Raw genomic sequence first — 865,937 nt, forward strand, 5'->3', positions numbered from 1 at the left:
ATTAAGCCTATTGCTTTATTCTGAGCGGTTCCCGTACTTTAGGGTCCAGCTGCTGGATGCCGCTTTCGAGGGCGGCGATAATCTTGGGCAGGGGGAGGTTATCTGTGGTGACGTTGAATTTATGACCTTTTGCCAGGACTGAAGTCTCTTCTGTTGTGAGTTTTCTCGATGATAAATTTGTTACTGTGTGCTTGTCCAACATTCCTGGTTTTTCGGTTTGCTTGATTAAAGAAGAGAGTTTTTTCTTCTGCGTTTCGCGGTGTTTCTTTTCCTCTGAGGACGCAATGGTCTTCGCAAACGAATCAATTGATGAAAAAAGATGATGGGGTACCTTGTATTCGAGCTGTCTTCTGGCGAAGAACGCATCGACTTCTTTCTTCTTAATCACTGTGTGGCACTCGTGTATCCGCGCTGTCACCAGTCTTTGCTGAGCCTTGTTGATGATGTCCCGGCCTTCCGCTGTGTTGATAGGTTGGCGCAGCTGGAGACTTCGTGGAACGATGTTTTGGTCTTTGCATTTCCGGGTGAAATCTAAGTGGGTCTTGAAGGTGGAGATGCCTTTCAGGGCTTTGATATAGTTCTTTGCAAGTTGCACTGCCTCTTGTCCGAAGTCTGCACGTATAGACTTGAAGCTAAACATTTCGACAGAATTACCTGTCTGGTAATTTTCCCAATTTCCCAATTTTCCCATTGGTAATCAATTTTCCCAACCAGACAGGTAATTCTGTCGAAATGTTTAGCTTCAAGTCTATACGTGCAGACTTCGGACAAGAGGCAGTGCAACTTGCAAAGAACTATATCAAAGCCCTGAAAGGCATCTCCACCTTCAAGACCCACTTAGATTTCACCCGGAAATGCAAAGACCAAAACATCGTTGCACGAAGTCTCCAGCTGCGCCAACCTATCAACACAGCGGAAGGCCGGGACATCATCAACAAGGCTCAGCAAAGACTGGTGACAGCGCGGATACACGAGTGCCACACAGTGATTAAGAAGAAAGAAGTCGATGCGTTCTTCGCCAGAAGACAGCTCGAATACAAGGTACCCCATCATCTTTTTTCATCAATTGATTCGTTTGCGAAGACCATTGCGTCCTCAGAGGAAAAGAAACACCGCGAAACGCAGAAGAAAAAACTCTCTTCTTTAATCAAGCAAACCGAAAAACCAGGAATGTTGGACAAGCACACAGTAACAAATTTATCATCGAGAAAACTCACAACAGAAGAGACTTCAGTCCTGGCAAAAGGTCATAAATTCAACGTCACCACAGATAACCTCCCCCTGCCCAAGATTATCGCCGCCCTCGAAAGCGGCATCCAGCAGCTGGACCCTAAAGTACTGGAACCGCTCAGAATAAAAGCAATAGGCTTATTAAGGTGCAATAACAACCGCCGAAGAGAAAGAAACTTGTCGTCTGACGAAATAAGAGCGCTGCGATTACTGAGGGAAGATGGGGACATTGTAATTCTACCAGCGGACAAGGGCAACTCAACCGTCGTGTTAAACACGCAGGACTACGAGGAAAAGGCGTCCACCCTCCTTAACAGCGAGGACTACGAAAAATTAAAAAAGGACCCCACCACAAGGACCCAATCAGTACTGAATAAGACGCTCGTCGAAATTTTCCGAAACCACCCAAGCTCTCGAAATCTTTATCTAAAATTAATGTGCAGGAACGGGTCCGCACCAGCCTTTTACGGCTTGCCTAAACTCCATAAACCCGGAATCCCCTTACGGCCAATCGTAGACTTTTCGTGCTCCCCACTTCGATCACTATCCACATACTTGCACCAGATTATATCACCACTCACTGGAAGGACAGCATCCCACGTGCGCAACCCCGAAAACTTCATCAAGCTGATATCAAATGTACGCCTCGAAGATGATGAATGCCTGGTCTCTTTTGATGTGATCTCGTTGTTCACCAGAGTACCCATTCAGTTAGCTATATCCGCAACAAGGGATGCCCTGGAACGCGACGACACACTCGACGAGAGAACCCCCTTGAGTGTAGACGAGATCTGCCGCCTTCTCGAGCTATGCCTATCAAATACCTACTTCACCTTCCGAGGCAGCTACTACAAGCAGGTAAAAGGAACTCCCATGGGGGCCTCAATTTCCGTCACCATGGCTAACCTAACTATGGAAAATATCGAAGACAGAGCTCTGAGTACTTTTTCCCCGAAGCCAAAAGTTTTCCTCAGGTACATGGATGATTGCTTCTGTATCGTGAAGGAGTCGCAAGTCGAAAACCTGCAGAGCCATTTAAATTCCATAGACCCGGATATACAGTTCACGTCGGAGCGCGAACAAAACGGATCGCTACCATTCCTAGATGTACAAGTTACACGAACCAACGGCAATCTAAAATTCTCAGTCTACCGAAAACCAACCCACACAGGCCGCTACCTACACTTCTCATCCAACCATCCGGCAAACCACAAGGCATCGGTCGTAAATTCTTTATTGAGAAGAGTCGAAACTCATTGCACATTGGAATCAGATCAAAAGAAAGAAAGGAGAACGGTTCTCAACGAACTCAAAAGGAACGGCTATACAACGGAATTCATTCGAAAAACAACCCGACAACAAAAAAGAAAAAACAAACTACGAGACCTACAACCGTTGACTCCCCCTCGACCACAGAAACGAGTGTCCATCCCATACGTCAAAGGTGCCAGTGAAGCTCTCAGCCGAATACTGAAAAAAGAAGGCCTCAAAGTCGCGCATAAACCGATGAACACTTTGAATATCCTCATTCCTAAACCAAAAGACCGTCCACCAAAAGAAAAAGCTCAAGGCGTCGTCTATAAAATCAGCTGTGCCGACTGTCCGGCGTCGTACATCGGGGAAACCAAAATCTAAGAGAAAGAATCAGACAACATGAAAACGACGTCAGAACATTCAACCGAATACGCAGCGCCGTCGCCGAACATTCCGAAGACGCCGACCACAAGATTTCTTTCCAAGAAACCCAAATCCTTCAAACAGAGACAAACTGGCGAAAAAGGCTGCTACTCGAGTCTTGGCACATTCAGAACACGGCGGGTAATATAAACCGCGTGAAGGGCATTCTTCCTTCCTTGTATGTTCATGGCCTGGCAGACGCGACGAAGGGAAGAAAGGACCCCCCGCTCTAGGTCAGCAACACCAAAACAACTCGTCCTCCCCCCCCCCCCCCCTCCCCCGTCCCTCGTCAACGAATTCCCGCGACTAAAGGGCGCCCGGCACCGGTCATCCTAGCCGACCAGCGACGCCGAAGCCCCCCCCCCCCCCCCCCCCTCCACCCCACCCCACCACCCCTTTGGTCTGTCTAGAACAGGTGCCAGGACAAGTGTCTCCGCACCTTAGGCTCTCTCTCCCTTCCTCTCCTTTGTTACGACGGACCTTTAAAAGCGGCACACCGCCACCTCCGAAGAATACCCCCTGAAGAAGGAGCCGAATTGGTTCCGAAACGTCGGGCTAGTAAATTTCCTTATTTGGTTGGAGTCAATCTCTAAGTCTTTATAGGTAAAGGGTACGCGAGAAATATACGCGGCAAAAAACAAGACAAACAAAAATAAATGGAACGCTAACTGTGCAACATTGTATACGTATGCCTCATTTCATAATTACGTGCACACGTCAGAAAACGAACATGATGGATTACGTATGTGCAACTTGCCTTTCGCCTTCTCGTGTTGCGAGAGCGCATACACTAAGCGAATTTTAACATGAAAGTAACGTTAGGAAAATTTATTGCGTATGCTCGCTGGTTCGTACGCAGCAAATATATTTACTGATCAATGACTACGTACTTGTAGTTACGTAATGAAAGAGGCAACAAACCACCAGAAAATAAACTTTTCATGTTTTGCTGTTATTGAATTCAGGTAACTATTTTAAGGATATGTAGAATCAATAGCGATGTTTGTAGTTCATCAAAGACAGTAATTTTCAAGACGATTTTCCACTCAATATAATGCAAGCACAAACATCGTCACGCGCCATGAATGCTTGTTAGTTTAAGTAAAAAATCACATGTTACGCAATAACTATGATACAATGAGAAGTTACATGTTGGTAATTTCAAAGAGGATTCACGGATTATTAAAACAAGGCTATTGCAGTAATAACTTTTACGTAACAAATTAGTAAATGGCTAGGCCAGTAGTAGCTATCTATTCATTGCATTGTAGAAAAATTGTTTGTTTAGCTATTGGCACCGGGCGGCCGTTGTAAGGCGCCAGCGGCGCGCCGGCGATATTCTGGCGAACAGCGCCGCGAACGGCACCTGTCAAAGCACTCGCATGTGAAGCAGACGACGGGACGAAGGCGCTCGGTGCTTCCAGTGATTTGGCACTGCGGGTTTTAAGGGCTGACGCACCGGAAAACGCATTTTCGTGTGTCTGCTTTTGAGAAAGGTCGTCATTTGTACGAGGCAGATCACATTCGTGGCATCAAGTAGTATATAAAGCAGAAAACGAGCGCAAATTGCGATGCAAATGCACCACGCGAACGGAGCTCACCGCGGCAAGATAACACGTGGAACTCCAGCAGTTATATTCCAAATGTTGTTTTGCTGTGCGCGTTAACATTCTCGCGTATTTAATCATGTAAATAGGCGAAGAACACAAAAATTATGGAGAGAAAAAAAAAGGAGACATACGTCTTCCTTATTCTGTTTCTTGAGCTGCTTCGCCGATCGGACATGTGTCAGTCATTCTTTGTCCGTTGTAGTTCTTTTATCTTTGCAATGGTTCCCCATTCTTAATTGCTTATAAACTAGCCCAATCTTCAGTCACGGCCCATTTTATATAGCTTAGCGCGACGGGAGCCGTCGGTGGCGGCGAGTGTGAACACGCCACTGCGTTGGTGTTCGCCGTCGATGCACAGCACAGTCGTGTGCCGGACTCAACCAGAGTTTGGAATTGCTACGAAGGAAAATGTACATTAAAAGAAAGACTGATACACTGATAAGACGGCAAAATAACGACAAATGTGAGTGTTCGCCTTCGGTGCCCAAGCTCCGGAGTCGTTACACTGCGGAGGCGAAGACAGGCAAGTGGGACACGAAGCTCTTGCGTATGAACGGTTCTTTTATGAACCTTAGAACAACTAGACCATAGCAAATCAGCGTCGGAAATGTACAGTGCCCAGCGATTGAAGCGCTGGCAGCGCGCGGCTGCCGCCGTTTTTTTTTTTTTATTTCGCCACAGGTGAGCGCCGTGGGACCAAATGCAGTCATGATGCGTTACTAAGGTTCTCGCTTTCACTCTACACCACAATGAATCAGTTTGGCGTCCCCAGCGCTTACAGTCAGTGCAAAAAGCGCTGGCGACCATGCGATTCGAGTATCGCGTTTCAATTGCTGAGCACTGCACGCGCTGTTGCCTACAGACCGCACATATACAGACTTTCCGCCTGAAAAACACGATGCCGCGATGAACAACGATTGAATTTAATGGCCTAACCAGTTTCAGTCATGTTTCAGTAACTGTTGGTGCACCCAAAAACGCAGCATGTTTGATCAGACTTGGTTTCAAGGCAGCGCCTGCTGCGCGCGGCCCGGCCGCCACATGCCATACATTCGCGGCGCAGCCGCATGAAGGCGCCACCGGTCCAAATTCATCCCGCGCCCGGTGCCTATTGGCTGGATCGAATGGTTTTTCTTTCGAATGTCTGAATTTGAAAAAAAGCCTCACTCACGGTGAACCTTAAGGTCCATCATGCGCGAAGTTTGTATTGAAGAGATAGCGTACAGCAAGAATCGTTCGCGTACGCAATCTCTGAAGCGAAATAAGCCAATATTGCGGCGTTAGGGCCGTCTTTGCTCTTTTTCTTGCTTTCCTTACACCTTCTCACTCTGCTCTGCTCATAATAAAATATTGTCGTGGCTAAAAATATTCTAATAAATACATATGCATATAGCTGTAAACAACTATTGACCGTGAGCGAAAAGCGCGTACATGGTGAGCGAAGCGGTCACTGCACGCACGTAAGTATTTCACTTGACTGCGCGAGTAATTATAATTTACTTTTTTCGCTACTCTTATTCTTGCAAGGATGGGGCTATTGCCCGCGTACCCATGCAAATAACGTTTCTCTTTTTTTACGTTCTTTCCTTGCGCGGGCTCATTTAGCGCGTTTCTACGCACGCACATACCGTATAATACCGTTCCCGAACTCTAGCACCGGAGCTAGGCCGCGCTGATGAGTTTGATACTGCCGCCAGCATACTGAGAACGAAAAGACGCCCGCCGCATCATAGCTGTGTCTCAAAAGAACCGCCACAACATAAGCGTCAGGCAGGGCACCGCAAGGCAACGCTGCGCCGCACGTACCCACACCACGTGCTGACCGACCGGTGGCTCGTGCTCGAGGATCGGATGAATGGCACGCGACAGGAGGTGAAAAAGAAGAGAACAACGTTCGAAGGAGTGAAGCACAAGGGACGCTTTTGTTTGAGTCTACAACCTTTAGTTGACGGGCACAAGTTCGCCCAGAATAAATTAGTTTTTGTAGAAACGGCTGTCGTAACTGTTGGTTACATATCTGGTGGAGGTGCTGGGTATGATTCCAAGCCCCACACGCGCCAGGGAAGGTAGCCCGGATCCCCGAAGTTTGGAGCCAGCGGAATTAACGCCTGTCCACCAACGGACAAGTCGCCGCATACGAGGTGAGGCCCCCGAGTTTGGTCCTCTCGTCGATTCAGCAAGGGCAGCGGCAGCAGTCAGCCTAGGAGCCAGTGCGATGGCTACTCAAGAGATCCCTCCTCACATCGTCGTTGACTCACCCCTGACGCCAGAATCCTTTCACGGAGACACATTCGAGGATGCCGAGGACTGGCTCGAAAAGTTTGAGCGTGTCGCCAGATGTAACGGTTGGGACGAAACAAAGAAACTCCGGTATGTGTACTTCGCGCTGGAGGAATCTGCACGCACATGGTTTCAAAACCACGAAGCGTCGTTATCATCGTGGAACGACTTCCGACGAGAGCTGCTTGCAACGTACCCGAGCACGGACCGCAGAGAGAGGGCAGAAGCCGCTCTTCAGGCGAGGAACCAGCGGAACAATGAAAGTGTGACCATGTACATTGAAGACATGTCCCACCTCTTCCGCCGAGCCGACCCAAACATGGCTGAGGACAAGAAATTACGGCACCTAATGCGCGGTGTTAAACAGGAGCTGTTTGCAGGCCTGGTACGTAATCCGCCCCGCACTGTAGCCGAATTCCGATCAGAAGCGACGACGATGGAGAAGACGCTGCAGCAGCGTGCAAGACAGTACAATAGAGACGCAAGCGTCGCATTATTTGAAGTTGGGACAGGAGCCCTCCCCAGCAACATCGACGCCCTACGTGAAATGGTGAGGTCTATCGTTAGGGAAGAGCTGCAGAAATTGAAGCTGGTTCAAAGCCCTCCTACGGTGTCATCACTCGCTGATGTCGTACGTGAAGAAGTGCGACAAGTAATTTGTGAACCAGAGCCTCAGGTACGGCCCCTAGCACAACCGGAGCGTCAGCCGCGGATATCATACGCCCAAGCTTTACGGCAGGACATTGGACACGCTGACTCTGCCCGAACTACCGCGACACCCCAGATGCTTCCTCGCAGTATGCCGCCCATGCCGGAAGGAAGACCACGTAAAAGCGATGTATGGCGTACTCCAGACCGGCGTCCCCTCTGCTACCACTGTGGCGAGGCTGGTCACCTGTATCGGGAATGCCAGTATCGCCGAGTGGGACTTCGTGGCTTCTCCGTGAATGCGCCTTGCCCTCGAAACGGTGAGCGCCCTTACGAGATAGAAGCATTTTTATCTACACGCCGAAACATTCCGTACCCCCAGCAACATGAGCCTCGATCGGCAGCGCCTATGCGTTATCGGTCGCCGAGTCCGCGTCCATCCTCCATGTCACCGAGGCGTCGCTCACTAAGTCCTCGACGGGAAAACTAGAGCCAGCGACCTGTGGAGGCAAGGCCGCTGACGCCCAGGAAACCGAAGGCCCTCCATCGCTAACCCGACGAGACGACGGCAGTGACACCGCGACGAACAAATACAGTGATGGCGACGCAACTTCTGAGTTGCGTGTCATCATCGACGACTTCGAAGTGACTGCGTTGATAGACACTGGTGCTGACTATTCAGTCATTAGTAGTGTACTCGCCAGAAAATTGAAAAAGGTATTGACCCATTGGACCGGATCTCCTATACGTACAGCCGGGGGACACTTAGTCGAGCCTGTAGGAATGTGCACAGCAAGGATCGGAATTAGTGGCTTTATGTACGTCAGCAGCTTTATTGTTCTACCCGAGTGTTCCCGTGATCTGATCCTGGGCATGGACTTTTTGCAAGCAAACGGCGCAATAATCGACTTGCAAGAATCTCGTGTGTTGTTTACTACGGAAAATGCTGTCACCTTTTCTGATGTGGAACAGCCACATGTTGCCTCTCTGCGTATTGTGGATGAACACGTGACGGTGCCGGCAAGGTGTAGTGTGACTGTCATTGTAAGGAGCGACGCATTTCGAGACTATGAGGGACTTGTAGACGGAAATATTGGGCTGCTACTGGAAAAGCAAATATGTGTGGCAAGGGGCCTTGTTCACCTGCGTAACGGATGTGCGGCTGTCCTCTTGACTAACTTTGGCAATGAGGCACAACACGTGGCGAAGGGAACAGCCATAGCATCTCTTCATGGCTATGAACAAGTTACGGATATATCGACTCTCGATACAGCATCACCAGCATCTGGGACTTTAGACAGTGTGCTCGCATCTATCGATATTGACCAAGAGCTGTCATCACCACAAAGACATACGATTGTGAGCTTGGTCAAAGAGTTCGCCGAATGCTTCTCTACTTCATCGAAAGTCCATCGCACTCCCGTTGCAAAGCACCGCATTATAGTCGAAGAACCCGTAAGACCAGTGCACCAACACCCGTACCGAGTGGCTCCAAAAGAAAGGGAAGCGATAAGAAGTCAAGTACAGGAAATGCTCAAGGACGACGTCATACAGCCATCCAATAGCCCGTGGGCATCTCCGGTAGTTCTGGTCAAAAAGAAGGATAACACCCTACGTTTTTGTGTAGACTACAGAAAACTCAACCTCGTCACGAAGCGGGATGTTTATCCACTCCCACGCATCGACGACACCTTGGACAAACTACGCGATGCTCACTTCTTCTCTTCTTTGGATCTTAAAAGCGGGTACTGGCAAATAGAAGTGGACGAGCGAGATCGCGAAAAAACGGCATTTGTGACACCGGATGGTTTATATGAGTTTAAGGTGCTTCCATTTGGTCTGTGTTCTGCGCCCGCCACTTTCCAGCGGATGATGGACACTGTTCTTTCCGGACTGAAATGGCAGTCCTGCCTCGTTTACCTTGATGATGTGGTGGTCTTCTCCACTACATTCGAGCAGCATGTGCAGCGGCTGAGGGCAGTTCTGGATGCCATTCGCACGGCGGGATTGACCATAAAACCCGAAAAATGTCACTTCGGTTTTCGCGAACTCCGCTTTCTCGGACACATTGTCAGTGCTCAAGGCGTCCGCCCTGATCCTGAGAAGATCACGGCAGTAGAAAAGTTTCCGAAGCCAAGAGATAAGAAAGCTATCAGGCGTTTCCTGGGACTGTGTGCCTACTACAGGCGTTTCGTAGAAAACTTTTCTAAAATTGCCGAACCACTCACGCGGCTTACAAAAGAAGATGTCCCTTTCGTGTGGCAGAAAGAACAAGAAGACGCCTTCTCTGAGCTACGACGACGTCTGCAGAGTCCTCCCATACTTGCCCATTTTGATGAAGATGCCGAAACAGACATCCACACCGACGCGAGTAACGTTGGTCTCGGCGCCATACTTATTCAGTGGCAGAATGGAGAAGAAAAAGTCATTGCGTACGCAAGCCGTACTCTATCGAAAGCTGAAACAAATTACTCAGCTACAGAAAAGGAATGCCTGGCGGTTATATGGGCCATCAGCAAGTTCCGGCCATACTTGTACGGCAGACCGTTCCGAGCCATCAGCGACCACCATTCATTGTGCTGGCTGGCGAACCTCAAGGACCCTTCTGGAAGACTCGCTAGGTGGAGCTTGCGTTTACAGGAATATGACATCACGGTTGTTTACAAGTCCGGTCTCAAGCACAATGATGCTGATTGCTTATCACGTGCACCGATCGAATCTACTGCTGCTGAATACGAGCAAGATTTCCCGTTTCTTGGGGCTGTGAACACGTCGGAAATGGCTCATCATCAGCGTTCTGACCCGGAATTACTCCTGCTCATCCAGCACCTGGAGGGTCGGCAAGTAAAAGTTCCACGAGTTTTTGTCCGCGGATTGTGTTCGTATGTCCTCAAGAACAACGTCCTCTACAAAAGAAACTTCCAGCCCAGTGGCGAGACGTTTCTACTTCTCGTACCATCATCGCTACGACCTGAGATCTTAGAAGCTTGCCATGATGACCCTTCAGCTGGTCACTTGGGCGTTAGTAGGACTGTGGCAAGAATCCGCCAAAAATATTACTGGCCGAAGTTGATGAACTCAGTGCAGCACTATGTAAAATCGTGCCGAGATTGTCAAAGGCGCAAAACACCGCCACTCAAACCAGCAGGCCTTCTGCAACCAATACAGCCACCAGCAGTACCATTTGAACAGATCGGAGTAGATTTACTTGGGCCATTTCCCGTTTCGTCCTCAGGAAAGCGATGGATTGTGGTAGCGACCGATTACCTCACCCGGTATGCCGAGACTTCTTCTATCACAACAGCAACCGCCATTGAAGTGGCTCAGTTTTTCGTCACACACATCGTATTGCGACACGGCGCGCCTAAGGTTGTCATAACAGACAAGGGAACAGCTTTTATGGCCCGTTTGATGCAGTCTGTTATGAAACTAACGCATACTGATCATAGGAAAACCACAGCATACCATCCGCAAACAAATGGCCTGACCGAACGGCTCAATAGAACGCTCGCTGACATGATCTCGATGTACGTGGACATAGAGCATCGAACATGGGACAGTATTCTACCATACGCTACCTTTGCGTATAATACTGCAGTACAAGAGACGACACAGTTTACGCCATTTGAACTTGTTTACGGCCGGACCGTAACAACGACACTGGACGCGATGTTACCTGTGAATAACAGCAGCGAAGACGACCCTGACGTTAGTGAATACATAGAAAGGGCTGAAGAGGCACGACAGTTGGCGAGGCACCGCATCGTCCAACAGCAGCACGTCGACGCAAACCGATACAACCTAAGGCGAAGAGAGGTGCAGTACTACCCTGGAGACAAAGTGTGGGTATGGACGCCTATACGTACACCCGGTCTTTCGGAAAAGTTACTGCGCCGTTATTTTGGCCCCTATAAAGTACTTCGCCGGCTAAGTCCCTTAAACTACGAGGTAACTCCCGAAGGTCAAGTGCGCTCCACACGACGCAGGACTCGTCCAGAGGTCGTACACGTAGTACGAATGAAGCCTTACTACGAAAGGCATTGAATAACAGAATTTGCAGATGTGCCCAAGAATACCACCGGCCGTCCCTCAGCTTTGTTCTTTTAAAGCTGTCGGCCTGTCTAGGCCTTTTCTACGCATCGGGACGATGCTTCTTCGGAGGGGGACTAATGCCGCCAGCATACTGAGAACGAAAAGACGCCCGCCGCATCATAGCTGTGTCTCAAAAGAACCGCCACAACATAAGCGTCAGGCAGGGCACCGCAAGGCAACGCTGCGCCGCACGTACCCACACCACGTGCTGACCGACCGGTGGCTCGTGCTCGAGGATCGGATGAATGGCACGCGACAGGAGGTGAAAAAGAAGAGAACAACGTTCGAAGGAGTGAAGCACAAGGGACGCTTTTGTTTGAGTCTACAACCTTTAGTTGACGGGCACAAGTTCGCCCAGAATAAATTAGTTTTTGTAGAAACGGCTGTCGTAACTGTTGGTTACAATACGTTATTTTTTGCTGGCCAAGCACAAAGAAACGCTCAAAGATGGGTAAGCTCCATGCAGCACCACACTGTTGAAGTTAAATAGAGTTTAATTGCTTTGCGTGGAAAATGAACGCAAAAAACTACAGCGCGTAGCAGACGACCCTTGCTTCCCGCGCGCTTCGCGAGCGCGAAAAACTCACGGTGGATGGATGGATGGATTGGTGGATGAATGGATGAGGCTGAACCCTTTAAATCGGGTGGTGGCATACGCCACCTAGCCATGACTATGAACATATTTTGTACTTTGTCGTGGGTGAAATTTCACCTCTGCCTTGATTTTATCCACCAATCAGATAACCTCTGTTTGGTTATTTCTACCCGCTTAAAGTCTATTTTGCCTTCACTGTCCCTAAACCCCAATGCTTTGAAAAAATCAGCCCCGTTGCTTTGCACTGTAGGGTTAAGCCCTTTACAGAAAAGTATGAGGTGTTCAGCCGTTTGCTCTTCTTCTCCACACGCACAGCACAACGTGTAACCTTGGTACTTGACTCGGTACATCTTAGTCCACAATACTCCCGTCCTGGCTTCAAACAAAAAAAGAGCTTCCCCTGGAATTATCATAGATATTTTCTTTGGAAATTTCTTGTTCGAAAGTTCTGTATGTTCCCAGTGCTGATTTTTTCTGCATCCCTGCTTTCCACAGACCCATCTCTATTTCCTTAACCTTTTTCTGAACCGCTGTTTCCTGGTTTGCACCCCTCCTGCAGTCCAAATATTTGATTGACAGTTTTCTGGTCAGCTTCCTCCATTTTGTATCACCATTCCTCATGTACAAATAACTGACATCTCTCCTTGCCCACCGCTTTTCTGCCATTTCTCTCAATCGCTCCTCAAATTCTATCTTGATGCTGGCTTCTCTGCCCTCGAATGACGTCCATCCCATGTCACCCTGTACCCCCTGATTTGGTGTATTTCCGTGTGCTCCTAGAGCCAGTCTACCTACCCCTCGCTGCTTAACTTCCAACCTTGCTCGAACCTTTGATCTCATGCCAGTAGCGTACCCAGGATCTCTGCCAGGGGGGGGGGGGGGGTTGACAGTTTGCCAATACCATCTATATAGCACTAATTTCAATTTCTTCACAGGAAATTTTCAAAAAAATGCGCTTTTTGTGAGTGTGCAGACGATTGCGTGTCTTACATCTTAGTTGCAGTACTCAAATGCGCAAGGAAAGAAAAGGGGTTAAACAAAAGAGGGGGGTGAAGTCGGCTTCAGGGGGGGTTACAACCCCCGAAATCCCCCTGTCGGTGCGCCACTGTCTCATGCACAGGACCGCATTGCCGAAAGTCAAACTAGGGACCATCACCCCTTTTCAAATCACTCTCACCACTTCGTACCGATTGTAATTCCACAGTGCCCTATTTTTCATGACAGCTGCATTTCTGCTACCTTTAGCCGTTACATATTTTTCATGTTCCGTTAGGTACTCAGTCCCATTGTTTATTCACACTCCAAGATCCACACGGGTCCGGAGCAGCAGCGGCGCGGCGCGGCAGTTCACAGAAAAAGGCCCTCGCCGGAGCCGGCGCTTTGGACACTTCCCATATTCGCAACTCAAATGAAGTGCAGGAGGCGCGGCGAAAGCTAGCCGCGTCTGGCTACACTCTGCAACATGGCGGATATACGGAGGTCCCCGCGTCACCGGAACTGCTGTGTTTGATGTACAGTACACAGTAGTTTGATGATTTTCGTGCATTGTGATGCCGGTTTGCGCTGTTTTGTGGAAGGAAAGCGAGTAGCTTACGCCGACCAAACCATTTTAGCCGATCAGAGAGAGGCACAGTGGGTAATGAGGCTCAAGTGGTCGCACGGTGTGTGAAAACATCTGGCGTGACAGCGGACCCGCACGAGATTCTGATGAAAATCACCGATGTATTCGTTAATCCATTGGTCGTGGAACCGAAGTACTCGTGCACTTTTGGATGGTCGGAAAAGTACAAACATGTTTCTACTTCTTTGATGCACTGTTAAGGCGCGGATAGTCCGGTGTTTCGAGCGTGCGCGACAGCGGCCGGCGAAGTTAGATACGTCATGCTGGCCCCGCCAGGATTGCCGAAATCTTACAACCTGCTCAGTTCGGCACGTTTAACATGGCCCGCAGCAGCGCACCGACTTGCTCGGTCAGCTGTTGCCACTGTACATGCGGATAAATGCGCAGCCGGCGCGCACTTTCTCATTGTTGTTGCCTTAACACATTTTCGTTCGGCGAAGGCGCAAACTCTGCACGCTCTTTTCAGTCCAGAGAGCAAGCGAAACTAAAATCAAGCTTTGCACTTTATCGCGAGTATGCACTACGAATCTGTGGCGAACCTTTCCCGTTACTTCTGCGTTCCTGTTATCTATCTTACATTCAAGATTTGCGCAACGTGACTACTGCTTCGCTTAGCTGTAGTTATTCCAGTAGTTGGCGCATTGTTTCTCTCGTAGAGAACAAAACGATAAATAAGAAACCCAAAGATCTGCTTTCTACAATAAAACACATTTGCACACCATGTACATGTATGGCTTGTGCTGCGTGGCCTGACCATGATTGATTACTCCCCGCTGTCTACGAACATGTCGCTTATGGCTGCGGTGTAAACTAATGAAATAAAACAAATGTTTCTGTGTAAACTAATGTTAACTAAGCTACTGCATTACGAATCTAATTAATTTCCCCTGTTATTATATAATTCACGTATCCTGCACTTTAAGTGGCCAAAACTGTGTTCGCCTCAGAACTGCCAATTTCCTTCAGACGCTGATAAGAGATACAATTGCTTTGATAATTACGCATTTTCAAATGAGCGCCTTCTATTTTGCACTAGTAACACGGGTAGCGTGTCCAGGTCGCAAGGAAGGCGTACCGCTATGCCACGTACACCATAGTTATTTTGCACGCTGGCGCATACATGTGCTTACATAGAACGATTTACCGACGTTACCCGGGAGTACCTGAAACTCCGATGTACCGATTTTCGCTGATGTACCATACTCGGTAGTTCCACGTTGTGCGCCGCATGTATCCGATATAACAGTTTTAGTGAAGGAAAGCTTGAGTACCGCGGCGACATTTGCATCATAAAGAGCATTACCACGCCGGTTATCACATGAAACTGCATGCTGCAGCTCGCATACGCTGAACGTTATCACGATGGCAGTAAAAACCTCAACGCTAACTTCCTGAAGTTCAGTGTGGCACTTTACTGCAAACATAGTACAAGCAACAGGATTGCATTCTCTTCACACAAACAACAAACCGACCCTCGCCTGAAAAAGAAAAAATGAGAACTTTCTCGAGCAAGATGTTGTGAACATAACAATTGCCGTTGTCGCAGCTTATGATAAGATTCGCAATCCATGTGGCTCTTCGGCGCCGCAAAACTGCAAAACGCAGCATAATTCCACGGCCGTGCGGAGTTTCGTTGATGGTGGCGCGCACCCGATCGCAGTGCGAAGGCTACGGACGGAGCGTCTGCTCCGACGCTCCGACCTCCGTACGAGGTTTCCGGCGCTCGCCGCTAGGTGTCGCATGAATTGCTGGAGTCGCGAATTCATGTGGCTCCTACCCACGGTGGGGGATTGGCCAAGAAATGGGTGGATTATTCCAATTTAATATGGAGGATACATTTCCGAATATCTATGGAATTAGTATTGAACAGCGTAGAATTATATGTTAAAGTAAACCAGGAAAGTCATATCGAATGAGTAATAATTAATTTAAAAGTACAAAAAGATAGAATTTAGCAGGGTATTCGTTTGGATTCTGTAAGAAACGTTTCGACAGCGAAGCAAGCATCCCTGTGGTTGAATCCCGAAGTGGACGCCCCTAACGAAAGAATATTAGCTAGTAGCGAGCGCTGCCGCTCCAGAATTTTTTTAACCTCCTTGGTCGTCACCACGGTGTAAAAAGAACAGGTGCTCCGACGACGCGGGGACTGCCGGTGAGAAATAAGAGTCACTAATGGTGGTGTTTCACGTCTGCACCGTTGCGCGGCAGCACACGTTAGGAGGCTGAAAAAGAGGAAAATTCGAACGTGTAATACTGTACTGTACGCAAAGCGCGTCGAAAAAAATTAAGACTAATTTTTTTTACTGTTTCTGTCTTCCACTATAATAATTCAAATCCCTCAGGTGCCGAAACAGACGATAATGACTCCGACAGTGCGGTCGCGTCGCATGCTCAAGCAGACGGCATCTGTCAATCCTTGGAAGCGGGCGCCGACAAGTGACGCGGGCAGACGATAAGCTTTTAGTTTAGCAATGTTCACTGCGAAATTGAGCAATCTGTCATCGTCGTTCTTGGTAAACACTTAAAAAGTTGTCGCAGTTTCACCTGAAAGGCGAAGCATCAATTGCGATAGCAAATTTGAAGAGAGCTATACGGAGTAATGATAGCAGCTTTATCAGCTGTATAAACTTGGACATGCAGCAGCACCGGCAACACGCACCGGCAACTGTTGTCGACGCCGTCGGCGTTTTGCCCGCGTTCGCTCAAAATGCGTGCGGCGTTGGTGACTGTTGCCGGAGTCTCTGATATAAATAGGCACTTGGTGCCGCAGCTAAACGTCGCCTCCCTTCCCTTCCCCCTCCCTCCCCCACGGCCTGTCGCGCGTCGGAAGAAGACACGTTTGCTCTACATATATGGTGATTGTAGAGGAGGAAAGAGACGCCTACTTCTGCAGCCCTTAACGTGCAGAACAGCGCAGAACGCGCGTTTGTTCTCCGCCGTGCGTTCACTCCCCGTTAAAGCGCGCGTCCCTCGCGCCCTTTCACTCGCACATACAGCGTTCGGCCCGCGGCGACGATTTCATCTCCATTGACGTCATACGGAACCTCACGGCGACGGCGACGGCGACGGCAGAAATCTGCTTTTGAGTGTCCATATAATTGCTATCGCAATAAAATTCAGACGAACAGTCTGAATCTCAAGACAGGGAAGGAAGCTCTGCATCTCGAGCTGCGACGTTGCCTGGTGGAGACGGATTGTAGGCTAGAAGTGATTCGCACCAAATTGCAACAGCGGGTCTGGTCAGAGTTTCCATGCTCTGTGACAGAGTTTCCATGCTCTGTGAAAAGAGCCGACTGCATGGTTCGTAAGATGCTCTCGAACGTGGAGACCACGTCCTGCGACCAGGAGGTAGAGTACGGCTGCGAGAAGCACTTTGGCCCGGTTTACGTCACAGCTTCATGGACAGCAGTGCACAATAGATTTGTCTCGTCAGCACGTCCAGAAGAGCAAATTTGAGAAATCTGGCTAGGATCGTGTAAAACTATGCTATGAGATAGGCCACATGGGTACGTGTACGTGCCTTCTGCACATCTCTTGTGTTTTTTTTTTACAAGTTGCAGTTATCTCTAGTCTCTTTTCCGTCGTGAATGTTTAATAACTATGAGTGCGGCACTGGCAGAAATACTATACACTTTTGCCTAGAAAAGGCAGCAAAGCACTTCAGCAATTAAAAATACCATTATAAGATTTTGTTACATAAAGAGAGTGGCCTAAGGTTTGTCGTTGAAAACAGTCGCAGGCACTCTACAAGACACATGCTGCAAAGTGCGCTCCCAGCACGGTGGCAAGGGAATGTTTTGCCCCCGGCGCCCAGCCCCCTCTAGATGATGATGATGATAATTATTGGCATCCCCTTTGAAACGGGGCGGCGACAAATAGTCACCTAGCCTGCTTGATTTAATCATGTATACTATACATGTTCTTTATCTAGCATTTTTGTATACCTCTCATTCTTTTCTTTTTCAGAAATTTACCTTATACCACTGCCTATGATTTTAAGAGATCAGGTCGTATCCATCTTTTCCCTGCTTTTTTTCCACCAGTACTCTAATAGTCGATTAGAGTACTGGTGGAAGCTGCACGATCAACGGGCCAGTCGACGACCGCGAAGCTGCGCGCCTCCGCCACCGGCAACGAAAACATCGGCTGCAGCTGAGTGCACGGCTACCGACGAGAGACGACCGGCTCGGCTGTGCTCGCATCGCAGCCGACGGCGCCACTAATATCAGCGTATTTTTCTTCTTTGTGTACAATTATTTCGAAGAGCGATAACAACGATAAGAAAATATTGAGGCTTGTGAGCGTCGGTAATTCATTTCGAAGCGCCGTCCGCTTTAGCTTTGAAGCGAACCGAAAAAGGCCTAGCGACGATATCGGCGCCATCGAGCGATCAGCGGCGGTGAGGCTGCCGCACAAATGAGTCCCGGTCTCATCCTCTATACGTACGGCAGAGAAATCTCGCCGCTCGCGAGCAAAACCGCCGTCGAACGGCGGCCCGCGAATGGCAAACGGCGTGCGGCGAGTTAGCGTGCCGGTAACGTGGACGTGGACTCGGCGCTTCTCGGCTACCCGCTGTTGCTGCAGTGCCGGTCAGTGTTCATGCGAAGCGTGCCGCTATAGACCCTGTGTTGCGCGCACGTCTGGAAAGGCCAACACTGTCGCACTCTGTTCGCTCAGCTAACCCGACCGCTAAGCACGACTGTATTGGAAGACGAGCGATTTGGCACTTGCGTTGCGGGCTGTAATTACCTATGCGCAAGCGCGCACAGGCGAACAACCCGGCGAGGACGAGCAGGGAGCGCGCGTACCTGCTAGCAGACAAACCGGAAGTCGTAGGTTCTTGTTCGACCAATGGACATCGTTTCCGCAGCTGACATCACCAGATTCCCCCTGCTGACGTCGTGACGACCGCCGGGGTTACTGGAAAGGCGAGGAGAGGAGGACGGCATTGTTTTTTTTTTTTTTTTGGTTTTGTGGCGCGCCCGCGGCGCGTAGCGCTGCAGCGTTTGGCATCGTTGATCGTGACGGGATTCTGAACTCGAAGCGCGTGTTTACTTGAAATGTTCAAAAAATATCTGAGGTGGTTTAGGGGCCCTTTAAAATCATAGGTAGCGGTACAAGGTAAATTTTTGAAAAAGACAAGACGTATAGAAAAATGCTAGACAAAGAACATGTATAGTATACCTGATTAAATCAAGCAGGCTATTTGTCGCCGCCCCGTTTCAAAGGGGATGCCAATAAATCATCATCACCCTCGGTGAAGCGCGCTCTCCAAATGCGTGCGCGCAGCACACCCGCTCTCGCCTCCGCCAGCAGTGCGCTTCGCTTCGAGTTGTCGTAGCAGCACTCGGTGCGGATTTCGAGCTGCTCACTCCGATACAACTCGAGGGACGACTTTTCTTCTGGGGCTTTCCGCCACGCAGCTGCCTCTTTCTGTCGCACCTGGAGCCGTGTTCCCCTGCCCATTGGGTCCCTCGGCTTCTGCGCCGCCTCCTCCAGACAGATCGTCGGTAACCCAAAACGCCGACGCAGTGCAGCCGTTCTTCTCGTCCATTTCGTCAACTTTTCGGCGAAAATGGTGTGAACCATCACCTGTCGTGCGCCATTCTCCTCCGGAAGCCTCAGTAGCCGATTCTCGTATGTTGCCTTTGCCACCGCCTCTCTTGTGGTGAGGGAGGACCATCCCCCTGTATCGCCTCCACGGGTGTGCGCCTGTGCACTCCCAGCGCCAGCCTGCCTATCTCTCTCTCACGCCAGGAATTCTCGCACTCCTGAGGAGAGGCATAGTACGGCGTTAGCGTAGGTAAGCCCTGGCACTACTACACCATCTTCCACAGCGCCAGCATCACCTCGTATCTACTATACGACCACAAGGACCTCTGGCACAGAAATCCTTCTTGCCTGACTGCTTTGCCTCTCATTTCTCTCTCATTTGCCGAGAGGTAGTCTGAGCTGGTTGACAGTCTGATGCCTAGATATTTTGTGCTGGCGCTCCTTAGGATTGGGTTGCCCTGTATAGGCTCCATGTTGTGTCGGGCCGCGCGTCTTGTGCCCCCCAAACCAACACCACACACTTTGTGGTGCTTAGACTCAGTCGCACTCGCGTCATCTCCTTGCCACATAAGTCTAACAACGTCTGCAGCTCCTCTGGAGAGCCTGCAAGGAGTGCAAAAACCGTCGGCATACACCAGCGCTGGGATCCGTCTCTGCACCAGCTGCCCGCTCTCCCTATGCCTGAAAGTGAAGCCACAATCCAAGGCCTTGAGACATTGGACTACCCCTGCAACATATAGAAGTGGGGACAGCGGACAACCCTGCCGGAGGCCTCGAGGCATTTCTGCCTGCGCAGTCTTATGGCCATCCCACTCCACCTCTGCTACCACATCACTGTGGATTGCCTGAAGCAGTACGCGATCCTCGTCAGCCAGGCCCATCTCTGCCAGTATCTTCCAGAAGATCTCTCGGTCCACACAATCATAGGCCTTAGCTATGTCCAGGAAAGCCACATACAATGGGACCCCGGCCTGGAGCGCCAGCTCAATGCTTTGCGTGATGACAAAGAGGCCCACGGGTGTGCGCCTGTGCACTCCCAGCGCCAGCCTGCCTATCTCTCTCTCACGCCAGGAATTCTCGCACTCCTGAGGAGAGGCATAGTACGGTGTTAGCGTAGGTAAGCCCTGGCACTACTACACCATCTTCCACAGCGCTCGCATCACCTCGTATCTACTATACGACCGGTTATAGTAATCGATTTGTAGTTTGTGAGGTCTTGCTTATCACCTGAGTTTTTGTACAGAGGTCTCAGCTTGCTTCTCTTCGAATCCCCCGGTACCTCCACCGATCCCAGTGCCTGATGAAGACGCTGGGGCCTGTGCTTTAGGCCCCAGTTTCTTCATCAGGCTCATCGCTGCATCCACTCTGCTCACCGCTCTCTTAAATTCTCTCTCAGTTGGTGCCAACCGTAGATCGGCATCGGCTGGTTCCTCAGGTGTAAGCAGCACATACGAGCCAGCCATGTCTTCAGACAGAGTGTCCGGGGCAGGGGCGTAGCCAGAAATGTTTTTAGGGGGGGGGGGGTTCACCGGCCCGACCAGGGGGGGGGGGGGCAAGCTTCTGCTGTCCTCTACGTCACGTGATCGATAATAAATATCGGTAGTTTAAGCAAACGCTACACATGTATATCAAAGACATGGGACCGCACCCCCCCCCCCCCCCCCCCCCCCTTCACGTGTGTGTGTGTGCTTGTGATGAAATTAAGTAAGCTCAGTAAATACAGTAAGGACGACAGGTACAGTGGGCGTTTGGAGCAACGGTCTCTCATCGCGCCACTGAATGGACCAGTCTTCGAAAACGCATCATTGAGACGACCCGTGCGATCGGAGAAGACATCATTAATTGTTAACTTACGTTAAGCGTAGATGGCGTCGTCCTCGTCGGGGCGAAGCGCGTTTCACAACTCAAGGACGGCTATACGCGTGAAAATGCACGTGTGACCAGGCTGTACCTACTCCCACATCAATAGCTTCTTCGCTGCGTCTTTGCGCTAGAAAACTTAAGTACGCGCAAAAACGCGTAAGGATTTTTTTTCGAAGCTTTCGTCGCCCTGCTCCCTCATACGAGAGGGTTGCATTTCCTGCGGCAAGTGCATGGGCCGCTGTGTCTTCCGCTTTGTGCGAGCGTGCAGCCGTCATTGCCTTTACGTCAACAGATTCAGAATTGTACAGAATATTTCACCGCACAGCATAGATATGGCATGTGTACGCATTTTAAGTAGTGCGTGCAACTCATTTCTGCTTCACTTACGCCGGTGCAAACATGAAGCGGCCTTGTACCTCACAGAATCTCGACTGATTGGTGTACTAGTGATGCAGGAATGAACTCCGGTCTTGTTCAGTGCATAGTGCACATAATCAATTTCTCAGGACGCGTGAACTCCGACGAGAACTGTCAGCGCCTGCAACAAGAATTTACTCACGCTGTACTGCGCACAGCAGTAATTCATGCTTGTCGGCTGTCTGTTTCGTGCATTCTGTTGCGAGTCGGTGGAATTTCACTGCTGTCATCAACCCCTTCGTATGTACATTGCTGGATTGGGATTCCACAACAAAACAGCAACTACCAGCCTTCCGTAATAGCTGGTTTGGGATTGAACAACACAACAGTAATTACCAGCCTTCCGTAGGGGCGCAATCGCAAACAAGAGACTTTTCTCGCGCAGACTAAGCCTACGTTCACACTTGGGAAGCGGCAAGCGGGCGGAAAGGCCAAAGCGGCCGGAAAAATTTTTCCGTGCCTGTCCAAGTTGTTCACATTTGTTTTGCTACCGCCGTGGCCGCCGCTGCCGTTTTCGTCCAGATCCATCTAGTCTGCGTACGTTTGTCGGCGTGGTGGCGCTCATTATGGCAATATTTCGAGCGGTATGTTCATTCATTGACCCACGTACCGTCATCAAAAGTGATCATTTTACGCAACTTCGCGCGTCATCTGCGACCTTCGGTAAATTCCTCGTTGGCGTTCCGTAATTCTCCTCACACGGGCGCGGTAGCGTTGAGTCACAGGTTGGTGCCTAGGCGTGATAATATTTCTTTAATAGCTTTTATTTACAAGTTGTAATAACATTTCATCATTTCGTATTGTCGGCGCCTCCAGGACACCAAAGGGGCAACGGGAACACCACAGCTAAAACCCGGGCTGGCCCTTGTGTTGGGGCTCGCCAAAGCCTGCGCGTCCTACGTGAGACCTACGCTCTCAATCTATCGTCGCGACGAGAAAAGCACCCCGAGACTTCTGCAACATATATATACCGTACACGTGCGAGGAGAATTATGGAGCGCCAACGAGGAATCTGCCTAACTATTGTCTGCCATGGAAGTGGAAGAGGAAATGGCTTTTATACTTCTACCTACTTGTTTTCTAGAAATTGACAATGAATAAACGGAAGATGCGGACACCTCGGAAACGGCGGTGGTGGGTTCAACTGGCTTTGCAAAAGCGCGAGAAGTTGGGTCACGCCAAGGCTTCGTTGCCGCACCTCCAGTCGCGCGACGTTGAATACTATCGCGAGTATTGCTGACAGTACGTTTTAGTGCCACTCTTGTCGTAGAGCAAGGGCTGGTTCTTGATCGCGTCGATCAGCATTACAGCCTACACTTTTGGTGCCATGTTCAATTTTACGACCGGTTGTTTACATGCTAGTGTAGCTTCCAGTGAAGCAGAACGACTTTCCACCGCGTTTCCGCTTCGCCATGGCGAAAAAATCGGCCCGAGACCAATTTGGCTCGCAGCCTGTTTTTCTGCCTGTTTTGCCACCTAACCGGGCGGATTTTTGCAAGATTTTGCCGCTTCCGACAGCTTCGAGACCAAGTGTGAACGTAGCCTAAGATCCTGCGCGAGCGCGGCCTAACCGGCACCTGAAGGGAAGCGGCGGAAATGTATACCGGAGATTTTGACCACCTGGGGTCTTTAACGTGCACCTAAATCTAAGTAAACGGGCCTCGAGCGGTCTCGCCATCATCTAAAATGCGGCTGCCGCATTTGTTGCTTCATTTGTTGCGCATTTGTTGCTTCAGGATGCGGCCGCCACATTCTCGCCCAAAACTTCACAGAGTGTCAAAGCCTTAACAAACACTGTGACAGTTTTTTACATATTCAGACATGATTCTCAGTAAATTACCAACCCAAACGGAAGCGCCCAGGCATGAAATTGTGATAGTAGCACCGGTTTCATGAATTATGTCAGCGCGAAGCGACGAGAAAAAAGGTGGGTAAGTGGGGGGGAGGGTTGCGGAAAAAATTTCGGGGGGGTTTGAACCCCCCCAAACCCCCCCCCCCCCCCTGGCTACGCCCCTGGTCCGGGGCATCTTGCCGTTGCAGTTATCGCAGCCACTCCAACAGCAATGGGATACATTCCTCCTCTATCACTTCCTCCCCGTCCGGCGACCCCCGCAGTGTCACTTGGGATATCTGCTGGTTCGACTTCTGTATGTATCGCCAGAAGCGCTGTGGTGCCTGCCTCCCTGCATCCTTCAAATCCTCCATGAACTTCCTGTTCATGCCCCGAACACGTCCCTGCACCAGCACAGCTAGAGCTGCATCCTGTTTCAGCCTCCTGTAGGTCTCCCAGGCAACCAGAACCGCTTCTGTATCCCCGTATTTGATCAGCTGTCTGTGGACACGGCTTGTTTCTTGCCTGCACTGTATATATAACTTCTGCCACTTCTCTGCTCCACCATGGATTAAGTCCGCGCCGACTTCGTGCCCGCTGAGCCCACTGCCCCATGGCCTCTTTCATTTCTGATACCAGGTGATCGTAGGATTCCAGCATATCCGCTTTCGCTTCCAGCTTGGCTGCCATCTCAAGTAGGGCTTTTTCATTTCGGCGTGTCACCGCCACAGAGAGTTGCTGCCGCTTGCGCTGAAAACCAGTTTGGAAAGCCAGGCGTAACCGGTTGTGGTCATTTGCCAGATTGCCTGCTCCATCTTCATCCACCACCATCCTGCTGAGGCCTTCGTACATTGGTTTGGTCATGAGGCAGTAATCTATGCAGGACCAGCGATCCCGCGTGGACCAGGTCGTTGCCCCACAGCATTTCTCCGTCAAATTCGTGATCACTAGTCCAGCTGAGTCCGCAGCCGAGGAGCAGCCTACCATTTGTATCTGTGCGGCCGTCCAGGTTCTCCACATGGGCATTAAAATTCCCCACTACTATGATCTCTGCCCCATGGCGAAATTCCTCTATATCCTTGGTGAGACAGCGCCATATCTCCGAATTTTTCTTTTTCTGTCCTTCAGTCCACATGTACACAATGGTCACCACGACCTGTGTACCCGCTATATTTCCAGCCAACCACATATGCTCAGAACATCCCTCCCGCAGCCTCGTCCACTGCTGTGTGGTTTCCCACATGCGCCCAATCCAACCTCCTCGACGCTCACTGCCCTGTCTGTTGCACTCTTCCCAGACGAAACCGGATTCACATGGCGGAACCTCCTGGTCGCGTAGGTGACTCTCCACGACTGCGAACAGTACAAACTTTTCTTCCCGCATTGCTTTCACGAGTTCTCCCCATTTTTTCTCCGTCAGACCACCTTGCATGTTGAGGAAACCAATACACTGCTCGCCCTGGTTCTTTCGAGGTCCCCCGCGTTTCCGGCGTCCCGAGGATACAGCCCCCCTCCGTTCTCGCCGGACTGGTGTCGTCCGTACTCCCTTCTTCCTTGTCCATCCCTGTTGTGCCCACATGCGCTTGGGATTCGTGTACTTTCCTCCCCTTTCCACTGCTCTTCGGCCATGTGGACTAAGGCTTCGCTGAGTCTCCATCATCGAGTTGGCTTGTTGGAAACCTCGCCAAATTCCTCTCCAGTGCCTTCCCAGTGGGTGCACCTCTAAAAAGCACACAACCTTCGTCCAAGGCGTTTTCCCAGCTCCTCTTTCATGTTCGCCTTGTACACCATGTCGTCCAGCACATCTCCCCGAACCCAGTCCGTGGCCACAAATTCAACCCATGGGCCCAGTTCCTTACACAGAGATCTCACGCTTGCATTCCACTGACTGCAGATGCAGAGAAGCTGGTCCATACCCGTCCGGGGTGTTGGCACCGCATACACCGCAAACCGATGGTTCGGAGCCCTCTCTTTCCACCTCTGCAGGTGAGCGCGTAGTTTCGCTAATGCGCTCTCTGACACTGTGTTGTTGCCCATCACGTCCTTTCGACCTGCATGCAAAACCACCATGGCTTCTGATGTTCACCACACGTCCGGCGATTCTTCGACTGCCGCAACCACATCCTTCATAGCGGCGTCCATGTCCGCTCTGAATTGCCCGTTCCGGTTCCAACTGACCAACTTGAGCAACGTTCGCTTCATTCGGACAGCGTTGCCGTCTCCGAACACAAACACTCGCCTCCTGTTTTCGTCTGCCCTTTGGCTGCTGTTCGCTATGCTCTCACGTCTGGCCATCTATCTCTGCTCTCCATCCTTTCCTCTCCAATTTCCTGGTTCCTACTCGTCGCTGTATTGCCTTGCCGTGCGCCTATAACCGCGTCCAACTGTCTCTCGTCCCGTTGTACAAACCCATCAGGTGTCTCTCCGTTGCCTGCGTGCTCTTCACCGCGCGACTCCCCTCATTGCAGCTTCCGTAGCTGCCCTGCAACTGTCCTCTCTCGCAGCCCGCCGTGGGTACTAGGTAGTACCCCTGGCGGCCCCTGCGCCTCCATGAATGCGTGGTCACCTCTTCCAACTTCTCCTCCAGCTGCTTCCGTTTACGCTTCTCCTATCTCAGCAAATCCTCCAGGTGCTCTCGCTCTGTCTTTCTCGCCCTTGTCTCTTCCTCCAGCATCACTGTCAGATTCGCTAGTGCGAGCTTGCGACTCTCCGCTTCTTGCTTGAGAAGCAGCGCGAACTCCTCTCGGAAAATGCCGATCTTCTCGCATTGCCGGTAGGTGCCGCCTCCTCCATGGACGAAAACTGTGTGGCGTCCAGGACTCGCACCCGGTGCACATGAGCCAATCATCCGTAGAGTCACCTTTCGCTGCAACACCCTGAGCAGTTTTGTCTTTCTTCGTTCTTCCCACACCGCGCCACGACGCAACGCCTGCTCCCCCTTCACAAAAATCGCGCCGTGTGTGCCCGTGATGATTGTAGTGCCATCTTTGTGTCGCGGGCGCAACCACAAATGCCGCCCCAGGTCGGCGCGTAGGCCTAGCCGCGACAGAGGCCGCCAAACACCGCATTGCACTAAAGTCCCTATATAAGAAAAGTACCGCTACTCTTTCCTCCGTCGTCTCCTCTCCTAAAGCGCGTGCTTTTTTCTTTATTTTTTGCTTGCGAAAGCAAGTCGACGGTGGCGGCCGTAGAAATTCTGCGTTGAAACTTTCAGGCCGGGCGTGCGCCGTGGGCAACTGCGGCTGCGCAGAGGACTGTCAACATGGCTCTGAGGCGGAAAAAACAACAAAAACAAAATATAAAAAAGTCAAAGCGCGCGCTATCATCGTCCAATCGGAGATACAGGAGAGAGAGAAGCGGCGTTGATCAACGAATGGCGGTAGTTTTTTTATATAGGGACTTTACACAGCCCTTGACTGTCAGGGGTTGCCAGGCGGCGCATTCCATTCACAATTTGCACGACAGCCCCGTGTCCTCCAGGAATGTGACTATAGTGAGAAACTATAGCTATGCCAAGGGGGTTGGGGTCATAGAGTTTATGGTCGTGGTGGTGGTAGCTGGTGATATCGGCGTAGGCGGCCATGCAGTGGTGTGTTGCAAGCGCCGACCGCAAAGATCGCTAGCTACCACCTAAAGTGGAAAGGAGGGAAATGGGAAAGGTAAGGGCAGCAGGTTATCGGAGCACGCGGCAGGCATCTTTCTAGAGGAGGCGTTGGTTTGTTGTTGTTAGAATGTTTATTAAAATAATCATAAAAAGTTTCCGCCCCCAGGAAGTGAATCCATCAGGCCGGGGGGAGGGGTAAAGGAGGTGGTTCAAATATTATTCATCATTATGACTCTTGTAAAAATTGAAGTAACGACTGGAATATGAGGCGCCGTCTCTCGGGGGGACCAGTGGGAAGGCGCCAGGCGTCCAAATCCCGAGGCCTCAGAATAGGGGGCAGGGTGGCTGTCGCTTCTCCGGCGCTCGGCGAGATCCGAGCAGCCCCAGAGTATATGATTCTGATCCAGCAGCTGGTTCCCCGGACAGGAGCGGAAAGTGGGTGATTGACAGGTCTGGAGGCGCATCATGGCGCGGCGGGCTGGTGTCATTGCTGTCGCCGTGACGATGCGTCGCAGGCGTGTGGCTTCAGCCCGGGTAAACTTCCCCTGCAGGGGCGTAGGATTTTTCGGGAGGATGTTCCGGAACGCGGCCCTTCGAGCAGCCTTCGCCTCTGTCAGGACATAGCCTCCTCGATAAACTCTGTGCCTGTCAAACGACGCTCGAGCGGTCGTCGCTTTCCCCTCTCCCTCTTGGTCGTTTCCACCGATAGATGGCGCCACCGACGTAGACTAGCTAATGCTGCGCGCGCCCGCGTCTCCTCTGCCTTCGCTGGGATCGCAGTTCAACAGTAGTCGGCGTGTGCATTAATTTTGTCGCTTTTTGTCGTGTAGCACAGTTACGGTTGGGTAGGTGTGCCGTCCGCTGGGCGTGAAGAGTAGTTCAGCGCTTCTGCGCATCATGACGACAAAATTGGCGCTGCGGTCAGAGGTTTGTCGCAGGCGGTGCGCGTCGTTTGCTGCTGCGGCCGTTTTGTAGTGGAACTTCGGTGCACTTATCCATGTATTTAAACTGGAATGTGTCTTTAAGTGACATCAGAGACAGTTACGAATTATATCAATGCATGAATGTTACTTGAATGGCGACAGTATCGTATTTGAGTCGTCCAGGATCGAGAGGTAAAATATATAACTGTGTTGGCAATTCTAAAGATATTTCACATAAGTCACGTAAGTCACGTAAGAAACATAAGGACACTAATTGTGAATCAAAGTAATAGCTTTGCGGAAGTGCTAAAGGCGAGAGAGACGAAAATTCGTATTTCGTATTCAGGAGCGCGGCGTGTGGTGGCGTCATTCACGCACGAAGTGTGCTTTCTCGAAACAACGTCGGGGGATTGTTTGTGTTTTAATGAATGTAGAACGTCGTCAAATAAATATTAAGATTCAAACATCCAGAGTTTCTAGTGTAATTTTATTGCACTGTTGTATGTTATTGCACGAGTTAGGTATATGATTGCAATAAAACTCTGTCATGAGCTAGACTAGCTGTCGTTTATAGAATGCAAAAAAATACTTGTGCCTCTTGATCATCATATACGTATATATATTTAATGCATTACTCATTTAGCACACACATGCACCAACAACGCTACGAAAAAAGGTATGACAGCAAACAAGGTTTACAAAGTACAGCACTGCATCGCTGCGATCACAAGACATGTCGTAATTTCATGTGCTTTTTATTTTCCCGTGTGCGTCTAGACGCCAAGTTCTGCTCTTTACAAGAAAGTGAAGGTGCGTTACGGAATAAAATTTGATAATTTTGCTTGTAAGCTCAAATTAGTGTTGCTCACAGCCGACCATTCCTGGAGGCTTCAACTGCCGTGACTCTTGATATGTGCTGTCGTTCCTGCCAGCACAGCTTCAAGCTTCCCACTTGCTTCAATTCCTTGAAACGGGACAATTTTGTCAACGTTCGTCAGGAAACGGGCTCATTTTCTCAATTGTGTGCGAAGTCTTGTTCAGTACCACGGTTCCCTGAGCACAGACACTAGCGAGAATTTCGCTGCCACAAAGCTAGGACAACCTTGATGCTGTGGTCATATTTCGAGCAAACTGAAAACGCCCGCAGTTTCTAGGCTATCGTTCTTTGAATGCAGCGTCCATCAACTGTTGGGCGAAGTGCAGGCCATCACATCAATGCTTTCTTGAGTAGTTACAACAGGCGGATCACAACAAGCGCTGCTTTCATTGGCAAGTGATTGGGTAAAAATCTGTCGAAGTTCAGGCGGCGCTTTCTTTTTTCGCGTATTTTACCGGCCGACATCCGTCGAAGTCTTCCTTCTTCTCTTTGCGGGAATGGTCTTTGATAGGTAAGCAGGTGTGCCATCCAGTATTGATGAAACAGCGTCGCTTAGTTGCGGATATGCCCTCGGAATCTGTACAACCTACCCGCCTATTGTGACGCTCAACAAACTGGTCCTCAAAGTGGCGCTCGCACACTACCGAGTGTGGTTCAAGTTCTTTGTCAGCGCGGTGAAGTGCACGCTCTCGTTTTTTGAACAGTTCTGGGTCACGCAGCGTCGCAAAAAGCGATATCTTCCACCCTTGGCTCGCATACTTGTAGGCGCAAAGCAAGTGGTGTCCCTCCTGTTTTTTTTTTCGGCGTAGCGACATCCTGAGGAGCTTCACACTGACGAGTGTTATCCACGGTATCCATCTAAACATTGAGGTAAAAGAACGGTGCAATATGGCGGCTGCGAGTGCAGCTCAGCGTGCAGTCTCAGCGGCCGACATAATGACCATTTTTGAGGTCGACTGATTAAAACAAGAAACATCACACATTTATAGTGTTTTTAGCGTATATTTGTCACTTTATTTTAAGTTTTAGTTAGAAAAAACAAAGTATTTGAAATCTTACAGGCGCGCAATAACAGTAGTCTGAGTAGCAGACGACGCGCGCTTCGCGACAGACCTCCGACCGCAGCGCCACTCCTGCTGTCATGACGCGGAGAAGCAGTCAACTACGCCGGTCAGCACACCTACCAATCTAGCCACCGTAGCACAGTCCACGCATTTTAAACCTTCTTGGTGCTGTGAAGCCCAAACCGCATTCACGCGATTTTGTGCGCGACGGCGACGAGCGACGGCTTCGAGCGACGAAACGGGCCGTCGCGCGAACAGATCGCTTGGTCTTTTCGCTCAATCGCTCGGTTCTAGAAATCTAGAATTCGTCGCTCGTCGCCCGGAAGTGCTATGAGCGACTAGCCAATAGCGCAAAGCCGGAACTGGATATACATCAGTCAAGTACTACCGATTGTCGCACGGAACGAGCAAACGACTAGATTTTGATACGTGCAAGGATAATAACGTAGTGCAAGACCTTTAGAAATATTTATGCTGCTCTTTACACTAAAACACATTAACTTAAATTAATAAAGCAAGCGTCACGCCAGTTTCGGCGAGTATTTGCTGCCCTCATACCGGCAACACCGGGGAGACGTCGCTCTAAGTCGTCGCTCGCATGCGGTGCGACTTGTAGGCGACGAGCGACCGCGACAGCCATCTCCATCGCGTCGCTTGTCGCTGTCGCGCGCAAGATCACGTGAATGCGGTTTATACTTAATCGTCGGCCTGGGCTTAACCTTGAGCGACCATGATTGCACGATGCTTTTGACGTCCGTACTCAACAAACAGATAAGTGGGGAGGAAAAATAAAGGAATTAGAAGAGGCCACGCCGGTTCCCAGACATCGTGTCTGGGAATCTGATGGGTACTGTGATCTTGTTCACGTTTATACATGTAACTGAGCAAAGCATACGATGACAGAAATTGATCTCGCTCATTTATGACCAGACTTTCCTTGAGCTGGCTTTAATTTATTCTTGTAGCGGTTTTGCTGTTGAATGCATGCGAACCGCGTCACACGTGCTCCCAAGTTCAGTCGTTTTGTTTACTTAGCTAGCGCTCGGTAAATACTATTCGCTTAAGGCACGTGCTCGACCCGGGAAGCACCAGAACGGCGACCCGTACAGAGATGGCCAAGCTGCGACACAAGGACGACCCGGAAGCCTTCGCGGAGGAGATCGTGCAGACGCACCTCGCTCGACCGGAAGGGAAGAGTCACCCCGAGTACGGCGGGGCTCCCAACGAGGAGCTGGACGCGGACTTTTCCGTGCAAGAAATTAGAGCGGTCATCCAGCTATATTGAAGACCAAATCGGCGCCCGGTCCTGACAGGATCACCAAATAAATCTCGAGGAACCTGAACGACGACGCCATCGAGAAGCTCTGCGAGTACATCAACTCGTGCTGGAAGGAGGGCCGAATTCCGCAAGAGTGGAAGTCTGCGGACGTCATACCGAAGCCGGGCAAACCGCTAGAGGTCCTAAACATGAGGCCGATCTCCCTCACGTCCTGCGTCGGGAAAGTGATGGAGCATGCCTGCCTCAACAGGGTGACGACTCTCCTCGAGAAGCAGGAAGCCTTCGGCACCCACATCATCGGTTTCCGGTGAGGACTTTCCACGCAGGACGCCATGCTGCAGATCAAGGAACAGGTCGTGAACGCTCCGAGCACTCACGTGCGCGCCTTGCTCGGGCTACACCTCAAGAGAGCCTTCGACACTGTGAAGCACATGGCCATATTGGACAAGATCAGCCGACTCGATCTCGGGGCGAGGTACCACCGATATTTCAGCAGCTTCCTGAATGGGCGCGAGGCGACGGTCAAGATCGACGGGGCCACGCCGCGAATGGTCCGCACGGGCGGTGCGGGAGCGCCGCAGGGTTCCATACTCTCCCCCATGCTTTTCAACCTCGTCATGATCGGCCTGCCCGAGCGTCTCGACGCGATAGAGGGCAAGAATCACACGATCTACGCAGATGACGTGACAGTGTGGACCACGGAGAACACGAGCGTCGGCGAAATGCAAGACCGGCTGCAGCGGGCCCTCCGGGAGGTGGAGCGGCACCTTGAAGACACGGGATTCGTCTGCTCACCCGACAAGTCAGAGATCCCACTCCACAGACCGCGCAAGAAAGGACCCCTCCCGCAGGGCGTGCTCGACGCCCGTCGTTTGGGCGTCCACGTCACGACGAGGGAGGGGACCCGAATACCGATGGTGTCCAAGTTGCGAGTGCTCGGCCTGTGGCTGGAAGAGAACGGTACCAACCGCGAGCTGCTTGCCCGACTGAAGAAGAAAGTAGCCGCAGCCACGCACCTCGTGTGGCGGGTCGCGAACAAGAGGAAAGGAATGAAGGAACACAACGTGACGAGGCTGATACAGGCGTACGCGCTGAGCCATATATCGTACGTCGCCGCGTATGCCGACTGGAACAGGAGCGAAACCGACAAGCTGAACGTGGCGATCCGCAGGGCGTTCAAGACCACCCTGGGGGTACCCCAGTACGCGTCAACCCACAGGCTCCTCGAGCTGGGCGTACACAACACGCTCAAGGAGGTCGCCGAGGCGAAGAGAATAGCGCAGCTGGAGAGGCACCAAAACGGGAAGACGAATCCTCGACCTGCTCGGGATTCGATATCATGAGGCGCGGGGACTGAAGGAAACACTGCTACCAGAAGTCAGGGACGCCATACAGACAGAAAACATGCCGAAGAACATGCACCCGGCGCATGACGTGCAAAGACGTAAACGAAGGGCGGTAGCAATCCTCGAGGAGCACGGAAGACGAGAAGGCGTCCTCTTCGTCGATGCAGCCAGGTACCCGCGGCCCGCCGGCAACGTTGATGGCGACGAGGGACGACGACCACCACCGCCACTACAACGGGATGTGCGAGACGAACCGGGGATGCCAACACCACCATCACTACTACTACTACGACAAAAACGCCAGCACCAAAAGCGGCAACATCAACGACATGACCGGCCGCCGGCGGCGGAGCCCGCATTCTCCATGGCGGTCGTACATACGAAGGGAAGGATCCGAGTCACGGCATCAGCGAGGCTGCTGTCGGCCGAAGCAGCGGAGGAGATGGCCATAGCCCTCGCGGTACTCCACGGAGGTACGGAGGATAGCCTGATCATAAGGGACTCTAAATCAGCGATCCGGAACTACACCAAAGGTTGGGCGTCCGCGGATGCGGCGCACATGCTCAACGCCCTAGCCGGGGACTTCGTGTCCGGCACGATTACGAACAAGTCCCTCAAATGGTTCCCCGTGCACGTCGGGCAGCTTGGCACTAAAAAAGACAACAGCCGCGACAACAACAACAATACTAACGGCCGAAAACACACCGGCATCCCTCCCAATCACAACGAGCGTGCCCATCTCGTCGCGAGGCAGCTTACCCGCCGCGACGCGATCACCGAGAGGGCAACCGCCGTGGTTCTGCGGGACCCCAGCGGAGGAGTTACCAACACAACCCAAATCGCGGCGGACGGAGCTGGGGGCCACGGGGATGCCGACCGCGATATCGAGGAGTTTCGGCCCTCGTACCGAGAGGTTCTTGAACACTACAGGAAAGAACGTATGAAATATCCACAACCCCACGGGCGGCTGAACAGGTCCCAGGCAGTCGACCTGAGGCGGTTGCAGACGGGCACTTTCACCAACCCCTACCACCTGCACCGCCTGTGGCCCACGCTGCACCCGTCGCCCGGCTGCCCGTGGTGCGAGCACGAACGGGCTGATATGGCCCATATACTTTGGGAATGCCAACGCCATGAGGAAGAAGGACTAAGAGGAAGTGGGAAGACAACAGCAGGCCCCTCTAAAGCGGGGCGCCTCGCTGAGAGATAGCAAGCCGCCCTCCTCAGCGAGGCACCCGAGGACCAGCAGTGGGCCATCCAGCGGGCCAGGGCCATTGCCGAGGATCTCGAAAGATTTTTCTGCGGCGATGGACCCCTGGCAGCCTAGCCCCGGGCATCAACAGCCATAACCGTTGGACAAATAAAGTTTATTCCTATCCTATCCTACCCTATCCTATCCTATCCTATCCTGAAGGTTGATATTAGCAAGGTCCTTCAATACTTTCTTCTGGTCATGAAACTCCGGCCGAAGTTTCATATAGGGACAAAAGCTGCCACCAGAGGCGCCGCCGTGAGTAGAAGGGCATATAAAGTGGGCACAAAATTTAGCATAGGAAGCTTTTATTGGAAAAAAGGCAGCAGAAAATGTCCCTAACAACACGGCAGCAGGACCCGATGAAATCCCAATACAGCTAATCAAAAATCTCGGTCCAAAAAGCAAGGCACTGCTGACTAATGCCATAGAGAAAGTGATTAGAACAAAGAAAATATCCGTTAGATGGCGTGAAAGCAAGATGAATCTCATCTACAAAGGCAAAGGAGATAAGGATAAGACGAGCTCGTACAGGCCAGTTACAGTACCGTCGGTGATATATAGAATGGCAATGCAAGCCATAAAATTAGAACTGTCGAAGTGGGTGGAGAAAAACGATGTATTGGGGGAACTATACAGAATGGGCTCAGGCCAGGCAGATGCTTAGAAGACAATATGTTTGTACTAACTCAGTGCATAGAGATTTCAGTAGCTCAGAAAAGACCTTTATGGATAGCATTTCTAGATATTACAGGAGCTTATGACAACGTAGACAGGGAATTGTTGTGTGATATTCTTCAATACGAAGGCATAGATAACGATTTCGTGGAGCTGCTGAGAGAGATATATAGAGACAACCAAGTACAAGTGGTATGGGAAGGTAGAAAAGGAAATGAAATGGTGGGAATTCACCAAAGATTGAAGCAAGGATGCCCTCTGTCACCACTGTTGTTCACGCTTTACGTCAAGGGTATAGAAAGACGACTGGAAAACAGCGAATTAGGTTTTGATTTATCCTACATGCGTAATGGACAAATGGTGCAACAGAAGGTCCCTGGACTGATGTACGCAGATGACATTGTGCTACTAGCGGACAATAAAAAAGATTTACAGATACTTGCGAATATCTGTGGGAATGCAGCGACAAATCTAGGCCTTAAGTTTAGCACAGAGAAATCAGGAATTATGATCTTTAATGAACACACGAGTAACTATGTGGTGTCAATGCAACAGCAAGTAATACCCATAGTGAAGCAATATAAGTACCTCGGCGTACACAAAACGAAGGAAAGAATTACTCAAGCAACCACCAAGATAATCTGAAAATAAAGGGGAAGCGGAATGGCAGCAATAATGAAACACAGAGCACTGTGGGGCCACTAAGTATGAGGTGGTGCGTGGAATCTGGAAAGGAGTAATGGTGCCAGCGCTAACTTTCGCAAATGACATTATATGCTTAAAATCAACTATATTGGCCGGTTTGGAAGTTAACCAAAGATGGAGTAGGCCGGTTGGATTTGGGAGCCCACGGTAATACCACAAATGAGGCAGTGCAGGGTGACATGGGTGGGGCCTCTTTTGAAGTCCGAGAAGCACAGAGCAAAATTAGTTTTGAAGAAAGGTTCAGGAACATGGATGAAAATAAATGGGCGGCTAAAGTGCACAAGTATCTCTACATGAAAAGCGTGGACACAGAATGGAGGAAGAGGTCAAGGAAGTTGGCAACCAAGTACAGGATAATCGAAACTGTAAATAGACAACCAGGGGTCATCAGAAAGAAAGTGACATAAATAGAGATCGTAAATTGAATGCAAAGAATTGAATCAAAAAGGACAATGGAGATTTACAAGAATGAGAATGAAAGAAATTAGAAGGGAAAATCTGTACGATAACACAAAGGGCAGTGACTTGCTATTTGAGGCTCGAGCCGGTTGCCTAAGGACGAAAACATATCGGAACAAATATTCCGAACTAGATGAGACATGTGCATGCTGCAGTAAAGATCCAGAGAACACTCAGCTCATCCTAATGGAATGCGATGGGATCCACCCAGCGAGAACCGTAGGTAACGTGCAACTCCCAGAAGCGCTTGGGTTTAAAGTGGAAGGAAACATAAACAGATTAGCCGTAGAGATCAGCAAGAGACGATTAGAGTACTGGTGGAAAAAAAAGCAGTGAAAAGATGGATACTGTTGTGAAAGTATGACGTAACTGCCACACCCCCTGTTCGTACCTAGATAAACAGCGCGCGTTTTGGGAATAAAGCCAAGGTCGATCCACATTGGTCGCGAAGCTTCGGGCGAAAAGCGGTTCAGAACCAATTGTCACCGACATCAGCAAGGGTGGTTATGGGAGCAGCGATTGAAGCGCGACTATGTTTGGAGGGAATAAACACTGGGAAAGAAAAAAAAGCGTTTTTAAATTAAAGCGAGACGCAGTTAGATTCATTCAACGAAAATAAAATTCCTAATTCATTTTATATATAGAATAGAATAGAATAGAATAGAATCCACTTTATTTCCAACACACAAGTTGGGGGCCCCCCAGGCAAAAAGCTGTCTCAGACAGCTTGACGGGACCTGGGGACCTGGGGACCATGCCAATATGCATGGTGAGAAAAGATACAATTGTATTTTACTAGATCATTATCAATATATACCTTTTTTCCGGGCCCACCGTGAGAGCGCCCATCGATAGCGGCGGGCGTTGACGCCGCTATCACTTGCAATGCCATGCAACTCTGGGAGTGCGTGGAAATGTGCGCTCGTAAAGTTCACCTGTACGCCCCCCTCATATGTGTTGTGTTGCATGTCGACGTTTGTCTGAATTAGGTGACGTGGGTAGTTTTATTGTTTCTTAACCTGTGCAGTCAAAAGTAGTGAGTTGCGACCGTCAGATACTTGTTTACTTTAGTTGTTTCCGTACAACAGCGCTGGCTGACGGGCTTGGCGTCCGACGAAAGGACGAGCACTCTACGCAATCTACGCCCAAAGTGTTCGTCGGCCTTCAAAGAAAGTATGTTCTGTGCAGCGACGCGATTTCGACACCCGTACGGCTGATCTATTCCGGCATCGCTTTTTGCGCTGAAAACTCGGAACGCCCATGAAGTCGAATGGCGGGGCATTTGAATATACAGCTCTAATGGCAGGCCTCCGAAAACAAATTTCGCGCCTATGAGAACAAAATGACGTCACTTCTATTTTTGACGGATATGACGTCAAATTTTTTCTTCCGCCGGAAGTGTTCCCTCCTCACACAGATGGCGCTAAGCCCCATGAACCGCCGGTAAGCAACCATGTTTTGAACGTATGGGCTTCTATGGAAGCTTCGCTACCAGGTATATTTACCTTGATAAAGCCATTCCTATTTCTGCTATCTGCGTAGCGTCTGTATGCATGCTACAAGTGGCGACGAGGATGGTATCCGAAGACTAGGCCGAGATTTCGCAGTACGAGAAGAATGGCGAAGTTTTTGGAGTTTGAGCCTTTCGTCGATGACGGCGAAGAAGATTTCATGTCTTATGTTGAAAGATTTGGCCACTACTGGAAAGTGACCCAAAACAAAGATGACAACCTCAAGAAATCTTCCTTTATAACGGCCATTGGTAAACGCCCCTACAAAACGCTAAAGGATCTGTTGCTACCAGCGAAGCCAGAAGAAAAATCATTCGATGAAATCGTCGCAGTCTTGAGGGAACACTACTCTCCGGGAAGCAAAGTTATTGCCGAAAGGTTTAAGTTTAATCGCCGTTACCAGATGGAAGGTGAGACAATTTCCGCATTTTCAGTGGAACTACGCCATATGGTAGGAAGATGCGATTTTGGGACGTTCCTGGACGATGCTCTTCGAGACAGGTTCGTGGCTTGCCTAAGCGACGCTTCGATTCAAGCCAGCCTTCTGAAGAAAAAGTAGCTAAGCTTCGAAACCGCGTGTGACTTAGCAAGAAGCTCAGGACTGGCTGAGAAAGAATCGAACGGCTTCCGCCCAACCTCTTACAGGACTTTTCTCGACGAAGGCGTCCACGTCATTCAGAAGGGTCAACAAAGACAAAAGGCGAGTACTTCAGTTGGTCTTGCAGCCGGTAACTCTTGTTACCAATGTGCGGAGCAACATGATGCTGGAGACTGTCCATATCGAAAGGCAAGGTGTCATTATTGCAAAATGACTGGTCATCTGGCTCGGGCGTGCAAGAAAAAAAAACGACAAGCGGTTAATGCATTCAACGACAACGATGAAGAAGTGGAAGAGTTACAACTTTTTCACGTTCAGCAAAGTGGACCGACGACTCGACCTTACAGAGTGCAAGTGCACATTGCAGGTACGCCGGTGGAGATGCAGATAGACACAGGAGCGGCTGTCTCGATTATTAGCGAGAGCGTCTTTTCGTCCCTGTCTTGTGTACAACCACCAGTCAAAACAGGACTGCAACTTAGAACATATGGAGGCGCACCACTGGAAATTGTAGGGCAAGCGGAAGTGCCTGTGGTCTACCGAGAACAACGCAAGACGTTGCCTGTCGTGGTTGTACCTGGAAGGAAGCCGTCACTACTTGGACGTGACTGGCTTGCCGAACTAAGGATTGACTTGAAGAGCGTATTCACGGTGTAGACAGACGGAATGGTGGAGGAGCTGCTACGCAAGTATAGCGACGTTTTTTCTACGGAGGTTGGACTAATAAAGGGACACAAGGCCCAGCTGGTCCTAAAGGAAGACGCCAGACCAGTTTTCTGCAAGGCTCGACCGGTTCCCTTTTCCCTGCGGACAGCAGTCGAAGAAGAAATTCGACAGTTCGAACGGAACGGGGTCCTGGTTCCCGTGGCACAAAGCGACTGGGCTACACCAGTGGTCGTCGTCCCTAAGGCAGACAAGAAGGTGAGGCTGTGTGGAGACATTAAAATTACCTTAAATCCTTGCATAATGACGGAGCATTATCCATTACCCTTAGTAGAAGACATCTTTGCAGTAATTGCGGAAGGCAAGGTCTTCACTGTCTTAGACCTAACTACTGCGTACCAACAAATAGAAGTGCACCCTGACCCCTAAAAGCTGTTGACGCTTAACACGCACATCGGCTTATTTCAGTGCCTCCGCATGCCATACGGAATTTCCAGTGCTCCAGCCATATTCCAGTCAGTGATGGATCAACTGTTAAAAGGCATGAAGGGCGTTGCCTGCTATCTCGATGATGTCCTCATCACTGGAGCGTCCGAAAGGGAATGTTTCGAACGCGTTGAAGCCGTCCTTACTCGGTTTCGGGAGCATGGCGTTCGGCTCAAGCAAGAGAAATGTAAGTTCTTCAAAGACTCTGTCACCTATCTAGGGCATGCATATTATTAGCGCAAGTAGAATTAAGCCATGCACGGAAAAGGTTGAAGCTGTTAGGAATGCGTCAGCTCCAATGAATGAATCGGAACTAAGAGCGTACCTTGGCATGCTATCTTTTTACTCTAAGTTTATCCCCAACATGTCCACACAGCTGAAACCACTATATCAATTACTTAAGGGAACTTGGCAGTGGCAGTGGCCCAAAGACGCTGAAGAGTGCTTCCAGAGGAGCAAGCGTTGGTTGACAAGTGACAGTGTCCTAACCTTCTACAATCTGGAGAAGTCAATAGGCCTTGTAGCAGACGCATCTGCATACGGACTGGGGGCGGTGCTCTTCCACGAAATCGAAGGAAATGAAAAACCGATCGCATACGCTTCGCGAACGCTCAGTAAAGCAGAGACTGGGTACTCCCAAATAGAAAAAGAAGCGCTTGCCGTGGTGTTCGCTATCAAACTATTACATAAATATATTTATGGACGAGAGTTCACTATATACTCTGATCACCTGCCATTAAATGGCTTACTCGGGCACAACAAGCTCATTCCAGCACTATCAGCTGCCCGAATGCAGCGCTGGATGCTTCTGCTTGCGGCCTACCGTTACAAATGGGTATATAGGAAAGGGAAGGCTCTCGCTAATGCAGACGCATTATCGCGGCTTCCGCTAAAGAACGAAGCTCACGTCGGTGACTACGTGCAATTTTTCTCGGGAACAGACCAACTGCCGTTATCAGCTGAAGATATTCGAAAAGCAACAAAGAAGGACCCACTCCTATCGAAGGTCCACTTCTTCACATTAAATGGATGGCCAGCAAAAGTTGCAGATGAAAATTTAGCACCGTACTTTACTAGACGCCACGAACTATCGATCGTTGGATCGAGACTGCGTGACCTGGGGCAATCGCGTAATTGTGCCACGTGCGCTTGTTACGCCGGTTTTAAAATTGCTGCACGAAGGACATCCAGGCACGACTAGAATGAAAATGCTTGCGAGGAGCCATGTGTGGTGGCCCCAGCAAACTTCGGACATAGAAGACACTGTCCAGAGCTGTGCAGTCTGTCAATTTGCGCAAAACACGCCGTCCCAGGTAGACTTCACGCCTTGGGCCCGTGCAAGCAAACGATGGGAAAGAGTGCACTTGGACTTCGTTTTTGCAAACTCATGGTGGTTACTAGTCCTGATAGATGGTTATTCCAAATGGGCAGAAGCTGTGTGCATGAAAACAACTACAGCGGAAGCAACTGTGCAAGAGCTGCGAAGAATATTTGCCAGTTTTGGTCTACCGGAAATGGTCGTCACAGACAATGGACCGCAGTTCACGTCTGCTCAGTTCTCCACATTCCTTGCCTCCAATGGCATACGGCACATCACTTCTCCGCCTTATCATCCGGCTTCGAATGGGATGGCAGAACGACTTGTGCAAACCGTCAAGAAAAGCCTACTAAAGCTAATCGGAGAACATAAAAACCATGACAAGTCTATGCAGCATTGCGTTGATCGGTTTTTATTCTCGTACAGGAACACGCCCTGCGCATGGACAGGGGTTACGCCAGCTCAGTTGTTTTTGACATGGGCCCCAAGAACACGACTTAGCCTACTGCACCCGGAGCTGAGTAACCGGTTGAAGACTGAATCGCGTCAGCCCACTTTTGCCCGCTCAAGGTCAACATGGCGCGAGTTCACAGCAGGTGACTATGTGCGAGTGAAAGGAACTCGTCCGGGTGACCCTCTGTGGTTAACAGGCACCATCACGCGCCGTATTAGTGCCGTCGCGTATACAGTGCGAGTGAATAACGAAGAACGTTTTGTGTATGCCGACCATATCGTTTCAGCTAAGCGCCCGGATTACCAGCCAGCCAGAAGCTCGCATTCAGTCCTACAACTTCCAGGACGGCTCGATCAAGCAGACGCCACGGCGGCCCGAGAAATGGCAGCCCTTCCAGACCGTCAACAGGGCGACGATCGGACGCTGCAAGACCAATCTTCACATGAGCACCCAGCATCGGGGCGCCTTGAAGATGACCAGGCGATATCCGACCCCGAGAGCTCGGAGAAGGTTCCAGTGCAATCTACTCCTGGAACCTTAAGGCGTAGTGCACGAATACGCAAGGAACCTGATAAGTGGGGATACAATTAAAAAGAAAATTAATGCTGGCAGAAGTGTTGTGAAAGTATGACATCACTGCCACACCCCCTGTTCGTACCTAGATAAACAGCGCGCGTTTTGGGAATAAAGCCATTCCTATTTCTGCTATCTGCGTAGCGTCTGTATGCATGCTACAACAGATACGACCTGATCTCTTAAAATCATAGGCAGTGGCACAAGGTAAATTTTTGAAAAAGAAAAATAATAATGGGAGGTATACAAAAATGCTACATAAAGAACATGTATAGTATACCTGAATAAATCAAGCAGGCTAGGTGACTATTTGTCGCCGCCCCGTTTCAAAGGGGATGCCAATAAATCATCATCATCATCGGGCACAGATCTGCTGCGCTTGGAAGGGCAGTCGCGCGTTCGCGTAGATGTTTGCCACGAAAAACACCTCGCCCACATTTTTATTTCACTGTGTCCGCTAACTGAACATAGCAGTGCTTACTCTTGACCAAATAAGATAGCATGCGAGTTGTTTATTACTTCAAGTCATTGACTGTTAGCAATCGTTCACCCAAGGCTGCCCGTCAAGTGTTGCAATTTCGCGGGTGCTCGTACCTATACCTACGTTTCTTGATTTCTTTGTAGGTGATTAAAATCGTGCTTAAATTATACAGTGCGCCATTACTAAGCCTAGCTGACCCACAGATTAACGTTGCTTGCGCAAGAAGTTATGGCGCGCCCTACTGCGCGCTGGCGGTCCGCAGTAATTGCCTGTTTATTCTGTGGCATCGCGAAGCTGCCAATGGGAATTTCGCACGAAGAACAGGTACGTCTGCATAAAATCATCTTGGCACTAATTGCAGCAGCAGCTGTGAACTGCAGCATGCTAGATATAGGCAATATGTGCGGTTTCTAAGCGAAAGTTCTTGCATTTACGCATACAAATTTAAACATGATCAGTTCAAACCTGCGTGAGTTTATTTTTTTCATCCATTCACATTTAATGTCACAGTGACTATCACTTCAAGGTTGGCGTTTCACTTAGTCGCCCGAAAACCCCACCCGAGTCTTTTTATAAAAATACCAGCGCAGATTGAAACCAGCTCGGAGCTTCCATCGTCACTAAGTCATTCAAGACTGCATTTACCGATCAAACTGAATAACCGTATTACTTTTTGCATGTTTTATTGTTTGTCTTTATAGTCAGTTTTCTTAATCCAACTAGAGCCTAATTTTTTGTATTATTTTTTCTGCCTAACAGAAAACAAGTTTGCGCAGGTCTTCGTGGATAGCATTTTGACTTGTGCTAACCACGCTACCCCTTGCAGGACAGTGTCTACTTAGTAAAAGGGCGGAATGGAGGGCATAGTATACGATTATTAGGGAGTAATTACTAGCACGCGTCAAGAATGCAAAAGTGCCGCAAGCACTAGTGCACATATATGGTTGCAATTAAGATTGCGACTGGCAGAAAAGTTGGTGGATCGAGATAATGAGCCAAAACACCTGTAAAAATAATTTGTCACTGCTTTCCTCTCTCCTGTGGCTGGACAGGATGAACGAGCACCAGCACGAAATAGTCTGTTCCTTTCGCGTGAAAAAAATGCAAACGGCACTTAATAAAAAAAGTGCACAACTGCAGCCGTAGTGCACACAAAATGTGTTGCGCAGCCAACACTGGCCGAGGAAGTACGGTCGTCCAGCAGGATGTCTTTAACAATGTTCATGTAGACATTGGCACAGACTATATTGTCCACGGTGCAAACTTCTAGGTGCTCGTCCACAATTTGCAGAAGGCAAAGCAGCTGGTCTGATGACACTTGCAAAAATCCCCTAGTATTTATTTTGGTCAGTGCACTTGGCTCTCGGGAAGTGCTCCTCAGTGTTTGGAGGCAGTCCTTGCAGCTTATTTTAGCAAACTTTCTTGCAATCTAGCCACCAAGGTAGTCCAAAATGCAGTCCTTCGTTGACTCCAGACGATTGATATCTTAGGAGCGCTGCGAGCTGCGCGACGCCAGCAAACGTGTGTTGTGTCGGCTCCGCCGATTTTCGGCTGCGGCCGCAGCCCAAATCAAGCTAACCAGGCAAAACTGGCATTGAGCGATCCGGAACATCGAGCCGAACAGCTGGATACCAAATTCTTCCAGGTGGGCCCATTTTATCCAAATTTACGGCCGTTTTTCGACCGACGACGTCGGCGCCTTCGTTATCGACGCCCGGCCGGGTGGAGTCGGCCCTCCGAGGGCAAAATGGCGGCATCCGCGCTCCAATTGCGCGCGTACGACCCTGAGGCGATGGCGTGGACCACGGTCCCCACCACCGGTGACGCAAATTCGACGGTTTTTCCGAAAATTCGGAGTCAAGCTTTACTTCAAGCGGCCGAACGCCGCTCCCAGGACAAGGCCAATATGACGGCGTCCAACGCCACCCCGGTCGCCGGCTCATCGGTCGGAAACATGAACGCTCCCGCGACGCGCGCCACGGGACGCAAGGGCAAGGCGTGATCAAACCCGCTCCCGATGACTATGTTATAGTAATCAAGCCCACAGAACGTGTTTCTCTTCACGAGGCGTTCACGGAAACCGGCTACGGCACCGCCATCTCGGCCTACCTCAAATCGGAACGGGCCCGCGCCACCTCCGTTCTGCCATCGCGAGACCAAAACATCATCGTGCATACCTCGGACATCGAGGCGGCCGACCGGCTCATCGGGGACATTGCAGTGAATGCCGAGAAGGGATCGGTCCCGCTTCACGGTTACCTGAGACAAGACGGTGGCAACACGTGCCACGGAGTGATCGTGGTCCGTAACACGGACACCACGGAAACTCTTCAACACCGAGTGTGCTGGCGTGCCAGCACCATCGTGGAAATCCGAAAATTCGGAACATCCAACAAGGCACGCATCACCTTCGCGGGTAAGGAGAAGCCTTACGTGCATTATGACAACATGGTCGTCTCTGTGCAAAACTATTACAAAACTATCCCGGCCTGCGGCCAGTGTGGGGCCGTCGGGCACCGCGCGGATGCATGTCCAAACCTGCAGCCGAACACGTGTGGACTCTGCGGACTCCATGCTCCGCTAGTGGAGGGAGTGTGGGCCCTTCACAACTGTGTTCCCCGTTGTTCGGAGTGCGGTGGTGCCCATGCCACTGTAGCGCCCACCGACGCTGCTAAGCGGGGACGCTTAGGTCGGCGTTCTTGGCCAGCGCTTTGGGGCTGGCTGCGAATGACGACGACAATAAAGTTGGGCGGCGCGTGCTAACGGCGCAAGCACCGCACGCGCGAGTCGGTTCTAAACGCCTGCCGAGCTGGTCTCCTTGTTCTGGCGCTCCGCTGCGACCCCTCGGTTCTCGACAGTGGTGACTCCGGCCTAAGAGATGACCGACCCCAGCAACCTCCCGCCCTCAGGCAACCTCCCGCCTGACGCTACCTCGCGCCCACGGGACGTCGCAGCTCTACAGCTCCACCTGCCCACGTTCTGCCGCAAGAACCCGCAGGTTTGGTTCGCCCAGGTCGAAGCCATCTTTGATCTGCAACACATCACCTCGGAGATTTCGCGGTTTCGCCACTTACTTTGCAACCTGTCTCCTGAGGTAGCTCGAGAAGTGGCAGACGTTATCGCTGCACCTTTGAGTGATGCCCCGTACCAGCAACTGAAGCAGAGCATTTTAGAACGCACCACGGCGTCCGAGAGCGCGCGCCTCCAGCACCTGCTCACATCCGAGGACCTTGGAGATCGCCGCCCTTCCCAGCTGCTCAACAGCATGCGACAGCTCTTGGGCACAAGCAAGGTCGACCCGAACGGTGCGCTGTTGAGGGAGCTCTTCTTGCAGCGCTTACCACAGTCCACCCGCCTTGTCTTGGCTGCTACAGAGGACTTGACCCTCGACCGCCTCGCCCAGCTCGCTGATCGAGTCCACGACGCGACTTCTCCTTCAGTCGCCGCCCTCTCTTCAACGCCACAGTCCTCAATCATAGCCCGCTTAGAGTCCCGGATCGACCAGCTCGCCGTTTCCATCGACGCCCTTCGGACGTCCTCCCATGCCCAGCGCGGCTCTACCTCATGTCCCAGCCGCCGTCCCTCTTCCCCGACCAGTCGCCGCTCGCACAGTCCTCGACGCTCGCCTATCTGCTGGTACCATCGCACTTTCCAGCACCGCGCCCGTCGGTGCAAGTCCCCATGCGAATGGTCGGGAAACGCACCGCGAGATCACTGACGGCGGCATGTGACCTCGCCTTACAACCCGGCCGCCTTTTCATAGTCACGGATCGCATTTCCGGCCTGCGGTTCCTTGTAGACACGGGTGCCGAGGTCAGTGTACTGCCGTCCTCCAAGCGTGACCGTGTTTCTAAGTCACCTGGACCTACGCTACGCGCGGCAAACTCTACCTCCATCGCCACGTATGGTCTGCGCTCCCTCACTCTCGACCTTGGCCTGCGGCGCACGTTCCGGTGGGTCTTCATCGTGGCCGACGTTCATCAGCCTATCCTCGGCTCCGACTTCCTGACCCATTTCGACCTCGACGTCAGCATGCGCCGCCATCGCCTGATTGACAGCAAGACGCGCCTCTCCATCGCTGGCGTTCTGTCGGCTGTCGTTCCCACTGGCATCCGCACGCTGATCCCTTCATGCCCGTACGCTCGAATCCTCGCAGATTTCCCTGAAGTGACGAGGCCCTGCAATTTAAATCAGCCACCCAAGCACAGCGTCACCCACCATATTGTCACGCGTGGTCCGCCCGTCGCAGCTCGTCCACGCCGCCTCTTCGGTGAGCGTCTGGCCATTGCTAAACGGGAATTCGAGCACATGCTCCAGCTAGGTATTATTCGCCCTTCCTCCAGCAGTTGGGCCTCCCCACTGCATCTGGTGCCCAAGAAAGAACCGGGTGACTGGCGTCCGTGCGGTGACTACCGGGCGCTCAACGCTCACACGGTCCACGATAGCTATCCCCTTCCACACATCCAAGATTTCACAGGCCATTTGGAAGGATGCAAAATCTTTAGTAAAGTGGACCTTGTCAAGGCCTATCACCAAATCCCCGTTGAGCCTGCCGATATCCCGAAGACAGCCATTACTACACCCTTCGGCTTGTTTGAGTATGTGCGCATGCCCTTTGGGTTACGCAACGCAGCTCAAACGTTCCAGCGATTCATCGCCGAGGTAACGCGTGGCCTCCCGGCTGTATTTGCCTACATCGACGACATCCTCGTCGCGAGTCCCAATCCACAAGATCACGAGCGTCACCTCCGGGAACTCTTTCAACGCCTTCAACAATTTGGCCTGGTTGTAAACCCCCAGAAATGCGTATTTGGGTCTTCCGAGCTCGAGTTCCTGGGACACCACATCTCGGCGCTGGGAATACGCCCTTTGCCTTCTCACGTCCAGGCCGTGAAAGACTTCCCAGCACCCACTACCCTACGCCAGCTGCGTGAGTTCCTCGGCCTAGTGAATTTCTCCCGACGTTTTATTCCGCACTGCGCTGAGCTTCTACACCCACTGACTGACCTTCTTCGCACGACCAAGGGCTCCTCATCTGCGATTTCCTTGTCTCCCGAAGCGGCCGCTGCTTTCAGGGCTGCTAAACAAGCCGTCGCCGATGCGGTACTTCTCGTACACCCGAGAACTAACGTGCCAACCCGCATCATGGTGGATGCTTCCAGTGTGGCCATCGGCGCTGTTCTCCAGCAGAAAATCAACTCCGAGTGGCGCCCACTGGGTTTTTTCTCTCGAAAGCTCCAACCTGCCGAGACTCGCTACAGCGTTTTTGGCCGCGAGCTGCTCGCCATCTACACCACCATCCAGCACTTCCGACACTTCTTGGAGGGCCTGCCATTTTATGTTCTCACGGATCATAAACCTCTCGTGTATGTCTTCCGTACAAACTCTTCCAAGTACGTCGCACGTGAACTTCGTCAACTGGCTTATATATCGGAGTTCACAACGGATATCCGGCACGTCAAAGGCACCGACAACGAGGCAGCTGATGCACTTTCACGCATCACCTCCCTTGGCACTTCTACATCGACTGTGGATTGGGAAGGTCTAGCTCGTGCGCAGACGGCAGACCCTGAGTTGCAAGCGCTGCGTGACCATCCCCGTTCCCTCCGTCTACAACTCGTTCCTCACCCGTTTGTGCCTGGTTCCCTCTGGTGCGACATGTCAGCGGCGGCACCTCGACCCTTCGTTCCGGCTGCCTTCCGTCGTGCGGTGTTCCAATCACTTCATGACATCTGTCATCCCAGCATCCGAGCCACGCAGCGCCTCGTTACAGAGCGGTATGTCTGGCCAAGCATTAACACCGATGTTCGCCAGTGGGCACGCTCGTGCCTCGCATGCCAGACCACCAAAGTGACCCGCCACACGAAGACTCCCACGCAGTCGTTCTTGCCACCTGGCTGCCGCTTTGACCACGTCCATCTCGATTTGGTTGGACCACTTCCTCACTCTCACGACTGCCGCTACATTCTAACAATGATCGACCGCTTCACACGTTGGCCCGAAGCCGTGCCCATTCCGGACATCACTGCGGAAACGGTCGCCAAAGCCTTCGTTTCAGCATGGGTTTCCCGCTTTGGCTGCCCCACTATTGTGACAACTGATCGCGGCCGGCAATTTGACTGCACACTCTTCACTTCGCTCAGCCGCCTGCTTGGCACTAAGCACTGCCGTACCACTGCATACCATCCCTGTGCCAACGGCATGGTTGAGCGGCTCCATCGCCAGCTCAAGGCTGCCCTCACTGCGCGCCTTGATCGCAACCACTGGGTCGACCACCTTCCTATGGTGCTTCTCGGCTTACGTGCCGTCCTTCGTCGTGAGCTTGGCTGTTCAGCGGCCGAACTCGTCTACGGCGCTCCCCTGCGGCTTCCTGGAGACTTGTTCGTTCCTTCGACCCCCTCGCCCCAGCCGCTACAGTACCTCCACCGCCTGCAGGACTGCATTCAGCAACTGCGCCCCGTACCGCCTCGATCATCGGACCACAGCATCTTTCTGCACCCGGCCCTTGCGTCTTCGTCCCACGTGTTCCTCAGACGCGACGCTGTAAAGGCGCCTCTTACACCATCCTACGACGGCCCGTACCGTGTCCTTCACAAGACGCAGAAGTCCGCCACCATCGTTTTGAATGGTCGCGAAGAGGTCGTTTCATTAGACCGCCTCAAACCGGCCTACGTCGAGACGCCTCCCAAGGAGCTCCTCGTGGACGTCGCCGGCGCACCCGTCGATATGCTTGCAACTACGACAGCTCCTTCTCTGCCTCGTCGACGAGTACATTTCGCCGTTCCGTCTGGGTGGGGGGCCCTGTAGCGCCCACCGACGCTGCTAAGCGGGGACGCTTAGGTCGGCGTTCTTGGCCAGCGCTTTGGGGCTGGCTGCGAATGACGACGACAATAAAGTTGGGCGGCGCGTGCTAACGGCGCAAGCACCGCACGCGCCAGTCGGTTCTAAACGCCTGCCGAGCTGGTCTCCTTGTTCTGGCGCTCCGCTGCGACCCCTCGGTTCTCGACACCACCAACTCTGGCGACTGTGCGGCAAAATTCCGCACACTCAAAATGGCCGCCAAAAAGGGCGGGAAAAAGAAAATGACGCCCAAGAACAAAAGCCGCCATCTTGGGCAACCCAGCGACCAGCCGCCACCACACGGCGGCCTCGAGAAACGAGCGGGGGAGACGCATGGCAAAACCGGGGCCTGGGTCAATGCCGTCAAAAACGGACGCCAGGTGAGCAATTCGGGCGGGGCTGCTTCTTCCCCCCCTCTTACTCCCCTCCCAAGCGCGCGGAGCGCCGAGCAAGATCAAATAGCAGCACTCAGAGCCCAAAACGAGATGCTGCTAAAGAAAATTAACGAATTGGAATACAAAATCAACCAGCCTCTTTCTCCTCCCTCCCTCCCCGCGACTGAGGTAATGGAAGTGAGCTCGTGGAGCCGAAGGCGGCAACAATCGCGGAGGCCACATTCGAGGCCCTTTTCGAGGCCCGTTTCGCGGCCATACACGCCCGATTCGCCACCTTGGAAAACCAAATCTCAACGATGGTTACCGGCATCTCAAAATTGCAAGATACAATTCCCGCGATGATTGCCCAACAAATTGCGCACTCCTCGCGCCCCTCGCGCAGGCCCGGTGGTCCCTACAACGACGTATCCAGCCGCCCTCTCAAAACTTCTAGACGCACCCCCGAGGTAGACGACAGCTGCTCGCTCTCCGGTATGGAGGACTCCGCCCTCCTTGTGAGTGCTGGCTCCGGAGCAGCGTCACTACAATCCAACCTCAGCCTAAATGACCATGGCGAGCAGCCCTAAGATCAGGCGCTCCCCAAAAATGAATTCGGCCACCCCTGTTCACATTGTCCAGTGGAACTGTCGGGGCTTCCTGTCCCGCGCGAAGCGGGCAAATCTCCGACTTTTTCTTTCAACTCTCGACTCGCTTCCGGCGGTGGTTGCCCTCCAGGAGCCAGGGAGTGGCGCCACCCTTACAAGCTACATCACCTTCCAGCAGGACCCCTCTTCCTGCGTCTGTGTGCATAAAAATTATATAGCTAATCTAGTCGACTTGGAGCTTGAAACTGAATATTCGTATGTGATGGTGACACTTCTTCCAGTCAAGAAACACGACGCACCACTCCACATACTCAACATATGCAGTTCCCCCAGAGTCAAAAATGTAATGTTCGCAGCGCTCTTTAGCCGCGCTCTAAAGGCTGCGGGCAGGGACCCCCTGATGATTGTGGGTGATTTGAACGCCCACAGTACTCTCTGGGGGTACGTGCGTGAGGATAAGCGTGGACGCAAGCTAGCGGAACTTGCGTCCACGCTGGGCCTGACTCTCCACAACGACCCTGCATATCCAACGCGGGTGGGTAACTCCGTGACCCGGGATACGTGTCCGGATCTTACCTTTACCAAAAACATTAGACACGAAGAATGGCCAACACCGAGAAAACCCTCGGGAGTGACCACTGCCTTATCACTACCACCGTAATGACTAAACCAATGGCAAGACCACACGCACAAGCTGGGCTCCCCGACTGCAATAAGTTCCGGCAAAGTGACATCAATTCGGCCTCTATCCGCGAACAAGGATAACACGTGTGGGCACAAGAATTGGTTACACACCTTCGTTCGACGGAAACCCAAATTCAACTATCGGAGGCAACGCCGGAGGTAGACAACCACCTTCTGCACCTCTGGGAGGCGCGGCACAGCCTCGTCCGCAGATGGCGCCGCCAAAAACATAATAGAAAGCTCAAAATTCGCATTGCCGAGCTAACCCAGCGAGCTGCAGAGTACGTGGCCCAGCTCGCTGACTCGAACTGGGTGGACCGCTGTAACACGGCGGCCAGACAAATGTCTAGCCGGAACACGTGGCGCCTCTTCCGCGCCCTAATTGACCCGACTCAAACACGCGCCGAGACACAAAAACATCTGCAAAGAGCTATTCATAGCTTCGATGGAGATACCTCAAAATTAGCGTACAAACTACGCGAACAGTACCTTTGCACTCAACAGGACCTCCGAGGGCCCGCGTACTCGTATGCAGGTTCAGAGAACGCGGAGCGGGATCAGCCGTTCCAGCTGCATGACATGAAGGCGGCCCTAGCTAAAATGAAACGAGGAACGGCACCGGGACGGGACAAGATAACCGTGAAACTGCTTGCCAATCTTCCCGGCCCCACCTACGATACCCTCCTCGCTTTCGTCAACTCGATCTGGCTTCGTGAGGCACCCCTCCCAATCGAATGGAAGACCGCTCTGGTAACTTTCATTCCAAAAGCCGGCAAAGCCACAAACACAGACAACCTCCGCCCCATCTCCCTTACGTCTTGTGCGGGAAAGCTGATGGAGACCATGGTGCGGGACAGGCTGTCTGGGTTTCTGGAAGCCCAAAATGCATCCGCAGACACCATGTTTGGTTTCCGCCCGCACCGGTCTGCGCAGGATGTTCTGCTTCAACTCGACCGAGAAATTCTCAAGCCTGTTGAATACCTCCTCAACGATAAGGCTATACTCGCCCTAGACTTGAAGGGGGCTTTCGACAATGTCACGCACGAAATTATCCTGCAACATCTCTCCCAGACCAACTGTGGACATAACACATTCCAGTATGTCAAGCAATTTCTCTCGGATCGACAGTCTTTCATCCGAATACAAGACGAAGAACATGGCCCCTATCAACTGGGAACGAGAGGTACTCCACAGGGCGCGGTCCTCTCGCCGTTACTTTTCAATCTGGCCATGATGAAGCTTCCGGCTCAGCTGGCGAAGGTCGAAGGCGTCCAGCACGCGCTTTACGCCGACGACATTACCATCTGGGCCAAACATGGATCGGTTGGAGACACTGAGGCCAACCTGCAGCAAGCGGCGGAGATCGTGGACGCCTACGCCCGCCGCTGCGGCCTTCAGTGCTCCCCATTCAAATCCGAATTTGTGTACATTCGCCCGTCGCCTAAGTGCACCACCAAAATGGAGCTATTCCTGGCCAGCGGCCCGATACCCGAACACGATGAGATTCGAGTGCTTGGTCTCTTTATCCACAAACACAAACGAGTTGATATACGACAACTGCAAAATTGCGTAAAGTGGGGGACCAGGTGGGCCGGATGGTCCGCCGGGTTTCCAACAGACGCGGGGGGTTACGGTGCAAAGACGAATTGCGGCTGGCGAATGCATTCGTGATAAGTGGAGTCCTCTACTCGACTCCTTACCTCCACCAACGCCTTCTATAAAGACAGCGTTGCCTCCACCTGCGCAAGTATGACGAGAACGCCCTCCAGGTGATTCTCAGGAAGATGTACAAACGTGCCCTTGATCTCCCGATAACCACGTCCAACCACCGCCTCATGGGCCTGGGGATGGTAAACACTTTCGCGGAGCTCCGGGAGGCACATTTGACCAGTCAATATACAAGACTTTCAAAGACGCCGTCGGGACGCCGCCTATTAGCCCAACTACACATCCAGCATCGAACACTGACGGAAGAGCGCGTACGCATCCCCGAAGTCTGGGGATACACCCTGCACGTGCGGCCTCTTCCGGCCAACATGACACGTGACGACCACAGTGGCAGGTGCCTTGCGCGGGTGGAGGCATTGGCCTGCTACTATGGGAATAAACACGGAATCTTCTACGTGGACGCCTCCGGCCCTCACCATGGGGGGTGGTACACGGCCGGAGTCGTCCATGAAAACGTCGCGGTGAATGGCCCAACATTCAGAGCTCAAGACATAATACATGCGGAGGAAGTCGTCATCGCGCTAGCTGCCGCAGACCAGGACTCGCGCGTCATCGTTACCGACTCGAGAGGGGCCTGCAGAAATATTGAACAGGGATACATTCCTCTCATTGCGTCTCGCATCCTTCAAAACAGTGACTACCTCGGGGCCCCCGCGTCTCGAACGATCGTATGGGCTCCTGCTCATATGGGCCTCGAAGGCAACGAAATGGCAGACGCCGCTGATCGCGCGCTCACTCTCCGGCCAACGCCTTCAGACCCTTCCGAAATGGATCCCGAACCAAATCCAGCCATAACTTTTCGAGAAATTACTCAACTATACCAATTCGGCCACGCAATTTATCCTAAGCACTGTAAGGGCCCTACAAAGGCAGAGGAACGCACACTCCTCCGCCTTTACACCAAAACACTGCTATGCCCGGCAGTTTTAAAGCACTTTGATCCTGCCTGTACAGGAAAATGCCCGCACTGTGCAGAGAAGTCTTCGGAAATCTTCCACATGGTGTGGGCATGCCAATCAACCCCGAACCTCACCCCAAAACCAAACCCCATCCGGGAGGACTGGGAGGCAGCCCTGCTCGGCTGCTGCGACCTGGCGAGTCAGAAGGCCCTGGTCGACCGAGCACAAGCCGCAGCGGTCGCCAATGGGCTCCTATAATGAGGAGCCCACCTAGTGAGTGTGAGAGCTGGCCCCCTCCGCGCCACCTCAAGCTTCCTCCGTGTACATTCAATAAAGTTTTTCAGACAGACAGATTGATATCTTGCATGCACTCAGCCGGCTCCAGTAGTATACCGTCCAATACAACTGCCAAGGTATCAATCTTATACACAAATATCTTGCTCTATCACTCAGTGAATCACATGAGTGAGGAATTTTAAACACCAGAAAGCATAATAGATCTTTACAGCATTTAAAACGAGACGGGTTTGCCATTAGCATGAAATGGCTAGACAATCATTATCACATTTCTATACAGTGCACAGCTACTCTGCACGTTGTTTTGGTGTGTGTTATTATATAGTTCACTTGGTTAGCAGTAGGTTCTTTATGCTGAAACCGATCTTGCATTTTCAAGAGTAGGCGTGGCCCATCTTCATTTTTGTCAGCGCTATCACTTTTCGTTTGGATCATTAAGCAAAAAGTAAGCACGTTCATCGCAAATGACGCGCTTCAAGTAAACCTCTAAAACACAGACACTGTCGTGGTTTATATAAAAAAAAAAACTTCGGGAATGGGGCCCTTACCGCACTGCATGAATTCGTGGACTTCATGTTAGCCTTCAAGATGCACTGATCTATAATGAGCATATCGCGGCCCGATAGCTTCTGAATGGTTTCCTGCATGCCACGTTTTTTATTTGCCTGCGCCTATGCTTTTGCGAGCTTCCGCTGACACGAATGAAGTTGTTGCTTCACACTGCGAAGTTGGGCCTTCATCCTTTGCAGCTCTGAGGCAAAGCAAACGGCGTGCTCTGTTAGGCACTCTGCATCAGCACCGCCAAGGCGATTCATAGTTCGTACTTCATCTGCAAAGAGTGACCAAGAACGAATATCGCAATGAGAGTGATGCCAGTTTGCCTGCGTAGTGAGCAAGTAGCATACTCCAAAGCTGTGTACCAGACTTACCGTGAATTTCTTCTTCGGCTGCATCGGTGACGTCTGCAGTCGCGACGGTCCGCAACTTCGGTTTCAGCGCAGTTTAAAGATACCACTCGCTGCCTTTTTGCAGGTGGGCGCCGTGTTAGTGCATGCGAACGTTCTTTGGGCTAAGTGCACATGTACGCCTTGGAAAATCCTCGTAATGGCGTCTTGTACAAGATTGGGTCGATCGCGCGGCAGTGACACAACGTTTCCATTCACTGGACACACGTCCGCATGAATAATGTCTCCGGCATCAAAATGTTTTTCGCACACGCGAAAGTACTTCGATTCAAACGAGAACCCGGCAGTCTCTTGTCGCGGGATTGCTCGCTTCCACCAGTGGCGTAGTTCCGGGTTGGCTGGTAAACAGAATAGGGAGACTTTTTCATCGACGACCTTGTATCCGGAGCGGCAGCCTGGCTCACAACAAGTGTTAGGCATCACTGCTATGGTGAATTACAAAGTGTTGATGTCAATACATGGAGACACACGTACAGACAAAAAATGTCACAGTTTCGCCCTAAGGGCAAAGCAATGAATGCGATAGCAACACAGCAATGTCATACGAAGTAAGGTGAGCGGCTTTGGTAGCAATATGAATTGTAGTAAACATAAGCTAATTAATTAAGCAGGTGTGCTGCGGCGTAAGTAGACCGACATGAAGAGAGACTCGATGACCACGAGTAGGCGCGTTTGAAACGGTGGTGTTGATGAGAAGCGCTTCCCGTGGGCAGCACGTGCGAAGGGACACACCTGTAGCGCTGCACTGCCGACCCGGGCAGCATTGCATGTGTAGCGTGCGTTGGAAAATGTGGCCCGACTATTACTAACTGATTGAACAAGCGTGGTGGGAGCGCGCACAAACAAACATTAATAGATCACACTGAATGACTGCAGACAAAGACTGTCAAAACGCTGGCAGCAAGCGCATACGCCGCAGCAGCGGGCGAAGGTACGTGCGGTCTATCGCTTCAACGGAAACTGAGCGGCGAATGCACGGCGCATAAAGGTCAGAGCCGTGTGGAGATAAGCGACGGTGCGGGCGACACACGCGCAGTTCTTCGATCTCCTCTTCTTCGGCTTCACCGCGCAGCGTAACATCTTCCTCCGGCGCAGACGAAGCTCGCCGAGCGAGTTAAGGTACCACATGGTTGCTACCGCTTGATTCGGGAACCCTATGATGGTAGGGCTTCAGGCGGGCCACATGAACCACTTGTGTCTTCCACGACCGGCGATTACTGGAGGTCAGTTTTGCTATGACGTAGTTGACGTCACTTAATCGGTTTAGTATCACGAATGGACCGCTGTACGTTGAGATAAACTTGCGATACAAGCCTTTCTTCCGTAGAGGTGTCCACAGTAAAACGTGATCGCCTGGAGTGAAAGTGACAGGTATATGCCGGGCGTCATAGCGTGCCTTGGTTGAAACTTGCGAAGAAAGTGTTCGTAGTCGAGCAAGCCGGCGTGCTTCTTCGGCACGACACAATGTTTCTGCAATGGATGTGTCTTCGTTGAGTGTGAATGGCAAAAGTGTGTCCAAGAAACTTTGGGGACTGCGAGCATACAGCAGATAGAAAGGCGCATACCCGGTTACTTCGTGCTTGGCTGTATTGTATGCGTACGTGACGAAGGGCAGCACGGCATCCCAATTCTTGTGATCAGCCGAGACGTACAATGACAACATGTTGGTAAGAGTACGATTTGTGCGTTCGGTGAGGCCATTTGTTTGTGGGTGGTATGGCGTTGAATGGCGATAAGTAGAACCGCAAAGGCGCAGCAAATCTTCAACAACGTCGGCGGTGAATTGCCGTCCACGGTCACTTATCACAACACGTGGAGCGCCGTGGCGCAGAATGACAGAATGAAGGAGAAAGCACGACACATCGGCGGCAGTGGCAGAGGTAAGCGCCGCAGTCTTAGTATAGCGCGTCAAGTAGTCGACGCACACAATAATCCAGCGACGGCCAGTAGAGCTCTTGGGAAAGGGGCCCAGCAAGTCTATACCAACTTTTTCAAAGGGTAAAGGAGGAGGTTTCACAGGTTTCAATAAGCCAGCAGGAGGCGTCGCCGGCTTCTTATGACATTGGCAACCTGGACAACTGGCAACGTATTGTCTTGTGCTCTTCCATAGCTTCGGCCAATAAAAGCGCTGGCGTAATCGATGAAGCGTGCGGGCAAAGCCCAGGTGACCCGATGTGATATCGTCATGCATAGCGCGAAGAATTGCAGTACGCAGGCATTCGGGAACGACTAGCAGCAACGAAGCACCGTCAGCCGTATAGTTCTTTTTGTAAAACAGGCCGTCACACAGCGTGAACGGCGTGGTCATACCTGACGTGCGGGCAGCCTCCAATAGGGGTATTAGTGTAGGATCACGACGTTGTTCACATTTAAAGGTACCAACGTCAGGAAACTCGGTAATGCTGGCAAGATAGTTACCGAAGTCGTCGTCGTTAGCGTTGGAGTGTGGCGACGGGAGACGAGACAAGCAGTCGGCATCGGTATGACACCGACCGCTCTTGTAGGCGACAGAAAAGTTGTACTCCTGAAGGCGCAACGCCCAGCGTGCCAGCCGTCCAGAAGGATCCCGCAGTCCAACAAGCCAGCAAAGGGAATGATGGTCCGTCACTATCTGGAAATGGCAACCGTACAGATATGGCCGAAACTTCTGGATGGCGAAGACTACTGCCAGGCATTCCAATTCGGTGACAGTGTAATTTCGCTCCGCTCTCGTCAGTGTCCGACTTGCGTATGCAACGACGTGCTGGCGCCCATGGTGAAGTTGAACGAGGACGGCGCCAACGCCCACACTGCTAGCATCAGTGTGTAGCTCATTCATGGCCTCGGGATCGAAATGGCGCAAGACTGGCCCAGAGGTGAGTAAGTACTTCAGCTGACGGAACGCGTCCTCGCACTCTGTAGTCCATACGTACGGAATGTCCTTGTGAAGGAGGCACGTGAGTGGGTGAGCAAGTTGGGCGAAGTTATGAATAAACCGGCGGAAATACGAACAAAGGCCCAGAAAACTTCGGAGGTCTTTCGCTGTCTTCGGTTGGCTGAAGTGGCGCACTGCAGCAGTCTTGTCAGGGTCAGGTCGTATACCATCTTTGTCGAAGAGAAAACCGAGAACGAGAGTCTGGCGCTCACCGAAGTGACACTTCTTTGAGTTTAAAACCAATCCTGCGTTTTGTATGCGGTCCAGTACGACGCCAAGTCGCTGATTGTGCTCCTCGAGTGTTTTTCCAAAAATTATTACATCATCGAGATAGCACATGCAGATCTCCCATTTTAATCCGCGTAGCACTGTGTCCATAAACCTTTCAAAAGTTGCTGGCGCGTTGCATAAACCGAAAGGCATGACATTAAACTCGAAGAGTCCGTCCGGGGTCACAAAGGCAGTTTTCTCTTTATCAGTCGGGTGCATCGGTATTTGCCAGTATCCCGATCGTAAGTCAACGGAGGAAAAATAGGAGGCTGCATGAAGGCAATCGATAGCATCGTCGATGCGTGGCAGAGGGTATACGTCCTTCTTCGTGGCGGCGTTAAGTCTTCGATAATCAACGCAGAACCTCCAAGAATTGTCCTTTTTCTTAACTAGTATCACAGGAGCTGCCCAGGGACTGCAAGACTCCTGGACAACACCTTTCCGGAGCATTTCTTGAACTTGCTCGTCAATTAATTTTCGTTCTGCAGGAGAGATGCGGTACGGCTTCTGGCGAATAGGCGTCGCTTGGCCCGTGTTTATGCGGTGTTGCGTTCGTGAATCAGGAAGCGAAATGGGACGCTGGTCTTGCGCGAAATCGAATACTCACACATAGCGGACGAGCACCTTTTGCAATTCTGTCCGCTCAGAAGAGGATAGCGACTTGTTCGTCATCCGGGAGAATTCCAAGGTGTAGTCGCGATTCGCTGCACTCGCGTCGGTAGAAGCGTCAACGGCATCAATAGAGACAGTCGCCTCTGAGTCAAAGGTGGCTAGCTTGAGTCCAGTTGGCAGTAAAACTTGCTTCATAGACGTGTTCACCGCTCACACGTGTGCACGACCATCTACACATTCGATAATGGAGCGAGGAACCAATATATTTTTATTCAACATGGTAGGGGCGTACGGCTCAATTAAACCATGACAGCGATGCGGAGGGCCATCCGTCGAAATCACTGGAACAAATGCCGCAGCTTGAGCCGGTAAAATGATGTCATGGGACACGGAAAAGACTCCCTGCGTGTCGACGTCAGATACTTCTGGTATTGGTGATATCACATGACTTCGAAGAGAAATTTCACCAGCCCCACAATCTAACAATGCACCATATTCACCAAGAAAGTCAATCCCAAGGATGATGTTGTGGGTGGTGTGTTCAAAAACAATAAATTCAGTTGGAAAATCTTGTCCACCAACACTCACTAGAGCAGAGGAAGCACCAACGGGCCGCAGGGATTCACCCCCAACTCCACGAAAAGTAGTCTTTCGGTCCCACGCGTCCACGAAAAGTAGTCTTTCGGTCCCACGCGAACATAACCTTGTGTCCAAGACGATTTTTAAACAACACACTCATCACTGAAACTGTAGCACCGGTATCCACTAAGGCATGAGTACTTAAACCATCAACACTGACACACACTTTGTTTTTGAGCATGGCGACAGGTGGAGGACTACGTGACCGTCCCGCGACCTCACCTCCATTGGTCGCACCAGCTAGTTTCCCAGCTGGAGTGGTGGTGAAAGTGAGCGACGGCGAGGCGATGGCGAGCGGCGATAGCCAGTCGGAGGTGGAGTAAGGCTGCGGCCGGAAGCTGGAGACTCACGCCGGGATACATGTTCACGCGGATGTCGTCGAAGGGGCGCAGCGGTCTGCCACGGCGTACTGTAGTGCCCTCCAGATTGATACTCGGGGATGGCCGAAGCGTGCTGCTGCCGTCTGCGACAATACCTGGCGATATGTCCACGGATTCCACAGCTAAAGCAAATGGGTGGCTCGTGGTACACAGGGTTGTCATAAAATGGGGTCTGAGGCTGGTTGTATCGGGGTGAAATGCGTTGGGGTGGTGCGGCCTGACGGCGTCCGAAGTTACGCGAAGGATGCCGGAACTCCGTCATGCCGACGCGGACACGTTCATCACGCAAAGGCCGATTTTCGTTGTTAGTTTGCAGTTGGCAAAGTACCGGCTGTTCAGGACAGCGTGCGTCAAGTGTACATTGCTGGTACTCCCGTCCTGTGTCTCTTCCTCCACTTGGTGCTTGAAAGTGCGCCAGTTCTTCCTTAACGAGTTGGCGTACCAACAAAGCGATGTCGTGGGAGGTGGAGACGTCCACACTTGCGACCGTGGTGACGTTGTCAAGTCTACCAAATTTTGGCAATACTCGTCGCGTCTTCAGCGCCTCAAAAGCACGACAGTGACGTGTTAGATCAGGAGTACGCAGGTCTTCCTTGGAGATAAGAAAATTGTAGACATCTTCAGCGATGCCCTTCAGGAGATGTCCAACCTTATCTTCATCCGACATGCCCGTGTTGACAATTCTGCACAGTTTCAATACTTCTTCGATATAAGTAGTGCATGTTTCCCCGGGCAACTGTGCTCTTCGCGAAAGCGTATGTTCAGCCTTCTTTCTTTTTGAAAGTGAGTCCCCGAAGCAGCACTTGATTTCCTCAACGAACCTTTCCCATGTAGTCATCGTGCTCTCGTTGTTATTGAACCAGAGAAGTGCGGTTCCGGTAAGAAAGAAAACGACGTTAGCAAGTCGCGCCGTAGAGTTCCAGCCATTGTGACCGCTTACCCTGTGATAATACTTGAGCCAGTCGTCGACATCCTCATCAGCTTTGCCGGAAAAGGTGCGTGGTTCTTTTTGAGGAATCCAGCAGATGACTTGCCTTGGGCGCTCACTATCATCTTGCATGCTTGTGTCATGGCTGCCGCCAGCTGCTTGCGGTTCGTTCATGTCCGTGTCTTCAGGCGGTAGTCCGACCAAGCGCCGGCTTCGTCGGAGGGTGCATAGAAGAAGGTTGTCCAGAGCGATTACCCCGCACCTCCACCAAAGTTGTTGCGGATGAGATGGGTTTACTTACAAGATGATAGAGGGGGCATAGAGACGGGATCGCAGGCAGTCGGGCATTCTCTAACACACGCGCAGTTCTTCGATCTCCTCTTCTTCGGCTCCACCGCGCAGCGTAACAATATCAAGAAGGGACTGAGAAAGGGTTGCCCGTTATCCCCGCTGCTGTTTATGATGTACGTGGTAAGAGCGCTAGATGGAATCAATATCGGCTTTAACCTCTCATACAAACAAGCCGGCACAATGGTTGAGCAGCAGCTGCCAGGTTTATTTTATGCGGACGACATTGTGTTGCTTGCTAGCACGCAAAGTGATATGCAACGTCTGGCTGATATCTGTGGGGAAGAATGTGAGAAGTTAGGATTAAAATTTAGCGTTAATAAATCAGGTGTTATGGTATTCAATGAAAACAGTGAACAGACAGTGTTGATTCAGGGCAGTAGCGGAGGGGGGGGGGGGTTGACAGTTTGCCAATACCATCTAAACAGCACTAATTTCAATTTCTTCACGGGAAATTGTCGAAAAATTCACTTTTTGCGAGTGTGCAGACAATTGCGCGTCTTACATCTTATTTGCAATACTCAAATGCGCAAAAAAAGGGGTTAAACAAAAAAAGGGGGGGGGGGGTTAACTCGGTCTCAGGTTTACAAGCCCCAACCCCCCCCCGCCCCCCCCCCCCCCCGTCGGTGCGCCACTGATTCAGGGCCAGGAAATACCTCGGGTAAAAGAATACAAATACCTTGGTATATGGATAAACGAAGGCGATATCTGGAGACACAGGAGAAAACAATAACAGCAAAAGGGAAGAGAAATGCGGCCATAAAGAAACACAGAGCGCTATGGGGATACAATAGGTACGAGGTGCTCCGGGGTATGTGGAAAGGTGTAATAGTTCCAGGGCTTCCATATGAAAATGCGGTTGTTTGCTTGAAGTCAGGGGTACAATCAGGACTCGATGGCAACCAAAGGTCAGTGCGACGCCTCGCGTTGGGCGCCCACGGGAAGACTACTAATGAAGCTGTGCAGGGTGATATTGTCACGTAGTAGTGACGCTGAAGTAAACAATCGTAAAACTGTGTATGACAAAACTTATTCTTTATTGTGCGAACCTGTGCCCACAAAAGCAAGCTGCGCTCGAAACACAACGAAAGCGGCGAACACAGTCGGTGATCGTCGAAATCTGATCAGCGGCGAAACGCGTTGGCTTTTATACATGAGTCATTGAATGTTCCAGGTTATTCCCTGGTGCCCGCGTGTCTTCCAGAAAGTTCTAGACAATTCGCGTCGGTCATACAATCTGATAACATAAGCGTCGGTGAATACAGACAACGGAAAGAAGCATCGATAACGTTCGAGAAACTTCCGATACATGCAGGCGCTTCCTGCGCCGTGCGATAACGGTTAACATTTGTGAGCCGGTGAAGAGCTGTCACCGGTGAAAGATAAACAAGTACACGTGGCAATATGGGCTGGACAAATTTTGAAGCAAGGGAGGCTCAGAGTAAAATTGAATTTGAAGAACGACTGAGGAAAATGGAAGGAGGTGGGGTGCAAGAGTGTTTAGGTATTTGTACAGGCAAAACATTGACTCACAGTGGAGGAAAAGAACTAGGAAGCTTACCAGCAAATATGTGACCGGTATGGCCAGCAACACGGCAACAAAGAACGTCAAACGCAAAGTGAGACAGGCTGAGACAAGGTTATGGGTGGTGGCAATGGGAAAGAAACCTGCTATGACTAACTACCTCAAAGGGAAAAAGGAAATCAGGAAAGAAACAATTTATGAAAACTCAAAGGGAAGCTCCTTGCTTTTCGAAGCGAGATCAGGATGCCTTAGAACGCGCAGTTATAAAGCGAAGTACAGCAATGACGGCGCCGCATGTGCTTGCTGTGGTAAAGCTAGAGAAACGGCGGAACATGTTTTATTGGCATGTAAAGAAATCTACCCAGCTGCAAGTCTAGGCTCCTCCGATCTCCTTGAAGCCCTTGGGTTCAGCGATAGCACAGGCAAAGTAAACATGTCCAGATTAGTAAGAGGCGGTTGGAGGTTTGGTGGCAGAAAAACAGGGAGACCACAAACAACGGAGACGTGCAGAAACAGAGTTCCCAGTAATGGCTTAAAAAGGTTGATGCCTGGAATCTTTGTATTTGTGTGCTTCTCAAAAATAAAGCTAGGACATTAGGCAAAATAATAACAAGAGCTTGGTGGCGCAACCCAACACCCCGCTTCAAAGGGGACGCTCATAGCATCCATCCATCCACCTAATGTCATCATCATTACATAGTGAGCAATATGGCCGCTACGGTAGCGGTTCGTGGGGCTCGCTCGCTGATTTTGGGCGTTTTGTTACCGATTTAGGGGCAGTATTCGTGTGTACTCTACTCTAACATGAATACAGATATCTTTATTATGTCGCCAAGTGACCGAGAGGTCTCAACTGGCAATAAAACACTTCAAACAAGTAAGCTTACAGTGTTTATTGTCAATGGTGAATGAAGCAGTACGTACATGCTCACAATTTTCGTACAGGTCATGTGGACTTAATGTTGTCCGTCACTGAGTTTACAACGGTTCTAAATATGGTAATAATCTTAGCAATTTTCCAGTCTGCTAATATTATCAGACCTAAAATGAAATAGGTATTTTTCAGTATTTTAGAAATTATGTTATCAAATGCCACTACATTCAGAAGGTTAGAAATGAGAAACATCATGCCTTGCAGCCAGAGTTCAGTAGGCTCCATAAAACGAAAGTCTGTTTCGGTAACAGATGCCACACTGGAATTATCTTCTCGAGTGAAAGCAGATGAGAAGAAGCCATTGAGCTCAGATGCGCACTCTTGATCCGAAAGTAGTCATCGCGGTGTAAGGAAACGCCATTGGGAGCAATCGTTCTCCAGAAGGGTTAGGCTTCAAGAGAGAAGTCATGAATGTTTTTAACTGTAACGCCTGAAAAAGTAAGCGGGATGTTAAGTTGCAGCTGTAGCATGTCACGATCACTAAAGCCATCGATATGTGAAATCGGCCCGACGATATCCGGATCATTAGCTAGTAGGAGATCGAGGATGTTGGAACCACGAATGGGTTGGTTGACGACTTGAAACAAATTGTAAGCCAAAGTTGGGTTGATGAAATCTTTCGCGGCATGACAAGAGGATGACAGGAGGTGCCAGCCAATATTCGGGAAGTTAAAATCACCGAAAAGATAAATATTGTTGGCAGGAGAGTGTTCAGTAGCCTGAGATATACCTTCAAATGAAGGAGCAGGATCAGGTGGGCGATAGCATGCCCCGAATAATATTTGGATGGAAGGTGATGAACGTGAGACCCAAACAATTTCGAGTGTCGAGTTAGTGTCAACAACTGAAGATGCAATCTTCTTGTTACTGAAATCAAGACGCCGCCGCTACGTTTTTCAGCTCGATCGCGCCAGTATATGTTTACCGTCTTCGAAAGCTCTTCGTTAAGTATTTCGGGATATAGCCATGTTTCTGTTGATGATGATGAAATAAACTTTTATTTTCGATACAGTGTCCCAAGCCTTTGAGCTGGGGATCACTCTAGGTGAGAGGGTCCATCATTCCAGGAACCCTCTGGCCGCGATAGCATCCCGGGCTCTGGCGACAAGACGTCGTTGTTCGTCCAGGGCTGGGGTGGAGATCTTGGCCTCCCATGTCTCGGCGAGGAGGTTCACGTCTTCGGACGTTGTATGCTTGGTAACGGCGTCTTCGGGGCGCCACGGGCACTCGAGCAGTAAATGAGCCAGAGTGTCTGGCACGACGCAGATCGGGCTGTTGTAGGTGTGTAGTGTCGGATGGATGCGATGCAGGAGGATCCCATGAGTGTACGTGGTGCTCTGCAGTCTTCGGAATGAGGTGCTTTCCTCTTTGGTTAGTTTTGGGTGAGGTGGCGGGTACACCCTGCGTCCCAGTCGGTAGTGTTGGAGGATTGCGTTATACGTGGGAGGCATTGTCTCCGCTTCCGCTGCGTCACCAGGCGGTCGGGGGTCTCGCGAGGCGGCGAGAGAAGCCCTGTTGACGTGATCGCGGGCTGCGGCGTGTGCCGCTTCGTTTCCCTCGAGCCCCCCGTGCCCTGGTACCCACGTGACGCAGGTGTAAGGGAGCGGAGTGCTTCTTTTCTTCAGAATTTTGACAGCTTCCACCGATATTCGGCCTCTCGTGTAATTGCGTACTGCGGATTGGGAGTCCGTGAAGACTTCGACCGCGTTCGTGCTCGTGGTGGTGGCGAGAGCGATCGCCGCTTCCGCTGTCTCCGAGTTCCGCACCCTGACGGTGGCGGATGCCAGTTATTTGCCTCTCGAGTCAACCACACTCAGGGCGTAAGCGGTTTTGCCCGGGTATTTCGACGCATCTACGTAGCGAGCATCTGGATCGTGCTTGTGGCGCCTTCGGATGGCGTCGACTCGAGCGAGCCGGCGTCCCCGATGATGCTCGGGATGCGTGTTGCGCGGTAGTTTGTCGATACTCAGGGATTCTCTTATGCATGGCGGTATCTTGACCTTGCGGTCCGCGTCGGAGATGTAGCGTTCTCCGTAGCCGAGGCGCGCAAGGGCCGATGTGTCCGTCGGCGTGAGCTTCAGCCTCTCGAGTTGGTTGGTCTTCTTGGCTTCCATCAGTTCTTGTGAAATGTTATGAGCACCCACTTTGCGAAGTCGAGTGGTAGAGGCCACGGGTGGTAGACCCATGGCTAGCTTCGTAGCTTTGCGGATGATGACATTGAGCTTGTCGACTTCGCAATTCTTGAGAGCCAGGTACGGGGTTGCGTACGTTATTCTGCTGGTCAGTAGAGCTTGAACGACTCTCAGGGTGTCTTGCTCCTTGAGACCACTGCGTCGATTGGCTACCCTCCTTACGAGTTGTGTGAGTTGGGAGATTGTGCGTTGGAGCCGTGGGAGCGTGGTGACTCCTGATCCGTCTCGATGCAGGTGCAAGCCGAGTACTCGAAGTGAGGCGACCTTCGGTATTTGGATACCGTTGAGCGTGACGCATGGGTCTGGAGCTTCGCAGGTGGGAGGTCTTCCCCTCGTGCGTGCCTTGAGTACGAGTAGCTCCGATTTCTCAGGTGCGCAGTATAGGCCGCAGCTATCAAGGTAGTGCTCGATAACATCAACCGCTTCTTGAAGGCAACGTTCTTGCTCTCCGGTGCTCGTTCCTCGCGTCCAGAGCGTAATGTCGTCCGCGTAGAAGGACGACAGGCCTGGGATGTTTTCGAGAAGCCGGGGGAGCTTGAGGAGTGCCCCGTTGAATAGGAGGGGCGACACGACGGTGCCTTGCGGCGTTCCCCTGTTCGGCAGTTTGAATTCTTTACTGCGTAAGTTGGACATCCCCACCGTGGCCGTCCCACCGGTGAGGAAGTTACGGACATAGCCGTAGGTCTATGAAGCGCAGGCGGTCTCCTAGAGGTTTTGTAGTATTGCTTTGTGGCTTACATTGTCAAATGCGCCCTTCACGTCGATGTCAAGGACGCACGACTTGTTGTTCTTGCTGAGGTGGTAAATGAGGTCATCCTTTAGGAGAATAAAGACGTCTTGCGTAGAAAGAAGCAGGCGGAAGCCGGACATGGTGTCTGGATAGTGCCCATTGTTTTCGAGGTGCGATGTCAGCCGGTCGTGGACCATTTGCTGAAACAGCTTACCAACGCACGAAGTGAGAGAGATTGGTCTCAGGTTCTCGAGAGCTGTAGACTTGTTGGGCTTTGGTATCATGAGCACTTCCGAGTGCTTCCACGCGGCTGGCAGCTCTCCTTTGTCCCAGCACTCGTTGTAATACCGGAGGAGAGCCGTCAAGGCCTGTTGGGGCAGCTGTCGTAGGTGCTTGTTCACTATCCTGTCCTTGCCTGGGCTCGTGTTTCTCGTGAGCTTGGAGATGGCTGCTTGGAGCTCTGCTGGTGTGAAGGGCCGGTCCAAGTCAGCTTTGGGTCTGCCTTCATATTCTTTGAGTGGTGGGGTTGTCGCTGGTTGGGAGGGACCGCGGAGCTTGCTGCATAGTTTGCGGAGTAGGTCTTCCTCCTAGCCGTCGTAGTTGTGTGCTTAACGACGGATGGGTTGCCGTTGCTGCGTCTTGGTGGGGCCTTCGTCGAGGAGAGCGCGCAGCAGGTGCCACGTTTTCTTGGTACTGAGCATGCCCTGAAGCTTATCGCAGAAGGCACGCCAGTTGTGTCTCGCTAGCTCTTCAGCATATTCCGGCGACTGTTCTGTCACTAGGGCGATTCTTTTCCTGAGTTGCGTGTTGAGTTTCTGCCTCTTCCATCTCTTCAGTAGGGCGCTTCTGGCCTCCCAGAGGTGGAGTAGGTGGGTGTCTATGGCGGGGTGGTCGTCATCAAGTTGGATGATTTTTGTGAACCGTTCGGCGGTATCCAGGATCTGTTTGAGCCAGGCGTCGATGTCGGATATGGTGGTTTGATCGTCGAGCTCGGTTCTGAAGGCATTCCATTCCGTTAGTCTTGCCGTGCCAGTCCTGGCCGGTCGACGTGCGTGGTCGATGTCGAGTTGAACGATGTGGTGGTCACTACCAAGAGTGTCTGGGAGACAGGTCCAGATCGCGTTCTTCACGTCCCGCGTAAAGGTAAGGTCGGGGTTGGTGTCTCTTGAGACGCTGTTTCCGACTCTCGTAGGCTGGAGCGAATCGTTCTACAACGTGAGGCCGTGTTGCTGAGCGGCGTCGTGGACTCTCGCGCCTTTCTTCGTGGTGGTGGCATAGCCCCAGGCGGTGTGCGGGGCGTTAAAGTCCCCTACGACTACGAGCCGGTGGCCTCTTGTGCGTTTTCGGAGTTCGCGGATGAAATGATCGTAGTCCGCGAGCTGGTCTCGCGGTGGGCTGTATACGTTAGCCACGTAGAGGCTTTGGTGCGACTTGCGGTCGGGTATGATTTCCACTATAGTGTTCTCAATCGTGGTGTCTTCCATCCTGTGTTCTTGAGCCGTAATTGTCTTCTTGAGAAGTATGGCGGTTCTTGTGGTTATGGTGAGGGTGTTATATTGTTTTCGTGTTGGTCTCTTGGAGGGCGATGATGTCTGGTTGATTTGCCTTTAGATATTCTTGTAGATTTGCTAAGCGGGGTCTGTAGGATCTACAGTCCCAGTGCCAGATGCGGAAAGTCGATTGCGACATGGGCATTTTGCAGTTAGAGTTTGCTATCCACAGGAGTCCCAGATGCGTTAACGTGCTCCCGTTCAAGAGACCTCGAGCGGGAAGGCGTCTTGCTGTGTGGTCGTCATTTGGTCCTTCCGTGCCCTTCCTCTAGTTCCGCGTGGCTCATGTAGTTGTTCTTGACATGGGCCATGAAGTTAGTGAGCTGGGATTTCATCTCATTGATTTGGGCTGTATGTGTGTCCATGGTGTGGCTGAGTGTCGTGAAGTTGTTGCTGATTTGGGTATGAATTGGCTGCAATTTCGCTTGTAAGATTGCTTCGAGCTTGGACTCAACTATTACTGTGAGCTTCGATTCAATTAGAGCCTCGAGTTTTGTTTCGATGACATGTACAATATTCTCCTCCACGACAGCTTCAACTTCTTGTTTCGTGAGGTTCTTGGCTTGTTGTTTAGCTAGTTGCTGTTCTTGACATAATTGAGTGAGCTTCTCAATGTTGTCATTCTGCTTGTGTATAATTTGTTCTAGTTCTTGGCATAGTTGTGTGAGCTTGTCGATGACGGCGCCTTGGCTTTGGATCTGGTCGCGAAGGCTTTGCAGCGCCTTCTGCTGATTTCGAACAACGTTCTCCAGAGCCCTGAGCGCCACGGTGTCTGCCGTCGAGAAATCCGATGTGCTCGTGTTGTGAGAGTAACGCCGCGCTGCAGCAGCATAGTTGACTCGTTAAACAGAGCGCGTTCGGGATCTCGTGCCAGACTTGGACCTCGATGGTACGATAGACCTAGACCTAGACCTAGACCTAGACTTGCTTCGGCCGGCGTGGCGTCGTGGTGCACTGCCCGAGCTTGTGGACGGGTTCTCTAGCTTGGGAAATTCGTCATCGCTGCTTAAATTGCAATGGCTGTCTCGGATTTTTGCCTTGTTAACTTGTTGTTCTTTCACTTAGTAAGGTGGTGGGTTGGGTCTTAACTTAACAAGAATTTCAGAGCAAATAACCTCTATAAAAGAGCGCAGTAGATCGCGTTTAAGAAGAAGACTGCGTATGTTAGTAAACGATAAATGAAGATGATATGATAACACCGACGAATGAGGCTTGCTCATGTGTAAGCGTTTTCTCTTGTGTGGAAATCTGGTGCATGTCATGACTGTGTCAGATGCCTTACAGTACGTGTAAGTTTTATTGTCCATTCGAAGCTTATAGACAGATAACTTGAAGGGTTGGTTCTGTGCCTTAGCAAACATTATCAACTTTTACAGCGAAGCTGGATATGGCTGGGTTCTGAAAAATTTTGCGTCGGTCTATCGAGTCTCATCCACAGAGAAAATTTTCCCGTGGGCCGATCCCGAAGACAATGCAATGCCGGGCCGACCCGCGGTGGAGGTGAAGCAGGCTTCAAGGATTCCGCCAACTTGCAAAAATAAGTTTAATATCTTGGGTCCAAATACAACCCGTATCATATATATTAAGCTGATAAGAACAGATACTACACTTTGACCCGCCTCGGGCATGTCTACGTTCGCACCATACATGCGCATGCCATCCCGCGTATTCAAACTAGTGCCTACCAATCTCAGTGTCTCCTCTCTCCTGACGTCATAATCTACGTAGGCTCCTTTCCTCAGTGCTGTTGTGACTGTGAAATGGTTAGGCCACGTGTTGTATGGTCTGAAGCAGAACAGCGTACCTACCAAGAACGAACAGAAAAGGGGCGCGGCGGAAGGAAACCGTCCATCCCGTTTCACAGGAGCAATGGTCACCACATGGTCATCACGTACTTGCGATCTGTGCGTGGACGCCATAATAGCCTATTTGCCCTTGCAATGAAGCCTTACCTGAAGCAAATTTGCCAATTCCGTGAACCTGTTCGGTGCTGGTCTTTAAAGGGAAAATGAGACATCCACCCAGTCGTATAGCAAATTGCTACCAATAGGGTTTCCTCGAAAGAAAAGGCTCGCAGTTCAAGAAACATTCGTCCTGGTCCGGGACTCGAACCCGCCACTACCGCCCTTCCGAGACAGCCGCTCTACCATCTGAGTTACAAGGCGGGTAGCAGATGGCAGGGAGAAGTCGAAATTATCAACAACTCGAAGCAAAGGCAAATGTTTCGACGTAAGTGTTTTGGCACTTCACTAGCAGTTCACAGTTGTTAACAATGTGTATTCACCCCCTTGCTATGTCACTTCCGGTGTTCCAGAAGGTAGCGTTTTAGGACCCTTACTTTTTTTAAAATACATCAACGACCTGCCTAATAACATATCTTTTTCCATCCTTTTTTTTGCTGACGATTGCATAATTTACCGTACCATTAACTCTATCGACGAACACATTGCACTTAAAAATGACCTCAAAACTGTTTCTGATTGGTGTAGTACCTGGCAAATGCATCTTAACGAATCTAAATGTAACGTTATCGCTTTTAGCCGTAAGCATGTCAATTCTAAGTTCAGCTACTATCTAAACCACTCTCAGGTCTCGGAAGCATCTTCATATAAGTATCTCGGAGTTCACCTTGCTCGTAACCTGTCCTGGGCATTCCACGTCACCGCCATTTGCGCCAACGCCTCACGAACTTTGGGGTATTTACGAAGAAACTTGAAAAACAGCCCAGCCAGCATCCGGAAGCTTGCATATGCAACATTTGCCCGGCCTCAACTAGAATTTGCAAGCCCAGTGTGGTCGCCTCATCAAAAATATCTAATCAATGTGCTAGAAGCCGTACAGAACAGAGCAGCCCGTTTTCTTTCTTGTGATTATAACCGTTCCTATATAGCGTAACTGAAATTAAACAGAATCATGACATCATTTCACTTGACACTCGCCGTTGCATCACACTTCTTTGTTTGTTTCACAAGTACGTTTACGGTAATGCACTACCTCCCGAAATGCCTTTGCGCATGTCAAAACGCCTCCATAACAATTTCAGTTACTCGCGCATTTTCGGTCACACATTAGCCTTCAACAGCTCTGCGCTTCCACGTGCCATTTCTCTGCGGAACGATAATATCGCTTCCTTACCAAACCATGATTCTTTCCGCAACCGTGTCGGCAGTCATCCTTCAATTGCGCCCTTTTAATCTGTCCACCGACTTTATGCTTTTCATTGTTGCATTCTGGTTTTTACTGCGCATCAGTTACATCTTGAAAGTATGCTGTATCCCTTGTGTTTGAATGCATTGTATTAGAAATGTATAAGTGCCCCTTGCTACATAATATGTCTACTAGCTCTTATAGTTGTGTTTCCGTTTATGCCCTCCTAAGGGGGCCTGTAAGGTCTTTGTAAATAAATAAATAATAGGCACTATTACGTGCCATCTGCTAGCTGCCTGCAGATGGTAAAGCGGCTGCCCCAGAATGGTCCCGGGTTCGAGTCCCGGACCAGGACGAATTTTCCTTCAACTGCACCGCTTTTCTTTTGAGGAACCCGTATGGGAGTTTCCTTTGTAGCAAGTGGTGGATGTCTCATTTTGCCTTTAACCACCTAGCTGGTATCCGCTGAACTATTACGTCAAAAGACATTCTTTGAGAAAAGAAATTCATTATTTTTTGCTCAAAGGTGGACCAATCGTCGTTGTGATCATCATCAATACCGAAGAAGAGCAAGTTATTGCGTCGCAGCCGATTTTCAGTGTCTTCCTACATCAAATTAATAATGTTTAGTTGATCAGCTATGTTACGCATCGGTAAGTTAACTGCGCTGGGCTCAGCGGAACGGAGCGAAGTGAGGGCAGCCTCAAGACTGTTAACTCTGTCGTTCAGTAGTTTAATTTCATTATCAGTTGCTTCCTGTTTAGCCTCAAGTCCCCTAAATTCGTCGGTTGCCCAGTTTCAATTGAGCGAATTGAATGGAGTTTATTTATCACACGAAGATATGTACATTGGGAATGATATAAAGGTGGGCTCTCGTAGGAGTTGTGCACGCTACCTCGAGAGCAGTTGCAAGGGTTCGATTCAACGTCACCCGCAAACAGTTTGACTGCTCAAATGGGAGGAAACAGGCTCGCTTTACGCAACTGTTCGTGTGGCCCTATGCGTGCAGCACAAGGCCTGGAATAACGTCGGTCTGAGATCGCCCAAGGTCCGCAGCCATCGATTAAATGCTGCCCAATGCGAGCCACTGGTGACCGTTGTTGCCAGACTGCATTTAGGCAGGAGAGTGGCGTAGCTTCCTCTTGCTTGCGCAGCCAAGGAGCCTAAGAACAGATTACAAAGATGAGGGAGGCCTAGAATAATATAGCACGCCATACTGGCATCGGTGCCGTCTTATAAATGTATAACAATCCACTCGCACAGCTCATGCGATCAAACAGGCTTCTGTTGTACTTTTCAGCACTGTATGTGGACTGCCAATCGATGGCGTCTGGGAAGAAATTTTTAAGAAAAAAAAATGAAAATGGGGGTACATTCTGGACGTGGTTATGCTGCCTCGAGCTTCGAAATGCACTGCCTTGGTGGAACATGCACAAATGGGTTTCACGCCATTTTTTTTTCTTTACAAAACGAGTGCTCTCCTTCTCGCAGTGTGTGTTGAGAGCGAGAGAAAATTCCCTCGAAACGATGAACCCCGCCGCGGCGTATTTATGCTATTTCCGGCGAAGGCTGCCACTCAACGAAGCATAGCAGGGCCGCCAAACCAGGTTGCTCGAAAGGCGTCACTGCCCTGAATATGCTAATGATTTTAAAAACGAGCTGCATTCTGGCAGCGCGTTCTTCGAAATGTGTATCCCGAATCCCCGTGCATCACCACCACAACGGCTGGCTTCGCTTAGCATTTACGATGGGAAAAAATATATTTAAAAGAATGCTCACACGCGCTCGGAAGAACTGGAACGCGTGACGCTGAATTGCGTAATCGTCTAACTGGCATACACCCCTTTTAAAGGTCTGCCAGATACCACGTTTAAATATGTGACTGCCATCGGCAAGTAGAGTAACTTGTGAACGTGGTGGTTAACTACCCATACATTTTCTTTATTCTTTATTCATACATTCCCCGCTTAGCCCAAGTGCGTTACAGCAGAGGGGTTATAAGCTTAAAAAAAAACATCTACGTTCACACTTGCTCAGACGTCAGTCGATTCCGCTGAGCGATAGTAAAAAAAAATAAATAAAAAACTTGCATAGAGGTTCGTCCTGGCCTGGTATTCCCTAATTTATACTTGTGGTCAGTCCGTCCAGATATATAATTTGGCTGTCTTAAGTAACTTTCGCTATCAATTCCAGTTTTCTTATTAAATATTTGGTACAACAGGTTTAACCACAGTTTCTTTCGGCGAGACGAAAGTGATTCCCAATTCAACTATTTTTTCATTTCCGTGCAACCCAAGACGAACCTAGCTGGCTGCTCTGTTTTGAATTTTCCCTAGTTTATTGATCAGGCATATTTGAGACGGGTCCCAAACAGTACAGACATATTCCAAGATAGGTCTTATATAATGTTAGGTACGCCATGCTTTCAAGGCTGGAATTTGCAAGTTATAAATTTATTTGAATATAATTCAAGGCTACTGCGGCTGTGGCAACCACAGTCCACATGTGCACTCCAAAAGCAATCGCCCGACAGCATCACACCCAAATATTTATTCGTGAATGTCTTACCAAAAGTATTGTTCCTTATATGGTAGGTTACATAATTTTTTTTTCTTCTTAGTAAAACAAACATGGGCGCATTTATTGCGCCCATGTTTTTCAGGTTCATTTTCTACGTTGAGCATCATTCACTAATGCGGTCAAGATCGGCCTGTAGTTCTAGGACATCGTGTTCAATCGTAAGTTTCTATATATAATACAGTAATTCGTGAAGAGTCGCATGTGAAAGCTGATGCCTAAGTGACTGTCATTAATTTAAACAAGAAATAAAAGAGGCCCAAGCACAGACCCCTGCAGGGCGCCTGACGTGACCTCTAGATAGTCTGACTTGTCGTTCAAGACTGAGGGCGTAAAAACATTTGAATCTATGTTAATCATTCGAAGTTTATCAAGAAGCAGAGCATAGGAGACAGCCTCAAATGCTCTGCGGAAGTCTAAAAAATGCAGTCTATTTGCCCACCCAAATCGCATACGCTGGGTTGCTATAGAACTCGAGAAGTTGCGTCGTACATGAAAACTCCTTGCGAAAACCATGTTGACTATTCGTTAGCAACGCATTGTCCATGAGATGTTTCACTATAGCCTTGTATATTATGTGCTCCATCATCTTACACGAAATTGATGTGAGCAAAATAGGTCTGTAATTAGCAACGTCTTTTCTTGAACCTCCTTTATCAAGTGTTCGTCTTCCTTTTTGTTGTGCTGTTCCGTTGCACGCTATTTCAAGATTGTTCTCATATCTCCTTTACGAACTGGGACTACGTCTGCTACTTTCCAGTAGCAGACGTAACTGACCAGTAGATAAAGTTAAACGGGGCGAGCACACTTTTTAAAAGTTCTTCGAGAAATACCATCGGGGTCAGTACAGCCTTACTTTCATCGAGATTCCTAAGCAGAGGTTCAATGCCGCTAACGCTAAGTTCGATTGGTTGCATAAGAGGAGCGCTGCTATTTGACGATTCCGGGCTGCATTAAGATTTAGAAAGAAAAACTGATTGAAAGTCCATCATTCATCACTACGTACCGAGGTTATCACGCCACCCACTTATCGCTCATCTGGGATTGACCATAAACACAAAGTGAAAGGCATTTTTTGCAAAACAAACACACTTTATTTCTCTCTCATACCGCACACATCAAACGATTGGAAACACCTACCTGACGACGTTGTTTCCATTTCTGATCATTCTCTTTTTCCCCATTCTTCATCTGCGCACCTGCAATGTGCTTAATCATCCCTCCTCCCCACTTATTTCTTTCTGTCTTTTTTTTTACATGTGTCGCGATGCCTGCAATTTCGTTTGCTTTTTCACGTTTTTTTTTTGTTTTCTCATGTTTTCTTTTCTCCCTTTCCTAAATTTCTGTTACGTTCATACTTTGCTACTAGTATTGTATAACATGATGTGTTTATTTCTGTTCTGTTCAGTTCAGTTATATTTGTTTCAGTACCATTCTGTTATATTTCATTTCACTTTTACAATTTGTCGCTAATACTGTATAATGCTGCATGTTTCATTGTTCTTTTCTTTATTTATATGTTACCCACTCCCCTCTGCAAAGCCTCGGCAATTGAGGGTATCTAAAATAAATAAATAAATAAATAAATAAATAAATAAATAAATAAATAAATAAATAAATAAATAAATAAATAAATAAACTGTTTAAGCACGTCGATTTTTCTAGATCGTCGACAAGAGTGCATTCATTGCAAATATTTCATTTATCCCAACAGGATCAGACCCACATCCCTTCAAAACGGTCATCAAGGTTTAGGGTTTATTCTCATTTTGTCATTTAGTCGTTTAAAATACTATTCTTTCGCATTTTCAACTGTTTTTGTACACGCGTGTTAATTCCTGTACACTTTTGAAATGCACTTGTTCTTTCGTTTTTTTTATCTTTCAAACACACGCCTTCTTTTTGTAGTTAGCCTCGAGATACAAAATGTTATCCATGATTTTTTACGCTTTTTAAGCCTAGCAGAATGAATACTTGGTATGAACTCCCCTGAAAGTGCAAGTAACCTGGTGCTGCCTCGCTCTGTTTGGTGAATGTACGCATGTCATTCAGTGATTGCTACTGCTGTCAGGAGATGTTGAAATCAATCCGGGGCCTAGTATAAATGACGTTCTCGCTGAGTTACAGAAGGTGGCAAAGTAATCACTGAGGTACAAGGCCTAAACTTTTCAGCACCGACAAAACACTAACGGACCTAAATAAGCGAATGATGGAACTTGAACACTACCAGGCACTGATCCCCCTACTAAGTGAATGAGAAGCTGTGCATGCTGCTACCACTGAAACTGGTCGCCTGGTATCTAGCCTCGAGAGCCGCATAGAAGATGCTGACAACCGTTCACGTAGGAACAACTTAATATTGTACGGTATTCCTGATTCCAGCCCTTCTGAAACTTTTGCGCAATCAGAAAAGCTTTTTGTTGATAGTACTCGTGAGCACATGGACATAAGCCTCGATCCGAAAGAAATTGATCGTGCACACCGGCTGGGTCGCTACTCACCTGGCCCATAATTGCCAAGTTTGCATTCTATAAAACAAACCAATTGGTCTTGACTAACGGTCGCAAGTTAAAGGGGAGTAACTGCAGCATTGGGGAAGACTTTTCACCCGCCGTTCGAAATTCCCGCAAACATCTTGTTGTTTTCGGCAAAAGCAAGGCAACACCTTTCGAACTACGCTTCAAAACACTTATTATAGGAACCAAACGCTACGAATACGATGAACAATCTCGCACCGTAAAAGTAATTCACTAGCAATCAAAGCGCATTAAAGGTTCACTTATGCCCTGTCCCCTCCCCACAACGAATGACCTTTCTTTATCTCTTATTTTTTCTAACGCCCGTAGTTCTCTTCCTAAACGCGAAGAAATATCAAGTCTTATTTCTTCATCTGGCAGTAATTTACTTATTTTAACCGAAACGTGGCTGACACCGGAGATCAGCGACAATGAGGTATTATCCGACTTGCCAAACTTCGAAATTCATCGCTGTGACCGTCGAGGAACACGAGGAGGAGGGGGGGGGGTTCTTATTGCATTTAACAAGCAATTACCCTGCACACCAAACGCGCCTCCTACTGGTCTTGAGATAGCCTGGCTATACTTCTCCGCTCAGGCTGTCGTGCTGGGTGTGTGCTATCGACCCCCTGTCAACAGCCTCGATTTCCCTGCAAACTTAAACAACACTTTATGCCAGGTTACTGACGCACACCCTAACGCTCATATTATTTTATTCGGTGACTTTAACTTTCCTGGTGTGACCTATCCGCAGCATCAACTAATGCTGAGGCTAGGGACTTCATCGACGTCTGTTTGAACTTTAATCTTTTACAGCTTGTTTCTGAACCGACACGTGTCTCGTGTGACTGTGCAAACATCTTAGACCTTATACTAACTGATCATCCAGACAGCTTATCATATTTATCCTTCCTTCCTGCAATCAGTGACCACAAAGTTCTTCACGCTACCTTTTTCTTTTCCGCACCGCCACGTGCAACCTGCAGCAAAACTATCAGCCTGTACGATAAAGGAAACTTCGAAGCCATTATTGAAGAACTGGCTGCATTTCTACCAAACTTTGAATCTCGATTCTACGACCGATCTATTCATAATAATTGGGTGCTGTTGAAAAGTAAAATTATTGAATTAGCCGACAAACATATACCAAAAATTACTTTTCGCGAAAACCGTCAGAACCCATGGTTCACTAACCATGTAAAGCGACTAGAAAATAAGAAAAAAAAAAGACTTTTTCGAGCCGCCAAGCAGAGTACGAACGCCAACACGTGGGAAAAGTATTATTATGCTGAAAAAACTTACTTATCTGCTGTCCGCAGTGCAGAGCATACCCTTTTTAACAACGACTTACCAAAAATACTCAGAGAAAATCCCAAGAAATTCTGGGACGTAATCAACCCCACTCAAACTCACGCCATATCTCTTGCTGACGATTCGGGAAACATTATGACCAATACTGACTGTGCCAATTCTTTCAACTATGCCTTCGCCTCAGTTTTTACTAAACATACTAGTACTCCTCTACCATTACTGTCTAGCAACATAGTCTCTGTTATGCCGGCCATCATGTTCTGCGCAGATGGTATTTGCCAATGTAATTGATAACCTCAAGCTCTCGTCCTCCACCGGTATCGATGGTATTAACTCGAAACCGTTAAAAATACTAAAAATATCTCAGCTGCATTTTTGTGTCTTTTGTTTGCTCAGTCGCTTTCAGCAGGCTGCATCCCTCGTGACTGGAAAGTAGGAAAGGTCATTCCCATCTACAAAATAGGGAACAGGAACAACCCACTAAATTATCGCCCCATTTCCTTAACAAGCCTTCCATGTAAGATAATGGAACACGTTATTTACTCACTCATCATGGACCATTTCGACGCCAACCATTTCTTTCAGCCTGCACAGCATGGATTTCGTAAGGGCCTTTTTGCGAAACCCAACTAGCTCTTTTCATTCACGACCTTCATGCGAACCTTGACTGCAATCAACAAACTGACGCTATCTTTCTCGACTACGAAAAAGCCTTTGATAAAGTTTCTCACCGTCGCTTGTTACATAAACTTTCTTTCTTGAACTTAAACATCGATGTATTAAAATGGCTAGAAACATCCCTCACTAACCACGCGCAATTCGTTACTATCAAGAAGCAGTCTTCCGTACTTCTTCCGGTACTTTCAGGTGTCCCTCAAGGATCTGTTCTTGGTCCACTTCTTTTTTTAATATATATCAATGACTTACCCCTTCACGTAACTTGCAAAATACGGATGTTCGCTGATGACTGCGTGATTTATCATGCCATTAATAATGTCACTGACGAAGATACTTTGCGACATAATCTTAACCATGTGCAGTCTTGGTGTGCCCGTTGGCAAATCAATCAATCTGTTTATTTCCGTCTTTCGTGTACACGATACAACGAAAATAGGTGGCAAGAGAAAAAAGCTGCTTTGTCGCAGCTTGACTGAGCTCTTGCCACCCGTACAGCAACAAATATGCATGCAGGAAATGAGCATACAGAGACGTTTTTCATTTTCTTTTTGCAGCTTCAAATGAAGATCACCGTCTTACAGAACGTACGAGCAGCATAATAAGAAGTATTGAAAACAAAATACACACAAAATACCAACAGAAACTAGATGAGGACACGTATAACATATTACCATAAACATTATTTAAGCGTTTTAGAATAAGTAAATCAAGAAAGATCTATTCAAGATACTAGATACAAATATAAAATATTTCCTTTTTCGTTAGTGTTAGTATGTCTATATCTCGTGCATAGTATTCGTTCAATGTAAGTGGCATTCTGTGTCGAATGCTTTCTGTGCCATAATGTGTACAGGAGAAAGGAATTTCGAAAGGTGGCTTGTACCTAAAAGGGTACAACGCTATGTTTTCCTTTAAATTGGCTAGGTCTAAAAACTTTTCAATTTTGCCAAGTTGAGCATTTTTATACATTAGTAGTAATTTGTGGAGGTAGATTTTGTCCGCTTTTATAATTATATGCTTACGAAATAGTGGATCTGGGTGTTCTAGAAACGAGGCGTTATGAATGCACCGCACTGTCTTTTGTTGCGATAGCAATTATATGGACACTTCAACCGGATTTCTGCCGTCGCCGTCGCCTTGAGGTTCACTATAGATAAAATCTTCGCCGCGCGCCGTATGCCCGAGCGGAAGCTTGCGGGGACGCGCGCTGTCACGGAAGCGAACGCACTCAATCACCCACGCGCAAGCAAGGAAGCGGGAAGCCAGCGCCGGAGGGAGCGGGGGGGGGGGGGGCGCACTTCTACTCTGCCAACAACCGCGCTCGTCGCTCGCGGCGCCGTCTCTTACGTCCACACGGCTCTGACCTTTATGCGCCGTGCATTCGCCGCTCAGTTTCCGTTGAAGCGATAGACCGCACGGACCTTCGCCCGCTGCGGCGTATGCGCTTGCTGCCAGCGTTTTGACAGTCGTTGTCTGCAGTCATTCAGTGTTATCTATTCAGGTTTGTTTGTGCGCGCTCACACCACGCTTGTTCATTTAGTTAGTAATACTCGGGCCACATTTTCCAACGCACGCTACACATGCAATGCTGCCCGGATCGGCAGTGCAGAGCTACAGGTGTGTCCCTTCGCACGCGCTGCCCACGGGAAGCGCCTCTCATCAACACCACCGTTTCACACGCGCCTTCTCGTAGTCATCGAGTCTCTCTTCATGTCGGTCTACTTACGCCGCAGCACACCTGCTTACTTAATCAGCTCATGGTTACTACAATTCATATTGCTACCAAAGCAGCTCACCTTACTTCGTATGACATTGCTGTGTTGCTATCGCATACATTGCTTCGCCCTTAGGGCGAAACTGTGACATTTTTTTCTGCATTATCGTAAGTGTGTGTAGGTTTGTAAGTGTGGCGTTTCCCCAGACTGATGCGCAGTAATAGAAGTGGGAATTCAACAAGGCGCAATATAAAGCCCTTTTCACATTTGCTGAAAGTATGTGGCGACAACGACTTAGCACACCAGCCGCTTTGCCTAACTTCGTTAGTAGGTTTTTTATGTGCTCATTCCAAGACATGTGCTCCGTGAAAACGACTCCTAGTAATTTTACCGACTTTTCAATTGTGATTTCGTAAGGACCTAGCGTTATGAATCCAGTTGCTATTTCCGCAGTTCCCAGTGGACGAAACAGGACGCACTTCGTTTTTGATTAATTTAGGTTAAGCCGATTTCTTTTACACCTCAGGTAAAGTAGCTGACAGAAGGCCGTAGCCTTAGGTATTACTTCTTTCATATTTATGCCATCTATAAGGACTGAGCAATCGTCTGCATATATAAGGTACTGGCATTTATTGCAAATTTGTACGATATCATTTATGTAAATAAGGAAGAATATTGGTCCCAGTATACTTCCCTGAGGAACTCCTGACTCCTGGGCATCAGCCTGGATTTAGGTTTGTTTAGTTCAACGTATTGTAGGCGAGAGTTTAAATAGCTTTGGATTAGTTGCAAAGTCGTTTCTCTAAAGCCATAGCGTTCTAATTTATCGAGTAGTATCTGATGGTTGACTCGATAAAAGGCCTTGCTGAAGTCTAACAAGATACCTAATGTCATATGGGGGGGGGGGGAGAGAGAGAAAAGACTTTATTCGAGGTCAGACTAAGACCTATAGATATTCCTCCGCCAGGAGGACCATGGCCAGCTGGTCGGCGAAGGCCGCCGACGCCAACCACACCCGCCAGTGGGGAGGTGGGGGGTTAGGGTAGTGAGGGGATTGTAGGGCTGCGGGGCAAGAGAAAAGGATGTGCTCTACATTTGCGTACGTAGAGGGGCAGTTGGGACATGTGGGGTGTGAGCGGTAACGATAAAGGTATAGGCGTGCTGGAGTGATCAAGGTGTTGAGCTGGATGGCCCTGAGGGTGCGTACTTGGGCAGTGGAGAGACGAGGGTGTGGTGGCGGAAGCGTCTGCAATGAATGCCGGAGGTGTTTGTAGTGCTGCTTCAGAGTTTTCTTATAAAAGTGTGCCTCGTCCGCTATGGGCGGGCAAGGCCAGGGGATCGTCGGCGCCCGGCTATTAATCTCGCGGGCAAGCTCATGAGCGAGCTTATTGCCGATAATCCCCGCATGACCTGGCACCCACACCACAGTGACCAAAGCAGGGGAGAGAAGGGAAAGAGCGTCAGAAAGGTCGTCATGAAGATTATCGGGAAGTCTGTTGTCGCGAAGAGCCCTGATTGCCGCCATGGAGTCCGAGCAAATGCGATACCGAGGAGAGGGAGGAAGAAGGGTTAGTTCGTGCGTTGCGTGAACGATCGCGGCCAATTCAAGGGATAGAGAAGAAGTAGGAAGTGAGAAGGGGCCAGCGGTGGAAGTGATGGGAATGCCAAGGGGGGTCGGCATTGTCACACAAGCAGTGGAGCCATGAGTTTGGTAATACGCTGCGTCGACGTAGCATGTGACAGTGTCCGGTGGAAAAGGGTCGTGGAAGTGAGCGCGGGCTTGTCGTCGTCCCTCATGAAGATGTGGGGTCATATTAGAGGGAATAGGGGCACAGCGGAGATTGCTGGGAAGAGGTCGTTGAGGAGTGTACAGAGGAAAGTCAATGGGCCGGATGCCAGCCCGCTGCAGTAGCCAATGACCGTGCGCAGAGCTGGATAGGCGGCCAAGTTGTCGATCCCTATGGAGGCACAAGAGCTCTGCAAGGGGAAGAAATAAGCCTGTTGCGTATAGTTTGGCTGTGGATGCGTGTGTCGGAAGATGTAGGGCAGCTTTATAGAGAGTGTTTAAAGCCGATTGAATGCGATGCATTTGCGTCTGCGTAAGTGTGCAGTATGGCAGGGAATAAAGGATTTTGTTCAAGGCAAAAGCTGTTACAAGTTGATTGGCTCTGCATTCGTCGAGACCGCCGCGCCGCCTGACCACTCGTCGGACTAAGTGAGTTACTTGGTGGCAGGTGGTGATCGTGGACTGTATTGCGCGGCTGAAAGAGTGGTCTTGGAGGGGAAAGCCTAAAACCCGGCAGGATGACGTGCGGGGGATGGGAGTACCGGCGAGAGTGAGATTAAGGAGGGGGTTTACAGACCGTTGGTACTTTGTAGCGGAAAGGAGCAGCAGCTCAGATTTCTCTGGAGCTGCTTGCATATGGTCTTATTTTAGAAATGTTCCAGAATTGTTTCCTTTTGGACGAGAAGTGCAGTTTCAGTACTTCGTCCTTTTCTGAAACTTGTTGACAGTCAGTAAGGAGGTTATGTTTTTGGAGAAATTTTCTATCCGAGCGTTTATAATTTTTTCTAGCCCCTTTTGAGAAAATGGGCAACACAGACACAGGTCGATAATGGCATAAGTTGTTTTTATCTGCGTTATTGTAGATCCCTGTTACCTTCTCTACTTGCATTCTACTAGGAAAAACGCCCGTCGTGAGGGACAAATTATATATGTGCGTTAATATCGGTGCAAGTAAATCAATGACATACCTAATTGGCTTAATTTGAAGTTCATCAGCGTTTTGACTGCGACTGTTTCTGAGTCGCTGAACAATGCTGTTTACTTCGTGCACATTTGTTGGGTGGAAAAATGCTGAATGTTGTAATCTAGCAATATGATTTGTTGCTTCAGGACAATATGTGCTACTACCGATTCCGACGAAAAAGTCGTCGAAAGAATATGCGAGGTCCGTGCCAGCTACATTCATGTTTCCAATCGTCAGGTTTTCAACTGCTGTTTTACTTCTTTTTCCGTTCAACACTTCGTTAAGGTTCTTCCATAAGATGTCACTATTTCGAAGGCAATTTGCATGAAACATACGACTGTAATATTCATATTTAGATTTCTTTAAAATTTTATTAAGCTTCTTTCGAAATATTTTATATTCTATAAATTTTTCGATCCTTCGGGATGAAAGGAACGACTCGAAAAGTTTATTTTTTTGTTTTATTAGCTTGACTTGGTCATACGTTATCCACGTATGACCACAGGTAATGCTTTTTCAGGATGCTCAAAAAGATATGATAGCTCTTATCGGTATCCTTAATGGCGTATGTTTGTCTCCAATCAATCTGGGCAATTTTGCGCCTAAATATATCTAATGTCTGTGGCGATATTTTACGATAATTTGTCTCAGGCCATGCATGTTTTTGTAAATCATTGTTCCGCTTAAGCATGTGAAATATTGGCAAATGATCACTAATTTATTTATTTATTTATTAATACTGTCGATCCCATCAGGGATCATAACAGAAGGGCATGTACATAGTTGTCTTAGAATATTACGATAACAATTAATACAATATTTAGTTTACATACAATATATTGACAATTAGCAAAGACAAATAGTAAGGTTGGCAGAAATAACAAAGCAAATAAATCGTATTAAAAAATGAACGAGGAGTACAAAAAAAGGGAGACAATTGTCAAAGGTGAACCAAATCGTAGCATTAATTACAACATATACATTGCATATGCTTTGGAATAGCAAGAGGTAATGAAATAGGATAACAATTATAAGCGGTAAAGAATGGTAGTTAGTAATAACAGAATAATACAAGGCAAAAAACTTTATAATAAACAACTGGTAAAGAGGTAAAAGTTAGCATAAATAAACAGAGGAACTCAGCTATGACAAAGTACAAGGTATTAATATTAGGTTTACACAAGAGGTGATAATCTATAAATAAAGTGGAATATTATATACAATAAAATAGAATAAAATGGCACAGAAATGAATGGTAACACATGTAGGTCAGAATTGTGAAGCATGCAATTTGTTTTCGACTAATGTTAAAAAAGCAGATAAGGTTGGGCTGTTTGTAATGGTAGGGTCCAGCTTCTTCCATTCACGCGTCATTAAAGGAAAAAAGGAATGCTTATGACTTTCCGTATGAATTGGGTGTTCGTTTAATGTTAGAGTGTGTTTATGTCGGGTGGGTCGGGTTTTTGTTGTGGATAAGTATTTTGAGCTGTCTATTTTTATTTCGTTATGAATAAGTTGGTACATCATTTTAAACCGCGCAAGCTTTGCTCGGTTTTATAAGGTAAGAATACCGGCCTGTTTTAGCAATTCCGTGGGTGAGTCTGTTAACTTATATTTATTGTAAATACATCTTAGTGCCTTCCTTTGAACTGCTTCCAGTTTGTTAATGAGTGCTTTAGTGAAAGGAAATCAAACGACATTAGCATATTCTAATACTGATCTGACAAATGTGTTATATGCTAGTAGCTTTGTGTTTGGGGGTGCTAGTCTGAGACGTCTGTTTAGAAAGAACAATTTTTTTGTGCGGTCGAGGTAACGTTAACGTGGCGTTCCCATCTAAAGTCGTTTGTTAATGTCAAGCCAAGGTACTTGTACTCCTTCACTGTGTTAAGTGTGGCGTTATTTATAGTGTAGTTGAATTCTGATCTGTGTTTTTTCCTCGTAATTGATAGTGTAGCCGATTTCTTAATGTTCAAAGTCGTTTGCCATTCGTTACACCATTTGTGTACTAATGATAAAGCGTCATTCAAAGCTAGATGATCCTTATTCGAATTAATTACCTGATACAGAACACAATCATTAGCAAAAAGTTTAACATTGACAGAAATATTAAATGGCAGGTCATTAATGTATATAAGAAATAAAACTGGAGCGAGAACACTTCCTTGTGGAACGCCGGATATGACCCTCCTTTTAATTGAATGTTGCTGATTTACTTCTACAAATTGTGTGCGATTAGTAAGATAGTCCTTGATCCAATCGAGAATAGGTCCTTTTCCCAAGGTAAGTTCGAGTTTATAAATTAATTTCTTATGTGTTATGCGATCGAAAGCTTTTGAAAAATCTAGAAAGATTAGGTCTATTTGTTTCTGTTGATCAATGCTTGATGATACATCGTGAACAAGCTCAATGAGTTGTGTGACCGTGGAAACTCCTCTGCGAAAACCATGCTGACAAGCTGTTAGTATTTGTTCCTGTTCAAGATGTTTGGTTATGTGCTTTAATATAATGTGTTCCAGTAGTTTACAGACTGTAGATGTTAGTGAGATTGGCCGGAAGTTAGAGGGTTCTGTTTTGCTTCCTGATTTATCGATTGGTCTTATTTTAGCTGTTTTCCAATCCTTAGGGAGGACGCCTGAGGACAGTGATTTGTTAAAAATTATTAATAAGTACTTGGCCATCCAGTTAGCGTATCTGCGAAGGAATGCATTTGGTATACTATCAGGTCCAGGTGATTTCTTTGGGTCTAAGTTCAGTAGTAGGTTAAGTATGCCTGTTTCGGTTAGTGTAAGCGGCTCTAGTGGCTCATTTCTAGTAGGTCCTGCTTGTGATATTGTGCCGTCGTCCTCTGTGAAAACGGAGCAGAAGTAGTCGTTAAGCACGTTAGCAGAGTTTCTGTTTTCTTCATTTGACTAATGTCTGAAGTTACAACACCATATGCCACTTTTTCAGTAATAGCGTTAGTAATAAAAAGGTCTAGCAGAGATGCCGTTGATTTAGTTACGCGTGTTGGAGTGGAAATAATGTTCTCAAAGCCATTTCCTTGTAGCAAGAGTAAAAGTTCCATGGTGCGGCCCGAGTTCGCTAGAATGTCAATGTTCAGGTCACCCTCAATTGTAAGCAACCACTTGCACTCGTTGGCACGCGAAAGCAGAGAGTCGAGAAAACTTAAGAACGTGGCAACAATACCAGTTGGCGGTGTGTATAGTACGGCAAACAAACTATTATCTCGTTTAATACAGATGATTTCAAAGTCTCTAGTGACAATGCTAAATTCACTTATGACGTCAAAGCCTGGTACTGCTACCTGTATCGACACCCCACCTCCTCTGCTATCTTGACGATTTAAAAAGATGACGCTTAATCCTAAAAATAAAATGACTCTTAATTCAAATAAATATAAACATATGTCAGTTACCCGTAGGCGTAAACCCTTCCTGACTTCATACACAATAGCCACCAGCCCTGTGGAAACAGTAAAATTATTCAAGTACTTAGGCGTCTTAATTTCCTGTGATCTTAACTGGGGCACACATATTAACAGCATAGTATCATCGGCGAACAAAACACTCGGCTTTATGAGGCGACACTTGCGTCATGCTCCTCCGGATCTCAGACTTCTGGCGTACAAATCACTTATCAGGCCTAAAGTCGAATATGCGTCACCAATCTGGGACCCATACCAAAATTATCTCGTTAACGCACTTGAGTCCTTTCAGAATCGTGCTGTAAGATACATTCATTCATCCTACTGATATGACGTAAGCGTATCAGCCTTAAAAATGAAATCTGAGTTACAGTCGCTCTCGCACCGCCGTAAGATAGCCAGCGTTGGTCTTTTCCACAAGTTCTTCTACCGTTCACTCAATCGTATGCCGTACATCACCCCGCCCGCAAGAATATCACAACGCACTGGTCATCCGCTCCAAGTTTTGAAACCCCGCTCACACACAACGACCTTCTCTGCTTCATTTTTTTTGTCGAACAGCGACAGATTGGAATGCCCTTCTCCTGGACCACGTTGTATCTACAAATAGTCTCCGTATGTTCATGGCTGATCTTTCTTCTGTTTTGCCAAATTAATTACCCTTTTTGTACAAGATCATCATTTAACGTGTGCTTTTCATTGTATACAACGTAACCACTTTTTTTCTCAAATGTTCCAGTAGTTATTACGTTGGATTGTTCATTTCCGTTGTTTATTCCGTTTAGCCAAAATAATTGTTCTTTCTTATAGAAATTTATCGTGTGTGTCTGTTTGCACAGTGTACCTACCATTTTAGGGGCGAAGCTCCTTAGGGTGTGGGTCGTTCCCTCCTGTGTAGTAGTAGTAGTAGTAGTAGTAGTATGTAGCCACCTCTAGTTTATGAATTGCTCAATAGATGGCGTTGTGTATCCGTACGTGAAAGAGACGCCGCATGTAGTTTTATGAAGTGTTCACTAGAAGTCCGTAGCTCTGGTTGGCATAGAGACCGCTATGCATGTATGTATACGCATATATACATATATTTGTATATGTAAAGTATAACCGGAAGCCGACTTCTGCTTCCGTTTCCACTTCCGGTTCCGGTTCCACTTCCGGAAGCCAGCTTCCGGCTTCCGGAGAACGCTTCCGGCGTTTTCCTCTCTCGTCCGTAGCTAGGTGCGCTGCGGTGCACAAGGGCGTTCTACGGTGGCTAGAAGGTGGAGGTGGGAGCAACGCAGCCGTCGGAGAGCACGTATTGAGCTACAGAAAGCTGTATCGGTAGTTTTTCAAGTTGCTCTACAATTTTCACATTGACACTTTTCATCTAATTATAATGTTTGAGAAGTTGAATATTTATGAAGACTAATTAGGTAATTAGGAGGAATGCAAAAATAATCTGTATCTACAAGCAACGGCAAACAACATTGCCTTGGTTCTATACAGCTACGGGGCATTTGCATATTTTTAAATCTTGTTGCATCATAGTTGGGACGCCCTGTATATTGGATCATATAATCAAGTGCTGTCTGTCATCCTTTTGGGTATTCTTCATGGTCCCCACCGTTCTAGTTCATCGCATTGGCGACTAAATTAAGGTTGTTTACTTAACTCCTATGTGGAATGATTTCTAACGCATCATATATTGGTATTAACCAATTTGACGAGCAGGATGCAGTGCGTCGCAGTTATATGACCTAAGGAACTCTTCACTGCGAGCCTAGAAATCGGTGCAGCTTTTTTTACCCACACCACTAGCTAGCATAATCTTCTTCGCATTAGCTGAAATCGTTCTTTTTTTCACTCCCGACGATTCGGGAAAGCACGTAGAACGCGTGCGACCGAGACGAGCGAAAAATATTTGTGCCGGCCGTGACGTGCCCGAATCTAATGCATTTTAACACTTAACCGCTCATCAGAGGATAACTGCTATACATTTATTGTCTCCTCTACTAACAAGGTACGATATGCATTAACTTAACGCTAGTTATGTCAAATATGCGACCGCTAATTGCGAACAGAAACGCCCGCTTCGAAACTCGCGGCACCAACCGCCGTGCTTTCGCGCCCGGGGAGCGATCTTGCTGTCGACTGCAGCGCCGCCGCTGCTGTCATGATTGCTTGCAACACTCCGCCACCGCCGTTGCTCTCACCTCCCCATTCTAGATACCGTAGGCGTTCGTTCCCGACGCGCGTTCTCTTTCTCTCGTTCCCGACGCGCGCTCTCTTTTATTGCGATAGCAATTATATGGACACTTCAACCGGATTTCTGCCGTCGGCGTCGCCGTCGCCGTGAGGTTCCGTATAGATAAAATCTTCGCCGCGCGCCGTATGCCCCAGCGGAAGCGTGCGGGGACGCGCGCTATCACGGAGAGCGAACGCACTCAATCTCCCGCGCGCAAGCAAGGAAGCGGGAAGCCAGCGCCGGAGGGAGCAGGGGGGGGGCACTTCTCTGCCAACAACCGCGCTCGTCGCTCGTCCGCACAGTCTCTTATCTCTCCCACGCGCAAGCAAGGAAGCGGTAAGCCAGCGCCGGAGGGAGCGGGGGGGGGGGGGGGGGGCACTTCTACGCTGCCAACCACCGCGATCGTCGCTCGCTCGCACCGTCTCTTATCTCCACACGGCTCTGACCTTTATGTGCTCAGTTTCCGTTGAAGCGATAGACCGCACGTACGTTCGCCGCTGCGGCGTATCCGCTTGCTGCCAGAGTTTTGACGGTCGTTGTCTGCAGTGATTCAGTGTGATCTATTCATGTTTGTTTGTGCGCGCTCACACCACGCTTGTTCATTCAGTTAGTAATAGTCGGGCCACATTTTCCAACGCACGCTACACATGCAATGCTGCCCGGATCGCCAGTGCAGCGCTACAGATGTGTCCCTTCGCACGCGCTGCCCACGGGAAGCGCTTCTCATCAACACCACCGTTTCACACGCGCCTTCTCGTGGTCATCGAGTGTCTCGTCATGTCGGTCTACTTACGCCGCAGCACACCTCCTTACTTAATCAGTTCATGTTTACTACAATTCATATTGCTACCAAAGCCGCTCACCTTACTTCGTATGACATTGCTGTGTTGCTATCGCATTCATTGCTTCGCCCTTAGGGCGAAACTGTGACATTTTTTTTTCTCGTCCGTAGATAGGGGCGCTGCGGTGCCCAAGGGCGAGCGTTCCCGACGCGCACTCTCTTTCTCGTCCGTAGCTAGGGGCGCTGCATTGCACAAGGGCGTTCGTTCCCGACGCTCTGTTTCTCTCTCGTTCCCGACGCGCGCTCTCTTTATCTCGTCCGTAGCTGCGGTTTACCCGAATGATCCCCCGGTGCTTCACCCACTCATCATCATTCACTTCGTGGATATGCTGTCAATTTAGGGGCGAAGCTCCTTAGGGTGTGGGTCTGTCCTTCCTCTGTAGTAGAAGTAGTAGTAGTAGTAGTCGTCGTCGTAGTAGTAGGTAGCGACGTCTACTTTTACGGAAAAATAAAAAACACCGCATATCCACGGGGTGAATGATGAGTGGGCGAAGCTCCGGAGGGAATCATCGGTAAACCGTGAATCTTCCGTGTAATTCGCCCAGTCTCGCCGCACTAAATCGAACGATTGACTTCCACCAATGACACGCGCCATATGGGACGTCATTCCTATTTTATAACAGCGCCCTTCATTATAATTGCACCATCTCCCGCTTAAGGGGACGCTAGCACAAACGCGTTAGAAACGTGCAGTACTCTCTAGTAAGGGGGAGAGGCCGCAGCGTCTTACGCAGCCGTTTACACATGCCGGAACGTGCACCTCGTTTGCCGACGCCATCAGCGTTTATGAATGCGAGGGTACGGCGGAGAGGCCACAGCGTCTTACACCATCTTCTTACACGGGTCGTAACGCGCTAGCACAAACGCGTTAGAAACGCGCAGTCTTTCGTTAATGTTGGGTATTTATTGCCATCGTGGTGCGTGTGTCCATGTGCGCTTCGTGGCGTAGTGGTTAGCGCCGCGCGTTCGGAAGCGAGGGGTCCCTGGTTCGATTCCGCTACGGACGCAACTTTCGGAATTTTCTTTAGGGGTGAAGCTCCTTAGGGTGTGGGTCTGTCCTTCCTCTGTAGTATGTAGTAGTCGTCGTCGTAGTAGTAGGTAGCCACGTCTACTTTTATGAAAAAAAATTCCGAAAGTTGTGTCCGTAGCGCGGAATCGAACCAGGGACCCCTCGCTTCCGAGCGCGCGGCGCTAACCACTACGCCACGAAGCGCACATGGGCACACGCACCACGATGACAATAAATACCCAACATTAACGAAAGACTGCGCGTTTCTAACGCGTTTGTGCTAGCGCGTCACGGCCCGTGTAAGAAGCTGGTGTAAGACGCTGTGGCCTCTCTGCCTTACCCCCGTGTTCATAAACGCTGATGGCGTCGGCAAACGCGGTGCACGTTCCGGCATGTGTAAACGGCTGCGTAAGATGCTGTGGCCTCTCCCCCTTACTAGAGAGTACTGCACGTTTCTAACGCGTTTGTGCTAGCGTCTCCTTAAGCGGGAGATGGTGCAATTATAATGAAGGGCGCTGTTATAAAATAGGAATGACGTCACATATGGCGCGTGTCATTGGTGGAAGTCAATCGTTCGATTTAGTGCGGCGAGACTGGGCGAATTACACGGAAGATTCACGGTTTACCGATGATTCCCTCCGGAGCTTCGCCCACTCTTCATCATTCACCCCGTGAATATGCGGTGTTTTATTGCGATAGCAATTATATGGACACTCCAAACCAGATTTCTGCCGTCGGCGTCGCCGTCGTCGTCGCCGTCGCCATGAGGTTCCTATGACGTCAATGGAGATGAAAGCGTCGCCGCGCGCCGCCGAACGCTGTATGTGCGAGTGAAAGGGCGCGAGGGACGCGCGCTTTCACGGGGAGTTCTCCACCGATGGAGTGCCCAAAACTACCAACTGATACCCCCATTCTAAAATCCCCCCAACCAACATGTGCGCAGTGGGAGGCGATCCTCCGTCGCTCCGAGCCTCAGTTCTGGCTGGCCCTGATCCGACGAGCAAGAGCGGTGGCGGCAGCCATTGGGGCCCTGGACTAAGGGCCCCAACCACATTCACCCTTTCACGTTATAATAAAGTTTATTTCTTCTTCTTCCACCCACGGCGTTTGTTCTCCGCCGTGTTCTCCACCCACGGCGGAGAACAAACGCGCGGTTTGCGCCATGCTTCCTTAAGGGCTGCAGAAGTAGGCGTCTCTTTCCTCCTTTACAATCACCATATATGTAGAGCAAACGCGCCTTATTCCGACGCGCGAAAGGGCGCGGGGGGGGGGGAGGGGGAGGGAAGGGAGGCGACGTTTAGCTGCGGAACCAAGTGCCTATTTATATCAGAGGCTCCGGCAACAGTCACCAACGCCACACGCGTTTCGTGCGAACGCGGGCAAAACGCCGACGGCATCGACAACAGTTCTGCGTGTTGCCGGTGCTGCTGCATGTCCAAGTTTATACAGCTGATAAAGCTACTATCATTACTCCGTACAGATGTCTACAAATTTGCTATCGCAATTGATGCTTCGCCTTTCAGGTGAAACTGCGACAACTTTTTTTTCTCATAAAAGTAGACGTGGCTACCTACTACTACGACGACGACTACTACTACTACTACTACATACTACAGAGGAGGGACAGACCCACACCCTAACGAGCTTCACCCCTAAAAAATTCCGAAAGTTGCGTCCGTAGCGCGGAATCGAACCAGGGACCCCTCGCTTCCGAACGCGCGGCGCTAACCACTACGCCACGAAGCGCACATGGACACACGCACCACGATGGCAATAAATACCCAACATTAACGAAAGACTGCGCGTTTCTAACGCGTTTGTGCTAGCGCGTTGCGGCGCGTGTAAGAAGCTGGTGTAAGACGCTGTGGCCTCTCCGCCTTACCCCCGTATTCATAACCGCTGATGGCGTCGGCAAACGAGGTGCACGTTCCGGCATGTGTAAACGGCTGCGTAAGACGCTGTGGCCTCTCCCCCTTACTAGAGAGTACTGCACGTTTCTAACGCGTTTGTGCTAGCGTCCCCTTAAGCCGGAGATGGTGCAATTATAATGAAGGGCGCTGTTATAAGATAGGAATGACGTCACACATGGCGCGTGTCATTGGTGGAAGTCAATCGTTCGATTTAGTGCGGCGAGACTGGGCGAATTACACGGAAGATTCACGGCTTACCGATGATTCCCTCCGGAGCTTCGCCCACTCATCATCATTCACCCCGTGGATATGCGGTGTTTTTTGAAATGTCGTTCCCATTGGTCAATACGTTGAATTTTTCGCAGCATGAGGTACCCCACGCCTTATGTAACACCCCTGAAAAAGGGCCTTTAAGGAAATAAACTGAACTGAACTGAACCTATTTCTAAATCTACTCCACAAGTAATCTACGCCATGTTCCTCTACTAAGTATTAAAAAACAGGCAAATATTCAAATAGTTTATTGGGAATTGATGAATCATCAAAGAAGAATGCTCCTCTACTTTTGCGCTTTTTTGTGTTTTCGTTTGATTACCTGCAACCACAACCTGATGATCACTAATTCCTGGAATGCGGGTTGCTATTGATCCCCCCGATAGTGCTCCGATCCAGCTGTGTACCACCAAGCATATTCGCCTCCCTCACCTTGCCGTTACCTACATAGGTGTTTCACCCGTTCCACCTAAACCAAACGGTGACTACATCGTATCCCCTAATCGGGATGTCATGCTCTCGCATAACGAAGCGTTTACTCACACTATCATTACCATTAGGGACAACACTTCCTGTCTTCCGCTAGTGGACCTTGTGCACAAGTTCTCCCGCGCGGCATATCACTTGCGCAAATCATGCCGGCCACCACATTTCAGCTTCTGACAACTCCTCGTGTGCAACTCTTGCTGCGCCTCCTGCCCCTTCAGACTTGAATGCCTCGTTGACAAGACAGGCTCTCTGACCGCGCCCGCCTCGAGTACGGCTTAAAAATATAGCGAAACTGTAGGCTATTCGGAACAAAAAGCGGCGATACAGGGTTTGTGGAAACATCATTTTCTTTGTTTGTTTTTCTTTTTTGTGTTTGGTTAAATGTTTGGGATCTCCGAGACTAGAGATCATTTCGATATGCACGTTTGGAGTTTATTTATTGTTTGTTTTAGAAGCTCATTGGTATTCTGAAAGAGATGGTTTACGCGCGTTTAAATGTTTGAAACTTTTTTTTCGACATGTCGTTCTTTTTTTAAGCAGATAGTCAGTCTTCTTTTTTTTGTCTGTGAGATACGCTTGCAGTGTCAGGTCCAGGCTATTTGTTTTAAACCTGTAGTGGCACGCTTGATTATCAGTTCACTTTTTGGAAGTGTTAGCGAGATTTATTCTTTGAAAGTAAAACGCGTTCGTCGAGAAGCCGTTGGGGGGGGGGGGGGGCGGTTAACTGCACAATTTTAGAATGTGTTTGTACCGTTCCATTAAGGCGTGTCATGCGCGGACATAAAGAAGCAAAGAGTTGGTGCGTGTCTCGCACGTGTATTTAGAAGACGGCAACAGTTTCATTTACTGCGTGAAAGTACTTAGAAATAAGCGCGAATCTTTTTGTGGTTTTCAGGACGTAATTTACGCAAGATCTGGGTTTGTTGAACTCAGAGGTACACGCGAGCTCACTTTGGCGGCACAAAATTTTGGGTCCAAATTATTGCTTTAAGCGAAAAAGTGGTCGCAGTTTCACCTGAAAGGCGAAGCATCAATTGCGATAGCAAATTTGCAGAGAGATATACGGAGTAAATGATAGTAGCTTTATCAGCTGTATAAACTTGGACATGCAGCAGCACCGGCAACACGCAGAACTAATGTCGACGCCGTCGGCGTTTTGCCCGCGTTTGCACAAAATGCGTGCGGCGTTGCTGACTGGTGCCGGAGCCTCTGATATAAATAGGCACTTGGTGCCGCAGCTAAAAGTCACCTCCCTTCCCTCCCCCCCCCCCCCCCCCCCACCGCCTTTAGCGCGTCGGAAGAAGGCGTGTTTGCTCTACATATATGGTGATTGTAAAGGAGGAAAGAGACGCCTCCTTCTGCAGCCCTTAAGGAAGCACGGCGCAGAACACGTGCTTGTTTTCCGCCGTGGGTTCACTCCCCGTGAAAGAGCGCGTCCCTCGCGCCCTTTTACTCGCACATACAGCGTTCGGCGGCGCGCGGCGACGATTTCATCTCCATTGACGTCATACGGAACCTCACGGCGACGGCGACGGCAGAAATCTGCTTTGGAGTGTCCATATAATTGCTATCGCAATAAAACTAGCAAAAGTAGATTTAAAAAGATTTCGGGCGCTTGCGCACCGTGGTGTGCTTTGTCACTGGAAATGACTCTTAGGTGTCGGAGGTTGCGAGAAAGTTGTGAATCCTGGTCTAATCTCAATATTGTGGGCTTTAGCGAAGGTTTAGTGATTTGATGGCTACTTTGGTGCTATTATTATAGATAAAGGCAGGTGCGTTGATTTGTTCGCTAGACCCGATGGCTCTCGGTGCGAGCAAGGCGCTTTTTTGTGCCCTGTGGTTTGTGTGTATTCCCAGGGAGAAGGCCACAACGAGGTTAATGCTGGGACCTCATGCTCGAGTGTGTCACCGGCCATCATTTCAAAAAGAAACCCCGAGTTCACAACTGACCACCGACGCTTCGGGCAACCTGACAGCTGGTCACCCTCGAGTCGGATCTTTATTCGGGGGAGGACTCTATGGCATCCCGAATCGGCCGGGCGCATTCTTTGATTGCTTCCCATCGAGGCAGGCCCTTTTATCAGCGTCGCCCAGACCGCGACGGTGCCCGACACCGACGTTGACGGGCCCACAAGCTAGAGCACTGCACGGGCCGATTTTTGCGGCCCGGGCCCGGCCCGGGCCCGTTTTTACATTGGGTGGCCCGCCCGAGCCCGATCAAAACTTTTATGGCGAGACCCGGGCCCGGCCCGGGCCCGGAAATAATCTACGCTACCCGCCCGGCCCGGCCCGCCACCCCTTTACCTTAAGCCCGAGCCCGGCCCGAGCCCGACTTCAACCCGGCCCGAACCCGGCCCGAGACCGAAAAATACTTGTTTTTCAGAATTGAGAAGCCCGAGAATAACTCGCAGAAAGCCCGAGCCCGGCCCGGGCCCGCGAAAAAAAACCCGAGCCCGGCCCGGGCCCGGGTCAAAAAGCACACGCCGTGCCCGAGCCCGGCCCGAGCCCGTGAAAAAACTCCTCTACCCGGCCTGGCCCGGCCCACGGGCCGGGCCGGGCCCGGGCTTTCGGGTAAGCCCGAGCCCGTGCAGTGCTCTACCACAAGCGCCCCAAATCGGCAGTGCGCATCGTTTGTGTGTTTCCCCCGATTCCACACCTTCATCAGCGGCCGCCTTCCTGGCGACGCGGCGCGACACCGGCTGGGACGCGATGACAAAGAGGCTCACGAAGCGACCACAACCGCCACCCTTCGTGGAAGCGGGGGCCAGCGCGAAGGTCACTCTCCCGACCCTGGCAAGACGAACGCCACTGAGAGATAGAAACCAAGGAGACGACTTTCGTAGGAGTGTGAATCCCCTCTTTCCAGATTGCTCGTCCTTGCTTCGAAGGTGCAACATTAGAGGCGGAGTTCTGTAAACAAATACGACCCCTCTGATTGGCCACACCAAGGTGATCCTATCCACTAGTTGGGTCAACTAGGGAAGAGGAATGTTTTATAACGCCTTGAGTGCAGTGTGTGTCTGAACGTGTTCTGATATGTGCTCAGGCATGTAGTGAGCTGAGACTTCAAATCAAATCAAATCAAATCGAAATATTTATTCCAACATTACAAGGCAAATGCAATGTTGAGGATGACAGGTAAAAAGCCTTCTTGAGGCTTGACCGGCCCTGCATCCTATACACTTGGCAGAGCAGTGGTTACAAGGCACAATATTGTTACGTAGGAAGACGCATACGAAAAGCTATATACAAGTATATTTACAAAGTTATGTGCCAATAACTCCAAGGCTCTACCTCTAAATGCGCCGCATCTGGCCAAGAAGCCACAGCCCGCAGTAACCTCAAATCTTCGTCGTCGTCTTCACACTGCTCGCCTCTTCGTCAAGGCAAATACTGTTCCGTAGCACTACCCCCGGCGGCAAAAACGCCGTCTCGGAGCGATTAAAGGCCTGACTCGGAAGCAGTGTAGTAGGCCTTGAGCCTACTGACATGCATGACATCACTAGATGCCAGTGTAGACGGCGAGGTCGAACTCACAGGTTCAATTTCGTACGTCACAGGCGTCACCTGGCGCAGCACGCGGTAGGGCCCTGTGTATCGCGAAAGGAGCTTCTCTGAAAGTCCGACGTGACGCGAGGGCGACCACAGGAGCACGAGCGCACCAGGCGAAAACTGTACGTCACGGTGGCGGGTGTTGTACTAACGCTGCTGAGTGGTTTGCAAGGCTGTCAGTCGAGTACGGGCAAGCTGGCGTGCATGGTCGGCGAGGGCGATGGCGTCACGCGCATACTCGCTTGTTGAGATCGCAGCAGGAGGAAGTGCCGTATCAAGGGGCAAGGTCGGTTCGCGATCGTACAGTAAATAAAATGGAGGAAATCCGGCGGTGTCGTGCCGGGAAGAATTGTACGCAAATGTGACGTAAGGAAGGGCAATGTCCCAGTCGTGGTGGTCCTTGGAAACGTACTTGGACAGCATATCGGTAAGGGTACGGTTTAACCGCTCCGTCAGGCCATTCGTTTGAGGATGGTATGAGGTAGTCAGCTTGTGTTTAGTGGAGCAGGAACGCACAATGTTGGCGATAACTTTCGACAGGAAGTTGCGACCACGGTCAGTAAGCAGCTGTCGCGGGGCGCCATGAACCAAGATAATGTCACGTAAGAGAATGTCCGCGACGTCAGTGGCGCAACTGGTAGGGAGAGCCCGCGTGATAGCGTATCGGGTGGCGTAATCAGTTGCGACGGCTACCCATTTGTTCCCCGAAGATGACGTGGGAAAGGGGCCGAGGAGGTCTAATGCAACACGAAAGAACGGTTCCACAGGGACGGTGATCGGCTGGAGATGACCGGCAGGTAGCACCTGAGGTGTTTTCCGACGCTGGCAGGGATCACAGACAGCAACATAGCGTCGGACGGAGCGAGCGCGACCAGGCCAATAGAAGCGGCGTCGGACGCGGTCGTACGTGCGGGTTACCCCAAGATGGCCTGCAGTGGGTGCGTCATGCATCTCAAAGAGCACAGTCCGTCGTAGATGTTTTGGCACGACAAGAAGATCAGATCCATCAGGGAGGAAGTTCCTTCGGTACATAATGCCGCCGTGGAGGACATATCGGCGAACGGAGGCGTCGGTAGGTGTAGAGCGCAGACGCTCGATGCGTGCTCGCAGCGATAGGTCCCGGTACTGCTCATCGGCGATGTTAGCGAAGTCAGGCACAGAGAAAATACCGTTGGCGTTAACTGTCGGCATCGTCAGGCTTGTCTACTGGGTAGCGAGACAGGCAGTCAGCATCCTTGTGTAGTCGGCCGGATTTGCAGGTAACAGTATACGAATATTCTTGGAGGCGTAAGGCCTAGCGACCAAGTCTTCCTGTAGGATCTTTCAGTGAGCATAACCAGCAAAGCGCGTGGTGGTCTGTGACAACGGAAAAGGGCCGGCTATATAAGTATGGACGGAACTTCGCAACCGCCCAAACTAGGGCCAGACACTCACGCTCAGTGATGGAATAGTTGCGCTCGGAGGGTGAAAGGATTCTGCTGGCGTAAGCGATAACACGGTCGCTGCCGCGCTGGCGTTGTGCCAGTACTGCGACAATTCCGTGGCCGCTGGCATCAGTACGGACTTCGGTAGGCGCAGAAGGATTGAAATGGGCCAGAACGGGAGGCGTTGTGAGGAGGTCGATTAGATGCGAGAACGCAGAGGCCTCGTTATCGCCCCACTGGAAAGGGGTGTCTTTTTTCAAAAGCTCCGTTAGTGGTCGTGCTATGACCGCGAAATTTTTCACGAAACGGCGGAAGTACGAACAAAGGCCGACGAAGCTGCGCACATCTTTGACACACTTCAGAACAGGGAAGTGCGTAACAGCATGGATCTTGCCTGGGTCCGGTTGCACTCCGTGCGCGTCAACAAGATGTCCAAGGACAGTAATCTGGCGACGGCCGAATTGGCACTTCGATGCGTTGAGTTGTAGACCGGCTCGACGAAAAACGTCCAGGACTGCTGAGAGGCGCTCCAAGTGTGTAGCGAACGTTGGGGTGAATACTATATCGTCGTCTAAGTAGCACAGGCACGTGGACCATTTGAAGCCATGAAGAAGGGAGTCCATCATGCGTTCAAAAGTGGCAGGAGCGTTACATAGACCGAAAGGCATCACTTTGAATTGATAAAGACCGTCGGGTGTTACAAAAGCAGTCTTCTCGCGGTCTAGATCGTCCACAGCAATCTGCCAGTAGCCGGAGCGAAAGTCAATAGAGGAGAAGTAGCGAGCACCGTGGAGGCAGTCAAGGGCGTCATCAATCCGAGGTAGGGGATACACGTCTTTTTTGGTAACCCTGTTCAGGTGCCGATAATCCATGCAAAAGCGCCATGAGCCATCCTTCTTTTTTACCAGTACAACAGGTGACGCCCATGGACTACACGACGGTTCAATAATGTTCTTGGCAAGCATTTTGCGAAGTTCTGCGTGAATAACTTGACGCTCAGCCGGGGAATCTCGATACGGGCGGCGATGAATAGGAGGGGCATCGCCGGTATTAATGCGATGTTTAACAGCTGTAGTTTGGGCGATCGTTAAAGTCAAAAATATCATGGTAGGATAACAGAACGCGGTAGAGCTCACGAGCGTGCTCGGACGGCATGTCTGGCGCAATCATTTTCTGTAAGTCGGCAATGGCACAAGTTGCCGACTGCGATGGTAGAGGAGGATCGGCTGAATTGTCGTCTACTGCAATAGATGCTACTGAGTGATCCTCGAATGAGCAAAGCTGGGCCAGAGACATCCCGCGTGGCAGCACTTGTGCCGTCAAGCCAAAATTGACCACTGGCAGGCAGACGCAATTCGCCGTAACAGATAAAACTGTATGAGGCACTGTGATCCCGTGTGTAAGCAGGACGTCTTGCATGGGAGCCGCGATGTAGTGACCGTCGGGCACTGGTGGGGATGAGACTAAGTCAACGTAGGTCAGTGCCGAAGGTGGCAAGCGAACGAAGTCGACGGAACTGAGGCGACTAGGGTGTGGTTCAGAGGGATCCAGAACAGGCAGGTCAAGGCGGAGAGTACTGGCGGAACAGTCGATGAGAGCAGAATGCGCGGAGAGGAAGTCCAAGCCGAGGATGATGTAATGGGGACAGTGGGCGATGACTGTGAATAGCACGATAGTGGAGCGATCGGCGAAGGAGACGCGGGCGGCACACATACCAATTACGGGGGCTGTTCCGCCATCGGCGACACGGACAACAGGCACCGTGGGGGGTGTGGGTATCTTCTTCAGCCGGTTACGAAGGTCAGCGCTCATTACTGATACATGCGCCCCTTTGTCTATAAGAGCAGATACAGAAACACCGTCGACTTGCACGTCAAGAAGGTTCAGATGAGTGGGCAACGTCAGTAGAGGATTTGGCGGCGTAGGGAGCAATGCAGCGTCACCTCGAGGCGTTGCATCGTCTAGTTTTTCCGGCTGGGAGCGGCGTCCGAAGGGAGTCGGCGAATGGGAGTGACGGGGCTGAGGAGAGCGAGATTGTCGTCGTTGGGGCGAAGGCGAACGAGAATAGGGACGGTTCGGCGCAGGAGAATCAGTGGCGGCATTATCGAAGCGTGCGGCATAGGGTCGAGAAGGGCCACCTGGGCGAGAGTAGGCAGTATAAGTAGACCCGGTCGGGGAACTCCAACGACTGCGATGGTGGCGAGAAATGTGCCCGATTCTACGGCAGTGAAAACAAATGGGCTTGTCGTCAGCAGTGCGCCATTCAGATGGGTTGCGGAAACGTGGTGGATAATAAGATGTGGGACGGGGCGTAATCGGAGAAGCCGGATGGGTATCAGGGCGATGGGCCGAGAAGACGGTGTGAAGACCCATGTTCGCGAACTCCTGGCGGACAACTGCCTGGATCAGGGAAACCGTGACTGCAGGTGCGTTGGAGGAGCTGGAGTCGAAGGCAGCCGGATAGGCGGCCTCAATCTCACGCCGGACGATCCTGGTAATATCACCAGTGTTGTTGGGACGAGGAGCGTCGGCACAGGAAGATGTCGCTGGGGTGTTGGGCAGACGGGCAAACTGCTGGTCGATACGTCGGCTTTTAGCGAGTTCCAGGCGGCGACACTCTTTTATAACTGCATCCACCGTCGCCACGTTGTTGAATACGAGCAAGTTGAAGGCGTCATCGGCAATGCCTTTGAGGATGTGGGAAACCTTGTCGGGCTCAGTCATGTGTGCGTCAACTTTGCGGCACAGAGCCAAGACGTCCTGAATGTACGTGACGTAGGGCTCTGTAGACGTCTGCACACGGCCGGATAACGCCCTCTGCGCGGCAAGTTGGTGACCATAGGAGTTGCCGAACAAGTCTCGGAGCTTTTGTTTAAGCGAATCCCAACTGGTGATCTCATCTTCGTGTGTCCGAAACCAAACTCGAGGTGTGCCACCGAGATAAAAGAGTGCGTTGGCGAGCATGATAGTAGGGTCCCACCGGTTATTGCGGCTGACGTGTTCGTACAGGCTGATCCAGTCGTCGACGTCTTCCCCATCTTTGCCCGAGAATACGCCAGGATCGCGGGAAGCGGGGAGAGCGATGTAGGCCGTCGAAGTGGCAGCAGGTGTCGGAGCCGGCTGAGTCGAGCTGTCGTCGGCGGGAGCCATGCCGGAAGGCTCGACGTACCTTCAACTGCGAAGCTCCGTGACGAGGTACAGGGAACGTCCACCTCCACCAGATATGTTACGTAGGAAGACGCCGACGAAAAGCTATATACAAGTATATTTACAAAGAAATGCGCCGCACTTGGCCAAGAAGCCACAGCCCGCAGTAGCCTCTAATCTTCGTCGTCGTCTTCACACTGCTCGCCTCTTCGTCAAGGCAAATACTGTTCCGTAGCAATATGATCAAAAGAAACTCGTAAACAAGGCAATGTAAGGTTTTCAATTCAGTTTTAAGAGATAAGTGATATCGAAGATTAATTGAAAAATTATTGAGGGAAGAATGTGTTACATTTTATATTGGAATACCTAAGTATAGGAGCGTAGAAAAGCCTTAAATTCTGGAGGGTTCATTTTATTGCGATAGCAATTATATGGACACTTCAACCGGATTTCTGCCGTCGGCGTCGCCGTCGCCGTCGCCGTCGCCGTAGCCGTCGCCGTCGCCGTCGCCGTCGCCGTCGTCGTCGCCGTCGCCGTCGCCGTGAGGTTCCGTATAGATAAAATCTTCACCGCGCGCCGTATGCCCGAGCGCAAGCGTGCTGCGACGCACGCTATCACGGAGAGCGAACGCACTCAATCCCCCACGCGCAAGCAACGAAGCGGGAAGCCAGCGCCGGAGGGAGCGGGGGGGGGGGGGGGGGCACTTCTACTGTGCCAACAACCGCGCTCGTCGCTCGGCCGCACGGTCTCTTATCTCTCCCGCGCGCAAGCAAGGAAGCGGGAAGCCAGCGCCGGAGAAAGCGGGGGGGGGGGGGGGGGGGGGCGCACTTTTCTTCTGCCAACAACCGCGCTCGTCGCTCGCCGCACCGTCTCTTATCTCCACACGGCTCTGACCTTTATGAGCCGTGCATTCGCGGCTCAGTTCCTGTTGAAGCGATAGACCGCACGTACCTTCGCCCGCAGTGGCGTATGCTTGCTGCCAGCGTTTTGACAGTCGTTGTCTACAGTCATTCAGTGTGATCTCTTCATGTTTGTTTGTGCGCGCTCACACCACGCTTGTTCATTCAGTTAGTAATAGTCGGGTCACATTTTCCAACGCACGCTACACATGTAATGCTGCCCGGATCGGCAGTGCAGCGCTACAGGTGTGTCCCTTCGCACGCGCGCTGCCCACGGGAAGCGCTTCTCATCAACACCACCGTTTCACACGCGCCTTCTCGTGGTCATCGAGTCTCTCTTCATGTCGGTCTACTTACGCCGCAGCACACCTGCTTACTTAATCAGCTCATGTTTACTACAATTCATATTGCTACCAAAGCCGCTCACCTTACTTCGTATGACATTGCTGTGTTGCTATCGCATTCATTGCTTCGCCCTTAGGGCGAAACTGTGACATTTTTTCCAATATCAATGTCTATTTCTTTGAAAGAATTTAATAACCTCGGTAAATTATTTTCAAGCATCTGTTTGCTATAATTTGTCCTATACCTTGCAACATTCCATATTTCAGTGCGGCGGGTCGTGTAGGCAGGTACATTGTGATGTAGGTTGGAGATTTTCACAAGCGTAACGTTATGTTTCTTTATACTGAAGTAATACTCCCGTAGGAGTCTATAAGTGTACAGGTCATGAATGTTTTTTATGCGGTACCTATCGAAGAGTGGTGCGGTGTGGTCAGTATAAGATACATTGGCAATAATACGTAGCGCCCTTTCCTGCATGACAAGTATATTGTTAAGATTTGTTTGTGTGGTAGTACCCCATACTAAATGACCGTAATTGATATGCGAGGCAAACAAAGCTTTATAAAGCAGTATTTTAATAGAAGTGGGGAAAGTGTGTCTATTGCGACTTAGCATACCAACTGTGCTACTGAGCTTCTTGAGGACTGAGTCTATGTGGTCGTCCCATTGTAAGGTGTTGGAGAAGGTTACACCAAGAATTTTAATTGTGTTCACGACCTCAATATTCGTAGACTCAAACGTTAAATTGTGATGCTGTGGGATTTCTTTACCTGGAGTTCAAAAAATTACTGCTTTGGTCTTATTGCAGTTAACCTGTAGACAATTCTTGTTTGACCAAGTGGAAAGCCTATCAAGAAGTTCATTTGCCATTTTCAGTAATTCTGTGTAGTTATGAGACGATATAAAAATACTTGCGTCATCGGCATACATTACAAATTTTGCTTGTTTGTAAATAGATATTAGATCATTGACATAAATGTTGAAAAGTAGCGGCCCCAGAATACTTCCTTGTGGTACACCTGAAATTATTTGTTTGGGTTGCGATTTGAATTCATTTATTGAGACAAACTGATGCCTGTTATTGAGATAGGAGGATAATAATGCGAGTAGCGTGCCCCTTACTCCATACCATTCTAGCTTACTGAGGAGAATATTATGATTGATGTGGTCAAAGGCTTGCGTGTAATCAACAAATATACCGATTGTTATTAACCTGTTTTCGAAGTTTCTTAATATGTACTCTTTCTGATCTAACAGTGCCAGTTCTGTGGATTTGTGCTTCTGAAATCCATACTGAGATTCAGTTATAAGGTGGTATCTGCTACAAAATGATGACAACCGATTTTGGATAATTTTCTCCAAGCCCTTTGAGAAAATTGGGAGGATCGATATTGGGCGATAGTTTTTTTACATTTTGTTTGTCACCTTTTTTAAAAATGGGGGTCACTCTGGCAGTTTTCATTCTGTCAGAAAAAGTACCACAAGAAATACACAAGTTGTAAATGTACACCAAAATAGGGGTGATTTCATGAATGACATATTTAATAGGTCGTATCTGCAGGTCGTCTACGTCACAGCTACGTGAATTTTTAAGGTTCAAATAAACGGAACACACCTCAGCAGAGTCAGTTGGTACGAGAAAAACGGAACTTTTGTTTCTAGGTGTTGCGATATCATTAGTGGGGCGAGAATTCGGGTCAGAATTCTTGGCTACGAAGTACTCAAGTTCCTGGTGTTTCACTAGGCGTCCGTTTAATGAAATTTCTTGTGGTGACTCTCCCTTCTGCTTCCGTCCCGTAAGAGCGTTAATCTTGTTCCATAGTTTATCAGTTTGTCCTGTGCAAGATTCAAACTCCCGAATATAACACGCGTCTCTTGCCGTTCCTAATTCTTTTTAAAACTTATTTCTAAAGGTCTTAAACAATTTAGGATGTAAAGGTTCCCGAGTTTTTAGAAACTTCGCATACAACCTATCTCGTTTTCTCATTTTCGTTAAAAGCTCTTTGGTTACCCAAGGCTTTCGAATCATTGTACCGATTTTTCGCTCTTTCGTGACAAAGTGTTTCCTGTATACTGCCACAAAGGTACTAATGAAGATATCGTAAGCCTTTTCTGCTGTGTTTTCTAGAAAAACTTTATCCCAGCAGGTCCCTCGTATCTCGATCTGAAATGCTTCCAGAGAGTTTTTCGTAATGCTTTGCAAGGTTATACACGTTTTCATCATTTTCTTGGTGTTGTGTCATCACCCATTAGATAGAACGTGTAGTGGCGCTCTGACGTCACTGAAGTCTAGAATTGTTGTATCTGAGATAGAACGCACGTGCCTGTGTGTGTGTGTGTGTGTGTGATGTCACTGATTAGTAGCTCTGTATAGCTATATAAGACGGCCACGTAAGTACCTTGTGTTCTTTTCCGTTGTATTGCAAGTGGCAATAAACATGTGTTCTGGCAAGTAGGCTACTGCGTACTTGAAGACATAACAGTGGCGACGAGGATGGGATACGAATAGCGGACGATAGCCACGGCTGAAGTGCTGGTTGCGGCTCCAGCTGTTTGGGAACAGCAGGCGTCTAGGCGGACTACCACAGCATGGCTTCCTTCGGCTGCTTCGAGTCGTTCACGGAGGAGGGAGACGAAGACTTCGAATCTTACGTGGAACGCTTTGAACACTACATCCGGGCCACCCAGGTCAGCGACTACTTGAAGGTATCCGCTTTTGTGACTGCCATTGGAAAACAGGCCTACCGCACGTTGAAGAATTTGTTGGCCCCAGTGAAGCCCGAAGCCAAAACCTACGACGAACTGGTCAGGGCTCTAAAAGGGCACTATTCACCGAAGCCCTTGGTGATAGCAGAAAGATTCCGGTTCAACCGTCGGTCGCAGCAAGAAAACGAACCAGTTGCTATGTTTGCATTGGAACTAAAAAGGTTGGCTGCATCCTGTGAGTTTGGCCAATTCCTGGATGACGCTTTGCGGAATCGGTTCGTGGCCGGACTGAGAAACGAAGCAACACAAGCCGAGCTTCTCAAGAAGAGTACCCTGACGTTCCAAGCTGCTTATGACCTTGCCAAAAGTGGAGAACTCGCTCGCACCGAAACAAGGAAGATTCACCCTAAAGACCTCGGCGAGGTGAACCTGGTCCAGCAACCCCAACAAAGAAAACCAGAGGCTACCGCATGGACAAGGGCAGCGAGCAAGACCACGGAGCGGCAAGCCGGATCAACGGAGTGTTTCCGTTGCGGATCGGCGCACGCCGCCGCAACCTGCCCCTTTCGCAAATATCGATGCCGTGCCTGCAAAAAGGTGGGACACCTCGCAAGGGTCTGCAGAACGACGCCCCGTTCGGTGCACGCCCTTGAAGAGAGCACTGGTTTAGAAGGCTCCGGTGACTCGGACGGTATAAGTGGTGAGGACGATATTTTGCTTAGCCATATTTTTTCATGTCAGAGTAATGACGGTAGCTACATTGTGAAAGTTAAGGTGGCAGGTAGGAATGTCAAAATGCAAGTTGACACAGGAGCATCTGTGTCTATCGTGCCAGAAAAGATGTACCGGCAATATTGGTCTGACTTACCTCTAGAAAGTTGTAGTTTACGGCTAAAAACGTACGGAGGTGTCCCGCTGGCAATTACAGGCAAGTTGACGGTGCACGTAGAGCACAATGGCCAAACCGCGACCTTGCCTTTAATTGTAGTCCGAACACCACAAATATGTGACACTTTGTTGTTGGGCCGTAATTGGCTAGAGGCGTTGAAGTTGGATTGGACGAGCGTGTGTAATATCGGTCTTGATAAATCGGCCGCAGTCATCGAAAAATTTTCGAAAGTGTTTGAGCCGGCACTAGGACTGATAGCTGACGCATCGGTGAACCTAGTGCTCAAAGACGGCAGTACACCTGTTTTCTGTAAGCATCGACCTGTGCCATTTGCACTCAGGGACGCCGTAGCACAGGAATTGCATTCACTAGTGGAATCGGGAGTATTGGTGCCTGTACAGCAAAGTGATTGGGCTACGCCGCTAGTAGTCGTACCCAAGGCTAACAATAAAGTTCGCATATGCGAACTTTATTGTTAGCCTGTAACTGTAACTGTGACTGTAAACCGTTGTCTGAGAACCGAGTATTACCCTTGGCCAACGTTGGAAGATATTTTTGTCGCGTTGCATGGATGCAAATGTTTTACTGTCCTTGACCTTTCTACAGCGTACCAACAGTTGCAGCTGCACCCTGATTCGCAACCTTTGGTCACTGTGAACACACACCTAGGCCTTTTTCGATACACTCGTATGCCGTACGGAATAACAAGTGCTCCATCTATTTTCCAAGCCGTGATGGATGACATGTTAAAGGGTTTAGACAGAGTGTCATGTTGATGATGTATTAATAGCAGGAGAAACATTAGATGAATGCTATAATAAGGTCGAGGCTGTGCTGACACGGTTCAAGGAACGGGGTGTGCAATTGCGGAAGGAGAAATGCAAGTTTTTTGAGAAGGCTGTGACCTATTTGGGTCACGTGATTGATGACAGAGGAATCCGTCCTTCAGAAGACAAGGTGCGCGCTATCAAAGAAGCACCAACGCCAAAAAACAAGGACGAGCTACGCGCCTACTTAGGCTTGTTAAATTTCTATGGGAAATTCGTGCCGAACATGTCAGCACAGCTTAAACCATTATATGACTTGCTAGCTGAGAATGTTCAGTGGAAATGGACGGCTTCCGCAGAAAAAAACCTTCAAAGCATCCAAGGGCTGGCTGCTGAGTGCGTCCGTACTCACCTACTATGACCCTTCAAAGGAGCTAGGGCTGGTTTACGACGCGTCTTCGTATGGTTTAGGCGCAGTCCTTTTTCACAAGGAAGGATCTGAAGAAAGACCAATCGCTTTTGCGTCTAAGACTCTGACTAAAACGGAGCAGGCGTACGCCCATATCGAAAAAGAAGCCCTGGCTGTCGTGTACGGGCTAAAGAAGTTTCATAAGTACCTTTTCGGGTGGAAATTTGTGATATACTCCGACCATCAACCCTTAGTGGGGCTATTAGGACACGATAAGCCAATTCCTGCCATGTCGGCGGCACGCGTGCAGCGTTGGGCCTTAAAGATTGCTGCTTATGACTACAAATGGGTTTATCGCAAATCACGGGATATCGGCAACGCTGACGCACTTTCACGCCTGCCGCTTCAGAACACAGGTGACGTGTACACATATGACGTGTACATAGGTTTTTCTATGCTGGACGAGCTCCCACTCTCGGCAGAAGACATTAGAGGGGAAACAAGCAAAGACAAGCTGTTATCAAAGGTCTTGTTTTACACGGAGGTCGGCTGGCCTTCAAAGGTGTCTGATGACGCTTTGGCACCATATTTTGTGCGACGAAGTGAGCTCTCTGTTGACAGAGAATGCGTGACGTGGGGAAATCGGGTGATAGTGCCAATGTCTCTTCGCGGAAAAGTGCTATCGCTGTTGCACGAAGGCCATCCTGGAATGGCACGTATGAAAATGCTGTCTAGAGGCCATGTGTGGTGGCCCCGCCTTACGCAAGACGTTGAACAAACAGTGAAAGAATGTGTCACATGCCAGTTGACCCAAAATGTGGCACCCAAGGTTCCTGTAATGTCATGGGGAGTGTCTAGGCGCCGGTGGGAGCGTGTGCACTTGGATTTTGCTCATCGTGATCAGCATTGGTTTCTAGTGCTAGTTGACTCCTATTCAAAGTGGGTTGAAGTGCTTGTCATGAAGTCAACTAGTAGTGAAAAGACAATAGAGAAACTGCGCACAGTATTTGCCGCGTATGGGTTACCGGAAGAAGTGGTAACAGACAATGGCCCACAGTTTACATCGGCCCTTTTCGAGACATTCATGAGACGGAATGGCATTCGGCACACTAAATCGCCTCCTTATCACCCGGCATCAAATGGCTGCGCGGAGCGTTGTGTACAGACTTTTAAAAAAATCTTTTTAAGCAGGTCATGGACGAACAAAGAAATGGGCAGATGAAGTCTCTCCAGCACCGGATCGACCAGTTCCTATTCAATTATAGGAACACGCCAACGGCGGTCACTGAAGACACACCGGCCCAGCTATTCTTATCGTGGAAACCGAGGACAAGATTGAGCCTTCTCCATCCGGATATCGAGCAAAGGATGAAAGAAAAACTTGAGCGAACAAAGCAGTCGGCAAATCAGCGACGAGGTGCGTGGAGGGACTTCGAAGAAGGCGAAGGTGTCCTTGTACAGGGTCTACGCCCCGGGGAAGGGGAGTGGTTGAGCGGCAAGGTAAACAAACGTGTGAGTTCAAGCACTTATGTGGTCGGGATAGGGAACGAAGAGCGGTACGTTCACGTTGATAATCTACGACCGCGAACATTCCAGGAGTGCTTCCCGCAATCGGTTCATGCGCCATCCCCAAACCTCGAACCGCCAGCATGCAGCCAAGACATTGTGTCTCGTAGGTCGCAAGGTGCACACCCTGTAAACGATAGCGGTGCGCGAGAGACGGTTCATGCGCCGTCTCCAAACACCGAACCGCCAGCCGGTAGCCAAGACATTGTGTCTCGCAGGTCTTTAGGGGAACACCCTGTAAACGACGACGGGGAGCGAAAGGCGCCTGACACCGGTCAAGTAGGTGAACAGGCAGTAGCTACCAACAAAGAACATGCCACCCCTCCGGACCCATCGTCTGCAGGCAGGGAGTTCAGCGGTAGCGCATCGCCATCTTCCCAACCGGAGCTTCGACGCAGCACCCGGCAAAGACGGCCGCCCGACCGCTACTAAGAACACTTGGGGTGGAAGGGAGTGTTGTGTCATCACCCCTTAGATAAAACGTGTAGTGGCGCTCTGACGTCACTGAAGTCTAGAATTGTTGTATCTGAGATAGAAGGCACGTGCCTGTGTGTGTGTGTGTGATGTCACTGATTAGTAGCTCTGTATAGCTATATAAGACGGCCACGTAAGTGCCTTGTGTTCTTTTCCGTTGTATTGCAAGTGGCAATAAACATGTGTTCTGGCAAGTAGGCTACTGCGTACTTGAAGACACAACACTTGGTGCTTTCGGGAGCTTTAACAGACATACATATTGGCATATGGTCACCTATGCAGCAGCTTAGAACGGCACTTGAGACATTGGTTGGGTCATAGTTGGTGATGAAGAGGTCGAGCAGTGTTGCTGATGTGGAGGTTAATCTTGTTTCTGACTTTATAACATTCGCGTACCCATAAGATATAAGTAGTCTTTCAATGTCTATTGTTTTGCGAGTAGCACCTTTCATGTCAATGTTAAAATCACCGCCAATAATAACTCTCTGCCTATTCTCACTTGCAAAAATAAAAACATTTCTCAAGAAAAGTGAAAAACGTGCAATAGTGTCCATCAGGGGGACGATAACACGTGGCAAGAAGCAAGCACTTGTGTTCAACACAAAGCATTTCGTAGTCATTGTTTATACAACAGAAATCAGTTAACAAGTCAGTTTTCATAGAGTCATCTATCAATAACGAGACACCTCCGCCACGTCTTGATGTCCTGTTCAAGTAAAATGTGTTTTTGTTAGGCAATTTAAATACCTCAGAATCTTCATTATGCCATGTTTCACTAAACATAACAACGTCACGAGATATGTTTATGTTAGCAAAGTATGCTTCTAATTCCGGAATTTTATTATTTAGCGATTGGGCATTCATATGTATACAGCTCAGTCGTTTTTCACCGAGGCCTCGAGGAGTGAACCATTTTTCTTTTGGTATATGTTGCGAACTGTCCATGAGGAAAAGGAGTTTCCGAAAGCAACCAAACGAACAGCACGTCTACAAGTGTAGAGCCTTCAAGTCATTTTCACATTTAATCACTGCAGCGGTTTCACCTGGTGCCCTGCGCACGAGAATCTTGCCGCCTGTGTGCCATACGAACTGGTAGCCTGATCCCTTCGCCTATTCTTTGGCGAATGTAAGCAGTTTCCTAGACCGAGACGTCATATTTTCACAGATGTACCGCTTGTCGTTGGGGCCGTTTAGAGCCTTTCTTTTAGCCATGAAGGCATTCTTAAGTTCATGGCCCCCACAGGGGCGTCTGCGCAAGCAGGCGTTTGGTGAGTTGCGCCACCACGGACCCGAGCACTCGAGGGTTGGACCCTCCCACATTTAACCGTGCGTGGCTTAGCCGTGTCCGGGGAAAAGAGGATCCTGGGGGTTGAGCCGATCCCGGGTGTTCGGACCTTTATGGCCCCCCGGCGGAGGCAACACACCCCTTTGGCCTCGGCTTCACGTAGACGGCACCCCCGGACTGACCCACCCGGGGGAAATCGGTAGTTGCCTTTTCCTGTCTCTCTCTCCAATCTTCGTCTTTCTCTCTCGCCTCTTCATCTCTCCTGTCTTCTACTCACTTCCATATTACTTCCGATCTTCTTGGCAGCGAGGGTTAACCCTGTGTGAGTAACCAACCTAGGTTATTTCATATTCGGTTATAGTGGTGACGTACAGCTGGCGTCTGCGGGACCTGTGTTTACAGGCCCTGCAGCGTCCCCTTGTTGGGCTCCATGGTGGGTGGCTGGCGTTGCTGCCGAAAATTCCATATATCCTTATGGCTAGTTCCTTCCCATCACTCCCTGATCGCCGTCTGAAACGAGGGCGCACCGAAGACGTGTTCCAGTTCTTTGGACATCAAAAACAAAACTTTCCACGATTCATGTAATTCACTCGGAAAAAGCAGGAAAACAAGTACGAACAATCTCCCCTTTTCTAGTCTCTAAATCCCTTACTGATGCTCTTGGGCCAGGTTATAAGGCATCGAGGATGGCCAGTGGTGATCTCCTCTTGGAGCTCCATGATCAGAAGCAATATGAAAAGCTGCCTAATCTAGTCTCCTTTGGGGACATCCAAGTAACTGTAACCCCGCACCGCACCATGAACACCACCCGTGGCGTTGTCTCAGACGACGATTTGTTGGAACTCACTGAAGCTGAACTCTTGGAGGGCTTCAGTGAACAGAATGTTATCAACGTTAAGCGAATTAAGATGAGGCGTGACGGAAAAGAAATCCAGACCAAGCACCTGATACTCACTTTCAATTCAAGTGTTCTGCCCGAGTCCATCGAGGCCGGGTACATCAAACTTCGTGTGAGGCCATACGTGCCAAATCGTCTGAGATGTTTTAAGTGCCAGCGATTTGGGCACAGTTCACAGAACTGCCGAGGGCGGCAAACTTGTGTGAAATGCAGTAATCATGAACATACCTCTGAATCCTGTGAAAACTCTCTTCACTGTGCGAACTGTAATGGGGAGCATGCCGCGTACTCGCGGTCCTGCCCATGGTGGAAGAAAGAAAAGGAAATTGTTACAATTAAAGTAAAACAAAACATTTCATTTAAAGAGGCACGTCGGCAGGTGTCCTACCTGCCAAAAACCAGCTTCGCCGAAGTGGTGCGTCAGGGGGCTGCACCACAACGGCCTTCGGCGGCTGCCTGGCACACGCGTAGTGAGCCAGCGGTGACGCCATCCGCCCCCTTGGCGGGTGCAGCCAGTACTGCTCCGCCATCCAAAGAGGGCCCATCAACCTCCGGGCTGGTGGGCTCCAAGGCCCCGTCTTTCGAGGCGAGGCTTTCAAGGCAACCACATCGCTCGAAAGAGCGCGTGTCCAGCGCCTCGCAAGAGGCCATGGACACAACACCGAGCGTGAGGGCGCAGTCAGCGCCTAAGGAGCGGCGCGATTCCATCGACCGCTCCAAAAAGGAAAAATCTTGTGTCACGGCGCCTGGAAAGGGCCCGTGAGCTAACTCTATATTCTTGAACACACAGCATAAAAATCTATCAAAATGAACACACAAATCCTACAATGGAATGTGAGAGGACTTCTCCGTAATCTCGATGATATCACAGAACTCCTCCATAAATATACGCCAAAGGTGCTGTGTGTTCAGGAAACACATTTAAAACCTACACAAACAAACTTCCTCAGACAATATGCTATATTCCGTAAAGAACGTGATGATGCTGTTGCCTCGTCCGGAGGTGTAGCAATAATTGCAGATCAATGTGTTGCATGCCAGAATCTCTCTCTTCAGACACCACTGGAGGCGGTGTCTGTGCGAGCAATACTTTTCAACAGGTTGGTAACAATCTGTTGTATTTACGTACCGCCAAACTATAAACTCGGCAAAACGGAATTTTACGCGCTAATTGACCAGCTCCCGGAACCATACATAATTGCCGGTGATTTTAATGCCCACAGCACTCTGTGGGGAGACTCCCGGTGTGACGCCCGTGGTCGGCTTATAGAGAACTTTTTATTAACCTCTGGTGCGTGTCTCTTTAACAAAAAAGAGCCCACCTATTATAACCTCCACCATAATTCATTTTCTTCTATAGATCTAGCGATTGGCTCTGCTACCCTCCTGCCTTATATAGAATGGAATGTCATTAAGAATCCATTTAGCAGCGATCACTTTCCTGTGACGTTGACCTTGATAGAGGAACATGACAGTCCTCCCCACGCGCCCCGTTGGAAAATAAAATCAGCTGACTGGAAAGGTTTTAAAGAGTCAACCTACTTATCACCAGATTTTATCAACGATTTTAGTATTGATGACGAAGTAGCATATTTTACTAGTTTTATACTCCACGCAGCTGAAAAATTCATTCCACAAACAAAAGGCCTCTCATGTAAAAGACGGGTTCCTTGGTGGAATGACGAGTGCAGGCTGGCACGAAAGAAACAGAACAAAGCCTGGGGCGCACTGCGTCGCTCCCCGACTGCGGAAAATCTTATGGAATTCAAACTGGCAAAATCCCAGGGACGGCGTACGCGGCGACAGGCAAGGAGGGCTAGCTGGGAGAGGTTCCTCTGTGGCATAACATCCTACACCCAAGAGTCCAAAGTATGGAATGGCCTAAGAAAGCTAAAGGGGCAGGAAATCCACCCATTGCCTTTAGTTGACGACCAAGGGAATACCTTGGAAGACCAGGCCAACGCTCTGGGCGAGCACTTCGAGCGTGTGTCAAGCTCCATGCATTACTCAGAAGCATTCATAAAATATAAACAAGTAGCTGAACTTAAGTCACTGGATCGTAAATGCCGACCGAATGAACCATACAACAGTCCATTTAATATTGCCGAGCTGAGAGCTGCCTTGAGCGTATGCAGGAGCTCTACACCGGGAGCTGATAGAATCATGTATGACATGATCAAAAACTTACACACTGACACGCAGATGACACTTCTGGGCCTTTTCAACTCTATCTGGGCTGCCGGATACATCCCATCCTCATGGAAGCAAGCTATTGTTATTCCAGTTTTGAAGCTGGGTAAAGACCCTTCCTTGGCGGCAAGTTACCGCCCGATAGCTCTCACAAGCTGCCTGTGTAAGCTTTTTGAAAAAACGATTAATTGCCGACTTATACATTTCCTTGAACTGAACAATATGCTTGATCCCTATCAGTGTGGCTTCAGAGAAGGGCGGTCCACAACTGATCATCTTGTGCGAATTGAAGGACATATCCGTGATGCATTTCTACACAAACAGTTTTTCTTGTCGACATTCCTTGATATGGAAAAGGCGTACGACACAACTTGGCGTTACGGAATTTTACGAGACTTGTCGGGAATGGGCATCCGTGGAAATATGCTAAACGTAATAGAAAGCTATTTGTCTAAACGTACCTTCCGTGTGAAAATCGGCAATGTTCTATCACGTGAATTCATACAGGAAACTGGTGTACCCCAAGGAGGTGTGCTCAGCTGCACACTGTTTATCGTGAAGATGAACACGCTTCGTGCTTCACTACCGCCAGCTATTTTTTATTCTGTCTACGTAGACGACATACGAATAGGTTTCAAATCGTGCAACCTCACAGTCTGTGAGAGACAAGTACAACAGGGCTTGAACAAAGTGTCCAAGTGGGCAGACGAAAACGGATTCAAGGTGAACCCCCACAAAAGCTCTTGTGTTCTTTTCACCAGGAAGAAAGGGCTTGTTGCAGATCCCACTATCGAAATGTATGGACAACGAATACCTGTCAACAAAGAGCACAAGTTCCAAGGCATCATACTTGACTCTAAACTTACTTTCATTCCACATATAAAATATCTCAAGGTGAAATGTCTAAAAACAATGAACTTACTAAAAATTTTATCTCACACATCCTGGGGTAGTGACAGGAAGTGTTTAATGAATCTTCACAAGAGTCTCATTTCATCACGACTGGACTACGGTAGCGTGGTATATCACTCTGCCGCCCCTAGTGCGCTGAAGATGCTGGATCCCGTCCACCATCAAGGTATCCGCCTGGCCACTGGCGCTTTCAGAACAAGTCCCATTGAAAGTTTATACGTCGAATCAAATGAGTGGTCACTCCATCTGCAGAGAACATACACCAGCCTCACATATTTCCTTAAAGTCCGCTCTAATCATCAGCATCCATGTTTTAATACCGTTAACGATATGACGTGTGCTACACTTTTTGGTAATCGTCCCTCTATAAGACAGCCTTTCTCACTGCGTGTCAGGGAGCTTAGCGAAGAAATGAATATCCCAATTCACGAACATCGCTTAATGCCTTCAGCCAAGCTGTTACCACCTTGGGAGTGGCAGGTGGTAGCATGTGATATGTCCTTTGTAGAGGTTACAAAGCACGCTTCAGAGGTTGAAATCCGAATGCATTTCCTAGAATTACAGTCCAAGTACCCGTGCGCAGAATTTTACATAGACGCTTCTAAATCACATGCCGGAGTATCCTATGCAGCCGTCGGCCCGTCCTTCTCGGAATCCGGCGTGCTTCACCAAGAAACAAGTATCTTTACGGCTGAGGCCTACGCAATATTGTCAGCTGTAAAGCATATAAAGAAATCAAAACTTCAAAAAACTATTATATTTACAGACTCTCAAAGCGTCGTAAAAGCCTTGAAGTCACCCTGTAAACAGAAAAACCCTATTCTCATTCAGCTCTATTCTGTTCTTTGTAGAGCATACGCAGCTAACCAACATGTCATTATATGCTGGGTGCCTGGGCATCGAGGCATCGAGGGCAATGTTCTTGCCGACCAAATGGCCACATCAGTCACAACACCCGCTATTAACCCTACAGCTGCTGTTCCTGCAACAGATTTGAAACCTTTCTTGCGAAAGAAACTGCGAAGCCACTGGCAACGCTTGTGGGACGCAGAAACAAGTAATAAGCTTCATTTGATTAAGCCACAGTTAGGTTACTGGCCCTCCGTAACAAAAACACGACGAACTGATGTCCTATTCTGTCGTCTCAGAATAGGACACACCTACGGCACCCACAATTTTCTATTGAATGGTCATGATCCTCCAACCTGTGGAAGATGTGGCGACAGGCTCACCGTCCTCCACGTCCTCCTGGAGTGTCGGGAAGCCGAAAGAGAAAGAAAGAAACACTTTCCTCTAGCATATCGCTATTGTGTCCCTCTGCATCCCGCCATGTTTCTTGGTAAAGAACCACTCTTTAACACCAAAGCAGTCCTCGCATACTTGAAAGATGTTGTGCTACATGTTATTAGCCAGCGGGACATTGCAAAAAGTGTCTATGCACTTCTATTTTGAAAAAGAGAAAATTCACAGGCAAATGAAATAGTCAGAAGGAAAGAGATATAAAAGAGGCATATCACATTCGAAGGGAATGAGCAAATGTGTTAGTTTTCTCTATCTCGCTTTGTCAGAGAAGCGCATCCTCTCTCAAGAGGATGTTGCTGTGATAGTGTTTTTACAGCACATGCCTACAAGCTCTTGTGTCTCAAGGGCTCTGTTTAGGCACTTGTGCTTCTGGCCAATTCTTGTACCTTTAATTTTTTGTAACTCGTATCATTCTTTCGCAATGCATTGTTCATGTCCATAGTACACATAATCACTCATTGCCATAATGTTATTACTTATAAGTTTTACGCACTTTACAGCGACTGATTTTAGGCCCTTTACAGCCATGCCACATCTAATGTTCATGTAATTGACTATTCATATACCACTAACAAGTATTACCATCGTCTTGGCGCTCTTTGGCCACATCTGGCCCTTGCGCCAATAAACCACAATAATCATCATCATAAGTTCATGGCGAGCACAGCGCATGATAATCCCTGGTGTCTTTCCAGGCTTTGATGGCAGTCTGTGGAGTGCCACTACGTCTTCTCCAGTTACCACTTTCAGCTCTTTCGCCAAATCATTCACCTTCTCAAGAAGACCTTCCCCCTTCGTTTCAGCAATACCGTGGATTTCGACGTTGAGGCTTCTACTACGCCACTCAAGTGCCTCGATATCAGCCTGAAGTTGTTCTAGCTCTTTTGTGGTGCCGGATTTTTCAATATTCTCCACTTTCCGCCTAATATCTTTGAGTTCTTTTTCTTGGCGGTCCTGGCGCTGCTCTATGACATCAAAGCGATCTGAGAGTAGCTGGATGGATTCTTCAATGCCGTTTACCTTAGTCGGCAATTCGAGCAGCATGTTTAACTTGCGGTCCATATCTACAAGCCTAGTGACCACTTCACTATCAGATGTTCTTGTAACTGTGGTCATGCCGTTTCCTGCCCTACACTTTTCACACTTCCAGTGCTTCTTTGCAAACTTTTTTGCCTTAAACTGTTGCTCAGTGACGTCAGAGCATGTTCCTACGTGAAATAAAAATTCACACTCTGTACAGGTCACTGCAAGATCATCACTCAGCACACGTCGACATAAGTTACACCGCTCCATGATAGTAAGAAAACAAAATACGATAAGATTATTGCCTCGACTTTCAAAGTGCTCCCCCATGGAGCCACTATAAATATGTAGAATAAACATTTTTTTCTTTCACTTTACTCCCGGACGTACTCATCCCTCTGGCAGACGAATCACCGGCCTAAATGCTACCCCAAGTCCCAACAACGCCTGTTACGCGAGTGTTTAGGCACGTGGACGACTACTTAATTTTTTTGAGGAAAGATCATGGTCCTAACGCAGTCAACTAAATTTTGGGCATGTTCGAAAACTCATCGGGAGGTCTTAATTTCACGCACGAGCTGCCAATTAACAACCACATTCAGTTTCTCGATATTTGTTTTTCTTCGGATGAGCATGTATGCTGGGCATATCATCCCAGATCTAAGAAAACCTTGTAACCCTGTGACAGTGCACACTCAAGACTGATTAAGAGAGGCATAGCAACCACATGCATTAAGGCAGGACTAAATATGTCACAAAGGGCCGCAAGCTTTTCAAGCATGATATTTCCTTCATCTTTGATTAAATCTACTGTTATGTCATCTTCTCCAGCAGCTTTTCCTCTGGTCATGTCTTGCAAGGCCCTTCTAACTTCAGCGCTAGTTATAGAAGGAGCCTCTGTATCCGGTTCATCACCATTTTGGATGAAAGTAGCTTGGCTGTTTTGGGCACTGTACAGGTCAGTATAAAATTCTTCCGCTGCTTTTACTATGTCATCGAAATTGCTGATGATATTACATGCTTATCTTATAATGTTAAATAGCCTGGCAAGGGAACAAGAATTCAGGATCGCCAGTCCGCCTCTAGAGTCTGTAAAGGAGTACGTTTATCTAGGTCAATTACTCACAGGGGACCCTGATCACGAGAAAGAAATTTACAGAAGAATAAAATGGGGTTGGAGTGCATACGGCAGGCATTGCCAAATTCTAACTTGGAGCTTACCACTGTCGTTGAAAAGTGTACAATCATTGCATTCTACCGGTGCTAACATATGGGGCAGAAACTTGGAGGTTAACAAAGAAGCTCGAGAACAAGTTAAGGACCGCACAAAGAGCGATGGAACGAAAAATCTTAGAAGTAAGGTTAAGAGACAGGAAGAGAGCGATGTGGATCAGAGAACAAACGGGGATAGCCGATATTCTAGTTGACATTAAGCGGAAGAAATGGAGCTGGGCAGGCCATGTAATGCGTAGGATGGATAACCGGTGGACTATTAGGGTTACAGAATGGATACCAAGAGAAGGGAAGCGCAGTCGAGGTCGGCAGAAAACCAGATGGGATGATGAAGTTAGGAAATTTGCAGGCGCAAGTTGGAATACGCTAGCGCAAGACAGGGGCAATTGGAGATCGCAGGGAGAGGCCTTCGTCCTGCAGTGGACATAAAATATAGGCTGATGATGATGATGATGATGAAATAAGTCATGTGAGCACGAATGTGAGCGAAGTTTTTTTAAATCAGACAGCACGATTACAGAACGCCGGTTATCCCCGTTCTGTCATCACTTCAGTATGCGAAGCCATTTTGCAGAAAGAAAAAAGAAAATGTTTGGAACCAGCTCACAAAGAAAAGAAAAAAGACATCAGACTCAGTGCATGTGGTGCTATACTTGCATAAGTTGTCGCAAAATCTAAAGAAAGTCACATAATGCTAGCTTACTTTCCAGTGCCGCGTGCAAGCTTTCATCGATATGCAATGGTATCAAAACGCTGAATAAGCGCCTGTGCGCCATCGATCATAAATCCCGTTTCACTGACTGCACGCGCAACGTTATCTATCAGACACCGCTGAGCTGTGGCAGAAATTATATTGGACAAACAGGACAGTGTTTCAATGATAGAGCTCGTCAGCACAACAATAACGTGAAGAATGGCTATGGAAGTCATTTAGCGGGACATTGCAAAAAGTGTCTATGCACTTCTATTTTGAAAAAGAGAAAATTCACAGGCAAATGAAATAGTCAGAAGGAAAGAGATATAAAAGAGGCATATCACATTCGAAGGGAATGAGCAAATGTGTTAGTTTTCTCTATCTCGCTTTGTCAGAGAAAGAAATAACTTTTTTGCATGATAGATTATGATGTTGCTGATTGTGCGGATGTTTATATGACTGGTGTACGCATGCCTATGCTGGAAAAAGTATAAATGGCTGATGAATTTCAAATAAACTTCCAATTGGCCGTCAGCGCTTGCTTGTTATATTTGTTTCTTCGTGTCCTTGCTTTATTCGCGCTGTTCAAACCTCAGTTCTAAATTATGAACCAACCAGTCCTCAGCAAGACCTTACAGAGAATAAAAGTAGCGACAGAAAAATGGTGCTCGTGATAAATAAAAACAAATGTCACAGTTTCGCCCTAAGGGCGAAGCAATGAATGCGTTAGCAACACAGCAATGTCATACGAAGTAAGGTGAGCGGCTTTGGTAGCAATATGAATTGTAGTAAACATGAGCTGATTAAGTAAGCAGGTGTGCTGCGGCGTAAGTAGACCGACATGAAGAGAGACTCGATGACCACGAGAAGGCGCGTGTGAAACGGTGGTGTTGATGAGAAGCGCTTCCCGTGGGCAGCGCTTGTGAAGGTAAACGCCTGTAGCGCTGCACTGCCGATCCGGGCAGCATTGCATGTGTAGCGTGCGTTGGAAAATGTGGCCCGACTATTACTAACTGAATGAACAAGCGTGGTGTGAGCGCGCACAAACAAACATGAATAGAACACACTGAATGACTGCAGACAACGACCGTCAAAACTCTGGCAGCAAGCGGATACGCCACAGCGGCGAAGGTACGTGCGGTCTATCGCTTCAACGGAAACTGAGCGGCGAATGCACGGCGCATAAAGGCCAGAGCGGTGTGGAGATAAGAGACGGTGCGAGCGAGCGATGAGCGCGGTTGTTGGCAGAGTGGAAGGGCGCCCCCCCCCCCCCCCCCCGCTCCCTCAGGCGCTGGCTTCCCGCTTCCTTGCTTGCGCGTGGGAGATTAGTGCGTTCGCTCGTCAGTGGGCATGGGATAGGAGCTATGGCGCAGTCCTTGCTGAGACCGTTCTTCTTTTACATCCAGATTCTTACACTAATCGGGCCGTTTCCTGTTCGTGCCTGGAACCCATCCGACGGAGCCTGTACTGCGCCCTATCTTGCTGAAAATCCGGACTTTGCATCAAGCGGCGGTTTGCTGTTTCCTTCTTCATCTGCGCACGACGGAAATGTCAGCGGAATAATCGCACCGAATCCTTTCATCCAACCAACGGCATCGACGCATGCGTCATCCTGTGGTGCGCATATAAATAGGCTAACGATGACGACCCTCGTCAGTGGGCATGGGATAGGAGCTATGGCGCAGTCCTTGCTGAGACCGTTCTTCTTTTACATCCAGATTCTTCCACTAATCGGGCCGTTTCCTGTTCGCGCCTGGAAGCCATCCGACGGAGCCTGTACTGCGCCCTATCTTGCTGAAAACCCGGCCTTTGCATCAAGCGGCGGTTTGCTGTTTCCTTCTTCATCTGCGCACGACGGAAATGTCAGCGGAATGATCGCACCGAATCCTTTCATCGAACCAACGGCATCGACGCACCGTCACCCTGTGGTGCGCATATAAATAGGCCAACGATGACGACCCTCGTCAGTGGGCATGGGATAGGAGCTATGGCGCAGTCCTTGCTGAGACCGTTCTTCTTTTACATCCAGATTCTTCCACTAATCGGGCCGTTTCCTGTTCGCGCCTGGAACCCATCCGACGGAGCCTGTACTGCGCCCTACCTTGCTGAAAACCCGGCCTTTGCATCAAGCGGCGGTTTGCTGTTTCCTTCTTCATCTGCGCACGACGGAAATGTCAGCGGAATGATCGCACCGAATCCTTTCATCGAACCAACGGCATCGACGCACCGTCACCCTGTGGTGCGCATATAAATAGGCCAACGATGACGACCCTCGTCAGTGGGCATGGGATAGGAGCTATGGCGCAGTCCTTGCTGAGACCGTTCTTCTTTTACATCCAGATTCTTCCACTAATCGGGCCGTTTCCTGTTCGCGCCTGGAAGCCATCCGACGGAGCCTGTACTGCGCCCTATCTTGCTGAAAACCCGGCCTTTGCATCAAGCGGCGGTTTGCTGTTTCCTTCTTCATCTGCGCACGACGGAAATGTCAGCGGAATGATCGCACCGAATCCTTTCATCGAACCAACGGCATCGACGCACCGTCACCCTGTGGTGCGCATATAAATAGGCCAACGATGACGACCCTCGTCAGTGGGCATGGGATAGGAGCTATGGCGCAGTCCTTGCTGAGACCGTTCTTCTTTTACATCCAGATTCTTCCACTAATCGGGCCGTTTCCTGTTCGCGCCTGGAAGCCATCCGACGGAGCCTGTACTGCGCCCTATCTTGCTGAAAACCCGGCCTTTGCATCAAGCGGCGGTTTGCTGTTTCCTTCTTCATCTGCGCACGACGGAAATGTCAGCGGAATGATCGCACCGAATCCTTTCATCGAACCAACGGCATCGACGCACCGTCACCCTGTGGTGCGCATATAAATAGGCCAACGATGACGACCCTCGTCAGTGGGCATGGGATAGGAGCTATGGCGCAGTCCTTGCTGAGACCGTTCTTCTTTTACATCCAGATTCTTCCACTAATCGGGCCGTTTCCTGTTCGCGCCTGGAAGCCATCCGACGGAGCCTGTACTGCGCCCTATCTTGCTGAAAACCCGGCCTTTGCATCAAGCGGCGGTTTGCTGTTTCCTTCTTCATCTGCGCACGACGGAAATGTCAGCGGAATGATCGCACCGAATCCTTTCATCGAACCAACGGCATCGACGCACCGTCACCCTGTGGTGCGCATATAAATAGGCCAACGATGACGACCCTCGTCAGTGGGCATGGGATAGGAGCTATGGCGCAGTCCTTGCTGAGACCGTTCTTCTTTTACATCCAGATTCTTCCACTAATCGGGCCGTTTCCTGTTCGCGCCTGGAACCCATCCGACGGAGCCTGTACTGCGCCCTATCTTGCTGAAAACCCGGCCTTTGCATCAAACGGCGGTTTGCTGTTTCCTTCTTCATCTGCGCACGACGGAAATGTCAGCGGAATGATCGCACCGAATCCTTTCATCGAACCAACGGCATCGACGCACCGTCACCCTGTGGTGCGCATATAAATAGGCCAACGATGACGACCCTCGTCAGTGGGCATGGGATAGGAGCTATGGCGCAGTCCTTGCTGAGACCGTTCTTCTTTTACATCCAGATTCTTCCACTAATCGGGCCGTTTCCTGTTCGCGCCTGGAAGCCATCCGACGGAGCCTGTACTGCGCCCTATCTTGCTGAAAACCCGGCCTTTGCATCAAGCGGCGGTTTGCTGTTTCCTTCTTCATCTGCGCACGACGGAAATGTCAGCGGAATGATCGCACCGAATCCTTTCATCGAACCAACGGCATCGACGCACCGTCACCCTGTGGTGCGCATATAAATAGGCCAACGATGACGACCCTCGTCAGTGGGCATGGGATAGGAGCTATGGCGCAGTCCTTGCTGAGACCGTTCTTCTTTTACATCCAGATTCTTCCACTAATCGGGCCGTTTCCTGTTCGCGCCTGGAAGCCATCCGACGGAGCCTGTACTGCGCCCTATCTTGCTGAAAACCCGGCCTTTGCATCAAGCGGCGGTTTGCTGTTTCCTTCTTCATCTGCGCACGACGGAAATGTCAGCGGAATGATCGCACCGAATCCTTTCATCGAACCAACGGCATCGACGCACCGTCACCCTGTGGTGCGCATATAAATAGGCCAACGATGACGACCCTCGTCAGTGGGCATGGGATAGGAGCTATGGCGCAGTCCTTGCTGAGACCGTTCTTCTTTTACATCCAGATTCTTCCACTAATCGGGCCGTTTCCTGTTCGCGCCTGGAAGCCATCCGACGGAGCCTGTACTGCGCCCTATCTTGCTGAAAACCCGGCCTTTGCATCAAGCGGCGGTTTGCTGTTTCCTTCTTCATCTGCGCACGACGGAAATGTCAGCGGAATGATCGCACCGAATCCTTTCATCGAACCAACGGCATCGACGCACCGTCACCCTGTGGTGCGCATATAAATAGGCCAACGATGACGACCCTCGTCAGTGGGCATGGGATAGGAGCTATGGCGCAGTCCTTGCTGAGACCGTTCTTCTTTTACATCCAGATTCTTCCACTAATCGGGCCGTTTCCTGTTCGCGCCTGGAAGCCATCCGACGGAGCCTGTACTGCGCCCTATCTTGCTGAAAACCCGGCCTTTGCATCAAGCGGCGGTTTGCTGTTTCCTTCTTCATCTGCGCACGACGGAAATGTCAGCGGAATGATCGCACCGAATCCTTTCATCGAACCAACGGCATCGACGCACCGTCACCCTGTGGTGCGCATATAAATAGGCCAACGATGACGACCCTCGTCAGTGGGCATGGGATAGGAGCTATGGCGCAGTCCTTGCTGAGACCGTTCTTCTTTTACATCCAGATTCTTCCACTAATCGGGCCGTTTCCTGTTCGCGCCTGGAAGCCATCCGACGGAGCCTGTACTGCGCCCTATCTTGCTGAAAACCCGGCCTTTGCATCAAGCGGCGGTTTGCTGTTTCCTTCTTCATCTGCGCACGACGGAAATGTCAGCGGAATGATCGCACCGAATCCTTTCATCGAACCAACGGCATCGACGCACCGTCACCCTGTGGTGCGCATATAAATAGGCCAACGATGACGACCCTCGTCAGTGGGCATGGGATAGGAGCTATGGCGCAGTCCTTGCTGAGACCGTTCTTCTTTTACATCCAGATTCTTCCACTAATCGGGCCGTTTCCTGTTCGCGCCTGGAAGCCATCCGACGGAGCCTGTACTGCGCCCTACCTTGCTGAAAACCCGGCCTTTGCATCAAGCGGCGGTTTGCTGTTTCCTTCTTCATCTGCGCACGACGGAAATGTCAGCGGAATGATCGCACCGAATCCTTTCATCGAACCAACGGCATCGACGCACCGTCACCCTGTGGTGCGCATATAAATAGGCCAACGATGACGACCCTCGTCAGTGGGCATGGGATAGGAGCTATGGCGCAGTCCTTGCTGAGACCGTTCTTCTTTTACATCCAGATTCTTCCACTAATCGGGCCGTTTCCTGTTCGCGCCTGGAAGCCATCCGACGGAGCCTGTACTGCGCCCTATCTTGCTGAAAACCCGGCCTTTGCATCAAGCGGCGGTTTGCTGTTTCCTTCTTCATCTGCGCACGACGGAAATGTCAGCGGAATGATCGCACCGAATCCTTTCATCGAACCAACGGCATCGACGCACCGTCACCCTGTGGTGCGCATATAAATAGGCCAACGATGACGACCCTCGTCAGTGGGCATGGGATAGGAGCTATGGCGCAGTCCTTGCTGAGACCGTTCTTCTTTTACATCCAGATTCTTCCACTAATCGGGCCGTTTCCTGTTCGCGCCTGGAAGCCATCCGACGGAGCCTGTACTGCGCCCTATCTTGCTGAAAACCCGGCCTTTGCATCAAGCGGCGGTTTGCTGTTTCCTTCTTCATCTGCGCACGACGGAAATGTCAGCGGAATGATCGCACCGAATCCTTTCATCGAACCAACGGCATCGACGCACCGTCACCCTGTGGTGCGCATATAAATAGGCCAACGATGACGACCCTCGTCAGTGGGCATGGGATAGGAGCTATGGCGCAGTCCTTGCTGAGACCGTTCTTCTTTTACATCCAGATTCTTCCACTAATCGGGCCGTTTCCTGTTCGCGCCTGGAAGCCATCCGACGGAGCCTGTACTGCGCCCTACCTTGCTGAAAACCCGGCCTTTGCATCAAGCGGCGGTTTGCTGTTTCCTTCTTCATCTGCGCACGACGGAAATGTCAGCGGAATGATCGCACCGAATCCTTTCATCGAACCAACGGCATCGACGCACCGTCACCCTGTGGTGCGCATATAAATAGGCCAACGATGACGACCCTCGTCAGTGGGCATGGGATAGGAGCTATGGCGCAGTCCTTGCTGAGACCGTTCTTCTTTTACATCCAGATTCTTCCACTAATCGGGCCGTTTCCTGTTCGCGCCTGGAAGCCATCCGACGGAGCCTGTACTGCGCCCTATCTTGCTGAAAACCCGGCCTTTGCATCAAGCGGCGGTTTGCTGTTTCCTTCTTCATCTGCGCACGACGGAAATGTCAGCGGAATGATTGCACCGAATTCTTTCATCGAACCAACGGCATCGACGCACCGTCACCCTGTGGTGCGCATATAAATAGGCCACCGATGACGACCCTCGTCAGTGGGCATGGGATAGCACCTATGGCGCAGTCCTTGCTGAGACCGTTCTTCTTTTACATCCAGATTCTTCCACTAATCGGGCCGTTTCCTGTTCGCGCCTGGAAGCCATCCGACGGAGCCTGTACTGCGCCCTATCTTGCTGAAAACCCGGCCTTTGCATCAAGCGGCGGTTTGCTGTTTCCTTCTTCATCTGCGCACGACGGAAATGTCAGCGGAATGATCGCACCGAATCCTTTCATCGAACCAACGGCATCGACGCACCGTCACCCTGTGGTGCGCATATAAATAGGCCAACGATGACGACCCTCGTCAGTGGGCATGGGATAGGAGCTATGGCGCAGTCCTTGCTGAGACCGTTCTTCTTTTACATCCAGATTCTTCCACTAATCGGGCCGTTTCCTGTTCGCGCCTGGAAGCCATCCGACGGAGCCTGTACTGCGCCCTACCTTGCTGAAAACCCGGCCTTTGCATCAAGCGGCGGTTTGCTGTTTCCTTCTTCATCTGCGCACGACGGAAATGTCAGCGGAATGATCGCACCGAATCCTTTCATCGAACCAACGGCATCGACGCACCGTCACCCTGTGGTGCTCATATAAATAGGCCAACGATGACGACCCTCGTCAGTGGGCATGGGATAGCAGCAATGGCGCAGTCCTTGCTGAGACCGTTCTTCTTTTACATCCAGATTCTTCCACTAATCGGGCCGTTTCCTGTTCGCGCCTGGAACCCATCCGACGGAGCCTGTACTGCGCCCTACCTTGCTGAAAACCCGGCCTTTGCATCAAGCGGCGGTTTGCTGTTTCCTTCTTCGTCTGCGCACGACGGAAATGTCAGCGGAATCATCGCACCGAATCCTTTCATCGAACCAACGGCATCGACGCATGCGTCACCCTGTGGTGCTCATATAAATAGGCCAACGATGACGACCCTCGTCAGTGGGCATGGGATAGCAGCTATGGCGCAGTCCTTGCTGAGACCGTTCTTCTTTTACATCCAGATTCTTCCACTAATCGGGCCAGTTTCCTGTTCGCGCCTGGAAGCCATCCGACGGAGCCTGTACTGCGCCCTACCTTGCTGAAAACCCGGCCTTTGCATCAAGCGGCGGTTTGCTGTTTCCTTCTTCATCTGCGCACGACGGAAATGTCAGCGGAATGATCGCACCGAATCCTTTCATCGAACCAACGGCATCGACGCACCGTCACCCTGTGGTGCGCATATAAATAGGCCAACGATGACGACCCTCGTCAGTGGGCATGGGATAGGAGCTATGGCGCAGTCCTTGCTGAGACCGTTCTTCTTTTACATCCAGATTCTTCCACTAATCGGGCCGTTTCCTGTTCGCGCCTGGAAGCCATCCGACGGAGCCTGTACTGCGCCCTATCTTGCTGAAAACCCGGCCTTTGCATCAAGCGGCGGTTTGCTGTTTCCTTCTTCATCTGCGCACGACGGAAATGTCAGCGGAATGATCGCACCGAATCCTTTCATCGAACCAACGGCATCGACGCACCGTCACCCTGTGGTGCGCATATAAATAGGCCAACGATGACGACCCTCGTCAGTGGGCATGGGATAGGAGCTATGGCGCAGTCCTTGCTGAGACCGTTCTTCTTTTACATCCAGATTCTTCCACTAATCGGGCCAGTTTCCTGTTCGCGCCTGGAACCCATCCGACGGAGCCTGTACTGCGCCCTACCTTGCTGAAAACCCGGCCTTTGTATCAAGCGGCGGTTTGCTGTTTCCTTCTTCATCTGCGCACGACGGAAATGTCAGCGGAATCATCGCACCGAATCCTTTCATCGAACCAACGGCATCGACGCATGCGTCATCCTGTGGTGCGCATATAAATAGGCCAACGATGACGACCCTCGTCAGTGGGCATGGGATAGCAGCTATGGCGCAGTCCTTGCTGAGACCGTTCTTCTTTTACATCCAGATTCTTCCACTAATCGGGCCAGTTTCCTGTTCGCGCCTGGAAGCCATCCGACGGAGCCTGTACTGCGCCCTACCTTGCTGAAAACCCGGCCTTTGCTATCAAGCGGCGGTTTGCTGTTTCCTTCTTCGTCTGCGCACGACGGAAATGTCAGCGGAATCATCGCACCGAATCCTTTCATCGAACCAACGGCATCGACGCACCGTCACCCTGTGGTGCGCATATAAATAGGCCAACGATGACGACCCTCGTCAGTGGGCATGGGATAGGAGCTATGGCGCAGTCCTTGCTGAGACCGTTCTTCTTTTACATCCAGATTCTTCCACTAATCGGGCCGTTTCCTGTTCGCGCCTGGAAGCCATCCGACGGAGCCTGTACTGCGCCCTATCTTGCTGAAAACCCGGCCTTTGCATCAAGCGGCGGTTTGCTGTTTCCTTCTTCATCTGCGCACGACGGAAATGTCAGCGGAATGATCGCACCGAATCCTTTCATCGAACCAACGGCATCGACGCACCGTCACCCTGTGGTGCGCATATAAATAGGCCAACGATGACGACCCTCGTCAGTGGGCATGGGATAGGAGCTATGGCGCAGTCCTTGCTGAGACCGTTCTTCTTTTACATCCAGATTCTTCCACTAATCGGGCCGTTTCCTGTTCGCGCCTGGAAGCCATCCGACGGAGCCTGTACTGCGCCCTATCTTGCTGAAAACCCGGCCTTTGCATCAAGCGGCGGTTTGCTGTTTCCTTCTTCATCTGCGCACGACGGAAATGTCAGCGGAATGATCGCACCGAATCCTTTCATCGAACCAACGGCATCGACGCACCGTCACCCTGTGGTGCGCATATAAATAGGCCAACGATGACGACCCTCGTCAGTGGGCATGGGATAGGAGCTATGGCGCAGTCCTTGCTGAGACCGTTCTTCTTTTACATCCAGATTCTTCCACTAATCGGGCCGTTTCCTGTTCGCGCCTGGAAGCCATCCGACGGAGCCTGTACTGCGCCCTATCCTTGCTGAAAACCCGGCCTTTGCATCAAGCGGCGGTTTGCTGTTTCCTTCTTCATCTGCGCACGACGGAAATGTCAGCGGAATGATCGCACCGAATCCTTTCATCGAACCAACGGCATCGACGCACCGTCACCCTGTGGTGCGCATATAAATAGGCCAACGATGACGACCCTCGTCAGTGGGCATGGGATAGCAGCTATGGCGCAGTCCTTGCTGAGACCGTTCTTCTTTTACATCCAGATTCTTCCACTAATCGGGCCAGTTTCCTGTTCGCGCCTGGAACCCATCCGACGGAGCCTGTACTGCGCCCTACCTTGCTGAAAACCCGGCCTTTGTATCAAGCGGCGGTTTGCTGTTTCCTTCTTCGTCTGCGCACGACGGAAATGTCAGCGGAATCATCGCACCGAATCCTTTCATCGAACCAACGGCATCGACGCATGCGTCACCCTGTGGTGCGCATATAAATAGGCCAACGATGACGACCCTCGTCAGTGGGCATGGGATAGCAGCAATGGCGCAGTCCTTGCTGAGACCGTTCTTCTTTTACATCCAGATTCTTCCACTAATCGGGCCAGTTTCCTGTTCGCGCCTGGAACCCATCCGACGGAGCCTGTACTGCGCCCTACCTTGCTGAAAACCCGGCCTTTGTATCAAGCGGCGGTTTGCTGTTTCCTTCTTCATCTGCGCACGACGGAAATGTCAGCGGAATGATCGCACCGAATCCTTTCATCGAACCAACGGCATCGACGCACCGTCACCCTGTGGTGCGCATATAAATAGGCCAACGATGACGACCCTCGTCAGTGGGCATGGGATAGGAGCTATGGCGCAGTCCTTGCTGAGACCGTTCTTCTTTTACATCCAGATTCTTCCACTAATCGGGCCGTTTCCTGTTCGCGCCTGGAAGCCATCCGACGGAGCCTGTACTGCGCCCTACCTTGCTGAAAACCCGGCCTTTGCATCAAGCGGCGGTTTGCTGTTTCCTTCTTCATCTGCGCACGACGGAAATGTCAGCGGAATGATCGCACCGAATCCTTTCATCGAACCAACGGCATCGACGCACCGTCACCCTGTGGTGCGCATATAAATAGGCCAACGATGACGACCCTCGTCAGTGGGCATGGGATAGGAGCTATGGCGCAGTCCTTGCTGAGACCGTTCTTCTTTTACATCCAGATTCTTCCACTAATCGGGCCGTTTCCTGTTCGCGCCTGGAAGCCATCCGACGGAGCCTGTACTGCGCCCTATCTTGCTGAAAACCCGGCCTTTGCATCAAGCGGCGGTTTGCTGTTTCCTTCTTCATCTGCGCACGACGGAAATGTCAGCGGAATGATTGCACCGAATTCTTTCATCGAACCAACGGCATCGACGCACCGTCACCCTGTGGTGCGCATATAAATAGGCCAACGATGACGACCCTCGTCAGTGGGCATGGGATAGGAGCTATGGCGCAGTCCTTGCTGAGACCGTTCTTCTTTTACATCCAGATTCTTCCACTAATCGGGCCGTTTCCTGTTCGCGCCTGGAAGCCATCCGACGGAGCCTGTACTGCGCCCTACCTTGCTGAAAACCCGGCCTTTGCATCAAGCGGCGGTTTGCTGTTTCCTTCTTCATCTGCGCACGACGGAAATGTCAGCGGAATGATCGCACCGAATCCTTTCATCCAACCAACGGCATCGACGCATGCGTCATCCTGTGGTGCGCATATAAATAGGCCAACGATGACGACCCTCGTCAGTGGGCATGGGATAGCACCTATGGCGCAGTCCTTGCTAAGACCGTTCTTCTTTTACATCGAGATTCTTCCACTAATCGGGCCGTTTCCTGTTCGCGCCTGGAACCCATCCGACGGAGCCTGTACTGCGCCCTATCCTTGCTGAAAACCCGGCCTTTGCATCAAGCGGCGGTTTGCTGTTTCCTTCTTCATCTGCGCACGACGGAAATGTCAGCGGAATGATCGCACCGAATCCTTTCATCGAACCAACGGCATCGACGCACCGTCACCCTGTGGTGCGCATATAAATAGGCCAACGATGACGACCCTCGTCAGTGGGCATGGGATAGCAGCTATGGCGCAGTCCTTGCTGAGACCGTTCTTCTTTTACATCCAGATTCTTCCACTAATCGGGCCAGTTTCCTGTTCGCGCCTGGAAGCCATCCGACGGAGCCTGTACTGCGCCCTACCTTGCTGAAAACCCGGCCTTTGCATCAAGCGGCGGTTTGCTGTTTCCTTCTTCATCTGCGCACGACGGAAATGTCAGCGGAATGATCGCACCGAATCCTTTCATCGAACCAACGGCATCGACGCACCGTCACCCTGTGGTGCGCATATAAATAGGCCAACGATGACGACCCTCGTCAGTGGGCATGGGATAGGAGCTATGGCGCAGTCCTTGCTGAGACCGTTCTTCTTTTACATCCAGATTCTTCCACTAATCGGGCCAGTTTCCTGTTCGCGCCTGGAAGCCATCCGACGGAGCCTGTACTGCGCCCTACCTTGCTGAAAACCCGGCCTTTGCATCAAGCGGCGGTTTGCTGTTTCCTTCTTCATCTGCGCACGACGGAAATGTCAGCGGAATGATCGCACCGAATCCTTTCATCGAACCAACGGCATCGACGCACCGTCACCCTGTGGTGCGCATATAAATAGGCCAACGATGACGACCCTCGTCAGTGGGCATGGGATAGCAGCAATGGCGCAGTCCTTGCTGAGACCGTTCTTCTTTTACATCCAGATTCTTCCACTAATCGGGCCATTTCCTGTTCGCGCCTGGAACCCATCCGACGGAGCCTGTACTGCGCCCTACCTTGCTGAAAACCCGGCCTTTGTATCAAGCGGCGGTTTGCTGTTTCCTTCTTCGTCTGCGCACGACGGAAATGTCAGCGGAATCATCGCACCGAATCCTTTCATCAAACCAACGGCATCGACGCATGCGTCAGCCTGTGGTGCTCATATAAATAGGCCAACGATGACGACCCTCGTCAGGTGGCATGGGATAGCAGCAATGGCGCAGTCCTTGCTGAGACCGTTCTTCTTTTACATCCAGATTCTTCCACTAATCGGGCCATTTCCTGTTCGCGCCTAGAACCCATCCGACGGAGCCTGTACTGCGCCCTACCTTGCTGAAAACCCGGCCTTTGTATCAAGCGGCGGTTTGCTGTTTCCTTCTTCGTCTGCGCACGACGGAAATGTCAGCGGAATCATCGCACCGAATCCTTTCATCAAACCAACGGCATCGACGCATGCGTCACCCTGTGGTGCGCATATAAATAGGCCAACGATGACGACCCTCGTCAGTGGGCATGGGATAGCAGCAATGGCGCAGTCCTTGCTGAGACCGTTCTTCTTTTACATCCAGATTCTTCCACTAATCGGGCCATTTCCTGTTCGCGCCTGGAACCATCCGACGGAGCCTGTACTGCGCCCTACCTTGCTGAAAACCCGGCCTTTGTATCAAGCGGCGGTTTGCTGTTTCCTTCTTCGTCTGCGCACGACGGAAATGTCAGCGGAATCATCGCACCGAATCCTTTCATCAAACCAACGGCATCGACGCATGCGTCACCCTGTGGTGCGCATATAAATAGGCCAACGATGACGACCCTCGTCAGTGGGCATGGGATAGCAGCAATGGCGCAGTCCTTGCTGAGACCGTTCTTCTTTTACATCCAGATTCTTCCACTAATCGGGCCGTTTCCTGTTCGCGCCTGGAACCCATCCGACGGAGCCTGTACTGCGCCCTACCTTGCTGAAAACCCGGCCTTTGTATCAAGCGGCGGTTTGCTGTTTCCTTCTTCGTCTGCGCACGACGGAAATGTCAGCGGAATCATCGCACCGAATCCTTTCATCAAACCAACGGCATCGACGCATGCGTCACCCTGTGGTGCGCATATAAATAGGCCAACGATGACGACCCTCGTCAGTGGGCATGGGATAGCAGCAATGGCGCAGTCCTTGCTGAGACCGTTCTTCTTTTACATCCAGATTCTTCCACTAATCGGGCCAGTTTCCTGTTCGCGCCTGGAAGCCATCCGACGGAGCCTGTACTGCGCCCTACCTTGCTGAAAACCCGGCCTTTGTATCAAGCGGCGGTTTGCTGTTTCCTTCTTCGTCTGCGCACGACGGAAATGTCAGCGGAATCATCGCACCGAATCCTTTCATCAAACCAACGGCATCGACGCATGCGTCACCCTGTGGTGCTCATATAAATAGGCCAACGATGACGACCCTCGTCAGGGGGCATGGGATAGCAGCAATGGCGCAGTCCTTGCTGAGACCGTTCTTCTTTTACATCCAGATTCTTCCACTAATCGGGCCATTTCCTGTTCGCGCCTGGAACCCATCCGACGGAGCCTGTACTGCGCCCTACCTTGCTGAAAACCCGGCCTTTGTATCAAGCGGCGGTTTGCTGTTTCCTTCTTCGTCTGCGCACGACGGAAATGTCAGCGGAATCATCGCACCGAATCCTTTCATCAAACCAACGGCATCGACGCATGCGTCACCCTGTGGTGCTCATATAAATAGGCCAACGATGACGACCCTCGTCAGGTGGCATGGGATAGCAGCAATGGCGCAGTCCTTGCTGAGACCGTTCTTCTTTTACATCCAGATTCTTCCACTAATCGGGCCATTTCCTGTTCGCGCCTAGAACCCATCCGACGGAGCCTGTACTGCGCCCTACCTTGCTGAAAACCCGGCCTTTGTATCAAGCGGCGGTTTGCTGTTTCCTTCTTCGTCTTCCGCACGACGGAAATGTCAGCGGAATCATCGCACCGAATCCTTTCATCAAACCAACGGCATCGACGCATGCGTCACCCTGTGGTGCGCATATAAATAGGCCAACGATGACGACCCTCGTCAGGGGGCATGGGATAGCAGCAATGGCGCAGTCCTTGCTGAGACCGTTCTTCTTTTACATCCAGATTCTTCCACTAATCGGGCCATTTCCTGTTCGCGCCTGGAACCCATCCGACGGAGCCTGTACTGCGCCCTACCTTGCTGAAAACCCGGCCTTTGTATCAAGCGGCGGTTTGCTGTTTCCTTCTTCGTCTGCGCACGACGGAAATGTCAGCGGAATGATCGCACCGAATTCTTTCATCGAACCAACGGCATCGACGCACCGTCACCCTGTGGTGCGCATATAAATAGGCCAACGATGACGACCCTCGTCAGTGGGCATGGGATAGGAGCTATGGCGCAGTCCTTGCTGAGACCGTTCTTCTTTTACACCCAGATTCTTCCACTAATCGGGCCGTTTCCTTTTCGCGCCTGGAACCCATCCGACGGAGCCTGTACTGCGCCCTACCTTGCTGAAAACCTGGCCTTTGCATGAAGGGGCGGTTTGCTGTTTCCTTCTTCATCTGCGCACGACGGAAATGTCAGCGGAATCATCGCACCGAATCCTTTCACCAAACCAACGGCATCGACGCGCATGCGTCACCTTGTGGTGCGCATATAAATAGGCCGACGATGACGACCCTCGTCAGTGGGCATGGGATAGCAGCTATGGCGCAGTCGTTGCTGAGACCGTTCTTCTTTTACATCCAGGTTGGTAACTCGACTTCCCTTTACTGTAAGCGCTCTAGCAATCGCGCTTTGCTGCGTGTCCCATGACCAGACATTTTGTGGTGTTTATTCACGGAGTGTGTACATGTTACAAAGTTGCTTGTGATGTCCGGAGACATTGAGCTGAACCCTGGCCATGATCCCAGTTGCAGCACTAACCTGGTTCTCGAGGCCATTAAATCTCTTGCTACTAAAATGGATGTGCATCACGCTGAGCTAATCTTAAGTCTTAATGAAGTGAAAGCCAGCCAAAAATTACTTGAGGAGCGTGTTACAAGCATCAATGTCAGACTAGCGTCCGTAGAGGAGAAAGTTGCTGCACTTGAAACTCAGCAGGAACCTGCTCATATCCGAGGCATCATTACCGAAACCATGAAAAGTGAGAATGCATCGCTGCAATCTCGTCTGGACGATTTCGAGGACAGGTCAAGGAGAGATAACTTGATTTTTTATGGTATCGCCGATAGTACCTTTGAAGCTTGGACGGAAACAGAAAAAAAAGTTCGTTCAATTCTTGTGCAATTTTTTGCGCTGCAATTACCTGAAGAGAGAATTGAGCGTGCGCATCGCTTAGGTGCCTTTGTAAAAAAACAAATTTCGACCAGTGGTAGTGAAACTGGCGTCATATAAAGTAAAGGATAACATATTACCACAAAAGAAGAAGCTGAAAGGATCTGGGTATCGATTCAAGAAGACTTCTGTCGGGCAACTAGAATGACTAGGAATAAGTTAATTGCATTTGGGAAGTCTTCTGGTCAACTGTATCGTCTAAGGTACAATAAATTGTTCATCAACAAAACGTGCTACGTGCATTGCTCTCATACCGATACTGTTTATGAACTTCAGCAGAACAGTATTGATACTGCCAGCGGTAATCTAGGCAGCAGCGCCATAAGTTTCCCTGCAAATACCCGATCCCCTGTTTCGAGTAAGCATCGCGCGGCCGTACAGAATAAGCACTCTGTGGTGTTCACTAGCATCCGCTCCATCATGAATAAGCGCGATGCCCTGTCTGCGCTGATCGACGCGTGTAATGCAGATATTGTTGTTTTAGTCGAGCACTGGCTTTCAGATAAAATTGAAAATTCGGAACTTTTCGCCTGCAGTAAGGCTTACAATATATATATACAGAAATGACGGAATAGGGCGATGTGGCGGTGGGACCTTGCATCGCTGTTTGATCTGGTATCACCTCTGCTCATATACACCTGCCTTCGCAGATTGAATTCTTGTGCTGTTGTATTTAAATAAATAACAAAGATGTGATATTTGCCGCTTGCTATCGACCACCCGATAGTACACCCACATTTTGCAATGAACTATTTGACTGCCTGAACCAAATCGTTGATGTATATCCAGCAGCACCAATATTCTTGCTCGGTGATTTCAATTTCCCCGGCATTGACTGGGCTGTTGACTTACCATCAGTGACTCTATCCTCATCCCAATGTTCAACCTTTCTTGATACATGTTCGATCTCACCCAGCTGGTTAAAGAGCCTACTCGTGTCACTGCAATTTCTGCCAACATCCTTGACCTCGTCTTCACCACATCTCCTGATTCAATTTCTTCATTATGAATTATACCTGGTTTAAGCGATCATTCCGTGATTCATTTCGCAATCTCCTTACGCTCGCCCCCGCGTCTAAAATACTGTAATTCGTGACTACAGTAGAGCAGATTTTTCCTCGATCAATAACGAGTTAGAGAGTATTGCCGATTCCTTTTTTTTCCACAGTTCTGGGAAAGGTCTACGCAGAAAACTGGCTCCTTTTCAAAAGCAAGGTTGAAACACTAATTGGAAAATATATTCCGACTCGCCTATCATCTCTATGCAATCGGGGGCTCCTTGGTTTAACTTGTGTTTAAAACGGCTTCTTAACAAGAAAAAACGCATTTTAAGACGCTTCAAGCTGACTGGGGAAACCAAAGCAAAAGCTGCCTACGTAGCTATCGCATCTGAATACAAATTGACCATCCGCTCAGCCAAGAATTACATTTTTACTGAAACACTACCACATCTGCTCACAACTAATCCTAAGATGTTTTGGAACGTTATCAACGTACGCAAACCTAAAGAAATTGTTCTGAAACTGACGCTGGATTTCCTATCCCCCGTGAGCTTTTCTGAACGGCCTTTAACAAGGCATTTTCGCTATCTTTTTCTGGCGCTCTAATAGATACTTCACCGTCCGCACGTATCTTTACGTTCCTTGAGATGGAGCCGATTTCGATCCACGTTGATGGCATATACAATTTGATAAAAAAAGCTAAACTTTCCTCATCGGCAGGTGTTGATAACATAAATTACAAATTCCTTAAGAGTACTGCAGCGTATTCATCTGCTTTCTTGTCATATATTTTTACTCAGTCTTTGCAGAGTTCAACACTGCCGGACGACTCGAAGATGGCGAAGGTGATTCCAGTCCACTAGTCTGGTGATATTCATAATCCTCTAAACAACCGGCCAATCTCCTTAACTTCCATTCCATGCAAGTTATTAGAGCACATAATCTACTGCAACCTGATTAGTCTTCTCGAGTCTAATAACATTTTTGCGCCACAGCAGCATGGTTTTCGTAAACATTGTTCTTGTGAGACTCCATTATTAACCTTTACTAATGATTTGTTTTCCGCTTTAGATCGAGCTTCAGTTTTGACTGCATTTTACTTGACTTCGCGAAAGCTTTTGATCGACTACTATTATTGAAACTTGGCGCACTCCCTCTTGATTGTAGCTTGCTTAAATGGATTGAATGTTTCTTGCAGAATAGAACACAGTATGTTTCTCTTAATGATCATGACTCTAAATGCTGCAATCCGGTGTTCCTCAGAGGTCAGTCCTATGGCTTCTTCTTTTTCTAATTTATATTAATGACCTCCCTGATTCTGTTACTTCTAATATAAGGCTCTTTGCAGACGACTGCGTCCTGTACCGCGTAATTTCTAATGAGTCTGACTCCTCTGTTCTTCAATCTGACCTAAATAAAATTTCTTCTTGGTGTGATACATGGCTTATGACACTAAACATTAACAAATGTAGCGCAATGAGGGAGTCTCGAAAAATTAACCAGTCCATTTCTCAGGGCTATGACTTAACGGTTGCCCTCTTCAGTTCGTCGACGGCTACAAGTATGTAGGCGCCCATATCACTAATAACCTTTCATGACATATCCACCATGTTATTAACAAAGCTAACAGTACCCTTGGTTTTCTCCGGCGGAATTTCCGCCTCACTCCCGTTCCATTGAAACTACTACTACATAAAACACTTGGGCGTTCTAAACTAGAGTACGCTTCACCCATATGGGACCCGTACACTAGCTCGTTAGCGTAGGCCTTAGAATCGGTTCAAAACCGCTCAGGCAGGTTTATTCTCTCTAACTACTAGCGCCATAGCCAGCGTTTCCCTCATGAAGCAACATCTTGACCTACCTCTCCTTTCTACTATAAGTCGGATTTCACGCTTATGCCTGTTTGATAAAATATACTACACTAATAATGACCAAAAAATTACACTTCTTTCGCCTCCGAACCATTTGTCATCCCGTATTGATCATCAAATGAAGGTTGGAGTGCCTCAGTGTAAAAGCAATGCATACCTTGAAGCCTTCATCCCGAAAACAAGACTGGAATCGCCTTCCCGCCTCCATCGTCGCTATCACAGATCATGATGTGTTCAAGTCGGCTATCTGTGACCATGTGCTGCATCTTTAGCCATTTTTTCTTTTTCTATTGCCACTCCTCTCTGTAATGCCTGTACGGCCTTGATAGTAAATGAAATGAAATGAAATAAATGAAATTTTTATGTCCACTGCAGGACGAAGGCCTCTCCCAGCGATCTTCAATTTCCCCTGCCTTGAGCTAGCCGATTCCAAGTTGTGCCGCCAACTTTTCTCATTTGATCCTCCTACCTAAGTCCTGGACCGCGCTTCCCTTCCCTTGAATCCCATTATGTAGACCTTATGAGCCACTGGTTATCTACCCTACGCATTTCATAGCCTGCAAATTTGTTCTTCTTAATGTCGACCGTAATATCAACTACCCCCTTTACTCTCTATTGCACACCGCTCTTTTCCTGCCTCTTAACGTTATGCCAAATATTTTTCGTTCCATCACTTGTTGCGCAGTTCCTAACTTCTTCTCAAGCTTCTTTGTCGACCTTGACGTATCGGCCCCATATTTTAGTGCCGGTAGAATGCAACGGTTGTAAAAGAATAGTGACAAGCTGCCGGTCATGATCTGGTAATGCTTGGCGTATGCGCTGCAACCAATTCTTTAACGTTAAGGGCCACGTGTCGCAGAAAATCTGGCGTCGCAACCGGCGTGCGATGTCGGCGGGTGGCGGAGAAAATCATCCCCAACCACGCAGGCCCTTCGAATATATTTAGGTACATGCCACGCCTTCTTATATGACATGCGGTATATGCGGGTCATATTGCCACACCATTCTATCATTACCTTGTCTTGCATTCTTGGCCAAGCTATTGCTCGAAATTTTGAAAATGACAAATGCCACGAAACAAAACACCCACAGCGCATGCCTTTTATGTTAAATCTTCTTAGACTGAAATATTAAAAGTACGAAACAAAAACGGAAACCTAAAAATTACGCAATTTCTTTGGGGCGGCTGTGAAATATCCGGGATCACCCCACGCAAGAGGCCGCGTTTCTACCAGAAAGCTCGCCTTCGTGCATAGCGTTCGCCGCCAGTGTTTCCCGGTAACCATTACGGTTGCTTAAGCTGCAGTTGTCGGGAAGCGTGAGACGCAGTCAGGGATCTTTGAATGCTATCGCGTTGCACTCTTAAAAGCGAAACTTAAACGTCCAATTTTTTTCTGCAAGTTTCCTGCTCATGAGCAGGGTACCTTATGAGTAATTAACCTGGATAAAGATACTCCTTCACAGATTCTAGAGGCTAGCTGCATGTCCATCATGAATAATTGTTCTGATAACATTGATAGACTAACTTTAGAGCAGGCCACATTATATAAATATTTAGGTATCCGCATAACTTCTGACTTGTCTTGAAAAACTCATTGTAATGTTGTATTTATTTATTCATATTACCCCACAGGCTCCAGTGGAGCATTGCGTAGGGGGGGGGGGTTACAGAAAAAAAGGCAATAAATAAGGCATAAAAATAACTACATAGTAGGAAAAAGTTGCAGTGGCTTAGCTCGGCTATGCCAGGATATACGTAGCGTTAGCAAAGGTTCAGCTGATTATTCTTAGCTTTCCTGGTTGTCTCCTACGCTCAACCGCTAATTGCCAGGCAACTACTTCGGGATCCGATGAGTCAAGCTTCTCCGTTCTTCACATACATCGGCGTGAAGCCAAGTCTCGGTCAGCAATACAACATCGGGCTTACTATCTTCAAGATATGATTCAAGCAGGACACGTTTTGGCAACACACTGCGGATGTTAGTAAATGATACTGAAAATGAAGGTGCACGTGAAGTTGATGGCCACTGCACTTTCGCACTGCGCACATCGGCAACTAGCTATCTAGCAGTTACTACAGAGTCAGACACCCTGTCGTAAGTATATGTGTTATTATCAATACGAAGTTTGTTGACATTCAATTTATAAGGGCAATTCCGTTCTCTGGCAAATTGAAGCCGTTTCCTGCGTGCCTGTCGTGCAGCCAGCGAAAAATCTTCTCTAATAGAGATCACAGAATTTTTCAGCTTATGTGCACGGGTGAGAATTTCCTGCTTGTCCTTAAAAAACGTAAACTTAGCAATTATTGGTCTACATTTATTTGAAGCAAGTTTTCCCAGCCGGTGTACACTTTCAAACTGAGAACTAGTAGTTGTCGTTTCCAACTTATCTGTGCACAGGGCAATAACTTTTCCCTCTGTAGTTGCCCAGCTCTCTTTTTCCTCGTCGGGAATTCCAAGGAACAACAGATTGCACCGTCGCATTCTGTTCTCAGCTTCATCACAACTTGACACAACTGCCTGAAGTTGATTCGCAAATGAACCAGCAGCATGATCCGAGAAGTTGGATAGTGTAGGGGCATATGAAACAAGCTTTGCTTCCAAAGTGACCACTCTCTCGGTCAAGCCATTAATTTTTTTCTCGGTTGCATCTTGCTTTTCTCTCAGCCACTTAATTTCACCGATTAATGTATTCTGACCCACTTCTAGCCTACGCACGGTTTCAAGGACAAGTTCAAGTGTTTGTTCCACGCTAGGTCCGGGATTTGAATCAATGTCACCCGAAAACAACAACAACAGACATGCAGATTTCTTGCGCAAGCATGAAAAGAACAGCAATAAACGACGCATCATATCACGCAAATCGGTCGGGCACGACACCGCTACAAGGCAGTAATGGCTGCTTTTTAGACAGGAAGCATCTTTGAAGTAACCAACCTGGAAATACAGCAGCGGTAAGCGTCCCATCCCTTCAGCGGCGTCGTGCCCAACCGAAGTGGTGCCTGGCTGGTCTATATATCCCGCTTCATATCTTGCGGGGGCGTCAGTGAATGAGCCTTGTTGCCAACCGCCAGTAGCCGAAGGAACCAAGCCTGGCCATCTTTGCACTTTTGGAATCAGGAACGGAAATGCTTGACCAGAACTGCGCGGCCGAGGTTCGAGAATACACGGAGATACGGTACCGAGGAACGCAATCTGGAAATACAGCAGCGGTAAGCGTCCCATCCCTTCAGCGGCGTCGTGCCTAATATGTGCAATAATAATGCCTAATATCGTGCAATACTAATAAAACTCTAGGTTACATAAAACGGAACTTCTCCAGCGCACCATCGTAAATAAAATTGGTGCAGTATAACACACTTATCCTATCTAAAGCTGAATATTCACCGAGTGTATGGTATCCAAGTGATGACTACCCGAAGAAGTTAGTTTAAGACCGTAACGCTCGTTTCATTCTAAGCAGTTATCATCGTGCCGAACTTGTGAAGGCAGCGTTAGGTATCCTATTGCTTTCAGTTAGGCGAAAAGTAGCGCATTTGTGTTTTTTACCGTAACATTTACCATAACAATAAACATCTAAGATGAAAACTTTCTTGGGGTATTCCTAGATATAATCGCGTTCAGATATTTGCCATAAAGCTCACCTTTTTTTGAATAAAGTTCGGTAATTAATTCATTCAACTGACCAGCAACGAATCGAACAATATAGCAAATTCAATTGTCCCAATTTCAAATCCAAGTTGTTTAAAAGTGCATTTTGCCATTATATTGCTGGTTTTATATTTTCTCAAGATTTAGTTGTGGTTGTATTGTTTCTTTTTCTGTTTATTAGATGTCTTACTTTAGTGATGGTTAAGTCGCGTTTTTTTCTTCTTTTTAAATGTGGTTTTCAAACAATGTTTTGTGTGAAACGTTTCTAGTATACTTGAATCAAATTCAGTCTTCCATACGTGTAACACGTGTTAACTTATAGCTCACTCGTTGTACAAGTGCTCCATCGGCGGGGGCCGAAATAAAACGCTGACTGTGCGCGCATTTGCAAAGTCAGCAGCGCCGAGGAGGAAGGAGGAGGCTCGCCCTGACCCCGAAGTGTCGCGCCACTTACAGCCGCCGCAGATCCTTTGCCGCCCAGGATGGGAGTGGCTGCGCTCTCGGCCGAGACGACTGAGGTGGCCCGGCGTTGGTCTTGCGCGGCGGCAGGAAACAGCTGTGCCGACGGATCCATGGCTACCACTGCTGCAGAGCTGGCGGTCAATCTTACTGCCAATCTTCTCGCCCAATCTAGTGAGTCTTGGCATGCATTCAATTTTTCGGTAGTCGTGGCGCCGGACGCAAAAGACCGTCGAAGACATCTATTCTTAATGGCAGTGGGCCGTCATGAAGAGAAAGCGAGCGCACTGAAACTTAGTGGCTACTTTGGCCTTGCGAAGGATACAATTTTGGCAAAGTCAGACGGGTCACATTATTAGTGCCACTCTGACAAATTGCAATTTTCTGCTATTCGCATCTTGCAGCTGCATGAGGCTATAAACAGTGCGACCGATAGAACTTTCCAGCGTGTTGAAAGAAAACGTGGCGAGAATGAAGCGCGCTTTAAAAGAATGCAATGCTTCAGGCGTTCCGGGGGCGCCGCGGCGCCGTCAGTGGTCGAATTAGTGTTAACAAGTGTGCTTTTTCAAGTTGGTCAGATGAATATAATGTTTGGAGTTTGCGAACGACGTCAAACATCATGGAAATCAAACTTAGCAGAATAAGTGTGCCTTCACAGAAAATTTGTGTACAGATTTTAAAGTTGACACTGCCCGAGAAAATTTCTAAATTGCAGCTGCAGACCGTCCCTTCGAGCAGTCGATTAAATCTTAAAATACTTGCTGCAAGCAAATAAAATAATTGGATTTTGTTTTGTTTCTTTGTCGTTTACCGCGCAATTCTTCTTCCGAGAACCTGACATGTTTATATTGTCTCGGTACACAGGTCCATATCGAGTGCTGCATGCCGTGACTCCAGTTTCTTATGAAATCACCCCAGTGCCTCATTTGCCCCGATTTTCACTGACGTTGTGCATGTGGCACGCCTCAAGCCTCCCCAGTTACCACCGATATTTAGACGGTACTTCTGTCGCCGGGGATACATGCATATTGCGTGTTTCCCAACTGCTTCTTGCTCTCGAGCTGTCTGGCCAGCGCTGCTCTTGTAAACATACTTTTGTACCGGAGTACATCGGCACCAGCTCTGTGTCAGCCAGTCTGGAAGAAGACGTTGACGATCGTGTGGTTCGCGCTAGGTCGGTTTTCAACGAGCCCAGCCACCAACTTCTACACGCCGCCAAGTCTGGTACGGCCGGTTTACGTACCGTTCTCGCATCCGAGGCCACCTATAAACCCCTGGCGCACACCGGACAACCGGCCAGTGTGCTACGCTTGCGGTATCCCGGGACATGTTGCGCCTCTGTCGCCACCGCGGACTCTATTTTCGCGATGGCGCTCCCAACCTTAGCCATGTCCCTCAACAACCTACACACCGTCTTAACCCGTCAGCTAAGGCGTTGCGCTGCTAAGCACGAGATCGCGGGATCGAATCCCGGCCGCGGCGGCCGCATTTCGATGCAGGCGAAATGCAAAAACGCCCGTGTGCTTGCGTTGTAGTGCACGTTAAATAACCCCAGGTGGTCAAAAGTAATCCGGAGCCCTACACTACGGCGTGCATCATAACCAGAACTAGAGATGGGCAAAACGGCTCACTTCAGTGAGCGGCTCGGAACGGCTCCGCTCACTGAAATCAACCGATTCATTTGAATGGCTCACCAGTTCACTTAAACGTGTAACCTGTGTTATGCATACTCTATAGTTATCTGGCTTTGAAAAAAAACGATATATGCATAATTTAATAACCGTGTTATTGGTATTTTCGCTATGTTTACAGAATATTTTTACATATATTAAAAGCGTGAATTTTTAGTTGTAATGAAAATTTCTTTTCTGATATTGGGGATAAAATGCTTATGATACTGTGAGAGGCAGAATGCGACGTACGTGTTTAAAAAAAAATGTAACTTCATCGTTATTACAGAAGCTTGTCTGTTTTTGTGGTACTTTAAAATCAAGTTTTGTCAAACTAAAAAGACAAAATGATTACATTATGTTTCAGCTTTATTAATTTATTTACATACGTACGTTCACTATAATATGTGTGATCTGTAACGCCATGCAAAATGAATGTAGAAATCATTTCTTGAAGTACAATACAAAAATCATACGAAAGAGCCACAAAACTGCCCCACGTACCTTTCGTTATTTTTTTCTCTTGAGTGCACGCGCGATACTGGCAATCATGCCATCATACGCCAGGACAAAAAAAATGAAGTTCTATTACAACACAACAGATCATTGGCCTCGTTTTAATGAAGTGCTAATGATACACGCTAAGAAAATGCACTGAAGTGGATGTCATGGCGACGTTTTCATGACTACACTAATTAGCACAAGTGAAGGCCAGGACGTAAACTGTACGTTCACCTGCTCTCTTTAAAGACACGGAAGACCATCTTCGAAGTGTTATTGGACCAGCGCACGATGTGCGATCGGTGAGAGTCGTGACACAACGTTCGAACAGCAGCAGGGAACGAATGGTACCATCCTTTGCCAATTAAAACTTCTTTACTTCTCCCCTCGGTGGCATCGGTTGCCACACCATAGGACGCACAAAAAGCAAAGGGACTGCTGATCACACCACACACTGCGAGCGAGTACCAGTAGCGCGAGTCTGCCCACACCGGCCACCATTCGTCGGTCAGAAATCGAAACCTCGAAACCCAGCAGAAGACCCAGCTCTGACGGAATGGTTCGGCACGGCTCATTCAAGGAGAGCGAACCGGCTTCCTTACTCCGAAAGAAACGCCGCTCACTTACTGAACCGAGGCTCAATCGCTCTTCAAAAGCGCGGCTCAAAAGATCTGGCTCGTTCCTGAGCGCTTTCTAGGAACGGTTCCTCACGCTCACTGAACGAGAGACAGCCCAGCCGGCTTCCTCTCTCCGAAAGAGCCGCCGCTCACTTACTGAACCACAGCTACTTCGCTCTTCAAAAGAGCGGCGCGCTCCTGAGCGCTCAGGAGCGAGCCGGATCTCTTGAAGAGCGAGGGAGCCGTGGCGAAAAGAGCGGCTCGCTCCTGAGCGCTCAGGAGCGAGCCGGTTCTTTTGAGCCGCTCTTTTGAAGAGCGAGGGAGCCGTGGTTCAGTAAGTGATAGGGTGCCTCGATGCCAGCGCCGCGTTCAGGGTGGTGCCATCCTTTGACCGCACCCGCGCCGCCGCTTTCTCGCTGCGACGCCATCTTGAGTCACAGCGAGCGGTTGCGAGTGCTTGGTGCCGGTGCTTAGTTCGAGACACAGTGCGCGCGGATGCTTCGCTGACGCTTCTACTTGCTGGACAGTGTTCAGCCGCATCAATGACAAGCTTGTCAAGTGCATCGAGTCGACATGACGGGCTGTTGTGTTCCCAAGTGCACCGGATCGACGCGTAAAGGGCTTCGTTGTTTACGCTTCCCCCGGGACCCAGAGCGAAGGAAGAGATGGGAAACCCAAACAAAGCGGTATCACTGGAAGGCAGCGGATAACTCCTACATTTGCGAGGTATGTGTCAAGAAAGTTTAGACTATCGCTACAATCGCTACGTGTTTTTCATAAATAAGAAAGTATTCTCTGATCCTCGCTCACGTACCTACGTTCGCTCACGAACTAAGCACTGCACCAATGCTGTTTGAGTAGCCTTTGGTTTGCGAGCGCGCGTCGCATAGGCTTTTGCCGTTTTGATCAGCGCAGTCTAAGCGAGTAGTACCCTTATTTTAAGAACCGACGAAAATGCTTCGCCGCGAAATAGCCTTACATTAGCTACAAATCGTCAAGTAAACGACCTATTTTACTTTTTCACGGGAAGCACACATCGTGTGTCTCTTGTTTCTTTTTTTCCCTCAGTTTCTTTTTTCGCTACTGGTTATTTGGGACTAAAGAACGCAGTGGTTCTTCTGGGGAGAGCGACTGTTGTGTACGTGGCAAGCGAAGTATGGTGATTTTCTCTATTCTCAGCAGATATCTTGCGGATCTCAGGTTGTTACGTTATATAGCTGATTTTTTAGACGAATATATTTGTAGCGTGGTGCTCGTAAGCCGATGGTCATTCGTGCTCATTCCCGATCGTAGTGGGTACTGTGACGGTCTTTAAATGCCTGTGCACGGTATGCCCAGGTGTAGTAGAGTTAGGGGGCATCATGGGACCAAAATGTTTCGGCGCTTTCTGGCATGGTGTCGGTTGTAGCCTGTGCATTTCTTCGAAACGTGTGAAGCGAGGTAATACAGCATTACTTCTGCGAAAATTTATTTTTAAGCACTGTAATGGGTTCTCTGTATTTACAAGGCAACTTTTCATATCAATGATCACTTTTGTTGTTACTTGTACTTAGAAACACTTTGAAGAGGACCAGTACGAGGGAAATCGACAGGATGGGCGCCGTCTGTTAAAGTCAACAGCCCTACATCATCATGGAATATATATTTTCGAAGTGAAAAACGTTGCTAATCTGTATTTGACTGTCTTAGTTTCATTTACGGTTTTTGTACGCGATATGTATGCAGTGTTGTTTATTTTTGCAATGTAGTTATCAGTGTTCTAATGGTCATTTATAAAATGTTCTGTACTCGCCATCGATGTGTTTGGCTGATGCGACGTATTCGATGGTAGCTGATGTATTCTGGCTGGATATCTTGATTAATATTACCCGCGGTTGCGTTTTCTTGTTTGCATTCTTGTTTTCGATTTCTATTGTGTGTAATAAGGTTGTTGTACTCACTTGAACCCCCCCCCCCCCCATGTAATGAATAAATTAAAAAAAAAGCTCTCACTATCCCGAATTGTGTGTCGAGCCTACCTTGCGAATTTTTTTATCTCGTCTTATATATATATATATATATATATATATATATATAGAAACTTTATTTGGCTGGAAAATATTTTAAGTATAGCGGTGGTCGGAGCCTCTCCAGGGCCCCACTGGCCTCTGCCGCCTGCCTGACCTGGCTAATTAAGGACTTTTGTCCTGCCAAGTCGGAACGGGCGAGCTGTGCCTCCCACTGCTCCATTGAGATATTATTAGTGGGCCTATGAGGGTGCTTACTACACTCCCAGGTCACATGTATTAGTGTAGGTATGCCACCGCACCAAGGGCACGTGGCGCTATAGCGGGTGGGATACATGGCATTTAGCAGTTTTAGATGGGGGAATACCCCGGTCTGTATTTTGCGCCAATCGGCGGCCTCTTCCCCGCTAAGTTGTGGGTGAGGCGGCGGGTATTTTCTGCAGACTCCGCGCTGATGAGCAAGGATGTCTTTTACAGTTAAATTGATGGGATTTTGTGAGGGATAGTGTGAGGGGTTGGGGTTCGAAGAGGACGCCATCGCTTGGTTTGTAGACGCTCGAGCTAAAGCGTTAGCCTGTTCGTTCCCCTGTACCCCCGAATGTCCCGGGCACCAGAGTAGGCGATGGCGGTGGTTGAACGATTTGGGGATTATCGCGAGGCTAGCCGCGGTCACGTGCCCCTTAAGAAACATGCAACATGTCTCCCGGGAGTCAGTGACCACGACTGAGTCCCTTTCCGAACGCTCCGCGTGAGCGATCGCGATCGCCACTGCTAACATTTCGGTCGAGGTGGGGGAGCCCACCGTGGTCGACGCGGTAATTTGCTGCTGGCTGATCGCATTCAGGACTGTCAGGGCGTACCTCCTTCGGTAGCGCTGCCCGGTAGCCTCTGCATACGCAGCTGCGTCCGTGTAGTACGTATTGTACCTAGCGTTATTGGAGTACATCGATTGAATATGTTGTGCGCGTGCTTTGCGCCTTTCCTTGTTGTACTCGGGATGCATATTCTTGGGAATTGGAGCTACTGTAATTTTGGATCTCACCGAAGGAGGGAGAGGTACGGCCTCTTCGGTGAGATAAATCGGGTATGCTGGGATATTAAGTCGTGCCAATATTGCCCTGCCAGTTTTTGTGAAGCTGAGGCGCTCCCTCTGTCGCATCAGAGTGGCCTGCCTCAAATCGTCGAAAGTATTGTGTACTCCCAAAGCTAGCATGCGCTCCGTGGAGGTAGATTTAGGCAGGCCCAGAGCCGCCTTGAAAGTTGTTCAAATTATCGTGTTGGCCTGCCTTTCCTCTTCCCTGTTCAGGGAAGAAGACGACGAGGTTGGCCTATGCGAACGCGCCTCACATGGGCTCCTGCTTTTCACCTCAATATCTGCTGAATTACTTGCCGTATCGACCTGACACCGACGTCAACCAGCGCCGCAAGTGAAGAGGCATCTTTCGAGACCACTCTCAGGCCAGTCCACCAAATCTTATGGACTTTACCGACGTTTTTGTTTCGACGTGTACGGCTAGGGCTAGCGCTCGCTTGGCACACAGCATGGACGCGGACACGCCGCCCCAGCAGCACGTGCTCATGGACACGTCAGAAAACGGCCCAGTAACGTCAGAATCCTCCGAAGAGCCGAAAAATGACGATCCATGGATCACAGTAAAGAGTAGGAAGTCTAAATGCACGCCGAGCAAAACAGCAGAAAATACATCTATGTCAACTACGACACAGGAGACGCAGCACGCCCAACCGGCATCCGCACTGGTGCACAGACGACTCCCTCCGCTACCGAAAGATGATTACAAGGTGATTTTCCGCCCTCGAGAACCTTTTACGTTTGCTAGGTGGCAGACGGATCAAATCGCCAACAGCATCAAAAGGGCGAGTAATCAGCCAATCGGAACGTGCACGCAAACCATGATCGTAAGAATAGAGCCACAACAAAACATCGCCATCGCGAGCGTACCCGACAGAGATTACGCGATCAAGCTAATCGGAATCAAATCTCTACAAGTTGGAGAGAAAGAATACGCAGTCACCGCATACGCAGCAACGCCTGACAACTCGGGCAAAGGTGTCATCCACGGCATAACCCCTGGAACCTCAGTAAGGACTCTGACGGAAGGACTTTACGCGCCAGGACATGCAGTCCTGTATGCGAGAATGCTAGGTACTACCCACTCGGCTCTCATCACTTTCGAAGGGGAAGAAGTGCCTTTCGTCGTGTATTACATGGACGGAGAAAAACGCTGTTACTTGTACCGCTCCGCGAAACAAGTATGTCAACTGTGTCGCACGGTGGGACACCGCGCAGACGTGTGCCCTCAACCAGACGTGAACTTGTGTGCAAAGTGTGGTACGGCCAACCCTGCGCAAGATCACGAGTGCACTCCAAAGTGTGCCCTATGCCAGGGCGAACACCTCACGGCTGCAAGGGATTGTCCCGAAAGATACCGGAATCAATCCAAGAAAACAGCAGACCAAAGGGAATCGCGGCCCACCATTCGCCAGCCACAGAACTCCTCTCGGGCGGGAACACGATCGAAATCCCGGTCAAAATCCCGACAGAGGTCGACGTCCCGTGCCAGGCATATAGCAGCGCCAGGGCAGCAGAAATCGTCAAACTCGCAGGTGAGCTGGTCACAACATTGTTTTCCGTCTCTCACTGCTCGTGATCCCAACTCTGCAGACAAAAACATAGCAATCCCCACTTTCACAGACGAACTCCGTAAACAACTCAAAGAGGACAGAGAGACACACGCAAGGGAGTTAAAGGAGACTAGGGAAATTTACATTAGAGAAATAGAAAAAATCAAAGAAAGACACACTAAAGAAATGAAAGAGGCCAAAGATGAGATAAAAGCCGCAAAGGAAGAAATAGCCAAACTAAGAGCTTCGCTAGCGGAAAGTCAGGCGGTAGCGACCACCTGAAAGGAGCATCTCGCTTCTCTGTCATCGGAATCAAACTCCCTTCCCAATACCACTCCGTCGTCCGTCGAAATGTTTCACCAGATGGAAACTTCCCTGTCGCAAAAGCTACAACAACAGCTGCAGCTGCAGGAACAGCGTCAGATGCAGCAACTTCAACTTTTCCTCCACGAAAAACTTCAGGAACAGCTTCTCGCCTTCCGCGAGCAGCTAGCGGACAATCTTCCTGTTAAAGGAAAGAAAAGAAAGAAGCCGAAAGCGAACTCAAGCGTCGAGGATCTCGATAGGTCCATGCAGAACGCACCATTACCTCACGATGGCGAGTAAGCGCAATAATCACGCACAAGAACTCCATGCATGGTAGTGGAATTGCAGAAACTTCTCAAGAAAAAAAGCCACACTACAACAATACATAAAAACCGCAACAACTCCACCGCAGATTATCGCATTGCAGGAAACAGGTACGAGGCCCACCATGTCCGGATATGAAACATATATGGCAAAGACAGATACAAGGGTAGCAGTGCTTGTCTGCCGCTGGCTGACGGCAATAGACCGCACACTGGATGGTAGTGAGATTGACCACGTATTTATAGAAATACTGCCGGCAGACAGGAAGGCACGCAGCGTCTTCGTCCTAAACATATATAACCCACCAAAAAAGTGTGGTGAAAATTTTGATTACCTCATCAGATCGGCACTCAAGGAGGCGAAAAACAACACGCTGCTTGTGCTAGGCGACTTCAACGCGATGCATCCGACTTGGGGTTACAACCTCACTTCAAAGAAAGGAAACACCATCCACTCGCTCATTCAAAACCACGCACTCACACTCCTCACAGACCCAGACTTTCCAACTAGAGTGGGAAATAGTGTATCAAGGGACACATGTCCGGACCTTACCATGATCAAGAACCACGAAAAGGCTACATGGAGAAATAAGGAAGAAACGCTGGGTAGTGACCACCACATCCTGGAGGTTACCATTTCGCTCAAGCATACACGCGAACGCATCAGTCAGATCTTATTGACGGATTGGGCGGCATTTCGTAAAGCGAGAGTTCAACAAAATAGAGAAAAGGAGGATATCACATCGCTGCAACAATGGACGAGTGAGCTCAAGGAGTCGATCAGGCAACACTCAAAGCAGATGCAACTCACCACGGAACATCCGGTGGTAGACCCACATCTCGTGCATATGTGGGACGCTCGTAGAGGCCTTTTGAAAAGATGGCGCAAACAAAAGCATAACAGAAAACTAAAATTGCGCATAGCTGCTCTTACACAACAGGCGGAAGAATACGCTACTGTCTTGGTGCGCCAAAACTGGCAACAAATGTGCGCCAGCCTGAGCGGAAGGCTCAGCTCGTCTAAAACGTGGGCAATCCTAAAACACCTACTGGACCCAACCAAAAGCAAGCAACAAACCTCGCACACAATCAGACGCATACTTCGCAACCAACCGGGGTCGGATGAAGATATTCTGCGAGAGCTAGAGGCCAAATACATCGGCGATCACACACGGAACCAAACATCTATACCAAAATATAGTGGGAAGCCAAATGAAGACCTAGATCGCCCATTTGAAATCACGGAAGTCTGGACAGCGCTTCACTCCCTAACTCGAAACACAACACCCGGACAAGATGGGCTCACAAACAAACTGCTGAGAAACCTGGACGACAATTCAATAGAAGCCCTAACGACTTTCTTTAATACCCATTGGGAAGCGGGAACACTACCAAATGAATGGAAACACGCGCACATAGTACTAATACCGAAACCGGGCAAGCCTCCAGGTCTCACCAACATGCGACCCATATCCCTGACGTCGTGCCTGGGGAAGCTTTTCGAAAACGCTCTGCTCAATCGCCTGAAGCCTCACGTGGATGACACGGGTTTCTTTCCTGACACGATGTACGGCTTCAGGCCGCATTTGTCGACTCAAGACATACTACTTCAATTGAAGGAAGAAGTACTGGACCATGTCACCACACATGTAAAATGCATACTCGCACTGGACCTTAAAGGCGCATTTGATAACGTAGCTCATGAGGCCATCCTAAAAAACTTATCGCAACTCAATTGCGGCGAACGAATCTATAACTACATTCGAGCATTCTTAACGGACCTCACGGCAACGGTAGGCGTGGATACCCTCAGAACAAAAGAGAGAAAGGTTCCAAATAGAGGCACTCCTCAGGGATCAGTCTTATCGCCTTTTCTCTTCAACGTCGCCATGAAAAACCTCCCAGAGCATCTAGAGAAGATTCCGCACCTTCGTCACGCAATATATGCGGATGACATTACCATTTGGACAACTCGAGGCTCGGATGGAGAACAGCAGGACGCCCTGCAAGCGGCGGCAGACGCTCTCACCGAATACGCCAAAGAGTGCAACCTGGAATGCTCCCCAGAAAAATCCGAGCTCCTCGTTCTCAAAAAGAAATCAAGAAGAAAAAGCACAGAGAGAGAGGCCATAGAAATACACCTAAACCAAAAACCTATACCCAGAGTCCAAACACTCCGCATATTAGGTGTCTCCATGCAAAATAGTGGTCGCAATAACCACACTGTAAACGCACTGAAACAAACTGGCTACAGCGTAGCTCGCATGATTAATAGAGTTGCCAGTCGCAGACATGGCATGAAGGAAGAAGACTTATTACGCTTGACTCAGGCCCTTATCGTCAGTAGAGTCACGTACGCGACACCTTATTTGAACTTAACATCAACAGAAAAAGCCCAAATAAATGTGTTACTGCGGAAAGCGTACAAACAAGCCCTCTGCCTTCCTCCAGGCACCGGAACAACGAAACTTCTATCCCTAGGCATCCACAACACCTTAGTTGAAGCACACCGACATGCGCAAATCACGCGCCTCAACCTCACTAGAACAGGCAGAGCAACACTTCGAAGGTTGCAATACCCCGTGGCGACAACCAACAATCAAGAAGTACTCCGCAAGTCCCTACACGAGCAAATAATGGTGGCGCCTGTTCCGCGTAACATGCACCCGGAATATCACTTGGGCAGGAGAAAAGCACGAGCGATAACAATAGAAAGGAGATACGGCACTCTCTCCACTGCTCGCTGGACAGATGCGGCCATGTACCCGAATGGAGAGGGCATGGTAATCAGCGTGGCTGGACACAGACAGCAAGAACTGGTATCCGCCTCCGTTCGTACGCAGAACGTCGCCGCAGCCGAAGAGGCCGCTATTGCCCTCGCCATCTCGGCATCGAGACAAAACGATATATATTCTTACAGACTGTCAATCAGCACGTCGAGCCTACGCGAACGGCCATCTACATAAAATCGCATGCGATATTCTACATCGCCTCAACGAAATACCCCGCACCACGATAATTTGGACACCGGGACATGAAGGCGTCAGCGGAAACCATCGTGCACACACGATAGCCCGAGGTCACTGCAACCGGGCACTGCAAGAGACGCCAGAAGACCCAAGTCCAGACACACTACAAACTTACTACGATATACTGCAGCACTACCGCCTTTCGAGAACAACGATGCCGCCACCCCACCCATCCCTCACCAGAGCTGAAGCCACGACCTGGAGGCAACTCCAGACCAACACCTATCCTCACCTCACGCTCCTTCACGCGATGTACCCCACCCTTTATCAGCCCCTTTGTCCTTTTTGTACAGAGCGAGCTACCCTCTACCACACCACATGGGCATGCCAAAATATCCCCAATAACTCTCCAAATCGAAACGCAACGCACGAGCAGTGGGAGATGGTGCTGACCAGCTCGGCACTGGAGGATCAGCGAAAGCTTATCGCCAGAGCCGAAAGTGCTGCCACCGCCAGCTGGGGCCCTGGACTGAAGGCTCCACCCACCACGGAGATCGACGCTTCTCCGTGCCTCATCAAAATAAAGTTTTGTCTCTCTCTCTCTCTCCCTGTTCAGGATTTGGTAGGGCAAGCCATATGTGATTCGACTAATCACTAAGGCCTGTACGAGCCTTAGGGTATCGATTTCTCGCATTCCCGCCTTTCTATACGTCACTCGACGTATTATTTGGGCTATGTTGTGGGTTGCGGATTCGATGGTTTTGAGCGTCTGTGCTGCTCTCCCGTTGCTCTGAAGCCAGAAACCCAGGACTCGCATTGTAGGTACCTCTCGGACCATTTGGCCCTCAACCACAATGTTAATCGACCCTCTGGATTTGTAGCCTTTCGCGTGTATCCGGATGACCTCGGATTTTTCGGGCGCGCACTACAGCCCGCTCGTTCGGGAAAATTTCTCCACCGCTAATACCGCGGTTTGGAGCGTGTATTCTTTATCCCCTAGGGAACCTCTGCTCGCCCACAGCGTGATATCGTCAGCGTAAAGCGTGTAACCTAGGTCGGGTATCCGATCGAGATCGCGCGCGAGGCGACACATCGCCATGTTGAAGAGCAGAGGAGATATTATCGCTCCTTGAGGGGTTCATTTGCTCGGCATTTTAAATATCTGCGATGTGATTTGGCCAATACTGATGCTGGCCTCGCGGTTGGAAAGAAATGCCTTTATGTAATTGTAGGTGCGCTCACCACAACCCGAGCGTTCGAGTTCCTCGAGTATTGCGCCGTGAGAGACATTGTCGAAGGCTCCTTTGAGGTCTAGTGCTAGGACTAGTCTCTCGTCACCGTACAGAATATTGGTTAGAATCTCGTCCCCTAGTAGGAGGAGCGCGTCTTGACACGATAAACCTGTGCGAAATCCTATCATGGAGTCTGGGAACCAGCTCCGCTCTTCCAGGTATCGCTGTAGTCTGCTGTGGATCACCCTCTCATAGAGCTTACCGAGGCAGGACTTGAGCGATACCGGCCGGAGATTATCGATCGAGGGATTCTTTTTCGGTTTGGGGATCATGATTATTTTAGCCAATTTCCATTCTTGGGGCAAATCTCCCTTGGCCCAGTACTCGCTATTGAAAGCCTTTGTTATTTTCGCTAGGGCCACCGAATCCATGTTTCGAATCATTGAATTTGTGATTGTGTCTGGGCCCGGTGCCGAGCTTTTAACTGCGGCTTGCGCCGCTTCGTACACTTCCGCGTACGTTATTTCTTCGTCTAATTTAGGGTTGGCCTCTCCCGCGTATGGTCTCGCCGTGTACGGTGATGCCGCCGCGGGTGAGGGTCCTATGTATTTGTTCTGAAGGACGTCGACTAGTTCTTGATCTGTACCCTCGAAATTGTCTGCTATAATTTGGAGCTTCTTGTTATTCTCAGTAAGTGTGCTCATTGGGTCTAGCATACTCCGGAGTATTCGCCACGTACTGGTCGTTCCCAGTGTCCCAGATAGGTTTCCGCAGAAGGTCGCCCACTCGTTTTTAGCTAGCTCGTTGGCGTGGCCTTGGGCTTGCTCTGCCAATAGAGCGATGCGTTGTCTTAGGTGTTTGTTTAGGCGCTGTCTTTTCAACCTCTTCACGAGTTTCCGCCTCTCTTCCCATAAGCTGACTAGGTGAGAGTCTATCACCGGCGTCTCCGCTCTGCGCTCTATGGCTTTGGTGGTGTCCCCGTGCACTTGTTGAATGAATTTAGTCCGTTCCCGCATGTTGGTCGGGGCGGTATCTCAATCCTCCTGTGCCCTCTGGAGTTTTCTATAACGAGGCCAATCGGTTAGCTTGGTGGTTCCTATTGTTCTACGTATGTTGGGTGTGGAGAGCGCTATTCTGATTATGTCATGATCGCTTCCCAGGTTTTTGTCGTACAATTAATGTCAGTAACGTACATTGTCAAACACAGTACATATAATTTTTCATGTACATATCTCTTTCATGATTGATTGTACTAGACATTATAAGTAAATGTATTTTGTGCATCGTTTGGTTTCTTGTGTGTACTACGCAAGATTGACACAGACAAGTTACGGTACATGTTTCTCTACAGCACTAACTAAACCTTATTTTCACATCGCAGTTATTTTTACACCAGCTTAATCCTGTCAGCACACACTTTTGTGGGGAAAAAAAGCAAAATTGCGCGTAGATATCGTCAAATAATTGCAACGAACGCGAAGAGCACGCGCAACGCAAGGGAAACTAACCGCCGTGCGCGAGTGGCTGGCTACGGTAAAGGAGGCGTGACGTGTAAACCAAAATACAACAGTGAAAAGGAAAAACTTCCACACACAGGGGGTCGCAAACCTTATATACCAAGGATCGAAGCGCAAAAAAGAAATAGTGCGTATTTCAAACATACACACGGCATGTTAAATGTAAATTGAATTAGGCAACTTGGGGGATGTTCCTGGCGCCATACATTTACATCTTGGACCTTCGACGAGTTAACGGCTATTGGTTATAAAGATGTGCAGATGCGATACCGATAAAAAAAGTTGCAGTGGCTTAGCTCGGCTATGCCAGGATATACGTAGCGTTAGCAAAGGTTCAGCTGATTATTCTTAGCTTTCCTGGTTGTCTCCTACGCTCAACCGCTAATTGCCAGGCAACTACTTCGGGATCCGATGAGTCAAGCTTCTCCGTTCTTCTGCGCTGTTGAGCAGCATTTGCGCTCTCCTTCTCCATGGCTATACCACACTGGCAAACGCCAGTCAGAAGCGCAGCGGCTCCAGCGCAGTGTCAGACGGCGACTGCACCATAGAATAAAGACTGCACAGCGAGCGCGCGCCGGCGCCAGTGCGTCTACCACGGCTACGACGTCACTCCTCTGGAATGCGCAGACCGGCGGCGGTGAGTCGCGCGCGGCGGCGGCGGAGTGCGCGAGAGGTGCCGGCTCCGGTGGCTCCGGTGCGCAAGCCGTGTGACATCACTGATCCTTGCGTATGCGCAGCACGGCTCTTGATGTGCCGCGCGAAACGGGCTTGGCTAGGCCAGTGTAGCTAACGCTACAAAAATCCTCATCAAGGCAAAGCACTTGGAAGTGCGCCGCGAGTAACACTATTTATGAACGCAAGCGTAGCTGAGTCTCAGCTTGTGTGACTCAATATGGCGGCGCCGGCGGGGTTGTCTCCACCCTGGACGGCGGCGCTGGGCATCGAGGCACCCTAGTAAGTGAGCGGCGGTTCTTTCGTTCTTCAGCCGAAGGCGAGGGGGTGAAGGTGACTCTTGCGAGGAAGGGCGGTAGGGCAGTTGATTTCTCGTACCGCTAATAGATGGCGCGGAAGTCGCACCCAGCAGAAGACGCGGCTCTGACGGAACGCATCGGCACGGCTCTCTGAACGCGAGAGAACCGGCTCCCGTTCTCCAAAAGAACCACCGCTCAATTTACTGAACCACCGCTCACTCGCTCTTTAAAAAGAGCCGCTCACAAGATCCGGCTCGCTCCTGAGCGACCCATCTCTAATCAGAACTGGTTTTAGCACGTAAAACCCCAAGAGAAACAAGTACACACCGTCTTACATCTGACGCAACGGACTCGTATACATGTCGCCCCGCCTTCAGTTCACGCCGATCTCCTTCTCCCCGCCGCCGCTCCCTTTCCCCCATGATTTGCCGTTCCAACCATGCCCAGGAAGAAAACTAACAGCCGCAGTTCCTGAGGCAAGAACTGCGCCGTCGTCGAAATTTGCAAGGCCTCTTCTTTCGCCGCCTAACGAGGTTGTAGTGTTTATAGACGGTGTCCCGACGAACGCTCTTGTCGACACAGGAGCAGCTGTTTGTGTGATTAGTGAGGTTCTCTGCCGCAAACTGAACAAAGTGACGACTCCACTTTTTGATATTTCGCTACGCACAGCGAGCTCGCAGCACGTCAAGCCTTCGGCCACTTGCACCGCTCGTGTTTTAATTCAAGATGTGCTCTAGATTGTCGAAATTGTCGTCCTTTCTCATGCGTCGCATGACGTTATCCTGGGCTGGGACTTGCTTTCCGCGCATCACGCAGTTGTCGACTGCGCTCATGCACAACTCGCCTTGTCTCCGTTCTGTACCACAACTGTCGATGAGCCTCGCCCGTCTGCTAAAGTGGTTGTCGCTGCTTACGTCGTCATCCCTGCTTTCTCTGTCGCCTTAGTGTCCGTCACCTGTGACGCTGTCCCCAATTCAACTGCACTTTTTGTACCGTTTGAGGAATGTACGTGTCGCCGGAACCTTGTCCTACCGTTCGTAGTCGTCACACTTGATGATGATTCCGGAGCAATTTACGCGTGCATTCTGTTTACCTGCCCTTCAACTATATTAATGGCGAATCTGTTGCGCGTCTCGACACTTTTGATGTCATCTTTCCGCTTGATGCGCCTTGAGATACGACACCACTGCCTAGCGAGTCGCCGCCCTCCCGAATCAAATCATGTCGGCAGTCCGCGAATCCTTCCTGGACATGTTCACGGTGGCCGTAACGCAAACCCTTCCCGAAATTGTGGCTCAGGTCTCCGACTCGGTCCTTAATGCCATGCAGTCGTAGGTCAGCTCCCAAATTAAGAATGCCACTCGTTTCGACACCCCGCTGCTCAAACGCAAGACAGCCTCCCGCCAGGCAGCAGAGGAAAGCGGTTCAGGGCCGGCTCTCGGAGGGCCGATGCAGCCCCTGATTGGGACTGCGCCTGCTCCCGGCCCGAGCCGGTCCCCCACCACGTAAAATAAAAAGAAGATGTCTAGCCGACTGAATAGGAACGCTAAATATCTAGAAAAATTCGAGATCATCTAATGGAACTGCAGGTGTTTTAGAGCTTGGAAAAAGCGGTCGCACCTCCAGCTCTACCTGCAGTCCCTCGGTGACATGCCGGCGCTCCTTGCCCTGCAGGAGCCTGGCATGGACGCTAAATTCTCAGGCTACAGCACCTTCCAGGGGGGGGGGGGGGGGCCCTCGACGTGCATCCTGGTGAATAAGGCTTACACTGCGGTTCAGGTCGACTTAGACTTGAGCACCGAACAAGAATACACAATGGTCCGGGTACTGCCCCTCAGACGCCGCGACCCGTCAATACATATCCTGAACATATACTGCCCCCCGCATAAACCGCGCGTAACGTTTAGTGAAATCTTCCTTCGCGCGATCAAATTGGCAGACAAAGAGCCTCTAGTGATCGTCAGAGACTTCAATGCTCCCAGCCTTCACTAGGGCTATTACTTCGAGAGGGCCAGAGGGCGTAAGCGGCGCAGCTCATCTCCACCCATCGCTTATCTCACGTTGCTCACGGACCCGGCGTACCCCACCCGAGTGGGGAACTCGGTAACCCGTGACACCTGTCCGGACCTTTCTCTCGTAAAAAATGCTGGGGACGCCGCCTGGGAGAACTTGGGCGATTCTCTAGGCAGCGATCACTGCCTTCTGCGGGTTACACTCCTCGCAAAAGCACCGCGTAAAAAATGGGGTCAAGCTAAGCTGACTGATTGGCACAAATTCCGAAATCAGACTATCCCTCCCATACTCTTTTCTGGCGGCTACGCGGAATGGGCTAAACACATAGACAACATTCAGAAACAACACGTCATTACACTACAAACCACCGAAGAGATCCCCGCAGTGGACACTCACCTCTTGCTCTTGTGGGAGGCGCGCCGAAGCTTAACTAAACGGTGGAAAAAGCAGAAAACCAATCGCAAATTACGCGCCCGCATAGCCCAACTCACAGAACAGGCTGCAGCGTATGCTGCCCAGCTCTCAGATTCAAATTGAATAGCACGCTGTGACGCCGCAGCTCATAAGATGAGCTCCAGGGGCACATGGCGTCTCTTTTGCAGTCTCATCGACCCCTCTCAAACGAGAGGGGAGACGCAAAAGCAGCTCCGGTGGGCTCTGCAGGGGTACCAAGGTGAAACGGCGCAGCTTGCGGACACCCTGTGCGATAGATATCTCTGTTGTACGGATGACCCGAGTGGGCCCGAGGACACGTACTCTGGCAAGCTTAACCAACAACTCGATGCCGCTTTTGAGTTGCATGACCTTAAGGCGGCCTTGGCTAAAATGCGCCGGGGTACGGCTCCGGGATGGGACCGCATAACAGTGAAACTGTTGGCGAACGTCCCGGACTCAGCCTACCTCCATTTGTTAGAATACATGAACCAAATCTGGGACGGGCGTCCACTCCCTCCCGAATGGGAAACGTCACTTGTAACGTTCATCCCCAAAGCAGGTAAGGCCGTGAATACGGACAACCTGAGGTCCATATCACTGACTTCGTGTGCGGGGAAGCTTATGGAGACAATGGTAAGGGATCGCCTCTCTCCATACCTGAAGGGCAGGGGCTTCTTTGCAGCTACCATGCTCGGGTTTCGCCCGCACATGTCTGCACAGGACGTCCTCCTCCAGCTGCACAGGGACGTAATACGACCCATAACTATGCAACACAATGACAAAGCCATCATTGCCCTTAATCTGAAAGGGGCTTTCGACAATGTTAAACACGGTAGCATCCTGGCCAACTTGAATTCCACCGATTGCAGCGCCAAGACCTACGCATATGTAAGAGATTTACTCTCTAAGCGCCAGGCCCTTCTTCGGATCGAGGACGAGGAATATGGCCCTTACACGATGGAAACACGGGGTACCCCTCAGGGAGCGGTGTTATCACCGCTCCTGTTCAACATAGCTATGATGCGCCTCCCAAGCCCATTGGCCCGGGTGGAAAGCATTCAACACGCGGTATATGCAGATGACATTACAGTCTGGACCACCGAGGGGAGCCTTGGGGAAATAGAGGACCGCCTTCATCGGGCCGCTTCCATAGTCGAGGCGTATGCCATCGACTGTGGTGTCCAAGGTGCTCCAGCCAAATCAAAGCTTCTGCATGTCAGAGCGAACCCAAAGGATAAGTCTGCAATACACATCTCTTTGTCGGGAGGTCCTATCAGAGAGGTGAATGAGCTCCGGATTCTAGGCCTGTTCATTCACCACAGACTCCGACCAGACTCCACTATTGTGAAACTCAAGAGAGTAGGCGAACAGGTAGGGCGCATGATCCACCGTGTTTCCAACAAGCGGGGCGGTCTGCGAGGCAGGGACGAGCTTCGGCTAGCCCATGCCTTCGTGACTAGCCGGATCCTCTACGCTGTGCCATACCTTCGCACTACTAAGCAAGAAGGCGAGCGAATAGACGCCATCATCCGCAAAGCAACTAAGCGAGCCCTGGATCTCCCGGTGACTACCTCTAACGCAAAACTCAAGGCGCTGGGGGTGCTCAACTCCTACCAGGAGTTGCGGGAGGCCCACCTCGTGAACACGCGGCTCATGCAGACAGCCCCCGGGCGCCGCCTGCTCAACCGCTTATACATCCAACACGCTTGCACTCCAAAAGAGGCGGAGTGTATTCCAGAACTGCGGCGCCATATGCTCTGACACGCACGAAAGCAGACGACATGCGCGGGCTCGGGCGCTTGAGAGACAACACGGTTCCCGATCTGGTGTATACTATGTAGACGTAGCAGGGCCGTCGCCCTGCTACGTCAACGGCGGCCGTCTACACGGCCGCCGTCGTTCACCGGGAAATGCACGTTGATGGGTTCTCCTTCCGAGCCCAAAATTTAGCGCGAGCTGAGGAAGTAGCGATGGAACTTGCTGCCGCGGACCCCAATTCGAGAATCATCATAACGGACTCCCGTAAAGCATGTGATCATTACTTGACAGGGGAGATCTTCCCCTCAGCCAGTCAAATTCTAAGACGGGCTGCCACTGACCCAACACCGAAATGTATTATTTGTGCTCCTGGCCACCAATAAGGTACGAGGTAATGAGGCCGCGGACGCGGCAGCGCGAGCGCTTACCCACCGGTCTCCTCACCCTAGCTCTTCTAGCTCGGAGGCAAACCTACCGCTGCTGCGGTTCAGGGAAATTATAAGACATTATAGCGATAACCACCGTATTTTACCGACTCCTGCAAAGGGGCTGAGTAAGGCGGAGGAGCGAACTTTCAGGCGCCTGCAGACAGGTACTCTTGTCTGTCCTGCAATCATCAAACATTTCGATCCCAGCACGGATGGGCGGTGCCCGCACTGTGGGAGACCTGTGATATCTTCCACATGGTGTGGGCATGTACTAAAAATCCCCACCTCCCCCCTTCCCCTACCCCTTCCCGAGAGGCATGGGAGACTGCCCTCCTCAACTGCTCCTCGCTGGAGTCCCAACGGGCTCTGGTGAAACGGGCGCAAGACGGGGCCTCGTCATGCGGTGTCCCGGACTAGGGACGCCGACCATGTAGCGGGGCAATCTGTGGCCCCCAAACTCTCTCTATTAGAGAAATAAAAGTTTTTCACCACCATACCACTGCCTATAGATGCCATAACTTCTGTCGCCGCACCCGCCTCACCCGACCACGACGTCTTGTTGCGCAGCGTCGATAACGCGCTCCCGCAAGCTCAGCGCTCTCAGCTCGTTCAACTCCTTGATCGTTTTCGGGCCTCTTTCGACCTCAGCCAATCTTCTTTGGGGCGCACGTCAGCGGTTGTTCACCGTATTGACACCGGTCACCATGCTCCTCTGCGTCAGCGTCCCTACCCAGTGTCCCAAGCCGAACGCAGTGCCATTAGTGAACAAGTGGATGACATGCTGCAACGTGGCGTGATCCAGCAGTCACACAGTCCTTGGGCTTCTCCGGTCGTACTGGTGCGGAATGAGGACGGCTCAATCAGATTTTGCGTGGATTACCGCCGACTAAACACGATGACACGCTAAGATGTTTATCCTCTACCACGAATAGATGATGCCCTCGATTGTCTGCAAGGTGCCGAATTTTTCTTCTTCCCTGGATCTGGATACTGGCAAGTGCCGATGGCTGAAGCGGACCGCCCAAAAACGGCTTTTGTGACCCCTGACGGGTTATACAATTTTAATGTGATGCCCTTCGGCCTGTGTAACGCGCCTGCAACTTTCGAGAGCATGATGGACACTATCCTGCGGGTACTTAAGTGGCGTACCTCTCTTTGCTACTTAGACGACATAGTTGTCTTTACTCCCAATTTTGAATCTCATCTCGATCGCCTCGAGCAAGTTCTTGAATGTCTCACGGCCGCCGGTTTGCAATTAAACTTGAAAAAATGCCAATTTGGTGCCAGAGAGCTTACGATTCTAGGCCACGTCGTTTCACAAGAGGGAATCCTACCAGACCCTGGCAAACTGCGAGCCGCTGCCGAGTTTCCCCAGCAAACCACTCTTATAGAGCTCCGTAGCTTCATCGGCTTGTGCTCTTATTTTCGGCGTTTCATCCGTAATTTAGCCTCTATTATCGCCCCCTTGACTCAGCTATTTGCCAGCAGCGGTGACCTCTCGGCATGGAATCCCGATTGCGTCGAGTCATTGACGACGCTCCGCCGGCTCCTTACGTCCGCTCCAGTACTGCGCCACTTCGATCCCAATGCGCCTACTGAAATTCACACGGGCGCTAGCGGTGTCGGTCTTGGTGCCATTCTCACCCAACGCAAAGACGCCTATGACGAGTATGTCGTTGCATATGCCAGCCGTACCCTAACAAAGGCAAGTCAAACTATTCTGTAACGGAGAAGGAATGTTTGGCAATTATTTGGGCAATCGGCAAATTTCGTACTTACATTTACGGACACCAGTTTGACGTTGTGACTGACCACCATGCCTTATGTTAGTTGTCATTTATGAAAGAACCCACTGGCCGCATCGCTCGTTGGGCTTTACGCCTTCAAGTGTATGACATACGTGCCATTTATCGCTCGGCACGCAAACATTCAGACGCCGATGCCCTATCTCGTTCTCCGCTGCCATCTGACCTACTTTGCTTACAAACTTTCACCTGCGATTCGTCGTCCCTCAGCATCACCGACATGCCGGCCGAGCAACGCAAGGATCCCTGGATCGCTTCTCTGATTGACGTTCTCTCTCACCGTTCGTGTGAATCTGTTTCACGCACCATTCGTCGTCAAGCGCATCACTTTGTAATTCGAAAAGGCTTGTTGTACCGCCGCAATTACCAAACCGATGGCCGCAGGTGGCTTCTTGTTATCCCCCATCATCTGCGCTCGGACATATGCACCGCATTTCATGACGATTCTCAATGCGGCCACACTGGCGTATTCAAGACCTACTCCCGCCTACGCCTGAGGTATTACTGGCGCGGCATGTATCGATACATTCGCCAGTACGTGCGGTCATGCTTTCGTGCCAACGCCGCAAGACCCCTTCATAGCACCGCTGATCCTCTACAACCTTTACTGTGCCCTGCATGGCCATTTGACTATGTTGGCATGGATATTTACGGTCCCCTCCCGAACACTCCTGCAGGCAACCGGTGGATCATTGTCGCCGTCGACCATCTCACACGGTACGCTGAAAGATCTGCGCTGCCAGCTGCCACCGCGATAGACGTCGCTCGCTTCCTTCTTCACCGCCTCATTTTGCAACACGGTACGCCCCATGAATTATTAAGCGATCGTGGCCGCGTCTTTCTCTCAAACGCTATTGAGGCATTACTCCAAGAATGCCGCATTGTTCACCGCACCAGCTCTGCATACCGTCCTCTAACAAACGGCATGACGGAGCGTTTCAACCATACCCTGGGAGATATGCTTGTGATGTACGTGTCCGATGATCCTTCCAATTGGGACCGGGTGCTCCCCTTCGTCACGTGCGCCTACAACTCTGCGCCACAAGCTACCACCGGCTTCTTTCTTTCTTCTATATGGACGTCAACCACCATGTTTCATGGACACCATTCTCCCCTACCGACCCGATGTCTCTGAAGCCACGCTTGTTTTCGAAGCGGCTGCTTATACTGAAGAGTGTCGTCAACTGGCTCGCTCGTTTACCGCGAAAGACCAATGTCGACAAAAATCTCGCCATGACGAATCCGCATCTAGCACCCACAATAGTGGGTGCTAGATGCAGATTCACATGTCATTCGTGGCGAATGACATTTTAAGAGCGGGGGGGGGGGCACAGCCCCCCCTCCTTCCCGGAAAACTCCGGAGGGGGCTCGAGCCCCGGAGCCCCCCTGTAGTCGGCGCCTATGTCTGGTGGGGTCGTGTAACCCGACGCGCGGGCTCGGGAGCGACAGGCTGGCATCAGAGGCGCAGTCCGTCTTTGCGACGATAGTTTTATGGGCCCGCCGGAGACAGACCGCGCGCGGGACGGCATTTTGCATTGATGGGCACGCTCCGGCGCGGTGCCCTTTACGGCATGCCGTGTGTAACTTCCAATTAAGGAACGAGAACGCTGCGACTCGAGGGCTTCTTTCACCGACAGTGTTCTGGGGGTAACGCCAGGATGTTTTAACATGTCGCAGAGTGGAAGTGTTTGTGCGTTATTTGTTTATTTCTTGTTAGGGGCGAAGCTCCTTAGGGTGTGGGTCGTTCCCTCCTCTGTAGTAGTAGTAGTAGTAGTAGTAGTAGTAGTAGTAGTAGTAGTAGTAGTAGTAGTAGTAGTAGTAGTAGTAGTAGTAGTAGTAGTAGTATGTAGCCACCTCTAGTTTATGAATTGCTCAATAGATGGCGTTGTGTCCGTACGTGAAAGAGACGCCGCATGTAGTTATATGAAGTGTTCACTAGAAGTCCGTAGCTCTGGTTGGCATGGAGACCGCTATGCATGTATGTATATGTATAGTATAACCGGAAGCCAACTTGCGCTTCCGTTTCCACTTCCGCTTCCGGTTCCACTTCCGGTTCCGCTTCCGGAAGCCAGCTTCCGGCTTCCGGAGAACGCTTCCGGCGTTTTTCTGTCTCGTCCGTAGCTAGGTGCGCTGCGGTGCACAAGGGCGTTCGTTCCCGACGCGCGTTCTCTTTCTCTCGTTCCCGACGCGCGCTCTCTTTCTTTCTCGTCCGTAGCTAGGGGCGCTGCGGTGCACAAGGGCGTTCGTTCCGGACGCGCGCTCTCTTTCTAGTCCGTAGCTAGGGGCGCTGCATTGCACAAGGGCATTCGTTCCCGACGCGCGTTCTCTTTCTCTCTCGTTCCCGACGGGCACTCTCTTTATCTCTCATCCGTAGGTGTGGTTTACCCGAATGATCCCCCCGGTGCTTCGCCCACTCATCATCATTCACTTCGTGGATATGCTGTGATTTTTGTTGTTGTTTCTTTCTCTCCCTCTCTCTCTGAATGTTCCGAGTGGAATGAGGTTTATTGATACAGGCGTAGATGCAGATTCTTCGGATATACTGGTGCAGAACGGGTGGCTAAACAGTTACGTCGGGCAGCGCTCTTAGCGGTGACTTCGGCATCGTCTTTTGCGGAGCGATCACGATGTTGCTACGGTTGGTGGTGTGCATCGTCTGCAGAGAATGTTGTACGTCTTCTTCATCACAATCACCCCCGGGAGAAAAAGCAGCCATCCTGGCGGCTCAAAGAGTAGTAATAACGAGAGGCTCACGGTAAAGCTTAAGGCGATCGACGTGAACAATGTCACGTCCATGAAAACGGAGGTCAGAGGGGGGAGTCAGTGGTTCGATTAGGTAATTCACCGCAGACGTGCGCTGGACAATGCGATAAGGTCCATCGAAGCGGGGAAGAAGTTTTGAAGAGAGGCCAGGAGCATGCGCAGGTACTGACAGCCAGACGAGGTCGCCGGGAGAGAAGACAGGTTGCTCACAGTGAGCGTCATGGAGCCTTTTCTGGCGCTGTTGCTCAGCGGTGGTGAAGTGGCGCGCTAACTTGCGACACTCTTCGGCATGACGTGCTGCAGTCGAAACGGGCACACACTCAGAAGCATCGGGCTGGTAGGGTAGCAGGGTGTCCACAGTGTGGGATGGGTGACGGCGGTAGAGCAAAAAGTAGGGAGAACAGCCAGTGGTAGTCTGGGTTGCAGTGTTGTAGGCGAACGTAACAAATGGTAGGATAAGGTCCCATTCTGTGTGGTCAGATGCGACGTACATGGCCAGCATGTCACCCAGGGTTCGGTTGAAACGTTCCGTGAGTCCATTCGTCTGGGGGTGGTAGGCTGTGGTTGTCCTATGAATAACATGGCACTGAGCCAGAAGAGCTTCGACAACCTCAGACAAAAAGACGCGCCCTCTGTCGCTGAGAAGTTCACGAGGCGGGCCGTGACGGAGGATGAAACAGTGGAGCAGGAAGGAGGCGACGTCGCCCGCAGTGGCGGAAGGTAGTGCCGCAGTTTCAGCATAGCGCGTAAGATGGTCGACGATGATCCAGCGGTTACCAGCGGGTGTCATAGGAAGTGGACCATAGAGATCAATGTCCACTCGATCAAATGGTCGGGCGGGACAGGGAAGGGGCTTCAAAGGTCCAGCGGAACGGCAAGGCGCAGATTTCCGACGTTGGCAGTCCGTACATGAGCGAACGAATTTGCCGACGTATGTAAACATTCCGCGCGAGTAGTAGCGCTGACGAAGTCGTTTATATGTTTTGAAGACTCCAGCGTGGGCGCAGTGCGGGTCAACGTGAAAGTATGCGCAGATAGTGGAGCGCAGACTGCGCGCTATGACGAGTAGCCATTTACGGCCGTCAGATGCGTAGTTACGTCGGTGCAGAAGGTCGTCGCGAATGGTGAATTGAACAGCTTGGCGGCGGAGTGCGCGAGAGGCTGGCAGCGTGGGCGTGTCAGAAAGTAGGTCGAGGAGGGCCGCTATCCAGGGGTCGTGGCGCTGCTCTGAAGCAATTCTGTCGATGGTGAGAGGCGAGACGATGGGTGTTAGTGTTGACAGGCAACTAAGGTCGGTAGGCAGAGGAGACCGTGACAGAGCATAAGCATCGGAGTGCTTGCGGCCAGAGCGGTAGACGACGTTGATGCCGAACTCTTGAAGTCGAAGAGCACATCGGGCAAGGCGACCACATGGGTCTTTCAAATTTGATAGCCAACAAAGGGCGTGATGATCTGTGACGACGTCAAACGGGCGACCGTACAAGTAAGGGCGAAACTCGCTAAGGGCCCATACGATGGCTAAGCACTCTTTTTCAGTCACAGTATAGTTGGTCTCCGCTTTGGTGAGGGTACGGCTGGCATAAACAACAACGTATTCAGGGTGCCCGGGTTTTCGTTGTGCTAGCACGGCGCTGAGACCTATTCCGCTGGCGTCTGTGTGTACCTCCGTCGAAGCTGCGGGATCGTAGTGACGCAGAATAGGAGGTGAAGCGAGAAGACGTCGTAAAGTAGTGAACGCCTTGTCGCAGGCTGGAGACCATGATGACAGGTCGCCGGAGCTACCCAGAAGCTGTGTCAGAGGGCGTTTTATAGACGCGAAGTTGCGAATGAAACGTCGAAAGTATGAACATAAGCCAACGAAACTGCGGAGTTCTTTGAGGTTTGTCGGTATGGGAAAGTCAGTAACGGCACGCAATTTCGCGGGATCAGGTTGGACGCTGTGCTTGGACATGACGTGGCCAAGAATGGTTAACTTTCGAGCGGCAAAGTGGCATTTTTTGAGATTAAGTTGGAGCCCAGCGTTGGTAAGACACGTCAGAACGCACCTGAGGCGGTGAAGATGTGTTGCAAAATCCGGAGCGAAGACGACAATATCGTTGAGGTAACACAGACACGTTTGCCATTTCACTCCACGCAAAACAGTGTCCATCATTCGCTCGAACGTTGCGGGAGCATTACAGAGGCCGAAGGGCATCACGTTGAACTCATCAAGTCCATCAGGGGTAACAAATGCAGTTTTGGGCTTGTCAGCGGCGGCCATGGGGACCTGCCAATACCCTGAGCGCAAGTCGAGTGAGGAGAATAATTCAGACCCCTGTAAACAGTCAAGGGCTTCATCTATTCTCGGTAGAGGGTACACGTCCTTGCGGGTGATCTTATTTAGGCGGCGAATGTCAACACAGAAGCGGATAGAGTCATCCTTCTTCGTAGCGAGAACGACCGGCGAGGCCCACGGACTGTGAGATGGCTGAACAATGTTGCGGCGAAGCGTGTCGTCAACATGCTCACTAATCACAGGGCGCTCCATAGGAGACACACGGTATGGTCGCTGCCGCAGTGGTGAGTGGGAGCCCGTGTCGATGTGGTGCGTGACAGTTGACGTGCGTCCAAGGGAAGGCTGAATAGCGTCGAAAAAAGAACGAAAATGGGACAGGACGGCGATAAGCTCCGAACGCTGCTCTGGTGAAAGGCCGTCAGCGATGGATGGGGTAAATATGTCGGTGAAAGACTTGTCGGAAGCAGAAAGAGTGCAGATGTTAGTAAGGTCGTCGCAAGAAGTAGCATCGGGCACGTCGACAATGTGCAAGGACTGAATGGCTTGGACATGGCGGAGACACTGGCCACGGAGCAATGTGAGCGGAGCCGACAAAAGGTTGCATACGAAAATATGGCTGAAACCAGCCGAAAAATCGAGGGTCGCGAAGGGAAGCAGTACAGTATTTTTTGCGATGAATGTCTCAGAAGGGGCGAACAAAACAGTGGCGTCGGAGATGCTTCCACAGGATACAGGTAAAAAAACAGCGGCGTACGGAGGAATGTCGGTCTCCTCAGCGACGACTAATTTAGGGGGATGCTCCGGAGAACCGTCGGAATGGAGATTGCAGAAAGGAGAAAGTTCGACTTCGGCCCACTCGCAGTCGATGATGGCTTTGTGTCGTGAGAGGAAATCCCATCCAAGAATGACGTCGTGAAAGCAGGATGACAGCACAATGAACTCAATAATGTACATGATGTCCTCAATTACAACTCGAGCCGTACAAGCTGCTAACGGCTGAACATGCTGCGCTGTTGCGGTACGGAGGGCTACACCAGCAACTGGCGTCGTCACTTTCCGGATGGAGCGACAGAGTCTTTCATTTATTACACAAACGGCGGCACCAGTGTCCACAAGGGCAAGAGTTGATACTCCCTCAATAGAATCAGCAAGTACATTCGACGGAGAATTGTGAGGACTTGGATGCTGTGACGGCGACGCAGTTCTTGCCTCATGAACTGCGGTGTTTATTTTTCCTCTTCTGAAGGCATGGGACGACGACGCATTGTGGAGAGAGAGCGCCGACGTGGTGACGGAGATCGTCGGTCGAAGGACGCATGACGATCAGGAGCTCTGGGAGGTGATCCTGGAGTGTAGCGGAGCGGTAGCTGGTCGGCATAGCGAGTCGTTGGTTCATAGCCATATGAGACGGCCAACGGCATGCGGCGGCGACAGTAGCGAGCGATATGTCCGGGGCGGCCACAGGAAAAGCAAATTGGTTTGTCGTCAGGAATACGCCAAGGGGTTGCGGCCACGGGGCCAGCGCAAGGCGCGCGGGGTGGAGTCTGCGCGTGCAATGGTTGACGCGGTGTGAAAGCAGGGTGGGTTCGAGGCCGTGCGACGACGTCGGCGTACGTGAGAGGAGCAGCTACCGGATGTGACTGAGGGGGCACTGGCACAGCGTCGGCAATTTCTGCGTCGATCGCCTGCCGAATAGCGGGTGACAGGTAAGGAGCAGGATGGGGCTGGGGCTGTTGCTGAACAAACTGCACCAGTGAGAGCTGCCGAGCTACTTCTTCGCGTATGAACGCCTGGAGCTGTGGCAGGAGTGTTGACTGGTCTGAGTGGACGGCCAGGCCTGCGAGGCTGTCGTCGTTAGTCACCAGGCGACGAGTCAAGGCCCGCTGTTTCCGGAGTTCATCGTAGCTCTGACACAGTTTGATGAGTTCCGCTACGTTGGTCGGGTTTTTTACAAGAAGCATCTGAAAGACGTCATCGTCAATGCCTTTCATGATGTGCTTGATTCTGTCAGATTCGGGCATCGAGGCATTGACGCGCTTCGAGAGGTCGAGAACGTCCTCAATGCAGCTTGTGAACGACTCGCCCGGCTGCTGGGCGTGCTGGCGCAAACGCTGTTCAGCGCGCAACTGGCGCACGGCGGGGCGTCCGAACACAACTATGAGGGCGGCCTTGAATGCAGACCAGGTAGTGAAATCTTTTTCGTGGTTTTTAAACTACAGATGAGCCACATTTGAAAGGTAGAAGAGGACATTGTTCAGTTTAGCGGTGTCATCCCATCGGTTGTGGACGCTTACCCTATCGTAAGTCGATAGCCAGTCTTCCACATCACTGTCGTCGGTGCCGCTGAAGACCACCGGATCCCTCAGGTAAGGTACCCCGGAGCAGATGATGGGTGGAGGGGGCGTGGACGGAGGGACCGTGGATGTCGGGGCCGTGGATGTCGGGGCCGTGGATGTCGGGGCCGTGGATGGCTGGGCCGTGGATGGCTGGGCCGTAGATGGCGGGGTCGTGGACGGTGGGGCGTGGTTGCGTCTTCGGGCATAGGGGGGACGAAGCGTACGGATACGGAGTTCCAGGATGGAAGCTTGGCAGGTCGTACCCAGCACCTTCCACCAATTGGAATGAGGTTTATTGATACAGGCGTAGATGCAGATTCTTCGGATATACTGGCACAGAACGGGCGGCTAAGCAGTTACGTCGGGCAGCGCTCTTAGCGGTGACTTCGGCATCGTCTGTTGCGGAGCGATCACGATGCTGCTACTGTTGGTGGTGTGCATCATCTGCAGAGCGTGTTGCACGTCTTCATCACACGAGAAACACAGGGAGAGAGTGAGAAAAGTAGGGACAAGTGAGTGACAGCCCAGTTGACCCAATCAGGTCACTGTGGTGTCGTGATTTGCCGTGAGGGGATTTGGGAGGAGCAACCGAAGGGTTAAAGCCGGGCTCCCGACCCCTCACGAGGGTTCCGGACGCAGGAAAGGTGCTCTGCATTGTCGGCTCTGCCGGTGTGAACGTAGGGTCTGGACGTACGAGCGGTGTTATGCACTATCGGCTATGTCGAGTCAGACTATTCGTTTTTTCTCCAAGTGGCTCTGATGGAAGAGGAGAAACGACGACGGCGGCGATCCATGTGGAGCACTCTGAGCAAAACGAGGAGGAAACTGTAGTCCGGCTTCTGCAGACGGTGCCATTTAACCTGCCCGTTCCAATGTTTTAGTCATAGCGATAATCATTGGTCCCCGAAATGCCACTGGCATAAGGGCTGGGCACCAGCATCAGGAATTGTGGTCTGCAGGAATTTCTCCACCTAATCTATACCGTCTCCTCAAGAAAGCTGCTTATTTGTGATGCACACAACGCCTGCTAGACTTGTGGACTCTGAGATGCATGTACAGACTCTCAGAGTCTGGGCAATGCGGACGAACTACCAAGCGCCAGCAGAGTCATAAATGGGACTAATATGTTTGTGCTAATGATACAGAAATATCACTGTAAAAATATCTCGTGAGAAAAATATAATTTTGTGAACGTATTTCTTGTTTTCTTCCGTTTTGCCTTTCTCACTTTTTCTGTAGTTTATATAACATTTTCTGTTGATGGCTTACTCCGTCACTTTACAAAAAATAAAAATGTGCGACATAGTTTGCTCTCTTATGGGTGTATGGTTTACTTGGTTCATTATTGCAGCTACTGGGGTGTACGAAAGAATCAAGTACAGTGATGTAGCAGATCGGCACACATAAATACGCTGCACCGAACGTGTGACATAGGGTGGCTAGAAATGGGAGGTGTGAAGACCGCGGGGCATATCCCCCATGCCCAGAATTACTGTCTAGGTCGAGACAGGGCGCTGCGGTCGGGGGCGCTGCGGGAACTTGTCAGCAATCTAGACAGGTTGTTTGAGCATTCGAGTATCGAGGAAGAGGAGAGGAGTGATAGGTTGCCGTACTACATGCTTCTTTAGCAAATCTGCCTCGTGTTAGCGTGCCTTAGTTACGAAGAGTGCCGTCAAACTGGCGCAACAAACTAAGAGCAAAAAAGAAGACGGGACAGAAAGAGTTTTGTTGCGCCAGCCTCAAGCATGAACCCAATCCTGCAAAGGAAGCTGAGCGCTACTGTTTTGTGCCTGATTCGGGCTACCAATCTCTGCCAGAGGAAAAAGACGGCCGTGGGTTATCCTAAGGGCTCTACGAGAGCGTGCAATGGAGGAACAGCGAAAAGTAGCTCTTCAAGAAGGTATTCGCGTGGCACATATGCTGACTACACTGAGCAACGCAGCGATGCTCGCGTTGTATTGCAGGCAACGCAATTAGTAAGCTGTGAATTATGCAGGGAGGCTTGCCATAAGTGCTGCAGCAAAACTGCCCACTGTTGTATCGAAGGAATGTCGTATCCTTGGAGGGCTGACTGTAGCAGTCAGGGTCACTTAATTCATGCTGTCGAAAGCAGGCTGATTTAACACAATGTGCATGCATTGAAAGAGTGTAAGGATATTTCAGGCAGCAGCGTTCCAGAAACGGGCTGCCAAGCACTGCGCAGAACTAACCTAACTAGTTTAGTTTTTTCTACTGCGAAGAAACAATTTTCTTTTCAGGGACTCAGCCAAGCAGCAGGTGAAAAAAAGAAAAATCAAGAGGCTGAAGCCTTCCATGTAAGGCAACATCCCCCTAAGGCTCACGGATAATTAAGCTGTTGCTGGTAAAATTATGTGGTATAAAGCCACGAAACGAAGTGCAGTCTCAATTTCCACACATCAGTCAGCGTATATACCGGCTCCGCGACTCCACAACATTAGGAGCCACTCAAATGCGCGTTGATAAGAAAGAGAATGCATGAATAGACACGGTCATTCGCACTAATTAGATTTTTTTTCATTTTTCATTTTTCATTTTCATTTTATTTCCATAAAGACCCCGCAGTAGGGGTATTGCATAAGGGGTGGGAATACAACATATACAAACAAGTGTTACACTGCTTTCAATTCGTTATTTAAAAAAAGTTGTTACATCTTGAACGAATGGTGAAACAGGTGACCGCCGCGACTTGATGAGGAAGGGCATTCCAGTCTTTAGTTACTCGGTAGAAAAACGAGGCTGCGTGCGTGAGTATGGCTGTGCTATCTGCAGGGGACGGCCAATGCGTTGTGACCGGCGTGATGGGGGGACAATGTATGGTGGACGATTAAGCGCCGAATAGTAGAACCTATGGAAAAGGGAGAGGGTGGCAATGCGGTGACGAAAGGATAGAAGCGATACGGAAGATTCTTTTTTCAAGTATGAAATACTGACGTCCTAGGAGTATGTAGAATGAATATACCTGGTGGCGCGATCTTGAACTCCTCAAGGGCTTTGGCGAGATATGCTTGATGCGGATCCCAGATGGAAGATGCGCATTCAAGTTTCGTTCTTACTAAAGATTTATAGGCTAACAGCTTTAAATGCAATGGAGCGAAGCGAAGGTGGCGTTTTAGAAATCCCAATGTTTTGTTAGCCGATGAAATTACATTAGTAACATGCACGTTCCAGGTTTGGTCATTAGCCAAGGTGACACTTAAGTATTTGTAGGATTCTACTAATTCAACAGAGACGTTACTAATCCGATAAGTAAAACGAAGCGGGCGATGACGTCGGGTAAAAAAACAAGTTTGCATTTATTAGAGTTGAGTGTCATCAGCCAATGATCACACCATTCTTGTACGTGGTTAAGGTCAATTTGAAGAGCTGTTTGGTCAGTGATGTTATTGACTGTGCGGTAAATGACGCAGTCATCGGCAAACATACGAATATGGCAGGATACGTGCAAGGGTAAGTCGTTAATATAAATCAAGAAAAGAAGGGGGCCAAGGACGGATCCCTGTGGTATGCCTGACGTGACGAATGCAACAGTAGAAGCGTGGTTGTTAACTGAGACATACTGCGACCGGTTTGTTAAAAATTGTTCGAGCCATTTTAGGATATCAGGACGCAGATACAAATGTGAAAGTTTTAGTAATAGGCGCGGATGCGATATTTTGTCAAACGCTTTCCTGTAATCAAAAAATATGGCATCTGTTTGAATGTTTGTCAAGATTAGCATGAATGTCATGAAGAAAGAGTGCAAGGTGGGTCTCGCAAGACAGGCCCCTGCGGAGCCCGTGCTGCGATGGATGAAATAAGTTGTTAGCGTCTAGAAAGTTCATAATATGAGAGTAGATTACATGCTCCATGATCTTGCAGGGAACACTTGTCAATGAGATGGGGCGGTAATTTATTGGAGGAATTTTTGTTACCTGATTTGAAGACTGGAATAACCTTCACCATCTTCCACTCATCTGGTACGGTGCCTGTGGAAAACGACTGAGAAAATAACAAACACAGAATCGCTGCAGAAATATGTTTCGTGTTTTTTAGCAGTTTAGAGTTGATGTCATCGATGCCAGCTGATGAAGACAACTTAATATTTTCTATTACAGATGAAAGCCCAACTGGTATGAACGTGATGGCTGACATGTTGCACTGTATATTTGTGGTTGGCGGAGTAGGAAGTGTCTCATTTCACTAGTGAAAACTGATGAAAACGCGTTCTTGAACATGTTAGCGCAGCTTAGATCCGTAACCGGTTCACCCAGCTCGTTAGTAAGAGTATTCACGCGCGCTTGTTCAGGGTTTATCACCTGCCAGAATTTTCTGGGATTATTTATTTTATTTATTTATTTCAACGTTTCTGCTAGCCTTAGAATAAGGCCGTAAGCAGGAGTGGGCAGTGAGACAATGTCTCTCTGGTTGAACAAAATGCATGATAGCACACTGTAATGTTAAACAAAAGTGTTGAACAAAAAAAAAAAAACACGGAACACACAATTGGGAACATATTTAGAGAAATACAAATAAATTACACAATGCATAATGTATACTGAAAGATGTGCCAAAGTCAGAACAGCAAAAGGATTAGAACAGATACGATGACAAAAAGTTGGCCGCATATCTGCTTGCTTCGCTGCAAATGACATCGAAAGACGATAGTCTTCTGCACCCCTGATAGGTAACACCCTCTCTTGTCCACCCTCCCTCCCCTCACGCTCTACCCTCCCCTCTCACTCCTCCCATGATGGATGCAATGGAGATTTTGCTGAATTCAATTCAAATTTACCTCGTTCGCCCTGCTTTCGCGCCATCTGTTGGGACCTTTTATTACCGTTGACTTAAAGCCGGCTGCAGAGCCGCGGCTTCAGTCGGCTTCTTTTAACGCGTAGCGTTTCCTACACCGTTTCTAACGCATTCGACGCCATTTCTAACGCATTGATTTTTCATTTACTAACGCAAAAACCAGTACAATATGTATTCCTAATTAAATGAACGCTACGGATTACGGTTATGTGCCTCAAAACTCTGTACTGCTAAATTAGCCATCCTATACTCCGTTTCATAAATCAGCCAGGTGCAACGCTGTAAAAGCTGCGCAAGAAGTACCGCCATTAAAATGTATTACTCCGTGCGTTCCGTCTATGCAGCGGTCTATGCTTCGCTGCGCGCCAGCGGCGTTTGCTCGCGCGAGCTTGCACGTGAGGCTGCAGCGACGGGCTGCAAATAAAACGCGCATAGCATGGCGTTTTCAGCGCAGCTTAAGAAACTAGGGTCTTTAGAGTTACGTATCTATGTATTTTCTATTAAAGGAACACACCTCCTAATACTTACCTAGTGATGTTGCGCCTCAGATATGCGTAATATTTACTTTGTGATCGATTACGTTCACAAGTATGAACAGCCGTACCAGTTTAAGTACTGTGGGCGGTAAGCAAGTGGTACAATTTTGGCCGGGTGGCTGAATCGGGTGACAGACAGACAAACAGACAGACAGACAGACAGACAGACAGACAGACAGACAGACCAAATTTTCAGTGTTTAAGTTCCCCAAGGAAGACTATCGTCTTTAAAAAAGTTGTTACAATTGTTTCTGCTGCGCTAAAAAAGAAGGCACTGTTGCTGCATCCACAACATCCCTCGGGAGACCATTCCACTGACGTAGAGTTCGCGGAAAAAAAGAATGCTTGTAGGTGTTAGTCCTGCAAGAAAATTTCTTTAATTTTTTTGAATGATACACCCGCGTGCGTCGTCACGTAACTTTTTCTATGTATGCACTCGAGGCAATGCCAAGCTTATCATGATAGAGCAAATACATATATTTTAATCTTTCGCGATGTCGCCGTAGTTGCAAGGATTCCAAGTTCGCTGTTTAAAGATGAGCACTAACTGAAGTATGGCGACTGCACGAGCGAAAGATAAAACGAGCCGATTTTCTCTACACGTTCTCAAGTTTATCAATATTTTTCTTAGTGTACGGATTCCAAACCACGGTGGCATATTCCAAAAGTGGATGAATATAGGTTTTATAAGCCAATAATTTTACTTCTTGAGTCGTCTGGCGTAGAGACCTTCTTAGGTGTCCAAATTTTTTCATGGCTTTCTTTTCTATAAAAGTGATGTGGTCATTCCACCGGAGGTCTGAAGTGATTATTACACCTAGGTATTTATAATAATTTACAGCAGTAAGACAGTGACCGTTAATCGAACATGGAAAAATCAGTGGCGCCTTCTTTCTTGATATTGTCATACGAACGGTTTTTTCTGTATTGATGCTCATTTGCCATTTTTCGCACCAAATATGTAGTTTGTCTAGAGCACTACTTCATAATTTCTGGTCATTAGGATTATTTATCTCATGGTAAAGGATGCAATTATCTGCGAACAACTTGATTTGTGCAGGTATTTCTTTTACGGTGTCATTGATGAATAGTAAAAAGAATAATGGCCCAAGGACCGACCTTTGCGGAATACCTGATTTCAATGGAGCCGGGCATGAACACGAGTTTGCGATTGATACACATTGGCTCCTAGACGATAAGTATGCCTCTATCCATGATAACAAGGAATTATTTTTAGTATATCTTTTGATTTTAATAAAAGCTTTTAATGCGAGACATGATCAAATGCCTTCTCGAAGTCCAAAAAGATAATATCTATTTGACTGTGTTTGTCTAAAGATAAGGCAAAATCATGTATCGTCTCAAGGAGTTGGGTAACCGTCGAGATACCCTTACGGAAACCGTGTTGTCGCCGATAAATCACGTCATTTTGCTGCAGAAAATTGGACACATGCTTTAAAATGTGTTCTACCATCTTTGAACAGGCACATAGTAAAGATGTTGGTCTGTATGGAGTAATTAGTGAAGGGTTTTCAGCTTTAGGGATAGGAGCAACTTTCGCGCGCTTCCAATCTGTAGGGAGTTCTGCAGTGGATAATGATTTTTTGAATATAAGAGACAGGTACTTCGAACACCATTCGGCATACCTTACTAGAAGTGTGTTTAGTATACAGTCAATTCCAGGTGTTTTTTACGTCAGTAATAAGAAGCAGTGACAAAACGCCTTCTTCAGTTATCGTTATGTCAGTAATTTGAGGGACGTCCTTAGAAATTACAAAATCGGGCTGTTTGCCATCGTAGACTGTGTAGACAGAACAAAAAACTTATTAAATGATGACGCAAGTAGTGATTCATTGGTGACTAATTCACCGTCAATTAGAATTTTATACGCCTGTCGCTTCTTAGGTGACAAGTGTCGCCAGAACTTCACGGGAGACGAAAGCCGAAAGTTTAGTTTTCAAAGATGTATTAAAATAGTAGTCTTTAGCCTTTTTTATAGTTTCATTTAACTGTAGACTCATACGATGCCAGTGATGATGCCGGCATATGAAGCCGGTGATAAGTTCTGGCGCAGCTTTTTGCGCACTTTCTTTAGCTTTCTCCGCGTGCACACTACTTCTCCCGTCAGCCATGGCCGAATAAAATGTACTCTGATAATCTTTGAGGGAACGTAATTTGTAACGCATTTCATTACAAGATTTCCGAAGAAAACCCCCAAACCGTCGACAGAGAAAGTGCGTGACTCGTACAAACTATTGAAATCGAGAAAATGTTATACCTAACAAGTCAATAATGGCGACGTCATTAGCACGTGTAAAGTTTGACACCATGCGTTCTTCTCTCACTTTTTTCATTGTGCACAGTGTGTAGCGAAGAAGAGACGCTAGTGGGTTCAACGCTACTGGATCAAAACGCTAGTGAGTCGAGCGCTCTTGATCGGCAATGGCTCTCGTGCTTGAAAGCTGTTACTGCGCTGACCGTTGACGTTGCGCTGCTCCAAGTTCTGCCGAATAAACACCTTTAGAATTGGTGGAGGTGCGGGGTAACCTCAGTATATCATCCTGGAACTCCGATCCCGTACCCTACCATCTACCATGCCCCAAGACGCCTCCGAGCAAACGCCTCATGCCACACCCACTGCGTGTCCCGGGGTACCTCGACACCGCGACCCTCCGATCTACACAGGAGCGGACGACACTGACGTGGACGAATGGCTCCTGGCGTATGACTGGGTAAGCGCCCATAACAAGTGGGACGAAGCGGACAAACTGCGCCATGTTCTGTTCTACCTTGCTGGTGTGGCCAGCCTGTGGTATAACAACCATGACGCAGAGTTCTAGACATGGTCCGAATTTAATACTTCCTTCGCCGATGTATTTCGTCGCCCTGCTGTTCGCAAGATGCGTGCCGAGCAGCGTTTGCGAGAACGAGCTCAACAGCCAGGTGAAACATTCACCAGCTACATTGAAGATGTACTCGACCTATGCCGGAAAGTCAATTCGACTATGGCGGAGTCTTATCGACTCCAAAACATACTGAAGGGCATTGAGGACTACGCCTTTAACATGTTGCTGGCCAAAAATCCTCGCTCTGTGACCGAAATTATCCTGCTGTGCCAGAGCTATGAAGAACTCCGCAGGCAGCGATCACTTACCCGTCGATCTCTACGGGACGAACACCTCGCTGGTTTGGCTGCCATGTCCGACCAGACAGCTTTGCTAGCAGAGATGAAGGGGTTCGGCCGCGAGGAAGTTGCCCGGCAACTCTCGTTGATGGATTTTGCACAGCCGCAGCCGGTACACGCGCCAACGCCGAGTTTTGCGCCTCCGCTTCGCCGCGCCATAGCGCAAGAAATCAATGACGTTTAGCCTGAACACCACCAGCACGTTCCGGCGGCTGCACCTCACAGCTACGCTGAAGTCATGGCCAGACCCCGACAGATCCCGACGGCTGTACCGCTCAGCTACGCGGAAGTCGTCACCCAGCCCCAACAACTCCCTCAACGGGGCCCTATCACCTACGCCGAAGCCCTCGCTATGCCTCGACCACAACCAGCCATGCAATCACTTCACCAGCCGCCCCGTCCAACCCGTCCTCCCACATGGATGGGACCTGTGGCAGCGACTCGGTGGCATACAGCGGACAATCGGCCGATATGTTTTGCGTGCGGCTACGCAGGCCACGTCGCACGCCACTGTAGTCCCGTGCAGTCGCCTAGCGCTACACCATATGCGCCAAGTCGTATGGTGGATTCACCGCGCCCATATTACGATGATGAACCTCGTGCTGGGTCACCACCATTCCGCCGGTCTGCCACCATCGGCCGCTCACCTTCTCCACGTCGACGCTCCCCATCACCAATGCGGCCTCGTCCCGAAGCTCGGGAAGAGGAAAACTAGTCGTCGCAGCCCATGAGGCAAGGGCTGCGATGCCGTCGAAACGCGAAAGTCCTCAACGTAGCCCGACCAATGTGATAGAAGTGTTAGTTGACGGTGTGCGCATATATACCCTCGTAGACACTGGAGCCGCTGTATCAGTTATGGACGCAAAGCTTTGTCGCTTCCTTCGAAAGGTCACGACCCCCCTTGCTGGATTCTCCCTCCGCACAGCAGGCGCACAGCGTATTGACCCGATAGCGGCGTGCACCGCTCGTGTTCTCATCGAGGACGTTGTATACGCCGTCGAATTTATTGTGATTTCATCGTGCTCCCACGAAGTAATCCTGGGGTGGGACATCCTTGCCCGCCACAATGCCGTCATTCATTGCGCACGGGCCGAACTAGAGCTGTCGCCGATGTCAGATATGACGCTTGCCGATAATGCTTCTTTTGTGAACAAACTACTTGTCAGGCACGACACCAACGTGCCTCCCAACTCGTCAGTGATTGTCGCTATGCATCGCAGCAGCCTCTCCGACGCAGTCGCACTACTTTTTCCATCCGGCCGCATTTATAATCGAAAAGGTCTGCTGCTACCTTTTGCGACAGTGAACGTGCAACAGGGCTCTACTGCTATTTTCGTCTGTAACCCCTTGCCATACCCTGTGATGCTGCTTCAAGGCGAATGTCTTGGCTATGTGGAAGCGATCGACGCCGTAGAAATTACGGATGCTCCCGAAGACACGTCCTTAGCCAGTTACAGCACGCTCGGTTCTATCTCTAAGTCCGACCCTTTACCCACAGCCACAGATGTGTTCGATTCATCTATTGCCAATGGTCTCACCCCAGCTCAGCGTTCTCAGCTTCTGCGCATCTTAGAAGAATTATTTCGTTCTTCTTTTGACGTTGGGCAACCTTCCCTGGGCCGGACGTCTGCTTTCACGCATCATATTGACACTGGCTCCCAATCGCCATTGCGGCAACGCCCATATCGCGTCTCTGCCGCAGAACGTCGTGTGATTAGTGAGAAAGTCGACTAAATGCTTCACCGCGAAGTAATCCGACCCTCAAACAGTCCTTGGGCATCTCCTGTCGTCCTTGTTACGAAAAAAAGATGGCTCTGTACGGTTTTGTGTAGACTATCGGCGCCTGAACAAGATCACTCGCAAAGATGTATACCCGCTACCGCGAATTGATGACGCTATCGATAGCCTACAAGGAGCTGAATTCTTTTCATCTCTAGATTTACGCTGCGGCTATTGGCAAGTGCCCATGGCTGACGCCGATAGGCCGAAGACAGCCTTTGTCACACCCGACGGCTTATACGAATTTAACGTCATGCCGTTTCGACTTTGTAATGCGCCAGGAACCTTAGAACGCACGATGGACACAGTTCTGCGCGGCTTGAGGTGGCACACATGTTTATGTTACCTAGACGACGTGGTTGTTTTTGCCCATGACTTCACCACTCACCTTCAACGCCTCCGGCGTGTTTTGACGTGCTTAACAAACGCTGGCCTACAACTGAACCTAAAGAAGTGCCGATTTGCAGCGCTGCAGCTCACGATACTGGGTTACGTCGTCTCGAAGGATGGAATCCTCCCCGATCCAGCCAAACTTCGTGCCGTCGCCGAATTCCCGAAACCGACGTCCGTCAAAGAACTGCGCAGTTTCGTGGGCTTATGTTCCTACTTCAGGCGCTTCATCCGTAATTTCGCCGCCGTCATGTCGCCCCTGACGAAGCTCCTTGGAAGCAACGGACCCCTCCATTCGTGGTCATCCGAGTGCGACGAAGCGTTCGCAAAGCTCCGTCGTTTGCTGACGTCTCCCCCCATTTTGCGTCACTACGACCCAACGGCACCTATTGAGGTACACACGGATGCCAGCGGTGTTGGCCTCGGCGCTGTCCTAGCGCAACGCAAACAAGGCTTTCCTGAATATGTTGTGGCATATGCAAGCCGTACGCTTACTAAGGCCGAGACCAATTACACCGTCACGGAAAAAGAATGCCTGGCGCTCATCTGGGCGCTTACTAAGTTCCCGCCCTATTTGTATGGTCGCCAATTTGATGTCGTCACGGACCACCATTCATTATGCTGGCTGTCGTCATTGAAGGATCCCTCAGGCCGTCTCGCCCGCTGGGCACTTCGATTGCAGGATTACGATATCCGCGTACTATACCGCAACGGACGCCAGCATGCTGACGCTGACGCCCTCTCCCGTTCTCCCTTGCCTGACGACAATGCCTGCTGCTCACTATCCCAGCTTGACGTTTCTTCCATCGACATTGGGACCATCGCTTCCAAGCAGCGCAAGGACCCCTGGATTGCCTCCATCATAGACTTCCTTGCTGATCCGTCATCGCAGCCAACCACTCGTGCATTGCGCCGTCAAGCTCGCCATTTCTCCATTCGCGATGACCTGCTTTACCGACGCAATTACACCTCTGACGGACGCCAGTGGCTATTAGTAGTACCTCGAAGCCTCCGTTCGGAAATCTGCGCATCGCTCCACTCTGATCCACAGTGTGCGCACTCGAGACTTTTCAAAACTTACCAGCGCATCCGACAACGCTACTACTGGCGAGGAAAGTACCACTACGTTCAGAAGTTCGTTCGGTCATGCCCCGACTGCCAGCGCCGGAAATCTTTACCCCAGCTCTCGCCAGCTGGTCTGCAGCTCTACCCTGCCCTAACCGGCCGTTCGGTCGCGTTGGATTCGATCTGTATGGACCACTTCCTTTGACATCAGCTGGTAACCGCTGGGCCATTGTTGCAGTCGATCACCTCACACGATACGCCGAAACGGCCGCCCTTCCGGCAGCAACAGCGCGCGACGTTGCCACATTCCTGCTTCGCCGATTCATTCTGCGGCATGGTCCACCTGAAGAACTGCTCAGTGATCGCGGACGCGTCTTCCTGTCGGAGGTAGTTGAAGCCATCCTCAAAGAGTGCCACGTTGTTCATCGCACAACTACGGCGTACCACCCTCAAACGAATGGCCTCACGGAACGCTTCAACCGTACGCTCGGTAATATGCTTTCAATGTACGTCGCCTCCGACCACACGAACTGGGACGCCATCCTACCCTTCGTAACCTACGCGTATAACACCGCTACGCAGACCACCACTGGTTTTTCACCATATTTATTACTGTATGGTCGGCACCCTTCGCACACCATCGACACAATTCTGCCGTATCGGCCGGATGCATCCGAGTTCGTGCCTATCTCTGCCACGGTCAGACATGCAGAAGAGTGCCGCAACCTCGCTCGGGCATTTACTACCGAAGATCAAGAGTGCCAGAGGAGCACTCGCAGTGACGCCACTTTCACGCTCATCTTCGATCCGGGAGCGCTCGTGTGGCTCTCAGTCCCTTTGACTGCCCCTGGCCTCTCATCAAAACTGGTTCCGAAATATGAAGGCCCTTATCGTGTCATCGAACGCGCATCTCCTGTGAACTATGTAATAGAACCAGTCGAGCCATCTTCAGACACGCGCCGCCGTGGACGAGACATTGTCCATGTCGACCGTGTAAAGCCTTACTACGACCCGCTCATTGTGACGAACTGTTAGGTCGCCGGACGGCTCCCTTATTGCTCCCGGGGGTGATTGTAGCGAAGAAGAGACGCTAGTGGGTTCAACGCTACTGGATCAAAACGCTAGTGGGTCGAGCGCTCTTGATCGGCAACGGCTCTCGTGCTTGAAAGCTGTTACTGCGCTGACCGTTGACGTTGCGCTGCTCCAAGCTCTGCCGAATAAACACCTTTAGAAGTGGAATACTTAAGGATAACGTTCGGTGGTCAGATACACCACCAAACACGTACAAAGTAGGATTTCGACGAAGGATGCTGCCTTTCACAAGAAAAAGATCCAGAATAGATTGTGTGTTGCTTTGAACACGGGTGGCTTGTTTTACTAGCTGTGTTAGATCATGGAAAAGGACAATGTCGACCAAAGGCTCAGCAGCACTAGAAAGTGGATCTGGGAAGTCATTGTCCGAATTAACGTGAGGAATATTAAAATCGCCAGCTAAGAGTACATTACAAGAATTTGTATTGCTCGTACAAAGAAAATCATTCACTTCATCAAAAAAGGCTCTATCGGCCTCGGGAGGGCGGTAAAATGCACCCACAACCAGATTCAGTTCTTCAAGATACATTTTAATAATGGCACACTCAATGCCAATTATGTCAGGTAGCCTGGTAGGTAGCTTTTAAACAGAATAGCTACGCCACCGCCATGGGAAGGTCTGTCTTTCCGATAGATGCTATACCCTGGAGGTGTTATTTCATCATCGTTAATCTTTGAATGTAATCAGGTTTCGGCGATTACAATGACATGTGGTGCATGCGCAAATATTATACTTTCCAAGTCATCAAGTTTATTAATAATACTGCGGGCATTAAACTGAATACATCGAAGTAATTTGCCTGACTCTATTTTGGGTCACTGCTGCGATTTCTTAACGACATTCCCTTGAACTGGCACTCTTTCATTGCGGTCTGCATCCCAAACGAATAGAGTACCATAAACTCGAATTTAGTCATATATTAATTTCACTTTTTCGCCTGCCCTTCGATTTTCCGCCGTGCTATCCCAAAGGTTTCTTCTTTTATGCCGTGTTGCTTCTGAAAAGTCCTCGGAAATCGAGATACCTGTACAGTTAAGTTAAAAGCCGTTTTTTAGTACAGCTACTTTATCGCGGCGATCAATAAGTTTCACGATTATTGGGCGAGGCTTACTTTGCTGTTTGCGGCCGATTCTGTGAATCCTTTCTGCAGACGATATTTGCGCGCCTAAGACGTCAGAAAATACGCCTTTGAGTACGCTTTCACTGAGCTCGTCGGAACTTTCGTAAATTTTTTCCGGGATAACAAAAACAATCAAGTTATTTCTCCTACTTCTATCTTCAAGGTCCACCAGTTTGCTTTCTAAGCATCCGACCCTTTTTTCCAGCATTGTCTTCATTTCAGTTATAGCTGAAGCGACTTCTTCTACTTTCTTTAACTTCAATTCAATACCATCCAGCCTTTTCTGAATAATTTTCTGACCTTCTAAGAGTTCCGCAAGCAACTGTTAGACGTCTGGGCCAGGATTAGGCTCGACGTCGCCACAAAACATAAGCAAAGAAAGAAGCAATTCGCGTCCAACAGAGCAGGTTATGCATATGGTGGGTGGGCATGTCAGCTGGACAAAGAACGGGTCATCGCATTTGACGGATGAAACCTGCATGAAGAAAACAAACGGATTTGACATGATGCCGACGTGAGGCCAGCCGACTTGCCCACTGAAGAAATTTGATGGATGCTGTGCATTGATGTCCTAGGCTGGTGACATCAATGTAGCCGCACGTGACAGCTCTCAGCACGGTTTGAAGAAGTCTTGTAGCGCAGTCTTCAAAATGACCCATGGGTTCAGCGAGGATGAGTGTGCTATTCATTCCTCTGGTCGTCGCTGTCGATCCAAAGGCGAGCAACTGCATGAAGAAAACAAACGCATTTGACATGATGCCGACGTGAGGTCAGCCGACAGGCCCACTGAAGAAATTCGATAGATGCTGTGCATTGATGTCCTAGGCTGGTGACATCAATGTAGCCGAACGTGACAGCTCCCAGCACGGTTTGAAGAAGTCTTGTGCGCAGTCTTCAAAATGACCCATGGGTTCAGCGAGGATGAGTGTGCTATTCATTCCTCTGGTCGTCGCTGTCGATCCAAAGGCGAGCAACTGCATGAAGAAAACAAACGCATTTGACATGATGCCGACGTGAGGTCAGCCGACAGGCCCACTGAAGAAATTCGATGGATGCTGTGCATTGATGTCCTAGGCTGGTGACATCAATGTAGCCGCACGTGACAGCTCCCAGCACGGTTTGAAGAAGTCTTGTGCGCAGTCTTCAAAATGACCCATGGGTTCAGCGAGGATGAGTGTGCTATTCATTCCTCTGGTCGTCGCTGTCGATCCAAAGGCGAGCAACTGCATGAAGAAAACAAACGGATTTGACATGATGCCGACGTGAGGCCAGCCGACTTGCCCACTGAAGAAATTCGATGGATACTGTGCATTGATGTCCTAGGCTGGTGACATCAATGTAGCCGCACGTGACAGCTCCCAGCACGGTTTGAAGAAGTCTTGTGCGCAGTCTTCAAAATGTCCCATGGGTTCAGCGAGGATGAGTGTGCGATTCATTCCTCTGGTCGTCGCTGTCGATCCAAAGGCGAGCAACTGAATGAAGAAAACAAACGGATTTGACATGATGCCGACGTGAGGTCAGCCGACAGGCCCACTGAAGAAATTTGATGGATGCTGTGCATTGATGTCCTAGGCTGATGACATCAATGTAGCCGCACGTGACAGCTCCCAGCACGGTTTGAAGAAGTCTTGTGCGCAGTCTTCAAAATGCCCCATGGGTTCAGCGAGGATGAGTGTGCGATTCATTCCTCTGGTCGTCGCTGTCGATCCAAAGGCAAGTAACTGCATGAAGAAAACAAACGGATTTGACATGATGCCGACGTGAGGCCAGCCGACTTGCCCACTGAAGAAATTCGATGGATACTGTGCATTGATGTCCTAGGCTGGTGACATCAATGTAGCCGCACGTGACAGCTCCCAGCACGGTTTGAAGAAGTCTTGTGCGCAGTCTTTAAAATGTCCCATGGGTTCAGCGAGGATGAGTGTGCGATTCATTCCTCTGGTCGTCGCTGTCGATCCAAAGGCGAGCAACTGAATGAAGAAAACAAACGGATTTGACATGATGCCGACGTGAGGTCAGCCGACAGGCCCACTGAAGAAATTCGATGGATGCTGTGCATTGATGTCCTAGGCTGGTGACATCAATGTAGCCGCACGTGACAGCTCCCAGCACGGTTTGAAGAAGTCTTGTGCGCAGTCTTCAAAATGTCCCATGGGTTCAGCGAGGATGAGTGTGCGATTCATTCCTCTGGTTGTCGCTGTCGATCCAAAGGCGAGCAACTGCATGAAGAAAACAAATGGATTTGACATGATGCCGACGTGAGGCCAGCCGACTTGCCCACTGAAGAAATTCGATGGATGCTGTGCGTTGATGTCCTAGGCTGGTGACATCAATGTAGCCACACGTGACAGCTCCCAGCACGGTTTGAAGAAGTCTTGTGCGCAGTCTTCAAAATGTCCCATGGGTTCAGCGAGGATGAGTGTGCGATTCATTCCTCTGGTCGTCGCTGTCGATCCAAAGGCAAGTAACTGCATGAAGAAAACAAACGGATTTGACATGATGCCGACGTGAGGCCAGCCGACTTGCCCACTGAAGAAATTCCATGGATGCTGTGCATTGATGTCCTAGGCTGGTGACATCAATGTAGCCACACGTTACAGCTCCCAGCACGGTTTGAAGAAGTCTTGTGCGCAGTCTTCAAAATGTCCCATGGGTTCAGCGAGGATGAGTGTGCGATTCATTCCTCTGGTCGTCGCTGTCGATCCAAAGGCGAGCAACTGCATGAAGAAAACAAATGGATTTGACATGATGCCGACGTAAGGTCAGCCGACTTGCCCACTGAAGAAATTCGATGGATGCTGTGCATTGATGTCCTAGGCTGGTGACAGTCAATGTAGCCGCACGTGACAGCTCCCAGCACGGTTTGAAGAAGTCTTGTGCGCAGTCTTCAAAATGTCCTCATGGGTTCAGCGAGGATGAGTGTGCGATTCATTCCTCTGGTTGTCGCTGTCGATCCAAAGGCGAGCAACTGCATGAAGAAAACAAACGGATTTGACATGATGCCGACGTGAGGCCAGCCGACTTGCCCACTGAAGAAATTCGATGGATACTGTGCATTGATGTCCTAGGCTGGTGACATCAATGTAGCCGCACGTGACAGCTCCCAGCACGGTTTGAAGAAGTCTTGTGCGCAGTCTTTAAAATGTCCCATGGGTTCAGCGAGGATGAGTGTGCGATTCATTCCTCTGGTCGTCGCTGTCGATCCAAAGGCGAGCAACTGCATGAAGAAAACAAACGGATTTGACATGATGCCGACGTGAGGCCAGCCGACATTGCCCACTGAAGAAATTTGATGGATACTGTGCATTGATGTCCTAGGCTGGTGACATCAATGTAGCCGCACGTGACAGCTCCCAGCACGGTTTGAAGAAGTCTTGTGCGCAGTCTTTAAAATGTCCCATGGGTTCAGCGAGGATGAGTGTGCGATTCATTCCTCTGGTCGTCGCTGTCGATCCAAAGGCGAGCAACTGAATGAAGAAGACAAACGGATTTGACATGATGCCGACGTGAGGTCAGCCGACATGCCCACTGAAGAAATTCGATGGATGCTGTGCATTGATGTCCTAGGCTGGTGACATCAATGTAGCCGCACGTGACAGCTCCCAGCACGGTTTGAAGAAGTCTTGTGCGCAGTCTTCAAAATGTCCCATGGGTTCAGCGAGGATGAGTGTGCGATTCATTCCTCTGGTTGTCGCTGTCGATCCAAAGGCGAAGCAACTGCATGAAGAAAACAAATGGATTTGACATGATGCCGACGTGAGGCCAGCCGACTTGCCCACTGAAGAAATTCGATGGATGCTGTGCGTTGATGTCCTAGGCTGGTGACATCAATGTAGCCACACGTGACAGCTCCCAGCACGGTTTGAAGAAGTCTTGTGCGCAGTCTTCAAAATGTCCCATGGGTTCAGCGAGGATGAGTGTGCGATTCATTCCTCTGGTCGTCGCTGTCGATCCAAAGGCAAGTAACTGCATGAAGAAAACAAACGGATTTGACATGATGCCGACGTGAGGCCAGCCGACTTGCCCACTGAAGAAATTCCATGGATGCTGTGCATTGATGTCCTAGGCTGGTGACATCAATGTAGCCACACGTGACAGCTCCCAGCACGGTTTGAAGAAGTCTTGTGCGCAGTCTTCAAAATGTCCCATGGGTTCAGCGAGGATGAGTGTGCGATTCATTCCTCTGGTTGTCGCTGTCGATCCAAAGGCGAGCAACTGCATGAAGAAAACAAATGGATTTGACATGATGCCGACGTAAGGTCAGCCGACTTGCCCACTGAAGAAATTCGATGGATGCTGTGCATTGATGTCCTAGGCTGGTGAGGTCAATGTAGCCGCACGTGACAGCTCCCAGCACGGTTTGAAGAAGTCTTCTGCGCAGTCTTCAAAATGTCTCATGGGTTCAGCGAGGATGAGTGTGCGATTCATTCCTCTGGTTGTCGCTGTCGATCCAAAGGCGAGCAACTGCATGAAGAAAACAAACGGATTTGACATGATGCCGACGTGAGGCCAGCCGACTTGCCCACTGAAGAAATTCGATGGAAGCTGTGCATTGATGTCCTAGGCTGGTGACGTCAATGTAGCCGCACGTGACAGCTCCCAGCACGGTTTGAAGAAGTCTTGTGCGCAGTCTTCAAAATGTCCCATGGGTTCAGCAAGGGTGAGTGTGCGATTCATTCCTCTGGTTGTCGCTGTCGATCCAAAGGCGAGCAACTGCATGAAGAAAACAAACGGATTTGACATGATGCTGACGTGAGGTCAGCCGACAGGCCCGCTCACTAAAACCTTTAGTAACTAAATATCATTACTAACTAAAATCTTTGGCAGGTCATAGTGAAAAAAAGTTCGCTTCGCATCGCGAATTCCTATCAAGTGAGCACTTTCACTAGCGTAATATTGGTCCCTCGCGACTGAGCTCCACTCGATTTTAGCGGCACGGTAGAGCACTTTTTTATTTTCTAGTCGTTTTATAGATCTCGTAAACCAAGGTTTTTGTTGATTGGAGCGAATGATTATCCTGGGAATAAATTGATTCTTTAGTTCACATAGTTGGTTTTTAACATCAGTCAGTTATCATAAAGCGAATGGGTATGAAATTCATCAGCAAAGGTAGAAAAAGTGCGTTTAATTCATTATTTATAGCCTCATAGTTACCTTTGTCATACAAGCAAATTGTCTTCTTGTGCATGTCACGTGGTGGGGGAGTGAAACTGAAAACACTGTGAATAACTTCGTAATCACTAATCTCACAAAAATATGTAAAGGATGATAAGCTTTCAGGATGATTGGTTAGTATGAGATCTAAAATATTGGCAGAAGCCTCCGAGATACGAGTCGGCTCCAGTACTAGTTGTGTTAAATTGTAATTTAAACACACTTCTATGAATTCGCTCGTTTCAGTTTGATTTGTTAGTAAAGCAATTCCATCGCGCCAGTTAACGCCGGGAAAGTTAAAGTCCCCAAAAAGGATAATAATAGAATTGGGGTGGATTGAAGTAATTTCATTTAATATGTTGTTTAAGAGATTAGAAAACTCTGGTTGACGGTGAGGGGGGTCTGTAACAAGCACCCAGCAGCACTGTTTGCGGGGAACACTGACATTTTAACCACAGTATTTCCCGTTCACTGTCGATGTTAACTCGCGTGCACGGCAATTGTTGGTTCAAGGCAATCAGAACACTCCCGCCACGTGCATCCGATCGCATCGATAAACGTCGAAGTTCGGAAGATCGGCCAGAACTTCTGCGTCACTAATTTCGCTTGTAAGCCACGTTTCTGTTCGTACCAGTAAGTTACTGGCGGATGATGACATAAGGTTTGATACGTGTTCACGTTTTCATAGAAAGCTACGTATGTTAGAAAAAATGACTGAGAAAGACAGATTTTTACGCGGGGTGGCCGGGGGAGTTCTCTTTAGATTCGTAATATAATGCGATTGCTATGCTATTTCTTTGACGGCCTGCGATGGCTCGTCAAATATGCAGCGTTTAGTACCTATGCGCAATGCTTTATAACGCAATGAGAAGCGAGCAGAGTTCCCTTTTGCAAAAGCGACAAGGTGCCTGCGGGCGTTCTGCACAGCCTTAGAAAAACCGACCCTGTGTTCCGTGCCTTTAAGCTTGCGGTCATTTGATAAGATGGTCTCATTGTCTTGAAGTAGGTAAATTTGACAATTATAGGGCTGCGGCGCCCAGCGGTGTGCCTCCCGAGGCGATGTGCTCGTTCAATTTCTTTTGTGTCTATGTTGATATTAAGGTTCTGAGAGCACAGCTGGGTCACGGTTTCTTCAGACTGGGCAAATGTCTCCGAGGGATTGGTATCAGGAACGCCATAAAAGATTAAGTTGTTCCTACGGGATTGGTTTTCAGCGTCATCCATACGCCATTCCAAGCAAGCGGCTAGGTCAGTAATTTTAGTAGTTTCTGTTTTTACGGATTCGATTTCAGTTCGTAACGGGATGATGCTTTGGCAAAGATTTTCGACGACTGTCATTCTGGAATTCAAGTCCTACACCAACTTATTCATCGCCAGTAGTTGGCTCTTAATATCTTTCATTTGTGTAATTATTGCATTTTGTCCAGCTGTTATTTTTTGCAGTTTTATTAGTACAAGGTCAGCACTATCGGGACCCGGGTTTGATTCGATGTCTCCTGATAAGAGAAGTAAAGAACGAACTGCAAAAACACACTCAACAGCAATAGCGATACTGCACCGGGGGCTCGGCAGTTGCACCAGAAAGTATTTGCTAGATCTTTTTGCAAGAAGAGAATACTTGGTACCAACCTGCATGGCGAAGAGCAACGGGTTAGATGTCTGCATTGTGGTACAGCAAACGAGCCCACAGAGCGCTGTCGACAGTCGCGGCTGCTTTATACTTCGCGGGAGCACGAATGTCGGTGCCGATGGGATTTCCCACAGTGAATCCAGCATCCAGATGTCGAATGGTGGCGTTGATACCGATGAAGCTGCGCAGTCGATCCCTATGGCGCAGGCGCAAGATCGCGTACATGGTGAGTACACGCCGGCTTCGTCGTTCTGGGGCAGCAGCGCACATTCCAGTGACGTGTCGATAGCAGGATCTATACGAGAAGGCAGCAGCTCGTGGGTGATGATAACCACGAACACCTGCGTCGCGAAGAGCAACGGGTTGTCTGCATTGTGGTACAGCAACCGAGCCCACAGAGTGCTGTCGACAGTCGCGGCTGCTTTATACTTGGCGGGAGCACGAATGTCGGTGTTAATGGGCTCAACTCGCTGAACTCAACTGCGGCCATCAAACCTACGAATACGTCAAGACCTTCCTTACCAATCGCACTGCGACAATAGGGCTGGGCACACTTCGATCTGCCTCACTAACGTCCCCAACAAAGGAACCCTGCAGGGGTCTGTCATCTCCCTGCTGCTTTTCAATGTGGCTATGATAGGCCTCGCGCGGGAACTCCAACAAATTGAGGGAGTCCACCATGCGGTTTATGCGGATGACATCACGCTATGGACCTCACAGGGCTCCCTCGGAGAAAAAGAAGCCAAGCTGCAACAAGCTGCCACCTGCGTGGAGGACTACGTACGTGAATGTGGGCTGGCCTGCTCCACAGAGAAGTCGGAGCTCATCCGCATCTGGCACGGAAAGAGCAACAAACCTAACACCCAAGATCCCGGCTATCGACTACGCCGGACAAGAAATATGGCCGGACAAGAAATACCGGAGAAAGCTCTCATTCGCATCCTGGGCATGTGGGTGCAGTCGAACCGTAAAAACAAGCACACCCTCACCACCCTTCGCGCCACCACTCTACAGGTCGCTCGTATGACTGCGGGCGTCACCACCCGTCACCCCGGCATGCTAGAGGAGGATACGCTGAAACTCGTCCGCAGCCTCGTTGTCAGGAGAGTGACTTACAGCCTCCCCTGTCAGTATATCACGAAAGGGGAACAAGACCAGGTAGACGCCTTGCTACGACGGGCGTACAAGGCGGCCTTGAAGCTCCCTCTAGGAATCCCCAACAACAAACTCTTAAGCATTGGCCTCCATAACACGTTTGAAGAGTTACGAGAAGCACAACTAGCCACTCAACTCTCCCGACTCGCATAAACTACCACCGGGAGGCACCTGCTGCGACGCCTTGGGCATGTGGGCCCCCTTCGAGACATCGCAGAACAACAATGTATTCCACCCAACCTCCGGGTCAAAATTAGCCCCCATACCCCGTAATATGGACCCGCAACTTCATCACGGGCGACGGGAGGCCCGAGTTGAAGCTCTTCGTAAATACTACTCAAATAGGATCAACACAACATATGTAGATGCAGCTGTGTATGGAAATCGCAATAGGGCTGTAGCCACAGTGGTCGACCGTCATCTTTGCGAAATCAGCAGTGCATCCATTCAGTGCACCTCCAACACGGAGGCTGAAGAAACGGCCATTGCATTAGCCATTGCCCACGGCAACAACCAGAGACGGTCGCTAAACATCCTTACGGATTCCCAGGCGGCCTGCCGAAATTTCTTGCACGGGCGAGTCGGCCGAACAGCACAGAGTATTCTCCTTGGCACACCAGATCTTACCGACTCCTTAGATACACGAAATCTCCCCATCCGGCATAGCATAATATGGACGCCGGGTCACATGGGACTCGAAGGGAGCCCGGAGGCAGACAGGGTGGCTCGAGGATACACAACAGACCGAGCACTCCATGATCCTGCCCCGGAGGAGCCTACCCCGTTACCGTGCGACTATGCGGCCATTTTAAATTACTACAAGGGACTCAGGCGGATCTACTCCCCTCCCCATAAGAAACTAACAAAGGAGGAGGCTGTCAGCTGGCACTTAACCCAGACTGGCACGCACCCCAACGTATGCATTCTCAACAAAATGCATCCAACGGCATACCCCGCACGTTGCCCATGGTGCTCTGAGAAGCCAACGCTTACACACACCACCTGGACATGCCGGGCCATCCTCGGACTGCCCCCTATAGACCGAGCGAGTGTGGAGCGGTGGAAGAGCTGCTGGCCAGCGACAGCCTTGACGATCAACTCGGTTTGATCGACAGGGCGCGCAGAGCGGCAACTGCCTGTGGCGCCCTGGACTGCGGGCAGCCACCTCCGCTTGAATGGGTCCCATGAACCAAGTGGGCATAAACCCCATTGATTCCGTCAAATAAATGTTTTTCTCATCCTCCTCCTTATTGCTATGCCAGAGAAGAGGGCTGTGAACCTGCCGTAATTCGTCCTTACGGGAGGTAAAAGAAAATTATTGCGCAGGGAAAACCGGGTACTGTTGTTGTTAGTGAAGTGTTCAGGATGAATACATTCAATGATGATATCGTGTGTGATGAGTCTATATGTAATTATGGATAGTTTCTGACGGAATAATTGTCGTAACGGGAGAATGTTAAGTTTAGGGAACAGTGACCTGCAGGACGACTCAAATGGGGTGAAAGTCTTTAGTCTTATAGCTTGGTTCTGAAGTAGCTGCAGACGTTCAATATGGGTAAAATACGTATCGGCCCATGACGATACGCAGTACGAAAGGTGGCTATGAATATAAGTAAAATATAAAGATCGTATAATGTAAGGTGGACAATGAGTTCTTGTCTTGATGATAATGTGGATGCCAAATGCAATCTTTTTCAGAAGTGATCGGGTGTGTCCATAAAATTTTAGTTCACTATCTAAGATGACACCGAGAAACCGCGCTTCGTTCGAAACATGTATGACGTGATCACCAATGTTAACAGAAGGTGGGACGTCGATTGAAATTCACGGGGAATGGAACACCATAAATGTTGTTTTAGTGGGATTAATGTGCAGATGATTATTATGGCACCATAAAGTAATATTATTTAAGTCGGTGTTAAGGTTAGACTGGAGTGTGGCAATTGTTTTACTGAATGTAAGGATGGTAGTGTCATCAGCGTAAAGTATAAACTTGGTCTTAGCAAGAATAGTGGGTAGGTGATTAATAAACATCAAAAATAAAAGTGGGCCTAAAATTGATCTCTGTGGGACTCCTACGTTAATTAGCTTTGATGATGAGAGATGGCCGTTGACCTGTACCATTTGAGACCGGTTACTCAAATAGTCTTTAATAAAGTTTAGTGGAGGACCAGATATACCAAACGATTCGAGTTTAACAAGTAGTATGAGATGGTTTATGGTGTCGGAGGCCCTCGTCAGATCAATGAATACACAGCCCACAATTAGATCTCTGTCAATTGCTTGCTTAATTTCTTCAGTTACTGAAATAAGTGCCATTTCGGTTGAATATCCTTTTCGAAAACCGAATTGCTTAGGAGACAAAACGTTAAATTTCATTAAGTAGCGCATCAATCGAGTGTAGAATAGCTTTTCAATCACTTTACCAAAGAAAGGGAGGATACAAATTAGCTTGTAATTAATTGCCTACTGAATATCACCTTTCGAGATCACCTTTCTTGAAAACAGGAACTATTCTACCAGCTTTAAGACAGCTTGGAAACACCCCTGCCGAGAACAGTTTGTTAATAATTTCATGCGAACTTAGTTTTACTTTAGATGGATCAATATGGTCTAATCCAGCGTTTGTAGTCTTCCAAGATGTGATGACCTGGTGAACTTCATCTGCAGTCTTCGAATGTAGATAAAAGGAATTGCTGCACCGAGGCATTTCAGGTAAAAGAAATGCCAGCTGCTGCGTATCCGTAGATGCGCGAAAATGCTCACGGAATGCGTCAGCTACTCTGAGAGGATTAGTATACATTGGTTTATTTTTATTGTGGTCTCTGAGCAATCCGTTTTGTTAAGAAACTCTTTTATGATTTTCCAGCAGCGCGTCGTGTTGCTTGTTTTTTTAGAATAAGATCCTGGTAATAATTGCGCTTAGCGCGCCTTAATAAAAAAGATAACGTTGCAGAATATAACTAAAAGCGCGATTTTAATGTAGAGTTAAAGGGCTGTGACTTTAATTTCATATGGAGGTTATTCGTTTTATTAATGAACCGTAACAGTGAGTTACTAATCCATGGATTTATGGGTGAGCAAAACCACTTCGTCAAGTAGTGTAAGTGGTGCAGTTTTCTATGCACATAGCTATTGTTTCCAAGAAAGACGCAAAAGCCTTTTCAGCGCAATCCTCCTTAATCACCAATGTCCAATCTACTGCACGAATTAACTGCATAAATTTGACGGAATTAAATTGCCGCTTTGTCAATGTATTTCTACTCTTGATTTTTTTAAAGCCTAAGGTGAAAGAAATAGGAATATGGTCTGTAATGCAATGATCTACCACTCCTGCAATGTGATCAGATGTAATGTTGGAGATAATATGATCTATTAGTGTACTGGAGCCAAGTAAATCATTCATAATTGGAGCTGAAATATGCGAACAAAAGCCAAATTTGTATAAACATTGCATGTACACTAAACATGATGTACTATCACGAGTGACGATGTTACTGTCGATATCACCACATATGAGAACGTTCTTATTTTCTATTACCAAATTGTTAAGAATGTTGCTTGATTGACTGCAAAATTCTGGATACGAAGATGAAGGTGACCTATAAGTGGAAGCCACGATAGTGTCACGACTGTTCATTGGTATAATACTATGGTTAAATTCAAGCCAAACAGATTCACAGGGAATATTGTTAAATGTGATATCAAGACGACGCGTGTATCTTAAAGGGATACGGACACAAAATTGAAAATTTTACGAATTGCGCTGGTGTGTGTCTCCCTTCTTGTCTTGTGTTTTTTCGCGCTGTTTCCCTCTGGATTACGAAAACGCTTAAAATTAATCCTCAGTGTGTGATTACACCGAAAAGAAGTAGTCACTTAGCTCATTTTTGAGAGGCTTTATTTTTGGCGTTTTTGTGAGCGCGCCTCGCCGCCCGACCCACGGGAGTTGGAAGGCATGACGTCACGACATCCCCGTCGTATAGCCAGCCGGCCGGCCGCGGTCATTCGAAGCGCACCGACGCTGCGATCGTGAGCGTAGATTCGAGTTCTGGTGCCTCTACCAGCGATGAGTACACTTCTGAAGACGAAGACCATTCCAATTTGGCAATAAATATTACCCCTTACCGTTACGAGCCTTCCGCGTCAGGCGACAAAGAAGAGCAGGCGGCCGTGGAAGTGGCGGTCAGGTGTTCGCGAACCGTAGCGCGAAGATTTCACTCTGCACAAGACACTTGTGCAAGAATTATTTCTTATTTCCTCTGTAAACTTGCTTTTTCGAGAGCGCACGCAGGCGAGGCAGCTGCGGGGTACTTCAGCACTGCGTGGATGACTGAATAGTAGTTTATGCCGTCGGTGTGAGCAACAGCTGTGAGGTATCAGTACCTCCGAGACTCACGTCCACTTCGCCAGCCGACCCACAGATGGCAGCACCTGCCTGGCGTTCTGACCAGTTTTTTCTGATTTTGGCCTGTGGAGAAGCAGAGATGTGTGTGTGTCTGCCCCGCTGCCATGTAGAACTGAACTCGTGAGTCGCGCTAGCGCGCTAGCTTTGTATTGTTTTACTACGCTTTGCCAACATTTTTAAAGACGTCACTGCCTTCGTGCCCAGCCTCGGGAATCTCGCCCCAGCCTCGCCCTCACACTGCTCAAGAAGGCTGCAAGTGAACGAAAACAGTACCGACATCTTTTCGCCTCCTCTTTTCCAACGCGCCGCTGATCATTTCTGCCTTGCATTTTCGTGAGAAGACCGATGGCACAGCGTCAGTCTTTAGGCGATGCCTTTTGAGCGGCATGCCGAGGCTTTTCAGCACAGCCAGGGCTGGCCATATGATCATCTTCGACGAAGTGGCCCGTGCAAATGAAGTAATTTTTTTAGGTCTCCAGGCTGTGCGTTATGGCTGACAGGCAGGTATCCAAAGTTTACGCACCTTCTCGTCTCTCGGAAAGGTGTGCGACGGCGTTATAACAGCATGACAATGCTGTTGTAACAGCATTGTCTGGGCATTTTCATCTGCCGCGACGAACCCGTCAATACCGAGCGACGACCGCGGGAAGGCACATGTAAGACGCACCACCTGCGTGGAGTGCCGACGGGGATAATGTTTCGGACGGACCACGTGTTAAGATTGCCGAAAGGGGTTAAACAAACGCTGCAAGGGACCGACACCCACGGAAACACTGCGACGGCTGTGGCCGACCTTGGCCGCGTGCGCGCGCGGGTGGGTGTTATGACGTCAAATTTCAGCTTATGCCGGCGGCCGCTTGGAGGCAAGGTGCAACAGAAAATCGCAAAAAAAGATGTTTCTCGTTCTTTTTTCAAAGCAGCTTTTTGTATTCGTCATTTTCAACCGTTCAACTTTTGTTCCTACGCAAAAAAGCACCCGCCAACTTTTGTGTCCGTATCGCTTTAAGCGATTACAAGTATGGCACTTCCACCACCACGACCCAATTCGCGATTACAATTTTCAGAATGATAACCTGGAAATCCATACAAGTTACCTTCATTGCCAGACAACCATGTTTCAGACAAACATATGATAGAGAATGAATGATCAAGTAAAGGAAGAAACGCAACAAGATCATTATGGTGTTTTCTAAGACTGCGAATGTTTAGGTGCAGAAGCGATAATGCTGGAGACTTTTCGTGTAACAACTCTGTCGCTTGTTGGCACGTGCAGATAGTCATGATGATTTTCGGTCGGTTTAAAATGATAAACAGCAGAAAATCTAACGGAAGATACCAAGGTCTTCCGCACATGCAAATCGAAACACGCGGCTGTTATCCGAGCCTGCAATTATCGGTTCAGAGGTGCTTCCACTGGTGTGCTCTTTTAAGCGCAAGGGCCTGCGCAAAGAGGCCTTTTCGCTCTGGCGTGAGGTGACCATTCGTATACACAGGTTTGGGGCCCGTGCTCTGGGCAAACCCTAGATCCGCGGTTGATAGCCGCGGCTTTCTGGCTTTTTTAGCGAATTCAGCCTTCTTTTTTTCGCGAACGGAATCGTGCAATAATGTGGCTTCCCTTTTTCACGGGCACCCGGTGTGCGGTGTCTATATCTGTATTGGCGATTGGACAACCAATCTTCTTACCAATAGTTTGGACGACTGCGAGGCAGTCTTCACGTTTTTCATTCATTCATTCATTCATTTTATTTCGGCATTATGGTACATTATAGCATGTACAAAATGCTGGGGGCACAGACTAAAAGCCAAAATGGCTTGACGGGGTCTGGACCCGATAATTGCACTTTGACAGGGGCAACAAAAAATGTTCCTATGCGGCAAGCTTACAATGGCAAAACTATACATCTGAAAAATAAAACTAACAGTGTTGAAATTAACATTAACAAGCAAATATTTACTTTTCTGCACGACATCAAAATTGATCAAAACTTGGAGAAACTTTCCAGTACAAAATCAAATGTTGATAGCAGCAGCATTACAGAAAACAATGCTGGTTGTTTTAAAGAGTAGGCAATGTATATGCGATCATTTGTTGACCATAATTAGTACGGGTCCGTGGCGTAAACCAAAAAGAGATTCCGCGCGTGTCATAAACATGCAATCTTGAAGTCAAATTAGCAAGTTCTTTCAAGCACAGATTGTTTGTTTTAATGCCTTGTTTGTAGTGTTTCATTAGTAAAGAATCGTACAAGTCAAACTCGTCAAAGAACCCACCAGGACAACACTTTCTACTTCCAATACCCTCGATCTAATACTCACCACCCGTGCCGATCTTGCTTCCGATATTGTTGTACTGCCGGGTTTGAGCGATCATTCCATCTTAACGTTTGAAATCAAATTATCGCGGCCTAAAGACAAACACAAAAGCAGAACTATACGTGATTTCAAACATGCAAACTTTGACGCAATCAACAGGGAATTGGGCAGGTTTGTTGACACGTTTCTGATCGACTTTGACAATCGTAGCGTTAAAGACAACTGGGATTTATTTACGAACCAGGTTAAAGCCTTACTTGATAAATATATACCCACTCGCTCTATAATTTCAAACAAATCGGCGCCGTGGTACAACAACCACATAAACGTTTGTCAAACAAAAAGAAACGTGTCTACGGATCCGCCAAACGTTGTCCTTGTGACTATCATTGGAATGCGCATAGACTCGCTTCTGATGTCTCTGCACTCCGTTGCGCAAAACAGCATTTTTTTGAAATCACTCTCCCATCCATGCTCGCAACCGACACTAAAAAGTTCTGGCGCGTCATAAATCCGAGGGACGATAACGTTATTAGCCTGGTGGATAACGCGGGAGACATTATACCCTCTGATCAGTGCACATCTGTGCTTAACGATGTTTTTGTTTCTAATTTTTCATCAGTGACAAGTGTTTCTCCACCACTTACACACTGCCATTATTCAATTTCAATGTGTTCGATTATAGTAGACCCGTGTGGAGTAGAACATCTGATTAATAAATTGAAACTTTCTTCTTCTCCTGGTTGTGACGCGGTTAGCCCGAAATTTTTGAAGAGCACGAACGAGTATAGTGCTATTATATTAACGAAAATCTTTCAACAGTCACTTGACACGGGTTCTATTTCTGCGGAATGGAAGATAGGAAAGGTGATTCCACTTCATAAAACAGGCAGTCTCAACTATCGTCCCATTTCGCTCACTAGTATTCCATGCAAACTTCTTGACCATATCTTATTTTCCAATCTTGCTAACTTTCTCGAGTCTAATTCCTTCTTCACGCACTCTCAACATGGCTTTCGCAAAACCTATTCATGCGAAACAAAGCTAATATCGTTTACACATCAGCTTCATGCCATTCTTGATCGTTCTTCTCTTGCGGACTGTGTTTTTGTAGATTTTTCTAAAGCGTTTGATAAGGTATGTCATAATTTACTATTGTATAAATTGCATAAACTTAACCTTGATCCCCAGTTACTTACTTGGCTTGAGTGTTTCCTGTCGAGTCGTTCTCAGTTCGTTTCTGCCAACAGCGTTGACTCTCCCTCTAATGTGGTTTCCTCGGGCGTGCCACAAGGCTCTGTCCTTGGACCGCTACTATTTCTTATCTATATTAATGACTTACCTTCTTGTATTACATCTCATATTCATCTCTTTGCTGACGACTGCGTAATATTTCGAGAAGTAACTAGTAACCATGATACAGCCATTCTTCAATCTGATCTTGATGCTATCAGTTCATGGTGCAATACATGGCGCATGGAATTAAACATAAGCAAATGCAAGTCAATGCGAGTATGCCGACGTAATAACACCCTACCAGCCTATTACATCGATAACATCCCACTCGATTGTGTATCATCTTATAAATACCTTGGTGTTCACGTCTCATCTGACCTTACCTGGAAGACGCACATTGCGCACGTAATAAGCAACACTAACAGATCGTTAGGTTATCTCCGACGCAATTTCTCACGTGCGCCGCAGTCTCTCAAACTTATGCTCTATAAAACACTTATCCGGCCTAAACTGGAATACGCCGCCTCAGTTTGGGATCCTAGTCAGAGTAACTTAATATACTCAGTAGAAACGGTGCAGAACAATTCCACAAGGTTCATATTGTCCAATTATAACAGAACCGCCAGCATCACCACAATGAAATCTAACCTACAGTTAGCATCCTTAGCATCACGGCGTAAACATTGGCGGCTCTCTCTTTTTCGTAAGATATATCATCACCCTGTGTTACGAAACGAGCTTCTTTGGGCATCACATTACACATCTTCCCGGCTTGATCACCAACACAAAGTTGGTATTCCATCTTGCAGATCCTTCTTACACTCATTCGTCCCACAGACACCTGATGAGTGGAATCACCTTCCCGCATCTGTTGCCTCCATAAATGATACTAACCGTTTTAAACAAACTTTACGTGATATTTCAGTTTGAGTATTCTTGTTGTCCCGTTGTTTATAACTATTGTTTGAATGTTTTTCTTATCAGGAATTGTGCACTCGTGATAATTTATGTACCTAATGCATCTTGGTTTACGCCGTCTATGTGCGTTGACATAACTAGTTTGAATAATTAGAAATAATATTGATGTACTCTGGTTTGTGATCCGCTAAAATTATATAGGTATACTAGTATATTTTTGGTTGTTTGCTGTTGCTGTTATGCATAACTTATGTTCAACTAATTCCCCACTCCCCTCTGTAATGCCTTTGGCCCTGAGGGTATAATAAATAAATAAAGTCGTCAACAGGTATTCCGTTTAGATTTTTACAGATGGGCCTTGTGTGTACGTTATATGGAGCATTGACAATCAAACGGACAGCCCTTTTTGTAATATAGAAATCCTCAGAATGTTGGAAATTGTGGTGGTTCCCTAGACTAGGTAGCAATAGCACAGTTTTGAAAGGAAAAGTGAATTATACAATAACAGTTTTACTTTCTCAGGCAAAAGAAAACGTGTGCGCGATAATATACCAACCGTGCGAGAAAGACTGGAACAAACAGAATCAGACTGCAAATCCCAGGACATGTTTTCATTAAAGAGTACATCAAGACATTTCACAGCAGGAATCACCTCAATTTTTGATGGACCAAGAAAACGCGCTAAATCAAAGTTGACTTTCTTGCTTTTAGCTCTAAATAAAACCGCTTTTGTTTTTGACGTATTTATAGTTAGCGAGTTGTTCAAACTCCAGGTATGCAGTTTCTCGAGTACGTTATTTGCTCTGGTTTGAATTTCCAATAAATCTGATCCTAAAAAAACAAACTAGTATCGCCAGCATAAATTATAAATTGGGTATTTTCATCTATTCTTACTACGTCATTAATATATACATTAAAAAGTAGATGCTCCAGGATGCTTCCTGCGGTACTCCGCTGTTTAGGGACTGAAAGCTTTATTTATAGTTATTAAGTTGTACCTGCTGCTGGCGATCACTCAAGTAGCTTTGCATAAGTGTGAAAAATGCCCCACGGAATCCGTAATGCTGTAGCTCTTTTAAAAGTGTGGTATGATTAATCCGATCAAAGGCTTTTGAATAGTCGATAAATATTCCAACTATGTAAAGTTGACGCTCAAAACCACCTAATATGATTTCTTTTTGAAGAAGTAACGCGGATTCCGTAGAACGTTTTCTACTAAAGCCGAATTGAAACGGCGTTATGATGTTATGGCGACTCAAAAAAAGTTGTCGCAGTTTCACCTGAAAGGTGAAGCATCAATTGCGATAGCAAATTTGTAGAGAGCTATACGGAGTAGTGATATTAGCTTTATCAGCTGTATAAACTTGGACATGCAGCAGCACCGGCAACACGCAGAACTGTTGTCGACGCCGTCGGCGTTTTGCCCGCGTTCGCACGAAACGCGTGTGGCGTTGGTGACTGTTGCCGGAGCCTCTGATATAAATAGGCACTTGGTGCCGCAGCTAAACGTCGCCTCCCTTCGCTTCCCCTCACCCCGACGGCCTTTCGTGCGTTAGAAGAAGGCGCGTTTGCTCTACATATATGGTGATGGTAAAGGAGGAAAGAGACGCCTACTTCTGCAGCCCTTAAGGGAGCACGGCGCAGAACGCGCGTTTGTTCTCCGCCGTGCGTTCACTCCCCGAGAAAGAGCGCGTCCCTCGCGCCCTTTCACTCGCGCATACAGCGTTCGGCGGCGCGCGGCCACGATTTCATCTCCATTGACGTCATACAGAACCTCACGGCGACGGCGACGGCGACGGCGACGGCGACGCCGACGGCAGAAAATCTGCTTTTGAGTGTCCATATAATTGCTATCGCAATAAAAACTATTCATTCTTATGTGTATTAACTTTTCAATAGCTTTGGAAAAAATGGGCAGTATGAAAATAGTTTGATACATTATTATTGTCACCGCCTTTGAAAATAATGGTAACTTTAGCGACTTGTAGCTGTCTCGGGAAATCGCCAGAAGAAAAGATTAGATTGATCACATGTGTTAGGGCTGGCGCAATGATGTCAAGCACGTACTTGACCGGTCGCATTTGTAGATCGTCAGGGTCGGCGCAGTAGCTATTTTTGAGGGATAAGAACGTTGCTACAACTTCTGGCTGGGAGACGCGAAACAAATACGCAGATTCACGTGTTCTCGAAGGCATATATTCCATGCAGGAAGAATTATGCATACTGCTTGCGACAGAGGCAAAAAGATTGTTAAAAAGGTCAGATAGCTTACGGCCAGTGAAAGTATCGTTATCTAATTTAATCTCAGTGGGGCCAGTGTTGTCTTTAGAATAACCTTCTAAGAAAGAATTCAGCCTTTTCCAGACAAGTTCCGGTTTTCTGGATACTTCGTGATTAAACAAGTTATAAAAATATTGTTCTTTTATTGCGATAGCAATTATATGGACACTCCAAAGCAGATTTCTGCCGTCGGCGTCGCCGTCGCCGTTGCCGTCGCCGTCGCCGTCGCCGTGAGGTTCCGTATGACGTCAATGAAGATGAAATCGTCGCCGCGAGCCGCCGAACGCTGTATGTGCGAGTGAAAGGGCGCGAGGGACGCGCGCTTTCACGGGGAGTGAACGCACAGCGGAGAACAAACGCGCGTTCTGTGCCGTGCTCCCTTAAGGGCTGCAGAAGTAGGCGTCTCTTTCCTCCTTTACAATTACCATATATGTAGAGCAAACGCGCCTTCTTCTGACGCACGAAAGGCCACGGGGGGGGGGGGGGGGGGCAGGGAAGGGAGGCGACGTTTAGCTGCGGCACCAAGTGCCTATTTATATCAGAGGCCGGCAACAGTCACCAACGCCGCACGCATTTTGTGCGAACGCGGGCAAAACGCCGACGGCGTCGACAACAGTGCTGTGTGTTGCCGGTGCTGCTGCATGTCCAAGTTTGTACAGCGGATAAAACTACTATCCTTACTCCGTATAGCTCTCTACTAAGTTGCTATCGCAATTGATGCTTCGCCTTTCGGGTGAAACTGCGACAACTTTTTTGTCTGCGCAAAGGGTTATTTGTTTTATTCCTATGTTTCTTAAACGCTTGTAAATTGGAGGCGCTTTTTGACCTAAGGAACCTTTGAAACAGTGCATTTTTATCGATGATAGCCTTCAAGCATTCCGAAGTAAGCCACGGCTTTCTTGCCTTACGGGGACGGGTCTTTTTGATGTAAGGAAAACTTACGGTGAAGGCTGTTTTAATTTTGTCCATTAGTAGTTCATACGCGCGAGTTGCGTTACCACTGCTATAGATGGAGCGCCAGTCTGTATCTAATAAAATTGAACGAAAACGCTGCAATGTCTCCTGGTTTACGTTATGGTATGTGACAGACCTTTCATGTTTATTTTTTGAGTTTGGTTTCTTAAAGCTTTGTATTATGTATATGGGCAAATGGTCACTAATATGTGATCCGAGAACTCCAGAGTCAATTGTCTGATTTTGACAGTTTGTTATAAAAGCATCAATACATGTTACGTGCTTAAATATATACGTGTCGGTTGTTTTATCACTTTTACCAACGCATTTACTACGAACATTTGCGTAAGTTGAGTCTGTGGCGCTGAGTTGCTCAAGAAATCAATGTTAAGATCACCTCCCAAAATTAATTTGTAATTATTGTCGCTATACCAAGCAAGAAATTCGTCTAAAAAAGATAAAAATGAAGGTAGCATCCTTCCAGGTGGGCGATACATAAGTGATAAAATGCCATATTTGCACTTTACCGTAAGAATTTCATAATCATCTGTAATTCGAGAATAATTCGAGAGCAGTTCGCTTTCAAATCTGTCTTGAACCATTAAGGTAAGACCACCGCCTTTTTTACCGCAACGATTTAGAAAGTGAGACTTATAACCAGGCAATTTCAGTACCTCCAGTTCACGTGTGTACCAAGTTTCGGTCATCATAACTACGTCAAAACAAAATTTAAAACTTTCTATAAAAGTTGTGATGACGTATTCTTTGTTCCGGGCCGACTGGGCGTTAATATGAAGACCTGAAATATGGCCACTAACAGAGACAGGCATATTTAAATCACTTGGCGATTTGAAATTTGGATCCATCATTCAAAAGTGGAATTCAAAAAAAAATGTACGAGGGAAAGCTAATGATGAACACCTTCGTGCTGCAGGTGTTCATCGATCTTCACTAGGTCAGCGACACATGTTATTTGAAGCGCATTCGAAGACTCAGTCTTTCTTACAAATATTTTACCATCTGTGGTCCACACAAACCGCCATTTCTTTTCCTTCTTTTTCTCAATGGTCATGGCAAGCAACATTTTGAGCTTTGGAAAAAGATGCTTATTTATGTATGTGGGAGATTTTACAGAACAGCCAACATCGGCCACGGAAGGACGCAGTTTTCGTGCCTTGCGAAGAACAGAGTTGCGTTTTGACCTGTTTTTGAGTTGAACAATGATTGGCGGGCAGCTATCTTTTGAACGAACACGGTGGCACACATCAATGTCATTTTTCGCGATGGTTCATTTAGCGCATTTCCAAGCACCACAAGCATTTGAAACAAGTTTTCATTTGTAGCAAGTGGTACACTCTTTAGTTCAATGTTTTTGTTACGGAAATACTGTTCTAGCGCGATCATTCTCTTATCAGTTTCAGAAACCTGGTTCTTTAGTTCCACATAATCCTTCAAAAGTGCCTCATTTCGAGTTCTAAGTTCCCGATTTTCTTCCTGCAATTGTTTACAGTGGTCAGTCATGTCTTCAAACTTTTTGTTAAAAAACTCGAGGCTTTTTGTCATCTCTGGATGTTGATTTCTAAGCTCTCTTTCAAGAGCCACACGTCTCCTGAAATTCTTTCCGGAAATCCCGGACAAGCTTCTCTATATCGTCAGACTTATTTCTAGACGACATGGCTCACAAAATAAGAAAAGAAAGAAAAAGCACTGTGGCAGCAACGGCAGCAGCAGCAAGTAGCGGGCGTCAGTATAGGCAAACAAAGATGTGACTAACCTGTAATATTTCAAAAACGTGTTTCAGCGGACACGCGTCAGATGCTGCCGCCACTGCCAAAGTGCGCAGGAAAACGATTGTCAGGACTTGATATAGCCACTGGTTCAGGGGGCGCTCCGAAGAGTGCCTTGATAGAAGATCTATGGCAGGGAAATCCGTGTGGTGATATGGGCTCACAGCATCGGCAATCAGGCTGTAATATTTCAAAAACGTGTTTCAGCGGACATGCGTCAGATGCTGCCGCCACTGCCAAAGTGACTCGGGGATGCCTTCCAGCTCAACATTATTGAGTCGGCAATATTGTTCGAGATCACACATTTGTTTACTAAGTTTCTTATTTTCATCCCTCAAGACCATTTTTTCCTTGGTCAGTGCCTCATTGTGATTTTTAACAGATTCACATATGTCATTGAACATCCCTAAGCTAGTTTTCAGTTCGGCAACCTCCTCACGAAGAGCCTGGAATTCCTTTGCTAGTTCAGCCCAAGTTGGCATGCTCAAGTTTAGCAATGCAAAAAGAAATCACAATACAAAATATATAGGCAGCAGTGGAAGCGGGCAAAAAACACAATATAGAATGGTGTATAAAAGTGTACAAACCTGGAAAGAGCAACACAAGGATCAGTACGTGCGCACAGCCGCTACCACTGCTGCCCAAATGACGAGCAACGGGAAGCGATGGCCTTTTCGTAGAGTTTTTTGCCCGGTAGATGGCGAACGCAGTAGTTGAAGTTCAGTGACGTAGTCTAAAGACGTGCACGTGCCGTGGACAGGGGGGTGAATCTTCCTATACCTCCCATTCGTTCTCCTATAGCAGACGCTCAGTCGACGCTATCGTTAAGGCGCACTTTAGTTAGGCCCTAGCGGATGGATGACGGTACTACGCTGACGAAAAAAAAAAGCGGCGCGATTTTTTTACCTTCCCCCTTTCGCTATAGCGATTTTTTTCTTCCTTTTTTATGATAACGTTGTTCCGCTCGTTTCTCCTTTCCCTCTTGACTTTCCTATCCCTCTCCCCTCACAGGCCTCACCCTCCCCTCATGCCTCGCGCAATGCCCTTTTTTTTTCTTTTTTTTGTTGCTGGCGTTATCAGACGCACAGGCGGACCGAAGCGCGCGCTCCGCGCTCCTCTCCTGTCCAGCCGTGCCATTCGTGCATTCGTTCTGCTAGCTTGTGCGCAGTGGATTCTTTTTGCGTTTTCATGCACGCAGTCGCGTTCATTATTACAATCAAGCAAGCATGTGCCCAAATTGTATTAAAAAATAATTCCACTTAGAACGCAACAGTTCTTTGGACTCACTTTATTGTGTTCGTTTGCGAAAACCAGAATTGGAGCAGACAGTGCTACACACTATAGAATGCGACAAAACGCGGATGGTGTTTCATGTACGCACATATGAAAACATTTATTGTAACTGCTCTAATGGCCAATGCTCAGAATTGCTTCTCACGGCCTGCTTCTGGCTCGGTCCATAAAATCCAAATCCGTGAAGTGCGCCGAGCATATTCTGCGGTTGTTGACCTTGCATCTGGGCAAGCCCATTAGGCCCATCCTTCCAGCGTAGGTTAAAAACGCTTCCATCCTGAAGAAGAGTGAAGATCATAAATTATAACATCGCAGTTGGAACATACAAAACTGAGCTCGTTTTGCGTCGAGGCAGAGTAATTGTTGTGATATATCAACTTTAATTCTCAGAAACGAATTTTTAAACGATGGCGACCAATTAGCTAGAAATAAGTGCAAAGCGGGCACCTACACACATGTTCCTTGCGATACGAACAGGTGGTACTATATTTATAAGGAGCTTTATGTTCGCTGCTTGTTGACATAACGATTTACTGCATCGTTGTGGTGTTTTCAAATCAGCTAGCTGCTGCCTCACCACCGGACAGCCATGTACGACTGCGCCCAATTACTATCACAAATAAAACCGGGAAGTAAACTGCAAAGTGGTCACCTGTTGTCTTTAGGGATGCGGTAGAATTTCACGTCGCATGGCTTACTTCGTCTTGATGTATTCGTACACTATCGACGAACCACAGACGAACAGCTACAGCTGCGAGACATTGCGGAAAAAAAGCCCACAAACGTGCAACGGTAGGGTACCACACGGATCACACTGCTGGCGCGGAAAGCGAAAACCGCAAAACTGACCGCATAATGCCAGAAAAAAAATTGCTGCCGTTTTGGCCGTTATCAGCACGGCCGACGACGAGCGCCGGCCGCGCCGCCGATAGTTGAAGGCAAGAGAGAAACAACAAAGTTGAAAGAGGGTTGACAAGAAAAAAAAAGGAAAAGCGATTTTGGTTTCGCACCCATCTCATGGATGGCGCTGCAATTCGCGTGGACAAAAAACCAGCGGAGTTTCCGACGCCTGCCGTGGATATGCAGCAGCCTAACAGTGCTGCCTAGTGGATCGTGCAGATTAGATTCACCACCTGGACGGAGCAACACAAGGATCAGTACTTGCACACAGCCGCAACCACTGCTGCCCAAAATGGTGACGCCCTCTATAGACAAAACACTACAACGCCTAGTACAACAGATGCAAAGCATCCAAAACTTCCAACAACAATTATACGCTGATTTACAGGGACCTAAGGATACATAGAAGAAACGCTAGCCCGGCAAAGGCCACTGCGTAAAAGAGCTAATAGCAACCCCAACGCTTCGCCGGCGAGAAAAGCCAAGAATCGTATCATCTCGGACTCGACGGACGTCGAAAGTGTGAACAACAATGGCCAGTAAAACGCCCAGAACCGCAGACACCGCTGAGATATGGCACTGGAACTGCCTTCCAAAGAAGAGCGGCAGCGCTGCAGATCCATCAGCAAACCTGATATTATACGCCTCCAAGAAATAGGGAAGGGGACAGTCAAGCTGAGGGATTACTACACAGTTATGCAATACATTAGTTGCGTAATTACACTAGTGCACAAAGGGATAGCGGTGAGCGCACACTTTGCCCCTCAATGCACAGCAGAGCATCAAATCATTGAAATACACATAACGAAGAAAGGGAGAGCAAATATTTGCAACATATACAGCCCTTCGAGGGAACGTCGACCAGACTTTGCGGCAATTCTTGAGTACGCACTTGGCCACCTAGAAGTAAAGACAAATTTATACTCTATAGGCGAGGCCACGGCGGCCGCATTTCGATGGGGGCGAAATGCGAAAACACCCGTGTACTTAGATTTAGGTGCACGTTAAAGAACCCCAGGTGGTCCAAATTTCCGGAGTCCCCCACTACGGCGTGCCTCATAATCAGAACTGGTTTTGGCACGTAAAACCCCATAATTTAAATTTTTTTTTTTACTCTATAGGCGACTTCAACGCTCCCCACACCAATTGGGGACACAGAACAGATATGCCCAAAGGGAAAAGCCTGGTAGAAATTACAGACAAAAATGATCGAGAGCTAGTAATCCTCCCACTAACACCCACTAGACGCCTACCCCGACCTAACCTTCACGCTAAGCATAGCGGATGGACAACGAAGGAATTTAGACGAAAATCTGGGTAGTAACCACTGTGTTATTAGCTATTCAATGACCACACCCCGGCTGAAACGCGCGCCAAAGCAGGCCAAAGTCACTAAACAACTAAACAGTTTTAGTTTAGCGTGGATACCGTAATAGCGGGCTTAGCGGAATAGTGGGATCAAAATGGGCATGCGCAGAATGCTAAACGACCCATACCGTTTACTGTGCGCGAGCCATTTCTCAGATTCTACGTTACTGTGTTTGCGTGTTACGTAGTTCACATACAACATGGCGGCGCACCCGGCTGCCCGCTTCGAACTTCGCGTTGTAGACTTCCCTTCATGCGTAGCAAATTACTGCGGCTTTCGCTTAATCTCAGGCCGCTTCGACGACAGGGTATTTCCTTGAGGCATTTTCGAGATCGCTTCTCGTCTCGAACGCGCCTAAGCCTAACAATAGAAATTTGGATGGATGGATTCTATGAGCGTTCCCTTTGAAACGGGGTGGTAGGTTGCGCCACCAAGCTCTTGTTATTGTTTTGCCTAATGTCCTACCTTTATTTTTGAGAAATACACAAATAAAAAGACTTCCAGGCATCACCATTTTTGAACCATTACTCAGAACTCTGTTTCTGTACGTCTCCGTTGTTTGTGGTCTCCCTACTTTTCTGCCACGAAACCTCCAACCGCCTCTTACTAATCTCTACAGCTGGCATGTTTAATTTTTACATTCCATTCCATTCCATTTTCCTTCGTCAAAAAGGAGAGGACGGGACTAAAAGTCGCAGCAGCGACTTGACAGAGGTCCCGACTCCCTAATACATGGGAGTACAACTGGCGCAGAGAACGAACATCGTTCATAGATAAATATTTTGGACACTGATCACAGGCAACATGCATACAAGAACATCGTTTTACATTGCATAGAAAAAAAACCTTCATTCAAATAATACAGTAAGAAAACACTGCTATTCTAGGACAGTTTGTCCCGACAAAACACTTAATGGCTTTAGTAGAAGCGCGCAGATGATCAAAATTCTCCTTGAATAGTTTAGTTATTAGTACAGGTACCGTGTAACGCAATGACTGTGTATAACCGCATACTATGGGTGTGGACACAGGCCATGGTTCTTTGAACCTAGTATTTCTTATACACGAATTTTCTTTCAATTTCGCTAACGAGAGAGAATAGTTTTCGTTATAGCGGAGGCAACATTTGTATATCATCGTTATTCTGCAGTCAAATAAAGAAAACACTGGTAAAACATCATATTTCAGAAAAAGTTCAGACGTAGGGTAGAGGTAAGGGACATTTGCTATACACCGGACAGCTCTCTTCTGAAGCATATGTAGCTTTTTTTTAGGTTTGTAACACCAGTTGTGCACCACACAATACAATACTCTAGAAGTGAGGAGACAAGCGAATTATACAGCAGAAGTTTAACTTTGACAGGAAGTATGTGCCTCAGCCTTGATATAATGCCGACAGTACTGGAAACTTTAGATTGAATGTGCTCAGTATGCTCATTCCAAGTTAAATGTTCAGAAAAGATAACTCCCAGAATTTTTACGGAGCTTACAAAATTTATAACGTCACTGCCTAAGCGAATGTTAATTGGCTGTGCTAATTTTTTTTCCTTTAGGTCGGTATATATTAATGCTTTGTTTTTCCGGAGTGTATTATTAGGCGATTCATGTCTGCCCAAGACTTTAAGCTTTCGAGAACCTCATTGGTTGTTTGCTCTATTTCACCTTCTGCTATGGTACGCAACGTACGCAACTATAGTACGCAACGTCACTATCCTTTGATTCGTAGACAACATTCCAAGTTTCTTGACCGATAACTTGCCGAAAGGATTCGAGCTGCCCTGGCGTTATTACCTGAACATTACGCGTTTGAAACATTTCGTCTTGGAAGATGATCTTTTGCTACTAGCATGAATATACCGAAATAATCACTAATGCTTGTATAGATGACATCAGCTGTTATTATATCTGGAATAATATTCTTAATGAAAACATCAAGCGATGAGTTGCCGTCTAAGAAAATACGCGTAGAACTTGTGATCACATTAGAAGCACCATTGGCAACAATGATCGAAGCAAGTTCTTTCTGCTGACATGTAGATGCAAGCAAGTTCACATTAAGATCGCCGCCGAGGACGAACTCTAAGTTGTGCTCTGAAACATAAGCAAGAAAACAATCAAGAAATCTAATAAATTGCTCAATATCACCGGAGGGTGGCCTATAACAAACACAGAACAAGGTTTCGGGACTTCTTAATGTAAGGACCTCATAGTGACAATTCACGGTTGTAAACTGAGGCACACATTCGACGAATACGTCTTCTTTCATCAGAAGCGCAACACCACCACCGCGCTTATTTTCACGATTTGTAAAGTAGCAATGATAACCAGGGGGAGAAAAGGCACATGACGTTCATACCAAGTTTCTGTCAGCTTTACTGCTGTGAAGGGTAAACCCAAATATTCTAATAACACTGTCATTTCATCGTCCTTGTTTACACGTGACCGTACGTTTTGGTGAAAGAACGTCATGGCTGCCTTTCTTGCATTGCCAAACTGTTTGATTTCGGACGGCTTGAAGCCCATAATCTGTCTAGTTTACAGATAGACTACCCTTAGCTTTACTGCTCAATTTTCACCAAGTCATCAGCATGACTGATGGGTATGACAGGCGTTCCTTCAGATTTCCTCACAAAAATTTTTCCTTCTTTGTCCAAGCGTATTTCCAGCCACATTGTTTTCGTTTTGAATTTGCTGCACCGAAGAGGCGCTTGGTGGCAGGACACAAGTGTTCATTGACAAAGATTGGAACCCTTGGTTCCAATCCAATGTCTTCCGACGACATTTTTTTTTGCTTTTTTGCCGTTGCAAGAAAAGAGTCACGTGTTGTCCTGCGTACGAACTGAACAATTATGGGCGCATTTGTGTTACCCACAGATTGAACGCGGTGGCACGCTTCTATGTGGCTTTCATTCAAAGGCAGAGATATTGCTGCTCCAACCTTTTCAATAAGTCCAAGTGGCCTCACCCGATGTCTGCTGCACACCTTTTAGTTCGATATTAAAGCGTCGACTCTACTGCTCAGTCTGCACAAGTCTGACTTCATGCGCTTTCACTTCTGTACTCAGTGCATCACGTTCCTCTTGCAGAGCCTTTACAGATTTTTTTTAATTCACCATTTTCTTTCTCAACCTGAAGCACGGATTTTCTCATGCTTTCAAAGTTGTCATTATTATAGCCAAGACTGGCCTTAATCTCTCTGATATCGTTTCTCAGCTCCCGTTCCAGGCTTTCACGCAACTCGCGCATTTCCTGCTTGAACTCACGTTTCATTTAATCAAAAAGCGTTCCTTTGACATTGTAAAACGTACAATAAAAAGAAGTGAAGTAGTGGCAGCAGCTGAGGCAGCGGATTAAAAAGTTCAAAGCAGATTTCTGCGCTATCACCAACCTGCAAAATGTACAAGGTGAAAGTTGTAGCGACCGTCGCTTCCGCCGCCGCAGCTGCCAAATGAAGACGGGGGTGCTTGCTGGTGGATTTATAACCCTGGGCAGTTGACGTCAGGTGTAGTGGCCAATGGGAGACGCCCTCCTGTTACGCTGTCTTGTCACGATGCATACGTTGTAGATATGCAGAGGTACAGTTGTACTCGCTGCAATGAGCGAACACGATCTTTGCTTCTTGAGTGGCAGGGATCAGGTGATCTTGCTACAGCAGGCCTTAATACGGGAATTCTGGAAAATGTACAAGGTGAAAGTTGTAGCGACCGTCGCTTCCGCCGCCGCAGCTGCCAAATGAAGACGGGGGTGCTTGCTGCTGGATTTATAGCCCTGGGCAGTTGACGTCAGGTGTAGTGGCCAATGGGAGACGCCCTCCTGTTACGCTGTCTTGTCACGATGCATACGTTGTAGATATGCAGAGGTACAGTTGTACTCGCTGCAATGAGCGAACACGATCTTTGCTTCTTGAGTGGCAGGGATCAGGTGATCTTGCTACAGCAGGCCTTAATACGGGAATTCTGCAAAATGTACAAGGTGAAAGTTGTAGCGACCGTTGCTTCCGCCGCCGCAGCTGCCAAATGAAGACAGGGGTGCTAGCTGCTGGATTTATAGCCCTGGGCAGTTGACGTCAGGTGTAGTGGCCAATGGGAGACGCCCTCCTGTTACGCTGTCTTGTCACGATGCATACGTTGTAGATATGCAGAGGTACAGTTGTACTCGCTGCAATGAGCGAACACGATCTTTGCTTCTTGAGTGGCAGGGATCAGGTGATCTTGCTACAGCAGGCCTTAATACGGGAATTCTGCAAAATGTACAAGGTGAAAGTTGTAGCGACCGTCGCTTCCGCCGCCGCAGCTGCCAAATGAAGACGGGGGTGCTTGCTGGTGGATTTATAACCCTGGGCAGTTGACGTCAGGTGTAGTGGCCAATGGGAGACGCCCTCCTGTTACGCTGTCTTGTCACGATGCATACGTTGTAGATATGCAGAGGTACAGTTGTACTCGCTGCAATGAGCGAACACGATCTTTGCTTCTTGAGTGGCAGGGATCAGGTGATCTTGCTACAGCAGGCCTTAATACGGGAATTCTGCAAAATGTACAAGGTGAAAGTTGTAGCGACCGTCGCTTCCGCCGCCGCAGCTGCCAAATGAAGACAGGGGTGCTAGCTGCTGGATTTATAGCCCTGGGCAGTTGACGTCAGGTGTAGTGGCCAATGGGAGACGCCCTCCTGTTACGCTGTCTTGTCACGATGCATACGTTGTAGATATGCAGAGGTACAGTTGTACTCGCTGCAATGAGCGAACACGATCTTTGCTTCTTGAGTGGCAGGGATCAGATGATCTTGCTACAGCAGGCCTTAATACGGGAATTCTGCAAAATGTACAAGGTGAAAGTTGTAGCGACCGTCGCTTCCGCCGCCGCAGCTGCCAAATGAAGACGGGGGTGCTTGCTGGTGGATTTATAACCCTGGGCAGTTGACGTCAGGTGTAGTGGCCAATGGGAGACGCCCTCCTGTTACGCTGTCTTGTCACGATGCATACGTTGTAGATATGCAGAGGTACAGTTGTACTCGCTGCAATGAGCGAACACGATCTTTGCTTCTTGAGTGGCAGGGATCAGGTGATCTTGCTACAGCAGGCCTTAATACGGGAATTCTGCAAAATGTACAAGGTGAAAGTTGTAGCGACCGTCGCTTCCGCCGCCGCAGCTGCCAAATGAAGACGGGGGTGCTTGCTGGTGGATTTATAACCCTGGGCAGTTGACGTCAGGTGTAGTGGCCAATGGGAGACGCCCTCCTGTTACGCTGTCTTGTCACGATGCATACGTTGTAGATATGCAGAGGTACAGTTGTACTCGCTGCAATGAGCGAACACGATCTTTGCTTCTTGAGTGGCAGGGATCAGATGATCTTGCTACAGCAGGCCTTAATACGGGAATTCTGCAAAATGTACAAGGTGAAAGTTGTAGCGACCGTTGCTTCCGCCGCCGCAGCTGCCAAATGAAGACAGGGGTGCTAGCTGCTGGATTTATAGCCCTGGGCAGTTGACGTCAGGTGTAGTGGCCAATGGGAGACGCCCTCCTGTTACGCTGTCTTGTCACGATGCATACGTTGTAGATATGCAGAGGTACAGTTGTATTCGCTGCAATGAGCGAACACGATCTTTGCTTGTTGAGTGGCAGGGATCAGGTGATCTTGCTACAGCAGGCCTTAATACGGGAATTCTGCAAAATGTACAAGGTGAAAGTTGTAGCGACCGTCGCTTCCGCCGCCGCAGCTGCCAAATGAAGACGGGGGTGCTTGCTGGTGGATTTATAACCCTGGGCAGTTGACGTCAGGTGTAGTGGCCAATGGGAGACGCCCTCCTGTTACGCTGTCTTGTCACGATGGATACGTTGTAGATATGCAGAGGTACAGTTGTACTCGCTGCAATGAGCGAACACGATCTTTGCTTCTTGAGTGGCAGGGATCAGATGATCTTGCTACAGCAGGCCTTAATACGGGAATTCTGCAAAATGTACAAGGTGAAAGTTGTAGCGACCGTCGCTTCCGCCGCCGCAGCTGCCAAATGAAGACAGGGGTGCTAGCTGCTGGATTTATAGCCCTGGGCAGTTGACGTCAGGTGTAGTGGCCAATGGGAGATGCCCTCCTGTTACGCTGTCTTGTCACGATGCATACGTTGTAGATATGCAGAGGTACAGTTGTACTCGCTGCAATGAGCGAACACGATCTTTGCTTCTTGAGTGGCAGGGATCAGATGATCTTGCTACAGCAGGCCTTAATACGGGAATTCTGCAAAATGTACAAGTTGTAGCGACCGTCGCTTCCGCCGCCGCAGCTGCCAAATGAAGACGGGGGTGCTTGCTGTTGGATTTATAGCCGTGGTCTGTTGACGTCAGGTGTAGTGGCCAATGGAAGACGCCCTCCTGTCACGCTGTCTTGTCACGATGCACACGTTGTAGATATGCAGAGGTACAGTTGTACTCGCTGCAATGAGCGAACACGATCTTTGCTTCTTGAGTGGCAGGGATCAGATGATCTTGCTACAGCAGGCCTTAATACGGGAATTCTGCAAAATGTACAAGGTGAAAGTTGTAGCGACCGTCGCTTCCGCCGCCGCAGCTGCCAAATGAAGACAGGGGTGCTTGCTGCTGGATTTATAGCCCTGGGCAGTTGATGTCAGGTGTAGTGGCCAATGGGAGACGCCCTCCTGTTACGCTGTCTTGTCACGATGCATACGTTGTAGATATGCAGAGGTACAGTTGTACTCGCTGCAATGAGCGAACACGATCTTTGCTTCTTGAGTGGCAGGGATCAGGTGATCTTGCTACAGCAGGCCTTAATACGGGAATTCTGCAAAATGTACAAGGTGAAAGTTGTAGCGACCGTCGCTTCCGCCGCCGCAGCTGCCAAATGAAGACAGGGGTGCTAGCTGCTGGATTTATAGCCCTGGGCAGTTGACGTCAGGTGTAGTGGCCAATGGGAGACGCCCTCCTGTTACGCTGTCTTGTCACGATGCATACGTTGTAGATATGCAGAGGTACAGTTGTACTCGCTGCAATGAGCGAACACGATCTTTGCTTCTTGAGTGGCAGGGATCAGGTGATCTTGCTACAGCAGGCCTTAATACGGGAATTCTGCAAAATGTACAAGGTGAAAGTTGTAGCGACCGTCGCTTCCGCCACCGCAGCTGCCAAATGAAGACGGGGGTGCTTGCTGCTGGATTTATAGCCGTGGTCTGTTGATGTCAGGTGTAGTGGCCAATGGGAGACGCCCTCCTGTTACGCTGTCTTGTCACGATGCATACGTTGTAGATATGCAGAGGTACAGTTGTACTCGCTGCAATGAGCGAACACGATCTTTGCTTCTTAAGTGGCAGGGATCAGATGATCTTGCTACAGCAGGCCTTAATACGGGAATTCTGCAAAATGTACAAGGTGAAACTTGTAGCGACCGTCGCTTCCACCGCCGCAGCTGCCAAATGAAGACGGGGGTGCTTGCTGCTGGATTTATGAAAAAATGTTCCAGAAGCCAGGGGAATTCATATTCAAACGTATAGCTTCACTGGCTTTACTCAACAATAAAACAATAACAAAACATAGACGTTTCGCCACCTATGCGGGTGGCATCGTCAGTACACAAATGGCGTCCCATGAAAGAGTACATCAACTTATATCTTGCCGTAAACATCCGGCAAAGGACCACGATTACTGTTGCATGCATTTTGATTATGACGGATGAACCATGATTCGATGAATTTCCTTGGGCCCCATCGTTGTTCCCGTGCCAGCGTCGTCACATTATCGAAATCGAACACGTGTCCTTTCGTCAGGCAGTGATCGACTAATTCCGTCTTGGCACGTGTTGAATGTGTGGCTTTGGTGACGTCCCTGACGTGTTCCTTGATGCGAGTATGACGTCGTCGCCCGGTCTCACCGATGTAGCAGGCATCACAGTCCGTGCAGTTAACTTTGTACACAACTCCGCTTTGTTCGTCGGAGGGGGTGCGGTCCTTTGGTTTTGGGAACACGTTAGCCAGTGTGCGCATAGGTTTAAACACAGTCCTAACGCCCAGAGGTCGCAAGGCCCTACGCACAGCTTCTGACACGCCGCAGACATACGGGATGCACACAACAGATTTTTCCTTATTAGGCCTGCTCTCGCGAGGTCTTTGCATGCGGCGCCGCGTGTCATCGACAAACCGCTGAGGGTAGCTCCGTTTATTCAGGATAGTGGCAACATTAGTTTCTTCGTGCTTCCTCAGGGTCTGTGTCGACGACAGCGCGTCGCAACGTGACAGAAGTGTACGGGCAACAGCATATTTGTGCTCCGCAGGGTGGTGCGAGTCAAAACTCAGCACATTGCCACTGTCGCAAGGTTTACGGTATACGGATGTCGCCAATGAACCGCCCTCGTTCCGACGCACCAGCACATCTAGAAACGCCAAAGTGTCACCATCTTCCATTTCACACGTGAATTGAATGGCAGGATGAACACTATTGAGTGCATCATGCATAGCCTGCAGATTGTGCTTTTCTACAATGACGAAAGTGTCATCTACATAACGGCAGTACATTTTCACAGGGAAGGGCAAGGTGGACAGGCATATAGTTTCCACGTGTTCCATCAAAAGATCTGCCACGATTACCGACACAGGGCTGCCCATCGGGACACCTTCTATTTGGTGGTAGACAGTTCCGCCAAAAGTGAAATATGTTTGCTTTAAGCAAAACCTCAGTAAAATCATGATATCATCTACAGTCAGCGAAGTTCGACTTGTCAAAGTACAATCATCTTGTAGGCGTTTCTCGATTACATCGGTAGCCAGTTTTATCGGCACATTGGTGAATAAAGACGTGACATCAAAAGACGCCATAACATCCGCGTCACCCAGCTGCTGCTGACGTATCGCGGTGACAAATTCTTTGGAATTCTTAACCGTGAACGTATTATCCTCCGCAAGAGGATTTAAGATTTCAACTAAGAACTTTGACAAGTTGTATGTCGGAGATCCAACAAAAGATACAATAGGTCTCAGGGGGCAGCCATCTTTGTGAACTTTTGGCAGTCCGTACGCTCTCGGCGTTGCCCCGTCAGACGAGAAGAGACGGCGGTATAACGACTGCGGTATAACATCGGTGAGACCGGGCGACGACGTCATACTCGCATCAAGGAACACGTCAGGGACGTCACCAAAGCCACACATTCAACACGTGCCAAGACGGAATTAGTCGATCACTGCCTGACGAAAGGACACGTGTTCGATTTCGATAATGTGACGACGCTGGCACGGGAACAACGATGGGGCCCAAGGAAATTCATCGAATCATGGTTCATCCGTCATAATCAAAACGCATGCAACAGTAATCGTGGTCCTTTGCCGGATGTTTACGGCAAGATATAAGTTGATGTACTCTTTCATGGGACGCCATTTGTGTACTGACGATGCCACCCGCATAGGTGGCGAAACGTCTATGTTTTGTTATTGTTTTATTGTTGAGTAAAGCCAGTGAAGCTATACGTTTGAATATGCTGGATTTATAGCCGTGGTCTGTTGACGTCAGGTGTAGTGGCCAATGGAAGACGCCCTCCTGTCACGCTGTCTTGTCACGATGCACACGTTGTAGATATGCAGAGGTACAGTTGTACTCGCTGCAATGAGCGAACACGATCTTTGCTTCTTGAGTGGCAGGGATCAGATGATCTTGCTACAGCAGGCCTTAATACGGGAATTCTGCAAAATCTACAAGGTGAAAGTTGTAGCGACCGTCGCTTCCGCCGCCGCAGCTGCCAAATGAAGACGGGGGTGCTTGCTGCTGGATTTATAGCCGTGGTCTGTTGACGTCAGGTGTAGTGGCCAATGGAAGACGCCCTCCTGTCACGCTGTCTTGTCACGATGCACACGTTGTAGATATGCAGAGGTACAGTTGTACTCGCTGCAATGAGCGAACACGATCTTTGCTTCTTGAGTGGCAGGGATCAGGTGATCTTGCTACAGCAGGCCTTAATACGGGAATTCTGCAAAATGTACAAGGTGAAAGTTGTAGCGACCGTCGCTTCCGCCGCCGCAGCTGCCAAATGAAGACGGGGGTGCTTGCTGGTGGATTTATAACCCTGGGCAGTTGACGTCAGGTGTAGTGGCCAATGGGAGACGCCCTCCTGTTACGCTGTCTTGTCACGATGCATACGTTGTAGATATGCAGAGGTACAGTTGTACTCGCTGCAATGAGCGAACACGATCTTTGCTTCTTGAGTGGCAGGGATCAGATGATCTTGCTACAGCAGGCCTTAATACGGGAATTCTGCAAAATGTACAAGGTGAAAGTTGTAGCGACCGTTGCTTCCGCCGCCGCAGCTGCCAAATGAAGACAGGGGTGCTAGCTGCTGGATTTATAGCCCTGGGCAGTTGACGTCAGGTGTAGTGGCCAATGGGAGACGCCCTCCTGTTACGCTGTCTTGTCACGATGCATACGTTGTAGATATGCAGAGGTACAGTTGTACTCGCTGCAGTGAGCGAACACGATCTTTGCTTCTTGAGTGGCAGGGATCAGGTGATCTTGCTACAGCAGGCCTTAATACGGGAATTCTGCAAAATGTACAAGGTGAAAGTTGTAGCGACCGTCGCTTCCGCCGCCGCAGCTGCCAAATGAAGACGGGGGTGCTTGCTGGTGGATTTATAACCCTGGGCAGTTGACGTCAGGTGTAGTGGCCAATGGGAGACGCCCTCCTGTTACGCTGTCTTGTCACGATGCATACGTTGTAGATATGCAGAGGTACAGTTGTACTCGCTGCAATGAGCGAACACGATCTTTGCTTCTTGAGTGGCAGGGATCAGGTGATCTTGCTACAGCAGGCCTTAATACGGGAATTCTGCAAAATGTACAAGGTGAAAGTTGTAGCGACCGTCGCTTCCGCCGCCGCAGCTGCCAAATGAAGACAGGGGTGCTAGCTGCTGGATTTATAGCCCTGGGCAGTTGACGTCAGGTGTAGTGGCCAATGGGAGACGCCCTCCTGTTACGCTGTCTTGTCACGATGCATACGTTGTAGATATGCAGAGGTACAGTTGTACTCGCTGCAGTGAGCGAACACGATCTTTGCTTCTTGAGTGGCAGGGATCAGGTGATCTTGCTACAGCAGGCCTTAATACGGGAATTCTGCAAAATGTACAAGGTGAAAGTTGTAGCGACCGTCGCTTCCGCCGCCGCAGCTGCCAAATGAAGACGGGGGTGCTTGCTGGTGGATTTATAGCCCTGGGCAGTTGACGTCAGGTGTAGTGGCCAATGGGAGATGCCCTCCTGTTACGCTGTCTTGTCACGATGCATACGTTGTAGATATGCAGAGGTACAGTTGTACTCGCTGCAATGAGCGAACACGATCTTTGCTTCTTGAGTGGCAGGGATCAGGTGATCTTGCTACAGCAGGCCTTAATACGGGAATTCTGCAAAATGTACAAGGTGAAAGTTGTAGCGACCGTCGCTTCCGCCGCCGCAGCTGCCAAATGAAGACGGGGGTGCTTGCTGGTGGATTTATAGCCCTGGGCAGTTGACGTCAGGTGTAGTGGCCAATGGGAGACGCCCTCCTGTTACGCTGTCTTGTCACGATGCATACGTTGTAGATATGCAGAGGTACAGTTGTACTCGCTGCAGTGAGCGAACACGATCTTTGCTTCTTGAGTGGCAGGGATCAGGTGATCTTGCTACAGCAGGCCTTAATACGGGAATTCTGCAAAATGTACAAGGTGAAAGTTGTAGCGACCGTCGCTTCCGCCGCCGCAGCTGCCAAATGAAGACGGGGGTGCTTGCTGGTGGATTTATAGCCCTGGGCAGTTGACGTCAGGTGTAGTGGCCAATGGGAGATGCCCTCCTGTTACGCTGTCTTGTCACGATGCATACGTTGTAGATATGCAGAGGTACAGTTGTACTCGCTGCAATGAGCGAACACGATCTTTGCTTCTTGAGTGGCAGGGATCAGATGATCTTGCTACAGCAGGCCTTAATACGGGAATTCTGCAAAATGTACAAGGTGAAAGTTGTAGCGACCGTCGCTTCCGCCGCCGCAGCTGCCAAATGAAGACGGGGGTGCTTGCTGGTGGATTTATAACCCTGGGCAGTTGACGTCAGGTGTAGTGGCCAATGGGAGACGCCCTCCTGTTACGCTGTCTTGTCACGATGCATACGTTGTAGATATGCAGAGGTACAGTTGTACTCGCTGCAATGAGCGAACACGATCTTTGCTTCTTGAGTGGCAGGGATCAGGTGATCTTGCTACAGCAGGCCTTAATACGGGAATTCTGCAAAATGTACAAGGTGAAAGTTGTAGCGACCGTCGCTTCCGCCGCCGCAGCTGCCAAATGAAGACAGGGGTGCTAGCTGCTGGATTTATAGCCCTGGGCAGTTGACGTCAGGTGTAGTGGCCAATGGGAGATGCCCTCCTGTTACGCTGTCTTGTCACGATGCATACGTTGTAGATATGCAGAGGTACAGTTGTACTCGCTGCAATGAGCGAACACGATCTTTGCTTCTTGAGTGGCAGGGATCAGATGATCTTGCTACAGCAGGCCTTAATACGGGAATTCTGCAAAATGTACAAGGTGAAAGTTGTAGCGACCGTCGCTTCCGCCGCCGCAGCTGCCAAATGAAGACGGGGGTGCTTGCTGCTGGATTTATAACCGTGGTCTGTTGACGTCAGGTGTAGTGGCCAATGGAAGACGCCCTCCTGTCACGCTGTCTTGTCACGATGCACACGTTGTAGATATGCAGAGGTACAGTTGTACTCGCTGCAATGAGCGAGCACGATCTTTGCTTCTTGAGTGGCAGGGATCAGATGATCTTGCTACAGCAGGCCTTAATACGGGAATTCTGCAAAATGTACAAGGTGAAAGTTGTAGCGACCGTCGCTTCCGCCGCCGCAGCTGCCAAATGAAGACAGGGGTGCTTGCTGCTGGATTTATAGCCCTGGGCAGTTGATGTCAGGTGTAGTGGCCAATGGGAGACGCCCTCCTGTTACGCTGTCTTGTCACGATGCATACGTTGTAGATATGCAGAGGTACAGTTGTACTCGCTGCAATGAGCGAACACGATCTTTGCTTCTTGAGTGGCAGGGATCAGGTGATCTTGCTACAGCAGGCCTTAATACGGGAATTCTGCAAAATGTACAAGGTGAAAGTTGTAGCGACCGTCGCTTCCGCCGCCGCAGCTGCAAAATGAAGATAGGGGTGCTTGCTGCGGGATTTATAGCCCTGGGCAGTTGACGTCAGGTGTAGTGGCCAGTGGGAGACGCCCTCCTGTTACGCTGTCTTGTTACGATGAATACGTTGTAGATATGCAGAGGTACAGTTGTACTGGCTGCAATGAGCGAACACGATCTTTGCTTCTTGAGTGGCAGGGATCAGGTGATCTTGCTACAGCAGGCCTTAATACGGGAATTCTGCAAAATGTACAAGGTGAAAGTTGTAGCGACCGTCGCTTCCGCCACCGCAGCTGCCAAATGAAGACGGGGGTGCTTGCTGCTGGATTTATAGCCGTGGTCTGTTGATGTCAGGTGTAGTGGCCAATGGGAGACGCCCTCCTGTTACGCTGTCTTGTCACGATGCATACGTTGTAGATATGCAGAGGTACAGTTGTACTCGCTGCAATGAGCGAACACGATCTTTGATTCTTAAGTGGCAGGGATCAGATGATCTTGCTACAGCAGGCCTTAATACGGGAATTATGCAAAATGTACAAGGTGAAACTTGTAGCGACCGTCGCTTCCACCGCCGCAGCTGCCAAATGAAGACGGGGGTGCTTGCTGCTGGATTTATAGCCGTGGTCTGTTGACGTCAGGTGTAGTGGCCAATGGAAGACGCCCTCCTGTCACGCTGTCTTGTCACGATGCACACGTTGTAGATATGCAGAGGTACAGTTGTACTCGCTGCAATGAGCGAACACGATCTTTGCTTCTTGAGTGGCAGGGATCAGATGATCTTGCTACAGCAGGCCTTAATACGGAAATTCTGCAAAATGTACAAGGTGAAAGTTGTAGCGACCGTCGCTTCCGCCGCCGCAGCTGCCAAATGAAGACAGGGGTGCTTCCTGCTGGATTTATATACCCGATGCACTTGACAAGCTTGTCATTCATGCGGCTGAACACTGTCCAGCAAGTAGAAGCGTCAGCGAAGCATCCGCGCGCACTGTCTCGAACTAAGCACCGGCACCAAGCACTCGCAACCGCTCGCTGTGACTCAAGATGGCGTCGCAGCGAGAAAGCGGCGGCGCGGGTGCGGTCAAAGGATGGCACCACCCTGAACGGTGGCGCTGGCATCGAGGCACCTTACAATGATGATGATGATGATGATTTATTGGCATCCCCTTTGAAACGGGGTGGCGACAAAAAGTCACCTAGCCTGCTTGATTTAATCAGGTATACTACACATGTTCTTTATCTCGCATTTTTGTATACCTTTTTTAAAAAATTTAGCTTGTACCGCTGCCTATGATTTGAGAGATCAGGTCGTATCGATCTTTTCCCTGCTTTTTTTCCACCAGTACTCTAATCGTCTCTTGCTGATCTCTACGGCTGATCTGTTTGTTTCCTTCCACTTTAAACCCAAGCGCTTCTGGGAGTTGCACGTTACCTACGGTTCTCGCTGGGTGGATCTCGTCGCATTCCATTAGGATGTGCTGAGTGGTCTCTGGATCTTTACTGCAGCATACACATGTCTCATCTAGTTCCGAATATTTGTTCCGATATGTTTTCGTCCTTAGGCAACCGGCTCGAGCCTCAAATAGCAAGGCACTGCCCTTTGTGTTATCGTACAGATTTTCCCTTCTAATTTCTTTCTTCTCATTCTTGTAAATCTCCATTGTCCTTTTCGTTTCCATTCTTTGCATCCAATTCACGGTCTCTATTTCTCTCACTTTCTTTCTGATGACCCCTGGTTGTCTATTTACAGTTTCGATTATCCTGTACTTGGTTGCCAACTTCCTTGACCTCTTCCTCCATTCTGTGTCCACGCTTTTCATGTAGAGATACTTGTGCACTTTAGCCGCCCATTCATTTTCATCCATGTTCCTGAGCCTTTCTTCAAAACAAATTTTTCTTTGTGCTTCTCTGACTTCAAAAGAGGCCCAACCCATGTCTCCATGCACTGCCTCATTTGTCGTATTACCGTGTGCTCCCAAAGCCAACCGGCCTACTGATCTTTGGTTAACTTCTAAACCCGCCAATATATCCGATTTTAAGCATATAATGGCATTTGCGAATGTTAGCGCTGGCACCATTACTCCTTTCCAGATTCCACGCACCACCTCATACTTATTGTGGCCCCACAGTGCTTGCTCTGTGTTTCATTAATGCTGCATTCCGCTTCCCCTTTATTTTCAGATTATCTTGGTGGTTGCTTGAGTAATTCTTTCCTTCGTTTACGTGTACGCCGAGGTACTTATATTGCTTCACTATGGGTATTACTTGCTGTTGAATTGACACCACGAAGTTACTCGTGTGTTCATTAAAGATCATAATCCCTGGTTTCCCTGATACCTGATATCCCTGATACAAACTCCGAGATGCGAGCGTCACCCATCGGTAAAGTCCGGAGATATGCGCGACGACAGCATATGGCCTCTGAGATGGAAAGATTGCGGAGGCTATGGTAGAAAGTTTGTAGTGCTTCTCTGTTTCGCTGCAGATCGGAGGATATGGGAAAAATACAACGCGCTCCTGGCTTCCATTGCGCTGCCTCTCGCACTTTCCGGGCGCACGCACACATAGAATCACTTAGGTGCCCTATGTATGCGAAATTGAAAGCGTAATGGAATAGCGTCCCGCACGTAAACTACGCTATCACACTATACTAAAACTCTTTTTCTGCAAATTTCGTTTGCGGAACGGAAACGCTATTTTCCGTAACCCCGCTATTACGCTAATGTTAAACAACTCTCTATTAACTGGACGGTGTACAGAAAGTATCCAATGTCCACAACACCCCCCAACACAGCCGAGGACTGTGCAAAGAAACTCAAAGGCGCACACAAAGCCACAAGAAACATATCAATTAACGCGAAAACCCCTGCAGTCGACCCATACCTGCTGCACCTGTGGGAGTGCTGGAAAAATCAGAGACTGAACAGAAAACTTAAGGCAAGAATCGCAACTGTAACGGAACAAGCAAATGGGTATGCCAGACAGGCGGAAATTGGCTTCAATGTTGCGATTCACTAAGAGGGACGCTATCCACAGCTAAAACATCTCGTAGTATGATAGACCCGGACTCTACAAAAACGGCAACAACGAGAACAATACGCATCCTAGTAGGTGAATTCGAAAGTAACACCGATACACTGATCCAAGCCCTCAGGGACAAGTACATCAAAACAGCGGGTGATAGCGTCGAATCTCTTAGCTAAAAAGGGCCAACAAACAATCCACTAGATGCGCCTGTTATGGTTGCGGAACAATATGCAGTGGCACAGGTCATCAAACGAAACACAGCACCCGGAGAGAACGGTATCACCAACGCAATGCTGCGCAACCTCAGCAGTGAGCAACTTGTACGGCTAGTCGACTACATCAATAAGGACATGTGGGAAACTGGTACGATTCCACAACAATGGAAGGAAGCAACCATAGTCCTTATCCCGAAACCGGGAAAACAGAAAACTATTCAAAACCTGAGGTCAATCTCACTCACGTCATGTCTCGGGAAGCTGTTTGAAAAAGTGATACTCACCAGGTTAACCAATTATATAGAAAGACACAACCTGATGTCGCTGTACATGTATGGCTTCCGCAAATATCTTGCGACACAGGATGTTTTCCTCAGACTCAGAGACGAAGTAATTAACAACGTGGCGACTGGAGCAGAAAACATAGTGGTGGCGTTAGACCTAAATAGCGCATTCGACACTATGTCTCATAGGCTGATCACGGAGAAACTAGAAAAAAATGGGGTGTGGATAGAAAACTTTTGACTACGTCAAATCCTTGCTAACTGGCACGACTGTCACGATAGCATTGGAAGATATACAATAACCCCAGCTAAACCTCTTCAACAAAGAAACTCCACAGGGAGCTATACTCTCGCCATTATTGTTTCGCATTGGCATGAACAATTTAGCAAGAAGGTTGCATCAAATCCGAGACCTCAAATTCGCGCTCTATGCGGATGACATCACCTTATGGATGCACAAAGGCTCGTTAGGCCACAAAGAAAGCACCGTGCAAGCCATCAACACTGTCCAACACTTCGTGGCAGAGTACGGCATGGATGCACCAGAAGGGTCCGAATGGATCAGAGTCCATGGACGAAATTACCATAAAAGGCCAAACCTGCACCTCCGACCAGAAAACAGCATGCTTCCAGAAAGGACCAAGATTCGTGTCTTGGGCCTCTGGATCCAAAGAAACAGGCGAGCGGATCAAACTATCGCGACCCTGAAAACGACAATGAAGCAAATAACAAGACTAATCGGAAAAATCACAAAGAAGGGGAGAGGCCTGCACGAAAGCGAAACAATACGACTCGTTGATGCTTTTATTGTCAGCAGGATAACATACGCTCTACCCTATCAAAACTTAAACCACACAGAAACCAAGATGGTGGATCAGATCATACGGGCGCATACAAAGCGGCACTAGGATTACCGGTGAACACCTCAAATGAAAGAATACATGACACAGGAGTTTACAACACCTTTGAAGAGCTCAAGGCAGCAGTTCTGATAAATCATACGGAGTGCCTATGTCTCACAGAAGCATGACAACTACTGACTGAACTAAGATACCCGGTGAGACCGCAATACTGCCGTGACCGAATCCACCAGATGCCAAGCCACATCAGGAAGTAAATACAAGCCACACCTACACCACAGAACATGACTCCAGAATACCACAAAGGCAGAAGACAAGCCCGAGCCAAGCAACTTATCAGAAGCTTTGGGAACAATCAAGAAGTGCAATACACAGACGCCGCTCGGACCATCATATGCTACGTCATAGTAGCAGTTCGCAACACGCCGCGAAAAACAGCCGATATAACGGCCTCAATAAACACAACATGCCTCAGCAACAGCGATGACAATCAAAGACAGAGACAGCGCCAGGCACTGGTTCTCTCCGACTCTCGAGCAGCATGAAGAATCTACATGCAAGGCAGATTGGCACGAATCGCGTTAAGAATCATAGGCGACGCACTCCAAGAAGAACACGCAATCATATGGTGTCCAGGACACTTTGGCATCACAGGCAATGAGAGGGCACACTCCCTGGCTCGAGAACTCACAAAACGAGCAGAGAACCACATCCCTTGCCAAGATAGTCCACTTACGGCCCGAGACATCCACGAGCACCAACGTCTCACAAGAGAGCGCCTTGCCCCCCTGCATCGGCAACTGGGGGTAAAAGAAGCCCGTGCATACAGAAAAATACAAACACACACCTACTCGCACATAGGAAAAGCACTCCACATGCATCCCACACTGCATGCCGTCGCTTGTCCATGGTGTGGTGCATGACTGCCACTACCACATGTGATGTGGGAATGCACAGGAAGCAAACTCGCGTCAGATACTCACCTACAGTATTGAGCCGTGGGAGATCCTCCTCGCCCGGCCGGAGCTGGAGGCCCAAAGGGGCCTGTCGGACCAGGCGCAGAGGGTAGCCAGGATCACTGGTGTCCTGGACCCACCCACCCGATCCCTTTTATCCAACCCCTTCCTTTATTCGCATGTTCCCCTCCCTCGATGAATAATAAAGTTTTGCCATCCATCGAACACGACACATGGTCGAGCATTGCATTCGCAATGTTCTTTTGGTGTCTTTAATTTCCCTGGTCTACCAATGGCAGTCTTAGGCCCGTATTCACAAACAAAACTTACGCTTACGACTTAAGTAGCCGGTCAATGCTTAACGCGTTTGATAGACAAATATTGTACTTATGGTAAACTTTAATGGACACTTGAGTGCCGGAAAGTAAAGTACACCCATTGGCAACCTTCAGTGGGACTTTCGCTACTCTCGCCTAGCAACCAAGATGGCCGACTGCTACGACAGCCTCACCGACTTTGCCGATTTCGCCGGACGTGTGCACGACATTACGGATGATGAGGCATACCAATACTCGCCGCCATACGGCCACGGCTTAGGGATCGACAGAATCCCATGGAAGTATACAATGACGCGGAATTCTCGTGGCGGTACCGCGTTTCCAAGCAAGCGGCTGTTGCAAATGCTGCCACTGGCCCGAAAAGACAACGAACGCGGTCACCCCGTGCCGCCGCTGCTCCAGCTTCGGATCGCGCGGCGATTCTACGGCGCCGGAACCTTTCAGGTTGTCACCGGGGACCTCGTTATAGTTTAATTAATTATTATTTAATTATTTCGCCTAGGCGTTCGTTGGCCACATCTGGCCATTGCGCCAATAAACCACATCAATCAAGCAATCAATGTTTAATTATTTCAATAATTTCTTTAATGCCTGAAACGAGCTCCAGGGGCACGTACGGCGCGTTCTTCTTCGGAAAAGCTTTCTTTTAGGGGCGAAGCACCTTAGGGCCGAGCCTTGTCCCTCGTAGTCCGTTGTTCGTCCGTAGCTCTGGTTTGCATGGAGACCACTACGGGCGCTACGGTGCACAAGGGCTATATAAGCGCTGTATATACTCATGTACAGTATATATATATATATATATATATATATATATATATATATACAGGGTGTCCCAGCTATCACGCAGTACGATTTAAAAAAACAGGAAATTACTGTCCTAATTATCAAAGTGTCAATGAGAAGATTGTAGAGCAACATGAAAAACAGCCGATACAGCTTTCTGTTGCTCAATACGTGCTACATAAATGTGTTTTTCCGAGCGGAAAAGAAGCCCGCGAATACACGCATAATTGCCGCGCGACTCCCCGCTCGAGGCATTTTGCGTGTATTCGCAGGCTTCTTTCACGCTCAGGAACACACTTTTATGTTGCACGTATTGAGCAACAGAAAGCTGTATCGGGAGCTTTTCATGTTGCTCTACAATCTTCTCATTGACACTTTGACAATTAGGACAGTACTTCTCGAGTTAGATAATTGTTTACAATTACCTAATTAAGTCTCAGTAACCAAAAAATTACTGGCGGCTACTCCACTGTACTGCAAACAATACGCACTAGGTTTGCGTCGCGTAACGCCGTTCCTCTTTTTATAAATCGTGCTGCGTGATAGCTGGGACACCCTATATATATATATATATATATATATCATAAGATGCCAACAAACAATGACAGCACGCACAACATAAGGGAAATTACTCGTACTTACTAATTGAATTAAAGAACTGATAAATTAAGGGAAATGAAACGGATGAAAAAACAACTGTCCGCAGGTGGGGAACGAACCCACGTCTTCGCATCGTTTTCTTTTCCATTAATTTATCATTTCTTTAATTCAATTAGTAAGTACGAGTAATTTCCCCTATGTTGTTCTTGGTGTCATTGTTTGCTGGCTTCTTATGATACGATTAATAAAAATCGGGCCCCTCGGTTCCCTTTCTTCTCGTTCATTACATACGAGGGCTCGAATCCAGCAACATTGATGCCTTCAGATAGCATATGTGGGTTTATTGACCACTTGCCATCACCCAAAAAGATCACGTGCTCGTGACTACTGCGGCAGAAAGGATGTTCCACATCCGCCCTTAGGTTTGTGAGTGGTGGCGCTGGCTAACACTCCCAGGGTTAGTTCTAGTTGTAAAACATAAATACCCCAGAAAGCGGATGGGAAAAGGGCTCCGCGGTAGCTGAATGGTGAGAGCATCGCACGCGTAATGGGAAGACGTGGGTTCGTTCCCCACCTGCGGACAGTTGTTTTTTCATCCGTTTTCATTTCCATTAATTTACCATTTCTTTAATTCAATTAGTAAGTACGAGTAATTTCCCCTATGTTGTTCTTGGTGTCATTGTTTGTTGGCTTCTTATGATACGATTAATAAAAATCGGGCCCCTCGGTTCCCTTTCTTCTCGTTCATTACATACGAGGGCTCGAATCCGGCAACATTGATGCCTTCAGACAGCATATGTGGGTTTATTGACCAGTGGCCATCACCCAAAAAGATCATGTGCTCGTGACCCCTGTGACAGAAAGGATGTTCCACATCTGCCCCTAGGTTTGTGAGTGGTGGCACTGGCTAACACTCCCAGGGTTAGTTCTAGAAATACCCTAGAAAGCGGATGGGAAAACGGCTCCGCGGTAGCTCAATGTTGAGAGCATCGCACGCGTAATGCGAAGACGTGGGTTCGTTCCCCGCCTGCAGACAGTCATTTTTTCATCCGTTTTCATTTCCATTAATTTACCATTTCTTTAATTCAATTAGTAAGTACGAGTGGTGGTCCCGGGTTCGAGTCCCGGACCAGGACGAATTTTTCTTCAACTGCGAGGCTTTCTTTCGAGGAACCCGGTTGGGTTTCCATTGTAGCAAATTGCTACATTTGGGTGGAAGTCTCAGTTTCCCTTTAATTACTTATCTCCGCCTAGCGGATTTCCGCTGAACTATTACGTCATACACTTGCCTTTGCTTCGAAGTTGTCGACAAATTCGACTTCGCCCTGCCATCTGCTAGCCGCCTGGTTAGCTCACATGGTAGAGCGGCCAGGGGTTAGTTCGAGTTGTAAAACATAAATACCCCAGAAAGCGGATGGGAAGACGGCTCCGCGGTAGCTGAATGGTGAGAGCATCGCACGCCTAATGCGAAGACGTGGGTTCGTTCCCCACCTGCGGACAGTTGTTTTTTCGTCCGTTTTCATTTCCATTAATTTATCATTTCTTTAATTCAATTAGTAAGTACGAGTAATTTCCCCTATGTTGTTCTGGGTGTCATTGTTTGTTGGCTTCTTATGATATTGTTACGTAAAACGACATAAGGCGGGACTATTTACACTGTATTTACACTACACAGACACAGTAGCCAAGTTGGTGGACAGCCACCAGCACCCGACAGAACCGTCTTTTTTGTCGTCTGCCCCTGGCAGAATATGTCCCTCGTAGCATTACCCCCGGCGGTAGAAGCGCACTTCAAACATTATCGTCAGAAGGAGGGTGGTATGCTTTCAGTCTGCTGACGTGAACTATGTCATTGGGAGCGACCGCAGGCGGCAAAGTCGGAGAGACGGGAACAATCTCGTAGGTGACGTCCGTGACCTGGCGGATGATTTGGTAAGGACCCGTGTACCGAGATAACAACTTCTCGGATAGGCCCACAGGAAGGAATGGACACCACAGGAGAACTAAGGCACCAGGTGAGAAGCGAACGTCATGATGCCGGCTGTCATAGAGGCGCTTTTGGGTCGCTTGCGAGGCCGACAGCCTAGAGCGGGCGATCTGACGCGCATGATCGGCACAAGCGATGGCATCACGCGATGAAGTTGCAGCCGTATTGGGCAGCCGGGTGAATTTCTGGGTAATACGGCGGCTCTTCGCGTGTTCAAACCGCCGGCACTCTTTGATGATTGTGTCGACGGTATCAACGTTGGTATACACGAGCAGGTTAAAGGCATCGTCAGCGATACCTTTGAGCACATGAGAAACCCTCTCGGACTCAGGCATGTGCTCGTAAACCTGGCGGCAAAGAGCTATAACGTCCTGGATGTAAGAGACGTATGACTCGGAGGATGTCTGTGCACGCGTCGCAAGTTCATTCCGCGCAGCATGCTGCCGGCCAGTGCTGTCACCGAAAAGGTCGCGTATCTTCTCTTTGAAAGAGTCCCAGCTTGTAATGTCCACCTCGTGCGTCTCGAACCACACCCGTGGTGGGCCATCGAGGTAAAAAAGCACGTTGGCGAGCATAAGGGTCGGGTCCCACCTGTAGCTGGCGCTGATCCGTTCGCAAAGGTTGAGCCATTTGTCGACGTCAACCCCATCCTGGCCGGAAAAGACGCCAGGATCACGAGCAGGAGGCAGAACGATGTAGGTGGGAGCCACGGGAGGGGCAGCGGGTGAAGACGTTGTGCCTGCACCGACTGACATGGTCGGAAGCGTGATGAAGCGGCCGTTGCGGAGCTCCGTGATGGAAACAGGTACTACCCAGCACTTCCACCACAAAGATGTTACGTAAAACGACACAAGGCGGGACTATTTACACTGTATTTACACTACACAGACACAGTAGCCAAGATGGTGGACAGCCACCAGCACCCGACAGAACCGTCTTCTTTGTCGTCTGCCCCTGGCAGAATGTGTCTCTCGTAGCAATATTGTCACGCTGCACGGCGCAGTCGAAGGAAGAGGAAGTAGAAGCGTGGGCGACGAACTGGCCGCTTCCTGTTGGGCTTGGATGACCGTCCTGTGCCTTGCGCTACGCTAACCATCCATCATTCTTGTAAATAAATCCATCCCATCCGTTACAATTTGGTGAAAGGTGCGGGGTACTTACCATTCAGCTACCGCGGAGCCGTTTTCCTATCCGCTTTCTGGGGTATTTATGTTTTACAACTAGAACGAACCCTGGGAGTGTTAGCCAGCGCCCCCACTCACAAACCTCGGGGCGGATGTGGAACATCCTTTCTGCCGCAAGCATCACGAGCACGTGATATTTTTGGGTGATGGCAACTGATCAATAAACCCACATATGCTATCTGAAGGCACTGGACGACCGAGCTCTACTACCCCTTCGGCGCAGCAAGCGGTTGGCCGGGCTACCACCGGGAGACGTCGACATGAGCGATTCGGACGGAGGCGACGTTCGCGAGGAAATCGCGGCAGAAAACATTCGCTCGAGGCAATCTGGTTACTGGACACCTCATCGAGAAGCACGCACATTATCAGGCAAACCGAATGAGGACGTTGAGGACTGGTTGAGACACTACGAGAGGGTGAGCCGCCACAATGAATGGAGCGCGGCTGCGCAGCTTTCTAACGTTGTCTTTTTCCTTGCGGGAACTGCCCTCATGTGGTTCGACAATAATGAGGGCTCACGCACAACTTGGGACAGCTTCGTCGAAGAGATAAAGAGATGCTTTGCGATTCGCTTTCGAAAAAGAAAAAGGCTGAGCAGACACTTTCACGACGAGCGCAGTTACCGGGAGAGATGTGTACCACCTATATCGAAGAAATCCTGAAGCTTTGCGGAATTGTGAACGCAAACATGTCGGACGAGGACAAGGTCAGACACCTACTCAAAGGAATTGCCGAAGATGTGTACAATTTCTTGATCTCTAAGGAAGACCTCACTACCCCGTCCGACTTAAGGCGTCACTGTCGTACGTTCGAGGCTCTGAAGACACGCCGCATTCTCCCGAGGTTTGGTCGGCGGGACAACGTGACCAACATAGCAAGTGTGGACGTATCTGCCTCTAGCGACCTGGCTGCTTTGCTACGGCAAGTTACTAGAGATGAACTGGCTCATTTTCAAGGCCCAGATGCCAACCGCGTGTGCCACCAATGCTCCGTTGATGAGCGCTACTTGGAGGCGCCGGCGGCCTGGCCGCGACCTGCCTGCGGTGACCGCCCCGTTTCCGACAACGCCCATGCCCAGAGCACCATGATCCAGCCACAAGCAACGAGTTTTGAACGGCTACATGACAGACAGCCTCGACGTGGGTCGTCTCCCGTCTACAATATGCCTTGGAGGTTTCAGTTCAGTTCAGTTTATTGTCCTTAAAGACCCCCGGATGGGGTATTACATAAGGGGTGGGTATAACATAGGTTCCACATTTTGTACACATCATTAATTATATGCAAAGTGATCAATCACACGCTGTTTGAACAAAAACGGGCAAGCGATGTTAACAATATCAGCAGGAAGGCCGTTCCAGTCTTTAGCTGTTCGAGGAATGAACGAGGCGGAAAAATGAGTGGTTCGGGCACGCGGGCGTGCGACTTGCTGCGGATGACTGGTGCGATGAGAGATGCGCCCCGCAGGAATGATGTATGGCGCATGATGAAGGACACTGAAAAAGAACTTGTGATAGAGCTCAAGACTAGCGATGCGTCAGCGATTAGATAGTAGTGTTAATCCGGATTGTGTTTTAAGTGCATAAATCCTGATGTCATATGATTATTGTGAGTGAATGAAGCTAGTAGCAAGGTTCTGAACAGATTCAAGTGAGTTGATAAGACATGTTTGGTGCGGGATCCAGATGGCCGATGCATATTCTACTTTTGGTCGAACAAGGGATTTGTAGGCAAGCAGTTTTACGTTTTTAGGGGCCTGACGCAGATTACGCTTTAAGAAACCTAGTGTTTTATTAGCAGATGACATGATGTTAAAAATATGTTTATGCCAGGACAGATCATTGCATACGGTGATACCTAGGTAGTTATAGGACTCTACTAGTTCGAGAGGCATGCTTCCGATTTGGTAAGGAAATACTAGGGGATTACGGCTACGAGTGGAAGACATAACTTTACATTTGGTTACATTAAGTGACATTAACCAATCGCCACACCATGTTAGTATAGTGGAGAGGTCTTTCTGCAGGGCTGTTTGATTGTAGGTGTTACGTACAGTGCGATAAATGACACAATCGTCGGCGAACATTCGGATATTACAGGACACATGTGAAGGGAAGTCATTAATATATATTAGAAATAATAGAGGGCCCAGAACCGATCCTTGAGGGACGCCTGATGTTACTGGCACAGGGTTAGATAGGTCATTATTTATAATGACAGATTGGGAGCGGTTACTAAGAAATTCAATAATCCAATTCAAAACATCAGGATGCAAATTAAGTCTTGTTAGTTTCAATATTACACGTTGATGAGGGACTTTATCGAAGGCCTTAGAGAAATCCAGGAAGATTATGTCAGTCTGTATGTTACTGTCAAGGTTAGTGGGAACGTCATGCACGAAGATGGCCATCTGTGTTTCGCAGGAGAAACCTTTGCGGAATCCGTGCTGGGTGGGATGGAAAAAGTGATTCAAGTCAAGAAAATTCATGATAAGAGAGTAGATAACATGTTCCATGATTTTGCAAGGGACGCTTGTTAGGGAGATGGGGCGGTAGTTAAGAGGCGAGTTTCTGTTACCTGATTTGTGGACTGGAACGACCTTCCCGACTTTCCAGTCATCTGGAACGAAACCTGAAGAAAGAGACTGGGCAAATATCAAAGACAAATAGGCTGCAGAAATAAGCTTAGTGTTTTTAAAAATTTTTGAGTTAATTTCGTCCATGCCGGAAGAGTACGAACACTTGATTTTATCGATGACCGCACAAATACCGTCTACATTGAAGGCAATGGGTGGCATTGACGAGTTTACACTAAGCGATGACGAAACGGGAGGCGCGTTAGATTCGTTAGGGAACACAGAAGCAAAGGCGGTATTAAACACGTCGGCGCAATCGGAATCATTGTTAACTTCGTTCGATTCGTTAGTTATCTTAATAGTGCGCGTTTCACTATTGTTTATGACTCTCCAAAATTGCCTCGGATTATTGATTAATAGGTTTGGTAGATCATTGTGATAAAAGGAGTGTTTGGCGTGACGTAGTGCGTCAACGTAGCTCTCTCCGGCTTCATAATATTTAGCCCATGCGCATGGGCGCCCACTCTGTTTGGCGGCGCGATACAGACTCTTTTTTTTTGTTTTCTAGGCGTTTTAGGCTTTTGTGAACCACGGTTTTTGCTGAGAAGAACGAAAGGTGACTTTAGGAATAAATTTCTTTGTAAGTTCACTTTGTTTTTGAAGCGCGTCCAATTGCTGTTAACGGAAAGATCGTGAAAAGTTGATTCAAATACAGGAAAGAAGGTATTCATAGCTTCAGTTATTGCTTCGTAATTTCCTTTGTCATACAGACATATTGTTTTCTTAAAGGTATCCCGTGGTAACAAATTGAACGAAAACGTGGCATGGATGATTTTGTGATCACTGATCTCTGGCAAGTAACAAATGGCTGTCAGGGTGGTCGGTTAGTATGAGATCGAGGACGTTAGCAGTTTGCTGCGAAATCCGGGTTGGTTCAGTTACTAGCTGAGAAAGATTAAAGTTAAGGCAGAAATCGACAAAATTTTTGGCCTCTGTGTTTCCGGATACCGAGAATGATTGTATGGTACGCCAATCTATTTGCGGGAAGTTAAAATCACCGAAGAGCAGGATTTGCGCGTTTGGGCGGGCGGTTACCAGTTCGCTTATGACGTTGTTAAGTTGATGACAGAAATCAGAAGTAGCACTGGGCGGTCTGTAACAGATACCAAGTAGCACTTTTTTTGGAAAGGTATGGATTACCACCCATAACATCTCAAGATCTGACGTAACGTTAATTAGCGAGCATGGCAACTGCTCGCGAACAGCGACTAGTACACCACCACCACGGGTTCCTGCGCGGTCGTTCCGATAGAGGCAGAAACCGGGCAGGTCTGCTAGAACTTCGCTATCAGTAACGGCGCTGCTCAGCCATGTCTCAGTTAGTAATAGTATGTCACTACCGGTTGATAAGACTATGTTAGACACCAATTCACGCTTTGGGAGGAAACTGCGCACGTTAGTGTACATTATAGAAAGCGAAGTGCTATCTCTGCAGCAAGTCGGTGTTATGTTATCTTTCTGTTTGGGGTGATGTAGCTGCTATGCCACCTCTTCAACACTACTCGAGGCGGCATCAAAAGTATATCTTCTTGAACCAATGAACAAGGTCTTAAAGCGCAGAGAAAACGGAACGCCTTTACCTTTTGCGAACGCAAGGAGATGTTTTCGGGAATTTCGAACTGATCGTGAAAAGTCCTTGCTAATACTGTAGTCAGTGCCCTTAAGGCTTCGGCCATTCGAAAAGATGTTTTCTTTGGTTTTATGGAATGTAAATTTTGCTATGAGGGGGCGAGAGTGATTGGTGGAGTGACGACCGATGCGATGTGCACGTTCTATTTCTTTTGGATCAAACATCAATTGCAACTTATCGCGGAAGAGATCCACAATCAATCTTTCGCAGTCGGCAGAGGTTTCCGAGCCGGAAGGCTCAGGAATGCCGTAAAAAATTTAGTTGTCCCGCCGTGAACGATTTTCGGCATCGTCGATGCTTGCTTCGAGCTCGGAAATGCGAAAAATAGCCTGCTCAGTCGTGGTGCGCATTGCATCCACTTCGTTTCGAATGGGCAAAAGCGTCTGGTAGTGACCCTCAAGGTCGTTCATTCGTTTGCTTAGATCAGTAATTGCTTTGTCGGTAGAAGTAAGTTGCGACTTAAGACCCTGAATTTCAGTGATCAGCTGGTTCTGACCGGCGGTTAGTTTTCGCAATTCGGTTAGTAGGCTTTCAGGAATGTCAGGACCGTGGTTCGTTTCAACATCACCGGCCAAAATAAGCAAGGCATGGATAATATGGGCACATTTGACAGCAATGGCGACACAGCAGTGCGGGCTCGGCAACTGCACCAGGAAATAATTGCTAGACTTTTTAGAAAAGAGAGGGTATGGTTGGCTAACCTGCATTACAAAAACGAAAGGTTTAGCGAGCTGTGCAGATGCGCAGTCGCCGAGCCCACAAAGCTGTGTCGATGGCCGCGTCCAGTTTATATCTGGTGGCTGTGTTGCCGTCGACGACGATGGGGATTGCCACCCCTGACTGAGGACCACCGGCCGCCACTTCTGTAGGATGTCCGGATATGACGCATCGCTGGCACGGAAAACCTCGATGTTCCCTGGCTCGTTTCCTTGGCAGTCGACCACGCGCCTCGACGAAGCTGACGGAGCAGCAGCGGTTATCGCAGGCAGCAGGAAATGCACAGTTGCGAAGGTGACGATCTGCATTGCAAAAGCGAAAGGTTTAGCGAGCTGTGCAGATGCACAGTCGCCGAGCTCATCTTTGGGCTCGTACCCAACATCAATGAAAATCGCAGCCCACCTGTGTGTTACAGCTGCGGGGCTCAGGGACACATCGCGAGATATTGCCGCCGTCGCCCACAGCGTGCTCCGCGAGATCGCGCGTATGCGCCTCGCATGCAAGAAGCTACATCCTGGCAACCATTTGTCACTTTCCGCCAGCCACATTGAGACTACACGTACATGCCGAGGAATGACTCCCCCGTGTCCGACCGCAACCTGACTGCACCGCCGACTCGGACACGTCGATCGCCATCTCCACGTCGCCGCTCGCTTACGCCGCCCCAGCTGGGAAACTAGCTGGTGCGACCGATGGAGGTGAGGTCGCGGGACGGTCACTTTTTCAAATGCCTCCGTCTGTCGTCATGCTGAAGAACAAAGTGTGTGTTTGTGTCGATGGTGTTGATACTGTGGCTTTTTGATACTGTGGATACTGGTGCTTCTGTGTCTGTGATGTGTCTTGCGTTCAAGAATCGCCTTGGCCCGAAAGTGATGTTTGCTTGGGACGGAAATACCACATTTCGCGGAGTTGGCGGTGAACTGCTACGTCCTGTGGGAGTATGTTCCGTTGTGATATCCGTTGGTGGAAAGACATTTCGAACGGAATTTATTGTACTAGCACGCGCCACGCATGACATAATTCTTGGTATTGACTTTTTTACGGGAGTGTGGAGCAACATTAGACTGCAGGGCTGGTGAAATTTCACTCAGCAGCGATACCAGACCACCCGCGCTAGACGACATTCCATCCGATCTTCAAGATGTATTTTCCGTCTCCACTGATGTACTTTTGCCTGTGCAGACGGCAATGTTCATCCCTGTGACCTCGTCGCGCGTCCGTACTGGTTCCTGCTGTGGATTAATTGAAGCTGAATACGTCAACACTCTAAAGAAGAATGTAGTTGTCCCTCGGTCACTGATCGAAGTTAGAGAAGGTTGTGCTCACGTTTGGACGGTGAACGTGTCCTCCGAGTCAGTTGTTTTGCCTGCCGGACTGAAGGTAGCACACTTTGAAGAAGATAGTGTTGCGAGCATTCGTGGGGTTGCTATTTCTATGGACGCAAGCTCGCCACTCAGTGACCACTCTTCAAAATTTAGGAGCATGATTAATAAATTGCTCCCCTCTTCCCACCAACACGCGCTGCAAGAGCTCCTTGCCCGCTATGCGTCAGTGTTTGACTTTGCTCAAGAGCATCTGCAGTCACCGCCGCACTCCCGCGTACACCACCGCATCAATACCGGAACAGCGTCGTCAATACGACAGAAACCATACCGCGTCTCTCCTGCCGAGCGCAAAGTGATCGCCGAGCAAGTTACAGACATGCTACAGAAAGGCGTCATCCAGGAGTCCAATAGTCCCTGGGCGGCTCCAGTCATATTGGTCAAGAAGAAAGACGATTCGTGGCGATTCTGCGTCGACTACAGACGCCTAAACGCAGTAAAGAAGAAGGATGTGTATCCTCTGCCACGTATAGATGACGCCATTGACTGTTTACATTCTGCCTCGTACTTCTCCTCTGTCGATCTGCGCGCAGGCTACTGGCAAATACCGATGCACCCGCCACACAAGGAGAAGACTGCCTTCGTAACGCCAGACGGACTGTTCGAGTTTAACGTAATGCCTTTCAGTTTGTGTAATTCCCCGGCGACATTCGAGCGATTCATGGACACCATCCTGCGGGGACTTCGATGGGAAATCTGTATGTGTTACCTGGACGACGTTGTCATTTACGGCAAGACATTCCACGAGCACAACCAACGACTCGAAGTTGTGCTTGACTGCATACAGCGAGCGGGACTGATCCTAAACTCCAAAAAGTGTCACTTTGGCCAGCTTCAAACGCTTGTTCTGGGTTTCCTCGTCGACAAAGAAGGCATCCGCCCAGACCCCCAGAAGCTTGCGGCAGTTCGTGGCTTCAAACAGCCGAAGATGGTGAAAGACCTCCGCAGCTTCCTGGGACTATGTTCGTAATTTCGCCGTTTCATTAAGGACTTTGCACGCCTAGCCCATCCGCTCACGTCACTCCTTGACAAGGACTCACCGTTTAGATGGACTACTGAATGTGAGTCTGCATTCAGTCAACTAAAATTTCTGCTCACCTCAGCCCCAATTTTGCGCCACTTTGACCCAGAGGCCCCAACTGAGCTTCATACCGCTGCTAGTGGTTTGGGTGTTGGAGCTGTACTCGTACAGATACATAGCGGACACCAACAAGTCATCGCCTACGCAAGCCGTACACTTACCAAGGCTGAGCGGAATTACACCGTAACAGAAATGGAATGCCTCGCGGTAGTCTTCGCCACCTACAAGTTTCGACCATACTTGTACGGCCGCCACTTCACGATTGTGACAGGCCCCATTCTCTTTGCTCGTTGGTTGGACTACGCGATCTATCTAGCCGGTTAGCTCGATGGTCATTACGGCTTCAGGAATACGACTTTTCTATCACTTACAAGAGTGGTCGCTGTCACACCGATGCTGACTGTTTATCTCGCCTTCCGTCAGCAAGCACGCGAAATACGGACGATGACTTAGATGAATGCCTCCTTGCCATCTCCGCAGAGTTTCCTGATGCCACCGCCTTCAAGCGTGAGCAACAGCATGACCCTTCTATTTGAGCTATTCTTGACGCCGCTCGGTCATCTGCACGAGGCTCACCTTTCATTATTTTCGAAGATTTATTGTATAAGAAGAATTATTCTGCTGAAAGCGCTCCACTTCTGTTCGTGGTTCCCCAAACGTTGAGGCCTATGATACTTCACGCCATGCACGATGACATCACGTCAGGCCACCTTGGCTTTGCTCGGACACTTGACCGACTGCGACAGCATTTCTTTTGGCCCAAGCTCTGGAAGACAGTGAAGCAGTACGTTTCCAGCTGTGCCATTTGCCAACGCCATAAGCAGCCAACGACGCCTCCTGTGGGTGCCTTGCAGCCAGTTAAACCGCCGACCGTGCCATTTGAAAAAGTTGGTGTCGACTTGCTAGGTCCCTTCCCCAAGTCTACTTCCGGTCGTCGCTGGATTATTGTGTGTGTGGACTATTTGACCCGGTACATTGAGACGGCGGCGCTCGCTTCGGCTACAGCAGCAGACGTTTCATCGTTACTGCTGTACTCCGTCATTCTCCGCCATGGTGCTCCACGCGTTGTGATTAGTGATAGTGGACGGCAGTTTACTGCAGACGTTGTTGAAGAACTACTTCGTCTTTGTGGATCTGATTACCGGCATTTGACCCCTTACCATCCGCAAACAAACGGACTCACTGAGCGGACGAATCGTTCACTGACCAACATGCTTGCCATGTATGTCTCCACCGATCACAAAAACTGCGATTCCATCTTTCCATTTGTTACGTACGCTTAAACACTGCCAAGCACGAAGTCACTGGCTATGCGCCTTTCTTTCTTCTCTATGCTCCCAAGCCCCAAAGCTTTATCGACACCATCCTTCCCTGGTCCCCACATTATGACTACTCATTAAGCCAGACTTTATGTCGTGCCGAAGAAGCGCGTCGACTGGTCCGCCTCAGGAGTCTCTCCTCTCAAGATCGTGCCAAGACTCGTTATGACGCTCGACGTGTGCTCGTCACATATGCTCCTGGGGACTTTGTTTGGCTTTGGACACCTGTGCGGAAAAAGGGGCTGTGCACGACGTTTCTGTCTCGATACACTGGCCCATACGTTATACTGAAACGACGGAGTGACGTGACCTACGTCATCGCAAGAGTGACTTCGCACAACCGGCGGTCACGTAACGCGCAAGTCGTGCACGTCGCCCGACTCAAACTATGCCACCATCGTGCTATATAACTTGCTCGGAGAACTTCGTCTGCCCCCACAGAAATTGTCACGCGGCTGTGTAACTCGCTCGGCGAGCTTCGTCTGCCCCCGGAGAAATTGTCACGCTGCACGGCGCAGCCCAAGGAAGAGGAAGAAGAAGGGTGCGCGAGGAGCTCGGCTTGGATGACCGTCCTGTGCTTTGCGCTACGCTAACCATCCATCATTCTTGTAAATAAATCCATCCCATCCGTTACAATTTGATTAATAAAAATCGGGCCCCTCGGTTCCCTTTCTTCTCGTTCATATATATATATATATATATATATATATATATATATATATATATATATGTATAGTATATGTACGCGAAGCTCTGGAAGCCCGAACCGGAAGCCGGTTTCCGGAGGACGCTTCCGGCGTTTTGCCCGAATGATCCCCCAGTGCTTCGCCCACTCATCATCATTCATTTTGTGGATATGCGGTGTTTTTTTTTTTCATCGTCCGCGCGGGTTGAAAACACACATTAGACACACTCTCTACGCACAAACACCATACGTTTTCAGCAAAAAAAAAAAAGTCGGGACGGCGACACAAACCGCAGTGGCTGCGAGAACCAATGTGAACTTGTGGCCAGACGAGTTTAAGTAAAGCGCTAATACCAAATAGTTCTTTGCATTTTACTCACCAGAATCCGCGTGCAAGCACTGCAACATTTATATTCGCAGTAATCTGCTGCAAAAATTATTTTTTTACGAGTGAACCAATCGTACGCGTAAATTATTTACGTACCCTCGACACCAGATGACATCCTCGATCCGAAAAGAGTTACTTTCGAAAGTGATACTTAAGTGTCGTTATCTAAGTGCTCTTCAAAACTTTCCTAACCCTTGCACTTTTCCCGCAGTTATTGACGCCCTACTTAAGTTTCGTTTGTGAATAGTGGGCCTGAGGCCCACATTCACAAACAGAACTTACCCTTAACTTATGACTTGAGCCGGTCGATGCCAAACACGTTTCATAGACTAATCTTAATATTAGTCAATGAAACGCGTTAAGCATCGACTTAGGTAAACTTTAATCGACACTTGAGTGCCGGAAAGTAAACTGCAGGCGATAGTAGCGACTTTCGCTACTCTCGCCTAGCAAGCAAGATGGCCGACTGTTACGGCAGCCTCGCGGACTTTGCCGATTTGACCTTATGTTATTACGATATTACGGAGGATGAGGCATACCCATACGCTTTTCCTAATTTTTTATTTTCTTATTTTATTTTTTTTTCATCGTCCGCGCGGATTGAAAACACACAACACACACACTCTACGCACAAACGCCGCACGTCTTCAAAAAAAAAAAAAAAAGTCGGGACGGCGACACGCAGAAGCGCAGTGGCTGCGAGAACCAATGTGAATTTGTCACCAGACGAGTTTCAGTTATGCGCTAAAACCAAATAGTTCTTTGCATTTTACTCAGTCGAATGCGCGTGCGAGCACGCAGCATTTATATCCGCATTCATGATCGTCATCAGCCTACAGGCTAGAATTGAGAGCCGTTCTCCGGAGGCGCCATTTTCTCGCGATGGTGGCGCCGCGGTGCGAGCATTGGCTGTGGACTGCGGGCACCGCGAATCGCTGCAGTGGCGGAAGCAGGAACGCTGACAATGAATTGTTCTTCAAGCGGACCGTTGACGCTTAAAATTTTTAAGTGCATGCTCATTTCATTTCTGCATTATGTACGCATGACGAACGCAGTAGAACACGCGTCGGATCGAGGGCACGCTTCACTTTCCTGAAGTTTCGTGATATCATGGTCGCAATGAGGGTGACGCATTTTCGTTTGCGGAAGACGTGTGTATTGGTTTCCGCGCGTCGTAAAGCGAGTTATTTTGTTAGATTAGGTGGTCTGGCATGTGCCAGCCATGGTGCAAGATAATTAGTGCCAATAAGCATGCTAAAGCTGCATGTAACTTCGCTGTGCGCTGTCACAGAGCCTTTGCAGTGACATGACAGTGTGTTGCGGCGAAGCTTTAGTTGTTGCCAAAAGTAGAACTCACCAGGTATAAAACTATATTTCATTCGTACCTCGACAAACTTATCCAAACGGGGTAGTGGTTTTCGAAATGCGTTTCACACCTCGTGTAATGTTCCTGAGTGAAGGATGCGATGAAAGTAACAAAATTTCCGTGAAGCACTGTTTGTTTTCTTTTGAACCGCCTCTGAAAGCGGTTCCGGAAATTTCGACCCCTGTGGTTCCCGTGCACTAACATCGCACAGTAGACGGAGCATTTCGCCTCGTTGGCTACGCGATACGTGCCCAAAACATGCTTGCTTGAACACTCTAAGAAAAAGAAAAAATAAGTTAGCGGAGCTTGCATTGGAGGTGCAATGCTAAAAAGATAGCGGAGCTGATGGGCACCTAGCTAGTCCTGGCTTTTGGGCTAGGCTAAGCATTACCAAGTCATCCCCAGCATTTTCCAAAATTTATTTATTATTGATCGATTAGCTATTGATTGGCTATCGCAAGGTATTGGCCACGTATTTGGGCTAGGCTAAGCACTACCAAGTCATCCCCAGCATTTTACGAAATTTATTCATTATTCATCGATTATGGATTAGCTCTTGATTTGCTATTGATTGGCTATCGCAAGGTATTGGCAACGTATTTGGGCTAGACTAAGCACTACCAAGTCATCTCCAGCATTCAGAATTTATTGATTATTGATCGATTATCGATTAGCAATAAACTGGCTATCGATGACTGACTAACTTAAGTAATCCCTGCCATGCTCAGCTTCGCTAGTTGACAGGGGTATATATGGGATTGCACTTGGACCCTTTCTGCACTACCGCTCGGATCAGCCTACATTTTCTGTTTGCAGACTAACGCTCGGCGTAAACATCTCCGCTGTTTAAGAAAATTTAAAACATAAAAAAACAAGAAAAAAAAAACGAATAGTTGGGGAGCGCTTCTGCACACGCAGCAATAATCATGATCTGGGTCCCTAGCGTTTCAATTTTTGAAAACTCATCGCTCGGCGCCGTCGCGTTGGTGCAGTGGTCACGGTGTTCGGCTGCTGACGCGACAGACGTGGATTCGATTCCGGCCGTGGCAGCCGCATTTCACTGGAGGCGAAATGCTAGAAGTCCGTTTACTGTGCGATGCTAGTGCACGGGATCCACAGGGGTCGAAATTTCCGGAACCGTCCACTACGGCGTGCATCATAATCACATCGTGGTTTTGCCACGTAAAACTCCAGTAACTATTAAGAAGAATCTTTTATGTTTCTCATCCGGAGGTGTCCTTTATTTAAAGAAATGGCAATGACCTGTCGAAAGCCCGGCATCACCACGGATGGCGAAACAAATGTCACCTATGGAAATGCCCGATCACCTGCGGCGCAGGCCTCGCTCCGTGATATGCCGGTATGTTGGCCACAGGGCGTTTTACATGTAGCGAAAGCCTATCATTTGGTAACGTGTAACCTAACGTATAACTCAATACATGACTAAATTTGCACCAGGCTTTCGCCTTCAAGAGTTACCAAGAGTGTAACGCCGAGCGGAATTTCTAAAAATTGGCACCCGCCACATTCCTACCAAGAAAGCCGACGACGGCACAATGCCGCCCTGACGAGTAGCTTTTGTACATCGTTGCTACTCGCTCAAACCGCGAGTAGCAACGACACGAACAAGCGCCACGCACAAATAAACACACACCGATTCCCGCAGTCCAAGCCGAGAGGTGGCGCCTGGTGTCGAGAGTATTGGAGCGCGCCCGCAGCCTGCGTGCGAGGCTATAATAATGTAGTCTGTATTTATATCCACTGCAGGACGAACCGATGGCACACGTAAATTATTTACGTATCCTCGACACGAAATGACATACTTGACCCGAAAAGTGTTAGGCCCGTATTCACAAACAGAACTTAAGTAGGACGTCGATAAGTGCGGGAAAAGTCCAAAGGTTATGAAAGCTTTAGGAGAGAACTTCAAAAACGACACATAAGTGGCACTTTCGAAAGTAACACTTTTCTGGTCAAGTATGTCATCTGGTGTCGAGGGCACGTAAATGATTTACGTGTGCGATTGGTTCAATCGTAAAAAAAGATCATGTTTGCAGCAGATTACTGCGAATAAAAATGTTGCAGTGCTTGCACGCGCATTCTGCTGAGTAAAATGCAAATAACTATTTGGTTTTTGCGCTTTACTCTAACTCGTCTGGCCATAAGTTCACACTGGTTCTCGCAGCCACTGCGGTTTGTGTCGCCGTCCCGACTTTTTTTTTTTTTGCTGAAAACGTACGATGTTTGTGCGTAGAGAGTGTGTGTGTATTGTGTGTTTTCAATCCGCACGGACGGTGGAAAAAAATTATTTTCCGAAGAAGAACGCGCCGTGCCCCTGCACCTCGTTTCACGCATTAATTGGTTTATTGGCGCAAGACCAGATGTGGCCAACGAGCGCAAAAGCGAATTAAATATTTAATAATTATTTATTATATATTAAACATTAACGAGCTCCCCGGTGACAACCAGAAAGGTTCCGGCGCCGCAGAATCGCCGCGCGATCATAGCAGCGGCGGCACGGGGTGACCGCGTTCTTTTGGGGCCAGCGGCAGCATTTCCAACAGCCGCTTGTATAGACGAGAAAACGATCGCCTGAAGGCGCGCCTTATGAGAGCGCCCCCAATGTGGAAATTTCAAGCAGCGCGGTCGCGCCGTGGTGCAGTCTCCGCTTTGTTTACATTGTTTCGCCCGCGCTTTCCTTCGCTGCTCATGCTCACGGCGCTCCGTTTTCGACGGCGGCAGATCGCCTGCTTGCTGAACAGCGATGCAAAGACTGCAGTGCGGTTTCAAGACGGTTGCCGACGCCAGCAGCTTTTTTCGAGGCGGCAACCTCATGAAAGGGGAGCGTCTGCTTCCACACGTGTGTGGTGTTGAACAAATTGTGGGCGGTGATGTGACAGTGAAAGCCAAGTGCGTGTCGGAGGCGTCCAACAAGATTGTATACGACATCGAGTTAGAGGTACGCACCGAGTTCAGTAATTTAGTCACCTATATTTCTCTATGATGCAGTCACAAAGCGGTCATGCATGCTTGCAGAGATGTGCAGAGACGGTGACGATTGCGGTTGGTTTCGTTGGTCGCTGGGCGCGCACACACGGCTGCTCTCAATTTGGCTCCCAGGGAGTGGCATCAGCACTGTCGCAAAAGAAAGAACACATGCACTAGGCACCAATAAGCCAATAAAATTAATTAACGATGTAAGTACTACATATGTGCATAATGCCTTATATCATGTGCTATAAATATTTCATGTATATCATGCCTTAATCAATGCAGATTTTAGAGTCATGGAAACTCATCGCATTATTGAGCAAGGTATCTTTTCACTGATCACGAGAAATCACTCGTACAAACTGCTCCGCGAATTGAACGTAGATCACGGTAACCAGCGATTACCTTGGGACCAGCAGCACGAGCGCAAGAATTAGCGATACATGCCTCATCAAAGCAAATCTAGTTTCTCGTCAGGCGAATGGCCCCGCCGCAGCTAAAGTAAGCTCACACCGATGGCCGGCTACTACACGAAACGAAGATTCTTGGCAGCAAGACTGGACCAGGAAGAATGTGCAAGGTGGCAATTGCTTAAAGACATGCTTGGATATTGTGAACCTAGAAAGCATGGCCAAGCAACAAACATAACACGCGCGTCTCGGGCAGCTGCTCTGCGATCTGCCGCTTACCGACGCATGCGATGACCGCACCTTGCATTAAATACGGATTGCCACCACACAAAAGACAAGTAACGTGCGGCCCCTTTTGTTGCCTGCACAACTAGGAATTTAAGTTACAGCGTTAGGAAAAAGGACTTAATTATCTTAAGCTCGTATTTGCCGATCGCGAGTGAACGAACAGTCATCATCATCATCATCAGCCTATATTTTGTGTCCACTGCAGGACGAAGGCCTCTCCCTGCGATCTCCACTTACCCCTGTCTTGTGCTAGCGTATTCCAACTTGCGCCTGCAAATTTCCTAACTTCATCACCCCACCTGGTCTTCTGTCGACCTCGACTGCGCTTACCTTCTCTTGGTATCCATTCTGTAACCCTAATGGTCCATCGGTTATCCATCCTACCCATTACATGTCCTGCCCAGCTCCATTTCTTCCACTTAATGTCAACTAGAATATCGGCTATCCCCGTTTGTTCTCTGATCCACACCGCTCTCTTCCTGTCTCTTAACATTAGTCCTAAGATTTTTCGTTCCATTGCTCTTTGTGCGGTCCTTAACTTGTTCTCGAGCTTCTTGTTAACCTTCAAGTTTCTGCCCCATATGTCAGCACCGGTAGAATGCAGTGATTGTACACTTTTCTTTTCAAAGACAGTGGTAAGCTCCCAGTCAGGATTTGGCAATGCCGGCCGTATGCACTCCAAGCCAATTTTATTCTTCTGTGAATTTCTTTCTCGTGATCAGGGTCCCCTGAGAGTAAGAACGAGCAGTACAATCAATTAAATTCGCGGGTTTTACGTTCCCAAAGCACGAATCATTATGAGGCACACTGTAATTGAGGGTCTCAGAAATAAACTTGACCACCGGGGCAGTAGCGCACCCAGGATCTCTGCCAGGGGGGGGGGGGGGGGTTGACAGTTTGCCAATACCATCTAAACAGCACTAATTTCGATTCCTTCACGGGAAATTGTCAAAAAATGCGCTTTTGGCGAGTGTGTGGACGATTGCGCGTCTTGCATCGTAGTTGCAGCACTCAAATGCGTAAGGAAAAAAAGGGGCTAAACAAAAGGGGAGGCTAAGTCGGCCTCAGGGGGGGGGGGTTACAACCCCCGAATCCCCCCCCCCCCCGTGGGTGCGCCACTGCACCGGGGGTTATTTAACGTGCACAAAAAATATCGCTGTTTCACCCCCAAGGCGAAACATCAATTGCGATAGCAAATTAGTAGACAGCTATTCGGAGAGGAATAGTAGTTTTATCGGCTGCATAAACTTGGACACATTCGCTTACTAACTGAATTAACAAGTGTGGTGTCAGCGCGCACAAGTAAACATGAATAGATCACACTGAATGACCGCAGACGACTGTCAAAACGCTGGCAGCAAGCGCAGCCGCCGCAGCGGGCGAAGGTTCGTGCGGTCTATCGCTTCAACGGCAACTGAGTGGCGAATGCACAGCGCATACAAAGGTTTGAGCCTTGTGGAGATCGCTTTTAAGAGGTGGTGCGGGCGACCGCCACAGCCGGGCAAAGTACAAACGCAGAAGCTGCCCCCCCTCCCACGCTGCCTTCCCGCTTTCTTGCTTTCGCGTGGGAAATTGAGTGGCCAGTTCCCTTTGCGCCCGGTTGCAAGATACGCCTTTGGTGCTTCAGCACAGCGTCGCCCCGCCTCCCTCCCTCCCATACCCCCACGGCCTTTCGCGCGACGGTCGCGTTTGCTTTCCGCCGTGCGTTCGCTCTCCGTGATAGCGCGCGTACCCCGCGCGCTTTCGCTCGCGCATACGGCGCGCGGCGACGATTTTATCGCCCTTGGAGTTTGTACGGAACCTCACGGCGACGGCAGAAATCCGGTTGAAGTGTCCATATAATTGCTATCGCAATAAAATCAAAGTACACGGTAAGAACTGTATTCTTGCATTTCGTCCTCATCGAAATGCGGCCGCCGTGGCCGAAAATCGAGCTTACGTCGGCGAGCTTAGAGGCGCTACACGTTTGCATTTACCGCTAAGATAACACGGCGGATGTCACTGTACGATTCAACTACGCGACACGTCTAAACAAACAGCCATGCGCTAAATACAGGCACACTACTATTGCGTTTTTATCGAGCGGCCGTGATATTCTACGCGAATGCGAAAGTACGTCACTTACTTGACTGGGCGCACCGCAGTTGTCTGTCCTTCTCGTACCACCTCCCCGGAATTCTGTAGGACTTAACGGGTGGCTTTCGGCCTTTCGAGGCTCTTGTGGCAATCAACAACACAGCAGTATTGCGTGACACATTTCCTGGTTGATGAGGTCGCGCTCGCCGTTGCGAAAAGAACGCGCACGATCGCTCGCGCCGTAGTGAACACGGGGGCGACACTTCCGTCCTTCGGCCAGGGGAGTATTGGCGCTGGTGCCGCGCGAGCAAACTTTAGGTTGCCTCGTCTATACTTCCATGGGATTCTGTCTATCCCTAAGCCGTGGCCGTATGGCGGCGCGTATTGGTATGCCTCATCATCCGTAATGTCATGCCCACGGCCTGCGAAACCGGCAAAGTCGGTGAGGCTGCCGTAGCAGTCGGCCATCTTGCTTGCTAGGCGAGAGTCGCGAAAGTCGCACTTAAGGTTGCCAATGGCTGTACTTTACTTTCCGGCACTCAAGTGTCGATTAAAGTTTACCTTAAGTACAGGATCTGTAATGCGTAGGATGGATAACCGGTGGACCGTTAGGGTTACAGAATGGATACCAAGAGAAGGGAAGCGCAGTCGAGGTCGGCAGAAAACCAGATGGGATGATGAAGTTAGGAAATTTGCAGGCGCAAGTTGGAGTACGCTAGCACAAGACAGGGGTAATTCGAGATCGCAGGGAGATGGCTTCGTCCTGCAGTGGACATAAAATATAGGCTGATGACGATGATAACAAGATTTGTCTATGAAACGCATTAAGCATTGACCGACTACTTAAGTCATAAGTTAAGCGTAAGTTTCGCTTGTGAGTATGGGCCTTACTTTCGAAAGTGATACTTAAGTGCCGTTTCATAAGAAGCCAACAAACAATGACACCAAGGACAACACAGGGGAAATTACTCGTACTTACTAATTGCATTACAGAAATGATAAATTGGAAATGAAAACGGATGAAAAAACAACTGTCGGCAGGTGGGGAACGAACCCACGTCTACGCATTACGCGTGCAGTGCTCTCACCATTGAGCTACCGCGGAGCCGTTTTCGCATCCACTTTCTGGGGTATTTATGTTTTTACAACTAGAACTAACCCGGGGAGTGTTAGCCAGCGCCACCACTCACAAACCTAGGGGCGGATGTGGAACATCCTTTCTGCCGCAGGCGTCACGAGTACGTGATATTTTTGGGTGATGGCAACTCGTCAATAAACCCACATATGCTACCTGAAGGCATTAAGTGCCATTGTAACAGCTAAGCTGTTTAAGCCAGCCGTAATTTGGGGTTGGTGGTGCGTGTCAAGAAACTACCAAGAAATAAAAGAAAATAAACTTTCTTGCCGAGGCGGTATTCGAACGCGCGTACCCACGGTCCCAAAGCGAGCGTCGTAACCACTAGGCTATACAGCCTTTCTTTTAATCACTTCTACAGAGTACAGAGAAAATCTCTATATGAAGGTACAATCTTTAAAAAGTAGTGTAGTCACTTAAAAGAAAGACCGTGCATTATTCTGCCGTCGAGCGTAACGTGGCGCCGCTGGAAACTAGTATTCGCCTTCGCCATCTAGGCACAATTCCCAGCTGTGAGGAGGAACTTCGACGCCACATGTGTCCACGAAATCGTCTATGCAGTCCTAGGGCACCGCGTCCTTCAATTATTTCCGGGTCCACAAGGAGCATACTTTGAGGCGTGATATTCACAGGTCACAAAGAACGCTTGTGACGTTTCTCCACGGACGGTTTCCGAGAAGCCGTGTTCACACGGTTCCTCTTCATGGCAGCGTTCGATTTTGCTTGTGGCACGGTACTGCTCACCTCTGTCACCGCCGCCGCTGGATAAAGCCTGCTGCGTCGCGTCACCGTCAATGGGCGAGCACGTCTCGGCTAGGTTGACAGTTGCGGCCGCTGTTTTATTGCGATAGCAATTATATCGACCCTTCAACCGGATTTCTGCCGTCGGCGTCGGCGTCACCGTCGCCATCGCCGTGAGGTTCCCTATAGATAAAATCTTCGCCGCGCGCCGTATGCCCGAGCGGAAGCGTGCGGGGACGCGCGCTATCACGGAGAGCGAACGCACTCATCTCCCACGCGCAAGCAAGGAAGCAGGAAGCCAGCGCCGGAGGGAGCGGGGGGGGGGGGGGGGGCGCACTTCTACTCTGCCGACAACCGCGCTCGTCGCTCGTCCGCACCGTCTCTTATCTCCACACGGCTCTGACCTTTATGCGCCGTGCATTCGCCGCTCAGTTTCCGTTGAAGCGATAGACCGCACGTACCTTCCGCCGCTGCGGCGTGTGCTTGCTGCCAGCGTTTTGACAGTCGTTGTCTGCAGACATTCAGTGTGCTCTATTCGTGTTTGTTTGTGCGCGCTCACACCACGCTTGTTCATTCAGTTAGTAATAGTCGGGCCACATTTTCCAACGCACGCTACACATGCAATGCTGCCCGGATCGGCAGTGCAGCGCTACAGGTGTGTCCCTTCGCACGCGCTGCCCACGGGAAGCGCTTCTCATCAACACCACCGTTTCACACGCGCCTTCTCGTGGTCATCGAGTCTCTCCTCATGTCGGTCTACTTACGCCGCAGCACACCTGCTTACTTAATCAGCTCATGTTTACTACAATTCATATTGCTACCAAAGCCGCTCACCTTACTTCGTATGACATTGCTGTGTTGCTGTCGCATTCATTGCTTCGCCCTTGGGGCGAAACTGTGACATTTTTTTGGTGAGGGCGTCACTGCTACGGTATGCGAGGCAGACGCCGGTTCGTGCTACAATGTGGTGGCCTCAGGATTTATGCGTGTTGATGTGCTTTTTCGTGCGCATTCTTGTGTGCTTTTTTGTGTGACCGTGTGTGTGAGCAGCTTGCCTCATGTTTCTTGTGCTTGAGTACGATTCTCTGGTGTGCGCGTGTGTGGCAGACGGTTATTTCTAGCGGTGTGATGCCGCGAAGCTGTTGTGTGCCGCTGTGCAACTCGAACGCGACAAGACACGCAACTGTGAAGTACCACGAAATCCCCTGCGATCTACAGCGTCGGGAAGCGTGGCTGAAGAATATTTGTCGCCAAGGGCCGTCAGGGAAAGGAATCAAGTGGGAGCTAAGCGACAGGTCTCGGGTACTGTTCATTACATTTTACTGAGAATAACTATAAAAAGAACTCGAAGAGCTAGGCTTTCGCTTTCCGACTGTGGTCCCGACTGTGTTATCCGCCGTACATAAAAAAAAAAAACGCGCAGCCCAGGAAACTTTTTTTTTCGAACCCAGGAAAAACAGCGGCTGCAACTGTCAACTCAGACGAAACGCGCTCGCCAACTGGCGGCGACGTGACGCAGCAGGCCGCACCTTTTTTTATGTAAAAAGAGCCTCGAATGTATTGATCAACTCCTTGCTGTCCAGAAGGCCCACGATGCGGCGGTGAGGCTTGGCTTCCCGTCCCAATATGGGAGCGGCCCGCAGTCTTGCCCTTATAAAAACGGAGTGAAGATTCTTCCGGACCTCAATAAGTTTTACTACCTACCTAACTAGTGGCCGTGCGACTACCAGCGCAGAGAGAATATTGAAACGTGCGAGCGGAGTTCGGTTGAAGAGTAGAACGAAGCTGGGCTGGATCGGGTGCGGCGTCGTGGACTGTTTTCGGTGAGCGATACCTTCGCCTTCATCATCTTGTGAATAAACGCGATCCATCATCTTGAAGTCGTCTTGAAGAAACACGTAAGTTTACTCCCGATTATTCATAATAGAGCACTTCATTTCCTTTCAGGCGAGTCGACCAGGCAACCTTCATGGAGAGCATTGAGGCTCACTCTACAAGAGATTGGCACTTCTAGGGCAGACATTTCCCATATGTGGCGTAATCGGCACTTCTAATAAGGACTTCAATATTCAGCCTGTAATGTGCAACTATAAAACGCGTTATTTACGGCCTGATTAGACTCACTGCCACGCGTACAAACGTGGCTGTGGAAACGCTTCTCTGTGAACGGCTGTACCCGAGCAGTGGCGCCAGAGCGGGCGCGAGGAGAACTAGGCTCGAGACACCATTTCGGCGCCACGCAACGGGCCGTACCTTTTTTTTTTTTTTTTCCAGCGGACGTGCTTCTGTGGTCCTCCTTGACGTGCCTTGATCCTCGCCCGAACAAGGCACAGGCATCCTCTCAGCCACACTGCTTGCGTCCTCTGGCTCTGACTCCAAGGATAAGTACTCCTCCGGCGTCCCCGCGTCTACCGGAAGGTCCGTGGCTTCAGACTGCTGCTGGCGTCTTGGGGCGTTCTGCTCCCAGATCCACAGAGTCTGTTTCCATCGCAGAGAAGACGCCAGTGGCGTCTCCGGGCATTCTGGTTCTGCTTCTGGGTGGATCATTTCAGCCGCCTTGGCCGAAACCACTGGCATTGAAGGGAAAGGAGCTTCAAGCACTCCGCTGCACTCTGGTTCCGGCTCCCCCAAAGTTTTATCTGGTATTAGAGACACAGCAGGCGAAACTGCTGCCGCATTCTTCACTGGACAATCGACGTTCTCAGTTCCCTTTTGCGTGGCTGGTGTTTCATGTTCAGGCACCGGCGAGAACGTGGAGGAATGGCTCACCCACTACAAGTTGTGTGAGCAAGTACAACGGCTGGAAGTCCACGGCTCAGCTCGGCAATGTCGTTCTGTTCCTCACAGACACTGCGCTAGTGTGGTTCGAGAACCATGAAGATTCGTCACAACGTGGGACAGCTTCGTTACTGACCTCACAGAGTGCTTTGGCGATTCCACGACGAAAAGGAAGCGGGCGGAGAAGACATTGCTTCAGTTGGTGTTTCAGGTCCAGGCACCAATGAGGAAAGGTTAATGTTACGAGGCTGCAATGTTTCTTCAGCTTCCTCTTCGTCCATGAGCGCCTTTGTATCGTCGTTATCGCAGTCTTCACGTGTCATAGTTGCGTATGTTTTCCTGCAGTCATCGGCTTCATGGCCAAACTTGCGGCATTCAGACACCGCGGAATTAGACAATCCTTTCTTATTTGGCCCGATCTCTTGCATCTTAGACACAGCGGTGGTCTTCCAGGCGCAATTACAAGAGTATTGCTGCCCTGTATACGGATCTGATGCGGGAGCATTTCGACAGTAAATCCGTTTCAGTTTCAAAATCACTGCCCTTGATGAGGTTTGGGCTCTCTTGAATTTCCCGGTCAGCCACGTCTCCCTGCTTACTTCCTCAACTTTTCCAAACGGTTCCAGTGCTTTTCGTATGGCATCATCGCTGATATGGTAAGGAAGCCAATGAAGCTTGACTTCTCACCTGACTGTCATTGGGATCGATGACAAGGCATCTTTTACTTTTGATGCGCAGTTCCTTTGCTTCTACGAGCACTTGCTTCGCGGCTATTGAATGTGTCGTCAATGCCCAGACATGATTCATCTGGTAGGCACCTATAGACACCACATCCTTGACTACTTGTAGTCGCTCACATTCTTCCCCGAAGTCGTTGATTCTATATGGCCTGGCAGACACATCCCAATGCAGAAAAACAGTGTTCAATGACATATTTCCAGTTGACAGTTGGGGCAGAATAACCTTGTAGTCTTCCGCAGAAACAATAGAACTAGAGATAGGCAAAACGTCTCACTTGAGTGAGCGGCTCGGAACGGCTCAGCTCCCTGAAATGAACCGGTTCATTTGAACGGCTCACCGGTTCACTTAAACGTGTAGGCTGTGTTATGCACATTCTATAGTTATGTGGCATTGAAAAAAACGATATATGCATAATTTAATAACCGTGTTATTGGTATTTTCGCTATGCTTAGGAGAATATTTTTACATATTACTACGGCATGAGCCGGGCAAGGAAAAGAAGAGGAAGACGTTAGCTGGCGCAGCCTCTGGACGCCATTTTGTCTGCATCATCAACCTTGTCCTTTAAATACAGCCGGTTCAACATTAACCGTAACAGTTTTGTGGTGGAGGTGCTGGGTAATGCGATCAAGACGACGGAGCTGCTGCAGCAAGTGCCACGCCGAAGCCGACGCCTCGCTCGACTGCCTCCGACACCACTTGAGATCCCGATGTCCCACAGCGGCGACCAACAGCCTTCTCTGGCTGCTCTAGTACGAACAACCAGCAACTGGATGCATCAGATAGAACCCCGCCCTTTCTCGGGAAAATTCGGCGAGGACGTGGAGGAATGGCTCACCCACTACAAGCGTGTGAGCAAGTACAATGGCTGGAACTTCCACGGCTCAGCTCGACAATGTCGTTCTCTTCCTCACAGACACTGAGCTAGTGTGGTTCGAGAACCATGAAGATTCCTTCACAACGTGGGACAGCGTCGTTACTGACCTCACAGAGTGCTTTGGCGATTCCACGACTAAAAGGAAGCGGGCGGAGCAGACATTGCTTCAGCGCACTATGTCCCAGGTGAGACCTGCACTACGTACATAGAGGAGATCCTGAAACTTTGCAAAACGGTCAATCCTTCGAATGTCCGAAGAGGACAAAGTTGGACACCTTCTCAAAGGCATAGCCGAGGATGTTTACAATTATTTAATCAGAAAGAATAGTCTCGCCTCGGTCGCCGACCTCATCAAGCATTGCCGCACATTTGAGGCCTTGAAGCGGCGCCGTATCACGCCTAAGTTCGGCAGGTTAGCGAATGTCACAACGGTGGCAAGCGTTGACGATAACGACAACTGCAGTTTTCACTTTGACCTTGCGGCAACTATAAGACAAATTGTCTGCGAAGAAATTGAACGACACACCACAGGGGCGGATGTCGAACGGCTTGGTTGCGCTTCCAACCAACCTCAAGAACATGCATCTGCTGTGTCGGCATTGTCTGCCTTACCAGGCGTTGCAGGCTGTCGAGTCGATAACCCGCGACCGCATCGACGTTCCTTTCCCAACGACATGACGCACGATCAACGCACTCGTCGAGCTACCACTACGAATCGGCATTCGGAAGATCGTGTTTACTATTCGCAGCGTCCCACGGTTGACCCCGAGGCTTACAGCGTTGGTCGCGCATCGCCTGTGTGTTACAGCTGTGGTGCCTCAGGACACATTGCTCGTTTTTGTCGCCGGCGCTGACAGGCAACAACATATGACCCACCCCCAGCTTGGCCTAATTTTGAACGTGACAGTTATGGCGACCGCTGGCCGACAGACCCTGATACTGCAAACACCACAGGCGCGCCACCCCGGAATACCTTCCGTCAATATAGTAGGCGGAGTGGCTCGCCAGCTTCAGACCGCAACCTGACGCCCCCAACCAGTCGCCAACGCCGTTCACCGTCACCACGGCGACGTGCTACGTCACCACCACCGTCGGGAAACTAGCCGGCGCGGCCGATAGAGGTAAGGTCGCCGGACAGTCTGCGTCTCTACGAAATACTCCTCTGCCTATTATGATGGTGAAGAACAAAGTGCGTGTGTCAATTGATAGTATACCTGCAACAGCATTACTGGATACTGGTGCTACCGTTTCCGTCATGAGTGCGACTTTCAAAGAGAGGCTGGGTCGGAAAGTTATGTTGCCGTGGAATGATGGTGTGACGTTTCGTGGTGTCAGTGGAGAGTGCCTTATTCTGCTTGGTATTTGTGTTGCAAGTGTTTTATTCGGAGGGGAAGATCTTAAAATAGAATTTCTCGTACTACCGCGGTGCACTCATGATGTGATTCTCGGAATTGACTTTCTTCAGGATTGTGGTGCTTCTGTTAACTGTGGCACAGGCGAAATGACCTTGCATAGCGAACGATTTGTTGCTACCACCTTGGTCGCTGTCGCGTGTCCCTGTGAATGTCGCTACTGCCGACCTTTCATCGTTTGACGCGCAAGTCCAGCCACTTACGACGAGCTGCGCAAAGAAAGATGTACTCGTGCCACGCTCTCTCGTGAGAGTAGTGAATGGCACCTCAAATTTGTGAGCTTTCAATTGTTCTTGCGTCCCTGCTGTTCTCCCGCTGAATTTGACGAGATTACGTACAGCTCCATTACAGTTATAAGCGAATTAAGAGGAGCAGTCTCATACTAGCGATCCCCACCGAAGCCCTTCTGAAGAGCAGATCCTACGGATGATCACCAAGGCGCTTCCCTCACATGAGCGCCACGCTCTCGCACAAGTTTTGTGGGCACATCTTCCTGTGTTCGATTTCACACAAGACGACAGGCAGGCTTCACTTGCGCGTTCTCGTGCTCGCCACAGAATTGACACCGGATCTGCGCACTCCATTCAGCAAAAGCCTTACCGCGTTTCTTCAGCAGAGAGGACAGTTATCGCTGAACAGGTGAAAGACATGCTACGGAAAAGTGTTGTTCAAGAGTCCTCTAGTCCGTGGGCAGCACCAGTAATCTTAGTAAAGAAGAAGGATGGATCGTGGCGGTTCTGCGTTGACTACAGGAAACTGAACGCGGTCACCAAAAAGGACGTGTATCCGCTTCCTAGAATTGACGATGTCATTGATTGTTTACATTCCGCTGCCTACTTTTCATCACTGGATTTGCGATCAGGGTATTGGCAAATACCCATGCACCCAGACGATAAAGAGAAAACGGCGTTCGTGACACCAGACGTTCTTTATGAATTTACCATTATGCCGTTCGGCCTTTGCAACGCGCCAACAACATTCGAACTATTTATGGACACTATCCTCCGAGGACTTAAATGGGAAATTTGTTTGTGCTACCTCGATGATGTGGTGATTTTTGGCAGCACATTGAGTGAGCATAACAGCCGTCTCAGTATTGTTCTGGATTGTGTCGAAAAAGCCGGATTGATCCTGAATTCTAAGAAATGTCGTTTCGGGGAAACCGAGACGTTAGTACTTGGGCATCTGGTCGACAAAAACGGTGTGAGGCCAGATCCACGGAAGATTGAGGCAGTCAGCTCCTTCGAAGCACCGAAGTCAGTGCGGGAGTTGAGGAGTTTCTTGGGCCTGTGTTCATATTTTCGTCACTTCGTCCCAAGAATTGCCGACGTGGTGTACCCCCTAACATGTCTTCTCCAAAAAGCCGTCCCTTACAACTGGACATCGGCTTGCGACGACGCGTTCCGCCAGCTAAAATTTTTACTAACGTCAGGGCCCATATTGCGTCACTTCGATGCATCCTCACCTACGGAAGTTCACGCTGATGCCAGTGGCATCGGCATCGGTGCTGTACTAGTGCAACGTCTTCAAGAAGCTGAACACGTTGTGGCTTATGCTAGTCGCTCTTTGACTAAGGCGGAACGCAATTACACTGTCACCGAGCAAGAATGCTTGGCAGCTGTTTTCGCTGTCCACAAATTTCGGCCCTGTATCTACGGACGCCCGTTCACTATCGTTACCGACCACCACGCGTTATGCTGGTTGGTGAATCTCCGTGACCCGAGTGGACGAGTGGCACGTTGGGCTCTTCGAATGCAGGAGTACGACTTCGTTATTTCCTACAAGTCTGGGCGTCGCCACGCAGATGCGGACTGTCTCTCCCGCCTTACTCTGACGACGACAGAGTGCGACGAAGACAATTTTGATGAATGCTTTGCTCTCATTTCTTCTACATTCCCAGACTCGATGACTTTCAAGGCAGAGCAGGAAAATGATATTAGTTTGGAATCTCTATTTGTAGCTGCATCGCGTCCTGGAGCCACCGGTCAATTTTGTGTCTGTGATGGCCTGCTTTACAAGACCAATTATTCGGCTAAAGGCGGACCCCTTATAAAAATTTCTATCAACATTTTTAGGCCGTCTTTACACTATTGTTACTCGAACCTACCAACAGTCAATAGAAATCCTTCCATCGGTCTTTAGGCTTCCTAACTCCCTAGTAACACCCTAGAAGCAATTGGCCACCAACATTATTTAGAAACATGTTCATAGGTTGTCTGTAAACTTCCTACTAACTGTCTAGAAACACCTTTCTTTAGACCTCCTATTAACACGCAATAAATTGAAGCATGTTCATAGGCTGTCTGTGAACTTCCTACTAACTGTGTAGAAACACGTTTCTTTAGACCTCCTATTAGCATTCATTAAATTGAAGCATGTTCACAGGCTTTCTGTAAACGTCCTATTAACAATTTACTAGCGCTTTCTTTAGACACCCTAGTAACATTGTTCTAACAATTGGCCACCAACATTGAATAGAAACATGTTTGTAGACTTTGTCACATCCTACCAGCTTTCAACTGACAGTTTTTTAGGCCTCATTATGACTGAATTATTTCAAACCTCCTACCAACATTTTCCCTTTACGCAATCTAGAAACATTGTCCACAGTTGGTCACAGTATGTGAATAATAACATGTTCAATGCTGCTTATAAATTTATGCTAACCTGAAAATTTATAACTTTAGATCACCCAGTACACCATCATACCCCTCTATAATGCTCAGAGCCGCAACTACTAATTTCATTTATTGGATGCTATTAACGTCTGTCACCTTATGTATATATTTACGGGATCTTATTGGAGTATTGATAAATTATCTAAGCTCTTGAGGTGATGTGCAGCTGAAGCCACAGGTTGCGAAAGGAGCTACTGAAAATAAAGGTCTGACAAATTGGAAGCGTTGCGAAGATTGCATCACACATTTATTACATTATTCAATCAGTCAAACTTGGGAACCGCAGAAATGAGACTGTAGTTATGCGAAGCAGCTTCAGCATTCTGGGCGTTAGTCGTAGTTGCACCTTAGCTATTATGGAAATGTTTCTTTTTGTGAGATTGTTGCTGTGAGATCCTTCGCATTGTATTCTGAAAAAAAGGAAGGGAGTAGCAGTTAGGCAAGAGCAAAGAATTAGTTCATGATCATACATTATTTACCCCAGATTAAGTCATCGCGACCTCTGTCAGAATCTCGTGTTTGAACGCTTCGCGTTTATAGCCAATTCAAGCGAACCGCATGACGCGCAATAGTTCAAGTTTGTAAAAAGATCAGTTTTAAAACATTTCACGTCATTGCATTTCGCGCTCGTAACAACCTGCCCAAATGCGGTATAAGAAACTGAAAAAAAATATGTTTATCAAAATGATGGAAAAGCACTTACGCTTTTTTATAATAACGAGACAAAACTTCGGTGCAGTGATGTCTTGAAAAGCTGACAAAGAAGTTGCAGAAACGTTCACATCACAGAACGAAGAAAACGCCGTCGCCTTCGCAAGCACGGTGCTAGTTGGCTGTTTCCGTCACAAATTGCGCATCCACGTGTGCCTGGAAGTCATCTTGTATTGATGAATCAGCCAACAACACAGCATAAGCAGAAACTGCCGCAAAAATAGCTAAAAACTGATACAGAACGCGACCAAACACCCGTTCATCGCACCGACCGTACCACGCCAGCGTGGCAAAGGAAGTGGTATCGCTGACGATGGGCTCCTCTTTGGCTCGACTCGGACCACGTGCAAGTTTGTGCGCATGTGCGAGAGAGGCTTGTGACATTCTTCCCATCCACCAGCTCGCCTTGACCACCGCCGAAATACGCCGACCCGTGCGCAGCCCCCTTCCTTGCGAGGGTTGAATGACACCTGGAATTCCCCTCGGTGATTAGGTGCGACGGGCCTTTGTGCGCGCATCCCGTGCATGGGGGAGCGCACTTGGAGGGAGGATCGTTCCTTATGGCCGAGGTCGAACCTGACAAACAGCCGGCTTAATTTTGTGATGTTGTTAGGGGCTGTATAATATTATTTTTCGAGAGAACTATTGTTACGAAGACGGCTTCTTCTCCAAATGCAATTAAAATTAAAAGAAAAATAATATCCCATAGGGTAAGCTTTTATTTCAAGGTTATTGTATTTTGCACAAGAACATCAGATAGCGCTTGCCACTTTCAAAGACTAAAATTTGCTTCATAGCGCCCAGCACAAGACAATGCTGAAAGGTATTCTTGTCAAGTAGTATTGCTTTTATAGTTAGAGATGTTTAAAGCGTCGCGGCAATGACGTTACGATTCTTCAAGCGCCCGAAGCACGGCAAGAGCATGCCTTAGATATTCTGGCTCTTGGTACAGCGGAATGCCGTAATTGCGAATGCCGTAATTGCGAATGTTCTATGGCCTCGGCAAAACCTTATCGGAGTTCAGAACTTTGTCGCCGTGTCATGAAGCGAAATCACTGAATATTATGAGTACGTAATTATCACTTTTCGACCAGTTTTCCCACAGCAAGCAACAATTACCATGAAGCAGATGAGTTGAAAGTTAATTACTTTGCCTTCAGTTTGATGGAACGTCCTATTAGATCTCATTTCTTTATTATCATTTTTTAATTTGGGCTAGCCATCGGTAGGATGAAGGGACGAAAGCGTGCGAATAGGGAAGCATTTTTTATACAGTAAGGATAATTTCATTTCTTTCTCAGAATAATTTTGTAGGAATTGGACATTTCCAGAGTTCACATTTTTTTGTCTTCGGCTTGTGCATTTTCTCAGGTCAACACAATTGCTCTCACTAAGCAGCACCTGTATTTTGCAGCTTTCTGGATGTTTGAGAGGCAGCGTTCCAGCACCGTGTTACTCTTAGTTCTGGCTCTTTTTCTTCTTTTTAACAGAGACCATGATGCTACTGTGCTGACATGTTCCAGCTGAGGGCGTACTCTTTATATATCGGAGTGTACGGACCTGATTATCTTGTTATAAAGCTAGTTAGTGGCCTTTCAATAGCAGTGCGTGGTAAGGGCCGATTTACGCTCGAGCCGCACGCCACCCCGCACGCATGTTGTCGGGCGAAAAGTTCCACAATTCGCCAGACTGATACACATATTTTGGTTTACACTGCATGTACGAGCCCAGTGTAAATCGAAATTTGTGCACCAGTGTGCGAAATGTGCAGTTTCCCGCACGCGCACGGCATGCGGGTGGTGTGGCTCGAGCGTTAATCGGCCCTATAATGCCGGGTTAACACTGTGCAACTGGTGCGCGGGCTGCATAATACTCCGCTATATATCATCACAGCGTTCAGTTGGTGTAGCGCAAGCTAATTTTCTCGAACTGTGCTGACGTCACTGCAGGGTCACTTAGTCCAGTCGAACCTCTAAAAAATGTTCTAATAACAGTTTGCTAACATATTTCTTTGAACATTTTAGTGGCACTCGGTCAACAATTCGCTACCTACTTGGGTTGGAACTGCAATTTAAAACAAAGAACTTGATTGCTAACTCTGTTATATATCAACATTATTGTGCGTTAGACAAATTTGTAAAAAGCTCTCAAGTGCTCATTCTAAACTTTTTTTGGCAAACAGCACGAGCTATTGGCGTACTGAAGACGCATGTCCTTCGGCAAAAGAAATATTTTGATGGTGTATAGTGAAACATTTTTACACAAAAGTAATAAACCTTTCACGGAGTATTAGAGATGTTATTTAGACAGAAGAAGGAAGTCTGTTAACTGTGTACTCAAAATATTCTTTATACAAAAGTTAGAAGGAAGTCTGTTAACGGTGTACTTAAAATATTCTTTATACAAAAGTAAGAAGGAAGTCTGTTAACGGTTTACTTAAAATATTCTTTATACAAAAGTAAGAAGGAAGTCTGTTAACGGTGTACTTAAAATAGTCTTTATACAAAAGTAAGAAGGAAGTCTTTTAACGGTGTATTTAAAACATTCTTTATACAAAAGTAAAAAGGAAGTCTGTTAACGATGTATTTAAAATATTCTTTATACAAAAGTAAGAAAGAAGTATTTTGACATCCTAAGCACAAATGTTACTAGAATTTAAATGTAAATAGATTGCCAGTAAAGTAAATAGAATGTTGGTAGGAGGTGTACATAATGTTAATAGGCATTTTTGTAAGGGACGCTTCCTTCTGGTGGTGCCGTGGAGTCTGCGAGCGGACATACTGAGAGCTATGCACGACGATGCGACTTCTGGCCATCTAGGATACATCAGAATTTGAACCGGACACACGAGCGTTTTTACTGGCCCAGAATGCAGGACACAGTCAAGCACTATGTCGCCAGTTGCGAACAATGTCAACGCTACAAGGTCTTCTCCAACCTCTGCCACCGCCTGGCCTGCCATTTGAACAAGTTGGTATCGATCTACTGGGCCCATTTCCCTGATCATCTAACGACAACCGATGGGTGATCGTATGTGTCGACCATCTGACCCCTTACGCGGAAACGGCGGCCGTACCATCTTCAACAGCTGCGTCCGTTGCAACGTTTTTGCTTCAATTTATTATTCTTCGCCATGGTGCCCCCCGTGTAATCATTAGCGATCGCGATCGTCAGTTCGTTGCGGACGCCGTAGAAGAACTGCTTCGTCTCTGCAGTTCACAGTTCCGCCATTCAACGCCTTATCACACTCAGACTAACGGGCTTGTAGAACGTAGGAACAGAACTTTAACTAACATGCTGGCCATGTACGTATCTTCCGATCACAGAGACTGGGATGACGTACTCCCCTTCATCACCTATGCTTATAATACTGCAAATCATGAGACGACCGATTACAGTCCTTTTTATCTCCTTTACGCACGTACACCGCTAAGCTGCATTGACACTATACTTCCATTTGACTTTCACAGCGAGTACTCTGTTGCCAAGACTTGCCGAAGAAGCCCGGCGTATTGCCCATCTTCGTACTGTGGCATAGCAACACCGATCGAAAGAGCGCTATGACAGCCGACACCACTCTGTCTCGTACGCTAAAGGAGACTTTGTGTGGTTGTGGACCCCGCAACGTAAACGTGGCTTATGCGAAAAGTTTTATTGCGATAGCAATTATATGGACACTCAAAAGCAGATTTCTGCCGTCGGCGTCGCCGTGAGGTTCCGTATGACGTCAATGGAGATTAAATCGTCGCCGCGCGCCGCCGAACCCTGTATGTGCGAGTGAAAGGGCGCGAGGGACGCGCGCTTTCACGGGGAGTGAACGCACGGCGGAGAACTAACGCGCGTTCTGTGCCGCGCTCCCTTAAGGGCTGCAGAAGTAGGCGTCTCTTTCCTCCTTTACAATCACCATATATGTAGAGCAAACGCGCCTTCTTCTGACGCACGAAAAGCCGTGGGGGGGGGGGAGGGGGAGGGAAGGGAGGGGACGTTTAGCTGCGGCACCAAGTACCTATTTATATCAGAGGCTCCGGCAACAGTCACCAACGCCGCACGCATTTTGTGCGAGCGTGGGCAAAACGCCGACGGCGTCGACAACAGTTCTGCGTATTGCCGGTGCTGCTGCATGTCCAAGTTTATACAGCTGATAAAGCTATTATCATTACTCCGTATAGCTCTCTACAAGTTTGCTATCGCAATTGATGCTTCGCCTTTCAGGTGCAACTGCGACAACTTTTTCATAAAAGTAGACGTGGCTACCTACTACGACGACTACTACTACATACTACAGAGGAGGGACAGACCCACACCCTAAGGAGCTTCGCCCCTAAAATACTGCAGGACAATGATAAAAAAATTTATGTATTAATGTGCAACACAACATATCATTTTACACTGCATACCGCTGACAACGCGCCACATTTGGTACGAGTAGACGCCCTCATGCCAGCAACAATGGAGATCGCTCGCTGAAGCAGTCGCGTGAATGGGGTTTGCCCGCGCAAGCGACAGCTTGCGCGAAGGCGATCTACGTCGCGTCGCTGTCGCGCGCATTTTCGCGCATATGGGGTTTGGCCTAGAGTGTACTAGATAATGACCATATTCTAGTACACTCTAGTTTGGCCTTAACACTATGAACGCAAGCGTAGCTGAGTCTGAGCTCGTGTGATTCGATAACCGGATTTCTGCCGTCGCCGTCGTCGTCGCCGTCGCCGTGAGGTTCCCTACAGATAAAATCTTCGCCGCGCGCCGTATGCCCGAGCGGAAGCGTGCGGGGACGCGCGCTATCACGGAGAGCGAACGCACTCAATCACCCACGCGCAAGCAAGGAAGCGGGAAGCCAGCGCCGGAGGGAGCGCGGGGGGGGGGGGGGGGCGCACTTCTCTGCCAACAGCCGCGCTCGTCGCTCGCTCGCCCGCACAGTCTCTTATCTCCACACGGCTCTGACCTTTATGCGCCGTGCATTCGCCGCTCAGTTTCCGTTGAAGCGATATACCGCACGTACCTTCGCCCGCTGCGCGGCGTATGCGCTCGCTGCCAGGGTTTTGACAGTCGTTGGCTGCAGTCATTCAGTGTGATCTATTCATGTTTGTTTGTGCGCGCTCACACCACGCTTGTTCATTCAGTTACTAATAGTCGGGCCACATTTTCCAACGCACGCTACACATGCAATGCTGCCCAGATCGACAGTGCAGCACTACAGGTGTGTCCCTTCGCACGCGCTGCCCACGGTAAGAGCTTCTCATCAACACCACCGTTTCACACGCGCCTTCTCGTGGTCATCGAGTCTCTCTTTATGTCGGTCTACTTACGCCGCAGCACACCTGCTTACTTAATCAGCTCATGTTTACTACAATTCATATTGCTACCAAAGCCGCTCACCTTACTTCGTATGACATTGCTGTGTTGCTATCGCATTCATTGCTTCGCCCTTAGGGCGAAACTGTGACCTTTTTGTTACAATGCGCGTGTGGTGCATATTACACGCTTGCACGTTTTTATTCAACATTTTTGCATTGTGTCTGAGAGCGAAATCTTCTGGGATTGTTATTCCCTATTAAAATTATCGAGCTGCTTGTTGCATAATTTTTTTCGTATTGTGTCTTAGCGAAATAAAAAAATAAAGAGTGTATGAGATTATTGCGTGGTGGGTGTAAGTGTATTTGTGGACAGGCTGTGGGGGCAAGCATTGTCAAATACGCTAACATTGGCAGATTCTCATATGCAATTTAAGAAAAAAGAAAGACACCTCTATTTTTTTTTAGATCCTGCAAGAGTCACTCAGTCCTTAATGGACGAAAGCCAAATGAATAATATACACGGTCAAGGGAATTCTAATAAAAAAAGGCATTTGCTCAGGTTTTCGCCAGTAAACTGTATAAGTGATGCTGTAATCCAAGACGCCTGCCTTCGTCCCGCCTAATAAATTCCCACTTGAAAGAGTTTTTACATAGCTGATGTGCATTCTCATCACAAGTTCTAGCCACGAACAGCCACTTTGCTGTAGTGCGTTGCATATCGCAAGCTTGCGCCTTTTCATTTCTCAATTTATATCGCGGCCACACTGAATGCGTGCAACGATGCTTGAACGGTTTTCTGAGTGTGAATGGAAGCAGCGATAAGCACGAAATACAACATTTGCCGGTGCAGTCACTATTTTCCTCTGATCGAGAGGTAGCACGTGGGCTAACGCTTTTGTTTTTGTATGCTTGGATCAACGGCTAGATCGGACGAAACAAATTGTGCGCGCGAGATACACTTCAGTGGGCTTTGAGTGCTGCCCGATCGATTCCGCGTTCACGTTATTCATGCCCTGCAAAATATAATTTCATTTTAGCGAAGCGTTAAGCCTGGTACACTTATCACTTTAACCTGAAATAACGAATTTACTTGGCGCTTTCAGTTTTACTCACTCCACTATAAACGAAAATTTAGGGGAGGCAGAGCAATCACCGGCGCCGCTGAGCTGGATGATGATGATTTATTGGCATCCCCTTTGAAACGGGGCGGCGATAAATAGTCACCTAGCCTGCTTGATTTCATCAGGTATACTATACGTGTTCTTTATCTAGCATTTTTGTATACCTCTCAATATTTTTCTTTTTCAAAAATTTACCTTGTACCGCTGCCTAAGATTTTAAGAGATCAGGTCGTAAAATCAGGTGATTTTAAGAGATCAGGATGGGACCGCAGACCGAGGCGCCATCCATCGGTTCGCAGCAGAGCTACTCGGTGCGCGCTGCCGAACATATTCTGGAGGCTTGCGCGCGCGCACTGTGAACACCTAAATGTGGTTACACCGTGCGTGCCCGTAAACATTTTACTGACACGTTTTATCTTTTGGGATTTGTTGGTGTTTAGCGTTTTTGTTGGACTATAATGTCAAAGTTGGCAATAAAGAACAAAGAATAGGCTTGCGACGCTCGCCTTCGTACCGTGGGTTCGAATCCCGCCTCGTCAAGAAAGTTGATTTTGATTTATTGATTAATGTCTGTCTGCACCTCCTCTTATGATCGGCCTTAAAGAGCTGCCTTCTACACGCAGGCAATAGCGTTGTCGCCATCCGGAACATGGAGTACGCGGTGGGCACCATGGCGATGCTGTTCTTGGCCGCTTACTACCGCGCCTACTCCGAGCTCTATCAGCACTACAAGAAGAACCTGGCCACCTATAGGCACCACCATGGTAGGAACGCTTGCTTGGCAGTATGCTTTAAAATGTTTGTTAATAACATGGCGGGCTGTTGTCGGTGCATCTGTGTGCACTGACGTTGTTTGGGCGTATTATGTCGGGGCATTCATGTCATGTGCTGCGGACAGTTCACACAATTCCAGTGACAAACAGTCAGCGACTGTCGCGGCGTTAAATTCGTACAAGTGGTTTCAATAAAAAAGAAAACGTATGGCTTTTTCTGAATATTCATATACGTTGTCATAGCTTTATCGAAGAAAACCACAGAAACAGCCAGGAATGCAAACCAATTAATTTTAGATTTTCTTTGAAGGCGCCAGTCAATATCATCTGGGAAACACTGTATTCGCCATCACAGTACCACACTTTCTACAAGGAATGCCGGGATTGAATATAATATCAATATTCAGGGCCTCCGGGCGAAGGCCTTGCTGATGCTTCTTTTTTTTTGTTGATGCTTTTTTTTCAGATAGTAATATTACCTGTGGAAATCACATTACTTTTTCAACCAGAAATAATTTTTTTGTCAAGCGAAAACGAAGTGATTACATTTTTTTCGGCACAAGAAACCGTTCTACGTAAGTCATTGCTGGCTTTACAGTTACACCCATTAAAAGAAGTCAATACACCTTTGTACTGGTGCACTTGAGTAATACACAAGACACAAAGTACATACAAGCAAATGTTGTATATAACACCATGTGAGGTACAAAAACAAACTGGGAAAAGGAAGTGAGAAGGCGGGCGTAAAATCAGGTGAATTCTTTAACATGATTACTTCCACTTCTGCCGAATTCGGAAAGATGTCACTAGAGGCAGATTATTAATTATGAGTATATTGAAGTCGAGCTATAAACAGCCGTCATGGGGATCACATGTTAAAATTAAGGATATCGCGTGTAGAACAGACTAATTAAAATTCGTTTTCCCCAGACCTATAACAAAATGGGATGGTGTGCCTAAAGAAGGTATACCTATCATGTCTAACGATCTGTTTGTGCTATCCTATGACGTTATTGGGGTTTACGACTGTTTCCATTTTTAATGTGGGTATCATTCTTGGCCTACGCACTTCAGCCGTTTTGGGCCTATCTATCTATCTATCTATCTATCTATCTATCTATCTATCTATCTATCTATCTATCTATGGTCGTGGTGCCGTCGTGGCCGTTTCGTTGTCGTCATGCCGTCACGCTTTCTGAGCCAGTGGCCGTCTGATAGCTTGGGCTCCCGTCGTGATTGTAGCGTCGCCATCATTCCAGATTTGTCATTCGACACTCGCCATCACCTTCGCCATGCCGTCGTCACGCATTTGTTGTGATCGTTCAATTGTCGTCGTGATTTGACTCTCGTCATGCGGTCGTCGCGCCTACCACCCAGTGGTTCTCGAATAGTTCGCCCACTAGGTTCGGGGTCGTTGCATTCCAGCTTTGTCATCCGACACTCGTAAATGACGACATCGTCGAGTCACGCTGTCGTTTGATCGTCATCACTTCGGTGACTTTGTTGGCATGTCATCGTCGTCATACCGCCTTCGTCATTCCATCAACGTCAGTATTTCTCCGTCACCGTAATCTTAATGCCGCCATTCAATCGTAATTATGCGCCATTTTTATTGCGTCATCGTGAGACGGTCGCTATAATGCCTCTTTTTTCAGCATTCTTACGTGCAGCGCGACACAGACGAGGGACAAGAAGTGGCCGACGTGTCGTCAATTCTTCGTCCCGTAGAAACCTACCAACTCGGCCTACTTGCCGTCGTGCTGACTTGTCATGCCGTTACGCAGGTTTCAGTCACCATTGTCATCGCACACTTGTCGGCATCGCCTTTGTCATGCAATTGTCGCCATGCATTCGCTGTCATATACTGTCGTCCAGATGCCCTCTTCGACATCCGTCGTACCGTTGACGCCACGCTTCCTTCTCACCGTCGTCATACCATCTTCGCCGATCCATCGACGTCTTTTTACAGCGAAACTTTTAAGGGCTACGTTCCTCAGAATCGTGTCCGCGTGTAGAAAAAAATATCAGCAGCAGCATTTGCTTTGACTCCATGTGCGTGGCGGTTTACCGCCAGTGGCGCCTAAGCACAGGTTCAATTGCCTGGCAAGCGAACATGAATTCAGGATCGGCAGTCAACATGTAGAGTCTGAAAAGCAGTACGTTTATCTAGGTCAGTTACTAACAGTGGACCCTGATCATGAGAAATTTACAGAATGAAATTGGGTTGGATTGCATACGTCAGGCATTGCCAAATCCTGACTGGGATCTTACGACTGTCGTTGAAAAGAAAAGTGTACAGGGTGATTCCACGAGAGATCAACACGGGTCCAAAAATTCATATTTTAGATTTCATTCAATATTTTATATTTTGTGCGCATATCACTCGGTAGTACGAAAGTGAACTTGCCTTCTTTGACAAATGGATACTTTAGGAGAAAAAAATATCGAAATTCTTCAGGTTGCAGGTGCCATTTTCCTGCACCGGGCATTCTCGCAAATTCACAACAATGTGAAATACAAAATATTACGGCTACAACGAATGCATTTTCTTGTGTAAAACGTATACGTAAAGAAGAGTCAGCAAGCGCTGTTTGAGGCTTCTGTGCAAAACGGAAGTGTTTTAGAAAAAATTGTTAATTTGCTACACTTTTCAAAATTTGCTATATTTACGAATTTTTATCTACTAAACTAATACATGTAGCCTTTTGAAATTTGGTGAGCTATGAGACCTTAACCTGTTTAACAATTTTGCTGAATATTGTTGCAGTAGCACAAATTTCCATTTTTACAGTTTGCCTCAAATGTGAAGTTTTGACGAAAAGGAACACTATTTAAAAATCAAAATAAAAAAACCCATCGTTAATCTTTCTGAAAATTTCGTAAACAGCTGTCCACAGACACTGGAAAAAGAACATTAAAAACATCTTGCATTATTTTGTTTTTAATGACAATATATGTGGTAGAAATGAGAGCTTCGCCGGGATGCAGCAAGGTGCTAAGAAATAGGGACATCGGGGTAAAAAGAACGTCCATTAGCCTCTGACTTGCCTAAACTTGGCCATGATTGCGACAAAAGGGCAGTTTTGGTAAACTAGTATTATGATTGCAAGCACGCAGTTCTCGAATGCCTAACTTTCTGACGTAAATTGTGCTACTGGGCCATCATTCGCGCCCATATTTTGTTAGTGCTTTCAGATGATGCTCTTCTAAAAATCCTCTGTTTTGAACGAGTTGGTAGAGTGTAGTAGAATGGAGAGTGGGTCCGTAGGAGGCGGTGGCAAACAGTGGCAAAGCGAAATACGTTGAAAGTTGCTGGCTGTGTGGCCGCCGCCTTAAGAGGAAGCTGCTTCTTTAGCTTGGGTGCTCCTATCTAAATACATGTAAAACGAGAATTCGTTTTTCTCGGCAACCACTGCACCACATTTGATGATGTTTGTTGCAGTTAAAAGAAAAATGAAACCCTAGTGGCTGTTGGTTGCGACTTTTTTATTTAAGTCGCCAACTGTTTAATAAAATTGACAAAATAGCAGAGCTTCAGAAAACGAAACTATTAAATTTACAACTCTAACTCAGCAATGAAACATGATATCACAATCTTGTAAACTACACCGAATAGTATATCTAAAGTGTACAAAATTGCTATATTCTACATGGCTTTAAAATAGACTACTATTTTGTGTGTAGAACTTGTGCAAAATCCTTGTAAACAATGTAACAAATTCACGTAAGAAATAAATTGGCATATCAATTTTGTCTGCTTTGAATGCTCTAATAGATGCCCTTCACAGGTCTGCGATATCTTTTATATAGGTGCAGAGCTACGAATTTGTAAACTTCGTGCTTCTATTTTTTTCAAACTTACCAATGCTTGAAAATTCTAGTTAAATAATGCAGGCCACAAATCGACATTTTGTGTCCGACAGTCACTAGAATTTACTTTTCTCTCTCATGTGAAACAAATTTAAGTAAAATCGGCCCAGTGGTTATCTCAGAAAATCGTTTCGGCGTTTTACATGTATTTGAATAGGCGGCATCGGAGTTGGGCCCGAGCTAAAGCTTCCTCTTAAGAGCAAGCTTTATTAGATTCGCTTCATTAGATCTGCGTGATCTGGCCCTATGGATCAGTTGGCCTTATTGAAAATGTGGAAAGAGCCGCCATTACTGCAGCGCTTCGTAAACTGAGGACGTGTTCTCAGCACGCTATCATCCTTTCGGTTTGCCAGCGGTGCTCCAACAATTATCCCGTGCATTGTATGGCAGCAAGTTCGGCCGACAGTCATTGATGTTAGCTAAGGAGCTCAGCAATAGGCATTTAATTCTCAAGTTTCAGTGGATACCGCCACATGTTGGACTTGCAGGCAATGATGCAGCAGATTAAATTAAGAGTGCCAATGAATCACCCCTTATGTAAAGACTTCTCAGCACTTTGAATATCACCTCACCATTCAGGAGTGGTTTAAGGAATCCGTCACGCAGAAGCTATACGCTGTTTCATAGAGTAAAAACTAGTTGCGCGAACCCGCCCCCCCCCCTCCCTGTTAATGCGGAACAGTTCATCTGTGCCTGTCAATACTTCAATAAAAACAGAAACGCTCTACTTGAGGCTTAGCACAGACGACAATTTCCGTAAGAGTGTGCGGAACAGGTAACGTTTTCCAAAACACATAAGTTTCTGAGAGAGGAAGTGTCGCGCCTCTTTTACCCCCTGTTCAACCCACTTTTTAAAGAGGCGGTAGAAGAGAGCAACCACTGGCAATAGCTGCCAGCTAAATCAGCCCTAACCAACACCATCCCCCCCCCCCCCCCCCCCCCCCCACCGTATCTTAGGTTATACTGTATAATGACGTTTCCGACGGAGCCATGGCGAGTACGACATTTTTAGAGACTTTTACCTGCCGTAAATTTTGTTACTTGTGTACATGCACAGGTAGTTCACCGTCAAATCTGCAATTATCTGCGTTGCAAGCTACGCACACTTGTTAAATAAAATGCGCCATGTAAAGGTTGCTCTGTTGACGTATCCTTGCTCACATTCAAAAGAATGAGTATTGTACGAAACGGTAATTTATGCATAAGTATTAACCATAAGGGTAAAATTACCCTTGTGTCGCAATCTTTGCTAAGTTTAGGCAAGTCAGAGGCTAATGGACGTTCTTTTTAACCCGATGTCCCTATTTCTTAGCACCTTGCTGCATCCCGGCGAAGCTCTCATTTCTACCACATATATTGTCATTAAAAACAAAATAATGCAAGATGTTTTTAATGTTCTTTTTCCAGTGTCTGTGGACAGCTGTTTACGAAATTTTGAGAAAAATTAACGATGGGGTTTTTTTTATTTTGATTTTTAAATAGTGTTCCTTTTCGTCAAAACTTCACATTTGAGTCAAACTGTAAAAATGGAAATTTGTGCTACTGTAACAATATTCAGCAAAATTGTTAAACAGGTTAAGGTCTCATAGCCCACCGAATTTCAAAAGGCTACATGCATTAGTTTAGTAGATAAAAATTCGTAAATATAGCAAATTTCGAAAAATGTAGCAAATTAAAAATTTTTTCTAAAACACTTCCGTTTTGCACAGAAGCCTCAAACAGCGCTTGCTGACTCTTCTTTCCGTATACGTTTTACACAAGAAAATGCATTCGTTGTAGCCGTAATATTTTGTATTTCACATCGTTGTGAATTTGCGAGAACGCCCGGTGCATGAAAATGGCACCTGCAACCTGAAGAATTTCGATATTTTTTTCTCCTAAAGTATCCATTTGTCAAAGAAGGCAAGTTCACTTTCGTACTACCGAGTGATATGCGCACAAGATATAAAATATTGAATGAAATCTAAAATATGAATTTTTGGACCCGTGTTGATCTCTCGTGGAATCACCCTACAATCATTGCATTCTACCGGTGCTAACATATGGGGCAGAAACTTGGAGGTTAACAAAGCAGCTCGAGAACAAGTTAAGGACCGCACAAAGAGTGATGGAACGAAAAATGGTAGTCCTAACGTTAAGAGACAGGAAGAGAGTGGTGTGGGTCAGAGAACAAACGGGGATAGCCGATATTCTAGTTGACATTAGGCGGAAGACATGGAGCTGGGCAGGCCATTTGATGCGTAGGATGGATAACCGGCGGACCATAAGAGCGACAGAACGCATATCAAGAGAAGGGAAGCGCAGTCGAGGACGGCAGAAAACTAGGTGGGGTGATGAAGTTAGGAAATTGGCAGGCGCAAGCTCGAATCAGTTAGCGCAAGACAGAGGTAATTGGAGATCGCAGGGAGAGTCCTGCAGTGGACATTTAATACGTTCAATTCAATACATTCAGACGCTCAATATAGTCAATAATGATAGTATATAAATTCAGTATAGCAATATAGCAGACCCACCTTAGTCGTAGCTTCGCTGGCTTCCATCTCCACCACAGTGGAAGGGCTGACACTTTTTTTCTTCGTCATCTCATCGTAATCATGCCATTGCGCCGTCGTCACGCAGACGCTGCCATACCGCTGTCGTCGTGATTCGCGCTTCCGGTCGTCGTCTCGTTGTCCTCACGTGGTGGTCATTATACTATCGTCATAATTTAAGAATCGACATCTGATTGTCGTCAAGCCGTCGTCTTCGGCACCGTCACTATGTCGGCATCATACAGTTGTCGTGATGCATCATGGGTGACATTGGCAAGCGAGTGCCATAGCAAAATGGAATGATAGCAGAGTATGTCGCGTATAGCCGACGCAACGAAAGTATCACTACTACGACTAGTCGTGTTACAAAAATAACTTAGAGGACGCTTAAGCTTCGCCTTCAAGAGTGGAATGCGATAGCATTCAAACATTCCTAACTGCTTCTCACGCTTCCCGGCAACTGCACCTTACGTAACCGTAATGTTTACTGGGAAACGCTGGCGGTGAATGCTATGCACGAAGGCGAGCTTTCTGGTAGAAACGCGGCCTCTTGTGTGGGCCGATCCCGGAGGTAGCGCACAGGTAGCGCCAACAAAATTACTTCATTTTCAGGATTCTGTTATTGTTTCGCAGCTTTAATATTTCAGTCTGAGAAGGTTTAACATAAAAGGCATGTGCTGTCGGTGGCAAAGCGGAAGTACGCCACTCTTGCTGCGTCACGGAGTAAAACAAAGACTCGCAGACATTCGGTTTGTAGGCATTATTTATATAAACTTTAAATCATCTATTCAAGGAACAGATGGAACAAATACCTGATGTTTCCTTGAACAATTGTCGAAATTTCGCTGTGAGTGACGTCACAGCACTGCAACGCACGTAAGTGCACTTATTGACGTCGACTCTCAGGCTGGGAGAAAGGCGCACGGCGTTTCGTTTGAAATTGCAGCTCTTCTCGTGGCCCTGTATACTTTGCAGATACGATCGTTGTATGCACGGCGCTTGTAAGTTCAAACTGGCCAGAGCTAGTGAGGGGTCCTTTAACATTTGTTAGCCAATGAAATGCGGTCACCGAAAAAAGTCAGACGAGTGAATGTCCAATATAAATATATAAATGTTCCTTCCTTCCACGTTTTGCGCACTAAAAATATTTTCCCCTGTCCTATGTACAGTGCCTTCTCCGTCACTGTAATGCCAATTGGCACTGTGGGAAAAGAGAGAAATAAAAATAAATTGACCATGAAAAATAAGCAATGTTGCCTGGTATATTACCGCGGTACTTAAAATTGTGCACGATCAAGAATCATTGGGTAATGCGTAGGGTTATGAATCATACTACAAAGGGGAAAAAAAGATCTCATTTGCTACGTCTTGATTTTAGACGTGTGAATTGAGGTATACCTAAAAGGACCTTACCGAACCGGCAAAACCTGCGTTTGAAGATGGATATAAATTTATTTTGGACGCGGTCATTTAGGTCAGAATAAGATTTCCATGTTCGGGCCCTAAACTACAGATGCATACTCTAGTAGTAGGAGGCGCACAGGGAAATATAATTTCGTAAAGGAAACAGGCGAGTGGAAGTCATTCTGATAATCGACAAAAGATGGTAATAGTGCGAAATTGCTACACATGTCTAACGTGTGCAGAGAAGCATAGCAATTGGTCGAAATACCCACAGGGATCTTTCACTTCATCAACCCTTGGCGATGATGCATCGCCGACAGTATACGAAAACTGCACATGGTGTGTTGCCGCGTATAGCTTATTGCCAGTTAAGATGACTTTCTGAGGGCCTAGTTGGTGCATATTTGACCTGATTAAACAGCGCACGTCGCGAAACAAAAGGGACAAGCGCTACTGTCAACTGTATATTTCGCAACGTCGTCATGAAATACATATATGATACACGTATGCACCGATGTCGTAATCAGCAGAGACGATGTTGCGCAATATACAGTTGGCAGTAGCGCTTGTCCCGTGTCTACACTTGTCTTTCATGCCCTGTCTGTATTTTATGGCACACTTTGATTACGACACCTTTATCCCACAGTTTTGGAAGCATTTAGGTGCAGATTATTGGTCTCCATCAGTTTGGGGGTGAAATTTTTTTTTGGAAGTGAATGCAGCCACAAACACTGTCGACAGTCAAGTCGTCCGCACACAGAAGAAGGGAGGATTAAAGTTGAGCTAGTTGGTGTCGGAAAAACGGTAGGCGTGAGACACTAGAGGGACCATACAAAAGCCGTTTGTGTTGCCCGTTTCCCTTGTTTTCCTTATTGAGGCCTCCATGGCCCCAATAGGACATTACATGATTGGCGGGGGGGGGGGGGGGCACGTACACGGCGAGATTGATGATGATGGGAAACACTCAATGGCTGATCTAATGGGCCATGTATGACGGATGAGTGCAGTTTGCCTTGGAAGTCTCGGGCAGTTCCAACAAAGAATGACGGCAGGATCAAACGCAGTGGTGCGGGCTTGTGCCGGGATTACCGAGTTCGGATGGCCTGTTCGATGAACACGATCAGTCAGCTGTCACATTATGAGGAATGAAAAATTCACCGACTCCCGAATGTGAAATTCGAGCACAGCTCCTTACATTTTCATTTTGCGATGTATTGACTGGCACGGACAATCTGCCTCGTGCGGTACATTGCAAACGGCGCGCTCGTGTTTGTTCACTTTGTTACGTCCATGTATTGAAGTGCGCTGCCATGTTACAAAATGGAGCGAAGTGTTGCGCGACTGCCTCGCTAATTGGGAAATCACGAGTGGCAGCTCGTGGGTGCGATTCACAGCAGCCGCTGCAGACAGACCTCCTCTCATGCAGCACGTTGTTTCTATATATGGTATCAGTAGACACGTTCGCCGCATGCCATTAGGGAAAAGATGACGGCGCGCTACTCTGGCGCCATCTTGTGGCGGTAGTCACCACAGAGCCCGCGGCACCACGCTTTTCTTCTTACGCGCTCGCCATACCTCCGTTTTCCTCTTCGCTCTCGCCGTCTTTCACCCCCCGCTGCGCTCCGCGTTCGCTCTTTCATCCTTCGCAGCGCTCGTTCGTTCGGTTAAGCCGACGCCCAACGCAGGAACTGACGCCTAAGAGCAGCACTATAAAAACATGTGATAGAGGCAGAGGCGAGAGATGCGACGACGAGAGGCGATAGTTTAGACGTTAGTGAAGAAACGTTAGTGTGGTGATCTGAAGGAATAAATCTAGCAGCACGGTTCTGAAAGGATTTGGGAGCTTTGGTGAGATTAGATTTCGTGGGTCAAATGTATATTGAATGTCGTACGAGAGTTTCATAGGCAACTGATTTTATGGATGGCTGAGCCATGAAGAATTTGTGGCGAAGATAACCAAATCTTTTTTTTTCGGTATTGATTATGTGGGTTACATAATTTGACCAACGCAGATATTTGGAGAGGTGAATGCCAAAGTACTTGTAGGAGTCGGTGTTATAAAAAACAGTTATTAATCTTGTAGGCAGAGAGGAATCGGGGGATGCAGTTAGGTCGACGATGTTATTGAAATATGCGCAGTCTTACTAGTGTTCAGGGACATCAGCGATGCAACACTATTTCTTGAATATGAAATAGGTTCTCCTGCAGGGAAGATATGTCAGTGAGGTTATTGACAGGGTGGTACAGGACACAATCATCAGCAAAAAGATGTATTACAGACGGTATAGGAAATGGCAAGTCATTAATGCAGATTAAATGTACGAGATGCCCAAGGAAATCGCCCTGAGGTACACCAGACAGAACGGAGGAAGAGACAGATAGATGTATGGTTATTAGCATATAAAAAAGAACTGCTTTCGGTTAATTAAAAACACTGGATCCTGTTAAAACAAGTGGATGAATGTTAAGCTTGAGAACTTTAGCAAATGTCTAGAGTGTGGAACTTTACCGGATGCCTTTTCGAAATCTAAGAACAGGTCGTCAGTTGTAATGTCACAGTTGAGCTTTAAATAAATATCATTTATAAAAAAACTAAGTGCGTTTTGCATCAGTGATCTCTCCGGAAGCCATGTTGATTAGGGTGAGAAAGCTTCACTGAAGTTAGAAAGTTAACAACTGATAATACATAACGTTTAGAGCAGACGCTGGTGAGTGATATGTGATGGTAGCTGCCTGGGAAAGACTGATGACCTTTCTTGAAGACTGGAATGGCCTTCCCTATTTTCGAGTCTCTTGGAACTGCGCCTGTGTCGAGTGATTGTTGAAAAAATATCTTTTAAGCCTTTGGCATTGATTCCGTCTATCCCACAGGATAATTAACACTTTAGGGAATCTGTAACCTTAGTGACGCCCTCTGGCCTAAAATGAATACTTTCCATTGATGGAAAATGGTAAAATGGAAAATTTGGAAGTCTTCATTGGTGGATTCTTTGGTTAACTGAAAACCTTGACGAGCAGCCCACAAAACAAGAACAAATAAGATACCAGTACACAGGTCGTGCGTTGAACACTGACATTGAACAAAATACAAAGCTCAAGGAATCAGAACATCTGAGCGAACATCTGAAAATATGGGTGAACCAGAGAGACAAAAGAAAGGCAGGGAGGTTAACCAGATGGGTAGATCCGGTATGCTACCCTACGCTGGGGAGAGAGGGGAGGTAAAGTGACAGGAAAGTAGAGAAATAAAGGAGCACACAATCACCGCACCGTCTGTTGCCTTTAAGAACTGCAACAGTGCCCTCGTCGCCATCCGCTGCTTGTGATGTCGGCATTCTAACACAAGTTCCTCTGTTCGAAGTCTTTGATCAAAACGCGCTATCGCGATTGCGAGCGATTGTCTCTGTAAATTGTAGCGAGGGAAGATAAGGTGTTGAAGGGTCTCCTCGCTACCACAGTCATCACACGAGGCGAAGCAGAGTTAACACCAAAGTGAAATAGAGCTATTATTATCGGGTGGTATAATTTTCCAAGAACGCCACGGGTTAGAGTGCAACATGTTTGGAACGGGAGGTAGTAGAAATGAAATTACGTTTTGTGTGTGCTTTTAATTAGTTGTATTGTTTAGCGCCATCATTACAATTTTCCTGGACCGGAAGAGAACCTGAATATTTGGGTAAGGGAAATAATCGGTTTTTTCTTATTTTCACACGCTTTAAAATAGTGTTGAACCAGGGGGAGTACGCGATCTCTCATTTATCGTAATACTTGTGTCGGTGCCTGCACACATACCGTTTTTCTAACAGAAGGAATGATGAATATGGAATTGCTGAGTAAATATCATTTACCAACTGTAAGAAGAGAAGAGGGCCAATAACGTATCCTTAGGAAACTCCGTTAGTGACTTCGTAGGTAACATAACCCTGTCTATTAGAGAGCCCCTAAACCACCTCCGATATATTTTTTTAAGGTTTCAAGTAAACACTCACATCGAGTTCAGAATACCGTCGCGATCAACGATGCCAATCGCTGCAGCGCTACGCACCGCGGGCGCACCACAAAAAATAAAAATGAAATAACAATAAAAAATCAGTGCCGTTCTCCTCTCCGAGCCTTTCCGGTATCCCCAGCGGTCGTCGTGATGTCACCAGGGTGCATCTGGTGATATCAACGAGGGTGAGCATGTCGATTGGAAGAGCAAGAACCTATGACTTCCGGTTTGTCTGCTAGCAAGTACGCGCGCTCCCTGCTCTTCCTTGTCGTGTTGCTCGCTTGTGCGCCCTTGCGAATTAGTAATTACAGCGCGCGCAACGCAAGTGCCAAATTTCTCGCGTTCCAACACAGCCGTTCTTAGTGGTCTGATTAGGAGCGCGAACAGAGTGCGACATTCAACAGTTTTAGCAGAGCGTTCACGGTCCGCTCCGCTCAGACCGTCGTACCCTAGCGATTTTCCCACAGCCGCTCCGCGGAGCGCTAGCGGGAACACTAAGGCGCTTGCGCACATCGGCAGCGGCACGAAGAAGGCTGCCAAGCCGTTTGAGCGGAGCGTTAGGGTGCGTCTACTGGTTCCGTTGTCGCTTTGCAGCCACGCTGAGAGCGCTTGGCCGGCATGTCTGGAAGATGCGCGTGTCAAATAAGAGAAATCAACGCAGTTCATGCAGCGAGCGGAGTGCGTGAAATGTTGGTGGAGCGGAGCGTAAGCAACGCTCTGCTAAAACTGCCTAGTATAGGCAGTTTAGCAGAGCGTTAACTACTCAACGTGTAACTAAACTTCTGTTCTGATATATTGTTACGGCGCAACCAAGAGTGCCGCCAAAGTCGGAAGAAGACGATTTGACGTGTCCAGGTGAAACCGGTCTCGACAGCCGTCTTTTATGTACATGGTTGCCTTTCTTGTAAATATTGATAAGGATTTACTGACGGCAAGCGGCAGGCGAAAAACCAGTACAGTCGCAAGAGAGAAACGGTCTCGGCGCCAAGAGCTCGTGATCTGCGCTCACGCCCTACATCTATGAGAGCGCCCCACTACTGCTTGCTCCCTGTTCTTCTCCACTACAATAACCCCGGCGGCGAAGGGGAGCCATCCTGGCGACCCAAGGGGACTCAAGGATGAGAGGGTCGTGATGCAGCTTGAGGCGGCTGACGTCGACCGTGTCGCGACCGAGGAGGGGTTGACCGGCTCAATGACATAAGTGACGGGAGACCTGCGCTCGATGACGCGGTATGGCCCGTAGTACTTGGAAGCAAACTTGGGAGTGAGGCCAGGAGAGTTGAAAGGTATTCGGAGTCAGACGAGGGATCCAACGGCAAAACTCTGCACAAACTCTGCACATCGGTGTCGCGGCGATCTTTCTGGAGGGCTTAGCTGTCGGACGTGAACGAGCGGGCCAGCTGACGACACGCCTCTGCATGCTGGGCGACGTCACAAATTGCACTGAATTGGGAATCGTCCGGGCAGTACGGTAAAATTGTGTCTAGCGGGGAGGATGGTTCACGGCCATATAAAAGAAAGAATGGTGAAAAGCCGGTTGTAGACTGTGTCGCGGTGCTATACGCATAAGTCACGAAGGAGAGAACGACGTCCCAATTGGAATGATCAGAATCAATGTACATCAACAGCATGTCACCGAGCGTGCGGTTGAAACGTTCCGTGAGCGCATTCGTTTGAGGGTGGTAGGCAGTTGATGTGCGATGAACAATACGACACGAGCGGAGCAGCTCTTGTATCACGTTGGACAAAAAAATGTCACAATTTCGCCCTAAGGGCGAAGCAATGAATGCGATAGCAACACAGCAATGTCATACGAAGTAAGGTGAGCGGCCTTGGTAGCAATATGAATTGTAGTAAACATGAGCTGATTAAGTAAGCAGGTGTGCTGCGGCGTAAGTAGACCGACATGAAGAGAGACTCGATGACCACGAGAAGGCGCGTGTGAAACGGTGGTGTTGATGAGAAGCGCTTACCGTGAGCAGCGCGTGCGAAGGGATACACCTGTAGTGCTGCACAGCCGATCTGGGCAGCATTGCATGTGTAGCGTGCGTTGGAAAATGTAGCCCGACTATTACTAACTGAATGAACAAGCGTGGTGTGAGTGCGCACAAACAAACATGAATAGATCGCACTGAATGACTGCAGCCAACGACTGTCAAAACGCTGGCAGCGCAACGTACCTTCGGGCGAAGGTACTTGCGGTCTATCGCTTCAACGGAAACTGAGCGGCGAATGCACGGCGCATAAAGGTCAGAGCCGTGTGGAGATAAGAGACGGTGCGGTCGAACGAACGACGAGCGCGGTTGTTGGCAGCGGAGAAGTGCGCCCCCCCCCCCCCCCCGCTCCCTCCGGCGCTGGCTTCCCGCTTCCTTGCTTGCGCGTGGGAGAGATAAGAGACTGTGCGGACGAGCGACGAGCGCGGTTGTTGGCAGAGAAGTGCCCCCCCCCCTGCTCCCTCCGGCGCTGGCTTTCCGCTTCCTTGCTTGCGCGTGGGAGATTGAGTGCGTTCGCTCTCCGTGATAGCGCGCGTCCCCGCACGCTTCCGCTGGGGCATACGGCGCGCGGCGAAGATTTTATCTATACGGAACCTCACGGCGACGGCGACGGCGACGCGACGGCAGAAATCCGGTTGAAGTGTCCATATAATTGATATCGCAATAAAACACACGGCCTCTGTCGCTCAGCAGTTCCCGTGGGGCTCCATGACGGAGTATGAAATGGCGGAATATGAAGGAAGCGACGTCACGAGCACCAGCCGCAGGGAGTCGAGCGGTTTCTGCGTATCGCGTGAGATGGTCCACCGCGACTATTATCCAGCGATTTCCAGCAACAGAGCACGGAAGCGGTGCATAAAGGTCGATTTAAATGCGCTCAAAAGGGCGGGCAGGACATGATAAAGGCTACAGCTGACCGGGTGTATGGTTAAACGTCTTCCGTTGTTGACATGCGGAAGAAGACCGTATATATTTACGGACAAATGTGTACATCCCACGCCAGTAGTAGCATTGGCGGAGCCGTTGATACGTTTTCAGCCCGCCAGCATGGGCATGTTGAGGATCAGTATGGAAGTATGCACACACATCGGCTCGCAAGTGCTTGGGTATGGCCAGCAGCCATTTACGTCCGTCCTCCAGGTAGTTGCGGCTGTATAAAAGTGCATCGCGTATTGCGAAATGCTTGGCTTGTCGACGAAGGGCACGGGGTTGGCTAGCGGGTTAAGAGGCGCAGAGAACTTTCAAGGGAGACGCGATCCATGGGTCCTTGCGCTGTTCCGAAGGCATGTCGGTGATGGTGAGAGCATCCAGGGAAAAGTCGACCACTGAAGGGGGCCCTGCTTCGGATTTGACGGGTGAACGAGAGAGCGCATCCGCGTCAGAATGCTTGCGCCCGGATCGGTAAACGACGCGGATGTCGAATTCTTGAATACGAAGAGCCCATCGACCCAGACGACCAGAGGGATCTTTCAGGGAAGCCAGCCAGCAAAGTGCATGATGGTCGGTTAGAACATCGAAAGTCCTGCCGTACAAATAGGGGCGGAATTTTCCTAACGCCCATACAATCGCGAGGCACTCTTTTTCGGTGACCGAATAATTCGCTTCCGCCTTCGTGAGGGTGCGGCTTGCATAGGCCACAACATACTCAGGGAAGCCGGGCTTGCGTTGCGCGAGAACTGCACCAAGACCGATACCACTGGCGTCAGTATGTATTTCGGTTGGCGCAGCAGGGTCATAATGGCGTAGCTCGGGGGGCGAAGTAAGTACGCGGCGCAGTGTCGCAAATGCGTCGTCGCAGGCCGGTGTCCAGTGGGAAAGGTCGCTGGGGCCGGCGAGGAGCTTCTATACGGTGCGATGATGGAGGCGAAATTTCGGACGAAGCGACGAAAATAGGAGGCCAAGCCGACAAAGCTTCGAAGTTATTTGAGGGTAGAAGGCTTCAGAAACTCTGCAACAGCACGTACTTTGTCCGGGTCAGAGAGAATGCCATCTTTGGAGACGACGCGGCCGAGGATGGTGAGCCGGCGAGCCCCAAAGTGACATTTGACAGAGAAGAGTGCGCTTGAGTCAAGAAAATATTTTGCTAAAGGCCGTTTCACATGGTGAAATTTTGCAGTGCGATTTTCGCACTGGAAGTGCGATTTCCGTCGCATGATTTCTTCAGGTTGAGTTGAAGGCGTGCGTTTCTAAGGCAGCGTAGAATTGTACGTAAACGAGAGAGATGTGTAGCGAAATCGGGAGAGAACACGACGACCTCATCCAGATAGCACAGACAAGAGGGGAGGGGGGAAGGTTACAACAAGGGGGAAGGTTGAAAGTCCTCAAATTGCCGAAAATCCCCCCTTGTTGCCGAGAAAGGAAGACGCCGATCAAAACGTAAATAATGCCGACGAAACTGTGACTGCCAACCTCGCTGTTACGATTGACGGGCACGAAGTGACGGCTTTAGTAGACACTGGCGCGGACTTTTCAATTATGAGCGAGGCGCTGGCAGACAAACTCAAAAAAATGACAGCAGATCCACGAGGTGAATGATGATGAGTGGGCGAAGCTCCGGAGGGAATCATCGGATTTCCCGTTTAAGGGGACGTTAGCACAAACGCGTTAGAAACGTGCAGTACTCTCTAGTAAGGGGGAGCGGCCACAGCGTCTTACGCAGCCCTTTACACATGCCGGAACGTGCACCGCGTTTGCCGACGCCATCACATGACTGCTGAGAGAGTATACCCCCCGTATTCATAAACGCTCCTCGACTTGAACTTGACTTGCCACCGCTTTGGGCAGCGCGTTCGAAACGCGTTGAAAATAAGGTGGAGAGGCCACAGCGTCTTACACCAGGTTCTTACACGGGCTGTAACGCGCTAGCACAAACGCGTTAGAAACGCGCTAGAAACGCGGCCTTTCGTTAATGTTAGGTATTTATAGCCATCGTGGTGCGTTTGTCCATGTCCGCTTCGTGGCGTAGTGGGCTAACGCCGCGCGCTCGGAAGCGAGGGGTCCCTGGTTCGATTCCGCGCTACGGACACAACTTCGGAATTTTTTTCTCATTTTTCTCAGACTGGTTACACACTACTACTACTACTACGACGGGGACGGAACGGGTGCCGCCATAAGGAGCTTCGCCCCTAAAAAGTCAGGACAAAATGGACGGGCCCTTATAGTCGCAATGCTGGCGGCCAGATTATGACTCCTACAGGCAAATGTACTGCAAGGCTCACGATCGGGAACGCAGCTTTTGTCGCCAGATTCGTGATTCTGCCGGAGTGCTGCAAATCACTCATTTTAGGCATGGACTTCTTAAGGGAGTATGGCGCCGTTGTCAACATACGCGACGGCGTAGTAACGTTTTCCCCTGCTAACGACACGACCAATGGAACAGAGCGACAGCGCCGAACCTTACGTATTATCGACGAGGATGTCTGCATACCGCCACTGTCTTGCAGCCTTGTTTCCGTCAGTTGTGGCACACGGCTCATCGAAGAAGCGGTCGCTGAACATGCAACCGCCCTTCTCTTCCGCCAAGGAGTCGCCATCGCCCGTGGCATCGTCTCCTTAGTCGACGGGCGTACAGAGGTTCTATTGACAAATTTCCCAAACGAACATCGGTATATCAGTAAAGGCACCGCTGTCGCGTATCTCGATGAAATCGACCACACTGAAGACTGTTTTGCTATGCAAGGAGAAGCCAAGGCTCCTACAACGCCACATGTACACCCGCCGTCGACATTGGAACGAGCTTAACACCTGCAGGTCGACACCGGCTTATGGAACTGCTTGAACAGTTTAAAGACTGCTTCTCGTCTACGTCGCGAGTTGGTCAAACGCCGCTGACAAAGCATCGCATTATCACGGAGCAGAGGGCAAGACCCATCCGACAGAACCCGTATCGTGTAGCTCAGAAAGACCGCGAGGCGATACAGCAGCAGGTTGAAAAGATGCTACAGGATGATGTCATCCAGCCGTCGAACAGCCCATGGGCATCACCTGTGGTGCTTGTCAAAAAGAAAGATGGTAGCTTGCGGTTCTGCATTGATTATCGCAAGCTGAATCATGTTACAAAGAAAGATGTGTATCCGCTGCCGCGGATTGACGACTCTTTAGACAGGCTACGGCATGCGCGCGACTTATCCTCTATGGACCTTAAGAGTGGATACTGGCAAATAGAGGTAGATGAGCGTGATCGGCAGAAGACGGCATTCGTGACGCCTGATGGGCTTTATGAATTCAAGGTTCTGCCTTTCGGCTTATGCTCGGCCCCAGCCACGTTTCAAAGGCTCATGGAAACTGTCCTATCCGGTCTGAAGTGGAAGACATGCCTGGTGTACCTCGACGATGTGATTGTTTTTTCCGCCACTTTCGAAGAACATCTAAAGCGGCTGCTGTCAGTTCTTCAAGCCATACGGTCCGTGGGACTCACATTGGAACCTGAAAGATGTCTCTTCGGGCTCTATATAAAAGCTCGTTCCACGCTTTTTGTGCGTTCATCCAACGTTGTGACACCAGCAGGTAAGGCAGTAGTTCCTGTATGAAGCTCCACCGGACGGCACCAGCTCAAAAAAAGTAAATTACAAGCATGTTATACATTTGCAAGCACGTAACAGCATGTTACAAGCATGAGTCATTTTGGTATTTAGACATAGGAATACTGCCTGTAGAGCCGAAACGTGCGAAAGGGGTGATTGGGCGGCATTACAAACAAAAGCAATTCGCTTTTACATACATGGCGTAGAAAATACCCGACTCATCCCAAACATATATGAAAACATCTGATTTCCAAGCGTTCCCCCATTTCCGGGCTTTATTTCCTGCAGTTTAACAGCACAAATACACGAGTGACTTCGCGTTTCCAAAACTTGGCCTCGGGCGACGCGACGGTACGCTACATACATAGAGAGGGATGCAACGGGCACTCAAAAGAAATGCGTGGATGCAATGCCTTTTTTCAGTCCTTTAACAGACGTAATTTTCGAATTACAAGTCTCTGATATGTTCGTCGTTCGCGCGTTCTGCCGGCGCCAACAGCACACCCCATGTTATCACTCTTGGCAATCGCCCATCGCGTTTTCAACAGACGTGAGTACTGAAAGAAGGTATATGTTGTTGCGGAGCCACAAAAAACGTCACAGTCTTGTCCCTCTAACATTGATTACACGCCAAACTAACTTTATCACCACAGTCGAGCTGCTTATCGCTAACTGCGTCACAGCGCGCTGTGCGGCCAGCGTGCCTCAAAAGTACCCCAGAAAGTAACAAAATTACTTTTCAGTAATGTCTGGCGTCAGAGAAAGCGGCACAAACTTCTCCTAGCAAGATGCACTAGACTACACACCCACGGCTGAGTTCTCGCTAACTGCGACACGGCGCCCTGTGCGGCCAGTGTGGCTCAAAAACCGAAATAAGTTACAATAGTCCCATAGGAAGAGTCGGAATCATGTCTCAGCACGATTAATTAACTCAAATTAACTGCGCCAGGATGGCCGAGCTGTTTTTCGCTTACTGCGTCTTAAGTCTCGGTCCCGTGCCGTAAGCCTAATTGCGTCGTAGACTGTGAAACAAGATTTCTCACCTTGCCGTAGTCCAAGAGTGCAGTGGTGTCTTGTCCCAGTGCACAAGGAACGCAAGAATACGCCGAGAGCCCAATAAACCAGGTTGCATTTAAAAAGTTGTCGCAGTTTCACCTGAAAGGCGAAGCATCAATTGCGATAGCAAATTTGTAGAGAGCTATACGGAGTAATGATATTGGCTTTATCAGCTGTATAAACTTGGACATGCAGCAGCACCGGCAACACGCAGAACTATTGTCGACGCCGTCGGCGTTTTGCCCGCGTTCGCTCAAAATGCGTGGGGCGTTGGTGATGATGATGATAAGTGGTTCTTGAGGGAAAGGGAAAGGTTGACGCTATCTTCTGCAGCCCTTGAGGGAGCACGGCTCAGTGACTGTTGCCGGAGCCTCTGATATAAAAAAGTTGTCACAGTTTCCCCTGAAAGGCGAAGCATCAATTGCGATAGCAAATTTGAAGAGAGCAAACGGAGTAATGATAGCAGCTTTATCAGCTGTATAAACTTGGACATGCAGCAGCACCGGCAACACGCAGAACTGTTGTCGACGCCGTCGGCGTTTTGCCCGCGTTCGCTCAAAATGCGTGCGGCGTTGGTGACTGTTGCCGGAGCCTCTGATATAAATAGGCACTTGGTGCCGCAGCTAAACCTCGCTCCCTTCCCTGCCCCTCCCCCCCACCCTTTCGCGCGTCGGAAGAAAGTACGTTTACTCTACATATATGGTGATTGTAGAGGAGGAAAGAGACGCCTACTTCTGCAGCCCTTAAGGGAGCACAGCGCAGAACGCGCGTTTCTTCTCCGCCGTGCGTTCACTCCCCGTGAAAGCGCGCGTCCCTAGCGCTCTTTCACTCGCACATACAGCGTTCGGCGGCGCGCGGCGACGATTTCATCTCCATTGACGTCATACGGAACCTCACGGCGACGGCGACGGCGACGCCGACGGCAGAAATCTGCTTTTGAGTGTCCATATAATTGCTATCGCAATAATAGGCACTTGGTGCCGCAGCTAAACGTCGCCTCCCTTCCCTCCACCTCCCCCCCTCCCCCACGGCCTCTCGCGCGTCGGAAGAAGGCGCGTTTGCTGTACATATATGGTGATTGTAAAGGAGGAAAGAGACGCTTACTTCTGCAGCCCTTAAGCGAGCACGGCGCAGAACGCGCGTTTGTTCGCCGTGCGTTCACTCCCCGTGAAAGCGCGCGTCCCTCGCGCCCTTTCACTCGCACATACAGCGTTCGGCGCGCGGCGACGATTTCATCTCCATTGACGTCATACGGAACCTCACGGCGACGGCGACGCCGACGGCAGAAGTCTGCTTTTGAGTGACCATATAATTGCTATCGCAATAAAAAGAAAAAAAAAAGAAGGAGACAGACGGGTCGCCGCGCCCGAGCGCTCAAACGCGCGCGCAGCCATCCTCGCTGGCTTCGGGGGAGTGTCTGGCCGATGACGCATGTAACTGGCGCGTCATCGACCTGTGGCTAGGTAAGGCAAGGAAAATAAGTCGCAAAGCTTAAGTTAATTTATACGCAAAACGTTTTAGTTTTCGCGGCAAAGAATTAAAGACATAAATCAATGCCTGTTAAGTTAAGTTCACTTTCTTTTTTTTTTCGATGCTCGCGGCAGCTAACGTTCGGTGTCAAAAGTAAAGCGCGACGTATGGTGACGTGTTTCGTCTTGCCAGTTTTTGCCGAGTGTCCCCTCTTGTTGAATTTCTTTCTCTATGGTTCCAGAGTAATACTTGGTGCCCGCTTGTCTTCCAGAAAGTACTAGACAATTCGCGTCGCTCATGCAAACAGATTACACAAGCGTCGGTGACAACAGACAATGAATAGAAGCATCGATAACGCTCGAGAAACTTCCAATACATGCAGGCGCGTCCTGCGCCTAGCGATAACGTTTAACATTTGTTAGCCGGTGAAAAGTGGTCACCGGTGAAAGATAAACAAGTACACGTGTCAATATTCTAAAATTGGGCGAATCAATGTTTGGTATGCCACTAATTTAGTGTCCTTCGGACCAGCATACAGTCTCCGGCGGATGTAACCGAGTTTCTTTTAACGCTTTACTACAGATGTAATCTATATGTTTGGACGAAGACATGGTTGGTGCAAAAATGACGCCTAGATGTTTGTATTGAAAAACACTTGTTAGAGCTACACCGCTGCAAATATAATCAAAACGTACGGCTGTGCGTCTGTTAGTAGAATACATTATAACGGTCATAAATTAAAATTCATGATCATTTCCCAGATAGCACACCAGTCGCAAAATGAATCAAAGACATCCATTAAGCGCTGGTGATCAGCGAGTGAGCCAACTGGGCTGTACACAGCACAATCATCTGCGTAGAGCGGTATCTCTGAAGTAACATGGTCTGGATGGTCGGTGATAAACAATAAGAATAGAGATCCCTGTCCTCAGCTGACGTCGAGGACAGGCGAATAGCATACGAAGTGGGAACAGGGAGAAAAGAAACTGGAAATCCATGACACCAACTGAGGGTTATTTAGAATATTATGGAGTTTCAAAAGCAATTTAGGGTGTATTAATGTGTCAAAAGCTTTGTTTAAGTCCATGAAAATGATGTCAATCTGATTACCTAGGTCGATGTAATGAAAAAGGTTAAGGGTGAACTCCGTAAGTTGGGTTACAGTACTCAAACCGCGCCTGAAACCGTGTTGAAAGCTGTTGAAGAGGTTATTATTTTGAAGGAAAATTATAATATGCTTATAGGTTATGTGTTCTAGTATTTTACGCGAGGTTGGCGGTAAATAAATTAGCCTATAGTTAGATGATAAACAATAAGTATGGTGCTAACATATGGGACAGAAACTTGGAGGTTAACAAAGAAGCTCGAGAACAAGTTAAGGACCGCGCAAAGAGCGATGGAACAAAAATGTTAGGCCTACATTAAGAGACAGGAAGAGAGCGGCGTGGGTCAGAGAAAAAACGGGGATAACCGATATTCTAGTTGACATTAAGCGGGAAAAGTGGAGCTAGGCAGGCCATGTAATGCGTAGGATGGCTAACCGGTGGACCATTAGAGTTACAGAATGGATACCAAGAGACGGGAAGCGCAGTCGAGGACGGCAGAAAACTAGGTGGAGTGATGAAGTTAGGAAATTCGCAGGCCCAAGTTGGAGTCAGCTAGCGGAAGACAGGGGTAATTGGAGATCGCAGGGCGAAGTGCTTTCGGAGCCTCTCAATAATACACCGGCCTGTTTGACCGATCTAAAGGTTTTCATAGTTCAGCTGAAGCTCGCACACCACACGTGTCCCACAAGAATGAAAGACTGCGAGAGCACTACAATTCTTGGAACACCGCTGATGTAGCAAATTTGCCTCGCCATTGTCATTGTCGGGCTGCGTCGCGCTTTTTCCAATGTCAAAATCTTTGGTAGAGGCAAGGGCAAGACGGAGCGTGAAATTCTCTAAGCTTACCATATCAGCATGCAAGGAGATAATTGCATCAATTCTACCTCTATCTCACTGATGCAGAAGGAACTAAGTTTTCTATCGCACTGTCGCTACCAAAGTAATCTACCGCCACAGCACAAAAAAAGGAATTCAAAGAGCGGACACTCCCATAGAGCCCAGTGGCCGAATTGACTGCAGCGCGCCAAGCGGTCGGCATCAATTACTTCCTGTTTTAGTTTTGGCGCGCGCATTTTGAACGCAAGCTAGCACGCCGGCTAGCACCCCCCCCCCTTTTTTTTTGCTCTTCGTGCGGAATCGGTTTATTATCTCGTAAAAATGATTGCGAACGATCTTGTCAAGTCTAATCGAATCTGTGACACGTGCAATTTCACAAAGTAGATGCAAGACCTTTTGTCAAGTGTGGAAATATTTATTTTGCTCTATATAAAAGCTCGTTCCGCGCTTTGTGCGTTCATCCAACGTTGTGACCCCAGGTAAGCAGTAGTTACCGTATGAAGCTCCAGCGGACGGCACCAGGGATGCGATCTTGTACGCGTTCCAAAATCGAACGGAGGCTGTCCGTTCTTTACGTCACGAAATAGGCGGTCTGCCATGTTCGCGAGGACGGGAGGAAGCAAAGAGCCAATGAGTGAAGTGGACGCCTGCGTCAAGCTTTTGACGTCTGCTTGGGGACCGTATAACATACCTAGAAGCGTTTCTAACATATTGAGAAATATTTGAGTATTATGACTGAGTAGCAAATTGTGTTGGTGTTGCTTTTCAAAGATTCAGTTTGGAATGCGGAACGACTTAAATTATTGCGGTTAATGTCTTGAAATGGCACTAAGTGGTGTCGCAGTAATGCAAAACGTTTAGTGGTGGCGCTAGCCACCACCCCGTTCCAAGCAATGTTTTTATGCCTATCTCCACCACTATTGAAATTCAAACGGCGCGAGTTTTGAAGCGGTTGGTTCAGTCGAGCCGTTGCGTGCGGAGAGCCATGTAGGAAAACGGGTCAGCTTCAACACCCGTTAAGGGACCGCGCGTTTCCGAGGGCCAGCGGGAGACGGTGCTCGCTTTTATGGAGCAGTATCTTCAGCTGGCTTTAAGATCCAGCGAGCTGGGGCCGGGCTTCACCCCTGTTGACCGGCGACGGCTGCGGCAGCAGCTGGCCGACGTGCTGAATGCGGAAGGTCCCGTTGTGAAAACGGTCGACCAGTGGCAGGACTGGTGGAGGAAGCAGCAGGTCTACGAGGCCCGCCGCGATGCTACCGCTATATCCCAAGAGCAAAGGTGAGTGACCGTCGAATGGTCTGGGCGATTTGTCCTTCGACATTGGCGTGTATTTTCAGAAGCACTGGAGGGGGTCGCGCACCCGGCTTCCGGGGCCGAGTGCTCCAGCTGACGGGCACGGTCCGCTTCCGTGGCGTCACCGACCTCCCCTACCAAGAGGTAAGCACACTGCCGGCGTAATATCATGCGTTCCTGAACGGTGCCGACTTTGAGTTTGCCATTATCTGTAAGTGGCTTTAGCGGAACGCGACACTGTTGAACAGGAAAATACAGTAGGAAGCTTCAGGTTGGTAGATCATTTAGTGTCATTTTACGTGAAGGACATAAATATTATTTATGCTCTGTTATCATAAGTGAATCATAAAGCTGGAAAACAAACCAACTTTTGATGTAAATAAGAAATATACGTGGTATTGAGGACTCGGTATCGTATCTTGACAACGATCAACAGCCGGGCAAAAGGTTAGTTGGCCCTAAAAAGGGTTGTTTGGTGGTAAGAGATGCATTTGAGTAGATGACGAAAAAGTAGTTTCAACAGGTCCTTGTCTGTCCAAACGAAGAGGGCATAGCTTGTACTTGACGTGTGCCACTGCCAAAGCATGCCATCAGGCCAGTGGCTCTTCAACAGAGAGAGAGAGAGAGAAATCACTTTCTTTATTCTGCGATAAAAAAATGCATCGATGCCCTGAGTCCAGGGCGTCGCTTGCGGCGTGCTTCAGCGCTAGGCCGATGAAGTCCGCAAGGAATCGTTGGTCGTGAAGGGTGGCTGCGGCGGTCAGTCACTCGGAGGAAGGGGTAGATGGGAGGGATGAAGTTTTGGGTAAGGGGGGGGGGTAGTTTTGGATGGCATTGCCATAGGATATATGATGTGTTGGAAGGATAGACACCACAGTGGCTACAGCGAGGGATGTGGGCAATTGTTGTGCACGTTTCAATTCCTAACAACAACAGCTTCCAGCGATGAGCTGGTTGCGAGTAATCAGGAACTCATGTGAACAATTCCACCACAATTATTCATTTCAGGTGCTGCGGAGGATCAAACAATCCACAACCCGGCTCACTGTCGCGGCAGAGAAGACGGCAGCGGCTCAGGAGGGCATCCAGGAGAAGGTGCGCTCCCTGGCACTAGTCGTAGCTGGGCACCTGAAACAAGAAAGGAGGAAATTATTTATTGTTTTATTTTCACCTTTTCAATTTCATTTTATTCATTTATTGTGTGTTGTGTTTTATGAGTTCAGTTTATCTTATTTATTGTTCTTTGAGTTTTATAACTTCACTTACATTTTATGCACTTATTGTTGCTTCACTTGAGTTTTAGTGTTTAAGTTTCATTGTTGCCTTGTATGAAGAATACAGGAGGATTTTTTGGGCAAAAGGCGTAATGCGTGCACCCATTTTTGTATTGTAGTATTTGCCTCTTTCTATTTATGGTAATCCAGCTGCAACGCCAGCATGCTTTTTTTTTATTTACACATTTCGAAGACGCCTATATAGTCATTCACACTGGAATCATAAGTAGTTGTCGCTTGCTGGTTTTGTACTGTGATATTTATATTGCTTCACTGTTTTGTGGCTTACTGCACTCATTATGAAGCGTTACCGCATGGTGTTTGTACTGTGATATTTTCATTTCAGCACAGTGAGGCTAAGGTGCAGCAACTACAACGTGGTCTTTTTTTCAGAGCACCAAACTAGTCACTCTTTAAGTTGCATAGTTTCACAAATGAACATGGCCATCATCATTGCACCACGCCGGTAATTGGTTTCCTCTAGTTTTCGTTCCAAGTGAGTCATTGCAACAATACGTTTCCAGTGTGACACGTTCTGGGTGCTGCGAGATTGCAGAGCAAATTATTCATGTTTTATGTAATTTATGTTCCATCAGAGCTGGCAAGTGCACTCACGTTTCTACAATTATGATTCACCTGTTTTTTTGCATCGCACTAGAATTGCTGCCGAGAAATGAATGCTTCTAGTCAGTGACTCATAACACTGAGAAAGGAACGGACGTACCTGTCAAAGTCATACTTTCTTGCAAGGTCACTTAAATCTAACTGCGAGTTTTATGTGCCGTGGTGAAAACTAATTGTGTGATGCTGATGTTGCAATGTTCTCACATGCTTTGCTACGTGTAGCGTGCTGTATGTACAAGGTTCATGATGTACTTGTCATCATAGCGTGTGATAAAGTTGACCTCTGTATTTTTTGTGCTTTTACGTTAATAGACAGTTTTAGTTTGCGTGGTTACCGGAATAGCGGGCGTACCGGAATAGCGGGATCGAAATGCGCATGCGCAGAACGCTAAGCGAGCCATACCGTTTACCGTGCGCACGCTATTTCTCAGAGTTAACGTTACCGTGTTACCGTGGTTTACGTAGTTTACGGAAAACATGGCGGCGGTCCCGGTCGCCCGCTTCGAACTGAATTTGGCGTTGTTTTTGGAGAATTCACTTCGGGCTTTTGATTAGTCTCATGCCGCTTCGCTGAGAGAGTTTTAGGGCTAATCTTGAGGAATTTTCGAGATTGCTTCTCGTTTGGAACGCGCCTAAGCCTAACGAAAAAAAATTTTTCTGAGATGCGAGCGCCACCTGTCGGTAAGGTCGGGAGATAGGCGCGACGACGGCATATGGCCTCTGAGATGGAAACATTTCGGAGGCTATGGTAGACAGCTTGTACTGCTTGTCTGTTTCGCTGCAGATCGGCAGATATGGGAAGTAAAAATTGAACGCGCTCTTGGCTTCCATGGCGCTGCCTCTCGCACTTTCCGGACGCACACACACAGACTTTGGTGACCTATGTACGCGAAATTCAAAGCGTAATGGAATAGCGTCCCGCATGTAAACTACGCTATCACGCTATACTAAAACTGTCTTTCTGCAAAGTTCGTTTTCGGAACGGTAACGCTATTTCCCTTAACCCCGCTATAACGCTAACTTTAAACTAAAACTGTCTAATTTATGTCTACCCATTTGGACATGATGTGACGAGTGTAATGTCACAACACTCAGCATTATATTTTTTGTGTGTTTGAATCCGCATTAATTACGCTTTACTTGCTTGCCTCATCTGCGTATTCATGCTTGCACGGAAGTGTTCATACACCTAGCACAAGAGGTGGCTAGCAAGCATATTGCCTCGTTCCTACCGATATACACCGAGCGCCCGAATGCACAGGATGCGGCGGTTGCAACCATTCTGGTGTGTTTTATGAAAATTATGCAAACCTTTTCCTGATGGTGAGCACAGAGTGCCATTCACATGTACTGCTTCCATCAAGTCTGTCATAACTATGGTGGGTGTAAGGGATGGCTAAAATTCATATTTCATGTGATAATTAAAGAAAAGGCTGTACTTTCATGTTGCTATCATGTTTCATGTTACATAAGGAAACAAGTACTTAGTGCCAATTACTAGTTACTGTAACCACAAACTATGAGAAAACAAACATATGTTCAATGTATTGACGTGAGTAGAAAGTAACAATTGCTGCATCTATATGCACAGCAAGTGGCGTATCATAGGATGCACACAACGCATAAAAGCTGTTGTAACATAGCATTTCTAATGTTTCACGAGGAAAGAAGCATTTTGTGACCTGCATATTTCAGAGAACAATGCTAGCTTGGGCGAAGCAGCAAATGCAGTTCTTCACAGATAAAGGGGCATAACGCATTGCCTTAAGACTGCTTCACGAGTACTACTGTAAATACGTGGCAGCCTTGGAGACTCTTGCACAGTGAAGAGGGTACAATTGTTTCTGAGTCCACGGCTGTAGCATTCTTTTTAAAGGATTCTTTGTACAACTTTACTTCGTTTGTGTTTATATTATCATAATCTGTCGGATGTTTTCATTTGGAATCATTGACCATCCGTATGGAGGGGTACTTGATGTGTATACAAATTTTAATGTATTTTCCACTGTACAAACACAGCCCTGTGATAGCCTAGGGGCACTGCAATTTGTATAAATAAATTATGTGTGTGTTATGAAAGCTCACCATTCCTGTGACATCAATATTCCTGTGACTACCAATAAAGTTGTTAAAAAATTAAATTATGGGGTTTTACGTGCCAAAACCACGATTTGATTATGAGGCACGCCGTAGTGGGGGACTCCGGAAATTTGGACCACCTGAGGTTCTTTAACGTGCACCTAAATCCAAGTACACGGGTGTTTTCGCATGTCGCCCCCATCGATCAATAAAGTTGTTACCAACCAAAGTGCTCTGCCCTAGTTAGGTGTACACATTACGAATACTTACCAAGCAGATACTCGCCAGGCTGCAGTTGTGCGGCTAGGAGCGCACACAGTGGATTATGCTGCCACACCCAAGAGTCGTGGCCCGAACCGCGGAGCCGGGGGTCCACAACAAGGATGCAAAGTTCCGGGTTGCACACCTGCAATGAGGAGCAATACAAAATAGCGCTGCAGATATCCTCTAAATCATTTTGCCATTCATATGCAGAAAACAATACATACATTTACGCTGGTACAAGCAGCTACACTGTTTCAGTCATAGGCGTGCACAGGGTTTTGCATTTTGGAGAGGGGGGGCTACGCCCCCCCCCCCCCACCTACGCCTATGGTTTGCACTAAGTGATCACTAAATGAAAACGTGGGGAACGAGATTGCGCAAGAACACACATACACGCCAAATCCTGCCCATGCAATGGTTGTACTTCCCTGGTCAAAATGCTTCCATCGTATATTTTTTTGCTACGACTGATGCTGCCCATGTTCCTTAATACCTCCAAAATGCACAACTCCATTGTGTATGCACGCCAGAACTAAAACACAATTTTGGAACGGCAAACGGCTCATGCACAGAAACACATGGCACTCATTACCGCCGAGATGTCAGACTTCAGCTAGCTCGTACACAATTCCCCGCATGCCCTCTTTTAACCGTTACATTTGACGTAACGCCATGACGTCACAATTGACGTCATGGCGTTCATCACGGTTCAAATTGACCAATCGTGTGCGGCTCGATGGAACGGACCGCCTCCGTTCCATTTTGGAACGCGTACAAGATCGCGCCCCACCCGAACAAAAGTAAATTACAAATTTCGTAGTGTTTAGACGCAACCAAGGACGGAAAAAAAGTCAAGACAGGAAAGAGCGTCACTTGCAACTAATTTATTGAAAGCAGACAATAGTCAAATTTATAGGAGAAGATGGCCTTGTGCGCACGTACATTTGCGCACGTAACTCAAAGTTTGCATCGTTACCCAATCATATTGTGCAGAAACTGGCGTTCAGTGCTGCGTAAAGCCACAGACGTATCGCTGACCCAGATGTCACGTCTCATAGCGATAACATAAGCCTCCATTAACTCCCGTGCCAGGGAATCTTTGCTTTTGCCGAGAATTCGGATATTGAAAAAGTCTGCCTCACATGTGCAGGAATTACAGTGCATAGGCAAATGTGCACTAATCTTATTCTTGGTAGACACCGAATTTGCACCATAGACACCGAAAGACGCCGAATTTTAAAACATGTGGAAGAAGAAGAGCCAGGAGATATGAAAGACCACAATTTACGGGGGTTAGACTTGAGCAGTTTCGGCCTCTGAACATTATAGAAGAAATTTTTAGCCCAGATGGTTTTTTGCTGGGGTTCATTTTTTTTACCTCAGCGTAAGAAACACATGCCTTCGGATTATTTAAGTGTTTAGTGCCAAGTCTGCCAGCACGTCACGATAAGTGCAGCAGTTCGCGGTTCAGCCAGGCAAGGTTATTGTTCTTTTTCTTAATTTTCAAAGGAACAAATAGATCTATGCATGATTTTACAATACCTTCAAAACAAGCCACGAGCGCATAGACGTCACTAGATAGTCCAAGTGCCGAAAATGCGTCGAAATTATTGATAGTTCATCAATGATACGGACGTCATCAGCTCTGGAAAAGTCTCGAAACGTGCACAGCGTAAAACTTTGGTTATGCATCGACCGGTTTACAGGTAGAAAAACAGCGTTATGATCTGATATACTATCAATTATTTCGTACTTGTAACCAGTCTTGGCAAAATCAGTGCTGAGAAAAATCAAGTCCAGCACTACGTCACAACAGGTGAGACTGTGAATGACCTGATTTAAGCCAAGAGATAATGCGAACTCAACAGATTTCCTGTTTAATACATTAACATGATCAAATAATGAGAGAGACGTCCAGTTGATTCTGAGAGCATTCAAATCATCCAGTAAAACGAAATTTGAGGAAGCTAAATTGTGTTGTAGTATAATAGGTTAGTCCAGGTTGTCAAGAGTTTCCCATGAACAATTAGGGGGCCGATAGGAATTGTATATTCACAAGTGTACTTGTTTATCTTTCACCGGTGACCGCTTTTCACCGGCTAACAAATGTTAAACGTTATTGCTCGGGGCAAGACGCACCTGAATGTGTCGGACGTTTCTCAAACGTTATCGATGCTTCTATCCATCGTCTGTTGTCACCGACGGTTACGTAATCTGATTGTATGAATGACGCTAATTGTCTAGTACTTTCTCGAAGACACGCGGGCACCAGGGATTACTCTGGAATCTTCGATGACTCATGCATAAGAGCTGACGCGTTTCGCCGGTGATGAGATATCGACGATAGCCGACTGTGTTGGCTGCTATCGCTGTGCTTCGAGTGCAAACTTGCTTTTGTGGGTACAGGTTCGCGCAATAAAGAATCAGTTTCGTCATTCACAGTTTTGCGACTGTTTTCTTCCCCGTGACTACTACGTGACATCTGGTGGAGGTGCTTGTGCGTTCATGCACCGAACGACCCCGCAAAGCCGCGATCCAAGCCCGAAACCCGAGGACAAGACCAACGTCGCCAAGGACCAGCCAGCTAGCCGTAGGCAGCAGGGACTTGTGCCGGAGTACGGGCGTTTTCCCGAGAAGACCAAAGAGATCAAGGCCAAGTCAAGGACCCCAATAGCAGCGCCAGCGTCCCCCATCCTGCTGCAACAACCTCGGGATCAACCGACCTTCCATGGGTCGTCCTCTGCTGAAGACAATGTAACCTGGTTGGAGAGACAGGAGAGGGCCGCGTCGTTCAACAAGTGGAGCGACGACGACATTTCTACTTTTCATTGGATGACGCTGCTCGGGCCTGGTTGAGAACAGAGAGACCACCTTAGTCACGTGGGACCTATTTCGTGAGAACTTGGTGAGGACCTTCACCTATTTCCTGCGAAAGGAAAGGGCCATAGCTCTTTTCCAAACCAGAATGGAATTACCGAACGAGAACATCGCGATCTTCTCGGAGATGACTCGCCTCTTCCGCCATGGCGACCCCGACATGTCTGAAGATCGAAAAGAAAGTTCGGTTCTTAATGCGGGGTGTCAAAGAGCAACTATTCGCCGGATTGATAAGCAAGCCGCCCGAGAGTGTCGCAAAATTTGTTTCGGAGGCCGCAACGATCGAGAAGACCCTTGACATGCGCGCCAGGCAATACAAGCGCCGTGCGCTGACGAAGTACGGTGAAGCTCAAGCGCTAAGCGCCTCCGACCTGCGAGAGACGATCGTACGGGAAGAGCTGCAGAAGTTATGCCCAAGGTCGCAGCCTCAGGTGGCTTTGATCGCTGACATAGTTAAAGAAGAGATTCAGCGGTCACTAGAAGTGCCACAACTTCCGGCATTGCCTAAAGCACAGCCGGAAACGATGACCTACGCCGTCATCGCCCGCCGTCAAGGACCCCCTCCGCGCTCGCGCCAGGGCCCCGTAACGCCGCAGTTGAGTCGTACACCGCCACCAGCACGCCCGCCCGTCGCTGAGCGCAGCTACCGGAGAAAGACGGACATTTGGCGCGCCCCCGACCACCGCCCGCTCTGCTATCACTGCGGGTAAGCCGGCCATGTATACCGCGGATGCCCATACCGCGAGATGGGCCTACGAGGGTTCGCCATCAACGCGCCACGTCCACAGCTTGGCGAGCGGCCACGTGACATCGCCGACTACCTCGCCGGAATGCAGCGGAGACCCCGACGTCCTTCGCGTTTGCCATCGCCAGGACGCTACCTGTCGCCAGAGCGCCGACCATACACTGGCCCAGCCCGGAGCCAGTCCGTGAGCCCCTATCCGGGAAACTAAAAGCAGAAACCGATGGAGGTGCGGTTTCTATACGACGCAATGCCGAAGATCCTCCACCGCCGACGAAAAAGATTCGCGACTCATCTCGACGACGTATCAGCATGCCGCCTGGCAAGAGCCTTGACAACAACACCTTGCCGCCGAAAGAAGACCTGCCTACGTGACGTCGCAGCAGCGGAGCAAGCCGACGCAGCCGTGATCCGATGCCACGACTTAACCGCAATGCCAGACGACGGTCTAACGACCTAGACGTGATAATCGATGGTCATAACGTTACCGCTCTCGTCGACACTGGAGCCGACTATTCCGTCTTCAGTGGCCCATTAGCCGCCATGTTGAAGGTGAAAACGACCTGGCAAGGACCCGATATCCGGACAGCGGGCGGCCACCTAATAACGCCGGCTGGCATCTGCACAGCGCGAGTTACGGTTATCAACCGCACTTAACCAGTGAGCTCCGTAATCCTGCAGCACTGCTCCACGGATGTCATCCTAGGCATGAACCTTCTAAACGAACACGGTGCAGTCATCGACTTAAAGGGACACTAAGGAGAAACAGGAAGTTAAGCTGGAACAAAAGAGGGACCTTCGGGAATGCATGCAGTTTTGGCTGGGTGCAAAAATATCAGTTATTAGCGGTGAAATTCGTAAACAAAGACCAAATATCTCTTCCTCAATTTCTCTCACCCCAGATTTGGCGCTGAAGCAGTGTCGTCACAGATTTCATTGCTCTCAGCGAATCAGAGGGTGCCATGATACGTCACCGCTTGCGTAAACGGCCGAGGCGCTGGCTGCATCATGGCTGCATGGCCGCTGCGTTTGCGTTCGCCGCGATGGATACCGTTGCTGCCGCTGAACCTTCAAACGAAGAGCTCGCCAGGGAAGCAGGACTGCATTTCAGCGTTAGTCACTGAAACGGAGCCCGAAATTATCCTCTGTGCTCGAGCGATAGGTGTTTCCGCGTGCGATGGCGCTGAGCCGCGGGCCGCGCCGGCGAAAGCAGAGCTTCGTTTTCGTCGACGGAAGGCGAGGCGTCCGGTCCGCCAGGTGACAATGTTCCCGACAGAACAAGTGTAGAAAGTTGCGCACGTGCTCGGTATGGTTATTTTGTGGCTTTAATGACATTCAGAACTCACCGAGCCGCCAGTTTGCTGCTGCATGGACACCGGTAGGGGGTTTAATGAAGGCCGCATTGAGGAAACAGCTGCTCGAGAAAGGACTGGCCTCTGGGGCACGCCAAGATACTTTCCGAGGGCAGAATTATATACATAATCCGAGGGCGAGAAATGCAGAGAGCACACCATGGTTTCTCTGGCTCTTTTGCCGTTTTATCATCGGCAGAGCACTGAGCCATTGCGAACGCCGGGGAGCCGGGGCTCATCGCGCGGCACCACATGAAAGGACACAATCGGGTCAACACTGCCGCTGCCCCTGAGCAAGCGCTTTGGGTCATTTATACAGCCCTCAACACTACACACACGAGGCATTTTCTGGCTGTTTCCAGCGAAGTCAACGTTTTTCGAGCCACGCAACACGCACCCAAACACTGTAGAGCGAAACAGGCGCGCGCGATGATGCATGGAGCAAGAACGAAACTACGAAACTATCACGACCGGATGTAGCGCCATGCCATTTTTTCTTATTGATTTAATTTTGTGCTAAACTTGCACTTCCTCGCTTGAAACAGTTTAAAAGGTTGGCAAATGCTGTTTATGTACGTTTAAGGTGTATTTCATTTTGAGTTTCTTTAACAGCGATAAATCACTCTCCACCAATCGCGACCGGCCTGCGTTTGTAATCTAGGACGTCACGAACGTGGAGTGCGGGAAATTCGAAGGGGCGTCAGCACCTATCCTATCAGTTTTTCGCTATTTTCTCGCTTATTAAACGTCTGTTCGCCGTAAGAATGGCATGACGGTGTTTGTGATAGGATAATCATCTACCATTAAAGCTCAACTTCTGGTTTCTCTTTAGTGTCCCATTAAGGTCCAAGTCAATAACGCTTTCCACGCACAAAGCGATACCGCTGGGTACACACATCAGTTACCTTGCCTTGAATGTGCTTGAAGAAGTCACCGTTCCCCCTCGCTCCAGCGTAATGATCTCCGTCGGTACCAAGTGCCTGCAGACATGAAGGGCGTCGTCGAGGGCTATGATCACTTACTGTTAAACCGTGAGATTTGCGTCGCTAGAGGCATAGTTGGGCTACGTGAAGGGAAAGCAAGAGTGATGATGCTCACAAACTTCAGCCACGAATACAAGCACATTAAGGCTGCGTTCACACATGGGAAGCGGCACGCGGGCGGAAAGGCCAAAGCGGCCGGAAAATCTTTTCCGCGCATGTCCAAATTGTTCACATTTGTTTTGCTACCGCCGCGGCCGCCGCTACCGCTTTCGTCCACATCCATATAGTCTGCGTACGTTTATCGGCGTGGTGGCGCTCACTATTGCACCATTTTGAGCGGCATGTTCATTCATCATGTTCACCCACCCGTCTTCAAAAGTGATAATTTCGCGCAACTTCGTGTGTTATCTGCGACCTTCGGTAAATTCCTCGTTGGCGTTCCGCTATTCTCACACGCGCACGGTAGCGCTGAATTACAGGTGGGTGCATAGGCGTGGTTACATTTCTTTAATAGCTTTTATTTACAGGTTGTAATAACATTTCATCATTTCGTGCGCCTCCAGGATACCAAAGTGGCAACAGGAACACCAAAGCTAGAACCCCGGGCTGGCCCTTATGTTGGGGCTCGCCGACGCCTGCGCTTCCTACGCGAGACCTACGCTCCCAATCTATCGTCGCGACGAGAAAAGCACCCCGCGACTACTGCAACATACCGTGCACGTGTGATGAGAATTACGTAGCGCCAACTACGTAATTCTGCCTAACTATTGTCTGCCATGGAAGTGGGAGAAGAAATGGCTTTTATACTTCTATAAATGGACAATAAATAAATGGAAGACGCGGACACTTCAAAAGCGGCGGTGGTGGGTTCGCCCGGCTTTGCAAAAGTGAGAGAAGTTGGGTCACGCTAAGGCTTCCTTGCCGCGCCTCTGGTCGCGCGACGTTGAATACTATCGCGAGTATTGCTGACAGTACGTTTTAGTACCACTCTTGTCGTAGAGCAAGGGGTGGTTCTTGATCGCATCGATCGGCATTGCAGCCTACACTTTCGGTGCCATGTTCCATTTTACGACCGGATGTTTACATGCTAGTGCAGCTTCCGGTTGAACGGAACGAGTTTTCGCCGCATTTCCGCTTCGCCCAGGCGAAAAAATCGGTCCGAGAGCGATTTGGCTCGCCGCCTGTTTTTCCGCTTTTTTGGCGCCTAGGCGGGCGCACTTTTGAAAGATTTTTTTCGCTTCCGCCTGCTTCGAGACCAAATGCGAACGTAGCCTAACAAAGGCACCACGTTCGCCTACATCAATGAAAAAGTTCAACCCAGAAGTGTTTTCGCCTTCACGGATTGTAGCGCACCTGCAACGACGACTGTAGTACCTGAACCAGTTTTCGACGGCAATCAGAACTTTCCCAGGCATGAGAAAGAGAAAGAGAGAAAGACCGGCTAAAAGCGCTGCTCCTTAAATACAAGGACTGCTTCTCGTCGTCGTCAAAAATTCGACAAACCCCTGTCGCCAAACACCACATCATAAACGAAGAATATGTCTGCCCACTCCATCAGAGTCCGTACCCAGTTCCGGCGCGCGAACGCGAGGCCATAAGGCAACAAGTCGACGAAATGCTACGCGACGACATCATCCAGCCGTTCAAGAGTCCGTGGGCGTCCCCCGTGGTGTTAGTGAAGAAGAGGGATGGAACCATAAGTTTATACGTCGATTATCGTCGCCTCACAAAAATTACGAAGAAGTGCGTATACCCTCTCCGATGGATAGACGACGCCTTGGATCGACTCTACAACGCAAAGTATTTTTCGTGGATGGACCTCAAGACCGGCTACTAGCAAATGGAACTCGTGGACAGGGACCGGGAGAAGACTGCCTTTATAACAGCAGACGGATTGTTAGAGTTCAAGGTCATGCCGTTTGGTCTTTGCTCGGCACCTACGACTTTCAAACGCGTCATGGATACAGTACTGGCAGGCTTGAAGTGGCAGACTTGCTTCGTCTACTTGGACGACGTCGTTGTGTTTGCCTCAAGCTTCGAAGAACACCTTCGGCGCCTTCTTGAAAGAGTTCTTCAAGCAATCAAGACCTCCGGACTCACGTTAGAGTCAGAAAAGTGCCGCTTCGGATACGAGGAGTTTTTGTTTTTGGGCTACGTAATCAACAAGTCTGGAGTGTGCCCTGACCCACGTAAAACTGCGGCCATCACTAACGTTCCTTTGCCCGCCGACTATAAGGCAGTGCGTAGATTTCTTTGACTGTGCGCCTATTACAGGCGCTTCGTCAAGGAGTTTTCACGGATCGCCGATTCATTGACGTACTTCACGAAGGCCGACGTCGAGCTCTAGCGAGAGACGCCGCAAGTCGAAGCATTTGAAGAACTGAAGCGACGCCTGAAATCGCCGCCAATACTTGCGCATTTCGACGAAAACGCCGATACCGTAGTCCATACCGACGCAAGCAGCGTAGGACTCGGCGCCGTGCTTGAGCAGATGACTGAAGCAAATTATTCCACAACAGAAAAGGAGTGCCTCGCCATCATCTGGACTATATCAAAGTTTCGCCTCTACCTTTATGGCAGGCCCTTCAAAGTTGTGAGCGACCATCACGCCTTGTGTTGGCTAGCTAACTTAAAGGATCCCTCAGGCCACCTCGCACGATGGAGTTTCAGACTTCAGGCATTCGACATCACCGCCGTTTACAAGTCCGTGCGAAAGCACTCTGACGCCGACTGCTTGTCTCGCGCCCCCGTTGAACCCCCGCCACAGGACGACGAGGATGACGACACTTTCTTGGGACCCATCAGTTCCGACGAATTTGCCGAACAACAACAAGCCGACCCGGAACTAAGGAGCCTTGCAGACTACCTGAAAGGCAAGACCGTCGTTGTGCCGAAGGTGTTCAGGCAAGGATTGGCGTCATTTTTTTTGGAAAACGACATTCTACTAAAGAAGAATTTTTCGCCACTGTGAGCCAACTACCTCTTCGTGTTACCCTCAGCATTGCGTACAGAGGTTCTGAAAGCTCTCCGTGACGACCCAACGGCTGGACATTTCGGTATTTCCCGCACGCCCGCGAGGATATAAAAGAAAAATACTACTGGCCTCACCTCAGTGCCGGCGTAGCCCATTAGGTAAAGACATGCCGAGACTCTCAACGACGCAAACACCGCCGACAAGGCCAGCCGGACTTCTACAGCCAATCGAACCATCTCGCCGACCGTTCCAGCAGTTCGGGATGGACTTACTGGGGCCTTTCCCGACGTCGACGTCCGGGAATAACTGGATCGTCCTACCTACGGTTCGTCGTAGCTACATCACCCGCTACGCCTAAACAAAAGCCTTGCCAAAGGCAATGCCGCCGAGGTAGCCGGATTCTTCGTTGAGAACTCTTCGTGCGTCACGGTGCCCCAGAAGTCCTCATCACCGACCGAGGTAAGGCCTTTACGGCAGATCTAACTCAAGCCACCCTGCGATACAGCCAGACAAGCCATCGCCGGACCACCCGCAGACGAACGGCCTCACTGAGCGCCTAAGTAAGACCATCGCCGACATGCTGGCGATGCACAGGCACGGCCACTGCTAGAGGGAACACGGGAGCCTGTGGCAGTGCTCTGCGGAGCGCCGGTGCCTCGCGAAATCTTGTGGCGCAGGCGCGTCGTCTGCTACGTTTCCTTCCCTTTGCTACCTTCGCCGCGCGAGCGCTGGTATCCATAGGTCGTGCGCACTAGCGGCTCTGAGTATTCATGGAAGTGCTGCGAAAGCCAAATTTATGCAAGCTGATTTATCGTGCTACATGCAGGCGCACCTAATCTGGAATGGTATTAATACTTCTAGGGAGTTTTCATTTGCTAAGCATCATTTTAAACTTTTTTTATTGCTTTGTAAGTTACAATGCTGATTTGAAAACTCCGTGCTTTGATTTTATTCGACAATAATTGGAAATTGTCACTTTCCGAGGACTATGGCTGGCACTGTGGCAAATCCACTTGGGCGACAATCGCAGAAGTCACCCGACTATGCGAAAAGCTGTAGGGAAAACAACTGGGTCAGAACTCTTGGGTGATCACTGTCGTGGATATTTTCACTTCAGTGCGATCTTGCGTGACTCGGGACCAGACGAATCCGCGTTTATGCCTACATTGTTTCTGGCGTTTTGCCAAGTTCACCAGTACCAAGTGTGCCGTCGGCAGTATGTACTTCCACGAGTCCAACGCCGAGTCTCGAGAAATCTCAAAAGTCCCTGAGAGTGATCACTCGAGAAACCGCCCCCGTAGGACGACGCATCCAGCTTGGGTTGTCTGAGCGCATGATGCAATTAGCGTTGGGTTGCATTGCTCTCAACGACGATCGTGCCATAATCCAGCGTGGCAGGAAACAGTGAGACATTAGCATCGGAAAGGCATCGCTACAAAATACCGGCCCAGAAGCGACACACGCAGCTTGTGTGTTCCAGGCGAACAACAGCAACTAGAGCGTTGGTCGCATCACCATCGGGAATATTCGCGATGCATTCGTCCTCTAGCCGTTGCGCAGCGACATGCGTGCTACAATAAAACAGTTCTTCATAAAGGGTCACCACATATCAACAGTGGGAACCTGCGCCAGTGTGCCTTCCAGTATTTGCGATAAGCTCACTGACGTTGCGAAGGGTTGGTGTGCTTTTCTTTATTCTCGGCAATGGAGATGCAACTTCGGTTTTATCGCATTTGCATCAAGAAGGATGCAGTCACATACACGACCTGGCGTTTAGGCTTGATTTACATGACGGGCCGAGTGCCGATTTAGTCCGAGAACGAACGTGAAGCGGTTGGACTGCAGCAACTGACGCCGGTAGCCCCTCGTCTCCGGTGTTTTTTGAGTGTGGCGTGATTCGGCGGAGCTGAGCTACGTCATGTTCATCTGTTCGCCGGACCGGCAATCCATCCTGTCGTGTGAATCCCGCTTTAAAATCAAAACTTTTTTGCCATTGAAAACATGGCAACGCGAACACCGAAAAAAATTGTCGCTGTTTCGCCCGAAAGGCGAAGCATGAATTGCGCTAGCAAATTAGTAGAGAGCTATTCGGAGTAGGGATACTAGTTTTATCGGCTGCATGAACTTGGACACATTCGCTTACTAACAGAATTAACAAGCGTGCTGTCAGTGCCCACAAGCAAACTGAATGACCGCAGACGACTGTCAAAACGCTGGCAGCAAGCGCAGCCGCCGCAGCGGGCGAAGGTTCGTGCGGTCTATCGCTTCAACGGAAACTGAGCGGCGAACGCACAGCACATACAAAGGTCAGAGCCGTGAGTCAGCAAGTCAGAGACGGTGCGGCCGACCGCCACCTAGAGCCAGTACGAGCGCAGTTGTTGGCAGAGTAAAAGCTGCCCCCCCTCCCTCCCGCGCTGCCTTCCCGCTTTCTTGCTTTCGCGTTGGAGATTGAGTGGCCAGTTCCCCTTGCGGCCTGTTGCAAGATAAGCATTTGGTGCCGCAGCACAGCGTCACCCAGCCTCCCTTCCTCCCTCCCATACCCCCACGGCCTTTCGCGCGACGGTCGCGTTTGCTTTCCGCCGTGCGTTCGCTCTCGGTAATAGCGCGCGTCCCCCGCGCGCTTTCACTCGCGCATACGGCGCGCGGCGACGATTTTATCGCCTTTGGACTTCATACGGAACCTCACGGAGACGGAGACGCCGACGGCAGAAATCTGGTTGAAGTGTCCATATAATTGCTATCGCAATAAAAGTACGAGTGGGAGCGACGCGGAGGGAAGAACCGTAGCAGACGACGTGCAGGGCGCTCCGCCTATCGCTTTGAGTGCGCCTGCGCAGCAACAGTTCACGAGGCGTCGGTCTCGCGCTCCGCAGAGCACTGCCATAAAGCCCCTCTATATAAAAAGTAGCGACACTCTCCTCCTCCGCCTTCTCTCCTCCTCGTTTCTTCTCTCTTTCGCGCTCCTCCTCGACCGTGACGCCGCCTACACCGCTTGAGCGTAGGAGACAACCTTTCGCAGAGTGAATGCACGCTTAGCAAGGCGGTGCGATATGAGCGTTTGCATTTGCTTTCTAGCTTCAAGTAACTTCGTGTATAGCATAGAATTTCTGTAGGGAGGGTTATACAAATTCAATGATGGCAGGTTTTTTTTCTCCTGTTTTGAAAACAATTTTTGAAGTACCTTGACGAGCGCCAACGCCGTACCATGACGACTCCGAATGTATCGCGTGCGCTACAATTAGGTAGGCAACATTTGTCAAGCGCGTGTCGCAAGATCTTGTTGCGAATTGGTGTAAATAACACGTTTATGATCGAATGTCAACATCTTGGCCTCCAGCAAGCCCTCGCTAACCTAAATAATCCGCGCCGTCCATACCATGTGAATTCGCGGTGCGTATCAGCTATGACGTAAAAAGGCTGGCAGAGGGCACAAACAACCGCAGCTCTGAAGGTTCGATAGTGCATTACAAGCTACAAAGCCGCCAACATGCGTGCTTGTCAATCTCCTAAGCACGCGCGAAGGCTCGCGTGCCCCCCGAATGCAAGGCTGTAGGCGTACAAAACGATTAAGCGCGCCGAATACACGTCCAAATACACTAAAGTACACGTACTTGCAACTTACCTCACATAGTCGTGTGGAGGGTGTTGGTCTGAAGTTCTTCCTGCCAATTCGATGAATCCATATCTTTCTTCTTAACCGGCCGCGCTTACCGGACGGTATAGAAAAGAGTCTCTTGCCTTTGCTGCAAGTGTTTTGGCATCCGAAGGCGCAGCAAGTCATGATTATGGAAAATGCCGTGAAGCGACGTCGCAGTTGCCACAAAACTTAGGTAAACGCATTCTCAAACTGGAACAACACGGAAGAGCAAAGGTATCAACGTGCGCGCGAGCTAAATACGTCGATATCAATAATTAATCAAAAGAACAAGAAAAAATAAGGATTGAAGGAAGACAAAAGGAAAAAAGAATAAAAAAGAATTGTACTTGCAGTGTTAGATAATTACCGGATGCAATACATGGGAAAAACATATCAGAACATCGCAAAACATGGTATACAAAATGATAAGAATGGTAAATAGAAACTTGCAAAGCGTAGCAGTAATACATGGCGTAAGAAAAAAAAACATACCATATAAAAATACAAGCCATAACTTAAAATTGCATAAGAGCAGATATTATGCAGAACAAGCAATCGCAACATTAATTTATAAAATGACACTTTGAAGTGTGATTTTAAATTTATTGGTGTCAGTTATGCTTGTAAGTGATGCGGGTAAGTTATTCCAATCTTTTCTCGTTTGGGGAAGAAATGAATATGAAAAGCCGACGATGTTGCAACGCGGAATGTTTGCCTTTTGGCGGTGGTGAATTCGAGATGAAATGTATGGTGGTGGTTGAACAAAGGTAGAACGTAAATATGCGTTGTGGTAGTAGATTTTATGGAAAAGACATAAGCGAGGAGAGGTGTAGGAGAGCTTTGATGTTAGTGACACTCGCAGTTCTTTGGTAGTTGGTGAGAATGAAACGGGCTGAGCGATTCTGTATTTCCTCTAGAGAATGTATGAGGGTGTCATGACCAGGGTCTCATACTGATGATGCGTACACAAGCTGTGGACGAATGTAAGCTGTGTACAATAAGAGTTTTACCGATGATGGTGCTAGAGAAATTTGGTGAATGATGGTGCTAGAGTTGCATTTATCTCTAGCGTATTTTCCGTCGTGAATGTTTAATAACTGTCAGCGCGGTACTGAGAGTAATAATATACGCTTTTGTTTCGGAAATGCAACACTGCACCTCAGCAACTAAAAATCTCATTTTAAGATTTAGGAACGTAGAGACAGTGGCTTAAGGTTTGTCGCTAAATACAGTAGCAACTCGCCATGGTAGCTCAATGACTATGGTGTTGGGCTGCTGAGCACGAGGTCGTGGGATCAAATCCCGGCCACGGCGGCCGCATTTCGATGAGGGCGAAATGCGAAAATGCCCGTGTGCTCAGATTTAGGTGCAGGTTAAAGAACCCCAGGTGGTCCAAACATCCGGAATCCCCCACTACGGCGTGCCTCATAATCAGATCGGGCTTTTGGCGCGTAAAACCCCATAATCTCCAAAAAGTAGCAGGCACTGTAAAAAACAGATGCTGCAAAGTGCACTCCCAGCACGGTGGCCAGGGAATGTCTGGCCCCCGGCGCCCCAGCCTCCTAGTTGCGTGCGCCCCTAGCGGCAACCCAGCATTAGTCAGACGCGCCGCGCGCTTCCGTCTGAGCACCTGTTCTTCTTACACCGTGGTCTGTCACTCGATTCAATCGCCCGGCCAAAACCAACCAAGCTACTAGCACTATTGGAACGGGGTCATACACGTCAACATTATACAGCGCAAAGGAAAGCTTAGGCATATTTGGGGTAAATATATGTACATAACCGAGATGTGCAGCATTCATTTATTTAAGAATACACATTGGACTGGTTTTTACGTTAGTAAATGAAAAATAAACGCGTTCGAAATGGTGTCGAACGCGTTCGAAATGGTGTCGAAGAGACGCTAGGCGTTACAAACAAGCGGACTGAAGCCGCGGCTCTGTAGCCTGCTTTAAGCCAACAGTAATAAAAGGTAATAAATAATATGGACGCAGCATAAAATCAGTGAGAATAAAACTAGGCATAGGACAAGGCAAGATGTATGCACTGAAATATAAGCAGGGTAATATTATGAGCAATTTCGATGACATAGTAAAAGCAGCGGACGAATTCTATACTGACCTGTACAGTAACCCAGAGCAGCCAAGCTACTTTCATTCGAAATAGTGATAAACCGGATACAGAGGCCCCTTCTATAACTGGTGATGAAGTTAGAAGGGCCTTGAAAGACATGACCAGAGGAAAAGCTGCTGCAAAAGATGGCATAACAGTAGATTTAATCAAAGATGGAGGAGATATCATGCTTCGAAAAGCTTGCAGCCCTTTATACGCAATGCCTCATAACATCAAGTGTACCAGAGAGCTGGAAGAAAGCCAACATTATACTAATCTATAAGAAGTTAGACGTTAAAGAATTGAAGAATTATAGTCCCATTAGCTTGCTTTCAGTATTGTATAAAATATTCACCAAGATAATTTCCGATAGAATCAGGGCAACACTTGACTTCAGCCAACCAAGAGAACAGGCTGGCTTCAGGAAGGAATATTCTACGATGGATCATATCGATATCATCAATCAGGTAATCGAGAAATCTGCGGAGTACAATCGACCTCTCTATTTGGCTTTCATAGATTATGAAAAGGAATTTGATTCAGTGGAGATACCAGCAGTCATAGAGGCATATCGTAATCAAGGAGTACAGGAGAACATCTCAAGGAGAACATCTACAAGGATTCCACAGCTGCCTTGGTTCTCCACAAGAAAAGTAGAAAGTTACCTATCAAGAAAGGAGTCACGCAAGGAGACACAATCTCTCCAATGCTATTCACTGCATGCTTAGAAGAAGTATTCAAGCTCTTAGACTGAGAAGGCTTAGGAGTGAGGACCAACGGCGAATATCTCAGCAACCTTCGGTTTCCGGATGACATTGTCCTATTCAGCAACAATGGAGACGAATTACAGCAAATGATTAAGTACCTCAACCGAGAAAGTGTAAAAACTGGGTACAAGATGAATATGAAGAAGACAAAGGTAATGTTCAATAGCCTGGCAAGGGAACAAGAATTCAGGATCGCCAGTCAGCCTCTAGAGTCTGTAAAGGAGTACATTTATCTAGGTCAGTTACTCACAGGGGACCCTGATCATGAGAAATAAATTTACAGAAGAATAAAATTGGGTTGGAGTGCATACGGCAGGCATTGCCAAATCCTGACTGGGAACTTACCAGTGTCGTTGAAAAGAAAGGTGTACAGTCATTGCATTATACCGGTGCTAACATATGGGGCAGAAACTTGGAGGTTAACAAAGAAGCTCGAGAACAAGTTGAGGACCGCACAAAGAGCGATGGAACGAAAAATGTCACAGTTTCGCCCTAAGGGCGAAGCAATGAATGCGATAGCAACACAGCAATGTCATACGAAGTAAGGTGAGCGGCTTTGGTAGCAACAACACGCAGAACTGATGTCGACGCCATCGGCGTTTTGCCCGCGTTAGCTCAAAATGCGTGCGGCGTTGGGGACTGTTGCTGGAGCCTCTGATATAAATAGGCACTTGGTGCTGCAGCTAAACGTCGCCTCCCTTCCCTCCCCCTCCCCCACGGCCTCTCGCGCGTCTGAAGAAGGCGCGTTTGCTCTACATATATGGTAATTGTAAAGGAGAAAAGAGACGCCTACTTCTGCAGCCCTTAAGTGAGCACGGCGCAGAACGCGCGTTTGTTCTCCGCCGTGCGTTCACTCCCCGTGAAAGACGCGCCCCTCGCGCCCTTTCACTCGCACATACAGCGTTCGGCGCGCGGCGACGATTTCATCTCCAAATGACGTCATACGGAACTTCACGGCGACGGCGACGCCGACGGCAGAAATCTGCTTTTGAGTGTCCATATAATTGCTATCGCAATAAAATCATAGTGCTAATGTTAAGAGACAGGAAGAGAGCGGTGTGGATCAGAGAACAAACGGAGATAGCCGATGTTCTAGTTGACATTAAGCGGAAGAAATGGAGCTGGGCAGGGCATGTAATGTGTAGGAGGAATAACTGGTGGACCATTAGGGTTACACAATCGATACCAAGAGCAGGGAAGCGCAGTCGAAGTTGGCAGAAAACTCGATGGGGTGATGAAGTTAGGAAATTTGCAGGCCTAAGTTGGAATATGCTAGCGCAAGACAGGGGTAATTGGAAATCGCAGGTAGAGGCCTTCGTCCTGCAGTGGACATAAAATATAGGCTGATGATGATGATGATGATGATGAATAAAAGGTCTCAACAGATGGCGCGAGAGCAGGGCGAACGCGCCATCATAAGGCAGATATAAGGAAGGCACGGGAAAGCAATTGTTTGATTGGAAAGAGGAAACCACGTAAGTGGTGGAACAAGGAAATAAAACAAGCTATTGAAGAGCGTAAAGAGGCATCTAGGGCTCATCGAGAAGCCAAAAAGTTGGGATTACAAGAAGAAGAGGTGCTCCTTAGATGGAATGCATACCGAGAAATAAAAAGGGTGGCGAGTGAGCTCGTGCAAGAGAAAATTAAATGCGCAAGTGAACGTTGGGTGCATAACATTCACAAAAGAGACAAAGGCGCCACAAAAAGATTCTGGAACCCTATAACAGCACTCGGAGCTCCAACTAAAAACTCGCAAACGGATATAAGGGATGAAGATGGTAACATCTACGAAGGAGACGATGCACTGCGGTTCATCACAGACGTTATTAGGGATAACTTCGGCACGAGAAAAAGCGTAGTTAAGACAACAGATCCAGCAACAGCAGAGACGCCTGAGAGATCAAAATTTAGCACAGAAAGCTTTTATTTATTTATTTATTGATACTGTAAGCCCATATGACGGGCTATTACAGGAGTGGATTTAACATACATAAACAGAGAAGTGCATTTGTGCACTTGACCAATGCACAAAAAAGAAAAAAGGAAGATGAAGTAGAACTGCTGATATGAAACACATTAACAATATAATTACAGAGCACATTTTGACTTATTATATCACAATATTAGTACAGAACATCAAGGTGCATCAGGGTACATAAGGTAATGTAATGCTTCTAAGAATGCATTAACAAATTTTATTTGAACAACTGAATCGGGCAAAGAGCTCCATTGCTGAATTGCCCTGGGAAAAAAACTATATTTGAAGCAGAAATTGTGTGCTGTGGGAGCAGGTATATACATACTGTCTCTGTGCCGTGATGTTTCCTGTGTCTTGATTTGGAAGTACTTGTCGTATCTTATTTTGACATGGTTATGAATGACTAGGAACATGAATTTAAGCCTTTCAATCTACGGTACGTTTTTGTAGAGGTGGGAGCTCTGCAAGTTTACATAATTCAGTTGGAGAGTGGGAAAGGCGGTATTTATTATATATAAACCTAGAAGTAAGGCGCTGCACCTTCTGTAGTTTTAGACAGCTACTATGGGTGTAGGGATGCCATACTATTTTGCGTACTCAATTATGGGTCTTAGCAAGGTTTTGTAAGCTAAAATTTTAATTTCAGGGGAGGCACAATGCAGCTTACGTCTCAGACCCCACAATACTTTGTTAGCTTTTGCACAAAGCTCATTTACGTGAAGATTCCAACGCAAGTCGGGTGCAAATATAAGACCTTGGTATTTATATTGTTTAACTCGAGCAAGTTCATGACCGTTGATACTGTATGAAAACTTTAGAATATTCTTTTTTCTAGAGATCCACATAAAACCGATTTAGTGGGGTTAAGCTGCATTTCCCACTGATCGCACCAGTTCTTAATTTTCTGTAAGTTAAGATTAAGGTCGGCCTGATCGCCTGGTGACTCAATTCTCTTGTACAAAATGCAGTCGTCGGTAAACATTCTCATTTGGGTAGCGATGTCATTTGGCAGATCATTTATAAAAAGTAGGAATAAAAGGGGCCCTAAGACACTACCCTGGGGTACCCCAGATACCACGGGAGATAAACTAGATTGCTGATGTCCAAGTTGAACATATTGTTCTCTGTGTGCAAGGTAGGAAGTGAACCACCACGTAAGGGCAACATTTTTGAAGGTAACGCTGATTTTAAGTAAAAGCTTTTTGTGGGACACCTTGTCAAAGGCTTTTGCAAAGTCTAAGAATATTATATCAGTTTGGCCACGGCCATTAATTGTGCTAGAAAGGTCATGTACACGTTCAATGAGCTGAGTGACGGTGGACAATCCTTTGCGAAAGCCATGTTGATCTGGAAAAATTAATTTATGTTCATCTAAATAGGTGAGCAGATGCTTTGATACAATGTGTTCTAGCATTTTAGAACAGGTGCTCGTGAGCGATTATCGGTCGATAGTTGCTGGTGTCGGAGGTTGGACCACCTTTATGTATGGGCACAATTTTTGCGCGCTTCCAAGCAGTGGGAAACGAGCCACTAGAAAAGGATGATTGAAAAAATGTTGCAGTGGCTTAGCTCGGCTACGCCAGGATATACGTAGCGTTAGCAAAGGTTCAGCTGATTATTCTTAGCTTTCCTGGTTGTCTAGATTGTCAAGGATTAGCTTGATTGTCATGCTTACTGCTGCTCCAATGACACACACAAACGCCAGTCAGAAGCGCAGCGGCTCCAGCGCAGTGTCAGACGGTGACTGCACAGCGAGCGCGCGCCGGCGCCAGTGCGTCTACCACGGCTACGACGTCACTCCTCTGGAATGCGCAGACCGGCGGCCGTGAGTCGAGCGCGGCGGCGACGGAGTGCGTGAGAGGTGCCGGCTCCGGTGGCTCCGGTGCGCAAGCCGTGTGACATCACTGATCCTTGCGCATGCGCAGCACGGCTCTTGATGTGCCGCGCGAAACGGGCTTGGCTAGGCCAGTGTAGCTAACGCTACAAAATTAGTGTTAAAAGCTTGGATGTCCATTCTGCATGTCTATAAAGGAATTCATTGGGGATTTCATCAGGACCGGGACGTTTCTTTATATTAACGTGAAGCAACAGATTGAAAACACCCTCTTCTGTAATCCCGACATTCTGAATAGGAAGTCTGTCAGCATTATCATTGATGGTAGGCAAGATACCGTCATCAATGGTAAAGACGGAGGAAAAAAAAAAGGAGTTAAATGCCTCCACTTGATCCGGGCTACTTTTGTCTGTGTGCGTGGTACACGACTTAGACGTTGGATTCAAGTACCTCTAAAACTTGTCTGGGGCTTCCTTGAGAAATCGTTTCAGCGTTGAGTTATAAAATTTATATTTAGATGTCTTCAGGTTATGCCGGAGGTTTTTGCCTAAAAGATGAATGTCATGTTTCTGTTCAATACTAGGAATGAGGGTGCAAGCCTTTTGCATACGTTTAGGCTATCTTTTAGTGTGTATAATCTCCCGAGTTACCCAGGGGTTTCTTTTTCCTGCATGTTTAGAAAGCTGAGGAATGAAATGTTGTATGCAAAACGCTGTCATATCATGAAAAAATTTCCACAGTTTTATTGGAAAAAGGCAGCAGAAAATGTCCCTAACAACATGGCAGCAGGACCCGATGAAATCCCAATACGGCTAATCAAAAATCTCGGTCCAAAAAGCAAGGCACTGCTGACTAATGCCGTAGAGCAAGTGATTAGAACAAAGAAAATTCCCGTTGGATGGCGTGAAAGCAAAGATGAAACTCATCTACAAAGGCAAAGGAGATAAGGATAAGACGAGCTCGTACAGGCCAGTTACAGTAACGTCGGTGATATATAGAATGGCAATGCAAGCCATAAAATTAGAACTGTCGAAGTGGGCGGAGAAAAACAATGTATTGGGGGAACTACAGAATGGGTTCAGGCAAGGCAGAAGCTTAGAGGATAATATGTTTGTACTAACTCAGTGCATAGAGATTTCAGTAGCTCAGAAAAGACCTTTATTGATAGCATTGCTAGATATTAAAGGAGCTTATGACCACGTAGACAGGGAATTGTTCTGGGATATTCTTCACCACGAAAGCACCGATGACGATTTCGTGGTGCTGCTGAGGAAGATATATAGAGACAACCAAGTACAAGTGGTATGGGGAGGTCGAAAAGGTAATGAAATGGTGGGAATTCAGCAAGGATTGAAGCAAGGATGCCCTCTGTCACCATTGTTGTTCACGCTTTACGTCAAGGGTATAGAAAGACGACTGGAAAACAGCGAATTAGGTTTTGATTTATCCTACATGCGTAATGGACAAATGATGCAACAGAAGGTCCCTGGACTGATGTGCGCCGACGGCATTGTGCTACTAGCGGACAATAAAAAAGATTTACAGATACTTGCGAATATCTGTGGAACTGCAGCGACAAATCTAGTCCTTAAGTTTAGCACAGAGAAATCAGGAATTATGATCTTTAATGTAGAGACGAGTAACTTCTTGGTGTGAATTCAACAGCAAGTAATACCCATAGTGAAACAATATAAGTACCTCGGCGTACACATAAACGAAGCAAAGAATTACTCAAACAACCACCAAGATACTCTGAAAATAAAGGGGAAGCGGAATGCAGACATAATGAAACACAGAGCACTGTGGGGCCACAATAAGTATGAGGTGGCGCGTGGAATCTGCAAAGGAGTAATGGTGCCAGCGGTAACATTCACAAATGCCATTCTATTCTTAAAATCGGATATCTTGTCGGGTTTGGAAGTTAACCAAAGATCAGTAGGCCGGTTGGCTTTGGCAGCGCACGATAATAACACAAATGAGGCAGTGCAGGGTGACATGGGTTGGGCCTCTTTCGAAGTCAGAGAAGCATAGAGCAAAATTAGTTTTGAAGAAAGGCTCAGAAACATGGATGAAAACAAATGGGTGGCTACAGTGCAGAAGTATCTCTACACGAAAAGCGCGGACACAGAATGGAGGAAGAGGTCAAGGAAATTGGCAACCAAGTACATGATAATCGAAACTGTATATAGACAACCAGGAGTCATCAGAAAGAAAGTGAGAGAAATAGAGAGTGTGAATAGGATGCAAAAAATGGAAACAAAAAGGATAATGGAGATTTACAAGAATGAGAAGAAAGAAATCACAAGGGAAAATCTGTACGATAACACAAAGGGCAGTGCCTTGCTATTTGAGGCTCGAGCCGGTTGCCTAAGGACCAATACATACCGGAGGAAATATTCAGAACTAGATGAGCCATGTGTATGCTGCAGTAAAGATACAGAGACCACTTAGCACATCCTAATGGAATGCGGCGGGATCCACCCAGCGAGAACCGTAGGTAACATGCAACTCCCAGAAGTGCTTGGGTTTAAACTGGAAGGAAACATCAACAGATCAGCCGTAGAGATAAGCAAGAGACGATTAGTGTACTGGTGAAACAAAGCAGGGAAAAGATGGATACGACCTGATCTCTTAAAATCATAGGTAGCGGTACAAGGTCAACTTTTGAAAAAGAATAATGAGAGGTACAAAAATGCTAGATAAAGATCATGTATAGTATACCTCATTAAATCAAGCAGGCTAGGTGACTGTTTGTCGCCGCCCCGTTTCAAAGGGGATGCCAATAAATAATAATAATAATAATCATCATCATCATCGCGAGAAATTTGAATTCAGGAAAACCTCCATTGCATCCATCACGGCAGGAGTGAAGGAGAGGGGAAGAGTGTGAGGGGTGGAAGGGGGAGAAGAGAGGGTGTTATGTATCAGGGGCGACAGAAGACTTATTTCGACGTCATTTGCAGCGATCGATGCAAGCGGATATGCGGCCAATTTTTATCTCCAGGTAATCTGCTGTAGGCAATGTTTAAATTTGTATAATATACGCAGTTCGATGTGAGTTTTAAATTCCTCCTTTATGGCGCCTGAGGATTATCCGACGCTATATCTTAATTTTAAAAATAAAATGTAACGTTAATGTAATGACACGTCCCCATGTTGGAAGTTCAACTGGAACGCGTTCCTTTCGCTTTAAAGGAACTTGTAACGTGAACTCGTTTCAATATTGGGAAGGAACGAGCTGTCGTTCCTGTTTTGGGGGACTGTGTGCAACACTGTTTCTATGTATAGTGGAGAGAAGAATACTTTGAAATCCGAGTGCAAAAACAGTGCAACACCAGCGCCTCTTTGATTATTGCACGATGACTACTTCGCACGATGACGTAGCCTGGCGGTGTAAACTCCGAGTCATGAATACCCGCAGGTAACGAAGTTTCGGTGATGCCAATAATGTCAGGTGAACAGGACAACGCAAGGTCAGGAAACAATTAGAGCTGATCGCTCTTTCGTAGGAATCGGTGTAACACGAAAGTGAAACGTGTCTTCACACAAAAGCTGTTGCATGACTGTTCACGAACTAGCGGTCCGTTGCAGCGAACGGACCGCTAGTTCGCTGCAACGATATGCGGGCCGGCGACTATGTTTCACGATTGTCGGCTCGCTGCGTCTTGTTGGCGAGCGCCGTCCTGCTGGCGAGTGGCTTCGTACGAGCATTCTGGTCCGCGGTGGCTAGGACAGCCAGTCGAGCTGCGACGCGCACAGCTGCAGGAATGCGACAAATGCACGGTGCGCCGCGTACGATCTAACGCGTTCTGCTTCATGCTGAAGTGTCTCTCGCCGGAGCAGAGGGAGATTCGCCCGCCGACGTCGTCGCCTTTCTTCTCCTTTCAGCGCAGCAGTTGTCGCAAGCGAAGCAGTAGGCGATTGTAACGATTAGGTTCTTTATAGTCTGATAGGAAACCCACCCAAGGTGTTGCGCCTTGGTGCTTCAAATAAAATAGACAAGGCTGGCTGCAAACCACACACATGGGAAAAATTTATCAATAGAAAATAACACTCTTATATACAGGGATAAGTTCAAGAACAAAGCTAGAGTTCACTAAAATTGTTCACTAAAGGGGTAACAAACAAGTGGAGGTCGCGTGCAAGTAAAGCGTTCACCAGTTATAGGCGGGAATGGTGGTCCAGAAGTCCATGTTGTGATGGCACCAGCAAAATGAAGCCTGGGGTCGGAGGAAGGGAGCAAATCTCGAACGGCCGACGTGACGCTGGCTCAACCAAGGTCTTGCCGTTGAGAAGATGTCAGATACGGTTGTCTCGAGCGTCTCCAGCAGGTCCGCTGTGATCGAGTGGAAGGCCTAGGTATCCAGGCCCAGTTACCTGGCGGCCCACTCTTCCGCAGCTCGTCGTCCAGCTTCCGGAGAGCGCTCACTGTCGAGCAAACCGCAGCCTGTGGTGGGAAGACGCCGGATCGTCGGCAAGTGCAGAGCCGGCCAGGTAGAGGCCTCGTGAGCCCGGGTCCAAGCACCCGTCAAGCTCATAGCTCTGCACCCTAGGCGCCTGCCCTTGTTCCAACTGCCGACGCGTCTTTTCTCTCTGATCATGATGATGATCTTCAACCGTGGCACATACCCGCTCTTCCGTTCTTCCTCTTCTTTTCTCCTAGTCTCTCGTGGACTTTTGTTTAGATGTTGGTTTCTTTTTTCTTGAGACGCTCGGCGCGCTTCAGCCAAACTCATGCAGCACTTCAGCTTTGTCATCGTCTTTTGCTCGCGGCCATCCCACGCACCATGTTCGCATCGCCTCGCGCACTTCACATATCACAAAAGCCCCCCTTTCAAAGTTTTTTTCGCTAAAAAAACGTGTACGTGTGCGAGATGCATTTCATGGCCTTAGACACTGGACATCTGGGTAGCACCTATCATCGTTCTACACTGTAGTGATACACATCTTAGCACATGCCAACACAGCTCCTATTATGACAGACACAACTACACACAAAGGAAGTGTTACGCAACTGAAACCAAAGTGCCACCCTTTTCGCAAGTGCCTTGGTGACTGGTCTTAACCATTCTCGAAAGGCAAATTCAGGCCCCGCAATATTCTCAGCCTAGGCCATTCAACAGAGATCTCGATAATCAAGATACTTCCTGATGCTTCTTTCGATGAGGGATGAGAAGCGCTTCTCTTATGCCGGTATTCAAGAGAGCCATTTGCAAATTCTTTTGGTAGAAAAAACAAATACACGCTGTCACTAAGTAGCACACCTGGGAACAAATCACTGTGCTTGCTGAATACTGAGGACTTGCGCTGAAGAGCACGGAAAGTCAATTTGATATAGGTAATACGGTGACTAGCAGCCAATGACAGGGCGCCACCCGTGACTGGTTTCGCCTTTATCTTTAGCCTGCCATTTTTCACTTTAGGAAGTGCACCAGTTTCTTCTATTCCGGTTTGGTACGTTTGGCTCTCTGTATTCAGTGTGCCACAGCTAAAATCTGAATCGCCTTGTTCAGTATGAAAAGTACTACCTACGGTGACTACTCTCCCGCAGTTATACTTCAACACACTTACATTGCTCAATGATACCATTTCCTTATTCTCACTACCGGCTGTCGTTTTCTCGTTAGCTGTCATCAAACCACTTTCGTCAGATAAATATTTTAACACATTTGTAAGTGCTCGGTTTGATCAAACTAGATCACTAATTTTCAGTTCTGTTTGTTCATCCGTGTTGTGCCCCAGTTCAACAATTGGGACCACCTGCTTTAGACCAGGAACTTCCAGAGCTTCCTCCTCGTCATCACAAAAGGAAGTTATCATTGACGACAGAATGTGCTCTGCCTCATGAAGCGCAATTGCAAAATGCGCCCTTCTCTCTCTGTGATCTCGTTAAAAAATTCGAAAGGAACATCCTTTCCTTGCTCTAGTGCTTCTAGCTTAGACTGAACCCACCACTTTAGATCCGGTCCGGTGAATCCCAACTTTATTCCGATTTGCCTCAACTCTTGCTCGGCCAGTTGTAGTCATAACCCCAGTATCCGTGTCTCTTATTCCAACTGCGTCTTAGCAGCCTCTCGCTCAGCGAGCACCTCTTCGTGAATTTGAGAGGTTTGGTCATCAACCCAGGCACCTAATTTCGCGCCCTGCAGCCCCATGCGCTCGCCCAACGCAACCAGCTCTGCCAGACGCGTCGCCATTACTGTAAATTCCGGCAACCACGAGCAAACGGTTTCGTCTCGTTACAGTGAGGTCCTATATTTAAGAATACTTGCAGCATAACAACCAGCCTTGTCCTGTCACGGACGCCATTTGTAACGATTAGGTTCTTTATAGTGTGATAGGAAACCCACCCAAGGTGTTGCGCCTTGGTGCTTCAAATAAAAGACAAGGCTGGCTGCAAACCACACGCAAGGGAAAAATTTATCAATAGAAAATAACACTCTCTTATATACACGGATTAGGAATAACAAAGCGAAAAGATTACAACGACAGTTATGGCACGAGATACAGGGATAAGTTCAAGAACAAAGCTAGAGTTCACTAAAATTGTTCTCTAAAGGGGTAACAAACAAGTGGAGGTCGCGTGCAAGTAAAGCATTCACCAGTTATAGGTTGGAATGGTGGTCCAGAAGTCCATGTTGTGATGGCACCAGCAAAATGAAGCCTGGGGCGGGAGGAAGGAAGCAAATCTCGAACGGCCGACGTGACGCTGGCTCAACGAAGGTCTTGCCGTTGAGAAGATGTCAGATACGGTTGTCTCGAGCGTCTCCAGCAGGTCCGCTGTGATCGAGTGGAAGGCCTAGGTATCCAGGCCCAGTCACCTGGCGGCCCACTCTTCCGCAGCTCGTCGTCCAGCTTCCGGAGAGCGCTCGCTGTCGAGCAAACCGCAGCCTGTGGTGGGAAGACGCCGGATCGTCGGCAAGTGCAGAGCCGGCCAGGTAGAGGCCTCGTGAGCCCGGGTCCAAGCACCCGTCAAGCTCATACCTCTGCACCCTAGCCTCCTGCACTTGTTCCAACCGCCGACGCGTCTTTTCTCTCTTTCTGATCATGATGATGATCTTCAACCGTGGCATATACCCGCTCTTCCGTTCTTCCTCTTCTTTTCTCCTAGTCTCTCGTGGACTTTTCTTTATATGTTGGTTTCTTTTTTCTTGCGATGCTCGGCGCGCTTCAGCCGAACTCATGCAGCACTTCATCTTTGTCATCGTCTTTTGCTCCCCGCCATCCCACGCACCATGTTCGCATCGCCTCGCGCACTTCACATATCACAGCGATGCACGTTGAAGCCGCAATCCGTAGGCGACGAGGCGCCATAGGATAATCCGACGCGAAAGCCAAACCACAGAACACCTATATGGCCAAACCATGTGCGGTAACTGCCTACACGGGGCCACATACTCTGGCATTGCAATCGTTCAGCCACCATGGGAATCGATTGGTCTGATCTTCGTGCTTGTGGATTTAGACGTTCTTGTGACTTTGGTTATTGCGCCTCATATGCCTTCACTGCCATAAAATTCCCAGCAATGGATCTTTTTCCAAGTGCAGAAGACGCTGCGAACACGCACAATCGCTACTAATTACAACGGTTCAGCTTGGCGAGGTGGCCAAATCGAAACGCGCCAAGCGTCTCAATGCACCGGCTTGCCCGTGATAAATTTATAAGGGCGTTTTATGTCGCGTTTCGAGGCGTTCGTCCGTGACATAATGGTTTCAACATCGGGCTTTTCTTCCAGAGCTCTTGTGTTCTAATCCTGCCGTCGGACAATATTCGTAGTATTTTATTTAATGCGAAGCATTTCTTGGCGAACATTTGTCACTTTGACAGTATCATCATCAGCCGATATTTATGTCCACTGCAGGACGAAGGGTTCTCCCTGCGATCTCCAATTACCCCTGTCTTGCGCTAGCTGATTCCAACTTGCGCCTGCGAATTTCCTAAGTTCATCACTCCACCTAGTTTTCTGCTGTCCTCGACTGCGCTTCCCTTCTCTTGGTAATAGACCCGGAACAATCACGTGGAGCCGCCCGTCGAAATCTTCAGCGGGCCGGCCCATCCATGCTAATGCATGGGACACAGCTCAACTCCTTCGAGATCTGCAGGATAAATACATCAATACCTCCGTGAGCGCTGACCACATTTCCGCATACAACAGAACCACAAACCCGGAAATGGACCGTGACTTCACGACTGCAGAGATCAGAGTGGTAATTGACAGGATGCGTCGAGGAACGGCTCCAGGTCCAGACCAAATTACTAACACCCTTAAGGCCAACTTAAGCGACGACATGCTCGAGCTCTTTGCCGACCAAATTAATAAGTATTGGCAAGAAGGTATGCTTCCGCAGGAATGGAAATCGGCTGAAATTGTCTTTGTTCCCAAAGCCGGAAAGTCCATCAATATTGACAACCTTCGTCCCATCTCACTCACCTCCTGTGCAGGGAAGGTCATGGAGAAGGCACATAAAATCAGGATCACTGAATACATGGAAGCTAACGACCTCTTCCCAGATACAATGTTTGGCTTTAGAGCGCATTTATCGGCACAGGACGTTCTATTCCAACTCAAGTACGACATAATCGATCACCCCAGCAAAGCCACGCAACAGGAGCGCGCCATTCTGGCGATTGACTTTCAGGGAGCCTTTGATAATGTCCGGCACTCAGCCATCCTGACCAACTTGGCTAGAATCGGAATTGGACAGCGTACATACGACTACGTGCGCGACTTCCTGCGCAACCGTCACGGGACCATACGAGCTGGCGACGCAAAATCTGTCCCCATCACAATGGGGGACTCTGGCACACCGCAAGGGGCAGTAATCTCGCCACTGCTGTTTAATATAGCACTACTGCACCTTCCTAGGGCACTTAACGAGATACCCGGAATCAAGCACGCTCTATACGCAGATGATATCACTATATGGACCAACACCGGAAGCATGGGACAGATAGAAGAAGCACTTCAACGGGCAGCGGATACTGTAGAGCGCATCGGCCTCGCTTGCGGACTTGGATGCTCCTCTACTAAATCAGAACTCCTGGTATTTAGGAAGCGTGGCAACCAAATTCCGTTGAATATCCAACTCCATCAATCCCCGGTCAAGGAAGTGGACACTATCCGCGTCCTGGGAGCATACAATAATAATCAGGGCAACAACAACGCAGCAATTCAAAAGCTCCGCACTACCTGCACCAATATCTCCCGAATGATATCCAGAATTGCCAATAGACACCGTGGCATTAAAGAAGCGGACATACTGCGTCTCGTACAGGCCTTTGTGATCAGCCGTGTCACTTACGGCTTCCCGTACCTGCGCGTTCTCAAAAAGGACGAACTGAAACTGGACCATCTACTCCGACTTACATATCGGAAAGCCCTCATTCTACCACCATGAGCCATGAATGACAGGCTCCTTGAAATGGGCATCTATAATACTGTCACGTAGTAGTGACGCTCAAGAAAACAGCCGTAAAACTGTGTATAACGAAACTGATTCTTTATTGGGCTAACCTGTGCCCACAAAAGCAAGCTACACTCAAAGCACAACGATAGCGGCGAACACAGTCGGTAAAATCTGATCAGCGGCGAAATGCGTCGGCTTTTATACCTGAGTCATCGAAGGTTCCAGATTAATCCCTGATGCCCGTGGGTCTTCCAGAAAGTTCTAGACAATTCTCGTCGGTCATACAATCAGATAACATAAGCGTCGGTGAAAAGAGGCAACGGAAAGAAGCATCGATAACGTTCTAGAAACTTCCGATACAGGCGCCTACTGCGCCGAGCGATAACGTTTAACATTTGTTAGCCGGTGGAAAGCGGCCACTAGTGAAAGATAAACATGTATACGTGTCAATACCCTCCCCTTAAAAAGCATCGTCCCGATGCTACAAAAACGAAAGCGAAAACAAAACCACGCGTACAGAAAGGGACAAAAATAACAAAGCAACAAAGGACCTAAGTTCGTCAGCGGGCGTAGAAAGGCTTAAGACGCACCACGTGGATGACTTCAGGTCGTGCGCGGCGCCGCTGTGATTGCGAAATACCGTATGGCACTACCGCATAGTCCAGTGCGCCAATACGTCGGATGATCTTATATGGTCCGAAATAGCGACGTAAGAGTTTCTCGCTAAGTACTCGTCGGCGTATCGGAGTCCAGACCCAAACACGGTCTCCAGGCTGGTCCAGTGTATGGTCGGCGCTGCGGCACCAGGTAACGTCCTGCTGACGGCGAGCGTGAGGGTCGTCGTGGTTGCCACTGGGCTCCGGCGAGGTAATCAGCGATGTCGCGTGGTCGCTCGCCAAGCTGTGGACGTGGCGCGTTGACGGCGAACCCTTGTAGGCGTATCTCTCGGTATGGGCATCGGCGGTAGACATGGCCGGCTTCCCTGCAGTGATAGCAGAGCGGACAGTGGTCGGGGGCGCGCCAAATGTCCGTCTTCCTCTGGTAGCTGCGCTGGGCGACGGCCGGGCGTGCTGGCGGCGGCGGCGGCGGCGGTGGACGACGGAACTGCGGCGTTACGGGGCCCTGGCGCGAGCGCGGAGGGGGGCCTTGACGACGGGTGACGGCGGCGTAGGTCATCGCTTGCGGCGGTGGTTGAGGCGATGCCGGAACTTCTGGCACTTCCAGTGACCGCTGAATCTCATGTTTAACTATGTCAGCGATCGAAGTCACCTGAGGCTGCGACCTTGGGAATAATTTCTGCAGCTCTTCCCGTACAACCACTCTGATCGTCTCGCGCAGGTTGTTGGCGCCAGCGCTTGAGCTTCGGCGTAGTTTGTCAGTCCACGGCGGTTGTATTGCCTGGCTCGCAGTTCAAGCGTCTTCTCGATCGTTGTGGCCTGCGAAACAAATTCTGCCACAGTCTTGTGCGGGTTGCGTATCAATCCGGTGAATAGATGCTCTTTGACGCCCCGCATCAAGAACCGAACTTTCTTTTCCTCAGACATATCGGGGTCGGCGTGGCGGAAGAGGCGAGTCATATCCTCCATGAAGATCGCAATGTTCTCGTTCGGCAATTGCACTCTGGTTTCTAATAAAACTTCGGCCCTTTCCTTTCGCACTACATTCGTGAAGGTCCTCACGAAGTTCTCACGAAATAGGTCCCACGTCACCAGGATGGTCACTCTGTCCTCAAACCAGGTCGAGCAGAGTCATCCAACGAAAAATAGACATGGCGCAGCTTGTCGTCAGTCGCTCCATTTGTTGAACGTCGCGGTCCTCTCATATGTCTCCAGCCAGGTTTCAGGGTCTTCAGCCGATGATCCACGAAAGGTCGGTGGCTCCCGAGGTTGTTGCAGCAGGATGGGGGACGCTGGTGCCGCCATTCTTGTCGTTGACTTGGCCTTGATTACTGTGGCCTTTTCGGGAAGAAGTCCGTACTCCGGCAGAAGTCCTTGCTGCCTGCGGCTAGCTCGCTGGTCCTTGGGGACGTTGGCGTTGTCCTCTGGCTTCGGGTTTGGATCGCGGCTTTGCGGGGGCGTTCAGTGTATGAACGAACTAGCACCTCCACCAGATCTCACGTAGTAGTGACGCTCAAGAAAACAGCCGTAAAAATGTGTATAACGAAACTGATTCTTTATTGGGCGAACATGTGCCCACAAAAGCAAGCTACACTCAAAGCACAACGATAGCGGCGAACACAGTCGGCGATCGCCGAAAATCTGATCAGCGGCGAAATGCGTCGGCTTTTATACCTGAGTCATAGAAGGTTCCAGATTAATCCCTGATGCCCGTGGGTCTTCCAGAAAGTTCTAGACAATTCGCGTCGGTCATACAATCAGATAACATAAGCGTCGGTGAAAACAGGCAGCGGAAAGAAGCATCGATAACGTTCTAGAAACTTCCGATACAGGCGCGTCCTGCGCCGAACGATAACGTTTACATTTGTTAGCCGGTGGAAAGCGGCCACCAGTGAAAGATAAACATGTATACGTGTCAATACAGAGTCAGAACTCTTCCATGAACATGAACCAAGTCATTCGGCTCGCACGCACCAAAGCAGGTCGCACGCACCAAAGCAGGTCGCACCATGCTAGAAGCACTGGGCATCAATCCACCCACTCAGGTCGCCAGCAAGCGATCACTACCACCAGAATGGCAGCAGGATATCATCACTCGCCCGTTGCCACGTAATATGCACCCCGTCCACCACGAAAACAGGAGAGCTGCCACAGCCAAAGCCAACGACAAATATTTGGATCACGCAGGTGCCTTCTTTGTAGATGCCGCCGGTCCCCTGCACAACCGCTCCACGGCAACCGTTGTACACAGGGGACAGGTGGTAGACTGCATCTCGGCCACCAGAATAGACATCACAGCCATTGAAGAGGCCGGTATAGCCTTAGCCATGCGTAATCCAAGAGCCACCTTTGTCCTCACGGATTCATCATCATCATCATCATCATCATCATCATTTATTAACAGGGCATTATCCTTAACAGGGCATTACATAAGGGGGGGGGGACAGTATTGAAATGACAAATAATGGAGCGAATGCTATTTAACAAAGAGCCAACTACGTTACCAATACAGAGCGCACACACACAAATTTTTTGTCATTTTGTTCACTTATAATGAAGTGCAGTAATAAGCAGTGAAAAACACAAGGCAAGAAAAAAACGATCAAACACAAGGATGGGATGGAGCAAGTAATTAGGAATAAGCCAACAAATGAATAGATACCTTATAATAAGAGGGTGACACAAAACCGGACATTTAAATACAAGTCACAGTGTGCAAAGCAAAATGGAAATCAATATCTTCTATTGGACAACGTCTGTAACATAAATGGTGCGAGAAAACAAAGAATGCGTAGTTCAAGTTATTTAACAACGAGTGTAACAACGACTGCCTGAATTTTTCTGGATTTCTCTCAAGAGCAACTGCTTCGAGAAGGCAATTCCAGTCTTCAATGGCTGCGGGAAGAAATGATTTGTTGAATGCAACTAGTCGAACCATGAAGGCGTTGGACGCTGTTGGAGTTGAACAGGCGGCGAGAAGTTCGAGCGGGTAGCAGTAACAGTGTACCATGCAGGTGAGAAAAGTTGTGATATAGCTTATGGAACAGACTGAGTCGTGAGATTCGGCGTCGTACTGCTAAAGAGGGTAGTTCAAGAGATGATTTGATGTGGGTTACGCTGGCGTGTGTATTATAGTTTGATGAAATAAATCGGGCAGCATGATTTTGGACCGACTCGAGAGAGGTAATTAAATAATCTTGGTAGGGGCTTCAAATGGGAGAAGCATACTCGAGTTTGCTCTTAACGAAAGTTTCATAGGCTATTTTTCTAATTTCCGGGGGGGGGGGGACAGACGTAGTGTTCTTTTTAAGTAGCCCAGTGACCTTGAGGTATCAGTTACAACACCCGAGATGTGCTCCGACCCTGTCAGTTTAGTGTTAATGAGGACGCCTAGGTATCGGTACGAGCTAGCATGTGATAGAGCTGTAGAATTAAGGGAGTACTGAAAGATCAGATTAGTTCTTTTGCGTGAAACAACCATGCATTTGCACTTCGAGGTATTGGGCTCCATCAACCAGCGCGAGCACCACGTTTCGATTAGGTTCAGGTCTCGTTGTAATAATGATTGATCACTACTGTTTGAGATTCAACAATATACAACGCAATCATCCGCAAAGAGGCGAATAGATGACGTTATTCCAGATGGCAAGTCATTTATGAAGATAAGAAAGAGAAGCGGGCCAAGAACTGATCCCTGAGGGACGCCGGAAACTACTTGTGCGGCTGTTGATAGCTTACCGCCAATGACTGTGAACTGAGATCGTGCTGTTAGAAAGCTTTTGATCCATGACAAGGTAAGCGGGTCAAGATTAAGACAACTGAGTTTGGCCATGAGACGACGATGAGCTACGCGATCAAATGCCTTTGAAAAATCAATGTAAATCACATCGGTCTGAAAAGACGAATCCAAGTTCAAGTTCAGGTCTGTAGTGAATTCGAATAATTGTGTTTCACATGATAACCCGGGGCGGAAGGCGTGCTGCTTGAGGAAAACGAAGGAATTATTATCGAGATGACTGGCGACGTGGGAATGTATGATTTTTTCCATTAGTTTACATGCAACGCATGTCAGCGATATGGGCCTATAGTTTGACGGGTATGAGCGGTTGCCTTTTTTGAAAACCGGGGTTACTTTCGCAGTCCTCCAGTCGTGTGGAATTTCACCTTCTAAAAGGGACTGCGCAAAAACTATCTGCAAGATGCGACTCGACACGTCCTTGGTACTTTTAAGGAACATTGCGGGAATATTATCAGGTCCCGGAGCACTGGAAATTCTTAATTTGTTAATTGGATTCCCAGGCGGCGTATCGCAATTTCGCAAGAGGTCGAGTCGGCCACCTCGCACACTCAATACTGCAACAGGCTGCGGCCAATCGTCAAGAGGGTCAGTGGAAACAGCTGCTGTGGGTACCAGGGCACGCGGGAGTTCGAGGCAATGAGATTGCTCATGCCTCCGCCCGAGAACGTCTACACCGGGGCTCCGTCAATTCCTCCACAGCACAACTTCTCGCAGACCAGGACAATCCTCAGCCCCTTCTTTCATATTCTGAGATCCTGCAACACCTCCGGCTGAGTATACGCACTTTACCCCCGCCTGATCCCAAATTAGATAAGGCAAGGCAGGTAGCATGGAGATGCTTACAAACATTGTCCTTTCCAAATCCTTATGTATTATCAAAGATAGATTCTATGACATACAATCCGCAATGCAAATTCTGTCCCCAGACGGCCACGTTATACCGCATGGTCTGGGCGTGCCAACAGAATCCGCAAATATCGGCCAATCATAATGCGACGACAGTCGAGTGGGAGGCGACCCTGTCCAGCTCGGACTCAGAACAGCAACAAGCCCTGGTTAACCGAGCCCGGATGGCGGCAAAAGCCAATGGTCTTCCGGACTAGGAGGTCCGACCACAAAACGGCTAATAATTTTCAATAATAAATGTTTTATTCTCTCTCTCTTCTCTTGGTATCCATTCTGTAACTCTAATGGTCCACCGGTTATCCATCCTACGCATTACATGGCCTGCCCAGCTCCACTTTATCCCCTTAATGTCCACTATAATATCGGCTATACTCGTTTTCTTCCTGATCCACACCGCTCTCTTCCTGTCTCTTAACGTTAGGCCTAACATTTTTCGTTCTATCGCTCATTGTGCGGTCCTTAACTTGTTCTCGAGCTTCTTTGTTAACCTTCAAGTTTCTGCCCCATAGGGTAGCACCGGTAGAATACAATGATTCTACACTTTTGTTTTCAACGGCAGTGGTAATCTCCTAGTCAGGATTTGGTAATGCCTGCCGTATGCACTCCAGCCCAGTTTTATTCTTCTATAAATTTCTTTCTTATGATCAGGGTCCCCTGTGAGTAATTGACCTAGATAAACGTACTCCTTTACAGACTCTAGAGGCTGACTGGCGATCCTGAATTCTTGTTCCCTTGGCAGGCTGTTGAACATTATCTTTGCCTTCTGCATATTAATCTTCAACCCCACTTTTACACTTTGTCGGTTGAGGTCCTCAATCATTTGCTGTAATTCGTCCCCATTGTTGCTGAATAGGACAATGTCATCCGCAAACCGAAGGTTGCTGAGATATTCGCCGTTGATCCTCACTCCTAAGCCTTCCCAGTCTAAGAGCTTGAATACTTCTTCTAAGCATGCAGTGAATAGCATTGGAGAGATTGTGTCTCTTTGCCTGACCCCTTTCTTAATAGGTAACTTTCTACTTTTCTTGTGGAGAACCAAGGTAGCTGTGAAATCCTTGTCAATATATTTGCCAATATATTCTGATTGAGGACCTCAACCGACAAAGTGTAAAAGTGGGGTTGAAGATTAATATACAGAAGGCAAAGATAATGTTCAACAGCCTGCCAAGCGAACAAGAATTCAGGATCGCCAGTATATTGTATATTTGCCAATATATTCACAGTATGCATCCTGTACTCCTGGGCCCTTCTAACTTCATCGCTAGTTACAGAAGGGGCCTCTGTATCCTGTTTATCGAATGAAAGTAGCTTGGCTGCTCTGAGTTACTGTACAGGTCAGGATAAAATTCTTTCGTTGCTTTTACTATGGCATCGAAATTGCTGGTAATATTGTAACGAGCATTCAAGAAGCAGTTGGGAAGAAGCGGAGGACGAAGTGCTTCTAGGGCGGATTGCGCGGTCACAATCATCCATCTCCTGTAAATAAAGTCATTTCTGCACAACTCTCCGCAACAGTTGTAGTGGAAGGTGCTGGGTAATCGACACCCGAAGACGGAGGTTATGCCGCAAGTTCTTCGTCGAAGTCGCCGCCTTGCTGGACTTGCAATGAACCCAGCGGAGTTGGAGATGTCGGAATAGCAACGGCCTGTCCCAGCCCCTACCAATTCTGTCCAGTAACTACGAGATGCAGGTCCCTTCGCCGGAAAGCCGCTCGAAGAAGTCGATAATTGGCTCATTCACTACAAACGGGTGAGCGCCTACAACAGGTGGAATAGCACTTCTAAGCTTTCCAACGTTGTGTTTTTTCTTACGGATACAGCGTTGGTGTGGTTCGATAACAACGAGGAGACATTCACAACATGGGAAAGATTTGTTTCGCAAATCAAAGAGCGCTTCGGTGACTCCGTGACGAAAAAGAAAAGGGCAGAGCAGACGCTTTCACAACGCGCGCAAGTGCCGGGCGAAACATGCATGACCTACATTGAGGAAGTGCTAAAACTCTGCAGGATGATGGACTCTGGCATGTCCGGGGAAGACAAAGTCGGGCACATCCTAAAAGGAATCGCCGAGGACGTTTATAGCTTTCTGATCGCTAAAGACAACCTGGACTCCGTCGCCGACGTCATCCGGCACTGCCGCACGTTCGAGCAGCTTAAGACGAGGCGCGTTACGCCGAAGTTTGGCAGATTAGCCAACGTTACGACCGTTGCAAGCATAGATAACGACCATGTCGCTCGATCTTGCTTCAACGATTCGTCAAATAGTTCGAGAAGAGCTCAGCCTGCACTCACAAGTGACTCACCTCGATACTTATCACCCATAACTGAACAAGTAACTCAGCGCAATATAAAAGACAGAAACAAGAAAGGGACAAACAAGGACAAGCGCTACTCACAACTGTTTAATGCAAAGGAAGGATTGTACAGACATATATATCCTCTTGTCATGCATGCGCAGGCCAGACGATAAGAAAGGCATGTGTAGATTAAAGACGATTGCGCAAGAAGTCAAATTCGGCGTCAAGTAAAGAGATAGACGGCTCACTTACACACCGATCTCTGTTCTGCTTGATAAAGAAGGCCTCCAGTGCAAGACGAGAAGAGGCATTGCCGCTCCTGCCCAAAATGGTAGTGTCATGAAATCGAGCGTCACAACCGCATGCGGTAACATGGGCCACCAAATGCGCGCCCTTATTCTCCTTTTTGTTTATCTTTTGCGCATGTTCCCTTAAGCGGTCGTTCACGGCAACGTTCAGTTTGGCCGATATACAACTGCCCATAAGGGTGCAAGGGGATGGCATAGACAACCCCTCTGGAGCACTTCACAAAGGGCTTCTCGTGCCTAGTACGGCAGTCTCGCCTGCTCTCACAGCAAACTCGAGAGCACGGATTAGAAAGCTTGTTGGGCGCAGCAAAAACAAGAGGTATACCGTGTCGGTTAGCAACCTTTTTAAGTTTGTGTGACACTTTGTGCCTGCGAGGTTAGGAAATTCGCTGGCGCAAGTTGGAATACGTTAGCGCAAGACAGGGGCAATTGGAGATCGCCGGGAGAGGCCTTCGTCCTGCAGTGGACATAAACATAGGCTGATGATGATGATGATGATGATGATGACACTTTGTGCACAGAGGGTATAACCTCCGGCCTCAACTTCGGTTGTAGGACCTCTGCTCTTGCCCTACGTGCTCCAAGCTTTACTTATTGTAACAAAGACTCGGCTATGGCGTTGACGACAGCGAAAGGGAAACCAGCAGCCAAAAGGCGGCCTACTTGGTTTGCGAAACTAGATCGCATTTGGTGCTCGCACGATTTTCGCAAGGCTGATTCCAAGCAGAGACTGCCTACTGCTCGCTTCACCACCTTAGAATGAGCGGAATCAAAAGGCAGTAATTGCTTCAAAGCACGCGGTTGATACGTCCTGCAGACGTGGCCAACACCAAAGGTCAGCTTTAAATCCAAAAACTGCAGGCCTGTGGCGTCAGGCAATTCATGCGTAAAAACGAGCCCTTGGCCTTCGTTGTTAAAAGCTTCTAAAATTAAAGCAGGGGATGTAAGGTCACCCTTTTTGTTTAAAAGCACTAAAAAATCATCAACATACCTAAAAACCTTTAAAACTGGCCCCCCATTAAAAACATGCTCCAAAGATCGGTCAACAAAAGACAAAAAAATGTCGCATAAGATAGGAGCGACACATAAGCCGATACAGACACCCCGGCGTTGCAGATATGGCTGCTCGTTGAAAATAATAAAAGTCACACTTAAATAAAACTCAAGTAATGTTAAAAAGTTGTCCACTGACATGCCCGCAGAATTTTGGAATTCTACCACATCATTGTACTCAATACATTCTCTTAAGGAAACCAGAAGCTAATCATGAGGGATTGAGTAGAAAAGGTCCTCTACATCAACAGAGAAACCGTACTTAATGCCGTCATTACACTTTACAAATTGCGCAACCTCCGAAGAACTTTTGACACGGAAAGGATCGTCCACATCAAGCTTCTCTAGCTTTTTTAAAAGAAAAAGGCTCACGCAGTGCTGCCACGCCCCACGTTCACTCACAATAGTTCTGAAAGGAATCTCGGGCTTATGTGTTTTTGCGGTAAAGAAAACCGTCAGAATGTTTTCTTTGCTGTTCCTGATTTGTTTAGCGAGGGTGGTCAAATCCAAGCTGTTGCAGAACTCAATGAACTTGGACTTGACCCTGACAGCACTTTTTCTGATAGGGACGAAATTCTTATTCACCGCCACCAACGCTTTATCATTGAACCGGCCTTTTGGCAGCACAACAAAACCGCCTTCCTTACCTGACTGCAAAAGCATAAGCTTGTTATGTTTGAAAAACTTCACCACACCTTCTAGTCTCTTTGCAGCACGAAAGTCTGTTACCCTGGTAGAACATTTGAGATGCAGGTCATACCCTCCTTCAGGCATTGGTCATGGACGTCTTGGCTACACCTTGAAGATACGTCTCGGTTGAGCCCTACCAGGTCGTGGGGCCGGACGGGGGAGGAACTGCATACTTAGGGCCTTTTTCGAGTAGACTCGAAATGCCCTCAGGAAGCGACACTTCGTCTAAAACGACCACAGGCTTCCCCTGAGTGGGCCGATAGGTATTTGAAGACCTCAGAATAAAGTTGAGCATGGTCCTCCACCTGGTCTCTGTGAGCTGGGCCGCAAGTAGTCTGAACTCACGCAGCTTTCTGCTCGCTAGCCAGTCCGGATTATCGTGGTGGCACACTACACGCAGCCAGTCTTGCAAAAGGCGGACTTGGCGCCAGAGCTCAGACTTCAAGAGTTTGCAAAGCCTCTTGAGGTGTCCCCAAGACGGCTTCACCATACCAAACAGGCCACAAACATCTTGAGGGTATAATCCTTTCCGGACACAGAAGGCATAAAACCTGGCCCTGCATGTGGCTTCGACGATGTGGGACAGAAGAACGTCGGTGACCGAAGACTGCTGAGGATACACACAAAAGGAAGGGCCCAATGTACGAGAAATGTATTCTAGAATAGTTAATTGTTGGGCTAGTTGGTTCTGCATAACTGAACAAGTAACTCCGCGCAATATATAAAAGACAGAAACAAGAAAGGGACAAACAAGGTCAAGCGCTGCTCACAACTGTTTAATGCAAAGGAAGGATTGTACACACATATATATCCTCTTGTCACGCATGCGCAGGCCAGACGATAAGAAAGGCACGTGTAGATTAAAGACGATCGCACAAGAAGTCAAATTCGGCGTCAAGTAAAGAGATAGACGGCTCACTTACACACCGATCTCTGTTCTGCTTGATAAAGAAGGCCTCCAGTGCAAGACGAGAAGAGGCATTGCCGCTCCTGCCCAAAATGGTAGTCTCAAGAAATCGAGTGTCACAACCGCATGCGGTAACATGGGCCACCAAATGCGCGCCCTTATCCTCCTTTTTGTTTATCTTTTGCGCATGTTCCCTTATTAAGCGGTCGTTCACGAAACGTTCAGTTTGGCCGATATACAACTGCCCACAAGGGTGCAAGGGGATGGCATAGACAACCCCTCTGGAGCACTTCACAAAGAGCTTATCGTGCCTAGTACGGCAGCTTCGCCTGCTCTCACAGCAAACTCGAGAGCATAGCTTAGAAAGCTTGTTGGGCGCAGAAAAAACAAGAGGTATACCGTGTCTTCTACCAGGGTAACCAGGGTACCAGGGTGTTCTACCAGGGTAACAGACTTTCGTGCTACAAAGAGACTGGAGGGTGTGGTGAAATTTTTCAAACATAACGAGCTTGTGCTCTTGCAGTCAGATAAGGAAGGCGGTCTTGTTGTGCTGCCAAAAGGCCGGTTCAATGATAAAGCCTTGGTGGCGGTGAATAAGAATTTCGTCCCTATCAGAAAGAGTGCTGTCAGGGTCAAGTCCAAGTTCATTGATTTCTGAAAAAGCTTGGATTTGACCACACTCGCTAAACAAATCAGGAACAGCAAAGAAAACATTCTGACGGTTTTCTTTACCGCAAAAACAAATAAGCCCGAGATTCCTTTCAGAACTATTGTGAGTGAACGTGGGGCGTGGCAGCACTGCGTGAGCCTTTTTCTTTTAAAAAACCTAAAGAAGCATTATGTGGACGATCCTTTCCGTGTGAAAAGTTCTTCGGAGGTTGCGCAATTTGTAAAGTGTAATGACGGCATTAAGTACGGCTTCTTAGTTGATGTAGAGGACCTTTTCTACTCAATCCCTCAGGATAAGCTTCTGGTTTCCTTAAGAGAATGTATTCAGTACAATGATGTGGTAGAATTCCAAAATTCTGCGGGCCTGTCAGTGGACAACTTTTTAACATTACTTGAGTTTCATTTAAGTGTGACTTTTATTATTTTCAACGAGCAGCCATATCTGCAACGCCGGGGTGTCTGTATCGGCTCATGTGTCGCTCCTATCTTATGCGACATTTTTTTGTCTTTTGTTGACCGATCTTTGTAGCATGTTTTTAATGGGGGGCCAGTTTTAAAGGTTTTTAGGTATGTTGATGATTTTTTAGTGCTTTTAAACAAAAAGGGTGACCTTACATCCCCTGCTTTAATTTTAGAAGCTTTTAACAACGAAGGCCAAGGGCTCGTTTTTACGCATGAATTGCCTGACGCCACAGGCCTGCAGTTTTTGGATTTAAAGCTGACCTTTGGTGTTGGCCACGTCTGCTGGGCGTATCAACCGCGTACTTTGAAGCAATTACTGCCTTTTGATTCTGCTCATTCTAAGGTGGTGAAGCGAGCAGTAGGCAGTCTCTGCTTGGAATCAGCCTTGCGAAAATCGTGCGAGCACCAAATGCGGTCTAGTTTCGCAAACCAAGTAGACCGCCTTTTGGCTGCTGGTTTCCCTTTCGCTGTCGTCAAAGCCATAGCCGAGTCTTTGTTACAATAAGTAAAGCTTGGAGCACGTAGTGCAAGAGCAGAGGTCCTACAATCTAAGTTGAGGCCGGAGGGTATACCTATGCGCACAAAGTGTCACACAACCTTAAAAAGGTTGCTAACCGACACGGTATACCTCTTGTTTTTTCTGCGCCCAACAAGCTTTCTAAGCTGTGCTCTCGAGTTTGCTGTGAGAGCAGGCGAGGCTGCCGTACTAGGCACGAGAAGCCCTTTGTGAAGTGCTCCAGAGGGGTTGTCTATGCCACATCTTGCACCCTTGTGGGCAGTTGTATATCGGCCAAACTGAACGCTGCGTGAACGACCGCTTAAGGGAACATGCGCAAAAGATAAACAAAAAGGAGGATAAGGGCGCGCATTTGGTGGCCCATGTTACCGCATGCGGTTGTGACGCTCGATTTCATGACACTACCCTCTGGGCAGGAGCGGCAATGCCTCTTCTCGTCTTGCACTGGAGGCCTTCTTATCAAGCAGAACAGAGATCAGTGCGTAAGTGAGCCGTCTATCTCTTTAATTGACGCCAAATTTGACTTCTTGCGCAATCGTCTTTAATCTACACGTGCCTTTCTTATCGTCTGGCCTGCGCATGCGTGACAAGATGATATATATGGGTGTACAATCCTTCCTTTGCATTAAACAGTTGTGAGTAGCGCTTGTCCTTGTTTGTCCCTTTCTTGTTTCTGTCTTTTATATTGCGCTGAGTTACTTGTTCAGTTATGCAGAACCAACTAGCCCAACAATTAGCTATTCTAGAATACTTATCACCTATGCTCGTCACCAGCTGTTGAAACAACCGTTTCATCCTTCTCCGAGTATCCAGCGGATTATGGACTCCCGCCTCGGCAGCTACCACTTGTCTACGAAAGCGGCGCTCCCTCTGACGCTCGACCACGATGGGCAGAGCCACGGTATTATCGCCAAGGCCCCGTGACTTATGATTCCGGGACGCGACCAGAGCAACGTCGACCCTACTACCAGGAACCCAATTACGACCGGTACAACCGATCCCAGCGAACACCGGAGGCGAGTTACCCAAAAGAGAACGAACCCGCTTACCGCCCACAGAGAGCAAGCATTGGTTTTGAAGAGTATACAGTGAACCGTGACCCTCGCGTGTGCTACAGCTGCGGTTCCACGGGACACATAGCTCGTTACTGTCGCCAGCGCCGTCAATCACGAAGGACACCGCCGATGTTTTCGGTACCTGGAACCCGTACATCGCATGACCCATGGACCAGTTCACTGCCCATGGACCGTTTCTCGCGCGAGACCAGACGCAGCGATTCGCCAGCGTCTGACCGCAGCCTGACACCACCAACTAACCGTCCTCGTCGTTCTCCGTTCCCTCGGCGCCGTGCATCTTCGCCCCCGCCGGAAAACTAGCATCCGCGGCCGATGGAGGTGAGGTCGCCGGACGGTCTTTGGATAAAATACCTCTGCCTGCTGTGTTGCTAGGATTCTCAGAGATAGGAACATCACTCCACACGAGATTATTTGGTTCCCGGCCCATATGGGCTCCACGATCGGCGGCATCACCAACTCCAACGAATTGGCCCACGCCCGGGCGCGAGGACTTGCCTTCCGCGCGGGGCTTCACGGCCCTGGGTCGTTGGATCGCTCCGCCCCGCCCGGGGCCAAGCCTCTGGATGGGGATGCGGCTGATCGAGGGTCGCGGGACATTCTAGCGACATTCAACGAAGTCACTTCACATTATCGCTTGGGTCGTAGGGTCTTTCCTCCACCCCATTCGCATCTCACCAGGGGACAAGAAATTACGCTCAGACTGCTACAGACAGGGGTTTACCCCTGTCCAGCTAGCGTTTCGATATATATGGATATATCTCCTGACTGCCCGGACTGTGGGTGTGTGTGTACATTTGAACACATGATGTGGGACTGCCCTCACATACCCAAGGAACTCAAGGCAAAAATGAACTCAAGAGAAGGCTTTTACTCCGCCATCAAAAGCACGGATCGTCACCGTCAGCTCCGGGCAATCCAAGGGGCCCACGATGCCGCGGCCAGGTACTCCCTGCCTGTCCCAACGTGGGAGCGGCCCGCAGGGGGGTCGGGGTAAAACCCGGCTCTCCTCCCTCGGTCTTTAATAAAGTTATTTATCTATCTATCTATCTGCCTGCTGTGATGATCAAAAACAAAGTGAATGTGCTAGTTAACGGATTGCCGACCATTGCTTTAGTTGATACTGGTGCGAATGTGTCTGTCATGAGCCTCGCTTTCAAGAACCGCCTAGGCCACAAAGTTATGTTTTCATGGGACGATGCCGTTAGCTTTCGTGGAGTGGGCGGCGAGTGGCTCCACCCCCTCGGTGTTTGCGCTGTAAGTGTTACGTTGGCTGGGAAAGTGTTTGTGTCAGAGTTTTTAGTCCTTGCCCGCTGTTCGCACGATGTAATTCTCGGCATAGATTTTCTTCAACACTGCGGTGCTTCTGTGGACTGTGGAAATGGTGAAATACACGCGAATGAGGTGCTTTTACCAGCGCTTTCTGAACTAAGCTCGTGTGACGAAGAAAGGGATACACTAAGTGCGCTCGATGAAGTGCTTTCCCCCTCATGATGCCTAACGCCCGTTCGTGTTTGTGCGACTACTGTTGACGCTCCTTGCGTTGACCTCGTGATTAGGCCATCAGCATTAACTGTGCTAAAAGATGTATACTCGTGCCTTGCTCTGTCCTGTGCATGACGAGAGGAGTCGCAACGTTGTGGGCGCTGAATTGTTCCGCCACGAGAGTAGTTCTGCCTCGAGGCATGAAAATTGCCCTTTTCGATGAAGCTTCATGCAGCTCAAAAGCAGTACTCACAGCAGAGCCCGCCCCTGCTTACACTCCATGCGATTGTCGCCCTTCTGAAGAGCTGATTCTCGGTATGATCAGCAAGGCTCTCTGCACATCTGAGCGTCAAGCGCTGGTACAAGTCCTGTCCCGACATGTTGCTGCATTCGATTTTATTCATGGAGATGCGCCACTTGATTTACCATCATCACGAGCGCGCCACAGAATAGATACCGGCTCAGCGCAACCCATTCGCCAGAAGCCCTACCGCGTGTCATCCTCCGAGCGCAAGGTTATCGCAGAACAAGTTAAGGAAATGATGAACAAATGTGTTGTTCAAGAGTCGTCCAGCCCATGGGCAGCTCCAGTAATCCTCGCCCAGAAGAAAGATGGCTCCTGGAGATTCTGCGTAGATTACAGATGCCTAAACGCTGTGACGAAGAAGGATGTCTACCCACTACCGCGAATCGACGACGTCATCGATTGCTTACACGCTGCTTCTTATTTTTCGACGCTTGATCTACGATCGCGGTATTGGAAAATACCTATGGAACCTAAAGACAAGGAAAAGACCGCATTCGTGACCCCAGATGGCTTATTCGAATTTAATGTTATGCCTTATGGCCTCTGTAATGCTCCCGCCACCTTTGAAAGATTCATGGATACAATATTACGTGGCCTAAAGTTGGAGATATGCATGTGTTACTTGGATGATGTAATTTTCGGCCGCACGTTGGAAGAACATAACGCCCGCCTGAGCCTTCTTCTGAGTTGCATCGAGAAAGCTGGACTAGTTTTAAACTAAAAAAAATGACAGCAGATCCACGAGGTGAATGATGATGAGTGGGCGAAGCTCCGGAGGGAATCATCCGATCTCCCGCTTAAGGGGACGCTAGCACAAACGCGTTAGAAACGTGCAGTACTCTCTAGTAAGGGGGAGCGGCCACAGCGTCTTACGCAGCCATTTACACATGCCGGAACGTGCACCGCGTTTGCCGACGCCATCACATGACTGCTGAGAGAGTATACCCCCCGTATTCATAAACGCTCCTCGACTTGAACTTGACTTGCCACCGCTTTGGGCAGCGCGTTCGAAACGCGTTGAAGGTAAGGTGGAGAGGCCACAGCGTCTTACACCAGCTTCTTACACGGGCCGTAACGCGCTAGCACAAACGCGTTAGAAACGCGCTAGAAACGCGACCTTTCGTTAATGTTGGGTATTTATAGCCATCGTGGTGCGTTTGTCCATGTCCGCTTCGTGGCGTAGTGGGCTAACGCCGCGCGCTCAGAAGCGAGGGGTCCCTGGTTCGATTCCGCGCTACGGACACAACTTCGGAATTTTTTTCTCAGACTGGTTACACACTAATACTACTACTACGACGGGGACGGAACGGGTGCCGCCATAAGGAGCTTCGCCCCTAAAAAGTGTCGGTATGGCGAGCGTCAAACATTGGTTCCGGGACATCTAGTCGACAAGGATGGCGTCAGACCTGATCCTCGTAAGATTGAAGCAGTCAGCTCCTTCAAACCACCACAGACAGCATGAGAACTTCGCTCCTTCATTGGTCTATGTTCATATTTTCGTCGTTTTGTACTCCGATTTGCCGATATTGTTCACCCGTTGACATCTATTCTGCGACAGGATGTAGCTTTCACATGGACACCGGAGTTTGACGCATCATTCTCGCAACTGAAGTTTATATTAACGTCAGCACCTCTCTTGTGTCACTTCGACCCATCTTGCCCGACTGAAGTTCACACCGATGCTAGTGGAATCGGAATAGGAGCGGTACTTGTACAACGTCACAACAACGTCGAAAATGTCGTCGCATATGCCAGCTGTTGTCTGAGCAAGTCGGAGCGCAATTATACAGTTACGGAGCAGGAATTCCTGGCAGCTGTTTTCGCCGTGCAGAAATTTCGATGTTATCTTTATGGAAGACCATTTAAGATAGTCACCGATCATCACTCTTTAAGCTGGCTGGTTGGTTTGCGTGATCCCTCAGGTCGACTCGCTTGCTGGGCGCTGCGCCTTCAGGAATATGACTTCGTGGTGTCTTACAAGAGCGGACGTCGTCATGCCGACGCAGACTGCCTTTCTCGCATTCCTCTTGCGACTTCCGACTGCGAAGCTGAGAATTTTGATGGCTGTCTCGCTGCCATTACTCGTATGTTCCCCGACGCGGCAGACTTTCAGAGAGAGCAACGGAATGATCTCAACCTGGATCCGCTGTTTTCCGCCGCTCCTACTACTCAAGGCAGCAGTCGCTTCACCATTCGTGATGAGTTGCTCTATAAGAACAATTACTCCGGGAATGGAGCACGCTTTCTTCTAGTTGTTCCCGAGAGTCTCCGCTCCGACGTCTTACGCGCCATGCATGACGATGCGACATCCGGTCATTTCGGTTTTGTGCGAATGCTACACCACACGCAAGAGCGATTTTACTGGCCCAACATGTACCAGACAACCAAACATTATGTCGCTAGCTGTGAAACGTGTCAACGTCACAAGCGACTAACCACAGCTGTACCAGGTCCCCTGCAGCCATTGACACCGCCTAGTACACCTTTCGAGCAAGTAGGCATTGACCTCATGGGTCCATTCCCGTTAACTAACAATAAGAACCGTTGGATAATCGTTTGCGTGGACCATCTCACACGGTACGCAGAAACTGCAGCCATACCCTCTTCCACCGCTGCATGTGTGGCACTCTTCTTGCTGCGTTCCGTAGTCCTTCGTCATGGCCCGCCGCGTGTTATCATCAGTAACCGTGGTCGCCAGTTCACTACGGACGCTGTTGAGGAGCTACTTCGTCTGTGCACTACTGAGTTCCGTCACTGCACACCGTATCATCCACAGACCAATGGCCTCGTTGAAAGGACAAACCGAACACTGACCAACATGCTTGCCATGTATGTTTCCTCCAATCATAAGAACTGGGACGACGTGCTGCCCTTCATAACCTACGCCTACAACACGGCGAAACATGAAACCACGAACTACAGCCCATTTTATGTCCCCTATGCAAGGCTACCGCGCAGCCCTCTCGATACTTTCAAGAAAAACTTTATTCTGCACGACGACGATTCTGTGTCAAAGACTGTGTGCCTCGCTGAAGAAGCCCGCCGAATTGCCCGTCTTCGCACTTTGGCCTCGCAACACCGTTCAAAGGACCGTTACGACGAGCGTCACGGGCCTGTTTCATTCGCCAAAGGCGACTTGGTGCTTCTTTGGACACCGCAACGCAAGCGGGCCTTGTGTCAAAAGTTCCTGTTCCACTATTCCGGCCCATCCGTTGTCCTGGAGCGTTTGAGTGAACTTTGTTATGTAAAAGCTCGCCTCCTGAGCAATGGCCGGCGATCAAGCAGAACGCAGGTGACTCATGTTGCTCCCCTGAAACGTTTTTACCCTACTGATGCCTCCTAACTTGCCCTATGGGCTTCGTCTGCTTGTGGGGGAGTGTAACGAGCATACAAGAAGCAGTTGGCAAGAAGAGGAGGACGAAGTGCTTCTAGGCCGGATTGCGCAGTCACCATCATCCATCTCCTGTAAATAAGTCACTTCTGCACAACTCTCCGTAACAATATTACCCTGCTTATCTATCAGTGCATACATCTTGCCTTGTCCTATGCCAGTTTTATTCTCCCTGATTTCATGCTGCGACCATATTTTACGGCTTCCTCAACCTTTTCCACGTTAAAATTTCGGATATCTCTGAGTTTCTTCTTGTTGATGAGTTTCGACAGTTCAGCGAATGCTTTCTGACCTCTCGAGTTTGACACTTCCATGTTTTGCCGTTTCTTTATTAGGTCCTTCATTCCTTGGGAGAGCTTACCTTCTGGTTGCCTTGGTGCCTTACGTCCCACTTCAATTGCTGCTTCTGAGATCAACCTAGATACAGTTTCATTCATTACCTCTATGTTGTCTTCATCTTCCTGTTCTAAAGCTGCATATATATTTGCGAGCACCAGCCTGAATTGGTCTGCTTTTACCCTTACTGCCTCTTCAAATTGAGAGAAATCCTAGACCTCACTAACCACTGCCCTTTACCTTACCTAACACTTCTACATCCTGCACTATGCTTGGATCGGCAGAGAGTATGAAATCAATTTCATTCCTTGCTTTTCCATTAGGGCTTTTCCAGGTCCACTTCCTGTTGCTGCGCTTCCTGAAGAAGGTATTCATTATTCGGAGCCTATTCCTTTCCGCGAATTCTACCAACATTTCTCCTCTATTGTTCATTTAGAATCGATGCCATAGTTGCCAATTGCTTGCTCGCCAGCCTGCTTTCCCCCACTTTTGCATTGAAGCCGCGCATGACTACAGTGTACTGAGTTTGCACGTTTCTCATTGCTTTTCAACATCTTCACAAAACTGTTCTATTTATTCATCATCGTGACTGGAGGTTGGGGCGTAGGCTTGTACATCCTTCATTCTATACCTCCTATTCAGCTTTATTACAACTGCTACCCTCTACCTAATGCTGTACCATCTCATGACTATGACTTCTACCATCAACAGTTTGTGTTTCCTTCCCTTAGTACCCACGTCCCAACCCATTTCCGCGGTTCTAGAGTTCCAATTTTTTTGCGGAGTCATTGTCATTTTTGCTGAGTCATGCTCACGACTTTGACCTCTACCATCATTCTTTAGTGTTTCCTTCACTTAGTTCCCAGGTCCGAACTCATTTCAGTGGTTCTCGAGTTTAAATGTTTTTTGCTGATTCATTGTCATTGATGCATACTGTCATTAATGATAGTATCCATCTACCTATCTATCTAGCTGCCTACGTCTTGGTGCTCTCACGGTCGTTTCGTTAACTTGGTAGGTACGAAAATGGGCATACTATGACAACAGTGTATGACGAGCATAAATGATAGGTCATTCACATGAATTTCATGACATGCGTGTCATGAAACAGCTGCCTAAAATGACAGTGACCCAGCGAAAAAAATATTAACACTCAAAGACCACTGAAATGGGCTCGGACGTAGGTACTAAGGGAAGGAAAGACTAAATGATGATGGTAGAAGTCATAGTTATGAGCATGACTCAACAAAAATCACAATGACTCAGCAAAAATGATTAACACTCAAGAACCGCCGAAATGAGTTCTGACGTGCTTCCTAAGTGAAGGAAACACTAAATGATAATGGGAGGTCATAGTCATAAGCATGACTCAGCAAAAATGACAATGACTCAGCAAAAAAAGGTTAACACTGAGAAACCACTGAAATGGGTTCTCACGTGGGTACTGAGTAAGGGAAACACTAACGCATGGTGGTAGAACCCATAGTCATGAAATGACTCAGCAAAAATGACAATGAATCAGCAAAAACATTTAGACTCGAGAGTCACTGAAATGAGTTCACACGTGGGAACTAAGTGAAGGAAACACTAAAGAATGATGGTAGAGGTCACAGTCATGAGCATGACTAAGCAAAAATGACAATGACAGCAAAAATTCGAACTCAAGAACCACTGAAATGGGTTGGGACGTGGGTACTAAGGGAAGGAAACACTATAAATGTTGATGGTTGAAGTCATAGTCATGAGCATGACTGCAAAAATGACAACGACTCAGCGAAAAAAGATTCACACTCAAAAACCACCGAAATGGGTTCTGTTGTGGGTAGTAAGTGAAGGAAACATTAAAAGATGATGGTAGAATTGATAGTCATGAGCATAACAGCAAAAATGACAATTACTCTGCAAAAAAACATGAACACTCGAAAACCACTGAAATGAGTTCAGACGTGGGTACTAAGTGAAGGAAACACTAAAGAATCATGGTAGAGGTCAAAGTCATGAGCCTGACTCAGCAAAAATGACAATGACTCAGCAAAAAACATGTAAACTCGAGAACCACTGAAATGAGTTCGGACGTGGGAACTAAGTGAAGGAAACATTACAGAATGTTGGTAGAGGTCAGTCCTGAGTCACGACACCGCAGCTGCGATGCCACGCTCACTTTTCATGCTTGTGCAGGTGAGCCTAAATGGTCCTTTTTCTTTTCGTAACAACGATGTGTTCTTATTAGCGGTGTCGTGGCCACCCGACTCAATGAAGCGTTTTCGTGATTGTGTCTTGCATCTATGGCGCCTTTGGCTGCTTGGGGGCGACGTAGAGACGAACCCGGGTCCCATGACTCAACCACAAGAAGAAAAACTTGATTTTGTATTCAGCGCTGTTGAGAGACTCGATTTTAATAGTATGTGTATTTTAAAATCTGCTAATAAGGTGCTACAAATCTATATCGGCTAAAAAAGTGACCTAGACCAACAAAGTCGACGTGTTTCTGAACTTGAAGCTAAAATTCTGTCCGATGTTTCTGAGAAAGTAGCACTTAACTGCGAAGAACGGTTTTCTAAAATGCAGAATGAACTCGTTGATTTCGAGCGTAAGATAACTTCGGGGCTTTTTTCAGGGGAGGCACTCCCCTCCAACCCACGAAGTGAGCATCTCCAAAATAGAAGGTCGACGATTTAGAAAACCGCTCCCGCAGGTGCAATTTATTATTTTAGGGGCTTTCTGACTTAACACAATGAGAGATGGGAAACTTCTGAGTGCCTGGTTCAGGAATTTTGTGCTAACCATCTTGGTATGAAAGTGTCCTCAATAGCAAGAGCGCACAGGTTAGGTTGTTTCTCTAACGATAAAAAGCGACCGATTATTGCAAAGTTTTCCAATGACAAAGAAATTGATGCACTACTTAGCTATTGTTACAAACTAAAAGATAAACCATTTAGCATTTCCCGTGAGTACTCTGAAACTGGGCGAAATAAACGCCCTAACCTTCTCATACGAAAGGATAGTGATCGTGTGCGACTCGTGTTCAACAAATTGTTTATCAATAATGACGTTTATATGTCGGATAGCGACGCGAGTGTCTACACAAGCTACAGAATGACGAGTGCAACATCAATCCACTGGACGAGGAATAACGACGCCCCAGGCCACATTTGATCTCTTTACACGAACATAAAAAGTGTCCTTTCTAAAACAGTACCGCTATCATCCATCATTGAGAGTGATACTAACTGAAACAAGGCTTACCGAGACTGTCCCCGATACCTGCATTCTGGAAAGCTGGACTTCATTTAACTACTTTCGATGTGACAGGAAAAATCGAGTAGGTGGTGGCGTTTCGGTAGCAGTGCAAAAAAAAAAAAATCTTTGTGCCGCACACCTTGACACCACTTTAGAATGTGTGTGGGTTTCAATAAAACATAAAGCAGGCCTTATAATCATTGATGCTTTTTATCGACCTCCTGACATGGACAATACGTTTTCTCGTGAATTCCAACGGCTTCTTGAAATCATTACTGTTAGTTTTCCTAAATTTGTAGTACTAATCTTCGGGGATTTAAATTTCCCCGATATTGAATGGGCTAACCTTTCAACAGCAACCTATCTATCTGAGGCGCACAGTTTTCTGCAGTCATGTCTCGACTTTTCTTTACCACAGCTTATCACCCGTCCCACGCTATCTTCGGCTACATCCGCTAATATTTTAGATCTAGTATTAAGCAGTGATCCTGACGTGTGCTTCTACTTAACTCATCAAGATGGGCTATCTGATCAAGATATCATAAGAGGTAGTCTTGCAGTTTCCCTTCCAAGACGTCCGGGCTCTGATAAATACATCCAATGTTACAATAGAGCGGATTTTGACAGCATAAACTCCGCGCTATCTGACTTTTCTTTACATTTTCTCACTAGATGCCAGTTTCAAACCATTGAACATAACTGGGCTGAACTTAAAACCACTCCTACTGAACTAATTAATCGATTCGTCCCTATAACAAAAATATCCTGCACTCCGACAGCCCCGTGGTTTACCAAAAAGAAGCTTCGGCGCCTTAATAATAAGAAAAAGCGTTTATATCGTGCCACCGATAAAGGACGCGTCTCAGATTTGTGACATCATTATAAATCCTGCGATAAGCAATAACAGTCACTGCTAAAATCATCTAAACGACATGTCCTTGCCCATGACGTATATGCTATGCTCACTAACAATCCTCAACGTTTTCGGCGCGTAATAACCCCGAGGAGCTATCCCGATATAACACTCGTTAATGAGCATGGTGATACGGTCCACCACTCGGAGTGTGCAGATTTATTGAATAGCGCATTTTCATCTGGATTTACACAGGAAGTATTTATACACATTTTCCTTTTCGTCCTTGTCTTTTCTACGGACGTGTGTTTTCTAGTATTTGTGTGGGAATTTCTACTACGTATGACTTTCTTCACTCTTATTGTTCATATTGATTTTAAATAAATACGTTCGTGTTCCATTGCTTTAAATTCACAAGTTAAACTAGTCTAACCGTTTTTATGATATTTATTTTTGTACTATTTTCTTGGTGTTTTGTTTTTATATAACACTTTGATTGGTGAAATGTTGTTATCGCTTGTTTCATGCATCCTGCTGCTGTTTATGTGATTATATCGTATGCATTGTAAAACAGGAGGTCCCCCAGACAGTTCTACTTTGGGACCTCCTAATGTACTACCTAAGAAGTATGCTTTCTTTCCTCTTGCGCTACAAATAAACTTCAAACTTCAAACATTATCACCATCCCTTGGCAATCTCATTAACATATCAATGCCAGAAATAATTGTTAGCGAAGCAGGTGTTTCTTCTTTAATAAATAAACTTAAAGTTTATTCGGCATCTGATCACACTGGCATTATTAATAAAGCGTTAAAACATTTGTCACCTAGTTTATCACCTCTACTGTGTGCACTCTTCTCGCAGTCTTTATTGCAACTAACACTATTCCGTGCGACTGGAAGGTGGCAAAACTCATACCCATTTTTAAGTCCGGAGACCGAACTCATCCACTGAATTACCGCCCCATCTTTAACTAGCACTATTTGTAAATTACTTGAACATATCTTGTATACTGAAACCATTAACTACTTAGAAGACCAACAAAATTATCGTTGATTACCAACATGACTTTGGCCGGGGTTATTCATGCGACACACAGTTAGCCGGCTTTGACTTACATGACTTACATTCATACCTAAGGTTTCAAGTTGATGCTATCTTCCAGGATTTCTCAAAAGCTTTCGATCGCGTTCCTCACCATAGACTAGTGCTGAAGCTAATGAACCTTAACATACACCCAACCGTTATTGGATGGATTAAGGATTTCCTCTCATACAGAGTATAATACACATCTGTTAACAACAGCAATTCCCTTTCTACCAATGTAAGCTTCGGTGTTCCGCAGGGCAGCATTCTTGGCTCTTTAGTTTTCTTAATCTCTATTAATGACTTACCTAACTATGTGTCTTCCTACATCAGACTTTTCGCCAATGACTGAGTAATATATCGACTAATTTCATGTGACAATGACAAAAATGTTCTTCAAACCGATCTCGACGCTATTAACACATGGTGTTCAACATGGTTGATGACTCTTAATACAGCTAAAACGAAGTTATCATTTACTAGGCGCAGCCACCGTATTCCAACATCGTACGTGATAAATAACAGCACAATTGAACTTACAACTTCATATTGTCGCGTTTCAACGCGAATAAGAGACAACGGCGGAACAAGACGGCGGCGGAATAGCCTGTTGAAACCAGAACAACAGACGTCTTCTTCGTCTTCGAATTCCCCCTGTCCCATATACACGGAGCACATATCGTCATCGCAGTCTAAATGTCTACATAGAGCACTCGCCACCTTGGTGTTCACTTACAGTCTGATCTAACGTGGCATCATTACATCCGCCTCACGTTGGCATCAGCTCATTAGGCCTCCTCAAGCGCAACCATAAGCATGCTCCAGCACGCAGACTAGCATACATCACATTAATACGCCCCAAAATCGAGTATGCATCAGCTATATGGGATCCTTGTCAAACCTATATCACCCAAGAAATCGAATCACTGCAAAACCACGCGGTCCGTTTCATTTTTTCTCATTATTCACCCTATACCAACATTTCAGCACTCGCGCTCAGCTTGTTGCCGCAGCCCGCCTTTCGCTGCTGCACATCATCCGCACCTCGAACCAGTGACGTCAACTCCTTCGTTCCCCGAACAATATAGCTGCATGGAATAAGCTGCCATCACACATTGCTACTCAAACCGATTTCGCAACCTTGCCGGAACTTTTACGCAACGGTTACGTGTAAATATCCATCATGTACTATTTCAACGTTTCTTCATACGTTGTTCAGTGTATATATACACTAGTGGTAGTGTATAGTGTTTTGATCATTTGTTTTAGTGTTCTGCGTGTACATTGTATAAGTGTATTCATGTCTTATCAATTTGCTAAGACGACAACTGACGCAGTTTCGAGCAAGACCTCGTTTTACGAGGTCTTCTATCTATTTTATCTTGTATTGTATCGATTTTATCCCCTTATTTGTTTTTCAGTCAGTTTTGTATTTTATCTCTGATTTTCAATTGACTAAAGTATTTTGTATGCTGTTTTATTTGTGTATTTTGCTAGATGTCGTACTTATGTACAACTTTCTTTTCTTTTTTTTCGGTAACGTGCAAAGCTCGCATTTTTTCATTTATCCGTTCCCCCTATCTAATGCCCCTTCGGGGGCCTTTAGGTGTATTATAAAATAAATAAGCAAAAATTACTCAGCAAAAATAACGATGACTGAAAAACCACTGAAATGGGTTCGGACGTGGGTTCTAAGTGAAGGAAACACTAAAGGATGGTGGTAGAAGCCATAGCCATGAGGATGACTTACAAAAATGACAATGACTCAGCGAAAAAGATTAACACTCAAAAGCCACTGAAATGGGTTCGGACGTGGGAACTAAGTGAATGAAACACTAAAGGATGATGGTAGAAGTCATAGTCATGACCATGACTCAGCAAAAAAATTAGAATGACTCAGCGAAAAAAAATAACAGTCGAAAACCAATGTAATGGGTTCGGATGTGGTACTAAGAGAAGGAAAAGGCTAAAGATTGATGATCTAAGTCACAGTCATGAGCATGACTAAGGCTTTCGCCTTAAGGTCTCTTAGGCCTAGCTAAAGGGACTTCTGAGGACCCATGGCATGAATGTCGTGGCATGCGTGTCATGTAAGTAATGAAAAAAAAGTTGTCGCAGTTTCACCTGAAAGGTGAAGCATCAATTGCGATAGCAAATTTGTAGAGAGCTATACGGAGTAATGATATTAGCTTTATCAGCTGTATAAACTTGGACATGCAGCAGCACCGGCAACACGCAGAACTGTTGTCGACGCCGTCGGCGTTTTGCCCGCGTTCGCTCAAAATGCGTGCGGCATTGGTGACTGTTGCCGGAGCCTCTGATTAATAGGCACTTGGTGCCGCAGCTAAACGTCGCCTCCTTTCCCTCCCCCTCCCCCCCCTCCCCCACGGCCTCTCGCGCGTGGGAAGAAGGTGCGTTTGCTCTACATATATGGTAATTGTAAAGGAGGAAAGAGACGCCTACTTCTGCAGCCCTTAAGCTAGCACGGCGCACAACGCGCGTTTGTTCTCCGCCGTGCGTTCACTCCCCGTGAAAGCGCGCGCCCCTCGCGCCCTTTCACTCGCACATACAGCGTTCGGCGCGCGGCGACGATTTCATCTCCATTGACGTCATACGGAACCTCACGGCGACGGCGACGGCGACGCCGACGGCAGAAATCTGCTTTTGAGTGTCCATATAATTGCTATCGCAATAAATGTCTTGCTCTCATGGTCGTCTCGTTAACTTCGTAGGCTACACGCATAACATCGATTCCTACAGGACATGAGATCTGCCGGGTTTTTTATCGCATGATTATTTATTGTATAATTATTGTGTGAAACAATGCACAAGGCTATACTCCGTTGTTTATTTTATGGCTGCGCCGCGTTAGACCCTCCGCTGTGGTGTGACTACTAAAGCGCTCCCTGTCGGCGCTTGTTAGTGTCACAATGCATTGCTTCGCTTCACCGTTTCTATATGGCAACTATCACATTCGTTACATCCGTTGCCGGAAATCAGTCGCGAAACCCGGGATAAAACACTTTCGTCCCCTACAAGTACATCCCCTGCCAACGCAGGGGACGTACTCTGGCTTTTTGTGGTCAGCGTTGAACAGCAAAGAACACCACTGTAGTAGTCTGCAGGATACCCTGCACACTACTGCAGGGTATCCGAGCGATGTAATAGCAGCAGCCTGTGAAAAATTAATCAAGAAGATTAAGTGTGGGGTTACTGCTTCACCTCAAGATAACGACCAGGAGCGTAGACGTTATGCTGTGATCGCTTACCAGCATGAGGTGTCACAGAATAGTTAGTTCCAGCTAGTTTCTTAACAAAACGTTGCTTTATGCCTGGAAGCATAAAATTAACTGGAACGCCAATGCATTTCACAGCAAAGTTGGAGAATTAATATCTCGAAACTGGTGTCATCCTGAGAATTAATTCCAATTGGATCCGCCTTGCGAACTCCACGTCTAGAATTTATAAATTGCAATATGGGCCACCAGGTAATCATTAAAAAAGTTAATTAGTGAATTTCTGTTGATTTATGATTATGCATTTGCATTTTTTGTGCAAGTAATCTCCGCCTCTTCGAGTAGACAAGCTCAATAATTAGAATTGGGCTATCTACCACAGGCAACCTTAAATAAATTTTGAAAGTGTTCGCTGAAACACCCTGTATATGTCACCTTCCACCCATTAAAAGTTAGTTGTGAGTCTGCGCACGTGTTGTCTTTTTCGTCCTCGTTTGTCCCTGATTCTAGCTCAGTTAAAATCTTTCCAATTTGTATACTATATGACCAAATTGACATCACCCAAGAGCAAATCAGTCTAAATAGTGAATTTGGCAAAATAGTTGCATGGTGCTATCAATGGGAAATGTCTATGAACTATGAAAAAACTGTCTTTATGAGAATAACACTGACGAAAAGCCCGTTCTCCTCAATTTTGCCCAGAACGCTTATGTCTCCGAAGACTATAAATGTCTCGCCATACACATATCTCACAATCTTTCCCGGTCGATACATCCTGACACTGTAGTGACTAATTGGCTTCGCAAATTGTTCACCCTAAGGCGGTCGTTAAAATTTTCGACACCTGCTGTCCGCCTTCTGGCATATAATAAAATATTTCGTCCTCCTTTAGAATATGCAATAATCATCTGGGACCCCTACACAAAAACAAATATTGAAAATTTTGAAAACAATTTAAAAGAAAGCTATGCGATTTATCTGCAATTCTTATGGTCGAACTTCTATGACAGATCTCCTTAAACGTAGTGCATTCTCTTCGATTACAGAATCGTGTTTCCCGATTAAAATTCTTTTTTCAGCTTTAACTGGTTATGCTACCCGTCATAAACCCTGCTTAGCAGTAACCCCGTTAAAGAGACACTAAATGCAAATAAAAAAGGAAGCTAAAGTGATAGAGCAATGCTCTGGAACGTCTAAGGCGTCAATATAATCGCGAACAGAGCTTTAGTGATAGAGAAATTGAGTTAAGTGCAGGACACGATAGGAGACTCCCCAGGGACATTCGGGTACTTACCCCATGACAAAGGCACTCCTCAAAAGCATTGTCAGGAGTACTCAACCACTCAGATTAAAAATATCATTGTGTTGGATTATAAGATGGAAGAAAATGCTACTTGTCTACTTGTATTATATTCTCGAAAAAAAAAAACTTTTTTGGCGTTACCTTTGATAACGACATGGGTGGTGTATAGGTATCGTTTTTGCTCGACTCTGCGCCGCGCGCTTTCGAGTTTCAGTAGATCCGATATCGCGTACTGCTGCGCTGGTGGCTCGCTAAACTCGCACTTGAAATTGCAAGCAGCACCGAATTGCACGTCCATGTGATGTCGCTCGATGCCCGAACAGCACGTCGAGACGGTGACCAGCTTCGTCGCCCGACGTCGCATTCTTGGAGTCCTCGCTGCTTTGGCGCTCGGAAGAGCCGCTCTCGAGGCCGCCGTCGTAGTACGCCGGCAGCACAAGCCCTCGGCAGCATGTCACGCTCATCGGAGCTTAAATCGCTGAAATCGAGCCCAGCGTCGCGAGCGTCGCTGTCAACAAGCTCCATTGCGACGAGCGTCATCATGTTTACAATGCGGCGCACGCTTCCGCACTGCCGTCGGCTCTTCTTGGCTGTGTTTCTGGCCGCGCGTCTGCGTTTTCCGCAAAAAGGACGTAGCGCCGTCTGCGGGCGGTGCTTTCTCACCAGCGGCAAAACGTCACTATGATACCATGACGTCGCCACTCCTCGCTCGGGAAGGCGGGCGATTGGAATGGTGCTAAAGGTACGCGGACGTTTCAGACGCAGTTTTATCATAAAATAAGTCTTTTCCTGGCACGAAACAACCTTTTCGAGGTTTCTATAACTGTATTTTAACATTACATGGTGACTTAATATGTCCCTTTAGTGTCCCTTTAACACCGCATAACAATGCTTCAAATGTTCATATTTTACAATAAAAATATTTGATTGGAATAAAGTTCCTGATGAAGCGGCTATACAAAATTTTTCATCACGTTTTCAGGCGCACCTGCATTCTCGGCTCTATCGGAAATAATTTATTCGCTTGTTTTTAATTGCATTCTGTGCTTTTTATTGCGATAGCAATTATATGGACACTGCAAAGCGGATATCTGCCATCGGCGTCACCGTCGCTGTCGCCGTGAGGTTCCGCATGACGTCAACGGCAATTAAATTGTCGCCGCGCGCCGTATGCTGTATGTGCGAGTGAAAGGGCGCTAGGGACGCGCGCTTTCACGGGGAGCGAACGCACGTCGGAGAGGAAACGCGCATTCTGCGCCGTGCTCCCTGAAGGGCTGCGTCTCTTACCTCCGTTACAATCACCATATATATATATATATATATATATATATAGAGAGAGAGAGAGAGAGAGAGAAAACGCGACTTCTTCCGTCGCGCGAAAGGCCGTGGGGGAACGGGAGGGAGGAAGGGGAGGCGACGTTCAGCTGCGGCACCAAATGCGTATTTATGTAAAAATGATGCGAGACGAGAAAGTGGTGAAGACTTCCGACGGTGCTCGACGAGTTTCCCCTGCTGATCTCGTCGAAAACCTCCGATCCGCCCCCAGAGGCCCTGGTCACCAACGCCGCGCGCGTTCGGTGCGAACGCGCGCAAAACGGCGACGGCATCGACAACAGTTCTGCGCGTTGCTGGTGCTGCTGCATGTACAAGTTTATACAGCCGATAAAACTACTATCCTTACTCCATATAGCTCTCTACTAATTTGCTATCGCAATTGATGCTTCGCCTTTCGGGTGAGAATGCGACAATTTTTGTCATGTTTAATTCAAGCATCGGCAAGATTGCTTGTAATGTATGTTTGTATGGATGTACTTGTATGTTCCCACCCTGCTAAAATCTTGTAAAAGATCGCAGTATTTATAAATAAATAAAAATACACGCAATTCCAACTAGCTCCAGAAACATCACTTCTAGCAAGGCTTTAAAAATGTCACAGTTTCGCCCTAAGGGCGAAGCAATGAATGCGGTACAGCAATGTCATACGAAGTAAGGTGAGCGGCTTTGGTAGCAATATGAATTGTAGTAAACATGAGCTGATTAAGTAAGCAGGTGTGCTGCGGCGTAAGTAGACCGACATGAAGAGAGACTCGATGACCACGAGAAGGCGCGTGTGAAACGGTGGTGTTGATGAGAAGCGCTGCCCGTGAGCAGCGCGTGCGAAGGGACACACCTGTAGCGCTGCACTGCCGATCCGGGCAGCATTGCATGTGTAGCGTGCGTTGGAAAATATGGCCCGACTATTACTAACTAAATGAACAAGCGTGGTGTGAGCGCGCACAAACTGACACGAATAGAGCACACTGAATGTCTGCAGACAACGACTGTCAAAACGCTGGCAGCAAGCATACGCCGCAGCGGCGGAAGGTACATGCGGTCTATTGCTTCAACGGAAACTGAGCGGCGAATGCACGGCGCATAAAGGTCAGAGCCGTGTGGAGATAAGAGACGGTGCGAGCGAGCGACGAGCGCGGTTGTTGGCAGAGTGGAAGTACCCCCCCCCCCCCCCCCCGGTCTTTCCGGCGCTGGCTTCCCGCTTCCTTGCTTGCGCGTGGGAGATTGAGTGCGTTCGCTCTCCGTGATAGCGCGCGTCCCCGCACGCTTCCGCTCGGGCATACGGCACGCGGCGAAGATTTTATCTATGGGAACCTCACGGCGACGGCGACGGCGACGACTACGGCAGAAATCCGGTTGAAGTGTCCATATAATTGCTATCGCAATAATAAATACAACTGCTCATTAGTTTTGAAATCTTTAGCGATAAGATGTCCATTTCTGCCGCATAAATTATGCAAAGCAGATGCTTCGCTTTACACGTGTCCCGTTGGTCGATGACCTCCACCAATATAACGGTACCAATCTAGCTTTCATTAGCAATAAAACTATCTGACCCACATCTGAAAAGCAGGTATACTCTTGTTGGTTTCGGCGGTCTTGATCTCATTTGCGATATGAGTGATTACATTTGAATGTTTGCTGTTTCTTCATCGATGTGTTTCCAGCTTTTGCATGAACCTTCTTATATTTGAAATGTTTAGTGTTCTATTTTCTTCATAACAGCGTGTTTTGCTCTTTTATATAAAGGCATCGTATTGATGCGTAGCAAATCTATAAATACCAGCGCAATGCTATCAGTGTCGAGCTGTATTTTCCCGTCCATTGCTGTCAAATCAAGGGCCATCCGTCATGCTGCTGATTGAAGCAGCCTTTATGTGGCTGATCCTTTTCTTTCTAGAAAGAGCAAGTAAACGACGGACTGAGAGATTTATTCGCAAACGGTAGACAGTAGGCGTTAAGCATGCTGATGGACATCGCATCATGAAGCCGTTGAATTGTCGAGTTGTATTTTGCTGCGTTGACTTTCTCCAACCTAAAAATAGCCAGCATGAACGCGGATACCAGATTGGCCAGGTTTTCATTCAACTCACCCGATGTGGCGCAGACCGCAGGCACCGGTACTACGAGATGAAACGCATCTGCTACTACCTGCTTCCCCGGGAAAGTGGCGCCACCTATCCGTCATCACGGCTGAGCCCAGATGCGCTCGACGAAAGCCTGTGCACGCACGTTGTGGTTGGCGCACTGGCAGTGTCACGTGAGGGACAAGTGGTGCCCATGCTTGCAAAGCACGAGAACGTCATCGCCAAGTTAGCGGCCACCAAGCTCAAGGTAAGCGCCCCCAAAGAGGAACTAAACACGTTGTCTCGCTTTGAAGAACGCAGGGGTCAAGAGCAATGATTAGGAGAATCAGGGGTGCTATGCAGGATGCACCGAGTTTCCCGTTCACACGAGTTTTACCTCGATGGGAGTCAGTGAACGGAGATAGCAAGGAACGTGCAATAACAGCAGGCAAAAAGAAATGTCGAGATAAAGGCGCGTACATGAGCGCACCCTATGCAGCACAGTGCTTCCGCGCTTCAAGCACAGAGGACTGCGCAACAAAACGCGCCAGCGCCGCGTATTGTTATCAACGTATTATCGCAATTTAGCTATATCGTCACTGTTCCGCTGTCCATCTGCACACTTGACGTGAGCCGCTTGCCACGCCTTTCTCGGGTGCGTCAAGGGCGTGCCTCCTCTTTCGGGCATTATCTTCCTATCCTATGTCGAATGCGAACAGGGCACATGCGGTGCATTCTTGCACCTACACTTTCCCTGAATCGAAAACATTGAAATACAACAAATAAGATAACGAACACGTTATTTCTTAATGCATCGGTTTTTCGTTTTTAATGGTATAAATTTGTGATGACATACGGGAATCGAGTGAATTATTAAATTTTGCACTTTTTTGCCTCGAGTGGCGACAATGAGGTGAAAGCTTACAAGAGGATACATTCTAGAGGGTCGCACGCACGAGGCAGCTCATACGGTGAGCAGTCGCCAGGGGCGCTGCAGTGCTATTATCGATAAAATCGATGCGATAATGAAGCATAAAGTCAGTCATGACAATGATCTGTCCATTCCCTGTCTATATTAGGGGAATGGCAACGCAGCGCTGCTGCATGGGTGTTCACTGCAGGTGCTTTCACTGAGGCGGCTACTAAGGTCGCCGCTTTACCAACTGAAACGTCACTCCAGCCATAGAGACGGGGGCAACGGCTGTCGCTGCAAAATTGCTGTGCGGTGTTGTAGGGTCCATAGTGATGCAGCACAGTGAAAATGCTCCAGTTTATCTGCGTGCGCGAAGTCTCCGCAAATGCACTAGAAAAATTTTAATGCAAAACCACGTGAAAGGCACACTTCCAATAAAGCGAACAATAAGAAACAACAAGGGCCACAGTGTCGACAGAAAAGGACGCATCTTAAATTTAGGAGTAGCATGATATGCGACGCCAACCTGCAGAAAGGCTGTAATTTGTTACACACAATTGTTACACACAATTGACAGCAAATTGTTTCTTTCCTGATTTCATTTATTCCTCTTGAGTATTTACTCATAGAAGGTTTCTTTTCCATTACCGCCACCCATGAGATTGTCTCAGCCTCTCTACTTTGCGCTTGACATTGTTTGTTGTCATTTTACTTACTATACCGGTCACGTACTTGCTGGTAAGCTTCCTAGTTATTTTCCTCCGCTGTGAATCAATGTTCTTCCTGAACACTCTCCCAGACCATTTACTTTCTTCCATATTCCTCAGTCATTGTTCATAATCAGTTTTACTCTGCCTTCTCTCACTTCAAAACTTGTCCAGCCCAGATCACCCTGCTCATTTGTAGTCTTCTTGCCGTTAGCGCCCAAGGCGACGCGTTCCACTAACCTTTGGTTGCCACCGAGTCCTGACTTCAAGCAAACCACCGCGTCTACAAATGTCATCCCTTTCCACATACCCCAGAGCACTTCTTACCTATTGTATCCCAATAGCGCTCTGTGTTTCATTATGGCCGCATTTCTCTAGCCAAGGTTGAAGACTGGGCGTGTTGGTATAGCATATCTCTAGAGGTTGGAATGCGCAACATTTTCCATATATTTATTGCCTTCTTTTGTCCTTATACCAAGGGACTTATATTCTTTTAGCCGAGGTATTTCCGGGTCCTGTGTTAACACTGTCTGTTCAGTTTTCAGTGAATACCATAACACTTGATTTTAATGCTAAATTTACGGACTAAATTCTCGCCTTCGTGTCCACAGATATTAGCCAGATGTTGCATATCACTTTGGTTGTCAGCTAGCAACACAGTGTCATCCGCATAAAACAAACCTCGAAGCTGTTGGTCTACTATTGTACCCGCCTGTTTGTATGAGAGATTAAACCTGATATTACTTCCCTCTATAGTGCCCTTTCCATCCTTACCATGTACATCATAAACAGCAGCAGGGATAGAGCGCACCCCTGTCTCAGTCCCTTGATTATATAAACTGGCTCTTTGCTCCTCATCCCTTCCCATTCAACGCAAACTATCTTCTGGGCAAATCTCTCTCAAAATCTGTATACAGTCGTTGTCTATGCCTTCCCATTCCAGAATATCCCACAATATGCTGCGGTTTACGCTGTCATACACTCCGGTAATGTCAAAAAAGCCACATATAGCGGTATCCTTTCTTCTCTGGATATTTTAGTACACTGAGTAAGGCCAAATAAGTTATCATCCAGACGCCTACCGATTCTGAAGCCATTATGAAGTTTTCCCAATATACAATTATTCTCTACCAATACTTGCAGCTTTAATTTAATCATCTGCATTGCTAACCTGTATATTACTGATGAATAGTCAATGGTGTGGATCAGAGAGCAAACGGGGATAGCCGATATTCTAGTTGACATTAAGAGGGAAAAAAATGGAGCTGGGCAGGCCATGTAATGCGTAGGATGGATGACCAGTGGACCATTAGGGTTACAGAATGGATACCAAGAGAAGGGGAGCACAGTCGAGGATGGCAGAAAACTAGGTGGGGTGATGAAGTTATGAAATTTGCAGGCGCAAGTTCGAATCGCCTTCGTCCTGCAGTGGACGTAAATATAGGCTGATGATGATGATGGTCAATGGTCTATATAAGTGAATTGTACCTTTCACCCCTGTTGGGGTGGGTTTTGCATTATGCTGCAGTCACAGTAGTTGCAAATGTTGACGGGCAGGTTATAGCGGCGATATCGTGGGGAAGGGTGTTCCAGTTAGTTGCTGCTCGTAAAATTGGTAAACATTGGCACGGGCACATGGACGTGAAACTTGAAGTGGATGACCAATGCGAGGGGATCTGCGTGGTGGGAGTGCTCAGGTTCCTGTCTATGTGGGGAATAAAAGAACTTGAGAATCAAGGCGAGGCTGGCGATGCGACGGCGAGTAGAAAGATTAGACAAACCGTACTGATATTTCAGAGATGATATGCTAACATTGTAGGATTATGAGTGAATCTGGTGGCCCTGCTTTGTACAGCTTCGAAAGCATTGTTTAGATATGCTTGGTGAGGGTTCCAGATGGCTGAAGCGTATTCCAGTTTAGTGCTGATAAGTGTATCGATTCTGTGTATCGTCTGAGCGCGTAAAAAGAGAGCGGAGTGGTCCGTAAGCAACAATTAAGCGCTACCGTAACCAATTCTCAATGCTCGCGATCCGTTCTTGTGCCATCTGCAAAGGATTCGGCTATTTTTCTTGAGCTCGCCTTGGATGCGATGCTCTCTTGTCTTGGCTCTACAGGATCGATAATGTTATTGCGGTTGCAATGAATTATTTTAGTTGCCCCAAAGCTTTTATAAATGCTGTTTCTAGCTATAGCACACTGTTATATGGCTGGCAATGCCTAAAATCCCAAATATATGTTGTGGCTACTATGATTCAGCGATTGCCATCAATGCTAAAGGAGACTTCTTTCTCTTGTAGCAGCGCGCCGCCGAAGTGCGTTGAAGTGAACTTGCTCTAAGTGACACTAAAATTACCCGTGTGACACGGGTATTACATTTGTTAGGATTTAGTGTCATGAGCCAGCGCAGACAGACAGACATGAACTTTATTTGGTCCTGAGGAACTACGTGTGGACCCCCTGTGGGAAGTCCGTAGTAGTCGCTGGCCGCGTCCACGTAAGCACCAATTTTTCACGTGGTTTAGGTCTGCCTCCAGGGATTCATGATCAGAAGAGCTTGTTACGGAACGCTAAATAACGGAATCATCTGCAAACAACTGGATACAACAGGATAGGTCGTTAATGTAAATGAAGAATAACAAGGGACCGAGGACGGAACCCTGCGAGACGCCGGAGGTGACTGTAAGTGTGATTATTAATGAAGACTAATTGAGAGCGATACGTGAGGAATTCAATCCACGCGATGGTGTTTGGATGAAGGTTCAATTGGGAAAGTTTAAGAAGCAAGCGTTGATGAGGTACTTTGTCAAATGCCTTAGCGAAATCTAGTAAAATGGCCTCAGTTTGTAAGTAGGTTAGTGTGGATGTCGACAAGAAAAATGACTAGTTGAGTTTCGCAGGAAAAGTGCTTGCGGAAACCATGATGTGTAAGACGTTATGGGAATCTAAAACGTATGTATAAATGGAATTATAACGTTTTTGAGGTTCATGCATAAATTTACATTTCGAAAGATTAGGCTTCATCATCCACTTTGAGCACCAGTTTTCAATTAGTTTTAAATCATTCTACAGATGTACGTGGTCATGGTGGTTATTGATGCGTCGGTAAAGCACGCAGTCATCTGCGAATAGACGGATAGTGATTGATATCAACTGGCGCCTCACTCAGCAACTGGTGCTAGTTCGTGACAAAGCGTGTGTTGTTTGACAGTAGTGCTTTTCTTTCGAGGCACGTTTGGTAAGTTGCGTTCATTAACATTTATTTCACTGAGGATACTTTGGAACAACCTTGAGTTTTAGGAACGTTCTGTTAGGCAGAGGGCAGTGTTGGTCTCTTCTGATCATGGTAGAGGCAGATAAATTTTCGAGATAATTTGATGTTTGCTTTCAGCAAAACGTGACAGTGGAACGCTCGATAAAGGGTAGCATCAGTGGTTTTTGTACATAGTAGATATGCAGATAGTTCGCGTGAGTTTCCGTGAAACTAAGATATTCTTCTCAGATTTCGCGAGTTCTGAAAATAACACTGTATCAGGTTAGATTCCGGTTATTCTGCAGTCTATTTCAGCTGATTTTAGAAATCGCCGGATGGCTGTTCCCGCACGTACGTAGACAGTACCGCGCCTTAGAAACGGGCAGCGCGGATCGCTTTTAGTAATGGTGTACTCTACAGATTTCTTTTTACTTCGACGTATTATGTAATGGTATGTCTAATGCTGTGCGTGTCTCGCACGTGTATTTAGAAGACGGCAGCATTTGAGTTTCATTTAGTGCATGGAAGTACTTATAAATAAGCGCGAATCTTCTTGTAGTCTTGAACGCGTAATTTCCGCAAGCTTTTTTTTTGTTGTTTCTTAAATGCGTTAGACACACGCAAGAGTTTTGGCCGCTAAGTGAGAGAGAGTCTGATAGTACAGCCATGAAGTCAACGAGGCTCTCAGTGGCACTGTTACGTGCGTTGATAACGTATCTAGAGTACAAACATATGACATTGCAATTATCAATTGTTTAGGGTTAATTTGGAGGATTTTGGTGTTGGATGCATAAACGTGTAGTGTTCTGTTCGATTAATTTTTTTTGGCCCGAAAGTGCCACTCGTGCAAGTGAATATTATGTTGGAATACTCTGAAAGTGGGGGGGGGGAGGGGGGGCAGTGTCACCGAGCGGCATTGTTTTGAGTCATCGACACGACGATGAACAGGCGCCAAAAACGTCGTGGTCTCACGGTGCGGCATAGTTTCGAGACAGCGACACGCCGATTAGCGGGTGCCATGCGGCCGGCGGCCGCTGCTGCTTCTGTGCTAATCAACGGCATATAGTTTGGAAGGTTACGCGCAAGTTGCGCCAGTTGATGAGCGACGCTTCGGCGAACACCAACCTTGGTTCTCCACAAGAAAAGTAGAAAGTTACCTATCAAGAAAGAGGTCAGGGAAGGAGACACAATCTCTCCAATGCTATTCACTGCATGCTTAGAAGAAGCTTGTACTCAAGCTCATAGACTGGGAAGGCTTAGGAGTGAGAATCAACGGCAGATATCTCAGCAACCTTCGGTTTGCGGTTGACATTGTGATATTCAGCAACAATGGGGACGAATTACAGGCAATGATTGAGGACCTTAAGCAAGAAAGTGTAAGAGTGGGGTTGAAGATCAATATGCAGAAGACAAAGGTAATGTTCAATATCTTTGCAAGGGAACAAGAATTCAGGATCGCCAGTCAGCCTCTAGAGTCTGTAAAGAAATACGTTTATCTAGGGTAATTACTGACAGGGGGCCCTGATCATGACAAGGAAATTTACAGAAGAATAAAATTGCGTTGGATTGCATACGGCAGGCATTGCCAAATCCTGACTGGGAGCTTACCACTGTCGATGAAAAGAAAAGTGTACAACCATTGCATTCTACCGGCGCTAACTTATGGGGCAGAAACTTGGAGGTTAACAATGAAGCTCGAGAACAAGTACCGTACAAAGAGCGATGGAACAAAAAATGTTAGGCCCAACGTTAAGAGACAAGAAGAGAGCGGTGTGCAACAGAGAACAAACGGGGATAGCCGATATTCTAGCTGACATTAAGCGGAAAAAGTGGAGCTGGGCAGGTCATGTTATGCGTAGGCAGGATAACTGGTGGACCATTAGAGTTACAGAATGAATACCAGGAGAAGGGAAGCGCAATCAAAGACGGCAGAAAACTAAGTGGAGTCGTGAAGTTAGGAAATTCGCAGGCGCAAGTTCTGATCAGCTAGCGGAAGACAGGGGTGATTGGAGATCGCAGGGAGAGGCCTTCGTTCTGCAGTGGACATAAATATAGGCTGATGATGATGATGCCAATGGGTGATGAAGTCTTTATTTCGTCAATGATGAATGACGTTCCACTACTGCATAAAGTTATGGCTTCCATAGCTGCATGAATAATTGGTAAAGCACACTGTAAAACATGGCGCTTCGGATTCGTCAGTAAAAACGGTTGAAAATGCGGTGTGAAACGCGTTTGCACATTCAGCATCGGGCATTATATCGCTGAGATCATTAGTGACAGCGCTCGTTTCCTTTGGGTTTATCACCTTCCACAATTTCTTCGGGTATTTGGTAGATCTACTGCGTAGAAGAGACGCATTTACAATCGCGGTCAAGTATGTCTGCTCAGCTTCGTAGTATTTATCCCAAGCGTTTGCTTGACGTTTAGCTGTATGAAATGCCCGTCTTTTTTATTTTCAATTCTTTTCAGTGTTTTCCAAAACCATGGTTTCTGGTTAGTCTTCCGGAAAGTGCGTATTGGAATATATTTTCTGCTTAGCTCACCAAGCTTATGTTTAAACATTGTCGAGTTGTCATTTACACTTCTGGTCTGAAAATATGTTTGAAGGACTGTATAAGGATGTTTATTGGACGGCACTTGAAGTAGCGCAAGGGCGACTGTCCAAAAAGCGCAGCACGCACTCTCAGCACGAGCGGCGCTCGAGAGCCGAAGAAAACGAACCACTCGAAGCATAGAGTTTCATATTACTATAACTAGAGGGCAATGTGGCGCTGCGATCGTTCAACTATCATGGGAATGATGGGAAGTACAGGCTACGGATTGGTATTCTGTTGACTGGCGAACTAGTCTACAGGTATTTTTTTGTCAGTTTTGGTTTCGCTAGTTTTGTTCCAAGCGCAGTTGCTACAATCCACAGTGGGGCAGTGCGGCGCAAAACTCTCGAGCTCTCTGTATTTGTTTGGTCGCTCGAAGTAGCGATAGGGATCTTTATCCTATGGCGATAGCGTGCTGAGCTAGCGGCTGGAACGATGCCTGTGTCGCGGCGTGTTGACGAAGCCCTGACGAGAAAGCGACTGCTGACTGCTTGCATAAAGCATTTTGTTTGCTACATAGTTGCTCTTCTACTGGCTTGACAATCAAATTTGATTGAGGGCTTCATTGCACATTACTCGTTTATGTGTTCATTGAAATGGTTGTTTCAGGACATTTGAGAACACAAACTTACTTGTGGTAGGAAAGGTTGCTGCTTCCTGGCGGTAGTCTGCTGTCGCAAAACGGGTAAGCGCAAAGCCACGACATAACAGTTGCTGGCGCGCACTTCAGAAGAAGCGGTACGTCAACATAAAATATAGTGAAGCATGCTCGTAAGAGGCCACAAGCGTCCAAGATAGCACTGCAGCAGATGTGTTTAAAAGTACTCGAAGACGTTCATCAATCGTGACAGCCGATGCAGCCTTTCGAAAGAGCGAGAGAGTTCGCAAGTGCGTCTGCGCAGACGCAAGTGCGTCTGCGAGAAAAGTTCACTTTCCTCGCGTTCGCAGCGAGCAGGCGTCGTAGCAGACGACACTTGTAACATTTCTCTCAAAGGCGCAACACTTTTCTCATAATACAAAATTTTTATTCCCACAAATATTTGATGAGCATTTTTATATAAGCACATGCACGGTTGTTATTGCTGTTGTGAAAGTAAATAAATAATTATTCAATGGCGCTAAATCAGGCAGAACGATGCATACCCTGGTGGTAAACCATGCTTCAATCTCAAAGTCATACAAACTTTATTCAATGTATTATGCATTATATAAAACACAACATAAATAAAATTAATTTTTGCACGAAAATGTTTTAATACAGCTTCGTTATAGTGCCTAGAATATACTAGGCACTATAGCTTCGTTTACTGCGCCGCATGCAAACGCCACCAGTTTCAAGACAGAAGTCAATCCGAAGCCTGTACTTCCCATCATTCCCATGTAGGCTGAGGCGACGTTCAGGAGAACCCCCGTAGACACTAGCGCCACTTTTCCCTCTAGGTTTTTTATTTAGAAACTCTATGACTCGAAGGTACTGGAGAAGGAGACCCACTTCAAGGCGCTGGAGCGGACGACCCACTTCAGAGTTCCAACGCTTCGCTACAATTACCCCGGGTGTGAAAAGGGAGCCGCCCGGCGACTTAACAGGTTGTCACCATGAGTGGGTAATGGTATATCTTGAGGCGCTCCACATTGACGATGTCGCGCCCTCGACGGTGCATGTCCGAAGATGGTTCAACGGGTTCGATGAGGTAATTTACTGGGGACGTACGTTCGACGACATGATAGGGGCCTTCGTATTTGGGCATCAGTTTCGAAGAGAGTCCAGTTGCGGTGGTAGGGACTGAGAGCCAGACGAGAGCCCCAGGGAAAAACGTGGGCGCAGAAGTGGTGGTGTCACCGCGACTGCTCTTCTGCCGCTCTTGTTCATTAGTAGTAAAGGTCCGGGAAAAGTCGCGAAACTCTTCAGCATGTCTGGCTGTGGCAGATATAGGCGTATACTCAGACGTGTCTGGCTTGTATGGAAGGATCGTGTCGATAGTGTGCGACGGGTGGCGGCCGTACAATAAGAAGAACGGTGAGAAGCCAGTAGTACTCTGAGGGGCGGTATTGTAGGCGTAGGTGACGAAGGGCAGAATGGCATCCCAATTTGTGTGGTCGGCGGCTATGTACATTGAGAGCATGTCGCCGAGCGTGCGGTTAAATCGCTCTGTGAGACCGTTTGTCTGTGGGTGGTAAGCAGTAGTTTTTCGGTGAACGACCTGACAGTCTTTGAGAATGGTTTCGACGACTTCTGACAAGAAGACACGGCCTCGATTGCTGAGTAGCTCCTGGGGTGGACCATGACGCAGTATGAATCGGTGAAGCAGAAAGGAGGCAACATCTCGTGCTGTAGCCGCTGGAAGGGCAGCGGTTTCGGCGTATCGCGTGAGATGGTCAACAGCGACGATGGCCCAGCGGTTACCTGCCGACGTCAGAGGAAGAGGTCCGTATAAATCAATGCCAACGCGCCCAAACGGCCGGTTAGGACAAGGTAAAGGTTGTAGAACTGCTGGCGAGAGGTTCAGCGAAGATTTCCGGCGCTGAGAATCGCGGCAGGAGCGAACAAATTTCTGCATGTACCTGCAGGTGGGCCTGCCGCAACTCCTGGTAGGAGTTGAGCACCCCCAGCGCCTTGAGTTTTGCGTTAGAGGTAGTCACCGGGAGATCCAGGGCTCGCTTAGTTGCTTTGCGGATGATGGCGTCTATTCGCTCGTCTTGCTTAGTAGTGCGAAGTTATGGCACGGCGTAGAGGATCCGGCTAGTCACGAAGGCATGGGCTAGCCGAAGCTCGTCCCTGCCTCGCAGACCGCCCCGCTTGTTGGAAACACGGTGGATCATGCGCCCTACCTGTTCGCCTACTCTCTTGAGTTTCGCAATAGTCGAGTCCGGTCGAAGTCTGTGGTGAATGAACAGGCCCAGAATCCGGAGCTCATTCCCCTCTCTGATAGGACCTCCCGACAGAGAGATGTGTATTGCTGACTTATCCTTTGGGTTCGCTCAGACATGCGGAAGCTCTGATTTGGCTGGACCACACTGGAGCCCACAGTCGATGGCATACGCCTCGGCTATGGAAGCGGCCCGCTGAAGGCATTCCTCTATTTCCCCAAGGCTCCCCTCGGTGGTCCAGATTGTAATGTCATCTGCATATACCACGTGTTGAATGCTTCCCACCCGGAATGCTTCCCACCCGGAATGCTTCCCACCCGGACAATTCCCACCCGGAGGCGCATCATAGCTATGCTGAACAGGAGCGGTGATAACACCGCTCCCTGAGGGGTACCCCGTGTTCTCATCGTGTAAGGGCCATATTCCTCATCCTCGATCCGAAGAAGGGCCTGGCGCTTAGAGAGGAAATCTCTTACATATGTGTAGGTCTTGGCGCCGCAATCGGTGGAATTCAAGTTGGCCAGGATGCTACCGTGTTTAACATTGTCGAAAGCCCCTTTCAGATCAAGGGCGAGGATGGCTTTGTCATTGTGTTGCATAGTTATGGGTCGTATTACGTCCTTGTGCAGCTGGAGGAGGACGTCCTGTGCAGACATGTGCGGGCGAAACCCGAACATGGTAGCTGCAAAGAAACACCTGCCCTCCAGGTATGGAGAGAGGCGATCCCGTACCATTGTCTCCATAAGCTTCCCCGCACACGAAGTCAGTGATATGGACCTCAGGTTGTCCGTATTCACGACATTACCTGCTTTGGGGATGAACGTTACAAGTGACGTTTTCCATTCGGGAGGGAGTGGACGCCCGTCCCAGATTTGGTTCATGTATTCTAACAAATGGAGGTAGGCTGAGTCCGGGAGATTCGCCAACAGTTTCACTGTTATGCGGCCCCGTCCCAGGGCCGTACACCGGCGCATTTTAGCCAAGGCCGCCTTAAGGTCATGCAATTAAAAGGGGCATCGAATTGTTGATAAAGCTTGCCAGAGTACGTGCACCCGGGCCCACTCGGGTCCTCCGTATGACAGAGATATCTATCACACAGGGTGTCCGCAAGCTGCGCCGTTGTACCTTGGTACCCCTGCAGAGCCCGCCGGAGCTGCTTTTGCGTCTCCCCTCTCGTATGAGAGGGGTCGATGAGACTGCAAAAGAGACGTCATGTACCCCTGGAGCTCATCTGATGAGCTGCGGCGTCGCAGCGTGCTATCCAATTTGAATCTGGGAGCTGGGCAGCATACGCTGCAGCCTGTTCTGTGAGTTGGGCTATGCGGGCGCATAATTTGCGATTGGTTTTCTGCTTTTTCCACCGTTTAGTTAAGCTTCGGCGCGCCTCCCACAAGTGCAGGAGGCGAGTGTCCACTGCGGGGATCTCTTCTGTGGTTTGTAGTGTAGTGACGTGTTGTTTCTGAATGTTGTCTATGTGTTTAGCCCATTCCGCGTAGCCGCTAGAAAAGAGTACGGGAGGATAGTCTGATTTCGGAATTTGTGCCAATCGGTCAGCTTAGCTTGAACCCGCAGAAGGCAGTGATCGCTGCCTAGAGAATCGCCCAAGTTCTCCCAGGCGGCGTCCCCAGCATTTTTTACGAGAGAAAGGTCCGGACACGTGTCACGGGTTACCGAGTTCCCCACCGGGGTGGGGTACGCCGGGTCCGTGAGCAACGTGAGGCGAAGGGTGGAGATGAGCTCCGCCAGCTTACGCCCTCTGGCCTTCTCGAATAGCCGCAGTGAAGGCTTGGAGCATTGAAACTCTAACGATCACTAGAGGCTCTTTGTCTGCCAGTCTGATCGCGCGAAGGAAGATTCCACTAAACGTTACGCGCGGTTTATGCGGAGGGCAGTATATGTTGAGGATATGTATTGGCGGGTCACGGCGTCTGAGGGGCAGTACCTGGACCATTGCGTATTCTTGTTCGGTGCTCAAGTCTAAGTCGACCTGAACCGCAGTGTAAGCCTTATTCACCAGGATGCAAGTCGAGGGGCCCCCCTGGAAGGTGCTGTAGCCTGAGAATTTAGCGTCCATGCCAGGCTCTTGCAGGACAAGGAGCGCCGGCATGTCACCGAGGGACTGCAGGTAGAGCTGGAGGTGCGACCGCTTTTTCTAAGCTCTAAAACCCCTGTAGTTCCATTGGATGATCTCGAATTTTTTTAGATTTTTAGCGTTCCTGTTCAGTCGGCTAGACATCTTGTATTTATTTTACGAGGTGGGGGACCGGCTCGGGCCGGGAGCAGGCGCAGTCCCAATCAGGGGGTGCACCAGCCCACCGAGAGCCCACCTGAACCAGCCCACCTGAACCGCTTTCCTCTGCTGCCTGGCGGGAGGCTGTCTTGCGTTTGAGCAGCGGGGTGTCGCAACGAGTGGCATTTTTAATTTGGGAGCTAACCCAGGAGTGCATGGCATTAAGGACCGAGTCAGAGACCTGAGCCACAATTTCGGGAAGGGTATGCGTTAAGGCCGCCGTGAACATGTCCAGGAAGGATTCGCGGACTGCCGACATGATTTGATTCGGGAGGGCTGCGACTAGCTCCTCCAGTTGCTCGGTTGTGCGCTCCAGGGCCTCGAGGCGGCCGATGTGACCGGCAGTGGAAACTGATCCAACAACCGTGTCCGCGGTCTGCCGCGAGACGCTAGTGAGGCAGGATTTTACGGATGACGCGTCATCCCCGTCGTCTAGCTCGGCTTCTTGTGTTGTCTTGGATGGCCTGGCCTGCTTGGCCTCTAATTTATTAATTTTGCGCGCTAGAATTTCGTTTTGGCACCTGAGCTCCTCTACCTGCTGCTCTAGGGCGGTTTCGGTAGGGGAGGGTCTGGAGACCGCTCCCCTCCAACTGCTCACGTGTGGTTCGACGGGTGCCAAGGGCGGGAAGTCCTTGGCCTTGGGGACCGGGGGCCTCGCCTGGGTCCCGGACTTGGCATTTGTAGGTGACCCAGTTTGAGCCTTTTTAGGTTCTGGTTTGGCGGCTGGCGCTTTCTTGGGGCCGCCCTTGGGCGTAGGAACCTGTTTATGCCCTGTCTTTGGCTTGGATCCGGGTGGGGAGCCCGGCTTGATGGGTTTCCGAAACCGCCCGGCACAGCCGGGAGCTCCGGTTGGGTGGTCGCCTCCGCAGAGGAGACAGCTCGGAGCACACTGGTGTTCTGCGGGACCGTCAGGATTCGCATCAGGGACCTGGACCGCGCAGCTTCCCCAGCGCCCGGCCTGCGGTCGCGGGCAAGCATCGGCCCGATGGCCGACTGTGCCACAGAGGGGGCATGCAGGCACTGTCTTCTTATACAGGCGAACAGGGAGCCGCTCGCAGCTGTATAACACCGTTCGTGGCACCTTGGTCCCCACGAATGTGAGCACCACTACAGGGGTTCCCCCCAGCTTCCGCACAGACACTACATTTTGTTCCGCACTGAGTTTGCGTTTCATGCTTTCGGACGTTTCGTCCTGAGTGGTGGTCACGACGCCCCGACAGAATTTACCGGAGAGTTTGGGGTGTCCCCGGAATGGCAGCTGGCGGCCCCCAACCGGCAGCTTAATATACCGGAGTAGCTTCTCTGCGGCGTCCACGGATTTCAGTGCGCACACTAGCACGTTTTGGTCCCAGACGGGCCATACCACAAGTCCTACACTTGCGTCGTCCCCGATGATGCTGCGGATTGCAGCGCCGGCTTTTCCAGGGCCAAAAGTTGCCTTGAGGTAGATGGTCTGTCATGGTTTCAGCACCACGATGATGTTTCTTTCGATGAGCGGGGTGTTCTGCGGCCGTCACTGGAGTTGCTTGGCGCGCTTCGAGGACGCGCACCCGCCCTGCGCATGCTCAGAGCGAGCCGCCGTCTGTTGCTGGGCGGCACCCGCGCAGGCATCCCTCGAGGCCGCTCCCCTGTTCTTCCTTCCGCGCCAGACGTGGATCATATCCTGGAGGTATTCTTCCTCGGTTGGTAGAGGTGTCTCGGTTTGAGCCGTATCCACGCTTACGACCCGTAGGGACTCCGGGTCGTATGCGGTGACTTGATTTGACGCCGCCATAGCCGGGGGATCCCCGAGCAGGGCCAGCGCGGGTCTTGCCGCCGTTAGGCTCAGCTCCGCGGAGGCGAGGCGAAAGCTTCAAATGGCCAAAAAAAAGAAAATACGGCCGAAAATGGCCAAAGGTTGGTCCACTCTCACAAACGTGGTGTCTACGGGTGCCGCTGAGGTTCCTGGAGACGATGGTAAAAGGCTTGCAGGGGCAAGAGTTAACTTAGCGCAAATAATTGCGATCTTTCACAGTGCCGACGTGGTTTGCGACCGTTCCCGTCGCTCCCCGCCGCCGACCAGAAGTCCGAGGTGATCCGGGTGCACTTAGGAGGAATCTACAAGTCACCCGGCCCTATCAAACTCTATCTAGAGGACCACAAGATCACGGAAAGCAAAAAGACTAGGATTCTGGGTTTTTGGATCCAGAACAACTTGAAACCCTCCCACACCATCCAAACCTTGAGGTCCACCACCAACCAGACCTCGCGAATTATCAAACGAATCACAAAAAAGCCGCAAGGGCATGGGAGAAGAGGACACGCTGCGCCTCGTCCAGGCTCTGGTGATCTGCAGAGTAACCTATAGCATGCCGTATCACTACCACTCGCTAAACAAATGCGACCAAGAACAAGTCGATGCCATCATCACAGGCGCGTACAAAACGGCCCTGGGTCTTCCTGTTACCACCTCAAAGGAGAAGTTAGCGGCTCTCGGGATCCACAATCCGTTCGCTGAGCTGTCGGACGCGGTTATGGCTTCGCAAAAAGCCAGACTACAGAACACGACGGCGGGCAGAGCCATCCTCCACCGGACCGGAACGGCAACGGAGCTTCGTGCCCTCGATGGGCAACGATCACTCCCGCCCAAGGTCAGAAGCAAGATCAAGGCGAACCCAAAGCACATCAGTCATAAACTCCACGAAGGATGACGCAAGGCGCGGATCGACAGACAACGCCGACAATTCAAAGGTGACCCGTACGTAACGTACGTGGTCGTGGCGGCGTACACTGCAGGGGGCATCTTCGCGGTAGCCGCCGTGAACGGAAGAGACAACTCCTTGACCCTTGCGGCCTCCGTCAGGGCAGAGACTCCAGCTGCGGCTGAGATCATAGCGGCGGCGCTAGTAATAAAACAACATGACAGGGTGAGCAGGGAAGTTCATGTCATTAACGACTCGCAACAGGCCTGCCGTAACTTTACGAACGGACGAACACCACTGCTGGCGGCTCTGAATTTAGGCCAGAGGCTGCAGGAATCCCATCAAATCACGGGGACGCCGGGCCACGCGGGACTGGAGGGGAACGAAAGGGCGAACGCCTTAGCTCGAGCGCTAATCAACCGAGCGGGGCAAAACGAATCGTCTCATCAATCCCCACCATTTACCTTCGTGCCCCTGCCATCCAATTACTGCAACCGACTCGAGATCTAGCGACTCAACCGCAGTATTTATCCTCCCCCTCACAAAAGCTCAGCACTGAAGAGGCAGTAGCCCTCTCAGACTTATCCAAACAAACATTCCCAAACCTACACAGATAGATACAGCAAAATATACCCACAAACATATCGCGGCATCTGCCCCCGGTGCGGCGACACACGGCCGTGCAGTGAACTCTTTCACATTGTCATAATATATTGCCCGCGGGAGTGGCAAACACAAACATAGGAAGACAGTGTGCCGTGCGGTGGCGAAGAGGACGACGACTCTTGGCCAATACCCATGAGTGGGTATGTACTTTAAGGTCGTCATCATCATCATCGACACCGATTGGTGAACGTCGACAGTGGCGCCTCAAAAAAGCGTGGCTCGAGGGAGCGTGGCCCGTGGCATGAGCGGTGCGCGAGGTTCGGCGTTCGACGGCACAGGGGCTTCCTCGCTGGGCGTCCGGCCCATAGGAGCTATCGCCGCCCGCGTCCCTACGTCTGCACCCCAATCAAAGCTAGCACCAGCTGAGAGGCTACAGGGTTACCTCGTCCAGTTCTTCCGCTGGGCAACTGGTCCAGGAGGGCTGGCGGTCCTGAGCCTGGCTGATCGAGCGTTCGGGTGAGCGGCCACGGGGCTACCTCGCCAGCTGTGGACGTGACTTGGTGGGCTGCCGCAGTGTTCTCCGGAACACAAACCCCGCCATCGGGTAACCGGGCACGCGGAGGCTCCGGTACATCGACTGTGGCGCAGGGCCACCTGAGCTTCACGAGGCGATCCAACCCTGTTGTCCGACACCGGTTTCTCGACGTCTCCGACATGGCGACACCTGTTTCTACATGAACTGTAGGCAGACTGCATTTAACTAGCCTATATATATCTGCATGTCTTCTAGAGCGTAGTTTAGGGAACTGTTACGTGTGTGCCGTTCATTGTATTACGTGTCCAATACAAGTCTGATGTGTGTTTGTGCTTCGGCGTGCTGCTTCTATCTCTTTCTGGAGTGATCCTGCACCCAATAACATCACAAACTGGCGAGCCTGCCAGGATTCACTCGTAAAATCAGTGAAAGAGGGCAGTTTCGCTTGAGCGCAGACACACATTAGTAAACGGCACCATGGATTTAGAGAAACTCGCCGCCATAGGACTCCAACTAGGATTGTCAGGCGCAGAACTTCAGAGATGGATTGAGGCCGAACAGGCAAAACAAAGGAGCGAGAGAGCTGCGGAGCGAGAGGCAATTAAGGAAGCTGCTGAATTAGCGCGCTTAGCTGACGAGAGGCAACGTGAGATCCTCCAGCTAAAGCTACAGCTTCAGGAAGGAGCTCGGAATGTGCCGGCAACAGCTTCTGAAATTTTGCCTGCGCCCAGCACTTCCTCATCCTCCCTCAATCCGCAGAAGCTACTTCCTTTGTTTGACGAGAAACGCGATGACTTGCACGCGTATTTACAGCGATTTGAGCGTGTAGCAACAGGGCAGAACTGGCCACAAGAAAAATGGGCTCTTGCTGTGAGCATGTGTCTAAGTGGCGAAGCTTTAACTGTGATTGGTCGGATGACTGCTGCCGATTCATTGGACTACCCGAAGGTAAAGAAAGCTCTACTACAGAGATTCCAGTTCACGGCTCAAGGCTACCAAGAGAAGTTTCGGAAAGCACGAGCAGTAGATGGTGAAACTGGAAGACAGCTAGCAGCGAGAATTTCGGCCTATTTTGATCATTGGATTGAGATGGCTAACGTGCCTAAAACGTATGAAGGTCTACGAGATAACATGATCTCTGAACAGTTTCTGCGTTGTTGTCAACCAAAGCTAGTGATTTTCTTGAAGGAGCGAGAGTGCAAATCCCTTGACGAACTTGCTAGCCTAACAGATCGTTTTCTCGAAGCCCAGAATTTGTCAAACCCAGGAAAAGGTCTCGATAGCACAGAGGATTCCAGTGGGAAAACCATTGAAGCTCCCAGGAAACCGCAACTCAAGTGCATACTCTGCCAAAGGTTTGGACATTTGGCACCTGACTGCCGTAACCCACCTAAGCATACGGAAAAGTGTAAGTTATGTGACCGAACGGGACATACAGCTGACAATTGCCGAAATCAGTACGGGGAAAACAAACCGAGTTCTTCCTGTGCACTTACCGAATCTCAACCAGTTCGGACTCGTCCAGTGAAAGCATCAAAGCGTCCAGGAAAGAAGACTCGTCGATCAAGTGACAGCGACGACGAGAACCCTGGGAACACTGTACCTTTCCTCGTCGACGGGTTGCCAGTGGTTGAAGGCCGACTGCTAGGAAGAAATGTTCGAGTATTACGAGATACCGGCTGTAATACCGCAATTGTCAGACAAGAACTCGTTCCAGAGGTCTATATGACGGGAAAAACGAACAACGTTGTTCTTTTGGACGGCTCAACAAACTACTTGCCTGAAGCTGTCATACAAGTGAACACGCCCTACTTTACAGGCAAGTTAACAGCAGCATGTATGGATGAGCCCCTCTACGACCTTGTTCTGGGAAATCTTCCAGGCGTCAGAGGACCATACGATCCGGATGCTGACTGGAAGCACCACGTTGTTCCCAACGAGGAGTCGGCGTCGATAGGAATGAAGCCTCAGCATGTGTCGAGCGTGGCTAAGGCCAAAAGTGAAGAGCCAGAACAAGGCAAGGTTTGTCCCTTGTGCGTTCCGACAATTGTCTTTCGTGACGTAACTAAAGGGCAACTCATTAAAGAACAACGGAAAGACCCGTCGCTGAAACATATTTTTGCCAAAGTGAGCAAGTTGTTTAACTCCGGAAAGGGTCACAGCTACGAATTCATCGAAGAAGGTTTGCTGTATCGCCTTTACCGCCTAGCTACTGGCAGAACATTTAAGCAGGTGGTCATCCCGAAAGCATTTCGACATGGCATATTAGAAGTGGCACATGAAAGCATCATGGCAGGACATCAAGGTATAAGGAGAACAACCGATCGTGTCCTACAAGAATTTTATTGGCCAGATGTACACGGAGACGTAAAACGCTTCGTGAAGTCGTGCGACAAGTGCCAAAGGACAACCCCTAAAGGGAAAATAGGAGTCGCCCCACTGGGTAACATGCCTGTGATCCGTACACCTTTTGAAAGGGTGGCTGTCGATTTAATCGGGCCCTTTTCACCAAAGTCGGACCGTGGGAACCGATATGTTCTTACGTTGATCGACTTTGCCACTCGTTATCCCGATGCTGTGGCACTCCCCGCAATCGACGCAGTTCATGTTGCAGAAGCACTGATCGAGATTTTTTCTCGCGTCGGTTTGCCAAAAGAAATAGTCACTGACCAAGGAGCAAGTTTTACCTCAGAATTGATGAAAGAGGTTAGTCGACTGCTCTCAGTGAAGCTTCTCAAGACGACACCCTACCATGCGACGGCAAATGGTCTCGTCGAGAAGTTTAACGGCACCCTGAAGATGATGTTGAAGAGAATGTGCCAAGAGAGACCGCGATCTTGGGACATATACCTTGCCCCTTTGCTTTTTGCATATGGAGAAGTCCCACAGGCAAGCCTCGGGTTCTCTCCCTTTCAGCTTATTTACGGCCGGCACGTCCGAGGACCATTGACTGTATTGAGGGAACTATGGACGAACGAGGAACTAGATGCAGAAACGCGAATGACATACAATTATGTCTTTGATTTGCGCAATCGCCTGGAGGAGACATGCAAGATCGCACATGCACAGCTGGAGAAAGCGCATGGCAAACAAAAAACCAACTATGACAGGAAACGTTGCCCTAGGAAATTACGTCCAGGCGACAAAGTACTCATTTTGTTGCCAACTGACGCAAACAAACTTCTAATGCAATGGAAAGGGCCATTCCAAGTCATTGAACGAAAAAATGACGTTGATTACGTTATTGAAGTCTCCGGAAAGAACAATATCTTTCATATAAATATGCTAAAAAAGTACGAAGCACGTGAACCTACACAAACGATTGTTCGCCTGCCTGAGGAGAGCCACAAGTCAAATTGTAAGGCTTCCCGTGGTTTCCAACCTCAGCGTAGTCCTCCAAGGAAACCAGGAAGGATCGTGGGAGCCAGCGACATGGTCGGGTGTAGGCCCGACTATTAACATACCTGGTGAGAGCCACGTGTCGGAGCGTAAGGCTTCGCGTGACCCCAAGCCCCGCGTCTACCTTCTTTAACTGACACCGAAGCAACATCGTTCCAGAGCCTGACCATTTCTCGCCGAGCTGCTGCAGCGACGGAGCCGGCATCCCATTGATAGTGAGCTGTGCAAACCAATCGTACTCACCTGTGAGACGCTTTGGTAACGGTACTGCACTTTGTGTTTTAATGCTTACTTTAACAGTGCGCAATGACCTATGAACAGTTTGAGCCTTGTGCTCCTATGAGTAATCGGGCAAACGTACAGGCCACTAGCCTTTTTTTTTCTGTTTGTTTTCATCCCGCGTCCTTGTGTTAGAATAGTTGTGAACAACTTTCTCGAAAAGGGGGGTATTGTCATAATATATTGCCCGCGGGAGTGGCAAACACAAACATAGGAAGACAGTGTGCCGTGCGGTGGCGAAGAGGACGACGACTCTTGGCCAATACCCATGAGTGGGTATGTACTTTAAGGTCGTCATCATCATCATCGACACCGATTGGTGAACGTCGACAGTGGCGCCTCAAAAAAGCGTGGCTCGAGGGAGCGTGGCCCGTGGCATGAGCGGTGCGCGAGGTTCGGCGTTCGACGGCACAGGGGCTTCCTCGCTGGGCGTCCGGCCCATAGGAGCTATCGCCGCCCGCGTCCCTACGTCTGCACCCCAATCAAAGCTAGCACCAGCTGAGAGGCCACAGGGTTACCTCGTCCAGTTCTTCCGCTGGGCAACTGGTCCAGGAGGGCTGGCGGTCCTGAGCCTGGCTGATCGAGCGTTCGGGTGAGCGGCCACGGGGCTACCTCGCCAGCTGTGGACATGACTTGGTGGGCTGCCGCAGTGTTCTCCGGAACACAAACCCCGCCATCGGGTAACCGGGCACGCGGAGGCTCCGGTACATCGACTGTGGCGCAGGGCCACCTGAGCTTCACGAGGCGATCCAACCCTGTTGTCCGACACCGGTTTCTCGACGTCTCCGACATGGCGACACCTGTTTCTACATGAACTGTAGGCAGACTGCATTTAACTAGCCTATATATATCTGCATGTCTTCTAGAGCGTAGTTTAGGGAACTGTTACGTGTGTGCCGTTCATTGTATTACGTGTCCAATACAAGTCTGATGTGTGTTTGTGCTTCGGCGTGCTGCTTCTATCTCTTTCTGGAGTGATCCTGCACCCAATAACATCACACACATCTCGTGTGGGTGCGAGGGCAAACCTCAGCACTTAATGACGCCTAGCACGTCATATGAGCGGTGGGAGGCACAGCTGACCGGCGATACCCTGGCGGGGCAAGAAGCTCTCGTCCAGCAAGTACGTCGAGCAGCCATGGCCAGTGAAGTCCTGGAATGAGGACACCACCCACTCGTCCTCAATATCAACGACCTCGATGGTCCAAATAAACGTTTTCTCTCTCTCTTGACTATTATTTGGGGCTAACTCTTCCAGACGATATTAGGGTAGTTAAAGTCTCCAAATAGAATGATGTGTGCCCTGGGGTGCTTTGAGACTAGTTGATTTAGGGTGTTGTGACGCTTGCGGGAAAAGTGTGGACTACTGCGAGGGGTCCTGCAACATACACCAATTAATAGTGCTACTGGTAACGCACGGTACATGACCCACAGCATTTCTGTGTCCGATGCGACGTTAATTAGAGAACATGATAACTGATCGCTGACGGCAATAAACACTCATACCCCGCAAGCACCTTTGCGATCGGTGCGGAATAGACAAAAATTAGGCAGGTCATCTCTGAGTCACTGATGTCGGTGTTCAACCATGTTTCCGTTAGCACAAGTAGGTTGCTACCTGACGATGCCACAAGGTTGGACACGTGAACCCGTTTGGGCAGGCAGCTGGGAATGTTTGTAAAGATAACTGATAAAGGGAAGTTCACACGAGGCGTACGAGAAGGACAGTGGGATGACCGATATGGATAAGTTGATTGTTCAGACATTTCTTCAACAGTCTTAGAAGCCTCGTCAAAAACGGAACGTTTTTAGAACGAGGCTTTTAAGACAGTTAGACCCATGTGCAAAGTTTTGTACCTCAGTGAAAGCGATCCCGTCTTAGCCTTGGCAAAAGCGATAAGGTGTTTCCGGCAATTTGGAACATTACGCGAAAAATCCTCACCGACGCTATAATTAGTACCTTTATGAATTTCGGACCTTTAGAAAGCACCGCGTCTTTGGTTTTAAAAGAATTAAACCTTACGATAATCGGGTGTTGCCGATTCACAGAGTGTTGTCCGAGACTACGGGTACGTTCTATTTCATTTCGGTTTATTTGAGTGTCTAAGTGGACATTGCAATAGCGGATGATTAGGTCTTCAGTTTCTGCATAGGTATCCGATGGTTTAGTATCAGACAGACCAGAGAATAAGAGATTGTAAGAGATTGAGACTGATTTTCAGCGTAGGCCAAACGGGCCTCTAACACACTAACCAGATGAGCCGTTTTGGTTGCAATGGTTTGGACGGCCTCTGGGTCTGTGCGCACAGAAGGTAGAATTTCGCACCTGGTTTCTAGCGCGCTGAGGCGTGTGGCCATATCAGAGATCTTTAGGTCCATTGAGGGCAGCTGGCCCTTAAGCTCTTGTACTTCTTTAACCAATGCGGTCTGACCAGCAGACTTCATTACTTCGGCAAGGATGTAGCGTCTATCTTGCCGGGACCAGGGTTGCTCTCAGTGTCCCCGCACGGCAGCAATAAGGACCGAAGGACACACTGATAACAAGGCAGCACTCGAGGCTCGGGAGCTGTACCAACAAACAGGTACTAGATCTTTTTTTAGAAAAGGCACCAACCTGCATAACGAAGATGGACGGATTAGCTGGCTGCATTGTGGCACAGCCACCGAGCCCTCTTAATGTTCACCCTTACCTTTATAAACTAAATTCATTCTACTTTGTCGCCAGCTGTCTGGTATTCATCTATCATTTAAGGTTTTTTTTTTCTACTGCTTTCAACAGAGCTTGCTTACTTTTTGGCCTTAGTTCATTAATCAGTCTAACGAGAACTTCGTGTATCACTATGGCTGTGCGCTTAGGAATTTTCGCTTCGGCTTTCTTCCAGTTGAAATTTGTCAGAACCAGCTCATTTTCCGTCTGGTTCTCTTTTTTTCTAAGGACACAAAGTAGGGCAAAATTTTTTTTAAATTTGATTTTTGGTTTTTCACTTTTTTGGAATGCGCAGGCCTTCCACAACAATATGCAGTGCCTCACATGTTTACCTGCGTTTTGATTGAACCAAAAAAACCAGGTTTTCGAAACCAAGTGGCGAGCGGCCACGCCCCTTTTTTCACCTAGCACAACCTAGCAATCGCTCATGTTTCTTCCAAACATAAATTTTATTCATAACTGAAACTGGCTATTTCTCTAAGCTTACCACATTATAAAAAAGCAGTCTGGCAACCTAAAGGCACACTGCGCGGTTTACTGTACATCTGCCAGGACGGGGGCGGTTGACTGACACTTGCATTGACAAAACACAAACCTATTGTGGCTTAGACATAAGAAGAAACACTGGAGACTTGGAAAGCATGCGGAAAGCTCTTTTGGCAGCATATTTTCACATGTTGGCTTCGGATATTGACCCAAGTCACGGGCTTTGCCCAAAAGATGCCGGTACTTGGTGTGCATACAACAAGGCTCAATTGACACAGGAGCCTTTTGTGCACAATTACTTGCCTGCACCAGTCCTTCATGCCATTAAGCCAATATTCCAACAGTTAGCTCACCCAGACCTGCTGAAAAAGTGCTTGCACGGCAAGACACAAAATGCAAATGAGTCGTTTAACCATGTCGTGTGGGAGCGCGCACCGAAAAATGCGTTCCTCGGAATGGAGCTGCTCTAAACTGCCACCTTTGATGCTGTGCTCACGTTCAATGACGGGTGCATGGCAAGAGTTCTGAAGGCATTTGGCATATCACCAGGGCGTAACACTGTGATGTGGTTGAGTGAAGTGTGTCGTCGTCGACTGTATTTTGCCATGAGAGAGGCCGAACACATGACAAAACAAGCCAGGGAAACAGGAAAACAAGCAAAGAAGCGAAACGCTGACTCTGGCAATGACTATGTGGCTGATAGCTATTAGGCAAATAGTTCTGTGCATCTTGTTTTTAAAAGAAAATGAAGTGAGCATGTTTTTTTTATCTTTGACCCTCAATATCTCAAAATGAATTTTTTTGTTACATTTGCCCCATTTTTATAAAAACTTGAAATGACAGCAGGCTGATTTTTAGCCAGCATAAAGTAGATACCTATGCACAGCTACTGCACTAGAATGGTACAAATACACTCAACAGTTAATTTTCTCTGAATTGTTTTCTTTGGAAGAAACAACAAAAACTGGCTGTGTTAGTAAAAAAATTGCGAAACTTCATCTTTGACAAATAATCTTAGTTCTACTTCCACTATGATCGCCAATGAAATGAAAGAAAACCGAATGCGCTACACGCAGCAGTTGCTGAGAAAATGGGTCTCAAATAAGGCTCAAAATACACGGGAGGGGCCTACCCTGTGCCCTTAAATACGTCACTGCCTTGGAAAGATACGGCTGTTATTTTTCGGATGTAATTTATTGCCGCGACCCTTTCTAGTCTGTTTCCATCTTCGTCTAGGATATGTTGTTGTGTGGTTCTAAAATATTCTAGTTGCGGCCTTTTTTCTTTCGCACGTATTTTTGACAACGTTCACTTTCACCTTTATCTTTCCTGGAACCAGTATTTGAACCATAGATTTTTTCCCGGTACATTTCCAATATTCTGGCTACTTCATGCGGCCGCTGCATTTTTCTTGCCTGCCTGTGCTCTCGTGATGCTTTCTTTCGTTCAGCGATCACTTCTTGCATCTCCCTCTTCCACCAGTTGTTCAGTTTCTTTTTTCCTTTCCAACTACCCCGCAGGGGCGTCTGCGCAAGCAGGCGTTTGGTGGGTTGCGACACCACGGACCCGAGCACACGGGGGTTGGACCCTCCCACGTGTATCCGTGCGTGGCTTAGCCGTGTCTGGGGAAAGGGGGATCCTGGAGGTTGAGCCGATGCCGGGTGTTCGGAACTTTAAGGCCCCCCGGCGGAGGCAACACACCTCTTCGGCCTCTGCTTCACATAGACGGCACCTCCAGACTGACCCACCTGGAGGAAATCGGCAGTCGCCTTTACCTGTCCCCGTCTTCAATCTTTTATCTTTCTCTCTCACTTTTCCATCTTTCCTGTCTTCTAGTCACTTCTCACTTTCGAATTTCTGGGCAGCAAGGGTTAACCTGGTGTAGCTATCCAACCCTGGGCATTTTATATTAGGTTATAGCGGCGATGCATAGCTGGCGTCTACAGGTATTCCAACCTTGTAGCGTCCCCTTGTTGGGCTCGGTGGTGGGTGGCTACCATCGCCGCCGAATTTTCCAGTTTTATATGGCAAACCCTTTTCCCCCGCTGCCTGATCGCTCCCTGAAAAGGGGCGCACCGACGAAACCTTCAACTTCCGCACGAAACCAATAGAAACATTTCCCAAGTACCATGTGATACATAGCCAAAGTGAAACAAAGACTGTCCGTACGATATCCCCATTTGTGGTCGCAAGATCTCTTACAGAAGCAATTGGCACAGGTTACAAAGTAACTAAGATGGGAAGTGGAGACCTTCTTCTAGAAGTCCGTGACAATCTCCAGTACAACAAGCTGTCAAAACTCGTGGCGTTTGGGGATATTCCTGTCTCCGTGGGCGCACACCGGTCAATGAACACTGTGCGCGGCGTCATCTCTGATGACGACCTGCTTGAACTTAGTGAGAGTGAGTGTTGGAAGGATGGCAAGAACAAAATGTGGTTAAGGTCCAAAGAATCAAGATAAGGCGCGACAATAAGGAAATCCCAACCAAACATGTTATCATTACCTTTGGTACAAGCAACCTCCCTGAGACGATTGAAACCGGCTACTGTAAACTGCGTGTACGACCGTACATACCAAATCCGCGCCGATGCTTCAAGTGTCAGCGTTTTGGGCTTGGATCGCAAATTTGCCGAGGGCACTTTTTGCACCTTTTGCACAGGTACCTTTTGCACAGGTACCTTTTGCACAGATACCTGTGCAAAAGGTGCATCTAAAGACCATTCCTCAGAAGTGTGCACTTCCACAAACCACTGTGCCAACTGTGACGGAGACCACCCCGCCTACTCACGAACATGCCCGACATGGAAGAAAGAAAAGCACATAATAGAACTCAAAGTGAAACTAAACATCTCCTTTCCAGAAGCGCGCAAGCGTTTTTCTTCTTTCAATCAGTCTAATCCGTCCTACTCTGATGCGGCGCGCCGGGGGGCTGCACCACATCTTTCGGCGGCCGCCCGAGTCACACGGAGTGTGACAACGGTCACGCCATCAGCCCCCCTGGCAGGAGCAGCAAGCGCTGCTCCGCCCCCAACCAAGACGGGCCAGCAGACTTCCGGGCCTGCAGGTCCCAGGGCCATTGCTCGTGCAGACAGGCCCGAAAACCCCCCCAGTGTGCTCGCCGAGCGGGCGGCATCCAGCGCCTCTGAAGAGGCGATGGAAGCAACCAACACTCCTCCGGTGTCTCAAACGCCGAAGGAACGGCGTAGCTCCACAGAGCCCGCCGGGAAAAAAGAAAAATCACGTATCACGGGGCCTGGAAAGGCCTCGTGAGCCTAGTCGGTCTAGCTCTTGACACACAGCAATATACGCCTCCAGTATGGCTACACAAATAATACATTGGAACGTTAGAGGTCTACTCCACAATCTGGACGACATAAAGGAACTCCTACACAAGTTCAATCCACTGGTTCTCTGTGTGCAAGAGAAAAACCTCAATTCTACACACACAAAGTTTCTGCGGCAATATGCCATTTACCGCAAAGACCGAAACGACGCTCTCGCCTGGCCTGGCGGTGTCGCCATAATAGTCGATAAGGGTGTACCCTGCCAACATTTAGAGCTTGAAACGCCTCTAGAGGCAGTTGTAGTCAGAGCAGTGCTTTTTGGTAAGCTGCTGACAATTACTTCTTTATACATTCCGCCAAGCTATCAACTCTCCAGAACAGAATTTGAAAGCTTTATTGCACAACTTCCGGAACCGTACATTGTCGTTGGAGACCTAAATGCACATAATACGTTGTGGGGCGACTCTCGATGTGATGCCAGAGGGCGCCTGATAGAAAATTTCCAGTTATCTACAGGTGCATGTTTGCTAAATAAGAAACAACCAAGCTTTTACAGCGTTGCAAACAAGACATTTTCATGCATAGATTTAAGCATTGCGTCAAGCACAGTCGTGCCCTACTTGGAATGGAAGGTGGTTAACAATCCATACGGGAGTGACCATTTTCCAATTATCTTAAGATTAACAAAACAAGACGAATGCTCACCACATGTGCCCCAGTGGAAAGTCGACTCCGCGGACTGGCAGCGATACCGAGACCTTACACATTTCACCTGTGATAACATTCGTATGCAAAGTATTGACGATGCAGTGGCATATTTAACAGCATTTATTGTGGATGCAGCGTCAATATGTATCCCGCAAACAAATGGATCGCCTTCTAAACGACGTGTTCCCTGGTGGAACGATGAATGTAGGGAAGCGCGAAAGAAACAAAATAAGGCTTGGAATAACCTCCGTGACTCGCCGACTACAGAACACCTTATCATCTTCAAGAAAATAAAGTCGGAAGGTAGAAGAACGCGCCGCCGTGCCAAAAGGGAAAGCTGGCAGAAATACATCTGCAGCAATAATTCTTATACAGACGAAAGGAAAGTCTGGAAGAGGGTTAAGAAAATAAAAGGCCACGAAACCCATCCTCTACCTTTAGTAAACACACAAGGAGACACACTTGAGGACCAGGCTGATTGTCTAGGAGCACATTTCGAGCACATTTCCAGTACATCCCATTACACAGATACATTTCTAAGATACCAGCGACAAGCAGAGCGACAACCTCTGGGTCGGAAAGGCACAGCCAATGAAGCATACAATCTTCCACTTAGTATGGCAGAGTTTCAGGCTTCACTCAATTGTTGCAACAAGTCTGCTCCCGGAAGTGACAGAATACTTTACGAAATGAGAAAACACTTACACCCTGAAACCCACAGAACACTACTGTCACTCTTTAACTCCATGTTATCTGCCGGCTACATTCAGTCCGCCTGGAAAGAAGCAATCGTAATTCCTATTCTCAAAGAAGGCAAGGACCCTTCCTCGGCCAGTAACTATAGGCCAATAGCTCTGACACGTTGTATATGCAAACTCTTTGAAAAAATGAATAAATGGCGCCTCGTCCATTTTCTTGAAAGCAACAAAATACTCGATCCCTTACAATGCGGTTTCAGGGAAGGTAGATCCACAATAGATCACCTCGTCCGCATCGAGACCAATATCCGTGATGCCTTTGTACACAAACAGTTTTTCCTATCAGTATTTTTAGACATGGAGAAGACACAACTTGGCGTTTTGGAATTCTCCGTGACCTGGCTGGAATGGGAGTCCGAGCCAATTTGTTAAATGTGATTCAGAGCTACCTCTCTGATCGCACGTTCCGTTTTAGAGTTGGTAACGTTCTGTCTCCACAATTCACGCAGGAGGCTGGTGTACCACAAGGTGGTGTGCTGAGCTGTACTTTATTTATTGTCAAAATGAACTCGCTCCAAACTGTCATACCAAGTACAATGTTTTATTCTGTATATGTGGATGACATCCAAATGGGTTTCAAATCATGTAATCTTAGTACCTGCGAGCGACAAGTACATCTTGCCTTAAATAAATTGTCCAAATGGGCGGATGAGAATGGTTTCAAGCTAAACCCGCAAAAAAGTACATGCGTACTCTTTTCCAACAAGAGAGGTGTACTACCAGATCCCGCTATAGACCTTCATGGGGAACGTCTATCTGTAAGCTCCGAGCATAAATTCTTAGGTATCATCTTAGACAATAAACTAACCTTTATTTCCCATCTGAAGTACCTTAAAGCGAAGTGCCTCAAGACTATGAACCTGTTGAAGCTGTTGTCACGGACATCCTGGGGAGCCGACAGGAGATGCCTCCTAAGCTTGTATAAAAGTCTAATACGATCACGCCTTGACTACGGAGCCATAGTCTATAATTCTGCTACACCTAGTGCTTTGAAAATGTTAGATACTATCCACCACTTGGGTATCCGCCTTGCTACAGGCGCCTTCAGGACAAGTCCTGTACAGAGCCTGTACGTTGAATGTAATGAATGGTCTCTACACATCCAAAGGACATATTTAAGCTTCTCCTATGGCTTGAAGGTGAAATCAGATGCAGATCATCCGTGCCATTCAATTGCTCGCGATTTGTCCACGACCAGGCTGTTCCATAACCGCCCAGCCACTAGGCCTCCTCTGTCCCTCCGGTTGAAAGCACTGTTCGAAGAAACAGACGTCCCTCTTCTAGAGAATGTCCTAATGGCTCCTACTCGGCTTCCACCGCCTTGGGAGTGGCAGACTATCGAATGTGACATCTCTTTCGTAGAAATTTCAAAACAAGCACCTGAGGCACATATACATTCACATTTCCTTGAGCTTCAGGAGAAATATTCCTGTGCTGAGTTTTATAGAGACGCTTCAAAGTCTCCTTCAAAGTTGCTTACGCAGCTGTAGGACCATCGCTTTTACTATCCGGTACACTTAACCCACATACCAGTATTTTTACGGCTGAAGCATACGCGATCCTCTCTGCAGTAAAACACATAACTGAAACGACTCTCACTAGGGCTGTTGTGTTCACGGACTCTTTGAGTGTAGTCCGAGCCCTAATGAGTTTACTAAAACATAAAAACACTGTCTTTAACGAACTCTATGCATTGCTATGCTCAGCTTATATGGGCAAAGAAGTAATCATCCTATGCTGGGTACCTGGACACAGTGGTATAAAAGGCAACGAAGATGCTGACGAGAACGCCACCTCGGTAGCTTTTAGCGACACTGACATAAGCATACCCATTCCGGCCACAGACATTAAACCATACTTACGGCATAAGCTGAAGAAGCACTGGCAGAAAGAGTGGGATACCCAGGTAGCCAATAAACTGCACTTGATCAAACCTAAATTAGGGCACTGGATATCCAAAAAAACAGCCCGATACAAAGAAGTGCTCCTTTGTCGATTAAGAATAGGTCACACCTTCGGCACCCACTCTTACCTATTGACTGGAAGTGATCCTCCATCATGTCGAAGGTGTGGCGACACCCTTACAGTGCTCCATGTCCTAGTCCAGTGCAGAGAATTAGAAGCTGAGCGTAAAAAGTACTTCCGTTCTGCTTATCGCCAGCAAATTCCACTTCACCCAGCATTTTTTCTTAGTAACGAACCGCTTTTTAACCTGGAAACAGTTTTTAGCTTTTTAGATGAAGTGAACGTCTTAGAAATAATTTGGCCGGGTCATATGTAGCAAAGCCTCGCCTTCGAGGCTGTAGCTGCAGTGACATTACTCTTTATAGAACATGCCTCTGAGCTCTCTACTTCAAGAGCCCTGTGGAGACAGTAGTTATTGTATTTCTTTATTACATCAGTTTATCGTAGTGAAACTTTTATGCACTTTTTATTTTGTTATAAATCATTGTCATTATATTTTCCGCAGTTTACAGCGACCCGTTCTTAGGCTTCTTTACAGCCAAACTACATTAAACTTGTAACTCAATTCAATCACTTCATTTATAATACATGAACAATTCATTACCATTTGTCATGGCGCTTTTTGGCCATACTTGGCCCTTGCGCCATTAAGCACCACACATCAATCAAATCCTTTCCAACTAGCACGTTCCTTGTCTTTCCGTATTTCTGTCGTAATTACACTTCGATGCTTTGCTAGGCCATTTGCGAAGTTATTTCTCGAATCTTTTGAATATATTTGTTATTTGTTCAGCGTTCAAATTTGGACTGGTCATTTTTTGTTCCTTCCTCTCTTTCCCAACTACATATCTCATTTTCAAAGTTTCATAAGACATCTCTTATGTGACTGCCCTAGATATGAAGAAGAGAGGATTGCTCTTCGGACTGCTTTGGGGCACTTAGACGACAGGCCTTTTACGGAGGAGGTCTTGGGCCCTTGGCCTCGTGCGTCTTCTATGTACAGGGCTACAAAGGCGCTGCTGCGCTTTTTGAAGTGCACAAGCCTGTACGACCGCCTGTGGCGAAACTTAGCGATGAACGCTTGACTGTAAATGTGCAAGGCGTGAACTGTGAACTTCTCTCTTCCTTCTCCTCTTTCAATCCCTTCTCCCCCTTCCCCAGTGCAGGGTAGCCTACCGGGCTCAGCCTGGTTAACCTCCCTGCCTTTCCCTTATGACTTTTCTCTCTTCAAAGGGATGCGTTTATGGTCACTCCCTATTTGCGTCCTCGTCAATGACCATTTCTCTCAACTTAATCATTAATTACTTCTGTCATTAGACAGTAATCAATGCTCGATGGCGGGTTTCCCACTTGCCGCGAGGTCTGCCCATCCCACTTAGGTCCTGTATTCGCAATAACGAGGTTATCTTGCTCACAAAGACCTAGCATTCACTTCCCGTTGTTGTCGGTATAGCCATCTAGATCCTGTATGTGGGAATTCAGTCACCTAATAAGATAATTGTGGCGTCATTCCCGAAACCCCTTATTCATTTCATTTCATTTTATTTGCTTAAAGACCCCACGTGGGGGTATTACATAAGGGGTGCGGTCAGCAAAAAAATGAATGACAATGCCATATGTGTTTGTGTACAGCAAAGGTTATTTAAAATTTCACCGAATAATGATGCACAGCTGATGTCGACGATATGTTGGGGAAGGCCGTTCCAATGTTTAGCTGTTATTTTTTCAGCTGCAAGGAAGCTGAAAAAATAACAGTTCGGATCCGTGGATGAAAAACTTGGAGGATGTGGCTGGTGCGGTGAGACATGTACGATGGTGGCATGATGTAAGGTGCAAGATTAAGTGATGAGTAATAGAACTTGTGGTACAGTAATAGAGTGGCTATGCGACGGCGAACTGAGAGAGACTACATCGCAGATTTAGTCTTCAAAGCTGAAACACTGACGTCATACGAATAAGAAGAATGCATGAACCTTGTAGCGCGATTTTGGACTGCTTCTAGATCGTTTATGAGGTTAACATGATGCGGGTTCCATATGACAGATGCGTATTCTAGTTTAGGTCGAACGAGTGACTTGTAAGCGAGTAATCTTACGTGATGTGGGGCGAGGCGAAGATGACGTTTAAGAAATCCCAGTGTTTTGTTTGCTGATGATATCACGTTAGCGACATGTGCGTTCCATGTTAGGTTGTTAGATAATGTAATGCCTAAGTATTTGAAAGACGATACGGATTCTACGGATTCGTTAGCGATTGTGTACTGAAATTCATGAATCTTGTGTCGACGGGTAATGGAAAGGAGCCGGCATTTGCTAGAGTCAAGAGTCATGACCCAATTTTCACACCATTGTTGGATGTGGTTAAGATCCTGTTGTAGGGCTTCTTGATCAGTAGTGTTAGTTACTCGGCGGTAGATAACGCAGTCGTCAGCAAACATTCGAATTTGGCAATGTACATGCAGTGGCAGGTCGTTAATACAAATCAAAAACAAAAGAGGGGCGAGAACGGAACCTTGTGGGACACCAGATGTTACAAGAAGATTAGACGACTGGTTATTTATGATAACTGATTGAGAGCGATTTGTTAGAAGGCTTTGATCCACTGTAGTACGTTATGATGTAGGTTTAGGCGAGATAGTTTTTGTAAAAACCGCTGATGGGGAACTTTGTGAAAGGCCTTGGCGTAATCCAGAAAAATAGCGTCCACCTGAAGTTAGTGTCCAAGTCAGCATGCAAATCATTGAGGAATATGGCTAGCTGAGTTTCGCATGAATACCGTTTGCGGAAACCGTGCTGGGATGGAGGGAAGAAATTGTTAGCGTCCAAGAAGAGGATTAGATGACTGGTTATCATAAATAACCTAATGTGAGAGTATGTGACATGTTCCATGATATTGCAAGGGACGCTAGTTAAAGATATGGGACGGTAGTTTAGAGGACAATTTTTATCACCTGATTTGTAGAGTGGAACGACCTTCCCAGTTTTCCAGTCATTCGGAATGAGACCTGTAGAAAGTGACTGTGAAAACAACAGTTTAAAATACACTGCAGCATTACACTTCGTATATTTTAGTACTTTCGAGTTGATTTCGTCGATGCCGGCTGATAAGGACAGTTTTATTTGCTCAATTAAGGACGAGATACCATTTGGAGAAAAGGTTATCGTGTCCATCGGTGACGTGGTATCAGTAGGTGACATCCATGAAGGCGGGTTGCATTCTTGTGTGAAAACTGTTGAAAATGCGGTATTGAAGATGTTAGCGCAGTGTGCATGGGAGATTGGTTCACCCGACGCATGAGCGAGTGCAATTGAGGGCGTTGGTGCAGTGTTGATGACTCGCCAAAATTCTTTGGTTCGCATGCGTGCGCGGCAGGTCGTTATTCAAGAATGAGTGTTTTGCGTCGGTGATTGCGGTCAATTATTCTTTTTCGGCTGAATAATATTTTTCCCACGCTTCGAGGTTTCCTTTTAGCTTTGCAGCACGAAAAAAACCGCTTCTTTTTATTTTCGAGTTTTTTTAGTGACTTAAACAACCAAGGTTAAGAGCGATTTTCACGAAACGTTATTCTGGGGATGAATCTTTGTGTTAGGTCCCGTAGCTTATTCTTAAATATCGACCAATTGTCGCTAACCGACCTCTAGTTAAAATTGGCTTCGAAGATTGGGAAAAAGTTGCCGAGTTCGTGATTAATGGCGTTGTAATTACCTTTGTCACACAAAGTGATTGTTTTCTTTCGTGTTTCATGGCGCTCGGTGCGGAAGGAAAAATTTGCTTGAATAACTTTATGGTCGCTAATGGGCTCTAGATACGTAGTGGATGATAAAATGTCAGGATGAGTGCTCAGTATTAAGTCTAAAATGTTGCTGGAGTTGCCTGCGATGCGTGTTGCGCTGGTAACTAGTTGATTAAGGTTAAAGTTCAAACAAACATCGAGAAAATCTCTTGATTCCGCGGTGATTGTTTGTGAATGAGGTTGGTTATGCCAACCTAATCCTGGGTAGTTAAAAATCACTGGGGAGAAGAATATGTGCGTTCGGGTAGATGTCGTAAGTTGATTTAGCATGTTGTTAAGCTCATGGGAAAACGTTGGGTTAGCATGCGGAGGCCGATAACACACGCCGATTAGAACGGAGTGTGGTGAAGTACGGCACAGAAGCCACAGTATCTCCAAGTCAGATGTGATACTGATGGGTGAACATGAAAGCTCCGGACTAACAGCAATCAATACACCACCCCCTCGAGAACATGTGTGATCATTTCGATAAACAGAAAAATTAGGCAAGTCAGCAATAACTTCAGAGTCGGCGATATTGTTGGTAAGCCAGGTTTCGGTTAGTATCAGCATATTGCTGTTAGACGACGTGACTATGCTAGACACAAGTTGTCGTTTCGGCATAAAACTGCGAATGTTAGTGTAAATTATAGAGAACAAAAGAGGGTTGCTTTCTGAGGTACCGGGATGGGTATTAGCTAATTTTGGGAAAGGTGACCGCTATATTTCTCTAACCGTCTGCTATGAGGTATCGTATACGAAGTGTTTTGTACCAATGTGCAGTGTCTTGTAGTGCAGTGAAAATTTAACACCTTTGGATTTGGCGAATGCTCCAAGATGACTGCGCGCGGTTTGGACAGGACGAGAGAAGTCTTCACCGATGCTATGTGTTCTTTAGTTTCCGGGCATTTGAAAGAATAGTGCCTTTGGTTTTTATAACGTGAATTTGGCTATCATTGGGCGGCGACGGTTATCAGAATGGCGCCCAAGTCGATGAGCGCGTTCGATTTCTTTAGGGTCGATTGATCTGTTAAGGCGATTCTGGCAATGACGAATGATTATATCTTCAGTTTCGGCATATGTTTCGGTCGTATTAGTGGCTTCAAGGCCTATTAGATTGTTCCGTCGCGATCGATTTTCGGCGTCGTCTAAACGTGCTTCTAGTGTGGAGACTAAGCGGGCTGTCTTGGTTGCGTTAGTTTGAACGGAATCAAGTTCTGTTTTGAGGGTTTTAAGGGTTTGGTAGTGATTCTCGAGAACGGTCATCCTCTCATTCAGATCGCGAATGGTTTTGTCTCTTGTTTGTAGCTGGCTTTTTAGTTCGCCAACCTCGGAGATGAGCAGAGATTGACCGGCGGAAATTTTCTGCAGTTCGGCGAGAATGGCGTTAGAATCGGGACCGGGGTTAGATTCAATGTCACCGGATAACAACAGAAGGAGGGAGCAGATGGTGTAGCGATAGCAATCAGACACTGTGGGCTTCGTAGCTGCACCAAGAGGTAATTACTAGTTTTCTTTGAAAATAGGCTATACTGTTTACTAACCTGCATTGTCAGGAAGAGCGGATTAGTGGTATTTTCTATGGCACAGCCACCAAGCCCACGAAGTGTCGTTGACGGTTGTTGTGGTTTTATACTGGGGGGAAAATGGTGATGTCGGCTGTGATGGGGCAATCCATGTGGCGGCGAGGTTTCTGTAGATCCGTGGTGGCGTGCCAAAGGCAGCGGTGACGTTGGTGATGACGTAGCCAGTCCCAATTTCACCGCAGCTGAGGTTATTCAGCGGGAGCGGCAACGGACCCGACGGCGCAGCCGTCAGGCTAGGCAACAATGTGAGGATGATCGTGACAAGTACCTGCATTGTCAGGAAGAGCGGATTAGTGGTCTTTTCTATGGCACAGCCGCCAAGCCCACCAACACTTAGGCATTGATATCAGCACTTAGGCATTTCAGTAACTCTTCATTCTTCTCTCTACAATTATTTCCGGCACACAAATACGTTACGCCCAGCCAAGTTTCCTTTCCACTCATTGTGCATGATAACCGATGTATGCTCTTGACATTTTGAATTTACTCGTTCTCATGTGGCTTCCTGATTTATGAGCATTCTCACTCCACCTCCATTTCTTTCCGATTTAGGTCTGTTGCACCTTTCCCAAACATAATTCTCAACACTAGCGGCTCTTCCGAATCTCTAAGGTGCATTTCTGTAACAGCATAAACCCCATTTGTTCTCTATTTAACTACTCCTCAATCTCTACCCACTTTTGCCTTTCTTCTGCTGCCCGGCATGTTTATGTAGCCTATCGCATGGCGAGCTCTCTTTCTTTCCTTTCCCCTTTTTCTGTTATTGACTGCGATACTATTCTGAGGTTCCCCTAGGGGACCTTCTTCATTACTACCAACCCTGGACTCCTGAGCGCCCGTGGGCTCCCCAAAAAAGCAACTGCGCGACCAGCAAGCCGCCAGCCCACTTTTCGTCTAAGTCTGTGGTTGAGGTGAATCCAGTCACCATACCTTCACACTTCCCTGTTTACTTCTACAACCTGGAAACCTTTTCCTCGGCTCAATCTCCATATAGCCTCATTTGCAGCCACAACAGCTCTTTGTAGCTTACTGTTCCGCAAAGACACCTCCGGCACCGAGCACACCACCTTCTTCAACAAGCGCGGAGGTAGTCCAGTCCCCATTCCGTTTAGCGCGCCATTTAGACCACCTGCTACTAGTACTACAAGGTTGCGTCCGCCGGCATTTTCCGCGAGTGTTCTTTCGCTCGCTCCATGACTGCGCCCAATGTCCGCCATGGAAATATCCCTACTGACACTCTTTTGTCACCTGTCACTCTCTCTACAACTGCCTCTGAGGACCTAGCCAGGTTTGAGTCGCCGGCGATATAATCACCCTTTCGCTCTCTCCTACTGCAGAGGCCTCTCCCTGCATTCCTTCGTCATCCTTTTCCGAGTGAAACGGCTTTGACAAGGGGCATTGACCTCTGTGTTCCTGTTTTTTCTTTGTGGCGGGTTCAAGGTAGGTGGGGCTGTTCCCAGCAATCCCCACCTCACGTTGCACGCATTCCACGCGCTTTGTTGACACTCCCTGTCCCGTCACGTCGGGAGACGGCGTTCCATCGTCACGACCATTCTCGTACATTATCGCGGCACTGTTCAGCTTTTCCTCGGCTACTTGAAGTGTTTTTTTCATCGCCTTCCGTGCATCACGTTCTATACTTCGCTCATTTTTGAGCTATTCGGCCTCTTTCACAAGCTCATCCTGGAAATCCTCAATTTTCTTTAGCCTAGCATCGACATTACAGTGTCGGCCGATCGACTGGATTTCCTCTCCATTCTCATTCTTCCCCTCGTCTACCTTGAGGGAACACCCGCACAGTGCACGCTTTACCGTCTTTCTTGCCATGTGTTGCACTTAGCGTTTTCTAATTCAAAAGCGAAGCGTTCAGAGCACGTACCTACAAGCTACTCACAGAACCTAAATCCTTAAACTGCCTCAAATGAATTATCACCAGTGCCTTAAAAGCAATGTTCTTCGTTTGCTTAATGTTAAACGGCGTCTTTTTTTCAGTTGTTTGATTTGTTGTTAGCTCTGTTCTCCTGTTTTCGCTACATGTTGTTTCTCTTACCCCCCCTCACGTGATACTCCAGTTGGAGCTTGAGGTATGTGTATGAATGAATGAATGAATGAATAAAATAAATGCGGCAAAGATTTAAGGTATGACATGCATACGCACGTGTTCAAACACGCGGCCACGCTCTCACCGTTGTACCAAAGCAATATTCCTGATACCAGCAGGATTGCCAGATAGCCAAATTATCTCAAAAGGTAGCCCAAAAATATAGCCCGACCCAAATTTTTTGTCAGCAAAGAGTAGCCAAGAGCATAGCCAAAATGTTCGACGATGTTTTGCAGGTGTCTTACAGATGGTGTCCGAATCTGAACGCGTATTTGCTGCCCCAAAATTACTTCTGACGCATGCAGCCAGCGCAACACTGGCCGGCGTAAAGAATTCCAGCTGCCACACAGACGCGGATTTGAACACCACTTACTGTTACAATGAGCCGAAGGATTTCTTTTTCGATTTACCCGTGCAGTTATTGGTATTTAGTGAGCCACGTTTTGAGCTAACTTAATTTAGTTCACGCCCCGCTTTGTCCGAGGCATTCTTTTATAAGAATCAGGATTGATTATGTGGGAGCCCTAAACAAGATCCTAAAGCATTCTGAACTACAATATTTTAAATTTGTGATGGCTTTATGTTTTGCAGATGTCATAGTTGCCTTCCAGTGCAGGATGAAATTGGGACTCGCCGAGTTTCTTGCTCGATCGCGAAACTAGGCGGCAGCAGGAAAACCAAATTGCGCGCATAAAGTAAAATTTACCTTTGAAAGAAGGGATCCCATTCCTTTATGTATGGACGGCTGTACATCGCCCACTTGCCCATGCTGAGTTTTGAGAAGGCGAGAAGTCTTTACGTCTCAGATTTCTCAGCCAGACGACTACTGCAGCCTGAACATGTTCGTGCCCTCCAAGTCGCATGTGGCTATAACTCTCACCTCGCGTTTCTAGTTTAAAGCGACGTGTGGATTTTTCGCCGTGAGGACAATGGGCTTCGAGGAACCCTTGAAGGACCACGGGCGAAAATACCACGCCTAGACAATTGAGCTGTTGTCCACAAAGTAGTTTGCTGTATAGCAGCCCCAACACGACAGTTGTTAGCCACACCATTTTGCTGAACCACGCGTGAACCAGATTGCCCCGAAACAAAAAGAGCAAAGGAATGACGTAGAAACACGGCAGCCATGATTTAACGCCATCTTCCCAGCGTCGACATTGGCTAAAAAAACAGCCTTCGAGATATTTTTGTAGCAGCAATGAGCTTTGGCTTTTTATGAACCAGTGTTCCCGAAGTGTTGGCGTAGTCCTCGCGACTCGGAAGTGCTTCAGAGAAAAATAGCCCAAATATAGCCATGCAGACAACTTTATATTTTCGTCGCCAATCCGCATAAAGAGCACCCAATTTGGCTACTACTTGCCAATTTGGCAACCCTGCATACCAATGCGCACATTTGTTGACATAAAGCCCCTTGAACTTGAAAGTAGCGACACTTCTCCTCCGCGCGCTTTGCTCCCCTCCCCGGGCCGGTGCGGTGCGCACGGCACTGCTTAACCGTCCTTTGGCTCGCTGCAGCCGCATTATATAGCATCAATGCGCGCGCTTGTGTATTCGTTCTTTTGAAGCGTTGTATGGCAATTTATCCCTTGTGAAACTGTCATGACGAAAGTACGCTTCCGATAGAACAGCGTGACAATTTCTTTGGAAGATGCTTCGATACAAACAAGCGGAAGCGCTCCAAAAAAATGAGTACCAAGCAGTGGCTGAGCAGTTTACTCAATACACCTCAGTAACGCGGAGGTGTGTTGAGCGCATATAATGTAAGCAGCGTAGCAAATACACGAGCATTTGTTTCATAATTGTGGCGCTTAAAAAAGCTCGAAGCAGGTAGCCAAGAAGAAACTTGATAGGTTATTTAAAGTGAATTCGCCGAAATGAGTGGGCCAGAAGCCACCAATGCCACTGTGCAGAATACATGCTGTGTTTACGAAAGAGCCAATATAGAACTTAACGCACGCGACTGTATTCTGTCACGATGAAATGACGAGAAATTCAAAAACAGAAAAAAAAACGTTTGCTCACACGGAAACTTCTAAGACACTTGAGAATTAACTTACAGAATTCAAGATGCAATGTTTATCACAAATCAGGGAGATTATGAAAAGCGTGTGGCTTATTTCTTTATGAACATGACTCTGTAAGGGGGCTGCGGGCCTCGTCAAGCTGCCTCTACTGCAGCAGCTTTTACTTGCAGCCTGCTCCACCAAGTTGATGGAAATAAGATTATTATTATCATTATTGTTACCACTGACATTTAGCACAGTTGTGCTCGGCGGCTTTTTTCGACAAGGAATGCTCCACCGACAGACCTGCAGCAATGAAATGCCATTCATGCCCTTTGGTGCCTTGTAAGGCACCTAAGCTGCAGCGACTAGACCAGCGTCACCTGAGACTAATGGACATGCCACTATGTTTCGTACCTTCGGCTGTCCGACAGCTCAGAGCTGATATGCGAGACGAATTCTGAGTCATCGGTCTCCTGCATAGTTTGACGACATCGTCTCTCTTTTCCGTCACGGTATGGACTATGCCAAACAAAAGAGCTCACTTGAGATGACGACAACGCCGCCCTTCTTGGAAACGCTATTTAGCGTGAACGCCCATCTCTCTGTCAAGCTGATCTTCATGAAAAGCCCCGTCATTATGCAAGGGGCCAACGACAAGACTTTCCGTTGGAACGGATCAAAGTTGAGGTTCCCAAGTCGCCTAAGCGGTTGCTCGTATGTGGGGGCGGTTGCGCAACCTTGGAGGCGTAATCCAGTGGAACGATGCAACGTCAGGGGCGGAATTTTTCGGACGTTTCGGCGATTGTGATTGGGCGAGAACAACAGTGAATTCCCCTTCGAGAGAAAGGGGGAAAGGAAGGGCTTACAAAGCGGACCTTTAGTGCTGTGAGTATGCTCGTTCGTGCTTATTCACTGAAAACTCTCAAAATGTAAATGCTGTAAATAAAAACTTTTTTAGATGCGAAGCAGCTTATAGCGGCGGCTTTGTCCGTCCCTCCTGCGTCCCGCACCCCCACAGTGCATGCGCATCCCCTCCCCCTCTCTCTCCTCTCCTACGCTCCCTCCTTTCTCTCCTCTAGGAATCCGGAGCGGCGCGCACAACAGGCGGTGCGACAGCTGGCGCCACGGTAGTTCCGCGGTATGAAAATGACGGAGCTCGCGCGCCTCATTCCCTCTCCTGTGCAGCGTCGCGATGAGCGCTCGGGCCGCTGCCGCGAAACCATCTCCCGCTCAAGCTAACCATCTACCCGCTGCTTTGCATCCACACATGGTTCCCTTTAGCGGGAGATGGAGTAATTTTTGCATCTCTTCGGACGTCGCCCCGGGCCTCTTGATCACCCGGCACCGCGGTACATCACCAGCTACGTAAACTCGCAATGACCGCACGGACACGAGTCGCAACAGCATCCGCGAATACACGCCGATTAAGTAACTTCGCTTCCGTGCGTATGGTTCACGGCTGCTGCCAAGGTATCATTGAGGGGTTGGTAATGGACTTTTTACTTTCCCTTAACAAACTCCCGTTCATAAGCTTATATGCAGGAAAGAGTTTGTTTGGTTTAATTCAACAAAATAATTCTCATTCGCACTTTTCCCACGATGAAAATTGCTACCACTGCTTTATAACTGATGCCACTGAACTACAGAATGATCTAGGCGGCGCTATACAAACGGAGTTTGTATACAAACAAGGCTATACATAATAAATACTAAAAATTAATTTATGCGACAAAAATATACAATTCTAGAAGCAGATAAAAAATAACGAAGAAAAAAACTGAAAACTATTGGCGTAGTTAAAAAAATTGCAGAAGCGAAGAAAAACCAAAAGAAAAAAGCAATGTGATAATGAAAGTATAAAGAAGCAACAGTACCTAATTAAATTCACAAACATCTAATGGGTAAAATTACCTGAAGTAAGCTCAAAATATTTTATTTTCTCACTTAAGCGGCAAAGTAATGTAAAAGAGATTTTAGGGCAACACCACGAATTCCATAGCATGGCAGTTGGTAAAATTGGATGGCATGCTTCATAAAATCGAAAGCTTTTCTGATATCTTGGAAAAGGCCAACCGTATACATATTGTTCTGAACATTATTGACCAATTTTTCTTTGATAAGGGCCATTTAGTTCCCGTATGTTCACAGCATAAAAATTGTTGATCAACATGCGCATCTTTTGCATCTAGAAATTTGGTTAATCCTGCAATTTTTAGGTTGTGGTGAATGTTACCAAGTTACTATTGCATAAAGCAGGCGCTACGCATTACCCGATGCATACACATTTCTTCTACAATAACAGCTCGTTTGCGATGGCAACAAAGGTTACCCAGGAATAAATTTCGAAAACTGATAAAAAATTTTCAGCGGAATTAAGTCTTTCTTCTGGAAAGGCACTTCCACATCATTTTTTCCCATTCATGACCGCGCTGTTCCCCGTGAGGAATAGAATAAAACAGCTCTTTCACGTCAATCGAGAAAAAGTACCCGACAAAGCAACTGCCGTGAAGGAACGCAATTATTTCCCACGAATCCTTAACAAGAACCGGGTCATCCATGAACATAATGAAACTAAAATTAGCGAACTAGATATCCGAGGGAGAGCAGCAAGATAGAAGTGCTTCTCTGTACATTGAGAATAGGAGATGCTTACGAACTCACTCCCTGGCACGGTGGAAGGTAGGGACAGAGCACGGGCGATGCACAGGGGACAAGCGACCCAGATAAAGTACCAGCCACGATCCGGCGATCGCAGCGTCAGCCCGGCCTAGCGGTGAAACTTCACCGGAATAAACAAAAACATACGCGAAAGATCTCGTTGCGATAACAATCAGATGACATCGTGCGGCTCGTTTGTGTCACACACGCCGTTCGCATGGCCTGAACTGTTGCTTACGTAGTCGCCAGAGCCGCAAGCTGACTGCGATTTTACGCCAGCGCTGCCCCAGCGTGGTGATCGGTAGCGATGTGTCGCAAGCGCTTCGTTGAAAACTGCAATAGTGCATCCTTGCAAGCATGTAGCCGCGGAATCCCGGGTGGTAGGATAGTAGCGTTTTCGCACTAAACAACGGAGCACGCGAGTGTATTAACGGCACAATAAGCAACTGCACGTATGAACGAGCGGTGTGCGCGAAAGCTGGAACAAATGCTGCAATCATTTAACGGACACAACATCTGAAAATTTACCAAGTAGTCACTTAGCTCATTTTTGAGCTGATGGCTTTATTTTTGGCGTTTTTGTGAGCGCGCGCCTCGCCGCCCGACCCGCGGAAGGAAGGAAAGAAATCAACTTTATTAAAGGTCCTGCAGGCCACGAGAGCTTTGGGGCTCTCATGGAGCGGGCGTCTCCCACGACGGAACCGGGAGGTTGAGCTTCCTGGCGGCGTCGTGGACCTGCTGGACGGCCCAGAGTTGGGGAGCGAGTTCTTCGCTCCAGATTGCTTCTTCAAACTTGCGCTTGTCCGGCTCGGAGTTTATGTGAGCTTGCGAGCACGGCCAGAGTAAATCATAGACGTTAAGAGATGTATTACAATTGGTGCAATAAGACTTGTCGTAGAGCTCAGGCATGTAGTGGTGTAGTCTGTTTTGCGTGGGGTATGTGTCTGTTTGTAGCATTCTGAGAGTAACCGCTTGAGCTCGAGTGAGCATGCGGTGTGGCATGGTAAACTCTCTACGTTGTAGGTAGTAGTGTTTAGTGATTTCATTGTATGTAGTGGGGGCGTCCTTGTTCTCCGAGTGGACTGGTGAAGCCGCGCGGTCTGTAAGCGCGCGCGCAGCCTCGTGTGCCGCCTCGTTAAGGTTGGGGACGTCGCCGATCTTTGGTCCTAAGTGTGCCGGGAACCAGTATATGACGTGGTGCTTCATCTCTTTCTTTGTGACAATTCTTAGAGCCTGTGCGCAGACCGTGCCCTTTTGAAAAGCTCTAATTGCGGCTATGGAGTCACTGTAGATGTGAGAAATATTTTCATTGGTCAGCGCAACGGCGATCGCAACCTGTTCAGCCTGTTCAGGCTTCCTTGCGTGGCTGCATGTCTTGTGGATCCACAGCCGTCCACCATCGCCACTGCGAAAGCTTTGTTTCCCGCGTATGCCGCCGCGTCCACAAAAACTGAGCTTTCGCAGTTTGCCAAGGCTTGGTTAAGGAGGAATTGTCCTCTCGCTAGTCGTCTGCCCCTGTTGTTTTCGGGGTGTACGTTTCTGGGTATAGGTCGGACCGTGATCTTAGCGCGGATGTCCCGTGGGAGGTCCGCAAAGTCGTTTTCTATGTTTCCTTGAGCAAAGCCCAGCTTCGCTAGGATCGTGCGCCCCGGAAGCGTCGTCGAAAGCCTAGCAAGCTGGGCGCGCTGCTGGGCCTCGGCAATTTCTTCCAGCGTGTTGTGCATACCCAGGTGCCCCAGCTTCTCGTTGCTGGTGCTGGTCGGAATGCCTAGGGCTTGCTTACGCAGTTGGAAGGCGTGACGTCACGACAACCTCATCGTATAGCCAGCCGGCCAGCCGCGGTCATTCGAAGCGCGCCGACGCAGCGATCGCGAGCATCGATTCGGGTTCTGGTGCCTCTACTAGCGATGACTACACTTCTGAAGACGAGGACCATTCCAATTTGGCAAGAAATATTACCGCTTGGCGGTGGTGGCGTGGAGCAGAGGTGGAATACCCGGCTTCAAATCTGAAGGTCGTAAGTTCGAATCCTGTTCCAGTCCACCACATTTTCAGGCATGGAGTGGTGCCTGACACCGGCAAGAAAAATATATTGCCGAGAGCTATTGGGGCTATACTAGTTCAGGTGCAACCAAACTAGGAAGCACCAGAACAGGAATTGGCCTCCCTGTTGCAGTATTCAGCCACTACCTCCCTCATGACTTCGACAATTAACCCATGGCCCTCAGTCCCCAGTGGCTGCAGAGCACCTGACCAAGGCGGCGGTCAGACCTGCTACGCGGCAGAGGGTGCTAAGAATCTCAGGGTCCAGACAGGCCGCCAATGGAAACTGAACCTGGCAACGTTCAACACGCGCACCCTCTCGAGTGAGGCTAGTTTAGCAGGACTATTTGAGAATTATCAGGCATTGCCTGGGATATTATTGGCCTTAGTGAGGATAGAAGAACTGGTGAGGCTTACACGGTGCTGACTAACGGCCACATCCTCTGCTACAGAGGTCTTCCAGATAAGAGAGAATCCGGGGTAGGATTTCTAGTCCATAACAACATAGCAGGCAACATTGATGAATTAGAGCATTAATAAGAGGGTAGCAGTCGTCGTAATAAAGCTGAATAGGAGGTACAAAATGAAGGTAGTACAAGCCTTTGCCTCAAACTCTAGTCATGATGATGAAGAAATAGAACAGTTTTATGAAGATGTTGAATTACCAATGAGAAATGTGCAAACTCAGTATAGTGTAATCATGGGCGACTACAATACAAAAGTGGGGGAAATACAGGTTGGTGAGCACGCAATTGGCAACTACGGCATCTATTCTAGGAATGCAAGAGGAGAGATCTTAGTAGAATTCGCAGAAAGAAATAGGGTCCGAATAATGAATACCTTCTTCAGGAAGTGGACCTGGTAAAGCCCTATTGAAGAAACAAGGAATGAAATAGATTTCATACTCTCTGCCGATCCAAGCATAGTGCAGAATGTAGAAGTGTTAGGCAAGGTAAAGTGCAGTGATCATAGGTTAGTGAGGTCTAAAATTTCTCTCAATTTGAAGAGAGAAAAAGCGAAATTAGTCAAGAGGGAACAGGCCAACCTAGAGGCAGTAAGGGTAAAAGCATACCAATTCAGGCTGGTGCTCGCAAACAAATATGCAGCTTTAGAAAATGAAGATAAACACAACATAGAGGTAATAAATGAAACCGTAACTAGGTTGATCTCAGAAGCAGCAATTGAAGTGGGAAGTAAGGCACCAAGGCAACCATTAGGTAAGCTCTCCCAAGAAACAAAGGACCTAATAAAGAAACGACAAAACATGAGAGTGACCAACTCAAGAGATCATATGGAATTCGCTTACCTGTCAAAACTGATCAACAAGAAGAAAGTAAGGGATATTCGAAATTATAACGTGGGAAAGATTGAGGAAGCCGCAAAATACGGACGCAGCATTAAATCGGTAAGAAGAAAGCTAGGAATGGGACCACGCAAGATGTATGCACTGAAAGATAAGCATGGTAATATCATCAGCAATTTCGATGAGACAGTAAAAGCAGCGGAAGAATTCTATACTGACCTGTACAGTGCCCAAAACAGCCAAGCTACTTTCATTCGAAATAGTGATGGACCGGATACAGAGGCTCCTTCTATAACTAGCAATGAAGTTAGAAGGTCCTTAAAAGACATGACCAGGGGAAAAGCTGCTGGAGAAGATGGAATAACAGTAGATTTAATCAAAGATGGAGGAGATATCATGCTTGAAAAGCTTGCGGCCCTTTATACGCAATGCCTCACAACTTCAAGTGTACCAGGGAGCTGGAAGAACGCCAACATTATACTTATCCATAAGAAGGGAGACGTTAAAGAATTGAAGAATTACAGACCCATTAGCTTGCTTTCAGTATTATATAAAATATTCACCAAGATAATTTCTAATAGAATCAGGGCAACACTTGACTTCAGCCAACCAAGAGAACAGGCTGGCTTCAGGAAGGGATATTTTACGATGGATCATATCCATGTCATCAATCAGGTAATCGAGAAATCTGCGCAGTACAATCAACCTCTCTATATGGCTTTCATAGATTATGAAAAGGCATTTGATTCAGTAGAGGTACAAGCAGTCATAGAGGCATTGCGTAATCACGCAGGGCAAGAGGCATACGTGAATATCTTAGCAAACATCTACAAGGATTCCACAGATCATGAGAAAGAAATTTGCAGAAGAATAAAACTGGATCGGAGTGCATACTGCAGGCATTGCCAAATCCTGACTGGGAGCTTACCACTGTCGTTGAAAAGAAAAGTATACAATCATTGCATTCTACCGGTGCTAACATATGGGGCAGAAACTTGGAGGTTAACAAAGAAGCTCGAGAACAAGTTAAGGACCGCACAAAGAGCGATGGAACGAAAAATATTAGGAGTAACTTTAAGAGACAGGAAGAGAGCAGTGTGGATCAGAGAATAAACGGGGACAGCCGATGTTCTAGTCGACATTAAGCGGAAGAAATGGAGCTGGGCAGGCCATGTGATGCGTAGGACGGATAACCGGTGCACAATTAGGGTTACAGAATGGATACCAAGAGAAGGGAAGCGCAGTCGAGGACGGCAGAAAACCAGGTGGGATGATGAAGTTGGGAAGTTCGCAGGCGCAAGTTGTGGTACGCTAGTGCAAGACAGGGGTAATTGGAGATCGAACGGAGAGGCCTTCGTCCTGCAGTGGACATAAATATAGGCTGATGATGATGATGATGATGATTACCCCTTACCGTTACGAGCCTTCCACGTCAAGCGACAAAGAAGATCAGGCGGCCGTAGAAGTGGCGGTCAGGTGTTCGCGAACCGTAGCGCGAAGATTGCGCTCTGCACCAGACACTTGTGTAAGAATTATTTGTTATTTCCTCTGTAAACTTGCTTTTTCGAGAGCGCACGCAGGCGAGGCAGCTGCAGGGTACTTCAGCACTGCGTGGATGACTGAATAGTAGTTTATGCCGTCGGCGTGAGCAACTGCTGTGAGGCATCAGTACCTCCGAGACTCTCACGTCCACTTCGCCAGCCTACCGACAGATGGCAGCACCTGTCTGGCATTCTACCCAGTTGTTTCTGATTTTGGCCTGTGGAGAAGAGAGATGTCTGTGTGTCTGCCCCGCTGCCATGTAGCATTGAACTCGTGAGTCGCCCTCCCGCGCGAGCTTTGTATTATTTTTAAGACGTCACTGCCTTCGTGCCCAGCCTCGGGCATCTCGCCCCAGCCTCGCCCTCACACTGCTCAAGAAGGCTGCAAGTGATCGAAAACAGTACCGACATCTTTTCGCCTCCTCTTTTCCAACGCTTCCGCTGATCATTTCTGCCTTGCGTTTTCGATAGCAAAGCGTCAGGCTTTAGGCGTTGCCTTTTGAGCGGCATGCCGAGGCTTTTCAGCACAGCCGGGCTGGTCACATAATGATCGTCGACGAAGTGGTCCGCACAAATGAAGTCATTTTGTGGAGGTCTCCAGGCTGGGCGTGATGGCTGACAGGCAGGTATCCAAGGTTTACGCACGTTCTCGTCTCTGGGAAACGTGTGCGACGGCGTGTCACGACCGGCGATGCTGTTATAACAGCAATGTCTGGGCGTTTCCTTCCGCCGCGACGAACGCGTCAATACCAAGAGACGACCGCGGGAAGGCGCATGTAAGACGCACCACCTGCGTGGAGCGCCGACTAGGATAATAGACAGTTTTAGTTTAACGTTTGCGAACAAACGTAAACGCATTACGTACGTTAAAAATAGCGTCGTCATCACTGCGCATGCTCTGAACGTTATTCGATTTCTGCGGTTTACGTGCGCTATGATAACGCACGTTATTTGGCGAGTTTAATGTTCGTAATGTTTACGGACGCTAAGAAATAACGTTGTCGAACATGGCGGCACCACCGGCTCCCGCTTCAGCATGAATTCTCGTGATGGTTGCGCTCTCACCACTAGCTATACAAATGAGCTTTCGCTTTTTCTTAACTCACCTGAAACGTTAGTTTTGAGCGCATAGCGCGCCCAATTTCTGAGATCGTTCGGCGATTCCGGCGACCCTAGGCCTAACGCGACGTTTCAGCATACGTTACCGTATAGCAACACCAGGATGGATGCTAATGGATTGTCTTGTTTTGGACGGGTTTGGCAAAACTCAGTCGCTGGCGGTGCCATGCTAACGCGAGTTTCTTCTTGGAAAACAGTCCACAAAATGAAGGCTGTACCAGCAACAGGTGTGACACGCATGCGCTTCACCGATAAAGACGATTTACCTCTTCTCTGTGAAGTGAATGCTTGAAGTAAGTAGGCAGCCTGGATTCTGCAGAATGTAAAAACACAAACAAAAAAATGTCACAGTTTCGCCCTAAGGGCGAAGCAATGAATGCGATAGCAACACAGCAATGTCATACGAAGTAAGGTGAGCGGCTTTGGTAGCAATATGAATTGTAGTAAACATGAGCTGATTAAGTAAGCAGGTGTGCTGCGGCGTAAGTAGACCGACATGAAGAGAGACTCGACGACCACGAGAAGGCGCGTGTGAAACGGTGGTGTTGATGAGAAGCGCTTCCCGTGGACAGTGCGTGGGAAGGGACACACCTGTAGCGCTGCACTGCCGATCCGGGCAGCATTGCGTGTGTAGCGTGCGTTGGAAAATGTGGCCCGACTATTACGAACTGAATGAACAAGCGTGGTGTGAGCGCGCATAAACACGAAGAGATCACACTGAATGACAGCAGACAACGACTGTCAAAACGCTGGCAGCAAGCATACGCCGTAGCGGGCGAAGGTACGTGCGGTCTATCGCTTCAACGGAAACTGAGCGGCGAATGCCGTGTGGAGATAAGAGACGGTGCGAGCCAGCGACGAGCGCGGTTGTTGGCAGAGAAGTGCGCCCCCCCCCCCCCCCCCCCCCCCCCCCGTGCTCCCTCCGGCGCTGGCTTCCTGCTTCCTTGCTTGCGCGTGGGAGATTGAGTGCGTTCGCTCTCCGTGATAGCGCGCGTCCCCGCACGCTTCCTCTCAGGCATACGGCGCGCGGCGAAGATTTTATCTATAGGGAACCTCACGGCGACGGCGACGACGACGGCGACGCCGACGGCAGAAATCCGGTTCAAGTGTCCATATAATTGCTATCGCAATAAAAATAACGTTATGATGTCTAGATGGGTAGGTGCGCCGACCGGCCTGTCTGGAGTGCAGTTCACCGCTTCTTCGCGTCATGACGCTCACAGTCTGCCACCTGTAGCAGACGACGCGCGCTGCGGAACCGTTACACTGACCGCAGCGCGCGCGTCGTCTGCTACGGGTGGCAGACGGTGAGGCAAAAAATAAACCCCGTATTTGAATAGTTGTATGTCGTCTGTTCGCGTCAGTATGAAAGATGAGTAGCTCCGAGTCTATCTTATTGTTTGAAAGTTCCTAAGATATGTAAAATGTGGAACATCATTTTGTTCGAAACACTTGAAATGACTCTGTAGTGGCGACCGAAGAAGTCTTGTAAGTCACACAGGCGGTTCGGGTAGGCCAGGCGACGCAAGCACATGCAAAGGGCTTCCTGGGCAGACACTCTCACTCCTTGAGTGCTTGTCATGTAGTCCGGCACTTGCAACGCTTTCACGAGAACAGGCAAGTCTTGATTTTCAAACCGGGATTGGCAACAGAACGTGTGGTCTGGGATGACATAAATGTTGAGGAGCCCATTCCTGGCTGCATACAACCTGTGTCTTCGTTCGCGCTCCCGCATCGTAGTTGCTTCAATGTCGTGCCAGCTTAGTTAAGCCAAGCAAAAAGGGTCACAAAGAACACTTGAGCGCTCCATGAGTTTGTGAACGGGAACAGGACGTGCGACGCAGAACCTGCTGCTGAATCGTTTTCGCGACGTTCTCGTGCACACATAAACGGATTGGCCACTTCCTCGGCTGCATGTGACTCGCTTGTAGCCAAGACAGGAATTTATTGTTGATTTAGGCAAGAGATGGCGCTACGTCCGCTTACGTATTATATTACGTTTACGTTCTCGGAACGTTAAACTAAAAGTCCTTAAGCGACGCACACCCTAACCTCCCGTAAAGTTTTGCGTTTAGCGCACGTAAGTCGAGAAACGCTAAACTAAAACTGTCCAATGTTTGAGACAGACCACGTGCGAAGAGCGCCGAAAGGGGTCAAACAAACGCTCCAAGGGACCGACACCCCCGGAAACACTGCGACGGATGTAACCGACCTTGGCCGCGTGCGCGCGCACGGGTGGGTGTTATGACGTCAAATTTCAGCTTATGCCGGCGGCCGCTTGGAGGCAAGGTGCAACAGAAAATCGAAAAAAAAATGTTTCTCGTTCTTTTTCTGAAAGCAGCTTGCTGTATTCGTCATTTTCAACAGTTCAACATTTGTTCCGACGTAAAAAACCACCCGCCAACTTTAGTGTCCGTATCCCTTTAAGGAACAAACCAACGAGCGAACTAGCGAACAAACGATCAGGGCGTGGAACGGGCGAACGAGCGAGCAGACAAACTAACGCACGAAGACAACGCTTAACCTTGCACTCGGCCGCGCAACGCGTCAAACACCGAAGGTGGGCGATCGTAGCCCAGCACTTTCCGGAAGTGCGCGCGAACATCTTCATCCTATTACTGATGACGATGGTAATTTCTTTTCGAGCGTCTCGGATTTACAGCCGTCACTGCGCGTTGCATACCGCAGCTTGCAACACCGACACCGCGTTTCACCACGTTGCAATGCCGACAACACGTTCCAGCAGACCAGCTCCGTGAATGCATCTCTCTCTCTCTCGCTCTCATTTTCTTTATCTATCTCCCGAGAGAGAGAGAAAACAAAAACTTTATTTTCATGAGGGGTGGTGTGGTGAAAAGGCCCACAGTCCAGAGGCTCGTTTGTGACATTCTTCAGTGCAGCACTGATAAACACCGCAAGGTACTCTTGGTCGTCGGTGCTGGTGGCTTCTGTCAGCCACCCGGCATGCGGTTTAAGGGAAGCATTTGCAGGGCAGGCAGGGGAGGTGGTTCACAGTGTCGGCACGGTGGGGGATCCTCAGGTAAGAGCACGCGGAGGAGGTGCATTCGCGCTGGCGTAGGGTGTGCCTGACGGATTAGTACACCCTGATCACGGGTGAGCTCTTTGCTAAGCTTAGGAAACTTGCACCTTGCCTCTTGATAAGGCCGCAGAAGCAGAGGAGCCCACCTTGTGGTCTGCGCTGGTTGCGGAATGTCGGACGCCTGGTTGAGAGTCTCGCAGGCGGCCTGATTAGCTCTTTCATTTCCCGGCTTCCAGTCATGACCAGGTATCCAGATGATTTCTAAAGGTGCCTGTAGGTTCTCTTGCATAAGTGTGGAAATGTGCGCAGGGACATCGTTGTGCAACACTTTCCTGCAAGCCGCCATGGAGACGGTAAATATGATTCGTGGGTAGGCTGGAATGCTGGGGGGAGGGGGGGTTTAAACATCATATCAAACATCGCGATCAAACATATCAAACATATCAAAAATCGCGATCAAACATCATATGTTTGATCGCGATTGCGGTGGCCGTCAGCTCCGCTAAGGTCGGATCTGTCTCTGGGATTACCGCCATCTGTATAGTTTGCATGTTGTTATTCACGGCTGCTATAGCGGAGCCCCGTGCCCCAACGCTAGCATCAGCGTAGAAGTAAATGCCGTCAGTGTGTCTTGCCGTATACTTCTTGAAGTAGGCAACTCGCTGGCGGCGCCTCTCCTTGTTTCGTTCGGTATTCATGTGGCGTGACAGTGGAGCTATGGTAAAGAGTTCACGTTGTTTCGGTGGTATTGGGCGCGTGTCCACAGTTGGCGAAGATCGTGGATGATGACCGATGCTATGGAGGATGTGCCTGCCTTGACTTTTGCGCTGCAAACGCAGTTCTGGACGACGGCGATGAATACTGACTAGTTCCGCCACCGTGTCATGCGAACCCTTGTCAAGGAGGAGCTCAGTGCTGGCACTAAACGGTATGCCGACGGCCAGCTTTGTCACCTTTCGGATGAGAGCATCTTGTTGGCGGAGATTGGTATAGGGCAGACGCAGGCGCGACATGAGCATAGCGCGCTAAACCTCTTCTTCACCTAGCAGAGCACGAGCGCGTGAGAACGCGCCAGCTGTAGACGAAGACGACGACGCTCGAACTCAATCATACGGTTCGCATAAATGCATGTTCTGCAAGTGTGGCTTATAGCATTGCACAGGGCCGTTTACTCTGGAGGCCCAGCTGGGAACGTTTTAAAAAGAGTTAAGAAAATGCAGGTGTCGCCGGGAAACAAAACCTTTTTTTATGTTGCACATTGGAGCTTTAACTGTTAAGTCTTTTCTAGAGTAAAGGGTTTTCTTTCTACCTTGGGGTTCCCACTGCCTCATATGCAAGCAGCTTGATACAATAGACCATGTTTTTCTTCATTGCTGGGAAGGGGTATATTTTTTGGGACGTGCTACAAAGAACAATTAAAAAAGAATTACCGCTTGACTCTTACGGGATCAGGTACCTGCCAACACATAATGAGGATGGTTTTCCGTTTGACCAGATTATGCTGATGGGCCTCCACAGTCTGTGGCGCTCCCGAATGGCTTGATATTTTTGTGACCCAGACGCAAGACCAGCACACATGTATTTCTGTGAAAGCGTACACAGGTTTCTGGAGACATTGAAATCGCGAACACATGTTCCTGAGTGGCTGTCAAGGCTTTGGTGGTGCTCAGGGAAATTGAAAATGACAACGTCTGGCCGCAGTAGCAATTTGGCCACTTGAGCGACCTGGCGCACTGTCTATTGCTGTGTGTTCATTTGCTGTACTGTGTAGAATCCCGGCAATACAAAAAAGTGGCTCTATAGCATAGTGATTACGACGCTAGCCTTGGGACCGTGGGTAGGCTGGTTCGAATCCTGCCTCGGCAAGAAAGTTTATTTTCTTTTATTTCTTTCTTCACTGCTGATGATGATAGTTTATTGATACGAACCACAAATTACGGCTTGCTTAAACAGCTTCACTGTTAAAAGAATGAGCCAAAGGTCAAGAGCACTAAAGAGACGAGCGAAGGTTACAGCTCTGTTATCGCCGGCGCTTAATCGCGTAGCACGTTCAAATAACCGGCCAAACTTCGCTGCCTTCTACGCTTTCAACTATACGAGCACGAAGGCTCTGCTTCACAAAAGTGGAGTTAGTAACGAAGATGCACAGAAACAATGCGGAAAAGGTATTTTCTTCATCAGCAGCAGTTTGCGGAAAAATGGCCTTCACAAAGTGCGTATTCCCCATAGCCACTCGCTTCGCCCCGGGCTGCTGCGGGAACAGCCATCTCGTGGCACTTAGAGAAACTAGCGGACTTTATCGAGGACCGGTGCGGGGCGCTGTGGCCTCACCTGTATACCTTCCACCATGCTTCCTGGCTGTAAGGGATCTTCGTATACAACTGTGTACGCGCAGCAAAGGCCCTGCAGTGCTCCACGTTCTTTTATTGCGATAACAATTATATGGACACCAAGCAGATTTCTGCCGTCGGCGTCGCCGTCGCCGTGAGGTTCCGCATAAGGTCCAAGGGTGATAAAATCGGCGCCGCGCGCCGTATGTGCCAGCGAAAGCGCGCGGGGAACGCGCGCTATCGCGGAGAGCGAATGGACGGCGGAGAGCAAACGCGACTTTCGTCGCGCGAAAGGCCGTGGGGGGTATGGAAGGGAGGGGGGGGCCACGTTGTGCTGTGGCGCCAAATGCGTTTCTTGCAACCGGGCGCAAGGGGAACTGGCGACGCCATCTCCTACGACGCGAAAAGAGGAAAACGAGAAGGCAGCGTGGCAGGAAGGGGGGCCAACAAATGCGCTCTTGTACTTTGCGCCGGTGCGGGCTCCCGGTGTTGTCGCGCGCACCTTATCGTGCAAGCGATCTCCACACGGCTCTGACCTGTATGCGCTGTGCATTCGCCGCTCAGTTTCCGTTGAAGCGATAGACCGCCCGAACGTGCGCTCGCTGCGGCGGCTGCGCTTGCGACAGCGGTGTTTGCGTTTTGACAGCGGTGGTCGGCGGTCATCGAGTGTGATCTATTCATGTTTGCTTGTGCGCGCTGACACCACGCTTGTTAATTCAGTTAGTCAGCGAATGTGTCCAAGTTTATGCAGCCGATAAAACTACTATCCCTACTCCGAATCGCTTTCTACTGATTTGATATCGCAATTGAAGCTTCGCCTTTTGGGCGAAACTGCGACATTTTTCCTGTGCCCTGAAATAGAAGCAAACAGAAAAAAATGTATTTTCGTTCTGATTATCGTGAGCACATACTTTTGTACCTAGCATTGTTTCGAAGCAGTGAACCGCTTTGGCCAGGTCATTTGTAGCACAACCTCTCCTGCAACGCAGCATTTTTGTAGGGAACGTGCTTCCCTGCAGTTGCACTTCAAGGTCCTGTTGAGGCACTGGTGTTATTGTCACCGATACGTTCTACTACGTGATTCATTCGTAACGAAACTTTTTATGCTGATAGCGCACCGTAATTTGACATTATTTTCATACTTACCGATTTCACGAAATTTACAGTGAAAGATTTTGGGCGTTTTTACGGAATTGCGAATGGTAGATCTAGCACATCTACATTCGCAATTCATAAACAACTGCCCATCTCGTACAATGGTGCTCTTTGGTCGTGGTTGGCCGTCGCGTCAATAAACGCTCCACATCATCATGCTATATATGAAGTAGTTTATTCTTCAGAAAGCGTCAAAGCGCAACTAATATGCAAAACGTGTCAAGTGACCACATTACTTCCGTAGCTTGCGCAATGTGGCCCGCTATGTGTGGTATTATGCTGTATTATACTTGAGGAACATATGTCATGAAACGCGTATGTAATAATGCTAGCTTAATTTAGTATAGACAATGTTTCTGGCCTAATACGTAAAGTGCGACGTTTGCTTCCCAACAATATAAATTTCTTTTCATACATATTTGTATGTTCTCTTGTAAGCGATTGTCAACTGGTCTTGGCCGGAAATGTACAAACTAAAAGAACTGAAGAATATGGTAGTTCCGGCAATACAAATGTTGCCTTCGACAGTCACACCACTCCTCTGTTTTCGGAACTTAACATTTCAGATCCGTACAACGCGCACCACTCTGATAAAATGTTATCACAATAGCCTCACAAAACTCAATATTTTAAGTGTCAGTGCTAAGCTAAATGAGGCCTTACACGTTTAACAGAATTGTGAGATATCCTGAACGCGCGCACAAATTTCGGAGGTTAAACGCTGCGCTTAATACACTATCACTGAAATCATCCGCCCAAACCACCTTGCATCACTGCTTTGTTTTCTGATAAATGTTGTGGATTGTATACCAAACGCTACTGTTGTATGTGCTGGCATATCTTGAAGTGCATGATGAATGTTGCTAATGTAACAGTATGTATTGCGCGCTCACATTTTGCGTGTCCTTTATTTCCATAGTTTTCTTGCATTGCCTGCACTTTGTTTTGGTTTCCATTATTGAAGCACTGTTTTCGTGTACAAGTAACACATCTTTTTCCTCGCATTTGTTTCTGTCGTAAATGCAAGTCCTCAATACCGGTCATATTCTTTGTGATGGGCGTCAACAACGGTATTCATTTTGTGGTACAATTTGGTTTTAAGACAGGTGCGCTTTTCGTTGGCCTTCACCAGCTGTCGTTATGCAAAAAGCAAAGCATGCTTTGATTGCGCGAGAAAGAAGGAAAGTAGGCAATAAACTCACTTTTGCTGATCGAGCACCTTAGCGCAGCGAAAATATGCCGTATGCTTTGTTCAAATTATTACAAATAAAAAATGCAAGCAGCTCAAGCGGCGATGGCTTAGTTATTGCGCCTATCAGCTTTTGTTCAAGAGCAGCATGAAATAGGTGCTTGGGATGCAGCGCAATGCTAAAAGGGAATAAAAATTTTGCAGGCTACATGCCCTGAAGAAGTATGTTAAAGGTCATGAGCCAGCGAGGTAAAAAGGCGCCTTACGACTGGAGGCGCGCTTTTAATGGCAAACGCGTCCTTAAACCATACATGACGTTACATAGCAAGCTTTATTCAGCATGGAAATGTGTTGATTCGTAAGAACAGAACGTACTCGACCTTGTAGAAACTTGCCGCAGCGGCGCAGTACGATGATAGAAGCGCGACAAACTTTGGCGATGAGCGCGACCTGCAAGTTGCTCTGCATCGTGAGCTAGAACATGCGCGCACTCGCTTTTTGGTTGTTGCTATGCGGCCCGACGAAGCGTCTGAGAGCGCTGGCTTGCACGAGCGAAATTCTTAAAGGGACCCTGAAACGATTTTGACGATTTTGTACTGAGTCGTTAGAGTAGGTCCTTCTGATCATTAATTGACGCATCTAAGCGCTCCACATAAAGCGTGTAATTTATTATAAGAAACATTGCTACCGATTGTAGCACGCCAAGAGTACGTCACTGGGCCAGCTATCCGATTGGCTGCCCAGGGCGCGTCATCGATAATTTTTCCAACATTATGGTGAACAAATGTTGTTCGTAATCGTTTAGATGATAGTTAATTTGTTTGTATAAAAAGAAAGTAACAGAAAGAGAATGCACAAGGACACGTATCACTACACAAAAAGCACTTCCGGCCCACAGCAAGTGTCCTCTGCTTGTGTTACAACGTGCTCGGTACGAGAGCTGCGCGGTCAGTGTTGGTCGTGTTCTTTCTTTTCGCGAACACCACGGTTCGCCCTTGTTGCGTTGTGGGCTGCAAACGTAGCGATCGGCGACATGTCATGCTGCGACATCATGCGCCGCTGCGACATCGTGCCCCGCTGCAAAGCAGTAGACGAGCGGAGTGGCTGCAGCGCATCAGACTTACGGTATCCAAACCAATCCAAACAGCGCCGGCATCTGCGTGTTTGTGGCCTTCGCTTCACGTCGAAGGTTTGCCACAATAGAGTTTTGCGTGTCCGGTATTCAAGTAAACCAAGCGCAAGTGTACTGGTCGCTTTACCACGTTTTACGTGATGAACGGAGGTTCAAACATGAACTGCTTGCACGGTGCAGCCACCTGGCGGCACAAAGCTCAACCAAGCACACAGCTAATATAGCAGTAACCAAGTTTTTGATACTTTGCTGCTGCTCAAATTTTTCGCAGGAGCATAATGTTGAACACGTTGTCATGTTTAAAATGTTTTACACTTGGTTACAGGAATATTAGCTCTGTTTTAGGCTGGTTAAGCTCTGCACCACCAGATGGCTGGACCACGCATGCCGATCTAGGGTGCCTCGATGCCAGCGCCGCCTTTCAGGGTGGAGACAACCCCGCTGACGCCGCCATATTGAATCACACGAGCTCAGACTCAGCTACGCTTGCGTTCATAAATAGTGTTAGTCGCGGCGCACTTCCAAGTGCTTTGCCTTGATGAGGATTTTTTTATCGGTATCGCATCTGCACATCTTTATAACCAATAGCCGTTAACTCGTCGAAGATCGAAGACGTAAATGTATGGCGCCGGGAACATGCCCCTAGACTGCACTATTTTTTGCGCTTCGATGCTTGGTATATAAGGTTTGCGACCCCCTGTGTGTGGAAGTTTTTCTTTTTCGCTGTTGTATTTTGGTTTGCACATCACGCCTCCTTTACCGTAGCCAGCCACTCACGCACGGCGGTTAGTTTCCCTTGCGTTGCGCGTGCTCTTCGCGTTCGTTGCAATTATTTGACGATATCTACGCGCAATTTTGCTTTTTTTTGTCCACAAAACTCTGTGCTGACAGGATTAAGCTGGTGTAAAACTAACTGCGATGTGAAAATAAGGTTTAGTTAGTGCTGTAGAGAAAACTGTAACGTAACTTGTCTGTGTCAATCTTGCGTAGTACACATAAGAAACCAAACGATGCACCAAATACATTTACTTAGTAATGCCTAGTACAGACAATCATGAAAGAGTCAATCATGAAACATGAAAAAATATATGTACTGTGTGGCGCCTGAAGGTTATGGTGAAAGACGAGATAAAAAAAATTCGCAAGGTAGGCTCGACACACACAATTCGGGATAGGGAGAGTTTTTTTTTATTCATTACATGGGAGGGGGGGGGGGTTTCAAGTGAGTACATCAACCTTATTACACACAATATAAATCGAAAACAAGAATACAAACAAGAAAACGCAACCGCGGGTAATATTAATCAAGATATCCAGCCAGAATACATCAGCTACCATCGAATACGGCGCATCAGCCAAACAGATCGATGGCGAGTACAGAACATTCTATAAATAACCATTAGAACACTGATAACTACATTGAAAAAAATAAACACTGCATACATATCGCGTACAAAAACCTTAAATGAAACTAAGGCAGTCAAATACAGATTAGCAATGTTTTTCACTTCGAAAATATAGTCCATGATGACGTAGGGCTGTTGACATTAGCAGACCGCGCCCATCCTGTTGATTTCCCTAGTACTGGTCCTCTTCAAAGTGTTTCTAAGTACAAGTAAAACAACAAAAGTGACTATTGACATGAAAAGTTGCCTTGTAAATACAGAGAGCGCATTACAGTGCTTAAAAATAAATTTTCGCAGAAGTAATGCTGTATTACCTCGCTTCACACGTTTCGAAGAAATGCACAGGCTATAACAGACAACATGCCAGAAAGCGCCGAAACATTTTGGTCCCATGATGCCCCTTAACTCTACTACACCTGGGCATACCGTGCACAGGCATTAAAGACCGTCACAGTACCCACTACGATCGGGAATGAGCACGAATGACCATCGGCTTACGAGCACCACGCTACAAATATATTCGTCTAAAAAATCAGCTATATAACGTAACAACCTGAGATCCGCAAGATATCTGGTGAGAAATCAGAGAAAATCACATTGCTTCGCTTGCCACGTACACAACAGCCGCTCTCCCCAGAAGAAGCACTGCGTTCTTTAGTCCCAAATAACCAGTAGCGAAAAAAGAAACTGAGGAAAAAAAGAAACAAGAGACACAGGATGTGTGCTTCCCGTGAAAAAGTAAAATAGGTGGTTTACATGATGATTTGTAGCTAATGTAAGACTATTTCGCGGCGAAGCATTTTCGTCAGTCCTTAAAATAAGGGCACTACTCGCATAGACTGCGCCGATCAAAACGGCAAAAGCCTATGCGACGCACGCTCGCCAACCATAGGCTACTCAGACAGCATCGGTGCAGTGCTTAGTTCGTGAGCGAACATAGGTACGTGAGCGAGGATCAGAGAATACTTTCTTATTTAAATGAAAAAGACGGTGCGATAGTCTAAACTTTATTGACACTTACCTCGCAAATGTAGGAGTTATCCATTGCCTTCCAGTGATACCGCTTTACTTGGGCTTCCCATCTCTTCCTTCGCTCTGGGTCCCGGGGAAGCGTAAACAACGAAGTCCTTTACGCATCGATCCGGTGCACTTGGGAACACAACAGCCCGTCATGTCGACTCGATGCACTTGACAAGCTTGTCATTCATGCGGCTGAACACTGTCCAGCAAGTAGAAGCGTCAGCGAAGCATCCGCGCGCACTGCGTCTCGAACTAAGCACCGGCACCAAGCAATCGCAACCGCTCGCTGTGATTCAAGATGGCATCGCAGCTGAGAAAGCGGCAGCGCCGGGGCGGTCAGAGGATGGCACTACCCTGAACGGCGGCGCTGGCATCGAGGCACCCTTAGGCACCCTATGCCGATCAGGCCGCTCACGTACGTCTACGAAGCTCCTTCATCACAGCGGTATGGAGGAGCTTGAGTTTACGCCTCTGGCTATCCGTCAAAACACCCAGCTCGCCTGTGGTTGCCGGAATACTGGACACGCTCGGCGCTGCGACAGAACGCTCGCAACGCACGCTGCTTGATCGCTCTCGCTGGGGATCGACGGCCGGGCGGCTAGTGGAGAGGTTGGCGAGCCTTCGCACGCTGGCTCCAAGACAACCGGAAATAGGCGACAACGTACGTCAGAACATGACGTAGAGCCAGCGCAGGCGGAGCTTAACCCCGATCACTCGGCGAGCGAGTTGAGGAGGAAATGCATGGCTAGGGAGGAGGGTAACTTGTAATCGTCCGTAGCGCTCTTAATATGAGACGGTTCACTTAAATTGTGACGCGAATGTAGCTGCACCCTACGCGTCTACGGTCTCTGCCTTTAACGGTCTCTGCCTCTTCCGGCGCTGTAGTTGGGTTCGAAACCAAGCATCGAGCGCGTATGCAGAACCGAGAGCGATGCTTTGGGCGTCAGCGGTTGTCTCCTGAGTGCAGGAAGAGGTTTAAGAAAGTTATATTACGCGCGAAGCACTTCCAGTGGAATGCTCTGTTTTGACGCAGGTACTGCTCTCGGTGGGTGCGCGTGGTCCCGGAGCGCTGTCACACGTGGTCGCCCACAGGTGGACCAGACTGAAGTGAGTCATTGGGAGAAACGAAGCAGGACACCGGTTAGGTTTAGAGCAGTGGAAATCTATTCTGATGCCTCAAGTGCAGCTTACAGCATTATTGCAGATAATGCGACAAACGGTACTGCGTCTCTGCTTGTCTCGATTTATCTGCTGCCTTTCAATAGGAGCAAGCTGATCGATGCTGGACTCTTTTAGCTATGCATCACTGGGAAAAATAACTACAAGATCTAAGACGTACGGAAAAAGTGACCTCGCATATTGAAAGCTACGTATTCCTAGGCTGCATGAAGAACTATATCAGTAAACAAAGCCAGCATGTGAAAAATAAGCACACCATGTCTGTCGACCTTAATGAGTTGGGGTTCTATGAAAGCAACGAGCATATCAGAGGCAAATGTCAGAAAACATTTTGTTAGAAAATTATATCACTATTGTCTTTCTTCTCGTTTGTTAGACAATGCTTGATAGCCCCTCTACACGGAAGAAATATTCTACAACACACAAAAGAGTGTTTTTCTACAACTTGGGAATTATGTATGCAAGAACAATGCGCTGGCATGGTATGACATCACTTTACTGGCACCTTGTCGCTTTCGTTTTATGCCACCAGGCGGTGCCAGATTCCAGGTGATGCCAGATTTGGTGTGCGTTGGTTGATGTAGTTTGTTTGGCGAGTGCACGAAAAGCGGTCCCTGTAATCAACAGGTTCATTCGGTCTGCGGTGCGCATGGTGCGACGGTATCACCTGAGTGGCATCGACCTTGAGTGGGAGTTCCCGGAGTGGTTCAGCGGACACGTCGGTGACCGGTACCTGTTCAGGCTTCTCTTACAGGTATGTATTTCATGCGATATCTGTCGCGTTCTAAAAGCTCAGTACTAGCTGCCGATACAAAGTGTTACAGGATGCCGATGTAGGGTAGATTCGGGTGCATGGCATGTTTTCTTTCTCCGTCTTTCGAGGGAACAAAAGCGTGTTATTGTTGAAACTGTATCGAACGCGTTTACTCTGCGACAGTTGAGTGCAGGATGTTTAGTGGCAATCGCAGGATTTATGTCGATGTGATTAGAACTGAAGCGACCCACCACATTGGCATCGCAGGTGCAGCGGCGTCTCTTGACATTTAGCAGCGCTGCCGCTGAGTCCGCGCGTGTTTCAATACGCTGTGGGTCCGCACAGCATCGGATAAATTGGTCGTTGAAGAGCGGCAGTGGCCCAAGTTGATGAGTCACCGGCGGCTATGGTGTCTTACGCTGCACGAGGCCGCATTTCGATGGGGGCGACAATGGGGGCGCGTTAAGTATGCCAAAATTAATCTGTAGCTACGGCGTGCCTCATATCGTGCTTTTGGCACGGAAAACCCCACAAATAAATTCAAGGAGATTCAAATGAAGATAGACCCAGTAACCTGCAGTCACGTTGGTTAGTTTCGAACCGGGTTTTATCAGCCCAATACTCGACCATTCCCAGTGATGTTGGCAAGGGGCATACAGAATGGCAGAAGCCTATCTCACGGTGACTGCCAACCTTACTGCCATTAGCGCAATGTATTCGACACATTGTGCAATCCGCTGAAACGCGTTATGTATTCGCGACTCTCAGTTATTGCTCACCACGTAGCGACCGCCCCGAGCACATCTAGATTCCAGCGGGAAGCGAAATCACGGCATTCCTCGCAATTCTCAAATCGTGCTATGCTTCAAAGAGAGAGAGAGAGAAACAGGGGTGTTGAGAGTGTTTCGCTGTGTAGGCGTGTCAACGTGGTGGAAAGATGTCGCTGTATGATTTCATCGGTGCGTATACGAGTTATTACCCACGATTGTTGCTGCACACGCGCTGAGATCGTTTTCTTTGAAACGAAATCCAAATAATAAAGGAGGGGGGGGGGGGGCGCAAAGGTAACAAGACAGTTGCGATATCGTTTCTTTTTAATCGAAGGTAGATGACACCACTGGTCCGCATGACCAGCATGAGGTAAGAAAACAAGGAAGAAAAGGAGGTTGAGGCGTGAGAGCATTGAATCATCAGCCTCTTTTCAGCAACAGTCATTTCTCGTCCATATGTCCAATTTCTGATTTTTACGTGCACAAACGATGAAACAAAAATCTGCATATGTGCTAATCTGGCCAGAATTTCCCTTTCCAGTTGGCCCGTTGTTCTGCTTGTCACCACGGCATCCTTAAAAGAAAAACACACACGTGGTTGATAGAACACGCGTCTTCACAGAAACTGTTCCATGTGAACTGATGGTCCGCAGCAGCGAAAGGTGACCGTGTTGCAGGTTTGCTTGGTGCGTGACGCCCGGTTGGCGAGCGGCGCCCTGCGGCCGAGTCGCTTTGGCGAGTATACCAACGTATATGTGCGCATGGTAGCGAAGTTCCCGTAGAAGCCCGTACGTCCTGCAATAGCGGCTTGTGGAGGCACGGAAACGCCATATACATTTCGCGGGGGCCAACTTCTCGGTTCGACTCTTGTTGCGCCAAGTCGTGTAGTGCGCCAGCGCACATCACACCACATACGAAGAGCAAACAACACTACAACTGAAGCATAAGTGAGAACGTTCGCCACGACATCGCGTCACAATCGTTTGACGAGTACACCCATCTGTATTTATAGACCTCATTCTATAATGGCAGGCACCGGTGAGCCTTGAGAGCTTTTCATGAATTCAGAGCAATGGGTTCACACAGATTTTGAACTGAGTACCACATCTTCACTTCACTTTATTACCTTAAAGGCCCCCAGGGTTGGGGGTATTACATAAGGGGTGGGCAACAATTATAAAATAAATAAATACACAGGGAAAGGATGTTTAAGTACATGTTTGCTCGCGGTTAAATATTGAAGTTATACAGTTAAAAAATGCGGATGGGCAGGTGATTGCGGCGATGTCGTGTGGAAGGCCGTTCCAGTCCGAGGCTCAGCGTGGGAAGAATGATGAGGCAAAAGTGGTAGTGTGCGCACGTGGCCGGACTACTTGGAGGGGATGACCAATGCGAAGTGAAATGCGTGCCGGAGGACTGATGTAGGGCTAAGAACACATGCATGTGTTCTTAAAACCAACACACATCTATTATTTCCATGTTAAGATAAAATGTTATCTAACTTAGATGGTCGTACGTATCATCTCGCATTGATCATTCCCAGAAAGTTGGTGTACCCCTTTGTCGCACAAAAATTTACTCTAACTTATACCACGAACTTCGGAAGACTGGAACCACCTCCCTGCCTCCATCGCTGCCATCTCTGACTCCAAGAATTTCAAGACCGCCATGAAGACTTACATTTGTTCTTGCCACTCCTCTCTGTAAAGCCTTTGGGTGATTGATAGAACGAAAATAAATAAATAAATACAATCGTAAACAAGCCGTCATCACATATGCATCGCATCGGGTCGCTCAGCATTTCTTGGGTTCGTTGCGTGGTCGTTGGCTTTGGGCTTTGACTTTGATTCAAATTGCACGGAAGAAAGCTTCGCGTTCAACCATCTTTTTTTTACGGGGCGTTGATTTTTTTGAATAAAAATGAATGTTTAAAACTTTAAACTGCTTCGCTGCATCATTCCTAGATGGCACGTACGGAAAAGTACCTAGAACTCGGCAAGAAAGTTTAAAAAATGTCTCAGCGAGAAAGCGAGGGAACAGCTAGCATGTATATCATTGCTGGTATCCTTGAAGGCAACCCAATCTTCACTGACTGGTTCTGAAGTTGCGTGTGCCTAATACCCAATAATGCTGCTGCAAGCAGCTTCCTCCGAAATTGCAGGCCCGTCACTGTGGTAAGGGGCCCTGTCACAGCATGTCCCCGATTTGTCGTCGGCGCGAAGTCGATCGACGGGGTATAGACAAGCTGGTTGGTCGTTCCGTACTCGAGCGAGCACAGTGAAAATAGTCAGAGTCGGGAGTAAACAAAACAACAAGATATTTATCGGCTGATAAATATACACAAATTAATAAAATAAAATAATAATAAAACACAAGACAGACTAACACACCTGAACTTAATATACACAATGATGAAGACAAAGAAATATGAACAATTAACAGTAGATATCGAAATGAAACAGTGCGAGGATCAAATACACAAGAACACAGTTAACAGTTTTTCACTAAAGCAAAGTTCAAAAGAATTCAAAGTTCCAAAGGAAACAAATGATGTCATACGCGTGGCCGGGCAGCAGCAGAAAGTCCATAAACCGTGAAGTCGGTGCACAAAGCTTTCCCGAAGAATGCTGGCGGTCCGATCTTGTCGAGGTGGATGCAAATTGCTGGGCTGGGTTTCCCGGGAGTCTAGATCCGACGACTTCCCTCAAGTAGGTTGAGCTAACTTGAGGCGGACTACCGAGGACTTCGTTGCAGACGCTGGTTTGACGTCTCGTACGTCAACTAGTTACTTGGAGTTCCGACGCGGCTAGGCGGCCCAGGCGATACTGGACGGCGCTAGCTCCTTGACTGCTTCTCCGCAGATTACAGGAGCAGCTTCTAGACTAATCAGCAGGGCCCAAAACCTGCGCTTAAATAGCCTCTCCTTTCCCTAGTTCCCTATGTAGGGAAACTGCCTCTATGTAGAGTTCTCCGAATTCACGGCTCCTAGCTCCCAACAGTCTTAGCCGCGTCCCTTTCACCATGGACGAAGAACCGCAGATTCTCCTCTCTCCCAATGTCAAGGGCCAAGATCGAACCCGGCATACCACCCAGACGTACACGCACGCTTCTGGGTCCGTAATCGGCGTGTCGCGTCTCGAATCGAGATGGCACCCCGAGCGGCCACGACGCTTTTGACGCCCGTAAATCGGCGTGTCGATGTCGAGTAAATTATACGCTGCACAGTCAGGAGCCCACGTCTTTGACGCTCGTAATTCGGCGTGTCGTTAAGCAGCGTCCAAGCAATTCGAAAATATGCCGCTCCGTGACACAGCCCCCCACTTTCAGAATATTATCACATAATATTCACTTACACGAGTGGCATTTTCGAAAACAAGAAAAAGAAGGCCGTTCCATGTATACATAACATTATACATCAAATAACATCGTGTACTATACGAAAAAAAAACAACAAATTAACAGAGCACTACACGTCCAGGCACACAACACAAAAATTCTCCAACTTCACTGCCGAATGACCATATATTCTGCTCAAATAATCGGCCCCCACGTTCTCGCTTCCCTTAATGTGGGTGACCGTGAACTGATATTCCTGAAGCAGTAAGCTCCATCGTAGTACCCGGCCGTTCAGTTGTTTCGCCTGCCTGATGTAGCTGAGCGGTTGGTGGTCGGTTTGGACGAAAAAGTGAACACCATACAGGAACATGGAGAATTTTTGGACCCCCCAGACCAACGCCAGCCACTCGCGTTCCACTGTGCTGTAGGCGGCCTCCCGAGGTAGTAGCTTTCGGCTGCCATAAGCTACGGGATGGAGCTTGCCCTCATAGGTTTGCATGAGCACCGCTCCCAGGCTCGTGTCCGATGCGTCTGTCCGGAGCACGAAAGGCAGCTGTAAATCCGGAAGTCGCAATATTGGGTCTTCGGAGACTTGGCGCTTTAGTTCCTGAAATGCTTCTTCGCATGCTGGTGTCCACTTGACGGAGTTGCTTTTTCCCTTCCGGGTTAATTCCGTGAGGGGAGCGCTGATTTTGGCGTAGCTCGGGATAAATTCCCGGTAGTATCCGATCAAACCAAGGAAGGAGCGTACCTGCCGTTTCGTTGACGGGCGTGGCGCAGCTTCGGTCTTGTCCAGCGTCTTCGCCAATGGTTGCAATATGCCTCGTCCAACTCGATGACCCAGGAAGTCTATCTCCTCCATGCCAAACTCGCACTTACTGGGGCGTACTGTTAACCCAGCCGCCTCGATGCGCTGGAAAAGCAGCACCAGGGAACATTCAGATGTTCTTCCCACGTTTCGGTGGCCACCAGGACATCGTCATAGTAGAGTTCCACACCCGGTACACCGTTCGCAACTTTGCGCATCAATTTCGCAAACACAGCAGGGGCTGTCTTTATTCCGAAGGGCGTAAAGCGGAATTGATACAGCCCAGATGTCGTCGAGAAGGCCCGTCTTTGCCCTGGATTCCGCCGATAATGGGATTTGCCAGAAGCCCTTCACAAAGTCTAGCTTGGAGAAATACCTCTTCTCTCCGACTGTCGCGAAGACAGCGTCGGCCCGAGTCATGGGTTCGGAGTCGGCCACCAGAACATTGTTCACGCGCCGAAAATCAATGCACAGCCGGTTCGTACCATCTGGCTTCTTCACCAAAATTACCGGCGAATTGTAGGGGGACTACGATCTCTCGACAATTCCGAGCCTCTCCATTTCTCGCACTACCCTTTCTACGCTGTCGCGCGTCGCGAAGGGGGGGGGGGGGTACTGCTTCACGTGGACGGGGTTGTTTGTGGTTAGTTGCAGATTGCAGTAAACGCAGTTGGTTTTGCCCGGGACGTCAGAAAAGATAGGTGCGTGTTTTTCAACAACACTTTGGACCTGTCTGGTCTGTTCAGCATTTAGCTTGTCTGAGAGTTTGACGTCCTTCTCCCCTTCTGATTTCCGTAGTTCGGGCGTAGGAATACTCCCATCGTCGCCCGAATCCAGAGCACCGCATGTCGCATTGCACACATTGGCTGGTCGGCAGTATCTCTCCTCGTACTTTTTTAGTAAGTTGGCGTGGAATATTTGCCTCCTGCCGGCCGTATCGATAATATAGTCGGCCTCTCCTCTCTTCTCCCTGACCTCAAAAGGGCCCTTCCACTGCAGGAGCAGCTTGTTGTCGGTAGGGAGCAAGATCAATACCCTGTCTCCAGGGTGAAACTACCGTTCCTTTGCCTTGCGGTTGTAAAGTTTCGCGTATCGTGCCCCTGCCTTCTCCAACTCCTCGTGTGATATCCGGCAAGTTTCCTCCAGTCGGTTCCGAAGGTCGAAGACATGCTGATAGGTCGTCTTTGCTTCATCGCTGAGTTCGGTATTCGTCCACAGTTCCTTCAAGATCGCCAAGGGGCCTCTCACATGTCGGCCGTATAATAATTCAAAAGGCGAAAAGCCCATGCTGGCCTGGGGGACTTCCCTGTAGGCGAAAAGGAGAGGCGCCAGGTAGCGGTCCCAATCCCTCGGCTTTTCTGCGCACATGCGCTTCAACATCAACTTCAAAGTTCCGTTGAACTTTTCCACCATGCCATTGGCCATGGGATGGTACGGGGTGGTGTGGAGTTGGCGCACGGAAAGAAGCCGAGCTACTTCCTTCATTAGGTCTGACGTGAAATTCGTGCCTCGATCACTCAGCACATCGTTGGGGACGCCAAATCGGGAGAACATCTCGACCAAGGCCTCGGCCACTCGTTCTGTCTCTATGCTGGGTAGCGCCACGGCGTCCGGATAGCGGGTTGCATAATCCATCAGGGTTAGAATGTACCTGTTCCCGTGTTTTGAGGGTGGTTGGATAGGACCCACTATGTCGATAGCCACCCGCTTGGACGGGGTTTCAATTACGGGTGTCCTTCCAAGTGGAACGCGTGGCACTTTACCCTTAGGAACCGTGCGCTGGCAAATATCGCAAGAAGCGACAAACCTTTTCACATCGGCCGTGATGCCCGGCCAATAGAATTCCTCAGCAATCCGATCCTTCGTCTTCTGGGTGCCCAAGTGGCCGGCCATTATACCGTCATGTGCCGTTTTTAACACCGCGTCTCGGTGGCACTTAGGCACTGACGAGCTGACGCACTGACCGTCCGTTCTTCTCCGCGTAGCACCGATACAGCAGCCCGTCTCTCTGTGTGAATTCAACGCTTCCCTTCTCATTTGAACATGTCTGCTTCTGGTTGATCCTTGTGAAACACTGCTTGAGCGTCTCATCACTTCTCTGCTCGTTCCCGTACCCGTCTTCACCTGGTAACTCTGCCGTGGCCCCGGGAACCTGGAGTTGGGAAAACCCTCTCGACTGTGCCTGCGCCTGGGCGCGGGTGATAGCTGCCGCCACGGGTTCTTGTTTGGTCTTGGCCCCACCGGCGGATTCTTCGGTCTCGTCTTTCGGATCCTCCGGAGATCTTGCGCCTTCTATATTTCCCACAATTAGGTCATATAGCGGTTCTCGCATACAAAGCGCTGTAAGGATGCCGGTAAAGTACGGGGTGTCGACTTGGATTCGCGCCTCGGGTAGCATCTTGGCACTTCCGTCAACCAAGTAGACGAAGCTGCTGGCACCGGTTAGGTGTTCCTCGTTCACTAGGTCACTCCTTATGATCACCGTGTTGCACCCTGTGTCTCGCAACACTGATATGTCTTTCCCTCGCAGGGTCCCCGAAACCACCGGAAGGGCCCTGGCGAGAAATTTTGGTTGCGTCGCCATTATCGCGTTGACGACGGGAACCTTATCCCCATTTGTCAGCTCGAGATATCCGTCGCGTATATGATCCTGGTGAGCCACTTCGGTGGGGGCGTAGACGCACGATGCCTGGAGTCTATTAGAGCCCTCTCGGCAGTTGTATGAACGGTGACCCTTTCCACCACACGTGTAACAGACGATGGCCGCAGGCTTGTAGCGGCATAGTTGGGGTGGATGGTTTCCGAGATTGCAGAGCTATCGGCGGGTGACCGGTACCCCTGTTTGCAGTTTCCTGTCTCTCAGCAACGTCGGGACCATCTTTGTTTTCCCAAGGTTTGCTCCACCCTGAGCTTCCAAGAACTGGTCTGCCAGCTCTAGCATATCCTCTAAAGATTCTGATTTCCTCTCCTTTAAGTAAAGCGATAAATTCAGACCGCAAGCATACACAAATCGCTCTTTGATCAGCAGTGCGCGAAGGGAACTGAACTCCGTATTGGTTTTGGGCAGTTCGACCCATCTATCGAAATAATGGCTTAGCCGAGCCGCATATTGGGTTGCCGTTTCACTCCCCACAGGTTTCTCGTTATTGAACTTGTCACGAAACCCGTCTGCTGTGAAGCGAAAACGCTTCAGGAGAGCGGTCTTCACTTTTGTGTAATCTGCTGCATCGCTCGGCGGTAATCTTCCGTAAACGCTAAGCGCTTCTCCGCTTAAACAAGTCGAAAGCGCAGTCGACCACTGGCTTTCGGGCCACTTCTGACCTTTGGCGATAGTCTCAAACCGCCGGATAAATGCGTCCAAATCGTCCCTTCTTTCGTCGAAGGAAACGAGAAGCCTGCTAGTATTTATCCGTAAACTGTTCTCCTCCTGTACTTCCAGGTGCTCGTTGCTAGCCCTGCTCTCGTTGCCACTTTCAATAAGCTGAATCCTTAATTGTAGCAACTGTATTCGCGCTCCTCGGCTTCCTTCGCCGCCACTCGCTCTTTCTCCTTTTTCTCTCGAGCCTGCCCCTGCTGTTGCGTAATCCATGTGCTCAACTCAGCGCCCTTTAGGCCTAACTGTTTGCCTTCTTCTAACCACTTTTCGAACTCCCTTCCCTCCAAAATGTCGCTACTGCTACACCACCAAAAACCGTGCGCTCACAATTCGCATGCACACGATTTCTACACCGCACAAGAATGTGTGAGTAGCACTAATCAATCAATCTCCACGATTATCGGTCTCCGTTCACCGTGCTGGTCTTGTACAGAACGTCCTGTTCGCGGACGCCAGTTTATGTCACAGCTGTCCCCGATTTGTCGTCGGCGCGTAGTCGATCGACGGGGTAGACAAGCTGGTTGGTCGTTCCGTACTCGAGCGAGCACAGTGAAAAGAGTAAACAAAAAAAAAACAAGGTATTTAGCGGATTTATCGGCTGATAAATATACACAAATTAATAAAAAAATAATAAGAAAAACACAAGACAGACTAACACAGCTGAACTTAATATACACAATGATGAAGACAAATAAATACGAACAATTAACAGTAGATATCAAAATGAAACACTGCGAGGATCAAATACACAAGAATACAGTTAACAGTATTTCACTAAAGCAAAGTTCAAAATAATTCAAAGTTCCAAAGAAAACAAAAGATGTCATACGCTCGTAGCCGGGCAGCATACGCTCATACGCTCATGTCATACGCTCATGTCATACGCTCATGGCCGGGCAGCAGCAGCAAGTCCATAAACCGTGAAGTCGGTGCACAAAGCTTTCCCGAAGAATGCTGGCGGTCCGATCTTGTCGAGGTGGATGCGAATTGCTGGGCTGGGTTTCCCGGGAGTCTAGATCCAACGACTTCCCTCAAGTAGGTTTAGCTAACTTGAGGCGGACTACTGAGGACTTCGTTGCAGACGCTGGTTTGACATCTCGTACGTCAACTAGTTACTTGGAGTTCCGACGCGGCTAGGTGGCCCAGGCGATACTGGACGGCACTAGCTCCTTGACTACTTCTCCGTAGATTACAGGATGAGCTTCTAGACTAATCAGCAGGGCCCAAAACCTGCGCTTATATAGCCTCTACTTTCCCTAGTTCCCTATGTAGGGAAACTGCCGCTATGTAGAGTTCTCCGAATTCACGGCTCCTAGCTCCCAACAGTCTTGGCCGCGTCCCTTTCACCATGGACGAAGAACCGCAGATTCTCCTCTCTCCGAATGTCAAGGGCCAAGGTCGAACCCGGCATACCACGCAGACGTACACGCACGCTTCTGAGTCCGTAATCGGCGTGTCGCGTCTCGAATCGAGATGGCACCTCGAGCGGCCACGACGCTTTTGAAGCCCGTAATTCGGCGTGTCGATGTCGAGTAAATTATACGCTGCACAGTCAGGAGCCCACGTTCTTGACGCTCGTAATTCGGCGTGTCGTTAATCAGCGTCCAAACCATTGGAAAATATGCCACTCCGTGACAGGCCCTGTAGTAAAAAATCCTCACGGTGTTCTTAAGGCCTGCTTGAATCGATGAGCAGAAAGGGCGGACACCTCGCTGAGCTTCGAAATGGATTCCGGCCGAACCAACGCTTTGGGGAACTTTGTGGTTGATCAATGCACACATTAAGCACCAGGCATGAGGCGCGCCCTCATTTGGTTCGAGATGCACTCACATCTTTGAAGGTCCGCCAATTGCATGCCCAGATTATATTGTTACGGCACAGTGGCGTCAAAGTCTTAAGAAGACGATTTGACGTGTCCAGGTGAAATCTGTCTCGACAGCCGTCTTTATGTACATGGTTGCCTTTCTTGTAAACACTGTAAATACATCTTCATATGTGACTACCGCTACGTAACGAATTGGTGAGAGGTGCGGCGTATCCGCGAGAGACAACAGCAGAGCTCCGCAGTGGCCGTCACTTCGGACTGGACAACATGATGGACGGAACAGGACCCGAAATGGCGCTGCCCACACCAACGCCTACAGCCCCGACTGTTGTCCTGGCTCCACCGCGGCATCCATGAACGTTCTGCGGCACCGACCACCTCGACGTGGAAGACGCCACGTATGAGCGTGTGTGTAAGTGTCCACAATAAATGCGACCCGACGATTATGTTGGCTAATTTGGTGTCCTGCATACAAGGCACAGCGATGGTTTGGTACGGAAACCACAAGAAAGAGCGTAACGACTGGGACACGTGCAAGCAGAAGCTCAGGGCCGTCCCGCCGGGCGGAAGAGCGCCGCAAAGAAAGAACTAGCGACCCGCGTCCAAACGTCTACAGAATCATACGTGTCTGACATCCCGGACGTGCTGGCTCTGTGCCGGTAGGTCGATAGCGATAGGGGATAGCTGACGATGCTTTCAACGTGCTCATGTGCAATAATTGTGAGACAGTACAGGACATCATAAAAGAGTGTCAACGCTTTGAGCAGGCCAAGTGCCACCGCATTGCAATGCCGTTCGCACGTCTGCCGAGCACAGCTGCGACATCCTCTTGTGACGACAGGCTAGGAATGCAGCGACCATCATCATCAGACGACCTGACGCGGATAGTACGACGAGTACTGGAAGCCATGGCTCCTACAGCCTTTCCTTACCGCCCCAGTGAGCCGAACAGCATGCCTACAGTACCATTTGTGCAGGCAATAGTCCGTGAAGAACTCGATAATCTTGGAGTTCATTCTGCGCTGTTGCCGCTTCACAGGTGTCTAATGCTGCTCGCCCATACAATAGTAATAGGCTTCGTGAACACCACCTAAATCCGGCCGAGTGTCGAACGGCAGACGATCGGCGAATATGTTTTGCCTACCGGCGCATCGGTCACGTTGCTCGCCATTCTAACAACCGTACTGTCTCCTCCCCTCGGCAACCGCCATTCACCAGTTATTGTCGCTCCGAACAGAATGGCGTCGTTACCAGCCTGCATTTGACGCCCAACAATGATGATCATGCCACTTGGAACAGTCGCTCGTCGTCATTCCAACGTCAACAGTCCCGTTCGACACCAGCTCGTCGACCATCTTCCCTATCGCTGCAGGCCCGTCGTCTACTATCCCCGATGGAGCCCCGACGCCCGTCTCCGGAAAACTAAGCGATGGAGCTCCCGTAGGTGAGCTGCATTGACGACCCGACGGCAAACTTAAGCATCAACGGGACACAAAAAAGTGGCACACGACACTGGCGCTGACTTCCAAGAGATATGTTTATCGCGCGAGCGCGGAATATAAAGGCAGAAAAGCATGAGTGAAAACATAAATGGTGTGACAAGCATGAAAACAATGACTTGAGGTTGAGGTGGGCGGCGAGGTGTTCAATTTGCCGAAACGAGATTTCCTTGTCTAATAACCACGTTGGTTGATGGCATTTGCCAGCAACCAACGTGGTCCTTCATGGATCAGTTGGCCATCCACCTAGTTATTAGACAAGGAAATCTCGTATCTGCAAATTTACCACCTCTCCACCCACCTCAACATCAAGTCATTGTTTTCATGTTTGCCACGCCGTTTATGTTTTCACTCACGCTTTTCAGCCTATATATTCCATGCTCGCGCAATAAACGTACCTGTTGGAAGTCATCGCCTGTGTCGTGTGCCCCTTTTCTGTGTCCTGTTGTTGCGCTGTTTGCTGAAGTATGTGTTCGTACCAACAATCCCGACTAGCCACTATTCTGAAGTTCACCTCTGGCCACTTTGCCGACCAAACAGAACTTGATGAACATTGTAGTCGATGGCGTCAGTGCCCCAGCACTCATTGACACTGGTGCGCACATCTCCGTAATCAGTGCCCCACTTGCGCCGACGCCTTAAGAATGTTCTTACACCCACTGCATCACGCACCCTCCGCGTCGCCGATGGAGGAACACCTACCATGCCTGGTATGTGCACCGTTCACATTGGCATCGCGGGGCACCTAACCACTCTATTGTTTGCCGTTTTGCAGCAATGTACTTACGAAGTTATAGTCGGCTTAGACATTTTATCGTCCCATTCAGCCCTCTTTGACTGTGCGTCTAGTGTCAATCAGCTTGAACTTCCTCACGGCTGCCATAGTCCACCAGTCCATAACCACGGTTATGCTTACCCGAAGCTTATCTGCTTATATGCTTATCTGCCTGTCGCCTCAAGCCACTTCGTACGTCACTCTAATACCTTTACCATCTGTTCCTGACGGCGACTATGTACATTGTCTCACCGCTGACATACTGCTTGAAAGGAATTTTGCCGTCCCCATACCGTGCTCACTGTTACAGGCAATCAGGCTTCGCTCCCTCTCCTTAATTTTACCTGCTCAACTCAAATTGTTCCCATGAGGCATGCCTATGGGTTACATTTTGCCTGTCAACAATTTCGAGATATTGGCTTTTGACGCCGAAATTCCGTCGGCCTCTACAGGAAGCTCCGATTCACACACTCTCACAGACGAACTTAACAACATGACCACACCTGACCTTCTTCTTGCACAACCTGTTGACCTCCGCCGTCTCTTGGAAACATTTTTGACCTCGACGGCCGCCTTTTGCCCTGACATCGGTGATCACCCATCGTATTTACACCGGAGACGCCAATTCGATACGCCGTCTTCCGTACCGTGTTTCACATGCCGAACAAGTGATACAACGAGAAGTCGATAAAATGTTGACTAAAGGCGTTAACAAGCCATCTTCAAGACCTTGGGCGTTCCCTGTTGTCCTTGTCAAAAACAAGGACGACGGTTGGCGCTTTTGTGTCGATTACGGGCACCTCAATAAAATCACGCGCCCCTTCCCTCATATTGATGACGCTTTGGACTGCTCGCACGGAGCCCAGTACTTCTCGTCCATAGACCTTCGATCAGACCATTGGCGAATCTCGGTAGATGACATGGAGTGCGAGAAAACTGCCTTCGTAACAACTGACCGCCTCTACCAATTCAAGATTATGCCGTTCGTTATTTGTAATGCCGCCCGCCAACCTTCAATAGAATGATGGACTCCTTAATTCGCGGCTATAAATGGTCTACATGTGTTCATTATCTAGACGATATGATAGTCTTTTCACCAATTTTTGCGAGTCATCTAACGCGTCTGTCGGCCACTCTGATGTGCCGGCCTGCAATTGAACTCATCCAAGTGCCACTTTGGAAAAATTACCTTCTTGGCCATCTCGTCAGTTCCGCTGGCGTTCAAGCAGAGCCGTACAAGATTCACGCTATCCAGAATTTTCCTGTTGAGAATTTTTATGTAAGAAGCTTTGTTGGTCTATGCTCGTATTTGAGTCGTTTCATCAAGAATTTCACCGCCCGCTCACTCACCGACTTACATAAGAAGGACGCTGCATTCACGTGGGGCCCTGCTCAAACTAGAGCCTTCTCCACCCTCGTGCTAACGGCTCCCCCATTGCTGGCTCATTATCATCCATCTGCCGCCACTGAACTTGACACGGATGCCAGTGGCCATGGAGTTGGGGCTCGTTGAATCGCAGCGTAACGCAGACGCGTAATTGCATACGCTGCCGCCTCCAGCCATTTTTCAATCACTGAACGGCAGGGCCTGGCGTTAGTTTGGGCAGTAGCTAAATTCAGCCCGTACTTGTATGAGCGCACATTTTGCGTGGTTACCCATGCCTTGTGCTGGCTCTCGTCACGTGAAGGCCAACTGCAACGAAATTTCACTTGGGATAAAAACTTCGATCAGTTTTTGCCGCAGCGCAAGCGCGGAAGTGTGCAGCGAGCGACAGCATTGCTTTTGTCGAAGGCGCAAACGCTCACATCCGAGGAGGTTATATCCTCGCATCAGTAAATCCGAACTGTATCAGGCAAGCTATAGCGCGCGGTGCGCCCGGTTCCTCCGGCGTGCGATACGACACGCTCTGCCACACTTCAGCCGCGTCAGCCACACTGTAGAGCGTCCAATTTTCGCCGCGTTCAGCTTTTTACCTTAGCTTGGTCACCCCAGTGCGCTCTTGCACAAGCGGAGGCAGAACGCATCGAGGCTCTGCTTGTTGAACGGAGACAACCATATTGCTACGGAACAGTTGTTTCAGTAACCAAGAGCAAGCCTGTCATGATTGAAAGGACAAAGAGGACGACATTTTAACATGGCACGGCTTGTTTGTTCTGGTAAGAGCTAAGTATGTCACAAGATGTCTTCGTCCGGGGCCACACGGCGTGCCAGATTGCCGGCTCGCGAATCACCCAGTCTCAGGCCGCGCAGAAGATCCGGTACGACATCCGACATCGGGACGTTCAATTGCTCCCTGGCTCTGTTGGACACCATGTCACCGCATCGGCCTGCCTGAAAAAGCTGCTGCCGCGCTACACAGGGCCCTACACGATATTGCGGCAGCTTAGCAATGTCGCCCCGCTGGATTCGCCTGTGCCCACTGACGTTGTGCATATGTCTCGGTTGAAGCCTCGCTTTGCTGCGAGTTGACCGCCATTATAGCTGGCGTCGAGACGGCCCCGGTGCGGTTTGTTGCGGCGCAGCCAAGAGTGGCGCCGAAGTCGGGGGAAGACGATTTGACGTGTCGATGTGAAATCGGTCTCTACAGCCATCTTGTTTGTACATTGTTGCCTTTCTTGTAGATATTGTAAATATTTCCTCAACGTAACAATATTAATCTCCTGGCCGAAGACAGGCAGCAGATCTAACAGCTAGTAACAATATCTGCTGACCACATGGAAATGCTTGGCCTTCAGTTCTACCCTGAAAAGTCGGCCGTTGTCCGCTTTACGGCGGAACTAGATATTGCTCAGTCACTGGAGTGGCGTCTAACTGTCATGTACCGCAGAATACCGCTGCCGACGTGGCGGAAGGGCACTTCGTGAAGCCAGATTCCCAGCACGGCCTCTTGCGCCTACGAAGCCTCTGGGAGTGGATATCTATTGGTGCGAAAACTGCACATGCCTCATGGTTGACGTTTGCAAATGCCAATCTGTCAGCGCACACCTGTGATCAGCTTGAGCGTCCTTCTTTTCCATCATCTTGCGTCCCTCCCCGTCTTTTTCTATTTTTTGCTTGTGTGCTGTTTTGACAATCCCTCCGTCTCCTACGTGTGAGTGCTCGCGCGAAGAAAGAGAGGCACCCTTGCCACCATGCAACGTTCGCTTCCCATGCGCGTTCACGTGGAACATCGAGCTGGCCACGCCGTACATACCGATGTAATCGTTTTGTTTATCGTTCTACGTCACCTTCTCTCAGCCTTCTCCGCTCATCTGACTGGTCAACCGACTGCCGCGCTCGCACGAAGCAGCCATGGTCAGGCTGCAGGCAACTAGGGCAACGCTACCCAAAGGATTCGAGAGCCTCTTGCAACAGCGAACATTTGAGAAGCCTGCTCAAAAAAAAAAAAAAAAAAACGTTTTGATCCTGCCCACGCTGGCGTCGCCAGCGAAGGTAAAGGGAAGCGAATGGAAAGGAATGGTTTTACGCTGTGCAATGCCCGATCGCAATGCCTTCGTATCTGCCTTCCGCTGATACAATTCTGTGATTCTAATTAAGTACCTTCTTTAGACACTGAAGCCCTCCACTTCCTCCTCATGTTCTCAAATAGAGAGTTAGCTTTATACTACCTCTTGTAATTTGCTAAATATACACATACCGTTTGTTCTTCCATCACACAGAAGAAGAACGTAAACTTCATTTTGAAGTCAATCAGATTTGAGTCCGGCGTCCTTTTAGTGGGTATGGGCACCCACCGCGGACGCAGTTCCGAGACCTTGTCTCGAAGCGGCTTCCTCGGCTCGCTGGACGGGCCAGAGTTGTGCTGTTAGGTTGGAACTGAGCAGTGCGGTATTCTAGCGCGAGCGGAGGCTGGCGGTGGAAGGGAATCGGCACTGCCCAATTGTTTGTTAAGTCCTCACACACCCATAACATGTGACTAAGCGTGGAAACCTGGCCACACGATTTTTGTAGTGTGCATGTCTGGATACATGGCGTGTATGAGTCTGCGGTTTCTGTAAGAAATCGTTTGTAATTGTCTTTAGTGTACTGCTTGCGTCCTGTCTAACCTAGGGTGAGCGAATGGCTATACGCGTCTTTGTAACAGGTAGTGTGTCGTGATGGCGTGGAACCTGGTCATACGATTCTCCCACGCCCAGACGTTTGCAGTATCCCGCTGTAACCTTTTGCATACGGAATCTGAACGGAATGCTTGGGTGTCAGCGATTTAGCTTGTCAATTATCAATAGTCAAGGTTATTGAAGATGAAAATGTGATTTGTTGCCACAGATTGTCGCTACATCACTAGGGGACTATTGCCCCTAATCCCTCCCAACCAAGCGTCCTGAATACATATTGCAAGCATCCATTGCATATTATGTGAAAAATTGTCTACATGCTTAGCAACTTTATTGACCAGTATTCTTGCGCTTGGCACGTCCACTTTGCCATTTCTTAACTTCCGCAGGACTTCCGCACATACATGAACGAGACGAACAAGGCCTTCCTGCTGACTGCCAGTGTTTCCGCCGTTCCAGCGGTCACGGTATCCGCCTACGACGTGCGGGGGCTGGCTAGGTATGTGCTAGCAAAGGTGGCTTTATTGTGACCTTTCGATCACATGTAATGATCAATACCATGTAGCATGACGAGCGATCTAATATTTGCATTTTTAAATATTCTCCCATTCGACAGCGCCCAAGCAGCGGAATACAAGCTGTACTATTGGTACGCACACTTTGTGGCACTCACGGCGCACGCATAATATATACTGTCGCAGTACAACGCCGAGAGAGGACAGGGAGACGTTCTTCAAGAACAGCAGGACAACCTGTCCAAGCAAAACAGAACAGAGACACGTATTCTTCGTCGCCGAAAAATCCCACTGACCCACTAGACGGAGTCCGTTAATACCCGCATCGTCGTTGTCGTCTGCCTAGAGCACACGCGTCATTTGTCCCTCCCTAAAAGAGCATCATCCCAATGCTAGACCAGAAGTGTCACTTGCGGAAGTGAGGGTCTCTCGCATAGTCATTCGCTCTCATGCGCTCTCATGCGTACAACATGCACAAGTTCAGGACGGTGCGGGCGGCGCCGCGTACCGTAGGGACTATCGGGAACGACCTCGTATGTGACATCACTGAGCCGCGGCAATACTCGATATGGGCCCAAGTATTGCCTTAACAGCTTCTCGGAGAGGCCTCGTTTCCGTATGGTTGTCCAAACCCACACTCTGTCGCCGACTTCATAAGCTACAGTTCTACGGTGAGCATCATAGCGGCCTGCGTGGTATGTAGTCTTGCTGCTGGCAGATCCGCAAGCGCACGAGCTGCCGAGTATCTTCGGCGCGTTGCGTAAACACATCGCTCAGTGTCGTCAAATTCGTGTGGAAGCATTGCATCCACATCCATTCGTACATCCCTGCCGTGAACAAGGCTGATCCCAATTTTTATGTTCGACATCCACGTACATTGAAAGCATGTCTTCAATTGTTTTGTTTAAGCGCTCCGTCAATCCGTTGGTTTGTGGATGGTAGGCGGTTGACTTCCAAGGATCCGTTCCACTTAGCAGCAAGACGTGATCTAAAAGTGCAGCCGTGAATGCGGTTCCTCTGTCGGTGATTACGACGCCTGGTGCGCCGTGTCGTAACACAAGATTCTCAATGAAAAAGCGTGTCACCTCGGCTGCTGTGCCTCTCTGGATGGCCTTTGTTTCAGCGTAACGTGTCAGATAGTCGATTGCGACGAGAACAAAGCGATGTTCTGCAGTAGAAGTAGGAATTGAGCCCAACATATCCATTCCGATTCGATCAAATGGTGTTCGAGGAACCTGGACAGGTTGTAGCAGGCCGGCTTGTTTCGTCGGAGGTGACTTGCGCCTCTGGAAGTCAAGACAAGTGCAAACATCATGTTTCACGGCGGTGGTAAGTCTCGGCCAGTACTAGCTTTGCTGCACTCTGCCCAATGCTTGCGTGTAGCCTAAGTTACCAGAAGTCACCTCGATGTGACAGTCTTGAAGTACTTCCGTACGAAGAGCTGCAGGAATGACGAGGAGCTAGGGGACTCTGTCGAAGAAAAGTTTCTTTTGTAAAGGACTTTGGCCCGTAAACAAAATAAGGACACTCCTCTTGCGAAAACTCGAGGTGCTTTCGCAGATCTTCCCTCTAAGTAGTTGATGAGTTCAAGCAACTCAGGGTCCTCCCGTTGTTGAGCGACGGCGGCTGTGTCCAGAACACAAAGAAATGCTATATCTTCTTCTTCAAGTGGAGAAGCCGTACTCTATTGGCGATCGAGACAGGCAGTCAGCATCCGTATGTCGCTTCCCCGACTTGTACATGACTGTTATGTCAAACTCTTGCAGCCTTAGGCTCCAACGCGCCAATCATCCAGAATGATCTTTAAAGTTCGTCAAACAACGCAGTGAATGGTGGTCGCTGAGAACTTTGAAAGGGCGGCCATACAAACATGGGCGAAAATTTCATAACCGCCCATACCACGGCGAGGCGTTCTTCCTCAGTTGTGGGATAATTTGCCTTTGTGCCTGAGAGCGTTGTGCTTGCGTACGCAATCACTCTTTCTGTGTCCTCCTGGCGCTGCACAAGAACAGCTCCCAAGCCAACATTGCTGGCATCAGTGTGGAGCAATGTAGGAGCGGTCTCATCAAAGTGGGCAAGCACTTTGGGCAAGCACTGGAGGTGTCTGGAGGCGTTGCCGCAAGACGTTAAATGCACCTTGGTATTCATCGCCCCGTACAAAAGCAGCGTCGTCTCTCGTGAGGCGACTTAACGGCGACGCAATGCGAGCAAAGTCTACAATAAACCGCCGGTAGTTGGCGGAGAGGCCGAGGAACCGCCGGACAGCTTTTTTATCGGATGGTACGGGGAACTGTGTGACGGCGGCAATTTTTTCAGTATCCGGGTGGACATCGGTGTGGCTGACGACGTGACCAAGAAACTGTATTTCCGCAAAGCCAAACTGGCACTTCTCCGGCTTCAGGGTAAGGCCGGCGGATCGTACAGACTGCACAACCACTTCAAGCCATTCGAGGTGTTCTTCAAACGTTGCGGAGAACACAATGACGTCGTTGAGGTACACTACGCAGGTTTTCCCCTTCAGACCCAAAAGCACAGTATCCATGAGGCGTTGCAACGTAGCAGGGGCAGAGCAGAAGCCGAAAGGCCAAATCTTAAATTAGTATAGGCCGTCTGGCGTCACGAAAGGAGTTTTTTCACGGTCTCTCAGGTCTACCTCGATTTTCCAATATCTGCTTTTTAAGTCCATGAAAGAGAAATGCCGTGCGTGTCGAAGCCTGTCGAGGGAATTGTCGATACGGGGAAGCAGGTCCACACAGAAACGCAAGCTGCCGTCTTTTTTCTTGACCAGAACTACAGGGGATGCCCAGGGACTCGTTGATGGTTGGATCACGTAGTCTTCAAGCATTTTTGTCACCTGTTGTTGTATGGTTTCATGTTATCTGGGAGCCACACGATAACGATTTTGGTGAATTGGTCTCGCCGTATCCTCTGTAATTATTCGGTGCTTTGTTAGAGGCGTCCGACCGACTCTTGAAGTCGACGCAATGCAGTCGACGAACTAGGCCAATAGCGCAAGAAGCTGTTCCCGTTCGTGCTGCGGCAGAACAGTGCTGACGTCAAGTACAGGAGCTGGGTCTTGTCTAGGCGCTTCTTCGAGTAGTGAACTGAGGTAAAACTGAAGAAGAAGAAGAGGTTTAGAACGCAGAAGGCGAGGGCTCGCGCTAGCGCCATCGTACCAGTTGGTTGAATAAACCACAACCGGCGGACGCGCAGTCACTTCATTCCTTACATTTATGGTACCGTGAAACTCGGGAGACGACTGGCGTCCTGCACCGACGGTGGATCGATTGCGACGCATGCAGAGGCATACTTCGAGCCGCTGCTACAAGGCTCATCTCGACCACTACCGAAGCGCTACAAGCTGAGCATCCTTCGCCACCCGACCTGCAAGTTATTTTGGACGACCTGCAGGACAAGGACTCGGCGCTAGCAGTGCTCAACGAGACGATTGCCGACCTCATGGACGATGGAGACAAGTATGAGGCGGAAGCCACCGTCGCTCTGGAGTGCCACGATAAGATCCGCCACACCATGAGCCGGGTCCGCTTCATTCTCAATTCTGCTGCAGGAGCCGGAGACAGCACCACACAGAGCGTTTTGAGCGAAACCACCACCCAAGGCGTGTCCACTGAAGCAAGTTCCCGAGCACCGTTACACCGAGTTGCCCTACCGAAACTACAGGTACCTGTTTTCTCCGGTGAACTTCGCGAGCGGCAGGGCTTCTGGGACCATTTCGAGGCCACGATCCATAACAACCGTGAGCTGTCCGACATCGAGAAATTTTCGTACTTAAGATCCTACTTAACCGGCACAGCGAAGCGTGCAGTCGAAGGTGTGCGTCTGGCGGAAGCGAACTACGCTGTAGCAGTGAAAATGATCCGAGAGAGGTTCGGCCGTCATACCGCCCTCGTTGACGACCACATCGACTGTTTACTTGCCATCGCGCCCATTGATCGCTCTCCTCAGGTGTCGCAGCTGCGGGAACTCTACGACGAGGTGCACTTTCGTACAAGCTGCCTCGACAGCCTCGACAGCCAGCGTCAGAATACGCGGTCCTCCTTCATCGCGTTCTTATGCGATCGCTTCCCGAAGATATCGCTATTCTCTACCGTCAACGCATGAAGGAGACTGAGCCCGATGACGGGGCTACTTCGAGGTCGTGGCAAGAGGAGGTGCGAAACGTCATGAAGTTCCTGCAGGTACAAGCCGAGAGCAGAGAAGAGAGCCAGGCCTCCCGTTCAAGGTGCCTACCGAAAACTACCTCCGCGGGACAGGGGCGATGTCAACCTGTCTACCACCGCCGGTACCGTCAGCATCAGGCTTGTCTGCAGGATCTGCATCGCACGAGCATCCCTGCTGTGTACTGTGCGATAACCGTGACCACACCATTAAGGACTGCCACGCCACATTGTCAGCCCACGAGATCAGATGCCGGCTTGCTGGAAAGAACTGTTGTTTTAAATGCGGCAGAGAGGGCCATGTAGCACGAATGTGCCTCAACGCCGCGTGGCTCAAGTGCAAGTTATGCTCTAAACTAGAGATGGGCAACACGGCTCACTTCAGTGAGCGGCTCGGAATGGCTCAGCTCACTGAAATGAACCGGTTCATTTGAACGGCTCACCGGTTCACCTAAACGTGTAACCTGTGTCATGCATATTCTATAGTTATCTGGCTTTGAAAAAAACAATATATGCATAATTTAATAACCTTGTTATTGGTATTTTCGCTATGTTTAGAGATTATTTTTACGTATATTAAAAGCGTGAATTATTAGTTGTAATGAAACTTTCTTTTCTGATATTGGGGATAAAATGGTTATGATACTGTGACAGGCAGAATGCGACGTACTTTTTCCAGAAAAAATATGTAACTTCATTGTCATTACAGAAGCTTGTCTGTTTTTGTGCTACATTAAAATCAACTTTTGTCAAAATAAAAACACGAAATGATTGTACATTATATTTCAACTTTATTCATTTATTCACTACGTACGTTCACTATAATATGAGTAAGCTGTAACGCCATGCAAAATGAATGTAGAAATCATTTCTTGAAGTAATATACAAAAATCACACGAAAGATCTACAAAACTGTCGCACGTACCTTTCGTTTTTTTTTCTCTTGACTGCACGCGCGATACTGGCGATCATACCATCATACGCCAAGACAAAAAAAGAAAAAAAAGGAATGAAGTTCTATTACAACTCAACAGATTATTGGCCTCGTTTTAATGACGTGCTAATGATAAACGCTCAGAAAATGCACTGAAGTGGATGGCATAGGCGACATTTTCCTGACTACACTAATTAGCATAAATGAACACCAGGACGTAAAATGTACGTTCACCTGTTGTCTTTAAAGACACGGAAGACCATCTTCGAAGTGTTATTGGACCAGCGCACGATGTACGATCGGTGATAGTCGTGAGACATCGTTCGAACAGCAGCAGGCAACGAATGGTACCATCCTTTGCCAATTAAAACTTCTTTACTTCTCCCCTCGGTGGCATCGGTTGCCACACCATAGGACGCACAAAAAGCAAAGGGACTGCTGATCACACCACACACTGCGAGCGAGTACCAGTAGCGCGAGTCTGCCCACACCGGCCACCATTCGTCGGTCAGAAATCGAAACCTCGAAACCCAGCAGAAGACCCAGCTCTGACGGAGCGGTTCGGCACGGCTCATTCAAGGAAAGCGAACCGACTTCCTCACTCCGAAAGAAACGCCGCTCTCTTACTGAGCCCCGGCTCAATCGCTCTTCAAAAGAGCGGCTGAAAAGATCCGGCTCGTTACTGAGCGTTTTCTAGGAACGGTTCCTCACGCTCAATGAACGAGAGAGAGTCCAGCCGGCTTCCTCTCTCCGAAAGAGCCGCCGCTCACTTACTGAACCACAGCTACTTCGCTCTTCAAAAGAGCGGCGCGCTCCTGAGCGCTCAGGAGCGAGCCGGATCTCTTGAAGAGCGAGGGAGCCGTGGCGAAAAGAGCGGTTCGCTCCTGAGCGCTCAGGAGCGAGCCGGTTCTTTTGAGCCGCTCTTTTGAAGAGCCAGGGAGCCGTGGTTCAATAAGTGAGCGGAGGTTCTTTCGTTCTTAAGCCGAAGGCGAGGGGATGAAGGCATGGAGGAAGGAAAAAACTAGAAGGGAGCGTCACGTGACAATCTTGAAGCCTAGTCATAAAAAATTTAGAAGAATGGGATGATGGGAAATAGGCCATCGCGTGATAGGCAAGCGGTAGATTTTACCCGGCTCGCTTCGGTGGCTTCGGTTTCGTCTGCTGCGGGGTGGAATATGCGCACATACGCGGCGTGGCAAACGCGCGCCGAGGTTAGTGAAGGAATTCGAGTGTGTGAAACAGTTGAGTCTTGCCGCTTAATTAGCAGACAGGCGCCAAGGTTGTTGAGATCGAAGGCGTCGGTTAACCGGCATTGCGCCCAACAACCCGGGAGGACCACCTCAAGGACGGCTGGTTGCGTTTCGGTGTGGTTTCAGGCAAACGAGGGAACCTTTCGCCCTGCAAACGTGTGAAGGCAACCAAGCCGCCCTTCCGACGACGATTCGTTGCGTTTGACGACGTCTTCTGGGAAACAATGATGCCTTTCGCCCCCGCAAAATGTGCAGGCGATTAAGCGAGCGTACAGGGTCCGAAGCGACTGTTTCCCTACGGGAAAAAAATTCGTCCCGTCCTGTGCCCAAGGATGGACTGGCGAGCCAGAGACTTCGAACATATCTAGGGCCGTGCCGGCCCGTAGTTACGGTAGCGCAGTGGACACTGTTGCTCGAGATCTGTTCAAAGCCTTCGGCCTCTTAGCAGACCGGCGAGAACTCCCGTCAGCAGCAGGCGCACCTTCGTGATGAAGTGTTGTGTGCCAGGATGCCCTAATCGAACAGAAAATCGGCGCGATGGTCTGTCCTGCTAGAGGTAAGCACAATGAACGTTTCTTTTATTTATGGAAATGGAACTGCAATATTCGCGATCGGTTAGGGACTACGTGCTCGTGTGAATTATAATTGACGAAATAGTGGTGAAATACTATTCAAGCCATTTTTTTCCAAATTTGTCATAATTCCCACTAAGTGTGAAACATTCATTTCTCCTTGAAGCACTTAAAGCACATTATGTTCATGATAGCTAGCGTACACTCCTAAAAAGCCCACGATGTGAAGATATTTATTGTCGAAGAATTACATTTCCTGCTATAAAAATTATTATTGACTGAATTTTGTATGTATTTCTTGTGGCTGGAAACAATGAAAATTGCAATAAAACTAATTAATTGAAGAAACCATGAAAGATTAGTCTTCACATAACATACCAAGTTTTGCAATAGTCGCCAAGAACAATAATTTTGTAGAGAATATTCTGCACGTAGTAACTCGGCTTGTGAGGGCAAAGTTCAAACATGATGTTGCAAAGTTCAATCACTCCCCATGTTGAGGCTAAATATCATTTTCTTTTTTTTCAGAAGATGATGTTGGTTGACAGATTTTAAGCAATTAACAGGTAAATGACAGTTGAGATGAAATAACGCAGTTTTACTTTCAATTACAGGAGTGAACATCATTTTCATTCATTTATTATTAGTAGCCTGAAGGCCTGGAGGCATTACATTACATTATGTATCTGTTACAGCTATATCTATAATATTTTTGTGTGAAACATGCACTGCGAAGTTACTACAGCTCCATTTTCCCCGAGATTCAATTAGCTGTATGTGTATTTTACAGGCACACTTAGATCAAACATAGTTTTCTACACAAGGGGATGTGGTGTGTAGGGAAAGCATGCACAGATCATGCGAGGTCTTTTGCATGACTCTGCAAAGGTTGTGTAAATGCATTCCACAGCAAATGTTATATTAGGACCTTAAAAATATCTGGTGGGTTATTGTTTAACTCCAGACGCTTGCAAAGGACGATGCCACAGCAATGAGTCAACCTTAAAGTGAAGCAGCTACATCCACGGGAACATAACAGCATCAACTTGAGCCAGTAAGTTGATGCACAGCTGTATGCAGCCATAATGCATGTCTCCAGTTTGATCATGCCTTTTTCATTACTGTGGTAGATGTCCCCCACCATTCCTGAAGTGAAATGTGCTTTTCTTATATTCAGGCAGGGCTCTCTCAAGCCACAATGGATATGGACATCACTGAAGGCTTGTCTGATGTGCTAGCAGAGGGTACTGCTACATCTGCTAGCGCGTCCTTGACTGATTCAGACATTGCTGATGAGCCTTCCGAAATCCAACATGTCCTGGCATGTATGAGACTGTTATACAGCTTTTTGTAAGATGTTTTCAACAGATTTAAAAGATCTATTAGTAATGCTCAGAATGAAGAGAAAGATAGAACTGTTCAACCTATGATTGGCTACATTACAGCCCATTTTTGACACAGGTGACAAGCATACTGCGTTCAAATTTCGTTGTTAACACGGGCAAAAGCCATGCTAATGAATGAAAGCCATATATGCTACATCATAACCTCATTTTATTCAATCTAGGATAACAACAAGATAAGAAAAATAAAACAAACTGCAGCAAATGAGTGTTATGTAAGATGAAAAACTACTTTTTTTTCAGTAAAGTTGGCAAAAGGAAAACACACTCCTTCTCTGAATTATACTTCAGCCATGTCCTATCATTACACACATAATTAACACCCTTGCTAGGCTCCAATATTTACTACAATAATAAAATTTATAACATGCCAACTGTGCTGGTAAGCTTTATCAACATTTTTTGGGACAGCAGATAAAAAAATACAGTATATAGCCACAGCCACTGATCTCCCTAACGATTTCACGCTTGCTGGTCATTATTGTGCTTAAATTTTAAATGAAGCCAATGGTGTCGCTATTAGTCCTGGGTTTTAGCTTCAACTGTGGATCTGGTGTTTCGTTTGCATGGTTGTACGTTTGCACGGATCTTGGATCCCTGTCACATGCTGAAGATACTGCAGCACACCCTGTTTGATAAAAAGGCTATTGTGATACGAACAAACAGTTCATATTGTTGAAACAAATTGATGAGCTGCATGAAATCCAGTACACAGAGGGCCTACATTTGGCAAACAAACTTAGACAAGCACATATTACCTGGAAAAACCAGCCCATGAAAGTCTCATTGTTGGCTCAAACGTTTAGTCAATCGGTAGCATATGCTCTTAGTGACTGCAGAGCTCAAAAAAAAATTCAAAATTTTCAAATTCCTTGCCAACAGAAGAGTTTATCAGACATGCCAACAATGCATTTGGCATACTTAATTCAAGACATCGAAGGCAAGATGAATAGAAAAGACCGCTGTGTCCTGAAAATGTGGCTCCTGTCGCTGCGTATGTCAAAGAACTGATGGCCTACTTTTGCTCGCTTAGGGAGTCTGCAGCTGGTAAACTAATGACAGGGACCAACCAAAAGACAGAATTCATTGTGGTGTGCTTAGACAACAGTCTATACAACCACTTGGTTACAGAAAATGGCCTATTGGCTTATCTTGCGACTTACAAGCTCAGTCAGGACCACCTTGAGTTACTTTTTGCTGCAATAAAATCATTTGGGGCTGTAATTACAACCAAACAGCAAAGCAGTTTGCAGCAGCATTGAAGAGTCTGATAGTTCGCAATGAGGTCAAGGATATTGATGGCGGAAATTGCTTTCTATTGACACGCATCGAAATTCTCTTTGCACGCTCCACTGAAAAAAAAAACCATACTCCATCGATGTAATTAACCTCACTGCCCCTCAGAGAAGCCCTGCAGCCAGTGAACCACTCACAGAAGCAATCTTACAGGATCACGGTTGCTCTGCTGACCCAGGCAGGGTGTCTGAGCTTGGGTGCCTGCGGCTCGCAGTACTGGAAGAATTGCTGCACCAGTTTCCTCGTGGGTGAATTATGTTCATGATGGCCCACACAATTAATTGCTTTATCCATCAACTTCAGCTATCCCACCAGGTTTTATGTTAAGGCTTTTGTTTTTTGAGTGACATTGTAAAGTGCATATATTGTTCAAGAGCGTTGTATGTAGATGCCAAACTTTTATAGAGGGAAAATGTGATACCTTATTGTAAATTCTGCAAGTACATGTTTGTTGTCTTGCTGAATGCTGTAGCTTGAATCACCTGCTTGCAAATTATGCTTAAACAATTGGTCTGTTCAGCCCAAGCTAAACAGTGTGGACAATGACGCTAGGTTAGCTAGCCTACCTTTCACTAGAGCAAACTGTGTGATCACATGGACATGCTGTGAATGCTCTCAATGGATTATGTGTGAGCTAGGTATACGCTTGAGGATGACAATGTTTTTTTAATGTTTATCCTGTATGTCTTTTACCTGACTTTTGTGGAAATTTGGCACTGCCACCTGGAATACCGTTGATGTTACTATTTAAATAATTTAATGTGCTCACGCAGTTCACTTGCTTTACAATAGCCTTTTATGATGCCAGATTCACTGTAACCACAAACATTTGATGTATACCACTCAATGAGTGTTTTAAATACCGTGAAATATTCATTCATTTGAGGTTCACAACGTAATAGAGCCGTACCCTCTTAATTTTGCGGTGTGTTGGCTCAACTTCGACGGTGCTAACTTTTTTGTAGGTATGTGATACAACATAAACTTTGTTGTACATTTCACTTGCAGCAAAATGCATTGTATTTTAATGTTGACATACTTAGTTTCTGGGTCTGACCTCACATGGAATCTTTCAACTTTGACTTTGTGAACTACCACCCTTTTTTTTTCAATTTCTACATATGTATTGCTTACTTTTCAGACAAGCACAATCACCGAAGCCTTTCAATATTTGTGAAGACAGCGCAGATATAAATATTATACAACTATAGCCCTGTATTGAAGGCGTTGCATACAAGGCATATTAAGCAAAACTGCAGCTACGTTCAAGGACAGCTGATCCCATTGACCAGTTTTATTAAAGGTATCAATACTACGTGATATAGTTTACTTTGTATAACATTATTATACAAATGCCCTGTGGCATACAAGTATGCTAATACTGATACCGAATAGCAGTGGCACAATAAGTTTTCCTACTTGCTGTTTATAATTTTCTTTTGTGTATTATCTTTGCAATGTACTTCATTTAAATTATACATGTGGCTTCCTTCTGTATTTGTGTGAAATCTTCTGGCTTCTGTAGGTGCAATAAACATTGAATAAAGAATGAAACAATTACTTTTGTCATAAAAATGTGCTTTCCATAGTACAAGTACACCAGCAACACAATGAATCCACAAGTGCAAATGAATTCTGCCATTATCCCCTTGCGGCTATGTATTTAGTTTTCATGCCGTTTCACACTAGCAGAGGAAGAAGGGTCCCCCTGGTAGTGTTTTGATTCTAGGACATAATTATGCTTTAGAGCTATACTCGCATTCGAAGACAGCTGAATAAACTCTAGATAATGCACAAATTCCGTCCATTTGCTTTATTATATAACGAAAATGGATCCCCGAGGCGCCTCTCAACAGCGTCGTCGCACCACACAATCTTGCAAAATAGTGCACGTAAATCTGAATAAACGGCGACCACTTCGGCGTATAGAATGCAGGCTAATGCTATTTATTTCTCTGAAAATCAAACACGCACACCAGAGCCTTTTATTAAGCGAAAATGCGACAAAAAAGTGTCCCTCAAGATATCTCGTTTCTTCCTAGGTGCAAGACAGCGTGACAAAAATTATTTCTCTCAAATAAAACACGCACACCAGCCTTTTATTAAGCGAAAATGCGACAAAAAAGTGTCCCTCAAAACATCTCGTTTCTTTCTAGGTGCAAGACAGCGGGACGAAAAATTAGCAAGATAATACGCACCACAGCTTAAGGTGCACTACGGATGATTTGACGAAACTTGAGTACGTGGGAAAAATAGACCACACTCGGGCGTCTGGACGGGTTGCGAGCCGCGAGCGCTGGCAACTCCACTAACCGCGGTGGTAAGCGCAAGTGACGCCTTGAAAATTTTCTGTCTTCATGAGTCAGGCGCCCCAGTCTTGCTCTAAGTTTCAAGGCATCGCATTTGAAGCGAAGAACGACGCGCGCAGTAGCAGAAAACCACCACCCGCATACGGGCCTCCAAGCCTGTGGGCAGGCGCCACTCAAAGTTTCCACGTACCAAATAATTACGAATGCTCCGGCAACCTTGTGGGCCTATTCCTACCCAAAAGGCACCGCACATGGGGCCCCTGAGAGAGGGAGGGGTGGCTTCAGAGGAGGTTGGCTTGCCAAGGCTAGCGGAATCACGTGACGCACCCTCCTAGTATTTTTTACCTCCATGGGTGAAGGCGACTCTTGCGAGGAAGGGTGGGAGGGCAGTTGCTTTCTCGTACTGCTGATAGATGGCGCGGAAGTCTCACCCAGCAGAAGACACGGCTCTGACGGAACGCATCGGCACGGCTCTCTGAACGCGAGAGAACCGGCTCCCTTTCTCCAAAAGAACCGCCGCTCATTTTGAGGCCATCCTTTAGGAGAATAAAGACGTCTTGCGTAGAGAGAAGCTGGCGGAAGCCGAACATGGTGTCTGGATAGTGCCAATTGTCTTCGAGGTGCGATGTCAGCCGGTCGTGGACCATTTGCTGAAACAGCTTACCAACGCACGAAGTGAGAGAGATTGGTCTCAGGTTCTCGAGAGCTGTAGGCTTGTTGGGCTTTGGTATCATGAGCACTTCCGAGTGCTTCCACGCGGCTGGCAGCTCTCCTTTGTCCCAGCACTCGTTGTAATACCAGAGGAGAGCCGTCAAGGCCTGTTGGGGCAGCTGTCGTAGGTGCTTGTTCACTATCCTGTCCTTGCCTGGGCTCGTGTTTCGCGTGAGCTTGGAGATGGCTGCTTGGAGCTCTGCTGGTGTAAAGGGCCGGTCCAAGTCAGCGTTGAGTCTGCCTTCATATTCTTTGAGTGGTGGGGTTGTCGCTGGTTGGGAGGGACCGCGGAGCTTGTTGCATAGTTCGCGGAGTAGGTCTTCCTCTGAGCCGTCGTAGTTGTGTGCTAATCGACGGATGTGTTGCCGTTGCTGGGTCTTGGTGGGGCCTTCGTCGAGGAGAGCGCGCAGCAGGTGCCACATTTTCTTGGTACTGAGCGTGCGCTGAAGCTTATCGCAGAAGGCACGCCAGTAGTGTCTCGCTAGCTGTTCAGCATATTCTTGCGACTGTTGTGTCAATAGGGCGATTCTTTTCCTGAGTTGCTTGTTGAGTTTCTGCCCCTTCCTTCTCTTGAGTAGGGCCCTTCTGGCCTCCCAGACGTGGAGTAGGTGGGTGTCTATGGCGGGGTGGTCGTCATCAAGTTGGATGATTTTTGTGAACCGTTCGGCGGTATCCAGGATCTGTTTGAGCCAGGCATCGATGTCCGATATGGTGGTTTGATCGTCGAGCTCGGTTCTGAAGGCATTCCATTCCGTTAGTCTTGCTGTGCCAGTCCTGGCCGGTCGAGGTGCGTGCTCGATGTCGAGTTGAATGATGTGGTGGTCACTACCAAGAGTGTCTGGGAGACAGGTCCAGATCGCGTTCTTCACGTCCCGCGTAAAGGTAAGGTCGGGGTTGGTGTCTCTTGAGACGCTGTTTCCGACTCTCGTAGGCTGGAGCGAATCGTTCCACAACGTGAGGCCGTGTTGCTGAGCGGCGTCGTGGACTCTCGCGCCTTTCTTCGTGGTGGTGGCATAGCCCCAGGCGGTGTGCGTGGCGTTAAAGTCCCCTACGACTACGAGCCGGTGGCCTCTTGCGCGTTTTCGGAGTTCGCGGATGAAGTGATCGTAGTCCGCGAGCTGGTCTCGCGTTGGGCTGTATACGTTAGCCACGTAGAGGCTTTGGTGCGACTTACGCTCGGCTTTGATTTCCACGATAGTGTTCTCAATCGTGGTATCTTATATCCTGTGTTCTTGGGCTGTAATTGTCTTCTTGAGATGTATGGCAGTTCTTGTGGTTATATTGAGGGTGTTGTATCCTGGAAGCCTAACTTTTTTGGTGTTGGTCTCTTGGAGGGCGATGATGTCTGGTTGATTTGTCTTTAGATATATTCTTGTAGATTTGCTAAGCGGGGTCTGTAGGATCTACAGTTTCAGTGCCAGATGCAAAAAGTCGATTGCGAAATGGGCGTTTTGCAGTTAGAGTTTGCCATCCACAGGAGTCCCAGGTGCGTTAACGTGCTCCCGTTCAAGAGAGTTCGAGCGAGAAGGCGTCTTGCTGTGTGGCCGTCATTTCTTCTTTCCGTGCCCTTCCTTAAGTTCCGCGTGGCTTATGTAGTTGTTCTTGACATGGGCTATGAAGTTAGTGAGCTGGGATTTCATCTCATTGATTTGGGCTGTATGTGTGCCCATGTTGTGGCTGAGTGTCGTGAACTTGTTGCCAATTTGGGTATGGATTTGCTGCAATTTCGCTTGTAAGATTGCTTCGAGCTTGGACTCAACTATTACTGTGAGCTTCGATTCAATTAGAGCCTCGAGTTTCGTTTTGATGACCTGTACAATCTTCTTCTCCACGACAGCTTCAACTTCTTGTTTCGTGAGGCTCTTGGCTTGTTGTTTAGCTAGTTGCTGTTCTTGACATAATTGAGTGAGCTTCTCAATGTTGTCATTCTGCTTGTGTATAATTTGTTCTCGTTCTTGGCATAGTTGTGTGAGCTTGTCGATGACGGCGCCTTGGCTTTGGATCTGGTCGCGAAGGCTTTGCAGCGCCTTCTGCTGATTTCGAACAACGTTCTCCAGAGCCCTGAGCGCCGCGGTGTCTGTAGCCGAGAAATCCGAAGTGCTCGTGTTGTGAGAGTAACCCCGCGCTGCAGCAGCATAGTTGACTCGTTGAACGGAGCGCGTTCGGGATCTCGTGCCAGACTTGGACCTCGATGGTACGATAGAGCTAGACCTAGACCTAGACTTAGACTTGCTTCGGCCGGCATGACGTCGCGGTGCACTGCCCGAGCTTGTGGACGGGTTCTCTAGCTTGAGAATATCGTCATTCGCTGCTGAAATTCCAATGGCTGTCTCGGTCTTTTGCCTTGTTAAGTTGTTGTCTCACTTGGTAAGGTGGTGGGTTGGGTCTTAGCTTCTTCTTGCACTTCTTTACGGCGGTCTCGTGTGCTTCTTCGCATATTTTGCACTTGGGTAGGCATTCATGATCCTCGAGTACTTCGTCTTGTCCGCACTTGTAGCAGAAGCGTTTTCTGTGACTGGGGAAGATGTCTTGTCTATGTCCAAGAGCACCACACGTCCGGCAGTACTGCACGGACTTTCGATAGGACTTACAGCGATAGTCCCCACTTTGGTAGGTGATGTAGTACGGGACGTATGGCCCGTCGAAAGTGATAACGGCCGTGGAAGATCGACCGAGCATGCGTGCACCGAGAACTGTGTATCTCGAATCGACTCTCAGGCCAGCTACGATTTCGGCACTACTGGTACCTGGCAGGAGACCATAGATAACGCCTCTGCTTACATCCTCGGGATATCTCACGTGGGGGTTCACTTTGAAGAAGGTGCCGCCTAACTCGATGGTCGTTTTGCTTTAGAGTTTGGTTGCACGCTGAGTGTCGGCGGTACTCGCAATGATGATGTTTTCTACCCTCTGGGTCTGAACTCGAACGTTATCGTGGAAATCCTGTTGCGTGAGGCTGCTGGATCTTCCGATGACGTGGGTGACTGTGGTTAGGCTCCATTTCGATAAGTCGAGTCTGACTTGTGGCCTGTAGACAATCTTGAGGTCGTCGGTTGGGAAAGGTGGCATCTGCTGGTTGCGTTGTTTTGACGGTTGCGGTGAGGGCTTATGGTCTTGTTTCGGCATTTCGTTTTGCGCTTTTATGGGTTCCGATGCTTGTTTTCTCTTGCGTCCGACTTGCAGCCATTCAATGTGTTGGTTTTTGGTTGTTTTCCCCGCTGTTAGCATCGTAGGGCCGTGCCGACGTCATTGCGGAATTCGCGTCCGTCCCATCGGTTTGCATTCTTGTCGGTTGCTCTTGTAGCTGGGTAGCCATCTGTTTTCCTCGAATGTATAGGCCGCGGAGACCAGGTGGTGTTTTCCTGGACGCTTTCTTCCTCGATGTAGGCACGCGACGCTCTCAATCGGACGCCGTGCGCATGCCACGCGGGCACGAGCCGAGCGTGTCCACGCACTCGGCAGGCTACCGCGGCGTTAGGGTTAGCACGGAGGGTTGCAGCCTCGAGATGTCAACAGTTCGATTTCGGTAGGAGATGTCCACTCACTGCTTAGTGGCAGGTGTCAGTCGGTTCCTTGTGACTTGCTGAATCGGCGAGTACAAAAATGTCACAGTTTCACCCTAAGGGCGAAGCAATGAATGCGATAGCAACACAGCAATGTCATACGAAGTAAGGTGAGCGGCTTTGGTAGCAATATGAATTGTAGTAAACATGAGCTGATTAAGTAAGGAGGTGTGCTGCGGCGTAAGTAGACCGACATGACGAGACACTCGATGACCACGAGAAGGCGCGTGTGAAACGGTGGTGTTGATGAGAAGCGCTTGCCGTGGGCAGCGCGTGCGAAGGGACATACCTGTAGCGCTGCACTGCCGATCCGGGCAGCATTGCATGTGTAGCGTGCGTTGGAAAATGTGGCCCGACTATTACTAACTGAATGAACAAGCGTGGTGTGAGCACGCACAAACAAACATGAATAGATCACACTGAATGACTGCAGACAACGACTGTCAAAACTCTGGCAGCAAGCGCATACGCCGCAGCGGGCGAAGGTACGTGCGGTCTATCGCTTCAACGGAAACTGAGCGGGGAATGCACAGCGCATGCAAAGGTCACAGCCGTGTGGAGATAAGAGACCATGCGGGCGAGCGACGAGCACGGTTGTTGGCAGAGTAGAAGTGCCCCCCCCGCTCCCTCCGGCGCTGGCTTCCCGCTTCCTTGCTTGCGCGTGAGAGATTGAGTGCGTTCGCTCTCCATGATAGCGCGCGTCCCCGCACGCTTCCGCTCGGGCATATGGCGCGCGGCGAAGATTTCATCTATACGGAACCTCAAGGCGACGGCGACGGTGACGCCGACGGCAGAAATCCGGTTGAAGTATCCATATAATTGCTATCGCAATAAAACCAAGCACTTTGCTAGCCTTGGACCATGGAAAATAGCGTGAAAGGAGGAGCCCATGTGGAGCGCTAGCACACTCCGTGACCTCCTGGCGGCATTTCTCACGTGGGATGATGGATCCGTAAATCGGCCGGTGAAGCTCGAATGAACCGTACTTCCACCAAGCCGTTGATGCGCAGTCATCGTCCATGAAGCAGCGAAATCCTGCAGAAACAACAATGGTCTGAGCTGCATGTCGGCCAGCGTGCGGGCGCCGTATCCCACCCAGTCAAGGTGCCACGCAGTTACATACCCTAGCCCCGGGTCAAGTGGTTCACAACGCACATCGAGACTTGTGACGACGTCATCGTCGAAGAAACTGTCCCAGTGAGCCTCGCAGTATTCATCTTCCAGCGATGAATATGCGTCGGTTCTTGGCATGTGCGATGATGGATCCGTAAACCGGCCGGTGAAGCTCGAATAAACCGTACTTCTACCAAGCGGTTGATGCGCAGTCACCGTAGACGAAGCAGCGAAATCCTGCAGAAACAACAATGGTCTGAGATGCATGTCGACCAGCGTGCCGGCTCGAAATTGAGTTAACGTTAAGACAGAGTTAATTCAAGCACTCCAACCGACAACCTTCGGTGGTAGTTGAACCCACGATCTTTTCTGATAATTAGGGAGCACTTAATTAGGTTAACATTTAATTAAGGCAGCGTCAAATAAGGTGTTCGAACCCACGACCTTTAGTAGAAGAAAACAAGTAATAAGAAGTAACAACGCATTCCGATGATAATTTCAAGTAATATAATGGATGTCTCTTGAGCGCGCAGGCTTTCGCCTTCACCCTATTTGGCGTATGGTAAAGTGACTGTCATTTTCAGTTCGATTGAATCAACAGATTAAACAAATTCCTGATGTTGCCTTGAATAATTGTCTAAGTCATGTATCATTGAGTGACGTCACAGCGCTGCCTTAACGCACTTGCTCGATTGACGTCGGCTCTCCGGCTGGGAGAGCGGCGTCCACCAGAATGACAAAGGGCATTTGTTTCAAATTTGAGCTCTTTCCGTGGTGGGTATTGATTTCGCAGATACTTTTGTTAGCGCGCATTGTATGCACTGCGTTTGTCTGATCAAAGTTGCCAGACCTGGTGGGGCGCCCTTTAACGGGAGCTTTCGCTATATTCACGGGCCGTGGTTGCTTAGTGGCTATGGTGTTGGGTTACTAAGCATGAGATGCTTGCTAAGCATGAATCCCGGTGGCCCCATTTATATGTGAGATTTAGGTGCTCGGTAAAGAACCCAGGTGGTCCAAATTATTAAGGAGTCTCCCGCTACGGCACGCCTCCCAATCAGATCGTGCTTTTCGCATGTCAAACCCAATAATGTAATTTTAGCCTTTGCCATATTTTTGAAAATGGCATGCTTTTCGCGCTTTAACCTGCGAATCCTCCGTATAATGACGGAAATTTCTCACAGTGTATGTGTTTACTTAAAACTCATTATTTGTAAAGACCAGCTGTGTTTCTTCCCTGCAGGTCAGAAAAAGAAAACAATAGCGGTGAAGTCGAGGAAGCGAATCATCCTGTCACACTGCGGTCCAGGGTTTATCTGTACTATATTCGTTTCTTTCCGTCTCATTTCTTTTGCGGCAGTGTCGTGAACCTGGCGAGCACATTTTTGCCCTTTAGATATAATAATGGCAAATGACATCAAGCCACGCGTCCTCAGGACCACTGGACGTGCGATTAATGCGCTGTTTCTACAGTACGTTCATTTTGTTCTTACTTGTTCTTTGTAGCGCATGTAAAGCTGGTTGGATGGAACAGCGCCAGAGCGCGGACCGGTGTGATTTGCCGCATCCGCCATTACTCCTGACCCCACGGTCAGATGCCCGTGGCAGTCCCGCAGTAGCGATGGCCCTGTCGTCTTGCATGGTCATATGTAAATGCTGTAAAAGGCTGTCGCCAAGTCTCGAAAACTGCCGCATACACAAATGAGCAAAGAACAAAAAAATCCGGCAGATCCCACGCCCTGTGGGAATCGATGATATGCGATGCAGTGTGCGGGGAGCCTACCAAGTTAACGGAACGACCATGAGAGCGCCAAGACGTAGGCGTCTCTTTCGTGACCTAGATGACAGGCATGTCATGACATTCATGTCATGAGCCCTCAGGAATCCCTTAATCTACACCTAAGAGACCTTAAAGCGAAAGGCTTTGTCATGCTCATGACCATGGCTTCGACCATCAACCTTTAGCCTTTTCCTACATTAGTACCACATCCGAACCCATTCCACGGCTTCCTGAGCGCAAATTTTTTTTTCGCTGAGTCATTCTCATTTTTGCTGAATCATGCTCATGATTATGACTTCTACTATCATAGTGTTTCCTTCACTTAGTGCCCACGTCTGAACTCATTCCAGTAGGAAGTACAACCTTAGTAGGTTGTACTTCCTTAGCCGCACGCTTTTATGCTTTCCCGTGTGCTAGGGGGGTCTGGGCACCTCAAGCTGTTCTTACAGCTTTTACCTGCCCTCCTCGTAACTTTTTCTTGTTGCGGAATAAAATTCAATTCAATTCAATAATTCTTTTTTTCGCTGAGTCATTGTCATTTTCGCTGAGTTATGCTGTTGACTATGACTTCTACCACCATCCTTTAGCGTTCGCTTCACTTAGTGCCCACGTCCGAACCCATGTCAGTGGTCTTTGAGTGTTTTAATTGTAGCGAAGCATTGGAGCTCAGAAGTGGGTCGTCCGCTCTAGTGCCTTCTAGTTGGTCGTTTTCTTCGGCTCTCGAGCGCCGCTCGTACTGAGAGTCCGTGCTGCGCTTTTTGGACAGTCGCCCTTGCGCTGCTTTACGTGTCGTCCAATAAACACCCTTATAAATTGGTGGAGGTGCTGTACCCTCAAAACCGCTCCGAAACCCCTTCGATGCCCCAGGAGCTTCGATCGCGTGCACTACCATCCGCCAAGCCGCAAGACGCCTTCCAGCTAACGCCTCCTCCCTCACCTCCCGCCTGTGCTGGTGTCCCTCGTCAATGCGACCCACCTATCTTCACTGGCACGGATGGCACTGACATGGAGGACTGGCTCGCTATCTACGAGCGCGTGAGTGTACCCAACAAATGGGACGAGGTAGAAAAATTGAGCACCTTGGTCTTTTACCTGGCAGGAGTAGCAAGTCTGTGATACACCGACCACGAATCCGATTTCCCGCCCTGGTCATTCGGCTCTCGAGCACCGCTCGTGCTGAGAATCCGTGCTGCGCTTTTTGGACTGTCGCTCTTGCGCTGCTTTACGTGCCGTCCAATAAACACCCTTATAATATTTTTTTGCTGAGTCATTGTCATCTTTAATTAGTCATGCTCATGACTATGACTTCTACCACCATCCTTTACAGTTTCCTTCACTTAGTACGCACGTGCGAACCCATTTTAGTGGTGTCTGAGTTTTGATCTTTTTTCTCTGAATCATTGGTCATTTATGCGGAGTCATGCTCATGACAATGATTTCTACCATCATACTTTAGTGTTTCCTTCACTTAGTGCCCACGTCCGAACGCATTCCAGTGGTTTTTGAGAGTTAATCTTTTTTCGCCGAGTCATTGTCATGACCTACATGACACGCATATCATGGTATTTATGTCATGACCTATCACTTATGTTTGTCATACACTCCTGTCATAGTATGCCAATTTTGGTACCTACCAAGTTAACAAAACGACCAGGAGAGCACCAAGGCGTATGCAGCTGTTTCATGAACAGCATGACACGCATGTCCTCACATTCATGTCATGACATATCATTTATGTTCGTCGTGTACTCTTGTCATAGTATGCCAGCTTTGGTGCATACAAAGTTAAGGGAACGACTATGAGAGCACAAAGACGTAGGCGGCTAGATAGATAGATAGATAGATACTGTTAAAGTAGCAAATGTTCGCCAAGAAATGCTTCGCATTTATTATTTAGTGAATTGTTATACAACTCAGGTACCCAGCGTAACGATCGGTGGAAATCTTGCAGCAACGCCAACAATGCGACCGACTTGCAATAGTTTTTGTACTTGAATAATTTACCACTGACTGCAAGCGTTCGAGCTTTCTGCGGCATGAGTTCTGTTGATTTCAACTCTTCTAAAAACCAATTTCGGGTGCTCTACACACGTTCTACTCCAAAATTTAGTCAATAACGTATTGAACAAAAGCAGTCACTGCATGTATCGCTAGAAAAGTGAGCATCCAGCCGCGTTGGCACCATCGAAGTGCGCTACTGCATTCTCTATCACTCTCTCCCGGGCGGCTGTATATCTTGAAATACATCTGCGACGGGGGCCGAGTGTTTCCTGCCGGCGCTTTCGGGACGCTCGCTGCAGCTACCGCGCTTACTCACTAAAGTGAGTTTCCGAGGTCATCGAGTGGGATGCGTTCATGTTTGCTTGCACGCGCGTGACACCATGCTTGTTAATTTAGTTAGTATGCCTATGTGTACAAGTTTATGCGACCTACAATCCTTACTTCGTATAGCTGTCCACTAGTTTGCTATCTCAATCGATTTTTCGCCTTTCGGGTGAAATGGCGATTTTTTTCATTTTAAGCATATGCGCTGTGGAATCAGATGCGGCAGTTGTTACAGCAATGATGGTCTGCGCAGGCTGCGCCGAAACAGGCACGCTGCTACACCACACACGGAGAATAAGCGCCGAAGCGAAGGAAACACTTTGAGCTGTTCAGCATGGTTATGCTCGAGACAATCTAACATGAACCATAGAAGAACCAATGCGAAACGTGGGACGTATTTGTATAAAAACACGGCCGAATCTGTGTAACGTATCTGTGAAGAAAGCTGGAGGGAGACGTCGGACGACCACAGCCAACGACAAAAGGGTGGACAAAAATGGCGCACCATCTCACCTCAGTGCAGATATTCAAGAAAAAAAGTATGGGGTTTTGCGTGCCATAACCACGATCCGATTATGAGTCAAGCCGTAGTGGGGGACTCCGGAATAATTTGGACCACTGGGGGTACTTCAACGTGCACCTAAATCTAAGTACACGGGTGTTTTCACTTTTTACTCTCACCGAAATGCGGTAGATATTCGTGAGATACCAGCCAAAAATTAAAAGTGCCACATAGTACTTCGTTTGCTAGGTAGAACGCGCAGTCTACACAGTCGAAATGCTGCCCGCTTGCTCTGGCTTTGCAGTTGCTCTTAACTCAACAGCATCGATCTAATTATTCACCGTAGGCAGTTCAAAGCTCAAGTATTGAGCTAGCTTGGCTCAACCCGCAGAAGTGTTGTAGTGTTTTTGTTTAAGTGTTCGAAAACGAATGCGTGAGGACATCAAGTGGAGGTTATGATAAACACAGGCTTGCCTGTCCAACTATAAGGACAGAATACTACGTGTTTGACACAATTTCCGCTGGTTTAACATGTTTGAAATACGTAGACACTTGTACAGCTATTTACACTCTCCTAAAAGAGACCTTGTGTAAATCACAGGCACCTCGACTTCATCAACTTGATGGCGTACGACCTGGATTTTTTCCACCGTTGGCGCCCAAACACCAGCCATCACAGCCCCCTATTTCCCAAGCTGCTTAACAAGCAAGAGGAACGAACAACGCACAGTGTGGTGAGTTGACGTTGCGATTACCCTTCCGCAGGATGCACTATAATGTGCTCACATGTCATTCCCACGTATTTTGAAATTAGTTTTACCACTTCTTCAATACTCAGAAAAAGAGGTGACTTTGCCTGCTTACCAGATTGCTTAATTAAAGAACGTATCGTATTCAGGAAACGTGCAATGGAGTAAGTGAGCACATTGGACACTTAAGTCCCGAAATGTCGTGAATTAGCTTCAACGATTTCGTGTGCTTGGGGCGACAGCTTGAACGGTGGTAAAATTGGCCACTCTGTTGCTGTCTTTTGCCACTTCCTTTGGTTGAGGACTGTGCACTGGTATGTTGATGGCCAAGGCGAATCTGAGCGAGGCCTGAGTAGAACTGGCATATTTTATTTTGTTTTTATTGGAGCGCAGCTCTTAGGAGTGCGATCCTGTGGCAAGCCTCGGCGTTGTTTCACAAGCTGAGTTTTTTGGTGGGCTCAATTCACTTGATAGCGATTTCAACAATGCGACTGATGCGACGCCCAGGGTTGCTTGCTGCCAGGTTTTGTCATACACACCGCACAGTGTTTTAATGCAATGAAAAAGACGTGCGCGTTGTAAGATAAGTGACCTCTCTTTACTAGGACCAAATAATATGTGTGTTTTGTAATTTAAAAGCGTTTTGAAGTTTAAATTTGCTTTGGAGTGCGCAACGGTGGTTCGTATGCATGACGTACATAAACAGCTGTTCGCAGCTGGTTGTTCAGCTCTGTCTCATGTGCCTTTTATGTGTCGCTCTGCCTGAATAGGATGAAAATCCCGCAATATATTCAAGGTTTATTGGTTTATGCGTTGAAAAAAAAATCTGCATGAGTGAAGATACTACTTAACGTGAATAGAGTTTCGAAAACAAATTGACCCTGTTTATTCAAGCCACGGAGTTAAATATGCTGTCGTAGAAAATTCATTACGATAGTCTGCCCGCTTGGCATTTCAAATTTAATAAGCAAGTGAGGCAGGGTATAAGCTTTAGAGATGCATCGGGAAGTTTACGCGTGTGGAAAATTGACAAGAATGCATGTAAACCGTCATGCGTTCAGCGCAATGTTGAAACTTCCGGTACTTTGCTACGTTGTCATTTGCTCTTGCAGAGGTTGCAATTATTTTATCTGCTCCGTACGCGCGATTTTTGTATACTACTCAACAAATTAAAATTGTGACGACCCCAGAAGGCCATGTCGTCTCGTGGGGATCGAACATCTCGTATTATTGGGAACTGGCATAGGCATACGAAGCAAAGGTGAAAATGCACTTGGTTTGCTACGTAGCGCGTCAACCAGCGCATAGATATGGGAGCAAGGAACCGCCGGCACAAGTTTTTTTATTCCCCCTTCGCGTACGTACCGGATTCAGCAATCCACCTCCGCGCGCATCGCACTTGTTGAGCAAGGCGCCATTTTCCAAAACAGACCGCGACATAACTTTCGGCGCAATTTCGACGGAAAATCGCAGCGATAGCTTCGACGTTTCGACGAAAATCGTACTTCCGGTGCCATGAAACTCGCATCATGTGAAACGGCCTTAATTGCACAGGGTAGGTCCTATACCTCCCATGTATTTTGAGCCTTATTTGAGACCCATTTTCTCAGCAACTACTGTGTGTAGCGCATTCGGGTTTGTTTCATTTGATTCGCGATAATGTCGTCTTGCAGTGGAACTAGAACTAAGATTATGTGTCGAAGATCAACAGTTTCGCAATTTTTTTACTAACACAGGCAGTCTTTGGTGTTTTTTCAAAGAAAACAATTCAGAGAAAATTAACTGTTGGGTGCATGTGTACCATTCTAGTTCAGTAGCTGTACATAGGTGTCTACTTTACGATGGCTGAAAATTAACCTGCTGTCATTTGAAGTTTTAATAAAAATGGGGCAAACGTAACAAAAAAAAACTATTTCGAGATATTGAGGGTCAAAGACAAAAAACATGTTCACTTCATTTTCTTTCAAAAACAAGATGCACTGAACCATTTGCCTAATAGCCACCAGCCACATAGTCACTGCCAGAGTCAGCGTTTCGCTTCTTTGCTTGTTTTCTGGTTTCCCTGGCTTGTTTTGTCATGTGTTCGGCCTCTCTTTTGGCAAAATACAGTCCACAACGGTCCACTTCACCCAACCACATCACAGTGTTACGCACTGGTGATATGCCAAATGCCTTCAGGACATTAACTCTTGCCATGCAACCTTCATTGAACGTGAGCACACCATCAAAGGTGGCACTTTTGAGCATCTTCATTCCGAGGAACACATTTTCGGTGCGCGCTCTCACACGACATGGTTAAATGAATCATTAGCAATTTGTGTCTTGCCGTGTAAGCACTTTTTCAGCAGGTGTGGGTGAGCTTAGTGTTGGAATATTCACTTAATGGCATGAAGGACTGGTGCAGGCAATTATTCTTTGTGCACAAAAGGCTCCTGTGTCAATTGAGCCTTGTTGTATGCACACCAAGTGCCGGCATCTTTTGGGCAGAGCCCGTGACTTGGGTCGATATCCGTAGCCAACATGTGAAAATATTTTGCCCAAACACCTTTCCGCATGCTTTCCAAGTCTCCAGTGTTTCTTCTTATGGCTAAGCCATATTAGGTTTATCTTTTGTCAATGCAAGTGTCAGTCAACCGCCCCCGTTCTGACAGACATTTGCCAACAGATAGCTTTGTGCCCTCGCTTTCTTTCTTCAACTGCCTGAGCCTGGCACCCATTCTCTTTTGTACGTGCCCAATGAACTCTTCTTTCGTGATTTCCACAAAATTTACGTTTGGAAGAAACATGAGCGATTGCTAGGTTGTGCTAGGTGAAAAAAGGGGGCGTGTCCGCTCGTCACTTGGTTTCGAAAACCGGATCTTTTTGGCTCAATAAAAACGCGGAAAAACATGTGTGGCACTGGATATTGTTGAGGAAGGCCTGAGCATTCCAAAAAAGTGAAAAACCCTAAATCGAATTTTTTAGAAATTTTGCCCTACCCTGTGCCCTTAACCGAACGCAGCGGGGGGAGGAAGAAAGCGGCGAGAGAGCGCGAGGAGGAAAGTGGAGGAGGAGGAGGAGGGTATGGCGTAAGTAGTGCCGCGGAAGACGCGCACTGCGGCGACGATGGCTACGAGATGGCGCCACAGTAGCGCGCCTCGTCTGTGGTGGCTTACGCCCACGCGCTGCTTCACGCGGTCTCCCGATTGCCGAGTCAGTCGCACCACACTTCACTCCATTTGCAACGTGCCGCACGAGACATTGTCCGCGCCAGCCAGCATATCGCAAAATGAAAACACGAAATGAAAATAGAGCTGTGCTCCAATTTCGCATTGAGAAGTATTATTGCGATAGCAATTATATGGACACTCCAAAGCAGATTTCTGCCGTCGGCGTCGCCGTCGTCGTTGCCGTCGCCGTGAGGTTCCGTATGACGTCAATGGAGATGAAATCGTCGCCGCGCGCCGCCGAACGCTGTATGTGCGAGTGAAAGGGCGCGAGGGACGCGCGCTTTCACGGGGAGTGAACCGACGGCGGAGAACAAACGCACGTTCAGCGCCGTGCTCCCTTAAGGGCTGCAGAAGCAGGCGTCTCTTTCCTCCTTTATAATCACGCGCCTTCGTCCGACGCGCGAAAGACCGTGGGGGGGGAGGGAGGGGGAGGAAAGGGAGGCAATGTTTAGCTGCGGCACCAAGTGCCTATTTATGTCACAGGCTCCGGCAACAGTCACCAACGCCGCACGCATTTTGTGCGAACGCGGGCAAAACGCCGACGGCGTCTACAACAGTTCTGCGTGTTGCCGGTGCTGCTGCATGGGCAAGTTTATGCAGCTGATAAAGCTACTATCATTACTCCGTATGGCTCTCTACAAATTTGCTATTGCAATTGATGCTTCGCCTTTCAGGTGAAACTGCGACAACTTTTTTAAATTATAAGGATGTTTATTGGATGGCACTTGAAGCAGCGCAAGGGCGACTGTCCAAAAAGCGCAGCACGGACTCTCAGCACTAGCGGCACTCGAGAGCAGAAGGAAACGACCCACTCGAAGGTACTGGAGAAGGAGACCCACTTCAAGGCGCTGGAGCGGACGACCCGCTTCAGAGTTCCAACGCTTCACTACATAATCATCGTTCTTTTTCATTATACCCCCAATGGCCATGGGCATTAGGGAAGGGAGTGCTTAAACAGGAACATGAAGGTATCAAATAAAACAAATATCAGTAATTGAGCGAAAATACGCTTTCTATAGTTATACAATGCGTTCTTAAAGAGATTATGGCCCCTGATGTGGCTATCTTACGAAAATGCGGTTTCACTTTTTGGAAATCCAAAAGAATGAATGACTTCGTGAAGGTGGCCTAATCGTGTCGAAATGGAATGCGGCGTCAAAACAAGCGCATTTAGATTTTGGGAATGGTGAAATGCGTCGGCTTCAATGTTAGTGGTGCCTCTTCGATGCTCGATATTGTTACGCAGCACTGTCAACAAAGACGATTTGGTGGAAAAAACGCACGGCTGGTTCAGTCAGCCACCTTGTGTATACAGCCTTATCGCAGGCTCTAAATAACAAGTGTATTGTTATGAGCCGGCAAAGAAGATGCTGAAGCGCAGAGGAAGAAGTGAGGTCTGTGGTCCGCCATCTTTGTTGTTGCTGCCCCACATTTAGTCTCCTTGTACATAGTGTAAATCAACGCTACTAGACTAGCTTCAGCTGCCAAACTCGGCAGCGTTGCGCGGAATTCCTCGTGCCGACCGGGAACTCTCTGCGAAATCCATGGTGTGTGATTTACACTTTCATGAGCAGGACATCTTAAAGTGTTACGTGCATATTATCAATGAACAGACAGTTGAGGTGCCACGAGACAAGTGGACACTTGCCGAGGGTGCGGTGCCGAAAGTGTTCCCGAACCTTCCCTCGTGTCTGTAGAACCAGCCGAAAAAAAAACGTAAACGAAGAGAGATGTTTGGCGACCTGTTCTGGGCCATTTTAAGAGAGCTGTCAGAAAATACGCTGAGTCGTGCCTCTTGCGCTTTCAGGAATTGCCACCGCTGCGCTTCGCATCACCTTGCGATAGCCAATCAATAGCTAATCTATAATCGATCAATATTCAATAAATTCCGGAAAATCATAACCCGTAAGGCCAGGACCAGCTAGGTGCAGATCAGCTTCGCTGTTTCCTTAGCCTTGCGCCACTTGTGCAAGCTACGTTAATTTTTATTTAGTCACGCGCATGCATACACGCATACCTTGCAGGAACCTTGCATAAAATGCATTTTTATGCAAGGTTCCTGAAGCAGCCGCGGGGATCCCGTCTTGAAGTAAAGGCAGCGAGGAAACGTTGCAAGTTGCTTTAGGTGGAGTTGGTTTCCACGCAGGCCCAAATCATTTGCCTAGAATATGTCCCTTCTGACAGTTTAAGTCTTAGCTATATATAGGGGCATACAGTTCTTTTTCTTGACTCGGTTTTCTTTAATAAAGCATTCATTGGTTTACAAGAAAGTTGTGCTGTTATTTTTGTTGATAATAAATTTGGTCTCGCTAGCTGGCGTATAACAGCCCCAGGCCAAAGTGTTAAGCAAGCAAAAGCTGCGAGAAAATGTGCCAAGCTGCTGTATGGGAAAAGTAAACTGCGTTAAAGGTTTAGGCGGCAGGGAGAAACACACGACACTTAAAAACGAAGCTTCTGCGCTTCCTCGTATGCGTTTCTTTCTAAAATGCAGTTTACCCTTCTTTCAGTATGAACGAACTAGCCCGATTATTGCTGTAAGTGGATACCGCTTTCGCATCACTAATTCAGGACTATAGGCAGAGCGAGCGTGCAAGCTGCCCGTCCGCACGAGCTGTGCCGCCATCTGGCGGCTGCCAAAAGAGCGGGTCTATTAACGTTGGTGTAAATAAACCCCCTTTTCTGTAAACCTCCCCGTAACATCTTGGTGCAGTTGCGGGGTGCACCACGAGCACATCACAGAACTTCGCAGTGGACATCTCGTGGTCCGTTCGACCATGTCGACTGAGAGGGCTGCTGTGTCGGCTACCACAACACCGATTGTCTTGACCGAACTCCGCGACCATGGCACCTCATTGGGCACTGCCAACATGGACGTTGAAGACTAGCTAATCGAATACCAAACGAATCAGCCAGGGCCGGATTAACAGTGCTCAGGGCCCGGTAAAAACAAACAAAAAAACAAGCCCTCCAGCCTTACCCTCTCGTCATTTTTCAGACTTGACGCATTTTAGAATTCGCTACAACGAACACATGCCGTATTTACTCCAAGAATCTCTGGAGTGTTTATGAACATCGCCTGGGCGTCTACTTTCTCGCAGAGCGTGTGGAGAGATTGTCATCTGAATTGCACTATACCAGGAGAAGAAGAGGCATAGACAGCATTCAGATTTGTCGGGCTAGTTTGTTCATATTGCAAGTAGGGCGAGCAGTGAAGACGAAAGGAAGAAACACATACCACACTTAGGCCCGTACTAACAAACGGAACTTAAATAGGGTGTCAGGAAGTGCGGGAAAAGTACGAGTGTTAGGAAAACTTGAGGAGAGTACTTCAAAAATGACACTTAAGTATCACTTTCGAAAGTAAGGCCCGTGTATTCACAAAAGAAATTTACCCTTAACATACGACTTAAACAGCCGGTCGATGATTAACGCGTTTCATAGACAGCTCTTGTACTTAAGGTAAACACTTGAGTGCCAGAAACTAAAGTATAGCCATGGGCAACCTTCAGTGGGACTTTCGCTACTCTCCCCTAGCAAGCAAGATGGCCGACTGCTACGACAGCCTGACCGACTTTGCCGATTTCGCCTGACGTGTGCACGACATTACGGATGATGAGGCATACCAATACGCGCCGCCATACGGCCACGGCTTAGGGATCGACAGAATCCCATGGAAGTATACAATGACGCGGAATTCTCGTAGCGGTACCGCTTTTCCAAGCAAGCGGTGCTACGACTGTTGGAAATGCTGCCACTGGCCCCAAAAGACAACGAACGCGGTCACCCCGTGCCGCCGCTGCTGCAGTTTTGATTGCGCTGCGATTATACGGCGCCGGAACCTTTCAGATTGTCACCGGGGATCTCGTTAATGTTTAATTAATTAATAATTAATTATTTTGCCTAGGCGCTCGTTGGTCACATCTGGCCCTTGCGCCAATAAACCGCACTAATGAATTAATCAATGTGCACTTGTGGCCAGACGAGTTTGAGTAAAGCGCTAAAACCCTATAGTTCTTTGCATTTTACTCAGCAGAATGCTCGTGCCAACACTGCAACATTTATATCTGCAGTCATCATCATCATCATCATCAGCCTATATTTATGTCCACGGCAGGACGAAGGCCTCTCCCTACGATCTCCAATGAACCCTGTCTTGCACTACCTGATTCCAATTTGCGCCTGCGAATTTCCTAACTTCATCATCCCATCTGGTTTTCTGCCGACCTCGACTGCACTTCCCTTCTCTTGGTGTCCTATCTGTAACCATAATGGTCCACCGGTTATCCCTCCTACGCTTTACATGGCCTGCCCAGCTCCATTTCTTCCGCTTAATGTCAACTAGAATATCGGCTATCCCCGTTTGTTCTCTGATCCACATCGCTCTCTTCCTATCTCTTAACCTTACTCCTAAGATTTTTCGTTCCATCGCTCTTTGTGCGGTCCTTAACTTGTTCTCGAGCTTCTTTGTTAACCTCCAAGTTTCTGCCCCATATGTTAGCACCGGTAGAATGCAATGATTGTACACTTTTCTTTTCAACGACCGTGGTAACTCCCAGTCAGGATTTGGCAATGCCTGCCGTATGCACTCCAACAAAATTTTATTCTTCTGTAAATTTCTTTCTCATGATCAGAGTCCCCTGTGAGTAATTGACCTAGATAAACGTACTCCTTTACAGACTCTACAGGCTGATTGGCGATCCTGAATTCCTGTTCCCTTGCCAGGCTATTGAACATTATCTTTCTCTTCTGCATATTCATCTTCAACCCAATTCTTACACTTTCTCGATTAAGATCCTCAAGCATTGTTGTGATTCGTCTCCATTGTTGATTAATAGGACAATGTCATCTGCAAACCGAAGGTTGCTGAGATATTCGCCGTTGATCCTCCCTCGTAAGCCTTCCCAGTCTAAGATCTTGAATACTTCTTCTAAGCATGCAGTGAATAGCATTGGAGAGATTGTGTCTCCTTGTTTGACCCCTTTCTTGGTAGGTAACTTTCTACTTTTCTTGTGGAGAACCAAGGTAGCTGTGGAAGCCTTGTAGATATTTGCTAAGATATTCACGTATGCATCTTGCCCTGCGTGATTACGCAATGCCTCTATGACTGCTTGTATCTCTACTGAATCAAATGCCTTTTCATAATCTATGAAAGCCATATAGAGAGGTTGATTGTACTCCGCAGATTGATGACATGGATATGATCCATCGTAGAATATCCCTTCCTGAAGCCAGCCTGTTCTCTTTGTTGGCTGAAGTCAAGTGTTGCCCTGATTCTATTAGAAATTATCTTGGTGAATATTTTATATAATACTGAAAGCATGCTAATGGGTCTGTAATTCTTCAATTCATTAACGTCTCCCTTCTTATGGATAAGTATAATGTAGGCGTTCTTCCAGCTCTCTGGTACACTTGAAGTTGTGAGGCATTGCGTATAAAGGGCCGCAAGCTTTTCAAGCATCATATCTCCTCCATCTTTGATTAAATCTACTGTTATTCCATCTTCTCCAGCAGCTTTTCCCCTTGTCATGTCTTTCAAGGCCCTTCTAACTTCATCGCTAGTTATGGAAGGAGCCTCTGTATCTGGTTCGTCACTATTTCGAGTGAAAGTAGCTTGGCTGTTTTGGGCACTGTACAGGTCAGTATAGAGTTCTTCCGCTGCTTTTACTATGTCATCGAAATTGCTGATGATATTACCATGTTTATCTTTCAGTGCGTACATCTTGCCTTGTCCTATGCCAAGCTTTCTTCTTACTGATTTCATGCTGCGTCCATATTTTACGGCTTCCTCAATCTTTCCCAAGTTGTAATTTCGAATATCCCTTACTTTCTTCTTGTTGATCAGTTTTGAAAGTTCAGCGACTTCTATCTGATCTCTTGAGCTGAACATTCTCATGTTTTGTCGTTTCTTTATTAGGTCCTTTGTTTCTTGGGAGAGCTTACCTACTGGTTGCCTTGGTGCCTTACCTCCTACTTCAATTGCTGCTTCTGAGATCAGCCTAGTTACGGTTTCATTCATTACCTCTATGTTATCTTCATCTTCCTGTTCTAAAGCTGCATATTTGTTTGCGAGCACCAGCCTGAATTGGTCTGCTTTTACCCTTACTGCGTCTAGGTTGGCCTGTTCCCTCTTGACTAATTTCACTCTTTCTCTCTTCAAATTGAGAGAAATTTTAGACCTCACTAATCTATGATCACTGCACTTTACCTTGCCTAACACTTCTACATCCTGCACTATGCTTGGATTGGCAGAGAGTATGAAATCTATTTCATTCCTTGTTTCTCCATTAAGGTTTTCCAGGTCCACTTCCTGTTGCTGCACTTCCTGAAGAATGTATTCATTATTCGGAGCGTATTCCTTTCCGCGAATTCTACCAACATCTCTCTTCTTGCATTCCTAGAATCGATGCACTAGTTGCCAATTGCTTGCTCACCAACCTGCTTTTTCCCCACTTTTGCATTCAAGTCGCCCATGACTACAGTATACTGAGTTTGCACCTTTCTCATTGCAAATTCACCATCTTCATAAAACTGTTCTATTTCTTCATCATTGTGACTGGAGGTTGGGGCGTAGGCTTGTACTACCTTCATTTTGTACCTCCTATTCAGCTTTATTACGACAACTACTACCCTCTCATTAATACTGTAGAATTCATCAATGTTACCGACTATGTTATGGACTAGAAATCCTACCCCGGATTCTCTCTTGTCTGGAAGGCCTCTGTAGCAGAGGACGTGGCCATTAGTCAGCACTGTGTAAGCCTCACCAGTTCTTCTAACCTCACTAAGGCCAATAGTATCCCAGGCAATGCCTCATGATTCCTCAAATAGTCCTGCTAAGCTAGCCTCACTCGAGAGGGTGCGCGTGTTGAGCGTTGCCAGGTTCAGTTTTAATTGGCGGCCTGTCCGGACCCAGAGATTCTTAGCACCCTCTGCCACGTCGCAGGTCTGACCGCCGCCTTGGTCAGGTGCTCCGCAGCCACTGGGGACTGAGGGCCATGGGTTATTTCTCGGAGTCATGTGGGAGGTAGTGGCCGAATACTGCACCAGGGAGGCCAATTCCTGTTCTGGTGAGGGAGTGACTTTGATGAAGCTTAGTGGGACTGCCTAGTTTGGTTGCACCTGAACTAGTATAGCACCACTATAGCTCTCGGCAATATATTATTTTTTTGCCGGTGTCAGGCACCACTCCATGCCTGAAAATGTGGTGGACTGGAGTAAGATTCAAACTTACGACCTTCAGATTTGAAGTCGGGTGTTCTACCTCTGCTCCACGCCACCAGCTGAAGTAATCTGCTGCAAAAATCATTTTTTTGACGATTGAACCGATCATACACGTTGTAATGGGGTTTATTTATAAAGCAGTAGGGCTACGCAACAGGCATGGCTCAAGAGCGTTGGTCGCTGTCTCGCGCTCTCCGGGCTGCTGGACTTCGTCATGCTCTCACATTAGCTGCGGACTCTCTTCCCCACTACATCGGCCCCGGCGGCGAAGAGGAGCCATCCTGGCGACGCAAGGCGATGCAAGCACCAGATGGTCGTAGTAGGGCTTTAAGCGGCTCACGAGGACTGTTTCACGATCGCGGCAGCGTTTGTCGGTGGGAGGTGTCACAGGCTCGACGACGTAGTTGACCGGCGATGTGCATTCAACGATCCAGTAGGGACCGTGATATTTCACTGCAAACTTGCGGCAGAGACCAGGGGTGGGGCATGGAATGGAAAGCCACACGAACGAGCCAACAGGGAAGGTATGGGTAGGTTCAGCCGGGTCAAGGCGCTCTTTTTGAAGACCTTGTGTCACGGATGTAAATGAGCGTGCGAGTTGGCGGCACTCTTCAGCACATTGAGTAAGTTCTGAGGTTGGGCGGTATTCGGATGCATCCGGGCGGTATGGAAGTATAGTATCCAGTGTGGAAGATGGCTCACGTCCGTATAGTAAAAAGAAAGGGGAAAATCCAGTGGTGGCTTGCATGGCTGTGTTGTAGGCATATGTCACAAAAGGAAGCACCAACTCCCAATTAGAATGGTCGGAGGCTATACATGGAGAGCATATCACCGAGTGTTCGGTTAAAGCGGTCCGTCAAGCCATTAGTCTGCGGGTGATAACTTGTAGTGGTGCGATGAATGATATTGCACTCACTGAGAAGCTCTTGGACGAGTTGAGAAAGAAACACACGCCCTCGGTCGCTAAGCAGCTCGCGTGGCGCACCATGGCGAAGAACGAAGCTGCGCAAGATGAACAAGGCAACATCATGAGCTGAAGCTGTTGGAAGAGCGGCGGTTTCGGCATATCGAGTGAGATGGTCGACGGCCACAATAATCCACTGATTGCCCGCAGGGGTGGAAGGAAGGGGCCCGTACAGGTCTATGTCGATTCTATCAAACGGGTGAGCGGGACACGGCAAAGGTTGTAATGGGCCAGGCGTGTGAAAAGTTGTTTTCCGGCGTTGACACTCAATGCAGGAACGAATGTACTTGCGGACGTATGTGTACATTCCACGCCAGTAGAATCGCTGGCGAAGTCTATCATACGTTTTCAAAACGCCAGCATGCGCGTTTTGTGGGTCTGCGTGAAAGTGCGTGCACAGATCGGAGTGCAAATGGCGAGGTATAACAAGAAGCCACTTTCGACCATCGGGCTGGAAGTTGTGGCGGTACAACATGGCGTCCCGGAGCGCATAATGAGGTACTTGGCGACGAAGGGCATGAGAGAGCTGTGGGTCTGGTGTCGTCGAAGGCATAGAGAGAACGTCGATCAGCGAGGTGATCCAAGGATCCTTGCGCTGTTCTGAAGGCATGTCAGTGATAGTGATGTTAGCGCAGGAAGTTGCGGAAAAGGTAACACGCGCGACGTCAGAAGGCAGGGGCGAGCGGGAAAGTGCGTCGGCGTCGGCATGCTTGCGTCCTGAGCGGTAAATGACGCGAATATGACGCGAAATGACGCGAACGAAGTGCACAGCGTCCAAGTCGACCCAACGGATCCTTCAGTGAAGCCAGCCAACAGAGCGAATGATGATCGGTGACGACATCAAACGAATGACCATACAAGTAAGGCCGAAATTTCTGCAACACCCAAACAATTGCCAAACATTCCTTCTCGGTAACTGAGTATTTGCACCCTGCCTCGGTAAGGGCACGACTCGCATAGGCAACAACGTACTCAGAGAAGCCCGGCTTACGTTGGGCAAGGACAGCGCCTAGGCCGATCCCACTAGCTACCTTGTGTACCTCGGTCGGAGCGGTAGGGCCGAGGTGACGTAGGACGGGTGGTGAAGTCAAGAAACGACGTAATGTTGCGAAAGCCTCATCACACGCCGGCGACCAACCAGACAGATAGCTATCACCGGTGAGCAGCTTCGTCAGTGGGGCTATTATAGAAGCGAAGTTCTGCACAAAACGGAGAAAGTATGAGCATAGAACAAGGAAGCTGCGAAGTGCTTTCATGGTGGTAGGCTTCGGGATTCAGCAATAGCATGAAGTTTCTGCGGATCGGGAAGGACGCCATCCTTAGAGACTACGTGGCCCAGGATGGTGAGTTTGCAAGCGCCGAATCGGCACTTCTTGATGTTAAGCTGAAGGCCTGCGCGCGTCAAACAGCTCAGTACCTCGTGAAGCAGACGGAGGTGACTGTCGAAATCAGGGGAGAAAACGACGACGTCATCCAGGCAGCACAGGCACGTCTTCCGTTTCAACCCATGCAAGACGTTCCGGTAACGGAACGTCTTACAAGCCATGCAAGACGTTAGCGCTCGTTCCGTGTTCTTCGTCGTCCTTGTGTCGTTTTAGCGCTATGAATCTCAGTTAAAATCACAATGACCTACCAACACGCCCAAACTTCTTCCCTGCCATGCAAGACATTGTCCATGATCCGTTCGAATATGGCGGGGGCATTAAATAGGCCGAAGGGCATAACATTAAATTTGTACAGCCCATCGGGTGTTACGAAGGCCGTTTTCGGGCGATCGGATGGTGCCATAGGCACCTGCCAATAACCGGACCGTAAGTATAGTGATGAAAAGAATAGCAGTCCAGGGCATCATCGATGCGTGGCAGAGGATACACATCTTTTCGCGTAACTTTGTTCAATCGAAGGTAATCGACGCAGAAGCTGATTGAGCCGTCGTTTTGCACGACAAGAACAGGCGACGACCAGGAACTGCAGGACGGCTGAATGATGCCGCGCTGAAGCATGTCGTCCACTTGTTCGGCGATCACATGTCGCTCAGCAGGGGATACGCGGTAAGGGTGCTGGCGCAGAGGCGCTTGTGAGCCGGTGTCAATCAGATGGAGAACAGCGTGCGTGCGGCCTAATGACGTCTTCTGGCAATCAAACGAGCCTCGAAACTGGTGGAGGAGTGCAAGAAGTTTCTCGCGGTGCACCTCTGCAAGTTCGTCGTCGATGGCGGAGTCGAACACACTTAAACGTGGTCGATCAGGCGTAGGAGCAGAAGGTGTTAGGAAACTAAGGTGCAAGTTGTCCACGTCGTCAAAGCAGAAGGTGGAGGATACGTCGAACGCCTGAATTGTGCCGATACACTCTCCACGGAGTAAGTTTCAGGGAACGGGCAATGAATTCGTAAAAAATAAGGATGTGGCGCCGTTGGTGATGTCGAGAACGGCAAAAGGCAACGTGAGATTCCTGCGGTGTTGAACGGTTTCGGAGGGTGTAAAGAGAACTGTAGACTCACGAACAGCGGCACAGGACACGGGGACAAGGACTGTACTACTGGGTGGTATGTTCGTATCCTCGGCGACAAACAACTTTCGCATCGTAGGTGCAGACGACGCGGAACACAAGGCAGAGAATGCCACCTCGGCACGAGCACAGTCAATAACAGCATGATGGCGACAAAGAAAATCCCAACCTAGGATGACATCATGCGAAGAGGCTGGTAGCGCAAGAAACTCAATGGGATAAACAACATCTTGAATTATGACGCGGGCTGTGCAGGTGGCTAACGGCTGAATATGGTGTGCGCTGGCAGTACGGAGGGATAATCCCGTTGACGTCGTCGTAACCTTCCGAAGCAAGTGGCAAAGTTTTACGTCAATCACTGAAACGGCAGCACCAGTGTCTACAAGCGCAAGGTTACGAAAGCCGTCCACAATAACGTCCAGTGTTGTCGTACCTGGTATAAGCGATCACAGTGCCGTGGTGTGCGAGATGCATATTAGTTACGCAAAAGTAGTAACTGGTCCTAATAGGCGGATTTTCAACTTTGAGAAGGCTAATGTGGCTGATATTAACGGGGCCTTAGATTCCTATCTAACAGTTTTTGAAATACAAGCTGAGACTGAAAGTGTAGCTCACCTGTGGACATTATTTAAACAAAAAATCGTGGAACTAAAGCATCAGTTTGTTCCTTCCTTGGTGTTAACCCCAAGGCGCGCTAAAAGTAAACCTTGGTTTACAAAACTGTTGTACAGACGAACACAGAAAAGGCAGAGATGCTATCGCAATTTTCGAGATGCCATCGAGATGCCATCGCAAATGGTGGCGTGCGGCAGCTGGTCGAAGGCGCTCACCACGTCGAGGAGGACGAGGTAGCTCGCGTCACCACGGTGATTGGCCTCCTCGAGTGTAGCGACGCATCGGCCAGGGAGTCCGCGGTTGCTCGAATTCGGCGGAATCCGCTCTGCTCTGCCGCGAAGGTGTCGAGCGCCGCGGCAATCCATTCGAGGCGCCGAAGCGCCATGGCCTCGAGCACCTTGCCCGCAGCCGACGTGAGGGAAACTGGCCTGTACGAGGCAGGGTTGCTGGGTGGTTTGCCGGCTTTCAGCAGCGGCACCACCACTGCCTCGCTCCACTCGCTCGGAATGGTGCCAGTCCGCCAGACCTCGTTGAAGGCATCCAGCAGAAGTTGAAGTTGGCTGCTGTCGAAGTTCCGCAGCGTCTGGTAGGTGATGCCGTTGGAACCGGGAGCAGAGCGGCGCTTCCGTGCTGACAGCACCGCGCGCAGCTCACCGATAGTGAAGTCAGCTGCGCACACTGCGTCAATCTCCGCCATGATGCCCGTCGACGGGAAGTAGCGCTGCGGGGCCATGAGCTCGCGCCGGGGGTAGGGCTGGGGCTGCAGGATCGCCGTCCGGCTCGCCGATACTGCGGGTGGTGGGCAGAATGAGGCGGCCAGCAGCTCTGCGAGCTGCGCGCTGGTGATACCGCGTGCCACCGCGATGGAGAGTGCGGGGCAGCGCGGCACTCGCGGCCGCAGGATTCCGCCGAGGATGCGCCAGGGACGCGAGCGAGCGCGCGCATCAAGGGAGAAGCACCGACTGACCCACCTCGCAATGCGACGCTGCCGCGCATGGCGACGACAGACAGCGTCCGACCGATTGTACTGGGTCCAGTGCTCCCTCCTGTCAGTGCGGATCGCTTTGCGCTGCGCCCTCCGACGCGCAGCTCGCAGGTTGAGCTGCCTGATGTCTGGCACAGGGGATCCAGCCGGCACCACACAACGGGTCGTTGCCGCACGCGCACAGACGGCGATGTGCCGGAAGAGACCACCCTCCGAGACTGGCACTGCAGCACACAGTTCCCGGAAACGCGGCCAGTTTGTTCACTACACTGTAGCTCCTCGTGGGCAGGTGAGCGGCAGCGTGAGGCACGAGAAAAATCGGGAAGTGGTCCGACCCCCGCGTGTCGGGGCTGCGACGCCAGACGTAGTGGCACCGCTTCGACACGAGCGAGAGATCGATCGCACTCCCCGCACATCCACGGCGAACAAACCTGACACTTCCAGTGTTGGCCACGAACACCGGCCCGCAACACGGATTCCAATAGATTCCGACCGTTCACGTCGTCGCGTGCACAGCTCCACGCAGAGTGATGGGAGTTGAAGTCCCCGCACACCACGAGGTCCCCTCCAACACGATCTCACAGGCGCACAACGAACTCAGTGTCCCACCGCTTACCAGATCGAACGTAAACGCTGGCGACACATGTGTCGGTGGACCCGACACGCACGGTCACTGCCACACACTCGGCATTCGCGCACGGCAAATCGTCGACGCGCACTACGGCCTGGGCATGGCCAACACGCACGTAAACTGATGCGCGCGACCGACCGGCCGGGTGGGAGGCGTCGGCACACGAACTGGCCGTGCATGACGCCAGCTGGCAGGTGGTGGCACTATGGTACGCCACGAAGCAAAGCATATTGAGCTCCCCAGCAAGCACGTACGTTTCCTGCAGAGCAAGATCGAACGTCGCACTCGCCGAGGACAGCCCCATCCGCGAACTCAGGATGAAGGCGGCGCATAGAGCGCACGTTCCATTGAACGATGCGCGGCCGCTGTACCCGGGGCGTACTAGCCATGATGAGCCAGGGCGTCATGCATTGCCAGTGCCGCCCCACACATGTGACGCACCGGCGAGTCGGCTGGTACCGAGTGAAGGGCCGCACGAAGTGCCGACGCGAGAGCCGTTGCGACTAGCGCGCGCGTGTCCTGCGTTGCGGTGCTGGGGGGCTGCACCGGACCACTGTTGTTGGCGGTCGTAGGTGTTCCAGTGTCACCGGTCAGGGCGTCCCGGAACGAGCGGCCAGGCTGCACCGGGGCGGAAGGGCGCCGCTCGGGGACCCGCGATTCAGTGGGCCGCTGCTGCGGTGGGGGAGCCGGAGTTGGGGCGGCGTTCCGGGCGATGGTGAGCGCCTGGCGACGCATGATGCGTGGCTGAGTGCTGTCCAGGATGCAGGCCACCCTCCATTCCAACTGCCAGTTGGGGCAGCTCGGCTCCGTGGCTCAGAGCATTGTTGAATGTTTATCTGCGCAGCCGCAGTCTTCGGCGGCGGCGGCGGCGGCGCGCGCCCGGCCTGAAAGTTTCAACGTGGACTTTCTAGGGCCGCCACCGTCGACTTGCTTTCGCAAGCAAAAAATAAAGAAAGAAGCAAGCGTTTTAGGAGAGGAGACGACGGAGGAAAGAGTAGATGGTGGTACTTTTCTTATATAGGGACTTTATGAAAAGCGGTCACCGGTGAAAGATATACATATACACGTAAAATACCCTCCCCTTAAAAAACATCGTCCCGATGTTAGAAACACGAAAGCGCAAATAAAACCACGCGTAATAAATAAAAAAAAACAAAGCAACAAAGTCCCTAAGTTCATCAGCGGGCGTAGAAAGGCTTAAGGCGCACCACGTAGATGATTTCAGGTCGTGCGCGGTGCCACTGCGATTGCGAAATGCCGTCTCTCACGACCTCATAGTCCAGGGCGCCAATACATCGGATGATCTAATAGGGTCCGAAGTAGCGTCGTAACAGTTTCTCGTGAAGTCCTCGTCGGCATATTGGAGTCCAGACCCAAAAACGGTCACCGGGCTGGTACTCGACGTAGCGTCGTCGAAGATTGTAGTGTCGGCTGTCGGTTCTCTGCTGGTTCTTGATGCGCAGGCAGGAGAGCTGTCGACCTTCTTCGGCACGCTGCAAGTAGGTGGCGACGTCGAGATTGTCTTCGTCGGTGACGTCCGCTAGCATGGCGTCAAACGTCGTTGCCGGTTCCTTCCGTAGACAAGGTTCAACGGCGCCATGTGCGTCGTTTCTTGCACGGCCCTGTTGTATTCGAAGGTCACGGAGAGAAGGATGGCATCCCACGTCTTGTGTTCGACATCGACGTGGTATATTGCCGGCATGTCGGCGATGGTCTTATTTAAGCGCGCAGTGGATTCGTCTGCGGATGGTAGGTGGTGGTCCGGCGATAGCTTGTCTGGCTGTATCGCAGGATGGTTTGAGCTAGATCTGCCGTAAATGCCGCACCTCTGTCAGTGATGAGGACTTCTCGACCACCCTGACACAGGAGGATGTTCCCAACGAAGAATCTGGCAACCTCGGTGGCACTGCGTTTGGGCAAGGCGTTTGTTTCTGCGTAGCGGGTGAGGTAGTCCATAGCTACAACGATCCATTTATTCCCGGACGTCGAGGTTTTGAAAGACTCCAGTAATTCCATCCCGATCTGCTGGAACGGTAGGCGAGTTGGTTCGATCGGCTGTAGAAGTCCGGTTGGCCTTGTCGGCGGTGTTTTGCGTCGCTGACAGTCTCGGCATGTCTTCACGTAATGGTTGACGTCGGCCGGGAGGGGAGGCCAGTAATATTTTAGATGTGAGAGCATCTTATGCTGGGGGCAGTGCCCGTTCTGCGGCGTCCGCACCCATACTGCGCGTGCGCAACACTCCCTCATTCTCCTTTCCTACGCAGGCGTGCGCTCTCCTCCTCCCCTCTCCCCCTCTCCGCCACAGGTGAGGCGCAGCAAATCATTGCATGTAACTCTCTCTCAAATCATTGCATGTAAGGGTACGCCCGTAGGCGGCGCAAGTGTCGCGGCGCAGTATAAAGCGCGCGTTCGCTGTGCTTCCGTCATTCTCTCTCTGTGCAACGATGTGCGAAACGCTATAAACAACGTCAACGTCGGCGGTAGTTGCAGCGGCAGCGCCACCGCCGCGGAGCAGAGGAAGGCTGGGGAAGCCGAACGTAAACGTCAGCGTCGGCAAGCGGACCCTGAACTTCGGGCCAGTAAAGCCGAACGTAAACGTCAACGTCGGCAGGAAACTTCTACGGAAGCAGCACGGGAAACGCCATGAACAACGTCAACGTCGGCGCTAGTTGCAGCGGCAGCGCCACCGCCGCGGAGCAGAGGAAGGCTCGGGAAGCCGAACGTAAACGTCAGCGTCGGCAACCGGACCCCGAACTTCGGGCCAGGGAAGCCGAACGTGAACGTCAACGTCGGCAGGAAACTTCTACGGAAGCAGCACGGGCTCGGCACGCCGAAGGGGAACGTCAGCGTTATCAAGCCGACCCTGAACTGCGGTCCTTGCTCGTCCTCAGGAACACTGTGTGCACGACCACAAAGCCATCGTCTTCAAGATACCGCGCGCACCGACGCTAGGAATCACGTACGACCTCTAAATAAAGACGCAACAACCCCGTACAAACGTCTCCTCTCTTCTCAATGCATTCTCTCACTCTAACTTTCGTTGGGTTGTGTTGCCAAGTGAAACGAAACGGAAACTCGATGCGCACCCCACGCGATGCTTTCGCATCCCACCATGTTGCCCGTCGGGTGAGATGATGTGATTTTTTTTTCTTGTATCCTCGCGAGCGTGTGGGAAATACTGAGGTGTCCAGCCGTTGGGTCGTCTTGGAGAACTTGCAGAATCTCTGGACGCAATGCTGAGGGTACCACGAGGAGGTAGTTGGCTCGGAGTGGCGAGAAGTTCTTTAGGAGAATGTCGTTTTTAAATAAAAACAACGCCAATCCTCGCCTGAACACCTTCGGCGCAACTACGGTCTTGCCTACAAGGCTCCTTAGTTCCGAGTGGGCTCGTTGTTCTTTGGCGAATTCGTGGGCACTGATGGGTACCAAGAAAGTGTAGTAATCCTGGTCGTCCTGTGGCGGCGGTTCGACGGGGGCACGAGACAAGCAGTCGGCGTCAGAGTGCTTTCGCCCGGACTTGTAAACGACGGTGATGTCAAATGCTTGAAGTCTCAGACTCCATCGTGCGAGGCAGCCTTTATGTTAGCTGACCAACACAAGGCCTGGTAATCGCTCACAACTTTAAAGGGCCTGCCATATAACGGTAGGGGCGAAACTTTGATGTCCGAAACAACTTTATTTAGACCAGCGGATTGAGGCCTGGGCCTAGGCCGCGCCAGGGGCGGTAGAGAGACCCTGTCTCCCGGCCGCCTCTCGAGCTCGCTGGATGGCCCATAGTTGATCTTGCAGATCTGAGCTGATCAGCGCGGCTTTCCACCACGCCCCAAGCTGTTCTGGGGAGACTGCATATTCATCCTGAACATGTGCGCAATCCCATAGAATGTGTTCTAGGGTGGCGTGTTCTGTCCTACATAATTTGCACAAGTCATCTGAGTATACTTCGGGGTTGATGCGATGTAGATGCACCCGGTTGGGGAAGGTTCTAGTTTGTAGTCGCCTCCAGTCAACCGCCTGAGATCTGTCTAATTTGGAGCTACCAGGTGGGAATATGCACCTCGACTTTTGGTAAAAGCGGGTAACGTCGCAGAATGTGAACATTCTGTCCTTCTCCGTCCAGGTCTCCCCTCCTGTTCCTTCGGGGGAAGCTTCTACGCGAGCGCGGTAAATGAGACCTCGCGGGACGCGGTGGGCTTCCTACTTGAGGTTGGGAGCGAGGGACTCACAGGAGGTGTGGGCTGGGAACCAAATGTTGTATCTGTCTTCGAATTCCTCTGATGATATGAACGGTGCTTTCCCGTGGAGTATGTTAGCGGCCTCGGGCGATATTCTTCCTCGCGCATAGTTTCTGATCGCTGACTGCGAGTCGCTGATCACGTATCTACATTTGGGGGAAATTAAGGCCTGAGCGATAGCTACTTCTGCAATTTCACTGTTATTAGAGCGTATCGAGCATGCGCTTATGCACTCGTGGTCGGAGTTTATTATTACTGCGACGTAGGATTCGTGACTCGGGTACTCCGCTGCGTCCACAAACAACGCCTCCTTGTCTCTACTGTATGCCTTGAATAGAGCTTTAGCTCTGCTTTTCCTCCTTCCCTGATCAAGTTCGGGGTGCATATTTTTAGGCAGAATGGGGACCTGGATCTTTTGCCTGATTACCTTGGGAACCTACACTTTACATCCTTGTTGATTGTGATAGATTATCCCTAATTTGCTGAGGATACTCCTGCCCGTGCGCGAACCGGCTAGTCTCTCCAACTGAGCAATCTCCTGAGCCTCTATCAGCTCCTATAACGTGTTGTGCACACCCAGTTGAAATAGTCGCTCGGTGCTGGTGCTATCTGGAAGGCCTAGAGCTTGCTTGTGTGCCTTTCGTATGAGTGCGTTGATCTTAGCTTTTTCGGCTGAATACTAATTGAGGTATGCCGCTACGTATATAATGTGACTTATGGCGAAGGAATATATGTCTGACGACGTTAGCTTCTTTCATTCCCTGGTGTTTATGACTCTCTTGATTAGCCTTATTGCGTTGGTGAGTTTAGTTACTAGCCTCATGACAGTTTCTCCATTAGTGCCCTTGGATTCGATGATGAGTCCTAGGATTCTGATCTGTTCCACTATGGGGATAGTCCTGCCGTTTTTGGTGCGAATTTGGATTTCTTCGTAGGCTCAGTTCCGGTTGTAGTCCTTGGGTGGTCTGCCTTTGAGCTTGGGTCGATAGAGGAGTAGTTCGGATTTATCCGGCGAGCACTCGAGGCCAGTATCTTGGAGATACTCCTCGATCGTGTCGACGGCCTCCTGTAGTCTCTGCTCTATCTCTCCGTCGCTACCTTCAGACACCCAGATGGTGATATCATCCGCATATAAGGAGTGATGTATTTAATGTACAGAGTTGAGCCGTTGCGGGAGTCCTATCGATATTAGATTGAACAGCATGGGAGATATGACTGAACCCTGCGGGTTGCCAGTGCTACCCATGTGTCTCTCCTCAGATCTGAGTTCTCCCACTACAAGCGATGCCGTTCTGTCCGTTAGGAAGTCCTTGACTTAATTATACGCTCTCGATCCTAAGTTAATTGGCTTATCTGATTTAATATAGCTGCTTGCGCTGCTTTGTCGAAGGCTTTTTTGAGGTGTAATCCTAGTATCGCCCTAGTCGATCTTGTTTTATTGTCTAGGATCTGCTGTTTAATTTGCAGCATGGCGTCCTGTGTGGATAGCTGGGAGCGGAACCTCAGCATGGAGTCTGGGTAAATTTCCTTCTCCTCAAGATAGTTATTGATTCTATTGAAGAAAGCGTGTTCCATCAGCTTTCCAGCGCAGGATGTGAGTGAAATGGGGCGTAAGTTCGACAGATCGGGTTGTTTTCCGGGCTGGGGGATAAGGATTACTTTAGCACCTTTCCATTGTGCTGGGATGACGCCTTCGGCCCAACATTCGTTTATATATTGCGTGATGTTCTCTATTGCTTGATCGTCTAGGTTCCGGAGAGTTCTGTTGGTGATCCCGTCCGGTCCCGGTGCGGATTTGGAGTTTAACTTCTTTAGCGCTGCCCTAAATTCAGCTACGGTGAACTCCTCGGCCAGGAGCTCATTTGTGTCTCCGGTATATGGCCTGTGCTCTATGACGGGGTTTATGGGGATATATATGTTGTTAGCCTCGGCGATAAAGTCCTCCTCGCTGCCTTTATACTGGTGCATCAGCTTACGTAAGGTTTGCGTATGTACCGATTTGGTGTTATCTGGGTAGAGCAGGTGTTTGAGCATGCGCCATGTCTGGCCTGCGTGCATTTGCCCATCCAGAGCATTGCAAACCTCGTTCCATTGTTGTTTGCTTAGCTGCTGACAATGTTCTTCAATCTGTTTGTTGAGCTTGGCTATACGCTTGCGCAAGCTCCTATTGTGCCTCTGCCCTCGCCATCGGTTCTGTAGTGATTCTTTAGCCTCACACATGTGCGCGAGACGGCTATCAATCTTTTCTATGAGGGGGCGTCTGATGTGATCGTTTGTGTAGCCTCGTTGACGTCTTGTATAACGTCTTTGAACCATTGCGCAATATTCTTGATTGAAGCTTGTTTTTTGGCATCTCTGACATTTCGAAACTTATCCCAGTCCGTCCACCTAACCTGTCGTCTATAGAGTACTTGCGTCTACCGCCTCTTCAATTTTGGTTTCTACTATACGATGATCGCTCCCCAAACTGTTCAAATGTGTTTTTCCATTTGGCGGTCTCCGCGTTGCGAACTATTGTTAAATCTGGAGTTGTGTCCCTCGCGAGACCAGTCCCTATACGCGTGGGGGTGTCGGGGTCGGTGATGAGAGTTAAATGGGTTTCTTGAATATCCTGCCATAGCATTTTGCCTTTGGCTTGTGTGTATCCGTATGCCCATGCGCTGTGTGGGGCATTAAAGTCTCCTCCAATGACGAGGGGGTTGGGTCCCGCTATTACTACTGCCTCGTTAAAGAGAGAAAGGAAGCGTTGTCGTATGTGCGCAGGATTGCTATACAAATTTAGGATAAACGTGCTCGGAAGTTTTTTCTTCTAGGGGGAAGTTCTACGAGTATGTGCTCGATTTCTGTGATCTGGGTGTCGTGGCGGATTGCTACGAATACTTCCTTCCCAGGGTGGTTAGTGTTCTATTATCCACGATCGTGGGGCCGATCGCCTTACATACCGATAGCTTAGCTAAACCGTGCGTTTCCTGCAGAATTAGAATATCTGGTTTGGTTTTGTTCCTAAGGTGTTGTTGCGGTACTGCTCTCTTCCCCTCATAGCTCCTACAATTCCACTGCCAAATAATTAAATCTTTTTTCCTGTACTTCCCTATTTTGGTTTCGGTATTAAGTCTTTTTTCCTGTACGCTGCTATTTTGATTTGGGTATTGAGGAGGGAGGGGGATGGAAGGAGGCAGGTCTCAAGACATTAGTTGGGACAGCCGCTGTTGTGGTGCCCTGCGGTAATTGTGAATTTCCCACGGTGCTGATCGCCACTGATCGCCACTGATCGAAACTTTGATGTGGCCCAAATTATGGCGAGGCACTCCTTTTCTGTTATGGAATAATTTGCTTCCGCCCTCGACCTACCCTTTATATTCAGTCAGTCCTTTGCACAAGCACGGCACCGCGTCCTACGCTGCTTGCGTCGGTGTGGACATCGGTATCGGCGTTTTCGTCGAAATGCGCAAGTATTGGCGGCGATTGCAGGCGTCGCTTCAGTTCTTCAAATGCTTCGACTTGCGGCGTCTCCCACTTGAACTCGACGTCGGCCTTCGTGAGGTACGTCAGTGGCTCAGTGATGCGTGGGAAATTCTTGACGAAGCGCCTGTAATCGGCGCACATTATTAGAAATCTACGCACTGCCTTCTTGTCGGTCGGCGGAGGAAAGTCCGTGATGGCCGCAGTTTTCTGTGGATCAGAGCACACTCCAGAGTTGTTGATGACGTGACCCAAAAACAAGAGGTCCTCGTATGCAAAGCGGCACTTTTCTCGCTTGATTGCTTGAAGGTCTTGATTGCTTGAAGAACTGTTTCAAGGCGCCGGAGGTGTTCTTCGAAGCTCGAGGCAAACCCAACGACGTCGTCCAAGTAGGCGAGGGAAGTCTGCCACTTCAAGCCTGCCAGTACTGTATCCATGATGCGTTGAAAAGTGGCAGGTGCCGAGCAATGACCAACTGGCATGACCTTGAACTTGAACAGTCCGTCTGGTGTTATAAAGGCAGTCTCCTCCCGGTCCCTTTCGTCGACTTCGATTTGCCAGTAGCTGGTTTTCAGGTACATCGACGAAAAATACTTTGCGTTGTAGAGTCGATCCAAGGCGTCGGCTATTCGTGAGAGAGGCTATACGTCCTTCTTTGTGATTTTGTTGAGGCGATGATAATCGACACAGAAGCGTAGGATTCCATCCTTCTTCTTCACTAACACCACGGCGGACTCCCACGGACTCGTGGACGGCTGGATGATGTCGTCGCGTAGCATTTCGTCTATTTGTTTCCTTATGGCCTCGCAATCGCGCGCCCGAACTCGGTATGGTCTCTGACGGAGTGGGCGGATATATTTTTCGGTTATGGTGCGGTGCTTGGCGACAGCGGTTCGTCGAATTTTTGACGACGACGAGAAGCAGCCCTTGTATTCCAGTAGCAGCGCTTTTAGCCGGTCTTTCTTATGGCTGGGAAGGTTCTGATTGACGTCGAAAGCTGGCTCAGGTACTACAGTCGTCGTTGCAGGTGCGCTAGAATCCGTGAAGGCGAAAGCAGTGCTGGTTTGTGCTATTTCGTCGATGGTGACGAGCATGGTGTCTTTGTTGATTTGCTTGTATTCGTGGCTGAAGTTTGTGAGCATCACTCTTGTTTTTCCTTCACGTAGCTCAGCTATGCCTCTAGCGACGCAAATTTCACGGTCGAGCAGTAAGTGATGATCGCCCTCGATGACGCCTTCCATGTCTGCAGGCACTTCGGTACCGACGGAAATCATTACGCTGGAGCGAGGCGGAACGGTGACTTGTTCTTCTAGCACATTCAAGGTGAGGTAACTGATGGTTGTGTCTAGTGGTATCGCTGTGTGCGTTGAAAGCGTTATCTACTTGGACCTTAAGTCGATGACTGCACCGTGTTGGTTTAGAAAGTCCATACCTAGGATGACATCCCTGGAGCAGTGCTGCAGGATTATGAAGCCCGCTGGGTTAGTGCGGTATTTTACCATGACTCGCGCTGTGCAGATGACAGCCGGCGTTATTAGGTGGCCTCACGCTGTCCGGATATCGGGTCCTTGCCAAGCCCTTTTCACCTTCTTTAACATGACGGTGCATGGGCCACTGAAGGCGGAATAGTCGGCTGCAGTGTCGACAAGAGTGGTAACGTTAAAACCATCGATTAGCACGTCTAGGTCGGTAGACCGTCGTCTGGCGTTGCGGTTAAGTCGTGGCATCGGATCACGGCTGCGTCGGCTTGTTCCGCTGCTGCTACGTCGCGTCTGCAGGTCTTCTTTAGGCGGCGAAGAGTTGTCGTCAAGGCTCTTTCCAGGCGGTGTGCTTATACCTCGTCGTGATGATTCGCGAATCTTCTTCGTCGGCGGCGGAGGATCTTCGGCATTGCGTCGTACAGCAACCGCCCCTCCATCGGTTGCTGCTTTTCGTTTCCCAGGTTAGGACTGGGAGATCGACACCGGGTTGCGCCGGCGTACTGTCGGCGACGCGGCGAGATGTAGCGGCCTGGTGACGGTGAGGGTCGTCGTGGTTGCTACTGGGCTCCGGCGAGGTAGTCGGCGATGTGACGTGGTAGCTCGCCAAGCTGTGGACGTGGCGCGTTGATGGCGAACCCTCGTAGGCCCATCTCGCGGTATGGGCATCGGCGGTAGACATGGCCGGCTTCCTCGCAGTGATAGCAGAGCGGGTAGTGGTTGGGGGCGCGCCAAATGTCCGTCTTCCTCTGGTAGCTGCGCTGGGCCACGGGCGGGCGGGCTGGTGGCGGCGGCGGTGGACGACGGAATTGCGGTGTTACGAGGCCCTGGCGCGAGAGCGGAGGGGACCTTGACGGTGGGCGACGGTGGCGTAGGTCGTCGCTTCCGGCTGTGGTTGAGGCGATGCCGGAACTTCTGGCAGTTTCAGTAACCGCTGAATCACTTCTTTAAATATGTCAGCGATAGAGGCCACCTGAGGCTGCGACCTTAGGCACAACTTCTGCCGCTCTTCCTGTACGACTGATCTGATCGTCTCTCGCAGGTCGTCGGTGCCTAGCGCTTGAGCTTCGGCGTAGTTTGTCAGCGCAGGGCGGTTGTATTGACTGGCGCGCATTTCAAAGCATCTTCTCGATCTTTGTGGCCTCCGAAACAAATTCTGCTACAGTCTTGGGCGGGTTGCGTACCAATCCGGCGAATAGTTGCTCTTTGACACACCCGCATCAAGAACCGAACTTTATTATCTTCTGACATGTTGGGGTTGGCGTGGAGGAAGTAGCGAGTCATCTCCTCCGTGAAGATCGCGATGTTCTCATTTGGCAATTGCACTCTGGTTTCTAAGAGAACTTCGGCCCTTTCCTTTCGTACGACACTCGTGGAAGTCCTCATGAAGTTCTCGCGAAAAATGTCCCACGTTACCAGGGTGGTTCTCAACCAAGTGTCCTTCAAACCAAGTCCGAGTAGCGTGATCGAACGAAAAATATACATGGCGCCGCTTGTCGTCGTCGCTCCAGTTGCTGAACGTCGCGGTCCTCTCGTATGTCTGCAGCCTGGTTTCAGGGTGTTCAGCCGCTGTCCCAGGGAGGGTCGGTGGCTCCCGAGGTTGTTGCAGCAGGATGGGGCGCGTTGAGACTGCCATTGGGGTCGTTGACTTGGTCTTGATTCCTGTGGTCTTCTCGGAAAGAGTTTCGTACTCCGGCAGAAGTCCTTACTGCCTATGGTTAACTCACTGGTCCTTGGCGACCTTGGTGTTGTCCTCTGGTTTCGGGCTTGAATCGTGGCTTTGTAGAGGCGTTCGGTGCATGAACGCACAAGCACCTCCACCAGATTTCATGTAGTAGTGACGGCGAGAAAACAGGCGTAAAACTGTGAATGACGAAAGTGATTCTTTAATTGGCGAACCTGTGCCCACAAAAGAAAGTTACACTCGAAGCACTGCGATAGCGGCGAACACAGTCGACGATCGTCGAAATGTGATGAGCGGTGAAACGCGTCGGCTTTTATGCATGAATCATGGAAGGTTTCAGAGTAATGTCTGGTACCCGCGTGTCTTCCAGAAAGTACTAGACAATTCGCGTTGCTCATACAATCAGATGACATAAGCGTCGGTTGCAACAGACGACGGATAGAAGCATCGATAACGTTCGAGAAGCTTCCGATACATGCAGGCACGTCCTGCGCCGAGCGATAACGTTTAACATTTGTCAGCCGCTGAAAAGCGGTCACCGGTGAAAGATAAGCATGTACATGTAGCAATACCCCCCCCCCCCTTAAAAAAATCGTCCGGATGCTAGAAACACGAAAGCGCAAGTACACATGTCAATATGAACCCTTTGAACCCTTGATAATCCGCCTCCGGAGCCAGCAAGTACAACCGGTGGGATCCGACTATAACGCTGGCTAACATCGTTGATTACCTCAAGGGAACGGGCCGTGTTTGGTTCCAGACACACAATATGGAATTGACCAGTTGGGACACCTGCAAGCAAGAACTGAAGAAATTCTTTGCGAAGCGAGTTGGGCGCCAGCGAGCTACCAAGAAGGAACTTTCGTTGCCGGGACCAAACATCTACTGAACCATACGTTGCGTACATTCAAGATGTATTAGCACTGTGTTGGCGCGTCGATGACAAGATGCTCGAAGCTGACAAAGTGAGCCACATTCTTAAAGGCATCGCCAACGACGTCTTTAATTTACTCGTATACAAGGACTGCTCGACCGTCGCCGACTAATGAGAGAGTGCCGACGCTTTGGAGAAGCAAAGAGCCGTCGTGTCTCACAACAATTCGTTGGGCTCCCTAATACCGCCGCTAGCTCATCGTGTCAAGACCTCCAGCCGCCTGGTGCCGAAAACTTGCTGCGTCTTGTCCGGCGCGAGACTGAGGCTGCGTCTTGATGGGTTCCTCAGGCACGTTCTAACGACGAGTCTCGCCCGGCAGTATCTCTGATACAAGCTGTCGTACGCGAGGGGCTGGCGAACGCAGGCATCCGTCCGATCTGTTCTGTAAGTAGCCCTATGGTCGGCAATTTCTTTCGACCTCCCCGCCTACAACCGACCTACCTCGGATACCACGACCCAAAGCAGTGGTGTACACATGACGACAAGCGAATATGCTTTAATTGCAATAGAATAGACCATATTTCCCACGATTTTCGCTATCGTCGGATTTCGGTCGGTTAGCGCACATACCGCGCGGAAGACAGCTGGTCCTCGCCCTTTCGTGCCCGCAATGACCCGCAGACTGTGATGTTGCTGTTCCGATTCCACGCTATGACCACCGCTCGCCGTCCCCGCAGAACTGGCATTCTCGCTCACCGATTGCCCGTCGCTCACCGTCGCCAAACCCTCGCCGTCTCCCTTCGAAAAACTGAGCGGTGCAGCTCCCGGAAGTGATGCTGCATTGGCCAACTGACCCGGAAATCCCCTGTTGACCCTGGCCACCCGACAAAACCTTTTGGACATTAAAGTAGATGGCGTGCCTTTTTCGGCGCTCATAGACACGGGGGCGCAATTATCACTTATGAGCGTTCGTCTTTCTCGTCGTCTCTGCAAGGTTCCGACACCTGGAGCGTCTCCTGTCGTTCGTGTAGCCGACGGCGGTAAATCTTGTGTCGTTGGCATGTGCACTGCGCGTGTGAGCTTCGCTTGCCACAAGACCTCAGTTCTATTCGCCGTTCTGCACCAGTGTCCAGTTGAAGTCATCCTCGGCCATGACTTCATTCTGCCCTCATCGATTGCTCTTCTGGCCTTCTAAAGTCGGAACTTCCTTCTGGGCCGGATCTCTCCACCGAGTCACCACCTCGTTTAGGTGTCGCCGAGTTTCTTCGTCTTCGACCAGCCACAGTGTATGTCACGCTGACCTCAGATCCCGCGGTTTGTGACGGCGGCTACGTCATCTCTCCTTCCCTAGACGCTCTTTTAACAAGACATGTAGCCCTCCCTCACTCCGTTGTGACTGTTTCGGCGAACCGGGCATGTATCCTTCTTCAGAATTTTGGACGCACACCACAATTTTTTCCCGAAGGTATCCCGCTGGGCAGCAAAGCGTTTTTTGACGCACATGACCATCTGGCCCTTGCCATCAATGCTCCCAAGTCTTCTGGAAGCCCTGACACCAGTACTTCATTTCACGCAGTTTGACGACCTTCGTCGCTTGCCAGCCGCTTACAGCGACGTTTTCAATTTTCTTCGCCCAATCACAGCGAGACAAAAGTTGCGACTCATCGCATCGACACCGAAAATGCCAGTCCCCCTCCATGAGGAATAAGGATTATAAACAGGGATAAGGTGCCTCAGAAAGGCTGGCCAACGTTTCGATAGGAGGACCTATCTTCGTCAAAGGCGGCCTCGTCATCCTCGGCGGGTTAGTTTTAAAGGGTTAGTGGAGTGACGTCACGTCGATGTCGGCTGTGGCTGGCTGTAAAGGGAGAGACTGAAAAGAAAATGAGCGCTGGCGCTTGACTGGCTAGGCGCGGTTTCTAAGACGAGGGGACAAGAGCGAGAGATCGAGAAAGCAGCAAAAAAAATGAAAAATTAAAAAAAAAAGTTGTCGCAGTTTCACCTGAAAGGTGAAGCATCAATTGCGATAGCAAATTTGTAGAGAGCTATACGGAGTAATGATATTAGCTTTATCAGCTGTATAAACTTGGACATGCAGCAGCACCGGCAACGCGCAGAACTGTTGTCGACGCCGTCGGCGTTTTGCCCGCGTTCGCTCAAAATGCGTGCGGCGTTGGTGACTGTTGCCGGAGCCTGTGATATAAATAGGCACTTGGTGCCGCAGCTAAACGTCGCCTCCCATAGAGTTTCACACCATAAAACCTAGAGGGAAATGTGGCGCTGCTGCGCCGTGGTATGCAAGGGAATGCCGGTATATTGTGGATTCGGATTGGCATCGTTCTTGGAGAGCCCGAACGCCTTGAAGACGCGCCTGGCTAGCACCGTTCCGTCTGTCACAATCATTCATTTCCTGCTAAAACAGCACGTAAAAAACTGCTTTAGCTTTATTATTACACAAAAACATGTTTTGTTTAATTTCGAGGACATACTATTGGATGCACAATTTCATGAAACGTAAAAAGTATCAGCTGGCCGCTAAAGTTGGAGGGCAGACGACAAGACTCTCGCTCGCTTTGGAACAACTTGTCGTCTGTTCTTGCTTTTCTTCGCTTGTTGCTGCATTGTACGTGAGTAAACTTTATTGAGAGATGTAATATGGGTGAATGAAAGCCTTTTATGTAGATTTTATTTTAAGAACGCGCTATTTGTGTAGCCATATCCACGTTTTAGACGAAGCCTCGTACAACACCAGCCAACACAAGCCTCGCAGACACATATCCCGTCATTCCCATGAGGGCACGGCAGCCCTTTAAGAAACTCGCATAGACGGTGGCGCCACATTGCCCTCTAGGTTTTATAGTGAGAAACTCTATGTCGCCTCCCTTCCCTCACCCTTCCTTCCCTCCCCCACGGCCTCTCGCGCATCGGAAGAAGGCGCGTTTGCTCCACATATATGGTGATTTTAAAGGAGGAAAGAGACGCCTACTTCTGCAGCCCTTAAGCAAGCACGGCGCGGAACGCGCGTTTGTTCTCCGCCGTGCGTTCACTCCCCGTGAAAGAGCGCGTCTCTCGCGCCCTTTCACTCGCACATACAGCGTTCGGCGGCGCGCGGTCACGATTTCATCTCCACTGACGTCATACGGAACCTCACGGCGACGGCGACGGCGACGGCGACGCCGACGGCAGAAATCTGCTTTTGAGTGTCCATATAATTGCTATCGCAATAATAAGAGAAAAAGAAAAGAAAAAAAGAAAAACGTCAGAGGCGGTTGAGGGAGCGAGAGGCGAGTGAGCGTTCGGAGGTGTCGTAGTCGGTGTGCGTTTGGGGTCCCTGAAGAGCCGGTCAGTGTGCAGGTGACAATACGAGTTGAAAGCATGACTTGAGTAGCGTAGCATCAAGGCATCGGGTAATTTTGTGGTTGACAGGGAGCAGCTTGGTCCGTCAAGGGACGTTAGCCTCACTAGTTCGCCGTAGGCGTCGTCGCGGCGGTATACAGAATTGGCGAGACCCTGTGTGGTCAAGGCGCCGAAAAAGGTATCCTGGCTTCTGGGATTTTGGACTGCCTCGGTGTGGATCTTGTGTGAAAAAAAAACCGGCACAGGAGGGTTACAGTGTAGAAAAAATATAATTAGAAATCTAAACATGGGGGGAGACAGGTGTACCTGGAAAAGCGCTCGTATGGTTGATCAATGCGTAAAAGCATGGAGGACGATAAAAAGTTGTCGCAGTTTCACCTGAAAGGCGAAGCATCAATTGCGATAGCAACTTAGTAGAGAGCTATACGGAGTAAGGATAGTAGTTTTATCCGCTGTACAAACTTGGACATGCAGCAGCACCGGCAACACACAGCACTGTTGTCGACGCCGTCGGCGTTTTGCCCGCGTTCGCACAAAATGCGTGCGGCGTTGGTGACTGTTGCCGGAGCCTCTGATATAAATAGGCACTTGGTGCCGCAGCTAAACGTCGCCTCCCTTCCCTGCCCCCCCCCCCCCCCCACGGCCTCTCGTGCGTCAGAAGAAGGTGCGTTTGCTCTACATATATGGTGATTGTAAAGGAGGAACAAGACGCCTACTTCTGCAGCCCTTAAGGGAGCACGGCACAGAACGCGCGTTTGTTCTCCGCCGTGCGTTCACTCCCCGTGAAAGCGCGCGTCCCTCGCGCCCTTTCACTCGCACATACAGCGTTCGGCGGTGCGCGGCGACGATTTCATCTCCATTGACGTCATACGGAACCTCACGGCGACGGCGACGGCGACGGCGACGGCAGAAATCTGCTTTGGAGTGTCCATATAATTGCTATCGCAATAATAAATTGAGTGGTAGGGGAGATGCAGGGAAGAACTGGAAATGGAAGAATAGGTGAGGTTGAGGGAAAAAAAGAAAAAAAAGAAAAAAAAAACGGCACAGGAGAGTGACAGCGGAAGAAATATAATTTGAAACATAAACACGGAGGCGACAGGTGTACCTGGAAAAGCGTTCGTATGGTTTATCAATGAGTAAAAGCATGGAGGAGGATAATAAATGGAGTGGTAGGGGAGATGCAGTGAAGAACTGGAAATGGAAGACTAGGTGAGGTTGAGCATCGAGATTAGCTAGAGGTTTAACTTGTTTTGCGCCTTTGTTAATGGTATAACAATTTAAGGTTTATGTTACTGCTTTTAGCGATTCTAAGTTGCCACGTGATAAATTCATCCCCGTCGGGTGCAGGCATATAAACTTGTGTATGAGGTATGATTCTGTATATTTTCTCTCGCGAGGTGAACGAAAATTTGTTTGTAGTATATAGAGTCTTGCTTCATCAAATATATGGTCGTGCTCATTGAAGTGGCTGGCTACTGCTTTAGGTAAATTGTGTTTTGTATCTGCGCGATGGCCGTTGAGTCTCGTGTGCATTTCTTGTCCAGTCTCACCTATGTATCGCTTGTTACAAGCGGCACATTCTAGACAGTAGACTACGTTGCTTGACGTGCAGGTGAAATTCGAAGTTACCTTGTGAATGTAATCTGACGCTGTACTTTTTACTGTAGTAGTAGATTGAATACGCTGTACTTTTTACTGTAGTAGTAGATTGAATATGTTTTCATGTGGAACACATGGAGCGGCCCCAGGGACCGGATGTTGGCTTCGTCTTTGTCCTTAGTTTGGCGTGTACAAGAATGTCCTTAAAATTACTGTTCCGTCTGTAGGCTACTCTGGGCGGGTCGGGAAAGATGTTATTAAGTTTCAGGTTGCTGGTGAGAATTGGGTGGTATTTACTGAGGATATCGTTCACATTGGGGAGTGCGTTTGAGAATTTAGTAGTAAGAAGAGGCGTTGTTGTCCTTGTGATCTTAGGGCGGGGTTTGAGGACCTTGGCTCGATCAAGCTTGGTTGCAGCGGTGTAGGCTTTCTGAAGGGCAGTGTTCGGGTAGTTCCTGCTTGATAGGGTTTCCTTAAGGTGATCGAGTCTCTCTATGTAGTCATGGTTTTCAACGCAAATGCGACGAAGTCGTGTGGCTTGGCCTTTAATGATACCTTGTTTGCAATGTCTGGGATGGTGGCTTGTATAATCTAGGTACTGTTGTTTATCAAAAGGTTTTCTATACAGCGTTGTCTTTAGTTTCACATTATCAATATATATTGTTGTGTCCAGAAAGTTTATGCGCTCATTTGAAGATTCCGATGTGAATTTTATTGTTGTGTGAAAAGAATTTAGGAAAGTTACAAATTTATCTAAACTTTCCTGACCATGTTCCCATATTATAAATATATAGTCTATGTATCGTAGGTATGTGTGGGGCTTGTGGGTGCAACGAGATAGGAAATCCGTTTCTAGAGTACCCATAAATATGTTCGCGTAGGTTGGTGCAAAAGGTGTGCCCATACTTGTCCCATGTATTTGTAGATAGTAATTTTCTTCAAATTCGAAGTAATTATATGTCAGAACTAGTTCAAGAAGAGACAAGTATACTTCAATAGAGTGTTGTCCATTGTGTTTGGACAGCGTTTCCTTTATCGAGTTTAAACCAGCAGGGATTGGAATGTTGGTGTATAGGGCCATGACGTATAGTGTTGCGAGAACTATGTTTTGCGGTAGTGCGCCTTTTGTATTAATGTCCTCTATAATTCTGAGTAGATGGGGGGTATCTTGTACAAATGACGCAAGTGTTTTCGGAAAGTCACCAAGGAAGTGGTTAAGAAATGTGGAGAGGCTTTCTGTCGGGGTGTTGTAGTTCGATACTATCGGACGCCCTGGGATATTAGCAGTGTGAAGTTCAGTGGGTGGAATTTTATGAACTTTCGGAAGGAGATACAAGCGTCCTAGGCGTCCTTACGAGTGTCTGCGACAGAACGGCGCGTAATTCAAACGGAAGTCGAGAAAATGCTTACAAAGACATCAACGAACATTTACGAGTCCTTGGGGGTACCCTGTGGTGCTTCTGAGAAAAAAAGACACCTGGCGGTTTTCCGTCGTCTATCGGCATCGAAACAAGATTACTAAGTAGTTTAGAAGAACTTGTTGGACCCCGGCTGCTGGGGCCGCCGGGAACCTTCTCCGTCGGCGTCGCCGCCGCTGGGAGGCGGCCCTGAAAAGTTCGGAGCTGGAAGACCAGCTCTGGGCCGTGCGGCAAGCCGAAGATGCCGCCCGAGTCCAAGGACTTCGAGCCGACACCTGAGGCCACTAAAAGCAAAGTGCCGGCTCTTTAAATAAAGTTTATTTCTTCTTCTTCTTGGGCGAGTTGGTACATATTAGCGGACATTGTTTAACTGCGCGAACAAACGGACTACAGAGACAGCAAAGAACAAGGACGGGCGCGGACTTGCAACTAATGTTTATTCCACAAGAACCACATATAAGTACTTACCAGACATAGACAACTGCGCGTGCACGAAAAAAAATTGTTTATGCAAAAGGCAACCTACCTACGCTGGTCAATAAACCTCATCTCAGTGTTGTGCAGATAAACTGAGGTGTCGCTGACACAATGTTGTCGCTTCTTGCTTATATGGAACGCCTCTAGCAGTTCTCTCGCTAGGCTAGCTCTGCAGCGACACAAAATTTTTACTTTTTTCATGATCGGCTTACACGGGCATGCCAAGCAGTGGACACGAACGTGTCCACTGCTTGTCGTGCCCGGATTCGCATTAGGATTCACTTTAATCCTAAATGACAATTCATGCTCACGCAAGCGTACATTCACGCACCTTCCTGTTTGGCCTATGTAGACTTTGCCGCATGATAGAGGTATCTGATAGACTCCAACACTGCAATATATGTGGGGATTTGTGTGCTTTGTTCCGCACTATTGGATCCTATCTGTACAGCTTCCTATGCGTGAGCATATTCCAGCGAGCTTGCCGGGAGCCGAGAACGCTACGTCCAGTCCATATAGTTTTACAACTTTAAGTTGTGGGAAGTCTTGTGAAATAAGGCATAACTTTAGGTTTCTTATCTTCGCAGTCCCTTGCGTCTTTACTAATATTGTTTTCCGTCTTTATCGTTTTAAGCACTGCCTCCGCTACTGCTGAAATGACTGATTATGGGTAACCTGCTCACAATCTGTGGCTAAAAGTGTTCCTGTATTTTGTGTGTGCATGACTTTCTTAAGCCTGACATGATACACTCGGTGGCTATTGCCCGCTTTAGCGTTTTCGAATGAGCCGAATCATAGGGCAACAATTTCTTTTGGGACCTTGGGTTATATTTCCAACATACATGGTTGTCACAGAAGGTTATAAAACTGTTTGCGTTGTCTCAAAGCGTTCTCTAAGAACTGAATTTTATCATCTTTGTTAGTTCATGGGTGAATGTAAACCCTTTGTCAAGGCGCTGAAATATGTGCAGAACATTTGCGATGGCGACGTCATACGTGCCTTGCTTCTTCAAAAGTACAAGAAAATCTTCAAAACAACAACCCAATTATTTAATTTTTAACTAATTGGGTTATTTAACCCAATTAGTTAAAAAACCTACGCGAGTTTCTGCTGCCTCATCAAATGTGCTAGATTTAGTCCTTACTTCAATCCCAGATGTGTTTTCAGCATTTACATATTTTCCTAGGCTAAGCGACCATTGTATCCTTCACTTTCTTTGCAACTTTCCTTTCGAGCGAGCGCCACAGCCCAGGAAAATCATAAGAGATTATGCTAGAGCGAATAGCGCCGCTATTGACGTCGAAATGCAATCTTTTTGCGAATCGTTCCTGCGCTTCTACACGTATAATAGTCTAGAAGAGAACTGTGCAATTATAAAACAAAAATGCTATCGCTTATCGAGAGATATGTGCCTTTGCCTAAAATTCATTCCAAGTTTCGCTCTCCTTGGTTCACTCCGCTGCTCAGCCGCCTACGAAACAAGAAAAAAAGAATTTAGAGAAAAGCACTATCAAGTGATATAGCTGACCGCTGGGCAGCTTATCAAAACTGCGTCTCTGATTACAAGCGTGAACTTGAAGCGGCCAAGCGCAATTTCTTTTCAAGCACTCTTCCATCGCTGCTTCGAAATAAACCGCGTAAATTTTGAGAAGTTGTTAACGGCAAACCGAAACAAGATATCCAACTATTTGATGAGACGGGGAATGTCATACCATCTGATATGTGCTGTGTTGCTCTGCATAACGTATTTAAATGTTCGTTTTCTGATGATCAGTCTTTTTTATTACCCGTATTAATAACCTCTTGTTTCCAACGATGGATCCCATAATCATTCACTGGGTTGGAATAACAAACCTCATCGAGAATCTAAAGGTATCTGCACCCGGCCCTGATGAAATAACTGCTCCGTTTTTGAAATGCACTGTGACCCACTCAACTATCATTTTATCTAAACTTTTTGAGCAGTCCTTAGAATGCGGTGTGCTGCCAAACGACTGGAAGGCGGGGAAGGTGGTGCCTATTCCAAAACAAGGTAATCCTTTATGCGCTATCAACTACAGACCCATTTCGTGAACCAGCATTCCCGGGAAACTTCTGGAACACATCATTTTCTCTAATCTCGTGCTATTCCTTGAATCTAACAACTTCTTTAGTAAATATCAGCATGGTTTCCGAAAAAAATTTTCATGTGAGACACAACTAGTTATGTTTACTAATGATCTGTTCTCATCTCTAGACCGAGGTTCTTTCATTGATTGTATCTTTTTAGACTTCAAAAAAGCCTTTGATACAGTATGCCATCGTCTCCTTCTTCTGAAATTAAGCAGACTTAACATTGACCCCTCTTTACTTAAGTGGATTGAATGCTTTCTCGACAAACGAACTCAATTCGTATCTGCTAACAATTCCGTTTCACCAACCTGTTTTGTAACTTCTGGTGTGCCCCAAGGCTCAGTCCTTGGGCTTTTTTATTTATTATTTACATTAACGATTTGCCAGAGAAATTGACGTCTAACATTCGTCTTTATGCTGACAATTGTGTTATTTATCGTGAAATAACTAACCCAGATGATTCATTTTTACTTCAATCTGACCTTAACACCATTTCTTCGTGGTGTAACCAGTGGTTAATGAAATTAAACGTAAAAAATGTAAAATGACGAAATTTTCTCGTGGTAGTGATGTTTCTACATCCTCATACAAAATTAACAACACTATTCTGTCCTCTGTCACTTCCTATACATATTTAGGTGTTCACATTACTAACAACCTTTCGTGGCAAACTCACCTTGAATACGTGACAAACTCCGCCAATCGAACACTAGGTTTTTTACGTCGCAATTTTTCTCGCGCGCCCTCTTCCCTCAAACTTACATTATATAAAACGCTAGTAAAATCTAAACTAGAATATGCTTCATCAATTTGGGATCCATCTACAGCACAGCTAACATACTTACTTGAAGCCATTCAGAACCGCTCTGCACGTTTCATTGTATGCCATTATTTGCGCAGTGCCAGCGTATCTGCCATCAAAACTAGCCTTCATCTGCCAGACTAGCAGATGAAGGCTAGTCTTCTTGATGAAGGCTAGCAAAACTAGCCTTCATCAAGAAGTAAACTCGGCCGGGTATCACTCTTTCATAAAATGTACTATACTAACCCAGAAATAAAAATGACCTCTTTATATCACCCCCTTATATTTCATCGCGAATCGACCACAACGTCAAGGTACAAGTACCAACTTGCCGCACAAACCTTTTCTTCAATTCCTTCCTGCCCAAGACGGCATCCGAATGGAACCACCTCCCCGCCTCGGTCGCCAGCAATCCGGTTCATTCATCCTTTCAAACTGCTGTCTCTAACATTATATAATGATTCACCACTCCTCTCTGTAACGCCATCAGGCATTGAGAGTATGTTAAATAAATAAATAAATAAATAAATAAATAAATAAATAAATAAATAAATAAATAAATAAATAAATAAATAAATAAATAAATAAACAAAACACGGCAACAGCCTGGTTCCGATCGATTGATTCGTTTACTGCTCTGTCAAAATTCGAGAAGAAAACATCGCACAAGATAGGAGCAACGCAAGAACCTCTGCATATACCCTGTTTCTGCACGTAAAAATCTTCTTTAAACTGGGTGAAGTTAGAGTTGAGGAAAAACTCGAGCAACGCTAAAAACCTATCAACAGTCAACCCGGCATAATTCTAAAAAGACACTTCGCCATTAAGCTCAATACATTTTTGAACAGCCTGAAACAATGCAACATGAGGGACAGAATAAAACAAATCTTCTATGCCAGTGAAAGAAGCATGACCAATGTCATCATTCGATTCTATGAACCTAGTAACTGCTTCTGAGTTCTTTGTTTCAGTCGTCCACTTTCAGGTGCGATAAACACTTGAGCAAAAACCTGCTTACTTCGTTCTGCCAAGTTTCACTCACGATAGACTGGAAAGACTCTTTGTGCCTCTTGGCCGTAAAAAAAAACGCGATTACCTTTGCTTTTGTTAATTGAGGTAGCCAGTTTGTGCAGTTCCATCTCCCTGCACGTGGAAAGAGCCTTCGCCTTTATTTCTGCGGCTTTCTCTGGCACAAGTGTGATGTTCTTTTTGACAGCAGCCGTCGCGCCTTCTCGTAAAAAATCCCCGACGGCATTACGACAAACCTTCCTTTTTTAACCTGTTGTAGCAGTCTGAGGTCGTTCTGTCTGAAAAAAGCGGATGATACCTGACGTTGGGTCCTTCAGTTTTGGCCTTTCTTCTTGACTGTGTTGGTTAGGCGCCATCCAATAAACACCTTTCTTGATCATCTTGGCCAGGCTGCGGTTTAGGGTCATGCCCTTCCAGTGAAGTTTCCATGCTGTGCTTGGGCCCTTTCCTGAGGCTGGACTCTCGGGTACCACAGCTCCTCAGAGCAGCATAACATTCCCCAAAGCCTGTGGTTTCTTGTTCTTCATCTTTGCTAAGGCATCTCGGAGGTAACGCCGCCACCAACGTTACGTCGTCTGCGTTGTCGTCTAGCCGTTTGGCATACCGTATGGTTGCCAAAAATCACTAATGGCTGCCATAAAAATGGCAGCCATTAGTTACCAGTGTGCGCCCATCCTTGTGGTCTCTGTGGTCCGTTTGTTCGTGCAGTTAAACAATGTTCGCCAAGATTACTAAGAAGGATGTGTACCCTCTGCCGCGAATTGACGACGCCCTCGATTCTTTGCGTAGCGCACAGTACTTTTCTTCTATTGGACTTCGGTGCGGCTATGGGCAAATCGCCATGGAGGAAAAAAAACAGGGATATGGGCTCTAGCAGTTCAAAGTTAAAAAGAAAGGGTCCGATTGTGTTAGTGACACATCCATCACATTGTATTCTGCAGAAATGTGCTTTCTAGAAAAAATGTTATCATGACCATGCAGTTCTTTGTCATACCTTGGCTCTCTGCGCACGCGCGGAAGTTAACTTTCTTTCTGTATGCTCTGGCGCTGTCATTGAACAGTTGGTAGTTTGGCGCTTCACTGTGTCTTCTCTTCTGTCCCCTTTTCACAAAATGCATTTCGCGCCACAGACAAGTTCACCTAGGAAATATCAGCACCAGCTTGCCCAAGTTCTTTTGGAATATATTTCTCGTACAGTGGGCTCCGGGTCTCTTTTCCATGCGAACAAGGAACATCGTGGCAGCGACATGCCACGCACGCTATCTAGGGTTCTGCATCAGACAAGGCCTTCCACCACGTGAAATCACTGCCATCTTCGGATCCGTATTTCCGTCCTGGGGCCACATCAAAAGAATGTGCAAGATTCTACGTTCCGAGCTGGGTCGTCAAGTCCGGCTTTTCAACGACCTTCTCAGGTGCATGTGCTACACTAAATTTCCTGCATGGGTGGCTACAAAGAAACTAAAGGACCACCGGAAGGTGGTGAGTACTGCCATAGAAACGACGTGGAACAGCATGCTCTCTTGCCTTGTAAGGAGTATGAACAAGACAACCACCATGAAGAGCCGGACAGAGAGACTGAATGTTATTGGTGATACTAATATTCCCGACGACATAGCCAACCTTCTTAATAAGGGACCGAAATACGGACTTGAGCCTCAGGTTGCAGCTCAAGAATTTCTGGCGTGAAATCGGCAAGTCGCAAGAAAAGCGCCCCAGGAACAACGCGAGCGTTGCCTACTAGATGGTGTAGACAGCCTACACAGGGCTGCCCCCAAGGCCGGAACTGGTCGTCAGGCGCGAGTGTTGCAACGGGTGGTGTCTTTTTTCAGAGACAATTATTATTATTATTTATTATTTTCAAATACTGCAGCCCTATGCAGGGCTATTGCAGGAGTGCGAGTACATGGAATACATAAATGAAAGACTTAGAACATTAACATCACACCAATGCTTGTACAAAATCAGATGTCGCCATTTCACGAACACAACCGGGTAAATCATTTCAGCATTCAATAACTCTCGGAAAAAAACTGTGTTTGAATACGTTAGTGCGCGCAAAAAAAGGCTTTAGGTTAAGGTTGTGGCCACGTCTAGTCGGAAGAGCAGTAGCATGCACGATGTAGTTATCATTAGACAGTCGGCAAGACGAGTGAACAAATGAATGTAACAGTTTCAAAGAATCAATATCACGTCTGGTACACAAAAGCGGTAATTTCAAAGCGGTCATTGCAGATGAGGGTGAAAAATCACGGTCATAGCGATGGTGAATGAAACGAGCAGCCTTCCTTTGGACAGATTCAATTTTAGTCGTGTCGCACACTTTATATGGATGCCATACGCATGAAGCGTACTCTAATATAGGGCGAATGAGTGTTTTGTACATTAGTAATTTAGTGCATTTTGGAGATTTAGATGACGTTCGTCTTAAATAACCAAATTTTTTTAGTGCTTTAGAGGTAAAATAATCTATATGATGTGACCACTGCCAGTTGTGAGTGAACATAACGCCAAGGTATTTGTACGTCTGCGCCCGGGGAACTGTTATGTTGTTGAAAGCGTACACATGCTGTGATGGAGAATGGCTGTTTGTAAATGACAATACTACTGTTTTTTGAAAGTTTATGCGCATCTGCCAATCCGAGCACCATGTGCAAAACTGCCTGAAAGAATCCTGAAGTAAAGTGTGATCATTGGCAGTAGTTATTACCTGGTATAGCACGCAATCGTCGGCAGACTTTGGACCTAATATTGCTGGGAAGGTCATTTATAAAAATAAAAAATAGCAGGGGTCCCAGAACGGAGCCTTGGGGAACACCAGATGTTACTTTTATTGCTGAGGACGAGTTGGAATTAAATGAAACGATTTGAGAGCGCGAGTTGAGAAAGCTAGCTATCCAGTCGATCAATTGAGGATTATTTAATATTACGTTTAGTTTACTTAGAAGCTTGTTGTGTATAACGGTGTCGAAAGCCTTGGAAAAATCTATAAATAACGCATCAATTTGTTTACCAGTGTCTAAATTGCTAGCAATGTCATGTGAAAATTGTACCAGTTGTGTTATTGTGCTGAAACCACGACGAAATCCGCGTTGTGTGTTGGACAGAAGGTCGTTCGATTCAATATACTCAGTGATATGTTTATGAATGATATGCTCCAGCAGCTTCCCCGAATTGGAGGTAAGCGATATAGGTCTATAGTTAGACAGAAGTTGTCTATTGCCTGATTTATGCAGAGGCAAAACTTTAGCTAACCTCCAGGACTCGGGGACGGTACTTGAAGACAAGGATTTGCCAAAAACGATCTCCAAGTAACGTGAACACCAGAGAGCGTAACGCACCAGAAAGCTGTTTGGAATGCTATCGGGGCCAGTGCACTTCTTTGTGTCTAACTTGAGAATCAAGTTTAGGATGCCATTTTGACTGATTACCACATCGCCGATGGACAGATCAGGATTAGAACTTGTGAGCAAAGGGAGAGCGTTATTGTCGTGCGTGAACACTGACTGAAAGTAGACATTGAAAGCATTGGCTATTTTAATAGGGTCTGAAACAACCGTGCCATCTAATGTAAAGGAAACTGTATCAGTTTTAGTTGGGGTAATAGAAGCCCAGAATTTGCGCGGGTTGGACTGCAATAATCCTGGAAGCTCAACTTGAAAATAAAAGTTCTTGGCACTTTTCATTTTGTTACGCAGGTCAACCACGGCAGTGGTAAAGCGAAGGATAGCATCTGGATTACATGTCTTTTTCAAACGGCGCAGACGACGAACGCGACGCGAAGCTTGCAGTAAGCTGCGATTCATCCATGGAATCTGAGGATTTCTCTTTTTCGTTTTGAGAGGAACAAAATTATCAATGCATAACTTCATGATCTGCTCAAATGCACTGACCAGTATGTCAACGTCACCATGAAGACTAAGTGCTTGAAAAGAATCAAAGTTAGACGCTAGCGTATCTGTTATAGATGCGTCGTCAGCATGAAGAAAGTCATGAAACTGCGTAATACTAGGCTTCTGTTTAATCGATGAAGATGGAAGGGAAACGTGGAGAGCTTTGTGGTCAGAAATGCCATCAATTACGTCACATTGGAACGCAGTTTGAATTAACTGAGAACTGAGAAAAACAAGGTCTAGAACAGCATTATGGCGGGTTGGAGTATTTACGATTTGAGTAAGGCCCAGGGTTAGTGAAATAGATAACAGTTTCCTACAAATAGAAATGTCCTGACCAGTGCAACTTTGTGTTTGCTAGTCAATACCTGGTGCATTAAAGTCCCCCATGAGCACGAATTCTGAAGCACCGAAGTCGTGTTCGTGCAAGAATATGCTAAACCTTTGAAGATCTTCCAAAGAGCAACCTGGTGCGCGATAGTACACACCAACAATAATCGACAGTTTATTTAAACAGAGCTTACACCAAACAAGTTCAACGTCATGTGTGTAAGGGAGCACAGAAAATTTAATGTCTGAACGAATAAGTAGCGCAACACCGCCACCTTTGCCACTTGATCGGTCATTGCGTACTGCTACATAGCCAGGCGGGGTAAATTCACAATCAAACACACCATCGTGTAGCCAGGTCTCCGTTATGGCCACTACATGGGGAGAGTACGACGTAACAAGAGCAAGTAAACGCACGAACTTTTTAACAATGCTTCTCGCATTTAGATGCAAAATACTTAGATTAAGAGAAGTTGCTGGCAGTCAACGAAAAGTTGCTCCAGTTTTAGAAGCAAAAGATGATTTAGAAACGCCAGTAGAATCGCACTTTAGAGAATCTGTGCTATTGTCCCACATGTAGCGCACGTCATCAATATAGACATGATCATAGCGCAGTTTTACTCTGGATCCATTATCACGAAAACTAGCAGTTGCGTCCCACAGTTTCTTTCGTAAGGTGCGCACGTTCGGGGATAAATCTTCCGTTATGTACATACCAGACCCTTTCAGTTTCGTAACGCTTTTCAAGACCCGCATTTTTTCCCTGTAATCAAAAAGTTTCATTATGACTGGTCGCGATCTCCCTTCTCGTGGTCTACAGATACGATGACAGCGCTCAATATCTGGACATTTCATCTGAACACGCTCAGATAGCACACGTGTTACAGCATTCAGCAAGGAATCAGTATTTTCATCACTTGTTTCCGATAAACCGTGCAAAAGAATATTGTTCCGGCGTGAACGGTTTTCTAAATCATCGGATTTTAAACTGAGTTTAGTGACCGATTCCCTAACTGAGGCACTTTCGGAGTTCAGCTTGTCATATAGCGCACCACGATCAGCTACAGCTGTAGAAGATTCGAGTACCGATACACGCGTCTCGAGAGTTTCAAAACGGTAGGTAAAGGATTCTTTGATATCGGCAATATCGCTTGCAATTTGTTTCTGACCAGCCAGTAATTCCGCGAGAAGACTAGCCATCTCATGTGGGGGTCTAGTTGAGCTATGAGAGCTATTAGAAACAGAGGTGTTAACTTTGGTTGTCTCTTCTGCACTTGCTGAAGGCACACCTCTAGGTCCAGGGTTAAGTTCAACGTCCCCACTCAAGAGAAGATTATCGAAACAGTGCAAAATACGAGAGCAACAAGCAACAAGGCTGTTCGGGCAGAACAGAAGCAACAAGAAGCGGTCGTCAGAACGATAGCTATAGGCATCAGGAATATAACATACCTGCGTAAAAAACAGGCAGCGATTTAGCAACATTTCGGCGTTGCCGCTGTTCTGCCCACTGATGTAGGGTGCCGTTGCGAAGACCTTTATAGCGTCCGTTGTTGACGTTGCTGACCACAGGTTGCCGATGACTGGCCGTGCGAGGATGTAGTCAGTTACAAGTGGAACACGTGGAAGGCCGTCGGGAGAGCCACGCACCATGCCAGGGCTATCACCAACCGGGGTGACAGGGCAGTCCATAGGCACGCCAACGACAGCATCCACGTGTCGCGGAAAATGAACTCTGTCTAATGCTGTCCGATAAGGAAGGCGGTTTTGTGGCTCTGCCTAGGCATGCCTTTAATGACAAAGCACTAGGGGCAATCAACAAGAATTTCAAACCTGTTAAAGCCAGCTTATCAAAAGTTAAGAAAACCATGATTTCTTGCTGTGAAGAAATTGGCTGTGAAAAATTAGGTAAGCAGATTAGAAAGAGCAAAAAGGATTCTCTTACAGCTTTTTTCAGTGCCAAGACCCATAAGGTTGACGTCCCGTTTAGAACGATTATTAGTGAACGCGATACATGGCAATATCAGGTTAGCAGTTTTTTGCTAAAAGCTCTGAAGCTTCTTGATTTTAATGACCCTTTCTTGACGAGAAGCTCGGATGAAGTTTTTGAATATTTCCGTGGAAGCCAAGCAATAGGCTATGTGTTCTCCATTGACGTGAATGACCTTTTTTACTCAGTTCCACATCATGAGCTTCTAAAAGCAGCCATGCAGTGCATAGGTGAAAGTGGCGAAGCTGGTTTTGTGTCACAAATGGAGATGTCGGCATCTAGTTATGTTTCCCTCTTGGAAGCTTACCTCAACCGCACCTTTGTTTCTTTTGAGCATGGCATTTTCTTGCAGAAAAAGGGCATTTGCATTGGTTCACGTGTAGCACCCATCTTATGTGACATCTTTTTATCTTACTTTGACCACGCACTACAATGTGTTTTTACTTCATCTCATCTCAATGTTCTTAAAGTTTTTAGATACGTTGACGATTTTTTAGTTGTTATTGACAATAGGTGCCCTTTGCCATGCCATGAAATGGTTGAGCAGATTTTAGAAGTTTTTAGAGTAAACGCAAAAGGACTTACATTTACTATTGAGCTTCCGAAGGACAGTACGTTGCAGTTTTTAGACCTTAATCTAACACTTCTGAGTGATCACGTTTGCTGTGCGTACATCCCTCGAGGCAAAAAAGAATTGTTGCAGTACAACTCGGCACACTGTGAAGCGTGGAATCGCCTTACTTTGCCTAGAATCGGCTCTGCGCAAGTCATGTGTACATATGATGCAGGCGAGTTTTCGCAATCAGCTTGAGAGACTGTTAAGGGCTGGCTACCCTCAGTCTGTCTTAAATTCTCTGATTGAGTCCCTGCTGCAAAAGTTGAAAGCCTGCACTGCCAATGTGAAGGCGCACTCGAAGGAAAGGGAGCGTGTTAAGCCAGAGGTAGTCCCATATGTTCACCGTTTGAGCCATAACCTCAAGAAGGTGGCTACCAGATATGGCATTCCCGTTGTTTTTTCAGCTCCCAACAAGTTGGCTCAATTATGCCCTCGTATCACACGCGATGGGCCGCGGGGCTGCTAGAAGCAGCACACCAACCCTGTCAGAAGCTGTATTGAAGGGGTGGTCTATGAGATACCCCTAGACTGTGGTAGGTCCTACATTGGACAAACGGGACGTTGCATTAATGACAGACTGAGGGAGCATGCTAATAGTATTGGTAAGTGGGACAATGCGCATCTTCCTGCGCACTGTAAGGCCTGTCATTGTGAGCCACGCTTTCAGCAAGTGTCGATTCTGGGCAAAAGTGGCGACAAAACTTCGAGGGAGTTGCTGGAAGCTTACTTTATTAAAAAGAAAGGGTCCGATTGTGTTAGTGACACATCCATCACATTTTATTCTGCAGAAATGTGCTTTCTAGAAAAAATGTTATCATGACCATGCAGTTCCTTGTCATACCTTGGCTCTCTGCGCACGCGCGAAAGTTAACTTTCTTTCTGTATGCTCTGACGCTGTCATTAAACAGTTGGCAGTTTGGCGCTTCACTGTCTCTTCTCTTCTATCCCCTTTTCACAAAATGCAGTTCGCGCCACAGACAAGTTCACCTAGGAAACATGACGTCAGTTACACATAAAATCGGTTACATCATTCAAAAAAAGTTGATGGCCAAGCGATTGCTGCAATTTGGTGGGAAAGGCCGTTCCATTCTGATGCTGCGCGCGGAAAAAATAACGATGAAAATTCAACGGTGTGGGCACGTGGGCGTGACACTGGAAGTTCATGGCCGACGCGAAGAGATATGCGGGCAGGAGGTGCGATGTAAGGTGGATGGCCTAGAGAACTGTGAAAGAATTTGTCGAAGAAAGACCGCCTGGCAATGCGACGGCGAAGATAGAGGTTTGATAAGCCGGATTCTGCTTTTAAAGATGATACACTAACGTGGTAATGATAAGCGGAATGGATTAATCTAGCAGCGCGGTTTTGAACTTCTTCCAGAGCAGTGTCGAGGTAAGACTGGTGGGGGCTCCAAATGGCGGATGCGTACTCGAGCTTAGGTCTGACGAACGTTTTATATGCTAGAAGTTTTACATGTATGGGGGCATGTCGGCGGTTGCGTTTTAAGAATCCAAGTGTTTTGTTGGTAGATGATATCATGTTAGTAATATCAGTACGCCAGGACAGGTCACTGTATAAGGTTACACCCAAGTATTTGAAAGAGTTAACGGTTTCTACACGAACACCAGAAATTGTGTACGGAAAATGAAGGGGGTTAGAACGGCGCGAGAAGGTTAGAGATTTGCATTTATTAGGATTAAGCATCATTAGCCATTGGCTGCACCAGTTTACGACGTGGTTAAGATCAGTCTGTAAAGCTTGTTGGTCGAGGGCGTTATTGATAGTGTGATAAATGACGCAATCGTCATTAAACATACAGATGTTAGTTGATACGTTTGAAGGCAAATCGTTAATGTAAATCAAGAACAAAAGGGGCCCAAGGACGGATCCTTGTGGTACACCTCAGGTTACTGGGAGGAAATCAGAGGTTTTGTTACTAATAAGAACAGTTTGAGAGCGGTTAGCCAGGAATGCCTTAATCCATTCAAGAATATTGGGATCTATGTTTAAGTGGCCAAGTTTTAGTATTAGTCTTTTGTGTGCTATTTTGTCGAATGCCTTTGCAAAATTTAAGAAAATGGGGTCTGTCTGTACGTTGCGACTGAGGTTAGCGTGTAAATCGTGTAAGGAAGGTCGCCAGTTGAGTTTGACATGACAGACTTTTGCGGAAACCATGCTGTGAATGGTTAAAGAACTGGATCGAGTCTAGATAATTCATGATATGAGAGTAAATGACGTGTTCCATAACCTTGTAAGGAACGCTGGTTAGGGAAATGGGTCGGTAGTTCAATGACGAGTTATTGTTACCTGCTTTGTAGATTGTAAGAACCTTTCCCACTTTCCAGTCGTCAGGTAGGCTGGCAGTTGCAAGAGACTGTGAGTATAATAAACATAGATAGGCAGCAGAAATACTTTTAGTGTTTTTTAGAAATTTTGAGGTAATATCATCTATAAGAGATGATGAGGAGAGTTTAATAGTTTCAATCTGAGATGCTATGCCGTAGACAGAGAATACAATAGGTGGCATTTGCGGTTCAATAAAAAAGGACATGGTGCATCACTTTCTACAGTATAAACAGATGAAAAGGTACAATTAAATCCACCGGACACTACCCTGAGCGACTCCAGTGTTCTTTCCATCTCTCCACTCTTCAACATTGCTACCGAAGAACGCCTTGACGCGTCTCTGCACAAGATCATCAAAAAGTTCCATTCCAGGCTCCTGATCCTTCCCTCCGCCTCTTTGTACTCCAAAATGACTCATTATATCGTCGCCCTGATGGTCCGGACCTGTTGTTAATCATCTCGGCTCACCTCCGTTCCACTGTGCTGGCGCAGCTTCACGATGCACCAACGGCGAGACATCTTGACCGCGCACACAGCCGTTTCTATTGGCCTGGGATGTCCCGCTCTGTGCGCCGTTACGTGGGCTCGTGCGACCATTGTCAGTGCCGGAAAAAGTCGACTCTGCAGCCTGGAGGCGACCTCCAGCCTCTGGACATTCCGTACGAGCTTTTTCACCGCGTCGGCCTCGATTTGCTTGGCCCGTTTCCCCTATCCGCCTCTGGAAACAAGTGGGTCGCCATTGCCACAGATTATGCGACGCGGTTTGCCATTACGCATGCACTTCCCACTAGCTGTGCCACCGACGCTGCAGACTTCTTGCTGCCTAACGTCATATTCCAGCACGGAGCTCCTTGGCAATTGCTAACTGACTGGAGCAGACAGTTTCTATCATGGTTGATCGATGAAATTCTCAGTCTTTCTCCGTTACGCTGCACTTGGCCTAGGCTTTTGTCAGTGTTCGACTTTCGTATGTAATGACGTATTCACCGAATGCGGATTAGTGTTGCGGAAGGACAGCGGCAAAGCAGACACCGCTGGCGTCCGTGTGTACTTCCGTAGCAGTTGGGGCGTAATGACTGCAAAATTGGGGGTTTAGTAAGAAGACGGCGCAGACTCATGAAAGCGTCCTCGCATTCCCATGTCCATGAGGAGAGTGCGTCATTGCTTCCGAGAAGCTTCGTCAGGGGAGCTATGATGCCACCAAAATTTCGAATCAACCGTCTGAAGTAGGAACATAGTCCTATGAAACTTCGCAGTTTTTTATCGACGTTGGTTTATGGAATTCCGTGACGGTGCGAAGTTTGGTCGGATCGGGGAGGAAGCCGTCATTTGATACAACATGGCCGAGTATGGTAAGCTGTCTTGCTGCGAAGCGGCACTTTTTCAAGTTCAGCTGTAGACTGGAATTCGTTAAACATGTAACGACACACTTGAGCTACTCAAGGTGCGTAGTGAAGTCTCTAACAAAGACAACAACATCATCGAGATAGCACAGACATGTATGCCACTTCAAGCACGCAAACTGTGCCAATCACGCGCTGAAATTTTGCGGGCGCATTACAAATTCCAAAATGCACTACGTTAAATTCGTATAAGCCATCAGGCGTAAAAATGCTGTATTTTATCGGTCGAGTTCTGCCAATGGCACTTGCCAATATCCCGACTTCTGAAGAAAAAAATCCGCACCTTGCAGTCAATGGCGTCATCTATTCGCGGTAGGGGACAAGCATCCTTGCGAGGGATTTTATTGCGATAGCAATTATATGGACACTTCAACCAGATTTCTTCCGTCACCGTCGCCGTCGTCGTCGCCGTCGCTGTGAGGTTCCCTATAGATAAAATCTTCGCCGCGCGCCGTATGCCCGAGCGGAAGCGTGCGGGGACGCGCGCTATCACGGAGAGCGAACGCACTCAATCTCCCACGCGCAAGCAAGGAAGCGGGAAGCGAGCGCCAGAGGGAGCGGGGGGAAGGGGGGGGGGCGCACTTCTCTGCCAACAACCGCGCTCGTCACTCGTCGCTCGCGCGCACCGTCTCTTATCTCCACACGGCTCTGACCTTTATGCGCCGTACATTCGCCCGCAGCGGCGTATGCTTGCTGCCACCGTTTTGACAGTCGTTGTCTGCAGTCATTCAGTGTGATCTATTCGTGTTTGTTTGTGCGCGCTCACACCACGCTTGTTCATTCAGTTAGTAATAGTCGGGCCACATTTTCCAACGCACGCTACACATGCAATGCTGCCCGGATCGGCAGTGCAGCGCTACCGGTGTGTCCCTTCGCACGCGCTGCCCACGGGAAGCGCTTCTCATCAACACCACTGTTTCACACGCGCCTTCTCGTGGTCATCCAGTCTCTCTTCATGTCGGTCTACTTACGCCGCAGCCCACCTGCTTACTTAAAGCTCATGTTTACTACAATTCATATTGCTGCCAAAGCCGCTCACCTTACTTCGTATGACATTGCTGTGTTGCTATCGCATTCATTGCTTCGCCCTTAAGGCGAAACTGTGACATTTTTGTTAAGCCGTCGGTAATCTAAGACAGCAGGCGACACCCACGGACTGTATGAAGGCTGGATCACCTGGCGGCGAAGCATGTCGTCGACTTGCTCGTTGATGTCACGACGGTCTTAAGCAGATACGCGATACGGGCGTTGCCGCAATGGCAGGTGGGAGCCGGTGTCAATGGTATACGTAACGTGGACGTGCGGCCCACAGAAGTTTTCGTGACGTCTAAAGAAGAACTAAGCTTGTTTAAGAAGCATAGAAGCAGTGAATGCTGAACTGGCGTAAGGTCTGCGGTGATGGAGAGACCAAACACATCCGTGAACAATGCTTCAAACGCACTCAGGGTAGCCTGGAAGGCTGTGGATTATACTGAAGCTGAGCGAAGTGCACAAAGGAGAGCTGACGGGCAACTTCCTCTCGCAGAGACGCCTTTATCTCTGCAAGCAGGGTTGATTGGCTGACAACGGCAGCCATTCCTGCGAGATGTTGGTCGTGCGAAGGAGGTCGGCGGGTCCATGACTTCGCAGGTCCTCGTAACTTTGGCACCGAGTGTTGTAATTATTTCTACCCCGCTGTGCATAAGGAGCATATTGAAAACGTCGTCCTCTACTCCATTCATGATATTCTTGATTCTATCTCACTCTGACATGGTCGCGTCGATTCACTTGCACAAGTCTAGAAGGTCTTCAATTTAGCTCGTGAATGATTGACCCGGCTGCTGAGCCCGTTTCCGCAGACGCTGCTCTGCGGGCACCTTGCGAACAGCAGGGCTGGCAAACACGTCAACGAAAGATGTCTTAGACGCTGACCACGTCTGGAAATCCCTCTCATGGTTCTTGTACCAGAGGCTGGTCATACCCGCTAGATAAAAAATCACGTTGTTCAGCTTTGCGGCATCGTCCCATTTGTTGTGCACGCCTACCTTCTCGTACGACGAAAGCCAATCCTCCACGTCGTTGTCATCCACGCCGCTGAAAACAGCAGGGTCCCTTTGGCGGAGCACATCGGAGCACATGACCGATGGAGCCTGCGGGGACATGGCATGGTAGACGGTAGTATGCGTAATCGAAGTTCCAGGGTTGACGTTTTCAATGTACTCTGCATCTCCATCAATTGTGAAGAGATTTATTGGCTGTGCACTGAGAGCGCCGCACGCATCGGTCGAGTAGCAGCAAGAGTCCCAGCAAGAGCGGCGAACCCCGTGCTGGTGATAATGATTGGCCAGCGTTCGGCATCTTCACTACAATACATATGCACGTAATTACTATCAGATCGTTTTTCTATTATTTTACTGAAAAAGGGTAGTATCGAAATTGGGCATCAGTTGGACATGCAGGTTTGTCATCCATTCTTATGTATTGTGATTTCTGTTGCCTGTTTAGTTGCTCTGCAAATTTCCCGGTCTTGAATACGAGATTAATGGTATGTGAAAAAGGTGCAATATCCATTTTACATTAGCTGAATAAAATTCACCAACACTTTCAGTGGTTAATTTTGGATGTAGGATTATGTTGAGAACTTGATTCGGGCCTCTACGCATAACTCAAAATAATTACTAGCAACGTTCCTATGATTCTTCAAGTAGCAACAACTTGATTTGGGCTAGAGGCTTCGTGCTGGATATAACTTGAAGAAGCCTGAAGAAGAAAATTACAGGAACTGAAAACAAACGCGCTGCTTTAAGCTGTCACCACATGACCATGCAGATGTATTAGTGGAGAAGAACTCGTCGAAAACAATGGGTTTGCGATGTCTGAAGTTAGTAAGAAACGAGACTAATTTCAATGAAAGTATGCTCATCTTGTTTCTATTGGAAAAACTTGGACAGCATGTTACACTCCTGTAACGCGTGAAAGCAAAAGCCTGCTGCACAATGCACCGTCTGGCATCGTCGCGTTGCTGATTTCTCAGTGGGGCTTCTTCGGCTCGTTTTCGATGCTTAGCTGCGGCTTCGCGCCCTCTTCTCAGACTCACGCCAACGACGTTTCAGCAGGGGATTGAAACGTATGCTGATCTGTGTATTGTATGGGTGATTTCATTGAAAGTATGCACTGTTCGCTTCACTTTTCTTAGCACTTGTAGCCTCAGCCTTACGGGGGTATCAGCAATTGCATTTTTACTTGCTCATGGGGCTATAAGCCATTGAGAAGGTCACGTGGTTTTCTTGTGCCGCTCGATTAGACGCCGCGTTTTAGTCCGTTGTATGCGTGATTCCAATGAATGTATGCACTGTTCGCTTCATTTTGCTGAGTGCTCGTAGCCTCTGCATTACGAGACGGACGAGCCATTATATTTTTGCTTACTTAGCGGGGTATGAGCTGATGATGACAGTTTGTGTACCACTGACCACTTTCAAGGCAATCGGGGGCCACTTAAGGATTTCGCCTTAATAAATGTTGCTCATTGAAGAATTCATTCTGAGGCGCAGGTGTCGGCGGTGGATCACTGGGCCGAACTGGGCCTGCCGCACGAGAAGATGGTGCTCGGCATTCCTCTCTATGCCCGCATCTACCGACTCGCGCAACCGTCTGAGAATGGCTGGGGCAGCAGGGCGCTGGCACAAGCCGTCCTTCCTTTCAACAAGGTGCGCACTCACTTTTCATCAATCCCGATGCCTACAAGTTTGTGTGGTTTGTATATCGTCTCGGCCGCGTGTAAAAGTGTCAATATATTTCCTATTGCGACAGCGATTATATCGAGGAAGAGTCACCGCTGCCGCGCTCGTGAGGTGTTGGGGCACATGCACGGCTACAGGGTAATTGAAACAGTAAACAGACACTCATCATAAATGAAGTGATAGAAACAGAGACAGTGAATTGGATGCAAAGAATGGGAACAAAAACGACCATGGATGTTTACAACAATGAGAAGAAAGAAATTAGAAGGGAAAATTTGTACGATACGATACGTTGCCTAAGGAAAAAAATGGTGTGGTTTAGCTTTGGTTAACCCTGGTTGATAGCGAAAGCTTGGCTGCGCTGGCTAGGCCCATTGTCGAGCTGTGGTTTCTCAATGATACACAGACTTGTTTGCAATGAATACAGTGTTTATTCATCAATTTTTATGCCTATGAAGACACTACGGTGATCAGTAAAGTAGTGAGACTTGGTTGCAACTCGCAGCCGGGCCCAATTCAACTGGGTGCAACCGCGGCAATGTCTCCTTTCAGGGCTCCGTAAAGGCCTAAATATAGTCCCACGTAGCGTGAACGTGTGCACACGTTATGTCACATTGGCGAGAACAACAGCGGCTATAGTTGGACCGATGGTTCGACGTACTGGCGCCGCCAACGTAACCGGACGCACGGCCAATGCTCTCCGACGCGCCCGGCATCTGATGACGCTCGCCCGCGTGCCGATAACGTCGGACTATAAATGCGCCTTAATGCTCTTTTGTGGTTTGACCTCTAGCTCTCAAGGTGAAAACTGTTGAGTCGCCGGCGGCTGCCCGAGGTAGCATAATAAAGCTTTCGCTTCAAAAACATATTGGAGCGAATATTCGGAAATAGATGAGAGTATGCTGCAGCGAAACTCCGGAGACCACTCAGCACATCCTAAAGGAATGCGATGGGATTCACCCACTAATATACGTAGGCAACCTACACCTTCAAAAAGCGCTTGGGTTTGACATGGACGGAAGCGTCAACCGGTCAGCAGCCGAGATAAGCAAGTGGCGTATAGAGTCATCATCATCAGCAGCAGCCTATATTTTATGTCCACTGCAGGACGAAGGTTTCTTATTATCCCTGTCGTGCGCTAGCTGACTTGCGCCTGCAAATTTCCCAACTTCATCAGCACACATAGTTTTCTGCCGTCCTCGACTGCGCTTCCCTTTTCTCGGGACGCATTCTGTAACTCTAATGGTCCTGATAATGAAACTTTTGCGCACACAGCACGAAACCACAACGAAGAAGTACACAAGGACTAGCGCAGACTAACAACTGACCTTTATTCACTAAGAAAACACATATATATGGTCGCGACACGCACCTCACAATCACTGCACATGAGCACAAGGGCACAAGCCCGCCTATCCGTTTTAATGCAGTTCATTTCTAATGGTCCACCGGTTATCCATCCTACGCAATACATGGCCTCCCCAGTTCCATTTTATTGCGATAGCAATTATATGGACACTTCAACCGGATTTCTGCCGTCGGCGTCGCCGTCGCCGTGAGATTCCGTATAGATTCCAAGGGTGATAAAATCGTCGCCGCGCGCCGTATGCGCCAGCGAAAGAGCGCGGGGGACGCGCGCTATCACGGAGGGTGAACTCCCCTGCGCGCTATCACGGAGAGCGAACGCACGGTGGAAAGCAAACGCAACCGTCGCCCGAAAGGCTGTGGGGGTATGGGAGGGAGGGAGGCGGGGCGGCGCTGTGCTCCGGCACCAAAGGCGTATCTTGCCACTCAATCTCCCACGCCAAAGCAAGAAACGGGTAGAGAGGAAGGGGGGGGCAGCTTCTCCTCTGCCAACAACTTCTCCTTTGCCTGGCGGTGCCGGTCGCCCTGCACAGTCTCTTATCTCCACACGGCTCTGACCTCTGTATGCTCTGTGCATTCGCCACTCAGTTTCCGTTGAAGCGATAGACCGCGCGAACCTGCGCTTGCTGCCAGCGTTTTGACAGTCGTTGGCTGCGGTCATTCAGTGTGATCTATTCATGTTTGCTGGTGCGCGCTGACACCACGATTGTTAATTCAGTTAGTAAGCCAATGTGTATAAGTTTATGCAGCCGATAAAACTACTATCCCTACTCCGAATTGCCCTCTACTAACTTGCTATCGCAATCGATGCTTCGCCTTTCGGGCTAAACAGCGACATTTTTTTCTACTCTTAATGTCCATTAGACTATCGCCTATACCATTTTGTGCTCTGATCCGCACCGCTCTCTTCCTGTGCCTATACGTTAGGCCTAACACTTTCCGTTAAATGGCTCTTTGTGCGGTCCTTAACTTGTTCACAAGCTTCTTTGTTAACCTCCAATCATATTTAAAACAGCACCAAAAAACACGGACAAGAGAGAACACAGGACGAGACACAAGACGAGAGTCCTGTGTTCTCTCTCCAAGTTTCTGCCCCATATGTCACCACCGGTGGAATAAAATGATTGCACACTTTTCTATTCAACGACTGTGGTAAGCTGCCAGTCAGGATTTCGCAATGTCTGCCGTATGCACTCCAATCCAGTTTTCTTCTTCTGTAAATTTTCTTCTCATCATCAGGGTCCCCTGCAAGTAATTGACCTAGATGAACGTGCTGTTTTGCAGACTCTACAGGCTCATTGGCGATCCTGAATTCTTGTTCAATTGCCAGGATATTGAACATGATGTTTGTCGTCTGCATATTAATCTTCAACCCTACTCTTACACTTTCTTGGTTAAGGTCTTCAATCATTTGTTGTAATTCGTCCCCATTGGTGCTGAATAGGACAATGTGATCTGCAAACCGAAGGTTGCTGATATATTCGCCGTTGATCCTCACTCCTAAGCCTTCCCAGTCTGAGAGCTTGAATACTTCTTCTAAGCATGCAGTGAATAGCATTGCAGAGATTGTGTCTGCTTGCCTGACCCCTTTCGTGATAGGCAACTTTCTACTCTTGTTGTGGAGAACCAAGGTAGCTCTGGAGTCTTTGTAGATATTTGCTAAGATATTCACACATGCCTCATGTTCTCCTTGATTACGCAATGCCTCTTTGGCTGCTGGTATCTCTACTGAATCAAATGCTTTTTACTAATCTATGAAAGCCATATAGAGAGGTTGATTGTACTCCGCATATTTCTCGATTACATGATTGATAACATGGATATGATCCATCGTAGAATATTCCTTCCTGAAACATGCCTGTTCTCTTGGTTGGTTGAAGTCAATTGTTGTCCTGATTCTACAGGAAATTATCTTGGTGAATATTGTATTCTATACTGAAAGCAAGCTAATGGGTCTGTAATTCTTCAATTTTTTAACGTCTCCCTTTTAATGGATTAGTATAATGTTAGCATTCTTGCAGCTCTCTGGCACACTTCAAGTCGTGAGGCATTGCGTATAAAGGGCCGCAAGCTTTTCAAGCATGAGATTTCCTCCCTCTTCGTTATATCGATCGATTATATCGATCGTTATTCCATCTTCTCCAGCAGCTTTTCCCCTGGTCATGCCTTCAAGGTTTCATTCATTACCTCTATATTAACTTCAACCTCCTGTTTTGAAGCTGCATATTTGTTTGCGAGCGCCAACCTGAATTGATCTGCTTTTACCCTTACTGCGTCTAGGGTAGTCTGTTTCTTCTTGACTAGTTTTGCGCTTTCTCTCTTCAAATTTACAGAAATCCTAGACTTCACTAACATATGGTTACTGGACTTTACCCTACATACCACTTCTACATCCAGCACTATGCTAGTATAGGCAGAGAGTATGAAATCTATTTCATTCCTTGTTTCTCCATTAGGGTTTTCCAAGTCCACTTCCTGTTGATGCACTTAGTGAATGTATTCATTATTCGGAGCGTATTCCTTTCCGCGAATTCTACCAACATCTCTCCTCTTGCATTCCTAGAATCGATGCAGTAGTTGCCAATTGCTTGCTCGCCAACCTGCTTTTTCCCCACTTTTGCATTAAAATCGCCCATGACATAGTATACTCAGTATGCACCTTTCTTATTGCTACTTCAACATCTCCATTAAACTGCTATATTTCATCGTGACTAGAGGTTGGGGCGTAGGCTAGTACCACCTTTTTTCTATACCTCGGTAGACAGAGGAAACGGTCCGAGGATGTCCATGCCGACTTGGTCGCACGTAGTGTGAGGTGCTTCAATTGGCTGAAGTAAGCCTGCTGGTTTAACGGATGGTGTCTTGCGGCGCTGGCATTCACGACAGCCTTTAACGTACTGTTTGACGCTTGCCGAAAGCCCGGGGCAATAGGACATTTCGCTTACTCTAGCGAGTGGTCGTGAAAAGCCTAAATGACCAGATGTCGGTTCGTCATGGCAAGCGAAGAAGATGTGGTCGCGCATGTCCCTTGGAACCACCAGGACGTAAGCACCGCTGGTCGAACGAGCATTCATCTTATACAGCTCGTCGTCTCGCAGACAGAAGGACGTCAGCGAGCGGGACAGATGGCGCGGTATGGTTGTGTCGCGGCCCTATAAATGATCGATGACCGGTCGAATCTCAACGTTGTCACGCTGCCGTCTGCTCAAATCCGACGAACTAATCGCGCCCAGGAAGCTGTAATCGTCCTCTGTTTTCTGACTGGCAGGACCAATGGGTGCGCGGTACAGCGTCTCAGCGTCTTCATGCTTACGGCCAGACTTACAAACGATGGTGATGTCAAATTCCTGTAGCCGGAAGCTCCACCGTGCCAGCTGTCCTGAAGGATCGCGCATGCTTGCCAACCAACAGAACAACAGAACACAGTAGTGGTCCGTCACTACTTTGAAGGCACGACCATAGAGATAGGGGCGAAACTTGATGATCGCCCGCACGACCGTGCGGCACTCTTTCTCTGTAGTCGAATAGTTCGGCTGGGCATGGGACAGGGAGCGGCTGGCATATCCTATAACTCTTTCCCCTCCGTCTTGAAGCTGGACGAGCACTGCGCCAAGGCCAATGCTACTGGCGTCGGTATGCACCTCAGTGTCAGCATCATCGTCAAAATGTGCATGAAAGGGTGCTGACTGCAGGCGCTGTCGTAATTCAGCAAAAGCCGCATGTTGCTCATTATGCCACACAAATGGCGTATCGTCCCTTGTAAGGTGAGTCAGGGGTTCCGCTATGTTCGAAGAGCCTTTAATAAACCGGGGATAGTAGCCGCACAAACCCAGGAAGCGCCGGACGGCCTTCTTATCGGCAGGAGCTGGAAACGCGGCCACAGCGGCAAGCTTGTCTGGATCAGGTCGGAGCCCTTTGGCGCTTACTACATGCCCGAGGAACTTGAGCTCTTCATAACCAAAGTGGCACTTTTCGAGATTAAGTGTGAGATCTGCCGATCGGACTGGCTTCTAGCACACTCCGTAGGCGGTGCGGATGCTGCTCGAACGTTTGAGAGAAGATAACCACATCATCTAGGTACACAAGATAGGCCTGCCACTTCAGTCCCGTAAGGACAGTGTCCATCATTCGCTGGAAAGTAGCCGGGGCTGAATACAAGCCAAAAAGAAGCACTCGAAATTCATAGAGACCATCTGGAGTCACAAAGGCTGTTTTCTCACGGTCGCGTTTGTCTACCTCGATTTGCCAGTACCCGCTTTTTAAGTCGAGAGAGGTCCCAACGTGGGAGCGGCCCGCTTCGGGCTAGGAAACTAGCGCGACCGAATGGACCAAAATGAAGTTTTCCATCCATCCATCCAAGAAAAATAGAGGGCACACCATAGCCTATCTAACGAGTCGCCGATACGCGGCAGCAGGTACACGTCCTTTTTATTCACCTTGTTGCGCTTGCTACGGTAGTCGACACAGAAGTGTAGCGTTCCGTCTTTCTTTTTGAGAAGAACGACCGGAGCTGTTGAAACGTTCGATGACGCCATCGTCAAACATCTCCCGGACTTGCGTACGTATGGCGTCGCGTTCTTTTGCTGACACGCGTTAAGGCTACTGGTGTATCGGGCGTGCGTCTTCGTACGTGATGATCCTGTGTTTAGTGATGGAAGTCTGGCCTACCTTGGAAGAATGTGCGAAGCAGGTCCTGAATTCAAGCAAGAGCTTGCGCAGTGCTGTCTGGCTATCGGTGGACAGTTCAGAATTGATGCCGAGATGGCCCAGAGAAGTGTCTGCTGTCTCCACTACTTCTGACGTGAAACAGTTGTTAACGTTTGCTACTGCGTCTGTAAACGCTAACGAAGTGCCGCGGAACAGGTGTCGGTGCTCGTAGCTAATGTTGGTAACAAGCAATTGCGAATGACCAGCACGAATATGTATAACACTTCGAGCCACACAAACACCTTGCTTCAGTGGATGTTCCAAGTTACTTTCGGCCACTGCTTCGCCATCGCGTAAGCCACAGCATGTGACGTCGACGAGGACACTGGCTCGTGGAGGAAGCGTTACACTGGCCATCTTGCACGTCGATTGCTCGTTCGGCAGAGAAAGTGATACGACGCTCTTGCAGATCAATAATAGCGCCGTACTCCTGCAGGAAGACAACCCCAGGAATAACGTCGCGGGAACATTGGCGTTAGACAAGGCAGCTCGCTACGAATGTAGATCCTTGAAGCTCAACTCTAGTCGTGCAGGCGGCCAGTGGAGTAACGACGTGGCCGCCAGCCGTCCGAATCGGCGAGTTATGCCAGGGCGTGATTACTTACATCAGCTGCGTTGCTATTTTCACGCTTAGTATCGCGTAGTCTGTGCCGGTGTCCACTAAAGCATTAACGGCGTAACCGTCAATAGTCACTGGTATATCGAGCGAAAGCCGGTCGTCCCGTTCAGCTGCAGGTGATGTCGGATCGGTATCTTTCCGTAACTGCGTCCGTCGGAGGTCTTCAGCGCTTCGACCGTCAGCGACCTCGCCCCCAAAGATCGCCTCAGTTAGTTTTTCCGGAGGGGACTGGGCGACCGCTTGGGAAAATACTGCAGGGGCGGAGGTGAAAATCATATCGGAGACGGCGATCGTGACTGCCGCCTGACAGGCGGTGGCAAGCGGTGCTGAGAGAGGTAGTCCTGAATGTCGCGGAGTCGTTGGCCGTATCGGGGCGGCGGCGAGTATGCGGAAAAGCCACGAATCCCAAGGCGCCGGTATGGGCACTGGCGGTACAAGTGGTCAGCTTCACCGCAGTGGAAGCACAGAGGCCGATGATCGAGTGTGCGCCAAACATCCGACTTCCGAGGGGGCGGGTGTCTGTCGTCGACCTAGTGAACCGCTTGCTCCCCATGGGCAAATCGAGCAGCATGAACTACGGGCGGCGGCGTGTACCCAGCGTCCTAGTACGGTATCGGCTGCGCCGACGGAACTGACACCGTAGGAAGAGCACGAACGAACAGCGAAGTAGAGGAAGCAGGGCGCTTCAGGGCTTCGGCGTAGGTCGCATGGTGGTATTCAGGAGGTACTGCCGCAGCGTTATCAGGAGGCAAGGTCTCCCGGCGCGCCTGGTGCAGTTCGTCTTTGATAGTGCTTGCTATGGAGCTTACCGTAGGTTGCGGTGTTACGGCGGCCTTTTGCAACTATTCACGCACTACAGAGCGGATGAGTTCTCGCAGACAGTCACCGTTGCTTCCTATGGCCGTGAAAATGTCAGCAGCAGACATGCTGTTCGCTTGCCGCTCATACAGGTCGAGCGATGCAGAAGCATCTTTTCCATGATCACGACCTCGAACAAGAACTCCGCGACCGTCTTCGGAGGGCTCCGTACGAGGCCAGCGAAGAGTTGCTCCTTGACCCCGCGCATCATATGACGCAACTTTTTCTTCTCCGTCATTCTTGGATCCACTCGTCTGACGAGAGGCGTGATTTCTTCGACGTACGTGGTCACAGTTACGTTTGGCAACTGGACGCGGGCCTGAATCGTTCGTTCCTCGCGTTCGTGGCGATCAGTACTGGTGTAGGTCTCCAAAATATGACGACGAAACTCGCGCCACGACGTCAATTGCTCCTAGCGGTTCTGTAACCACGTACGTGCGTCATCCTCCAGGTAGACGTAGACGTGTTTGAGTTTTTCCGTGTCGTTCCGTTCGTTCACGGAGGCCACGCGTTCGAAGTCGACCATCCAGTCTTCGACGTCTTTCGAACACTGTGCCATGAAACGTCTTCGGGATCCGTGGGCTCTCAAGTTTGTACCGGTTCGACGTCGTGCTTCCCGTACCGGTTGCCCCGGGGCGGTTTGAAGGGAAACGCTGGTCATACCGATCCGAACCTTTCAACGCTCATCGGTTGGTATCAGCCTTATTGCAATCGATTCGATCCTTACGAACTCTGATCGCTCCTTATCAATCTTATCGGAAAGCATCTGACCGTTACGAACTCTTATCTGTCTTTATCAAGCTTGTCCGACTTGATCTGGCCCTTATCAACACTCATCGCTGCTTGTTAACCTTATCAAAATTGCTCCGACCATTATAAGCCCTTATTGCTCGGTAGTAGCTTATCCATTCGCGTCGAACCATTGCCAACGTTGATGAGCCGATCGCTACTTATCATTCTTATCAACTCACTGACTGCTTAACTGTCTGTGCTGCGCGACGTGGAGCGTATGAGCCCTCAGAGATCGGTGGCATCTCGGTTGCTGAAGGAAAACCCCAATGGGCTTCCCACGACCACTGAAACGCATCGGGGATATGGCGTGTTCTGCATTACGTTTTCGCAAAATCGTAATTTACTGATGTCTCCAATGCTCCAAGTGAGCTCTACATGTGGTCCTAGAGATCGGTTTTATCCCATCATCACTGAATCTTTCGCTAAAGCCTTCTAGAAACTGTTCGCCTTTCACATTTGTTTTGTACCGCCGGTACAACACATTCATATGGTTCAGATATATTCACCTCCTGCAAGTGTTTAAACCACTGGATAAGACACTCGGTTTTGGTGCGCGGGGTTCAAAATTCCCCACCACAAACCTTTTAAAGCCCGTCGGTTCCTGCGGAGAGCGTCGGCGTCCCTCGTAAACTAGCGACAGCGAAAGATGGCAATAGCGAAGGGAAGGTATGAAGAGAAGCGTAGTGCTGTGCAAGACGGGCTCTGCGGCGACAATGGTTACGAAATAGCGCCAGAGTAGAGCGCCTCGTCTCTAGGGAAACAAAGCGCTGCAAGAGCGTAGGTCTGTATGCGTCGGCTGCTATGAATCGCGCCAACGTGTCACCCACGCGCTGCTTCATGGCGATCTCCAGATTAACGAGGCAGTCGCACCACACTTTGCTCCATTTGTTACGGGCCGCACGGGACAGATTGCCCGCACCAGCCAATATATAAGGAAAAGAGAACATCTATACAGTTGCGCTCACATTTTGCATTAGAGAGTAAGTGATTTTTATTCCTTTCAAATTTACTTTGCTTTCCATTTTAATTTCTTTACAGCGATTCGTCCTACGTGACTTACGGACGGACGGCTTTCTTCGTTTGGTAGGCATAGAAATGCTCACGCTTTAAAAAGTGTTTCTGCTGGCCATGAAGAAGATAAGAATCGTTGTGCGACGAGCGTTCGCGCGAGACGTCTGCGCGCTGTCCGCTGGAGCAGACGACAGCAGCCGCCGCGGCAGAAAAAACGTCTACAGGAACCAAACAATAAATTGTATACGCGTGGGCATCATGTTACATAGAAGCTCAAAGCTCGCACCGTATGCTTTCCAGCTCGTTATCGGGGAGCAAGCTTCTGGTTCCCATTGAAAACCAACGAAGCGACAGACCACTAAGACGGGCGTTTCCCGTGGCGCGCCGTCGGAGCACCGTCCTTCGTACACAGAGGTTCAAGAGCCGCGCAGTGCAATGGCTTCAAGAGCGACGAAGCCACGCGGGTGCCCCTATGCTCAATCAGCCATGCGTGCTCTGGCTTCCTCTCCTGGCGCTGTGCACACACATATTAGTAAAACTTCATTTGGGCCTGGTTGGTACATAATTCTGAACTTAAACTTACAGCGCAAACACCTAAGACGGACCACAAAAGAAAGACACGACACACACACACAGCGCCAGCGTGTGTCGCGTCTTCCTTTTGTGGTCCCTTTTAAGTGTCTGCACTGTAAGTTTAAGTTCACACACATATTAGCCTTGTTGTAGGGGTGAAGCACCTTAGGGCCGAGTCGTCGTCGTCGTCATCGACCGTAGCTCTTGTTTGCATGGAGTCCGCTAGGGGCGCTGCGGTGCACAAGGGCGTTCGTTCCTGACGCGCGCTCTCTTTCTCTCTTCAGCCATGGATGATAAGTTATAACGGTCGCTTCTGATAACGGCGCGCCGGCTATGGATGAAAAGGCGAGAGTGGCGGCTCAACTGCAAGCGGAGTCGAGGGCTCGCAAAGCTGCTGCAGCACGACGACGTAAACAAGAAGCGGACCCGGAGTCTAAGGCGCGGGAAGCTGCAGCAAAACGGCAACGCCGGCAAGTGGGCACGGAGCTGAGGGCTCGCGAAGCCAGCGCTTGAACCGAGCATCGGCACCACCAACCTTAGATGGAGAACGCTTCCGGCGTTTTGCTGCCGCTTCCCGCGCTCTCGCCGCCTCTGGGTCCACATGCCGGCGTCGGGGGATTCACAGTTAACCGAATGATCCCCCGGTGCTTCGCCCACGCATCATCATTCACTTCTTGGATATGCGGTGTTTTTTTTTCACTTTATTTCCACGCATCCAAAATACAGGAGACGGCACTACCCGACGAGGCTCTTGGTCTCTTTTACAATCGAAAGCATGACACCTTGACGGCAGGCTAAAAATTGTGCTAAAGGACGATAAAAACAACTTCTTTGGCAAAGCGTCTGCCAAATTATATTGGTAGTACAATGTTTGGAACATAAAAATATAGCTTGGCAATACTTCAGCAAATAATGTGGAGTATCCGTCGCAGAAACGAGACGAGACAGCTGCGCTTCGATGCGATCGAAATAAAGATTCTCCTGTATTATTTTATTGTTTTTGCTGCGCTCGCCAACGGGTCCGCAGTCTTCTTTCTCATCCTGTCCGCTCCCATGAGTTTTAATAGCTTACGGCCTGAGAAAAGGTTTCTTCTGATCTGTGGACGCAAGCTACAAGTGTGTAAAGATGTTGGACAAGTCTCCGAACGAGTCTTTTATTGCGTTTTAAGAGACACGAGCGCGGCTTCCCGTTTACTCCAGAATGAACGGCCGTCACCTAACCAAGGAGTGCGTGCAAAACGATATCTTCTCGCTTTATGGACGTTTATTGCTTTCGTGCGTTACATTGCTCTCTCAATTCTTTCAGATATACCCTGTTACATCTTTACCACCAATTTTTCACGATTCCTTGTTTATTATTGCGATAGCAATTATATGGACACTCAAAAGCAGATTTCTGCCGTCGGCGTCGCCGTCGCCGTCGGCGTCGCCGTCGCCGTCGCCGTCGCCGTCGCCGTGAGGTTCCGTATGACGTCATTTGGAGATGAAATCGTCGCCGCGCGCCGAACGCTGTATGTGCGAGTGAAAGGGCGCGAGGGGCGCGTCTTTCACGGGGAGTGAGCGCACGGCGGAGAACAAACGCGCGTTCTGCGCCGTGCTCGCTTAAGGGCTGCAGAAGTAGGCGTCTCTTTTATTGCGATAGCAATTATATGGACACTCAAAAGCAGATTTCTGCCGTCGGCGTCGCCGTCGCCGTCGGCGTCGCCGTCGCCGTCGCCGTCGCCGTGAGGTTCCGTATGACGTCAATGGAGATGAAATCGTGGCCGCGCGCCGCCGAACGCTGTATGTGCGAGTGAAAGGGCGCGAGGGACGCGCTCTTTCACGGGGAGTGAACGCACGGCGGAGAACAAACGCGCGTTCTGCGCCGTGCTTCCTTAAGGGCTGCAGAAGTAGGCGTCTCTTTCCTCCTTTACAATCACCATATATGTAGAGCAAACGCGCCTTCTTCCGATGCGCGAGAGACCGTGGGGGAGGGGGGGAAGGGGGAGGAAAGGGAGGCGACGTTTAGCTGCGGCACCAAGTGCCTATTTATATCAGAGGCTCCGGCAACAGTCACCAACGCCGCACGCATTTTGAGCGAACGCGGGCAAAATGCCGACGGCGTCGACAACAGTTCGGCGCGTTGCCGGTGCTGCTGCATGTCCAAGTTTATACAGCTGATAAAGCTAATATCATTACTCCGTATATCTCTCTACAAATTTGCTATCGCAATTGATGCTTCACCTTTCAGGTGAAACTGCGACAACTTTTTTTATCCACATTTCTTCTATGCTCACGTTTTTTGACCTTCGGTACTATCTTTTTAGCCTATGCTTTCCACCTATTACATCAGCCGGTACAATAGGCAGAGGCTGATTCGGTTCGTTGCATACGTATGTCAACGGTGTGTTAATTAAGACTGCTTCGACTTAAGTTGTGATTGTTTGCATTTCTTCTCTTGGTAACAGTCTTTTTCCGATAACATTCCTCATTGCTGACTTTTATCCTTCGTACCATCCTTTCATAAAAGTCTCCTCACATAAGTGCCTGTTCTGCCATGTAATTCCATTTGATTTCATCTCCTTGGCTTGCTCTTTTGGAGCCTTCTTCCTTTAGTTCATTAATCATACGATTCATGTCTCTGTTGGCCTTATTGAACATATGTGCGTTATCATTGTATAAGGTACAACATAGGCCTCGTCTCGTTTTAAATCTTCGGAATCCATGTGAGAATGCTCCTGTTCTTATTTATTTTTATTTTAGGGGCTAAGCACCTTACGGCCGAGCCTTGTCCCCCCCCCCCCTCCTCGTCGTCGTCCGTAGCTCTGGATTCCATGGAGTCCGCTAGGGGCGCTGCGGTGCACAAGGGCGTTAGTTCCCGACGCGCGCTCTCTTTCTCTCTTCAGCGATGGATAATAACGGACGCTTCTGATAACGGCGCGCCCGCAATGGATGAAAAGGCGAGAGTGGCGGCTCAACTGCAAGCGGAGTCGAGGATTCGCAAAGCTGCTGCTACACGGCGACGTAGACAACAAGCGGACCCGGAGTCTAGGGTGCGGGAATCTGCAGCAAAACGGCAACGCCGGCAAGCGGACCCGGAGCTGAGGGCTCGCGAAGCTGCACCAGCACCGCAACGCCGGCAGGCGGACCCGGAGCTGAGGGCTCGCAAAGCTGCAGTAGTACGGCATTGCCGGCAAGTGGACCCGTAGCAGAGGGCTCACGAAGCTCTCGCTTGAACCGAGCATCGGCGCCACCAACCTCAGGTAGAGAACGCTTCCGGCGTTTTGCCGCCGCTTCCCACCCTCTCGCCGCCTCTGGCTCCGCTTGCCGGCGTCGCGCTTGAACTGAGCATCGGCGCCACCAACCTCAGGTAGAGAACGCTTCCGGCGTTTTGCCGCCGCTTCCCACGCTCTCGCCGCCTCTGGGTCCGCTTGCCGGCGTCGTGCTTGAACCGAGAATCGGCGCCACCAACCTCAGGTAGAGAACGCTTCCGGCGTTTTGCCGCCGCTTCCCACCCTCTCGCCGCCTCTGGCTCCGCTTGCCGGCGTCGCGCTTGAACTGAGCATCGGCGCCACCAACCTCAGGTAGAGAACGCTTCCGGCGTTTTGCCGCCGCTTCCCACGCTCTCGCCGCCTCTGGGTCCGCTTGCCGGCGTCGCGCTTGAACCGAGAATCGGCGCCACCAACCTCAGGTAGAGAAAGCTTCCGGCGTTTTACCGCCGCTTCCCACGCTCTCGCCGCCTCTGGGTCCGCTTGCCGGCGTCGCGCTTGAACCGAGAATCGGCGCCACCAACCTCAGGTAGAGAAAGCTTCCGGCGTTTTGCCGCCGCTTCCCACGCTCTCGCCGCCTCTTGGTCCGCTTGCCGGCGTCGCGCTTGAACCATGAATCGGTGCCACCAACCTCAGGTAGAGAACGCTCCCGGCGTTTTGCCGCCGCTTCCCACGCTCTCGCCGCCTCTGGGTCCGCTTGCCGCCGTCGCGCTTGAACCGAGAATCGGTGCCACCAACCTCAGGTAGAGAACGCTCCCGGCGTTTTGCCGCCGCTTCCCACGCTCTCGCCGCCACTGGGTCCGCTTGCCGGCGTCGCGCTTGAACCGAGAATCGGTGCCACCAACCTCAGGTAGAGAACGCTTCCGGCGTTTCGCCGCCGCTTCCCACGCTCTCGCCGCCTCTGGGTCCGCTTGCCGGCGTCGCGCTTGAACCGAGAATCGGTGCCACCAACCTCAGGTAGAGAACGCTCCCGGCGTTTTGCCACCGCTTCCCACCCTCTCGCCCCCTCTGGGTCCGCTTTCCGGCGTCGCGCTTGAACCGAGAATCGGTGCCACCAACCTCAGGTAGAGAACGCTCCCGGCGTTTTGCCGCCGCTTCCCACCCTTTCGCCGCCTCTGGGTCCGCTTTCCGGCGTCGCGCTTGAACCGAGAATCGGTGCCACCAACCTCAGGTAGAGAACGCTTCCGGCGTTTTGCCACCGCTTCCCACCCTCTCGCCGCCTCTGGGTCCGCTTTCCGGCGTCGCGCTTGAACCGAGAATCGGTGCCACCAACCTCAGGTAGAGAACGCTTCCGGCGTTTTGCCACCGCTTCCCACCCTCTCGCCGCCTCTGGGTCCGCTTTCCGGCGTCGCGCTTGAACTGAGAATCGGTGCCACCAACCTCAGGTAGAGAACGCTTCCGGCGTTTTGCCACCGCTTCCCACCCTCTCGCCGCCTCTGGGTCCGCTTTCCGGCGTCGCGCTTGAACCGAGAATCGGTGCCACCAACCTCAGGTAGAGAACGCTCCCGGCGTTTTGCCGCCGCTTCCCACCCTTTCGCCGCCTCTGTGTCCGCTTTCCGGCGTCGCGCTTGAACCGAGAATCGGTGCCACCAATCTCAGGTAGAGAGGTAGAGAACGCTTCCGGCGTTTTGCCGCTGCTTCCCACCCTCTCGCCAAGGTCGATCCACATAGGTCGCGAAGCTTCGGGCGAAAAGCGGTTCAGAACCAATTGTCACCGACATCAGCAAGGGTGGTTATGGGAGCAGCGATTGAAGCGCGACTATGTTTGGAGGGAATAAACACTGGGAAAGAAAAAAAGCGTTTTTAAATTAAAGCAAGACGCAGTTAGATTCATTCAACGAAAATAAAATTCCTAATTCATTTTATATATGCATGGCGAGAAAAGATACAACTGTATTGTACTAGATCATTATCAATATATACCTTTTTTCAGGGCCCACCGTGAGAGCGCCCGTCGATAGCGGCGGGCGTTGACGCCGCTATCACTTGCAATGCCATGAAACTCTTGGAGTGCGTGGAAAGGGGCACTCGTAAAGTTCACCTGTTACAATATGCCCCCGTCACATGTGTTGTGTTGCAGGTCGACGTTTGTCTGAATTAGGCGACGCGGGTAGTTTTATTGTTTCTTAAACTGTGCAGTCAAAAGTAGTGAGTTGCGACCGTCATATACTTGTTTACTTTAGTTGTTTTCGTGCAACAGCGCTGGCCGACGGGCTTGGAGTGCGACGAAAGGACGAGCACTCTACGCAATCTACGCCCAAAGTGTTCGCCGGCCTCCAAAGAAAGTATGTTTTGTGCAGCGATGCGATTTCGACACCCGTACGGCTTATCTTTTCCGGCATCGCTTTTCACGCTGAAAATTCGGAACGCCCATGAAGTCGAATGGCGGGGCATTTGAATACACAGCTCTAATGCCAGGCGTCCGAAAACAAATTTCGCGCCTATGAGAACAAAATGACTTCACTTCTGTTTTTGACAGATATGACGTCAAATTATTTTTTCTTCCGCCGGAAGTGTTCCCTCCTCACACAGATGGCGCTAAGCCCCATGAACCGCCGGTAAGCAACCATGTTTTGAACGTATGGGCTTCTATGGAAGCTTCGCTACCAGGTAGTTACCAAGGTAGGTACCAAGTAGTTCACCTTGCTCTCGCCGCCTCTGCACTCTTAGCACGGTAACGTTTACTAAAGGGGTATATTCTCACAAAGTTGTGCACCTATAAAGAAAAAGTTACATAGTAACCTTTATTTAAGTAACCTTTAATGAAGGGTATACTCTCACAAACGTGTAACCTATAAAATAAAAGGCTACGTGTACCTATAATAAAGGTTACTATATAGTAACCTTTAGTATAGGTACACGTAGCCTTTCTGTATGTAACCTTTCGTATAGGCATAGAGTCTTGCAAGGCTTCACACGTGCGTCCTTCTGCGCATGTCCATGAATTTAGGACATTGATTCTTCGGCCAACCACCAAACATCACCGCAATGCACTAGCATAACCCACAGAACAGAACTTCATAAAAATTCTACTTCAAATGATCGGCCGAATTTCTAGAACTTTCGGTTACCAAGGTCAGGAGGATGCTCTCTAATGAAAATATAGGCATTTAACGCACTTTGTCATAACTTCTCTGCTGCGTTATATTTGCGCTTTGGTCAACGTTAAATCACTGCTATAACTCAGCAGGCAAATTACGACTAAGCGCCGTAAAAGCTTATGTTATCGGAAAAAGGTATCCTTTCGACGTAGCTAACGGAAAGTTATTGAACTTCGGCTGATCTTCCGAAATACACTTTTTCTGAAAACGCTGCTCAGTGAGTTACGCTAGTGCCTTGCAGTGAAGTTGAATGGATGGCCGAAGGAGCAATGCACAAAATTCATGTGCGTGTGCAGAAGGACGTGCGGGTGAAAACGTGCAAGACTGGATGCCTATACGAAAGATTACAGAAAAAAAGGTTGCTAAATATGGCCGCAGGGGTTATGCCCTAATTTCTTAGACATGACTCCTTGTCTAAAACTAAAAAAATATTCAGGTCTTAATTAAGACAAAATGACATTTTATTGCTGTGAAAACTTCGTAGCGGCGACAGACAGCATTTGCGCGATACTCAATACATCTGGGAACAAAATTTTACTAATTAGCTTTATCATTTCTTTGGGGACATGTCATTGCATATTGAAGGCAGCCAGTACTGAAAGCATACCGATTTGACATAAATGTGCCTGGCACCAATTTCGAGAAATTGAATCTGCAATGAAGTGCATGGCTGTTTCAGTTATTCTTTCTGCACAACCTGCCGCAAAATTCTGTAAATATCGCAGTTGGAACAGCAATGCATTTTATGGCATGTTTGCTGCAAAATTCTGTAAATATCTCAACTGGAACAGCAATACATTTTATGGCATGTTCACAATATGTGTTTTTGAGACTATTCTGTGGCCGAATGCTTCCAGCAACCGGATATGGAGTGCTGATTGACCAGCTCTGCCGTTAACCACGATTGTTTATTTACATGCTAATCAGTCAAACATTGGCGCCATTCGTACTAATGATTATTATTGAAATTCTGTTGCGATGACTATAAAACTTGTTCAGCAGAAATCAAGATTTCGTCTCAAATAATCTTTATTTAATATTCATGGACAGACTGGTTAACAACGTATAAACCTTTGCCACCTTGCTATTTTACAGCGCAGGTCTTTTACACAAGGCAGCTTGCAGCAATTAGTATAGAAGGCACAATGCATCAAGACCTTTTGAAATAAGCTGGCACATAATTGGTAATTTTGGATAAAATATGCAAAACACAAAATAATTGATGAAATACACAGTATGTTGCTTTTGCATACTGGTGAACGCATTGTATAAAGGTTCGTCCCGCAACATTTTTCTTTGCTGCAGACAATGTTAAATGTTTTTTGCAAAAAGTATCATGTCGTAATCACGTGATAATGGGATTTCTAATAATTATATTTGCACAAGTGGAGCGCACATCTCAAAAAGCGGCACATTTCGGAATGAATACGCATTTCTGCATGCAACATTTCTTGTATCGAAAAAAATTATAGAGGTATGAGACGGCAGCACCCACATTCTGGAAATGATGTGAGTAGCAGCTGTGAGAAGGAAAGCTGACACAAAACATTTAGTGAAAATGACATGTTTACTTTATTTGCATATACAAAACAAGGTAACTCAAAGTTTTCCCTTCACAAGCAAAATTACATTTGGCCTTGGTCTGTTTTCTTCTCCACGGCCATGAAGCAGTAATGAAAAAACCTCTGAGTACAGCGGTGCCTGGCATCACAAATTTCTACAGCATCACGGGGAATGGGGCAAAAAAATAGAGAAATGTTGAAGGTTCGTGTACAATATGTTCCAATACAAATACATATAAGTTTTAGACTTCCAGGAGGAGGCCGATCTCATTCCTGTTTCGAGCACAATCATGTCGCTTTGCTGTTAGTATGTCAGTTGCTAATTTTCAGATCTCCTTGCTGTGTTGTGGAGCCTACAACGACAGAAAAGCAATCTTACAATCTCATAGTTACGTGTTAGCGTCGCCCTGCAAACAACAGCTATTAACATGTAATGAAAGAGACATAAATAAACCACAAACAGATGAAAAACTACCACAGAACAAATAATCAAACACGCCTAAGGTGAATATACTCTTCTGTCTAGGCAATGTCGGTAACAATAAAAAGTTAAGATGAAAAAAATTAACGAAAATGAATTCTCAAGTCAGTTCGTACTCCCCTCCAGTACAAGTACAAAAGACAACACCGCAATAATGTGACAGTTTAACAGTCAAAACGCAATATCAAGTGATTACAAACTGAATATCAGCACAGAACGCCAGTTCCGTGCATGAGGTCAATGTTGTGCGTCCGCACAAAAGTGCAACATAAACTTGAGATTTAAGAATATCCAACACGGTGACTGATAGTGATAAAAAATATTAAAAAAACAGTGTTTATGAAGCGAGCAAGTAGTTCACTTCAATAAAACTGAATAGTGCGAGCATGAGCATGAATTGACGGTGAAATATACGACTGACACACACCAGCAAATAAATAGTTGAACAGGAAGCATTGCTTACCTAGGTCACATTTATTGCTGTCTTCGGCATTCATTACAGCAATCACAACACAAACGATGATCACCACTCTCAGGTAAGCGAAGAACTTTTACCATTGGCCATCGGCAATGCGTCTCGTCGCAGCGGCCACGCAGCACGCCAAACATGTCCGTGCTCCACGCCCGGCGTCATGGCTTCTTTTCAGCGGCACGCGCGCCTTTAGGAGTCCTTTTGGTAACTGTACCACCCGTCACGAGTAACTCAGACACACAACACGCTGGTAAGCGCACGCCACCATATCGGAGAGCCTAAAAACGTGAGTAATGCGATGAAACAAAGCGCGCGACACGACCGTTTAAAAACGACACCACCGGCGATACTCTTCCCGGTATGCATCGCGAGAGCTGCGCAATGCAGAGGAGATATGACGGCGCTTATGTGTGGCTGAAGCTGAAGCGCGTTTGATTACGCCCCGCATCTAGCGCAACTAAAGATAATAATCAAACTACAGTTCTGTCAAAGTATCACAGGACCATATATATCAAGATGCTAATATTCTAATGTTTCAGGATGTTGCTGTTGGTTTGTATTTGTATGTTTTCTCCCTGCTCATTTGGCCGGCCGCCATTGTGGCCTCCCACCGCGAGCGCACGTTCATCTCTCTACGAGACCTTACTGGAGCGGCTGTCGCCCGCTGTTATGTGAATGTAGCGGCGTCTTTCTCGCGTGTTAGTGAGCGGGCAAAATTGGTGCGTGTCTGGCGTTCTCTAATGAACCGAACATTTGCTGTAATTTAGGAACCACTCCCTCTAATACGTCAAAATACAAAAAAAAGAAAGAAAAAAAGAAAAAGAAAGCGCGGTGGCACAGTTGCAGTGTACAAGAAAGTCTGATTAAGAAGCATCTTTCTCGCCCTGCAGATTAGTTATTCGGCCTGCTCGACGCTTTGATTCTGTCGGACGTCGAACTTTTACACTACTCTAGCGTGCGCCCACGTGCGGCCTTCAGTGTGCGCCCGCTGTTAGTGGGTGTCGCGTTTCAGGAGAATATAAAACAAACGCGAATATAGGGAACATTGATACACAAGAAAAAAAAAAGAATATTGGGTACAAATATATATTCAATCACCATAATGCATCTCCTTTTAGGTTTTGTGCAGGTGCACAAGTCTATGTTTTATACCACAGCCCAAAATGCCTGTATCGATAGCGGGGGGCTTTCCATCACATTGAACCGTAGTGATAATTCATGCCACAACATCGTTTGCCACAATATTCTCCGATGTATGTTCACTGTTTCTGTGGCTTCCTTTTAGATTATAATGGCACGTATGCAGTAGAAATTAGTGACGAATGAATTGCTGCTGTCTCTCTTGAGCATACGCTCGTGCAAGATTAATTTTTTTCTTACATTGCGAAACAGAAGAACCCTACTGGTATCAATAAAATATTAATTTAGTCCAACCAGCCTCATTCCCTCAACCGCACAACATATCGTATAGGTTAGTCCCGCCTAAAAACACCACATCAGGATCGCAATACGACACAATAATAAGTCAACTTCCAATCCATACAGTAGGTCCCCTAAGCGACGAATGGCAACTCCTTTAGAAGTTACAATCTAAAGGTTACAAGACATTGGCGTTGCAGTAACCTTTAAAATATACGCTCCGGCACATGTAACCTCTAGCCGCGACGGAAATTCACGAAAACACAAAGATAAAGTTTTTTTAGTCACCCAGTAACCTTTATGCTATAAGTTTGTGGTGTCAGGTTCTTCTGGTGTGAATTGTTACACTGAGGCAGAGCCTCCGTTCAGGAAAGACAAAGCCATTTTTTTTAAAGAAACTTAATATTCAAAGCAAGGAAAGGGAGGAAAAGAAACGAACACTAAACAGAACACAGAAAGTATATGAAAATCAAAAGTACAATTAACCCCGTTAGTCCACGCGAGAAGAGTCTCAATCAAAACAAAGAAACAAAAATCATCGAGTCTTAGTTACTCGGGCACTTGCGTTGACGGCGTGCACTAGCACTTGCGTTGACGGCAGTAGCGACGTGGCGGGCAGTGGCATGCGAGAGACGCGGACGCACGGTAGAGCCAACCCAGACGTCCGAGTCCAAGGTTGTCGGAGTCGAAGACCGACCAAGTCCGACCGCTGTAGCTGAGCGGCGCCCGTACAGGTTCCCTGGTTCGCGGCTTCGCCCTGGCGCCTCTCTCCAGCGTCGTTCCAGGCCTCTGGTCACCCCCAGGTGACCTCTGCTCTCCGCAGGGCGGCTCAGGAACAGCAACAGGAACGCCAACCGGAAGAGGCACGCCAGCAGGAACAGCAAGAGGAGCAGGAACGCCAGCAGGAACACGAACGCCGGCAGGAACAGCTGCCGCAGGAATAACTGGGCCTTACGCTCGGCGTATCTCTCCAGGGACAACCGGGGCCATGCTGGTTCTGTTGAGGCTCTCGGGTTCGGGTCCTGGACCCCGACGACACCGACCTCGACACCAGCGATCTTTTCACCCCTGTCTCCGAGCGATCCCACTTCGAGCGTCCCAGTCTCTTCTTCTCCCTCCTCGTTCCTCGTACCACTGCCTGTGGTTTCGTGTCGACCACTGATTGGTCGATTCTCTTTCTCCCTCGTCTGGTCGCTCGTGCCACCGCCGCCAACATCGTCGTCTTTGTCGGCGACTCGATGGTGTGGGGAGCAGACGCTCCTACGCAGTGCGTTGACGCTGTCTACTCACTCATGACAAAGTTACTTGCAATTATAAGTTACCATAAACGTTACCGTGCTAAGAGTGTGGGTCCGCTTTCCGGCGTCGCGCTTGAACCGAGAATCGGTGCCACCAACCTCAGGCATAGAACGCTTCCGGCGTTTTGCCGCCGCTTCCCACCCTCTCGCCGCCTCTGGGTCCGCTTGCCGGCGTCGCGCTTGAACCGAGAATCGGTGCCACCAACCTCAGGTAGAGAACGCTCCCGGCGTTTTGCCGCCGCTTCCCACCCTCTCGCCGCCTCTGGGTCCGCTTTCCGGCGTCGCGCTTGAACCGAGAATCGGTGCCACCAACCTCAGGTAGAGAACGCTCCCGGCGTTTTGCCGCCGCTTCCCACCCTCTCGCCGCCTCTGGGTCCGCTTTCCGGCGTCGCGCTTGAACCGAGAATCGGTGCCACCAACCTCAGGTACAGAACGCTTCCGGCGTTTTGCCGCCGCTTCCCACCCTCTCGCCGCCTCTGGGTCCGCTTTCCGGCGTCGCGCTTGAACCGAGAATCGGTGCCACCAACCTCAGGTAGAGAACGCTCCCGGCGTTTTGCCGCCGCTTCCCACCCTCTCGCCGCCTCTGGGTCCGCTTTCCGGCGTCGTACTTGAACCGAAAATCGGTGCCACCAACCTCAGGTACAGAACGCTTCCGGCGTTTTGCCGCCGCTTCCCACCCTCTCGCCGCCTGTGGGTCCGCTTGCCGGCGTCGCGCTTGAACCGAGAATCGGTGCCACCAACCTCAGGTAGAGAACGTTTCCGGCGTTTTGCCGCCGCTTCCCACCCTCTCGCCGCCTCTGGGTCCGCTTTCCGGCGTCGCGCTTGAACCGAGAATCGGTGCCACCAACCTCAGGTAGAGAACGCTTCCGGCGTTTTGCCGCCGCTTCCCACCCTCTCGCCGCCTCTGGGTCCGCTTGCCGGCGTCGCGCTTGAACGGAGAATCGGTGCCACCAACCTCAGGTAAAGAACGCTCCCGGCGTTTTGCCGCCGCTTCCCACCCTCTCGCCGCCTCTGGGTCCGCTTTCCGGCGTCGCGCTTGAACCGAGAATCGGTGCCACCAACCTCAGGTAGAGAACGCTCCCGGCGTTTTGCCGCCGCTTCCCACTCTCTCGCCGCCTCTGGGTCCGCTTTCCGGCGTCGCGCTTGAACCGAGAATCGGTGCCACCAACCTCAAGTAGAGAACGCTCCCGGCGTTTTGCCGCCGCTTCCCACCCTCTCGCCGCCTCTGGGTCCGCTTTCCGGCGTCGCGCTTGAACCGAGAATCGGTGTCACCAACCTCAGGTAGAGAACGCTCCCGGCATTTTGCCGCCGCTTCCCACGCTGTCACCGCCTCTGGGTCCGCTTTCCGGCGTCGCGCTTGAACTGAGAATCGGTGCCACGAACCTCAGGTAGAGAACGCTCCCGGCGTTTTTCTGCCGCTTCCCACCCTGTCGCCGCCTCTGGGTCCGCTTGCCGGCGTCGCGCTTGAACCGAGAATCGGTGCCACCAACCTCAGGTAGAGAACGCTCCCGGCGTTTTGCCGCCGCTTCCCACCCTCTCGCCGCCTCTGGGTCCGCTTTCCGGCGTCGCGCTTGAACCGAGAATCGGTGCCACCAACCTCAGGTAGAGAACGCTTCCGGCGTTTTGCCGCCGCTTCCCACCCTCTCGCCGCCTGTGGGTCCGCTTGCCGGCGTCGCGCTTGAACCGAGAATCGGTGCCACCAACCTCAGGTAGAGAACGCTTCCGGCGTTTTGCCGCCGCTTCCCACCCTCTCGCCGCCTCTGGGTCCGCTTTCTGGCGTCGCGCTTGAACTGAGAATCGGTGCCACCAACCTCAGGTAGAGAACGCTCCCGGCGTTTTGCCGCCGCTTCCCACCCTCTCGCCGCCTCTGGGTCCGCTTTCCGGCGTCGCGCTTGAACCGAGAATCGGTGCCACCAATCTCAGGTAGAGAACGCTTCCGGCGTTTTGCCGCCGCTTCCCACCCTCTCGCCGCCTCTGGGTCCGCTTGCCGGCGTGGCACTTGGACCGAGAATCGGTGCCACCAACCTCAGGTAGAGAACGCTTCCGGTGTTTTGCCGCCGCTTCCCACGCTCTCGCCGCCTCTGGGTCCGCTTTCCGGCGTCGCGCTTGAACTGAGAATCGGTGCCACCAACCTCAGGTAGACAACGCTTCCGGTGTTTTGCCGCCGCTTCCCACCCTCTCGCCGCCTCTGGGTCCGCTTTCCGGCGTCGCGCTTGAACCGAGAATTGGTGCCACCAACCTCAGGTAGAGAACGCTTCCGGCGTTTTGCCGCCGCTTCCCACGCTCTCGCCGCCTCTGGGTCCGCTTTCCGGCGTCGCGCTTGAACTGAGAATCGGTGCCACCAACCTCAGGTAGAGAATGCTCCCGGCGTTTTGCCGCCGCTTCCCACGCTCTCGCCGCCTCTCGGTCCGCTTTCCGGCGTCGCGCTTGAACCGAGAATCGGTGCCACCAACCTCAGATAGAGAACGCTCCCGGCGTTTTGCCGCCGCTTCCCACCCTCTCGCCGCCTCTGGGTCCGCTTGCCGGCGTCGCGCTTGAACCGAGAATCGGTGCCACCAACCTCAGGTAGAGAACGCTTCCGGCGTTTTGCCGCCGCTTCCCACGCTCTCGCCGCCTCTGGGTCCGCTTGCCGGCGTCACGGGATTCACGGTTAAGCGAACGATCCCCCGGTGCTTCGCCCACTCATCATCATTCACTTCATGGATATGCGGTGTTTTTTTCCTTTACTCGCAGCGTCGATTTGGCATTACAGTGCAGGGGTGATACCTATAACATAAAATATAAATACAGGTATATGCCAACGGAAACAACAAAATTAAAGAAACAGCATCGTCACGAACAAAATAACTGAAAAGCATAACATACATCGACGCAGTCCACATATGTGCTTTAATACCCAGAAGTGTGTTATAAAGCAAGAGAAAACATAAACGCAGTAAAGTTTTAAATGCATAGATACAGGTACATAACTTCAAAACGGGTATTTCAAGCAGGAACACTTTGCAAAGATAAGCACAAACTGGGTACACTGTGCAACACATGAAGCATGGCAACTGCACACAGATAACAGCTTCAAATCTAACGATGAAATGACGTGACCTGGCTCAAAGCGGAATAGAACACTTCAGTTCATGCGGTAGCCGTAATGTCATCATCATCAGCCTATTTTTATGTCCACTGCAGGACGAAGGCCTCTCCCTGCGATCTTCAACTACCCCAGTCTTTCGCAAGATGATTCCAATTTCCACCCGCAAATTTCCTAATTTCATCAATTGGCCTAGTTTTCAGTCGTCCTCGAATGCGCTTCCCTTCTCTTGGCACCTATTCTGTAACTCTAATGCTCGACCGGTTATCTACCCTGCGCATTACATGGCCTGCTCAGCTCCATTTCTTTCTCTAAATGTCAACTAGAATATCGGCTATCCCCGTTTGCTCTCTGATCCACACCGCTCTCTTCCTGTCGCTCAACGTCACGCCTAAAATGTTTCGTTCCTTAGCTCTTTGTGCGGTCCTTAACTCGTTATCGAGCTTCTTTGTTAACCGCCAAGTTTCTGCCCCATATGTTTGCACCAGTAGAATGCAAAGATCGAGCCCTTTTTTTATCAGCGACAGTGGTAGGCTTCATGTCAGCCTTTGACAATGCCTGCCGTATGCACCCCAACCCATTTCTATTCTTCTGTATATTTCCTTCCCGTCAACAGGGTGCCATCTAGATAAACGTACGCATGTACAGACTATGGAGGCTTAAGGGCGATTCTGAATTCTTGGTCCCATGCCAGGCTGTTGAACGTTATCTTTGTCTTCTGCATATTATTCTTGAACCCCACCCTTACAGTTTCTCGGTTAAGATCCTCAATCATTTGTTGTGATTCATCCCCATTGTTGCTGAATAGGGCAATGTAATCTGCAAACCGAAGGTAGGTGAGATATTCGCCGTTGATCCTCACTACTGAGCTTTCCCATACTAAGAGCTTGAATACTTCTCCTAAGCGTGCAGTGAATGACATTGGTAACTTTCTACTTTTCTTGTGGAGAAGCAATGTAGCTTTGTATGGTTGTAGATATCGTTGTAGATATTTGCCAAGATATTCACGTATGCCTCCTGTACTCCTTGATTACGCACTGCTTCTATGAGAGCTAGTATCTCTACTGAATTAAATGCCTTTTCGTAATCTATGAAAGCCTTATAGAGATGTTCATTGTACTCCGCAGACTTCTCGATTACCTGATTGATGACATAAATGTGATCCATCGTAGAATATTCCTTCCTGAAGCTAGCCTGTTTTGTTGGTTGACTGAAGTCAAGTGTTGCCCTGGTTAAATTAGCTTGGTCAATATTTTATACAATAGTCGTAATAGCAGTTGGCAAACGGTTCTATTGGCGAATGGTTTTCGTAGAAAAAAGTTGCTTTATGCTGCCGTCCTGCATTTATATTGTCACGTAGTTGTGACGGTAAAGAAAACAGTCGTAAAACTGTGTATGACGAAACTGGTTGTTTATTGGGCGAACCTGTGCCCACAAAAGCAAGCTACACTCAAAGCACAACGGTTGCGGCGAACACAGTCGGCGGTCGTCGAAAATATGATCAGCGGCGAGACGCGTCGGCTTTTATACCTGAGTCATCGAAGGTTCCAGATTAATCCCTGATGCCCGCGTGTCTTCCAGAAAGTTCTAGACAATTCGCGTCGGTCACACAATCAGATAACATAAGCGTCGGTGAAAACAGGCAAAAAAAAAGAAGCATCGATAACGTTCTAGAAACTTCCGATACAGGCGCGTCCTGCGCCGAGCGATAACGTTTAACATTTGTTAGCCGGTGGAAAGCGGCCACCGGTGAAAGATTAACATGTATACGTGTCAATACCCTCCCCCTTAAATAGCATCGTCCCGATGCTACAAACACGAAAGCGAAAACAAAACCACGCGTACAGAAAGGGAAAAAATAACAAAGAAACAAAGGACCTAAGTTCGTCAGCGGGCGTAGAAAGGCTTAAGACGCACCACGTGGATGACTTCAGGTCGTGCGGGGCGCCGCTGTGATTGCGAAATGCCGTCTGGCACGACCTCATAGTCCAGTGCGCCAATACGTCGGATGATCTTATATGGTCCGAAATAGCGACGTAAGAGTTTCTCGCTAAGTCCTCGTCGGCGTATCGGAGTCCAGACCCAAACACGGTCTCCAGGGCTGGTACTCGACGTAGCGTCGTCGAAGATTGTAGTGTCGGCTGTCGGTTCGCTGCTGGTTCTAGATGCGCAGGCGGGCGAGCTGTCGACCTTCTTCGGCACGCTGCAAATAGGTGGCAACGTCGAGATTTTCTTCGTCGGAGACATCCGGTAGCATGGCGTCAAGCGTCGTTGCCGGTTTCCTTCCATCAACCAGGTTGAACGGCGCCATGTGCGTCGTTTCTTGCATGGCCGTGTTGTATGCGAAGGTCACATACGGAAGGATGGCATCCCACGTCTTGTGTTCGACGTTGACGTACATTGCCAGCATGTCGGCGATGGTCTTGTTTAGGCGCTCGGTTAGGCCATTCGTCTGCGGGTGGTAGGCGGTGGTCCGGCGATGGCTTGTCTGGCTGTAGCGCAGGATGGCTTGAGTTAGTTCAGCCGTGAAGGCCGTACCTCTGTCGGTGATGAGGACTTCTGGGGCACCGTGGCGCAGGAGGATGTTCTCAACGAAGATCGGGCTACCTCGGCGGCACTGCCTTTGGGCAAGGCTTTTGTTTCGGCGTAGCGGGTGAGGTAGTCCGTAGCTACGACGATCCATTTATTCCCGGACGTTGACGTCGGAAAAGGCCCCAGTAAGTCCATCCCGATCTGCTGGAACGGTCGGCGAGGTGGCTCGATCGGCTGTAGAAGTCCGGCTGGCCTTGTCGGCGGTGTTTTGCGTCGCTGACAGTCTCGGCATGTCCTTACGTAATGCGCGACGTCGGCAGAGAGGCGAGGCCAGTAGTATTTTTCTTGTATCCTCGCGAGCGTGCGGGAAAAACCGAGGTGTCCAGCCGTTGGGTCGTCATGGAGAGCTTGCAGAACCTCTGGACGCAATGCTGAGGGTACCACGAGGAGGTAGTTGGCTCGGAGGGGCGAGAAATTCTTCTTTAGGAGAATGTCGTTTTGCAAGAAAAACGACGCCAATCCTCGCCTGAACACCTTCGGCACAATGACGGTCTTGCCTTCCAGGTAGTCTACAAGGCTCCTTAGTTCGGGGTCGGCTCGCTGTTGTTCGGCGAATTCGTCTGCACTGATGGGTCCCAAGAAAGTGTCGTCATCCTGGTCGTCTTGTGGCGGCGGTTCTACGGGGGCGCGAGACAAGCAGTCGGCGTCAGAGTGCTTTCGCCCGGACTTGTAAACGACGGTGATGTCGAATGCTTGAAGTCTAAGACTCCATCGTGCGAGGCGACCTGAAGGATCCTTCAAGTTAGCTAGCCAACACAAGGCGTGGTGGTCGCTCACAACTTTAAAGGGCCTGCCATAGAGGTAGGGACGAAACTTTGATGTAGCCTACCAGATGATGGCGAGGCACTCCTTTTCTGTTGTGGAATAATTTGCTTCCGCCTTCGATAGCGACCGGCTAGCGTAACTTACAACCCTTTCTAGTCCGTCAGTGCGCTGCACAAGAACGGCGCCGAGTCCTACGCTGCTTGCGTCGGTGTGGACTTCGGTATCGGCGTTTTCGTCGAAATGCGCAAGTATTGGCGGCGATTGCAGGCGTCGCTTCAGTTCTTCAAATGCATCGACTTGCGGCGTCTCCCACTTGAACTCGACGTCGGCCTTCGTGAGGTACGTCAGTGGCTCGGCGATCCGTGAAAAGTCCTTGACGAAGCGCCTGTAATAGGCGCACAGTCCAAGAAATCTACGCACTGCTTTCTTGTCGGCCGGCGGAGGAAAGTTGGAGATGGCTGCAGTTTTCTGAGGGTCGGGGTGCACTCCAGACTTGTTGATGACGTGGCCCAAGAACAAGAGCTCCTCATATTCGAAGCGGCACTTTTCTGGCTTTAACGTGAGTCCGGAGGTTTTGATTGCTTGAAGAACTGTTTCAAGGCGCCGCAGGTGTTCTTCGAAGCTTGAGGCAAACACAACGACGTCGTCCAAATAGACGAGGCAAGTCTGCCACTTCAAGCCTGCCAGTACTGTATCCATGACGCGTTGGAAAGTCGCAGGTGCCGAGCAAAGACCAAACGGCATGACCTTGAACTCGAACAGTCCGTCTGGTGTTATAAAGGCAGTCTTCTCCCGGTCCCTCTCGTCGACTTCGATTTGCCAGTCGCCGGTTTTGAGGTCCATCGACGAAAAATACTTTGCGTTGTAGAGTCGATCCAAGGCGTCGTCAATCCGTGGGAGGGGGTATACGTCCTTCTTCATGAGCTTGTTGAGGCGACGATAATCGACGCAGAAACGTAGGGTTCCATCTTTCTTCACTAATACCACGGGGGACGCCCACGGACTCTTGGACGGCTGGATGATGTCGTCGCGTAGCATTTCGTCGACTTGTTGCCTTATGGCTTCGCGTTCGCGCGCCGAAACTCGGTACGGGCTCTGACGGAGTGGGCGGACATTTTCGTCGGTTATGATGCGGTGCTTGGCGACAGGCGTTTGTCGAACTTTCGACGACGACGAGAAGCAGTCCTTGTATTGCTGGAGCAGAGCTTTTAGTTGTTCTTGCTTATGCCTGGGAAGGTTCTGATTGACGTCGAAAGTTGCTTCAGGTACTACAGTCATCGTTGCAGGTGCACTGGAATCCGTGAAGGCGAACGCACTGCTGGCTTGTACTATTTCGTCGATGTAGGCGACCGTGGTGCCTTTGTATTCGGGGCTGAAGTTCGTGAGCATCACTGTTGCTTTCCCTGCACGTAGCTCAGCTATGCCTCTAGCGACGCAAATTTCACGGTAGAGCAGTAAGTGATGATCGCCCTCGATGACGCCCTCCATGTCTGCAGGCACTTCGGTACCGACGGAAATCATTACGCTGGAGCGAGGCGGAACGGTGACTTGTTCTTCTAGCACATTCAAGGCATGGTAACTGGTGTTTGTATCCGGTGGTGTCGCCTTGTGCGTTGAAAGCGTTATCGACTTGGACCTTAAGTCGATGACTGCACCGTGTTGGTTTAGAAAGTCAATGCCTAGGATAACATCCCTGGAGCCGTGCTGCACGATTACGAAGCTCGCCGGGTAAGTGCGGTTGTTTACCGTGACTCGCGCTGTGCAGATTCCAGCCGGCGTTATTAGGTGGCCTCCCGCTGTCCGGATATCGGGTCCTTGCCAGGCCGTCTTCACCTTCTTTAGCTTGGCGGCGAACGCGCCACTGAAGACGGAATAGTCGGCGCCAGTGTCGATGAGAGCGGTGACGTTATGACCATCGATGAGCACGTCTAAGTCGGTACACCGTCGTCTAGCATTACGGTTAAGTCGTGGCGTCGGATCACGGCTGCGTCGGCTTGCTCCGCTGCTGCTACGTCGCGTCGGCCGGTCTTCTTGCGGCGGCGAAGTGCTGTCAAGGCTGTTGCTAGGCGGCGTGCTGATATCTCGTCGTGATGATTCGCGAATCGTCGTCGGCGGCGGCGGAGGATCTTCGGCATTGCGTCGTACAGCAACCGCACCTCCATCGGTTGCTGCCTTTAGTTTCCCGGGTAAGGGGTGGAAGATCGGCCCCGGGTGGGACCGGTGCACTGACGGCGATGCGGCAAGATGTAGCGGCCCGGTGACGGCGAGCGTGAGGGTCGTCGGGGTTGCCACTGGGCTCCGGCGAGGTAGTCGGCGATGTCGCGCGGTCGTTCACCCCGCACTGGACGCGGCGCGTTGACGGCGAACCCTCGTAGGCCCATCTCGCGGTATGGGCATCGGCGGTAGACATGGCCGGCTTCCCCGCAGTGATAGCAGAGCGGGCGGTGGTCGGGGGTGCGCCCAATGTCCGTCTTCCTTTGGTAACTGCGCTGGGCGACGGGCGGGCGTGCTGGCGGCGGCGGCGGTGGACGACGGAACTGCGGCGTTACGGGGCCCTGGCGCGAGCGCGGAGGGGGGCCTTGACGACGGGCGACGGCGGCGTAGGTCACCGCTTCCGGCTCGGGTTGCGGCGATTCGGGAAGTCCTAACGATTGCTGGATTTCCTCCCGCACGATATCGGCGATGGAAGCAACTTGAGGCTGCGACGACGGTAGCAACTTCTGCAGCTCTTCGCGTACTATCGCCCTGATGGTATCTCGTAGGTCGTGGGAGAGTCCTTGGACTTCGGCGTACTCTGGCGTCGATCGGAGATTGTATTGCCGGTTGCGCATGTCCAGTGCTTTCTCGATCGTCGTAGCCTCCGAGAGAAAGTCTTGGGCTGTCGTTGGTGGATTCCGCACCAGTCCGGCGAATAGCTCCTGCTTAACTCCCCGCATGAGCAAGCGAACTTTCTTGTCTTCTGGCATAGCGGGGTCGGCGTGCCGGAATAATCGAGTCATTTCTTCAGTGTACATACCGATGCTCTCATTCGGGAGCTGTACACGGTTTTCCAACAAGGCTGCAGCTCTTTCTTTACGGACGACGCTCGTGAAGGTGTCCAGGAATGCGGCTCGGAACAGGTCCCAGGTTGTTCCCTATTCGCTCCCTATTCTCGAACCAAGTTCTGGCGCCGTCTTCAAGCGAGAAGTAAACATGGCGCAGCTTGTCGTCGCAGTCCCACTTGTTGAACGTAGCGACCCGGTCGTATGCCTCCAGCCAGCTTTTGGGGTCTTCACATGGTGAACCACGGAAAGTCGGCGGCTCCCTGGGTTGTTGCATCACGATTGCAGATGTTGACGCAGGGGCTGTCATGGTAGCTGCTGCCGAGGTCATGACTTTTGTCCTCTTGGTCTTCTCAGGAAGAGGTCCGTATTCCGGGGGTTGGTTTTGTAGCCTGAGGCTAGCTCGATGCTCCGGGACAACGTTGGTACTCTCTTCGGGGTTCGGGCTTGGATCACGGCTTTTCGGGGGCGTCCGCTGCATGGACACAAAAGCACCTCCACCAGATGTCACGTAGTTGTGACGGTAAAGAAAACAGTTGTAAAACTGTGTATGACGAAACTGGTTGTTTATTGGGCGAACCTGTGCCCACAAAAGCAAGCTACACTCAAAGCACAACGATTGCGGCGAACACAGTCGGCGGTCGTCGAAAATCTGATCAGCGGCGAGACGCGTCGGCTTTTATACCTGAGTCATCGAAGGTTCCAGATTAATCCCTGATGCCCGCGTGTCTTCCAGAAAGTTCTAGACAATTCGCGTCGGTCACACAATCAGATAACATAAGCGTCGGTGAAAACAGGCAACGAAAAGAAGCATCGATAACGTTCTAGAAACTTCCAATACAGACGCGTCCTGCGCCGAGCGATAACGTTTAACATTTGTTAGCCGGTGGAAAGCGGCCACCGGTGAAAGATTAACATGTATACGTGTCAATATTCACTTGCTTTTTGAGCATGGTCAAGGCGTGCGGATACGTAATATGGCTTGAGGATATATTTAACGTGCAATTCCAATGTAGTATTGGCATATTATGAAAAAGTTTGACCCGCAGCTTGGTTCTGGCGTGGTCTAATGATTCCCAAGATAAGGCTTTCTCAGCTATTGTTGCATTGAAGTAACTTTTGGGTGACAGCGCGAACAGACGACCACAAGAAGGGAGCAACGGACACACAGGCGCTGACTAACAACTGGTTTTTATTGTGAAGGTTAGCACACCTTATATATGCCAGGGTGAAGCAAGAGAAAGGGGAAAAACATAACGAGACCAGCAACGCAATGCCAACAATGCAAGCGGAAATCAGCCAACCAAGCGCAACAAGACGCAAACAATTTTTCTTTCTAATCTGAATCCCCGATAGCCGCATCCAGAAGATAAAATTCAGCATCCAAGAGAGCAAGGGCAGGGGTGCTGAAGCACTTGCTACCGAACTTCCTGATGTGGTAGGCTTCCAAGCTGATGCGCGCGGTCTTGTCACTACTCTTTCCTAGAGTCGTCATCTCCTTTAACCGGGCCACACAATCAGTGCACTTGCTAACGTGCGCAACTATGTTTTGCGTATTTGTCATCTCGTTTTTTCACTTTTAGTGCGTGTTCCCCTAAACAGTCATTGACACAGCGACCAGTTTCGCCGACGTAAAACATCCCACAAGACATGAGAATGCAATACACCACTCCAGTGGAACATTTAACGAATGGTGGTTGGTGGTTCTTCTGGCATCCACGTTTACTGGTGTTGCAGATACGTGGGCACAACTTTCCCAGCTTGTTTGGGGCAGAAAAACAAATTGGCACGCCGTGCCTACTTGCCACCTTCTTCAGATTGTGGGAGCGTTTATGGATGTAGGGGACCACCTCAGGTCTATGTGCCTTCCGGTGATCCTCCGCCGTTGTACTTCCAGTTCGACGCTGGAAGTTTTGAAGGAGGGTTTCAGAAACAGTAGTCAAGACCGAGACGGGAACCCTGCAGCCCAAAGACGGCTTACCTGATTGTTAAAACTGGGCGTCATCTGATGTGGGCACGATTTCTGGAGAGCCAATTCCATACACATCACCGCTATTTCTCTTAATTGTCTTGGAATGTGCCGAGTCATAGGGCAGCAGTTCCTTCTCATCCCGTGGGTAGTATCCCCAGCAAACGTGTCCATCACAGAAGGTGATTTTAAGGTCTAAAAAATGTAAAAGAGAACAGTCCGGCAGTTCATGGGTGAAACGCAACCCTCGTTCATGTTTGCTAAAAGAAGATGAAACTTCACCTACAATAGAGGAGTAGGTGGAGGTGGACTGCTTTTTTAAAAGCACTAAAAATCGTCAACGTACCTAAAGGTTTTTAAAACCGGCCCCCCATTAAACACCTTTTGTAGTGTGTCGTCCACCTTGGCCAGAAAAATATCACAAAGAATAGGGGCTACGCAAGACCCTATGCAGATGACATCGCGCTGCAAAAACGGTTGATCGTCAAATACACTAAAAGTAGAGTTCCAGTAAAACTGCAATAAAGACAGAAAATTATCAGTGAACACACCGGCGGTGTTCTGGAAGGATACGTCACCGTTATCTTCAATGCTTTCTTTGACACACACTAACAATTGCACTGAAGTAAGGATGTTTAAATGATTTCCTAAGTCGAGCCGCCACAGTTCTCTCAAGTTTTTCTTTATCAGATATGGTTGGCGGATGCCATAGCGTACCGTCAAACTGCAGTACTGACCGCGCATAATCACGGGTAGCGTGCGGAAAGGACTCGTATTTCGAACCAGAAATCCTAATGGTCTGCAGGCCTTTCCAACTGTAAAATCTACATGGTGATGCCAGCAGAGCGATGACGTGAAATAGACACCTAAATACCTATATTTTGGCACTATTTTCAGACGAATATTATTAGTTGTGTAGGCGGATACTTGCTTTTAATGCTTTCTTAAAACCCCATGTACACGGTTTTATCCAAGCTCCCTTTTCCATTTTGGCACAACGCTCATTTATAGTGTCAAAGTCATGTTGAAGCACATAATGGTCAGTATTACATGTTATATTTTTATACATGATACCATCATGTGCAAAGATCATGAGAAGGAAAATTATAGAAGAATAGGAAGGAATGAAGGAAAGAGTGGAGAAGGTAAGGCAGGGAGGTTAGCCAGTTCAGCACAACCGGTTTGCTACCCTACAAATGGGAGCGGGATGAGGGGGAAGGAAAGATGGGGAGCAGAGAAAGAGAGAGAGCACATAACACAGCACACTCATCGTCAGTCACAGTCCGTCACTCTTGCGTGGTACGTGACATCACTGTCACAGAATGAAATTGCGTTGGAGTGCATACGGCAGGCATTGCCAAATCCTGACTGGGCGCTTACCACTGTCGTTGAAAAGAAAAGTGTACAATCATTGCATTCCACCGGGGCTAATATATGGGGCAGGAACTTGGAGGTTAACAAAGAAGCTCGAGAACAAGTTAAGGACCGCACAAAGAGTGATGGAACGAAAAATGTTAGACCTAACGTCAGGAAGACAGGAAGAGAGCGGTGTGGATCAGAGAGCCAACGAGAATAGCCGATATTCTAGTTGACATTGAGAGGAAAAAATGGAGCTGGGTAGGCCATCTAATGCGTAGGATGGATAACCGGTGGACCATTAGGGTTACAGAATGGATACCAACAGAAGGGAAGCGCAGTCGAGGACAGCAGAAAACTAGGTGGGCTGATCAAGTTAGGAAATTTGCAGGTGCAAATTGGAATCAGCTAGCGCAAGACAGGGGTAATTGGAGATCACAGGGAGAGGCCTTCGTCCTGCAGTGGACATAAATATAGGCTGATGATGAAGATGTATAAAGCGAAGCTTTCTATGTCTCACTGATTCGTCCGTGAGTGCTGCAAACGCACTGCAAGAAAGCCAAGAGACACAATGGGGCTATTTGAGCATCTGCGCACACAATAGAACAACGACACATGACATACGTATCGTAGAATACTACAGTTCACATTCGCAGTTGCACCGATAAGAACAATATGAACTGCAACGCCAGGCTACCCAGACGAAGTGTATATATATCTGCATTGCATTACGCGCGTCACGCAATGCATTCCCGGCCGTCACCATGGATAGCCGCGGGTGCAGCGCACACCACAGCGATCACATGCCAATATTGTGCAAGTGTAGAGTCGTCTGTGAAAGTGTGAGTGTGTGCGTTTAATCAACGGCTACATGATCTAAAATAAAGGCTATGCAACTTAACGAAATGTGTCTTCATCCAACTTCAACGTTCAAAAAGTACAATCCTAAACAAGCAATCAAATCACGCATGCATTGCAACGGGTCGCTCAGCATTTCTAGGGTTCGTTGCGCGTTGGTTGGCTTTGGACTTTGATTCAGTTTGCATGGTAGAAAGCTTCGCGTTCAGCCATCTTTTTTTAACAAAGGGGCTTCAATTTTTTGCATTGATGTTGTAACGTGGTAACATGGCGAATAGGAGGAAATAGAAGAAGTGGAGGACAAAGAGCTCAGTGGCAGCCCAGGCTACATTTCGGTGGTGACACCGTGGCGACCTCTCATCCATCCTGGTCTTCATCTGTAAATAAACATCGATCATCCGTTACATTTTTTGGTAGGAGGTGCTGGGTATCCCCGACCACCACGCAACACGGACAACATGGTTTTCCAACCTCCTGATCTGCGTCGAAGCCGCCTAATTGCTGGATTTCCCCCATTACTTGCTCTGTTTGAGATTTCCCACACCGAAGCCAACACTCGCACGGAACCAACGGCATCTTCGACCCAAACGATGGCTAGTCCGCGGCAGCGCCAACATCTGGTAGAGCCTCGCACATTCGGAGGGAAGCCCGGCGAGGACGTCGAAGAAGGGCTTAACCATTACGAACGGGTGAGCAAGCACTATTGTTGGGACAGCGTAATGCGACTCTCAAACGTAGTCTGCTTTCTGGTGGACACGGCGCTCGTGTGGTTCGATAATCACGAGAAAGCTCTGACCACGTGGGATCGTTTCACGTCCGAAATCAAGGAGCGTTTCGGCAATTCTGTCGCAAAGAAGACGCAGGCTGAGCAAACGCTCCTTCAAAGAGCACAAGTTCCGGACGAGACGTGCACGAGCTACATCGAAAACGTACTCAAGCTATGCAGAACGGCCAATCCTCGTATGTCAGAGGAGTACAAAGATAGCCATTTGTTGAAGGGAATCGTGGAGGACGTTTACAACTTCCTCATTGGTAAAGAGAACCTTAGTTCAGTCACTGACGTAATACGTCATTACTGTACCTTTGAGGCTCTCAAACTGCGCCGCATAACCCAGAAGTTTGGCCGGCTAGCAAACGTAACAACTATTGCATGCATTGAAGAGAACATCCCATCAGTCTATCTTGTGACGACCATTAGAGAGATTGTTAGAGAGGAGCTATGTCGTTGCACGGAATTGAACACTGGGTTCCGTGATAGTCAACATCCGTACAATCCTCCATCAAGTCCCCTTTCCATCGCTGCAACAACTGCCGAGGAGTACCGCTTGCAAAGGCCAATCAGAACGCAACAGAACTACTACCGGGAAACCGGCAACTAGTGTGCTGAGCGATATGCCCGTTGTTCAGCGACGGCCTACTCGGAGCCACAGACATACCCATCCTACCCGAACGTTAGCCGCGAGCCCCCCGTTTGTTATAGCTGCAATGTCACAGGACACATCGCTCGATTCTGTCGGCAACGTCGTTGAGCACCGAGGTGGTACGAATCACAGCCAACGTCCTATGGCACCGAATGTCGTAACTTCGACAATTCCTGGCCTCCACGCTCCTTTACTTCGTCGAAGACCTTCCCCGTCAACAGTCCACGACTGAATCACCACAGCGACTCACCCGCTTGAGACCGCAGTGTCACTCCACCATCTCCACGTCAACGTCACTTTCCTTCACCGAGGCGACGTTCATTCTCACCACCACCGTCGGGAAACTAGACTGTGTGGCCGATGGAGGTGAGGCCGCCAGACTCAACACGGCACAGATATCTCCACCGGTTACAATGCTGAGAAACAGAGTGGAAGTGATAATTGATGGTATATCCCTATTGCAAAACCCAGTATCCAGTACCCAGTGCCATGCCTGATTATGGGCCCAGTGTCGCGCGCTGGATGCTGGGACGCTGGCAAGACGCGGCATACTGGGAGGCACTGGGCGCGGGGTACTGGTGCGAAATGTGGCTCTAGAGCGAGAAATACGTGGTGCCTGGCTACCTTATATATTTTTTCGAATACAGAAAGAAACAGAGAACGTTGCAATGCAATAAAAAAAGAAAAAAAAGTAAATTAAAAATAATTCAGGAGGATTCGAACCTCCGACCTAGAGATCCCAACGACGGTATCTTACGACTACGCCACGCCGACCCGTGATCACCGATTCATATTTTGACATGTCAACGCGTAGACACAAGTGTAGCTTTGCACAGACGTCTCGCACAGACATGGTAGATGCGATATCGCCTTCAACTAAAACTTACGCCTCTATCAGAATGAATAAGTTATTGTCCGTATTGCATAGTATGCCTGGAAGTGCTGCAACACTGATTTGCTTTTGCGATTGGTATAATAACTACGAAAAAAGCCTTAAATGAACCGCCGACCCGGAATGTTGTACGGGCTGTTACTGCCGATTTTGACAGCCGTTTCTTATTCTTCGCGCAAAGGTAATGCAACATTTTCATAGCTCGACAATTCGCGCGACAGCGCTTTTCAATCGACACGTATGTTTAGTCACATATCTCAGTAAGAGAAGCGGTCGACTAATGCGGCTGACAGCCTTCGGCGACAGCACCTATAGGTGTGTTTATAACAAGTCATATCGGCGCTCATCGCTTGTTGTGCTGACACTGTACACACGAAAGAAGGGTCTGTTTAAAAACAACGATGTGAAAGGTGAACTACAGAGTGATTTATCCTCGTTAGACTTGTTGATTCCTCAGCCCTCTCAGACGGGCTGATAGAGTGTAGACGAACTCGGCGGGTACGGTAGACTTCACCTTCGGTTGAAGCGGACGATCTCGGTGTGGGTACCTGGCGAATGCGAAAATGTTTGTATTTGAGCTTCAGAACCTTTTAACTATTATTTTTAGTACAACAGGGAAAGTGGAAGCGCAGGAGTCACCGCAGCTTTGTTGTCGGTGCGATAATATCAATCAACGGCAGGCTTTCTCAGGTCCGTTCGAACGCGTCTAAACGGCTGCTCGGTTTCGTGTCGACTGTACAACACTGCGACAACTCGCAGTCATCGATTGCGTACAAACTACTAGAAAACGAGGCGTTATCTGCGTTTGCGTAATTTCGTCCACGAATATAGCTATCTGCACAGTCAAAAGGGAAATGTACAAAGCGAAAGTGATCTGAAGTGTCGCATATGCATATGGGCAGCTCACACACCTTTATTCCAAGCTGCAACACCGCCGACACGAAACAGACATTTATGATCCCAACTTATAGCGCTATTTAGGACAGGAGTTTTTGGACAGGAGATGCCCATAAAATTGTATCAAGCATTTAGTATTCAACAGCGCCTATACTCCGGCAGTGCGGCACAAACGAAACAAGCGCCGTCTCCAGTACGAGCCAGCGAACTCCAGCGCCAACCAGCGCGTGTACAGCGCACACCAGTGCGCCCCAGCGTCATAGCAGTGAAACCAGCGTCTTGTCCAGTGTGACCCCGCACTTCTCCAGCGATCTCAGCAGTGTCCCAGTGACTCCCAGTGCCTCCCAGCGTGCGCCAGCGTCCCCAGTGCCACCCAGTGTCAAAAAACGCGCTGGTTTCACACTGTAAGGCACTGGAAGGCGCTGGTTTTTGCAATAGGGTATGCACAAGAGCCTTGGTGGACACCGGGGCTACGAGATCAGTTATGAGCCTTTCTTTCAAGAACCGGCTTCGACGCAAATTGATGTTTGCCCCTCGACACGCATGCTAAATTCTGTGGAGTAAGTGGTGAAATATTGCGTCCCCTTTGATGTTTGTGCTGTGAATGTGTTATTGGCAGACAAGTGTTATTTAACCGAGTTTATGATTTTGGAACGCTGCACTCACGATGTTATATTAGGGATATACTTTCTGCTCAGCTGTGGGGCTTCAGTCAATTGTAGTGCCGGCGAGCTTCTAATAAACAGCGGAAAACCTGGACTTGATGCCTGTCAGGATCCCTTATTATCAGACCTCGTGGATCAACGACCCACTGGACAAAAGATATTTGCCATTGCTGAGGGAGTGACGCTGCCTCCGTGATCTATAGCACCGGTATCCGTCATCGCATCTTGTACAGACGCTTCATTTGACGCCCGTGGTACAACCCTTTGACGATTCTTGTGGGAAGAAAAACCTACTGGTACGTAGAAGTATCGTATCTGTGAATAATGGTAGCACGTTTTTTGGGCGTTAACTTGTTCTGCCGTCCCTGTGTGTATTCCCGAACACATGAAGATTGCTGTCTTCGACGACGTCACGTGAAGGTTAATCGATGGTCGTCAGGGACGAGGATTCCACTGAAGGACGAGCCTCCTGCCCTTACGAGCAGAAAATTCTACGCATGGTCAGCATGTCTTTGTCTGCACGTGAACGGGCCAACTTAGTGCAACTGCTAGCCCAGTATGCTTCCGTGTTCGACTTCTCTCAAGATGAGCACCGTACAACTATCCCATCCTCGCGTGCTCGTCATCGCATTGACACAGGATCGGCAGATCCTCTTCGGCAGAAGCCCTACCGGGTGTCTTCACCAGAGCGCAAGATTATTTTGGACCAGGTACAAGAGATGCTTAGGAAAAATGTCATTCAATAATCATCAATCCCGAGGGCCGCACCTGTCATCATGGTGAAGAAAAAAGATTACTCGTGGAGGTTTTGTGTTGCCTACATTCTGCCTCCTACTCTTCGTCCTTCGGTCTACGTTCAGGCTATTGGCAGATACCTGTGGATCCCGTCGACAAAGAGAAGACCGCTTTTGTTTGACGGCTTATTTGAATTTAACGTTATGCCGTTCGGGCTCTGTAATGCACACGCCACGTTCGAGAGATTCATGGACACAATTCTCCATGCACTAAAGTGGAAAACATATCTTTGCTACCTGGATGATGGTGTTTTTTTTCGGCCGCACATTTGAATAGCATAACGAGCGCCTTACCCTGGTTCTGAAACACATGGAGAAAGCAGATTTATTCTCAACTCTCGAAATTGTTGGTTTGGGGAGTGAGAGACATTTGTCCTTGGTCATCTAGGCGACAAAGATGGAGTCAAACCTGACCTCCGCAAGAGTGAAGCGGTTAGTGCCTTCAAGTCTCCACAGTAATCGCAAGAACTGTGTAGTTTCCTGGGAGTCTGTTCTTATTTCCGTCCTTTTGTCCCGAAATTCGCCGACGTTGTGCACCCGTTGACGTGTCTGTTGCACGAGGACGTATCGTTTGACTGGACACCAGAATGTGAGTCATCGTTCCGTCAATTTAAATTCTTACTTACGCCAGACCCCATGCTGGGTAATTTTGACCCGTGTTCCCCTACCGAAATTCATACTGACGCAAGCGGAATAAGCAGTGGAGCAGTGCTTGTTCAACGGCGAAACGATGCCAAACACGTTGTTGCCTATGCCAGTCGTTGCTTAAGCAATGCTGAGCCAAACTACACAGTCACTGAGCAGGAATGCCTTGCAGCTGTTTTTTCTGTTCAGCGATTTCGCTGTTACATCTATGGTCGCCCATTCAGCCTAGTCACTGATGAGCATTCATTATGCTGGCTGGTCAGCCTTCGGGATCCGTCTGGTAGTCTAGCACGGTGGGCCTTTCTACTGCAAGAGTACGACTTTGTAGTGAAATGCAGAAGCGGCCACCGCCATGCTGACGCTGATTGTCTTTCCCGGTTACCACTGCCAACGGCAAATTCTGAAGAAGACACCTTCGTTGACTGTCTGGCCGATGTTGCACCTGAATTATCGGACGCGACCGTCTTCCAGGAAGATCAACGCAACGACGTCAGTCTGGAACCTCTTTTCGTGATGGCCCTGAATCCGAAAGCCAGTGGTGGTTCTACCGCGTAAGCTGTTATGGGCTCCGCCAGTATGGTGGCGCCATCTAGTTAAGGCGCCTGCAAAAGCCGCGTGTACAGCGCTGACAGCGAAATGCGATTCAGACGAGGCGTACATTAAACGCGATCCCGATGTGAGATGTGCGCCACGTATCTCGGTACCTCTTCGGTACACGTTATGGCGGCTCCTCGCAATGTACGAACCACAGCTGAAGAAGCGCATCCTAGAGCTACGTGCGCGGCTACACAACCAAGCATCATCGGGCTCAGTAGACTGCTGTGCAGAGAGCCTTACAAACCGCAGCTTGCCGTCGACGCCAGGCAGACAGTTGAGGTCGCTCTTGTCAAAACGAGGCGAAGAGACTTGGCCGCGAAGACCCTGTTGTGCGTGGTGCCGAAATTGCTACTCTTAAGCCGCTCCACCAGCTTACGCTGTGGCTGTGCTGCGTGTGCCGCGCAACCCTATGACTTCTTTCCATACGTGACAGCTTGTTGTATAAAACCAACCACTCTGCAAGTGGCGCCCGCTTTCTTATTGTAGTCCCGGAGAGTCTCTGTAGTGCTGTGCTACATGTCATGCATGAAGATCCAACATCAGGTCATCTAGGATTCGCCCGTACGCTACAGCGTGTGCAAGAGCGCTTTTACTGGCCTCACATGCGTAAAACAACAAAGCAATATGTGGCTATTTGTGACCAATGACCACGGCGGAAATTACCTTCAACTGCCCCACCAGGTCTTCTGCAGCCATTGATTCCCCCCTCATGCACCTTTTGAGCAGGCTGGCGTGGACCTAATGGGCCCATTCCTACGGTCATCGAATAACAATCGATGAATCATCGTTTGTGTAGACCATCTTACACGCTATACAGCGACCGCAGCAGTACCGTGATGTACCGCTGTTTGCGTGGCAGCTTCCTTGTTCCATTATGTCGTCCTACGCCATGGCCCGCCTCGCGTGATCATAAGTGATCGCGGTCGTCAATTCGTGGCCGACGCTGTTGAAGAGCTGCTTCGGCTATCTGGAACACAATTTTGTTACTCAACGCCGTGCCGTCCGCAAACCAACGGTCTTGTTGAACGCATGAATTGAACCTTGACGAACATGCTATCCATGTATTTGTCCTCTAACCACAAGAACTGGGATGATGTGTTGCCATTCATAACATACGCCTACAACACTGCGAAGCATAAGACAACTAATTACAGCCCTTTCTATTTGCTTTATGCTAGATCGCCGCGGAGCTTTCTCGACAGGATTTTGCAGTTTTCTCTGGACGCTGAGGATTTCGTCACCAAGACACTTGCCTCGCCGAGGAAGCCCGCCGAATAGCACGCGTCCGCACCTTGGGATCGCAAAACCGCTCGAAAGATCGGTACGATAGTTGCCGTCAAGCCATTTATTTTTAAAAAGGTGACCTAGTGCTGCTATGGACCCCACAACGCAAGCGTGGTTTGTGCAGCAAGCTATTATCACATTATGTGGGCCAGTTCGTTGTTTTAGATCGCCTGAGCGACCTAACTTACGGGGTTGCACGGGTTTTGTCTGCCGATAGGCGTTCCAAGAAAACCCAGCTTTCTCCTGTGCATGCCTTAAGCGCTACTACCCCGCCACAGAACAGTGACTCTCCCAGTGGGCTTCGTCTGCGAAAGGGGGGCTGTAACGTGGTAACGTGGCGAAGAGGAGGAGATAGAAGAAGAGAACAAAGAGCTCAGTGGCAGCCACGGATACATTTCAGTGGCGACATCGTGGTGACCTCTCATCCATCCTGGTCTTCATCTGTAAATAAACATCGATCATCCGTAACAATGTCAATAATGTAGAGTAAAAATGTCAAGCCTTCCACTGAGGTCGAGATGAAAGACCTGCGAAGCTGTACTATGATGGGTATTATGTATTTCCCATTATGACTATTGAGATATGATGGCGTAATTGGTTATTTGAACTATTAAAGGATGACAAATATATATGATCCGGTGGTTTTGATTTATTTAGTGACCACAGGGACCATGGCCTTATGATCGATACTGTACACCGCCCTTAGGTCTACGGCGAAGGTTGGTTCGTTCTTCGTAAACACGTCACCAACGTCGCGCGCGTTCGGTGCGAACGCGGACAAAACGACGCCGCCGTCAAACAGTTGTGCGCGTTGTTTGTGTAACAGCGCACAACCTCTGTCAAAACGCTGGCGTGAGCAAGCGCGCCAGCAGCAGCGAGCGAAGGTTCATGCGGTCTGTCGCTTCAACGGAAACTGAGCGGCGAATGCAGAGCGCATACAAAGGTAGGAGCCGTGTTGCAGATCGCTTTCAAGATATGGTGCGGGCGACCGCCCGGCGCAGCGTAAAGTATAAGTTGCTCGCAGAGCAGAAGCCGCAACCCTTCTCTCCCGCCCTGCCTTCCCACTGTCCTCATTTCGCGTGGGAGATTGAGTCGACAGTCCCCCTTGCGCCCGGCCGCAAAATACGCATTTGGTGCCGCAGCCAAACGTCGTCTCCCCTTCCTCCCCCCCCCCCCCCCCCCAAGGCCTTTCGCGCGACAGAAGTCGCGTTTGCTCTCCGCCGTGCTTTCGCTCCCTGTGAAAGCGCGCGTCCCTCGCGTATTTTTACTCGCACATACAGCATATGGCCAATGATAGTTTTTTTCTACATCCGGATACGAACATCAAAGACAGAGCCCTTAACAGCTTCGCTGTAAAAAATTGTGTGGTTTAGCTTTGGTTAACCCTGTTTGATAGCGAAAGCTTCATTGCCCAGGCTAGGCCCATTGTCGAGCTGTGGTCGAGGCGTGGTTTCGCAATGATATGCAGACATGTTTGCAATGAATACAGTGTCTATTCATCATTTTTTATGTCTATGAAGACACTGCGGTGATCAGTAAAGTAGTGAGGCATGGTTGCAACTCGCAGCCGAGCCCAACTCAACTGGGTGCAACGGCGGCAATGTCTCCTTTCAGGGCTCCGTAAATGCCTAAATATAGTCCAACGTAGCGTGAACGCGCGCACACGTTATGGCATCTTGGCGAGCACAACAGCGGCTATAGTTAGACCGATGGTTCGACGTACTGGCGCCGCCAACTTAACCGGACGCGCGGCCAATGCGCTCCAACGCGCCCGGCGTCTATGTAACCGGACGCGCGGCCAATACGCTCCGACGCGCCCGGCATCTGATGACGCTCGCCCGCGTGCCGATAACGTCGGACTATAAACGCGCCTTAATGCTTTCTTGTCGCTTGACCTCTAGCTCTTAAGGTGAAAACTGTTCAGTCGTCGACGGCTGCCCGAGGTGGCGTAATGAAGCTTTCGCTTCTAAAGGGCCGATCCCTGAGGGACGCCTGACATCACTTTGATGACGCCGGATTCAGCTGCATGCACGATTACAAATTGGCGTCTTGCATGCAGCTACTCCGCGACCCAGGGAATTTTGCAATGATCAGTGTTATAAATGTACAGTTTTTAACAGCGGAGCCGGCCGTTATACCGTTAGTCGTCCACAAAAAATATGGACCGATCCTGGCGGTAGTGCGGAAATTGTCCAAGCGCATTGACACATACCTCTGTGAGTTAGCGAAGCTGAGCCTGGATAAGTCTAGCTAAGCCTGGTTGGGACTACTTTAGCTTAGACAGTCATGGATAGCAAATCGGTAGCCAATCGATAGCTAATCAATAGCCAATCAATAGCCAATCAATAGCTAATCGGTAAACGCTCAGTAATCAATAAATTCCGGAAAATGCTGGGGATGACTTGGAAGTGCTTAGCCTAGCCCAAATACGTAGCCAATGCCTTGCGCTAGTCAATAGATAGCCAGTCAATAGCTAATCCATAATAGACAAATAATCAATAAATTCCGGAAAATGCCGGGGGTGATTAGGTAGTGCTTGGCCTAGCCCAAAAGCCAGGACTAGCTAGGTGCCCATCAGCTCCGCTGTGTCTTTAGCATTGCGCCTCCAGAGAAAGTTACGCTGCTTTTTTTTTAAGCAAATCATGTGGAACGGTATCGAAAGCATCACGAAAATAAATTAAAAAAAACAAATGCAGTCAGCAGTACTGCTATCTAAGTCTGCGGCAATATATGTCATGGGCGGATTCAGTCAATTGAGTGACACACGACAACCCCTTTCGGAATCCGTGGTAGTAGAGATTTAACAAACCATGAGCATCAAGATATTTTATAATATAAGAATACAAAACACGTTCGACAAGTTTGCAGGAAATGGAGGTAAGTAAAATAGAACGGTAGTTTGACATTTTGTTTCGAGGCCCGGACTGATATATTGGAACTACGGAAGCGACTTCCAATCATCAGGAAGAGAACTATCTGCCAGCGATTTCTCAAATAGTATTTTGAAAAACGGAGCTATTGAGCATGAGCGTTCCCGAAGAAGAGCATTTGGTAAACCATCAGAGCCGCAAGCCTTAGAAACGTTCAACCTCTCCCGTATCATCGCTATACCATTCAGGTTGTAAATTTTTTTTTGAGGATTAAGCTGCAATCATCGAAGCCGTGGCTGCACCGCTGGTGGTTTTCGTTTGCTAAGCAAATATTGGGGCAAAATATGCATTGCAACACTCAGCTTTATCTGCTGCATCACTGACCTCTGTTCCCGATTCCAGATGGGGTAGATTAGATACATTATCGTTTTTATTCTTTTTTATATACCACCACAGTTCTTTTGGATTGAAGCTAATTTTATTGTGAAATAAATAAAAAAAACCTTTTCTTCGCCTGTTTCAGTGCCGATTTTACTTCTTTTGTTAGTACTTTGAACTTACGGAAACAATCAGTACATTGCTTTTGTGTGACCGCTCTATATAAGCTCTCTGCTTTCGTTTTAACAAACTTGCTCGCTTGCTTGCTTGCTTCCTATGCCATACCCACCACGGGGGATTGGCCAAGAAGCCGGCGGTTAAACAGATGGGTTGAAATTATGCAATGAAACTAACTGATGTTAGAGCCATATTTTATTTTATGTTTTAGGGAATTAGTGTGCTTTTTGGAACTCCTGGAGATCAAGGTAGAAGGTAATAAATTTCAATCAAATTAATTGGAATTTTCGAAATTATAAATAATCAATCAGTAAATTAACGTAAATTGGAATTTTGTAAGATAATATTAAACAATATATCAGTAACTTAACTTGGTATTCTCCTTGTTTCACCGAGGAACTCGCATGCGGCCCTGCATACGTTCCTGTGGCTAAAACCCAGTGTATATGCCCCGAAAGATAGAATATTTTCAGTGTTTATAGCGATGCCTAATTTTCGGAACGGAATTTCGAAGTATTTCTTTCTCTGGATAGCGAATCGGCGGCAGTTTAATAAATAATGATCAATGGTTTCAGGTTCATTGCAGAAATGACATAGAGGGGACATCGCCAGACCAGACCTGTGTAGATAAAAATTTAGGGGTGGAATACGGCATCGTAATTTTGCAATTAAGATTTCAAATTTACGTGTGGGACACCATTGATTATCCCAAGGGTAAAGGAAATGCTTTAAGTCTTTGATTTTGAATGTCTGTTTTGCAGAGTAATTTAAGAGACATAGTTTTCTAAACCTAGCCGCGGTGATATAAGCAGAAGTCGGCAGAACATGTATGACTGGTCCCTGTAGGGATGTACGTGCGAGTACGTCGGCCATTTCATTTAAGAACAAACCATGGTGACCTGGTACCCATATTAAACGCACCAGACGTAAGGTCGAAGGGATTAATCTTTCTAGTTCGTTCAAAACTGTGTTGTCTGAGGATGAGGTGAGTGCTGTGCAAACTGACAACGAATAAGTTACTATAACAGCTGTCGAAAAATTTCCAGGAAGTTTACGAAGAGCTAATATAATTGCTAATTATTCTGCCTGAAATAAAGGTGTGAAATGAGGCAGTCACATTGAATAAGACCAGGATAGCGCCTCAGAAAAAATACCTATACCCGCTTTCTGGTCACACACTGATGCATCCGTCGCTATTGCAGTATTGATTTTCATTTGCGCTAAATGATCTTGCAGTAATCCACTTAGATATTTAGTTGGCAGGAGTTTAGCATTGGAAGGAAATATGTCATCAAATTCAATTCTGATAGCATTTACAGGTTTTTTGAGGGGAATGATCTCGCGTATCTGAACCTTTAATCGTTCTAGTTGAGTTTGCACAAAAAGAACCTGCGGATTGTATAGACGGGACCATGTTTCTTCAAAGAAAGCAGATCTTTCCGTAATAAATACATACTGCGATCGTCTCAATGAAGATGCGTAAATGTTTAAGTAGGTTTTTACTGTAAGGATGCGGAATCTGATAACGAGTGTGGGTAATCGGGCTTCTTGATATAATACATTATTAGCAACAAATTTTGGCAATCCAAGACAAATTCGAAGGGCCTCTCGCTCTAGAAGAACGAGGGGGTTGATCTTGTATGCTGGACCACCAGAGAATAAAACACACCCAAATTCCAATATGGGTCGAACATACATACAATAAATCATAATGAGAGTGTCTCTGCGTAGGCCAGAGCGGCGGTGATCGAGTTTTCGAATCATGCCAACAGCGCGCGCTGCCTTAGACGTAACATGTTCGATGTGGTTGCGCCAACTAAGTTTTTGATCGTATATAACGCCTAGATACTTAATAAAGTTGCGCTGAGGGATTATTTCTTGACGGTATTGAAGGGAGACATTAACCGGTATATTTAAGGGAAATACAAGCAAGGCACTCTTGCTAACATTTAATGTCATACGAATATCACCAAGCCAATCTTCAAGTATTGCTAGATATGATTGTAATATTCTTTGTAGAGAGTGAATGTCACTCGCTGACGCAACGAATGTGACGTCATCTGCGTAAACATACACTTGTACATCATCACACAGTGGAATTGAGCTCATTAGAATATTAAACACAATGGGAGAAAGAAGGGAACCCTGTGGAACTCCGCTGGACTGATTATATTTTGACGTCGAAACACCGCCTTGTGAGCAATAGAATTTTCTACATCTTAGGAATTCATAAATCCAATTTTTTATATATGGAGGAAAATTCATGCTCTTTAGGATATTGAGGAGAACGATATGCTCTACACTGTCGTATGCCTTAGCTATATCAAGAGCCACTAGCGCTGCAAACTGTCGCCTGTGACGAGCAAGCTTAATACGTCCCTCCAAATCAACGTGCGCACACCAAATCGAGCATCCCGGTCTAAATCCGATCTGACATGAGCTCAGTAATGTGTTAGCAGTTAAAAACCTCATTATACGGATGTCTAACACTCTTTCTATTAGTTTCATAATGTTAGATGTTAATGCAATGGGCCTTATGTTGTCCATATGCAATCCCGCTCCTTATTTCTTAAGTAGGAGGAGAATTTTAGCAAGCCTCCAATCTGGAGGAATCCAACTGTTCTTTAGGGAGTAGTTGATGATATTAAGTAGGTCCTGTGGAGACACGTCGAATAATATGTTTAGCATGCTCGTTGTTATGCCATCTGGACCTGGAACTGAGGCAGGTAGCAATCTTACAACGTGCGAAAGCTCTTCAATCGTAACATTTATAAAACTGTCCTCGGATGCAATCTTGACAAAGTTAAATTTTAGCTGAGCTGTAAAACGGTTTTCTAGTCCTCTGGCAATTTTTTCCAATGATTCTGATAATTATTTAGGCGATAGGATTACTGAATCAATATTTACTGGCGTTGGAATAGCCTTGCGAAACCGAAGAAACCTAAAAAGCGCTTTTTATTGCCACTCTTCGACAGAAAATTATATCGTTTTTCACCATAATTACTTTTTGCTAAAGATACTGTTCGTTTAACATAGCTGCGGCATACGTATAGTTACTCCAATTTGTAGGGCATTGGTTAAGGAGAAGTTTCTTCCACGCAGCCTTTCGGCGTCTATAATCTCGTGCACAGTCAGAGCTCCACCAGGGACAGCCAGAACTACCTTTTGCTTTCGATACTCCAAACTCAGATTTCTTTAGGGTACCCTTCAAAACCGCGCCAAGGCGTATAACTTTAGAATCTCTATCCATACCTATCAAAGATGCTAACGTGGACTGTAAAGTTTTCTTAAATTTTGAATAGTCCACAAACACATGTACTTCATTACCTAAAGAAATTAAGGGCAGACAGTATCCATCAGTATAGGACGGTGATCACTACTTGTGGCATCATCAACGACAGCCCAAGATGAGGATTATCGATAAACTTCAGCTAGCAAATGATAAGTCTAAGGCAGAGCGCGACTGACAGCGAACAAAAGTTGCAAATTTAGTATTTAAGCAAGTAAAATTGTTCGAAGAAGCCCAATCCCACAAACGTTTCCCGGATGCATCAGTGCGGAAGCCCCACGCCACATGATGTGAATTGAAATCACCCGTGAACAACGCGTTCTTTTTGCAGTAGGTCAAGGTGACCTCAAGTGTACTGACATCTTGTATCCCAGCAGGCAAGTAGGTATTGACTACAGGAAGTGGTGCGCAGCCTGGAAGTGTTATCTCTAATACTAAAATTTCGCATTCAGGAGACATAGTCTGATATGAAATTTTTGCTCTATGACAAATTTTAGATAAAATGAACGAAGCCAACCCGCCACCTCGGGAAGGCCTATCCAATCGAAAGCAACGATAGTTTCTTAAATGAAAATCTTGACCAGCTGTCAACCATGTCTCTTGCAACAGCATAATATCAGGAGTATGTTGGGTAATTAAATATAATAAATCAGTAGTAGCAGAAAGTATTGACCGGCAATTCTATTGGAGTACCCTAAGGCACCCTATGTTGACGAAAGTTGAGCAGCAGCCACTGCTTGCTCCAAAATGCTCTCTTTCAGAAGGTCTGTCCTATTAAGGGAATTTTTGGCACACTTCTTTGTTTTGGAGTTAGTAGGAGAATTAGGCAGTTTGTTAGTAGGAGATCTGGTGCGTTTATGAGTCCGAGGGTCCATGTCTACATCCTGATTGCCTAGCGACTCTGATTCCGAGTGCACTTCTTGATCAAATTGTTGTGAACTTGAAGCCCGCGCTAAATCTGTGCTAGCGGAGGAGAGTGATTTCGGCAATTGTGATTTAGGAGACTGACAAAGAGTGGAGATCTGATTTTGGACATTACATTTTGTTACAATCTGAGATATCTCTGAGAATTGCGTCGACAGTACTTGCGCCAATGAGTCTGTCAGATTTCCTAGAAGCTTTTCTATTGCTTTTCAACAGCTTTCTCTATTACGTTTGTGATCATCTGGGAAAAAGATGAGTCCATACTGAGTGAGTGGCGGGCTGTAACTCCAGCATATCCCTGTGTTCTGCTCTGAATTTCTGCAAGACCTTCTCGACGAGAGCAACGTCTCCTTTCTAATATTTCAACTACTTGAAGCTCCTTTGATCTTGCGGGGCAGTTAGAATCGTCAGCGGGATGATTTACATTGCACAAACAGCATGATTCATCTGGAGATGTGCAATTGTTGTCACTATGTTCATCCCCGCATTTACGGCAACGAGCGGTTGATCGGCAACCGTTAGTGCTATGGCCAAAACGCCAACACTTGAGGCACTGTAGTGCTCGTGGGGCACTACAGTGCACTACAGTTCAACCCTGTAAATCAATGGCCAGGCCTTAATCTCTGATGGGCGAGCCGTCCCTGCAAACGTTGTGATAACTGTGTCAGTAGGGACCTTCTTGTTGTCGACTACCCTTGTGCATCTATAAACAGATACTACACCTGCCGGGGAAAAATGTCTTAGATTTCTGCTGGACTTAGACTTACATCTACACCGCGGACTAGGCCTTTGCAGCAAGCTAAGTGAGGAGGGATGTGACAGCTCACCGGGTGCGAAGCGAAATTAGTGCATTTTAGTAGATCTTGCACACAAGCCTGGTCCGACGACGAGCAGAGGATCCCCCCTCGTCCAAACTGTCGAACCTCGATGACTAGCTGGAAGTGATTGGAGACTGCCCGAAGTTCCGTTTAAATGGCTTTTGGATTCTTCATACGGATCAGCCCCCCATTTGTGGGTACCAAAGCCACAGGAACGCTGCTGGTTCCGCTTCGAAGAAACAGCTCCACCGGTATATGCTGAAGAGGGATGGAAGCAGACCAGAGGGAGGCCCTCTGGCCTGGAGATGAGACAGACATCAACTCAAAATGAACCACGACTTTCAATCAAAAAAGATGTGAAATAAAACAATAAATGTAAGAGAATAACCGCCGGCTACATGACAGCAAACCCGGAAGTAGGCTGGGTCAGGGCTAGGCGATCTTGGGCAAGCACACTCTCTGGAACGGCAGGAACGGCCCGAACGTCGCTGGCTGTTCGGACGCTGGCTGTTCTTGACACATTGAACCACGGTTGGCTTCTTTTTCTTTTCGGTCCAAGACGGAACAAAGCGGTCACGAAGATCGAAAACTTGTTCTTCAACGTACGACCAGAGCTCTGTAACGCCTCAACCTTCCGCGACCGTTTCAAATACAGCATAGTAATTATTCAGTGCCGAATTATTTCTGTGATGCTAGCTCTTTCGTAATTGTATGACTATTTCGAGAATATTCTTTCACATTTTCTAGATTTAGCTCTCACAAAATAGCCTCTTGGTCCCCGGCACTACCAGTGTCGATTGAAATATTTCAGGTTCGTCTATGAATAATAGACCTAAGATATGCTTCCTTCGGGTAGGTTCAAGGACATTCTGGTTTAAGGAAAATCGCCTCATGAATAGCGAAGAGCCTCATTGAGCCTTCCGGCTGCTGAGATGTTTGCTAACGGGTGCCAGTTGACGTTTAGCAAGTTCAAGTCTCCGCCAATAACTAAACAATCGGTTGTAATTGATTTAGTCAAGGAAGTTAGTTTTATAAGCGAATCACTGAATTTCCGGGTCAGTGGTAAGATGAACAAACAGATAAGGTTTTACCATTTTGGAGCCTCAACTGACAGCCCACTGCTTAACACGATCCGCAATCGGTGTTTATTCGGGATGACTCAACTTTTTCGTTTACCTGTATGAACACACACAGGCCTCCATGGCTATTGCCTTTTTTTGCGGTAGCATGTATAAGATACTGGAAATATCTCATTATCGCCGTTTTCACCGGTCAGCCAGGATTCTGTTGCAATAACTACTGAATGGCTTGACAGTATACTGGAGGCTACAGAATTTTTTTGTTTTATTTTTTACGCTAACGATAATTCACCACCAGACAAGAAAGCCTCATGAGTATTGCGTGGTCATTCAAGCGGTACAACTTTGCTAGTTGCATCATCATCGACGTATTTTGTATTATTGAGAAGCAGCCGTTGTGCCTGAGAGAGTTGTGTGAGTTGTGCCTGTGCCTTTGTCGTCTTAATTTAACCGAATAATCCTAGTACACACTCATGGCTGTGCCCTTGAAGCTTTTTGCGTTTTGCATGACATTCTGTTTTTCCTTAAACGAAGAGAAATTTGCGATAACGGCTCGTTTTTTGCGTTGCTGGAATTTGCCAGTTTTGTGTACCCTTTCCACTGACTGAGGGATAAACCGAGATCTGTTTTGGACACTTCCTGTAGTCAGGCCAAAATTTCGTGCTGTATTTTATCTTCTACGCCGTAAAACAAAAGGTTGCTACGTCTGCCTCGGTTTTCCAGTTCATCAACTTTGGATAGCAGGAATTTCAAGGTTTTTTTATTGGCTTCAAAGCTCGTTGTACACTGTGGTATTTGTATGTGTACTTTCGCAATAGAAGCAACCTGTGTCTCCAAGGAAATAATCCTCTCGGTGAGAGCTTGTGACACTGTGCTTTGTTCTGTTTGATTGGTCTCAATACTTTGAACCTTTTGTTTTAGTTTCTTTTTGGCCATCCAGAATCATTTGCAGAGTAAGCTGTCTCCAAGCCAGATTCGGCTCAACATCTCCACACACAAGGAGCAAGAAAAAATCAAAACGAGAGACGCCGCAAGCCAAAACTACATCGCGAACGACGCGTAATAACCGAGTGTGATCTAATACATTTCTATAGGGCTTGGGATGGGACCGGCGACAAAAAAAGAAAAAAATGTGGTTGATCCCTCTTATATAGGAATCGGTATAGAACACGAAAGTGAAACGTGTCTTCACAGAAGTAGTGTAATGTTTATTGCACATTGATATATAATGTCTATTGGTGTTTTGTGGCTAAAGCGCCCTTAGGCGTTGATGCACCCACGCTGACGCCTGGTGGCACGTCTCCTCCATCACGACTACCAACGTCGATGACCATGAGCAACCGTCGTGCATATGGAAGCTGCACTACGCTGCACACGCTAGCACAACGCGAAAGACGAAGCACGTAACTGACACACTAATACAACGCGCAAGACAAAGCACGTAACTGAATCGTCACCGAGTCAAATCAGCGCGTACAGCGCATCCTAATTGCAGCCTCCGCGATCAACTTCATAAACATTTTCAGAGCTAATTGCGGAGGCCACGCTCCGCTGTGCTGAGTACGGTGAAAGCCACCTAGGTGGCGTTGGTAGTGCTTCTTGATGCCAGCGTCCCTTCGAATGCTGGCATCGAGGCGTCGTAGTGCTGAGACCACCGAAGCGTTCACTGTCGGTGCGCGTTAGTGTCATAATGCAGTATTTCTCTTTTCTGCTCGTAGGCGGCGGCACCGCCCCGAGCAAGAACGCGGGTACACGGAGGAGTGTTAGATATATAAGGCGCGTCTGTGTAGCTCTCTGCAAATGCGTTTGTGGCGCAATGGGTTAAACGCTCGGCGATCTATCGTCGCGGACGGAGAGGTCGTGGGTTCGATTTCCAAATCTTGCATGTTTGTGGAACTTTTTCTTCTGGTTTCTTTCTTTGTATTATGTTCTATGACGTATTTCCGTGACGGAAATACGTCAGTGAAGTCTTGGTGGACCCCGGCATAAAACACTTTCGTGTTAAAAAAAGAACTCTGAATTGCGAGCAGTACGTTAGTTCAATAACCTGCACGAGCAGCAAAAATGCGTGTGCGGCACTTCCATTAGAGACAAAGGAACGAAGACCACAGGATAAGCGCAGCGCTTGTCCTGTGGTCTTCGTTGCTTTGTCATCCTTGCTCCTTTCGCGCTGTTACTTTGTACCTTTTGCTCTAATTATGAGCCAACTAGCCCTCATTAAGTTGTTACTGATGGACTTCCGTCATTGCGCCGGTTCCCCGCCCCGGCACAGCACTGATTGTAGGTGGCTTCCTTCTTCTTGGTGCCCAATGTTCGTTTATCGGAAGACTACACCAGTCAAGATCAGCCGTCAGGTACGTCGTCACTGCCTTGGGATGCTTCTGTGTTGGTTGTAGGCGCTGGGCACATTCCGTCGATGGTAATCTTGGTGACGTGCTCTTTTGAACCTGCACGAGCAGCACAAAATGCGTGAGGGGGACTTCCATCGTCGCGCCGGTTCCACGCCCCTGTTGTCCACAACTTCGAGATTGTACATCTCGAAGTTGTGGACAACAGGACAACAGAATCATTCTTATATGCATACTCGTGTAGTAGCGCGTGCACATATTGCAACATATTTATTGTGGTGCCTTTCACTACGTCTTTTAGGACTCGCGAAATCCACACCGATCACTTCAAATAGTGGTCGCTCGTTCAGCAGGAAGTGGGGCTGTTTCTTGGTCCAGTGGTCTGGCGTCAAATTGTTGGCACTTGAGACACCCTTGCATTATCACCAGCTATCTTCCTTTTATTATCCGGTACTTAATTCGATAATGTGACGCTTCTTCCTCCATGCAGCGCGAGTTGATGAATATGGCGTACCGGCCGCTTGGTACCAGTCTTCCACTTTGGTAGCACAATAACATACATTTCCTTGTGTACTTTGAAATAGGCGACCTTTGCCAGACCTTGCCGGTCTTCAAATACTTCCGCATTCCGTCTTCGTTGGAATGTTTTCGCTCTGTGCGATATCTTCTCATATGTGTCGTTGTTCTAGCTTTGTTATTGTTGTCCTCCTGCGTTCATCAGTTCCTCAAAACTTAGATCTCCGATGATGGCTCTTTTTTCGCATATTCCGGATATATCTGAGAACCCATGCTGTCACTCTGAGAAATCATATGTATCTGCCATACTGTTCTGCGTCAATCACTGCCGCAATTGACGTGCACGTGTTGGTCGCATAATTTTCACCATTGTTGGTGTCTTGTGCTTCGGTTTTTTCTGTAGTTTTTTTTCCATAGTTTCATACCAAACCACTGGTACGCCCCAAGGGGCAGTACTCTCCCCCCTCCTCTTCAATTTGGCTATGCGACCTTTAGCTTTCGCTCTAAAGAAGATTCCCGACCTCAGATTCTCACTGTACGCGGACGATATTACGCTGTGGGTGACCGGAGGTTCGGACGGGCACATCCAAGACACCCTCCAAGCAGCCATTGACCAGATCGAACAAGTAGGTCACGACTTGAACCTTAGGTGCTCCCCCACCAAATCAGAGCTTCTCCTTCTGCCCCCCACGAGACGCTTCAGGACATCGCCCCCGAATATCGACCTCACAGTTGAAGGGCACTCCATACCCCAGGTAGACAGGATAAGGGTGCTAGGTCTTCACCTTCAAAGCAACCGAGCAAATCAGCGTACCTTGCAAGCACTACAAACAACAGTAGATAACACGCTACGCCTCATAGGAAGGATCTCCAATAAACACGGAGGGCTTCGAGAGAAGGAACTGATTCAGCTCATCCAAGCTTTTGTCCTAAGCAAAATCACCTTCGCACTACCATATCTCTCACTCTCTAGGAAGGAAGCGGACACTGTAAACTGCTTGATCCGCAAGATACACAAAGTCGCTCTTGGTGTTCCGATTAGAGCATCCACACAGAGGGTGATGGCCACAGCCACAATCAATACCTTTGAAGAATTAACCGAAGCACATCTATCATCGCAATATCACAGACTCTCCACCACTGCAGCTGGGCGTGAGATCCTGAGACAACTTCACTACGCCCCACCACTCAACGAGAACAAGCGACATCAACTTCCTCCGAACATACACGGCCAATACCACATCCAACCTCTACCCAGCAACATGCATCCCGAATTTCACGTCGAACGCCGGAAACTTCGAGCCAAGGCGCTACAACGCAGCTATGGACAGGCAGAAGGAGTTTACTACGTGGACGCCGCAGCCTATAAAACTAAACATCGTTATGCTTTAGCGGTCGTAGACAAGCAGGGCAACACTGTTCGTTCAGCATCAGTCAGGACCACCTCAGCGGGCGACGCAGAAGAGGCCGCCATTGCACTCGCATCGGGGCTACCTGATTGCGATGTCATCATCAGTGACTCGAAGACTGCTATCCGGAACTTCAGTAGCGGCTACATTACAAACCTCGCGCACTCTCTACTAGTCGCTCACCCGCCAAAAAACTACATCGCTCTCATCTGGACTCCAGCACATCAAGGACTACCAGGCAACGAAATGGCTCATGCCGCTGCTCGAGGATTCACGGACCGAGTGGACGGAAATGTGGGCCTTACCCCAGAAGCCAATGACTCCCAACAACAGACCAATAAAGACGCACTCATCACATTCCATGAAATTTCCACACATTACAAACACCAACGCCTAACGTATCCACCTCTCTCTGTGTCGAGCACGCGCCAGAGAGAAATATTGTGGCGCCAACTACAAACTCGCACTTTTCTTACCCCACGCACTTTGAACTTATTCTTTCCCGACACATACCCGACACCCAAGTGTCGCTTCTGCCCTGTCCAAACAGCAGATCTCTCCCATATAATGTGGAAATGCCCCATCAAATATCCCCCCCGCAAGCTCAAACCATTAATTAGTAGCGAGGAGCTGTGGGAGACTGCCCTGCGCAGCTCCGATCCCACCCTGCAGGACCGAGTCCTGAGGTGGGCTGAGGAGGTAGCGGAGGCCTACCACGACTGGTAGGCGGACGTCTGGCAGCACAAGGTGCTAAGACTGGAGCACACAGGCCTCCCTCTCTCCCCCCCCGGCCCCTCCCCTTTCTTAAAAAGGGAAATAAAAGTTCATTCATTCATTCATTCATACCAAACCATTTTGGACCATTCCGCTAAAGTTTTTGAGGGAAATAAAACAGTCTGCGGTCATTCCTCTGGTCATCAAATCAGCTGCGTTTTCTTTAAGTGCAACGTATATCCACTCTGATAGTCTCGTTGTTTTGTTTTATCTCGGTCACTCTATTTTCGACAAAATGTCTGGATTTTTTCTTTCCCCGTAACCAACTTGGAACAATGGTCGAGTCTGTCCAATATCTTGTCTCACTTTTGTTTACAAATCCACTTCTGATATGTTCAGATAGCCGTTCAGATAGCGTTGCAGCTATTAATTAGCTCGAGTCTTGGCAAATACATTTTTTATTCATTTCGTCCTTTTGCAAAAATAGCTCAGCCCGTTTTTCGTTTTCGTAGTTATTTATCAAGTAGGCTGCTGCCCCATCAGAGTAGAGGCTTGCATCGGCAAACAAGTGATGATCCGTGTCAAGAGGCTGGTGGCCTTGGTTAATATGAAACCATCTAGGTATGCTCAAGTCTTGAATCAATCGTAGCGCTTGAATCCCGTTTCTCCATGGCGCCGTTTCATCTTCTGGCAGTGTGTCGTCCTAAGATGTTCTCTTCCGCCACATGTTTTATATTTCGTGCTTAGCTGTCACTATGAATGGAGTGAAGACGCCCAGCGGATCGTATATTCTTGCTGTGAGCTGTAAAATTTGCCTCTTCGGAATGGGACTGCTCATATCGATGTATTTAATGTCAAAAGATGGGTGGTACAGTTCCTTGAAATTTAATCTGATGCCAAGTACCTTTATTTGGGTGGAGGTTTCCATGCCTGTGTTTTTCGTCTTGTATGTTTATAGTTCCCTATAATCGAAGCTCATTCGTCTTGAACTTTCTCACTGTCATTGGCGCTTCTTGAAAAATGTCTTTTGACTCTATATAAAGTTTTTCGGCTTCTTCTCGTGAGTCGACTTCTAGTATGACGTCATCGACGTACATGTTGGTCGTCAGCTGCTTAATCGTTTCCGGAAAGCTATTTTCCAACTTGATTAGGTGGGTTTGCACGGTTTCTACAAGTACTCGGAGCGGCGCCAAACGTTACTCTTGACATGTCACAACTTTTGCCCCGCTACCACTTGGGATTCATCCCCACAAAAGAAAGCGCAATGCGTCTGTATCCTCTTCATGTATTTGGAATCTGTGGCAATGCTTTCTTTCGATCAGCTGTCATTGTTATGCGATGGTGTCGGAAGTACATCAGCATATTGACACGTATACATGTTTATCTTTCACCGGTGGCCGCTTTCCACCAGCTAACAAATGTTAAACGTTATCGCTCGGCGCAGGACGCGCCTGTATCGGAAGCTTTCTAGAACGTTATCGATGCTTCTTTCCATTGCCTGTTTTCACCGACGCTTCTGTTATCTGATTGCATGACTGAGGCGAATTGTCTAGAACTTTCTGGAAGACACGCGGGCATCAGGGATTAATCTAGAACCTTCGATGACTCAGGTATAAAAGCCGACGCGTTTCGCCGCTGATCAGATTTTCGACGATCGCCGACTGTGTTCGCCGCTATCGTTGTGCTTTGAGTGTACCTTGCTTTTTGTGGGCACAGGTTCGCCCAATAAACCACCAGTTTCGTCGCACACAGTTTTACGACTGTTTACTTCAGCGTCACTACCACGTGACATCTGGTGGAGGTGCTAGTGCGTTCATGCAGCGAACGCCCCCGCAAAGCCGCGATCCAAGCCCGAAACCGGAGGACAACGCCAACGTCACCAAGGACCAGCGAGCTAGCCGTAGGCAGCAAGGACTTCTGCCGGAGTACGGACTTCTTCCCGAGAAGACCAGAGCAATCAAGGCCAAGTCAACGACCTCAATGGCAGCCCCAGCGTCCCCCATCCTGCTGCAACAACCTCGGGAGCCCCCGACCTTCCGTGGATCATCGGCTGAAGACCCTGAAACCTGGCTGGAGACATACGAGCGGACCGCGACGTTCAACAAATGGAGCGACGACGACAAGCTACGCCATGTCTATTTTTCGTTGGATGACGCTGCTCGGACGTGGTTTGAGAACAGAGAGATCACCCTGGTTACGTGGGACCTTTTTCGTGAAAGCTTCGTGAGGACCTTCACGAGTGTCGTACGAAAGGAGAGGGCAGAGGTTCTCTTAGAAACCAGAGTGCAGTTGCCGAACGAGAACATCGCGATCTTCACGGAGGAGATGACTCGCCTCTTCCGCCACGCCGACCCCGACATGTCAGAAGAAAAGAAAGTTCGGTTCTTGATGCGGGGTGTCAAAGACCAACTATTCGCCGGATTGATGCGCGACCCGCCCAAGACTGTCGCCGAATTTCTTTCCGAGGCTACAACGATCGAGAAGACGCTTGAAATGCGCGTCAGGCAATACAACCGCCGTGCCCTGACCAACTACGCCGACGCTCAAGCGCTAGGCGCCGACGACCTGCGCGAGACCATCAGAGCGGTCGTTCGCGAGGAGCTGCATAAGCTCTTTCCCAGGTCGCAGCCTCACGTGGCATCTATAGCCGACGTCGTCAAAGACGAAGTTCAGCGCTCACTTGGAGTTCCCGATGTGCAGTCACAATCGCCGCAACCCCAGCCGGAAGCGCTGACCTACGCCGCCGTCGCCCGTCGTCAAGGCCCCCCTCCGCGCTCGCGCCAGGGCCCCGTAACGCCGCAGTTCCGTCGTCCACCGCCGCCGCCGCCAGCACGCCCGCCTGTTGCCCAGCGCAGCTACCAGAGGAAGACGGACATTTGGCGCGCCCCCGACCACCGCCCGCTCTGCTATCACTGCGGGGAAGCCGGCCATGTCTACCGCCGATGCCCATACCGCGAAATGGGCCTACGAGGGTTCCCCGTCAACGCGCCGCGTCCCGATAGAGGTGAACGACCGCGCGACATCGCCGACTACCTCGCCGGAGCCCAGTGGCAACCACGACGATCCTCACGCTCGCCGTCACCAGGCCGCTACATCTCGCCGCATCGCCGTCAGTACAATGGTCCCACCCGGGGCCGATCTCCCAGCCCTTACCCGGGAAACTAAAGGCAGCAACCGATGGAGGTGCGGTTGCTGTACGACGCAATGCCGAAGATCCTCCGACGCCGCCGACGACGACGATTCGCGATTCATCACGACGAGATATCAGCACACCGCCTAGCAACAGCCTTGACAACACTTCGCCGCCGAAAGAAGAGCTTCCGACGCGACGTAGCAGCAGCAGAGCAAGCCGACGCAGCCGTGATCCGACGCCACGAATTAACCGCAACGCCAGACGCCGGTCTACCGATCTAGACGTGCTCATCGATGGCCATAACGTCACCGCCCTCGTCGACACTGGAGCCGACTATTCAGTCTTCAGTGGCCCGTTCGCCGCCAAGTTGAAGAAGGTGAAAACAGCCTGGCAAGGACCCGATATCCGGACAGCGGGAGGCCACCTAATAACGCCGACTGGAATCTGCACAGCGCGAGTCACGGTAAACAACCGCACTTACCCGGCGAGCTTCGTAATCCTGCAGCACTGCTCCAGGGATGTCATCCTAGGCATGGACTTTCTAAATCAACACGGTGCAGTCATCGACTTAAGGTCCAAGTCGATAACGCTTTCAACGCACAACGCGATACCACCGGATACAAGCATAAATTACTATGCCTTGAATGTGCTTGAAGAACAAGTCACCGTTCCGCCTCGCTCCAGCGTAATGATTTCCGTCGGTACCGAAGTGCCTGCAGACATGGAGGGCGTCATCGAGGGCGATCATCACTTACTGCTCGACCGTGAAATTTGCGTCGTTAGAGGCATAGCTGAGCTACGTGCAGGGAAAGCAAGGGTGATGCTCACGAACTTCAGCCCCGAATATAAGCACATTAACAAAGGCACCACGGTCGCCTACATCGACGAAATAGTACAAGCCAGCAGTGTTTTCGCCTTCACGGATTACAGTGCACCTGCAACGACGACTATAGTACCTGAACCAACTTTGGACGTCAATCAGAACCTTCCCAGTCATAAGAAAGAACAACTAAAAGCTCTGCTCCTGCAATACAAGGACTGCTTCTCGTCGTCGTCAAAAGTTCGACAAACCCCTGTCGCCAAGCACCGCATTATAACCGACGAATATGTCCGCCCACTCCGTCAGAGCCCGTACCGAGTTTCGGCGCGCGAACGCGAGGCCATAAGGCAACAAGTCGACGAAATGCTACGCGACGACATCATCCAGCCGTCCAAGAGTCCGTGGGCGTCCCCCGTGGTGTTAGTGAAGAAGAAGGATGGAACCCTACGTTTCTGCGTCGATTATCGTCGCCTCAACAAAATCACGAAGAAGGACGTATACCCCCTCCCACGGATTGACGACGCCTTGGATCGACTCTACAACGCAAAGTATTTTTCGTCGATGGACCTCAAAACTGGCTACTGGCAAATCGAAGTCGACGAGAGGGACCGGGAGAAGACTGCGTTTATAACACCAGACGGACTGTTCGAGTTCAAGGTCATGCCGTTTGGTCTTTGCTCGGCGCCTGCCACTTTCCAACGTGTCATGGATACAGTACTGGCAGGCTTGAAGTGGCAGACTTGCCTCGTCTATTTGGACGACGTCGTTGTGTATGCCTCAAGCTTCGAGGAACACCTCCGGCGCCTTGAAACAGTTCTTCAAGCAATCAAGACCTCCGGACTGACGTTGAAGCCAGAAAAGTGCCGCTTCGCATATGAGGAGCTCTTGTTTTTGGGCCACGTCATCAACAAGTCAGGAGTGCGCCCCGACCCTCAGAAAACTGCGGCCATCTCCAACTTTCCTCCGCCCGCTGACAAGAAGGCAGTGCGTAGATTTCTTGGACTGTGCGCCTATTACAGGCGCTTCGTCAAGAATTTTTCACGGATCGCTGAGCCACTAACGTATCTCACGAAGGCCGACGTCGAGTTCAAGTGGGAGACGCCGCAAGTCGAAGCATTTGAAGAACTGAAGCGACGCCTGCAATCGCCGCCAATACTTGCGCATTTCGACGAAAATGCCGATACCGAAGTCCACCCCGACGCAAGCAGCGTAGGACTCGGCGCCGTGCTTGTGCAGAGGACTGACGGACTAGAAAGGGTTGTAAGTTACGCTAGCCGGTCGCTATCGAAGGCGGAAGCAAATTATTCCACAACAGAAAAGGAGTGCCTCGCCATCATCTGGGCTACATCAAAGTTTCGCCCCTACCTCTATGGCAGGCCCTTCAAAGTTGTGAGCGACCACCACGCCTTGTGTTGGCTAGCTAACTTGAAGGATCCTTCAGGTCGCCTCGCACGATGGAGCCTGAGACTTCAAGCATTCGACATCACCGTCGTTTACAAATCCGGGCGAAAGCACGCTGACGCCGATTGTTTGTCTCGCGCCCCCGTCGAACCGCCGCCACAAGACGACCAGGATGACGACACTTTCTTGGGACCCATCAGTGCCGACGAATTCGCCGAACAACAGCGAGTCGACCCGGAACTAAGGAGCCTTGTAGACTACCTGGAAGGCAAGACCGTCATTGTGCCGAAGGCGTTCAGGCGAGGATTGGCGTCGTTCTTCTTGCAAAACGACATTCTCCTAAAGAAGAACTTCTCGCCTCTCCGAGCCAACTACCTCCTCGTGGTACCCTCAGCATTGCGTCCAGAGGTTCTGCAAGCTCTCCATGACGACCCAACGGCTGGACACCTCGGTTTTTCCCGCACGCTCGCGAGGATACAAGAAAAATACTACTGGCCTCGCCTCTCTGCCGACGTCGCCCATTACGTAAGGACATGCCGAGACTGTCAGCGACGCAAAACACCGCCGACAAGGCCAGCCGGACTTCTACAGCCGATCGAGCCACCTCGCCGACCGTTCCAGCAGATTGGGATGGACTTACTGGGGCCTTTTCCGACGTCGACGTCCGGGAATAAATGGATCGTCGTAGCTACGGACTACCTCACCCGCTACGCCGAAACAAAAGCCTTGCCCAAAGGCAGTGCTGCCGAGGTAGCCCGATTCTTCGTTGAGAACATCCTCCTGCGTCACGGTGCCCCAGAAGTCCTCATCACCGACAGAGGTACTGCCTTTACGGCAGAACTAACTCAAGCCATCCTGCGATACAGCCAGACAAGCCATCGCCGGACCACCGCCTACCACCCGCAGACGAATGGCCTCACCGAGCGCCTAAATAAGACCATCGCCGACATGCTGGCAATGTACGTCGACGTCGAACACAAGACGTGGGATGCCATCCTTCCCTACGTGACCTTCGCATATAACACGGCCGTGCAAGAAACGACGCACATGGCGCCGTTCAACCTGGTCTACGGAAGGAACCCGGCAACGACGCTTGACGCCATGCTACCAGACGTCGCTGACGAAGAAAATCTCGACGTTGCCACCTATTTGCAGCGTGCCGAAGAAGGTCGACAGCTCGCCCGCCTGCGCATCAAGAACCAGCAGAGAACCGACAGCCGACACTACAATCTTCGACGACGCTACGTCGAGTACCAGCCCGGAGACCGTGTTTGGGTCTGGACTCCGATACGCCGACGAGGACTTAGCGAGAAACTCTTACGTCGCTATTTCGGACCATATAAGATCATCCGACGTATTGGTGCACTTGACTATGAGGTCGTGCCAGACGGCATTTCGCAATCACAGCGGCGCCGTGCACGACCCGAAGTCATCCATGTGGTGCGTCTTAAGCCTTTCTGCGCCCGCTGACGAACTTAGGTACTTTGTTACTTTATTTTTTTTTCTTTATTACGCGTGGTTTTGTTTACGCTTTCACATTTGTTTGTAGCATCGGGACGATTCTTTTTAAGGGGAGGGTATTGACACGTATACATGTTTATCTTTCACCGGTGGCCGCTTTCCACCAGCTAACAAATGTTAAACGTTATCGCTCGGCGCAGGACGCGCCTGTATCGGAAGCTTTCTAGAACGTTATCGATGCTTCTTTCCATTGCCTGTTTTCACCGACGCTTCTGTTATCTGATTGCATGACTGAGGCGAATTGTCTAGAACTTTCTGGAAGACACGCGGGCATCAGGGATTAATCTAGAACCTTCGATGACTCAGGTATAAAAGCCGACGCGTTTCGCCGCTGATCAGATTTTCGACGATCGCCGACTGTGTTCGCCGCTATCGTTGTGCTTTGAGTGTACCTTGCTTTTTGTGGGCACAGGTTCGCCCAATAAACCACCAGTTTCGTCGCACACAGTTTTACGACTGTTTACTTCAGCGTCACTACCACGTGACAATATGCACCAGAGCACAATTGATATTCGGTCCTGTTTAGAGGATATCGTTTTAAGATAACCCTTTTGTCGACGATGAAAACGCATCAAATACTATTGTTAGCATTGTGTTTTTTATTGAGTACATACTGCAACCTTTCGGTCCGAGCAGAGGGCCAATGTAATACATAAAAAAGAGCACAAATTAGGAACAAGCAAGTACAAAATTCAACAATATTTAGTCACACTGTGTCTGTAAACTGTCGTTCCAGTCTGATATTGTTCTGGGAAAAAAAGAAAATTTACACGTATCAGTTCGGGCATAATAGGGTGTTAGTGATAGCCGGTTGTCGATCTTCCCTTCACTGCTAGATGCGGCAAGTAGTAGCAGTGTGTCATCGGCGTGCTTTGTTCCTCAGCCACTTCTGCTACTCCACTCTTTAAATCCGTCTTTCTGTAACCGTCGGATGAGTTGTAGCAATCTGGCCATTGCTACGGTCTTGTTTTTATCACGCTCCACGTTAGCTTTCCATGGAAGTCTGACTGAATATCGCTTCTCTTCAAATTTTAAGTGCCTCTTGAAGTAGTGAATCACTTCCTCTTCTCTTTTGGCTTCTTTCTAGTTGCACTTTATGCCTAGTGTTTCAGTATCCTAGAGAAGTCGGAGTTCCGTATGCATGTCATGATTAACCACGTTAAAGGGACCCTGAAACGATTTGACGATTTTGTACAAACGTACTGAGTCGTTAGAGTGGGCCCTTCTGATCCATAATTGAGGCATCTAAGCGCTCCACGTAAAGCGTGTAATTTATTATAAGGTTTTAAAAAGGAACATTGCTACCGATAGCAGCACTCCAATTGGCTGAGTTTTCAGCCGCCCCTGACCAAGTGACGCGATTTGACCATATGACGTCAGTAGTGCGAGCTATACGATACGTACCCCAGGGCGCTTCATCGATAATGTTTCCAACATTATGGTGAATAAATGTTGTTCGTAATAGTTAAGATGTTAGTTAATTTGTTTATATAAGGAGAAAGTAACAAAGAGAAATAATGCACAGAGACATGTATCACTACACTAAAAGCACTTCCGGCCCACAGCAAATGTCGTCTGCTTGTGTTACAACGTACTCCATGTTGACGAGAGCTGCGCGGTCGGTGTTGGTCTCGTTCTTTCTTTTCGCGAGCACCGTGGTTCGCCTTTGCGTTGTGGGCTGAAAACGTAGCGACAGTCCGATGCAGCGCATCGGACTGTTGGTATCCAAACGGCGCCAGCATCTACGCATTTGCGGCTGTCACTTCACGCCGAAAGATTACTGCCACAATTGAGTTTAGCGTGTCCGGTATTCGGTTAAAAGCAAGCGCAAGTGTATTGGCCGTTTTATCCGGTTTTACGTGATGAACGGAGGCGCAAACGTGAACTGCTTGCACGGTGCAGCCGCCTGGCGGCACAAACTCAACCAAACACTGATATAATATAGTAGTAACCAAGTGTACTCTACTTTGCTGCTGGCGCAAATTTTCGGCAGGATGTAATCTTGAACACGTTGTCTTTTTATATGTTTCAAATGGTTTACACTTGGTTGCAGCAACATGAGCTAATTGTTTGGCTGGTTAAGTTCAGCGCAAGCAGATGGCTGGACCGTGCATGCCGATCAGGCCACTCACGTACGTCTACGAAGCTCCCTCATCACAGCGGTATGGAGGGGCTTTAGTTTACGCCTCTGCACATCCGTCAAAACGCCCAGCTGGCTTAGCTGTGGTTACCGGAATACCGGACACGCTCAGCGCTGCGACGGAATGCTCGCAGTGCAAACCAAATAAAAAATTATTCCAATATACAACCGATGTTGCACCGTGGACAAAGCCGTAGGGGGGCCTACGGCTCTGTCAAGCTGTCATTCATGGCAGCTTTTACTGCAGGTCTCCCGTGTCATGTACTTTTATGGGACACAAATAAACGCATTATTATAAAAGCCAGCAAGGCTTGACGTGGTCCATGGCCGCGTTTTAAAGGCAGCAACAACACAACAAAAGATAAACACAGTTTAACACAAGAAAATAGAAAAATCCACACTAATAACTGGGAAGCCATTATTAGGACTGTCATATGGAAGTGAAGCACATGAAGTAAAGCATATTGTTACGAAGCTGTGGGTTTATTTACACGTGATGATACTTGAAAGCACATGAAGGGAGCAGCCGAAGGCGAAAACCAGTCCGGTACGATGAAACCTCTTTGTCTTCTTTTAACCTCCGCCCGTTGCCGCGACAATTTCCCCGGGGGCAGACGAAGCTTGCCGAGCGAGTTACATGGGTCGGTGCTGCTTGAGGCGAGCCACATGAACAACTTGTGTCACGCGCGAGCGCCGATTGTTTGCAGTCACTTGGGCGACAACGTAGCTTACGTCACTTAGACGAGCGAGAATGACGAAGGGTCCAGAGTAGGTGGCGAGAAATTTGCGGTACCGTCCTTTTTTTTGCGAACTGGTGTCCCCAGCCAAACATAGTCACTGGGCGAAAAGCTCACGGGAATATGCCGGTTATCGTAGAGGCTCTTGCTGTGGCCTTGTGAGGACAATGTCCTCAGACGTGCGAGTCGCCGTGCTTCTTGTGCACGACACTAACTCTGAGCGATGGACCGGTCTTCATGATGCTGGAAGGGTAGGAGAGTGTCCAGAAAGCTCCGTGGACTGCGTACGTAAAGCAAAAAGAACGGCGCATATCCAGTCACTTCATGCTTGGCAGTGTTGTGCGCGTACGTAACGAAAGGCAAGACGGCGTCCCTATTTTTGTTGTCAGCGTCTAGCAGGTTCAAGAAATGTTGCGGAACGGAGTCATACAAGAAGCATGCAGTCTGTGGGCAGCTCCGGTGATTCTCGTCAAAAAGAAGGACAACTCGTGGCGGTTTTGCGTGGACTACCGCCATCGCAACCGCGTCACAACAAAAGACGTGTACCAGCTGTCACGTATACACGACGCCGTCGACTGTCTGCCCTCCGCATCCTATTTTTCTTCCTTTGACTTGCGGTCAGTATACTGGCAAATTCCTATGCACCCCTTGGAGAAGGAGAAGACAGTCTTCGTAACACCCGACGGCCTCTGAGTTCAACGTTATGCCTTTCGGCTTGTGCAACGCTCCGGCGACATTCGAGAAGTTTATGGATACAGTGCTCCGCTGACTCAAATGGGAAATTTGCATGTGCTATCTAGATGACGTGATTATTTATGGCACGACGTTTGAAGAGCATAATCACCGCTTATCGATCGTGCTTGACTGCATACGGCGAGCTGGACTTACTTTAAATTCCAAAAAGTCTCACTTCAGTGAGCGTGAAGCTCTTGTACTAGGCTTTCTGATCGACAACCAGGGAATACGACCAGATCCACAACAGATTGCGGCGGTTCGTAACTTTCAGCAACAAAAGACGGCGAAAGACCTCCGAAGTTTCTTGGGCCTTTGCTCATATTTCCGCCGATTTATCATGAATTTCGCACAGCTTGCTTCTCCTCTCACGTCCCTTCTTCACAAGGACACACCATACGTGTGGACGGATTCGTGTAAGGCTGCATTTCAGCAACTGAAGTTTTTACTGACTTCCGGACCGGTCCTCATGCACTTACATCCCGCTACCGTCACTGAACTGCATACTGATGCTAGTGGTGTTGGTGCTGGTGCTGTGCTCGTTCAGATCTGCAATGGTAGGCAGCATGTCGTCCTTTATGCCAGTCAGACACTTACAAAAGCGGAGAACTACACCGTCACTGAGCTGGAGTGTTTACCACTTGTTTTCGCCATTCAGAAGTTCCGGCCGTATTTGCACGACCGCGAGTTCACCATAGTCACTGACCACCATTCACTGTGCTGGCCGTTGGGCGTTGCGCCTTCAAGAGTACGAGCGGACGATGCCACACGGATGCCGACTGCCTCTCGCGCCTCTCGTCACCGTAAGCAAACGCAGAGGACGATGACTTCGACGACTATTTAGTTTCTATTTCGTCCGACTACCCAGCACCTCCACCAAATTGTTACGAAGGTGTGGGTTTATTTACAGGTGGTGCTAGATGGAAGCGCATGAAGGGATCAACCGAAGGCGAAAATCGGTACGATGAACTGCCCAGTTCAAGCGCGCGCTCCACACCACCTTTTTGTCTTCTTCTAAGCTCCGCGCGCTGCCGTGACAATATGACATGCATATTTATTTTATTTCAGACATACTGCCCATCCCAACGGGGATTTTAGCGGGAAGGGCATACATATAATAAGTATATTAAACAGGTGTAATAAGGTTGAACATGTCACAAATAAGAATGGGGAGTTATTACACAAAGGTGTAGTTGCGCATAAAATCATTTAACAAGCACATAGGGTATAACATGTAAAATGAATGAAGCATTATTATCAGAGTCACAAAATGCGCGCCAAGATAAAAACGCGCGTAGTGAATGAATAGGTGGTAGAGGATTTAATCAACGTCTGTATACAAATCAAACGGTAAGGTTAGAATGCTACAAATAGTTTATATTTAGGAAACACGTAGGTAGTTTTCAAGTAGTGATAGGAATTTATCGTGATTATGACAAGTAGTGATATGAGTAGGCAGTCTGTTCCATTCCCTGATCTCCTGCAGAAAAAATGAAAACTTCAAGCAGTTTGCTTTGAACCGGTATTCCTGAAGAAAATGGGGGTGTTTATGACATGAGGGTCTAGTTTCTGGGTTAGATAGCTATTTGGTGCTATCAATACGAAGTGCATTGTGGAAAAGTTGAAACATCATTTTCTGGCGTGTGAGTTTGGCGTAATATTGAATAATTTTTTAAAAGTACAGCTAGTACTTACAAAATACATTACAAAAAACAACAAAAAAACTGAACAGTCATAAAAAAAGCAACACTATATCAAAAATGCAACACTATATCAACACGATCAAGCAACGCACGCTGCTTGATCGCTCTCGCTGGAGATCGATGGCGAGGCGGCTAGCGGAGAGGTTGGAAAGCCTTCGTGCGCTGACTCCAAGACAACCGGAAGTAGGCCACATGACGTCACATCATGACGTAGAGCCAGCGAAGGCGGAACTTAGCCCCGATCACTAGGCGAACGACTTGATGAGAAAATGCATGTCTATGGAGGAAGGTAACTTGTAATCATCCGTAGCTCTCTTAATATGAGACGCTTCACTTAAATTGTGACGCGAATGTTTTACTCTGGCTGTACCCTACGTTTTCTACAAAATTTGGCCGAACCGGTTCAGGGACCCATTAACCTGAAGTACTACTACGGTTGACTTCTCCATTACTGTTGCGGATATCTTAGCTTGGCCCCGTACTGCCCAGCCGAATAAGGTTTCTGCGGCTGTTAACCTCTCTTACAGTTTTCGGATCCCACTTGTCATTACTTGCCAATACTGATCTGATCCAATAAGTATTCCGATTTCCGTGCAGGCTGTGTTTCTACAGAAACGGTGATCCAGCTTGAATACTTCTTTTGCGGTGAGATAGGTACGAATTCTTTCTTTTGAAATTATGTCTACCTCAAGTGCTTCTAATAATACTTCTTCACTACTGTAGGTACTTTTAAGTTTAACTTGAACCGAATTCATGACTTTCATTTTGACCTCCGAACGAGCCTATCGTGAGTCTTTACAGCCAAGGTTCACAGGCAAGCATTTCAGAATGAGTGATCTTTGGCTGTCAGTATCCAGCAGAACACAGCAATAACATGAATAATGCAACTGCAGTCTGTAGAAAAACGTTTGATGAGATGTTCATAAACTGGCAAGTAGACGTTTCCTTTTCCTCACTTTCACTTCTGCACTGTCAGTTCTTTGCTTCGGCACAGAGACGTCGAAAGCCATGACATATCTTGCACCTTATATATTACGTTTGCCTTTACATATTTTAGCAGCAGGCGAGGCTTAGTATAGTGGAAACATCTATTTGCCTCTTGGAGCTTCATTTTCTTGTCTTCATAAGGCATTGTTTTACTACAATCACTTGTGTAAGAGTAGTATGGTTGCAAAATATGCAGAACTTTGCAGCTGCAGTTTGAAAATTAACTGTTCTTGTGTGCGGCTTACGCTGTGCTCTGTTGTAGTCTTCTTTCCGTTCTGTCGAACATTCCTCTCTGCACTCTACTTGATCTTCTATGTATTTCATCAAACGCCATAGAGTATCTTCTTCATGTGAAGCCGTATTATCATCCTTTGTTGAAGATCTAATGACCACTCCTTTTTGTTTTAACTAGCGTCCAATATATATCATCATCAGCAGCAGCAGTCTATTTTTTATGCCCACGGCAGGACGAAGGCCTCTCCCTGCGATGTACAATTACCCCTGTCTGGCGCTAGCTGATTCCATTTCCACCTGCAAATGTCCTAATGCCATCACCCCACCTAGTTTTCTGCCGTCCTCGACCGCGCTTCCCTACTCTTGGCACTTATTCTGCAACTCTAATGGTCCACCAGTTATCCACCCTACGCACTTCTGCCCAGCTCCATTTTTTCCTCTTTATGTCACTGAGGATGTCGGCTATCCCCGTTTGCTCTCTGTATATATTGGAGGTGCTACCCAAAAGTTTCAGGAATTCATTCGTAAAAAGAAAGTGGCGCTAGCGGCAGAAATGTGTACCACACTCAGTTTGCCCGTGCTTTTCGATTTCTCGGAACATTGGGTAGCACCTCGTGTCTATATATATACAGGGTGTCCCAGCTATCAGGTAGCACGATTTAAAAAAAAGAGGAACGACGTTACGCGAAGCAAACCTAGTGCGTATTGTTTCCAGTACAGTGGAGTAGCCGCCAGTACTTTTTTGTAACTGAGATTTAATTAATTGTAATTATTTATCTAACTCGAGAAGTACTGTCCTAATTATCAAAGTGTCAATGAGAAAGTTGTAGAGCAACATGAAAAACTCCGGATACAGCTTTCCGTTGCTCAATACGTGCTACATCAAAGTGTTTTTCGAAGCATGAAAGAAGCCCGCGAATACACGCAAAGTGCCTCGTGCGGCCAGTCGTGCGGCAATTCTGCGTGTATTCGCGGACTTCTTTCACACTCGGAAAAACACATGTTAGCTGACGGTGGGCGCAAGCGGCGGCTACCTGAACGAAGCTCCAGGGGGCAGACCGGATGGTCAGAGGACGTGGGATCTAAGAGCACACTCCACCACTTGTGACGTCTCTGGTGGGACGACGTTTATTAGGTTCGGGAGCTCGTCACCGAACCAGCACAGCACATATGCGATAATCACATATACAGGCGAACAGGATGATAGGTAAAAGTGTGGGGACGATGATACCATAAAGATGAGGACAAGCAGTGTGTAATAAATGCCCACAATATATATATACATATATATATATATATATATATGAATCACAAGGCTTGAAGAGCGAGGCCTACGCATCGATGGTGCTTCCGATCCTGAAAAGAGGCTTTACCAGTGAATATATATATATATATATATATATATATATATGCGTAGGACTCGCTCTTCAAGTTTTGTGATTGCAATCCACGTACGAGTATGTGCACTTGCACCTTTTGTGACTGGATCTAATAAAACTTGTTGCTGGGCTAGTCGGTCTTAGATCATATGGTCGCTTAGCGCAAATAATGAAGGAGGAACGGAGTCAAGGGGAGCGCCAACTTTCGACAGTTTATACATTTCTTGTTTCATTTATAATCTATGCACAGACATGTTCAGCATACGTAAAAAACATCATACGCGCATCGTGCAAATCACAACCATTTATCAAAAGATCTTTTTCCGGTTTGCAAGAGAGAAACTGACGTATCGCTGATACATGATGGCCCACGTGCCTTAATATGAAATGCCTCTAACAACTCACGTGCCGGGGCGTCCTTGCTTATACCCCGAATCCGCACCTCATCCAGTCGTGGCTCGCACTCATGTGAATTGCAGTGGGACGGCAAATGTGCTCCATCTTTACCTTCTAAAGATAGTTCGTGTTCTCTCACACGCTTGTTAATGCACATTTCCGTCTGGCCGACATAAGTCAAGCCACAAGAAATGGTAATCTCATAAACGACTCCTGCGGCGCATTTCATATACGGCCTGACGTGCTCATTATCGCAGCCACGTTTGTTGCTCCCATCAGACAGTATGCGCAGGCAGAGTTGGGCGAGCTTGCGTGGCGCAGAGAATACAATTGGCACCCCGTGCCTGTTTGCAACATTCTGCAGATTTTGGAACATTCGGTGCATATAGGATATGACCACTGGTCTCACCGTACTCTGCGCTTGCTGCACCCTTGTGCTTTGTTGATCGCGCTTTAATTTCTGAAGGAGCGACTCTCAGACGGCGATAAGTAGCGTGCGGGGGAACCCAGCCAAAGACAGGCGATCCAATTTGTTTTGAAAGCTCCTCTGCATAGCGTGGGGGCACGACCGTGCGAGAGCGGACTCAAGGCAGTGTTTAGTGATGGCCCTCTTAACAGTCTTTGAATGCGCCGAATCATAGGGCAGCAATTCCTTAGTGGTTCGAGGCAAGTAAAGTCAACAGGCATGACCCTTCTGCAAAGGGATGTTAAGATCTAAAAACTGCAAATAATGGTGGACAGGTAATTCGTGAGTAAAAACCAAACCCCTCCGAGACGGCAAAAGGCCGCTAAAATCTCATCGATACTGGGCTGATATGAGGCAGTCATTTAAGGTTTTAAACCAACTAAAAAATCGTCAACGTACCTAAAAACTTTCAACACCTCCCCTCCCCCCCTTCACCCCCGATAAAATGTCCGTGCAAGGCATGGTCAATAGTTGATAAAAACAAATTGCACATCACTGGAGCGACACAGTAGCCTATGCATATGCCTTGTCGTTGTACATAAAAATTCTCATTAAAATTGATGAGGGTGACCTGTAGATGAAACTCAAAAAGTGATAAGAAAGCATCTACGGTCATGCCTACGGCATTCTGGAACGCAACACCGCTCGCGTCTAAGCTGCTTCTTACGCATGAAATCAGTTCATTGTGCGGGACCGAGTAAAACAGATCCTCGACATCTACGGAAAACAAGTAGCCTATTGAAGGAGTCGTCTGCAGAAAGCTTGTAACAGATGAGGAGTTGTCAGTCCGAAACGGGTCATTATTAACCACTGAATAAACGTGCTTCATTAAAACTTGCTAATCAAAATCTGCCAAGTGCCACGTTCACTCAAAATTGTCCTAAACGGAACTTCCGGTTTATGTTTCTTGACCGCAAAGAACACAGAAAGTGCAGTGTTCTTGTTGGATGTTATAGAGCGTGCAATGCTTCCGAGCTCGACGTCGTTCCATATGGCTACTGCTTTGGTTTTTACTCTGGTTTTGCTTGCTTTTATCTTGATGAAGTTCGTATCAACCGCTTCTCTTGCCTTGGCGTTGTACCAATCCGCAGCCATGACTACGAAACCATGGCGAAACCACCGCTACAAAGTCGTACTCTTGTAGTCGCAAGGCCCACCGTGCTAGACGACCAGACGGATCCTGAAGGCTGACCAGCCAGCATAATGAATGGTGATCAGTGACTATGCTGAATGGGCGACCATAGATGTAACAGCGAAATTTCTGAAAAGCAAAAACAGCAGCAAGGCATTCCTGCTCAGTGACCGTGTAGTTTCGCTCAGCATTGCTTAAACAACGACTGGCATAGGCAACAACGTGTTCGGCGTCGTTTCGCCGTTGAACAAGTACCGCTCCAATGCCTATTCCGCTGGCGTCAGTGTGAACTTCGGTTGGGGAACACGGATCAAAATGACGCAGGATGGGGTCTGACGTAAGTAAAAATTTAAGTTGACGGAACGATGACTCACATTCTGGTGTCCAGTCGAACGATACGTCCTCGTGCAACAGACGCGTCAACGGGTGCACAACGTCGGCGAATTTTGGGACCAAACGACGGAAATAAGAACAGAGTCCCAGGAAACTGCACACTTCTTGCGCTGACTGTGGAGTCTTGAAGGCACTAACCGCTTCACTCTTGCGGAGGTCAGGTTTGACTCCATCTTTGTCGACTAGATGACCGAGAACCAATGTCTGTCGCTCCCCAAACCTACACTTTCCAGAGTTGAGAGTGAAATCTGCTTTTTCCATGCATTTCAGAACCAGGCTAAGGCGCTCGTTATCCTCCTCAACAGTGCTGCCGAAAATAACACCATCATCCAGGTAGCAAAGACATGTTTCCCACTTTAGTGCACGGATAATTGTGTCCATGAATCTCTCTAACGCTGCGGGCGCATTACAGAGCCCGAGCGGCATAACGTTAAATTCGAATAAACCGTCCGGCGTAACAAAGGCGGTCTTCTGTTTGTCGATGGGATCCACAGGTATCTGCCAATTGCCTAAACGCAGATCGAGGGACGAAAAGTAGTAGGCAGAATGTAATCAGTCTATTACGTCGTCAATTCGCGGGAGTGGGTACACATCCTTCTTGGTAATTGCATTTAGTCGCCTATAATCAACAGAAAATCTCCACGAGCCATCTTTTTCTTTACCCGGATGACAGGTGCGGCCCACGGGGTTCATGATTCTTGAACTACGTTTTTCCTCAGCATCTCTTGTACCTGGTCCGCAATAATCTTGCGCTCTGATGAAGACACTCGGTAGGGCTTTTGCCGAAGAGGATGTGTCGATCCTGTGTCAATGCGATGACAAGCACGCGAGGACGGGATAGTTGTACGGTGCTCATCTTGAGAGAAGTCGAATACGGAAGCATACTGGGATAGCAGTTGTACTAAGGTGTCCCGTTCACGTGAAGACAAAGACTTGCTGACCATGCGTAGAATTTTCTGCTCGTAAGGGCAAGCGGCTCGTCCTTCAGTGGAATACTCGTCTCTGACGACCATCGATGATTGCACGTGACGTCGTCGAAGACAGCAATCTTCATGTGTTCGGGAACACGCACAGGGATGGCAGAACAATTTAACGTCCACAAAAACGTACTACCATTGTAACAGATAGAATACTATTGGGTACCAATAGGTTTTTGTTCCCCCAAGAGTCGCCAAAGGGTTGTACCACGGCGTCAAATGAAGCCTCTGTACAAGATGCGATGACGGATACCGGTGCTAAAGACCACGGAGGCAGCGTCACTCCCTCAGCAACGGCAAACGTTTTTTGTCCAGCGGGTTGTTGATCCACGAGGCCTGTTAATGACGGACCGTGACAAGCATTGACCCCAGGTTTTACGCTATTTATCGAAAGCTCGCCGGCTCCACGATTGACTGAAGCCCCGCAGGTTTGCAGAAAGTCTATCCCTAATATACCATCGTGCGTGCAGCGTTCCAAAATCACAAACTCGGTTAAATAACAGTTGTCCGCCAATAACAGATTCACAGCACAAGCACCAAGGCGACGCAATATTTCACCGCTTACTCCACAGAATTTAGCATGCGTGTCGAGGGAAAACATCACTTTGCGTCGAAGCCGGTTCTTGAAAGAAAGGCTCATAACTGATCTCGTAGCCCCGGTGTCCACCAAGGCTATTGTGCATATACCATCAATTATCACTTCCACTCTGTTTCTCAGCATTGTAACTGGTGGAGCTATCTGTGTCGTGTTGAGTCTGTCGGCCTCACCTCCATCGGCCACACAGTCTAGTTTCCCGACGGTGGTGGTGAGAATGAACGTCGCCTCGGGGAAGGAAAGCGACGTTGACGTGGAGACGGTGGAGTGAGACTGCGGTCTCAAGCGGGTGAGTCGCTGTGGTGATTCAGTCGTGGACTGTTGACGGGGAAGGTCGTCCACGAAGTAAAGGAGCGTGGAGGTCAGGAATTGTCGAAGTTAGGACGTTCAATGCCATAGGACGCTGGCTGTGACTCGTACTACCTCGGTGCCCAACGACGCTGACGACAGAATCGAGAGATGTGTCCTGTGACAGTGCAGGTATAACACACGGGGGGCTCGCGGCTAACGTTTGGGTAGGATATGTATGTCCGTGGCTCCGAGTAGGCCGTTGCTGAACAACGGGCATATCCCTGAGCACGCTCGTTGCCGGGTCCCGGTGGTAGTTCTGTTGCGTTCTCATTGGCCTTCTCGAGAGGTACTCTACGACAGTGAGGAACGTGGTGGCGTGAAGGAGTGTGGACGCACTCGCATCACGCTCCGCAATGTCTATGTTTTTTATGTGGTCCAGTTCTTCGAACCAACGAAAAGTAGCTTGACATCCGTCCCGGGAAGTCAAGCGGCCGCCAGGGAGGCCCGTATTTTGCCCCTTGGACCATTCTTCACGGAAATACGACCAAGGGATTGCTACCTCCACAAGTGAGCGAGTGTAAGCCTACCGACGAGTAGCGAGCGGCGGCAGCCGCGACGCCGGCTGCGACTCCGCCACCGCCGCGACGCCGACACAGATGGCGTCCCAAATTCCTTCGCGTTGCGCGCAAAGCGGCTCAGCGGGGAAAGCCTCGACCAGCCATGATTCCAACACCGAAGAGCGCATAGATTTCGCGGACATCGGACCGCACCAGACGATGACCACCAAAGCAGGAATAAGCCCAGCACCGTCCACCATCAACAACGGTGAGAATACGGCCGATAAACGCATTCAAGACGCCCAAGAGGGATGGACCACGGTTGTGTCCGTCAGGGAAAGAAAAATGCAACGGAGAGAACGTGCGCAGGAGCACCAGAAGAACGACTCTCCGAAGAACGCAGACAAGCCAAAATTTCGCCCGCGACGTAAGGGGAAGAAACTACCACTCTTACCAAAGGACGATTTCAAGGTCATTGTGAGACCGCATCAAGGACTCCCGCTTCGAGCAATTACAACTCCTGTGATGGCACGTGCTATTATTATAGAGGCTTGCGATGAAAAGATCCAAGGTGAGCAGTTTCTGCTACGTATTAAGCCTGGATCGAACATTGTAATTGTCTCAACCCCAGAAAAGGAAGTCGCAAACACATTGCACCATATTGCATCACTCAAGATAAATGGAGAAACCCATGCGGTGAAAGCGTATGTAGCTCTGGGGGACGGAGCAGTTCGGGGGGTAATCCACGGACTCACCGCACATACGCCCTCAGACGTCCTTAAATCGAAAATCAGAGTGCGCACGCTAAATGTGGAAGTCGCTCACGCACGAATGCTGCGGGACACTAAGAGTGCCATCATTGTATTCTATGGAAACCTATTTCCAAGGTATGTGTACTACTAGGGAGGCGAAATGACGTGCTATCCGTATCGAAATACAGTGCAAGTCTGCAAAACATGTCAAAGGGTGGGTCACAGAACTGATGTGTGCCCACAACCGGAAATGTGTGTGTGTAGGATTTGTGGAACGGAAGTCCTGCAGATGTACACAAGTGTAACCCGAAGTGTGCCTCATGTGGTGAAGCCCACCTAACGAGGCACCGAAGCTGCAGAAAGCGTCTAAAACAGGTTCGCCGACCAGAACCGTCGTCAGGACGCCAAGCACGGAAGCCATCAAAGGAATGTAGACTCAAGCGTAAGCACAGGTGGTTCGAGTCGGAAGAAGAAGAGCAAGAGTATACAACGGAAGGATCTATTACCTTTGACCAGGAAAATTTCCCGGAAGTACACCGTCAAGAAACCGGGCGCGGACCAGAGAAGTCCAAGCTGAATAACGCAACACCTCAACACCCTCAGTCCAGGGAAACCATTGGCCAACCACAAATGGCCGCACCAAAGGTAAGCTGGGCGCAAGTTGAAGCTCCCACTGCACAACATCAGACCAATCACAAATCGGTAACAGATCAGAAACTCATAGAAGAAAATCGATCACTAAAAGCCAGTCTGGCAGAATTGAAGAAAGAGATGGCTGCCCTTAAGCAAACAATACACGACCTCGCAAACAAAATAAAAGAAGCGTCTACAACACAGGTTATTAAACCCACACTAACCCCTGAAGAGCCCATGGGCAAGCAGCCGGAAACAATCACACATCAAGTACAGATAATGTTCGCAGAATTGCATGCTCTTAAGAGACACGTAGACGACTCCCTAAGTTCCATCAAAGTAACCACACGAAAACGCAATAATGATAGCCCAGGAGCTCCTAGCCGTCTCCCTAAAGTGATAGAGACGACGGATAGCGATAGTACCATCATGGCTAACACGACACATAGAAACACTGAAAACCTTGAGGTATGGCAGTGGAATTGCCGCACGTTACGTAACAAACATGCTGCCCTTGCACAATATATCCAGTTAGCGCCAGTCCTACCCGATATTATATGCCTACAAGAAATCGGGCAAATCACACAAAAACTAAACGACACGAGACATTCCAATCCTGATTATCCTAGGGTCGCCACGTTTGCAAAAAAAAAAGACCTGGCCCTCAGCGTCACGTATGTGCCACAGCACGACACACAGTACCAAATACTAACGGTGTGGCCATGCAAAAGAAATCAAGCAAAGACTGTAATCGTAAATATTGTTACGTGAAGGACGAGTCAGTGAGACTACCAACTATTTACAGGTTGTATTTACAACAGTGGTTGCAGCGCTGACCGGTTAGATTCACAGCGCGAGCACAGCTCCTTCTTCCTCTTCTTTTCTCGAGTGATGGCGCCCGCGCGCCTCGTTCAAACAACCAAATACCACACGCGTGTAGCCTAATCCCCTTGCGCTAGAAGCGACGCCCCGGAGCGTCTAAATGTCATCACTGGGAGGGTGATACAGCTTCAGTCGTGTAACGCGCACGATATCACTGGACTGGGAAGCAGATGGGGCGTCAGGGGCGATCTCGTAGGTGACGGGAGTAACGGCACGAAGCACTCGGTAGGGGCCTGTGTAACGGGACACCAGTTTTTCTGACAGGCCGACCTGACGCGACGGAGACCATAGAAGCACCAAAGAACCAGGCGGGAAGTGCACGTCGCGGTGTCGCTGGTCGTACAAACGCCTTTGACTCTCTTGGGAGTGCAGAAGGCGCTCACGGGCAATTTCCCTTGCGTAGGCAGCGCGGGCGACGGCATCAAGTGCATATTCACTGGTGGGTGCTGCGTGAACAGGGCGGGTTGTGTCGAGGGGCAGTGCTGGTTCTCGGCCGAACAGAAGGAACAATGGCGAATAACCGGCTGTGTCGTGGCGCGGGGAATTAAACGCAAAGGTGACAAATGGCAGAGCGAGGTCCCAGTCAGTGTGGTCGGAAGACACATACTTTGCGAGCATGTCTGTGAGAGTGCGATTAAGACGCTCCGTGAGGCCATTTGTTTGCGGATGGTATGACGTGGATAGCTTGTGCCTCGTGGCACAGGACTGCAGGATGCCCGCGATAACTTTTGACAGGAATGTCCGGCCACGGTCTGTGAGAAGTTGTCGCGGAGCTCCGTGTAATAAAATCACGTCGCATAGAAGAAAATCGGCAGCATCTCTGGCGCAGCTTGTAGGGAGCGCTCGGGTGATGGCGTAGCGCGTGGCGTAATCAGTGGCCACAGCGATCCACCTGTTCCCAGAGGTAGAAAGAGGAAAAGGACCAAGTAAATCTAAACCAACCCGAAAGAATGGTTCCGCGGGAATGTCAATTGGTTGAAGGTACCCAGCAGGGAGCGTCGACGGTGTCTTGCGTCGCTGGCATTTCTCACACGCAGCTACGTATCTTCGAACGGAGCGAGCAAGCCCTGGCCAAAAGACGCGTCGGCGGATCCGGTTGTAGGTACGTGACACACCGAGGTGACCGGCAGTAGGGAGGTCGTGAAGTTCGTGGAGAACAGCCGAGCGAAGGTGTTTAGGGATCACAAGGAGTAATGCTGGGCCGTCGGGGTGAACGTTGTGGCGGTAGAGTACGCCATCTTGAAGTGTGAATAAGCGATGGGAACTATCGGCAAGGGGCGATTCCAGGCGGTCAATGATGACACGCAAGGACGGGTCACGGCACTGCTCATCGGCGACATGGACCAGTGCAAAAGCAGTGAGAACGCAGGCGTCGGTATCAGGTTCAGACGTAGAGGTCGGGTCTTCGACTGGGTAGCGAGAGAGGCATTCTGCGTCCTGGTGTTGGCGTCCCGACTTGTACGTCATTGTGTAGGGATATTCTTGCAGTCGGAGAGCCCAACGACCGAGCCTGCCAGTAGGATCCTTGAGCGAGGAAAGCCAACACAGCGCATGATGGTCTGTGATCACTGAGAAGGGCTTGCCATATAAATATGGGCGGAACTTTGAAACAGCCCAGACGAGAGCAAGACATTCGCGCTCGGTAATCGAATTTTTGCGCTCTGCAGTTGTCAGGAGCCGGCTAGCGTAGGCTATAACGCGGTCGTGTCCGTGTTGCCGTTGCGCTAATACTGCGCCGATCCCATAACCACTGGCATCGGTTCGGACCTCTGTAGGTGCGGACGGGTCAAAGTGGTGATTGGTCAGAATAGTGATAAGGCGTGAAAATGCGGCAGCCTGAGGGGAACCCCACGTAAAAGGCACGTCTTTCTTCAGAAGTTCAGTGAGTGGTCGAGCGATTGCTGCGAAATCTTTCACAAACCGTCTGAAATAAGAGCAGAGCCCCACAAAACTCCGGACGTCTTTGACAGACTGAGGTACAGGAAAAGCTTTACTGCTCGAACCTTCTCCGGGTCGGGTTGTACTCCGGAAGCATCGACGATATGGCCGAGCACTGTAATCTGTCGGCGCCCGAAGTGGCACTTCGATGAGTTTAATTGGAGCCCAGCCTTGCGGAAAACCTAAGGATAGCTGCGACGCGCTCAAGGTGCGTCTCAAACGTAGGAGAAAACACAACGGCGTCGTCGAAGTAACAAAGGCAAGTTGACCATTTGAAACCTTGAAGCAGAGAGTCCATCATCTGTTCGAACGTGGCGGGGGCTTTGCATAAACCAAACGGCATAACCTTAAATTGGTAGAGGCCATCTGGAGTGACGAAAGCGGTCTTTTCTTGGTCTTGCTCATCGAGGGAAATCTGCCAATAACCAGATCGAAGGTCAATGGACGAAAAGTATTTGGCACCATGAAGACAATCAAGAGCGTCGTCAATTCGTGGTAACGGGTAAACGTCCTTTTTAGTGATTCCGTTTAGGTGGCGGTAATCAACGCAGAAACGCCACGTGCCATCTTTCTTTTTGACGAGCACGACCGGCGACGCCCAAGGGCTCGACGAGAGGTCAACAATGCCTTTGGCGAGCATCTTGTTGACTTCCTTCTGAATCACTTGCCGCTCTGCCGTGAACACGCGATACGGTCGGCGATGAATGGGAACAGCCTCACCAGTGTTTATCCGATGCTTAACAATGGTCGTCTCACCGAGCGGGCGATTGTCAGTGTCAAATATGTGGCGGTAGGAAAGCAAAAGGCGATATAGGGCGGCTGCTTGGCCAGGAGCGAGGTTTGGAGCGACCATGGGACGTAATGAGCCGTCGAGGTTCAAGGCATCCTGCGGGTAATCAGGAGGATCCGCAGACGCGTCGGCTGCAAAAGCAGTGACGTCGTCGTCTGTCACTGACCGGAGCGTGGCCACTGCTATGCCTTCAGGTAACACTTGCTTCGTCAAGCCAAAATTGACAGCGGGGACACGCATCCAATTAGCGGCAAGGGTAACGACGGAGTGTGGCACAGAGACGTCGCGCGCCAGGAGGACGTCTGGAATAGGGGCGACGACATAGTCGCCATCAGGCACGGTTGCCGTTGAGGCCAATTCGACGAAGGTTAGGGCTTTTGGAGGTAACCGAACAAACGCTGTAGTGCATAGTGTGTTCGGTTGTTCGGGGCGAACGTCGGAAAGAAGAGGAAGCTCGAGGCACAGCGTACCGGTGGAACAGTCGATGAGGGCAGAATGCGTCGTCAGAAAGTCGAGCCCGAAGATTAGGTCATGAGGGCAACTGGTTAGCACCTAGAACAGGACTGGAACTTGGCGGCCAGCAATTCCTACACGAGCAGTGCACATACCACAGGCGGCAACAGTGGCGCCATTGGCGACGCGTACGGCTCGAGTGACGGCAGGCGTAAGAATTTTTTGAGGCGACGACATAGGTTAGCGCTCATTATGGACACTTGGGCTGCAGTATCAATCAATGCCGTCAACGGGACACCATCCACGTCTACTTCAATTAGGTTCGTGTTCGTGAGGAGCGTCAACGGAGGATTTGGACAGGACGAACGTGATGCAGCACTACCTCCAAGAGCTGCATGGCCTAGTTTTCCGTCCGGCAGTTTGGCGAGGAAAAGCGGCCAGGTTGGGGCGACGGGGAGCGACGGCGATCGCCCGGAGGAGCGGCTGTCAGGGGCATCAGAAGTAAGGTACGGACGGCGAGGGCAGTAACGGCGAGCGTCGGCGTATGGAAGAGAAGCAGGGAATGAGCTCCAGTACGGCGGCATCCAGGTGGTGCGGCAGTGGCGGGATACGTGACCAACTCGGTGGCAGCGGAAGCAGATAGGTTTGTCGTCAGGTGTTCGCCATTCAGCAGGATTGCGTGGTCTGGGAGCGAAATACTGGTCATTAAAGGTTGTGGACATATGAATTGGTGCTGAATCAGGTCGGCAGACACAGCAGGCGGTAGGGATGCCAAGGTTTGCAATTTCTTGCCGCAGAACCGCTTGTATAACAGAAATAGTAGGGGCCGCTGGGTCAAAGGTACCGTCGAGGTTTCGAGGATGAAGGGGGGCCGGACTCGCTGCCTCAATGTCACGGCGAACGATACGCGTGACGTTCTCTTGAAATGGTCGTGTGGCAGGAAGAGCGGAGCAAGAGGACGAGGCAGGGGTGTTTGCGAGCCGGGAAAACTGTGGGTCGACGCGGCGGCTTTTGGCTACCTCGAAGCGGCGGCATTCTTTGACGATGGCTTCAACAGTAGAAACGTCGTTATAGACGAGCAATTTGAAGGCGTCATCTGCGATGCCTTTTAGGATATGGCCCACCTTGTCAACCTCGGTCATGTGCTCGTCGACTTTCCGGCAAAGCGCGAGCACTTCCTGTATGTAGGAGACATACGATTCTGTCGACGACTGGACACGGGAAGCAAGCTCTTCTCGCGGAGCCTGTTGGTGACCTGACGGGTTGCCAAATAGGTCGCGAAGCCTATCTTTGAAAGTGTCCCAGCTGGATATCTCAACCTCATGGGTGCGAAATCAGACAAGCGGTGTCCCGTCCAGATAAAAGATCACATTGGCAAGCATGATAGTAGGGTCCCAGTGGTGGCTTCGGCTAACACGCTCATACATGCTGAGCCAGTCGTCGACGTCAACGCCTTCTTGGGCAGAGAATGTCCCAGGATCATGGAGACTAGGAACCGTAACGCACGTTGTGGTTGGCGCCGCAGGTGTAGGTGGCGACGAGGTGTTGCCATCGGAAGCCATGGCTGAGAAGACGACGGTGCGGACGCTTCGGAGCTCCGTGGCGAGGACGGGAAACGTTCCACCTCCACCAGAATGTTACGCGAAGGACGAGTCAGTAAGACTACCAACTATTTACAGGTTGTATTTACAACACTGGTTGCAGCGCTGCCCGGTTAGATTCACAGCGCGAGCCCAGATCCTTCTTCCTCTTCTTTTCTCGAGTGATGGCGCCCGCGCGCCTCGTTCAAACAACGAAATACCACACGCGTTTAGCAATATATACAGTCCTCCTCGAGAGCGAGTACCATGTTTCGATACCCTACTAGTTTACGCAATATCAGACATGGAGCGAAAAGACAAGCTGCTAGTGGTTGGTGACTTCAATGCCCCACACTCCGCCTGGGGTTACATCAAAAACTCAGTAAAGGGAAAATCACTAGTCGAGACAACAGATCGATGCGGGTTAGAACTCAACGCAATACCGGGGTGTTACACACGTTTAGGCAATAGTGTAGCGGCGGATACAACCCCAGATCTAGCTTTCTCGAGCCATCCAGGGGAGACCCGGTGGACAAACTTGGAAGAAAATTTGGGCAGTGACCATAACATTGTCTCGATAGGTCTCAATTCCCCCACAATCCGTCGCTCCGTAGGGAAGGCTTGCATTACAGACTGGACTGTATATCGAGATAAACAAGAGCAGTTCATATTCACAAAAGATATTGAAACCTGGGTGGAACAAATACGCGAAACACACGGAAGAGCAACGAGGGAGATCGCTACAACATCGGATATAACAGCGGTAGACAGCCTCCACATTCATTTATGGGAAGCACGCAGAAGCGTGACGAGACGATGGAAAAGAGAAAGATTAAATAGAAAGCTCAAAATACGCATAGCACAACTAACACAGGAGGCTAATGCTGATGCACAAACACTAGAAAACAATATTTGGCACCAATTCTGTGAATCTTTACAAGGAACCCTACACACAAAAAAATACATGGGCCATTTTCAGAAGCGTGATAGATCCTGCAAATAAAAAAAACACTGCATATCCACGGGGTGAATGATGATGAGTGGGCGAAGCTCCGGAGGGAATCATCGGTAAACCGTGAATCTTCCGTGTAATTCGCCCAGTCTCGCCGCACTAAATCGAACGATTGACTTCCACCAATGACACGCGCCATATGTGACGTCATTCCTATTTTATAACAGCGCCCTTCATTATAATTGCGCCATCTCCCGCTTAAGGGGACGCTAGCACAAACGCGTTAGAAACGTGCAGTACTCTCTACTAAGGGGGAGAGGCCACGGCGTCTTACTCAGCCGTTTACACATGCCGGAACGTGCACTGCGTTTGCCGACGCCATCACATGACTGCTGAGAGAGTATAACCCGCGTATCCATAAACGCTCCTCGACTTGAACTTGACTTGCCACCGCCTTCAACGCGTTTCGAACGCGCTGCCCAAGGCGGTGGCAAGTCAAGTTCAAGTCGAGGAGCGTTTATGAATACGGGGGTAAGGCGGAGAGGCCACAGCGTCTTACACCATCTTCTTACACGGGCCGTAACGCGCTAGCACAAACGCGTTATAAACGCGCAGTCTTTCGTTATTGTTGGGTATTTATTGTCATTGTGGTGCGTGTGTCCATGTGCGCTTCGTGGCGTAGTTTGTTTTATTGCGATAGCAATTATATGGACACTCCAAAGCAGATTTCTGCCGTCGGCGTCGCCGTCACCGTTGCCGTGAGGTTCCGTATGACGTCAATGGAGATGAAATCGTCGCCGCGCTCCGCCGAACGCTGTATGTGCGAGTGAAAGGCCGCGAGGGACGCGCTCTTTCACGGGGAGTGAACCCACGGCGGAAAATAAACGCGCGTTCTGCGCCGTGCTTCCTTAAGAGCTGCAGAAGTAGGCGTCTCTTTCCTCCTTTACAATCACCATATATGTAGAGCAAACGCGCCTTCTTCCGACGCACGAAAGGCCGTGGGGGGGAGGGGGAGAGAAGAGAAGCGACGTTTAGCTGCGGCACCAAGTGCCTATTATTGCGATAGCAATTATATGGACACTCAAAAGCAGATTTCTGCCGTCGGCGTCGCCGTCGCCGTCGCCGTCGCCGTGAGGTTACGTATGACGTCATTTGGAGATGAAATCGTCGCCGCGCGCCGAACGCTGTATGTGCGAGTGAAAGGGCGCGAGGGGCGCGTCTTTCACGGGGAGTGAACGCACGGCGGAGAACAAACGCGCGTTCTGCGCCGTGCTCGCTTAAGGGCTGCAGAAGTAGGCGTCTCTTTTCTCCTTTACAATCACCATATATGTAGAGCAAACGCGCCTTCTTCGGACGCGCGAGAGGCCGTGGGGGAGGGGGAGGGAAGGGAGGCGACGTTTAGCTGCGGCACCAAGTGCCTATTTATATCAGAGGCTCCAGCAACAGTCACCAACGCCGCACGCATTTTGAGCTAACGCGGGCAAAACGCCGATGGCGTCGACAACAGTTCTGCGTGTTGTTGCTACCAAAGCCGCTCACCTTACTTCGTATGACATTGCTGTGTTGCTATCGCATTCATTGCTTCGCCCTTAGGGCGAAACTGTGACATTTTTTTATATCAGAGGCTCCGGCAACAGTCACCAACGCCGCACGCATTATGTGCGAACGCGGGCAGAACGCCGACGGCGTCGACAACAGTTCTGCGTGTTGCCGGTGCTGCTGCATGTCCAAGGTTATACACCTGATAAAGCTACTATCATTACTCCGTATAGCTCTCTACAAATTTGCTATCGCAATTGATGCTTCGCCTTTTAGGTGAAACTGCGACAACTTTTTTACTGCCGAAAACACAGCGCAAAAAAACACGGACACGAGAGAGCGACACGCACACAGCGCTGACTTGCAACAGTTTATTCATGAATACATGAGGGAAGAAATATATATGGCTCTGCCATGCGCAACATGTGAATAATTAGCAAAACACTGCAGCATCATTTCGAATGATGATAATGATAGCCACGTGCTAACAATGCATACTGGCTGTTTGTCATTCAAATGTTGTTAAGATATGCGATTTCTCGAGATGAAAGTGCAATAGAAGGTGAACTGACGCACGAGCTATCGAATTTCCTTATAAAATCTGCCTCAATGATTTCACGTGTCAGCTGCGAATTATGCCTAGCCAGCACTTCGCTTTTGTCAAAATAGGGCTTACACCCATGATCACGGCAATGAATGCCCAGATGACCCTGTATCGTGTTGTATACGTTGTTATGGTGTTCCCTGAGACGATCGTTTATGCACCTGCCGGTCTGTCCCACATACTTTTTTCCACAGGAAAGAGGTATCATATACACCACGCCAGTGGTGCAGGACAATAACGGATTCCTGTGTTTCACAGTACATCGCCCACGCCTGGTTTGCGAACCAAACCTGCAAAGTTTTGATAGTTTTTCCGGAGCAGAAAAAACCACCGCTACACCAGCGCGTTGCCCTACTCTCTTCAGTTTGTGGGATACATCATGTATATACGGAAGTACTGCAAGTTTTTTCTTTTCCACTGGCGGACGTGGTGCACGATTGTTTTCACCCTGCTTGATTTGCTTACAAAGTTTTTCCGCGACTGCTGATATTAAAGCCTTCGTGTATCCGGCAGATAACAAGCGGTCAACCTGCGCATGAAAACTTATTTGCATTGAATGCGGACATGACCTTCTGAGGGCATTGACCAGGCACACATTAATGATTCCTCTTTTAACTAATTTCGAATGTGCTGACTTGAAAGAGAGAAGCGGTTTCCCGCTCCTCGGTTCAAAGGACCAGCACAAGTGTCTACTGGACAAGCACAGCTTGACGTCCAAAAACCTTAGAGAGTTATTTTCAGGTAGCTCATGCGTCAGCTCTAACGGATGCAGGTTTTGCCTGAATACATCTAACACTTTCCCTGCAGCCTGCTCAAACACCTCCTCTGGACATTCGATAAGAACTAAAAAATCATCTACATATCTGCAGACTTTAGCGACTAAGGACATATCAAGACAAGTCTGAATGGTGCGGTCTTTTTTTGCGAGGTAAATATCACTGAGGACAGGCGCAAGACATGAACCTATGCAAATTCCACTTTTTTGAATGTACTGGCTCTCTTCCCAAGAGACAAAGGTCGATTTAAGGTAAAATGTCAACATTTCCAAAAAGCCACTGACCGCAACTCCTGTCTCGTTCTGAAATGCTATCGATCCAAAGTTGTCGATGCATCCTTCTACACATTTTAGCATCTCGTCGTGTGGTAGGGAATAATACAGGTCTTTCACATCGATAGAAAAAGCCCTGAGAGCCTTGTTATTTCCTTTTAAAAACTCGATTACAGCGTCCGAGTCTCTTACCAGATAAGGGTCGTCAATGGTTAGTAGGTTAAGCTTATTTTGCAGAAATATGGCGACAGATTTCTGCCATGTCCCGTTTTCAGTTACAATTACTCGTAGAGGACAGTCATTCTTGTGCGTTTTAGCGGTAAAAAGGAAGTCCAAGCTCAGCTTTGTTGATTTTTCGACCGACTTTGCTAATTTGTAAAGGCTTAGGGCATTGCAAAGCCTCTTGGCTTCGGATTTTACTTTAGTGAGAGAAATACCGTCCTCTCGTCGAAAAACGGAATCAATGGCTAGAGTGGCCTTGGTATTGAAGGTACCGGAAGGCAAAACAGCAAAGCCACCTTCTTTGTCAGAAGGTAAAAGCACAAGGGACCGCGCCTTCAAGAAAGAAGCTACATGTTTAGTCGGCAAAGCACTACAAGGTGGTTTTCGCCGTAACAAAATGTCTACACCTTCAGAGATACACCTATTTGATTCACCTTCCGGAATGCGTTGAGAAATTTGTCTAACAAGCGTGAGTAGTTCATGTGGTGTTTTCCGAGGCTCCACAGCGAATTTCGGTCCAAGACTAAGAAGCTGTCTTACTTTTTCTGGAAGATCCACGTCACCCACAATGTGCACACGGTTACTTGTCTGCGGCGACTTCTTCGGAGTGATGTCTCGTAAGGCGGTGAGCGTGCGCTGCCAGAGAAACTCAGTCGTTCTGTCGGTTAGCGCACACAACTCGCGCCATTTCTTTTTTGCCGTGGACGGTCTTTCGAGGCGTTGAAGCTGGAGATAAAGGCTGTCACGGTATAGACGAGCTTGACGGGCTTTCGCATACTGCATCCGTGTTAAGATCTTGCCTCCTGAGGTGAAATTCCTGTGTGCTGGGTTCACACCCTCTATTGGGCATGGCGTGAGGATATGCAAGATTCTACGTTCCGAGTGGCAACGTCAAGCTCGTCTATACCGTGACAGCCTTTATCTCCAGCTTCAACGCCTCGAGAGACCGTCCACGGCAAAAAAGAAATGGCGCGAGTTGTGTGCGCTAACCGGCAGAACGACTGAGTTTCTCTGGCAGCGCACGCTCACCGCCTTACGAGACATCACTCCGAAGAAGTCGCCGCAGACAAGTAACCGTGTGCACATTGTGGGTGACGTGGATCTTCCAGAAAAAGTAAGACAGCTTCTTAGTCTTGGACCGAAATTCGCTGTGGAGCCTCGGAAAACACCACATGAACTACTCACGCTTGTTAGACAAATTTCTCAACGCATTCCGGAAGGTGAATCAAATAGGTGTGTCTCTGAAGGTGTAGACATTTTGTTACGGCGAAAACCACCTTGTAGTGCTTTGCCGACTAAACATGTAGCTTCTTTCTTGAAGGCGCGGTCCCTTGTGCTTTTACCTTCTGACAAAGAAGGTGGCTTTGCTGTTTTGCCTTCCGGTACCTTCAATACTAAGGCCACTCTAGCGATTGATTCCGTTTTTCGACGAGAGGACGGTATTTCTCTCACTAAAGTAAAATCCGAAGCCAAGAGGCTTTGCAATGCCCTAAGCCTTGATAAATTAGCAAAGTCGGTCGAAAAATCAACAAAGCTGAGCTTGGACTTCCTTTTTACCGCTAAAACGCACAAGAATGACTGTCCTCTACGAGTAATTGTAACTGAAAACGGGACATGGCAGAAATCTGTCGCCATATTTCTGCAAAATAAGCTTAACCTACTAACCATTGACGACCCTTATCTGGTAAGAGACTCGGACGCTGTAATCGAGTTTTTAAAAGGAAATAACAAGGCTCTCAGGGCTTTTTCTATCGATGTGAAAGACCTGTATTATTCCCTACCACACGACGAGATGCTAAAATGTGTAGAAGGATGCATCGACAACTTTGGATCGATAGCATTTCAGAACGAGACAGGAGTTGCGGTCAGTGGCTTTTTGGAAATGTTGACATTTTACCTTAAATCGACCTTTGTCTCTTGGGAAGAGAGCCAGTACATTCAAAAAAGTGGAATTTGCATAGGTTCATGTCTTGCGCCTGTCCTCAGTGATATTTACCTCGCAAAAAAAGACCGCACCATTCAGACTTGTCTTGATATGTCCTTAGTCGCTAAAGTCTGCAGATATGTAGATGATTTTTTAGTTCTTATCGAATGTCCAGAGGAGGTGTTTGAGCAGGCTGCAGGGAAAGTGTTAGATGTATTCAGGCAAAACCTGCATCCGTTAGAGCTGACGCATGAGCTACCTGAAAATAACTCTCTAAGGTTTTTGGACGTCAAGCTGTGCTTGTCCAGTAGACACTTGTGCTGGTCCTTTGAACCGAGGAGCGGGAAACCGCTTCTCTCTTTCAAGTCAGCACATTCGAAATTAGTTAAAAGAGGAATCATTAATGTGTGCCTGGTCAATGCCCTCAGAAGGTCATGTCCGCATTCAATGCAAATAAGTTTTCATGCGCAGGTTGACCGCTTGTTATCTGCCGGATACACGAAGGCTTTAATATCAGCAGTCGCGGAAAAACTTTGTAAGCAAATCAAGCAGGGTGAAAACAATCGTGCACCACGTCCGCCAGTGGAAAAGAAAAAACTTGCAGTACTTCCGTATATACATGATGTATCCCACAAACTGAAGAGAGTAGGGCAACGCGCTGGTGTAGCGGTGGTTTTTTCAGCTCCGGAAAAACTATCAAAACTTTGCAGGTTTGGTTCGCAAACCAGGCGTGGGCGATGTACTGTGAAACACAGGAATCCGTTAGTGTCCTGCACCACTGGCGTGGTGTATATGATACCTCTTTCCTGTGGAAAAAAGTATGTGGGACAGACCGGCAGGTGCATAAACGATCGTCTCAGGGAACACCATAACAACGTATACAACACGATACAGGGTCATCTGGGCATTCATTGCCGTGATCATGGGTGTAAGCCCTATTTTGACAAAAGCGAAGTGCTGGCTAGGCATAATTCGCAGCTGACACGTGAAATCATTGAGGCAGATTTTATAAGGAAATTCGATAGCTCGTGCGTCAGTTCACCTTCTATTGCACTTTCATCTCGAGAAATCGCATATCTTAACAATATTTGAATGACAAACAGCCAGTATGCATTGTTAGCACGTGGCTATCATTATCATCATTCGAAATGATGCTGCAGTGTTTTGCTAATTATTCACATGTTGCGCATGGCAGAGCCATATATATTTCTTCCCTCATGTATTCATGAATAAACTGTTGCAAGTCAGCGCTGTGTGCGTGTCGCTCTCTCGTGTCCGTGTTTTTTTGCGCTGTGTTTTCGGCAATGAATCACCAACACGCCCAAGCTTCCACGCTAAATCACTTCATTTCTAGTACAACGGGCCCTTTTTCATGTTCTGTGCCGCCCCCAATGTTTTAGTCAGTTATATTGCCGTCGCCGTATGCCGAGCTCGGGCTTTCGCATACTGCATCCGTGTTAAGATCTTGCCTCCTCAGGTGAAATTCCTGTGTGCTGGGTTCACACCCTCTATTGGGCATGGCATGAGGATATGCAAGATTCTACGTTCCGAGTGGCAACGTCAAGCTCGTCTATACCGTGACAGCCTTTATCTCCAGCTTCAACGCCTCGAGAGACCGTCCACGGCAAAAAAAAAAAAAAGAAATGGCGCGAGTTGTGTGCGCTAACCGACAGAACGACTGAGTTTCTCTGGCAGCGCACGCTCACCGCCTTACGAGACATCACTCCGAAGAAGTCGCCGCAGACAAATAACCGTGTGCACATTGTGGGTGACGTGGATCTTCCAGAAAAAGTAAGACAGCTTCTTAGTCTTGGACCGAAATTCGCTGTGGAGCCTCGGAAAACACCACATGAACTACTCACGCTTGTTAGACAAATTTCTCAACGCATTCCGGAAGGTGAATCAAATAGGTGTGTCTCTGAAGGTGTAGACATTTTGTTACGGCGAAAACCACCTTGTAGTGCTTTGCCGACTAAACATGTAGCTTCTTTCTTGAAGGCGCGGTCCCTTGTGCTTTTACCTTCTGACAAAGAAGGTGGCTTTGCTGTTTTGCCTTCCGGTACCTTCAATACCAAGGCCACTCTAGCCATTGATTCCGTTTTTCGACGAGAGGACGGTATTTCTCTCACTAAAGTAAAATCCGAAGCCAAGAGGCTTTGCAATGCCCTAAGCCTTGACAAATTAGCAAAGTCGGTCGAAAAATCAACAAAGCTGAGCTTGGACTTCCTTTTTACCGCTAAAACGCACAAGAATGACTGTCCTCTACGAGTAATTGTAACTGAAAACGGGACATGGCAGAAATCTGTCGCCATATTTCTGCAAAATAAGCTTAACCTACTAACCATTGACGACCCTTATCTGGTAAGAGACTCGGACGCTGTAATCGAGTTTTTAAAAGGAAATAACAAGGCTCTCAGGGCTTTTTCTATCGATGTGAAAGACCTGTATTATTCCCTACCACACGACGAGATGCTAAAATGTGTAGAAGGATGCATCGACAACTTTGGATCGATAGCATTTCAGAACGAGACAGGAGTTGCGGTCAGTGGCTTTTTGGAAATGTTGACATTTTACCTTAAATCGACCTTTGTCTCTTGGGAAGAGAGCCAGTACATTCAAAAAAGTGGAATTTGCATAGGTTCATGTCTTGCGCCTGTCCTCAGTGATATTTACCTCGCAAAAAAAGACCGCACCATTCAGACTTGTCTTGATATGTCCTTAGTCGCTAAAGTCTGCAGATATGTAGATGATTTTTTAGTTCTTATCGAATGTCCAGAGGAGGTGTTTGAGCAGGCTGCAGGGAAAGTGTTAGATGTATTCAGGCAAAACCTGCATCCGTTAGAGCTGACGCATGAGCTACCTGAAAATAACTCTCTAAGGTTTTTGGACGTCAAGCTGTGCTTGTCCAGTAGACACTTGTGCTGGTCCTTTGAACCGAGGAGCGGGAAACCGCTTCTCTCTTTCAAGTCAGCACATTCGAAATTAGTTAAAAGAGGAATCATTAATGTGTGCCTGGTCAATGCCCTCAGAAGGTCATGTCCGCATTCAATGCAAATAAGTTTTCATGCGCAGGTTGACCGCTTGTTATCTGCCGGATACACGAAGGCTTTAATATCAGCAGTCGCGGAAAAACTTTGTAAGCAAATCAAGCAGGGTGAAAACAATCGTGCACCACGTCCGCCAGTGGAAAAGAAAAAACTTGCAGTACTTCCGTATATACATGATGTATCCCACAAACTGAAGAGAGTAGGGCAACGCGCTGGTGTAGCGGTGGTTTTTTCAGCTCCGGAAAAACTATCAAAACTTTGCAGGTTTGGTTCGCAAACCAGGCGTGGGCGATGTACCGTGAAACACAGGAATCCGTTAGTGTCCTGCACCACTGGCGTGGTGTATATGATACCTCTTTCCTGTGGAAAAAAGTATGTGGGACAGACCGGCAGGTGCATAAACGATCGTCTCAGGGAACACCATAACAACGTATACAACACGATACAGGGTCATCTGGGCATTCATTGCCGTGATCATGGGTGTAAGCCCTATTTTGACAAAAGCGAAGTGCTGGCTAGGCATAATTCGCAGCTGACACGTGAAATCATTGAGGCAGATTTTATAAGGAAATTCGATAGCTCGTGCGTCAGTTCACTTTCTATTGCACTTTCATCTCGAGAAATCGCATATCTTAACAACATTTGAATGACAAACAGCCAGTATGCATTGTTAGCACGTGGCTATCATTATCATCATTCGAAATGATGCTGCAGTGTTTTGCTAATTATTCACATGTTGCGCATGGCAGAGCCATATATATTTCTTCCCTCATGTATTCATGAATAAACTGTTGCAAGTCAGCGCTGTGTGCGTGTCGCTCTCTCGTGTCCGTGTTTTTTTGCGCTGTGTTTTCGGCAATGAATCACCAACACGCCCAAGCTTCCACGCTAAAACTTTTTTACCCTTGGCGCCAGCAACGCGTTGCCACTGACGCTCCAGGCGTTTAACCTTGGGTTCGGTGCTGTCCTCCGTCAACTTCGGAATGCCCGTTCTGAGACGCTTCCCGCGTGCCGCGGTCGTCCCCGTAGCGTCTGCTTTCTCTTCTTCGGTAGTGGTCTCAGTACAATCGCTCATGTCTTCCTCTTCACTTGATTGACTTAAGAGTGGTGCCTCCGGCGTGCAGACTGTTTCCGCACGCTCTTCAGTTGCCTTCGTCAAGTCCTGGCTGTCAGGCATTGTCCCTCCAGCTTACTTGGCGTCCGTTTCCTGGACCTCGCCTACGTGTTCCTTGATGTTGCTGTTGGGGGCAGACTTTTCAGCTTCCTCCGCGTCCATTATGTTGTCTTGTACGTCGTCTGTTGGGATAACCGTTTTAGTTACTCTAGCGTAACTTCTTGCACAATCTTGACTTTCATGTCCAAACACCCGACACACTCCACAGCGTGGCGTCTGACAGTCCCGTCATATGTGTCCTTGCCTGCGGCATCTCAAACAAAACGGTGACCGACCCGGGGCTACAAGAAGGACGGTGCCACTTCCAAACTTGAAAAGATGCGGCAGGTCGTCAAGCACAACACCTTCCTTAAGTCTCATTCGCACCACCCTCGTCGTGGACGTCGCATGTTCAAAGCCAGCGACGGACCAGTTGTCGTTAGAAACCTCAAGGACGTCACCAAATTGCTCAACACTTGCCGAAAGCTCTCGTTTTGGACAGCAAAGTCGACCCAGTGGACATTCACGGTGACGTCTTGCTGGATGGGGTCAATGACAGCGCAGAAGCCACCTTTGACCTGAAGTCCACCCGTTTTCACCAGAGCATCCTTGTCAGCCTTGCTGCGCAGCTTACCAGCCAGATGTGGTTCACCTGGAAGGCTCCTATACCGGTGATGTTCTTGAGGATGCCCGCTTCTTCCAATGGCTCTTTAAAATCTTCCAGACGATATGGTCTTTTTGCCAGGTCACCGTGCAAAAACACACACTGCTGCATGATCTCTCCCGAAGGCAATGTCGGGAGCAAAATCCTGTAATCCGGGGGTGCAGAAGAAAACCTGTCACCGTGGCCAGCAGCGGCCGCCGAAGAACCTCGCACGGAGCGAGCCATAACACGTCCGTCCTTCTCAAAAGTTGAACGCGGAGTCATGTTTCAAGAAGGGCGTGGGAAAGACGTACTCAAGAGGGTTAAAAATATGCAGATACCAGCCAACGTTAAAACTTTTTCTTCAAGCTTCACACGGGAACCTTGCCGGTTAAAGCGTGGTTAGAAGAAAAAGGCATTTATGTGCCGTGGGGTAGCAGATGCTTTCTGTGCAACAAAACTGAAACTATTGAACATGTTTTTATTGACTGTAATAATGCTATATTCTTTTGGGATATCTTACAGAGAGCTTTAAAGATAGACCTACCCCTCAATGCACATGGCATTCGTTTTCTGCCGCCTGAACGCGATTTTGAACAGATGGACGTTATCTTCTTACTCGGGCTGCACGCAGTCTGGCGTTCTCTGTTGGCATATAGACACTGTGATGTTAGAGGCCGATCTGTGCATGATTATTTTGTTGAAATGGTTGTGAAAGTACGCGATGTGTACAAAACGACTGACTGTCATGAAGATGTTATATCAATGTGGGATGCTTTAACACATATAAAACGAGTGTGATCTGACAAACTCCCGTTCAGGCATGTAGCCAAGCTGGAAATAAAAAAAAAAGCTTCGTGGCGTAGTGGTTAGCGCCGCGCGTTCGGAAGCGAGGGGTCCCTGGTTCGATTCCGTGCTACGGACACAACTTTCGGTATTTTTTTTTCATAAAAGTAGACTTGGCTACCTACTACTACTACATACTACAGAGGAGGGACAGACCCACACCCTAAGGAGCTTCGCCCCTAAAACTGCGACGAACCGAGCTCTTCGATTACTTGATTGCGAATTTAGAGACGCTGACACACATCTCCTAGACACCCTAGTAGATATATATGTGTATATATATATACATACAGGAGAAAATTCCACACAAAATCATGATTCTCCCACATATTCAGGAATGAATATGTGCAAACAACAGATCGATGCGCAGTTGTCTCGACAGATTGTCCTAACCAATGAGGAGCTAGATGCTTCTATATCGGTGGCAGAGGTTTTCGCGGCAGCGCAAACTTTCAAAAAAAAAATACGGCGCCTGGACCGGACAAAATAACAAACGCAATGATTCACAATCTTAGCCTCAATGCTTTGACAGGGCTAACAGACCTCTTTAACAAACATGTATGGACTGAAGGAGGTCAAATCCCACAGGCATGGAGGCATGCAGAGATAATTCTAATACCGAAACCAGGGAAACCGAGGGACATAAAAAACCTCCGACCCAATATCTCTTACCTCATGTCTGGGTAAGTTTTTTGAAAAGGATACATATGAGACTCACAAGGTTCATAGAAAACAGCAACCTTTTCCCGGAAACTATGTTCGGCTTTAGACAGCATATGTCGGTACAGGACGTGTTTCTCCTGCTGAAAGAAGCAGTATTAAACCCAGAGAGAGGAAATGCAGACAGATTCATAGTAGCATTAGATATCAAAAAATCTTTCGATACCATCTCGCACGAGAGCATTTTAACGGAACTATCGAACACGCACTGCGGACAGCGCACTTATGAATACATAAAATCTTTTCTAGACAATCGCACAGCCACGATAGGGCTAGGATCCACCCGCTCAGACGTTCTACAGACCTCCAAAAGAGGAACGCCGCATGGATCAATTCTTTCACCGCTTCTCTTCAATATAGGGATGAAAGGACTAGCGGTGAAACTACAACGGATCCCAAACTTAGGACATGGGATTTACGCGGACGACGTTACTCTCTGGACCGCAAAGGGATCTTTAGGGGAATGTCAGGAAACCCTCCAGAAGGAAACTAGCATTGCAGAGGATCGTGTGGCAAAAGCTGGCATGCATTGCGCCCTGGAGAAGTCCGAACTAATCCGAGTAAGAGCGCCTTATACACGAGAAGACGATAGACTTCCGATAAAGCTTGCTCTTGGAGGCCAAACAATACAGGAGGTATCTAAAGCTCGTATACTTGGACTATGGATACAGGAAAATGGAGCAGTAGGGCAGACGATCGCAAATCTCCGGAAAACCGTTAACAGTGTATCTAGGATGATAAACAGAGTAGCAAGAAACAGAAAAGGCTTCAAGGAGGAAGAGACGATAAGGCTCGGGCAGGCATTTATTATAAGCCGTGTAACCTTTGGCCTTCCTTTCCAAAAAGTATCAAATTCAGAGGAAAATAAAATAAACGCCCGGATACGCGCAGCTTACAAGGCGGCGCTTGGTCTACTGATCTCCACTAGCACGATCCTTTTTGAGGCAACACTTTTGAGGAACTCGTGGCTGCAACACTGATCGCACAACGAGAAAGGCTCAATGCCACGGAGCAAGGCCGTACACTTCTCCGTCGATTAGGGTATCCACTCAGACCAGCACATTGTAACGACCAAACAGAACTCCCATCGGACATACGAGCTCAGATCTCTGTGTCCCCAATCCCTAAAAACATGAGCGAGAAATACCACAGACAATGGCGCCTTGCACGGGCCAGGACACTCGAACGCAGGTTCGGTAGAAATCCGGAGGTTTATTACACGGACGCGTGCAAACAAGATAGGAAAGCTTTCACTGCGCTAGCCACAAACGCATAAACTACTATTTCCGCAACAGTCAGGACAGGGTCAGTGGCCACAGCAGAGGCTACCGTGGTGGCTCTGGCTATACGTGACGCTGAAAATAGAGCACGTTCTCCTTTAATACTAACCGACTCGCAGTCGGCATGTCGCCTTTTCATGACAGGCACCCTGCCTAAACTCGCAATGAAAATCTTAGGAAGAAATCTCACGGAACACCACGCTATTACGTGGTGTCCGGCGCACGCCGGAGGGACGGGTAACGAGAGGGCGGACCGCCTCGCTCGAGAATATAGCATCCGAGCGACGGAACGCACTCTCGTAGAATCTCCGATCACAATAAAAGATATCTTGGGGGCACAGAGACGAGGAAGGCAACGGTATAGCTTTCCAGACCCATCCTTGGACTCGGCGCAAATGCGGGACTGGCGCCGACTACAAACCCGTACATACCCACACCTACTCCTACTACACCACATACACCCCACCCGGTACCCCAACACTTGCCCTTGGTGCGAGGGGCGGCCATCTCTTGACCATATCACATGGTTCTGCCAAAGTCGGCCACAAGAAATCCAATCACCCCTTTCGGGGCAGCACTCCAACAGTAGGCAGTGGGAGGTGTGGCTAGCCAGTACGGTGCGGGAGGACCAATTGACCCTTCTCGACCAAGCCCGGCGTGCCGCTATCGCCAGTGGGGCCCTGGACTGAGGGACCCACCCACTGGACCTGGATGTAATTTTTAATAAAAGTTACTACTACTACTACTACTACTACTACTACTACTACTACTACTACTACTACTACTACTACTACTACTACCTCGACAGTCGTTGCAGCGATGGAAAGGGGTCTCGTGGAGGATTGTACGGATGTTGACTATCATGGACCTCATTGTTCGATTCAATGCAACGACGTAGCTTCTCTCTAACAATCTCTCCAATGGTCGTCGCGAAATCGACTGATGGGATGTCGTCTTCAATACTTGCAACAGTTGTTACGTTTGCTAGCCGGCCAAACTTCTGGATTATGCGGCAAAGTTTGAGAGCCTCAAAAGTATGGCAATGACGTATTACGTCGGCGACTGAGCCAAGATTCTCTTTACCAATGAGGAAGTTGTGAACGGCCTCCGCGATTCCCTTCAACAAATGGCCAACTTTGTCCTCCTCTGACATACGAGGATTGGCCGTCCTGCATAGCTTGAGCCCGTTTTCGATGTAGGTCGTGCACGTCTCGCCCGGAACTTGAGCGCTTTGAAGGAGCGTTTGCTCGGCCTGCTTCTTCTTTGGGATTGAATCGCCGAAACGCTCCTTGATTTCGGACGTCAAACGATCCCACTCTGTCAGAGTTTTCTCGTGGTTATCGAACCACACGAGCGCCGTGTCCATCAGAAAGAAGGCTACGTTGGAGAGTCGAGTTACGCTGTCCCAACGATAGTGCTTGCTCACCCGTTTGTAGTGCTTAAGCCATTCTTTGACGTCCTCGCCGGGCTTCCCTCCAAATGTGCGAGGCTCTACCAGATGTTGGCGCTGCCGCGGACTAGCCATCGTTTGGGTCGAAGATGCCGCTGGTTCCGTGCGAGTGTTGGCTTCGGTGTGGGACATCTGAAACACCGGAATTAATGTGGGCAATCCAATGATTCGGTGGCTTCGACGCAGATTAGGAGGTTGGAGAACCGTGTTGTCCGTGTTGCGCGGTGGTCGGGGGTACCCAGCACCTTCCACCAAAAACTGCTACGGATGATCGATGTTTATTCACAGGTTAAGACCAGGATGGATGAGAGGTCGCCGCGATGTCGCCACCGAAATGTAGCCGTGGCTGCTGCTAAGTTCTTCGTTCTCCTCCTCTTCTATCTCCTCTCTACCACGTTACAATATGTATGTATCAGTGATACGTCAGTGTGATGGGAAAGCGCGACAAACTAACTAACTTGCCGGTGTTTCCGTTGGGCCCAGGATCCTTTAATAATGACACGGCAGACGGGAGCTTGCAACATGAAACACAGACTTTAACAGACACGCTAGCAAGATACACACGATTTACACACAGACAATTTACACGTACGTGGACTAGAGTTCGCGAATCGTTTGTCCTATATAAACATGTGCCTAGCACTCATGCGCCACCACTCACCCGGGTGCCTCGTCGTTGCGGTGCCCGTGACGGTGGTTGTGACGGTGGAGCGTCGTTGGGGCTACGTTGCTGCTGTCGCGCCGCACCTCGTCGAACCACGCCGCTCCTTGTCGCGACGTGGAAGCAGGAGAAAAAACAGCAGGCCAGTAGAACACCAGGCCACTGCTGTAGCTGGCCATTAACACCTGACCTGTAACGCTCGGTCGGCGGACAGGAAGCTCAGGCGCCCCGGTGGTCAGCAGGAAGCACTGCACCAGGCCGCTATGACAGCAGGCCGCTGGTGCACAGGAGAGCAGAGCCAAGAGCGGGATCTACGACCAGGTCCGCATGGTAGCAGGACACCCGGTCGCCAGTCCTCGGGCTCGCTCAGCAGGCTGGTAGCTCAGGCGTCCCGGTCCCAGCAGGAAGCACTGCACCAGGCCGCTATCACAGCAGGCCGCTGGTGCGCAGGAATGCCGAGCCACGAACTGGATCTTCGACCAGGTCCGCACGGTAGCAGGATACCCGGTCGCCGGTACCCGAGCCTTGAACCGTTGTTTTTCGAGCTTACGTTCGAGGCTGCCGCTCGCTCTCACGCTCTGCGTGCTCTCGTGCCACTTCTTTGTTCATGGCACGTGGTGGTCTTCTTCCATTATCATCATCACCAATCCTCTTATTGGTGCTGCCATACAATCACCATCACTTCAAGCTGGCTTGTCACGCACTTTGTCTTGGCACCGCCACACGCCACTATCCACATCATCAGCGTCAGTTTCTCTCTTGCCCGCGGAAAAAATATTTTTTGATAAATCGTTGTGGTTTGCACGATGCGCGTATGATGATTTTTCTGTACGCTGAGCATGTGTGTGCATAAGTATTAAGTGAAAAAATAATGAAAAAACAGTCGAAAGTTGGCGCTCTCCTTGACCCAGTCCCTCCTTCATTATTTGCTCTAAGCGACCATGTGATCTAAGGTATACTACTGAATCGGTTTAACCTCAGAAATTTTCTTGAGGAATCTGCGATTAAGACGCTGACCCTTCCATTTATTGAGCACAGACTGCTAAGCGTCTAGCAAGTGGGCCAGCCGACTTTCCATCTTGTTGACACATAGATCATTAGAAATCTTGGAGGTTGCCCGCTTTACATCCTCCTGAACCTGACTCATTCATTGTTCCAGGGTAGGTTTGGGACCTCAACCGAGCTGACCCTCCCGGAGCTTACAGAATTTATCCCAATCCGTGAACGAGAACTCTCGCTGTTTTGTACCCGTAATCACAAACTGAGCTTCGTTAATATAGTGATCGCTACCCAGATCCTCGGCCAGGTTACTCCATTTAGGTTCAGACTCGTTCTTGACAAAAATCATATCAGGGGTCGAGTCCCTACACGTTGACGTGCCAATGCGGGTTGAAAATACGGGATCAGTGATCAACGTCAGGTCAAGATCCGTGGCGCCTTGCCAGAGATCTGTACGAGGGGCGTTCAATAAAGATTTCCCCTGACCCACTTCCTGTGGACGGAGAGCAACGAAACTTTGCAGATTTATTATTCCTTTTCTACATAGGTGCCACCCAGTGACAGACACTTCTCCCATCTTTTTATGCAACTGTAAACACTTCGCTCGTAGAAGTCGACAGGTTGCTCCAAAAGCCATGTTGTGACCTCAGAAATCAGAGTCTCATCATCTGGAAAAACATGACTTCATTGTTGGAAAGAGGTGGAAGTCCGATGGTGCGAAGTCGGGCAAATGAGGGGGATGCGGTAGAATTTCAAAGCCGCAGCAGCGTGCTTCCATCTGGACAACATGCGAGTTGTGAACTGGGGCATTGTCTTGCAGAAGGCGGACACCTTGCTTTTGATGGCCTCCCGCAATTTCCGCAGCAGTGAATCATAGTATGCCCCAGTAATCGTGGCACCCTTTGCTATGAAATCCATCAAGTGCTGGGCCCAAAAGAGTGTGAGCATGACCTTTCCCGCCGATGGCTGGGCGCGTGCCTTCTTTGGAGGCGGTGAGTCCAAGTGCTTCCATTGCATCGACTGGACTTTAGTCTCCGGATCATGGTGATTTACCCAGCTTTCATTTTGTTGGAAAAGTCCTGGTTTCCATGGCACATGGTCAAAAGAGCCTGGGAACATTCGACTCGTTCCTGCTTTTGACAAGGTGTGAGCAGCCGTGGAACCAAGCGAGCGGATACCTTACGCATATGAAGATGGTCCTGAATGATTTTATTGCGATAGCAATTATATGGACACTTCAACCGGATTTCTGCCGTCGGCGTCGCCGTCGCCGTGAGGTTCCCTATAGATAAAATCTTCGTCGCGCGCCGTATGCCCGAGCGGAAGCGTGCGGGGACGAGCGCTATCACGTAGAGCGAACACACTCATCTCCCACGCGCAAGCAAGGAAGCAGGAAGCCAGCGCCGGAGGGAGCGGGGGGGGGGGGGGGGGCACTAGTACTCTGCCAACAGCCACGCTCGTCGCTCGTCCGCACTAAAGTCCCTATATAAGAAAAGTACCGCCATCCTTTGACAAATGCCGCTTCGTTTCTCTCCTGTGTTATCCAGTATCTCCGATCGGACGATGATAGCGCGCGCTTTTTACTTCATTATATTTTCTTTTTTTTCCGCCTCAGAGCGATGTTGAAAGTCCTCTGAGCAGCCGCAGTCGCCGCCCGCGGCGGCGGCGCGCGTCCGGCCTGAAAGCTTCAACGTGGACTTTCTAGGTGCGCCACCGTCGACTTGGCTTTCGCAAGCAAAAAGCAAAGAAAAAGCAAGCGCTTTAGGAGAGGAGGCGGCGGAGGAAAAATAGATGGCGGTACTTTTCTTATATAGGGACTTTAGTCCGCACCGTCTCTTATCTCCACACGGCTCTGACCTTTATGCGCCGTGCATTCGCCGCTCAGTTTCCGTTGAAGCGCTAGACCGCACGTACCTTCGCCCGCTGCGGCGTATGCTTGCTGCCAGCGTTTTGACAGTCGTTGTCTGCAGTCATTCAGTGTGATCTATTCGTGTTTGTTTGTGCGCGCTCACACCACGCTTGTTCATTCAGTTAGTAATAGTCGGGCCACATTTTCCAACGCACGCTACACATGCAATGCTGCCCGGATCGGCAGTGCAGCACTACAGGTGTGTCCCTTCGCACGCGCTGCCCACGGGAAGCGCTTCTCATCAACACCACCGTTTCACACGCGCCTTCTCGTGGTCATCGAGTCTCTCTTCATGTCGGTCTACTTACGCCGCAGCACACCTGCTTACTTAATCAGCTCATGTTTACTACAATTCATATTGCTACCAAAGCCGCTCACCTTACTTCGTATGACATTGCTGTGTTGCTATCATATTCATTGCTTCGCCCTTAGGGCGAAACTGTGACATTTTTTTCCACGGACCCCACACTAATCTTGACATTTTGGGCTGTCTCGAACGGTTACGTGGCGATTTTCTAAAATGGCGGCCTCCACTTACGTGTGTTCATCGATAGCGGAGTGGCGTCGCTCTGCAATCGGAGTCGTTTCCACCGAAGTCCGACCACTTTTGAATTGACGATGCCAGTTGTTCACTACATCCTATGATGGGGAATCCCCCCACAAACATATTTTATCTCATCGAACGTCTCCCTTGGAGTGCGGCCATTCAAGTACAGGAACTTGATGACTGCTCTGTATTCCACTCCATCCATTATCACACCTCACGCCACTTCAGCACCTGTAAAAGAAAGACCGTTGTTAGTTCAGAGTTGCACACTCGCACTGTGACATATAGTGACTTATGTCATTAGCACATGCGCAGTTTCAGCATCCTGCAATAAATAGAAGTGAGTCAGGTGAAATCTTTATTGAACGCCCTTCGTAGCTTTGCCAGTATCATACCTACAGCCCCATACATGAAGCGCGGCGTTGAAGTCCCCCGCTATCAATAGTATTAGGGCTGACCAGGTCCACAGCCTTGCGGAACAAGGCCTTAAACCTCTGCCTACGTTCATTAGGGCTTCTGTAAATATTGACACGTATACATGTTTATCTTTCACCGGTGGCCGCTTTCAACCTGCTAACAAATGTTAAACGTTATCGCTCGGCGCAGGACGCGCCCGCATCGGAAGCTTCTTGAACGTTATCGATGCTTCTATCCATCGTCTGTGGTCACCGACGCTCATGTCATGTGATTCTATGAGCGACGCGAATTGTCTAGAACTTTCTGGAAGACACGCTGGCAACAGGGATTAATCTGGAACCTTCGATGACTTACGTATAAAAGCCGACGCGTTTCGCCGCAGATCAGGTTTCGACGATCGCAGACTGTATTCGCCGCTATCGTTGTGCTTTGAGTGTAGCTTTCTTTTGTGGGCACAGGTTCGCCCAATAAAGAATCATTTTCGTCATACACAGTTTTACGACTGTTTTCTTCAGCGTCACAACTACGTGACAATATTGACAATAAGTATGCCGCTCCGGTTCAAACGATTGGGTATAATTTCCACCATGATATAGTCAACATTGCTAGTGGTCACTTTAAGGTCCTGTACCACATAAGTGAGCTTATTACTCACCAAAGCAGAAATTCCCCTGCCCGCCATTTATCCAACGACTGGATGATATCCAGTCATCGAAAGATCAGATGCAAGAGTCTCTTGAAGTAGAATATTATGTGGTTTCCCGTAATGGCTGCGCAGATATTGTTGCAAAAGAGCTTTCTTACGAAAAAAGCCCCTGCAATTCCACTGCCAAACTCAGAATACTTCAAGGGGCTTAGCCATCTCATGCAGGTTGAATGCTACCTGAGAGAGGTGGTTCAAGAGCCGTAACAACATTGCTAGCCATGAGACCGCGGAGTGGCACAGGAGGATCTATTGGCTCAATTGGTCCAGCCACAAGTTCCAATTGTGAATCGACCCTAGCAAAATGCTGGTTCGTGCCCATCTCGAGCGCTATAATCCTATTCTGCATCTCATTGCATCTTTCCCCTAGCTGTTTGATACCCTCGTTGAGCGCGGTGGGCATCCCCCGCACCTCCGATTTAGCCCTGCGCGATAGGTTCTCCTGTTCACAGGCTATGGCCCTCTTCTTTGGGGGTCGCAGGTCGTCACTTTTCTCAGCTATCGGAACCTCTCAGTTACCGGGCAGCCGGAATGTGCTCGCTCTTAGCGCCTTTGATCATCGCAATCTCTGCCATTAACCTGTTAATACTTTCCCTCATGGTCGCATTTCGTGCTCTAATCTCCTAATTTTCTCCGCACTATGATCATGCTCTGGCCGTAGCTTCGATATCACCTCTAATGGTCCTCCACAGACCCGATCAGCCCAGGTGGGATGGCCCTCTTTATGGGCGGTCTTCTGTCGATGCTGCTGCTGCTGCCATTGGTTCCCATCAGGCCCAGGCCGGGCCCTGGATATGGATGGGCTTCTGCATTCGAAGCGGACCCTGGAAATGGATCTTTCCCAGGCTCGTCCTCGGGAACTGCTCCGGGATGTACGGCGGCGCCCTCTGGATCGCCATCTGGATCGGGGAGCAGGCTGCTGAGGGCGCTGCTCTTCGAGCACCGGAAACTGTCGTCCTTCGTAGCGGTCGTCTGGGGTAGAGTTCATTCTCGCCGACGTCGTTGAACGACATATGGCATTTGGAAACGCTGCTTACATTCTTTTCCGGCCGTGAGATGGCTACCACCGCACAGCTTGCATTTAGGCAGGCATCGATGGCTCTCCTCCGGATTAGGAATTCCACACCCTCTGCATATGGCTTCACGAGGGGTAGGACACACATCGGCACGATGTCTAAGCCTTCCACACCGGTAACAAATGTCAATCTGCTTGCGTTGCTACCTGACTAGTGCATTGTCATATCTGATGTAGTTGGATACCCGGTATCCATCAAAGGCGATAATGACTGTACTGGTGTCCTTAGTCCTTTCGGCTGCCAAGGCCAGGGGGTTCCGTGAATTGACGACATTGCGCTGCAGTACTTCAGGCCCGTCACAACGGGGGGTATCCCGGATGACTCCCTTGCACGTAGCATAGGATGCCGTGCGGTAGCCCGCAACTTCGTGCAAGCGCTCCGCCACCAAAATATTCTTGACTGACGTACGTCGTAGCATTCGCCACCTCAGGAGTGCTGACCACAACTATATATTGTTGAAAATTCGGACATATCGTGTCCGCTTCACGTTTCGAAGCCTCGATTCAAGCCGCGGTCGTGATTGCCTCAGCCACGACGGTCGGGTCTATTTTGGAAATATTCAGGGCACCTTTTACTCTAATCCCAATCTTGAATATCCTCGCTTGGCAGCGGCGGCATTCTTCCGCGGCGATTAATGTAATTTTTGACGCTAGCCTCGGTTCTTCCAACATTCTGCCCAGACGCCACGCTAGGCATAGCCTTAGGGTTGCTATGACCCTAAGACCGATGGCTCCAGCATTGGAGCCGTCTTTCGACGATTTGGTCAAAACGCGTCGCTGGTCGTAAATGCGCCAGCCATAGATAGCTTGTGTAAAAAAGAGCTCACCTTCCTAGATTCACATGTCAGGGTGCGTTAGCGTTATGAGCAGGTTCTGTGCGCATGTGTGATCTTGTCTTTTTTTTCTTGTTTTTTTGTCAAGTGTTCACTATAAAAATAGCTGTGCACTGGCATCAGCGCTGTGTCTGCCTACTGTGTGCGCCTCTCCTGTCTTCGTTGGTTCCGCGCTGTAGCCTTCAACGGTCGTCATTTATGCTGTGTTGCTCCGTGGCTGTTTCCCGCACTTCGTGTCCAGAAAGATATGCGTTGATGCTTCGCAGAGCACTCATTATCGTTAACTCGCACTCAGTGGTTTTCACAAAATCCGAGTCAGCGGTTTCGAGTTTTAAGAACTGATCCATCTGTTCGTTCACTTTCTTATAACAAGTCTGCAAAACCGGTAATCTGGCTGGCAATCAGCGATAAAGCTTTAGGATCTTGATTCTCCTCCAGTTTCTTTTCGAACTCGCTCTCTAGGTTTGTTATTTGCGTCCTGAGCGTCGTTCGCTTCTTCAAAATTAGCTCTGCGTTGATCTTGAATAACTGAATAAACTGCTGGCCGCTTACAGATTCTAGCGGCGAGGCGTCATCCGAGCCTTCGTCGTCCTCTGTGCCACTCCTTGCTGTCGATGTCCCGTCTGGCTGCCGTCGGCACCCTCCTTCGTCCGTCTTTGGCATGGTCCTACTACTGTGTGGCCAGTCGGACGCGGAGTAGCCGCAATAAATAAAACCCGGTACAGTCAACCACAAAAGTTTGCGGACCACGCGAGCGCGTGGCCAAGAGCCTCTTCGCGACACTTCCGCTACGTCACCAGCGATCGGCAGCAGCGCTACGTTGAAGACGCATCCCTCCTTAAATCTATGGCCTGTCTATTTTCGCACTGTGCGCAAATATTTTCTACCTATCTCTTTCAACGTGACGCGCTCTTTGTTAGCCAGGGCTACTTGCTTACATTTTGAGAGCAGAATATCAGTACAAGTAATCAGACAGCGTATTCTTCGGCTGTTATCAGTTCTATTTTCGCGTAGCCACGCTTTTTTTTTTCGCGAGTGCGTGAGTGAGCGGTGAGGCAGCCATGGGACACAGATGCCTAGTCAGTAGGCAGAATTTTTCCGTTCCTCCCCCATCGCTAAGTGACAGTAGCGGTCGGGATTTGATCGCCTGCGCCCAGGTTTTGCTGCGCAAAGCCCGAACCACCGCGCTGCTTTAGTGGTTACATTTAGAAAAATAAGAAATAATCGGGTGCGATGACTCTTTTTATAACCCTTTGCGACACGGCGTCCACGTTTGGGGACTCGAACTTCGGAGGCGCGTCCCACGCCACGTGTTTCTTCAAATGACCTAAAACTCAGTGTGCACATTCGTGTCCGCTTCCTGATGGGACAACTAGCGGTCAGTTAACTTCATTGTCCTGCGTATTGCTGCAGATGATCACTTTGCTGGAGACACTACCATGTTAGACATTCTTCTTCTTCTTCTTTCTGGGGTTTTACGTGCCAAAACCAGTTCTGATTATGAGGCACGCCGTAGTGGAGGGCTCCGGATTAATTTTGACCACCTGGGGTTCTTTAACGTGCACTACAACGCAAGCACACGGGCGTTTTTGCATTTCGCCTCCATCGAAATGCGGCCGCCGCGGCCGGGATTCGATCCCGCGATCTCGAGCTCAGCAGCACAACGCCTTAGCTGACTGAGCTACCGCGGCGGGTATACCATGTTAGACAATCGTTCGACGTGCCGCGTTCCAAGACCAACGTCAAGAGTATTTTTTTTCTCCGGTCGACACGAATACAACCGAAAAAGCAAGTGTGCATGCGTTTCGGGCCTAATAGTTGATTCTTTTTATGCAAGCATTGAAGCTGACGGATTTCAGAATAATTAGATAATGAGTTATACGCTAATTAATTTTTTTTACTGAAACTCGCACAAAACAGCACATTGCTTCGTCTTCTTTCTTGGAATGTAATAGTGAGCGTCTTGAAATGATGCCATGCGCATTTGACGCATTTGCAGACAGTGCATCATAATTCGTGTCTGAAGGGGATGAATTTATCCAGAAGACATTTACAGAAGTGTCATGAAACATAGGTCTCTCAATGATCTAGTAGGAAGTGAAATGTCCGCCGTTTTCTAGCACCTTATTGATGCGTGTGGGCATCGACTCGTACAAAGATTCAGTAATCTCCGGTCGACCGCGCAGGCTTTCCCATTCTTGTGCGATCGCTTGCCACAGCGTATCGGCCGTGCGGCCGCGGTTGGCTCGTGTGGACAGCCGTTTCTTCAACATGCCCCAGACATTTTCTATGGGATTCAAGTCGGCGCCACATGGAGGCCACTCAAGCTGGCAAACAGCATGTTCTTCTAGCAATGACTGGACGATACGTGCTTTATGGATCGGGCTGCGGTCGTGTTGAAAAAAATAGCAGCCGTCGCTGAAGGGACCGTCCAGCGCATACGGAACGAGGTGTCTAGTGATGACGTCGCAGTACCGTGACGCAGTGAAGGGCCCTTCCAGACGCACAAGGGGACCAAGGCCATCTTTGCTGATTGCTCCCCACACGCTCACGGAACACCGTCCACTGGATAGAACACTCTGTGTGTAATTAGGCAGATATCTGCAAGAAATAGCATACAATTGGGTTCCAGCGGCGCGTCTAAAAATGTTGTGATTCCTCTTGCGTATGAACTTTATAATGCTGTTATAGAGTTGCAATAGAAAACGTGCAAACATCATTAGATAGTACTGAAAGACCCACTGGCAGCTTTTAATTAGCTTCAGAGTAAGTAGTACTATGAAACAATCGTTAATGTTTTCAACATAATACCACTACAGAAAAATCTCGTAATGTCCAGAAGCTCATTTTACGTGAAACATGTTGTGATGCAGAATTAGCTTCGTGAATTGACTGCCAATACACGGCTAACACACCTGCAGTTTAGTGGACGCCAAACCCGCTTCCGTTGGTCCCAGCGCGTGGAAAAAGTTTACTCGTCGCTAAAGATGACATCGCCCCATTTCTCTGTTGTCCAATCTTTCATTGCTGTAGCGAACATGAGTCGTTCTTGTAGCTGGCTGTCTGAGAGGCAGGGCTTCTGTGCTGCTACGAAAGACTGCAGGCCAAGCTCACTCAGCCTTCTTCTTACAGTCTCAGACGATACCGTGAGCGAGAGCGCTTCTCGGATATCCTCTGCACTTTGAAAAGGATCAGCCACGATGGCGGCCGTAATCAGGCGGTCCTCTTCCTCAGTCGTGGCCCTTGGACGCCCACTGCGCTCCATATCTGTGAATCTGTCATCGTCGCGGAAAGCTTGAATAATCCTATTCACGGCAGTCCGGCTCCTGTTGGTTCGGCGGCAGATTTCGCGCTGAGGTATTCCCTCTATAAATAAACGCACAATGTGCCTTCTTTCGTCAAGTGGAACACGCAGCGGCATCTTTCCAAATAGGCAATCACCACGTGGCCTGAAGCAAGTCTACTACGTTTTCAGCGACTGATGCGAAGATGTGCCTATGTGTGAAAGAAAATTTTCTATGCATCCGCTTTTTCTTTATTTTTGATGACAGTGAAACACCTCCCTACCCTTTCTCTCAAGACGCAGAAGCAGCAACACTCATTGGACCAAGATGCTGCCAACCAAAGTGCGCCAGTCAACGTCGTGTAAAAAAATCGTCGCAGCGCTTCGTGAAACTTATCTACCCACTGGCACACCATTCGACAAAGGTTGCAGTGATTGCTCCGATACTGCTATCAAGCCAGATATGTGGCGGTCTTATCGCAGACAGCGCTCTGCGTCAACACAACGAACTAACAATGTCATGCACGGGAATAAAAAATTAACAGGCAGGCGAGTACCAAGAGGGCTCATATCCGGGAGAGCGCCCCTGTCGCCGCTAGGTGGCGTACCGCTAGGTGGCGCGGATAGGCAGTCTGGCACGCGCTCGCGTGGTCCGCAAACTTTTGTGGTTGACTGTACATCATCGTTGTATTCAATCATTCTTTAAAGGCTGGTTTTGCGGCCACGATACGATTCACGCATTTCGGCGAGATGAGCCTCGCCAGCATTCTCTGGTACGTGCATTGACAAGGCCAGTTTCATTCACGTTGGCACTCATGGATGCGTCAAGCTCGCTTCCATTTCCCCTTATCAGACGCGTGTGCTGCCTTGTGACTAGGCGACACGCTAAAAAAATTATCTGGTTTCACGTGCCAAAACCATGCAAAAACCGTGCTATCTGATTATCAGGGATGCCGTAGTGGGGAACTCCGGTATAATTTAGACCACCAGGGGTTCTTTAACGTGCTCCTAAATCTAAGTACACGGATGTTTACTGCATTTCATTCACTGCAACACAGAACGTGGGAAAGCCAGTATACAAAGACCAAGCTTACACCGATCCCGTTAAAGTCGGCTTCACTTTTAAACAGAAATGCGTTGCTGGGAAGATATTTCACAAGGGCAATATAAGTCGTCTTATATTAAAATGTGAAGGCTCTAGGACCTTCTTTCATTATTTTATTAATTGTTTGCGCGCGCGTCTCCAAAACGCATTTGGCAGGCCAAGTCCCAATTTGACCTGCCGAGGATGCCAGTGTCATCTGGACAAGATTTTGGCAAGTAGGCTACCCGAGTGAGCCGCTGTTATGGTAGAAATGATGCCAAAAGAGGTTTGTGTTTGAGTTTCCTCGTAACAGAATTATGTTTTCTCGTACATGCAAATAACAGACCGACGCCACCATGTCTGTAGGTTGTGTTTAAGTTGTACTTTAGCATTTTCCTGACGGATTTTCGTTGTGAGAAATTCTATTTTGCTTACTAACACCTTGCACCACTAGAAAGGGCCTGCGCGGTCGGGGTGGTTCGGAAAGATTTTCTCCGGCTCTCACACCTTGCGCCACGTGGAGGGCCTGCGCGGGGTAGTTGCGGATTATTTTCTCCTCCACGGACATCGACATCCACGCCGACACCGCCGCCGACGCCGGTTTTTCTGCGACACGGGGTCCTTAATGCTGTCGCGTTAAAATTATGCGTATTCAACTCTGGCCATCCTTTGAAGTAGCACGGCACCGAGTCCTAGGCTACTTGCGTGGTTGTGGATTTCCGTCTGGGGGTCTTCGTCGAAGTCTTAAAGTGCCGGTGGCGACGACGGCCATTATTTCAGCTCCTCAAGTGCGTCGACGAGCAGTGTTTCCCGTTTAAAGTCGACGCTGGATTTAATAATTCAGGTCAGTGGCTGAGCAATTCGTAAAAACTACCTGACAAAGCGCCTCTAATAGACACACAGGCCAAGGAATCTGCGCACCGCCTTCCAGTAGATAAGCCGCAAGAATTTACCGATGGCAGCTGTCTTCTGCTGGTCGGGAGAGACCCCACAGTTACTGATGACGTTGCCTAAGAAGAGATTTTCGTAATCGAAGCGGCACTTTTCGGGCTTCAGGGTGATTCTAGATGACCTAATCGCCTCTAATACTGTCGGAAGCCGCCTCATATGATTGTCGAAATTTGTGGCAAAGGCTGCAACGCCAATCAAGTAGACGAGACAAGCGTGCCACTTCAGTCCTGCCACGCGCTGGAACGTTGCAGGCGCAGAATAAAGTCCGAATGGCATGATTGAACTCGAAGAGGTCGTCCGGTGCGATAAACGTGGTCTTCTCTCGATCCCTCACGTCGGCTTCAATGAACCTGTACCCAGTCTTGAGATTCATCGGGAAAAGTACTTAGCATTGCAGTGGCTGTCTAATGCGTCGTCTATCCGCGGGGGGACAAGGCTCGGCCCTAAGGTGCTTCGACCCTAACATTTCCTTTTAGGGGTTAAGCACCTTAGGGCCGAGCCTTGTCCCCCCCTCGTCGTCGTCGTCCGTAGCTCTGGTTTGCATGGAGTCCGCTAGGGACGCTGCGGTGCACAAGGGCATTCGTTCCCGACGCGCGCTCTCTTTCTCTCTTCAGCATTGGATGATAACGGTCGCTTCTGATAACGGCGCGCCCGCTATGGATGAAAAGGCGAGAGTGGCGGCTCAACTGCAAGCGGAGTCGAGGGCTCGCGAAGCTGCTGCAGCACGGCGACGCATACTACAAGTGGACCCGGAGCCTAGGGCGCTGGAAGCTGCAGCAAAACGGCAACGCCGGCAAGCGGACCCGAGCTGAGGGCTCGCGAAGCTGCAGCAGCACGGCAACGCCGGCATGCGGACCCGGAGCTGAAGGCTCGCAAAGCTGCAGCAGTACGGCAACGCCGACAAGCTGACCCGGAGCGGAGGGCTCGCGAAGCTCGCGCTTGAACCGAGCGTCGGCGTCACCAACCTCAGGTAGAGAACGCTTCCGGTGTTTTGCCGACGCTTCCCGCGCTATCGCCGCCTCTGGGTCCACTTGCCGGCGTCGCGCTTGAACCGATCATCGGCGCCACCAACCTCAGGTAGAGAACGCTTCCGGCGTTATGCCGCCACTTCCCACGCTCTCGCCGCCTCTGAGTCCGCTTGCCGGCGTCGCGCTTGAACTGAGCATCGGCGCCACTAACCTCAGGTAGAGAACGCTTCCCGCGCTCTCGCCTCCTCTGGGTCCGAATGGTCAAACGAATGGTCCGAATGGTTAACCGAATGGTCCCCCCGTGCTTCGCCCACTCATCATCGTTCACTTCGTGGATATGCGGTTTGTTTGGAGTCAGTTATCACGCCACATATAAACATCTGTTTTGATAGAATTAAATCACATTTAGATTAAGCAATTTCTTAGTTCAATGTATAAGGTAGCATAATGCATGCTAACCAACTAGCAACGTTGTGCATGTTTTATATTTTACACCGTTAACCATGGCGCGTCGCATGCTCGCTCACATGCGCCCGCTTCGATCCAAATTCACTCTTGTTACTTGCTCTCCACTCCGACGGCAAGAAATAAAAATGAAATGAGCCATCGCTTAACCTCACTTCATGCTGAGGGCAGGACAATAGGTATGATTTGTCGTTGATATGGCATGAATCGCACTTCAAGCTTGCTCGTTTATACTCTCTGGACCCAACCCTAAGCCTTTGAGTGCCATCAAGGCTTCGCCGAGGAGACGCAACCCTTTCGTGCCGACTATGGTAGGGCGTAGCGTTCAGCAACGCCTATGTGTTCCGCATAGGAATGGCCGACAGCGCAGCCTGTGACCACTGTGGCAATGAACAATCAATTGTACAGATTTTGTGCGACTGCCCCCAATACAGTGCGTAGAGATATTCTCTTACCAATGCGTTCAAACAATTGGACGACCGGCTTCTGTCGGAAGAAAAAATAATCCACCACAGACTGGACATAACGTCACAGAAGAAGGCCGTGCAGGCGCTTCTGCGCTTCTTGCGAGCCACCGGCCTATCTGACCGACTGTGATTAGAATGCTCTTCCGGTACAACGAAACAATCGCACACGTTCTTTGTGAGTGCCCTCGTTTCAACCCGCAGAGAGCAGCTCTCTCAGCCACGATAGATCAACTGGACAAACGCCCAATAACGCAAATCAACATCCTTGGAAACTGGCCTACACGAAGAACAGCGGGAGCCGCACTGAAGGCACTGCTGCGTTACTGAAAAGACACCGGACTCAGTGAAAAATTGTGACTCTACACTGTGTGACATTGGATGGGACGTTGACACTATGCAACACTAGAACGCCTTCGCAGACTGCGTGACAGTGCCCACAGAAACATTTCTGTTTTGTGTGTGTGTGATTTTGTTTTCTTTCCTTTTATTCCTTTTTATACTTATTTTCTCTCTCTCTCTCTCTCTCTCCGGTCAAATCCCTTTACCCCTCCACCGGTACAGGGTAGCCAACCGGAGATAATCTCTGGTTAACCTCCCGGTCTTACCTTTACCTTTTTTCTCTCTCTGTTATGGAGATCAGCTGTTTATTTTGACGCTGTTAGGCCTACACAGACATTGTCGAGGTGTAAAAGAGGTTTGAATTTAACCTAGCAGATGGCACCACAGCCCTAGCGCTGTTGATGCATAGACGATGCGGAACGCTTCAAAAGCCTAATGGTTTGTTGCCTTATTATTTTCTAATCCACCCTCGTACGCTACGCAATGACGGTGAGGAGCAAACGCCAACTAGACGTCGAGCAGATTGCTCGGTGTGGCTGAGCATATTCAGAAGCACGTTTCTCCCTGTTGTCGGCTATCCAAAAAGTCACAGGCCTGCGCGGCACACGCACCACAGTCACAGCGTAAGCTGGTGGAGTGGCTCAAGAGTAGCTCCAATTTGGGCACCACGCACAACAGCGTCTTCGCGGCAGTGTGTTCGCTTCGTGTTGACGAAAGCGATCTGAACTGTCCACCTGGCATCGACGGCGAGCTGCGGCTTGTAATGCTCTTGCACAGAAGTCTGATGAGCCCGATCAAGCCTTACAACTGCAACTTACATGTAGGGCACACCGCGTTTGCAGGCACATTCACTAGATGGCGCCACCATATTGGCGGAGGCTCGGGTTGTCTGCGCCAGCGCGCTTGCCTTATAGGGCATTTCCGCTGGCCGACAGCAAGCGCTCGCGTTGTTCAGTGGTAGAGCATCTGGCTCCCACGCAGCGGGCGCGGGTTCGATCCCGGCGGGAAACGCGTACTTTTTTCGCATTTCCGGCAATAGCGGTGACGTCCGGCATACGCTGCCGCCGCCAGCGGCGGCATCATCGCTAACCGAAACGGCTATTGGAATGAGCCCATAACAGCTTACGCTGTAATATGAAGTAACTCCTGAAAAAAAGTGTACTGCAAATCAAACGAAACTGCAGCATTCAATCAAACGCGCCGTATAGTTACAGCGCCGTAACATTTTGTTGTGATGTATCACTGCCGCCGGCGTCCGGCTGCATGTTCACACCGACGCCCTGCTCATACAGCTGTTTCAAGGGTTCGACGCGGGCGGCTTTTCACTATTAAAATAACCTCATTAGTGGCGTTTAGCAGAGCCAATGCTGCAAGGTATGGGATCGGAGGAGCTGGGAGACTGAATATATTTCGTATGTCAGCAAGCACGCCCGCCTTGCATATTGTTGCGCAACAACAGGCGCTGCGGACACTTAGGACGCTACAGGCGTCGGTAGCAGGCAACAAAACGCGTACGAAAACACTTTGATGTGTTCGATTGTGCGAATCGCCAGTAGCTTCCACAGAGCTGGAAGGAGCGCCTCATTCAGATTATTACAGCGCCGTGCGTTTTTAGGGGTTGAGGCTTCTTAGGGTCGAGCCTTGTCCGCCGTCGCGCCGTTGTAGCCACGCTAGTACTCGCCGCTCCCGCTACAGGCGCAGCTGTGCTCTTTCTCTCTCGTTCCCGACGCGCGCTCTATCTCCCTCTCTTCCGTAGATAGGGGCGCTGCGGTCCTCAAGGGCGTTCGTTCACGACCCGCGCTCTCTTTCTCGTCCGTAGCTAGGGGCGCTGCGATGCTCAAAGACGGTCATTTCCGACGCGCTCTTTCTTTCTCTCTCGTTCCCGACTGGCGCTCTCTCTCTCTCTCTTTCGTCCGTAGCTAGGGGCGCTGCGGTGCACAAGAGCGTGCGTTACCGACGCTCGCTCTCTTTCTTACTCGTCCGTAGCTCTTCTTCTTTCTGGTGTTTTACGCGCCAAAACCAGTTCTGATTCTGAGGCACGCCGTAGTGGAGGGCTCCGGATTAATTTTGACCACCTGGGGTTCTTTAACGTGCACTACAACGCAAGCACACGGGCGTTTTTGCATTTCGCCTCCATCGAAATGCGGCCGCCGCTGCCGGGATTCGATCCCGCAACCTCGTGCTCAGCAGCGCAACGCCTTAGCTGACTGAGCCACCCCGGCGGGTCGTCCGTAGCTCTGGTTTACCCGAATGATCCCCGGTGCTTCGCCCACTCATCATCATTCACGTCGTGGAGATGCGTTGATTTTTTTGCAAGCAACGCTTGTATTGACTCACAAGGTTGGGTGGCGTAGTTGTCAGGCAGAACCTCACGTGTGGCGCATACCTGCAACGGATATGCGGGTATGAGCCAGGGAAAAGAAAGAAGGAAAGGAAGAACGAAGGTGCAAGTGCGGTGAAAGCTGTGCCGGCGCCGGATCACCTGATGCGCGCGACCAATCAGGGTCGTTTGGTGTTTCGCGGGGGGGGGGGAGGGGAAGGGGGTTGGCGCGCCGTAAATCCCAGATGCGCAAAAAGAAATTATCAACATCATCAGTAATAAGATGCAAAGTTCGCGCGCACTTCCAGAAAATCCTGGGCTACGATCGCCCAGCTTCGCTGTTTCAAGCGTTGCGCGGCCGAGTGCGAGGTTAAGTGTTTTTTTATGCCAGCTGTCATAGCACACTCTAAAACGCCATCGTAGGTCTTCGCTACGGCTACTCTTTTTCTTGCGTCAAAATGCGCACTAGTTTTGAACCTTTTGCATTATATTAAATATCTCCTCTTGCCATTTAGCAGGTCACGTGCAAGCAATGCACCAATCACAGACTCGAATGAAGTAGAGAAGGGAGAGTAAGCGCGAGAGTGAGGAGAATGGCGCAAAGAGTAATGAGTGTCGCAACATTGTAAACTTGTTTTATCTAGGGACCTTAATGTAGCGACCTGGTGAATATGACCGGAAAGGTTGTCAGGTTGTCCACTGTGATGACACGAGGTTGTTCGCCAAGCTGTGGTCGTGGTGCGTTGACGGCGAATCCACGTAGTCCCATCTCGCTGTGCCCATACGCCCATATCACGAAGTGGGACGCGAAGTGGCCTTAGCGTTCGGTTGTCGGGAGTGCGCCAGACGTCTTGGGTAGTTGCAGTGGGTGACGGGTGGGCGAGCTGCGGCGTCCTCTTCACGCTTTCAACTACATGGACACTAAGGCCACCTCTACCAGATGTAACGTGACGGTGAAGAACACAGTAGTGACGACTGTGAATCACGTTACTTACTCATTGCTGTCGGCGGTCGTCGCAAATCCGATGTGCGGGTCAAACGCATACATCCCCCGTTGAAGGTTCCACCTTAATCACAGGTGCCCGTGCGCCTTCCAGAAATTACTACACAATTCGCATCGCGCATGCAAACTGATTGCACATGGTTAGGTGACAACAGACACAACACCTTCGAGTAAGTTCTAAATCACGCAGGCGCCAGCGGTGAAATGCAAGCCCGAGAGGAGGATCTCCGACGATTACGATAATGTCAAATTTGAGCGCACTTTAAGGTGTTTCAAATTCGCGATATAATATGGCAAATAATTTTATGCTGAACGGCAGGGTCCTCTCGGTGGCGGCCTTGACCCTCTGCTGGGCAGCTCGTTTAGCAGCAGCGGCAGACGAAGCACTTCCACCGGTGGCGTCGCTCATTGTTCGGGGAAGGCGGCGGTGGCGCACGCTAAGTAGTGCATTAGCAGTGGGTGTGAAGCCCACGCCAGGGCTTTGTTTCCATATACGGTGGACGCGCTCGCCGCATGCGCCCCCGTTGAGCACTCCGCTTTCCTCCACATCCTTTCGCCATATTCCGCTTTCCTCCTCATGCACCCTCCATTTTCCTGCTCGCGCTCTCCTTTGCTATCACCGTCTTTGAACCCCCGCTGCGCTCCGCGTTCGCTGAATAATCCTTCGCTGTGTTCGTTCGCTCGGTTACAGCGAGGGACGCCAGCGTTCCAAATGGCATTCGGCTCCAACTGTAAGTTCCATGGTGCATTATGTTTTCTCGTGGTCCTGGGTTCGCAGGCTGACTTGCAAGTAGGCGCACTGAATGTCCGCAGGAGCAAAGTACGTAAAGCCAGCGATATCCCGAAATATGTCATCCACGAGTGCTAGGGTGTGTTCAACCTTGATCGTACGTTCATTAAGTGAAACTGTAATTCACACACCAGCACTTGTTTCCCTTGCTAGGCACAACAACGAGTGAGAATGCCCATCGGACTCCGATGCAGCGAGGATGGATTTGATTTGCCTTTCGAGGAATTTCGAGCTTTGGGCTGCATGGCACAGTGTTAGGCAGGAAATCGGTGTATGCGATGTCGGGTGCCAGCAAAGTGACCAATGCCACCTTCATGGCGAGAGAAGACGGCGTTCTTCTCAGCTAGTATGTCAGAAATGAAAGCCTGCGTGCCTCATAATCAGAACTGGTTTTGGCGCGTAAAACTCCACAAAGAAGTATCTGAAATGAAAGGCTGCTGTTCAGGGGAGAGCTAGCTATCTAGGCTGCCTTGGGGAAGTTCGCAGTGAACGGTTACAAACACAGTTGTGCAGTGTGTGCGTGTGTTGGGGCAGCGCGGCTGCCTGACGGCACTGTCTTCACGGCTAAAGCTTACCAACGAGGCACTTCTGGCGAGGATAAGGGTTCTCGTTGTAGACAGTCTTGGGATGTTGCGTCTGCAGGCGCAAAAAGGTTTGAGCGGGCTAGAATGACGACATTGGTCATTCGTTGGACAACACATGGAGTGGCCAGAATAGTTACACTCGAGGCTGGATGTTATAGCTGAGTGGGCTCTGGCGGCTGAAAGGTCAAGCGAGCTTGCGCGGCCGAAAACCATCTTATTTATTTATTTATTTATTTATTTATTTATTTATTTATTTAATGCCCACAGCGCCCATTCAGGCATAACAGGGGGGGGGGGGAGGTACAGGAGAAAAACAAGCATAAAATAAAAATTGCAGGTTTCCATGAAGTGGTGTAAATGGAAAACAGATTATTATACGTCGACACGAAAGCATACGGCAGCGTTGCACACAGCCACGTCGAACACAGGCGCGTTGCAGATGTCGCATGGCAAAAAAAGTATAGAAAGCACAATGATGACAAAGATTTATAATAACAAGGCAAAGAACAGGAGCAGAATAGCAGCAACACGGGGTAGTGATAAAGGGTATAGTACAACAAAAAAGAAGCACTAAAAGAAAAGAATATCATTTGCAACTAGGATTCTGTATCGGTCATGGTGATTGTTAGACATAACCGTGATACTTATCAAGCGTTAGTGTTCAAAAGATTCTATCGTTTTTAATGCAGAAAAGAACTTGTTAGTACACGAGATTTCCACAACTGAGGAAGGTAGTCGGTTCCACTGACTGATGGTTCTAGGAAAAAAAGAGCTGCTAAAGGCCGATGTATTACATTTGTATTCTCTAATCTTGTGTCCATGATCTTTGCATGCTGATGTGTAGTGAGGCTGGTTAATGTATACGTCACGGGGAATTCGAATATGAAAATGATATATGCTGTGTAAAAGCTTCAATCGAAATGACGCTCTTCGGTGCTGCAGAGATTCACATTTTAGCATTGCCTTAGATTTCGTTGCACTGAACTGCCTTTCGTACATTGGTATATCAAGTACATATCTTGCCGCCATGGACTGAACTTTTTCTAGCCTTTCTTTGTTAGTTACTGTTAAAGGATCCCACACACAGCACGCGTATTCCAGCGCTGCCATAACGTATGATTTATACAGTAACTCCCGGGTTTGTTGTGGAAACGCACGTGTATTTCGTCGTAAAAATCCCAAGCTCCGGCAAGCTTTACCTACGGTATAATCCACATGCCGATTCCATGATAAATAGTGGCAAAAGTAAACGCCTAGGTATTTATTTTCACATACCGTTTTTACCGGAGAGCAGTTTATTGTGTATCCAAAATTTCGAGGTTTTTCCTTCCTGGAGAACCTCATGCATACCGTTTTTTTAAGATTCAGTTTCATTTCCCATCGCTCACTCCACGCGTGTATGGTCGTTTTGAATTACGAAGCAGTCATTTTCAGACGTAATCTTACGGTATAATATGCAGTAATCTGCAAATTGCCTAATATGGGATTGTACGTTTTCATTAATGTCATTGATATAAAGTAGGAAAAGAAGGGGCCCCAGAACTGATCCCTGAGGTACCCCTGACGTAACATCAGTTATCGCAGATTGTTCGCCGTTTACGACTACATATTGTCGCCTCTCACGTAAATATTCAGCGATCCACGCAATAACTTAACTAATATTAAAACTGGTTAGTTTTTGCAGTAACGAGTAATCTGAGATGGTGTCGAACGCTTTTTGAAAGTCGAGAAAAATACAGTCAACCGATGATTTGTCGTCCAGTGATGCCGCTAAGACATGTGTGAACTCTACTAATTGTGTGACGCACGATAGTCCCAGTCTAAATCCGTGCTGGTTTGGGTTAAATAAAGAATTATTATCTATATTTTTGACTATGCCGGTATATAAAACGTGTTCTAGAACTTTACTGCACACGGAAGTGAGTGAAATGGGACGGTAGTTATTGATAACATTGCGCGGGCCAGTTTTATATTTGGGAGCGACCGATGCCATTTTCCAATCAGCGGGAAGAGAACTGTGTTCTAAGGACTTTTCAAAAATAAGTTTCAAGTACAGAGACACTGTATGAGAGCAAGACTTCAATATAGAATTAGGTAAACAATCAGGGCCCACGGCCTTTGCACCATCTAAATCACGAAGTAGTAATTCAACGCCTCGAGATTCGATCACTATATTAGGCATGGGTGTGGATACGTGTGTCAACAATTTAGGATCTTTCGAGGATCTGTTGGGGCCGAGAACACTGATGTAAACTAAAAATTGAACAACTTAGCCTTTTCTGAGGCGTCGCAAATGATAGTATCGCCACTGGTCAAAGCGGGAACTTAAATGTTGTCTTTTTTATTATTGTTTTATATGCTTCCAAAGTTCCTTCGGATTTTGCTTTAGTTTACTTTCTATTGTTTCAAAGTAGGCTCATTTTGTTTGGACTGTAGCATAGTTCACTTCATGCGTTGCCAGTTTTAGTTTACATAGGTTCTCTATTGAAGGGTTTCGTTTGAATGAACGGTAAATTATTTGTCTACGCTTCACTAAAACATCCAGTTTTTAGTGTATCATGGCTTACTTCTATTACGCCTTCTAGTCAATACCCATGACGGCACAAATCGGTTTCGCAGCTCAAAAATTTTGTTTTAAACAGAGCCCATAAGTTTTCTACTGAATACTCATCCGCAAGCGTTTCGAACACAACAAAATATGCTTCCAGTGAAGTATTGATTGCTTGGATATCGGCCTTGGCTAACTGTACATGCACTGACTCTTGTCACTGTAAACACTTACATGTTTCATATTTATTTCGCATAACACGATATCATGATCACTTATCCCCGGTAATACTTCTGTGTTCTGGACCATTTCTGGCATATTTGTGAAAAAAACATCTAGGATATGACTTCCTCGCGTAGGTATCAACACGGTTTGTCTTAATGAAAGGAGGTTCATAAAATCGGCAATTTCAGATTTGAAACCGAGAATAACCGAGAATAAGAGGAAGGACGTTGTTCTCCAAAACTGCTTCCTCAACCAAACCAGTGACATGACCAATAGTTATCTTGAGGAGGGCTGACACTGCTCGTAGCGCTGTACCTCCTCCAACGATGGCAAGAGGGAAATTAGTCCATGAAAAGATCATTCCAGAAGGAAGGATGGCTGTAGAAATCAGTATCAATTTCGAGCCAAAGTGGACATTGATGTTGAGAGCCTTCACGTTCGCCAGGCGTACTCCGAAGGGCCTGTGGCTGTCGGGCACCAGGCATGAGTGACGGTGGAGCCCATGATAACCTGGTGCTCTGCGAGGGACATGCCACCGCCTTAGTTTTGAAGTTTTTGAAGTTTGTTTATTTTCGCACAATCATGTACTGATTTCCCGTGGATGCTGGCAATGTGTTACACTTGTAACATATTGTTCGAGTTGTATCTTTGCCGCTCCGAAATGCTGGGACACCATATTTAGCACAAAATGCCTTCGTATCTATTTTCCTGCTGTTCATTGAGTAATTCCGTAATACGCTGTCAGCTCGCTGTTGCAGCTGTTGGCGGAGCTGGTGGCTGGAAGTCGTACTGCTGACGTTCAGCTTTGCCTCTTTGTAATGATAACAGTGGAAGTATCGCTGGTATTACGGTTGCCCTATGTGGAGCATGTTGAGTGCACCTGTTTAGATGCGTACACGTGGCTTCAACGACATGAAGTCACACCCTGAGGATGGCCTATTAGCCGCGATGGGGGCAATGACATGTCGCTCTTTAAGACCTTGTAGAAGGTAATCAATCTTTAGGGAATCGGTAAGGATGAAGGACAGCTGTCAATCACACGCAAGTTTGCTTAAGGGTACTGTTGTAGGCTCTCGTCTAGGCTTTGTCTAACCTTTATAACGCGCTCCGGCTACTCGATGAGGCTCAGTTGTGACAAAAATGTAGCCTTCAGGACGGCGCTCCACGTTCCCAGTTTAAGTAAGAATTCCAGAATTCCATAAGGGAAGTGCCAATTCCTGAGCTGTACCTTACAGTTTACTTGCGGCAATGAGATGGGTGGCGGCGTCATTTCATGTGGCAAGCTGCTGTACACGGTGGACGTCATTGAGTAGAGATTACCGTTTTGTGTTGGAGATTCATCAAAGTGGCAATCGATGACCACAGGCCCGGTAGTGTGGTAGCCTTAGTCAAGCACTGTGGCAGCTGTTGAAACACAAGTATCAGACTTTCGAGCATCGCGGAACATACGGGCAAACTTTAATTACCGGCGTTACCCACCCTAATCCCGCATCACCGCGTTTTCAGGTGTGTATGTATATATATTTGTGTGTATATGAAAATATTTATGTATTCTGCCCCTCCTGCTTGGGCCCCCATTTGGGCCTGTGGTATTGTATAAATAAATAAATAAATAAATAAATACCTCGCGACGTTGGTGAATTTCGACTTGCAGGCACTGAATAGGTCTCCCTTGGAGCCGGTCCTGTCTAACTCGCGTCTGGTCAGTTCTTCGCGAATAAGGTCGAATCCGAGCCGCGAGATGGTTGATGAGTCAACCTCATTCCAAATAATTCCTGGCATGATGCACCGCGAAGTGAGGGTGGGCGCACAGGACATTAGGCGAATGAGCGCTAGTTAGTTATTCAAGTTAGTTCCGGGCTAGTTGTCAACCCTCTCCCCACTCTTGGAATAATGGCCGTGCTTTTCTTCTGACGAGGAGCGAGCACAAACGAGTGGCAAATCGAAGGAATATCTTCAGGCTGTGTCTTCGACGGCGTGGGGGCGTGGGTACAATGACGAATGCCATTGAAAATGCGTATTGGCCGTTCGTCTTGCGCTTGCCTGGCTGGGGGACTTCCGGTAGAGGGTCGGGGTCGACTGCGCCAGATATGAGGATTGATCTGAAGGCTGAAAGGCTCGCAATGTAGAACAACACTTTAATGAGGCTTAAAGTACACATCATTGCAAAACGCCTGCTGAACACACAAGCGGCTACAGCTTGAATGACATCACCGGGAGACAGCAAAACAAACCGAGGCTCCCGGAAGAAAAGTAGCTGAAAAGTAGATGTCGGCTCGGCTCTGCCGGACACGTTGCGCTATCTACAGCAGCCCACACCAACTGGGCCAAGCACACCACTCAGACCAAACGTTTAGTGAACCGGCGCACTGTGAATAATCATGGCTGCGAGTAGCACTCCTTCTCCTCCTGTAAATTCTTCATATCTTTTCGCATCTTGTAAACTATAATAAGATTGAAGCGGACAAGGAACTGTTTAAATTTAGTACTACATGATGATCATTATACTGACATTGACGCGAGATAGGCTGGCACCTGCAGCCGCCGGCCATTGGAACGAGAACGACGAAGTGCTTAGTGAAACGCGCGCTCTCCGAGTATCAAGAGCCAGTATATCCCAAGAATCTACATCTACAACACAGTTTTGCCAAGGCCTCGCTTGTTAACTTCGTGACATTTTTCTGGTGGAGGTTGGGGTAGACGATACGATCGCCCGAGACGCAGCGTACTCCTCACTCACCCCTGTGCACTCCTGCGTTCACCCCTGTGCACTTACATTCCAGCCGTCGTCTTCAGGGGCTCCAGCCACAGCACGGTCTGCTACCTGTTCCTGCCAGGACGATGAACCGACCTTCTACTGTTGCGATTGCCCCGCCGGCGCAGATCTTTTTGCATCAGTCGCAGACACTCAATGTGTTCCACGGACGTGTTCTTGAAAACTGGCTTGGTGTGGCTTGACCACTTCGAAAGGGTCGCCGAATTCAACGGTTGGTCCCAAGAGCGCAAGCTGCATAATGCTTACTTCGCTCCCGGGTATTCTGCAAAGACGTGGTTCGAGAACCACAAGGCGACATTGACATCGTGGGACGAATTTCGTCGGCAGTTAGTCGCCGCACACACCATCGCGGACAGAAAGGAGAGAGCGGAGTTGGCGATCCAGTCAAGAATTCAGGCTCTTACTGAGAGTGTGACCACGTACATTGAAGACATGGCTCGGCTATTCAGGCGTACAGACGCTCCGATGCCCGACGACAAGAAGTCGGACACCTAATGCGAGGTGTAAAGCAAGAAATCTTTGCCGGCCTTATCCGCAACCCACCGTCTACACTTGCTGGAGGGGGGGGGAGAAAGGCAGAAGGTAGGGAGGTTAACCAGAATAACGTCCGGTTGGCTACCCTACACCGAATGGGAAAGGGAAACACAAAGATGGCAGGGGGAGAGAGGAGGGAAGGAAAGAAGGGAAATTAGCGGTGAGTTCGCTGACGCGTGTGTTTATTACATTCATCTCACAGACATTCACACAAGCCCGTCGTCCTCAAGAAGCACAAAAGTGCCTTCACCGCTTTATGGTCCGACGAGTAATGGGGGCGGTATCCAGAGGCACCTGTACAGAAAGCGTCTGATTGTCCAGTTTTTTTAGTGCGTTAGCAAGTTCCTGTCTTTCTGGGGCATATTGTGGACAGTGGCACAGCAGGTGGTCGATAGTTTCGTCGGTGCCGCAGACCTAACATGCTGCACTGTCGGTCACTCCAATTATTGTAGAGTATGGCTTTGTGAACGCAACTCCTAACCAAAGGCGACAGAGAAGCGAAGATTCACGTCGAGGAAGTCCGAATGGGAGGTCGGAGTTGCGGTGAGTGGTTTAATTGATGCAAACTTGTAAGTCTTAAGTTTGGCGAGTTTCACTGGGTCAGTGAGAGACTGCGTGCCAGTACAACCGAAACGTGACGGCGCTTTCGAGTGGCGTCCCTAACATAATACTGGAAAGCGAAGTCAGCGACCTGAGAAGAATTGATAAGAGCGGTCATGAGAGAAGAGCTCTAGAAAATGCAGGCGGTCGAGCCCCTGGTCGCGCGACTTTGAGATGGCGCGAGACGAGATCAGGCAAGCCATTCAAGTTCATGAACGCTAGGGGGCACCACAGCAGCAGGACTAAGATCGGATGACTTATGCGGAAGCTGCATGACATTCATCGCTATATAACACCAGGTCAGCGTCGTGCGCACCTTGGAACAGATGGAATTCGGGTTCTGGAGTCGTAATTTCCACTGTACATCAACGAGTCCACACCAAGAAAGAATGATGTCTGGCGTGCTCCGGACTGTGTTTTCATTGCGGCGAAGCCAGCCATATCTACAGGACGTGTCCCTATACCAACGCGTGGTTTTCCGTGGGTTCTCCTCGAATGCGCCGAGTGTGCCGAATATCCTCCATTGCGGGGAAAGCGACGACAGCCACGACAACAGACCAACGTTCAAATGCACTCAGGGGAGCATAGGCGACGAAGAAGTCACAGCTTTAGTCGACACGAGACTGGCGTAGACGACTCTGTTATGAGTAGAGAACTGTACGCTAAGGTGAAAAATGTTGCTGCGGCTTGGCTCAGCTAACCCTGGATATGCAAAGCGAAAGCTTGGTTTACGCTAGCTTCGCGCGCTTGGCATTCCGGATCCTACCCAGTGAAGCAGTTCGCTGGGCGATATCCGCGGGTGGTAAGACGCCGCTTGGCCGACGACGGCTGAAAGCCTCGCGCTCCCCGCACCGCTCAGAGAAGACGGCCCGGCCTCGCTCTCATTCATGGCCAACTCGCCTAGTGGCACTGACTAGGCGAGCGCGGCGCTCCTGTTGGCCAGGCGCGCGGCGAGTCACGTGGTCGGGGGGCGACCCAGCTGCGGAGAGCGAATGCGCCAAGCCGGCGGTGGCGGCGGCGGCTAGCGCACGCGGCGGAGCTCGGCGCGGCAAGTGTCGCGTGATGCGTTACCAAGGCTACGGCGCGGCTGTGGTCAAATGAAGGTCAAATTGCTGACGACGGTGAAACTCGGCTCAACTAGGTTAATAAAGCTTGCGCTTTAAAACGTTTACACGCAGTGTACTGGGTCGCAGGTTCGTACTGCCGGAGCACACCTCTAAAATCCCGTGGGCAGGTGAATCCCGTGGGCCCGAGTGAATATTCGCGGCTTTACCTATGTCGGAGATTTCATCTTCCTGCAGAGATGTTCGAGAGATTTGATTCTTTGATTGGACTTCCCGTAGGCTAATCACTAATTTGCAAGAGTTGCGGGTTACGTTTTCGACGGCGCACGCCATATCAAGCAATACGTACAACAGTCATGACAACGCCTTGCGCATCTTCGTCGACAACGTTACCGTCACGACTCAGAGTCGGCGCGTTAGCTCCTCCTGAGAAGTGGCTTAAGGAGGCGGAGTATGGTGCCTGGCTTTCGCCAATGGCCGTCGTGAACGAGACAGAGGCCGAGCAAGCAAGCAAAGAGCAGTAATTTAATGTTATGGCTCAACAACAATGCAAACTGGCGTAATTAAGTAGTAGCTGTGAAGATGTTACAGATAACAGTAGGAAAGCGGCAATGGTAAAGAACCGTTGTAAATATATATAGGACTTTTACGATGTACAACCGTAACTTGAACAAATGAATTATATATGTCACTCGGTACAGGCTAAACTTGAAACAGCAATCGGGAAATCAAAGATTTAGAGTCCACAGAATCAAAAGCGACATACAGTAAACCGGGCGAGTCGACAGTCCGTCCAAACCGATGCGGATCGTAAGTGACCCTCGAAGTCGGCACGACGATGTCGGCGGCTGGAGGTGTTCGGTGTCGGGACGCGATGTCGACGGCTTGTTTGCCCGGGAGTTGCTCGCCCTTCGTTTACCGCCCCCGGAGCAGACTGGTGAAGTGTCGGATTGGCTCGTCTTTATAAACCTCTCGAGGCGTCGGCATCAACCTCTAGCCGTCCTGACGCACACGTGAAGCATACACGCTCACACAGGTTTTTGCCGTGGTTCAGGCTTCACGGGGGGTCACCTTCGCCCGCAGGCAATTTAATCACACACAAAACAATGGCTGCGGGCGAAGTCGGCGTCACGTAGGCTCGGCGTGCTTCCACCATAGTTCATACCCCGTGGTTCAGACTCTGCTAGTAGACACCTTCACCGGCCAGCAGTTCAGTCACACACAAAACAGGGACGGACGCACTCAGCTTCATGTAGCCCGGGTGTGTAGCCACTATGGTTCAGATTCTACCAGCGGTCACCGTCTCCGGTGAACAATTCAATCACACACAAAACAACAGTCACGTACGCACATAGCTCACGTGCTCTAGATGTACCAAAGATCACGTTCGCTACCGTTTATGCGAAAAGGAGCAGCACGTACACTCGCGGTTCATTCTTAGAGGAGCGAAGCTGAAATAGGCGTCTATACTTAGGGGGCGAGTAGGGGAATTAAAGTAATAATGCGACTTTTGTGACAGTTACTCCAAGCAGTAGCGGTGTCGCAGGTTACAAGCAGGAGCCCTTGTAACCTGCGACGCATTCGACAACTACGAGGGCATTGCCGAGGCAAGTAGTCTGCTGCTGCTCGAATGGCATATCTGCATAGCTCGAGGCCTTAGCAAAACGCTTTTGTTGAGCGCCGCTCATGTTCCGCTCCGCTCCGATTTAAAGCGCTGAGACACTCCAGGGAACTACATAGATTTCGCATTTGATAAGGTGGTGGTGAAACATTTATTTGGCTATGGAGGAACAGGAAGTATGCTTGGACTAGCCCGTAAGGGACTGGTCCTTACAAATACTGGGTGGAGGTCGCTAGTTCGAGACACCAGTGGCGGTCGCCGCCGCCCGGGCGCGCCAAACTAAGGATTGTTGGACCTGTAAGTCGTGGCAGCTGAGCAGAGTCGCCTCGCAGTCTTCCCGGGTTGGGTTGGGGATGGGATGGATGGCCGGGTTGGAGGGGCAGGCCCACACCATGTGATAGGTGTCTGAAGACACCGCACCACAGTGTGGGCAGTTGCCTCTATAAGAGGTGTCAAAATGTTTTAGAACTGCCGGGCACAGCAAAGTATTGGTTAGAAGGTGGAGAAAGAGCCGCTCATCCTCCTTCCTAAGGCCTTTACATGGGCGGGGGTAAAGGCGATGACTGTCTTGATAGTATATTGTAATATCTTTAAAGGTATAGGCCGGATTAAAATCGAGTTCCTGATCGGGTGGGGAGGAGAAAACAGCCCGTTGAGAGAGCGCGCGGGCGGCTGTGTCTGCTGCCTCGTTTCCTGCTAACCCCTGATGAGCAGGGCACCATAAAGGTAACGGTGTGCGGGGTCCGTATCCCGTATGCAATTTTTGTAGATATGATAGGCTAGAGAGGGGTCCAGCCTTGTTCGACGTTCCGACAGGCTCCTCGCGAGTCGGTGATTATGTATTTCGAATCAGAATGTGAGGCCGCGAGAGCGAAGGCGACTTCTTCCGCGTGTGTTGCATTGAGAGCTCTAAAGGTGAGGCCGTTAACTGTGTTGCTGTTGTGAACTACCGCCGCCGTGTACCATCCCCCGTGGTGAGGACCGGAGGCGTCCACGTAGTAGACACCTATTTTGTTGCCATAATGTCGGGCTAGAGCTTCCGCGAGCGCCAGGCGCCGACCATTATGATCTTCATGTGACATGTTAGTTGGAACAGGTCACACGTGGAGGGCGCATCTCCACAGTTCTGGGATGCGAAACCTATCATCCATGGGAATGGTGTGTTGAATGTGGAGTCGACCAAGAAGGCGGCGACCTGACTCCGTTTGCGACAGGCGTGTGTACTGGTTTGTGAGGTGCGCTTCCCGGAGCTCCCGGAAAGTGTTCACCACCCCAAGGGCCATAAGACGGCTGCTGGAGGTGGTGACGGGGAGGTCCAGGGCACGCTTAAGAATTTTGCGGAGGATGACCTCAAGGGCCTCCTCCTCTTGTTTCTGTAGGTGAAGGTAAGGAGTCGAATAGAGAATTCGACTGGTCACGAAAGCGTTTGCCAGCCCAAGACATCCTTACTTCGTAACCCACGGCATTTGTTGGAAACCCGGCGGACCATGCGGCCCACCTGGTCCCCCCCCCCCTTACGGAGTTTGGCCAATGTAGTATCTGGCCGTCTGTGTTTGTCGATGTAGAGTCCGAGTACCCGGATCTCTTCAGCTTCGTGTATTGGACCATTGTCAAGAGACAGAGAGTTGTGCACTTCGGCGAGGATCGGAGGTGCACAAATTCTGATTTTTGGGGAGAACATTGAAGACCGCAGCGGCGAGCGTAGTGCTCTACTATCGTCGCCGCTGTTTTCAGGCTGGTTTCAATGTCCGCTATGCTGCCCTGCGTGGCCCACAGGGTGATGTCATCGGCGTACAGGGCGTGCTGTACGCCGGCGATACCACCCAGCTGGGCCGGCAGGTGCATCATGGCAAGATTGAAAAGTAGTGGAGAAAGTACCGCGCCCTGGGCGGTTCCCCGCGTGCCGAGTAGGCAAGGACCGTGCTCTCTGTCTTGAATGCGGATGTAGGAAGGTCGATCCGTGAGAAATTGGCGTATGTATCGGAATGTGTTGAGGCCACAGTCGGTATGATTTAGGTGAGTGAGTATCATGTCGTGTGTTAGGTTGTCAAATGCCCCCTTAAGATCCAAGGCGAGTATTGCTCGGTCATTATGGGGGCATTCGAGGGGGCCAAGGACGGGAATGCCCCATTGAGTTGCAGGAGGACATCCTGTGCGGATCTGTGTGGGAGAAATCCGAAAATGGTGTCCGCAAACACATTTTGCGTTCAAGATATGCAGATAGCCAGTCCCGCACCATTGTCTCCTATAGTTTGCCCACACAGGAGGTGAGAGAGATGGGGTGAAGGTTATCTGTGTCAATTGGTTTGCCTGCTTTAGGAATAAAGGTTACCAGAGCCGTTTTCCAGTCTATTGGCAGGGAGGTGTCCCCGCCCCAAATTGCATTGATTTAGTCGAGGAGGGACTGGTATGCTGTGTCGGACAGGTTCGCCAGAAGCTTCACGGTGACCTTATCCCTTCCCGGGGCAGTGCCTCGTTTCATTTTGTCAAGGGCCGCCCGCAGATCATGGAGCTGGAACGGTTGATCCAGTTCCGTGTTCTCTCTGCCTGCATAAGAGTACGCAGACCCACGGGAGTTTTGGGCTGTGCACAAATACTGGTCCCGGAGTTTCTGTGCCAGTTCAATTGTGTTGCCAGGGAAAGCGTGCACGGCTCTCTGCAAATGTTTCTGTGTTTCGGTTCGTGTTTGAGTTGGGTCGATGAGGGCAAGAAAGAGGCGCCATATGTTGCGGCTGGACATTTGTCGCGCGGCCGTGTTGCATCTATCTACCCAGTTGGAGTCGGAGAGTTGGGCTGCGTACTCGGCCGCTCTCTGGGTGAGCTCGGAAATTCGAGCTTTAAGCTTTGCGTTATGTTTATGGCGTCGCCAGCGGCGCACGAGGCTGCGACGAGCTTCCCAGAGGTGTAGGAGGTGGTTATCCACGTCCGTGAGTGCCTCTGACAGCTGGATCTGAGTTTCATGTGAGCGAAGGTGTTTCAGCTGGTGCTAGGACCATGCTGAGTAACCCTGCTCGGAAATGGGTGTGTTATCTAATGTGTCAAATTTTGCCTAAATGTGGTCAAATCTGGAAACGGCCTTGTGTTTTGGAATGCTTGAGGGGGCGTATGCATAGTATAGTGATAAGGATGCAGTGGTCACTACCGAGGGTTTCCTCGGTGTTGAGCCAGTCTGCGTGTCTTATGTTGCGAGTGAAGGTCAAGTCCGGGCACGTATCTCGTGTCACGGAGTTTCCTAGCCGGGTTGGGTGCACGGCGTCCGTGTGGAGGGTGAGGGCCAACGTAGACGCAAGCTCCGCCAGCTTACGTCCGCGCAACTCCTCTTTGCGAAACCCAACAGCTGACTGGGAGCGTTAAAATCGCCCACAATCAGGAGGGCATTGCGACCCGTTACTCATAGCGCGCAGCAATAAAGGTCCGCAAAAGTCACTCTATTGAGTTTGGGAGAGCAATACACGTTGATCACATGCAGTGGAGGGTCCCTACGGCGGAGATAGTCACCATTACATAGAAATACTCGAGCTGTAGGTCGAGATCCACTAAGTTGGCTGTGTATGCTTTGTGTACGGAAAGACAAGATGCGGGATCCTGTTGGAACGTCGTGTAGTTTGGAAGTGCGGCGCCCAGTCCTGGCTCCTGGAGGGCAATCACGGCTGGTAAAGACTCGAAGGTTTCAAGGTAGAGCGGAAATTGGCCCGCTTAGTACGGTTCTTAAAACCTCTACAATTCCATTGTGTTATTGATGTTCAAATGGCCGAATTGGAGGTGGGGGAACTCCTTTGATTAAGGTGTCTCGCCATGGTTAGAATTTTGTAAGGGGGAGGAGGAGGGAGTGGCTTCCCCAGAGCCAGCTCTCTGCGCCACCAAGGGGGTGATGACAGAATGAGCGGGGCAGTTGTCCTCATTCTGTAGAGTGTCCTCATTCTCTGAGGCATTGATCAGACAGTTGAATTTTGAAGGACGGGATACGTCCTCAACGGGCCCCAACCGGCACAGGAGGAGGGGGCTGTCCATGATGTGTTTTGAGATCATCGCGGGGACGGCAGTCATGACCTTGCTCAAGATCTGGTCCATGGCGGTCTCGATCATAGATCCCAGTTTAGAGGTAATGCGCTCCTCCATCGCGGAGATGGTTGCCACGAAGGCAGGCGAGAGCTCCGCGTCGCTCTCCATAGCGTCCGAGTTCTGCGGGCTCGGAGCGGCGGGCGCCAATTTTGATTCTAAATTTTGAATTTTGTAGAGCAAACGCTCATTTTGTGCCGGAGCACGTCGATCTGTTTTTTGTGTTCCGCGTCGAGCTGGGAGACGGTGGGAATTGATAAGCGCGTCTTGCCTAAAGCCCATGTATTTAGTCTTGCCGAGATGCGAGCGACACGCTATCAACCCGGCTGCAAAATGGCCAAGAAGCCAAGTAGACGTGCCGTCACGTTCCGCTCTTTCGGCTTTGTAAGCAGAGCGAGGGAAGCGATCCGCAGCCGGCATGAGTGTTGTGCGGAGCAAACGAACCAGCGTTCCCGCTATGCCTGTGCCGGTCTGAGCGGAGTGCACGTTCAACTATGCACTTCGGCGTTCTCAGTCCATTGGCCAGCTGCCTTTCTCGCGTGATTATTGCACTGGGCCACTTGATGTCCCGATGGATAAAGGCTAGAAAGAAAACGTAAAGATACGAAGCTCCGTAGCTCTGCTAAAGTGTGGCCACCCGTCTATCACTAGGGCCTGTTCTGCAAATGGCCTGTTCTGCATAAATATTTCCGTATCATATTGTACAAATTTTGTGTTTGCGTGTGTGCGTGAACGGCGCTTTTTCTACATTTTTCGAGCGTTGAATTTTTTGGGACTGTTTTTTGTTGGCTTCCATTTTTAACACATTTTCTTATTTTACTTCTCGTTAGCCCCTCGCCATAAACTAAGATTATGAAGCAGTTAAGAATTCCAGCATTATGAACAAATTTTAAATAAAAACATTTTAGTAAACTCTTTCACAATTTTCTACATTCACTAGAGTTTTAAAAAGTTAAGGTATTATATCAGTAGGCAGAATATGCGGAGATTGTCTTTAAAATGCATTTCAATTCAAATTTAGGTCAATTTAATAGCATGTATAGTAAAGCCTGCATATCAGTATTTTTTCGTAAGTGATTACATTACAGCAAACGTTTAAAAAGTTTGTGCAGAGACCGCATCCATGATTACACTTTTTATTGCTATAGCAATTATACGGACACTCCAACCGTATTTCTGCCGTCGGCGTCGCCGTCGCCGTGAGGTTCCGTATAAAGTCCAAGGGTGATAAAATCGTCGCCGCGCGCCGTATTCCCCCGCGCGCTATCACGGAGAGCGAACGCACGGCGGAAAGTAAACGCGACGGTGCGACGCTGTGCTCCGGCACGAAATGCGTATCTTGCAACCGGGCGCAAGGGAAACTGGCCATTCAATCTCCCACGCGTAAGCAAGAAAGCAGGAAGGCAGCGCGCTAGGGAGAGGGGGGGGGGGCAGCTCCTACTCTGCCAACAACTGCGTTTGTACTTTGCCCTACTGTGGTGGTCGCCCGCACCATCTCTTATCTCCACGCGGCTCTGACCTTTGCATGCGCTGTGCATTCGCCTCTTAGTTTCCGTTGAAGCGATAGACCACACGAACCTCCGCTCGCTGCAGCGGCTGCGCTTGCTGCCAGCGTTTTGACAGTCGTCTGCAGTCATTCACTGTGATCTATTCATGTTTGCTTGTGCGCGCTGACACCACGCTTGGTAATTCAGTTAGTAAGCGAATGTGTCCAAGTTTATGCAGCCGATAAAACTACTATCCCTACTCCGAATAGCTCTCTACTAATTTGCTATCGCAATTGATGCTTCGCCTTTCGGGCGAAACTGCGACATTTTTTGAATGAACGTAAATCGTCTACATCAAAATTTATGGAATTCTCTGTCTTTTTAAATATGCAAGGTCTGCCATATATTGAAGAGAGGGGCCGTGACCGTCATGGACAAGACGGCCTATGCCCCATACGCATACCTAGGGGATATCTGGATCTCCTACGAAAACGTCGAGAGCACCGTGCTTAAGGTAAGTGGCATCGTTATTTTCTCGCTTTGCAAACATATAGTGGTGCCTATTTTACGTGGCTGCGCGATGTCTGTTCCCCCATCCTGTGCTGCCCTATTTACCTGCTACTGCGGCATACAGATGGCAAGACCGTCACTTAGATCTTCATATAAGCCAGTCAGTGAATCATCATAATATACGGTGTAGCAGTCGACCAAAGACTGACAAGAGAGGAGAACTCGAGCGTCTACATTCTTTGAAAACTCCGACAATTAAGCCATGGCCCTCAGTCCCCAGTGGCTGCGGAGCACCTGACCAAGGCGGCGGTCAGACCTGCTACGTGGCAGAGGGTGCTAAAAAATCTCTGGGTCCGGACAGGCCGCCAATGGAAACTGAACCTGGCAACGTTCAACACGCGCACCCTCTCGAGTGAGGCTAGCTTAGCAGGACTATTTGAGGAATTATCAGGCATTGCCTGGGATATTATTGGCCTTAGTGAGGTTAGAAGAACTGGTGAAGCTTACACAGTGCTGACTAACGGCCACGTCCTCTGCTACAGAGGTCTTCCAGATAAGAGAGAATCCGGGGTAGGATTTCTAGTCCTTAACAACACAGCGGGCAACATTGATGAATTTTACAGCATTAGTGAGAGGGTAGCAGTCGTCATAATAAAGCTGAATAGGAGGTACAAAATGAAGGTAGTACAAGCCTACGCCCCAACTTCCAGTCACGATGATGAAGAGATAGAACAGTTTTATGAAGATGTGGAATTAGCAATGAGAAAGGTGCAAACTCAGTATACTGTAGTCATGGGCGACTTCAATGCAAAAGTGGGCAAAAAGCAGGTAGGCGAGCAAGCAATTGGAAACTACGGCATTGATTCTAGGAATGCAAGAGGGGAGATGTTGGTGGAATTCGCGGAAAGGAATAGGCTCCGAATAATGAATACATGCTTCAGGAAGCGCACCAACAGGAAATGGACCTGGAAAAGCCCTAATGGAGAAACAAGGAATGAAATAGATTTCATACTCTCTGCCGATCCAAGCATAGTGCAGAATGTAGAAGTGTTAGGTAAGGTAAAGTGCAGTGACCATAGGTTAGTGAGGTCTAGGATTTCTCTCAATTTGAAGAGAGAAAGAGTGAAATTAGTCAAGAGGAAACAGGCCAACCTAGATGCAGAAAGGGTGAAAGCAGACCAATTCAGGCTGGTGTTCGCAAACAAATATGCAGCTTTAGAACAGGAAGATGAAGATAACATAGAGCTAATGAATGAAACCGTAACTAGGCTGATCTCAGAAGCAGCAATTGAAGTGGGAGGTAAAGCACCAAAGCAACCTGTAGGGAAGCTCTCCCAAGAAACAAAGGACCTAATAAAGAAACGACAGAACATGAAAGTGTCCAACTCAAGAGATCAGATAGAATTCGCTGAACTGTCAAAACTGATCAACAAGAAGAAAGTAAGGGATATTCGAAATTATAACGTGGGAAAAATTGAGGAAGCCGTAAAATATGGACGCAGCATGAAATCAGTAAGAAGAGAACTAGGCATAGGACAAGGCAAGATGTATGCACTGAAAGATAAGCATGGTAATATCATCAGCAATTTCGATGACATAGTAAAAGCAGCAGAAGAATTCTATACTGACCTGTACAGTAGCCAAAACAGCCAAGCTACTTTCATTCGAAATAGTGATGAACCGGATAGAGAAGCTCCTTCTATAACTAGCGATGAAGTTCGAAGGGCCTTGAAAGACATGACCAGGGGAAAAGCGCCTGGAGAAGATCGAATAACAGTAGATTTAATCAAAGATGGAGGAGATATCATGCTTGAAAAGCTTGCGGCCCTTTATATGCAATGCCTCACAACTTCAAGTGTACCAGAGAGCTGGAAAAACGCCAACATTATACTTATCCATAAAAGGGAGACGTTAAAGAATTGAAGAATTACAGACCCATTAGCTTGCTTTCAGTATTGTATAAAATATTCACCAAGATAATTTCTAATAGAATCAGGACAACACTTGACTTCAGTCAACCAAGAGAACAGGCTGGCTTCAGGACAGGATATTCTACGATGGACCATATCCATGCCATCAATCAGGTAATCGAGAAATCTGCGGAGTACAATCAACCTCTCTATATGGCTTTCATAGATTATGAAAAGGCATTCGATTCAGTAGAGATACCAGCAGTCATAGAGGCATTGCGTAATCAAGGAGTAGAGGAGGCATACGTGAATATCTTAACAAATATCTACAAGGATTCCACAGCTACCTTGGTTCTCCACAAGAAAAGTAGAAAGATACCTATCACGAAAGGGGTCAGGCAAGGAGACACAATCTCTCCAATGCTATTCACTGCATGCTTAGAAGAAGTATTCAAGCTCTTAGACTGGGAAGGATTAGGAGTGAGGATCGACGGCGAATATCTCAGCAACCTTCGGTTTGCAGATGACATTGTCCTATTGAGCAACAATGGAGAGGAATTACAACAAATGATTGAGGACCTTCATCGTGAAAGTGCAAGAATTGGGTTGAAAATGAATATGCAGAAGACAAAGATAATGTTCAATAGCCTGGCAAGGGAACAAGGATTCAGGATCGCCAGTCAGCCTCTAGAGTCTGTAAAGGAATATGTTTATCTAGGTCAACTACTCACAGGGGACCCTGATCATGAGAAAGAAATTTACAGAAGAATAAAATTGGGTTGGAGTGCATACGGCAGGCATTGCCAAATCCTGACTGGGAGCTTACCACTGTCGTTGAAAAGAAAAGTGTACAATCATTGCATTCTACCGGTGCTAACATATGGGGCAGAAACTTGGAGGTTAACAAAGAAGCTCGAGAACAAGTTAAGGACCGCACAAAGAGCGATGGAACGAAAAATCTTAGGAGTAACGTTAAGAGACAGGAAGAGAGCGGTGTGGATCAGAGAACAAACGGGGGTAGACGATATTCTAGTTGACATTAAGCGGAAGAAATGGAGCTGGGCAGGCCATGTAATGCGTAGGATGGATAACCGGTGGACCATTAGGGTTACAGAATGGATACCAAGAGAAGGGAAGCGCAGTCGAGGACGGCAGAAAGTCAGGTGGGATGATGAGGTTAGGAAATTCGCAGGCGCAAGTTGGAATACGCTAGCGCAAGACAGGGGTAATTGGAGATCGCAGGGAGAGGCCTTCGTCCTGCAGTGGACATAAATATAGGTGTTGATGATGATGATGATGATGATGATGATGATATATGTATATATTGCTAAGTGTACACTCGGCCGCAAAATATTGCGGGGTATGCGAGCGCGTGGTGAAGCGGCCCTCCTCTCCTTCTGGCCGCTCACCCCTGGTGTCGAGACCGACGCTTCCGCGCATGCGCGTCCCTGCAAGCATGCATGTTTCCGCGCTTCCTCCTTGCTCGTCGACGATATCCCAGTGGGTGCCCCTTTTGCGATTGGCACTGTGGCGGCTTTGACGGGAAAAACATGGCTGATATAACGGAAATACGTTTATTTCAATCTCGCCTGTCTAGGTTTTTTTATAGACGATTTTATATTCGATTCATAGGCGCCGCCATTTTGGGCTGTTACACAAACCGTTTGTAAGTTTTATGACAAGCGGAGTGACGTAACATGAAAAGCTGAACGCATTTATACAACTATTTTAATGCTTACGAATCTTCTGTAAAAACGTACACTTCGTCGTTAAAGACAGAAAACAGCAGCGTTAACAGCCTCAGGATGGCGGCAGCTAAACGCTTCCGTAAAATGGTCTATAGGGCCCTTTTCTGCCAGGCCCTTCTGTGGGAGAACGCCCCGTTCGTAAAAATGCAGAAATAATGAACATTGGCCAGGAAAAGGCGCAGCGCAGAAACAGAAAAATAAGTCACAGGCCTGCGCGGCACACGCAGGCCAGGCACAGCGTAAGCTCGTTGAGCGCCGCAAGAGTAGCTCCAATTTCAGCACCACGCACAGCAACGTCTTCGCGCAGTCTCTTCGCACCGATTTTGACGAGAACGATCCTAACTGTCCGCTCGGCGACGGCGAGCTGCGGCTTGTAATGCTCTCTGCACAGCAGTCTACTGAGCCCGACGATGCCTGGTTGTAGCCGCGCACGTAGCTCTGCGATTCGCTTCTTCAGCAGCGGTTCGTACCTTGTGAGGAGACGCCATAATGTGTACCGAAGAGGTACCCAGAATACGTGGCACACATCTCACATCGGGGTAGCGTTGATTGCGCGCCTCGTCCTCATCGCATCGCGTCTGAATCGCATCTCGTCGCACGCGGCGGTTGCACGCACGTATAAAGGGATTTTTTCTTCTGCGTGATAGCAAGCGCTTGCGTGGCACAGTAGAGAAGTATCCGACTCCACGCGGCGGGCCTGGGTTTGATCCCGGCGGAGAACGGGTTCTTTTTTTCGCATTTCCGGCGATAGCGGCTACGGAGCGGCGGCGGCATCATCGCAACCAGAAAGGGCTATTGGAATGAGCCCATAACAGCTTACGCTGCAAAATGACTTGTTGCGTTCGCGACCGGGCGATATGCATCCGCGCTCGTGACTAGACAAATAATAAACAAAAAATGCCGCAGTTTCGCCCGAAAGGCGAAGCATCAATTGCGATAGCAAATTAGTAGAGAGCTGTTCGGAGTGAGGATAGTAGTTTTATCGGCTGCATAAACATGGACACATTCGCTTACTACCTGAATTAACAAGCGTGGTGTCAGGGCGCGCAAGCAAACATCAATAGATCACATTGAATGACCGCAGACAACGACTGTCAAAACGCTGGCCGCAAGCGCAGCCGCCGCAGCAGGCGGAGGTTCGTGCGGTCTATCGCTTCAACGGAAACTGAGCGGCGAATGCACAGGACATACAAAGGTCAGGACCGTGTGGAGATAAGAGACGGTGCGGGCGACCGCCACAGCTGGGCAAAGTACAAACGCAGTTGTTGGCAGAGTAGAAGCTGAGCCCCCCTCCCTCCCGTTCTGCCTTCCCGCTTTCTTGCTTTCGCGTGGGAGATTGAGTGGCCAGTTCCCCTTGCGCCCGGTTGCAAGATACGCATTTCGTGCCGAAGCATAGCGTCGCCCCGCCTCCCTCCCTACCATACCCCCACAGCCTTTCGCGCGACGGTCGCGTTTGCTTTCCGCCGTGCGTTCGCTCTCCGTGATAGCGCACGGGGTAATACGGCGCGCGGCGGCGATTTTATCACTCTTGGACTTTATACGGAACCTCACGGCGACGGCGACGGCAGACATCCGGCTGAAGTGTCCATATAATTGCTATCGCAATAAAAGCAGCCGCAGCGGCGCGCGCCAGCACACGCTTCACATTCTTTTGCCCGTCGAAGCCGCCACAGTGCCAATCGCAAGAGGGGCACCTCGTGGCTACACTCGGATATGGCTGGCGCGCAAGGAGGAGGCGCGGAAACATGCGCTGTTGCAGTCGCGGAGGGACGCGCATGCGCGCATGCGTCGGTCTCGACACGAGGGTATAGTGAACTAAAATAACCAGGGGTGAGCGGCCCGAGGGAGAGGAGGGCCGTTTCGCCACGCGTTCGCGTACCCCGCAATTTTGTGGCCGAGTGTGCATGTTTATCTCTCACCGCTGACCGATTTTCACCGGCTGACCAATGTTAAACGTTATCGCTAGGCACAGGGTGCGCTTGCATGTATCGGAAGTTTCTCGAACGTTATCGATGCATCTATGCGTTGTCTGTTGCCACCGACGCTTGTGTAATATGATAGTATGAGCGCCGCAAATTGTCTAGTACTTTCTGGAAGGCACGCGGGCACCAGGGATTAATCTGGAACCTTCTATGACTCATGTATAAAAGTCGACGCCTTTCGCCGCTGATCAGATTTCAACGATGGCCGACTGTGTTCGCCGCTATATCGTTCTGCTTCGAGTGCAACTTTCTTTTGTGGGCACAGGTTCGCCCAATAAAAAGTCCGTTTCATCATTCACAGTTTTGCGACTTTTTGTTCACCGTCACTACTATGTGACATCTGTTGGAGGTGCTAGGTAAAGACCAAACGGCGTGACCTTGAACTCGAACAGTCCGTCTCGTGTTACAAAGGCAGTCTTCTCCCGGTCCCTCTCGTCGACTTCGATTTGCGAGTAGTCGGCTTTGGGGTCCATCGACGAAATATGCTTAGCGTTGTACAGTCAATCCAAGGCGTCGTCTATCCGTGGGAGAGGGTATACCTCCTCCTTCCTGATTTTGTTGAGGGGGCGCAGAAACGTAGGGTTCCATCCTTCTTCACTAACACCATGGGGGACACCGATGGACTCTTGGACGGCTGGATGATGTCGTCGCCTAGCATTTCGTCGACCTGTTGCCTTATGGCCTCGCGTTCACACACTGAAACTCGGTATGGTTTCTGACAGTGGGCGGACATATTCGTCAGTTATTATGCGGTGCTTGGCGACAGGGGTTCGTCGAATTTTTGACGACGACGAGAAGCAGTCCTTATATTACAGGAGCAGCGCTTTTAGCTGTTCTTTCTTATGCCTGAGAAGGTTCAGATTGACGTCGAAAGCTGGTTCAGGTACTACAGTCGTCGTTACAGATGCGCTAGAATCCGTGAAGGTGAGAGGACTGTTGGCTTGCACTGTTTCATCGATGTAGGTGACCGTGGTGCCTTTGTTAATGTGCTTGTAATCGTAGTTGAAGTTTGTGAGCGTCACTCTTGCTCTCCCTTCACTTAGCTGAGCCATTTCTCTAGCGACGCAAATTTCACGGTCGAGCCGTAAGTGATGATCGCCCTCGACGGCGCCCTCCATGTCTGCATGCACTTCGGTACCAACGGAAATCATTTTGCTGGAGCGAGACGAATTAGTGACTTGTTCAAGCACATTCAAGGCATGGTAACTGATGTTTCTATCGGGTGGTATCGGTTTGTGCGTTGAAAGCATTATCGACTTGGACCTTAAGTCGATGACTGCACCGTGTTGGTTTAGAAAGTCCATGCCTAGGATGACGTCCCTGGAGCAGTGCTGCAGGATTACGAAGCTCGCCGGGTAAGCGCGTTTGTGAACCGTGACTCGCGCTGTGCAGATTCCAGCCGGCGTTATTAGGTGACCTCCCACGGTCCGGATATTGAGTCCTTGCCAAGCCGTCTTCATCTTCTTCAACTTGGTGGCGAAGGGGCCGCTGAATACGGAATAGTCGGCTCCAGTGTCGACGAGAGCGGTGACTTTTGTGGGGATGCGCGACTCTCACGCGTCTCCTGTGGTCCGGCTTCACCGCGCGGCTGGGCGCCGGAGGCGGTCGTAGTGGTCGTAGCGGGCCGGCGCACGTCTCGCGCGTGCGCCGGCCCGCTTCGCGGCACCGTCTCGCGAGGCTAAGAGCAGGACACCGGTATGGATGAACACGGATCGTTCGAACGCGCCACCGTTCGCGTGACCGTACACGTGAACGACTAGGCGATGGTGTCATAGCATGAGGCGAACATATTCGCTCGCTACCGGTCGCGGTGAGTCGGACTTCCTTGATTTGTCGCGCGCGCATGTGAATGTTTTATTGGTTGTAATTCGGCTAGTGTGTATTAGTGTATGAAAGGTGCAATAAATGCCCTTTTGATTGTTTGCACTACTGTGTTGTCGTTCCTTTCTCCCAAGAGCATGTGTGAGATCCCACACGTTATGACCATCGATTAGCACGTCTAGGTTGGTAGACCGTCGTGTGGCGTTGCGGTTAAGTCGTGGCTTCCGATCACGGCTGCGTCGGCTTGCTCCGCGGCTGCTACGTCCTGTCGGCAGGTCTTTGGGCGGCGATGTGTTGTCGTCAAAGGCTCTTGCGAGGCGCCGTGATGGTTCGCGAATCATCGTCGTCCGACGCGGAGGGTCTTCGGCATTGCGCCGTACAGCAACCGCCCCTTCATCGGTTGCTGCTTTTAGTTTCCCGGGTAAGGGCTGGGAGATCGACACCGGGTTGCGCCGGCGTACTGCCAGCGACGCGGCGTGATGTAGCGGATTGGTGACAGCGAGCGTGAGGGTCGTCGTGGTTGCCACTTGGCTCCGGCGAGGTAGTCGGCGATGTCACGTGGTCGCTCGCCAAGCTGTGGACGTGGCGCGTTGACGGCGAACCCTCGTAGGCCCATCCCGCGGTATGGGCATCGACGCTATAGACATGGCCGGCTTCCCGGCAGCTATAGCAGAGCGGGCGGTGGTCGGAGGCGCGCCAAATGTCCGTCTTCCTCTGGTAGCTGCGCTGGGCGACTGATAGGGGTGCTGGCGGCAGCGGCGGTGGGCAACGGAATTGCGGCGTTACGGGGCCCTGGCGCGAGCGCGGAGGGGGACTTTGACGGTGGGCTACGGCGACGTAGGTCATCGCTTCCGGCTGTGGTTGAGGCGATGCCGGAACTTCTGGCATTTTCAGTGACCGGTGAATCTCTTCTTTGAATACATCAGCGATCGAGACCACCTGAGGCTGCGACCTTCGGCATAACTTCTGCAGCTCTTCCCGCAGGACCACGCTGATCGACTCTCGCAGGTCGTCGGCGCCTAGCGCTGGTGCTTCGGCGTAGTTCGTATGCGCACGGCGATTGCATTGCCTGGCGCGCATTTCAAGCGTCTTCTCGATCTTGGTGGCCTCGGAAACAAATTCTGCGACAGTCTTGGGTGGGTTGCGTATCAATCCGGCGAATAGTTCCTCTTTGACACACCCGTATCAAGAACCGAACTTTGTGTTCTTCAGACATGTCGGGGCGGCGTGGCGGAAGAGGCGAGTCATCTCCTCCGTGAAGATTGCGATGATCTCATTCGGCAATTGCACTCTGGTTTCTAAGGGAACTTCGACCCTTTCCTTTCGTACGACACACGTGAAAGTCCTCATGAAGTTCTCACGAAATAGGTCCCACGTTACCAGGGCTTACGTAAACTCTCTGTTCTCAAACCAAGTCCGAGCAGCGTGATCCAACGAAAAATATACATGGCGCAGCTTGTCGTCGTCGCTCCATTTGTTGAACGTCGCAGTCCGCTCGTACGTCTACAGCCAGGTTACAGTGTCTTCAGCCGATGATACAAGGAAGGTCGGTGGCTCCCGGGTTGTTGCAGCAGGATGGGGGACGCTGGCGCTGCCATTGGGGTCGTTGACTTGGCCTTGATCGTTGTGGTCTTCTCGAGAAGTCCGTACTCGGGCAAAAGTCCTTGCTGCCTACGGCTAGCTCGCTGGTCCTTGGCGACGTTGGTATTGTCCTCTGGTTTTGGGCTTGGATCGCGGCTTTGCGGCGGCGTGTGGTGCATGAACACACCAGTACCTCCACCAGACGTCACGCAGTAGTGACGGGGAAGAAAATAGTCGAAAACTGTGAATGTTGAAATGAACTTTTTATTGGGCGAATGTGTGCCTAGAAAAGCAAGTTGTACACGAAGAACAACGATAGCGGCGAACACAGTCGGCGATCGTCGAAATCTGGTCAGCTGCGAAACACGTCGGGTTTTATACATCAGTCATAGAAGGTTCTAGATTAATCCCTGTTGCCCGCGCGTCTTCCAGAAAGTTCTAGACATTTCGGGTCGCTCATACTATCAGATTACATAAGCGTCGGTGGCAACAGACAACGGATAAGAAGCATCGATAACGTTCGAGAAGCTTCCGATGCAGGCGCGTCCTGTGCCTAGCGATAACGTTTACCATTTGTTAGCCGGTGAAAAGCGGTCACCGGTGAAATATAAACATGTCAGTGTTGCCAGGTTTGGCTATATATAGCCAAATTGGGCTACGGCAAACATTTTTTGGTGTCGACTTGGACGTGTTGGCTATGTGGCTATATTTGGGCTACTAAATATCTGCGACTTGGCTGTGTTTGGGCTATATGTGGCGCTCTAATCCACGCTCCAGAGGTGGCTCTGATGGAGTAGAAACAAATCTCGAAGGCTATGCTTTAGCTGGCTGAGCCGGCCGCGTGGCTGTGCGTGTGTGCGTGCACGAAATGACGCACCCCCCGCCTCTCCTACCCTCTCTGCGCCGTTGTCTGTGCCGGTGGCTTTGATCTTTGATGCACTTAAACTTACACCCTGCTTGACCGTTAGGTACCCGATTCCCGGGCATCGGGGTGAACCTGGGAGTAATGGGTTTTTCACAGTACACTGTAATAACATGGCTATAGGCACCGTGCATTGCAGTTTGCGCGCGATCTATGCGCCACTACAAATGAAGCTTTGGGACGGCAAGTGTCAAAACCAGCAAAACTGGAGAGACTCTGTATACATTCGCCGTGATACTTTTGATCGCTTATCAGGAAAGAAGACTGTCCGAGTTGTGAAAATGTCAAAGTGCGCATGCTCTGCATATGATAGCACGCGTTCGCAATCGATATGAGCAGCGGGAACAATTGTGAGCTTGATATCGTCAAAGCGCAGGGCATACCTCTCAAACGAGCGATTATAAGAAAGCCGTTGTCGTTCGGAATGGCGTATCATTTTCATCGCCTCTCTAGCGGCCGGCGCCGGCAATACTTGGGCGAAACATGAAATGTCCTAGCGCCATCTGAACAATGGACGGTGCCCATGCTCAGGAAGGGAGAGCAATAACATAGGTCGGGGCCGTCGGGCGATCGTGGCGCCGACATGAAAGAAGGGAAGCACGGGTGGATGACACGCTCCAGTGTGTTCATGGCCATGTCCTCCGGATTAAGTATTGCGCCAGGCATAGCTTTGGACCTACTCCACATTTCTGGCGCGAAGCTTTACTGCCATTTTCCTTTTCCTGCTAGATGACGTATTCTTCGTGCTTAGATTCGAGATTCATTTCGATAGGTAGGCCAATATGCGACAAGTGGGCCAAGTATGCGAGAACGCATAAAAAAGAATGGAACCAAGACCCTGCGCCAATGGTGGGTTCTGGTGCTTTTACTTCTAGATGGTTTGCCCGTAACATCATGGATGGAGATACTCATTCTACTAATATCGAAACATGTTTGCCACGATGACATCAGTGCACCACGTCACATGAACTTCACCCACCGTGTAAGCTTAGCTTGTGAGGTGTCATGCTGCTGGCTTGAGGGCACGGGTTTGATTCCCGGCTACGGCGGCCGCATTTCGATCGAGGTGAAATGCAGGAATATCCGTGTACTTAGGTGTACGTTAAAGAACCCGAGGTGACCAAAAGTAATCCGGAGTCCCTCCACTGCGTCATGCCTCCCAATCATATGGTGGTTTTGGCGCGTAAAACCCCAGCAATTATTACAGTTTTAGAATAGGGGCCTCAAACGTATTGGGGCCCCAAAGAAATAGCGTCGAAGCCACTGCCCATGCGCAAGATGGAAACTGTGTTTGGGTTTTGCATCGCGCACGCTATTTCATCGATTTAGCAGGAGCCCCAAAAGCTTTCGTCAACAAACAATGCGGCGCCCATCGAAGCGACGGCTCTAACCTAGCACAAAACTGCGCTCGATTCGTGGCAATGCGTGAAGTTCGTAAGCTAGAAGATGTGATTGCGGTTGCCGATTTCTCTCAACTAACATATGTAATGAAGATTGATTCATTATACGCCGCTGATTCCAAATTCAATTGTCGATTTCATGGCTCGTAGGCCTATCACGGATTGACTTGGGTGGGTGAAGGTCCGTAAAGTTGGTTACTCAAAACTAAGCGCAACAAGTTGCATGCTGCTAATAGAATACGTTCTAAATTGTAATTAAATGCGAAAAGACGAAAGTTTAAATTACTTTTCTTATCGTAAAATGGTATATTTTATTTTAATATTCATAACAGCTTTTCTTTGACGCCGTAGTGACGCAGCAAACGCAACACGCTATCGGCAAACGCAAAACGCCTATTCCAAAACTCTTCATTCCTGCATGCCCCAACGCTAACACCCGCAAAGCTCTTTGGAACCCCAAACTTTAGGGACCCCTATTCTAAAACTTTATTAGCCATCAACATGGTTTGCTTTTTCACAGAAACCGGTTTTCACAGCATTACCACTGTTATCAATTTGTTGTTTACCGTTGCGCTTTGTGCGCCGTCGCGGCTTTTACCATTTCGAGCGAGTTATGTTCGGGACGTGCTTGTCACCAAAAACGACTGCGTGCTTCTTACATTGGTGTGCCGTTTTGCACAGTAATCTTTTAAAGCTTCGCTTACACCGATTGAGACAGTGAATGGCATCTGTTGCCTGTCCCTTTTCTTAACGCATGTTCTTGGCGTGCTAGAGACCTAAGATGGCGGCCAGGTTGATATAAATTGACACTTTATATGTAGTGTGTGTCCCAGCTAATCCGGCCCATGCTAATTGAAAAAAAGAGAAAACAAGATAGGACGATGCGACAAATAACGCGAGATATCATAGCGCGAAAGACTTGTTTTAGCTCATCAAAAAAGAAGCCGTGAGCACGTCGCCGTCGCAAATCGCTGGACAGCTGAACTCTACGCCGTAGGCAGAGATAACGTGAGAGATCGATGACGCTGAACATTATTTTGTGTTAACGACAGCTAAAAAACAGTTTCTAGGTAATATTGCCGCGTCGGTATTCGTGCACAAGTGCGCCCTGGCGCCGACAAAGACGACGACCAGGCTGCTCGAGATTCCGGAAGGCATCTAGAGAAGAAGAAGAGGTTCTTGTTGTTGTCGCCTCTCTGGTTTCTTCTACCGAGTACGGCGCGGTGCTTCTATAATAAAGCTCCTGAGCTTTGTGCATCGCGACAATGGTGGAGTTGCTGGGTACCGTCGCCTCATGATCAGCACTCCTACGAGCAGCCCTGCATCTAGACCCACAAGACACCCTGCGTCGAGACGCCTGTTCACCGCACGAGCCGCCGCCTGCAAGGTATGAGGCCTGAATTTGGCGTCTTGCAAACATCGTCTTCATCAACGGCCACCACCCCAGCTCCAGCAATGGCACTTCCAAGCAGCCCAACTCAGGTAACAGCTCAAAGCCTTCGGATTACTGTACCATTTCACGGTGACGCGCATGAAGATGCGGTGGACTGGCTGGAGAAATATGAACGGGTAGCGAGATTGAATCACTGGCGCCCCGACCAGAAGCTTTTCAACGTTTATTTCACACTCGAAAAAAGTGCGAAGACGTTGTTTGAAAACCGCGAGGGAAGTCTGACAGCTTGGGAGGACTTTTCGCGTCGGTTTATGGACACATTCGGGGACACAAATCGACGTGAAAACGCACTGCGCCTTCTCGATACGCGCATCCAGAAGCCAAATGAAGGTCTCGCCATGTTTGCCGAAGACATGGCGCGTTTGTTTCGCCACGCAGATCCCAACATGCCGGAGGCTAAAAAGCTCAGCCATCTCATGCTTGGTGTCAAGGAGCAGCCGTTCGCTGGCCTTGTGCGCAATCCGCCGACAACAGTGGACAAGTTCATTAAAGAGGCCACAGCAATCGAGCGGGCGCTGCAGCAGCGGTACCAACAGTACGATCGTCTGATTGCCGGGGCACCGACAGGAGCCGCAGCACTGGTTACGGACGATGAATCCTGCTTGCGCCAGTTGATACGTCAGATTGTGCGCGAGGAAATTGCGATGGAGAACGCTAGGCTCGCACCGCCGCACAAGTTCCCGGTTGCCTCGGTCGCTGAAGTGGTTCGACAGGAACTCCGACAGGTGCTTGCCCCTTCCGAGCCTCGTACCGAGCTGTCATACCAGCCGAATCCATACAGCTACGCAGACGCGGTCCGCCGTCCGCCGCCGTCTGAGCCGCCTTACCAGCCGAACACATACAGCCATACATACGCTGTTTACCGTCCCTTGTCTTCCCTGCCGGCACCACAATACCGTCAATGGCCTCCTGTTCTAGCCTGGGCCCAACGGGAACCTGTCAGGCGGCCCCAGCTCCGTAGGACCGATATATGGCACACTGAAGATTGGCGGCCATTGTGCTACAATTGTGGAGAACCAGGACGCATCTATCGTTTCTGCGCTCATCCCCCAGCTAGCTACCGGGGCGGCCCATATGCCACTACGCGTCGCCTGGCTGATGAAAACCATGTCGCCTTCGGCGACAGCCGCACCGTCCGGCAAGTGAGCTCTTCGAATCTCCGGTCGCGCTCACCGTCTCCAGCACGTTTCACCTCGCCGAACAGCCGCACTTTTGCTGACGTCGTGAGAGGTCGTTCTCCCAGCCCACGGCGGGGAAACTGAAAGCAGCGACCTCAAGGGGGAAGGTTGCAAGTCCTCAAATTGCCGAAAATCCCCCCCTGTTGCCAAGAAAGGAAGACGCCGATCAAAGCGTAAATAATGCCGACAAAACTGTCACTGCCGACCTCGCTGTTACGATTGACGGGCACGAAGTGACGGCCTTAGTAGACACTGGCGCGGACTTTTCAATTATGAGCGAGCCGCTGGCAGACAAACTCAAGAAAGTCAGGACAAAATGGACGGGCCCTTATATTCGCAATGCTAGCGGCCAGATTATGACTCCTACAGGCAAATGTACTGCAAGGCTCACGATCGGGAACGCAGCTTTTGTCGCCACATTCGTGATTCTGCCGGAGTGCTGCAAATCACTCATTTTAGGCATGGACTTCTTAAGGGAGTATGGCGCCGTTGTCAACACACGGGACGGCGTAGTAACATTTTCCCCTGCTAACGACACGACCAATGGAACAGAGCGACAGCGCCGCACCTTACGTATTATCGACGAGGATGTCTGCATACTGCCACTGTCTTGCAGCCTTGTTTCCGTGTTGCAGCTTAACACCTGCAGATCGACACCGGCTTATGGAACTGCTTGAACAGTTTAAGGACTGCTTCTCGTCTACGTCGCGAGTTGGATAAACGCCGCTGACAAAGCATCGCATCATCACGGAAGAGACAGCAAGACCCATCCGACAGAACCCGTATAGTGTAGCTCAGAAAGAACGCGAGGCGATACAGCAGCAAGTTGAAAAGATGCTACAGGAGGATGTCATCCAGCCGTCGAACAGCCCATCATCACCTGTGGTGCTTCTCAAAAAATGTCACAGTTTCGCCCTAAGGGCGAAGCAATGAATGCGATAGCAACACAGCAATGTCATACGAAGTAAGGTGAGCGGCTTTGGTAGCAATATGAATTGTAGTAAACATGAGCTGATTAAGTAAGCAGGTGTGCTGCGGCGTAAGTAGACCGACATGAAGAGAGACTCGATGACCACGAGAAGGCGCGTGTGAAACGGTGGTGTTGATGAGAAGCGCTTCCCGTGGGCAGCGCGTGCGAAGGGACACACCTGTAGCGCTGCACTGCCGATCCGGGCAGCATTGCGTGTGTAGCGTGCGTTGGAAAATGTGGCCCGACTATTACTAACTGAATGAACAAGCGTGGTGTGAGCGCGCACAAACAAACATGAATAGATCACACTGAATGACTGCAGACAACGACTGTCAAAACGCTGGCAGCAAGCAGCGGGCGAAGGTACGTGCGGTCTATCGCTTCAACGGAAACTGAGCGGCGAATGCACTGAAAGGTCAGAGCCGTGTGGAGATAAGAGACGGTGCGAGCGAGCGATGAGCGCGGTTGTTGGCAGAGAAGTGCGCCCCCCCCCCCCCCCTTGCTCCCTCCGGCGCTGGCTTCCTGCTTCCTTGCTTGCGCGTGGGAGATTGAGTGCGTTCGCTCTCCGTGATAGCGCGCGTCTCCGCACGCTTCCTCTCGGGCATACGGCGCGCGGCGAAGATTTTATCTATAGGGAACGTCACGGCGACGGCGACGGCGACGGCGACGGCGACGACGACGACGACGCCGACGGCAGAAATCCGGTTCAAGTGTCCATATAATTGCTATCGCAATAAAAGAAAGATGGTAGCTTGCGGTTCTGCATTGATTACCGCAAGCTGAATCATGTTACAGAGAAAGATGTGTATCCGCTGCCGCGGATTGACGACTCTTTAGACAGGCTACGGCATGCGCGCTACTTCTCCTCTACGGATCTTAAGAGTGGTTACTGGCAAATAGAGGTAGATGAGCGTGATCGAGAGAAGACGGCATTCGTGACGCCTGATGGGCTTTATGAATTCAAGGTTCTGCCTTTCGGCTTATGCTCGGCCCCAGCCACGTTTCAAAGGCTCATGGATACTGTCTTATCCGGTCTGAAGTGAAAGACATGCCTAGTGTACCTCGACGATGTGATTGTTTTTCCGCCACTTTCGAAGAACATCTAAAGCAGCTGCTGTCAGTTCTTCAAGCCATACGGTCCGCGGGACTCACATTGAAACCTGAAAAATGTCACTTCGGGTTTGAAGAGCTTCAGTTTCTAGGTCATGTAGTTAATCAAGGAGTTAAGCCTGACCCCGATAAAACTGCAGCAGTCGCAAAGTTCTCTCGGCCTACGGATAAGAAGGCGGTCAGACGTTTCATGGGTCTCTGCGCTTATTACCGACGATTTATTGCCAATTTTGCGCATCTCGCCTCTCCATTCACCCGCCTCATAAGAGACGACGTTGCGTTTGTATGGGGATAGGAGAAACAAGCGGCGTTCTTCGAGTTACGGCAGCGTCTACAAACTCCGCCAGTACTCGCTCACTTTCACGAGTATGCGTCTACAGCCATCCACACCGATGCCAGCAACGTGGGCCTTGGAGCTGTCTTTGTTCAGTGGCAAGACGGTGCCGAGAGAGTAGTTGCTTATGCAAGTCGAACATTGTCACGTGCTGAGTCCAACTACTCAACCACGGAGAAGGAATGTCTGGCCGTCGTATGGGCAGTCACGAAGTTTCACCCGTATTTATACGGTCGCGCCTTTCAAGTACTAAGCGACCATCATTCGCTTTGCTGGCTGACCAATATGAAAGACCCGTACGGACGTTTGGCACGCAGGAGCTTACTGCTTCAAGAGTACGATATGACAGTGGTGTACAAATCGGGAAGACAGCACTTCGATGCCGACTGCCTCTCCAGATCACCTATTGAATCACCGAGCGCAGATACAGATGAATGCGCGGGCTTTTTAGGGATTGTTGATGCGGCCGCCATCTCTCGGCAACAGCAAGCCGACCGAGAGCTCAACACCTTGATCGAGTTCTTGGAAGGGCGAGCTACGAAGGTGTCGAGATTATTTTCACAGAGTCTACCTTCATTCTGTTTGCGCCGCGTTCTCTATAGGAAGAACTTCTCTCCAACAGGGAAGAGCCATCTGCTAGTTGTTCCCGAAGTTCTCCGCCGCGAAATCTTGTAAGCCTGCCACGACGAAGCCACCTCGAGCCACCTTGGTTACACGCGAACACTAGCACGAATCAAACAAAGATACTACAGGCCTAGGCTCGCAGAAGAGGTGAAGCACTACGTGAGGACATGCCTTGAGTGTCAGCGACGCAAAGCACCACCGACTAAATCCGCTGGGCTTATTGCACCCCGTTCCAGTACCGGAAACGCCGTTTGCTCAAATTGGCATAGACCGCCTGGGCCCCTTTCCACTATCTGACAGCGGCAACAGATGGGTCATAGTCGCGACGGACTATCTAACCCGATATGCGGAAACCAAGGCAATTCCGAGCGGCACGGCAGCTGAAGCAGCACGATTCTTTATCGAGAACATTGTCCTCAGACACGGTGCTCCAGCGATCGTCAAAACCGACAAAGGAGCCGCATTCACAGCTGAGCATCTGCGCATTGTGCTCCCGCTGAGTCGCACAGCCTATAGGAAGACGACGGCCTATCATCCACAAACAAATGGGCTTACCGAGCGCCCCAACAAGACCATCGCAGACATGCTTTGCATGTATGTCGATGTGGAGCACAAGAACTGGGACACAATCTTACCATACGTCACATTCGCATACAATACGGCACGCCAAGAAACAACGAAAATGACGCCGTTCGCTCTGGTCCATGTTCGAGAAGTCAATACAATGCTTGACGCTATGCTGCCTCATGACTGCAATGGTTCAGATGCAGATGCCACAGATTTCACTGAACGCGCCGAGGAAGCACCACAGCTCGCCCGCGTCCGGATAACTAGTCAGCAAGAACGCGACGCACGACGCTACAATCTCCGCCACCAATTTGCCGCTTATACGCCCGGGGAAAGAGTGTGAATTTGGTCTCCCGTCCGACGCCGAGGGCTCTCAGAGAAACTTCTGCGCCGGTACTTCGGACCATACAAGGTTCTATGCATATTAGCGACGTGACCTACGAAGTGGTTGGTGATAGTTCATGCTGTTCGAAATGCCGTCAACAGGTGCCTGAGGTAGTGCAAGTAGTGCGCATGAAGCGATATCATTCAGAGTGAAGTGGACACCGTCAAGCTATCAACTACGAGTCTTTCCGCGACGATCTGATCAGCATCGGGACGATGCTCGCTCTGGAGGGAGGGTAATGCCGCGTCGGTATTCGTGCACAAGTGCGCCCTGGCGCCGACAAAGACGACGACCAGGCTGCTCAAGATTCCAGAAGGCATCTAGAGAAGAAGAGATTCTTGTTGTTGCCGCCTCTCTGGTTCCTTCTACCGAGTACGGCGCGGTGCTTCTATAATACAGCTCCTGAGCTTTGTGCATCCCGACAATATTACTGTAAATGACTGAAAATAATAACTTAGTACTATCTGTCATAAAATAAAAGCACTGATTTCGCGCTCTGCACTGATTCGCTGGAACTTAAGAGCTTCCGGGGCCAACCAAAAGCTGTTCCGTGCAAGCATGATGTCGCTGTTGTTGATGTAAAGGGCCGACCGTCACGGCGGCACGGAAATTTTGTGACGACGGGTTGTGCAAAAAAGGATTGCCGTAGTCGAATATGAAAATGTATACACAAATAAAATTGCAAATAAAAAGGGCTATATTTGGCTACGAAAGATTTTGCACTTCTTTTCTGTTTGGCTACATTTGGCCTACAACTTCTCTAGCTTTGGCTATGCCCCCTCGTCCGACCTGGCAACACTGAAACAAGTACACGAGTCAATACCCTCCCCTTTCGCCCCCAACGAAATGCGGCCGCCGTGGCCGGGATTCCCAGTGATCTCGTGCTCAGAAGCGCAGCGCCTTAGCCGACTGAGCCACCTCGGCGGTTAAGGATCCTTCAGGTCGCCTAGCACGATGGAGTCTTATACTTCAGGCATTCGATACCACCGTCGTTTACAAGTCCGGGCGAAAGCACTCTGACACTGACTGCTTGTCTCGCGCCCCCGTCGAACCCCCGCCACAGGACGACCAGGATGACGACACTTTCCTGGGACATATCAGTACCGATTAATTCTCCGAACAACAACGAGCCGACCCGGAACTAAGGAGCCTTGCAGACTACCTGAAAGGCAAGACCATCGTTGTGCCGAAGGTGCTCAGGCGAGGATGGGCGTCGTCTTTCTTGCTAAACGACATTCTTCTAAAGACGAATTTCTCGCCACTCCGAGCCAACTCCCTCCTCGTGGTACCGTCAGCATTACGTCCGGAGGTTCTTCAAGCTCTCCGTGACGACTCAACAATTGGACACCTCGGTATTTCCCGCACGCTCGCGAGGATACAAGAAAACTACTACTGACCTCGCCTCACTGCCGACGTCGGCCATTACGTAAAGACATACCGAGATTGTCAGCGACGCAAAACACCGCCGACAAGACCAGCCAGACTTCTACAGCCAATCGAACCACTTCGCTGACCGTTCCAGCAGATCAGGATGGGCCCATTGGGGCCTTTCCCGACGTCGAAGTCCGGGAATAAACGGATCGTCGTAGCTACGGACTACCTCACGCGCTACGCCGAAACAAAAGCCTTGCCCGATGGCAGTGCCGCCGAGGTAGCCAGATCTTTAGTTGAGAACATCCTCCTGCGTCACGGTGCCCCAGAAGTCCTCATCACCGGCAGAGGTACGGCCTTTACGGCAGAACTAACTGAAGCCATCCTGCAGTACAGTCAGACAAGCCATCGCCCGACAACCGCCTACCACCTGCAGACAAATGGCCTCCCGAGCGCCTAAACATCGCCGACATGCTGGCAATGTACAGCGTGGTCCACTCTTAAGGGGAACACGGCTCAGCGTGGCCGCACTCTGCGGAGCGCCAGTCCGTCCGGCGCTGCTGGAGTGACCTAGAATAGGGGAGCGTTGAAAGCGCCGGCGCCGGCGAGGGCGATTTTCTGTGAACTGCCGCGTTGCGCCGCTGCTGCTCCGGACCCGTGGGCTTTCCGCGCTCGCGAAGCGCGCGGGAAGCGACGGTCGTCTGCTACGCGCTGTAGTTTTTATTTCGATAGCAATTATATGGACACTTCTACCGGATTTCTGCTGTCGTCGTCGCCGTCGTTTTCGCTGTCGCCGTCGCCGTGAGGTTCCCTACAGATAAAAGCTTCGCCGCGCGCCGTATGCCCGAGCGGAAGCGTGCGGGGACGCGCGCTATCACGCAAGGAAGCGGGAAGCCAGCGCCGGAGGGAGCGGGGGGGGGGGGGGGGGGGCGCACTTCTACGCTGCCAACAACCGCGCTCGTCGCTCGTCCGCACCGTCTCTTATCTCCACACGGCTCTGACCTTTATACGCCGTGCATTCGCCGCTCAGTTTCTGTTGAAGCGATAGACCGCACGTACCTTCGCCCGCTGCTGCGGCGTATATATGCGCTTGCTGCCAGCGTTTTGACAGCCGTTGTCTCCAGTCATTCAGTGTGATCTATTCATGTTTGTTTGTGCGCGCTCACACCACGCTCGTTCATTCAGTTAGTAATAGTCGGGCCACATTTTCCAACGCACGCTACACATGCAATGCTGCCCGGGTCGGCAGTGCAGCGCTACAGGTGTGTCCCTTCGCACGTGCTGCCCACGGGAAGCGCTTCTCATCAACACCACCGTTTCACGCGCGCCTCCTCGTGGTCATCGAGTCTCTCTTCATGTCGGTCTACTTACGCCGCAGCACACCTGCTTACTTAATCAGCTCATGTTTACTACAATTCATATTGCTACCAAAGCCGCTGACCTTACTTCGTATGACATTGCTGTGTTGCTATCGCATTCACTGCTTCGCCCTTAGGACGAAACTGTGACATTTTTTGCGTTCAGTTTCCACGCAAAGCACTCAAAGTCTATTTAACTTCAACAGTGTGATGCTGCATGGAGCTTACCCATCTTTGACCGTTGTCTTTGGGCTTATGCAGCAAGAGAATGCAAAAACTAACGCGTCAAACTCATCAGCGTGGACTAGCTCCGGTGCTAGAGTTCGGGAACGGTAATGCGGTAACTGTGCGTGCGTAGAAACGCCCTAAATGAGCCCGCACACTGAAAGAACGTGAAAAACGGTATTCGCATGGGTACGCGGGCAATAGCACCATGCTTGCAAGAATAACAGTAAGGAAAAAAGAAAATTACTCGCGAAGTCAAGTGAATACTTAGGCGCGTGCAGTGACCGCTTCGCTCACGACTACGCGCTTTTCGCTCACAGTCAGTAGTGGTTTAGAGCCATTTATTCATGAATTTTTCAGCCTCGACAATACTTTATTATGAACAGAGGGCAGTGAGAAGGCGTAAGGGAAACAAGAGAAGGAGCAGAGACGGCCCTAACGCCGCAATATTGTTGGCCTATTGCGCTTCAGATATAGCGTACACGAACAATTCTTGCTGTACGCTATCTATTCAATACAAACTTCGCGCACGATGTACCTCAAGGATCACAGTGAGCGAAGCTTGTTTCAAATTCACACATACGAAAGAAAAGCCATTCCAGCCAATAGATAAACAAACATACAAAAAGGTTAACAAATATATATTTTTCTACAATGAAATTAATAGATGCTACTACTGGCCTAGCCATTTACTCATTTGTGATGCAAAAGTTATTGCTGCAATAACCTTGTTTTAATAATCCTGAATCCTCTCTGAAATTACCAACATGTAACTTCTCATGATATCATAGTTTGCTTAACGTGTGATGTTTTACGTAAACTTACAAGCATTCATGGCGCGTGACCATGTTTGTGCTTGCATTATATTGAGTGGAAAATCGTATCGAAAATTACTGTCTTTGATGTACTACAAATATCGCTATTGATTCTACATATCCCTAAAGTAGTTACCTTCAATCAGTAAGATATGAAAAGTTTATGTTCTGGTGATTAGTTGCCTCTTTCATTGCGTAACTACAAGTACGTAATTATTTATCAGTAAGTATATTTGCTGTGTACCAACCAGCGAGCATACGCATTAAATATTCCTAAAGTTACTTTCATGTTAAAATTCGCTTAGTGTTTGCGCTTTTGCGACACAAAAAGACGAAAAATGAGTTGCACATCCGTAAAGCATTACATTAGTTTCCTGACGTTCGCTCGAAATTACGAAATGAGGCCTATGTACACAATGTTTACACTGTTAGCGTTTCATTAATTTTGGTTTGTATTGTTTTTTGAGAGCGTATATTTCTCGCGTACCCTTTACCTACACGCCGTGGCAGCTTAGTGGCTTTGGTAGGTTGTACTGCTAAGCTCGAGGACGCGGGTTAGATTCCCGGCTATGGCGGCTTACATTTCGATGGAGGCGAAATGCATAAAATACCCGTGTGCATAGATATCATAGGTGCACGTTAAAGAACCCCAGGCGGTAAATATTACCGGAGCCCTTCAATACGGCGTCTCTCATAGCCGTATTGTAATTTTTGCATGTAAAACCCCAGAAATTATCGTTACTATAATTACCATTTACCTGTGCTCTCAGTTCTTCATAATATATGGGCAAGTTCGACACGTTGAGATCGAGATTGGCATTCAACACGTTCTTACCGTCACACCCACACCATCAGAGGGATTTCTCGCCGAAAAATTTGGGTTTAATCCACACGTCATATTGTTGTCGGTAATCGCGACGTGAATGCAAGTATGTCAAGTTACTAATGCCATGAGCCATCAGTCATCTTAGTAACACATTTCTGCCTGTCCACGGTATTGATAGCTTTCACGTGACGCAACCACTTTATCACCGCGTCGGGGCACCAACATGGCGACTACGAGCACTTCAGTCCAATCCATCTTATTGAAAGCTTTCACGTCACGTTACGGATTCAACTTATCATCGTGTCGGTGCACCAACATGGCGGCTACTGTGACGTCACTGCAAGCCATCTATACTTTGGTATATATACCAAGTGAACGAGACGCGAGAGTTACGTGGTTTGTATTGATTTTTGGTAACGCGGCCCCGCCGACGGACACATTCAGCTTTCCAAGAGCCAGTTAAGGATTTCGCCTTAATACAGAAACAGCAGAGCGCGGGAGGCAGTCTTGTAAAACAAATCATGAAATAAAAGAAAGGAAACGAAATAAAGCATGAAATAAAAGAAAGGAAACGATAGGGTGTAAAAGAGTTAGCATGAGCTAACCCTATCTGCCACGTTTTTCTGGTTATTATCGCGATCTACAGCTCATTTTCTTCTGCAGCACGTTCACGTTGCTCATTCCACGCATAACTAAATGAAGTAACCGCGCGGAATGCGTTACTCGAACAGCCGCGTAAGCGCGGACTAAGCGAGTTAGAAGAATATAGACAAAATACCCGTATTCACAGACGGCAAGCGCGTTCTCTGTGTGGTCAGTCACTGCGGTATTACCTTGCGGTGACGTGGCACTTAATATATCCCAAATTATCGCTATGTTGACTAATAGCAACCAAAATATCAGGCTCGTGCCAGACGCCCGCCGCCCTGGCGCGGCTTCTGCAGCGGAGAAAGCCCACGGGTCTGGTGCAGTAGCAGTGCTACGGCGCGGGAGTTCCCAAGAAAAAGTCCTCGCTCCTCCCATGCATTCGCGCGGCGCTTTGGACACTCTCCAATGTTCTAGGTAGAGTGTACTAGACAATGGTTGAGTGGACCGAACGGCGCTCTCCCGCTGAGGCGCCGCGTGTGGACAAACTGTGCATGCGAGGGCGCTGCGAGCGAACTGGATTGGGGCAGAGACGCGCTCCGCGGCATATTCAACGTACTTTCTCTGCGGGCGCCGAGGCCGATTTGAATTTTGAATTTGAATTTGCCTTTATATCCATAAATGTACAATTTATAGGGGATTTAAGGAAAAAGTTGCGCACGAAAACTTGACGGGCCTTAAAACTCAGTCTGAGGGCAGCAGCGGCAGGCACAGGCGCTAATTCAGGACTGACAACAAGAATACATTTGAATTCAATGCAATGTTGGCTTAAACTGATGCCATAAAAAATCAATATAAGAAAAACACTACGAACAGAAAATCACAGTTTTATAATGTCATGAGCAAAGAAAAACGGTGAAAAAAATTGATCATGATCAAATATCACGGAAAAACTCATACAAACGCGAAACAGGACAGGAAATGACATCAATGTTATTGCGCATGAGTGTGTTTAACAAGCGTGGTAAGCGATGATATAACATTTGAAAAGCATAATTAGTGCGAGGACGTGGTACATGCCAGTGTTCAGGTGACCGTGTGCTGTATTCTGTTCTATTTCTAATTTACTGCGTTAAAGACGTAATGTATGACTGATTTTGTTTCACGTCTTTTCGATAGGCTAACGACAGTCTAAAGTCTAACGGAGAGTATAGCGTGAGTAATTTAAGTTGTTTGAAGAGAGGTGCAGTATGAGAATCTCCGGGAGCATTGAAAATAGTACGAATTACCTTTTTTTGAAGCAGGAACAATCGCACATGCAATTGCACATAGTACGCTCTTAAAATAGTATTTCCGCTGCAAATTTATGTTACACCATTTTGCCAAACATATATATATATATATATATATATATATATATATATATATATGTTTGAGGTATGCAGTATACAACGCGACGTCTTCAATTTTTCTGTCGTTGTCCAGCGCGTCGTCCGCTAGCGAGCGCGCGTTCGCTACGCGGACGCTGGTGGACGCTCAGTTTTTCTCGCAGAACGTGTGTGCAGTTCATTTTTTTAATGTTTTAGTTGCTTTGGTGCACCCATGACTCTTGACGGCAGGTACCATAAGTAGTTAGCCAGGTGAACTGCTGTTTTTACCAGTGTCTTCTAAAAGTAACTGGTATCTCTGCAACATGAAGCTACGTAAGAAAATTTTATTATTGATCTCGTGTCATTTTACGCGCGCTTCTTGTTGTTGGATATTGATCAGGCACAATGATCGAAGAAAACAACATTAGAGTGAACTAAACCAGGTTTATTAACTGCGTGGCGCGAAGAATGACCAATGTGTTTCTATATAATTAAATCAAAGGGTACATAGACATATATATGCACGATATATATGTAGTGGAAAAAATAACAAATATCCGAAATGCACTAATTGAAAAAGTGAGAACTCCCGACCGGGAATAAGCGCATGTGTTTGCACGTTTGCAGAAACAAACACATTTATTAGTGAATACTGCACATAAAACTATGATTCATAGAAATAATATTCACAGCAGGCAAAATCATCATATATATATATATATATATATACGTTACAATATACGTATATATTATATTATACGTAATACGTATATACGTATATTATATACGTAATATTATACGTTGCAATATATATATATATTGTAACGAGCATACAAGAAGCAGTTGGGAAGAAGAGGAGGACGAAGTGCTTCTAGGCCGGATTGCGCGGCCACCATCATCCATCTCCTGTAACAAAAGTCATTTCTGCACAACTCTCCGTAACAGTTGTGGTGGAAGGTGCTGGGTAAACGACACCCAAAGACGGAGGCTATACGACAAGTTCTTCGTCGAAGCCGCCGCCTTGCTGGACTTGCACCGAACCCAGCGGAGTTGCAGATGTCGGAAGAGCAACGGCCTGTCCCAGCCCCTGCCAATTCTGTCCAGCAACTACGAGATGCACGTCCCTTCGCCGGAAAGCCGCGCGAAGACGTCGATAATTGGCTCATTCATTACAAACGGGTGAGCGCCTACAACAAGTGGAATAGCACTTATCATCTTTCCAACGTTGTGTTTTTTCTTACGGATACAGCGTTGGTGTGGTTCGATAACAACGAGGAGACATTCTCAACATGGGAAAGATTTGTTTCGCAAATCAAAGAGCGCTTCGTTGACTCCGTGACGAAAAAGAAAAGGGCAGAGCACACGCTTTCACAACGCGCGCAAGTGACATGCTAAACATGCATGACCAACATTGAGGAAGTGCTAAAGCTCTGCAGGATGGTGGACTCTGGCATGTCCGAGGAAGACAAAGTCGGGCACATCCTAAAAGGAATCGCCGAGGACGTTTATAGCTTTGTGATCGCTAAAGACAACCAAGTCTCCGCTCCGACGTCTTACGCTCCATGCATGACGATGCGACATCTGGTCATTTCGGTTGCGTGCGAACGCTACACCGCATGCAAGAGCGATTTTACTGGCACAACATGTACAAGACAACCAAACACTATGTCACTAGTTGTGAAACGTGTCAACGTCGCAAGCGACCAACCACCGCTGTACCAGGTCCCCTGCAGCCATTGACACCGCCCAGTACACCTTTCGAGCAAGTAGGCATTGACCTTATGGGTCCGTTCCCGTTATCTAACAATAAGACCCGTTGGATAATCGTTTGCGTAGACCATCTCACACGGTACGCAGAAACTGTAGCCATACCCTCTTCCACCGCTGCACCGCTGCATATGTGGCACTCTTGCTGCTGCGTTCCGTAGTCCTCCGTCATGGCCCACCGCGTGTTATCATCAGTGACCGTGGTCGCCAGTTCACTGCGGACGCCGTTGAGGAGCTACTTCGTCGGTGCACTTCTGAGTTCCGTCACTCCACATCGTACTATCCACAGGCCAATGGCCTCGTTGAAAGGACGAACCGAACACTGACCAACATGCTTGCCATGGACGTTTCCTCCAATCATAAGAACTGGGACGACGTGCTGCCCTTCATAACCTACGCCCACAACACGGCTGCCGCGCCGCCCTCTCGATACTTTCTTAAACTTTATTTTGCATGAAGACGATTCTGTGTCAAAGACTGTGTGCCTCGCTGAAGAAGCCCGCCGAATTGCCCGTCTTCGCACTTTGGCCTCGCAACATCGTTCAAAGGACCGTTACGACGAGCCTCACGGGCCTGTTTCGTTCGCCAAAGGCGACTTGGTGCTTCTTTGGACACCGCAACGCAAGCGCGCCTTGTGTCAAAAGTTCCTGTCCCACTATTGCGGCCCATACGTTGTCCTGGAGCGTTTGAGTGAACTTTGTTTTGTAATAGCTCGCCTCCTATGCAATGGCCGGCGATCAAGCAGAACTCAGGTGACTCATGTTGCTCGCCTGAAACGTTTTAGATGCGAGAGCATCTTATGCTCGGGGCAGTGTCCGTTCTGCGGTGTCCGCACCCATACTGTGCATGCGCAACTCTCCCTCATTCTCTCCTACGCAGGTGTGCGCTGTCCTCCTCCCCTCTCCGCCACAGGTGCGGCGCAGCAAATAATTGCATATAACTATCTCTCCCTCTCTTTCTAAGGGTACGCCGGCAGGCGGCGCAAGGGTCGCGGCGCAGTACAAAGTGCGTGTTCGCAGTGCTTCCGTCATTCTCTGTCTGTGCAACGATGTGCGAAACGCCATGAACACGGCCGCTGGATAAAAAAAGGACCTTTTTTTACCCAGTGGCCGTGCCATGAACAACGTCAATGTAGGCGCTAGTTGCAGCGGCAGCACCACCGCCGCGGAGCAGAGGAAGGCTCGAGAAGCCGAACGTAAACGTCAGCGTCGGCAAGCGGACCCCGAACTTCGGGCCAGGGAAGCCCAACGTAAACGTCAACGTCGGCAGGAAACTTCTACGGAAGCAACACGGGCTCGGCACGCCGAAGTGGAACGTCAGCGTTATCAAGCCGAACGCTCACGCGGGGTGCGCATCGAAACGGAAACTCGATTCGCACCTCCCGCGATGCTTTCGCATCCCACCATGGTTGCCCGTAGGGTGAAATGATGTGATTTTTTACCCTACTGATCCCTCCTAACTCGCCGTACGGGCCTCGTCTGCTTGTGGGGGAATGTAACGAGCATATAAAAAGCAGTTGGGAAGAAGAGAATACCGAAGTGCTTCTAGGCCGGATTGCGCGGTCACCATCATCCATCTCCTGTAAATAAAGTCACTTCTGCACAATTCTCCGTACCAATATATATATATATATATATATATATATATATATATTGTAAGGAAGATGACGAACGATGACGCAGAGACAGCAGCATCGGCAGCATCAAGCGCGCAGCAGAAGCTCGAGCGAGAGGACTGTGCTCGGTGCATCCTACGACCCGCTGTCGCTACGAACCCCAATAAATCCCCTTTATAAGTGGTGGAGGTGCGGGATAACGTTCCACTCTACCATCCTGGAACTTCGTTCGCGGACGCTACCCTCTGCCATGCCGGACGCCGACCAGCAGACTCTTCCATCGCCACCCGTCCCTTGCGCTGGCACCGTTCGCCAGCGGGAACCTCCCATCTTCAGCGGAACCGACGACAACGACGTTGAAGAGTGGCTGTCATCTTATGAACGGGTGAGCGTTCACAACAAATGGAATGACTCGGACAAGCTGGCTTACGTATCCTTCTATCTTGCGGGCGTCGCCAGTCTCTGGTTCAGGAATCATGAGAGGGATATCCGAACGTGGTCGGCGTTCAAGACGTCGATTACCGAAGTATTTGACCGACCCGCCGTCAGGATACTCCGAGCCGAGCAGCGTTTGCGTACACGCGCACAGGACACGGGTGAGACGTTCACCAGCTATATAGAAGACGTCCTCGATTTGTGCAGGCGCGTGAACGCTGCCATGACGGAAGCGGAAAAGATTAAGCACGTCATGAAGGGCATCGATGATGACGCGTTCCAGATGCTTCTGGCCAAGGACCCGCGCACTGTTGGCGACGTTATCAGCTTGTGCCAGAGCTATGATGAATTGCGAAAGCAGCGAGCTCTGACAAGGCGACATCCCACACCTAATGCGGCGTCACTCTGCAGCCTGACCACCGGCCCCGAACAAGCCTCCTTGATAGCCCAAATCAAAGATTTCGTCCGCGAAGAAGTCGCACGACAGCTGTCTCTGGTGTCCATCACTCCGGAGTCTTCCAGCACTTTGCCGTCTCCTCTCCGTAATGTGATCCATGAAGAGGTCACGAAAGCGCTGCCAGCTGTTCACCAGCAGGATGCCGTGGCTACACCGTTAACTTATGCTGCGGTTGCTGCAATGGCCCCTCGCAGTGCGCCCGTACCACGTTTCCAGCAGCCTGTGCACCGCCCTCCTCCTCCCACTCCCTGGGCCAGCACTGCCGTCGCTAACCCGTGGCGTACGCCGGACAATCGCCCTATATGCTTTGCATGTAGGTATCCCGGTCACGTCGCAAGGTTCTGCCGCCGCCGATCGCAGGCGTTCGATGACGATCGACGAGCGTCCTATGTGCCGCCCGATCCAAATTTGCCTTACGGACCCTTCGATCCATCACCACCTCGCTCCCAGACTGATCGCCGTCCTCGCTTCGAACACTTCCGGTCACCCTCCCCACGTCGCCGATCGCTTTCCCCTATGCGTCAGCGACCCGTCTCTAACGAAGAGGGAAACTAGACGACGCAGTTCGTGAGGCAAGAACTGCGCAAGTGTCGACATGCCGAAGTCCTCTTCCTTTACCTGCCAATGTCATTGATGTGTTTGTCGAAGATGTCGCTACAGTCGCCCTCGTCGATACCGGTGCCGCTATTTCAGTTATGGATGCCAGGTTTTGCCGCTTGCTTGGTAAAGTGACGACGTCTCTGTCTGGATTGTCGCTTCGAACGGCAAGTGCTCAACCCATTCGCCCTACCGCTGCTTGTACAGCCCGTGTAACCATACAGGACGTTTTATACACGATTGAGTTCATAGTTCTTTCATCGTGCTCCCACGCCGTTATTCTAGGATGGGATTTTCTCTCACGCCACAATGCCATCATAAATTGCACTCGGGCTGAGATTGAACTTTCCGACCTTGGTGACCTGGCCTCGGTCGATGCTCATCCTGCCGCTAAACTTCTCGTGCAAGAAGACACCTGTATTGCCCCGTGCTCTTCAGCATTCGTACCGGTCTCGTGTAGTGCTATATCCGACGGGACGGTCTTATTCATGCCCTCTCATCACTTTGTTACCCGAAAAGCGCTTCCTTTGCCCTTTGCAGCTCTTGACCTCGCCGCCGGTGTCAGCACGATGCCCGTTTACAATCATCTTTCGTCGCCGCTATCACTGCTCCGCCGCGAATGCCTTGGTTACGTCGAGTCGGTTGATTCAACCCGAATTGTCTCCGTCCTCGACGAAATGCCTTCTACTGCCGTTCATGCACTGAGTGCCCTCTCCGTAGCCGACTCAGCATGGACAGATGTGTTCAGCCCATTCATCGCCGACGATCTGACACATTCGCAGCGATCTCAACTTCTCGCACTCCTTCAGCACTTCCACCGTTCTTTCGACGTTGCGCAAACATCTCTTGGCCGTGCATCGACAGTCGAGCATCACATCGACACTGGCTCTCACTCACCGCTGCGACAAAGACCATATCGCGTGTCTGCTACGGAACGTCGCGTCATTGCAGAACAGGTCGATGACATGCTTCGTCGGGGCGTCATTCAACCTTCACAGAGCCCATGGGCCTCTCCCGTGGTACTCGTCACGAAGAAAGACGGTTCCATCCGATTCTGTTTTGATTTTCGACGGTTGAACAAGATTACACTGAAGGACGTCTACCCATTACCACGCATCGATGATGCTCTGGACTGTTTGCAGGGAGCCGAGTTCTTTTCTTCGCTGGATTTGCGGTCAGGCTACTGGCAGGTTCCGATGGCAGAGGCCGATCGCCCGAAAACTGCCTTTGTTACACCAGACGGGTTGTATGAATTCACCGTCATGCCTTTCGGACTTTGCAACGCACCTTCTACGTTCGAAAGAATGATGGATAATGTTCTGCGTGGCCTCAAATGGAAAATTTGTCTTTGCTATCTTGACGACATTGTGGTATTCGCCCCTGATTTCGCAACGCACCTGCTCCGCCTCCAGCACGTACTCACTTGCTTGACCAACGCCGGGTTGCAACTTAACCTGAAGAAATGTCGATTTGCTGTTCGTCAGCTCACAATTTTAGGCCATGTCGTGTCAAAGCAGGGCGTTCGCCCGGAGCCCGAGAAGCTACGTGCTGTTACTGCGTTCCCAAAACCTACCACTATCAAAGAGCTACGCAGTTTCATCGGCCTCTGCTCTTACTTTCGGCGATTCGTTCGAAACTTTGCGTCAATTATATCACCTCTCACGCAGCTCCTTGGTGGCTCTAGAGATCTCTCATCATGGTCTCCAGAGTGTGACGACGCCTTCACAACCTTGCGCCGTCTTCTCACGACGCCACCCATTCTTCGCCATTTTGACCCTCAAGCGCCAACCGAACTTCATACTGACGCAAGTGGTGTAGGCCTTGGTGCTGTGTTGGCACAACGTCAACCTGGCCACACAGAATACGTCGTCGCATACGTGAGTCGCACGTTAACCAAGGCGGAGGCCAATTACAGCGTAACAGAAAAGGAGTGTTTGGCCATTGTGTGGGCGCTTGGCAAGTTTCGCCCATATTTATACGGCCGATCTTTTGACGTAGTGACCGACCACCACGCACGATGTTGGCTGTCGACGCTAAAAGACCGACGCTTGCCCGCTGGGCATTGCGAATTCAAGAATATGATATCCGCGTGGTTTACCGTTCCGGGCGAAAGCACTCCGACGCTGACGCGCTATCCCGATCACCGCTTCCCCCGCAGGCCAATCACGACTCCTCCTGCGAGTGCACATTGTCATCTCTGGACTTTGACACTATCGCCTCTGCACAGCTTGATGATCCCTGGACTGCATCTCTGTTCGACCTTCTCTCGGATACGTCGAAAGTTCCAGCGTCACGAACGCTTCGGCGCCAAGTTCCTCATTTTGCGATTCGAGACCAGCTACTGTATCGCCGCAACTATGCCCCAGAGGGTCGCACATGGTTACTCGTCATTCCGCGAACCTTGCGATCCGAGATTTGCTCCTCGTTCCACGTCGACCCTCAGTGTGGCCACGCGGGAGTCTTCAAGACCTACGAAAGACTTCGACACCGCTATTACTGGCGGGGAATGTACAATTTTGTTCGCAACTTCGTCCGCTCGTGTCATGAGTGCCAACGTCGCAAAGCGCCACCGCACAACTCCGCCGGTGAACTCCAGCCTTTACAATGCCCATCCCGACCCTTTGATCGCGTGGGCATAGATCTCTACGGGCCACTTCCGTTGACTCCTACCGGCAACAGGTGGATCATCGTTGCGGTAGACCACTTAACACGTTATGCGGAGACTGCTGCTCTACCAAATGCTACAGCGCAGGAGGTCGCCAATTTCATACTACGCCGTTTTCTCTTTCGTCATGGAGGTCCACGTGAACTTTTGAGCGACAGAGGCCGCACCTTCTTATCTGAAGTCATCGAACAACTGCTTGCTGCATGCGCTATTGTTCATCGTAAATGCACTGCCTATCACCCACAGACTAACGGTACCACGGAACGCTTCAACCGAACTCTTGGTGACATGCTCGCCAGGTACGTCTCACCTGATCACTCTAATTGGGACCTAGTTCTTCCGTTTGTCACCTACGCCTACAACACCGCGACTCAGGCCACTACCGGATTCTCACCCTTTTACCTTCTTTACGGCCGTCATCCTTCGCACACAATAGACACCATTCTGCCCTACCGGCCGGACCCATCCGAATGCCTGCCGATCTCGGAAGCAGCCAGACACGCCGAAGAATGTCGCCAGCTGGCCCGCCAATTCACCTCAGACGACCAGAACCGTCAAAAAGCCGTTCACGACGACCGGAACTCGACTCCCAATTTTCTCCCGGGCGCCCTCGTCTGGTTGTTAGTGCCACACCACACGCCTGGGCTCGCTTCAAAACTCCTTCCGAAGTACGACGGGCCATACCGCGTTCTCGAGAGAACATCACCCGTTAATTACCTGGTTGAGCCGCTCACACCGCCGTCCGACATGCGACGTCGGAACCGTGAAGTCGTTCACGTTCAGCGCCTCAAGCCGTATCACCTTTCTATCGTCCTTCCGGACAGCTAAGTTGCCAGGATGGCTCCTTTATTTCCGCGGGGCCCTTGTAAGGAAGATGACGAACGATGACGCAGAGTCAGCAGCATCGGCAGCATCAAGCGCGCAGCAGAAGCTCGAGCGAGAGGACTGTGCTCGGTGCATCCTACGACCCGCTGTCGCTACGAACCCCAATAAATCCCCTTTATAATATATATATATATATATATATATATATATATATATGCAAGTGTTACCGATATACTGTACGACGCCGAATAGTCGTTGCCGTTCGAATGTAAGGCATAACAGCACTATTGAAGGCTCAAAGGTGAGTGCCCGATGCAAGTGTGGACTGTTCCGAATGATTGTGCTGCCGGAGAGTCGTGGCTGTTACGCAGAGGCGCAGTTCCTGAGAGATTTAACGCACGGGTGTTAACAACTTCCTCGCTGTCATTCAATATAAACGCCCCGTTTTTGGCGGCAGCCGCTAAATTTCCTAACTGATTCAGGCAAGGAAAACGGTTTTTGACAGTCTCACCATGTTCGCAACCCATTAAACCTGGGTGCCCCGTGCGGTACCACACTTATCTTCTTCAACGAACGCAACAGATCTGCACATATCTCTACCTGTATGTGAAACATGCCGTTCCTTTAATTGCTTCATAATTGTCGTTATGATAGTACGCCGGATAAGCGAAAGTAGCCGTTTATAATACACAAGCTGCTGAGTTGAGCAGTCATACATTTGGGAACGGCATTACATTTACGTATTACATATAGTATAAGGGCAACATGTTTTTCTCGGAAATCAGACTCGAGAATAATTTTTGTTTACACCACTAAAAAAAAAACACAAGAACGCAGCCACCTGTTCTTTTTTTTTTAAGCAAGTTCTTCGGTTTTACGTGGTAAAACAAGCTGCTGAGCTGAAGGTTGCGGGGAAACGCGGCATCCTGGTCGCCTTTTCGGCACCTGGTAAGCTGGGACGTATGTGCAATGTGGTGAATGGCACTCCCAAGGCCGGCTGCACAACAAAGCACACGACTCGTTTCGTGCAGTGCAGAGTGGGCGTTGTGTACCGCATCCCACTTTCATGTGGTAGATGCTATGTCGGCCAGACCGGCCGCTGCGTCAACGACAGATTGAGAGAGCACCGCGCAGCTGTTAACTCATTGGCGGGGGGCGGACATTTGACAGATCACTGTCGGCGGTGCACTGCCGCCTCATGCAAGCTTGACTTTGAGAGCACACGTGTCCTGCGCAGCTTTTCGACACAGCAAGCAAGGGAGATCTTTGAAGCCTTACGTATCAGTACCGAAGCTAATAAATGTGTCAGCGCACCTTCACTGGCCTTGCAGGCAAAAGAAAAAAAACGTATTTAAAGCCAAACATGATTTCCTTTCGCTGATAATTCTACCTCAATTTTTGTATTTTTGTATGTTTATGCGGTGGTATATATGTTGCTGTTAGTGTCATTAAACCTTCAGTTGATGTCTAGCGCCCGCCCAGTCTACTTGTCTCTTCTTTGTGTTCCCATACATCAGCGCTTGTTACGATGTCTAAGTTCAGTTACAACCAACTAGCCCAAATTTCTGCTTTAAATGGTAAGACCACCATAAGATTATGAGGCACGCGGTTTAGCTTTCACGACCTGATGTTGTTTAACGTGCACCTGAATAGAAGTACACGAGTCTTCTTCTATTTCGTTCCCATCGAATTCCGCGACCTGGATTGAACCCGCGAGCTTCAGTTTTGCAGCGCAACGCCGTATCCACTATATAGCCACTAATTAGGCTACCACGCAGGCTTTCTTTCTTTTCTTTTCTTTTTTGAAGTATCGACTGGAAAAAAAATCCACGTAAGGCTAACGGCCAAAGATTAGCATTTAGAATAACTAAAACCGTTTTTGGCACTCGAGGTCCTACCGCAATAAATCACCCCATGCCAATTACTCCGCATTCTATTATGCGAAGAAGGCCGAAACCTTAACGGAATGTTGGGCTGCAGTTTACTCTTCCTTTATCTATCACAAAGCTTCCCGTAAATCTGAGTACAAGGAGCCGGATGGGGAAGATATGCTTTACTTGTCCTTTCGTCTGCGTTTCGCAAGACCTACTGATGGAAACCTATAAGCGCAAAAATACACACGAGAGATACATGCTGCTTGAAGAACGACAAAAATATTTGTTCTCCAAAGGCAACTGTACAATCATATGTCGAATGAAAGCCGACACTGCGGCATTAAAATCACCGAGCGGCATTAAAAAAATAAAATAAAGAAGAGAAAGAAAGTAATTTATTCTTAAGGCATAAATACATGTCATATGCAATTATGAACATCATTTGAGCGGTCTCATCGCAAATACCAGCGCGCGAAGTAGTACGAATGACCCTGCCGAGCAGTATCGCCAGCAGTTTCCAACGGCGCGACCTTGATGCGGCCCAATCCACTCCGATCGCAGCACCGCCACAGTATTTTCTAGCGTTAGCTACACTGGCCTAGCCAAGCCCGTTTCGCGCGGCACATCAAGAGCCGTGCTGCGCATGCGCAAGGATCAGTGATGTCACACGGCTTGCACACCGGAGCCACCGGAGCCGGCACCTCTCGCGCACTCCGCCGCCGCCGCGCGCGACTCACCTCCGCCGGTCTGCGCATTCCAGAGGAGTGACGTCGCAGCCGTTGTAGACGCACTGGCGCTGGCGCGCGCTCGCTGTGCAGTCACCGTCTGACACTGCGCTGGAGCCGCTGCGCTTCTGACTGGCGTTTGCCAGTGTGGTATAGCCATGGAGAAGGAGAGCGCAAATGCTGCTCAACAGCGCAGAAGAACGGAGAAGCTTGACTCATCGGATCCCGAAGTAGTTGCCTGGCAATTAGCGGTTGAGCGTAGGAGACAACCAGGAAAGCTAAGAATAATCAGCTGAACCTTTGCTAACGCTACGTATATCCTGGCATAGCCGAGCTAAGGCACTGCAACTTTTTTCCACATCGGGCGCCTCACACAAAGCATGCGCTGCCCCAGCCGCTCGTCCCACTAAGCCGTATTCTAGTACACTCTAAATCTAGGTCACTCTAGCGCGGCTGAGCATCGAAGCGAAGCGGCGCACTTATAGTGAACTAGAATGTCTTCTAGATGCGCGACCGCCTCCGCTGGAGAGGGCCTCGAGGGGAAGAAAGATGCGGCGCTGCTGTACTCGGCCGCACTTGAAAGCGCGTCAACTTTCGGGCTGTCGCGCTGTTAGGACAACCACTTCGTACAGCGTTTTCAGCGGCTGAACTTAACCGCCACGAAGTAATGCACGACTAGCAAGGGACAAATGTTTTTGCTTGTGGTTTTTATTCCTGGCACCTTCGTTATGCATATGGAAAAATTCAAATACTGTCGCTTGCGCGTGCTGTAGTTGTGGAATCGTCTGGTATATAGAGACATAGCCGCAACACTTCACATTTCGCAGTCGTATTCATTGCAGTTTGCCTGGCTTATTATCGAGACTGTTTTTTATACGAACGTGCAAAGCGTAAAATGAGTATTTGCGAACGCTTGCCGCCGCTTCCCCCGCTCTCGCCGCCTCTGGGTCCGCTTGCCGGCGTCGCGCTTGAACCGAGCGAGCATCGGCGCCACCAACCTCAGGTTAGAGAACGCTTCCGGCGTTTTGTCGCCGCTTCCCGCGCTCTCGCCTTTTTCTCTGATCAACTGCAACTTGACTGTCCAAATATTAAAAGATGTCACAGGCTTGGAAAACCTCGAACGGACAGAGCCCGTCCTGTTATCATTAAACTGCTTGATTATCGCGATAAAGTTCAGATTTTGCAAAACAAATCCAAGTTGACTGAGTCTGGTTTCCGGATAAGTGAAGACTTCTCAGCTCATGTTCGTTCTATCCGCAAAAAGATTTGGGACGCTACGGCCTCTTTCCGTTCAAATGGTCATGCTGTTCGTTTAAGATTTGACCACGCTTTCATCAATAACGTCCGGTATAAGTGGGATAACGATACTAACTCCCTTGTCGAAGCATCTCGCAGATCTAATGGCTTGTCGCGAACCACTACTACGAGCTCTCGGTGAAGGCCACAGGGCCCATGCAATAACCTAACCTTTTAAATGCAGAGCATTTCTTTAACTCACATGTAGCGTGCGCCGTCCGTCCGCAACAGCTCGAGCACAGGTGCGCCCTCTCCCCCACTCCTCCTCTCCCGCATCACGCTTGCAGCACATGTGCAGCGCGCGAAGCGACGTAGTTGAGTCGCGCTCCGGCGCTACAAGCACCGTAGCAACAGCAGGTGCTGGCGTGATAGCGCGCCCTCTCTCCACCCCCTCTCCCTCTAACGCGCGCGCTAGGAATATAAATCGGGTTGATGCGGGCTCCACTCGTCAACTCCTGCGCTCTCTTGCGTTCTTCGGCGGTCGCAGTTGATAAGCGATGGAAGCAAGACCTTCAACTAGTACCTCGACGCAATCCAACATCAGCGCCGAAGCACCAGTTCAAGACATCGTACCATCGTCTTCGTCGACGGCGGCAGAAGACAAGGCGGCGAGGCGGCGCGCTGCCGACGCCGAACGCAAGCGTCGTAAGCGTGCTGCCGACGCCGAACTTCACCCGCCGTGGTTGCTCAGTGGCTATGGTGTTGGGCTGCTGAGCACGAGGTCGCGGGATCGAATCCCGGCCACGGCGGCCGCATTTCGATGGGGGCGAAATGCGAAAACACCCGTGTGCTTAGATTTAGGTGCACGTTAAAGAACCCCAGGTGGTCCAAATTTCCGGAGTCCCCCACTACGGCGTGCCTCCTAATCAGAACTGGTTTTGGCACGTAAAACCCCATAATTTATTATTTTTTTTTTGACGCCGAACTTCGTGAACGAGAAACCGCGGCCAGGCGTCAACGTCGACAAGCGGATCCCGAGCAGCGTGCACGAGAAGCCGCGGGCAGGCGTCAGCGTCGGGCCGCGGACCTTTCGAGTCGAGAACGACACGCGGCTGCGACACGTCAGCGTCGGGCCGCGGACCCCGGCGTACGGGAACGAGAGGCGGCGGCGAGCAAGCGTCGTCGTCTGGAGGCCGCCGCCGCCGCCGCGGAGCCCGTCGCCCCGGAGGGCGCTGGCGCGGAAGCCGTCGGGCAACGTCAACGGGACTTTGGGGGTGCCGACGCGCGCTTCAAGCGCGAGTTCCTGGACCGGAGCTTCGGGCACAACTGCGACGTGTGCGACCGGCTGTGGTTCGACAACAACTTAACCACGGTCGGGAACATGCGTAACGCGGCGCATCGCACGAACGCCTTGCGGGTTCTTTGGAGCGCGTTCGTCGTCGACGCCGCCAACAACAAGCCCGACAACACCGGCGATAACGTCAGCGACGGCGTCAACGATAACGACGGGTTCAGCGGCTTCGTCGTCAACGGCGGCGGCGACAACGGCATCGGCAACAACAACGGCAACAACGGCGGCGGATGCCTGGACGGCACCGTCGCGCTGGCGCGCGTCATCCCCGTCGTCAACAACATCGACGACGCGGACGCCGCTTCGCTGGAACGGTTCCGGGCGTTCGCGGTGTGCGCCTCGTGCAAGGACTCGCTGGTCCGCGGCGTCGTCCCTTCGATGTGCGTCGCCTACGGCTACACGTACCCTCCGCGTCCTGCGCACCTGCCGGAACTCAACGTGGTGGAAGAACGGCTGATCTCGCCTCGACTGCCAATAAAATAATAACAACTTTACGCTACCTACTTACGATTCTCTCTTCTCTCTAAACCCAGGCCACCACCACCACACCATCACCACTACCACCACACCAACAACACCAACACCACGGAACCCCACTATGCTCTGCATTTACACGTGTCCCTCGCGCGGGGGCATGCGACGAATTTTTTTTAAAATGTTAATGCAAGAAGCCTAGTAAATAAGTATCCCGAATTTATTTCCTTAATTTCATCGTATTCTCCCCAAATTGTTGGTGTAACAAAAACTTGGTTAAGTGGTGATATATGCGATGCCGAAGTAACACAACCGGGTTTTGCCATCCTAAGATCTGACCGCACCAATGGTAGAGGAGGAGGTGCAGCTATATTTATTAGCTCTGACCTTCACTTTTCAGTTATCAAAAGCCCCGTTGATATAGAATATGTATGGTGTAAAGTGTACTTGGGAAATGATTCTGTACACATTGGCACTGTTTACCGTCCTTCTGGGTCGCCACTTAATCATTCGCACATTTTAAGCACTTTCATCCACGAACAGAGTCTCAGTTCCTCCAGCCTAATAATACTTGGTGATTTCAACTTGCCAGGAATTCTGTGGTCATCCCTCACAGTTTCTGTTCACGAATCTTTCATATGTAGGGAACTAGTAAACTTATCCTTATCATGTAATTTAAAGCAAATATTCGATAGCAATACTAGAGGCACGTCTTTGTTAGATTTGGTTTTAGGGGCGAAGCTCCTTAGGGTGTGGGTCTGTCCCTCCTCTGTAGTAGTAGTAGTAGTCGTCGTCGTCGTAGTAGGTAGCCACGTCTACTTTTATGAAAAAAAAATTCCGAAAGTTGTGTCCGTAGCGCGGAATCGAACCTGGGACCCCTCGCTTCCGAACGCGCGGCGCTAACCACTACGCCACGAAGCTTTTTTTTTTTCTTTATTGCCTGACTCCCGCTAGGGGGCTAAGCAGTGCTGGCGCACTTCGCATGGGCTCCTGCTTTTTTCGGCAATTTTCCGGATACCTGCTTTTATTCATCGAAACTGTGGCATCGACGGAATCGGCAAGAGAAGTGGAACCGGAGGATATCAAGTTTATGAGCGGTACGTGGAATTACCGTCATTTTTTGCCGTTTGAAGGTTTCACGCCGCGCTAACGGAGCTAACCCTACAAGAGTAAGGGGCCAGCCGAACGCGCGTGACCCGTGTCCCGTGGCTCGTGAGCGCTCGTGAGCCGCCGCTCGCTCTCTTCGAGAGCGACTCGGCGCTGCCGCCAAGTATCAATGACTGACGCATCCGACACAGCAAGAACTGCACGGGAACTGAATCAGGAAAATAACAGCGTTGAAATGCATGTGGAGACGATAAAAGAGCAGCAACAACTGGAAGCGGAGTGGACGTATGACGAGAACAGCGGGAAGGCAATAAACATCCAGGAAAAATGGCACACATGGGAGAGGAGAGGAAAGACGACTCAGGTGCATATAAAACCCACAGCCGAGGAAGCAGACCAACAACGAACGCAGCAAGCCGGAGCAACAAAACCTTTTGCGGGAAACATGCCACATTACAGGAAACCGAGACTTCCACCTTTGCCAGTGGACGACACGAAGATCATCTACAGACCAAAGGCGGGATTACAACTCTCCAAATGGACATTGGTGGCAGTGACACATGCCATCGGCCGAGCTAGCAAGTTGTCCCAAAAAGACTTCTATGACAACATCCGGATTCAAGTGCAACATGTCGAGAATATAATCATCGCAAGTACACCAAACAAAGACATAGCGTACGACATGCTTCTCAAGATCACCAACATCCAGCTTGGAGGATCCAATTACGAAGTTAAAGCAAATGTCAAGACACCAGATGGCATCAGCAAGGGCGTAATCTACAACATCCCGCCAGGAACGAGCGAAGAAGAACTACTTCAAGGGCTACGAGTATCCGCAAGATACACGGTTCTCGCAGCACGCATGCTGGGAAGATCGTCAACAGCACTCATCTACTTCGACGGACCGCACGTCCCATACAACATCATATATAAATGCTGTGACTACCGCTGCAAACCATACAGGAAATCCGTGCAATACTGCAGAGCCTGCGGGGAACTAGGGCACCGGCAAGATATCTGCCCGAAACCCCTTATCAACTTCTGCTATATATGCGGGATGGAAAATTGACAGGAAGATCATGACTGCCAACCCAGCTGTAGAATCTGCCAACAACCCCATGAGACAGCAGGAAAGGAGTGCCGCCATAAACTCAAACCAAATCCACCACCGTACAAGATCAGATTGCATTGGGAAAACAAGAACCAAGAGCAGCAACGCAGATGGAACTGAACTTCCGACTCCGACTTTCCGGCACTATCCGATCAAGCAGTACCTCACTACAGAGTCCACGAAGATCTAGAAGTGACTCCAAATCAACAGGCGGTCAAGCAGACGAAAGAACCCGGTCAAGATCACGGTCCGGATCACGTACCCGCAACCCACAAAAGCGAGTTACGTATGCAGACGCTGCAGGGGGAAACACACGAGCACAAGAACCCACGGAAACCGAACGAGATCTGCGGGCACAACTCCAAAATCAACAAGCCCTCATTGACAAGCTCTTACGAAGGTGCAAAGAACAAGACACCGCCAATCAAGCCTCTAAACCTCAAGGAATGCCCAACATGCCACCGCCCCTTACCGAAGAACGAATCAAGGAAATTGTAACAATGGAGGTCCGGAAGCAGATACAGGAGGCCATGACCACTTTTGCAAAGGAAATAACCCAACAGCTACAGCAACACATCACCACTCAGCTTGCCCCTATCCATGCTACCCTCCAAGACCTCAGCAACTTCATGTCCTATGCCAAGCAGAACCACGTAACGAAAGCCACAGTAGAAAAGTTGCTCAACAACACCGACACGGCTCGCAAGAAAGCACGTAAAGACCTCCATAATGCTGCCAGACCGGAATCCATGGCCTGGGGCGATAACACCGATATTGATCAAGATGGCGAGTAATCCCGAGAAGAGATTCCCACAACTTCCAATGAAGTTGTGGCAATGGAACTGTCGCTCTATACGAACCAAAAGAACAAACCTCCAGGAACTGACCAAACAGGAACAACCATGATATCATCGCTATCCAAGAAACTTATCAGACCAATCTACGCATACATGGATATGATACACACACCGGATCTCAGAGAACAGCCATCCTGACGAAGAAAAATCTCACCACGCAAGATCACACAATCCAGGGAACAACCGTGGAACACACCCTAGTGGAAGTGCTACCTGAGAAGAAGACACACCAAAGTCTATATGTCCTATGCTTATATAGTCCACCCAGGGATCCGTTATCTGACTTTGTAAAGTTCATCACGGAAGCCAGAAGGCTATCTAAAGGCCATAAACTTGTAATTATGGGGGATTTTAATGCCCCCCACACAGCATGGGGTTACCAGCACACGACCAAGAAAGGAGCGCGAGTGCACGATTCGGCACAACAGAATCACCTCACACTCTGGAATGATCCTAAACTAAAGACTCGAATAGGCAACAGTGTATCCAGGGATACAAATCCCGACCTCACCTTTACAATAGGTATCTCCAATGCCGAATGGACCCGACTGGAAGAAAATCTCGGCAGCGATCACCACATCCTTCAGCTAGAAATCCTGCACCATAAGAAGCCGAGCAGAACCGGAACGGCAAGGCTGACGGACTGGAAGGTCTTTAGAGAGCATGACATAGAAGAGAACATCAAAAATATTGAAGAGTGGCTCACCGAAGTGGTCAAGACGGCGGAGAAGCATACTAAAGTCATCCAACTCACAATGGACACACCGGCCGTAGACTCTCATCTCCTACATCTTTGGGATGCCAGAAGAGGCCTACTGAGGCGGTGGAAAAAGATGAAACATAACCGCAAACTGCAGAAACGGATCGCTCACATAACAAAGCAAGCAGAAGAATACGGAGATAAACTCAGCACTCAGAACTGGCATAAACTGTGCGACCAACTTCAAGGCACACTCAGCACAAAGAAGACCTGGCATATGCTGCGAGCCCTTCTAGCTACCACCAAAACCAAGACACAACAAAGACATGACCTCAAGAAAATCATTCACTCTCATCCAGGAACTGAGAAACAAATTTTGGAAGAACTCAAGCGTAAACTTGTCGGAGACAATGCCCGCAAGGTCTCGGATCCCCGACCGTACAAAGGCGAACCAAACCTGACCCTCGACAGCCCTTTTACGCTTCCTGAACTTCACGCCGCTCTTGCCAAATTGACCCGTAACACGTCGCCAGGAAATGACAAGGTGACCAACAGGATCCTACGAAACCTCCCGGACAAGGCCCTAAATTGGCTCCTCGACTACATGAATAACTGCTGGGAAGAAGGTAAGCTCCCGGCAGAATGGAAGCACGCAGAAGTCATTATGATTCCAAAACCCAACAAGCCACTACAAATCAGCAACCTACGGCCCATCTCCCTGACTTCCTGCGCTGGAAAGCTTCTCGAACACATGGTTCACGATCGCCTCACCACATACCTCGAAGACTCAGGACTCATGCCTGACACAATGTTTGGCTTCCGACAGCTCCTCTCAGCCCAAGATATACTTTTACAGCTCAAGGAAGACCTCTTGGACTACCTAGAACGCCACAAAAAGTTCTCTATTTTAGCAATAGATGTAAAAGGAGCCTTCGATAATGTGAAGCATGATGCAATCCTCCAGAATCTCCAAGACACAAACTGCGGAATCCGGACCTACCATTACGTACAGGACTTTCTCAAGGATCGCACGGCTACGGTGGGCATCGGCAACATCCGAAGCGACAAATTCGAAATGCCCAACAAAGTCACTCCACAAGGGTCAGTCATTTCACCTTTGCTGTTCAACCTCGCTATGATTAAGCTCCCGCAACAACTCGATGACATCGAAGGTTTAAGCCATGCAATATACGCCGACGATATAACGTTATGGACAAAAGCGTCGACAACCGGCCGACAGCGAACTACCCTGCAAGAGGCAATCGATCTAATAGAACAGTACCTATCAAGATGCGGTCTCCAGTGCGCCCCCGAAAAATCAGAGCTACTTATACTCAAGGCAAGGACCCGGGGAAGACCAGCAGCCTACGTCGACCCAGATCCCAACGTCATACTCAATGGAATCGATATACCTCAAGTTGACTCCCTCCGCGTCCTTGGCCTCACCCTACATAAAGATGGTTCTGGTGCAGCTACACTTCCGAAGCTTCAGAAGACCCTAACACAAGTAACTCATCTCATTAGGCGTATAACCACTCAAAGAAGAGGACTTAAAGAGCAAGAAACCGTCCAAATTATCCAAGCACTCCTTATAAGCCGGATAACATATGGCACCCCGTATCTACTCCTCAAGAAAGCTGAAATTGAAAAACTCAACATCGTCATCAGAAAGGCAATCAAGAGCGCACTAGGACTTCCCAGTACGACCTCAACCACGACACTACTCAAACTTGGCCTCCATAACACCTGGGAAGAAATGAGTGAAGCGCACAGGGCCAGCCAGCTGGAACGCCTTAAGCTGACTCAAACAGGAAGAGCAGTACTTCGCAAACTCGCATACAGCGAAAACTTTATAGCGGACTCAGACGTGAAAGCCCGATTGCCACCACTTCTCCGTGACTCTATTTCAGTCGCTCCAATACCTCGAAACATGCATGCAACACACCACAAAGACAGAAGACAAGCAAGAGTTCGAGCGCTAAGCAAGAAATACTCAAGGAACCCCAACACGAGATATACAGATGCGGCAAAATACCCAGGTAGAAGAGCCTACGCAATTACCGTGACCAACAACAAAGGGAATGAGCTAGTCGCTGCCACCATACCGGCCAGAAATCCAGAAACGGCGGAGGAAGTGGCCATCATCCTCGGCATCGCCACATGCAAGGACACCGCAGTCATCTTGAGCGACTCGCAAACGGCATGTAGAAACTTACAAAAAGGCCGAATCTCTGCCGCAGCCGTGAAAATTCTAAAAGAGCTATCAAGACGCCAAGAACTACCCGAAACCTACGTCGTATGGACCCCAGGCCACGAACACCTGGCCGGAAACGAAGCAGCACATGCTGTCTCCCGAGAACATACCAGCTGGGATTTCCTGCCGCACGGGATCCGGAAATCGACGAGGGTGGAGGACATTCCCATCAACTACGCCGTAATACTGCAACATTACCGACTCGAAAGAAGAGAATATCCTTTACCACATCCAAAATTAAGCAAGGAAGAAGCCACCGCCCTCCGCAGACTACAAACAAATACATATGTCCATGGAATTATCATGCACCGGATGCATCCCACTAAATTCTCATACCTATGCAGATATTGTGATGTACCAGACACCCTACAACACATGGTGTTGGTGTGCCCACACCACGAGAAAAACAGTCAAGACGATGCCTCAGAAACGATACAAGCCACCGAAGAAACGTGGGAGGCAATGTTAACGGCACAGAGCCTGGAGGATCAGCGAAGTCTGGTGGACCGGGCCCGGGCTGCGGCATTAGCCAACGGCTTTCTGGACTGAGAGAGCCGCCCACCTAGGGCGAAGAAAGAACACTTTCTCGCTGTTTCTAGCAATAAACGTTCATTCCTCCTCCTCTTTATTGCCTCGTATGTCACTACGCCACGAAGCGCACATGGACACACGCACCACGATGACAATAAATACCCAACATTAACGAAAGACTCCGCTTTTCTAACGCGTTTGTGCTAGCGCGTTACGGCCCGTGTAAGAAGCTGGTGTAAGACGCTGTGGCCTCTCCGCCTTACCCCCGTATTCATAAACGCTCCTCGACTTGAACTTGACTTGCCACCGCCTTGGGCAGCGCGTTCGAAACGCGTTGAAGGCGGTGGCAAGTCAAGTTCAAGTCGAGGAGCGTTTATGAATACGGGGGTTATACTCTCTCAGCAGTCATGTGATGGCGTCAGCAAACGCGGTGCACGTTCCGGCATGTGTAAATGGCTGCGTAAGACGCTGTGGCCTCTCCCCCTTACTAGAGAGTACTGCACGTTTCTAACACGTTTGTGCTAGCGTCCCCTTAAGCGGGGGATGGTGCAATTATAATGAAGGGTGACGTCACATATGGCGCGTGTCATTGGTGGAAGTCAATCGTTCGATTTAGTGCGGCGAGACTGGGCGAATTACACGGAAGATTCACGGTTTACCGATGATTCCCTCCGGAGCTTTGCCCACTCATCATCATTCACCCCGTGGATATGCGGTGTTTTTTTTTCTCAGTGAGCATTTGTCTGAAATCGGTTACTCGTGTGAAATTATCGAGGGTATATCGGATCATAAAGCAGTTTGTGTCTCTGTTCATATAAACGTCCCTAAACGAAGCTTTATTTACTCCACATTTCATGATTTTGCCTAGGCTGACGATGCCTCCATCATCGACTACTTAGCCCATTCATTTTCTACTTTTGAAGAACTTAACGTTTTGTCTAATGTTAACGGCTTAGTAACTTTTTTGAGGATACTGTTAAGACCTGTATTGATCGCTTCGTACCTCGTAAAACAAAAAATACAAACACTAAATTACCCTGGATAACTCGCGAAATTCTGCATCTCTCTCGCCGGGTCGGCCGACTTCGACGTGCAAAGAGAAGTGGTGATCCTGATACATTTCGGAAATTTCAATCACTTAAAGCGGTACTTCGAATTAAAACGTTGGCAGCCCGGGATTTTTACTACAAACACACATTGCCGAATTTACTTAAAACTAACCCGTGTAAGTTCTGGTCCTCCATTTCACCTCCAGATTTCTCGCCCAATTCATTTACATTTAATGGTCAAAATATTATTGATCCCCTTGAAATTTCAAAGACGTTTAACAGTTATTTCAAAGCAGTTTTTACTACAGATAATCTTGAGGTTCCCCCTTTCGATCCTATTACAGATACTTCCATAGATTATGTCGAAGTGAGCGAGGAAGGTGTTTTATATCTTATTCTAAATCTTGATTCAAAAAAGAGCGCAGGCCTGGATGAAATTCTATCTAAACTCATTTCTTTTACGTTACTCCTTAAGGACTTGCAAGTACCTTACCATTATCTTTAAAAAATGCTTGTCAACTTGTGTAGTCCCAAATTCATGGAAGGTTGCTAAGGTTCTCCCATTATACAAAACTGGTGATAAGCACATTTTATCAAATTATAGACTGATTTCATTAACGTTCCAATGTGGCAAGTTACTGGAGCATATCGTCTATAAACATATAACCAGGTTTCTTGAGTCTAACAACATCTTGTCTGCTTCTCAACATGGTTTCAGAAGAGGCCTCAGCAAAGTCTCTCAGCTCGTACAATTTGCCCATGACGTAGGCCAGTCTCTCGCTATCGGTGATCAAATTGACGCATTCTTTATCGATTTCTCAAAAGCCTTTCATACAGTAGTTCACACCAAACTCTTGCATAAGCTTCAAAGCATTTTAAATAACTCCAGTATTGTAAACTGGTTATCCAGCTTTCTTTTCTAACGGTCGCAGTATGTACTTTTTAACTCTAGTAAGTCCCCGACAGTAGGTTTATCGTCAGGCGTACCTCAAGGCTCCGTGCTCGGCCCTCTCCTCTTCTTACTTTATATAAATGACCTCCCTTCTATTATTTCCTCAAAAGTACGCTTATATGCCGATGATTCTGTCATATATTGCGTGATTAAATATGTATCTGATCATATCGCTCTTAACACTTGTTTTGAAAGGTTTTTTAGCTGGTGCAAACAGTGGCAGATGACCATCAACTTCAGCAAAACTGTGCTTTTATCATTTTGAAGGCGTCGTTCTATATCTCATTTCATATACTCCTTTAACAATCAATCCCTAAACAGAGTTATGCAATGCAAATATTTGTTAGTTCTTTTCTCGCATGATATGTCTTGGTCTCCGCATATTGAACTAACTTGCAAAAAAGCCCTTCAACGCCTTGGTTATTTGCAGGCACGCTCCGTTCCGCACCAAAACACACTAGGCTGATAACCTATATAACACTAATACGTCCGATATTGGAGTACGTCTCTATCACATGGAATCCCCATCATAAAAAAGACATCAAGGCTTTAGAGTCAGTACAGAAAAAAGCTGTTAGGTTCATCTGTCGTCGTTATGATAGATATTTCTCACCCTCTTCCAACCTTTCTGACCTGAATCTAGTCCCACTCCAGAAACGTCGCCACTTTGATTGTTTAAAGTTTTTCCACAGTTATGTAAATTCACCACATTGTTCTTCTCAACATTACATTTCATTTGCAGCCCCCTGGAATACTCGACAATATTGATACATGCATATTGCGTGTTTCTTATGGACGAGGCGCGCGGGCGCCCAGACGAAGAAGACGAATTGCGTTTGGCTCTCGAGCTGTCGGCTGAACTGGCCAGCGCTGCAGCTATCCTGTGTAAATATATTTTGTAAATAGTCTCCAGTACTCAATCCTTCGTTCGCGTAACATTTTGGTGGAGCGTGCCGTTCCCCGTCCTCGCCACGGAGCTCCGCAGCGGCCGCACCGTCCAGCTTTCCACCATGGCTCCCGCTGACGAGACCTCGTCTGCTCCTACTACTCCGACTCCAACCACAACGTACGTCACGGTTGCCACTCCCCGCGATCCTGGCATATTCTCCGGTCAAGATAATGTCGACGTTGATGACTGGCTCGGCATGTATGAGCTTGTTTGCCGCAACAACCACTGGGACCCTACCATAATGCTCGCGAACGTCCTCTTCTACTTGGACGGAACACCTCGTGTCTTGTTCCGGACACACGAGGAGGAGATCTCTAGCTGGGATGCTATCAAGGAGAAGCTCCGCGACCTTTTTGGAAATCCGACCGGTCGGCAGCTGGCTGCAAAGAAAGAGCTTGCTACTCGAGTGCAGTCTTCTACTGAATCGTATGTCTCGTACATACAGGACGTGCTCGCTCTTTGCCGAAAAGTCGACGCGAACATGGTCGAAGTTGACAAGGTAGGCCACGTTCTCAAAGGGTTCGCGGACGATGCGTTCAACTTGTTGATATTCAACAATGTGTCCACCATCGACGTCATTATCAAGGAATGCCGCCGCTTTGAGCTCGCCAAAAGCCGCCGCGTCATTCCGCAGTTCTCCCGGCTCCCTAACACGGCTGCGACGTCCTCCTGCGTCGCCATTACCGCTTCACCCCCGTCCAATGAGACCGTCACACGTATTGTTCGCTGCGAGCTCGAGGCTGTAAGTCCTGCCCCGTTCCATCCACACCCAGTTGACCCCACCTTTGACCAACCAGCCCCGGCGATCTCCCTCATTCAGGAAGTTGTGCGGCAAGAATTTGCCAACCTCGGTTTTCCTGCTGCCTGCTCCGTCTCGCGACCTGACTCCCGACTGGTGCCGACAGCTGCGCCTAGCACCAATCTGTATTCCCCTCCCAGATACCGCAACCCTACAGAGTGGAGAACTCCGGATGACAAGCCCATTTGCTTCCGTTGTCACCGCATTGGCCACGTCGCTCGCCACTGCCGCACCTCCTGGATCTCGCCGTATTCGAGCTACTTCGCCCCGTCTCCGCGCCCTTATGCCGACCCTCGCCGCTACTCGCCTCGCCGTATGCCTTCTACCTCTGACGTATCCATCGATGACAGTCGTCCCGCTCGCTCACCGTCACCTCTGCGCCGTCGGTCCCCGTCGCCCCAGCCACGCCGCTATTCGTCGCCGACCAATTATGGGTCTTCCCGGACGGAAAACTAGACCATGCAGCTCCTGGGGGTAGCGCTGCATTATCTTCGTCGTGTCAAAATCCCCCATTGACGCTCCCAACGAACCAGAACTTACTTGATGTCCACGTCGACGGTGTCCCTTTGACGGCGTTAATAGATACTGGAGCCCAGGTGTCCATCATGAGTAATAACCTCCGTCGTCGATTGAAAAAGGTTCTCACGCCTGCTACTACACGAGCCGTACGCGTCGCCGATGGCAGCGCTGTTGCCGTCACTGGAATGTGTACTTCCCGGATCAGTATCGCCGACCGCCACATTCCCGTTCTTTTTACAGTGCTGACCAATTGTCCCCATGACCTAATCTTCGGACTAGACTTCCTTACGGCGCATTCAGCTTTGATCGACTGTTCTACCGGTACCCTTTGCCTCGAACTTCCTCTACTCGCGCATATTCGTGCTGAACTGCCGAACAACTTTAGTCCGACCGCCTTCGTCCGCCTGCCGCCTAAAACCTTGACTTTCGTCGAATTGCTATCATATTTCCCTCTGCCCGATGGTGATTACGTCGCTACTCCTGTTCCTGATGTCCTTTTGATGCGCGATATCACTGTGCCCCACTCCGTCGTAACCGTCGCCGATAACCGGACATGCCTTCCCGTCGTCAATTTTGGACTAACAAAGCAAGTTCTACCCCAAGGCATATCGGTTGCAACGCTGCGCGCTATAGGAGATGACCACGTCACGGCGTTTTCCGTCGACGGCTGCTCCGAGTCTTCACCATGTCCACAGGATGCTATTTGCCGTGATGAAACCTTTAGTCCCATGATTGCTGCGGACCTATTGCCTGAACAAGCAGCAGCTCTGTGTCGCCTTTTGGTTTCGTACCACGACATCTTCGACCTCAACAATCGACAGTTGGGCCAGACTTCAAATGTTAAGCACCACATAAATACTGGTGATGCCAGTCCTATTCATCGCCGGCCATATCGCGTTTCTCTTTCAGAGCGTAAGGTTATTCAAGATGAAGTGCACAAGATGCTGGCCAAAGGCATTGTTGAACCCTCGTCGAGCCCTTGGGCGTCGCCCGTTGTGCTTGTTAAAAAGAAAGATGGCACGTGGCGCTTCTGTGTAGATTATCGTCATCTAAACCGAATTACTAAAAAAGACGTCTATCCCTTGCCTCGCATTGACGACGCCCTCGATTGTCTCCACGGTGCCACCTACTTCTCATCAATAGACCTTCGGTCTGGTTATTGGCAAATTTCTGTGGATGAAAGGGACCGAGAGAAGACCGCATTTGTCACCCCTGATGGTCTTTATCAATTCAAAGTTATGCCATTCGGTCTGTGCAACGCCCCAGCCACATTCGAGCGTATGATGGACTCTTTGCTTCAAGGGTTCAAATGGACAACATGCCTTTGCTACCTCGACGACGTTCTCGTATTTTCACCTACGTTTGAGACACACCTCGAGCGCTTATCAGCTGTTCTTCAAGTCTTTCGCGAGGCTGGGCTCCAACTAAATTCCTCGAAGTGTCACTTTGGTCGTCGGCAGATTACAGTGCTGGGCCACCTCGTCGACGCTTCCGGTATTCAACCAGACCCGGAGAAAATTCGTGCTGTCACGTCTTTTCCTGTACCTCAGTCTGTCAAAGACGTCCGAAGTTTTGTAGGACTCTGCTCCTACTTCCGACGGTTCATTAGAGACTTCGCAGCGATTGCCCGACCACTTACGGATCTTCTGAAGAAGGACGTGCCGTTTACCTGGGGTCCCGCTCAAACTGCCGCGTTTTCCCACCTGACCAACATTCTCACCACGCCGCCTATTTGTGCCCACTTTGACCCGTCCTGCCCTACAGAGGTCCGTACCGATGCCAGTGGTCACGGTATCGGAGCCGTCTTAGCCCAACGCCAACAGGGACGCGATCGTGTTATCGCCTACGCTAGCCGCCTCCTCACAGCAGTGGAGCGCAACTATTCGATTACAGAGCGTGAATGCCTGGCCCTCGTCTGGGCGGTTTCTAAATTCCGCCCGTACTTGTATGGCACGCATTTCTCTGTAATCACGGACCACCACGCGCTCTGCTGGCTTTCCTCACTCAAGGATCCTACCGGCCGGCTTGGTCGCTGGGCTCTGCGGCTACAAGAATTTTCCTATGCGGTAGTCTACAAGTCGGGCCGCCTACATCAAGACGCCGACTGCTTATCACGCTATCCAGTGGACGAACCACCCGCCGACCCTGACACCGATGCCGACGCTTGCGTTTTCTCGGTTTCTCGGCTGCCACAAGTCGCCGACGAGCAACGCCGTGATGCCTCCTTGCGCGCCATCATTGATCGTTTGGAATCTTCGCCTTCTGATTCGTCCCTTCATTTGTTTGTTCTCCGGGATGGTGTATTATACCGCCACAACGTCCGCCCCGACGGTCCTGCCCTACTCCTCGTCATTCCTCGGCACCTCCGGTCAGCTGTTCTCCAAGAACTTCATGACTTTCTAACGGCAGGTCACCTCGGCGTCTCCCGCACCTACGACCGGATTCGCCGACGCTTCTTTTGGCCAGGCCTCGCCCGCTCCGTACGGAAATACGTTGCGGCGTGTGATAAATGCCAGCGGCGGAAAACACCATCGACGCTCCCTGCCGGGTGCCTTCAACCGCTCGACATTCCTTTGGAGCCGTTCTTTCGCGTTGGCTTGGACTTACTTGGCCCTTTCCCTCTATCAATGTCTGGCAACAAGTGGGTCGCTGTGGCGACAGATTACGCCACGCGCTACGCCATCACCAGAGCGCTTCCAACAAGCTGTGCCACAGATGTCGCCGATTTTATTGCGATAGCAATTATATGGACACTCAAAAGCAGATTTCTGCCGTCGGCGTCGCCGTCGCCGTCGCCGTCGCCGTCGCCGTCGCCGTGAGGTTCCGTATGACGTCATTTGGAGAAGAAATCGTCGCCGCGCGCCGAACGCTGTATGTGGGAGTGAAAGGGCGCGAGGGGCGCGCGCTTTCACGGGGAGTGAACGCACGGCGGAGAACAAACGCGCGTTCGGCGCCGTGCTCGCTTAAGGGCTGCAGAAGTAGGCGTCTCTTTCCTCCTTTACAATCACCATATACGTAGAGCAAACGCGCCTTCTTCCAACGCGCGAGAGGCCGTGGGGGAGGGGGGAGGGGGAGGGAAGGGAGGCGGAGGGAAGGGAGGCGACGTTCAGCTGCGGCACAGTGCCTATTTATATCAGAGGCTCCGGCAACAGTCACCAACGCCGCACGCATTTTGAGCGAACGCGGGCAAAACGCCGATGGCGTCGACAACAGTTCTGCGTGTTGCCGATGCTGCTGCATGTCCAAGTTTATACAGCTGATAAAGCTAATATCATTACTGCGTATAGCTCTCTACAAGTTTGCTATCGCAATTGATGCTTCGGCTTTCAGGTGAAACTGCGACAACTTTTTCTTTTACGCGACGTGATTCTGCAGCATGGAGCTCCACACCAACTGCTCACTGACCGTGGTCGGACATTCCTTTCAAAAGTCATCGCCGACATACTGCAGTCCTGCTCAACCAGGCACAAGCTGACTACGTCTTACCATCCACAGACCAATGGTCTCACGGAGCGTCTCAATCGAACCCTGACAGACATGCTTGCATAGTATGTCTCGTCTGACCATACTGATTGGGACCTCGTCCTACCGTATGTCACATTTGCATATAACTCTTCGCGCCACGACACTGCCGGCTATTCCCCGTTCTTTCTGTTGTTTGGCCGAGAACCCACATTGCCACTGGACACATCCCTTCCAACCGCCGCAGCAGAGACCAGCGAATATGCACTTGACGCCATCACCAGGGCTGCCCAAGCTCGCGAAATTGCCCGCGCTCGCCTCCTGACCTCCCAAGCGAACCAGCGGCGTTTGTACGATCGACATCACAGAGACGTTCACTTTTCGCCTGGATCTCTGGTACTCCTGTGGTCACCGACTCGTCACGTTGGCCTGTCTGAAAAACTCCTGTCTCGGTACACAGGCCCATATCGAGTGCTGCGTGCCGTGACTCCAGTTACGTATGAAATCGCCCCAGTCAGTACCAGTGCCCCATCTGCCCCGACTTCCACTGACGTTGTGCATGTCGCACGCCTAAAACCATATTACCCTCCTGTCATCATCATCATCATCATCATCATCATCAGCCTATATTTATGTCCACTGCAGGACGAAGGCCTCTCCCTGCGATCTCCAATTACCCCTGTCTTGCGCTAGCGTATTCCAACTTGCGCCTGCGAATTTCCTAACCTCATCATCCCACCTGACTTTCTGCCGTCCTCGACTGCGCTTCCCTTCTCTTGGTATCCATTCTGTAACCCTAATGGTCCACCGGTTATCCATCCTACGCATTACATGGCCTGCCCAGCTCCATTTCTTCCGCTTAATGTCAACTAGAATATCGTCTACCCCCGTTTGTTCTCTGATCCACACCGCTCTCTTCCTGTCTCTTAACGTTACTCCTAAGATTTTTCGTTCCATTGCTCTTTGTGCGGTCCTTAACTTGTTCTCGAGCTTCTTTGTTAACCTCCAAGTTTCTGCCCCGTATGTTAGCACCGGTAGAATGCAATGATTGTACACTTTTCTTTTCAACGACAGTGGTAAGCTCCCAGTCAGGATTTGGCAATGCCTGCCGTATGCACTCCAACCTAATTTTATTCTTCTGTAAATTTCTTTCTCATGATCAGGGTCCCCTGTGAGTAATTGACCTAGATAAACATATTCCTTTACAGATTCTAGAGGCTGACTGGCGATCCTGAATTCTTGTTCCCTTGCCAGGCTATTGAACATTATCTTTGTCTTCTGCATATTCATCTTCAACCCAATTCTTGCACTTTCTCGATGAAGGTCCTCAATCATCTGTTGTAATTCCTCTCCATTGTTGCTCAATAGGACAATGTCATCTGCAAACCGAAGGTTGCTGAGATATTCGCCATCGATCCTCACTCCTAATCCTTCCCATTCTAAGAGCTTGAATACTTCTTCTAAGCATGCAGTGAATAGCATTGGAGAGATTGTGTCTCCTTGCCTGACCCCTTTCTTGATAGGTATCTTTCTACTTTTCTTGTGGAGAACCAAGGTAGCTGTGGAATCCTTGTAGATATTTGCCAAGATATTCACGTATGCCTCCTCCACTCCTTGATTACGCAATGCATCTATGACTGCTGATATCTCTACTGAATCGAATGCCTTTTCATAATCTATGAAAGCCATATAGAGAGGTTGATTGTACTCCGCAGATTTCTCGATTACCTGATTGATGGCATGGATATGGTCCATCGTAGAATATCCCTTCCTGAAGCCAGCCTGTTCTCTTGGTTGACTGAAGTCAAGTGTTGTCCTGATTCTATTGGAAATTATCTTGGTGAACATTTTATACAATACTGAAAGCAAGCTAATGGGTCTGTAATTCTTCAATTCTTTAACGTCTCCCTTCTTATGGATAAGTATAATGTTGGCGTTCTTCCAGCTCTCTGGTACACTTGAAGTTGTGAGGCATTGCGTATAAAGGACCGCAAGCTTTTCAAGCATAATATCTCCTCCATCTTTGATTAAATCTACTGTTATTCCATCTTCTCCAGGCGCTTTTCCCCTGGTCATGTCTTTCAAGGCCCTTCTAACTTCATCGCTAGTTATAGAATGAGCTTCTGTATCCGGTTCATCACTATTTCGAATGGAAGAAGCTTGGCTGTATTGGCTACTGTACAGGTCAGTATAGAATTCTTCTGCTGCTTTCACTATGTCATCGAAATTGCTGATGATATTACCATGCTTATCTTTCAGTGCATACATCTTGCCTTGTCCTATGCCTAGTTTTCTTCTTACTGATTTCATGCTGCGTCCATATTTTACGGCTTCCTCAATTTTTCCCACGTTATAATTTCGAATATCCCTTACTTTCTTCTTGTTGATCAGTTTTGACAGTTCAGCGAATTCTATCTGATCTCTTGAGTTGGACACTTTCATGTTTTGTCGTTTCTTTATTAGGTCCTTTGTTTCTTGGGAGAGCTTCCCTACAGGTTGCTTTGGTGCCTTACCTCCCACTTCAATTGCTGCTTCTGAGATCAGCCTAGTTACGGTTTCATTCATTAGCTCTATGTTATCTTCATCTTCCTGTTCTAAAGCTGCACCCTCCTGTACCCTCGGACATTTAGATGCACCGGGACGGTGCTTCTGCCGCCGGGGATAATGATACATGCATATTGCGTGTTTCTTATGGACGAGGCGCGCGGGCGCCCAGACGAAGAAGACGAATTGCGTTTGGCTCTCGAGCTGTCGGCTGAACTGGCCAGCGCTGCAGCTATCCTGTGTAAATATATTTTGTAAATAGTCTCCAGTACTCAATCCTTCGTTCGCGTAACAATATCATACTCTAAATATTGTTCCGTACAGTTCTCGTTCACACTTGTTTTTGTACAGTTTTTCCCTCACACGATTCAGTGCTGGAATGCTTTGCCTGGAAATGTGCGCGAGTGCCCTTTAGATGAATTTCTCACTGCTATTTCAAAGTTGTACTGTATGTATATAATTCATTGTTTTTAACACGAAAGTGTTTTATGCCGGGGTCCACCAAGACTTCACTGACGTATTTCCGTCACGGAAATACGTCGTTATGTTCGCGGGTACACGAACATAATACAAAGAAAGAAACCAGAAGAAAAAGTTCCACAAACATGCAAAATTTTGAAATCGAACCCACGACCTCTCGGTCCGCGACGATAGATCGCCGAGCGTTTAACCCATTGCGCCACAAACGCATTTGCAGAGAGCTACACAGACGCGCCTTATATATCTAAAGCCCAGACCACACGTACGCTTGCAAACGCGCGCAAGCTCGCGTCCGCGCGCCCACGCATGCGCAGATGGTGCGGCACGGCTCGTACGCGTCGAAACGCGGCGCGATCTCGGTGATCAGCTCCTCTCAGTTATCGCGCGCCTGGGCTGCCTCGCGTCGGCGCGCCTGGCTACGCAGCGACGGCGCGGTACATTCAACTCTCAGTTAAGCAGAATTATATCATGCAATAAAGTGCTTCTTCTTCACTTTTTGTGCTGATCTAACAGCTCCATGCAAAAAGATAACAATTACGTTTATAGATATCGAAGCATTTTGAAGCACTGCCAACAACGGAATACGAAGTGGCGTCTGCCAAGGTGTAAACAAGCGAGGCCAGTGAGCGCGCGCTGTCGCGCGTATTTGTGGATGCAAACCGCCATTCCCCGCTAGGCGCGGCAACCGCAAGGCGCGTAGACGTGAGCTTACGCGCGTCCGCAAGCGTACGTGTGGTCTGGGCTTAACACTCCTCCGTGTACCCGCGCTCTTGCTCGGGGCGGTGCCGCCGCCTACGAGCAGAAAAGAGAAGTACTGCATTATGACACTAACGCGCACCGACAGTGAACGCTTCGGTGGTCTCAGCACTACGACGCCTCGATGCCAGCATTCGAAGGGACGCTGGCATCAAGAAGCACTACCAACGCCACCTAGTTCACCGTACTCAGCACAGCGGAGCGTGGCCTCCGCAATTAGCTCTGAAAATGTTTCTGAAGTTGATCGCGGAGGCTGCAATTACGACGCGCTGTACGCGCTGATTTGACTCGGTGACGATTCAGTTACGTGCTTTGTCTTGCGCGTTGTATTAGTGTGTCAGTTACGTGCTTCGTCTTTCGCGTTGTGCTAGCGTGTGCAGCGTAGTGCAGCTTCCATATGCACGACGATTGCTCATGGTCATCGACGTTGGTAGTCGTGATGGAGGAGACGTGCCACCAGGCGTCAGCGTGGGTGCATCAACGCCTAAGGGCGCTTTAGCCACAAAACACCAATAGACATTATATATCAATGTGCAATAAACATTACACTACTTCTGTGAAGACACGTTTCACTTTCGTGTTCTATACCGATTCCTATATAAGAGGGATCAACCACATTTTTTCCCTACTCCTGCTATAGCCAAAGTTTGGCTGCAGTATGTATAAATAAAAAATAAAAATAAAAACGCTTCCGGCGTTTTGCCACCGCTTCCCACGCTCTCGCCACCTCTGGGTCCGCTTTCCCGCAGGGGCGTCTGCGCAAGCAGGCGTTTAGTGAGTTGCACCACCACGTACCCGAGCACACGAGGGTTGGACCCTACCGCGTGTAGCCGTGTCCGGGGAAAGGGGGATCCTGGGGGTTGAGCCGATGCCGGGTGCTTGGACCTTTACGGCCCCCCGGCGGAGGCAACACACCTCTTTGGCCTCTGCTTCACGTAGACGACTCCCCCGGACCGACCCACCCTTGGGAAATTGGTAGTTGCCTTTTCCTCTCTCTCTCTCTCTCTCTGCAATCTTCGTCTTTCCCTCTCACTTTCAATCTTTCCTGTCTCCTCCTCACTTGTTTTACTTCCGGTATTCTTGGCAGCGAGGGTTAACCTTGTGTGGTACAACCGACCTTGGCTGTACATATTTGACTATAGCGGCAACGTAGAGTTGGCGACCGCTGGGCTTTGTTCTTATAAGACCTGCGGCGTCCCCTTGTTGGGCTCCAAGGTGGGCGACTGGCGTTGCTGCCGAAAACTGATGATTTTCTATGGAGAATTGTTTCCCCAAACTCCCTGATCGCCCTCATAAGCGAGGGCGTACCGAAGTATTCCAGTTTTATGGCCTTCAACATGAAAACATTCCAAAGTATTATGTGATACATTCTGAAAGACCAGAAAGAGCGTGAGAGTCATCTCACCTTTCCTTGTAGCGAAAAGTCTGTGCGATTCTATAGGCCCCGGTTACAAAGCCATGAAGCTAGGTAGTGGTGACCTCCTTTTGGAAGTCCATGATAAGAAGCAATATGAAAAGCTACAGAACCTTGTCTCTTTTGCAAACATTCCGTACTTATCATACACTGGCGCTGCATTTCAGGCCTATAAGATTATGGCTTCTCAATCACATATACAGCTTTCGTATTTTGCGCTCGTTCTATTTTTCGGCTAGCTCCTTTCACGAATTCCTTACACACTCAGCATCATTAAAACCCGCACTAAGTAACATATGCACACGAAACACGGACTTGTGGTTTACAGCGCGTTTCTGCACGAACTACTAGTTACAAACTCTGGAACATAATTTATCTATAGTATCTTAAACAGGTACAAGCATACCATTTGCTTTACTTTGAAACAGCTTAAAGATTATTTCCGAAACATGTAGCCTTATAATACTGTTAACTATCACGATGAAATTGAAAATAGTTCAAGTGGTTGTATTTTCAATCGCGACTAAACTTTTCAAACCTATATTATTGTTGGAAATGGACATGTAATAAATTTTTACGGTTGGTATATCTGTTATCTGTTGAAGTCTAATCGGTTTATTTGTGTATTTACAATATATACGTGTGTTAGTATATATGTGAGTATATATGCAAGAATATGTGCATGTCATCTGTATGTGTTATTAATGATTTTGTTTTTTTATCATTAATCTGTTTGATCTCATGAATGTCACCACTGCTAAATGTTTCTAGGTTTCCCGGTCCCAGTCAAGCTGTAAGAAAACAGCTTTTTGCCCAGGTATCCCTACCAGAAATGTGTATTGTGTGTTCTGGAAAATAAAAATGAAATTTACACCACCTGGGGTTTTTTAACGTGCACCTAAATCCAAGTACACGGGTGTTTTCTGCATTTCGCTCCCATCGAAATGCGGCCGCCGTGGCCGGGATTCGACCCTTCGACCTCGTGCTCAGCAGCCCAACACCGTAACCACTGAGGAAACACGGCGGGTGAGACTTGTTTACCCTTTAATATAAAAGTGGAGCAAGCGTTGGGGTCCCCCTCGAAATTGTAACTTCAGTTTCATTGATCATGTGGACATAATGCCTCAAGATAAATTGCGGCTTGAAGTGCAGTTCACAAACAGCTCAATCAGGGTCCAGCGGCTTGTCAAGCCTGCGGAGATTGCGGTGCCAAACAAGACTTTGGTTGAGCAAGGCTGATTCTTGGGCTAGATGGTACAATTTCCTCATATTGGCAAAGCCTTTAGCGCAATTCAAAAAAAGACAGGGACGCGACAGAGACACAGGATAGCGCTCTCCTGTGTCTCTGTCACGTCCCTGTCTTTTATTGCGATAGCAATTATATGGACACTCAAAAGCAGATTTCTGCCGTCGGCGTCGCCGTCGCCGTCGCCGTGAGGTTCCGTATGACGTCATTTGGAGATGAAATCGTCGCCGCGCGCCGAACGCTGTATGTGCGTGTGAAAGGGCGCGAGGGGCGCGTCTTTCACGGGGAGTGAACGCACGGCGGAGAACAAACGCGCGGTCTGCGCCGTGCTCGCTTAAGGGCTGCAGAAGTAGGCGTCTCTTTTCTCCTTTACAATCACCATATATGTAGAGCAAACGCGCCTTCTTCAGACGCGCGAGAGGCCGTGGGGGAGGGGGAGGGAAGGGAGGCGACGTTTAGCTGCGGCACCAAGTGCCTATTTATATCAGAGGCTCCGGCAACAGTCACCAACGCCGCACGCATTTTGAGCTAACGCGGGCAAAACGCCGATGGCGTCGACAACAGTTCTGCGTGTTGTTGCTACCAAAGCCGCTCACCTTACTTCGTATGACATTGCTGTGTTGCTATCGCATGCATTGCTTCGCCCTTAGGGCGAAACTGTGACATTTTTTTGAATTGCACTAAAGGCTTTGCCAATAAGAGGAAGCCTTTGGTGTTGATCTTTCAGAGCCTTAAAAAGCGATAATTTGCACTCCTGGGCTATTCTTTCATAGCCAGTTGCGCAGCCTGGCGTCTAACAGTAGTTTAACCGTCGCTTGGGTGGCATCATAAACACTGACGCAGAAAAAGACGCGAATGAAGCGACGATCCGCGACGACGACATCGAAAAACAACGGGCAGATGCAGAAGCGGCGCACACTCACTTCAAATGCAGGCTACGACAGCGCCGCCGCTACTTTCTTCCAAAGCGGGTACGCGACGCGCAATAGGATGCGCCTACCCGCTGTAAAACATTCTAGTACACTGTAGCGCACAGGCGCCAGGCGCTTCGCGTCGTCTGCTACAGCGCGGGAGCGCGCCGCTCTTGCTTTGCTGTGAACTTAACTAAACGCAGGTGACCGAGCGCTCTAGGCGGCGTCGCGGGAAAGCGCGCTTCATTTTCCGGCTGCTTTTGTTTACAGCTTGTGGACAGCTTGCCTAGTCAATATGCATAAACAGAAACAAGCTTCTCAGTACATAAATGACCTAACATTTTCTTTTATTGCGATAGCAATTATATGGACACTCCAAAGCAGATTTCTGCCGTCGGCGTCGCCGTCGCCGTCGCCGTGAGGTTCCGTATGACGACAATGGAGATGAAATCGTAGCCGCGCGCCGCCGAACGCTGTATGTGCGAGTGAAAGGGCGCGAGGGAACCGCTTTTTCAAGGGGAGTGAACCCACGGCGGAGAACAAACGCGCGTTCTGCGCCGTGCTTCCTTAAAGGCTGCAGAAGTAGGCGTCTCTTTCCTCCTTTTCAATCACCATATATGTAGAGCAAACGCGCCTTCTTCCGACGCGCGAAAGGCGGTGGGGGGGGGGGGGGAGGGGGAGGAAAGGGAGGTGACGTTTAGCTGTGGCACCAAGTGCCTATTTATATCAGAGGCTCCTGCAACAGTCGGCAATGCCGCACGCATTTTGTGCGAACGTGGGCAAAACGCCGACGGCGTCGACATCAGTTGTGCGTGTTGCCGGTGCTGCTGCATGTCCAAGTTTATACAGCTGATAAAGCTACTATCATTACTCCGTATAGCTCTCTACAAATTTGCTGTCGGAATTGATGCTTCGCCTTTCAGGTGAAACTACGACCACTTTTTTGAGGGTAAAAGAACAGAGGTACTTTTTTCGCCCTCTGGCTGGGGTCATTTTATTCTGTTGGCACAGCTGTTGGTGCAGTGCATCCGGAGAAACACATCAGACGCGCTTTTCATGTTCTTTCGCCAGGCTTGGCTTTTGTAAAAGTGTTTGCCCACCACCGGCAGGCGGTCGGCAAACGACACCGGGCCGGCGACTTCCCCACGACGGCAACCGCATGGCTTGTCCGCGGCCAGCATTCCTTTGCCACTATTCATACTAAGGGTTTACCCACTCTGGCTGGATTGATTGAACGATCCCTCCTCTCTAAAAAAATCTATCTATTCGTTATACTCGCTAAATTTACGCTGTTTCAACCTCCATGGCGTAACGCGGAGGTCATGAGTCACTCCGGGACGTATACCCCACAAAATTATTAAATGGTGGTGATGATATGCACATGATCTTTTCCGACGAAATTAACTGGAAGCGAATAACAACTTAATTACCCGGCAAGACGAAGTGTAAGCTAAAAAGAAACACACATGTCGATTAAAGATTTTCATCTCCAACCACCTATTGAAAATGGACAGAAACAGCATTCGCATGCTGCGTGCATTAACTCCAAGGATATAAACAAAAAAGAAAAACAAACAAAATAAAAAGTCCGCGCAACCTACTTTACATCCGCTTATCAATATTATCAAAAGATTTATCGATCATACATCTAAATGAGCATGCGAATTCCCGCGTCAGGTATGCGACAATGGACCGGCACTGCTGTTGCAGTTTTACATAAAGTATGACAAGAAAAATTTGTATATTTTATTGGATGCAGCAAATGAAAGTGGGGCGTAAAATTACGCCCAAATCAGTTGATGTATACCGGACAGGGCAGTTTCGCGCATCACGTAAAGCAATCCACGAACAGCTGCGAGCGTCATTACGCGGCAATGCCCCTCCTTGGTTACTATCGAAGCAGACAGACAATGAACTTTTATTGAGGGACTAGCCGGCGGAGACCCGTTGGGGCCCCCGGCTCGCCACTGGCTGCTCCCATGTCGGAATCGGGAGGCCACGCCTCTCCGCTCTTTCACGTAGTGTTTTTTTTCCCTCCTTAATGGTAGAATCGATGACAAACATGATCAAATATGTGTGCACGATTGAACAATCGCTCTCTAACTTCTTTTCCTAATTTTCTCAATTGAATTAACGATACTCGTTATCGCATCAAGAGAAGCGCGAAACGGCGCGCTAGGCTCTTCACGACGTGACGACAATCAGGAAAAGAGCATCCGGATGCACTGCACGAACAGCTCTGGCAGTAGAATAAAATGGCCCCAGCTTAATAAAGAGGGCGCAAAAAATAACTGTTCTTATACCCTCATCGCTCACAAAAAGAAAATGCTAGGTCGTTTATGTGCTGAGAAGCTTGTTTCTGTTTATGCATATTGACTAAGCAGGCTGTCCACAAGCTGTAGACAAAAGCAGCCGGAAAATGCTCCAAATAATGAAGCGCGCTTTCCCGCGACGCCGCCTAGGGCGCTCGGTCGCCTGCGTTCAGTGAAGTTCACTTCACAACAAAGCAAGAATGGCGCGCTTCAATTGAGCGCTGTAGCAGACAACGCGATGGTCGTGGTGGTAAACATTTATTAAGGTCTTATTTACATAGAGGTTGTTCGGAAAAACCAGCCCATAATGGGCCAGCTCCCTACAATACTAGGTGGAGTCCATATTCAGGGACCCCATTGGTCCTGGCCGCTGTCCTGACTCGCCGGACTATGCCCTGTTGGGCCGGAAGGTCCAGGCAGCCGAGCAGGGCCGCCTCCCAGTCCTCTCGGGTTGGATTGGGGTTGGGGGTTAGAGAAGGATTGAGTTGGCATGCCCATACCATGTGGCAGATGTCAGCCACCTCCCCACAGTACTGGCAGAGGCCGGAAAAGGAAGACTCAAAGTGTTTGAACACTGCCGGGCACAGTAGCGTATTAGTGAATGGGCGAAGAAGAATTCTCTCGTCCGCCTTCTTGAGCCTTTTGCAGAGCGCAGGAAAGTGGCGGTGGGAGTCCCGATAATGGGTATTTATGTCTTTAAATTGGAGACGAGGAGGATTGTATTCTGGATCAGAGTGGTCATCGGTGGAGGAGGCAGTTGCCCGGGAAATGAGTGCGCGGGCGGCAGCGTGGGCTGCCTCATTGCCAGTGAGTTCCTGATGGCCGGGGGTCCAGATTAGTGAGCGGGGAGAGGGGTCACCTACCCGCGTTCAAGGTCGAAGATTTTGAGCAGCTAGGTGTGGGATCCATCCCAGCTGGAAATCTTGACAGGCTCCTCTGGAGTAGATATGATGGTTTTGGAAGTGTCATGTGAGATAGCTAGGGCTATGGCCACCTCTTCAGCATGGGTAGCATTGGGTGACCACCCACCTGCCTGTCTTGGTGGACTACGGCGGCCGTATGCCAACCCCCATGGTAATGGCCGGCGATATCTGTGTAAAAAACGCTTTGTTTGGAGCCGTAGTGGCGCCGGAGGGCAAGAGCCCGCGCCTCCCTGCGACCAGTGTGTGACTCATGGAACATATTGGTGGGGAGGGGTTGAACATGGATCGCGTATTTCCAGTGTTCGGGCACTCGTACCCGCTCCGGTGTGTGGAATTCATGCCTGATGTGTAGGCGATCTAGGAGTCGTCTGCCTGACCGGGTCTGCGCCAAGCGGGTGTATTCATTCGTCAAGTGAGCCTCCCGAAGCTCCCGGTAAGTGTTGACCACCTCCAAGGCAAGAAGTCTCATTGGAGGTGCAGATGTGCAGATGGGGAGATTTAGGGCTCGCTTGATGATTTTGCGGAGGGTGACCTCCAAAAAATCTGCATCGTGTTTCCGTAAGTGCAGGTACGGCGTCGCATACAAGATGCGACTCGTGACAAAAGCTTGTGCGAGACGAAGCGCATCCTTGCTTTTGAGACCCCCCCCCCCGCTTGTTGGAGACCCGGCGGACCATGCGGCCCACCTGTTCTGCAACCTTACGGAGTTTGTGAGGTGAATTTGTCTCTACTCGGCGGTGTTTGTGTATATGCACTCCAAGGACACTGATCTCCTGGGCCTCGTTAATGGGTCCACTATGTAGGGAAAGTTTAATGGACGAAGTGCACTTCGGCGTGGGGCGACTGCGCACGAATTCTGACTTCTGTGGGGAACAATGGAGGCCGCAGTATGCCGCAGTATGCCGCATATTCGTCCACTATATTCGCTGCGGCTAGCAGGCTGTCCTCCATGTTGCCCAGGTTGCACACAGGCCAATGTGGCCCACAGGGTGATGTCGTCGGCATAAAGCGCATGATTTACCCCGTCGACAGCATCCAGCCGGGCCGGGAGCTGTACCATAACTAAGTTGAAAAGGAGAGGCGACAGCACAGCGCCCTGTGGTGTGCCTCGCGTGCCCAGTGGGTAAGGGCCGTATTCCTGATCTTGGACGCGAATGTACGCAGCTCTGCCAGTGAGAAACTTTCGAATATAGTTGAAAGTGCGATCGCCACAGTTAGTGGCACGGAGGTGAGCTAGGATGACTTCGTGCTTGACGTTATCGAAGGCTCCCTTAAGGTCAACCGCTACAATGATCTTGTCATTGTGGGGGTGTTCTATGGGAGTGAGGACTTCGTGGTGTAGTTGTAGGAGTATGTCCTGCGCAGATTTGTTGGGTCTGAAGCCGTACATGGAGTCAGCGAAAGTTTTACGCTCTTCCAAGTAGGAGGAGAGACGATCCCTGACCATAGTTTACATTAGCTTCCCCGAAGAGGAAGAAAAATGGGTATAAGGTTATCAGTGTTGATGGGTTTCCCTGCCTTTGGTATGAAGGTTACTAGAGACGTTCTCCAATCTATCAATTAATCAATCAATCAAATCTTTATTTCCAACGACAGTTGGGGGTCCCTTAGGCGAAAAGCGGTAATAACACCACTTGAAGATGTCTAAGGGCCCACGTACATGACAGCGGTATTAAAATACATACTTTCAAAAACAAATTTCCAATAAGAGAAAAAAAAGATGCTGGTAAAATAAATTAAAAAGAGGTTCTGCAAATACAACAATGGAACAGTCGAACAAATGAGGATATATAAGTACACTCCAGGACGGTTGTGCATTGGAGCTGAAATATTCGGAGTTCATGTGAACACATATAAAATGTCGAAAACAATAAACGCGATATAAAGAGTAATGAAGCATTCTTGATCGTGTTCGAACAGTATATTATAAAAACGTTTAGACAAGAGTTAAAAAATTCACGCATTTGTTTTTTTATAAACGTAGAAAAGTTGGCGTCTTTCTCTTTATATTTATTAAGTAGGGAATGGCATTGTGAATCTAAGAGACTGCAAAAAATAGTTCGTGCGCGAACGAGGAACAAGCCACCTGTCGGCGCTGTGGGTGCGTGAATCAGTGTAATGCATGCTTATGTTAGATGAATCTTTAATAAACGCTCTGAATTGTTCCTTTGCGAAGAAATAAGCATACATTAAACAAAAATCGAACATGCGTTTCACACTGATTATTTTATAGCGAGCAAACAATGTACCTGTAGAACTATTGCGCGGGACGTTTGCAATGTACCGAAGTGCCTCTTCTGCAATAGGTGAATTCTTTTTATGTTACTTAGGGTTGTGGTAATTTATATGGGAAGAAAACAGAGCATGATAAATCTGAAGTTTAGCTTTTTCTGGAAGAAAGTGCCTACATCGTGACAGAACACCAGCAGCACGCGATAATCATTTGGTCAGTGATTCAATATGACAAGTCCATCTCATATGAGCAGAAAAAGTCACACCCAGAACTTTATGTTTCTCTACTATTTCAACGCGTATTCCCTCAAGCGTTAATGATTGGTTCACGGTGACCTCCATGCCTCGGGATCTGAAAAAGACAGCTTTTGTTTTTTTCGCATTTATTGGTAGCCCATTAACAGTGGACCATTGCAGCACATCTGAAAGTACACTTTGGGTTCTGGCAACCATTTCAGTTGTATTTAGTCCAGAAACAAAAATATTGGTGTCATCGGCGTAGAGTAGGAATGAGGCATCATTGTTTATCTTAACAATGTCATTCATGTAGATAATGAAGAGCATTGGTCCTAAAATGCTTCCTTGAGGCACGCCACAAGAAATGGTTTTAGAAGAATACAACCAATTAGCAATTGAAACGCACTGTTTCCTCTCAGACAGATATGAACTAAACAATGAATTAGCTACACCACGTACCCCATAAGCGTTTACCTTCCCGAGTAAAATGTAATTGTTTAGGGTATGGAAGGCCTTGCTATAGTCAATGAAAACACCAAGTGTAAGCTTTTTTTATTCGATGTTCTTATTTATCAATTATTTTTGAGCTAACAGCTCAGTCTGTGTACATTTACCACGTTGAAAACCATGCTGATACTCTGAAAGTATATTGCGTTTGTTAAATAAGCTATTTACGTCGCAGAATATTATTTCCTCTAGTCCCTTAGAGAATACAGGCAATATTGAAATTGGTCGGCAATTATTAATATAATTAATATCTCCACTTTCAGATATAGCAGAAACTTTTGCGATTTTCATGAGATTTGGGAAACAGCCAGACTGAAAGACTGGATTAAACACGTAAGCTAGAGAAGGAGCAAGGAGGTCAATTACGTGCTTAATCGCTTCTACCTGAAATCCATTGACATCGACAGCTTTACTGTTTTTTTAGGGAAAGAAATGTACGTACTATTTCTACTTCATCTGTAGGTTGGAGAAAAATGTCACAGTTTCGCCCTAAGGGCGAAGCAATGCATGCGATAGCAACACAGCAATGTCATACGAAGTAAGGTGAGCGGCTTTGGTAGCAACAACACGCAGAACTGTTGTCGACGCCATCGGCGTTTTGCCCGCGTTAGCTCAAAATGCGTGCGGCGTTGGTGACTGTTGCCGGAGCCTCTGATATAAATAGGCACTTGGTGCCGCAGCTAAACGTCGCCTCCCTTCCCTCCCCCTCCCCCACGGCCTCTCGCGCGTCTGAAGAAGGCGCGTTTGCTCTACATATATGGTGATTGTAAAGGAGAAAAGAGACGCCTACTTCTGCAGCCCTTAAGCGAGCACGGCGCAGAACGCGCGTTTGTTCTCCGCCGTGCGTTCACTCCCCGTGAAAGACGCGCCCCTCGCGCCCTTTCACACGCACATACAGCGTTCGGCGCGCGGCGACGATTTCATCTCCAAATGACGTCATACGGAACCTCACGGCGACGGCGACGGCGACAGCGACGGCAGAAATCTGCTTTTGAGTGTCCATATAATTGCTATCGCAATAAAATTGTATCAGTATTATGGTAAGTAATATGAGTATGAGCAATGCTTTCCAGTGATTGCACTGCATTAGCAAAGTCCTCGCTGAAGTGCTCAGCTAAAGGCACACCGGAAAGTTTGTTCCCGCCAATAGTTATTTCCGTTAGAGTATTCTGGCCCGCTTTGCGGTTCAGTGCCTGATTGATGGCTTTCCATACTTGGTTTGGGTGCCGTCGATAGATGTCAGAAAACATGTGGTTATAGTAGGAGGTCTTTGCCTTTTTCAATGCGGCAGTTAGTTTGTTTCTGTAAGCTTTAAAGGCCTGAAATTCCGTAGTATCTCTTGTGCGCAAAAACATTTAAAAAAGGCGACTTTTTTTCATTATCATTTTGATATGCTCCCGCCCTACCCAAGGTTTTCTTCTTTTTCTGTTAACTTTGGCGCTTACGTAAGGAAAACATTTGTTGTAATGACTAGTGAATATAGATAAGAATTCACGATAGCTCTCATTTAGGTCTAGCTTATCATAAACAGAAGACCAATCTTCCCTCAGCATACGCATGCGGAATGAGGTCATATTTTTGTTAGACATACATCTATATTTATCGATATCCATGGCAAGTTATTTCTTTTTCAGTAGTTTTAGGAAAAGCAATAAAGACAGGACAGTGGTCACTTACGCAGGCACATACCGTGCCAGCTGCGGCTACATCAGTGTCTATGCTGACAATAAACAAGTCTAGTATGGACTGGCAAGTTCTCGTTACGCGTGTCGGCGTATTAATGACGTTATTGTAGCCTCAAGCGTAAAGTTTGTTAAGGAATTCCCGGGAGGTCAAATTATCCTTCAGAAGGTTTATGTTAAAGTCGCCACCTATTAGAGTGTTATAGCGATGAAATGTTGAATATTCTAATATTTCTTCAATAAATTCCAAGGATACACTCTTATCACCAGACGGTGGGCGGTAAAACGCCACGTACATGTTGATATTGCTCTTTATGCAAAGCACTTCATAGTCAGCTGTAATGCAGGTGAATTCCGGGATTACTGTCACAGAGCATGTGTTTCTTAACGTGCATTGCCACTCCGCCACCACGGAAGCCAGTTCGATTGATAAAGTAGTGATTGTAGTCAATCATATTTAGCATATCGCTTGCTTAATGATACCATATTTCAGTTAACATGATCACGTCGAACAGGAAGTTGAACTCGTTAAAGAATGTGCCGAACTTATCTAGCTTAGGGGCGGCGGAACGTACATGAAGGTGAATAGCAGTGAACATGCCCTGCGACTGCGCCGGAAGTTTATGTTCACACTGGCAGACAAAATTCTTGATACCACATCACGTGTACAAGAAAAAGTAACACAGATTACAACCATAAGCACCCTAGGCAATCTTGCCGAGGTCAGAATCTGTTTCAATGCGTACCACTTGACTGGACTGTGTCTTGCGCGCGAAAATCCTTCCATTCTTCATCCACACAAACTGCCACTGATTCTCCCGTTTTTTTTTTTTGCAACTGCCTGTGCAAGCAGCCACTTCAATGTTGGACAGAGATGCTCATTCACGAAGATTTGTGCTTCAGCTGGTTATTCCTACACCACGATTTCTAATGCGATTTTTTCGGGCTTTCTTGACGACAAGGTCCCGTTTCTGCTTGCTTTTGAACTGTACAATAACGTTCGTTTTGCCCTGCTCACGAGTCGGTACTCGGTGGCACACTTCTATATCGCTAGCAGAAATGAGTTCGCCAATGACATCACCAATCTTGCCTACAAGATTAGTGATGTTTGCATTTTCCATCTCAACGAGCCCTTTTATTTCAACATTCGATCTGCGCGAGTATTGCTCACCTTGAACAACTCACTTCTGCAGTTCGACAATGACTGACTCATTTTCACTGAATTTAGCCTTCAGCCTCTCATTTTCCTTCCTTAAGCTTTCTCCCTAGGTGCTCCTTTCCATTAACTGTTGTTTTATTGTTTCAAATTGTTTTTCCATGAATTCCAGTCCCTCCTTCATTTCTTTCATCTCAGCACGTAGTTCGCGCAAGTCAGAGCGTGCATCACGATCCTTCTGTGACATCACAAAGAGTAGAAAGTGCAAAATGTGCAAAATAAATTCTATAAGCCAAGTGACACAGTGAGTTGGCAGCGGTGACAAAGAAAATAAAACGCGTCTATAACAGACAGAAAAAACAGCACCAACCTGCAGTAGGACAACACGTTTGATTAGTCCTGCGCCTACTGGTTGTCACCGCTGCCAAATGTTCCGTTGAGTGTCGACCGCTTCCTTTTGTGCTCTCGCTGATGCACTGTGGGTAGCTTCCGTGTGGTGCCGAAGCGTTGCCTTCCGTGAACCTCCGGTGAAGGGCACCTTGCCCCTAGCCGTTTGTCGCGGCAAGTCTCCTGGTTGATGGCGCAGTGGGTAGCTGCCGGGCTGCTTCCGATGCTGTACCGCTTTCACGCTTGCAGTGAAGGACACCCTCGTGCCTAGCGGTTTCTTGCGGTGAATCTCAGGCTATCTACAGTACGACAACACGTTTGATTAGTCCTGCGCCTACTGGTTATCACCGCTACCAAAAGGGGGAGGGGTGTTTCTCCGGACCAGATAACATTGATGTATTCGAGAAGCGACTGGTGTGCAGTATCGGGTAGGTTTGCTAGGACTTTGACGGTGAGTTTGTCTCGCCCGGCAGCCGTGCCCCGCCTCAGTTTTGGCAAGAGCCGCGCGGAGGTCGTGTAACTGGAAAGGAGCGTCCAGTTCCGAGTTCTCCCTGCCTGCGTAGTGATACTCGGGGCCCCGCGGGTCCTGCTGAGTGCAGAGATAGCGGTCCCGGAGCGAGAGAGATAGTTGTGTTGTGGAGCCCTGAAATTTGTGAAAGGCTCGATGTAGATGTCTTTGTGTCTCGCCTCGCGTTTGCGCGGGGTCGATGAGACTACGGAAGAGTCTCCATGTATTGCGGCCAGGCATTTGCCGGGCGGCAGTATTACATCGGCCTACCATTTGAATCGGCGAGCTGGGCAGCGTACTCGGTCGCCTTCTGGGTGAGATCCAGTATCCACATGCTGAGTTTGCGGTTGTGTTTTTGTCGGCGCCATCTCTTTGTGACGCTGCGACGGGCCTCCCAAAGATGGAGGAGCTGGTTATCCACGTCCGGATGGCTGTCTGTGAGTCGTATTGCGGTCTCGTGTTGTCTTAGTGTTTGGAGCATGGATTGGGCCCAATGGGAATAACCATTCTGAACGATGGGAGAGGCCGGTACGGACTGTCAGATGGCGTCCCAGTTGGGTAGGTGAGCCTGTGTGATGGGGCGTTGTAAGGGTCTTGTGGAGATTGTGGTGTTGAGAATGCAATGGTCGCTGCCGAGGGTTTCCTCGGTATTGACCCAGTCAGCGTGTTTGATGTTTTTGGTGAAGGTAAGGTCGGGGCAGGTGTCCTGGGTCACAGAGTTACATAAACGAGTTGGTTGCGCAGGGTCGGTGTGAAGAGTGATGCCCAGCGTGGAAGTTAGCTCCACAAGTTTCTTCCACGCATCTCTTCCTTGCGATAGCCCCAAAGCCTGCTAGGGGCGTTGAAGTCACCCACTTTTACGAGGGGATCGCGCCCTGCAATCTTCAGCACCCTGGTGAAGGTGTCAGCGAAAGTGATCTTTTTGAGTTTAGGTTGGCAGTAAATGTTAAGGATGTGCACCGGGGGCGCGGTACTGCGCACGGGAAGGACTGTGAGCATGGTGTACGAGTAGGGTATTGAGAGGTCGAGGTCGACCTCTTGTGCAGTTAAGGTTTTATGTACAAGAAGCCAGGTGAATGAGTCCCGCTGAAAAGTGTTATAGCCTGTGAGGCGCACGGCGTTGCCGGGCCCTTGAAGGGCAAGGACCGCGCACAGGTGTTCGAAGGTTTCGAGATAGAGGCTGAAATTAGCCCGTTTGGCCCTGTCCTTGAAGCCTCTACAGTTCCACTGAATTAGAGAAAGTAGTTGAGGTTTTCGGGTTCGCGATGGGGGATAGCGTTTAGGTGCTACCGCCGTACTGAGAATTTGGGGTGGCTGGTGTGGACTCGGCCCCTCCGTTGTTGCCTTGTGCAAGTAGGGGTTCGGAGTCCCCGGATAGTTCGGCGAGGTCGATGGTATAAGAAAATTTAGAGGGACGGTTAACGTCCTTGAGGGGCCTAGCCCTGCGGCTGCGAGAGTTGGCGTCCTGGAGCCAAGTCTTAATGTTACTCGTCACCTGATGGGTGACAGTGTTGGAGAGATTTTCGATGCTTTTGCTAGTGGTGGTGAGTTGTGCCACCAGAGAAGTCATAGCGCTTTCAATAGCCTGAAAACGCTGTTCGGTGTTAGAGGGCTCCGAGACGGACAGAGCGACGCACATGGGCTTAGGTTCCGGAACGGCGACGGTAATTTTGGGGAGGGGAGGGGGCGGTGACGCAGGGGTGGAGGGCATACTACCTGCCTCCAAAGTGGCAATTTTGGCGAGAAGCTGCGCGTTCTGTGCCCGGAGCGCAGCGAGCTCTTGTTTGAGCACGAGGAATTCGGGGGAGGAGGTGGGGGAGGGAGAGCAAGAGGAGGAGGCGGCCCCGCCCAGCGCCTACCTGAGAGGATGTCTTCTTAGCTGGCTGCCAGGGGGCACCGGCAGAGGTCAGGGGTGGAAATTCCCCGGCTTGGAACACGGGGGCGCCCTGGTCGGGGGTCTTGGATAACGTCTTCTGTGACGCCTGTGATGTCTTGGGTGAATGTGGCACTTGCTGATTGGTCTTTGGGGTTTGGTTGGTTGCTCCCGGCTGACGGCCTTCCGGCGTGACGTCAGATGTCTTGGGCTTTGGCCGCTGCTGCGGGGAGCCGCGGCCACCATGTTGGCCGCCAGTGTGCTGCAGGCGGCGAAAATTTGCCTTGAATGCCGGGGATCCGTTGAAGTGTTCCTCGCCGCACACCAGGCACGATGGCTTGCATTCATGTGGGGTCATCCCCTCCTCAGAGGCACCCACAACTTGACCACAATGGCCGCAGCGTTGGTTCGTTGGGGTGGGGGCACAGCTCCTGGCGGTGGTCCACTGTCCCGCAGCAGTAGCAGGCCGGTATGGTGTGCTTGTATTCGCGTACCGGGGTCACGACACTCTTGTAGTGCACGAACCGTGGCACGTGGTGGCGCTCGAAAGTGAGGAGGGCGACCGAAGTCTTGCCCAGCTTCCTGATGAAAGCGATGTTTCCACCGCGCCAGTGGATCTTGGCTTTCAGGGAGGCGGAGGTCTCCTGTTCGTGCACCGTAATGACGCCACGGCACACTTCCCCGCTGATCTTGGCGTGGACCGATCATCGGTAAGGGACCCTGTGATGTCTTGAGCGAGAATTCTCGCGAGAAAAGGTTTGCAGTGTTGATGTCGTTGGTTGAGACAACGATGATATTTTGCGCCCAAATGAGCCACACACTGATACAATCACTGTTGGTAGCGTTCACATATGAGGCAAGCTTGGCGCCTAGTTCACCTGGCTGGAAGGCAGCTTTGAGATCCACCGTAACTCGAGGCTTGAGCACGATGTCGAAGTCTTCCGCAGCAGTGCGGGGCATAGTGGCGGGCCGCCGCGATACACGGGATGTCTTCTTCTTGGGTGGGGTCGTCGCTGACGTCGTTGTGTGGGGTCGTCGCCTCGGATACCTCATCGGTATCCGAGGTCTTAGCAGCGTTAGATTGCTGGCGGCGCTTGTGAAGCGTCATCACGGTGAATAGTCCCTCGTCCACGATATCCGTAAGTGGAACGGAGTCTTCGGGCGTTGAGGCAACACCGTTTTTCCACGCCAAGGTAGTGGGACCATATCCACGGAGAGCGGTGACCGCCATATAAGGCGGCGTCCGCGGGAGAGTCCCAGCACAGTCGGTGTTAGGCCCAACTCTCGTTAGGGTGAGCCTAGCTCACCAAGGTGAGGTCAAGAAGTCGACATAAAATGCCCAAACATCGGCCAACCTGGATGAAAGTGGTGTCTTCTGGTGCAGAAAGACGTTAGGAAGATGATAGGGTCAACATTCGTGGGATGCCGGGCAGGGTTCCGCAGGTCCTGACGAAAATCACAGGAGCCAATGTGAGACGCGTCCGCTCTCGCCGCGCGCTCGCAGCGCCCCCCGACGACGCGAAGCACCTCCCCTAGGAGCCTATGCGCCTGCGTCGCTTCGTTTCGATGCACGGCCGCGCCGGATGGACTGGCGCTCCGCAGAGCGCGGCCACGCTGAGCCGTGTTCACCCTAAGAGTATACGACGCTGTACGTCGACATCGAACACAAGACATGGGATGCCATCCTTCCGTACGTGACCTTCGCATACAACACGGCCGTGCAAGAAACGACGCACATGGCGCCGTTCAACCTGCTCTGCGGAATGAACCCGGCAACGACCCTTGATGCCATGCTACCGGACGTCAGCGAAGAAGAAAATCTCGACGTTGCCACCTATTTACAGCGTGCCGAAGAAGGTGGACAGCTCGCCCGCTTGCGCATCGAACCATCAGAGGACCGACAGCCGACACTACAATCTTCGACAACGCTACGTCGAGTACCAGCCCGGCAATCGTGTTTGAGTGTGGACTCAAATACGCCGACGAGGACTTGGCGAGAAACTGTTACGTCGCTATTTCGGACCCTATAGGATCATCCGACGTATTGACGCATTGGACTATGAGGTCGTTCCAGATGGAATTTCGAAATCACAGCGGCGCCGCGCACGACCTGAAGTCACCCACGTGGTGCGTCTGAAGCCTTTCTACGCCGCTGCCGAACTTAGAGACTTTGTTACTTTGTTTTTTCTTTATTGCGTGTGGTTTTGTTTTCGCTTTCGTGTTTGTTTGTAGCATCGGGACGATGTTTTTTAAGGAGAGGGTATTGACACGTGTACATGTTTATCTTTCACCGGTGACCGCTTTTCATCAGCTAACAAATGTTAAACGTTATCGTCGCTAGGCACAGGACGCGCCTGCCTGTGTCGGAAGTTTCTCGAACGTTATGGATGCTTCTATGCGTCGTCTGTTGCCACCGACAAATGGCTTCCTTTGCTTTTTTATGTCTAGAAGATGTTTTTACTGGAAACGCAGCGTCATAGCAAGCGCGAAGCAACTTTATCAATGCATCATACGCATCGTTTAGATTTTCTTTGCAATAGAGGTATTGCCAATCAATTTCTCCAACTATATGAAAAAAATGTTCCCTCGTTTCATCCATTTATTAGTCGCTCAGTTGTGAGCTGTTTAGTTGGTTGGCTGTTTTTTTTTCTGGAGCAAATCAAGCAAAAAATACAGGGAGGTGATCGCTTAAGTCATAGGAAAGAATCCCAGTTTTTGATTCGCATGGGTTTGCATTCGAAGCACAAATATCTAGTACTGTTGCGCTGTGCGTAGTAATCCTGGTTGGTTTTGTTACGTAGTTTGTTAAACCGTAAGTGGAAAAAACAAGTTCTAACTTTTTCGCATGTGGGTCAGCTGAAATGAAATGCATGTTAGTGTCACCCATAACGACACAAGGAGTATTAGGAGAACTAGTGGTCACGAGTAATGTGTCCAGAAATTCTAAGAATTTATTTTTATGAGCCTGGGGTGGACGATAAACCGTAATAATAAACAGTTTGCTAATGCGCATACTTAGACACTCAGTGTCTGCGGTCATAACTGATGCGTGTTCAAGGATCTCATGAGACAAAGTAACCTTCAAATAAATGGCTATCCCACCACCTTCTTTTTCCATCACGACAGAGGTATTCTGAACCGTAGCGTGAAAAGTGTGGTGCGTGTGCTTTATCTGTTATCCAAGTTTCCGTAAAGATTAAAATGTCAATATCAGAAGATGTGGACGAGAGCAAAACTGCAATATCATCTGCGTTTCTCTTTATGCTTCTGCAATTTATGTGCATTATTGTAAACCCTTTTTCTTTTGTGGATAGCTCGCTGTTAAAATCATTGACAGTTGTCGTTAAATTCATCTGCAGTTGTCGATCAGTTGACCCATACGTAATATAAATAGCACAAACGAACAAAAATGAAGGAAAAAAAGAAGGCAAGACTATTCCTACTCGATGTGGATTTGCTCCAAATCTGGCGTATCAGCGATGTGGATAACAGGGGATTCCTCATTTTTTCGTGCAGCACCCTGCCTCCAGACGTCCATACAAATTTCCAGAGCGCTTCCTTGTTTTTTTGAATCGCAGCCGCAAGCAATTTTTTTATTTTTAGGTGTCAAGTGCTCATTTACAAAGATCGGTAGTCGTTCTTCCATACCAAACAGTGAGCCGTTTAGCCTTTGCTTCTTACTTTTCGACAGCAGAGCATTTCGCTTGCTTCTTCTAACAAAGCGCACAATTATATTCTGGACGCCCGGTTTCGGCGTGCAAACCCAGTGACACGTGTCAACGTCGTCATCTTCGACACATTCACCCACGCTCTCGCCTATTTTTTTATCATGGTCAGTGGGTTGCTGCCAGCAGGGGCTCCTTTCACTTCGAGATTATTTAGGCGCTGATATCGCTCGAGTTCAGTGGCGCACTGACAAGGGGGGGGGGAGTGGGGGGGGGGGCGGGAGTTGGGGGTGGTAACCCGCCCCCCCCCCTGAGGCCGACCTAACCCCCTCTTTTGTCTAACCCCTTTTATTACGATAGCAATTATATGGACACTTCAACCAGATTTCTGCCGTCAGGCGTCGCCTTCGCCGTCGTCGTCGCCGTCGCTGTCGCCGTGAGGTTCCCTATAGATAAAATCTACGCCGCGCGCCGTATGCCCGAGCGGAAGCGTGCGGGGACGCGCGCTATCACGGAGAGCGAACGCACTCATCTCCCACGCGCAAGCAAGGAAGCAGGAAGCCAGCGCCGGAGGGAGCAGGGGGAGGGGGCACTTCTACTCTGCCAACAACCGCGCTCGTCGCTCGTCCGCACCGTCTCTTATCTCCACACGGCTCTGACCTTTATGCGCCGTGCATTCGCCGCTCAGTTTCCGTTGAAGCGATAGACCGCACGTACCTTCGCCCGCTGCGGCGTATGCTTGCTGCCAGCGTTTTGTCAGTCGTTGTCTGCAGTCATTCAGTGTGATCTATTCGTGTTTGTTTGTGCGTGCTCACACCACGCTTGTTCATTAAGATAGTAACAGTCGGGCCACAATTTCCAACGCACGCTTTTGCTGTAGCCACGATAGGTGGCTACAGCAAAAGAGGGGCCCGTCCTCGACAGTACATAGCCCAACGATCAAATTTTGAATAGCGGAGTGCAAATGGGAGCTACGCGAGCAATTAGTTCCCCTTGGCAGGCTGCTTCAAACTGAAAGTGGCCGCAAAAAGAGCGTCCGTGTCGTCGATGTCGCCACCCCCCTGCCTTTCGTCACGTCTCCGACGTCACCGCCGGTCGGGCCCAACGAGCAGATTGCGTTATCTCCATGCTGTGTGCGGTGTTGGCCTAACCTCAGAGAAAGGAATTCAACAAGAGGGGACACTCCCATAGGGCCCAGCGGCCGAATTGACTGCAGCGTGCCAAGCGGTCGGTGTCACATCACTTCCGGTTTCGGTTTTGGGCGTGCGTATTTTGAACGCAAGCTAGCACGCCGGCTGCGCCCCCCCCCCCTCTTTTTTTTGCTCTTCGTGCAGAATCGGTTTATTCTTTAGTAAAAATGATGGCGAACGATCTCGTAAAGTCCCATCGAATTTGTGCCACGTGCAATTTCACAAAGTTGACGCAAGAGCTTTTGTACAATGAGGAAATATTTATTTTGCTCTATATAAAAGCTCGTTCCGCGCTTTTTGTGCGTTCATCCAACGTTGTGACAACAGCAGGTAAGGCAGTAGTTCCTGTATGAAGCTCCACCGGACGGCACCAGCTGAAAAAAAAAAAACGTAAATTACAAGCATGTTACATTTGCAAGCACGTAACAGCATGTTACAAGCATGAGTCATTTTGTTATTTAGACATAGGAATACTGCGTGTAGAGCCGAAACGTGCGAAAGCGGTGAATGGGTGGCATTACAAACAAAAGCAATTCGCTTTTACATACATGGCGTAGAAAATACCCGACTCATCCCAAACATGTATGAAAACATTTGATCTCCAAGCGTTACCCCATTTCCGGGCATTATTTCCTGCACTTTAGCAGCACAAATACACGAGCGACTTCGCGTTTTTATAACTTGGCCTCGGGCGACGCGACGGTACGCTACACATGCAATGCTGCCCGGATCGGCAGTGCAGCGCTACAGGTGTGTCCCTTCGCACGCGCTGCCCACGGGAAGCGCTTCTCATCAACACCACCGTTTCACACGCGCCTTCTCGTGGTCATCGAGTCTCTCTTCATGTCGGTCTACTTACGCCGCAGTACACCTGCTTACTTAATCAGCTCATGTTTACTACAATTCATATTGCTACCAAAGCCGCTCACCTTACTTCGTATGACATTGCTGTGTTGCTATCGCATTCATTGCTACGCCCTTAGGGCGAAACTGTGACATTTTTTCCCTTGCGCATTTCAGTACTGCAACTAAGATGTAAGACGCGCAATCATCTATCTGCACACTCACAAAAAGCGCATTTTTTGACAATTGTCCGTGAGGAAATTGAAATTAGTGCTGTTTAGATGGTATTGGCAGACTGTCAACCCCCCCCCCCCCTGGCAGAGATCCTGGGTGTGCTACTGCTCGAGTTCCTCGCACCTTTGTGTTAGCTTTGCGTTTTCGGCCTTCAAATCCATGTTTTGTTTCAACAGTTCCTGCATTTCCATCCTCAAGTTTTTTATGTCATTGCAGATATCAGTGCAGTAGGACACGCCATCCTTCAGCTCCGAAATACCATCCTAAATCTCCCGCGTCTCCGCTCTAATATCACGCCTGAAAGTCTCAAGTGCTTTGGCTAAGTCGCGCAGTTCTTTCAAGCTTGTACCTTGCTTTCCAGCATCCTTTCCCGCCATTTCCAAAACAACCAAAGCAGTCGAGATACACACAATGTCATGAACGAAGTTCGGCAGCAGTGCACATGAGTTTCGGGAAAATTGATACAATAACTCGGCCCGAAGCCTTTCACCTACGAAAGCAGGGAGGCAAAAATTAGCCCCGTGCAATGCGTGCACCGCTGCTGAACTGGTAGGTCCGACCAGGGGGGTGATCTTTCTATATACAGGGTTTTTTTTTCGCTGCACCAAATTTTGAAAATTAAAAAAATGTAAATATTGGTGAAGTTCTGTTTACCATTCGTGTGTACGGATTGGTGGCCTCTAGATACAGAGCAATTTCCGCACTTACGTGCGTAACTAGCGAAGTTACGCTAAATAACTTTCTAATTATCAACGATAGGTGGCTACAGCAAAAAAGTAAATTGGGGCCCGTCCTCGACAGTACATAGCCCAACGGTCAAATTTTGAATAGCGAAGTTCAAATGGGAGCTACGCGAACAATTATTTCCCCTTGGCAGGCTGCTTCAAACTGAAAGTGGCCGCAAAAAGAGCGTCCGTGTCGTCGATGTCGCCACCCCCCTGCCTTTCGTCACGTCTCCGTCACATCACGTCACGTCTCCAACGAGCAGATTGCGTTATCTCCTTGCTGTGTGCGGTGTTGGCCTAACCACAGAGAAAGGAATTCAACAAGAGGGGACACTCCCATAGGGCCCAGCGGCCGAATTGACTGCAGCGTGCCAAGCGGTCGGTGTCACATCACTTCCGGTTTCGGTTTTGGGCGTGCGTATTTTGAACGCAAGCTAGCACGCCGGCGGCGCCCCCCCCCCCCCCCTCTTTTTTTTTGCTCTTCGTGCAGAATCGGTTTATTGTTTAGTAAAAATGATGGCGAACGATCTCGTAAAGTCCCATCGAATTTGTGCCACGTGCAATTTCACAAAGTTGACGCAAGAGCTTTTGTACAATGAGGAAATATTTCTTTTGCGCTATATAAAAGCTCGTTCCGCGCTTTTTGTGCGTTCATCCAACGTTGTGACAACAGCAGGTAAGGCAGTAGTTCCTGTATGAAGCTCCACCGGACGGCACCAGCTGAAAAAAAAAAACGTAAATTACAAGCATGTTACATTTGCAAGCACGTAACAGCGTGTTACAAGCATGAGTCATTTTGGTTTTTAGACATAGGAATACTGCGTGTAGAGCCGAAACGTGCGAAAGCGGTGAATGGGTGGCATTACAAACAAAAGCAATTCGCTTTTACATACATGGCGTAGAAAATACCCGACTCATCCCAAACATGTATGAAAACATCTGATTTCCAAGCGTTCCCCCATTTCCGGGCATTATTTCCTGCACTTTAGCAGCACAAATACACGAGCGACTTCGCGTTTCCAAAACTTGGCCTCGGGTGACGCGACGGTACGCTACACGTGCAATGCTGCCCGGATCGGCAGTGCAGCGCTACAGGTATGTCCCTTCGCACGCGCTGCCCACGGGAAGCGCTTCTCATCAACACCACCGTTTCACACGCGCCTTCTCGTGGTCATCGAGTCTCACTTCATGTCGGTCTACTTACGCCGCAGTACACCTGCTTACTTAATCAGCTCATGTTTACTACAATTCATATTGCTACCAAAGCCGCTCACCTTACTTCGTATGACATTGCTGTGTTGCTATCGCATTCATTGCTTCGCCCTTGGGGCGAAACTGTGACATTTTTTTCCCTTGCGCATTTCAGTACTGCAACTAAGATGTAAGACGCGCAATCATCTATCTGCACACTCACAAAAAGCGCATTTTTTGACAATTTTCCGTGAGGAAATTGAAATTACTGCTGTTTAGATGGTATTGGCAGACTGTCAAACCCCCCCCTGGCAGAGATCCTGGGTGTGCTACTGCTCGAGTTCCTCGCACCTTTGTGTTAGCTTTGCGTTTTCGGCCTTCAAATCAATGTTTTGTTTCAACAGTTGCTGCATTTCCATCCTCAAGTTTTTTATGTCGTTGCAGATATCAGTGCAGTAGGACACGCCATCCTTCAGCTCCGAAATATCATCCTAAATCTACCGCGTCTCCGCTCTAATATCACGCCGGAAAGTCTCAAGTGCTTTGGCTAAGTCGCGCAGTTCTTTCAAGCTTGTACCTTGCTTTCCAGCATCCTTTCCCGCCATTTCCAAAACAACCAAAGCAGTCGAGATACACACAATGTCATGAACGAAGTTCGGCAGGAGTGCACTTGAGTTTCGGGAAAATTGATACAATAACTCGGCCCGAAGCCTTTCACCTACGAAAGCAGGGAGGCAAAAATTAGTCCCGTGCAATGCGTGCACCGGTGCTGAACTGGTAGGTCCGACCAGGGGGGTGATCTTTCTATATACAGGTTTTTTTTTTTCGCTGCACCAAATTTTGAAAATTAGAAAAATGTAAATATTGGTGAAGTTCTGTTTACCATTCGTGTGTACGGATTGGTGGCCTCTAGATACAGAGCAATTTCCGCACTTACGTGCGTAACTAGCGAAGTTACGCTAAATAACTTTCTAATTATCAACGATAGGTGGCTACAGCAAAAGAGTAAATTGGGGCCCGTCCTCGACAGTACATAGCCCAACGGTCAAATTTTGAATAGCGAAGTTCAAATGGGAGCTACGCGAACAATTAGTTCCCCTTGGCAGGCTGCTTCAAACTGAAAGTGGCCGCAAAAAGAGCGTCCGTGTCGTCGATGTTGCCACCCCCCTGCCTTTCGTCACGTCTCCGTCACGTCACGTCACGTCTCCAACGAGCAGATTGCGTTATCTCCTTGCTGTGTGCGGTGTTGGCCTAAACACAGAGAAAGGAATTCAACAAGAGGAGACACTCCCATAGGGCCCAGCGGCCGAATTGACTGCAGCGTGCCAAGCGGTCGGTGTCACATCACTTCCGGTTTCGGTTTTGGGCGTGCGTATTTTGAACGCAAGCTAGCACGCCGGCTGCGCCCCCCCCCCTCTTTTTTTTGCTCTTCGTGCAGAATCGGTTTATTCTTTAGTAAAAATGATGGCGAACGATCTCGTAAAGTCCCATCGAATTTGTGCCACGTGCAATTTCACAAAGTTGACGCAAGAGCTTTTGTACAATGAGGAAATATTTATTTTGCTCTATATAAAAGCTCGTTCCGCGCTTTTTGTGCGTTCATCCAACGTTGTGACAACAGCAGGTAAGGCAGTAGTTCCTGTATGAAGCTCCACCGGACGGCACCAGCTGAAAAAAAAAAACGTAAATTACAAGCATGTTACATTTGCAAGCACGTAACAGCGTGTTACAAGCATGAGTCATTTTGGTTTTTAGACATAGGAATACTGCGTGTAGAGCCGAAACGTGCGAAAGCGGTGAATGGGTGGCATTACAAACAAAAGCAATTCGCTTTTACATACATGGCGTAGAAAATACCCGACTCATCCCAAACATGTATGAAAACATCTGATTTCCAAGCGTTCCCCCATTTCCGGGCATTATTTCCTGCACTTTAGCAGCACAAATACACGAGCGACTTCGCGTTTCCAAAACTTGGCCTCGGGCGACGCGACGGTACGCTACACGTGCAATGCTGCCCGGATCGGCAGTGCAGCGCTACAGGTGTGTCCCTTCGCACGCGCTGCCCACGGGAAGCGCTTCTCATCAACACCACCGTTTCACACGCGCCTTCTCGTGGTCATCGAGTCTCACTTCATGTCGGTCTACTTACGCCGCAGTACACCTGCTTACTTAATCAGCTCATGTTTACTACAATTCATATTGCTACCAAAGCCGCTCACCTTACTTCGTATGACATTGCTGTGTTGCTATCGCATTCATTGCTTCGCCCTTGAGGCGAAACTGTGACATTTTTTTCCCTTGCGCATTTCAGTACTGCAACTAAGATGTAAGACGCGCAATCATCTATCTGCACACTCACAAAAAGCGCATTTTTTGACAATTTTCCGTGAGGAAATTGAAATTACTGCTGTTTAGATGGTATTGGCAGACTGTCAACCCCCCCCCCCCCCCCCCCCCCCTGGCAGAGATCCTGGGTGTGCTACTGCTCGAGTTCCTCGCACCTTTGTGTTAGCTTTGCGTTTTAGGCCTTCAAATCCATGTTTTGTTTCAACAGTTGCTGCATTTCCATCCTCAAGTTTTTTATGTCGTTGCAGATATCAGTGCAGTAGGACACGCCATCCTTCAGCTCCGAAATATCATCCTAAATCTCCCGCGTCTCCGCTCTAATATCACGCCGGAAAGTCTCAAGTGCTTTGGCTAAGTCGCGCAGTTCTTTCAAGCTTGTACCTTGCTTTCCAGCATCCTTTCCCGCCATTTCCAAAACAACCAAAGCAGTCGAGATACACACAATGTCATGAACGAAGTTCGGCAGGAGTGCACTTGAGTTTCGGGAAAATTGATACAATAACTCGGCCCGAAGCCTTTCACCTACGAAAGCAGGGAGGCAAAAATTAGTCCCGTGCAATGCGTGCACCGCTGCTGAACTGGTAGGTCATAGGTCCGACCAGGGGGGTGATCTTTCTATATACAGGTTTTTTTTTCGCTGCACCAAATTTTGAAAATTAGAAAAATGTAAATATTGGTGAAGTTCTGTTTACCATTCGTGTGTACGGATTGGTGGCCTCTAGATACAGAGCAATTTCCGCACTTACGTGCGTAACTAGCGAAGTTACGCTAAATAACTTTCTAATTATCAACGATAGGTGGCTACAGCAAAAGAGTAAATTGGGGCCCGTCCTCGACAGTACATAGCCCAACGGTCAAATTTTGAATAGCGAAGTTCAAATGGGAGCTACGCGAACAATTAGTTCCCCTTGGCAGGCTGCTTCAAACTGAAAGTGGCCGCAAAAAGAGCGTCCGTGTCGTCGATGTTGCCACCCCCCTGCCTTTCGTCACGTCTCCGTCACGTCACGTCACGTCTCCAACGAGCAGATTGCGTTATCTCCTTGCTGTGTGCGGTGTTGGCCTAAACACAGAGAAATGAATTCAACAAGAGGGGACACTCCCATAGGGCCCAGCGGCCGAATTGACTGCAGCGTGCCAAGCGGTCGGTGTCACATCACTTCCGGTTTCGGTTTTGGGCGTGCGTATTTTGAACGCAAGCTAGCACGCCGGCTGCGCCCCCCCCCCTCTTTTTTTTGCTCTTCGTGCAGAATCGGTTTATTCTTTAGTAAAAATGATGGCGAACGATCTCGTAAAGTCCCATCGAATTTGTGGCACGTGCAATTTCACAAAGTTGACGCAAGAGCTTTTGTACAATGAGGAAATATTTATTTTGCTCTATATAAAAGCTCGTTCCGCGCTTTTTGTGCGTTCATCCAACGTTGTGACAACAGCAGGTAAGGCAGTAGTTCCTGTATGAAGCTCCACCGGACGGCACCAGCTGAAAAAAAGAAACGTAAATTACAAGCATGTTACATTTGCAAGCACGTAACAGCATGTTACAAGCATGAGTCATTTTGGTATTTAGACATAGGAATACTGCGTGTAGAGCCGAAACGTGCGAAAGCGGTGAATGGGTGGCATTACAAACAAAAGCAATTCGCTTTTACATACATGGCGTAGAAAATACCCGACTCATCCCAAACATGTATGAAAACATCTGATTTCCAAGCGTTCCCCCATTTCCGGGCATTATTTCCTGCACTTTAGCAGCACAAATACACGAGCGACTTCGCGTTTTTATAACTTGGCCTAGGGCGACGCGACGGTACGCTACACATGCAATGCTGCCCGGATCGGCAGTGCAGCGCTAGAGGTGTGTCCCTTCGCACGCGCTGCCCACGGGAAGCGCTTCTCATCAACACCACCGTTTCACACGCGCCTTCTCGTGGTCATCGAGTCTCTCTTCATGTCGGTCTACTTACGCCGCAGTACACCTGCTTACTTAATCAGCTCATGTTTACTACAATTCATATTGCTACCAAAGCCGCTCACCTTACTTCGTATGACATTGCTGTGTTGCTATCGCATTCATTGCTTCGCCCTTAGGGCGAAACTGTGACATTTTTTTCCCTTGCGCATTTCAGTACTGCAACGAAGATGTAAGACGCGCAATCATCTATCTGCACACTCACAAAAAGCGCATTTTTTGACAATTTTCCGTGAGGAAATTGAAATTAGTGCTGTTTAGATGGTATTGGCAGACTGTCAAATCCCCCCCTGGCAGAGATCCTGGGTGTGCTACTGCTCGAGTTCCTCGCACCTTTGTGTTAGCTTTGCGTTTTCGGCCTTCAAATCCATGTTTTGTTTCAACAGTTGCTGCATTTCCATCCTCAAGTTTTTTATGTCGTTGCAGATATCAGTGCAGTAGGACACGCCATCCTTCAGCTCCGAAATACCATCCTAAATCTCCCGCGTCTCCGCTCTAATATCACGCCGGAAAGTCTCAAGTGCTTTGCCTAAGTCGCGCAGTTCTTTCAAGCTTGTACCTTGCTTTCCAGCATCCTTTCCCGCCCTTTCCAAAACAACCAAAGCAGTCGAGATACACACAATGTCATGAACGAAGTTCGGCAGGAGTGCACTTGAGTTTCGGGAAAATTGATACTATAACTCGGCCCCAAGCCTTTCACCTACGAAAGCAGGGAGGCAAAAATTAGTCCCGTGCAATGCGTGCACCGCTGCTGAACTGGTAGGTCCGACCAGGGGGGTGATCTTTCTATATACAGGGTTTTTTTTTCGCTGCACGAAATTTTGAAAATTAGAAAAATGTAAATATTGGTGAAGTTCTGTTTACCATTCGTGTGTACGGATTGGTGGCCTCTAGATACAGAGCAATTTCCGCACTTACGTGCGTAACTAGCGAAGTTACGCTAAATAACATTCTAATTATCAACGATAGGTGGCTACAGCAAAAGAGTAAATTGGGGCCCGTCCTCGACAGTACATAGCCCAACGGTCAAATTTTGAATAGCGAAGTTCAAATGGGAGCTACGCGAGCAATTAGTTCCCCTTGGCAGGCTGCTTCAAACTGAAAGTGGCCGCAAAAAGAGCGTCCGTGTCGTTGATGTTGCCACCCCCCTGCCTTTCGTCACGTCTCCGTCACGTCACGTCACCTCTCCAACGAGCAGATTGCGTTATCTCCTTGCTGTGTGCGGTGTTGGCCTAAACACAGAGAAAGGAATTCAACAAGAGGGGACACTCCCATAGGGCCCAGCGGTCGAATTGACTGCAGCGTGCCAAGCGGTCGGTGTCACATCACTTCCGGTTTCGGTTTTGGGCGTGCGTATTTTGAACGCAAGGTAGCACGCCGGCGGCGCCCCCCCCCCTCTTTTTTTTGCTCTTCGTGCAGAATCGGTTTATTCTTTAGTAAAAATGATGGCGAACGATCTCGTAAAGTCCCATCGAATTTGTGCCACGTGCAATTTCACAAAGTTGACGCAAGAGCTTTTGTACAATGAGGAAATATTTATTTTGCTCTATATAAAAGCTCGTTCCGCGCTTTTTGTGCGTTCATCCAACGTTGTGACAACAGCAGGTAAGGCAGTAGTTCCTGTATGAAGCTCCACCGGACGGCACCAGCTGAAAAAAAAAACGTAAATTACAAGCATGTTACATTTGCAAGCACGTAACAGCATGTTACAAGCATGAGTCATTTTGGTTTTTAGACATAGGAACACTGCGTGTAGAGCCGAAACGTGCGAAAGCGGTGAATGGGTGGCATTACAAACAAAAGCAATTCGCTTTTACATACATGGCGTAGAAAATACCCGACTCATCCCAAACATGTATGAAAACACCTGATTTCCAAGCGTTCCCCCATTTCCGGGCATTATTTCCTGCACTTTAGCAGCACAAATACACGAGCGACTTCGCGTTTCCAAAACTTGGCCTCGGGCGACGCGACGGTACGCTACACACATAGAGAGGGACGCAACCGGCACTCAAGACAAATGCGTGGATGCAATGCCTTTTTTCAGTCCTTTAGAAGACGTAATTTTAGAATTACAAGTTACTGATATGTTCGTCGTTCGCGCGTTCTGCCGGCGCCAGCAGCACACCCCATGTTATCACTCTTGGCAATCGCCCATCGCGTTTTCAACAGGCGTGAGTACCGAAAGAAGGCATATGTTGTTGCGGAGCCACAAAAAACGTCACAGTCTTGTCCCTCCAAGATTCATTACACGCCAAACTAACTTTATCACCACGGCTGAGCTGCTTATCGTTAACTGCGTCACAGCGCGCTGTGCGGCCATCGTGCCTCAAAAGTACCCCAGAAAGTAACAAAATTACTTTTCAGTAATGTCTGGCGTCAGAGAAAGCGGCACAAACTTCTCTAGCAAGATGCACTAGACTACGCACCACGGCCGAGTTAGTTCTCGCTAACTGCGACACGGCGCCCTGTGCGGCCAGTGTGGCTTAAAAACCGAAATAAGTTACCATAATCCCCTAGGAAGCGTCGGAATCATGTCTCAGCACGATTCATTAACTCAAATTAACTGCGCCAGGATGGCCGAGCTGTTCTTCGCTAACTGCGTCTAAAGTCTCGGTCCTGTGCCGTAAGCCTAATTGCGTCGTAGAGTGTGAAACAAGATTTCTCACCTTGCCGTAGTACAGATAGAATCACACTTGTCTAGAGCAGTCGAGCGGCCGGCTGCGGGCTGCAACAGCGCCGCGTACCCGCAATCGCTGGGTTCGAGATATGTTGGATGCAAGCGCCAAAAGCCTGCACGCGGCATGTGCACTTGCGGCCTATCTGTGATGTCAGCCTGTAAATTTGATCATAAGAGATAGTCAGTTATCTTACTTTTTTTTCTTCTCCTTTTTTTGGTTTTTGCTTGCTGTCGTTTGTGGAACGACCGCTGTCCGTGATAAGCGTGGATGTGCAACGGAATGCATGCACTGGCTCTGAGAACTACACATGATTCAAGATAAAAAATGGCAATGATTCATCGGCGTCTCGGTGAATGGTGACGTCAACGCCAATTGGCACATGAAGTGATAGACGCAAACGACGACTGACGCGAAGCAAAACGCATTTTTTGCTATGTTATCAGCTGCGGCGCCGGCTACACGCGACGAAGCAGGCAGCGAATAAGCGCAGATCTCGCCCACCCACGTTCGTGAAAAACTCTACAGGCCGATAACAGAAATGGTCGCGAGAAGCCATGCCGCATGCAGGCTTTTGGCGCTTGAATCCAACATATCTTGAACCCAGTGACTGCCGGTAAGCGGCGCTTCTGCAGTCCGCAGCCGGCCGCTCGACTGCTCTAGACAAGTGTGATTCTATCTGTACAATAGTGCAGTGGTGTCTTGTCCCAGTGCAGAAGGAACGCAAGAATGCGCCGAGAGCCCAATAAAGCAGGTTACATTTAAAAAAGAAAAAAAAAAAAAAAAAGAGACAGGCGGGACGCCGCGCGCGAGCGCTCTGACGCGCGCGCAGCCATCCACGCTGGCTTCGGGGGAGTGTCTGGCGGATGACGCATGTATCTGGCGCGTCATTGACCTGTGGCTAGGTAAGGCAAGGAAAATAAGTCGCAAAGCTTAAGTTCATTTATACGCAAAACGTTTTAGTTTTCACGGCAAAGAATTAAAGACATAAATGAATGCCTGTTAACTTAAGTTCACTTTCTTTTTTTTTCGATGCTCGCGGCAGCTAAGGTTCGGTGTCAAAAGTATAGCGTGACGTATGGTGACGTGTTTCCTGTTGCCAGTTTTAGCCGAGTGTCCACTCTTGTTGAATTTCTTTCTCTATGGCCTAACGCTTCAATGCCGGCGGGCCGCCAAATTTACTTCGTCATTCCGTCGGGCGCCACGTTACGCTGTAGCTCCTTGGGCTTTTAAATACTACAGCCACGGCGTCATATCAGTCTGTAGCGTCGACTGCGAACGCCGCAGAAAGCAAGGAGATAACACTAGCTGCTCGCGGGGCCGGACCGGCGGTGACCTAGCAGACGTGACGAAAGGCGGGGGAGCGGCGACATCGACGACACACGCTCTTTTTGCGGCCAGTTTCGGTTTCATGGAGCCTGCCAAGGCTCCATGAAATGATTGGGCGCGATTGGGCGCGTAGCTCCCAGATGACCAGCGCTATTCCAAACTTGATCGTTGGGATAGGTAGTGTCGACTCGAGGACGGGCTGTAGCCGCATATTGTTGAGCATTAGAAAGTTAATTAGCGTAACTTCGCTAATTACGCACGTAAGTGTGGAAATTGCGCTTTATCTAGAGGCCGCCAATCGGTGCACTCAAATGGTAAACATAACGTGGCCAAGATATGTATTTTTCTCATTTAAAAAATTTGGTGCAGCTAAAAAAAAATAAAACACCCTGTATACCTCCCATTAGTTCTCCTATAGCAGACGCTCAGTCGATGCTAGCGCCAAGGCGCACTTCAGTTAGGCCCTAGCGGATGGATGACGGTACTAAGCTGGCGAAAAAAAGAAAAAAAAAGGAAAGCGGCGCGACTTTTTTTTTACCTTCCCCCTTTTGCTATAGGCTCCGCTCACTGAAGTTTGCTGCGATTGCTGCGCCATCTGTCGCAGCGCCGCCAACAATAATGAGACGGCCAAAGCGCGCGGTGGTATTCATAGGCGCGGCGTCGATGGTGCTGTTCGGTCTTTTCTGGCGTTGAGACAATGTCATCGGTCAGCTCGTCTAATTCTAATGCATCGACTGAAAGCGTACGGAAAAGGATGAGGAACAAGTGCCGGTACTGCTGCGTAAAAAACTGCCACAGCCATGAAGGCCAGCCTGGCGTGAAATTGTACCAATTTCCTGGCCGCCCGCGGGAGCAAGAACGACGGAGATGGATTGTTGCTGTTTAAAGAGTTAAGTAAGTAATTGTGAAAACAGCGTTTCCCTAGTGTCAATGTAACCATATGCTTTAAGGTCTAGCCAGGTCTTGCTGCTTGAGGTTTTGCAACTGTTTTTGTGTGCTTAGCGCGGTTGGAAGTGTATTGAGCACGTTTTGCACAGCAAGCTTGCGTAGCGCGAAATTTTACGCGCGAATTTGTGCCTCAAATGCTCTTGTAGGCTGCATGCGAATCTCTGTTGATTTGTTTGCATGCTTGTAGTCCGGTAATTAACGGTTAAATTGCGTTTTTCTGTGATATTTTCAGCGAAATAAGTAAACTCGGTTTGCGTTGATTTGGGGGGTAGTGGTGGTAAACTTCAAATGCCTTCACCAAGTGGCGCTTTCGTCAGCGCTTTGTGGCGTGTTTGCCTCGTTTACCGTCTCGTGAAGAAGTCATTCGGTTACTGCATGTACGCTCTTGCTTGCGGCTGCATGCATAGGGCAATGTGTCATCAGTATGAACTGCGTAGTATTCGCAACCATGCTCCTCTTGTTTTATTGTGATAGCAATTATATGGACACTTCAACCGGATTTCTGCCGTCGGCGTCGCCGTCGCCGTCGTCGTCGCCGTCGCCGTGAGGTTCCCTATAGATAAAATATTCGCCGCGCGCCGTATGCCCGAGCGGAAGCGTGCGGGGACGCGCGCTATCACGGAGAGCGAACGCACTCAATCTCCCACGCGCAAGCAAGGAAGCGGGAAGCCAGCGCCGGAGGGAGCGGGGGGGGGGGGCGCACTTCTACTCTGCCAGCAACCGCGCTCGTCGCTCGCTCGCACCGTCGCTTATCTCCACACGGCTCTGACCTTTATGCGCCGTGCATTCGCCGCTCAGTTTCCGTTGAAGCGATAGAGCACACGTACCTTCGCCCGCTGCGGCGTATATGCGCTTGCTGCCAGCGTTTTGACAGTCGTTGTCTGCAGTCATTCAGTGTGATCTATTCATGCTTGTTTGTGCGCGCTCACACCACGCTTGCTCAATCAGTTAGTATTAGTCGGGCCACATTTTCCAACGGACGCTACGCATGCAATGCTGCCCGGGTCGGCAGTGCAGCGCTACAGGTGTGTCCCTTCACGCGCGCTGCCCACGGGAAGCGCTTCTCATCAGTACCACCGTTTCACACGCGCCTTCTCGTGGTCATCGAGTCTCTCTTCATGTCGGTCTACTTACGCCGCAGCACACCTGCTTACTTAATCAGCTCATGTTTACTACAATTCACATTGCTACCAAAGCCGCTCACCTTACTTCGTATGACATTGCTGTGTTGCTATCGCATTCATTGCTTCGCCCTTAGGGCGAAACAGTGACATTTTTCTTCAGCGAGAACGACGGCTTGCCGTGGATGCCGAAGCAGACGAGCAGGATCTGCTCCAAACACTTCATGAACGGCGCAAGAAGCACGATAGCAAGGAAACGTCGTACACTTGCTGCGAGTGACACTTCGCCCTCAAGTCGGCGCCGTCGGTCTCCTTCACGTTGTAAACGTGGCCCGCCACATACAGCCTCTCTCCTTTGTCGAGTATAGGAGCACGAAAGTAATTTTCAATACAGCTTATCGGCTTAAAGCCGCAAAACAACACACGCGACATTTTGAACGTCACGCGCGCGTTGGAACACGTTCAGTCGCTGCGGCGGGGGTCGGAGCAGCCGTCTCAGTGTTCCACATTCCTACCACCATTGGCGCTGCACGGCGTTTTGCCGTATTCCGTTGTAGCGCCCTCTGTTCACTGGACTGAGCTAAAGTGTTCTAGAAAGGGGTAGTGGGCTGACAGAGGGCCGCGTACTGACGCAGTTTGTGTCTCACTCGTGAGATGGCGCCACCATCATCTTCCATGTAAGCGACCGCGCTGCTGCCCTCTGCGCGAACGTTAATTAGCTACCGCTTCAAGGAGAAACTGATGAGCAATTCATCGGCATTTTCTTTCTATTTTTGCATGAGCGAATTCTTGCTGTGGTCATTGTTCTGGCCTCCGTGATCAGCGGGAGCAGTGTGCAAGGCATGCTGTAAACCACCAGTTTTGTGTTGCGGTAGTGAGCTGTCACTTCGAATATAAAATACACATCTCCCGGTTGTACTGCCTGTAGAGCAAACAGATTGAGTATCTCCATGTCCACTTATAATAAGCAATAAGGTGGCATGATAACGGCTTATTTCTCCATGAATATGCTAGCATTTATATCCAATAGCAGCTTATGTGAGGTCATGCTCTTATTAAATAAAACAGTATTATGACAATCTTGAGCATCTTACGTCCTCTCCAGTGTTATATTGTCCTAAATACTGAAAATTTCCGACTCAGACAGCACACCTTGCGGAGACAATAATATGAATAGGGGTACATTGCAGGAAAGGCTGTCATATATGGTGTCAAAAGCTTGCCCAAGAAATTTGAGAACGACGATATTATAGTGAGAGTAGGCGCCTCATATGTAATCTGATTTTACCACAGTAAACACGACACCTTACATGCTGTGAATTACATTTATGGCGGAAATTGCGCGCAAAACACCGCTATCTGCGGCTGCGCAAAATTCAGTTAGCAATTCTGCTGACACTAATATATCCTAAATGTTAATTTGCATTCCTTTCTACAGAACTATTTGTGTGCACTCACTTTTATTTGGGAGAAGGAATGTGCAGTGAAGGTGTGGAAAGGGGAACACACCAAGTGTTGCGTGATAAATATTGAAAAGTTTATTTGGTGAAACACTGCAATGCTCTTAACTCCACAAAAGGCATGCTCATTAATCGATAACTTTCAATCAAAAGAGGAGACGGCAAAAAGCTGAAATAGTTTGAAGAGGGTCTTGCCCCCTTTTACAGTCAACAGTACGTGTGGTGTACGGTATCTTTCCTAAAACAGCCTAATTAAACCTTCTAGCACACTTTCTCCTAATAGACGTTCCAAAAATATTCACAAATAATGAACAAATAAAAAAAAGGCGCAAACAATATCAGTAGCATATTGGCATAGCACAAATTCAAGATTGGGTTTACAAAAACACATATGAATGCTGAACACATTATTCATACAATAAATACAGACACTGAATAAGTAGAAATACTAGCAAAAGTGACCGATAAGCGGCACATACATTGGGTTTGCGTATTAGACACCCATTAATGACATTCAGATAACACATGCATTTTTATTCAGATACACTGATGCTCTGGCAGGTATCTTAATTGCAGTGTTTGTGCTACATAAAGGCTTAAAGTCATCGTTGATGAGTACATTAAGGCGGTGGTCCCACTCCGGTGGCACGAGCCCCCCGTTTTCAGTACTTTTGGAGTAACCGTGGCGGCTCTTTTACTTAGAATATAAAGTTGTGGTATATACCATAAAAAGCTTAATTCTTGTAGATTCCAACTATATATAATATAAGGAAATTGATTAATGTGATTTAGAAATAAATGCTCAAGAACAAGCATGAGATACATGGTTTTTGCGAACTGTGTCTCAGTTGTGACCATATTTAGAAGAAACTACCGCACTTACTGCATTGCGGCTTGCTCTGTAGCTTTAGGACATATTTATCTAGTTCCTAGACGTAGCAAATTAATTTTTCATTTTAACTTTTTGGATAATTTGCTTTTGAAAATTGCCAAATATTGCAATCTTCTGTTGTAAACAGCCCGGCAACTACATGCTCAAGGAAGCTAAATTTTGGATAAAGCAGAGTTCAAGGAATTTCCTTTTAGGACACAAAATTTCATTCATGTAACTTTATTAGTTTTAAAGCACAGCTTCGCAGCTTTATTACCTTCCCGCAAAACTGGGCAAAAATAAAACCAGAATTCTAAATATTGCTTATTTTCGGCCGCATTATTAGGAAAACTAATAAAGTTACACGAATGAAATTTTGTGTCCTAAATGGAAATTCCTTGAGCTCTACTTTATCAAAATTTAGCTTCCTTGAGCATGTAGTTGCCGGGCTGTTTACAACAGACGATTGCAATATTTGGCAATTTTCAAAAGCAAATTAATCAAAAAGTAAAAATTAAAAATTAATTTGCTACGTCTAGGAACTAGATAAATATGTCCTAAAGCTACAGAGCAAGCTGCAATGCAGTAAGTGCGGTAGTTTCTTCTAAATATGGTCACAACTGAGACACAGTTCGCAAAAACCATGTATCTCATGCTTGTTTTTGAACATTAATTTCTAAATCACACCAATCAATTTCTTTATATTATATATAGTTGGAATCTACAAGACTTAAGCTTTTTATGGTTTATACGACAACTTCATATCTTAAGTAGAAGAGCCGCCACGGTTGCTCCAAAAGTACTGAAAACGGGGGGCTCGTGCCGCCGGAGTGGGACCGCTGCCTTAAGCACAGAGGGCACTTATAGTCAACAATTTCTTGCTTTAATATGCACAGGGGAAAATGCCATTTTGTTTTGTCTTGTTTCCCAAATATACTCTTATTTTCTTGTATTCGGGCCAGTCAACTAGCAACAGAATGTTTACAGTTCAGAAGGGATATATAGCTAAATTTTAACCTATACTTATACAATGCAAACACAGGAACATCATTAAATTTTAAAAAGAGATGCTTTGTCGGCCAGAAAAAAAAAAACAAAAAAACTTAAGAGCAGCGGCTTATCTTCAAGTGCTTTGCCTTATGACGTTTGCCTGCTTTGTCTACATTTAGCCCCTTAATGTAAAAATGAAGTCGTGTGATAACATAGAAGTGTATTATTTTTTGAGAGAGAGAGAGTCGAGGCATGGCTTGAGCAACCAACCTCTTGCCAAAGCCTGGCTTTCACAACTGTCAGCACATCTAAAATGCTGTCTGCGTGGAGTTCTTCAAAGGAGAAGCAGCCCGTGAAAAAGTTTTACGACAAATCTGCGAAATTATTTACAACCATGAGAACTGAGAAATGAAACGTATCGATGAAACAACGCTCAGCCGAAAGCCTGCAGTGACGACGAAACGGCAGTAGCACGGCGAGGGCTTCCATTGATACTGACGGCGGCGCCGCCACGCGGGCCCTTAGGGAAACGGAAGCTCGTTGACATTTCTGGTGACGCGGCAACGTACGCCCTCTCCAGGAGAGTTAGCCCACTACCCCCTTCTAGAACACTTTAACGGAGCCTATAGCACATTTTTTCTTCCTTTTTTATGATAACGTTGTTCCGCTCGTTTCTCCTTTCCCTCTTGACTTTCTATCCCTCTCCTATTCCTCGCCTCACCTTCCCCTCAAGCCTCGCGCAATGCTCTTTTTTTTTCATTTCTTTAACTTTTAGTTTCATTTTCTTACTTTTTGTCGCGAGCGTTATCAGACGCACCGCCGGACCGAAGAGCGCGCTCCCCTCCTGTCCGGCCGTGCCATTCGTGCTGCGTGCTTGTGCGCAGTGGATTCTTTTTGCGTTTTCATGCACGCAGTCGCGTTCATTATTACACTCAAGGAAGAAGGCGCCCAAATTGTATTAAAAAATGTTTCCACTTACAACGCAACAGTTCTTTGGACTCACTTTATTGTGTTCGTTTGCGAAAACCAGAATTGGAGCAGACAGTGCTACACACTATAGAATGCGACAAAACGCGGATGGTGTTTCATGTGCGCACGTATAAAAACATTTATTGTAATTGCTCTAATGGCCAATGCTCAGAATTGCAACTCACGGCCTGCTTCTCACTCGGTCCATAAAATCCACCTCCGTGAAGTGCGCCGAGCAAATTCTGCGGTTGTTGACCTTGTCTCTGGGCAAGCCCATTAGGTCCATCCTTCCAGCGTAGGTTAAAAACGCTTCCATCCTACCCGCCGGGGTGGCTCAGTCAGCGAAGGCGTTGCGCTGCTGAGCACGAGGTCGCGGGATCAAATCCCGGCCCCGGCGGCCGCATTTCGGTGGAGGCGAAATGCAAAAACGCCCGTGTGCTTGCGTTGTAGTGCACGTTAAAGAACCCCAGGTGGTCAAAATTATTCCGGAGCCCTCCACTCCGGCGTGCCTCATAATCAGAACTGGTTTTGGCACGTAAAACCCCAGAAAGAAGAAGAAGCTTCGATCCTGAAGAAGAGTGAAGATCATAAATTATAACATCGCAGTTGGAACATACAAAACTGAGCTCGTTTCGCGTCGCGGCAGAGTACTCGTTGTGATATGTCAGCCGTAATTCTCAGAAACGCATTTTAAAACGATGGCGACCAATTAGCTAGAAATAAGTGCAAAGCACACACCTACACACGTGTTCCTTGCGATACTCACAGGTGGTACCATATCAGGAGCTTTATGCTCGCTGCTTGTTGACATAACGATTTACTGCATGGTTGTGGTGTTTTCAAATCAGCTAGCTCCTGCCTCACCACCCGACAGCTATGTACGACTGCGCACAATTACTATCACAAATAAAAACCGGGAAGTAAAATTCAAAATGCTCACCTATTGTCTTTAGGGATGCGGTAGAATTTCACGTCGTATGGCTCAGTTCGTCTTGATGTGTTCGCACACCATTGAACCACACACAAACAGCGGCAGCTGCGAGACATTGCGGGAAAATGCCGACAAACGTGCAATGGTAGGGTACCACATGGACCACACTGCTAGCGAGGAAGTCGAAAACGGTAAAACTGACCGCACAATGCAAAAATAAAAAAAAGCATCATCTCACCCTACGGTCAACCATGATGGGATGCGAAAGCATCACGGGGGGTGCGCATTGAGTTTCCGTTTCGTTTCACTTGGCAACGCAACCAAATAAAAGTTAGAGTGAGAGAATGTATTGAGAAGAAAAGAGATGTTTGTACGGGGTTGTTGTGTCTTTATTTAGAGATCGTACGTGATTCCTAGCCTCGGTGCGCGCGGTATCTCGAAGACGATCCCGAAGTTCGGGGTCCGCTTGCCGACGCTGACGTTTACGTTCGGCTTCCCGAGCCTTCCTCTGCTCCGCGGCGGTGGCGCTGCCGCTGCCGCTGCAACTAGCGCCGACGTTGACGTTGTTCATGGCGTTTCGCACATCGTTGCACAGAGAGAGAATGACCGGAAGCACAGCGAACGCGCGCTTTATACTGCGCCGCGACACTTGCGCCGCCTACCGGCGTACCCTTAGGGTAAGAGGCAGAGAGAGTTATATGCAATTATTTGCTCCGCCGCACCTCGGGCGGAGAGGGGAGAAGGAGAGCGCACACCTGCGTAGGAGAGGAGAATGAGGGAGAGTTGCCCATGCGCAGTATGGGTGCGGACGCCTCAGAATGGACACTGCCCAGAGCATAAGATGCACTCGCATCTAAAAATTGCTGCCGTTTTGGCTGTTATCATTAGGGCCGACGACGAGCGCGGGCTGCGCCAGCCGCGCCGCCGATAGTTGAAGGCGAGAAACCTGCGATGTTATCATGCGAATTTAAAACATATGGCATATACAACTTGTGTTCGACCAATCTTCGAATATGGCTCTGTTGTGTGGGACCCCACCGAGGTAACCTTCATTGCCGCTCTAGAACAAACACAACACCATGCTGCCAGGTTCGTCTTGGGGCGGTACGGAAGGAGGGAGAACATCACTGCAATGAAGGCTGAGCTAGCATGCGAATCTCTATTTCTATAATAAAACTGGAATTAATAGGGAAATTTACCTACGAAAACCTCATTACATTTCAAAACGAACTGATCATAGTTGCAAAATCCTCGAGTACCCTGCCAAGACGTACATGTATGCTAACTCATTTTTGTTCGAACAATTAAAAAGTGGAATAGGTTGAGTGAAATGCAAGTGCACGTTAAACTGTGTGAATGAAGATGTATTTTATTCCATGTTGTAACCCCCCTGCTGTAACGTCTTTGTGCGCTGCGGGGATTAATGAATAAATAAATAAAGAGAGAGAAATGACAAAGTTGAGAGAGGGTTGACAAGAAAGAAAAAAGGAAAAGCGATTTTGGGGGGGGGGGGTTTCGCATCCATCTCATGGATGGCGCTGCAATTCGCGTGGACAAAAAACCAGCGGAGTTTCCGAGGCCTGGTCCGACGACGAAGCTGCTCTTTGTCCTTTACTGCCCTGCCAGTTCGGTGACGTTCGACCACGTGATGTTCCCATGCAGGCACGGTCCAAGAATGTGCGACACTCGTGGCGTTGTTTCCGCAATATGGGTCTTGATGTTCCAATGGTGCGTGAACCGTCTGCGTAGATTCGTATATCTGCGAAAGCAGGGCGCAAAAATTAGCCCCGTGCAATGCGTGCACAGCTGCCGTACTGGTAGGTCCGACGACGAAGCTGCTCATTATGTCCTTTACTGCCCTGCCAGTTCGGTGACGTTCGACCACGTGATGATCCCGCGCAGGCATGGTCCAAGAATGTCCGACACCCGTGGCGTTGTTTCCGCAATATGGGTCTTGATGTTCCAATGGTGCGTGAACCGTGTGCGTAGATTCGTATATCTGCGAAAGCAGAGAGCAAAATTTGGCCCCGTGCAATGCGTGCACAGCTGCCGTACTGGTAGGTCCGACGACGAAGCTGTTCATTATGTCCTTTACTGCCCTGCCAGTTCGGTGACGTTCGACCACGTGATGATCCCGCGCAGGCATGGTTGAAGAATGTCCGACACTCGTGGCGTTGTTTCCGCAATATGGGTCTTGATGTTCCAATGGTGCGTGAACCGTCCGCGTAGATTCGTATATCTGCGAAAGCAGAGAGCACAAATTAGCCCCGTGCAATGCGTGCACCGTGCCGAACTGGTAGGTCCGACGACGAAGCTGCTCTTTATGTCCTTTACTGCCCTGCCAGTTCGCTGACGTTCGACCACGTGATGATCCCACGCAGGCACGGTCCAAGAATGTGTGACACTCGTGGCGTTGTTTCCGCAATATGGGTCTTGATGTTCCAATGGTGCGTGAACCGTCAGCGTAGATTCGTATATCTGCGAAAGCAGAGAGCAAAATTTGGCACCGTGCAATGCGTGCACAGCTGCCGTACTGGTAGGTCCGACGACGAAGCTGTTCATTATGTCCTTTACTGCCCTGCCAGTTCGGTGACGTTCGACCACGTGATGATGCCGCGCAGGCATGGTTGAAGAATGTCCGACACTCGTGGCGTTGTTTCCGCAATATGGGTCTTGATGTTCCAATGGTGCGTGAACCGTCTGCGTAGATTCGTATATCTGCGAAAGCAGAGAGCACAAATTAGCCCCGTGCAATGCGTGCACCGCTGCCGAGCTGGTAGGTCCGACGACGAAGCTGCTCATTATGTCCTTTACTGCCCTGCCAGTACGGTGACGTTCGACCACGTGATGATCCCATGCAGGCACGGTCCAAGAATGTGTGACACTCGTGGCGTTGTTTCCGCAATATGGGTCTTGATGTTCCAATGGTGCGTGAACCGTCTGCGTAGATTCGTATATCTGCGAAAGCAAACAGCCGAAAATTAGCCCCGTGCAATGCGCGCACAGCTGCCGTACTGGTAGGTCCGACGACGAAGCTGCTCATTATGTCCTTTACTGCCCTGCCAGTTCGGTGACGTTCGACCACGTGATGATCCCGCGCAGGCACGGTCCAAGAATGTCCGACACTCGTGGCGCTGTTTCCGCAATATGGGTCTTGATGTTCCAATGGTGCGTGAACCGTCTGCGTAGATTCGTATATCTTCGAAAGCAGAGAGCAAAAATTAGCCCCGTGCAATGCGTGCACAGCTGCCGAACTGGTAGGTCCGACGACGAAGCTGCTCTTTATGGCCTTTACTGCCCCGCCAGTTTGGTGACGTTCGACCACGTGATGATCCCGCGCAGGCACGGTCCAAGAATGTGCGACACTCGTGGCGTTGTTTCCGCAATATGGGTCTTGATGTTCCAATGGTGCGTGAAGCGTCCGCGTAGATTCGTATATCTGCGAAAGCAAACAGCCGAAAATTAGCCCCGCGCAATGCGTGCACCGCTGCCGAACTACTAGGTCCGACGACGAATCTGCTCTTTATGGCCTTTACTGCCCCGCCAGTTTGCTGACGTCTCGACTACGGGATGATCGCGTGCGGGCACGGTCCAAGAATGCGTGACACTCGTGGCGTTGTTTCCGTAATATAGGTCTTGATGTTCCAATGGTGCGGGAACCGCCCGCGTAGATTCGTATGAAAGCAGAGAGCAAAATTTGGCCCCGTGCAATGCGTGCACAGCTGCCGTACTGGTAGGTCCGACGACGAAGCTGTTCATTATGTCCTTTACTGCCCTGCCAGTTCGGTGACGTTCGACCACGTGATGATCCCGCGCAGGCATGGTTGAAGAATGTCCGACACTCGTGGCGTTGTTTCCGCAATATGGGTCTTGATGTTCCAATGGTGCGTGAACCGTCCGCGTAGATTCGTATATCTGCGAAAGCAGAGAGCACAAATTAGCCCCGTGCAATGCGTGCACCGCTGCCGAACTGGTAGGTCCGACGACGAAGCTGCTCATTATGTCCTTTACTGCCCTGCCAGTTCGGCTGACGTTCGACCACGTGATGATCCCAGCGCAGGCACGGTCCAAGAATGTGGACACTCGTGGCGTTGTTTCCGCAATATGGGTCTTGATGTTCCAATGGTTCGTGAACCGTCTGCGTAGATTCGTATATCTGCGAAAGCAGAGAGCCCATATTAGCCCCGTGCAATGCGTGCACCGCTGCCGAACTGGTAGGTCCGACGACGAAGCTGCTCTTTATGGCCTTTACTGCCCCGCCAGTTTGCTGACGTCTCGACCACGTGATGATTCCGCGCAGGACACGGTCCAAGAATGTGCGACACTCGTGGCGTTGTTTCCGCAATATGGGTCTTCATGTTCCAATGGTGCGTGAACCGTCTGCGTAGATTCGTATATCTGCGAAAGCAGAGAGCCAATATTTAGCCCCGTGCAATGCGTGCACCGCTGCCGAACTGGTAGGTCCGACGACGAAGCTGCTCTTTATGGCCTTTACTGCCCCGCCAGTTTGGTGACGTCTCGACCACGTGATGATTCCGCGCAGGACACGGTCCAAGAATGTGCGACACTCGTGGCGTTGTTTCCGCAATATGGGTCTTGATGTTCCAATGGTGCGTGAACCGTCTGCGTAGATTCGTATATCTGCGAAAGCAGAGAGCCAAAATTTAGCCCCGTGCAATGCGTGCACCGCTGCCGAACTGGTAGGTCCGACGACGAAGCTGCTCTTTATGGCCTTTACTGCCCCGCCAGTTTGGTGACGTCTCGACCACGTGATGGTCCGCGCAGGCACGGTCCAAGAATGTGCGACACTCGTGGTGTTGTTTCCGCAATATGGGTCTTGATGTTCCAATGGTTCGTGAACCGTCTGCGTAGATTCGTATATCTGCGAAAGCAGAGAGCTCAAATTAGCCCCGTGCAATGCGTGCACCGCTGCCGAACTGGTAGGTCCGACGACGAAGCTGCTCTTTATGGCCTTTACTGCCCCGCCAGTTTGGTGACGTCTCGACCACGTGATGATCCCGCGCAGGCACGGTCCAAGAATGTGCGACACTCGTGGCGTTGTTTCCGCAATATGGGTCTTGATGTTCCAATGGTGCGTGAACCGTCTGCGTAGATTCGTATATCTGCGAAAGCAGAGAGCCAAAATTAGCCCCGTGCAATGCGTGCACAGCTGCCGAACTGGTAGGTCCGACGACGAAGCTGCTCTTTATGGCCTTTACTGCCCCGCCAGTTTGGTGACGTCTCGACCACGTGATGATTCCGCGCAGGCACGGTCGAAGAATGTGCGACACTTGTGGCGTTGTTTCCGCAATATGGGTCTTGATGTTCCAATGGTGCGTGAACCGTCTGCGTAGATTCGTATATCTGCGAAAGCAGAGAGCCAAAATTAGCCCCGTGCAATGCGTGCACAGCTGCCGAACTGGTAGGTCCGACGACGAAGCTGCTCTTTATGGCCTTTACTGCCCCGCCAGTTTGGTGACGTCTCGACCACGTGATGATCCCGCGCAGGCACGGTCCAAGAATGTGCGACACTCGTGGCGTTGTTTCCGCAATATGGGTCTTGATGTTCCAATGGTGCGTGAAGCGTCTGCGTAGATTCGTATATCTGCGAAAGCAGAGAGCCAAAAATTAGCCCCGTGCAATGCGTGCACCGCTGCCGAACTGGTAGGTCCGACGACGAAGCTGCTCTTTATGGCCTTTACTGCCCCGCCAGTTTGGTGACGTCTCGACCACGTGATGATTCCGCGCGGACACGGTCCAAGAATGTGCGACACTCGTGGCGTTGTTTCCGCAATATGGGTCTTGATGTTCCAATGGTGCGTGAACCGTCTGCGTAGATTCGTATATCTGCGAAAGCAGAGAGCCGAAAATTAGCCCCGTGCAATGCGTGCACCGCTGCCGAACTGGTAGGTCCGACGACGAAGCTGCTCTTTATGTCCTTTACTGCCCCGCCAGTTTGCTGACGTCTCGACCACGTGATGATTCCGCGCAGGCACGGTCGAAGAATGTGCGACACTTGTGGCGTTGTTTCCGCAATATGGGTCTTGATGTTCCAATGCTGCGTGAACCGTCTGCGTAGATTCGTATATCTGCGAAAGCAGAGAGCAATATTTGGCCCCGTGCAATGCCTGCACCGCTGCCGTACTGGTAGGTCTGACGACGAAGCTGTTCTTTATGGCCTTTACTGCCCCGCCAGTTTGGCGACGTCTCGACCACGTGATGATTCCGCGCGGACACGGTCCAAGAATGTGCGACACTCGTGGCGTTGTTTCCGCAATATGGGTCTTGATGTTCCAATGGTGCTGTGAACCGTCTGCGTAGATTCGTATATCTGCGAAAGCAGAGAGCCAATATTTAGCCCCGTGCAATGCGTGCACCGCTGCCGAACTGGTAGGTCCGACGACGAAGCTGCTCTTTATGGCCTTTACTGCCCCGCCAGTTTGGCGACGTCTCGACCACGTGATGATTCCGCGCGGACACGGTCCAAGAATGTGCGACACTCGTGGCGTTGTTTCCGCAATATGGGTCTTGATGTTCCAATGGTGCTGTGAACCGTCTGCGTAGATTCGTATATCTGCGAAAGCAGAGAGCCAATATTTAGCCCCGTGCAATGCGTGCACCGCTGCCGAACTGGTAGGTCCGACGACGAAGCTGCTCTTTATGGCCTTTACTGCCCCGCCAGTTTGGCTGACGTCTCGACCACGTGATGATTCCGCGCGGACACGGTCCAAGAATGTGCGACACTCGTGGCGTTGTTTCCGCAATATGGGTCTTGATGTTCCAATGGTGCGTGAACCGTCTGCGTAGATTCGTATATCTGCGAAAGCAGAGAGCCAATATTAGCCCCGTGCAATGCGTGCACCGCTGCCGAACTGGTAGGTCCGACGACGAAGCTGCTCTTTATGGCCTTTACTGCCCCGCCAGTTTGGCGACGTCTCGACCACGTGATGATTCCGCGCGGACACGGTCCAAGAATGTGCGACACTCGTGGCGTTGTTTCCGCAATATGGGTCTTGATGTTCCAATGGTGCGTGAAGCGTCTGCGTAGATTCGTATATCTGCGAAAGCAGAGAGCCAATATTTAGCCCCGTGCAATGCGTGCACCGCTGCCGAACTGGTAGGTCCGACGACGAAGCTGCTCTTTATGGCCTTTACTGCCCCGCCAGTTTGGTGACGTCTCGACCACGTGATGATTCCGCGCGGACACGGTCCAAGAATGTGCGACACTCGTGGCGTTGTTTCCGCAATATGGGTCTTGATGTTCCAATGGTGCGTGAACCGTCTGCGTAGATTCGTATATCTGCGAAAGCAGAGAGCCAATATTTAGCCCCGTGCAATGCGTGCACCGCTGCCGAACTGGTAGGTCCGACGACGAAGCTGCTCTTTATGGCCTTTACTGCCCCGCCAGTTTGGTGACGTCTCGACCACGTGATGATTCCGCGCGGACACGGTCCAAGAATGTGCGACACTCGTGGCGTTGTTTCCGCAATATGGGTCTTGATGTTCCAATGGTGCGTGAACCGTCTGCGTAGATTCGTATATCTGCGAAAGCAGAGAGCCAATATTAGCCCCGTGCAATGCGTGCACCGCTGCCGAACTGGTAGGTCCGACGACGAAGCTGCTCTTTATGGCCTTTACTGCCCCGCCAGTTTGGTGACGTCTCGACCACGTGATGATTCCGCGCGGACACGGTCCAAGAATGTGCGACACTCGTGGCGTTGTTTCCGCAATATGGGTCTTGATGTTCCAATGGTGCGTGAACCGTCTGCGTAGATTCGTATATCTGCGAAAGCAGAGAGCCAATATTTAGCCCCGTGCAATGCGTGCACCGCTGCCGAACTGGTAGGTCCGACGACGAAGCTGCTCTTTATGGCCTTTACTGCCCCGCCAGTTTGGCGACGTCTCGACCACGTGATGATTCCGCGCGGACACGGTCCAAGAATGTGCGACACTCGTGGCGTTGTTTCCGCAATATGGGTCTTGATGTTCCAATGGTGTGTGAACCGTCTGCGTAGATTCGTATATCTGCGAAAGCAGAGAGCCAATATTTAGCCCCGTGCAATGCGTGCACCGCTGCCGAACTGGTAGGTCCGACGACGAAGCTGCTCTTTATGGCCTTTACTGCCCCGCCAGTTTGGCGACGTCTCGACCACGTGATGATTCCGCGCGGACACGGTCCAAGAATGTGCGACACTCGTGGCGTTGTTTCCGCAATATGGGTCTTGATGTTCCAATGGTGCGTGAAGCGTCTGCGTAGATTCGTATATCTGCGAAAGCAGAGAGCAAAAATTAGTCCCGTGCAATGCGTGCACCAGCTGCCGAAACTGGTAGGTCCGGCGACGAAGCTGCTCTTTATGGCCTTTACTGCCCCGCCAGTTTGGTGACGTCTCGACCACGTGATGATTCTGCGCGGACACGGTCCAAGAATGTGCGACACTCAAGGCGTTGTTTCCGCAATATGGATCTTGATGTTCCAATGGTGTGTGAACCGTCTGCGTAGATTCGTATATCTGCGAAAGCAGAGAGCCAATATTTAGCCCCGTGCAATGCGTGCACCGCTGCCGAACTGGTAGGTCCGACGACGAAGCTGCTCTTTATGGCCTTTACTGCCCCGCCAGTTTGGCGACGTCTCGACCACGTGATGATTCCGCGCGGACACGGTCCAAGAATGTGCGACACTCGTGGCGTTGTTTCCGCAATATGGGTCTTGATGTTCCAATGGTGCGTGAAGCGTCTGCGTAGATTCGTATATCTGCGAAAGCAGAGAGGCAAATATTAGTCCCGTGCAATGCGTGCACCACTGCCGAACTGGTAGGTCCGGCGACGAAGCTGCTCTTTATGGCCTTTACTGCCCCGCCAGTTTGGTGACGTCTCGACCACGTGATGATTCCGCGCGGACACGGTCCAAGAATGTTCGACACTCAAGGCGTTGTTTCCGCAATATGGGTCTTGATGTTCCAATGGTGTGTGAACCGTCTGCGTAGATTCGTATATCTGCGAAAGCAGAGAGCCAATATTTAGCCCCGTGCAATGCGTGCACCGCTGCCGAACTGGTAGGTCCGACGACGAAGCTGCTCTTTATGGCCTTTACTGCCCCGCCAGTTTGGCGACGTCTCGACCACGTGATGATTCCGCGCGGACACGGTCCAAGAATGTGCGACACTCGTGGCGTTGTTTCCGCAATATGGGTCTTGATGTTCCAATGGTGCGTGAAGCGTCTGCGTAGATTCGTATATCTGCGAAAGCAGAGAGCCAATATTAGCCCGTGCAATGCGTGCACCGCTGCCGAACTGGTAGGTCCGACGACGAAGCTGCTCTTTATGGCCTTTACTGCCCCGCCAGTTTGGTGACGTCTCGACCACGTGATGATTCCGCGCGGACACGGTCCAAGAATGTGCGACACTCGTGGCGTTGTTTCCGCAATATGGGTCTTGATGTTCCAATGGTGCGTGAACCGTCTGCGTAGATTCGTATATCTGCGAAAGCAGAGAGCCAATATTTAGCCCCGTGCAATGCGTGCACCGCTGCCGAACTGGTAGGTCCGACGACGAAGCTGCTCTTTATGGCCTTTACTGCCCCGCCAGTTTGGTGACGTCTCGACCACGTGATGATTCCGCGCGGACACGGTCCAAGAATGTTCGACACTCAGTGGCGTTGTTTCCGCAATATGGGTCTTGATGTTCCAATGGTGCGTGAACCGTCTGCGTAGATTCGTATATCTGCGAAAGCAGAGAGCCAATATTTAGCCCCGTGCAATGCGTGCACCGCTGCCGAACTGGTAGGTCCGACGACGAAGCTGCTCTTTATGGCCTTTACTGCCCCGCCAGTTTGGTGACGTCTCGACCACGTGATGATTCCGCGCGGACACGGTCCAAGAATGTGCGACACTCGTGGCGTTGTTTCCGCAATATGGGTCTTGATGTTCCAATGGTGCGTGAACCGTCTGCGTAGATTCGTATATCTGCGAAAGCAGAGAGCCAATATTTAGCCCCGTGCAATGCGTGCACCGCTGCCGAACTGGTAGGTCCGACGACGAAGCTGCTCTTTATGGCCTTTACTGCCCCGCCAGTTTGGCGACGTCTCGACCACGTGATGATTCCGCGCGGACACGGTCCAAGAATGTGCGACACTCGTGGCGTTGTTTCCGCAATATGGGTCTTGATGTTCCAATGGTGTGTGAACCGTCTGCGTAGATTCGTATATCTGCGAAAGCAGAGAGCCAATATTTAGCCCCGTGCAATGCGTGCACCGCTGCCGAACTGGTAGGTCCGACGACGAAGCTGCTCTTTATGGCCTTTACTGCCCCGCCAGTTTGGTGACGTCTCGACCACGTGATGATTCCGCGCGGACACGGTCCAAGAATGTGCGACACTCGTGGCGTTGTTTCCGCAATATGGGTCTTGATGTTCCAATGGTGCGTGAACCGTCTGCGTAGATTCGTATATCTGCGAAAGCAGAGAGCCAATATTAGCCCCGTGCAATGCGTGCACCGCTGCCGAACTGGTAGGTCCGACGACGAAGCTGCTCTTTATGGCCTTTACTGCCCCGCCAGTTTGGTGACGTCTCGACCACGTGATGATTCCGCGCGGACACGGTCCAAGAATGTGCGACACTCGTGGCGTTGTTTCCGCAATATGGGTCTTGATGTTCCAATGGTGCGTGAACCGTCTGCGTAGATTCGTATATCTGCGAAAGCAGAGAGCCAATATTAGCCCCGTGCAATGCGTGCACCGCTGCCGAACTGGTAGGTCCGACGACGAAGCTGCTCTTTATGGCCTTTACTGCCCCGCCAGTTTGGTGACGTCTCGACCACGTGATGATTCCGCGCGGACACGGTCCAAGAATGTGCGACACTCGTGGCGTTGTTTCCGCAATATGGGTCTTGATGTTCCAATGGTGCGTGAACCGTCTGCGTAGATTCGTATATCTGCGAAAGCAGAGAGCCAATATTTAGCCCCGTGCAATGCGTGCACCGCTGCCGAACTGGTAGGTCCGACGACGAAGCTGCTCTTTATGGCCTTTACTGCCCCGCCAGTTTGGTGACGTCTCGACCACGTGATGATTCCGCGCGGACACGGTCCAAGAATGTGCGACACTCGTGGCGTTGTTTCCGCAATATGGGTCTTGATGTTCCAATGGTGCGTGAACCGTCTGCGTAGATTCGTATATCTGCGAAAGCAGAGAGCCAATATTTAGCCCCGTGCAATGCGTGCACCGCTGCCGAACTGGTAGGTCCGACGACGAAGCTGCTCTTTATGGCCTTTACTGCCCCGCCAGTTTGGCGACGTCTCGACCACGTGATGATTCCGCGCGGACACGGTCCAAGAATGTGCGACACTCGTGGCGTTGTTTCCGCAATATGGGTCTTGATGTTCCAATGGTGCGTGAAGCGTCTGCGTAGATTCGTATATCTGCGAAAGCAGAGAGCCAAAAATTAGCCCCGTGCAATGCGTGCACCGCTGCCGAACTGGTAGGTCCGACGACGAAGCTGCTCTTTATGGCCTTTACTGCCCCGCCAGTTTGGTGACGTCTCGACCACGTGATGATTCCGCGCAGGACACGGTCCAAGAATGTGCGACACTCGTGGCGTTGTTTCCGCAATATGGGTCTTGATGTTCCAATGGTGCGGGAACCGCCCGCGTAGATTCGTATGAAAGCAGAGAGCCAAAAATTAGCCCCGTGCAATGCGTGCACCGCTGCCGAACTGGTAGGTCCGACGACGAAGCTGCTCTTTATGGCCTTTACTGCCCCGCCAGTTTGGCGACGTCTCGACCACGTGATGATTCCGCGCGGACACGGTCCAAGAATGTGCGACACTCGTGGCGTTGTTTCCGCAATATGGGTCTTGATGTTCCAATGGTGCGTGAACCGTCTGCGTAGATTCGTATATCTGCGAAAGCAGAGAGCCAATATTTAGCCCCGTGCAATGCGTGCACCGCTGCCGAACTGGTAGGTCCGACGACGAAGCTGCTCTTTATGGCCTTTACTGCCCCGCCAGTTTGGCGACGTCTCGACCACGTGATGATTCCGCGCGGACACGGTCCAAGAATGTGCGACACTCGTGGCGTTGTTTCCGCAATATGGGTCTTGATGTTCCAATGGTGCGTGAACCGTCTGCGTAGATTCGTATATCTGCGAAAGCAGAGAGCCAATATTTAGCCCCGTGCAATGCGTGCACCGCTGCCGAACTGGTAGGTCCGACGACGAAGCTGCTCTTTATGGCCTTTACTGCCCCGCCAGTTTGGTGACGTCTCGACCACGTGATGATTCCGCGCGGACACGGTCCAAGAATGTGCGACACTCGTGGCGTTGTTTCCTGCAATATGGGTCTTGATGTTCCAATGGTGCGTGAACCGTCTGCGTAGATTCGTATATCTGCGAAAGCAGAGAGCCAATATTAGCCCCGTGCAATGCGTGCACCGCTGCCGAACTGGTAGGTCCGACGACGAAGCTGCTCTTTATGGCCTTTACTGCCCCGCCAGTTTGGTGACGTCTCGACCACGTGATGATTCCGCGCGGACACGGTCCAAGAATGTGCGACACTCGTGGCGTTGTTTCCGCAATATGGGTCTTGATGTTTCAATGGTGCGTGAACCGTCTGCGTAGATTCGTATATCTGCGAAAGCAGAGAGCCAAAAATTAGCCCCGTGCAATGCGTGCACCAGCTGCCGAACTGGTAGGTCCGACGACGAAGCTGCTCTTTATGGCCTTTACTGCCCCGCCAGTTTGGTGACGTCTCGACCACGTGATGATTCCGCGCAGGACACGGTCCAAGAATGTGCGACACTCAGTGGCGTTGTTTCCGCAATATGGGTCTTGATGTTCCAATGGTGCGTGAACCGTCTGCGTAGATTCGTATATCTGCGAAAGCAGAGAGCCAATATTTAGCCCCGTGCAATGCGTGCACCGCTGCCGAACTGGTAGGTCCGACGACGAAGCTGCTCTTTATGGCCTTTACTGCCCCGCCAGTTTGGCGACGTCTCGACCACGTGATGATTCCGCGCGGACACGGTCCAAGAATGTGCGACACTCGTGGCGTTGTTTCCGCAATATTGGTCTTTATGTTCCAATGGTGCGTGAAGCGTCTGCGTAGATTCGTATATCTGCGAAAGCAGAGAGCCAATATTTAGCCCCGTGCAATGCGTGCACCGCTGCCGAACTGGTAGGTCCGACGACGAAGCTGCTCTTTATGGCCTTTACTGCCCCGCCAGTTTGGCGACGTCTCGACCACGTGATGATTCCGCGCGGACACGGTCCAAGAATGTGCGACACTCGTGGCGTTGTTTCCGCAATATGGGTCTTGATGTTCCAATGGTGTGTGAACCGTCTGCGTAGATTCGTATATCTGCGAAAGCAGAGAGCCAATATTTAGCCCCGTGCAATGCGTGCACCGCTGCCGAACTGGTAGGTCCGACGACGAAGCTGCTCTTTATGGCCTTTACTGCCCCGCCAGTTTGGCGACGTCTCGACCACGTGATGATTCCGCGCGGACACGGTCCAAGAATGTGCGACACTCGTGGCGTTGTTTCCGCAATATGGGTCTTGATGTTCCAATGGTGCGTGAAGCGTCTGCGTAGATTCGTATATCTGCGAAAGCAGAGAGGCAAATATTAGTCCCCGTGCAATGCGTGCACCACTGCCAAACTGGTAGGTCCGGCGACGAAGCTGCTCTTTATGGCCTTTACTGCCCCGCCAGTTTGGTGACGTCTCGACCACGTGATGATTCCTGCGCGGACACGGTCCAAGAATGTGCGACACTCGTGGCGTTGTTTCCGCAATATGGGTCTTGATGTTCCAATGGTGCGTGAAGCGTCTGCGTAGATTCGTATATCTGCGAAAGCAGAGAGCCAATATTTAGCCCCGTGCAATGCGTGCACCGCTGCCGAACTGGTAGGTCCGACGACGAAGCTGCTCTTTATGGCCTTTACTGCCCCGCCAGTTTGGCGACGTCTCGACCACGTGATGATTCCGCGCGGACACGGTCCAAGAATGTGCGACACTCGTGGCGTTGTTTCCGCAATATGGGTCTTGATGTTCCAATGGTGTGTGAACCGTCTGCGTAGATTCGTATATCTGCGAAAGCAGAGAGCCAATATTTAGCCCCGTGCAATGCGTGCACCGCTGCCGAACTGGTAGGTCCGACGACGAAGCTGCTCTTTATGGCCTTTACTGCCCCGCCAGTTTGGCGACGTCTCGACCACGTGATGATTCCGCGCGGACACGGTCCAAGAATGTGCGACACTCGTGGCGTTGTTTCTGCAATATGGGTCTTGATGTTCCAATGGTGCGTGAAGCGTCTGTGTAGATTCGTATATCTGCGAAAGCAGAGAGGCAAAAATTAGTCCCGTGCAATGCGTGCACCACTGCCAAACTGGTAGGTCCGGCGACGAAGCTGCACTTTATGGCCTTTACTGCCCCGCCAGTTTGGCGACGTCTCGACCACGTGATGATTCCGCGCGGACACGGTCCAAGAATGTTCGACACTCAAGGCGTTGTTTCCGCAATATGGATCTTGATGTTCCAATGGTGTGTGAACCGTCTGCGTAGATTCGTATATCTGCGAAAGCAGAGAGCCAATATTTAGCCCCGTGCAATGCGTGCACCGCTGCCGAACTGGTAGGTCCGACGACGAAGCTGCTCTTTATGGCCTTTACTGCCCCGCCAGTTTGGCGACGTCTCGACCACGTGATGATTCCGCACGGACACGGTCCAAGAATGTGCGACACTCCTGGCGTTGTTTCCGAAATATGGGTCTTGATGTTCCAATGGTGCGTGAAGCGTCTGCGGAGATTCGTATATCTGCGAAAGCAGAGAGGCAAAAATTAGTCCCGTGCAATGCGTGCACCACTGCCAAACTGGTAGGTCCGGCGACGAGGCTGCTCTTCATGGCCTTTACTGCCCCGCCAGTTTGGTGACGTCTCGACCACGTGATGATTCTGCGTGGACACGGTCCAAGAATGTTCGACACTCAAGGCGTTGTTTCCGCAATATGGATCTTGATGTTCCAATGGTGTGTGAACCGTCTGCGTAGATTCGTATATCTGCGAAAGCAGAGAGCCAATATTTAGCCCCGTGCAATGCGTGCACCGCTGCCGAACTGGTAGGTCCGACGACGAAGCTGCTCTTTATGGCCTTTACTGCCCCGCCAGTTTGGCGTCGTCTCGACCACGTGATGATTCCGCGCGGACACGGTCCAAGAATGTGCGACACTCCTGGCGTTGTTTCCGAAATATGGGTCTTGATGTTCCAATGTTGCGTGAAGTGTCTTCGTAGATTCGTATATTTGCGAAAGCAGCGAGGCAAAAATTAGTCCCGTGCATTGCGTGCACCACTGCCAAACTGGTAGGTCCGGCGACGAAGCTGCTCTTTATGGCCTTTACTGCCCCGCCAGTTTGGTGACGTCTCGACCACGTGATGATTCTGCGCGGACACGGTCCAAGAATGTTCGACACTCAAGGCGTTGTTTCCGCAATATGGATCTTGATGTTCCAATGGTGTGTGAACCGTCTGCGTAGATTCGTATATCTGCGACAGCAGAGAGCCAATTATTAGCCCCGTGTAATGCGTGCACCGCTGCCGAACTGGTAGGTCCGACGACGAAGCTGCTCTTTATGGCCTTTACTGCCCCGCAAGTTTTTTGACGTCTTGACCACGTGATGATCCCGCGCAGGCATGGTCCAAGAATGTGCGACACTCGTGGCATTGTTTCCGCAATATGGGTCTTGATGTTCCAATGGTGCGTGAAGCGTCTGCGTAGATTCGTATATCTGCGAAAGCAGAGAACTAAGAATTAGCCCCCTGTTCTAAAGCTACATATGTGTTTGTGAGTACCAGCCTGAATTTTTCTGTTTTTACCCTTTCTGCGTCTAGGTTGGCCTGTTTCTGCTTGAATAATTTTACTCTTCCTCTCTTCAAACTGAGAGGAATCGTAGACCTCACTAGCCTAAGGTCACTGCACTTTACCCTACCTAACACTTCTACATCCGGCACTATGCTGGGATTGGCAGAGAATATGAAATCTATTTAATTTCTTGTTTCTTCATTAAGGCTTTTCCATGTCCACTTCCTGTTGTTGCGCTTCCTGAAGAAGGTATTCATCATTCGGAGCCCATTCCTTTTCGCGAATTCGACCAACATCTCTCCTCTAGTCTTCCCAGAAACGATATCGTACTTGCCAATGGCTTGTTCACCAGCCTGATTTTTCCACTTTGTAGTCGCCCAAAACTACAATATACTGCGTTTGCGCCTTTCTCATCGCTTTAATTCAACATATTTATAAAACTCTTTTACTTCTTCATCATCGTGACTGGTGGTTTGGGCGTAAGCTTGTACCTATATTCTATACCTCCTATTCAGCTTTATTGCGACGACTGCTACCCTCTCAATAATGATGTAGAATTCATCGATGTTGCCTGCTATGTCTTTATGCATTAGAAATCATACCCCGAATTCTCTCTTATCTGGAAGACCTCTGTAGCAGAGGTCGTGACCATTAGTCAGCACTGTATAAACCTCACCAGTTCTTCTAACCTCACTAAGGCCAAAATTACCCCAGGCAATGCCTGATAATTCTTCAATTAGCCCTGCTAAGCTATAGCCTCACGCGAGAGCGTTCGCGTGTTGAATGTTGCCAGGTTCAGTATCCAGTGGCCGCCTGTCCGGATCCAGAGACGCTTAGCACCCTCAGCCGCGTCGCAGGTCTGGCCCGCTGCCTTGGTCAGGTGCTCCGCAGCTGCTGGAGACTAAGAGTCATGGGTATATATATATAGGGTGTTTCAGCGAACACTTTCAAAAATTCTTAAATGTTGCCTGTGGCAGACAGCACAATTCTAGTTCATGAGCTGGTCTAATCGAAGAGGCGGGCATTACTTGCACAAGAAATTGAAATGCATAATCGAATCATTAACAATAATTCACTAAATTTTTCACTAATTACCTGATGGCCCATATTGCAATTTACAAATTGCAGCCGTGGAGTTCGCAAAGTGGATTTACTTGGGAACGAATTCTTGGGATGACACCCATTTCGAGATAATAATTCCCGAACTTTTCGGAGAAAGTCATTGGCGTTCCAGTTGGTTTCTTAACAAAACGTCGCTTTAGCATTGAAGCACAAAATTAACTGGAACGTCGATGCAATTCTCTGCAAAGCTCGGGAATTAATATCTCCAAACTGGTGTCATCCTGAGAATTAATTCCGAGTGTATCCTCGTTGCGAACTCCGTAGCTACAATTTATAAATTGCAGTATGCGCCATCAGGTAATTAGCTAAAAACCTAATTAGTGAATTTTTGTTACTTAGTCGATTATGCATTTCAATTTTTTGTGCAAGTAATGTCCGCCTCTTCGAGTAGACCAGCTGATTAACTAGAATTGGGCTATTTGCCACAGGCAACCTTAAATAAATTTTGAAAGTGTTCGCTGAAATACCCTATATATATATATATATATATATATATATATATGGTATATATTGGTATCGATGTTGAGCAACGCAGGTTAAGAAAACAACGATATTTAATAAGGTCGAACCTGTTCCCACGACTAAAAGTCACTGCGGTCGTGAAGAATGCCCGGCAGTCGCGTTCTAAAACTGGCGTCCAACCGTCTTCTTTCTTCTCGAGTCCTGCCTCGTGCGCGTGGCGCATGCCAGCCGGGTCCAACCGGGTGCTCGTGCCACTAAGATCGCTGCCTGTTGCTGCGGAACAACACCACGAAACGGCGTGCACAATGTCCAATACGAAGGGCGCGCAACTTGAACGTGGCCAAGTGGTCGCGGCAGTATATATAAGTAACTGGATTTTTTCAATGGGCCAAGCGTATTTAGAAAAATTAACCCAAGAGCAAGCTAAGATAACCGCGAAGTTGTGCTTCTCGTTTGTATATATTGATACGGAACAGCCGCCACAGTGTGGCTACGCTGAGGAGAAGGAAGACGACGGGTTCCCCGATTGATATAGCGTCACCATTTTGGCCTTGGTTATCTTCCCTGTAAATAAAGTGTAAATAGCATTGGCCATCAGTTACACGTAACAGTTGAACTCGTCAAAATGTCACTTCGCTCGCGCCAAATATCCGTCCTTGGACACCTCGTGTATGCCAGAGGCGTGCGACCTGATCCAGCCAAAATTCGAGCCGTTACGAACTTTCCTGTCCCGAAGTCTACCAAGGACGTTCGTAGTTTCGTAGGGCTGTGCTCTTATTTCCCACACTTGGTAAAGCATTTTGCGACCATTTCACGTCCCCTTACCGACCTCTTGAAGAAAGACGTCCCGTTTTCTTGGGGCCCTGACCATGCCGCATCTTTTTTGCAGCTCACTACTCTCCTTACCACTCCTCCAATCCTGGACCACTTTGACCCGTCTGCCTCAATGGAAGTTCGAACTGATGTCTGTGGTCACGGCATGAGACCAGTGTTAGTACAACGCCAGCGTGGACATGATCGCGTTATAGCTTATGCCAACCGACTTCTATCACCCGCTGAGCGCAATTATTCAATCACAGAGCGCGAGTGCCTCGCTCTTGTGTGGGCTGTTGTGAAGTTTCCTCTACTTGTACGGACGCCCATTTTGTGTCATCACTGATCATCACGCTCTCCGCTGGCTATCCTTGCTCAAAGGCCCCGTGGGACGACTCGCTCGCTGGGTTTTACGCCTGCAAGATTGTACCTTTTCCGTGCTATGTAAGACGGGACGCTTGAACAAGGACGCAAATTGTTTGTCCCGCTACCCCGTCGACGAAGCGGCTGATGCGGACGCTATCGCTTCGGTTTTCTCTGTGTCCCAGCTGCTTCAAATCGGCAACGAGCAACGCCGCGATCCTTCGTGACGAGTCCTTATCGGCCGTCTGGAGTCAACGCCTGGTGACGCCTCTCTCTGGATGTTTCTTCTCAAGAAGGGGACATCATACCACCGCAATTTCGATCCCCACGGCCTTGACCTTCTGCTCACCCTCTGGTGTGAAGTCATCCCCACCGACCTCTCAGCGTCAGCGGCAAGTGACGTCGTTCACGTGGCGAGACTAAAGCCATACCACACGCACCTTTCACCGCGCATGTTAAGCACCGGGACAGTGCTTCTACTGCCAAGGGTGATGATTCGGAACAGCCGCCACAGTGCGGCTGCACTGAGGAAGACAACGTGTTCCCGCTTGATGCAGCGTCGCCATCTTGGCCTCCGTGTAAATAAAGTGTAAATAGCCTTGGCCATCAGTTATATATAGAGTGCAAGTGATGCTTGTCTGCTCCGGATTAGTGGCACTTCGCTCCTCGCAGAGGCAGGACGTGTGTAGTGAGCTCCTGTATGGGACTTTGCAATTGGGTGGACGCAGGTTAAATGACCCATGTGGTACCTCAAGATGTGCGACGCATTTCTCTCCCTTTCACCGATAAATCATCACTGCACTTTTACAGCTCTTTTGAATTCGCGAGTGTAGCAAGATTCAGTAATTCTACTGGTAACAGGTTATTTCGGTACGCACATATTTTCAGCTTCTTTAAGTTTATCTACAAATACCTACCATTTGGGGTTGCATCATGGCTATCGAAGTGTTCCTCAATAGCTTCCATAAAGGTTCTGTTCATTTTGCCTATGTCTGAATGAGAACAACTGACTATAGTTTTTCATGTGTATTTAATTGTGCGGGGCAGAGTCGTTAGGTAGCGGACAAGCCACTCAGGATACCGAGTGGGTGAAGCAGTGTAACTCAATAAGACACACAAGGAAACACGCTGCTTGGTTCTGTTGAGTGCGCCCCTTCACACACACACGGTATGATTAGTCACCAACTTTCCACATTGTTGGACAAGCCACTTAATTCCTCTTGGACGTGATTGATAGCATTGTAGGAGTGACTGGAAAGCAAAACATGTAGAACATTATCGCCTCGTGTTACATTCCCCACGTCAGGGTGTGATTCTGAACTGAGTCGAGAAAGCCAGTGCAATCGGGTACATTCTCATTTGTGCTACGTAGAGCGTGCTTTTGTTCAGCATGCATTCACTGTTGTCTATGCAGCTCCCAGTCGAGAAGCACGTCTCGCGGCACAACGCGGGTGATCGTGGCCTCAATCGGGCCGCACACTCGGAGGGAAAAACGGTCAGGTGGCACAGCTACTCTGCCGCGGCTGGCGCCTTCATTGTGTTCGGCTGCTTCGTTGTTCTCGCCATGTCACTCGTCAGTGAGACGCCACCGCTTTTCCCGGCCCGCCGTGCCTCTGGTCCAGAGTACGAGGACGGCGATCACCAGCGGCCAGTGAAGGGTGACTCATCGGTCCTTGCTGCATCGAGAAACATCATCAAGTACAGCGTCGCTCAGACCGGATCGATGAATGCCCGACGGGCCACTACGCTGCAAGCTCACGCAAGGTGCTCAAGCACTCTCTGCTAGGGCCTACTCTGGCGATAGTGTCTACAGGAGCAAGCGAATTATGAGAAGTACATGGATTTGCCTAAACTTGTGGCTTCAAACAGCGCCGTGACTGTGTAAACTCATCATTTTCAGCAAAGTGCTGCGTAATCAGTATTTAAAGAGACATTGCTAATATTGGCTGACCGCAGGATTCGAGCACACATCACAGAAGGCCGATATTCGAACCATTACGCCACGGACGCACCGGCAAACGACAAGCGACACCCTCATGAATTTATCGCAGGCAAGCCTTGAGACGTTTGGCTCGTTTCGATTTGCCGACTTCATCAATTAGTAGCAATTGTGCAGGTTCGCAGCGCCTTCTGCACTAGTGTAGATTGCTCTGAAATTTATGACAATGAAGGCGAAAAAAATGTAATAGACAAAACGCCAAGAACTTCTGATTCCGCAAGTACGAAGATCAGACAAATCCATGTACTTCTCATCATCACGATGGTGGCTGAACGATTGCAACGCCAGTGTTTCTTCTAGTAATTATTTTAGGAAACTCTCTGGGCTACAAAAGAAAGAACCATAAGACGTGCAGGAGATTTTTTCGAAACACTCAAACGCTGCCGAATTGCGATAATTTATGCATTTGCAGTATTAACCGCTGACAGCAAACTATCCAGCTTTTTGTCACTATATATATATATATATATATATATATATATATATAATGATTTCTATGCTTTAGGTGCGTTCTACTCTAACATTTATTCTATAACGTATTGAACATAAACAGCCAGTGCATGTATCGGCAAAAAAGCGAGCCCTCAGCCGCGTTCTCACTGATAACAATTGAAGACTGCCGCGGTCCGTGTATTGCCAATCACGTTAGCACAGAACCCCATCTATTTGAAATAGACAAACCAGCATCAAAGTACACTAGGTTATATTCTATTGCACCGTAGCTCCCCCTACCAATTGTAATATTGGGATCTGTCAAAGGGCATCACGCAGTAAGCCGAAGTAGCGTCACGGAAGAACCGCTTCAAGCGACAATGCAAACTACGACAAGAGTCACTCGCGCCTGCTTTCTAACGAAAACTGGAGGCACTGGCGGTTCCAAAGGAGGGGCCAGAAAGACCCGGGTCACCCCTTTGAATGCCACCAATTCAGTCCTCGCAGTACTAAGCATCAATTAAGCGAGCTCCTTTTTCTGCATTTTTCTGCCCTGTATCCGCCCGCGACTGAAGGCGACTTGAAGAGTGCTCAGCAGAGCTTACTGACTGTACAGAAATAGAAATAGAAACTTTATAGCAACGGACAAGATTTTAAGGAGGGGTGGTCGGAGACTCTCAGTACAGGGCCCCACTGGCCTCTTCCGCCTGCCTGACTTGGGTAATTAAGCCCTTTTGTCTTGGCAGGTCGGAGCGTTCGAGCTGTGCCTCCCAATGCTCCATAGGGTTACGGGTATTTGGCCTATGAGGGTGCTTAGTGCACTCCCAGGTTATATGTATTAGGGTAGGTATGCCACCGCACCACAGAAGAGTTTCGCTTTTCTGCTGTCGTTTGGTAACAACTCTGTTAAGTTGTACATTGCAATTTTGACTTACACATCTTCAGAATTGTGGAATGCGGCAACACAAACGAATTTCCACCCTTCCTTTAGTGGATCGGTCACGTAGCGTACTTGCAGCATTTCTGTATTTGCAATAAGCACATATCACTGTGTCACGTTGTCGTGATGACGTAGAATAACACGCTGTCAAAAGCGTCACATCACAACGTTAACTCTTTTTATTGGGCGAACCTGCACCCAACAATACAAGTGGCACTCAAATCACGAAAGTGGCGGGCATAGTCGACGATCGTTGAAATATAGGGGTGGGCGGGACATGTCCACTAGGTGGACAGTTACAGTATACACCCTCTCATCGGCGGGTCAAGCGCGTGGACACTTATTCATGACTCGTCCAACGTTCCAGCGTAAAAATTTGGAGGACGCTTAAGCTTCGCCTTCAAGAGTGGAACGCGACAGCTTTCAAATATCCCTGACTGCTTCTCTCGCTTTCCGGCAACTGCAGCTTATTTAACCGTAAGGTTTATTGGGAAACGATGGCGGAGAACGCTATGCACGAAGGCGCGCGTTCTGGTAGAATCGCGGGCTCTAGCGTGGGGCGATCCCGGAGATAGTGCACAGCCGAGCCATAAAATTTTAAATCTTCACGTTTTCGGTATTGTTTCGCACTTCTAATATTTCAGTCTGACAAGTCTGAAAAGGCATGCGCTGTGGTTGTTTTATTTCATACATATACATAAATACATACGTCAATTTTCGCTCGCGGGGCGCCAACAGCAACGACGCCGACACACGGGGCATTTGTTGCTGCAACCAGTCAAAACTAAAGAAAATGTGCTCTCCGGCACCTAACCCGCTGCACAGGACCGCATTACATAGGCTAGTTGCTGCCCAAACTTGTTACAAAAATATTTCTTCCGATTTTTTCCGAATGTTTTAAAGCGAAGCTTTATATGGCTAGGCGGAACGAAAAACCGTCTGTCCGTGGCCTGTGTAGAGAAAACTATCATCATCAGCATTGTATCCAGCGTCGTGGTCTTCCGCAGCTGGCTCATGCTCCGCACACGCTCGTGCCACTCCTCCCGCGTTCGTCGTCTCCTGCCACAGCTGGCTCCCTTGCCGCTCATCATTCCAGCGTAGAATTTCACTTCTCTTCTGGAAGAAGGCGCCGACCAGTGCGGACGTGGAAATGCTCACGTGTTGTCTTTTCGTCCTCCTTTGTCGCTGTTCATAGCGCAGTTAAAATCTTTCCAACATGAACTTCCACCAACTAGCCCAACTTGGTGCACTACTGAAGCCAATAGCTCAGGCTGGACGACAGCGTTGGGCAAGAACAATAAAGCTCGGCAAGAAACACCAGTTTCAACGAGCAAGAAATCCCACGTGGGCTCGAAGGGCGGTTGCCACACGGCTGTCCAGCAAGGCGTTCTGCAACGTCTCGCAGCCTCGTCGAGGCTCCCCACACTACCGTGGCAGCACATAAGAATTGTTGTTCGCCCAAGGGACAGGCTTGACGTCTAGAAAATAAGCCAAATCAGGCTGGATCAAGCCTTGGTCATGGCGGCGGCACCACCCCCACAGACACCGAGCGTGACATAATCTGCCCTAATTTCACTGAAAACGTTCTCGTCGTCTCCACCCCGACTGGAGAAGATGAACGGCTCTTCTTATGCACGGATCCAGCAAATCCGCATAAGCCAAGGACTATAGAAGGTGGCCGCATGCATCGTGGCCCCAGACAACACCTGCACAGGGGTCATACGAAGGGTCGACGCAGACATCAGCGAGGCCCAACTATAGCGCATGATCGTCAACCACCGTAACCCGAAGCTCTGGAAATCAAACGTATCAAGAACACCACAACAGTGGTCGTCCTCTTGGACGCCATGAAAGTGCCGAACTATGTCATGTGCGGCGTCAGCCTTCTGCGCTGCACGCTCTACAAACGCCAAACCGAGGTGTTCTACGCGTGTGGCGGTTTGGCCATCGTGCGGACGTCTGCCCCAACCCAACCAATAAGCATTGTCGAGGCTGCGGACTAGCCTCCCCACCCAATGACCACCAGTGTTCGCCGAAGTGCGTCCTCTGTGGGGGCCCGCATCTTGCGGCGCACAAAATGTGTAATCAGCGCTTTCAAGTCCCATACGTCGCACGAAGACGCTGACGTCAAGGATAACCGGCCCCGTGACTCCAACGCAGCGGGAGCCCCCAGGAGGGAGCGCTCCGTCACGCCAACTGGTCGACAACGCAGACTCCACAGAGGGCGCTCTCGTTCCCGAGGGCTCTCTACCTTCAGGGTGCAGATCCAGGAAACGCCAACCTGGGCCCATCGTGTCAAACCGAAGCAGACGACGCCGGCTCCAAAGGCATTGCCGCAGCAAAAAGTTGATCCCAGGGTCGCTCAACTCATGCAAGAGAACGCTAGACTCAAAGCAGAAATGCAGCAGATGAGGGCCGACTTTGAGTCGCTCCGTAAGTCTTACCCCTCGCAAGCCGAAAAGGAACAGGTGCCCCCATCAGGGGAGCCGCAGATGCTCTCGAGTAAACGTAGGGCCACGCCCCCAGAGGGGGACGCTGGCTCTATGGGGACCGAGTCCAATAACGAAGACTTGGAAAGCATGTAGCAGGCAATCCAGCAGCTCGCTGACAGCGTGACTACCCTCCATAAAAGGATGACGTCCCTGGAAAGTCCACAGGCCGCGTTAGCTACGGCTAGACAGCCTTCGAGAGAGCCCAGTCGGGCACCTTTACCCGCAAGCGCCGTCCCCGTCAACAAGACCGTGGAATGGCTAATCCAAGCCAATCAACATGGCTGTCAATTCTAATAACCTGGTGGTGTGGCAGTGGAACTGCGCCAGTTTTCAACGGCGCAAAGCTCCACTGCAACACTTCGCTTCGGCACAGGCGGTCAAACCGCACGTAATGCTTTTACGAAAAGCTCTCGATGACTCGCCCACCTTCCCGGGATACTGGGTCGTATCGATACGGGAAGAGGGAAAGCGGGGCTTAGCAACCTTGGTCGCACGGAAGTGCCCCTTTCAAGTACACAAATTACCACTTGGCAAAACCCGGGCGGAGATCATAATCGTCGAAATTATCCCTAACAATTGGCTTAAGAGCAGTGTCTTCCTTTTAAACACATACAGCTTGCCGTCGGATCAACGGCAGGCATTCCCCACGATGGAACCTCCTCAAACACTTACTCGACGATTCGCAAAGCAAAAGCAATCAGAGACTAGCCATTGATCGCATAGTTTACAATCAAAAGGCGGCGGACGTATTTGAACACGTCCTCTTGCAACAGTTGGCCGAAAAGTATCTCCCGCTGGGCCCCTAAGGTGACCGGGATTATCTTCGTTACCGGGGGGGGGGGGGGGCGAGCTCGACGCCCCCTTCACGAAATCCTAAATCTGCGTGGTGCTCGAAACGCTCAACGGTCGCTCTGTACCGGGCCTGGATGGAAGCTCCAATAAGCTCCTCCGCAACTTGGACGGACACTCATTTGCGCTGCTCACCGAGGAAGTCAATAAAATCCTTGAAACGGGCCTCGTCCCCGACTTCTGGAAGACAGCCTTAGTGGTCCTCATCCTGAAACCAGGGAAACCTATTGCGCCGGAGAACATCCGGCCCATCTCGCTCACGTCATGCGTGGGCAAGGTGGCCGAACATGCCATTCACAACCCTATATCTAGGCGCATAGAAATTAATGAGTTATTCCCTCACAACATGGTCGGCTTTCGGCCGGCACTCTCCACACAGGACGTCATGTTACTTATAAAGAGGCAAATCATTGATGACAACACTAGAGGCACTCGGGACATCCTGGCTCTAGACATGTCCAAGGCTTTTGATAGCATCTCGCGCCGACTCATGCTAGATGTGATCTCGGACATGGGCCTGGGGCCATGATTCCATGCGTACGTTAACTCCTTCCTCAGGGATCGCAAGGCCTCTTTCAAAATAGGGCAGATCAAATCCAAGAAATTTGCAGTCGGAGCCAGAGGCACCCCGCAAGGGGTGGTCATCTCTCCCCTACTGTTTAACATCGCCATGAAGGGCCTCTCGGAAAGACTGACCACAGTAAGAGGAACGGGACACGCCCTCTACGCGGATATTACTGTGTGGTGCATGGGAGCGTCTGACGCAGCAGTTGAGAGTGCGCTCCAAAAGGCACTCAACATCACAGAACACTTCCTACTAGACACGGGCCTGAGTCTGTCACCAACCAAGTCCGCACTTCTATTGTATGGGCCCACCCGACAGGGGGGGGGGGGAGGGGGGGTTAGGTGCTCCAGACCCTTAGATCAAGTTCCCATAGCCCTCTACACAAGGGACGGACAACTCCGCAGAGTCGATACTATCAGGGTCCTCGGACTTTCGCTTGAATCTCGCGGGGCAACTCACAGACTATAGCCCGCATCCCCTCCAAGACGGAGAACATGCTTAGGCTTATGCTTAGGGTCTCGAACCACAGAGGAAGTTTAAGTGACAGCAATCTCCTAAGACCCTACCACACGTGTCTTATGAGCTACGTTAACTATGTAGCCTCCGCGTTGGGCTAGTCTAAACGGGAAGATGCCAAAATCGACGCCCTCATGCGCAAATGCGTAATGTTTACCACTCACTACCAGCACCGAGCGTCTCAACCACTAGGCATGCACAACACCCTGTCAGAGGCGATCGAGGCCCAACGAGTGGCCCAAATAATACGACTCTTATAAGCGCGAGCGGGGAGATGCATCGTCGAATCCGTTGGATGCGGTCACCAGAAAATCACGGAGCGCGACGCGACCCTATCCCCCATGGTCCGAGATACGTTCAAGGTAGATTCCTTGCCACGTAACGTCCACCCTCAGTACAATGTAGGGATTCATTTTTTTTCTTGCGCTAACTATAGTAAGACGCCTCAGGGATGAAACGGACACTGGAAATGAAGCGGGCACGAAGTGACACACGGGACACCCGTGTGACACCCGTGTGTCACTTCGTGTCTGCTTCATTTCCAGTGTCCGTTTCATCCTGTGGCGTCTTACTATACTTAGCGCAAGAAAAAATGAATGCACACCAACTAGACCAATTCATAGCTCTTCTAAACAATGTAGGGCGCCGGGTAGCCCGGGCTCGTTCTGTATTAAATGTGGCTGCGGCCACTCCGAATCTACCATGTTTCGTTGCGCCGCCTAGTACGGGCGCTCTGATCATTATGCCGCAGTTATGCCGAACATTATACCGTTATGCATTATGTGACGTTAGCCATGGTGGCTACCCTGTTTGGGCGGGCCACATGCCGCCGCAGAAGAGGAGACACGTAGTGGGTTGCCCTCCGCACGAGGGGAGTTATAGACTGCAGTGGCAGCTTCAAGGTCTCTACCTCTGCCCGTAGGGATGCCATTGCAGCTGCCGCATCTGCAGGCGAATCGTTCCCGGCAGCAGATTTGAGTCGTAACTTCTTGAAAAGGGGCCCCCGAGGTTTGCGCCGCAGACACTGAGGCCAGAGATGGCTTTTTATTTATTTATTTTCAGTACCCTCAGGGTATAAATACATTACAGAGGGGAGGGGCATACAAAGTAAAACTGAACAAAAAAAGTTGTCGCAATTTCACCTGAAAGGCGAAGCATCAATTGCGATATCAAATTTGTAGAGAGCTATACGGAGTAATGATATTAGCTTTATCAGCTGCATAAACTTGGACATGCAGCAGCACCGGCAACACGCAGAACTGTTGTCGACGCCGTCGGCGTTTTGCCCGCTTTCGCTCAAAATGCGTGCGGCGTTGGTGACTGTTGCCGGAGCCTGATATAAAAAAGTTGTCGCAGTTTCACCTGAAAGGCGAAGCATCAATTGCGATAGCAAACTTGTAGAGAGCTATACGGAGTAATGATATTAGCTTTATCAGCTGTATAAACTTGGACATGCAGCAGCATCGGCAACACGCAGAACTGTTGTCGACGCCATCGGCGTTTTGCCCGCGTTCGCTCAAAATGCGTGCGGCGTTGGTGACTGTTGCCGGAGCCTCTGATATAAATAGGCACTGCGTGCCGCAGCTAAACGTCGCCTCCCTTCCCTCCCCCTCCCCCCCGGCCTCTCGCTCGTCGGAAGAAGGCGCGTTTGGAGTTTCGCTCGAGCGTTCGAGGAGATCGGACGTGTCTTTCGGAGCATTCGCGTCTGCGGGAGACGCCGTGGCGTCTCATGCAACGCTCCCCCCTTTCTACTACGTACTGGTGCGTTCTTGCAACTGTGAGTGGACTTCGCCGAGCCCGTTCGCCTGACCGTCGTCCTCGCTGCCTGCTCGCCCGGTCAACGACGTCGTCTCCGCAGATTTCCTCTTCGCCTTTTGCTATCCACGAGCTGGACTTGGTTCTTGCTATTTGTGCGCTTGTCGGACGCAGCCGTTTTCGCGGCTGGGATGGCAGGGGCGCCCCCAGCTTCACCGGCGCAGCCGACCGACCACCCGCGGCGTTCCCTCGTACGCGGCTCGTCGCGCAAACGCGCGGTGAGCGTCGCCTGCCCACGATCTCTGTGGCAGCTCATCACCAGCGCTGAGGCAGTGCGGTTGCAACACGAGCAGGCACAACGCCTGTGCCGGGCCATCAGCGGACGGCCGACATCTACTGCCTCCTCAACGACCACCTCCGGAACGAGGATGTTCGCGACGCCGCCTCTTTTGACGGATGACCCGGCCGAGCACCTGCACGAGATCGCCGGGAACCCGCCTACTTCGGGATCCTCCTGCTCCGCTACCGCCGCTGCTGCCTCCCTGGCCACTGCGGTGGCTCGGCATACACTATCGGCTGGCACACTCGATACAGCCGTTGCGCCTTCGACAACCCCCACGAGCTCTTCGGATGTACTGCTTGAAGGGGATTTCGTCGCTGTTACTGGGTTGCCGGGTGCGTCTCTCGTCGAACCGCAGTACGTCCCACTGCCGATAGACGCAAACCTCGAAGATATGGACACCACTATTACACGTAAGCGTTCGCGTCCCAGCGAGCTCGGTAGTGATGATGAGGGTGCCTCGCGCAAGGTGCAAGCAGTCGGGACTGCGCCACACAATGCATCGACGACTAAATTGCCGCCACATGTCACAGGTGAAGACAATCGCCACCTCACCCTGGCTAGTGGCATTACCACCGAAGGCGAGTTTCAGCAGGTTCTGTCAAAGGCGCAGAAACGCTGCCAGCGTTCTGCGTTACCACCGGGCCTAGCCGGGAACATCCCTTCTCCCGGGACCGAGCCTGCTGTCGCTCCTGCCGCACGACCTACGGCTCCCTGTAGTTCACCTGCGCCTATTGCACCTCCTGACGTGGATCCCGTTGTTACTGCCGGGGTTCCCAGAACTTCTGTGCCCACCTCGCTACTGACATCCCGCACAGTGCTGTTTCGTCCGGCACACAACGGCGCCGCCTTTCCCCGTACCTCCCGCCTCGCCATCGCGCAGGCGCTCTCCGCGCTGCCTGGAGTAAAGGAGGTTCGCGTGAACACGAAGAAGAACATTGTGGCTGCGGACGCGGCATCACCGGAATGGACGGAGCACCTGCTGGCCACGTCAGAGATCGCCGGGATGCCCGTGACCGCGCGCCTTCCAACCGACCGCACCCAGAGCAGTGGCGTGGTGCAAGGCGTACATGGCAACTACGCCGATGAGGACCTGCTGGCTGCCGTATCGTCGAAGGTACGGGTGGTCGCGGCTAAGCGACAGGGCACCACCCTGGTGCTGCGTTTTGCTGCCCCTTACCCCCCCGCAAGGATATACCTCTTCAGCATGCCCTTCGAGGTGCGACCCTCCCGGCCTCGCCCTCTGCAGTGCCTACGTTGCGGGTGCTACGGGCACGCCACAGCAACCTGCCAGAGACCGGTACGGTGCCTGCGGTGCGGTGGCCCACACCAGACGGAATCGTGCTGTTCGAGTAGGGTCAGATGCCTGCATTGTGGGGGACCACATCCAGCTGACTCGCCTAACTGCCAGCTGTGGCAGAGAGAGCGGCGCCTGGCCACGATAAAGGCGTCAGCTCCCACACACCTGTCGCATCGCGAGGCCCAGGCGGTCCTACGGGCTACCCCCACCAGCTCAGTAGCAGCTGCTTCTGGACCGCCACGTGTTACACCGACAGGAGGCAAAACCTACGCTGCGGCACTCGGTGCTCCTGACAAGGAGGCCACTACCTCTATCAACCACCCCCAACCCGGCTTGCAGCAACATGTACAACAGGCAGGCGCAAAGAAGCGGGGCAGCATCAAGCTAGGGCCGTCCCCGAAGGAGGCTCCTGAGTCAACCAGCGATGAGGAGAACAAGAACCTGCGACTCCTCCTCAGGGCGATCGCCGACCTGCTGCCTCCAGAGAACCAACAGCTGCGTTCTATCTGTCTCAAGGCAGGTGGCGCGCCCTCACCCAGTAGTCAACATGGCTAGTCCCCTCCCGCCTGCAGCAGGACATTGCCGCCGCCGCCCGAGCGTGCTCCAGTGGAACGCAAACTCGTTGCGGCGGCGGCAGGCAGACCTCTCCATGCACCTATTGCGGAACGAGTACGATGTGCTTGCTCTGCAGGAGGTCTACGCTGCTGCAGCCAACCTGCACCTTCCTGGATACGTGGGCTACAGCAGCCTCACTTCTTGCAATCGAGAGTCCTGCCAGTCTGCCCCTTGCCTTGATGAGGGCCACCAGCAGGGATCACCACGCTGTGCGATCTACGTGCGGCGAGAATTGTCACAGGCGGAAGTCCACGTGGCAGACCTGCTGAGCGGTGCTATTGAATGCTGTGCTGTTCGGGTACGACTGGGTGACTCCGACACTACCGTGGCCAGCATCTATGTCCGGCCAAGCCGGCCATGGAACCCAGCCAGCCTCCTGACATTGGCCCAACGCCTCGGGAAAGACTTCCTCCTCTGCGGGGATGTCAATGCCCACCACACCGCCTGGGGAAGCCGCCGTTGCTGCCCACGAGGCCAAGGACTGTGGGACGTCGTGAACCAACTAGGCCTGTCAATTCTCAACACCGGAAGCACCCACATTCATCCGGCGAGCGGCGCAGGTGGTCCTATCCGCCATCGATGTCAGCCTGGCAACGGAGGGCTGTAACTACACGTGGGCACCACTTCCGGACAGTTGGGGGTCGGACCATTTTCCTCTCCTGCTCAACCCGTTCAGAGGCAAGACCGCTAGGAGTAGGGAGTGCCTCACTGTCGACTGGAGGGCCTTTCGCAAGCACTGCCAGAAAGATGCTGACTCCGGGACCTTTCTCCAGCTGGTAGCAGACAGTGCAAAAGCGGCCACCTATCCGTTCCACGGCTCAGGTGGGCCAGCCAGTCCCGGACATCCAGCACCTAAAACTGCGAGCCGCGAGGCGCCGCGCAGAGCGCATAGCACTGCGCACCTCTCGACCGGAACACTGGACAGCGTTCCGCCGTGTAGACGCCGTCTGCAGGCGTCATCCTCGGCGACGCCGAAATCAGAGCTGGCAGGGCGTTTGCTGTTCCATCAACCGCTCTCCCAACGGACCACAAGCCTGGCGCCTCCTGACGTCACTCCTGTTGGCGCCCCGTGCACATCGCCAGGTACTGTCCGTAGCGGTCCACATGGGCATCAGCGCGGGTAACCTGGCCGAGCTTCTCGCGGACCAGTTCGCGGCCAGACCCCCAGCCCTGCAGGCACCACCTCCAGAGGCAGCCGCCCTGTCAATCCCATCCTCCTGCCATCATGCGGACTGGGTGGCTGCACAAATACAGGCACTGTGCAGCGAACCAATCCGCGTGTACGAGTTGAAGGCGGCACTCGATCAGACCAGGCGACGCAGTGCTCCGGGAGCTGACAGAATCACATTCCAAATGCTGCGCAACTTGGCTGATGCCGAGAAGGAGCGGCTCCTCGAGTGTTTCAACACCATCTGGGACACTGGTGTCCTCCCGGAGAGCTGGCTGGTTGCAGTGGTGACACCAATCTTGAAATCCCGGAAGCCTGCCATAGCCCTATCCTCATATAGGCCGGTGTCCCTCACTTCAGCCGCCTGCAAGGCGATGGAAAGGGTGGCACTGGCACGCCTAGAGTGGATTGCTGCCCAACTCCAGTACTTCCCGGAGCAGCAGTCAGGCTTCAGGTGTCAACGCTGCACGGCAGACTCTATCTCCGATGTGGTGGCCACCCTGGAGGATGCCAAAGCCACGGGGGACGTGGCAATGTTGGTGCTTCTGGACGTCAAGAGTGCCTTTGACGGACTTCCACACGTGGTCATCGAGGCCTGCCTAGACCGCCTCGGCCTGAGCGGCTGCCTCAGACGCTTCATTTCCGCATTCCTGACCGGCAGAACCTTCCGGGTGCGCGTTGGACAGGAACTCAGCGAGCCCAGGGATATCACGACTGGCGTCCCACAGGGATCGGTGCTCAGCCCTTTCCTGTTCAACATGGCTCTCGCGGGCCTACCCGCATCTCTCCCGGCGGACCCACGGTTCCCTGTTCGCTGCTCCATTTATGCCGACGACGTGGTACTCTGGACCCGGGGGCCGAGGAAGTTCATGCCATCCATTCGGTGCTCGCTACAACGGGCACTAGATGCGGTGACCGCATTCCTTGGTAGCATAGGCCTCACCGTCTCCACAGCCAAGACCGAGGCCATGCTGATTCATCCACTGGCCTCAGCTCGACGCTACACAAAGCAGCTGAAGATTGCTGGCCGTGCCCTACCTTGGCAGCAAATGGTCACTTACCTGGGGCTCGCCATTGACCACCGGCTCACGTGGATCCCTGCAGCCAAAGCCGCCACTACCAAGGTGCGCCGCGTGCAGGGAGCTGTCAGCAAGCTGCAGCAACATGGCCGTGGCTGCAACACAAAGTGGGCGCTGCGGCTGAACCAGGCCGCAGCAACGTCCGTGCTCTTGTATGCCCTTCCATTGGTCAACCTCACTCGGGCCAGGAGAGAGCAGCTGGAGGGTCTGCACAGAGGTGCTATTAGGAGTATCCTAGGGCTCCCAAAGTATTCACCGGTCGCTGCAACGCTGGCAGAGGCTGGTGAATGGCCACTCTCGCTGAGGATGCTTGAACGCGCCCTGGGGCACATTGACCGCCTTCATCGTGCTCCGGATGGCGGAGACCTGCTGGCTAGACTCCACAGCCAGCCGTCCTCACGGATGGGAGGTCTGTGCCAGCTGTACGAGCAGATGATCACGGACCCTCCTGTGACAATCGTGCTGCCTCCACCACACCATCGACCAGCGGACGTCCACCTCTCGCTCAGTGGAGCGCATAAACGACAGACACCAGCTGCAGCACTGCAACAGGCTGCGGCCTGCAAACTCCACGAGGATCTGGAAGGAAGTCTGCTGGTCTACACAGATGGATCAGTCCTGGCGAACGAATCGGCCGCTGCAGCCTGCACCATCCCGGCTAGGGCGGTCCACAGACAATGTCGGATCCCCTTTGCCGCGAGCTCCACCGCGGCAGAACTAGCGGGGCTCCACCTAGCCGCCGATGTCCTGGCTGAGGACCCTCCTGGGCAACCGGTGGCAGTGCTCTGCGACTCGAAGCCAGCGCTCCAGAGCCTAATCAACCACCGCCGATCAGGGCTTACGGGGGCCCTGCTCAGCTCGAAGTTCTCGGCATTGGCTGCCGCGAGGGTCACCATCTCATTTCATTGGCTGCCTTCCCATGTTGGAATAGCCGGTAATGAGGCAGCGGATACCCTCGCCAAAACCGCCCACCATCCTGAAGTGCCGCTCACACGAGCAGTCGCTTCCTCAGATTTTTCAAGGCAGCGCCTGAAAAAACTGCTCACAATCGTCCACCCGGATGCCAGAGTGGCAAATGGCAACGGTCCCAGGCCACTTCCAGAGTGTGGCCTTACCAGGAGGGAACGCGCAACGTTGCTTCGACTGCGCACGGGCTGTGTCTGGACGGCGGCGCGGCTGCACGCCAAGGGAGGCTCCACATCACCGGCCTGCGAACGTTGTGGCGACCCCGAGACCCTCGAGCACCTTCTCTGTGCTTGCCCAGCGCTGGCACAGGACCGCTCAAGGGTCATCACTGCCTACAGACAACAGGGTCTACCTGCTGCGACAACCAGCGACCTCCTGTTCCCGTCGCCTCCCCACCTCCGAGCTCTCCACAGCCTTTTGGAGTTTGTGGAACTGAACGGAATCTCCACCCATCGCTAAGCGCTCGTCCCTAGCAGGCCATCGCCTCCATCACCAGCCTCCTCCATGATCGGATGAGACTCTTGCTGCTTCTTCTTGTCTTCCCTTCCTTTCAACATCTTTATCTCCTTTTTCCCTTCCCCTGACGCTGCGCCGTGCTCCCTATTGGGCAGCAGAAATAAGCGTTACTTTCTTCTTCAATAAAATCACTACTACTTGCTCTACATACATGGTGATTGTGAAGGAGAACAGAGACGCCTACTTCTGCAGCCCTTAAGCGAGCACGGCGCAGAACGCGCGTTTGTTCTCCGCCGTGCGTTCACTCCTCGTGAAAGACGCGCCCCTCGCGCCCTTTCACTCGCGCATACAGCGTTCGGTGGTGGTGGTGAAAAACTTTTATTTGTACGACAAAACGTACGAGGAGGTATGCTCGGGACGACCCTGAAGAGGCCGCCCCTTACAAACACTAGGTGGAGTCCCTAGTACGGGACCCCAGTGGCAGTAGCCGCCGCCTGGGCGCGCTTAACCGGGGCCTTTTGGGCCCGTAGGTCTGAGCAGCCAAGCAGGGCAGCCTCCCAGTCCTCCCGGGTAGGGTTGGGTAAGGGGGAAAAGGCAGGGTTGGATGGGCAAGCCCACACCATGTGGTAGAGGTCCGAAGACTTCTCCGCACAGTGCGAGCAAGCTTCAGTAAAGGCCGGATCGAAATGTTTAAGAGCCGCCGGGCACAGCATAGTGTTCGTGAAGAGACGGAGCAGGAGACGCTCCTCCTCCTTTTTGAGGCCTCTACACGGGCGGGGGTAGAGTTCGTGGCCGGATTGATAATAAGCTGTAATTTCTGTATACGAGTAGATTGGGTTTGGGGTGGAGTCCTGATCGGCGGGGTCAGAGAAATAAGGAGCTCGGTGAGAAAGCGCGCGGGCGGCAGCATCCGCTGCCTCATTTCCCTCTAATCCCATGTGAGCAGGAGCCCAAACGACGTATCGGGGGTTGGGGTCCCCGGTTCGGCAGCTAGATTGAAGGACGCGATAGGCCAGGAATGGTATCTGACCCTGTTCGTAGTTCCGACAGGCCCCTCGCGAGTCGGTAATGATGGTTTGAGAGCGAGAATCGGATGCAGCCAACGCGATGGCGACTTCCTCCGCATATGTTATGTGTCTAGCGCGAAAGCTAAGGCCGTAAACCACGTTTTGCCTTCGTGGACCACCGCGGCCGTAAACCATCCCCCATGGTGTGGGCCGGTGGCATCCACGTAGAAAACGCCGGGTTTGGAATCATAATGGCGCGCCAGGGCCTCCGCCCGAGCCAGGCGTCTGCCATCATGGTGCGTGCATGCCATGTTCCGGGGAAGAGGGCGCATGTGCAGGGCATAGCGCCATTCTTGTGGCGTACGTACGCGCTCTTCCATCTGTCTGAGAGGTTGGAGGTGTAGTCGGGCAAGGAGGCGGCGACCCGACAGTGTCTGAGAAAGACGTGTGATTTGGTTGGTAAGATGAGCTTCCTTGAGCTCCCGATACGTATTCACCATCCCCAGGCCCAGAAGGCGCTGGTTAGAGGTGCTGACCGGGAGATCAAGGGCCCGCTTAATCATCTTTCGGAGGATGACCTCAAGGGCGTCCTCCTCATGCTTGCGGAGATGGAGGTATGGAGTCGAATACAAGATTCGACTAGTCACAAATGCATTAGCCAGCCGCAAGGCATCTTTGCATCTGAGACCCCCGCGCTTGTTGGAAACCCGGCGGACCATGCGGCCCACCTGGTCCCCCACCTTCCGCAGCTTCCCTAGTGCTGTGTCGGACCGGCGGTGTTGGTTGATGAGAAGTCCGAGGACTCTAATTTCGTGTTGTTCAGGGAATCGACCATACTCTAGAGAGAGAGCAATTTTGGACGTGCATTTGGGTGAGGGGCGGAGATGCACGAATTCAGACTTTTGGGGGGAACATTGGAGGCCACAAGCGTGAACATATCGGTCCACTATGGTCGCCGCTTGCTGCAGGTTGGCCTGCATGTCTCCCAAAGAGCCTTGCGTGGCCCAGATGGTGAAGTCGTCCGCGTAGAGTGCGTGTTGCACCCCCGGGACAGCCTCCAGCTGGGCAGGCAAGTTCTTCATGGCCAGATTGAACAATAGGGGGGAGAGGACTACAGCGTTAGGCGCGCGGCGACGATTTATTCTCCAAATGACGTCCTACGGAACCTCACGGCGACGGCGACGCCGACGGCAGAAATCTGCTTTTGAGTGTCCATATAATTGCTATCGCAATAATAGGCACTTGGTGCCGCAGCTAAACGTCGCCCCCCCCCCCCCCCCCGGCCTTTCGCGCGTCGGAAGAGGGCGCGTTTGCTCTACATATATGGTGATTGTAAAGGAGGAAAGAGACAGAGACGCCTACTTCTGCAGCCCTTAAGCGAGCACGGCGCAGAACGCGCGTTTGTTCTCCGCCGTGCGTTCACTCCCCGTGAAAGCGCGCGTCCCTCGTGCCCTTTCACTCGCAAATACAGCGTTCGGCGGCGTTTGGCGCTGAGCCGTGCTCCCTCAAGGGCTGCAGAAGATAGCGCCAACCTTTCCCTTTCCCTCAAGAACCACTTATATCGCGCGGCGACGATTTCATCTCCATTGACGTCATACGGAACCTCACGGCGATGGCGACGCCGACGGCAGAAATCTGCTTTGGAGTGTCCATATAATTGCAATCGCAATAAGATAACAAGCGTTGTACACTCAGGTTGTTGAACAGACGGTGAGAAGTGCGGTTGGGTCGAAGTAGAAATGTCTTCCTAAGGTGTGGGAAGTTATAATACAGTTTGTGGAAAAGGTAAAGTTGTGAAATCTTCCTACGAAGTATTAGACTAGGGATGGTGAGGGATGATTTAATGCCACTTATACTCAGATGCCAGTCATAGTTTGAAGCAATAAACCGTGCCGCGCGATTCTGCACTGCTTCAAGCGGTGCAGAATCCCAAGACTGGTGGGGATTCCAAATTGCGGAGGCATACTCAAGTCTTGTCCAAATAAACGTTAAAATAGGCGAGCTTGCGTACGGGAACAGGACATAGAAAAAAATCGATATTTTAAAGAGGCCAAGTTATTTGGAGCAGTCCTTTATAAGATTCGTTATGTGTGCCGACCACGTAAGTTGATTAGTGATTGTAACGCCAAGGTAACGATAAGAGTAAACTTGAGTGAGGGCTGTAGAATTAATAGAATACTGGTGGTGAATGATTTGCCGCTTACGAGTTACACACATGTACTGGCATTTAGAAACGTTGAGGGACATAAGCCAAAGTGAGCACCAATTTACTATTTTGTTTAAATCTTCCTGGAGTATTATTTGGTCATTCTGAGAGGATATGCGCCGATATAGGACACTGTCATCAGCGAATAACCAGATTGACGAAAGAATGCTGTTAGGGAGGTCATTTATAAAAAATAGAAAGAAGTGGACCAAGCACGGAGCCCTGTGGAACACCTGACAAAACTGGACTACTTGACTACTTAAAGCTATCGATGACAGTAAACTGTGAGCTGTTTGTAGGAAAGCGTTCAATCCAGGACTATAGAAGGGGGTCATGATTACGGCAAGCAAGTTTCGCTGTTAGACGACGATGGGCGACACGATCGAACGCTTTTGCAAAGATAGATAACATCAGTTTGAAAATGGGACTCAAGGTGAAGGTCTGTGGTGAATTCGAACAGTTGTGTTTCACATGAGCGACCTCGTCTAAATCCATGCCGATTGGGAAAGAAAGATGAATGCTTGTCTAGATGAGATGAAATGTTGCAATACAATATATACTCTAGAAGTTTGCAAGGTATGCAGGTTAAGGATATAGGGTGATAGTTACATGGGTAGGAACGGCTACCGGTTTTGTGTATAGGTACGACATGGCTGATCTTCGAGTCATTCCGAGTAGTGGAATAGGCGATGGATTGAGTAAAAAAAGTTGTCGCAGTTTCACCTGAAAGGCGAAGCATCAATTGCGATAGCAAATTTGTATAGAGCTATACGGAGTCATGATAGTAATTTTATCAGCTGTATAAACTTGGACATGCAGCAGCACCGGCAACACGCAGAACTGTTGCCGACGCCGTCAGCGTTTTGCCCGCATTCGCACAAAATGCGTGCGGCGTTGGTGACTGTTGCCGGAGCCTCTGATATAAATAGGCACTTGGTGCCGCAGCTAAACGTCCCCTCCTTTCCCTCCCCCTCCCCCCCCCCACGGCCTTTCGTGCGTCAGAAGAAGGCGAGTTTGCTCTACATATATGGTGATTGTAGAGGAGGAAAGAGACGCCTACTTCTGCAGCCCATAAGCGAGCACGGCGCAGAACGTGCGTTTGTTCTCCGCCGTGCGTTCACTCCCCGTGAAAGACGCGCCCCTCGCGCCCTTTCACTCGCGCATACAGCGTTCGGTTTTCGGCGCTGAGCCGTGCTCCCTCAAGGGCTGCAGAAGATAGCGCCAACCTTTCCCTTTCCCTCAAGAACCACTTATCATCATCATCGGTGGTGGTGAAAAACTTTTATTTGTGCGACAAAACGTACGAGGAGGTATGCTCGGGACGACCCTGAAGAGGCCGCCCCTTACAAAGACTAGGTGGAGTCCCTAGTACGGGACCCCAGTGGCAGTAGCCGCCGCCTGGGCGCGCTTAACCAGGGCCTTTTGGGCCCGTAGGTCTGAGCAGCCAAGCAGGGCAGCCTCCCAGTCCTCCCGGGTAGGGTTGGGTAAGGGGGAAAAGGCAGGGTTGGATGGGCAAGCCCACACCATGTGGTAGAGGTCCGAAGACTTCTCCGCACAGTGCGGGCAAGCTTCAGTAAAGGCCGGATCGAAATGTTTAAGAGCCGCCGGGCACAGCATAGTGTTCGTGAAGAGACGGAGCAGGAGACGCTCCTCCTCCTTTTTGAGGCCTCTACACGGGCGGGGGTAGAGTTCGTGGCCGGATTGATAATAAGCTGTAATTTCTGTATACGAGTAGATTGGGTTTGGGGTGGAGTCCTGATCGGCGGGGTCAGAGAAATAAGGAGCTCGGTGAGAAAGCGCGCGGGCGGCAGCATCCGCTGCCTCATTTCCCTCTAATCCCATGTGAGCAGGAGCCCAAACGACGTATCGGGGGTTGGGGTCCCCGGTTCGGCAGCTAGATTGAAGGACGCGATAGGCCAGGAATGGTATCTGACCCTGTTCGTAGTTCCGACAGGCCCCTCGCGAGTCGGTAATGATGGTTTGAGAGCGAGAATCGGATGCAGCCAACGCGATGGCGACTTCCTCCGCATATGTTATGTGTCTAGCGCGAAAGCTAAGGCCGTTAACTGTTTTGCCTTCGTGGACCACCGCGGCCGTAAACCATCCCCCATGGTGTCGGCCGGTGACATCCACGTAGAAAACGCCGGGTTTGGAATCATAATGGCGCGCCAGGGCCTCCGCCCGAGCCAGGCGTCTACCATCATGGTGTGTGCATGCCATGTTCCGGGGAAGAGGGCGCATGTGCAGGGCATAGCGCCATTCTTGTGGCGTACGTACGCGCTCTTCCATCTGTCTGAGAGGTTGGAGGTGTAGTCGGGCAAGGAGGCGGCGACCCGACAGTGTCTGAGAAAGACGTGTGATTTGGTTGGTAAGATGAGCTTCCTTGAGCTCCCGATACGTATTCACCATCCCCAGGCCCAGAAGGCGCTGGTTAGAGGTGCTGACCGGGAGATCAAGGGCCCGCTTAATCATCTTTCGGAGGATGACCTCAAGGGCGTCCTCCTCATGCTTGCGGAGATGGAGGTATGGAGTCGAATACAAGATTCGACTAGTCACAAATGCATTAGCCAGCCGCAAGGCATCTTTGCATCTGAGACCCCCGCGCTTGTTGGAAACCCGGCGGACCATGCGGCCCACCTGGTCCCCCACCTTCCGCAGCTTCCCTAGTGTTGTGTCGGACCGGCGGTGTTGGTTGATGAAAAGTCCGAGGACTCTAATTTCGTGTTGTTCAGGGAATCGACCATACTCTAGAGAGAGAGCAATTTTGGACGTGCATTTGGGTGAGGGGCGGAGATGCACGAAATCAGACTTTTGGGGGGAACATTGGAGGCCACAAGCGTGAACATATCGGTCCACTATGGTCGCCGCTTGCTGCAGGTTGGCCTGCATGTCTCCCAAAGAGCCTTGCGTGGCCCAGATGGTGAAGTCGTCCGCGTAGAGTGCGTGTTGCACCCCCGGGACAGCCTCCAGCTGGGCAGGCAAGTTCTTCATGGCCAGATTGAACAATAGGGGGGAGAGGACTACAGCGTTCGGCGCGCGGCGACGATTTATTCTCCAAATGACGTCCTACGGAACCTCACGGCGACGGCGACGCCAGAAATCTGCTTTTGAGTGTCCATATAATTGCTATCGCAATAATAGGCACTTGGTGCCGCAGCTAAACGTCGCCCCCCCCCCCCCCCGGCCTTTCGCGCGTCGGAAGAGGGCGCGTTTGCTCTACATATATGGTGATTGTAAAGGAGGAAAGAGACAGAGACGCCTACTTCTGCAGCCCTTAAGCGAGCACGGCGCAGAACGCGCGTTTGTTCTCCGCCGTGCGTTCACTCCCCGTGAAAGCGCGCGTCCCTCGTGCCCTTTCACTCGCAAATACAGCGTTCGGCGGCGTTTGGCGCTGAGCCGTGCTCCCTCAAGGGCTGCAGAAGATAGCGCCAACCTTTCCCTTTCCCTCAAGAACCACTTATATCGCGCGGCGACGATTTCATCTCCATTGACGTCATACGGAACCTCACGGCGATGGCGACGGCGACGCCGACGGCAGAAATCTGCTTTGGAGTGTCCATATAATTGCAATCGCAATAAGATAACAAGCGTTGTACACTCAGGTTGTTGAACAGACGGTGAGAAGTGCGGTTGGGTCGAAGTAGAAATGTCTTCCTAAGGTGTGGGAAGTTATAATACAGTTTGTGGAAAAGGTAAAGTTGTGAAATCTTCCTACGAAGTATTAGACTAGGGATGGTGAGGGATGATTTAATGCCACTTATACTCAGATGCCAGTCATAGTTTGAAGCAATAAACCGTGCCGCGCGATTCTGCACTGCTTCAAGCGGTGCAGAATCCCAAGACTGGTGGGGATTCCAAATTGCGGAGGCATACTCAAGTCTTGTCCAAATAAACGTTAAAATAGGCGAGCTTGCGTACGGGAACAGGACATAGAAAAAAATCGATATTTTAAAGAGGCCAAGTTATTTGAAGCAGTCCTTTATAAGATTCGTTATGTGTGCCGACCACGTAAGTTGATTAGTGATTGTAACGCCAAGGTAACGATAAGAGTAAACTTGAGTGAGGGCTGTAGAATTAATAGAATACTGGTGGTGAATGATTTGCCGCTTACGAGTTACACACATGTACTGGCATTTAGAAACGTTGAGGGACATAAGCCAAAGTGAGCACCAATTTACTATTTTGTTTAAATCTTCCTGGAGTATTATTTGGTCATTCTGAGAGGATATGCGCCGATATAGGACACTGTCATCAGCGAATAACCAGATTGACGAAAGAATGCTGTTAGGGAGGTCATTTATAAAAAATAGAAAGAAGTGGACCAAGCACGGAGCCCTGTGGAACACCTGACAAAACTGGACTACTTGACTACTTAAAGCTATCGATGACAGTAAACTGTGAGCTGTTTGTAGGAAAGCGTTCAATCCAGGACTATAGAAGGGGGTCATGATTACGGCAAGCAAGTTTCGCTGTTAGACGACGATGGGCGACACGATCGAACGCTTTTGCAAAGATAGATAACATCAGTTTGAAAATGGGACTCAAGGTGAAGGTCTGTGGTGAATTCGAACAGTTGTGTTTCACATGAGCGACCTCGTCTAAATCCATGCCGATTGGGAAAGAAAGATGAATGCTTGTCTAGATGAGATGAAATGTTGCAATACAATATATACTCTAGAAGTTTGCAAGGTATGCAGGTTAAGGATATAGGGTGATAGTTACATGGGTAGGAACGGCTACCGGTTTTGTGTATAGGTACGACATGGCTGATCTTCGAGTCATTCCGAGTAGTGGAATAGGCGATGGATTGAGTAAAAAAAGTTGTCGCAGTTTCACCTGAAAGGCGAAGCATCAATTGCGATAGCAAATTTGTAGAGAGCTATACGGAGTCATGATAGTAATTTTATCAGCTGTATAAACTTGGACATGCAGCAGCACCGGCAACACGCAGAACTGTTGCCGACGCCGTCAGCGTTTTGCCCGCATTCGCACAAAATGCGTGCGGCGTTGGTGACTGTTGCCGGAGCCTCTGATATAAATAGGCACTTGGTGCCGCAGCTAAACGTCCCCTCCTTTCCCTCCCCCTCCCCCCCCCCCCACGGCCTTTCGTGCGTCAGAAGAAGGCGAGTTTGCTCTACATATATGGTGATTGTAGAGGAGGAAAGAGACGCCTACTTCTGCAGCCCATAAGCGAGCACGGCGCAGAACGCGCGTTTGTTCTCCGCCGTGCGTTCACTCCCCGTGAAAGACGCGCCCCTCGCGCCCTTTCACTCGCGCATACAGCGTTCGGTTTTTGGCGCTGAGCCGTGCTCCCTCAAGGGCTGCAGAAGATAGCGCCAACCTTTCCCTTTCCCTCAAGAACCACTTATCATCATCATCGGTGGTGGTGAAAAACTTTTATTTGTACGACAAAACGTACGAGGAGGTATGCTCGGGACGATCCTGAAGAGGCCGCCCCTTACAAAGACTAGGTGGAGTCCCTAGTACGGGACCCCAGTGGCAGTAGCCGCCGCCTGGGCGCGCTTAACCAGGGCCTTTTGGGCCCGTAGGTCTGAGCAGCCAAGCAGGGCAGCCTCCCAGTCCTCCCGGGTAGGGTTGGGTAAGGGGGAAAAGGCAGGGTTGGATGGGCAAGCCCACACCATGTGGTAGAGGTCCGAAGACTTCTCCGCACAGTGCGGGCAAGCTTCAGTAAAGGCCGGATCGAAATGTTTAAGAGCCGCCGGGCACAGCATAGTGTTCGTGAAGAGACGGAGCAGGAGACGCTCCTCCTCCTTTTTGAGGCCTCTACACGGGCGGGGGTAGAGTTCGTGGCCGGATTGATAATAAGCTGTAATTTCTGTATACGAGTAGATTGGGTTTGGGGTGGAGTCCTGATCGGCGGGGTCAGAGAAATAAGGAGCTCGGTGAGAAAGCGCGCGGGCGGCAGCATCCGCTGCCTCATTTCCCTCTAATCCCATGTGAGCAGGAGCCCAAACGACGTATCGGGGGTTGGGGTCCCCGGTTCGGCAGCTAGATTGAAGGACGCGATAGGCCAGGAATGGTATCTGACCCTGTTCGTAGTTCCGACAGGCCCCTCGCGAGTCGGTAATGATGGTTTGAGAGCGAGAATCGGATGCAGCCAACGCGATGGCGACTTCCTCCGCATATGTTATGTGTCTAGCGCGAAAGCTAAGGCCGTTAACTGTTTTGCCTTCGTGGACCACCGCGGCCGTAAACCATCCCCCATGGTGTCGGCCGGTGACATCCACGTAGAAAACGCCGGGTTTGGAATCATAATGGCGCGCCAGGGCCTCCGCCCGAGCCAGGCGTCTACCATCATGGTGTGTGCATGCCATGTTCCGGGGAAGAGGGCGCATGTGCAGGGCATAGCGCCATTCTTGTGGCGTACGTACGCGCTCTTCCATCTGTCTGAGAGGTTGGAGGTGTAGTCGGGCAAGGAGGCGGCGACCCGACAGTGTCTGAGAAAGACGTGTGATTTGGTTGGTAAGATGAGCTTCCTTGAGCTCCCGATACGTATTCACCATCCCCAGGCCCAGAAGGCGCTGGTTAGAGGTGCTGACCGGGAGATCAAGGGCCCGCTTAATCATCTTTCGGAGGATGACCTCAAGGGCGTCCTCCTCATGCTTGCGGAGATGGAGGTATGGAGTCGAATACAAGATTCGACTAGTCACAAATGCATTAGCCAGCCGCAAGGCATCTTTGCATCTGAGACCCCCGCGCTTGTTGGAAACCCGGCGGACCATGCGGCCCACCTGGTCCCCCACCTTCCGCAGCTTCCCTAGTGTTGTGTCGGACCGGCGGTGTTGGTTGATGAAAAGTCCGAGGACTCTAATTTCGTGTTGTTCAGGGAATCGACCATACTCTAGAGAGAGAGCAATTTTGGACGTGCATTTGGGTGAGGGGCGGAGATGCACGAATTCAGACTTTTGGGGGGAACATTGGAGGCCACAAGCGTGAGCATATCAATCCACTATGGTCGCCGCTTGCTGCAGGTTGGCCTGCATGTCTCCCAAAGAGCCTTGCGTGGCCCAGATGGTGATGTCGTCCGCGTAGAGTGCGTGTTGCACCCCCGGGACAGCCTCCAGCTGGGCAGGCAAGTTCTTCATGGCCAGATTGAACAATAGGGGGGAGAGGACTACAGCGTTCGGCGCGCGGCGACGATTTATTCTCCAAATGACGTCATACGGAACCTCACGGCGACGCCGACGGCAGAAATCTGCTTTTGAGTGTCCATATAATTGCTATCGCAATAATAGGCACTTGGTGCCGCAGCTAAACGTCGCCCCCCCCCCCCCCGGCCTTTCGCGCGTCGGAAGAGGGCGCGTTTGCTCTACATATATGGTGATTGTAAAGGAGGAAAGAGACAGAGACGCCTACTTCTGCAGCCCTTAAGCGAGCACGGCGCAGAACGCGCGTTTGTTCTCCGGCGTGCGTTCACTCCCCGTGAAAGCGCGCGTCCCTCGTGCCCTTTCACTCGCACATACAGCGTTCGGCGGCGCGCGGCGACGATTTCATCTCCATTGACGTCATACGGAACCTCACAGCGATGGCGACGGCGACGCCGACGGCAGAAATCAGCTTTGTAGTGTCCATATAATTGCAATCGCAATAAGTTAACAAGCGTTGTACACTCAGGTTGTTGAACAGACGGTGAGAAGTGCGGTTGGGTCGAAGTAGAAATGTCTTCCTAAGGTGTGGGAAGTTATAATACAGTTTGTGGAAAAGGTAAAGTTGTGAAATCTTCCTACGAAGTATTAGACTAGGGATGGTGAGGGATGATTTAATGCCACTTATACTCAGATGCCAGTCATAGTTTGAAGCAATAAACCGTGCCGCGCGATTCTGCATTGCTTCAAGCGGTGCAGAATCCCAAGACTGGTGGGGATTCCCAATTGCGGAGGCATACTCAAGTCTTGTCCAAATAAACGTTTCATAGGCGAGCTTGCGTACGGGAACAGGAGATAGAAAAAATCGATATTTTAAAGAGGCCAAGTTATTTGGAGCAGTCCTTTATAAGATTCGTTATGTGTGCAGACCACGTAAGTTGATTAGTGATTGTAACGCCAAGGTAACGATAAGAGTAAATTTGAGTGAGGGCTGTAGAATTCATAGAATACTGGTGGTGAATGATTTGCCGCTTACGAGTTACACACATGTACTGGCATTTAGAAACGTTGAGGGACATAAGCCAAAGTGAGCACCAATTTACTATTTTGTTTAAATCTTCCTGGAGTATTATTTGGTCATTCTGAGAGGATATGCGCCGATATAGGACACTGTCATCAGCGAATAACCAGATTGACGAAAGAATGCTGTTAGGGAGGTCATTTATAAAAAATAGAAAGAAGTGGACCAAGCACGGAGCCCTGTGGAACACCTGACAAAACTGGACTACTTGACGACTTAAAGCTATCGATGACAGTAAACTGTGAGCTGTTTGTAGGAAAGCGTTCAATCCAGGACTATACAAGGGGGTCATGATTACGGCAAGCAAGTTTCGCTGTTAGACGACGATGGGCGACACGATCGAACGCTTTTGCAAAGATAGATAACATCAGTTTGAAAATGGGACTCAAGGTGAAGGTCTGTGGTGAATTCGAACAGTTGTGTTGCACATGAGCGACCTCGTCTAAATCCATGCCGATTGGGAAAGAAAGATGAATGCTTGTCTAGATGAGATGAAATGTTGCAATACAATATATACTCTAGAAGTTTGCAAGGTATGCAGGTTAAGGATATAGGGTGATAGTTACATGGGTAGGAACGGCTACCGGTTTTGTGTATAGGTACGACATGGCTGATCTTCGAGTCATTCCGAGTAGTGGAATAGGCGATGGATTGAGTAAAAAAAGTTGTCGCAGTTTCACCTGAAAGGCGAAGCATCGATTGCGATAGCAAATTTGTAGAGAGCTATACGGAGTCATGATAGTAATTTTATCAGCTGTATAAACTTGGACATGCAGCAGCACCGGCAACACGCAGAACTGTTGTCGACGCCGTCAGCGTTTTGCCCGCATTCGCACAAAATGCGTGCGGCGTTGGTGACTGTTGCCGGAGCCTCTGATATAATTAGGCACTTGGTGCCGCAGCTAAACGTCCCCTCCCCCCCCCCCTCCCCACGGCCTTTCGTGCGTCAGAAGAAGGCGAGTTTGCTCTACATATATGGTGATTGTAGAGGAGGAAAGAGACGCCTACTTCTGCAGCCCTTAAGGGAGCACAGAGCAGAACGCGCGTTTGTTCTCCGCCGTGCGTTCACTCCCCGCGAAAGCGCGCGTCCCTCGCGCCCTTTCACTCGCACATACAGCGTTCGGCGGCGCGCGGCGACGATTTCATCTCCATTGACGTCATACGGAACCTCACGGCGACGGCGACGCCAACGGCAGAAATCTGCTTTGGATTGTCCATATAATTGCTATCGCAATAAAATCAATTGTAGGAAGCGGCTAGATTGCGATTTGATGCCCTTTAAGTCTTTAGCCGTTATGCCATCCGGGCCTGGCGCACTGAAAGTTTAAGGTTATCGATTAAATTCGAGATACCTTGAGTAGTTATAACAGCCGGAATTTCTGAATAATGAGTAGCTGCCAAGGCATGAATATTGGTAGGAGGTTCATTAGTGAGTACCGAGCAAAAATAAGAGTTCATGACATCGGGACTCTGATCTCCTGGGACAGGTGACCGGTACGAGTTGATGAAAGCGATACCATGACATAAGGTACGTTTAAGTGATAATGAGTTACATAATTTGCGAGAGTTATCACGAAGAATGCCCAGCAGATCCTGGTGGAAATATTTGCGTTTAGATTGCCTCAGCAAACTTGTGTATTCCCGCAGTACCGTAAAGTATTTTGTAGCTTTAGCTACACTGGCCTAGCCAAGCCCGTTTCCCGCGGCACTTCAAGAGCCGTGCTGCGCATGCGCAAGGATCAGTGATGTTACACGGCTTGCGCACCGGAGCCACCGGAGCCGGCACCTCTCGCGCACTCCGCCGCCGCCGCGCGCGACTCACCGCCGCCGGTCTGCGCATTCCAGAGGAGTGACGTCGTAGCCGTGGTAGACGCACTGGCGCCGGCGCGCGCTCGCTGTGCAGTCGCCGTCTGACACTGCGCTGGAGCCGCTGCGCTTCTGAATGGCGTTTGCCAGTGTGGTATAGCCATGGAGAAGAAGAGCGCAAATGCTGCTCAACAGCGCAGAAGAACGGAGAAGCTTGACTCATCGGATCCCGAAGTAGTTCCCTGGCAATTAACGGTTGAGCGTAGGAGACAACCAGGAAAGCTAAGAATAATCAGCTGAACCTTTGCTAACGCTACGTATATCTTGGCATAGCCGAGCTAAGCCACTGCAACTTTTTCCCATTTTTGCGGATTGTTGCGTCGTTTGATTTCGCGGAAAATGCGATTTTTTTTCTAGATAGTTTTCCAAGGCTGTTCGAATACCAGGGCCTGCTGGCATCACTGCGAATACGCACAAGAGGAAGATAAGCATCAATAAGAGAGAGAAGTTTGAGTTTGTAAAGTAACCAGTTTTGCTCAACTGTTCTGGAAGAGGCTAATTGATGGAAGTCTACAAAGAAGGATTCAAGCTGATTGTTAATTTCGGGAAGTTTGCTTTGTTGTAATCTAGGATATATTTAGTAGACTACTGGCGGGCAGGGAGCTCAACTAGCTGTGTTAAAAAACGGGATGTTATGGTCGCTAACACCTTTTGACATACTGTAAAGAATTAATTAGTTCTTTATTGGTAGAAAGAACTAAATCAACAATTTTAGTGCTGCGAGTAGGTCTGGTAACTACTTGACTAAGACTGTACATAAGAACTATTTCTAAGAAATCTTTGCATGCTCGGGACGTTTCCGTGCAGTTTTGCGAGTGAATATCCGGAAAGTTAAAATCGCTACATAGCACGAGATTAGCACGAGGAAAGCGGGTGGTTAGATCGGATACGATGGAATTAAGTTCCTTCGTAGGTGAAATGTCGCAATCAGGAGCAGGGTAACAAGAAATCAATATGGTAGTGCTTGTCGGCAGTACTATCTTGAGCCAAAGGATCTCATGGTTACTCTCAATAGATAAGCGAGAAGAGACCAGCCACTGTTTAACAAATACCAAGACCCAACCGCCACGACGACCGCTCCTGTCGCGCCTATAAACGGTATACGATGTGTTGTTCAGAAGCTCGTGGTCCTCGATATCAGAGTTTAGCCATCACTCTGTGATAACAACAACGTCAGTGTCATCATCTGAGATAATGGTTTCCAGTGTTTCTTTTTTCGGCATGAAGCTTCGAGTGTTAGTTAACATAACTTTCATCGTGTGAAACGTGGGGCTTCTTGGTGGCGCATGGCAGGCAAGCGTAGGGTGGGAAAGTGAAAGATTTGCGATTCGAGTTGATGGCTACCTTTTTAGTTCTATGACTGAATCAGACTCAGCGTCATAGACAAACTGTTGTCTATGATGAGCCTGTCAAAACGGATTTTAAACTGGGAGTCCGTTTGTATACCAAACGAATATAACTTCTTCCGGGCTGTGCGCACGCGCGCAGAGAAATCCTCTCGAACCGCAGAGGAGGAGCCTTTAAGTTTAGAAGTTGCAAGAAGGATGGCGGTTCTATCTTTAAAGCGTGCGAATTTGACAATGATCGGACGATTTTTGTTTTGCTGGAAGCGACCTAGTCTGCGTGCGCGCTCTAAATCAGCCGCAGCAATGGAAATATTAAGCATCTCCGACAAGAATGAGGTTACATGCAATTCTGATTGCGCCCAGCTTTCGTTGTTTGCATCGGAAATTCCCAAGAAGAGCCGGTTACAACGTCTCTGTCGATTTTCCGCGTCGTCACATTTTTCTGCAAGAACATTTAATTGGCCACCTAGATTAGCGACGCAATCGCTTGTGCCATAAGGCTGTGGGTGCAATGACTGGATTTCATCAACTCTTTTTTCTAAGATGTCAACTCGAGCAGAAAGTGCACTGATCGAAGCTTTAGTGTTAGTTTGGGAAGTACGGATTAGCGCGAGTTCATTAAGCACGGTGCTTTGAGAAGATTCTAAACGAGATAGGGCGTTCGAAATAGATTCGAGCAATGAAGCAGAGCCGGTGTCAGGGCCGGGGTTCAATTCTACGTAACCTGCCAGCACAAGCAGAAGAGATACAATGTGAAAAGTAAGGTAGCAGGAATAAAACAACTTGCACAATTGATTGCGACAACTATCTACCAGCTCAGGGGGGCACGACACCGCAATTAGAAAAGGGTCATTAGAACGGAAGCAACTTGCGTTTGCAAGGCAACTAACCTGTAGGGTAAATGGCAGTTGCATTACCTTGTTCCATACGGTGTCGTGCCCCAGCTGGCTGAGAAACAATGGCGGTATAAGTAGTAGCTGGGGCGAGCGGCCGTGCTGATAGTGTTGCCAGGTTGCCAGGCGGGAAATGCGTTCGTACCCAGGAACGGAGGCATATTGGTAAGTCGATGATCGGCTTTGGTTTGGACGGGAACGTACTCCGGTTGAGATGGCAGGTTGCGAAAAAGCATCCAGGTTTCCTCGCTACGCTCGAAGCAGAGGGGCAAAGGGGCGATGGCCCATAGAAGGGCGGCCTGCAGGAAAAATGGCAGTTGCATGATCTTGTTCCTTACGGTGGCATGCCCCGACCTTAAGTTGATGACTGCACTTGTTGGTTTAGAAAATCCATGCCTAGGATGACATCCCTGGAGCATTGCTGCAGGATTACGAAGCTCGCCGGGAAAGTGCGGTTGTTTACAGTAACTCGCGCTGTGCAGATTGTAGCCGGCGTTATTAGGTGGCCTCCCGCTGTCCGGATATCGGGTCCTTGCCAGGCCGTCTTCACCTTCTTCAACTTGGCGGTGAACTGGCCACTGAAGACGGAATATTCGACTCCAGTGTCGACGAGAGCAGTGAAGTTATGACCATCGATTAGCACGTCTAGGTCGGTAGACCGTCGCCTGGCGTTACGGTTAAGTCGTGGCGTCGGATCATGGCCGCGTCGGCTTACTCTGCTGCTGCTACGTCGCGTCGGAAGGTCGTCTTTCGGCGGCGACGTGTTGTCGTCAAGGCTCTTGCCAGGCTGTGTGCTGATACCTCGTCATGTTGATTCGCGAATCTTCTTCGTCGGTGGCGGAGGATCTGTGGCATTGCGTTGTACAGCAACCGCACCTCCATCGGTTTCTGCCTTTAGTTTGTCGGGTAAGGACTGGGAGATCGGCCCTGGGTTGTGCCGGCGTACAGCCGGCGATGCGGCGAGATGTAGCGGCCTGGTGACGGCGAGCGTGAGGGTCGTCGTGGTTGCCACTGGGCTCCGGCGAGGTAGTCGGCAATGTCACGTGGTCGCTCGCCAAGCTGTGGACGTGGCGCGTTGACGGCGAACCCTCGTATAGGCCCATCTCTCGGTATGGCCATCGGCGCTAGACATGGCCGGCTTCCCCACAGTGATAGCAGAGCGAGCGGTGGTCGGGGGCGTGCCAAATGTCCGTCGACCTCTGGTAGCTGCGCTGGGCGAAGGGCGGGCGTGCTGGCGGCGGCGGCGGTGGACGACGGAACTGCGGCGTTACGGGGCCCTGGCGCGAGCGCGAAGGGGGGCCTTGACGACGGGCGACGGCGGCGTAGGTTATCGCTTCCGGCTGGGGTTGCGGCGATTCGGGAAGTCCTAGCGATTGATGGATTTCCTCCCGCACGATATCGGCGATGGAAGCAACTTGAGGCTGCGACGATGATAGCAACTTCTGCAGCTCTTCGCGTACTATCGCCCTGATGGTGTGTCGTAGGTCGTCGGAGAGTCCTTGGACTTGGGCGTAGTATGGCGTGGAACGACGATTGTATGGCCGGTTGCGCATGTTCCGTGCTTTCTCGATCGTCGTAGCCTCCGAGAGAAAGTCTTGGACTCTCGTTGGTGGATTCCGCACCAGTCCGACGAATAGCTCCTGCTTAACTCCCCGCATGAGCAAGCGAATTTCTTGTCTTCGGGCATAGCGGGATCGGCGTGCTGGACCAATCGAGTCATTTCTTCAGTGTACATACCGATCCTCTCATTCGGGAGCTGTACACGGTTTTCCAGCAAGGCTGTAGCTCTTTCTTTACGGACGACGCTCGTGAAGGTGTCCAGAAAGGCAGCTCGGAAGACGTCACAGGTTGTTAGTGCACGGTCCCTATTCTCGAACGAGGTTCTGGCGCCGTCTTCAAGAGAGAAGTAAACATGGCGCAGCTTTTCTTCGCAGTCCCACTTGTTGAACGTAGCGACCCGGTCGTATACCTCCAGCCAGCCTTCGGGGTCTTCACATGGCGGACCGCGGAAAGTCGGCGGCTTCCTGGATTGTTGCATCACGACCGCAGATGTTGGCACAGGGGCTGTCATGGTAGCTGCTGCCGAAGTCATTATATTTGTTCTCTTGGTCTTGTTCGCTAGGGGTTCGTACTCCGGGGGCAGGTTCAGTAGCCTGCGGCTAGCTCGCTGTCGGGGTATAGGCGTCGACGTTGTCTAGACGATGTGGGCTTAATTGACTCACGGCTGGACGGGGGGAGGGAGTGGTCTGGTACAAGGACATAAAAGCACCTCCACCAGATGTCACGTAGTAGTGACGATGAAGCAAACAGTCGTAAAACTGTGAATGATGAAACGGATTCTTTATTGGGCGACTCTGTGCTCACAAATGCAAGTTACACTCTAAGCACAACGATAGCGGCGAACACAGTTAGCGATCGTCGAAAATCTGATCTGCGGCGAAACGCGTCGGCTTTTATCGACGGTTCCAGATTACGCGTCGAGTCATCGACGGTTCCAGATTATTCAATGGTGCCCGCGTATCTTCCAGAAAGTTCTAGACCATTCGCGTCGGTCATACTATCAGATTAAGTAAGCGTCGGTGACAACAGACAACGCATACAAGCATAGATAACGTTTGGGAAAACTTCGGAAACATGCAGGTGCGTCCTGTGCCTAGCGATAATGTTTAACATTTGTTAGTCGGTGAAAAGCGGTCACCTGTGAAAGATAAACATGTACACGTGTCACTATATACCTAACCTGTCTTTCGGTGGTTACGTGCGGAAATTATTCCAAGAAAGTGAGAGAAAATACTCGTCAAACCAACGCATTTAAGAATTATTTCTTTTCTAGAAATGTCAGTGAGCGGAACGCACTTCCTGCTGATACTACGCAATTCCCGACTGTCGAATGTCTTTTATCAAAATTGAGACACCGTTTTTAATCGGCTCGCGTGTGGTGCTTAGCGTTTTTTATCCGTGCGGTGTAATAAGCCTGCTTTTATTCTCCGTGTTCTTCTATATACTTCTATGCTTGTTCATTTTGTTTTATTGCGATAGCAATTATATGGACATTCCAAAGCAGATTTCTGCCGTCGGCGTCGCCGTCGTCGTCGCCGTCGCCGTTGCCGCGAGGTTCCGTATGACGTCAGTGGAGATGAAATCGTCGCCGCGCTCCGAACGCTGTATGTGCTAGTGAAAGGGCGCGAGGGACGCGCGCTTTCACGGGGAGTGAACGCACGGGGGAGAGCAAACGCGCATTCTGCGCCGTGCTCCCTTAAGGGCTGCAGAAGTAGGCGTCTCTTTCCTCCTTTACAATCACCATATCTGTAGAGCAAACGCGCCTTCTTCCGTTGCGCGAGAGGCCGTGGGGGAGGAGGGGAGGGGGAGGGAAGGGAGGCGACGTTTAGCTGCGGCACCAAGTGCCTATTTATATCAGAGGCTCCGGCAACAGTCACCAACGCCGCACGCATTTTGAGCGAACGCTGGCAAAACGCCGACGGCGTCGACAACAGTTCTACGCGTTGCCGGTGCTGCTGCATGTCCAAGGTTATACACCTGATAAAGCTACTCTCATTACTCCGTATAGCTCTCTACAAATTTCTATCGCAATTGATGCTTCACCTTTCAGGTGAAACTGCGACAACTTTTTTCATCAGCCTTTCTTTCCAGGTTTTATCGTGATCATGAACTTCTCGTGATACTGGTGCATTTCTAATAATAATATCATACAAAGGAGTTGTCATACACTTGACAATCGACGTACCAGGAAAATAAGGTGACTGGATTTCAACCTCAGCCTCGGGAACTTTGATGCTGCTGCCAATGACAAAGACCAGCTTAGCGGTGGTGCCTGTCAGACCCTGGTATGAGGGAACGACGCACTACCAACGTATTGCTTACTGTATATCACAAGACTGGCACAGTCTGTCGGAAGATTATGCCCTTTCTTTCTTTCTTTCTTTATTTGTTTCCATTGCTCAAAATACAATGGCAGGGGCTAAGATAAAAGCTGTAGTGAGGCAGCTTGAGGTGCTCTTAGCCCCCGTGTTACATGGTGGTAGTGAGTCGCGCAATGAACCATATGCAGAAACGTTACATATAAATTGGAAAGTACAATAAATAACCAATTAGAGATAATTTTCATAGGGGTACGAGGAAATTGGACAATGGCAAGTACAAACAATGCAGATAGTACACACCTCCACATTACATACACTAGGCAATAGGTAAATAAAAGTGAAAATTACGTACACTTGACGGTGCATAATTAAAGGTGCAAAGAAATTGTGCTAAAATTATATTGGAATAATTAGGAGAAGGAATACGATGAGCAAAAATTATGTCATTACAAACATGTAACAATGCGCATATGTTAATACAGGTGATAAAGAAATTATGCTAATTAATTAATTAGGAAAAGGTTCGGATAAGTGACAACAGTTCGGGACGTGTTATGTTAATCATGTCAATGCCAGCGTCATGAAATGAATTAAGCAGTCTGGGTAATTTATTTTTCGTCATTTGCAAGCCATAGTTGGTTCTTGAAGGGGGTATAGACCAATATTCTCCATGACGGGTAATATAGGTAGCTGTATTTTTTTGCAGACAAGCAATTTCATGAAATACGCTGTTTTCAGAGCTTAAGTTTGAGTGCCATATACGAAGGAGAGAGCGGTTATATAGGGAATATATTCCAGCTAACACTGGCATCTTGCGTGCTACAGCCTTTGTGTGGGACTTCAGCACGCTAGCCATGTCTTCTTGTTTAACAACTGGTGAGTTGGCACATTCCAGGTGCTCTTCTGGCGACATTAGGCAAGACGTCTTCTTTGGTGGAGCGTTTTTCTTGGTGCAGGCTTTGGCATCATGCCCGGGCTTACGGCAATATCCGCAGTATGGTTGCCTAAGCTTAGATCGGCAGTCCGATGCCCCGTGACCCAGTTTTCCACATACAAAACATCGCACTGGAATTATCTCGGATGAGCTTCCGATTTTCTCCGTAGGGTTACTGCCTTTCGTTTTCTCTCGGAATACTAACAAGTTGGGCTGTCTCTGAGCCTCCCAGAAATTATCGGAAGCTTCTCCCATGTCATCCAGCTGGCGGTAGCTCTTCTCGGGCTGAAAGAGTGCTAACCGGTGATGACAGTTGTTAAGAAACTGCTCTGCCATCACTAGGTTGCGAATTGCCAAATATTCGTTTTCGGTCTTTGACATTTCCACCCATTGATCAAACAAACTTTGTAGCCTAGTGGCGTATTATTTTCCACTTTCGCCATCTTGCGGTATGCTCTGTCGGAACTTCTCCCGGTAGCCTTCCGCCATGAAATGAAAACGCTGGACCAACGCCAACTTGGCTTTATCGTAGTCGAGGGAGTCTTCCGGAGACAGACGTCCAAAAATCTCTAGAGCTTCTCCGCTCATGCATAAACTTAGGTCCGTGGCGTATTTGTTTCAAGGTCATTCTTTTCTGGTGGCGACGCTTTCAAACCTTTTTAAATAGGCATCGAAGTCGTCCCGGCTTTCACTGGTGAGGATTCACACTGAATGGTGCACTCCATCCAGGCCAACGGTCTCTCTGGCAGCATTCGTTGCCGCCATTTGAAGGCGTAACTGACGCGTTCGCTCCTCCAATTCGAACTGTCGTGGACTTGTCTCTCCTCGATTGCCCTCAGCTTCTGTGACTTCTATCCGTAACTGTAAACTGCTATCTTCAAATGCAAGCTGCTCCTTTTTAGCCTCGCGCTCTGCCACCCACTCTTCTCGCTCCCGCGCCTCCTGCTCGTCTAACCATGGCTCCGCTCCTTCCAGCCCCATGCGTTCAGCTAAAGCTAACAGGTCTCGCGTGCTGGTGATGTTTTCGAGCCATTAGAATTAACAATAAAATCCAAACGAACGGCTTTGTCCACTTGCGATGCAGGTTATTTCGGTTCTCTGAAGCGCAGCCGCCGAGAACCCAATTGAGGACAAAGCCGTTTGTTTAAAAACACCCGCACAAACCTTTATAGTAACTAGAACGAGAATAAAAAACCACAAAATAAACACTGAAAGGTATATCACGGCAAGAAACGGACTTAGGGCTAAGGTGGTATTAACAGTACGCGAGTCCGGGCTGACCACGACTGTGAGGGCGCATAATATTCTCGACGTGGAGAAGAGGAGACAAGATGACGAGAGAAGTGCTGTCGGTCTCACCGAAGGTCGGGGTGTTGGACCGTTGAACGGGTGCTTCGAGCACGGCAGCTCTGACTTGGTGAGGGAAGGCAGACGGCGGCGGCGTTCTGGCCAGGCAGCTGGGCGTGGAACTCGGGCCGGTAGTCCGACTGCTCACGTTCTGCCCACGGGCGCAGAAGCTCGCCGGCCTCGGGCAGCAGTTCACGATCGGGTAGAGGGGCGACGCCCAGGAACGGGTTGGCAGGAGGCCCCGGTCGGGTGAAGTCCTGGTGGCTCGGGTCTTCAACTCCCGGTCCGGTGGCCGAGCTTCTCCAGGCGTCGCTTCTAGAACTCCCTCTCTTCTGCCAGCGCGCCTCGCTTTTCTGCCGCTCTGGCCGCTTCGTCGTTTGCTCATTGGCCGCTCGAAGCTTCGTGGTCTCTTGCGATTGGATGCCTTTTTCTTTTTTTTTTTCTTCTTGCGCCGCGTGTTCATGTGCCGGATGGTCTTCGACGTTGTCGTCTTTCAAGCAGCACGGAATTCGCCTCCGGGCGAGCATTGCTTGTCATCTGCCTCTTGTTTGTCTCCAACCACCACACCGTGTCGCGCACTATATACACATCACAATGTGCGAGTTAATGAAATGGCTCTGAAATTTGAAATTTTTGTTGTGTCACCTCTTGTGGATCCGGATTACCTGTGCAATTTTCCCACCATGAGGTAGTTGTGAGCTCTAAAGTGATTCCGGAAAATTAGGCCAAGATATTTACTGCACCACTCTGCATATCTTTTGAGGAAAATATCAGGTATATCGTCGGGGCCACTACCTTTCCTGAGGTAAAGTTTAAGCAGTAGATTGAAATTACCAGCGTCCGTAGTGTCTAGTTTATCGATTTTCGTACAATGTTGCGTTTATAACGCAACATTATACGAAAATTGATAATATCATTCTCGATTGCGGGATTATTATTATCATATATAGTAAACACTGACCGAAAAAATTGTTATTTGCGTTAGGCTTAGAAGTTTTTTCTTCTGGAAGGAGGTGTGATGTAGCAGTTTTATACGCACGAAAGTAATTCCAGCACCTCTGGGGATTATTAACAAGAAAATAGGTAGTATTACTTCAAAATACTGCTGTTTAGCACGTTTAGCTTTAAGTTTAAATTCTGCGATGGCGTCCGGCAATTTCTGAATTCTACATTCTCCCCCGACTTTTGTTTTTATTGCCCTACGTAACCTTTTGAAACGTCGCTTTTGTTGAATTACTTCTCGCGTGATCTATGGATTATTTTTTGGAGGGCGCTTTGCTTTTGTAGGTACGTAGTGAGGGATGCAGTAAAGTGCAACTGGTTTGAAAAGAAACCAAAGGCAATCTACATATACTGAAGGATCGCAACCCGTTTCTGAAAAATGATGGAATTCATGAGCGAGGTGCGTTAGTATGCTATCGTCATCAGCGTTTTCGACATCTATTAATACAGATATACTAAAGAGAGTGGTTATGGTGTCACCGAGAGGTAGGATGCGCACCGGTACGTTGTGGTCGGATATATCAGGGATTACGTCAGTTTTTATATGATTTATGTCGAAGTGATTAATGAAAAATATCAGATCAAACGTCTATTAATACAGATATACTAAAGAGAGTGGTTATGGTGTCACCGAGAGGTAGGATGCACACCGGTACGTGTGGTCGGATATATCATGGATTACGTCAGCTTTTATATGATTTATGTCGAAGTGATTACTGAAAAATATGACATCAATTATTTCTGAGTAATTCCCTGCGAGTAGGTTGGGCGTGAAACGACCTGATGAAGATTGAAGGTTAGCATGAGATCAAACAATGCATCCGAAGCTGATGATGAGTAGCACATACTATTCCAGTTAATGTCTGGCAGAAAAAAGTCACCCATGAGGTCAACACAACTTATGAATATGCCCGTGCTGTCACAAAGTAGTTCGCAAAATATGGCTCTTGGGCTTTGTACGTGTGGAAGAGCTACAAACGAAAGGCCTTTTTTATTAATAACGCCACTCCACCAACACGGATCACAGAATAGTTGGACGCTGCAAACTCTTGATCAAAAGCGTCAGGCCAGGTTTCTGTGATAGCAGTGAGGTTCATGATCAATGATAAAAAAAGGCTTGTTGATGACGCTTCTTGCATTCGGCGTGAGCAGTGATAGTTGGCCGATTTTTTAGTGCCACCCGCCCCCCTTTTTGTTCGGTCGCTGGGTACGTTCACCGCCTACGCTGCACTTGCAGTAGCTAAGTCCACTTCTACGCGTTTTTTATTAAGTGGTACCTTGTCATCCTTCTCATTGCTCCAAACATCTGCACGATTATTTATATATATCTTATCAAAAACAAGAGAAAATTTCTCACTATTTTGTCGGTTTGCTTTCGCACTGCTCCAAAGTTTCCTTCAGATATCGCGTACGCGTTTCGAAAAGTATTTTCCAAAGGATAGGCCTGTATCTCTAAGTTTATATCCACGTTTTAGTATTCAAGATTTGTCTCTTGAGTCTAGTAGCTTAAGAGTTACAGGGCTAGCCTTGTTTGGCGCTGCTCTACCAATCCGATGTATACGGTGGATTGCTACTGGTTTTAATTCTAGGCGGTCTACAATTATGTTTTGTTCACTGCGCTTTCAAGTATCAAGAATGTCTCTCCCTCCACCTCCGCTAAGCCATTTATTAGCAGGTTAGTTCGCCTGCTACGATTCTCTAGATCGTCTATTTTTTTTTCTTTCACGGATTTGACAACAATATTCATATTTGCTATTTGCTCTTCACAACAGTCGACCTTTTCTTCTAGACTTGTCTAATTTCTTGTCTGTTTTAGGGAGACGACTTTCCTTAATCTCTTTTATATCCGCAGCTATCTCTTTTATTTGCAGGCCCTATCTCAATGTCTCAGCCAAGCAATAAGACTTTAAGTATAGGCACTGCGTACTAAATGACAACAGCACATAGCCGTGGGCACGGCAGCTCAAATAAGAAAGGGTCGTTTCAGCGGATGCACCTTCCACATCGCTTCCTCACCTGTACGACGAAGATAAACGGATTACTAGGTGACCGCATTCCGTGAGCGCCGCCGTGGCCAATAGCCCGGCCTTGCTTCAGATGGTCTTTTATAGCTGGGTTGAGTGGTGGCGCTGATCACAGGCTATGCGCACTGTTAAAGCGCCCAGCGTCCGCGCAGGTAGTAATTGAATGGATTATTAACCAATTTTGGAAAGGACACCTTTTAATAAGACGTTTTCTGTTTATTTCTCCATCAACTTTTCTACCGAAAATTCCAGACATGAAGCTATTTACAGCGTTTATTGAAAAACTTAGGAAGCTCACTGTACCATAATTGTCACATTTAGCTGAACCCTCTTTCTGTCTCAAAACCATCCTTCATTGCCTAAAGTAAGTGTGCATCTAGTAAAAAAGATCACAAAGACCACACGTATCTCTGAATAAATTTTAGTGCTGTAGAAAGAGAGAATTCTCTGCGCCGACATAACAATATATTAATTTTGTCCTTAGTAGTTCTCGAAAATAAGCGCTATGTATTTACATGTGCGAAAGTACATGGAATGCGGCGTTTGTGTGCATTTTATACACGATATCAGAAACAGATTCTGTTGTTTATAATTTCTGCTGCGGGAATTAGAAAAAAAAAACGCGTCTAAAAGCGTTTTTACAAGAGAATCCACATTATAAGCAGAAATCACATTCAATAACTGTTTTTATTTTCCAAAAGCGCGATTTCAGCACGTGAACCCCTAGCAAACTGCTTGCTTTTCTGAATTTCCAGAATAATGTGTGCTGCCTCCCGCAAATAGCAATTTCTACGTTGTATAAGGCTATAGATGTAGAAAGCTGCATTCTGCGCACCAACCCGCGTAATCATATGCCATGAATCAAACGACAGCACAAATGGTCAGGGAGTAGAAATTGTTTGTTACCGCGTAATTTGAGCATTTCTACACTTACTACTGCGATAACAATTATATTGACACTCCAGGTGCATTTCTGCCGTCGCCGTAACCGTGAGGTTCCGTATAAAGCCCAAGGGCGATAAAATCGTCTCCGCGCGCCGTATGTGCGAGTGAAAGCGTGCGAGGGTGTGTCGGTGATGGCGGCTCAATCTCGCCCGCACGAAAGGGGGGAAGCGGGCAGGACACAAGCGCCGTTTTCCGTCGCGCGCAAGGCACGCAACGTTGCTGGGAACCGGGGGAGGAGAGGGGCGACATTTTACTCCAACTGCAACTGCGTATGTGGCGGCTGCGCGCGGTCGGGCGGCCGTATTTTGAGAGCGATCTGCGTTAGGGCCACAGCCTAGGTGCGTCGGCGGCTCTCATATGAAGCTTTGTGCGTGCTGTGTGTTCCAGGCGCTCAGTTTGCGTTGAAGCGATAGACCACAGCACGAAGGTCACTTCACTCGCTGCTGCTACCGTGTTTCCTCACGCCAGCGTTTTCAGAGTCAGTGTCCGCGTTCATCACTCGGGTGTGATGTGTTCATGTTTGCTGTGCGCGCTGACACCATGCTTGTGAATATAGTTCGCAAGCGAACGTGTACAAGTTGATAGGGCCAATAAAAATGGTGTCTTTAACTCGCATCGCTCTCTGCTAATTTGCTATCGCAATCGATGCTTCGCCTTTCGGGCGAAATTGCTCCTTTTTCTTGCCGTTCCCGCCATAGTAATGATTCTAGATAATGTCAGAAAAAAGTGCACTTTTTAAGGTGCATTTGACACACGCGCATACCCTCCCAAACTCTTGCGGTGCAGACAAAACATCAGCAGCAGTGGTCGCCCCTTGCCGCGCCTCTTTCCTTTCGCGGAGGGCTCCGACACAACACGACTTCCGCAGGAACAACGGCACCCGGTTCAGTGGGACGACGGCCTCTGCTGGACGCAGCCATGCTTGGCCGAAGGTACAACGCTTAGGTACGTATCCTATCACAATTCAGCATTTGTGACATTAAATGCAATAATATCGAGCTCAACAGGACGTGCTCTAACTTCTTGAAGTAACATCCGGGTATCGTGGATCACTCATACTTTGTAACATGTGATTTTAGTCGCAGAAACTCCTTGTATGTACATGCGGCGCAGCTGCACGCGCGTACTTTGTTGCCACGACAGGTATCGCAATATTGAACACCAAGTCAGGAAGCGCTCAGCTTCTCCAGTCCACAGAATCATTCGGCCTGCGTTCAGCAGATGTAGAAACAGGAAACTGTTGGGAAGTCGTTCTAGCGGAGGCAATACACGTTTTGACAGCTTGAGAACGGAGAGTCGACTGTCTTTTATTCAAAAGTAAAAACAGATTTGCTGATTTGCTGTCCTAGTCGGGGGAGTTGCCTCAATACCAAGAAAGGGGTAAAAACCACCAAGGCGAGGGGCTTTCCGAGAAGCCGGGAGAACGAAGGGACGGACGGTCGCTACAAGGGCTCCCCCCCCCCCCCCCCTAGAATGTCGGAGGTGAATGGAGAAAGAAATGAAGAGTTGATGTTCAAGATAGGCTGGTTTCACGCGGGCGCACGACAGTATTCTTCTCTGCCGCGAACGTCAATCTTCAAGGTTTTCTCTGAATCCACATGAAAGAGGCCTTAGCAGGAGGAAGGAGGCTTGATGGAGTCGCGTTGCAGAAAGACGTGCGTGGTTGTGTCCATGTTCGGGACGCTAAACACAGGCTGTCGGCGGGTGATACGTGAGGGTCGAAGCTGGTCAAGCCAGGAATGTAGCCTCTCTAAGTGTCTGTGCGGCCGCTGGCGGATTGCCTTGCTGGGTGCCGAAAAACACAACTGGGGTGCTATGCAGGATGCGCCGAGTTTGGCGAAACTCGGAATCTTCACGAGCTCTGGCGACACCCCAAGATGAAAGAACAAATGGCAACAAGACAAAATTTGGCCGTCGGCACGCCTCCAGTTTCATTGGTTTATCTAGATTCACTCTGGGTGGCTATCATGCCTTGGGCGTTGCCATATGGGCGGTCGACAAAATGGGGCTCACGCGATCACACGGTCGGTGCATGGTCGTGCCTTCTTTCACTTGTTTGTCGTTCCACTGAGTGCATTACAAGCACAAGCAAGTTATAAAATAAATGCATTTAGTACAATAATATTAGTCACATTATTGTGGGTTATAAGCATTTTAAAGTTTACAAGATGTACACTGAATGTGTATTAGACTAATTTGTAGTTTAATACGTTTCGCGTTATACCACGAGGGGATGCTAGCCCTCCTCTTTTTTCATCTGCATTGGATTGGCGTGGCTCGCTACGCGCTTGCGCTAGCATTTCCGAGCAGAGATTGGCGTGCGCTTGGTTTTCTCACTGGGGTTACAACAGATCGCTCGTTGCTCTTTCTCTTTCCTCTGAATTGGATTGGTGCGGCTCGCTACGTGCTTGCGCTCCCATTTTCGAGCACAGATTGATGTGCGCCTGGTTTTCACACTGAGCTTTTAACAGATTGCTCGTTGCTTACGCTGAAGAATGGCTGCGAGTAGGGTGCCTCGATGCGCACGCGCGCGCATCGAGACACCCCAGCTGCGAGACGAAGTGAGCGTCGGCTTACGCCTAAGTGGTTTGCCGCGCGCTTACCGTGTAAGCACTCAGCAATGCCAGAAAGCACTCTGGCATTATTTCTGGCAACTTTATTTTCTTTTACACTCTGGCAACTTTATTTATGGCAAGCACTCTGGCAACTTTATTTTCTTTTACTTTGCGACACACCTTCATACTGGCAAGCGTCGAGCGATGGCTTCTAACAACCGCAGGAAAGACTATTTATGCTGGGCAGCCCGAGCGATCCGTGGTTTTTAGAGGTTCTTTGCAGCGCACGTGGCCGTTGAGTGCCACCACATCCATCCAAGGTGGGACTCCAGCATCGGTGCAGTTACCCTGTGCCCATCGCTGACAAGGTGGCGCTTCACTTTTTGACAATAATTTTCAATTTTTTTGCGTGTGAACGCCCGTGATGGGGTCCGCAAAGTTCACGCTATGGTTGACTATCTCCCAATGCATATTGAGGCATAGCCCCGTTAGCATCCACTAAATTTGGGATATATTTGTATGCGGCCAATTCTTCACTATGAATAATAGTCCCCGGTTGAACATTGTGAACATTGACTGCAATAATGGCACCTAGCGTCGCCGCCTTTCATCGGTCGATCTTGAAAGTAACTGCACTCCTCTGGTCGCGCAGAACGTGCCGAAGACCCATGGTCCACCATCTTTAACACCGACGTAATTTTGGCGCCTCGGCGGAAAGTTGTCGCCCGGCATTAGGCGGCCTCGATTGTACTTTTGCTCGCCGCGAAGACGGCACTCGTCAATTTGTGCTATCTACCCGGGGCCACCGAGTGGAGGTCGCACCACCAGCTCGTCCCTCGCGAACTTACGGGGGTAGTTCTTTCAGTCGGTGATGGCGTGCTCCGATAACGGAAACAAGTCACCGGACATCTCCTTCAACAGTCACATGTCTACATTTTGGCTCATGAAATACATGAGCCAAATCATTTGCCGCCTCGAGAGGTGGTCGTTCTGACGGCCGAGGCATCCGTGTTTCCGAGGTAACTTCCTTCGCCTCTCTGCCGGTGCAGTGCAGCGGTACCGTGTAACTGCGAAAACTGATTTCGGCAGCTGTTGCACCGGAAGGCTGCCCTGCGTCCATTCTGAGCCTTCCAATATAATGTGTCCACTTCGCCTGCGCAGATTGGTTGATCCGGGTTGAACCCCTGGTGCCCCAGTACTCCAATGATGACGCCGGACTGGGCCTGGGGCGCGGTGGACGAGCAGCGCTTGAAACAAGAGAGAGCCGAAGCGATCGCACGATCTTTTCCTCCGCAGCCTAGTCACACAACTCTGTGCTCAGAAAACATAATTTGCCCGCCATGCTGTCTCCGCAGACGACGGCCTTCGCCTAACTCTTCGCAGAGCCAGCGCACTGACGTTTTGGAAAGGCAAAAATGGCGCGAAACTCTACGTCGGTCATCTAGGTGAACGGGTCATATTGACGTCGGTCAATATGACCGGTCGTATTGACGCTTACTGCCTCTGGATGCGATAACACAGGCTGCTGCTGCCGCCGCCATGTTCACGAGTTCAACTCGAGGGGGGTTTCGCGATGTACGAGTTTGATGCCGGCGTTCAGGACTAAAGTTAGTTAGTAGGACGTCCGTCTGTCCGCGAGTAATGTCAACATCTCTTGCAACTGATACGCCATGACTAAACAGCAGACCAGGAATTTGTTCGGCGATCATGTTGGAGCACTTTGGCGAGTCGCATGTTACAGGCACAAGAGCGCTTTAGTGCGGAGGGATGGTCACATCGTCATCGAAGGTACGTAAATTCTCACGCCGCTGATAGTTACAGGGTACGGCCAAATCTGCCTTCATCCAAAACGTGACCGACCTGTCCGGAATGTTTATAATAGCGCCGTATTCGTGCAGGAAATCCATTCTCAGTATCACGTCTCTGCAGCAATCCAGCAATATAACGAAATTTGCAACAAACGTTGAGCTACCAATGTCAATTCTGGCCGTGCATTTGCCTGTAGGGGTCATCAATGGACCTCCCGTTCTTATGTGGGGAACAGCCCATGATGTCTTGACTTTATTAAGGCTATCGGAGAGTTTCTGGCTAATTATTGAGAAATCGGCCCCAGTATCTACTAACGCGGTTACTGGGTGTCCGTCTATGAAAACAGCGAGGTCGGCACTTACGACTTCCCTTGGGGTCGGCAGAGGCATATTGTCCGGTTGCACAGACAGTGTTGGGGGTGTTGAAGCATTTCGGCATTCGGCAACCTCCCTCCCAAAGGTCGCTTCTGTTAGTTATCCCGACGAGGGCTAGGGGACCTGCGGCCCCTGACTACATCGGCGTAAATGCGAACTTGCGGCGAAGAGCTCGGTGCAGGTGACGGAGAGCGGGTTCGACGAGTGAATGGATGTCCTTGCGGAGCAACATCGTCACTGTAGCGCCTGTGTTCGAAGCGAACTCGAGGAAAGGTGGGTGGAAAGTTCTGGTATCCGGGGTCACGATGCGGGAAAACAGGGTAAACGTGGCCGGCTTCTCCACAATGAAAGCACAAAGGATGACGGTCGACGGTGCGCCACATTTCCGTCCTGCGAACAAATGGTCGACATGTGGGCGTCCTCTGCGGCCAAGCTGCAGTTGCCTGCGGAGGGAAGTAGGCCGTTGTTTAAACAGGTACATTGGGTTGCGTGGTCAGTGGCTGCGCGTTGTACGGCGGGGATGGCGTCTCGTTGAAAGGACGACCCATTGGTGATGAGTTGTAGGCTGCTGCTGGATGAGGACGACGAACGGCCGATGCGTAGCTCAGAGACCGTTGGTCCGGTTGGGATTCGGGCAACGAGATTGCCTGCCTGATTTCTTGTCGCACAACCTCTGCTACAGAAGCCCCGACTAACTCCTGCGGGGTCACAAGGAGGTTGCGAATCTCTTCACGAACAACCTCCCAGATGAGTTCACGAAGCAAATACTCATTGCCGGCAGCCAGAGCAGAAACGTTGCTCGAGGCGTTGCTTGGGCGATCGAAGAGTCGGCAACGTTGTTGCAGTGCTCGTTCGATGGAGGTAGCTTCCGAGATGAATTCCGCAACGGTTGTCGGCGGGTTGCGAAGAAGACCGGAGAAAAGTTGTTCCTTGACGCCTCGCATCAGATGGCGGGTTTTCTTTGCTTCCGGCATCTCTGGGTCAGTGCGGCAGGACAGGCGGGTCATGTCCTCCGCAAACATGGCGACGCTCTCATTCGGTTTCTGGATGCGCAACTCGATTAGTTGGTGGGCAGAATCACGACGATCGTTGGTTGCGAAGGTGGTGGAAAGTTGCTGTTGAAACTCATTCCACGAAGTCAGTGTGTCTTCCCGGTTCTCGTACCACGTACGAGCGCTGTCCGCCAGAGCGAAATAGGCGCGTGCGAGTTTTTCTTCTGCAGTCCAACGATTCGCCTTGGTGACTCGCTCGTATTGCGCGAGCCAATCTTCGACGTCCTCGTAAACATCACCATGGAATGTCTCGGGAGTCTGAGGATACTGCAGAGTTACTAGAGAAGGTCCTGCGGTTGCCATATCGTTAGGTAGAGGTCCCGTTGGTGGGGAGTTCTCCAAGAAGATTTACCTCCGGGCTGAGGCCCCGCAGTCGGAGACTGTAGCGGTGGACAGGAGTGTCCACTGTAGGAACTGATTGCGGGTTTGAACTGGGCATTGCACTCCGCACAGGCGTTCCGGGCATCAGGGAGTACCGAGCACTTCCACCAGTGTCGCAAGATGCGAAGAACGGCACACAGAACGACGGTGGTGCGCCAACTGACACAGGCTCTGTATTCAAGGCCCACCAAGGTCCGCGCCAACTTTATCTTCTTCGGAGAGAGAGATGCTTGCGCTCGTGTCCCTCCCTTCATTGTCTTCTTTAGTCGTGACAGTATGTTTCCGTTTTCGCCAATTTTTGTACAGGAGTCAGCGCCATCAAGCGAAGAAATGACGAAAGAAGCTGCTTTATATATTTTTCACAGTGTGTCGCGGCGAGCACGCGCCTTTTTTTAGCGGTTGCGCCGTTCCCATGCTTGCGTGGTAGCTATCTCGTGGGCGCTGCAATATTTGATCACGTGGTGACACGTCCATTGCTTGCCTCAACTGCCTACAATGGAAGTGTATGACGCCGGCGCGGCTTAGAAAACCTCTGTTTTCGGAGATATCTTAGACGGTGACTAGGTGGACGACACGAAGCTTTGATCACAGCTTCAGAGAACACGCAAACGCGTTTTCGGAACTGATTAACCTATGTCCAAACGGCGCAAGCAGTGTATATGGTGCTTTATTTATTTATTTACTTATTTATTTATTTAACAATACTGCTGATCTCACACGAGATAATAACAGGGAGGGCACATACATGAGTACGGTTAAAAGATGCATAAGACAGGTATGTAAAACTCAATGCAATACAGTGTTACAATAATTATTCATCAAGTCAACTGTAGCACTATAAAGGACGAAAGTACTTGGAACACAGTAAAAGTAAGTTAAACAAAACTCAGTCAGCAAAAAGAAAGGGAGCACAATTGTGACGCAAGTTCTAAAGCAGAATACAAAGAACGTAATACAGTTAAAATGTACATAATGAGGTGTAAGATTAGTGATTAGCACGTTTTGTTTCCTTGACCAATGCAAGAAAATTTCCTAAAGTCTGAATGCTCGTGACTGAAGGGTCCAGTTGGTTCCACTCTCTGATTGCATGGTTAAAATAAGAGCACTTAAAACAGTCTGAGTTGTACCTGCGTTCAACAAGGTTATGAGGATGTTTATGACGTGTAGGTCTTGTACGGGAGAAAGAGATAACTTTAGATGTGTCAATGTTTATTTCCGCCATGGATTAATTGATACAAGAACTTCAGTCGGGCTAGTTTTGCTCGATTTTGTAAGGTTAGCATACCAGCTTGCTTTAGTAAGCTAGTTGGTGAGTCAGTTAGCTTGTATTTATTAAAGATAAACCTTAACGCCTTTCTCTGCACTCCCTCGAGTCTATCAAAAAGTTCGTTAGTGAAGGGAAACCAAACAATGGTAGCGTACTCAAAGATTGGTTGAACAATCATGCGATAAGCAAACAGCTTTGTGGCGGGTGGTGCCAGGCAAAGGCGTCTTCTCAGGAAGAAGAGTTGCTTCAGTGCAGTCGATGTAATGTTTTCAACATCCATCGAAGATCATGGGATAACGTTACACCCAAGTACTTATGCTCTGAAACCTTCTACACTTTCACCTACACTATTAATAGTGTAGGTGAAGTGCGATATTTGTTTCTTTCTAGTTATTGTTAATGTTACCGATTTCTGTGCATTTAGCGTCATCTGCCACTCCTGACACCAAATGAAGACAGACTCTAGAGCATTATTTAGAAGTTCATGGTCATCATTAGAGTTAATTTCACGATAGAAGGTGCAATAAATCATCCGCAAAAACACGGATATTTACATGACACCTAGCAGGCAAGTCATTTATGTAAATAAGAAATAAAATAGGTCTCAGGACGTTACCCTGGGTTACACCGGAAGCTACAGGGGCTAAGCTAGAAGCTTCATTATTTATTTGAACGAACTGTGATCGGTTAGCGAGGTAGTTTTCAATCCAATCAACAACAGGACCGTCACTTATTGTTGAACGAATTTTTTTAACTAGTTTTTTGTGGGGTACGCGGTCGAAGGCCTTTGCAAAGTCTAGTAAAATTAGGTCAATCTGTTGTCCATTGTCTATACATTGACATATGTCGTGTGTTAGTTCTATAAGTTCCGTGACTGTCGAAAGTCCCCTCCGGAAACCATTCTGACACGGTGATAGTATGGATTCTTCGTCAAGGTATGTGGTTATGTGTTTTAGGACTATGTGTTCACGAAATTTGCATATAGTCGAAGTTAGTGAAATAGGTCTGACATTTGACGCCTGAGAAGCGCTTCCAGATTTATGAACTGGGACAACCTTGGCAATTTTCCAATCTGCAGGAAGAGTACCGGTTGTTAAAGATTTGTTAAAAATTAGCCACAGATATTTAGCGCTTCATTCAGCATATCTCACAAGAAATACGTTGGGTATATTGCCTGGCCCAACGGATTTTTTAGTGTCAATTTTCAGTAGAAGACTTAGTACCCCTGCTTCAGTTATATTATGTGGGCCAATATGTGTGCGGGCGCACGGCTCTACGTGCGGGAGCCTCCCGTCATCAATATTAAATACTGATTGGAAATAATTGTTAAAAGAAGTCGCGGTGTTTCGGTTGTCGGCACTAGAAGAAGTAGGGCCGTCATGCTTCTTAGGGTTAAGATAATTCCAACATTTCTGAGGTGCGCTCTTCAAGAAATTAGGAAGAATATTGGCGAAGTAGTTAGCTTTAGCGTCCTTAATTTTATATTTCATATTGAAAATGGCTTCACTCAGCCTCTGCCTAGTTGTCTGCACAGTGCTTACGTTTAGCCTTTTTCGTAGCCTATTTACTTTTCGTTTCGCCTGGATAATTTCACGTGTAATCCATGGATTAGCCTTGTTTAATTTTTTTGGCTTACTTGGCACGTACGTACGAGTGCAAAAAATAAGGATGTCCCTAACTTTTTCCATAGGACATTAATCTCTGTAGATGCAAGCTTAGAAAATTCTTCAAACTTAGCATATTCAAAACTAAGGTGGTCGATTATACTAACATCATCAGCATTTGAAAAGTCAAGAAAGGTCGTGCATGTTTTCGGAGTATGCATAGAACCTTTTATGTGTATAGTGCAATATGTGAGCTTGTGGTCTGATATTCCTTCCATTATTTGAGTATCTATACGTTCGTGCGAAAAGTGATTGCTCAAGAATACCAGGTCAAGAATGCTTGATGCGGTACCCTTAATGCGCGTGGGCTCTGTGAAAACTTGACACAAGTTAAAATGAAGCATCATATCACAAATAAGTTCAGATGAAGCAGATGGGAACTGCATGGCTTGCCAATCAATATCTGGCAAGTTGAAATCTCCAAGTAAGATTAGTCGACCAGATGATGCATGACATTCGAAGTAGTTGCATAATGATTGAATCACGTCATTATCAGACGTGGGAGTGCGGGAGTATGCATAGAACCTTTTATGGTGTATAATGCAATATGTGAGCTTGTGGTATGATATTCCTTCCATTATTTGAGTATCTATACGTTCGTGCGAAAAGTGATTGCTCAAGAATACCAGGTCAAGAATGCTTGATGCGGTACCCTTAATGCGCGTGGGCTCTGTGAAAACTTGACACAAGTTAAAATGAAGCATCATATCACAAATAAGTTCAGATGAAGCAGATGGGAACTGCATGGCTTGCCAATCAATATCTGGCAAGTTGAAATCTCCAAGTAAGATTAGTCGACCAGATGATGCATGACATTCGAAGTAGTTGCATAATGATTGAATCACGTCATTATCAGACGTGGGAGTGCGGGAGTATGCATAGAAACTTTTATGGTGTATAATGCAATATGTGAGCTTGTGGTATGATATTCCTTCCATTATTTGAGTATCTATACGTTCGTGCGAAAAGTGATTGCTCAAGAATACCAGGTCAAGAATGCTTGATGCGGTACCCTTAATGCGCGTGGGCTCTGTGAAAACTTGACACAAGTTAAAATGAAGCATCATATCACAAATAAGTTCAGATGAAGCAGATGGGAACTGCATGGCTTGCCAATCAATATCTGGCAAGTTGAAATCTCCAAGTAAGATTAGTCGACCAGATGATGCATGACATTCGAAGTAGTTGCATAATGATTGAATCACGTCATTATCAGACGTGGGAGTGCGGGAGTATGCATAGAAACTTTTATGGTGTATAATGCAATATGTGAGCTTGTGGTATGATATTCCTTCCATTATTTGAGTATCTATACGTTCGTGCGAAAAGTGATTGCTCAAGAATACCAGGTCAAGAATGCTTGATGCGGTACCCTTAATGCGCGTGGGCTCTGTGAAAACTTGACACAAGTTAAAATGAAGCATCATATCACAATTAAGTTCAGATGAAGCAGATGGGAACTGCATGGCTTGCCAATCAATATCTGGCAAGTTGAAATCTCCAAGTAAGATTAGTCGACCAGATGATGCATGACATTCGAAGTAGTTGCATAATGATTGAATCACGTCATTATCAGACGTGGGAGTGCGGGAGTATGCATAGAAACTTTTATGGTGTATAATGCAATATGTGAGCTTGTGGTATGATATTCCTTCCATTATTTGAGTATCTATACGTTCGTGCGAAAAGTGATTGCTCAAGAATACCAGGTCAAGAATGCTTGATGCGGTACCCTTAATGCGCGTGGGCTCTGTGAAAACTTGACACAAGTTAAAATGAAGCATCATATCACAAATAAGTTCAGATGAAGCAGATGGGAACTGCATGGCTTGCCAATCAATATCTGGCAAGTTGAAATCTCCAAGTAAGATTAGTCGACCAGATGATGCATGACATTCGAAGTAGTTGCATAATGATTGAATCACGTCATTATCAGACGTGGGAGTGCGGGAGTATGCATAGAAACTTTTATGGTGTATAATGCAATATGTGAGCTTGTGGTATGATATTCCTTCCATTATTTGAGTATCTATACGTTCGTGCGAAAAGTGATTGCTCAAGAATACCAGGTCAAGAATGCTTGATGCGGTACCCTTAATGCGCGTGGGCTCTGTGAAAACTTGACACAAGTTAAAATGAAGCATCATATCACAAATAAGTTCAGATGAAGCAGATGGGAACTGCATGGCTTGCCAATCAATATCTGGCAAGTTGAAATCTCCAAGTAAGATTAGTCGACCAGATGATGCATGACATTCGAAGTAGTTGCATAATGATTGAATCACGTCATTATCAGACGTGGGAGTGCGGGAGTATGCATAGAAACTTTTATGGTGTATAATGCAATATGTGAGCTTGTGGTATGATATTCCTTCCATTATTTGAGTATCTATACGTTCGTGCGAAAAGTGATTGCTCAAGAATACCAGGTCAAGAATGCTTGATGCGGTACCCTTAATGCGCGTGGGCTCTGTGAAAACTTGACACAAGTTAAAATGAAGCATCATATCACAATTAAGTTCAGATGAAGCAGATGGGAACTGCATGGCTTGCCAATCAATATCTGGCAAGTTGAAATCTCCAAGTAAGATTAGTCGACCAGATGATGCATGACATTCGAAGTAGTTGCATAATGATTGAATCACGTCATTATCAGACGTGGGAGTGCGGGAGTATGCATAGAACCTTTTATGGTGTATAATGCAATATGTGAGCTTGTGGTATGATATTCCTTCCATTATTTGAGTATCTATACGTTCGTGCGAAAAGTGATTGCTCAAGAATACCAGGTCAAGAATGCTTGATGCGGTACCCTTAATGCGCGTGGGCTCTGTGAAAACTTGACACAAGTTAAAATGAAGCATCATATCACAAATAAGTTCAGATGAAGCAGATGGGAACTGCATTGCTTGCCAATCAATATCTGGCAAGTTGAAATCTCCAAGTAAGATTAGTCGACCAGATGATGCATGACATTCGAAGTAGTTGCATAATGATTGAATCACGTCATTATCAGACGTGGGAGTGCAGGAGTATGCATAGAAACTTTTATGGTGTATAATGCAATATGTGAGCTTGTGGTATGATATTCCTTCCATTATTTGAGTATCTATACGTTCGTGCGAAAAGTGATTGCTCAAGAATACCAGGTCAAGAATGCTTGATGCGGTACCCTTAATGCGCGTGGGCTCTGTGAAAACTTGACACAAGGTAAAATGAAGCATCATATCACAAATAAGTTCAGATGAAGCAGATGGGAACTGCATGGCTTGCCAATCAATATCTGGCAAGTTGAAATCTCCAAGTAAGATTAGTCGACCAGATGATGCATGACATTCGAAGTAGTTGCATAATGATTGAATCACGTCATTATCAGACGTGGGAGTGCGGTAAACGCAACCCACGGTGATAGTGGGCTGGCCTATATTTATCTTGGAAAAGATTGCTTCCCCGTTCTCGACATCAGGTAGTGCCACGAAAGGGATGTTCTTTTTTATTAGTAAGGCAACGCCTCCACCACGTGTCGGTCTATCCGTATTATTGAATAATTTGGGGTGGCTAGTTCACAGTCTAGAATATCAGCCGTTAGCCATGTTTCCGTAACTGCAACAAAATCAGGTTCTAGACTAATCAGTACGGATTCGATAGCATCTAGTTTATTCATGACACTATGTGAATTTACATTTATAAAACTTATTCCGGATGCTCCTATGTTCGGCGCCGACGCAGCGACATTAGCTCGCTTCTCTGGGTTTTTTTTTTTGAATCTTCAAGGGAACTACGCCATCCTTGTGGTCATCCGAACAGAACAGTTCACCGTTAACTTTCCTCTTGTCGTACGATAAGGACACCATGTCACCAGCTTCCTTTTTATTGCGATAGCAATTATATGGACACTTAAGCCGGATTTCTGCCATCGCCGTCGTCGTCGCCGTCGCCGTGAGGTTCCCTATAGATAAAATCTTCGCCGCGCGCCGTATGCCCGAGCGGAAGCGTGCGGTGACGCGCGCTATCACGGAGAGCGAACGCACTCAATCTCCCACGCGCATGCAAGGAAGCGCGAAGCCAGCGCCGAAGGAAGCGGAGGGGGGGGGGCACACTTCCTCTCTGCCAACAACCGCGCTCGTCGCTCGCTTGCACCGTCGCTTATCTCCACACGGCTCTGACCTTTATGCGCCGTGCATTCGCCGCTCAGTTTCCGTTGAAGCGATAGACCCCACGTACCTTCGCCCGTTGGTGCGGCGTATGCGCTTGCTGCCAGCGTTTCGACAGTCGTTGTCTGCAGTCATTCAGTGTGATCTACTCATGTTTGTTTGTGCGCGCTCACACCACTTGTTCAATCAGTTAATAATAGTCGGGGCACACTTTCCAACGCACGCTACACATGCAATGCTGCCCGGGTCGGCAGTGCAGCGCTACAGGTGTGTCCCTTCGCACGCGCTGCCCACCGGAAGCGCTTATCATCAACACCACCGTTTCACACGCGCCTTCTCGTGGTCATCGAGCCTTTCTTCATGTCGGTCTACTTACGCCGCAGCACACCTGCTTACTTAATCAGCTCATGTTTACTACAATTCATATTGCTACCAAAGCCGCTCACCTTACTTCGTATGACATTGCTGTGTTGCTATCGCATTCATTGCTTCGCCCTTAGGGCGAAACTGTGACATTTTTGTTTTGGCGTAGTTCCAGAGCTTTTTCCTTATGTCTCGTATTCTAGATGAATAGTCTTCACTGATAGAGTAGTTGGTCTTCTTCAAACTGTGACAATTTTTCAGTACTCTAGTTTTTTCTCGAGGGTCAACGAGCTTCATAATTACTGGCCTAGATGTCTTTTTTCCTGGTCTTCCGAGCCTATGACTTCTTTCTATAGTTAGGGGCTCCGTTTTCAGGACGCTCTTAACAACTTTTTCGTTAATTAGTAGTTCTAAACTGTCACTGTTTTCCTTTTCATTCTCCGGTATACCATAAATTATCAAGTTAGACCTTCTGGAACGGTTTTTCAGATCGTTTACTTTCAGCTCCATGTGCTTGTGCAACATTTTGCAAATTAGTCACCTGAATGAGAGCACCATTCCGGCCAAGTTGGTAGTTCATTACTAAAGTATTATTGCGCAACAAAAGAACATGGACGGCAGACAAGGGCATGTAAGCGCATGCGCAGTCTATACTGCTTCACACATATAAACTTATTCAGTGGCACAATAAATTTAGTTGAAAGTTTGCGCTTGGTGCGTGTGTTCTTCGTTGCCGTCCATGTCCTTTTGTTGCGCAATACTTTAGTAATAGTCACCTGCTTCATACAGCCTGTTATTTTATCCTCTAGAGCCATCAGTAATTCCAACTTAGACTCAATAGCGGTTAATCGTTCTAATTTGATTTCCCTCAAATCCTCAGCAATCTGCTGACGCTGCTTCAAGAGAGCAGCAGCCTCGGGCCCGGCGTTAGTCTCAACATCACCACATAATAATAGAAGTGTATGGGTAAGCGCAACGTTAACACAGTCACAGAGCAACTCTATAAGCAGTCCTCGAGCACGGCAGCACAACCAAAAATACATTATTTGATCGACAACATTTGCCGTAACGTTTGCTCACCTGCATAAAGAAGGCGAATGGATTAGCAGGGTGCATTACGATGGTGCCGCCGTGCCCTTGACACGCGCGAAGCTTGAATGCGACTTTTATGTCCGATTATGAATTTCCGACTATGCTTCCGATTATGAATTCAGTCAGGATTAGTGTGTTTTGCTCTTCGTTCTTTATTCGGCAAATATTTTGAACCAGTGGCCTGTCAGTTTCTGACTCAGTGAAGTTCCTCGGTACGGCGACTATCTGATTATTTTCTGCCTAATCGCTCGCGGGTGTGCTCAGTTCCGATAGATTTGTTCTTGCTGCGCACAAGGCTTGAAACGTAGCTGTTTTGTACATTGTAATACCTTGTAGCAAATATATATTGCAGCTAGTAACTTGCTTACTCTTGTGGACCGTCACGAAGCATTCAGCTTCGACCATTCGTGCGCCATAGGTGTAGTCCGTCATTTATTCTGCGTATACAGTGCGCATATTGTCACGGCTCACTGGAGACAAGAGCGAAGAGCGGTATTTAATTGAGGCAATGAGGACAAAGCGTTCACTTCAAACTTCTTCCTCTCTAGCACCTCGCTTGCAAGCTCGAGGTCGTCGTCTTTGTCGTCAGCGTGGTTGGGCACAGATAGCGTCGCGCCAATATATTCAAGTGTGCGCCCATTCACTTAATCTTGATACGTCGGCGATAGAGTGGGCGTAAGTTTTCCTGCCATTTGGGACGGATGTGTATAGATATTATGCGCGAAACTTACTATGGCAGGAAGCGGCGCTACTCCCTTTGTCTTTGTTTAACGAGTGGTACTCACTCTTGCCGACGTTCTGGGGATGAAGCCCTTTCTTTGATGGTTAGCAATATAAGGCTGGCGGATGAGCAAATTTCTGTATCCTCGGGGAAAACCGTACATCACGAAGGGCCGGTAACACGTCCGGACAGTTGCAGCAGTGGTCGGCGAACTTGGCCACACAGATGCATTCTATTCCTTAACATGCCAGTCACTATTTTCGCAGCCAGCTACTGCACACGTCTTCAATCTACATGATTCAATCTAGCATGAATGGAGCACAGTGTGTTAGCGAAAACTCAATTGCATTTCCGACAGCTGATCGCACAGAAGGAAGGTAGAAGCGGTAATGGTTTCGTATTCGTGAGTGCCATCTCGTTTCCCTAAAACAAACTGCTACGCGAAAAGGGTCAATAGCAATATTTTAGTCACTGCCTCACAACTCTAGCAGCCGTGGCGCCAGTCGTGCTGCGCTATGGTTTCGGAAATATTATTTGGCCTGAAGACTACTTTCCCAGAAAAGCCCTTGAAGATGGAGAAAATCTCTTCAAAGCGGACTACGCCTACGGTTTCGAAGAGACGGTGCCGTGCCGTGACAGCGACTCCCAAGTTACAGCGAAGTGTCACTCTCAAGTGCACCAAGCCAGTTACGATGTTTCGATTCAGGTAAGCCAACACCTGTTGCATTTCGCGTAGCAATAACTACGAGGTCGGAGACTGATGAGTGTTTGTCTTGTGCGTCCTTACGGCGCGTTTGGTCAATAGTGAGGTAAATTAAGCGCGACGCTGCTACACACTAAAGCGTGCAGTCGGTTGAATTTTATATGTGGCCTGGTTAAATACGTTACGAATGCCGAGTTGACGTTGGTGCATGAATAGAACAGCGTCGGTACTACACGTTTCTAGTTCCAACAACGGCTAGTGTACGTTTACTTAATCCTATTTTTGTGTGCTTTCCTCTATCTGTCATCGCAGCGCCAGATGTGTGGGTCCTCCTGCTCGTGCAAGGCCGGCAGCGACGTCGCCTGCAACCGCGTCGAAGCGGTCGCACTCAACCTAATAATATAGCCAAGCAGTCATCAACCGACATGCCTCAAATATGGGGCTGGCCAGCATCTAAGCCAAACATTTCAAAAAAAAAAAGAATCCATTGAGGAACTCTTTGGAGGTAGGTAAACTCGCTGCCTAGTTATCGCACTGTCGGCACTGATGCGGCACAGCCCTGAATGTTGGCACGCTACTGATTGCCTTGGATTAACTGGAAAACATAACATGGTGTTGTGCTTATGCATGAACATATTAAATGCAGTGTTAATTATAAAGTTGCTTGTAATTAGGAATCATGAAGACATAAAAAGCTGAGGAAAGTTTCTGTGTATCTGCGGTAATACGAGATTAAATTGAAGCAGTGTTAACAGCGCTGATCTTCACGTTTTGCCGAGTATAAACCACTTTATATTGGTGGCAAGCAGCCCAATGACCAGCCACCGTCTTTCATTTTGAAACACTTCCCCGACATCTAATGTGTAATGCTGTCTACTCTGAATCTATAGCAGCAAGAAGAAGCTATGCGGGAAGTGTGGGACACTCTGGAAGACCTTGTTTCCAAGGCAGCACTGAACGCAGACCTGTGTATGGTGAAGGATGTTTTGAACTGAAATTACAGTCTGCCTCTGTACGCGCTTAAGGAACCGGTCACATTGAGTGCCGATGAGGTCCAGTTTTTTCCCACTAAGGTGGAACGTACGGAATTCCAGGGGGAAATAATTGCTGCAGAAACAATAACGCAGGGAAAGTGTGCTCGGTTTGTAATATTGCAATTTTCATTTTCCTCCTGCTGTTTTTCTATAAGCACATCATGCTGTTTCTGCAGTGAGTTGCTCGAGGCATGTTTTCAGAAAGCACGAATTCTTTTTATTATTCCACAGCATATGTAACTTTTGCACTTGACGTGCAATGCTCATTTTGAAATGCAGATGGCACCAGGAGAGGGGGATTCAAGAATATCCAGCTCCATCGCGCACCGAATCCTCTGTAGAAAGCGGTTGTTTGAATCGCTGGCAGAACATCTGAAGAAAGCGAAACGTTTCTACGCTCCAGCCGCAGATTATGGTAAGCAGCGTTTGCTCAGCTTAATGAAATTTATAATTACAGTCTTTTATGCGATGAGAAAGAGACTTTATAATGATGTGTAGTCCACTTGTGGTTCATTCTGAGTTGCAGCATTATTGTGAGCGTATTATTGCAAAAAGGTGAGCTTAGCTCATTGTTGAGTATCATGGAAAACTAGACACAAGCATGAAGAGGGAGTTGCACAAAGTTCTAGTGACTAGAATTCAGTGGACTCTTTTGCACGACACTTCGTGCGTGTCCCATTTTACTCTTTCTTTTCGTATTTTTTTGCTCTGCTCAACGCCATGTTATAGGCGCTGTCTACCGCTTGGAAAGTCTTTCTGGTGGAAATGGGAAGATGCTTTGTGACACTGATGGAAACGAGCGTGCTTGTGTCCCAAATAAACAAGAAAGTGTAGTTTTAATTTCGGTCAGAAACTAGTGCATAAATACCGTATGGTGCCACTTCACACTAAGCCAGTGTCACTAATCTATGTAACATGTAAAGCCAGTCAACACAGTAAAGCCATCTTACTTGTAAATGCATGGCTGCATCACGTACTGTCACATGTTCAAAAACCTAAAGTGCTTCATGTGCGCGGTTACTTTGGCATTTGTGCTAACACGAATGGGCATCTGCTATTCCTCCAGAGTGCATTGAATCAACCAGACTTCAAAGTAGCACATTCTTAATATCTGGGCACTGACTTAAATTTTCAGATGAGGCAAACCCCCATGCAAGATATATGCAGTCATTGCCGGCGGCTTCTGCTTCCCTCAGATGCAAATCACAGTTGGAGCAACCATGGCACAAATGGTTTTGAACAGAATTTACTGACACGGACAGAAAGGAACGACGACACATGCTGGACTAGCAGCTCGTGTCGTTGTCTCTTTCTGTCTGTGTCAGTACGTTTGGCTGGAAACCATTTGTGCTATGTGCAAGCAATGACCTCAGCAACTATTTTGGCGGAACCATGTTTCGTACTGCACTCTCAGTTGCCAAACATATTGTCATAAGCCTGGCACACCTGTTCGTCCAGAGTTGTACACTTTTTGTTACAGCAATGACTTCACAATGAGCCTGTTTTTAAAGAACCTTGACTTTCATGCATATGGTAGTACACACAATTACGTTTTTGTTTATATCAACACTTATTTTGGTAACACTACAAGTTTGTGAACATTTGCAGAGGAGTGACATATTGTCAGGAGATGGTCAGACACCTCGTTCACTATTTTAGTGGGAGTGGTTGGCACGGCAGTAATGCTCGCTACATGTGAGGGCATTTTTGTAAGCACAGTTTTGCTAGCCTCAGGTATTGCAATGGAATCAGTGGCTCGGCAGGTCTTCGAAAGAAAAGCCGGCACTACGGTGACGCAGGTCAGTTATTGCAATCAGTAATGTTAAAATTTACTTGCAATAAGTTGGTATAGTATTCGGTTATAACTAGTTTATCGCCAAGGTAATAAGAATTCTGTGGCCCCTTTCTTGTGTGTTATCAGCACTAAAAGTTGTTGCTGTGCGAAAAGATCTGAAAATTGTGCAGGCAGTTGCTGTCACAGAATACGCACGAGAGAATTATTTCATTGTAATAGTAGTTCATCAACCAGACCTTCACATTTTCGGACATTTCATATACAAGGTAAATTCATGTGTTTGTTTAATTCAAAAATGGGACTCAAATTTTCGTCACATTGTGTTTGCGGTGATCCTCCTTTGTGCTCTCCTGGCAACCATGCGTTCAAATGCTGTCTTAATTCATTTGTAGAATAATTGTGCAGACGAAATCCATAGCAATGCATGGGGCGTGTAAGACTTCGTAGTTTATATTTGTATTTTAGTGTGAGTGAGTTGTCTTTCTCTTTTAGTGACACGGTTTAAGCAACTAAATTCTTTATGCACAGTTCACTAACCAGTTGTAAGAACGTTGAAGCGTAATTACATATTTATCCCAACTGTTAAGAAATTGCCATCTCCGATCCCAATGTATCACTATTCTGACATTTACATCTCTGGTCTACTGTAGTCTGTTGAAATTAAAAGCATATTCTTAGTGCAAATGAGAAGTGACCTGTCTAGAAAAGTGGTCGTAAAAATATCTATTTGATGCATTCACTGTGAAGGTATTATCTGAGGAAGTGCAAAAGGAACATGCTGTGCAAGCTGTTTGTAACACATTTATATTTTTTATTGCACAGAAACTTTGGATATGCCTAGCTTATTGCATTTTTTTCTGTTCTAGATTGTTTTAGACTAGTGCAGCAGTCATCGTATTTGCAGTATTTTCAGCGTCGTCTGAGCTAGGTTCTAAAAATAATAATCGCTGAAAAAATAGTGATTGCATGCATCTCAATAATTCGCACTGTATTCGTTTGTGCTAGATGCATATGCCGTCTAATTTCTCAAACCAGCTACCGCAGTAGAGTAAATAAAGCAGGACTTTGTATGCAAATAGGCGGATCGTAACTGGGAATCTTTTTTTCATGGTAATGCGCTCCAGAATAATATTTTACTTTCTCTTTGCAGCCCTACTCCGTGGCTGTGTGCAGAAATTTTTAATTAAAAATGAATGAGCACATCCCAGAAAGAAAGTTATTTGCTTATTTAGACAAATAATTATCTGTGAAGGTTGGTCTCGTCGTTCATCCACGAAAGCCTTTGCTCTGTGCAAGCCCAGATGGATTGTTCCACACGAGCAAGGGGATAACTTTACTAGAAATTAAGTGACGTTTCTCCAGGAAAGACGATTTCATCATTGACCCCAGGCTGTGCCAGAGCTTTATTAGCTATGTTGTGTATGAGGACAGCTGCCTTAGACTAGCTCGCAAGCACCCGTACTACTGTCAAGTGCAAGTGGCAATGTACGTAACGAACACCACGGAGTGTTTCTTTTCTGTGTACAACAGCAAGCAGGACCTCATTATTTTAGTTGAAAGGGATGAAGCCTTTCTTGCTGAGAGCATTCCACGGCTTCAGTGGTTTTATCACAAGCATTACATAAAGCTGCTGGAACACTAAGCAGCATAGTGCCCTTTTGATGTTTCAATGCATATGATTTTATGTAGCGAGATCGTTCTATTGAGTGTGCACTCAGCATTCTTTTGTCTGCATCGAAAGTAGGAAGCTTTTATGCAAAGTGCATGTGTTCAGTATATCATCTCGTCATTACTGGAAGTTTTCTGAACAGGTGTTTTATTTAACTAGGATGTCAATTTTGAAGGAAGGGGAGGTTGTATTGCACATGTTCAGGAATAGTGGTGTATTAAAAGCTCCTTCTAAACATGCTTACAGGAGGACTAGTCGCCCTGCTTTCACTGGTATTCTCATATTGCGTTTTAATGGCTGATAATAAATACTAGTTTTGAAAGTGTGTTTGCAGCAACATTCATGTTGTGCGCTCACGTATTGCCTTTCACAAAGGGTGCACCCTGTATGTGCTCGTCATTGGCATAACAAAGAAAAAGCCAACACAAAGACATCAAGCAATGCTACAAGGTAAGCTTTATTCCGAAGGCTCACATTTATGGGCTCATTAAGTACTAGGTGAAGTTATGAAATTAGCAAGCGCAAATTGGAATCAGCTAGCGCAAGTTGGAATCAGCTGTTCAAATGTTGTACATAAACAACATTTGCCAACTTTTTAAACCGTTTCAAGCGAGGAAGTAGAAGTTTAGCGCAAAATTAAATAAGAAAAAATGGCATGGCGATACATCCGGTCGTGATAGTTTCGTAGGTTCGTTTTTGGTCCATGCATCATCGCGCGTGCCTGTTCCACTCTACAGTGTTTGGTTGCGTGTTGCGTGGCTCGAAAAACGTTGATTTCGCGGGAAACAGCCAGAGAATATGCCTCGTGGGTGTAGTGTTGAGGGCTGTATAAATGGCCCAAGGCACTTGCTCAGGGGCAGCGGCAGTGTTGACTCGATTGTGTCCTTTCATGTGGTGCCGCGCGGTGAGCCCCGGCTCCCCGGCGTTCGCAATGGATCAGTGCTCTGCCGATGATAAAACGGCAAAAGAGCCAGAGAAACAGATGGTGTGCTCTCTGCATGTCTCGCCCTCGGATTATGTGCATAATCCTGCCCTCGGAAAGTATCTTGGTGTGCCCCAGAGGCCAGTCCTTTCTCGAGCAGCTGTTCCCTCAATGCGGCCTTCATTAAAACCCCCTACCGGTGCCCCTGCAGCAGCAAACTCGCGGCTTGGTGAATGCTGAATGTCATTAAATAAAGCCACTAAATAACCATACCGAGTACGTGCGCAACTTTCTACGCTTGTTCTGTCGGGAACATCGTCACCTGGCGGACCGGACACACGGCTTTCGCCGGCGCGGCTTGCGGCTCACCGCCATCGCACGCGGAAGCACCTACCGCTCGAGCGCGGAGGATCAGTTCGCGCTCCGGTTCACTGAATATCGCTGAAATCCTGTCCTGCTTCCCTGGCGAGCTCCTCGTTGCAAGGTTCAACGGCAGCAACGGTATCCATCGCGGCAAACGCAAACGCAGCGGCCATGCAGCCATGATGCAGCCAGCGCCTCGGCCGTTTACGCAAGCGGTGACGTATCATGGCGCATTCTGATTCGCTGAGAGCAATGAAATCTGTGAAGACACTGCTTCAGCGCCAAATCTGGGGTGAGAGAAACTGAGGAAGAGATATTTGGTCTTTGTTTACGAAATCCTCCGCTAATAACTCATATTTTTGCACCCAACAAAAACTGCATGCGTCCCTGAAGGTCCCTCTTTTATTCCAGCTGAACTTCCTGTTTCTCTTTAGTGTCCCTTTAAGTTGCTCTCTAGTAAAAGGCTGATTGCCTGTTGAAGAGCGTGGCATGATTACCAGTGCGCTCTTCCGTGCCACGCCTGCTCGTATGCCTGGAAAGCCCTTGTCTGCGAGGATCACATCGCCCTCTTCAATGTTATCCAGGAAGTCAGAGTCCAGCGCTATGTGTGCATCAGAGCAGCGTCCTCCGAAAGACTGCGATTTGTACACAATGAGGCCAGAGGGAGCAATGGCTACTAAAAATTCGAGTGTAAAGCCATTCTTGTAAGATGAGTACAAAACATGCTGTTGGCGCACTTCAGATGGAGTTTCTGTTCGCAGCTCTGTACAATCCACAATGAGAGTGCATTCTGGGTAATTAAGCTTGAAGCACTCTGGCATTTTTTCACGAATGATACGCAAATGCGGCTTGTAAATCCACTTTCTTGTGGCGTGTGCCAGAGTGCCCAAGACACTGTGGAAAATTCTTGACGCAGCTGTTTCGTGAATTGCAAACAATACGGCTATGGCACTAAACGGCATACCATGTTTTATTTTAACAAGAAAGATCACAAGCTCATTTGGGAGACTGACATCACTCGCTTTATCTCTCACGTGAGGCAGCATGCTTAACAGGAGGGGTCGCGGTCGTACCGCATGCGAGTGACGACTTTGAGGGACGTGTCGCCGGTGTTGCCGGTATGAGGGGCGAAACTGGCGTGACGCTTGCTTTAATAATTTAAGTTGATGTGTTTTAGTGTAAAGAGCAGCATAAATATTACTAGGTCTTGCACTACGTTATTATCCTGGCACGTGTCAAAATCTAGTCGTTTGCTCGTTCTGTGCGACCATCGGTAGTACTCGACTGATGTATATCCAGTTCCGGCTTCGCGCTATTGGCTAGTCGCTCATAGTACTTCCGGGCGACGAGCGACGAATTCTAGATTTCTAGAACTGCGCGATTGAGAGAAAAGACCGAGCGATCTGTTCGCACGACGGTCCGTTTCGTTTCTCGAAGCCGTCGCTCGTTGCCGTCGCGCAAAAAATCGCTCTCATGCTGTTTGGGCTTAAACCCACATTTTCACTTGGTGGAGCAACTTGGTAAACAGACATCTCCTGATCACAGCAAGCTCACGTTTTTCCTGCATGAGACAGGTAAAACCTCTTTACATATGGCTGGACAGCATTCCGCTGTGTCATGACACAGTGAAGACAACATATAAGCAAACAGATGTGCAACATAATTGGGCTTGCAATGAGCGGTGGTGAACTTGCATTTTTATCTGGGTCAAGATGACTATTGCTCTGGGAGCAAACATCCTTGTCCTGTGCATGAAATAACAAGCAGCATTAAAGTGGAAGAAATTGTACTAATAATACGCCTTATTCATGAAACTGTGTTTGGACATTTCCCTTGTCATCATTTTCTGGCTGTATATATTGGCCTTTGTCAAGCTGTGCAGGCCCACAAGCTCCCAATGAAACGTCCGCGCGGGATCGATGCCGTGCTGCCCACCTGCACAATCAAAACAGTCAAGGGATATCCGCCTCACTTTTTTTTTGAAGGGGATCGCAGTCCGCGGTAAGTATGCACGCGGAGCTTGATCAAGCACTGCATTTCTAATCAGGCACTAGCAGACGAAACAATATAATACGTCGGGCGAACAAAACAAGTAGAAATTCAAGAAATTCCATACATCTCTCGCTAAGCATAAGAAATTCTGATATGTTACTTCGCCACAGCAGCCAATGTAGAAGAAAGCTTCATCTGACTCGAGCAAGTGCTCCGCTGCTTGATCCGTGACAACCCTGGGTACATTTAGCACGATCGAATTACATAAATGTAACGGATGCATCTCGGCGCCGAGTCCCCATCCACGTGCGCAGTTTTAAAATACATCGGCGGCTGATCGCACGTGCGCCGGCAGTATGCGCACACAACTCGTATTACAAGGCAGCTTCCCTCCCAAATAATTCTTGCAATGAATGGAAACTATTTACCTTTCGTATCGTTCGCATGGTCCGGTGGCATCAGAACGGGCTTGGCGGTGGTATTCCGACGGAAAAATGGTTGGTACATATGCCGGATGGTGCATGATATTGCTCATTTTGTTTCCGACGAAATGCCGACTGCAGACTCTGCTGGTTGGTCCTGGCTGCCACGGCTGACCGTCTTCACTATCGAATAAAACAATCACACACGCGAAATTTGATTTAGAAACCAGCCCGACACCACTTGACAGGGCGACAAGACGGGAACTTATGCCCCCTTTACACGTCACCCTGAACGACCATGGAAATCAACGACAGTTGAACTTTCAAACTGGCATTGAAGCGAATGACTGTTAACAACGCTTACACGAACTTGCGGGTTAAAATTTCGCTATGACGTGAACGCGCTGAATCGAGAGTAATATGCGATAAATTATTGCATATTTCCTCGCTACTTTTGCATGGTTATCTTTAAAATCTGTTTTATTTATTATTGCGCTGTAACTTTTCTCTTTTTTGACTGCAAAACATACCTAGCGGAAAAATTTTAACGCGAATCTAAGACAATACAGTCGGAGCCGTTAGATTTTTATGTTGGCGAGACACTTGTAGCAACATGTCCGTCATGGACCTTGTCCACGCGAAACGCTTCGCAGCATCGGCAGCTGAGGGTGGCACGTTTTCATCCACAGAGGCTGCCATCTTCCCGTCTCCGTTCAGGAACTGTCAACTGAGACCCTCGACCTCCGTTGAGCCCAATAGAGTTTCTCACTATGTTATAGTGAGAAACTCTATGGTTGAGGCCAATGATCGTTGAGATGTCGATGACAGTTGGAGTTGCCGTGTAAATTCGGTAAACTGCCATTGACATCAACTGCCATCCGCTCAATGGCAGTTGAGAGTGCCCGTGTAAAGAGGGCATTACTCCGCTCGCCTGACTGCTTGGATCCAACGCCGCCTCCGTTCTTGTTCGTAGGGTTTAGATGGAAAGACCTAGAAGGATATATTCTTCCTCATCCCGACGTAGTTGTGGCACTTGTATACGCAACAGTACCGTCGGCCTCCTTTTGTTTTCCATCAACGTTCAGCGCCCGCATCGCCACTACCAGTAGCCATTCTCGCCCGCTGGAGCGGCTGCAATGTGCGCGTTCTGACCGCCAGGGCAGCGCTGCATGCGTCGTGAAAACTCCAGCGCTGCTCAGTGTTGCCAGGTTTGGCTATATTTAGCCAAATTGGGCTGCAGACAAAAAATTAGCGTCGACTTGGACTAGTTGGCTATGGGGCTATATTTGGGCTACTGAAAATGTGCGACTTGACTTTGCTTGGGCTACAAGTGGTGCCCTATAAGGTCGCTCTGATCGAGTATAAACAAATCTCGATGGCTATGTTTTAGTTGGCTGAGCCGGCAGTGCCCCTGCGCGTGTGCGGGAAATGCCCACCGCCCCCTCCCCTCCCCCTCCATTCTCTGCGCCGTTGTCTGAGCCGGTGGCTTAGATCTTTGACGCATTTAAACTTAAATCGCGCTTCACCGTGAGACACCCGATCCCCGGGCATCGAAATGAGCCTGCGAATAGAGGGTTTTTCACAGTACACTGTAGTATGTGGGGGTCTTCCCCAACCCGTAGCGCGTATATCGCAGCTACGTAGGGTTCGGGCGAATAAGGCAACAAGCGAGTCAACTCAACAACGTTTGTTGCTGTGGGCAATAAAACACACTTGCAGTGGGAAGTCCGCTCTGTATAATAAGTAATAAAATAGGCTTGCCTCGTCGCATGTGGTAGTCACGAAAACGAGGTCACTCACGGGTTGCAGCGGGTATATCCGTATGGGCAGGTAGGTGTAGCGAGGTCAGAGAGGCCCGGGCGTCTCTCGGTCGCGCTCTTTTTTAACTTTTAACCTTTTCGCGAGGGGAATGTCGTCCTCGCCCGCCGGATACTTTCCTCTTCCCGCGCGGGCACGCGCGTCGCGAGAGGCAATCGAGAGCCGGGAGAGGGAAAAGTGCACCTCTCCCGTGTCCGCCCGGCTCCCGCTGCGCGCGCTGTGCGCGCACGAGATGTCCGCCCGGCTCTCGCCGAGTGCGCTCCGTGCGCAAGCGACGACGAGCGCCCGCGGGAGAAGGTGGCAGCGTGTGCTCCCCACAAGTACTAACATCGCTATGCCTGGAGAGCAATAAAATAGGGTCGGGCGATCGTGGCGCCGACGTGAAAGAAGCACGGGCAGATGACACGCTCCATTTTGTTCATGGTTTATTGGTCAACTATAGCGCCGGGCACAGCTTTCGGCCTGCTTCACGTTTCTCCCGCTAAGCTTTACAGCCATTTTCCTTTTCCTGAGAGAGGAGTTTTTGTTTGCGCTTACATTAGAGGTTCATTTCCATAGGTTAGACTTCAGATCGAATCCTCCTCGGAGAGGCGAATCGAACCATGAGGAAGTGGGCCAAGTATACGAGAAAGTATAAAAAAGAATGGGAGCAAGACCCCGATCCCAAAGTGGGTCCTGGTGCGTTTACTTATAGATGGTTTGCCCGTAACGTGACAGATGCAGGTACTTATCGTGCTGATATCGAAACATGTTTGCCACGATGCCATCAGTGTGCCACGTCACAAGAACATCACCCAGGGTGTTAGCTTAGCAGGTGAGGTGTCGCGCTGCTGGCTCGAGGACGCGGGTTGGATTTGCGGCCACGGCGGCCACATTTCGATCGAGGCGAAGTGTAGGAACACCCATGTACTTAGATTTATGTGCACGTTAAAGAACCCCAGGTGGTCAAAATTAATCCAGAGTCGTCCACTGCTTCATGCCTCCCAATCATATCCAGGCGTGGCGCCAGAGGGGGCACGGGGGGCAGTAGCCCCCCCCCCCCCCCCAGAAATTTCGCCTGCCCCCTCAAGAGCGCCGAAAAGCTGACCCCAGGTAGGCGATATGAGACAAAATGTCACTTTTGATGTCTTACAACTTGGAGGCAGATGCATGAGAGCAGCGCTGCTTACAAAGGACGGCCTTGTTTAAGCATAACAATTTATTATAGAAAATTTCTGATCACAAACCATCACCATCTCGCTTGTGATAGGTGCTTGAAATACAGCGAGAACTGCCGCCATAATAAAAAAAGTGGTGCCAACGGTTCTAAATAGATTTAAAAGTAGGCTACCCTTCTTCTTTATTCGGTCTGCTTGCGTGAACCGGCAAGTTCGTGCCTCGGATGCAATGCGCTTTTTCAGACGCCTTCCGCTTACAGGTCATATCGGCAGAGAATAAGCTTCGCTCTGCTGAGGTCACATAACCGCGAGTGCTGTGTAACCGAAGGCAGCGCACGTATACCACTCGGGATACACGTGTCGCCTTTACGCTGCGCATAAGCGGCAGAACACAAGCACAGCAAGCAGTGTCGGCTCGAAACCGTAGATGTTCGAATGTGGAGACAGGTTTCAATACCTTTTCATGCGAACTCCGCTCAGCTACTGGGCAGAGTTGAACCTTGACCATTTTGAGATCCCAGTCAGATAGCTGAAGTGCATAAACTAGCGTTCCATGAACTGCCCAAGATAGATGCTTTCGCCGTGACGATACCGGAATCGTCATCATCTCGCGAGCACACGTTTTGGTTCCTTCGAAGATTGAAGACTTACCTTCGCAGCAAGATGACGAATAACCACCTGAGTGACCTAGCTGGGCTTGTGGTCAAACGATATCTTGCCAATAAGATATATTGTCACGAAGATAGCAATCGATACCTTGGAAAAACGGTGTTCTTTTCAATATAGGCTGACACTCGGAGAGCGCGCGTTTCAGAACTAACTTCGTCATTCTCGTTGCAGCGGCCGTTGCAGTGCCAGTCTATCTCGCGTCATTTCTCCCCTTCCAAAAGCGACCGTCCCGGTCGGCTGGGTAAAATAAAGTTCATAAGGCGGCAAGCCATCTCTAAAGGCAAATGTGGTCACAGAAAACGAAGGATAACCACAAAACACTGCGTAGGACTGCGAAGGGTTTGAAAGGTGCACTTCACTCGCGGGTGTAGTACGGCTTCATCCGTACTACGTGTACAACTTCGGGGCGGGGACGTAGTCGGCTCCAGTGAGGATCAACGCTTTGGGGCAGGATCTCGTAATTCACATCGCTAAGCCAGTGCACAACCTCATATGGTCCGAAGTATCGTCGCAGCAATTTCTCCGATAGCCCACGGTGACAGACAAGTGTCCACACCCACACGTGGTCGCCGGGGCTACAGTGTACTAGAAGGGGGCAGCGGGCTTACCCTCCGGCGGAGGCTATGCGATGCGGCGGCTCCACGAATGTCGAAAATATGAGCTTCTCCGATAGCCCGAGCGGCGGCGCTGGCGTCAGTTTCAATGGAGCGTGGGTGCGACGGCGCAGCTAGGGCAGCTGCCCAGTGCCCGATCATATTCGTTGGAGTTGCAGAGCTGCGTTGTTTTTATTGCGATAGCAATTATATGGACACTTCAACCGCTTTTCTGCCGTTGGCGTCGCCGTAACCGTCATCGTCGCCGTGAGGTCCCGTATAAATAAAATCTTCGCCGCGCGCCATATGCCCGAGCACAAGCGTGCGGGGACCCGTGCTATCACGGAGAGCGAACGCACTCAATCTCCCACGCGCAAGCAAGGAAGCGGAAACCCAGCGCAGGAGGGAGCGGGGGGGGGGGGGGGCACTTCTACTCTGCCAACAACCGCGCTCGCCGCTCGCCCGCACAGTCTCTTATCTCTCCCACGGGCAAGCAAGGAAGCGGGAAGCCAGCGCCGGAGGGAGCGGGGGGGGGGCGGGGCGCACTTCTACTCTGCCAACAACCACGCTCGTCGCTCGACCGCACCGTCTCTTATCTCCACACGGCTCTGACTTTTATGCACTGTGCATTCACCGCTCAGTTTTTGTTGAAGCGATAGACCGCACGTACCTTCGACCGCTGCAGCGTATGGGCTTGCTGCCAGCGTTTTGACAGTCGTTGTCTGCAGTCATTCAGTGTGATCTATTCATGTTTGTTTGTGCGCGCTCACACCACGCTTGTTCATTCAGTTAGTAATAGTCGGGCCACATTTTCCAACGCGCGCTACACATGTAATGCTGCCCGGATCGGCAGTGCAGCGCTACAGGTGTGTCCCTTCGCACGCGCTGCCCACGGGAAGCGCTTCTCATCAACACCACCGTTTCACACGCGCCTTCTCGTGGTCATAGAGTCTCTCTTCATGTCGGTCTACTTACGCCGCAGCACACCTGCTTACTTAATCAACTCATGTTTAGTAGAATTCATATTGCTACCAAAGCCGCTCACCTTACTTCGTATGACATTGCTGTGTTGCTATCGCATTCATTGCTTCGCCCTTAGGGCGAAACTGTGACATTTGCTTAGTAAACTCTTGTTAAAAAATATCCTCTCTGCGCTTGCAGTGGTCACTGGGAGGGTGACTATAATCTGCAGCAGTTTGTACACATTTACATGGAACCTGCGGTAGCAAAGAAAGAGGTATCTATTCCGGATCTAAAATCTAAAACACTCCCTCGGTGTCGTTGGTATCCTTGCTTAGGTAGCTTGCACAAACAGTGGGCTGTTCGGTTCCAGCATGTCCGTCGTTTCGTCAGGAAGTATGGAGAAGCAGCCTGCTTTTGCAACTAGGCTTTCTTTGATAATTTCACCACAAATTTCTATAATTTGTTTTTGTGCATCTGGGCTTAAACACGAGGCATTACTGGGGCAACTTTCCAAATGGTTCCTCAGATATGTATCTCAACAATCAGCTCGCATGCGAAGAAGCGCTCTGAAAATACCTGTAATTTGAGCGGGGGCTATGCTTAAATTCATAGGGTCACTGTCCCTGTGGCCACGGAGAGCCAGACTTTGTCGCCCGCAAAAAGAATATCCTCAATAATAAGCTATTTACTTTCTTCTGTTTTCTCATATTTTACTTTGCCTGCCCTGTTCCAGCTGATAAATCACATTGGGCGCGCTTCCTGAAAATGTTTGGAGAAAATTATCAGCTGCTAGCTCACAGTCGCGGTGATATTTAGTATTTTCGTGTGTGTGGAAGATTGCGAGCGCGTGCTTTCATTTCTGGAACGGCTCAGACACGAGGGCCCCAGTGCACGCATGTTGGCCCAAGTTTATAAGAGCATTAACTTCATAAAGTTCCAAAATTGAAAATCTTTTAAAGCACGCCTTTCAATGTCAGTGCACCTTTCGCGTCGAAAGTTTATGAGAACTTTATACCCATAAAGTATCGTTATAAAAATCCATGCGCTCCGTAGATTCCGCGGCCGCTTCGAGATGCCGCAACGCGCCCGCTCGCTATCAAAAAGCCCTTGAAAGGTTGTGCTCGGATGTGGCTCCTTGCGTTACGTAACTCCAGGTGCAAGGGCGTTGCCACGAAATCGAGCCCGAAATGTCTTTTCGAGTGTGAAAAAGACATTGTAGACAGAATCCAGAATGATTCCCGGCGTCGGCGGTAGTCTTGGTCGGCGGTGCATGCCGGCAGGAAAAAATTTCGGGGGGGGGGGAGGGGGGGAGGGGGCTGAAGCCCCATCAGCCCCCTCCCCCCCTGGCTACGCCCCTGTTAGAGGGACGTGCTGAAACTCGTTGCTGAAGTTCGTCAGAAGAACTAGTGACCGCTTGCTCTGCAACTCAACAAGGCCTCGAGCTATGCAGATATACCGTTCGCGCAGCAGCGGAATATTTGCCTCGGCAATGCCCTCACGGTCGTCGAACGCATCGCAGGTTACAAGGGTTAATACGCTGCTCCTCGGCCGTAACGACGTAGTCGTCGACGATGCGCAAGGCGTTGTCATGACTGTCAAACGTGTTGCATGCTATGGCATGCGCCGTCGAAAACGTTACCCCCGACTCTTGCAAATTAATTATGGCTCCATTAGCCTGCAGGAAGTCCATCCCAAGGATCAACTCTCGCGAACAACTCGGCAGGATAATGAAATCTCCCACGTACGTAACGCCGCGAATATTCGCTCGTGCTGTACACCTGCACACGGGCTTTAAGAGGTGTCCTCCGGCAGTACGGACCTGCGACCCAGTCCACTGCGTGTAAACTTTTTTCAGTTTAGCGGCAAGTTCTCGGCTCATAACAGAGGTGTCCGCGCCAGTGTCGGCTAAAGCTGTGACTTCGTCGTCTATGCTGACTGGTATATCCGATGTTACGACGTGCCTTGGATCACCTGAGTGCGTTTGAACGTCGGTCTGTTGTCGTCGCTGTCGTCGCTTGCGTCGTAATGGAGGATATTCGGTACATTCGGCGTCAGCGGCCTCACCTCCGGAGGTCGCTGAACTCAGTTTTCCCGGTTTGCAGGGCTGGGCGAACGGCGCCTCGTGTCGTCTCGACGGAAGGCAGGACTTGGCGACCGGTATCATGACGGAGCCGGTGACTACGAGCGAGGCTCGTGCCTCGGCTGTTCGAAGAAATTGGGACGACTCGCCAGGAAGCTCTATTTCCACCGGACACTCACCAGGTCGTGGACCCGGCGCATTCGGAGAGAACCCACGGAGAGCCACGCGTCGGTAGGGACACGTCCTGTAGATATGGCCGGCTTCGCCGCAATGAAAACAGTGCGGACTGTAGTCAGGAGCGCGCCAGACATCACTCTTTCTTGGCCTGGACTCGTTGATAAACGGCGTATTACGACGGCTGAACCCAACTTCTGTCTGTTCCGTGGTGCGCACGGCGTTTGATGTATTATACAGCGAAGGACGTCGTACGGCTTCCGCATAAGTCATTCTAACTTGCTCCTGCGGCTGTGGTGCCCCGAAGCGTTCAGGAACTTGGATGGCTTGCCTGATTTCGTCTCGCACCATCTCCGTCATAGAAAGTCGCGCGACTGGGACTCGACCGACTGCATTTTTTGGAGTTCTTCTCTTATGACCGCTCTTATTCGCTGAGGTCACTGTCGTCGCTTCCCAGGGTCACGTTAGGGACGCCACTCGAAATTGCAGTCACGTTTCGATTGTACTGCCTGGCGCGCTGTTGTAGTGCCCTTTCCATTGCAGTGGCTTCCGCGAGAAATGCCGCGAGCGTAGTCGGTGGGTTGCGGATAAGGCCGGCAAAGATTTCCTGCTTTACGCCTCGCATTAGGTGTCGAACTTTTTTGTCTTCGGGCATTGAAGCGTCTGCACGTCTGAAGAGCCGAGCCATATCTTCAATGTACGTCGTGACGCTCTCATTAGGGGCTTGAATCCTTGCCTGCATCGCCAACTTCGCTCTCTCCTTTCTGTCGGCGCTGGTGTAGGCGGCAAATAACTGCCGACGAAATTCGTCCCACGATGTCAGTGTCGTCTCGTGGTTTTCGAACCACGTCTTTGCGGAATCCCCGAGAGCGAAGTACACATTACGCAGCTTGCGCTCTTGGGACCAATCGTTGAATTCGGCTACCCTTTCGAAGTGGTCAAGCCAATCTTCGACGTCTTCAAGAGCACCTCCGTGGAACACATTGAGTGTTTGCAGCTGATGCAAACGAACCTGTGTCGGCGCGGCAAGCGCAGCAGTAGACGGTTGGTGCATCGTCCTGGTAGGATCAGGTAGCAGACCGTGCTGTGGCTGGAGCCCCTGAAGACGATGGCTGGTACGGACGTGTACCGGGGTTAGCTCTGTCGGACTACGCACTGGCGACGAGTCATGAGTACGCTGCGTCTCGGGCGATCGTATCATTTACCCAGCACCTCCACCAGAAAATGTCACGAAGATAGCAATCGAGACCTTGGCGAAACGGTGTTCTTTTCAATATAGGCTGACACTCGGAGAGCGCGCGTTTCAGAACACACTTCGTCGTTCTCGATGCAGCGGCCAGCGGCCGCAGGTGCCAGCCTATCTCGCGTCAGTAAATTCGGCGTGTTCTCGACATGTTTGATGCTGCGCACAGTAATCGACGTATACGTCTGCACTAGTATGCCGGTATAATGATACCCCGTCGTATCTCTGCGGCGCTTTCGCGGCAAAATTGCGCGGGCACGGGCGTAGGACCTGTTACATCGTAAGGTCCCACCCAGCGCGCGCTCCGATCCCCGAATGAGACGAGTCCCGTGCAAGCATAAGAAAAGAGGCGTTTATTGATCGTAGAATCGGGCTTTTATAGTCAGGAGGGGAGAGGGGGAAGTGAGCACTGCTTTTGCCCACGTGTGACTAGCTTTGTCGTGATAAGCGGCGATGGCAGCCAGATAGGTTCCGTTGCTACATTTCTCTCCCCTTAAGATTGTAGAGACGCTGTGGTGGTTTCCGCTGTCGCTTTGAACGACGTAGCGGTACTTCGCCAGCATCTGCAGGTGGGGTGTCTTGCGTCGGCCCCTGGACAGGTGGTCGTGCTGGAGACACTACCTGCTTCGTGGATGGTTCTGTCTCTTTGTTTTCGGGAATAGGTTCACACTGCTCCGGGCTTGACTGGGCCGAGCGCACCTGATCAATGTGCCGCCGTACGGGTCCCTCAGGTGTATCAATGGTGACCATTCGGGCACCGGATACGGATGCGGTTCTTCCCGGAGTCCACTTATCTCCCTGCCCGTAATTACGGACATGAACGGCGACGTCCGCTGGCACCGTCCACTCGTCCGTTTTTGTAGATCCTGCATGAATGGGGGGGGGGGGATGATGCGTCCAAGCGGGGACGGATGCGGTAGCCTAAGAAAAGTTCAGAAGGGCATTTTGCAGAACTGAGGGGAGTCCGTCTGTAATTAAAGAGAAGACGATCCAGGTTATCCCCTATGCTGCCGTTGCCCATCTTTCTGAGGCCGTCTTTAATGGTGCGAACAGCCCTTTCCGCTAACCCGTTTCATTGCGGGTGGTACACAGGCGTGTGCACGTGAGTTACATTATTCCGCTTCGTGAATGTCGCGAACTCCTCGCTGGTGAATTGGGTGCCATTATCTGTTACGATGGTACGGGGAATACCGAATCGACAGAATATATTCCTCAAGCAGCTCACAGTAGCAGAGGTGCTTGCTTTCTTCATGGGAACAGCCTCTATCCACTTACTGTGGGCGTCTACAAGCACGAGGATAATTGTACCCGTGACCGGCCCAGCAAAGTCAGCGTGTACTCTTTCCCAGCTCTCCTCTGTCTTAGGCCAGTTCCTTGCTGGTGCGGCTGCCGGCATAGGCAGGTTTTGAATGCATCTTTTACAGGAAGCGGATAGCCGTTCTATATCGCTATCGAGACCCGGCCACCAAAAAGAGGACCTGGCGAATGCCTTCATGGCCGAGGAACCCTGATGCGTTTCATGCAAGTGTTCCAACACTCGTGCGCGCAGTTTTTCTGGAATCACAACTCTATCACTCCAGTACAATAAATCATGTGCTACGGACAGCTCCAATATCCGGTCAGAAAATGCTTTCATGTCCGCTTCCACAGCCTTACTTGCTAGCCAGCCCTGCAGTACATATCTTACGACTTTTGATAAGATGTGGTCGATTGCCGTTTGTCGTTTTAACTCCGTCAGTGAAATAGTCCCGTCTGAGAAGGTTTCCAACGCTAGGAGATAATCAGCAGGCTCACCTCCGGCCTCCAACTCGTTCGTCTCTTGGGGCAAGCGGCTCAGGGCATCTGAATTGATGAGCAGCTTGCCAGGACAGTATTGTGGCCTGTAGCGGAATCCTCCGAGATACAACGCCCACCGCTGGATACGAGCAGCAGCCAGTGGTGGTGTAGGCCTGTCAGACTTCAGGAGGCCCAGGAGCGGCTGGTGGTCGGTGGCCAAGGTGAACTCGTGGCCTGCAAGATAGTCCCGAAATTTAGATACACCAAACACGAGAGCAAGGGCCTCTCGCTCCAGCTGCGAATAATTTCGCTCGGCTTTGCTCAGCGTTCAGGAACGAAACCCGATGGGTCTGTTGACACTCCCATCAGTGTGAAACAATACGGCTCCAATACCATGCGGTGACGCATCACATTCTAGTTTCAGTGGTTTCTTAGCATCGAAGTGTACGAGCACTCCTGCCTCCCACAGACTGCGCTTTGCCGTTAGAAACGCTGCTTTCTGCACGTTTTCCCAGTTCCACCGCGAGTGTTTCTCGAGCAACTGGTACAGTGGTGCGAGCAGAGACGACATGTTAGGTAGAAACTTGGAATAGTATGTGAGCATGCCCAAAAATGAACGCAATTCGCCGACATTCCGTGGTTCTGCAGCCTCTAAGATTGCTTCCACATTTTTTTCCATCGGGTGAAGACCTTCTTGATCTATTCTGTGCCCTAGATACGTGACAGACTGTTCACGGAACTTGCATTTGTCAAGCCGCAGTTTTACTCCACGCTCTCTGAATCGTTGCAGCAAGAGCCGTAAATCCTGGCCACCTTCATCTTTTTCCGATACCAAAACATCATCCAGATAAGCCTGAACACGTGATAAGCCCTGCAAAACAGTCTGAATTTTCCGCTGGAAGATAGCTGGTGCCGAAGCAATACCAAACGGCAATCTGTTGTACGCAAATAGCCCGCGGTGCGTGTTGATAACGCAAACCTTCTGCGAGTCTTCATCCAAGAGAATTTGATTATACGCATCACGCAAGTCGAGGGTGCTGAAATACTTGCCTCCGTTCAGGCTAGCGAACATATCATCGATCAGAGGCAAGGGGTATTGCTCCAACTCGCAGCATTGGTTTAAAGTGACTTTAAAATCAACGCAAATTCTCACGGTGCCATCCTTTTTCAAAACCGGCACAATGGGCGTAGCCCACTCCGAGTGTGTGACGGGTGACAGCACTCCCTGTGACACAAGCCTGTCCAATTCTTGCGTTACCTTATCGCGTAAAGCGAACGGCTGAGAACGAGCCTTACAAAATTTTGGTGTGGCTCCCTCCTTTAGCAGTAGGCGCGCCGGGGGCCCATCAATCACTCCGACTTCTGGCTGGAACACGTCTTGAAACTCGGCGAGGATGTCCTCTACGGCAGACGTGGTCGTTCCCGAATGGGTGTCCGGCTGAGCCCTCAGGTTAAAGATTGGCATTCCTGACTTTGAAATCTGGGCGATCAAGTCACGTCCACATAGACTGGGACCTGTACAGTCTAGGATGATCAAGGGACAATCAAAGGATACGCCATTATACGACACCTGCACACGCAATTCCCCCCATCACTGGAATTTTTCCGAGGTAGCATGATAGCTTGGTGTTTGTGGGCTTTGGAGTTGGCCATTGTTGTCGGTGTTTCTCGAAAATTTGCCTTGGTACGACACACACTGGGGAGCCAGTATCTACGTGCATTGACACGTCCACGTCACCTCAAGTGAAAGTGCGTTTGATAGGCAGTTCCAACTGAGCAATACGTGCCAAGTTTAGTGTCCACAAATGCGTAGCATCATCAAAGTCTTCGTCATTTGAGTCAGTATTTACTGCAAGAGCTCGACCGCGTACGTCCCCAGGTGCTCGCCTGCTTGACCTAGGCCTTAGACCGTGGGCGTCGCTCAAGCACTTCTTAGCAATATGCCCTAGCTTACCGCAGCGGTAGCACCGTGTCCTCAACCAACCACAAGCATTGCTGCTATGCCTGCTGCTGCCACACCGGCTGCATTCTGACACCACCTCGTTCCCCGTTCTCTGTCGCGCATCAACGTTAAGCACTGTTAGCTCTGAGCTTATTTTCCCCGCCCCTTTTTCCGCCGCTTCGGCTGCGAGCGCCATGGTTTCCGCTTCCTGCAGTGTCAAATTTCCTTTGCCAGCAATTGCTTCTGCAACGCGCTGGACCGTACACCGCATACAACACGGTCTTGAAGCATTCGATCGAGCATTGTGCCAAAATTACAATTGCCGGCAATGCGTCGTAGTTCCAGAATAAATTCATGAACTGGCTCACCTTCCTTTTGAGAGCGGTTGAAAAACCGGAAACTTTCCGTAGTTTCGTGGCGCTTTGGGTCGAAGTAATCATCCAGTGTTTTGACTACTTCGTCATAGGTGAGCGCGTTGGGCTTCCTTGGTGCCACTCTTCCTGCGAGCACTTGCACGGTTCTTGTGTTCAGCGCCGCGATAAGCAATGCCCTCTTCTTGGCCTGGTCGCTGATACCCGTCGCTTCGAAGTAAGCCTCTGCTTTGATGATGTATGCTTTCCAGTTGTCCCTTTCGTCGTCATAATCCGGTAGCTGTTGATGCGCCATTAGAACAATTCTTTCCGCAGCCGCTGCTTGGTCTCCGTTGTCTGGCTCGTTCTTGATTCCGAGGGTTTTTTCCGCCTTCGTCGCCACTGTTACATCGTAAGGTCCCACCCAGCGCGCGCTCCGATCCCCGAATGAGACGAGTCCCGTGCAAGCATAAGAAAAGAGGCGTTTATTGATCGTAGAATCTGGCTTTTATAGCCAGGAGGGGAGAGGGGGAAGTGAGCACTACTTGTGCCCACGTGTGACTAGCTTTGTCGTGATAAGCGGCGATGGCAGCCAGATAGGTTCCGTTGCTACAGGACCCAAACATATACCGGTATCAGAACAGCCGCTTAACCATCGAATAAATCCCGGCTATGCTTTGTCTTTTACTGTCACAGCGCAGGCACTAACATCTGTGCCGAAACCTTTGAGCACTTCATCTGTCCCCATCATCGCTTTGAAAGACACTCCATAGGGTGCTGTCCGAGGCGACGTCTGTGCCCTAGCTAGTGTAGTGAACAGTGCTAATATTTGCGTTTTTGAAACCTCCTGTAGTGTATGGCCAAAATTGACACTGACTGACATGCCTACTGCCGTCCTCTATTCTTGCAGTTCGCTCCTCCTTTCTATTAGCTTTTGTTATTTCCCGTATATCTCCTTGTTATTACTTTCTTATTACCAGCGTTTAGAATCACCAGCCGGCGCCACAAGGGTGTTTAATTTTTTTGTAATCTAGCGTGCCTTTACCAAAGTTGGAATTGATATGCACATTGCTTAGTGGTGTTCTCTATCCAGCTGTGAAATTACTCTTTTGAAGCTATATTGTGATCTAGATAACTGATGTTGTTTTGTTGCTGCTGGGTACCTGTTTTTTTTTTCATTACTTAATACTGTTTTTTATGTGTGTGCTGTACGATGTACTACGCAAATTTTCATTTTCTTAGCAAGAGCACTGCTATGTAGATGTGCTAATTTTATTGCGATAGCAATTATATGGACACTTCAACCGGATTTCTGCCGTCGCGGTCGCCGTGAGGTTCCGTATAGATAAAATCTTCGCCGCGCGCCGTATGCCCGAGCGGAAGCATGCGGGGACCCACGCTATCACGGAGAGCGAACGCATTCAATCTCCAACGCGCAAGCAAGGAAGCGGAAAGCCAGCGCCGGAGGGAGTGGGGGGGGGGCACTTCTACTCTGCCAACAACCGCGCTCGTCGCTCACCCGCACAGTCTCTTATCTCTCCCACGCGCAAGCAAGGAAGCGGGAAGCCAGCGCCGGAAGGAGCAGGGGGGGGCGCACTTCTACTCTGCCAACAACCGCGCTCGTCGCTCGACCGCACCGTCTCTTATCTCCACACGGCTCTGACCTTTATGCACTGTGCATTCGCCGCTCAGTTTCTGTTGAAGCGATAGACCCCATGTACCTTCGCCCGCTGCAGCGTGTGGGCTTGCTGCCAGCGTTTTCACAGTCGTTGTCTGTAGTCATTCAGTGTGATCTATTCGTGTTTGTTTGTGCGCGCTCACACCACGCTTGTTCATTCAGTTAGTAATAGTCGGGCCACATTTTCCAATGCACGCTACACATGTAATGCTGCCCGGATCGGCAGGGCAGCGCTACAGGTGTGTCCCTTCGCACGCGCTGCCCACGGGAAGCGCTTCTCATCAACACCACCGTTTTACACGCGCCTTCTCGTGGTCATCGAGTCTCTCTTCATGTCGGTCTACTTACGCCGCAGAACACCTGCTCACCTAATCAGATCATGTTTACTACAATTCGTATTGCTACCAAAGCCGCTCACCTTACTTCGTATGACATTGCTGTGTTGCTATCGCATTCCTTGCTTCGCCCTTAGGGCGAAACGCTGACATTTTTTTTTCATTTATATTGCCACGAGACAGTGAAGGGGCTGCTACTGTCGGTCGGATGAAGACGACGGCGATGAAGTGGCCAGAGGCGCGCGACAGCCTTGCATCCGTCGCTGCTGCTTGTCCAAACCTTGTATATAGCCATACTCACTCCCTAAATAGACGTTATCCCCGTAACATCTTTGGTGGAGGTGCTGGGTAAACCTGTCAACGTGCCAGCTCCGTCAACCAAGCACGGAACTTCGAAGCGGTCGCCGTCTTGGTTGCTCCGCAATGACCAGTGAAGTGTCGACGGTGCAGCAGCCACCGGCTCCTGTGATTCTTTTGCCCCCACAAGACCCGGGAACCTTTTCTGGCACAGATGGCTTGGATGTCGAAGACTGGATCGACATGTACGAACGCGTCAGCAACCGCAACAGGTGGGACCCCACGGTTATGTTAGACAACGCGATATTCTATCTGAAAGGGACGGCACGCGTGTGGTACCATACCCATGAAGATCTTACAAGTTGGGACGCTTGCAAGGCGAAGCTGCGTGAGTTGTTCGGCAGATCATTTGACCGACAGCAGGCCGCTAAGAAGGAGTTGGGATCTCGTATCCAGACGACGACTGAATCGTACATTTCGTACATACAGGATGTCCTGGGCCTTTGTCGAAAAGTTGACGCACAAACGCCCGAAGATTACAATATATCGCATATTTTGAAAGGAATAGCCGACGACGCGTTTAATCTACTGGTGTGTAAGGACTGTACGACGGTCGACGCCATAGTTAAGGAATGCCAGCGCTTTGAACAAGCGAAGAGTCGCCGCATCACCCGCCAGTTCCTTCGGCTACCTAACACTGCCGCCACATCATGCGAAGACCCACCGACGCCTATACCGGCTACAGCGTCAGAAGAGGTAACGCGTATTGTCCGCCGCGAACTTGAAGGTCCAGCTCCTACGGTCGTTCTTCCAGACGTTCAGTCAGCCAACCTGCCCACCGTGTCACTCATAAAAGCAGTCGTCCGCCAGGAGTTCGCGAACATGGGATTATCATCGGCCATCTGTTCCATTCGTACATCCGAACGTACCCCTGCAAATGTCACCCAGAAGCAGGTCTACCCTTCGCGCTACAGAAACCCGGCTGACTGGAGGACGGCAGACGACCGACGCATATGTTTCAACTGCTCTCGCGTTGGACACATTGCCCGTCACTACCGCAGTAGCTGGTCGTCGCCTTCAAACTGGAACACTGGATCGTGGCGTCGTCCTGGAGGCAACATTCGACGGTTTTCCCCTCGCTCTGATCCACATGCTTCCGATGCTTCCGATGCCGCCGCTCCACACTACAGGTTTAGCCGCTCACCGTCCCCACAAGGCCGTCAATCTCGATCGCCGCGACCGTACCGGTCATCGTCCCCTGCACGGCCTGGTACCTACGCTCCGGAAAAGTAAGCCGTGCAGCTCCCCGAGGTGACGCTGCGTCAGTGACCCGATATACAAATCCTCTGTTGACTGTACCTACGCGCCGAAACCTTCTGGATATTCAAGTGGACGACGTCACCGTTACGGCCCTCATAGACACCGGAGCGCAGATTTCAATAATGAGCGCTGCTCTCCGTACTCAGCTCCGCAAAGTGATTACGCCCGCAATTCAGAACACAGCCCGGGTCGCTGATGGCAGCTCGTCTGCCGTTCTTGGTATGTGTACCGCCAGAGTGTGCATTGCTGGCCATCAGACCATTGGTTTGTTTGCCGTGCTTGCGCAGTGTCCCCACGACGTGATCCTCGGCCTAGACTTTCTCTCGACGCACTCAGCCCTTATCGACTGCTCCACAGGTGATGATGATGATGATTTATTGGCATCCCCTTTGAAACGGGGCGGTGACAAATAGTCACCTAGCCTGCTTGATTTAATCAGGTATACTATACATGTTCTTTATCTTGCATTTTTGTATACCTATCATTATTTTTCTTTTTCAAAAATTTACCTTGTACCGCTGCCTATGATTTTAAGAGATCAGGTCGCATCCATCTTTTCCCTACTTTTTTTCCACCAGTACTCTAATCGTCTCTTGCTGATCTCTACGGCTGATCTGTTTATGTTTCCTTCCACTTTAAACCCAAGCGCTTCTGGGAGTTGCACGTTACCTACGGTTCTCGCTGGGTGGATCCCGTCGCATTCCATTAGGATGTGCTGAGTGGTCTCTGGATCTTTACTGCAGCATACACATGTCTCATCTAATTCCGAATATTTGTTCCGATATGTTTTCGTCCTTAGGCAACCGGCTCGAGCCTCAAATAGCAAGGCACTGCCCTTTGTGTTATCGTACAGATTTTCCCTTCTAATTTCCCTTCTAAGGTGTCCTTCAACTGGAGCTCCCTTTTGACGCCCACGTACTATCGGACACTCCCAGCCGCTTATGTTCTGTCGAGTTCCTCCATCTGCCAACGCAAGCCTCCACGTACGTCCCATTAAGTCCATCTCCTCCTGTGTGCGATGGTGAATACGTTGTTTCCCCGATTCTCGACGTGGTTACCGTACGCGACCAAAAAATCTGCCTGCCGCTTTTGAACTTTGGTCTTTCTACCCACGTGCTACCTGCTGGCATCGCGCTTGCCACCATGTCGTCATTGCAAGAATGCGCGATTTCTGTGTTAGCCGTCGACGGCCCTCGAACTGTTTCCGGCTCTCTCACAGCCACGTCGTCGCTATGTGCCAATTTCGAGAAAATGATATCAGCCGACCTCCCGCATACGCAAGCAGAAGATCTTCGCCGGGTCTTGCTGTCGTATTCCGATATCTTTGATCTCGAAAATCGCCCTTGAGGCCAGACAACAGTTGTTCAGCACTCCATCCACACCGGTGATGCTCAACCGGTTCACCGGCGCCCTTATCGCGTTTCCGCTGCGGAACGCGCCATAATCCAAAAGGAAATCAATAAAAGGCTGGCCAAGAACATCATCGAACCGTCCTCGAGTCCTTGGGCCGCTCCTGTTGTGCTGGTCAAGAAAAAGGACAACACCTGGCGATTTTGTGTTGATTATCGACACCTCAACAAGATAACGAAAAAGGACGTCTATCCCTTGCCCCGTATCGACGACGCACTCGACTGTCTTCACGGCGCCCAATATTTCTCATCTATTGACCTTCGCTCAGGTTATTGGCAGATTGCTGTTGACCCACTGGACCGCGAAAAAACCGCATTCGTAACTCCCGATGGCCTCTATCACTTTAAAGTGATGCCTTTCGGCCTTTGCAATGCGCCGGCCACATTCGAGCGCATGATGGATTCGCTTCTTCGTAGCTTGAAATGATCAACCTGCTTGTGCTACCTTGACGATGTCATTGTTTGTTCGCCAACATTTGACAGCCATCTTCAGCGCCTCTCCACCATTATCGAGGTATTCCACAATGCCGGTCTCCAACTCAACGCCTCAAATGCCGTTTCGGACGCCGTGAAATAACCGTACTTGGCCATCTCGTCAACGCGACAGGTGTCCAGCCCGATCCTGAAAAAGTTCGCGCCTTGGTCACCTTGCTGCGTTGCTGGAATAGCCTATTAAGTCTGATGTATTTAGAACGCCATTAGCCCATTCAAGCTGTTGTTAAATGATTTTAGACATCGAACAATTTGTATCCGCATCGGAGCCCTGTTGAACTCTCCGACGAGTGTGTTGAACATACTTAAATAAATGTTCGCTTTTTTTCACCTGTTTTCATTAAATGACACAAAGAAAGCACGCCGAATAACTACAAAGTTCAGATAGTTCAATTTTAATAATATAAGAAAATAAGAAACGCGTTCAGAAATAGCGGGAGACATTGTAATGCACAGAAGCGTTGGGCTGAGCAATGTTTGACACGTTTTGAACATGCGCAGCCTGGATATCTCATTACGTTGCACTTATTTAAGCAGCACACCGTGTATGTTTATTGGAGTCTTGAGTGACCATGTAACAAGATTTATCTCGAACTTCCGATAGATTTATTTGAGCATTTATAAAATAAGAGGAAAGTGGAAGGGAGTTAAACATAGTCAAAACACAACGCATAAGTTCCCCGCCTGCCTTCCCCCCGAAGGAACTCGCTTGGCGTGGGTTCCCCCCCCCCCCCCAATAAAACACCCTGGCGCCGCCCCTGATCATATCGTGGTTTTGGCACGTGAAACCCCAGTAACTATTAGCATATCAACATGGTTTGCTTTCTGACAGTGTAAGAAGCGCGCAGCCGCAAACGACTGCGCGCTTTTTACACTGGAGTGCCGTTTTGCTCAGCAACCGTTTAAAGCTTCGCTTACACTTATTGAGACAGCGATTGGCATATCTGTTGTCTCTCACTTCTTTTTAACGCATTTTTGTGGCGTGCTACAGACCTAAGATGGCGGCCAGGTTGATGTAAGTGGAAACTATATGGATTGTGTCCAGGCAAGCTAATGAACGGAAAGCAAGATAGGACGATGAGACTAATAACGCGAGATATCATAGCGCGGAACACTGGTTTTCGCTCCTAAAAAAGAAGCCATGGGTGCGTTACCGTCGCAGAGCGTTGGACAGCTGAAGTTTTAAATGCGAATGCATTTCTTAGTCGGGGCATCTCAGGCGTCTGTCGGTGTCCGCGCGCCGGCAGGTGTTATCTCTCCGCTCTCACTCCCTCTCCCACAGCAACAGCTGCGGGCGCGCGCGCTTATCCTCGCCCTTAGCAACCGGACGGTGCGGGGCGGAGTAGCGGAGAGTGAGTGGAGAGGAGGAGCGCGCTCTGGCGTGTGAGGGCGCTCGCATCGCGGGAACTCGGCGGAGCTCCCGCGTGTGTGGAGAGAGTGTAGGAGAGGGTAGGTGCAGTGCTTCGCCGCTCCTTCTCTCGCCGTTCGCTCTCTCTCCTCCCTGCGCCCCACTCTCCCATTTGCTCGCTCGCATGTATATATCAATGGAGTGAAGCGCGCGCCTCACTCTCGACCGTTCGCTGGCTGGGTGCCTCTCAAGGCGATGGCAGAAGTCAGTGAAGGCGAATGTCTGACGGCAACGGTACCCCTAGCAAGAGGTGTAATACAATCCAACCCGAGCATTACACCTCTCGCTGGAGGTGACGTCACTGCAGTAGCTTCAACGTCATCATCAACCGGAGGAGAAGCGGAAGACAAGGCTGCGAAGAGCGCGTGATGCCGAACGTAAGCGAGCGAAGCGAGCTGCCGATACCGAACTCCGTGCTCGGGAAGCCGCTGCGAAACGCCAACGCCGAGCCGAAGATCCGAAAATGTGTGCTCGATACGCCGCTGTGAGACGTCAACGGCGAGCCGAGAACGCTGAAGTTCGTGTTCGAGACGCGGCGGAGAAAAGTCAATGGCGAGCCGCCGATCCTCCAGTGAAGCGGCGCGAGGCCGAGTCCAAGCGGCAACGACGACAGGCTGATCCCGCCGCCGGCCGCGCTCTCGATCGCGCCACGCAAGCGGCGCGATCCCGTTCTGCTTAAGTGATACTGCTTAAGTCGTGTAACGTGCACGATATCACTGGACTGGGAAGCAGATGGGGCGTCGGGGGCGATCTCGTAGGTGACGGGAGTCACGGCACGAAGCACCCGGTATTGGCCAGTGTAGCGAGACAGCAGTTTTTCAGACAGCCTCGCCGTTCGCTCTCTCTCCTCCCTGCGCCCCACTCTCCCGTTCGCTCGCTCGCACGTATATATAAATGGAGTGAAGCGCGTGCCTCACTCTCGACCGTTCGCTGGCTGGTGTGTGTACAAATCCTCGTCTCGTCATTAATTTACGTCATTAAAATTACTACGCCGTGTACTCTCGGCGCAAGAAATGCATTCGCATTTCCTCACGATTACCTTCGGGGAGGTGGGGGCAATTTTTTCTACGCCGTGGGCAGATATCACGTGAGAGCTCAATGATACTAAACATTATTTTGCATTCATGTGAGCTAAAAAAAGCAGAGTTCGTAGTTATTATTACTGTATATAACTAAAAATAATAACTCAGTTCTATTTGTCATAAAATAAAAGCACTATGATTTCTCGATCTGCAGCGATACGCTGGAACTTGAGAGCTTTCGCTCTCTTCTTGTGCTTGGCTACATTTGAGCTACAATTTCTCTAACTTTGGGCTACGCCGCCTCGGCCGACCTGGTAACACTGGCGCTGCTTCCCCATGGCGGTGTACCGTAGGGACGATAAAGCCATAGTCCCTGTGAACACTAAATAAATGAAAACCACCGGATCATATATACTTCTCATTCTTCAATAGTTCTAATAACCGATGACACCATCATTTCTAATAGTCATATTTGGAAATGCATAATTCCCACCATAGTACAGCTTCCCTGGTCTTCCTTGTCCACCCCAGTGGAAGGGCTGACAGTTTTTTTTTGTCCTTCGTTGCGTCTTAACACTACCAATTAAAATGAACCAGCTAATCCAACAACAAGCCCTGGTACTAGGGGTAGCCTTTCCACCCAGTACTGTCTATCGAGCGGGACGGTGAATGACGCCTCCAGTTGTCGGTGGAGACGCTCGACCATGTCATTCCTCTGTTGGTGGTAAGCCGTGGTGTTATGAAGGCGCATGCCGAGCAGTCTCGCCAGGGCAGAAAAAATGTCACAGTTTCGCCCTAAGGGCGAAGCAATGAATGCGATAGCAACACAGCAATGTCATACGAAGTAAGGTGAGCGGCTTTGGTAGCAATATGAATTGTAGTAAACATGAGCTGATTAAGTAAGCAGGTGTGCTGCGGCGTAAGTAGACCGACATGAAGAGAGACTCGATGACCACGAGAAGGTGCGTGTGAAACGGTGGTGTTGATGACAAGCGCTTCCCGTGGGCAGCGCGTGCGAAGGGACACACCTGTAGCGCTGCACTGCCGATCCGGGCAGCATTACATGTGTAGCGTGCGTTGGAAAATGTGGCCCGACTATTACTAACTGGATGAACAAGCGTGGTGTGAGCGCGCACAAACAAACATGAATAGATCACACTGAATGATGGCAGACAACGACTGTCAAAACTCTGGCAGCAAGCCCACACGCTGCAGCGGGCGAAGGCACGTGCGGTCTATCGCTTCAACAGAAACTGAGCGGCGAATGCACAATGCATAAAGGTCAGAGCCGTGTGGAGATAAGCGACGGTGCGGTCGAGCGACGAGCGCGGTTGTTGGCAGAGTAGAAGTGCGCCCCCCCCCCCGCTCCCTCCGGCGCTGGCTTCCCGCTTCCTTGCTTGCGCGTGGGAGAGATAAGAGACTGTGCGGGTGAGCGACGAGCGCGGTTGTTGGCAGAGTAGAAGTGCCCCCCCACTCCCTCCGGCGCTGACTTTCCGCTTCCTTGCTGGCGCGTGGGAGATTGAGTGCGTTCGCTCTCCGTGATAGTGCGCGTCCCCGCACGCTTCCGCTCGGGCATACGGCGCTCGGCGAAGATTTTATCTATACGGAACCTCATGGCGACGGCGATGGCAACGGCGACGGCGACGCCGACGGCAGAAATCCGGTTGAAGTGTCCATATAATTGCTATCGCAATAAAAGCGAATTGCCGGCTTCCGTCAGTAGTTAAGCGCAACGGCCAACCGTACCGCGACACCCACGTAGCAACAAATTCTTCCGTTACGACCGTGATGTCTTGTAGAGGGGTCTTCTCAGGCTACTTTCAGTACCGGTCGACACACGTGAGGAGGTATCTGAAACCTTGGCAGGGCGGAAGAGGGCCCACAAGTCTAAATGCACGTGATCGAAATGGCTCTCTGGTGGTCGAAATGGCTGCACCGCTGAACGCGTGTACCCGGTCAATTTCACGGCTTCACAGGCTTGGCAGCTTCTTGCCCAGTTTCGAACATCTTTGTTGATCTCTGGCCAGACAAAGCGGTCCGTCGTAAGCCTCCGCGTCGCTCATATTCCGGGATGGCTTAGCCAGTGCAGTCAATCGAATGTTGGCCGCCGAAACTGGTGTGGCTCAAACCGGCAATGAGCTGCCTGCGATGTGTCGCACGGAACCAATGTTGTTCTGTAGGGAAGCGGCACCTCCGCAAGCTGGAGCGACCAGCCTTCTTCCCGCAATTGGCGCAGTTCGGGGTCGTTTTGCTGGGTGGCGGCTAGAGCTTGGAAACCCAAAGGGCCAGCAGGCACAGCGCCGATCCCCGACAATGCGTCCGTTGCCTCATTTTCGGTTCCAGAGATGTGGTGGATGTCCGTAGAAAATTCGAAAATAAAGGAAAGTTGCCGAAGCTCACAGTCTGACTACGAGGAACTGTTATTCTTGAAAATGAAGGTTAACTGCTTGTGGTAAGTCAAAATGTAAAAGCTTTCAAGAAAAAAAAAACAAAATGCTTGACAGCACAATAGATGGCCAACATCTCCCTCCCAAACATGCTGTAGCGAGCTTCTGTAGGTTTCAGGCGCTTTGAGAAGAAGCCCAGCGGCCTCCAGTATGTGCCATCGTTCTGCTGCAGTACTGCACCCAATGTCATGGTGGACACGCCTACCATAAGGCAAGTTGGCGCGTCGGGCAGTGGATGAATCAGAAACACTGCAGTCGCCAACCGCGTTTTGGCTTCCTGGAAGGAGTGTTAGTGCTCTGGGGACCATTGGAAGGTAGGCGGTGTCTTGGAGTCGCGACACAGCAGGTCGGTGAGCGGCTGAAGAACTTGCGCACAGGAAGGTATGAAGCTCATATTGGAAATATTTTAACTGCACTAGAAACAGGGTCAAAGGAGGACGAAAAAAAATCACCGCGCTAGTGGCGCCGATGCTCGGTTCAAGCGCGATGCCGGCAAGCGGACCCAGAGGCGGCGAGAGCGCGGGAAGTGGCCGCAAAACGCCGGAAGCGTTCTCTACCTGAGGTTTGTGGCGCCGATGCTCGGTTCAAGCGCGACGCCGGCAAGCGGACCCAGAGGCGGTGAGAGCACGGGCAGCGGCAGCAAAACGCCGGAAGCGTTCTCTACCTGAGGTTGGTGGCGCCGATGCTCAGTTCAAGCGCGACGCCGGCAAGCGGACCCAGAGGCGGTGAGAGCGCGGGAAGTGGCCGCAAAACGCCGGAAGCGTTCTCTACCTGAGGTTTGTGGCGCCGATGCTCGGTTCAAGCGCGACGCCGGCAAGCGGACCCAGAGGCGGTGAGAGCACGGGAAGCGGCGGCAAAACGCCGGAAGCGTTCTCTACCTGAGGTTAGTGGCGCCGATGCTCGGTTCAAGCGCGACGCCGGCAAGCGGACCCAGAGGCGGCGAGAGCGCGGGAAGCGGCGGCAAAACGCCGGAAGCGTTCTCTACCTGAGGTTAGTGGCGCCGATGCTCGGTTCAAGCGCGACGCCGGCAAGCGGACCCAGAGGCGGCGAGAGCGCGGGAAGCGGCGGCAAAACGCCGGAAGATTTCTCCACCTGAGGTTAGTGGCGCCGATGCTCGGTTCAAGCGCGACGCCGGCAAGCGGACCCAGAGGCGGCGAGAGCGCGGGAAGCGGCGGCAAAACGCCGGAAGCGTTCTCTACCTGAGGTTGGTGGCGCCGATGCTCGGTTCAAGCGCGACGCCGGCAAGCGGACCCAGAGGCGGCGAGAGCGCGGGAAGCGGCGGCAAAACGCCGGAAGATTTCTCCACCTGAGGTTAGTGGCGCCGATGCTCGGTTCAAGCGCGACGCCGGCAAGCGGACCCAGAGGCGGCGAGAGCGCGGGAAGCGGCGGCAAAACGCCGGAAGCGTTCTCTACCTGAGGTTAGTGGCGCCGATGCTCGGTTCAAGCGCGACGCCGGCAAGCGGACCCAGAGGCGGCGAGAGCGCGGGAAGCGGCGGCAAAACGCCGGAAGATTTCTCCACCTGAGGTTAGTGGCGCCGATGCTCGGTTCAATCGCGACGCCGGCAAGCGGACTCAGAGGCGGCGAGAGCGCGGGAAGCGGCGGCAAAACGCCGGAAGCGTTCTCTACCTGAGGTTAGTGGCGCCGATGCTCGGTTCAAGCGCGACGCCGGCAAGCGGACCCAGAGGCGGCGAGAGCGTGAGAAGCGGCGGCAAAACGCCGGAAGCGTTCTCTACCTGAGGTTGGTGGCGCGGATGCTCGGTTCAAGCGCGACGCCGGCAAGCGGACCCAGAGGCGGCGAGAGCGCGGGAAGCGGCGGCAAAACGCCGGAAGCGTTCTCTACCTGAGGTTAGTGGCGCCGATGCTCTAATTAATTTAATTAATTCTAATTAGGCTATGTGACTCCTGATTGCGAAACGTGCAGCGATAATTGCGGATAAAGTGTAAATTTGCTTTTTTTCCCCGCAAGTGGCGTTCGGGACGCATACGCATAAGGCCGCCTTCAGAGCAGTCACGCCTGTGGTAGGCCGCAAATAGCCAGGAAAAATTTGACTTAAAATCCTGCATAGCTTTGCTCACGCCTATTCTGAAGGCCGCTTGGAATTGGGGCGCCGAAACTTGAGCCGCTTGAAAATGGGCCGCTGTCTCTGGGGGTCCGCCTATGGAGCTGCTTAGCGAACGGTATATCAGCGGCCGTAATTTGATCTGATTTCCTGCCTGCGCGCGTGGATTCTAGCCAGGACTTGGCTAAGAGTGTATGTACGGCAAGGTGAACTCTTCCTGTCCTCTCAAAACATTGTCAATAAGGCTTGAAAAACCGTATGGGGCATTTTTGAAACCGGAGCTTAGGACCTTAGGGCGGAACGTTCCCAACGGCGATATGAAGGCGGCATATATGCTAGCCTGCTAGGTGAGCGGAACCTGTCAGTAGCCTCGAACTAGATCTAGTGTCTAAATGAATCGGGCGCTACTAACCTTCTCGATGCGATCTTCGATGTTTGGTATAGGATAAATGTGATCTTTAGTGATCACGTTTAGCCTGCGGTAATCTACGCAAGGACGCGGATTCTTGTCCGGCACCTAAACTAGGATCAAAGGCGCGTTGGTTTTGGGCCAGGCGGCGAGAGCAGCATATGGATTCCCGTGAAGTGGGAACCACTTCCATCCGGCGCATGCGCTGAAAAGCTCGTGAAATAAAGTTTTTCATTCATTCATTGTAATCGCTATCGCAAGGCTCAATCACACCTAGAGTCAACATTTTTTCACTTCCGTATCCAAAATCTCACGTTGGCGCGGTGACACTCGATAAGCCTTTGAATGTACCGGCACCGAAGAAGCGAGCTCTATGTCGTGCGTAAGAACCGATGTCCTTCCTGGCCTATCCACAAATAAATCCTGAAATTCTTGCAGGACTTCCTGCAACTCCGTCATTTGTTCTGGCTCCAGGTACGCTTTCGATACTAGTTCCTTAATTAGCTAGCCTCTCCATTAGTGACTGACACGAGCCCCGGAAGTTCTACCAGAATCTCTCCAGGAACCACCATGCATACAACTACTTCCCGTTCGCTGTAGGGCTTGAGCAGATGACAGTGATAAACCTGCTGTATTTTCCGCTTTCCAGGCAGGCCTATAAAGTAGTCGGACAGTTTCTGGACTACGCTTGCGGGACCTTCCCACTGCACTTCGAGCTTGTTTTTCTGCGAAGGTCGCAGAATAATTACTTTATGGCCGACTTAAAATCGACGGGTCCGGGCTGTCCGGTCGTAATAAACCTTGGGCCTATGCTGGGCCTCTTCTGACAACCTCTGTGCCCTTTTTAAGCGCTCTAGTAGCGTCAGTACGTACTCGATCACAACTGAGTCTTCCCCGCGCCCTTCCCATTTCTCGCGGAGCATGCGCAGCGGCGATCGCAGCGAGCGACCGTATGCGAGGCGAAAAACCGGTTGCCTCGAATGCGGCGCGGTCCTCAACGCAAACATGGTAGCAGGTAAACATAGCTCCCAGCCTGTCTTCCTTTAGAAGCATAACGCCCTTAACGTGCGTATCATAAGAGGGTGTAGCTTCTCTACGGAATTAGATACTTTGAGAAAACTGTTTTTATGTGCATTACTCAGAAAACGAATAACCTTAGTTTCAATTACTCGGCTAACAATAATTTTCCATCTGAAGTAAAAGAATACAAGTACCTTGGCCTGTGGATAACTAACAACCTCAAATGGAATTGGCACATCGATAAAGTAACCACTCATGCCTATCGTAAATTGTTATTTCTTAGGAGAACAGGTAAGGGTGCTGCGGAGGAAGCATAGCTGATACGGCAGCTTCCGTCTCAAGTGTGCCGAAATGACCTTTAATAGATACCTTTGCGACCGGAATACATGCACTCTGAGCTTCTACAGCTTGCTTTAGCCAGGCGCATTCACCCGTGAACATCTCCGGTTCCACATACGAGCTGTGAACCACGTCCATGGTATCCGCAGAGTCACTCAGTACGCGACATGGTTCCCCGTTTACCTCCAGGTGGTGCATATACGGTTCGAGCAGCTTCATGTTCTCGTCATTGCAACCAACCAATAGAAACACAACATTGCCCTGGTTTGCGGCAGTTATAACAAAGGGTTTCTTCTTTTCCAATTTCTTTTTCTGCTAAGCTGTAACTCCAGGGGTCCCTTCCGACTCGGAAGTACTATATTTTGAGCTACCATCAATTACAGGCTCGTTCTTTCTCTTTCCGGGCCCTAGCTTCGGCCTGCCGAACCTGAAATTGAGATCGCCTTTTCGACCGTCGCTGACTTCGCGAGCCCGACGAGTCACAAATTGCTCGGCTATTTCAGAGGCTTTGGTTACCGTGCTAACTTCTCTCCTATTTTGAACCCAGTGCCTCACGTTCTCAGGTAACCGGTTATAAAATTGTTCAAGTGCAAAGCACTCAACAACCTTCGCGTGATCACCATAGGCTTTTTGTTCCTTGAGCCATTCCTCGATGTTTGACATAAGCTTATGTGCAAACTCTGTATAGGACTAATTCCTAGCCTTTTCCATTTCGCGGAACTTCCGCCGGAACGCATCCGCTGACAGGCTATACTTTCTCAGCAAACTGGATTTTACCTTATCATAATCCTCAGCTTCCTCTCTGGTTAAGCGAGTGATTACGTCCGTTGCCTCGCCCGGTAACTGTGTGAGCAGACGCTGTGGCTACGACTCGCGAGAGAACCCTTGCTTCTCGCAGGTACACTCGAAGTTCACCAAGAATAAACCGATGTCCTCTCCGAGCTTATAAGGCGGCATTAGCTATGTCATCTTTAATGATAAGCGCTCTCCTGCACTGTTTCCATCGGTCCTCTGCCCTGCTGCTCGAGCTCGTTCCTTTTCAATCTCGAGTCGCTTCAATTCTAGTGCGTCTTCCCTTTCCTCGCACTCTTTACGTTCTTCACGCTCTTTCTGTTCTTTACGTTCCTATCTTTCACGCTCTTCTGCCTGACTTTTTTCCGTCTCTCTCTCTTTAATGATCTCTAGGCATTCCGTAAGCTCATCATCCTCAGCCTTTAGAGCAAGAATAGCCTCAATCAAATGTGGTTTTCGCAGTGCGTCAGTGACATCCAGGCGCAACACCTTAGCTAGCTCCAACAACTCCGGTTTACGCAATGACTTCACATTCATGGCTGTTTTCAGTGCTGCTCTCTTACTGTACACAACTACCTTGCCACAACCTACCTAGGCGACAACAATAGCTCGAATTACCCGTTCTGTTCTAACAATTCAACAAAACTTGGCAAAACTCAGCAAAGAAAGTCCCACACTCACCAACTTGCAGCTAAGAATCCGTCGTAGACAATCGCAAACGCTCCATTCAGTTGCGACTTGGTAGACGAGGCTCGTAGATCCCTATCTCTTTGATTGCCATCCAGTTGCACAGCCGGTTGGGATTTGATCGATCTCACCGCTGCCGTCCAGTTGTTAGGGGCCGGGGTTTGGAGGTACATGCAGCAGCGTCTTCTCGGAGCTCGAACCAGATTGACCATAGCAGAGGGTACGGCAGGGAAGACGAGGCGACATAAAAAGAAGGAACAGAAGTTTATACATGGTTACGGGGTGTGCTCCAAAGAAAACGTAATAAAAACGTTCAGCGTGCATGCACCTGTACGCTAGGGCAAAGCAAAAGTGTTCTCCACGTGGCTGCTGGCTGGCTTTCTTATACCCTACACCATCCGGGCAATGTCCCCCTCTCTTCACTGCCACTGCAGCACATGGGGCAAACCAGAAGAAGTAGAGATATTGGGTGACCGGAGGGGGCTGAACGTCCTCAGAGGAGGAGGAAGAGTTGAGGGCGGCACGGTGGCTTCGTCTCTGACCCTGGCGACTGACACGTCTGACTTGGCAGTCTGACTTGGCAGTAGCGACGGAACTGTGAAGGTCGTACTAAGCTATCTGCTTCTGTACAGGTTACGTTTTTCACCGGTGATACCCAAGCTCGGACGCAAGGTTGGCGTGGACCAAGCTGCGCCTGTGTGCTGCCGTGCGCCTGCGTGCTACTGCTGCGTCCTACCACGTCACGAGCTGCAGTCTACAAGAGGAGCCTTTCCGTCAACGGCTGCTTCACTTGGCAGTAGCGACGGAACTGTGAAGGTCGTACTAAGCTATCTGCTTCTGTACAGGTTACGTTTTTCACCGGTGATACCCAAGCTCGGACGCAAGGTTGGCGTGGACCAAGCTGCGCCTGCGTGCTGCCGTGCGCCTGCGTGCTACTGCTGCGTCCTACCACGTCACGAGCTGCAGTCTACAAGAGGAGCCTTTCCGTCGACGGCTGCTTCACTTGGCAGTAGCGACGGAACTGTGAAGGTCGTACTAAGCTATCTGCTTCTGTACAGGTTACGTTTTTCACCGGTGATACCCAAGCTCGGACGCAAGGTTGGCGTGGACCAAGCTGCGCCTGCGTGCTGCCGTGCGCCTTGCATTTAGGCGCATTGCAAATAGGCGCATTGCATTTCTTGCAAATTCTGGTGTCAAGTGTTCCCTCGCAACTGCCAAGTTGTCAATTGTACCTCTGTGTTTTGCTGCATCTGTCTCTCATTTCCATTCCTGGGTTACAAAGTAACTGATTTGTTATGGCAAAAATGAAAGAGGAAGTAAGGATTGAATGCCAGAGGTTCAGGGAGGAAATGCAGCAGGAAATTAAAATGTTCCGCAAGTCTCTGAAAAGAGATTTCAGGAATGAAATTACAGAATTGAAAACCGAGCAAAGGAGCATGACGAAAAGCATTGACTATGCTCATGACACATAGAGGAGTTGAAGAAAAAGCTGGACGAAGCTCTCGCAAAAAACACTCAACTGGAAACTGAAAATGCTGCTCTGCACCTAGAAAATGCGACCCTGAAAAGCTCTTTGAATGATCTAGAGCATAGGGTAACTAGCTGTGAGCAATATTCTAGGAATGTCAATTTGGAGATACAAGGTGTCATCAAGAATGAAAATGAATCTGTCAATGGGGGACCTGCTGTGCAAACTTGGTACAGCCATCGGTGAGCCAATTGCCAGAGAAGACATGGAAGCATGTCACCGCGTGCCAAGTAGAACGGAGAATAAAAGCCACATTGTTGTTCAGTTCAAGTCTCGCGTAAAGCGCGAGACTTGAACTAAAGACTTGAACTAAAGAAAGCCAAGAAGGCGCGCCTTACTAATGCGGACTTGGGCATAAGTAGTTCTAGACCTGTTTCACCGCCAGTGTACGTCAATGAGCATTTTTGCCCGACGCTAAAAAGGTTGCTAGCACTTGCGGTAAAAAATAAATATGAAATGAAGTGGAAATCAGTGTGGTCTTTTAATGTAAGATATTTGCTAGACAGTCCGACACAACACCTGTTGTGCACATACCAAGTGTGCGCGACATCGACAAGATTTTTGTAAGACAGACCGCTTCTTTGCTTGCGTAAGTTGAGAAGGAGCACCGCGCTTGCTTGTATTTCTAGTCGTTTTACTTTTATTTCTGATATGGATTATCTGGAGCTTGCCTTTCCCCAATGCGTCAGCTCACGTCACCCAACAAGTGACTCAGTGCTACACATTAATACAAGATCATTGAACCACAAGAAAGACGATGTCGCATTTCTTCTTGACCAATTCCAATTAACGTTTAGCGCTATAATGCTGACTGAAACTTGGGGCAGAAATGATGATCAGGCCTTCAGTTTGGACGGTTACAATGCATTCTCGCTTAATTGGCCAAACAAACGAGGCGGGGGTGTGGCACTGCTTGTTACGATGAAAAAGAATTGCCATGTCGTCCCTCAATTTACTGTAGTAACTGATGACTATGAAATACTAACGATTCGATGTAAGCATGAGCTGAATTCTGTACTTTCCCTTACAAAAAAAATTGTTGAAAAGTTGTTGAAAAGTCATTGGTCAATGTCAACAAATAGCATTGAAAGCACATTGAGGCTTTGTTGAAACATTATTGAGGAAATTGTTGACATGTGTTGAAAATTGGCCCGCGACATTTTGTTGAAACATCATTGGGTCGTTTCAATTTGAGAAGTCATTGATGGATTGTTGAAACCATGTTGAATTCCAATATTGAAAGCCCATTGAAGAACTGTTGACGATGTGTTGAATATCAATATTGAAAATCTGTTGAGACTTTGTTGAAATATGTTGAATGCCAATATTGAAACCTTATTGACATAATGTTGGAACTGTGTTGAATGTCAATATTGAAACCCAATTGAAATAATATTGAAACAGTATTGAATATCAATATTGAAACCCCATTGAGATATTATTGAAGCATTGTTGAACATCAATATTGAAACCCCATTGAAGTATTATTGGATGAGCATTAAACGTCAATATTGCTTGATGGAGGCAAAAGTTGCTACATATCAGAAACAGGACACAAGAGGAAGAACACAGACAACACACACGTTAAGCACCAAACATGTGTGTTGTCTGTGTTCTTCCTCTTGTGTCCTGTTTCTGATGCACTACGCCTTTTGCCTCCATTATATTATACCAACAAGCCCAACGTGCAATGTTAGTCAATAATGCAACAGCATTTAAATATTATTGGAGCAGTGTTGAACGTCACTATTGAAATCACTTGAGAGCCCACTGAAATATGCTGTTTGGTGAATAGTGCTGAAAACTGTATAAGACTTTTCTTTAAATACCGCTGAGCTACGTTGAGTCTCATGGCATTACCACTGATGCCATCCATATTGATGTGGTCCTTGCATACTAGAGGACAGGGGCAAACTTAAATTCAGGCACTTCTGTATTGAAGACCTGGGTCACCTAGGGATCAAAACCACTTTTAGATATAGCCTGTTATAAAACATATTATAGAGCTGCTAGCAGAACCATTAAGCCAGTTTTTGAATTGGCCTAACACACAAAATCAGTACTCCTTCACAAAATCAACAGCTCAAAATTGATGTGGACAAAAAGCATTTTTTTCTAGATGAATTGTTTACTGAAGCCAAACATTTGTTAACTGTACAGCCATGTGTGCCTTGAGATCAAAAAATTCCTAACGCAATCTACAAACTGCCAGCAGCTTGATACAATAACGAAATTGAATACTGAGAGATGTAAAATTTGCGTGGCCCTAAAGTAAAACATTTCTCAAAATTGAAATAGAAAATAAATATTATACAAGCATTACAGTAAATACCATTTAAAATATACTTGATTTCTCTATTTGGTAGCCAGTAACTTAATAATTATGGCACAATCTGCATGAGCCCACTGAGACTCTTATTTATTGGTTAAATGGTGTGCCCATTTTGCTAAACGTTATCTACCTCTGAAACAACATGGTAATTACAATAACTTGTGCCATGGCAGCAGTTTCTTGTGCTGCACTGCTTGTTGCAGGATCCAGTTGCGTTTTCTGCCATGATTACTAGGTACCTGGGCAGGCCACAACATACCAAGCGATTTATTCACTTTGACTACTTAAGATTTTTATCTGATACACAGTGGCCATTAGTTACTTGCTGGAAGCCTTAAATGAAACTGGCATGAGCTAATTTTGTTTAATTTTGAGTGCCGCAAACAAGTTAGAATGAAAGAATTTACAAGAAATCAGATTTCATGCATACATGAAAGAAAGCACATCGCTGCCTTGCCCGAGAACTGTTGTTGCACTCTGAATTTAAACAAACTTTAACACTTAATTCTTACTGTTTTGAAATAGCAAAATAAACCATTACTACAAACATATGTTAATATGTAGTTCTTCTTAAACAGAACCACTCTGACAATAGCACAGAGTCCACTTTCCGGTGTACGTATGAAACCTAACTTTCTGTAAAATTTCTCACTGGGCCTACTTATACTTTATCAAACAAACTTGAAATGATGTGCCGTCATGGAACAGTCTTGGCATGAAATGACCCGAGATACCTATGAAATAAAATAGTCAAGAAACACTAGCTTTGGTAGAAATACATTGAAGATTTACGTAAAAATGTACTAAAATACAAAATAGAAATACACTTGTGCAATTAATTATTAATCACAACACAGTACTTGTGTCTGAACAATCCAACTTGTGCTTTTAAGGTGACCAGAAACACCATAATAATAAAAAAAATGTTCAGGGCTGCAAGTGCACAACACTTGAACTGTCCACAGACTTGAGCTCTTCTGGACACTTCAGGTTCCTTGCGAGAAGTGAGGCCAGAGTGTTCCTAATGTAGGTCATGTTTGTCCCAGGAAACTTGTGACAGGTAAAGCCTGTAATAAAGGAAAAACGGCATGACGTTAAAGATCAATGTTCCACATGCAAAAGTGCGATATACAGTACGCCCTGTTATAATGAAACTGTTTCATTTGTTTTGTTTATTCCAAGTTTTCACGAGTTCAATTCTAGAGAATGACCAGCTTTCAAAGTGGAGTGGCACCGGAGGACTCCACTTAGTACAATATGCAGAAGGCAAACAGGAAAAGCCCACTGTGGCAGAATAACTTCATGAATATCCTTGGTGTGAAAATATGAACATTGCTTGCTTAGGAACAAAATGGTGGAAAAAAGACTTCATACAGTTGGTGAAAAAACTTAAAGGTAGACTACTGGCAACTAAAATTAGTTCTCTCAACAATCATAATCAAAATGTGCAGCACTTTATTGCACTTTTCCTCGCAGGAGTTGCTCCAAATACGGTTATGCGGCCAGAATTGAGTGTGGTATATCTGAATTTGTTTTACAAGCTCATATGCTACTGGAGTGCACTTTCGCATCGTGATGACCATTCTTATGCCTCTATACTGAAAACAAAATACTGCTTATAACGAGGATTTACTGCAGTTGCACGCCGACCTGGTTACACTAACACAAATAAATGCGAAGAAGAAATACGAAGAAATGCTCAGTCTTACAAGAGAAATATGCAAGTGGACTGGCTCTGCTAATCCTTTGAGGGTCACTGCCATGCATGTAGAGTGGTGGAAACAAATCGTGTGGTCACGACAATAAATATGAGGCGGCGAAAGAACATATAAATAAGCATACCTTTTAAGAATGAAGTGTCCCCAAGCATCACATTACAGATTCTGTAACCTTCTGCGACTTCTACAAAAATCCTGATTGTGCTGTTGCCCCTTGGCTTCTTCCAAAGCTGATCTTTCTCTTTATTCTATGGTGCCCATCACTGCAGTAGTTTGGGAGTATTCAACTAGTTTAATGTTTTGTGAGTGTCATTACATTTAAAAAATGTGATTATGCTAGTTTGCCCTGCATGCTACAATAAACATGGTGTAAAACAGCGGACACTAAGAAATCTTTGTCACTTTGTGACCTAAAAAATTATTTACCCATTTTTTTTCTCGAAAGGTCACTCTGAAGAACGATTCAGAATAAAAATATAACACTTAAATTGGGGGACGTTTGCCAGAAAATATGTGATCCTCAATGGGTTAAACATGAACACCTACAAAGCTCATTCAATCTTTGATAAATCTAAACCCATAGTACTTGAGCACTGGTTTATAATAACGCTGAAAACAGGCAAGTGCGTCCTTGAATTAAGAAAGCAGGAGACATTTCCAACAATTTCAGACTAGGACCTGTGGACATGCCTCATGTTCTGTAATAAGCTTTATATAGTAGCTGCCAAGGGCCTATTGAGTACTGATCATTTTATGGGAACGTGAGGAAAAGTCAAATAAATACCTTTGTTTTTTCCACATCCTGCAATACAATGTGATAAATTAGATCTTAATTGGTTGAGTGCCTAGAATGAATGGACATTGCTAAACATAGCAATGTTGACAACGAATTTGGCAACTGTTCCTATTGTTGCTTTCATCGAAACAACCAAACAATTATGCCCCGTAACTTAAGCTCATTCTGCTTAAAGGCCACTGTCTGCCACCACATGGACCTCCTTCAAGACAGGAGCAACTTTAATTCAATGTGGTCTGTTGAAATAGGTGAAACCACTATGTTTTGCGTTACAGAATCTGGAGCTGGAGGGCCATTTTGATTGCTGAAATTTGGTGGAAGTGCTGTCCCTCGAGTTGAGCAGTAACTGCACTTGAGCATAGCTTCTCCACAATTCCTATAACAACACTTTCAGGCTACTTAAGCACACCCGCTATAGCAACAGATTGGTAGCAAACTTCACAGATTGGTACTACAGATTGGTAGTTGCTTCATTGCAATGACAGTCAAGTAGTGCAACTAATGCGCAAATACACCTAACTTTGTCAGTTGGAGCCACCAATCACTTCTGGCAGTTAAGGCTGCTTTTAAAATTTAGCACTTTAGTATGGAGGCGTTAGAGACTTGAGATCAAATGAACATTCATTCCAAATAGTAGGCTATTGTAGCACGTAGTTGCAGACACAGGCTACTTGAAAGTCATTTGTTGTGCTAATAGCAAGCTGGTAATTCCAAGTACAAAATGTGAAGGCAAAAATGCAATGGGTAAAAGGATGTACGGTACTTGCCTATAACAGCGTTGACCCTGATAAGGCCAAGAGCCTCTTTTTGCCTATTGGTGGTGGTGTTTCCGAGAAGTAAGTGGCCCATGAAGTTCTCCTCAGTGAACACATGGTGAATCAAGGCCCTTGCAAACTTGCCTGGTCCACCATGGCAAGCTGTGCCAGGATCATCTGAATGAGCACCTCTCCAACCTATGTGAAATGGCACGTTTAGGTAAATAATATTAGTGAGGTAGTTTAAGGATTTTAAGCACATTTACACAACAGCCACACTCCGAATAAATCACACAAATACTGCCTGCTCCAGACCTAAAATGTCAACTAATGTCACTAATAAAAACAGCTAAAACTAATGTCATAGCTTGTTATGCTGTTGGGATGCCATGTGCTTCAGAAAAACAAGGATTCACCCAGTACAAAATAAAATAGTAAGTAAACCAAAGCATTGAAAACTTTAATGCAAGTAGCATTTTTAGGATACTTCACATACTTTCGGGTGTCTGTCCAACTATTTTCCAGCCAATTTGTGTCACTTGGTGGTCAATGGCATAATGGGTAGGGCTGCTATGTAGACGGGAAGTGGGTTAATAACCATCTGATGGACCTGCTTGGATCTCTGGGTATGTTACTCAGAGTATGTGCCATTCTTCAATGAACCTCTTTCACGCCATCGTGGGCAACTGCTGCTTGTGTTGGCAAGCAGCAGTAGCAAGCAGCTCAAACAGGAAGATAACAGTCGACGTTAATGCGATATTACCACTACACATCAGATTCGCTTGCTGTGTCCCAGACCAACTCAGCTGAATGTGTACATAAGACACAAAGACAGGGTGTGCCTCATCCACCTCAACAAATAAATGAATCGACTCGCAAATCAAAGGCTATGCAAAATCGCAAAGGAGACACTTAATGCTACCATTTTTACTAAATCTTAAGGAGAATACCTCCCAGCAATACATTCTCCTGGCAACAGTGCATTTGATCATGGTGACGCTAGATGATGAATGGCCAAAGAATTCACCTTTTGCATTCCGGCTGTGGCGTCTCCAGGCTCATTTTGATTCTGAAAACAGATGTCAGTATTAAAATGTGACGCCACGATAACTCAAAAGCAACAATCAAAACATCTACATGGACGATTAGGCCGACATAAATGGATGGATATAAATGACTGATTGAAAACATTAAAGCATGGCTGCTCTTGCCACTGGCAGTGTGAGGTGGGCAAATAATTTATTTTTAATTTCTCTCCTAAATTTTAAAATTATTTTTGCTCATCTACTGCATGAACTGTTGCGGCCACATCTTAAAGGTAGCTCGTTCATATAAAACCAGTGTTGCATTTTTTACTCCCCGTCTAACTGCTGCTACTGCAGTTTGCTTACTCTCTAAGTATTCCACAGAACTGCTCCACCAACAAACCATTGTTCCAAGCTTATGGCAAAGCGTCATTTAGATCACAAGGATACGCTCCCCTTTAACTCTCTCTCCTCTTTAGTGTGTGAATTCAAAGCAAAAATAACTTATTGACATAGCTGTCTGCTTCTATCTCATAAAAAGCCTTGATAATTTTTGACATTTGTCGATAACGCTTACATGCCACTGGGAGCACAGTGGGACGACACGGCAAATATGCCCAAGCATCTCGTTCCTTTACTGATTTTCGAACTTAGTTATATCAATCAGTTACTGAAGGGCCAAAGGCTGAAACTTCACACCATGACATTATTTTGAATGTTTCATCCCACTAAAGCAGAACATAGCATCTCACAGAATCTGCCTTTTCCGTGAATATAGAGCGCCTACGCGAAGGCGTTAGCGCGAAGTACTCGATGGCGTCGAAGGGAGATAATGGTTAAAAAAAAAGTTCACCGCGCGCGTACCGGTAGAAAACAAACCACACATAACCTGATGATTTCACAGCATTCACTGGCATCAGCCCTTTTTTATCTCACCTATCACAAAGAATCACATATACGCCATTGCAATTCTTTATTATTATCGCACCACAGCGCGTGTCTACCGCACGGCGTGCAGCGGACTCTGGGCACTCGATCCTCAAGCGAACAGCGCAGCAGAATACATTAGAACGGCAAAACGCCCCGCGCATATTTTCGCCGATCCCGACACGCCATGAAACTTCATGCACGTCAATGGACGGCGTTGCGCGAACGAAATATACTTGATTACAGTACACTTCGGATTATTTCACGTCCCATTGTTTCCACAAAAACGCAAAGCACGAGCGCTCATTAATAAGGCTAATTTCAATCGGTGCTGGAACACCGTACCAAACATCGTGGCGCGCACAACATGCCATGTTTTAGCTGGCTCCACATAGCTGCCCACCAAAACGGCAGAGCACGAGCGCTCATTAATAAGGCTAATTTCAATCGGTGCTGGAACACCGTACCAAACATCGTGGCGCGCACAACATGCCCTGTTTTAGCTGGCTCCACATAGCTGCCCACCAAAACGGCAGAGCACGAGCGCTCATTAATAAGGCTAATTTCAATCGGTGCTGGAACACCGTACCAAAAATCGTGGCGCGCACAACCACGGCCGGGCTCGACTGGCGCGCGCGTTCGCAAGAAGCGAGCGTGCGCGCCAGTCGAGCCCGGCCGTGACACAACATGCCCTGTTTTAGCTGGCTCCACATAGCTGCTTTACGTCACCGCAAGCGCGCTGTGAAGTTAAATCAGGACAAAACTTCATGCTCAATATCACAAATCTAGTGCTGCACAACCAATTCTCGCAACGGAAGGATAGTACTAGTAATGAAAACGAGCACAGAGGCGCGTGGAAGACACGCACGGGCTCTGTACGCACTTTTTCTGATAGCGTCGCAATGAACGAGCAAGTCGAATTCGAAACACTCACTCACCTGCGATGTGGCTGAGTCGGAGGCGATCATGGTGATCTTCGAGGCACCGTGTAGTCCATAAAGACCGAGCAATAAGTTGTAATATACCAAAGATGTCACAGCGAGGCAAAGGGCACAGAAAACACAGCAAACTCATCACGCAACCCGCACATATACGCCGCACGCACAAAGTTCCGGAATCCGCCAAAGAGTCAACAGCGCAAGCGCGCATTCACACAAAAACACGCATACAAATCCACGCTTTCATAGATGTGAATTGCCATATTTATTAACAAATCTTGTAATATAATGGTATTTCTTAACAATTTCTGTGGTTTGCAAGAGTGTGAAAATTTTCTGCTTAGCTTCCTTGAGGAACTATTTTCTTTATCGCGGTAACGCAGTGCGCCGGCCGGTCACGTACGGAGCGCGCGGGAAATAGTGCAAAATTCAAACGTCGGAAATGTCGCGCCCTTTGTGCGCGCACAGTTTTAATCGTTTGTATTAAAAAGAAATATTTATTTTAATACGTGAAGCAACCGGCGCGAAATGAACTACGGACCAGCAACGTACACAATTGTCGCTGTTCGTGCTTGTTAGTTTGACATCATGACAAACGGTAGACAGCATGCCGTCCCGTTGATTAAACATTTGTACCTGTGCTTCTGCGCTACGATTTGCTACCGGCAAAGTATAACAGCGTAGATTGTGCGTGGTGGCCAAGCAGTTTCCCAGCACACTGGCCAGCACCCCGTCTCTACGTGTTACAGAATAGACCTAGGCTTTCATGTAAAATATGGACACCACGTCGCAGAGATCACCCAAACTTGTTTCATTTTATTGTGCGCTAAGGGCTAACAACTAAACAAAACGCACTCTTTAAAAAACATATTTATTGATTATGCTTACATACTACTTTTCCCACCATCTTGCCCATATTTAACATGGAGGCAATGCCGTTTTCTGACACAGACAGGGCACTGGCCACTTACAATAGTAGCCGATGGGAATCCAGGAGGTGCCCAATCATCGGTCATTGGTCACTGCTTGTTGGGACGTTTGTCTTGTGCTCCAATGTGGTGTCTATATATATATATATATATATATATATATATATATATATATATATATATATACAGGGTGGTCATTGTTAAGTATTACGGAAGTTTTAGAAATCGCCTGTGGTAGGGAGCATAATTCTTATCATTGAGCTGGGTTAATCGATGAGGCGGACATTAGTAGCACGAGCAATCGAAACACACATTCAACTAATTAAAAAGAAATCACTAATTAACTTCTTATTTTATTACTTTACGACACATATTGCGATTTACGAATTTGAGCCGGTGATCTTTTCAGGCGTATCCACTTGGAATATATTTCCAGAATGACACCAGTTTGGAGATATGCGCCATCAAACTCGCCGTAAAAATGCACTGTTGTTACACTTAATTTGTTACCAAAATGCTGTTTTATACATAACTAAAACGTAACTAACTAAAGCAACTAAAACGCCCATGTATTTCGTCCCACACTTTGGGCAATAATATCTCGAAACTGGTATTATACTGGAAATTAATTTTAGGTGGATGCGTCTTGCAAACTCACCGGCTACAATTCATATATTGCAATACGTGTCGTAAGATAATTAACTAAGAAGTTCATTAGTAATTTTTTGTTAATTATTAGAATATTAGTTTCAATTTCTTGTGTTACTAATGTCCGTTTCTTCGAATAACCAAGCTAAGTGATAAGAATTATGCTACCTGCTACAAGCGATTTTTAAAAATTTTCGTAAAGCCTCTAATTTTTAACACCCACTATATACAGGGTGTCCCAACTTTCTTGCACCGACACTTAAATATAGGCAAATGCCACGTAGCTGGACAGAACCAAGGTAATGTTGTTTGCCGTCGCTTACAGATACTCAATTTTTTACATTAGATAACTAATTAGATAAGCATTATAATTAATAATTATGAATCAATTAATACTAAATAATTAGCTTCTCAGATATTATATTTAGCTGAAAAGTGTCAATCAGAAAATTATAGAGCAACAGGAAAAACTCCCGATACAGCTTTCTGTTGCCCAATACGTGGTACATTAAAAGGGTTTTTCCGAGCGTGAAAGAAGCCCGCGGATACACGCATAGTGCCTCGAGCGGCTAGTTGTGCGGCAATTTTGCGTGTATTCGCGGGCTTCTTTCACGCTAGAAAAAAAAAAGAAAAAGAGAGAAAATCAATTTTATGTTGCACGCATTGAGCAATAGAAAGCTGTATCGGGAGTTTTTAGTGGCAGGAGCGTCGAGTGCCATTTGTTCTTTGGACAGTACTTTCGGTTCACCTCCTGAGATGATCAAGAGGTGAAAATAAATCGAAAAAAATAGTAAAGTACAAAATTCACGAATTTCATTATAGATATGATATCAGAGCATAAGTTTAGCTATAAGTTGAGTTACTGAAGTGTCTGGAATAATTAGAATTAATTAGCTGAGACGACCGTGGATGCAATCCAAGTAATACAAAAAAAATAGAAAAAAAATGGTTCAGTTCAGAATTCATGACTTTCATTATAGATATGATATGAAAGCATAAGTTTTGTTGCAAGCGGACTTGCTGAAGTGTATGGGATAATTATAACTAATTAGCTGAGACCAGATTAAAAATAAATCAGGAAAAAAAGAAACAAAGTAGTACAGTGCAAAATCCATCGGTTTCTTTATAGACATGATATCAAAGCATAAGCTTAGTTCAAGTTGAGTTACTGAAGTGTCTGGAATAATTATAATTGATCAGAAATCACTTATTACTGTTTACCAAAGCATAGAACACCAACGCCGGGATGCGAGTGCAAAAAAGAAACACCTAAGTCAAAGTTTAAGGTTGCCTACTCTTTTAAGCATGAAATGCTTTTAGCTCCCGTTGTCGGAGATTATTTCAAGTGACCTTGAGCCAAAAGCCAAAGCTGTTATCCGGGCATTCAAAACGAGAACATGCCGGCAAGTTGAAAATGAAATTTTGTCACCCGTAGGCACGAGTACAACTGTGGCATGGACGTAGAGTGCAATATAGCGTACCGTACATGCAATGCATTGTACTTGATATAAACGAAACATATGAGCAAACGAAATAGTAAATGGTGTCTGCTTGACACTGGCTTTGCCACACATCAAAAACCACTATGACAAGTTGCGAGAACAAAACGAGGTCATCCGAGCAACCAGTCAAACTTGAAAAAAGGCGGTCTCTGGCACCAACCCTTTACTACACATGCTAGTTACTCTCCAAACAAATTACAAAAAAAAAATACAGCTTGCGAGTTCTTCCCAATGTTTCTTGACAATATCACTCAAGCTGTAACTTCTATTACGCTGAAGTTTTGTCATTTCCAATAGCAACGTTCAAAAGGCAGATAGATATAGGGGCAGATAAAGTGGGCCGATCCTGGAGGCAGTGCAGAAAGGGTACAAGATCAATGGCACCCGTTTCATGTGGGCCGATCCTGGAGGCAGTGCAGAAAGGGTCCAAGCTCAATGGCACATATCCCCTGTGGGCACGGGGACCTCTAACGCTTCCTTGAACTGCCCTTGTCATACGTGGGACCCAAAGAGACAAAGTTAACAGCCCTTCCTCTGTCGAGAAAATGGAGTACTGACTATTGATATGTTGTTGGCATATTGTTGAGGAATTGTTGACACAATATCCTTTCAATAATGCCTCAATAGTTATTGAACGTACACAACAATACCTCAACAATAATGTTGTTGAGCGCTTCACAACAGTAAAGTCATTGACTAATTGTTGTTGACATATTGTTGAATAATGTTGAGTATTATTAAGAAGTGTTGAGCAATATTGACATTGAATATATATCTGAAAGCAAAGCTTGTCGCCGTAAGCATCTTACGTAAGCAAAGCTTGTCGTCCGATTCTAGTAAGCGAAGCTTGTCGTCCGATTCTAGCATGCTGATTCTAGCCGTGACGGCTTCCGAAGCCCAGGCGAAACGTCAGCGAAGAGACCGCCGACCCTGATTTAGGGCAAACGAAGCGGAATGCCTGCGGCAGCGTCGTCTTGCCACAAAGCTCCCCCAGTTACGACTCGAGAGATAAGCATTTGGTTCAAGTTATGTGACACGCTATATATTAGTGGTGATTAAGTGAACAATAAAACGATATATATGTGTAAAACACATAAACGTCTACATGTGTGTGTTTCAGATATATATTTAATGTCAATATTGCTCAAAATTCTCAATAGTACTCAACATTATTCAACAATATGTCAACAACAATTAGTCAATGACTTTACTGTTGTGAAGCGCTCAATGACTTTATTGTTGAGGTATTGTTGTGTACGTTCAATAACTATTGAGACATTATTGAAAGGATATTGTGTCAACAATTCCTCAACAA

At 49.1% G+C, this 865,937-nt stretch overlaps 6 protein-coding genes, 2 long non-coding RNA genes and 1 other non-coding gene across 10 annotated transcripts; 5 read left to right on the forward strand and 4 right to left on the reverse strand.

The window, feature by feature from the left end:
• The first annotated feature begins 43,435 nt into the window (after positions 1–43,435).
• Positions 43,436–51,203, forward strand: LOC125942856 (uncharacterized). Its single transcript, XM_049661100.1, is given in 7 exon segments — positions 43,436–43,685; positions 43,688–44,335; positions 48,697–48,908; positions 49,542–49,704; positions 49,864–50,042; positions 50,696–50,941; positions 51,087–51,203. Coding segments are annotated over 7 exon segments (1,815 nt in total).
• A 1,024-nt stretch (positions 51,204–52,227) lies between these two features.
• LOC125943610 (uncharacterized) lies at positions 52,228–53,076 on the forward strand. Its single transcript, XM_049663077.1, has one exon. The coding sequence runs from the start codon at positions 52,228–52,230 to the stop codon at positions 53,074–53,076; it is 849 nt and encodes a 282-aa protein (XP_049519034.1).
• Positions 53,077–68,548: 15,472 nt separating this feature from the next.
• On the reverse strand, positions 68,549–68,734 carry LOC119443279 (U2 spliceosomal RNA). Its single transcript, XR_005190230.1, has one exon. It is a non-coding gene; the product is annotated as a U2 spliceosomal RNA (small nuclear RNA).
• A 34,830-nt stretch (positions 68,735–103,564) lies between these two features.
• Positions 103,565–105,407, forward strand: LOC119439901 (uncharacterized). The gene has a single exon (XM_049661101.1). It carries the CDS (start codon positions 103,923–103,925, stop codon positions 105,405–105,407), a length of 1,485 nt encoding a protein of 494 aa, XP_049517058.1. The 5' UTR covers positions 103,565–103,922.
• A 34,997-nt stretch (positions 105,408–140,404) lies between these two features.
• LOC119440854 (chitinase-like protein 4) lies at positions 140,405–643,734 on the forward strand. The gene is made up of 10 exons (XM_049661102.1): positions 140,405–140,543; positions 266,740–266,880; positions 355,843–356,069; positions 416,271–416,344; positions 417,044–417,170; positions 434,005–434,114; positions 456,665–456,797; positions 509,577–509,732; positions 643,411–643,530; positions 643,717–643,734. The coding sequence occupies exons 1-10, from the start codon at positions 140,483–140,485 to the stop codon at positions 643,732–643,734; spliced, it is 1,167 nt and encodes a 388-aa protein (XP_049517059.1). The 5' UTR covers positions 140,405–140,482.
• LOC125942901 (uncharacterized) lies at positions 290,588–291,130 on the forward strand. Its single transcript, XM_049661151.1, has 2 exons — positions 290,588–290,949; positions 291,009–291,130. Exons 1-2 carry the CDS (start codon positions 290,738–290,740, stop codon positions 291,127–291,129), a joined length of 333 nt encoding a protein of 110 aa, XP_049517108.1. The 5' UTR covers positions 290,588–290,737; the 3' UTR covers position 291,130.
• Positions 291,589–295,488, reverse strand: LOC125942902 (uncharacterized). The gene is made up of 2 exons (XR_007465408.1): positions 295,212–295,488; positions 291,589–292,092 (listed from the first exon to the last, which is right to left on the reverse strand). It is a non-coding gene; the product is annotated as an uncharacterized LOC125942902 (long non-coding RNA).
• Positions 643,735–832,217: 188,483 nt separating the features above from the next.
• LOC119439904 (uncharacterized) lies at positions 832,218–836,416 on the reverse strand. The gene is made up of 4 exons (XM_049661104.1): positions 835,819–836,416; positions 834,813–834,954; positions 833,604–833,726; positions 832,218–832,606 (listed from the first exon to the last, which is right to left on the reverse strand). The coding sequence occupies exons 1-4, from the start codon at positions 836,122–836,124 to the stop codon at positions 832,218–832,220; spliced, it is 960 nt and encodes a 319-aa protein (XP_049517061.1). The 5' UTR covers positions 836,125–836,416.
• Positions 836,417–856,282: 19,866 nt separating this feature from the next.
• On the reverse strand, positions 856,283–861,662 carry LOC125942903 (uncharacterized). Of its 2 annotated transcripts, XR_007465410.1 has the most exons (4): positions 861,544–861,662; positions 859,681–859,722; positions 858,657–858,851; positions 856,283–856,434 (listed from the first exon to the last, which is right to left on the reverse strand). It is a non-coding gene; the product is annotated as an uncharacterized LOC125942903 (long non-coding RNA). The 2 variants fall into 2 exon arrangements; XR_007465409.1 differs by lacking the exon at positions 861,544–861,662 and having other exon boundaries at positions 859,681–860,305.
• Positions 861,663–865,937: the final 4,275 nt, after the last annotated feature.

Source organism: Dermacentor silvarum, chromosome 2 (genome assembly GCF_013339745.2).
Source record: "Dermacentor silvarum isolate Dsil-2018 chromosome 2, BIME_Dsil_1.4, whole genome shotgun sequence".
Classification (NCBI taxonomy): Eukaryota; Metazoa; Arthropoda; class Arachnida; order Ixodida; family Ixodidae; genus Dermacentor; species Dermacentor silvarum.

What these genes read in the sequence shown, in the direction of transcription:
- LOC125943610 (XM_049663077.1), top strand. Translation starts at nt 52,228, where the DNA reads ATGACACGTGACGACCACAGTGGCAGGTGCCTTGCGCGGGTGGAGGCA.
- LOC119439901 (XM_049661101.1), top strand. Translation starts at nt 103,923, where the DNA reads ATGGCTTCCTTCGGCTGCTTCGAGTCGTTCACGGAGGAGGGAGACGAA.
- LOC119440854 (XM_049661102.1), top strand. Translation starts at nt 140,483, where the DNA reads ATGGCTACCACTGCTGCAGAGCTGGCGGTCAATCTTACTGCCAATCTT. An exon ending in TGTTCAGGCTTCTCTTACAG is followed by an intron (nt 417,171 to 434,004) that starts GTATGTATTTCA and finishes TAACTTCCGCAG; the next exon opens with GACTTCCGCACATACATGAA. An exon ending in GACGTGCGGGGGCTGGCTAG is followed by an intron (nt 434,115 to 456,664) that starts GTATGTGCTAGC and finishes TGTAAATCACAG; the next exon opens with GCACCTCGACTTCATCAACT.
- LOC125942901 (XM_049661151.1), top strand. Translation starts at nt 290,738, where the DNA reads ATGGAGCAGTATCTTCAGCTGGCTTTAAGATCCAGCGAGCTGGGGCCG. An exon ending in GCTATATCCCAAGAGCAAAG is followed by an intron (nt 290,950 to 291,008) that starts GTGAGTGACCGT and finishes GTGTATTTTCAG; the next exon opens with AAGCACTGGAGGGGGTCGCG.
- LOC119439904 (XM_049661104.1), bottom strand. Translation starts at nt 836,124, where the DNA reads ATGGCGCATCAACAGCTACCGGATTATGACGACGAAAGGGACAACTGG. An exon ending in CTCAAAAGGAAGGTGAGCCA is followed by an intron (nt 834,955 to 835,818) that starts GTTCATGAATTT and finishes CTGAGGGCTCAG; the next exon opens with CCGGACACCCATTCGGGAAC. An exon ending in GGGAGCCACACCAAAATTTT is followed by an intron (nt 833,727 to 834,812) that starts GTAAGGCTCGTT and finishes CCTTGGCCACCG; the next exon opens with ACCACCAGCCGCTCCTGGGC.